Source organism: Carettochelys insculpta, chromosome 5, assembly GCF_033958435.1.
Source record: "Carettochelys insculpta isolate YL-2023 chromosome 5, ASM3395843v1, whole genome shotgun sequence".
NCBI lineage: Eukaryota > Metazoa > Chordata > Testudines > Carettochelyidae > Carettochelys > Carettochelys insculpta.
Window position 1 is genome coordinate 62,570,336 of NC_134141.1, and position 908,624 is coordinate 63,478,959.

General features: G+C 43.7%; 5 protein-coding genes, 3 long non-coding RNA genes, 2 other non-coding genes and 1 pseudogene across 20 annotated transcripts; 6 read left to right on the forward strand and 5 right to left on the reverse strand.

Annotated features, from left to right (window-relative positions):
• The first annotated feature begins 5,482 nt into the window (after positions 1–5,482).
• Positions 5,483–43,837, forward strand: REEP5 (receptor accessory protein 5). 2 transcript variants are annotated; one of them, XM_074995221.1, is made up of 5 exons: positions 5,483–5,781; positions 6,371–6,464; positions 36,774–36,912; positions 38,539–38,707; positions 40,569–43,837. In XM_074995221.1, exons 1-5 carry the CDS (start codon positions 5,664–5,666, stop codon positions 40,616–40,618), a joined length of 570 nt encoding a protein of 189 aa, XP_074851322.1. In that variant the 5' UTR covers positions 5,483–5,663; the 3' UTR covers positions 40,619–43,837. The 2 variants fall into 2 exon arrangements, with proteins under 2 accessions (XP_074851322.1, XP_074851323.1); XM_074995222.1 differs by lacking the exon at positions 5,483–5,781 and adding an exon at positions 6,044–6,212.
• A 12,608-nt stretch (positions 43,838–56,445) lies between these two features.
• Positions 56,446–65,365, reverse strand: SRP19 (signal recognition particle 19). The gene is made up of 5 exons (XM_074995223.1): positions 65,224–65,365; positions 62,782–62,857; positions 60,961–61,032; positions 59,601–59,712; positions 56,446–58,073 (listed from the first exon to the last, which is right to left on the reverse strand). The coding sequence occupies exons 1-5, from the start codon at positions 65,262–65,264 to the stop codon at positions 57,940–57,942; spliced, it is 435 nt and encodes a 144-aa protein (XP_074851324.1). The 5' UTR covers positions 65,265–65,365; the 3' UTR covers positions 56,446–57,939.
• A 13,454-nt stretch (positions 65,366–78,819) lies between these two features.
• On the reverse strand, positions 78,820–254,041 carry APC (APC regulator of Wnt signaling pathway). 4 transcript variants are annotated; one of them, XM_074995225.1, is made up of 16 exons: positions 253,781–254,041; positions 201,667–201,819; positions 170,609–170,723; positions 169,960–170,161; positions 150,550–150,658; positions 144,924–145,037; positions 135,630–135,713; positions 114,782–114,886; positions 110,063–110,161; positions 104,734–105,112; positions 103,441–103,536; positions 101,204–101,343; positions 97,008–97,085; positions 92,677–92,793; positions 89,280–89,494; positions 78,820–88,129 (listed from the first exon to the last, which is right to left on the reverse strand). In XM_074995225.1, exons 2-16 carry the CDS (start codon positions 201,799–201,801, stop codon positions 81,550–81,552), a joined length of 8,568 nt encoding a protein of 2,855 aa, XP_074851326.1. In that variant the 5' UTR covers positions 201,802–201,819; positions 253,781–254,041; the 3' UTR covers positions 78,820–81,549. The 4 variants fall into 4 exon arrangements, with proteins under 4 accessions (XP_074851326.1, XP_074851325.1, XP_074851328.1 ...); XM_074995224.1 differs by having other exon boundaries at positions 110,039–110,161; XM_074995227.1 differs by having other exon boundaries at positions 78,821–88,129; positions 170,639–170,723.
• On the forward strand, positions 109,535–109,582 carry LOC142013964 (U2 spliceosomal RNA; annotated as a pseudogene).
• A 137-nt stretch (positions 254,042–254,178) lies between the features above and the next one.
• Positions 254,179–344,894, forward strand: LOC142013111 (uncharacterized). Of its 2 annotated transcripts, none has more exons than XR_012645546.1 (6): positions 254,179–254,415; positions 278,228–278,352; positions 280,935–281,027; positions 310,175–310,364; positions 343,487–343,604; positions 344,747–344,894. It is a non-coding gene; the product is annotated as an uncharacterized LOC142013111 (long non-coding RNA). The 2 variants fall into 2 exon arrangements; XR_012645545.1 differs by having other exon boundaries at positions 310,175–310,331.
• Positions 344,895–358,558: 13,664 nt separating this feature from the next.
• EPB41L4A (erythrocyte membrane protein band 4.1 like 4A) lies at positions 358,559–582,933 on the forward strand. Of its 3 annotated transcripts, XM_074995228.1 has the most exons (24): positions 358,559–358,840; positions 359,347–359,697; positions 445,908–446,012; positions 467,429–467,480; positions 468,921–468,999; positions 477,172–477,269; positions 481,280–481,400; positions 485,110–485,197; positions 489,328–489,416; positions 489,803–489,866; positions 509,670–509,761; positions 511,091–511,168; positions 518,451–518,572; positions 533,442–533,532; positions 538,137–538,220; positions 541,791–541,904; positions 543,693–543,740; positions 545,374–545,451; positions 559,636–559,755; positions 569,464–569,511; positions 571,673–571,741; positions 572,564–572,674; positions 576,128–576,209; positions 580,667–582,933. In XM_074995228.1, exons 2-24 carry the CDS (start codon positions 359,599–359,601, stop codon positions 580,793–580,795), a joined length of 2,061 nt encoding a protein of 686 aa, XP_074851329.1. In that variant the 5' UTR covers positions 358,559–358,840; positions 359,347–359,598; the 3' UTR covers positions 580,796–582,933. The 3 variants fall into 3 exon arrangements, with proteins under 3 accessions (XP_074851329.1, XP_074851330.1, XP_074851332.1); XM_074995229.1 differs by lacking the exon at positions 569,464–569,511; XM_074995231.1 differs by lacking the exons at positions 576,128–576,209; positions 580,667–582,933 and adding an exon at positions 575,021–576,112.
• LOC142013972 (18S ribosomal RNA) lies at positions 524,177–524,478 on the reverse strand. The gene has a single exon (XR_012645845.1). It is a non-coding gene; the product is annotated as an 18S ribosomal RNA (ribosomal RNA).
• Positions 582,934–583,134: 201 nt separating the features above from the next.
• LOC142013615 (uncharacterized) lies at positions 583,135–593,246 on the reverse strand. 2 transcript variants are annotated; one of them, XR_012645735.1, is made up of 5 exons: positions 593,175–593,246; positions 591,472–591,555; positions 590,123–590,188; positions 588,393–588,466; positions 583,135–583,401 (listed from the first exon to the last, which is right to left on the reverse strand). It is a non-coding gene; the product is annotated as an uncharacterized LOC142013615 (long non-coding RNA). The 2 variants fall into 2 exon arrangements; XR_012645736.1 differs by lacking the exon at positions 593,175–593,246 and adding an exon at positions 592,618–593,164.
• LOC142013962 (small nucleolar RNA SNORA13) lies at positions 591,250–591,381 on the reverse strand. Its single transcript, XR_012645837.1, has one exon. It is a non-coding gene; the product is annotated as a small nucleolar RNA SNORA13 (small nucleolar RNA).
• A 173,097-nt stretch (positions 593,247–766,343) lies between the features above and the next one.
• On the forward strand, positions 766,344–801,780 carry LOC142013112 (uncharacterized). 3 transcript variants are annotated; one of them, XR_012645547.1, is made up of 5 exons: positions 766,344–766,465; positions 767,826–767,886; positions 792,841–792,948; positions 793,393–793,475; positions 801,655–801,780. It is a non-coding gene; the product is annotated as an uncharacterized LOC142013112 (long non-coding RNA). The 3 variants fall into 3 exon arrangements; XR_012645548.1 differs by having other exon boundaries at positions 793,393–793,470; positions 801,655–801,703; XR_012645549.1 differs by lacking the exon at positions 792,841–792,948.
• An 89,340-nt stretch (positions 801,781–891,120) lies between these two features.
• Positions 891,121–901,420, forward strand: STARD4 (StAR related lipid transfer domain containing 4). Its single transcript, XM_074994179.1, has 5 exons — positions 891,121–891,225; positions 894,516–894,565; positions 895,748–895,874; positions 899,784–899,898; positions 901,194–901,420. The coding sequence occupies exons 1-5, from the start codon at positions 891,121–891,123 to the stop codon at positions 901,418–901,420; spliced, it is 624 nt and encodes a 207-aa protein (XP_074850280.1).
• The last annotated feature ends 7,204 nt before the right edge of the window (positions 901,421–908,624 follow it).

Consider the following 908,624-nt stretch of genomic DNA (forward strand, 5'->3'; position numbering starts at 1 on the left):
CTGCACTTCAGTGAGACAGCGCCATGGGACTTCTCTTTCGAAAGAGTGGGCCATGGAGCATCTACACATGTGCTCTTTCGAAATAATATTTCTAAAGGGGATGCTCTTCCTCAGACAGGGTCAGGGTAGGGATTTTGAATTCTGCACCACGTTCCTTCGATTTCCTTTTGAAAGAAAGCATTTTATGTGTGGACGCTCCTCGCATTCTTTCGAAAGACAGTCAGACATTTGAATGTACATGCAGGTGTAGACCCAGCTTTTATATATAGTTAAATGCTTGATTCCATTTGTCTACAAATGTCCTCATATGAATGACAAATTACCTTCCAACATGAAGACTTCTGGTGTAGCTGGACTAGGTGAATTTTCCCATGCTTTCCAGGAACATCTTCTTTCTGTGCTCTCAGGCTACGTCTATGCTAGAGAGTTTTGTCAACAAAGCTGGGGTTTTGCAGACAAAACTTGAGGTGCATTTATACACAAAACTTGACACTTCTGCCAACAGTGTTCTGCCTCTCTGTGAAGAGGAATAACACCTTTGTTGACAGTCTAGGGGGGCCCTGTGTTGACAGACAGGGCTTCTGGTTCACTGGGCAGCCCTGTTTGCTGAGCTTCCCATTGGCTGTTCCATCAAGAGATCATCCAGACAATCTGGCCGCTCTCTGTCGACAAAGCGAATTGCTCTTTCGATCCGCTTTTGTGTGTGGACACGATCTGTCAACAGAAGTTTTGCTGGAAGATCACTTCCAACAGTAACTTCTGTTGACAGATTGCTGTAGCGTAGACATAGCCTCAGTGCTCTTCTTATTGGCACCGAGAAAGGGTGAAGGAAGAAAAAGCAGCCCAAGTCTAATAGAAAGGGTGAGGAACAGAGGGAGAGCAAGGGGAGGAGGAGGGAGGAACCATGGGGAGGCTGGAAATAGGAGGGAGAGGGATAATAACTAGGTATAGGAGATAGGAAGATAAGTGAAACAAGCCATGGAGTAGGCAGGAGGAAGATGGGAGTCAAGGAAGTAGGGACTGGTGGTTGATAGGTGGGAATTAAGGACAGCCTAGAGTGAACGGGGGAAAAGGAGAGTCTACAGTCACTAGAGCAATCTTCCCTCCAGCTCTTGGATCCAAACCTAGAAGTCCCACTATTCCTCTGCTGTCAGCATATAGTGCGCTAGTCAGTAGACAGACCACAAGCCAAATGTGGACAGCCAGAGGCTTTTAACCAGACCTAAAAATTCTGGGGGGGGCCGCAGACAGTGCAGGGAGCTTATGCGGGTAGAGGAGTGACTGGCCATGTGCTTGGGCAAGCTTGTGCTGCAGGGTAAGGTGCCTGACACCAACACTCACCTGCTGCTGCCACTGCCATCATCCTCCAGCCAGCAGGAATGAAGATGCCCAACTGGCTGTTCCACAGCAGGCACAGCGCGCTCATGCAGCTCACTCCCTCCTGCAATTTTACCCAACCGTGGCAGCTGTGCTTTGCGTGCCCCTGCTCAAAGGAGATCACCGCAGGGGCACCGTTTAGCATAGGCAATGTAGGGGAGCATCTGGTCTCCCAAAGTTATTGTCCATTCCAGGGGGCGAGAGCTCCCACTGTCAGCCCCTCGTGTGGTTCACGGTGGGAGCCCCAGGAGGTGAGTGTGTCTGTCACAGGGAGCCCTGAACACCCAGGTTTGACATGTAACTCAGATAGGGCAAGTGCTCCCTCCTGCCTTCCCTCAATGGAGCCCCCCCAAGGCTATAGTCTCTCTCACTGGAGTCTCGGCATTAGCTATTCGGTAACCAAGAAATTTTGACCTTGACAAAATATACTTGACTATCTCTGGCATAGAGCTGTGACCACTGCGGGCAGAATGTGGGTCAGCCTCCACTAGTGGTCAGTTCACTACTTAGCTACTGTCTGTTACTCCTTCAGCTTGGCTGTGGCTACACCGCAGCACTCTGATGATAGAAGTCACTGTTGGAAGACATTTCACAACAAAGCTTCTGTTGGAAGAGGACAGACACACACAAAAGCCAATCGGAAGAGTGCTCTGCTCTGTCAACAGAACGGCTGGATTGCCCACCTGCTCTGTCAACAAAACAGGCACCTGGAAGCACAGCAGACAGGGCTGCCTGTTGTTCTGGATGCCCCACCTATGGAGAGAAGGCCTCCCAGAGTGTCCACATGACATTTTGTCAACAGAACTTGTCCACCGCAGTGTTATGCCTCATGGCTGAGAGGCAGAACGCTGCCAGCGGAAGTGCTGAGTTTTGTTGACAAAATGCATTTTGTGTGTGCACGTTCCATCAGTTTTGTTGGCAAAACTCGCTAGTGTAACCGTACTCCTAAAGTGACAGAGGTTTCTGCTGTGGATCTAAAGATCCCAACTATGTTGATGATGCATGTCTATGTGGCTTCACATGAGGAGTTTGTTTTCACTTTTATGATCAACTGAGAGCGGGGGAAAAAAAACAGAAAAAAACTCACCCAAGGGGGGAGGGGAAAAACAAAAAAAACTTACATTGCAATGCCTGACACCAAGAAGTAATAACATGCAAGGATTAAAGTTGCCTGTAAGACTTTAGCTCCCCCCTTGCGTGTATGCACTATAATACAGTCTTCAGTAATGAAATCACATATTTTCCCACACCTTCTCTGACGGATTTAATGCACATGATGATTTCCTGAGACTTACCTGATCTGTGTAGTGTGAAGGCAGCTACTATGTGTTGGTTCCTCACCTTATCTGTTACAGATGTGTAGTGAATAAGGCACGGAACTGCAACAAAAACAAGGTTGTATGCTACAAAGTAAGAGCTAGTAGTTACAAAATAAAGACCACAAGGCACCCAGAAAAAAAAAAAAAGGTTCAACGTGCCAAAGGATATGAAGGAGATTGGTGTCAGTGTGCAAAATGCATTTGGTAAGAATGCTTGGTGACAAAGATCAATACCACCAACTGATGGGGCAAATTAAAGGCAAAAGAGGATTTTAGGAAGTGTGGCGATACCACACATCTTGTATACTCTAGATGCAGGCTTTGGTTTGCTGCAACACACTTCCTTCCTGTTTGGCACAGAAGTAAGTCCAAATAGAAGGACAAGCAAGCCACAAGCTGCAGCTACACAGAGTAATAAGAAGTCTTACATAATTCTGTATTCTCTTCATTCAGTCACAGCCCTTCATGTGTACTCTGCGTTCCATGCAACTGGTGGGGAAAGAGTGGAAAGCTCTGTAAAAATAATGAAAAATGCATGAGGATTATTGTGACTGCCCACCCCCACCAAAAAATCTTATTTATGTGATATGTATGTCCAGGACAAGAATATAGAATAAAGGGGAAAACAATAGAGGAGTCTGTCACATAATTAAAACTAAAATAAATAAATGAATGAATAAATAACACAGACCTCTGAATATGAACTATTTAAAGCTCAGAGACCATATTATTCTTGGGTTTTTTCAAGTTGTGTGTATCTTGGGTTAATACAACTGAGTGGGGAAGCTGACAAGCACAGCTATGCTGGTCAGTTCCCTGGCTTCTGTCAAGGGCAGCAGCTGACTCAGCTACAGCTACTGACAGGAGAGGTTTCCCCACTCCTGTCAGTGGCGGCATCCAACATGCCCCCACTGACAGAAGTGGCTGCCATCCCCAACAGGAGCGGAGAAACTGACCAGGAGCAGGGCTGCAGAGTCAAGCTGATGCCATAGAGGGAGCAGGGAAACTGACCAGTGCAGTGCTGGTCAGTTTCCCCTGTTCTGTCAGAGGCAGACAGCCCAGAGCCAGGCTCTGGGCTGCTCACCACTCACACTAGACAGGAAGTGACCAGTGCTAATGCACTGATCAGTTTCCTGGCTCCCAAGAGTTGTGTGAATTTTGACTTAAGCAGGGTTGTGCAAGAACGCAACCCCCATGTAAGTTGGGGGACTATTGTATATTTGTCTGAGTTCTTCACAAAACGCATGTCTCCATAGACTACCAGGGCAAGAAGCAAAGCCTTGGGAGACAGCCACCTTGTCATTTGACTATCAAGGCCAATTAATCCTTTTCAGCATGTTTGCCGCCTACAGAGACTTGAGGGAGGCCTGAAAACCTTGTAGTCACAGGCTATACGGCTGAGTCACAGGAGTAAATAATAAAGAAGCTTTGGTAGGAGACCAGGGCTAAAACAAAGGGGCATATTAGTCAGCAGGCCAAGCAAGGATCCAAGATTACATCATATTTTGTAAATTACATATTGTTGGGAGCCAAACTGTTCTAAGACAGCGGGAGATTTGACTTCCAGAGTAAAGTTACAAGCATCTGGTACTGCTCTGACACAGTCCTGCACCTTCCCTAGTAAAAGTGCAGTCATACTACCACAACCTTTCTTCTTCCACCTTTCCTTAGTTTGCTACCTAACACATTGCCTCAAATTGGTAATTAGCTGGTCAGGGCTTGGGAGTGCACAGCCAGTCTTCTGTTTAACCTGCTGATTTGGAACACAATTTTGGACACCCGCTCCAGAGAAACCAACTATAGCACAGGAATGGCTCTCACCCAGCACAGCAGACCCAGGCCTCCCTGCACAAAATATTACTAACAACAAGAAGTCTTGTGGCACCTTATAGACTAACAGATATTTTGGAGCATAAGCTTTCATGGGCAAAGACCTGCTTCATCAGATGCATGGGGGGATGGTTTCAGAGGGGTATTTAAAGAGTGGGGTCCCAGTGAGGGCCACAGCTGACAAGCTCTATTCAGCAAGGTGGAAATGGCCCAGTATCTATAGTATTTATCAAAAGAGGAAAAAACAAATTAGATGAGACAGGGGGATGTGAGCCTCTGTTAGAGTCTAATGGGGAGATATTAACACCCAAGGCAGAAAAGCTGTTTTTGTAAGCTGCCAGCCACTCCCAGTCTCTGTTTAATCCATGGTTAATGGAGTCAAATTCGCAAATAAATTGCAGCTCAGAGATTGGTCTCTCCATTTGATTTTTGAAATTTCTTTGTTTCAGAACTGTCACCCTCAGATCTGCCAGGGAGTGCCCAGGGAGCCTGAAGCGTCCCCCCACCGGCTTCTGTACATTACATCACTAAAACATCACTAAAGTGCCACAAAATTCACCCCCCCCACCACCGCGTGGCCGCGTCTCTTTGGCCTTTCAGCCGAGCAGCCGATCGGTAGGGGCTCAGTGATTTGCTGCCCTAGGCTTAGGAGCACCGGGGGGCCCGCGGGGGGCGGGGGAGGGGACAATGCACAAGGTCCCTGCGGCCCGACAGCGCATATCCACCCCCCGCCCCCGGCTGAAGGATTTGGCGTCCCGGAAAGCGTCTCCCCTCCCCGAGCCTCGGGCGCCTTTTAGCCCGCAGCCGGGTGCCTTCGCTCAGCCCCACCCTCGCCATAGCAACGGCGCCGGCGGGCAGCTCGCCAGCGGCCCCCACCCCCTGGCTGCGGCAGCTGCTGGCAGGGCCGGGCCGGGCTGGGCTGGGCGTGGTGTTTGCAGAGCTCGAGGAGGAGGAGGAGGAGGGCGGCGGCGGGGGGCCGGGCTGCCGCTCAGCTCGCGTATCCCGTGATGCTACCGCCTCCTCGTTGCCGGGGCCAGCACGTCGCAGGCAGCCGCGGCGCCGCAGCCCGTGCCGCGTAGCGCCATCGCTGGCCTGCAGGGTCCGGGCGCGGCGAGCTCTGCGGCCACAGCTCGCGCCATGACGGCCGCCATGAGGCAGCGGTTCGACGCCTTCCTCCACGAGAAGAACTGCGTCACCGGCCTGCTGGAGAAGATCGAGAGCAAGACGGGGGTGAGCCGCTCCTACGTCGCCCTCGGTGAGTGACTGGGGGCGCAGGGGCGGCTGCCGAGCGCCGGCTCCCGGCTTACGTAAGCGGGCTGGGAAGAGGGGCGGAGGGGGGCCCGCGGCCGGCCGCGGAGGAGGAGAAGGAGGAGGAATGTCTGGGATTGGGTGGCTGGGGAGCGAGGCCCGTTTCGTGCTCTCCGGTGACAGCAGCCCAGCTCCTCCTCTCCCGCCCGGCCTGGCTGCCCCGCGCGGGGGGCAGCGGCGATTTGTGCTGCGTGGGAGCTCCGGAGCCCGCGCACCGAGGGGAGCCTCTCCCCAGCGGGCGGTAGCGGACCCGGGAGGAGAGGGAGGGAGAGAGAGAGGCGGTAATTGACTAGCCAGCGCGGCTGACGTGTCGGGTTTGCTGCCCGGCCCGGCCCGCCCCGCCCCGCCCCGCCTTGATGTACCCCTTCAGTGTCACAGGTTAGGAGGGGCTGAGCTGGCTTTCGGGGGCTGGTCGCAGGCGCTTTGGCTGCTCTTTAGCTTGGTTTCTCCCCCCTCCCCCCCCGCCGGTTTTCTATAGCCGGCCCCTCGCCCTCCACCGCTTCCTTTAATGGGCTCTCTGCTTTCTTCCTGGGCAGCTATCATTGGCGTGCTGGCCGTGTACCTAGTGATTGGCTATGGAGCATCTCTCCTGTGCAACTTGATCGGATTCGCTTATCCTGCCTACATCTCGTAAGTGCCTCAAACGCACCCTGCTGGCACAGCGCTGTCCCCACACAAACCAACGGAAAGGGAGGCCATGGAGCACTGCTGTAGAGAAAGCACTGTTCTCTTCCTGGTTTTCCTCCTTTGGGGGGATAATTTGTGTGCAGTGTTTGGGATGATTTAGGGACCTTGATTGTCTCAAACTTGAACAGTTTTAATGAGATGAGAAAATACGGTGGGTGAATGTGGGAGTGAATGGTGCAGATGGTGAAGCTGTCCAAAGACCCTGTATTCACAGCTTGTGAAAACATTGCCTATGACTTTTAAAGAAAACAGTGTCTATGGATTTATTCCTATGAGAACAGAGTTCTTGTTACAAGGTGAAATATTAGTTATTGGGTATTTATTACTGTAGGACTGTTAAGGCTGGCCCTTGGTGTAAGATTCATTGTAGCTCTTATAGATTATGACCATCAAGTTTTATTTTTTCTTGAAGACTCCACACTGTGGAACGAGGGTGGGCAGATGTTGTTAGAAAGCAACTGAAAAATGTTTAAGATTGGTGACTAGTACAAAGTTGAGGCTCTGCCCTAAAGGCTAAAAAAGGGTCTGGTATTCTAGAAACCCACATGGGCTCAAATTCCAGTTGGATGAAGAGGCCTGTGATTTGAAAAACCTTGTTAGCTGACTTATTTTTTTGAAACTTTGTATTAATGCAAAGTTATAATAAACATGAACATACTACATCAGTGGTTCTCAAACTTTTCTGGGGGGGACCATTTGAAAATTACTGAGGATTTTGGTGGTGTTTGTACTATTTGCTAACTGTTGTAAATAGTTGCTGTGAATAAAAAAACCTTAATATTGTACATTTCTTTGTTCTACAAATAAAAGTATAGAACTTGTTTTAATCTCTGTAGGAGGCTCTCCCTGGCTACAGCAGCCATAGACCTGAGGCTGGGAAGAAAGCTGTTTGTCCCTGCCAGCCGCAGCCTGGGAGTTGGGAACAGTCACCTTTTTTTCTTTGGCCTCTGCAACTGTACAAATCCCAATTTCCCCCACCTACCTCCTATTCCGCACCTCACTTTACATATGAGGATCCAGCTTCTAAACACCTAATTACTGGAGCTGTTTCGGTGAGATACTTATTAGGAAGGCAGCTCTTCATTGTCTTGTGTGGCTGCTGAGGTGCATAGATAGGAGGAACTATCTATGGATCACCTGAATGGAACCCACAGATCATAGTTTGAGAACCTCTGTACTACATCATGCATTACTTGTTCAGGATCAGCATAATATTCAAAGAAGTTGGCTAAAAATTTAGCTTGCTACGTAGTGGGCTGTCCTCAGAGCACACTAGAAAGAGAGGCTTTTAGAAATCTGGCCAATCTTCATTTTGGTGCTCCTGTTGTGTAAGTATTTGTGTACATTTTTCCATTACAGGAACATCTGTTTTACCATATCTCAGTTCTGTTGAAGGAAGGGATTGCATTTTTCCAATGTTAATGCATATTTTTTAAAGAATTTACTCAAATTACCATCGCAAAATCAATTATCTCTTTAGCTTAAGCTCTTTATAGTGCCTGTGCCATACTCCTGCAATATATCACACGGTGGAACATTCTTAGTTTATGCTAGTGTAGTTGCTAATGGGGAAAACTCATTAAAGATTATATGAGTGAAATGGAAACATGAAAATCTGTCATGTTCCCCTCACTCCCAAAGGCTTTTTTTTCCTGCATGTTCTCAATGATAAAGTATTAATCTGACTGCTTAAAATAATGTTCTTATGCTCCAACTTTAACGTTTTGAAGTGTGATGTCTTTATGAAAGGTTGAATCATATGTACACTTGCCTCTAGTGATAACAGAGAAATAATACCTTTTGTTACATTATGGATAAGTCTGATACACACATTTTTAGTGCAGAGTACACTTTGAGATATTCACTGGTACAGTGATCTAGTGTAAGCCTACAACCTAAGCCGGGGTCTGCAACCTGTGGCTCTTTAAGGACTTCTTTGTGGCTCCCAACACTATAATTGCAAAGTAAAACAAACAAATAAAAAAAACCTGATTATTTTCAATAAACAGTGAATATCTAAAAGCCCCAAAATGAACACATATCTATATAGCAAACAATATGAGATCAGGTAACATTGGATAACTCCTCCAGAGAGAGGTTTGGGAGTGGAAATCAGGAAAACAGTGGTATAAATACACACATGTAAAGTGTGAAGAAATAGAATATATAAAAAGTTTGTGAATGTCCTGCAGTAAACAAGTATGGCATTACAAATCATTGTATGCCTGCACTGCTCTTAAAATAGGGGTTACAAAAAGCATAGCTTAATGTTATTTATTAAGGACCATCTCATATTCACATGCATTGCAGCTCTTGAATTATTGATTTATTTTTTTTTACCAAATCAAAAAAAAAAAAAAAGGCTCTTCTTGCGGTTGCCAACCCCTGATCTAAGCCATGATAAAGCATTGGCTCTGGACCCAGATCTTTTATACATATATAAAGAGGCCTCCTTGCTTCAAAATGACTTTGCTGTTTTAAGATGTAGAAAGAACAATTGACAAATAAGACAGAGAAGGTTAAAGATGTTTAAAAATCCACAAGACAATCTGGGGAAGCCGTGTGAACTTGTTCTCTAGTAAGGACAGTCAATCAGGTGCCTTTCACAAGCACTGCATTAACTTTAAAAATAGAAAAACAACAAAACCTATTTCCTGTAAGGACAGAATGCAATATGCAGTAGTTGGAAATAAATTCTAAAATTCAGTTTAAATCTGTTCATGAATGGAAGTTTTTCTAACTGTACTAACATGCTTTAAAAACCTGATGTTTTTCTTTTCCACAATAGTGCTTATGTTTTTTTTTTAAATATAGTCAGCAGCATTTGTAAGCCTGGTGTCTGTGGCCAGCACCAGTGTTCCCTGTAAACTGACTGCATGGGAGGCCACCCAAGGGAGATTCAGGTGGTGCCCATCTGATTAGCAGAGCTCCTACAACCTCGGCATGTGTTTCTACTGGGGGTGCATTGCCCCACACGCCTTGGTGCAAATAACAAAATTTACTGCATCCAGGGATGGAAGAAAATAGAAGGAACTGGTTTGCAAGAGAAAATACAAACTGTATTGCTGTGTTCTTCCTCTTTGGTTATTTGTACATCTTGAAGGCTGTCTCAGTTTCAGACTGTGAGTGGTTTAATGCTACACTCTTGAAACAACTGATCATTATGCTTATGCAGAAGGCTAACTGGATTAAAAATAATAGGTAAATTCATAGAAATTAGATCCCTCACTGGGTAGTAATCCAAGATGATCATGGATGCAACTCCATGCTCTGCACCTCCCTAAACCCCTGAGGGTTTGTCTGCATTGCAGTTAGACACCTAAAGCTGGCCCATGCCAGTTGTCTCAGGCTTGTTGGGATATGGGGCCATTTAATTTCAGTATAGCTGTTTGACTCTGAGCCCTGGGACCCTCACACCATGGAGGATCCTAAAGCCCCTAGCTGCAGTCCAAGCCCAAACATTTACAATACAATTAAACATCCCCAAACCCTGTAAGCCTAAACCAGATGGCATGGGCCAGCCATGGGTGTTAAATTGTGTTGTAGACATATCCTGAATGACAGAAGCTGGGATTGGATGACTGGGGATGGGTCACTTAATATTTGTGCTGTTCTGTTCATAGTCTCTGATGCATCTAGCACCATCTGTCAGAAGACAGGGTATTAGACTAGTTGGAACATTAGCCTGACCCAGTTTGACCATTCTTATGTAACCATAAGAAAGTTTACTAAATGTGCTTATTAAAAGGCATTACTGCTGAAAAGGGTAGGGAATGCCTATGGGGAAGCTTAGCTTTTCATTGCATATGTGGTCTTATTGATGGTGCTGAGTATCTTGGAGCACGTTGACAGATACAGCATTAACCTTGTAGCCTAAGTGCCAGCAGTGTCTACCTAATCTTTTATAAAAACTATTTTACAACTGAAGTATACCAAAACATAAAGAGAAGTGGAAAGTCTGAAAGGAATTTTAGATTGTAGCGCCTCTCTTTTTTAATTCTTTTGAGTCTCTTCATAAAAATATTAGCATGTGAACTGTGATTATGAAACATTTTCTATGGTTAGTTGAGTCACAATATGTACGTCAACATCAAGTAATTACATAATGTGGACACAGTTTGTTTTATGGGCATTTTTCAATAGCACTTGTCACTGTAGAATCTTCAGTTTTTGCATGTGTGTTTTGCTATGTAAATATTCAGATAGGAGTGTGTGGAGAAGGATGCCAACATACAGTTAAACCTGATACTGAGCGTCATTAAGAATAAAGGCCTTCTCATATTCTTTCAGAGGCAAAATGGTGACAAATCAGATATGGTCTGTGGCTTTGGTTTTTTTACTGTTTCCTTCCCTTCTCAATTTAATTGACATTTTGTCCTCCTTTATTTTCTTTGGTTTGGGAGATGGGGAGTACATATTCCCAAGTTCATGGCATGTAAGGTGGCCTCTTAAAAAAGGTAGGCACTTAAAAATATCTTATGGCTAACCTGTTTGCTGTTTTGTGTCGTTAAATAAATGGTGCTATGTCTTTATACACAAACATCCCTGATGAGAGGCTACATGCCAAAGTTTAATGTTTTAAAAATTAACTGTTTATGAATCTGTATATTGCAATGTGATGCTTTGTTCACGCTTCCACTTTAGGTTTTATTCCTTCAATGCTAAAAAGATATTCCCAAAAGAGTGTTGTGTTACAAACACATTTTAACATATGTGCTTGTAAGTTAGACTTATTTCATGTTGAATGGCTACTTAAAGTTCCATACCAAAGGTCTTTCCGCTCACCAAAACTTTCTGTAAATTGCTCCTTTTTTCTAATTTAACAATGCTCTCTGATTAATTTTATTGCTTAACTTATTGGACCTTCTTGAGTGTTATGCACATATTCGGGTATGCTGAACAGTACAAGTTGCACCTCTGAAATCCAATATTTTCTGGTCTGGCAATGTTGCTGGACCAGAGAACTCAGGTGGCCCTGACTGGGGCGAGGCTAGCTGGAAGTCAGGCGAGGCTACTGACAGGGACCAGCAGCCAGAAATTCATGGCCTGGATGGGAAAGCTGTGGTCTAGCCCCACAGGCAGGAAGGGAGCCTGAGAGATCAGAAGAGGATGTTGACGTTTCCTGGTCCGGCAAAATCCCTGGTCTGGGATTATTCAGGTGTAACCAGTATAACAAATCTAGCAACACTTCCCTTACAGGTGTTGGATAGAAAAATCTTGCTGTTCAGTAAGAACTTCTCTTCACACTTGCTACGTGATAGGTAAAACTGAAAGCTGTGACTCACATTCAAGGTAGAAGAATAAAGTGAGCTAAACTCAGCATATTGTCACAGGGTCTTAATATGATGCGGTTGGCTGCATCACTGTTAAAATGAGTTGCATCTCAGAAGCTGAAGATGAGGGAACAGTTTTTCCCCTTCCCCTAAACCAAAGTGGGTAAAGTATGTCTAATACAACAAGAAATCCTGTGGCACCTTATAGACTAACAGATAATTAGGAGCATTAGCTTTTGTGGGCAAAGATCTGTTAGTCTAAAGGTGCCACAGGACTTTTTTTTTAAACAAAGTACTACAGTACACTGCTTCAAAAACATGCTTTCTTCCATGGGCATGCCGGCCAGTTGTATGCTAGCAATGTGTGCTAGACACCATGTGAAGTTCCTGTCTCTACCAACTCGTTCCACACCAAATAAACCCTGAGAAGCTAACGATTTCTTCCATCTTACGATAGTAGGATTTTAATGTTAGGTTGCTTCCTGGAGCAACCACAGTCCTTCCTCTTAAAATAACCCACAAGCAGCAGACGCACAAAGTGACTAACCTAGAATTAGTCAGCTTAAATATGTGAGTCTGAGAGCAGCTATGCATCATTGCACAATCCCTCTATCAATTTGTATGGTTTTACAATTAACTCTGTGTTCTTATTAAGTTGTTGCTTCCTTGTTTGTGTTTGTTTTTTGTTTTTTTTTAAGCACCAGTGAAAATGAGTTATAGATAGGTGGATTGATTTAAATTGCTGCCTTCCTCCCCCCAAAACACTGATTTTTAAATCAAGTTAACAAAACTTTGGCGACAGTTTTAATTTTGAAGTACGCCCCATTGAACTCTCTGGCATGTATGTTTTTTGAGAAAAAAAGTATACAATGGAGTTGCCTTGAAAATGCTGAGTTACACTCGAGTCAATAGAGAATGGACTTACAGAATCGCCATTATGGTCTGTGGCTATGATGTTTCACAATAAGGGGCATGTATTACGTACTATTAAACAAGAAAATGACAGTGGCAACCCTAGATTTCTCTTATTGCAGCTTTCTGTACTGTATACCTGAGTGACAGATTCTAAACCTAGTTAAATAATTAAACAAGACATAAGGATTAGCTAAGAAACTTTTTCAAGTAACATCTAGCAATAGTTTTTTTGTTTTGTTTTTTTTTTCCTAGCAAACAGCTTGTGAATTTTGGCAAATCACACTTACACTAAAAGGCATAGTGAGAGTCTTGAAGAAATCAATGGATTGTAAAGTGAATTATTTGTGACTAACCAGTTGATCCATTTAGCCATTTCCACATCATTTTTTCCCAATAAGCATATTAATGGAAGAGTTACAGGCATGGGAATGGAGGTTGGGTGAAGAGTAGAGTTTGGGATTAAGGACCTGGAGTGCCGGAGGTGGTGTGGGGTTTGGGTGTAGGAGGGGGTTGAGATCTGCAGCAGGGCTTTGGGATGCAGGGTCTGGGAGGGGTATGGGTGCAGGAGGTTGGGATTATTCAGATAGGGGTATAGGAGAAGCAGGGGAGAGTTGGGGAGCAGGGGAGACTGGGGTTCCAGAGACACTCTAGCCAGGAGGTGCTTTCCTGGGTGGCTTTGGCCAGCAGACCAGAAGGTCCCTCAGCCAGGCTCCTTTCCTGCCCGCCCTTACCCCAGTACTCAGAACAGCCACATGCAAAGGCCATGTGCTGCTCTGAGTGCTGTGAGTCCCAGAGGAGAGGGGTACTTTGCGTGCTGCCAATGGAAACTGACCAGTGAGAACTGTGAGATTGTGCACTGTCCCTGCTTCCCAGCACAAAGTTTCTCACTTTTCTTCCTCTAAGCTCAGAGTGTCCAAAGAAGCACATGGCCCTGATGTCTGGCTGCTGTGAGCCACAAGCAGGGCAGGCAGGAAGCCTGAGGAAGGCTCTCACTGGGCTCTGGATCAGATCTGATGGCTTGAAGAGCCAGATTTGGCCTGTGGGCCATATTTTGCCTGTCCTTGGTCTAAAATGTACGTATGCTTAACAAAATGAAACAGGAAATGACTTTGGTGATGACTAAGAAAAGAATGATAAGGATCATCTGAAACTTTCTTTTAATATACTTTTTTTTAATTGCTAAGAAGGAGGTCACGTGAAGTAGTGAAACTGCCAGCTTACCTCCTAGTGCTAATGTCAGAATGCAGTAACAGCAGAGTATAATTAAATGCTGGTGCTTTGGCTTAATTTGTGGTATTAATATTTTCATTAAACAATATTTTTGCTTCATAAGAAGAACACTAACAGAAGACATACCCATGTGAGGAAGGGCAGCATAATCTAAGTGGATTGAGTTGGGACCCAGAAGCTTGAGTTCTAATTCTAGAATTGTCACTGGAGCTCTGAGCAAATCACTCTAGAACCTTTATCTGCATTTTCCCCATCTCTAAATGGGGATGTCTTTCCTGCATTCAGTGGTATTATGGCAACTGTTGAGCATCTTGAAAGTTTGAAGCATTTGTATAGGCTCTCAGAATTACAGCAGTGATTTTCTTCAAACTATCAGAGGGGTAGCCGTGTTAGTCTGGATCTGTAACAGCAACGAAGGGTCCTGTGGCACCTTATAGACTAACAGAAAAGTTTTGAGCATGAGCTTTCGTGAGCACAGACTCACTTCATCAGATGCTGGTCTTGGAAATCTGCAGGGCCCGGTATAAATAAGCCAGAGCAAGGGTAGGAGAGTACTTCAATCTCCCAGGCCACACAGTAGCAGACTTAAAAGTAGCTATCCTACAGCAAAGAAACTTCAGAACCAGACTCCGAAGAGAAATTTCTGAGCTACAATTCATCTGCAAATTCGATGCCCTCAGCTCTGGCTTAAACAAAGACTGCGAATGGCTGGCTAAATACAGAAGCAGCTTCCCCTCCCTTGGTGTTCACACCTCCATCTCAACTGCTGGCAGTAAGCCTCACCCTTGCTGACTGAGCTAACCTTGTTATCCCCACCCTTGCTCTGGCTTATTTATACCTGGCCCTGCAGATTTCCAAGACCAGCATCTGATGAAGTGTCTTTGCTCACGAAAGCTCATGCTCAAAACTTTTCTGTTAGTCTATAAGGTGCCACAGGACCCTTCGTTGCTCTTTCTTCAAACTCTGTTTTTATCCCTCTTTCCAAATCTGATATGGAACACAATTTGCTTTTTTCCATTTAACTTTTCTCAAAAATCTCCAAATGAAAAATGGTCCGTTGTGTCTCCTTTGCTGATTATGAGGAGGATGCAAGAAAATGTACGTGAGGAATTTGATCATACCACAATTCTGAATTTAAATGCAAGGGGAAATGTTTTAGAAATATTTTCATTTCTGCCATTTTCCCCAACCTATACTCAAGGTTTTTACTGAACATTGAACACTGAGCGATATATATCACCTTGATATATTCTTCTGAATCTGGTCCCCTCATACTGTTTGCTGTTTGAATTTCTGAGTTTTATGATCTTTTGTTGGAACAAATCACTCTATGTGGTAGCTATATAAGTCACATGTTTTTTTTTTCAAAGTTAAGTAAGATTCTGTGCTTCCAATAATGGTAGGAAAACTAGAATGGCTCTTTATCCTCATATTTTTCAATTGAGTTCTCATCTTTCTCAGGAAAACTGGGAGAGTCTTTCTTCAGTCAGTTCATAACTTACAGGTTTATGTATTTGCTCTGCTGTTGAGTTTGGGACTGACTTCAAATCTGGTTTTTATTTTTCTTCTCCTGTTTTCACTGTATGTATGTGTGTGTCTCAATATATAGCACTTTTTTGTATCAAGTGGGCCAGATACTCTGCGAGTGTAAACTGGTGTAGCTCCCCTGGCATCAGTGGAGCTACCCTGATCTGCCTCAGGGGAAGTTCTGGCTCTGTATATTTGTAGAGTGCCTTTGATCTTTAATGGTCCCAAAGTGGTTTACAAGCCACATAGGTAATACTGTATTGCCAACCCCAACTGTTCAAAAAATTAGGAGCTTGGCACCAAAAACTCAAGAGACATTTGTTTAAAAATAGGGTTATTTTTCATTCTGGGTATATTTAAGATTTTTTTAAGCGCAATTTAGTCATAGTCTTAGACCTTTTTTTCTCCACAACTGTGAGACCTAAAACCGTACTTATCTATTTTAGTCCAGCAGTTGTGGCTTCAAGTGTAATCGTGAATATTGTGAGACTCATAATAAAAATACAAGAGTTGTCAATGCTGTACCTGCCCAATGAAAATGCAGCCGCCTTCTGGGTTGGGAGCACAAGTGAGTGTGGTAGTATCAGGGGGAAATTTTGGCAAAGGATTACAGAACAGTCTCCTACTTTTAAGGCCAGGTCCATGCTAGACATGAAAGTTGATCCTAGTTACACAATTCCAGCTGCAACAACTGCATGGCTGGGATCAATGTATCTAAGATCAGCTAATCAGGACATCCTGACAGAAGGAGGTCAATGGGAGAGTTTCTCCCATTGACCTCCCTTTCTCCTCAAGAGAATGAGTACCACCAAGGTTGACTGCTCTCCAGGCATGCAAAATCGAACCTGAAAGAGCAGTCCTGACCAGGTCATTTTCTCTCTCTGTGTGTGTGTTACATATAACACACACACAAGACCAATACAACTAAAAGTATACATAGGTACTATAAGGAAAGTGGTATGGATTTTTCGTTGCCACTGTCCAAAAGCTGTAGCTAGAACCTTATGTTTAAAAACAAACAAAAAAAGTTTTCCATGAAGGACTGCCATATAGTTGAGTACTTTGTAGCTCATTGTCTTACTTAAGAGTGATGAAGGGATGAGTAGGTCATGCAGGGATTTGAGTCCAAAAGTTTATTGGGTATTCTGAATCTGAAGTTTTAGATGCTAATCCATCCCTTGGATTGAATCTCTGGTATTTCCGTGATTATTGGAATATAAAAATGGTCAAACTGGGTCACTGGTCCAACTAGTCCAATAGTCTGTCTTCCATCCGTGGCTTGTGCCAGATGTTTAAGAGGGAATGATCAAAACGGTGCAGTTTATCCCTGTTGTCCCATCTCTACTTTTTGGCAGTCCAAGGTTTGGACACCTAGGCTGTGTCTACATGGCAGAACTACTTTAGGATACTGCGGTATCCCAGAATAACCTTCCTGAGTCTGTGCAATGCACCTGTCATTTCAAAATAACAGGCATGCTGTTTTGGCATCCCTGTAGTCCTCGTTGGAGGAGGAGTAAGGGATATTTCAAAATTGTGCTTTATTTTGACATTTGGTGCTGTTTAGACAGCACCAAATGTCAAAATAGCCTATTTTAAACTGCACTTGAAATAAGCTATGCAATTTGTATAAGGCAAATTGCTTAGCTTATATCGAGTTTAGGCTGTTGTGTAGATCTAACCATAGTGAATGAGGTTGTTCCCCTGACCATCTTTGGTAGCAGCCATTGATGGATCTATCCTTCCTGAATGTATCTAGTTCTTGAACCCAGTTAGACTTCTATCCTTCACAAAATCCCCTAGCAGTAAGTTCCACAGGTTGACTGTGCATTGTGTGAAGAAGTATTTCCTTATGTTGGTTTTAAACATGCTGTCTTTCCTTGGTTCTCGTGTTATGTGAAGGGATAAATAAAACTTCTTTATTCACTTTCTTAACACCATTCATGGTTTTGTAAATCTCTGACAAATACAGACCCTCATTTCGAAGATGAACAGTCCCTCTTCAACTGAAAGCAGTTCTGTAACCCTAAACATTTTGAAGCAAAACAAATTGCATTAAATTTAAATAAAGTGAATAGGATCTTGCCAGCATAGGAATCTGCTCTAATTCTAGTCATTTGCATAAACAATTAATTGCTCTGCATTAATGGAACTTGTGTTGGGGGCTTCAAGAAAGGGTAGAGTCCACTGGCAAAAGTGGTGCCCTTGCCTCCCAATGGTAAAGGTTGCACCAAGACAACTAAATTACTAGCTGGAGTTGGGGCAGATCACCGTCGCAGACAAGGTCTTAAACTGGCTGCTGATGGAGCAGGGGCCCATAATTGAGTTGGGAGGGAGAGGAGCTGCCCTGTACACCTGCATAATTGGAACTCACAGCTGCACCAGGAGAGAAGCTGGAAGGCCCAGCACGATTGTCTCACTTCCCTGTGAGTTAATATCTGCCTCTCCAAATACACAGAGTCTTCTGCCCCAGTCTCCATGAATTAATATGGTGTGCCCTCACTGATAGGGATTGTATATTGCACATGGTGGGAGAGTTGCAGATCGATTACCGGTGGGTAAAGAGTGTGTGTGCACATACATTGGCAGAAGGTAGCTCTAGGTAGTATCGGAATACAGCTTGGCTGTTTCTACACTACAGAGATCTTTCCAAAGATGATCTTCCAGAAGATTTTCTTTTGAAAGAGCATGTCCACACACACACAAGCGGATCGAAAGAGCAGTCTGCTCTTTGAAAAGAGAGCATCCACACAGCCCCATTCCTTCGAAAGAATGGGCCAGGGATCAAAAAATCTGGCACCATGAGGACTGCTCTTTTGAGCAAAGGGCTCCCAGAGTAGCTACACATACTTTTTTTTTCCTGAAAGAATCTTTCAGAAAAAGGTGCCCTTCCTCATTTGGGAGAGGAGGAGGGCCCCCAGAAGAAGTGCTGTGTTCTTTCAAAAGAAATTTGAAAGAGCCCATTTTATGTGTGGATGCTCCACTTGCCTTTTTGGAAGAGGGCCTGATTTTTCCTCAAGGACTTGCAAGTGGAGATGCAGCCTTTGTGGTTCTGGTAGGGATGGTAGCCAGGAAGAAAGATGTAAGGTAAGAGCAAGTATTATCTGATGTCTGAAAGACTGAAGGAAAACAAGTCAATAGTGAAGCATATACATAAACATAAGCAGCTTCTGCATCAAAAGGGATACCCTAGTGAGAATTTAGACAATTTGCCAATGGCACAATGTGATAATGAGGAAACAAAGCAGGAACTGTAGCTGAGCGATCTATTAGCGGTAGAGTTCATTGTCAGTTTCAAAAAGTATGGCTCAAAATGCAAGTTCCTTAGATTCCTACAATGTGGTTGAGAAAATGGGGTGGAGTGATTTAAATCAAGGTGATTTAAATTACCAGAAGAAAAAATCCTTGATTTGTAAATCAAGTTACCAAAAAAAGCTGAGAGAGAGTGCTTAGTAGTAGTAGTAATAGTAGTAAGCCTGTTCCATTCCTACATCTTGGAGAATAGGCCGTGACCATTTGTCATTGTTCCCTGTCCTGGGCAATTCTTTCCAGTTCTGACCAGGTGTCTCTCATCTTTTTAGTGTCTGCCTAGGTCTCTACTCTGGGTATTCCTTGGGTATCTTCTTTTCCTTTTCCCTGGTGGGTTCCAACTTAAAGCTTGTTTTATGATGATGGTGGTTGGTTTTCTGAGGGTATGTCCAGTCCATCACCATCTTCTCTTCCTGATTTCTTCTTCAGCAGGAAACTGGTGAGTCAGTTGCCACAGGTCTTGGTTGTTGATGGTGTATTGCCAGTGGATCTGGAAGAATTTACAGAGGCAGTTATTGATAAACATTTGGGGTTTTTTAACAGTAATTTTTGTTATTCTCCAAGTTTCTGTTCCATGCAGTAGTACTGTTTTGACATTGGAGTTGAATAACCTGATCTTAGTCTGAGTTCTGATCTGCTTAGAATTCCAGATGGTTTTCATGAGAAGAAAAGTTGTTCTTGTTTTCACAGTTCTCGCTCATATCAGCCTTCCTCTTTATTTATGATGATTCCCAGGTATATGGAGATCTCAACTCTTTCCAATACCCGTCTGCCAAGTATGACTAGCTGTGCGCTATTGATGTTGATTTTCAAGATCTTACTTTTTCCCTTGTGCTGCATTCAGAGTGCACTTAATTTTGGTGTCAGGCCCATTGAACTCCCTGGCACTTCTGTTTTTTGAGAAAACAAGTTGCCTTGAAATAGCTGATTTATGCTCAAGTAAAACAAAATAGTCTACTTATGGAATCATTATTATGGTCCATTGCTGTGATGTTCCACAATAAGGGACGTGTTATGTAATATAAAATTTAAAAATGGCACTCAGTGGCAACTGGCAAACTCTAGACTGCTCTTACTGCTGCCTTCTGTATTGCATGCCTGTGTGATAGACTCCGAACCTAGTTAACTAATTAAACAAGCCATAAAGATTAGCTAAGCTGAACCTTTTTTTATTAGCAACACCCAACACAGCAAACAGCTTTGGAATTTACTTAAGTCATATGTATACTAAAAGACACAGAGTATATTGAAGAATTGTGCATTATTTAAGGTACTAACCAGTTGATGCACTCAGCCCTATCCACATCTTTATCCACATCATTTTCCCCCAATAAGCAGTTTTTCTTACGATGTTTCATTTTTGCAACTAGGCCCTGTGTCTTGCACCACTTACGCTTCACACATTTTTTTTTTTTTTAACCCAGTATTTCTTCACAATATTGAAGATGGGGTCTTTTATGCCTAGAAACCATGATTGTTTTTCTGTGCTCTGTGTGCGCTCAACAATGTCTTCCCTTTTTCTTTCCAACCCACTCCACTGTTCCATTCTGAGCTGCCTCCAGTCTTTCCTATATATTTTCTTTGTCTTTAAGATGGTGTCCTAACTAATTCTGTTGCCGTGCTTTGCCAAGGACAACCAGCACATAAGCAGAGAACAAAAACAATCCTATCCAGCCCGTGTCTTTCTTTGTTAGCTTTTTAGTCTGCTGAGAAACAGAATTCAGAGCCCAGAACTTTCAAGAAGCAAGAGCTAGTAGTTATGGCTACATTACAGCAATCTTTCGAAAGAAGTGCTTCTGGAAGATCTCTTCCAAAAGAACTTATTTGGAAAGAGTGCATCCACACACACAAACACATATAAAAAAAGTGATCCACTCTTTTTTTTGAAAGAGAGCGTCCACACAGCCCCCACTCTTTCGGAAGAACGGGCCAGGGACTGAAAAATCAGGCACCATGAGGCCTGCTCTTCCAGGAAAAAGGGCCTGCGGAACATCTACGCACATTTTCTTTTGAAAGAAGCTTTCTGAAGAAGACACGCTTCCTGAAACAGGAGTGGAAGAGCGCTTTTGAAAGGAGCGCAGCGTTCTTTCGATTTAATGTCGGAAGAATGTTTTTTGTGTGTGGATGCTCCATTGGATATTTTGAAAGAGCCCCTTCTTTCAGAAACTAATTTGAAAGAACTTGCTAGTATAGACATGGCCTATAAATGCAGGTGTAGCATGTTTGTGATGAAATTTACTTGCATCTTATTTTTTAAATGAGAAATTTAATATTCTATTGAAAAAGTAAAAAATTAGATTTAAATAAAAAATCTGTTCTGTTTGTTTAAAAATCATTGGGTTTTGCCTACCCTGTGAGACAGGGCGGGACAGCAGTACAAAATGCTGTGTTTAAGGAAAAGAAGAAACTAAGAAAGGAGGGCTTCTCATAAGTTGAGTAGTTTCAAGGTTGTGTATACGAAAAGCTGTGGGAAACTAAACACCGCTATAGTGGATAGTAAGAGGTAAATTCATCCTTTAGGTTTTCCTTTTCTTTTTTCAAAACAAAGTTATCAGTAACTACACACACTACTCCATTATGTGTGGTGGTTTGCAAGTTCATTATTGCATGAGAAGTTTGTACCTCATATTATACGGTCCCCCATTAAATAGCAAACATAAGTATGCAGAACTCTACAGGTTCCAGTTATTGTTTTTCTTTTCCTGTGCCTTTTAAAACTTTTCTACCTATGACTACATCTACACTTAACTAAATAAATCTATGCTTCTATAGCAGTTCAGTGTGTACAGGGATTCTACAACAAGGAGGGTTTTTCATATTGTTGTAGTCAATCCACCTCCCTAAAAAGCTGTATCTATAGTGACAGAAGAATTTTCCCATTGACGTTGGGATTAAGGAGTTAACTGTTTTACTCAGGGGTGTGAATTTTTCACACTGGTGAGAAGTAGTTGGGTCAGCTTAACTTTTTAGTTTAGATCTGGCCTTAGACACTGTGCACTGTGTATATTTTATCCAATATGTTTTGTGTGGGAGAGTGTCTTCTTTTCATAGTTAGAAAGCTAAGTTCCTCACCAGAAAGTTCGTCACCTTGAGAGAAAGTGGGAACAGATATGAACACTTCCATTTCTCTTCCAAATGAAAGTATTATTCCAAGTATCTTCTTTCCACTCCTGTTACTTAATTGTGCTTCTAGGAACTAGTTCTCTGCAGATAGAAAAGCTTGTGTTTGGCCAACTTGAAATGTTATAGCAAGAATGTCTGTATTATGTTTTTGTTGAGAGATTTTTTTTCTGTGACTTCATTTTCTTTTGATACTCTGTGCCACTTTATTGTGCTCTCTTCTGCACTAGTCAGACCTAAAATACTAAAAACAAAAACCTTGTTGCATTCTTGTTAGAGAAGTGAGTGATAAAGTGGTATAGCCCTTACTTTTTCTTAAGTCTGAAAAGCTGTAATGCCTTGTTGACGTGAGAATGATCTGGTGCTCATAGTTTATTGGAAGGTCTTGTGGGCAATCACTTCCAGTTATACTTACTATAATAGCTTTTTGGTGTGTCTCAAAGCATGGAGCCCAGCAATTAATAACCAAAATAATTTAAGGGTATGGTAATGCATAGCTCACATAAAAGGCGGCATATATGGATTACTAACCTTAATTTGTAGGAGTAGAGCTTCAGAAAGAATATTTTAGTCCTTTCTTGCTGAATATCTGAATCTTGTCAAAAGGAATCCAGTAACTTTTTTAAATTTTCTGACTCACTTCCCTTGCAATCAGAACATGCTTACAGTAATTCTTTAATTGGCTAGAGAACATCTGGGGCTCTGATGCCAAGGAACAGGATATATCCTATCAAAAGCACCACTGAGCCTTTCAGCAAGGCCCAGCTTTTAATAGTTGATTGCAGAAATGGTGAGCAGTGTTGGTTTAGAATTGTGTGATTATTTCCATGATACAGAAATGCAGTACAGCTGACATTATACTCAAAATTTGAAACTAATTTTCTTTTGTAACATTTCTTTAGTTATGAAAACAAAAAGGCAGTCCAGCAGCACTTTAAAGACTCATCTAATAAATTATTTTGTTAGTCTTTAAAGTGCCACTGGACTGCTTTTTTGTTTTGACAGTATATAGACTAGCATGGCTACCTCTCTGTTACTATTTCTTTTGTTAGACATCCATGGATTTTAAAATAAATGTAGATGTGGGATGTTCATGATCAAATCTATTGGAAACTGCCTCTTATATCAGAAAGTGCTATTGAGCAGCAACATGTTTCTGTCCAGCATCTGATGAAGTGAGTCTGTGCTCATGAAAGCTCATGCTCAAAACTTTTGTTAGTCTAGAAGGTGCCACAGGACCCTTTGTTGCTGTTACAGATCCAGACTAACACGGCTACCCCTCCGATACATGTTTCTGTAGGCATCATTGTCATTTCCTATGTGCCAAAATCACAGGGTTTTTTTTTTTTTTAAATAAATCCCTTATAGTTATGCCATATAGACGGGATATAATTTTTTTTTCTTTTGAGCAGTTCAATCTCCAGAAAACTATTTGCACTGTGATTTGGTCACACATCTGTCTTTTAAAGCTTTTGGGTACAGTTGAAATTGGGGCTGGCTGGCTGGTATTTCTTAGGTTTTAATTAAAAACATAAAGCTATACAATACGATTTTAAGTATTTTCTTCCTTTTTCAATTATGAGAATATTGTGGTTCAGTAGGCCTTAATGCTAGAGCCACCATAAATTACACTTAGTTATCTTTTCTCTCAGTATAAAGATAACATTGCAACAAAGGTGTGTTCGTAAAGTAACCTACCTTTTAACATTTGCACAGTAAAAGTGTTCTAGAGAGTGTCACACTGTGACCTTATCTCTAATTTGTTTTCCTATTCTTTCTTAAGGCAGATAGCATGCTGGACGTTACTGTTACATTTATAATTGAGATTTAAAATTAGATCTTGGTTCTCTTGTGTTGTGCAAGATAAGATCTCTCTCAAGCTAGTTGCGTGCTATATTGCAACAGCGTAGTGTTCTGCTATTGCAGTATAAATGCTGACATTGAGTAAAGGCGTTCAGAAATAAATATTAAAGAGTGGAGACTGATTATTTTTATAGAAATAAGTTGTTTCAGTATAAAATACTCAGCTACAATAAAGTTGGTTCTTGATTCATCACTCCTTACTCAATTTAGTCAGTGAATAGATTATGTGGGTATTATTGATAAGTGGCTATCTTGTTTGTTCCATGTGCATTTTAATACTTGAGAGATGGAGCCTGGAGAATGAAAAATGTGTCATTTTAGTAGTATTGTACTATGAATTGTTTGGGTTGAAATGACAAAGCAAATCTAAACTTCCTTGTTTGTACCACTGTTGATAAGCAAAAAAATATTATTATGGATGCAAAACAAATCTGTACAATAATCCCCAAGGTACGAAATTATCGGAAGTCAGGGGCTTGGGCGGTGGGTTAGGGTGGGGGGGTTAAGCCAGGGGTGTGTTAGGGCTGCATGAGGGGGGCAGGGACGTGGAGTTGAGCTGGGTCTGCAGGAGTTGGAGCCCGGGGTGCATGGCAGCGTCTGGAGCCTGGGGGCACGGTAGTACTCGGGGGAAGAGCTGACTGCTGCCAACTCAGTTTCCCTTTGACAGGTGGATGTCCTTCCCCCCGCCCATCAGCGGCTGCCTGGGGCTGGAGCTTCCAGGGTGCCCCTCCAAGCGCGCTAATGAGAGATATGCACACATGCATGTATCTTGAGGATTTACTGTGAATGTATGAATCGGGGGTCAGCCGCATAAGAGCTGGGTCACGTACTTGGATTTGCATACTCTGAGACCTTACTGTACTCTCACAAGCTGCAGGCTTTCCAAAATACTGTTCTATAGATAAACTACAGTTTGGTGGTTTTTAAACAAATGGAGAAATGACACATGACTGAGAGGCTAGAAATGTATTGAAGGCTCCATAAACAATGTAATTCTGATTTTCTACCTAGGTGCCTACTCTAGGGAAGAGCCACATTAAGGCAAACGCATCATTTCTGATGTGAAAATATTCACTTTTTTTCTAATAAAGGACTATTTGCACAACTTACTGAGCGGCATAAAAGGCTGGCTCAAAGTTTATCTAATACATATAAATATACCTTTTGGGTGAAATGTCGGGATGCAATGTTTTAGTCCCTTCCCCTTTCAGGCAAAATGGGGTGAGGGGAATGTTGACAATGGAGCTCGGCCTACCTTCCAGTCTGTGGGGCTGTACATGATAGATGATGTGTTGTGTAGATTTTCTTTCCCCTATGTAAGTTTGTGGCCAATAGTGGAAGTGTGGATGAAGTTTCTTTCTATGGCATTTTGGTTTAATGGGGCTATGGCTAAGTAGAAGAGGAAGTAACTACATTTTGCGGCAGCTTTTTCATGTAGCTTCAAAGGTGCTGCCACTGGTGGTATTTTAGATCGGTTTAACAGCTGCCAGGCTGATCAGTGGCTAAGATGTTTCTGGGGTTTTGAATTGTGCTTTCTGATTTTGAGTGTGAAGCATTTTCTGAGTTTTTTTTCCTCATAAAATAGAGGAGGGTATTTAAAAATGATAAAAAAAAAAAAAAAATGTCAAAAATGGTTCTGCATCTGGGATTTGTCTTGCCAGAGTGGGTGGTGAAGAGTTTGCCTATGGGTCAGGGTGCAGCTCCAAATATTTACCTGTTTTAGTCTTCCTAGCTTGCAGGAGTAAATTGACATCAGTAGAGATGATCCTTTGTTTTCCTTCACACCAATAAATTAATACAGACTAATATTATATGTGCATTGCAGACAAATGTAATTTGTACTTACTTGGAGCTGATGAGTTACGTGATACCATAGCTGGGGTGATGGGTACCTCTTAAAATGATGGCAGATGCCATTTTTTTCTTCTGCAGTTGACTTTAACCTATAGCATATAGATAAGACCACATCAGAACAGAGGCAAGTTCTAGTTCCTGCAGTGTACATAACTCCATCTATAAATTTAATGTTGCATGTCAGCTGATTAATAAACACACATTAAGGCTGTCTATCCTGCACAGTTAATGTTGGTAACTAGCATGTGGTTCTGGGCATCCAGATTATTCCAGGGCTGTTTGAGTGCATTCACGCAGCCAATCCCTGCCCACTATATGCTTACTGTATCTGGGGGCATACCCCTTGGTTTCTGGTGCTGAGAAACATCCCAAGTCTGCCCCCCGGTCAGTTTTTTCTGTTGAGGAAAAGAATTATAGGAAGGATATTTGGAGGACTGTTGCCACAAGAGTGATTTTTTTGCTTCCATCCTTTCTGCAAAGGTGTGGCTTAAAGTAGAGCCTGGACTCTAACCTGGGGGCAAGCAAACTTTTTTAGGTTGGACCCCACTTTTTTGTCCCTGCAAATAACAGGGCCCCCAGCCTGTCTAATGTAATCCATACTGACATTTCGCTTATGTTCATATGGGAGGGGGGAAAAGTCTTTTGGCATGTGTAAGAAAATAAGTCTGTAGAATGTAAAAAAATTCATTAATTGATATATAAATGTGAATACACTTACATACATACAAACAGGAACATTTCAACATTGTTAATGAGATGGATGAGCCTGAGAACCAGCAGCTCATCATGCTGCATGCCCTTACGAAATGTCATGCCCCTCTGAGGGCCCCTGCTACTTTGTGCACCCCTTCTCTAACCCATGCTGTCTGCAAAGTAAATCGCTTCCAAACCTAGGTCAGAGGTAATTTTCCTTCCCTCTGTGTCAGGTATGTCAAGCTCAAAGCCTACTGAGGGCCGCACAAAACAAAAACTGATCACTTTCAGGGCCCCCAAAGCAAATGTCCTTCTACTGGACAGTCGTAATTATTTATTATACATCAGCTATGTCTACACTATCCCAAAACTTCGAAATGGCTGTGCAAATGGCCATTTCAAAGTTTACTAATGAAGCTCTGAAATACATATTCAGCATCTCATTAGCATGCCAGCAGCTGCAGCACTTCCAAATTGCTGTGGCTCGCCGCCGCACGGCTTGCCCAGACAGGGGTCCTTTTAGAAAGGACCCCACCAACTTCAAGATCCCCTTATTCCTATCAGCAGATAGGAATAAGGGGATTTCGGAGTTGCTGGGGTCCTTTTGAAAAGTAGCCCCGTGTGGGTGAGCTACAGCAATTTCAAAATGCCATGGCTGCCGGCATGCTAATGAGGCACTGAATATGTATTTCAAGCCCTCATTAGTAAACATCGAAAAGGCCTTTGCAATGACTATTTCGAAGTTTTGGGATAGTGTAGACACAGCCATCATATTTTAAGTATATGTTAGGTGCTGAAGGAAGAGGTGGTGGGGAAACAGTATCAATAAGAGAATGAAACTGGCAGAATATGTTGGTGGACAGATAAAATGGAACAGAGTCAGTAGGCAGCTGGGGAAAATACACTACTGGCGTGGAGACACATTTGTTCAGATGGAGTGGTTGGAGAGGGTCGGGGAAGATAGAGTATCTTGTAGGATCGGGGCAACAGGCTAGAGTTGGGGTGAGGTGGTGGTGGAAGGCAGAGGATGACATGTGGATGCAGGTTTGAGCTAGAATGTGCAATGAGAGAAAAGATCATTCTACAGTAATTGGGTAGCAGAGCTGTGGGAGGATGGAGCTGGGGAAAGAGAAAGTGAGAAGGGCTGGTGGGAAATGGAGTGAGTTTATGGTGAGGTGGGTGGTAAGGAGCAGTGGTGGATTAGGCATTGAGACAACCTGTTATGGTCCCAGCCAATTTGGAGTCCCCATAAAAATAAGGTAGCCCTGTGCCCAACCTGCTCTGCCTGCTTGGCACTCCTGCTCGAGAGTGGGCCATGGCCTCATGCCCTGACCCCATCTCCCTGGCAGGAGTAAAAAGTGGGGGGGAGGGGGGCAGCATGTACATTGGCCCAGGGCCCTGCCACCTGTTAATCTGTCTCTGATGTGGGGGAAGGTGGAGAATGGGTGGAGGAGGGCAGTAGTGGGGGACGTTGTGGGGAAGGGGCTGAATGGCTCTCTGCTTTACTGAAGAGGCTGTTGCTGTAAGTGTCCCAGAGGCAGCTGCTTGTGCTCCAGGCCGTGCTGCAGCAGAGGCTGGTGTTGAGCAGGAAGATGTGGGTGAGCGTGCACAGGTGCCAGAAGTGGGCTTACAGCACCAGCAAGTTGTTGAACAAGCCCAGGATGCTGTTGGTGGTGATGAGCAGTGCCAGGAGCTTGTAGGTGCTGAGGCTCAAGAGGGGCTGCCCTGGACTAGGTGCCACTGCTATTCCCAAAGTACATGGCTCCAGGGGTGACTGCTTGCAGCTCCTCATGCCCAGCAGCAGCTCCCATTTGGCTCCTCAGCACACTGCAGCACACACCAATGGGAGCAAGGGGCAGAGGAGCTGCTGCCACTCCCAGCTGGTAACTTGTGGCTCTTGTAACTTAGGCAGGCAGGCAAAGGATGGGGCAGCCAGGCTCCCCTGCTGCACGACCAGGGCTGGTGTGTGGGCCACACTTACATACTGAATTAACGTGTAGTTGCAGGCTGCAAAAAAATTCGATCGGGCCCCATGTGGATGTTTGACATGCTTGCTCTATGTGGACAGCATGGAGGAGGTGGGGCATTAAGGATAAAACCTGGGTAAGAGTCCAGGTTAACTGCACAGTGTGTATATATACAACTGTTCAGTGTAACAAACTCTTTTATTGTACATTTCCTTAAAAAGCTGTCGTATTTCTTAAATCCAAATATCCCACTTATCATTCATAACTCTGGGTTTATCTGTATGTGTCTAAGCAGTTTAGAGAGACAGGCAAATATTCAAGCTAAGGCTAGCTTAAAATGCAATAAATAAATAAAAATAGATATATTTTTATCTTGCATATTGTTTTTGAGCATTTAAGTCTTGTGTTTTTTTTCATGTTCTTTTTTTAAACCAGCTGGGGCTAGAATTTTACTACCCTAGCCCCTTGCACATACCCCAAAAAATAAATGGTCACATTTCTTACATGATTCCAAGATCTTGAGCTTTAAGATAAATATCCTGATATAGCTGGTTCCCCTGGGCAGCAGGGTGTCCTAGTGGTATTGTCCTAGGGTTTATGAGAGCCTGGGGTGTAGGACTTCTGGCCACTTGTAAAAGTCTTTCCTTCAGTTTGGGGCGTGGCCCCGAAAATCCACTTCCCCCTCTTCAGAGGGGTTTTCCTTCAGGTTCTCCCCCTTAACAACTGGGAGAGGCTTGTGGCTGACCCAGCAGACCGCTTTGACTCAGGTGCTGTGGATGGCAGAACCAGCTCCTGCCTCTTTGCTGGTCAGCCCTGAACTGAGCTAGGCTCCTTCCTTTTATTCCCCCCCTCCACCCCCCCAGATCTGGCATTGGCTGCAGGTGAACTGGGGCAGGGCTAATTGGGGAAAAAAGGCCTTGTTTAGCCACTGCACTGCCAGGCTCTCCTCTCACTGGCTCACCCATACCTTCCCCAACTGCATTCCACTCCTCTGGAGAAAAAATCTGCATTCGCCTGGGCCTTCCCTGCACATGCTGAATCCAGAAGGAAAAGGATTGAATGGAGAGGTATTGCCTCATGATTTGTGCGTTTGTCTCTCTTTCATTGTGTGTTGGCAGTGAAGAGGAGCAAGGTCAGTGATGAGGGTTAAGTGTCTGCCCAGGAGGTAATATCAGAGCAAATCCACTGCCCATTTCACAGCTAGCATCTCCTCCTTGATTCTTGAGTAGGCCTTCTCTCTTGGAAATAGCTTCCTACTCATATAAGTCCAGGAGCTGGTGTTTGTCTTTTTGACGATGGAGGAGCATGCCGCTGGAGGGCTTGGAATTGTCCCACTAGGGAGCATACAGTGCCTTTCTCCAACACGTACCCCAGGTAGGTGGTCTCATCACTTCCAAGGTGCCATTTTGCAGGGTTCGCTGTCAGGCCGACTTCCTTAAGGGACTGCATCGTGGCTGCCACGTGTTCAATTGCGGCTATAGATCATTACTTTGTCTAAATACATGCCTCTATACAGTCTATGGGGACATAGAATATGATCCATTAGTTGCTGGAATGTGGCAGGGGCTCCATGCAACCCGAAGGGCATGGTTTAGAACTAGAAGAGTCCAAAGGGGGTGGAGGAAGGCATCTTCTCCTTCAACGTGCATATAAGGGGCATTTGCCAGTCGTCCTTTGTCAAGTCCAGCGTGGTAATGTACTCTGCCGCCTCAAGCTGATCCAGCAACTCATCCACTCAGGGCACTGGGTACATGTCAAATTTGGACATGGCATTCACCTTCCAGAAGTTGATGGAAAATCGAGTGCTCCCAATAGACCTTGGGGCTAAGACTAAGGCTCTTCCACTCACTGAAGGACTCATCAGTTACCCTCAATGCCAGCATCAACTGGAGTTCCAGTTTCATCATGTCTTTCAAGTTTTGGGGAAGGGCCAGGGGTTCTCCTGGACCTTAACCCCCTGTTCCTTCTGGATATGAGGGATGGCCAGGTGAGTTCACCCTGGTTTTGCTGAGAAGATAGAGGAGAATTTGGTGACAAACTGCTGGGCCTGAAGCCTCTGTTTTGAGGTTGGACCCAGTCTGGATCTCTCCTGGGTTTGATGCATCCTCTAACTGGGGTGCCAGTTGCACATCTGGTGGGTGGGTAGCAACTCTTCCTGGGCTTTCCAGGGTTTTAAGAGATTCACGTGGTAAATCTGTCACCATTTGCGCTTGTCAAGGTGATGCACCTTCTAGTTTACTGGGCCCACTAGCCAAACCACCTCATAAGGTCCCTGCAAGAGGGCAAGGAATCTGGTATCTGTACCGGGCAGCAATAGTACCTGATCCCCTGTATGGAACTCATGGAGTCTTTGTCATTTGTTAAAAGTTACCTCTTGGGCCTTCTGGGACTGGAGGAGGTTCTCCTGTGTAAATGTACCTAGTATTTCAATCCTCTCTCAGAGGCTAAGCATATAGTACAGTATGTTACTAGTTTGAGAGGGTTGTTCCTCCCTCATCTCCCAAACGAAGTCCAAAATACCATGCAGCTGCCTCCCATACAAGAGTTCAAAAGGTGAAAACCCTGTGGAGGTCTGTGGGACCTCCCAGACTATGGACGTGAGGGTTAGGAGGAGCTGGTCCCAGTGGCATACGTCTGTCAGGACAAATGTGCAGAGCATAGCCTTCTGCGTATGGTTGAATCATAGAACACTAGAACTGGAAGAGACCTTGAGAGCGCTCTACCAGCCCATATATGTGGGGGTGGCAGGCAGACGTCCATAGCGTCTTAATTTTTAATACCCAGCAGAGTTGCTGCATGGTTTGAGACACAAAATTTGTCCCCTGATCTGTTAGGTCGGAGTTCCTCAGGAAGTCCTGAGCAAAGATGTTCATGAGCTCAGTCTTCACTCTCTTAGCACTCATGGAGCATAGCACCATGGCTTCAGGGTACCAAGTTGTGTAGTCAACAATGATGAGGATGAAGTAGTACCCAACTGCACTCTTCTCCAGCAGGCCAGCTATGTCCACTCCAATCTGCTCAAAGGGTATTCCCATAAGCAGGAGAGGAATTAGCCAGGCTTTCTCCACTGGCCGAGGAACTGTGAGCTGGTACTCTAGGCAGGAGGCATAAAAGACTGCCACCTTCCTGTGGATCCAGGCCAAAAGAAGTGGGCCAGGATCCGAGCCAGTGTCTTCCCTGCCCTGGTGCCCCGCAGTGGGGATGGCACAGGCTAGTTGCATGACCTCCTTCCAATATGGTTGCGGTATTAGGAGCTGGTAGTGCACTTCTTCCATTTGTGGGTCCTTATCTACTCAGTATAAGTGGTCTCCTTGGATTTCAAAATGAGGGAACTGTCCCACTTGATGGGGACCCATGGTCTCCCCATTTACTACAGCCACCTGGTCACAGACTTGGCTCAGGGTCTCATCAGCATGTTGCTCTCCCACAAGTCCAAAGGTCTCGTCAGGACTGCCAATTTGGGTAATAGGTCTGGCTCCCTCTTGGGTTAGCTGGGGGCCAGGCCTGCCTGGGTTTGTGCTAGGCCCTGGGAAGTCCCCTCCTGTGGATCCGCCACTTTTTTTCCTGCACCAGCAAGAGTTGTGGTTTCGACTTGACCTGCTCTGAAAGGATGGGGTTGCCATTTCCTAGCCAAAGGTTTCCCAAGTCCCACTAGCAGTTTCTGCCCTGTATTACTGGGTAGGTGAGGGTTGCAGCTAGGCTGACCATCAACTGCTCTTCATGCCTTCCTACTTGTAAGGTCACCTGGGTGCAGAGCTAGGCCTTCATGTCTCCCTGGACACACTGCAACTGATGGTGCCCTGAGGAAAGCCAGGGTTAGGCACAAGTGTTCATTGAACCAGGGTCTGAGTGCAACCAGAGTCAATCAGCCCAAATGTCTCTGTTCTGTTGACTCACAGTGGGATGGTCAACTTGGCCGTGTCTGAGAGTTGTGTGCACATTTGTGGGATCCAGAGCTTGCAAAGTTACGCTCCATGTATAGGCAGTCCGTGGACCAATGCCCAAAGCTCCCACATGTAAATCAGGCATCCTGCCCCGGTGTGGAATCTGGGGGGGTGGGGAGTCTCCTTGGGGTGCCTGGGAGAATGGGCATGGACAAGCTTCTCTGAGGCTGGGATCATGTCTGGGGGCACCTGGTCTCCAGAAGTGGGAGCTGGTGAGCTGGTCTGAGAGTTGATATGGGGGGACCCCTGAACTCTCAAGCCCTTTGTATCCTGGGGAGGGGCAGTGGGCACTGGGGTCCCCCCCCCGGCCTTGTGACCCTGGCTACATTCAGCCATCTGTGTCAGGGTACCCCTGGCCATTTTGGGTGTTGTCCCTGGGGACTGGGCCACTAGATAGTTCTCCATCAGTTGGACAGTTGTAGTTAAGCTATCATGGTGGTTGTGCATTACCCATTCCCTTCCCCCAGAGAGTAGAGTCTGGGTGATTTGTATAAGCCAGGATCGGATCAGCCACCTGCACTTCCGTCTTTGTCTGTGGCTTCAGCCACCTCCAGCAGGTGTCCGTAGCTTGTGGGTGACGAGGCAGGGTTGGGCTCCTGGGGGGGTACTGCACCCCTTGGAAGCAGTGTCAAAACGTCTCTTCTGAAATGTCCAGGGCATCTAGGATTGGTGCTTTGACCTGGACACAGTCCTGAGCGGAAACAGGGCTGAGTGCACAGTATACAGTCTAGGCAACCCCTGTCAGGTATGGGGCCAGGATTACTGTTCTCAAGGCCTATTGGGCTACTGTGGCCCCCTGCTCAAATGTCTCCAGGAATGCCACAGGTCCCATCTTAGCAACATTGATAGGCACGTGTGCTGGTGGCTCAGCTGGGGAAGTCGCCTGCTGCATCAGCTGTTGTTGTTGGGTTGCTGTTTTCCCAATTAGCTGTTGCTAATACCCACATATCCTGCTGTTTGTTGCCACTGTAGCTGCTGCTGGTTGGCATTTTGCTCCACAATCCGCTTCAGTGCTGGGCTCATGCTCACTTGGTCTATGGCTGTCAGGGTACTAAGACCCTTCAGGAAGTCAGGGGCACTACCCACATTCTCCACCACGTGTAGCTGGGTCCTCAGAGGGATTTTTCCTTCTGATTCTCCCCCTTGATGCCTGGCTTGTGTCTTCCTGCGGCCGACCCAGCAGACGGCTCTGGCTCGGGTCCTGCAGACCGCAGGACCGGGTCCTGCCTCTTCACTGATCAACTCCTTTTATTCTCCCTCCCGGTCTGGCATTGGCTGCAGGTGAACCAGGGTGGAAATAAGTGGGCAAAAAGGCCTTGTTTAGATCCTGCACTGCCAGGCTGTCTTTTCACTTGCTCACACCTGGATATATTAAAACTTGTAATAAAATCAAAGGTGTTTGCAACATTGTGCTGACATCCAAGAAGAAAACTGACTGCTTTACTGAGAGAGAGAGAGAGAGAGAGAGCTGCTTGGAGCAAGGACTGCCTCATCTCATCTGTGAGGCACCTAGGACGTCATGAGCATTACCAGAAACATATGCTGAGGCTGCAAAATTGGGGGGCCACCCAGGCTATCATCTGAACACTTTCTGGCCCTTGAAGTTGTGCCAACTCAGGGAGGAAGCAGAGCATCATGTGAATGGACCCGCTCAACCACTGAGGTGGTGAAGGACAACCGGCCAGAGCAGTGAGTTGGGCAAGATCCGTGGGACAGAGGCCACTGTGTACAGACTCATTCTTCCATGTGCACCAGTGTGCCCTTTCCACTTTAAGTAGCAGTCTGCAGCCCCAGTGTTTAACTCCAAGCTATTTGAGGAAGAGTGAGGAGATAATGCAAATATATATCTGTCTCAGTCAGCTCTTCACCCACCCCCTTTTTTGCAGGCCCCTCACTACTTGGATTTCACATTTCTTTTCTCTTCTATCCCTTTTTTCTCCGTGCACAGTGGTTTCTTCATGAGCTTGAACCATGTCTCAGAATTGCTAACAATTTAACAGCTGATTGTTGTAGGACAAATATCCAGCTGATGTGTTTACCTCCCTCTCAAATATCCATTTTTAGTGTATATGCAAGTGTTGAAATATTTCCAGTTTGCAGCACCAAAATGATGCAAAAACCTTTACCATGAATTTAGACCCCTTTTAGCGTTAAACTTTGGGAGGGCTTTGCCATTAGACTGTGCATCAGTGCAGCTCTTTTCTTCTTCCTCTTCTGTTTGTCACTGCTCCAGATTGCCCTCCCCCTTGTCCCTCAACAGGTATATAATCATAGTGCTGTGTTAGGAGGAGCAGCAGTGGCATGGAAATGCCTGTTTTTTCAAGTGCCGTGCCAACTCAGTGGCTTGAGCACCACAGGTTAACTGGGCTGGATGGGACATGGCAGGCTATGTTAATAACCAACTGCAGGATCTCAGAAAAGTTGAGGATGTTTATTCTGTCCAAATAATGAATAAGCTAAATCAATACCTATGTGCCGTACTGTGCTTCAAAATAATATGGTCAAACAGAGTTAAGTCAACTGGGGAGTGTTTTTCCATTGTTTATTCTAAATATAAACCTTGTCCCACTATTGTTTTTGTTGTGTTTTTAACCATTAGAACCAGGATCTGAACCACTGTAAGGCAATTAGCATCTCTTAAAACAGAACTGGTATTCACAGACAGAACTGTCAGTAGCCATGAATCACGGGGCTTCATGAGCATTTTTATAGACTTTTAAAAGAAAAACCTCAGGCAGTTCATTGTCTACCCCGCCCAACTCAACAACAAACAACATAAAAGGAATAATATATAAGAAAACTGAAAACCAATTTGGGTAGGTACATAAGATTTATCCTACTACTATAGAATTAAAGAAAAGAACGTTCTTTCCAATACTGCCCATTCCCATATATGTTTTCTGTTAACCTGCGTCATCTAATAGGTACTCAGTCCTTGCAATTTCCTCCAAACTTACCCAAAATAACAGGAGTCTCAGATCGCTACTCTTCTTTCAGTAGCTCACCCTCTAATGTGAAGAGACAAACTCCCGTTTACTCTGGTTTGGGTCAAATGCCATCCACTATCAAGCACTGCATGCTAGTAGTTTGCCCCCAGTCTGGAGCTTCATCCCAAATTTAACCGAAACTCTGGCAACTCTAGATTGCCCTCCCCAGAAAGCCCAAAGGCTACAGATACAGTGGCTGCTCAGGTCCAATTTAAAATAAAGGTTACCACCTTTCTTCTGACCCACGAATTAACAAGTACATTTGTTTACTTTGTATTCTAGGTGTGGTAAGACTTCCTTGAATTCACAGTGGTTTTCTAATGATACCTTGTTTAAACTTTTTTACATTGCATTGCACTGATAAATGGTGGATTTTGCTATAACATCCAGATCAAACACGTAGTTTAATGTTTTTTCCTCTATGAAATTGGGGTTCTTGTTCAGGTAGAATCATTGTATATGAGTACTAAAATAATCTCCTTTCAAAGTTGGTACTCGGTAGAGTTTGGCTTTGGTCTAGGGAGATACAGTATAACAACATCAGTAGCTTGCACAGATCTGCATTTTAGTTCTACTGTTTAGATTGCAATAATATGAAGGGGCACCAGGTGCATTCCAGTTATTGAGAAGACTAATACCTGTGCTATTTTTATGGAACCTGTGCATAACTTACATTCCTGCTCATCACTTAAAAAAAGGAGGGGCAGGGCAGCAAATGAACTTTGTCCATGGGCCCAGTCTTGTCACCATTAAACTGGAGTATCTGAGGCTGTGCCAGAAAAGAACGTTTGGTTCATTAAGGTGGAACACCTTCAGTAGTGCAAAGGAGAAGATTCCACACCATTCCTACTAACAATATCTAACCTTTCCTTAACTATTTACTGGTATGGAAGGCCAAAACTAATTTGTCAGAATCTTCAGAAAGTCACATGTAGGAGATAGGATGAGAAACTCAGACATAAAAATATCTCATCACCTGTCATATATAGCAACTTCTAGCATTTAAAGATCTGGGGCAGGTCTTCTGTGTGAAAGAAATGTTTCATCCTGTCCTCCCATATATGTATGAACAGGCAAATCAAAGTGATTGGTCTCTCCACTGCATCGTAACAGATTTGATATACATCTATGTACAGTAGACCCCCGAGATGTGCGCTTGAGTTGTGCACATGATGTGTCCACATGACTCTGAGTAGCGGGGAGCTGGTGCCTGTCGCCAGCTCTCCACCACTTAGAGGAGCAGGGAAATGGACTAGGGTTGGTGCGCTGACCAGTTTCCCAGCTTCTGTCAGGGGTGGCAGCCGAGATGCCACCCCAGCCAGGAGTAGAGAAACTGCTCGTCGGGGGTAGCAGCCTGACTCTTGCTCTTGGCTGCTAGCCGCTCACATGTGACAGAAAACTGACCAGTACTGCGGCTGCGCTGGTCAGTTTCCTGGCTCCCCTGAGTTGCGCAAAATTTGACTTACATGGGGGTTGCACATGAACGCAACCCCTTCATAAGTTGGGGGGTCTACTGTAATTTGTAAATAAGGTGGTGTTACTGAACTGCTGACTCTTCTGCTTTCCTTTTCAGAATCAAGGCTATTGAAAGCCCGAACAAAGATGATGACACACAGTGGCTGACCTACTGGGTTGTGTATGGCATCTTCAGCATAGCAGAATTCTTCTCTGATATCTTTCTCTCCTGGTTCCCTTTCTACTACATGCTGAAGGTTTGTTGCTTTGCCCTTTTTTCCGTAAAATAGCAATGTCAGTGTATCTAATGTAAAGTCTATTAAAGAAGTAGATGGTAATAAGAGTCCCCAGGATGGGTTTGTAGTCTAAATGTTAACTGATTAGCATATAGGTTGTCATTTTAACACAATGAGAGTGAACTGCAACCGTGACAGTTTTTTGAGGTAGGGGGAGAGGAGGCCTGCAGCAGTGGCTGGAGCCCAGGCTCTTTAAATTGCCACCCAAGCACTTGTCCACCTGGCTCTGAAGGCTGTGAGGCCCAAGCGCAGTGATACAGGTGGCACTGAAGACTGGCTACCCCAGCCCTGCTACTTCTGTCTGAAGTGCTGCCCTCCCACACTCCTTGTCCCAGCGGCTCCCAAAAGCTTTTGGCTTCCTGAGGAGGGAGATTGAGAATGGGAAGAGTTGCAGTGAAGAGGTGAACAGCATGTGTAGTATAGGGAAGTTGATTCTCTAGGCAAAATTGAGCTAGGCTCAGAGGAGGGGAGTGTGTCCCCCTTGCCAAGAAGGGACTCAAGGCATTTGCCTGCGCTTTAAGGGGTTAGCAGAAGTAACTTTGAAGACCACAATAAATACTGTGAATCCAGGAAGGATTAGGATGAGAGGGTGAAGGCAAAGATTTGGATTAATGGCACAGCCATAAGGAGTACAGCTATAAAGTCTTGTGGCTGATACCAAGCTGGGAGGAGTTGCAGATCTTGTGGAGGATAGGGTTATAATCTGAAGTAAATAGGATGAAATTCAACAAGGAGAAATACAAAGTACTACACTTAGCAAAGAACAGTGTTTCACACCTTTTTTTAAAAAGGGGGAAATGACTTTCCAGGAAGGAATACTGCAGTAAGGGATATAGGTGTCATAGTGTAACACTGCTGCAACACACACACACGCACAAACAAAAGAACAGATATTGTTCTGGGATATGTTAACTGGAGTATTGTAAGCAAGACATGAAAAGTAATTCTTCCAGTGTACTCTGTGCTAATTAGGCCTCAGATTACTGTGTCCAGTTCTGAGTGCCATATTTCAGGAAAGATGTGGACAAATTGGAGAAGGTCCAGAGAAGAGCAACAAAAATGATTAAAGGTCTAGAAAGCATGGTCTGTGAGGGAATACTGAAAGAACTGGATTTAGTTTAGTCTGGAAAGGAGAAGACCAAGCGGGGACAATCTAGTTTTCAAGTACCTGAAAGGTTGTTACAAAGAGGCAGGGAAATATTCTCCTTATCCTCTAAGGATAGAACAAGAAGCAATGGACTTACATTGTAAGGGAGGTTTAGATTGGACAATATGGAAAACTTCCTAACTGGCAGGATGGTTAACCACTGAAATAAACTGTCTGAAGAGGTTGTGGAATCTCCACCATTAGACATTTTAAGTGTATGTCAGGCAAACACCTGTCATGGATGGTCTAGATGGTGCTTGGTCCATCCATGAGTTCAGGGGACTTGAACTCGATGGTTTCCCAAGGTTCCTTCCACTTCTATGATATGTGACCTTGGCAAGTCACTGAATCTGTGGCAGAGATAAAGACAGAGCCCAGATCTCCTGAATCTCATCCTTCCTCTCTTGATAGCCAATATTAATTTTGTTTTTTCTCTACAGTGTGGCTTTCTGCTGTGGTGCATGGCTCCAAGTCCTTCCAATGGAGCAGAATTTCTCTACCACCGAATTATCCGCCCTTTCTTCTTGAAGCATGAGGCTCAACTGGATAATGTGGTGAAGGATCTGAAAGACAAGGCTGCAGAGACTGCGGATGTCATCACTAAAGAAGGTGAGTCCAAGAATGCAAACTTACCTTAAAGACTGTGAATTTAATTTGACAATTTCAGGACTGATGCCTTTAAAACCATATTTTGTTGATAAAAGATGCTGGTTTTGCCAATATCTGTTGGGATGTGTATTGGCTTTGTTCCTGTGGGGAAGTTCCCTTCAGAACAAAGTAAAGGGGAGAGAGGATTGTAAAGGGGTTCAGTGTAGCGCATATCACTTCTTTAGTGTATCTGTGCTAAACAACAAACCCTTGAAGGACAGTGCTTGGATGAAATGGTCCACTTACTTTGCTTGTCCCTCCAACAGGGTAGCACATCCATAAAGTAGTGTTATTAGTGAGAGATCTATTGAGCATGTCACACAAGGCAATTCGTACAACTATGGGTAGTCCAGTGAATTCTGGGTCACCTGAGGTACTTAAGAGTTTGGGACTGTGGGAAAAAAAACTGTCAAATGTTTTGTCTAGCAAGTTTGCTAATATTGCTTGGAATTCATCCCATGAGGTGAAACATTACTACTCACTAAGTGCCTGCATTTTTCCTCTCCCAGAAACCAAAATGTCTCAGTCCAACTTCCTTTGATTTTTAAAATTAAAACAGTGATGTACATCTCAGAAGAAAAGTGAAATCTCCATGGTGACTCCTCGATGTACAGTTGCTAAAGCTAAATAGCCTGCTGAAATAGTATAGGGGAGAGAAGGCTGGAGACGGTTCAGTCCTTAGTTAGCTCCCAAGGAAACCAGGCAGAAAATTGGTACTGTGCATACCTCATGTAAAATATGGATAGAAGGCTATGTAGCTGAACTTGCAGGAGTGTCAGATTCTAATGTTTTAAGGAGTTGTCTGAAATCTTGAAACGCTTTCAAACTGAAATAGCTTTGGTTTTTTTCCTTATTGTTCTCTAATCCATCATTTGTTTCACCTGCACGTAAATGTCTCCTCCTCTCTGATTGTTACTGAGACAAACACCTCCCGCTTGGTGGACAAAGTTTAAAGCACAGTAACATTTTTCTTAACTATTCTTGTTCTGGGTTATGTTTACACATAGCCTTATTTCAAAATAAGCTATTCTACAAGAGCTTATTTCTAAATAACACTGCTACCCACAATGCATTTTGACATAGCCCTCAGATATTTTGAAATACAGCTTCTTCACATAATAGAACCTGTTCCGAAATACAGCCATTGGACACAGTGGCTTATTTTGAAATAGACTCTATTGCCTGTCTATGCAGCCCCTATTTTGAAAAAGGCACTAATCCTTGTGGAATAAGCCAATGGCTATTTTGGAATAATTTTGGAATAGTGGTTGTGTTCTGTGGATGCTATCAACGTTATTTTGTGTAGATGTATACCTAATTATTGCCCGTGTTTTCTACTTCTGTCTTTTTTGAGTTCCTCTCCCTTTTTTTCTTCTGTCCCACCTTAAACACTGGCAGACACCAGTATTTGCATATACCTGTGAACTTATACAGCCCACTTCCTCTGATAGGCTGCTTCATGCTCTGGGCATGTTAGTGAAACTTTCAAAATACACCCATACTTCCAGGAACTAGACATGGTTTAGCCTGTATTAAATAGTGCTCTTTTCTTATGTTGGACTGTGATCTTCACTGCGGTACCCAGCCATGTATGGTTAGTTTGCTGTATTATCACAGACTCTGTTTCTACAGAACTTGACAAGCCTGGATGGTTCCTATTGTCAATTTTATTTGCCTTTTTTACAATACTGGACTTTCCTCAACATTTGGAGGTAAACTGTAGATTTTTGTACCTCAACTGCAATCAGTAGTGATTATATAAAATGCTTATCTGTAGCAGGATAAAAATTTATCATTTTTTTTTCCCTCTCCCTTCTTCCAGCCAAGAAAGCCACCGTGAACTTACTGGGGGATGAAAAGAAGGGAATGTAAACTGTTTAAAGAGATGAAGAAAGATTCCCCTCCACCTCCTTTATACAGCTTCATGTTACTGGGGACTGTGGTATAATAATTTTAATAATGTTGCCTTGGAAACATTTTTGATATATTAAAGGAACGTGTTGTAAGTGTGCTTTCTTTGATGTTGTCTGTATAGAAAGTAAGCACTTCCATTTAAATGCAGTGCAATGGGCATCATCTAAAGCTCACTGAAAACTTATCTTATTCATCTCAATTCAGGGGAAAGACCTTTCAGTAGCGTCTCGTCCTGCCATGAACACAAATTTAAATAAAATTATATCTGTATCCCACAAACTCTGCACTTTACAGTTTTTCTTTGTGCATGCATTCTCTCTATTTAACATCTGACTGGTTCTTCCTGTAATGTATCATTTATGGTTGCAGCAGTAATACCTTCTACTTGAGTTGTCATGCATATATGTTTGCATCTACAGGAAACCATTAATTAGAGGGAAGTGGCTTAATAAATGTTTCCCGGCCCTCTGCCCCAGTGAAGCCGGCTGCACTATGCATCTGGTCATGAAGATTCTATATTGTTGCATGTACCACTTGTAAACTGCCGTATTCAGTACAAAGTTTGTGTGTGTTCAATATTAAATGGGTAGTTCTTAGAAAAGAGCACAGTCCTGCAAATGATCAGGCTTGTACTGGTGGGAAGTTATTTGCTAGAAATGAATACAATGAATTGTCAGTGTACTAATTGACTAAATCATAATCCCTGCTGTGTTTGTTAAATGTAATTGGCATGTGAAAAGATTCAGGAATGGAGTGCCTTACAAATAAAGTTACGCTTAAAAAAAGCTGAAAGCACCTGTAAATGAAAGTCAGATCAACTGCAGTGATTGCTAGAAATATCTGACAGCATTGGTTACAATTTATACTAATCAAGGGGTTTACCGCTTCTATTGTTTGTTCCCAACCCTTTCCTCCATGAGCACTTTCTACATATGCAAAACTTATTGTCTGCTCTGGCTCCATAAGGAGGATGTGGGTCTTCCCTCTATTACTCACTAAATAAGACCTCGTGAAGGCTGTGGGCACCCAAAAACCTCTTATTAGTGAAGTACAATATCAAGGTTACTTAACTGGCTAGAAGCAGAGCAATACAAATGTGATGAAGCCTTAAAAATAATTCTGCAAGTCCAAACACTCTGGTCCTCTACAATCTATGCTGGCACCTATTATTAGCATTGCTATTTGAATTTTAAGGTGTACTCTGACAGTACACAACAAAATGCTGTAGTTTTATGTCATATTATCTTCCTTGGCAATATGCCCAGTGATGTTTCCCTAGAGCTTGCTGGCTTTGCAGCATTTTTAAAATCTAAATTACAAATTTTCCATATTTATAACTGAATCAGTTCATGTAATTCAAGGAAGATGCACCCAAATTAATGTAGTAAAACTGTGGCTTCTAGTTTTCCACAAAAACACTTTGAACTCTCCAAATTGAGAATGACCCAACAAGGGGTAATCCATCAAGGATCTCTCAGCAGATGAAACAATTCAAAAATATAATACAGATGCTTCTGAAATCTGTTTGTTTTTTTAAATCAAAGTTAGACTAATGAAGTATCACTTACCCTGTCAGTCCATTTCCTACCCCTTCTCCACCCCCACCCCCCACTCCCCCACGTTGCTAGGGAGAAATGCTGAGAGATTTAGGTATATTTCCCCCCAACAGGCCAGGTTTGTGTGTGAAATGGGGAAACTGAAATAGCAGTTTACAGACAAGTCCCTATTGTGTGTGTATAGCAGGCAGAACTCCCCCTTGCTTTGTGGACCACTTTTTTCTGCAGGCTGGACTCCCTCAGAACAACAGATAAAGAAAACTGCAAATGCAGCAATCCCAGAGGCAGAGAGCCTCCTTAACTGTGACCAACACTTAAATAACTGTTGGGTTCTGTCTTAGCATTCCCTGCCCTCTTGAATTTGTAATGGGAAGGGCAGTTGGAACTTCTGGTTCAAACTGAGTTTCTTGGCCTACTTCTAGGGATGCCTCAGAGCAAAAGTTCCCAGTAGGAGAGCTCAGTGTGTTGGTGGTTGATACTTAACTATTCAAAGTGCTACAATCTTCTTTCAAATCTTCCAGTGCAGAAAGGCGCTTCTTACTTGAGCTGTAAGGGCCATGGGGGACAAAGGAGAGGTACAGTGTGACTGCAGGTCAGCTAAAGTTGGAGGGATAGGGGTTACTATTGTTTCCCACAAACTATTTTAGCTGATGAGGAAATGGAAAGAGTCAAATCAGCTAATCCCTGGCACTAAGCGTTGGATAGCTGTAACATTGCAAGCAGCATGGGTGCTGCTAGTTAGCCAAAGTGTCAACTTACCTTGAACAGGAATGGCAGTTTAATAGTAACATATAAAAAACTAAAGCAGTCTCTACGGCTTCACTTGAACTGCAAAGTAAAGGCAGCCCATAGAAAAGCTTTAGTATCCTGAGTGTTAAAGTTCACTGGAAATCTACTAAAATGGATTTAGTGGAATTTTGGGAGCCAAAAGTTATTTTAACTTGTATGCATTTTAAATCAGCTCTGCACAGGCCTGTCGGCTTGTGTTAGTAACATTACCACAAGCTTCCTTTTAAGAAGGCTGTTAACATTTGAGAATTTTTAGGTTGAACAGCAGCAATACCCATGCAGTCTTAGGAGAAGTTTACTATTTTTCTTACATAAGTACAGACCCAAATAGTTGAATGTTACATGTTTTGTGCTTACAATGAGACCCATTTGATCAGCCTGTAGTTAAGGCTATGTTTTAGAGCAACACGTTCATTAAGTGTGTTTTTAAATGATTTTGTCCAACTTCAAATCAGGTTGAACTAGGTGGCTTTGTTGTGGGTATTACTGCTAATAAAAGTTGCTATGTGGGGAAGATCACTGTACAATAACTTAACATTCTCTTAAAATTGCTTTTGGGTTTGATATATTGAATCTTAAGGTCACTGGGCAGATGCTTCAAAAGGTATGCAAATTGAGAGGACCTGTTCACTCTTGAAGCCTTAAAAGGGGAGGGAAGGATTCCTGCAGCAAAAATAACTCCTGTGGGCACTGGCCAGTCAGTTCGGCACCATGCTATAAGTTTTCTTACAATGGCTGTTTGAAAAATTAGTATACTGTAGTCAGTTTGTCTATGCTGAAGATGTAATGTACTGAGCAGAAAGCTATGAATAAAGAGCACTGTCTTACAGTACTGAAATAATGCTTTTCAATGTTTGTCCTCGAATATATACAGAAAACTAGGGGGTTAAAAAGACAAGGTGTCTTTATAGAATACATGCTGCTTTTCATCCTTACACGCATTTTAGCAGAAGTACCTAATAATTCATCAGTGAAACTCTTAATTTGTGTACCTATGTGCTAGAGGCTGTTACAGCTCTAAATGGCTAGTAGTGGACATCTATCTGATAGGTCAGGGTAGTCAGTAGGCAGACCGGAGGCAAATCTACATGACTAGCTGCTTATGAGCAGACCCTGAAATGTTGTGTTTATTCTTTTCTTCCTGTCTGAAATCTGTGACTAGACCTCAACACAAAATTACTACTCCACAATACATAGTAGCATTCACAAGGGCATGGTAATGGCAGCCTCAGTCGTCTGCCTCTGTGCCCCCTGCTCCCTAGGGATGATCATCAAGCCCTGGGGGGTAAAAGGGCTGGGCAGAGGAGAAACGGGGAATTCAGACAGCCTTTTTCCACTTGCCAGCTTTTGGGAAGCATACGTGCCCAAGTGACAGTGAGCAGCAATGCAGGGGCGCTTAGACTGTAGATGGGAACAAACATACCCTCCCTTCTCTGCTAGCAACTCCCCCCATGCAAATACAAAGACAATACAGTAATAGTTTAAAGAAGGAAATGCATCTATGCTGTAACCACAAAAGTAAATTTTCACACTAACGAAGTGTGGTAATTCACTCAGTGGAAGCAAAACAGCTATATCAAGAATCCTTTCTATCATTTCTATTTCTATCCTCATGAAATCGCAAATTTTAGAACAGAAGTTGTAACAAATGCTAAGTTGTCAGAAAAAACACTTAACTATTTAAATTTGATACTCATCAGTTTCTCTGCATTCCAATCTAAATGGCTACCTTTGTGCACTCTTTTCATTAACTATTCTCTAAAATCAAGGAAAAATGGTGTGGAGAGGTTTTACTTTGCAACACCTTGCTCTCTGACAATCAGTCCCCTGAACAGAGCAGAAATACACAGCGGAAATGCACTGAAAGACGCACTTGTTTATATAACACAGAAATGTCAATATCTTACGAGTTATAATTAATTACACCCATGCCAATAAGCATATAAGATTGCAAAGTCAAGCACTCAGAAGGAGCATGTGTTTTGTCCCCTTGTGGGTATGTATTGTACTGTAGAGGTTGCACTCCTTCATCCAGCACCCTTGGGACCAGACTGGTCCAAGAAAAGGGAATTTACCAGATGAAGGGTGTTCTGCTGTCCACGCCTCTTCCCCTTGCTCCTCACCTCCAGCCCCGGGGTTCCCTTACCTCCTGCTGGACTTTGACCCCTGCTGTGCTGACACTGACCCAACCACCTCCAGCTGGGGAGTCTGGTTCCAGTCCCATGCTGGCCCTGACTTCAGCCCCGGTCCTGGCCACATGGGCATCAGTTCTGCCCGCCGACTGGGCTCTAGGCATGGCCCCAGAGCTGCAGGTGTGGCTTGGGCCCTGCAGAGGCCAGCTCCAGCTGTGCCAGAGTGCCAGACGCTGCCCTGGGTCTGCAGGCACTGGCTCTGTCCCCAGCCTGGAGGCCAGCTTTGGACTAGCTAGGCAGCGGCTATAGCCCCCCACCATGTGGGTCTTTAGTGCAGCCTCAGCCAGGCTGTCAGCATGGTCTGGCCTTGCGTGTGCTTGGGCAGCCCAAGCTAGGCTGCCTGCACAGTACCAGCCCCACAGAGCCTGGCTCCAGCGGGCCATGCCTTTGGCCAGGGATACAAACCTCACTGGGCTCCCCTGCCCAGAGCGACCTCACTCCCCTTATTAATCTCCCACACTGGGTCACTCATCCAGTAGTATGTCGTCCTTCCAGACAACAGATGTTGCCGAATGAGAGAATTCCAGTTTTGAAACATTTAACCAGTTATATATCGTGTTATCTAAGGACCCCCTAAGTCATCCAGTGCACCATCTGTGGAGCTGAATCATAGTTTTGTAAGGGATAATATCTATAACTATTGGCAGTTTCACAGGCAGCCTTAATTCTGGGCTCTTTTGAACTTTTATGTGTTTGAATAAAGTTTTTTTTACGTATTTTTGTACATAAATTTACAGGATTGCTAAGTAGTTTCTATCATATGCCATCATAGTTACATTCTCATGGGTCACCAGAAGGGCTGGCACCATGGCCTGCTCCTTGAGCAAGGGGGTGACTGATGGTAATGGTAGATTGTCATTGCTTATGTAGCACAGCATTAAAGGAAGATGGTACTTTGCAGGCTTTGTGCATGCTCAGACTCAGGAAGCTAAGGTTTCATTACAGGCCTGGGAGGAGAGCAGGCAGCGGCAATAAGGGTGCTGCCGCCCCCCCGCCCAGGATTTGTACCCAGCATCTGCAGCACAAGTTCAGGATTCCTACTGTCAGCCCTGTGCCCCTAGCCACCCAGGGTCCCAGCTGCTACACCTGCTGTGCTGCTCTGTGTGTGTGTGTGGGGGGGTCGTCCAGTGCTACAGCCAGGTCGCGCTTGGCTGCTGCCCCTGTATGTGGGTTCCTGCCTAGCCTCTTGCCCCAGGGCTGGTTGCCAGCCCCCAACTCTATGGCCTGGTGAGGTGTGTGGACAGACACAAGCGGAGGGGGCAAGCTCAGCACGCCCATTCCAAAATCTGTTTTAGCACCACTGGAGAGCTGTGCGCCCCTAGAGAGCAGAGTCCTCTGCCCTTTTCCTCAAACTTGACACTGCCAGCCCCATTGCCTAGTTTGTGCCACAGTCTGCCCCAGCACCTCATCTGTCAGTGGTATGTATCATGTCTGCAAGGTCATGCTATGCCAAAGACACCACTGTTATTGCATGAGACCCATCCCTTTTTCTTTAGAAAGTAAGCACTGGCCAGCCCTCTCCCCCTGCCACCGGCTCCAGCCTAGTCCTTATCCCACTCACACCTCATCCATATCCCCACTTCAGGCTTCTCATTCCCATCCCCAGCCCAGTGTCCTTGTTGGCCATATCCAGGTCCCCTGAAAAACATAGTTTTGCCTTCAGTTTCTTTGCTAGGTCAGTCGTAATTCCCTCTTAGTGCTTCCCTTCCAGTCTGTCTCGTGTTGCCTCCTACCTATGTTCACTCACTCAATTCCCCTCCAGAGACTACTCAGGTACTCTGTTTCCTCCACCCCAGCTCCTTATCCCAGTCTCTTTCCTCAGCCAGTCCTTCCGACCCCAGCTCCTTCTCAGGTGTCTCCTGTCCCTCTCTTCCCCCCCCCGGTCACCCAAATAGGTCTCAGTCTGCTTGTTCAAGCAGTTACAGTCTCTCCCCTGCATTTCAACTCCCAGTTTCTCCCTTCCTGCAAAACTGTCAATCCAAAGTTCCACTTTTATGGTCCTTGTTCCAGTTGGTTCCCTCCATCCCCCAGAGCCCCAGCACTGGTCCCTTCTGCAGTCAGATCAGCTCAGCGTCCTCCTCTACTCTGCTTAGAGCTTGCAGAGGTCACTGATACTACAGCTCACTGCTCTCAATTTAGGTGGCTGCAGCTAATATGGCTCACAGCAGCCAGCCTTGGAGAGAAAGTTCTCCTTAGCCAGATGGAACTTGATGTGACACTGCATCCTATATTTTTCATAGTCATATTATTACGCTATGATTATGGAATAATTGTGAGGTATTTTGTACAAGATGGGCCAAGTGACAAAGCATTGGAAAAGTTGTCATTTGCTAAACATCATTATCCTATTTGTATGCCTGCATCATTTTTGTAGCTGAAGTCCTAAATACTGACAATCTACAGGCTTGTCTACACTACCACCCTCCTTCGAAGGAAGGATGGTAATTAGGGTGTTGGGAGTTTACTAATGAAGTGCTGCGCTGCATATGCAGCACATCATTAAGCAATTTCCTCCCCCACGGCAACTTCGAAGTTTTGAACTTCGAAGTACCGGGTCGCATATAGCCGCAGCGCACCCGGCGGTACTTCAAGGTGCCGGGGCAACTTCGAAGTCCCTTTATGCCTCAAAACTTCAAAGTACCAGCTAGACGCGAGCCAGCACTTCCAAATTTAAAACTTAGAAGTTGTCATGGGGGTGGTGGGGCGGGGATTTGCTTAATGAAGTGCTCCGTATACAGCGCAGCACTTCACTAGCAAACTCCCAACATCCGACTTACTATCCTTCCTTTGAAGGAGAGTGGTAGTGCAGACAAGCCCTATGTGTATTTCAAATGTAATTACACTTAGCTAACACCAACTATGCTTTCAATCTAGACCAGTGGTGTCCAAGATTGCAGTGCAGTGTGGCAAAGTGTGGCTCAGGAGCATCGCACACGTGGGGTGCCCCTCCGTGCACATGCCCCACCACATGGCGGGACAAACGTGTGGTGGCAGCGGTCCTCCGGACCCAGTGAGCTCCAGCTGTGTTCCTGAGTGGCTTCCATGAGTAATCAGTTGTGGGGTGGGGCTATGGTGATCCTTACACCCTTTTAGATGCCACTGATCTAGCCAGCAGATTAGGAAGGGCCTATTCAGGGCAATGAGCCATTAGTGAAAACAACAGGATTTAGGAAAAGCGTGTCTCCTTACCAAGTGAGCCTTCCTGAGAACACTTCAGACAACCTGTAGGTAATAGCTGCTGTGACTACAAGGACATGGGTTTGATGGGTTTGGTCCTGCTTAGAGCAGGGGGCTGGACTCGATGGCTTTTTTAGGTCTCTTCCAGCTCTATTGTTCTATGATTCTGTGACATGTGACCAGGTCATATGATTCTGGACTCCATCTTGGGATGTCAGTATTTTTCCACAAAATGGTCTAGGAACCAAATTTTGAAACAAAGGGTTCCCACCATATGCTAAAGGTATATAAGCCAGTAGTGACTTCATCTGGTGTTCTTTACTCCCTACCCAGGGAGACTCCTAGCAATACCTGGGACACAAAGACTGAAGTGGTGGGAGTACTGGACCCAGGCTAAAGGTATTTCCAGCCTAAATATGAAAGACCTGGGATTCCAAGCTATAAAGCAAGTGTAGGTGGCCCATTAAGACTCTGAAGCTCATTTGTATAATAAATTCAGGTAAGACATTTAATTCAAATCCATTCTTTCCAGTATCTTAAACTCAGAAGTTTATTTGCTAGTTTATCTGCTTTGATTGCGTTGCTATCACTTATATATCACCTAAAAATCTATCTTTTGTAGTTTAACTTGTTTTTGCTATCTAAACTAGCAAGTTGGACAGAAGTACTTGATAATCTTCGCTAAGAGTTTGTTGTATATTCCCCTCTAAATTCACTGGGAAACAAACTGGAGAATACAGTCTTACCGGCTGGGTTTGGACCAGGGCAAGATCATACCTAGGCTGGAAAGTTGGGAGTCATTTTGGCTGTAGCCTCTCGATCATTGATTCTCAGGTAGTGGCTGTCAGAGAGCCTGCATGTAACCCCAGCTAGGTGAGACCTTACTTGTTTGTATGCTGGTGGAAGTGTAAGACCAAGAGCAGGTCTACAGCTTGTCACAACAGCACGATGTGATTGGGAACGAAGGTTGGCGGGACAGAGTGCCCAGTGGTACTCCAGTTCCAGGTGGCATCCAAGAGGGAACTCATCACACTTGACTCGCGTTGACTGAATGTTTGGAGAATTTAACTGTTACACATCTTAGTAATTCTTATGGGGCATGTGCCAGCTCCAATTTTTTAGACTTATTGGTTGGCCAAATTTTGACATTTTCATGGTGATGGCAAAAGATATATCCTGACACAAAAGGTCAAACTTCATGTGCATGCTTCAAAGCATGGGACTGCTAGAAGAGATATAATCTCTTATACAAAAGATTGCAGGTGTTTCTGTTTTGTTTTTTTTAATGGTCAAAACATGCTATTTTTTTTCTAGAACTGATCTCCAAAAACACCTGAATCATTCTGGCTGAAGATTTTCCAAAAAGACAGACACCTAACAGATAATTTCAGCCCCAACAATTAAAGTTTGACAAAGTCATAAGCTAGTAAGGACAGGGTCTTGTTATGGAAAGTGTTAGACAACCTTACTAACAAGCAGTGCTACCAGCCCAGCCTGTAATAATGGTCTATTTTATGGAAATTCTTGGGCAGACTTATTTATAGGGGGGAAAAAAGTATCTTAAAGCAGAAAATTGTAATAAATAGCATATTTACCCCAAGTTTTAGGTATACAAGCTTTCAACATTTCATAATAATTAAGTGTGATAGTTTTAATAATAAAAAATACATAATTCTTGGATACTGCTTTTTACCAGATCTCAAAATAGTTTACAAAGGAAGTATAAATTATTATCATGCTTTACAGATGCCAAAACTAAGGCAGAAGTGAAGTGAAGTGACTTTTAAACACCTTTGCTTAACATGCTGTGAAAAGGTTGTTTGAAGTTTATCCTCTGTGATAAGGGTGGAAAGTTATATGTAATATTTTTTTAATTCCCCAAATCAAACATATATTTAAAAAAAAGTTGAAACTCACTCACTATCTTTATATTAAGAGCTCAGAGCAAATGTCTGAATTTCCACTGCAGCAGATCCTGCCTTCAAATGCCTGAAAAAAGTAAATAAAGTGCCTGTTTACAATCAATCACAATGCTGATTTCTTTTTAGTCTTTTATTTCATTATGTGCCTTCATTTTTCAAAGCAGTCTCTGCTCTGTACCTAATATGCATCTTATCAGTTGATCTACAGAATGTGTTACAGAGATGCTGTCAGCTTTAAAAAACAAATTACACTGCTAGTTTAAGGTATCATAAAATATTGTTAGAACAAATGTTAACCCTTCCCCCCATCTCCATGTCCCGTGATCTCCCAAATCGTTTTTTTAAAGTTTACATATATTTTTGCGCAGTCTGATGTTGACATGGCAGCTGACATGCTATTTAAAGAGCACACTAGAAATCTGCAATAAGCATATAAAAACGTAAGAATGGCCGTACGAGGGCAAACCAAAGGTCCACCTAGCCCAGTATCTTGTCTTCTATATTAGAAAAATATTTTAACCAATAATTAACTTGACAGTATTCCTACAACATGGTGGAAACAATTTATTAGCACAAAAGGTGTTCCCTCCCAGGTAGATTTCTTTCACTAGTAATAAAATTCCTATTATTTTACACATCATAAAATTATTATAGTATTTGTTTTGTATATTTTATACTTGAAATGTTACTATGTACTGGATAAAACTTACTGTAATTTTCAAATACAAAAGAAGCCATCTTAAGACTTCTGAAGCAGAATACAGATGACTCAAACGAAATAAAGCTGAAAGTCCTGTTATTACATCATTAATAAATTAAAATATGGAAGGCCAGAAAAACTAGCTAGGATAGAAATGATCGGTGCCAGTGAACTTCTGCCTATGTACCTAAAGATGTGGAAAGGACAATGAAACATCTAAATTGGGCCACGCTCTCAAAAAAAGTATTTCACAAAGGCTACGTCTACACTAGAGTTTTTGTCAACAAAACTTGTGGATCCTCTACACACAAAATGCGTTTTCTCAGCACTGCTGCCAATAGTGTTTTGCCGCTTTCTGATGAGGAACAATTCCTTTGTTGAGCTTCTGGTTCACTGGGCAGCCCTGTTTGCTGAGCTTCTCATTGGTCATTCTGTTGAGAGAGTGGCCAGCAGTTTGGCTGCTCTCTGTCAACAGAGCGGGTCACTTTTTCAATCCACTTTTGCATGTGGGCATGATCTCAACAGAAGTTTTGCTGGATGATCTCTTCCAACATTAATTTCTGTCAATAGATCGCTTTAGTGTAGATGTAGGCTAAGTGTTTCTGGGATGCATTAACGGGAATGCTGTTGACTTCTGAAGCAGAATTAAGATGACTCAAATAAAGGCATATTGTTATGCTATGGCAGCAAAAATTATGTACAAGTATCAGACTACACAAGGCACCCATGTTGAATGAACATACAACTGCTTATTTAAAATCTGCATAGTAAAATATTGACAGAGAGATAGCGTTAGTCCATATTCTAACAAAACAAAAAAGCAGTCATGAAGCACTTTAAAGTGCTTCATGACTGCTTGTCTATCACAGAAAAATATGTTACAGAAATTGATTGATCTGGTCTTAATTGTGCTTTTAAGAATTAATGCCAATGAAAGACAGACTTTGTGTTATAAAGTTTCCTAGCTGTAGGACAGCTCTAAAATGTTCTATCATTAAACAAACCAATTCAGTAGTTGAGTTCAGTGAAAGTTGAAGATGCTCGGTGCTTATGGAAAATATGGATTTAGGAATTTAAAGCATCCCTTTTGGCTATTCAAGAGAAACGTTACCTTTAAGGTATTCCACATTTACATGGGACAGAGCCTGAGAACAGTGATTCCCAACCTTTTCTCTAGTGCGGACCCCCAATCGCCCCTCCCAAAACCATTCACAGACCCACCCTCAAAGCCAATTCTAGATGCTATGTACGCTTCATCAAATAAAAAAAGAATATAGATTTTCAGACAGCAATTAGTAATATTATTGGAAGATATTTAAAAATAATTTATTGCAATTTTGCAATTTCTTTAAAATTGTGTATGATAATTTTTTATTTATCTTTTATTTTTTTCACAGACTCCCTGAAATACGGTCAGGGATGCCCAGGGGTCTGCTGACCCTAGGTTGGAAAACCAGTGCCTTAGAATTTCCAAAATAGATTTTCAAAACCAAAAGCAGTCAAGTAGCACTTTAAAGACTAGCAAAATAGTTTATTAGGTGAGCTTTCGTGGGACAGACTCACTTCTTCAGACCATAGCCAGACCAGAACAGACTCACTGTTTAAGACACAGAGAACCAAAAACAGTAAGCAAGGAGGACAAAGATAATCAAGGTGAGCAAATCGGAGAGTGGAGGGGTGGGGGGGAAGATCAAGAATTAGACTGAGTCAAGTATGCAGACGAGCCCCTATAGTGCTTTGATTATAGGGCGCCCAGATGCTTTGTATATTGGACAGACTTCTAATTCCCTTAGACAAAGGGTCAACAGGCACAAAACAGACATCAAAACACCTCCAGATACACAAACCAGTTAGTCAACATTTTAATGGAATGGGGCATTCTGTCAATGACCTCAAGGTATGTGTGTTACTGAAGAGAAATTATCGCTCCTTTGTAGAAAGAGAAGTGGACGAACTGACATTTATATTCAAATTTGGAACATTAACACATGGTTTAAATCGTGATGGGAACTTTCTGAGTCACTATAGGGGCTCGTCTGCATACTTGACTCAGTCTAATTCTTGATCTTCCCCCTCCACTCTCTGATTTGCTCACCTTGATTATCTTTTTCTGATTTGTCCTCCTTGCTTACTGCTTTTGGTTCTCTGTGCCTTAAACAGTGAGTCTGTTCTGGTCTGGCTATGGTCTGAAGAAGTGGGTCTGTCCCACGAAAGCTCACCTAATAAACTATTTTGCTAGTCTTTAAAGTGCTACTTGACTGCTTTTTGTTTTGATAGTGTATAGGCTAGCGTGGCTTCCTCTCTGTTACTATGCAAAATAGATTTGTGCCTTTGCCAGTACTGCCACCTAGAGGAAGCTGGGATTTCTCAGCTCCAAGCAGCAAATTGAGGACCTTAGTGAGTTTTGACTCACTGTCCTCATTCAAATAAATTTTTAGAACATCTGCTGCCTCTCCTTTTCAAATAAGTGCAGGACTCATGAATGGATTGTGTGTGCAAGTTCCAAGTGAACAAGGTTGGGAAGGACGAGAGGAAAATACCTGGAGAAGTATCCCCGCACTGCACCCAACAAGGTTAACTTCAGGATTAAATAAAAAAGGCAGAAGAAATATACTTCATCCGGCTAGATTCAACCCCAACAGACAAAGCTGTCCCTAGGAGAGGATGGACGTTTATAGAACATCTTTCAGAAATTGTGTTATTTTTGGCATCCTCCTCCATACAATGAAAAGCAAATAGGGAGGCCCTTAGAGTTGTTCAGAGTCCTAACCACCTGCTGAGCTGTCCAGTGACAGCTCTGCCCTGAAACAGGCTTCCTAAACAAAGAACTTCTTTGCTTACTCCAGACAATAGAAGAGGATAACCTAGATGCAAACAGCATAGCACAATAAGGGGTAAAGCAGCATTACCTAAAAGTATAGAAGATCAGAAAAAATGAGTTAGGAAAGAGATGAGTGGTACCATTTAACTCCTGCCTTATATACCTAAATATGCAGAAAGAATGATGAAACATCAGAACTGGGCCACCCTCTTAAAACAAGCAGTATTTCACTAAATGTTTCTGGGATGCATTAAAAGGAGTGTTGTAAGCAAGAAACAAGACATAACTCTTCTGCTGTACTCCACATTGATTAGGCCTCAACTGGAGTATTGCATCCAGGTCTGGGCACCACATTTCAGGAAGGATGTGGAGAAATTTAAGAAGGTCCAGAGAAGAGCAACAAAAATGATTGAAGGTCTAAAAAACATGACCTATTGGGGAAGGCTGAAAGAACTGGATTTGTTTAGGTTGGAAAAGACAAGACTGAGGGGCCATGCGAACAGCTTTCAAGTACCAAAAGGAGATCACAAGGAATAGAGAGAAAAATTATTTGCCTTATCCACTGATAGGTCAAGAAGCAATGGTCTTAAATTATAATAGGTTTAGATTTTTGTAATGTCCAATTTCCTGTCAGTGTGGTTAAGCACTGGAATAAATTGCCTAGAGAAGTTGTGGAATCTCCATCAGCGGTGATATTTAAGAGCAGTTAGATAAACAACTGTCAGGGATGATCTAGACTGGGGGCAGCATCCCCTTCTGGGAGGAGGTTGGCACAGGAGCTGATATTCATCAGCACGAGAGGCAGAAGCTCAGCCCTGTCCCTTGTCCCCCATGCAGCCAGGAGCTTGCTCAAAGCTATGCCTCCTGTGGATTCATGCTAATGCTACCAACCACCACCTAAACAGCAACACACTGAATCTTGAATTATTTGTTAATGAAGCTGTTGTAAGTAGGACCATTTGTGGCACCAGCACTTGGACTGGATGTAGCGGTCAAAAGGTCAAATTTCAGGACTCCAGCTCAGAAAGACAGCTGTACCAAGCACCATCTCAGGGGTCAGCAGAGAGTGCAGAGGCCTGGACCTGATCTTTTGCAGTCCCTTGAAGCTCTCATCTTCTATGGTTCTGTAAGTTGTCCTATTGTCCAAGTTACACTATATATTTTTTTTGTAGTGACTGACATTTTTATTCCAAATATTTGTTAAGAGCAGCTGTCGTTGAAGGCCAGCACTCGGATTCCATTCCACACTGAGCACAGCAGGATTCTTGAAAACTCCATTCTTCTAAAGGAGAATATGTCATGGGAAGGGTGACAGGTTTTAGGATCAGTAGCAATCACCCAACATTATGAAACCATTGTGGTCTACTACTGCTCTCTGTATTTGAAGTTTTTTTTAAAAAAATGGAAGCCTAGGAAGCCAGAAAATTGCAAGCCCATCTCAACTCACTCACAGGGCTGAAGTTCAAGCTGTTCCTGAATCACTTGAATTTGTCTTCACATACAGCAGCAGCTTTTAAGCTACTGTGTACCTGAAACACACACTTCTGAAGGTTATCTGGATTGAAGAATAGCCCCAACTCTGCCAGCTGTTTAAGGTAGAGCAGCATGTTGAGCCACACAAGTGCTGTGTTTCCTCGTTCTAGCATGCTTCTAGTGACATATAAACGTACAGAATGCAAGTTATCGGTGAGGGTGATGAAAGTAATAGTTTGCCACATTTGTCACTTCCCAAGAAAGGATGCCATTGCCGGTGTTCCATTTACATCATTCATCCCAACACCCACTTGAAATACCCCAACCCTCGTATTCACAGGGCAAAGCTTCCATCAGTTCAAGTAGTACAAGCATTCAGTATAGATATGGCTTCTTTTTTGAAACTTTTCTTTGTTTATTTAAACAGTCACTTTTACTAGGTTTATGAAAATTCTCCAAAATAATTCATAGCAGATTACACACACGACCCACACAAAGAGCTTATAACTAACTCCTCCCCTGTAAATGCTTTTCTTCTGTGGCCTTCAGGGTCTTTCATTACCAGTAGGCTTGGAGTTATTGTCCTGTTAGCTTGACTGAACTTCATAGGGATTGCCAAAGTTGCTATGAATTTTTTAATTTACTTAGCTGCAACAGGGGTGAAACTGTGTTACTGATGTATAATTATTTAACGTGCAAGTGAAAATACACTCTTTGCAGTTGTGCAGAATCTAGGGGTGGTTACAACATGTTACAACTGACTGTTACAGAAAAAGAATTCTATTTTCATTTAAAAGACTACACACAGAATAGCATAATTATCAGTCCTGACTGCCCAAAGTAACAGCCAGGCCCCTGGCATTGATTCCAGGAAGTATCAGAGGGGTAGCCCTGTTAGTCTGGGTCTGTAACAGCAAAGGGTCCTGTGGCACCTTACAGCCTAACAGAAAAGTTTTGAGCATGAGCTTTCGTGAGGAAAGACTCACTTCATCAGATGCTGGTCATGGAAATCTGCAGGGCCAGGTATAAATAAGCCAGAGCAAGGCTAGGGATAACAAAGCTGGCTCAGTCAGGAAGGATGAGGCTTAGGTGTATACCTGGCCCTGCCGATTTCCATGACCAGCATCTGATGAAGCGAGTCTTTGCTCACGAAAGCTTATGCTCAAAACTTTTCTGTTAGTCTGTAAGGTGCCACAGGACCTTTGTTGCTGTTACAGGAAGAATCAGTAATTCCCATTGCCACTTGCACGTAAGATAGCCAAATAGCTATGACAGTGAATTACAGAACAGATAAAACATAATATAAAAACTAAGACCCCTGACTGAGATGGGCTGCAATTTAGTGGGCATATTCTTGTTTGTGATTTGATCATCCACCAGTCTAATCTAGTATTCCACACATTTGTTTAAACAATCACCACATAAAAGAAGCATGTCAGGGAAGACACATCCAGCACGAAAGAAAGAAACATCCTTAGCTAGAAGGTCTGCACCACCACTTGTAATCAGTTTTATCTGTATAACTGTATACAAGCACTGGGAACCAAACCCACATTAGAAGCACTATATTCACTTTTGCAGAGTTGTAGCAAACAGGCACAGAATGAACCTTTAACAAACATGGAGATCTACATGGAGGCTCCTTATTGAACTGGGTCTGTTTCCTCTCCAGTCTCTCCCACTTCCGACTCCCAAACCAATTCTTCCTCTGAAACTCATGGAGTGCACTTTTTGCTCTGTAAGGCCTTCAAGTATCTTTCCAATCCTATCCTACTTCCCATAGCTAATGCATCCAGATCCGCTTAAGCTTCTGCGCCAAATAAACTTTCCCCCACCAAGGCAATAGGCACCATCAATAAAATAAATATTTGTATTTGCGATTAACAGAGTTGCGTTTCCAATATTTGATTGTAAGAATAAAGATACGGTAACTTTTTAAAAAGGAAAGAACATTTAAATCAATAAACAGTCTCATATACATGGCAGAATAAAGGAACCTGTCACTTCCTATTTCTCAGTAGAATGCGTGCAGCCACAAGCTTTTAATAGGAGTGAGATGTAGAAAATATACTCTTCAAATAGGCCTCTAGGGGAAAAAGAGCAAAAATCTAACTAAATATTTTGTACAATTAGGTTTTCATAATGTTTTTGCCTCCTTTATTATGCTTCATAACATTTGTGAATGATTAAAAAGTGTAATTTACAGAGCAATGACAACTTTGTTTTAAATTTCCCTAGTACAGCAATATATAGGATTCAAACATAAAAGATATATTTCTTCATCTGCACAAATACATTTTATACTTAGGCAACCAACTTCAGATATCCAGGCCACATAAAATAAACTGTTTTTTTAAACCAAACATCTGCATATTAAGGATCACATTTCCACTTCCAAATTGTCTGTTATTTGTAACTTACAAAACTGTCGGCTACCTTTGATTTGGAGGCTCTGTGAATACTGCTACACAATGTCAGGCACAGTACATGCATTCCAGTTCAGTTAAAAAAAAAAAACGACGACAATTCTGTATAACTTCACCAGTTTTCTCGCTTTCTGTATCTCAATTCAGATTCACAAACAGCAATGTCCATCCACATCTGGTCATAGAATGACTATATAAAGTAACATTAATGCCAATGATAGGTTCACTTTTTCTTCTTCCCTTTGCCTTTTTTGCCTCCCTCTCCTGGCTGGAGATTTTGGTCAGCACCTCCCATTTTTTGTGTCCTTGTTTTTAGTTTGGGAATTGTTTCTGCTGCATACAACATCACCGATTTACCTAGAAACAAAAAGCAAGGGTTAATTTATATGAACAACATTTGTAACATTCTGAATATTTGACTCCCCAGCTAATGTCAGGGCCTATCTGGAACCTGTCAAGTAAATATTCTGTTTCTTCTCTGTTTCAGTGGGATATTGGGTGCTCCCTGGAAGTAGGGTACTTACTGATTGTTGGGGAACTTGTGTAGAGAAATTTTAATCTGAATCATTCCAACTAGTAGAATACAGAGGAAACTTAGAGAAAAGTCAGAGTAACTTGGACTCTAATCAAGGAATCAATGTGACCATGATCTAGCTTGCACTGACAAGGAGGTGCCACTGCCCTCACCCTTACTTTCCAATAGTCATTACTTGCTTCACAGGTAACAATGCAGAGGGAGACCACACCTTCAAATATGTGCCACACTGCTTCCTCTTTATATGGACATGGAGTGCTAATACTGTAACTGGCTAGAGCTGGTCCAGACCTCAAAGTGGATGGACCACCAAAACATGCTACAAAGGGAGCAAGACACTAACCCAACTACTTGCTTCCTCAGAAAATTTCATGGCTCTATTTTCCCCTGCTGATCAATGGAACTCCTAGGGCCACAGTACCATCAATGGCACCTTCTGCTTGCCAGTAGTTTTGTTCTCCTACCCTGTAGATTAGTCTTTGCCCCTTTCCTTTCTGCACACTAGTTCCTCACTTTTCTGTCAACATTAACATGGCTTTTTTAGTTAGGCCAGCTAGTTCAGCTTTTCTGTAACATTTTAGGCAGAAAACTGAAATATCAAACATGATTACTATATCTGTTTATAAACTGCCCTGAAGTTTCTAAGGTATGACCAGTAACAGAGAGAGAGAGCTGTGTTAGTCTATATTTATCAAAACAAAAAGGCAGTCCACTAGCACTTGAAAGACTAACAAAATAATGTATTAGGTGGTGAGCTTTCGTGGGACGGACCCACTTCTTCAGACCAGTGGGACTGTCCCACGAAAGCTCACCACCCAATACATTATTTTGTTAGTCTTTCAAGTGCTAGTGGAGTGCCTTTTTGTTTTGATAGCACATGACCACATTTTACACAAAACTAAGTGCAATACAGTTTTAAAACAGGAAAAAAAAGAATGTGGTTTTGGAGAGAAACTTACTATTCCACAGTACACTAAAGCAGCACTGCTATTTTGTTGGAGATAGTGGTCACCCCATATGTGCCCCAAAAATGTTCAATTAATTATTTTTAAAATGAGAATGAAGCTATGTAAGAAAAAATAGGACTGACGACCAGTTGAAAACAGAAGAATCATGTTCTAACAGATTCACCACATCTAGCTGCCAATTTTACGATTTACAAGTATATGAGCTAAAAAAACATAATGAAGTTTAATGGTTTAATAGACTGATCACAACAACATTACCATGGGAAACATGAAAGCAGCCTAACGTTGTGAGAAAAAGCTAGAGTCTGCTAAAAGTAGTTAAAAAGGCAGTTACTCATGCTCTCTCACCACACATATCCCCTCAACAAATATTCCACTCACGTGTTGGAAACTGAGGCAAACATGGTTTACCATCTTCCTGCTTGAGCTGAACTCGAACTCTGCCCCTAAATTGCGCATCACGGTTCCACTCTCTAGGGTACAACTTGTTCTTCTAGCATGTGGAGGAAAAAAGAAAGTTAAATTAGACATTGAGAAACAAAGGAATTTTTGTAAAGTAAGCAGACATTTAAATTCATATTTTTAAACTTGTGCGCCAAAATATCCATAACTAGCGGATACTGCGCATAGACATATACCTCTTTGAGGGGTGTCACAGTCACATGTAGGAACATATAAGTACGTGCTTTGAAAGTGAATAGCCATACATGTCCACTGGGAAAAACAGGATCATACTCTGGACTTCACAACTAATCCACTTGCATGTCTATTACACTTGAGAACAAGACTGCATAAGTTAATGCAACCTTGGTATGGGCTGGACTAGTGAGAATGAAGTGAAAGCAACAGAAAAAGTTTTTTCAAAGCAAACAGGAAAGCCATCCTTGCCCAGATTTCTCCTGAAAAAAAATGACTTATATGGCACAAAACCAAAAGATGTTTGAAGACATGGATAAAAGTAATATTCAGATGACACAAAGATTGCACAATGACAGACAAGACAGTCAAATATCTATTACTTGGTAACCTGGGTCCACCTGAACATAAAGCATTTCAACACAGTCAAATGCAAAGTTATGCACACAAGACCACATCTACAAAATTGGGGACTGCATTGCAGAAAGCAGTAACTGGAAAAAAAAAACCAAAACAAAAATCAAAGTGGAGAGACAACTGAGCACGAGCTGCCAGTCTGCTGCTGCAGTAAAGAGAATCAGTGTGAACGATGGATACATCAAGAAGAGATCAGTGAATTCAAAGAAGTCATCCAGTCTTGATGTGAAGATGCCAAAAGAAAGAGAAGTGCTTATGTTGCTAGTTAGTCCTAAAGGTTAATTACTGTCAAGGGTAAAATTTAAATTAGAAATTAAGTACAGTTTGGCTTCATTCATTCGTTTTTTGTTACATCTTTCTAAAAAAGGCTAATGAGCCCTTCAGTATTTTCTCCCCATGAGAGTAGACACTAATCAAAACACTTGTTGATGTACTTTTTGATATGTAAAACAAACTGAGCTCATTAAACCTATTACTGTAAGGTGTTCTTTAGTCCTCATTTTTAATTTTTTTCTGCACTCTCCAATTGTTCCAACATTCACTTAATACCTAAGTTTACTTACATTCAAAGAAATCAGGGGACATGGTTGATCAACTTTTAAAAATTGAAGAAAATGCATTGTAGAAAACACATTGTCGGGCAAAACTTAAGTCTTTATCAAGATTTATTCATAAAGTTTCACATTACCTCTACCAGAACATTGAGTCCAGCTGCTGCACATACATCTTGGATTTCTGTAGATGTGGGATTTTCAACAGCCTATTAAAAATTAAAAAATACTACATTGTTTTTTTTAAAAATTACCTCCTGCTGAGAAACAAAACTACATAATTATGTATTGATTGACAGGGGTCCTCACATCTCTCAGGTGAGAGAGCAGTCAGGGAAAGAAAAGGCACAAAGACAGATCAAGTTAAAAACAGACCTGCCTGCTTCTCTACTTGTACATGTCCAGGTTTATAAATAATTTGCACCTTTTGGTAATATATCAAAAAAAAAGCAACAAAGTGCCCAAGGAGAGGACAGAAGCACAGGTTGAAACATTAGCTCTAGATGGGCCTGGGCAGGAACCCAGGAAGGCACAGGGAGAGAGTTTATACTTTAGAAGAACAATTTTAGTTTCTTAGTGTGTGGGATAGGAGAAAGATTTCTCTTTGTAGCTTGAACAATTAGGAGTTAAAAACAAAACAAAAAACCCTCAAACCCAACCTGCTACAGAAATTCTCACTTGGGCTGCCACCTGGGCTCTGAGACAAACCCACAGCATCAGCTCGGCTATTTTTAACTTGTAGCACGAGCCTTAATCTGCAAGACTCTGATGCAGAGACTTGCTGCTGCAGGGTTGTTTGTATCAGAGAGACACACAGAGACAGACATACGCTCAGTTACAGACTGAGGAGCTAAGAGAGGACTGACAACGACAGGCATTTTTTGCCAAGAATTGCTAGAGATTGATGAGAAAGAAACAGAAGCTCAGGGCATCAATTAGAGATTTAAACTGCTGATCACTGAAGTAACAGACTCAGCTATTGCCTCAAGTTAAAACAAATGACTTTTTTCTATTACAGAAAATAATCTAACAAAGCATACTGAGAATAGGGATTTTTGTAGTAATTGTTCAATCTGTAGCACTTCTCAATAAGCCATACACTGTACATTTATTCCACTATCTGCTTGTCTCCTATTGGACCATGAAACACAGGTTGTAGACACAGGCTGTGTCTGAACTGCCCACAGAAGTTTTGTCGACAAAGTGCATCCAGACTGCAGATCTCTTGGAACTGATCTGCTGCGTTGGGAGCATTCTGTCAACATCCCTAAACACCTCGTTCCATGAAGCAGAATGGATATCTCCACAAAGCGGGTTCTCCCCGACATTTGGGCCTGTGTGGATAGGCCAAATGTTGGAAAAGCCTCTCGACAAAAATGTCAGCAAAAGATACCCAGATTGCAGCATGCGATTTGCATCATTTTTGCAGACATTTTCCTGCACTCTAGACACAACTAGAAGTAATAAAACAAGATTACAGATAGTAACTCAAATGTGTTCTATTTCCAGTCATCCTTGATACTACAAAAGATTTCTACAGTCAAAACAATGGTACAAAAACCCACATCTAGGTTAGGATCACCAAATTATGAGGACATGGTTAAGGTAGCCTTATAAACTCCTTCTTGACTAGGTGATCAGTATTTGTTCCCCTCACCACTGAAAGGACTGGCAAGATTCTGTGCTGGGCTAGCAAACTTTCAAGGGTTTTTCAGGGTTGCATCTAGTCTTGATGTGTTGGAGTCTTGCACAAGTGCAAATAAGAGGTTGTAAACCTAGCCTTTCCCATGTTGAATTCATTTGGGCTCCAGTGCTCAGTCTTCAAGACATGTTATAGAATTCAATCAACTTTCCTCCCCTTCTCAAAAAAGCTTATGTACCCTTGATAGTTGCTTCCCACACTCCCTCCAAGCTATCATGATACAAAGCTTAGTCTTCCCACACCACCAACACATTACTTTGTCTATAGGTATTCTTCTTCCCTCTGCTATTGTCTTCTTGTTATTTAAGTAAGCTGGATAGATGCAGATGAACCTAAAAAAATAATTTTTATTAGAAAATACTGTTTTTTGGCAATATATTGTAAAGTATCCAATTCCACCCCCTTCCCACCCTGCAAAGAAATACCCACTTCTAAAACTTAGAAAACGTTACACCAAATCAGATGGTGGCTTTATCTAATACTACCAGATAGTGAAAGTACTGAACAAATCAGAAAATTTAAAAACAAAAACCCCACTACCCTCATACCATGGACAATGCCAGAATGATCACAATTAGGTTAGTGGCTATCTAAAGCCCTGCAGCATGCGTTTTTAACTTCCCTTTTGTCCCAACTTTTGTCCTATTTTAAGAAGCTGTGAAAGTTATTAAGCTCCAGGTTTTGATATCTAACAACAGATAACTCCATTACCTAATCATTTAAAAAACAACAAACAAACCACCCCACTTTTGCTAGCAGCTTTCATTTGCCATTTTCATATTTAATTTGGAAGCCTAAATTCAATCATTACTGAAGATTAAGTAGGACCTCCTTACTAGCCTTCTCTACACTGAGGTTTATATTGAAGTTGCAGGACACTTCCCATTATGTTACACTACCAGAGGCAGAGCAGAAGAGGCAGAACTGGGAATTACGGAGCAAAGAATCTATGCAGATATTCATCAAACCTACTGGCGAACTGCATTCCCCATCCATCTCTATGAAGTGCTATACCACTGCTAATGCTGAGGTGACAACCTACAACTTCTTATCAGTTACTTCAGTGGCAGAGGTACATGAAGTGAACATAAAGGTTCCAATCCATATATGATGAACCATATGGGTATCAAAGTGATGCTACATGCAAGTTTGTTTTTTCAATAGTCTTTTTTAAAACCTAGGCAACTGCATACAAGTGGCAATAAAAGAACATTATTAGGGTTGCAAAAATCAAGCACTCAAAGAAGTTAGGACATGCCTGAATCAAGGTTTCCTACCCCCTTCTGTACACGCATTATCCTTAATTACACAATAATGCCTGTGTTTTCCAGTACACAGGATGGACTCAGCTCTAGAAATAAAACAGACCTGTGTAGTAAAGAAGACTTTTCTGGAGAATTCTTGCTTTGTCATCACATTTGGTGTGCGTGCACTAAATGAGGCTGCAGACATCAGGAACATAAAGTATGGCTTATATGATTAAGGCACCCGAATACTGCTCTGGATAATTAGATGTAAAAGTATTTCTGCGTGATATATCTAGTCACTTAAACCCAGCTTTCCACGGGTTGTGACATATTGTCTGTTCCTCATTTTCTGGATTCCCAAATTGAGATTCTGGGATCTGCCTTGCAGAAATACTGAGCATTCACAACCGCAACAGATATCCGTGGAAGAAATCAAGTAGCACTTTAAAGACTAGCAAAATAATTTATCAGGTGAGCTTTCGTAGGACAGACCCATTTCTTCAGACCATAGCCACACCAGACTCTGGTATGGGTATGGGCTGAAGAAATGGGTCTGTCCCACGAAAGCTCACCTAATAAATTATTTTGCTAGTCTTTAAAGTGCTACTTGACTGCTTTTTGTTTTGATAGTAAATAGACTACCATGGCTCCCTCTTTGTTAATATCCGTAGAAGGCGTGCTTGAATATATAAAATGCTATACAACCCGAAGTACCCCGAGAATAAAAGGCACTAGACACCTAAAATTAGTGGATATGCCTCACCTACCATCACAGCTGGGCAAAATATTCAGAAAGTTACTTGATTAAAAGTGCAGCTGCTTTCACTTCTGTATACCTGAGTACAATCAGGTCGTGGAGTGTGTGTGGTTGGCTGTACTTTTACAAAAGTAATTTTCTGAAGGGGCACCCCCCGCAGCCAGCTGTACGTCTACTCAAGCACTTTCTCGGGTACTCTCCCTCCACTCTGCCTTCCACAGCCTGTGCCTCAGCTCACCACGAGTAAATAAGACCATCACCACCCGCACACCTACTGCGAAGAATACCTTGAATTCTATGAAATAGTCCAACACTGCATCAATAACCACCACGGAAAAACCCTTAACAACAGGGCAAAAACTAAGCAGTAAATAGCGCCCCCTTCCAAACGAGCCCGGGGGGGGCACTTACGTTCTGTGACCACCGAACTAAAGGCTACAGCGTGTGGCACGCGGCCAAGGGCGCAGCATTAAGGTCGCCTCTACTAGCTGTGGGCAGATGCACGACGCCCAGCCCCGCACGCGCCGGTCACCCGCCCACCCCCGGCCGCAGGCAGCGCCGAGCCGCCCAGGGGCCGGTGCGAAACGAGGGCACGACAACGCCGGCGCTTCCTCCAACCCCACCGGCGCAGAGTCCACGACAGCAGCCCAAGAGCCGCAGCCGCCGGCGAGGCCCGGGCGGGCGGACTCGTTACCTCTCCTTGTCCGCCGGGGAGGCGGCAGCGGCCCAGGCCATGGCGGTGGGTATGTGTGTGAGGACTCGGAGACAAGCAGCACCACCGCCCCCCGTAGCGCTACGCTACCGCCTCAAGAACAAGCACCAGGGAACGCAAAGGAAACCCGCCCCCCAACTCGCGCTAGCCCTCCTTGCCCCATTCCTATTGGGCCACAGAGCCGTCAGTCAACGAACACCCTGCGCGTACCATCGTATGAGTTGTGCTCTTTAACTCTCGCGATATTTGAATCTGGACCGGGGGTGGCAGGTCGGGGGAACAGCTTCCGGGGGGGGGGAGGTTGCGGTTGCGCTCTGTGAAGAGCGCACGGAGGGGGCGGACTGGTCGGGCCCGGAGTCCGACACTGGCTGCGTTGTCGCAGCGGTTTGCGCTTCTGTGGAGGCGGCTGCAGGCTCCAGCGGGCCCCACGCCCCCATAGGCTCCACAGCGCGAGGCGCCGAGCCGCCGGGCTGGGGGCTCCGCCCTGGTGCGAGCGTCCGGGCTGTGCCCGTGATAGCCGCTCTGCGGGGGCGGCGGGATGCAACCGCCTCCTCGGCTAAAGCCCCCATCATCGCTAACGTTTCGTGTGAGCTTGTGTGCGCCGCTGCCGCCGCCGCGAGGCCCCGCCTGTGAGGTAGCCTACGGGCTGCCGCGGGGCTGGCTCGTGAGTTAAAGGCCTGGGGGCGGGGGCGAGCGTGCGGCCAGCAGCGGGAACAGTGTCTGGCAGGAGCCGGGCTGAGGGAGGGGCCCATGGGGCGGGGAATGAGCCCCTTGTAGAGCAGTTGGGTTGAGACTCACTCTCCCCTCCCCCCCCGTGTGACTGAAGTCCTTTGATGCAAATGGGTTGTGTGGCGAAGGAAAGCGGTGAATATTACATCGTATAGCCCCTGATTTTCTTCAACATAGACGGTATTGACACTGACCCTACCCCCCCGCCCCCGCTGCAGTCAGCGCTGGAAGGAGTGACGCTAACCACAGCAGAAACGTTTGACAGTGCTAAGTTTGCACCTATAGCCCTAGCCTTTTTAAAGGGGGCCCGGGGAGGGGAGGGGGGGACAATTACTACGATCAGCCCATTCAATAATTTAACGTAAAGAGACCTTCATTTCAATTATTTATATGACATTGGCTATGTCTACATGTGCACGCTACATCGAAATAGGCTATTTTGATGAATAATGTCTACACGTCCTCCAGGGCTGGTGCCAGCGACATTCAACGTCGACGTTGGGCAGCACCACATCGAAATAGGCGCTGCGAGGGAACGTCTACACGCCAAAGTAGCACACATCGAAATAAGGGTGCCAGGAACAGCTGCAGACAGGGTGGACTAGCGCTTCCGGGGCAACAGCTAGCCACTCCCTTAAAGGGCCCCTCGCAGACACACGCAGCCTGCACAGCCGTAGTTACGCACACCTCGAGCGACGCAGTCATGGACCCCCAGCAGCAGCAGCAGCCGCCACCAGAGGTCCACCCAGCCGCCCCCGTAGAAGCAGTGCTCGCCCTGCTCCATGCCATGCAGGAGGCAGCTGAGCACATCCTTGCCACAGAGGAGGAGCTGCCCGCAGGAGAGGAGGACTCAACCCCCAACCCTGCAGCACCCCGCCCCCCCCGCCTCATACGCCGCCGGCTGTGGAGCTACCCCACGAGCACCGACTGGTGGGAGCGGCTGGTGCTCGGAGAGTGGGACGACGACCGCTGGCTCCAGAACTTTCGCATGAGCCGGCAGACGTTTCTGGAGCTATGCCAGTGGCTCACCCCTGCACTGAGGCACCAGGACACCTTCATGCGGCATGCCCTCACAGTGGAGAAACGGGTCGGCATCGCTGTCTGGAAGCTGGCCACTCCAGACAGCTACCAATCTGTGGGCCAGCAGTTTGGCGTCGGCAAGGCCACCGTCAGGGCTGTCCTCATGGAGGTAAGAGGACCCACGGGGGGAGGGGGAGGGGGAGGCAGCCCTGGCAGGGGAGGGAAGGGGGGCCCTGGCAGGGGAGGGCCACACACACCCTGCACACCCCTCATTGGTGCTCTCCCATGTGCTTCGCCTGCAGGTCGTCCGCGCCATCAACGCCCTGCTCCTCCACAGGCTCGTGAGGCTTGGGGACCCGGATGCCGCCATTGCGGGGTTTGCCACCCTGGGCTTCCCCAATTGCTTCGGGGCTCTGGATGGGACCCACATCCCCATCTGCGCCCCAGAGCACAGTGGAGGACGCTACTTAAACAGGAAGGGCTACCACTCAGTGGTCCTCCAGGCCTTGGTGGACAGCCGGGGCTGCTTCCTGGACATATATGTGGGCTGGCCTGGCAGCACCCACGACGCCCGGGTATTCCGGAACTCGGGCCTGTGCCGCCGGCTGGAGGAGGGGACCTACATCCCCCAGCGGGAGATTCCTGTGGGGGACACCACCATGCCCCTCTGCGTCATTGCAGATGCAGCATACCCCCTCCGGCCCTGGCTCATGCACCCTTACACGGGCCACCTGTTAGCCAGCCAGGAGCGCTTCAACCTGCGCCTGAACCACGCGCGCCAGGTGGTGGAGCGCACATTTGGGCGCCTCAAAGGGCGCTGGAGGTGTCTCCTCACCCGCCTGGATGCAGGCCTCACTAACATCCCCCAGGTTGTGGGCGCATGCAGCGCCCTCCACAACCTCGTCGAGAGCAAGGGGGAGGCCTTCTTTCAGGGCTGGGCTGTGGAGGCTGGCAGGGCCGATGAGCAGCCATCCGCTGCCCCCAGTCGCCAGGTGGACCCCGAAGGGACCCGGGTCCGGGAGGCCCTGCGGGCCCATTTCGATGAGGCCGCGGGGTGAATGCTGACAGGCCCCCCACTGCACCCCCCCATCCTCCACAACACTCCCTGCCCGTACACCCACACCACAGAGCACCTAAGAGCACACCCCCCACCTTTCTTGAAAATAAATAAAAGCAGACATTTGTTTGTAAAACCAGATCTCTGTTGAACTCTCCTTATTAATCTCTTAACTAACTATTTACAGGCCAAATAAATATTACATACATATATATATAACTCCAATAAGATGAAATTAAAAAAAGGGGAAGACAAGGAAGGGGAGAACTATGTACATGGGGGGGCAGGTATCAGCATCCATAACAACAACAATATAACAACAGGGGTCTAATAGAAACTATTTACAAACAAACATAAAACTGTGGGGAATATATACAAAGGGGGAGGCGGGAGGGGACCACGTCCTGGGCCCCACACCCCCTAAAGTCCAGTGCTGGGGGTGGGCGGCTGCGATCCACGCCTCGGCCTCAGCCCAGGCAGGGGCTGGGCGGTCCGGGAGATAAGGCCGGTGGGTGTCAGCTGGCCCCAGGTCCCCCTCGGCAGAAGGGCCCTCGGTGGCGGTGCGACGGCAGGTGGAGCGGGTAGGGTGGGCAGGGCAGCTGCTGGCACGGCATGGGGGGCCAGGTAGTCCACAGTGCGCTCGAATGTCCGCATAAAGGGCCCCCATTCCTCCTGGCGCCAGGCCAGCGCCCGCTCCTCCACCCGCAGATGCTGCTTGGCGACCTCCAGCTGCCGACAATGGATGGCCAGCAGCCGGGGGTCCGCCGTCATCCCTGCCGTGGGGCTGGTCGGTCCTCCGCCGAGGGGCTGGCCTGGAGTGATGGCCCCGGTGGGCTCTCTGGGACCACTGACACCTCACCGGCACTCTCCAGTCCTTCCAATGGTGCAGCTGCAGAACACGGGGGGAAGAAGAGTGGGGACAGGCATTAGTGTGGGCCTCGAGCTGTGGCCCTTGTCCCCCCACCCCTCTGCTGCAGGTTCCACATCCACGGCCCCAGGAGATGCTGCTGCTGCTGGGTGTCCCACCCCCTCCCCCTAGGGGACCCTAGAGGTTCCGCTCCCCCCAGCCCCGGGGATGGGGCATGGCACTGTCGTGCTCGGGGGCAGGGGCTGATGCACTCTTCTGAGGGACATGCCACTGCTGTCCTTGGGGCCATGGTCATCTGGGCATGTGGAGGGCCCAGGTCATATCTGTTCCCCCTGCCCCTCAACCCCAGGGGTGTGCACCGGGGGGGTGGGGGGGTTCATACCTGATGGTCCACTCCCACGGTCAGGGGACACCCAGTGGGCAGACACCCAGCTGGAGCTCCTCAACGGCACAACGACGTGCTGCGCCCCCGTCACTCGAGGAGGACTCCCGGTGCCCCAGAGGTGGGCTCGTGGGGGGCTCCCCGGGGTGCAGGACTTACCTCCGGGGCGGACTCCGCCTCCGGGGCCTGCTGGGGCTCATCAGCCAATGTATCAAGCATGGCCGGAGGGGAGGTGGTGTGCCGGGGGCCCAGGATGTCCCTGAGCTCCCTGTAAAAGGGGCAAGTGACGGGGGCGGCCCCAGATCAGCTGGCCGCATCCCGGGCCTGGGCGTAACCCTGCTGCAGCTCCTTCGCTTTACTGCGTACATGATCCGGAGTGCGGGCAGGGTGACCCCGGGCAGCCAGGCCCTCGGCCAGCCGAGCGAACGCATCCACGTTCCGCCTCTTGCTCCCCATTACCTGGAGCACCTCCTCCTCACTCCAGAGCCCCAGCAGGTCCCGAAGCTCAGCCTCCATCCAGGAGGGGCCCCGCTGCCACTTCCCGGCCTGGCTGCCAGCCTGGGAGCCCTGGCTCCCCTTGGGGGGGTGCCCTGGGGGTGCTTAGGGGGCTGGGGGGCGGCCATCGCAGCGCTGGGGGGTTCTTGTGGCTGCAGAGGAGCGTGCAGGCTGGCTGCATGGCTGTGCTGCCGCCTGCATGCTCTCTCAGCTTCCTGCACAGGAAGGCAGGGGGCGGGGAGCTTTAAGGGGCTGGTGCACGCGGCGACCATCAAGCTCGGGCTGGGCAGAGCGTCTCTCAACCCCTCAGCTGATGGCCGCCATGGCGGACCCCGCTATTTCGATGTTGCGGGACGCACAACGACTACACGTTCCCTACTTCGACGTTGAATGTCGAAGTAGGGCGTTATTCCCATCTCCTGATGGGGGTAGCGACTTCGACGTCTCGCTGCCTTACGTCGATGTCAACTTCGAAATAGCGCCCAACACATGTAGCTGTGACGGGCGCTATTTCGAAGTTGGCGCCGCTACTTCGAAGTAGCCGGCACGTGTAGACGTGGCCATTGTGATTCTACATACCTCTTAAAACACTCTACGGCTGCGATATGTATTTTTCCTCACCTAATTGACCAGACAAACCCACGCTACCCCATGTACAAGTGATAAATCTACAGTGGCAATTGTGTGGAAGTAGCTTTGGAAGGATTAGGTTTTCACCATACATAAAATGAAAAGTATTTTCAAGAACCAAAATATATAGGGGCAAAACAATAAATGCTGCTTGAGAAATTAGCTGAATTTAATAAATTGTATATTTTAATACATGAAAATACACAATTTAAGTTATAAAATATTTAATTTTTGAATCACATTTACTGTCAAGTAAATTATTTTCTGAGTTCCTCACCCTCCACCACCCATTTCCAGTTACTGTGAAAGTTTCAAATATGAAAATAGGCTTAAACATATTTCTACTCAACTGTGAATTTAAGTAAAAATAGGGAAAATGCTCACATAAATGGGTGCTTGTCAAAATTATTAAAAAACAAAAACAACAGGTTTGCACCTCAAATCCAGTACTATAATCTGGCATCACCCATGGTCCTGCCAGACCATGGATGTTCAAGGAGGGACTGGGGTCAGTGCAAGAGCCCTCACTGCTGCACCAAAATATGGCTGGGAGCCAGGACCTCCACCTGCCCCACAGGGCCAGAGCAATAGCCCCTGCATGCCCTGTGGGGCCTAGTGACAGAAACATGGGAGGAGCGTCTGGAGCCCCCAGCAAGGGAGGCTGGGACCACAAGGACTTCAGGAAGTGCAGGGCCTCCTGGCAGCAGAAGATGACCACAAGAGGCTTTTTTTTTTTTTTTTTTTTAATTAAAAGAAACCTCTAGTCATATGATTGCAATTTTCTATTAAAGCATCACATCAATTAAAAATCAGTTTGATAGTGTACCTTTAAATATATCTCTGGGTGTCTCCAGAGAACTAGGAAATGTAAATTTGTTCAAGCTGTGTGTGTAAAATTGAAGAAGAAATAAGCTGAGGAACTGTGAAATGCACTCAAATTTGTAGGGGCATTTCGGAAATGGAGTTTACATCAGAGGCTAGATATTCATAGAGGGGTTTGGAATGTAAACAATTGCTTAATGCCTGGGGTGAATCATTCATACGAGCATGTCAATTAAATTCTCACAATTCTTATAAAATGATTTCACTGAATATATAGCATCCACAGTCACTGCCTTGTTCTAGTGTCAAAAGTTATTTATATCTTGAATTCTGCCTCTTTCTGGCTTGCAGAATTAAGAGACAAAAATAGTCACAAAAGACACTTGGAACGGGCACACTTTATCAGCATGTATTCTCCAACTGTCCTGTATTCCTAACATCAGAAACAACAACTAAGTAGTGAAGCTGAAAACCTGACAGTTTGTATTTTTAAAAGCAACATGAAGCTAAGATGTAATTGCTCTTGTATACTGTACCTACATATGCCTGAATATTAAGAGGAGGCACACAGTTTCCAATTAATTCCTTGTCTTTACATCAAGGATATGCACATTACAAACAGACTCATGAATTATTGTGTCACGTCTACATAATGCTACATGTGTAAATAGCAGGACGTTGAAAAGAATGAAGTAGTAACTTTGCAACATATAAAGCATAGATTTCAGTTGAGGATTTTGTCAAAATTTGTTTGCAGTACCTAACATCAGCATGGGATTAGCCACCCTTTGAGCCAGGCATGCACTGTTTTGTCACTATTAAAGACATCAGGAAGGGGGGAAAAACAGTAGTCAAGATTCTAGTGAGTTGTATGACTTCTAAATTTTGTTCCATTTTAAATACTTATGAAATATAGAACAAGGAAATTTAAAAAGGGATAGTTTTTCAGCAAGGCTATTGCCTGAGTTTCTCCAAAACACAACACATTACAAATCAAACAGGAGTGATGAAGTGAAATCCTGGCTCTCTTGAAATTTTGCCATTTACTTCAATTGGGTCAGGATTTCATCTATGATCTTGAGAGTTACAATGCTTCACAGAATGGGGCAGAGGGCAGGGCAAAAAGAAAAGCCGTGGAAGCTGGATATATTAACTGAAGTAACTGTTCCAGGTGCCATATCAAATAGTGAACGAGTTGGAAGCAGACAAAGGAGTTAATAGAGTTTTGGGAGAAATCTTGAGTGTTAAATGCTCACGTAGATCGAGGCAGAATTGGGTGAGTGATTTGAAATGAACAGAAACCTGGACTTCATGTGGAAAGTGAATGGAAGACTGACACAAAATGGGAAAATCAGAAACAAAGTATTGCCATTTTAGAAGGGTAAAGTGACAGGACTGAAACCCTACTACAGAATATGCAGAGATAGATGGGTACATAACAATAAATGACATCTTACCTCTATGTTATGAACTGGCTTTTAAAATATTGATAGTGTATACTGCAATCTCGACAACAGTTTGTAAAGTCAAACATTTCACAGAATGAATTTAACTTGGCCCGCAGGGTAACAGTAACGTATTACTGAGTCCTATTTTGAGGGCTTAGATAGATATTGTGCAGACTGTCTGTTTGCGCCATCTACATAAGAAATGAGTTTTCATCCAGAACTTTAAGGATCTACAATTGACCTTTTTAGCTACTATCATACAGATCTAATTTGCTGCATTCAGCTTTGAGATATTTCCATGATGACCATTACATAAATGCCTGATATAGAAAATGTGTGTAAATGCAAGAGGTAAGATACCCTGTGTACACTCCCCAAATGCATGAAGCATGTGCACCTGCGTGCAGTAAAACTTTAACAAGGACACATCACATGCTTCTACGATGTCCCACTCAAAAACACGATATGCATCAGCTTCCCAAATAGAGTAAGCACCTACTTCATCTCCACAGACATTCATCCAAATCTCCACAGGTTGACAAATAAGCTACACAAAAATATTTTAAACATATAGGAGAACCCCGAGATACGCGCACTCAAGTTGGGTGTATCTCAGGTTAATGTAACTCTGAGTGGCGGGGAGCTGACGCCTGGCTCCGGGCTGCCCACCACTCAGGAGAGCTGGGTAACTGACCAGCACAGCAGCACTGGTCAGTTTTCCAGGTCCTGAGAGTGGTGGGTAGCCAGGAGCCAGCTTCCCACCACTCACAGGAGCAGGGAAACTGACCAGTTCTACTCTGCTGGTCAGTTTCCTGGCTTCTGTCAAGGGTGGCAGCCAGGACCCTGATTCTTGGCTGCTGCTACTGACAGGAGCGGGGAAACCACTCCTGTCAGGGACAGCAGCCTGACTCTCACCACGCCATAGGACCAGGCAAACCGCTCCTGTCAGGGTGGTGAATCAGGCTGTTGCCACTGCCAGGAACAGCTGCACTGGTCAGTTTCCTCTCTCCTGTGAGCAGCCCAAAGCCAGGCTTTTGGCTGCCTGCCACTCACAGGAGACAAGAAACTGACCAGCAGTACTACCAAAGTTAAGCAAAATTGGACTTAATGTGGGGTTGCGCAAGACCACAACCTCCACATAAGTCAGGGATCTACGGTACGCTCCAAAGTCTTGTCCTGTACCCATCTCACTTCTACAGGAGACAGTATTGACACATTTCATCTTTTTTTAAAAATCACAACAGAAAACCTTTTACTGTCCACCTGTACAAAGGAGCACTAACCATCAACCCCTGTATCAAATCCCTTCCTCCTCAACAGCCTAGGACTAGCCTTAGAATTTTCAAGAGATACATTATACTTAGGTTATTTTATTGTGCAAGTTTTGGCCCCTACAGTAAGAGAGAATCAAATATTTACCTGAATCACACTACAAATACAATCTGCAGAAAGTACCTGAAAGTAGGCTAGATTGGCTTGAACCTTAACTAATTTACATACAGAAGTGATTTATAAAGTGGGTATGTGCATATAATGACTCACTGGGGTATAATTTGGCCAGTTCATGCAAGATTCCAATGGATTTTCCTCCAAGTCTCAGTTTAACCAGATGAAGGACTGACCTAGTACAAGGCAAATCCTTTGATAACGGGACTTTGGATAACAAACTTCTGATAACAAAATTTTGAGGGATAAAGGGACTTTGAAGTAGCGTGGGCATTTCGAAGTGCCCGTGGCTACACATATGCCTGCACTTTGAAGTCTGAAGCATCGAAGTTGCCGTGGGGGGAGAATTAGCCTAATGGAGTGCTGTGTATTCACCACATCTCCCATCGCCCTGATTAACATGCCCCCTTCTAAGTTGAGGGCAAGTGTAGACCCAGCCATTGAGAGGTAAGTCATCAGCCCCTTTTTTCCATGTTTCTGTTCATCTTCATCTTCTTTGTGCATACTTTCTTTGTGGAATGCTTGTTTGTCCAATTTGGCAACATCCTCACTAGTGAGGGGCTTAGAATGCAATTCCAACAGCTCTTCCACAACATTCTCTTCAGCTTCATCAAAACCAGCCTCCCTTGCTTGCTGCACTATTTCAGAATAAATGGGAGTTTCTTCAACCCCCCCCGAGTCTTTCATGGCCTCAGGATAAGTTCTTTTTCCAGATGATGTTCATCATGCAAACTGAGATTTCTTCCCAGGAGACACCAATGTTCATCACACTATCCCTAATGTGGAATTTTTTCCAAAATTCCTGAACTGTGGGTTTTCCCTCATCATCACTTTCCTGGAGGAGTGCTCAAAATGTGCTCTGCAAGTAACATGCCTTGAAAGTGCCAATAAACCCCTGGTCCCCTGGCTGCACGATTGATGCTGTCTGAAGTAGCATTAAAAGAACCTTGACATTTGGGCAGAGGGTTTCATAATCCAGGTCATGGGTGCTAGCATTGTCCAGAATCAGAAGAACCCTAAATGTCAAATTTTGTTCCTGGGAATACTTTTTCATTTGAGGGACTAAGTGGTCTACAAGCCAGTCTGGTTATCAAGGCCTTTCTGTTTAACTTCCATATGTTAGGAAAGTGAGATTTCACATTGTTTTTCATAGCTCGTGGTCTTCACTTTGATAGACAAGCAATGGCTTGAGCTTCTTGTCACCTTTAGCATTGCCCCCTATCAGCAGAGTTAGGCTACCTTTAGAGGCCCTGTAGTCAGTGCTTTTTCTGTTAATAAAAATATAAGTTCTAGATGGCATCTGTTTCCAGTACAGACCAGTCTCAATTGCATTAAAAACTTGGTGAGAGTCATAGTTGCTTTCATCAATCATTTTCCTAAGCATTTCAAGAAAAGCTTTAGATGCCTCTGTTAGCACTAGCTGCCTCTCACAGCACTCGCACATGGTTAAATCCAGTGCTTTTTTTGTGCTAGTACTTGCCAGTACTCAGTAACAGTACCTTGGCAGCCCCAGCAAAACAATTTAAAGTAATGATTTAAATTATTGCTTTAAATTGTTTTACATTTGTACTGTAGTCATTTTCCTGAAGAAACCTCGATCAACATTTCTTGGTAATCACTGAAACATTTATTTGATACCAAATGCAACATTCTCAATTTGGTGTTTCTTTTTGCTAATTAGGAAAATACACTTCATCTACAGTTATGTAAGAAATTATATAACCTAACTTACATTTTATTCAGAATCAATTTTTTACATTTTAAAGAAATGAATAATTTACCATTTTCTAATGTACTAGATGGTGATTAACTTTTTACTTGATTTTTATCACACTGAAAATTCAGATTAAATTAAAATACACATTTAAAAAAAGTAAAATTGGAACTACCTAAAATGTGTTGAAAATGTCAGAACATGTTTTGCATTTAAAATTAATTGATTAAACAAAGGCACTATTATCTGTAATTGGAAAATTTAACTGATTATTTCTGATCACTTTATTCTTCAAGAATCTAAAACTGGTAAATCTCATCTTGTCTTATCTAGTTGATGTGCATAAATTGGAGAAGAAAAACAAGTCTTTTTTTTCCCCCCAACTCCCCCTTGATGTTCCAACTTTAAGAGAACTATTGCTGTCACAAGCTGATTTAGGGAGCATATTTCATCCTGATTTTTTAAGCACAATACAGTCTTGAGGAACAATGGATGTTTCTCACTGGAGAGAGATGTTACAGCTGTGAACTTGTCCCCCTTGCAGGCCAAGCAGAAAGGCTGTTCTGAACAGAGCTTGTTAAAGAGTAACAACATTTATAGATGGAAAAAATGTTCTCTGAAGCTGAAACTTGTTCCTGTGCAGAGAGCCAGCATAAGGTTTATGTGGCACTTAAATCCTATCAAAAATCTCAAAATAGGGTTTAAGGGATAGTTAATTGGTGTTTAAGCTTTCTGCTGCTCTTCTGCAAAGAAGCAAATTTCACAAGCTCACTGATCATCTTCTACAATATAGCAGCACATCCTGTAGACTTAACTTGGACAGGGCTGTCTTTATTTTAGGAAACAGGGACATCAGCAATACACATTTATATTCATCTAAATACGAACCACAACATTACATGCATGCACTCAGACTCTTCAAAACCTTAAATCCCTTGCAACTTCCAAAGTATAACAAACCACAATATACAAATTCCTCTACTCCCCACTCAAGTCTCAACCTTAGCCTATAGCTAAATTAACATTTTTTCCATAAATGTGTTTGAAATCTGTAATATGTTATTACTTGAGAAAATAGGAAGTCAGAATGAAATTGTATGTTTGAAATGATGCAGAGAAATTTAGCCTGGGTACTGTGATGGTACACAATGGAGCTGAAAAGAAACTGATGGTAATGAGGAGTAGCCTGAATGCATTTGGGTAGTTTATAATCAAAAACCACCCAAATGACCCGTCAGCCTGCTGGAAGACATTAAGCTTTACATTGGATTACAGATCTCCATTGCTCCCTAGCTTCACTCAGAATACATATGTCAGGAAACAGTCATGCAGCTGTCCGATAAGCGGATAGAATCTTGCAAGGCATGATACGTACAACAGTACACGAAACTAATTATGGAAGGGTTCTTGGGAACTTTACATGTGGTCTCCTGACAGGGAAAAAGAAAACCTCGGACTGTTCAATCAAAGCCCTGGCTGAGAACAAAGGCATCAAGTAACAAGAGAATTTAACAGATGACCTTTCATGAACAGCTTGTCCATTCCATGGATAATATTGTATTCACAAGGGAAAAAAATCTGAAAAAGTGGTTACAAACAAATCCACCTCAGTATACAAATTAAACTTACTTTCCTAACAGGGTAGAGGGAACTTTTACAATGTTTTTTTTTTTTTATGAAAAAGAGGCCTTGTTAAGATAGTGCCCTACATGTCAATTCTGACCATGACAAAGGCTTTTGCAAGCAGAACAACAAATAAAGAAGGAAGGGAAGTATCTACACAATTAGTTGGATTCTTAATATTAGCTTTGGCAACCTGGTTGTTGGACTACGTACCTCTAGAAGGCTTCCTCTCAGCAGTTGAAGATGATTGAGGCAGGAAAAAAATCAGTTTCTGCACAAAGTATGGCAAAGACATCTGAAACACATTAGGCAAAGATGTATGGAGATACTAATGAAGTATCATCAAAAGAGGCATATGTTCATTTATTCTCTTGATTGCCTCAATTTTCCTTTCCCCCATCTGGGAAAACAATAGCTAGGAAAATTCTAAAATGAGTAAGGAGTAACTCTACAGTCAATTTAGCAGACAAAATATTCTGCAGTTTCATAGCTCACATGTGACAAGTAAATACTCAGTAATTGATGGACTAAGTTTGTTCTCCCTTCTGTGCCGTTCATAAAATATGCAGGCAAAGGTGAAAAATTCTCAAATCCCATTTGCTGCACGTATTTGGCTATGAAGTTAATTTCCAGCACCATCTGTGAACTTCTTAAATACTTGCAAATTTGGGTTCCATTGTTCTAATCTCTGGTAAACTGGTGGAATGGCTTAGCAGAAATAAATAAATGGTAACAAGCAAGAGTAAATCTACAGCAACACATATCAAAATAGGTTACCATTTAGCAAAACATAGATACACAGTGCTTTTTTTGTGCTGGTACTTGCTGCTACTGAGTAGTGGCACCTTGGCAGCCCCAGCCATGGGATTGGCTGAGGTGGAGTGTGGAGCTGGCTGAGTACCAGTAACAGTAACACTTTTTGTATTAAAAAAAAAAAAAAAAAGGCCCTGTACATACATAAAAGAATTCCACAATCTGAGGTTTGGGTACCACCTGAATGTGCTTTCCAGAGCCTGGCTCCTGACTTTTTCTGTCTCCAGCAGCCTTTTTTTTAAAGCTGAGCAGGAAGAGGTAGTGAAGCGAGAGTTAACCCCCTCTGTACAAGAAACTAGAGTGTTTGCTTGAATCCTTCATGGCTCCATAATGGATGTGGAACATAATGTATATTTAGATATACACACATTTAATCTTAATTGCAGTAAACCCTCCATTTAATGGACTAATGTGGGGAAAGGGGTGTCTGTTAATGCTGAAAGTCCATTATATTTTAATGGTTATACTGTATGATGATGCACTGACCTTCCCAGCCCATCACTCACTCCTGTCCTCTGTCCGCCTCTTCCCTTCCCCAACTCCTGCCCCATTCTTCCCCTCACACCTCCATCTCCCTTTCCCAATTACCAGGAGAGGAGCTGAATGCTGGCTTGGCTCCTTCCACCTCCTGAAGCTCTCAGCAGTGTCTCCCCTCCAGCCCCCAGCTCCAAGCTGTCCGCGCAAAGATAGAGCATGGCCGCCCCCAGCTTGCCAGCGGGCAGCAGCCTCCGACACCATGGCTGCTACTCATTGCTATTGCAGGCAGTGGCGGCTAGTGGCCAATATGCTCCATGCAGACCAGAGCAGAGCTGCGGCTCCTCCAGCCCTGGCAGCAGCTGTGGTGAGTCTCCAGCATTTATTTAGGGGAAGGCACGGGGTTGGCAGACAGCATCCGTTATTTCCAAAGTCCATTATATCAGGGTCTGTTACATTGAGGGTTTACTGTAGTTTTATTACATGGATGAGGTTTAATTTAAAAAGAATCAGACATTGGGCTAGTGTAAACTGAATATTCTGTACTTTTGTGGTATACTGTGATAGAGCTTACTTGATGAAAAGGCTCAGATATAAAAATTGCATCTTTGATATGAAACATGGTTTTGCAGCTATAATACTAGTCTGAAAATTCTAAGGCTTCCTGTGTGCCTCTGAATAGATAACTTAGCTTTTCTGTGTACCTCCATTTCTTTATCTGTGAAACGAGAATAATAGTATCTATGTTGTACCAGTGTGGTGTGAATTAGTATTGTGAGATCCTCACAATAATAATATTACCAACATGTCTAAATAAACTGTACCTCTATGAATGTTACAGCAAATGAATGGGTTGGGAGCGAGTACAAAATACTGAATTAAAACTCTCTCTTCTTCATAGAGGGCTTTTGGAGTCTGCATTCAGTGACTGATAGAAATACTTTGTTTGCAGTGGCTCAGACATTTTGAAATAGCACAGGTCCTAAATATGCAAAATTGAAGCTAAAATAGATTAATTTCAACACTAGACCAAATGCAAAGGCTGTAGATATTATATACTCAATACAGCTCTTATATACTGTCAAAATGCAAGTTTGCATGAGTGCCTCACTCCAGGCATCTGATGTCAGGAAATCCTGAATACCAAGTACTTAGACTCATGACTTTGTAGTAACAAACAAATTACATTTCAGAAAAGCAGAGTTGTTTGATCAACTGCGCATAAATGTTGATATATTTGTGCACAGGCACTTAACTGTTAGTTTATCAGAGCGTTTCCTTCAGAAACAGTTTAATAAGTATTTCTTAAAAGGCTTCAGGAAGCAAGTATCATAGCTCAGGAACAAAGCTGATTTTTTTTTCTTTTTTTAAACCATGACATTGAAGATCTAGTATCTTTGGGTTTTTTATTTTTTTTATTTTTTCTTTTTTTACTTCACCCCTTTATTATTTTCAAATACATCAAAAATGTATCAAAGTTTGACAACTTTTTATTCTGGTTTCAGAGTCCCAATTTTACATTTTCCTAATTTTTTTTTTTTTAAAAACAAACAAGAGAGAAATAAACCACTTTAAAAACTCCCCTTTTATACACACAATATTCCAGGCTATGCAGCTGTGAAACAACTACACTTCTTGGCTTCTTGACATATTCTGCCTTTAGCCTTATGCCTGAGATGTGTGAAAACCTCACAACTGCAAAACAAAAACGAACAAAAAAAAGTACAGAAGACCTATGGCCTGATCCTGCAACCTTCACATGCATTTGTAACAAACCATTGGTAACTGGAGGATGAAAGTCAGAGCACATGAGTCATGTCTAAGACATGGTAGGTCAGGCCTTCAGTCTAAGTGCATTATACAACACATTTTAAGATAACATCTCAAAATGAAATATTGAATTTCTTCAGCAATGCAGAAGTAACACACAATTTACGTACAGTAATAATTTATTCTGAAATGTTCATTTTAGTTTCTTTTGAGACATCACCCACGTCTCCTTAATAAAAGAGCAGCCATCTCACCTCAACAGAATATACAACAAGTTACAGCATAGCAAAAATTCTACCTACTTTCAGATAAAATCTAGTCCAGGTAAAATAATTTGGTTCAAGGTTTTACAGGTACACAGATTTCCTTTTTTTGCAGAACACAAAGAAAAGTGTAAATTGTTATACCATAGCTATCTATGCACATTATGTGACCACAGAAATGTTAATCATTACTTCAGAACATGAACCATCATTTCCATTCATGCAAAAAAGCAGGCTAGGAAAGCTTGTTCAGCAGAAACCATATTACTGTGAATTTCACAGCCACATGATTAATTAGAGGGTTAGATGGATTCACAAATACCAAATATATTTTTTGCATAAATACCAATTTTTTCCCTGATGTAGTTTAGTCAGTTTGTAATCTAGAAATAATTGAAACAGCAATATAATTGTATCATCTCTATCAGTAAGTGTTCATTATTTCAGGATAAGCCATATTTAAGGATCATGGGACAGGATGCTAATTAAATACATGTAAAACATACTGTACAAATATATTTGCTTGTAGCGATTTTATTCCAAACTATCAATCAATCAGGTGTCCCTCCAAAATATTACCAGTGAAGACAAAGTATACTATCAAATATGGCTTCCAGAACAAGGACCCTCTACGAGAATCAAACCTATTTACAAAAACAAAAAACCCAATCCCCAGTCTTTTAAAGTTTCCTTTGAAACAAAATTTCTACATAGCACTTGTAAATAATACATCAGTTTTTTTTTTTTAATTTATTTAAACAGAAGTCACCAGGTAAGACCCAGAATGACGTTTAGGACTTTGAGTTCCACTAGAGTCTGTATTTTCAGTCTTTGAATCTCGTTTCTTTGTGCTGTTATTTACTGGTGTAGGTATCTGTGATGGCCGAGCAGAACTGTTATCTGCACTGCTCTTTCGTGGACTTGGATTGTAGTTAAAAGGAGTCACTCTTGCTGCAACAGCACCACTAGGTGAACTGTGTTTGCTTGAGCTGCTGGAACTGAATGGTGTACGTTCATTAATAATGCTTTCATTAATGTCGGGTGCAGGAACAGGGTTATTCAGCACAGGTTTTGTTTCTGTGCCCTTCTTATCTGGACCTTCTATCTGAATGAATGAATTCAGGCGATTTTCTAAACCCATCGTGCGAACAGGAACATTTCCATTCCCTGTATTTTGTTTTCCCTGAATATCCTTAGAATCTTTACCATTCGCATTCCCCTTCTCTAAAACACTGTCAATAACTGGAGGAGTATTTCCAGTAGGTGATCGTCCAGATCTAGGATTATTAATAGGGCAGTCCTCAATCCTCACCCACACATCCTCAGTCTTAGAGACAGCAGGTGCCATCTGGTAAATTAAAATTTTTGAATCACCACCATTTGTAGCACCTGAAGAGGAATTATGAGAAGGGTTATTCAGTATCTGAGGAATGTCATTTTCCTTTATCTTTCTCCAAGTCCCTTTTGCTGGTACTTGACTTTCTTTAGTTTGTATGTGTCCAGAAAAAGAACTTCCAGGTTGTTTTTCATCTTCACTTTTTGCCTTTTCACTGGATTCTGAAGAAGCAGACAGAATTGAGGAAGAACTTCCAGTTCTACGCCAAGTGCTAACACGAGGAAGCGATGAAGAATGCTTACTGTGCTCACGCTTCCATGTTCCTGATCTATTGATTGGCAATCTAGATGGGCTCTCAGAATGAGAACGAGCTATATCATGGCGTTTTGCTGGTCTCCCATCATTATATTCTACAGAAGGGTTAAGATTAGGAGGTAATTTTCGCCAACCACTAGCCTGTACAGTTGAATGAGACAAGGACATATCAGGAAGAGATGGACTTAAAACTGGGGTCTGTATTTGGGATCTGGTGGGAGAATCAGGTCTAGAAGGAGACAAAGATTCAAATGAAGCAGACTCTTCTAATTTCCTTCGTAGAGTTGGACTTGGAGCTTCTTTAATAAAAGTTGACTGGCGCACTAGAACAGGTCTCTCTGATCGGTCAGATTCACTTCCACTGGATTTCGTGGATGACATTCTTGATAGTTCAATCTTTTTGTTTGAATTACTGCTACTAAGAATTTGGTTCAAACCTTTGGAGGCAGACTCACTTCTGGGAATGCCACTGGCACTTTTGGGTAACCCCGCTTGTTTTGCATGGTTTTGCTGGCTCATCTGTCTGCCTGGTGACGTGTACGACATTCGTCCTGAACCTGAGGACTTAGTTGAAGCTGTACTGGGAGATGAAGTCCTGGGCAGTTGAGATAATTTGTTAGAAGGACTTATACCACTTCTGCCTGGGGAAATTGAGCTTCGACCTGGAGACTGCAGAGGTCTACTTAGTGGCTGCTGCTGAGGTCTAGAAGGAGTGGAATCTCTAGATCCTGACCTAGAAGGTCCTTTACTTGACCCACCCTGCTGAGCTGGTTGCCTGGTTACAGGACTTGACTCTGATTTCAGTGATGATTTGGCACCTCTTGGAGAACTACTGGAATTCTGGCCTTCACTGGGACTTTTGGAGGCTGTGTTCTTGAGTGGGGGCCCTTTCTTTGAAACTGGACTTGTACTGGAAGAGCTATTTCGCACTCCTGGAATATGAATCATTGTCCTACCTCGTGAGATTGAAGGCATATTTGTTTGCTGGGGCTGCTTCAACTGGCTTGAAACTTCTGAATTAGAGCGAACTTTTCCTGTAATCATACTTCTATAAACTTTCTTTCCTCCTTTGATTCCTTTATTTTCTGACTCTACCTTTTTAGTTTCCAATGTACTTTTCTCCCCTGGTTTAATAATTCTTGGACCTTTATTGCTAGCAAAAGGTTTTTCTTCTTGGTCTGGAGTAAGATGAAATGGTGATCCCAAAGAAATCCCAGATTTTAGTGAAAGGATGGAATCAGAGTCTGATGAAGCTTGTCTAGACAGTGAAGCAGCAGCAGCAGCTTGATGTAAGCTACTAACTATAGAATTTGCACCTTCTTGAATAGCTTTCCAATCAAAGTTCTCTGAATCAGGTGAGAGACCATGCTCTGAATCAGGCCTCTGTATCTCTCTCAGATCTAGTGTCAAGTCTTCTGCCAATATACCACCTATGTTTCTGGAACTATTTTTTTCACTTTCACTCTTGAGTCTTGAGGGCTTTTTCTTTTTAGGCATGGCAGAACTAATGCATTCCTGCAAAAGGTCATCTTCTGAATCAATACTAAGAGAACTAAGAGAACTGTTTCTAGAAAAACACACTGGTGTATCTTCCACATGAAATGATTTGGGTGCATAACCACAAGTCTGTGGTCTACTTGACTCTGTCTGTGAATCAGGAGGTTCAGTTTGTTTTGCAGGTTCACTTTCTTTGTTGTTGTTTTCTTGATCAATATCACTGAGAGAACTCAAAGATGAATTGCGAGAAAAACAAACAGGGGTGTTTTCAATAGCAAAATTCTGCATTTTCTCATCAGCAGCTGCACCTCTGTCTGGAATATCTTTGGATGGTTGAGGGAAAGGGGTTTGCTTTTGCATCAGAGTTTTAGGTTGACTTCTGCCTGTTGGATGTTTTTGACAACCTTGTGTCCTAGTAGTCAACTGCTGATTTGAAGTCTGTTCTGTATTAGTGCAAGCTTTTGTTTCTGCTTCCTTAGTTTCTTTTCCTTTTCTTAATTCAGCCTTCTCCCTAGAAAGGTCAACATCATCATCATCATCAAAGTCTAGTGAACTTAGTGAGTCATTCCGTGAAAAACAATAAGGTGTCCCCTCAATAGGTGTGTAATGATGAGGAGAATCAAATGCAAAGCTTCCTCTTACATGTTCTTCATTACTTGGAAGTTTATCATTTAAGTCTCTTGAGTTATTTTTGAAATTTTGTTTCTTTGTATCTTTATCTGAACAGGTTCTTTCACTACTAAAATTATTTTTTGACTCAGTGTTTTTTCTTAAGCGTGCTCTGTATTCATTACTTTGAGGCATAGGCTTTACTGGAGATGTTAGCTTCTTTTTCTCACCTTCTGGTTGGCTTTTACTGCTTACAGATGAAGATGTTGATGCTTGCTGAATCTGATCCATTATCTTTTTCACCCTGAAAGGCTTGTGGCTTTTTCCTTTTGGCATAGCAGAATTAATGCACTCTGCAAGAATGTCACCTTCTTCAGTTTTGTCATCATCCAACCCTGAAGCAGACATGACTGAGTCTTTCCCTCTTTGAGCATCATCTGTACTTCTACCTTCAGTGGGAATGGTATCTCTCTTTTCAAATTCACTTGATTCTGCCCCTGTACCTACATTCTCCACATTGGCCAGCTCATTTGGTGGTGATTCTATCGTGAGATCGCTCAGAGATGTAGCTGTAGAAAAATTTATTGGTGTACCTTCAACACAATACACACGTGGCATATCATCTCCAGGTGTAAAACTAACATGCTTTTGAGACTGCAATCTGTTTTGTGAAGGGAGGAGTTTGTACACTGGCAAATGGCTTGGCTTCCTGGCTACAGGAGGAGGTATTTTTGAAGTAGTTGTTTGAGAAAGCTTTTTGGCTTTGCGGGAAGATTTTGTTGGCATAGCAGAAATAATACATTCTTCTAATATTTCAATATCATCATCATCAGAATCATCTAGTATATCTTTTTCTGTTTCAGTAGGCTTCTCTGCTTTCTTTTCTTGGTTATCCTTTGTATCTATCTGTTCAGGTTCTGTTTCATTTCCATGGTCATTTTCATGAACAGGAGGCATTATTCTTAACTCTACATCTTTCTGTATAAATGGCTCATCAAGACTCAGAGCACTTAGGCTGGAGGAACAAGAAAATCCATCTGGTGTACTTTCCGTAGCAAAATGTAACAATGTATCAGCCTCCGGCAATACCTGAACTCTCTGAACAGCTGCATTTACGGCTGCTTGTCTAGAACCAGATTCTCTCTTTTCGACATTAGGTACTTTACCTTTAGTGGTCTCTCTTTTTACTGGAACTGCTTGAGCAGGAGGTGGTGTTTTACTTCTGCTTGGTGGCATTGTTTGTCCAGGGCTATCTGGAAGGTCACTGGGGCTTATAATACCACTTACCATCCCACTGCAAGGCTCACTTTGAACAGAGCTAGCAATGGAACGGCTTTCAAAACTATCCAAGGAACTTACAGAAGTACATCTGCTAAACATGAGTGGAGTCTCCTGTACATAATGTTCTGGTGGGCTTTTAGGAGTCTGAGCACCACTTTTTGAAGGAGATTTGGCACCTGAAGAAAATTCAACAGCTTTATGTCTAGATGAATCAGAAGGAGATAAACTAGAAGCCTGAAGTCTATTGGATTTTGTTCTAATATGTTGTGATGTTGTTGGGACTTCACTACCTGAACCTTCAGTTGATAGAGTCACACTATTGTCTTTTAGTTCTGCTATCTGCAAAGTGTTACTAGCATCTGTTACACGGGTGGCTTGATCACGCCCTATTTCATCTTCAGCTGACGACAAAGATGACAAAGAGCTACATCTTGAAAAACATATTGGTGTATCTTCCACACAGTAAGTCTGCATAGTTTCCTGGTTAATGGAAGGAGTCTTACAGGAGGCAGGCTTGTGAGCATGACCACCCCTATGGGCAGAACTTGGATGAAGCTGGTTCTGTCTCTTTGAGCTAGATGAAGCGGTTGATGTGTTCCCATTACTTGATGAAATATGATCAGTTTTTGTGCTTTGTACAGAGGAACTCTTTGAAAAAGAAAAACATGGCTTCTGAGAAGAGGGGGGAACTTCTGTTGAATATTTCAGACTATAATCAATAGGCTGATCTACGTGATGCTCCTCTTCATTGTACTTCATACTGTAATTAGTTGGTCTGTCTTCTTCATCTTCATGTTGTTCCTCCTCAGAATAACGCTCACTGTAGTTGGTTGGCTTATCATCATCGTAATCATCAACCTGGCACAAGGACTGGTTTACTTTCTGGTTCATTCCATGAGTAGTTCCTACTCTGTTTTGTTCTGAACTGTTGGATCCTCTTGATCTGAAAGGGTCTTGCTGTCCAAAAGATGATTGGTATTTTATGTGATTATCATCACCACTTTCCGCATATCCGGGATAGGTCGTACTTTGATTTCTTGACTGCCTTTGCTCATTTTGTTTTATTTCATCTTCTATTACGTGTTTTGGTCTTGCCCATCTTTCATTCTGTGAGGGGCTTTGCCTTCCAGAGTTCAATTGTTCATCTGAATATTTAAGACTGTAATTAATTGGAGTGTCTAGTTCTCCCTCATTGTCATCCATATGATTTGCACTATGTATCTTATGGGCTAAATCAGCTGGATACTGTCCGTAACTGCAAAATTTACTTTCATCATCTTCAGAGTAAGACTCAATGGAAGGTTTCATTTGACCTCTTTTACCGTAGCCATCACTACTACTGACACTATTTAAGCTATCATTTGAAGCTCTCTTGTATTCCATTTTTGCATAAGGCACAGGACATGCCCTATTAGAATTCTCAGATTTAGGAAAGTTGTAAGTGTTTGAATGGGCATGAGCAGTGGATGTTCTTCTTAATGCATTCCTGTCTTCTGTCAAGCAGTGCATTTCAGCTGTGGATCCAGAACTTTTGTCTTCTTGTGGAATATGCATATTTGTTACTTCTTCCATTACTTTGGCAATCTGAGCCGCACCCGTAGAAATCTGCATTCCCATTCGCTTACAGGCATTCCCAGCATTTTCTGTAGCAGGGTGATAGCTGCCTAGTCCAATCGATCTCTCTCTTTCCACACTTCTGTCCTTTTCAGACCGAGGGTTTTCTGTATTTCCTCTGTTGGAGGAAGAGGAGCCAGGCAACACTGTAGTATTTAAATATGGTGAAAGTACAGTCACATTACCTGTATTAAAAGTCTCTGTCCTGCAAATTCCATCATCATGTCGATTTGAATCCAAAACATATTCACTATACAGATTTTGCTTATGTCTCTGTTTATTACGGTGAGATGTTTTGGGACTTAAATTATCAATGTTGTCAAAAGTTTCAGACAAATGCTGAGCATCTAACTCTGCTTCCAGTGCCTTTTGCTTTCTAACATGAAGTGAGGGTAAGCTTGAACCTGGAGACATAATATTGGCATCCTTATACTTTGCAGGTCTATTTGCCATCAGGTTCCTTAAAGCTGCAGCACTGCCCATAGCTATCATTTTGTGCTTTGAATGAATGAGGTTTTTGAGCATGCTAACTGCACCCATATCCCACAGTGCTTCCTGGTCCTTTGCATTTCGTGCAGAGAGGTTCCACAGGGTCCCACATGCATTACTGACTATTGTCAAGCTATGTGACTTCAAGTGCTGTAACAAGGTTTGTAAGCAGCTGTTCTCTCTCAAGATTTGCCTGGAATTAAGAAATTGAAAGCAAAAAAGAAAAAAAAAATCAATAGGTAGTATTTCAACAAGAGAAGCAAAACTTAAAGGCTATAGCAAAATGCAGTCCTTCATCAAGATAACTAATATGATTTCTTGATTTCTGCAGCAAAACTTGTTACTTTTCCTAAATTACAAACTGAGTATCAAGCAATTTCTATTGTAGTTATCACTTCCTTATTGTTTCCTTTTCTCCCCTACAATCCTATTCTATGTCAGGCTTTTCAAGATGTTTCTTCTGACTGACCAGATGGATGAAAACTTATCCTTCCTAAAGAATCCACCAACCCCCTTGAAAATAAAATCCCATCTTGATTAATATACCAGTTGAACCTCTCTAGTCTGGCACCCTTGGGACCTGGCTGGTGCCAAACAAGAGAGTTTGCCAGACCATGGGAGGCCAATATTTTCTAGAAGCATTACCAACACTTCCACTGCTTACTGGGCTCTTAGACACTTAGTCTGCATCTAAATTCAGTACAGTTGCCAGCAGCATGACACAAATGAGGGCTCATGAAATTGCAAGTTGGCACTCATTTGCATATCCACACAGCTCATTTGCATATTTGTGGCAGAAAACAAGCAATGTAGATGTGGTTCTGCCAGCAAAAACGCTTTCTGGCCCCAGCCCCTTACCCCTCACCTTTTTCAGGGATAAGGGGCTGGTGCCAGAGGTGATTTTTGCCAGCAGAACCACGTCTACACTGCTTTTCTGTCATGACTATGCAAATGAGCATCTGTTTGCAATTTTGTGAGACCTCATTTGTATCAAGCTGCTGGCAGCTGGACTGAATCTAGACACAGCTTTAGGGGTAAACTACAGTTAAATAACAGCCCAGAACGGTGAGAGCAAGGACTGGTGGCTGCAAACAAACTTTATGGGACCATGGGAAACTTGGCCATACCCATGTTAAGGGGTTGTCTGGTTAACTAAAATCACGCCAGATTACAGATGATGCTGGATGAGAGTGTGCCAGACTAGAGGGTTCAACCTGTACTTTTTTTGGAATATATAATGATATCAGAAAGCTTCTTTATGAATTTTCTTGTAAACAAACTTCTACTAGGGAATTCAGAATTTCTAAAAAATAACGATGCTCGTTTCTTTTAAAACCAGGTACCTGTGGTCCTCATTTGTAGCAATCAAGCTTGAAACATTCCGTAGTATTCCTCCTCCACTTTCAATGATGGCTAAAGTATTTGTTTGGCTTCGGTAAGTCAATGTACCAACTAAAAAGGCAAGAGCACCATCCACAGCACATATATCAGCTTTATTCTCAGTGCAATGAGCTGACAAATTCCATAAGGCACTCAATACACTTTTTAGGGTGGATTCCTATGACAAGAGTAAAAATGACACCATTAGCTCAGGGGCTTTTAACTTGTTGGTCATGAACCTTAGAGATTCACTAACAGTTTTCAGGGAGGTCACCATTATTCTGCCATTTTCTAATTCTTAATAGTTGTAAAGATGACCTTGAAAATATGAACAAAGCATTAACTGATTCAGTGATGCCTATCTGAATCTGAGGAGAGTCTGAAATAATAGTGTTAAGTAGTGTGAACTGCCTTGATAATCTAAATTAAGGCCCCTGGATCATGTAATTCAGTAGCTATGGAATCGCACATTTCCAATTAGCTACAGAATTTGGAATTTTTGCCACAGTATTCATCAGTTTGCTACTAGGTGCCTAGTGTTTTGTTGTTTTCATTAGCTAACTATTTCTTCAGCTTTTCACTAAAATAAAAGGAATTAACTGGATTACATGAAGCCAGGGAACAAGGCAGCTGAACTACCTTCTCTGTTTCACCTTTTCCTGTTCTGTGTGTCTACTGCTCGCAGTATTTTTTGTCCAGCTGATTCAGATCAAAACATGCTAACAATGTTGTTCCTCTGTCAGAATGCTTCAAAAGAGTGGTGTGACTAGCTGGCAAAGGATTGCAGATATCTACACTATCTTTAAAAGGAGGGAACACTAGCCATCTAGAGACCAAACATCTATCTATAAATACAATGACTGCACTTGTATTTGTATGACCAGCTATTAGTAAAGCAATTCCCTTCTCCAAAGACCTAGCTGGCTGATATATTCATGATATAACTACAAATATTTGGCAACTGCCATTTTAGGAGACCCTGGTACTTCTTGCATTACTGATTCCTTCCAGTAGTATCATCATCTTGTGCATAACTTTTAATATTTGTCCAGAGGGAATACACAGGATTCCTACATGAGGACTTTCTGTTTTGCTGTTCAACTCAGTGCATGATATAAGGGAAGAACAATCTTTGAAGTTTTCCTACAATTAGTTCTCACAATTGGGTTGATTTGGCTTTGCTTTTCTGTTATTTGCACTTAATGTTTGAGATAAGAGAAAAACGTGCATACACTAATGAGTAAAATCTTATCTATTGTACCACCAGCCATTTAGAAACTTTGTGTAATTAATCATGAAGCACTGATGGCAAAGATTGCCAGAAGAAATGAAAAATGTATTTGATGAGACTATAAAAGTTGTGAACGCTATTAAATGTAAATGCCAAAAATGCACACATTTCATTATTTTACGTAATTTTTTTAGGTGATGAGTTTTCATGGGACAGACCCATTTCTTCAGATCATAGCCTTACCAGAACACTCAATATATAAAGCACAGAGGTCCAAAAATTGTTAAGGTTGGCAAATTAGAAGATCAGAGGGGCGGTGAGAAGGATGTGTGGGGCGGGGAAGTTGAGAGTTAGCTAAAACATCAACATATGTAAAGGAGTCCTTATAATGGGCCAGGTAATTGCAGTCCCAGTTCAAGCCACATGTTAATGTGCCGAATTTGAATATACATGATAGTTCTGAGCACGCCCTCTGTAGATGGTTGTTAAAGTTCCTTTTCTCTTAAAACACAGACTTTCAGGTCATTAAGAGAAAAGGAACTTTAACAACCTACAGAGGGCGTGCTCAGAACTATCACGTATATTCAAATTTGACACATTAACACGTGGCTTGAACCAGGACAGCAATTACCTGGCCCACTATATGGACTCTTTTACATACTTCAATGTTGTCTCTAACTCTTAACTTCCCCACCCAACGTACTCCTCCTGCCGCCCCTTTGCTCTTCTGATTTGCCAACCTTGATAACAATTTTTCTGATTTGCCAACCTTGATAACAATTTTTGGACCTCTGTCCTTTATATATTGAGTCTGTTCTGGTAAGGCTGTGATCTGAAGAAGTGTGTCCATCCCATAAAAGCTCATAATCTAATAAATTATTTTGTTAGTCTTTAGAGTGCTACATGACTGCTTTTTTGTTTTGATAGAATACAGACTACCATGGCTATCTCTCTGCTATTATTTTAGGTGAGGAAACGAGCACTTAACATGAACAGTTCCTCTTCCACAACAAGGCTTTCATGGTAGCAAAGTTTCAGATCATTTGTTTGAGCCTAGAGAAGAAACAAGTAAGTCTCTGATCAGCATCAGCTTGGCATGAATGATTGTTTTAAGGGTGAGACACGACATGAATGCTCAGCCCAAAGAGTCAAAACTGCCACCAGGGTCCTGAACAGATGTTAGGAGTTGCAATCACTATGCCCTTCCTACACTGTAAAATAGGAGAGGGTCCTGACAAGTAAAAGGCATAGAACCACTGGATGAAACTATTTTATTCCACTTTTGCTCCTTACATCCTTACTCAAAAGTGCACAGAGATGAACTTGTAGTTAAGCAAGAGAAATAATCTAAAATTCAACAAACTAGCCTTCCTTCTATCTTTTAAACAGTTACGGTATTCCTGACAGAAAACTGACAATTATTTGTATGTGATTGGTGATGTTTTTTAAAAGGGACTTCTCTTTCTGGTGATTTAAAGTCTAAATTACAATTAACACAAATATACAGTATTTATGCCATATTTTAATAATGTAAAACACACACAGTACATTTAAGGTGATAGCAAATGTTTATTTTAGTTAACTTAAAAGTAAGAAATATTATATTACTTAGATGAAGGTTGGCTGAAGCTTTATTAAAACCAATAGGCATGACAATATCATTCAGTGGAGGTGTATGCACCTATGAGTACAAGTTCCTAAAAGCATCCAGCGAGCAAGCAGACAGAATCAGGCAAATATGCCAAGGAGACAGCAATTGAAGAACTGAAATCATGGTCCTAAGAGAAAGTGAAGGGAAGGAGCTTTTGGAGCAATGGTGCTGGCTTGAGAGAGAATTGGGAAAACACACACACACACACACACACACACACACACACACCCCCTTGCTGTTTGATTCTAACTGTGTTTGGAGAAATAGCAATTTTTGTAAGTTTTTTGTAGATAATCAGGATTACATTAAAGTAGTCGCTAACTCCACCTAATGGAAACAACCATCAATACCACAAATACTGGATACGTGGTTGGGACAACAAGAGTAACAATACTTTTTTTCTTTTGCGTATAAAGGAACAGGAAACATTCATACTGTCTCAAAAATATACCACACAACTGTCCTTTAATATCTTTACCTTTTTAACTTCCAAAGCACACTCCATCAATGCTTTCACACTTCCAACTTCACGCAAAGTCTTTTTACTATTTACATCTGCTCTCCAGGACAAATTCCTCAAAACACTTGCAATAACCTGCAAAATATAAAAGGAAAACAATGCACAAATGCACTTTCTACAAACACTGAAACAGGCTATATCTTTTAGGGCGTGTGCATGTGTTTGTTTTAAATAAATGTTTTGTAGGGGAGGATGGTCTAGTGGTTGAGACACTGGAGCAGGTCTCAAGACCTTAGTTCTATTTTTGCCTCTTCTATGACCTTGTTGTGTAACCATCATTGTTAGACACACTCCCTTTTTTCAGTTTCTCCATTTGTAAAATTACGGTAATATTTCTTTACCTCATGTACCTGTAGGGTGGCTAAATTTATTAATATTTATACAGCTATTTGAGGTCTTCTAATGGAAAGTACTGAAAGTGACAGCTACTACACTCATCCCTCACTATATGAGCACAATTGGTTCACAGCTTTCTGCTTGTAGGTGAAAACGCATAAGAGTGACACTAAATTCCCATAAAAATACACGTAAAAGTCTGATTGGTTTCAAGTGCTCCTAACTCAGGGAAGGAGTGGCAACAGGTGGCACCGCTTTTGAAAGGTAAGTGAACCTTGGGTTGCCGGGGGGAAGGGTTGGGGAGAGTTAAAGGCTAGGGGAAGTTTGGGGACATGAGTGGGAGGGAAGGTTAAAACATGGTGGTGGGCTGGGTCCATGGGGCGGTCGTGGTTCAGGCTGCTGCACGTTGGGTTTGTGGGGCCGGTGGGGGGGTTAAGGCTGCGATGGTTTTGGTCTGCATGGCTGGCAGAGTTAGGTTGCAGCAGTTTAGGTGCATGAGGCAGGTGGAGGGGGCTTAGGTTGCAGTAGTTTGGGGTCTGCAGAGCTGGCGGGTGGGTTTAGGTTGCAGTGATTTAGGTGCGCGGGCCCAGTATGTGTGTGTGTGGGGGGGGTGGGGTTAGGTTGCGGCGGTTTGCGGGACCAGCAGAGGGGCTTAGATTGAGGTGGTTTGGGTGTGTGGGCCTGGCAGAGGGGTTTAGGTTGCATTGGTTTAGGTGCACGGGGCCGGCAGGGGGTTTAGGTTGTGGCGGTTTGGTGTCTGTGGGGGGGAGGTGGTTACGTTGCAGCAGGTTGGATGTGTGGGCCACTGTGGGGGGCAGGGAGTCAGGCTGGAGACGCAGTGAGGGGGGTAAGGCTCGTATTAGTGGGGGGGGAGGAGTTCACTCAGAGCGAACTAAGGTAGGTAAATGTATCCCTCATTTAAGCGACGACTCGTAAATAAAGTACTCATTTAACAAGGGATGAGTGTACGTTTTAATATAAGATCCCAAAACTACGAATGGGCATATAGTATTAGAGCAACAATCCATCTAATTCAGGATCCTAATCTCTGAAACCACGTTTCAGAGAAAAATTATGAAACAATCTAATTCAATCAATTATTACACACTTAAGCCCTAAAGCATGAGAATTTATATCCCCTATTATAATTATGATTGCCCAAAATGTTCCAGTTTAAGACCCTGGTTTCAGTTATTTTTAACTTTAAAATAAACCTGCTTGCTTTCAAATTTTCCATGCTGGGTGTTTACCTCAGGATGAGAGAGAGAGAGAGGCTGTGTCTACACATTGACTGAAATTTAACACACACACACACTCTCTCTCTCTCTCTCTCTCTGGCCGTGTCTACACTAGCCCCAAACTTCGAAATTGCCATGCAAATGGCCACTTCGAAGTTTACTAATGAAGTGCTGAAATACATATTCAGCGCTTCATTAGCATGCGGGCGGCCACGGCACTTTGAAATTGACGCACCTCGCTGTCGCGACGGGGCTCCTTTTTGAAAGCCATTTGCATGGCCATTTCGAAGTTTATTAATGAAGCGCTGAAATACATATTCAGCGCTTCATTAGCATGCGGGCGGCCGTGGCACTTCGAAATTGACGTGCCTCGCCGCCATGCGGCTCGTCCCGACGGGGCTCCTTTTTGAAAGGACCCCGCCTACTTTGAAATCCCCTTATTCCCATCTGCTCATGGGAACAAGGGGACTTAGAAGTAGGCAGGGTCCTTTCAAAAAGGAGCCCCGTCGCGACAGCGAGGTGCGTCAATTTCAAAGTGCCGTGGCCGCCCGCATGCTAATGAAGCGCTGAATATGTATTTCAGCACTTCATTAGTAAACTTCGAAGTGGCCATTTGCATGGCAATTTCGAAGTTTGGGGCTAGTGTAGACACGGCCAGAGAGAGAGAGAGAGAGAGAGAGAGAGAGTGTGTGTGTGTGTTAAATTTCAGTCAAAATGGTCCAGCTACTTAACAGAATAAGTGTAGGAAAATAAGTTTTCAGTGTTCAAAAAAAATCTGGTGAACTCCTGTTTGGGGGACAAAGTGTGGCAGGAATGTGGCTTTTTGCTGTTCCTGTGAAAAATCATTCAAATGCAGCCAAGTTATAGATCTTTGAAAATTTACAATTCACAAATGCCCAGCAGAGACTTGTTAGAGTTTATCAGCTAAAATCTTTAAAGATTCCATTGTCGCTGAGCATGCTTGAACATTTCAGAGCTCCTGGTGCAGACCTGGCTACACGTGGCATCATTCTCACATAATATTCTTCCTTCCCTCACAACTCTTGTGTGTGCCATCCCCACAGAGCAGCAGTGTCCAATACACTCCCCATTCACCATGTGGCAAACAGGGCAGCGCAGTGTGGCACAGTATAGCTCAGGAGAGCTGCACACGTGGGGCACCCCTCCGCGCACATGCCTCACCACATGGTGGGACAAGCACATGGTGGCAGCATTGGAGGCAGCTCCTTCACCCACATTCTGGAGCAGCTTCCATAAGTTCTCTCTCTCTCTCTCTGTGTGTGTGTGTGTGTCTGCACGTGCACGCGCACCCCCCAGCCCAGGAGGGGACCCTCTGGTGATCCCTTACATTTCCTTTGGACACCACTGCCACAGAGCAACAGAGCATGCTCCTTCCCAGGCATGTAAGAGCTAAGCAGTTCTTGTGATGTAACTGCTCCACTCAGCTGCCAGAGACAGCCCCTCCTGTGCTCACAGTGCCTCCCTATTTGTGCCTAGGCATTAAGAAGGAAAAGGAGAAAGCACAAGGGGGCATATATGGTATTAGGTATTTCCTGACTTTTGTGCTTGACTTGACAACCTTAAGGTCCTTCTAATGATGTTGTATGTAATAAAATACATTAAACTATGGATATTCCCATTATCCATGCATGTGTAATTCTTTTTGGAATCCTGAGAAGCTCCTTGCTATTTTATGGCTACAAGTCCTAGAGATAATTTGTTATTTTCCAGTGTCATTAACTATGTCTTGGTTTTTGATTTAGGGTAAATAAGAATAATTTCTTCTTTGTACCATTAACTATTTTCTTATACCTCTCTCAGTCTTCTCAGTAGTCTCCTTTCTAAACTGACCAGTCCCTATCTTTTTGAGTTTCTATTTCTACTGACTAAAGTTTTTCTTCTAGATCACTAACGAATTTTGTCACCCATCTCTGAATGCCTTGTATTTCTGCACTCGCATAAGCTGAACGAAGCTACATATAATATGTTAGCTGAGGGCATTTTAATAGGTTAAATACTATTCTGTATCCCGTTCTTTATAGCTCCTAAAATTTAGTTTGCTCTTTTTTAACCACTGTAATACAATGAGATGCCCCCAAAGTGGTGTCCAGCACATCTCCTTTGCCCTGAATGGCTTCAGTTAATTTAAAAAGCTAGAAATGTGTAGGAAGATTTGAAAATATTTCCTCTAATGCATATTGCATTGCCTTTACCAATACAGAATTTCATCAAGCTGTCCATTCTTCCCCCTTTTGTTTGCTACTTCTGAATGTCCTCACTGTCTTCGCTAGTCTTGATTAACTTATATAATTCTGCATTATCTGCAGATATTGGCATCTCACCTGTCAGAACACCAAATCAATGGAGGGCAAAGGGGGCCTAGCGATATATAAATGCAGCAGCGGCCACATCCCCGCTTCCTTGAAATTGCCACTGGAGCCCCATGCGGCACTGTCCAAGTGGCACTTAGGACTGGGTGGGGATAGCATGGAACGATCCAGGCAGCAGTGAGGGGTGAATGCCGCTAGCTCTGCCCCTTCTGCAGACTCTGGAACTTAGCCACCTCCCCACTCCATCCCCTTTGCCCGGGGCCTGGTAAAGTCAGTGACGAGCCCTGAGCAGAGAAGAAGAATTCAGTATGATGTGATGAAAGACACAGCAGGCTGCAGTGAAAGGACTGAAGGTGGGTCAACTTCTCCTCAATGAAAAAATCACCTGCTGCAAGTCTTCACTTTCAGACTTCAATTGGGCTACAAGCGCTCTCATGCAGCCCTTCATAGAACACAATGTAGCCTGTTTAAAGAGAGAGAGAGAGAGAAACTATTAAATGAAAGATTAGGCAGCTTGTTGGTGCTGTGCTTTAATATATTAAGCTATTCTCTTGTGGCAATCTGGGCTCCAAAACAGCTTGATTATTGCAGTCATCCAGCACTAGATATTTGGTTCCACATCATAAGCCACGAAAAAGTTTTGTAAAGCACTATACCAACATTCTCTGTTCTGGGGAGGGAGATCTGCTACTGGCACAGTTGTCCTACTCAGGGATCCAAATTCTCCCTCTCTCATAACAGGTCTCAAACTACATTCAGAAGAGTTTAAGTCTTAAAGGCATTCACAGAGTGTCTCTCTCTTTCCCCCCAAAAATGGATATTTTATTTGCTACCTAGACTAAGTAATGCAGCAATACTCATTGTCCACATAAATTCTGCCTAGAGGCATATCTTTTCCAGATGCTACTTTTCCCCCCATCTCCTGCAGCAAAGAAGATTTTGAAACATCATGTTGACCTGTTTGAGAAAAAAAATGACTTTTTAAAACTAGCAACTAAAATTATGCAACTTGCAGAAATTAATGTAACATGCCAAGTAGCAGGAGAACAATACACATTTCTTACAACAGAAATCCTATACTTATAAGATAGTCAAAAAGGGTATACACAAAGATTAATAAATTAATTACTTCCCATGTCCAACCTTCCTTTTCTTCCTATCTTCCAGAAATGTTTTCCCTGGAAAAAAACAAACAATCTCTCCCCACACTCCCACCCTATGGGATAAGGCAATAATTTATAACAATACGTGGTTTATATACTATATGTTGCTTAATACTATTAATTCTCTAATAGATACATATCTACATGTGCTAAGACAATGTAAATGTATTACAAAGATCCAAATATTGAAATGTTTATCTTTTCTTACTGGGTTATAACACTCAACATCTGAGTCTGTGCTATAAGATCAATTAATGGTGAAATTATTGCATTTACTGGTCAAATGATTTTAATAGCCAACAGTTCATAAAACATTTCAGTTGTGTTAGGAATTAATGCTTTATTCTATTTGAGAACTGGGACTGGAAGATTATATAAAGCATTTGTTTAGAGCAGTATCCCTTCTGGAAATAGCTCCCATCAGCAACATGTCTAATTAGAAGCTAGAGGAAAACAACAAGATGGTAATCAAAATGAAATTAAGAAATTTTACATACTTTTCAAACACAACAATGCTCACAATCTAAAGAGATTTTTCAATAACTTTTTCTTTTTTAAATGACTTAATTCACATAATGTAAATATTCATAAAACAGTATAGATATTACATAAAAAATGTTTTAAAAATACTATCGGTCTGAACATAGCAAGGCACATTTCCACAATTTAGTTTTGTTTATTTTACACATTTCAGTTATACACATTTTAAAATTTGACCAATAGGATAGCAAAGTCTTTAATAAAAAGAGACCCAATTGTTCTGAGATTTACTAAAGGCAAATCCACACATCCAATAAGTACAGGTTGAACCGCTCTAATCCGGAACACTCTCGTATGGCAACATCCGTAATCCGTCACGACTTCAGTTAGCCAGAGAACCTCTTATTATGGCTGTGGCCAAATTTCTCGTGGTCCCATAAAGTTTATTTACAGCCACCAGTCCTGGCTCTCATTGTGCTGTGCTGTTATTTAGCTGTAATTTACCTCCAAAAGCCGTCTAGGAGTCCAGTAAGCAGTGCAAATGTTGGCAATATACTAAACAGTACTGCCCTCCTATCGTCCAGCAAATTCTCTTGTCCAGCACTGTTCAGGTCCGCAGGGTGCTGGATGAGAGAGGTTCAACCTGTAGTAGTGAAGTAGTATTCTCTTTACTGAGGGTATATGTAATCCTGAGATCTCCTCAGTGCTAACTGGCCAAGGATTCACTATTCTCTAACAGCAGCTCCTATGAGGCATAACAAACTCAGCACAGTGCTTTCATGGTGTTTACCCATAAATGAAGTTATGTTCAATTTAAGCGAAACCCAGGATTACACTGATCATTAATGTCAATATGAAAGGTGTGTTCAAATACGCTATAAAAAATTATATGTGTGTAATGAAAATGTGTCCTTAAAGTCTGAATTAAGGCAGAATTGACAGACATTTTTCTCCTAAACACAGAATGTATATATTTTTTCTGGCTTGGTTTACATGTAAGCTAAGAATTCTAAGTCAATGGATACAAAGAGCTCACATCCTCATGTAGACAACATGAAGTCAGCATACTAGGGAATAAAACTTGAGGTTATTCCATACATGGGGAACCAAAAATGGATTTTTGGGGATACAAGGAAAAGACAAAAGAATACATTTTTATTCTGCACCTGATGAGACAATAGGGCAGTGTGATCATATTCATGAAAAACAGGATCCCAAACTGCCCCACTTAGGAGCACTGTGAAGGGGAGAATAAACTGTTAGGCTGTGTCTACACTAGGGCATGGTAATCAGCCAGATGAGGGAATAATAATGAGTTGTTGCAATGAATATGGAGCACCATCAGGCTAATTCTCACTGAGGCAACCTCAAATTAGAAGTGCCAGCATGCCATGTAGCCACGGGCACTTCAAAGTACCCGGGCAACTTTGAAGTGCCCTTACTCCCCAGATGCTGGGAGTAAGGGCACTTCAAAGTTGTGTGGGTACTTCGAAGAGCTGGCATGCTGTGTAGCTGTGGGCACTTCAAAGTGTGCAACTTCGAAGTTGCTGCAGTGAGAATTAGCCTAATGACATGCTATATATTCATTGCAGCACCTCATAATTATTCCCTGATCTGACTGACTACCATGCCCCCTTTGAAGAAAGGGGCTAGTGTAGACACAAGCTTAAAGGGTTAGTCTGTTAAAGTTAAATATAAGTTTAGCCTGTAGAAAGCATGTATTGATTGTTATTTATATGTAACCTATCTCTGAAATCTTAACTCTTGATAACATTGTCTCACTACAAACATATCTCAATACTGTGATGTTATAGAGGTGCTGATTCTCATTTGAATTAAACAGCTTGGTGTATACGCTGTCCTGTGAGGATATAGAAAACATGGTATTACTGAAAGTAACCAGTTACAAGAGCTGAATGTCACAACAGAAGACTTCAAAAGGGGCGGGGGTGCAGCCCCTGTTAACCTACAGAGGAGATTATTTGGGTGGCTAACGGGAGCTGTCAGGGATCTGATTCCCAGTTAAGCACCAGCAAATGGAGGCAGGGCTATCCAGGCAACTCGTAGTCCTAGATACACAGAAAAGTGTCACAGCTGTGTAATTTCAATCAGATTCAGTTGCCTCAGTCCCATTGCAAATAAGATAAAATGGTGGACATTTTGACTATGGGGAAATTATGGATATAGTGGGAAAGAGAAAACACTTGCTAATAACTTAATTACAGGCTAGTTTCCTTAAATGTACACAAAAAGATAGTAAAAATGAATTTTTACTATATGAAAAGTAACAGAAAGGTCACTGCATTAGTCTGTATTCTAACAAAACAAAACAGCAGCCATGTAGCACTTTAAAGACTAACAAAATGATTTATTAAATGATGAGTTTTCATGGGACAGAGAAGAAATGGGTCTGTCCCATGAAAGCTCATCACCTAAAGACCAACAAAATGATTTATTAAAGTGCTACATGACTGCTGTTTTGTTCTATAAGAAAAATGTGAAAGATAAGAAATCACCCATTTGTTAGTTGAAGGGTTGCAAAAATTATGAGCCTGAAATTTTTTTAAAATTATAATTTCTTAATTTTAATCCAAACAGTCACAGATTTAATTAAAATTAATCTTTATAAATAAAGTACATGTTGCAAATGTGCAGAAATGAACCGTATTCCTCATACAAAAATAAAGAAAATTAATCTCTGCTTGAGTGACAAACTGAACTTAATCTCATTTAATAAGAAAGGATTTCAGTCCTTGGTGTACCACATTAGGAGTAAAATAAAATGGCTGAGTTGTTTGGAAAATTCTGCTCTCTGCCTTCCTTCAGTATGCTACCCCCTTGAGATTCATCCTCTCACTCTAAGAATTAAAATTTAAACTGAACTATGAAATAAAATTGTAAAATTAAAACTTGATGCAAATCTATTTTAAAAACCTACCTTGTTCGCTACATCTCCAAAAGTCAAATTTGTCAGAGCCATTCCAGCATACCGTCTTAATGTAACACTGTAGTGGTCATTTGTAAGCCCATACATTTCACAATCCACTTGCAATAGTTCTGCAATGGCCTGCAAACCCCCTACATAAATATAATTGAACCCAATGTTAGAAGTACAGCATTTTTTTCTCTGCCCTCTCCTAAGATGAGACAATAGTAATAGCAGGATAATTTAAAGTAATTAATACAACATGTAGCCTTATGTAAATTTCTGAGATACAGTCTCAGTTAAGAATATATTGCAGGCAGCACAGGATGTACAGGTTGCACCTCAGAAAACAAGCACTCTCTGGTCCGGCAACATCCTTTGTCTGGTAGGCTGCTCCTGTGGCTGCCCCACGCGGAGCCCGGGTGCTGGAGTGCCCCCATCTAACCTGCATGGGCCCAGGGATGGGGAAGAAAGTCTGCTGCAGCCACAAGGTGCGGCAGGGATCGTCAGGGACCAGGGGCAGGAGGTTAGAAGGGGCATTAACCTCCCCGGTCCAGCAAAATCCCTCATTTGGGACCATGGAGGTAGAACCTCCACTACCTCCTATTGAGGTTGCTAATGCTTCCCATTACAAGAGACAGCTTTCAGTTTCATCATACCTTTGCTAAACGTTAACTATTCAGGTTGAAATTTACCATGCCATATGTCTGCCTCTGACTGAATATTTTTGGAAAGTTTTGTAAAATGGTTCAGCCATTTCTGAGAACAAAGATAGGGGAAAATATACCATTTCCCTCATATTAAAATTTCCTGACAACTATTTAATTAAAGCAGCACTCACACTTGCATACCATGGAGCAGAGTTTTCGAACAGGTCTACGTGGCCCGTCACTGGTATGAAGGATGTGCTTTTTGCTATCCTCATGAAAATCAATACACATATGGCCAAAATGTAAAGTCCTCAAAAACTACACGTTGCACATAGTAGAGGCTTGTTAGGGACAGGCAGCTAATTCTCTGAAGAGCCTATTCAAATCCACTTTATCCCCATAAATCACCTACGTGCCAACTAGATTGAGCACACACCAGCCTTACAACAGGACTGAGCAAGCTCCAGGGATACAAGAGTTGAGCAGGTATTTTAATACAGTTGCTCCGCCAGTTGCCAGGGCCTGCCTATTCTGCTCAGGAAGTGAGAAGGAAAAAGGGGATATACCCAGATTTGAATCCACAGTAGCAAGGGAACTGGAGGGAGGTTGGGGTACGAAGGTAAGAACAAAGGGGGACTGGAGGGAGAGGAGCAAAGGGGGCCAGAGAAAGGATCCAGTGAGCTGGAAAGGAACAAGGATAGTGGTGGTACAAAAAGTTCTATAACTACTGGAAAACACTCTCATCCTAAGCACAGAATTGAACCCAACATTTACCATTCCTCTGCTTTTAGCAAACAGCTGCAGAAGTCATCGGAAAAGAATGCACCTAATCCTCCTCTGCTGGCTGGTTCACAGAGTCAATATTCTACTAATGGGTTATTCCTTCAGTTCAGGTGGTAGATGTGCGCTGTAGATCTAGAAGTTTCTGTCCTGCTGGGGACCTATGTGGGAGGTTGTTGTCTTTGATACAATGAATCTTCTTGTGTGATTACATTTTTTAATAATATAGGAAACTACACACAAAATTATATTAAAAAGACGTTAAGCTTGCAAACTCAAGAATTCAGAAATTAGGAAATGCCAGAAATCCTAACTTCTGCAACCCTAATTCAGCCACCTGTCATACAACCTTTACATCACATTTTCCCACATGGTCCCTGCCTCATTCTGTGCAGAAGATAACCATGCTCTTAAAATGACTTAGGGCAGATTAGTGAAGGAGGCTTTGCCTCATGTGTTGCAGAAGCTGGAAGGTGAATAGTGAATGAGGCAGAGGACTGCAGGAGAAGAAAAGATGCTCTCATGGTTAAAGTAGTTGAACACCCCCCTGGAAAACAATTCTATCTATGCCTCTGTCAGAGTTCCCATGCTATGATGGTCATTGAAACCAAATTTGTGAAGGTGAGCACTAATTGTGCTATTCATTTTCTAGGTGCCTAAATTAAGACATCAGGGGTCAAATTTGCATCAGTGTTGAGCAATGACTTAGCATTCTGAACAGGTGACAGGGAACATACTGGATTAATGGTATGAGAAAAGAAAGTTAAAATTTGTATCAAACTTCTCAACAGCTGTACAGGGAAAAATATTTCATCTTACCAAGCTCGTTCATTGCATGCCTGTGTTCTTCATCAAATGAAAGTTTCATCAGAACACATACTGCAGGACAGATCTGATGTTCAACTGGAGCTGGCCCTGTCCCCAGAAAAAGGCAAAAATTAACATTGACTGGGTCTATTAAAAGGACATGGTCAAAATAACAAGTCTTACCAAGAGAGTCAAAGTTTTAGGTAAACATTTAAATGAGTTTTTCAGGACCTGAATTACTGAGAAAGTTCCTGAAAATACACCCCATTTTGGTTTGGTAGGTTGTTCGTGAGGAGGTTAAGAAACCTACTAAAAGAGTGACCTTGCTCCAGACAATTTGGTATAATGCAAACTACTATTAAAAATTATTTGCTATTCATTTGATGTTTCTGACATAGAATCATAACCTTGTTAATATAAAATGAAGTTTTTTCCAGCTAGGTTTGAAAATTCATGTAACCCTTTACCTTCCCTAAATGCATTTCTGATTTATGGGAAAATAAAAAAAACAGGCCCTGATACTCAAATATGTTTTGTATTGATGAATCTTCATGTCCACAGGGACTACCATTGAAATCAGTGAGATTTGGCATGGGTGCAGAATGCAATCTGATCCCTCAGAGATCAAACAGGAGAATCAAAGCTAATGATGACACCCTAACACAATCTGTGGGCTAGACAAAGTCTGGTACAAAGCCACTGAGAAGTACAAATGCATCCGAGTGTGAGATAATGATGATTTTTGTGTGTTCAGTGTTTAGAACAGACGTTAAAACAAGATAAAATAGAACTGGGCATGAATACAAATTTGTATAGAGGAGGAAGGGCCAAAAACTTACTGGCATTCCAACCCACATACCACAACCCTCAGAATTTTGAGAGCTGAGGCACACCTGCTGGGGGCCTCAAAACTCCCCTCCCCACAGGAGAGTTGCCCCTAGCACATCACTCCTCTTGCAAGGCAAAGATCTTAAGCTTTCCCTCCCTTCACCCAGTCTCATAGGTGAAGAATGGGAGGGAGGCATAGGGGGAACTCCATAAACAACACTTCAGTGGTAAACGAACCTCCTGTTTGCTTGCGACCCACACTATGGCCAGCCCAACATATAACATACGAATGAAAGAATTGGGATTATACCTCTTATGAGAGACCAAGTCTATGACTGAAAGAACAACCTTCCACAGACCATTTGCAGGAAGGACATATTACAGATGAGACATCCTGTTTTCAAGTATTACTTAAACTTTTGTTTAAAAAAATTCATATGAATGGTAGACATTTAAAATACATTAAGACAGACGTACTTGGATTTTTATCTTGGTCCATGCCTTGTTCGTGTGCTTCCTGCCACTCCCAACACGTTTCACAATAAGCTCGGATCTGTTCCAAAAGATGGAGTACACGGATTTCCCGTCGGCCTCGCTTATCATCAGGTTGTGAGTGAATGATGTTATGCAGTGCTGCACTGGCTCTGGCACGGGCTTCCTTACTACCCCGAGAGTTTCCTAATAACACAGAGTCTTTATCGTTGCCATGTAAAAGCTGGATGAGGAGAGGAAGACATCCAGACTGACGCATAGCTATGCAGCTGTCCTGGGAGCTAGACATAGCTAGCAAAGTTCGTGACATGTCATCCTTATCATGAGTACCAAGCATTGACAACAAAGAATACACCATTTCCACCTGTAGGTCAAATGATTTTGAAAACAGTTACATTTTCTAAAAAAAGATATATTAAACTGAAATGAAATGATGGATGGTATGTAAAACAAAGAAGAAAATTGCTTTCTCCACCAACTCTGCAAGTATCAGTATCATTTTAACAAAATGCCTAATTTTTAGTGCTCCTTTGCTGACTAACATTGCTAACACAAATCCCCTTGGTAGTAATGTGAATGAAATAACAGTGATATCTGAGACTTTTATTCATCTAGACCCCTCATGAGCAGTTCAGGATTTTCAATGTACTAAAGAATAAAATAATATTACTACAAACAAGAATATCCAATAATGTTTCAGCCTGAACAAGCCAGGATATATTTATATTATGAATTCTCACTCTCTCCCTCTCTCTCAAACAGATATTTATCTACAAGACTAACACTCATTTAAAAGTTTATTTCCAATGACAAAATTTGTTAGAGTGCAAATTTAATATGCTTACAGAGACAGTTTCCAAGGCCAGATGAGTCCAGTTTAATCATCTAGTCTGACCTCTACAAGACAGGCCATAGGACTTCAAAGTAACTCCTAGGATAGACCTTTTAGAAAAATATCTAGTCTTGATTTTAAAATGGTCAGTGATAAATAGGGCTCCATGTCGGTCACTGAGGTTGCAGGGATAATGACTTTCTGCAACCTCACACTTCTGCAGTGACCAGCGTAGCTGACCCTATGGCCATCCAAAATGCTGGTGCCAGAGCCAGCTGCTCAGGTGTCCCCCAGCACAGCCACACAAGCTGCTGCTGGAGCAGCTCTGGGACAGCCACACCAGCCACTGCTCTGTGTTATTAGATGAGTCCAATACCAGCTGCTCCAGAAAATTAAATAGGATCAATCTTAGGCTGACAGGCCTGTAATTACAGGGGTTGTCCCATTTACACTTTTTAAAACATTGATACAAATGTCAGCTTTTTTCCCAGTCTTCTGGAACTTTCTCAATGTGCCATTCCTATTAATGCTTCAGTGAACTCCTCAGTCAGCTCTTTTGAAACTCTGGGTTGCAAGTTGTATGAATCTACAGTTTAAAAAGTTTAACTTTAGTAGTTTCCATTTAACATCCTTCAGAGATACTAGTGCAATGGAAAGAATGTAATAATCACTATATGGCAAGACTGTTATCAACTGGTTTCTTAAATAAATATAGAACAAATATTTACTGATCATTTCTGCCTTTTCTGCATTACTAATAATTCTACCATTTCTTTCGAGTAGTGGACAGATATTGTCAAGATTCTTTTTATTCTTAATACACTTTAAAAGTCCTTCTTAGCCTATATTTACACTACTAAAGAAAGTTGAAGTGAGGTATGCAAATGCAGGTACATTAATAACATAGCTGGAGTCAGTGCACCTTAGGCTGAATTACGATGGGGTCTATACTATGGGCAGTTTATAGGAGAAACTTACTCATCAACTTACCACACTCCTCTCCTAGGGGGTAGAATACACAAGTCCACAGAAGAACAATCTGTGGTTGATTTGGTGGGTCTTCACTAGACCCGCTAAATCAAATGCTGGTGGATCAGAGTGACGATCCCCGCTATAATGCAGATGTAGCCTCAGTTTTGTAAACTTCATTGGTCACAGATTTCTCCTCATATCTCTTGGCCTTGCTTATCAATTTTCTACAGTTTCTAAGTTCTGATTTGTTTTCATTTGTGTCAACTTCCCCTTTCTCCTATTTGTTATACCATTAATTTATTTTTTAAAAGCTTCCTTCATTTCTCTTCTAAACCAGGTTGTTTTTTTAAAAACAGCACAACCTTCTTCATCTGCAGCTTTTGGGGCCTCTTGTAAAGGTGTTCTTAAATGATTACTACTTATTCACATTCTTCTGATTAAATTTTTTCTCCCATATGATCTGGCTCATAATTGTTTTCAGCTTTGTGAAACTGGCCCTATTAAAGACAGTATATTAGTGGGAAACCAAATTTAGACCACCCTCATGGATTTCAAATCGAAGTATTAGGAGGGTTTCTTTAGGCGGTCATGTAATATAGCAGAAGCTGTGGGAGTAGACTTCTCCCATTCCTTTTGGCAGGAGTAATTATTTTAAATTAGTACATCTATTTGATTTTGCTTATAACAGAAGAAAATGGCATGCAATATGGCATTACAATCCTAATGGAAAGCCCCAAAACACTCAAAGCCCAGAAAAACAATACAAGTCCATAGTTTGAGAAGTTACTCGTAAGTGCTACTCAGTTGGGAAAGGGATGAAGCAATTGGTGAGTCTCTGCAGAGCGATACATCCTATATGCATCAGCTAGACCGGAAATCAGACTTGTCAAATACGTTATTCTATTAGATTCCCTAATACAAGCTAAATTGCTGCAAATGGTCACAAGTTCAACAAAAGAAGACAACAAGAAGTCCTGTGGCACCTTATAGACTAACACATTTTCGAGCACAAGCTTTCGTGGGCAAAGACTTGCCTTGACGGATGAAAGAATCTGACCTGCATCTGATGAAGCAGGTCTTTGCCCACGAAAGCTGATGCTACAAAATATCTGTTAGTCTGTAAGGTGCCTCAGGACTTCTTGTTGTTCTTGAAGATACAGACTAACACGGCTACCTCAGTGATAAGTTCAACAAGGCATTCTACGACATATATGAAAAAATCTAACATCACTGAAGATAAAGGTCAAACCACTGCATTGTAGAAAATTTAAAATTCTGAGGGTCTCTAGGTAATTTATACTAGATTGAATAGTTAGGAAAATAAAGCATTTTTTTTCTAAAGCTGTGATAACTAAATAACTGAAACAGAAGTATTAAAGTTTATATGACTCCACTAACTATTTAATATTAAATGTAAAAAATATAGAATAAAATCCATGACAAAGCCCATGAGCCAGGTTTGTGACAGTATAATAATAGATGCCTGAGAAATTAGGTTTAGAAAATTCCGGGATTGGAAACAGTCAGATATGTTATGGAGTTGGCACACTTGTACTCTCAAAAGAGAACGAAATCATCTGCTTAATGCATGCCTCTAGGCAGACAGCTGAGGCATCATCTTTAGAGCTTATCTACACAGAGATGTTAGTACACAGCAAGTTAGGGTGTGAATTTACAGCACACTAGCTTGTCTGCATTAACTTACTTGGCTCTTACTGTGCAGTAAGTGTCCACGCAGAGAACTAGCATACAGTGGCAAATGTGCTGTAAATTCACATCTTAACTTGCTGTGTACTAACTTCCCTTGTAGATAAGTCCTTATTGTCTACCTCAGAGACCAGATGAACTAGTGACTGTGGTCTAGAAGAAAAGGATTATGTATGTGTGTACAGTTTAGTGATTCTGGACTAGTGGGTATCAACCTATTTATCACTCTGGGCCACATCTGTCCCTCACAATGTGGTTTGTGGACTCTATCTAATAGTACCTGTCTGGCTCTGAGGGCGTTACATGGTTTGCAGCTCTGCACCGACTGGGCCACAAGTGGCCCATTGGCAAAAGGCTGAGGACCACAGCTCTAGACTGTAGCCACTCATAGCCAGTGGTCTGTCACTGGCACAGTTTACTTAGTGGACAACATAGTCTACCATAATTGCATTAAACCAAATTAATAATGTGTTAACTTCCATGTGAATGTTATAAAGGTTTTCTGCAGAACTCCTCTGAAACTATGTCCTTGACTATGAATTCATTTTGGGAAAATCTCATCTTTCTTTAAAATAAATAAATGAAATAATCAAGTATCAACCACATACAATTCAAGTATTGAGACACTGGAGAAAAATAGTTTTGCTACCCAAAAATCCTACTGGTACCATTGTGACTGTTGAAGGTTCAGACACCAAAGTCTTCCTCAGCTAGTGTTAAACTAATATTTTAGTCCTGTTGATACATATACAATTTCTACCTATACTACAAAGAAAATTGAATTATTTAGGCCTTCTCCACTTCCTCTACTCCTCTCTTAAACAAAACAAAAGAAAACAAACAAAAAAACTGTATAGATTGCACTTAAGGTTTTAATACCAACCTCTGTAAATATGAAATGAAATGTTTGATGTAATCAATAAATCTTTGCTAACACTTTGGTACACAAATTGTGTGGTTAATAGTAGTGTTATAAACCTTTGAGCTTTTAAATAAAGAATATTTAATAGAGAACATGGCATCTGTACAACACAGTTCACAAAAAAGGAACTTCTTAAAGTTTCTGAACTGATGTGTCCCAACACACCTGCTACGACGAACAAATTACTTGATGCAAGTCTCCTTTTGGCACAAAATGAGGTTCACTTGAACCTATCTTTCTATTTTAAAAATAGCAGTGAAATTAGGAAATGTTATCAAAATGCTAAATTTACAGTTTCATTTAATTTAACAGCCCCTTAGTCAAATGAGACTGTTTCTTTCACATACTATAACTATCTGTTCTTATCAGTTTAATATCTGATATGTTCTCTATCTGAGAACCTTATTTTTATACATTTACATATTTTATAATAGAACTATGTTAGTGACAGTGTTTATTTAACAGCATCAATAGTGCAATTCATATTTTAAAAAGCTTCCTAAAATTACATCTATTTCAAGAATTTAGTCTTGTATGAGCATTGCAAATACCAAAAATGGTCTTTAGAACAGATTAATTTTCACCAGTCATCTGGATCATCTAACAATACAAGATTTTAATGTGTTCCAACAACTGTGTGCAATGAAATTTTATTATAAATAATTCTACCACTGGGACTTCATATTTTCTTCTAAAAAATCAAAGGATTTTAAAGGAATATTTCTCAAAACCTGAAAAACTTTCGAAAAAACTGAACTGCATGAAATTAGTACACGTTGAAAGATCATTCAATGAATATTATAGTACTGGTAGAAACAATGAAGTTATTGTATTAGTAAAAATGTAGCGTTAGCGACCTGTGGTTTGTAATCTTCGGTTACCTTGGTACCCAGGTGACTTGTCAGTCTTCGAGGAATGGAATAGGTACTACTGGAGCTCATAACACTGGCTGTTTCATGGTCCATTCGAGCAGTTGAACCCTATAATTTTAAGAACAATTAGCTAACATCCAAAAAAGTTCTTTTACTGAAGGGCCAACTGTTGACTATCTTAGTTTCACCATTTAATCACATCTGCAACTATAAATTGTCACCCTGTGGTTTAGTTAATATGTATCTGAAATACAGTTTGGAAGTTATTTAAATAAAAGTCAAACAGATGGTTTATTACTAATTTTTTCCTAGTCCTCTCTCAAAGCAGTTCTCTGTTTCTACAAAATTAACTGTAATTATTGAGTGAGGTTTTTTTTAATAAATACTGTTATCAGGAGAAAGGAGAGCTGAAATAAACAACACCGAATTGCTAATTTGCAACAGATAAAAGCAAGAAGAGACCACAAAACAGACTTTGCTTTTAGGCCATTTTATATAGAACAAGTAGGAATTCTGTATCAGTGACATTACAAATCTACTTTTGTTTCCAGAAATGTTCTGCAGAATTCCAGGACATCCTGCTTTTTACCACATCTCAAGTGAAAAACTTAAGCGCTTCAGAATACAACTGGGCATGCAAAAACTGAAAAAGAAAGGGTCTGTGGGTCAAAAAGGGAACAGTGCTAGATGGTGTCACAAAGATGACAAATTTATTAAAAAACAACAAGAAGTGCTGCAGCACCTTAGAGAGACTAACAACTTCATTAGGTCATGAACTTTCACAGGTAAAACCCACCTCCTCAGACGAATGGACTAGAAAAGTAGAATCTAGGGTTTATATAGACCCCCTCCCACCGTGCTCTACTAACTCTGGATTCTATTTTTTACTCCATTCATCTGCGGAGGTGAGTTTTACCCAGGAAAGCTCATTGCTTAATAAATTTGTTAGTTTCTAAGGTGCTACAGGACTGCTTGTTATTTGTGAAGCCACAGACTAGCATGGCCTTTGAGTCCAAGGCAAATCTATGGGAGAGTCAAATCTGGTTTGTTGAGTAAGATGATGTTACACAGTGCTTTTTAACCTTTTTGCTTATGAAGATCCTCTAGAAAAACATTGTGGATGGGTGCTCCCTTGGGCTATACCTTGACACAGCTGTCACCATTAGTTTTTTGTCTCCAGTCTCTTTCCTTTCTTTATTCTTCTCTTTTCTCCTTTTTGACCTATTTTTTCTTTTATGTCACCTTTTACCTTTTTGGCTTTCTACTTATACATTTTTCTTTTTTAAAAAGGTCATGCCAACGCTTGCTTCTGATCCCTGATAGCTCCCCTCATTTATTTAAGAGAAGGTTACATGTGTTTAGGTCATTTAAGAGTAGCTCTGTGTAACTGGACGGAGTGTTCTTATGAACGCAATGAGTGCCACAGCAGCAGAGAGTTTTAGCAGAATTGGTGCCGGGCCTTCAGTCCTCTGTTAGATGAGCTTCTCCCACAGTAGCTCCCTACAATAGAGGGAAGGCAGGAGATTTCTTATGAGTGTCCCATCCTTTGATGCAGCTTCCCCATTCAGTCTGACAAAATAAAAACTTTTAGTTCTTACAATAGTTATATGATTAAATTCTCCCATTCTTTTGTAGGCCTCTAGAAACCTCACCTACTAATTTTAAAGCTCCTAGGACATAAAATACTTTTCTTGCAGTTCATCAAAGGAACTCTCACACTGACCACAAGAGTCACTGGAGAGAAACATTAGACACTTGTCCCTTTGTGGCTGAACACTCTGCCTACACAGAAATCTCAGATCCCTGATAGCCTGGAAGTCACAAGGTTGGGAACTTGTACAGTAATTGCAGTGAATATTAATTTTATAAGGGAATTGTCACTGAATCTGCTACACAACAATAGTTCTTTAAAAAAGTGGTATTTAAAACTAGATTAGATTAAAACCTTAAACCTAAGCCCCATCACCAAGCTAAATGTTTTATGGCACATCAAAATTTAAAAAAAAAAAAAAATTATACTATCAGAGACCCTGTTTAGCTTTTTCTGTTCTCATGTGGCTCCATTCCTTCTCAGTGAACAAGTGAGCATATCCATAGAGACTCTGTTTAATAGACAGAAAGATATATCAAAGATATTGCACCTTGTTTTTTGAGTGTCGTGATAGAGACAATGGATGTGGACAATGCTATGTCTGGGAGATGCCCTCTCACCAACGTAGTTACGACTGGGTGGTTTAATTATGCTCGTAGGAGAACCCTCTCCCATCAAAATACAGTGGCTATATGGGAGACCTTACAGTGGCACAACTGCAATACTATATCTGTGCTGCTGTAAGATCTGTAGTGTAGAGATAGCCTTTTACCACAATGATAACATTATACTGCTCATCTAAGTAATTTAATCCTTTGGTCAACTAAAAATGAAATTAGAATGAATTGACAGTTATAATTTTTAAGATTTGTAGGTATTTGCAGAAGCCTTAATTTTGAAAAATATCCCAACCCTAATTGAGGTGGAATCCCAGATTCAAATCCCACAAGAAACATAATTTGAACAGATCAAGTCACATTTAATTGCCTGTACCACACTCATTTAAAATGTTTTAAATGTAGCAGGGGGTTAAACATACTGGTTTTAAAAGATGATTTGGATATAGATAATAAGAGGTTCTTGAATAAACTCTTAGACTAAAATTTCCAAACACAGGGGACTAAGATTAATTACGTAAATTCCTATTTATGCACCAAAGATATTCAGAGATGTTGAGCACCCAAAACTCTGCTGTAACAATTGATCTGACAAACTGGCAGGTAACCAAAGTTAATAAAACTTACATACTTCTGTGCAGACTCTCTTCTCTCCCCAATGCTCCTTCCACCCACCTTGCTTCAATCCTGTTCTTATGTAGTATCTTACCCTACAATTTTCCTTTTTTGTTTTCCTTCCTTCTTTTGACTCTTACATGCTTTCATGCCTTTATTCTTGTCTCATCTGTGCTTTATTTTTCCTTCCTTTGTATTGTTTTCCTGCATTTGATGTAATTTACTAATAAATCAGTGAATGACATTAAAATATTTCGGATAGCTTACAAAATCAAGTTTTTAGTAAAGTTCATTTTGCTGTCAGCTGTACAGTAGAGCATACTCTGATGTGAGGAGGAGGAGGTACAAAAGAGAATATAACTGAGTCCTGAAACATGCTGTCTCAGTGGGCAAAATTCCAATTCACATCGCTCATCTTACCACAAAATTAGGTAACCCCAAACAATTAGGTTGATTTAATTTGCACTCTATTTAATCCTCATTGCTCAAGGATACAAGGTGGATTGATTTGGGTTCCCAGAAATAAAATGCTAGTGCTCAATCCATTAAGTCTCCTTTCTCTATCTTTGTTCTAAAAGTAAATAATCCCCTTATGTCTCATAACGGCACAAATTCAGATCCCACAGCCATATTTTTCTCCTGTATCTTAACATTAACTCAAAACTGCTCAAATCCTATGCCCCAAACATCAAAGTAAGAAAGCTGCAATCACATGATTTTTCCTGGTTACAAGACATGCACTCTTTTCCTCCCACCTCCAAAAAATCTCTCTCATCTAAAATAACTGCCCACTCACACGATAAAAAACATGTGGCCACAATGCATGAATTATTTAAACACATTATGCGTTCAGCTGAAAAGCATCACTGAACTATTTTTTCTCCTTTAGAATAATGCTGTCATCAGGATTAGAGTAGGTGCCTCAGGCAAGCATTCAGATGAAGCAAAGAGAATTGGGTTCCATACTGCTTTCAAATATATCGTCACAGAAAAATTAGGAACTATGCTTAATGTCTAATATAATGAAATATTTGAGCCATACCACAGAAAATCCTTTTCACAAATTATTGTGTGTGAGGTGCTTGAAAGGGGACTGAAATAATTGTACAAACACAAAGTAAAAAAAACAGAAAAAGCTTACATATGAATTTCATTGTATAGTCTGAGGTTATCAGAATCTGATCGACTAAAATGAAATCCTAAGCAATACTTGGAGACAGTAAAACAAGTGCCATTACAGCACATTAAAATAAATAAAATTATACCTACTCTTGATGGATATTAAAGAATTTAGTGTAGACCTATGTTTCACCCAGTAATATATTTCAGTATTAATGGAACGGCAATGGGCAAATTTGAAGCAACCATGTATGTCATTCTTCAGCACACATGCAGAAGATTATTTCTGATGAGAGATTTAGTTCCAGGGATTTATGTGAGAATTATCTGTAATTATAATAGTATTTGTATTTATTTGTAATGAGAAACTTGTCAATTTTTTTTTAAATTGTGGTGTTTCAGTGACCATTTCTGAACTGGAATCTGAGTAAATTCCATCATTAAATCAAACACAAAAAGCTACAACTAGGAAAACAATTTCTACAAGCAATGTCCTCACCCCTGCTTAATGTATCTGTGTTAACCATTTTAATCAAAAGAAAATAAAGTCTTGTGTTATGGAATATTTAAATTTCATCTCATTAAGATATCCTTTGTAACAGCTTTGAGAGCTTTCTTCATTCCCTATGGAAATAAAAAAAAATGTCAGCCTTTTAAGAATTAATATAGCTAAAGAAATCCATTGAAGCACAATTAAATAGCTACATCAGAATTCCCACATCACACCTATGGAAAAGACATCTTTATATTTAAAAATGTTATCAACAAATAAAATATTTACATTACCTGACCACTACAAGTAGTTGCCATGCTGATTTCTGTTGCTCCTTGACCTTCATTCTGCCTCTCTGCTTCATGTGAGCCTGCATCATGTTTACTTTGAGGCACCCTCTGTTAATGCAAGAGTTTATACCATTACATATAGAAAAAGGAAAACACTTTATCAGTCAAAGATTTCTAAGCTGTGACTGCATCTATGTCGTAGCTTCACAAAGCCAATGAACTGTGCTTTATATTTTGTAACCTCTTGCCTCAATAATTAGCAGCTGAGACTGACTGTCTTAGTGAAATTGCAAGATGAAAGTGAAGCATGTCCTCTGAGGATTATAGCCCTGTAAGACAAAGGATTTGCTGTGAGACACAGAAACACCATCCTCCACCAGCTGTGCTCACATCACTATCAGAAATGTAACAGAACTGGAGCAAACTACTGTGTCCTCTGCAATGTCACACAGTTTATGCATTCACTGAGGCTAAGGTTAATACAGTTAAATCATTACTTAAATTTCAAAGCAAATTTAAGCTTTTTCTGGGTGGACAGAATACTACACATACAGTAGATGTATACCATACTAAAGGAAACTTTCCACATTATTGTTAATGTGAGCAATACAATTGTATCCATCTCAATATGAACAAAGCTTTAACAATACGCTCATACCAAACGTAATCATTGTATGATGCAGAAAACCTACTGAAAAGAGACTTTATGAAACTAAAATTTTAACCGAATGAAAACTAGATTTTTGCCGTTACCATTTAGAGTGATCATAAAATGATACCAAAACAGAACTGTAAATATAGCACTTTGAATACAGTAAGTGGACTAAAAGATCAGAAAGCTACATGAAACACCTGTTATTACCCACCAATAACTTAGAAATTATCAAGCCTTTAAAAACGCCAACAGAAATGTTCTCTCCTTTACACCGACAGGAGATTAGAAGCAGAAAAGAGCTACGTTCATCTCCCTACCAAAGCAGGCTTGTTTCCACAGCACTGTTCTCAATATGGAACTTCAGTTTTCTTGTTTTCATGCTACTAACCTTGACTATACACTCTGATATCACCCTAAACAACTCTTTTAATTCTTAATTTAAAATACACATAAGTTTTAGAGCTCCAGTCTACTGAAGTGCCTACTATTTTCCTGAAATTAGGAGATTACCACAGACCAGCAGATCTTCTGGAAACATCTCAATATTTTGCATTAACCTAATACTCTTCTCTACTCATTGTAATTCTTCTACAGCTTTCTGGTAAAACAGGTCAGAACTACACACACTAACTCAGTTATGATCTCAGGTCTTTTGTTTCTTTGATAGTCCCTCTAAGGATTTATGTGATGCTTTAGTCTCAACCTAAGCATTATACAAACAAATCCTTATAAAACACTGACGATCTCACACCTGGAATAATGTGCTCAGCTAGAAAACAGCAATTAAAATAATTATTTAAATGTGACAAAGTGATTACAAATAATTCTTTAAAGAATGAAATACACACACTGGTAGTTTAAAGACAGAAGGTGAATTGTATAAGGAGAACAAAGACATTTAATAAAAATCCTAAAGTTCTGTTCCTGGACTAGTTTTCTTAAGGTTACACCCAATATCCACACAAAGACACTCTAATTGGATTTTGGGATGCATCAAACTCTGCTATCAACTACAAGGAGTGCAGCCACTACACACACAGTCTAAAAGAGCAGAGGCCACTGCATCATTTGCCATTAATTGACATACGTAAGGTAGCAATACTTTCACCTGTTACTTATTATACCATCACCCAGGTACCTTAGGTAGACATGTCCCTGTTCACCGTGGAACTCTCAACTCTTATTCTGACAACTCCGAAGCTCCTCCCATCCTAAGGGTCCTTAAGGACACCGCTCCTAAGTTTCCTGGTGTGTGTTGGTTGAGCACAGGATGACTATGAACCATCAACGTGATGTGGCTGTGAAAAAGGCTAATGCCGTCCTAAGATGCATCAGGCAAATTATTTCCAGTAGAGAGATGTAAGAGATAGTGCCATCATATAAGGCACTGCTAAGACCGCATCTGGAATACTGTGTGCAATTCTGAACTCCCATGTTTAAGAAAAATGAATACAAACCGATATAGATGCAAAGAAGGGCTACTAGACTTATTGAAGGAATGGAAAACCTACCATATGATCTGAGACTCAAGAAACTTGGCTTTTTTAGCCTAACAAAAAGAAGGCTGACTGGAAATGTGATTGCTCTCTGTAAATGGAGAGTAATAAATACCTGGGACACCATCAATACATTTAGGCCAGAATAGATACAATCTCTCAAAAATGAATTAATGGCTCTGATCTGTCCAGCCTTCCTACTAGCTCTTGCTTCTTGAAGTTCTGGGCTTTCAATTTCTGTTTCTCAGCAGACAGAAAAGTAACATATGCAAAGAAAGAAACAAGCTGGATAGGATTGTTTTTGTTCTGTGGTTGTGGGGTGGAGGATTTTGGCCAAGATTGCAGAGGAGTTAGTTAAGACATTGTTTTAAAGACAGAGACAATATATCAGAAATGATGGAAGCAGCATAGAAAAAAAACCAAACAAACGTGGAATGGATTGGAAAGACAAACTAAAAGCCACAATTCAGCACACACAACACTTCTTGTAATTCCCATGCACTTTTGCCACAGAAAAACAGTCATGGCTTCCGGGAGTAAAAGAGACCCTATTTTGAAGAAACTTGTTCCCTGGGTGAAAAAGAACACACCAAGTATAAAAGTAGCGCAAGGAGAAAACGCAGGGCCTCGTGAGAAGGAACATCAAAAGGAAAACTGCTTATTGGGAGAAAATGATATGGATGAAGATGTGACTATGGCTGAGTGGGTCAACTGGTTAGTAACTTAAACAATTCACTTTACAATGCATCATTCTTCAAAACTCTCTCCGTGCCTTTTTAGAATAAGTCTGATTTGATAAGTAAATTCCCAACTGGTTTCTTGTGTCGGGTGTTGCTTGGCGAGGTCGGGGGGGGGGGGGGGGGGGGGCGGGGAGGGCAGCTAAACCTTATCGCTTGTTTAATTAGTGAACTAGGTTTACAATCTATCAATCACTCAAGTATACAGTACATTAAGCTGCAATAAGAGAAACCTAGGGTTGCCAGGTGTCACTGATGTCATTTTCTTATTTGATATTACATAACACCCCCCCCCTTATTTTGGAACATCCTGGCAACAGACCATAATGGTGATGCCATAAGTCTATTGCCTATTTTACTTCAGCATAACTCAGCTTTTCCAAGGGAACCCCGTTTTACACTACTTTTCTCAAAAGCCTGCAGTGCCAGGAGTTCAGTATGGCTTACTTCGAAATTGAACACACTCTAAGCACAGTGTTAGCTTTTCTGTTAACTTGATTTATATCAATGATTTTTTGTTTTTTGGGTGATTTAAATTGCCTTGATTTAAGCTCAAAATTAGTGAGTGTTTCCCATCATGAGAACGAAGTGCTGCATCAGCCTTCCAAGGGGAGGAATGGAAACAAAAATCCTACCTTGCTTCAAAAAATCCTACCTTGAGCTTGATAAGCTTTTAGAGAGAAGGGTCTGATAGGATTGACTATTTACCCCTCAGCAACTGCCAGTGACAAGAATTCTCAGTGGCCTGAGATGGTGCTGGAGATAGGGAGGACTCAATTATTAGAAAGAATTCTTTCCCAGGTATCTGTCTGTTGGGTCTTGATCACATGCTCAGGGTTTAACTGATCTCCATATCTGGAACTGGCAAGGAATTTTCCCTCAGATCAAATTGGCAGAGACCCCAAAGGCACTGGCCACTTGCAGGTTTATATTAGTGTAACTTGAAGTCTTTAAATCATTATCTGAGGACTTCAGTAACTCATCCAAAGGTTAAGGGATTAGTTACAGGAATAAGTGAATGAGGTTCCACAGCCTGAAACGTGCAAGGAGGTCTGACTAAATGAAAACCCCATTTACCTTAAAGTCTATGGCCATGTCTACATGGCCCGTTAGCATAGGGCTGATGCCAGCAGTGCTATACTAATGACAGTTCATGAAATTGCAAATGGCGGACTATTTGCAAACTCGCATGGCTAATTAGCATAGCCATGCAAGATTTTGCTTTCAGCCGAGGGGGGTAGTGCCAGCAGTACAGAAGCCATGTGGACGTGCCTCTTCAGGCTAAACCCACCTGTGTCACCAGTCACTTATGTCAAACAACCTCTGTACTGCTGATGCCCCCCAACTGCCCCCCCACCCCTCATCCCAAACTCTCCTAGTTCATCATTGGAAACAATATCCCCACAGACCAGGACACACCCACTCAAAGCAACACCAGACCCTGCAAAATCTATAGATACTATCTTCACTATCACAATGATCAGCACCTCCACAACACGTTTCACAATCCCTAGGTGCAACACACAACTTTCAAAACACGTAGTATACCTAATCCAGTGCACCAAAAAATAGGATTCAGAGATGTTCCTGCTGATTACAGCTAGTAAGCCTACCTTCAGTACCAGGAAAACTGGTTGAAACTATAGTGAAGAACACAATGGTCAGACACACAGATGACCAAAATAAAGTCAGCAGCTTTTGGAAAGAGAAATCATATATCACCAACCTAGCAGAATTTTGTGATCCAGTGCTTACTTTGTGACTTTTACAGGTCAGTGGTTCGAGTCTCCTGCTTAAATTTTTAAAAAACCAGATTACAATTAAAAAAGTTATTTTTATCCACTCTGGCTTTGGTTCTATTATATTATAAGCCTGGTTCTATTTCCATTACAGCCTAAAATAACCCTGTGCAAGATATCTTACCTATGAAATGGGTGAATGATGGCTGACCCTTAAGATAGCAGTTTACAATCCTGGTTCATAATAAGAGATGTGAAGTGCTCACATATATCAACAGCTGTAGGTAGAAGAGATTACGCTAGACAGCACGCCGAGTCTCTGTGCTTGTACATTAGTGCATGCTTGATTAGATTACAGGGCACTCCACAGGCAGAAACACACACACACACACACACACACACACACACACACTATCCCTCCTTCCAATGTTCCAATGGTGGAGCTTTTATCATCACTATGTAGACTGCATTCAGCAGGGATTAAAATTATAAGGATGAGGGGCACATTGATTTTACTATGTTCCATTTGTCAGGCTGACAGTTTTCTTAAGTTTGATAGTGACAAAAACAATAGTTTCTTATTGTTCTTGCCAAAAAAATTCAGTTTTTTTTTTTTTTTTTTTTAATTAACAGGAATGAAAAGAGTACTTGTCTAAACAAACAGTTAGTGAATGGCAATCTGCAGTTTATGTTGTGCATTACCTAACAGCAAAAAGCTCAACACAGGCCAGAAGTTCCCTAAAGTACTTGGATATACTCCCATTTCCAAGTGAGATAGATCAGAGCTCACTACAGGACTTATAACAGATGGTGGAAGGTGCAAAACAGACTTAATACCCCGCCTTGCCATGCACTAAGTGTTCATTTAGACAAGCCCAGAGATGTCACTGGCTATTTTGTGACGTTTACAAGCATCTAGAAACTGTGATCCGTTCTGTCAAGTTATAAAATGGGCAGGTACTTTTTAATTTGTTGTCACATTGTTTCACAGAATTGAATGAGCGCTAGCAATAGCTCCAATTTTGAATAGTTATTAACCGTTTGCAAAGGTAGTCCTCCGCACACTGCAACTGATGGTTATTCTGCGCATAAATTAACTGTTAGTTCACAATGCCCCTTATCCATTTTATTTTTTGAGTGTTAAGTACTACTGGTACACCACCATTCCAAAGATACCAAAATAATAAATGTTTTACAGTAAATTTCATCAGAGATATAAAAAAGGATAGAAATATAAAACAAAGGATACTGGATGAACAGAAAAATAGGGTCCAATCACTAGATTAAAACAAACGAAGCTGAATTTTGCTGCTGCTGAAGCACAAAGAAAAAAAATGCTAGCCTGTCAAATCCCTGACAGCTGTAATTACTCACACTGCATAAGAAAAAGTGTTTAAAGCTTAAGGAAAATATTCTCTGCATTAAATAAGTCCTTTTATCTTTAGCAATCAATATTATCCAATGAAAATACACTTTTCCAAGTGCAAATTATTAATATTATGTTGGCAGTGATTATACCCGTACAGTAAGTTAAAACAACCAAGTAAAATAGATAAGGAAGACATTTACAGCAAAATGGCTTTTTAAAAAAAAAAAATCTGTATGCAAATTTACTTTTGAAGCTGCCAGCCAAAAGTGCTTCTAATTTTGAGGTGCCTCTCTTAAAGGTGTACTGCGAACAGAGCAGGTAAAATCATCCTATGCTATGCCATACCCAGCATCAGCATTCTACTCCACAGAAAAGACAGTTACCTGTTTCCATAACCGGTGTTCTTTGAGATGTACTGCTCATGTCCATTCCAATTTACGTCTGCACGCACACACATGTCCAGTTGCTGGAAATCTTTTTCCCCTATCTGGTAGCCATCGAGTTGGGTGCAGCACCTCATGAAGTAGCACTGATAGGGCAACAAATATATACACTGCCTGCCCTGCCCCACACTCAGTTCCCTCTTGCCAGCTACTCCAACAGTGGGGAAAGGTGGGAGGGTTTTTGAATGGATACGAACACCACATCTCAAAGAACACCAGTTGATGAAACAGGTCTTTCAGTGATTGCTCATGTGCATTCCAATGTAGGTGAATTTAAGCTGACATTAGGAGGTGAGATGGGAGCCCCGGAATGACTGCGGTACAACCCTGCCCACTGCAGAGTCCTCTATAGGACGGTGCATTATTGTGTCATGGGCCACAAATGTATGTACGGGGGACCACGTAGCCACCCTGCAGATCTCTGGAATCGGGACTTGGGCCAGGAATGCAGCTGAAGATGCCTGTGCCCACGCAAAATGAGCCCTAATCAGAGGAGGGGGCACCCCCACCAGCTTGTAGCATTAATGCAAGCCCCTATCCAGGGTGAGCTCTTCTGGGAGGAAACCTGATGGCCCTTGAACTCATCTACCATCTCAACAAAAAGCTGCTGCAATTTTCTAAAAGGTTTGGTCTTATCTATATAAAAAAATTAATGCTCTACGGACATCTAAGGTATGCAAACTCTTCTCCCTAAGGGTGGCATGAGGTGTAGGATAAAAACACAGAGAAAGATCCTGATTGACATGGAAAGAGAAGATAGCCTTTGGCAGGAAAGCCGGATGAGGTCTCAATCCGACCTTGTCCCTGTGGAACACCATGTAGAGTGAGTTCACGGTCAGGGCTCTCAGTTCAGACACCCTTCTGGCCAACACAACATCCACCAAAAAGGCTGTTTTGTAACTTAACAAGAGGGAACAGGAACCAAGGGGCTCAAAGGGGGCCCCCATAAGCTTAGACAACACCAGATAACGGTCCCACGAGGGTAAGGGTTCCCACACTTGTGGTGTAACCCTCTGCAGGCCTTTCATGAATCTCTTGACCACCAGGTTCGAGAACACTAATGAAAAGCCTGAGCAAGGCTGAAAAGCAGAAATGGCTGCCAAATGCACCTTAATGGAGGAAAGGGCTGCCTTTCTTGACTCAGGTGCCACAGATAGTCTAAAATAGGTGTGATTGTGGCCTGGAAGGGGGATAATCCTTTCTGGGACATCCAGCTGGTGAACCTTTTCCACTCTGCCAGGTAAGTGGCCCTTGTGGAAGGTTTCCTATTGTTCAGGAACACCTCCCTCACTGGTTCTCAGAAGGAAAGTTCCATGGGCCTCAGCCATGAAGCTTCCATGCAGTGAGGTGAAGGGACAGGAGGTTGGGGTGCTGCAGCCATCCCTTGTCCTTAGTCAACAGGAGTTTTATTGGGCTGCTCACCAACAGCTCCATGAGAACCAAGTATCAAGGCTGCCTGGCCCACCCTGGAGCCACCAAGATTACAGAGGCCTGGCCTGGCTGAACTTTGAGGAGGACCTTGTGAACAAGGGGAACCAGAGGGAATGCACACAGGAGTGGACCTCCCCAGAAAAGCTGAATGCATTCACCCAAGATCCCGGACTCTGGTTCCAGTAAGATCAAAATGTCTGATACTTCACACTGAGGTGCATGGTGAACAGGTCCACCTGGCGATAGCCCCAAATTTGGAAAACTGATAGCAGTACATCTGGGGGGGGTGGACCACTTGTGGTTCATGAGGGACCTGCTGAGTTGGTCTGCTATGGTGCTGTGGACCCCTGGTAAGTAGTGAGCTTGTAGGAGAATTTGGTGTTGAATGCAAAACTCCCAAAGCCTGAGGGCCTCGTGGCATAGGGGAGAAGAGTATGCACCTCTGGCTGTTAACATAATACAGGGGTGGCCAACACATAGCCCACAGGCCAGAATCCAGCCCATATAGCTTTTTCATCCAGACTGCAAAGCTGTCAGCAGTGCCATTTTATCTAACCTGGCCAAAGTGAGTGTGGGGCATGGGGTCAGCAATCTGTGGCTCCGGAGTCACATGTGGCTCTTTAAGGAGCCATTTGCAGCTTTGGAAGCTGTCACCATTAAGTTCTTCTCTGGCTCGTTGCCTTGCCATGCTGAAATAATGAACCAAATTTAATTGGTTTAACAGCTGGCAGGGCAGCGGGAGGGATCTGTCCATTAAACCTATTAAATTTAGTTCCAGTATTTCAGCATGGCAGGGCAAAGGTGGGGGGGAAGGGAAAAGGAGAGCTGGGGGGAAGCTGCACAGCTAGGCAGAGGAGGTGGAAGCAGTGGCCACCATGAACAAGCAGCCAGGAGGAGCAGCTGCCATGCATGGAGCTCATTGTCCGAGGTGGGTTTATCGTGGGATTGGAGCTGAGAGGGATTAAACCTGGGGAGAGGTTTGGGGCTAAAAGAGTTTAGTACTGGGCCAAAGGGCAGACATTTATCTCCCCGCACCAGCAGCTGCCTTTACATTGCAAGGGAGCAGACTAGCAGCACAATGTGGGGGAGACCGAACAGAGGCAGGATGCTAGGGCTGAAACGACTGGGCCTGTGGCCTTATTTGGGGTCTCAGGACTCTTGGCATCAGTCTCAGATGCGAAGGGCTTAGCTGAGCTATAGCCAGGTCACTGCCCTAGGAGATGTAGTGCAGTGGCAGCTCCACACAGCCACACAATGAGGGGATTGCTGGTTAGCACATGGGGTTGTTAAAATGTGCGTTCTAAGCAGTGACCTTCTCAGGAGGGCTGGGTGGGACAAGAGAAACTAGAGTGCGACTGCATGGTGATAGTCACATTATAGCAGCTTACAATTCAGCCCCATCTGCTCAGGCTGTAGTCGTGTCAGCACTCAAAAATCGAACATGGTGAGAGTGGGATCAATACTTGCCTGGGATAAGTCACAAGGTGGCAATGTTGGACAGTTCTGATGATCACTTAGGTAGCCATATTTCCTCTGAGTTATTACAAAGCTTACTGCCCAGCTTGGTACTGGGGACATTATACTAAGTAAACCGCAGTTTTTCAGGTACACAATAAAACGAACACCTTGATCGCTCATTATTAAGAAATTTCATTATACTTGCCAGGGTAAGATTGTTAAAACCCACTTCAAATTCTGGGTCAAGTAGTTAATCAGCCTTCCTAAAACTTCTTAGAGTTTACAACACAGAAGGTCTTCTTCGCTTTCTTTCTTTGATACAACAGAACTGTTTTTTCCCCCAAGTACATTTCAGTGACGGATGACTGATCAGTTTATAATTTATTATTTACATAATAACAATTTATGCTGTATTTTTCTGTTTTGAATGACACTATTTTGTGTTCAACCCCAGAACACGGAAAAAATTGGCATGTTGTCCCTGATGCAAAAAAGTTGGCTGCCCCTGATATAATACTTTGCTGTTGTGTTGACCATACTGATCAACATGCAATGTCTCGCTAAATTGTCCCAAAATACCTTGCATGCCAGCCTGATGGTCCTGAGCTCCCTCATATTGATGTGGAGCTCAAGGTGTGACATGCCCCAGAGACCCTGAGTCCGGCGCTCTGTCGGATGTGCCCCCCAGCCTAAGTCTGACACATCGGTTCCCAGGGACAGAGAAGGTTGAGGAAGTCTGAAGGGTACCCTTGCACACGCTGTTCAAGCATCCAGCCACCAACACAGTGTCTGCAGTACCTCCTGTGGCAACATCACTACCATGTCTATGTCGCCCCTCACAGGTTGATTCACTGAAGCAAGCAACAACTGGTGAGGGTGAAGCCAAAGCCTGGTGTGCTGCAGCACGAATGTACACACCGCCATGTGTCTGAGGAGCCTCACATAGCAACTGGTCATTGTGGTGGGAAACCTGATTGGGTCATTTATCATGCTGGCCATGGCATGAAACCTACTCTCTGGGAGGGAGGCCCTTGCGAGCACTGAATCTAGAAGGGCCCCCACAAACTCTATTCTCTGTGTGGGGACCAATGTTGACTTTGCCTTGTTCATCAATGGACCAAGGCTGTCAAAAGTTTGACAGATGAACTCAATGTGCTGATGCATCTGGGTCTGTGAGCTCCCTTGGACCTGCGAGCTCCCTTGGACCTGCCAGTCGTCTAGATACAGGAACAACTGGACACATGCCTACAGGGGAAGGCTGCCACTATTGCCATGCACTTGGTAAAGACACTTGGAGCTGTCAACAAGCTCAATGGAAGGACAGTGAACTGATAATGTCCTCCATTCACTATGAACCTTAGAAACCTCCTGTGAGGAGGATAAATTGCAATGTGAAAGTACACATCATGTAAGTTGAGAGCAGCAAACCACTCCCCTTGATCCAGCAACGGAACAATGACCCCCAGGGAAACTGTGTGAAACCTGATCTTCTTTACAAACTTGTTCAGGCCATGATGGGTCTCAGACCCCTCTGGATTTTGGAATTAGGAAACAGCAGGAATAAAAAGAGAAGTTACTCACCTGTAGTAACGATGGTTCTTCGAGATGTGTCTCTGTGGGTGCTCCACAATAGATGTCGGGCTCGCCCAGCGCTGCAGATCGGAATTCTTCTAGCAGTTTCTATTGGATCGTGCATGTGCCGATGCGCACTGCTCCCTTGCGCGCCCTCGGGCATGTGCGCGATCTGGTCCCCGCCAGTTCCTTGACCAACCGCCTCGGATGCTCCTGAAAAACACCAAACAGAGATCCGAAACGGGGAAGATGGGCGGGTGGTGGAGCACCCACGGGGACACATCTCGAAGAACCATCGTTACTACAGGTAAGTAACTTGTCTTTCTTCTTCGAGTGGTCCCCATGGGTGCTCCACAATAGGTGACTACCCAGCAGTAAGCCAAGTAAGGAGGTGGGTAATCGATTTATGGGCAGCTTGCCCCTGAGAGGACTGCTGTCAACAGACGGGTATCCTCCTCAAATAACCGATGCAGGGCATAATGCTTGGTGAAGGTGTCGTAGGATGACCAGGTTGCTGCTCCACAGATGTCTTTTAACGCAATTCCCTTGAAGAAGGCTGTTGATGCCGCCACCACCCTGGTGGAGTGAGCCCCAGGCGGAGCCAGCAAAGGGGTCTTTCGAAGCTCGTAGCACATTTTTATACAGGATACAATGTGCTTCGAAATTCTCTGGGAAGAGAGGCCTTCCCCTTTTGACCTGGGAGCGAGAGACACCAGAAGCCTGTCCGTTTTGCGGAAGGACTTAGTTCTGTCTATGTAGAAGGCCAACGCCCTTCTCACATCTAGGAGATGTAGGCGCGCCTCCTTGCTGGAGCTGTGAGGCTTCGGGTAAAACGAGGGTAAAACTATTGGTTCATTAAGATGGAACTCCGAGGAAACTTTTGGAACGAAGGCTGGGTGTAACCGTAAGGTTACCGCCTCCTTTGAGAATACTGTGCAGGGTGGTGTTGCCATCACTGCTGCGAGCTCACTCACTCTGCGGGCTGACTTAATCGCAAGAAGGAAGGTTGTTTTCATAGTAAGGAGTCGGACGGGTACCGTGGCTAAGGGTTCGAAGGGTGGTCCCGATAGCGTGCTGAGCACCAAGTCCAAACTCCACAACGGCGGTAGCGGTTTTCGAGGGGGGTACAGGTTTACCAGCCCGTTCAAGAACCTTGTGACGATAGGGTGGGCGAATATGGTGGGCCCTTCCTCTATATGCTGAAAAGCTGATATAGCAGCAAGGTGGACCTTTATCGAGGATAGAGAAAGCCTGTCTCCTTTGAGGTCCAATAGGTATTCTAGTATTATGGTTATGGGAACGTCGAGGGGAGCTAACTGTTTGGCGGAACACCAAGCTGTAAAGCGTGTCCATTTCTGTTCGTAAGTGCTCCTGGTGGAGGCCCTTCGACTACATTCTAAGACTTGTCATACTCCCTCCATACACGTGCCCTCTAAGGCGCTGAGCCATGGATTAACCATGCTTGTAGGCGCAGTCCCTGAGGGTGCGGGTGCACTATGGACCCCTGAGCCTGTGTGAGTAAGTCTGGCACCACCGGTAGGGGGAGTGGTAGACGATCCGACATGCGCAGAAGCAAGGGAAACCACTGTTGTTGGTCCCAAGTTGGAACTATGAGTATCATGCGAGCTCTCTCCCTTCTGGCTTTCTGCAGAACCTTGTGGATAAGCATTGCGGGGGGAAACGCGTAGAGTAGTGGGCCCTTCGATGTAATCATGAATGCATCCCCCAGGGACCCCCGCCCTATTCCTTCTCTGGAGCAGTACTGGGGACACTTCTTGTTTTACTGGGTGGCAAACAAATCGACTGGGGGAAACCCCCATGCATGAAATATGCGCCGAAGCAGGTCGGAGCGGATCTGCCATTTGTGCGTGAGTGCGAAGTGCCTGCTCAGCCGATCTGCCTTCACGTTGTGGGCGCCCGGCAAGTACGAGGCTTTCAACATTATGTTGGTGGCGATGCACCAGTTCCACAATCGGACTGCTTCCGTGCATAACGCACAGGAACATGCCCCTCCTTGTCGACTGATGTAGAACATAGTGGAGGTATTGTCGGTATTGATCCCGACTACTTTGCCGTGTAGGTATTTCCGAAAATGTCTGCACGCATTGAACACCGCTCTGAGCTCCAGTATGTTTATGTGCAGTGTCTGTTCCGCAGGGGACCACAGCCCTTGCGTCACCTTGCTGCCAATATGTGCTCCCCATCCTATGTGGGAGGTGTCGGTAGTAAGAAAAATAGGAATTTGTGGTTGGTGGAAGGGCACCCCCACTAGCAGATTCTTGGGATTTCCCCACCACGCTAGGGATCTGCGCACTTCCGTCGTGGGCGACACTACCCTGTGGACAGTGTGGAATGCCAGTTTGTAAACACTCGCCAGCCAATGCTGAAGGCTTTGCATGTGTAACCTGGCATTCTGTACCACAAACGTTGCTGCCGCCATGTGCCCCAACAGTTGCAGGCATGTTAGGACCGGCACCGCGGGGCTGTACATCATGACTTGCACCAGGGAGCTGATGGTGCGGAAGCGGGCGTCAGGCAGGTATACTCTTGCTGCGATAGAGTTTATGCATGCCCCTATGAACTCTCTATCTTGCGTGGGTTCAGTCTTTGACTTTGCAAGGTTGATAACTAGGCCCAGCCAAGTAAACGTGTTCGCGGTGACGTGTATCATGCGTAGGACCTCTGCCTTTGAGGCCCCTTTCAGTAGGCAGTCGTCCAGATATGGAAAAATAAACGCCCCCTGTCTGTGCAGGTAGGCTGATACCACTGCCAGGGTTTTGGTAAAGACTCTGGGTGCCGAGGATAGGCTGAACGGAAGAACCCTGGACTGGAAATGTTCCCCGCTGACCGTGAAGCGGAGGAAGCGTCTGTGTGCCGGGTTGATTGTTATATGAAAGTAAGCATCTTGTAAGTCAAGGGCTGCAAACCAGTCTCCATCGTCCAGTGCCATAAGTATGGAAGTAACTGTGATCATCCGAAAGCGTTGCTTGCGCAAGTAATGGCTGAGGCCCCGTAGATCCAAAATCGGCCTCCAGCCTCCTGTTGTCTTCTCTGTTAGGAACTAGCATGAGTAAAAACCTTTCCCTTGGAATTGTTCCGGCACTCTTTCCACCGCCCCTATGAACATGAGGTGATCTACCTCCTGCTTCAGCCTCGCCTCATGGGCAGCGTCCCTGAGATGAGGCCGGGTGGGAGGTTTCGTCGGTGGAAGCGACTGGAAGTGGATCGTGTAACCCGTGGCTATAATTTCTAGCACCCATTTGTCTGTGGTGATCTTTTGCCATTGGGAGTGGAACGGTTTGAGGCGATGATGGAACATGAGATGAGAATGGCATTGAGCGATGGTGTTGATGGTGCAGCCCTCTACATAAGCGTCAAACTTGCTGTCTCTGGGCTTGTCCCGAGGGTGTACGGCTTTGTTGAGAACGTCGTCTGGGGGTCCTGTACTGCTGCTGATGGCGCCCTTGGACATAGTCTCGCTGATATTGAGCGTGCTGTGGTTGGTAAGCATAGCATCTTTGCTGAGGATAGAACTTCTTTTTCTTGTATGGGGGAGTATACATACCCAAGGTCTTAAGTGTGGCCCTCGAGTCTTTGCTGGTGTGGAGGACCGAGTCGGTTGAGTCGGCAAACAGCTTTTGCTTATCAAAGGGAAGATCCACGATCTTCGCCTGTAGGTCTCTGGGGATACCGGACATCTGGAGCCAGGATTCCCTATGCATTACCACTGCTGCTGCTGTTGAACGTGCCGCTGTGTCCACCACGTCCAAGGCAATCTGGACTCCCATCCACGACGCCACGTAGCCTTCTTGGACAATTGCCTTTAACACTGGCTTCTTGTCCTACGGGAGTGAATCCATGAGAGGAGTGAGTCTAGAGTAATTGTCAAAGTTATGGTTTGATAGATGTGCCGTGTAATTTGCCATTCTCAATAATAGGGTAGAGGAGGAGCAGACCTTCCTGCTGAACAGCTCTAGTTTCTTAGCATCTTTATCCGATCCCCCTGATTTGTACTGAGACGTTTTCGACCTCTGCTGGGACTATTCGACCACCAAAGAATTGGGTTGTGGGTGACTAAAGAGGAACTCCATGCCCTTGGCTGGGATGAAGTACTTCTTATCCGCTCTCTTGTTCGTAGGCGGAATAGAGGCCAGAGTCTGCCATATGTTAGTGGCTGACTCCATAATGGCTTCATCCAGCGGGATAGCGATTTTAGATGAAGCCGGGGGTCTCAAATTTTTCAGGAGTTTATGGTGCTTCTCCTGCACCTCTGCTATTTGAATGTCCTGCGTGAATGCTACTCTTTTGAACAGCTCCTGGAATTGTTTAAGGTTATCCGGAGAGGAGACATCCCCGGGGGCCATGGCCCCATCTGGGGAGGATGAGGAGGAACCGCTGGGGTACACCTCCCCCAAATCCTCTGACTCCCAAGTCTGGTGGTATACTTGCTCCCTGGTGGGCTGTGAAGGGAAGTCTCGGGATTCTGGACCTAATTCCCCCTGGGACAACTGCGTTCCCGTCCCAGAGCAAGTGTGTACACGGGAGTATTGATGAATAGTAGGAGAGGACCTGCCCCTGGATCTAGACCTGCGGTGTCTGCGTTCAACATGATGAGGACCACCATAGCAACATGGGCAAGGGCCGGTGATGGAGACCTGGACCACGATCGGAGAGTGTACCCATGATGTCTGGGACAGCGGGATCTCTGAGAGGACATTGACAGTGGGGAAGCTGGTTTGCGATAGTACTCAAGGGGATCCATGCCCAAAAATGGTGAAGGTGGCCTGAGCCATGGCGAAATTGGTTGGAGGAACGGAGAGGGAGGCCCGAAGTAAGCCGGTGGAGTTGCAGCCCGGCGATGCGGTGTGTGTATCTCGGGAGGGGGGCTGGGTGATAAGGGCAGGGCAGCCCTGCCTGGAGATGGACTAAGGTGCCGGGTTTTAGCTCTGGCCTTGCCCCTCCCCTGCGGGGTGGGCGCTGCCCCCTCCGGTGCCGGGGATCGCGGCCCCGTTGTCGGCACCGCGCTCGGCACCATCAACAGCGGTGCCACGCGGGTAGCTTCCTCCGGCGCCGGTAGGCTCCGTGCCAGGTGCCCCTGTGCTGTTGGCGCTGCGGGAGCCAGTGCCACGGCACCGCCGATTCCAGCGCTTGCCGTGCTGGCGCTCATGGCGCCTTTTGTGCCACCTCTTGTATAATTGGAGGCTTGGCCTCTGCCACGCGCGCTGCTGTGCTGCTGCTTTCATCAGCTCGCGGCTGGGAGCTCTGCGTTGCGCTCGTCCTGCTCGCTGGGACTGCCGGCAAGGATCGAGCCAGGGAGAGTTTCCTCCTCTTCTGCACAGAGGGGGTCAAAGAGGCTGCCTTCCTTTTATGCGACCCAGAAGGCCCTTCTGCGTGAGGCTTCTCTGGCGGTTCAGGCTGGAGAGCCTTATCAAACAAGATCATTTTGAGCCTCATTTCTCTGTCCTTCCTGGCCCTGGCTGTAAGCTTAGCGCAGTGGGAACACTTCTGGGTAACATGAGACTCTCCCAGACAGCGAATGCATTCACTATGCCCATCTGAGGCCGGCATAGCCTCGCGGCATGACTCTCACTTCTTAAACCCCGAGGAAGCCATCGCAGTGAGTCTTTACTGTTAATAGGGTACTTAGACACTAATCAGTGCTTTCTAACCCAAAATAACATTCACAGCCGTCAGGGTAGCAGACGGCTTAACAGCCTTCTTGTCCGCCCCTCCTTCATTCCTCTTCTCTCTGCTATCTAATATGCTCTTCTCTCCCCACCTCCACTTTTTTTTGTATAATAGTGACAAACAAACAAACTACATGTAAAAAACAACTACTATCTTATCTGTCTCTGGCTTTAGCTGGAGTGGATTCCGTCTGCAGCTGATGGCGGTTGAGAAGGAACTGGTGGGGACTGGATTGCGCACATGGCCGGGGGCGCGCAAGGGAGCGGCGCGCATTGGCGCATGCACGATCCAATAGAAACTGCTAGAAGAATTCTGATCTGCGGTGCTGGGCGAGCCCGACACCTATTGTGGAGCACCCACGGGGACCACTCGAAGAAGAAAAAACCTTCTGACAACTGTGAGTCCTCGCATACACCTAACTCGAATAGATATGAGCGAGCACTTGAAGAATAAAGGCTGTGAAGTGCTCATGATTAATACTAGAGACATGGTTGTGCTCCACTTGCAAACAGAAGTTGGGCTGAAAGGAAGTTCTAGACAAACTTGTAATATGTATCCAAAGCGTGTGGGCCAAGACCTGTGCTGGCTCGGCAGAAGTGGTGTTGGGGGATGGGCCAGGCTCCGCACTGGCTGAGGGATGGGTGGGGCTAGTACGGTGGGGGGGCAAGGCTCTGTTGGAGGGGGCTGGGCCAGGCGAAGGAGACAGGGCACAAGGGAGGGAGATGGCACAATGTGTTATGTGTGGGGGGGCACTGGGGGACATGGCTGGGCCTCACGCTGGCTGGAGGTGGGGCTGGGGATGGCATGGTAGAACCTTGCCCAGACAGACAGACAGACAGACAAAGCAAAAATAATATACACGATTAGTCACTGGAACAGCTGAGACTAGGACTCACGTTCACCTCCTCTTGGTTCCTGCTCAGGACACCTTTCTATCACCTTTCCTCCTATCAGCCTTTGTGCATACTACATAGGAGACTTAGTGCGACAGGCCATAGTTTGTCAATGGATCACCCAACCCCCCACTCCACCCCTGCCACCCCCCACAATGAGGAAGAGCATGCCCAGTGCAGGGGCATGTTTTAAGTTTTTAGCAACAAGCCCATAACAAGCTCTACGGAACATGTGCAAATAGTCAATTTCAGAACTTCTAGTAACTTATTCAAATCTGGGAAGAGTGTTATGGGGATGCCAAAAGGCACTTTGTCCAGCACTACCTCTGTCAAATTTCAAGTTCCTGTTCCAAAGTAAGGAGATGCTCGAAGCACTGAAAAAGATGTTGGGAATTAAAACAAACACCCCTCACAACCATGTACATGCACCAAAAATCCCTTGACATTAGAACAAATCCTCTTTCCTTCCCCATTTCATTCTCTGAAATGATTCAACTATTGCAATTGATACTCCAAGTCAGCCTGAGGTTTAAAGCAAGCATGGAAAATTGTGAAGTATGTCAAAGTTATAAACAACTGAGAACAGAAGCAAACTACGGAAAGTGTCAGACAAGCTTAATTATAGTAATTGCTACTAGCTCCTCCTACAATGCCCAATTTCAAGGTTCTGGTAATTCTCTGAAAAACAATGAACTATTTTTACATTGGCAAAAGCTAGTTTTTATCCTCTCAATTCCAAAATGGTTGAGAATTTTCTTCAATTTAAAAATACGTTGGATAGAACAAAAAAGCAGTAATGCAGCACTTTAAAGACTAACAAAATAATTTATTAGGTCATGAGCTTTCGTTCGGCAGATCTACTTCTTCAGATCTGGGAACAGAGCTGAAAGTGAACTGGCATGACAAACATAAGAGAGAAACAGAAAAAAATGAAATGAAAGCTCACAAATAAGCTAAATGGAACAGGAAGAGGAGGGAGCAGCAAAAAGTGTGAAGGAATGAGAAGAAAATTACTCCAAGTGTCTATTACGTTAAGCGACTTGCCTGAAATCACAATGAATATTAAAGACGGGGAAGCTGTCTTTGTAATGCATAAGGTAATTGCTATCTCTATTAAGACCAACCCACAAAGTATAGAATTTGAGAATAAATTCCAGTTCAGATGTCTCCCTTTGTAATTTGGCGTTCAAGTCTCTTTGTTTTAGGACTCAGCTTCTCAGGCCCACTCCGTATAAACAAACACACTCTGACAGGCTTATGTGTATTCAGATTCCTTATGTCTGTTTTGTGTCTATTCATTCTTTGGCGAGGCGATTGTCCAGTCTGTCCAATGTACATAACAGAGGGGCATTGCTGGCACATGATGGCATATAAAACATTAGTGGAGGTACAGGAAAAATTACCCTGAGTGTGTAACTGATGAGGTTAGGTCCAGTGATGGTGTCTCCAGAATAAATATGTGAACAGAGCTGGCAATGGGGTTTGTTGCAAGGAAAAGTTCCAGGATTAGTATTTCTGTGGTATGGCGCATGGTTGCTAGTGAGAATTTTCCTGAGGTTAGGTGGTTGTCTGTAGGACAGCACAGGCATCTCTCCCAGAACCTCTCCAAGTTTAGCAACATGTTCCAGTATAGACTGGAGGTTGCTGATAATATGCTAGAGGAGTCTGAGTTCGGAGCTATAGGAAAAGACAAGTGGTGTTCTGTTATTGACCATCTTGGGCCTGTCTAGAAGTAGCTGGTTTCTGGATATTCATCTGTCCCTCTCAATGTGTTATTTTCACTTCTCCCAGTGGATAATTAAGTTTTATAAATGCCAGGTCTTCAAGTTTTTGCTCTCTGTCAGTAGGATTGGAGCAGATGCAGTTGTATCCAAGGGCTTCACTATAAATGATGGATCATGTAATGTGTCGCAGATGATAGCTGGAGGCATGTAGGTAAGTGTAGCGGCCAGTGGGTTTCCAGTAGAGAGTGGTATTGATTTGGCCACCAGTGATTTTTACTGTGGTATCCAGGAAATGGATCTCTCATGTGGCTTGGTCAAGGCTTAGACTGATGGTCAGGTGCAGGTTGTTAAAATCTCTGTAGAATTCTTCAAGAATCTCTTTACTATGGGACCAAGCGATCTCAGGCAAGTCACTTAACTTAATGGACGCTTGCATCGAGTAATTTTCTTACCCCTCCTCTGCACCCATCACCCCCACACACCCAATTTCTGTCCTATTCAGCTGATAGGAAGAAAATGAAATGAAAACTAACCAATCTGTTATATATTCGTCATGCCAGTTCATTTTCAGCACTACTTCCAGATCTGAAAAAGTGGGTCTGCCCCATGCAAGCTCATCACCTAAGAAATTATTTTGTTTGTCTTTGAAGTGGTAAATGACGCTGTTTTGTTTTGTTTTGTGAAGATAGAGACTAACATGGCGACATCTCTGTGATTAATGTTGGACAGAGACCACCTATGGCAAATTACAGTGCCAGTGATGAAAGTCTGGGTAACATATAAGTATGTAAAATATGTTGGTGATGGAAATATTATACAATTCTAACTACAGTGGCTGCCACTGATGACCGTTAACATACATATATTGGCATGTAGAAGCTTTATTTTAATCATTTATGTACCTTTATTTGTATATTTTCTAGTAGAAATGTGATACATGACTTATAAAATTAGGTCTGACACAAACTGGATAAGCATTTACCCTCTTCCCATCTGTAGTTCTCAGAAGATTAACAAACTATGTACTGTCTCATCAGATTTCTAAATTTAGAAAGAGAATTACTATACTCCAATTTGTCAGCTATATTAGGAAAACATGACAAATCCTTTGACCAAATAATTTGGCTGTAATAATTATTTGCTAAATCTAAGTCCGAACCTTTCTAAGACATTGCAGTCTTTTCTCTTCATTGAATTCTTGCATCTCAAATACCAGTATCACCAGACCTGGAGAGCAGCAGTAACCCACGCTGCTCTCTATGTATCTCTACCTTTACCTCATTTGAGTACACTGAAGAAGTGTGACTAAAATGTATTGCCAAGGAAAACAGAAGGCTATAGGAGCACTACTAACTGATTAAAATGGTTGAGAAAGCAAGAGACACCTATTGTTTGGCTGAAGCAATGTAACAGTAGTACTAGCAGCAAAATTAATATTTCTTCCTCCCCTGAAAAGATAAAACAAAAAAAGAAAGACACTAGCAGCGAAATGAATATCAAGACCTAATGTAATTATAGCATGTCATTTATTGAAGCAAAATATTTTAGGCCACATACTTCAGCCTATTAAGCATTACAGAGTTTATTTTTTGCTTTGTTTCATGCACACGCATCCTCTAAGCAAAAAAAGGCCAAGACTCACTAACCTCTCCTTCAGCTGCTTGAGACTGCAAAAGCTGTCGTATACGAACTATGTCCTTCTCTATTTGCTGAATTCTTGCCACTCTTACCTGAAAATGTACAAATTTTCAAATTTAATCATTTAAAAATATTTTCTGTAGAAATCGAGAATATGGAAAAAGTTCATGACAAAAACTGCTGAGTGGAAAACACAATTACTTCTTCAGTAGTAACTCTGTAGCTACACATCATCATGGAAAGAGTCATATGTAAAAATACTTTACATGACATAATGGTCAGCTGAGTTTTTTACCACAACTTTACTATTTACTATTAAACACATTATATGAATGATCAAAGTGAAGTAAGAGACACATTAGCTAGAATATACTTACCCCACTCCCACTAAAAAGTTAACCTTCACTCTGTCATTGATGTACTACATAGCCTCGAGAAAGTTATTTTACCTCACTTTCTTAGGTGCACTGTTTGTAAAATATGAATAAAACTAAATACACAGCTATAGACATTTTGTGGGAATTTCCTTATCCAGAATGTAAAATATTGAATAACTTCCATGTATTATCAGCCAGTCTTTAGACAAATTATATGTACTCTTTTGTTAATCCTATCACATTAACTTCCACATTAGTGAAAACTGACCTCAGAAACACCAACCAAAGGAAACTAAGCACAAAAAAAGAGCACATAAACCTCAAAAGAACTCAAGTGTAACCACATATTAACAAACATTAAAACCAAATCATGCTCTCTCAGTTTTAGCAATAAGAGAACATTGTCATCCTTCCAAAATGATAGTTCCATTATTTCAAAAGGTATTCTGTTGCTACTACAAAAAGCCCAGTTTGTAACTAACTAGCCTGTGACTAGGTGTGGGTCATTGTATTGCTACTCCATTCTGTATGACTTGTGAATGATCAGAAAAATGAGATTTTCTGACAAGCTTTTTTATAAATGTCAATATTCAGCTTACTCATAAAAATGGAACTGGAACATTTTGAAGAACTGCCTGACAAGACTCTTGTGCTTATGACTCAGGAGGGTTTCCCAGTGGTTGTCATTAGATAGACAGCCTTTGCTGGTTTTAGATAGAATTAGAACAAAACAGAGGACATCTATGTGTTGCAACATGTGCCAAAGGTTAGCTATTTAATAGTTTCTACTGTAGGGTCTTTTTTAGTTCTAAATAGTGTTGTCAACGTCCTTTTAATGAATGTTTAGGTAAAATGTTACAATCTAAAATCTTTCATGTGATAGAACCTCTTTATTTTGCTAATTTTTCTTAGGTTGAAACAACGAAACAGTTCTGCATGTAGTTACACTTCAGCAAAATATTTTAAATGCTTGTTGCTGAGGAATTTTAATATTTGCAAGGATTAGCGCTATTTGTTTCCTAATACTTCATCTATTTTTAAAAACGTGATACTCTTTACCTGCAAGTAACGGCATAGAACTCCCATTTTCACCACTGTCACATGATTATGATATGCATGCCTTTTGTACAATGCATTCCTTGGGAGGTATCATTTAAAAAAAATCTTGACCTGTCGAACCTTAACATCCTGATAAATGATATATATATGGTCACTGAATGTGAAATTATGAAACATTGCTGTGTGTGTTACTGGAATAGGTTGTGAGGTAGGGGGGTGCTCACGGGTGGGGCCATTCAGTAGCAAAAAGATGCAACTGCTACTGGGCAAACAGGCACCCTGAAGAATCCATTACCGCAAAGTACACTAGAAGAGGACAAATGCACAGATGGGCCTTCCCCATCACTTCACACCATTTTTGTTAGCAGCTGGAAGGAAGTATAAAAAGAAGGAAAAGTGACATCACTTAACTTCTCCCTCTCCCCCTCCCCACCCCCAATACATAGGAGACTATCTGGAAGGCAAAGACTTGATATTGGGCAGACTGGTCAAGACTGGGAAGGAAATTCAGCCGGTGTACTGAGAATCATGACCTGCCTGTGAAACATCTATTTAGGTGACAGACTGTTTCATTCAAATTTTATTTAGTCTGTAAAATTTACACTGAGTTTTATGATGTGTCCCTTGTCACCTAGGGGTTTAGCACTTTTTGGCAGGTTTCGTCATGTGCCTCAGACTCACGGTGGCCCTTCCTCTTCTGCCTTTGGTCTTTCTAGGGGCAAGGATCTCCGCTTGCCAAGCCACTTTTATCATAAGCAAGTCACAAGAAGAGGGCAAGACCCTCTTCAAATGGTCCTGATGTCTCACCCTTCTGCTGAAGCAGCTGTCCAGAGGAAGGGCTTCCAGCCAAGGGACCCTAGATTGGTGGCAGCTTGTGGGGCTTTTCACCTGCCCCAAACACAGCAGCCTTTCCCTGGGCCACTTTGCCTACCACTTCCTTCTAGCACCTTCTCCCTTGACTTGGCTAAGCCGCCTCCTTTCTCCAAACCTCAGTTCTTCAGCATCACTTCCTGATCCATTTCTCTTCCTCTCCCTCCCCTTGCCCCCTCTCACTCCACCCTCTTCCTGGGTGAAACCTTTTATAGCAGGACAGAAGGCCTTAACTGACAGCAGGTAGTTGATTAGCCTTTTTGCTGTAGGCTTATTCTTAATGACCCTCAGCTGCCTGCTTTTGCTGCTGGGCCACACTCTTCATGAACCTAGGTGGGGAACAAAAAGGCACAGACCCAGCTTCCAGTATAGTTGCCTTCCACCAGGCTCTTGGAGCATGCTGCCTGTGGTCAGCCACAGTTTATTCTTGTGCAACCAACTTTCATCTCTATGTCTGTTACATAAAGTCACTTAAAATCTCTCTCTCTTTGGTTAATAAAAGTGTTTTACATTTTACCTAAAACTGTGCATTAATTAGTTTACCAAGTGGCAAACTAAAGATCATGAATTGTCCAACCGAGTCTTGAGCACTGTAAAATGGGATATTTCCAGATGGGGGATTTGCTGGTGCCTCAGCAGCTGTATTTTACACAGTTGACAATGGTCCTCCTCTGGTTCTCCAAAATCTCTGATTGCTCCTTCAGTGTGACTTAGAACAGGACTCTGCTGCTTCCAACTTTCTGAAAGGGTAACAGAAGGCTCTATCCTTGGTCCTTCTTTCTTCCCCTTCTTCATCTTGTACACAATCTCATCCACAGATAAAAATTAAGCTACTACATTTATAATAACTCACAAATACACCTCTTTACTGCAGACCTGTCCCACTCTGTCCATTCAAAGTGAACTCTAAACCTTACTCTGGCACTTGCTCGTGGATATGTAGCTTCTGCAAAACTCAACAGAGCTCCTCACCTGGCACTCAAACTCTGGTTGTTACCTCATGTTTTTAATACTTTGCTCAGGCCTATCAATCGGGCATTGACTTTAAACACAGTCCTCAATCTACATATTCATCAACATACCAGGTCTACATCTTGCCAATCCTTTCTGCTTTTAATACACAGCCTCTCTTACCCATCTAAACAACTACAATTCTTGTCCAAGCTCTCTTGATCTCGTGTTTTGATTACTGCAACATCCTTCTCTCTGGCCTTCAGTGACAAAGTGACAGGGGTCTAAGATCATCATCCAGCAAAAGATAATTTCCATTTCTGGTGCTACAGAGTTCCATTCGGGGTTCTGTTTTCAAAATGAGGCAAAGTCTGCTTGAAAAATTATGCACGCATTCATGAAGGCAAAAATCATCCTTTGTTGGAGCAAATGGATTTATGGGCATAGTGAGTATAAATATATTTTTATGGGTTCATCTGGACTTAACAGGCTTTTATATATGTATCATTGTGACAAAGTTTAACAAAAGTAGTGGGATTTTATTTTAAACTCAATAACGCAACCAGAAGAAGACAGCATAACAATAGAAAAAGTGGGATTACTCACCTTTGTAACTCTTGTTCTTCAAGATGCATTGCTCATATTTATTCAGATTAGTTGAAAATGCACACAGCAATCTGAAAGTTTTCCCTAGCAACTATCAGCTGGGTCACCTGGAGAGCACTCTGGAGAGGCACCCACGTGAAGCCTACCTACGACCAAACTAACCCAACACCCTCAGTTTCTTCTTGCTATCCACTGCTTCAGCGGGGCAGGAGAGAGTGTTTTAAATAGACATGAGCAACACATCTTGAACAGTTAACACGGTTAGTAACCTGTTTTTGTTTCTTTGAGTGCTTGCTCATATCTATTCAAGTTAGGCAATTCCCAGGCTAAACCCAGGAGGGGGTGGAGTTAACGCATGACTGACTAAAGGACAGCAACCCCAAAGGCTGCGTCTCATTTTGATGGCTCCACAATTGCAAAGTGAGACAAGAAGGTATGCAGAAGACCACACAGCAGCACAACAGGATTTCCTGGAGAGGCACGTACACCAAGACGGGCGTTGAAGAGGCCTGAATTCATGCAGTCTGAGCCATGACAGGTGACAGGGAAACCTTAGCAAGGTCATAGCACACAAATATACAGGATATGATCCAGGAAGAGCTGCACTAATAGTCAACCAGGAGACTCTTCATATGCTCAGCAATAGCCATGAAGAGCCGAAAGATCTTTCAGAAGGGCTTCGTCTGGTTTATATAGAAGGCAAGAACCCATCTCACGTCAAGACAGTGCGGCTGCTGCTCCCACTGGGAGCTATGAGGTTTAAGATGTAAGACTGGTAGAAGAAAGTCCTGGCTAGCATGGAACCAGAGACTACTTTCAGCAGGAAAGCTGGGTGAGAGCGGAGCTGGACCTTGTCATTACGTAACAGTGTATGGGGGCTCCAAAATGAGGGCCTTGAGCTCAGACACCCTTCTGGCAGAAGTGACAGCCACCAGGAAGGCCACTTCCCAGAAAAGGGAGAGGAAAGAACAAGTGGCCAGACATTCGAAGGTGCGGTGGTGGTTGGTGGAGGGGGGCGGGGTGGCAAAAGCACCAGAGCAATGTGTTAAGGTCCCAAGCCAGGACCAGCTGGTGAAATAGGAGATGGCGTGCATCCATACCCTCACCGTCAAGCATGCAAAAAACAGAGCATCTGCCCTCTCCGGGATAGAAGGCTGACATGGTTGCCAGGTGAACTTTTAGGGAGGAAGAAGCAAGGCCTTGCTGCTTCAGGGAAATGAGGTGGTCTAGCTCTTGTGGCACAGAGGTAGACTCAGGTATGAGCACCAGCAGGAGAAGCAGGTCCATTTGACCAAGTAGGACCATCGTATAGACAGCTTGCAGCTATGAAGGAGAGCCTGCTGCACTGGCCCTGCGCAAGCCTGCTTGGGAGGATTCAACCACAAAGTCACCTGATCCTGCACCTGACGTGAAGAGCAGGACCCAGTTCAGATATGCATAGACCTGGCCATCAATGTCATATGTTTAATAAATATCCTGGGGGCCGCGGACAGCCCAAAAGGGATGGCCATAAACTGAAGGTGCAGGTGGATAACTGTGAACCTGTGGTACCACCAGCATAAAGGATGAATAGAAATAACCAAGTAAGCATCCTTTAGGTCAAGGGCAGTGTACCAGTCCCCTAAGTTCAGAGAGAGAATGATGGTGGCCCAGAGACACTATACAGAACTTGTGGGACACAACAAACTAATTTCCAGAGGTCCATGATGGGTTGTAACCCATTGTTTGCCTTTGGGACCAGAAAGTATCAGGAACAAAATCCCTGACCCTGGTATAAAGGAGGTTACCTTCTCCACAGTATCCAAGTCCAGAAGCAATGGCACCTCCTGGAGGAGCTGCTCATGCGAAGAGTCCCTGAAAAGAGACAGGGGAAGGGTGGAGTGGACTAGAAAGGGATGCCGTATCCCACAGATATAGTCCTGAGGACCCATTTGTCTGACATAATGGCTGACCAGGCTGGAGGAAAGGGCAGGGTCTGTTGAAAAATGGCAAGGTAGCATTCAATGCTGCAGGTACTCTGGGTTCAAGCGCACCATTCAAAAGGAGTGTTTGGAGGAGAACTTGGACTGGACCCAGACTGCTGAAGGAGAGCCCCGTGGTGAGAGTAATGTGCCTTGTGCTGGTAGGTGTCTGAGAGCCATGTGGTTGAGAAGGCCTGGTGCTGCTGGGGTTGTGGCTTGAATGGTTTGTGCTGCATAGCTGGCATATGCATGCCCAAGGACGTTGAAGTGCTATAAGAGTCCTTCAGACTATGGAGGAGGGAGTTGGTCTGCTGAGCAAACAACCCCACACAATCTTGGATTGTGCGCTGGATCTCTGGAGGAAGGCCCAACGGTATGAGCCAGGCCACCCGACGCATGGCTATGCCCAAAGTGACTGACTAGGTTGCCATATCTCCCACATTTATGGCCGCTTGCAGGCAAGTTTTAACACCATCTTGCCTGCCTGTACAAGGCTGGAGAACTCCCCCCTCAGATAAAGACTTCTTGAACTTGAGGGCTGCAGCCCAAGAGTCATAGCTGTAGCAGCTGAGGACAAACAGATGGTTGGCTGCCCTGAGCATAAAGCCCCCAGTGGAACAGACCTTGCAGCTGAAAAGGTCCACGCATCTAGAATACCTGAACTTTGGGTCCAGAGCTTGACGACTCTGATGTTCCTTTTCATTAACTGAGTCCACCACCAAGGAACAGGGCATGTCGGTAGGTGTATAAGTACTCGTAATCCTTCACAAACATGAAGTACTTGGGCTCTACCCCATGAGCAGTTGGGGAGACAGAGGCCGGTGTTTGCCAAATGGTGTAGGCAGTGGTTCTAATGGTTTTATTGAATAGAGGGGTCATGCAGGAGGGTCCCTCCGAAGCAAGAATGTTACAGATCAGGTTGACACACACTGCAACTTCCTCCATAGGGAGGTTGAAGCTGGTGGCTGTGCAGTGGAGGTGGTCCTGGAGTGCTCAGAAGTCCATGGGCAGAGGTCCTGAGACCAAAGCACCTGCCACCATCTCATCAGGAAAGGAACTGGAAGATGCCAACAGACACACCACCAGTGCCAAGTCCTCCAGCTGGCAAGGCAGGGTACCACCTCAGGAAGAGTGGGAGGACAAGAGCCCGGAGGTGGGCAGCTAACAATAGCCTCAAAGGCTTTGGAGGTAGTTGTTTTATGTGACTGAGCAGAAGGCATGGTACCCTGTGATTTGTGGCACACCCATGGCATCCAGAAAGGCCACCGGGAAGCAGCAGAGTCTTGTTCCAGGTCATAAGGGTCTGATACTGTGCACCCATGCAAAGAAGTAGGGGAGACTAAATGAGAAGGCCAAGAAGGAGCCATTCCAGGAGGAGCCACCAAAGGAGTGCAGCCAACGTCTGGCTTGGAACGCATGGTCTTGCGGCACTGATGAGGCATGTGAGAGCAGTGAGGAGACCAGGATGAGTGCCGGGGCGAAGGGTGTCGAGAACTGGACCGGCATCAAAGAGAGCACTGTCACACAGCAGAGCAGTACCATGAGAAGACAGAAAAAGGAGAAGTTAAGCAGCACTGGGAATGAGAGAAGTATCCAGATGAGAGCTGAGAACCACCACAGCACTGAGGAGGGGATCAGCAGTGAGGACACAGACTAGTGTCAAGAGCAAGATCTGTGCAGGGAGTGGGAACACTGAGGAAATGAAGCCTTGCACACTGCAGAGGGCAGATGCTGAGAGCCGAACCTGCGAGGGTCTTGATGAAGGAAACCAGACCAAAGCAGGGAATGGGATTGAGTCTCAGATGGGAGTGGAGTCAGGGGCATCCCTGAGCTGCCCCAGGATACCACCAAGACAAATGAATTCTGAAGCCCAAAGATGAGCATTGAGGAGATGCCACTGGGACAGGTGAGGTGTGGCACCACACGTTGATGCAGGAGGCAGTGTACGCCGAAGAGCCAGAGTCGGATGCCCCCACAATGGAGGCCCTGATGATGGCATCGAGGGGGACAGGGAAGGATGATATAAGTGTGACCGGCACCCTGAGTCAGACCAGTGACATCTCAGACAGCCATGCCAAGACTCAGTGTGGGCCCAAGACTTCAAGTGGTTGGGTAATGGCACCTGGAAAAGTGCAGTCAGGAGCGCAGGCTTACCCCAAATACTCACTGAGAGGCAGAGCCTCAGTACACGCCAGGAAACTCATCATCTCTATGAGTCCCTGCACTGCCTGGTACATATCAGGCGCCGACGAAGGACCAACAGGCACTGCATCACCTTTGTGAGAGTCCAAGAAGATAGGGCTCAGTGCCCATGACACAGGCGCATCAGGACCTCAGGCCCCAGGAGCATCTGGTATCTTCCACACTGATGAAGCTAGTGTTCACGGTGGTGGTGCTAACAACTTGAGCATCTTGGAGGCGCACAACAGAGCGAGAGTGGTGTTGCGCCGAAGGTTTCAGACGAGGCGAGTCCTTCTCAGCACTAAGCTCCTTCTCGGTGTCAAGCCCAAAGCTGAGGACCACACACACTGCACAGCCTTGTTGTGGCAGTTGAAGTGCTGACTCTGTGTGGAGCTGATGGAACCAAAAGTCATGCTCCTTACAAGACCAGAGCTTGAAACTCCTGCAGATACAGCACTTATCTGTTTGATGAGCTTTACTCAAACAATAAAGGCAGGAGCAGTAAATTGCCGGCATGGTCTTTAAGCAATCACAACACTGCTTATAGCCTTGGGACATTCTGTTAACCCCTGGAGGGGAAAGAGCGAGAGAATGAGAAAGACCCTCTCTGCCTGAGGGCCACCTAACACTAACTGAGCCAAAAACAACAATTATTCACAGCTTATTTGCACAGAGAGCGAGGGAACAATGATGCAGCAAGAGGTACTCTGCCACACAAGAGAGAGCCTCACAGGTGGTAAGAAAGGAACTGAAGGGTGCTGGGTTGTCCGGGTCTTACATAGGCTTTGCATAGGCACCACTAACGAGGGGCTTCTTAGCTGACCTGGCTGGCAGTTGCTAGGGAACACTTTTCTGATCGTTGTGCACACGCATGCACATCTAACTTGAATATATATTGAGCAAACACTTGAAGAAAATGCCATCTCAGACACATGCTATTTAAAGCTACCATTATTATTAATTCTAATATTTATTAATCAAGTTTCTAAAATATTATCATATTGGACCATCACCTACTTCAGAATTTCTCAGAACTGCTCCTCGGTCTTCTACTACTTCAGTGGACCTATATTTGTTCATTTATTGTGGAGAACAGTGATTCTGTATGGTACGTGCTTTGATTCCCATTTTTATATTTTAAAAAGTTCTCTAAATGGAAAAACTAAAAAAATATTACTGTTACGTTCATAAATAACTCAAAGCTAAAATCACCAATTTAATAAAATTGAAAGGATAAACCATTACATTCAGTTTAACTTTAAAAAGTAAAACCTAGTCTTAAACAGAAGTACATTACCTGTGCCCGCTTCTCCATGTCCTGACAAGTACCTAATTGTTCTTCCATGGCAGCTCTGATTTGCCTTGCCTCATATTCTAACTGCCTTCTTGTCATGTCTGTTTGCAAGGAGAACTGGAATCCAAATGCGGAAAAGACATTTTAGCAAACAAATCTGGATAAAAGCTATTCTGAACAAATGCAAAACAATTAAGTTCTACTAGAAGTTCATAAATTTAGACAAAAAAACTGAACACTGGTCTTAAAATAATATTGCGTTGGTTATTAACGAGGATGCATAATACTAGTGAATGACTAGCATTTTTCCTGTAAACCATGTAAGTTATCTATACAAAATACTTCAAGATGAAAAGACCACACAACATCATGCAAGGAGAATTCAGACACCGAAACATGTAAATCTACATACCACGAGAAGACTTATCCTGCAAGTTCTCTAAGCACTGGGAAAATAATCCATGTACATATCAATCAAAAACTGCTAGTGCACATACTTTGACAGTATTGTTAAATGCAGTAGATCGTCAAGCTCATACCACTAGAATATATTATATTAAGCGGACTTGGGGTATGTCTACACTGGAACATAAAGTAGATTTTAAGGCACTTAACTCCATTTTACAATGCGACTGTCTTCACTGCAAATACCATTAGGTCAATTTTAAGGGGCACTAAGGTCAACGTTCTTGCCTCGACCTTCCAAAGCAGCCTAAAGCCAAGTTCAAATTTAAGAGGTCGAACTAATGCTAGTGTGGAAACACCATTACTTATAATAAATTTTATTGGTCTCCAGGGGTATCCCACAATGCCCAGAATGTGTATGTTCTGGCCACTTTCACCTCTGCTGCTCTCCAGGTGTGCAAGGAAGCATGAAGCAGGAAGCCCAGGATTTGAACTCATTTTCTTTCTGATCAGCATAGCGATGGCATCTAAGCCATGAAAAAGAGACCCAGCATGGAGCAATCAGAAGAGCCGGGACCTCATATTGGCTGGCGGGCTAGTCCCTGCCCCACTACATCATGTGGTGGCTTGGCTCTGGGGACCAAGCAGCAACACAGCAGACAGAGGCATGTCCTGCCCTGTGTGGGATGAAGGATGTAGCAGGAAAGGCCAAGAAATTTCTTTTGTGTGCTTCACATTTGTACAGCGCAGCCCCTCTACCCTCCCCGCCATGCACTCGGAGGTCTAATCCCCACCATACCATGTGGCTACCTCCACTCCCCCTCCAAAGGCACCATGCAGTGGGTGGGCTACTTCCCCCGCCCACTACACCACGTGGCAGCTGGGCTGTGGAGATCATGTAGGCTTCCTCCCTGCACAGGATTTAGCAAGAGAGGCCAAGAAACTTCTTTTCTGTGCTTCATATTTGTGCAAAGCAGCTTTGCCTCCTGCACAGGAGCCATGAAGCTAGGGGTCTAGCCCCTGCCCCATTGCCAGCTGTGCAGTGCGGACCATTCTTCCAGACAGCAGCATACCCTGGCCTGCACAGGACAAAGGCTTTTGTGCTTCACATTTTCAAGGGGTGTGCTGTGGGGGGGGCTGCCCCCCAGCAAATATTTGTGGGGCTGGCTTCCCCTCCGTCCCCCATGTAGGCACACAACTGATCAAAAAATGTCAACAGGTTACTTGGGGGCCAGCCCCTCAGAGGCAATATGTGCCGGGGGGAGGGGGTGGCAACTGATACTAACACCTGCAGTACTCTCCCTTCCCAAAGCATGTGGCTCAGAGGACCACAGTCCCAGCAGTGACCTGTTTGGTGTGTTTTCACCAGGGAAAAGAAGTGACCTGTTGACATAATACAGTTAGCTGGGTGCTCCCAGAGTTCATTTGCTAAGACTGGTTCACCTTCGGAAACCCATCTGATCGCTTTTCCCCCCCCCACACTTTTCCTTCTTTTCTTGAGAATAACATGAAGTCTTTTCCTAGTCACATGGAGACAATTGTTCCATTTGGGTATCATAGGCTTCAGTTTCTGAAGCCCACCTATTTGGTGTTTATTCACCGGGGGCAGGACAGATATTAGTTAAGTGACCTGTTGACATGGTACAGTCAGGTTATTTTTTAAAATCACTGTTCTTTAGAAAGGGACAGAATGAAACACAGTCCCAGCAATGGGCACTTAGAGACAGCTTGCGGGTGGGGGCACTGTAATACAGATGACAATTTCATCGGGCAAAGAAACTTCAGAAAAATGGATGTTTGTTTTCAACAGGAGGAGAATGAGGGCAATGCATCCTGGGAAAAAGATATCACTCACCCACAAACACTTGTGGGGCATTTTTTCCCCATAAGCTTTTTGAAACTGATACAGCTGTCAACATAAATGTATCTGCCTTCAGGATCAGACCAAGTCTTATATACATTGAAAAGTTATATTTTATGAATTAAGATGGGCTCTGCTTCTGCTCCTAGAAAGCAATGATGAGTAGTAATCAATGCTTAACTACATCATCTTGATTCTACTGGAATCCATTTCTGCTATACGAGTTCTTGCAATAAAGTTATTAGTACTTTTTGATTTGTGATGTACCAAGATTTTAATTCTTCAATGGAAATGCTTGGAAGAAACATGAGGAGGTCTGGTCACCCATGAAGCTACTGTATATTTTGGCAATTTAGTACACATCCGTCCCAGATACGTGTAAGCTATGTTCTTGCCAGGCCTGCTGACAGGAGATGTGCAGGAGGAGGGAGCAAAGGCAGCAATTGCTCCAGGGACCAGCAATTCAAAAGGGCCCAGGGCTTGTGGCTATTGTCACTGCTATTGCAACAGCACCCCAGGGCTCTTTAAATTGCTGCTGGAGCCCCGGACTATCTTCTTCCACTTGAAGTACCATCCCTTCTGGCAGCGCAGAGTCACCCCCTCACTTAGCCTAGGGGCCCGGCAATTCTGTCAGCACCTGTAGTTCTCGCTTATATATCTGTTTAGATGTTTAATTCATGTCCAGCATGTCCTCTATTGATTGAGAATTTTTTGTTTCTTCCATGTTTTACAAACAATGGATGCTGAAATGTATTATTTATAGGCTATTTCTATCTTCTCTATGTGTTTATTTTATATAAAACCAATAAAAATAAAGTTAAGAAGAGTAGTTATCAACATTATACTATCAAAGGGAGAGGACAGTTCTAGGGAGGTCCTAGAGGGGCCTGGCACTATTCAATACTTGGCTAACAAAATGAAAAAATCTGTATTTAAAATATCCACATGATGCCACCAAGAGACAGGTTGCAACAATTTTGGAGGACAGTATATGAATTCAAGACAACATTGAAAAACTGGTCTGAAATCAATAAGATGAAGATCGATAGCGTTCAAAGTTATATTTAAGAAAAAAATCAAAACACAAAAATAAAACAGGGAATAATTGGCTATGCCCCTTGACCCCAGACTTTTTCTGTTGAGGCCCCTCTTACCCACAATAGAAACTCTCTGTGCTCCCCTTGGAAGTATGGTTGGGAACTGGAGACAGAAAACACAGCCTAAGCCGCTGCTGGGACTATGGCCAGTGATGGGGCTGCAGCTAGGGCCAGGGACTTGCAGCCAGTGCCAGGAGCTAAGGCTGTAGCCAGGGCACAGTTGAGGGCAGAGTGAGTAGTTCTCCCTTCCTACCCCACATAGGGGCTGTCCCAGGCCCTGTTGCACTCAATTGAACATTACTTCATGCTCTTAGTCTGGGGACCACTAGGCTATGCAGTAGTACTGCTGAAAGGGATCTGAACGTAATACTGAATAAAAAATTAGAGAGAGTGTCAATATGTGATAAATGGGAAAACTGGGCTACACATTGTAGGGTGTATAAACAGTAGTGTCAAATGCAAGACACAGGAGGTAACTGTCCTGGTTTACTCCACTGTGGTAAACCCTCAGATGTAGTACTATTTCCAGTTCTGGGTTCCATACGTTAAGATGTGGAGAAATTGAGAAAGTTCAGAGGATAATTACAAAAAATGATAAAATATATAGAAAATATTGTCCATGATGAAGGATTAAAAAAACTTGGCATGAGAAAAGGAAAAAGAGAACTGAGGTGGGCCCTGATAATAATCTTCTCATATGTTGGGTGTTATTTTAATAAAGAGGGTGAGGGTAGGAGAAGTAGGAACAGGCTTATTCTGCAGTTAGGCAGATTTAGGTTAGACAAAGAAAAACCTTCCATCTGTAATGACAGCTAAACATTGGAACAGGCTTCTGAGGAAAGTTACGGAATTCCTGTCACTGGAGATTTCTGAGAACAGGTTAGACTGAGGTGGGCAATAAAACAGTGACAGTCTGCAAGGGTTAGCCACTGCCACTATATTTACCTGTCTGTCTGCAGGTATGGGCGACTGGAGCACCCATTGGCTGTGGATTGTGATTCCCAGCCAAAGGGAGCTGCAGAAAATAGCGTCCTAATCTGCACTACATCCCACAGCTCCCACTGGGTGGGAATGGCAATCTGTAGCCACCAGGAGCTGCAGTTGTCCATACCTGCAAAGACAAAAGTAAATACAGCAACAGCGGCCCACAAAGGGCTAACCCTGGAAAACCGGAACCAGCCTGTAAGCACGTATTTGTCCACCCTCGGGTTGCACAAACACCTGCCAGGGATAGCCTAGATATACTAGGTCCTGCCTGAGTGCAGGGGTCTGTACTAGCTGACTTTTAAAAGTCCTTTTCAGAACTATATTGTTACAATTCTTTAACTGTTTTGTTCAAATTTGATACAACCGGCATGATATGAAATGTATCTTTAATATTACGTATTTACTATTAAAATGGTTTCAGAAAAGTTTATGTATCCAGTACATGTTTCCTGCTAAAATCCTCAATCTTCATTATTCATCATAAAAAGTTTATGGAGTTGCAGGTGGCAAAGCACATGCCCCGAAGGTCAGTTGCATCTTCAAAATCTATATCTCAATTTCACTGAGTTTGCCAGTGTGTAATATTGTCCTGAATTAAGAGTTCCTATTGAAGTGACCCATACACTGCTTCTCAAAGTTAAAGGAAATTATGAAGCTGCTAGAAATTAAAGAGTTTGATGTAAAGTGTCAGGAGTAAAAACAGCAACTCCCTGCATGAGATTTTACCATGTTCCTCCCTAAGAGGGGGGGCTTACAGTGTATTTTTCCTTGTAAAATGACATCTGAAAGCAGGCAAATGCTGCTACTGGAGCAATCATGTTATTTAAACAGAGTACTTTTATTTATGTGGAGCCTAGGATACACTCTTCTCACAAACAACAAGAATTGTAACTACAAGGTAAAATTCTCTCTAGTCCGACATGATTTTAGTTAGATGGATGATGACTTACATGGGTGTGACCAAGTTTCCTGTGGTCCTATGAAGTTTATGTATAACCACCAGTTATAACCTGGCTCTCAGTGTTCTGTGCTGTTACTTAGCTCTAATTTACCCCTAAATGTCTTCTAAGAGCTCAGTAAGTCATGAAAGTGTTGGTAATACTGCTTGACAATATTGACCTCCTGCGGTTTGGCAAATTCTCTGTTCCGGCACCAGTCAGGTGCTGAGGGTGCCAGACTAGAGAGGTTCAACCTGTAGCTTATAAAATGTACAGAAAACCCAAATGGACATCACAGCACCAATTACATAAGAGAATATGCTGCTATCGTAGTTACTTACATTTTCAGTAAGAGGGAGACTATCTATCCTCTTTGTCAGATTCTGAAGCTGAGCATAATACCAGTCCTTCTCTTTCTCTTCCTTTTCGAGCTCAGCCAGCAATAGAGATCTATTTAAAAAAAACAAAAAGAGGAAGTGTCCCATCAGTGTCCATTATAAACATGGCCACAAATACACAGTAAACATTCATATTATGTTTATTTTATATATATAAAAAATAAATAAGTGTCACAAGGAAAAGATTCGACTTGGTGATGAAGGAAATGAACGAGATGTTCTGCACCTTCTGTTCACAGTTCTGTCAAACTGCTGTGTGACCTTCTTCAAATCATGGAAATCCCTTAGTTCTACTGTAAAATGGAAGTATACTATCTCCCTTTCTTTGTAAAAGCTCTGTGAAAGCCACAGATGAAAAGCACTATATGAAGGCTAAATGTTATAAATAAATGCTGATTTACACCCTCTGCAAACCACTTGAGACCATTTTATTTTTTTCTGCTAATATACTTCCCACAATATAGAAAACTAATTACTTTAAAAAAAGATTTTACTACTGAAAAATCTATGTACCTCACTCCTCCATTATAACAAAGTCTCAACAATATTTGCTGGATTTGTACTATCCTGCTCTCTTTGATAGATTCAGATAGAAAAAAATTGATAAAATGATGGTTACAGACCATTTCTGTTACATTTTCAAGTTATTTATGAAGAGTCAATATACTGAAATTTACAAGCATATTATAGACATGAGTAGTATGTGTTTAGACGGTTATAAATACAAAGTATAAAAATCAATTTGACAACCAATTTGTTCATTCTTCTTTTTTATGAAACGATTTTGTTGTAAGTATTAAGTGCCTATATTTTCTTCACAACAGTTCCCTACAGTTACTATACAGGTATAGACATAAACAATTAATTTCAAAGTCCTGATCCTGCAAGGAGATCTTACAGACAAACCCCATTTCTATAGAAACCTCCACTGAGCTCAGTCTCCTCTAAAAAACTACTAGTTTCTTCTAAAAGTCTGTCATGTTAAGTACTTTCCCTTTCTGAACTGTTCATATTGCTCTTTGACTCAAACTAGAGAAAAGGAAAAAGATAATTGTAAGTTCAAGTTTGTCTAGCAGACATTTCAGATTGCTCCAACAGATTGGGAAAACGCTATCTAACCTCCTATACTGTACTGTAAACTTTATCACCATAATAATAGACACAATTTTCCCTAAAATAGCAGCTGTTCGGGATTCACTGCCAAATGTTTCACTATACCGATAAAATTTTACAACTATACAAAAACCTCTCCAGATGCTTTCTTGTAAAGCAGTAAGTGAAGACAGTATTCATAACAGGTACTGGAGATGAATAGGCTGAGAACTGAAGGCAGATACTTAGCAGTAGGATAGGACGTTAATACACAAAGCTATTTTTTCACCTTTCCCTAGCCTCTCCCTCTCTTTCCTTAATTTGTGAGCTCCCTGGGATCTAGATAACATTATGAATTCCCTAAACTAGCTCCTGAAGTAGGGTGATCATATCTTCCCCAGCCCAATATGGGACACAGGGGGAATGATGCCGTCCTGGCCAAAACAGGATGGATGGTCACCCTACCTGGGAGTCAGGTGGTGTCTGCCCTGTGGGGGCTGCCACCTTACGGTGGGGCAGGGGAAGAACTGCAGCTTGCGGCTGCCCCATGACTTGGGGCACCGGAAACTAGGCTGCCACCCTGCCAGCAAAGCTCCTTGCTCCCCACAGCTGGGAGAAGTCGGGCGGCTTCTGCGCCATCATGCACGTCCAGCTCTCGGCTCCTCCACAGCCGGGGAAGTTGGGCAGCAGATGCACCACCACATGGATCCAGCTCCCAGTTCCCCACAAGCTAGGGGAAGTCGGGCAGCAGATGTGCCACATTGTGGACCCCGCTCCCACTTCCCCTGCAGTAGGGGGAACTCATGCAGCAGTCACCTGCGCTACTAACAAAGTGGAATACAGGATAATTAGCCCCTTTGGCAAAAAAAAATCTGGATGCCAGGATGGCACCCAAAATACGGGGTTGTCCTGCCCAAAACAGGATGGATGGTCACCCTATCCTAAAGTTGTTTTCTAATTAATACTTTGGTAGAACTGAGAACATTACTACTACGGAAACGTCAAGCTTTAAAATAGCTGAGAGAACAACAGGAACCTAGTTAGTTTGTATCTTGTTTGATGGCCTTTATAAAACAAATGATCTGGAGTTCCCAGTTCCAGAGTAAAACCATCCATCAAAAATAAACTGTCAGCTACATTAACCTTAAAACAGATTCAGACAGGTTTTGACATTAGCATTAGTAAAGAAAAGGCAAAAAGGACTTATTCAAATGTTCCATGAAGGGACAGAGTTCACAGCTGTAAACTGAGATCTACAAAGGTATAATTGCTTCTGTCTTTAAAACACATTTCATCTGTAAAATATTTTTCTGCAACTGGGAGACAATTCTCAACTAATGCTGACTATTCATACATTAGAAATGCAAACAAAAAGATTACCCGATTCTGTCTACAGACATCAAAGTATCTGAAGCAATAATGTGTGCATAGAAGAGATGCTGGGTTTTAGTATCTGCCTGAAAATTTACCCACTAATTATTCATCTTGACACATAAAGAGTAACAAAACAAATATGATAGAAGGCACCCCCACACACCAAACAAAGGAATGCTTAAGCACAGACAAAAGAAAGGAGAGAATAAAGAAGAAGCTCTACAAGGGGGAAAATAAACAGCCCTTACACAAGTAGTAGTTGTGACCCTGTTAAATCAACAAAGATCATTCAAACAAGACTTGGAATTCTATATGCTAAAATGCATATAGGAAACATTGTACACAGCTTATTAAAACGGCAAGGTAGCTTATACAAATTCTAGTATTAGCCCCACATTTTAATGTCTCGTCCGGTAATTATTTGAAATCCCCAAATCATATTATGGAAAAGCACCATAATTACGAGAAATCTCTAAAAATATGTCTCAAACTAAAAGCTGTTTTGTTCCCCCTTTACTGTGCTCTCTGTAAAATGGCATTGTCCCGAGTCTGAAGCAACAGTCAGTATAACTTTTAGTAACACCACGCCTGATGGTCTGTGAAGCAACCAGCATGTAATTCTACAAAAGATACTGAACAATTCAAAGTGCACATTATTTCTTCACATGTCTGATTGCTGCATAAATAGGACAGGTGCATCCAAAGCCAAGGGCACATTTAATAGGCCAGTGGGCTGCCATGAAGTTACCTTCACATTTTAAATGTTTTGCTAGTACTTGGATGTGATCTTCTGAGCAAAGTATCACTGTCAAAACTAAGCCTCCTACTTCATGCCAACCCAATCCCAGCTCAGTTCCTTCTTGCCAGATGATCTGGGAGAGAGGAGGTGGGGTGGAATGGACAGTCCTTCTGGAATCTGGGGGCTGGTAAGGCCATCCATGCCTGTGCTGGGAGGCCAGGGTGTGGATATCAAATGACTTTAGGGTGACTCTAGAGTTGTTGAGACTGTGTAGGCAGGAGTCCATTTTCTTTGCAAATGGCCCTGGCTTGAAGGGTAGTTCCTGGATGGTGGGCTGGGGCTGCCAGCTGAAGTCCAACACCTGCAGCCAAGCCACCCCACTACATTTCAATGGGGCCGCAGCACAGGCCGCTAAGTGTAGTGCAGGCTGGAGGGCCACAAGAGACACTGTACACACCTCTTGCAAGATGGCACCAATATCTGGCTTGTTGTTCTTGGTCAGTTTATCCTGGCAATGGGCCATGGCTGCCCAGAAGTTACAGGCATACCTGCTAGCAGTGCCTGCTGGCTGGATACCTGAAGCTGTAAACAGCCTGTGGAATAAACTTCTCGCTTAAACACGCAAGGGTCTTGGCCTCAGGCCCTGGCTGTCCCTGCCACTCCCAGTGGTTGACCCATAAGCGACCCCAGCAGTGGGTGGGTATATAGATGTTCACACCTTCACTGAGCACATAGTATCACCTCTCAACCCTTTTAGCTGTCAGAGGGATGGAAGCCAGGATTTTACACAGGAGCTTCAATGAGGTCATGAGTCTCTTAATGAGTGGCAAGGCTATCCAGCCTAGGACCTCCGAGGACAACACATCCACTATAAGGTCCGCTTCCTCCACCACCTCCTATACAGGAAAGTGAAGGCCCTGCGCCACCTTTGCTGTCCACAGAAGGGGGCGCATAGGACATGCTACCACTGCATCATCCTCGGAGGATGAGGATGATGCCAGAAGGGAAGGGGTGCTGGCCTGCTCCTCCAGCTCTCCTTCCTCCATATGGCCCTCCAGGTGTGGTACAGGGGGCTGAGCCAGAGACTGGGTTATCCCTTGTGAGGTAACAGCTGGAGATGACGTGGGCTGTGGGACAGGCTCTAGGGCCAGAGCCCCCACAACAGCTGAAGTGGTCTCATTCCCTGCCACTGACAGGGTCCAAGAGGGAGTACCCTGGCCCTGCACTTGATGGTAGGCCCAAGGAGTCCAAAGGGCAATTGCTTCAGTGCCTGCCACTGAAGGGACCAAGTCCGCGCTGGGGCCAGGGGCGGCTCCTGACAATTGGAGAGGTGCCTGGATTTGGATCAGTACCAGGAGCTGCGTGAGACCATGGACTTGGCCTTGGAGTCTGAAGTTGACCAAGGTGGAATGGTGCTGGACAATGCCAGTGAGAGGAACCTCAGAGATCTGCTCCAGAATGACATGGCCTGCAGCCACACACAACCCCTGTGCTACAGGAAGGACCTTAAGGGAAACTGACTCCCTACCTTGTTTGGCGTCGCAAGTTTAGCATGTGGTGGGGGGCGGGGGGGGAGGAGGATTGACCAGGTGCCAACCACACTGGTACCAAGGCCTGAAAGGATACCTATGCCATCATCCATTCAAGTGCAGTGGTTGGTGCTGGTACCACAGCCACTGCCAGAGTGAGCACTGGAGGCAGGACCAGTGCTGGAGTTGGTGCCATTGGGGTATACACCTGAGCCAGAGAAGAAACTGGTGCCTGGATTGGCCAAAGACTAGGTTCCAGGACCCCAGGCTGGCAGTGGAAGGTCACCATCAGAGAAAGTGGTTCTGGTGAAGATGCCTTGGGAGGCTCAAGGCCCACACTGGGAGAACCACATGGTGCCAACCAATTCGGTTAATTCCCAGGTTGCCTCAAAGGTACCCAGCTGTGTCCATCGTGGCTGCCACTCATTGTGGTGGTGAACAGGACACTGCGATGTGGCAACCTGACCTGGAGTCACATGCAACTCTTGAAGCCTTTAAATGTGGCTCCTCCTAAAGCCACAAGCGTGCCACCTGCTTGTGCATGCGCCCCACTCCCTGGTCGGAGAAGCGTGTGGCAGCTCCAGCAGTGGTACCCCCAGTGGCTTCTCTAGCCTTAGAGACCCCAGCTGCTCCAGTGGTTCCTCATGCCCTAGTGAGTCACCAGCATTTATTTGGGGTGGGGGGAAGCCTGGCTCTGGGGAGGGCATTTATTTGGTGTGGGGGTCACTGTGGAAGCCTGCCTGGGGAGAATATAGAAATATGCCGTCCACAAGTGTGGCGACCTTTCAATTCCCAGTGGACATAACTGGCCTAAGTCCTCCACAACCACCAGCGCCAGACTCAGACTCACTCATAGGCCCAGAGTCAGCAGGGCCGAGGGTTGGTGCTGGGGCACAGCCACTGTGCTCTTGATGGCATGTAGCACCTCCAAGGGTGGCCTCCTGGAGGGGGAGCAGCCTCTTTCCACTCTTTTGTTCTACTTGGACACCAGGGAATGAGAGTTGTGTTGAGCCCCTGCCTTCTGTGCCAGGGAGCGCAAATGGTGCTGGGGGGCAGTATTCAGTGCTGGGGAATGGAGCCGATGATCTAAGTCAGGCCTAGGCACTGAGGTGTTGCTGCACAGCAGAAGACACAGTCAGCTCTGGGGGTTGAACAGCTGATTCCCTAAGGATCAGCTGCAGCCTCTGATCTTTCTTTCCTTGAGATTTGAACGACCTGCAAACAGAACACCTGTCCTGCAGGTGACTTTCCCCCAGGCACTTAAGTGGAGCGAAAGTCACTCTTTGGCTTGGGCTTCCCACTGCCTGAAACTGTGCAGGTCCCAGGGCATCACTAAGTGAAGGGAAAAATCTGTTAAATACAAACAACACCGATCAAAACAAAAAAGCAGTCCAGTAGCACTTTATTTTTTTTTTGGATAGTATATGGACTAGTATGGCTCGCTCTCTGTTACTATTCAACACCTATTAAAACAAAAAAGCAGTCCAGTAGCACTTTATAGACTAACAAAATACTTTATCAGGTGAGCTTTCGTGGGACAGACCCACTTCTTCAGACCATAGCTATACCAGGACAGACTCAATATTTAAGGCACAAAGGACCAAAAACAGTAATTAAGGAGGACAAATCAGAAAAAAATGATCAGGTGAGCAACAGGACGTTTCCTCCTGTGAAATGAAACAATACATAGAGCCCTGTGTCAATAGAAAATTTGTATCCAGCTCTGATATGCAAACTTGGTCCACAGTTTTCAACAGATTCATGGGTCTAACAATCTCTCATTTTAGAATATAGCGATAATTATCTTTAATATTGGTAGATGCAAGGAAATCTCCTGGCTCAACTGTTGCAATTAGATCTCAAAGGGCACCTCTCCTTAATTCCTTCTGTCATCTAGCCAAATTAGATCTAAGTCTAGAGGAGCTGTCTCCAGGTAACCAGGAAAAATAAACAGAAAAGAACATAGACTGAATTTCTAATGATTTGGAATCAAGGAATTTCTCCAGATTAGTTGTAGATTGCTGATGTTTGTAACTGCCACCCCTCCACTTCCTGGGTGTGATGGGATACACTAACACCACACTAGCCAGGAGGGTGGGGGCCAGGCTTGCTGGATGGAAAAAGCCCCTTCCACAAAGCCCTGCTGTGCACGCTCCAACTGCTACCCCAGTATTAAGACCAGGGAGGCTGGTCAGTTGGGGCTGACCACGGGGGAGAAGGAGCTCCTGCTAGAAGCTGGGAGCAGCAGCCACCTGAGAAGCAGCAGCCACAGCAGTAACAGCTATGACTGTGGCAGCAGCTGCCTGGGGAGCAGCAGCAAGAGGTGCAGCAACAGTCGCAGCACCAGCGGCCAGAGCGGGGATGGCACACCTTATCAGAAATGGGGTCGGAAGTAGCCCAGGGCAGGGAGCTGGGAGGTGTCCTGCTACTTCAGCTTGTTGCGAAGCGGAACCCCGTTGAGCTGGTGGTTGTGGGGCCACTACCAACAGGGCTGTGGGCTGGAGCTCAGTGGAGAGGGAGGGCCTGAGCTCCCCTATGCCGACCTCTGTGACCCCGAGAAAGGGGGAGCACTAACTAGGCTGCTGGGCCTGAGACAACTGACTAGTCCACCGATACCTGACTAGGCTGCAGGGGCCTGCGAACTCTGAGTAGGTCACTGGAGAGCCTGACAGAACAGATAAGGACTAGGCCACTGGGGTCTGAGGACAGCGGGAAAGTCCTCAGAAGAGGAGTGGGGCTAGTGGCCCTGCCACACTGGGATTCAAGGGAAATCAACAAAGCTAGCTCTTGGCTGAATTTAATTCTATGTGGTGTTCTGGTGCAGTGTAAAAGTTTGTGTGTTTCCATTCTTAAAAAAGCAGCAAAATCTGTTCACCAAGGAAACCTAATATATGGTTCTCAGCTCCAGTGTCTGAAAGATTCTTGTCAGCCAAGGCCATGACCAAGCCTGGCCTCCTGATTCAGCCCACTGAATCTGGCTAGGGAAGTCTCTGAATCTGAACCTGAGCATGGACTTCAACAATGCACATAGCCCGGTCCTTTCCTCCAAGAGGAGTAAGGTTATTTGTTACATGGCAGAGATGCTTCTTGTTTTGCATTCCAGCAAGAAAGATGGTAACCCAGCAACTAATGTCCCATCAAAGAACCCTGTGCTCAGAGCTGCCTCGCCCACAGGATGAAATGGGATGGCCACCCCAGGCTCCGTGCTTTTTGGAACCCCACTCCAGCCATCCTATGGATGGGAAAAGGTAGGATCATTTGCACAGGGTGCAAGCAGATGGCAGCTGCTGCTGGATCACACTCCTCCACCCTGCACTCACTACGTGGTGCGAGTGGCAGCCTGCTCCTCTTCACCATACAATCCTGACCTGCTGAGTCTCGCTTCACCATGGCAGTGGGAAGCCCACTCTGAGCCATTGCAGACACATTGGGCTCAGCAGGCCAGGAGGCCACAGCAGAGCAGGCTGCTGCTTGCCCTGCATGGTGACTGTGGGCTGGGGGAGAGGCTGAGAAGAGGTGATGACCTGCTGCTGCTGGGATCTGCTGCCCCTCCCTACCACCAGCAATCCCCAGCCAGGCTGGTCAGAGATGGGTTCAGCAGGTGGGGAAGGGGCAGGGTCTGCTCAGTCCTCAACAAGACTGCACTCAGTGACAATCCTGAGTTGCCATGCAGAGTGTTCTGGTAAGTGCTAATTCTGGTTTTTGAGGTGACAGAGAAGTTAGCTCAGAAGAGTGGCTCCCCCAGACACCCACCCATCCTCCATGGACAAAATGTCTGTCTATACTCTTATAAAGTATTATCTTGGAAGACCCACAGCCACACACCAGACAGCAGGCGGCTAGTAGCAGGAGAAGCAAAAGCACCTCATTGCACTTTATGAAAGACTGGGCACTTTTAGTTATTATGACTGCTTCCATTGTATTATTCACATACAACCAAATCTTTAGTATTTAAATCAGACAAGCTGAATTGTATTCTCTCAAATTACAATTCTTCTGACTGTCCCTGTGACATTTAAATTCATTTTTCTTAAGTAAAACAGCGCTTTGAGGCTCCAAGCAAGACTGGAGCCCCCTACATTAGGTCCACTACCAACTGTGGAAACCAAAGGAAACGTGGCGTTTGCCACGAGGAACTACCAATTAATTATTTTGCATGTTACTAATGTAAGTAGGCATTGATCAAGAAACTGCTCTATAACAATGAAGAAATTTCATTTTTCATTTTGTTATTACTTATGCCTTTTGACAATTCCTCTCAGATAATGTCAGGAACATTTCTATAACATGCTATGTTTTAATCCAGATTGTTTAATTGTCTTCAATGACTGATGTGACTTCAGCAGCTGACATCTCAAGAAATGAATTAGATGAGACCTCCATCAAAAAGCAGTTTCCACTTTCTACCCTAATTATATAGCAGTACATTTTTTCCATTAGAGAGCAGTGGAATACTTACAGTCACTATGATTGTATAAAGAAACTGTTACTTTTCGGTAAGCACCAGCTATAAAATCCAAATGCCCAATTTAACAAGTTGATCTTATGGTAAGCTTCCAATTTCCAATAAAAATCTGTTCGCACAATGCAGATGTCAGAATTGTACATTTACAAAAGTCTTTCATATCTAAGGCTGCGTCTACATTGTGAGATAAAATCAAATTTAAAGGAGCTCGATATTAAAACATCACTGTCTTTCCTGTACACAAAAATTGTACTGTTTTAAGAATACTGGTATAGTTGAAGTAGTACAGGTTCTTAGTATGGACAGACCTATAGTAGTATAAAGGTGCTTATACTGTACAAGTTATTCCCACAAAGGGAGGGGAAATCAAACCCCCGTAATCCTATGAAGAAGCCATGTCTCAGCACAGCATTAAGGAGGTAGGAATTGGGGTGGAAATGGAGGCTGTTAAGTCTGCAGAAGAAAGATTTTTCCACATTGATTTTAAACAATTCCAAACAACCAAAATCCATTCACATAAAAATATGAACATAAATTATTTCTATTCTTCTATTAAGAGACAGAGAACTTAGGTTGAGGAGTGAGACATTTAGGTGGCACTGCAATCTGCTTTACTGAAAAAAAGGATGGTGGAAACAAAAGGAGAAAAAAAAAAGAAGCAACATCAGGATTCCATAAACAATGTAATAAATGCCCTGGGGGAACTTCTGTAATTTAGTGATGACAAAGTGAGAGAGTATGAGAGAAGTAGCCATGTTAGTTTGCATCTTTGAGAACAAGAAGTCCTGTGGCACCTTATAGACTAACAGATATTTTGGAGCATAAGCTTTTGTGGGCAAAGATGCATCTGACAAAGACAGTCTTTGCCCACAAAACTTATGCTCCAAAATATCTGTAAGTCTATAAGTGACACAGGACTTCGTGTTGTTCTCAAAGTGGGAGAGGCTGACCTGAAGAAAAGCTATGTGTAGCTCAAAAGGCAGTCTCTCTCACCAACAGAAGTTGGTCCAATAAAAGATATTACCCCACCCATCTTCCCCCTCTCATATCCTGGGACCATCAAGGCTACAACAACATTGCAGACTGCAACAACAAAATATCAAATTTAGTCATGTCATTTTTGTTACTGATCAGAGCTTTGTATTTGGCTTAGTAGTGAGACATCGAGTCCAGTACAGAAATGCTAGATTTAAGAGTGGTTTTGTGTATCTCACTCTCCAGGCAAAAGAAGCTAGGCAGAATGGTAAAGTTGCTGTACTTTGTTTTAATTAAGAATGTGGTATCACTTCTCTGCCCAGATGCATCTGGTTAGCTGATCCATGGACTGAAATATGTACTGGGACACTCAAGAGGATACTTCACCTACCATCCAGAAGCAAAGTCCTTTTACCTTCAGAGTTTAAAGGTGGAAGAATTGATACCATGGGAAAATCCTCAAAAAACACAAATGATCATCCCACTTTTATAACGGAAGATTTGTCGTATCTGTACACAAAGCACAGGCTTACTAGGATGTTCTCCGTAACATATGGGAAAATTCAGTGGTGTTGCAGCAGTGCAGATGAAAGCATTAGCTTGCTACATTACATCCACAAAGTTTTCTCAATATAAAATGTTGCTAATTTATTTCATTACACACTAACTAATGGAACAACACTGAGAATCATCACAAGCTGCTTTTCTAACAACATTTCCCAAGGCATGTCCATATTGACTCTTTCTTGGACAACCTGGATTCAAAGTTGGTCCAGAGCTTGTCTGGAGAATAAAATCACTGCCTTATTTTTCAGGACTGATAATATTTTTCCGTTAAAAATAACAGGCCACTTCTACACTACACCATAATTTTGAAGGAGCTTATTTCGAAGTGCAACTTCAAAGTAACGAATTTTAAAAATGCACATCCACACACACACAAAAGCAGATCGAATTCACCATCTGCTACTTCGAAGTAGTGGCCCAGCACTTTGAAAGGAAACCTTTACGCACCCATGGCCCCTATTTCAAAGTAAGAGGCCAGGAAATGCTGAGGACAGAGGTCACATTACTGACAAGCCCTTCGGGGCCTGCAACCAGCCACTCTTTTAAATAGTCTCTCCTGACACACACACACCCTGCACATGCTGAGGGTTGCCAAGCTGCACACAGTACAGCACACAGCACAGAGACGAGCCACAGTGCAGCCATTACCCTCTAGAAGCTTGCCACCCTGGAAAGCCGCTGCTCCGTCAGACATCAATTCAAGATGGGCAACATCACCATCAGGGCAGTCCTGATAAAGGTAATCCTGGCAGGCCAGGGTCACGCACCCACCATGGGGGAGGGGGACACCTGGCAAGGGGTGACCCTGCACTGGGCTGGGGAGGGGGGCCCTTCCTGGGGCCAGAAACCACCCCAGCCCCACACACTCAGGGAGGCATCTGTCTCACGTCCCATGCAGGTTGTCCGGGAAACCAACACACTTCTCCTCCGTTGGGTGGTTACAGTTGGGAACCTGAACATCACCCTCGCTGACTTCACGGACCTGGGCTTCCTGAACCGTTTCAGTGCTGGTGGCATGCACATAGCCATCTGGGCCCCGGAACGCAGAACAGGTGCTTTTGTGAACAAAAAACGATACCGCTCCATGGTCCTCCAGGCCCTTGTCAACGCCCGGGGACAGATCATGGACGTGTGCGTGGGATGATCGGGCAGGGCCCATGACACCCGGATGGTTCAGAACTCATGGCACCTACATCGTTCACTGCCCCGCGGGAGCTCCCAGTAGGAGACATCACCATACCTCACTCCATGGTGGCTCACGAGACCCTACACAGGACACACCAACCCATCCCAGGACATACACGACACATGCCTGAACCAGGCCAGGTACATCATCGAGCGGGCATTTGGATACCTGAAGGGGCAATGCTTCCTCATGAGGCTGAAGGTTAGCCCCCTGAATGGGCCTGCAGTGGTCGAGGCCTGCAGTGCTCTCCATGATATTGTGGAGAGCAAAGGGGAGCTGTTTGCCCAGGGCTGGCCCACTGCCAGGTATGAGCAGTCACCTGCAGCCCTGGGCCATCAGGCACACAAAGATGGGGTGCGTGTCAGAGAGGCCCTGCAGGAAGTCTCTGTCTGGGGCCCACAGTGACCCTCCCCCGCAGCTAACTCCCAACCACATCCCCACCTGACAACCCAACCTCTCACCAACCCCCCCCCCCCCCCCACACACACACAATAAGCATGCAGGAGTAGAGGTGGTACTTAAACTTTACTTGTAAATAAAACTTGCATATTTATAAACCTCTAAATAATAGGATTGCCTACAACTATGCATAAGGGGGCAATTGTATACAAGAGGGATGGGGCGGGGGCACCAGGGGAGGGAACCAACTTGGAGGATGGGGCCAGGGTCCGGGAGGACTCATTCATCCACTGGGGTGAAGGGCTGGGAGCCCCTGAGGCCGTGGGACCCCCCCATCACCCTGAGTACAGGGATCCCCTTGGGGCTGGGCTGGGGCCAAGACAATGGGAAAGTGGGGAATTGTGGGGGAAAGGAGTACAGCAGCCTCAGGGTCAGCAGGAGCCATGAGGGGGTGGGGGGAGCCAGTGGGGAGTGAGAGGCCTGCTCGCCCCGGGTAGCACTAGCCACCAGCCAAGTGCCAGGCAGGCAGCAGGGCAGGCAAGAGCAGGGCCCCAAGGTCGGCAGCTGCAGAGGGGGGCTGACAAACGAGAGGTTGGGTGAGACAGGTGGCCATAGCCTGGGTCAGAGGTTGCAGGATGTCTTCCACTCACACCCACACCTCCTGCTCCATTGCCAACCACTCCCGGAGCACGGCAGTAATCTCCCACAGGATGGCCCTGTTTAGTGGTCTCCTTCTCATCCCTCCATTGGCAGCAGTGCGCAGCCTGTCAGCAACCAGGCAAGGACACAGACTCAGATGGGGTGGCTGACTCCCAGCCCTCCACAGCTACAGGCTGGTTCCGGATGAGACTGTGGCAGCTGCTGGATGGCGAACCTGTGCAGACAGAAAGAGATGGCCTATGAGTCCTGTGTCCTGACTCTGGGTCCCAGGGCCTCTGCTCTTCTGGCTCCCACCCTGGCCCTGTGCTATCCAATGTCCTGGGGGGCCTCCTGGGATCCTCGGTGCAGAAGGGTTCCCATGCAGTGAAGGTCAGGCCAGGTTCAGTGCCCCACCCTTCCCTAGGCATATGGACTGTGGGTGGCTGTGCTGGGGGTGGGGGAGGGAGTTCTGAGTGTCACATGGGCGTGTGGCCCCCTGCTGCTTGTGGAAGGGGGTGGAGTCCCCCTCCCCAGGCGCCGAGACATCTCAAACACCTCATACCTACTGGCTGGTACCTCCCTGAACTTGGGTGATGCCCAGCTGGAGATGTTCCTACTCGACGTCCTGGAGGGGATTGCGATGACAACGGTCCCGCTGCTTGAACCTTCCTCGCTCCTGGCTTCTGTTCCCTGGTCCCCCCGGGGCAGGTGATGGTGGTGCCTGAAGTTCCCAGCTCATCCTCTGTGGCCACCTCTGGCTCCAACTCGTCTCCATGTCAGGGAGTGGGGGCAGTGTCCAGGAGGTGCTGCAGGGGTTGCACCTCCTTCAGCCTCCTCATAATGGGGGCACTGGGTAGACTGTGTCCCCCAACTGGCTGGCAGCATCCTGGGCTCAGCTGTAGGCCTGCTGGAACTCCTTCACCTTCGTTCGAATGCACTTGCTGCTCCTGGTGGGGTGTCCCCGGGCGGTGAGGCCCCTGGCCAGACAGTCGTAAGTGTCAGTGTTCCATCGCAGCACGACACTTTGGAAGAGCACCTCCTCCTCCCGCCACAGTGCAAGGAGGTCCTTGATTTCCTCTCCATCCAGGGAGGGCCCCTCTTCTGCTGGTGCTGGCTGTCAGTTGCTGCTGGCATGCACCGGGACTCTAACCCCACTACAAGCTCAAACCACCCTGGTTCACCCCCATTCAATCCCCCCTCTGCCCAGCTCAACCCCCACCCGTCCCCAGCTCACCGCCCCCCCCCCCCCCAGCACACACTGGGCTCCCAGCCGCCAGCACGCACAGGGGCTCCAGCTGTTAGCTGCTGCAGGCGCATGAGGCTCTACTCCCCCAGCTAACCCTGCCCAACCCCCATGGCCCCAGCTCACATCCCCTGGCACGCAGAGTTCTGGCTTCAACCTGTCTGCGGGGCTCCAAACCCCCAGCATGCAAATGTGCAGGGCTTGGGCTCCCAACCCTCCTACCCATCACTACCGCAGTCCTGGCCCCCAACCCCCTGGCCTGGCTCAATCCCTGCCCCAACTCCCTGCTGCCCAAGTCCCACTAGCTGCATGCCCTGGCTCACCTGCACCCTCCCAGCCCCCCCTGCAGCCCTAATGCACCCCAGGGTTAAACCCCCCATCCCCCAAGCCCTCCCCGCTGTATGCAGTTTTCAACTTACATGACAACCTTCGGAACAAATTAACAGTGTAAGTTGGGAACTTACTGTACATAATTGTATGCATACTAAGTGTTCTCTTAAGCCATAAAATGAGAAAAACATTAAAACAAATCCAAAATCCTAAAAAATAATTTCTTATAAAAATGACTGATTTTTCACTAAGGGCAGTAACCTCTATTCAATGCCAAAAGCAAACGTGTAGTTGTCCATTCTAAGCAGCTGATGCATAAAACATGTATCAACATGAAAAATCATTGAAGCAAAGGGATTTAGAAAAACAATTTATTCGGCAGTGACTCATGGACTAGCAAAAAAATAGGAAATGTTTCAGAAAGCTTTAGCCATGTATGCAAGAAAACTGGCATTAAGTTTGCGCAACCTCAGAAACAGAATACAGTAGGGTTGCAACATTAATGAACATAATGTTTGTGAATTCAAGTATTTGCGAGCACCCTCTTCCCCTGGAGCTCTGGGCAGGGACCCCAGCCAGCAGCCGCAGCTTCCCCCAGGGCTCTGGGCAGAAGCGCTGGCAACCATACGTTATTGTGCCGTATTCGCAAAATTCAACATTCGCGAGGGTTCTCAAAATGGAACCCTCATGAATGTTGAGACCCTAGTGTAGTATGGGCAATAATACTTGGACTGAATGCAAACTCCAATTTTGGAACACCTGAAGGTTCATTAAAATCCTCTAGAACTAACAAGCCTTACCGGTACTTACCAGAAATGCCTAGAAAAGAGGGACAGACAACAGAAGTGAGTTTCTGTGTCTGAAAGGCAAGCAGCAGTCACAGAAAAAGGGTGAGAAAAGGTCAGAACCAACAGAAGACACACATACGTAGAACAAAGACAAAACAGAAGAAATAAGAATATTTGTAAACAATATAGCAGCATGTTGTCAGTCCCAGACAAGTTGTCCAATCCAGTTCTCTGCTGCTGTGTTATGGGAGTGAAAAGAGCCAGGGCAGTAATGACACTAAGCTAAGAAAACACAAAACAAACAAAATAGAGCTTGACTCTTAACCATTGGATAGCTGACACGGGTGGAATACTGTTTCACTCTAATAAACTTCTGAAATGAGCTTTGAACAAAACAAACAACATGTAATACAAAACGAATTCTAGGCATGCGGAAGCATACAATAAGGCATTACACAGCTGGAGTAGAGTAACTTGAGAGTTGATTTTTCATACATTTTACTTCTACTTAGTAAAAATGTGTGACTCTTGGAGGTAGCAGAGTGCTATTGTGGGCATACCGGGTTTCATGGCTGTAACAGGTCACTGAAGTGGAAACTTTTTTTATTTTTTTTATTTTTGTTTAGAGAAAACCAGTCTACCTTTTTAAATTGTTTTAAGCTTCAAATGTATGTCCCAAATTCATTGCTCTTTCTGAAAGGTATAGGATTTTAAAAAAATACATGTCTGATCAATATTTCTATATTTTAAGAATACAAAGTTAGTATGCAAATATGTCAAACAAATTTAACAAATCATGGGGAAATAAATTTAAAATTCTGTAAGGTTAGTTACCTTATAGTAACGGTGGTTCTTCAAGATGTGTTATCTATATATGAAACACTGTTGTGCTTATGCTCTAGGCTCTCACACTTGGATTCTTCAGGCCAGCAGCATCCACTTGGGGATGCACCGGGACTCTGAGAGTCATTGTGTCTCTGACCCCAAGAAGTAATGGCAATCATCCTCGGTCCCTTCACCAATGGAGAATATATGTGTTGTCAGACTCCATAGCAGCAAAAGAGGAGGGTGGGACATAGGGACATCTGGACAATGGATCTTGAAGAACTACAGTTACTGTAAGATGAAGAGCATTATTTTCTTCCTTGAGTGGTTATTTATATATATTCAACGTTTGGCCAATGACAATCAGCAACTTGGGCACAGGTACTGTGAATCTTATTTGTACAATTATAAGATGGCTGTGCCAAAATGAGCATCAATTCTTGAGGTTTCTATTATGAAGTAATGTTGTGTAAGCATGTGTATTTTTCCAAATTGCTGTCCTATATATTTCTACTATTGGAACACATTTTCAAAGGAGCTTCAGAAGCTGCTTAACCTCAGTGGGGTGACTGGACTGTAGTCCTCAACGCCCCTTTCCCGGGGCTTGGGGGCGGAGGGCACTGGCAGCTGCTGCTTCCCTTGCTTTAACCTAATTTTATGCAGGCAGACATCCAATTAGATTTGCATTAACACACGCCAATATTGCATACTCACACATACCTGACTAACCAACAAATAATTTAGGGGATGTCCCAAATGTCTTAGAATGTTATCCTTCTGTGTAGATAAAGCTAAGTGTAAGTTTAATTTTTGCCTTTGTTGTGAAGTGGCTTAGGAAAAGTAAAGACAGATATATTACTTAACTGAGACGGAACTCAAAGACTCTTTGGCAGAAACTTTGAGAAGGGCAATAAAGTCCTCCCGTCCCCAGGGAATACCATGTAGGTCCCACCCCTCTGCTGCCTTTCTGGTTAATATTATAGCCACTGTGAAGGCTATTTTGATGGACAAGAGGAAAAGGAAACATGCTAGGGCAGGAGTCAGCAACCTTTCAGAAACTGAGTGCCAAGATTTGACCTTGTGCCCTCTATGTACAGCCTGCGGGCTAGTGATACTTGTTAAAGTAATTACAGTAAACTCATATCCAGCAGCCCCAGAACCAGAAGATTGCTAGATAACACTAAAGAAAAACATGATCAAATATTAAGAAACAAAATCCAAATAGATTCTTTATTACTGATTGTATCTCTGTAAGGATGTCAGTTGGAGGAACATCTGATGAAGCAGGTATTTGCCCACGAAAATGTATGCTCCAAAATACCTGCTAGTCTATAAGGTGCCACAGGACTTCTTGTTGTTAGTGAAGACACAGACTAACATGGCTACCTCTCCGATAGTTGAAGGAACAGGATTTTTTTAGGCCCACTATGATGGCCATATATCTGGCTGGTATATCTGATATATTGAGAGCTGCATGAAATCTTCTCCAAGATAATGTACTTCAATATCTCTTCGATGTCATGATGAATCTTGTTAGAAAATTTGGTGATAAGAGACCCAATTTTACTAGTCACATTTCACCAAAAAATTGGCAATCCTAAAGTGCAAATTGATGAACAATTTTTGCATCTAAATAAATCTAGTTTTTTGGGATCCCTATTATGGGGTTTGATTTTTATGACCCCCCACAACCAATGATCCACATGCCAGGAGAGTATGAAATTGCTTATAGTCTTCAGCGTATCTGAAAATAATGATATGCCCATTCTAATGTCAACACTAAGAAAACAGACAACCACCAACATAGCTTGTTTGACTCCAAAAGGCCCTCATTTAAGGGCACTGTAAGGCAACCCAGCAGAGATGTGTACTTGTCTTGAATGAATGCCTGTAAACGCTTAACACGGCTCTCTGCAGTAGGTGGTCAGGTAAGCCAATGGGAGGAAGAGAAATTCTTTTGAACTGAGAACAAATGCACTCTAAGGGTTCTTTGTCTGTGTGGCTGATGCAGAAGAGACAGAGAAATGATTGCTTCTCAGCAGCTGGAATTACTCCAGTAAGAGCCTGGACATCTCAATCAGCCATAGGTATGTAAGTAAAAGGGAAATGTGTAGCTAGACATGACCAGGTTATGGTTATTTTGAAATTGGTGTGGACTTTCTTCAGTTGCTCTGGTTAAGGGTTGATTCTTTCCCGATGTACTCTATAACTTCTCAGCTGAATTCCAGGGAAGTAAATCTCTGCGCTGCAACCAGTATGTTTGAGCTGTTTTCTCTTGTTTTGTGAATAATTTTTTTAAGGCAATGATTTGATCCCTGTGTCCTGAGAAGGGTCTGTCTATATGCTTTAGACTGAAAAGGTCAGCTGTTGGGCAGTTTCTTTCCTATGTAGATTTCTGGGCTTTTGCAGGGTCACAAAGCTTGCATTCTAGTCCAAGCCTGGGTGTCTACACTGCAACACAGCACAGTCTGAGTCATAGTCTGAGGCCAGCGAGTCTAACTTGGCTGGCATGAGCCAGTCCTGGATTTTTCTTTGCTGGGCAGGCAAACCTCCAGAGACAGGAGAAGACTCTCTGAAGAGGCGTTCTCAGGGATTTTAGTTTCAGACACCCCAGGAGATGAAGGGCAATGCATAGTCCCGTTCATTAAAAACAAGTTAAGTAAACATTTTGTGGTGTTACAGGAAAGACTTGAAAATGTCACATCTTTCTGGAATGTGCCTTTAATTACTTAAGCGTAATAAACATCTCAAATGTCCATGATTAAGGGGCACTACTGCCTCACAAGGACACATTTTAAACCCAGTACCAGATGAAGTCTTTCAGAGAAAAAAGTCTCTGCTATTATTTTTAAATCATAAGGAAACAAAGTAACAAACACGCTAACAGTAACTCAGACTTTCTGACCCAAAGAATCCACAACCATGTACCTGGGTGCAGCAGTGGGACATATAAGGACTAACACTTGAAACAGGAGTAATGTACGTTTTAATTGCACTTTCTTCTTCTATACTTAATGGTATTAGGAATCTACAACAGATTGAAGAATTCAGTTAATTCTAAATTATTTGTTGCTCAATATAAATACAAATGATGGCTGAATGATACAATGTTGGTATTTTTTCATTTTATTCTTAAAAGGTCATCAAGTATATTTTCAAAATTCAAACAAATCAATGCATAACAAACATTTAAAAAAGTTACCTTTCTTTTTCTAGTTCTTCTAAGTAACCGGTGCTCTCTCTGCTTCCATTCATAAACCCTCTTCTTGGAAATGAACCTGGGGGAACAGGGCTGCACTCTCCTGAGCGGCTTGACACAGACCCTTCCCTGCTTCCATATGAACGCAAGGACATCTTTGGCCTTAATTTCACTCCAGGAAAGTTTCCACCATCCAAGTTCAGCTCTGAATGAAAAATAAAGAATAAAAGTTTAACTAGCAGAAGCTTAATAGCAAAACTAAAATATTATTCACACCTTAATTTTATATTGTGTGCGTGGTGGAAACTAACAGGTTCTTCTACAAATCCCAAAGCAAATATTGTGTAAGCCAACCAAACTTGATTGCACAGTTGGAGGATCATGTTAATCTAAACAAAAAGTTAATAAATCATTATTTGTGCAAGTAGCTTTATGGAATTTCAAGAAAATGAATCTTGTGTATAAATACTATTCTGCATGGAGTCTTAGGTGATACTGAAAATTTTATCTTGAGATATACAGGATTTTTAGTTCCATTTTCAAAATTGACGTAGGCACTTAAGATCCTTAAGTGTCATTGTAAGTCAATGGGACTTGGTATACTTTGAAAATATTATACCTTGGTAACTGTTTGGCAAGCAAGTAAACTTACTTTTAAAATAAAAAATCTTTCCAAATTTACCCTTAAGCCTCTCCAACAAATCAATCTGTCCAGAAGAAGCCATTGCCTCGTCTTCAATGCTTCCTTGTAGTTGTTTCAGCACCTCCTGAAAAAAATACAAGTGGCGCACAACTAAAAAACTATCCACATAAAAAATGCAACAGAACAAACAGGTCTCTTTGTCCCCAAATATGAGCTTGCAGCAACATTGCAGTAATCAACTATCATTACAACATTCTTCCAAATATGACTGCATTCAGGAGCTCCTTCCCTTAAAGTAACATATTACCTTTTACACAATTCATGGCAGAATTTCAAGGCATTAGGTGTTATCTTTGTAATACATAGCAAAATCAGGGTGCAATGAAATTAAGGCCAAAGTTTTCCAACATGTGCTCCTAAAATTAATCTTGTAAATCTATTATCTGTGCACCAAAATAAAAGCAGTTTAATTTTCAGAGGTACTAAGAATCTTTAACTTGTAGTGACTTCAAATAAAAGCACAGGTGAGTTGCCAAAATTTTCCCAGGGAGACTCATCCCTGTAGCAACTAAATATTAAGTGTCATAACATATAACTACTGATGCTACCTGGCCTATGAGAAAAAGACTAAACACTCATACCTGTACAACCTGGATATTAAGCAAACCTCTCTCTCCACTATAAAAGTAATGTGATCATATTATGCAACTGAGCAAGAAAAAAAAAACATGATGCAGAAAAGATTCACAAATAAAACACTGATTACTGAATTAAAATGGGCTTCTAAGCCTCCAGGCTCCTAATGCTCAATGGCCTACATTCACGTGGAAAAATCAGATGTGAATTAGGCCTGAAAGCTTTCACTATTACAATGGATGTTCCATCAATAGCAAAAATTAATTGAAAAGCATAGCCACAAGGCAAACCCCCTCCCTCCAAACAAAAAATAATTTATCTTTTAGAAGAAGCAGTAGTTGCAGAGACTATGACCAGACAATCGAAGAGGTACCACTTAGCTATTATACACATACATCAAGAATTGCACATCTCTTTGGTTATGGTTACAAACCAAAAATATTCTAGAAAATTACAAATATCTTCTCCCTGTTCTTTTTTATTTTAAGGAAATGTCTGCTGAGACACTCTTCCTCAGTGCTAACAATTCCTGGAATACATACCAGATAAACTGAACACCACTAAGGGGGGAGAGGAGGAGGGAAAGGAGGAATGAAGTCCTTTAGTAGCTAAAACGTTCTTTATTGTGCTAGGGGTACAATCTTAAAATCCTTCTCAGGCTCCATTTATTGTCTCCAATGCTAACTTCAAGTATGCAGGTTTTCTGGAGACAATTCCACAGGACAGAGTGACAATTTTCCTTGCACCAGCTAAACGTCAGAGGACAGAACAACTACACAGCCACTCTGCAATCTCTGAGCTGCCTCAGTAGTTGTGGTACACTGTTCAATTATAGGCCAGTATTTAAGCCAGTGGAATTGTGTAACTCACACCCAATAACCTGACCCCCCGGATTCCCATGCTATTGAGAGTTATGTATGGGGGATGGGAATCTTTGAAATGAGTTCTATATTTTTGAAACTCCTGGAGAACAAGATCAAATATTCACTAAAAAAAACCAGTATGTTTCTCTAGCCTCATTACATTTAGTTTAACAAATAATTTGAACATTTTTTTCATTAGTCAGCTAGCAATTTTCTATTCCACTACATTTAACAGTTGTCACAGATGGTATAAAATATTTTACACTGCAGTGATGCAAATTAATCCTTTTCACACAAACTGAGGAATAATAAAAGCTTTTCTTCTGCTTTCCGACCAGTAAATTCTGTAGGACTACTGAAGGACTTTGAAAGTGTATCTTTACTCAGAACTGATGTACAGCTTTAGTGATGTCATTTTTGTTGGCTACGTATGGCCTATTTTCCACACAAATTTGCTCCACTTTAACCAGGAAAGCTTGTTTTTAAATGGTGCAAGGTTGAGTACACACATTCCTCCTTCAAGATGAATCACTTTAGAGCCGTTTAACTGAAGTCACTTCTTTATTAACTTATGGAAACCAAAGTCACCAAAATAAGAATAGCTACAAACGGTTTTGCACCATTTTAATTAAACTGCTTTTTAAGCCATAAATATTTAATCATTGCAAATTTGCATACAGATGGGCTAACAACACTATTTTCCTTATCTGGGGTCTCTAGCAAAGTGGGATCTTAAACACAGAAGTTCCAGAACAGGGGTCTGCAAACAAAATAGCGAGAAGAGCCATTTTTTCAAATTTGATTACAAAAATTAATCTTTCAAGAGCTGCAATGCATGTGAGTACAAGACAGTCCTTAATAAATAATGTCAAACTGTGCTTTTTATCACCCCTTTTTTAAGAACAGAGCACACACAATTTGTACCAGTTAGAAAGTTATTACCCCCATCTCCAGGCTTTACCCGCCTCACCTGTTAAATGTGCGCCCATTCCCAGGCTTTACCCCCTCATCCCACAAACATGTCCCCCCATCCTCAGGATTAACCACCTTGACCCCCAGTCTCCCTCCCCACCCCCACAGGCTTAACCGCTCTGAGCCCCAACCTCCCCTGACACAGTACCCCAGCCTTAACCCCTCTGCGTTCCAACCTTCCCCACATCTCTCCTGCCAGTTGAGATTTCTGCTCACATAGAGTGGCTCTCTGTCCAGCCAGCTTTCTCTTCTAGGCTCCCTGTTGCAGCTAACTGCTGAGCAGCTCTGGACACTGCTGCCGATTAAACAAAAAAACAAATTCAGTTGGCTCAATGGCAGGCAACTGAATTTAAATTTTTGTTTAAGCAGCAGCAGCAGCTCTCAGAGCTGCAAGTGGCTCCTTAAAGAGCTGCATGTGGGTCCAGAGCCACACAGCTCCGACCTCTGTTCTAGGAGATCTGAGTCCTTCTGTACAAAATGTAGTTGTTCTGATGCCATGTCTACACTATGCACCATCACATAGATGCTTCCTACAGTGATGGAACGGGTTTTCTCCCATCATAGGAGGTAATCTACATCCCACAAAGACGTAGGTAGGTCAACAAAAATACTCCTTCATTCTAACTGCATCTACACTGTAACTTAGGAAAACACAAGCATGGGCTCAGGAGAAGTGACAGAGCTATGCAAAGTGCAGACCAGATCTCACTATCAAAAATGGCCAAACATGGAGAAGTTTGCACAGATACAGACAAAGGGATCACTTAAAGATATCACTGGAACGTAGAGTGTTTTGAAACATCAGTTCATAGTAAACCTATTGGTTGAACTTCTGATGGTCTTACCCAAACAACATGGTCACATTTATCTGTCTGCATGCAATGCAGTTTGACCATCACAATTGATCATTTTCAAAATTTCAAGGAATGCTTGAAGTACCAATATCTGGAATCCTATTGATTTGTTGGGAAGGAGGAATCAAAATCAAAAGGGAGGGGACATGTGGGACAAATTACACCTGGAGAATTCTGGGCCAAAAAATAAATAAATTCTGTGCACATTTTAAAATTTTGCATATTTTATTTCTTCAAATAACTTAGTATATTCACACCAGTTTCAATTATTTTGGTAATTTTATACAAATTACAGTACAATGGAATTGGGGTGCACTGGAAGAAATTTCCAAACCCCCTCTAGCAGCAATGAAGGTACTTTTGACTCTTTACTTCTCGTTATTAGTCAACAAACATGCTCAGCCTTACACTGTACAGAACCGAAGAACAGGGGAGCAATAGCACTGTGGTTTGAGTATTAGCCTTCTAACACCAGCGTTGAGAGTTCAATCCTTAAGGGGACCATTTAGGGATCTTAAGCAAATAGATTTAAAAACAAAGTTAGGAATGGTGACAGGTCCTGCTGTGAGGGCAGGGCAATGGACTTGATGACCTCTGAAGGTCTCTTCCAGCTCTATGACATGGGATAGGTAACAATGAAGAGACATTTGGTTTCATGGCCAACTCAGGACAAAACTTCTGTGCCAGGAAAGATAACGGAGCAAGTAATTAAGGAAATCATCTGCAAACACTGGTAAGGTGATAGGGAACAGCCACCATGGATTTGTAAAGAAGAAATCATGTCAAACCAACCTGATAGCTTTCTTCGATAGGATAACAAGCCTTGTGGATGAGAGAGAAGCAGTGGATGTGGTATACCTCAACTTTAGTAAGGCATTTTATAAGATTCACATGATATTCTTGTCAATAAACTAGGCAAGTACAACTTAGATGGGGCTACTGTAACGTAGGTGCAAAACTGGCTGGATAACCATACTAAGAGTAGTTATTGATGTTTCTTAAGCCTGCTGGAAAGGTACAACAAGTGGGGTTCCGCAGGGGTCTGTTTTGGGACCGGTTCTGTTGAATACCTTCATCAACGATTTAGATACTGGCATACAAAGTATGTTTATTACATTTGCAGATGATACCAAGGTGGGAGGGGTTGCAACTGTTTTGGAGGATAAGGTCAAAATCCAACATGATCTGGACAAATGGTCTGAGGTAAACAGCATGAAGTTTAATAAAGACAAACGCAAAGTGCTCCACTTAAGAAGGAACACTTGGTTTCACACATCCACAATAGGAAGTGACTGTCTAGGAAGGAGTATGGCAGAGAGGGATATAGCAGTTATAGTGGACCACAAGTTAAATATGAGTCAACAGTGTGATGCTGTTGCAAAAAAAGCAAACATGATTCTGGGATGCATTAACAGGTGTACTGTGAGCAAGACAGGAGAAGTCATTCTTCTGCTCTACTCAGCGCTGGTTAGGCCTCAGTTGGAGTACTGTATCCAGTTCTGGGCACTGCATTTCAAGAAAGTTGTAGAGAAATTGGAGAGGGTCCAGAAAAGAGCAACAAGAATGATCAACAGCCTAGAGAACATGACCTAGGAAGAAAGGCTGAAAGAATTGGGCTTCTTTAGTTTGGAACAAAGATGACTGAGGAGAGGGGGGAACATGATAGCAGTTTTCAGGTATCCAAAAGGGTGTCATAAGGATGAGGGAGAAAACTTGTTCTTCTTGGCCTCTGAGGATAGAACAAGAAGTGATGGGCTTAAACTGCAGCAAGGGAGGTTTAGGTTGGACATTAGGAAAAAGTTCCTAACTGTCAGGATGGTCAAACACTGGAATAAATTGCCTAGGGAGGTTGCGGAATCTCCTTCTCTGGAGATATTTAAAACGGGTTAGATAAATGTCTATCAGGGATGGTCTAGACAGTATTTGGTCCTGCCACGAGGGCAGGGGCAGGACTCGATGACCTCTCAAGATCCCTTCCAGTCCTCGTATTCTATGATTCTATGATTAAATAAAGACTGAGGACTAAAACTCACAACTGGTATTGACTATTGAGCATCTCTCCAGAAAGGTCAGCATCACACAGTTCATAGACCACATTTCGATAGAGTGCAGTCCCAACATTTGGATCAGCTCTGATTACCACAGTATCATAAGCATTTATAAGGCCATATTGTTCTATACAATATGGCTCCTTTACTCCACTCTGGCCACGTAAAGGAGCCTTACGTTTTTTAAGCCTGTTTTGTACTCCTGAGGAACTCCTTAAGGACAATGGAAACAATTCACTAAGCAGGAAGGCCACTACTTTCTCCTCTGCATGAGGGGACAGACCTGCCTCACACCTTTCCCCTAGAAACAACCCAAAGCTCTGCCCCTCCATGCCAAGTTTACTGCAATCACAGTGTCTCTGTCTCACATTCACAACAGCCCAGCACCCATAGCCCGGCAGTGGTTTCATGTCTCTACTAGCTCCTCCGGGCACCCACATCCACCTACCTGCACTGCTGGGGAAGGACTTCTTCTTGTGGCTTCCCTTCACTTCCCCATTAGAAATCATATTTCTTCAAGACAGCAAAGAAATCCACGGGGCCATGAATTCTGTGCGCACACAGTGACAATTCTCCCAGGGTAACAGATAAAGCCCCTGCTATTTGATTAGCACAGTCACAACTTCAGGCACCCACAGAATTGTCTATAGATCAAACAACTGGTTGATTGCACCACTTCATGTCTTCCTCTATAACTATACCACTGCTCAACCTCCCAAGGTTTTAATATACTAACACCTAGAATAATTTATTTCCCAAAAAGCAAACTAATGTTGGTGGAGGGAAGTCAAAGGGGAAAGGAGACATGTACACAGCCCTTGCCAACTGCACTAAAAACATGTAAGTATATGTACTCTGGGCCAAATCAATGGTCTGTCTAGTACATTAACCTGCCTTTAGATAAGGAATCAACAGAACAAAGCAACTTACCAAGTGTTACATCCCTTATCATCCAGTCTCAGCTTCTGATAGACTTAGGTCTGAGTTTACTATGACATACAAAACATTAAAAAGAATCTTATTTTTCTTTAACTGTGATGAGCTTGTTGTTACATACTTTCATTTATCTGAAACTAGGTTTATTCAGAGAGAGGAGCAAAATAAACTGATACTTCTGCTAAAATAAAATTCCTGAGGTGGATATAAACAGCTGCCATAGATGTCCTTTATCAGTATCAGGATAGGTAAATCTGAACAAAACAGATGCACTGAACTTGCTTGGCCATTTAAATGTAAGCTCTTGATTTTAAGTGGGTCAGTCACTAAATGCAAATGAGACTTCCTATGAGATGCAAGGAAGGTGCAGATGCTTGTCAATGCTAGCGGAAAATCTAGTTATGGAATGACTAAGAGATTCAAAAAGATTTTAACATCTCATTTTTCATATTGAGTGACATGGTCTTCACATTTGATGTTCCCTATATTATCTACAAATATACCTGGCCTTGACTGGAGTGACTTTCATTTTCACACTTCACTATAGATTTTTTACCATGTTTATAATCAGAAACAAAGATTAATTATCTACTAATTTGAGGTTTATGGAAACTGGTGGGGTTTTTTTTGCTGAATTTATCACACAAACCTTTTCTTAAACAAGTTGAACCTGTCCAATATGGAACTCTCTCATCCAGCAAACTATGTAATACAGCACGATTTTCGTTAGCTGGATAACCACTTGTCATGGGTATGACAAAGCTTCCTGTCATCCCATAAAGTTTATTTACAGCCACCAGTCCTGGCTCTCAGTATTCTGTGCTGTTATTTAGCTCTATATACCCCACGTGTCTTCTTAGAGCCCAGTAAGCAGTGGAAGCGTTAGCAATATGTCAGATACTGACCTCCCACCATCTAGCGAATATTCTCACCCAGCACCAGTCAGGTCCCGAGGGTGCCAGCTGAGAGAAGTTTAACCAGTACTATTCTAGGGTACAAAACAGGTCTAAATATTTGTGTGTAAAAGCAATAGTTTCTGGTGTCAAATTAAGAGATTGCACACAGGCATTTCTCTCAAACTGTACAAAACAGAAGACTGAAAATAGAACATATTCTACATAATTTGGGATGACAAGATTTAGAACTGCAACCTAATTAAACCACAAACACAGAAGTTTTGCCTCTTGTACTCACACCAATAAAAAGGACTAATATTTGTGTTTAAATTTTATTTTATATGGGCCTTAAACATTTGGTAGCTGCACACACAGTTGGATGGATCTTTGATATTCATCCCCAGTTTTGTGCATTTCTCCCATTAACATAGGTTTAAAAAAATAGAATCAGACCTGTAAAAGGTAAACATAAAAACCAACTCAAGTAAGCCTACACTGTAAGAGTACATTAAAAGATATTGAAATAATGGGGGGCTGGGAGGGGGGAAGAAAAAGAAACCGTGAACAATTTGTTATGCACTTGTGAAGGTATGACCCAGGGACCTACTGGTATCAAGTGGCAGAGGGTACAGGCATACATCAGGTTCCAGAGTCTGGTTTCTACATACTAATTTGCCAGAGAATGCAATGTAAGGTCTCAACTGAAAGCCTTCATCACACTCATCCTCAATCATTGTTAAAGGCAGGGGGTTTTTTCTGGAAGAACGCACCGGAATGGAGTTCTGGCACCTTTTTTCCATTAGAGCACCAGAGAAATTTTCACTGCTGGTCTCACTGCAGCTCAGGGACTGGGGCAGGAACCCCTGCTGGTCCCACAGCAGCATGGTGACTGGGGCATTAACACCAAACACCCTAACCCCTAGGAGGAATCATCAGACTTGAGTTCTGGCACCTTTTTCTAGAAAAATGCATTGGTTAAAAGGTATGGATGGATGAATATGTAAAGCGTATATATGAACACACACATGAAAATTATGTTTGTAAGGTCAGTGACCTACATCTTGTCACCATAAAGCAGAGAGTTTCTTTGAGGTAGCAGACATTATAGAAATCCTGTGTGTAGAGTGTGGTGGTGATCCTGACAACTGGTATATAGTATTCCTCTGGGAACAGCAGATGTACGAATTCTGAATGTGTCCAGCTGAACCAGGGGATATGCTGAGTGCTTGGGAGTTGGAGTGTCCCTATCATTCATCTCTAAAGAGAAAGTGGGCCCTGCAAAACCCTAAAAGCAAAAATCAAACCTAACCAAAATGACGCAAAAACAAAGCTGCACTGATGCAGCCCCAACTAAAAAACAAAATAAAGGGAGCCAATCCCCTTATTCCCCTTGCACACCAGCCCCAGAGCTTAGAGGGGCCAGGGCTAGTACATTATGTGGGCCCCTCTAGGCTCGGGCGGGTGGGGAGGGCCAAAAATGAGGAATTTATTGTGGGATGGCGCTGCCAGGAAGTAGGACAGAAGGAGGAGAGGCAGAAAGGGGGGAGAAAAATAGTGAAATAGTTTTCTTCCCCCTTTCCACCCTCAACTTCCGTTCTATCTAGCTAATTTGTCAGCTTTTATTTCATTCTTTTCTGTCTCTCTCTCTCTCTCAGATTCTCATTGTCTCATTTATCATTTATCAGAATTTTCCAGATCTGAAGAAATGGGTCTGCCCCACGAAAGCTCATCACCTAATAAATTATATTTTTGTCTTTAAAGTGGTACACAACTGCCTTTTTGCTTTGTTTTGCGACAATACAGACTAACACAGCTACTTCACTAAGTCTGAAAATGCAGTATCAAGAAATCACGAAGGACCCTGGCAAAGAAAAAGCTCAAGGCACTCCTTCCCATTTCAGCTATGTCTACACTAGAAGCATCTGTTGACAGAGTTTGTTGACAGACCGCATATACACACAAAAGCAGATCAACAGAGCAATCCACTTTGTTGACAGAGAGCAGCCAGACTGTCCCGCTGTCTGTCAACAGAACAGCTTACCAGAAGCTCTGCAAACAGGGCTGCCCAGTGAACTGGAAGCCCTCTCTGTTAACAGAAGTGTCTACACTGCACTTTTATCGACGGAACTCTTGTCGGCAGAAGTGTTATTCCTAAAGTTTGAGGGATAACACTGAGACAAATGCAGATTTCTGTCAAGACTGTGGACAGAACGTTTTGTGTGGGTAGAGGCTCCCAGAGCTATGTCGACAGAAGGACCCTTTTGTCGACAAAACTCTGTAGTGTAGACACAGCCTTCATGTTTAAAATGCAGATATTCACTGATATTCATGAAAACGGAAAAACAGTTTTCAAAATGCAGCACTGAAGGAATGTTTTCAAGGTGTGAGTTTGAACATTAGTCAGTATATACCATTTTGGAAAAACCCATCCAAATTTGTAAATTTGTCAATTGCTGTGTGAAGGTTGACTTTACATTTTCAGACGTAACATTTAGTAACTATATGTGAACTCTAATTTTTACTTTTTAAGTTAAGAGTTTTCAAAACAAACCCAATTTTTCTCTTAAGGGAAAGATACTGACTCCACAGAACACTAGCCTTTTAGCACTTTCAAACCACTTGAGACACTGGAAAATTTTTGTGCACGAACATTCAGCATTGTTTTTAAGCACTTGAAATTATTGATTTCTCATAAATTTGAAATGAAACGTAAGCAAACATCTTTAAAAGCAAAAAAACTGGTGTTTTTAAAACAGGAGGAACTCAACAATTTAGAGTTTAAGCAAGCACATAATAGAAAGCAACACTACTCATTATTCAGAGACTACTCTTCAATAAAGTTAGTCTCCAATTTAAAGCGTTGAAAGTTTCAATATTATTTATGTGAGTCAATACTACAAATATTTAGACCTTAAAATAAAAATCGTTTGCAAGACTGCAGAGAAATACCATTAATGAAAACAGAAACAGAAGAAAACACTTGTGCACCATTTTCAATAACAGAAATTTCTCATGTTTATCTTCTAACTAGGCAAAGCATCTATGTCTGAAGAAATATAAAGGCTAAGTCACATTGTTTGTGTGTTGATATTTTAAAACAAAGCAGTTCATTCCATAGCAAAAAAGAAAAACAAATATTTAAGTCCAGTATTGCTTCCAATCGTCCCATGTTTTAGTAACAGAAAAAATATAACATGATATAGTTACCTTTGGCTAACAACTCAGACCTTCTGAAAAGTAGGAAAAAGATATTTTTAAAAGAGTTATTTAGTTAACACAACTGTAGTCATCACTTAATATTTAATGCAGCCATTAAAATCATGTTACATTCTGCCTATACTAGAGGCTAAAAGATTGATAAAGAAATGCAAGCAAAAGAAAGATGGGTGGGTTTAATCTACAGCCCAAAATTTTATGTAATGTACATAGGGAAAGAGCATTCCAATGCCCCATCACCAGCTCTTGTCAGGCATCTAATTGCTTCCAGTACAGGTTACAGGGCTTTAACCATGAAAAATAACTCAAGGTACATGTACCCCAACTTAACCTGCATCATCAGTCCTATTGTAAAAGCACCCACAACCTCATGAATAATGAGGAGATGAAATGGCAGAGGCCACAGGGATGACAGGGAAGTGTTAAATATGCCCATATTTTAGGTCCCACCACACCGTGTGTAAGTTCCAGCAGAAAAATCCCCTTCTCCCCACTTCTAATTTAACTGTGAGCTGGCCCTTTTGTCCGTTACCCATATCAGATACTATCTGCAAGTTGTGATGAGGCAATAGTCTTATCAGCATTACATAAACTTTTCATTTATATTGCTTTCAACCTAACTGCGCCTCCAAGAGCCTCATGCCGATTTGGCCACAATGGGAAAAATTCCTTTATGGTATCTAAAAACATGCAGTCTGTCAGACCTGCAGCATCACAACCAACACAGCTCCTAATCTACAAGAGAAGGGAGGGTGGACAGGGCACCCAGCTGGAGAGTGATCCCCAGCAGGGATCACTCTATGCTCAGATACTGCGGGGATAGGTACGGATATAATATGTGGTTTGGTAACAAATACTTTTAATAGTCTAAAGTTGTGTATTTAGACTCTAGTTCATACTATGCACTGTATAAGATGGGATGGTCTTGTGGAAAACATAGTATGTGATCATATAATTAAATCTTTTATCTATTCTAATGTGTAAGCACAAGGCTTCTAACATAATACCGTTAAAATAACACTGAGGTCAAACTTAAGTACTTAAAAGCCAGGAAATGCCAGAATGAAAGTTGTCTGCATGCATAGCCTATTCTTTCTATACCTTTTACACATATAAACACATATACACACACACAATTTGTGTGAGCAACACAGACCAACAACATTACAGTGTTTGATATTTCAAAGCAATTTCAGGATAATGAACACACTTTTTGGGGTTGTTTGTTTAAAGCTTAAGTGCTCATTTTCACAGAGAAAAATTCATCCTCTCCAAAAAAAAAACAAAAAAAAACAACCTACTTCCTTGGGGACAAGATCAGACATTGCAGTTATATCCACCAAGGAAGGTTACGTGGACAGTGAAAAGAAACTTAGCTATATGCTTTACGCATATTAAAGACAAGCTGTAAGTTCCAGGGTTTCTATCAACTTATACAGCTATCAGGTTTTACTGTTCTTTTGTTACCTATCTGAAAGTACTAGACCCCTACATAAGGCTGAAGCAAAAAGAGAAGGACTATGGGCTTATACTGCTGCCAGCAACCTTTCCTGAGCTATAGCTTCCCATATGGGGGGAGTGAAGAACCACTAGTGCAATTGCTATACCGAATGTTTTCTGTCAAAGTCAAATTCTGTTCCAAAAGTAAAAATATCACTTCACTTGTCCTATTTGATGAAAATTTTACCCTATATTTATTTCCCCACCAAATGTTAACGTAATGTGTATATCTACAAAACTGAGTATCTCCCACAAGTAGTAAATACACTATGCAATTAGAAAATTTCATTATTTAATTTACATCCATAATTTTCATTCGTGTCTGATGTCCCCTACTCCAGATCTCTTTTCGGTACACACTAGCGACCATTCAAGCATCTGAAACAGGCCATTTTTATATCATGAGCTCACATGCATTCTTCTGACGACTAAGTGTTTTATTAAGAGACTTATAAATTCCCTACTTTTAACTGATGTATGAAATATTAAGTTGTGAACAGCTCACAATCAGAGGTTTGTCAAATATTTTTATTTCCAAGCATTTTATATATTATCTTTTGAGTTCATAGATTCCTAGTTTTCCTTTTTAAAAAAATTAAAAAGCTCAAGTAATTCAGAGTATGTTTTACAAATGGCTAACTGCTTACTGTTTCCGCCTTTAGATTTAAAAGGCTAGTAAAATACAATATTACAACATAAGCGGTCACTTTCTCCACAATGTAGATTAAACATTACATATTTATTACAATAGGTCACCATATTCTTTTTTCACAGACCTTATTCCTATCCCATTTTTCTTTCACTTTTGTTTACTTTTTTTCGTCTTTCTACCTTTTTACTCCTTGTTTCATTTTACTTTTACCCCATTAATCTCCACAAGGGTCAGTGACTGTTTTGCTTTGACTTTGTTTTATTCATTTAAATACTGAGTTACAAAAGCAATGGAAAAAAATCAATGTTCCATTACATCAAGCAGAGGCCAACATTCAGTATTAAAGTCAGACTCAGGAAAAAATTCTGCCATGCTAAGCATATTTTTTAAAAAAGATTTGCAGACAAAAAGCATATCTTGTTTACATTGAACAAAAAGCTTAAAATTAATATTAAACACTGCTACTTAAAACAAATGTGAAATGTGAATTCCCATTTGAAGCATAAATTTTGCACCATTCACTCTATACACTGTTTGAGATTCTTCATATAATGTAATACTGCAAAGACCAAAGCTGAAAAAAAAATTGGAATTTCCATCACCTTAGGAGGTTCCAAAATTTCAACATCTGCTTTTGTTCTAAATTGGGACAGCAAGTCAAAATATCAACATTTTTTGCAGAATGAAAGGTTCTAAAAAAGTATATTCAGAAAAGTCAGCATGTTTTATTGTAACACTTTCTACTAAAACAAAATATGTTTCAGCACTCCTGTATAAAAATACTTCATCGTGAGTCAATTAGACTTTGAATGCCTACTTAAAATGCTGCTATGCATCATGGGAGTTGTAGTTTGGTAACCACATGCCCTTATTCTTTTTATATATATATATATATATATATATATATATAGGGCTCCTGGCTGGACTACATCTCAGTCATGATGCACTTCAGTCACATGACTCCATCAAGGGAAATTATAGTTCAGAAAGGGAAATGTCGACTGGCCAAGGAACCCAGCCTAACGAGAAAGGAGGCTTGAAATGTCTGAATTACTACTATTACAAGCAGCATGGCATGACAGGCAGATGAAGCTGCAAATAAAACCCTAAATTAATGCACCAAGGAGTAGGAAGATTTTATTTAATTGTTTATATGCCTGTGATGGGAATATAAAGGAATAAACAAAAGCAAATCCAATTGCTCATTAATTCAAGTTAGTTTGTATTATGGAAATCTGGTCAGAAAATTATTGACTGGAAAATTAAAATTCCTGGTTATAATCTATTTAGGAAGGAAGTAAAGGTGCAAGTGGAGGAGTGTGTCACTCTGTCAAAAATAGCATTAACTATTTCCAAGTCACTGGCAATTTGGAAATAAATAATCCTGAATGTTTATGATCCATGTTCAACAAAAAGCACAAGATGTGGTACTAATTCAGACGACCAGATTGCACTAGAGTACAGGATGACCAGCTCTTTAACCACATATCTGTGTGTGTGCACGTGTAGGTACACACACACACACACACACACACACACACTTTAAATAAGATGTGGACAAAACAGGAGAAAGTCAAAACTGAATAAAGATCTAGACAACATGAACTATGAAGGATACTGAAAAAAATGGAAAAGAAAAGGAAGGGGACACATGGATGGTTTTCAAGTGCACAAGAGGCTGTTACAAGGGGGAGGGAGGGGAAATACATTATCATGGGGGGTTCAATGTGAATGACGTGCTGGAAGTGTCATGCTGCCAGTAAGAAAACATCCTTGAAATTTCTAAAAATTATAAATGACAATTTTTACCTCAAAAATGTTGTATCCAATATGTGAGAATGCTATATTCTATAGAGCTATGTATCTATTCCATAGCTCACCTTGATAAACTAATAAGGAACTGATCAAAGAATTCCAAGTTCATAGTTGCTTAGGTGTAGCAAGTGTTCACAACTTTAGTCTGTTTGCACAGTCCAAAAAGAAAGGTTACTCACCATAGTAACGGTGGTTCTTCGAGATGTGTCCCCGTGGGTGCTCCACAATAGGTGTCGGGCTCGCCCGGCGCCGCAGATCAGATCTTCCAAGCAGTTTCTGCCAGACCGCACATGCGCCGGTGCGCGCCGCTCCCTTGCGCGCTCCTGGCCACGTGCGCGATCCGGTCCCCGCCAGTTCCTTGACCAACCGCCTCGGATGCTCGTGCAAAACACTAAACAGAGATCCGAAGCGGGGGAGGATGGGCGGGTAGTGGAGCACCGACGGGGACACATCTCGAAGAACCACTGTTACTACGGTGAGTAACCTTTCTTTCTTCTTTGAGTGGTCCCCGTGGGTGCTCCACAATAGGTGACTACCCAGCAGTAACCCAAGATAGGAGGTGGGTAATCGGATTATGCGCAGCTTGTCCCCGAGAGGACTGCTGTCAAGAGACGGGTATCTTCTTGGAATACCCTGTGAAGGGCGTAATGTTTGGCGAAGGTGTCATAGGACGACCAGGTAGCCACTCTGCAAATGTCTTTTAGCGCAACGCCCTTGAAAAAGGCTGTTGATGCCACCACCGCCCTAGTGGAATGAGCCCTGGGAGTGGCCAGTAAAGGAGTCTTTTTGAGTTCGTAGCACATTTTTATGCAGGATACGAAGTGCTTCGAGACTCTCTGTGAAGAGAGACCTTCTCCTTTCGATTTGGGAGCGAGAGAGACCAGGAGTCTATCTGTTTTCTGGATGGGCTTGGTCCTGTCTATATAGAAGGCTAGCGCCCTCCTCACGTCCAGGGGGTGTAGGCGCGCCTCTTCGTTAGAGTTATGAGGCTTTGGATAAAACGAGGGTAAAACAATAGGTTTGTTAATGTGAAACTCAGAATAAACTTTGGGAACAAAGGCTGGATGCAGCCGTATGGTTACCGCCTCCTTGGAAAAAACAGTGCAGGGTGGCGTTGCCACAACTGCCGCAAGTTCGCTCACCCTGCGAGCTGACGTGATTGCGAGCAGAAAGGTCGTCTTTATCGTAAGGAGGCGGAGGGAAACCGTGTCCAAGGGCTCGAACGGTGGTCCCGTTAGCACATTAAGCACCAGGTCCAAGTTCCACGAAGGTGGAAGCGGTTTCCGAGGGGGGTATAGGTTTACCAACCCTTTGAGGAACCTGGTAACCATGGGATGGGCGAACACCGTGTGCCCTTCCTCTTCGTGTCTGAACGCCGAAATGGCGGCAAGGTGGACCTTTAACGAGGATAGTCAGAGTCCTCCTCTCTTGAGGTCCAGTAAATACTCTAATATCACAGGTATAGGCACCGAAAGGGGGGCTAGCTGTTTGGTAGAACACCATGCTGTGAAGCGAGTCCATTTCTGCTTGTAGGTCTTCCTGGTGGAAGTCGTCCTGCTACTTTCTAGGACTTGCTGCATTTCCTCCGTACATGTGCTCTCTAGGGAGCTGAGCCATGGATTAACCACGCTTGTAGTCGCAGGCCTTGGGGGTGTGGATGCACTATGGACCCCTGGGCTTGCGTGAGCAGATCCAGCGCCACCGGAAGGGGCATCGGTGGACGGTCCGACATGCGCAGGAGTAGGGGGAACCATTGCTGTTGATCCCACGTTGGGACTATCAGGATCATTTGGGCTCCTTCCCTCCTGGCTTTCCACAAGACTTTGTGGATCAGCACTGTCGGAGGAAAAGCGTAAAGCAGGGGGCCCCTCCACGAAATCGCGAACGCGTCCCCCAGGGACCCCCATCCCAGTCCTGCCCTGGAGCAGAATCGTGGGCACTTGTTGTTGTGTTGAGTGGCAAACAGGTCTATCTGGGGAAAACCCCATGCGTGAAAAATCGGTGATAGCAGATCGGGACGGATCTGCCACTCGTGCGTGAGTGCAAAACGCCTGCTCAGCTGGTCTGCCTTCACATTGTGAGCGCCTGGTAAGTACGAGGCTCTCAAGATTATATTGTTGGCGATGCACCAGTTCTATAACCGGACTGCTTCCGCACATAAGGCACGGGACCGAGCTCCTCCTTGTCGATTTATATAAAACATGGTGGAGGTATTGTCTGTACTGATCCCGACAACTTTGCCTTGTATATGGTCTCGAAAGTGTCTGCAGGCGTTGGACACTGCTCTGAGCTCCAGTATATTTATGTGCAGTGACTGCTCCGTGGAGGACCACAGCCCTTGAGTCACCTCTTCGCCCATGTGTGCTCCCCACCCTATGAGGGAGGCATCTGTAGTAAGAAAAACCAATATTTGTGGTTGGTGGAAGGGTACCCCTGTTAGCAAGTTCTTGGGGTTTACCCACCATTGCAGGGATTTGCGCACCTCTGCTGTGGGCGACACCACCCTGTGAACGGTGTGTGTTGCCGGTTTGTATACGCTCGCCAGCCAGTGCTGCATGCTGTGCATGTGTAACCTGGCGTTCTGTACTATGAACGTCGCCGCTGCCATGTGGCCCAGCAGCTGTAAGCACGTCAGGACCGGCACCATAGGGCTGAAGGTGATGACCTGCACAAGGGAGCCAATGGCCCGAAAGTGAGTCTCTGGTAGATACACTCTCGCTGTAATAGAATTTATGCGTACCCCTATGAACTCTATGTGCTGTGTGGGGTCTATCTTTGATTTTGCCAAACTGATAACCAGGCCGAGCGAAGAGAACGTGCCTGCTGTGACGCGTATCATGCGTAGTACCTCCTCCTTCGAGGCCCCTTTGAGTAGGCAGTCGTCCAGATACAGGAATATAAATACCCTGTCTGTGCAGGTAGGCTGACACCACTGCCAAGGTCTTGGTGAAGACTCTGGGGGCCGAGGAGAGGCCAAACGGTAGGACCTTGTATTGAAAATGTTCTTTGCCTACCATGAACCGGAGGAATCGCCGGTGAGCCGGATGGATAGTTATGTCAAAATACGCGTCTTGTAAGTCGAGGGCTGCAAACCAATCTCCATCGTCCAGTGGTTTAAGGATGGAGGCGATTGTGATCATCCGAAAGCGTTGCTTGCGCAGGTACCGGTTGAGGCCTCGAAGATCTAAGATGGGCCTCCAGCCTCCTGTCTTTTTCTCCGTGAGGAAGTACCTCGAGTAGAACCCTTTTCCTTGCAGTTGCTCCAGCACTCTTTCCAGTGCCCCTATGAGCATGAGATGGCCTACCTCCTGCTTGAGCCTCGCTACGTGGGAGGCCTCCTGGAGGTGGGGCCTGGATGGAGGTCGTGGCGGTGGGAGCGACTGGAAGGGGATGGCGTACCCCGTGGCTATGATCTCCAGCACCCATTTGTCTGTGGTGATCCTTTGCCACTGGTTGTAGAATGGTCAGAGGCAATGGTGGAATAGCCACTTCGGATGACCTTGTGCGATGGTAGTGATGGCACAGCCCTGGATCTGTGTGTCAAACTTGTGGCCTTTGACCCTGCCCCGAGGACGCACGGCTCTGTTGGGAATGTCGCCTGGGAGTTCTGTACTGCTGGTGCTGTTGATGTCGCCGTTGCTCGTAACCCCTGTGGTACTGGGGACGCTGTTGCTGGTACTGGTACCGTCTTTGTTGAGGGTTAGTACTTTTTCTTTTCTGTATGGAGGGGTGTAAATCCCCAGGGTCCTAAGTGTGGCTCTTGAATCTTTACTGGAATGAAGAACCGAGTCAGTTGATTCAGCAAACAGCTTCTGCGAGTCGAAGGGAAGATCGACTATCTTCGCCTGCAGATCCCTCGGTATACCCGAAGTCTGGAGCCAGGACTCCCTTCACATCACCACTGCCGTAGCTGTGGAGCGTGCTGCTGTGTCCGCAACATCCAGGGCGATCGGAACTCCCGTCCTCGAGGCCGCGTAGCCTTCTTGCATGATGGCCTTGAGCACCAGTTTCTTGCCCTCTGGAAGCGAGTCCATGAGGGAGGTTAACCTAGTGTAGTTGTCGAAATTATGGTTCGCTAAATGCGCTGCATAATTTGCCATTCGCAACAGTAGAGTGGAGGAGGAGTAGACCTTTCTGCCAAACAGCTCTAGCTTCTTGGCATCTTTGTCTGTTCCCCCTGTCTTGAATTGAGATGTCTTTGATCTTGTTGCGATGACTCCACCACCAAGGAATTTGGTTGTGGGTGGCTGAACAGGAACTCCATGCCCTTCGCTGGCACGAAGTATTTCTTATCCGCTCTCTTGTGGACAGGCGGAATAGTCGCCGGGGTCTGCCATATCATAGTGGCAGACTCCAAGATTGCTTCATCAAGCGGTATTGCTATTTTGGAGGAGGCCGGAGGTCTCAGATTTTTGAGGAGCTTATGGTGTTTCTCTTGCACCTCTGCTGTCTGGATGCCTTGCGTGAAGGCCACCCTTTTAAACAGCTCTTGAAACTGTTTGAGATTGTCCGGAGGATGGACGTCCCCCGGGGCCGTAGCCTCGTCCAGAGAGGCGTACCCTAGTGGTTCCTCGCTCTCCTCCCCGGACCCTTCCGGTTCCTGTTGGTGATGGTACATCCGCTCGCTGGAAGCTTGCAAGGGAAAAATCTCGGGGTTCCATAACCAGTTCCCCCTGAGATACTTGAGTCTCCGTCCCCGTTCGCGATTGCCCTCGGGGATACGGGACCGTCTGTGGGGATCTTTCCCTGGTAGATTGCCGGTGGTGTCTATGCCCTGCGTGATAGGGGCGACCATGGCAGCATGGGCACTGTTCTTGGGAAGGTGACCTAGACCACTCCCTTGGTGCATACCCTCTGCGTCTGGGGGAGCGAGATCGTCGAGAGACCTGGGACACTGGAGAGAGAGATTTGTGATAGTATTCCAGCGGCTCAAACCCCAGGAAGGGTGAAGGTGGTCCCAGCCAGGGTGAGGCTGGTTGTAAAAATGGAGATGGGGGCTCCAGGTAGGCTGGGGGGACCCCTGCCTTCTGGTTGGAGTCTGCAGCATAAGCGGAGGGCTGAGAGAAAGCAACTCTGCAGCCCTGTCTGGAGAGGGGCTGCGGTGCCTTGTTTTGTGTGCAGCCTTCCCCCTCCCTTGAGGAGGTAGCTCCGCCCCCTGACATGTAGGGGATCTCGGCCCCGTCCGCACCGTGCTTGGCACGCTCATGGGCGCCCGTGTCCTCCGGTGCCTGCAGGCTGTGTGCCTGCGCGCTCTGCACCGCCGGTTCCCCGGGGGAATAGTGGGAAAAAGGGATGAATAGTGAGGTTGCAATATACGCAGTTTCTACAAAACTACTCAGGATAGTTAAGTCACAAGCAGACTACAAAAAACTACAAAAGGGTCTGGGTGAGTTACTAGTCAACAGAATAGCAAATAAAATTTAATGCTGATAAATGCGAGAAAGTAATGCACATTGGAAAACATAATCCCAACTTTACACAACAAATGATGGGGTCTAAATTATTTGTTACACTCAAGAAAAAGGTCTTCAGGTCACCGTAGATAGTTTTCTGAAAATATCTACTCTATGTCCAGTGAAAGTCAAAATAGCTAACAAAATGTTGGGAAAATCATTATGAAAGGGATAGATAGGACAGAAAACATCAGCTTCTATATAAAATTATGGCACGCACACATCTTGAATACTGCATGCAGATGTCGTTGCACCATCCCAAAAAAGATATACTGGAATTGGAAGAGGTTCAGAAAGAGGCAGTAAAAATTATTAGAGACACAGAACAGCTTCTGTAGGTGGAGTGATTTATAAGACGAAATTTTCAGCTTGGAAAATAAACGACTAAGGGAAGATATTATTAAGGATTACAAGATCGTGAGTGGTATAGGGAAATTAAGTGCTATTTACTGCTTCTCATAACACAAAAACTAGGGGTCACAACAGGAAATAAACAGGCAGGCAATTTCAAAACAAAAGAAGTATTTCTTCAGACAATGCACTGTCAACCTGTGGAACCCTTTGCCAGAGGATGTTGTGAAGGTCAAGACCATAACAGGATGCAAGAAGACCTCTCAAGGTAACTTCATGAGCTGTCTTTAAATTTAAACATGCTGGAATGCATCTCAGTTGCATTCAGAAAAAGAGCAATAAAACTGGATAACTTGGCATCCTTTTAGATAATATATATATTGAATCTATATTAAGGAATGCACCATACACCATGTCACTTTTTCAATTACAGAATTTTATTTAAAAACTAGCTATTGTGAAAAATACATCTACTTAAATCTTGTCTTTATATACTATCAGAGGGGAAGCCACGATAGTCCGTATCTCCAAAAACAAGTTGTGTTTTTACACTATGTTAACATCAGTATTTTTTCCTTATAAGTGTATTACCATTCATAGTTTTTTAATCTGTTGAGATTTTTTGGCAAGAATACATAGAAAAAATGAATAATAAAATATCCACTTTCCCATAGCCAAATATCAGGGCATATGGTGTGCTAAAGATCTCCTTGATTATTAACAGTTAGGTTGAGATGAACATTAATATTCTGTATTTGATTTTTAAGCTCAACAGATGTTTAACAAAGCAGAGCTACTGATTGAGCTGCCCAATACTTCTTTGCACTGTACTGCTGTCACTAGCTCCCTTTTATTCAACTATTATCAGCTACAGTCTCCTTTCAAATTCATCAATCTGACTTTTACATTTTATCACCTTCTAGACTCTTCAAGTGTTCTTCCATTTTTATGGACCTATATAGTTCTTGTGTTGATCATTAAATGACAACGTTTGTTGATTTACAGAGCAAATCCTACCTTTTTGCACTGCTGCACTTGAAGTGACACACACTCAATGCCAGCACTTGCTTCTCTTCTGTAAACTACAAACCCTTACTAAGATTAGTTGTATTTTTTAGAATAGTTCATCCCTGAAATGCCATCCTAGTACAGAAATCAAGTGGAATATTGCTTCCTTGATCACCTCTTATGAATACTGCACATCCAGTCTCATATACATTGTAGCTCTCTCTATTGATATACACAATTTCCTCTTTCCTTCTTTGTATCTAGTTTTCAACAAGGACAGTCACATATACATCTCTATATTGTACTATAAATCTTATGACATTACACCTCCACATTCTTTATGGAAATATATTTTTGAATAGGAACATGCAGAACTCAAACATGCTTTGTGCAAAATGTGGCAGGTAATTTGTCATTGAAAATCTTATAATCCACTGAAACTGTATGCACTCATTCCTCGCTATACGAGCACAATTGGTTGCTAAATTTCTGCTCTTAGGTGAAAACTCGTAAGGGACACTAAATTCTCATTAAAATACATGGAAAAATCTCCGATTCATTCCAAGTGCTTGTAGCTCGGCAAAGGAATGGCAGCATATGACTCTGGTTTTGAAAAGTAAGTGAACCTTGGGTTGGGGGGCTGTTGAGGAGGGTTAAAAGCTGGGGGCAGTTTGGGGCCATGAGCAGGAGGGAGGGTTAAAACTTGGTGGTGGGTAGGGTCCATGGGGCAGGCGGGGGTGTTAAGGCTGCAGCAAATTGGGTCCGTGGCATAGGGTGGTAGGGGGTTACAGCTGCAGCAGGTTGGGGCCACCGGGTGCTCAGGCTACAGGGGGTTGGGTCCATGGGGTGGGCTGGGTTTTTCAGGCTGCGATGGGTTGGGTCCATGGGGTGGGCTGGGGTGTTCAGGCTGCGTTGGGTTGGGTCCATGGGGTGTTCAGGCTATGGCGGGCTGGGGCCACGATGGGTTGGGGCCACGGGGCATTCAGGCTGCAGTGGGTTGGGGCTGTGGGACTGGCAGGGGATTCAGGCTGTGGCAGGTTGGGGCTGCAGGGAGGTGGGGAAGACTTGTATTAAGCAGGGGGAGTTCACTCGTCAAGTGAACAAAGGTAAGTATGTGTCCCTCGTTTGAGTGAGTACTCGTAAGTAAAAGTACTCATTTAACAAGGGATGAGTGTATTCTCTTTATGCACATGAATTATTCCTGTATTTGAAGTGAGAAATATCATGAAGTATAAACCTGTTGATTTCTCTAGATGTGCTAGGGAAGGCAATTAGCAGTACTTGAGGAACTTCATGTTCTTGAGGAACTCAAGTTAATGATCTATGAAAATTCTTGTTTTTTCTTGTAAGCCTGGACTATGGTTCATTCTGCCAACACATGTGGCCAGGTCACCTGATGCCAGAACCCATTTTGAATGTGGTACTTTTCCATTTGACACTGAACATGAAAGCTTTCCATCTCAGGCAAAATATATTTATAACCAGAAAACCAAACAAATCAAAACCAGGGACCATTGCCAGACACCAGGACACCCCCTGCTTACCACCCAGATGACTGCTGGAAACATTAAGACCGAGCAGCGGGAAGGATTGTGCAAAAGCTAGGAGCCTGCTTAGCTTTTGAGAGATCATTAAAACTACCGTTCAGGTAATAAATTGCATATATTAAGTTTCTTCAAGTATTAAGCCTAGCTGGCATGTTTTATTTTGCTTAGTAATTTTGATGTCTGCTATCGCAACCACTTAAATCCTACTTTTCCTGCCTGCAGTGAAAGAAGCTGGAGATGGCACACCGGAAGTTCTTGTGATTATACCATCTTTGATATTTTAAAGTTTTCTTTTAAATATAGTATGCCTGATGCATATTAACTGAAAAACATGAAACTAAATAGCATCAAGCAGCTGGTGTAAAAGACCCATCCCATTCCAAAATGAAGTAACAAAGGTATTTTCATAGAATACTGAAAAGGGGCAATGCAAGGATTAAATACGTGCAGTAAGCCCTCGATCTGGTGGACTAATAAGTGGGAATGGGCATCCATTAAACCTGAAAGTCTATTAAACAACAAGGGTTTCCTGTTTCCCCACCCTTGAGTTCCCCCAGCCCCCCTGCAAAAAAAACTACCATGACGACTCACTGGAACTGCCACTGCTGGAGCCACCTCACCACATGCGGCTGGAGGCATCACTGCTGGAGCCACCATGCACTTCTCTCACCAAGGGTGGGGCAATGTGTGAATATGCCAGTTTGCTCATATACGGTCCCACCCCTAGTAGGAGGTTCGTGTGGTGGCTCCAGAAGAGGACATGATAGCTCCTCCAGGCAGTGGCAGTGTAAGTCTCAACCATTAGGGTGGTGGGGGAGGAACAGGGGGTGATTTTACAGACCCCAGTGGACTTTAGGAACAATGGGGGAATGTCCATTGTTCCCAAAGTTGGCTAAATTCGGATCTCTAAAATGGAGGGTTTACTGACCTGTATTAACAAAAAACTGCAATTCCTTAAAGAACTATCATGTTTGACAGCAGTTACTTAGAACAAAAGAGGAAAAAATATCTTTGCTCTAATAAGGGTGCAGTTTTCAAGCTACACGTTGGAAAGCAAGCATTCAGTGGAAAGTATCTCATTAACAATATTACCACATTCAACAGCAAGTTACTAAAGTCTGCATAGCTATATAATAAAAATGAAAGATTACCTAGCAAAGCTGTCAGACTTGTGGCCAACTGAGACAGCAGACAAGTTACTGTTGCTTGGCATTTTAGTGCCTGAGACAGGATGGACACTCCCAGTGTCCCATCCTTCCCATTGTTGATTCACCTAACTCCTCCTAATCCCTCACAACCATCCATCCCCATTTATACTTGTCCTCCTCAACCCCCTCACTACATTCTGATCCCACCCCATTGCCACTTTTATACCCTAATGACTTACACTTCCCAGTAAGCCTTCACACACACAATTTTCTTTCTAAAAATAGTTTTGGTGCCTTCTGAATTCTCTGTTGTACTCACATTACATTTTCCCAAAATAAAAATGTTCCTCTGACAGAGGCAGATTTGAGCAACAAGGCTTTTTTATTATTATTTCCAATTTCTGCTCTGGGTTGAATTTGACAAACGATTATGGGGAGGGCAGATTCATTGACTAGAGCGTTTTTTTGGAGAGACACAGATCCTGTAAATCTTAGGTTCCTTACAACACTGGACTTTCCAGCTCTCTGCACATATGTAATATAATATATTAGGTGCTCAAGCTTTAGAAATGCTTGCCAGAACCCTTAGCTGGAAAAAGAGAAGTTACTCACCTGTAGTAACAATGGTTCTTCAAGATGTGTCCCCGTGGGTGCTCCACAATAGGTGTCGGGCTCGCCCGGCGCTGCAGATCGGAAATCTTCTACCAGTTTCTATTGGATCGCGCATATGCCAACGCGTGCCGCCCCCCCGCCCCCCCCCCGCACGCCCCCGGCCGCGTGCACTACCTGGTCCCCGCCAGTTCCTTGACCAACCGCCTCGGATGCTCCTGAAAAAGCACTAGACAGAGATCCGAAGTGGGGATGATGGGCGGGTGGTGGAGCACCCACGGGGACACATCTCGAAGAACCATTGTTACTACAGGTGAGTAACTTCTCTTTCTTCTTCGAGTGGTCCCCGTAGGTGCTCCACAATAGGTGACTACCCAGCAGTAACCCAAGTAAGGAGGTGGGTAATCGGTTTATATGCAGCTTGTCCCCAAGAGGACTGCTGTCGACAGATGGGTATCCTCTTGGAATACCCGATGCAGGGCATAGTGCTTGGCGAAGGTGTCATATGATGACCAGGTCGCTGTTCTACAGATGTCTGTTAATGCGATGCCCTTGAAGAAGGCTGTTGACGCCGCCACCGCCCTGGTGGAGTGAGCCCTGGGCGGGGCGAGCAAAGGAGCCTTTCGAAGTTCGAAGCACATTTTTATACAAAACGCAATGTGCTTTGAGATTCTTCGTGAAGAGAGACCTTCTCCCTTTGACCCGGGAGCGAGAGAGACTAGAAGCCTGTCCATTTTCCGGAAGGACTTAGTTCTGTCTGTGCAGAAGGCCAATGCCCTCCTCACATCTAGGAGATGCAGGTGTGCCTCCTTGCTGGAGGTGTGAGGCTTCGGGTAAAACGAGAGTAAAACTATTGGGTCATTAAGATTGGACTCTGAAGAGACTTTTGGAACAAAGGCTGGGTGCAGCCTTAAGGTTACCGCCTCCTTTGAGAATACTGTACAGTGCGGCATTGCCATCACTGCCACGAGCTCACGCACCTTGCGGGCTGACATAGTTGCAAGGAGGAAGGTTGTTTTTATTGTAAGGAGACGTATGGGAACTGTGGCTAATGGTGCAAAAGATGGACCCGATAGCATGCTGAGCGCCAAGTCCAAATTCCACGATGGGGGAAGTGGTTTCCGAGGCGGGGGTGCAGGTTTACCAGCCCCTTCAAGGACCTGGTAACGATAGGATGGGCAAATACCTTGGGCCCTTCTTCTGTATGCCGAAAGGTTGATATAGCGGCGAGGTGGACCTTTAGCGAGGATAGAGAAAAACCCGCCTCTCTTGAGGTCCAATAAGTATTCTATTATTACAGGTATAGTGACATCAAGGGGAGCTAACTGCTTGGTGGAACACCAGGCTGTGAATCGAGTCTATTTCTGGTTGCAAGTCCTCCTAGTGGAGGTCCTTCGGCTACATTCCAGGACTTGTTGTGCTCCCTCCGTACATGTGCTCTTTAAGGAGCTGAGCCATGGATTAGCCATGCTTGTAGGTACAGACCCTGAGGGTGCGGGTGCACTATGGACCCTTGAGCCCGCGTGAGTAAGTCCGGTGCCACCGGTAGAGGGAGCGGTGGGCGGTCCAACATGTACAGAAGCAAGGGAAAACATTGCTGCCTATACCAAGCGGGACTATGAGTATCATGTGAGCTCTCTCCCTTCTGGCTATGTGCAAGACCTTGCGGATAAGTGCTGCGGGGGAAACGCGGGAGCTCTTCCATGAAAACATGAATGCGTCTCCCAGGGACCCTCGCCCCACTCCTGGCCTGGAGCAGTACTGGGGACACTTTTTTTTTTTTTTTTTTAAACTGGGTGGCAAACAAATTGATCTGGGGAAACCCCCATCTATGAACAGCGTGCTGTAGCAGATCAGAGCGGGTCTGTCATTCGTGCGTGATTGCGCAGCGCCTGCTCGGCTGATCTGCATTCACGTTGTGAGCGCCCGGCAACTGCGAGGCTTTCAATGTTATGTTGTTGGTGATGCACCAATTCCACAATCGGAGTGCTTCCGCACATAGGGCACGGGATCGTGCTCCTCCTTGTCGATTGATGTAGAACATAATGGAGGTATTGTCGGTATTGAATCCCGACTACTTTGCCAGGTAGGTAATCTCGAAAATGTTTGCAGGTGTTGAACACTGCTCTGACGTCCAGTATGGATATGTGCAGTGCCTGTTCCACAGGGGACCATAGCCCTTGCGTTACCTTGTCACTGATGTGTGCTCCCCATCCCATGTGGGAGGCGTCGGTGGTAAGAAAAATAGAAATTTGTGGTTGGTGAAAAGGCACCCCCACTAGCAGATTCTCAGGGTTTTCGCACCACGCCAGGGATCTGCGCACCTCTGTTGTGGACAACACCACCCTGTGGACAGTGTGGGATGTCGGTTTGTAAACGCTCACCAGCCAATGCTACAGGCTTGACATGTGCAACCTGGCATTCTGTACCACAAACATCGCTGCCGCCATGTGGCCCAGCAGCTGTAGGCACGTTAGGAACGGCACTGTGAGGCTGTATGTAATGACTTTCACCAGCCAAGTGACTGCGCGGAAGCGGGCGTCGGGTAGGTACACCCTTGCTGTGATAGAGTTTCTGCATGCCCCTATAAACTCTGTGTGTTGTGTGGGTTTGGACTTTGACTTTGCGAGGTTGATGACTAGACCCAGCGAAGAAACGTGTCCGCTGTGACGCGTATCATGCGTGAGACCTCTGCCTTCGAGATCCCCTTTCAGCAGGCAGTCGCCCAGATCTGGGAAAATAAACTCCCCGTCTGTGCAGGTAGGCTGACACCACTGCCAAGGTTTTGGTGAAGACTCTGGGGGCCGAGGAGAGGCCAAACGGAAGAACCCTGTGCTGGAAGCGCTCCTGGCCGACCGTGAAGCGGAAGAAGCGTCTGTGTGCCGGGTGGATTGTTATATGAAAGTAAGCATCTCATAAGTCGAGTGCTGCAACCCAGTCTCCATCGTCCAGTGCCGTGAGTATCAAAGCAACTGTGATCATCCGAAACCGTTGCTTGTGCAAGTAACGGTTGAGGCCCCGAAGATCTAAGATGGGCCTCCAGTGTCCTGTTTTCTTCTCTGGTAGGAAGCAGCGTGAATAAAAACCTTCTCCTGGAATTATTCCGGCACTCTTTGTACCGCCCTTATGAACATAAGGTGAGTCACCTTCTGCTTGAGCCTCGCCTCGTGGCAGCGTCCCTGAGGTGAGGCCTGGTGGGAGGCTTCGTCGGTGGAAGTGACTGGGAGGGGATCGTGTAACCCGTGGCTATGATCTCCAGCACCCATATGTCTGTGGTGATCTTTTGCCATTGGGAGTGGAACGGTCTGAGGCAATGATGGAACATGAGATGAGAGTGGCACTGAGCGAGGGTATTGATAGTGCAGCCCCCGACATACTCATCAAACTTGTTGCCTTTGAGGCCTGACCTGAGGGCGTACGGCTTTGTTGAGAATGTCGCCTAGGAGTTCTGTACTGTTGCCGCTATTGATAGAGCCCTTGGCCGTAGCCCCGTTGATATTGAGCACGCTGTGGTTGTATGCGTAGTGTCTTTGCTGAGGATAAAATTCCCCGCCCCCCCACCCCCCCCGTATGGGGGAGTATAAACGTCCGAGGTTCTAAGTGTAGCTCTCAAGTCCTCACTGGAGTGAGGGACCGAGTCGGTTGAGTCTGCAAACAGCTTTTGTGTATCAAAGGGAAGGTCCACGATCTTTGCCTGTAGGTCCCTCGAGATAGCCGACGTCCGGGGCCAGGATTCTCTACGCATGACCACTGCTGTAGCCGTTGAACGTGCCACCGTGTCCGTCACATCCAGGGCAATCTGGGCTCCCGTCTGCGATGCTGCGTAGCCCTCTTAAACAATCGCCTTTAACACTGGCTTTTTGTCTTCCGGGAGTGAATCCATAAGGGGAGTAAGCCTGGAGTAATTACCAAAATTATGGTTTGCTAGGTGTGCCCATAATTTGCCACTCTCAATCGCAGGATAGGAGAGGAATATACCTTCCTGCCAAACAGCTCTAGCTTCTTAGCATCTTTGTCCGATCCCCCGATTTGTACTGAGAAGCCTTTGCCCTCTGCTGGGACGACCCGACCACCAAAGAATTTGGTTGTGGGTGACTGAAGAGGAACTCCATGCCCTCTGCCGGGATGAAGTATTTTTTTTTTATCCGCTCTCTCATTCGTAGGCGGAACAGAGGCCAGACTCTGCCATATAGTAATGGCTGACTCCAGAATGGCTTCGTCCAGCGGAATAGCAATTTTGGATGAAGCCGGGGGTCTCAAATTTTTCAGGAGTTTGTGATGTTTCTCCCGCACCTCTGCTGTTTGAATGTCATGCATGAAAGCCACCCTTTAAAACAGCTCCTGAAACTGTTTAAGGTCATCCCAGGGAGAGACATCCCCGTGGGCCATGGCCTCGTCTGGGGAAGATGAGGAGGAACCCCTAAGGTAAACCTCCCTCGAACCCTCGGGTTCCCGCAGGCGATGACACACTTGCTCGCTGGAGGATTGTGAAGGAAAGTCTCGGGGTTCTAAAATTAACTCCTCTTGAGACAACTGTGTTTCTGTCCCCGATCGGGAGCGCCCACGGGGGTATTGAGCAGCTGGCAGGGCGGGGGGCCTGGGTGCAGGCCTGTGGTTTGTCTTTGTCCAGCGTAATAAGGACGACCATGGCAGCATGGGCAAGGGTCCGGAGATGGAGACCTGGACCACTCATGGGGTGTGTACCCCCGATGTCTGGGAGAGCGAGACCTCCGCGACGACACCGATAGAGGTGAAACTGGGTTGTGATAGTACTCCAGGGGATCCAATCCCAGAAAATGGTGAAGGTGGCCCAAGCCATGGTGACATTGGTTGGAAGAATGGAGAAGGAGTGTTTTTTTTCCTTTTTCCCTTGATGGGCCGGTGGAGACACAGGCCTTCGGTGCAGCATATGTATCACAGGGGGAGGGCTTGGTGCTAACAGCAGCGCAGCCCTGTCCAGAGATGGACTGCGGTGCCGGGTTTTTGATGTTGCCCTGCTCCTCGCCTGCGGGGCTGGCACTGCCCCCTTCCTTGCCAGGGATCTTGGCCCCACTGTCAGCGCCGCACTCGGCACCGTCACCTGCGGTGCCGCGCGGGTACTCTCCTCCGGTGCCTGCAGACTCCGTGCCTGGCACCCCTGCACCACTGGTGCCGCAGGGGTCTGTGCCGCCTGTGACGGTGCCGCCGCCTGAGTATGCGGCCCGTACCTGTGTGCTCCGCTCGTCCTGCTCGCTGCAGATGCAAGGCAAGGATCGAGCCAGGGAAAGTTCCCTCCGTTTCTGCACTGAAAGGGGGGGGCGGGGGTCAGAGCACAGTGAGAACGCGGCCAGGAAGCCTGTAATTCCCCCAGGCATCCGATGCCTTCGTTATGCCCCACAGAGGCCGGCATAGCTTCACGGCATGACTCACGCTGTGTAAAACCTGAAGAGGCCATTGTGGTGAGTCCTTTATTGTTAAGAGGGTACTTAGCACTTAATCTGTGCCTTTCCACCCCAAAGAGTGATAACCGGCCTGCGGCAGCGGGCGGCCTAATGGCCTTCACGTCTGCTCTTATCTTCTCTGCTCCTCTCTTTTTCCTTTTTTTTTTGTTTAATAACCGAAAAACAAATCACACGTGGAAAAGAAAAACCACTAAGTAATCTGACTCTGGCCTTAGCCTGAGTGGATTCCGTCCGCAGCCGATGGCAGTTGAGAAGGAACTGGCAGGCACCAGATCATGCATGCAGCAGGGGGTGTGGGGGCCCGCGCGCCAGCGCATGCGCAATCCAGGAAAAACTGCTAGAAGATTTCCGATCTGCAGCGCCGGGCGAGCCCGACACCTATTGTGGAGCACTCAAGGGGACCACTCGAAGAAGCAGCAAGTTATTTTGCTCATCATTTCATTTCCCCAAGCAGGTTATTATATGTCAAGCACTTGTGGTTACCCTCAACTAACAGCTTGGTACAATCTCAGTCCTGGTTTACAGCTATATGTGTAAAAAAAAAATTGTTACCAAAGTAAGTCAAGCTGTTTTTCTCTAGGAGCTCAATCTCAGGAATATTCTGTTCAAATGGTCCTCAATTTAGTTCACTGACCCACCCTCACCATGTGCTCCTCTGAGGCACATAATTTTGAGACAATCTGATTTGTCATAAAGATTTTAGAGCATTTTAAAACAGAACACAATACAACAGCACTATAAACGGAAAGTGGGTCTTAACCTTAACTATAATTGTCAAACTATGTCAGCAGACTAGGCTTCCTGCTAGGAAGTGCAGCTGGGAAAAACGGCAGTAATCATTAATACAGATCACAACGTAAGATATCAAAAACAGGAAGGTGGTTCTAAAGACAGTTTTGAAATTGTTTTTATTTTCTTAAGGAAAACAGTCTGGAAAATAATTAGACTTGATCAATACACATCTTACAAACATTGCAAAAGGATTTTCGTTGGGAGTCTAAAACCACATTAGACTCCTAAACATCTAATAGCCCTTGAAGTGCTCATACAGAAACATTTCAAAACAAAACATTACATTAAAAGTCTCCATGGGCATAGAAACACAGTTCACTTCTTTGATACCTTCATATTAGATGCCTCAGTTTCCAGTTTTGTAAGATGATTTGAGTTGTCCTCTAGTTCTTGTCGAAGGTTTGAGTTCTCCATCTTTAGTGCCTCAACTTGCTTTAACAACTGATCATATGAAGCTGCAGCCATCCTGGGCTACCCCTGAACCTAAAAACCACAACAGGATATTTTTAGTCCAAGTATTTCAGAAAAAAAGCATTGTGAAGAAGTTTCAAGCAATGCTAACTCTCTTCTCCTAGTACCTCCGCATCTACAGCAGAGGTTGGCAAACCCCTGCATGTGTGCCACCTGTGGCCCATGAGCTGATTTAAAATGGCACGCTGGTGGGGAGCTCAGCCCTGCCCCTTCTCCCCAGCAGAGGAGAGGGATGGAGCAGAGGGCTGAAGCTGCCACTGTGGCACAACCCTCCCACCCGCAGACAGCAACACGGGACCAGATGCCCCATTGTGGAAGGATGAAAACATATGCTGCCCAGCAAGGGGGAGAAGAACCCCTTTACCCACTATCTGCCCTCCTCTCCTCTGGGGAAGAGCACTGATCCCTCTGCCCCGCCTCCTCATGCCTGCCATCTGCCCACCACTTGGGACAGGGACTGAGCCGCTGCGTCTGCCCTGTTGTCCATCTGCCCCTTCTCCCTTTATCCCCCCTTGCTATCTGTTCCGAGGCAGGGATTTTTTTTAGTCCACCTGCCCCACTGCTGCCTACTGTCTGGGATGGGGACTGAGCTGTCTTGCTTTCCATTTCTGCCCTGTCTTAACTACCTCGCCAATTGCTTCCACCATCCTTCAGGAAGATGGTGAATTCCCAGAAGGTGTTTGGAAGTCCTGCTTCCCCAGGACTGCCCAGATCCTCCCCTTCAGCTTGCCTGCACCCAGCAAATGCCAGCCACGCTTCTGCATACCAGGGCTCTCCCTCCTGCCATCAGCTAAACAGTAAAGCTCTGGATCTTAATTTATTAATGAAGCTGTTGTAAGTAGGACTATGAGTGACTTTAAAAAAATATCACTGTTCTCGAACCGTACATAGAGGTCAAAAGATCAAATTTCAGCACTCTGCCTCGGAAAGGTTGCTGACCTGCGTTCTGAAGTTTAATACAGGGTTGCCAAGTGGTTAAAAAAATTAGTAGTGATGAAACATGGGCCAGCCAGGGTTCCCCTAGCCACAGGCACGGTCCCACAGCTGCAGGGCTGCATGCCCCAGCCAGCTCCCTGCTGCACTGCCCCAGAGAGGTCTGAGGCTGTGAGGCTGCTGCCGGCAGCGCTCCATGCCCCAGCTGGCTCCGCTGCCCACCCCATCCAGCAGCTTCAGAGCTGCTGGTGGGGTTATATGCCCTAAAAAGCTCCCAACCCCAGCGCTGCCACGATTCCCTTGCCAGGGGCAGCCCCACTGCTGGGAGCCAGCTGGGGCTTGGAGCTCTGCCAGAAGCCCTACTTCTGCAGGGGCCAAGAAAAACAGGCAGCCACAGAACTGGGATCCAGTCAGAGCATGGAGCTCCGTCAGCAGCTCCAGCCCCAGGGACCCAGATGAGGCCAGAGATCCCCTCCCCGCCCCAGGGCTGGGAGCCACACCAATACCTCAAGCCCTGGGGAACAGCCAGGGTACCCCTGTTAGCCTCAGGGTTGGGAGCCAGCTGGATGCGAAGACCCTGCGCCAGCATGCACACTTTAAAGTAGGGCTGTCCATTAACACTGTGATAAACACACTTTTTTTTAATGTATTAAATCTGTTGGAATACATTTATTTAGATATACAATGCAATATCCATTGCCGTAGCTGCTATACAATAAGTTAAACATAAATGAGAGAAGAAAGTACAGAAAAATTTTGTTGCAGGTAAAGCTTTGTCTATACAATACAGCTTATTGCTAAAAACAATTGCTAAAAACTTCTGCTAACAAAACATCAACACCTCCCATGAGCAGTGTTTGCTTTGCCAGAAGGAGAGCACTCCTGTCCACAAATGGCTGTTTACACTACCCCTTGCAAGGGGCAAAGCTTCTGTTGTTCAGGAGAGTGTTTTTTTAAAACACCTGCGAACAACAAAAGCTTTGTCGCTCAATTCCCAATACAGACAAAGTCTTAGTTCTGCAGTAATTTAACTGGGAGGAAGAACAGTACAATGACAATAGGAAAGATTTCACATTACACATAAGGCGCTGTCACGTAATTCGGAATTTGACAGTTAACTCGATACTTATACCATGCTCATCACCGTGCAATGCAAACAACAAGAGGAAAGATGTGGCCAAGATGGCATGAAAGCCATTTTGTATAATATTATTTGCTCATTGTGTATGACCCAAATAAAGGCTTAGCTGGTTTTTAGAAGACTCAATAAGCATCTACAAAACTGTTCCTGAAAGACATCCACCACTTATAAGTCTATAAAGCCACTCAGAATTGTGGGTGACCAGCACCTCCCGAGATCAGGCTTACACAGTTAGAGACAGTGGGTCAAAGGTTAACATATATAAACATTAAAGAAACTTAAAACAAAAATAGCAACAAATGCAGGAGCAATCACAACAGAGAGGTTTTGCAACTGCAGCTGATTATACTACAGAGACTTGCAATGTATTTCCAACAGTTTGACCTAATTGCATAGAATCAGAAACAACTGATTATTCTTAAAATTAAGCTACTGCATACAGAAGGAAAGTGGGGGGGAGAATAGAAAGGTAATAAATGACAAAAGTTGATTACATTATTAGTAATATTTTTATCAGCAAAAACTGTGACTGAAGTATTATGAATGAACAATATCACTGGCAAATCTACACAGACTGGTCAGTAATCTAAGTGAAAAAGTAATATTTGTGAAGTCAGACCAAAAGAGCCATTCTGTAATAATTATATTGCAAAACCTCAAGAAAATTGTGTCATATAATGACTTTAACAGTTAACACAAAGAAGAATTGTGCAACTAGTTGTATGTATGTTGTTGTATGACAATGTAAATAGGGTTGGTCAAGTTTGTGATATTTCTCAAAGAGAGTTGATCTCAATCATCTGCCATTCAGCAAAGAAACTTCAGGTTTTACATTTCATATATTTACACATCACCTAATCACCTTGCCAACCTTACAAAAAGAATTGGCTACCTGAGTATGGCAGAAGACATTAAGATGCTATATTCTCTTATAGTCATGAGTGTGCTTCTTCGGAAACAGTCAAATCTAAAGTTTCATTTTTAAAATCTTGTCACAAAAACTGCAAACATGTACAGTCCACAAACCATCCACTACCTTTGGAAGTGTACCCAGTAATACCAAAAAAAACCCTAATTTGTTTTACCTTTAAATGTATATTTTGAAGAGACTAACACTTGATGAGAACTGACTTCACACCAAAAGCCAGAGGAACAGAAAAACTAGACTGATGCTATATGATAAACTGTCTTTCCCTGTGATTATTAGGAATTAAACTTTCACATCCCAATTATCTCATCTTGTTGAAGAAGCCGGTCTAAGGAGATGAATTATTTGAGGAACTGACTGTGATAAGGGGTGCCAGGGTGTCCATTCCCTAAACACAGTAATGAATACTGGTTTCTTTTTTTCCTTTCACAAAGTTCCTTATCTATAAGAGTAGGTAATGAATACTTAAATAACCAGCTGAAGAGGGGCATGCAGCATATGGTTAAGCTGAAGCTTGGTTTTTGCATTTTGCCCTCAGGTTCACTCAAGTGGGCCAACCAGTCTCAACACAATTAAAAAACTGCCTTCAAGCTTTCCTGTTTTGTTTAATTGCTTTGAATTTTTGCTGTTAACCAGAAAGCCAATAATATTGAAGTCAATTCTCAAAAAACTAAATAGTCACTGTAAACAGAATTTTGGGGAAGTATATAATTTTCATTTGTGGGGAAAAGCATTTTTGTAAGGTCCAAAGATTCTCTTTTCACCTTTTAGAACAGAACATGGCAGTTTGTCCGAGTAAATGACTTCATATAGAAATTTATTTCAAAAATTTTAGAGTAAAAAACAGAACAAAACATTGTGATAGACATGAAATACTTTTTTTCTCTTTTCTGGAATGCGGGATTTCTTTTGGGGAGAAGGGGTCTGGCACTTGTAGAATTTCCCATGGAACAGAAAATCTCGTTCTCCCCCAACTCTATGCCTTTTTTTTTTTTTCGGTTTCCAAATTTTTGCATTTAAGAGACACAATGATATTCATTAGCTTGTTCCTATCTTTCTGTAAAATCTTGGGGAAAACTGTGGGTGAAGACACTCCCTTATCAGTCCACACACGGAGAGTTATTGCACATATATGAAGTGCAGATATGGATCCAGTGAAGTCCTAGACATTCAAGCTATACCCTTAAGGAATTAAGACTTGCTGAGGAGAAAACACGTTTAAGTAGCTGAGGGAACCCCATCAACCCTAATTCAGGGGAGAAAAAAAAGTGGCTAACATTATAGGGACCATAGCGACTTCAAGTATTAACCTAAGATCAATTTTCTAAAAAATGCATCAAGGCCAGTCCTGCAAACCAAAATCACCTGGACAGGGCAGGTGGGGGGATGACAGGGGAGAGAGAGTTTAGAAATATGCTAAAGCCACATTTCCTCCCTACACAATCACTTCCTGACGTTCACAGAAATCCTATGGACTGATCTATTATGTGATAGAGATCCCCCTTGCTTTCCTCTTTTCTTGAGGAGTAGGCTGAACCAAATGATGCCTGGCCCAACACAGTTTTCAACTATGACTCAAATTTTTGCTTTCAAATCTGAAAAAGTTAGCTGAGCTAATCAGACAAGTACTAAATTTAGCTCTTTGGAAAATGAAAATGGCAGAGTCTGGTAGAGTTCCCAACGCTGGTAGATTTCTTATTCCAAGTCTGGCAATAATTAGTGTTTTGTTTAAAGCCCTAGGTAATGGAGATAAATGCTGACATAAAGATCCTCAGCTTTTATGTTTAAAAAAATACATAGTAAGTGATCTAAACTCTTAAAAGCCAGAACACACACAAAAAGAACCCTACACATTTTTAAACTCATGATTTTTAAGCCCATCTCACGAATGTTCAGCACTGGCAATATCGTTAGCCACCTCTTTTGGTGAATTCCATGATCAGGAAAAACCGAAGGTCTCGTTGTAATCCCCAAAATCTATAGCACCTAAACAATTAACTTTCTCCTCTGTTGCAGGGGGCTCAAAACCTTTGAAAAAATCAGACTATGAAGAGGAAGTTCAGTGAGGTAGATAAGACTACAGATTTAATTGCATAATCATAGACTCAGATTTTAAGGCCAGAAAGGAGCATCACAATCACCTCTAGTCTGACCCCCTCTACACTGCTGGAGGCAGAAATTCTCCCACCAACTCTTGTGATAGACCTGTAGGCTCAGTTACTGAACTATTCAAATCATGATGTAAAGACTTTAAGTTACAGTAATTCCACCATTTACAATAAACTAAACCTGCAAGTAAGCCCTATGTTGGAGAATAAGGCAAAAAAGCCCTGAAAACTGGCATCTCTCTGAACATGCCAGTTACACCCCTGCCCATTTAAGGAGAAGTGGGTCTTGGCCCATGAAAGTTTATGCTCTGAAATATCTGTTAGTCTATAAGGTGCCACAGGACTTCTTGTTGTCCCCTTAACACATATTCTACAGTAGCAACAGATGGCTATAGTATCTGCCATTTTCTGGCACAAGGCTTCAAAGATGTGCTTATCGCCTGCTGAAGCACTAAATCACCTCACCACAATGAGAAATAGCCCCACTGTCATGTCTTCCAAAAAGCCTACCCACATGACTCACCTCCCGCCCCCTGCCCCACACACATACACACTTAAGTAGGCTTAGCATATTTCTCTCAGGAAAATGTCTATACGATAATTTAAATACTTACGATACATTAATTATTTTTCATTTCACTTCACTCCATTTTTAGTGCCTTAATCTACTATACATTTGAGAGGGTTTGTGAAGCTCTGTACATCCATGAGTGTTTGTTCAAGAACTCCCCCTAAAACACTAAGTAAAACACCCACCAAATCTGGGTTGGGTGCACAGCTTCCTTTCATCATAGCTTAAAGAAAGTAAGGGTTTGGTTTTGTCAGAACAACAAGACAGGAGTAAAATTCAATTATTTATCAAATGGAAAAGGAGGATCCCAACAGCACAGAGAGTTATACCCCAGAATGCCTCCAATGAGGCAGCAAACACAGGGGAAAGCTATACTACAAAAGGACCAGGATGTGTGTGGGGGTGGGGGGGCAGCAAGCAGGCACAGTCCCTGCATCCCCAAATAGCCCTGAAGATCTGCAAAGCAGCTATTGCCCAGGCAGCAGGCACCCACCATCCTGGGGTGAGATCCTCCCTAATCCAGACGGCTCAGGGAGAGAGGTCCCGCCTAGCTCGACAGCCACAAGCCAGCCCTTGAGAGCAGCCGGTGGCCAGGCAGCATGGCTCCCACCACCCTGGGGAGTGTCCCTGCTGCCTCAGCCACCCCAGGGGGAAGATCCCCACTACCCAAACAGCACAGCCCTGGGGAGCAGCTGGTGGACAGGCAACACAGCCCTGGAGATTTCACAGACCTTGCAGCACCCTGCCCCTGACTTCTGCACCCCCGCACCTTATCCCGAGACCCTTGTCAACCCACAGCCCAGATGCCTGCACTCATGCCCCCCAGCCCCAGGCAACACCAAGTAAATCTTCTAGTATTAAATAGTGTTTTTCATCTGCAAATTTCAAAGCACTTTTCAAAGAGACTGGAGAGACTTAAGTGACTTAGCCTGCATCTACACAACAAGATAAATTCTAATTTAAGGCAATCAGATCAATATTACCACGACTGTCTTTACTATTAATACCATTAGCTCAATTTACAGAGCACGAATATCGTCATAATATCAACATAAGATCGTCAGGTGGATGTAACGACAAGTTCCAATTTAAAATTGCGAATAAAGGCCAGTGTGGAAGTGCCATGTCTTTAAATCAAATTTATTAGCCTCCAGAAGTGTCCCATATGTATTCCACAAAGCTATGTGGTTACCTTCCAAATATGGCCACTCTCTTCTCTGCTGCTCTTCATCCAGGTGCACAGGAAGATGGTCACAGGAAGCCCGCAAATTTTTGATTAAATTTGAGTTCATTAGCACCCAGGCATGCAAATATAAGGGACATTCACAATGAAAAAAAATTTTACCGATTGCATAGCATCAGCAGCCATCACACTGCATCAGTAGCCATCGCAGCTTTAGTCATCTCCTGCAATCATGAGCACATAAGGTAGTGATCTGCCTTGTAGTTCTCAGGCTTGCAAGAGAGCCCCAACGTGTACACAACAAGAGATTTTGGATCTTCTTGAAGTCTGGAGAGATCAATTAGTGGTGAGGAGACTTTGGGTGACCCAAAAGAAATAAGGACCTGATGATCAACTGTCATGCAAGATGACTGCCAGCAGTTGGTCATGGGACTCTGTGCAATGCCATGTGAAGGTGAAGGAACTCTGTCAAGCCTACCACAAAGTACAGGGAGCCAACCAGCAGTCAGGGTCACCTCCAAAGACCTGCTGCTATTATGAACAACTGCATGGGCTTATTGGGGCCGATGCAACCACGGAGGCCAGTATTAATAATGACACTTGTGGAGGTCCTGGTCTGGAGTCAGGGGTGATCCAAAAGGAGCTGGGACCCCAGAAGGAAAAGCCCAATGGACAGGAGGAAGGGGGCAATGAGCAAGGGCCTGAGAAAGTTATTCGCGACAGCCCAGAGCTCCTCACCCTAGATCTGGAACCAGTCTCCCTTACACCAGTTCCCAAGCCCCCAGGACCAAGCTGTTCCAGCGAGTATTTTTTTCTGAACACAAGAAGCGGGGTGTGGGTGGGTATATGAATAGGTATGGGTACAGGTTTTCTATGTATCTGTGCCCCTCAGAACAGCATATCAATATATCTGGGGGTGGAGCGCTTCTCCTTTTTGGAGATCTCCTTGCAGGCCTCATCCAGGCACTTAGGTATTTTTCACACAAGGTTTTTGGGCAGGCCTGACTTATTGAGGCTTCCAGAGTAGCACACCCTGCCACATCAGACAACCAAATACCTATCTGGTGTCATGGTGCCACAGAGCAATTTGACAAATTTTCCAGGCTTGTGGTCACACAGAACAAGCAGCTCTTTTTTGTCAATATCTGTTAGCTTTAGGAGAATGATGTCTTCTTTGGCAACTTAAAGAAACATGGGAATTTGAATTAAAAAAGTTTTCCCATCTTTCCTACCCTTCCACGTTTCGCTGGAGAGCATTGCCACACTACATGGCTACAGGGTGCTCCTTCTCCCTTTTCTGCCCCTAGTACAAGTTGCAGGCTCTCCAAGCCTTGTCCCCTCACATATTCCTTTCCTCACCGACATTTCTTTTCACTTTACAGAGATCCCCCTCACCCAGAAGTTGACATGGCTGGAATCGAAACCTTTCCCCTCCCCATGAAGCTGATGGGCTCCATGGACCCTCCTACCACAAACCAGGATGTGCAGTACATGCAGGTTTGCACTCCTTTAAATGGCCTTTTATTCCCTGATGAGGGCTGCTCCAGAGACCACCAAGAAACGTTTTTCCCCGCAACCCAGAAGATGGCACAAAAACTCACCTCCCACCACCGGAATTTCTTTTTACTTTATAGGAATTGCACCCCTCCCCCGCCCCAGCTATCCACGTGGCTGGAATTGAACTCTTCCACACCATCTCTTCTAGCCACATGACTGCCGGGCTCTGCAAGGGGGTGTCTCATTGTGGATGATCGCTCCAGGAATGGCCAAAAAAGTTTTCCTCCTGCCCAAGAACACTGGACAACTTCCCCTGCTTTGCAGCCCTCCCACCTTCCACCAGAAAGCGGACAATAGTTTATCACGTCCACAACTAAATGTTCTGGATAAATGATGGTAGAAGATGAGATGTGCAATGCACTCTTTGAATCCTATCTTTGATAAGCCTTAAGTGGCCTTGCAAAAAAACTTCCCTGAGAAGAGAAAGAGAGACCCATTCATTCCAGGGTGAAGCACTTTGTCTGAATTGTACCTTAATTTTGACCTTCACTTACTTTACAGCTGCCACCTGCAGTATGGAAGACAGGGTGAAGAAGCAAAAAACATGCAAGCAGGATCTGATCCTTCAGCACATGGAGCAGGCTGATCCAGAAACCAGTAAGATGACAAGGGACACAGCTCAGTGGCATCATAGTACAGTTGAGAGGCAGCAGATAATACAAGAACAAGCAGCCAATCTCTTAACAGCAGTGAGCAACCAAACGAACGTCCTGCACTCCCTGCTGTAGCTGCAGAGGGACTCCCCATGCAGAATTGTAGGCTCCACTGACTGCTGACCAGAGTTGCCGGAAGACAAGTCTCCCCGCACCCATCTGGCATCGCAGTCCCCAAACGCAGGGAGGGAGGGCAAGGACAGCCTGCTGCTCTAGCCTCACAGTCTACTGCAAAGGGTTATTCCACTGCTCTTGACAAGGCTTCTTTTCCCCGCTGCTTAAACCTCTCCTCCCCACAAAATTAACTTCTTTTGAGCTCAATGACAGTGATTTTTTTGATATGCATGAGAGCTAGGGTACACAAATCATTGCCCAGAACCGGGCAGAGGGGTGGTGAGTGGTGGTATGGTACACAAATCATCTCAGGGAACAGGGTGGGGGTGTGTGAATGCGGAGAGCTGAAAGCACAGTGCCTGCCAATAAGCCAAGGCCTGCAGAGAACAAGCAGCAGACAGAACCGGGCACAGGGAGGGTTAAATGGCTGAAAGCACAGGTGCCCTTTGTTAGGAAAACAAATAGCCCTTGACATCTATTCCACTTCCTGCAACCTAGCCTCCTCCCACCAAGTAAAAGCATTTTTTTCAACAACACAAGGTCTGATTTATTGGTTCATATTTGGTGGGGAGCACAAATGAGTTTGGGGAATGGGGATTGGTTGGTATTAAAACAGAGAAATACATCACTATCATGTGTGTGACAGATCATTCATGAAGCTATGCTTTAAAGCATCCCTGATTGCTGCTGTCTCTGCATGGTGAATGGCTATGTAGGAGGCTGAGGGTAAGCCCTGCTGATGGCCTCAGCCTTGGAATTCCAGATAAATGGGAAATTCTCCTGCCTGGATTCACAAATGTTGTGCAAAATAATACACTGTAATCACAATGGAGACATTCATTTCAGAAGTGTCCAAACTGGTCAAGAGGCATCTGAACCTTGCTTTTCAACAGCCAAAGGCACATTCCACCACCATTCTGCACCTCTGAGTCTCTGATTGACCTTATCCTTGTGTGGTCCAGGGCTCCTGTGTAGGACTTCTTAAGGTAAGGGAGCAGAGGGTAAGCAGGGTCACCCAATATTACAATAGGCATCTCCATGACGCCAATCTGGATTTTCCAGTCTGGGGGGAAAAAGTCCCATCCAGGAGCTTTCCGTACAGCCCAGAATTTCTGAAGATACATGCGTTGTGAACCTTCTCCGACCATCCCATGTTGATGTCAGTGAAACAACATTTGTGATCTACCAATGCCTGTAAAACCATGGAGAAGTATCCCTTTTGGTTTACATACTCAAGGGCAAGATGGTCCGGGGCCATGATGGGGACGTGAATGCCCTCTATTGCCCCACTGCAGTAAGGAAACCCAACGGCAACAAAGCCATCCATTAAGGCCTCTACACCTCTCAGGGAAACGGTCTTCCTGAGCAGAGGCCAACAGATTGCACGGACCCCCACCATACATCCGCCCATCCCAAATTGATTTGCCACTGACTGGTAAGTGTTGGACATCGCAAACTTCCACAGAGCGATTGCCACTCACTTCTGAACTGTTAAAACCAGCCTCATTTTTGTATTGTTGCACCTCAGTGTGGGAGCCAGGACATCACAAAGTTCCACAGAAGTGGATTTGCCATGTGAAAGTTCTGCATCCACTGTTGGTCATGCCAGGACTCCAAAATAATGTGGTCCCACCAGTGTGTGCTGATCTCATGAGTCCACAACTGCCACTCTGCTGTCAGTAATGCATACAGAGCAGCTAGCATCTGAGAGTTCTTGGACCGCAGTTGAAAGATTTGCTCTTCAAAACCAGCATCATCATCATATTGAACCATCACTGCACTTTGTAATAGAAAGCAAAATTGCATGACAGTCCAGGAAGTTGCCGCAATGGCGTGTGCAAACAATTGGGGATCCATGCTTGCGCTAATACAGTGCCATAAAAAATGGCACTATCTCCCATTCGTTTTCATGTCGTTACTGGGCGCTCTGAATTCTGGGACTCTGACATGAAACACCCACAAGCAACCAGGGCTAAGGCACTGTGGGATAGGTACCCACAGAGTATTGCTCATGCGGTCGAACTTGGATAAAGCAATGAGGATGTAGAAACTTGACACAGAAAGTGGCTCTATTCTCCAGAAGGTTTGTATACACAAATTCTAATTCATAAGAAGAAGGTTTAAAAATCTGAATTCAGTAAATGTAGAATTTACCTCCTAGTGCAGATGCAGCAGTAATAAGAGACCAAAGTAGTCAGGAGCACAGCAGGGAATTGAACCTGGGCTTCCCAGATTCCAAGATAGCACACTAATCCTGATTGTCCTCTCTCTCAAAAATCTAATAATTCTTCTACATTGTAACTTCTCCCTTTTACTGATAAGCAGTGTCTCATGTCCTCCACAGGACAATATCACTAGTATCACTGCAAGGTTGTATTTAGTAAACGCAGAAACCAAATCGAGGACAAACATTAATTTATTCCATTGTCAATACAACACTAATACAGTTGTATTCCCTGGACTTGCTTAGATTGTCCCTCTCTTACATGTGCACCAGAGAAAAGGGTGTTTGAACCCAACTTCAATGGCTCTTTGCTCCAAGCTTCAGAACTGCATTGTCCTCCACCCTATGCTTCTCAGTCTCTATTCCCTGACTTCAAAATGGCCTGTGGCTCAAAAGCCCAGGTCCCCAACCCCCAGCTCCAGTAGAAGGAGGAGGCACTGAATCCAATTAATTCATTGTTGTGATGAAAATGAGAGAGCAACAGGCTGCTACAGCCTAGACCTAGAAGGGCAAGCCCACAAGAAAACTTGAGGGTCCTTTAACATTTCCCTGAAAGAAATGCTGAATTCTACAGTATCTTGCAAAACTGCCAAATTCCACAGTCACAGAATTAAGCTGTGTCTTGAGGCTGGCTACAAATTCTGGCAGGTAACAATACGCCGATTCATATTTAGAAGGTTGCCTCCACATCTGCTGCAAGTTACCAAGACCGGCCTTTAGATATGTTATAAAGCTCCACTACCGAATACAGGAGCTAGCTCTTCTCACTATGAAGTAGTAGTCTTTCAGATGGACTCTCCAAATAAACAAAAACAGAATGAGGTTTTCAAAATTTGGTCCGCAGACCAAATTTTTTAAGAAACCAGAAGTTAAATGAAGATTTGTGCTGCCTGGAACTTGTGCCCGCTGGAGTATTTCAAACAAGCAAGATCAATTTAATTGCATATTGCCTATCATTATACTATGTCAATATTTATCCATTTCCCTGAATTAGGCATACTGAAAAACAAATATTTTCATTACAAACTAACATTTTTCTTTCAATTACAGAAACCATTTCATTAAAAAGGAACATAATTGCTTTAATAATATATCTTCACATAGGAATGCAGACAGACAATGTAAAGCTACAGCATTTCAATCAAATATCTCTGGCGAGGCTTTAATTCTTACAATTTGAAAAACTTTTCACTGAGCATGACTACTAAACAGGGCCTTACCAAATTCATGGCCATGAAAAATAGGTCACAGACCATGAAATCTGGTTTCTCCCTCCCATAAAATCTAGACTTTTGTGTGATTTTACCTTGTAATATATATCCAAGCTGTCTAAACAGTCCTAAGCAAAAACTAGGCACATTATTCTGAAAACATATTCATTGTTCAAGCCAGCTAGCCACACTGAACTGGCTAAACAGCCACCTGTAGCCAGTGAATAGAGTGTTGGACACCACAGTTATATACATTTCATGAAGGAGACCAGCATTTCGCAAACTGGGGATCCTGACCCTAAAGGGTAGTCACAAGTTCCCCCAACAACCTTGTGACATCCCTCCCCAACTCCTTTATGGGTGACAACTCCTACAATTACACCACTGTGAAATTTCAAGCTTAAAAAGATGAAATCACAAAATTTAGTTTTTTAAATCCCAAGACTCTGAAATTGACCAAAATGGACCGAGAATTACAGTACACTCATTCCTCACTATACGAGCACAGTTGGTTCCCAACTTTCTGCTTGTAGGTGAAAACTCATAAGAGGGACATTAACTTACCATTAAAATATATGTAAAAGTCTCCGATTGGTTCCTAGTGCTCCAAACTCAGGGAACGAGTGGCAGCAGGTGGCACTGCTTTGGAAAGGTAAGTGAACCTTGAGTGGAGAGAGTTGGGGTTGCAGAGGGTAAAAGGCTGGGGGCAGTTTGGGGCCATGAAAGGGAGGGAGGGTTAAAACCTGGCAGAGGCTCCAGTGGCAGCTTGTTCCTCTGGCCTGCAGAAGTGGAACCTGGGTGCGGGGGGAAGTGCGGGGAGCTGTGGGATGGGGGAGGGTTGGGATCAGGCACGGTGAGGGGGTGAGCAGGGAGTGATCACACGGGGAGCGTTGGGAGTGGGCCAGGCGGGGCTGGAGGTCTCCCGACGCCCCAGCCAGGGACCCTCATGGCTGGAGCTGAGCCAGCTGTGGGGCCGCGGGTCTTCCCGCCCACTGGCCAGGGACCCATGGCTGACTCTCATAAGCGGGGGGGAAGTTCACTCGCACAGTGAACAATGTTAAGTAGATGTGTCCCTCATTTTAGCAAGTACCCATAAGTAAAGTACTTGTTAAGCAAGGGATGAGTGTATAAAATAAGTTAGATTACATGTAATTTTACTGTATTCTTCACAAAAGAGATTTTAAAAGCCCAACTGCTAAATACACCATAAAAGGCTGTGTTCTCATTGCTTAGTGTTTTTGAACGCCTGCCAGCCCTAACAGATGGGAAGGAGAACAGCAGGAAGGATAGAGAAAGTGTGGCACAATGGGAAGGGGTATCTCCTCTGCCTATTCTCATGCTATAATTTCTAAACATTTTAAAGTGACTACGGAAGAAATTTTTTGGATATGGCCTTTATGAGGTGACATTTAAGTAAAGGATGTGAGATTTGTTGCTGGCGGGTTATAATTACTTCTTGAATAATTAACTTGAGTAGTTTACAATGACCAAAAATGACTCAGTGCAGGACCCATCGTTTTAGTTTGAATAACATTATATGACAGGTGGTGGAGTGGTACTATATATGAAAAAATAATATAGACTCAAATGAAGTAAAAATCCTAAATGAATCAAATTGTTCCATAGAATCATTATGGATAGCAATTCCTCCTCTAATAGGACGATGGCACTAAGAATATATTATCAACCACCTAACCAGGACAGTGATAGTGATGATGAGATGTTAAGGCAGATTAGAGAGGTATCAAAATAAAAAGTTCAGTAATAATAGGGGATTTCAATTATCCCCATATTGACTGGGTCCATGTGACCTCAGGACGGGATTCAGAGATAAAATTTCTTGATGCCTTAAATGACTGCTTCTTGGAGCAGCTGGTACAGGAACCCACAAGGGGAGAGTCAATTCTCTATCTAGTACTGACTGGAATGCAGGATCTGGTCCAAGTAGTAACTATTACAGGACCGCCTGGAAACAGGTGACCACAATATAATAACGTTTAATATTCCTGTGTTGGGAAGAACACCGCAGCAGTCCAACACTCTGGCATTTAATTTCAAAAAGGGGAATTACACAAAAACGAGGAGGTTAGTTAAGCAGAAATTAAAAGGTAGAGTAACTAAAGTAAAATCCCTGCAGGCTGCACGGAAACTTTTCAAGGGCACCATATTAGAGGCCCAACTTAAATGTATACCCCAAATTAAAAAACACAGTAAGAGACCTCAAAAAGAGCCACCGTGGCTTAACAACCATGTAAAAGAGGCAGTGAGAGATAAAAAGGCATCCCTTAAAAAGTGGAAGTCAAATCCGAGTGAGGAAAATAGAAAGGAACAAACACTGCCAAATTAAGTGTAAAAACGTAATAAGAAAAGCCAAAAAAGATGTTGAGGAACAGTTAGCCATACATTCAAAAAACAATAATAAAATGTTTTTTTAAGTACATTGGAAGCAGGAAGCCCGCTAAAAAAGCAGTGGGACCCCTGGACGATAGAGATACAAAAGGAGCAATCAAGGAAGCTAATGCCATTGCAGAGAAACTAAATGATTTCTTTGCTTCAGTCTTCATGGCTAAGGATATTACAGAGGTTCCCAAATCTGAGACATCCTTTGTAGGTGACAAATCTGAGGAACTGTCCCAGATTGAAGGGTCAGCAGAAGAGGTTTTGGAACTAACTGATACGCTAAACAGTAACAAGTCTCCAGGATCAGACAGCATTCACCCAAGGGTTCTGAAAGAGCTCAGATGTGAAATTGCAGAGGTATTAATGGTGGTTTGTAACCCATCCTTTAAATCAGCTTTGGTACCCAATGACTGGAAGACAGATAATATAACGCCAATATTTAAAAAGGGCTCTAGAGGAGACCCTGGCAATTACAGACCGGTAAGTCTAACGTCAGTACTGGGCAAATCAGTAGAAACAATAGTAAAGAATAAAATTGTCAGACACGTAGAAGAACATGATTTGTTGGGCACAAGTCAGCATGGTTTCTGTAGAGGGAAGCCATGTCTTACTAATATATTAGAGTTCTTTGAAGGAGTTAACAAACATGCAGACAGGGGGGATCCAGTGGACATAATATACTTAGATTTCCAGGAAGCCTTTGACAAGGTCCCTCATCAAAGGCTCTTATGTAAATTAGGTGGTCACGGGATAGGAGGAAAGATCCTTTCATGGATTGGAAACTGGTTAAAAGACAGGAAACAAAGGGTTGGAATAAATGGTAAATTTTCACAATGGAGGGGGGTAACTAATGGTGTTCCCCAAGGGTCAGTCCTGGGACCAATCCTGTTCAACTTGTTCATCAATGATCTAGAGAGAGGGGTAAGCAGTGAGGTGGCAAGTTTGCTGATGATACCAAACTGTTCAGGATAGTCAAAACCAAAGTACATTCTGAAGAACTTCAAAAAGATCTCGGCAAACTGAGTGACTGGGCAGCAAAATGGCAAATGAAATTTAATGTGGGTAAGTGTAAGGTAATGCACATTGGGAAAAATAACCCCAATTATACATACAGTGTGATGGGGGCAAATTTAGATACAACAGATCAGGAAAGGTATCTTGGAATTATCGTGGATAGTTCCCTGAAAACATCCACGCAGTGTGCAGAGGCAGTCACTAAAGCAAATAGGATGTTAGGAATTATTAAAAAAGGGACAGAAAATAAGACCAAGAATATCATACTTCCCCCATATAAAACTATGGTACGCCCCCATCTTGAGTACTGTGTGTAGATGTGGTTTCCTCACCTCAAAAAAGATATACTGGCATTAGAAAAAGTTCAGAAAAGGGCAACTAAAATGATTAAGTCTTTGGAAAGGGTCCCATATGAGGAGAGGCTAGAGAGAGACTTGGACTTTTCAGTCTAGAAAAGAGGAGATTGAGGGGCAATATGATAGAGGTATATAAAATCATGAATGGTGTGCAGAAAGTGAATATTGAAAAGTTATTTACTTGTTCCCATAATAGAAGAACTAGAGGACACCACATGAAATTAATGGGTAGTAGGTTCAAAACTAATAAAAGAAAAGGTTTCTTCACACAGCGCACAGTCAACCTGTGGAACTCCTTGCCGGAGGAGGCTGGGAAGACCAGCACTCTAATAGAGTTTCAAATAGAGCTTGATAAATTTTTGGAGGTTAGGTCCATAAATGGCTATTAGCCAAGGGTAAAGTATGGTGCCCCTAGCCTTTAGTCAAAGGCTGGAGTCAGATGGCAGGAGACAAATGGCTTGATCACTGTCTTCGGTTCACCTCCTCTGGGGCACCTGGCACTGGCCAATGTCGGCAGACAGGACACTGGGCTGGATGGACCTTTGGTCTGACCCAGTATGGCCGTCCTTATGTTTTTATGACAAAAATGTATTTACTTAACAAGGATTTCCCAGCCAATCCAGATTTTTATGTAAAGTGAGATTTTCGTTCAGCCTCCATTTTAGTCTTTCAATCACTCCTTAAACCTTACTCCCGTTAGCATTTTATACAAAAAGAAAGTCCACATTTCCAATTTTAATAGAGTAAAGTCTTCCACCACCAGAAATACGTACTTTAACGTGAAGCCTATGGAAAAAATCACTGTAACACGTTACTTCAGTTTTATAAAGTCTGTAACCTGTCAGATCGCAATCTTGCATGTGTTTACACTGAACAGGAAGTCCTGTTGCAGCTTAGAGACTAACAAATTTATTAGGTCATGAGCTTTTATGGGTAAAACCCACTTCCGCAGATGAAAGAAGAAACTCACTTTCATCTGAGGAAATGTGTTTTATCCATTAAAGCTCATGGCCTAATAAATCTGTTAGTCTCTAAGGTGTGACAGGACTGCTTTTTTACTTGTGAAGCTATACACTAAACATGGCTACCCCCTCTGAGAATGTTTATGAAGTATTGTTGCCACTGTTTGTTAACCAGAAAAACACAACACACAGTACATGCTTTTATAGAACCTTTTAAAAACAAAATTTGCAACCGTCTAAGAACTAAGCTTTTACATATACCCCAGAACCTAGTTATTCCCAAATTTAGGCATTTAAACACGTTAAGCACTCTAGTAACGTTAAATTTCTATGTGCAAAGCAGAACTACCAGAAGTTACTGGAGTGTTTCAGATTTTCATGAGCTTTAATTTAGGAAATGATGCAACATCAGTCGAACAGCTGTGAGATACTGAACAGATTACTCAATTGAATATAAAGTAGAAGAAATGCTTATTGATCCAGAGTTCAGTTAAAAAAATGAAAATTAATCAATTTTAGCTAAGGGTATTAATTAAGAAAGACTTGGTCAAACAAAAGAACATTTTTGCACACCATTTACATCCATTAGAATCTACATTTGTAATCCACAGTCTTTCAAGGCCCTCATCTCAGCCCTCAAATACAGAAGGGCTGAAATGGAAAACTATCATCACTTCCTCCTCTCTGATCCATTTGCAGTTTAGTAGTACTCCTAGATTGCTTGCTGACACTAAGCTCTCATATTGCAGCACCCATGAGTAAGGCTTTCTATCACCTCTGGTTGGCAGGGAAACTATCCTAATTTGGCAGATGATGACCTGGCCTCAGTAATAACAAAGCTTTGTCACCTTCCATCTCACCACAAGCACGCAGCTCCCATCTGATTTCTAGGCATACAGTCATCAGTCCTTAAGAAATTGCGACTAGTACAGAGAAACTTTTCAACAACATGGGCTATGGTGAGGCTAAGCAATGTTGTCCTACACATTCTCTAGGCTGCCTTCCCAAAGAACACAGACAATCTCAAGATCGTGACCATCATCATGACGTTGCTCAAAGGCCTGCACCCAAAATACCTAAAATGATCAACTAAAACTCAGATGAAACCGTGGTTCTCAAAACTGCTCTTTGGGTACAACAAAACTCAATGCCACATGGGCAAAACACTCATGTCCCCAGACAGCACAGTCTTCTTGGGGACTAGTCCAGTTGGACTCAACTCACAGGAACTAACGACTACCACAGATCTCCCCACTTGCCATTCCAAGTGCAAGCCAAGCTCTTTTAATGGTAGCATTAGTGATACAAAAATATCCACTAATGTGTCCCTAATATAGAAATTATACTATATCTATCCACCAGTGCCCCATGGGGAAAACTATGAAAGAATGAACCTCATGTAACAGACGTAAGTCAAGTCATTTAATGTATTCTGGAAGACTACTAGATACCAGAGTAATGAAAACAGTACATGACCCAAAATGAAATACAACACTTTGGCTACATCTACACTACAGAGATCTTCCGAAAGAAGCCCTTCCGGAAGATCCCTTCTGAAAGAGCTTCTTTCGAAAGTATGTGTCCACATAGAAAAAAAGCAGATTAAAAAAAAACAAAACACAAAGCAATCAGCTATTTCGAAAGAGAGTCCACACAGCCCTCCCCCTCTTTCAAAAGAATGGGCCAGGGAATGAAAAATCAGGCCTTGCGAGGACTGCTCTTTCGAAAAAGAAGGACCTGCAGCGCATCTACACACATTTTCTTTCGGAAGAAGGTTTTGAAAGGGGGCGATCTTCCTGAAATGGGAAAGCAAGAGCTATTTCAAAAGGACCACTGTATTCTTTTGCTTTACTTTCAAAAGAACACTGTGTGTAGACACTCCATGGGATCTTATGAAAGAGCCCCCTTCTTTCAAAATAACTTGCTAGTGTAGATTTGTGCTTATCCCCATCTGTTTTTCAGCAATGAACTATTCCAGCTCTTTGAGTGTCTAAATCTTTCCATCATGTTTTCAGTAACCTTTTCTCTAGTACTATTTCAACCATCTGTAGCTTACCACATGGCCACATGGTCCAGAAACAGCCACTCTCCTTAACCACAAAATTTCCTTCCATCCTAGCAATGATTTCTGCAAGAACTACTTTAGCCTCCATAATATTGGCCATATTATCAATTTGAGATGTAAGGCAGAGGCCACTGGATTGGGATTCAGGAGACCTACCTTTTATTTCTGGCTATGACGTGAGCTCAGTCAAATAATTTCACATCTCTCCCCTGATTTCTTAGTCGGCTAAACAACTTAGCAGCAGCAAGACATCTTGGGCACCTTAGGCTATGTTTACCCTGCAGGTGCTATTTCAGTGCCATTTCATGTTGGGGTGCTTTCCATTTCAGGTGCGCTATTCCACTTCTGCTACACCTTATTGTACTGGAACATTTGAAAGAGCCCCTTATTCCAAACTTCAGTGCTGTTTGGATGGCATCAAATTCAGAATAAGGGATTTCAAAAAAAATTATTTAATTTGCATAGCGCAAAGTGTGTAAATTATTTTGAAAAAACCCTGCAATGTAAATGTAGCCTTAGAGCATGGTTTCCCAAACAGGAGAGTGTGTACTTCCCGGGGGGGGGGTGGGGGGCGTGAAGAAATTCTCGAGGGTGTGGCACAAGGTGACCTAGCGCCCCCCCCCCTCCCCCCAGCACCTGAAGAAAGATTCGGCCTTTACTTCTGGCTCTCAGACCCCGCCATTTAACATGGGTGACCCCACACAGCTGCTACAAAACGCAGGCAACCAGCAAAGACCCACGTGGAGCTGGCTGCTTTCTGCAAATGAGAGTGAGTGTGGATTGGGAGTGGGGAGGAGGAGGATGGGGGTAGATGAGACGCTGGGGGTGCTTGGCTTTGTGAGAAGGCTCAGGTGGACTGCTCGCAGGGCTCAGGCAGCTGGCCCCAGCAGAACAGGGCTTGGGCAGCTTGAGCTGGTGGGCAGGTGGCTGGCCCTGGCAGTGCAGGGCTCAAGTAGCTTAGGATGATGGGTGGGCAGCTGGTCCTGGCAGCCTGGGGCTTGGGCAGGTGGCTCAGGCGGCTGGCCTGCAGCAGGGGTGGGTGGGAAGCTGGTCCCGGCAGCATAGGGCTCAGGCAGCTGGTGGGCAAGTGGGTGGATGGCCCCGGCGGTGTGGGGCTCAGGCGGGAGGCTCTGGCAGCACAGATCTCAGGCAGGTGGGCAGCTGGCGCGGTCAGCTCTGATGGCTCGCATAGAGCTCAAGCAGTTGGCCAGCTGGGGCTGCACCAGGCAACCACAAGGGGCCAAGAAAAATTATTTGTGTTTATTTTTAATTTTAAACAATAGTTTTATATCAAGCTCGTGTGTTTATTTCAAATTACAAATTCAATTTTTTGTTAAGGGGTGTTGGCTGATGGTCAAGAGGTGGGGGGGGGCATCAGGGTTTCTCAAAATCAAAAAGTGGGGCATGATGCTGAAATGTTTGGGAACCACTGCCTTAAAGACTAACAAATTTATTAAGTAATGAGCATATATGGGCAAAACCAATTTCCTCAGAAGAATGGAGTTCCACCTAATAAATTTTTAAGTCTTTGATTCCACAAAACTGCTTGTTATTTGTGAAGCTACAGACTAGCATGGCTATGCCTCTGAGAATATAAAAATGGTACTTACTCTTTGTTAAGCATTTTGGGATCTAAGGATGAAGCAATAAGAACATGTTATTACTATTCTCCATCTGCTAACTATTATTCATGCCTTCATTCGCTCTAGTTTAGATCACAGATTGTCCTCCCAACTCTTCTCTTGCCAGTTATTTTTAGGTTCTACTTCCATCTTGCCATTCAAGTAATTTTGTTTCCTTAGACAAGAACGTTTACAATAAATGGTTTACAAAAAACACACAGAATAGGGATATTTTTCTTCCACTCACTCACTCCTTCATGTAGCTTATGTTACATCCACCCCATCATTTCCATCCAAATTTCTCTCCTCCATCTTCCTTTACCTTTCTTTGTACACCATATACTAGGTTTCACTCTGCAGTTCGTGTTGGACCCCTGATAGGAGCACATGCTGGAGAGGTCAGTGAGGTGGCACAAAAGGAACAAAAAATATAAGGATACAAACAGGATTTACAACTACATCTCAGGGTGGTAAAATAATTTTTAAACATTTCCTATGCAAGAAAAATTCCAGCACAAAGAACAAATAGAGCATAAGAGACAAAAAACAGGGAGAGATTGCTACAATATAAATATTTTTGTTGTGGTAATGACCAAAGATTTGTACCACAGTAGAAGGGTCTTGAGGAAGAATCTGAAGGACAAGAACATGGCTAATTATTGTTTTTGGAGGTGTTTTGTAAGTAAGCTGTGGTATGGAGAAAGGTATCAATATGCATATCAGAAGTAAAGCAGCAAGTAAGTGAGAGCACAAGTTCAAAGAATTACAAAAGTGGACAGCAACTTGGTTAAATACAACAGTTAGAATGAGCTGAAAATAGGAAGAACCAGGGTAGCAAGAAAACACATTTTGACTTTGAGGTGATGTGAAAAGGGGAGCCACTGGAAGGATTCAAATTATCAGGCCAGTGCATTAAAAAGGACAACCTTGGCAACTGTGTTTTCAAGGGAGTGGGGAAGGGCTGTGATACAGGCACCCAGGAAACTAAAGAGGCAGTGTTTGTAATAGTAAAGACAGGTTACAACAGGCTGATGAAAGAGTTTCAGATGTGTGTACTAAGGGACTAAGTTGGAATGTAGTTATGTTGAGAAAGCAGCAGCAAGACAGGAACACTGCTTCAATTTATGGTACATTGTACAAACAGATAAACTAGACTGTGAACTTAAGTGACAGTGATAATGATGTAGTAAATAGCAACAGAAAAATGAGACAGCGGGGAGGGCTTGGGAAAAAAGGGTTCAATTTTGTACGTTACACTTAAGACAGGACAAAAAGAAATGTCAAAAACACTGCCAGAGATGCAGGATTTGAAGAAGCTAGCCAAGCGGAAGTGGAGTGTCTGATTTGAGAGTTATCTGCCTAAAGATACTAGATGAAACCATGCAAGTGAATGAGACAATGGATTTAAGAAAAAAAAAAGATCTAGGACAGTACACTGTGGTAAGCGAACTAAAAGGTCAGTCACCAGAGCTAAAGGACAAAACAGCAAGAAGGATCAGCAGTTTCAAAAGCAAAAGAAAGGTAAAGAAAGAAGACAATGAAGTATGGGTTCTTATACCAGAGACCTATATTGAAGCAAATTTCACTAGAACAGAAAGGGGAGAAGCTAGATTTGATTAAACGAAATCCGTGATGAAGTTGGGGAAACTTAAGACAGCCTTTACAAAAGTACATCTGATGAGCCTAAAGATGAAGGAAGGAGAAAAGTATTTGAAAAAGGAGGAAGACTGCAGAAGGATGAGGATAAACTGACTATATATGTGTATAGTGTGATTGGTACTGACTAAAAGAGAATGAAGTACTCAAATGACAAGGAAATAAAGGTAAGGGAAGTCAGCAGCCAGCATAGGATGGAATTACCAGGGCAAACGGCTGGTATATAGGAGAGTAAGAATAAGTGACAAAAAAGAGGAAAAGTGAAAGAAAAGAAGATACAGGAAGAAAAAGGAGGGGAAAAAAATGTCATACTTCTCACAATTCTTTATCAGCAGTTTTACTGGCTTAAATTGTATGGCATGTTTCCCCAACACTGAATTTCTGTTAAACATCCCTCCCCGCCCTGCATGCCATTAGTTTGAAGATGAGATTAAAGAAGACAGGAGAGGATACTAGAATATTCAAAAGATTAAACCCAAATAGCTGTTTGCTGATGAATATGGACATAGACTTATTAAAAATATTTCTATTCTCAGTGTAAAGGAGCAACCGCCCCACTCCTGCAAGAAAGGTGTTAATGGAAGCTGGAAGGAGCCTGCGCAGCGCCCGAAACCATTAGCAAAGTGGTTGGAAATAGGTAATCAGAGCAGCTTGCTGGAGCAGCCCTGTATATAAAGAACTGCTCAGCAGAGCTGAGACAGTTGGGTCCTGATCAAGGAGGGTGCGAGTCTGGCTCCAAGCAGGGGAGCAGCACCTTACACCAAACTGTGCTGGGGAGGCTAAGGGGGTCTAGGGAGAAGATCCAGCCTGACACCCGCTAGACTGCTGACCCTGATACAAATGCCAGTTCGGTGTTGGGGGTCACAGGGAGGTGGCCTAGGGAAAGAGAGGCTGTAAAGGGAGAGGAGGCAGACAGAACAAGGCTGCCACCAGAGGGTCCTAGGCTGGGACTCAGTAGTGGGCAGGCATGAGCCTCTCCCCTTCTACCACACCTAGCCACACTAGAGTGCACCCATTATGAACTGTGACTTACCCCTCAGGTGTGGGGCTAGACAGAGGCTGCAGCTCGCTATGGTGGTACATGTACAGAGGCAAGACTGCTAACAGCCCTGGAAGGGGGCAAGAGACCACAGTGAGTACTGGACAGTGTCCTGAAGAGGGTGCCATGATTCAGGGAGCAACAGAGGTCCAGAGACCAAAGTGTGGAGAAAGTGGGCAGCGATACAGACGACACAGTAGATGCGGAAGGGTTCCGGGCTGAAGGTGGAGCTAAGACCCAGGGTAACCAGCAGGAGGCACCATGGTGGTGAGTCCTGACTCATTATACCTGGTTTTCCCCTTGCATTTCAGGTTAGGGCTGCATTTTGGACCACTGCAATTCAAAAGGTCAAATGTATATGAAAGAATCCATCAAGTAATATCACATTGTCAAATATAAATTCCCTATTAAAACCAGTAAGAAAGGAAGACAACTGGATGTAAAATTATTCAACTGTTGGGATTTTCCTTTAAGACAATTTCTTCTAGAATGTTTAAGATTCAGATCATAATAAACTTAATTGTTTATTATATATTATAAGCTATATGTTTGTCCTAAGAAGTAAGAAAACATTTATCAACTAAAACACAAAAAGGGGCAGGGAAATTGTCATGTTCATAGTCAGTGTTAAGACACCAAGAAGTTTGTTTCAACCTAAAAATCTTATTTTAGTATTTAAAGTTCACAACAAAGACTTTTTACTGTGTCACTTTGTTCCATTTTTCTCTCAAAGCAGGTTCATATAGCATGTTTCACCTTTGCTAAGTACTTAGCCCCCAACAACACAGCATCTATCACAAATGAGTCCAAAATATTTAAAAATAAAGAAAACACAGGGTTATACTCACAAAAGCTCATGACCTAATAAATTTGTTCGTCTCTAAGATGCCACAGGATTGCTTATTATTTGTGAAGCTACAGACTAACACGGCTACCCCTCTGAAACAGGAAGGTATTGATTAGTTTTTGTTTGACTGACTGTGTGCATGGAACTTGCCAAAGGAAAATTTCAAAAAGTTTTACATTTATTGTTTGATCCTGTGAGTTGTTCAGTTCCTCTGAAAAACTCCAGTGGGTATTAAGGTCCGTCAGCCATCAGGCACTTTTTAAAACTTAACGTGGGTACAAAATACTCCCTGCAGGGACAAATCCGAGATTCTAGATCCAATTCCTGTAAAAATTCAGTTTCTTAACTCACAAGTCTTATACTGTTCATCCATTTCATTGTTCTGGTGACAAACAGCTTCCATAGCTATGGAGAAAAAAAAAAAACCAGCTTCTTAGAATTAGCTAAGGCTAATTCCATGGAGGGCTTTAAATATCAGGACATAAACCTAGGACTGGACCTTACTGAATTTGACACTTAACTTTAGTGGGCTTTGGATCAGTGCCTGGGCAGCCAGTTTAGAAAGCAATACACTAAGTGATCTATTAATAGGAACCCAAGCTAATAAAAGGATGTGTTGACAATAATTGAAGCTTTAGTGGCACTGGTATCTTGCCTAGGTAAACACACACTGCAATAATTAAGCTTGAAGATTATGAATACATATATTAGTATGAACTCAGAAAACCAGCCACCATTATCATACAGCAAGCCTTAACTTTAAACCCAAAAGGAAAGGGGGAAAGAGAGGGTGTCAAGAAACAGCTGGCATAGAGACCTGAAGACAGACTCTGAAAAGATGGGATGCACCAGGTCAGAACTAGAAAAGATCACCCAGGACACGGCACACTGGCAAATGGTTGTCAATGGCCTATACTCTAAGATGTAGACACGGAAGAGACTTAATACTACTCCTCTTCAGGAGACAGGCAACTTCTCCAAAGTACTTCCCTCTTCCTGTCTACCTCACTTCTGTCTTGTCTGGATTCAGATTTAGCCAGCTGCTCTTTGGCCAGATACTGATTTCAACTGGAAACTTGAAGACAGTGTTCTTTTTCTATCTGATGAAAAGGATGTGTGTGGTTAGCATTTCACATAGTTTCTCTCACCATTTGTTGCATTATGGAGAGGGATCTGAACCCAATAGGAATCTGCAGCTAAGGACTTTACCCGAGTTGATCCTCAGGGTTTGGTGAGATAGGGCACCTGTGAGCCATTTCAGTGTATACCCATTTGTCCCAGAAGACTACTGGAAGTGGAACAGGAATATGTGACTATCAATGGTATCAAATGACAAAAGTGCTGCAAGGTGAATAGAGATACTTGCACTGTGAACAGGAGGTGATCACTCACCAAAGCTTAAAGTACTGTGTTTATCCTGTGCCTGAGAGAAGAATCCTGCATAATGACAGGCAAGAGGTGGTACTGGAGACATTGACAATTACTACTACTACTACTTAACCCTTGTACTCCGTGTGGAGCATAGGTCATCTACAAGTCTCCTCCACTGCACTTTGTCTTGAGACACAACTTCTAGCTGGCTCCAGGAGTACCCCAGTTATTGTCCTTCAATCTCAGTAGACCATCTCCATCTTCTCCGAGGTCTTCCTCTTTTGTGTTTTCCTTGTGGGTTCCATGTGAGAGCTTGATCTACTACACTGAATGATGGTTTTCTGAGATTGTGGCTTAGCCATCCCCACTTTCCTCTCTCGATTTCTATGTTAATTGGTTCTTGTCCTGCTGTGTTCCACAGCTCCTCATTTGTGATGAAGTCTTGCCATTTGATGTGAAGGATGTTCCTCTGGCATCTATTTATAGATGTCTGTAGCTTGTGATTTGGAGACTTTTTAGTATGCCAGGTCTTGCATCCATACAAGAGCACACTTCACTTTCATGTTGAAGAACCAGAGTTTCGTCTTAGCAGATATTATCTGTGAACTCCATATGAGATGGAGAGTCCTGAATGTAGCTGTTGCTTTCCCTATCCTGGCATTGATATCCTTATCTTTGTAAATTAGCTATTTATTTTATTTATTTATTAATTAAAGACACTGGCAGGAACTCACACAAAGATCTCTTGCATCAAGGAATGCTTTTTAAAGCACTGTTTGGATTCCTGGAATGGGTCAGAGGAGATTCATTACTCATTTTTTAGAAGGAACACATAGCAAGGCATGGGTCAGAGTGACTGCCATCAGCTTCTCTCACTACTAATTGTGAATGGAACAGTTTCATGGAAAGGAAGCACTGTGCTTCTGATCTCAATGTCAGTCCCGCAACTTCATTTTTGGTAAACTACAAAATGAGATGACAAATCCTAAAAGCAAGGGCTGATACTTGTGAAGTGTGAATGGAAATAGTACATTATCAGCGTACAGTACACAACATTTCTGATAATGAAGTAGTAGTATCTTGCTTACACTTCAGTTCTTTGATCTCTTACATATATACTTGCTATGTTTTTCTATGATTAAGTTTTGGAATTTAGCAAAGAGAGTTTTGGGGAGCACACCATGACAATGATTTCTTCTAGTCTTGTACAGGAAAGTTATTTCTGCTTACAGAAGGAAGTGGTCTGATCCTTAGAGAGGAGCCTCTCATATTTATATATCAGATCCAGGAAAAGGATTCAGTGTGGGGTAGGATATGGACTCCTCTATACCATACAAAAAACAACAAGAAGCCCTGTTGCACCTTTTAAAATTAACAGATTTATTAGAGCATAAGCTTTTGTGGGTAAAGGTCCACTTCATCAGACAAACGGGGTCTTGGCCCACGAACACTTATGTTCTAATAAATCTGTTAGTGTGCCACAAGAGTTGTTTTCACGGATACTAATTAACATGGCTATCCCTCTGATACTATGCCATACAGTGACCCTAACCATGATTCTGGGATCATCAACGTATTAGTACATATTAGTACTTACTATATACAGTAAAGAGTGCCATTATTTAAAGTAGGCCTTTAAGCCAATCCCAAAAATTTGCATGCAAGATCTTGGAAGGTATCCTACTGCAACCTAGAACCACACACACTATCCCCTAATGGCAACTGTCTTTGAAGCAGCTGCTCCTGGCCAGACCTCACCTGCCACATAACAACAAAATCAATTGTCAGGGCAGTGCCTCTGAACTGAAACTAGTTTCCTCAGCAAGGTGTCAGAAAATAGGATGAGCTATGTGGACAGAGATCTTCAAATACTGGAGCAGAGGACCACACCAAGAACAATATGGATGGAGATTTGGTCTTAACCCTGAATTCTCTTGATTTTTGAGAGAAGGAAGAACCAATTTAAAATCTGTTCTGGTCTTAAAATAAGCACAGTGCTGACTCTTACAAAATAATGGCTGTAGAAATAAATATTTCTAGCAAAAAAAGTAGAAAAATTAACAAAGTAATAAATTTGAAGTTGTATACATGCATGTTAACTTCAGCTTTCACTATAAGCCAAGAAAAATATATATACCTTGCTATAGAATTTTGGTTTGGGAAGTTGCCTATCTTTGGCCGTGTCTACACTAGCCCAAAACTTCGAAATGGCCATGCAAATGGCCATTTTGAAGTTTACTAATGAAGTGCTGAAATACATATTCAGCACCTCATTAGCAAGCTGGCAGCCGCGGCACTTCGCAATTGCCACAGCTCACCGCCGCACGGCTCATCCAGACGGGGCTCCTTTTTGAAAGGAGCCCAGCAACTTTGAAATCCCCTTATTCCTAACAGCTGATAGGAATAGGGGGATTTCAAAATTGTGGGGGTCCTTTCAAAAAGGAGCCCCGCTTCCGTGTCAATTTCGAAGTGCCGCGGCTGCCAGCATATTAATAAGGCGCTGAATAAGTATTTCAGCCCTTCATTAGTAAACTTCGAAATGGCCACTTGCACAGCCATTTCAAAGTTTTGGGCTAGTGTAGACGTAGTCTTTTAGTCATACTACATTGAGAATAAATCCTTCAATATAACAAACAAAAACATACCATCTGATCTTATGAGTCTACATTTAACACACAATACTTCAGAAATCATAAATTATACTATACAAAGTATGGCTCACAAATAAGCACACTCATTCTTAAATCATTTTGGCTAACTTACTCTTGGCTCATTAACCTTCTATTTCTTATCTTTTTTTAAATGGGTTATTTAAAAGTCATAGTACCTTATCCATAAAAGACTCATCTGCAACATCAATTTCAGTCACAAATAAAAAAACTGGACAATGCTTTGAAATAAAAATGGTTTTGTATCGTTCAGGGTTAGTATATCATCACCATTAATGTTTTTTCATACTGTGATGATCCATCAGTATCTTCAGCCAACACCGAAAGAGAATGGGAAACTATTAGTCTTCAAGAAAGTATGTTAACATCAATTTGCACTCCACACCACAAATTTTAAAAATATTAACCAGCTGAAAGGGAGTGTCTTTTAGAGAGACAAGGTAAGAAAGGTAGTATATTTTATTGGACTGACTTCCTTTGGTGACAGAGATAAGCTTCTGAGATTAGGCTTCTTCAGTCTTTTTGACACTATTAATCTCCCAGTTCCCTACCAATGTGACCTACTTACAGCTACATCCCCAGGGATGAACAAATTTAGTTTCCACTAAATTAATGAAAAAGTATTTAAATCAACTTGATTAAAATATCGTTGAGTTGACACAATATTTAAATATGAACTCCACAATAAGTAGTCAAAAGGAAGTTAATTAGACCTATTTATTTCCCAGACTATATTGAATTTACACCATGAATTATGAGTCGCGCTATTTGACTATAAACACAAAGACCTTCCTTGAATTTATATTTGTTCTACAAGGTTGCTCACATAATATGTGCATCTTTTTAGAAATATGATTCACAAACACAGTCCATAACTCTACACAAAGAGTCATTTGTGGAATTGAGGCTTAAATTTATTAACGGTCTTTACTCATGATACTACTACAAACAGTCCTGCAGTTAGAAACAAACTACTTGTCTAGGTGCACAAAACTACATAACCAGATGTAAAGTTCAGAAAAAAATACAAGCAAAACAACATCGCCATAATGTTCTATCTTGTGGTGAAAAAGTGAAAGTGTCTTCAAATCATTAGGATTACCAGTATCTTTTGACAGATTAACTAAAATTGACATTTCATTTTGTGTAACAAACTCCTTCAGAATGGCATTTAGCTTTTGATCCCAATTATACTACTGATTCATAAATCCTCAGCTCATGTTTTAACATATTAACCCACCTAAAAATATATTCCTTGACCACACTAGGAACTTGAGGTGTATAGAAAATTAAGGTTTATGCTTTTATCCCCCTCCTCCAGATAAACTGCACTTATTTAAATCATTCTACCAGACTCTATTATTATTATTATGCTTTTATTCTATGTTCTGTTCAGAATTAGTAATAGAAAAATAACATTGTTAAATGAAATCAGGCACTTCAGAAGGTTCTTAGGAGTCTCATTAAAAATATTTAAAAAGCCTGTTCCAGCTAGCCACTTTTTACCTGTGTATATTATAAGCAGGTAGAGAAAAGTAAGATTAAGTGCTTTGTGACACACCCATTACTCTGATGAAACAATCAGAAGTCTACCAACTATTGGATTTGACAGAAAACTTTAGTAGTTATTATTAAGAACATTAGGAGACATTCTGAGCCATGAAAACTGATTTAGAAGCAACAGAACTGCTCATGGAGGTGGGGAAAGAAAACGTTACTCAAAATTTACAGTTAGGGCACTAACCCACACAATCCACATATGCATAACACAATTTACTGAAGACATTTCTATTTGAACTAGAAGAGTACAAAAATATACATTTTTAAATTATCTTTGAATGTATAAATAACCAAATAAAATACCATGAATTTTGTCTTGCTGACCTCTTAAGAAAAACAAGGCTCTCTTAAAGAACACTGCTTATGGCTTATATTCAAAGTTAAAAGATGACAGATAAATCATTTTAAAACTCAACTAGTTTTAAAATGGTAAATTTTAAACAATTCAAGTCAATCAGCATCTTGTTCACCTTCTAAACATTAAAACTAATTTTTGCAAACTAAAAGTGATTTGCTTGCAAATGACCTAATTACTAGAATAGAAGCTGTGCCTGACAAAGACAGAGAAAGGACTACCACTTCATACATAATTTATTAAGATTTCCAAGAGTATTCATGTTAAATCACATATCTGACCATCTCTTTGTCATGTTAAATTTTAACTAGTCAGTGTGTTTTGGGGTTCTAACGTACATTTTTAAACCTTTCATTATTTTAAAAACCTTGAACATTTCTGCAGCTCCATGGGTTGCAATTGGCCACTGAACCTTACCCTTTAAACACATTTTGGCCACAGCAGTGCAGCACAGCCTCTCATCCCTCTGCAGCTTTCTGCTTTTTCACTAGAGGCGCAAAAGCTGCTGCAGTCAACTGCAGCATGAGCCGCCACCACGTCCTGTCACTAACAAAGACATGGGTACCCAAACAGGCGGCTTTTGCAGTTTCACAATGGTATGCATACCACCCAAAAACAAAATTTTAACATTTAAAAAGTGCAAGAGAATGTCATATTCTGCAATACCTGCCTCATCCTCCCTCCAAAATGCCTTCATTGTGGAGCTGTTAGATTCACATCAAGGCACCTCCTTCCCTGCTTTGTGTCCCTTTCTCTGGCAGCCACGGCTGCTGCTGCGGCAGGAGGGAGGAGGAGGACGACGACTTCAATAGGCTCAAGCTCTCATTCCTCCTCGCAATGAATCTGCTACATTCTTTGTTGCCTTTTCCCGTTTCCTTAGACACTGTTTTTTCCTCTTCTCTATGTCAACAAACCTCTAAAAACACCCTATTTTCCAGCTACAAAAGAAGCTTTCTTCTCCCTTCCCCAGCTCGCCACCGCCTCCTTCTCTTCTGTCAAACACACTGATCAGAACCACAGGAAATCCATCCCGAGCTACCCGCATCGGGGGGAGGGCGGGGGCTCCTCTCCCTACAGCAGCAGCAGCCCGGAGAGGAGCACAGTCAACGGCAAATGAGAGGGGCAGCGAATGTGACAAGCCAGCACGGCTAAGCGTGCCGGCCCCCCCCCCGCCCCCCGCGCGCCGTGTCACCTACCCCATCTCCGAAGCCGGCTGTGCCTCCATTCCGTCTCCAGGGCCCAGTCTCCGCCCGCACCCACCGGCTGCACTAGAGTCGGAGCCAATACAGCCACATTCTAGTCACGCGTGCGCCCAGCCCAGCCCAGCCCAGCCAATGGCCCGGCGCGTATTAGAGGATGCGAAGCGCCCTGGTCTGCATCCAGAGGATTAAACATCTGTCTCCGCCACCCCCACCCCACCTCACCCCACACCCGGTCAGTTCACTGTCTGGGTAATCCGAGCGGCCGTAAAGGGAGTGAACCTGTCAACGATCACCACAAGATACAGCACAGAGAATGTGAGGCAATCGGAGCTGGAATTGAAAGGTGGGGTCGGAAGTGTAGGTGGAAAGACGGGAGAAGCATCCCCCTAATAAATATGCAAATCTTGCTCCATTTACGATTTGCCAACACGATCCTAAACAACTACCATCAGCACTTAGAGCTACATGACATAGAACAGCAGATGTTGCCAAAATTAATATGTTAAGTATCTGGGGACGGGAATCACCTTTCACAGCTATGAGGCAGAACTTTAACACTCTATCCATTCCCTATTACTGTCTAAGGCACAGGGGGTTATTTGGAACAGCTACTGTGCTTTAAATATACACTTCATCTTAATTAAAGTTACTTTACAGGGATAAACACCCAAACAATTTCAACAGTTGAACTTGACAATACTACTTTTTGAAGAGAGGAAAGTATGGACTTGTTTACATAGGAAGTTAGTGCAGAATAAGGTAGACTGAATTTAAACTGCAAGAGCTATTCCCAAAGTGGACTATGCTGAACTGGGAAAAAATATTGCTAGTGCCAGAAGAGAGTGCCCACACGAGGATTCCATGTACAACAGCTATTGTGCTTTAAGTGCACATGCTAATTTCCCTGCATGTTGAACGTAGTAAGATGGGTGTGCAAAGTTGCAGGTGGGCCCCATGGTGGGGGAAATGAAATTTTGTAAGGGAGGGGGGTGCAGCATAATCAGCTGTTGGGTCTTAAGATCTTCCATCTCATTAAAATGTTGAAATACATAACTGTTTTTATGTATGTGTATTCACATTTATATACCTATTAATAAAGTTTTTACTTATTTTATCACATGCAAGTAGACCCCCACACCCATATGAAGATAACAAAAATTTCTATTGCTTTGAATTACATTAGACAGGTTGCGTGGGGACTCTAGTTTCAGAGACAAAAAGTGGGGCCTGAGGTAAAAAGTCTGCTCACCCCTGTCTTCACTTGAATGTGGATTAAGATAAGGTGTGAATCTGAAATAAACAAGCTGTTTCTGAATAACGCCACATGTGGATAATTTCAAGAATAAATTAAACCGAATAGGAGCAAAACGCTCTTAATCTGGAATAAGAGCATCATTCCATAATGAGCACATGGACAATCAGGAACAACCTCAAATATAGTCAAGACCTTACAAACTAGACTTTCATACAGTATCAGCAGTACTTTAAAAATTACATTTAAAAACGAATTACATTTACATTGACCTTAACAGAACACAAAAACGTACACCTCCTGACTCAAAGTTTACAGTTCTTTGATATAAATTAAAAGTATAGAAAATTATCAATTTCATGTATATTTGTTTACCAGATCAGTCTCACCCTAACAGTCATGCACAAGTAGCAGCTGATGCCACATCCACAGGTTTGTATTGCATAGCGGGTAGACAACTGTAGGTGCATCTCCATTTGAAATCTATTTACACAGACATAGCACAAGGGTGAGCAAGAAAGGGCTAGCAGGTCACATCTGACCCACCAAGCTGCCTGATCTGACCCTTGGACCTCTCAGGCACAGAGCAGCCAGCTCTGCTTTAAGTGACTTCCTGTTCCACGTAGTTCTCTGCTCCTGATGCCTGAGGGGTGGCAGTGGGGGCGGGGAACGGGACAGCCAGCAGACTTCACATGCTGCTCTCCCCTTCTTGCAAAATCTCTCAGCTTCCATTGGCCAGTTTCCGACAACAGGAGCTAAGAAATTTTGCTGACCAGTAGGAGCAGCATGTGAAGCCTTCCCACGTCCCCTGTGTCTGGAGCAGAAGGTTACATAGAGCAGGCAGCAGTTTGCATTTGCCTGGGGCTGCAGCAGGCAAAGAGCCTTCCTCAGGATCCTGCCTGCAAGGCTGCTGGCCTGGACTTTTCTGCTAAGTTTGCCCACAGAGCCTGCCTCTTCCCAATCTCCTGCCCTCCACTCTCCACGACCGTAACTCTCTGACTCCCACCTGCATCCATACTCTCACTTAACCCAAACCCTCTGACCCTCCTCCTGCAGTCATGCTCCCTCCCAGACCATGCTCCTGCCCTAGGTCATAGCCCAAACCCCTGCACCCCAGATTCCTAACCCAGGTCACAACTGCCTTCTTCACCTAAGCTCCCTTCTAGATCCCACACCCCTTCCTGTACCCCAATCCATTACTCAAGACCCCTTCTGCACACAACATCCATCCCAGAACCCACACCACCTCTGTTAATATTATCAAAGAATACAGCCCTTGATCACTTTCCAAATTCTTGGAGTGCCCACCCCATCAAAAATTATCATCCATTTCTGATTTACCATCTAAGCCATCTAGAAGGTTTTAATTTGTAAGTACGTAGGTATGCAGTACTAGCCTTTGAAACATTCGAGAGACTAGCATTTTATTTCAGTGACATGTATGCAGACCAATACTAGTGATGACAATACACAGCTTCAATCAAAATGGTAACGACAACAAATCTAATTTATACCTTATTTTTCATAAGTCTGTAAGATTGTACAAATTCAATAATGAAGCAATGATGATAACACTAACAATATACTCCAGGAGTTTTACATCTACATGAAAGTTACAGTACATGAAGACTAAGACAATACAAACTCCTTAAAACTTAGAGAAAAAGGCTCCAAAATTTTTTGAAAATACGATTTGTTCAAAAAAATCAAAACCACACAAAAAGAAACAAAAAACCACAACACAAAAAACACAACCCTGCCAAGTCAACAGTGTTTGACAGAATCCTGTGATGTGGGCAGCAGAAGCCAAGAAAGGTTAACTGTAGTGGCTGCTAATGGATGAATATTCTAGTTTAGAGTGTCACTAATATTCTATCATGGGGTTGCTTTAAGTAACACACGTACAAGTCAAACCTGGTACGTGTCAAAGTTGTACCGAATGGAGGTGAACTGGAGAAGAGTGACGCTGATCAGAGCACGCATTTCCTCCAGCAACTGATCCTGTTGCATTGTGTACGTGAGAAACACACAAGAAACATCATAAAAGAAATATTTGAGAGACGAAAATGAAATCAATCAAAAGGGAAGCAGCACAAAGAAAAGGACAATGTGCAGACCTGTGGAAGATTTAACCGCTAAGGAGGTGCCTGAATGTCTTTCTTCCAACATGAGTAAATTTAATCAAAGCAAACTCATCAACACATTCTGATATCCAGACACCATTTCAAGATGACCAAGCACACAGGGATGTGACCAGAAACTTCACGTACACACGTGTCATACTTCCATACTACTTTGCCACAGAACAGACTATTCCATGCAGATACTAATTATGTTTTTTAGATGCTCATCTCCCTGAACTACATAAAGTCTTTAAATCTGGGAAATTTGCTGTACGTAAGACTCCTGGCTCTTTCCATGGTAATTTGGAGTTTCATGGGAAGAACGGAAAATGATAGATTCAACCTAAGAATGGCCATAGCAGGTCAGACCAAAGGTCTATGTAGCCCAGCATTTTGTCTTTTCACAGAGGTCAATGCCAGGTGCCCAAGCAGAACAGATAATCAATTGATTCAACCCACCACCCATTCCCAGTTTCTGACAGAGGCTAGGAACACCATCCCTTGCCCACCATGGCTAATAGCCATCGATGGCCCTCTCCTCAATGAGCTCATCATCTTTTTTAACCCAGTTATAATCTTGGCCTACACAACACACACTGTCTAGGAGTTCCACAGGTTGACATAGTATGAAGTACCTCCTTTTGTTTGTTTTAAACATGCCACCTATTAATTTTGTCTGGTGACTCTTAATTCTTGTGTTATGCGAAGAAATAACTCTTCATTCAGTTTTTCCACATCATCCATGACTTTAAAGATGTCTAATCAATTCCCCATTGTCATCTCTTTTCAAAGCTGAAAAGTCCCAGTCTTATTAATTACTCAGATGGCAGCTGTACCACATCCCTAACCATTTTTGTTGCCCTTTCTGAATCTTTGTTCCCCCTTTTCCAACAATTCTTAAATGAGATGCAGTATTCGTTATGTGGCTTTGTGGATTTACATAGCAGCAACATTACAGGGTTATAGAACAAGACAGAGACTTTCTTCATGATTGCTAACATTGTTTGCTTTTTTTGACTGCTGGTGCACATTGAGTGGATGTTTTCAGAGAATCATCCACAAGTAACATCTCTCTCAAGTAGTACAGCTAATTTAAGTCTCATCATTATATACATTCATTTCCAACATGCATTACTTTGCTTTTATCTACATTGAATTTCAGCTTCCATTTTGCTGCCCGGACACTTAATTTTATGAGGTACTTTTGAAGCTCTTCACAGTCTGCTTTGGCTTTAACTACAAAACTGCCATCATCTGCCAATTTCACCTCCTCGCTGTTTGCCCTTTTCTCCAAGTCAGTTATGAATCTAATGAATAGGAATGGTCACAATACAGACCCCTGGAGTACGCCACTAGTTACTGTTCTCCATTCTGAAAATTTTCCATTTATTCCTATCTTTTAACTTCTTATCAGTCCCTGAAAGGACCTTCCCTCTTTGCCCATGATAGTTTACTTTGCTTCAGAGCCTTTGGTGTGGTACCCTGCCAAAGGCTTTCTGGAAATCTAGCTACATTATATCTACTAAGTCCCCTTGTCTGTCCACACGCTTCTCATCCCCTCCTCATAGAATTGTAGTAGATTGTTGAGGCCCGATTTCCCTTTACAAAAAAGCATGTTGACTTTTCCCCCCCAAACTGTGTTCATCAATGTACCTAACAATTCTGCTCTTTGCTATAGCATCAACCAGTTTTCCCAATACTGCAGTCAGGCTAACTTGTGTGTAATTGACAGGACCACCTCTAGAACCCTTTTTAAAAATTGGCAACACATTAATTATCCTCCAATCATTCGGCACAGAAGCAGATTTAAAAGACAGGTTGCAAACCACAGTTGTTAGTTCTGGACTTTCATATCTGAGTTCTTTCAGAACTCTTGGGTGAATAACCTCTGGTCCTGGTAACTTACTACTGTTTAGTTTATCAATTTGTACCAAAACCTCCTCTCACGCACACCTCAGTCTGAGAGAGTTCCTCAGATTTGTCACCCAAAAGAAATTACTCAGATTTGCAAATCTCCATCATATCCTCAGACCAATGAAAAAAAATTCAGTTTTTCCACAATTACCTTATCATCCTTGAGTGTTCCTCTAGCATCTTGATCATCAAGTGTCCCTCAGCAGGCTGCTTCTGAGGCACATTTTGTTTTTCCTATTACTTTGAGTCTTTAGCTAGATGTTCTTTTTTTACACTTCACCTACTAGAGTTTATGCTCTTTATTATTTCCTCACTAGGATTTAACTTTCACTTTTTAAACAATATATTTTTTCCACTGCTTTTTGCTTGTTTTAGACACTGTGGCCTTTTTTTGGTACTCTTACTAAATTATTTTCTATTATGATGTCATTGAAAGGTTTTCATGCATCTTGCAGAGATTTCACTTTTGGCACCGTATGTTTTAATTTGTTCAGCCTCATTTTTGCGGAATTCCCCATTCTGAACCTAAATGCTGCAGAGCTGTGCAGTCTTTTTCCCCACCACAGAGATGTTAAAATTTTACTATATTATGGCCACTATTTCCAAAAGAGCCAGCTGTAGTCAACTCTTGAACCAGATCCCTACATTCTACTCAGGGCAGCAGTATGATTGAACTGAGAAGAAAGAAGCTAGCCCCAGTAAGATGGACTCTCATAAGACATGCACTGAGTGAATATGCAAAAATTTGCAAGAAAGAAGTGTTCTAAGCAAGTATAGCTGAAGACAAAGTCCACAAACAAATTCTTGCCTCTTCACCAAAGAGTAAAAGCACATTAGAGCTCTATCAACAACATAATCAAATAATGACCTAACTTCTTGACCATAAATTGCTTTCAAAGATGTTTAAGTACATCTACTAGACTGCATGAAATATCAGATGGAAAAAAGAGAATCTGCTAAAAGCAGCAGATGTTGAAGAACAAAGATTTGTGAGGTGTATATTCCACTGATGGAACACACAGCTTCTTCAGTCTAGTCAGGAAATCAAGTCAAGATTTACAGATAGGGCCAAAACCATCAAATCTAAGTCTAGCAAGAGAAAAAATCACAGCAGCTATCAGTCTAGAAATATGTAGAGCCATGTCACTAGCAAGACAGACGTCTGCATGGCTGATTATTTTTAGTCACCCAATGGACATAAGACCTGAGCCTCTTTTGCACGCTATGCTATCACTTTGAACAGGAAAGATCAATGAGGGCATCAGCTGCAACCTCAATCTCAAAGGATTCCATGAGCCAAGAGCCTATACCAAAGAAGTTACAGATTCCATGGCTATCATACAAATGATGGTTGGAGAAATTCCATTACATTCATTACACTGGCAGCTGAGTACTTGAGGCAGACCCTTGAAGCATTTGACAAAACTAATTCCTTAACTGCAGTCTTTTACAGAAACAATAATAGTAACTCTACAAACTGAAGACCAATCAAGATGAGATTTATGACTAGATGCAAGAAATGTTCGGTGAATTGTGGACATGCTGTACACCCATGGAAAAATTTCCAAACATACCATCCAAAAACCACAAGAATTGTAAAATTCTTCTGTAAACATGTAATTCAAAATATATCTGATAGTGCAGGAACACACCAAGTACAAATACTCCTCCTTGCTGGAGACTTTTCCAATGGTGAAGTAGCAAAGTCCACCACCAGCAGAGGTGCTCAAGAAGCCCACAGCTCACACAGTACTCAAGTGGAAGTAAACACAAGAATGTTTCTGCTTGTTATACAATGCCAATAAGGCTTTTGGGACTCACAGAGTCAAAAGAACGATAGTAATTAGTGGTCAACTGATACTGAAGTTTTGTTCTTACTGTTCCTTGCTTTCCAGAAATGGACACAGTTAGCATGGGAATTTATTCATATCAGTGTCTTATTAGCATTTTCAATCCCAAGCATTTACATGCCCCTTCCAAAAGGTACAGAGGCTTTTTCAATTCACATGAACTTCAGTTATAAGTAACAGAGAGGGAGCCATGCTAGTCTATGTACTATCAAAACAAAAAGCAGTCAAGTAGCACTTTGAAGACTAGCAAAATAATTTATTAGGTGAGCTTTTGTGGGACAGACCCACTTCTTCAGACCATAGCCATAGGGAAATACCTATGGAAATCTCTGGAAATACCATCACTGGACCTAACCAGTAACAGAGAGTAAGCTGTGCTAGTCTATACACTATCAAAACAAAAAGCAGTCAAGTAGCACGTTAAAGACTAGCAAAATAGTTTATTAGGTGAGCTTTCGTGGGACAGACCCACTTCTTCAGACCAGAGCCAGACCAGAACAGACTCAATATTTAAGACACAGAGAACCAAAAACAGTAAGCAAGGAGGACAAATCAGAAAAAGATAATGAAGGTGAGCAAATCAGAGAGTGGAGAGGTGGCGGGGGGGGGGGGGAAAATCAAGAATTAGATCTTGACTCAGAAAGTTCACATCACGAGTTAAACCATGTGTTAATGTTCCGAATTTGAATATAAATGTCAATTCATCCACTTCCCTTTGTTCCAGGACTGGTGTTCCTGGGGTATAGACTGTGGCTGTTAGTAAGGATCCTCACTCCAGAAAGCCCTGGGTGACATGCCTGTTCTCTCCTACAGACAACCTCCCAACCTCATGAGGATCCTGGAACCTTTCCCTGCAACAAAGCCCGCTGCCAGCTTTGTCCACGTATCTTCTCCGGAAATACCATCACTGGACCTAACCAGGTTACTCACAGAATCACAGGCACTCTCTCATGCTCTTCTACTAACATCATATATGCCATCATGCGCCAACAATGCCCAGATGCTTTGTATATTGGACATTCTTCTAACTCCCTCAGACAAAGGGTCAACGGGCACAAAACAGACATCAAAACACTCCAGATCCACAAACCAGTTAGTCAACATTTTAATGGAATGGGCCATTCTGTCAAAGACCTCAAGGTATGTGTGTTACTGAAAAGAAATTATCGCTCCTTTGTAGAAAGGGAAGTGGACGACTTGACATTTATATTCAAATTCGGAACATTAACACATGGTTTAAATCGCGATGTGAACTTTCTGAGTCACTATAGGGGCTCGTCTACATACTTAACTCAATCTAATTCTTGATCTTCCCCCCCACCCCTCCACTCTCTGATTTGCTCACCTTGATTTTCTTTTTCTGATTTGTCCTCCTTGCTTACTGTTTTTGGTTCTCTGTGTCTTAAATATTGAGTCTGTTCTGGTCTGGCTCTGTCCCATGGGTCTGTCCCATGAAAGCTCACCTAATAAACTATTTTGCTAGTCTTTAAAGTGCTACTTGACTGCTTTTTGTTTTGGACCTAACCAGGTTATTCACAGAATCACAGGCATTTTCTCAAGCTCCTCTACTAACATCATATATGCCATCATGTGCCAACAATGCCCAGATGCTTTGTATATTGGACAGACTTCTAACACCCTTAGACAAAGGGTTAGTGGGCACAAAACAGACATCAAAACACTCCAGATCCACAAACCAGTTAGTCAACATTTTAATGGAATAAGCCATTTTGTTAATGACTTAAGAGTATGCGTGTGACTGAAAAAAAATTTTCGCATCGCTATTCAAAGGGAAGCAGCCAAGCTGTCTTTTATATTCAAATTCTGCACATCCACACGTGATTTGAACCAGGATGGGAATTTTCTGAGTCACAGTAGGGACTCGTCTGCACACTTGGCTTAATTTAATTCTTGACCTTCCCCCCACACCCCTCCACTCTCTGATTTGCTCACCTTGATCATTTTTTTCTGATTTGTCCTCCTTGATTACTGTTTTTGGTTCTCTGTGCCTTAAATATTGAGTCTGTTCTGGTATGGCTATGGTCTGAAGAAGTGGGTCTGTCCCACGAAACCTCACCTAATGAATTAGTTTGCTAGCCTTTGAAGTGCTACTTGACTGCTTTTTGTTTTGAATTTGAGTTAGTACAACAAAATGCCCTGTGTAGAAAAGCCCTATGTCTGTAGGGAGCTCCAAAACAATTGACTGGAGGACTGAATGCCCCATATCTCTTGGTGGAGATTTAACTCCAAAATCCACTATTCTAGGAATTCTCCACAAACCACACCTCTGTTGAATATCATGTAGGAATTCCTCACAAACCACACAGCTCCCAGAATGGAGGGAAGCCTGACTGTTACCACTACTGACTCCAAATGAAGGCAATGAAGGCTGGCCAGCACCATGACATGGGGACAGAACCCACAAAGATTCAATGTCATGATATCATGGTGTCCTGGAGATCTGGATTGCATTCCCTGCTTGGAATGCAGACTAATTTTATGTTGTTTAGAAGGGAAGGGAAGGGGGAAACAGAAATATTTATTTTGTACTAGATCTGCTGCTGTCTTACCCTTTCACTGATTACCCCCTTATTACTGTACTAGACTTTTCATCTAAACCAGCACTTTCTCCATTGAAACTTTTGTCACACACACTCACACAGACCCCAAAGAGCTAATTTACTGTAGACACTCTTACATAGTAGTAGTAGCAGTAGTTGTGTAAGTTAAGAAGGATATATACAGCTGAGTGCTGCTGTTATAGTACTGGCAACTAAACCCAGGAGGTCTCACTCTCATCCTACCAGCCTCACATAGATATTCAAGAGAAGACTAAGAAGGTATGGATTCTTGTGGGCCTCTGCAGGAGACGGAAGGTCTTTAAAAAGGAAAAGCAGTTATCTATCATCGTTCTCTGAATTCTGCCAGACAGAAATTATTGCACTCACTTTCATTCTGGATCATCAACTCCTGCTACATCATACAGGTATATAAGCAACACTGTGTCAAACACTGCAGAAAGGTCCAGCAGCATAAACATGTTCATGGTGATAAGGAAGTCTTTCAGAATCACTAGAGCAGGGGCTGGCAAACAAAATCGCAAGAAGAGCCTTTCCCAATTTGGTAAAAAAAATTACATATATAATTCAAGACCCACAATGGATGGGAATACAAGACAGTCCTTAGCAAATATAAATGTCGACCCATATTTTTTGTAACCCCTATTTTAAGAGCTGTGCACACGTGATTTGTAATGTTATACATGTTTATTGCATCACTGTCTTCCTCACTTTCAGTCCCGAACCTTCTCTCGCTGAAGGATGTGAGCAGGAGTTATCCAACATTTTGACATCACATACCGTTTGCTATTTAGATAATAGTAGTTCATTTGTGGGCTTTTACAGGTTAATCATCTATTGAAAATAATCAGAAGGGTTAAAAAAAAAACAACTTTGCAATTATAGTATTGGGAGCCACAAAGAAGTCCTTAAATAGACACACATGGCCCCCAAGCCACAGGTTACAGACTGCTGCACTCGTCTCATTGGTTTCATCTGAGCTTCCAGAATGTTAGAAAAATAGCACACTACACTGATTTGAATGTGTGTTATATCTGAACTTTTACTATTAACCTAAAATGCCCACTGCTCAGAGTATACTCTTATCTAGTGCGTGAGAAGTTCTTCTATAGGCTGTTATAGGAACTGCTGTCCTTGCCCCATAAAGTATGCTAGTTTGGAATCTGAATATACATATTACCTTCTTTTCTACTATATTTCAGAAACCACTGAGGAGTGATTTAGCTATTTATCTCCCCACTTCCTCCAGGATCCCAGTGCAGTTTTTAGTTTCTTTCCAATAAAGGACCAAGAACTCATTGACCACTGGTTTCCAAAAATTCTTCTGGAACCAGGCAATAAGCTTATGTTTCAGCAAGATCCAAATGCAGATTACTGGCTAAAATTTCAGAATGGAATTGTTAAATAGGTCTGACTACAAATGGTTCACTAAATTTAGGAATACGAACAAAATAAATTGATGATGTAGCTTCAATTAGAAACAAACACTTGCCATGCCACTGAAAAATATTCAAACAATACAAATTGCACAAGATCATACAGCAATGAGAATACAATCGTTTGCCCGAGAATCTACCTAAAGCTGCATTATAAATATTTACATATGCCTTTTAAAGTCTCCCTTAGAGTTACCTTTGCTCTTTCTTAGTGCACATAAGTAAATGTCATGCTTATCTGGATGACTAATCAGCCAGACAAAAACAATGAAATGTCCCTAAAATATTTTTAAAATGGTCAGATGCAATTAAAAGCAACAGATTTATGAAGATGATACCGTAATTTAAGCTAGATGATCCTGCTGTATTTCTGACTGGATTCTGAACTTCACCACTGCATACAGAGCAGGTTATTTAACATGGGTCTTTAATACCTTTATATCAATCTGGGCACCAGTTCAAAGTTAGAGAAAAGAACTTGACATTTTGTTCACTTGTAAAATTGAGAGATGGATTTGGAACTGTATAAAGACAATCGTACAGAAATCTACTTTTTCCATGCAAATAAAGCAGTTCACAAATCTACTGGTGGAAGCAAACAAGGTTTCTTTCTCCCCATTCAATTCACTCTTTTCAACTTCTTGTACTTGAAACATTTTTTTTGGAAAAAGCTTGATGAATCAAGTTCAGTTCTCAAGGTTCCAACAATGACATTCAGACATTTAATTAGTAGGCCATCACTGGAGCTGGCATCTAAACCTTTTGTCAAATGCCTAATTCCATACCAATTCCAACACTCTTTCAGTTCGATATTAACTACAGGAAACCAAAAGACATCTTAATTCACACACTGCATTGCATGCACGAATGTAACATTGCAGTGATAGTCTAAATGAATGCAAGCAAAGAGACTTAAGATGTACAAATCTTCTAAGGCCAGTAAGAGTACTCCATGTCTCTGAAAAACAAAGTAAAACTTACCTGTGCACTCAAAAGGTACGGGTCAAGAGAGGCCCATATTTCTGAGGCTCTGGAAGTCCAGGTGCAGGCCTTTATCTGGATGTAGTTCTGACATAAGACCTGATCTACGAAGAGTCTGTATTTGGTTGATTCAAGCTCTATCAGTCAACCACCAGTGACTGCAAGAAGGATACTATTTACCTCCTGGAGTGGACAGGAGTGCTATTGAGAAGCATTTCCCTAGTCCCTTTCTAACTATTATGTAGAAGTTCGGCAGAATGCTCTGAACTACAAACCTCAGGCCCTGGAGTCAGCATCTTCCAAGCTAACACCACAAGTGAAAAAGAAGAATACAAAAGAAAAGTTGTTGCACTGCCAGTATTAAGGGGAAGCCTGACAAACCTAGATATTTACAACACAGCATTTTAATCTTATTCAATATCATCCGGGTGCCAGAGGTTGACAACTCTGGTATTTTCTTTTACCTTCATACTCAAAGACTAATTTCAGCTGAGGACCAGTAGCAACTTGAAAACCAGAACAAACCCCATACATTTGTTTCTGATTCAGAAGTATCTTCAGTGTACAAATGCCTCTAAGGTAATGAACTGAGGCAAGTAACAAATGTCAGTTATTTATTCTGATCAGGACAAATTAAGCCTGTACAATAGACCAGACGAACAGCAGCAGCATGACACAAATGTCTGCAAATGGCAGGTCGCACAAAGTGAAAATTCTGTGCAAGACTTTGTGCCTGATATAGATCCCATTGCAACACCTTTACAATGACCACTGTCTCAAAATAAAAAGCCCCCCTCAGCCTTTTTTATAAAATATTAGACTATGAAACAAAACATCTTTAAACTTAATACTAGGTGGATCAAAGACTCCTCAAAATTGATGGAGTATATCTGAATTAAGACACCACTAATTTCACAATTGTATGGGTCTAGTCTTATTTCAGAGAATTTTATGCACAGACTTTATCTAACAGAGGTACTCATTAATATTGCTGCAGTTAAAGATTTGCTAGGTTTTTTATCACTTCTCAGAAGTTTCAGTATTCCATTTAGCAATGAAAGGGCTGCCACAAAATTCAAAGAAAGAAGTTTGGTTTCCTAGAACTGAAATTTCCAAAAAAAAAATTAGCATCCATTTCCCTATTTTAGGCATCCTAAAAGCAAAGTATCTTTCATCTTAAAAAGATGTCAGAGGATACAAAAATGGTTAAGGTATTAATTTTCAATTTATATCTGACCTTCCCTCTCTACTGCAACATCAAGTCACAAACCCACCTGTTATTCTGTTCACGTTCTTTTATCACAATCAGCTCCTATTTATGATTGGGTAACATAAAAGGTAGTTGTATTCTTGGAAGTGGTCACTTCCTACAATCATGGCCACTGCAGTAACCACGTTTTTGGATTTTCATGTGAAGCAACTTGACACATCAAGACAAAAAATAAGCTATAACTCTGCTCCACAATCTATCCCAGTTTGAGAATGACCAAAGATTAAGAACTAGAACATCTTGATGTATGAAGATAAGCAAATAATTGACAATTATTCAATTATTTAATATTTAGTACTATCATGCTCAAAAGCTTGAGTCCTTCTAATCTAAATGACATTTCATAAGATTTTGCATGTAAATGGTATACCAAAGATTATCTATGAACAGCTGAAGATTTAGTAATTCTTTAATACTGACTCCATAGACATGTAAGCAAACACAATTTTGATGAACTAGGCCATTTACACACCTTTTATTGCTCTTGCTCAGATTGGTCTTCAGCTCTGTACCAGAAGTGATCAATAGCTTCAAAAAGTTTGCTAGTGTCAAAAGTTGTTAACTCACAACATATTCCGTCACAGTTGCAGACCGTAATGCTATAGTCATCTACTTACCCAAATATCTGAGGCAGTATGAATTTAAGTGTGTGGCACTTGTTTCCAAGTAACTGGTTAGAATTGCATTTCTGGTTTAATTCCATTTTTTCTGGCCATCAGCGATTAGCATGGAGATTGAGAATGCACATTAACTGGCAGCAAGCAGAACAAGTGGATAAACATTGACAGAAGCTTGATAAAATGTCATTTTCACAATGCAGATAATATGGGGAGGGAGGGGAGAGAACTAATGCTCTCCACAACGTTCCTGCACCCAAGGGATTTTGTGTTATGATTAACTTTGTAACTTAGTTCAGTGTAGTTTGTTTTGTATGAAACCAGGGGACATTACACTTGCTAACACACTGAAGTACTTTCTCTCCCCTCCTTCCCCCTCCACCCCCGTCAACTACATTCCATGTGTTCCTATAACAGAGCTCTTCTAGGTGCAGCAAAAACTACCAGTGTGAGAAAATGTATTTTATTCACCCTTCAAAAGCAAAGTTTGATTTTTTAAGACAAATTGGGTGACTTAACAAGGAACAGTGTAAACATGTTGTACACAAAGCAGCATCAACTTCTTGAAAAGGAAATTATACCATAAAGTATCCTTTTGTATGTCTACTAATTAAAGAAAGGCATCATTAGCTACCCTAGTTAGACAAAGAGAAAAATCTGAAACAAAGTTGTCTGAAAGAAATCAGAAAAAAGGATAAATTATAGGATTTCTTTTTAAATAATTCTACAAAGCATCACTTGTGGTTGTATACCATATTGAGGCAATCAATTGTTAAAACAGTCTACAAATAAGTTTCTTGGTAGAAATGCACAGTAAATATAGCTTTATTGTCCATATATACACACAGTTGAAAGATCATGCTGCTGCACTGGTCTGGCAATCCAACCTCTCTCAAATAACCAAGGAAGTGTTGCATGCAAATTAGCAGTTGACTAATTTGATGATTGGCTGAGCTACCTCTGCTATCAGAATGGTCTACATTTCCTGCAGCTGTCCATTGTAAAGGTCCTATTCATACTGTCAAAATAGCTGAAGCCTTTAAAATTGGATGCTAAAAACTGCAAATGCCAGTGATGATTCAACTTGGTGATATACTTTGGAGCTATTTCCATTGCTTCACAAAGACTTAGATGTTTTCACCTTTAGAGTGATACACACAGAACACCTCCGCGCTACAAGTTAAGCCTAGGATTTGCAGAACTCAAGGTTATAAACAGGCTTGTGCATCTATACACTTCTAAATACAAAAGTTAGGACCTGTTGAACTCTGGTCTCACTCTAGAGCTTCAGCATCAACAAGGCATTATCCACACCCAAGTCAAAACAACCATATCATAGATTTCCAAGCACTGTCCCAAAAATGGGGCTGCTGTACCCATTTGTTCTTGATGTGATTTGGGAAAACTTAACTATCCAGAGGACAGAAGTAGTAGTCCTATAGGGTTCTGGAAAACTGATGGCAGACTCCCAGAATCTGAATCCCTTGGCGTTAATGTCTACTGGGTAAAGCAATAGGGCTTGAGCCCTTGGTTCTGGCTTGACTCAGGCGTGGACCCTCCCGCACCACAAGGTCTTCCTGAGACCCTGGATCTGAGCCATGAGTTAGTGTAATTTATACCTTGATAGAAAGGTAATTAGGTTTGAGCCCGAGAGTGAACCTTGAACTTCCACTGCAGTATAACCATACCCAGAATTATCTTAGTGTAGATAAAGGTGGTACAAACTTATGGATATAAGAGGCTAACCTCACCCCTTACATGGCTTGTTCTTTTATTTCTGGTGAGTATAGCTGGACCAAAAAAAAAAAAAAAGAGGGAAAAAAACAAAGACTCTGTTGGGAAAGCCAAGGAAAAGAGAGTGAATGACGAATCACTTTTACAAAAATACCAGTGACATGTTAATGTTTAACTATCTTTTTCGCCATTTTTATCCTGCATCTCAGTTTTTTCTGATCCAAGCAAGAGGAATCTCATACCACATTAGCAATTGTTCCCACGAAATTTGTTATACTTTTCCAATATTCCCCTATTAACTTAAGGCAACACAATTGTCTAGTGACATCACACAGTCCATTAGATACAAAACAGTATATGACGGCTAAGGTCAATTTCAGCGTATTAAATGATACTCAATCCTCTCTCTTTAAGAGAAAATGGCAACATTCAAAATTCCAGTAGGACAGTAAAGAATGGTACCTGCATGGTGAAGGATTTGTTCTGCCATTCAGGAGTCCAACATATATAGACCACCCTGCATTTAATAATTCTGTGATGCATTCAATTCCTGCATGTGACTGATATCTCCACAAAGAAAGGAGAACTAGATAGAAAGAAATAACATACAAGCTACTGTACGCTCCATATCATCCGACAGGACATCAATATTGTGCGTAAAATCCTAATAATCAGCCCACAGGTGACACTTTTGATGCGCCATCACTGAAATCTCCTGTTTCCCATAGCCCAACACATTTTTTGGCCATTTCTGAGATGAAATCTTGTACATTCATCTAGACCAAAGTCAGTTTCTTTTTCAAGCCTCCCTTGAAAATATCTTAGTACAAAACTAAAATTGCAGAATATTCCTAAAATATGATTATTTTTAAGAACAAAATATCAGTGTCAGTACTATGACATGAGAATTTACTAACTTATCAAGATATTCATTTTAGTACTCAATTGACTAACTAGCCTGGCGCCATTCATTCACTGCTTATTCCATCAAAAAATAGGCTACTGAAAGCCAGATTCCTAATATATATATAGACTCAAAAGTAAGAAAGAAAACCAACAACTTCCATTGTGCAGCAGACTTGGTTTGGAGTAAAAAAATATTTGAGATTTATCACTTTTCCCCACAAAGGTTTCAGATCTGTGCACAGTTTATTATTTGTATTACATAACAGTACTGGAAACTTTGAAAATTAAAGAGCATGTAAGATGCACTCTATCCTAAACAAAGTTTGTTAGAATGTCATTCATCACACTTTTATAACAACCTAGCATTCAACATGCAGCAAAAACACTCTGAAAACAAGAATTTAATAATCCTGTGAAAAGTTACTAATTTTTACAAGGTGTGTACAGGGGGAAAGTTAACTAGCATAAGCCTGTTTGGGGGGGTGTCACTTTCACTCACACTACGAACATTTTTTCAGTACATTAGCCAATACCAAATGAGCCACATTTATCTAATTTTGATCAATAAAAAGTTTTATACGAAGCCAGTTGAAAAAAATCAATTAAAGATATTTGCTACCATTTGTTTTTGGTTATTGACGAAATATCTTATATTAGTTATATGAGCAAACCCATTTTGCAAACAACCCACCGAGGATATTACCAAACACAGAAAATGGAATAACTAACATTAATTCAATGGGTTCTAACTGAGTAAAAGAATACACAAACATGACTACATGCGACATGCAGATGTCCACTGTAATAAGCAGCTATCAGCATAGTATTGCTCCTCTGACCTAAATGAATCTTTCTGAAATGTCATGTGTAATTCTTTAGAAGAATAGAGATGATCAGGAAATGATGAGGTAAATCAGACAAGCATTTGAAGGAGAGCTAAAAATGAAGGGTTATTTCTTGAAAAAACATTTTTTTTGCACTTTTCAATTTTGAAATCATTTAGACAAGATACAAATGTGTTTTGATCTGTTGGTTTGTGGCAAGAACAAGTGCCTCTGACCAGCGCTGTGGGTCCAGGGCCCCACATTGTCCACCTCCTCCTCCTCCTCCGACTAATGGGCCATTCACAACACCAAAAAGGGGAGGTACGCTGAAGGTGAGGCCTTCGACTGTGGGGCCTGTTTCCTTCTTGTATCTGTTCTGGCACCTGGGTGGAGTTCCTCTGGGCTGGCTCACTGATGCTTTTGAGGAGCAGTAGGTACTGTCCAGTGTTCTCTGCTCAGTGTCTCCTTCCAGTTCCCTTATTTTGACCCTTTAACTATCACACCTGCCTCGGTTTTCTTGTTATTTATATAAAGTATTCATTTGAGTTCTTCGACTCAGTAGATCCTCCCTACAGGCTGAGGAGAGTCCTTTAGCCCACTTCCCAGAACTTTATAGGACCATCTTTGATAGGCTTCTTTATAGAAGTTAATTAAAAGATGATGCACACAAAAGCCAAACCCAAGACTGGAAAATTATGTTAAGTATTTAATTTTCCACCAGTCACATTTATTCTCAAACACCTGAGCTCTCTTTTAGCAAGACTTATTTCCTCATGAAGCTTGATTATTGTATCTTTCAATAAGGTAAAACACAAGCCCTACCCCCGTTTACGGCCTTTGATGTCTGATGTTTTAAATCAAATGAAACTACAACTGTAATTTTTACACAGTTACAACATTTCAAAATGCAAAAGTTTAGGTATCTAAAGCTAAATTAAAGCTCAGATTTGAGCATGAAGTATTGTCTGTTTCTGTTTTAATATACTTTTACTTGAGGTACTAGTATGCTTAATACATTTCACTGCACACAGAAGAAAGACAAAGGAGGAAAAAATTACACATTCATGCCATCACAACACAAGGGGATACAGAATTAAATAAAATCTGAAGAAAAAAAGTTGCCAGATGTTTTTAGGTACTGTACACCAATAATAAATAGCTGTCCTTTTGCCAGGTAAATCATTCACATTCTTTGTTAAACTCAGAATACCCCTATATTCCTTGAGGGCTCAGATGATAGCTATTATCCCGCAGGAGGATATGCTTTCAGTTGCAAAGTCCTCATGCTGCATGTGTCACAAAGCCTTTTACAGAGTAGAAGGGAAAGAGCTGTATCAACGAAACACTAAGTCCAAATAAGAAAAGTACGGTGTAGAATTTTATGATCTACACTTTAATTTGACTCACATTGCCTGGGTCCTTAGGACTGGCAAGAGCCACCTGGCATGAGCCACCAGACATAAACAACTTAATCAAATTCAGTTTAAAAAAAAAAAAAGGGAAAGCTTTCATATCACAATTTTTGAAGCCCCAGCTAAAAATAAATTAATATTCCTTGTAATTTAAAACAGAGCAAAGAAAATCAAACCAGGACCACTGCAAGAACAGTTAAACTATTATTTCAAATGTAAGCATGGCATGATAAAAATCAACTCCCTGGCCCAATAAGGAGCACACACACACAAACAAAAACACACCTTTCCTGTAAGGATCACAAGTTGTGAGACTAAACTATCAGTTTCTGCAGAATTTCCTTTTTTTTTTTTTTAAACTCCAAGTTTTAAGGCTTCTAGCTCTATGACTTCCAAAATCAGCTTTTCAAACCTCAACAGATGCTGGATCACCTACTAGAGGGTGCTGCTGTCATCATTCATAATTTCACTAATGCCCTGAGAGCTAATCGGATGCTGATAAATTTTAGAGCTGTTAGTCAAAACATCCTGTCACCCAGTGAAGCTGCAAAGTGAAACAGAGGTGTCATGTGTCCTCTTTAATCTATGAGGAGAGAGAAAGGCTCAGAAAACCACAATACATAGGCTGTGGTCAAAAGGAGAAGTTACATTACATTACATTAATTATAAGAAGCAGAATAATCCCCAGTAGCCTTCACAAGGCTTCGTATAAAGAATCAGTGAGGGAGGTACTCTTTAGCAACAAGCTGGTGGCTGAAACTTTACTTTTAAATGTAACCTCCCCCTTCACAGATGCAGAAAGAACTGGCTTCTCAAAGGTTTTGCTGCAAGCATCCACTAGCTATCAGATATCTGGGAGTTTTTTTCAAACCCAGTGATGAAGCATTAAGTAAGCTGTATATTACAGGATTTATGTTACAGCAGAGCTGGGTACTGAACTCCCATCTAGATAAAGTATCAGAGAGGTAGCCGTGTTAGTCTGTAGCTTGGAGAACAAGAAGAAGTCTCGTGGCACCTTATAGACTAGATAGAGTAGTCCCAAGTTAATCAGTGCTTTAGACAAAACATCACCTCTCCTTTCCTGGGGAGAGCTCACCAGCCAGACACTGCGGGGACCTCCATCAGCCTACCGGCCATCAGCGGAGGGAAAGAGTCATTTAACCACCCCCTGAAAGTGGGCAGCCTGGCTCAGGAGCTCACAGACTCTGGGGACTAGGGGCTCCTGGGGGGCAGCATACGGGGCCGGTGTGCTAGGGGGGTGTGTGTGCTGGGGACTGGCAGTGCCACGCGGGACGGGCAGCAGCCCACGGCGGGCCCGGCTCTTGCTCACTCACCTGCCTGCTCGCTCCCCACCCAGCCGCGGCGACTCCTCCGACTCCAGGTCGGCCCCAGGCAAGAGGCGAAAGCGCAGCCGGGCCAGGCCGGGCCGGGCCGGACCGGACCGGACACGGTCGCACATACGGGGCGCTGGGCCCGGCAGACACTCCCCCTTCTCACAGGCAGGGGCCAACCCCCGGCCCGCAGCCCCGGCTCCTCATGCCCGCGGCGCAGGCCGGGCAGCCCCGGCGCCTCCGACCGTCCCTCCGGCCCGCAGCTCCAGCTACCCCCGCCACAGCCCCGCCACCCGGCCGTCCCCCTCACGCCCCCTCCCGGACTGGTCTCCCCGCCGCCATCTTGCCGGGCAGAATACACCGCGCAGGCGCGGCCGGGGGTTGGGAGCGGGGATGACGACTCTCGGCTCCTACCGCCGGCCCTGGCAGACTGGAATCGGCGCGTAGAGCTAAAGCGCCTGCGTGAAGGAAGGCGCCTCCCCCTCCCTTCTACACACACCTGCTGCGAGCTGTTGCTGTGTCCGCTCTGTTTCGGGGCGGGCGCGTGTTCTGTGTCGGCGCGCGAAAAAGGAGAGGCTGCTGCAGAGCCGCATGAAGAGCTCAGTCTGCTCAGCGAGTTAGAGCAAGCTGGGAGCTGGGTAAGTATCTCCACAGAAAGGCGAAAGAGGATATTACAGGGCCGAGTAACCTGCACAGGCAAGTACCAGAGAGGTACCCTGCTAGTCTGTATCTGCAAAAACAGCAAGAAGTCCTGTGACACGTTGGAGAGTAACAGATATTTTGGAGGAAGCATAAGCTTTGGTGGCCAGCAAAGCTTATGCTCCAAAGTATTGGTTAGTCTATAAGGTGCTACAGGACTTCTTGTTTTTGCAAGACCCTGAAGATGGTCTTTTCCCACCAGAGCTTATCCTCCAAAATATCTGTTTGTCTATAAGGTGCCACAAGACTTGTTCTAGCACAGGTAGACATAGAAAGCATCAGGGGTTGAAAGTTAAAGCCCAGACAAACTGAAAATTAAGTCTCGTGTTCATGGTGATTAACAGTTAGCACAAACTACCAAGGGAAGAGGTGGATTCTCTGTGCCTTGCAGTCTTCCAATCAAAACTACTGACTTCTACAAGTTATCCGATGAAAGACAAGTCATTGGGCTCTATGGAAGGGTAAGAAGTTGAAATTCTATCACCTGCATTCAGATGTAGGCGGGGATAGCAGGTTTGGAGAAATGTAGGTGATGCCCAGAGCCTGCAAACCCCCACCTCCACCTGTCAAAGTCCCTGGGAGGGACTTTGGGTTGGCGAGAAATGTGGGCTATGGGAGGGGGTTTTCAGGCTGGGTGCAGGTTTTGGGCTAGGGCAAGAGTTGAGGTGCAGGAGGAGGTGTGAGCTCTGAGAGTTTGGGTGCTTGGTACAGCCTCTGGGCTAGGGCAGGGGATTGGGTTGCAGGAGGGTGCAGCTACTGGGATAAGATTTGGTTTCAGGAGGTGATCTGGGATCCAGGCTCTGGGATGGACTCTGGGTGCAGGCTCTGGTCTGGGGATTGGAATGGAGGGTGCAGACTCAGAAACAGAGATTGGGTGTGGGCTCTGAGTTGGAGCTTTAGATTGAGTGCAGAAGGGGTGAAAGGTCAGGGTCTGGGACAGAGTCTGGATGCTGCGTGTAGGTTCTGGCCTGGGGGTGTAAGAGGAGGTGAGGGTACAGGCTTCTAGAGGGAGTGGGGGTGTGAATGGTGGGAGAAGATGTAGGCCTGGGACTGCAGAGAGGATGCGTGGGGACAGGAGTGGAGGATTTTGTGCTTACTAGGTGCATCCCCTTTATCAGAAGTTCTGGCTGGGTGCTGGACCTCCTAGTACTGCAGCTTGCTTGCTGTTTCCCCACTCCTGTGTGCTCTTCCTCCCCTCCCCCTGTGCATCCTCTGGACTGCCTGCTGCCACTGGGTAGCTGGTGCCCAAGTGGGTGAAGACCTCAAACACAGACCCAGTTTCCAGAGAGAGACATTTGCTCTGTTTCAGGAAGAACAACAAGTCCAGTGGCACCTTGCAAACTAACAATTGCATTATGGCATATGCTTTCATGATTTGCAGCTACTTCATCAGAGTCATGAAGTGAAAGAAAAATAACCTAATGCAATTTTCTGATGTTCTTTAAACATTTTGCCATTACTTGGAGGTTTAGTCTAGCTGTTCCAAATTGTTTGAAAAGTTTCCATGCAGCTTGCAGGGATTTCAGTTTTGACACTATATCTTTTAATTGCTATTGAACCTCATTTTGCGTAGTAATGGAGAGGTAGCCGTGTTAGTCTTCACACATCTTGTGTAATTCACCTTTCTGAAATTAAATGCCACAATGTTAGGATGCTGTGGTGGATTTTTTTCCTACCACTGGGATGTTAAATTTAATTAATTCTCTGCAGTGTAACCCCCATTATCCAATTCCTGGTGGGCCAACATTCCGTTTATCTGACGCCAACCAGGGTAGCATGCGATAAAACGGAATGTTGGATAATGGGGAATCAGATAATCTACCCCCAAACCTGTGGCAGCCAGTACTGTACCCATCCCATCCCATGGAAGGGACCTGGGCAGCCTACACCCCATGACCCACCCCCCGATTATCTGACATTTCAGGCTATCTGACCATCTGTCCGTCTGTTTATGTCAAATGACCAGGGTTGTACTGTATTTCCAAGCAGTCCAGCTATATTCACTTCCTGGACCAGATCCTATTTCCACTTAGAGCTAAATCAAAAATTGCCTCTCCTTCTGCGTGTTCTAGAACCAGCTGCTCCAAGAAACAGATATATTATGTGTCAAGAAACTTTATTTCTGCATCCCATCCTGAGGTTACTTGTATCCAGTCAATATGAGGATAGTTGAAATCCCACATTATTTTTGTAGTATCCCTCTCTATAATAAAATACCCAAAGCTCCCTTAGCATTTCACAGTGATTGTTACCATCTTGGTCAGGTGTTCGCTAATATATCCCTACTGCTAAATTCTTGTTGTTAAAGCAAAGAGATTCTTTATGACTTTAAAGATGGCTCAAAAATAAACCTGGTCTTGTTACGGCAAATCTAAATTCAGGAAGGCTCCACCAGTTACTTTATTAGATTAGAAACCCTGGATCAGAGAAGCACTAAGAGTAACCACTGATCTGACTTATTTTACCATAAGATTTATGGGATTAAAGGAAGCAGAGGAAAAATATATTGGACTCTAATGCAAAAAAAAAAAAAAATCTGTCCTCTTTGTTATAGGACTGAAAATTGACACACATCCTTAGAGCCCCATGTTTCTTTGCACTTGCATAAAACGAAAGTCAGTGCAGCATGTTCTTGAGTCTGCAGGGCAAAGATAATTGCATGGGGAAAGGTCCATACATTATTTCTGGGGTGAGTGAGAAAGAAAATGGGGAGGTGAGAAACTTGAATATTTGTGGGCAAATGCTTCGAGTTCAGTCCAGGGAATGACTGATTGAGTTCTGCAGTCCCAGACATCTGAAGACATTTGAACTCAACTAGTGCTGCCAGCGAAGTGCTTAGTGCCTTCCAAAGAAAGTGCTGACTGGCATAAGTGATAAAGAGGCAGGGAGATTGTTCCAACATTTGAATAAATTCAGTGGAGGTATAAGCCTTTGAGACTCTCATGGAAGTCTATGGCTTTAAAAAGCTCTCCTTGGTGTTTGCTTTAGAGTAAAAGAAGAATGAAGTAGAGAAAGAAGCAACAGTGTGAGCCTCAAAAGTAATTCTTTCCATTACTCAAAACCTTGTCTGTTGCACTGAGTGAAAGGGGATAATGCCTAGATTTAGATAGCTCTTCTATAAAGGTCTACCACAACTGCTATAAAAAAGGCAGAACTCATTACTGAAGTTTGTAATGGAATCAGAGTCCAATTGTTACACCACAAATGCCTGTGATTTACAGAAAAATTATTGATGGTGGTGACCCTAGCCATAAAACATATGGTTAAAAACTACATTCTGAGTAAAAGCAGGCAGCTGGGCAACTTTAGAAACATTACTGACATGTCACAGTAATGTCTGATTTGTGACCAGACTAGTTCAGGATCGAGTCTCCATTGCCCTAGTAACAAAAGCAGTGTGACTAGCATTTCTTGTGGCTCAAAAATATATAAGCCCATCTGACAACAGCACTGTCCTGTAAGTGGCATCCAAGCAAGTATTCCTGGAACTCACAGGAAGAAATGCCTTGGAGGGAAGGGTAATATAATGGCTGCCATTTTGAGGAACTGCAAAAAAATACGCCCAAATAACAGAAACTGGATATTACTAGGAAGTGATCCAGAGGCTGACCAAATGCTTATCAAGCTGTCTCTATTAAGGGAAATGGCTGAAGTGAGTCAGAGACCCCCTGCGTCCATTCAACCCCAGAAAGGCCAGCTGCAAGTTTTTAGTGGTTTTGAGGTCTTCTCCTGGGCCCTTTCACCTTCTACATCTCAGCTCCCCCCTTTATAAAAGTTTGCCTTGGCATCAAAAATATGTTCCTCAGAATGAAGGCTTTCTGCTCAAATCCCATCTTTTCCAATCAATTTATTCCTATGAAGTCTTACAGTTCCATATACATTATCAAAATCATTTCCACAGTGAGAGTCTAATGCACAAACAAAGGATAACAGTTTCTCTACAGACTTAAGCAGACAGAATCTATTCTGTGAAAAACACAGCTAGTTTTAAAACACTATCTTAAATCCAGTAATTGGCAAAGCTGGTTCATGTCTGAGCATACTCCATAATGCAAAGCACATTTTCAGTGCTCCAGTAATTATAGTGTGAGGCCTATAACTATATACTGTCAGCGTAGTTTGTTTATATCTTCATTTTTTCTTTGTTTAAATGTTGGCACCAATTTGAAAAAGCCTTTTTTTGAAGGTTCCTTAAATTTGGTGTGAGTCCGTCAGCCAAAATATAACGTATTTAAACTGTCTTCTTAAATCACACGCTTTACTTACTCCAGTTTAGAGCATAATGTGGATACTAGGTACGTGACTATGTATTTCCACATTCTGTAAAATGATCAAACTAGAACGATGGACCAAAATAATGTAGTAATAGTGCTGTAAGCTGTTTTTGACCACTGTTGTAGAACTCTGTCATATTCTTAATAAGGGATGAATTGCTGTTGCTCTTACTACATGATCTTCTACGAGGGTGGTTGTCAGTGGCTAATAATGTCTCATTTTATATACTTACAGTAGTGGTTGGCAGCCCTGGCGCACAAACTGATGTACTCTGGTGCACAGCAGGAGCACAGTCCTTCCCCCTTCTTCCCCATTCAGACAGCAAGGGAGGGGGCTGGAGCCCTCACTGCAGCATGGGACCAGGGCCAGAGCCCCTGCCTTGAGGCCCCAGCCAGAGCACAGGGCTGGAGCCCCTGCCACAGGGACATTGCTAAAGCATGGGGCCAGGGCCAGACACTCAGAGCTGAGCTCAGTGCCCTGCCCTGGAGCAACCAGCCTGCACCCCAGTGCGGGAGAGGGGAGGTTTGAAGGTGCTCTGTGCAGAGCTGGCTGGCTGCATATCCAGGCAGGTGCCATCTCTCTGTTACACTCCAAGTGCACATATGCAGAGCTAGGCACATAAGGGACAAGGAAGGGGCTGGGGGTGGAAGTCAGGGGTGACCAGAATCCCCACTCCCCACACACTAGCTCTGGGCAGCAGTAATCCCTGGTGTGGGGGTCCTCTCAAGCCCCTCTCCTCAAGGGTTGTGGGGCAGTTTTGCTAAGCTCAGTGCAGATGTTTCTGGTGAGGTGCCGATTGCTCAGCTGGGACTTAGGCTGGCTCAGGCTGACTGCATGCAGAGCTGAGGAAGCAGTTCCAGGTGCTGAACAGATCAGTGCTCACCCCTCCCTCCCTTCCTGCCCACCTGCTCCACTTCCCTTCCTTCCTCCAAGCCCTACTGCTCGCTTCCCTTGTCTGTCTCCTGCTCATTGCCTACCCTGCTCCCTCAGTTCCCTGTGTTCTTCTGCAGCTCCTCCCTTCACATTGTTCTCCTATATTCATGGTACCACTCACTACTGCCCCCGACTCTACTCATTGTACAGGGCAAGGAGAGCAGCTGCAGCACCGCAAGTCCCATTCCTCGGACACCACGCTTAGAATCATAGAATCCTAGGGGTGGGAGGGACCTCAGGAGGTCGTCTAGTCCAGCCCCTTGCCTAAAGCAGGATCGACCCCAACTAAATCATCCCAGCCAGGACTTTGCCAAGCCAGGACTTAAAAACTTCTAAGGATGGAGAATCCACCACCTCTCTAGGCAACACATTCCAGTGCTTCACCACCCTCCTGGTGAAATAGTTTTTCCTAATATCCAACCTACACCTCTCCCTCTAACTTCGGACCATTGTTCCTTGTTCTGCCATCTGTCACCCCTGAGAACAGCTTCTCTCCATCTTCTTTAGATCCCCCCTTCAGGAGGTTGAAGGCAACTGTCAAATCACCCCTCACTCTTCTCTTATAAAAACTAAATAAGCCCAGATCCCTCAACTCCACCTCATAGGTTGTGTGCCCCAGCCCCATTATCATTTGTTGCCCTCTGCTGGACCCTCTCCAATGCATTCACATCCTTTCTATACTGAGAGGCCCGGAACTGCATGTAATACCCCAGATGTGGCCTCACCAGTGCCAAATAAAGGGAAATAACTTCTCTAGATCTGCTGAAACTGCTCCTCATAATGCACCCCAGTATGCTATAAGCCTACATAGCTACAAAGGCACACTGTTGACTCATAGCCAGCTATTCAGCTACTGCAAACCCCAGGTCATTTTTTGCTGCATTGCTACTTAGCCATTCGGTCCCCAGCCTGTAACATGATTGGGATTCTTCCATCCTACATGCAGGACTCTGCACTTCTCCTTTTTTAACCTCACCTTTTGGGCCAGGCCTCCAATTTATCTAGGTCACTCTAGACCCTATCCCTACCCTCTAACATATCTGCCTGTCCCCCGAGCTTAGTGTCAACTGCAGATTTGCTGAGGATGCAATCCATTCCCTCATCCAAGTCATTAATAAAAATGTTGAGCAATACCTGCCCAAGAACCGATTCTTGAGGCACTCCACTTGAAACTAACTGCCAACCAGACATCAAGCTATGTTACCCAGTGGACCTGACCATCTAGCCAGCTTTCTATCCCCATTACAGCCCATGGGTCCAATACATACTTTCTTAACTTTCAGGCAAGAATATTGTGAGACACTGTATCAAAAAATTTGCTAAAGTCAAGGTATATCAATTGCATTGACTTCCCCATGTCCATAGAGCCAGTTACCTCATCATAGAAGCTAATCTGGTAGGTCAAGCATGACTTGCCCTTGGTGAATCCACATTGACTGCTCTTAATCAGTTTCCCTTCTTGCAAGTGCTTCAGAATGGATTCTTTGAGGATTCCTTCCATGATTTTTCCAGAGACTGAGGTAAAGCTGCCCAGTTTATAGTTCCCTGGATTGTCCTCCTTTCCTTTTTTAAAAATGGGTAGTATATTTGCCTTTTTCCAGTCATCCGGGACCTCTCTTGATCACCACAAGTTTTCAAAGATAACCAGAGTTTGGCTGCCCTGACTTGACCGGACCCACTACCTCATTCCCATATTGTTCCCAGTCAGTTTGAGGTTGCAACACTTCACCATGGTGCAGCCAGCAGTGCTGGGTGGTGTGACCTGACCTGGGGGTTTTCTGCTGCTTATGCCACTCTGCACCCAAAGAGGTGAATTTTGTGTTTCCAAACTTTTCCACCTATCTCCTTTACTGCAGCTAGACCAGTAGGCCAGGGAGTGAGCCAAACGTGAAAGCAGTTTACAGTAAAACCCTGACTTACGTACAGGTTGTGTTCCTGGGTAACCACACACAAGTCGTATTTTGTGTAAGTCGGGATGGGGAGGGGTGGAGAGGCAACAGGGTAAGTGCCATGAGCAGCACGACCAGGGTGGCGAGATCAGCAGGGTGAGCACTGCGAGGACCAACATCATGCCAGCTGGGGGGCGTTTGGAGCTGCCACCATCTTCACCGTGGGTGCCAAGCCCCTAAAGTGTTCAGATGGGCAGCAAAGAGTGAAGAGGGGCCGGGGGTGCAGCAGGGCCTGGTGGGAGGGGCAGCGTGGGTGCGGCAATTGGGCAGTAATTGTTGATTTCGACTCTCATTATTCCAAGAAGCCCACAAGTCAAAATCGTGTAAGTCGGGGGGTCTGCTGTACAGTGCTGCCGTTGGTCAGCTTTTAACATGAATATGCTGTTAGCAATAGATCATTATTATCTGATCAGAGCTACTCAGTGTGGCAAATTTTCTAACATTATAAGCTCATGTTTGTGTTGCTAAGAGCAAGTCGTGCATAGGGGCATTAGTTTAATAGTCCTGCACAAGTTTAAACTAAAGTGTTTTGAAGGTGAGCAGAGCCTGACTCTCCTTTTTGAAAGCTATGAGTTTGCAAAACTCCATGCTACAATGTGACCGAGCCCTGTGCTAAGCAGGAAAGCTCTGCATCTTTATTTATTTATTTATGAAACTGTTGTAAGTAGGACTATTAGTGACTGTAAAAAGTATCTTCAGCACTCCAACTGTTCATAGAGGTCAAAAGGTCACATTTTGGCACTCAGAAAGGTTGCTGACCCCCAATTTAAAGGGTGATGGCGAGAGATACTGAAAGTGCTTCATTCCTGCTGAAGTCAATGGGAACATAATATTCAGCCTTTTGCCAAATCCAGAAATTTAGTTTCTGTTGCTAGCTGGAATTATCTACTTTATTTATGTTTGTCATTATTATCTGGACATTAACTAAATGGAAAACGAGCTACCGACTTATGGTGTGAGAGAGCCAGGTATCGATGATCATGCACTCTGTGGGTGTCTTGTTTTGATTCATTCCTACCACATTATAAAAAAAGGATTTTTTTAAAAAAGATACTGCCTTTATTCAGCCCTGAAATGGATTAATTTAATTAAAAGCAAAAGCTTAAAAACGTATTTCTCCTGTGAATTGAAATTTTCAAGCTTTCAGTGTTAATTTTAGAAGAATTAGTACATCAGTAACTACTACGTATAATTTTTCACTTCAGCTCAATTTCTCCTACTGTCATTTGGGAAGTTGACTTTGCAGCTTGTTTAACATTCCAGTGAGCATTTCTGAGGTCCAGCCAAACTGCTTGCTTCAATGCAGAGGGAGAAAAATAGCATTGGTAGGCAGTTTATACCGTAGCCAATACAAAGCTCTGGACTCATAAAGTAGAGATGCAGGAGTTTGCTGACTTAATTGCTTCTAACACAAAAAGTGACACTGACAGGTTAGAATGGCTTTTATCCTCCAGTGAGCTGAGTACAGCAAAAGTGAATGATTAGTCAGTTGGTGTAACGTGGAATTCAAACCAAAGTAAAAGCCGTGAAAACATCATATTTACAGCAAGCTCCTAAGAATTGTTCCAAATGAAGTTGTGCCCTCCTAACCCTCTCAATTGTTTGTATATAATCACTTGCATGACCTTTATTGGGGAAATAAACCCCAAAACTTGCAGTGGTGTGGACTCAATGTACTAACAGATAATTTCCATCTCTCACTATTGCAGTGCAGCCCAACTGAACCAACTCTTTCAGAGGTGGATGAATCTGGTGAAGTGGTCTTTTTACCCACAAAAGCGCATCATCTAATAAATAAAATGGCGAGTCCTTAGGGTACTACAAGACTGCTTGCTTTGTTTTGGTTTTGGTTTTTGTGAACCAACTGCTTGTGTTTTGAGTACCCTATTAGAAAAAAAATGGATGGAGAAATCATCATCAGTCCCTTGACCGAGGTTGTTGGGGCACCTTCATGACAACATTCCTTATAGTGTCTCTCTGTCTTTGGCGGTTGTGTGCCAATTCTTGAGTTGCAGCAAAACTCATCCCTGTCCATTCTTTAATGTTGTCTATCCATTGTTTTTTCTGTCTGCCACATCTCCTTTTGCTGTTGACTGTACCTTGCTGTATGGTCTTGGACAGGCCTGAATGATCTCGTTACGTGTCCATACCATCTTCATTTACTCTCTTTCTTTCTAGATGGTAGGTCGTAATGAGGTCCTATTGCTGAGTTGATGATGGTTCTGACCTCTTTGTTACTAATATGTGCCGTGGAGGGGATGTTAAAAAGCTTGCCATATACTTTCATTTCAAGGGCCTTGATCTTGCACTCTAGTTCTGCTGTCAGAGTCCAGGTCTCACAGGCAAGTAAAAAGATGGAGTGTACAAGAGCTTGTATGAGCCTTCCTTTTGACTTTAGAGATATGTTTTTGTCTTTCTAGATTGGTTTTAATTTTGCCATTGCTGCAGTTGTTATTGCTGTTCTGGCGTGTAGTTCTGGTTTTGTACCTGCATCAGAGATGATCGACCCGAAGTATTTAAATTGTTTTACTTCTTCCAGTTTGTTGTTTTATGGATATTTGTGCAGATGTGCCCTTAGGATTGGTGGTCATGAGTTTTGTCTTTTCTGTGTTAATTTCCATGCCATATTTTGTTGAAGTTTTATTTAGGCATTTAACAAGGTTATCTAATTCTTTTTCACTCCCTGCCAGTCCAACAGTGTCATCTGAAAAGTGTAAGATGGTTATGGGTTGACCACCAATGCTTATGGATGGAGAAAGGGACATTAAATATTCAGCTTTACTTTGAAAATTAGAACAATCTTCACGTTTCATCCTATCTTAGTCTGATGTGTGACAGGAGTTTTTGTCCTGTAATAACCCTTCAGTTCTGTGAAATTCAGATGAACATCACTATTCAGCACACTATGTTGATTACTAGAATGTGTTTTGTCACTCATTGAATAGCCAGGAGATAATGCCTCAGTTCAGTGAATAGTAACAGAGAGGTAGAGGTAGCTGGGTTAGTCTGTACTCCAACAAAACAAAACAGCAGAATGTAGCACTTTAAAGACTAACAAAATGATTTATTCGGTGATGAGCTTTTGTGGGAGAGACCCACTTCTTCAGATCAGTTGAAGTGGGTCTGTCCCATGAATGCTCATCACTGAATAAATCATTTTGTTAGTCTTTAAAGTGCTAGGTTTCTGCTGCTTTGTTTTATCAGTACAGTAAAACCAAAGTCTGCTGGAGAGATTCTTCCAGCAAGCTCCACGCCAGTTTATAATTTCATGTAAAGGTATTATAAAGCTCATTCTTGGCCATTACCTATGCCTGACATTTTTTCTTAAAATTTCCCACTATTGTTACCACACTGTAGCTGCAGTCATGGGAGATTTAGTTTAGATAGGCTTTCAGTCATTTTTCCATGATGTTGTAGAGCTCTGCAGTGCGCAATTAGATGAGGCCGTGGTTAAAATGCCAGGTGATAGTTTATATCAGAACTCCAAGTCTTACCACTTGCAAGAGTTAAATCACAGCTATGTCTACCCTGGCCAAAGAAACACTGTTAGCACAAACCACCGCAACAGGGCTCCTCCAAGTCCCTGTGTAATTCCTGTAAAATCCCCAGTTTCACCATAGCTTGGAGTTCCTGCAATACAACTTCATGCATCTTCTTGGGTAGTGGTTGAAGTGTTTTTCTCTCACTGCCTCTGCTGTGTGTGTGTACAGTGGTAAACTAAACAAGATTGCCTGGGCAGGGCTGTTGAGAAGGAGACCGCCAGCTGCTGTACCTTAGTTTTTTGCCCTGGTTAGAGATTCTCCCAAACCTGTACAGTGCCCAGAGCCACAGGGCACCTGGTTTCTCCATTCTGGCTGATAAGGATATGAAACTATAAAAATCCTTACGTTGTGTGAATCTTGGGTTAACTCAGCTCTGAGCAGCGAGGAGCTGGTGCCTGGCTCTGGGCTTCCTGCCACTCAGAGGAGCGGGGAAACTGACCAGCACGGCTGTGCTGCTCAGTTTCTTGGCTCCTGTGAGTGGTGGGCAGCTGGGAGCCCGGTGCCAGCTCCCCACTACTCACAGGAGCAGGGAAACTGGCTGCCATTGCTGTGCTGGTCAGTTTCCTGACTCCTGTCAGGGGTGGCAAGAGTCAGGCTGCCACCCCTGACAGGAATGGTTTCCCAGCTCCTGTCAGGGATGGTAGCCAGATTCTTCATTGCCACCACTCACACTGCTAACAGTGTTTCTTTGGCCAGGGTAGACATAGCTGTGATGCAACTCTTGCAAGTGGCAAGACTTAGAGTTCTGATATAAACTATCACCTGGCATTTTAACCACTGTGTCATCTAATTGCGCACTGCAGAGCTACACAACATCATGTAAAAGTGACTGAAAGCCTATCTAAACTAACAACTGCACTAGTCAGTTTCCCATCTCCTGTGTGGGCGGGGGGAGCTCTTGGCTGTGGCCACTCACAGGAGACAAGAAACTGACCAGTGCTGCTGCGCTGGTCAGTTTCCTGGCTCTCTCAGTTACATGAAATTTGGAACAATGCAACCTCCACCTAAGTCGGCGGCGGTGGGGGGGGCGGTGTTTGTGTTTCCCAGAGTTATAAAACATGTACATGATAACTTTATTCCATCTTCCTTGTATCAGTGAGCCTCATTTCATAATTAACTAGTACTACCTGTCTTATTACCTCATAGGGGCCCTGTCAACAGGGTCAAAAGTTTAGAATCTGTATTAGAGAGTAGTAAGAGGACATGGTCTCCATGCTTAAACATTCAGAGACAAGCTTCCCTGTTTAAAAGCACATTCTTGACACCACTGGACATTATGCAGATTCTCTTTCATTGTGCCCAAAGTGTTGAGTGTTTGTGTGAAGTTAACAAGCAGGAGATCAAACTAGATGACTGGGGAATTGCCTGCATCACAAGTAGGGGGCTGAGAGCTGTTGGTCTCAATGGTGAAGTTCTGTAATGATAAGATTTTTGTGGCGTTTGTTTCAAAAACTGGTTGAAATACTCTATCAGACAGTCTTTTCTGGGGTGATATACAGAGATGTAAATGGCCTTGATTTTTATAAGATTGCACAGTTCTTTCATTACCTATAGTGTGATGGTTCCCTGATCAGTAAAGGTCTTTCATGCATCCCAAAACTTGGCAAAGAGCTTGATCAATTCTGTAGCAATGGCTTTAGAGTTCATTGGGCATGCAGGAACTGCCTTGGAGTATTTTCATGACAACCTGCTATTGCCATTTTCTATTTATACTCTGCTGTGCTCTTTTTGAGAGGAACAATGGGTCCATTGGTGTATTCTCAAAGAGGGTGTCCGCCAACAGGAGGGGGACTAAAGAAGCCATCAGTATTTCCAACTAGATGTTATTCTGGTTACACATACAGAAATTAGTGGCAACTTTATACATTCCTAGCCAGGACAAGCAGGCGAAGGGGCTGTTGCCAGCTTCTTGTCAAGGCAGGAGACGTTGTTGTCTGGGACAAGGGATGTTAATGTTTAAGCCCTTAACCAATAAGCCTTGCCTTAAATGGATGAGATTTATTGGATACAGTTAACCAGTCCGGGCTGAAGCAGCCCTCTGCCTGCCTTAAGCAGAGGGTTGCTCCAGCTGCACAGGGCTGCCCCGAACAGGGTGCCACAGCCAGGCCGGAGTCATTCCTGTCTGTGGCAGCCCTGAGGAAGGCAGATGGGAAGGGGCTGAGGCAGTCCCGTTCCCACAGTCAAGGAATTCTCTGGCTGGGCTGGAGCACCGTGTATCTGGGGCAGCCTGCAGGCAGAGATGCTCCTTCTGGGCCAGACCAGCCCTGGTCTCAGCATGCCACGAGCAGGGGCTCACCAGCCCGTCTGGAGCACTCCTGTCCATGGTAGCAGGGCTGCTACAGCCAAGCCAGGCTGGAATGGCCTCCCTAGCAACCTGCCCCCACCCCATTTAAATGGTTAACTGGTTAAACGTAGCATTTAACCAGTTAACTGATTAAATGGGATTTTACATCCCTATCTGGGATCCAGTTCTCCAGAATCCATCAGTTCACCTGCACCAATGAGACTCACTGGGTTCAAATTCCCCTCATGTGGGATATTTGGGTCTAAATATAACGGGTTTCTAGGGGGTCCTGCCTACCTCTTCTATATGTCCCTGAAATGATCTCAGGCCTTACCCATGGCGGGATGTGTGAGGCTGGAGGCAAGTTTCACTACCAGCTATGCAGTGTGCTCTCCACAGCTGAGTTGGACCCCCATGCTGGGATACAGCTTAATACCCCAACGAATGCACTGAAAATAAATGTGGGGACTGTGCGGGACCCCACTGACGTATATTAAGTGGTCTCTGTCCAGGGTATGGCTGCCCTGAGTTGACCAGTCCTACTACTTCATTCCCATATTGTTCCGTCAGCTTGAGTTCCGCTTAGGAAGGGTTTTTTTTTCCATTCTGCTCCTAGGGCAGTCCTGGACTTATCACTAGTTTACCTGCTTCTGGGAGACCCCTGCACCAATGCACAGAGTACTGTGTGGACTCCTGTGCTGCCACTCTTTCACAACTTCATTGGGCTTCCTGTTGCAGGCCTGGCTTTCTTTGGGGAGGCTGTATCTGATAGCAGTCCAACTCAGCCAGACTTTTCTTGCTAAGAATCAGAGATCTACTTTCCTTCCTAGTGGTCAGGGCCTACCTGAGCAAGGTTCAGTCTTGTTAATTCCTGTTTCCACAGGTTTATGCCTGCCTACTTCCTGGATTCCAGTAGGACTACTCCTCTTTAGTCCTCTGGCCTGACCTTGTCACGGATCTCCCTGCTGCATGACTCTCTTGTCTTGCAGGGGTGTGTGAATTTGCTCTTGTAGCATCAAGGACCTTAAAAAAGAGAGGGGGAGAGAGGGTGTCTCCAGGTTTGACACTGGTGTAGTATAGTGAGGGTGACTGCACCCATAGCTGCTCACTTATCCCTTTTGGCTCAGTATGGGGTTGGTGTACCTCATCACAAATGCATATGATGAAATACCTTAAATGGCTGCCAAACGTGTATTTGGAAAAGTTGGAATCACTGTGTGGCATAGCTAGTATGGAAGAGAAGGATATGGAAGCCCCAGATGTCTACTTCTTTTTTGGCATATAAAGTACATTTTTTACTTCCACCAGCACCTACAAAATGGAAATACTCAGCAGAAAGGAAAAACAAACCCCACCTAAGATTTTCAAGACCAAGCAAATGGCTAGAAGCCTCAGGCTTGCAAAAACCACTGATAGACTTAAAGACAAGAGGCGGCACAGGGTACGTAGCCTGTAAAGGAAAATTAGAATTGTGCACTCAGGGATCTGTTACCTGAAATTAATGGAAAATTTTGCAAGAGCGTGTTCTGCAGTAGCAGCTATTTATGGGAAGCTGCATGAGCAAATTGCAGATCTTGGGAAAATGCTTTGAAGGCCAAGTTGTGAGATCAGAATCTACAAATAAGTACTGCAAGGAGAAAACAGAGCCATTGCTAATATCACCACACTGTCCCGGAACAATGATAAGGTGAGGAACAAGACCAACCAGACAAAGAATACCAGACTCAGATATTGCTGGTGCAACAGAATCAGTGATGTGACATCATTTGTGGATAAATGTGTTCTCAATTTTTGCACCTTGTGACGGGGGTCTATGAACCTACGAAGACATTACTAATAGTTCTGTGTGCAGGTGCCCCTGCCCTACTGCACGAACTGGAGCAGGGTCTGCAGGCGAAGGAAGTTAAGAGAGCCAGCTAGGATAGGAGGAAGGACCTACCTTGGGAACTCCTGGGTCCGGGTACAACTAGAGCCCTGGCTGCCAGGAAGACGTTTACAACCAACAGCCACCATCTTCTGGTGAGTCATTTATGAGGCTTTGAACCATGCAATAGACTGAAGGGCTGGGGAGAGGCAGAAGGGAGTGGCCCAGAGAGGGAGCTCCAAACCATTCCTGAGCATCTGATATCATTGATTCTCATAGGGCCCTGGGCTGGAGCCCTGTGGAAAGGTAGGGCCTGGGTTCTCCTGCCAACCTCATATGAGAGGGGCACAAATTCCTTTTCCCCACCAGATAACACAGAGATTGAGACACTTAAAGCATTGAGACAAGGATGCAGAGCCCTCTGAGGCCTAGATGAGGGGGGAAGACTTTCTTTTGTGGGTTATATTGGACTCTGCTAACTGCCCAGAAATTGGTGGAGTCAATTGGTGACTTGGCAGCAGGTCTAAGTCGCCGTCTACCAGAAAGGCCACTCCTGCAGATGGATTACCAGCTGGGGACACTAGAGACAGTGGAGTTGTGATCCAAGTACGTAATCACTGAATGCTGCCCGTCATGCATCATCAAGGAACTGAACATCTACTATACGTAATAATGCACACACATTCTTCATTAAAAGGTAAGGTTAGAAAATCAAGCTTTAAGATGGTAAAGGACAAAATGAAGACTAATTGTGCGATCTTGATTTGGCTCCTTTGTACCAATGTATTTTGATACAGTCTTTAATTACATGATCACATTATTTTTTTCCATGTGACCCATGCCTCATTCAGTGCCCAGGATGGATGCTGGTTACTGAAGGAGCAGATATTCTATATTTTGTCCTCAGTGTTCAATCTGTCTTACTAGTTTATTCATTATTCAGTTTCTTGTGGTTTTAAAAAAGCAACTTGAAAAACAGATTCTGTCATGTGGAATCATTCTAAAATTCACATAGATCAACAGTAGCATCGGAGTTTTAAAGTCTCTGCCCAGATGTCTGCTACTTGAACTCAGGAGTAACTAGCAGTTGTGGTAGGTTGTCATCCTCTTTGTGAACCAGTCACTTTGCCAGTGGGTTTCACAAATATTTGTTGGCATTGCCGGACAGTTGAAACTCAAGAATCTTGGGTTCAATCCCAAGCTTTGTAGGAGAGCCATGTTTCATGAGCGCACATCATTCTGTTCCTGTTCTCTTAAGCCTGAGCCCTTCTGCCCAGGTGTTCTTCAACCCACCCCTAGCTTCTTGCCAGTCATTCATTCATTCCCCATATCCACATCCCAGTCTCAGCTCATTTTGTCCTACTTGCCCAGCCAGTCGGTCTCCCCCACCTTAGGGCTTCCTTTCCAAGTTTCCGGTCCCTGGCTCAAAGTCCCATGTTTCGTCCCTAGGTTTCTCAGCCCAGTTTCTCCCCACACAGGTTCCTTGTGCCCAACTGTATCTAATATTGCTGTGACTACAAATCTCACAGCTCATAGCAACTTCTATCAAATCATCTTTAACACTCGTACATAAACCAGATAGAAAAAACAAGCAGAGGACTGGCAAATTTATCTGAATGGACTACAGGACACTATCTAGCTTTATCGTTTCGGTTACAAAGGAAAGGAGAGTATCCAGAGCAGAGCTCAAGTGCTTGGGAGTCCACCTAGGACAGACTCAAATGCCACTCAACTTATTAGGAGAGCTCCCACAGTGCCTGCCGTATGTCTCTGCTGGTGGGGCATATATTTAGATGCCTCAGTGTGCATAACAAAATTTATTCCACACGTGGCTGGGAAAAAAATAGAGGGAACACTGATACAGAACACAATGAAAGGAAAGGAACTCCTGCAAGGACACCAGAAGATACATTTCTTCCTGCACCTGAGCCCAGGTACCCAACTAAAGGAGAGAGGTCTGGATCAAGATTGAAGAGAGATATAAAGTACAAGAAAGTTAATCAATAGCCTGTGAACCCAACGTGACCTGGAAGAAGCTAGAGAGAGCTTTTGGCCTGGTAGCTGAAGAGGCTTGGCGCTGTTAGGAAAGAAAGTGCTCCTTTTGCTTTTTGTTCCTCTTGCATTAAGAGGACGATTTTGTACAGTCCTTGTAAATAAACAAGATTACATCAGAGAAGATGCCAGATTCCATCAATTTCTGCTTCCAACTAAAACAGCCCTAAGGCCAGGCGCTTGCACTGGTTGCTTAGGTCATAAAGAGGCCACGCTATTATTTTGCAGGAAAGCTCAAAATTAGACACGAAGGAGACAAAGTCTGCACAGCATCTCCAGGTTAAAATAACCTCAGAAAACCAGACCCAGGTGTCTGAGCACCCCAATGACTGAGGAATTTTCTTTTTTTTTTTTTTTCCCATGGGTCTATTTGTCTTGCATGTTGATGGGAATTATTATGATAAAGGTCACGTGTGAGACGTATTGCCGGAATTCTGTGGGGAGGTACATTATACAATGCGAAGGCATGCTACTCTCTATTACTTTAATGTAGAGAGATTGGGTATAATGAGCTTCACAATTAATTGGCTGTCACTTTACATGCAGGGGACCAGTCCTTTCCTTTAGACAGAACCAATTGGTTTTCCTCTTGTACTTTTCAAAGGAGAGTGATTGTTAAGGATTTCAGGGAGCCGTGTGAACTTGCGCCCTACCCATCATCTCCCATGAGCTGCAGATTAAACAAGATGCGTAGCAATATGCTTTGAAATGCTATGAAGACAAAATTATGAGCTGATTTGAACTTCCATTTACTACCGTAATTGAAATGAAGATGGATGATTTTCTGTCTTCTTTTTGAATAACTAGCCCTCAGTAAAGAGACTGCTTATTGGTAACATTTGTGCCTTTTCATTATGATTCAGCTCTTTTAGTGTTCACTCAGACAAAACTCCCAGGGAAGTTGATGGACATTTTTGTATGTAAATACTGCAGAATTTGGCACTAAAACCCCAATCTGTAAAGAGATAACTAATAAATAAAAGATGAAAACATAATGGCAGAACTGGGTTCTTTCCCTTGTGTGCATCATCAACAGATTACTACAGTCTGATCAGTGACAGTGGTGCAGCTAAATATGTACAAGTCTCTAGGATCTGGGCCAAATTTGGCCACTAAAATTTCCTAGTGAGTAAGGATAAAATTATGTCAGGGATTGTGAGTTTGAGACCTCTATAACGTTTCCTGCCGTGGTTGAGCATCAGGGCCAGAACTGTTAGCCAGTGGGGGGAGCCTGCGTGCTGAGCTTTCGTGGGCGGAAGGTGGATTCTGGTCTGTGACAGGGACCCTGGATTATCAGCAGCCACACAGCAGCTGACACAGGACCTCCTCCCCAGTAGTGGGCTCAAGTTCTCTTCTCCCTCTACTTGGGCTTCAGTCAGCTCCTCCTCTTCTATCATTTTTAGTAACAGTCACAGACAGGTCACCAACTTCTATGAATGTTTATTGTCTGCAACCTGTCTGTGACTTTGCTAAAAATAACCATGACAGAATCTTTCCCATGCTAATGAAGGTGCACAAGCCCAGTCTGAAGTTGTAGGCTTAACAAGTTGGGAGGAAAACCAAACGTGGAACAAACCACAGTGCCTTTTGTATAATTAGAAACATCCTTTAATTATGCCAGGCAGAGTCACAACTGTTACAATAAACACACACAGTAGTGCAGAGTGAGGGTTCACAAACCTTTTCATAGGGTGAGCTACATCTTATTAAACAGATTGTCGCCTGTGCTTTCCGATTCCCCTTTCCAGCTCCATAAAATCCCAGTGGCAACTTCACTTGCTTTAACTGAAGATAATATTCTGAAAGTATTTAAATGTTGTGCATCTGACCAATGGCCTGTTTTGGGGTCAGGAAAGAATTTTACTTCTTACCAGGGCCAAACTGACAGAGGTCTGGGGAGTTTCTTACCTTCCTTGAGGCATCCTGGTGGTACAGTTAAATTACAGAGGAATAGGATTAATTACCACTGTTACTACTACACCTGTAATGAATTTCCAGAGTGGTTAAAAGGAATGGTTCCTCGAAGTAAAAGAGCTGGGATTTTACTGATGGGCCTTGTGCTCATGGCATAAGAGAAGAATTTGTCAGCTGAGGTTCCCTCTTTTTCATACCTTCTGCCTCCGTCAGGTGCAGGTAGCAGATGAAGATCGGCAGGGCTGTCTTAGTGGTTACATGGCCTGGGGCAACCTCCCTCCAGTGTACAGAATATGGGGCCAAGGGCAGCCCCCTACTGCAGGCCTCTGCCCTGCCCCCTCTCCAGTTCTTCCCCAAACTTCACCCCACTCTGCTCCCTCATTGCCCAAAGCCCCCTCCCCCAAGCAACATGAGTCAGGGATTACCTGAGAGCCTGGCACAGGCAACAGCAGGGTTTGGCCCTCCAACACACAAAACAATGGTGGCAGATGGAGTGATCTGGCAGCTTGCTCTGCTCTGCCCCATTGCCCATCTTCCACCCTGCTGCACTCTGCCTCACTGCTTCACTCATGTGTTACCACCGCGATAAAGCAAAGCACAGTTGGGTGGGAGATGTGCAGTGGGGTGTAGCAAGCTGAGAGCTTGTGCAGCCTCCGACTGCTGTGGTGAGTGTGGAAGAGTAGCTAACCCCTCTTTCTGGCCTGTGCCAGTCCCGCCAGGTGGTCCCCTGGGCCACCCTAGGCCCCTCAAATCCTGGCCATAGGACAGTTGAGGCAGCTACTCTGTGGCCCCCACACAAAGGATGGGGCCTGGAGCAGCCATCCTGACCATCCTATCGACAGAAGCATTCTGGTGGAAGGAATAAGAAAACAGATGAATTGTAGGTAGTCTGAGAAGAGTTAAGCCTGACTTACGTGTTATATCATGGGAGCACTATAACGCCTACATTGTTGTCATTTAACCTGACTGATATGTAAGCATATCTGGTGACATACGAAATATGGGTGACAGAACAGGTAGTATCTTTCCGCTGCGTTAGGCTGAATAATGCTATAGCCTGCTGCTTAAAATCCATCCAATATTTTCCCCACCATTATGGTTTCGAAGTCAAGTTTCTAACATCTTGTCTTGCTCCTACTTTCTCCTGAGATGTTCCTTAATAGCTCTCTATTACTCATTTTATTAACTGACATGTGACTGAGAAGAGAGAGATTAAGTGGCTTACTTTAAATGTATGGCACCATAAAAAATTAACAAAATCAAAATGCCAGTACCATAGAAGGCCCTGGTCATGCAAATACTGATGCACCTTTTTAACTTTTACAGTGAGTAGTTCTAGTGCAACAAATTAGGCTGATAGTGTTAAAGTTAAATATGTGTGTAAGCACTCAAGGGATCAGGCCTAGGATTACAATTCTTACATTTGGATGAAAGAACCAAGACTATTTTTTCCTACCTGGATCTTTTCTGACACCTGTACTTCAAAGTATTGGGCCTGGTTAACTAAGAGGGTGAAGGAAGGTATGTACTAAATCCCACTTTGCAAGTGACACCACCAGGTTCAAGAGGAATTAAACCCAGACAAGAACAAGTAGTGGAATCACTTCCTCTGCTCATTCTGGCTTCCTAACTGGAAGGTGCTGTTTTAAAACGGATGGAACTCCAATTAGTTTTATATACATGGCATTTATATCTGTAACTGAGGATAATCAAACAACATGTGAGACAAGATGCATCAGTGTGTTAGAGTACAAGAGAACATACCGTGGCACCTTATAGAATAACCTTTTGGAGCATAAGCTTTTGTGGGCAAAGCCAAAAAAAAAAAAAAAAGCCCACGAAAGCTTATGCTCCAAAATATCTGTTAGTCTATAAAGTGCCACAGGACTTCTCGTTGTTCTCGAAGATACGGACTAACATGGCTACCACTCTGACACTTGACAAGAGGACATAGTCACCTTCATTTGAGATTGTTGTATATAGTATAGTTGTAGCCATGTTAGTCCCCTGATATTCGAGAGACAAGGTGGGCAAGGTAATGTCTTTTATTGGGCCAACTTCTGTTGGTGAGAAAAACAAGCTTTCCAATCCACACAGCTAAATGCTAGGTGGAACAGATTGTTTAGCATAGTTAGTATGTATTTGAAGGCTCATTCAAGTAGAGAGAGCCTGTTAACACCTCTGAAGTTATAGGACAAAAAGGGAAGTTATTGGTGACAGTTTGTTTTAATAAGCCATACGTCCTGTGTCCCTGTTCATTCCATAATTTTTAATGTCGAGAATAACATGCTGAATATTTATGCTAAACAGTCTGTTCCATCTTGCATTTGGTTGTGATGGTAAAGTACCTTTTCCAGAGCTGAAGAAGAGCTCACTGTGACTCAAAAGCTTGTCTCTTCACCAACAGGAGTTGGTCTAATAAAAGATATTACCTCACCCATTTTGTTTCCAAGAAGAAGAGAGAAGTATTTACAGCTAGGTGTTCCCAACCATCTTAACTGGCAAGTAGTTGCTTACTTTCTATACCATAAAGTAACACACAGCATGCAATCAGCACTGAAATAGGCCCTCGTTCCCTCTATAACATTATGAGCATGCATACTACTGGATCGGGGAAGGGGCAGTGAACAACTGACTTGACCTAAATCCTTGTACTCTGAGTGGAGCATAGGTCACCTGCAAGTCTCCTCCACGTCACTTTGTCTTGGCACGAAACTTCTAGCTGGCTCCAGGAGTACCCCAGTTGTTGTCCTTCAATCTCAGTAGAGCTTCTCCACATTGTCCAAGGTCTTCCTCTTTTGCATTTTCCTGTTGGGTTTCATTTGAGGGCTTGAGGAACTATGCTGGGTGATGGTTTTCTGAGAATGTGGCACAGTCATCCCCACTTTCTTCTCTTGCTTTGAACGTCAAGTGGTTCTTGTCCTACTCTGTTCCAAAGCTCCTCATTTGTGACAAAGTTGTGCCGTTTGATATGAAGGATGTACCTCGGGCATCTGTTCATGAATGTCTGTGGCTTGTGATTTGAAGACTTTTTAGTGCACCAGGTCTCACATCCATACAAGGGTACATTCTTCACGTTTGTGTTGAAGATCTGTAGTTTGATCTTTGCAGATATTATTGGTGAACTCCAAATGCAACTGTTGCTCTCTACATCCTAAAGCCTGCTGTATGGATCAGGGGGGATTCCAGACTGCAGCACACTGACCCACAGACCTTTAATGGTCCTCTCTGTCCCCTGGGCCAGCTCCATTCTCCCCCTCCAGGCATACCTGGGCATCCGGTTGGGCTTTCAAGTGTTCAAGGTGTTCCCCAACTGGCAGGGGTACTGGTGGTCAAATCCAGGCCTCTGCATCTTGCAAATCCCGTTGCCTCAGCTTTAATTGGGGTGCAGGCCAGGGACGAGGTTGGTGCTGTTCCTCGCGGTCAGGTGGGTCCTCTGGTGAGTCTGAAGATTCCCAGATTGGACAGGGTCCCAGGGGTCCACTCCAGCCTGCTGCTCTCTGCAGGTCCTCAGCCCCCCAAGCTGAGAGCACTGTGCTGACCTCTGGCTCCTCTGGAGGCTGAGCCCCGAATGAGGCTGTGGTTTTATAGTCCTGGTCCCTCCTCCTGCCTTCCAGTCAGGTGACTGGGAGGGGTCAGGCTCACTCCAGAATGGCTCCTGGAAGGGCTCCTCCTCTTCCAAGTCAGTGGGTGGCCATCCTGCCCCACTACACAACACCATTATGAACAACTTGGCATGTCAACGGTTTGTACATTGAATGGATCAGGTTAATAATTTTGGATGGGATGCTATGGTGTTGCAGCAGTTTCCACAGTGTCTCTGTCAATGCTGTCAAAGGCTTTTTCAAAGTCTATGAAGGTTTCGTATAGGGTGGAGTTCCACTCAAGTGACTGTTCTATGATCGCTCTGTGAGTGTGTGCTAGCAAACCCAAGTGAGCAGCTCAGTAGATGGAAGGAACACTTTGAAGAGCTACTGAACTGCCCTGCCCTCATGGAACCTCAAGAGTTACAACCTGCAAACATACCGCTGAAAATTAACAACAGACCTACAGAAGAGGAAATCCGAAATCAGAGATCCGGCAAGACTGGAAACATGGCTATCATATCAAGCTTCCGAAGAAAGTCCACCTGAAGTAATGCAAGAACTGGAGGGGTGTCACGTTAAGGTGTTCAATAGGCTTCGCCTGGAGAGAATGAAGACAAATTGATAGATGGCTCAGGGAAGAACAGGCCGGTTTCCAAAGTGAGAGACCTTGGTGAACAGTTAGTCTAGGTAAATTAACAACAGTGCACTCAAATTAAGCTTTATAAGAAGAGAAAAAGGAATTATGCTATAACAAGCAGTTCAAAAATATTTGTGACTCACAGGTGACTCATTTATTCAACAAATTTGTAACTGCTAGAGGGCACACACTGGATATTTGTGCATATATGTGTTGTTTTACAAAGGGGTCCTATGTCTCCACACAATAAGCTACTGTTCAGAAGTTTGCCAGCTGAAATAGATCTTCACACTTTTCCCATCTGCAGGGAGATGCAGATTTCCCTTCATTCACACCAGGTCCGAGTGGCCTTGGGTAAGAGACATGCAGCACTCCTTTTAAGTATCAATACAGTTCTGTTTCTAAAGTTGTTTCGTGGGCTCTTATACACTGTACAATAATTTAATATGTTGCATTTCTTTGCAAATTCTGGCAAACAGATTTTGTTTTCATAGTTTCCACTTCTGGTGGAGGTCATCCAGGAACAGGCTGCCTCAGCTAATTCTGACTCGGATCCTATTTCTGGAGATGTCTAGCTTTCCCAGAGCATAGGCTAAGTGAAATTTTGTATGTCAGGTTAGATTTCTTCTGACCTTTTCCTTTGCTTCATGTTCATTTGTCATTCACGACCTCACTGTTCTCCATGTGCTATAATCTGACTCCCGTTTCTCACAGATCACCTGCATACATCCTGTACGAGTGGTACATTCACATTGGAGGCTAGGATGAGAAGCAACCTTCTGTCCCAAGTCGTCCTCTCTCTTGGCAGTCACTTCTGTCCCAAGTGCACTGTCTTACTGGTGAGTCAACATAATATCTTGGCTGCTTTTGGCAACCATTAACACATATGATCTAAAAGTACTGTGTACATCTGCATTTCAACACACCTGGAGAGACAAGCTTTAGGGACCACTCTCTCCTTATGTCATTTACATGCTAGCATTCCACACAGTTCTCGTGTACCTTGAATTACATGTAAGTCGGGGAGGGCTTGGGGGATAGGCTGGGGTCCGGTGAGGGGGCAGGGGGGTTAAGCCTGGGGTGGGTTAGGGCTGTCGGGGGGGGAGGTGGGAGGGTGCAGCTGACCCAGGGTGTGCAGGGGATTGGACCTGGAAAGCAGGGGTAACAGCATTACTGTGTGTTTTGCAATGAGTTGGGCTGAGCTGGGAGAAGAGCCATGCCAGCCAGAGAGAGCCAGAGATGCAGCAGAGCCATGAAAGCTGTGGTCACACACCCTGAGTCACAGCACAGGGAGCAGAGCCGTACTGGGGAGAAGCTGCTGCCAGAGATCCTGAGATAGAACACAGAGGGCAGATCTTGAGACAGAGCGCAGAGAGCAGACCTATGCTGGGAACAGGGCTGCAGCCACAGAACCGCAGGGGCCAGAGAAACAGCTCACGAACTGGAGGCATTGCAGCACAGAGTGGAGCTGGCACTGGAGCATGCTGGAGCTGGGTGTAGGGAGCAGCAGGGGAGTGGACGTTGAGGCCATGGAGCCCTCTGGGTAAAGCAAGTGGGAGAGAGGACTCAGATCCTTTTGCTAGCCCATTTCGCAGGGGTATTGTAAAAAGCCAGGAAAGTTCCCCTCAATAGTGGGACCATTCCCCCACTTACTTACAATTAGCAGTAGATGTGTGTTCTGGCGGCTCCAGGAATTAACACTCTCTGTAGAGGAGAATGACTAATGGACTCCAGTAGCCGTAATCCATTGGCCTGTAATTTGCCCCCAAAGGTTTCCCAAACCTTAGCAGAACGCACCTCATAAGAAGTCATCTCTGACATTCAAGGAGTCCCAAATCCTTATCCTTTTTTTTACACCAACACTGGTTTGGATTAGACACTTTCTTTGCTTTGATGGAGAAGCCAGGATTTGACTCATAGTTAAACATTTCATAAGGGGATTTCAAAGTTGGTGGGGTCCTTTCAAACAGGAAAATGTGTAGCTATAAGATTTGCACTATAAATGAAGTTAATCAGAAGGGCTGTGTCTAGACTGTTGTTGCTATTTTGGGATACAAATATATCCCGACATAGCAACTCTGCAGCTACTTGCCTTGCTCAAAATAGTGTGGCTATTTTGAGCGCAGTATTCCATTTCCACTACCCCGTGTCATAAGAGGGGTAGCAGAAACTTTGACATAGCCATTTATTTTGAAATTCAGTGCTGTTTGGATGGCACAAAGTTAGAAATAATTTCACTTGCAATAATTTATGCAATTTGCATTGCACAAATTCCTAAATTATTTTGAGTTAGGGAGTCAGAGTAGCCATAGCCAAAGGGAGTGAAGGGGAATAGCAACAGATGGTTCATGTCCTTTCATTCATGCCCTGTGAGCTATATCTCTTTGGTGATGGTCTCCTGAATAGGGACTACCTGAAGGTGGTGACAAGGGGAAAAAGAGTCTCTTTGGTAAGTGTGACTGCCTGAAGTGTTTTACAGATCAGAGATCAGTTTTCGCTAAGGAGACACTGTGATCTATTTTTTAAAATCATGATAGACACAGTTTCTTTTATGTCTATTCCACAAATACTGCAGATAAAGTTACATGTAGACTTCTATTATAACCTTCTCTATTCAGTTCCTCAATTCTTCTTCTTCTGGGTTACCGTCACATTCGTAGTCTCTATCCAAAGTTGAATTTTTAAGAAAAGTTTGACCATAATTTTTTTAAGGTGTTTCAAGTTTCTGGTGCAGAGAGATTTGTGATTATTTTAAAGCTGAAAAAGTTTTAACAGTTTTTGTTGTAATATTAATAACTAAAACCAGTGCTATACAAAAACCATATTAGCCCCAGTTCTAAACTGGTCCTGTTTATTGGTAAGATGACTGACAACAGGAGGGAAAGTAAGGTTGCCGAGATGAAACTGGCTTAGTGCACTAAGATGTTCAAATGAGTTTGATAAAAATGTTACATGGAAATGACATTTATTCAACCTATGTTTAACAATGGGTCTATTATTGATGGCTGGCAATAAACTAGTCCCGCCCATCTTGACTGATCAGTACAAGCATACTGCATGATCTCCAGGACACACAAAGGTGGTTTGTTTGTAGTACTGACAGAATTCATAGCTCTGAGTATTTGAATTTGGAAGTACACATGTTCTCAAACTTGTTCATTACTGTGCTCCAAAATTAGCATCTTTCCCTTTGGTTCCTTTCACATCAGTTTTATCTGTTTTTGGTTTTTGTGGCTGAGTTCGTTATTTACGGTTACCAGCCCTTCAAAATTGTCCTGGAGTCTCCAGAAATTCAAGATGTAATATTCAGTTGAAGATATGTCAGGTGATGGAGTCTCCGGGAATATGCCCAGTTGAAACTGGCAACCCAGTGCTGTTCCACTCTTGGTTTAACATTTTGCTGTATTTTCTTCTCTTTCAGGTCTTACAGCATTGTTAACAGTTTGCATCCTCTTCCCTCTCCTTTCTCCTACTCCGTGGTAACCCTTGATTCATGCATTTTTGAGAGTGACAGGTAACAAATTCAAACTAATACAAGCACATGGAGCACAAATTGAGCCTATGACGGTGACCCTCTTGAGGATGATGTCACTTCCATACAGGCCACCACCCCTGGGATGCCAAATTGTCCTCAGAAAACTAACCTAGATGACTAAAGTGGGCTGATGTAAAGCTTTATGATGAATTTATCATTACCCAATACCTTGGCTTCTTTGAGATGCTCATCCCAGAAGGCCCTTTCAAGCACCAAGAAGCATGCAAACATTGTGTGGTGGGTGCAGTGTAGTTTCCTGTTGTATGGTTAGATAAGAGTTAGATAAGAAAATATTTTAATATTAAATTCCTCTTTTTTTTAAAAAATGAAGTTGATTTGAAGGCTCTGTGTTTTTGGGGGCTTATAAATTAATCTCTCATTCTAACCCGTGTTGTGTTTCAACTCTTGGTCTTTTTTCCCCCTCAGAGGCTCATTTTGATTAGTGACTCTCTAATCTTTAGATATTCCAAAGCCTGTAGTCACATTTACAATATAGTTATACTGTACTCCATACAGGATATATTTATAGCACTAATATATCCTAACTCTATTTTGCCAAATATTTTTCTGCCAAGTGACTTCATACAAGTTCATCATGTTAAATCATCATAAATTCATATGTGTTTCTTGGTAACATTTTTCTGACTTTTCTGCACCTGTCAATAAAAGCTCCTTGTTCATATCACTGGTCCAAGTGAATAGTTGCTCTAGTTGTCACAGGGATGCTGTAACATGAGAGGCATGTCCTACAGGTTTTAGTTAAAAGGGGGCTGTTTGTGAAACCGCTTCTATTAAAACATTGTCCACGCTAGCAAGTTTATACGGGTGAGACTGTGTTGCATATTTTCAGCACATTGAACTGTCAGGGTCCACACTTGCTATCCAATCTCCATTCCTCCCAGGTATTGTACAGTTACATCCTGTTAATGTGAAACACTGCATCTCTGTCATGTTGTTTAATGCTACCCTGAGAAACGATGGCCGACTAGGACAGGCTGTATCCTTTTCCCGCTGTTCTAATGTTTATTGTACAAAGTATGCCTTGTGACATGTCATTTGAAAGCTCATAATTTGCTGATCATTACTATTCTGGTAAAACAGATGTGGCAAGCTTGTATGCAAAATTGTAATATTCCACTGTACGGTGTTACTAAAGCTTTGTAGACACTTGTAAGTTTAAAGCACAGCCACGGCAGCATTTTAACATAGCAGAGTAGCTGTCTTTTGACCACCTTTAAGGTGCCTGATGGGATCGCTACCTTGCCTTGGTGGGGAGCTTGCGTGTCTCAGGGACCCTCGGAGCTGTGCTGGTGGGAGCCAAGTGCTCATGGTTAGGTCACCCAAGCCAGACAGGCCAACAAGTAGAGACCAGATAAAAAGTGATTCCCTGGGCCTCCAGTCTGGGGGTTGGCTGATGGGCTAACAACTCATCCCTGTAACAAAAAACAAAATTGTTCAAAATCAAAATCGCCTTAGACCGGGGAAGACCAAGGGCTCCTCAGTGGAGACTTATGATGTACAACAGTCAAACCTGAAAGAACACCGTCCTACTGATGACACTTAGTCAACCAGAGATGCCCGTAGAGAGTAAGCTGCTTTTTTTTTTTTGTAAGAAATGCACAATGATTGAGACATGGAATGTCAGAATGCTGAGAGAACAAGAGAGATATACACAAGCAGCAAAAGAAATTCAAGCATACAAACTCTCCATCCTAGGCATTTGTGAGGCCAAATGGAACACCTCTGGGGAGGCCAGGCTGCTGTCCGGAGAGACCTTATTATATTCAGGACAAGAGAAGGCAGATGACATACACAAAGCAGGGATAGCTCTTCTGTTGTCTAAAGAAGCTGCCAGAAGTTTGATAAACTGGGAACCAGTATCAGAGCACCTGATTAGAGCCAGATTTGAATCCTGATTCCAGAAGGTCACCATCATAATGTACTGTGCCTGAACTAATGTAGCTGAGGAAGAAGAGAGAGAACAGTTTTATACACAACTGCAATCAGTGCCTGACAAGACACCCAGACGCAATATGCTGATCCTAATGGGAGACAAGAATGCCAAGGTAGGCAGTGAAACACTGGCAGGAAAAAGGAAATAGGAACACATTGTCTAGGCCAGACGAATGAAAATGGCAAACTCTTTGCCGACGTTTGCCTTTCATGAACTTGTAATTGGAAACACACTTTTTCCACACAAAAGTTGCCATAAAGTAACTTGTGTATTGCCTGACCATAGTATATAAAACTAAATCAGCCACTTCACAGTTGGAAGGAGATGACGAAAATCCCTGGAAGAGGTGCATGCTAGGCGCAGAGCAGACGTGGGATCAGACCATCATTTAGTAGTTGCTAGATTCAAAATGAAACTTGCAGCAAGAAAACGAAAGCCCAGCACCAGAACCAGATTTCATGTGGGGAAGCCAAGGATACAAGAAACAAAAGAAGTCTTCCAGATTACCTTGAGCAACTGCTTTGAGGTACTCCAAAATGAGGAAGGAGCAGAACAAACTGTGGAGGGAGTCTGCAACTCAATGAAGGAGGCCGTAGTAGAAACATGCAGTGTGCTGTTGCGGTGACCTACCGGAAGGAATGGATCACAAATCAGACAGGGAGAATGACTGAAGAGTGGAAGGCACTCAAACAACAAGTCAGCCTAGGAAAAACAAGAGGCCAGAAATAAGCTTCATCATCTAGATACCATGAAATTGCTGGAAAAGTGAAGAAAAGTATTCACAGGGATAAGAGAAATTTCATGAATGAGACTGCAGAAAAAACAGAGGTAGCATCTAAACAAAGAGACTTGAAAACCCTGTACAATACAACTCAAGTCTTGAGCGGAAGGAAAAGAAACCCAAACAGACCAGTCAAAAACAAAGAGAGCCAGCTGCTTACTTCAGTGAGTGAGCAGCTAGCCAGATGGAAGGAGCATTTTGAAGAAGTGTGAAACAGATCATCACCAACAAGACCCCCCACACAGCTAGATGCAGGAGAACACTTTTAGACATCGACACTGAGGCAATTACAAAAGAGGAAGTCCACAAAGCAATAAGGAACCTAAAGAATGGCAGGGCTGCAGGACCTGACAATATTCCAACTGAAGTGCTAAAAGAAGGAGGAAATGCTATAGTGGACCAGCTGCGCGGTTTGCTATATCTGGTATGGACAACAGACGAGATTCCAAAGGATTGGAGAAAAGGACTGCTAATGAAAGTCCCTAAATCCAGAGATCTGTCACTGTGTCTAACCTCCATAAATCTTCTTCGAATGGCCGTGCAAATGGCCATTTTGAAGATTACTAGTGAGGTATTGAAATGCATATTCAGCACCTCATTAGCATGCCGCCAGCCATGGCTCTTCGAAATTCCCGTGTCTTGCTCCCACATGGCTCGTCCATACGGGGGTCCTTTTTGAAAGGACCCCGGGAACTTTGGAATCCCCTTATTCGTATCTGCTGATTTTGAAGGGGATTTCAAAGTTTCCGGGGTCCTTTTTGAAAAGGACCCCCATCTGGACAAGCCGCGTGGGAGCGAAACGTGGCAATTTCGAAGAGCCACGGCTGGCGGCATGCTAATGAGGCGCTGAATATGCATTTCAATGCCTCATTAGTAATCTTCAAAATGGCCATTTTCATGGCCATTTCAAAGATTTTGTGCTAGTGTAGACATGGCCCGTGTGAGAAGTGGAGGGGGATCACCCTCCTGTCCATTCCAAACACAGTACTAACTAGAGTCATCCTGGAACAAATGAAAGATGCCATAGACCATGAAGTATCATAGGGGTAGCCGAGTTAGTGCATTTTCAAAAATAACAAGCAGTCCTGTGGCACCTTACAGACTAACAGATATTTTGGAGTATAAGCGTTCGTGGGCAAAGACCCACTTTGTCAGATGCACAAACTATGAGAAGAACAAGCAGGTTTCAGGAGAGGACGATCTTACACAGACCAGAGAGTAACACTTCACATCATCGTAGAACAATGTATCGAATGGCAAGTACCACTCTTCGTCAGCTTAATAGGCTTCATGAAAGCCTTCAGCAGTGTGGACCGGCAGTCCGTCTGGACCATCATGAGACGTTACAGAGTCCCAGGCAAACTGATTACTATCGTCAAGAAAATGTATGAAGAATACACCTGCCAAATCATCCATGATGGAAAATTGTCAGAAAAATTCCAGGTCACAACAAGTATACACCAAGGATGCCTTCTTTCGCCATTACTCTTCCTGATTATCCTAGACTGGGTCACAAAAAGTGCACATGCTGACTCAGGAATGGGACTCCAATGGACCCAAACTAGGAAACTTGAAGATCTAGAGTTTGCAGACAACTTAGCTCTACTGGCAGACAAACGAGAGCATATGCAGGAGAAGATGGATGCCCTACAGGAAACAGCCGAGCGAGTGAGCCTCAAGATTGGTCAAGAGAAGACCAAGTTGATACGCATTAATAATAGACAGAAAAGCGAAATTACAATTGAAGGAATAGCAGCAGTACAAGATGTCATCCAGTTTGTGTATTTGGGGAGTGTATTATCCAGGAGAAGGCTGGGCAATACAAGACACGCGTTTCTGGGGAGAAATCTTGGACTTGGAGTGTACTGATATCACCCAGCAGTGTAATTCAGGCTGCTAAAAGCCAGGTATGACTGGAAGGTTGCAAGTGCACACAGCTAAGAGTGACTTACATGCTGGAGACTCACAAATAATGAGTAATCCTGTGGCACCTTAGAGACGAACAAATGTATTATGTGATGAGCTTTTGTGGGTAAAACCCATTTCCTCTGAGGAAATTGGAGCAGAAAACAGAATCTAGGGTTTATATAGCAGGGGGCTGGGGGTCGAGAGTGAAGTTACCTAACACTAGTAGGACCAGTTAATGAGGCAAATTAAGTTGGATGTGTCTTTCTCTTGCAAATATCAAAGGTGGGGAAATCGCCCTTGTAATGCGGAAGCCAGTTAAGATCTCTACGCAGGTCAAGGTTAAATGTGCTAAACTTGCGAAGGTATTCCAATTTAGAAGTCTCCCTCTGTAATCTTGCTTTTGTCGAAGAATGCCTGCTTTTAAATGTATTATTGAATGTCCAGGGAGGGAGGCTGCCTCATTAACTGGTCCTACTAGTGACAGGTAACATTTTCCCACCCACCTCAACTCTCTGCTCTATGAGCCCTGGGTTCTGATAGCAAATGAATTGCAGAGCTATATTTGAAAGAGGAATTGTTGAAATATAAATTAAAAACAAGATATTACATTCAACATCGAACTGAATTTCTCTCTACCCTGTTAATAACAATCTGCCAAGGAGACAAATGCTACTGACTGAATTTGTCATAATAGCTTGGAAATTTCAACTGAATCAATATTAATGTAAGACAGAGCTATGGGGTAAATACCAGTACCCTGAAATTACTGATCGCAATGAGACATATAACCAGTTTGAGGAGGAAGCAGTAATTACTGCAGTATAACCTAGCAATATTTTTGCAATCTATAAATAGCTGAGAATAAAAACAAATATGGCCACAATTTTGTAAAGGGATCAGCCAACACAGACCCTTACACCCACAAAGAGTGCTATGGATCCATATCATATTCTGGACTCTTAATGGGCCTGCATGTCAAATATCTTCGTGGATGACAGGTCTGTAATTGCTCCAAATGGGTAAAGGACTTTTGGGCTGAATAGAAGCTCAGCACTTAATGCACTATATGATGCTGTAGGACTTTTAGACTCAAGAGTACTTGTTTTTTTGCTGTAACTCAGTGCATTAATATTAAGAAGATGACCCTGTTTTCTCGGTCTTTTTGTAACCCTGTAATTTGTCTTTAACTTCCAAAGCAGTTAGGAAATTTCAGTATGACATACTGAGCTCTGCAAGGGGCTAAAAATGTTAAGGAACATCAAATTAGATATTTAAACATTTTAACTCATTGATCCACTGGTGCCTAAGAGCATCCAGACTTATTGGGGCAAATACATGATATCTGTCAGAGAGGTAGCTGTGTTCATCTGTGTTCAACAGTAGGAGTCCTGTGGTACCTTAAAGACTAGCAAAATCATTGGGGCATAAGTTTCTATGACTCTTCTTTCCAAAACACAAGCTATGTACAACATATAGGGATGAATATGACCACAGCTCTTTGGGATTTCAGTGTTCAGCACTGATCCAAAGCCTAGTGGTACAGGTTGCACCTCTAAAATGTCTCTGGACCAAGAATGTTGCTGGACAAGAGAGTAGTGGGACGATGCAGGAGCCCCAGTGGGACTGGAGCCGTAGCCCCTGGGAGCCTTGACTGGGGGCCAAGTCCCAGGGGAGGAAGGCTGGGGCCGCAGCAGCCCCAGAGCACTGGGCTGTCTGGTTGCAGAAACCCTGGACCTCCCCTCATCCAGCAAATTCTCTTGTTCTTGGTCAGGTCTGATCTTGGCAGATAAGGGAGGTGCAATCTGTAGTTCCCTGGTTACATAAGGCTGACTATTGTTCTTCAGGAAATTGGTGAGGGAAAAAATGCACGCTAAGTGGCTGAATGGGAGATACTTTTTTGTTGTTGACTCCCCTTGATCGGATACTGAGGTTAGAACCTTGAACTTTCATCATTAATTTCTACCTCCTAAGTCAAAGATTAAAGTTGTCTACTTGAGAACAAAAGAAGACTTCTAAACCTTTGTCATTCAGCTATTAGGAAGGAACTACTGTGTGTTACTTTTGTATATAGAGGATATGTTGTTGTTTACCTTAGAGCGTCTCAGGAATGTGCTTCTCGGAGCTCCAAAGCTCCCTGCAAAAGAAGTTGCATTTTAAATACGGAGGATGAAAGGCTCAGGGAAGGAGAGCAGTCAAGGGGAGCAGAGGGAAACCATCCCATAGTTGGGACCCTCCTTCCAGAGGGTGATGTTGTATCCTCTCGTGCCGAGGATACTTCTCCGGGGGAGGGAGCGCCAGCTGTTAGGAAGAAGCAGGTTTTAGTAGTGGGGGATTCGATCATTAGAAATATAGATAGTTGGGTTTGTGATGACCGGGAGAACCGTATGGTGACTTGCCTGCCTGGTGCGAAGGTTGCGGATCTCTCGAGGCATCTAGACAGACTTATGGGCAGTGCTGGGGAGGAGCCGGTCGTCGTGGTACATGTTGGTACCAATGACATAGGGAAGGGTAGAAGAGATGTTCTGGAGGCCAAATTTAGGTTACTAGGAAAGAGACTGAAATCCAGAACATCTTTGGTGGCATTCTCTGAAATGCTTCCAGTTCCACGCGCAGGGCCAGATAGACAGGCAGAACTTCAGAGTCTCAATGCGTGGATGAGACGATGGTGTAGGGAAGAGGGGTTTAGATTTATTAGGAACTGGGGACACTTTTGGGGTAGGGGGAGCCTATACAGGAATGATGGGCTCCACCTAAATCAAGGTGGATCCAGACTGCTGGCATTAAACATTAAAAAGGTCATAGAGCAGTTTTTAAACTAAGAGGTGGGGGAAAGCCGATTGGTGCGGGGGAGCACCTGGATCGGAAGGAGACTTCTCTTACACGAGGCTCCATAGACAGGGATTCCCTAGAAGTTAGTCAGATAGGGAACGTGGGAAATAATATATGGGCAAGATCAGATGTGAAACAATCGTGCATAAAAAAATCCAACGCGTCTGTGAAAGGCGGACATATAAATAGTGGTAGTTTTCTAACATGCTTTTACACTAATGCTAGGAGTCTGTCTAATAAGATGGGTGAACTGAAGTACCTCATATCAAAGGAGGAAGTTGACATAATAGGCATCTCAGAAACATGGTGGAATGAGGACAATCAGTGGGACACTATCATACCGGGATATAAATTATATCGGAAAGACAGAACAGGTCGTGCGGGTGGCGGAGTGGTACTATATGTGAAGGATAATATAGAATCAAATGAAGTAAAAATCCTAAAGGAATCAAAATGTTCCATAGAATCATTATGGATAACAATTCATTCCTCTAATATGAATATGGCATTAGGAATATATTACCGACCACCTAACCAGGACAGTGATAGTGATGCTGAAATGATGAGGGAGATTAGAGAGGCTATCAAAATAAAAAACACAGTAATAATAGGAGATTTCAATTATCCCCATATTGATTGGGTGCATGTCACCTCAGGACGGGATTCAGAGATTAAATTTCTTGATGCCTTAAATGACTGCTTCTTGGAGCAGCTAGTACGGGAACCCACAAGGGGAGAGTCGATTCTCGATCTAGTCTTGACTGGAACGCAGGATCTGGTCCAAGAGGTAACTGTTACTGGACCGCTTGGAAATAGTGACCACAATATAATAACTTTTAATATTCCTGTGTTGGGAAGAACACCGCAGCGGTCAAACACTCTGGCATTTAATTTCAAAAAGGGGAATTACACTAAAATGAGGAAGCTAGTTAAACAGAAACTAAAAGGTAGAGTAATTAAACTAAAATCCCTGGAAGCTGCATGGAAACTGTTTAAAGACACCATACTAGAGGCCCAACTTACATGTATACCCCAAATAAAAAAACACAGTAAGAGACCTAACAAAGAACCACCATGGCTAAACAGCCATGTTAAAAAGGCAGTGAGAGAGAAAAGGGCAGCTTTTAAAAAGTGGAAGTCAAATCCTAGTGAGGAAAATAGAAAGGAACATAAACACTCCCAAATTAACTGTCATAATGTAGTAAGAAAAGCCAAAAAAGAGTTTGAGGAACAGCTAGCCAAAAATTCAAAAAACAATAGTAAAATGTTTTTTAAATACATTAGAAGCAGGAAGCCTGCTAAAAAAGCAGTGGGGCCCTTGGATGATAAAGATATAAAAGGAGCGATCAAGGAAGACAGTGCCATTGCGGAGCGATTAAATGATTTCTTTGCTTCAGTCTTCACAGCTGAAGATGTTACAGAGGTTCCTAAATCTGAGCCAGCCTTTTTAGGCAACAAATCTGAGGAACTCACTCAGATTGAAGTGACATTAGAGGAGGTTTTGGAATTAATTGATAAGCTGAATAGTAACAAGTCTCCAGGACCAGACGGCATTCACCCAAGGGTTCTGAAAGAACTCAAATGTGAAATTGCGGAGTTATTAACAGTGGTTTGTAACCTATCCTTTAAATCCACTTTGGTACCAAATGACTGGAAGACGGCCAATATAACACCAATATTTAAAAAAGGCTCTAGAGGAGATCCTGGCAATTATAGACCGATAAGTTTAACATCAGTACCAGGCAAATTAGTAGAAACACTAGTAAAGAGTAAAATTGCAAGGCACATAGAAGAGCACGAATTGTTGGGCAAAAGTCAGCATGGTTTCTGCAGAGGGAAGTCGTGTCTGTCTAATCTATTAGAATTCTTTGAAGGGGTTAATAAACATGCGGACAAGGGGCACCCAGTGGACATAATATACCTAGATTTACAGAAAGCCTTTGACACGGTCCCACACCAAAGGCTTTTATGTAAATTAGGTGGTCATGGGATAGGAGGAAAGGTCCTTTCATGGATCGGGAATTGGTTAAAAGACAGAAAACAAAGGGTTGGAATAAATGGTAAATTTTCACAATGGAGGGGGGTAACTAGTGGTGTTCCCCAGGGGTCAGTCCTGGGACCGATCCTGTTCAACTTGTTCATCAATGATCTAGAAAATGAGGTAAGCAGTGAGGTGGCAAAGTTTGCAGATGACACCAAGTTGTTCAGGACAGTCAAAAGCAAAAGGGATTGTGAAGAACTACAAAAAGATCTCAGCAAACTGAGTGATTGGGCAGCAAAATGGCAAATGAAATTTAATGTGGGTAAGTGTAAGGTAATGCATGTTGGAAAAAATAACCCAAATTACACGTACTACATGATGGGGTCAAATTTAGCTACGACAGATCAGGAAACGGATCTTGGAGTTATAGTGGATAGTTCTCTGAAGACATCCACGCAGTGTGCAGCGGCAGTTAGTAAGGCAAATAGGATGTTAGGAATTATTAAAAAAGGGATTGATAATAAGACAAAAGATATCATACTTCCCCTATATAAAACTATGGTACGCCCACATCTCGAGTACTGCGTGCAGATGTGGTCTCCTCACCTCAAAAAAGATATATTGGCATTAGAAAAGGTTCAGAAAAGGGCGACTAAGATGATTAGGGGCTTGGAAAGGGTCCCATATGGGGAGAGGCTAGAGAGACTGGGACTTTTCAGTTTGGAAAAAAGGCGATTGAGGGGCGATATGATAGAGGTATATAAAATCATGAATGGTGTGGAGAAAGTGAATATAGAAAAATTATTTACCTTTTCCCATAATACAAGAACTAGGGGACACCAAATGAAATTGATGGGTAGTAGGTTCAAAACTAATAAAAGGAAATTTTTCTTCACACAGCGCACAGTCAACCTGTGGAACTCCTTGCCTGAGGAGGCTGTGAAGGCCAGGACTCTATTAGGGTTTAAAAAAGAGCTTGATAAATTTTTGCAGGTTAGGTCCATAAATGGCTATTAGCCAGGGATAAAGTATGGTGCCCTAGCCTTCATAACAAGGGCAGGAGATGGATGGCTGGAGATAAATCACTTGATCATTGTCTTCTGTTCTCCTTCTCTGGGGCACCTGGCATTGGCCACCGTCGGCAGATGGGATGCTGGGCTTGATGGACCTTTGGTCTGACCCAGTATGGCCGTTCTTATGTTCTTATGTTCTTAAATCAACCTTACAAATTTTCTTCAAAGCAATTGTAAATTAATTCTTAACACTTTTCCAAAGTCTGCCTAATCCAAATATATTTCATATGTACAATAAATTAGGCTTGAAAGAAAACTTGTTAACTATATAAAGACATGGTAGCTCTTGAGATCTTTATGCTCTTATGATCAGAAATGTTAATGTTAAAAAACACACACCTCCTCCCAGGATGTAGTCATATCTGTGATAAAAGTTTTGAAAAACTGCTGAGCCAGCCCTATCAACTATAGGAAGTTGACTAGCTTTCTCACAGCCTGCTGGCTCGGTTGTTTATCTCCTGCAGAGTTTAGGAAATATGCAGACCTGCACCAGAGCTTTAGCCCTGGAGAACTTCAGGCACTTATTCTGCAGCATTTAACTGCTCCGCTGGACTCTAATGCAACTTCCTGCTGCAGAACAACAGGAAGTCTTGTGGCACCTTATAGACTAACAGATATTTTGGAGCATACGCTTTCGTGGGCAAAGGCCCACTTCATCAGATGCCTTTGCCCACGAAAGCGTATGCTCCAAAATATCTGTTAGTTTATAAGGTGCCACAAGACTTCTTGTTGTTCTCGAAGCTACAGACTAACACGGCTACCTCTCTGATACTTGTTCCCTGCTACAGCCATTCCTAAGCTTTGTAAAGCTGGTGTTCTCTGGTTCTATAGAACTTAGAATGCTTGTGTGACTGGATACTTGATCAAACCTTGGGAGAGATATCTTACTTTCGGATAAAGAATTTCAGGACAATGAAACTTAGGCAATCTTGTTTTGCCTTGATTGTAAGACCTGTCTGGGGACATGACCTGTCTTTTGTTGTTGTTTTTTGTATATTGCACACTTTTGAGCACAATGTTGGCTCCTCAAAATAAATAACAAATAATTAATAGCTAATGATTGTCTTCTGAACTAAGGTTTTTCAGGAGCTTCTCAGTTAATATTTATGAAGTGCTTTGAGGTCTGTTGATGAAAGTTGATCTGTAAGTGCAACGTGTAATGGTTATTACTGTATATAATGCTTTCATTACATGTTTTGGCATCAGAAAGTTTAGAGTAAAGTCAGTAAGTTCTGGAATATTATTCTGGAAGGTCCTTAATATAATTCCTTATTCTTTCCTCATTTTTACCATATGTAGAACTAATTACACCCCTCTAATTAGTACACTAACAGATGTTAAAAATACCTCTTTTCTCCTAATGAAGACTGGGCCTGTGGCCATCTCAGTAGAGAGAAATAAGGGTGATTAGAACTGAGTGCTTAGTGCTTATTTTACGGTAATCTAGAAGGATAGCCTTTGTCAGTAGAATTTTTAAGTCAGGTCTACAACTGTCATTTTAGGGTGTAATTCCTTGTTGATAGAGTTATATTAGTACAACCTCTAGTATGGATCTATTGCAGGAATAATCTGTACCAGAGTACCCTAGAGGGGGGTTGGGAATTTACTGATCAAAAGTTTTTTGCTGCAAAATGTCAATTAGTCAAAACAATTTGGAGTTTTTTACTGCTTTAATTATGCTAGTATAGTGGAAGTAGTGCAACTTTTGTATGTATATAAGGCTCATTTGAGTCCAAACATGATGCTGACAAGACAGTTACCTAAAACCCCTGTCTTCGCAGTTGTGAGGGAGTTGTTTAGGTGGGCATATTGTAAAAAGATTAAGAAGACGAATACAAATGACAGGAATACACTTATTTTAGAGGTATAGAAGCTGAATTAACTTCTAACCCTAGGCTGTGTCCATATTAACACTTTTAGAATTTCCCACCATTGCTACCACTAATGTAGCTTCAGCAGTTAGCAATGGTGAGAGTACTAATGTAGACTAGGTGTTGCTTTAGAACCATTATGTTGTCCAATAGTTCTCGGATTTTAAGCACTAATGATACTGATTTCTGCTATCTGGGAATGGAATTGCATGAGAAGATCATACCTTGCATTATTTCATCACATAACTGGCTTTCTCAGATATTCAAGGAGCCTTTAAAACCAAACACAAGGGCAAATTCTGGAAACTCAAAGGACAATGAGGACTTCTGTCCAAGCTTGCCTGCTCAGCATTTTCTGTGCTTACTACATTTTCTTAAAATATAATCCATAAATAAGAAATTAGATTTATCAGGGACTGTGGGATAGTTTCAGCCAAAAATCCAAAGGTAAGCAGTACAGTTTATAATCAATATGTTACAAGATATATACATGGAGCCAGTTAAATTCACAGGAAACTCTGAGGAAATTAGTTTTTTAAACTACCTAGGAGGCAAGCAGCTGTGTTTTGTCTCTAGCTGAAGGGAATAGAGAAAAGAATGTGCAGCACAGCAAGAGAAAAATGAAAGGAGCCAAAATGTGACATTATATACAATGAAATCAGAAGGCTTAATGTTTTGATACATGACTGCTAAATATGTAGGATATTCTACAAAGGGAGAATTGCCTCGCAGAATAAAATCTTGAGTCTCTTGGGCACAAATGTTTCAAATCTGCTTTTGGACGTTCAAAGGAGCACAATTAATTATTGTGTCATAGATAATCTGAAAAGAAAATTTCCTTCTTGATGTCCAATTCTCTTTTCTTTCCCATGTAGCTCCTGCCTCATGTGTGGTATACTGTGTGATGTTAGAAGATTTTAAAGCACACATTTTGGCTATGTTTCATTGGCGCATTTGATTTTCTAAAACTTAGTGGGGGTTTTTCTTCTGTTTTTCATTATGTTTTTAAATTAGAAATGTGCCATCTCATAAACCATACATCAGAAAGAAAGAGAAAACAGAATTATCCTGCTGCCCATTCGCTAATTAAAAGGGATAAAACATGGTCCACCTTCAGAATCCAACAAATCTTGGAAAAGAAAATTTGTGATTTGATCTGCATCATCTTCTGCTCCTCTGACTTCAGGGGCCCTTTCCCTCCCTCTTCCTAGGGACTGCTCTGTGTAAGCAGAACGTCGTGTGCTTTAACATCTTGTGGAGAGTCATGTGGGAAAATCACTGGTTAGCTCCTGGCAAAGGCCCATGTGTAGCCTGGGGGAGCTGAAACTGAGTCATAGCAGACAATTTTCAACTACCTTGGTGGAGAAAGTTTGTTGTATTCTAGTGTTCTGTATTCAGTAGGTCTTCCCAGAAGGCTTTCCACTATATCAGCTATCTGATTAAAGTATTCTTCTCTTGTGAACCCAGGAGATCCTTCCATATTCCTCAGGGAGGGTTCTGTGGAACTTCTATTTTTGTTACACTTGATATTGACATTTTTTTTCCCGACATTTTTTTATTTTATTTTTTCAGTCAGGTATTACGAGTCCATTGGTGGGGCTTCTGAGAGGAGTCCCTGTGTTAAATACAAGTAATCAATGGATGGTGCCCACACTAGAGAGCAGTAGCACCACAACTCACCAAGTGGAGCAACCCCCCAAAGTACCAGCCAACATCCAAGATGTACTTGCCAGAAAATGTGAATCTTGCATCACACTCTGCTGCCAACAATCTCAGGCTGTGGCATAGCACCCAAGAAAGCAATTTACACAGGGGGTGACTCTCCTCTGAGCATGCCCTGCCTCAGCTGTTCAAATCTACAGACTTTTTTTTTAAGAGAAGAGCCTCAGCTTTTCTCTGTCACGGTTGTGGTGCCCATATAAAGAGGTAGGGTAGTGACTGGTTAATTAGGTTTTGTATATTAAATCTTAAATTTCTCCCAGAGGAAGATGAGAGATGAGCGCAATTAAAAAATGCAACTGATTATTACATGTACTTCACTGGACAGATCAACCACATCACTATTTACTAGTTGCAATATCTCCCATGACCAGAGATGGGGCACTGGCTGGGGAGGGCTCTGAGTTACTTCAGTGAATTGTTCCCCAGGTGTTTGACAGGTGGGTTTTGCCAATATGCTGAGTCTTAAGTTTTTTCTGTATATGGGGTTGGGAACTAATTTCCCACAGCTCAGATGGGCAGTGACCATAAGGGTTTTCGCTTTTCTCTCCAGTCTGGATCAGTTGCTGCTATGAACAAGAGTTAATGGTGTCTTCTGTGTGACTTAAAGTCTTCAAACTGGAGACTTCTGGTCTTGGACTGCAGCCTCAGGTCTGGGACTTCCCACCTCACAGGGTCCTAGAGCCTGGGCTCCATCTCAAACCCAGAAATCAACACTGCAAATAAACAACCTCAAGAGCCTGAGTCAGCTGACTTAGGCCATCCACATTGTCATGTGGACTTACCCAAAGTCTGTGAATCTGAAAAGCAGTCATGTAGCACTTTAAAGACTAAAAAAGTAATTTATTAGGTGGAGATATTTTGTGTGGCAGATCCACTTCTTCAGATCTGGAAATTGTGCTGAAAATGAACTGGCGCAATGAATATATAACAGATAGTTTTCATTTCATTTTTTTTTGTTTTGTTTTCTGACAGATCAGCTGGGAGAGGGGTGAAGGGTAGGGAGGAAATTACTTACTGCAAGTGTCTATTAAGTTAAGTGGCTTGCCTGAGATCACTATGAATATCGAAGATGGGGAAGCATTACAGAAGTTGCACAATTTGGATCTGATGAAAATGAAAGTTGACATCAATATACTAATGTGACTGCAAAATAGTGTTTCTTGGTGGCTTCACATTTATGGTGAACAAGAATATCAATAATGTGGACCATCATGAGACTACACAGTGGAGGGTCATCGTGACAGCATTAGAAGACAAACACTTAAAATACCATCATATAACATTTTTCAGAATAAAGGAATGGAGTCATTAACGACTTTCCCTGACACAGCTTGCAGGAAGGTCAGCAACACGTGGTACTCGGCAGCTTCTTTTAATTACTTGGATAGATGGAACCAGGTGTCTACATGACTACACCAAAGATAAGATAGTTCTTTGGCTTCCTAAAGTAGCCACCCTTTTAGTAATTATTTGTATACAAATTAAGGATTTGGTATATTTTAGTTGATCAGTTTAGTCAAATTCATGTTATCACTGATGTTGATATAATGTGTGTTTAAAATGTAACAAATTAAAATTCATATCAGGGGTTGACCATTCTAAAATGATTTTTTGAGGGTTGTGGGGTAGATAAAGAGATTAATTTAGTACACTGTATAATCTAAGGCATTATCTCCAGCTTCTTGCTGCTCTGGGTTTACCATCTGTAGTATTTAAGTAAAGTCTTAAATATTTCACTTGAAATTCACAGTTTAAGCTATACAGTCATTAGATGCTACAGATTTTTCTCTAATTTTAATGTTACATTTTGGCTCAATATATTGTTCTAAGGAGACTGTTCAATTTCATCTTGGAAGAAGGAATTATCCACGTAATTTAATTTTTATCATGAAAATGAAGAGGGGGAGGGGAGTTGGGAGCTTCTAATTGATCGCCCAGGGAGAAAGAGATCTGCAAGTAGATTTTGATTATATTTCATTTCCTGTTTCCTAATTAAATAATGTAATGATAAGGGAAACAGACCAAACAGTGCAATGTCATCCCTAAATGATTGTTTTCTTTTATTTTAATTGTAAAGCCATGGTATACACAGGAAGCATTTATCAGGAAACATTTAACTGGACCAAATTTTGGCATTGTCTACATTCATAAGTGTACTTAACAGTTGCATTTGGATTTCATGCTTTCAAATAAAAACAAGATAGTGACCATGGAGGATAATAGTTCAACTAAAAACAGAAGGGTCTCAACATTTGTGAGGGTTCTGTGTTCAGAACCGTCACGAATGTTGATTTTTTGCAAGGGTGTGTATGTGGGGAGGGCTCAGAGCCCCTGGAAGCAGTAGCCATCACCGTTCCCTGGCTCTAGAGCCCTGGGGAAGCCACATCAGCTGCCAGCACTCCTGGCCCCGGAAAAGCAAGGCCACTCGCAAATAATTGAATTTGCGAACGTAGCACTCGCAAATGTCGAGACCTACTGTACATCAGATTAAAGGTGAAACAGATTCACAAGTAAAGGTATGTCTTCCCAGCAGCATTATTCCAAAATAAGCTATTCCTTAACAGGTATTCCAGAAGAGTTTATTTTGAAATAACGCTGCTACACAGAAAATGCACTTAGCTATTTTGAAATACAGTGTCTACGCACAGTAGCACCTATTTCTAGACAGAGCCATTGGATGCACTATGGCTTATTTTGAAACAGGCTCTATTCCCTATCTAAGTAGCTGTTTCATAATAGGCACTATTCCTTGTGCAGTGAGGTTTACCTATTTTGAAATGAGCCAACAGCTATTTCAAAATTATTTTGAAATAATGGTTGCATTGTGTCGATGCTAGTAAAGTTATTTTGAAATAACTTTGATATTTAGACCCACGTTAAGTGTGCCTTGGAAAATGTGGCAGAGATTCAATTGTTTGGATATTTTATTAGTGTCTATGTTTTAAAATACAATGACAAAGAAAATGAAAAGTTGCAAGGCTGTCTGCTGAATTCCAATAAACCTCTGTTCTATGTCATTGGTAATCTATCACAACTCAGTTATTTTTCAGGACCTGGTGTGAAGGAGTGGTAGAGATGTTCAACTGTCCAGAAAGGAAAAAACAATTTTGAGATCTGAAGAGAGCACATTTCATTTTAAAGGCACAGGCAATAAGCGAGACAGCAGAACACGACAACAAAAAACCCAGTCTCTCCAACCTCTTGATGACACAAATTGAGAGTCAGCTGATTGGGCAGCCCAAACCCAGGCATTTTAATATCAAATTTTGAAGCTTTCAATCTTGTCTTGCAGGTTTCTCTTTTCCCTGTTAGTGCCCTTGATCCAGCCTGTAGGTGAATCTCACTGACAGCACTGGAGAGAGGATCAAGCTTAAACTGTCAGTATATTCTTGTGGCTGTATTACCCTCTTCAGTGTAAATTGAAAAGAATCTTCCTATCAGACAGCTTATTATGTGATCGACTCCCATGCCAAATATAGCTGCCTCCGTGTAAAGTACAATTGTGTTCCAAAAAGCACTCTGAAAATGGTTTACTGACTTCCATGCTCATCCTCTCTCTACGTTTCCATATCAGATCGACCAGATTGTGCAAATACAAAGAGGTGATGTTGTGGTTGGTGTCTGCTATAGATAGTCAGATCGGGTAGATGAGGTAGACAAGGATTTCGACAGTATAGAGAGAAGCTTCCAAATCACAGGCTCTGATTCTCATGGGAGACTTACTCACCCAGACATTTGTTGAGAGACCAATGCAGAAGCGCACGGACAATCAAGGAAGTTTTTGGAGAAAGTTGGTGATAACTTCCTGGTACAAGTGCTGAAGGAACTGACCAGGGGCCGTGCGCAGCTTGACCTACTGCTCACAAACAGGGAAGAACTAATAGGAGAAATAGAAGTGGGTGGCAACCTGGGCTGCAGTGATCATGAGATGGTAGATTTCAGGATTCTGACAAAAGGAAGAAAGGTGAGCAGTAAAATTCAGACCCTTGATTTCAGAAGAGTAGACTTCGACTCCCTGAGAGAACTGATGGACAGGATCCCCTGGGAAGCTAAGAAGAAGGGGAAAGGAGTTCGGGAGAACTGGCAATATTTTAAAGAAGTGTTACAGAAGGCACAGGAACAAACCATTCCAATGTGCAATAAGAAAAGCAAACATGGTAGGCAACCAGTTTGGCTTAACAGGGGAATCCTTGGTGAGCTCAAAGTAAAAAAGGATGCATATAAGAAGTGTAAACTTGGACAGATGACTGAGGAGGAATAGAAATATATGGCTGGAGAAAGCTAGAGAACAATCTGGAAAGCAAAAGCACAATTGGAACTGCAGCTGGCAAGGAATGTGAAGGGCAACAAGAAGGGTTTTTACAAACATGTTAACTATAAGAGGGTGATCAGGGAGGGTATGGGGCCATTACTGGATGAGGGACGTAACCTGGTGACAGATGATGTGGGAAAAGGCTGAAGCACTCAATGCTGTTTTTTTGCCTCAGTCTTCACAGACAAGGTCAGCTCCCAGATGATGGCACTAAACAGTGAAGTATGGGAAGGAGGTGGGCAGCTCTCAGTGGGGAAAGAACAGGTTAAGATGTATGTAGAAAAACTAGATGTGCACAAATCCATGTGTCTGGGTTTAACGCATGCAAGGGTGCTGAGGGAATTGGCAGAGGTCATTGCAGAGAATTTGGCTATTATCTTTGAAAACTCATGGAGATCAGGAGATGTCCCAGATGATTAGAAAAGGGCAAATGTAGTGCCTGTCTTTAAAAAAGGAAAGGAGAACAATCCAGGAAACTATAGACTGGTCAGCCTTACCCCAGTTGGTGGAAAAATCATGGAAGGGATCCTCAAGGAATGCATTTTGAAGCACAAGGAGGAGGGGAAAGTGATCAGGAGTAGTCAACATGGATTCACCCAGGGCAAGTCATGCCTGACCAATCTGATCAGTTTCTGTGATGACGTAACTCGCTCTGTGGACCTGGAGAAGTCAATGGATGTGATATACCTTGACTTTAGCAAAGCTTTTGATACAGTCTCCCACAACATTCTTGCCCATAAGTTAAGGAAGAATGGATTGGATACATGGGCTGGATAAATGGATAGAAAGCTGGCTAGATGGTTGGGCCCACATGAGTAATGATCAATGTCTCCATGCCTGCTTGGCAGTTGGTTTCACGTGGAGTGCCCCAAGGATTAATTCTGGGGCAGGTATTGTTTGTGGTAAGGCTAACCTTATTCCTAGACTCTGTGCCTCTGTTCAGTCCACTCATCCTACAGCCAGGGCACTGTTGCCCTTCTTGGGATGGGGGGTTGGCGGAAGATGGTGGTCTTGGGGGGAGCTAGGCCCTGCCCACTCATTGCAGGTTCTGGCCCAGGGACTCTATGTTGCTGCTACTGCTGGGGAAGGGCTCCCCTTGCCCTGGACACCATAGCTCTTCTTCCTGGGCCAGTTCCCCAGATGATCCCCCCCCCATACCTCCTCCAGGTAGTGGCAGCAGCAGCAGCCTGTTCCCCCTCCTGGATCAGCTCCCCTCATGCAATCATTTCTTTCCAGCCTCACATCAAATCTCAGGGCTGCCTGGACAGGGACTCCTCACTGCTGAGAACTCCTCTCCTCCTCTGTTGTTCCTAGATAAACAGCTCTTGCTTTTTTCCACTCACCTGCTGTGCTCTCCTCAATCACCCTCCCCTCCCACTGGTTAGTTAAGTTAGTTAAACCTGTGAACCTCAAGTGGGGCATAGGTCATCCACAAGGCTCCTCCACCTGGTTCTAACTTGGGCAATGGCTTCAGTCTGGCCCCGTGAATATCACAGTTCTTGTGCTTCCGTGACTGTAGATCTCCTCCATGTTATTCGGGGTCTTCCTCGGCTGCGTTTCCCCTGAAGATTCCATTTTAGGGCATGTCGAAGAATGCTGCATGGGGATTTCCTCAAAGTATGTCCCAGCCATCCCCATTTTCTCCTTTTTATTTGGATCCCCACTGGCTCTTGGCCTGTTCGTGTCCACAGATGTTCATTCATGACTTTGTCTTGCCATCTTATTTGTAATATGCACCTCCAGGCATCTATTCAAAAACGTCTGCAGTTTGTGTCTTGAGGACTTTGTGGTGTGCCGTGATTCACAGGCATGCAGCAGGATGGACTTTACATTTGAATTGAAGATTCTCAGCTTTGTTTCAACAGAGATGCTGTGTGATCTCCATACTGGCCATAGGGTTTGAAATGCTGCTGTGGCTTTGCCAATCCTGAATTTGATGTCTAGGTCAGTACCACCATCTTAATTCACAACACTACCAAGAAAAGTAAATTGTTTGTCTTCGAGGGTCTCTCCCCCTAAAGTGATGTTGTCTTGTTCTGTGTGGTTGACCCTCATAGTTCTAGTTTTACATCTACTGATTTTCAGGCCTGCCTTTGAGGCAGCGCTAGCTAGTGCTGCAACTTGGCTGTCCATATGCTCATGCCGATGTGCCAGGAGAGCAACGTCATCAGCAAAATCGATATCCTCTAATTGACGAGAGAAGGTCCACTGAATACCTCTCTGGTGTCTGCTTGTTGTTTGTAGCATAATCCAATCCATAACTATAAGGAAAAGGAATGGTGAGAGTAGACATGCCTGTCTCACACCTGTTCGGACAGTGAAAGATTCTGTCGGAGTGCCATTATGTACAACCTGGCAAGTGGAGGGTTCCTAATTGTCTCGAACGAGATTAGTGATCTTCTGGGGAATGCCATGATACTGCAACAGTCTCCACAGTGTATTTCTGTCTACGCTACCAAAGGCCTGTTCACGGTCTATGAAAGTTAGATACAGTGGGGAGTTCCATTCCAGTGACTGTTCTGTGATGATCCTCAAGGTCGTTATCTGGTCTACACATGATCTCTCGCTCCGAAAACCAGCTTGTTCGTCCCTCAACAGCCTGTCAGTCTCTGCTTTCATTCTCTCCAACAGGATCCTGTTAAAGACTTTCCCAGGAATAGACAGCAGAGTGATACCTCTCCAGTTTCTGCATTCATTCAAACTTCCTTTCTTGGGTATTTTAATTGTGTCTCCGTGTTTCCAGGCTCGTGATATTTCCTCGGTGTCCCATATTCTGCCAAAGAGTTCATACAGCATGTCTGTAGAGGTTTCAAGGTCCACCTTCACGGCTTCTGAGGGAATGCAGTCTGGCCCTGGAGCTTTTCCACTTCTCAGCAGAGATATGGCCTTCCTTGTCTCCTCCTTAGTTAGTCTGTCTGTATTTATTGGTAGTAGTATTGGAGCTGAGGGTAAGTCTGGTGGATTTGTTGGTGCTGGGCGGTTTAAGAGATCCTTGAAATGTTCTTTCCATCAAGTAAGTTGTTCGGCTAGATTTGACAAGACTCTCCCATCCTTGCCTTTCATGGAATGATCTACTGTCCATCTTGCACTTGCTAACTTCTTTGTGATATTATACAGTTCTTTTAGATTCTTCTGGCCTCCTGCTTGCTTGGCTGGTTGTGCTAGTGCTTCCACGAAGTTCTTTTTTTCCCCTCTTTATACTTGTTAGCTTCTGCATACAAGCGCAGTGATTCTGCCTTGATAGCTCTGGTCTTGCTGCTGTTGACAACTGCCTTCTTGTCTTTTCTATCCTTTATTTTCCTTAGAGTCTCTGGAGATATCCATTCTTTGTGTTGTTTTGTTCTTTTGCCCAGGATTTTCTCACAAGCTTCTTTCCATGCTGATTTAGAGCTTTCCCACACTTGCTCTACTGCTCTGATCTTAGATCTCTAAGGACTGTATATCTGTTTAACAGTTCTAACTGGAATTGTGATTTTTATCAGGAGTTCTGTGTTATATCTCGGCCCTGGCCTGTTTACTTGCATGTGGTGCTTTTTCAGTTTCAGCCTGAACTTTGCTAAGATAAGGTGGTGGTTGGATCCCACATCCGCCCCTCTTCTTGCGCGTACATCTTGCATAGAACGTCTGAAGGTGCTGCTGATACAGATATGGTCAATTTGATTTTCCGTCTGGTGAAACCCATGTTGCTTTATGGATTCTTTTGTGTGGAAAGATACTCTCACCAATCCATTAAATACACAGAAGTCACTGAAGAGGTTGCCATTCTCATTGGCTTTTCCCAACCCTTCTGTACCCATGTACTGCTCCTTTCCCATGTTGTCACTTCCGATTTTGACATTGAAGTCATCCATCAAAATCAATATATTTTCCTTACCTTTCTTGTTAATAATACTTTGGAGAGTCTCGTAGAACCTTGTTTTCATATTTCCATCAGCATCATTTGTGGGGCATAGCACTGTATAATCAGAATCTTGTTTATCTTGGTGTGAAACCTGGCTGTAATTATCTGTGCTGACACGGCTGTCCACTCAGTTAGGGATCCAATTGCATCCTTGGACAACAGCATACCTACTCCGTCCATGTGTGGTGCATCATCCTCCTCGTGTCCTGAATAAATAAATAAACCTGTTGCTAGATGCAGTTGTCCTGATTGTATCCATCTTGTTTCACACAGCCCCAAAACTGCCAGCTTGTATTGTTGCATTTCTGCTGCTATTTGTGCTGTCTTGCCAGCCTCATACATTGTTCTAACATTCCATGTTCCAATCTGAGTTGTAGTTCTGGGTGAGAGAAGGGTCATATGCGATGCAGCCTCCTCTCGGCTTTCGCTGCCCCGCTTCATAATCATTCCGGCTGGATTTCCTGCTCTTACCCAGGCATGACAAGTTAAGATTTTCCTTGTGGATGTTTCTGTAGCAGTTTTCTTTTTATGGGCAGGGTTGTTCGCCCTACACCAACCCCTTATCCTTGAGGAGAGGTTGGATCACTCTTTGTCTGGTCTCTACCCATTGACCTGCCTGACAAGGGAGACCCTACCAGGAGCGTAAATCTCCAGCCAGCAAAGCTCTCTGGGTCATTGATAGAGACAAGCCCCTCAACCATGACAAGATGATGGGCCATCTAAAGGGACCTCCCACGGGTCAAAGGGTTTTTTAAATGCAGTCTTAAGTGGAACCAGCTGGCCTCAATTGACCAAGGGCCACCTTCTCCCCAGCTGCTCCCACTCTGTCTGTTTGCCAGTTCAACACAGGCATGCTTTTCCATCTTGTGCTCACTCCCCTAGCCTTAACTTGTCACAAATAGCATCTTTATTAATGACCTTGAGAAGGGGATGGATTGCACCCTCAGCAAATTTGCGGATGATACTAAGCTGGGGAGGAGATAGATTGGAGGTTAGGGATAGGGTCCAGAGTGACCTAGATAAATTGGAGGATTTTGCCAAAAGAAGTCTGATGAGGTTCAACAAGGACAAGTGCAGAGGCCTGCACTCGGGACAGAAGAATCCCAAGCATTGTTGCAGGCTGGGGACTGACTGCCTAGGTAGCAGTGCTGCAGAAAAGGACCTGGGGATTACAGTGAAGGAGAGGCTGGATATAAGTCAATAGTGTGCCCTTGTAGCCAAGAAGAGTTATGGCCTATCAGGGTGCGTTAGGAGAAGTATTTGCACCAGATCTAGAGAAGTTATTATTCCCCTCTCTTCGGCAGTGATGAGGCTACATCTGGGTATTGCATCCAGTTCAACCCCCCCACCCCCCCGCACAGAAAGGATGTGGATGCATTAGAGCGGGTCCAGCAGAGGGCAACAAAAATGATTAGGGAGCTGGAGCACATGACCTCTGAGGAGAAGCTGAGGGATTTGGGCTTAGGGCTTATTTAATTTGCAGAAGAGAAGAGTGATGGGTGATTGATAGCAGCCTTCAACCTCCTGAAGGGGCGCTCTAAAGAGCATGGAGGGAGGCTATTCTCAGTCATGATGGATGGCAGGACAAGGAGCATTGGCCTGAAGTTGCAGAGGGAGAGGTGTAGGTTGAGTATTAGGAGAAACTATTTTACCAGTAGGGTGGGGAAGCACTGGAATGCCTTATCTTGAGAGGTGGTGGAATTTCCATTTCTAGAGGTCTTTAAGTCTCTGCTTGACCAAGTCCTGGCTGGGATGATTTAGTTAGGGTTGATGTTGCTTTAGGCAGGGGGCTGGACTAGATGACATCCTCAGATCCCTTGCAACTTTAGGATTCTATGATTCTGTGATCTGAGAATTGCTTAAACATTGGTTTGGCACAGGAATCCATGACTGTGTGTCCCTAATCCCAGCTATGGGGTTTTACAGGAGTCGGGTGGGGGGGTTGATTTAGATTATAAAATCCTTTCGGTGAAGGCCTCTGCCTCCTCTTTATTTTATGAAGGGGCAAGCACACCACTGGCACTCAACAAATAAGAAATTTGCCTAGGTAATGCAGCAAGGTTGTCACAGGGCGTTCTATATGTTTTATGAAAACCATGCTTGTGAATATGAACAGCAGCAATATAGTTTGTGTGAGATACTTCATGTGACATCATTGGAATGGTTATAATCTGCTGAATGTGTATATCCTATTTGTATGCATGTATCGTTCCTGTATTTTGAGTAAGAAATATGAAGTGTCGATCTCATTGACCTGCTAAAGCCCAGGTTGCGAGTTCAGTCCTTGAGGGGGCCATCAGGGACCTGGGACAAATAGAAAAGAGGAAAAGAATAAAAAGGGATGGTGTTTGGTCCTGCCAAGAGAGCAGGGGACTGGACTCTACGACCTCCCGAGGTCCCTTTCAGTTCTGTGAGATGTGTGAGTATCTGTATTACTAATATACTGACATGCTAAGTCAGGGCCCTTGTTAATACTCAAGCAACTTAATGGACCAGTACTCAGAAAAATCATCAGTGAATAGACTTGTTCCTACAAACCTTGTAGTAGGGGCTACGGTTGGTCTTACCAAGATGTGACCATGTCACCTGAGGCTGGGACCCATCTTGGTTGCTGTTTTTCCACTCTAAGGCTGCAGCACATCCTTGGCCAAAACTTCGAAATGGCCATGCTAATGGCCAAATCGAAGAATACTAATGAGGCGCTGAAATGAACATTCGGCGCCTCGTTAGCTTGCCGCCAGCCGCAGCACTTCGAAAGTGCCACTTTTGAATGCCCATGGCTTGGCTACACGGGGGTCCTTTTCAACAACTCTGAGGGTGATCTCTTATTATTTACATATGATGAAGTGGGTCTTTGCCCACAAAAGCTTATGCTCCAAAATATGTTAGTCTATAAGGTGCCACAGGACTGCTTGTTGTTCTCGAAGATCAGACTAACACGGCTACCTCTGTGATTCTTATTATTTGTGGTGTTCTATTTTGTTTAGTAACAAATATTTTTCGGCCTCCTATAACTTATGGCCATTTAAATCCTACCTTTTGTACTTAATAAAATCATTTTGGTCATTAATAAACAGTGAAAGTAAGTGTTTCCAGGGGTGGGGAAAGGAGTCTGTGCCTATCGCTCTTTACCAGAAGAAAGAGGGAGAACATGAGCTTACCTTGCATAAAACTCTGTACAGAGCAAGATAGACTTATCTGGGGTTCACGTCCCACTGAGACTGTGCTGTGACAGGGTGAAACCAGGGGTGCAACTCACAAGAGAAAAAGCAGCTCAGCACAGCCCTGGCAATCAGGCTGAGTGGGAGCAGCTGGGGAAGAGGCTGCCCTAAATCAATTAGGTCCAGCTGGTCCCACTTAAGGCTGCCTTTAAAAACCCTCTCCAGTAGCCCTTGGAAGAAAGTGTAGGAGGAGGTGGGAAAGGAGGTTGGAGATTCAAACAAGCAAGGTGGGCGTCAATAAGCAGTCCAGAAAGTGGCTATTCACAGCAGAGACAGGGAATGGCTCCTGCGGGTACCTGAGGGCACAGCTAGAGGCTGAGGGGACTGAGGACTGAGCCTGTTTGAACCAGGCACAGCTTTTATGTGCTGCACTTTGCGACTTGGAACCAAAGCCCAGACCCCTGGCAGGGGTAAGCAGGCTCCACACAGTGAAGCCATGGCCTGATCAGAGGACTGGGGTCTAGGAGTTACATGGGACATGTGACAGTGCATTGGTTGCTGAGGCAAGTCCCTTTGGCTGAGCCTTCCCACACATGTGCTGATCTTAGTATCTGTACTGTACTGCAGAGGGCTGTGACCCCATCTGTGTCACTACTGGAGGAGGCCCGAGGGGCTTGCTCAGTGGCATAGAGTTTAGGGGCGTCCAAAAGGATATTTGTCCTAAGGAGATCTCTATGACTCAACCCAGTGGGACTAACACTGGGGACAAGCTGGGAAAGGCCCCTAGGCATAAGGCTGGGGGTTAATGCAGTCAGCTCTGGCCCCTCCCTGTGCTCCCTCAGAGCTGCACATAGATGTAGCACAGTGTTCAGTGGCTTTTCAAAGGGGCCCAGAGCTCTTTGAAAGGCCAGGCCCCAGGACAGCTGCCCGCACCAGCCCTGCAGTCCTCACCCACTGCAGCCTGACCTCCCCCATCCCTCTGCCAGCTGCACACCCAACCTGCAGCATCCTTAACCCACCCACCCCACTGACCCTACCTACCACCAGGTTTTAACCCTCCCTCCCACTCATGGCCCCAAACTGCCCCCAACCTTAAACTCCTTCCCCCTCCCCAAACCCCCTACTCAATCCCTGGGAAAACAATGGAGGGGAATCCATTTTGAAGCACTTGGAAGAGGGGAAAGTGACCAAAAGTAGCCAACATGGATTCACCAGGGGCAAGTCCTGTCTGACCAATCTGATTGGCATCTGTGATGAGGTAACAGGCTCTGTGGACATGGGGAAGTCAGTGGATGTGATATACCTTGACTTCAGCAAAGTCTCCCACAACATTCTTGCCCATAAGTTACAGAAATATGGACTGGATCCTTGGACTATAAGATGGATAGAAAGCTGGCTTGATGGTCGGGCCCAACAGGTAGTGGTCAATGGCTCAATATCTGGATGGTGGTCAGTTTCAAGCAGAGTGCCACAAGGCTCGGTTCTGGGGCCAGTGTTGTTCAACATCTTTATTAATGACCTGGATGGGGGACTGGATTGCACCCTTAGCAAGTTTGCAGATGACACAAAACTAGGGGGACAGGTAGATACACTGGAGGCTAGAGAGAGAATCCAGAGTGACCTGAATCAATTAGAAGATTGGGCCAAAAGAATTCTGTTGTGGTTAAACAAGGAGAAGTGCAGAGTCCTGCACCTGTGATGGAAGAATCTCAAGCACTGGTATAGATTGGGGACTGACTGGCTAAGCAGCAGTACGATGGAAAGGGACCTAGGGGTTATCGTGGATGAAAGGCTGGGTATGAGTAAACAGTGTGCTCTTGTAGCCAAGAAGGCTAACGGCATATTGAGATGCATTAGGAGGAGCATTACAAGCAGATCTAGAGAAGTGGTTGTTCTTCTCTATGCGGCACTGGTGAGGCCATATCTGGAATATTGTGTCCAGTTTGGGCCCCCAGTATAAAAAGGATGTGGATTTGCTAGGGCAGGTTCAGCGAAGGGCAACAAAAATGATTAAGGGTCTGGAGCACAAGACCTATGAGGATAGGCTGAGGGATTTGGGCTTGTTTAGTTTACAGAAGAGAAGACTTAGAGGAGATTTAATAGCAGCCTTCAACTTCCTGAAGGGGAGCTCTAAAAAGGAGGGTGAGAAACTGTTGTCAGTGGTGTCAGATGGCAGAACAAGGAGTAATGGTCTGAAGTTGAAGAGGGAGAGGTGTAGGGTAGATATTAGGAAAAACTACTTCACCAGGTGGGTGGTGCAGCCTTGGAATGCGTTGCCTAGAGAGATGGTGGATTCTCCATCCCTTGAAGTTTTTAAGTCCCAGCTAGACAAGATCCTGGCTGGGATAATTTAGTGGGGGTTGATCCTGCTTGAAGCAGGGGGCTGGACTAGATGACCTCCTGAGGTCTCTTCCAGCCCTAGGATTCTATGATTCTATAAACCCAAGGTTCCCTAGCCTTTCAAAAGCAGCACCACATGCTGCCACTCCTTCACCAATCAGAGACTATTTCGTGTATGTTAATGGGAATTTAGCGTCCCTCTTACGAGTTTTCACCTACAAGCAGAAAGTCGGGAACCAATTGTGCTCATAGAGCGAGGGATGAGTGTGTGTGTGTGTGTGTGTATTTTTTTTTTTAATGGCTAAGCCAACTCTTCTTAACTCTACTGGGTGTCTGTCTACAGCCTTTGAGTCTTGAAGGCTTGGATAAGACTTTGATACAGCAGATCTATGTAAGAGTACAATTATTGGCTCTTAATTTAATTTAGATTCCAATCATACCCTCGCTAGTAAGAGTAACTTCTATTGCCACCTGACCCACACATTTTCCATATACTCCACGCTGATTTTTGTACCACAAGGAAAGGAGATTGCAGGTACTGGAGCTACATAAAAATGTATGCATGCACACAAAGTATGTCAAGTGTAGGTGTACACTCATACTGGGGAATGAAAATCAGCCTGGAATTTCCTAAAAATAAAAGTGAACGTTACATTGCAACCGTACAGATTAGCATGCGTTTTTAAGCTAGTGAAATTGTTATGTTGTTAAGTCTTTCCTATGAAGAAACAGAGAGCTGCACTGATCAAAGACAAAGAGATGGAAATGCCTAGGGAATACATGTTTGGAATTAATTTGTTTTTGTTGCAGAATACAAGTATTGACATATGTTAACTCCAATGAAAAAGATCAGATGACTGAAGAAAATATGATAGACGATATCTTTCTGTCAGTAACTGATATTGATGGTATATTAGTTCATTATTCCCTTTGTGAAGTGACATTATGTGTTGCTCTACTAATTAACAGAATGGCTACTTTGCTTTTGTGAACAGAGCTTTTTTCTTCTTCCATTTTTCTGAAGAAATGTTAATTAACTGATTGATATAAAGTAGCTTGGATGAAAGCTGTGATCCTTGTGCTTTAAGAAACCACTGAAATGTCTTTCCATGAATACACAAATTTAGAATTATACAGCCTCAACAGAGATCACTATGCCACTTACACGATATTTAAAGAGCAGATTATAAAACAGCAGCAATTAATTTAAAAATACTCTGCTTATAAAGTTTAACGATAAATAACTTTTTAAAATTGCAAAATACCCAGTTCATCTGTTTTCTTCTTTCCTAGATACCAGTTGTGGTCACTCCAATGGCGGTAGATGTTTTTGCAAATTTTAATTAAGGACCTCTCAAGACTAGGAAAATGGTTGTTTTGTTTTCTTATAAGTCATGCCTGCCACCACTTGGAACTCATCACAGGCACAGTCAGACACGTTTAAACTCAAGTAAGCCTATAGAAGTCAACCCTTGGGATGAGTGTAAGTTACAACATGATTTTAAGGGTGTTTAAACTATGCTTACTTTGGGTGATAAGTGGTATTTCAAATCAGGCTTCTTTTTCATTTGTTTGTGTTCCCCTGGTTTCCAAGAGCCCTAGCCAGGGACCAGGAGCTCAGGCTAGTTAGGTGGTGGTTACAAAGAGACGGGGCCTGCTGTAAAGAGCTTGTGGTAAGCTAATTTGATTTCATAGTAAAACCTTCTCTCCGAGGCTAGAGAGGAGGGCCTTAGTGTAGATGATGTAGGCTTCCACTTGCCAACACTGTTTTAAAAGCTACATCATCTAAATTTACTCGAAGCAGGTCTTCTAGATAAGCTATGTAAAACGGTGGTAGCCCAAGTAACAGCCAGTGGGATATCTATACTGGAGCTTGTATTGTTCCTAACACAGGTGGAACTGTTCTAGGGCTAACAACAATGGGAAATATTTAGGATCTTTTTTGCTTTCCTTCTTACCTCCATGTCTTTTCCCTTCTGTGTTGACAGTACCAGCTATATTCCTTGACCCTGTATATCTGCAAAAAGAAAAAAAAAATGTTTTTAATTTGAATCTAACATACACACACATTTTTAGGCCTATACCCACATAGGCCTGATTTTCAGTCCTCGACATCTGTCTGATTTTTGAGAGTGCACACAAACATCACACACTTTCAGCACACACAGGTGTTTTTACGCCTCTACAGTAAATGCAGTCGACAGTCGCTGTAGTGTACAAATCAGAGATGATCTCCATTGCCAATGCATTTTGATTTCTTCCATCATAGTTGGGAAAATTGGCTTTTGCTGTTGATTTAGCTCTTTTGAAACAGCAGTGATGAAGTGTACACTTGAAAACGGAATGGATTTTTAAATGGTATACATGTTTATCAAACTTATTTCTCCTCTAAATATGAAAGGGTCTGCTTTTCAGTTTCCTCAGCAACTCTGCAGATTGGTTGCATTTTATATGTACTGTCACATAGTGTTGGGGGTATGTGTTTGTCACGTGGGCACTGACTCCGTGGTGTTCCGGTGTTGAAGCAGCCATGGAAAAAAATAAATAGCTGGTGCTTAGAACCCTCCCCCAGCACCTCCCACCCAGTGGTGACTCACCCATTTAAGTCCTCCCCAGCCCTCTCACTACCTACTCCCCACCACAGTCAGCTGTTTTGCGGCATGAAAGAGATTTTGGAAGGACGGGGAGAAGCAGGAATGGGGCATGCCCAGGTGGGGCGAAAGGAGTGGGCTGAGGGCGTGAGGGACAGGGTGGGGACACGGCAAGGGTGCAGAGGGGTTGAGCACTCCTTGGGCTGGAGGAAGCTGGCACCCATGTTTGGTGATGCCGAATGAACATCCGGTATTTCTACACAGTAAAAGTAGGGCATTACAGACTATTTCCACACATTCTACAGTATGCTGTTACCTCTGTGTTTTGGTAAAAGCTTTCTATGGCATTCATCACCACAGTAGCTGAACACCTCACATAAATTAACTTATCCTGACATCATTGCTGTGAGTTAGGGAAGTTTTAATATCCAAAATTATAGATGCAGAAACAAGACATGAAAAGACTGGGTATGTTTATACAGCAAGGGAAAATCTTTCATGCTGAGTCTTGGAGCTTGGGTCAATTGACTCAGTCTTGTGGTTCTAAAAATCACACTTCAGACAGTCCTGTTCAGGCTGTAAGCTGGGCTCAGAAATCTGAGCATCAAGTGTGTGGGGGAAGATCTTTGAGCCTGGACCCAAGTCCAGTTTGAGTCCATTGACCTGTTGCCTCAGACGTACCTAATTCCCTAATCTGCAAAGGTGTTGAGGTCCCTGATTCCCTGTGACAATCCGGCCACTCTCTGTTGACAGAGTGGATCGACAGAGCAATCCACTTCCATGCATGGCTGCAATCTGTGAGCAGAAGTTTTGTCTGAAGATATCTTCTGACAGTAACTTCTGTCAACAAATCACTGTAGTGTAGACATAGCCAAGAAACATTTGTCGACAGATGTTTCTGTTGGAAGAGATTTTTCCAACAAAACGTCTGTTGACAGAGTGTGGCCATACACTAAAGTGGATTCGAAGAGCGCTCCTCTCTGTCAACAGAGCGGCTGGACTGCCTGGCTGCTCTCAACAAAACAGCCAACTGGAAGCACAGCTGGCAGGGCTTCCAGGACACTGGGCAGCTCTGTCTGTCGACAAAATGCCCCCAGAGCATCCGCACAGTGTTTCTGTTGTCAGAATTTCTTGACAAAGGTGCTCTTCCTTGTCTGGGAGAGGCAGAAGGTTGTTGGCAGAAGTGCTGAGTTTTGTCGACAGGCTGTTGCCAAAAGGCATTTTGTGTGTGGACATATGACGAGTTTTATTGACAAAACTCTGGTTTTGTCAAAAAAACTTGCTAGTGTGGCCATAGCCAGAGGGTGCTAGAGTCCAGGCTCCGCAAGTCTTTAACGCAATGAAACAGACTCCACAGCCTGAGCCCTACAAGCCCAAGTCAGCTGGCATTGACCATACGTGTTTTTTCATTTCTATGTAGGCATACCCTCAGTCTCTCCTCAAAACTCATTCTTCAAGCAAACTCAAACTAGAGTGACATACCTTCTTCTTTTTTTCTTTTTTTAAAAAACTTTGTAACCCTCAAGACTTAAGTACTATTGTTCTCCATCCATACAAAGACAGGAACCTTATTCAACGGAGTAGTCCTCATAACGGCTGCTTATTATGGTCTTAAAGGAGTGATTGGGGCCCATTTTGTTCTTTGAGACACGGAGTGGGGTAAGGACATTGGCATGGCTCATTGACCTCAGTGAAACTATTCCACTTTACAGCAGTTGAGCATCTGTCCCATAGTCTTTATTTGTGATATTTGTATTTTTAAGGTATTATATTAATATAGTAGCACTATGTCTTTCTGGGCACATTGGCTACGTCTACACGTGCACCCAACTTCGAAATAGCTTATTTCGATGTTGCGACATCGAAATAGGCTATTTCGATGAATAACGTCTACACGTCCTCCAGGGCTGGCAACGTCGATGTTCAACTTCGACGTTGCTCAGCCCAACATCGAAATAGGCACAACGAGGGAACGTCTACACGGCAAAGTAGCACACATCGAAATAAGGGAGCCAGGCACAGCTGCAGACAGGGTCACGGGGCGGACTCAACAGCAAGCCGCTCCCTTAAAGGGCCCCTCCCAGACACACTTTCATTAAACAGTGCAAGATACACAGAGCCAACAACTAGTTGCAGACCCTGTATATGCAGCACGGACCCCCAGCTGCAGCAGCAGCAGCCAAAAGCCCTGGGCTAAGGGCTGCTGCCCACGGTGACCACAGAGCCCCGCAAGGGCTGGAGAGAGAGTATCTCGAAACCCCCCAGCTGATGGCCGCCATGGAGGACCCCGCTATTTCGATGTTGCGGGACGCGGATCGTCTACACGTCCCTACTTCGATGTTGAACGTCGAAGTAGGGCGCTATTCCCATCCGCTCATGGGGTTAGCGACTTCGACGTCTCGCCGCCTAACGTCGATTTCAACTTCGAAATAGCGCCCAACACGTGTAGACGTGACGGGCGCTATTTCGAAGTTACTGCCGCTACTTCGAAGTAGCGTGCACGTGTAGACGCAGCCATTGTATGGGTAGAGATTAGGAATAAATTAGGATGCCTCTTTACCATTAGCTTGTGTAGATGAATTAAATCTCATACCAAAGCAGTTGGTATTTTTCAAACCGATATTTGGAATTTGACAGATTTCTAATACTATTAATGGTATTATTATTGCCATGAAGGCATTATTAATGTTTGATGCAAAATTTGTTTGCGTATGCTTCTTCCTGGAGAAATCCATTTTCAGAAAACGTGTGCATAAAGGAAAATGGGTATGTCTGTAATACACTTGGTTTTCTTTTACGTCAGGAGGCTACTGCGAAAAGATCCAGAAAGGAATTAAGAACCACTTTGCATATCTGTTCTTTCTGCATGGCTATGTCTAGGTTAGAGCTACTTGTTGACAGAAGGTTTTGTTGAAAGGTACTTTGCAGGTCACATCCAGGTCACAGGTCACATCCAGACGACAAAGCAGATGAAGAAAGCGATCAGCTCTGTTGACAGAGAGTGGCCGGACTGCCTGTCAGCTCTACCAGCAAAATGGCCACCCCGAGCCATAGCAGAGAGGGTCACAGGTCACCATTGCCTTCCGGCAGCTCCAGCAAAATGCTCCCTTAAAGGGACACCCCTGGCCCCAGCCACCCATTCCCTGCCCAGGCTGCAGGTGTGCCTACCTTCACAAGGGACAGCACAGCCAAAGCAGGGCTTTTGGTCTTTCTGGGGGAGACAGCTCATTCCTCGGAGCTGTGGTGTCAGAGCAGTTCCTGGGCTTGTGCTAGCCCCACACTTCAGCACCTGCTGTACCTCCAGACAGCTGTCCTCCTCTTCCTTACGGATGGCAAGCATGAGACCACCTTCCAGGACCTCACCATGGCTGCAAGCTGGTCGCACCTGCGTCTGCCCCCCAGCTGCACAGGCAAATGTGAAGGCCCTGCACCAGTTCTGACTGGTGGGATTGTCTGGTCATGGGGCAGTGGGATGACCAGCAGCGGCTCTAGAACTTCTGAATGTGGAAGGCCAACTTCCTGGAGCTCTGTGCTTGGCTTGCCCCTGCCTCCCAGAGACAGAACACCTGGCTGCAGCCCACCATCCTGCTGGAGAAGTGGATCACTGTTGCCCTCTGGAAGCTTGCCAACCCCAACAGTTTGCCTACCCCAACATGCAGTTCAGCATGGGAAAGTCCGCTCTCGGGGGCCTCCTCATGGCTGCAGTCCCTGCGCAGGGAGGGGGTGGGTTTGTGTTCTGACAAACACCGGTGGCAGCATCAAAGCGGGACACATTGGCCCATAGGAGCTGCCACTCCATAATCTGGGCCATCCTCCAGAAGGTGGCATGGTGGACATGCCGGTGGCCCCTCCAGATGTGGGCTCAGCCTGGTGCTGGTGGGGCTGGCCCAGCCTGCAGATGGTGTAGGTGCAGCTGTAAGGAAGGCAAAGAGGAGAGACAGTGAGCCATTCATGCAGTGCAGCTCCTCGGTCCCTGCCCCTCACCATGAGCAACATCCAACATCCCCAGGCCAAGGGACAGGAATGTCCCGGGAGCAAAGCCCCATGTGACCTGCATAATGGGCCCTGCCGCGTGGGGGCTCCTCAGTGCCCCTGGAACTGTGCTGGCCGCTGTGCCCCCATGCCCCACTCAATGGGCTAGCAGCCACTGGGGGTGTCTGACCACAGAGGGGCCCCACATGGGTGGCAAGTGAGCTGGGAGCAGCCTGGCTCTCCTCAGTACCCTCTCCCCCGTAGCTCACAGCGCTGTCAGCAGGAGCAGGTGCTGCCTAGTCCCTGTAGGCGTGCCCATGTGCTACACCTCTTGGTGTGTTGAGGGCAGGCTGACGCCCTTGTGGCCAGCCCTCTTCCAGCCGTTGTAAGTACTGGCAAGGCACCCCCTCCCAGGTCTCACTCGGTGTCCCACGAGGCTGGCAGCAGGATGCTGCCCGTGCCCAAGTGCTGTCTGCTGGGTCCAGGTGGCACACGCTGTCTTGCACATAGTTTCGAGTGCCAGGAGCACAGCATGAGGTCCTGCCTGAGCCGGCCAGGTGATGCTCATAGGACGCCCTATCTGTGCCCGCCTCCCACGCCATGGGGCATATGAAGCGTGCAGGGTACTCCACGGAGGGACCTTGGCCCAACAGCAACACCACCCTGGACGTGGCCTGGCTGGTGGGGGTCAGGTCCAGGATGAGTAACAATCTGCTGCTGGCCTCTGACTCTGTCTGGCTCCACCTCTGGTGGGACTTGGGGCTCGGAGGTCTCCTGGTGGTGCTCCCGCTGCGGTGGGGGGCCTCAAGTGGTATGTGCATACTGTGGCACAGCGGGAATGTGTGTCCTCCCCCGCCCGTCCCCCCTGGATAGCGTGGAACTCATAGTAATAGGGGCAGTGTCCTGGGCCCAGATATTGCCCTGGCGAAGCTCCTTAGCATGGCCCATACCTGCTCCATGCTTCGGGGTAGGCAGGTGGCCCCTTTCAGCCAGGGCAGTGGCCATCCAAGCATATATCGGGGCATTGTGGTGCCTCACTTTGGGGGTCTTGGAGTCTGTCTTCCTCCCTCTTCTCACTGGCAAATCCAACAGGGCCTGGACCTCGGCCCCGGGTTGGCTCCTGGGACCACTCAGGCCAGTCCTTTGATGGCCCAGGAGCCTCTCAGGCTGCCTGGTGCTCAGCTCTCTGCGAGGCTCTCACCAATGGTGTGGCTGTGAGGGCATGGGGAACTGCAGCCGGTAGTTCTGCTGCTCCCACGCTCTCTGCTTCGTGGCACAGGGTTTCCTGGGCTCCCTGCACAGGGTTTCCTGGGCTCCCTGCAGCTTTAAGAGGGGCCAGAGGCCCGGACCATAGAGTGCTGCTTGCTGTGGACAGGGTGCCCCCTGGGGTACTTGTGCAGTGCTCTGGAGGCCTTTTCTGTTGACCGATTGGGCCCCCCCCGCAGATAATCCAGAACCATGTTTTGTTGACAGAGGTGCTCTTCCTCATGGCAAGCAGGGCGTGGCTGTTTACAGAAGTGCTGCATTCTGTCGATTTACTGTCAACGGAACGCGCTTGGTAATCTGGACGCTCCCTGGGTTTTCTCAATAAACAGCTTTTGTTTTGTCTCTAGTCTAGACATAGCCTAGATGCACACAACTGGCGTAACAACCCCCTCAAAGGTTTTATTTTAAGTGAGAGGAAAGAAAGATCAAGGCTAAGCACTAGAAGACAGCAACACAAACTCTTCAAGTGGGCTTATAACAGGAAATGCCACATGCCACAATGTCCTCACAACCATGTAACCAGGCAGGAATTGAAGAAATGAAACAAGAAAAAACATCTGCTGGATTTATTGATGCATCAGTCAAACACACCACATGCTGCCTGTGAGACAGTGGAAATATAAATCCTGGAACTCTTTTAGATGTATGTTCAGCTTAGCAGCTAAATAACAAAGACAAAACCTAGAAAATCATCAGAAGGGATGAAAGAATGACTCCAGGAGGTGGCCCTCTCTTTCTGGCAGTGCTTCACCTGGGGGGGATGAATTGTGAGCCTGCCGATATAGGAGATGCGTCTCCAAAGCACATGGCTCTTGGAGGTGCCCTGAGAAATGTTTCTCCCTTCCACACTGAACCAAAAACTATCCTGCAGGTATATCTGCTGTTCTGCTGGCCTATTTCCTTATGGTAGCATAAGTCCAGAAGCCGTTTTGCTCTGAAGTACCAAGAGGGAGCTAATATGTCCATGAGGAATTCCAGATATAGAGTAGAGAAAGCTGCTGTGGAGAATAGAGCCTCTCTTCCTTCTGTTCTGGCAATCCACAAAGGTCCTGCACAGAGTGCCTATGCAATACCATGTACATGGCTAGGATGGGAGAGATGGTGTTACAGAAGACACACTCCCTCCATTCCACACTAATATGAACATCAATCTCTAGAAGATGACCTAAGCCATCAGGATTCAATAACACACTTTATGATGGGAGAGGTGTTAACAGGCCATTTCACCTTGAACGGTCCCTTGAAATATGTTATGCTTTACAATTTCTTCCACAGCTGAAGAAGAGCTATGCATAAGCTTAAAATCTTGTCTCTCTCAGCAACATGAGTTAGTCCAATAAAAGATACTACCTCACCCACCCTGTCTCTCTAGTATGCTGAAATGAACACAGTTAAAATATCACTTTATTTGAACCTGTTACATTAAAAACTAGCTGCTCAGACAGCTGCATCTAGAGAAGTGGAATAATCAAGGTGGGGTCCTCTCTGACAGCTAGAAAACATACATTTCTCCTTTAAGAGATGAAATGCACAGATTTCCTTTGGAGGCTGTCTTTTTTTTTTTTTCCTCCTGTTCAAAGCATTTTAACTCTCTTCCGCTTATCATTCAATTTAATGCACCATCTGCTCATTCAGGGCACAGTATTTTCAGCTGAGATATCAAAAGGAAGGGCACATTAATCACACATTAGCACTTTCGAGGAAAGTATGATCTAGAAGCAGCAAATATGTAAATCATGACACTTACTTACTTCTCACATCTTTCTAGAGTGCTGTCTGCAGGAATATGTGCACCTCACAGCTTGCAGCTTTTGCGTGATCTATAAGCACCCAGTCTAAAAGACCGGGCAAATTAGATTTTCTTCATGACATTAGGAAGACTCTAGAATACAGTCCTACGTAAAACCTCATCCACTAGAAATAAAATCGGTGCCCGTTCAATAGATATGTGCTGCAAATCAAAATATGGTTAATAAAACTATACAAAAATAAGGTCAGAAAAACCAGCATTAGAAAAGTCAAGCTCTGGGATAAAACGTAAGCGATTTGGGAGAGGTTAGAACAAGGAGACAATTATTGGCTTGGAGAGACATTGTGACAGAAATAAGTAGTTAAAAATAGATATAGTATAAGAAATCCTAAACTGCAGTTAGAAGAGAGAGATATTGTTAGAGAAGGACTGTTATTAGTGATTGCTTTGAGACCAACTGTTTTCCATTCCACTTCACACAATCATAATGTCTGTGACCTTCATCTTTTGTCCTTCAAGAGATTCAAGACTTTGCTCACGGAATACCAAATCTTGCAGTTACTTAGTTTTCCTTCAGCTCATTTGGCTTATTTCATTTCTCTAATGCCTCAGTATTATTCAAAATTTCATTTTAATTTAATCTCCATTTTTTGTCCTTAGTTTTTTTTCTTCATGTTACATTCGCTTTTTATCTCTGGACAGGTCCTTGGTGAATAACATTTCTTCCCCCCCGCCCTTCTTATTTGTGATACAGGTATTGATGTTGCAGAGACAGAATAGTTAAGTTTTATAACGTGAGCCCGTGAAAGAATTAGCAAATTGTCCTTGCTAATGGCCTGAGTTAGGTCTATAATTTCTGCACTTTCCTTCTATGTCTTAGTATTACTAACACCACAATCCATCAAGACTGTGATAATATGAGCACGGGTAATATAATGGTAAGAGACTTGTGGAGGGTACAATATGGCTATGGTTACGCTAGCAAGTTTTGCCAACAAAACCCTGGTTTTGTCAACAAAACTGGTGGAATGTCCACACACAAAATGCATTTTATTGATAGTTTGTAGACAAAACTCAGCACTTTCACCATCAGCGCTCTGCCTCTCAGCCATGAGGCAAAACGCTGCTTTCAATGGAATCTGTTGGCAAAAAAGCTGTGTGGACACTCTGGGGGAGCCTTCTCTTGACAGACAGGGCATCCAGAACAATGAGCAGCCCTGTCCGCTGTGCTTCCAGGTGTCTGTTTTGTCGAGAGAACAGCTGGGCAGTCCGTGTGCTTTGTCAACAGAGCAAAGCGCTCTTCTGATTGGCTTTTGTGTCCGACTGCAATCTGTTGACAGAAGTTTTGTCAGGAAATCTCTTCTGACAGTGACTTCTGTCAACAGATCGCTGTAGGGTAATTATAGCCTATGTGCGCGCAAAGAGATGTGTCTCTTTCATGTGCCTCACCATTCCATGTGGAATACATGGCCTCTACCACAGCCTTCCTTCTTTGCTTGTCTCCTGGTGCAGTCTTAGCTTCTTAAGTCATTTTGTTGGCTTTAAATTCTGCTTCTGTTGTGCATTTCTGTGTCATTTATTGTTGGCCCACCTTATGGCCAATTTGTCTTGGGTATTCCAGTCTAACCTCTGACTTCTTGTTTTATATTTGGGTATTTCCTCCACATATGTTCTAGTTAGCTTTACTTTTTGCTCTAATTTCCTGTCCTCCTACACAGTTCTTCACTGGTGATATTTTCTGACATCTTATACTGAGGATTTGTTTAAGTCAGTTCTTCATGAAAAGTTGGAGTTAGATAGTCTCGGGGTAGCCATGTTAGGCTGTAGCTTCACAAAAACAAGCAATCTGGTAGCTCCTTGAAGAGAGGAAGATCTTAATGCAGTATTTCTTAAACTTTTTGGGGCTGTGGAGCACCAAACAATATACTTAATGCAGAACACCTGTGTAAATTTTCTTCAAAAAAAAGTTGTTGTCAAACAAACAAACCCAACAACCAGGATCATACATAACAAATACAAAATAACTAGGTATCACAGCAATGAAGAAATAACATAGTATCTGGTTTTAATAACAAAAAATATATACTATCAAAACAAAAAGCAGTCAAGTAGCACTTTAAAGACTAGCAAAAATAGTTTATTAGGTGAGCTTTCGTGGGACAGACCCACTTCTTTTGAAGTGGATCTGTCCCACAAAAGCTCACCTAATAAACTGTTTTTGCTAGTCTTTAAAGTGCTACTTGACTGCTTTTTGTTTTGATAGTATATAAACTAGCACGGCTTCCTCTCTGTTACTATATACCATCAGTGTACGTTATCAAAAAAGTCTCAGATGCTTGTGGCACACCTCAGAGTGTTCTACAGAATAGAGTTTAAGAAACGCTGTCTTAAATGCATCTCCAAATTTCAGCACCATGTAGTAAGATCAACTTCACAGTTGTGTTAAATATCTGAAGGTTAGTTTGGAGGGCGAGATTTCTGTGTCAGATGTAGACATACAGATATATCTTGCAGTTGATTACAACTTGTTGTGCCCTATATTTTCCCTTAACACAATCTGAAATTTGATTGTGTTACAGATCTTTTTACATGCAGATACTTATATACCCGTACAACTTTACATGTACGAGAGGTCATATTTTCATTTATTCACTAGCTATAGGTCTGGTCCTGTGAGTTGCTGAGCACCTTCTACTGCCACTGAAATTAACAAGTGTGATTCTGTTCTTGATTTCTGTGACAGTTTTGCTATTGGGTGTAATGATAATGGACAATTTGCAACAATGTGTTGGAGGTGCACACGTTTCACAGGTTTGAGCTACATAAAGAAAAATAAAGCTGTTGAATTCTGGAGCATGATCCTTTTATTTTCACGTACTACAGACTCATACACACAGTTAGGACCCCACCAAATTCATGGTCCGCTTTGATCCATTTTACCGTCACAGCATTTTAAAAATAGTAAATTTGATTGTTTGTGAAATTTCATGGTGTTGTAACTGAAAGGGCCCTGATGCAAAAGGAGGTTGTGGGTAGGGGGAGACTGCACGGTTATTGTAATGGGTCCCATTCTTGCTACTCTTATTTATGTGCTGCTTCCTTCAGAACTGGGCCCTCAGCTAGTAACTGCCATTTTCTGGTGAGCGAACTCTGAATGCAGCAGAGAAGAGAGGGCAGCAGTAAAGCAACATCCCTCAAGCCTGTGAGCCCTCTCACAGCCACCTTTTGAGTTGGGACTCCCAATTTGAGAGAGACCCATTTCCCCTATTAAATTAATGTAGTACAGGGTAAAAGCACACACAAGACCAGCTTTCATGGAGGAAGACCAGATTTCACAGTCAATGAGACATTTTTCATGGCTGTGAATTTAGTAGAGCCCTACACATAGTGCTTGGGAATGGTAGACTTTTCTGTAGTCCGCTAAAAGCGTTGTGACCTTTGGGGCTTTATTTTGATTTTACACTGACCATGCCTACGTTGGTATAAGTCAGCTGATGTCACTGGAGTTAGTCCAGATTTATCCTGATATGAGAAGTATGTGGGTTCTTAGGTCTGTCATCAGGACAGATACTGGCTTTTCTACACATTTTAAGTACCATTCTAAGAAATATATTCAAAAATCATGTTTGTTTACAGTATGGTGATCATTAATACCTCCTGACACTGAACTCATGGATTGAACTAACAGCTTACTGCAAATATAGGGAATGTGTTATCTTTTGAATGACAAAGAGTAAAAAATGCCTTTTAATTCCTAGGCGTTGTCTACATCGCTTAGTTTAGAGCACAGCTGGGGCAATGCTTTAATGCAGTCTTGTAAATAAAACACCTTCATGAGGGGAGCAGCTACCAGCTCTGAGAGCCTGCTTAAACTGGCACTTTACAGCACTGTAACTTGCTGAATTCAGGGGTGTGTTTTTTCATACCCTGAAGGAGAAAGTTACAGTGCAATTAAGTGGCAGCAGAGAGTGGTATTGGCTGACTGTACACACAGAATGCTCAAATATTTGTGAGATACCATTGACTTTGTACTCTGCACTTTATATTCTAATGCAAATTGAGAGCTGCCAAACCGCAACTTCAAACTGCAGAAACTTTTACATGATAATAAAACTCCGAAGACACAAAAGTACCCAGTGTTGTTGTAGCTATGTTTGTCCCAGGATTTGAGAGGGGAAAAGTGGGTGAGGTAGTATCTATTGGGCCAAATTCTGTTATTGGAAGAGGCAAGCTTCTAAACTTCATAGAGCTTTGGAGAAGGTACGCAAAAGGAGGCACAGCTTATGAAGCTTACGGACATGAGACCACTTAAAACATGGGTGTCCAACCTTTTGGCTTGCCTAGGCCACATTGAGTGAAGATAGTCTTGGGCCGCGTACAAAATATATAATATAGTTAGTGTATATAAATCACATAATAATGTTAAAAGTTTACGATCTTGTGGGGCCTCATTACTAGCTGTCCAGGGCTGCATGCGGCCCGTGGGCTGCAGATTGGACACGCCTGACTTAAAATGAAGTGGGCAAATAACATGTCCATATTCAAAGGGCTCAGGATGGGAAGGAGGTTACAAATTTTTGTAATCTACTATATATTTTACAACAATAAAGCACTTCAGTAGCACTTTAAAGACTAACAGAATAATTTATGAGGTGAGCTTTTGTGGGGCAGACCCACTTCTTCAGATCATAGCCATACCAGGTGTGGCTATGATCTGAAGAAGTGGGTCTGCCCCACAAAATCTCATCACCTAATAAATTATTCTGTTAGCCTTTCAAGTGCTACTGAAGTGCTTTTTTGTTTTTGTAGTATATAGACTAGCACGGTTTTCTCTCTGTTACTATATATTTTAGAGAAATTGTGCTTCTGTCTGTGTCCCTCTGTCCATCTGTGAGTCCGTCTGTTCAAGAGATCCTCCCAAACAGTAAGAACTAGGACCACCACATTTGGCAGGCAGCTTCCTTTTATAATTTAAAGCAAAGTCAGGGTTTGGTTGTACCAGGACAATGGAATGTGATGGTTTCTCAGCCAACAGAAAAGCAATGGTCTGGCAGCAGGGGTAGTTATACTCCAGAATGACCACAGGAGGGCAGCAAGCAAGCATGCAGCTAACAGTCCTGGAGAGCTGTTGAGGAAGCACAGCCCCTGCTGCCTTGGCCTGTTCTGGGCAGCAGCTGCCAGCCAACCAGCAGAGCCCTCACCACCCCTAGGGGGCAGTTGCTGGCTGGACTGTACAACCCCCGCTGCCCTTGATCAGCTCCACAGAGCCGCCACCACCACCACCCTGGGCCAGGTCTGAGGAGCACTGGCAGGTGGCCTGCCCAGCCGCACTGGCCCAGGTTAGCCCTGGGGAGAAGTTAGTGGGTGGCCTGCACAGCCAGCCCCTTCCAATCCTGGCCGATCCCAGGGAGAAGGTGCCAGCTGCCTCCACCCGCTGCCCTGAACTCTCCCACCCATTGCACTGAACCCCCCATATCTTGTCACCCCCTCCACTGAGGCCCACACCTCCCAAACCCCTGATCTGTCTGCTGCAGCCCTAACCCCTGCCCTGAGCCCTTCCACACCATTCCAACCCTGACTCCTGCATGCCTCACGTTCCTAACTCCCTGCCCTGCGCTCCTCTGCACCCCCAACCCTGACTCCTGCTCTCACCTTCACAGCCTTCTACTCTGAGACTGCACACTCCCAGCCCCCTGCCCTGAAGGACCCGTGCAATGCCAGGTAAGTCTTCTAGTAAGCCATAAAACCAGCGTCTCTGTTGAGTCCAGGATTTTTAATGTCTAGCAAAATTATGTATTCAGGTTCCCAGACTGAGCCTTTTACAGTGTTATGCAGGTTTCTTTTGTGACAAGGGGTGCGTCTACACTAACCAGCTACTTTGAAGTAGCCGGCACAAGGTCGAAATAGCACGCGTTGCGTCTACACACACCATGTGCTATTTCGACGTTGAAATCGGCATTAGGCGGTTAGATGTCGAAATTGCTATTCCCATCCGAAGATGGGAATAGCGGCCTACTTGGACGTTGAACATCAAAGTAGGGAGTGTGTAGATGATCCGCGTTTTGCTACTTTGAAATAGTGGGGTCCTCCATGGCGACCATCAGCTGAGGGGTTGAGAGACACTCTGTCCAGCCCCTGCGAGGCTCTATGGTCACTGCGTGCAGCAGCCCTTAGCCCAGGGCTTCTGGCTGCTGCTGCTGCAGCTGGGGGTCCGTGCTGCGTGCACAGGGTCTGCAACCAGTTGCCGGCTCTGTGGATCTTGTGCTGTGCAGGGCAAGTGTGTCTGGGAGGGGCGCTTTAAGGGAGCGGCTTGGGGCTTTGCTGGCCCCTTATTTTGACAGGGAGTGCTTGTGTGTGTGTGGACTCTCCACATTTCCTTCCAGGGCAGCTCCTTTCGATGTTCCCCGTTGCTACTTCGACGTTGAACGTCGATGGCACCAGCCCTGGAGGACGTGTAGATGATACGCGTTGAAGTAACCTATTTTGATGTCCTTGCTTCGAAATAGGCTACTTCAGCGTAGTGTGCTAGTGTAGACATAGCCAAGAAGTGATAAATGAATTTCCACAGAACAACGATGAAAGAATACAAGCGCTTAGTGATTGTTTTGTTTTACCCACATGCTTGTTATGGGGCATTTAGTGCAGTGAACTGGATGACGTGTACGACATGTAAGATCTATGGATCATGAAAGGTCTGTTGTGGCGTCTGTTGATCATCTATGCAGTGGATGTGTGTCTGCAGGAATTGCGTTGCTGTTTTGCCAGAGTCTGGTGCTGCTTTGAGTTGGTGTCTTCTGGCTTGTTTAGGTTAGAAAATAAAAGGCTTAGCGGGAACATGATAACAAAAAAAACAGTCTAGTAGCACTTCAAAGACTAACAAAATAATTTATTAGGTGATGAGCTTTCATGGGACAGACCCACTTCTTCAGACCAGAGCCAGACCAGAACAGACTTACTAGGGGACATGATAGCGGTTTTCAAGTACGTCAAAGAGGATTAAAAGGAAAGGGAGAAAAATTGTTCTCCTTGGCTTCTAAGGATAGGACAAGGAGCAATGGGCTTAAACTACAGCAAAGGAGGTTTAGATGAGACATTAGGAAAAGCTTCCTGTTAGGGTGATTGAACACTGGAATAAGTTACCTAGGGAGGTTTTGGAATCTCTATCATTGGAGATATTTAAGAGCAGTTAGACAGACACCTATTGGGGGTGGTCTAGATGGTGATTGGTCCTGCCGAGAGGGCAGGGAACTGGACTCAGTGACCTCTTGAGGTCCCCTCCAGTTCTAATGCTCTATGATTCTATGAGGTTGCTTTTGATGAATAACTTGAAGAGGTGTTGGAGATTGTTTGAATGGCAGAGGATCGGTTTGGGAAAGATTTCTTTCAGGATGTTGTCCTCACGGAGTATGGACTTGTCTGATGGCACCCCAAACAGGTTCCAGTGTGGCATGGCAGGTGACAAGTAGGGGTGTGTGGTCAGGGTATTTATTTATTTATTTATTTATGAATGCAGCGGGTTCTGTCAAGGTGGCCTGCTGCATGATGCGCTCTGCTTTTTGGTGGAAGGTCTTTATTTGGTGAAGGCAGTGTTAGGTGTGTTATGGTATCTTTCTTCTCAAGAAGGGGAGTGGCTTGTATAAAGTCAGGGAGAGGAGACCAAAAAGGAGGCGCTTGGGAGAAAGAGTGAGCAGCAGAGTTCACTGTAAGTTGAGTACTTGGGCAGCTGCCCAGGACAGATTCAGGTGCTGTCCAGCTGATTAGCAAAGTGCCCAGAGCCGCCTACAGAGGAGCAGCATGTGTTTCTATTGGCAGTTCACATTCACGCGTGCCTTTGGGCACATAACAAAATTTGTTCTGCTCCAGGATGGAAACGTTAGAGGGAACATGGCTCAGAAGTCACTCTCCAGGTTGAGAAAAAGGAGCAGGAAGAAGACCAGAAAAAACAGCTGCAAGAGTGAGACCACATGGACCGTAATAGCTGATTGTTGGCCCGCTACACTGGAAAGTTGGTGAAGAGAGTGGGCCTGGGTTCCTCCACCAGCCGCTGGGGGAGTAGCATGGACAAGGCAATAGTCTCTGAAAATTGTCTAAGGTGGTGTTGTTTAGAAGGACTGATAACTCAAAAGTGGGGACACTATAGTGACCTGGCTGGAAGGGCAAGCCACAGAGAAGCAGCTTTGTAGCTCCAGGAGCACGAGAGAGGCTGTGGCATGAGCTAAAATGGAGTCATAAACCACAAAGGAAGTGTTGACCCAGCTATGAGCTAATCCCCAGATGAGCTACTCAGGCCACATCTACCCTAGCAAGTCCTTCAGAAATATTTTTTGAAAGTGTCTCTTCTGAAACATCCTGTGGAGCATCTACACACACAATGTGTTCTTTCTGAAGTAATTTTGAAGGAACGCAGCATGCCTTTTGAAAGTGCTCTTCCCCTCCTTTTTTCAGGAAGAGCATCCTCTGTCGAAAGGAAACGTGTAGATGATCCACGGGCCGCTCTTCCAAAAGCGCAGCCTGCCGTGGCGCCGGCCAGTTGAAGCGCGGAGACACCCCTGCCAGCACAAGCAGGGCCTTATGGTCTCTGCATCCGGACATGTTTAAAGACGCAGCAACCCAGAAACCCCGTGGCAGAAGGCTGAGAGCGTGCTAGCAGCATGGACAACATGAGTCTCCTGCTATGTGCCGTCCGGCAGCTGCTCCAGCGCAGCCAGCCACCCCATCACACCCGTGGCCACCATCCAGGAGCCCTTTGCTCCCCAGGGTACCCCACTGTGCCATCCCAGGGCTCCCAAGAGCCAAGCCAGGGCTCAGAAAAGAGAGCCCCATCCTGGAATGAGGCAGAGCTGAAGGACCTCCTCGGACTGTGGGGGGCTGAGGAGGTCCTTTTCCAGGCCACTGGCTGGTGCAGGAACACTGCAGATTTTGGCTGGATGTCCCTTGGCTTGAGCGCACAGAGGAACCCCACCTGCATGCTGGATCAAGTGTGATCCAAAATTAAAGAACTCCAACAGGCCTGCTGCTGGTCCTGAGATGTGGCCAGCTGCTCAGGGACAGTGACTGCCACCTGCCCCCACTTTGAGTAGCTGAACCACTTTTTCGGAGCAAAGGAGGCAGCCTCCCAGGAGTGGCGCTCAACACTGCGAGGCTGGAGCTGGAGACCAAGAGAGAGCTGGAGGACCAGCCAGGACCCTCGGGCATGACCAGCCCCTGGCAGCTGGAGCTGGAGCCCCACAGCAATGATGAGGGCTCCAGTGATGACACTCTCATCACCACAGTCCCGTCTGGGTTGTCCAGCCAGGCTGCCTCCACCCAAGCCTCCCCTGAGTTCCTCAAGGGACCTTCAGGTAGGTACCAGGCATTTTGGATGTTCTGGTGCATAGGGAGGGCTGTGCCACAGGTGCAGCAGGCTGCTAGCCCCAGTCCGGACACACCCCAGGTGGCCATGCTCCCTGGGCTACTTGCGGCATGGTCATGTCCTGGCTGGACAAGGTCCTGGCTGGGATGACTTAGTGGGGGTTGATCCTGCTTGAAGCAGGGGGCTGGACTAGATGACCTCCTGAAGTCCCTTCCAGCCCTGTGATTCTGTGACCAGGAGCTCCTGCGGGGGGATGTAGGTCTCTCCTGCATCCAGCTCATGGCTGGTCAGTTTCCTGGTTCCCCCCAGTGCATGGCAGCCAGGAACAAGGCTGCTGCTTGGTTCCCCACTCCCTCCAGCCTGCAGGACCTGGGAAACTGAACAGCCAATCAGGGATGGTCACTTAACTAGCTGCTTCTCCCTGCTGTCACCCAGCCGTGTGACTGTCAGGCTGATAGCGGCGTGGCTGCGGGAAAGCAGGGAGAAGGGGCTCTTAGCCTGCCTCGCTGCCTGCAGCTGCAGGTAGCTAGGCAGGCTGACAGCCACAGAGCAGCTTCAAGTTGTACTTAACTCGTGTTAAAGCAAATGACGCACAACCTGAAGCTGCGTATTTTGAGAGTTTACTGTATAGTGTGTAACAGTACACATGCAACTCCAAGGGAGTGAGTGAATGCTGGCTGTGCACCCCCCTACCACCCAGCTTATTTTGTATTTCTCAGGGGTGTGGAGCTCAAGTGTGGGCCATTTCTAATTTTTAAACTGTGAAAAAAATCAGCTCCTCTTCTTCCAGTGCAACCAGAAACAGAGCTGTTTAAGCAGAGAGATAATTGCAAATCCCTCAGAGCTGTATTGCATGTGGTACCATTAATGGGTTAATTTGTAAAAGCAGCAGCTCTCACTAGTTGCTAGGTAACAGTCTCCTTATTTCAGACTGAGAGAAACCCATGAGTTTATTTCCATGATATGCTTGTAACTTGATATTTTGCTGTGAAAACCTGGGTGGGGTGGACTTACTGTGAAATTCCTCAGAAACACAATTAAATTTCTTGAGTTTTCCTGTATAATATTTTTAATTACACTGAATTGAATTTATTGTCTTAATTAAGTCAGTTGTTGTAATTCAGCTTCTGTGTACGTGTAGCATTTTGCATTACTAATACAGGACAACTAGAATCATTGAAGATATGCACACGCAGTCTCTAATAATTGCTGTGAGACCCAAAGCCTTGAATTTCTTCACTTTTGTGAATGTGGTGTATAGATAAAGCACTGGACTGGCAGTTCAGTTTCCAGTTCTACCACTGGGAAGAAGGACAAGTTATTTTGTCTCTTTGTGCTTCTGTTTCTCCATCTGCAAAACAGAAATAATGATACTGAGCTCCTCTGTAGCATGCTTTGTGAACTACTGATGAAAACTGTTACAGTACAAGCTTGACTCTCTGAAACCCCTGGGGAGCGGGGATTTCCGGATAATCAAATGTGGTGATTTTTTGAGCTGGGGACACCTGCTCTGCTGTCACTGGCCTTGGATGGGCATCCAGCTACGCTGCCGTTGGCCTTGCTGCTGCTGGCCCTGGCTGGGCAACTGACCCCCTGCCGCTGCCAGCCCCATTGCCACCAGACATCTGGCTCCATACTGTCGGCCCCGGGTGGGCAGATTGCTTGGCAGATGCTGGTTCACTGAACTTGGGGGTTATCCAAGTACCAGCTAACATATCTTTTACTATATCTTTAAGCTGGTATTATTATGTACTTAAAATCTCAATAGATTGAATGTATTTTTCTCTTAAATTTTCAAGGCAGTAGAAAAGAAGGTATGAAGGACAAGGAAGGTATAAAGGACAGGGAAAGAAGAGAAATTGGCAAAAGGAGAAGACGCCGCTGTAACCTACAGGTTTTAGTCCCTTTGCCATAAGTAGTTATGTTGTAGTAAATACTAACCATCCAACATTGGACACGGGTTTCAGGTTAAAGTCTGTGTAGGAGTGAGAGGGAGGCCAGGCAAGGCAGGGGTTAAACAAGGTCTGTTGGCCCAGTCAGCCCCACCCAGCTTCACCTGTGGCCAGTGTCAGGCTTGGAGGGGTATAAAAGGAAGGAAGCCAGCCCAGTTTGGGGCTGACCCGCCAAGAGGCAGGAGCTGGGTCTGGGGTAATAGGCCCCAAGCCAGAGCTGCTACCTGGTCAGCCACCGGAGGGTACAGCCAGGACTTTCCTCCAGGCACTGAGGGGAGGGGGGGAACCACTCCCCCGGAACCCCTCTCCTGCCAAAGGGGGATCTAGATTCTTGGGGCCACACCCCAAACTTAACCCATAGACTCTTGGGTGGGGCTGAAGACCCACCCAACAAGCCCTGGCTGGGGGCCTCACCACTAGGCCACCCAGCCCCGATGCGAACTGCTCACAGTCTGTTTTACATGGAATTCTTTGTGAGTGGATCCCCATGTTGTGCAATGGTCTGTACTCTAAGTTGTCTATGGTAAGAAAATACAGCTCTGACTTTTACGTAGCATCTGTGTGTCAGCAAAAGTTAAAGGCAGGAAGACCTGAGTTAGTGCTTGTGATGACTTGGGGGTCTGTCTGGGCAATGAGGATTCTGTACGAGATTGTGAACTCTCTGTAAGAAATGTGAGGGCTAGTTGCTTGCTTTGTGGTCTCTTTGCCTTTATGTTGCAGACTCAAATTCCAAGTTGTAGGGTTAGGGGGCTGATAACGGAAGGTCATTAGTTCTGAAAAAAGTCTTCTATTCAAGTATAACCGTTCTAAGCTGTAGGTGTGACCCTCCCCCGGAGGCTGTTAAAGTCTAACAGTAGATTACAAAGGGAGATGTGTGAACTGGGGTTCGTACTCAAATCTGATACATTAACACTTGGTCTCAACAGAGATACCAATTACCTCATGCATTACAAGGACTGTTTCCCTTCTTTTGGTATTTGTAATGATCTCAGACAAGACACTTATATCTTGTAAACATGCCCCCCTGCCCACTTTCAGTTCTATGAATCTGATTTGTCAGTTTTTATTTAAAAATGTTTTTTGGAGCTCTGTACTATAGAACTGCCAGTCTGTACTGGAAATGCTGTAGATCTGAAGAAGTGGGTCTGTCCCATGAAAGCTCATCACCTAATAAATCGTTTTCTGAGCCTTTAAGTGCTACATGGCTGCTAGTTTGTTTTGTTAGAATACAGACTAACAAGGTGACCTCTCTGTTACTATTCTTGAGAGAAAACAAACCTACGCCAGGCTCCCTAGCTGTTCTGTCCTGACCAGAGCAGCCCCTGGGCTCACCCTGGACCAACGAACAGCTTCTGCAGGCACTGCCACTCATCGTGATAGCTGTCTTCCACCACATCTGGGGGGATGAGCCTGCCATCTGGCCCATGGAGCACACCCCCAGTGTGCCACTGCCCATTGCTTCCTCAGGTGCTCAGGCAGGTCTGGACATACCTCACCTGCTGTTACTGGTGGGACCAGCGGATCATGGAGCAATGGAATGACCAGCAGTGGCTCCAGAGTTTTCTGATGCCCCAGGAGACCTTCATGGCGCTCTGAACTTGGCTTGCCCCCATCTTCGGACAACAGCACACCCCCATGTGGCCCGCCTCCCCCTCGAAAATCAGGTCGCCATCGCCCTCTGGAAGCTGGCCACCCCAGACAGCTATTCCTCTGTGGGCAACCAATTCGGTGTTGGGAGGTCCACTGTCATGGCCATACTCATGCAGGTAAGGCACTCCCAGGCCACAGGCCCTGCACAGTGGGGAGAGGGTGAGAAGAGGGAGGAGGTCCTGCCCAAAGGGGAGCTTCAGGAAGTGGGAGGGTGCGAGGTGGGGAAGGGTCGGTGGGAAGCCCTATCCCTGGGGGACTGTGCTGCCCCACCCTCACGCAGCCCTGATGCTGGGGTGGTGGCCTCCCAGTGCGGGCTCCTAGAGAGCTTGATGGGGAGAGGATGGGAGGGGGCAGGGGAGCCTGCCAGGGCCGCTTTCTCCCGCAGTCTCTCATGTCCGTGTCTGGTCTCCTCCCTTCACAGGGAGTGCAGGCCATTACTACACTCCTGCTCTGGAGGCTTATATGCATCACTGACCTGGGTGTGATCATGGCCAACTTCAACACCCTCAGCTTCCCCAGTTGTTTTGGAACAGTAGTCAGGACTCACATCCTCATCTGGGCCCTGAGCCACGGGCCACAGCACAGCACGGTACGTCAGTTGGAAGAGCTATTACTCTGTTGTGCTGAAGGCCTTGGTGGACCACTGTGGACAGTTCCTGGACATTTATGTTGGGTGGTTGGGTCGGATCCATGATGCTAGGGTGTTCCGCAACTCCGGCCTGTGCAAAGGTATGAAGGTGGGCCCCTGCATCCCCCATGGGGGATATGGCCTACCCACTCATGCCCTGGCTCATGAGGCTGTAAACTGGGCACCTGGACCCCACCCAGGAACAGTTCATCATCCGCTTCAACTGAGCTTGCAACCAAATTGATGTGCCTTCAGGCAACTGAAGCCAAGGTTCCATTGCCTTCTGACATGGAAGGATGTTGGGGAACAGAATGTCTCTGTGAAAGTCGAAGGAATTATATTGTAAGAAAGAGATTAATTATCCTGTAATAATAGTATAAGTTTAAGAACAGGAAAGAGAAGATGATGTTAATGTTGTTTGTAGGTATGCAGGATGGATCAGAGTGGAGCCAGGTGTGTGTGGGATAACAGAAAAAAGAACATTAGGTGTTAGACAGTGATTGAGATAACCAGGGAGATATGAACAGGACATTGCTGAGGCTTAATATGGAAATGAAGATACTGACTAATCTCATGGGAATCATGTGAGTCCTGCCCCTTATGTAATCTTCTTAATTTTGCTTTCTTTCATCCGTATAAATCAAGGGGTTTGAGCTCTGTATGGCACTCACATTTTCTGGGTGCATTAGCAGAGCAGCTTTGCTAATAAACAGAGTGGTCTGACAAATTTGTGAGTCTTGAGTCTGACTTTGACATCCCACATGTTGTGGCTACCTGCTGTGCCCTCCATAATCTTGTGGAAGAAAAGAGGAAGGAGGAGGCCTTCCTCCCAAGGTGGCGGGTGTCTGGGGAGCAGGGGCGCCAGCACCGCATGGGGTTGGGAGGGGCAGGGGTGGAATCAAGAGCAAGGGCTGGAGAAGGGAAGTGGGAGGGCAGAGGCTGCAGGTGTGGAGGCTGTCCTGGCCATCAGCTGGTTCAAAGCGTGCACCTGTTCCTGTCGCCACTCCTGGTCCTCCCAGAGCTGCTGCTCCAGGAGGTCATTTTACCACTGGAGTGCAGCCGTGTACACCCACAGAACGTCATAATCTGTGTGGTGATGGCCCCTCTGGCCGGGGGCCTGCCCTGGTGGTGGTGGGGTGCCATCCATCTGGGGCACCTCTCCCAGGCTGCCTGGCTCAAATATCAGGATGGGGCTGGCTGGCCCTGGCAGCACAGTGAGGCTGGCCTGGCCTTTGGACAACGCAGCTGTAAGGTGAGAGCGGGAGATGATGTCTTTCTTGCAGCACAGCCCCCAAGGCCCCACTCCCCACCCACCATAAGCAGCAGCCACCACCCCCTGGGCTGTGGGATGGGGCTGTCCTGGGAGTGCATGCCTGTTCCCCCTACATGGCAGACCCTGCTGCATGGGCATCCTGTGGAGTTTTGGGGACTGGGCTGACTGCTGTGCCCCCGCACCCGACAGGCTAGTGGTCCAGGGGGCTGTCTGGCCACAGGGGGTCCCCGTGTAGGTGATAGGCAAGCTGGGAATAGCCTGGCCCTCCTCAGGCCTCCCCCATATATGTGGCCTGTGGCACTATCCACAGGGGAAGTGTTGCCTGTCATCTGCTGTTAGCTGGTGACCGGGTAATGTGCGGTGAGGTACCAACTATGCCCTTGTTACCATCCGAGTCTTTAACTGCTAGAGCGCAGGGCTCCTTTGCAGCGGGCAGCCTGGGCTGGGCTGACGGATGCCCCAGGGTCCTAAACACCTGAGTCTTTTACTGCTAGAACAGGGAGCTCGGTCGCAGTGGGCAACCAGGATTGGCTGACGGGTGCCCCAATGGTAGCACTAAGAGCCTTTCCACACCTGAGACTTCAACTGCTAGGAAGCACTGTCCTGTCGCAGCGGGCAACCAGGATTGGCTGACAGGCGCCCCAGGCGTCTGCCCTGTGGAGGTGGCACAACTCTACGCTAGGCTCTTAGCACTCTCACCTACGGCCAGGCTGTGGTAACCAAACGGTTAAAGTTCTTTTTATTGTGCCGGCTGCGTTGCAGTGACAGAGAGTAACAGCAGTCAGGCTTAGATCTTAACTAGCTGCAAGTTTTTTAAGCTACAGTTACAAGCGTGCGGTTACAAAAGGCTATTGTCTACTTCTTATATGCTAGCAGAGTACAGGTGTTTACAGGTTACCTTACAATTCAATACCACGATGTCTTAATGCAACAGCATCTATCTATAGAGCTCTAATTCTTTAACTGTGCACACCAAAAGGAGACTTTAATGTGGGTACATCTTACCTTCCTTAATATGGTATATCTTACCCTCCTTGCGTCTCTCGATACCAGCGTAGCCAAGCTAGGATCGGTCACTCAATTCTGCGGAAAGACGAATACGAGGTTGGGCATCCCCAGTTGCGGACCTTGGGAGGCAATCACCTGACCCGACCAGCAGATAGATGGTGGGAATGCACTCAGAGTTAGAGTGCTGCTGGGCCCATCTTTATACCCCTTGGGTCACGTATTCTCTTTCTTATCTATGGTGCCAGATTGTACCGGTCTGTCTTTTGTGATGCCAGTTTTTACAAGGGCAATTCTTACTTAATTTGCGCTTGTAAGACAGGAGATAAAGAATTTGGGAGTACAGGACATTCTTTTGCAAGGGCGGAGATTTCTCTTCTGGGATGGCTGTGTGGGTGCATCACTCCATTAATGCCAAACAAGGGCAGTTCTCTGAGGCCCTTCGTTAACGGTTAGCCTGCTAGCCCTCTATCTGTGTTTTCTGTTTCTCGGGGTCACGATGAGGCAGCACATCTGAGCCCCTTTAGGAAGGCATCAAAGACTCTGCTGTTTAACTGCTGTTCAGTGCCCTGTGTGCTCTGAGGCACCTTAGAGTGGGAGGCAAAAGTTGGTCTGTTGTGGGGAGATTTTGTCTGGCTACATCTGCAGACATGCCCGTGAGCCAAGAGCTGCACTCCACGGTAGTGTGTCTGGGGTTGGGGTCGTTCCCTGTCTGGATGGCCTGCTCCCATGCATGGCAGAGGCAGACATCCTACCACAGAACCAAGTTTGACAAATCGGAAAAATATTATCATCTTTATTTGCTCACCTTGATAATATTTTTCTGATTTGTCAACCTTGATTACTATTTTTGGTTCTCTGTGCCTTAAATATTGAGTTTCTTCTGGTATGGCTCTGGTCTGAAGAAGTGGGTCTCTCCCACGAAAGCTCATGACCTAATAAACTATTCTGTTAGTATTTAAAGTGCTACAGGACTGTTTTGTTGTTTTGATAGTATATAGACTAGCACAGCTATCTCTCTGTTACTTCTGTCAACAAAGGCATTTTTCCTTGTCCCAGAGAGGCAGAACACTGTGGGCAGAAGTGCCAAGTTTGGTCAATAGACTGCCAATGAAACACATTTTGTGTGTAGTGGCTCCCTGGGTTTTGTCGACAAAAGGCCAGTTTTGTCAGCAAAACCCTCTCATGTAGATGTAGCCTTTGTGTGTTCTTGTCTTGCTTTTGTCTTCAAGGAGGTAGAGCTTACTGTAATTACAACAGTAGCCGCCACACTTTTAGCCCATCTCTCTTCTCATCTAACATCTTCTCTTTTTCATCAATATAAGTTGTTACTATTTTTTAATAGCTTCTAAAAATTGTCAAGCAGGGAGAGTTCCTTTTAAAACCTCTCTACAGCTAAAGGGAACGGGATATTGTTAAAATTGAAGTCTTGTTTAATACTTTACTTTTCAAATGCTTTACCTGTTTCTTCTTGTTTCTTTGGGTGTTTCATAAAAGGTTAAAAGATTTTTAATGGCATATTTGCTATGGGACTAAACAGGACAAAGCTCTGTATTTTGACCCACCCCCTCAACCTTGTTCAGCTGTTTTATATAATACAGTGTCAGCAGCATGTTAATACCTTTGTCTCTGTGAGGTCATTTATCCCATTGAAATTAACATAACACCCATTAAAGTCAATGGGCCCCTGACAGGGGCCCATTGAAGGACCAGGAATGGAGAAATTAAATCCACAATAGAGAAACCTGTGAAAGCAGCAGACAGAAACTTGCATGGGGCAGGCACAGACACTGAGCGAGATATATCATTGCTGTACTATATTTATGAACCACTGGAAAGATGCAATATTCCTTCTCAGCCCCATTTGCAAAAGTCTCAGATATTCTCCAATTTGGTAAAGCTTTTTATTACTCAGCATTTGAATAGATGGAAATAATATCCAATTTTCCAGTGCAACCACAGACTTGCACCTCTTCAGGGCGGTGTCTACGTGGTGTTAAAAAAAACAAACCATGGCACTGAATCTCAGAGCCGAGATCAGCTAAAACAGGCCCATGGAGCTCAGGAAGAGGGGCTAAAAACAGCCGTGTAAACGTTTGGGTTTGGGCTGCAGTTCAGATTCTGAAACCTTCCCACTTCATGGGGCCACAGAACCTGGGCTCCAGACTGAGCCTGAATGTGTTCTATGATGATTTATAGCCCTGCAGTCTGAACCCCACGTGAGTCAGCTGACCCAGTCCAGCCACAGCTATTCAGATTTTTTATTGAAGTGTAGATATAACCTTGAAGACACGTATTGCTATCTTAACTGCAGCCCTGTTGCAAGCCTGAGGTTTCCTGCAACACGGTGAAATAAGCAATCTATATAAAGTTGGATAAAAGTTTCACAAGAATTGAATTTGAACTGGTATTAAATATTAAAAAGAATTTCACACCATGTCAACGTTGAACAGTTTCCTGAATGTTTTATGCATTATTAAAGCAAGCCAGTGCATCTCAGGAAAAACTGTTGTTAGCTCATGTGAATTATTGCCTGTCTCGCATGTAGAATCTCATCCGTGCAAATCCACATAATCCATTCTGAAATAGGGAGCTGATGTCTAGTAGAACAAAAAACCCGGTTTTAATACAAAGAGACACTATTTGTGGCATAACAGGTCACTGTGCTAATGTAACAACATCTTTTCCAGAGGCAGTTCTGGGTTTCCTGTCCTCTCTTGGTTCTCTTTGCTTTGTAAAAGGTTACCTCTATTAAATGTAGTATGTAGTACCTCTTAGTTGTGTTTCTATTGACACACATTTAGGTTTCATTTACAAGATGAGTCCAAGGTGACATTCATTTGGGTTGGGGCTGAAAATCAGATCATGCAGTAGATAAGAGATTCAATAAGTGGGTCATCTGAAATGGAATCTTCCTGCAATGCAATATTGGGGTTCTGTTGTGAAGGAACAGGCTGAGGCTTTTATCTATAATATGGCCAGGTAAAATGTGGCCAGATCTGGCCTACCAACGCAGTGGGGTGCCTCAGGCTGTCTCTATTCCTCCACCTCCACACCCCCGTGTGCCACTCAGAAAAGCAGCTTCAGGACCCTGTTTATTTTTCAATAGCTGTGAGCCCAGGGGGAGAGGGGAGAGGCTTCACAATCCCATTGGCTCATTTCTGGCCAATGGGCACTTCTGGTTTGAAGCATCCCACTCCTCAAGTTCATAGCTGTTCACAGAAAACATGGCTGCCTATGAAATTAGCTGGGCTGCTGGCTGGGAGTTTCCCAGGTAAGTCTCCTGGTATCCCAGACCCTCCCTCCCTGCCAGCTCCCACATAACCCTAATCCTCTGCTCCCCTTCTCCACCCATACCCCACATAACTCAAACCTTCTGTCCCTCCTCTTGCATCGATGCCCTCTCCCAGACCCTGCACCCCAGTCACCTAGGTCACAACCCAAACCTCTGCACCCCCTCTTGCACCCCAATCCCTTATTCCAAGCTCACTTCTGCACCCACTTCCATCTCAGCCCTCTCATCTCCTCCATTAATGTCATGGAAAAGTGTGACCCTTGACCACTTCCTTGGCACGACCCTTCCTTTAAAAATTATTGCCCATTCCTGAATTCTAAACATTTCTGTTCAGCAAGGGTTAAAAAAATGGGACTATCTAGAAAGTCCGAGTTTAAGGTAACATTATTCTTTCATGTTCAGCTATCATGTCTGTCACAGGCCTTTTATTTTTGGATTTTGGCTACAGGAAACCTTTATATGAGAGTTCACAGACATGTAGAATTTCTATCTTATGGGAAATTTCAGCATTTTGAAATTTATTTTTGTTTTGAATTAGAACACCCCTAATTTGAATTACCCCCCCCCCAATTTGAATTACCCACAATTTTTTTAAATTACATTTGCATCAATCAAAATGATCCATTTAAATAAAATTTGTTCTGATTTTTTACTTTCTATATTATATTTTCTAATATATCATAAATTTAACTTTCATTTTCACATGGAACATTCTCGTTTTTCATACTGATAAGGTCAACAAGGAATATTTTCACCTTACCAACATGCTCTTATTTTTTTTTTGTCAAAGCAAAATTTTGTCAGGATTAATACATTCCCATAGAAAGTTTTGATTTGGAGAAAGTGACACTTTTGTCAGAAAAATATTCCATTAGAAATGTCAGTCAAATTCTTATCCTTTAAGCTTTATCCTTTTGGGTCACTGGTTATGGAACCACGTCTGTCTAAGCCATGTCTGTGCAGCACCTGGAAGAAAATCCATTTGGACAAGTTCTTTGTCCTCCTAATTATGCCTGTCTGTTACTGCTCTGGCAGATTTATCACAGGTACAGCGATGCAAAGAGGATGATTACAATGCACTTTGAATTCTGCTCTTACAGCAGAGGGTCGCTAATAAAGACAGATACATTTGTATTTCTTGAATGTTTTTATTTTGGGTAATGAGTGTAAATTGATGTTCACTGCAGTTTGTCACTGCATAGGTGAATTTCATATGTTTAATAAAGTGCTAGGCTGACAGGTGTAGAGAACCAAATTTTCTCTCTATCTACAGAAAGGGTGAGGCACAGGCAGGAGCAGTTCTGCTCAATGCACCTAATTTTCTGTTGACCTGTCTCTTGAGTAGTCATTATGCCCTGATGGCTTGTCTACATTAAAAATATTATGGCAACATGTGTGCCGCAATAGTACTGTAAACACTATTTAGGGGGTAGCTAAGTTGACAGAAGAATTCTTCTATCAATTTGGAGCTGCCTATGTATGGTGTTAAGTCAGCTTTACCACATTGGTCAGGGTATGTTTTTTTCACAACTCTGAACTATGTGGCTGGTTTAATTTTCTAGTATAGAACATACCCGAGAAAGATCTGAAGTTAACTGAGCCTGGAGTCAGCACTATCACAGTATCAATCATCCGTGACTGACTCATCTGCATTTCTCCTGGGGCAAACCGGGAGCAATAAAGCATCTGGTTCTAAGGCTTTGTCTACACTATTTTGTCACCAGAACAGGGTATTTTTCCCCAAAAGAGTTACATCATCCCATGTACTGACTCACTCTTGTTGCCAAAAGGCCTTTTTTGTCAACAAAACTTGTGAGTGTAGACCAGCATTTTCCAAACTAATTTGGCCATGGAACACTGTTGGGCTTGAACTATATTGATGGAACACATATGCTAGTTGGGTTTCACATAGAAAAATTGCTGCATGCAATGCTTAAAAGTTGATTTAAAGAGAGAGGTTTTTTTAGATGTCTTATTTTACAGAGAACATAAAAACAACAAGAGAAAATCATACAATCATAGAACACTAGGATTGGAAGGGACCTCGACAGGCCATCGAGTCCAGCCCCCTGCCCAAATGGCAGGACCAAGTACTGTCTAAACCACCCCAGATAGACATCTATCTAACATGTTCTTAAATATCTCCAGCGATGGAGATGCCACAACCTCCCTTGGCAATTTATTCCACTGTTTGACCACCCTGACAGTTAGGAACTTTTTCCTAATGTCCAACCTAATGTCCCTTGCTGCAGTTTAAGTCCATTGCCTCTTGTTCTATCCTCAGAGGCCAAAAAGAACAAGTTTTCTCCCTCCTCCTTATGACTCTGTTTCAGATACCTGAAAACTGCTATCACGTCTCCCCTCAGTCTTCTCTTTTCCAAACTAAACAAGCCCAATTCTTTCAGCCTTTCTTCATAGGTCACATTCTCTAGACCTTTAATCATTCTTGTCACTCTTTTCTGGACCCTCTCTAATTTCTCCACATCTTTCTTGAACTGCAGTGCCCAGAACTGGACACAATACTCCAACTGAGGTCTAACCAGCGCAGAGTAGAACAGAAGAATGACTTCTCGTGTCTTGTTCACAACACACCTGTTAATGCATCCCAGAATCATGTTTGCTTTTTTTGCAACAGCATCACACTGATGACTCATATTTAGCTTGTGGTCCACTATAACCCCTAGATCCTTTTCTGCTGTAGTCATTCCTAGACAGTCTCTCCCCATTCTGTATGTGTGACACTGATTGTTCCTTCCTAAGTGGAGCACTTTGCATTTGTCCTTATTAAACTTCATCCTGTTTACCTCAGACCATTTCTCCCATTTGTCCAGATCATTATGAATTGTGACCCTATCCTCCAAAGCAGTTGCAGCTCCTCCCAGCTTGGTATCATCTGCAAACTTAATAAACGTACTTTCTATGCCAATATCTAAATCATTGATGAAGATGTTGAACAGAACTGGTCCTAACACAGACCCCTGCGGAACCCCACTTGTTATACTTTTCCAGCAGGATTGAGAACCATTAAGAACTACTCTCTGGGTACGGTTATCCAGCCAGTTATGCACCCACCTTATAGTAGCCTCATCTAAATTGTATTTGCTTAGTTTTTTTATAAGAATGTCATGCAAAATCGAATCAAATGCTTTACTAAAGTCTAGGTATACCACATCTACCACTTCTCCCCATCCACAAGGCTCGTTATCCTGTCAATTCTATCATCTGAATGAACAACTAATGCCCTTCTCATAGGAGGACAGTTAGTAACCCTATAGTTAGTTGAAAAATGAAGTACACACCCAAAAGAAAACATCGATATAATAGCTGAAAGAAGGAAGGTTAGTGTCGTTCTTTTGTACTAAAAGAGAGAGGACAATATTGTTCAAAAAAAGGACTGTCCTTCCTTCAAGTTTAAAAAACATTTTTATGAAAAAGAAATAAAAACAAACCAGGTATGGAAAATATTTTTAAATTTTGTGGAAAAAGTAAGGAATATTTGACAGTTTTTTTAAATGGGAAGAGTGTTTTTGCATCGTTTGATCATAAATGCGCTTAGTATTAGGTATGTTGCTGGAGAGCTGGATCCTCATATCCGGTGCAGCACCATGATTTCTCTGAACACGACTTGTGTTGATAACATCGAAATTTTTTCACAGAACACCTGTTCACATCGCGTGGAACACCAGTGTTCATGGAATGCAGTTTGGGAAATGCTGGTGTCGACAAAGCCAAAATTTCTATGGCACGTCTCCACTGTAATAAAAGACTTGTGGCATGGCTGTGGCTAGCCAAGATCAGCTGACTCAGCCTTGTGGGTTTCAGGCTGTGGAGCAACACGTTGCTAGGTAGATGATTGGCTGAGGCAGGAACACAGTAGCTTCCTGTGACGTCAACGGGGACTTATGGGAGCCCTTTGCCTCATTATCCTGTTACATCCAATCAGTGTAACACTCCCACTGAAATTGTCTCTGTACAAGCCTCTTTGGCAGTGTTTGACAGCAGGTGCCAAAGCACAGCTTCCTCAAGAAGGATATTAAGGTCAATTGGCCTGTTGCTGTGGACAGGATTAATAGAGTGCAACACTTTTAAAGAAGTGTTGCGAGTCCTTTAAATGAGGTAAGCCGCTCTATTATAACAGGTGTTAAACTCAATTGATACTTTACATCAGAGTAACAGTCACGTTCTACTCCATGGCAAGAGGCCTTTTTGACTCCCATTGTCAAAGTCAAATCACTGTTTGTTTTACTGTACCCAATGCCACAGTCAGTCATGGAAACACAAGGCGCAAGTGACAATGTTGAGGAGTCACACTTTGAGGTCAGGCTAGTGAAGCCTCTTGAGCTTGAGATCTTTTGATAATATTGTCTTTCACCCATTGGAGTGGGAAATATGGATACACGAATTAGTGGAGCACCCACAGAGATTTTATGCTCCAGGCTAGGGTCCCCGCTGCCAGTCCACATTTGGGGACACTGCAGTTTCCTGGGGTCCCAGCCGCACAGCACCTGGGAGTCCTGCCTCCTGGCCCCGCTGTTGGTCCCAGGGTTCCAGCCACCAGGAACTCTGCTGCTGCTCAGGGTCACAGATACAAGGCCCAGGGGCAGTGCTGCAGGCCCTGGGGCCCTGACTGTTCGCCCTGTACTTGGAGCTCCACAGCCGCTCCCAGCTGTGACCCCAAGCCGGGGCAATGAGGGGCATAGATGGGAAAAGGTTGGTGGGGAAAAACCTCTGCACCCCTGTCCTAAAAATTGTTCCAGTGCTACTGTTTTCACCTGACAATTCTAGGTTGCCATGGTAACTAGTATATGTTAACAATTTTTTAGAAAAAATGCTCACAAGGAATAAAGCTGTTCTTTGTGCAGTCTAGAAAACACTGAACGTGGAATGCAAGTGGACAATAGCAGCAGCAATGTAAGCTATTTATCTCTTTTCTGCTTAGGATCATCATCCACAGAAACTAGCCCTGTGTTTCACCTGTAGTCCTCATTTTGTGGTTACTGCTGAGTTTGGGCAAAGATGTGAGGAACAGGAGTGAGAATGTTATAGAACAAATTGGATTGCTCAATTTGGCCATACTAATGATGAGATCCTACCAGATGTTGAGGGCCTTCAAACCACATAGGGATGCTGAGCATCTCCCATGATTAGGTCTTAATGGCCCGAGCAGTTCCACTGAGATTAATGGGTCTTCTTATTGGTTTAAAATTAAATACATGCACAGCCACAAGTTTTTGCAGTTTGAGCTCATGGCTTGTATATCTTGTCTTCAGAATGGATATTAGAAAGTGTTTTAGAGCTGTGTTACATTAAGGGACGTGGGCTGCTGCTTTGTGTTATGCAATCTGTTTGATTTAAAATGTTAAGATGCTAGATGGGGGAAATATTTCAAAATAAATAACATATCCCTACCATATGACTTTGTGGCCATCTGATATTCTCCAGTTATGCCATAACCTTTCCTTAGATTTAGGCCTGTTCATAGGGGGAAAAGAAAAAAAAAGTATTTCCATTTTCTCACGTTTAATTAAAGAGTTTGAAAACATGTTTAGATGATTAACCTAAATGAGTCAAAACGGTTGTGAAAGATATGTATTGTTCAGTGTTTATCCAATGAATTTCTGTAGGATCTATTGTCTTAGGAGGTGTCTGCTTTAATTACAAAATGTAACAATACAGCTATTACCGCCACAGTAATGGCAACTGTGACATAACTAAAACTTCCTCTGCCAAAAACGTCTCTCTAAAGCTAAGCTGGACCATCTGTTGGATGAAATATAAAACATAGCTCAAACCAATTAACCGCCTGATAAAATAAAGCCTTACATTTTGCCTGCAGCACTGCCAGCTGTGACCTCTGGTATTCCCCTGCAGGTGAATATTACAAAATTGGAGTGCTTCAGCTGAGAATGACTTGCCACCCATCCTTAGGAGTTCAGACCTATGAAATGACAGTACCGGCATCTTAGCTGATCTCAGACACCATGAGTGGGTAAGTGCTGGTTTTTGAGAGGCAGGCCTGCCAGTGGTGGAGTGGGGGAAGGGGGAACAACAAAGGAGGCAGTTGGCGCAGGGCCCAGCCTTTTAAGAAGGCCTGGAGCTCTGGCCACCACTGCTACTTTGGTAGTGGTGGGAGCTGGAGCTTGTGGCCCCTTTAAAGTACCATGACAGCGCTGCTCTATGTGGCGGGTAAGGATGGATTGGGCTCTAGCACCTCAGCTGAGCAGTGCTAAGGTCTGACTGCCCTAGGCCCCACCCCTTCTAGGGATGCAGAACCAGGCACCCTCCCGCCTTGCCCTCGGATTGGCATTGGATGGTGGCCTTGCTGCTCAAATGAGTAGTTCCTCTCCAGACTGTGAAGAGCTTTGTATCAGGGCTGTCAAATGTGATTAATCACAGGATAAAAAATAATCATGATGACTTGCAGTTTTAATTGCTCTGTGAAATGTACCATTTATTTAAATATTTTGTTTCCTACATTTTCAGATATACTGATTTCAAATGCTACACAGAATACAAAGTGTACAGTGGTCACTATAATTTTTATTACAAATATTTTCTATGTAAAAAAGAGTAATTTTCAGTTCATCTTGTACAAGAGCAGTATTGCAAAAGTACATTACCAGGTGGGAATTACAGGTGAATTTGAAAGTAGTATTTTTTGTTTATTTTTATTACATTGCAAATGATTGTCATAGAAATAATATAAAGTGAGCACTGTATACTTCATATGCTGTGTTGTAATTGAAATCAATGTATTTAAAATGTAGAAAAATTGATTATTCATTATTAACAGTGAAATTAAAACTGTGATTAATTGTGATTAATTTTTAATTGAGTTAAGTCACTGACTGAAATAAATGAACAGCAATTAATTGACAGCTCTATTCACAAGGCACACCTTGTACAAAATTTATCATAGACTTGTAAAAGGGGTGAACGCAAAGTATGGACCCTTACAGTTATATATCTGGGTTACAGGAAAGTTGTTGTCTAATGATCTATATGTATGAAACATGCCTTCTCATTGATAGGAGATATAGACCTTCGGCTGCATCTATCTTGTAACGGATTTAAATTAAATCATCAGTTTAAATGCATGTTGTTAAAGGATAATTTTATTTTGCTCCACAGCACTATTGAATCAACCAGAGATGAGCCAAGAGTGACATCTGGTGTTTGGAACTTCATTTTTCTTCCGCTTCTCTTTCTTTGAATAGTGACAGGGAGGGAGTGGTGCTAGTCTGTATACTATCAAAACAAAAAGCAGTCAAGTAGCACTTTCAAGACTAGCAAAATAATTTATTAGGTGAGTTTTCGTGGGACAGACCCACTTCTTTTTGGTCTGAAGAAGTGGGTCTGTCCCACGAAAGCTCACCTAATAAATTATTTTGCTAGTCTTTAAAGTGCTACTTGACTGCTTTCTCTCTTTGATGATCTCAAAGAAAATATGTTATAAATACCATGCACACATTAGTTACTCTTAAATATGACCAGAATATAAATGAAGCTACTGTAATATTCTTCATGTCTAAGAGGGCATATCCTCTAAAAGGTTTGTATGGAATATTTCCTCAAGATCATCCTCTCATCCACAGCTTGTCTACACTGGCAAGTTTCGTTGAGGAAAAGTACATTTTGTCAATAAAAATGTGCAAGTCTGTACACGGCAATGTGAATTTTGTTGCAAAAACAGCAATGATTGGTGACAAAAAAACTTCCAGCTCCACTGTCTTTTCCTCATCCTGTGTTGTTGAGAAACATGGAATATGGATGCCTTGAGGAATTTTGTCACCGATTCTGACTTCCAGGAAGTGGAGCATAATTCCAAAGCAACCATTCTGGTCTACAGTTTGAACTCTGCTGCCCAGCAACTCCCACAAAATTAAGTCCCATTTCCTGTAGCATTAGTATTCGGAAACCCCCAACCTCACCCCCTATTGGATTGGTTCCTCTTGCGGTGGCCTCATAATGCCTTCTCAGGTGTTCGTGGCTGGCCATCACACCAAACACTCCCACTTGGACTGTCCTGCAGCTGTTGGATCTCTTCAGTGCATGGGGAGAGGAGTCTTTCCAGTCCCCGCTGTGAGTGATCCCTAGGAACTGGGACATCTATGGGCACATTTCTTGATCATTGTGAAGAAAGGAATATGAGAGGGACATGCTGCAGTGCAGAGCAAAGATTAAAGGACTCAGACAAGTCTGCCTTAAGGTCTGCAAAGCAAACTGATGCTTCAGCACTTCACCAAACACTGGATGTTTCATAAGGAGCTAGACGCTACCCCCAGTGGTGCCCCCCACCTCTACTGCCAAGAGCCCCATGGGTGCTTCAGTGTGCTCTGCTTCCCACTGTTGTGGTGAAGTGCAACGCAGCAGACTAGGAGATGGGCGCATCAACATTATCAGTTAAGTTTTCAGTGCATCATGGTTTTGTGGACAGATATTGTCCTACTCAAATGTACATGAATTTTAATAATATCCTGCCCGTATCTTTGTGGTGTGTATCTGTGCATAGTGTTTTGAATGCCATCTAGAAGTGTAGCTAGTTATACGACCCTAGTAATACTCAGGTAGTTATTTGACAATTATCCCTACATACTGAGAGAGGTGGGAATGTCTGCCTGGAAATAGAAGAACCAAGAATGGCAGTCTGAAAGTCTGAGGTTAGGGGGTTTGGATTTGCTCCTGGATTCTTAACTGGTTCCTTCCTTTGTATTTATCTTGTGTGTGATGTATTGGCTTTCAAACTGAGGTACCCCTAATCAGACTGAAGATAACTTCATATCAGTTAATAGGGCTTCTGGAGCAGAACTCTAGAATCCTAGTTTGCTTTCCTAGCTTTCAGTGTTCATAGCAGAACAACAGATGTCATTTTAATGTTTTCTCTAGCATAATTTTTTGTTCATCAGTAACTTCCTATTATGAAAGATCATTTCAGTCAGTGTGGATGCAGTTTTTGGCAACAGATTTAAAATTGTTCTGAATATTACCTTTGTATGTTACCTTTCCTAAAAGAAAATATATCCTTCATACATACCGTCCATCTTGGAAAAATTAATTAGATCCTAAACTTAAGTTCTGTATAAGGGAAAATGAAGGATTTTACAGGTCCTAATTGGTCGGAATCTGATAAACTCACATTGTATAGTGCTTTATTTTTCTGAGCAATGCTATGTAAGTTAATGGGACTACTTGAGCAATTAACTTTCCTCATTCTTTACTCTACCAGAATTTTGGCCCACATTTTAAGTACAGTGTAATCATTCCCTTCCTGCATCGGAAACTGCATCTAGCCGAGGTGTTTTGTGCTAGTGCAAAAGACCCAGTCAGTGAAACTGCCAATAAACAGACCAGTTTGTTTTAATTGATCAAGATGTGTCAAGTGCAAAAGCTGAAATAGAATACATGATTAAAAATTGAATTTGGAGTAGAATTATTTTGATGTGGTTACCTGACAAGTAAGGAAAACTCAAGCAACTGAAAATCTAGTAGTGATTAACTGCAATGCTAAACAATAATACAATATCATTTAAATATTTTGATTGTGTTCTACATTTTCAAATGTATTAAAATTACAACGTATACAAATACTTGCACTGTACAAAAACAAAAATTATTCAGTTTACGTAACACAAGTCCTGAACTGACACCATTATCATGGAAGTTAAACTTTCAAATGCAGAATTAGGTACAAAAAACTGCATCAAAGTTAAGGCAACATATAACTTCAGGGATGACAAGTCCACTCAGCCCTGCTTCTAGTTCAGCCAGTCCCTAAGGTCAACAAGTTGGGTTACAATCTGCAGGAGACAATGTGGGCTACTTCTTATTTACAATGTTATCTGAAAGTGAAAACATACATTTGTATGGCACTATTGGAGCTGACATCGCAAGGTATTTACGTGATAGATGCACTAAAGATTCATATGTCCCTTCATGCCTTGACCACCATTGCACAGGACGTATCCATGCTGGGGATGTGTTCTGACCAATAATGATCCAAAGCAGAGCAGACCACACCACTCTATCTTCATTTTTATCATCTGAGTCAGAAGATACCAGTGGAAGATTCAATTTCTTTTTTTGGTGGTTTGGATTCAATAGTTTCCATTTCAGTGTGTTGCTCATTTAAGACTTCTGAAAACATGCTTCACACCTCAACCCTCTCAGATGTTAAAAGGCACTTCAGAGTTTTAAATCTTGGGTTGAATACCATCTTTGCAAATATCACGTTGTTACCTTGTTTGAATTTTGTCAAATCTGCTGTGAAAGTCTTCTCAAAGCAAACATGCTGTGTCATCATCTGAGGCTGCTATCACGAAGCGTACCAATAGCAATCCTGGTCCCTGTGGCAGAACAGTCATTGGGGGCCTCCCCCCATGTGCATGCCCAAGCTGCACCTGTGTGGACCTGTTCCACCTGACATTTGGATGGTGCTGCACCTACGCTGGTTGGTGACCAGCATATTGCTAGTTGCATTTCTGTCTGTGTGCTGCTTCATGCAGGGTTTACACATGCCCAACTGGGAGGGTTGCCAACTGTCTAATAGTAGAAAAACAAACTCTCTTCCTGCCCCTTCTCCAAACCCACACCCTGCTCACTCCATCTCCCCTCTCTCCATTGCTTACCTACCTCCACCCTCACTCTTTCACCAGGTTGGGGGCAGAGATGCACACTAGCTATGGGTGGAGGTGCAGGCTCTGGGCTGGGGTAGGGGATAGGAGTGCAGGAAGGAGTTGGAAGTGGCATTTACTGCTGGTGGCTCCCAAAAGCCTCTGGTACATTTCTCTGTTGGCATCTCCTAGGCAGTGGGTTGGGTCAAGGGGTCTCTGAACAATGCTGCCTACAGGCCTGATCCCACTTCAGTTCAGAACACAAAGGGATGCCAAGTGATACCTATTGATCAATTTAAATGATTGACTTGAACTTTTCTAAACTTTAATGACCACAGCTGTATGTGCCTGAACTGTGCTTTTCCCTAACAGTTTTTCATGTAGGAGAAATGTTTTTGATTATTTTCTTATAACGTGAAAATACAATAAAAGGCCATTTATTAAAATGGCATCCCTGCTTAGACGTTCACAAGCAAATGAAATACTGTAATGCACCTGACTTGTGCATTCATGGCACACTAACAGAATGTAAGAGAAAACCTTTGATGAAATCTTTATCTTGGGTATATTTTAAACAATTGCAGGTTTTGTCCCAAGATGCAATGAATTGATTGTGAACTGTTTCTCAAGTAGGAATAATTGCTAATAAAATCAGAAGAACATGTAATCACATACCTCTGGCAACTTTACGTTCAGTCTCTATGCATTATAATCAGTGTGTTTGAAGCAACTCTTGTTCTCTTACCCATTTCAGGTCTCCTTAGGGATGGGTGGGGAGCAGGAAGCATACTTCTCAAGGGCTTTATTAAATGTCATCTGTAGATTCTCTCTTCAAGGACTGTAAAATGTCTGGGGGCAGATATATGGGCAGGTGAGGGCATGCTGAAGCAGAGCAGCATAATTCTGAAGAAACAAACTTACTTCATTTTCCCTGTGAAGGCCAAACCTCTAATGGTCTGTAACTGTTGAGTGGTTCTCTGGGAAGTCTTTTAGTGGAAGAAGCAAAGTACTCCAGACTGTCTGCATGGCTGCACAGCTTCTAAATACAGATCTCCCCTTCCAGTAGAACTAGGACTCCATATGTGGAGGATGGTGAAGTGATAGGAGGGTGAATTTAATTATATGGCAACCCCTCTGCAGGCTTACCAGGGAGTTGGGTCTCTGCTTATTGGGAGAAGATGAGTACTTAAAACTGAAATTTACTGTATGTACTTAAAGTGTAAATATTAAAGTGTTATGAAAAGTAGTGCTGTAAAATAGGAAGTTGACAGTGCAGTGCATTGCCTGTTGCACACTGCCTTTCCCTGAATTGGTAATACCAGTCTTGGACTCATACTAGAATTCTAGGGTTTACCTTACCCTATATTGCACCCACAAAGAGGCTAGCTGCCTGGGGTGGGGGAGGGTGTCCAGTCACAGAGGAGTCCTTGCTTGGGTGGTGGGCAAGCTGGGTGCAGCCTGGCCCTCCTCAGGGCTCCCCCACTCATGTGCAGGCCCACAGCACTGTCCACAAGAGTGGTTGCTGCCTGTCACCAGTGGCCTTGCATGTGTGCCGAGGGTGCACTCCTCAGTGGTGTCTGTGGGGTTGGGCTGTAACCTGTATGGCTGGCCCACTCCCAGGTGTGGTAGGGGCGGGCGGGCCACCACCCCTCCATGGCCCTGTGCCCAATGCAGTCTCCCATGGGGCTGCCAGTGGCCTGGTGCCCATACTGGGGGCTGCCCACTGGGTCTCAGTGGAACACACGGCCGGGCACATGGTTGCATGTGCTGTGCCTGCAGCTTGGCGTCCCACCAGGGGCAACCTGGCGAGTCATGTGCCAGGCCCCATGTGTGCCTGTCCCCTATGCCCCAGGGTGTGTGACCCACGGGATACTCACCAGATGGTCCCATGAAGAGGTTCAGAGACGTCCAGGGTGTTGCCTTGCTGGAGGGGCCCGAGTCCAGGGCAGTGCTGATGGTCCCCTGGCTGGATTCAGGGGCTGTGCCTGGCTTGGGCTGTGGCCCCAGCAGTGTCCCTGGCTGCTGTGGCTCTGGTGGAGGTTGGATGGCCTCCTCTGCTATGTGGATGGCCACTGTGCATTGGGCACCATCATCCCCCCTGCCCCCGGGGCTGATGGAAATGGGCGTAGTACAGGCAGGTGGCTGTCCCTACCCCCAACCTTTGGTACGTGTCCCGCCCCTGCACATACCCCTGTGCAGCTCCTTGACCTTTGCCCACACTTGCTCTAGCGGGCAGGCAGGGTGTCCTGGGTTGGCAAGGGCTGTGGAGAGGCAGGCGTAACCAGGGGTGTTGCGCCTCCTTGCTCAGAGTTTAAGGGAATGCCCTCCTCGGCCTACAGGCTGAGCAGGTCCTCCAGCTCTGGCCTGGTCTAGGAGGAGGCCCAATTTTTGCTGTCCCAAGGTGGGTCCAGGGCCCCTCTGACTGCTCCCCTGAGAGTCCTGGGGGAGTCTTGGGGTGCCTGCCTTTCAGCCATGGGTCCTCATTACTGGCTGTGCAGCATGTGAACAGACAGTGAGCATGCTGCTGCTTGCACGCGCTTAGCTTCCTGACATGGGGTTTCTGAGGCCCCCTGCAGCTTTAAGAGCGGCTGGGCAGAGACCGTAGAGCTGTGATTCCTGTGAACAGGGTGTTTCCACTGCTCAGCTGACCAGCACCATGGATGACCCTTCTGTCGACAAAAGGGACCCCCACCCCCCGGAGCGGCCACACAGCTTTTGTGTTGACAAAATGTGTCAACAGAAGCGTTATGCCTCATTGCAGAGAAGGCAGAACAGTTGGCAAAAGGGCTGCGTTTTGTTGACACACTGTCGACAAAACGCACTTTGTGAGTAGATGCTCCCCGAGTTTTGTTGTCAAAACCCTGGTTTGGTCGACAAAACTTGCGTGTAGCCATAGCCAAAGAGGTTAAGGTCAGAAAGGACCAATTGATCATCTAGGCCTAGAGATGGGGAACCTCTCGCCCATGGCTTGCCATGGATTCAGCTTGGGGCTCCCCTGTCCCACAGTGGGTGAGCTGGTGCTGGTGCTCCAGCCAGGGGGCAAGTCTCTCGCCTTGGCATCCCCCTGTGCGGCTGGAGCAACAGCGCCAGATCCCCACTGTGGAGTAGGGGAGCTCCAAGCCCCGGAGGCCAGATCAAGGTAACCTGCAGGCCTCATCTGGCCTGCAGGCTTTGCTTGGCAGGGGGGAGGAAGCAGCTCTGCAGACTCTCATTCCCCTCCCTGCATCTTCCCCCCAGCTTGTGGGATGGCAGCACAGGAAAGTTCTGTTCCTTGCTTACTTGTCGGCTCCACCCCATTGCCCCCATTGTCTGTAAGTCACAGCTCGAGGGAGTGGTGTGAAGGCAGTACCAGCAACTATTGGGCAGCATCTGTGCCCTGCATCCTGGGAGCTGCACTACGTATGCACCCCACTCAATTGCCCCCTCCTGCCTAGATCACGCCCGACACCCACCAGAACTGTGCTCCTGCAGCCTATCTCCTGCCCAGACTCTGCACCCGCAGGCCACGCTGTGGCAGCCCTCTCTCATGTAAAGAACCCCTTATTTTTGGGCCACAGAGTCTAGGGGAACCCCCACAAAATCTACTAGCCTCATGCCTTCAGAAAAGTTAATCCAGCCATGGGGTGAGCCCTGAACCTTGGCACCCCCACTGCCTCTCATGGCTTGACCATGAGGAGAGAGACTATGCCTCTTGCATGTGTGTGTGGCCTCTGACTGATTTTTCTGTGGGTCAGTGGACCGCGAACCCAAAAAGGGTCCCCACACCTGATCTAGTTTGACCCCTTCCCCATTACTTTTCATCCACTTCTTCGGCACTGAGCCCCATAACTTATTTGTTTGAAGCACATCTTTTAGAAAAGCCTCTGACTGTGACTTGAAGAATCCAAGAGATGGGGAATCCTCCACTTCCTTTGGTAGTTTGGTCCAGTGGTTAGTGCAGAATACATTATACTGTAATTGTCTCATCTCTACAATAATTGTTATTACAGTGTGGGATGAAGTGTTACCCGTGAACTCCTGTAAAGACCAGCTATTTGAGGAAAAGCTTTGCCTTAGTGAGAAAAGTGTATTATATTTGTGTAAAATACTTTCTCACCCTGGACAGAATATCAGATGGGATGGAGTGGCTGATTATGTCACCGTAGGCAGCTGCTCTTACAGGTTGTACCTCTCTAGTTCGGCACCCTTGGGACCTGACTGGTGCTGAATGAGAGAATTTGCCAGACCGTGGGAGATCAATATTGTCTAGCAGAGGTGTCTGCTACCTACATCTCTGGAGCCACATATGGCTCTTTAAGGACTTCTTTGGAGATCCCAAGGCTATAACTGCAAAGTAAAAAACAAACCAACCAACCAACCCTCTCCTGATTATTTTCAATAGTTTGGTGAACATCTAAAAGCACAAAAATGAACAACTCAAATCGAAATAGCTAACAATATGTGATCTCAAAACGTTGGATAACTCCCCCTTTAATATGTGCAGTGTGGTGTTCTCAAAATAGGAGCTATAAAAGGTATGGTTTGATGTTATTTATTAAGGACCGCCTTGTATTCACATGCATTGCAGCTCTTGAATTACTGAGTTTTTTTTTTCCAAATTCAAAAAAATAAAATGGCTCTTCTTGCTCTTTGGTTGCTGAACCCTGGTCTAGCAGCATTGCTAATACTTCCACTGCTTACTGGGCTCTTAACGACATTTAGGGGTAAATTAGAGCTAAGTAACAGCACAGAATATTGAGAGCCCGGATTGGTGGCTGTAAACAAACTTTATGGTATCATGGGAAACTTGGGCCATACCCCTAAGCTAACAAAAATCATGCCAGACTACAGATGGTGCCAGACAAGAGAGTGTCGTATGAGAGAGGTTCAACCTGTACTTCCATCATGCTGTCTGGCATAAAATCAAGGCACTGCAAGGCCTAGACTTCATATCTAGTGCTCCATGCTGAGCCATTCTATGGTACCAGTGATGGCCTGTCCCTATCTGCGTCTTCTGTGGCCTGGCCCTCCAACCAGATCATGTACAAGTTCAGTTCCCTTCCCGGATAACAAACACCCCAATTTAAGTCCAAATAAATAGGAAAACTAACAATTCTTCTTCCCTTTTGGGTTAAATGGAAGCCATCTCCCATTTTGCCCCTGCAGAGTTTCTCCTATGTTGTTTATAACCAACATGCTTTCCATACTGCCTCCCCTTTCCAGGGGACTCCATCAGCTTCCCTCAGAAATTTCTCTCTACAGATCCAATCTCAAGGTCTCTATCACAGGAGCCTATCCAGCTCCCTAGAGGTTTTTCCACCTTGGTATCACTAGCATCCTCCCTGAAAAGACACTCCTCTTGCTTCTCTCCAGACTACACTCTTCTCTCTGATCTCTTGCAACTGGGGTCAGTCATTACAATTAGATCTCCAGTGCAGTCAGTTGGCAGGCAACACTCTGGCCACAGTCAATGCTGAATCCAACTTCCCTTAAGGAACTCGTGTGATAGTCTGTGACCGTCACTCTCTGGTTGCTGGCCTGGCCTGCCAGGAAGGTAACCCATAAAACTAATACTTCATCATACTAAGCAGATGATTGACCCAGTCAGGGTCCATGTTCTGGAGTTGCATTTTTGTGTTTGGTGAAGATGTGGCAAAATCGATCTCTCTGAGCTCAACACTCAACCTTGTACTCCACCCTATTGCACACAAAAGTATAGAGTCTAGGTCTTTCCTAGGGAAATAAATTGATTCCGACATGTCGATTCTAGCTATGCAAATGCCATAGCCAGAATTCTTCATCTGAAATCGACTTATTTCCCTAGTATACACTTACCCTAAGGAAGTTAATGGAGATTTTTTTAAAGCTGGGGTAGTAGGAGGAGCCTGTGGTTTTCTTAGTAGATTCTATGAGTGGGTGTCTGACTTTGAAAATATTTTTTTCAAGTAAGGTTCTCAAAAAAAAAACATTTCAGATTTCTTCTCTAACCTTTCATAAGAGAGATTTAATTTCCAGGACAAAAAGCATTGAAATTTGTAAAATAAAGTGTTTCAAACAGTCAGGTAGCTGGGACAATAGATATGAAATACAAATACACTGATTTTTTCTTTCTTCTCCTTGTACCATTCATAACAAAAGAAATACTAATAGCCACAAAAAGGCGACCAAAACAGTAACAACTACGCATGTCATATACTAACTCTGAATGTTCATGTGTGTGGAACGGGGCTCAGTTTTCTATTGCTTTTTGAAAATGTGAAGATGGGTAGCTTAATTCTTTTAAAATGTCAGCTAATGTAGAACCTATTTTTAGTGAGTAGGACTTCTCAGTGGGTGGTTTGTGACCTTCAAATGAGTCATCAGAGTTGTGCTTTGAGGGTTTCAAACCTGATACTTAATTCACTGCACCACCTTACTTGCTCATCAATCATTGATGGCTGGTATGGGACTATTTATAAAGTAATTAAAACTTGCCCTTAGGAGATCAGCTAGCATGAAGACAAGCTGGGTTTAAATATCTAACAATAGACTGAGCAAAATGGACAGAAACCAGATATTCCTGTCCTGGGAAATCATCCTTTATCAGAATATACCAAGAACTGTAGCTAGAGTGGACTGTGATTTATATGAACCTGATAATAAATTTCTGCTGTCCCACCTATGTAAGAAAACAACACATCTAAGTAGCATTTTGGAATGTCTAGTCCAAGCACAGTAAAGTTTGGGAATGTTCTGAGTTTGTTTTAACTTTTTCATGTCTTCAGTGTTTTGTAAAGTATTCAAAAGGCTGCTGATAACTCAAAATAATACAGCTGAGTTAACAACAATATATGTAGCTCTCTGTTTAGCTTATATGGCTTGTGGTACCATAAAGTATCTGGATCTCTCACAATTTTTATCATCACAATACTCCTGCGAAGTACTCGACTTTCAGGTGGAGAACTGATGCACAATAACTTGGGTGAGCAAAGGCTGCTCAAGACAATCTGCTACCAGATGTACAAAGTCAGTGTGTCACCCTGCATCTCCACCTAACTTCTTTAGAAGTTTGGGGCAGGGGAAAGGCAGGCTCCTCATCTGTCCCCTGCACAGCTCCCCCAGCCTTCTCTGTTACTAGAATCAACTGCTCAGATCAACCAGAACCAGACATAGGCATCCCCCTGAACTTCATATTCCTGTTCTGTCTCTTCTGCCTGGTCCCTTGTGTTCCACAGCCTCATTCAGACTGCCCCCTCTAATTTGTATCTCTTGCCTGGTTCCAGAAATTCCTGCAGCCAAGTGCTCCCCATACCACTTTTTTGCACGATCCCATGGTTGGGAACATAGTATGGAGCAGCCACAAGGTTAATCTAAACCACTAGTGAGTGTCTGGGGCAGCATCAAAGCCTCTGGGGGCTGGCATAGAGCAGCAGGTAAAGAAGGTGTCTGGAGGTGGAGCTACCTGGGTATCTTCTTGAGGCCAAAACTCTCGCACCACTCAGGTCACCAGAAGTACAGTCCTGACATGCCTTGACCATTTCACGTGAGAGATCCATTTCCTGAACACCACAGTATAAATCACTGATGGCCAAATCAATACTGCTTTCTACCAGAAACCCACTGACTGCTACACTTATCTACGTGCCTCCAGCTTTCATCCAGGACACATCACACAATCCATTGCGTATAGTCAAGCCCTTAGATACAACCACATCTGCTCCAGTCCTACTGACAGAAACCGAACACTGCAAGATCTGTACTAGGCATTCGTAAAACTTAATTATCTACCAGAGGAAGTAAAACAAAACAACCAACCAACCAACCAACAACAACAACAACAAAAAGAACCCAGATTGATAGGGCCAGACGAATACCCAGAAACCAGCTACTTATAGACAGGCCTGAGAAAGTTAACAACAGAACACCACGTGCCATCACCTGTAGCTCCCAACTCAAACCCCTCCAGCGCATTATTGACAATCTACAACTTATACTGGAACATGATGCTGCACTTTCCTACAGACAATCACCTAACCTCAGGAAAATTCTCACTCGCAACCACACGCCATACCACAGAAATACTAATTCTGGAACTTTTCCCTGTAACAAACCCCATTGCCAAAGCTGTCCACATGTTTATTCTGGAGACATCATCATTGGACCTAACCTCATCAGTTACCCAATCAGGGGGGGTCATACTCCTGTACCTCCACCAATGTTGTATGTGCCATCATGTGCCAGCAGTGCCCTTCTGCTATGTACATTGGACAAACTGGACAATCACTTTGCCAAAGAATGAATGGCCACAAATCAGACATTAGGTATCTGAATACATATAAATCCATCAGTGAGCATTTCAGCAGCGCAGGCCATAGCACCCAAGTCCTGAAAACCTGCATCCTAAAACAAACAGACTTTAACACCAGATTACAAAGGGAGACATCTGAATTGGAATTTATTCTCAAGTTCAACACTTTATGTGTTGGCCTCAATAAAGATAGCAATTATCTTATGCATTATAAGGACTGTTTCCCCATCTTTGATATTCGTAATGACCTCAGGCAACTCACTTAATACACACTTGCAGTAAGTGATTTTCTTCCCCCGTCCCCTACACCTTTGGTCCTATGTAGCTGATTTGTCAGTTTTCATTTAATTTTTTTCTATCTTTCTGTCAAATGCTTGTCATGCCAGTTTACTTTTACAGAATTTCCAGATCTGAGGGAATAGCTCTGTCCCATGAAAGCTCATCACCTAATAAATGATTTTGTTAGTCTTTAAAATGCTACATGACTGCTTTTTTTTTGTGGAGATACAGACTAACATGGCTACCTCTCTGTGACTTAATTAGTATAGTTTGTCAACTGAAAATCTTCCTTCATAAGGGCACCGTCATCTCAGAGGAACAAATATCTCCTAATGTGGATTACAGACATGTTTCTGTGGGTGCCTAACAAGCTCCCTTTCACTTCAATTGACCTACAGCCTGGAAAAGGGAATACAAATGTGTGGCAATTAATACACTAGTCTTTCCTCCTAATTTTAGCTACTTAATATTGCAATAAAAATTCCTAATATCTATCAACTCAGTCTTCTCCACTCTGAGCATCTTTGGAACTAATGGACAGTACATATTGATCACTTCCAGCTGATAAAATTACCAGTACCATGTGGCAGAAGCTGAATTTTTATCTTGTTTCATAGTTATCTATCTGTAGAAATCAGGGAGCTCCATAACAGCCGCAGCCAAGGAATGCATCTGAGGAAGAGGGTCTTTGCCTGCAAAGACTTATGCTCCAATATCTGTTAGTCTATAACAGTGTTTGGCAACCAAAATAGCAAGAAGAGCCATTTTTTCCAATTTGGTAAATAACAACCTCAATAGTTCAAAAGCTGCAATGCATGTGAATATGAGATGGTCCTTAACAAATAATGTCAACCCATCCTTTTTGTAACCCCTATTTTAACAACAGCACACACACAATGATTTGTAATGTCATACACGTTTACTGAAGGATGTTCACAAACTTTTTATGTACTCTTGTTTCCTTATATTTTTCCCCTGTGTTTGCACCTGTCTTCCTGACTTTCACTCCTGAACCGTCTCTCTCTCTCTGGAGGACACTGGGGGAGTTATCCAATGTTAGGAGGTCTCATAGCATTTGCTATTTAGATATGAGTTGTTCACTGTTGGGCTTTTAGATGTTCATTGTTTATGGAAAATAGGATTTTTTTAAAAAAAAAACTTTGCAGTTCTAGGGTCATGGATAGATGATGTAGTAGACTGATGCGGTGTTGGTCTACAGAAAGTAAACCACTGCGCCGGACAAGGAAAGATGGAAGGAAATAGTGAGAGATGCATCAGACAACAATGGGTGCTGAGCCCAGGGTTATTGACGATGGTGGTGATGAGTCAGTAGTGTCAGGAGCCCCAAAGAAGCCCTCAAAGAGCCACATGTGGCTTCAGAGCCGCAGGTTGCAGAGCCCAGGTTTATAAGGTGCCCCAGGACTCCTCCTTTGTCCGAGGACGGTGGGTTCACAGGGGTCGCTTTTATACTCCTGCCCCCGCCGCGGGTGCCAACCCAGCGGGAGCCTGGGGAGGTTGAACCCCCCCCCCCGCCGTTCACCCCCGCCCCCGGGTTGGCCAAGGCGGAGGCAGCCCGGTGCCGCTCCCAGGCCCACCCCACAGGTCGGCGTCCCAACGCGGCGCGCCCTGCCCTGCACCTGCCGGCCGTGAGGCGCCGGCCCAGCAGGGGTCACTGCTGCCGCAGCGCGGGGCGCCGGAGCGGCCGGGCGCAGGGAGACTGCGCCGGTGGCAGGGGCCGGTGCGCCGCCTGCTGCCCTTCCGGCCCCCTCGCCCCGGGAGACGGACGCGGCCGAGCGGCGGCGGCCCGCCAGGAGCCTCCCGGGAGCGCGGCGGGGAGCAGCGACTCTAGCCGGCCACAACGTGGCAGCGCGGCGCGGCGTTCGTCGCTCCCCCGCGATGCTGCTGGCGGGCTGAGACGTCGTCGGCGGCTGCGCCAGCCCCGGGCCACGCTGCAGCCGGACGAGCGCCGAGGAGAACGGGCCAAGTCACCGCCTGGCAGGGTCCGCCTGCGGGCAGGTGGAGCCACACCCCGTGGGGCCCAGCCCAGCCCAGCCCAGCGCCGGCCGGTCGGTGCGTGAGGGGGAAAGGCGGGCGCGGGCTCCGGGGAGCGGGGGGGTCGCAGCTCGACGGGTGTGAGGCACTGTGGACGCAGCCGCCGCTGCTCCCCCGCGGGGAGCCCCCCTGCTCGTCCGAGCGGCGCGCGGGGAGCAGCCGCAGCGCGGTGGCTGTGCGCTCGCTCCCTCGGCTAGAGGGGCCGGCGGGGCGGGACTGCACATGGCCCCGAGCCGCCAGCCTCCCTCCTTTCCGCCTAGGTAACTCGCCCCCGGGCGGGCGGGGAGGGGCCGCGCTTCGGGCTCTCCCTGCCCCGCTCTGCTCCTGCCCCTGCCCCTCAGGCAGGGCAGGGCGGGGCGCGGGGCGGGGCCGTGATAACCCGGCGGCACGGAGCGCCGTGGGCGCGCAGGCTCGGAGCGCCAGTAGGAGACCGGCGCCCCGCTCTGCCTACGGCGCGTGGGACCCAGGTGGGGACCGGCCAGCGCGGTCCGGGCCCCTCGCAACGTGAGTTTTCCCTCCTGCAGGGCAGCGGAAGGCGCGTCCCCCCCGCTTCGGGGAACACTTCAGCGGGCTGCACGGCGAGGGGTTGCGCCTTATCGCTTGGCTAAGTCACTCCCTGGCTGCTCAGCTAGCCCAGCGCACCGGCTCGCCGCGGGACTGCATCTGCCTTTCCCGTTCCTCAGCTGCGGCGTTAATTGAACAGCTGCTTCTCCCGTTGCTGGAGCTTGGGGTCGCCTTTCTCTCTCCTTGCCGCTTCCCCCGACCTCAGCACAGTGATGGGTTGTTTCTGCGCTGTCCCGGAGGAATTTTATTGTGAGGTTTTGCTTCTGGATGAATCCAAGTTGACGCTAACTACGCAGCAGCCGGGGATAAAGGTAAGCAGAGGCTGTGTTGTTGTCCTTAGGGTTACCCAGGCACTTGTCAGTCACGTTTGAAATGCTTTGCCTAAAGCCCAGCAATAGGGGGTAAATCCTGCATGGGCACATGCTGTGCAGAGAGAGTGGTTATCAAAACATGCTCGCTGCTAATTGCTGTGACATGGAGGGGTTATGCATGCTAATTAACATTTGCCTAATTGAAAAGAAGTTTAAATAGTGAATACTTTTTCAAAAGCCCCCAAACGTGAAAATCGTTCCATAACCCTAAATCTGAGTTACTCCATTGACTGAAATGCATTACAACATTTGTTAATAGTGTGGGGCCTTTCGAAAGATTTGTTAGAATTAGTTTTCTATAAGCAGCTTCTTTGGCTAAGTAGGATACTGTGTGGCATACCCTTGTTTGAACAGACTCCAGCTGTTCTGAAGGACTAAAGATACCTAAAACACTATGTACTACATATTATTACATGAGAAAACGTAGAGCACAAAGTCCATTGCTCAAGAGATAGAAAATACTAGAATTAAGGCTGCCTTTGTAACCTTAATATGCCACCTTGTACATGTGCACTATGATACAGTGGTTTAACTATGAGCACACTATTTCTTTTACGGTGCCTTACTTGGTGTGGAGAATAGTTGGTGCTCTTAGAATTAATGGGAGTTGTGTGGTGGAGGAGTCTGTAAGACCTCAGTTGTTGCAGAAGCTGAAAAGTGTATGCTATTTGTGGGGACTAGAGTTGGGGGAAGGAGGTCTAGGCCTGCCAGATGGCCTTCCACTGAGTGAGAGGAGCCATTGGACCCAGGCTGCCACCTGAGTGCTGGGTACATGCACCCAGGCTGCTGCGTGAGTGCTGGGTACAATGAATGGGGGGTGGAGGGGTGGGAAAAGATACAGGAATGAAGGTTAAAAGATAAAAATTGGGATTCCAGAATGGGAGCTCAATGGTGTGTCTGGTGTGGTTGCTGAGAGATGGTGAGCGTAAACCTTTCCCTTGCCATTATATCCAGGCCACAAGTAAATTCTAGAGTCAAGAAATAAAAATACTGGGCATGAGATGAAGGGAGGAGGTTAAAAATCAGAGAACTGGAGAGGGACACCAAGCAGAACCCCCCCCCCCCCCCCAACAGAGTCCACTACTTTTCTAAGCCTGTCTAAGAAGTTTGTGAACGTCATCCAAAGGAGCTTTGCTTGGAGTATGACTTGACAAGGGACTGGAAATAGGCTCCACAGTCTCAGAGCACCCACCAGCCCTTAGTGGAGTTCCGCCCTCCTGGTGGCCATGTTGAAGGTGCCAGGAGGAGGGAAGGCAGTCCTGTGACTTTTTTTTTTGTGAGGAATGGGATGTGTGTAAATGAGGAAGTGCAAGGAAAAGTACCACAGAATCTCAGTGAGAAGTTCTGGAGGAGTCAGAAGGGGGTGATAAGACCTAAATAGATGTAAACATGGGTCTCCCTCTCACCCCTGAAAGGATAGGTGTCATGGAAGTTCATGAGCAGTACGTGCCTGTGTTCATGCATCCCTGGGTGATACTCCTGGTGAGCCATCAGAGCAGAATGGAGTACCTCTTAGCCTAGTGCGGTTCCTTGCTCTCCTCAGAGGGTAGCAGGTCCCATCACTTTGAGCCAATGAGGGGCACAAGAGCAAAGAAGTGTATAGTATGAACACCCGTACAAACTCATACTCTTCTGGGTGCAATTCAGAGACCTGAAAAGTGTGTGGTGAATGAGGCAGGGGTCTGTAGGAAGAAAAAGGATGGAGTTTGCTGTTAAGGCAGTCAAATGCTTTCTTGAGCAACCTGAGTCTATCCCTGATTCTGCCACAGAAAGTTCCCAAGTGATGTCTGGCAAATCAGATACACCAAACTGTTCATTAATAGTTGCTCATTATGTCTCATTTTCTGGATGCCCATCACTCATCACCTGGAGACAGATTTGCAGATGTACTGAGCACTCAGAACTACAACTGAAGTTCATTTGTACTGCGCTTAGAACATAACAAGTGCTATAAAACTGTGTTCTTAAAAATCAGGCCCTAGTTGTCACCCAAAATTAGTTGGTGTTTGTGATAAGTTTGGCCTTAATCCTGTATGCCTTCAGTTCTTCAGCTGCAGAAGGGGATTGTACTATTTAATTTTCTAGGGGTGTTGCCATTCATTAATATTTGCGAAGCTCTTTGGTATTATGATGAGAGCACCCTAGGATGGCCATAAGAAAAGGAATGGTCTTCTATATGGTGCAGTTTGAATAACATGAGCTTGGGGTACACACTGAATATGGACAATAAATAGAAATTTTGAGTAACTACCTGAATGAGGCAGATATCATGCAGAAGATAATAGTTAGTAATCATGTAGTTTGACTGCATTAAAATGCATTCAGATAAGGTAGCCAGATGAAATTTGTACAGTAAACCCTCAAAATGTGTGACTTTGAGTTCTGCTTAACTCACATTAACGCAAGTTGAGCACAGCTCAAAGCTGCTCTGTGGCTGTCTGCCTGCCAGGCTTCCCCCCAGCTGGGGGAAACCAGATGGACAGACAGCCACTGCCCTTAAGAGAAGCCCGGGAGAAGCAGCATCTGGTGACCAGAGTGACAGGGAGCCAGGAAACTGACCAGTCTTGGTGGGGTAGTCAGTTTCATGGCTCCTGCAAGCCCAGGGGACCGGGAACCAGGACTTACAGAAGCCAGGAAACTGACCACCTCACTAAGGCTGGTCAGTTTCCTGGCTCCTGCCAGAGGTGGAGAGATGGGAAGGAGGCTGCCCCCTTCCCTGCCTTGTGGGACCTGGGAAACTGACCAACACATGGCTTGCCAGTTTCCTGGGTCCCGCAAGTGGCTGGGAGATGGGAACCAAGCCGCAGCCTGGTTCCCAGCTCTCCTGTGCTGGTGGGACTCAGAAAATCAACCAGCAGGCTCTGAGTCAGGAAACTGATCAGCCCTGGTGGGCTGGTCAGTTTCCCAGTTCCTGCCAGTCCAGGGGAGCCGGGAACCAACTGGCTGGCTGGTTCCTGTCTCCCCCAGCTTGCACAAAATTTGAGTTATGAGGGGTGGGGGTTGTGAGGAACTTAACCCCTGTGTAACTTTGGTGGGGGGGTCTACTGTAGAAGCAATCTTAATTCTGGCACTTTTTACCTTGTGGAGTGCTGGACTTTGCAGCCTTAATCTGTGTTTAGTGTAATTTCCTGTTTTTTTTTTTTTTTTTTTTTTTAAAAGAAAAGAGACTGAAAAAAAGACGTTCCATCATGTGGCATAATATTGACACCCCCCACCCCACCTCCCAGTTTGTCAATAGTAGGACAGTAACAGAGAGATAGCCGTGCTAGTCTATATCCTATCAGAACAAAAAAGAAGTCCAGTAGCACTTTAAAAACTAACAAAATAATTTATTAGGTGATGAGCTTTTGTGGGACAGACTCGCATCTTCAGACCATAGCCATACCAGAACAGACTCAATATTTAAGGCACAGAGAACCAGAAGTAGTAATCAAGGTTGACAAATTTTTTATGATAATTTTCCTGATTTGTCAACCTTGCTTAGTATTTTTGGTTCTCTGTGCCTTAAATATTGAGTCTGTTCTGGTCTGGCTCTGGTCTGAAGAAGGGGGTCTGTCCCATGAAAGCTCATCACCTAATGAATTACTCTGTTAGTCTTTAAAGTGTTACTGGACTGTTTTTTTGTTTTGACAGTAGTAGGATGTTATCATTTATGTGGCTCAATTACTAGAGACTTATTATTAGTAGACAATTATGACGCACACACTTTGCCAGTGTGTTTCATTTTTGGGTCCCTAGAAATTTGAAATGGAGGTCTGAAATGCTTTGGAAATGGGCACAGCCTGTGGACCCCCAGGGATCCATGGAGCACAGGTTATAAATTGCTGTTCTCTGGCAAGGACAAACTTCTGCAGAACCTCAGGTATTTGTGGACCACAGGCTGAAAACCATTGATCTTGATAATTGGTGACAGTTGTTTGTCCAATCTTTTCTTAAGAACCATCAATGATAAGAGATTCTGCAACCCTTATTAAGCAGAAACTTTTCCTAGTATCTAAACTAAACTTCTCTTGCTGCAATTTAAGACCATTGCTACTTGTCCTGTTCTCAGTGGTTAGGGAGAACAATTTATCATCTTCTTCTTCATAACAGCATTTTATGTATTCGAAGACTCTTATCATGTCTCCCTTCAGTCATCCTTTCTCCAGACTAAACAACCCAATTTTTAAAATCTTTCGTTGTATTTTCTAGCCCTTTAATGATTTTTATTGCCATCCTCTGGACTTTCTCCAGTTTGTCCACATCTTTTCCTAAGGTGGCGCCTAGAACTGGACACTGCTCAGCACTGATAAGGCCTCATTTGGAATAAAAGTGGAAGAATTATGTCTCAGGTCCTAGAACATTTCTAGTAATACTTGACTTCTCTGATGGTTAGAAGCCTTTTAATTTCCAGAATAAATTTATTCATGACCACTTACTAGTCGTTTGTTCTTTTGCCAACATTGTTCTTTAACTTAAATAGCTGTGTTTTCCCCCCCCCCCCCCCCTTCCTGGTGTATTATGTTCTCCCTGCAATCCATTTGTGCAGAACAAGCATACCTCCCCATATCCTTTGTTTTGCTATGCTTAACAAGTCACACTTTCTTAGTCTGATTCCACTGATTATCCTACCACTCTTCTCTGTATGTGGCCCAGTATGAATTCATCTTTCTGGCATGGGTGTGGTATTTTTTTTTTTTTTTTTTTTTTTTGGATACTGCATCACATTGGTGGCTCATAGTTCTCTTATGATAGACTAATACAACCAGGACCTTCTCCTCCTCCTGTCATTTCGGGGTGATGAGCCCTGAGTTTACAGCATACATTCTTGTTTGTTATTTTTTAAGTAGCACTTCGTATTAGTGCATTTAATCTCATTTCTGTTGCTTTAGTCCTCTAGGTTAACTAAGTTTTCCTTTGCGTTATTCTCCTCCTCCTCCTGTGTGATGATGATGTCTCCCAACTTTGTGTTCTCAGCCAACTTCTGTTTCAGCAGTTAGCACACTCATACTTTGTTTCATGGTTATTAATATAAATATTAAGTATTGGTCCCCAGTCTGAGCCAAGAGAAACTCCATCTCTTCCTGTGAGTAATTTCATAGATATCTCCCCTGCATCCCTTGAAGGAATTAGATTATATGGATTCTTACGCCTACACAGTTGCTGTTGAAGTCAGGACTCCAGAGGCAAATAAGGGCTCCCATGCAAATATTTTTCCGGGGTTGGGCTGGTCACAATTCACCTTTCCTGACCAATGGGAGCTGCAGGAATTAGTAGCTGAGCCTGCAACATTTTCTGCAGTTCCCACTGGATGGGAATGGCAAACTGTGGCGGCTGGAAGCTGTGGACAGCCATGTCTGTGGATGCTCAGGTAAACAAAGCATCTCACAGCTTGCCAGCAGCTAACCTGGATGAACCACGTGTGGTTGGCGCACTAAAGGTTCCTCACTTCTGCTCTAGTTCTTGCTAGACAATTGTGTATATATCGAGTATGTGTGCATCAGTCAACGGCTTTTTAAACCGATAGAACCATCTGCCATGTGCACCAGTGAAACCTTGTTTTGAGGTGTCTAAACTTGCCAGGTTCCGCTATGGAGGTGTGAATTTCAACCTATGCTTGCAAGTTACATTACACAACAGAGCTCCCAATGAAGACTCCTGACTATTTTGTAAATTAAAACTTGAGTAAATCTGTTGCATATTTTCCAGTGCCATAATATTCTGCCACTGAGACGAAAATAAAATGAGGTCCAAATTATTAAAATATTTCTCAGCACCTCTAAAAATGAGAGGACTTATTTAGGTGCTTAGCTTTAACCAACCAAACTAAAAGATTGTAATGAAGATCTTTCCCAGGTCTTAGAAAATTATGCCTTTGCTGAAATCCAGTGAAATTTTGATTATATAAAGTAATTATCATCCATCAGTTAGCTGTGACACCAACTCCTTTAATAGTAACAGAGAGGGAGCCATGCTTGTCTATACGCTATCAAAACAAAAAGCAGTCGAGCAGCACTTTAAAGACTAGCAAAATAGTTTATTAGGTCAGCTTTCATGGGTCTGTCCCATGAAAAGACTATTTTGCTAGTCTTTAAAGTGTTGCTTGACTGCTTTTTGTTTCAACTCCTTTAATTATTTCTGGGGCTATCTTCAGTTTTATTGTAGAGATTAACGTTATTTTCCTGACTAAACTCTAATTTTAGGCAATATAAACATTACAGATTTGATACTTCCAAACTACAGAATATTGAAATTTTTGATTAGTTTTTTTGTTGGCATTTATTAGCATACTTCCATTGACTTCACTGGACTGTTTACAAAAGATCTCTTTTCTTTGAAGCAAATATATAATGAATGCGTATGGAATTTAAGAATAAAACTGCATAAAGAGTCCTTATTTTGTGTAATAAGCCTGGTAAAGAAACTTGTTAATGTGAGGTATGGAAATAGAAAGCACTGTGATAGTGATTTTCCCTGCGTGTTATGTTTCGCAACTCTTGAAAATCCAAAGTATAACTTTTGTGATAAGACTTTGACTTAATTATGAAAGTATGCTTTTAAAAAAAACCCTGCAAATTCTGTTAACCCTCAGCTGCAAAGATTTTCCACCTGTGATAATTCTGGAAAGTATAATTTCTCTTTGTGAGCTACAGAATTGTAATTTTATGTCGGTACTCAGCATGGAAAGTAGTCTCCTTTTTATTTCCTTCACCCAGTCTAGTGTAGAGTTTAAAGGCCTCTTCTGGATTGAGAAATCCTTTAGAAATGCAAAATAATAACATTTTGTAAAGACTGGTTAAGAAAAAACAAAAGCAAACAAACAAAAAACAAAACAAGTTAAAGGGACCACAACTTGAAATTTACTTTTGGTTCAGTTAAAAATATAAAAAAGCTTAAAAATAGTGCACCTTTTTCTTAAGTCATTCCTGGAATCTTGGGATTTTCCTTCTTATCCTTCTCATTCCTCCTGACCTCAAACCAAAACCAACCAAACAAAAACAACACAAACAAAAAGGGAAAATAACCACATAAAAATGTTGTCAAAGATGCAATGTAAATAAACTGGAAAAATAGAGATTTTTTTCCTTTAATTTCACTTATGTCCTATTTTTTTCTATTTTTAAGGGTTATTTGTAACAACAGTAGAGGAAAATATTTAGAGAGAAGCTGAAATTGATTATCTACTTTAATATAACATAACAGGAAACTTGTCTGTTCTGTTGGGAAGATATATAATATTGATTTAAAATAATAGTGAGAAATCAGAATTCATAGAACACAAAGAGTTGGATATATAATCAGTCCTTTACCTTTGGTCATTCAGTTTGGAAGGAGTAAAAGGAACAAAGGATTTCACAAACCTTGCCATAAATTAAGCCTTCTTCAAAATTACTGTCACATTTGAAATAGATTACTTGTTTCATCAGCAGCTTTACAGATGAGACCTGCAATTTTGAATCCTCCAAGGAATAAGTATATAATAAGTGAATACTGAAACACTTTTCTTTTCCCTAGGTACACTTAACTAAATTAATGAAACCAGTCTGACATCAACAAAAACCCATTAACTTTTAAATGAAGTTACTGCTTAATCAGTCTGAGGTTCCAGTAACTGTTGTCAGATGGATCTGTTTTGGTGGTTTTAATGAACAGTGATTTCCTAGTAGTCAGAAACTACATAAACAGTATTTTTCAAAAGTTTTTCCTTTTGGATGTCTGTCCTTTGGAGATTTTTTAGAAAGTGACATATTTGAGGAAAACCAAAATGTAAGTAGACTTAAAATACCAAGATGTGGCATCTAATCAGTCAACTAATTTTGTTTAGCTTATTAAAATTGCTAACTCTAATAAAATTACTGATTGGTGAATTACAGCAGTCGTGATTGCATTTCATAGAGTTAGAGGAAAATCTTCAACTCTTAAAAGGATAATATCATTCAGGAAATACTTGAGAGATTTTTTTAATGAAAATGAAAACTACAACTGATATCCCTTTGTGAAATGTCTATTGCCAAGACAATATTGCATTTGAATCAGAAATAAAAACTAGGTGGTATGCTTCAATAATACATGCTGTGTCACGAACAGTGGTTAGAAAGATGAGAAGCTACCAGTAACTTTACTTTCCTGCACACATTCTCAAATATTTGCTTAGAATCCTTTTTTCCCCTGGACATTTTTTTTTGTTTTTTGTTTTGCACCCCGCCCTCTAATTTTTTTAATGCTAGGATTTATGTATTAGGTATATTTCATTCAACACCATGATCTTCCAAAGTGAGTAACATCTGGGCAGGGTTTGGCAGACTATGTTTACCTGTGCATGTTTCAAATATTTGTAAATGATTTTCCCTTTTGGACCAGATCCAAAGGCTTAATACTGGCTGCATATTTTGTGCTTCCTATAGTATAGGGTTCATTTACTAGTTTAAGGAAAGGTGGCAGCCTAAATGTAGTCTGCTTGTACTTGTGTTCCTGCTGCTGCTGCCTTCACTTCCTTTCTTGCTGGGGATTCTAAACCCTCTGGGAACTGGGGTCCAGGAGGCACTCTTCAGACCAGAGTTTTTCAACTTTTTTGATCTCGAATACTGGTGCTTATAATTTAGAAACACTGCTCTCCCATTCCACATCCTCACGTAGAGGAGCATAACCTATAGTAGTATCCAAAAGAGAGAGTTACTAATGCAGGTTACAGAATGCTGCTGTTTTTATTACAGTGTTGGAGGAGAGTCTGTGTAATTTGCTGAAGTGTGGAACGTACTCTTATACCTGGTCCAGAGGGTCGTGATACTCCACTTTTCAAAATAACTTCTGAGTTTTGTGAGAATGTTAGGTAATATTTGATCACTTATCTTTAAAAAAAATCTGGTGACTGTAAACCAGGCATTGTTTTAGCTACTGCTTCAGCTGGACTTAAGGTTTCTGTGCTCAGTTGGTGCTTTTGGAGGAAGAATACATCCTTTTTGTTTGTAAGAGAGGAAGGGCCAGTACAGCAGAACTTGGCATGGACAGAGACAAATGGGCACAATAGTTAGCATTCAGCTAACTATTATTCCAGGATCATAATATATTGAATTTGACACAGCTTTTAATGTGATGCAGGAAAAAAACAAGGCAGGCAGACTCTATTTTTATTTTATTTTTTTTTTAAAGTTGCCGGGTACCTTTTCTTCTCAAGATAGTGATAAATGACTCTTTGTTATTAACCAGAAACAAGAAAGTAGTCTGTCTTCCTGTTTATGAAGTTTCAGATGAGTGGGTAAAATTAGCAGGAGGCTTGAAGTTGGCTTATAAAGTTTGAAAATGAATGCCCCAGTACTTTATTATTCTAAGTATATACCTGGAAAATAAGAACTAAAACATCTCAAAGAGAAATTGTTTTGTTGCATCACTCTCTTAGAAATTGCAAAAGAGCATGTTTTATATTTTGCGTGCAATACGGAAATTTGGAGGTCAGAAATCTGCAGTGTCTGTGGGTAACGTCTAATAAACTTCAGTGTGACTACTAATGTGCTTAAACATGTTTTATGTGCATCTGGGGTCTGACTGCTTGGCATATGGCAGGTTTAAGCCAGAAGGGAGATTGTGAAATTAAAAATCCATTGGTCTAGGTTCTGATCTTGCTTATTCCAATTTACATCACTTGGGCTGTTGATGTCATTGTAGCTACTGGTGGTTTATGTTGATTTAAATAGATATGTCTACTCTACATTGTAAACCTGAGTGTGTGAGCTTTCTTGAACATCCACATGGCATGATAAACCTGGGGTTACAATTGCTGGACCTACTTGTCTTAACTATGGTAGTGTGTCCCTATTAGGCTAAGCAGATCTTGGGAGCTGGGTCTGCAGCTTGAGCTGTATCCACACTGCAAAACGACAGGGCTTGGACCTGAGTCTCAATAGCAGTTGATCCCAGAACCACCTGTTCAGGTGGGTTCTAGGACTTGGGTCCTGAGTGCTTGCTGACCCACGTCAGACAGATTTGTGTGTGGCAGATAGGAGGTGTTGGCTCAAACTTGTGACCGAGACCAGGTTTACAGTGCAGTGTAGACATACCAGTCTGATCAGAATGGGATAGTTTTGGGCTATGTGTACACTAGGAGCATCTGTCGACAGAAGTTACTGTCAACATGGAAATCTGTGTCAACAGATTGCAGCGGGGGTCTACACTAGAGAGTTTTGTCAGCAGAAGGGGGCCTTTGTCAACTTAACTCATGGAGCATCTACACACTTAAAGCATTCTGTCGACAAAAGTTTCGACAGAACTCTGCGTTTTCCTCAGCAGCATTATCCCTCACAAACTTGAGGCATAATGATCTCTGGACAGAGCACTGTCGACAAAAAGTGCCATGTGGCCACTTCCCTCGACAGAGAGGGCTTCCAGTTGATGGGCAGCCCTCTTTGCAGAGCTGCCATTCTGCTTTGTGGCACCAGAAGGCAGTGCAGTCTGGCAGTTCTCTGTCAAGAGAGCAAGCTGTGTGTAGATGCAATCTGTTGACAGAGGTTCTGTTGAGATTACCCTGTTGACAGTAACTTTCTGTCGATAGATGCTTCTAGTGTAGGCATGGCCTGCATCTACAGACAACTTGCTTTTTGTCGACAGAGAACTGCTAGAGTGCACTTCCCTCTGGTGCCAGAAAGCAGAATGGCAACTCTGGAAAGAGGGCTGCCCGGCCACTGGAAGCCCTCTCTGTCAACAGAAGTGTACACGCTGCACTTCTGTCGACAATACTCTATCCAGAGATTGTTTCAGATTTTTGAGGGATAATACTGTCGAGGGAAATGCGGAGTTCTGTTGATGCTCTGTCATCAGAATGCTTTCAGTGTGTAGATGCTCCCTGGGTTATGTCGACAGAAGGTCCCTTCTGTCGACAAAACTCTCTAGTATAGACCCAGCCATATTGTTTGCCTGTCTGTGCTAATATCACCTTGTTCAGATTATTAGAACTGAAAGAATATTAGAGATCCAATTTGCCTTTTGCTGTTGATGCTGCTTACTTTTTTGCATTGCTCTCATTTTAGCCAAGGAAATGTCAGTTTAATTCAGAACCTTGATGCTGCAGTGTGACAGAAGTTGGTTTTAATGACGTTTGTATTTCCTGTTTTGTTTTTTTTCCCACACAAAATAAAATTTCCACAAAATCAAATTTATTGACTTGATTTTCTTCCCTTGGGAAAAGTGAAACAAAATATGTTTCTGGGTTGGATTAACCTGAAGGTAAACATTTTGGTTGGTAGAAATGAATCACAATATTGCATTTTGACAAAGACTGATGGATGAGCACTGATGTTGGTAGGAGATGCTTGGTGCTCAGCACTTAGGTAAATTAGGTCACTTACTTAGAACCTTAAATGTACATTTAGGATCCTCACATTTGGTGCCCATTTTTGAAAATCGTATTTCTAATATAGATCTCAGATTGTGTAATTTGTAAACTCTTCAGTGTACTTCACTAGTTGTACAACATCTATCACTTGCTGCATGGTGTTCTAAATACCTACAGTGATGATCAGAAGTTATCAGAGAGGTAGCTGTGTTAGTCTGTATCTTCAAAAACAAGTAGTAGTCCTGTGGCACTTGATAGACTAACAGACATTTTGGAGCATAAGCTTTCGTGGGTAAAGACACACTTCAACAGAGGTCTAATTTATCTGGTGAAGTGGGTCTTGGCCTATGAAAGGTTATGCTTCAAAATATCTGTTGGTCTATAAGGTGCCACAGGACTGCTTAGCGATGATAATGTTTAAGTGTTGGCATGGTGCTCAAACCAGTGTTCCCTCTAATATTTTGATCCATGGGAATAAATTTTGTTAGGCCCGAGGCATGTGCAGAGGTGCATACTCACTAGAAACACATGCTGCTGGCTGTGGGTGCTGTGGGCACGCTGCCACTCAGTTGGGTGGCACCTGAATCTATCTTGTGTGGCTGCCCAAATGCACAGCTTACAGGGAACACTGGCTTAAACCCAAACATGTCATTGTGTGTGCTCCTGTCCCCTCCAGCTCTGCAGCCAGAGGGACTAAAGTGTCAGTCAGTCGAGGCAGGAGGAAGCATGGGAAGAGGGGTATGCTGTTTCCATCTTATTTTTAACACCTCCAGTCTACCCAATGAAACCCCTCCACAGGCTCTGTGAGTTTTCCAAAATTTTGCTGCTACAGCACTGCCAGTTTGGTCTAACAGCCAAGCAGGCATATGGATGAGCTCTGAAATTTTTAGAAGCTGCTCTTTTTGTTTCTTTTTGTTTTAGTAGATTTGTTCCTTCAGTAAAAAATTTTTTTAAATATTTAAAAAAAAACTGCAAAGGAAAGCTGTTCTTATTGATGATGCACCATCTCATCCTAATGAAGATGAACTGAACAGTGGAGAAATGTGTGATTTTTTTTTTTAAAACCACCAAATGTCAGCTCAATGTGTCAACCAATGGACCAGGATATCATTGCAGCATTAAAGAAAAAATATCAGTGTAGGCTTCTGAAATCACTTATATAAGTTATTGATGATGAAGATAGTATGGTAGAAAAATTGGAAAAAAAATGGCATGAAAGATGTTTATCGATTGCTCAAGCTTGAGAAGAAATTGGGGGGAAAAACTGGTGAAATCATGGAGAAAGTTACTTACAGAAGATGAAAACAGAATAAATGAAGACCAGCCTACTGAAGAATCAGGTGCAAGAAAATTGTGGAAATCTTTTGTCTTTGTTGAAATTGATATTAGGCTATGAAAATGTGAATAATGGCATCAAACAGGAATGGATGGATAAAGATGAACAAGAACTGTCTGGTAATAACATAATAGAGTTTGTGAATCATGATGATGGTGATGATGATGTGGAAGACCATAACATTGAACTAGAAAAAGTGGACAGAAAGAGTCACAGTGAGGGACTGAAGGCTTTGCAGGCTGCACTTGTTTATGTTGAGCAACAAAGAGAAGCAACCTCTACAGTTGTATTGCTCTTCAAATGCTGGCATGAGCTTGCTGCAAAGAAAATTAAAGGAAGCTCAAAACTATCGAGGATGTGAGTGACGTAAGAATAAATTTGAATATTGATTAGGCTAAGTCAGTCACACCAGAGCAATGGACTGGACTAAAACTGAGTCCTTACCAATGCTCCCAGGATTTTACCCCGCGACCCTGCTCGCCGTCTACGGTGGGTCTAATCACAACGGGGTTTCAGGGTGTGTGAACTGCGCTGCTGCGGTGTGTTTACCCAAGGAAGAAATACCAACAAGATATCAGGTTCAAACAGGGAGAAAGGGTTTATTTTTTAACACCAAAGTATGGATTGTGGTAAGCTAAGCAACACAAAATATATGGACCCTTGTTTTTCTGAAATAAGCACAGGATTTGAATACTAATTGGCTTATAGCCTTAAACAATAGGTAACTGCTATAACAGCACTGCTATCTAACCCTTCAGCTACTTACTGCGCTTCCGGGACGGGCCGTGCAGCCTTCGAAGCGTGCTGTAAAATGGAAAGATTAACTTCAGAGCTGAATGTTGTATTTATTTATTCCTGGATCTTCCTGAGGTTCACCAGGTCGCGCAACCCTTGGCTGACTACCGCGGGGAGCAGATCTTACTTAGAATAAGAATTTGCCTGCGCTAAGCTAGGTCAATTCTCTAGTTAAGTGGGTTGCCCTGCTGGCCAAGCAGGGGAGAGCCCAGTATATGTGGGGTTTCCTTCTAAGAGGTTATCCCCTTAGTTAAATGGTGGGGTTTTCCTAGTTAAAGGTTATCCCCTCAAAAATGGTACTGCCTATTTTGACCACCTTGTTATGGTAGCTCTTTATTGCAGACCTTCATTACCCTTAAAGGGTTACTAAGAACACCAGGGTTTTCCCCTTATAGGGTTATCCCTGACCGCTCTACCCTCCTAAATAGGGGGGAGCTTATAGCTCTGGATTATAATAATAAAGCAGTTTGCCTAACTACCCTTCTGTGTGCATGCAATGGTTTTAGGCTAGACCAATAGCATTGGCCTCCTGTGCCTTTACAAAGAGACAAGGAATACAAAATATAAGGCGCAGATCATGGACTTGGGGAAGTCCCAATCCACCTCCTGTTACAAAACTATATAAAAACATTAACTGTTTACCTAATTATTTATATTAACCTTAAACCCAGACCATAAATACCTCCTTATTCCTGCTCTGTGATCCAGGCGCTGGGCCTGTAGTTCTCTTCAAGCTAGGAAGTTATGACCCTCACGGCGCGCTTGTACGGCAGCCGCGTCAGGTCAGATAGTAAAGGAGGGAGAAAAAGAGAGCCAGGAGGAAAAACCGGCTTGGTTAACAAAAACCTCCTGTGTTTTTAGGAACGACCGTGATATTTCAGACACCAGCCTGAGCTAGGGTCAGTGACTGGAAGGGCAGGGTCGCTGCTGCGGTTTCCCTGTGCAGGGCACCGTTGTTTAGGCGGTGCAGTCTGCCGGGCAAACCCTCCGGATAAAAGAACCGGAGCCTTACTAGTGATTTTTGCTCTGCATAGGCTGGAGCTCTTCTGGTCTTCTGGCTGGAACTCTTCTGTTCTTCGTCGGCCCACGGCGGCTAGCGAGCAATGACTGACACGCAGGTCAGCTTCAGCTCTTCCGCCAGCGATGTTCAGCTACAGGCTCAGTCCAGCTCTTAGCTCAGTCCTTCTCTGTAGTCTTCTTTCTTCTTCTGCTCTCCTCCGAGGTCTGGTCCGGAATGCCCCAAGCAGGGCTGCTCTCCTGAATATATGCAGCCTGGGTGGACCTGTTTGACAACTTCTGCCTGCTAGGTCCTCCTCAGTGCCACAATGTATCAAAGGGGCATTTGACTATTGCATATGGATAAGGATTCTAAAGTAACCAATCAGTTTGAAACCTGTTAAACCATAACTTCATACATATTCATAGCCCGCCGAATATTAATTGCAACTGTCATTTTCTAACTGTCATTTTCCAGCGGCCATTTTGTGTATCTGAACACCATTTTAACAGTAAATATACTTTACACTTTATCTAATTTTTGATGTGGTTTGTGAGGGAAATATGTCACCACTGCTGGTAAAGCAGATTATAAGTTTGAATGCTTAGCTTAAGGGCTGTTTGGTTAGGATGCAGGGCAACCACACAGACACCACAGCTCATGGACAGGGACATATAAATCACCTCAGAAGAGGATATTTCTACAAAAACCACATCCCCATCACTTACTACTTTAAATAATTGAACTCTTTTATTTAAAAATTATTATAAATGCTATGTTTGTTTGTGATGTTGTTTAGTATTTGATGGCCACGTTGCATTTTCATTGGAAGTAATAATATACAGTTTGTAGATATTTGTGCCTATTCTTTCACTGGTACTCCATATTATCCAGGATTCATGTTATCTGACCAATTTTTGGTCCTGGATAATCGGAGTTTTGCTTAGTTATGTTCTTGAGCAGTTTTTGGAAGGAGCTGAACACCCTATCTCTTGGGCATATATGCAAGAGAAAGGAACCTTTTCCTCTTCCCATCTCAAAAGAAGGGTGAAGAGGTGCTCAGTTTCTAGTTCTTTAGCTACTGGTTTATATCACTTTTTTTAATGTTTTGCCCAGTGAGGAATGGTGAAGCAAGAACAAAATAGCTGGAGAGCTGTTGGAGAACTTTTTCTAATGCAGTCAGCGTGAACTGTCTAATAAGATGACTCAAAATGTGAATCTGTTTGTAAAGAGATTTCAATGTGTTATTGATGTCTCTCTAAACATATTAGTATCCCTTTATCTAAAATGTTTATCCAACAAACTGTTGAAGAACTTGCCTTTAAATGCGATGAAATTACATTTGAAGACATGCATGGAGCCATTTTGCACTGTGAAATCTGGAAAAAGCAGTTGCATGTGCCTGTGTCCTGGCAACAGAGATATTGACGTATGCTGGAAACTTGATCAAAGAGCAAATATGTGAAATCATGCCCCCCAGTAGACTTGAAGATCAGTCCTATTGAGTAACAAATCTGCTTATGCCTGTTGTAAAGTCAAATGGTTCATGTGTACTTTGAGGTTAAAACACCCTGAGTTCCATCTGCAAATATTTACAGTCTTGAGTCTCCACTGCTCACCCATCTCTTCTGGTTTCTAAGAAATTTTGTGTTTTGAGAGAGATTTAGTTGCATTATAATGTACTTTTAAAATTCTGCATGCTTTTAAACAGCAGCCATGTTTGTCCTGTAAGGGGAGTACTCCCTCATACTTTTTTCCTACTTGTGCTATTGTGATTTATATTGTAGTATAATCTAGAGTAGTGGTTCCCAAATTTTTCAGCATCACACTCCCCCCTTCTGATTCTTGAGACCTTCATGCCCCTCCATCTCTTCTTTACCATCAACCAACCCACCCCTTTAACCAAAAAATCAATTCGTAATTTAAAATAAGTACAAAAACTTAACATAAAAATGTTATTTAAAATTAAAAACAAGCACGAACAGTTTTCCTTGGCCCAAAAATTTTATAAAAAAAGTGTAATTTAACATCAGAAACAAAATGAATTTAATGTGAAGGGTGACACTGCATTTTCTTCACAAGTTGGGAACTCCTAGGTTTGAAAGATGAAAGTACACAACATAAATCGGTTTTTACATCCAGTACATTTTTTTTGTTTCATTTTTACTGTGAGTAAACTTGAAAAGCTTTTTTCACAGAGGTACATTGACAAAAATGGAAGAAGAAGAATATGTAGCACTTCTTCCCCAACTGTCAAGTATATTGGGAAATATTCTATGCAAAATTCCTCCAAGTTTGAGTTTTCGAAATTCTTTTGCACTTGAAACATATTTTATTTTGAGTGCTTGTTCTTGTAATACTTCTGGCAACATATTGACATCATCACTGAATGGGTTGCTTACTAATTTATGAATGGAGTTGGCAGAAAAGTTGTCTGGAAAATAGTGGATAGCAGACTCGGTGGAGCTGTCTCTCACCACGCCGCCCTGAGCTGCAAGCCAAATGCCAAAACCTTAGTGCACCCCTCACCCACCAGCCCCGGAGCCCCCTTACCTGCTGCTGGACCTTGAACCTTGCTGGGATGACACCAGCCCAGCCACAGGCTGTGACGGCTGGTTCCAGCCCCATGCGGGATGTGGCCTGGGCGCTTTGGGCACCAGCTCCACCCTGAATGGGCTGCTGGCATGGTCCAGAGCTGCAGGCACGGCCCGGTCCCTGAAGAGACCAGCTGTAACTCTGGCTGGGGTGCCAGACATCGTGCCCGCCGCATCCCAGCCTGGAGGCCGACTATGGACTGACCAGGCTGACTGCCCAGTCTCCACCTTGCAGATGCCTGGTGCAGCCCTGTGCCAGCTGCTAGAAATGCCCACACCAGCCGCCCACTCACCTGATCCTTGTGCTGCCAGAGCCTCCCACCAGCCACTGGGGCCAGTTGCCTACTCGCCTGCCAGCCAGTCCGCCCAAGCTGGGGCTGGCCACCCAAGGCCTGCGTTGCTGGGGCCAGCCACCTGAGGCCCACAACCTGCCCACCCAAGCCTCTCCCCTTTCCCAAAGCCAGGCACCGACAGCCCCCTGCTCTTACTCCATTTCCCTCCCCTCCCCCGAGCCAGGCTCCCCTAGCCCCACATCTAACCCCATCCTCCTCCCTCCCCCCACAACCCACACTCCTTTGCATCAGACAGCTAGCTCCTTGTGGGTCTTTGCCGGCAGCCTGCTTTTTATAGCAGCTGTGCTGGGTCGCCCACATAAAATAGCAGGGGCTGAGAGCTGGAAGCAAAGGCCAGCTCTTTCTTGGAGTAGGGGGAATGAAGGGGAGTTGGGTCACCTCATGCCCCCTCAGAATTTCTTCACCCCCCCCCACCGGGGGGGCATGCCCCCCAGTTTGGGAAACTATGATGTAGAGGCTGTCGCCGAGATCATGGCCTATTATGTTAGAAGCTGTACATACGGAGTGGAAATCAGTCCATACCTTGAATAATCTACACTCTAAATAAACAAGAAAAAGCATGAGCGAGAGGAGATACAGTTACTACCATTTTGCAGTTAAGGAACTGGGGGACAGAGGGGTTAAGTGACTTGCTAAAGGTCACAGCAGAAATGTTTCGGAGCCAGGAACTGCACCCGGATTTTCTGAGTGCCATTTGAATACCTTAACAAGAAGATTGTTTTTACCATCTTTCAGCCTTCCCACCCACCACCTATGCATTTCCTGACTTTCTGTTGGGCCCCAGTCTTGCTGAACACAGATGCCCGATCTGGCAGCCCTGGGACTGGGAGGTTGCCAACTATGCAAGTATACTGGTTAATAGAGAGCAGCTGTGGGGAGGCACAGGCACCCTCATAACAGACTTCAGCCCTCTTTCCTCCTGCCCCTCCACTCCAGCACCAGCTCCTGTTCATCTGCTGCTCCTACCTTGGTGGTGGTGACAACATGGAGCTGCTTGAAGATGGTGATGGGGGTGGGGGGGCACTCACCTCATGGGCAACCACTTTGGGCCCTGGGTGGGAGAACAGAGCAGCCCCCTGTCTGCACAAACAGACAGCACGAAAGGATGCAGGGTGGGCGCTGAGTGGGCTGGCCCTGAGGCTCGCATGGCTGGCTCGTGCGCTTCATAACTCATGAACCCCAGCCATGATTCCGCTTCTCTGCGCTCCTCCCCGGTGTCCGCTGCCCAGAGCTTCAGCTGTGAGTTATGCTGGTTATTTGGGTGTTCCAATTACCTGAATACTGGATGATAAAAAGCTTACTTTGTGTTCTGGAATATGTAAGGTTGGCGAGAGCAGTCCCAGGCAGAAGTAATCTGAAGGGCTGAACCTAATGATAGGAATCAGGAGTGGGTGTTGTGGATTGCGAGGGGGGAAGTCATGGCTTGCTGGAGCATCACAAGGTTAGAATGTGTGTGTGTACGTGTGCACTTGTGCCTGATGGGAGGCTCTGAAAGTACAGATAATCCCCTGGCCTTTCGATTATATATCCAAAGGTATCTCCCATCCTCTGGAGGTTAATTTACTTTTTTAGCATATGGCTTTTAGATACAAGTCTTTTGTGGATCAGAACTCAATGACCTTTGGGAAGTATTTTAATTTATCATCTTCGACAGACTGAGTCAGCTGGTGAAAAGTTGTTCAAGTCTCTTCTTGCTTCTAAGCATCTTGCCTTTCATCCTACGCTATTTGGGAAGTGGGGGTGGGGAGTGGTGTACATACCCACAGGGTCAGTCTGCATTGAAGCATGCTCTCTACGGGCTAATGCCTGATCCATTGTCTGATGCTGACCTTGTATTAAGAGCATTTCTCTTTAGCATTCTCTCTCTGTGGTAATGTGAAAGAGGAGGTACAGTAGAGAGGTGTGCTGGAAAGGAAATGATTTCTTGCGCTGAATTCTCATGGGTTTCGTAAGCCAATGGTTCTCAGATTTGATTGCACCATGACCCCCGTCTGATTAGCAAAAATTACGGCAGGAGTGGAGACAGAGTACCAGCCCCGCCACCTGGGAATGGGGGACAAGTGTAAGGGCTTCATTCCCAGATAGGGGGCCTTTAACCTGAGCTCTACTCACCAGGTTCCAGTCCTATATGGTAGGGATTGGGCCTCAGGTGATAGGGTCAGGCTTTGTTCCTGGGCCCCAGCAAGTCTAATGCCAGTGTGGCAACACCATTAAAATGGGGTGGCGACCCACAGCTGGAGAACTGCTGGCATAAGCACATAATGCAGGGAGACGCTGGCAGCGCTTTATATGGGGGAGCGCAAGGGAAAAACAGGGACTGCCAGGTGTTTTCATCCCTTTAGATCAGTATTGATCACAGTTCCAGAATGCAAGTAGGGGGCATTGGATGCGTGCGTGGTAGGCGAACCCCTGCCTTGGGAAGGCCAGCCCCCAACCCTTCTCCTTCATCACCCACTGGAGTCCAGCCCTGACTCTGACTGCTGCTGGCCTCTATTCAGTGTCTCCTCTCCTGCTTTGCGGCTGTTAACCCTGCCCCCAGCCCTGGAGTTTTGGGCAGTATGGTCCCAGCCGTGCCCCTCCCAGCCTGTGAGTGCCAGCTGCCCCAGGAACATTGGGAAGCACGGGCCACACTGGTATACCTGACTCCCAGCTGCCCTCTCTTTCTCCAGCTGTCAGGCTGGGCCAAGAGCAGCCTGCTGCATGCACTTAGGAGTTGGCTTGACCTGGGGCAGAGGTCAGTTTTGGCATGTAATGCCTTACTTTGCCTTCAATGTCTTCACTACCTGCTGCCCACGATTGAGCCCCCAGCCAGTTCGTGGTGCTTCCACAAGACCAGGAACTTTAACTCCAGTGTCTTAAACTGACCAAAAGTAACTGAGGTAACGTATGTACTGTGTGAGTCAGGTATAGTCTTTATTTTTGTTCTGCACTGTTATTGCTACTCTCTTGGACTGTTTAATAGCTGCCATGTTCCAAGCAGAGGTGTAAAGATTCTTACCTGTCATTAATGTTTTTGGAAAATTTACTTTTGGATGCAACCAATGGGTTTTGCAGGATTTCTTTATATGTACAACTATCACTTTGTAGTAATCTCTCTGAAGGGAGTGGAATTCCTTGATTACTGTCCTGTACTTGTTTCTAAAATATAATGTGTCCAGACTCAACACTGGAATAGGCTATTTATCTTCTTTATTTAAAAAACAGCACTCGGAGTCAAAAGAAAAAAATTACAAAGGAACAGACAATGTATTTGATTCATTTTGGTATTTCCCAAGCATAAGCCAACTATACCATCTTTACTGTAATGCTAAACAATTACATAGCAAATTCTTTTCCAGAATTCATTCCTTTCACATGTGTTTGGAATTGAGAATTTTCCAGGAATATTTAGTCCTCAGTTTTTCTGCAAGATAGTTTTACCGCATCAGGATTCAGTTGGAAGTATTGGATGCAAAAGGTCACAAATTCCCTTCTTTAGATTTTGCTCTGAGACTCAAAGGCTATAGTAAACGTAGCTTGTGTACAATCAATTTTAAACTGTCTCCTACTCTCCTATCAGTTTAAACTGTAGCCAGTGCACTCACTGACCTCCTCATTTTAGAGATTTCTCTCCTAAAAGAATCTGCGTGGCTCACATGTGTACTTTTTTACTGAGAGTCACAATTTTTTTTAAAGCCTCGGCTTCAGGAATCCTGCTTTCATTTGAAAAAAAAATAAACATGTAGTTCCTCAGGATTGTAGAGAAGGGCTTGTAAATTTGAATTGCAAGGACTCAGACACTAGAAGGCTAATACAAGTTGAAAAATTTCTCTAGTCCAGCACCCTGGGGAACTGACTGGTGCTAAACAAGAGAATTTGCTGGATCACCAGCTGTCAGTATTGTCTAGCAGCATTACCCGCGTTACCATTGCTTACTGGGCTCTTAGAAGACATTTAGGGATAAATTATGGCTAAATAACATCACAGAGCAGTGAGAGCCAGGACTGGTAGCTGTAAAAATGCTTTATGGGCCCATGGGAAACTTGGCCACACCCATGAGAAGTAGTCACCTGGATAACTAAAATCATGTCAGATTATGGATGTTGCCAGGCCAGAGTGTGCTGGACTAGAGAGGCTCAATTTGTTGGTTGTGTGTTTGTATTTTTAAAAAAAAAGTGATTTGGTGTCTTGTCTCTTGATTTTTGACTACTTGGAACTGGAAGTACTGCACCTTGGAGATGTAGATGCAGATGTTGGTTCTTGATATCACCTCTGCAATATTTTAGGGGTATTTCGGAGCTGTACTACAATGTATGCTGTGTTTTGAGCATACAGTGATGAGTAATAACATCACGTCTGTATGTACAGACTAGAGAGGGAGAGCTGAAGGGCCAGGGAGAAGGGAATGATAATTCTCTAAGCTATCAACATTTCAAATGTGTAACCTGCGGATTTGCTTGGGAATTGGTAGCAACACCTAGTTAAGCTTGTCTGACATTTCCCATTATGGGACCTAGTTTTTAGTTGTTTATAACTTTTGTGACACACTGGTGTCATAACACTTGCATTAGAACTGTGAGGATTGACAGTACTGCAGTTGGGAAGCTTAGTTGTTATAGGTAGAACAAGAGCCGTAGGTAGAGCCTTGCTCTAGTTATGAGAGACTTAAGTCTCGATGTTTAACCTACACAGAAGCTAGCTGTAGCGCAGGATGGTTTACTTCACTAGGAGAAGGTTGGTTTTAGAAAGAGATCTATAGCTGAAATGATGTTATTTGCTCTGGACCAAGGCTTATTCTGTTTCTCTTTAGCTAGGAATAGTGTTAATCATGTTGTGTGGAAATTTTTGTGAACTTTGATTTCATTTTCTATAATACCTCGAAATCTATTTCCCTCTCTTCTAGCTTAGTATCCCAAGGATTTGTCTACACGAGAGCATAAAGTCAATTTTAATGCATTTATTTTGATTTTATGTGACTGTCTTCACTGCAAATACCATCGGGTATTAAATCAATGTTCTTTCCGCACCCTTCTTAGATGGTGTAACATCAAGTTCGAATTTAAAAGGGCCAATTAATGCTCGTGTGGAAATAGTGTTACTTTAAATTGATTTTATTGGCCTCTAGAGGTAGCCCACAATGCCCCAAATGTGTCTGTTCTGGTCACTTTCAACCCTCCTGTTCTCCAGGTGTGCAGGAAGTATATAACAGGAAGCCCAGGAATTTGAATTAATTTTCTTTCTGGCCAGCATAGCTGGCAGACCTCAGGAGCAATCTCATCTAGCCATGAATTCTCAGGGTTGCAAAAGAGCCACAGCATGGAGCCATCAGGGGATCCAAGATCTCATTTGTGTGTGGGGGATGAATCTGTGCAGAGTTAAACACCAGGGATGCTCAGTAGTGCCAGGTGAAAATCAAGCCCCCCACCACAAAGCGGCTAGCCCATTTCCCCCGACCGTGGAGCTGCCGGGCTTTGCAGACCATGCTTCCAGAGAATGGCATGCCCTGTCCTGTGTAGGGTTTCAGTGCTTGAGAAGGCTTCTTCCCTGCACAGGATTTAGCGGAAAGGCTGGGAAACTTGTTTTCTGTGCTTTGCATTTTAGGTGGCTATGGGGCTGACAGTTTGCCGTGGGGCTGGTGGTCTAACCCTCTTCTCCCCCGCCACGTGGCTGCTGGGCTGGATATTTTCTAAAGTACTTTGTCTTCTGTCCCTTTTTAAAAAGTAACCCCAACAAAAAGAAAGTTAGACAGTTTCCTACGCTCTCCCTTCAGAACCATGCTTCCTTCCCAAAGCACGTGGCTTGGGGGATGATTTCCTGTGAAGGAATGAAGCTTGTAGGCTCTCTTTCTTCCTTCCCTCTCCCACATGGGCAGTTGAGCTAGGTAGGGCTTCTTTACCAAAAGAAGCAAGGAAATCTCTGGTGTTCTCAGGCAAAATAATCCTTCAGTGGGGCCAACAGGTGCCAAGTGACCCGAACACTCCATGATGTTTCCTCAGCTGTAACTGTCCTCAACTACTTCCTCAACTTTGCCAGGTGTCTACCTCTGACAAGCTTCTTGCCTCATGTTGGACACGTCCATGCAATGAACTGTGAAGACAACAGTACCAATGGTTCATCTTTCCTCAACTTTTCCTTTAATACTTCCTTAACTTTGTTGTAATACACACTTTAGAAAGTATCACCCGCTCAAGTGATTGAGGAGGCTAGTCTTGCATAAGGTTTTTTGAAAGAATTTACAAACAAAGCCAAATAAAAGGGTACCTCTTGGAGACCTTCTGTCCCACAGAACATTTGAGAGAAGGGAACACATGTATCTTCTGTCTTTCCCTAGTAACATAAACTCACTTCCAAAGAGTGTTCTTCACTTCTCTGTGGTGACAACTCGCAAATTTCTCTCTATCTCTGTACTTCAAACCTGGCTCCTTCAGCCCAAATTAAAATCTCAGCCTCTCTTTCTCCCTCTCTCTCTCTCTCTCTCTCTCTGCTTGTATTTAATGTCAATTTAACGTCTTTTGTAAAAACTCTTTTTTGTAAAAACTACTTCTTTTCATAATGTGGACGACTCACAAATTTCTGTATCTTTATTTCAAACTTGGTGTGTACACCAGCTGCAGGTGGCAGACTCAACTCATTTTCTTGCACAAGTGATGAATCCCTGTGAATACACTATATTCCACGTGCGTATCATGGGCTTCAGCTACTGAGCCATTCCAGTTTGGTGTATTTACATTGGGGGAAGAGAATTCTGAAAAATGGCCATGTGTTTTCAACGGCAGCTGGGATTGAGGGCAATGCACTCTGGGAAGATGACATCACACACCCACAACCACTTGCAGGGCATCTTTTCTCATAATACACTGTCAAAAAACCCTAAAATGCAAGGAGGCTACAGGAGTTGGGGGATAGGTGCCCACAATGCATTGCTGCAACAGTTGAAGTTAGGAAATTGAGTGGGGACACACCATGTCGACATTGTCAGCTGGTGTGGACACTCAACTTTGATTTTTATAAAATCTAGTGGTAAAAAGTTGATTTCAATAAATTGAACTTTATTTTGTAATGTAGAAATAGTCTTTTCTGTGCTTTCCCTGCGAAGGTGCCTCAAGTCTGCAACCCACAGTTCACAAGCATTAGAATGCTATGACAATTATTAACCGAGTACCATTTTACAAATGCAACAAGTGGCTTTGTAGTTGTCAAATCCGCTTTTTGAAAATAGATTTTAATTAGTTCCCATGTAAAGTATTACAGTGTAGCTTCAAGGCACTTATTTCCTTGTATCTACAACTGCATCTGTTCCTTTAAACTTAATTCACCTTCACTTACATTTAGTTATTTGATTTGATTTCTTTTTTAACCACAGACATTATTCAGTATCTAATCTTTGATCTTCTGTTTCCATTGTTGATAAAAAACAAACAAACAAACAAACAGTGTCTGCTTGTTTCAAGCTATGGTGTATGGGCCTGATTCTCATTTAGATTATGATAGCTTTCATTATAATAACTATTGTTAAATTATTTATTATTAAATTATAATAACTTTTTCTGTAACCATTCCCCTGCTGTAATGGAATCTGTCTTGGCTCCACAGGGGGAGGCCACGGACAGAGTGACGGGTGAGACTGGGAACAAGGTCATGGTTGGAGCTGAGGGACGAGGCTGGTGCTGAGACTGTGGCTTCTGCCTCGTTCAAGAGCAGTGTCGGCAGCTGTGGCCTGCGGGGTGGGAGGGGGAGGCGAAGTGGGGATGGGTGGGATTCCTTCCTCACTCTCCATGGGGACTGGCCTGGGACCGCATTGAATGTTCTTCTGCTTCCTCCAGTTTGGTGACAACTGCATTAAAGCAGTGTTCTGGCACCTTAAAAGGATCTTAAGTTGTATGTCAATTATGTTTGTACAGTCACTTTGCGTAACTGAGAATTCCAGCCCTTGTGCTGGAATTTTTAGCTGTGTCATTTACATTTTTTCGAGACATCCACTAGGCTACTGACTGCACATTTAGGCTACGTCTACATGTGAAGCCTACATCGAAGTAGCCTATTTCGATGAGTAACGTCTACACGTCCTCCAGGGCTGGCAACGTCGATGTTCAACATCGACGTTGCGCAGCACCACATCGAAATAGGCGCAGCGAGGGAACGTCTGCACGCCACAGTAGCACACATCGAAATAAGGGTGCCAGGCACAGCTGCAGACAGGGTCACACGGCGGACTCAACAGCCAGCCGCTCCCTTAAAGGGCCCCTCCCAGACACACTTGCAGTAAACAGCACAAGATACAGAGCCGACAACGAGTTGCAGACCCTGTACATGCAGCATGAATCCCCCGCTGCAGCAGCAGCAGCCAGAAGCCCTGGGCTAAGGGCTGCTGCACACGGTGACCATAGAGCCCCGCAGGGGCTGGAGAGACAGCGTCTCTCAACCCCCCAGCTGATGGCTGCCATGGAGGACCCCACAATTTCGACGTTGCGGGGCGCGGATCGTCTACACGGTCCCTACTTCGATGTTGAACGTCGAAGTAGGGCGCTATTCCGATCCCCTCATGAGGTTAGCGGCTTCGACGTCTCGCCGCCTAACGTCAAAGTTAACTTTGAAATAGCGCCCGACGCGTGTAGCCGCGACAGGCGCTATTTCGAAGTTAGTGCCGCTACTTCGAAGTAGCGTGCACGTGTAGACACAGCTTTAGGCACATAAATTCCTTTGGCAGTTTGGCCCGTGTCTTGGACTTGATTGTGACCTTGCTTACAGAGGTGTTTAAACCAGCATTACTACCATTGTCTTCAGTGGGTAAGAGGAGAATCAGGTCTGTTGCATCCTTTCCTTTCCATGTTTCTGTTTTCAACTTTACTTTGTAGTTGGTTGTGAACCAGATAATTCAAGCTCCTTTATATTGTTATAAAGATGTGCACAGTAGGGAAAATTGTGTTGTGTTTTTTAAAAGCAACATAGAAAATAGCTACACTAGCACAAAAACTGCAAATGGATCAAGTGTTCTTTGTATAGTCTCAAAGGAAAATATATTCGATATTCTTGATCATTTATAAGGAACAGTCTATTACATAAATTTTGGATCTATGATCAAAAAGTGGATGTAATCTGTTACCCATCCTTCCTTGCTTTTCTGTTCATCGGTTTGACTTTTGTACTGCATAAATCCTACCTTTTAAATTCTTTTTGGTAGGGTCTGTCTTTGTGTAGCTTATTAGTACAATGACCTAACTCCTGATGTGTTCTTATGCACAGTAGAATCAGCAATTGTAAGTGCAATGTACATTCTGGATTTGTATGAAAATATTTGCTCTACTCTTTCATTTTGTGTAGGAGGAAACCAAATGCCTTCTTGTTGTGGGTAAGCAAGTACAAACCAATGAAATCAAATGTACTGTTTAATGACTGGTAAGAGCCCTCTTGCTGTTAAATATGGCTCCTAGTGCTCATGACAGGTAGAACACAAATATTTCTTTGCTTGCCCTTGAAAGAAAATTGCAACAGCAGGGGTTGATTAAATAGTGCTTTATGATTTTTCTGTCTGAGGGTTGTACAGAAGAGTTGAGGAGACAGCATGTTTTCCCTGCATTATGAATCCTTTGCAAGCCTGTACCAAATACAAAAAGCCTGTCAGACAGATCAGGTTTCCTACTCCAGGTAACCAGTCATAATGATCTAAGCTTACTCCAAACTGCAAGCATATATGTGCGCGTATGTTGAACTTCACGTTATATACCTGCTGTTTAGGTACTTTTTTGATTTACTCAGTTGTTTAATCCTGTAATTTTACTGGGTCAGTACATTTTTGCTTTATCTTCTGGACATAGAGTACCCCATTTCCAAGCAAATTCAGTTGCACCACTTTGCTTCCATTTGACTGATTTTATTTTTTCTATGCTCCTTCTGTGAACAAGAAAAGGGATATGAATCGGAGCAGACTGAGAAACTGAATAATGGGCTGCAGTCTGTTAGATGTCTTTCTTTTTATAGGGAGCAATACTGAGTCTATACACTGAAAATTGTGCTGGAAGAAATACATATTAAGACAAGGGGCAGATCTACTACTGGGCATAGCTGTGAGCAATTCAAGTCATTGGATTTGCATCCACTTGTGTAAGTGGTGAATTTGATCCAAAATGCACAGTTACTCTAATTTGGGTATTGAGAGGGATTGAGAAGGGTGGGCATAATCTGTAGACCCTGTTGTAAGTCAGAGAGAGTGGAAGAATGACATCTTTTTCAAGGGGTTCAAACCTTTTTTATACATCTGTGAAGTAAAGCTTTAACATGGCTGTTTTGTAATGTTTGTGGCAGAATGCATAAGATAGGATGTAAATAAAACACAACAATGTTTAAATATATTTAATTAGTAATTTGTTAAGGTGCTGTTATTGCTTATGAAGCATCTTCTATTGATAGCCTTTGAAACATGAAGCCTCTTTGTTCGTACATCACGGGTACTTGCAAAGGAGAAGCCTTATCTTGCCCTTTCACTGTGATTCAACTCTGACCTACATACCATCCACAAACAGAAAAAAAATGAAAGGGGAATAGGAATGCTATTGACCCAGCCAGTGACAAAGAAATCTATATTAAACTCATCTATAATGAAAAAGCACACTATAGTCTGGCTTACCTTCAGTAAGCAAGTCATCTTGTTTAAATCCCTCGATCAGCCTTTCTCTCGACAAAGGAAAAGAGGGGAAAGGTAGGAGGGAAGAGGGTGAAGAGAAGCCAGATCATTCCTTTTCTCCCTGCATGATTCCTGTGTGTTTTGGGGACTTTTGTGTATACTGGCTTAGTCATCATAAATTAGAGAGCTGGTGGAATTTTCTTTTCCATACAGTTTTTTGACAAAAAATGGCCTCGCTCAGAGAAAATGTGTATTCTGATTGAAATATGCCTTTTTTTCTGTTGGGGAAAAAAAACCATGTTTTTTCATCAACAACTCAGAAAATGTTTGTGAACATTGTTTAAAAAGCCAAACAAGTCTGCATTTCTGAAGGGAGAAAAAAAAACACTTAGCATTTTCCATCTCCCTGAAAAAGAGAAACTGTTAAAGATTATTTTGAGGTAGTTGCCACACTGTCCTTCATGCTGGAGTCTGGAATCTTCTTTATCCATTCAGATAATTACTGTAGAAGAGGTCTCCCCGCTCTAGATGGGAGAAGAGTGAATTCTTGAACCCTTGTATCCTTTTCAGTTTATGGCAATTAGAAGCAAACCTCCGATTATGGTTTGTATGACTTCATATCCTTAAATTATTGTGGCAAATACTATAGCATAAAGAAGGAAATAAGAACCAGCTATTTTTTTAAGTAATGGTAATACAAATATATTGCTGGGAAGGGAGACCAACTTTGAGGCTGACTTTATAACATCTATAACAAAGCAGCAAAGGATACAAATATAATTCCGCCTGACAGTTCAATGGGCGGACAGGCTTTAAGACGTAGGGCCAGCACTCTAAAACCCACTGTAGTCTGTGCTTTAAAATTGCAGCTCAAGCTGTAAAGCTCATCCCTTCCTTTGGGTTCAATGCCCAAGCTCCAGTGTGAGGTGTAAGTTTTAAAAGAATGTTTCTATGCACCTGTTTTTAGAGTGCTTGAACCAACACCACAGGGTTTGGTCTGCCCACATGGAATGGGAAGCTAACTCCCACTAGCTCCAGAATGCTGTGTAGACATACCCTAATGCTCTGGTGAGGACCAACTTCTCTGAAACTTAAGGCCTAAATTTACCGATTTCTTTCATGTGTACAGGAGCTAACATTTTCCATCAAGAAAAAGTGGTGTTGATTGTAAAAATAACTTGACAGTATTTGTTCCCATTGAAGTCAATGATAAAACTGATATTGACCTCAGTTGAAATGGAGTTGGGCCCAGTGTCTGTTGTTCCTAAATAAAGTTTGATGGTGGTAATTTATCTGCCACTCCAGAAGAACGTTTTAGAGAACAATGGGAGGAATTACCTTCTAAGATTGCTAGTCTGACAGAGAAGGTTTAATTTGTCGGATAAATAGTATCTAGAAATTGTTTTAGTATGGCTGAGGGAGAGATTAGCATCAGAAGGGAATAGGTAGACAAGGCAAGAGCAGATGAATATCTTCTTAACAGTATTGTAATGTCAGATTTATAGGCACTGTTCAAAACCGATGAATTAATGTTAAAAATGCTATAATCTGTGTTGTCTTTTATGTAAGAGAAGGGAAAGAGTATTCAGTTAGTCAGAATAAGGGTGATACTTTAAGAAATACTGAATGCTTTTGTTTCCAAACTTGAGCGTTCAGACACGGATGAAAAGCCATGCTGTGCTGCTTGTGAGGAAGGCTTTTGTTGAAAAGAACATTGGCGCAAGTGTTCTGCATTTAGCTGAACAAAAGATTATGCATGAAAAGAAAATTTACATATTTTACAACATTTGATCTGTTGCCGGACCTTTGGCATACAAGAAGGAAAATATAATTTCTTAAGTTTCTGACACCACTTCAGAACAGAGGCAGAACACAGAATATTCTGAACTTTTTGTGTTTTATCCTCTTTTGGAAATAATTATTATTGTTATTTAATTGATTTTAAATTAAGCTCACAAAGCTGAAAATACCCATTACAGCCCAAGATGCTAGGGCAAGTCAGGTTATTCTAACTCCTTCTCTAGAAGGAACCATTTTTGGTGCCAGTCCCGTGGCTTCCCTTCCCTCCTCTGCATGGTAAACAGCAACAGCAGCTCGAAAGAGCTTCCCAGGGGGATGGTGGAAATACCCAGGCTCTTGAGGTTACTTTTCCAAAGAAATCAGCACTGGGAGAAGCTGCGAGTGCAAGTGGTAAATCAGGGCCTTCCAGTCTCACCTTTTGAATCTAGTCCTGAAATGTGCAGGCTTCTCTCCTCCGTTCCCTGGGATTAGGAGATCATACGTCCCATTTGTGAGCAACAGATCATTTTATAGTGTAGACAAGTTTGTACAGTGAACCCTCGATCTGATGGACTTTGGAAGTAATAGATGCTGTCCACCATCCCCCTCCCCTCCTAAATAAATGCCTGTGACTCACCAGAGCTGCTGGGGCCACCAGGGCCAGAGGAGCTGCCAGAGTGGCTTGGGCCACCGGGGCCGGAGGACTGCTGGGGGAGGAGATGGAAGGAGCCTGGCCGGTGTGCATCTAGAGATGGACGTGTGAGGAGAAGAATGGGGAGGGAGGGCGGAAGGGCGGGGCGGAGGACAGGTGTGAGTGATGGTCTGGGAAGGTCAGTGCTTCGTCATGCAGTATAACCATCCGGATACCACGGACTTTCGGCGATAACGGACACCCCTTCGCCCCATTAGTCTGTTCAATTGAGGGTTTACAGTAATGTCTCAGGAGTTTCCAGATTGGAGCTGACCTGGGTCCGTCTGGCCCAGGATCCTACCTGACAATGGCTACGTCTACACGTGAAGCCAACATCGAAATAGCTTATTTCGATGAATAACGTCTACACGTCCTCCAGGGGCTGGCAATGTCGATGTTCAACTTCGACGTTGCGCGGCACCACATCGAAATAGGCGCTGCGAGGGAACGTCTACACGCCAAAGTAGCACACATCAAAATAAGGGTGCCAGGCACAGCTGCAGACAGGGTCACAGGGCGGACTCAACAGCCAGCCGCTCCCTTAAAGGGCCCCTCCCAGACACACTTGCACTAAACAACACAAGATACACAGAGCCGACAACTGGTTGCAGACCCTGTGCCTGCAGCATGGATCCCCAGCTGCCGCAGCAGCAGCCAGAAGCCCTGGGCTAAGGGCTGCTGCCCACGGTGACCATAGAACCCTGCAGGGGCTCGAGAGAGAGCATCTCTCAACCCCTCAGCCGATGGCCGCCATGGCGGACCCTGCTATTTCGAAGTTGCGGGACGCGCAACGACTACACGGTCCCTACTTCGACGCTGAATGTCGAAGTAGGGTGCTATTCCTATCCCCTCATGGGGTTAGCGACTTCGACGTCTCGCTGCCTAACGTCGAAGTTAACTTCGAAATAGCGCCCGGCGCGTGTAGCTGTGACGGGCTCTATTTCGAAGTTAGTGCCGCTACTTCGAAGTAGTGTGCATGTGTAGACACGGCTAATAGCTAGCAATAGATGCTGCAGAGGAAGGTATTGCAGGGTTCTAAATATTGTCTTTCAGGGGTGACTGCAGTAAGAAGGAAATTTGCACTTCATTAAGAATAGAAAATTTGTTCTCTGAGCTGCATATTAAGATTTGAATTGAAATTGGAGTGTTTGCCCTCGCTGTTGGGAGTGGAAGAAGCAAAGTTCATTGCCTCCCCAGTTGCTTTCTTGCAGACAGACTTAGGGGACCTGCAAAGCTTCGTACAGCCATTCTCAAGAAAAATAAGCATATTTTTATTTTTAAATTTGCCTTCTGGTCTTTGAAACTTCAGAGTTCTTGTTTCAAGTTTTCATCTGCAAATGTGAGCCCTGGAAACTTTTTTTTTTTAAATTAATTTAACTGAAAACAGAGTCTTACATATGACTTCACAAGCTTTTTTTTAAAATAAGCCTATCACATGCAATCATGTTAGAGCAGTAATGCCTGTTTTACCAACTTTCTCTATATATGCAGGAGTGAAAGTAACTTACAGGTACTGTCCTATTGCAACCTGGGTGCTTGCCAGGTCTTCACATGGCTCCCAGACAGCTTTTGCTGTAGCTCAGCCAGCTCATGCGGGAGCTGTGTAATGGACTGCACCTGCTTACTTTCACCTCCGCTTTTATCACTGCTCAGCAGCCCCCTGGATAGCAGCAAGTGAGAAGGAAAGTAGCAATAGTAAACCCTAGAAATTCACAACTTCGAGTTGCAATTAACTTGCATAATGCAAGTTAAGCGCAACTCAAAGCTGCTCTGCAGCTGTCTGGTCATCAGGCTCCCCCAGCTGGGGGGGGAAGCAAGGTGGGCAGACAGCCATTCCACTGGAGGGAAACCAGGGAGAAGGAGTGCCTGGCTTCCAGAGTGGTGGGGAGCAGGGAACGAGGCTGCTGCTTGATTCCCAGCTCCTCCCGCTGCTTGTGAGACCTGGGAACTGGCCAGCCCACATTTTCTGGGTCCTGCAAGTGGCAGGGAGATGGGAACCAAGTGGCAGCCTGGTTCCCGGCTCTCCTGTGCTGGTGGGACCTGGGAAACTGACCAGCACATGTGCTGGTCAGTTTCCTGGGTCCCGAAAGTGGCAGAGGGACAGGAACCAGGCAGCTGCCTGGTTCCTGCTCCCCACCACTCTGGGAGGCAGGAAACTAACTAGTCCTGGGCTGGTCAGTTTCCCAGCTCCTGCAAGCCCAAGGGGGCCAGGAACTAGGTGGCCGCCTGGTTCCCATCTCCCACAACTTGGGTGAAATTTGAGTTTCACAGGGGTTGCGAGGCATGCACCCCCCCATGTAACTCAGGGATCTACTGTATGGTTAATACAGTACCTACTTCCTTTTCAGACTGTGGATTCCCAGAAGAATCAGAGTAGAAAGTTGCCTTGCTGTGTCTGAGCCTAGGGGCTTGTCAGCAAATATTAGCTCTGTTTTTCTACATAGCCACTTATGGCAGCTCAGGGGAAGGAAAAATGAAAAGCTGAGAAATGATAACTTGTTATGGCTCTGCTCCTGATTTGGCCCCAGTGGACTTCCCTAATTTGCTTTAATTGCTATGATCCCCAGGCAACTGTTTTGCCATTTGGCTATAACCAGAGCTCAGCATTCATGGCATCATTGTTGAGGGGCGGGGGGGTTTGTGGATTGTTTCCATACTTTTTCAACATTTGAGCAACAAAAAGGGAGCAGAACCAAAAATATTGATTGTAAGCCCTTGATATTTTTGAAATATGTTAAAATTCTCTGCTTTTTCAGCACAGATATGCTAAGTCTGACTTCAGTACCAGGAAAACTGGTTGAAACTGTAGTAAAGAACAAAATTGTCAAACACAAAGATGAACACAGTTTACTGGGGAAGAGCCAACATGGCTTCTGTAAAGGGAAATCAGGCCTCACCAGTCAACTAGAAATCTTTTGGGAAGGGGAAGAGTCAACAAGCACGTCAACAAGGTGGATTCTAGGAATATAGTATACTTAGATATTCAGAAAGCCTTTGGTAATATCCTACAACAAAGGCCTGTAAGCAAAGTAAACTCTTAGGGGATAAGACTGAGGGTTTGCCCATGGTTAAAAGATATAGGGGGGAAAAAAAGGAGTTGGTATAAATGGCCGGCTTTCAGAAAGAGAGGTAACTGGTGGTGTCCCACAGGAGTCTGAACTGGGACCAATCCTGTTCAGCATATTCATAAATGATCTAGAAAAGGGGGTGAACAGATGGATGTGCGTTGTAAGAATTCGAAGGTGATACAAAACCACTGAAGGTAAATCCCAGGCAGACTGTGAAGAGTACAAAAAGATTTCTTAAACATGTGTGACTGGGGAACAAAATGACAGATGAAATTAAAGGTTGATAAATGCAAAGTAATGTCCAGTAAACTCTTTGATATCTGGCAACCCCAAGACTGGGAGGTTGCTGGATATTCAGGTATGCGGAACGTTCCAGTATGAGCAGGGCACATGGCTGTGCCACCCGCCACTCTGGGTGCCTTGGCACATGGCCATGCTGAGCGGGAAGTGGCTGTGGGCAGGGTGCCTTGGTGGGAGAGCAGAGGAGCTGTTGGTCACGACAGAATTCAGGTTAATAGAGAGGTCTGCTTATTTGAATGCCAGTTAAAGGGGAGTTTACTGTATATTGGAAAACATCCTAACTCTTTATATAAAATGATGGGGGTTTAAGTAATCTGTTAAAACCCAGGAAAAGAATCTTGGAGTCATTGTGGATAGTTTTCTGAAAACATCTACCTGATGTGAAGCAGCAGTCAAAAAAGTGAGCAGAATGTTAGGAATCATTAAGAAAGGGGTAGAGAATAAGACAGAAAATATCATATTGCCTTCGTATAAATCCACATTGTGTCCACATCTAGAATGCTGTGTTCAGACTTGGCCACCTCATCTTGAAAAAGGTATGTAGGAATTGGAAAAGATGCAGAAAAGGGCAATAAAAAAGACTGGGGTATGGAATGGCTTCTATATGAGCTGAGCTGAGTTAGATGGGGACTTTTTCAGCTTGGAAAAGAGACAGATAAGTGGGGATGTGACTGAGGTCTACACAGTCATGACAGGAAAAGAGGATGTTGTGAAGGCCAACACTATAACAGGGTTTAAAAAAAGACAGAGTAGGCCAGTCAGTGACTGTTAGCCAGGATGGGAAGGTATGGAGTCTCCAGTATCTGTTTGCCAGAAGCTAGGAATGAGCGACAGGGAATGGATTCACTTGATGATAGCCTGCTCTGTTCATTCCTGGGGCACCTGGCACAAGCCACTGTCAGAAGACAGGCTATTGAGCTAAATGGACCTTTTATGTGATCCTGTGTGGCCATTCTTATGGCATCACTGTTAGACACTTGCTGACTGAATAGACCTTGTCAGCTCTGGCCCTCCCTTTTATTAAGGCCCCTCCTTAAATCCTCCTCAGAACCCCCTCCCCCATCCCCCGGACGCATCTGACGAAGCGGATCTTTGCCCACGAAAGCTTGTGCTCCAAAATATCTGTTAGTCTATATGGTGCCGTGGGACTTCTTATTGTTATTCAACACTCCATTTTCTTTCATGCACGAATCATAGATGCACTATTGTAATGTCCATACCGTAAAGGACAGATTCATTCCCGGCGTGACTCATTGACTCAACTGAGTTACACCAGGGGTACACGTTAGACAGTGCCCTGTTTCATGAGGTGATGCATTATTGCTTTCAACTCCTTTCTCTCTGCTCTGATTAGCATGGTGGAGAATCAAATGCAGGGCACAGCAGGCAACAGAGGTAGTATTATCATGCTGTTTAGCGGAAAAGTGGATTATTTTAATCTTTTGGTACTTTGCTGTCAGATTGCCAGGGTGGCAGCTCTCTTTTTAATTTTTTTCTATCTAATATTTAAAAACTATTTTTGAGTGATTTACTTCTCTTTAATAAAATTTAGTGAACAAGCAAATTTTCTATTGCACTAGTTTTCTTTTCACTGGCCCAATATTAGCAGTAGATTTAAATTCATATAACTTTGTGCAGTATGTTCTAAATTCTTCCTCTGTTCCTTCTAGAGCTTGTTACAGTGAAGCTTGTTCTCTACTAACAGCTATTTCATTCCTTCATTCTGAACAAAACAGCTTTCAGAAAATTCCATAAAGTGTCCACTCTGACCCATGCTTTTGGAGGGTATTAAATACTTGTGAGAGACTTTTAGGAACCAAAGTCTGTTTTACACTTTTCTAGAGCAGTTTATTCCTTAACACATACAGCTCATTTGCTGGTAGAACCTCTGAAAGTTATATTGTAGACAAGGCTCAGGGAGTCTCAGCTTTTTTAGCACTTTGTCCTCTTATCTGTTCAGTAAAATGTCTGAGCTCTGTATATACTTCAGACTTTGCCAATGATACCATTTGTGGAGCTTCACTCTTTGGGAATTATGTTCTGAAAAATCCTGGAGTAGACACAGCCTTAAGGTGCTATAATGGTATTGCTGCAGAGATCAATGGAATCAGTATCTTCTGAACATGAATGCGGCTTTATAGCGACACAGACTATCCAATAAGTTCTTGGGCTGCACTGGGGAGAACTTTTATTTCAGAAGGTTGAAAAACCTACTGGGGGAAGCTGTCCTAGATTTGGTTTTAACAAATTGGGAGGAACTGATTGAGAATCTGAAAGTGGAAGGCAGCTTGGGTGAAAGTCGTCATGAAATCCTTGAGTTCAAAATTTTAAGGAAGGGTAGAAGGGAGAACAGCAAAATAGAGACAATGGATTTCAGGAAAGTGGATTTTGATAAACTCAGAGAGCTGGTAGGTAGGGTCCCATGGGAAGCAAGACTGAGGGGAAAAACAATGGAGGAGAGTTGGCAGTTTTTCAAACGGACATTATTAAGACCCCAAAAGCAAGCTATTCCGCTGCATAGGAAAGATAGAAAATATGGTAAAAGACCGTGTTGGCTTACCCAGGAGATCTTGCATGATCTCAAAATAAAAAATGAATCATATAAAAAATGGAAACTAGGATAAATTACACACGAATGTGGGGACAAGATTAGAAAGGCAAAGGCACAAAATGAGCTCAAATTAGCTACCGGCGTAAAAGGAAACAAGAAGACTTTTTATAAATACATTAGAAGCAAGAGGAAGACCAAGGATAGGGTAGGCCCATTGCTCAGTGAGGAAGGAGAAACAGTAACGGGAAACTTGGAAATGGCAGAGATGCTTAATGACTTCTTTGTTTCAGTCTTCCCTGAGAAGTCTGAAGAAGGAATTCCTAACATAGTGAATGCTAGTGGTAAAGAGGTAGGTCTAGAAGATAAAATAAAAAAGAACAAGTTAAAAATCACTTTGGAAAGTTAGATGTCTGCAAGTCACCAGGGCCTGATGAAATGCATCCTAGAATACTCAAGGAGCTCATAGAGGAGGTATTTGAGCCATTATCTATCATTTTTGGAAAATCATGGGAGACAGGAGAGATTCCAGAAGACTAGGAAAAGGCAAGTATAGTGTCCATCTATAAAAAGGGGAATAAGAACAACACAGGAAACTACAGACCGGTCAGTTTAACTTCTGTGCCAGGAAAGATAATGAAACAAGTAATTAAGGACGTCATCTGTAAACACCTGGAAGGTGGTAAGCTGATAGAGAACAACCAGCATGGATTTGTAAAGAACAAATCATGTCAAACCAATCTGATAGCTTTCTTTGATAGGATAACGAGCATTGTGGATAAGGGAGAAGTGGTAGATGTGGTATATTTAGACTTTAGTAAGTTATTTGATACGGTCTTATATATAAACTAGGCAAATACAACTTAGATGGGGATACTATAAGGTGGGTGCAAAGCTGGCTGGATAACCGTACTCAGAGTAGTTATCAATGGTTCTCAAACCTGCTGGAAAGGTATAACAAGTGGGGTTCGGCAGGGGTGTCTTTTGGGACCGGTTCTTCATTGACGATTTAGATATTGGCATAGAAAGTACATTTATTGGGTTTGCAGATGATACCAAGCTGGGAGGGGTTGCAACTGCTTTGGAGGATAGGGTCAAAATTCAAAATGATCTGGACAAATTGGAGAAATGGTCTTGAGGTAAACAGGATGAAGTTTAATTAAGACAAATGCAAACTGCTCCACTTTGGAAGAAACAATCAGTTTCACACATACAGAATGGGAAGTGACTGCCTAGGAAGGAGTATGGCAAAAAGGGATCTAGCGGTTATAGTGGACCACAAGCTAAATATGGGTCAACAGAGTAATGCTGTTGCAAAAAAAAAAAAAAAAAAAGCAAACATGATTGTGGGATGCATTAACAGGTGTGTTGTGAACAAGATAGGAGAAGTCATTCTTCTGCTCTACTCTGCGCTGGTTAGGCCTCAGTTGGAGTACTGTGTCCAGTTCTGGCACCTCATTTCAAGAAAGATGTGGAGAAATTGGAAAGGGTCCAGAAAAGAGCAACGAGAATGACCAAAGTTCTAGAGAACATGACCTGTGAAGAAAGGCTGAAATAATTGGGTGTGTTTAGTTTGGAAAAAAGAAGATTGAGGGGGGACATGATAGTGATTTTCAGGTACCTAGAATGGTGTCATAAGGAGGAGGGAGAAAACTTGTTTCTCTTGGCCTCTGAGGATAAACAGGAAGCAATGGGCTTAAACTGCAGCAAGGGAGGTTTAGGTTGGACATTAGGAAAAAGTTCCTTACTGTCAGGGTGGTCAAACAGTGGAATAAATTGCCAAGGGAGGTTGTGGAATCTCAATCTCTGGAGATATTTAAGAACAGGTTAGATAAATGTCTATCGCGGATGGTCTAGACAGTACTTGGTCCTGCCATGAGGGAATGGGCTGGACTCAATGACCTCTCAAGGTCCCTTCCAGTCCCAGCATTCTATGATTCTGATGGAGATTGTTGCATGGAATTTCAGAGGGAGTTTGCACTGCTGTCTTAGGTCTAAATAGTTGATTTGTACCCAATAAGAAGAGTGTCTTCTCTGCCTTCTCAATCTATTTTTCATGCTAGAAGACTTTCCTCTTGAAAATATTGGGTAATTTCATATTGCCTTAGGTCCAGTTTGCACACAGAATAAGGTGTGGTTCCCTGTGTTTCCTCATCTGAACTTATCTTTTTCATATTGCCTCATATACTGGAAGCCTGTTGTCAGCAAGAAGATATTTTATGACCCAGTTAATCAAATGAGTTAATTGGTGGATTATATAGATCTTCATCCAGATGGTTCTCAGAAGATGTTGCCAGAAACTGGGCTGGTTCAAAATTGTACTGACACCGCCTATGTCATCTCCCAACCATTTTTAAGAGGTCTGGTGTTTTAAACAGTATAAGAGCAGGTATAGCACTCTGTTTAAACATAGCCTGTCGCAGTGAATTTTCTGAATTTTTGCTTGATTTCAGCATCATTCTCATCAAGGCAGTCCTGATGGTTTCTTGTTTGGTAGCCTGTGGTTTCCTCACAGGCACTGATGATTGTTTTCATCTGGCTCCAATGTTCCTCCATTTCTCCTGGAAACTCTGATGGGAGCTTTTAATCTAAGATTGCTTAGACAAGGTCATTCTTAATGGGGTGCTTCAGCTCCTTAGCCTTCAGCTTGTGCATGACCTGCTTCTTTTGCAGCCTCTATTTGGGGGCAATCTTAATTTTTATTATGGATCAAATGAGGTGGTGATCAGTCCAGCAATCATTGGCACATCTCATTGCTCTTGTAAGAAGTATATCACTGCGATCTTGCGCACAAACTATTACACAGTCACAAAGATGCTAGTGCTTTGATTGTGGGTGTCTCCAAGATGTTCTGAATTTGTCTTTGTGAGAAAAGGGTGTTGGTGAAGATAAGCTTATGTTCAACACACTTGGTGAAGACCAGAATTCCATTTGAGTTACATTTTGCCAAATTCTTCTTTCCCAATTGTTCTTTTTCAGAGGTCTGAGTCTAGTTCAACACATGCATTGAAATCCCCTAGGAGAATGATCTAAGTTTCCAGCTGAGAGTAGAAATCTTCCTTTGAATTCTCATCCTACGTCTAGTGTTGTTGCATAGGTGCTTAAAATAGTTGCCTGTTGGTTTTTAGTGAGCCTCAGTTGGAGTGTCATGAGCTGCTCATTGATGCCAACTGGTAGCTTGGAGAGACACCCTATGAGCTGCTTCTTCATAGCAAAGCCCATTCCATAAAATGGAGGTTCATCCAAAGATTTTCTCTTCCAGAAGTAGGTATAATCTTCTCTCTCATCTGTCAGTCAGTGTTTCTAGTTTCAGATAAGGCAGCGATATTGATGTTAAAGTGAATCGGCTCACGAGGAATGATGGGTGTATGCCACTCTGGTCAGTCATTGTTTGAGTTGTCCATCAGGGTATGTATGTTCTAAGTTCCAAAATGAAAATTGTTTTTCACTTTTAACTGCTGGGATGGTGATCCTGCTGGATGCAGCTTTCCAGCCAAGAAGAACAGAGACAAGACAATTTTTAAGGCACCTTTTCTAATCCCTTCCCCATGTGGGATGAGCAGAGTGGGTCCTCGGAAGGACTGCTTAGTCACGGGTGCAGCTGCCAAAATGCTCCACCTCCCTCAGTCCTCGAGCAAGGTGACTGAATTCCACATCCATGCCTGCGTGTCAGTGTGTGACCAGGAACTTCAGGATCTCACTGCTATGTTCCCATCACCACCGGATTTTGTCTTTTGCAAGTGGTGTTTTCCCAAACCTGGAAGGTGCCTGTGTAGGACTTCTTTTAAGGTGGGAGGACTGGTGCACAGCTACACCATCCTTGACAGAGGGCTTGAAACCAAAGGCACGGACACCACGACAATTGGAAATCCTCTGTCATCTGCAGCCTTCCTCTGCCGTCCGACATTATAAGATTACATGGCAGTTTCACCTCCATTGTGCACTTACGCGCTGTCTGCTTTGTCGTAGAGGTCTACTTGGATCACGCTTTGGTCAAGGGCAAGATTCCAGACATTCTGCCATGGGAGTAGATAACTCCAGGCAGCTTCGCTCTCAGGGTCATTGAAACACGTAAGCATCTCCACCACTACAAGGTGGTGGTGATTCACTGATGGGTAGTTCAATTACGGGGATGGTCTGTTTGAAAAATTGCATTGTAGTCTGAAAGTAGTCTGCATATCAGTCATATGTTAAAACCTGACATGGCAATAACTGACACAATTGGCAAAAATATTTATCTGTTTGTTTTCTTTGTATATGGCAGTGTTTTTATGCACAGCCAGTTTTACTGTTTTCTCTCTAGGACTAATCTAAAAACCTGTTGAGGTCAATGAAAATCCCTTGCCTTTAGTAGGTTTTGGATCAGACATGTTGTCAATTACTTCCTTTTCAAAACATGCTTAAATCACCAACAAGAAAGCAAGTAAATCCTTTTTTTTTTTCCTTCAAATTTTAAAGGAAATTTGAGAAAAATCTCAGGCTGTACTTTGTAAAAGTTGCTCTACCAGAAATTTGAATAAAAAAAAAAGTTCTCAAATTTTCAAATGGTCAGAGTCCCCTTAGTTTTAAGAAGAAGAATGTGTGCGTTAAAAGCAGAATATATAGTGCAACCAAAATTGTTCTTTGTTAATTAGGGTTAAGATGTAATTAAGATGTAACAGATTGCATTCATAGAAAAAAGCAAAATTTAGTATTGTGTTACATTATTATGTTTTCAAGTCAAGAAAAGTTCCATTGTTAGATGTTTATATCTGAAAAAATAGAATTAGGGCATTAAGAGAGAAAAAATACTCACATGTCTTAGTATCTTTATCAGACAACATAAATGAACATTTCCAGGCAGTATACATTCTATTTTTAATGGAATTTTTTAAATTAAGTTCTGCTTTTCACTCTTTTTCACTGAAACTTTTAACTTAAACCATAGAAATTTTAAGTGGCCCAGAATTAGTAGTCTTCATAAGGTTTGCTACGTAAGATGCTTTTCCTTAGCAATGCTTTGTCAAACATTTCACTTTCCTGTTTAGTGTTTCATTGGGTATAAAAATGACATTTATTTTTAAATACTGGCTATTGGCATAAGGAAGAACCGGTTATCCTAGGTATGTTTGAGTAAACTAACACACATTCATGCATCTGACAAAGTGGATCTTTGTCCATGAAAGCTTATGCTCCAAAATATGTTAGTCTATAAGGTGCCTCAGGACTTGTCATTGTTTTTGCAGATGCAGACTAACATGGCTACCCCTGTGATACATATTCTATATATTCCTCCTTTTGTGAAGATGAATGAGGTTGTGATTTTTTTAAAGGTACTTAGCACTCTGGCACTCAGTTTTGTAATGCCTGATTTAGTTCGTTGTTACAGTAAACTCTTTCATGTCCTGCAGCCCCAGGACTAAGGGGTTGCCAGATGTTCAAATATGCCGGTTAATAGAGATCAGCTGTAGGGAGGCACAGGCAGCCAGGTGACAGTGCGGGCAGAATCGCGGGCGATAAACCCCCCGCTGACCCCGCACCAGCAGTCCGTCCGGATCCCCACGGGGCCTCAGACGAGGGCAAAGAGGAGACGGCAGAAAGCCTGCCGACTGGCAAAGGGCCGCTCCGCTCCTCAGCAAACCGACCCCACCCACCTCCGGCAGGGGGCCTAGAGCGCAGTGCAGTGTAAGTGGGGAGAGACTGGGGAGAAGCTAATCTCTGGTAGGTTAGGAGCTGGCTTGTTTGTTGAGGGCAAGGGTGAGATACGGAGAGGAAGGTTGGATTAAATAATGATTATATTTATTAACAAAAACAGTAACTTATAAACGAACAGCACAATAATTGAACTTGTAACGATATATATATATTAACTTATCTACTTCTAATTATACTTTAAACACTTACAATAAACAGCAACAAGGGTTCCATGAGGGAAGTCTGTATGAGACTCTCCTTGTAAAACACAAGGACACAAAAATCTAATAAGTTTTTCCTCCGGGTTATAGGGGATAAATTAGTTTGTCACCCCTGTGTACCCTGAGTGACTAATAGTGCCACTCTATTGGACACCTTGAGGTCCACCCTACAAGGGTCCTTCCCAACTGATTTTTTCAGTGGGGATTGGAGAGAAGGGAGGAAAGGGAAAAAAGGGAGAAAAGGGGTTATAGAAAAAGAACACAACGATAAACAGTTAATTAGTAAAACTTCTAGTTATGGGCTTGTTAACCAGGTGTGCAGCTTTAAGCCAATGGTGATAGCCCTAAGTAATAATAGTTCCCAGTTAGAGTTACTGGCTTGGTAAGTATCCCCACACAGCCCAAATTAAGCTAGAAAGTTAGTGTTTAGGGCGTAGGGGGTTTTACGTGTCTGATCCGGTGGTCTAATCCGATAAGATGGTCACGTCCGGTGGAGAAAGGCTGAGGCGTTGGCAGCGAGAGCGGTGGTGCTGCGATGGTGGCAGACCTTAAGCCTCAATTGGAGTGGACGCAGTACCCCACCCTAGGGATGGGGCCAGTTCGACCCACTCCAAATCCGCTCTCAATCTGTTTGTTGGCGGCGAGATCGGAGGTGCCGCAGTGATTTTTGGCAGGCTCTGGGTGCTAAGGGGTGAGGGCGCAGTACCCCACCCTAAGGGTGAGGCCAGTTCGTCCCTCACCCAATTTACCTCAGAGCGGAGACTGCCTTAGCTCTTTAGTATGTGTGATTTCAGCTATGCCTCAGCAGAGCGGACTCTGCTGGGCGGATGTAGAATTGCAGCTGAGGACCTTCAGGGAACAGGAGCTCTTCACAAAGTCAGGAGCACTTCGCAAAGTCTTCTTTCAGCGCCGGCTGCCGGTGGATAGTGGAACCCCTGAGCGCTGCGGGGGGCTGCCTTATATTCCCTGTTTTTATGAATTATTCATGAGGTCATTTGCATATAAGCGTTCTGAGGGGCCTGTTTTCAACCAGGTCCCTTTCCAGGAGCTACCTCATCTCCGTCCAATGAGGAGCCTGGATTTTGAAATTCATGATTTGAAATGTTTGTGAGTTCAGGTTACCGGTAAAACCAACCGACACAGAGTGACCGTTACGGGGGCTGCTAACTGGCAGCCTATGTACCTTTTAGGGTCTACCTGCCCCTGTAATAATATTAATGGCCCAAGGCTTGTTTCCCCTGGCCCACGGGGACGATTATGCCCAAGGGATGAAAAATCCCTGACACCAGGGAGAGACAAAGCTGAAGAATCCCCAGTGGGAAGGTGGAGAACTTACACAGCTCCATCCGTGGGAAAGCCAGCCAGGGCATGGAGTGCAGCCAGCAGCCCCAGGGCTGGGGACCTGACTGGGGCCGGGGCAGCTCCATCAGCAGCCCAGGGGGGTGGTGGAGAGCCCCGCCAGCAGCCCCAGGGGCCGGACCTGGCAGGGGCATGGAGCCCTGCTGGCAGCACCAGCCCCAGGACCTGGCAAGGAACCCTGGCAGTCCCAGGGCTGGGAGCTGGTAGGGGCTGTGCCCCTGAGAGTGTCAGACACCAAGGGCCACACACAACTGTGACTACTGCCCTCACCACCACCACCATCATCATCATCATCAACAACCAGTGGCTCAGCGCCCGTAGGTGTCTGATGCCTCTCACTATTTCCTTCCCTCTTTCCCTGTCCAGTGCTATAAGGGGCAGAGCATTACTCACGCATTCAGTTTTCTGGATGTCAAATCCCGATCCAGTTCATCCTCCCATTTTCCTATTTGCTACTTGTATGTAGGAAGATAGGATTTGAGGGAAGTCTTACCTGATACAGGAAATTTGAGTGCATATGATAAGGATATAAAATCAAGCCGGTGTACCTTTTTTGGATTTGATGTTAATGAGAATATAGTCTTAATCAGAGTGAGGATCCCACTGAGAGGAAAATATATCCACTGTGTTTAAGCCATTACTCCAGAGCTTGCTGACCTTTCGTTGCTGGAGCTCCTTGTGTGATACATTGGTTCGTGGGGAGTTTCTTCCCCATTTCTCCTACTGTCATGCCTCCAAGCTCCTGGAGGGGCTTCCAAAGCTCGGGGGCACAGTGTGCTTGGGGCTGGTGGCTGGCAGCCAGCAGCCAGTGGCCAGGACTGGGTGGCAGCACAGAAGCTGGCCTGTCCAGGCCCTGCTTGCTGTGCCACTTTGTGTCCAGCAGCTCAGACCACACAGGCAGCAGCAGTGCCAGCATGCTGACCATGGCCAAGTCCTGCAGGACTGGCCATGCTCCCACTCGTGGGTCCAGCCCGCCAGCTCGTGGGCAGTTGGGCCTGCCTCTGTCTATGGGAATTGGAATGGGCGGAGCCCCAGTGCTGCTGCTGCTGCTGTCCCGCTGTGGTGCCACCATGTACTGTCACTTGGAAGCCCGTGGGAGGAGCACAAGATGCAGTACCCTTTTCCCCCAGCACTGCCCTCCATGTTGTTCCTCCTCCTCAAGACGCCACCTCCACGCTGTCCCTTACCCCGAAATCTCTGCCCTTGCTCTGCCTCTTCCAAGGAAGACCTTGTCCCTGTCTCTCTCTCTCTCCCCCCCCCACATCGCTAGCCCTTGTGAGACAGCTTGCAGTTGTGGGTGTGGACACAGGTAAAAGACATCTAACACATCATTATGGGGTGGATCTTTGGTTGATACTGACGGATGAGGATTGGCGGCAGAGCCACATTTTTATATCCATGCAGGGCTCTACCTATTTTTCCTCCCCTTTTAGCAGTTGACATCACACAAAGAAGAACTCATAGAGTTGGGGACTTGACGTCTTTTGCATACCCTATAGACAGTCTGAATTTTAGGCTATTTATGATACTCACAGTGCCAGTTTATTCAGAACATGAATTATTGTTATAAAATAATTGGTTGAAAACAGCAAAAGTGTTTTGTGTGCCAGTCTTGCATACCACAGTGTTTGGCTGCGGCAGAGCTAATGAACGAGCATGTGTCTGAATTGCTGCTTTTTACCCTCTACTTCTGGGTGTTTAAAAAAAAAAAATAATTCGCTGTATTAGGGATCTGAATGGTTAAGAGCTTAAGAACTGTCAGCCATCTGCTTTCAGAGGGAGCTACGCTGGAATACTCTTCTATACCAGAAATGAAATTACTGTTTTCTTTGCTGCTGTCAGCTTGGTTTGGTTATTTTGTCTTTATTTACTTCATTTTTATATAATGAAGTCAAGGACCTCCAGATATCTATAGCCCTGCAAAGTTTTTCTTTACTCATTAGGCGGCTTTTTATCCACTGCAATTTGAAATACAGCATTTCTTTCTTGTTACAACCATAGCAATTTTTGTGAGTAATTAACTGTGGAAAGAGGTACAATCTTTTTTTTTTTTCAACCCAGGGACTTCCCTAAACTTAAATGGAGGTTCTCAGGTTTGTTGAAGTCCCTGCACATTATTTTGTTTTATGTCTTCGATATTACTTATATCATGGATGTTACTGTGGAGAGATTATTTAAACCGATCAGCGCAAAAAAAAAAAGCAAAAACCCCAACAAGTTAAAATATTGACCGATTACTTGGTACTGTTGTAGTTGCTCGGCAGCACACAATGTCAGCATTCATTTGAACTGTGTTTGCTTTTAGTGCTGATGAGGGCTGAGAATCCATTTTCACAAAGGTAAGTGGTAGCAGATGGAAGATTGTCTAGCAGAGCAGAGTTAGCCAGTTTAGGGAAATCACCAGCTATGCACAACCAGAACTAATCAACAGGCATGGTTTCACGGGCACATTTCATAAGTGTTCGTTTCTCAGCTCAGTACAGTTCTCCTCCCCTTTAGGAATCAACTCAAGCAATTCCACGTCAGTAGACAAAAAGGGATTTGTGAGCCACATAATTTTCATATTGCTTACCACATTGCTAAAGTTTGTTCTAAACTTGTAAGGATTGGAATGCATGTGTTCTGTTAGAATAGTGCCTAAAGTCAGGTGGTCTGCCTAGACTTTGTCCAAGTTCAAAAATTCCTGACAGAGCAGAAACATGCTCACATTCCCTTTGTGTACTCATTTCTGCCATGCATCCAATTTCTCAATTAATGCAGTCACTTTGCTTGACAGCACGGCAAGAGTAGACTGGAGTCTTGGTATGCTAATAAAATTGATTCAGGCGATCAAACGTATCAGCAATATAAGCAGCCAGTGCTTCTCTGAGAATCTACTTGCTGATTTGTGCACTTTCTGTTGCAAAAATACTGTCAGAGACTCAAACAAATTTTATTCAAAACTCTTCTCTTACAAAACCCATTGGCCCCAATTTGCAGCAGAAGGTTATCATGCAGTTCATCCATTTCTGCACAGGTTGCCAAAAAATACATACGTTCTAAGGATGTGTCACAATAAAGATAGGACATGGTATTGTCAATTTTTTCTGACACCTTTCTCATGATTAAATTCTCTCTGTAAAGCATGCAACTGCATTACTTTCGTGAATGGTGTAACGTGTAATATTTTTTTGGTAACTGCATTATACCTTCCCTTCACTGCAGCAATGCTGTCTGTTCACACACACCGTAACAAATGCCCACAGTCTAGGTTGTTGCTCGTCATGACATTTTCCAAACACTTTAAAATCTCATCACTTGTCCTTTTTGTCGGGATTGATCTGCAAAACAGTACTTCTTCTAATGCACTCAAAGATTCATCCACTTGTAAGCTGTTTTTACCACTTTCTTGCATCCTGTGTCACAACTGGTTTTTCGAGCTGTTGAAAGCTGTTTTTAAGTTTGGGATGCTTGCACTGTGAGAAGACTATATGCAGGTTCCACATGGCTCTTGACAGTCTGTGGGCTGTCCAGCATTCTGCACCACACGTTTTTGGTAATTCTATCATCATGGATGCTTTGGTGGTGGGTGAAAACATAGTCAACCAGGTACCATTGTGCATCCATATCATTTTATATTCAGCATTTTGCCTCAGGATAGTGTTAGTGATAGACTGCGTTCTTCACATTTACCCAAGAGGAGGAGTCCATTGCTGTTCATCTTTCCCACTCCATGTTATCTTGTCACGTTTCTCCAGTCAAACTCTAGTGTGAAACTCTTCCAGCAGGATGACCTTATCATATGCAAGGGTTGATCTGACTATGGAGTCCAGGTCAGAGTAGAACTAACTACTCCTTGTGCTTTTCTTTGTGCTAGGGAGGGTAGGTGCATATTGTACCAATGATAGTGATGTGCTGCAAAGGATTCAGGGGAAATCAAACTTTCATGAGCTGTTCATTCAACCCAACAGAGAGGTCATTGGATTCCTACTCACTCTGTAATGCTGTGACAAGCTGTAGAAAGGCTCTTGGCCTCTCTCTTTGACCACCACATCTGCAGGGATGCACCCAGCTCCAGTAACATACAGATAGGCTTGCTGAGAGATGTGTCAGGAGAAAGATTTTTATTACAAAGCCACCTCTATGTATCTTGTCTTCATTCTCTGATTTTCCTTTCCAAAAGAAAGTGCAATCACCTCGTAGGTCACTGATGGAAACTTTTCCAGCCGGGCTCATCTCACTCAGTGCTGTAATATCAATATAGTAGGAGACAAGCTCTCTGGAAACAAGAGCTGTTCTTCTCTCAGGCCTTTGTACATCACCTCTGTCCATAAGAGTGTAGAATGAGTCTTTTTTCTTCTTTATTGCTTTTTGACCATTCCAGGATGCTCTGCAAGATGTGATTGTGTAGGCAGATATTGTGGGGCAGGAAATGTTTAGGGCACTTTTTCTAGCCTGTTCCGTTTATTTAAAAAAAAAAAAAAGTGAGTAGTGCTATCTTAAAAAGGGCTGCACAGTCACCTATGATGCTGCCGAACTTCTCTAATGCCTGGGGACAGTGCTGAGCAGCCACTAGTCCCAAGGCCACCTATGTGCAGGATTGTGGCTACAACTACCAATGGTCATCCCCACCTGTCATTTCTCCAACCTCCCATCACCTCGGGCCTTGGAATTACGATACTATGATGATAATCGTGAGATTTGGTACAGCAATGTTAATGGGGTCAGAGTTCTGAAAAGCCTGTGTAGGACATTTTTGAGTGAGGAAGCCTTTGCATGGGGGCAGTCCCACTCTCCCGACTGTGGAAGCTAGACTGAAGCAGCATGAAGAATCATTGCAGCTGGGGACTTCTTTAGCAGCAGTGGATGACTAGAACACCTGCAGTTCCTTGCCAGACTCTCCACACCCTACAGTGTGTTGCTGAACTGCCTTCATGGCCATTGAATGACAAATTTCCTCTGTCTAGACCACCAGAACAGACTTGGAATATTTGAGAAAAGCAGTTTCCCTAAGTCACCAAAGACCCATCAGCTACTTCTATTTTGCATTAAATATTAGGTTAGAGAAAAAATAGGAAGACTCTCTAGTCCAGTAGGTAGAGCACCCATGTGAGAGATGGACAACTGTCTAGGGAGCCCAAGTGCCTAGCTCAGATGTCATATATTTCATTATTTTTCAAGGCACCTAAAAAGTTACGTGTTGCATTACAACACCTAAGTCCCTTTGTGGATCCAAGCCTTAATATATTTGTATTAATCCGAGATTAAGTATGATTTACCACATTTTATACAGTATCAGTGTTAGAATGTAAATTATATAATCATAAGGTAAAATTTTCATAAGGGCCTAAATGTTTAGGCATCCAAATGCCAACGCACATTGAGGTACTTTTACCAGTAATATAAAATGTACATTTACAGCGTACACTTATAAGCTCATATATACAGAAGAAGTTACATTTTGAGGGAATACATATCCAAGACAAAATAGTACTTTACTTGAATATAACCAGTACAGATAGCATGTTGTTGAAAATACTATGCTAAAAATACATTACCACAGATGAGTCCAGAAAATTACTTGAAGCTTTTCAATGAATAATATTTAACTGTAATGAGATATTCTAGTATTAACTAGCAAGCCTGTTTAACCTTACAAAGTAAATACACAGTGTTTTAAAGTCAATCCTACATAGCACTGTTTATCTTTAGTGAGGTTTCCATAAATGTTAACATCAATGATATGTTTAAAGGGAATGTTTAGAAAGGTATAGGCCAAAAACACACATCTAAAATTCCTTTTGCTAATTATTAACAAAGTCTCTTAACTCAAATGCTCTACCATTCAATAACTTACTCGGCTGTTAACAGCTCCATTTTGAAACAATAATGCAGACTGCGCAGTAATTCATATATCAAAGCCATTCTTTTAAAAAGTTATGTGATTTAATACCTTGGCCTTATGTACAATATGTACAATTGATTTTGCAGTGCTGATATTCGTGTTTGTATTTCATATATTTTATTTTAACTGTAGGCACTACTACTGGTTATTGTTAAAAAGAGAAATGAACAGACAGTTGCTCTGGCTATAGACACACCTCTCTGTATCAGAGTGATGCTGCACATTTCCTCTGTCAGAACCAGTCCAACACTGAACTTGTTGACACTTGCTGTGTGTAAGAAGAATGAAGGATGAAAGATAGTCCAAATACATTCTCTCTCATTTTTCAGTAAACATTACATTAATCAGAAAACTTGCAAAGATAAATGTGCCGGGTTCCCTGCAGGGCACCGCCCAGAACTAGGGTACCATTGTGCACCCAACCCACCAGCCTGAGCCTGAGTCTTGGTGCCCTACAAAGCCCCAGAGAGGGTGATCCTTCCACGGAAGGTGTGGGGGAGGGAAGGAGATGGTGGGTTGGGGGCTGTGCATAGGGGTGTGGCAGGCAGGATCAGGGTAGCCAGGCAGGAAAGCAGCAGGGGTTGGGACCACCCTTGCACTTGCCACCAGTTGGGTAGAGTGACTGGGCCCCAGCCAGGATGCTTGGGGGAAAGGGGTGGAACCACCCCCACACTCATGAGTGACAGGAAATGCAGAGAGGGCAGGAGATGGGTCACTCTGCTTCCCATGGCCAGCAGTGAGTACAGGGGTAGGCCCAACCGAGGCTGCTGGCACTAGGTATCTCCCCCTTTTCCCTTCTCCTCCCCCCATTAATACCCCAGGGAAGATAACTCAGGGGAACGTGGAAGAAGGGGTAGAATGGCGTTTGGCTGGGGCAGAGTAGGGGTAGTAAGAGGCAAGGAGGGGTGGAGAGATGGAGCATGGGGGTGATTATACTGGGTCTTGCACCCTCCTAAGGAAGGTCCAGTTGGGTACAACCTGCAGAGGGCCGGCTGGGTTGGCTACCGGCGCTGGAAACACTGCATATGGAGAATGCAGCTGTCTAGAGCACCAAGAAATGTGGGGCAATTTGGTGCCCCAGATTTTGTGGTACTGTGTTTGGCTGCATATTTTGTGTATTGGTAAGGACAGCCTTGAGTCTTGGCTTCCACTCACCATGTAGTTCTGTGACAAGCTGCAGACCTGCTCCAAGTCTCTCATTTTCACCAGCACACAGGTAGGGACACTCCCAGCAACAGTAACATGCACACAGGTTTGTTGACCAGTCCCCTTGCCAGGGTCCGTAGTATGGGTGTTCCTGGATGATGGGTACCTGGAGTATGGTGTTCAAATACTAAGGCAGCAAAGTGGATTGTGGAAACTATAGAGGCATTGATCTCCTCTCTACAGCAGGCAAAACATGAGCTAACGTTCTGTTGAACAGCTTCAGTGGAAACATATCTGAGGAGAATCTGCCAGGAGCACAGTGTGGTTTCAGACCAGGGCATAGTACTATGGATATGATCTTTGTTTTAAGGCAGGTCCAGGAAAAATGTTCAGAACAGAATATGGACCTGTATGCAGTTTTAGCGATTTGAGCAAAGTTGTTGATGTGGTCAACAGAAAGGGTATGTGGACTATTTTGCATAAACTGCTGCTCAAGACGGTTCATACAAATTATTTGTTTCATGACCACGTGACTGTACCAGTGCTTGTTAGCACTTTTTTGATCCATTTGAAATGTCAAATGGAGTGAAGCAAGGCTGTGTACCTGCTCCATTGCTGTTGAACTTGTTTTTTTGCCTGAGTCCTCAGCCATGCCAGAAGGGACTTGGATCAGTGAATATACATCTGCTACTGACTTGATGGCTCTGTCTTTGATTTTTGAAGACTGTGCCAAGGCCAAAATGCTGCAGAGACTTCTCATCAAGGCACTTTTTGCAGATGACTGTGCCTTGATAGACTTAAAAATCTTCAGGTCAATATTGATAGTTGTTTTCCGCCCCCCCCCACAAAGCATCCCAGCTCTTTGGCCTTTCCATTAGTCTCGGGAAGACAGTGGCCCTTTCCCCACCATTACCTTGCTCCATTGTGCTAATGCCATTCTTCATGGGCAAAGTTCAGTCTTCACGGACATAGTCAACTTCCACATGACAGTCCTGGACAATGCAGTATGGGAAAGTGGAGGGCAGCCATCTGTGGGGAAGGAGCAAGTTCTGAGCTATCTAGAAAAACTAGATGTACACAAATCCATGGGTCTGGATTTAATGCACCCCAGGGTACTGAGGGAATTGGCAGAGGTTCTTGCTGAACCTTTGGCCATTATCCTTGAAGACTTTTGGAGATCAGGGGAGATACTGGATGACTGGAAAAAGGCAAACATAGTGCTCATCTTTAAAAAAGGAAAGAAGGACAATCCAGGGAACTACAGACCGGTCAGCCTAACCTCAATCCCTGGGAACATAATGGAGGGAATCCTCAAGGAATCCATTTTGAAGCACTTGGAAGAGGGGAAAGTGATCAAAAGTAGCCAACATGGATTCACGAGGGGCAAGTCCTGCCTGACCAAGATGATTAGCTTCTATGACGAGGTAACAAGCTCTGTGGACATGGGGAGGTCAGTGGATGTGACATACCTTGACTTCAGCAAAGCTTTTGATATGGTCTCCCACAACATTCTTATCCATAAATTAAGGAAATATGTTTTGGATCCTTGGACTATAAAATGGATAGAAAGCTGGCTTGATGGTCAGGCCCAAAGGGTAGTGGTCAGTGGCTCAATATCTGGATGACGGTCGGTTTCAAGTGGAGTGTTGCAAGGCTTGGTTCTGGGGCCGGTGTTATTCAACATCTTTATTAATGACCTGGATGAGGGACTGGATTGCACCCTCAGCAAGTTTGCAGATGACACAAAACTAAGGGGAGAGGTAGATTCGTTGGAGGGTAGAGAGAGAATCCAGAGTGACCTGGATAAATTGGAGGACTGGGCCAAAAGAAATCTGATGCAGTTCAACAGGGAGAAGTGTGAAGTGCTGCACCTGGGACGGAAGACTCCCAAGCATTCTTATAGGCTGGGGACCGACTGGCTCAGCAGCAGTACGATGGAAAGGGACCTAGGGGTTATGGTGGATGAAAGGCTGGCTATGAGTAAACAGTGTGCCCTTGTAGCCAAGAAGGCTAATGGCATACTAGGGTGCATTAGGAGGAGCATTTTGATCAGATCTAGAGAAGTAGTTGTTCTCCTCTATTCTGCACTGGTGAGGCCACATCTTGAATATTGTGTGCAGTTTAGGGCCCCCCCAGTATAAAAAGGATGTGGATGTGCTGGAGCAGGCTCAGTGGAGGGCAACAAAATGATTAAGGGGCTGGAGCACAAGACCGAATGAGGATAGGCTGAGAGATTTGGGCTTGTTTAGTTTACAGAAGAGAGGACTCAGGGGTGATTTAATAGCAGCCTTCAACTTCCTGAATGGGCGCTCTAAGAAGGAAGGTGAGAAACTGTTGTCAGTGGTGTCAGATGGCAAAACAAGGAGTAATGGTCTGAAGTTGAAGAGGGAGAGGTGTAGGGTAGATATTAGGAAAAACTACTTCACCAGGCAGGTGGCGAATCATCGGAATGCGTTGCCTAGAGAGGTGGTGGATTCTCCATCCCTCGAGGTTTTTAAGACCCAGCTTGACAAGGTCCTGTCTGGGATGACTTAGTGGGGGTTGATCCTGCTTGAAGCAGGGGGCTGGACTAGATGACTTCCTGAGGTCCCTTCCAGCCCTATGATTCTGTGTGATTCTGTGTTGCCTTCATCTAAGGCACACAGCTGGAAAAATGTGGATCAGTTTAAGTATTTGGGTACACTATTTCAAGCAGTGGTTTCCTTGAAAAGGCAATTTCCTCCAGAACTGGTAGTCAGCCAAGGCCTAGCTGGCTTTACTAATAAAAGCTCTTAACCAACACAACGTTTGTCTCTCCTCCAAATTCAGGATCTGAAATGCAATGGTTGTAACATTTCTCCTGTATGGATCTGAGACATGGAATCTTTATAGATGTCACATTAAACAACTCAAGCAATTTCGTGTGCGCTCCCTCAGATAAGTAGTGAGCATTTGCTGTCAGGACAAGTGACCAGTCTTAAGGTCTGAGAGTACAACTTTGGTGAACCAGATACCCCATCAGAATGGAAGACCATCATCTCCCAAATCACATCTTATTAAGGGAGCTGAGTCAGGGCAAAAGAGAAAAAGGGCCGTCCATGTAAGTGCTTCAAAGATAATGTGAAGAGCGTCAATCCCCAAAAGACTTGAACAAATGGCTAAGAACCGGGTTCACGTGGCTCAGGTCGGTCTCCCACAAGAGCAGTGTGTAACAGGTTTGAGCAGGATCAACAAATTATCTTCAGGCTGCATGTGAAAGGAACCATAGAGCTGTATCATCAAACATCATAAATAAAGACTTCCTGTGTCCTCTGTGGCCAACCCTGTGCATCAGGTTTTGCACTTTGGAGTCAAATGCATAGCATACGTAAGACTGTGCTAATATTGTTGTCACTGTCAGTGATAGACTATCACCACAAAGCGGAATGACTTCAACGAGAGAGAGAGAGAGACCCAGATGAGACTGTTCCATAGTTCAGCAGTTAGGTCACTCACCTGAGAGATAGGAGGCACCTGTTCAAGTCCCTTGTCCATAGGCATAGGGGGGAACTGAACTGGGGTTTTTCCTCTCTGAGTACCCTAACCACTGGACTAAATGTTATAAGGGAGGCCACCACCTCCTCCCCCTGGCTATTTTGGGTGGAGTTATGTGGGCTCTGAGCATGCCTGCTGGATTGGGCACAGCTGACATAATAGATGGGGAATGTCCCCATCTATCCAGTTTGAGTATTGCACTGGGGCTTAGGTATGAGACAGGCTTCTAGGGAAATTTTACAGTGGCAGTTTAGGCACCAAATTAGGTTGGGTGGGAGCAGAACAAGAGTTTTGTGGACTGCAGTAGCATCTGGATCTGGGATTTAGGCACCTGTGTGTCTTTGTGGATTTGTTTTTTTAGAGCCTTAAAATTGAATGTGAAATACCATGGCAAAAATTACGAGGTTGGATAATAAGTAGAATAATTAATAATTTGCAGTTCCATAGCACTTTGTAAATGAAGATCTGACGATGCTGAATAAAAATTAAGCCACATAAGACTCAAAATGATAATTTTCTACATTTCCACAGAACAGTTTCAGAGCATATGTTTATAGAGCGGTGCTTAGGCTGGAAAAACTTTTTCTCCAAGGTGATATGTAACAGCATGGATTTGTAAACAACAAATCATGTCAAACCAACCTGACAGCTTTCTTTGATAGGAAAACAAGTCTTGGGCATAAGAGGGAAGCAATAGATGTGACATATGTAGACTGTAATGAGGCATTTGATATGGTCTCTCCTGACCTTCTCAGAAATTAACTAGGAATATACAGCCTACATGGCGCTACTATAAGTGGGTGCAGAACTGGTTGGATAGTCATTCCCAGAGATAGTTATGGTTCACACTCATGCTGGAAGGGCATAATGAGTGGGTTTCCAGAGGTCTTATTTTTGGGATCGGTGTTACTGAATATCTTCATCAGTGAACAATGGCATACAATATAAAGTTTGCAGATGATACCAGCTGGGAGGGGATTATAATTCAAAATGATCTAGAAAAATTGGAGAAATGGTCTGAGATAAATGGGATGGAATTCAGTAAGGACAAAAGCAGAGTACTCCACTTAAGAAGGAACAGTCAGCTGCATACATACAAAATGACTGCCTAGGAAGGAGTACTGTTGAAAGGGATCTAGGGTCATAGCGGACCACAAACTATATATGAGTTAGCAATGTGATACTGTAGCAAAAAAAGCAAACTTCATCTTGGGCTGTGTTGAAGGTGTGTTGTAAGCAAGAAGTGAGTAGTTTTTCTACTCTACTCTGCACTGATGAGGCCACAACTGGAGTATTGTGTCCAGTTCTGGACACCACATTTCAGGAAAGCTGTGGTGGAGAAAGTCCAGAGAAGAGCAACAAAAGTTACTCCATTTTCACTATTCCATTTTTTTTCTGGACTAAATTGCCTGGGGAGGTTGAGGAGTCTGTTTCATTGGAAATTTTTAAGAGCAGGTTAGACAAACACCTGTTGGAGATGATCTAATGATGCTTGGTTCTGCCATGAGTGCAGGGGACTGGACTTGATCATCTCTTGAAGTTCTGTCCAGTTATATTATTCTACTTGTAGTTTTAAATCTACCCTATTCATTACTTTCCTGATAGATCCCTTTGAAAATGGAATGGCTTTTGGAGTTGGGGAGCAAAGCTGCCTTTCCCTACTAGACTGAAACAAAAATCATAGGCTTACCAGTGTAAGGGCATGACTATACTACAGAATTAAAGCCAACATAACTTACATGGGCGTACAGCCACAGTAACTGCGTTACGTGTGTGTCTGTGCTTCGCTCTTTAAGTTGGCAGTGTGTGTCCTCACCAGGAGTGCTTGTATTGATTATATTGTTGGTGTTGGGGCATAGCACTGCAGCAGTTACATTGGCAGGAGCAAAATTTTAGTGGAGACACATGATTATGTTGATTATAAGGCATCTGGAGTCATCCTAATTCTTTAGTGTAGATATTCCATTCACAACTAGAAAGGGAGATCAAGAAGCTGAAATCATATTTCACGATAAGGAGATAAAACTGTAGTTGTGAACAGATGGATGATGAAATCTAAAGGGGACAATTTTAGGTAAAAAATAATATGAACACTTCTATGTGAACACAAATAGCAGGAGGTCCTCGGACACCTCAGAGACTAATAAATTTATTCGGTCATGAGCTTTCATGAGTAAAACCCACTTCATCAGATGAACTTTTACCCACAAGGCATGTGACCTAATATATTTTTTTAGTTTCAAAGGTGTCCAAGGGCTCCTTGCTATTTGTGAAGCTACAGACTAACACGACTACTCCTCTGAGATGTCTATGTGAAGTAGGTTAATTAACCAAACATGTCACATTTTGACAAAATGTAATTAAAGTGTTTAGGAACGATGGGCCAAATTCTCTTCTGGCATAATTCCATTGGTTTCATTGAACATGCTCCAGAAGAGAATTTAGCTGAACCCCTACAGCTAAAATTACAATGCCAGTGAATATGCTAAAGAAGATTTTTTTTGTTTAGTGTTTTGCTGTATTGATTGTTACGTCTTCTCACTAGACATCAGACCAGTGATCTTGCTTGTAAATCCTTAAAAGAAGAATGGAAAACCTTTGATTCATGTTAAAGTATCAAGGGACAAAATCCAAATAAAGCTTTCTTGTCATATAATGAATAATATTATGACTACTACTTTTTTTTGCTAAAGCTGCACAAGATCAAAAGGGAGACAGTACAAATACAGAGACGGCTCAGAGCTCTTGGAATATTGGCATACTACTTGCTTCTCATCTTTGTGGTTAGGTGTACAACAGACTGCTGTAGGAACATGCAGGCATTTTATGCTTGATACATGTTTTATTGTAAAAGGTTAAGCTCTCCACCTAAAGCAGTAGCCATTTTTCTAAAGTAGGCATGAAAGTATTAGTGGAAACCTAAACCGTAAGGCTGTAAATAAGTGTTTATATTAGAGGAGACCTTGTTAATTAAAAAAAAAAAAATAAAAATTTCGTCTTTTTGCCCAACTTCTAAAACTGTCTTGATTGAAATGGTTTTCCCCCTGCACAAGTTGAAAACACCATTGCTGCTTTGATTTAATGGCACAGTGAAAAAACAATAGAACCATCAATTTTATTCGGTGCAGCAGTACCATAACATAGGCGTGATACACTGCACTTGCAATAAGCGGCAAGAGTAGGCGCGCGCGCACACACACACACACCTCTTTCCCCCCACCCACAAAAGCACACGGTGAGTCTGAACAGATTATTAAAAAACAAAGCACCTCTTTATTATTGATTAAAATGCTCTGGATCATTGAATTTGAGGGTTAGTGCCATGCAGATAGCTTTTTACACTACAATGCTGAATAATCTTTGGTTGTTGGGACCATTTGTTCTCAGAAAGATTCCCAAAGGTCCTCTGCCATTGCTTCAGAATTTAAACCGTAGCCTTTTCTTTACCCTTAACCCTTTGCAGCTCCCTTTGTGCTGTGAAATGTAGGGATTGTGCCATCCCCATTTTCCTGGGTATTCACAGTAACCTAAAATAGGCCAAACAAAACTAAACAAAAAAAAAAAAAAAAAACTCATGTAGCACTTGAAAGACTAACAAAATAATTTATTAGGTGATGAGCTTTTGTGGGGCAGACCCGCTTCTTCAGATCCTGTAACTGATGTGGTTAGGTCCATTGATGGTATCTCCAGTGTAAATATGTGGACAGAGTTAGGAACAGGGTTCGTAGGGAAAAGTTCCAGGATTAGTATTACTGTGGTATGGTCTGTTGTGGCTAGTGAGAATTTTCCTGAGGTTACGTGGTTGTCTGTAGGAAAGAACAGGCCTCTCGCCCAGAGTCCGTCCAAGTGTAGCATCGTGTTCCAGTACAGGTTGTTGATAAGGCATGGTGGGGATTGAGCTGGGGTCCATAGGTGATGACAAATGGTGTTCCGTTATTGACCTTCTTGGGCCTGTCTCGAAGTAGCTGGTTTCTGGGTATTTGTCTTGCCCTGTCAGTCTTTTTTAACTTCTCCAGGTGGGTAATTAAGTTTTATGAATGCTTGGTAGAGATCTTGAAGTTTTTGGTCTCTGTCAGTAGGATTGGAGCCAGTGGGGTTGTATCTAAGGGCTTGACTATGAATGATGGATCGCGTGGTGTGTGCTGGATGGAAGCTGGAGGCATGTAGATAAGTGTAACAGTCAGTGGGTTTCCGGTAGAGAGTGGTATTGAGTTGGCTGTGATTTGTACTATGGTGTCCAGGAAATGTATCTCTCGTGTGGAATAGTCAAGGCTGAGATTGATGGTTGGGTGCAGGTTGTTAAAACCTCTGTGGAATTCTTCCAGAGTCTGTTTACCGTGGGTCCAAATGATAAAGATGTCATCGATGTAGCATAAGTAGAGGAAGTATAATAGGGGACGGGAGGTGAGGAAAGGCTGTTCTAAGTCAGCCATAAAAATGTTAGCATATGGTGGGGCCATGCGGGTGCCCATAGCAGTGCTGCTGATCTGAAATAATTGTGGGTGAGAACAGACTTACGTAAGTCAGCCACCAGATTTGCCATGGAAACATCAGGGATAGTGTTCCTAATCAATTATAGTCCATCTTCATGTGGAATATTGGTGTAGACAGCTTCTGCATCCATGGTGGCAAGAATACACGAAGGTCGCAATGTTCGCAAATTTAACAATTGCAAATTCAATTATTTGTAAGTGGCTGGGGGATTCAGTGTCACTTTCCTGTGCTGGGCTTGGTGAGCTTGTGGGTGGGCAGAGCGAGCTTCTGAATAGCTCTTCTCCTAGCCTGCTGGCCATGGTTACCACTGCAGGGACCCACATGGAGTCACTGATGGGGCAGGGCAGTGGAAGCTGAGGACCCCCGGCCCCTCGCATGCACGCACTGGGGATCCTGCACTTCCCGGGTTGTAGCATGGGGTCGTGGTACCTGTGATTGAAGTCAGCCTGACCTACGTAGAGTCGGATGCCCAGCCCTGCCTCCAGTTGGGGGTATGGCTGGGCCACTGACCAGCTCCCAACAGCCCCACCACCAGGCTCTGCCTTCCCCTCCTGCTGCCCACGGTGCCAAAGCCCAGGAGCTCTCCAAGGTCCTCTCTCCGGCCACCTGAGCCAGCAGGAAGAGAGCGACGCTAGGTGGTGATGCAAGCTGGGCCCCTAAGGGGTGAGTACCTGCAGTGGATCCAGGGAGTTTTCTTATGACCACCAAGCAGGAATTTGGGATTTAAGAAAATTAAACATTAGCAAAGGTTCTCAAGACCAAAGCCTTGTGAATGTCAAGACCCTAGTGTAGTATGACTTGGGGGACTTGTTTGCTTGGGCCTTGACTAATGACCATTGCAAACATTGAAAATACTCCCATCACCTTCAGTGAGCATGAGATCACGCCTCTGGTGCATAGGCTCTGCTTAAGTTTGTTCCAAATGTCTGACAGAAATGTTCTGTAGCTTCTCTTAAATGGCCCCATAAGGGAGTACTTCTTAGCTATTTCGAGAGAGAATCTTCTGATCGTAGGATGAAGATTTCTGGTATTAGTCTTGCTCTACATCTTTAGTTTTTATTTCTTCATAGTTGTCATCTAAGTGTGGGTGGTGTTCGACCTAGTTTTGTAGGCTTTCAGTTCAAATGTGACAGTTTTACAGTGTTTGACTTGAAAGGCACTATATCTACTACCGGTTGAACCTCTCTACTTCAGCACCCTCAGGACCTGACTGGTGCCAAACAAGAGAATTCACTGACCATGGGAGGTCAATATTGTTGAGCAGCATTACCAGTACTTCCACTGCTTACTGAGCTCTTAAGAGACACTTAAGAGGTAAATTAGAGCTAAATAACAGAACAGAACACAGAGCCAGAACTGCGAGATTGTGTCACCGAAGAGAGGTGGCAGAGGTCTATGGTAATGTGCTAAATGTCCTTCCTGGAGAGATGCATCTCTACGACTAGATCCGTCCCTGGTGGGCATCCACAAGTATAATTTCTCTGGGTCTTTTTGAATATTTGCATGCAACCACAAGGTGAACTGGCCAGGGAACATGGACTCAATTGCCAGCTCCACTCAGATGATAAGCACCTCTACCTGTCATTCAGCGCACGTGTCCACCTCATTACCACCAAGTCAGTGCAGTGCTTGGATGAAGAACAGGTGGGCAAAGCTGAACCTGTGCAAAACAGAGGTGATGCTTGTGCACAGAGGAAAGTGTTTGGAAGAATTTACAACCATATGCAGTCTCCATTGGTTGAAGATATACACCCACAATTGATCAATTCAGTCTGTAGTGGAGGAGTATTCCTGGATTTCTTGCTGATAGTGAGCTCTCACATAGCAGCATGCAGGAATATTGCTTCCTATCCTCTTTGGTTAGATGGGAAACTCTGTCCCATCCTGATAAAGGATGACCTGGCCTCAGTTATTCATACCTTCATCATTTTTTCTGAATTGCAGGAGTACAGTGTATCTGGGCATGAAACTTGTAATACTTTGGAAACTCCTAATTGTTTAGCATGCTGAAGCTCATCTCCTCAGTAACAGAGGCATGTCAAACCTGTCCTCCGTGCTTTGTGCTACTTACTATAGAATTTCAAATTAAGATCGTGTAGGCTTTTCGAGTAGTTTTTTGCAGATCGTTCATTGGATTTGAAAACAAAGGCTATATGATTTTATGATATTCCTTATACCAGCAGTAGAGTAGCTTGAGATGAAGCCTGAAAAGTAGAAACATGACTGAGGTGCACACATTCACATTATGTGTTTATAAGGTTTGTAATTTATTTTGACTGTACTATAACCTCTGTTTTCAGCAATTATCTTTCTATTTCTATATCAGAAATTATTGTAAACTGTTAGGCTTTGTGCATGAAGCAATTTGAGAGTGTTTTTGGTTCAAGCAAAAGATTTAAGCACACAACTATATCAAAGACAGTATGTCTCATGGTGGAGACTTCAGTTACAAGAAACTAGTTACTGCTTTTTAAAAACCATTGTAACATAGAGATCTTAAATTTCCAGTTAAGTTGATGGTAAACCTGCTACTGTCTTTAATGGAGTCAGGATTTCACTGGAAGTGTCTATAATAAGGTCATTAGCCTTTATTTCAAATGCAAAACATTGTTATGATTTGATTTGACAGTGCTGGGAGTAGTTAATTTTTTACCTGAGGAAAGAATATAAAATTGTGCCCCCTCATGTTGCAGGGTGTGTGTGTGTGTCACATTATTGTCACCCTTACCTCTGCCCTGACTGTAGAGCTGGGCTTCCAGAGCGTGGTGGCTTTTAGGTAAAGTTCCTGATACGTTTTTTTTTTTCTAATTAAAAAATCATTGACAGTTTTATTACTTTGCCAGGATTGTTGCTTGCCATTAAATTATATATAAAAAAAATCATGCCTAAAATCAGAGTAATCGTTATAGGAGATCATATGATAAAATGTCCATTTTGTAAGCTAAACCTCTCTCTCCAATTTGCAAGTTGAAATTATTTGCATATCTGGGCTTTTTTTTAATTCAATATCAGGATTTTCAAAATACAACCTTTAATTCCCTTCTCTAGCTTAAGTTTTCATATTTCTTTTTTGTAATACACACAGTGGTCAGACTGCTAGTAAATGTTGACCAGTGAGTTGAGCAACAACCAAAAGTTATCTGTGTACAGGATTATCAAAAATCTTACCTTTTATGTAGCAGAAGAATCTAAATCATTTTGGAGTATTTTGAGGAATTGGTGTACTTACTATTAATGTGCTGTTGCAAAGTGAAGCTTAATAGAGTCCACAAAAACTACACCATAATTTTGGACAGAAAATGAAAACTATCGTCTGAAAAGGTGGGTGGGTGTGAATTTTAGGTAGCGAGAATGTAGTTTATTCATCCAAATTTGCATTTGTTAACCCAAGTGCCTCAGCAAATACAATTTCTAGAAGTGGATACAAGAAGTGTTGACTGAAAAATACCACAGTGTTCCTTAATACCAGGAAGGCTATTTAGCTCCATTCTGATCCAGAGAGACAGGGGTGGTAGTTACTGAATTGCCAGCACTGGCTCCTGTAAAAGCTGAGTCATAATTGGAGGTTTCCACCCAACTACTAATTTAGTCTAACCTATAAAATCTGAGTTCAAATCTGTAAATTAATTTTGCAAAACATTTTGGGAATTCTATGAATGAGAAAGTATTGTAAGCAGGGCTGGGAAAAGTGCTTGTTAAGGTTGCTCAGTGTTTCTTTATGGGACCCTGTGCACAGTTGCTTATAATTTTGCCAAACACTGACCCTATGTGGTGGTTTTTTTTTTTGTGCTAGGTGTTCTGTCTCAGGCTAGATATTTTTGAAAGGCTTTAACCAAAATGGTTCAGGTGTTTCAGAGCATAAGGCTAGAGAGGAATGTGGTGTTTTGACATTTTTAAAAGTTCTGGGTGGCCTTTCCTTGCAGGAGATGAAGTACGTTTGATTAGGATTTGAAATTTGCCAGAAGGCTGTCTTTGTGTCAGAGAGAGACCCTTCACTACACTTTTTGAAAACCTGCCCAAATTTGACCAAGTTATAAGCCTTTGAGAAAGGTCTGGTCACACATACTCAGTAGTAGCTTCTTAGACTTTCACACTTAAATTATCTGAAGAGTCCACCTTCACTGAGCTTTCTCAAGCCTCTCATAGCTGCTAGTGCTGACCACACTGTGCGTGTGCTATGCCTACAGAGCAATTCTTTTTCAAGGGATTGCTCATGTACATTCCAATTTGGGTGTGCGCCGAGCACATGCTCAGTTGCTGGACAGCCCTTGCATGTGACTAGACTGCTCATTAACTGCTTCGTTGAATCAAGCTCTGGAACAGAGTGCAGAGAGACTGTGTTCTCATTGACCCCTCCAACTGATGGCCAGGCAGTGTGAAGAAGGTAACCACCTCATTTGACGGCAAAAGGGATAAGAGCTGCACTGAGGATGGGGAGAGAAGGGAGATTGGGACAAGGAGCTGATGGTATGAAGACTGGAGGTGGGGAATGGGTGGAGATAGGGTGACCATATTTTCCAAATGGGAAAAAGGGACTGCTTGGGGCTGGACTGGCCTTAGCTGCTCTCGCAACCCCTCCCATGAAGGATTGGCATTTTCCCTTGTTTTCCCCATCCCCCCACATTTTCCTTGCTCCGTGTTAATGGTTGCACCCTTTTTTTGTGCAAAACTGCATTTGGCCAGTTTGCTCTTGCCTACTGATATTCAGTTGGCACAAGCAAAGGGGACAAATGGTCAAGTTTTGCCCCCAAAAAAGCAGGGTGGCCAGGATAAGGCTTAAAAAGAGCCTGTCCTCACCAAAACAGGGTGTATAGTCGCCCGAGGTGGAGAGAGAAGCTGTGACTGGGAGGTGTGGCAAGACAGGACTGGATTAGCTGGGTAATGAGAGTGGCTCTGTGATAAGGGTATAGGAGGAGAGGCTGGGATTTGGCGCTGAAAGGGAAGATGGTCCATGGCTATTGGCTGAAAAACTGTTGGGAGAGGAGACTAGGAGTAGCTGAGACTGGGAATCTGGGGCAGGGGAATAGAAGTGGGGGTTTGGGGTAATGGACATGAGCGGGGAGGGAAGACAAATCTGGAAGAATTGTGTGCAGAAGGAGAACAGGGAGTGGCTGGAAAAGAGACATGGACCAAGATCCTGACGTGAGAGAATGGAACACGGCCTTGGATACTGAGATTGGATGATGAAACCAGGGAGGGTGACTTGGACTAAAAGCCAGTGGAGTGTGGGTGAAGCCTGAATGAGACGGGTTATTTGGAAAAGATACAGAGTGGTATGTATGTTAGTCTATATCTGTAAAATCAATGAGGATTCCTATAGTGCTTTAGAGACTGACAGATTTATTAGAGCATAAGCTTTCATGAGTGAAACCTCATTTTTTGGAAAAAGATAGTATGTGATCATGCAATTAGACTCTGGCCGCATCTACACTATGGGATAAATTCAAAGTGAAGTCAGCTAGCTCGATTTTACCTCGTGACTTGTCTTTACTGTAAAGACCATTAGCTCAATTTTGGGTGCACTAATCTCAAGATTACAAAATCGCGGTTACCTGATGTGTATAGTGTCAAGCTCAAATTCAGAAGTTTGATTAAATGTGAGCGTGGAAGTGCCACATCTTAAAAGTGAACGTATTAGCCTCCACAGGTGTCCCGTATGTAACCCACAATGCTCTTCAGTGCTCCGCTCTGGTCACTGCTCTTCAGTATCAGGAAGAGCCTGAATTTCCAAGCAGGAGCAGCAAGCCTTTGGCCGTGAGCTCGTGTTAGTTTATGACAACCTGAGAAATGGCTTCTTTCTTTCTATGCTGTTAGTGATCTGAATGCATCTACCCATTCAAATAGCCCCTGCAGGGAGTTCACAGCTCTGTCCGTACACTTGATATTTTTTTTTTTTTTTTGTTGCCTGGCGCCAGCCCCGACCCTCTGTACCACATATTAACAAGGCTGTGCTGGGTATTGCACTTGTGTAGCACGCCGAGAAACTTCAGTGGTTTGCATTTGTGTGCGAACCCCCTTCCCTCCCCCAAGGCGCCACACAATCTCGGTCTTTCCCATGCTCAGCAACATCATGTGGGTACCCCCCAGCCCAACACAATAAATGGATGCGCCTGCCATTCAGTGCTGGCAGTGCTTCCAATCACATGGGAAAGAGAGGACTTTGTTGCCGCCGTGGGGAAGTCTCCCCTGGCGGTGAAGATACTGGGGTCTTTGCTGTTGCCATGGGGAAGGAACAGCTCAGCTGGTCATCCACTGATACTCTCCCCTTTGACCCATACCTGTGCTTGCTTTTGCTGCCAGGGAAAAGTCTCCCCGGTGGCTAAGGGGCTTGCTGCTGACAGGGGAGGACCATTTCAACTGGTCATCCAGTGACCACTCCCTTGGCCCATACCTGGACTTGCTGCTGCCAGGGGAAAACCAACAATTCTTTTTTTCTGCGATGAGGTGGGATGGATGGCCAGTTGAGAATACTGTCGCTGCACCTGTGTTGGCAATATAATGTAGGGAGAAACCAAAAATTTTTTCCTCTCATTTTGAGTGTCGTCTGTATTATTTCTGGGGATAGACATATTTTTAGGGATTGGGAGGGGAATGATGAAAATGCAATGTGGGAAGGTGACGTCAAGATGAGTGAGCATACCCAGAATGCTATGGGGGTGAGGGAACTGTGGGATAGCATCCCACAATGCACTACTGCAACAGTCATTGTTAGCCAATGCGTGTGTGGCAGCGATGGTTCAACTTTGTGGGGAGCAAGGCGTGAAGTGGCGATGGTCAAAAAGAACTTATAAATTCCAGAATTAGAAAATCAGTACAAATAAATGGGAATTTATCTTGTAGTGTTGTTGACGCAGCCTATATTTTGAAGCATATACACAGGAGGGCTGAATTAAGGTTGCACATGCAACCTTCATTCTGGGGTTTCCGAACTTCTTTCACATTGCAGTGTCAGTTCTTTGAGCATAGGTAGGTGTGTGTGTGTGTGTGTGTGTGTGTGTGTGTGTGTGTGTGTGTAAATGTACCACAAGTATCATTCCCCAGTAAGAGTCTGGAACACTTTTTGTCACTTTGTAGTGATTTTTAATGCAGATTGTTAAATGTGAATACAGTCATAAAGCAGTTAGGTGACAGAATATTTGGCACTTAAATTGCAATTCTCCAATACAACTTGTAACTCTAGAGGGGATAGGTTAGAATGTCACTACCTGTGGGCAAAACAGAGTTGCTGTGTTAGCTATGTTATTATAAAGTGCTAATCTGTAGGATATTTTCCCCTTGATAGGAATATGCGTATTGCTTTATTGTAAATTGAATAGACATGAGCATACCAAGACATACCAAAAAATTGTATTTTGGAAGAATACTCCCACTATTCTAAGTTTTTCATGTTTTTGTATCATTTCTATAAGAAAAGGCCATTGTAATTAAACATCTTTTGGTATGATCTGTTTTTCATTTTCAGACAAACTCCTAGACTAATCTTATGACAAAATTTAAAGTGAATCCAAATTTTCCTTCAATTCAGATAAGATTGAATAAGAAAAATGGTCAGGTAGCTGCCAAAGTGAGCCTGTGTCACGGAGTTTTTAGGACAAGTGGTTATGTCCCATGTGGCATTTCATAAATAATTTTTGACTTCTAAATATATTAGAGGAGGTATTTAATTTTATGTGCAGGAATGATAGTTGTTCTTTAGAGGATACACCAAGTCAGAAATTAGAGAAATACAGATGGGAAATAAAAACATGACTTTTAACTACGTGGTTAATTAACCTTTGGAGCAGTTTACACAGGGTTGTGGTAAACTCCTCATCACTTGGACCCTTTAAACTGGGAACGGATGTCGTCTTAAACAGTGTCCTCAACCACAAGTCAAACTGTTTTCAGCTGAGGTCAAATTGCAATGTTAAAACAATCGACACTTCTCCAGCATGAAATATTAATCTCGGAAACCTCAAACTACAGTTCCATCAGTGTGACCATTCTCAGTATTTATCATAGAACTGCCTATTATTAAAGTTGCCTGACATTTCCCTTTGTAAGATCTAGTTTGCAGTTGATTATAACTTTGCCACACATTGGCTACGTCTACACTAGCCAAAAACTTCAAAATGGCTATGCAAATGGCCATTTCGAAGTTTACTAATGAAGCGCTGAAATACATATTAAGCGCCTCATTAGCATGCGGGCGGCCGCGGCACTTTGTAATTGACGCGGCTTGCCGCCGCTCGGCTCATCCAGACGGGGCTCCTTTTTGAAAGGACCCCGGCTACTTCGAAGTCCCCTTATTCCCATCTGCTCATAGGAATAAGGGGCTTCGAAGTAGCCGGGGTCCTTTCGAAAAGGAGCCCCTTCTGGATGAGCCGCGTCAATTTCTAAGTGCTAAGGCCACCCGCATGCTAATGAGCTGCTGACCATGTATTTCAGCGCTTCATAAGTAAACTTCGAAATGGCCATTTCAAAGTTTTTGGCTAGTGTAGACACAGCTATTAAGTGCTTGGGCTGAAATTTTCCAGCTAGTATCTGCTTCCAGTTGATATCTTTGGAAATTTAAGCCACAAATAATTCAGTTGTTTGAGAGTGAGGATAAGGAAAAAGCACGGTTGTGCCACTTTAAAAAATTCTGTTCTTTTCTTTGAGAAGCTCAAACACCCTCATGCTTTAGAGCAGAGGCCTGAAATTGATCAGGATTGTCCCTGTGTCAGGGATGTGCCTTTTGTGAGCCACGTGAAAATGCACTTAGATTTGGCAGCATTATGAAGCTTCATTCTTACAATTCTCAGATGCTTAGTAGAGAACTGCTGGCGCTTGGCAGCTAAATTCCGTGAAGATTCTGCCTGCATTAGGATAGTCCGAGCTAGGAGCTGAACAGGGCATTGTCTGCAACTGCAATTCTGTACTACCGTGGGCTGGGGGAGAGATTAGAAAAGGGGCTGGGACAAGAAACTGGGTTCAGGGATGACACTGAGATTGGACATAGAGCCTGGAGTGGGAGACTGAAATTGGGAATCAGTGGGAAACTTGAACAGGAGAGAGGGGAACTGGAACCGAGGGCCTGGGAGAGACAGGGGATAAGGTTTGGGGAACTGGGATGGGCTGGGGAGGGGAGACAGAGAGGGTGAATTCAGAGGTTTGAGAGTATGACGTGCTGTACAAGGAAGCTGAGACTGGGTTGCGAAGTCTGTGTAGTGGTGACAGGGACTGGACAGGCAAGGAAAATGTGACAGAATGAAGAGGCAGGAATAAGGAAGAGATATGATGGGCACGTTGCAAGGGACAGGGTAGAAAAGGCCATGTCTTGGGGGGAGGGGGCAGAGGAATTTGTGCCCACTATAGCACAGTGTGCTTCATTGTGCAAGGGAATGCAAAATACCTCAGCTTCCACCTTGTTCTGCTGTAAGTAGATATCTGTGAAAATCACTGGCAAGGTATCACCTTCCCCTCGCCCCCACCAGTCCACAGAGATGGTGGCTTACTAATGCTATCAGTAGCCCCATTAGGTTTGACGGATCTTGGTTCCATACCTGCTGGTGGTGTCACTGTGGTGTAACCTAGTGGAATTTGCTTTTTCCAGTTTTTTCAATCTAGAAAACCAGTTACAGAAAAATCACATTAAACGCATATTAATATTGCCACGCCTACCATTCAAAAGTTAGGCAATGCCAGGTTGAAGGTTGCCTTTGCAGTACTAATTTGGTCCTCTTATGTATGTATGTATGTATTGTCCAAGTCTTTTGTATATTGACAACAATGGTGTCTGCAACTTATTTTGTCGCATGCTGGGAATGGTGACACGGGATGGATCACTTGCACGTCCATGGAAGACACAGATGGAGAACATGACTTGTTCTCTTCATTTCCGGTGGGGCACCTGGCATTGGCCACTGTCAGCAGACAGAATACTGGACTAAGTGGATCTTTGGTCTGACCTGATACATCCATTCTTATGACTTAAATTCCACAGAACCCCTGCCGTCATTAAGCACACAATATAGAGCTGCTGTGGGGTTGCTGAGGGACCTCCGAGTCGGGGCAGGTGATGGGAGCGCAGGGTCTGCGGTGGGACTGGGAGCATTAGGGTGTGGAGTAGAGAAGGATGACTCAGGAGTGGAGCATGTGGTTTGGGGTCCCAGGTGACACTTACCTCAGACAGCTCCCAGAAGTGGCCAGCACGTGTGTCTCCTAGTTGGAGAGTCCAGGAGGCACTGTGCACTGCCCAGGTCATTAGATTCTGTCCCCAAAGCTCCCATTGACCACAGATCCTGGAAAATGGGATTTGTGGAGCTGGCACTGGGGGCAGGGTAGCATGGGCGTCTCTCTGGCTAGGAGCCAGATATGAGGATTATTTCTGAGAGCCCCATGGAGCCAGGGCAGGCAGGGAAACTGCCTTAGCTCTGCTGTGCAGCTGATTGGAGCTGTCAGGGTTTGTTTTTGACTGGGTGATTTGGTTGAAAACTGTATGCCTGGCAACCCTGAAAAACTGGGGTTGTGTGGTGTTGGTACCCTCTTTCATTTGTTGCATAAACTGGAAGGTTCACACTTAACGAGGCATGAGGCCACATGTTGGACAACAAGGAGAAAACAAGTACATTGTAAGTACATTGCTCTGTAAGTGAACACTTCATCTGTAGTGCTTGGAATATGGCAGGGTTCTTGTAGAAAAAAGTCTTTCATTACATGATTGCACATACACAAAGCTGCTGAATTAGCATTGCACAAGCAACCTGAATTTGGACATTTTTTGATTGTTTGACTCCATATCTTAATAATGTTCTTTTAATGCAATTTTTGTGTGTGTAATCATGTGAAGTGGTCGTAGTGGGTTAACTCTTTTTATCACTGTAGGCTGATGTTTTAGTAGTGCACCTATCCCTTGATTTATGATCGTAATCCATTCCATTTGGCCCTGGTTCTCACGGGAGACTTTAATCATCCGGACATTTGTTGGGAGACCAATACATCAGCACACAGACAGTCCAGGAAGTTTTTGGAGAATGTTGGGGATAACTTTTTGGTACAAGTGCTGAAGGAACCGACCAGGGGTCATGCGCAACTTGACCTGCTGCTCACAAACAGGGAAGAACTAGTCAAAGAAATAGAAGTGGGAGGGAACCTGGGCTGCAGCAACCATGAGATGGTAGATTTCAGGATCCGGATGAAAGGAAGAAGGGTGAGCAGTAACGTACAGACCCTTGATTTCAGAAGAGCAGACTTTGACTCCCTAAGAGACCGGATGAACAGGATCCCTTGGGAAACGAAGATGAAGGGGAAAAGAGTTGAAGAGCAGTAAGTTGCATAAGTAGCAAGTTGCATAGTAAGAAATGCAAACATGGTAGGCAACCAGTTTGGCTTAACAGGGAAATCCTTAGTTAGCTTAAATTCAAAAAGGATGCATACAAGAAATGGAAATGTGGACAGTTGACTAAGGAGTATAAACATACGGCTGGAGAATGCTGGGCAGTAATCAGGAAAGCGAAAGCACAATTGAAACTGCAGCTGGCAAGGCATGTGAAGAGTAACAAGAAGGGTTTCTACAGGCATGTGAACAATAAACGGGTTATCAGAGAAGGTGTGGGGCCATGACTGGATGAGGGAGGTAACCTAGTGACAGATGTTGCAGGAAAAGCTGAAGTACTCAATGCCTTTTTTGCCTCAGTCTTCACAGACAGTCAACTTCCCCATGACAGTGCTAGATGATGCAGTATGGGAAGGTGGAGGGCAGCCATCTGTGGGGAAGGAACAAGTTCTGAGCTATCTAGAAAAACTAGATGTACACAAATCCATGGGTCTGGATTTAATGCACCCCAGGGTACTGAGGGAATTGGCAGAGGTCATTGCTGAATCTTTGGTCATTATCTTTGAAGACTTTTGGAGATCAGGGCAGATACTGGATGACTGGAAAAAGGCAAACGTAGTGCTCATCTTTAAAAAAGGAAGGAAGGACAATCCAGGGAACTAGAGACCGGTCAGCCTAACCTCAATCCCTGGGAACATAATGGAGGGAATCCTCAAGGAATCCATTTTGAAGCACTTGGAAGAGGGGAAAGTGATCAAAAGTAGCCAACATGGATTCACGAGGGGCAAGTCCTGCCTGACCAAGATGATTAGCTTCTATGACGAGGTAACAAGCTCTGTGGTGTGGAAGTATAACATTGTATAAGTATAACGTTGTATAAGGGGACATGCTGGATACATTGTATATGAGAGGGCATGCCAAAACATGTTACAAAGTATCTGAGGGAGCACACGTAGGGACAGTTAGCTTTTGAATGGAGAAGCAATTAAGATGGAGCCAGCAGGTCTAAGAAGCAGGCATCAGAATGGAAGGTGTGAAGGGCAATTAGTTAAGTTAACTGGAAGCTGTTAAAGGAGATTGTTAAGGGTGGCAGGTAATTGAAGATATGTAACTGGTCTCAGGGATCTCGAAGGGTGGTGACTAAAATCTTTTTCTTCTTTTGTCTGTAACTTCTCTGTAACTTGTTCTCCAAAAAACTGTATAAATTAAGAGACACAAGCCCCACTCGGGGGGCTCACTTCTAAATGTATTAGCAGAGCGGCTTTGCTAATAAAACAGAGTGGTCTGATAAATTGTGAGTCTGAGTCAAACTTTGACAGTGGACATGGGGAAGTCAGTGGATGTGATATACCTTGACTTCAGCAAAGTTTTTGATATGGTCTCCCACAACATTCTTGTCCATAAGTTAAGGAAATATGGATTGGATCATTGGACTATAAGATGGATAGAACGCTGGCTTGATGGTCAGGCCCAACGGGTAGTGGTCAATGGCTCAATATCTGGATGGCGGTCTGTTTCAAGTGGAGTGCCGCAAGGTTCGGTTCTGGGGCCGGTGTTATTCAACATCTTTATTAATGACCTGGATGAGGGACTGGGTTGCACCCTCAGCAAGTTTGCGGATGACACAAAACTAGGGGGAAAGCTAGATTCGTTGGAGGGTAGGGAGGGAATCCAGAGGGACCTGGATAAATTGGAGGACTGGGCCAAAAGAAATCTGATGCGGTTCAGTAAGGAGAAGTGTAGAGTCCTGCACCTGGGGTGGAAGAATCCCAAACAATGTTAGAGGCTGGGGACCGACTGGCTCAGCAGCAGTACGATGGAAAGGGACCTAGGGGTTATGGTGGATGAAAGGCTGGCTATGAGTAAACAGTGTGCCCTTGTAGCCAAGAAGGCTAATGGCATACTGGGGTGCATCAGTAGGAGCATTTTGAGCAGATCTAGAGAAGTAGTTATTCCTCTTTATTTGGCACTGGTGAGGCCACATCTGGAATATAGTGTCCAGTTTTGGGCCTCCCAGTATAAAAAGGATGTGGATTTGCTGGAGCAGGTTCAGCGAAGGGCAACAAAAATGATTAAGGGTCTGGAGCACAAGACCTATAAGGACAGGCTGAGGGATTTGGGCTTGTTTAGTTTACAGAAGAGAAGACTTAAGGGAGATTTAATAGCAGCCTTCAACTTACTGAAGGGGAAGTCTAAAAAGGAGGGTGAGCAACTGTTCTCAATGGTGTCAGATGGCAGAACAAGGAGTAATGGTCTGAAGTTGAAGAGGGAGAGGTGTAGGGTAGATATTAGGAAAAACTACTTCACCAGGCGGGTGGCGAAGCATTGGAATGCGTTGCCTAGAGAGGTGGTGGATTCTCCATCCCTTGAGGTTTTTAAGTCCCGGCTGGACAAGGTCCTGTCTGGGATGACTTAGTGGGGGTTGATCCTGCTTGAAGCAGGGGGCTGGACTAGATGACCTCCTGAGGTCCCTTCCAGCCCTATGATTCTGTGATTCTGTTTGCAAGGTAAAAATTCATAAATCAAAAATGTAATTCCTGTTAATTTCAATGTAAAACTTCTGACTTGTTCACAACTTTAAAAAAGAATTGCCCGATATTGTCCCCACGTTACAATATAATACAATCATAAAAATAAGAACAGTGCTACTTTATTGCTTTTTTATGACAGTTATTACTGCCACTGATTTTCTTAGCTAGTGGTGAAGAAGGTGGTGTTCATGCAAGTTCCATGGGGTAATCTGCGTCATCATCGGAAACAGCTCTGTAGTAACTTCAACCTCCTTAACTGGAGTTTTATCTTCGTCTTTTGAGGCTGAGTGTTGAGGATCAGCTGACAGTGATGATAAGGGTTTACGAGGTGGTGATAGGGTTGAAAAAACTGAAAGAACTGAAAGAATTTAAGTTTGTACTGCAGCCCTCTTTTTCCTGTCTTACAACTCCTGATAACCTTGAACGGCTCTATAAATTTGTTGCTTGCATGCTGAACTCTGTTCTAAGTTGGGATCGTTGTCATCGAGAATTTGTGTAGCTGTCTCCAGTGCACTGAAAACTTGAGTGTTTTAGTGTCCAGTTTTTTTTGTAGTTCATCCAGTTCTTCCTACTCCTTTTCTGATAACCTTTCTTCATCCAGGTTAATGAACCCTTCATTAGACAATTCTTCATCGTGTGATATTAACTGGGCTTGAACGTCGTCTGTGTCTACCTCATTGAATCCTGCTTGACTTGCCAGTTGCATGATAGAATTTGAATGTCTTTCACTTCACCCTCAAAACCACTGTTATCATAGACGTATTTCAGCAATAGCGTTTTCCAAACACCGTTTAGAATACTTGGAGTAATTTTATTCCATGCAGTTGTGATATTTTGTATAGCAATCTTGATGATGTAGTTCTTCCACAACTGCTTAGTTGTTGGCGTGTCTTCTCCATCTGATGCAGGTATGAGATCTCATCAACAGTTGCAGACAGTAAGCTTTAAATTTGAATGTCTTTCAGCACAATATTTAGAGAGAAATTATGAAAGGTAGTAACTGGTTATGTAATTAGCAAAAGCCTGGTTTGTCACCCATGCTTTTCGATTATGCTAGACCTCAGAAAATGACTATGATAATGTGAATGCACTTGAAAGCACTCAAACCAACCGCGATTTTCTTTGAATGTTACTTCGATGGCCTCAGCTTGCCTGTCTTCCTTGGCTTTCTTCTTCAGGTCCTCTCCCTGATAATGAGGAAGCTCACAGGTATGTTGCGTTCACTATGGCTGTTGATCCAACGTATTAAGTCTTTCAAGTGTACACATTATTGCATCCCTGGCCTTTGTTATTTGGTGCAACTTTTGGTTCCACCAACATATGTTTCTGCCATTTTTTTAATCTTTCTGCACAAAGATTGTACGTACTGTTGATGCTTCCAGGTTCATCATTCAACATGTCTTTCGATTGTTGGCCCTCTTCAGTTATTTTAATAATTTCAAGTTTGGTAGCCACGGATATTGCTTTCCTTGGTTTCTTGGCCTTAGTGACAGCTCCTGAACAACTTTTTCACACCTAGGACCCATGATGATTGCAAATAACAAAGATATTTGAAGATTTATATTACTCATACTTGAGATGACACAAACACAACGAAGCCCATGAACCAACTGGGAAGAGCTGGATGAGGTAGATAAGTCAACCTTGCGCTGCGTTCTGCCATATTCTTCTGCATTTGTTGCTTACAAAGTGGATGCTTAGATGAAGATTGGTCCTTCTTTGCAGTGAAAATATACTTGTAAGTTGAAACATAGTTAGAGTGAAAACATTATAAATCTGTTTGTAAATCGAGGGATAGATGTATCTCATCTTCCTCGTACAGTATCCATGATGTTAATGTCTTCCAATTCTAGGTAGGCAGAAGTTGGCTAAAATTATTGATTAAAAAAGTGTTGTTTGGGTAGGGTATGAGGGGAGTAGAAATGGAGAGCATTTGGACCTTGCCAATCCTCTGTTTATGCAGTTCCGTAGTAGGACAAATGGCTGTAATGTCACAGCTGAAGATAGAACTTGCTTGCATGGGAGGTATAAGATTCCAAGTACAAACCCTCTCTCCCTGGCGCTAATTGTTTTAAGTTTCATTTTACCCTCCACATCACCTAACATCTCATCCTGGATGTCCTTGTCAACTTCTTGTATTTTTTTCTCCTCTCCTACACCCTCATATTTAGACTCTTAAGATTTTTTTTTTCTTTTTTCTATTGCTTAAATCGCTCTTTTCTGTGAAATACTGACCCCTACTTTGGTAATCATATACTTCTACTCCTCTGTAGTCTTCCCAAATCTCGCCTCTTCTTCATGCCCCCAACCCACCAAAACACTTATGATGAAATAGTGTCCTCTTACTCTGTCATTGTGCCAAATGCCATACACTGCTCCTTGAATTCATGCTGTCTTCCTGCCCAGTTCAAGTTCCACATCTTATCTTTATGCCTATTCAACTCTTCCTGCTAACATTGCTACTTGCACTTTCTCCCATGATCATCCTTTCTCTTCTAATAGGTCTCTTGTCTCCTTCTTTCGTTCTCTTTGTGCTTTCTTTCATGTTTTAAAATGCATCTTTATTCTTTCATCATGATCCCTTATGCATGGAATGCCTTCCATTTCTTGTTCCTTGAAGTGCAATTTCTTTTTCCTGCTTTTTCAGTTTTTTTTTTTTTTTTTTTTGGACTCATATCTTTCTCCAAGTTGTCAAATGCTGATCTCCTCAGTGGCATTCTCTTTCCACAATCTGATATCTAACCTTATTTATCCAAAGGGTATATTTAGATGTACAGCTCCTGAAGGCAGGATCTTTTCTTTAACTTGTGTTTTAAAATCACAGTAGGCAATATGCGTAGAGTGCTCCATACATTACCCGACAGAAAGCTATGTTACAAGAACATTCAGGCTGATATGTCCAGCATATGAAAGGTAGGGACACGTGCATCCTAATTAAGGCATTTCCTCATTCAGTTTCCTTTTGCATATGCCCAGTGTAACAGAGGAAGCCTTTTACAGAGCCCAAAATAGAAACAAAAATGTAATGGACAAGTTATGAGATCAAAATGAAGGGTGTGTAACCTGTACATGCTTTGATAAAGTCAAGAATAAGAACATAGCCAAATTGAGCAAATCTAGAAATTTATGCTTTACTCTAGTTGAGAAACAGCAGGAGCAGGTGAATTGTTACGAAATTACTATTAAATTATATAATGAGACAATGAATCTAGAGTAATTTTGTTGACATAGGTAGAATTAATTTCGATTTATACTGGTATAATAGTAACATATAGCAAAATGGTTTTGGGACTGCAGTTGGAGAGGCAAAAAAAAAAAAATATATATATATATATAAAAAAATATGGCTTTAGAATGGCAAATTGAAAAGATTCTGAACCAGATCTGTGCAAATATAAAAGTACAAGACTTCTGAGGAATACTCCCACACAAGGAACAATTTGTGATCTTCAGTAAAGACAGTCACAGATTTGTTTTGAGAAGGATTTTAAAAGAAGATTTCCTTAAACAAGAGATGTAACAAGAATTACTTAAGGAAAAGTACTCAGAAGAACAGTGGTACAGTAGAGCCCTTCTTATAGGAAAAAATGATTGTGACAAAGAGAGAATTCATTTTTTCTGAAAGACAGAGTCCTTTTCTGTCGGTGAAACCAGAAATGCAGACAAGAAAAAGGGGTTTCTCCTAATGAAACAAGCCTTTCAAACCACAAACATCCTCAAGCTTTTCTGTATCGCATAGAAGTTCAAGTTATGTACTGTCATAATGTAAAATTACCTTCTGAGAGGCAGGGACTCTGAAGGTACTTACCAAATGAAATCAAATCAGGTGATGTGGTGTTGAGTTGAACTTTACTTTAGTACAGGGGTCAGCAACATTTTGGAGGCGGAGTGCCAAAATTTGACCTTTTGACCTGTATGTAGGGTCTGAATGCTGGTGATACTTTTTAAAGTCACTAATAGTCCTACTTATAATAGCTTCATTAATAAATAAAGATGCAGAGCTTCGCCACTTAGGTAGTGGTTGCTAGCATTATCTGGTCTTTTTTTAAATCCACAGGAGGCATGGCTTTGAGCAAGTTCCTGGCTACATGGGGGAAGAGGGGCAGGACTGAGCTCCTGCCTCGTGCGCTGATGAAAATTGGCTTGTGTGTCAGTCTTGGCACCCATGCTGGGGCTTGCTGACCCCTGCTTAATAGCTACAGAATAGAATTGTGTTGTGCAGACTGCACTGTTTCACACATCTGGGTGATCTAAAATTCTTCTGCTTCAAACTTGAATTATTTAATTTATTTTTCTAATTTGGCACACTAAGGCTATGGCTATGCTATAGTTGCTATTTTGGGATACAAATGTATCCCAAAATAGCAGCTCCACGGCTAAGCACCATGCTCGAAATAGCAGCACTATTTCGAGTGCGGTATTCTGGTTCCAATAACCCTCATCATTCGATGGGTAGTGGAAACTTCGAAATAGCCACTTATTTTGAGCTTAGGTGCCATGTGCATGGCACCAAGTTTGAAACATGTTAACTTGAAATAAATTATGCAGTTTGTATTGCGCAAATTGGATAAATTAGTTCGAGTTATGGCCACAGTGTAGCTGCAGCCTAACTCTTTGTAAGGCAAATGAATTTGCCAGATAATGTAGAAAAGTATACTGACCTTTACAGACTAAATGTACTGTAATCCTCCTTTCTTAAACGATGCTCTGTTTTACTTCTATTTCTGTGGGATGCTCTACCTAGAGAATAGCAGTCTGTGCAAACTCCAGACTTCACTGGCATGTTCTCATGATGATTTGGTTCTTAGACCCCTTTTGAACTTTTAAATTAGGCAGAAGAATTATCTATCTTTACTTCATTGAGTTTTGTCATGATTATTCAACAGGACTGCTTAGATCCTTCAACTAATTCAGTCGTTTGAAGTTCTTAGCTTGTTTCTTTGATGCGAGGCATTGTATAAGTGAAAAATGAAATTGAACGTGTTTCTATTTTTTATCAAAATGCCATTTTTCTGGCAATCTGTGAGTCTTCTCTTCCCAATAGTTTGTAGCTTCTGTTTCTGAATTACAGGCTGCAAATGTATAGCTCTTTAGGGGTAGAATCTCTATCACTAGTGCAGGAATGAATCTTGCCTAGCTAGGGTAGTAATTTAATGGAGATTCAATTTCTGGCAGAAGAGGAAGGAAAGATTGTAGATGTTCAAGAGACTAGAAGTGGGAAATGAACTCTCTTTTTTTTTATACATGACTGTGCAGAGCGTCCTAAAAATCCTGACTACAAACATTTTTTAAAATTTCTGAAGTTCTGTGAGACTAAAAGCCTGTATGTCAGAGGGATTTCATATTGTCAAGACTGGAAGGAAGGATCTGTTTTTCATATTCATTTGAATAAATTAAAGTAAATGAAATTTTGAAGAATACATTAAAGTGTATGATTTGTGAGTTCACATTCAGCTGGCCTTGAGCCATAAAATGTACTTGTGCTATATCTGTATATTATAGTATCTTCAGCTCATATGTGCCCCAGGGTTTCAGGGACAAAATTGAATCAGATTCCTTCATATACATAGGTACTCTATTGCGTACTGTACTGCCGCTGTTTGCCTCTTGCTGCTGTAGGATAGCCAGCTTTTATCGTTTCACCAAAAGTATGTGGAATTGTACACAGTAGCTGTGTGGAAAATCGGCAAATGTGAGTTCTTACAAACTTGAGCACTGCTCATCTTTCTCGAAAGTTTCTTATTTATCTCTAATATGTTGATGCTTAATATGTTCAAGAGAGATGATTCCGCTTCCAAGTAAAATGTGCCAATATCTTCATTTCTGCCTTAGAACAAGCATGATTACTTAGTTTACCGAGTTTTCTTTTAGCGCTCCCTCAGAAAAGAATTCTAAAACCCAAACTTACATCTGACATACGTGTATATGACAACATAATTTTTGTCTTTTTTTTTTTTTTTTTAAGCTGACGCTTTATCAGGAATTAACCAGTAATGGACACCACTGTTCTCTCTCAGACTGGGAGGCTGTCATGTTCCATCCATTAAATCTGTAATTTCCTGTAGAATATTTCAGGATGCAGTAGAGTAACCTCCAAAATGTATAGCAGATGCCCCCATAATTGATAGCTGGCGTTTTTCCACTATACACAGCAGCTGTTGTTATTTGTAGCAAGGTAAATAGAATGATAAAACAACTTAATTGGTCTCTCATATACTGAGATGTGGAATTTCATTGATTCTGAAATGCCAAGCTACATCATTGTATTTTTAGTTAATATCCCAGCAAAAAAAAAAATCTTGAATTAAATTCAGATTACATGAAATCCTGTCCATAAAATTAATTCCTATTATGCAAATTAACAAAATGTTCATAGAGTCTGTGTCATCACAAAACAATAAAGTAGTCCTGTAGCACTTTAAAGACTAACAAAATAATTTATTAGGTGATGAGCTTTCATGGGACAGACCCACTTCTTCAGATCTGTAATTCTGATAAAAGTTAACTGACACGATGAGGATTTAACAGAAAGAGAGTTTTCATTTCATTTTTTTTTCTGATGCATCAACTACATAAGACAGAAGTGGGACAAAGGGAGGGGAGAAGGGGAAGAAAATTGCTTGCTGCATGTGCCTGTTAAGTGAGTTGCTTGAGGTCACTATGAATATCAAAGATGGGGAAACTGTACTTGTAATGCGCAAGGTAATTGATCTTTGTTGAGACCACGGCATAAAGTATCGAATTTGAGAATGAACTCCGATTTTAGATGTTTCCTTTTGTAATCTGGTGTCAAAATCTCTTAGAATGCAAATTTTCAGGTCTTGAATGATGTGGCCTCATCACTGAATTGCTCACTGGCAGGTTTGTGTGTGTTGAGATGCCTCAGGCCTGATTTGTGTACCTTCATTCTTTGGCAAAGTGACTGTCCAGTTTGTCTAATATACATAACAGAGGGGCATTGCTGGCACGTGATAGCATATATATCATATTAGTGGAGGTACAGGAATGTAACCCCCTTGTCGTTTAACTGATGTAGTTAGGTCCAGTGTTTGGTGGCATCAGAGTAAATATGTGGAAGGAGTTGGCAAAGGGGTTTGTTGCATGGAAAAGTTTTAGGATTAATATATCTGTGGTAAGGCATGTGGTTGCTAGTGAGAATTTTCCTGAGGTTAGGTGGTTGTAGGAAAGGACAGGACTCTCACCCACCTTTCTCATCTGTACTTTACTATAAACAACCACCCAACCTCAGAAAGATTCTCACTATCAACCACACAAATGTGCTAATCTCCTCATTTACTAAATAGTCACAGAGAGGTAGCTGTGTTAGTCTGTATCTTCACAAAACAGAAGAAGCTGTCTTGTAGCCCTTTAAAGGCTAACAAAATGATTTATTAGGTGACAGCCTTTCTTGGGTCTGAAGAAGTGGGTCTGCCTCAGGAAAGCTCATCACCTAATAAATTATTTTGTTAAAGTGCTACGTGACTGCTTTTCTCCTTCACTTACTAAAGCAACCCACGTAATTAGTTGCTCATGTTGATAGGAGACTCTCTATTTCAATGGTTTTATTCAGTTTATGTATCACATGTTACAAACCTAGATTATGAAAGGAAAACTGTTCTGAAGATCGAGTTGAATCAGACTCTGGTAACTGTGAAGTCTAAAAAGGCGAGGATGAAACATATGGGTCACAAATTTGGGAAATATACTGCAAATATGTACAGGTAGGAAACTGTTGGATTCTATAACCATTTAGCTTAATGCTTTGTAAAGCTTGTACAAGACCATTTAAACTAAGATGAACCAGAATCATAGGGTTTCTGAATATTCAGGAAGGAGGCAAATTTCTTTAGTTCACATTTGAAAGTTAGGGTTGTCAAGCAATTAAAATTAATTGCACTTTTAAACCATAGTGATGTTTTATACACTTCTGACGTTTTCTAAATGTTCGGATAGGTTGATTTTAGTTACAACATAATACAAAGTGTACATGCTCACTTTACTCTGCATGTAATTAAAAATAACTATAAAAACTAAAGCAATCGTATCTTTCAAGTCTTCCAATACAAGTACTCTAATGCAGTCTTCTTTATCATGAAAGTTGCATTTCCAAATACAGAATTGTATAAAAAAAAAAAATCCCATCCCCACGGATCAAAAATAAAACAATGTGAAATTTTAGAACCTGCAAATCCACTCAGTCCTATTTCTTGTTCAGCCAATTGCCCAGACAAACAAGTACAATTACAGTTTGCAGGAGATAATGCTGCCTGTTTCTTGCTTGCAGTGCCACCTGGAGGTGAGAACTGGCATTCACTTGGCACTGTTGTAGCTGGGGGTCTCAAGATATATATGTGCCACATGTGCTTTTGTGCTTTACCGCATCCTTTCATGCTTCAACCACCATTGTACAGGGCATATCTCCTTGCTGGGATCCAAAGCAAGACAGACAAGTGTTAATTTTCATCATCTGAATTGGATGCTGTCTGCAGCGGGTTAACTTTTTTTTTTTTTTTGGTGGTTTGGGGTTCTGTAGTTTTCACATTGGAGTGTCACTTTTTTTTAAGACTTCTGAAACCATGCTTTGCATCTCACCTCTCTCAGATTGTGGAAGGCTTTTCGGAGGCTTAAAGTTTGGGTTGAATGCTGCAGCTGTATCTTTGCTGAGCATTGGTATCTTCCTTGCATTTGGTCAAATATGCTGTACAAGTGTTCTTACAATAAATAACGTGCTGTGTTATCATTTGAGACTGAATTAAATATATGGCACACTGTGGATAAACAGAAAAGCAGATGTATAATTCTTCTCCATTCTTCTCCAATGAGTTGATTCATAGATTGAATTAATATATTATTTTTCACTGAGCATCATCAGCAAGGAAACATGTCTTTGGAAGGTGGGCTGAGGCTAAACATAGGTATGCCCCTTATTTTAGCTGGCATGTAAATATCTCGCAGCACTGGCTATAAAAGTGCCATGTTGGTGCCTGTTCTCACTTATGGGTGACATAGTAAATACGAAAGAGGCAGCAGTATCTCCTGTAAACATACACAAGTGTGTTTGTCTTAAAGCACTGGTTCGCAACATTTGTGCTAGTGTGGCTCCCCAATTACCCTGCCAAACAATTCATGGATCCCCATTAAAGTTGAATTTATGGTTAACATTTGTATGCTTTTAACTGTCATGATTGTTTTCTCATACAAAGGTGCCATAACATAGATTTTCTGACAGCAATTAATAACATTATTGGAAAAAATAGCAATTATTTAAAAAAAAATTTTTGTAACTTTGCCATTTATTTTCTATGATCATTTTAATTTATCTTTTATTGTTTATGGTCATTTGTATTTATCTTTTATTTTTTTCACAGAACCCCTGCAGTACTGTTGTGGGCCCTCAAGGGTCCACGGACCCCAGGTTGGGCACCATTGTCTTACAGATTTGCTGCTTAAGAAATAGGACTGAGTGGACTTGTAGGTTCTAAAGTTTTACATACTTTTTGGTTTAAGTTCAGTTATGTAGCCAAAAAAAAAAAATCCTACATTTGTAAGTTATTTTCACAATAAAGGGAATGCATTACAATACTTGTATGAGGTGAATTGACAAATACTGATTTTTTTAAATCATTTTTACAGTGGAAATATTTGTGTAAAAAAAAAAAAAAAAAAGTAAAATAAGCACTCTGCATCTTGCATTATGTATTGTAATTGAAATTAATATATTTGAAAATTTAGAAAAATACCTAAAATATTTAATTTTTAGTTGGCATTCTATTATTAATGCAGTTAATTGTGATGAATTTTTAAAATCAGGGTTAATTTTGTTAGTTAATTGCACAAGTTAATGGCGAATGACAGCCACAGCGAAAGTCCTAAAGGGAGACCATTTGTGTCTGTTGTAAGCCCATTGTTACAAAGTCAAATATGTGTCTCATCACAAGAGATGCTCAGAGTAAAGAGAGGCCAATTCACACCTACTTGTGAAAGAGCATCTCCAGACCAGTGGTTTTAAACCAGCATGCTGTGAGAACTATCTAAGTGTGCCATGAAATTTTGTTTATTTCCCCCATGGTGGCTCTTTGCAGAGCCACCATGAGGCAAAAAGCTGACCCTATAGGACCACGTGCATGCCAGGAGGCAGATGAAGTCCTGTTTCCCAGCCTGAATGAGCTGGCAGGGATCCCGCCCCACTCCTTGCTGTGGCAAAAGGCAGGGAGGGTGGGGGCCCTATTGGAGCAGGGATGTGGTTTAAATGCTGCATCCTGGCTCCAATGGGCAGTCAGAGAGAGAGCCTGCTTTCAGTGGCTACTTGTTCACTCAACACCCCCAGCATGGCGTTGAACAGATTTTGAAGATGTGTCTGTGACTGCTGTCGAAGATGGTGTGTTCTGTGGTGGATTTGAAACATCAATGCATTTGATCCTTGTTTAACTTGTGTGCACCCTTGTGTTGCAGACCTCTAGTAAGACCATAATCATAGTAGATGTAAGTAAATGTGATGTTTATGAACAATCAGTTCGGCAGAAAGCGTGGGTATATTGTGAAATTTGTTTGTTTCATTGAAGTGTGCCGTGTTACTGAAAAGGTTGGGACCCATGGCTCTAGGCAGTGGTTATTAAAGGGCTGGGGAATGGACAACTGCTAACATCACAGACGCTTCCCTGCTATTAGTTTGTTAGATTAAGAAAATGCTTTTAAAATAGCTTTTTAAAATATTTTTTGCTGATAGAAGTAAATGGAAAACAGGAGTATTCAAAAATAGTTCAGTTTAGTAACATTTTCCAACACTCTTGAAATCATTGTATGTTAATCCACAATGACCAGGCAGAATGTGCTTAACCTGTATTTTCAGTAACCATTACAAATTAATTTTGTAGAATCAGTGCCTGAACTTGGATAAAACTCCGTAGGACAGAGCTATGTGAGAATGAAGTCCTGTCTTGCAACATTGCTTGAGATGGAGAGGTACATGCATTCTCCCATGTCTTTCATGCAGAGACCTCAGTGATAGAGAAATTGAAAGTCGGTTGTCATATTGCTTATCAGGGAACTAAAAGTGAGAGAGACCATGTTCCCTCTATTCTTTTCCATTCACATGTAGATTTTTTCTATCCATGTTTGGAATAAATTTTTGTGTGCACTGAGGCATGGGCAAATGTGCACTGCAGTAGAAAGAAAAAAGCTATCTGTGGGTGCACTGCTCATCAGCTGGCGGTCATTTGAAACTCTTCTTCTGTTTAGCTTCACAACTACACAATTTAGAGGGAACACTAGAGAGAGGAATGAATTTGGGAGATCCTAATGCTAATCCTAAGGCTTATGTTAAATTCTCTGGTCTAGTTTGTGCTATGTGATTGTCCTGGGAGATGTCTGTAAATATTTAACATCATCAAAGTTTCTTCTCTGTTTGACCATGTATCTGGCAAATTAAGGTATACCCATTTGTTTAGGTGAATGTGTAAATATTAAATAGTGTTAATTTAAAGATCTTCTCTGCTTGAGCATGCACTGTGCAAATTGAGACTTGGCTGGTTAGTGTGCAAACTGAGACTTTTTAAATTCATCTAAATCTCCTAATTCCTAAAACCAGGATTATGAGCCATTGGGGTCCGAATTACTGTTTTGAATACTGGGGGCTAGCAATACTGTGTATGGAGTGAGAGAGGCAGCCCTTGGGCTGAAGTAGCTTCTGTGAAGAGAAAAAAGAAGTCAATCATGTAACACTTTTTAAAGACTACCAAAATAATTTATTTTATAAGTATTTTATTAATTTACTCTTTAAAGTGCTACATGACTGCTTTTTTGTTTTGTGAAAATACAGAGTAACATGGCTACCTCTCTGTGACTGTAGTTATGGCTTCACGTGAGAGAGAAGAGTCTTTTCTGTTTTCACCTCTTCCCTGCTCCCTCCTCTCTGTCCCCAGAGATTGATGCACTTTATTTCCCTGTGGAGTGGGCTAAATCCCTTGTTTTGTTGGATTGGATGCTTCATCTGACTGTGCTAGTACCACTGAGTAAATAAAACCAAACCAAACAGAACAACCACCTCTCTGGATATAGTGAATATTGTATGATGTGAAAATGTAGTGAGTTCCAAAAACTGCAGTAATGTGAACATTTTAAAGTATAACATTGTATTGTCTTTTTAAAGTAGCAGTTTTATTTTGGTTAAAAAATAAAATCAGTTATTTTCTCAATGTTCCAGTTGTCATTTTGTTCAGCCAGTAGAAACCTGCCTTTCTGGTTTAGGAAGTCATGTTGGTGAAATATAAAGCAAAGTATTATGACTCATTTGAACAATTCTTTGTTCTGTCTTGAAAACATTGCAGATGGTATTTTCAAATGAACTTGTTCTACTGTGAGTTTCTCTCTAAGAATGCAGGCTTCTAGCAAGTCTGATCTTAATGCAAGGTAGATTGTATATAATTCTTGCAGATTCACGTGTCATGGATGTAATGAATGCCGTGGATGTAATCCTGGTAGCCCTCTGATAGAACTTGAACTCCAGAACTGTTGTGCTGGCAATTTTATCAGCAACAGCTATTGCCTCATGTCTTGTAAAGTGGGTAGCATACATGGTAGCATTCCCTACAAGTGTATGTACATGGTGGTCTCGTGCTACTGAGTCTGCTCAGTTTAGGCCAGAGCCATCCAATCCTAAGTACTCTTCAGGGAAAATATTTAGGTAGAAAAGCTGACTAAAATCCTGTTTTCACAAACTTGTCTTATTTCCCTACAAGTATTTTATTACAATATTAAACCGTTAATATTGAAAAAATAAATATGTACACTCAGTGCTTTTTATATTTTTAGCATCATGTCACCTTATTTCAGAAATGTCTCATCTCTCTCATCCAAATTTCCTAGTTTGAAATTCACAAGTTTTCAAAAGAGAGACAATCTTATTTACCAAGCCCAGATCTTTCCAGACAGAATGGTCAATGATGTAACATCAGCAACAATCAGTAACTCAGACCTTTAGCACTGGTTGTGAGACAGCATGCAAATAAAAGGCCTTTAAATAGCAATGCGTGTCTAACATGCCAACAATGAAGGAGTAATTTGAGCCACTTCCCCAAGGTTATATTTAAGTGTGGACCTTAAATGCTGCAACAGTACTCCAAAACACAGTGGCGTTATGTGGATTCCGAACACTGGATTAGGTCTGTCTCCACTTTTAAAAACATCTTAAAATTAAAGGGAATAAAAAGCAGCATTCTTCATAGAGAATAATAATGGAGCAGCATAAAGGGCAACATTTTCCTCAGATGTGCAATGGTAGATCTTGACTGAGAGTGCCATGCTTGAAGGGAGCACAAGATTTTAAAACTGAAATCTGTCATGTGGGTCAGACCACAGATTTGTGCCATGAATACAAGTGTCTAAGAAAACTCTCAGGTTTATTAACATACATAAATGTATTTAGGAAGTAAGTTTATAACCGTTACCAAATTTTGCTGTTTACAAAATGTTTGATTGCATGCAGGTAAAGAGAAATTGTTTTTTTTTTCTTTAAGTGAGGCTTGGGTTAAAGACAACCTGAATTGTTTCTAGCCAATAAAACTGCTTCCTTTTTTAGACATGGCTAACTGAATGCATGAATACCACTGTGCATGGCTGATAAAGGCAGAACACCTTTATGAAAAGACTCTGTAAATTCTTTCCCACAGAAGTCAACGAGAGGGTCGGTTGTCCTGGGCTACGTATTGCGTCACTTAAACCTTGTGGAGATGGATTACTTTGGGCTGCGTTACTGTGACAGAAGTCATCAGACAGTGAGTAAAATATACAACATGTTGAATTTCTAGTTGTAAACTTCATCGTTGGTGACCTTTCTCAGTGGTGTGCTTGGTTGTCATACAATCAATATCTTATGAAAGAGTAAGATTTCCTCTAGTAGTTTCTTTAATTTGCCTGTTGAAAGGAACTATTTTTGCCAAAAGGCCATTTTTCTACTCTTGCTGAAGTTACTAGAATTTTTGCTGTTGTCTTAAATAGGAGCAGAAATGGGGTGATTAAAAAATACAATGAAAAACATGTTGGAAATGACCAGTAATAAAACAGCATATGTAAAAAAGTACAATTACAATTTTTTCTGTTAAACTAAACCATCCAAGTGTTTAGCCCATAGTTTCCCTGAATAGGACATATGTTTGGAAGTGAACCTTTTGTGACTAATTCCTGATTTGGTTGGGGTTAGAGAGGGGTCAGCACAGAAGCAGTGTTTGAGGGCATGGCACAGATTATTTAATTCAGGGCCATTTCCTGGATCCATGTTTTAGAGTGATGTTACTGATTTGGAGATAGCTTTTGGCTGCCAGGATATATTGAATTTTAGCTGCTTATGCCCTGAGTAGCTTTTGACGCTGCCTGAACTGTTTCGAAGTGAAAGGGGGGTTGGTGCTTGGTAGGTGTTCTGCATACACACAGTTGAGAGAGATCCACTACCAAAAAGTGTACAATCTGAATAGACCAGTCAAGAGAGAGGCTTTGTATTAGTTTAATTTTACACGAGAGTAAAGTGAGGTTTACATTTAGAAGTTTTGCCAGCATGTCTGTGTTGATGAGGAATTTGAATATACCCCTTGCCCAGTAGTCCTCTCCCTAGGGTGGGTCCGTGGTGGGGGCCAGACTGACCTCAGTCATCACCATTCCAACGGTAGCCTTGCCGACGCCGAACTGGTGGCCGATGGACTGGAGGCTGTTGGGGGTGGTCAGCCTCCACAGGCAATGGCCACCCTCTTCTGCACCAGGAGCGCTGGCTGCATCCGTGTGTCCTGGTGCTGGAGGACTGGGGCGAGCCAGTGGCAGAGGTCTTCGAATGTCTGGTGGGTCATCCTGAAGTTGTTCAGCCATTGCTCATTGTCCCAGTTCTCTGGCACCAGCTGGTCTTACCACTCACTGGTGGTGGTGAAGGCCTACCAGTACCCGATTGGGGGGTCCCAGGGGAGGGGCAGCAGTGTTGTGGCCAGGGCCTGCAGGCCGGGTCCCGTGCAGGCCACCCGGCTGCACCACTGAAAGAGCAGGGTGACTAGCATGGCCAGCAGACTGGCCAGGGTGGAGATGACTTCGTTCTCGGGGAGGGTGGGAGCAGGCATGTTGCTTGGCTGTTCTTCCCAACACGTGCTCTGCTGCTGTCCACAGCCTGGCAGCCTCGAGCATGTGCAGGGTGGGGGTGTTGGGAGGGGCCCTTTAAGGGCCAGCTGGCTGTGAGCCCAGAAGGACTTGTTGGCCATGCAACACCATGCATGCATTATTTCCTGGCCCCTTACTTTGAAGTAGAGGATAGTTGTGTGTGGACGCTTAACTTTGAAGTAGGGGGAAGCCTACTTGGAAGTAAGGGAGGGTGCATTTTGTGTGTAGACTCTCTACTTCGAAGTTATTTTGTAGTGTAGACACAGCCTGGTAGAAATAAGTGTGCCTCATGTTAATGCATTGCTATTAGTAAGGAATATTCTAACTTCTAACCTGATGGGATTTTAGCGTATTCTCTAATTAACATTTAAATGAAGAAAACAGTTCAGATGAAGAAAGATCCTCCATGCACACTTTAAAAAACGTAATAAAATTATTTTTCTTAAAACTTGAAACACACTTTTTGAACCTCAATAAAAAGGTGTTTAACTACTTCCTTGTATTATTTTTCATTTTACACATAAAAATAAACTCCCATTCCTTACACAAAAATCACACCACCAATAGCTCTGTTAAAATAACATGATTTAATTTGCAAGGTGAAGCACGTGAAAGTTAATAAATGCCACATTTATGATTACTCCTGCAATCTTTAATTTTAAACTGCCAACTTTTCCATCCATCCATCCATCCAATGAATTGAGTAAGGCAGGTATCCTGTGGAAGAAGTAGCATGGTCTCATGTAATTGAAGACTGTATCATAGTGCAAATACACAAGGGGGCTGAATTCAGGATGCACAGACAGCTATAAATTTGGCATGCCCTAATTTGGTGTGCTTGCCTTTGCATTCTAAATAATGTTCCTTTAATGCAGTTGTAGTACATAATTTCTTGGGTGTTTCCTGCTTCCTTTAGTAAATCGATTTCATTTATTTGAAACTGTAACAATCCTGTCTTCATACATTTTATGCAGGATTTAAATCCTGAACTGTCTCTGCTGCAGCACTTACCACTGAAGCTAGAGGAGCTAACTTTATTAGGTAGCAGCCTGAGAAGTGTATTGTCCCAGGGCTGAGTTCAGGTGGTAAGTCTGGAACAAATGTGGGTGGGAGATGAGCCTAGACCAGCCTATATAATATCTCTGTTTTCTAAGCCAGCCCACAGGAATTGGGGAGCTTCTGCTCACTAAGATGTCCCCAGAGGGAGAGTGGTCTGCTGGAGCCATGTATTGGGCTTAGATGATGGCTGAGGAGAGCCTGGCCTGAATCTCTGTCACTCCCCTACCCATCCCCTCAGGGAAATTGGGGAGCTCTGCCCATCTGTGATGCCCTCCAGCAGGGTGTTTGGGAATGGGCTGCTGGGTTAAATTCTGGGAGTTGGAGCAAACTCAATCAGATAATCTCTCTCCTTCCATACCCTCACGCTTCTTCAGTAGATCATAGTTGTTCCTAGCGTAGTGCCTGTTGTTGCTTCTGATGCTGTTTGGTAGCATTGTCAGCTGGTCCTGTGATGATCATGTTAGTTATTATTTTGTCAGACCACCAAAATTTTTCTGAGGCACTAAAAGAAGGTAATAGAAATGGCAATTTTTAAAAAGTTACATCTCAGCAAAACCTGAATGGCATGTCCCAAGACAAAAAATAGGCAAGGGGTTTATCTTCTACTGAGTACCAAAGATCCACTGCAAACATGAGCGATGCAAAAGCCTCTCAAAGACAAGGTAGAATGAAAAGTCTTAGACAACCAAACACAGGAGGCGTTTATTCCTGTATAATAAAAAGTCCTTTCTGCCAAGAGAAACCTGGCAGTGCTTTCCAACATGGTTACGATTTCACATTTGGTGAAATCGTATCCCACGTGCCCCAGGTACTATACCTACCATTGCTCATGGTGACTCAGCATTAATTTAACCACTTTTCTTTTCTGCTGTGGAGGTGCTCTAACAGGATAGGCCTTTGTAGCATTTGTTGTCTTGTGGTGTATGGCCCCAAAGAGAGACAGGTCTGCAATTGTGGGGTTTAAACTCTTTATAGTAAATGGTCTGGCCGCAGTCATGCAGCAAGCCAGCAACAGCGGTAGGAATAAAAGCCAGAAGCCTTCTGTCTCAGTCCCCAGCTGCATCTGCTTGCATTTCTTGATGTATTCTCCATAGATAATAAGCAGCTATAATACTTCTAAATTACAAGGATATTAATAGACTCTACTGAGAAATAAGGCTATTCAAAGAACTAAGAATATTAAAATATTTTTTCTCTAACAAAAATTTTGCTTAGAATGGAAAATCTGTGGGTTTAGGGTACTACTGCCACACTGCACGATGTGTAGTTTAATCTCAAAAGCTTGGGAAAACAGCTGAGCTGGACTGGTTTCCTAATGCATTTTTAATGTGGCCATGGCATGATAAATATTTTCATAGGAACTGGATTGTTCAGCCGGCATGTGATTTTTTAAATTTGCCACCTTACAATCCTTGATTATTCAAGCCCTTTATGTTGCAAATGCTTTTGCACATGATTAATATGTGTAAGTGTAAGATTGGGAAAAGGGGGCAGATTTTAAAATGCCAGTCAGCACAATTATACATGTGTTTTGATGTGCATGCAGGAACCTGAGCAGCAGTCATATTTCAGTACAAGTCAGAGCAGTGAATCTGTGGCATTCTCTGCCCCCCAAGGTAGGGTAATAGATCAATAGGAGGGGATGACTGGAGCATCATGACTGTGAAAGCCTTTTTGGAGTGTTTATGGGCAACCCCCAGATTTTAGAAGCTTTATGGCTAGAGCTCAACCCCCCCCCCAAAGTCATGGTACACTGTGTTACTTACAAATGAGGGTAAGTGTACCCTAGCTTGCTACATGAGCACAGCTGCAGTGATGTAGCTGTGCCACTGTAGTACATCTGATGAGAATGCACTAGGCCCATGGGAAAGCACTCTTCTGTCAGCATAATTACGCCACCTCCAAGAGAGCTGGGAGCCGTGTAAGCGTTGCTCTTTCATACTTGACAAAAAAAACTAGATGTCTTATTTGTATCCCAGTTTGATGATGAAATACTCTCCATTGCAACAATAACTAAGGAGAATGGTAAACGCTAACTGCTAAAGTTAGACATTTTAGAACCAGCAGATCCAGATAACTTGCATTCTTCTTCGAGTGGTCCCCGTGGGTGCTCCACTGTAGGTGTCGGGCTCGCCGCAGCGCCGCAGATCGGAAACGTCTAGCAGTGTCTGTCGGGTTGCGCATGCGCCGATGTGCGCCGTTCCCGCGCGTGTTCTCGGCCACGTGTGAGATGTAGTCCCTGCCAGTTCCTTCTCAACCGCCAGCGGCTGCAGACGGAATTTGCTCCGGCTCCAACGCCTGAGACAAAAAAAAAAAAAAAAAAAAAAGAGAGAGAGAGAGAGAGAGAAACTGTGGTTATTGTTGTTGATAGTTACTAGTTGTTAGTAGTTAGTTATGTTCTCATTGTTCAAACTGTTGTGCTATATAAAACAAAAAAAAGAAAAGAAGGGAGGAACAAAGGGGAGAAGAGCGGATGCAGGTGGCTGCCTTTGGCAGTCCGCTACCCCTGGAGGCCGTGAACGTTATTTGGTTAAAGACTTCATTAGCCGATAAGTACACTATTAACATTTAAAGACTTACAAGCCGCGGCAGGGATGTCTTCGCAGGGCTTTAAGAGGTGTGAGTCATGCCGCGAGACCATGCCTGCCTCAGACGGGCATAGCGAGTGCATTCGTTGTATTGGAGAGGCTCACTTTACTCAGAAGTGCTCTCATTGCACTAGGCTTACAGCCAGGGCCAGGAAGGACAGGGAAATGAAACTAAAAATGATCCTGTTTGATAAGGCCCTCCAGCCTGAACCACGGGAGAGGCCCCAGAAAGAGGGGCCCTCGGGAGTGCACAAGAGGAAGGCGGCCTCCCTAACCTCCTCGGTGCAAAAGAAAAGGAAGCTCTCTCCAGCTCGATCCTTGCTGGTAACACCAGTGAGCAGGATGAGCGAAACACAGGGCCCTGACCCCCTGGCTGCTCATAGAGGGGATACAGCAGCGCATAGGAGCGCGCTTGGGCCTCTGACTGATCAGCAGTTGGCACCGAGGGCACCGCAAGCGCTGGAGCCAGCGGCGCAGACTCACGCGGCACCGCCCCTTGCGGCACCGACAGCACTGGAGGAGAGGCACTCGGAATGGGGCCAAAGGGTGCCGGAGGAAGCTGTCCGCGCGGCACTACGTGCAGCGGCACCGAGCGTGGCACCGACAGCGACGCCGAGGTCCCTGGCACCGGAGGCAGTGGCGCCTGCTCCGCAGGGGTGGGGGAAGGCAAAGACAAAAACCCGGCACCGCACTCCGGCTCCGGACGTCATTGCGCTGCCGTTATCGCCTAGTGCCGCCCCCCCCCCCCCGCCCCCCGAGATACACACGCCGCGCAGGGCAGCCACTCCAACGGCCTGTTTCAGACCTCCCTTCCCCGTTCCTTCAGGCCACCATCACCATGGCTCAGACAACCTTCACCTTTTTCCAGCGTGGGCCCCTACGAATACTATCACAGATCATCTCCGCCGTTTTCAATGTCATCACGGAGATCACGCTCTTCTAGACACCATATGTACACATCCCGATCATGGTCCAGATCTCCATCTCCGGGCCCTTGCCCGTGTTGCCATGGCCGCCCTTATCATACTGAACACCGGCATCGGGGGGTCCAGATCCAGGGGCAGATCCCCACCCACACCCCACCGATGCCCCCTCATATAGTCCCGCTCCGTGGGAGGAACACAGCTTCCCCAGACAGACACTGGTCCAGAGTCCAGGGACCTTCCTTCACAACCTGCAAAAGAGTTGGTATACTAACAAACTCAAGGGTCAGAAGAATTAGAGGAAGTATACTGCAGTGGCGTCTCCTCGTCCTCTCCAGATGAGGCAGGTGTCCCCAGGGACATCTCTCCTTCGGATGACCTTAAGCAATTCCAGGAACTGCTCAAGAGAGTAGCATTCACACAGGATATTTGAATAGCGGAGATGCAGGAGAAACATCATAAACTCCTGAAAAATCTGAGACCCCCTGGCTTCATCCAAAATAGCCATTCCGCTAGACGAAGCCATTATGGAATCAGCCACCAACATATGGCAGATCCCAGCCTCCATCCTGCCTACAAGTGAAAGGGCGGATAAGAAATACTTTGTTCCAGCCAAAGGAATGGAATTCCTGTTTAGTCACCCACAACCAAATTCTTTGGTGGTCGAATCATCACAGCATAAGTCTGACACCCCAATATAAATCAGGAGGATTGGACAAGGACGCGAGGAAATTAGACCTGTTTGACAAACAGGTCTTACTCCTCCTCTACCTTATTACTAAGAATGGTGAACTATGCGGCGCACCTGTCCAACCGCAGTTTTGACAATTATTCCAGACTGACCCCTCTTATGGACTTCCTCCCAGAGGATAAGAAACCAGTGCTGAAGGCGATTGTTCAGGAGGGCTATGCAGCCTCGCAAGCAGGAGTTCAAATCGCCCTGGACGTGGCGGACACAGCGGCACGCTCAATGGCCACAGCAGTGGTCATGCGCAGGGAATCCAGGCTCCAGACGTCCAGCATTCCCAGAGACCTACAAACAAAAATTGTGGACCTTTCATTTGATAAGCAAAAACTATTTGCAGAATCAACCGATTCGGTCCTACACTTCAGCAAGGACTCGAGGGCCACACTTAGGACCTTGGGTATATATACCTCCCCATACAGGAGGAAAAAGTTCTATCCCCAGCAAAGGCGCTACGCCTATCAACCACAGCGTGCACAATATCAACGAAGCTACAAACATGGGCGCCACCATCAGTAGCAGCAGTATAAGGCCCCCAGGTGACATCCTCAACAAAGTCATGCAACCTTGGGGCAAGCCCCAAGACAGCAAGTTTGATGGCTATGTCGAGGACTGCAATATCAAGACCATCTCCCAGTGCCACTCTCAACACACGTTCCATCATCGCCTCAAACCATTTTATTCCCAAAGGCAAAACATCACGACAGACAAATGGGTACTGGAAATCATAGCTAAGGGTTATGCGATCCCCTTCCAATCACTCCCGCCACTGAAACCTCCCACCCAGTCCTCTCTCACGAACCTTTCCCACGAGACCAGGCTGAAACAGGAGGTAAATCATCTCAAGTTCACAGGGGCGGTAGACAGAGTACCGGAACAATTCCAAGGGAAGGGGTTCTACTCACGATACTTCCTAACAGAGAAGAAAACAGGAGGCTGGAGGCCAATTTTGGACTTACGGGCCCTCAACCGGTATTTGCGCTAACAGTGCTTCAGGATGACTACAATTGCCTCCATAGTTACGGCACTGGACGATGGAGATTGGTTTGCAGCCCTCGACTTACAGGACGCCTATTTTCATATAACGATCCACCTGGCACACAGACGTTTCCTTCGTTTCAAGGTTGGGGAAGAGCATTTTCAATACAGAGTCCTTCTGTTCAGTCTTTCTTCAGCACCCAGAGTTTTTACCAAAACCCTGGCAGTGGTATCAGCGTACCTGCACAGGCAGGGTGTGTTCATTTTTCCATATCTGGACGACTGCCTACTAAAAAGGGTCTCAAAAGCAGAGGTCCTACGCATGATACACGTCACTGCGAGCACATTCACCTCTTTGGGCCTGGTTATCAACCTCGCCAAATCAAAGACCGAGCCCAACCAAGATATAGAATTCATAGGGGCACGCATAGACTCTATTACAGCAAGAGTATACCTACCCGATGCCCGTTTCCGCACGATCCAGTCGTTGGTACAAGTTATGATGTACAGCTCCACGGTGCCAATCCTAACATGTCTGCAACTGTTGGGGCACATGGCAGCAGCCACGTTTGTGGTACAGAATGCCAGGCTACACATGCGAAGCCTGCAGCACTGGTTGGCGAGCGTTTACAGTCCATTAGTCCATACCACACACAGGGTAGTATCGCCCCCGACGGAGGTGCGAAAATCTCTGGCGTGGTGGGCGGATCCCAAGAACATGCTAGTAGGGGTGCCCTTCCACCAGCCACAAATTGCGATTTTTCTTACAACAGACACCTCCCACATAGGATGGGGAGCTCACATTGGCAGCAAAGTAACCCAAGAGCTGTGGTCTCCTGTGGAACAGACACTGCACATCAATGTACTAGAACTCAGAGCAGTGTTCAACGCGTGCAGACGCTTTCGGAAGTACCTGCACGGCAAAGTAGTCAGGATCAATATCAACAACAACACCACCATGTTTTACATCAATCGACAAGGAGGGGCCCGATCCCGAGCTCTATGCGCAGAAGCAGTCCGGTTGTGGAACTGGTGCATTGCCAACAAGGTAAAGCTAAAAGCTTCATACTTACCTGGTGTCCACAATGTGAAGGTGGACCAACTAAGCAGGTGCTTTGCGTTCACACCCGAGTGGCATATCCGCTCCAACCTGCTCCGACACGTATTCCACAAATGGGGGTTTCCCCAAGTCGATTTGTTTGCCACCCAACACAACAAGAAGTGCCCTCAGTACTGCTCCAGAGCAGGCATAGGACGGGGGTCCCTGGGGCATGCCTTCATGATCTCATGGAAGGGCCCTCTACTCTATGCATTCCCTCCCATGACTCTCATCCACAAGGTTCTAGAGAAAGCCAGAATGGGGAGAGCACGCATGATACTCATAGTCCCAACCTGGGACCGACAACCATGGTTTCCCTGGCTTCTGCGCATGTCACGCCGCCCACCACTCCCCCTGCCGATAGTGCCGGACCTACTCATGCAGGCTCAAGGGGCCGTAGTGCACCCATATCCTCAGGGGCTCCTCCTACAGGCATGGCTAATCCATGGCTAAGCGCCTTAGAGAGCACATGTTCGGAGGGAGTGAAACAAGTCTTGGAGTGCAGTAGAAGGACCTCCACCAGAAAGACTTAGGAGCAGAAGTGGACGCGATTGATCTCCTGGTGCTCTTCCGAGCAGCTAGCTCTTCTGGACATCCCTATAACTGTAATTCTAGACCACCTGCTGGAGCTGAAATGAGACGGACTCTCCTTATCCTCGCTAAAGGTCCATCTCGCGGCTATATCAGCGTTTCGACACACAGAGGAAGGGCCTACCGTATTTGCCCATCCTGTCATCACGAGGTTCCTAAAGGGGCTGGTAAATTTGTACCCCCCACGGAAACTGCTACCATCGTCATGGAGTTTGGACTTGGTACTCCACACACTGTCGGGACCGCCCTTCGAACCATTGGCTATGGTACCCCTCCGACTGCTTACCATGAAAACGACCTTCCTCCTCATGATTACGTCAGCCCGCAGGGTGAGCAAACTCACAGCAGTAATGGCAATGCCGCCCTGCACAGTATTCTCAAAGGAAGCAGTGACCTTACGATTACACCCAGCCTTCATTCCAAAAGTTTCCTTGGAGTTCCACATTAACAAACCAATAGTATTACCCTCGTTTTATCTGAAGCCTCACAGCTCCAGCAAGGAGGCACGGCTGCACCTGCTAAACGTGAGGAGGGCATGGGCCTTTTACATAGACAGAACTAAGTCCTTCCGGAAAATGGACAGACTCCTGGTGTCTATCGCACCCAGGTCGAAAGGGGAAGGCCTATCTTCCCAGAGGATTTCGAATCACATTATGTCCTGTGTAAAACTGTGCTACGAGCTTCGAAAGACCCCTTTGCTGGCCCCGCCTAGGGCTCACTCTACCAGGGCGGTGGTGGCATCAACAGCCTTCTTCAAGGGAATCGCTTTAGAAGACATCTGTAGAGCGGCAACCTGGTCATCCTACTACACCTTCGTCGAACATTACGCCCTGCATCGGGTGTTTGATGAGGATACCCGTCTGTCAACAGCAGTCCTCTCGGGGGCAAGCTGCACATGAATCGAGTACCCACCTCCTTATTTGGGGTCACTGCTGGGTAGTCACCTACGGTGGAGCACCCACGGGGACCACTTGAAGACGAAAGAGAAGTTACTCACTTTTGTAGTAACGATGGTTCTTTGAGATGTGTCCTTGTGGGTGCTCCACTACCCGCCCGTCCTCCCCCCTTCGGATCTCTGTCCATTGTTTTTCAGGAGCATCTGGGGCGATTGGTCAAGGAACTGGCAGGGACCGGATCGCGCACGTGGCTGAGAACACGCGGGGGAGCGGTGTGCATCGGCACGTGCACGACCCAACGGACACTGCTAGACGTTTCTGATCTGTGGCGCCGGGGCGAGCCCGACACCTACGGTGGAGCACCCACGGGGGCACATCTCGAAGAACCATTGTTACTACACAAGTGAGTAACTTCTCTTTTAAGAGCTTTAAAAGAATAAGGAGCTTTGTGGACCATTAATGTTAATGTTTAATAAGTCTTTGAATGCTGGAGAAGTTCCCAGGGTTACCAACTCCCCTGTGTTGTCTGTGATTCTCTAGGAACTAAATGGGTGGAGTTGGGCAAATGCTGAGGCTAGAGCAGAGTCAGGGATAGGGCATGGACCTGGTTGTTAAGTGGGTGGGCTCCTAGTATATCATAACAGATAATCTGATGAACATTAGCTTCTGGAGTCACAGTGTGGGCAATCCTCAGGGCTGCGTCTATTTTTGCATTCCTCTTTTGAAAGAGGCATGCAAATGAGGGAAATCATAAATGCAAATGAGGCACAGATTTACATATCTGGTTCCTCATTTGCATATTCTTTTGAAAGACGAAAAGCAGTGTAGACACTGCTGTTTTGAAAGTAAATCCCATCTTTGAAAGAATCCTTCTTCCCATGAAAGGGAAGAAGTGTTTTTTCAAAGATGGGGTTTACTTTCAAAAGAGCAGTGTCTACACTGCTTTTCTTCTTTCGAAAGAAGAATATGCAAATGAGGTGCCAGCTGTGTAAATCTCCACAGCATTTGTATTTTTGATTTCCCTCATTTGCATGCCTCTTTCAAAACAGGAATGCAAATATAGACGCAGTCCAGATGTTTATAAAGAGGAATATTGAGTATGAGTAGGAAGGTTTTATTACTTCTGTATTTGGCACTGGTGACACTCCATTGGGAATACTGTAGTGAACTGTTGTCCACACTTCAAGTGAGAAATTCCAATAGCTCAGTCTCTGTAGTTTATCAAGGAGACAGTTAAAATGATTTGATCATATTCTATAAATAAATATCTACAAGGGGGATCAAAATTCAATAATAAAGGGTTTTTCAATACAGCTAATTAAGGTATAGCTTGAGCTAATTGCTAAAAGTTGAAGTTAGGCAAATTTAGATTAGAAGTAAGGTGCAGTTTTTTTTTTTTTACAATGAGTATAACTAATCATATACCGGTGATTATGCTGGAGTCTCCGTCGCTGGTTGTTTAAAAATAAGATTGGATATGTTTCTAAAAAAATTATGCTCTAGTTCAGGGGTCTGCAACCTGCAACTCTTTAAGGACTTCTTCATGGCTCCTGACACTATAGTTTCAAATTTAAAAAAACCCAAATCCCTGGTTTTTTGGATAAATGCTGAACGTCTAAAAGCCCAGCAATGAACAACTCGTATATAACAAACGACATGTGATCTCAAAACATTGGATAACTCCCTCTAGCATCCTCCAGACCAGAGAGAGAGAAGATTAAGGGTGCAAGTCAGGAAGACAGTTGTATAAACACACATGTAAAGTGTGAGGAAATGGAAAATGTAAAATATATGTCATACTACCAATCATTGTGCATGTGCTGTTCTTAAAATAGGGGCTGCAAAAAGTATAGTTTGATGTTATTTATTAAGGACTGTCTCATATTCACGTGCATTGCAGCTCTCGAATTATTGAGGGTTTGTTTTTTTTTAACTGAATTGGAAGAAATGTCTCTTCTTGCTGTTTTGGTTGCCGACCCTGCTGTAGTTCAATCACAGCTATTAGGCATGAAGCAGGATTTAATTTAGGGAAACACTGGGGCTTGTTCTGCATCAAGTCAGACTAGGTAAGCACAGTGGTCCCCCTTGACTTCAAAAGCTTGGAATCTATGATTTAAAAGAAAATTGTGTGCCACAGCACTGCAGTGGCTGCATGTGGGGCAAAGATTTTACTACTACTTGGTAATCTCAGCTGCACAACTAGAGCATGGGATGCTTTGTGAACTGAGAGGGGACAAGTCTACTGATACCCGTCACTTCAGTGATTGACACAACAGCAAATGAAAAAAATTCAACATAGTTAATGTTTTGTCTGGAACGGGTTCTGGGAGTTTGACCAAAATTTGACCCTACACAGACACCTGGCATGGAGCTTTCAAAAAAGTCGTCTTTACATTCATTTAAATAAATGTAGTTAGGAAATAACATGCACTGCACAGATGGAATTTACTGCACAGGCCCCACATAGTGTTGCATGTATTAGAACATAAGAATGGCCATACTGGGTCAGACCAAAGGTCCATCCAGCCCAGCATCCCATCTGCCGACGGTGGCCAATGCCAGGTGCCCCAGAGAAGGAGAACAGAAGACAATGATCAAGTGATTTATCTCCTGCCATCCATCTCCTGCCCTTGTTCTGAAGGCTAGGGCACCATACTTTATCCCTGGCTAATAGCCATTTATGGACCTAACCTGCAAAAATTTATCAAGCTCTTTTTTAAACCCTAATAGAGTCCTGGCCTTCACAGCCTCCTCGGGCAAGGAGTTCCACAGGTTGACTGCGCTGTGTGAAGCAAAATTTCCTTTTATTAGTTTTGAACCTACTACCCATCAATTTCATTTGGTGTCCCCTAGTTCTTGTACTATGGGAAAAGGTAAATAATTTTTCTATATTCACTTTCTCCACACCATTCATGATTTTATATACCTCTATCATATCGCCCCTCAATCGCCTCTTTTCCAAACTGAAAAGTCCCAGTCTCTCTAGCCTCTCCCCATATGGGACCCGTTCCAAGCCCCTAATCATCTTAGTCGCCCTTTTCTGAACCTTTTCTAATGCCAATATATCTTTTTTGAGGTGAGGAGACCACATCTGCACGCAGTACTCAAGATGTGGGCGTACCATAGTTTTATATAGGGGAAGTATGATATCTTTTGTCTTTATTTTCGATCCCTTTTTTAATAATTCCTAACATCCTATTTGCCTTACTAACTGCCGCTGCACACTGCGTGGATGTCTTCAGAGAACTATCCACTATAACTCCAAGATCCCTTTCCTGATCTGTCGTAGCTAAATTTGACCCCATCATGTAGTACGTGTAATTTGGGTTATTTTTTCCCAACATGCATTACCTTACACTTACCCACATTAAATTTCATTTGCCATTTTGCTGCCCAATCACTCAGTTTGCTGAGATCTTTTTGTAATTCTTCACAATCTGTTTTGGTTTTGACTGTCCTGAACAACTTGGTGTCATCTGCAAACTTTGCCACCTCACTGCTTACCTCATTTTCTAGATCATTGATGAACAAGTTGAACAGGATCGGTCCCAGGACTGACCCCTGGGGAACACCACTAGTTACCCTCCTCCATTGTGAAAATTTACCATTTATTCCCACCCTTTGTTTTCTGTCTTTTAACCAGTTCCCGATCCATGAAAGGATCTTTCCTCCTATCCCATGACCACCTAATTTACATAAAAGCCTTTGGTGTGGGACCGTGTCAAAGGCTTTCTGGAAATCTAGGTATATTATGTCCACTGGGTGCCCCTTGTCCGCATGTTTATTAACCCCTTCAAAGAATTCTAATAGATTAGTTAGACACGACTTCCCTCTGCAGAAACCATGCTGACTTTTGCCCAACAATTCGTGCTCTTCTACGTGCCTTGCAATTTTATTCTTTACTAGTGTTTCTACTAATTTGCCTGGTACTGATGTTAAACTTATCGGTCTATAATTGCCAGGGTCTCCTCTAGAGCCTTTTTTAAATATTGGCGTTATATTGGCCATCTTCCAGTCATTTGGTACCAAAGTGGATTTAAAGGATAGGTTACAAACCACTGTTAATAACTCCGCAATTTCACATTTGAGTTCTTTCAGAACCCTTGGGTGAATGCTGTCTGGTCCTGGAGACTTGTTACTATTCAGCTTATCAATTAACTCCAAAACCTCCTCTAATGTCACTTCAATCTGAGTGAGTTCCTCAGATTTGTCACCTAAAAAGGCTGGCTCAGATTTAGGAACCTCTGTAACATCCTCAGCTGTGAAGACTGAAGCAAAGAAATCATTTAATCGCTCCACAATGGCACTGTCTTCCTTGATCGCTCCTTTTATATCTTTATCGTCCAAGGGCCCCACTGCTTTTTTAGCGGGCTTCCTGCTTCTAATGTATTTAAAAAACATTTTACTATCGTTTTTTGAATTTTTGGCTAGCTGTTCCTCAAAATCTTTTTTGGCTTTTCTTATTACATTATGACACTTAATTTGGGAGTGTTTATGTTCCTTTCTATTTTCCTCACTAGGATTTGACTTCCACTTTTTAAAAGCTGCCCTTTTCTCTCTCACTGCCTTTTTAACATGGCTGTTTAGCCATGGTGGTTCTTTGTTAGGTCTCTTACTGTGTTTTTTTTATTTGGGGTATACGTTTAAGTTGGGGCTCTAGTATGGTGTCTTTAAACAGTTTCCATGCAGCTTCCAGGGATTTTAGTTTAATTACTCTACCTTTTAGTTTCTGTTTAACTAGCTTCCTCATTTTAGTGTAATTCCCCTTTTTGAAATTAAATGCCAGAGTGTTTGACCGCTGCGGTGTTCTTCCCAACACAGGAATATTAAAAGTTATTATATTGTGGTCACTATTTCCAAGCGGTCCAGTAACAGTTACCTCTTGGACCAGATCCTGCGTTCCAGTCAAGACTAGATCGAGAATTGACTCTCCCCTTGTGGGTTCCTGTACTAGCTGCTCCAAGAAGCAGTCATTTAAGTCATTTAAGAAGCAGTCATTTAACCTGGAATAGCTTTAAATATACATAATGGAGCCAAATTTTTAAATCCAAGTTAAGAATCACTAGAAGATGCGCCAGCCCTCCAGTGGTTCAAAGGAACGTGTCAGGGCAGAGTTTGGTTTTTTCAGCTCAGAATATTAGCAGTCCTGTATTTAGACTTGATGTACACTTAAAAGTTGGTTGATGTAGCTACATGGATTAGGGGCATGAAAAATCCACACTCCAGAGTGATGCAGGTATGTCCATAGAGTAAAGGCTTTGTTATTTGGGGGATCAAGGATGCCAGATAATAAAATGTGCCAGTTAGTAGAGGTGGGGCAGCAGCTGGCCCCACTCTACCTCCCACCCTTAGCCAGGCAGCTGGCCCTGCGGCAGTTGGCCCTAGCTGGTACTGGCCCCAAGGCAGCTGGATCCAACCAAGTATTCTGGTTCACCAAATGTGCCTGTTATCTGGATGCTGGATAACTGGGCTTTTACTGTGTCACCTTTGGTGTAGATGCAGCTGTGTCAAGGGAAGAACGCTTCTGTTGACCTGCCTACTTTTATGATGGGAGGAGGTGTTTCCACAGGCGTTTGCCAGTATTGGTACAGCATTATAGCTATGACAGTATGGTCCTGGTAGTGTAGACATGGCCTTAGACATGGTGGCCAGCAGAACCTTTGTAACCAAGCGTGTATGGGTTTTGGTGACTGAAGCCTAAATTATTTGAGGATATGAAGTTTCATGTTTAGCTAGATATGGATTTAGAGGAAATCTGGGTCTGAGTACACATAAACGTTATGCATATTCCTAATTGAAAACCCAGATCAGGATTGAAATTTCGTGATGATTGTCGCTGTATCCAGCGATCAGTGGGTGTCTGGCCAGTTTATGTAGTTGCTTTATCTTTTTTTTGAAAATCTGGACCATTGTAGTCTGGGTTTCTCCATCGTATACATCCAGGTGACCCCTGCATATTTTTTGAGTTTTTCTGTTCCTCACTCCAGTCCCAAAAACTCTGACTCATCATAGTATTCCCACCGATTTCAGCAAGAGGACTTGGATGAGTAAATGCAATTTATGTCAGGATTAGGCCCTCTCTGTGCTTCTGATTTAACACTGTTCCTAATGTTAAACCCTTATATTGATGACCTAACTATGTGAAAGCAAAACATCTTGTGGGATGTACTGTTGTTGTGGATGCTGGTGGGGGTGTGTGGGGGCGTCAATGGGTTTGGGGCTACTGGCTGCCTACCTCCCAACAGACCTGATTGACCCTGGCCTGGAGAGGTCCAGAAAGGGGGATGTCACAGCTTACTACAGGTAGATGGCTCCATCTGAGGGGCCCAAACTCTTCTACTGTAAGGAGCCGCCATGCTTCTGGTACTGAACCTGCTTGTGCAGGAGAGTCAGGTGCAAAGTGACAGAGAGGGGAAGCTGGGATATGTGGCGTGGGAAGGGAGTGTCTGGTGAGCAGGGCCGAGGGGGGGACATGACAGAGGTTTGTGTGCCCGGGAAGCGGGGTCAAGCAGGGGCAATGGGATGAAGTCAGAGTATCAAGAATAGGAAGGGCGTCCGGGTGAGTGTTCTGCATGGGGTGGGGGAGGAGCAGTTGGTTCCAGGCTGAGCAGGAAGCTATGAGGAGTTTGTGTCCCTTTCAACAGGGATAGCTGCACCTGGCCATGGCTTGATCACTCTGGTTTCTGTCTTCTCCCAGCCCTATCTCAGGTGCCAGGGTGGCTGTTCCAGTCTGTCCAGGTCCTGCTCTTGCCTTTGCCAGTATGGTCATCACAGCCCTTGCCCCCGAGGCAGAGGAAGCTGTGACTGACGTGGTTGGTGGTATGGAACATGGATGCAATGGCACGTATGCTCACCTTTCACAGAAGTTGCTGGTGAGACGTAAAGGGCCAAAACATGTTTTTTTCCTCTCAGAGCTTGTGAGTAAGACAGAAGTGAGGCAGCTATTAAAGTATTAAGCGATACCATCACCCCAAGCCTCCCTGTGACTCCAACGCTACCAGTGACTCATTGCCCTCTGGGGTCTCTGCCCAGTGCATGATCTCCTCCAGCTCTTGGAGTGGGAGAATAGAGCAAAGGAACCAGACCTGAGATGTGTCAAGAGAGGTGCAAGAGCCTGTCAGTCCATCACGCCCTCAAGGATAACAGCCTTTGCATGCTACAAATGAACGTGGTTTTGTAGCATAAGTCGTAGTGATCTATTCTGCAGTGAGGAAGATTTACGGCTCAAGCCCTGCAGTTGGCTCATAGTAGGGGAATTGTTACACCTGTATGTAACCACATTTGTTTGTTCTTTTCCTTAAAAACAAAAGTAAATAAAGAAAAACCAGTGTCACGCATTTAGAAAACTGTATACAAACCTCCCTACGTTAAATGAAAATAATTTAGCTTTCAAAATTTAGAAAATGTTGTCTAGCAATCTTAATTTAAACCCCCTTCTGCAAATCTGTGAATGGGATTCTATGAGGGGTTTGCCTATGATAGCAAGCGTCTGGATTTGATGGCCCAGGAAGTCATTTCTAAACCCAAACTCTTCTTATAGAGGAATATGATATGGGGTTTGCTAAAATGAGAGAACTCAGTTGTTCTGTAACTGGATTTTGAGTTCTGCTGAAACGGTAGATTCGCTTGTCTCTTAGAGCAGTTCTCCATGATGAACTAACCAGTTGAGCAACATGTGTCTTGTGTTATGGTGCAGAGCGCTGATCTTAGTGTGAGAAGAGTTCTGAAGTCAGAGATTGCTTTTTATTCTGTTTTGTACCGTCTTTATTGTCCATGTTTTGTCTGATCGGTTTGCAGTCTAGCTGTTTTATCAGTGGTCATGCTGACTTGGGTTGGTGCTTGCTCATAATGCAAGTTGATTCTCATAGTGCTGTCTGGATCCTGCAAAGACCCTTGCAGAACATAAGGAATTGATAAACAGTATGTATTTCACTTGAACCTCATAAACAGTTATTTGAAGATGGAGACAGCGGACATGGTATGTGTGGAGTAATGGGCCTTCATTTTTGAGGCATGCCAGATTCATAGTTTCCTGAGTTGTATCAATATTACTGTTAATAGTCGCATCAAAATTATATGCATTGATTAAGTGTAATTTTTTTCTCACTTGAGGATGTTTCTGTGGTTGACCTTGGCTTTAGAATGACATATTAGGATGTTTGAACAAACCTGTCAAGTGATTTATTTTTTTTTTCCTTCTCTATCATTTTAAATTAAGAAGGTTTCTATTTTTGGAGGGTTATTGACATACAGCCATTGTAAGATTTCTTATTTTGTTTCGAATGTTTTGTCAGTGTCAGATGAGTTACCCCTGTGCCCCTGAAGCTGTTAGTTTTGACTCAGTATGGTTTATATTGGCTTATTTACATGGCTCTATACCCTGCACCAGTTAGGGTGTAAATTTGAATGCACACCAGTGTTTTGCACAATAACTGGTCCATATAGACCCTGGTGGCCTGCACTAAAATATTCCCTAGTATGTGCTTTTGTAGTCCTATTTCAAACAGTGCCAGGGGTTGCACCTCTCAAATGCAGGACTCTCTTGTCCGACAACATTGTGGGCCACGGATATACCAGGACCAGAGAGTCCTGGGGCTGGACTGGCATCTGTGGGTTGGTGTCCGGCAGCCCAGCTGGAGCCATCATCCATGTGGCCCAGGCTGGTGCCATAGCTGAGCTTGTGTCTCCTGCCTGCCCTGTGGCAGCGTGAGGTCTGGAGCCGGAGTCCCATGAATGCTCCGTGGCAGGGCAAGAGCCAGAGCTGGAACTCTCTGACTGCCCCATGGCAGTATGGGGCCAGAGTAGAGTCCCATGGCGACCTCTGGGAGCATGGGACTGTGGCTGGATGACTGTTGCAACCCCAGGGAGCCTGGGTTGGGTCCACAGAAGCCCTCGGGAGTGCAGGTCTTCCTGGTGGCAGACCTCCCCTGCTCCAGCAAATTCTGTTGCTTGGGACCCATCACATCTTGACCGTGCCAGACCAGAGAAGTGCAACCTGTGCACTAACATGCACTTGCTGGCCCACATGCTACAAGCTGGTGTGGTTCAAAGTACCATGCGGTCAAGCCCTGTGAGCAATAAGAATCAAGCTCTGGACAACCAGCTTTAGCAGACATTCCTAGTTAGCATCTGTGATAAAATATAGCAGATGGAATGAACCTAGTGGCGCTTATAAATAATCATGGACTCATAAAATCCCAGGGCTGGGAGGGACCTCAGCAGGTCATCTAGTCCAGACCCCTGACTAAAGCAGGATCAACCTCAACTAAATCGTCCCAGCCAGGACTTTGTCAAACTGGGACTTAAAAACCACTAGGAACAGAGATTCTACCATCTCTGTAGGTAACATATTCCAGTGCTTCCCCACACTCCTGGTGAAATAGGTTCTCCTAATATCCAACTTACACCTTCCCCTCTGTAACTTCAGACCATTGCTCCTCGTTCGGTCATCTGTCACTATTGAGAACTTCCTCTCTCCATCCTCCTTAGAGGCCCCCCCTGCTTTCAGGATGTTGAAGGCTGCTATCAGATCGCCCCTCACTATTCTCTTCTGCAAACTAAATAAACCCAAATTCCTCAGCCTCTCCTCATAGGTCATGTGCTCCAGCCCCCAAATCATTCTCACTGCCTTCTACTGAACGTGCTTCAATGCATCCACATCTATATTGTGGGGCCCAGAACCTGATGCAGTACTCCAGATGTGGCCTCACCCCAATATACCATTAGCCTTCTTGGCTGCACAAGCACACTGTTGACGCATATCCAGACTCCCCTCCACTGTAATCCCCAGATCCTTTTCTGCTGCACTGCTACTTAGCCTGTTGGTCCCTAACCTGTAACAGTGCTTGGGATTCTTTCGTCTCAAGTGCAGGACTTTGCGCTTGTCCCTGTTGAACCTCATCAGGTTTCCTTTGGCCCAATCGTCCAATTTATCTAGGTCATTCTGGACTCTTTTGCTACACTCCAGTGTATTCACTTGTCGTCCCCCCCGAAGCTTAGTGTCGTCTGCAAATTTGCTGAGGGTGCAATCCATCCCCTCATCTAGGTCATTAGTAAAGATGTTGAACAGTACTGGCCCCAGAACCCATCCTTAGGGCATTCCACTTGAAACTGACCATCAACCAGACATTGAGCCATTGATCACTACCTGTTTGGCCCGATTGTCTGGCCAGCTTTCTATCCACCTTAGTGTCCATGTATCCAGTCCATACTTCCTTAACTTATGGACAAGAATGTTGTGGGAGAGTGTATCAAAAGTTTTGCTATGAGTCAAGATATATCACATCAATTGACTTGCTCATGTCCACAGAGCTAGTTGCCTCATTATAGAAGCTAATCAGATTGGTCAGGCATGACTTGCCCTTGGCGATTCCGTGTTGACCACTCTTGATCACTTTCCTCTCTTCCAAGTGCTTCAAAATGGATTCCTTGAGGATCCTCTCCATGATTTTTGCCAGGGACTGTGGTAAGGCTGACCAGTCTATAGTTCCCTGGATTGGCCTCTTTGAGTTCTTTAAAGATTGGCACTACATTTGCTTTTTCCCAGTCTTATGGGCCAGTTCCCAATCTCCATGAGTTTTCAAAGGTAATAGCTTAATACTTTGCAGTGACCTCTGCCAACTCCTTGTGTACCCTTGCATGTATTAAATCTGGCGCCATGGATTTGTGTGTGTCTAGCTTTTCTAAACATCTCTTAACCTATTCTTTCCCCACCAAGGGCTGTCCACCTCCTTCCCAGACTGCATTGCCTATTGGTGTGGTCTGGGAGCTGTGTGTGCTGAATGTGAAAGTGACTGTGTCATTCTGCTACTGGGATGTAGTAGTTAACACACTTGTTGGGACTATGTTTCTTCTCTCGGTTATAGTTCTTCATTTACAGATTGGTGACTGCAACACTTCAGAGTTTTATGGTAATGCACATACCCACCACCAACAAATTATTCAGGCTTCTGTGGTTTTTTACCAATAAGGAAGACAAAAAGTCAATTTCCTCTGATTTCAGTTGACTTTGGATTAAGCCCTAAATTCATTGTGCTTCATAATTAACACAATTATTTGTATTTTGCTTGTTGAGCACATTTGGGAGAATCATTAATATATAAATAAATGTAAAATTTGAAGTACATCTTCAATAGCTTGCCATAGTGAATGACAGATTTCTCTGTCTTTTCTCACAGTACTGGCTGGATCCTGCAAAGACCCTTGCAGAACATAAGGAATTGATAAACAGTATGTATTTCACTTGAACCTCATAAACAGTTACTTGGAGACGAAGAGACAGAGGACACCATATGTGCAGAGTAATGAGCCTTCATTTTTGAGGCATGCCAGATTCATAGTTTCCTGAGTTGTATCAATGTTGCTGTTAATAGCCACATTAAAATTATATGCATTGATTAAGTGTAATTTTTTTCTCTCACTTAAGGATGTTTCTGTGATTAACCTTTGCTTTAGGGTAATATAAGCACTGGTACATGATACAGATCTTTTATAATTTAGAATGGTCCTGGATTTGATTTCTCTCTTTCTAAGTGAAGTGAATGACTTTTTCTTTCTGTAAGCATAAAAATATTGCCTCTTAGGTCCATATTCAAAAATTTCCCTAGTCTTATGACTTATGTATTGGTGTCACTCTTTAGATGTCAGATACACTGATCCTATAATTTAAAATATTATTTAGGAAGGTTAATAATAATAGGAAATAATAAATATTTTTTATAAAATAGTTCCATTTGATATAGTAGAATCTCAGACAATTCAGCCAGACTTTTAAAATTGCTCTTCATCAAGCACCTCTCTTCAAGGTATAGATGCTGTCTACTTCTGGAAATCTGGCATTGTATTTGATGAGCAGCAATTTTGTTTATCTACCAACTTCTGTATTCATGATTTGCTTGTAACAGTTAATGCTATCGTAACTACCTAGCACAGCCTTCCTGCAGAGCTTTAAATTATTATTTCAGAGACAGAAAAGTCTTGTAGCTGCTTTAGGGAAAATACGGGCATTTGAATTCTGGGCTTGGCAGGGAAAAGCTGCTTTTCAATTTTGTTTTTACAAAACAAAGGTAAATACGCTTATACATTACAGGCCACTTTTATGGGGTCAGTGGGACATTGTATTAAACACAACTGCTGATAGCAAGTATTTGCAGGATTGAGCAAAACTTTGCAGTTTGTTGCTACCAAGTAGATCATTAATATCACACATAGTGCTGCTGAAGTCACTTGGATGCTGGTTGAATTCAGTGGAAGTATGCATAGGGAAAAGACATGATCAGAACAGGATTTGTAGGATTGAGGTACTGGATCTTATTGGAGAGCTAAAACTTTTAAAAAGGTTAATTACTAAATTCCATATCTTTTTACCAGGTAGATAAAGCCCAATTACACATTTAGTTATTTCACATTGGACACACTGTTCTGTTCACAGACAAATAGAAGAAACAATAACTAAAGGGAGAAAATATTCCTTTTCCAACAAAGTTCTACGTTCTGTAAAGGGAAAAGAGATTCCATGAGGAGCCCATTAGGAGCTTCCCTCTGAGACTGAAGATGAAGGTGGTGGGCTGTATAAACCTCTAGGATGGAGAAGCTGCTTAGTTGCTCTTTTTAATGACTTATTTTTTAAAATATGCAATGCAAAAATTAATTGTTCTTTCTTTCCCATAGCTGGGCCACCATATACTTTGTATTTTGGTGTTAAATTCTATGCAGAAGATCCATGCAAACTTAAGGAAGAAATAACCAGGTATTACTATTTCATATTGTTAAATTATTGGTGATATGCATATGATGTGCTGATCTGAAATCATAATTAGTAAAATCAAGATTATAATCACATATGTACAGGTGCATGCTGCTGCTGTTTTTTGATTTTGGTTTTCAGTCACGTAATCTGTGTCTGTAAGAAAACTGAGATGAAGTTTGCATTGTTCAATACCAACCTCTGTTTGGAAGATCAGATTGAACCTGTGCTATATGATACATGGGTATAAGTGTCAAGGTTTTGTGTGGATTGTTAAGCATTTTTCTTTTTAAAACAATATGGTGGCACATTTGGTTTATTCATTTCCTACGATGGATATGCTTCCAGAGAGAGGTTTTAGATTGCCTCACCCCCAGTTTGTATATCCAAATACGGATGTGGAAAATAAGTGCTTTCCTTTAATCAGCCATAGCTTAAATTTGAGAATTATTTTAAAGAGGTGTTTCGCCTTTTGAAAAATATGTAAAAGATGGGGAAAAGTGAAAAAAGGTTTATGAGTCATTTAAATAACCACCTCAGTGTAGGAGTATACTTACATAAACAATACATGTGCATGTGCGCTCATCTATTGTATTTTATGTATAAAAGCTCTCAGTTGTTTTTCTGAGTCTGGGTTGATATTCAAGTGGCATACAGTATATTAGGGGTTGTAGTGCACTGAGTTGCAATAAGTACACAGAAATATTTCTTTCCTGTTGTCCACATTTGTGCTCAAGTGGACATGACATGCCAAAGTGTACACACAGTTTTTCATTTCCTAAGTCAAGGTGATACATGGCAAAAATATTTTTCTTGTATTACTACGATAAGAATGTTGTTACCATATTGGCATTAGTTTTTCCTCATAGCTTACAGTTTGACAAGGCTTACATTGAACTAGGAATAACTAATACTATGAGGAGGCTATACAGTGAAAAAGCACACATCAGTTGCAGTGTAATGCCCCATCTGCCCCGAAAGTTTGATATAGTTTTCCTGTACTTTTCCAGAACCACTTTCAACCCTTCTCACAGGGGGAAAAGATGGCCCTGGGAAGAGACCTCCAGCAACAGAGCCTGCTGTGATTACTACTCTGGAGGCAGGTTGGATTCATATCTGTAAAATGGCAATTAAGGACTAAATTTTTTAAAAGATGCATTAGTTTTACTAATAACAAAGTCAGTTAATGACTTGCACTACTTATGAGGTGCAAAAATCTATGCAAAAAACTTTTTGGCATGCATGGTGCATTTTTAGCGATGGTGTTTTTGTGTGCAGTAAGTTTGCTCACACAAATTTATGCTTTTTTAAAAGTAGAAGGGGAGGGGCATAGGAAAGTATTAAGCTTATAATTTCAATTTTCAATAATACACATCTTGGAATTCGTGTGATCAAATGGCATCAAACTATAGTACCTTTATTTCTCTGGGCTCTTACGGTAAGCTGTGTATGAGAGAGACATTTTCAGAAGGAATGTTTACGCTAGAATAACAGCCTTCCAACTAGAAGAAAAGAGAGTGATTTGCCTTATTACGATAGTTGTCAAACTTAGGTAGGTGATTCAATGTTTTGGTACTGTTATCTATATTTGTGAAGTATGGGTCACTGACTTTTCACTTTGTAGGCAGTTTTATGGTCCCAGTTGTTATCTGATGTTAATACTTCTGTTACATTATAGGATTTCTGTATTTGAATAGTAAAAACTATCAAATTTAAAATCTCTTTACACTAGGAACTGATGTGGCCTGTAAGCAAAAATAGATACCGAATGGTTGTTACTCAGACAGTTTTTAGACACTGTTGTCTATGTGTGATCAATTTGGCAGAACATATGGGGACCAGCCAAGGTACAAGTCTGGACTAGAGCAAGGTGCACAGTGTGGGGGGTGGGCCCCATTAGGGGGACTTTGAAATTCTGGAAGTGGGGTGCAGCATGATTGGTGGCTGGGTTGGAGGCTCATCCATCTCCTTTAGAATATTGAAATATGTTAGTGTTTTTATGTACATCTAGTCACATTTATATACTGATAAAGAAAGTTTTTGCATTCTTCATACTTATTTTCCTGCACATGCTGAAAGTGTTTTTTTTTTTTTTTTTGTTTTTAAAATATGAACATAAATGAAATTTCCATTGGTTTGGATTAAATTAGACAGGTGTGTGAGTGCGGAGCCGGGGGGCGGGCGTGTTTTCCAAGTGCAGGAACGAAAAGTGGGGCCTGACGTAAAAAGCTTTTCTTACTTCTGTACTAGAGGACTGATCCTGAAAGGAGCGAAGTACTACCAATGTTCATTGACTTCAGTACAGGTTAGGAACATCCATTCATGAGAGGCAAAATTGGTGCTGCTGACCAAAAATTATGGTGTTCATGGTTTTTTTTTAAACTGTTTCTTCCTCAAGTCCACAGTGAACATACACATATTAAGTATCCTTAAGATAAGGCCCCCAGTTTTGCATTTTGTGCTCAAATCTGCATTTTTATGCCTGAAATGGTGGGGGCTTTTTTATTCACGTGCACTGATTTGAAAGTTGGGTTTGAATGTTTGTCCATTTTGTATTAGTCTATTATCTAAATAATTATTCAAAATATATTATTTTTCCATCCCCATGAGTCTTTTCATCTGAGCAGAAAAAATTGCCCACCTGCTTTAGATTATTTAGACCTCAGTTCCCTTTCGTACAGAATGATTTCTAGTTTTAAATAACTTTTCTCAGATGATCTGTACAATACTTGGTCAGCTCTATCTTCAGAAACTATCACCATTATAAATACTGTTCCTGGATTAAATGGTGGTATATGTGCTGTCAATAATGAGCAGTGTTAGAATGCATGTATTCTACGCTGTATACCAGAAGTATATCTGGTGTTGCTCAGATCCGTCAGGGCAGGGCACTGAGCATGTAAGGGGTGCAGGAGTCTGGGCAGAGGCTTGGAGATGTTGGGGGCTCCAGGCAGGGGGCTGAGGATATCAGGAGTGCAGGACTCAGGGCCGTGGGTTTGGAGATGTTTGTGGGGAGCCCTCAGGGCAGGGTGGTGGCTAGCAGCTGCTGCCTGGGACCAGCCTGGAGTGATGAGGGCCTTGCTGCCCAGCTGCCAGTGTTGTCCCCATGGCTGGCCAGGGGTGGTAGGAGCTGCACTGCTCAACTGGCAGCTGCTCCACGTCTCTCCAGGGCTGTCGGGGGATGCTTGCTTGCTGCCTCTCTTTGGTCATTCTGGAGTATAACTGCCCCTGCTACCAGACTCCTCCCTTTCCATTTGATGAGAAACAGTGACATTCCACACACGTCCCATTGTCTTGGCACAACCAAACCCTGACCTTGCTTCAGGTTATGATAATAAGGAACTGACCAACGGCCAGGCACAGCTTGACCTGCTGCTCACAAACCGAGAAAAACTAGTAGAAGAAATAGCAGTGGGTGGCAATATGGGCTGCTCTGACCATGAGATGGTGGATTTCAGGATCTTGATGAAAGGAAGGAAGGTGAGCAGTGAAATACAGACCCTTGATTTCAGAAGAGCAGACTTGGACCACTTCAGAGAATTGAGGGGCAGGAACCCCCCCTGGGAAGCGAATATGAAGGGGAAAGGAGTTCAGGAGAGCTGGCAGTATTTTGAAGACGCCCTGTTTAATGCTGCTGGTACACTACCATGGTTCCGTTGGAGGGGCCATGGTAATGAAGCAACTCGAAGCAAGCTAGTGAGGCAATGACATGCATATTCAGTGCTTCATTAGCATAATGGCGGCTGTGCGGACAAACATTGATTTTCAGATTAAGAGGGTAGATGGGGACAGCTTCAAAATAAGTGCCCTGCTTTGACATTCCCTTACTCCTGCAGAATTAAAATGGAGCTGCCTCAGTCTCAAGGACAAACCATCCGGATGAGTAGTAAGAAAAGCAAATATGGTAGGCAACCAGCCTCGCTTACCAGGGAAATGCTTGGTGAGCTTAAACTCAAAAAGATTGTGTATAAGAAGTGGCAACTTGGACAGATAACTAAGGAGGAGTATAAATTGATGGCTGGAGAATGCAGAGGAATAATCAGGAAGGCAAAAGCACGACTGGAACGTCAGCTAGCAAGGAATGTGAAGGGCAACAAGAAGGGTTTCTACAGGCATGTAAACAGTAAGAGGGTGATCAGGGAGGATGTGGGACCATTAATGGATGAGGGAGCTATCCTGGTCCAAGATAGTGTGGAAGAGGCTGAAGTACTCAATGCTTTTTTTGCCTCTGTCTGCACAGACGAGGTCAGCTCCCCAACTACAGAACTAGGCAATGCGGTATGGGAAGGAGGTGAGCTGCCGTCGGTGGGGAAAGAACAGGTTAAGGGCTATTTAGAAAAGCTAGATGCACACAAATCCATGGGTCCAGATTTAATGCATGCAAGAGTATGCAGGGAACTGGCAAATGTCATTTCAGAGCCTTTGGCCATGTTCTTTGAAAACTCATAGAAATTGGGAGAGGTCCTGGATGATTGGAAAAAGGCAAATCTGGTGCCATCTTTAAAAAAAGGAAAGAACAACAATCCAGGGAACTATAGACTGGTCAGCCTTACCTCAGTCCCTGGAAAAAATCATGGAGGGGATCCTCAAGGAATCCACTTTGAAGCACTTGGAAGAGGGGAAAGTGATCAAGAGTAGTCAACGTGGAATTGCCAAGGGCAATCTGACCCATCTGATTAACTTCTATGATGATGTAACTTGCTCTGTGTACATGGGGAAGACAATGGATGCGATTAACCTTGACTTTAGCGAAGCTTTTGATACCGTCCCCACAACATTCTAGCCCATAAGTTAAGGAAGTATAGATTGGATAAATGGAGTTTAAGGTGGTCTGTTTCAAATGGAGCGCCCCAAGGATCTGTTCTATGGTTGGTATTGTTCAATATCTTTATCGAGTGATCTGGATGAGGGGGTGGATTGCACCCTCAAAAGATTTGTGGATAACACTAAGCTGGGGTGACAAGTAGATATGCTGGAGGGTAGGGGAAGTATCCAGAGTTACTTAGACAGATTGGAGAATTGGGCCAAAAGAAATCTGATGAGGTTGAACAAGGACAAGTGCTGAGTCCTATACTTGGGATGGAAGAATCCCAAGCAATGTTACAGGCTAGGGACCAAATGGTTAAGTTGCAGTGCAGAAGAAAAGGACCTGGGGATTACAGTGGAGGAGAGTCTGAATATGAGTCAACAGTGTGCCCTTGTAGCCAAGAAAGCTAACGGCATATTGGGGTGCACGAGGAGGAGCATTTCCAGCAGATCAGGAGAATCTGATCTATTTGGCACCGGTGAGGCCACATCTGGAGTATTGCATCCAGTTGCGGTCCCTCCCACCCAGTATAGAAAGGATGTGGGTGCCTTGGAGAGGGTCCAGCAGAGGGCAGTGAAAATTATTAGGGGACTAGAGCACATGACCTATGAGGAGAGGCTGAGGGGATTTGGACTTATTTAATTTGCAAAAGAGAAGAGTGAGGGGTGATTTGATAGCAGCCCTCAACTTCCTGAAGGGGTCTTTAGAGAAGATGGAGAGAGGCTGTTCTCAGTAGTGACAGGTGGCAGAACAAGGACCAATGGCCTGAAGTTATAGAGGGAGAGGTGTAGGTTAGATATTAGAAAAAAAAAAAAAAACTGTTTCACCAGTAGGGATGTGAAGCACTGGAATGCTTTACCTAGGGAGGTGATGGAATCTCCATCCCTTGAGATTTTTAAGTCGTGGCTTGACAAAGTCCTGCTTGGGGTGATTTTGTCAGGCTTGATCCCGATGAGGTCTCTTCCAGCCCTAGCATTCTATGATTCTGTGGTTAAAATGACACTCTTCAGAATTCAGGGGAAACCTTGCTCTGTTGCAAGTACTAGGGAAGTACCAAATAACTGGCTGAAAATATCCATGTCCTGTCAATCTGTAGACATTGGCCATACAGCTAGCTACACGTAGGAAGGCTGTATTGAGTTTAGTACAACTGCTGGGAATGCTGAGGGAAGGAGATATGTATTGGAAGTGAACTTTTTTTTCCAGTCAGCCAGCCAAGAGAGACATTGTGAGCTCCATGACACCTTTAAATTTCTTCTCTGTCATCATAAATCATCTAAATAAGTGTCTGCCTGCCAGTTAGAATGCTAAGGAGTAGTAAGGAGTGTGCATATGTCTCTTTCCTGATACCGTTGCAGTGAGCCTTGTTACTATATTAGGCATTTGCCCCTGGGAAGGAGAGTGGTTCAGACAGCTGCATTTTTTTGTGGAAGGACTAGGCTGTTTAAATTAAGGTTCAGGTGGCACAGCTGTATGTCATGGAATGCTAAGTTAAATAGTACTGAAAGGTCCGTGAATACTGGTAATTTTATTTGATCTTAACAAAGTTTTGCATAGAGCATGTATTCTGCAGTTTCTAAATTGCCCAAAGACAAACATATTTCAATAATTTACTATGAATGTATAGAAAGTACCAAACATTTGCAAAATTAATACGTTTATTTTGAATTTTTTATTGCATTAATAATGTATAATGCAGTTATTTGGCTCTGTAAAATAAATGAGTTCTCGAAAGGGAAGTTCAGTAGGTAAGTATGTCCAGTTTGTGCATGTGTAACAGGAGGATCTTTTAAAATCTCTTGTGAGAATTTGCTGATATTCTTTGTGTGATGCAATATGGTGTGATGTATGTTCATTTTGTAAAAACAGCATTTAAAAATATTTCCTCTAAAGAACTAGAGCATCTAAAAAGTCAAACTTTGATCGCTTGTTTTTCTCGCCTACTATTACTCTTATCCTCTTTTTGGTTCAGATTGTTTCCCTTTGAATTCAGTGTTCATGTGCTAAACAGGGGTATCAAATACTCCTATTTAGTTTATACAGATCTTTGTGAGCAGTTTGCCATACGTGAACTTGATATGTGCAATTGTGATTTAAGGAAGTTGTATGCAATATATTTTGTGAGTATTGGACAATATCTTCAACTTCAGTATCTCAGCTTAAAATGTCAATTTAAAATTATTATGAAAAGTCATTCTATTTACTGCCCTGACTCCTCTTACTAATTTTGGGCTCAGTTGTGGCTTTACAGGGGAGCCTGAGCTAAGTTGAAGTGCATTGTTCTGCACCTGGGAAATATGGGGAGCAGACTGAGAGTCCCAATCTACCTTCCTCACAGGGCTTTACCTAGTGGGGTGGAGGGACTGGGTCCCCTACCCAGTGCCCCAGGCATGGGTTCTGGGACAACAGTCCTGCTACTTACCTGGCCCCTGCCCTGCTTCTCCTCCATCCCACCCTGCCACACTCCAGCCCTGCCCTGCCTTTTCCCACCAGTTTTATTTATTTTACAGGTTTCTATCTCAGCTTAAAGTGAGGTGGTCATTTCAACTGCCTCTTCTCACCATCAGGCTTTTGGGGTGGTCTGTTGAGGGGCCTCAGCTTCTCCTAACTGATCCTCCTTTGTTTGCGCTCATTAAGCCTTCAGGGAAGCCTGTTAGCCCTTCACATTTTGGGCTTGCTGTCTCTTTCTCCTGGCTGTGTTTTGGAGGTGGCCTAGTGCACAGCTATCACCCACCTCTTTGCTGTCTCAGGCCTTTGCTTCCTACTCTGCACTCTGCCTGACTCCATGACTGGCAGCTGCCTGGGACTGGAATCCAGGTGCTTGCTTGTAAACAAGAGAGACTTTCCTCCTTGCTCTGTCTGGAATCAGGATGGGGTTTGTAGATCCCATTACAAGTCCACACCTGAGGGTAAGTGGGTGCCTTGTGCCCTGTCTCTCTCTTGCTCAGCTCCACTAGCCAAGTCAAAATTTGTCCATTGCATGGATATACAATAATATTTTCCTGTTCAATTTTAAAACGTTTTCTCTTACCTGTCTGAAAATACCACACACCTCTTTCTAGAGAAATTGGCTACCACAGCATGCTATCAAATTCATGAAGTAAACACCTGGGAGTAGTAGGGAGTTTTTGGTTTTTTTTTCCTTCTACAGCCTTTCAGTGATGATAATTGTAGATGTTACTTGAACATTAATAATAAAAAAAAAAAAAAAGTTGCTGAAGATGCAAATGAGATTTTTGAGTTGACCACATCACTTTAAGCTGAGCTAGAAACCTGTAAAATAAATAAAACTAAAGGCAGTAAAACGTTACCTAGCACAGCAGAATCCTTAATATTGAAATAATTTCATTTTTTTCTCTCTGTTTTAGGTATCAGTTTTTTTTGCAGGTGAAGCAAGATGTTTTGCAAGGTCGCATTCCCTGTCCCATCAACATCGCAGCTCAGCTGGGAGCGTATGCAATTCAGTGTGAGTTCTTCTGTCAAACTAATAACTTATTTATTTTGCTAATGATATGATTTATTTTGGATACTGCCAGTGAATGGAGAGTTGTAATATAATCCTTTGTATGTTAGTTTAAAAAATTAAATGATGGTGACTAAAAGGAGAATTCTAAATAGGTGGAAATTCTGTACAGATTGCATGCATTTTAAAGGATGATACTGTGTGCTTTCTTCTGAAATTTCTGGCATTTTTTGATGGAGTTACTGAGATTCTCCACAGAGAGAACTATTCTAAGTGCTTAGTGACATTACAAGTCAGGTTATGCATACATCCTGATATTATTTATAGCCAATTCTCTATTTCATCAGATAATATGTGGAGCTGAAGGGGGGCCTGTTGCTGTTGCCACACAAACCGTTGATCAATCAAAATGTCCTACAAAAACCACATTAGGTCAACTGAAGATAATGAAGGCTAGGGATATGTTTTGACATGAAGATTGAAGTTTTAATTCTCCATTTCATAATTGGCATGCATTTGGAAAGCAGATTTCACGAGTGCTAATATATCCCATCGATATGATATAGCAAACACGAACTGCTATGTGTTAAGAGAAACTGAGAGGTGTAAAAGTTTACTCATCAGACCGCCAAATGCAAAATTTGGCGGTTGTGGTGTCATGTGGATTTATGATAATTTCTTGGGAACTATGCGTAGAAAACTTAGAGTTTACAGTTAGCATGATCAGGTGGCCTATTTCTAAAGTGACAGTCCTCAAGCCCTCCTGCAGGTGTACCAATTGTTTTTTCTTAAAAAGGGCAGATTGTCCTGTATTTTTGTCTGGCCCCTCTCCCCAGTCAATAGTGGTGGATCCTGCTGTGTCCTGGATCCCTGCTCATCAGTTGCCTGCCCCTTAGCCATGAGGTCCAGTGACGGACAACGGGGTATGTGCAGGGCTGGTGGCAGAGAGAAGATGCAGTGCATGTCAGTTTCCCCTGCTTGTCCATCAGAGCAGCCCTTCCAGTGTGCTGGCTCCCAGCCAGCAGGGCACCATCCCCAGACCCATTTCTGGCTGGGAGCTGTGGTGGCCAGTGAGTCTGCGCAGGCCCCCAAGTGGCTGCTGATTATATGTCACATCTGTTGCCCACCTACTGGCCTTTCCCTCTCCCTGTCCTCACTCTAATTTGCCCTTGCACTACTCGGAGGCTTGCTGCTCCTCAGTGTCTCCCTGGCTGGAAGGTCCCACTCCCAGTGCTGTGCAGGGAACTAGCCCCTTGTCAGAATGCTCTGCTGACTGACAGCCTGGCTGACAGGCTCCTTCTTTCTCCCACCGTCTCTGGCTGGGCCAGTGGCCTGTGGTGGCTCAAAACCTCCTCCAGGAAGAGCTAAACTCTGGAGCAGTGGGAGGGTAGGGGAAGGGATTTGCAGCAGCCTGTTCATGCCCCATGCCTGCAGGGTCCACAGCAGAGGCTTATGCTCTCTTCACCCTGCTTTTCCGTCTCCCTGGGTGCTGCCCCCTGGGAAAATGGGGCTGCTCCATTGCCTACGTTTCCTCCTCTGTTGAGCCACCGCTTTGGCTGTTTCTTGTGTTAACCCTAGCAGGAATCTGGGGAGTGAGGTGCATGTGACCCTGTGTGTCTCCCACATGTTGCCTCTGGAGGATGCAGAGTCTGGTCTCCAGAAAGAGGTTTTGTTCTGGGGGCCCAGCTAGACATGGAGAGTGCTGAGCAGAGAAGGACAGGTCAGTGCGTCACCCCCTGGCCCCATGTTGTAGAGGTGTATAAAGGGGTGTGTGTGAGAGAGAGAGAGAGAGAGAGAGAGAGAGAGAGAGAGACACATACCCCTCCCTGTGTGAACCTTGAAGCCTTGAAGATAAGAAGGTAAATAAAAAGACTCTAACTATGCAGTGTTTTGTTTTTGGTTTTGTTTTTTTTCTCTTTTTAATGAGAGCTCGGTCAGCTTGATAATTTGAATGTTTGTATGATTGATTGCTGTTGAGCTCACTTGAATACAAGCAATTTTACCAGATGCCCTATATTCAGCATAGGGAAATATGGCCACGCTATGGGGAGGGGAATTCTTGTATCTCTGCTGATCAGATGAATCTTTTGTTTGGGAGACAAGACTAATATGTTTATTTAAAAAAAAAAAAGAGTGATTGTTTTATGTGATTTTTCTCATTATGATTTATGGAACAGACATCGTGGCATGTGGGATTTCTGGGGCTTCTGAGTCGTCCTTGCCTCATTGAGGTCCTCATGGTACTGCCTTTACTCATGTTAAGTAGCACTTAGTCAAGTAGCCCCATTAACTTCAGTGCAGTTACTCACGTAAACGTTACCCAATTTAAATTAGAATTGTAGAATTAAGCACTGACTAAGATATGCATTTAATATACAGCCATTTGCAAGGATATAAAATATTATTGTGGCTCATCAGACAAATAGTTTCACTTCATAGCGTGTCACTTCTGCTTACCTATGCAGATTCCAGGGCAGACCAGAAACAGTTATATTAAAATGCATAATCGTTATTACACTTTGAAATAAAGACCCCATATTTCTTTTAAATATATTGAATTTTAAAGTGAACTTAGTGTTGAAGAAATGTGCTGAGATTAGTGGAAGACTCAAGTCTTTTGTTTACCCATAGTATTTCAGCTTCCTTCTGGAAGGACTGCCTTTAACCTCAAAAGTATAATTACATCTCTATCTCCATCTCCATTCTCTTTGAGCCCTTGACTTCTCTGCTAGGCCTCCCAATAAGGGTACCAACTAATATTTTTTTTTAATGTTCATTTTTATTATATCAGCACAGATCTTCTAAGCATTGGATTCAGCATGTCAGTTCCTTTGTCATGCATCACAAAACAGTGTATTGTTGCAGCTATTTCTGACTTAAGCTAAATTAGCTCCAGTTTTGCAGAGGTGACAAACTTTATATCATAGTTCCTAGCCCTTGAACCTTCTTTCTCTAAAAACCATGTTACAGTAACATCTTTGATATTTGGCATCTGTGGGGCTGGGCGGTTGCTGGATAATCAACTCTTCTGGATAATAGGGAGCGCTCACACTGGGTGGGAGAGCAGAGGAGCCTGCCGGCTGCGCTCACACATAACATGAAGGGATGCAGAGACACAGAGGGAGTTTGTCTCTGTCAGCCGCGGGGGGTGGCCAGGGTGGAAGGGTGGGGCCCAGGTGGGCGGTTTCTGGGACAGCAAATATGAGTGGTATCCCTGTAGGAACCGCACACCCCTGAGCTGTGGGGCCTGCAGTCGGGGCTGCTGAGATACACAGGGCTGCGATGGAGGGCGTGGGGATGGCCAGGGCAGCCTGTCCCTTCCTGCAGCCGCTGCTTGTCCACACTCCTGGGGCCCCACAGCACTGAGAAGACTGCCTTGCCATGTGGGCCCCCTCAGCCAACAGCAGGCAAATGGATCCCTGTGTTCACTGCCCTGCTGTTGCCCTCCTAGCAGCTGCATTCCTCCCTATGCACATTCCTGGGTCCCCGCTCACTGACTACACCAAACGCTAGTGTCAGGGAGCACGCTGTGAGGATCCCCAACACTCATGCTTGGGGCCCTGTTGTGACCCAACCCCCAAGCACACATGACCAGTGCGCTGTTTCCAGAGCCCATCCCACCCAACACATGCCTGGGCTGTGCTGTGTCTCTCTCTGTGCTGTATGCAAGTGCAGCTGACTGGTTCCTCTGCTCTCTCTGCCATCTTGCCCGCTATGCCAGTTACTCTAATACTGGTAAAACAAGAGTTTACTGTACTAATGATGGTGCTCCTCCAGTCTTGTGTGGATTTGTCTACACTGCTTTGGTGAAAAACGAAAATCAAAGCAAAACATTGTCATGAATTTTTCTTCTCTGATAGAAAAAGTAGTTCTCTTTTTCCTGTGGAGTGGTGAGCTCATGGAGTTACTTGGGAAAAGGTGCATTGACATATGCAGATTAATGAGACAGTACATCTTTTGGGTGTGGGAAAATGTTTGAAACTTGTGACAGTTCTTTTTCTTTTGTATCGTAGCTGAGCTGGGAGACTATGACCCATATAAGCACACTGCAGGCTATGTGTCAGAATACCGATTTGTTCCAGACCAGAAGGAAGAACTGGAAGATGCAATAGAACGGATACACAAAACTCTGATGTAGGAGTTCAGTTTTGTTATTATGCATGTATAATCAAGTGCTACAGATGCTAGATAGAAGGGAAGAAAGAACTGAGATATTGTCACATCTCATTCTCATATCAGAATGAAGGTCTGAAGAATCTGCTGGTGACATGAGACATCCTTTTATGCTCATCAGAAATTTAAAATAGAAATAATATGGGGGAGTAGTTCTAATAAGAATTGATTAGAAATAGATTTAGAATAAACATGGTACTTTTCTTTGTATTTTTAGGATTTTTTTTATTAAATGTTCATATTATCTGTTTCAGATTTTTCAGTGGAGAGAGATTGCAGTAATATCCTATGGTTAAGGCAGTGGGCTGGAATCCAAGACACTTGGATTCAGTTCTCAGCTTTACCATAGACTTCTTGGGTGTAATTTTTCGCTAGTCACTTAATCTATCTGTGCCTCAGTTACCGATCTTCCTTTGCCAAGTGTACATACAACACTTGATACAATGGTCCCCCTTTTGCTTGCTAAATTGTTGTCTGTTGAATGGAGCCATGCATTTAGCATCCTCCATCGAACAGTAGAGAACAGTCTGTAGAAGGCCCAGGAAGCTAGGCTGTATGCGCATTAGTTGAATGCTAAATAGTTTCCTTAATGAAGTGCCTTTTTATATTTATAAGCATGCAGTTCTCTCATGTTGTTACTCAGTACACAGTACGTGAAACAACATATATCTGCCCAGTGTAAACTGATAGCAAGGTGCTTTTTTGATTGTTGCACTATGTCCCCTTCTTTTTAATTTTGTTTGAGGTGTTAAAGGGTCATCTGAAAAGACTAATATTCTTTATGCAAGTGTTAATACCATGATGCTTTTGTTAGTGGTTTCTGCTGATTAGAATTATTAATATCTTGCTGAGGAGGTTCTAACTTTTTTCAGATATACAGAGGCATATCCTTCCCTGAAGATTCATTCCATAACATTGGGGTACATGCATATTTAGCATCTTGGCTTGAACCTTCTCTTTAGGGGAAGGTAGTTCTTATTATTTATTTCTGCGTGTGAAGTCCTCATCTTCTTATTGTCTGAATTCTTCATAGTTGTTTTTATATCATTAGCGTAATCTTGTAATAACAGCTCTGTGCAGCAGGGAAGTACCATTATTCACATTTTAAAGATGGAAAAATGAAGGCACAGAGAAAGTGACTTGCCCAATGTCACACAGGAAATCTGTGTCAGAATGAGCAATTGATTCCAAGTTTCCTGAGTTCCTAGTCAGTGCCCTAACCAAAGGACACTTTCCCATCCTGTTTATATTGCAGTCATGCCTAAAATTACCAATCATTGTCCTAGGCCAGTGGTTCTCAAATTTTTGTGCTGGTGACCACTATCAAGCCTCTGAGAACAACCTCACCAAAGCAAGGTTTGGGGTGGAGGCTGTCAGCTTGTGACCACCCATGATGATCCCCTCAGAGGTCCTTACCAGGTTTCCCTCTATTTTTTCCATTTGAAAGGGGGATGCTAATGAGACACTTTGGGATATGCTAATGAGGTGTTAGAATGAATATGCAGCACCTCATTAGCATATCCCAAAGTGTCTGATTAGCATCCCCTTTTTGAAGTGGGGGGCTAGTGTAGACATAGCCCATAGGTGGAATAAGTTTGATGTGCACCACGGCATATGGGCGCATACGCCACAAGTAGAAACATACGCTACTGACTATGGGTGCTAGGGGGTAATAGGCTGGGTGGCACCTGAATCACTCCTAAGCAACTGCCCAGTTGCTCAGCTTAAATGGAACACTGGTCCTTACCTCCCAGGTTGAGAACCTCTGTGCAAGGTAGTGTGCTAAGTTTAAAAAAAAACAAACCCAAAACAACTTTTGCCGTTAGACATCGTACAGTCCTAAATACAAAACACAGGTGCGTGTAAAACAAACGGTGATGATGGTGGATAGTTAGATTAATAATAGAAGGTTTTTACATATAATTTGCACCATGTGTAGGTTTAATAAATCAATCCAAAATTGAGATATTAGCTCGCACCTGCCTTGCCATTGTTATCTGGCAATGGTCTGTAGCATCGAGGCAGACTTGGATGCTAGAGGAGGATCTGCAGATGGATAAGTGGAGGGATCATGCTCAATCATATAGTTTTGTTTTGTTTTTTTAAAGAAATTACAAGATTGTGTGTAAGAGAGGGGGTGGGACTAAGGAGGGACCCAAAGGGGACAAAATATTGGCTGTTTTTGTTTATATGGAATTCAGTGAGGAAGAAATAGAGCTGTGTGGTTAAGAAAATTGTAGGAAAGGAGAAAAGAGAGTGCATTTGTAATAACAAAATCATGATGGCTGTCATGATGGGACTTCCACTAAAGACATTTAGCAGCACAGGAACAAAAGTAGAGGAAACAGATGTTGGGTTAAGCCAGGAGTAAGAGTGGGACAGACAGACATTGCGATGAGAGAGAAGGCCCAGTTAGCCAAGGTTGGAGGAGACTGTGGAATGGAAGGAGTCAATGAATGAACTGAAGGAGGTGGGGATAAGAGGACACCTGGATGAGTCAAAGCGCTACTGTGTCCTCATTGTACAGATCTTGTAGAACCTGGAATTTATTGGTCAACATAAGTCAACACTGTTCCTGCATCTTTGTGTCTTTCAAGAGGATGATGATGTATCTCTGTTTTCTGGTTGCTGTTTCTGGCATGTTCTTCTTCAGCTTCTGCTTCATTTTCAGTTTGGAAACCAATAGATGATGGTCAGATGCTACGTTGGTTCCTCTCTTTGCTTGTACATCATGTAGCAATTGTATAAACTTCTTCTGATATGCAAAGGTGGTCAATCTGGTTCTCTAAAGTGACCTGGAGGAACCCATGTTGGTTTGTGAGGGAACGCACTGCCTCTGATGAGAAGGTTTTTAAGGGGACAGATGTCTGCAAACCTTACTTAGTTTTCCCCTTTTCATAGCTGGTGTTGTCTTCTCCAATTTTGGCATTGAAGTCTCCCATCACAATGTTCACTTCTCCATTATGTAGCTTGTCAAGTACAGCCTGCTGTCTATCATAGAAGTCGTCTTTTGCTTCTTCACTGTGATCATTCGGTGGTGCGTAGGACTGGGTGGTGTTCATCTTGATCATCTTGTTTTTAGTTCTGAATTAGGCTGTTGTTGTTGGTCTGTGGGTTCCTCATCCAATGAATGCCTTCTGCACTTTTTTTGGTAGCATTTGTCCACTCTTTCTCCGTGTGCAGCATTGTCATCCTCATGTGCTGAGTACAGAAGCATCTCTCCTGTTGGCAATCTTAGTTGTCCTGACATTTCCTAGGAGGGAAGAGGTCCCCGATGGTCTCTTTCTTTAGCAAATTTATTAGCAATGATGCAGCAATTTAAAATAAGACCATTTTTGCTTTTTAGACCTCAAGAAGAATGCTGTGAAGTCTTTTTGGGACAGAGCAGGAGTATTTTGGGAGTTGACAGCAAGTAGGCAAAGAGAGGTTTTGCCATTGTCGTTAACATCAATTTAATATATAAGGTAACTGTAGTACTTGCAAGTGAAAGCTCGGCACATTTTAAGTGGAGCAAGTAGGAGCACAGTCTCATGGAGAGAATGATGTTCTAAGTCAATACCAAGGAAGCACCGCAGACTTACTCAACAAACTTTGTTAATATGATTTATTTTATCAACAACGGTAGCATTGACTTGAGAGACAGTATTCTTACCTATTATATTGTTTACAGGGGTCAGGTTCCTGCTGAGGCAGAGCTGAATTACTTAGGAGTGGCCAAATCACTGGAAATGTATGGAGTAGATCTCCATCCTGTGTATGTAAGTACTGTTTTAATTGAAGATAAGTAAGTTTGATGGCATTGCAATACTTCTACATTTAAATGAAAAGCTGTAATTATGCTATTAGTATTCAACTGGTATCTTATTTTTAAAAATCAAATTTAAGAAATCCAAAGGAAAAATACTTATGAAGAACGTTGACTAACTTGCTAAGGAAGCTGAATGAGATTTGAATGAAAGAATGTGATTCTGCTTCTCTCTGAAGGACAGTTAACAGCACTGAACAAGCAATAAGGATAACAGATATCAGAGCAAGATAAAAGCAGGTTATAATCACAGTATTTGGATAGGAATATGAAAATAATACAATAAACTGAGTGTTGAAAAGGTTTCAAAGTCAAAGGAAAGATTAGGTAATGAGCCTGATTGGGTAGGAATGCATGGGACTTCAGAGCTTTGTTTTAATATTCATTGTGAAGGTTACTAAGGAGCCAGGGCATATTTAAAAAAATCTCACTGCAAAATCAAGCAGCATTTCACTTTTTTATGCCCTCAGAAGATGCTACCATCTGTATTACAAAACGAACTCTATGCCAGGATTCAGGCTTCTAGCTGAAGGCCACATTGGTCAGTCTACTTAGCAATTAATTTTTTTTTTGTTTCAATAGTTGGACATATAGCATTTTTAAAAAAAAAAAAAGAGTAGTTCAAACTACAAAAATAAGTTGAATTATAGAGCTGTAATGGAAACATTTGCTAATTTAAAGTTAGCTAATTTAAATTCTTTGAAAAGCTGTTCAAAAGAAAAAAATCAAATAAACTCCCAAAGATTAATTATGGAAATTGTATCACTCACCGAATGAACTATTTCTCTGTTACTATTTCGTAGATTGTACTTCAGTTTTTGGACTTAATACAAATGCAGTATCATGTGCCCCTTCTGCTTTTTGGATGCTATAAGACTTCATGGAACAGTTTTCTATGCAATTCCAAGTTTAAAAATACAAAAATTTCTTAGCCTTGAAAGCTTGTTTTGGTTCAGTCTTTTTGGGTTGTATGTAGAGATCCACGACAGGGTAGGGAAAATGCATCTCTGCAATCTGTAGAATGATCCTTCTGAGTCTAGTCACTGATTAGTACTACTATTATTTCATATTTGTATTACAGAAGTGCCAAAAGCTCTCATTCAGAATTGAACGTCCATTGTATAAAGTGCTTTTCAGACTTATCCAGGCACATGGTCATGTCCCAATCCATCTACACCTTAATAAGCTTCCTATGAATAGTTTTGGAAGTTAGTTAACTCACAGAAGTTTCAATGGTAAGAAATTCAGGGAGGTCAGTCATTTGGGTGTTTTTGAAATTAAGAATTTTCACTTTATTAAATAGATTTTCTGCAGTCATTTGATCTTGTGATTGACCTCATAATGGTTGAGACTTTGTTCAGTGCTGGCATTAGTAGGGGTTAAGAAAATTTTGATCATTCTGCAGTAAAATTTGGAAGCAGGTAAAAATCCCACCATGTTTTTCTTAGTGAATGCTTCCAAAAAGTGGAGGCCAGCATAAAGGAGCTCCCTGCAGAAACAAAGGAGTATTTCTAAAGCTAGAAACTAAGTGTGTTGCTGAAAACCGAGAGAACGTACAACTGGTTTCTATCCATGGTCACGCCTGGGTGCCGCATAGAACTTTACTGAGTCACACTCATCAGTCATTTTAACTCTTGTCCGGTACTGACTGATCCAGTAAAATTATGAGGAGAATTGATGGTTCCCGAAATGTCGAAGTATTGACTCAGTGTAAACCCATCAAAAATTTTGGAGAGTGCTCTTTCTCTTTGGTGCCTTACTTAGAAAAACAGGAGGGTTTAAACCTTTAAAGGCTTAAAATCTTTGTGGCCTATAGATACTTTGAAACTGAACCGCTGGGTAACAGCCTTGGTAGAGACAGGAGAATATATAGTGTTAATAAAGGATGCTTTCCTATTTGTTCCGCTCACTGAGTCTCACCACAAATACCTTGACTTGGCTCAAAGAAACATTTTTTGTCAATTCTCATATCTTGCCTCCAGGATTTCTTCTTGTGTGATTTTGAATATTTGCCATGAATTATCAGAGCAGCTGCAGTTTGGAATCAGAATTTTCATGTTATCCTATACCCAGGTGATTGGTTATGTAGACCCCAGCAGCTCAGGAAGTACACTCATCTCTCATTTAACGAGTACTCTACTTATGAATACTTGCTAAAATGAGGAACACATATATTTAAAATTGTTTGCTCTGCGGGTGAACTTCCCCACTTATATGAGCCAGTCCCTGTCTGGGGCGTGGGGAGACTTGCAGCCCCACAGCTGGAGCTGAGCTGGCCGTGGGGTCCCTGGCCGGGCATGGGGAGACCCATAAGGCCCACTCCCAACACTCCCACTATGGTAACTCCCTGCGCACCCCCCCTCACCTGCCCGCCCACCCAGTCCCAACATTTTCCCAGCTCACAGCTCCCCACACAACCCCGCCAGCCTGCTCCCAACACCCATCCCATGCCGACACCTCCCCCCCACCCATACCTCTGCTGCAGCTGGGAGAAACAAGCCCCTACCTCCTCCACCTGAGCTGGCTGCAGGTTTTAACCCTCCCTCCCGCTCATGGCCCCAAACTGCCCCCAGCCTTTAACCCCACCCCCAACCCCAGGTTCACTTACCTTTCAAAAGCAGCACTGCCTGCTGCTACTCCGAGCACTTGGAACCAATCAGAGACTTTTACGTGTATTTTAATGGTAATTTAGTGTCCCTCTTATGAGCTTTCGCCTACGAGCAAAAAATTAGGAACAAATTGTGCTTGTTCAGTGAGGGATGAGTCTGTTTCAAGTGGGGAAAGAATCAGGTTCTTCTTTGTCATGGGCTTTGTTCTCCATTGTGAGAAAAGTGCTCTGGATCCCTTATTGCAGTTGGTTTGTGTAGGAGCTCTCTGCAGCCCCATGAAAGCAACAGTGTTTCAAGAGGGAGCAGGTCAGACTGGCATTATACATCTGCATTCGAGAATTACAGAATTTAATTGATGTCGTTTCTTGACAGGGGATTAGTTTTCTGTGTTTTGTGCCTCTCACCAGCCTGCATGCCCCTAATCTTCCAGAAAGTGCATGTTCATTTGTCTCTGACACGAAGGGAAGTCCAGGTTCATTTGTGAAAAACTTTGGCCTTTGTGACTGGGCTACTCATAGGGGTGGGACAGGTGGCAGAAATCTGAGTCAGCAGCTTGGTCTTTGGGAAACAGAGAAGCAAATTAAATTGAGATTGGTGGAGCCTCTTGCAGAAATATACTTTTAAGGTAGGGGATCATTTTTAAGGGGCATTTTGGCCTGGTGCTCGTTGAAAAATGAGATGGACGTTTGAATGACAGTATTGAGGACACGTGAGTCCTAAGAGTGCTCCTCTGCTGGAAGTCCTTCCCTTGTGCTGGGCCACATTGACAGCTCTGACCTCTGTACACATGGTTGGGTTAACAAGTAATATTTAAAAACAGCTCTTATTTAATGTGGCACATTAGAGTGGAACCATCCGTCCCATGTTGGGCAGGACGGTCCCAAATTTGGGATGTCAAAAGCGTCCCGATTTATTTTTTTTAAAAGGAACTCATTGTCCTATATTTGGGCCATCCCACTCCCTGCCTTGGAGTGGCGGGAGTCATTTCCCAGAGCCTCCGGGAAGTAGGGGAAATGTGGGCAGCTGCCGCTTCCCTAGGGCTCCAGGGGATTGCCACCTCCTTCCTGGCTCCCCAGGGCTTTGAGGAGTCACCCCTCCCTTCACCATATCTCCCTGTCCAGTATTTGGGACAGGGAGATATGGTAACCCTGTGGTACATGGATGCTGGTTTGATCAGGGGGTTGTGTCATTTTCTGTCTCCCCCTTTGATTACATTTTTAACTCTTCCATAATTTCCTGAGATGATGGTTACATTTTTCTGTTCTGCAGGATCAGAAATTTGTTAATCAGAGGTCAGAGAGGTTAAAGTAACATGCCCAAAGTCTATTACTAGCAGCACAGCCAGTAAGCGAGCCCATTTCTCTTGAAGTCCACACCAGTGCTCTATCCACTAGGCCACACTGCTTCTAGATTACATCTGTAAAAATGAAGCTGTGGTTGTAACTAATAAAATGACATATGTTCTGTTTTCCAGGGTGAAAACAAGTCTGAATATTTTTTGGGATTAACACCTGTAGGAGTTGTTGTTTACAAGAATAAGAAACAAGTAGGGAAGTATTTTTGGTATGTATGGCATAATATTGCACACTGCATTTTAATAATTTTAAATACATGGGTATAAAGAAAAACAGTAGTGAACATACCTATCGCATATCTGGCTAGTTTTAGAAAAACTAAGCCAAGGTCCTTGTTGGAATCACTGATCTTTCTGTCTAGATTAAAGTGTGTTCCATTCCTGATATTGCAAGAGATGGTTTTAACTTTCCCTAAACCTTGAAGTGTTTAAATGTCACTTTTTTCTTGTGGGTAATATAGGCAGACATACTGAAGCACTAGTAAAAGTTATGTGCTAATTGCTTACTGAAATTTACCATTTTTTGGTTTCTCCTTTGTGTATATCTGAGATGTTGCATATAAATACCTCTCTTTCTCCTTTTCTCAACATTTAGGCCTAGAATTACAAAGGTACACTTCAAGGAAATGCAGTTTGAACTTAGGGTGCTGGGAAAAGATGTAAGTCTTTATTTAAAGTCTGAAAGAAGAAATAGTGAAACTAATCAAGTTAACTGATTTAATGCATACAATGAAATAAAACTATTATTACCAGTTTTGCTTTTAATCATGATCACAAAAAACTTTCCTTATACTTGAATTTATTCCCAAGTGTAGTCTTTCTTGATGTAGTTAAGGTTAAGTTTTCTCTTTTCTCTGCTGCCTCTTCTTCACTTTGCAGGGGAAGCAACAAAGCCTTGTTGAAGCAGATGACAATTGGACTTTGTAGTATATTATTATCCAGAGTTGTTCTTCTGGGCCTTCAGTTAAGGCTTGGGATTTAGCATATGGCAGAATGCCTGTTCGTGTACATACAAGTCTTTAGTTCTGCTTTAAAGTAAATTATATGTAGGTAATGCTGTAGTTGCTCTCTGATGGCATATGTGTCTACTATTTGTGTGAAATGCCTGGCATTATTTCAGATGTTTAACAAGCTGAATGGGAAATTTGGAAGCTTGAGAAAAGAGACAGGTTTATGGTGTGGTTGACTCATAAACTTTTTGAAAGTTCTGTGCTGTGCTCATACTAGGCAATCACCCAGGTAGCATTTGGCAAATTCAAGCCCTGACAGGTACTCTTAGAAAACTGTTTAAAAGAGCAGCAGGAACAAAGTTGTGCGAAAGATCATGAAAATCTGCACCACGACTAATGCTTCTTTGAAGTGCTGTTGCAATGCCTTGTATTCTGACAGTATTGGGAGATGCCAGAATGTTTCAGAATATCCACCTTTCTGGTTTTGATAACTGTGTGTTATTACTACAAGGGAGGTTAGTTGGTGAAAGAATTGATTGTTTCTGTTGTCTTATTTTTCTGAATCTGTAGCGTCATAATGCTCACTTATGCAGCTACATGACACAAATAAGCATAGATGGTCAGTGTGGCTGGCCTGCATCTGAATTCCAACATCATCATGCTACAGGATATCCCCAAATTTCTTGTATTCACTTTATATCCTCAAATAAATGCCAGTACCTTGTCATTTCACAGGGAAACTGAGACAAGTACAGTAAAACCCTGAGTTACGTGGGGGTTGCGAGGAAGACAACCCCCGTGTAACTCAAATTTCATGTAAGCCCGGGGAGGAGGACCCCTCCCTCCTCCTCCGAACCCCTGGGAGCCTGGAGCCACGTGCATCAGCAACTGGTCACTTTCCAGCCTCCTGCTCAGCTGCGAGGAGCCCAGAGGCAGGTGCAGCAGTGGCTCCCAACTCCCAGGGGGCTGAGGGGCTTCCTCCCTCCTTTCCTCTCCCTCCTCCTCTGAACCCCCAGAGCCAGCCTGAGCAGCGCCTGGTCAGTTTCCTGGCTCCCTGCTCAGGAGCTGGCAAACTGACCAGGTACGACTGCACCTGGCTCCCTGGGGCTGAGGGGCTTCCCCACCCCACTCCCAGCAGCCGCATCCTCCTGGCTTCAACCAGGTGAGGGAAGCCAGAGGGAAGCTGTGGGCTGCTCCTTTCAGCACTCTGCAACTGGCTCCAGCTCTTGGAGCCAGTGGCAGAACAGTGAAAGGGGAAGCTGCCCTCCCCCAGGCTCCAGCCACCTGCTTCCCCCAGCTAGGTGAAGTGGGCAGCTGGAGCCTGGGATTTTGACATTCTTGTTAATACGATTGATGTGTATGTCGAACTCATGTAAGGTGGGGGTTTACTGTATTTGCAACACGAAATCAGTGCAAAAATGCCATTTCTGCATTGTGCTACATTCTGGGAGACCATCCTATCGTAGAGGAGGAAGGGACTACTACGTCTCCTTACAGATATAATCTGACAACACCTGGAATATGGTGTTCATTTCCAGGCACCTCGGTTCTCAGAAAGACACTGACAAGTAGCATGAGCATTACAGGAACACTGATTTCAATATGCCTTTTCAAAACATTCAAGCAAACAGACCGTATGAATTCTGACTCTCTTGACAGCTGCTGTTCTTTTTGCATAGGGCATGTGCATGGTTGTATCTGCAGGTGTTCATACTGGATCCTTGAAACATAAGTTGAAGTGATGTGCCTAAAATCCAAAAGTGAACAAGGAATGGTGACAATTGGGTATTTTTATGCTCTGACACCATCTAAGAAGTGATGGAAATTTTATAGCCAAGTGCTGAAGTGTGAGAAATAATGGCAAGTTCTGTGTTAGCACTGTTAGTCTGTATATTTGAGAACAACAAGAAGTCTTGTGGCACCTTATAGACTAACAGATATTTCGGAGCACAAGCTTTCGTGGGCAAAGACCCACTTCGTCAGATGCATGAGTCTTTGCCCACGGAAGCTTGTGCTCCAAAATATCTGTTAGTCTCTAAGGTGCCACAAGACTTCTTGTTGTGTTAGCAATGACTCCTGAAAACCCTTACCCATATAAGTAGCTCTTAGTTCAGTTCATTGTGGCTACTTAGATAAAAAAAGCATTTATCACATGAATAAGGGTTTGCAGGATAAAGCTCTAACTTGTCAGTCATAAATTATTGTCGGAGTGAACAATCAGGCTGAGAATGTTGACAGTACAAAATGATAAAGGAAGATGCCAGCACAAATGGTGCTATTGGAGGACCTGAGGCTATCTGAGTCGATGGAAAGACTTCCACTGACTTCACAGGGCTTTGGACCAGGCCTATAGTGACTTGACATTTCAATTCAGCAACAAACACTTGCCTGATGTTAAATGTCTACATGACCATGGACAATATTCCTGACTTATTTAGATGCAGTATTTCTCAGGTAACTCCACCATGAAGCCACTGCAAGCTCTGCGCCAGTCCCAAGCCTGAATGAAGGAGGAGGGTTGGTCAGACGTGTGTTGATGCGCTGACTGTCAAACAACAATACAAATTAAATCTGATGCCAGTACAACTAAATCTTAAAAGATGCCGGCTCGGACCAGATAAACAAGGTCTGCAATACCAATCAAGTGATCATGGTTGGGTCAATAAGTTGGCTACCGAAAGAAAATTACAGCTAACACACATTCTATTCTTCGGAACGCGGAACATCCGAACACTGTGGGCAACTGGAAAATTAGAGCTGCTTTGGAAGGAGATGGAGAGATACTGATGTGATACACTTGGACTGGCAGAGATGCATTGGATGGGATCAGGAGAGATATGCAGTTGCGAAGTAGTTTGGTCAGGAAACGAAACGAAGCATGAAGCAGGAGTTGGATTCCTTCTTAGCAAAACAGCTAGAAGAGCATTATTAGGATACAAACCGGTGAGTGCAAGAATGATGGTAGCGAGATTCAAAGCAAAACCATTCAACATCTCAGTCATTCAGGTGTATGCACCCACATTGGACAGTACGGAGGAAGAGATGGAGCTATTCTATAAAGAGACTGGAGGAGATACCGAAGAAAGATGTTGACCATCGTAGGAGATTGGAATGTGAAGGCTGGAACAGATAATGAAGGTTGGGAGAGAGTCATGGGAAGGTTTGGATATGGAGAAAGAAATGAAAGAGGTGAGAAACCGCTAGAGTTTGCTACAGAGCATGAGATAGTGATCTGCAACACGAGATTCCCACAAAAGGACTGTAAGAAGTGGACATGGCAATCAAATAATGGGAAGTCCAAGAACATGATAGGTATGATTTTGAGAAGAAGATGGATAACATCAGCACAGCAGTGCTGAACTTTCCAAGGAGCTGATACAGACTCAGACCACAGTCTAGTGATCGCAAACATCAAGATAAAGCTCAGAAGAAAATGTAAGACGCAGTTTAAGGAAAGAAGAGACGTGGCAAGGCTGTGTGAGGAAGAAACAGGGAATGCATACAGAACAGCGCTCAAAGAGAAGATTAAGAATATCGCCACAGAGAAAGACCTAGATAAGAGAGTCGCCAGGATAGCCATCTCTACAGAAGAGGAAATTGAGCAGACTTTTCCAGAAGAAGAAAAGTGGATTATCCAGGAGACACTGAAGTTGGTTCAAGAGAAGAAAGAGTTGAAGATCAGAAAAGATGTTTCAGAGATGGCAGAACAACAATATAGGATGAAATGCAAAGAGGTAAGGAAAGCAATCAGAAAGGATAAAGTGAAATGGTTAGAGGAGCAATGTGAAGATATCAAGAGGTATTACGGTGAGTGTAAGACCAGGGAGGTGTATAAGACAATTAGGAATATTAATAGGAAATGACAATCAAAGATGAGAACGAAGAAGTGAACATGAACAGGGAGACAATTGTGCAGTGATGGATGAGATATTGCACCAATCTGTGTAAAGTACAGTTGGACCCAAGTGTGTCAGAGAGACTGATTGGAGAATTGAAAGAGATATCTCCCCTGAGCATCAAGAGCGAGACTGATATTTTGAAGAAGGAAGTAGAAAAAGCAGTGAAACGACTAAACAACAAGAGCCCTGAAAATAAGATCACGGGAGAGATGATCAAATATGGCAGAGAAAGCGCATGATTCAGGAAATACACTGACTACGTAATATAGCGTGGAAAGAAGAGAAGGCGCCTAAGGAATGGACAAGATCTGTGCTAGTGACAATACCCAAGAAGGGAAGTACATTGGAGTGCAAGAATTACAGAATAATTGCCCTAACAAATCATCTAGGCAAGGTGCTGATGATGATACTGACTGAGAGATTAAGATTGCAGATAGAAGAACATATAGCAGACGAGCAACAGGGTTCAGAAAAGATAGAAGTACCAAACAGCAGATACTGGCACTAAGACTGATAGTGGAGAAAGCTCGATGAAAGAACAAAAACATATACTTGATTCATTGATTTTCAAAAGGCGTTTGACCGTATATATCAGAAAGCGACAATGGTGTTGGAGTCATATGGAGTGGATAGCAAACTGATGCGGTTGTTGACGGATATCAGTGGTAATGCGGAGGCAGCGGTGAGAACATGCGGGGCGTTGGGAAGTTGGTTTAAAACAAGTAGACGTATGAGACAAGGAGATCCAATATCGCCAAGTATCTTCATCACACATCTGGAGAGAGTGATGGACAAGAAGATCAAGAAGAGGTAGAAGGGATATCTGTGCACAGGAAAAGAATTAACAATTTGAGGTTCGTAGATAATATAGTTATCATTGAGGAAGATGAGGAGAAGCTAGCGAAGACAGTGCAGGTATTAAACGAAGAAGGGAAGCGGTATGGCCTGATTATGAACATCGATGAAAACAAAAAGCAATGGTATTTGGAGATAAGTAAATAGGAAGGAAGATCAGTGTCAATGGTATTGAACTAGAAAATGCAGTGAAGTTTACATATCTGGGGAGCAACATAATGTATGATCTAAACTGTAAGAAGGAAATAGCAACTAGAATAGAGAAAGCAAGCGTGAGTTTGAAGGCAATGGATAAGATCTGAAAAAGCAAAGCAATTAGCTGAAGAACGAAGCTGGGCATCTTGCAAACGTGTGTATTCAGCCGCAGGTTGTATGGATGTGAGATGTGGGTAGTAACGAAAGATTCGAAAAGAAGAATATTGGGATTCAAAGGGAGTTGTTATAGAAAGATCCTGAGAATAGGATGGATGCAGAAGTTCACCAATGAGGAATTATATAGGAAGATACAGGGAAAAGAGAGCCTGCTGCAGAAGGTTATAAAAATGGAAGCTCCAACTATTTGGACATATTTTTAGAATGAACAACGAATGAAAAATCAAGACCCTGGTTTTTGGCATAATGGATGGTTCGAATAGGAGAGGCAGACCCCCCACAGAATGGATACATGATATAATAGATTGGTGCAGAGCTAGACTACAGAAACTAAGCCGCTCCGCGCTGGACAGGGAAAGATGGAGGGAAACTGAGGGACATCAGACACCAACTGCCGCTGAGCCCCTGGTTATTGATGATGATGATTTCTCAGGTGATACAGTGAGGCACAACCCTGAGATTCAGTGCATAATTTCTAGAATCATAGAAAACTAGAACTGGAAGGGACCTCTAGAAGTCATCAAGTCCAGTCCCCTGCCCTCACGGCAGGACCAGCCAATGTTTAGACCATCCCTGATAGATGTGTATCTAACCTGCTCTTAGTTATCTCCACTGATGGAGATTCCAGTGTTTAACCACCTAGATAGTTAGGAAGTTTTCTCTAATCTAAACCTCCCTTGCTGCAGTTTAAGCCCATTGCTGCTTCTCCTATCCTCAGAGGCTAAGGAGAAAAATTTTCTCTCTCCTCCTTGTAACCCTCTTTGATGTACTTGAAAACCCCTATCGTGTCCCCTCTAAGTCGTCTTTTTTTCTAAACTAAACAAGCCCAGTTCTTTCAGCCTTTCTTCATAGGTCATGTTGTCTAGACCTTTGATCATTCTTGTTGGTCTTTTCTGGACTCTTTCCAGTTTCTCCACATCTTTCTTGAAATGCAGTGCCCAGAAGTGAACACAATACTCCAATCGAGGCCTAATGATTCAGAATTACATCATAATTCAGAATTACATCATAAAAGTAAGTTATAAGAGATTAAAATGCACAACTATGTTCGTTAATCAAGGCGGCTTTTATGTTTTTTCTCCTTATTCAGACACAAATCAGAGCAGAAACATCTTGTCCATGAGTAGAGTGGAAGAATGACCTCTCATGTCTTGCTCCCAACACTGTTAATGCATCCCAAAATCATGTTTGCTTTTTTAGCAATAGCATCACAGTGTTGACTCATATTTAGCTGGTGGTCCACTATGACCCCTAAATCCTTCTCTGCAGTACTCCTTCTTAGACAGTCACTTCTCATTCTGTATGTATGAGGCTGATTGTTCCTTTCCAAATGGTGTACTTTGCATTTGTCCTTATTAAACTTCATCCTGTTTGTCTCAGACCACTTCTCCAGTTTGTCCAGATCATTTTGAATTACGACTCTATCCTCTCAAGCTGTTGCAAGGCCTACCAACTTGGTATCATCTCCAGACTTAATAAGCACGCTCTCTATGCCAATATCTAAATTGTTGATGGAGATCTTGAATAGAAATGGTTCCTAAACAGACCTCTGCAGAACCCCACTTATTATGGCCTTCCAGCATGACACGAAACCATTAATAACTACACTCTGAGAATGCTTATCTAGCCAGATAGGCACCCACCTTATAGTAGCCCCATTTAAGTTGTATTTGCCTAGGTTATTGATAAGACTATAATGCAAAACCTTATCAAATGCCTTACTAAAGTATATGTCTAGGTATATCAAGTGCCTTGCTAAAGTCTAGGTACATCGACTGCTTCTCCCTTATCCGCAAGCCTTGTTGTCCTATCAAAGAAAGCTATCAGAGTGGTCTGGTATGATTTGTTCTTTACAAATTCATGCTGGCGGTTACCTATCACCTTATTTTCTTCCAGATGTTTGCAGATGAATTTCTTATTGCTTGCTCCATTATCTTTCCTGGCATAGAAGTTAAACTGACTGGTGTGTAGTTTCCTGGGTTGTTCTTATTTCCCTTATTTCTTATTTCCCTTTTCATGGGTGGACACTATATTTGCCCTTTTCCAGTCCTCTGGAATCTCTCCCAGCTCCCAGGACTTTTAAAAGATGATAGCTAAAGGCTCAGATACCTCCTCTATCAGCTCCTGGAGTTTTGTAGGTGACTTGCAGACATCTAAGTAATTTTTAACTCGTTCTACTTTTATTTTATCTTCTAAATCTACCCCCTTCCCACTGGCATTCACTATGGTAGGTATTTCTTCATCAGACTTCCTGGTGAAGTCTGAAACAAAGTCATTAAGCACCTCTGTCATGTCCAAGTTTTCTGATATTGTTTCTCCCGCCTCACTGAGCAGTGGGACTATCCTGCCTTGGTCAATCTCTTGCTTCTAATTTATTAATAGAATGTCTTCTTCTTACTCTTTATGTCTCCAGCTAGTTTGAGCTTGTTTTTGTGCCTTTGCCTTTCTAGTTTTGCCCCTGCATACCTGTATTGTTTTCTTATATTCATCCTATGTAATTTTTCCTAATTTCCACTTTTTACAAGATTCCTTTTTGATTATGAGATCATGCAAGATCTCTTGGCTAAACCAAGGCAGTCTTTTACCATACTTTCTGTCTTTCCTGCACAGTGATACAGGGGCATCATGGGGCATCTTATATGCTTAATTGGACATGTGCTTAAATTGAATGCTTATTGCTCACTGAATGGCTTCCTTGGATTTTTTATTTTGTTAGAGGCTATACACTCTCCATTCTTCTTCGAATAGTTTTACCCCGGGGGCTCAACTCTCTGTGTCGGTGCGTCCTTGCACCGGCACTCAGAGATTCTTCTGCAGATGTGGTGTCTCACACCATGCTGTGCCTGCACAGTAGCATCTCCTCATGCTATCTGGCTTGCGCGAGGTGCAGGCCTCTCAGTTCCTTCTCTACCATCCTCAGCTACATATGGAGCTTTGCCCTCCGGAGATTCCAGGTCCTGTGTGACCTCATCCTGGTGGCATGACTGTCCCCCACTATCATGGTGTACGTCTGCCTCAAGCTGCTGGGGCCTCTGGCCACTACCACATATGTGATCAAGCTGGCCAGACATCACATGTGGTTCCTTCAGTTGTGGCTGGCCACATGCAGTGCCCTGGTGAGGGACCTGCTGTCCAAGACTGTTAGCCATTCCACTGCGCATTCTTGCTTCCCTCTAGTGGTGGACATATTCAGGCAGTGTTCTCACCAGGCTGACATTCCACCAGCTGCTCCCATCTATTATCCTTCCTACAGATGCCTCCCTTATGGGCTGGGGAGCCCATATGGGTTCTTGCATGGTTCAGGGCAAATGGTCATTCACTAAACAAGTGCTCCACGTAAACGTCCTGGAACTCAGAGTGGTTAGCTATGCTTGCAGGCATTTCCTCTGGCATCTTGCACAAAGTTTGGTCAACATCCTCATGGACAACACCATCTGCATGTGTTATCTCAACCATGAGGATCGGGTTCGTTCCCCATCCCTGAGTGCAGAGGCCATAAAACTGTGGCCTTGGTGTTTTCGGCATTGCATCACTCCAGTCACCATATATCTCCCTGGGGTGCTGAATGTGACCGTAGACACCCTCAGTCACTCATTCAGCAATCACCGTGAGTGGGAGATTGATATGGTGGCTGTCAACCATGTGTTTCAGCTTTGGGGCCAGCTTTGCATAACTTGTTTGCAAACAGAAATTGTCACCAGTATGACTCCAGAATGGGTCTAGGGGGACACTCCCTCAGGGATGCCTTCTCTATCAAATGGGATGCTTTCTTTCTTTACACCCTTCCTCTACTTCCCTTGATTCACAAGCTCCTGGTCAAGGTCAGACTGGATTGTGCCTGCCTCATCCTGATTGCCCCATTGTGGCCAAATCAAACTTGGTATCCTTACCTGTTTAGGTTGTCAGTAGTGTCACCTTACCCTTTTCCCCCTTGACTCAACCTTCTTTCTCAGGACTTCAGCTGTACTCTTCACCCCGATCCATTCAGGTTACGTCTCCTCGTGTGGTTCCTTCATGATTCCAGAATCTCAAAATCTCATGCGATGAGGGGGTGAAAAGGGTTCTTGTTAACAGCAGATGGGAGTCGACACACAAGTCCTACTTTTACAAGTGGAAGTGGTTCTCTGGTTAGTTGGGTGCTTACCATCCTATGCCTCCTCATGTCATGCCCCTTCCTGTCCTCCTTGACTACCTGCTGCACTGGTGTGAGTTAGTCCTACCACTCACTACTGTCCAGGTACATGCCACAGCGTTGGCAGCATTCCACCAGGCAGATGATGGGATTGCCTTTCTCCCCCATCCCATCACCAAACGTTTTCTGATGGGACTGCAAAACACCTTTCCATCGGTATGTTCTCTAGTCCCTATTTGGGACCTTAACCATGTGCTCGCTCAACTGCCTCATGAAACTGCCCTTTGAACCTTTGGCGACATGTTCCTGGCTCCATCTGCTGATGAAGGTTTCGTTTTTAGTTGCTGTCATGTCATGCAGGAGGGTTGGGGAGCTTGCCACTCTCATTGCTGAACCTTTTTATACCATGTTTACCAAGGATAGAGTCACCCTTCGCCCTCATCCTGAGTTATTTCCTAAGGTTCCCTCTCCATTTCAACAAGCCTATCCACTTATCTGCGTTGTTCCCGAAGCTGCACTCTGATCCTACACGTGCAGCGTGGCACATCCTGGATGTCCGTCAGGCATTGGCTTTCTACGTTGTCCGCACACAGCCTTGGCATAAGTCTCCTTGGCTCATCCTGTCCTTTGTGGAGCGATTCAAGGGCCTGCCTGTTTCATTTCAATGGCTGTCCAAGTGGCTATCCACCTGTATTTACGCTTCTTATGCACGTCACCAAAGGGAGCTTCCAGGTGCTGACAACACCCCTTCTACCTGAGCTGTGTCCTCCACTGTCTCCTTTCTCAGGAATATACCTCTTACTCACATATGCAAGCCAGCGACGTGGACTTCCAGCAATATGTTTGTACGACATTACGCTCTCTTGTTTTCTATTGCTTCCGCCATTCAAGTGGGACAAGCAATTCTATTGACTGTAATATTTACTGAGCTCCAAACCCACTTCGAAAGCGCGACTAGTGCTTTATGGTCACCCAGAGTGGAGCACCCACAGGGATACTACTTAAAGAAGAGGAGGAAGTTACTCCCCTTGTGCAGTAACGATGGTTCTTTAAGATGTGTCCCCCCCTGTGGGTGCTCCACTTCTCTCCCTCCTTCCCTTGCTGTGGACTGAGCTGCTCGATTTGCTGGGCAGAGAGGGAACGGAGGGGTCCATGCCACCCGTGCAGCAGATAGCAGAAAGAGACACTACTGTGCATGTGCAACAGGGAACTACAGCTATAGAAGAATCTCTTCGTGCCAGCGTGCGGACACACTGACGCCCAGAGTGGAGCCACCTATGGCAACACACATTTCGAAGAACCATTGTTACTGCACAAGGTGAGTAACTTTCTCCTTTGTGACTGTCTGTTTCGGGACTGTCCTTTTTGCACCTTTCGCAAATAGTATGTTGTGTTTTTTATTGAAAATAAAGAAAAAATGTAAATTGTACCAAGAATCGTAAAATAACTTTAAAATAAGCAGGTACTGATTTTGCTATTGTGTGGGTTTTTTCAAAGATGGATGCTAATTAAATAGAGCTCTTCTAACTCCCACTGACAGAATGATGATGATGATGGTGAAATTCTACAAATTAGAATTAGCATTCAGAATTTCCTCTCTCTTAGGTAGGATTTTACAGCATAGGGAATTCTCAGAGACTTTAGGGCCAGAAAGGACCGTTGTAATCATCTAGTTGATCTCCTGCACATTGTAGGCCACAGAACCTTATCCACCCATGTGTGGCATAAGAGACTAAACTGAGACAGGTGATACAGCTGCAAATTTAATTTAAAATCTCATCCAGAAAAATATAGAAGTTTGTTCCTGTCACGTAAGAATTACAAACAGTAATTTTTTGCACTCGACCTTCATTGCAACTGGTGGGGTGGTATGAATATAAGTAAATGCAGAGCATTTGCTCTATTAGCTGGGGAGATTTGTACGTATCTTTTTCTCCTCACTTACCCACTCAGCCATCTGCTACTTGTAGCAGTAAGAGTTCTGTAGTGGTTAATAGGTGAGTAATCACTAATCAACCGTCTGTTTAAAGTTCAGTGGAATAAAATTCCTTGGCAGTGGCAGCTTAATTTTCAGGATTATTTTTTAGCCTTTTGTTTGTGATTGCTTAGTAAAGTTTTTGTATTGTTATTTTGTGAGGCTCCAGTACTTCAAATCTTGAAGAGTTTATTCAGTAGTAGTGCAGATTTATTATTTTGATACTTGACTTGCATGATGTACTTTAGGATAATTATCTTCTTGACTATAGAGTTGAGGTGACCTCGTGTAACCCATAAATACATTCTTGGTTGCATAAACTAGGATTGGTATGCATTAGGTAAGTATATTAAAAAAAAAAAAAAAAAAAAAAAAAAACCTTAAGAACATTCTCTGTTGGAGGAAACAAATGATAATCTCCAGGTCAGTATCTAACTTGGCAAAGAATAATGTTTGGAAGCAGTAGCTCAGAGGAAGATATGTATATTCTGCAGTTGTTTATTGCACTGAAGCAGAGTGGAAATGTATGTGGGGCCAGCCCTCCACCTGCACTGAATTTACACTCAATTCACCTGACAAAAGTGGGGAGAGGGCGTAATGGTTGTAAGTTACTTTTCTGCTTCAGTAAATGTGGTCTGACTGGAGGCCGAAATAGGCTCTGTCATAAATTAGTGTAGCTTAAGAGTTACTTTGTGTAACTTTGACTGCCATTGTCCCATAGAATTCTGTCCAGCGTGCCTCCTCTTGCAGTTGAACCCCTAAAATTCCTTTCGCTCTTCTGACATGCCTCTACGTAGGTGGGGGGTAGGGTGTGTGGATGGCATTGTGGTGTGCTAATGACCAATCAACTGTTGGAAGAAACCTCAACTGCTTCTCTAGGTCAGCTTGTGACTGCTTTGTACTACTGAAGCAATGCAAAACAGTCAAAAAAAGAGATGAGGATCTGGCCTATTGCTTTTAATAGGTGCACAGTGCTCTCTGCCTTGCATTCCTCATTCAGCTTTTGTTTTGTGTTTTGATGTTTTCTTACTCTACTCTTAGCATGTGGAACTCTAAGAGCTATTGGGTAAGCAATGTAAAGCTGCTTGAAAGGCTCCAACTAATATTGAATGAGCCTCTAATTATCATTCTGCTAGAAATCATTATGAAAAATAACAGTTCTTTGTTTTCTTTGGGAAAATATGCTAAAATAATGGCAAAAATGTTAATTCGCAGTAGCTTTAAAATGTTATTACTCAAGACAATAAAATACTATTGATTTATGTTGATGGATGCTACTCACATGTATCTGTCGTTCCCCCCCGCCCCGGGTCAGGCACTCAGACCTGCTTCTTTAACCCACGTGAGTGGCTTGCTTGCACAATAAAATCAGTAGTAGTGATGCCAGAAGGGCAAAATTACTAACCTTAGAAGACACTGTCACATTGTCTTACTTTTTTGTGTGCATGCCCAGGTTTACAGATTATGCAACTAGTCCCGGTGCTCTTGTGGTTTCCCTGTACCACCTTAAAAATAAGTAGAAAAATATTGAAACCCTAAATCTGTTCGGATTTGTTGTGGTGAGAATGTTAATGAAGATGCTGAATCCTCCTTGAAGAAAGTGAAACATAGTAGAAGAAGTTACCAACTGTATCACCTAAATTGGCTGAAGACCTCAAGAATGTACATCTCAGTGAGATAAAGATTTTCTTTCTTTGGTCTTCTGTGAAATTCACCATGTGAGGAGACCTTCCTAAGATTTTAAAGCATGCATTTTTTTTTAAAAGTTTTCATTCATTTGAACTTGACCAGGAAAGGTCATAAAAGGCTTGTCTTTTTTTTAAAAAGGTGCTGTATTGTTCCCATAGTCACTTACTCCACTCAAATGCTCAGACTCCACCCCCTAATCATACCAGTACTCTTTACTGTCAGTGGAAGTGTGCTCTTACATAGCTTAAAAAAATCCTTCAAAGGCTTGAATTACTAGCACTTTTGTATTTACTCTTGAGATTTTTCATCCGTAAGGAATTTTCTTAATATATTACCTTTTTTAAAAAAAGTTAGATCTTTCAATAAATGATACCATGAGATTAATAGGCTCATATAGGCTGATTCATTGGGAATCTTCCCACTGATTTTGTGGGCTTTGGATCGGAATAATAATCAGGAAGGGCAAATACCTTTTCTTGCCAAGTTATTTTTATGTCCTCAAAAAATACAATTAAGCATTTACCAACATAAAAGTAAGACACAGAATTGGAGGAAGTAATAGCATTCCATTAAATTTTAGCAATTAGATTCAATCCTAAGATCAGTTACTATTGAGACATCATATTCAATCATGTTTCCAAAAAAAAAGAAACTTGGTCTGACCAAGGTTAAATTATACAGTGCTTAAAATGCCACCCACCACTTGAGCTGCTGTTTTGACTGCAGGGGAACTGTGTCAATTTACACAATCTGAGATTCTGGTCTGTAAATTTTAATATAGACACAGACATAACGCCCTAAAATCCACTTCTCTTCTTTCTCATATTTTAAGAAACTTGACGCTTCTTCATGAAAAGTCCTATTTCTTGATTTGCCATAAACAGTAGAGCAAATTGGATTTTGCAGCAGGTAGAATCTGGCACCTGACTGCCAGAGGTTCACGTGATGCATGATTTTCCTATTGTATGTCCAGCGTGACAGATTTGGAGATCAATTATTCCTACCTGTCCAAGCCATATTCCAGTAATATCTCAGACTGTGTTTTTCATTAATTGCAAGCACATGTTGTTGCAAATGTAAGTATCAGCTATATGCTGCAGCACATCAGTCTCTTTCTATGGAAGCATTTCACCTCCCAACTAACAGTGCTTGCACTGGTGGTGATTTCTGTTGCAGGTCCCTTTTTGCTGTAATGTCAAAAGGAAAAAACGGTTTCTCTGGGCAAAGGCTCCAGCTTATCTGGTGGCATATTCAGTCCTCGGTAACTTCACTACATACCTGCTTCACCAGTTCAGTCTTCTGCAGTAGAAGATCTCTAAAAGAGGCTCCAGTATATCCCTTATGTTTTTGTCATTGTCAGAGAATGAAACGTTAGTTTTAGTCCAGTCATAGGTGTAACCCTGTGTTGTTTGGTCTATGCTTTTGTTTCATGTTTGAAGGAAGACTTTCAAGCAAGTAGTTGCACACTTCCACTAAGTGCTGAACAGCCTTTAATTGGAGATGTGATTTATTTATTTTTTAGGAGTGAGATTTTGAATTTGGAGGAATACACTAGATTACATCACGATTTGCAGGTATATTTGCAAATCATAGTTTCAGTTTAAATTAAAAATGTGAGAAACCTTAATGGATGCTACATATACACACACCATGCAGCATATTGAGACATCCATTTTATAAAGCCAACTGCTAAAAATGGGGAAATTATATTTATAAACACTTGCATGCCTTATTAGATTATTGAGGAAGCTCTTTTAGAACCTGGGTCTGTCACTCATGCTGAACAGTAATTTATTATAAGAATAATCCTATGGAAATCAGTGGGTCTATATGGTAGTAATGTACTATGCACTCATTATAACAGTGATAAAACTTGTCCCTTAGTTAGATGACTAATAGGCTTTACAGTGATTCATGTTGAATCCTGAAGTTTATAATTTGTTGAGAAAGATTAGTGTAATCCTGGAAGATTTAATTTGATGCCAGTAGAGAAGATCTTCACATATGAGCGTCTAAAAAGGTAGGCTTCTGAGTTTTTAGAGAGACAAAATATAAGTAGCTTTTATAGGTGAGATAAGTTTTTGAGTTTATCAGCAGTTCCCAGCCTTTTCCAGGTGGGGACCCATTTTGACAATTCAGGAAGACTTGGTGACCCAAGGCAATTCAAAAACAGGGGGCAGGGGGTGGGAGGGCAGTGACCTAACTAGCTGATTTTGAGCCTGAGGCAAGACTATGAAATTGTGCTCCCTCATGTTTATAGATTCATAATAGTTATTTCATAGAAAAGGGGAAATATATTAGTAACACTGCATTTACTATAGTTAATCAGTTGTGGTGGTGGAAAGACACTCATCCCCAAGCTGCCTCCCCAATCCCCTGGCTTAAACTGGGGCTGCGGGGGGTCGCACTTGGGGGCTGGAGAACCACACTCGGGGGCTAGGGGAGTCACATTCAGGGACTAGGAGTAAATTGGGCTGGAGGGGCTAGGGGAGTCGCACTCAGGGGTGGAGGGGGTTAGAGGAGTCACACTCAGGGGCTAAGTATCGGAGGGGTAGCTGTGCTAGTCTGGATCTGTAACAGCAACGAAGGGTCCTGTGGCACCTTATAGACTAACAGAAAAGTTTTGAGCATGAGCTTTCGTGAGCACAGACTCACATCACTAGGGGCTGGGGAGTCCCATTCAGGGGCTAGGAGTGTCTCACTCAGGGACTAAGGGTGTCTCACTTGGGCTGGAGGGGGCTATGGGAGTCACGCTCAGGAGCTGGGGGGGCTAGAGGACTCACTCACGGGCTAGGAGTCACTCGAGCTGGAGGGAGCTAGGGGAGGCAGAGGGACTCCCGACCCCTGCAGCTGAAAGCTGGCTGGGGCAGAGCCCAGGGCTGGCAGCGCCAGCTGTGGGAACCCTGGCTAGGTGGAGCGGGGGAGGACTCCCGACCCATGGAGCCCTGGACCTGGCAGTGCCAGCCGGGGAATCCCAGCTGGGTGCAGGGGGGACCCTGGGCTGGAAGCTGGTGGGAGTGCAGATCCCTGACTGGCTCTCAGCCCCCAGTCCCAGGCTTAAGCCTACTAACCCCTAACCCTGCCCTGCCACCTGCCTCCCCTGAGCTGGGTGCTGCTCCTCTGGCTCCCTAGCTGTCTGCCGGATACCTTTTTCACATGCAGGAGGGCTGTTCCCTGCCCTGTATTGCTGAAATGGTGCTTAATTTAATTGATTGGTTTAACAGGCTGACTGCTGTTAACCCAGTAGTAGTAGTAGTAGGCATCCTTCAGTCTGCATAGACTATGGATCGCGCCCTTTATAGTTTCAATTGAGGACTTCATTTACAGCGTCTACTGTGACTATGAAGACCCACACGAGAGTGACAGTCCTTGCTGCATCTCTTGCAGATGTGGTGGGTGTCTGGCAAGTCCTTAGTGTGCTTTCTGTGCGCTCGCTTCTCCTCTGCTAGCTGTCTGATCCTCATCTCGCCCTTCTGAAGGCCCTTGTGTAACCCCTGCCTCCATCTGCTGCAGTCGTCTGCTAGTTCTTCCCAGTTGTCCAGCTCAATGTCTACCTCTCTGAGGGTCTCTCTTGCAGACATCTTTGTAGCGCAACTGGGGACATCCGGGAGGTCTTTTGCCAGAGGCTAGCTCACCATACAGGATGTCTTTTGGAATCCTTCGATCATTCATCCTGTGGACGTGGCCAAGCCAGCGGAGCTGACGCTGCCTGAGGAGGGTGTGCATGGTTGGGATTCCAGCTTGCTTAAGGACGGCAGTGTTGGTTACTCTGTCCTTCCATGATATTCCAAGGATGCGCCTGAGGCAGCACAAGTGGAAGACATTCAGCCTCTTTTCCTGGCGGGCACACAGGGTCCAGGTCTCGCTGCCATAAAGGAGGGTGCTGAGGATGCAGGCTCTGTAGGCTTGCATTTTGGTGTGCGTGTACAGCTTGTTGTTATTCCACACTCTCTTGCTGTGTCTGGACAGAGTTGTGGCCGCTTTTCCGATCCTCCTATTTAGCTCAGTGTCCAAGGACAGGGTGTCAGTGATGGTGGACCCGAGGTAAACGAACTTGTGGACAACCTCTAACGTATAGTTGTCATTGCTGATTGATGGGGATTCAGCGACATCCTGACCGAGTACGTGTGTCTTCTTTAGGCTGATGGTAAGCCCAAAGTCCTTGCACGCTTTGGAGAACTGATCCAGCAGTTTTTGAAGCTGGTCTTCTGTGAGAGACACTACAGAAGCATCGTCTGCGAACAGCATGTCTCTGATGAGGACTTACCGCACCTTAGACTTAGCTTTCAGCCTTGCAAGATTAAACAGTTTCCCATCAGATCTTGCTGTTAACCCATTTAAGAAGTTAAGTAGCATTTCAATGTGAATGGCTTCTTTAGAGCCACCTGGGGAACCCTCCCACCCAGTCGGTGACCCTTTTCAAATGTAATCAGGACCCATGTTTGGGTCATGGCCCATAGGTTGGGAGACCCTGGTTTACATAGAGCTGCTCTTCAGGATCTGAAGAAGCACTCTCTCTCACTCACAGAAATTGGTTCAATAAAAGATATTACCTCACTTGCCTTATTGCTTTGAAATGTTGGGGCCAACACAGCTGTCACAAAACTGCATACAGCAAATGAATAGCAATAGAGACGTAGCTGTCTTAGTCTGTATTTTAACAAAACACAACAGCAGTCATGTAGCAGTTTAAAGACTAACAAAATGATTTAAGAGGTGATGAGCGTTGTGGGACAGACCCACTTCTTTTGACAGCAAATGAGTTTAGGCACTTTGGCTGACTTGCAAAGGTGCATAAATATGAACTTAGGATCAATGCTTAATTTATAAAGAAAGAGGTGCTGGGGCTCAAACAGTGTTTTTTATTTTTAATAATTTAATCAGTAATCCCAGAAATTCTAGGGCTGTGAACTGCCAAGCCTAGTGATGCCGGGGCACAAATAGATCTCTGTTTAGGATCTTGAGTTTAGTGACTATTTTGAAAATCTGGGTGTAGGGTAATTACAGCATGGGGGAATTCTTTCCTCCCAAATTTTTGCTTCTACCTAGCTAGCCAACCACTTCATATTGAAATCCCTTTTGTGCTAATTCCGCACCACTGATTGATTTTTTTTTTTTCTGAATATGCTGGTGTAAATACCAATTTATTTCATAAGATGGGTTTTGAATGCAATCTATCAGAAAGGAAATTAATAACTCAGTTTTAGTGTCACTTTATTAGACAATGGAATTTCCATTGTCTGGGTAGCGAAGAGTGTTGTTATTGATAGTACACACAAGGCATGATCTGCACAGACCAGACAGATTCATAATTTCTCGCAAAACAATATATATATATATATACGTGTGTGTGCGCGCGTGCGCGTGCGGTTATACTTCTACCTATTGTAACATGTATCCCAGGAATGATGTTTCAGTAAGCAAAGAAAATAAACAATACAGACCTGATCATCCTTTCCCTGTAGACATCTCTTCAAGAGATTTGTAAACCTCTCTGTTCTCATTCAGTATTTTCTTTAGTTTTCCTTGTATCATGTATAGTGGTGAAAGTAGAAAATGATACCAGTCTACCATCTGACTGATTTCCATCTGCCTCTAGCTAGTTTTTAAGTTTTGAGCATTCAGTTTTCATCTTTCTGCTTGCAGAAGCTTTCCAACATTGCTATATTTCAATTGTTTGTCTCCTGTTCTCTTTTCCACATATTTCAAATCATTGCATTTTAGTTAATTTTCTTCCTATTGTTTTTCTTTGTGTCCCTTCCAATTGTCTTCTTGATTTCCAGTTTTATTGCCTTTTCCCTCTTTTTTTTTTGCTCTCTTACTTCACCCCACTTGCCCTATTCTTATGTTCATTTTTCTTTTTTTTTCTCGGCTTCCTGTTGTCCTTTTCTCTGCGCAAAGCCTTTGCAAGATCCTAGTCACAAATTGCACCTAGTTTTGCTCATGTGATTTGTCCAGGACCAGTTATTTATAAGCATTGAGTTACTTATTTCTACTCTCTGAACAGATACATGATTTCTCGCAAAACAAAATATTAAAATATATATATTAGGTGCATGGTTACACTTCTGCCATTGCAACGCGTATCCCAGGAATGATGTTTCAGTAAGCAAAACAAATAAAAAATACAGACTAGATCATCCTTTCCTTGTAGACATCTCTGAAGTTTCAGATAAAATGATTTTGATCATAGAATTCATTCTTGCACAAACTTGACTGAGCTTTTAAGATGTGGCGTGAGAAAACATCACTAATAGAATATATTAAAAATGGATTTTTTGGTCAGGGAAATAAATACTTGTCAGTAATATAATACATAAAACAAGAAGTGACAAAATATTATAATGACCTATTGTTCTTGTCATCTTCTTTCAATTTATCTTTGCCCTGTTTTAAATTAGAGTTTTATACAGTTCTAGACCTGTTTCTCATCTCATGTACACTAGCATGTTTTTGTTGACCTCGGTGAAGTTCGGCCTGATTTGTAATGGCACAAGGGAGAGAAATTTGGCCTCATATGTAGTTTAGCAAGAGAAAATCGACTCCATAAGAACAATCTTTCATAATAATATTGTCTCTGTTTATTTCAGTGTAATGAAACATCCTTCTTTTTTGAAGCACGTAACAAAACCACATGCAAACATCTTTGGAAATGCTGTGTAGAGCACCATACATTTTTCAGGTGAGTGGAGGTAAAGTTATGAAGGTTTTACAATGTTATAAGAATAACAGATTAATAGGCTGGCTGAAATTCTTGATGCACCTCTCAGAAATATAGCACGGACTCAAGGCACAGGGAGAGTGGGATTAGGGTGGCCTTATGGGACAGAAGTTTGTCCGCATGATTCTGGGCTCCTCTGTGAGACATGCTGTGCCAGCCATAGTTTTATTCTTCCACTATAGAATGTAGGCAAAAACATCAAACACAGAAAGTGTTTTCTCTGCTTGGACTAGTGCTCCCTGAATTGTTTTTGTTCGACTCTTGCAGTGCTGAAAAGGGGATGCTCCCTTCCTTTCAATCCCCGGCTTCAGGGCCTGACCTCTCTCTGCCTTGTTTTATAAGGCTCACCTGAGCTCTGGCTCTTTTCCTCTCTGCATCTGATAAATTGATCAGGGCAGATTGGCCCCAGGTGTCCTGGCCCTCAAAGAAACAAACTGCTCTGTTGCTCTGCATGCAAGCATACAGAAAATCTGGAGACGTGTATATGCAGCTTCAAATGATTTGGGAATGAGCCTGTTGAAAGCAAACTCGTTCATCTGTGTTCCAAACCCCCTGTAAAAGTCCTGCACTGATATTATTGGAACACTGATGTGCAGTCAGTGGTGGGCACGGTATATGCTTAGTTGTGTCCTTCCAATGTAAGGATGAGGAAGCTCCATGACTTTACTCTCAGAATTTATTCAGTATTCTTTCGTGGGATAGATGTTTGCAGGGTTTCTCCCACCACGAAAGGGCAAGGTCTTTGGACCTCCAAAGTTGAGGCTTTTGAGGCAGTAACAGGAGGCCAGGGACATTCAAGACCCTGTAGCTTTGCACTGCCTCCTGTTCCTCAATGCCTCCAGAATGCATGCAGCACAGCTAATGCAAGAGCTGTGCTGCCAGGCTCCTTCCCCCATCAGTTGCTGATGCCAGCACATCGCCCAAGGCTAATCCCCATTACAAAGGAGAAATTTGTAGAAGTTAACAATGGCTTGGTCCACACTGCAGAAAGCAACCATCCCTCTAGCTCTAGCCTCTCCTGCATGGGTTCATGGAACTCCGAGCCCCATGGAACACCCACAGAGAGCCTACTATGATATGAGGATAAGGAGGACCTTACAGAGGAGCTACACTTCCCCTTTTTCCACCTGTGTGTTTGTGTCCACATTTTTTTACAAGTGGAGATTACTTTTTCTTATAATAGCATTGCATTGTCCTAAAATCCTTCAATGTGTACAGTATTTACTTCATTTACTATGTATTTGAGCAGGTTTAATTTTACTGTGTCATTTTATTTTTAAAATAATGTAGAATGCCAGAAAATGAGGCAAATTCTCTGTCAAGAAAATTCAGCAAGTTTGGATCTATAGGCTATAAACATCGGTACAGGTAAATCTTATTTCACCTTAAAATCTTTATGGTCAGATCTTTTCTCCTTAGAAGGACTGTTAATCGTAAGTTTCTAGTTCACAGATAGTGTAATATGAGATGCAGGGACAGATTTCCTGGTCTGATGTAGCTGTGCTCACAGCACGAACTGGGAGGGAGGCAGTAATAAGGCAAGGCCCAAGTCTGTTTTGTTGTTTGCTGGGGAACGGTACAGCCCATAACCAACATAAAAGAGCTTCAGGAATTTTCTAAATTACACCCAGATCATGGCCTGAAGGGACTGTTCTAACAAGCATGGGTCACAAGAGTACAGAAGGACCTTGGCAGTGATGAAGCAGTGGGCATGTCTCAGAGGCATTGGGAACTCTGTCAACTGTGGGCATTGCTCAAGAGGCCAGTTAAATTATCCTTACGGCCTCTAGTGGTGCCAGAGCAGTGCAGATGAGGCATAGCGGGATTAAGGATCTGGTCCTTTCTGGTTGGTTTGACCTACCCCATCTCAATCTTATGAATTTCAGGTTTCCTTGTCTAAGGGTTGGGGTACAAGATTTGGAGACAGAAGACCTGTGCTTTAGACCCTGCTTTGCCACATGTATGCTGTATTATCTTGTGTTAACTTCCGTGTGAGCTGCAGGTGTTCACCACCTCTGGAAATCAGACAACTTACTTTTCTCAGGCCTGGTGACCTCAGTCAGAAGTGTAAAAATAAGTCCATATTGCTGACCAAATTAGCTACACTGTTGAAACCCCTGGCGTAGATGCAGCGAGGTCAATGGGATATTGCTTCCATCAGCCTAGCTACCATTGTTTGAGGAGGTGGTGTTCCTGTGCTAAAATACCCTCTTCTCTCAGGAACGAAGGGTCCTGTGGCACCTTATAGACTAACAGAAAAGTTTTGAGCATGAGCTTTCGTGAGCACAGACTCACTTCATCAGATGATGGTCTTGGAAACCTGCAGGGCCAGATATAAATAAGCCAGAGCAAGGGTGGGGATAACAAGGTTAGCTCAGTCAGCAAGGGTGAGGCTTACTACCAGCAGTTGATCTGGAGGTGTGAACACCAAGGGAAGGGAAGCTGCTTTTGTATTTAGCCAGCCATTTCAATGTCACAGTATGGGGCACGTTCTTCTTATCATTGCTGGCCAGGAACGCAGACCTAAAATCATAAGTCATATGACCCTCACTGTTGTAAGCAACCCCAGAACCTTAGTTAACAAAAGAAAGCCAAGATCTCAGAAGAGAAGGGTCTGCCTCCACAGGGACTTCCAATCTACTTCTTATTGGAGTGATCTTTTCTATGAATTTGGAGTGAAATAGAATGACAAATACTTAATTCTATGCTGCAGTTGAGAGAACTAGGTTGTTCTCCTCCAGGAAACCATCTCTTCTGGCTCCAAATCTTGTGTCCCAACTGTTAGACAAGGAAACCTTAAATTCACCAGACTGGTTTGATCTACCCTTACCTCAGCCAAAAAAGGGATGTAGCACATGCTTTGATGTAGGAGAAGAAACTTTGGCTCCATCACACCCATGGCATGAGATTTAACATTTTTTGTCAGGGTTGGCCACTCTTAAGTATTTCTGCCTCTATTCCTCCTTCATTTGTCACAAGCTGTCTGTATACAGCACCAAAGTAGGTGGTGGTGATCACCTCTTGAGATGGGACATTGTTGATTGAAAAAATGTTCTGTAAACATTCCAGATATAATCTTCTCTTATCAATAGAAGGGAAGAAGGAGCCCTCATGTGCTGTATTGATTTACGAGGGTTTTTCCCAGACCTGGGTTAATGTTGTAATAATATGGAATTTTAAAAAAAGATTGGCCGTATTCTATTAAAGTTCAGCTACTGGGCACTTGAAACACATGGAATACCAGTATGGGAGTGAGCATTCTGCATATTGGTGATGGTAATTAAATGCATCAGTTCTTTGCTTTCACTGTAGACCTGATTCTTTCTGCTTCTTTTCTCCCTGTTCTATTTATTTATTTTGGCGGGGAGGGGGTTCATTTGAGGAGCAATATGAAAACTTATGTAAACTTATGCAAACTCCTGCGTATGGTAGTGTAAGATCCAGACAGGAGATATAATTCCATGAGGAGAGGAGGTCATAACCTTTTCTTGTTAGCCTCTGAGGTATTTTTTTGTTTGGTGACTGGTACTTTGCAAAAAAGTTGAAGCCCCTGTTATCAGATTAGTTGTTTAGATTAGGCACTACCCAAAAGGTGTTATTTAAGGCTGCTATTGGGTGTTACAAAGGTTAACATAGTTGCTGAGATGTAATTTTTGTTAGTATATTCTCGCTAACCTGCAGAATAAAATAATATGAAACTTAACACAAATAAAATTTTGACCCAGTGTCATAATTATTTCTCCATTGAAAATATTTTCTAATGGTTAAAGAATTTTTTAAAATTAAAAAAAAAGATTCATCCAAATAGATGCTTATATCACTCAAATTCTAATTCTAATATTTAACTGTGTAACTGGTCTTCACTCATCCACCCAAGTGTTTTTGAATCATTGTGCTAGAGATGTGGCAACTGGAAATTATTGCTAGAAACAATTGTTCTCAATGTCTTAATTTAAAATAAATGTGTGTAGAGATCTATTTAAAAAAATGCTATGGCTTCTTTTCTTCTTGAGAGATGGTTAGCAGTGGTGGTGAGGATCCATGGGCAGTGTTCTCTTGTGGCTTATCCATCCAATATTGGATTTGCATGGTCAATTGCAATAGCTGCATGTCAGTCTATTTCTGAATTCTGGAGTCTGAGAGTTTTTCCCTTCTAAGATGAAGTTCTTTTGCGTGGCTTGCACATATACTATCGAAGGATGAAGTGCCCTGTCGTACCAGTCATTGCCAGGCATTTCAATCTGATGATGTAGATTCCCAGGATTTTGGATCAATGCTGAATTTTTTGGATGGAGTTTTTGCATGTGTCCTTGAATCTTAGCTTTTGTCTTCCTCTTGTTCTCAACCCAGATCTTGACAGGACATCTGCATTTGAAACTTTATCTTGCCACTTGATATTCATAATTCTGCGAAGGCAGCGAAGATGGGAGTTGTTGAGTTTTTTTCTCCTGGTTTGAGTAGGCGGTCCATACCTCAGAACCATATAGCAGGAAACTCAATACACGTGTCTGGTAGATTAGTATTTTTGTTTTCACTGTCAGTTTAGGATTGTTCCATGCTTGTTTGGTAAGTCTGCCAAAAATCGTAGTTGTCTTCCTGATTCTGATGTTCCATTCTTCGTCCAGGGGTAGGTTTGTGGTAACAGTAGATCCAAGGTAACAGAATTGTTGAACCACATCTAATGGGCTGTTATCCAGAATGACATTGGGTCACTGGGGTATACCTTGAGTGAATACAACAGTTTTCTTCATGCTTACGTCAAGGGAAAAGAATTTGCGGGCTTTGGATAGAGAATCCATCAGTGACTGTAGCGTGTCTTCCTTATGAACGAAGAGAGCTGCATCATCTGCGAAGAGCAGTTCCCTAATGAGAACTTTCTTGACCTTAGTTTTGGCCTTGAGTCTTGCCAGGTTGTAGAGAGATCCATCTAATCTTGTGTGGAGAAATACATTGCTGCATGAGTTTTGAAATGCGCAATTTAGTAGAACTGAGAAGAATATGCTGAAGAGGGTGGGAGCAAGAACACACCCTTGTTTGACTCCGCTGTTTATTGCGAATGGTTCCAATATAGATCCATCATGTTGCACTGTTGCTTTCATGTTTTCATGAAAGGATGTTATGAGCTTGAGTAGGGTCAGTGGGCAGCCAATCTTGGTTAATACTCTGTATAATCCTGATCTACTGACTGTGTCAGATGCCTTTAAGTCCACAAATGCTATGAATAATGGCTTTCCTTGTTCTCTGCATTTTTCCTGTAGTTGTCGAAATGAGAAGATCCTGTCCATTGTTGACCTGCCAGCCCTGAAGCCACATTGTGTTTCTTGGTAGACTCAATTTGCGAGTTTTTGCAGGCATTTGAGAGTGACACAGGCAAATGCTTTGCCTGTGATGCTCAATAACGAGATGCCTCTGTAGTTGTTGCAATCACCCATGTCACCTTTCTTTTAATAGAGAGTGATGATGTTTGCATCCTTCACGTCATGTGGGACATCGCCGGCTCTCCAAAATCTTAGAAGGAAATCTAGAGGAAGGGGAAGAGCACAGCCTCATTTGTCTTTAGGACTTCAGCTAGAATTCTGTCATTACCTGATGCTTTTCCATTGTAGAGAGCATCAAGAGGTTGAGAAAGTTCCTCCACCATAGGCTCTGCATCTAGCTCAGATGTTTCTGGAAGAGTTGGGATGAGATTATCAAGTTCAGGTTGTATTGTACGCTCGTGGGAATAAAGAGTAGTGTTCCACCAATCTCGACATCTGCAGTTTGTCTGTGATCACCTTCCCACTTAAATGCTTCAGTGCGGGGTAAAGTTTGGTCCAAGTGCTTTCTTGAATCCATCATACATGGTTTTCAGGTCACTCAAATCAGATGCCTTTTGAATATTAAAACACAGATTGGCTTAATACTTGTTTGCACATGGCCTGGATTCTCTGAGGAACAGATCTTGTGGGTCAAAGCTGATCTCTTGCGCTTTGAGATGGGTACTTTGTTATTCTTTTTCTTCCAGAAGAGGCCTGAGAATGTCAGTATTTTTATCTATCCAGTCTTTGTTAGAGAATTTACGTGTTCCAAAGGCTGATTTGGCACATTCATAGATTGCATGTCTCAGCATGGACCATGCATTATCAACAGTTTGTTGGTCTGGTTTGTGTTCCATCCAGTAAGATCATCTGCGAAGACAGAGCATTTCAGTGCATCTCTGATAGTAAAGGTATTGATTTTTGGCTTATTGCGTTCCTTTGTCATGTAGAGTTTCTTTGGGGTGATTTTCACTCTGCTGATGATCAAGGAGTGATCAGTGTCACGATCTGCACTGTGATATGTGCGTGTAATTTTAACGGCATTGGGATGTTTCCTGCGTACCAGTACAAGGTCAAGTTGATGCCAGTGACCGGATCTGGGGTGGCACCATGAAACCTTGTGACACTCTTTCAAATTAAAGAGAGTATCAGTGATGCAGAGCTGATTCTGAGAGCAGATTGTTCTGAACAGGAAACCCAGCTCCATAGAGGCAGCGTTCCTCTGAACTCAAGCCCTTCCAGAAGAAAGTGTAGTTGGTTTCTTTCACTGACCCAGCATCTGCCAGACTGGTTTCCTGGAGAGCAACGATGTTGACGTTCCATCTGTGTAGCTGTTGATCTGTGACTGTTGTTTTGCATATTGTCAGAGTTCGTAAGGCCATGGGCAGATTCAAGTCCTGGACACATGGTCCGCACATTCCAGCTACTGAGCCATAGGCAAGTTGATTTATTATTTCTTTTTTTTTGGCAGATGCGTCATTTACGTTTACTTTTCGATTTTTTTAACCTATTCTCATGCACCCAATGAGGAAGGCAGATGTGGGGGGTCAGCACCCCTTATTGTCCAGGGGCTGCCTGGCTTGAGGCTTGCAGTAGCTAACTAGTGGAGCGCGATGACTCCTTCCACCAGTGAAGGTGACCTGTGGCGTCTTCATCTTTGCCAGCTGAGGAGGGCTTATAACCTGTAATTGCCTTTTCCCGTGTTGTTTCCATGCTATCAGCAAGGATGGAGTTTCCTCTCCATTTTGCACCCTCTTACACGCTGCATTGCCTGGGCTAGTGTTTGGGGTAAGTGTGTTGCCCAAGTGGTACTATCCCCCTCTTGGTCACTGCAGTTGAAGTCTAAGGAAAGGCAGAAGTAGGTATGTTTGGAACTGAGGTGACTGCAAGGAGATGCTAGAAAGCAGGTTTGATGAATCCTCCCTGCTAACCGCCTTAGGGTCTCCACTCCGAATTTTCTGTCTGGGTTTACTCCCATAGCCTTTGGATTTCCTGAATCTACCCACAAGGCAGTGGAGAATTTTCTGACAGGGTTGTCTTCCCTGGGGTATGGTAAGGAGTCATACTCCCTTGAATGTAGGTGACAAAGTCATGGTTAATGCTAAAAAAAAAAAAAACCTTAAGTCTCTGCATTTTGAGGTAGTATTAATGTTATCTTGTTAATATAGTATTTTAATTCACAAGTATTTTGTTTAAACCTGTATTTGTCATTTATAATTAATATCACTAAAGTTAAATCCAGAAATTATAGAATAAATCTCTAGTCTTACCATCTGGTTGTGGGTTTTTATTTTTTTTTCTTTACCGGGAGAGGGAAAGTGTAACTTAATTTTATGGAAAACAGCTCAGTAACATGTCCAAATTGGAGCCACGGTTTTTTTGAGATACAGAAATGTTATGGATTTTGCGTCTTGTGCAGATTGTAAATTTGTCAATTAAATCTGAAAATGTTTAATATCTTTCCTGAGTATAGTAAACCCTTGAGTTACGTGCATGACTCAATTTTTTGCGCAAATCTAAATTGAGAGCTTTGCCAGGTGTGCAGCATAATATGCTTTGCAGAAACAAGTGCTTATATATAACCTATGGCCTAATTTATATGTTCATTAAGGCAACTTTATGCTGCTGTAGTCATGTGCATTGGAGCTTTAAAATAGGTGTTAATACAATTTCTCACACGGCTAAGCCCATTTTACATTGCTTTTGCCAAGGGAAAGGGGCCTTAGCATAAATGAAAATCTGGCCCTGTGACGTTTTGGTGTTGACAGTGGCTTGTCTTGCATTGCACTGAGTTTGATGTCCCTGTAGCATTTCCAATTTAATGCTGTGAAATTTTTGGGCAGCCCTTTGTTGCCTCAAACAGAGGAATATTAAAGGGATACTTTACTAAGACAAAGGACTGTAAAAATTAATTCAGGAAATAAAATGACAGCAATCAAATTGCTGAAGAAAAGTGAATGCTAGACGTTTATTGTGAGGCCACAAAAAGGGTCATGCTGTATTGGCTACTGTCTTAATTATCAATAAAGCAGCATTGTTTGTGGAAGTTGGAACTGCTTCCTTGTACTCAGTTGGAAAAACACCAAATGCAGAAGAGTTTGGCATGATCCATTGGAAGTTGTGCCAAGGCTCGATTTGAAAAGAAATCACAGTGAATAGCATTGTCATTAATGCCACACAGCCTGTTGTGTGAGCAGGAATATTAGACCTTGAATCAAGGTTTTGTGGACAGCAAATGGATGACTAATTCATTGTGCTGTCTCAACCCAGCATCATTTCTCTAACTAAAAATGTTAAATTGCTGTAAGGTTCTGTTTGCAGTTTTCCACTTATCCATCATTTTGATTTCCAAGTGGCAGGACGGCTTTGCAGATGAGCAGAGAACTTTCTGTCCAGCTTCCTCGGCCTGACCAAAACGTTGAAAGAAGTCGTAGTAAGACTTATCCAAAAAGGATGGCACAAATGCAACAGACTGGTAAGCCCTATTGGAAATTTTGTGTTCATTTTTTTTAGGGAGAGGCTATTCTTTGGCCAAAGATGATTCACTTTTTTCAGGAAGGCAAGCTGAAATTACTACAAGAGCTTGAAGTTTCTCTTAATATGTGTTTTCCAATCTATTTTTTTAGGCTGACACAAACATACCACTATTAGCTGGAGCTAAAAATTCCAAAAGTATGGGCAAGTGATAAAGGAGGATAGATTTGTGATAGCAAAGCCTTTTTGTAGGCTCAGCTGTACAGTAGCTTAGCTTGAAAATGTAATCAGAAGGAATTTCTTTTCACAAAGTTTGTAGCATGCTGCAGTTTGGACTGTGGGTGTGAATTGTTGCTCATGCTAGCATGCTATACTGTAAATTTCTGGGATGGGTTATTAGTCATTAGTCTGAACGCCTTTTCCTTTCATTTAATGTTCACTTGGGGGAGTTGCCGTGCAGGGGTAGGCAAACTTTTTGCCTTGGGCCCCACTTTTTGTTCAAACAATTAGCGGGGACCCCCTAATGGCCCCGGAAGGGAGAGGAGGTCTCCTGGAAGTGACGTACTGTGCTCCCGCAGTTGGGCAGAGGCAGCAAAGGCTGGAGAAGCCAGCAGAGGCTGCAGGAGAGGCAGGCTGACTGAGCTGCTCCCCCTTATGTCATTTCTCCGACCTTCCGTTGCGCATCCCTGCACTAGGATGTTATGGGCATAACATTAAGCAGGGCTCAGGCCGCAGGCAAGCCTCCTCAGAGAGGCAGCACCCTGCCTATGTGAAGCGTAGGGTGAACTCCTGCTCCTGCCTTTCCTAGGAAAGGGATTGGCTGGGGTCCCTCACACGCTCCCCCCGGGCACAACTCTGGCTCACTTCCTGCATCTGCTGTCTGAGCTTCTGCAAACCACTTTCATGCCCCACCCGTGCATCCAACGCTTGCACCTGCACCCCCTGGCATCTGCAGGGCATCCAGAGAAGCCCAGGCAAAGGTGGCTGCAAAGTTCAAGGCTCTCCCACCTCCCCAGGCTGAGGGGACCAGGACAGGGTGGGGTAAGGCAAGAGTGGGGTAGTGCAGCTGGGTTACCCATAACTTGCTCTGCTCCCTCATGGCCTCTGGAGCGAGTCACAGGCTGCTCAGCAGCAGCCTTCTGGTTCCCTCTGCCTGGTTTCCTTGGGAGGCACGGTGTGGCTGCAGGCGGGGAGCTCAGGTTTCATGTGGCACAGCAGCTGCAGCTGGTGGGAAGGAAGGGGCAGAGTGGGCAGGCAGGAGGGGCGGAAGCCAGCAGAGGCCATAGGAGGTGGGGAGGCAGATCGCTCTGTGCCCCCCTTTTGAAATTTCACATCCCCTGCTTTGCACACTCCTGTGCTAGTGCACATCCCTGTCTTCCAACATGTGGGGCCATGTAGGCGAGCCCAATGACTCCCTGTGAACAAAATCGTGAGTCCTAAGCAGACCATTAGGTCTGCAGAATTCCTTTGGGATCCCTGAATTATACAGCACTGCTTCACCCAAGCATATTTCCCCTCACTGCTTCTCTCCAGTATAGGACAAACAGTCGGTTATTACTAGTTTTTATTTTGTTGTTAGATTTAAGTTGCCGCCTTTCCTCGGATTTTTACACTGCTTTAGATTGGTATGTTGAAAACTCAACTGTATCGTCAAACTGATGGGGGAGGCTGGAAGTTCTGGCAGCTGGGTGGGAACATTTAGCACTACAGGAGTTGGAACCAACATAATAAACAGTTCCTGAATTTTAGTAATAGAAACAATAGGTTTTAAGATTGTAGGCCTCAATCCATGTGAGTATTTACACATGTTCTTCACTTTACACAAATGAGTAGTTCCAGTGGTTTTTTCCTAGAAAAGATCCTGGAAGTCAACCCCCCAGCACCCTCAGGCAGTTTAACCCCTTGCAGCCCCAGACCGCCTCCCCCTCCAGCCCCAGACAGCTTAACCCCTCATAGCCCCAAAACACCATCCTGTCCCCAGGCTTAATCCCCCCGCAGCACCAACCCCCCCATGTTTCCAGGCTTAACCCCCCACAGCCTCAAACTGATCTCCACCACAGGCTTAATGCCCCTCACCATGCTCAAACTGCCCCCTACCTGCCTCACACAGGAGTGGCTGGTGTCTCCTCTGCTTTCCTGCCCAGAGCGGTTCCTGGCATCGTGCAACCATATGTGAGCTGCCCAGAGGAGCTCCTGGGCGGTGCCGCAGCCCCCCCATGGTAAAAAGGTGCCAGAACACCATTCTGTGGCGTTCCAGCAGAAAAAAAGCTCTGAGTAGTTCCATTGACTTGAACAGGATTATCCATGTGCTTAAAATTAAACACATGCTCAGGTGTTTTGCAGGATTGATGGTTTAGTCCCTAATATTAGAAAATTCAGCCAAGTTTTCTTCTTACCATGAGTTACTTGAAATATTAGAGGCACTCAAGAGCCCCATTTTTTTATACCTAGATTATACTGATGGTTACATGGAGCAAGTATAGATTTTTTGCATAAAAATGGACATCTGTTTGATACCTCGTTTTTCATTTTGCACAGGAACATTTACAGTGATAAACAAGATTATCCCCCTCTCTCTGCTTAAAGAGATCTGCCAGGGGCTGAGGGTGGGTTAATATTTCTCTTTAATGCTGGGTTATAATTGGATACCACATGACTGTTTCTACTGCATCTCATTGTTGCAGAACCCACTGTTTTCACATGAATTCTTTCTTGAATGCAATCGTGTTGCATCCAATTAACCCAGTGAATTACTCTGCCTCACTTGATTAGTATTTTACATAATTTGATAAAAATATGAGGCTTGAAATACTACAAACTTGAAATCCTGCAGAATAATTCTGATGTACGCGATGAAGCTGGTAGGATAAGGTGGTGTTATGAGTTATTTAAAGCTTTCCCTGCTTAATGTATCTGGGGGAGTGATATGACATAGCTGGTTAAAATACCTACAGTCCTTTAGGATACATAGAATTGTACCAGTTGTTGTCAAGACAACTAGCCATTAATGGTGTTATGATATTTTCTGATGTGGTGTAATAGAATTAAACGTGCATTGCTTGCCATTTTACACTGAGTTATTTGGCTTGATTTTTTTGTCCTGTCTTTTCATATGAATTATACATTCCTTAAAGTACTTTGTACTTAAAACTATATATGATAGCAGCCTACATGTGAAGGGTTTGAATTTTGCTTTGATTTTTTATTAAAGATAACGGAATGTTTACAAAAAAGATCTCCAAATAATTTATTTCACATAGTTATCAACCGGTACAAGAAGATACCTCCTGTGATTTCCTACCCCCCCCCCACCCCTAACTCAGTAGTTCACCTGCTTTTTGACATTACAAAAATCTATTTAAACTAATAAAAACCTCACTCTCCCTTCTGTGGACAGCTCCTTTTGCTCAATTTAGGGCTAGATTTTTGCCTGGTGCCTGTGTACCACTTTACAAGGATGGGCACAGTCAGCGCTCCTGTGGTGAGGGAATAGTGGAGGGTGGGAGCTGACGATGGGGAGCCATGGCTTGGGATAACACACTGTGCACACTCCTCCAGACATCTGGGCATTCTAGATGGGATTCTGTTTCCTGAGCCATCACTCTGAAATGGGTGTTCACCTCGGGATGACTATACTCCCCAGTCCTTCCACCTTGAGACAGTGTAAACCACACAATCAAACCCTTAAAACCGCTGCTCCCTCCTTTATATCCGAAAAAGGAAGTTTTCTCCTTCCACTCTCAATTTCTTTAATGGTCCTGTGCTGGTTGTCATGGCTGATTTATATAAAAATGTTGTATTTACCACTCACTGTCCCTCTCCCATTGTTGCCACCACTGTAATGATGGTATTTAGGTATTCTGCATAGCGCTGAGTGGCTCGTAGCACTTCTTCGAGTTCTTGCTCATGTCCATTCCATGCAGGTGTCCACACGCAGTGTCCACACATCATCGGAAGTTTTTCCCTAGCAGTACCCATCGAGTTGGCAGGGTGGCTCCTGGAGTGGCACCATGTATACCCCCTCCTGGCTCCATGCTCCCCAGTTCTTTCTTACCACCTGTGACAGTCGTTGGAATGTACTCTTGCTCTCAACAAGTGCCATTTAGCAGTCTTGTATATAGTTTTTATCTGCAAGTAATTGAGTTAAGTACTCCTTAAGTGTTAGTTCTTAATTGAGGACCAAACTTTTGCCACATGCTTAGCGCTTCAAACCCTGCAGGAGTTGCCAGAGGCTGTTGCCCTGTAGTCATCCTCACCTGGCTTGTCTCAAGTGCCTGGGTGAGGCTCACTTGTCCAAGGTCTGAGATCTACAGGTCCTTCAAGCCATGCAAGGACCAAGTGTGAGCAAGAGTCACACCTTAAGGTGCTCCTTGTGGAATCTGTCCTGCACCTGGCACTGGAACTGGATCTGGTACCATCAACACAGAGTGTGCCAGCCTTGATGCGGAGGGCATCAGGACTTACCCACACTTCCTCGGCACCGTGCAGGCCCCAGCAACAGTCTCGGTCCCTGGTGACCCAAAAGAAGAGGAGGCCTACTAGGGGCAGGTTGCTTCAGCAGCAAGGGCCCTCCATGTGCCCCCAAGCCAGGTATGTGGCATCATTAGGCATTGAACCTGGGCCTAACTGGTGAGAGACAGAGCCCAGGCAGAGCGTCCAGCACAGCAGGGTGTTTCCCAGAGTCATCAGCTCCTGAAGCCTTTGAGGTGTCCAGAGATCTTATCGCTCTGTCCCCACTTGCCCCTCCAGCGCAGGCCTCAGGGAAGGGCTGCGACTGAAGGAGGCACCAGTCGAACAGTAAGATGGTGGATGCCTCAGCACCAGCACTGTGGAAGCACCATGCCTTTGCCTCTGACCAGAGTATGACATCGGCAGCATCCTCTCTCCCGGCCTACATTCTGGCACCAGCCCTGAACCTAGCATTGGGAGGGGCACACCTGGCACCGAGGGTGGACTCAGCTGATGGGCTTCCTGGCACCTCCCTTGGCCCTCTAGGCCTGAACTTGGTGTAATGCCTCCACCAGCCCCCTGTTGGCACCGGGAGAAGCCAGAGTCAGTGGCTCGACATGCACTGGTTGTGGCACTGACAGAGCCTGTCTCCTCTCCTCTGTGGGCAGCATCAGAGTGGTCCTTGGACTATGATGTGGCGTTTATCTGGTCCCGTTGGTCCAGGTCTAGATCCCAGCACCAGTCTCACACCTGGCACCACTCCCAACACTGGAGCCCTTTGGCAGGCCAGCATCATGGTGGCCTCAGCCTGCCCCTGTATTGGGACTCCAACAGTCTTGGCCCCTGCAGGCCCTGGGCCCATCCTGGTGGCCTTTTCTGGATCCCCTGGCCCTATCATCAGAGCCAGGGCATGGGATGCTCCAGATCAGGCTCCATTGCTTCTGGGTCCAGAGCACTGCTGTTGGCAACCCCTTTGAGCCGCTCACCCATGTTGGGTTACTCGCTTCCTGTGGGCCAGCTTTTTTCCCTCCATTTGGAGGCTGAGGGCCGGGTGAGGTTTCCCGTGCTGAGTCAAATTAAGCCACAGGCTCCACTCCTGGTGGTGCCCTTCCGTCAATTCCTTTAAGTTTCAGCTTTGCAACCATACTCCCCCTGGAACCCAAAGACTTTGGTTTCCCGGAAGCTGCCCGGCGGGTCATGGGAATAACGCTGCCGGATCACAAATCGGCATCATTTATGGTCAGAACTACAATGGTATCTGATCATCTTCGAACTTCCGACTTTCATTCTTGATTAATGAAAACATTCTTGGCAAATGCTTTCGCTTTGGTCTGTCTTGTGCCGGTCCAAGAATTTCACCTCTAGCGGCACAATATGAATGCCCCTGGCCGTCCCTCTTAATCAGACTCAGGCTCGGACTCTGGTGGGCCTTTCACTGTAGGCCTCTTGAGTCCGTAGCAGGCCAAGGCCCTGGGAAACCTGGGTCAGAAGAAGTCTTTGTCTTCTTCCACCAACGAGGCCCTGGGTGCAACCCTCCCCTCAATGCCCTCAATGGATTCCAGGGTGCACCAAGACCTCCTCCAGCAGCTGGCACAGAGTCTGAGAGTGCAAGGTGAGAGGGTGTCGGAGGATTCTGACCCAACAGTGGACATCCTGCAACCGGATGTCCCATCTAGGGTGGCCCTCCCCATCAATAAGACAGTTGCCAAGTGCTCAAAGACCTTTGGGCAGACTCCAGTCTCTGTCCCTCCAATGGACATGGGGTCGAGCGCTGACACATTGTCCTCCCTGAGGGGAATGAGTATCTCTTCTCCAACCATCCTCCTGGTTCTCTGTTCTTTCAGGTGATTAATCACAGGAAGAGGCGAGGCAACCAGGTGTGACCGCTAAGAATGGGGATGACAAGAAAATGGACCTGCTGGGCAGGAAAGCTTATGCCTCAAGGGGCCTGCAGTTCCACATTGCCAGCCAGCAGGTGCTGCTGTTGCACTATGCGTTTAATATGTGTGTTGCAATGCACAGATTCACAGACTGGCTTCCCCAGGCAGGCAAAGCTCAAGTTCAGGGCTCTCATGGCGGAGGACAGGGCCATCTGGAGGGTGGCGCTACAGGCGTCCCTTCCCTTGGCTGATGCAGCTGCTAGGACCATGGCCACAGGGCTGGTCATGCGCCACAGCTCCTTGCTGCAGGGTTTGGGGGTGCTCCTGGAACTGCAGACTACAATTCAGGACCTCCCCTTGGAAGGACCCTACCTGTTCTCAGAGCAGACAGACCAGTTCTTGCATGGGCTCAAAAATACCTGGGTCACCCTAAATTCCCTGGGTATTCATAGTCCTGTAACCCAGCGGCGTGCTTTCTCTGGCAGACATGCCCCCCAAGCCCTCTCATCACGGTCCATGCTTAGATTTTCAGCACTGCAGCGAGACCTTATGGGCAAATCCTCAGGGCCTCACCAGGGATTGTGGGGTGTGCTCAAGGACAGTATAACAGCCTCACCTCTCCCATTCTGGGACTGCTTGTCCCCTTTCCACCCAGGCCTGGGAGGCTATTATTTTGGGTCGCTGGGTCCTAGACACAATGGCAAGGGGATATGTTATTCTCTTCCATTTTCCCCACTTCCTCCGTTTCCCTTCCATGTCCCTCTTCAGGGACCCCTCTCACGAGCACCTCCTGCTGGAGGATGAGTCAGCTCCTACTTTGGGCATGGTGGAGTGGGTCCCTATGGGGGTGTTTGGCATTAGCTTTTATTTCCATTAATGCCTGGTCCCCAAGGCAAAGTGGGGGTCCGTCCCATCCTCAACCTCCAGAACCTAAACACCTTTATAGTCGAGAGGAACTTCAAGATGGTGACCTTGGTGTCCATCATTCCCTCTCTGGTGCCAGGAGACTGGTATGCTGCCTTTGATCTAAGGGATGCTTATTTCCATATCTCCATTGCACCCGGACTCCAGTGGTTGCTGTGCTTTACTGTGGGCAGGGAACATTACCAATTTATAGCCCTTTCCTTTGGTCTGTCAGCAGCCCCGTGTGTGTACAAAATGCATGGCAGTCGTTGCCACTGTCATTCAGAAACAGGGAGTCCAGGTGTTTCCACACCTGGACAATTGACTGCTGCAAGGATGATCCACCACTGAAGTGCAGGCTCATATTGATCTCTCCAGAGTGCCTCTTCCAGGATCTGGGCGTCCTCTTCCCAAATCTACCCTAGTCCCTGCTCAGGTGATAGTTTGTGGTTGCTACCCTGGACTCAGCAGCAGCCAGGGCCTCCCTCCCCAGGTCCTGCTTCCTGGTGATCAGGTCCTAAGCATGCAAGCATTCCCTATGACTATGACAAGGGCCTGCACGCACCTCCTGGCTCTGGCTCCATAAGCACCCATTATGGGCATGGCTGATGCGGCCACACCAACCGACCTTCCACACTCGGGACAGAGTCATAAAGTTCCCCCAGATGTGCACTGTTCCCTGTACAGGTGGACCATGCAGGAGGAGGTGTGTGCCGGAGTCCCATTCTCTGGACCGCTGCCAACCCTCCGCTTCGTGACCAACACATCAGACACCAGGTGGGGTGCACATCTTGCGGATATGTGGACTCAGGATATATGGTCAAAGGATGATCTCTCCCTGCACATCAATGTCAGGGATCTGAGGGCGGTCTACCCTTTTGGTATGGCTCCAACTTAGGATCAGGACTGACTTGACTCCATCTGACAATATGTTGGCAGTCTCCTACGTTAACAGGCAAGATGGAGCCTGTTCCTACCACCTGTGCCTGTGTTGGGAAGCCATTTGCCTGTGGGACCTATGCATCTGGGTGGAAATCCACCCAATCGCTTCCTGCTTACTGATTTCCCAGAATGTGTTGGCTGACTGTCTGAGCAGGTCTTTCTCAGGTCATCTATGGTCCCTACTGGGGGGGATGTGGCCATGCAGATCTTCCACAGGTGAAGGTTTCCCCATCTGGACCTGTTCACCATGTGCCAGAACAGGAAATGCTCAAGCTTTTGCTCCCTTGTGGGCCTAGGCAGGAACTCATTCGGGGATGCACTGCTTATTCCCTGGCCAGGGTGCCTGCTGTACAAGTTTCCTCCCTTCCTGCTGGTGCACTGGGTACTCCAGAGGGTGCAGGAGTTAAGGGCATTGCTGATTCTCATCACACTTGTTTGGCCTAGGCAGCACTGGTTCTCCACTCTCCTGAGCCTCTCATGAGACAGACCAGTCGTGCTCCCAGTCCCTGGCCTGATTACTCAGGACTTAGGCAGGCTCCATCATCCAGACATGAAGTCCCTGCACCTGACAGTGTTGAAGCTCTGTGTTTGACAGCTGCGGAACTTATGTTTTCAGCCCAGATTCAGGAGGTGCTGCTGGGGAGCGGGAAGCCTTCTACCAGGGCCACCTATTTGGCCAAATGGAAACGTTTCCATGCCTGGTCTCCCGAAAGGGGGAGTGTCCCTATGGCTGCACCTGTCCCTCTGGTTCAAGGGCTGTTCCCTTCCTAGATCAAGATCCACCTGGTGGCCGATCCATCTTCCACCTGGGGGCAGGGGGCAAGACCCTCTTTGTGGATCTGTTGGTTAACAGGTTCTTGAAGGATGTGGACAGACTTTACCTGCATGTATGTCAGTCTGTCCCACAGCGGGATCTTAATCTGGTTCTGTCCAAGCTCGTGGGATGCCTTTTCGAACACCTGGCGACATGTTTACTGCTTCACCTGTCATGGCCATTACACCAGCCAAGTGGGTTCCTGAGCTTCGGGCCCTCACTGCAGAACCCCCTTATGCTGTTTTCTTTAAAGACAAAGTCAGTCAGACTGCACCCCACCCTTCTTTTTTGCCCAAGGTGTGTGTTGAACATCCATATGTCCCAGGACATTTTCTTGCTGGTCTTTTACCCAAAGCCTCGTGTCAGGCAAGGAACAGGCTCTCCATACCTTAGTTGCTAAGAGGGTCTTGGCCTTTTATTGAGAGAGGATTAAGCCCTTTCTTAAGTTCCCCCAGCTCTTCGTAGCCATTGCAGAGCAGATGAGGGGCCAGCTGGTCTCAGCCCGGAGGCTCTTTTCCTGGATTTATGGCCTGTATCAAATAGTGTTATGGGCTGGAAGGGGTTCCAGCCTCTCTGCTCGCGGCCCACTCTGCAAGAACCCATGCCTCTTTGGTGGCTTTTGTGGCTCAGGTACCAATTCTGGACATCTGTAGGGCTGCCACTTGGTCCTCTGTCCACGCTTTTGCCAACCACTATGCGTTGACTCATCAGGCGAGGGAGTAGGTGACTCATCACCGCTCTGTGTACGGCGTCCCTCTGCTCAGTGGAAGGGTAGAACTTCAATCCTGCCTCTTGGGATGTCTATTTTGGAGTCACCTACATGAAACAGACATAAGCAAGCACTCGAAGAAGAAAGAATGGTTACATACCATTGTAACTTGTTCTTCAGGATGTGTTGCTCATGTCCATTCCCAATCCCGCTCACCTCCCCATCATCGGAGTAGTCCGTTAAGAAGGAACTGGAAAGGCATGGATCCGATGGGTGTATATATGGGCTGATATGCTGGGGCAACACCAGGGAGCACCTGGCTGGCTCCACGGGTACTGCTAGCAGAAAAACTTCTGATGATGCTTGCGTGCTACACGGGCACACCTACATGGAATGAACATGAGCAACGCATCTCGAAGAACCACATTTACACTGGTAAGTAACCCTTCTTTCCTTGTCATGTTTACCCATTATCCCATGCACCTAAATATGTTAGGACGGCAGCCAGCAATTGAGCCCCATATTAAGAGTGGGAGCAGGCCTGGGAGGATAAGGATGGATGCATTCATTGTTGTGTGTGCTTGCTAAATATATTTTGGGTTTAAAATGAAGATGGGGGATATACATAGTAAGCACAGGGAAATTGTAGGTTTATTGCTTAAAAAAGGTCATTAAAAATTATCAGGTTCTCTTGATAAAATAGACGGTTTGGTTTTGGCCTGGCAGATAATCTTCCCAGAAGCCAGATTAAAGTTGTACAAAAGCATCTCTCTTATTATCCTTTACTTAAAACGTTGCATATGTCACCCATTCAGGTATTAGAGAAAAAGCAGACAAGGAAGCCTTAAGCTCTGTGTGTTTGTCATGTAGCTGTTCCATTGACAGGACAAGAGGCTTTTTAATGATCTGATTAATTGCAATGCATAAAAAGCTACTAGCTAGGGCACATTAGGAGATTTGACTGCTCTAAACATATGTCAGATACTTATAATCTATGAGCTAAATATAAAAACCTGTTTAGATCTCCTGTTACACTGGTCTCATCCTGATGTACCTTCATTTTCTCTACTGGACGTTACTCTGTTTTTCACTCATATGAATGAGGTTAGAAGGCTTCGTTGTTGATTTTCTTCATAGTATTTTTTTGTCAAAACTTGAAGTCATGACGATTTAGAAAAGTAAATGGGCCATGTTTAATCACACAAGTTAATGTTTACCACTAACTAGTGTTTGTTCATTTACTAACTAGTTTCTCTATTAGACTTTTTTTCTACTTTTGGAATTTTGAGCCATTACCCTGCAGAAAAATTCCGAAGGGTGTTACATAAACATTAAACACCGTACTTTAATTTTTAAAAAAGAGAGAGGGAAAGCACATTTGTTCTTTATCCTGATTCTGCAAATCTGGTTTTCTCCATGGCAAACACTTATACAAAATGAGTGGATAATTATCCTTAGGCACTTTGTGTTGTTAGGACCTAGCAGGCTAGGTTAGGTGTTAATAGGCTGTGTCTACACTGTGGGATAAATTCAAATTTATATCAATTTTCTAATTCTGGAATTTATAAGTTCGATTTTGACCATCCTCAATTCACACCTTGCTCCCCACAAAGTCGAGTCATCACTGCCACACACACATTGACTGTTGCCATAGTGAATTGTGGGAAGCTATCCCACTGTTCCCTCATCCTCATAGCATTCTGGATATGCTCGCTGGTCTTGATGTCATCTTCCCCAATTGCATTTACATCATTCCCCTCCCAATCCTGAAAATGTCAATCCCTGGAAATAATGCAGACACGCTCAAAATTAGAAGAAAGAATTTTTGGTTTCCCCACACATTACATTGTCAACACAGTTGCAGTGACTGTGTTCTCCACTGGCCATCATCCCACTTCCCATCATCGCAGAAAAGAGAATTGTTGGTTTTCCCACATCAGCAGCAAGCCCAGGTATGGGCCAGTTGTGGGGGTGGGGAGTGTGTGTCACGGGATGACCATCTGAAGTATTCTTCCTCATCAACATCAACCCCCTTAGCCGATGGGGGAGACTTTTTCCTGGCACCAGCAGTGAGCCCCTTAGCCGCCGAGGGAGACTTCCATGTGGCAGTAGCAAAGCACCCCATACCTTAATCACCGGGGGAGATTTCCCACAGCAGCAGCAAAGCCCCCAGTACCTAAACCACCAGTGGAGACTTCCCCCATGGTGGCAGCAAAGCCCTCTCTTTCCCACATGACTGGCAGCATTTCCAACACTGAATGGCAGGCACATCTTTTTGTTGGGTTGGGTTGGGGCCTCCCCATGTGATGTGCCTGAGCATGAGAGAGACCCAGATGGTGCAGCGCCTGTGGGGGATGGAAGGGAGTTTGCACAGAAATGTAAACCACTGAGAAGAAGTTTCTCAGCATGTTACTCAAGTGCAACCCCTAGCACAGCCTCGTTGACGTGGTACGGTGGGGCAGGGGCTGGCGCCACGCAGCGCAAAAAAAAAATCAAGTGTACATACACAGCTGCAAACTCCCTGCAGGGGCTATTTGAATGGGTAAATGCACTCACACTGCTCACAGCACAGAAAGAAAGAAGTTGTTTCTGAGGCTGTCATAAACTGACATGAGCCCACAGCTAAAGGGACTCTGGGAGGCAGAATTCCTCCAACTGTTCCCTCTGTGGTGCGTTTCTGTGAATTGACCCTTACCATGAGTTGTGCTTGCAAGGCACAAATGAGCACTTACTAAATTTTAAACATTACTTTTAGTTGTTATAACCCCACCAGGTTGTTATTTCATACTGTGACACTATAAAACCTGTTGCTTTCAACTAAAAAGTCTCTTATTTCCTTATGACCTGTCAGGACTGCCTCCCCACTCTGACACTTGAAAGTGGGGGCCTGCCAAACCTTAAAAATACCTTGCCTGTGTAGGTGGTTCTTTTTTGGGGAAAAAACAAACTCTCCAAGGCCAGAGATTACCTGATTGAGTTGCAGTGGGGGTTGGAGGAAGGAGCTACCGTGACTCAAATGCGGGGAAAAAACACTTTCACCCAGTAAGACACACTTGGGGTGTCTCCTTGTGGGTAAATCCCAAGCTCTTAAGAACTTAGAAACAAAGAGTTGTAATCTGATAGCTGGCCCTGCAGTCTAAGGCATAAATCATAGACTCCGAGGGCTGAAAGGGACCTCAGGAGGTCATTGAGTCCAACCACCTGCCTAAAACAGGATCAACCCTAAGTAAATCATTCCAAGATGGACTTTGTCAAGCTGAGACTTAAAAACCTCTAGGGATGGAGATTCCATCACTTCTCTAGGTAAAACATTCCAGTGCTTCATTATCCTCCTGGTGAAATAGTTTTTCTTAACATCCAACCTACATCTCCCTCTCTGTATCTTTAGACCATTATATACATGGACGGTTCTCTAGGACACAGGGATCAAATCATTGCTTTAAAAAAAGTAAGTTATTCACAGAACAAGAGAAAATAACTTAGACATACTGGTTACAGCACAGAGAATTACTTCCTTGGAATTCAGCTTAAAAGTTATAGACTACAGGGCAAAGAATCAAGTCATTAACCAGAGCCACTGGGGGTGGGGTCAAAAGGTCCACACCAATTTCAAAAGGACTGTAACCTGATCGTATATAACTACACATTTCCCTTCTACTTACATATCTATGGCTGATTTTGTGAGAGCCTGCAGATTTACTGGATTCATTCCAACTGCTTAAGAACAATCATTTCTCTCTGTCCCTGCTGCATCAGACTCACAGACAAAGACCCCTCAGGGCCCTCTGTTAGCCCTTTAAAGGTATTCATTCATGACATGAGGGGTTTTATAAATGTCAATCTATAGCAGTGAGAAGACCTTGAAATTGAAAGCTTACATTATCTTCTGTGTACAGTACAGGAGCCATCCCCTGAACTGATTTACACAGTCAGTCATGGGAACTGAGAACAGTTTTGAAGGTAAGCTTTGTAGGAGGTGACTAACACTGTCATTGAGACGGAAGAAGAGGATGTGAGTAAAGGAAATGTTATTTTAAAAAGGCTGTGCAGAGGACAGAAACAGAAATCTCATCCCGATTAGTTTGAGTACATTGCTAATGCAATGGCTTAAGTTAAAAGTGATGAATCTTACAGGGTGTACCCTCGGTCTAGCAACTTCTTAACTAGTTCACATCTCTTGTATTTTCATGGTACAATATCTCAATGCTATCCTTTTTTAAAAAATTCGTGAAATAATTGTATTGAACTATGGCACCTGTATACTTCACTCTGTTAGATAATTACTCAGTAGTTGCGATATTTTTGCCTTGGTTGTTGTAAAGAAGCAGCAAGGCACCAGAAGCATTAATATATATTGCACGTGGAAGCCAAACAAATCTGGGTGGTAACAATTCTCAGGATGTACAAGTTAAATAGTTTTTCCTTTAATGATTTTGAAATGTGGAAGTTTATATACTGTGTGACATTTTCATATTACTTGAGCTTGTTTCTTAACATAGTGTCATGTGAATAAATATGAATTTAAGGTTTCTGTGCTCCTAAAGGCATAAATGTGTGAGCCTATTTCCTTGGGTCCTGGAAAAGGACATAGAAGGTGGACTGCTGCGTTTTCCTTCCATTCTGTGGAAGCCCCTTCACATCTTCTACAGAAGATTCCAGCTCAATGGGTGTGGGATGGGTAGAACCAATTTAGGGAGGGAACCTGTCAGATAATTGGGAATAAAGTGTTGCCAAGTGTCCTTCATACGTATGCACAAGTCCTTGGCAGAACCCTTGTGATCCCCAAATATTGGGTGGGTGGCTGTGGAACCAACAGCTTGTTCTTCATGTAACAGAAAAATAGCAAACAAATTCTGAGTTCAACTCAGAGTGCCCAGTTCCCCTTGTCTTGTCAGAAGTGTAAATTAGTAAAGTTCTATTGAAATAATGAATAATATACAGTTAAATCATCCAACCACTACACACAATATTAAGTTATCAATTTGAGATACTTTTCTTTAAAAAGATTCATCCCTTGTGCTGCGTAGTTATTTCACATAGTTGGCTACTTCATCAGGGATTACCAACCTTGTAATAATGCAAACTACATCTTAAATAAGATGGCCAGACATGTTCCCTCCTAGTTATAGGAAAGCCACTAAAAGTTGGTTTGGGGTTCTTTTTTTTTCCCCAGGATCCAAAGGCATAAATGAAGTTACAGCAAATACAGAAAATGGAGGAAAAGAAGGAACCACTAAAATTATTGCACCTTCCCCAGTAAAAAGGTAAGTATAGTGAAACCAAAAAATTGGTTTCATTGTGTCTTACTGATAGAGTTCTCACAAAGAAAAACAACTGTATTAAACATGAGTAGCTTTTTAAGGCAAGGAAGAACCTTCCTGGTCTTCTGCTTAACATCCCACAGAATTTTCACCTAGTTATTCCTGTATCAGTCTTGGCTGAACTACAGTGTATTGTTTAGAAAGACACTCAGTTTAAACAAAAAATCACTAGATTATGGCATGAAACACTGTCCGAGTTGGTGTGAAAATCCATAGGCCCCATGGGAGTTTCAGAAGCAGGATCAGTGTATCAAAGAATGCAGAGGAAGGGTGGACTCTGAGAAATTCTCTGAAATGGTGCAGCTTGGACTTCATCTCTCCACCTCCGGTGTGAAGCTGGAGGAAAGGCAGGCATGGGCCCCCTCTCACTATAGGGAAATTTGGCACTTCTGACAGTCCTTGCAGCCACCACCCTTTCCACTGTGCTGCAGACACTGGGAAGACCAAGCATATAATATTGACCAAAATTTAAGAATATTTTGGGCCAGATCATGAGCTGATGGAAATCAGCTGCACTTTCCATCGAATGTAAGTTTCATTCTTTTTAATTTTCAAAGCTGAAATGTACTTCTCTAGTATATGGATTAGGTAAGAGGGAAAGAAAACCTACTTATTTCTGAAAGTAACAACATTGAAAGTCGACAGAATTCTTCTGCAAATTTTCCATTGATGTATGTTTTTAAACTGTGTTAATTTTAAATTAAAAGAACTGGTTGAAACAACTTCAGAGTATATTTGCTATTCCTTGCACACTGCATATCCTGTGTATTGTAGACACTTGTCAGTATTGATACTTGTTCCATTTTCAGAGAAGGCATTGAGAGTCGTCTCTCTAGCATGAGAGTTAAATAACAAAATTCATGAACAGCAACGAAGGGTCCTGTGGCACCTTATAGACTAACAGAAAAGTTTTGAGCATGAGCTTTTGTGAGCACAGACTCATTTCATCAGATGCTGGTCTTGGAAATCTGCAGGGCCAGGTATAAATAAGCCCAAGCAAGGGTGGGGATAACAAGGTTAGCTCAGTCAGCAAGGGTGAGGCTTACTACCAGCAGTTGATCTGGAGGTGTGAACACCAAGGGAAGGGAAGCTGCTTTTGTATTTAGCCAGCCATTCGCAGTCTTTGTTTAAGCCTGAGCTGAGGGTGTCGAATTTGCAGATGAATTGTAGCTCAGAAATTTCTCTTTGGAGTCTGGTCCTGAAATTTCTTTGCTGTAGGATAGCTACCAAGCATTCTTGAAACTGCAATACCCACCTGAGGAAGTGAAAAAGATCAACAGAGCCAGATGTGTGCCACGAAGCCTCTTACTACAGGACAAGCCCAAGAGAGAAACCAACAGAACACCACTAGCCATCACCTACAGTCCTCAGCTAAAACCTCTACAGCGCATCATCAGGGATTTACAACTCATCCTGGACAATGATCCCCCACGTTCACAGGCCTTCGGAGGCAGACCAGTCCTTGCCCACAGACAACCTGCCAACCTGAAGCAAATCCTAACCAGCAACTATACACTGCACCACAGTCACTCTAACTCAGGGACCCATCCATGCTACAAATCTCGTTGCCAGCTCTGCCCACATATCTACACCAGCAACACCATTACAGGACCTAACCAGATCAGCCACACCATCGTGGGTTCATTCAGCTGCACATCTACCAACATAATTTATGCTATCATGTGCCAGCAATGCCCCTCTGCTATATACATCAGACAAACTGGACAGTCTCTATGTAAAAGAATAAACGCACACAAATCAGATATCAGAAATGGCAATATACAAAAACCCATAGGAGAGCACTTCAATCTCCCAGGCCACACAGTAGCAGACTTAAAAGTAGCTATCCTACAGCAAAGAAATTTCAGGACCAGACTCCAAAGAGAAATTTCTGAGCTACAATTCATCTGCAAATTCGACGCCCTCAGCTCTGGCTTAAACAAAGACTGCGAATGGCTGGCTAAATACAAAAGCAGCTTCCCTTCCCTTGGTGTTCACACCTCCAGATCAACTGCTGGTAGTAAGCCTCACCCTTGCTGACTGAGCTAACCTTGTTATCCCCACCCTTGCTTGGGCTTATTTATACCTGGCCCTGCAGATTTCCAAGACCAGCATCTGATGAAATGAGTCTGTGCTCACGAAAGCTCATGCTCAAAACTTTTCTGTTAGTCTATAAGGTGCCACAGGACCCTTCGTTGCTGTTACAGATCCAGACTAACACGGCTACCCCTCTGATAAAATTCATAAAGTTCATTGTTTTTTTTCTTCCTATCTGTATCAGCATTGAGAAGAATTTTCTATCTGTACTAAACATAGAGACAGATAACATACTTCCTCTGAGAGACTTTTACTCTTTTGTACTCCATCCCACTTCATTTTAGTAGTATCCCCTAAGAATGCTAGAAGGTACCTTTTAAAAATCTTCCAAACTGAGTCTTTGTGGCTCAGCATTTCATTCACTGCTGAAATAGATAGCTTGTCACCCATTCATGAATGATATAAACTCAAGGTAAGACAGAAAAAAAACCCTGTGTTCTTTCCTGAAATTGCAATGCTAATCTTTTCAACGATACTGAACAAGCTCCATCCCTTTCGCAACTGCATTCCTGAAGATAATGCCAGTATCTAAAGCGCTGCCATGTGCTAGTGCTGTAGCTGTAAAATTTGTGCCTGCTCTGAATGAGAAATGGCTTAGAAATCTAATACTCTTAATTAGTGCCTGTGATCATCTCTCTTGCTCTTTAAAGCTGTGCTGGACATGCATTTAAAATCGTGTCACCATTCTAATAATCCCTTTTGTTGTGTAATTGTAATGGTATACAAAAAAAAAACGGTGGGGGAGGTTCCCCCAGTACTTGACTGAGCTTATTCAGTAGGTTCATTTGCGCTAACTGTTGTGGATTGGGGTTGGGAATGAGTCTCTGCACACATTGAACTGGCAGCCAAATGGGAGCAATATTAAGAAAAATATGATTAATCTTTTGAAGTGACCTTGATTAATTTCTGTCTTTTTCTGCTGCTTTGCTGGTAGCTCTGCAATTTGTACAGGATATGAGAGTTAAATGACTTGGAGTAACAAAAGGCTCAGGTTAAAAGTGGATTAACAAGTTAAGTACTGTATCCAGGTTTTCTTAATAGAGCTGACTTTGTCAGGGAGGTGACACACCTTATCCTTCCAGTGAAACAAGCTGCCTTGTGTCCTCTAATCTTCTCTAGAAGTCTCAGTTGATGGAAGTATTTTGGAAGTGTATGCAATATGATGTGTTGTCAGTTAGGAGGAGCTTAGTGATAGTGAGTGTGTCCAGTAACATGCTGAACTGGAAGTCTGAGTTAATGTTCCCAGTTCGCTGGCAAAAATTGCAGGTGCTGTTGGAAGGCATGATCAGCCAGTGCAGAGGAGGAGAGCATTTTTCAACCAGAAACCAGCTCTCTGGGAATGACATTGATAGCCTGTCCAGTGAGCCTTAGTTATTTTTCCTTGGCTGAAGTGGGAGATATACAAGCCAGCAAATGGGCGGGGCGGGGGGGAGGAGAACTGAAAGAAAGAAATAGGTATCACTGATGATCTTACACAGATTCAGATTTAGAACAATGGTTCTCAGCCAGGAGATGCTCATACCCATACTCTTGGAGGATATATGGAAATCTTCCTGGGGGTTCATCGAGCCTTCCAAATATTTGCGTACCTTTACAAGAGGCTAAATAAAATGCACTAGTGAAGTCTGTGCAAACTACAGTTTTATACAGACAATGACTTGTTTATATTGCTCTATATACTAGACACTGAAATGTAAGTAGAATATTTATATTCCAGTATGTTTTTTATGATCCTGTGATAAAACTAGAAAATGAGCAATTTTTTTAGTAATAGTGCACTTTGATACTTCTGTATTTTATGTCTGATTTTTGTAAGCAAGTAGTTTTTAAGTGAGGAGAAATTTGGGGATATGCAACAAAAAGCAGACTTCTGAAAGGTATGATAGTCTGGAAAGTTTGAGAATGATTGTTGTAGAACATTTTCTTGGCTTCTTCTGCATAGGTAGGTCAGGAGTTCATTCACTGCTTGCTACTAACTACTTGCATTCAGTGTCCTATCTTGGCTGTCCTGGAACATTTTTTCCTGAGATAGCCAGTATTGCAGAACTAATTTGGTAGTGCTCTTCTAACTTCCATAGGTGACATTCCTGTGAAGGCCTGAGAAGTGGGTTTTCTAAGGCCTTGTCGTGACTAACCCCCGCCATTTATCTAATCTAGGTGACTTCAGTTATGCAAATACCACAGTGTCTTGAATGCAGTAAGGTTGGCAAGGCTTTTTTTTTTTTTCCATTGGTGCTGGTTACTCTTCTTGTCCAGATGAAGTATTGGCATCGCACCTAAGAAGACATGATAAATGAATGCTCATTAGATCGATCACTGAAATATCTATCCCCAGAGTAGTGGAGACAAGCCCATAGGCTTGCATGTCTCTAGAATGAGCATTAATGAGGTCATAGGCAAAAAAGTGTTTTTAAATCATTATCTTTTATTTTATATGTATTTTTCCTTAGCTTTAAAAAGGCAAAAAGTGAAAATAGTCCAGAAACCCAAAGAAGTAAAACAAGTGCACCATGGGAAGAAACTGGCCCCCAGAGGTAAGGTAAACATCATGCAATGGCAAAGATTTTGTTTGGTTGATGACGCGAAAGAGTTGATATAATACATTTGTGAGTAGCAAGGTCAGAGTGAACATATATCATGCATTGCATAAGCCAAACCAATTGAAAGTTACCTGGCATTTCTGCATAAGCCCGTGGGTTCCATTTGTCCATTCTGGATGCCGTGATGCCTTGTTCAGATCAGTGCCAGTTCAGGTAAGAACAAGGCAATTGGTAAGTATTCTGTTGCTACAAGGGCAAAGTGCATGTATTTATTTTTCAGTAATGCTGAATCTGAGGATAACAAAAATATCCTGGTAACAAACTACAGTTTTGCAGAAGAAATAACTAGTATGCTTAGTTCAGCTGAAACATTTAGTATATTATACTAGCAGATTTACCTGGTGCTGCTCAGATTCTTAACTCAAGGTCTTTTTAAATAAAAAAGAAAATGTACATGATTTATTTAAATGATTGCCCTTTTTACACTGTTATTTTATAAAGGTAGTTTTTATTTTGGATTTCTTAAAAAGGATTGTTACAAATTTTTTGTTTAATTTTTAAATGGATGTTCCATCAAGTGTATTTTTAGTTCATCCTTGTAAGCTCTTTTCATTTGTAATGTTTTAACAAAAAAGGGCTGTAATCAATTTGGCTTCCAGTAACATTTTCTTCTAGTTTTTAAACCCTAAACATTTATTTAGCTGTGCCAAAACAGAGCATGACTCCAGATTTATCTATTTTCTCTCTTCTTTAATGTTTATTGAGAAGCAATCCAGTTCCAGGTTCATCCCTTTTTTCTAGCTCATCTTGGTTCAGTCTTTTTCAACGTTGTCAGTTTTGTGGGCTGTACTTGATTTCGTAATTCTCTCTCTTTTCTGTTTTGTTTTATGTAAAGCAGTCCCATTCCAGGCACATCTGTTATCCTGACACAACCAGACCCTAATGTTGCTTTTAAGTTATAATAAGAGAGAGCTGTATACTGAATTTGGTGGCCCTAGCTCTTACCATTTGGGATGAGTTACTTCTGTGATGAATCAGCAGTTCTCAAACTGTGGGGTCAGGACTCCCAGACGGGTCTTGACCAGAATTGGCATTAGGCTTCCTGGTGCCCAGTCCTGAAGTCAGAGCCCCAACGCCCAGGGCTGAAACCAAGCTTGTGTGGTGGAGCTGGGGCTTCCTTTGTGGAAGGCTACCTGTGTGAAACTGTGAGGAGCTTGTGCTGCCCCCTTCTGGGTAAGGACATGCAGACGTAAAAAGGCAGTATCAGTGCAGAAGCAAGTCACTAGTGCTCATTGTAGTGTGATGGATTGTTGGTGCGATGCCGCACTTGCTGTTGGCAACTCTTGCTTTGCAGTGTGCCACTCTCCAGGTTTTTGAGGCTTTTCCCACACTCAGTTCCCATCTCATGATTTCCCACCTCTGCTAATGTTTGGGCGAGATTTCCACAGATATACTGGCTGACTCTGTCCACATATTTATACAAGCAACATCATCACTGGACCTAACCGCATCAGCCACACCATCAGGAGCTCATGTACCTGCACATCCACTAATATGGCATATACCATCAAGTTCTAGCAATGCTCCTCTGCCACGTTCATTGGACAAACCTGGCAGTCCCTGCGCCAAAGGATGAATGGACATAAATCTGATATCAGGAATTGGAATCTACATAAACCTGTAGAGGAACACTTTAACCTCCCTGGACATTCAATAATGGATTTAAAAGAAGCCATTCTTCTACAAAAGGATTTTACCACAAGGTTACAGAGGGAGACATCTGAATTGGAATTAATTTGCAAATTTAACACATTTAAACTAGATCTGAACACAGACATTAACTCTCTTATGTATCACAAGAGCAGTTTCTAGCCTTTCATAGTCACAAGAATGACACACATCCTACTTAATTCGCTTCATTAACTGCTGCTGCTAGTGACAGGTAATCCCCTTTTTTTCTCCCTTTCCTCCCTTCCAGGCTATATAAACCCTGGATTCTATTTTTCTGCTCCATTCATCTGAAGAAGTGGATCTTCCTCACAAAAGCTCATGATCTAATAACAAAACACATGGAGTATCCACATTCCCAAGGTGTTGCCAATTAATTGACAGAACACAGCACTTCTGTCGACAGCGTTCTACTGCTACCCCATAAGGCAGAACATCTCTGTCGACAGAAAGCCAGTCTGGACTTTCCGGGAGGCCCTCTGTTGACAGACAGGGCTTGTGGGACATCGAGCAGCCCAGTCTGTAGTGCTTCTGGTTGACCATTTTGTCGAGAGAGTGGGCAGTCCAGCCACACACTTGCAACAGAGCGGATCGCTCTTTCAGTACAGTTGGCAGTCTGGCTGCGATCTGTCGAGAGAAGTTTTGTCGAAAGATATCTTCCGACAGAAACTTATGTCGACAGATCGCTCTAGTGTAGACATAGCCTAAGGTTCTACAGAACTGCTTGTTACTTGATTTTTGGACACACACTGGATCTTACTGACCTTACAGCTGAGGTCCAATAGAACCTTAGTGTAAGCCTCTGGTGAGCCAGCACCACACTGGGATGAGGATTTCATGGATGGCACCTGTGTTCTAGTGCTGTCAGACAGGTGTGCAGAAATGGAGCAAGTTTAATGGCATGTGGGGAATAAACACCAGTCTGGTGTACGCAAACGGTGAGGTGATTTCTGGTGGACATAGAGGAACTGAGTAGGTAGATGGGCAGGAAAATATGAGCCTGAGGGAATTGTTGGCACCTGAGCTCTATAACATGAGTACAATCTGCAGCCACACTACAAAGTGGGCATGTTGTAGCCCAAGTTAAAATAGAGCTTGGCTCTGACTTGTATCTCTAGCCTGGTAAGCAGGATGTATTCACAACATCCCTAGACTCTGTTAAAAGATTTTCTGTGTGGGTGGTGGTGGGAATGGCTAAGGCCTAGTTGAGACCTCCGATTAACTGCTGAGAAGAAAATACCTTTTGTGGTTCATGTTTCGTTCCATAAAATACTTGTTTTTGATATTTATAGATGCAGTTGCCTCTGCAACCTTTTTCATTTCAAAACAAAGGCTACTTTATTTAAAGTTGTGTGTATGTTGGGATGGGGACTGAGGTCCCTAAATATGTAAATTATAGTGTGTGTATTAGTCTCCTGTTTTCACCAGCATTATACATGAAATGTGTATTTGAAAGTTTACCTCTCGGCTACAACAGTTGTTCTTTATTACAAAAATCTTCCTATGCCAGAAATAATGTATACATCTGTTCTTCTTTGTGGCTGTTCACAACTACTGAATTCAGGGTCCTGTGTAATTGTCCCCTTGTGTTCAAGATTGCGTAATATATGTCTTTCTGAAAATCAGTAACATTCTCAATCTCTGCTTGACCAAATCTTACTTCCTACACTCTATTCAGTATAGAGAAATGTATTCCTTCTTTACATGGCAATTATAGCTATTTTAAAAAATGTAAATATGTGCCTACATGGTATTTCTGTACAATGAGGCAAAGATATTTACATCTTCTGATGTTTTTGAGAGCAGTTGTGTACTCCTTTCTCTGTTTAACTCTAGTGGACTGTATAATTCACCCAATGACCACACTAAATCACCAAAGTTTCCTTACTCTCGACGACGGAACCCATCAGGTGGCAGTGAAAATGAATCTGGGCAACAAGCTAGAAGAAGGTAAGAATGTGGAGAGTAACGTTAATTTCTGCTTACAAGTGAAGTCTTTTTTTATGGTTTCCCTTGCTTCGGACTTGGTAAAGACTCCTTAACCTTAGCTGTGTCAGAAGAGAGTTGCACCAATAATCACTGGGTGAACAAAAATTCCATTAATGACTGCTCCCTGTGTGGAAGGAAGAAGGTGTGGCTTCCGTGCACTGTGATACAGGCTAATCCTTCTGAGTCTGGTGGAAGAGATAGGAGGCTGGAAGGCTGTGAGTTAGCTCATTTCCCTGCTGTGATTGTGGATGCCAACTGGTTTCGGTATTTGAAAGGTCTGTTGCTGTGTGCTCCTTCCAGTTGCTGCTGCTCATTATGTGGCACAGAAGGGGCCTTACTGCGTGTAAGGCAGTGTGATTTTTTTATAAAGAATATGAGCATTACAACAAAAAGGCAAAAATGGTGAAGCTATTAAGGAACTGTTCTTCAGTATGGCCTTTGGTGACTCGGAAACACTGGATAGTATGTCTGCAAAAGAGGAGCTGTTAACTATTTGACATGCTCTTTTATTATACAGATGTGAGTAACTTAGACAAATACAGTAAAACACTAAGGGGTCAGATTCTGTGCTGCGCCAATTAGTGAAAAACCCCCACACATGCAGAATTATTGCTAATGTAATTGGACCCCCCCATTGCAGCTGCAATCCTGGACGGTACTGGGAGTTAGGAAAGTTCCTGGTATACTTTCCAGGGTTAACTAATTATGTCAGCCACAGCACTTCCTACAGTCTTCATTCAGAGTACTGTGTGCTGCAGCCCTGTCCCTGACACCCAGAGGACTGTTGGCAGCCTGCCTCCTATGTCAGGGCTTGCAAGGGAGTCCTCAGAAACCAGCCCTGCGGGTGAGGGATCTGCTCCCAGCATGAATGCATGAGCAGTGGTAAGGCTCGCACCCGTTATATCTGCCCAATAGCCTCATGCTAGATCCTGTGGATCAAATCCTCAGTTGGCATAAAGCAACATGAGCTTTAGTGAAGTCATTGGATTATGTTGATGTTCACCCTCTGGGCATGTTTTATGTTCCTGAGACCATTATTATGATTCAGTTCAGGTTTTATCCATCTGAGACCGTTGTTCTGGTTAAAATCAATTTGAGCCATCTGAGCGCTCTGTTTTTGTTTTTTAAGGGGAATTTAGATATGCAATGTGTAAGTGAGTCTTCTCTCATACGTGACATTGTGGACACTGACAGATACTGATCTACTTATCTGCTGAGTCTCAGATTTCATTAGTGCTCTTTGGCTTTTCATCTGTTTTATAACAGAGTGATTGTGATGTTTGTATACTATTTACTATCCTTAGCAGAAAAAAGTCAGACTTTAATACACTAAATGCATTCTGCTGGATAACTTGCAGAGCTCTACCCTGCTCTGACTAACATTGATGGAAGAGCCTTGCCATTGATTTTAAAGGTATTTTAAGACAATCCATCAGAGCATAGTTACAGATGAATTGCAAGGTTGAAGAAGGAAGAATGTGCCAATGTTTTGGTTTATACTAATGCTTAAAGAAGACCTAAATGTTTTTATTTTCTAAATACCTAAACATTCTGAACTAGTCTGCTTTGAAAAACTCCGATGACTGGAGGACTAGCAAAACTGATATTAAAATAATTGGAGAGGAAAGGATCTTTTGTCAATTGCTTGTAACCTTCCAACTTGATCCTCAGCAGGTATAGATCCGCTTATTAAAATTAGACTTCAAGTGGCCCATACATGTGTCATTCAAAACTTCTTTTATGTCACAGGAAAGCTCAGAATAGTGGTGAAGATTCAGATCTAAAGCAAAGGAGAAGGTAAATATTATTTGACAAGGAGAGGATTTGAAGAGTGAGTATTGGATACTTGTATTTATGTCTCAGTAGGGAAGATGTACTTTCTAACACAAACAACACAAAATTGGGAACACCTGGCTACATGGTAGTATTGCTGAAAAGGACTTAGGGATTATAGTGGATCATGAATTCAATAAAAATCAAAAACATAATGCAATTGTGAAATCATTCTGGGATGTGTCATATCAGAGCTAGGGAGGCAGTTGTTCTACTCTGCCTATCAGTGATGTGGCCTCAGCTGGAGTACTGTGTCCAGGTTTGGGCACTGCACTTCAGGAAAGATGTGGATAAATAGGCGAGAGTCCAGGGAGAGTAACAAAAATGATAAAAGATTTAGAAAACATGACCAGTGAGGAACAATTTTAAAAGCTGGGCATGGTTTAATCTTTAGAAAAGAAAACGGGCCCCCTGATAACAATCTTCAAATATGTTAAGGGCTGCTATAAAGAATGACGTAATTAATTTTTCTCCGTCCACTGATAATAAGAGAAGTAGTAATTTGGTTTAATCTCGGTAAGGAAATGTAGGTTAGATATCCTTCAAACTGTAATGTTAATTAAGTGCTGCAATAGGTTGTGGAAGGAATTAGCTAAATTCTTATCAGGCATAGTCTGTTTATTTCAGGGATTCCCAATTTATGGGTCAGGACCCAAACATGGGTCATCATTAGATTTTCTAAGGGTTGCTGGCTGGGTGGCTCCAAGCCATATGTGGCTCTTTAAGGAGCCTTTTGCGGCTGCCGCCAGCCACTCCTCCAGCTCCCAGTCCCTGCCCTGCCATGCTGAAATGGAACTCAATTTATTTGTTTTAAGGCTGGCAGGAGAGATCTGACCATTAAACCAAATCCCATTTCAGTACAGCAGGGCAGGGAACTGCCTGCACTGCAGGTGGAGGAAGGGAGTAGAAGGGCTGGGGAGAGCCACGGAGAGGAGGCGGCAGGCCCAGTGAAGGAGCAGCAGCAGCAGCGTGCAGAGCTTGTGTGAAGTAAGTAGGGGTCAGTGTGAGTCGAGAGGGGTTTACGCTGGGGGGTGGGGAGAGTGCATTTTTTCCAGGGGAGAACCTCCCCCTTCCCCCTGTTTTGAAATGCCTGGGTCAGAAAGTCTTACTTAATTGCCAAAATGGGTCCCTGTCTCAAAAAGGTTAGGAGCCAACTTTATTTGGTCCTGTCTGAGTACAGGAGGGGCTGTACTAGATGACATCTTGAGGTCCCTTCCAGCCTTACATTCTGTGATTCTCTGACTACACAGTGGGATCCTGAATGCTGTGCTAAAGCCCAGCCATCTGAACATCTGCTTCCAAACAAGTTGTTTCTGATCACTAATACAGAATAGCATGCTCTGAAATCACTTTGAAGTGTAGACAACATTTTACAGTCTCTCTGCATCTCTTTTTTCCTACTTCCTTCTTTTTGGACATTGTTAATTGAATTGTACAGACTTCACCATAGTATGGAAATTCCAACAATAGGAAACAAATAAACACAGGCTCTTTATTTTATAAAGTATTAATTGCAAAATCTTACGTAGCTAACATTGAGAGTTAGCTAATTGAAAATCCTTGTTCTTCGTTCCCAATTTACTTTTCCACTCCCCAGGTCACGATCTCGTTGTAATACCAGCAGTGGTAGTGAGTCAGAAAATTCTAACCGGGAGCATCGGAAGAAGAGAAACAGGTAAACTTTAATTACTGAAGAGATTGAAACCCAAGTATATAGTTAATATCTCTGTAACTTCTCTGTTTATCTTTCTATGGGCTGTATTAATGTGTCCTAGATTTATACAATTAGTGAGATGCAATATTGCAACTTTAACCTCAAATTTGCATATAAGTAATTTAGTTAGAGAAGCACATATATGCATATGCAATCAGTTCTAGTATTCCTCCTAGTCATTTGGGAAGAATTCATTACTAATACACTGTGCAATCAATAACATGAGGACATTTATTACAGATTTCCATTTTTAATATATCAAGTAATCAGTAAACATGAACTCTCCTAATGTCATGCAGTCCTATGCATGACAGTCACATATACTTGTGAATAGTCAGCCTCTCAAAATGTGATTAAATAGAAGGAAAAGAACCCATTCCACCATTCAAAATGCAAAGTCTACTTGTAAAAGAACAGTGAGTGTCAGGAGGATGTCATTACTCCAGCACATTGTCAACGGTCTTTCTGCAGAAGGGAATGGTATCATGTTGTTAGATCATCTTCTTGTAGCAATGTCTTCCAAAAGGAAACTGAATTCAGCCTTCCCATCACTATCTTGAACCTGAATATCCGTTGGGTCCAGTCAAGTCAAATTTCTTATTTAATGTACACTGAATTATTTGGTTGTGACTGGTGTGTTCAGAGTAGAAAGGCATGTTTTAAGGTGTTTGGCTCACAATACTTATATCCAAATATTTTTCAAGTACATTCTAGAGAAACAAGAAATGGCAGTGTGAATTTTAACACCTGTTTCTCTTAAGCTGGGTCTACTCTACAGAGTTCTGTCGACAAAAGAGGCCTTCTGTCGAAAAAACTGGGGAGCGTCCAACTACAAATGTGTTCTGTTAAGAATCTGTTGACAGAACACAGCAGTTTTCCCAGCAGAGGTCTGTCTTGACTGTATGAGGCATAGCACCTCTGTCAACAGATTCTGTTGACAGAAAAATAGTGTAGATGCTCGGGTGGGGGTGGAGGGGGCGGGCTCTGTCGACAGAGAGGTCTTCTGGTTCACCGGGCTGCCCTGTTTGCAGAACTTCCAGTTGACTGTCCTGTTGACAGAAACCATTGACAGGGAAGTCTGTATTAGGTGTGGACATGTTCTGTAGACAGAGGTTCTGTCAGGAAATGTCCGTCGGCAGTGACTTCTGACAACAGAACTCTGTAGTGTAGACACACCTTTACTGCCTATTCAAAGATCTGACCTCCACAGATTCTCAGCAGTCATTCAAGAGTTGTTCAGTTGTTATAACTATTTTTATAAACTCACTGATTCATTTGCAGGCGTGCTTTTGAACAGCAAATCTATGAGTGTACAGAATCTTAAATTCAAAGTAAAACTCACTGGTTCTCTCTCTGTCTAGCTCATGTTTTCTCTCTAGGAATACATAGTGTGAATGATCCAGTGTTCAGTCAGTGGGGGCCAACAACCACCACACACCTTGAGGCAAAGTGGAAGGGAGGCCCAGCTCTGCCCCCTCAGAAGGGGTGGGGCCAAGGGTGGGAGGGGCAGGACCTAGGGCACTCAGTCCTTAGATCTGCCCAGACCATGGTACTTGGGCCTCCTCCCCATCCCATCCGGCTGTGTGAACAGTGCTACCACAGCACTTCAAAGGTGCCTGGACTTCTGGCCACAGCTGGTGCCAGAGGTCTGGGCACCTTTGAAAAGCCAGGCCCTGGGGCAACTGTCCCCTTCCCCCCTACCCCCTCTGAGCAGGCCTGATGTCGATGCCTTAAATTATCATAGCTTTTCAGTATCCCGCTACTGTTTTTACAAGAACAGTTTATATGTAATTCCTTGGCAATGATTTTGCAAACATCATCTCACCAAAGATGCTAATGTCTTGGTGATGTCATCTTGCTGAAGGGGTGGGAGGTTGCTTCTTTTGGATGTTGTGACTACTTTGTCGTCTTGTAGCTGTTTGCTTGGATGACCAGGCACAGATAAGGGTGCTGAACTGGCATCTCAGTTCAGATAGATACACATTCTTCTCTTTTCATAGTCTCAGAGAAGGTGGAAGATGTGTTCCTTCCTGTGGCTTGACTGCATCCGGATAGCTGCTGTCATCTTTTGAGTGCCTCAGCACCTTTGTGGGATGGTCTTGGCAGCGTTTTCAGCCCATGAATTTACAGTGTGTTTCTGTGTGTGTGGAGGGCTATAAATCCTCTTTCACTCATGGTGACGTGGCTTTTGGCTGTGGTGGAAAATTCTTAGAACATCTTTAAATCAGGGTTTTAATTCTCTTTTATTCAGTTCCTTTTCCAAGATATCTTTTTAAACCCAGGAGTTGAATTCTATTTCAAATAAGTCCAGATACTTCTATTTTCTATATAAAAGGCTTTTTAAAAACTTTTATGCTTCTTAAGGAGTCTTTAAACTCAGATAATACCTTTTTTGGTGACCCTTTATCTTCTCACCAGTCCTTGGAGCGTTGGTTCTTGTCTTTCTGGTTTTGGAAAAGAACTAGTTTAAGTGCAGCCAGATAAGGGGTGGTTTTTTTTTTTTTTTTTTTTTTTTTTTCAAATAAATAATCTATAGTCAAATGATTTTTTATATTTGTAACCAATTATAGTAAGAACACTTGGTTTAATTGTTGGTACATAAAGTATATTAATGCTCACTTAGCCATGATATCAATAAATTATACCTTAGATGGTTCCATTTAGATATAATTAATTTGCAAATGAACATCGCAAAAGAAGCTTATACCATTTTAAGAATGTAAAGAATAAACAAAGATTTTGATCTTTAAGTAGCAATATTGTGTTAGAAGTAACAAAAACAAATCCACACTGAACATTTTTCCTTAAACGAAGGAAGGCTTTGGTGGGCTTATAAAAGTAAGCAGTTTCAATAAGAGTAGTTCTCGACTTCATTGGTTTTAAAAGCTTTAAGAGCTCAGAGCAGAATCAAGAGGCTTGTATATAAGCATTTGTGGCCTTAAAATACAAGTTGCTGCACATGCTTCTTTTTGAGATCCTAGAAGAAAAGTATAACAGTTTAATAAGGTTGAAGTGTTCTTCCTTTGAGAAGACAATCTTGTTGGATGCTTTTTAACCAAAGAGTTCCCAAGTTACAATCTGCAGTAGCATCATCCACAACTCCTACCAAAAAAAAAAATCACAGTAGCTAACAGAGCAATCTTTGTGATATATGATATGGCAAAATAGGCATTTTAAACCTGAATTCCACAGTTTCTGCCATCAAACCTGGCAGTGATAAGTAGCTATATGGCCAAGGAGGAGCTTTGGAGCTTTTTGTTCCTGCCACTTACTGGGAAAAAGCAGAGTTTTCCTAAGAGCATTTCCTTCAATAAAATTAAGCAACCAAATTTGTAAATATCTGAGACATAATATTTTCCAAATGTCATTCATATCTATATCTATATAAAGTAGTTGTAAGCCTGTCCTACAGCTCAGTACTAACCAAGGCAAACGTGTAGTAACCTAACATTATAAAAACTGTGTCTTTTTTTAATAAATATGTTTGCATCAATATTAAGGTTCAAGCCCCCCATTATACTTATATATGGTACATGTTTGGCCCCCTGGTTTTGATGGCATTTTTAATTCCTTGAATCATTGTCCTCGCTTATTTTTTTTTTTTTTTCTGGGAGCAGAAAGGAGTCGTTTAATCCCTGGCTGCTAAGAAACTCATATTCCACAGTGTCCAGCTGCGCCACTGCATGTAGCCAGAATCAACCATAATGAGCTGCGCTGACCTTATCATCTGACTAATCCTTCTGTTAGGGACTAGCAGCCTTACTCTGCAAATACACAAATGAATAGTACAGGTTGAACCTTTCTAATCCAGAATTCTCTCATCCGGCAAACTCCGTAACCCGGCATGATTTTAGTTAGCTGGATGACCACTTAACATGGATGTGGCCAAGTTTCCTGCAGTCCCATAAAGTTTGTTTCCCGCCACGAGTCCTGACTGTCCGTGTTCTGCGCTGTTATTTAGCTGTGATTTACTCCTAAATATTTTCTAAGAGCCTAGTTAACAGTGGAAGTGTTGCTAATGCTGCTGGACAATATGGCTTCCTGTGGTCTGGCAAATTCTCTTGTCCAGCACCGGTCAGGTTGCAGGGGTGCTGGAGTAGAGAGTTTCGGCCTGTATTTTTCATTCAAGTAAGGGTTTGCAGCATTGGCCCCTAAACTGGTCCACAGCTGACTGTGTTTGATTCGCAGTGTGTTAGCAGAAAACACACAGATTTTCTTGGGAAGTGGTCAAGCTATTTTGGAACGGTGGGTTAAAAAGGTTTGGCTCCACCAGAATTTCAGGTTTCTTGACGGACACTTCCAGCTTACTGACTCCCGTTGTCCAGATGAAGCCTTCTTCCCAGCCTGTATGCATCAATTGTGTGTGTCTTTCCATTTTTCACTGGGAACGAATAGAGAATAAGGGAGTTTTGAAGTGTGGCGCTTATTTCAAAGTGCCCACATCTATACAGCCAGTCTGCATTTTGAAAGCAGCACTTTTGAAGTGGGACTGGCCACCGTTTTATGCTAATGAGGCACTGAATATGCATGTCTACACCTCATTAATCTGTTCCGAAGTGCCTCATTAACATGCCCCTTCTGAAACGGCCATAGAGTGTTATAGGCAATAAGTTATTTAGTAGATATTTCAGTGCTCTGGGCAATAATTATTTATGTATACAGTAGACCCTCACTTTATGCGGACTCGACTTACACATTTTCATATTGATGCGAGTTGAGTCCGGGGGGAGCATTTGTAGTTCGCCTCCTCCCATGCTTGGTAGAATCCAGTCTGTAATTTTGGGGGCTATTTTTGGCAACCATTTTTGCACAGAAGAAGGTCTGCTTGGAAGAAGCCTCTGAAAAGCAGTTGCAAATGGGGATGGCACCCTGGGGCAGGAGTGCTGGCATGCTGCTTCTGCTCTCCTTGGTATGAGGCAGGTCACAGGGTACAGCCCAGGAGCTGAGGAGGGCTGGTGCCTGCATGTCTCTTGGGCACTGGAGAGATTGTGGGGGCTGCTGCTGAGCAACAACACACTGCTTCAAACTGAGCCTCAGCTTCATGCAGCAGGAATGGTAACGTACTTCTCACTTGATTAACCCAGGATGCTGCTGCTCAGCTGGGGAAAGCTGCTTCTCTCCGAATAACAAACACAGGGCACAGAGATTCGCAGGCACTCATGGACTCAGTGTCCTTGGCAAAGGTGGATAATAACACACAAGTAAAAACCCTGGCCCCTCCCCCGTTACCTGCTACACCTGTGCTGCTGGGTGCAGAGCAGAACTATGGATGGGGAAAATCCAGGTGAGAGATTCCATTGTGGTCCCATGCATCAGATGGGCAAAACAAACCCTGGCACTCCTGCTGTCCTGGAAGCACCAAGGAGGCTGTGGTTGTTAAGACAGAAGTGGCTTTCCTCAACTGAGCAGCAGCATCCCAGGTTAATCAAATGAGAAGTACATTAAGAGGCATGTGTGGAGAAAGCTTATCTCTAGGGTAGATCACGGAATAAATCATTTTGTAAGTCTTCAAAGTGCTACATTTCTGCTGTCTTATCTCTAGGGTAGTTAAGCTAAACTGGGAGCAATTGTAAAGTTAATGGTATTTCACAGGCATGTCACCTGCTGCAGGAAGCCTGGAAATTGACCTGTGGGCTGGTCAGTTTGCCAGCTCCTGCAGCCCAGGGGAGCTAGGAACCAGGCAGCAGCCTGGGTCCCATCTTCCCCAACTTGTGCAGAAATTCAAGTTAAGTGGGGATTGCAGGAATGTAGCCCCCGCATAACTTGATGGTTTACCATATAATCAAAGCAGTATGTCTTATTCTGTTTGCAAAGCTTGGTGCAAATTTATGGCACTATGTAAAGTATTTACAGTAATAATAATCCAGGTATGATTTGCAGTACTTAGAGATATTAGAAGACAGCTGTTGGTTTTCCAATATACTGATTATAAGAGTAGTTGATCTTTAGATGTTTGTAGGGTATGCTTAGATGAGAGCGTGGTTTTGTGATGGGCTTAATATGTTATTGTTCAAGGAGGTTCGCTAGCAAACAAAGGTAGTTAGCTACAGGCCAACTAACACTGAGAAACACTTAAGGCTTATCTACCACCAGAGATTGACCTGCTCAGGGTTGATCTTCTAAGGTTCGATTTCATGCATCTAGTCTGGACATGTGAAATAAAGCTCTCGGGTTGCAGTCAACCGACCCCTGGACTCCTCACAAGATGAAGGAGTAAGGGGGAAACTCTCCCATCAACCTTCCCCAGTAGGCAGATAAGTTAGCCGAGTGCAGATGTATTGATATTAGCTATGCAATTGGTGTAGCTAAAATTGCATATCTATGATCAACTTCCTTGATTTAGTATAGATCTAGTCTCAGTAAGAGATTCTTGCCATATAGAGAAGGAACTACAGGTTGAACCTCTCTAATCTGGTACCCTTTTGGGTCCCCAGTGGTGCCAGATGAGAGAATTTGCTGGACAATAGGAGATCAGTATTGTCTAGCAGCATTACCAACATTTCCACTGCGCTCTTAGAAGAAATTTAGGGGTAAATTAGAGCTAAATAACAGCACAGAACACTGAGGGGCAGGACTGGTGGCTGGAAACAAAATTTATGGGACTGTGAGAAACTTGGCTACACCCATGATACGTGGTCATCCAGCGAACTAAAATCACGACAGATGACAGATGTTGCCAGACATGAGAGTTCTGGATTAGAGAGGTTCAACCTGTACAAGAAAATGTAGGTGGTGGTGATGTTTATCATTCAGAACTGGAGAGCATATAGGAATGTTAATGATGTATAGAGTCTCTTACCTCTAAGTCACCAACTTGATGACTTGGAGGTAAAAGACCACCAGCCAAATCAAAAGTCATTGCCAATGACAGCTGCTTGGTAACCATATGTAAAATGAGCTGATGGTCTTAGTTTAGTTTTGTTCCCTGGGGCCAACTAGAGAGAAAACATCAGCCACAGTCAGTTGCCACTTCTATAAGCTATTTCAGCAGTATTGAAAAATATGGAATGCGCAACCACTGTTTTGTTGTTGCTTTTATTAAAAAAAAAACAAAACAAAACTGTATCTTCTTACTAGAACAGCAGAGGTAATCCAGCTAGATCAGAGCCAAACTAGCAGGATGACACAGGGAGAAAGTGCTGCCTTTGCTAATGCTGTATTGGTTTTGTTGATAAATGAGTTCAGTATCCAGGTATCACAGACACATACCAGAAATGAGCAGTAAATTGTACTCTTCTTTTTTTTTTTTTTTTTTTTTTCTTGACAAAATGAATCTGCTTTCAGGAGAGACTAATTCTGGTCATAGAACAACAGATGAACACAATATCAACAGGTGGCAGGTGCAAGCAAATCTATCATAAGTATGCAAAGAAAAAATCAGTAAATGTGACATCTTGTAAAAACAGTGGGAAATGGTAAAGATTAGGATTGAGAGCAGAACAATTATTTAAGCATTCTTAACAAGCACATTAGTAGGTTATATTAATAAAACTCATCATGTTTTTAGAGTATAGCACAAAAAGTATCAAGCAGATGTAGTCTCAAATATGTTTGAAATGGAACTTCAGGTGTCAGGTAAGCCTTCAATATTAAGTTACCTACCTAAGAACATGTTATCGAAGATATAGTTTGCTATTAGATCCTTTCTGTAGACTCCAAGTTACTTGTCATGGAAAAGAAATCTGAAAGCCAACATGTGAATGATTGTAGTTCTGCTGTTTCTCTTGTAATCATCATGTGCAGTTTCTTTATAGATTGACTAGGTTTCTCTCTCTGCTTTTCCCTGTTTGTTTCCTCTGAGCACTCCTCTGGAGTAGCTGGGATCCCTTTCCTTCACATTGCTTCTTTTCCTAATCCTGGATTTTGTCCATCTGTGTTTGATCCATGCATTTAATGCTCTTCCATTCTCGCTGTCTGAAATGACTGACAAGAGACCCTCTCTTTTTTAATCTTCAGCCCCATTTGTCATGTGACTCCCTGATTGGCCTCCAGCAATCTCTTGCCAGGAGATTTTTCCGTTGCCTAGTTACTTCCACAGGGAGTTCAGACTTGATTTACTCCGGTCAATAGCCATCCCTTTATCCAAGAGTGTCTCCTTTGATTGTATGTCATTACAGTTTAATGACCATTGCTAGCCCTGTGTCAGATAGAAGAATTTCTCCTCTGGGTTTTAGATCAATATGGAGTCAACAGACAGTGGGGAGGGCAAACAAGCTCCACATTCATACTGTTGCTGACAGGCTGACACAGGTATCAACCTTAATTCAAAATTTGTAAGTTTTACATATACATTTGCCAAAAGGTCACAGCTTCTTAACCACATCTAATCTGAATCCTGCAGAGAGATAACACTGCATTTTTAGTTTAATGATATTTCTTGTCTTGTTAGCTGCTTTGGTTCATTATATATTGAGGTTTTCAATACTCTATTTGCTGTGATTGAAACAGATAATTTCACCTACTAACATTTATGTATGTTACAGTGATACTAGGAAAGGAAACAGCAGAAATACTTTATATTCAGAGATAAATTAATGCATGCCCAAGGATTTGCCTGCCACCCAGAAATACATATATTAGAATTTCAGAAAGGCCAATATATATTAATTAGGAGATTCAAAAAATATTAAAGGTTAACCAAGACACATAGAAGGAAGAAACCCTCAAGAATAGAAGGAGGCTGGCAGAATGCAACTGAGGCTAAGAACATGTAAAATTATACAAAACAAAGATCGAGAATGAGGAAGTTGCAAAAGAGGTGAGGATGGATAAGACATCTTTCATGTGGAGCAAGAAATAATTGCATGAGACAATGCAGCCTTTAGGAGCTAGTAAGGGCAATTTAAGGACAGAGCAGTTGGAACAAAATGGAGAATTACTAAAAAATTCAATGAGTGTTTTGCATAAGTGTTCTCAAATCAGTGCCTAAAGTATATATTTTCCGGTGCTGATGAGGTAGGGTGACCATCCGTCCCATATTTTGGATGCCAAAAAGGCATCCCTGCTTATTTTTTTAAAAGGACCTTCCTTTGCTGACCTTTTCCACTATCAGCTGCACACGCAGAGCTGCTGGCTGGAGAGCATGAGGGGCACCTCCCTGAACCTCTGGGAAGTGAGGGGAGCATGGATGGCTGCCACTTCCCCGGGGCTCCCAGAGAGCACTGAGGGCTGCTGTTTCCCTGGGGCTTGGTGGGAAGCCACCTCTCCACCCTCTCTCCCCCCCCTGCACAATATATCCCTTGGGACGGGGAGATATGATTGCCCTAAGGTGAGGACATGCTGATTACATCAGAACAAGCAAAGGAAAAAAAAAAAAAGAAAAAGACTGACCAATTCAGAGCCAGGTGAAACACTGCAAGTTTGATTTCAGCAGTAGGAAGTTGATAAGAATTCTAATCCAAATCTTTGTTTTCCAAAATCTAAGCAGGTCCACAGCAGCAGCAACCATAACCCGGGCCTTTAAATTGCCATCAGAGCACTAGGGGCAGCTCTGAGGGCTGGCTGGGGTCTGGCGTGGCACGCTCTGTGTAGTGCTGAAGTCTGGCATGCTGTGCTGCAGGTGATAAGGAGGCCTAGCTGCACCCAGCCCCGCCGCTTCTGGGAGTGCAAAGCCTCCCCTCCTGCCCCGGCTTGCCAGGGGCCTGGCAAGTCTGTCGGCCCTCCTGAATCTAACAGTTATGTCATAATGCTTTTATTTAATATCCAATATATGGAGAGTTTACAGAGTTTTTATGAGCAGTAGAAATTGAAATATCTGGATTGTCAGGCTCATTTTTAGCTTCCAGTTTTCAAACAAAGCTGTTCCAGAATTTTACACAAAACCGACTTGGAAGGCAAATGTTGCTATATGACTAAAAGGCAGAAAGCTTCGAGGCAATAAAACCACATTTTATTAGTAGTCCCAGTTGGAAAGGAGTCACTATCTACTTGTCTGTGTTTCACTCAAAGGGCAACATCTCAAGAAGATTTGAAAGTGGAATACCAGTGCAAGAGAGAACAAGGGAAGAGTACTTTCTCCCATAGGTGGGAGGGGGGAGATGTCCAAAGGTGGTCACGTTTTATATGTGTATTTTGGATTTAATGTTGGAAATCAGTGGATGAAGATTGCCTAGGAACTTTGTCATAATTATTAATGTTTTTTTAGGATGTTACAAATGGCAATATTCTAGCTGTGGGTGTGTTTGCTTACACAGTTCTGATCCCAGTGTGGATAACACTATACAATGAAAATTGCTTTGGAAAAATATTCTTCTTCATCACATTGCATTTGTTTAAGTAAGCTGATGAAGTGGGTGTTACCCACAAAAGCTCATTACTTAATAAATAAAATTGTTAGCCTTTAAGGGGCTACAGGACTACCTGTTTTTTGTGAAGCTACAGACACAGCTTCCCCTCAGTAGTATTTCAAGCTAATAACCTCAGAATTTTATTGTCTGAATCTTTGCTAGCTCAGAAAATGTAAATGGTGTCAATGTATTCCAAGTCTGCGAGATCTTCTTTTCTTTTTTAAATTTTGTCATTTTTTAACCTTTAGAACTGTCAGACTTTCAGCTGCTGAAAACCACTTTGGTGCCGGAGTTGTTATTTCGTTTCCTATTAGTCCTAAGGGCTTCTAGTAATAGAGCAGGCTGGAGAAGAAAGGACTTGTTTACTTTATTAAAGAAAGACCATTAATGAGAAGCCTAATGACAAAGTGGACGGGTTGGTGCGGGATTATAATTTCAAGCATTGTCACCAAGGTGTACAATCTCATTCACATGGTAGCCAAGGTGTGCATATGTCATGCTCTAGTCTGTAGTATATTGCAGCCGGGTTTTAATTTTTCATGCCGGACAACGAAATATTTATGAACTTATCCCTCCAGCAGGGTCACATGCCTCTTCAGCAGACTGGATGCTGTCTGTTAATAGATACTGGGCCTGGTTCCCAAATGAGAACAATCCCCGTCAAACACTGCCGTTCTGATTTGGCGGCATTTTGCACACGTTTGAATGACTGCACTACGTGACGGCATTTACCATTAGAACTGGGGTGCCTAACACACTCCCTGTTTGCCACATGTGGCAAATGGAGCAGTGCTGTGTGGCAACATGTGTCTCTAAGGAGCTGCACATGTGGGGCGCCCCTTTGGTCACTCTGTGCACATGCCCCACCACATGGTGGGGCAAGCATGTGGTGAAGGGGGCTCCTCCAGCCCCGTCGGGCTCCAGCTGTGGCATGGGCTTCAACCTGGGGTGGCTCCAGTGAGTAATTTGGGGGCAGGCACTTGCCTCCAGGGGAGGGAGTGGGTGGTGGCACCTGACTGGGGAGGGTGGGGCCTGTGGTGATCCATTAAACCATGTGTGACAGCTGCCCTTCCACAAAGTGGCTGGTTTTGGTTGAAAAGCAGAATGAGCTCTCTGTTGATATATTAGTGTTACATTTCTATCCATGCGTTTATGCCAGTTCTTGCCACTGCAGCTTACAGGTTTAAAGTGACCTGTTTAGTGATATAGGCTCAGTACTCCCATGTGTTCTGACTGCTTTCTGCCATGTATCAGAGATTTGCCGATTTATACTAGCTAAGGATCCAGCCCAAGAGTCATTAAGCAGAGAAAAAAATCAGATGAAAAAAGCCAGGAATAATTTGCATAATGTCATTAGCCTGAAATAATTTAAAAAAAAAACAACAAACCCTCATCTAGATAAAGCTTGTTATTGGCAGTAACAATAAGAATAAAATGCCTTATTTTCAAGGGAGTGATTTCTCCTCTCTGAGCCTCTTGATCAGCCAGGCTATCAGAGAATTACCTTTCTGGCATCTTGTCCAGGCCCTCTTTTCAGGTTCTTTAATATACTGGGTTTATTGTCGTCATATCAGATACCCTCCTCCCACAGAGTGGTATTTCTCACATTCTAAATTCCTGAAGGATTTTACTCAGTGTTGTGGGCTAAATAGTTTCATATTCCATTTGCCAGTTCTACCTTTGTGTCTGATCTCCACCTCCAAAACTGGCTAACTCTCAGCAGGGCCTGGATGACCTTGCCTTAACATGTTGATTGTCATAGCTGGAGGCATCACCCTGAAATAAGATCAGTTTGTTGTTAGAGGTGCAGAGCTTGTAATTTATTGCTGGCATTCATTCATTCTAATCTGCACTAGCGTGAAACACGGACTTAATAACAGATCTGTCATCATTTAAAAAATATATCACGTTTGAAAATAAGTAGGGTGAACTGACACTGAACCACTTTGTAGAGAGTTTGGACATTTTTAGGGATATAGAAAGATAAAGGGATTTAGTTTTAAACTCTATCAAGATATCTATGCTAGCTATGCTAGTGCGCTGTGGATGGATTTTTGCTTTTAAATACATTCTTACTGATATATTTCTCATTTAATGCATTATATTGTACCTCATTTTATACTGATATACGTTTAGGGCATCATTAGAATAAAGGCTAGACATTAGAGACCAATGAAATCACTTGGAAAGAACTATTGCAGTTGACTTTAAACAACAGATTCTATTCTCAGAGCATGTTCTAGATTGGACACTTCTGTGTGCCCCCTTCACAGCAATCCAGCACAGCTGTCTCTAAAGCACTGCTTGCTGTAGTATCAAGGAACTCTGAACTTCTTAAGCATTGTTCTTATAGGTAACAGGCATGTGACATCACAGTGGCTGGGTCTACACTTGCCCCCAAGTTTGAAGGGGGGCATGGTAATCAGGGCAATGGGAGATAAATATGCAGCACTTCATTAGGCTAATTCTCCCCGGCGCTACTTCCAAGTGGCTTTACTCCTCAAAATTTTGGGGAAGTGCTCGCGGCTACATGGCATGCTGGCACTTTGAAGTTCGACACTTTGAAGTTGCTGTGTGGGAGAATTTGCCTAATGAAGTGCTGCATATGCATTGCAGCACTTCATTAGTAATCTCCCATCACCCTGATTGCCATGCCCTCTTCGAAGTTGGGAGCAAGCGTACGCAAGCCCTCAGGACATTTACTGGACTTTATTTTCTTATCACTTGGAGCCATACGTAGAGGTGATCCCCTGCATGCAAGGGGGGAGACTCAGCAGCATCTGTGACAGTATCCCTCACGCTTTGGATTTCATATAATGTGTCCCATGTGCATCCAAGGGCATTGCAGAGGGGGATATAGCAAGGACATGGCAGGTTTGGGGTTAAATGGATGAGTTGGAGAGGTCTCAGTACAGCTGTAGGCAAGGGAGGTCCTGGTCACCTGGCTTCATTAGAGCTGTACTGCCAGGCCTTGCAGCCATAGTGGTAATGAGCCTCATTCAGAGAATGAAGATAATCTCAGCTGACTCCTCCCTGGCATCTACCCAGAATCTGAGGGAGCTACAGGCCTCACAGTTTGATCCTGCTGGCTGTCTTTGAGCAGGTACTCTGCAAGGAGATCCTTGAGGACTCTTTGCACTCCGTAAGCCCCGGTTAGTGGTTTTGCTGCAGATGGGAGTAAGCTGGTCCAGAGTAATTAAAAAGTTGCAGAAAAATGAACTGCAATACCAGACTTGCATTAACAGTGAGGATTTGAAGAGCAGAATAATATCAGCATTCAGCTCTATGAAGTGCCTTGAACTTAGGGTAGGAAGGTGGTCTAATTTGAGAGGGAGACCATGCATTGCTTGTTTGTGTTGATTTTCCTCTTGTAACAAGGATACTTTTTTTAAAAAAATTCTAAATAAACTGTGTTTCATTTGATCCCAGTTTTTTTTTTGTAATGGTTTTAGGAAAAAAAGTGAAGTAGAAGGAAATATTATAAATCTTATGTAAATGCAGTTATAACCGAGCCTGCTGATCAGCTCTTTTTGAGAGAGCAGCTGGGGCCAGCACAGGAATACAAATTTGTCAGCTTTTAGAGGGGCACAACGCTCTCCCTCAGAGACTGGAGAAGTTTGCTGTCCTGCCCCGCACAGCCTCAGTGTTGGACAAGCTCAGTCTCCCCAGTGGGAGATGGGGCCAAAGGAGTTCTGTGTTCCTGCTGATTATTAGGGTATCTGTGTCCCCGCCTGCCCTGCCTGGTTAGCAGCTTGAAGAACATTAGAATTCCCTCCCCCGAAAAAACTTTTAAAACACAGCCAGTGCCAAAGCATTGGTCCTCCAGGTGTTTACACGAGGTGTGTTGTTCTTTATGCAGGTTACGGCAGGAGAATGACATGGTGGATTCAGCTCCTCAGTGGGAAGCGGTACTGAGGCAACAAAAAGAGAAAAACCAGGCTGATCCCAACTGCAGGAGATCCAGGCACAGATCTCGATCGTACGTGAGCATTTCTGCACGTTGTCACTGTAATGTATTTTTCACCAGGACAAATTATTCTGATCTAATTTATTGTTTTTGAAGGCTGTTATGGAATGGCAATTTTATATGAAGTTTTATTTGTTTTATTTAAGCATTAACATGAACTTCTAGGCCAGGCTTTTTCCTGTGCTGGTACAGGATACTGGCACCTCAGCAGTCCCAGCCCAGCTGGGCGGCTGGGAGCCACCTGGCTCAGCCAACAGCCTCAGCTATGGGTACCCCGGCAGCCCTGAGACTGGGAGCCAGCCAGGACCTGGCTGGGATGCAGCCGCGGCCAGCGAACCCCAGCAGCCCTGGGGCTGAGAGCCCTGCTGGCAGCTCCTACTCCAGGGACCTGGCATGGGGGTGGAGGTGCCCAGCAGTGGGGAACCAACTGGGCTGTAGAGCCCTGCCAGCCGCCCAGTTGGGGGAGTGGGGAGCTGGCTAAGTACCGTCTCCTTTTTCTTTACAAAAAAAACACTGCTTCTAGGAACAGTCCCATTTGTAATCCTTCTCTAGTGATGTAGTGGTTTGAGCCTGAGGCTGGGAATAAGGGGATGTAGTTTCTGCTAGAAACTTTGCCATTGGCTCAGTATGTGAGGTTAGGGAAATCACCAGACCTTTTTGTGGCCCTAATTCTCAAATGGGCATAACGTCCCCCACCGTTGTACAGCAAGTTAAGATGGCAAGTGACCTATTACTTTACTGTAGTATATGAGGGTTGTTCTTTGTGAAATTTCAACACAATTTAATTTAGCCAGAAGAAAGAAATACTGTTCTAGATTAGACCAGCCACTATTTACTTCACTTCAAATTACCATCAAATTACCATTTCTAAGCAGCAGTCAGTGATTTATTACAACCTGCTGTCAAGATTTCCATGATAGAGTTGTGTTGCTAGGCAATCCCATGCATATGCTCAGCCATCCGCTGTATGGTTCCTAAAATTAATTTTCTTGTCAACTAATGAAAACATTACACTGATTGTTTTATAATCTGTGCGTGGTCAGGGTTCAGAGAGATTTCCAGATTATTGTTACTGGTAGCATTAATGCCTAGCATAACTTGTGACCAGAGAAGTTGTCAGAGGCAGGGTGGGGGTCCTAGATCTCTAGAGGAAAGTGCCAGAGGGTTCATGGCAGAGGAGAAGGGTTGGGAAGCATGTTGAAGAATGCCAGAAGACCATCTGGGAGGCCCGGGAGAGTAGTCAAGAGAGTAGCTTTGATACTACTATCCTAGCCTTAGCGACCGAGCTCAGATGGATGAATTGTCTATCCCAGGATGTCCACAGCTTAATATGGGAGCAAAGTAATGTGGTCTAAACACACAGAGTCTCTGAATATAAGTTTTACTTACTTTCTATATTAAGCCAGACCTGTAGAAACTGTGTAAAGCATAAATATGATGAATTTTACCCCTTGTAATGATTTATAAGGTTTATACCATAAAAACAACAACATGTTTCTAATACAGAAGAGGGGCACAGATACAGGTCTTTGCTCAGATGCTGCTCTTCCATGTGACCAGTAGAAGCGGTCCAAGCTTTGGCACCCAAGAGGCTGGGAAGGAAAGACAATGTGTGTTTACCAAGTTAGCACAAAATTAATTGTTGATTTTCAAAAGTTGTAGACTAATAAAAATAGCAAGTCAGATTCTTCTACTAAGAACTTCAGTTCTTTAAAAAGCTTGGCTGGGTGTGTGTTATAAATACAATTGAACCCACATATAGCATGCAGTAAATCCAGATGTAGAGGCTCTTCTGCATGTTTTATGCGTGGTTGTACACATATGGAGAAATACATATCTCATTGAACCGGAAGAGACCTCAAAAGGTCATCCAGTCCAGTCCCCTGTCCTCTTGGCAGAACGGGGGTGCTCTGGATTTTTTTTATACCACTGGGTTTTTAGGTTGTTTCAAAATATGCTGGTACAGAAGGTCCAAGAAATAATTCCTATCCGCATCCAGTGATACCAGAACTCTGAGCATGGACTAGAAAACGGCAATAATATCCACTTTGCCTACAGAATGGAACAGGTACTTCTTGTTTTTGTTTAGCTCCCCACACAAGGAGCCTTACTCAGGCTTTGTGTGCAGATGGGTGATCTTGACCTACAACCATGAATGAAAAGATATAATAAAACTTTGCTTATGGGTAACTTGAGGGTAAGTCCTGAATTGTTTCAGTGCATTGGCTTGTGTAACTTGCAGCTCTAATTCTAGAGAACTTCCCCTTAAAGTGAAGCTCTGTGGAGAAAAACAGACTTTCCCTGAAGGGGGGTTGTACCACACTTCTAAAAGATTTTTTAAAATCTGCAAAATTACTTTAACTTGTGAATAGAAGGATTTATTTATTAGGGTGCAGTGAAATGTGATAAATATGTACAACATACAGATGTGCAACTATATTTTACTATTATCTGATGAATACAAAGAACAAATCTGACTATTATTTACTGCATTGACATTACATAGTTCTGATATTGCAAGCCATCCGAGGCTGGTTCTCATGGCTATCAATGTCATCAGAACCATCTCTGGCTGCATATGGCACACTTTTTCTTCCATTGTGAGAAATGAGAAGCACTGTTAATGTTGCAAATGTTGAGTCTTTCACAGGCTGTGTACAGATCTGTTCACTTTCAACATTGCTGAAAAATCAAATGTTACACAAAATATGTAGTTAAAAAGTGTCAGTATAACTCATTTGTGCTAAAGCTGTAAAACATAAGGTATGGTTTCCATTATTTTCAGTTGCTTCTAGTGTAGAAAGCGTATTTTAAACCAGGAAATGCATTCTGAATTTCTAGCCCTTACATAAAATTGGGAACAGCTATAGTTCTTTGTCAGTTAAGCTTCTATTGCATTAATGAGATACCAAAGGCTCCCTCTTGTGGCTAGTTCAACTTCATGAAGTGAAGAAACACTAAATTAGATCTGTAACGGAGAGGGAGCCGTGCTAGTTTGTATACACTCTGATTTAAACGGTTATATTTTCATTAACTACAGTATGTACAGTGCTTTACAGAAAAGGATAACATCCTAGATGGTGAGGGGACAACTCTTATGATACTTTGTGGGTTTTTTTCCTCATTGTGATAGGGATAAATATATATAACGTTTGATATGGACAAAAACTGTCTAGAAAAAGAAAACATTATTTCTTTAAAAATGTTTCGTCCCAAAATGACACAATAAAAGCTTTTTAACCATTTAAATGGCAAAATTAAACAAGCGAGACAAAGTAGGCTATTGTTCAATAAAAGATATTATCTTGCTCACCTTGGCTTTCTAATATCCTGGGACCCAGAGGTTTACAGCTACCCTACACAGAAAGTTAAACAAGACCAACAGACCTAAGATACAGCAGGATGTAATCAAACTTCTTAAACTTGGTTGTGGTTCTGCTGTGTGATAACATGATGTGACCTATGTAAGAAGAAAAGATTAGGTTCCTAGTGCAGGGCATGGGGTTGTTGTGTGTTTGTTTTACAGTCTAGTTATAACAAAATTCATTTCGCTTCATGCATTAAACAATCAGCTTTGAACTATGTAATCTGAATAATATAGGTATGGCCTTTGTGTTAACAACTGTCTGCCCTGAATTTGATTTAACTACAGATTTGGTTCATTGTAGGAGGTTGAGGTAGAGGCACAAATGAGCTTTAATTGTGGTTAGTTTAACTTGGCTCATCACCATTAATTTCTTTGATAATGAATAAAATTAGTCAGTGTTAGGTATTTTTGATACATTTTTTTCTCTTTGAAAAATATTTGACAAGTATTTGACCTTTGTTTCTTTCTATGGCAACAGCAAAATGTAAAAAGCTTCAAATTCTAGTTCTGTCAGGCTTATTTTCAAGAGTTCACATAAAACATCTGTGTAGCTCAAGGGGATGTTTTAATTGAGAAGAATGGCCATTTACATGTCATGGCCATTTCAGTCCACTAAATGATGCCTAGTTGCAAATCATGAATTCAGAATGAATTGTTAATTAGAGTACTGATACATGCATAAAATTAATGCAGACTGTAATAGCATCTAAGGCTGTTTGCGCTGGTAAAAAATAAACATCATTTAAAAATATATAAAAACACTTGAATAGAGCGTTTAATGAAAATTCCCATTAGATTCTTTGAGCATTGATCTGGTTAGCCTAGGAATGATCCAGAAGGTACTTTCTGTTTAGAACTCGGTTCAGATTTATAACAGGACAGTCTGAATATACATTATGCGTAACACAGTAGCTGTACTCTTCTCTGAACTGTGGACTGTAAAATGGGTGGAGGGGCAGGGAGCGGAGAGAGAGAGAGAGACTATTGTTCGGTATTAATGATTAAGGATGTCTTTGATGTAATGGGAAAGCCCGTTTGTCCCTTGATGTTGAGTGATGATGCGCACATTAAGGATGAAGGGTCAGAAATAGGCAGTGGAATACAGGTTCAGGGTGTGTGGCTTCCAGAATATGGTGAAAAGTCAAAGTAGCTTATCATCTTTCCTAGTCTCAAGACTATATCAAGTCTCAATGCCAATAAGACTTCTGGCAATGATGGGTGATACTAGGACACCGAGTGAAATAGCGAATAGTTTTATTTGCAAACAAAAGCAAAAATGTTTTTAATTCAGTGGTTTAGTGGTTTAATTCACGTTGTCTTGTAGGAGTACTGGGTACAGGAGTGATGTGGGTATTCTTCTACTTCAGGCTAGTTAGCACTTACATTATAAAAGCAATACGCTAGCCTCATTTGAGTATCGGGGGTACGTCTTGCACCTTGAGGATTGGGGTACATCTTGCATTCAGCTTTCACATTCCCTAGTTGCTGATTATTCACACTCAGAAGAGCCCCAGGGTAAGTTCAGAGTGCACAGCTGCTGCTTTATTAGTCTGGAACTGAATGAGAGAAAATCAGTTCAGAACTAAGGAGTGAAATATGCCATTAAAATCTCCACTCCTATACCTAGCTGCTACCTCAAGGAGGTGAAAGCACCTTGGCATAAAAGAGGTTGAGAAAGAAAAAGAGGTGACACCAGAGAAGGGTAAAGAAGAAAAAATACAGTGGCATACACAGAAAAAGGAAAACAAAACAAAGGAAGAAAAAGAGAAAAACTTCAGATTTCATGGCAAGACCTAAAATATTATCAATTGTTCCCCTAGGCTGAAACCTAGAAATAATTCAATGATATGAATGGTGAAACGAAAATATTTTTAATTTTTCCATGAAAGAAAAGGAAATTGGCAGTACAGGGGAGCTTTAAAATATATTGATCAGGTTCTACCACTAAGGGGTCTAATACAGCTTCAGCTGAGGCTTTTTCTCCTTTAACACAAATGCAAAACTCTGCCATACCTCCCCTTTCCCCAGCTCTTCTTTTGGATCTCTGGATCCTTTGATTTCAGGAGGTGGAAGCTGGACCTGGAGTGACCACCAGCTGTGAAGCCTACTTCCATTTCCTGATTTAAAGCCCTCCTCACTAGGTTTTCAAGCCTGCCTCCAAAGATGCTCTTTCCTCTCTTGGTTAGGTGGATCCCGTCTCTTCCCAGCAATCCTTGTTCATGAAAGAGAATCCCATGGTCAAAGAAACCAAATCCTATTCCGCAACACCACCTACACAAACAAGCATTTTCCTCTCCGATTCGACGATCCCTACTTGCTTCTACCGGGAGAATGGACAAGAACACCACTTGTGCTCCGTATTCCTTGATCTTTCTTCCTAGGGTTACCTAATTTGCCGTGAGCTCATCAAGGTGTCCCTCTTGGCTGTAGCATTAGCTCCTACATGGAGAAGTAGGAGGGGTAATAGTCTATAGGTTTGACAATTTTTGGCATTTTCAGTGAAGCCCAATGACTTCAGAGGGAACAGAGGTGGGCCAGTGAAAAGTGCTTTTAAAAATTGCACCATTAATGTCTAGAAGTGTGTGAAAACAGATTAGGGGACCTTTGGGAAAGAAAAGCATTGTGTAAATGTAACATAATTATTCTCAATCGCGTACAGAGGGATGTAAGGCCAAAAAGGTCCCCCTGCATAGTGCAAGCCATATCAATTCACGCAGTAACTCAGTAATTTCAGCATGCAGCCTATAACTTGTGGTTCAACCCAGTGTTTCCCCAACTTAAAACATTCATGTACCTCTTTTTGGATTTGGGCCTTATAGGCATACCCCCTCTCCCAGAGCCATCCCAGTGCTTACCTTCTGATTGTTAGTAATTAATTTTTTCCTGCATACTCCGTGAAATCCTTTCGTGTTCCACCAGTGGTACACGTACCACACTTTGGGAAACACTGAACTAGAGTAATAGTTATCATTTACTCCTTTACTATTATTGTGGACTGTCACAGTAGAGAAAGCATAACCAGGTTACATGATCAAGCTAAACAAAGTGCAACTGGAGTTAATGCTGGCCTTTTCTTCCTGATTAAGTGTCACCCACTTTCATCCTCATTGCTCTTTTTCCCTTTAATGAATGAGTGTAGAGTTTATGGAAGGTGCCAGCCTATTTCAATTGCAGGAAGAAGTGGGCCTAGCTCAGTGTGAACTAACGACTAGGTCTTTAAATGAGGATAGAGCCAGAGAGCCCAGAAGCCAAGTAAATGGGACCAAAAAAATTGTGAGGGATGGAAAAAAAGGAACATGGGTGAAAGTCTAATGTTTAAAGTGAAGGAACCAGATTGGAGTGCTGAGCAGAGAGCCCCAGATAATACCCACCCTCCACAAAGGAGTACTGGGAGTCAGTAGATGCTGCATACAAGAACTCTGCCCACCTGTGAAACAGTTAGGAAATGGAAGTAGACTTCACAGCTGGTGGTCACCCCCAGGTCCAGCTTCCACCTCCTGACGATAGATGGCCATTTTGTGCAGTACCAGAAGGATGTTGACAAAGAATGAAAGGTGCCAGAATATCAGCCCCAGAGACTGAAACCTGTCTGTAGAGCAGATCCAACACAAAGAGGAACAGTGGAGGCTCGTCCACCCTCACCTGTTGGGATGCCTGGTCTCTGGCTTGGAGTGGGCACACCTCAAAAGGTGAGAAGGTGGCTCACTCTGCAAACCCAGTAAATCCTGGGCACCTCACTTAGAACCTGCTCCCACTGAAGTCATTTGCTGAGCTGAGATTGCCAATGAGGGTGCCAGTTGTGATGGTAGTTTACTGTTAGCTAGTTATTAGATCGGAACTATCAGTTCATTTGAACATGGGTCATTGTTCAGGTCTACCTTGATGGCACTGCTTCATGTAGGAGTACCCACCTCCCCCACAGTATTTGGAGAGGCTTTGTGTCTTCCAGACCTATTCTGAGTGTAGGACTGTAATAACCTTGTAGAAGATGCAGTATATGATTGGCCAATGCACAGTGTGGGATTAGGCGAGAGCCCTCTGGAGAGGCTAGTGCCACTGTGCTATCTTTGTGCTCAGGGAGAGCAAAATCTACAGTTGACAGACCCTCCTCTCCCTTGTGCATCATTGCAGATCTGAGCACATCTTGGTCCTTTTGAGTGAATTTGAACCTACATCATAGTGAAAGTGCTTTGTATCCCATTTACCTAGTCTTTTGAACTTTCCTGTGTTCCAGATCCTTCTTGTTTAAACTTGCCATTTAAATAGGTGATCTTTGTGAACATGTCTTTTTCAATATATTTATACTATCACAACTTTCCATGGTTGAGCTCAAAGAGACATAGAATTTATAGTTATGGCAATTTACATATAATGTTGACCACATTTTATCCACCAGGCTGCATAGCCTTGGGTGACTATGAATGGGAATTCTCAAATGTTACATAAGCTATGAGAGTTTCCCTATTATCCCTTGAATGAAATACAAACTTACTGGACATTATTAAAACAAAAAAGAAAAGAAAAATACAATATCAGGCTATTAAGTAACTGGATGGTATTTTCTTTAACTCACAGATGTCTGTGAGTGTGACTCAGACATTCTTTGCCATGTGCTTCGCTTTGGTTGTAGAGTGAAATTTCCCTGTATTTTGGGGATATATTTCACCCTGAGCAATGTACAGATTAATTTTTTTTCCCTGTATGTGGCTTTAGTAATGTACAGAATCACATGTCCCACACAAAGCCAGAGGGAAATAAGCTTTGTTATAGTGAACTCAGTTGTAATTCTGCTCTCAAACTGCAAAGGGCCCTGGGGCTCCAGTGCATCTCTTCCCTTGCTGTTTGTTCCAGTTTTACAGAGGGGAATAGTGATCAGAATTGCACAAGGCATCTAGATCCACATAAACTACTAGGACTGAACAGAATCATAGAATACTAGAACTGGAAGGGACCTAGAGGTCATCAAGTACAGTTCTTTGTCCTCACGGCAGTACCAAGCACTATATCTAAGCTGTTCTTAAATATCTCTAATGACTGAGATTCTAAAACCACTCTAGGCAAATGATTCCAGTAATCAATCACCCTGACAGTTAGGTATCTTCCCTAATGTCCAATCTAAACCTTCCTTGCTGCAGCTTAGCTCAAAGTCTTTCATTCCAGAATATGTTCTATCCCCCTGCGTGGTCACTCACTCTGTTCCTTCCTTTACACAGGCCTTAAGTGGTTAAAGGCCTCGTGTGGATTCTGCAAATGGGTGAATTAAACTCCAGAACTAAGGGAATGTCTACACTGCAATGCCTTCCAGTCTAATTCACAGACTCATAATAGTGGGGCTTGTGCTGATGGTCTAAAAATAACTGTGTGGACATTGTAGCACCATATGAGGCTAGTCCCTTGAGCTCCAGACAATCTTTGCACCGAACTGGGGCTGGTGCTATCAGGGGCACACAAGCCATATAGGCTGTCCACAATTTATATAACACATTTGTGGTGAGTTTCAAGACCCATCTACTTTGTTGTAATACTCTGTTACACACCTCAAACATGCAAAGTGAAGAAACCACCCATCACATAATGGACAGCCCTTTACAACTATTTGTAGAGCACTGATTTGAGCCTCAGTAGCACTAGTCTGTATATATAGCTGATAGGCTTGTTTCCAGCTGCAGTGTTGACATACACTGAGAAGACTTATTCATTGCAGCACCTCATTACCATATCCCAGTGTGCCTCATTAGCATCCCCATTTGAAAAGGGGGGTGCTAGTGTAGACATAGCCCATTTCTTTTCCTCTTACCTTCAGCAAAAATGTGTACAAAACGCTCCAAAACAAAAGCCTTCTTCATTACAAGATGAAGTAAGGTGGAGCCACCTTTGACTGATCCTACCCCACACAAACCTGGCACCAAATAGGAATAAGGGGATTCTGATGCTTGCAGGGTCCTTTCAAAAAGGACCCCGTGTAGACGAGCTGTGCATGATCAAAAGCGGCACTTTCAAAGTGCTGTGGTTGTCATTATGCTAATGAGGCACTGCATATTCATTGCAGTTCCTCATTAGCATATCCCAATGTGTCTCATTAGCATCCCCCTTTCAAAAGGGCGGGTGTGTGCTAGTGTAGACACGATCTTGGTGATTTAACTGAGCCTTTATTCCAGAAATGACTTTTCAGTTTGAGTGAAGTTTAATTCTTCATCCCAGATAGCAAATTTTTCCATTTAGGTCAGCATCAGATTATAGTTGGCATAAGTCCTGTGCTTGATATGTATTATTAAAGGTCTGTTGCAGCCCCTGTGGTAATACTACATTTTCATAAATCTGACTTGTGTGTGTGCGTGTATTGGTGTTTATAGGAGAAGCCCAGATGTACAAGCAAAGGAAGAGTTATGGAAACATATTCAGTAAGTATTGCTTCTTGGAAACATTTAGTTCTTCATGTAAATTATAAAACCAATATTTGGATAAAACATTTTGCTAGAATGAAATTAGTCTTTAGGTATATTCATCATTTGGATTTAATGCACAGTGATAAGACAGAACATAGCTGGAGCTAGTGGCATTTGGAAGTACGATATACAGTGCCTGTACTTAGGAAGGACAGCTATTGGGCTAGATTCATTTCTGCTCTGCACTTTGTTTAGTCAGTTGAGTCATGCAACATGGACGTAAAACACTACCATTCTGAGTTGGTAATGGGTTAGATCCACTATGCTCAGGCCAAAGGAGAATGAAGCCTCCTCAAATCTATTATATCTGTCTATTGCCAAGTGCATTTGATTGAAGGTTAAGATATGTTCCTCTCTAGACTCCAAAGTGTTCCACTAGTTGCAGACATGTGAAGATATGGTGCCTTCTCTGCAGATCATAGAAACTGAAAAGACTTGAACAGATAGGCTATGTGTAGATTGAAGAGATCTGTCAGCAAAAGATACAGAAACTGCACACCACATTTGCATATCTTTTGGCAACAGTTGTTAGGAGAGGCTTTTCTGACATTTGGCCCCTCCACATGGGGCTAAATGTCAGAAAAACCTCCTCTGTCGAGACGTGCCTCCTTCTGCATTGAACGAGGTGTACTGGGATGTTGACAGAACACTCCCAAATGACAGATTTGCAGTCTGGACGTGTGCTTTCTTGACAAAACTTCTGTCAACAGAAGCCCGCAGTCTAGACATAGCTATGAAGAGTGGGGAAATAGGGGACAATGCAAAAGGGAAGTGATCGAGATTTTAAGCACACCTCTTAATAATTTTCATGTGTCAGTATGTAGATAACTTGAATGCCGAATATAGCTTGTTTCAGAAAATCTTTGTGGTCTAATGACAGAGAGATAGCTGTGTTAGTCTGTACTCTGTCAAACAAAAAAGCAGTCATGTAGCACTTTAAAGACCTAACAAAATACTTTATTAGATGATGTGTTTTCATGGGACAGACACAGTTCGTCAGATCATAGCCTTACCAGAACGGACTCAATATATAAAGCACAGAGGTCCAAAAATTGTTATCAAGGTTGACAAATCAGAAAAATTGTTTTAAAGGTTGGCAAATCAGAAGAGCAGAGGGACGGTGGGGGGAGGCAAGAGGGGTTTGGAAGTTAAGAGTGAGGTCAAATATCAAAATATGTAAAAGCCTTTTTAATGGGCCAGTTAATTGCTATCCCTGATCCAACCATGTGTTAATGTGTTGAATTTGAATATGAATGTTAGTTCTGAGCATTCCCTCTATAGGCTGCTGTTAAAGTCCTGTTGCAGTAGAACACAAACTTTCAGGTCTTTAACAAAATGGCCCACTCCATTAAAGTGCTGGATGGCAGGTTTGTGTATCTGGAGATTTTTGATGTCTGCTCTGTATGCATTCATTCTTTGTCGAAGAGTGTTTGCAACCTGTCCTATATACATGGTGTGTGCACATTGTTGGCAGGTGATGACACATAGGATGTTAGTTGAGGAACAGGAGAATAGGCCTGTGATTCTTTAAGTAACCATGGTTAGGTCCAGTGATGGTGTCTCCAAAACAGATATGTGGACGAAGTTGGCAATGGGGCTTGTTGCAAGGAAAAGTTCCAGGATTAGTAGTATTGTGGTATAGCCTGTCATTGCTGGTGAGAATCCTCAAAAGGTTGGGAAGTTGTCTATAGGAAAAAACAGGCCTGTCACATAGGGCCTTCTGGAGTGTGGCATCATGGTCTAGGATAGGTTGTAGGTCTTTAATTATGGGTTGCAGTGGTTTGAGTTGGGGGCTGTAGGTAATGACAAGTGGTGTTATATTATTCACTTTTTGGGGCCTATCATGGAGTAGTTGGTTTCTGGGTATTCCTCTGGCTCCGTCAGTTTGTTTTTTTACTTCTCCCAGTAGGTAATTCAGGTTAATGAGTGTTTGGTAGAGATCTTATAGTTTTCAGTCTCTGTCACTAGGATCAGAGCAGATGTGATTGTATCTCAGGGCTTGACTGTAAATGGTGGATTGCATCATGTGTGCGTGTGGGCTAATAAAATGGAAGAATAAATTGGTATGGATTTAGCAGCTTCTGGAATTTCATCTTCCTTTTGTAATCCTGTCCAGGAAGGAACTTGTGGATCCATCTGGCCTGTCTGAAGAGCAGCTGAAAGAGATTCCATACACCAAAATAGAGTGAGCTTTCTTATTATGAAATATGGATTTTCTGTATGTATGCTTAACAGCCTTTCATCAGAGCCTCTCGCTACCTTGTCTGAGGCTAGAACACCTGATAATCTGTTATTTTTTGAACTCTTCAGAAAATGGGGATCCAGAATGGAGTAGGTCAAATAGGGTAGAGACACTCTAATCAATTTTAAAGTAGGTTACTTTCCATTAACATAAATGTAACAAAATCGCCATCCTCTCCTACTCTGCCATGTCAATATTTATTCCTCACATTACACTCACAAAGGCCTTGGAAAAATTTATTTTCTAACCTTTTCCATTTTTTAAATTTACCTTTTTATTCTCATTCTTTTTTAAAGTGTCTGCTTGGCAAGTGTGATGCCTCTTATCGCAGGTAGCTGCCACCGCATAGCAGGTCCCTTCAGAGCAGACATTCATTTCATTCCATTGGGTAGTGGTGTGGGCTGCTGCTTCTGACAGAGGTGGAATCCGAGTTTGCTTTACAGTGTGCTTCAGCTGCACCCTTGAGCAAAAAATATGAGGGTGGTAAAATTCCCCAGACTTGATTTGTTCCCATTTTTAATTAAACAGTTTGTTCTCCAACATGCACACGAGTATCAGTTAAAATGAACTGTGCAACTTTAACTGTAAAGTTTGAAGTACAAACACACAAAGAAAGGGCCAGTCTTTTGAATTCCATAAACACAAATGGCCATCTGTTGTTTTTAACAGGAAAAAGGAGGATTTTACAATTCAGAGTTAATTTCCTTTTCTGGTGTAAAGTTTTAGTGTTTTAACCTGCTATTATGAATTTTGTTTCTCCTTTAGGACTCAAGGTGACCCAATCCGTATTAGACATTCACATTCCCCTCGAAGCTACCGGCAGTACCGGCGGTCCCAGTGTTCTGATGGCGAGAGATCTGTTCTGTCTGAAGTGAAGTATGTGGAGCCATGATGGTTTTAATATAACACAGATGCTCCTCTGAGCTCACAGATAAATTAGTAGAAGCACATATGTGATTATATTGTTGGCATAATGCTCAGGTAACCCTGTCAGAGCGAAGAACTCAGTGAAGCACAAGCCACCCATAGCCTTCTGGAGTTTGGATGTTTGTTTTACTCAGTGGGGACCTGTTCTAAAGTCAGGGCAGTAGGCTTCCGAAACCAAAATGAACACACCCAGCTCTTCAGCAGTAGATTGTCAAGGTGACTGCGGGAGGAGAGTTCATGTGAATTAACTTTCTCCACTACATACACCTTCGGAGTCAGTTTCTCCATTTTCTGCAGTGCAGATCTCAAGAGGTCCAGTAGACACCTGCTCATTTGTGCGTGGCTGGAAAGACACTGACAAATATTTGATTATAAAATCCCTTTATGAAGGGAGGGGAAAAAAAAAGGCTGATGCATGAAGCCCTTAAAGGGCAGGAATAGCTCCCTGAGAATACCCTGGCACAGTATATCGTTGGTACAAGGGCTCTAGCTGTGCTCCTAGGCTTAAGTGTCTAGAAATGAACAAAGAAGAGCAGCTACCTCCTACCTGCTAGCTGTTGGGGTGTGGGGGGAAAGGAATCCTGTCTCTAATTATATTTTGAGGGGGATGTTATTTGACTGGATGAACTTCAGTGGAGTGACTAGCCAGAAGCCAGTAATTTGGGCCACCTCTCAGTGATAATCCTACCCTACAAACTCCTGTGTAAATGTCTAGAAAAGAACACCACACCCATGTGTGGTGCCCAGTTGGATTCATTGCTGACTGGACTGGGAAGAGTAGAAGACTCCTTCCTTTTATGGGAGTCTACCACTGAGATCTAATTAGATACTGTGTGCTTTAGAATGGAGAACCTTTCCCTTCCTGAACTGGGAGTAGTCTTTATTGGAGAAGAGATTCCATGTGCCTGTAGTCTGAGGCTAATTTTGCCAGATTGGACTCCTGAAAATGTGCATAATTAAAAGTATTTTCTCATTCTTGATGGTAGTTAAGGGACAACAGGTTCAAATGATTAGCTATTCTTTGAACAGAGAGGCATCCTGTAAATGCACAGGAGACATTTTTGGACTTTCTCATCTGCATTCCTAAATCACAGTCTTCTGGCTGGAAATAAACTGCCAGACACCCAGCACTACAACATGACAGCAAGCAGCTTAGGAGCTTCTGCCTCAGGACTCTCTAGGGGACCCCATGATTCTGTGTTTGGGATCTCCAGAACAGGTAAATTAATGGAAATGAAATGGAAGCTTGAAACTCGTATACATCACCTATAAAGGGCCCGCATATCATATTTCAGTGTTGGGTAACCGAAATAGACTGCGCTTTCCAGGTAACTTAGAAATGAAATAAAAAGGAGGGGGGCATTGAGAAATGCTCAGCAGTTGGAGCAGAAAGGCTAACAACAATTTGGGGTGATCACTTAGTCTGTGTTAAGGGCTATTCCTTATTTTGCAACTCAGGTGTGCCTTAAAGGCACTGGCTAGTACTACAAGTGTTGCAGAGCTATCCTCACCGTGCTAACCTCCACCTCCTGGGATAAATTTTGCCTCTGAGAACTGTTCCACAATTCCCTCCCTCTTTTCCTGCACCCAGCCTCCCCAGAAAATCTTCAAGATATACTTGGAGACTTAAGATTTTCTCAATTGCATTTCAAGTCAGCAAAATCTACTTAGATGAGCTGGGTGAGGCAATACCTTTCATTGGACCAACCACTGGAGGAAGAAACAAGCTTTTAAGCCAGGGTTGTCCAACCTTTTTTCATGGGGGAGGAGGGCACATGGTGATTTTTTACATCTCTGGAGGCTGAACATAAAATAGCCCCAAACCGCCCCCAGCCTTAAACCCCACACAGCTCCAAACATTTTGGCTGGGCAACTCCCAGCTGTGCTGAAAGAACAGGACTCAGTTTAATTGCTCTAACAGCCAGATCCCTCCTGCTGGCCCTTAAACCAATTAAATTGAGTTCTACTCCAGTGTTGCTCAACCTGGTGATTTTCACAAATGTGGGAGGGAGAGCTCAGAGCCCCAGGAAGCAGCAGTGTGAGAAACGGTGGTTGCCGGCGCTCCTGCCCTGGAGCCCTAAGGAAGTGATGGCTGCTGATGTGCCTGCTCTGGAGCTCCGGGGAAGCAAGGCCACTCACAAAGAATTGAATTTGCGAATGTGGCACTCACGAATGGCGAGACCCTATCGTACGTACAATTTTCAGACATGCAAAATCCCCAGTTCTCCTCCCCTCCTCCAGAGCCAGGCAGCCCCAACCCTCCGCTTTAACCCCATCCTCCTTTCCCTCCCACAGAGCCAAGCATCTGCAGTTCCTGGCTTTAAACCAATCCCCCCTTCCATCTCCCAGAGCCACTGCCAACTCAGAAGCAGCAGGAGTTGCGCCGGCCAGAGCCGGGGCCTGCACGAGCCGCACCAGAAAAATGGCAGCACTGCTGGAGGCACAGGCTGGATGAAAAGGCTCCATGGGGTGGACGCCCATTTTAAACTATACAGAGCTGATCTTCAGGTCATCTTTGAGTGCCAAAGCTTGAGTTGGAATTGATCCAATAGAAGATGTTATCTCACCTCCCTGGTCTCTCATTCTGGAATGAACACTTCAAACAGCATTTGATTATACTTGTTTCTTTATGTTACTTAGTAGACAGATTTCATTCTTATTTTACAGTAGTGGAGACTTTACTAACTAAACTCCATCACACTGTTCCCAGGCTGAAGTTTTGTGGTCACTCAAATGGGCTTTATTTCTGTCTTTATCTCATTGTGAATGAAAAGGCTGACAAACAGAATTCATTTGTCAAGTAAAATAAATAAATCGCGGGAAAATATATTCACCCTTTTGATGCTGGTACGTCTGGTGTTCCCATGACATGTTGAACTAATATGGGAAGCTATCACCAACGCAAAGTACTTTGAGGCAAATCCTAACCCCCGGGTGCAAGGCTTTGATAATGTCCTGCTTCAGCAGGGGTCTTGTCAAGCATATCTGTGTAGCCACAGATCCGCTAGCTGTGTGTGCGGCAGGCATACAGACAGCTACTACAAGAGCACAGCTCAGAAATGTCATCCGCTTGTGCGGCCTTTCTCTGTTGAGGACTTGCACAAAGTTAGGGCACCATGCCAGTTCCCCTGGTGGTGAGAATTTCTGACTCTTCAGCAGACCACAGAATTTGCCCTTAATATTTAAAAAAAAGAAAGGGGGGCAGGGGAAAAAGCAGCACGTTTCTTTCTTTGGATTCATAATAGTTGATTGTAACACTTTCAAAGAAAGTTTTATTGTAAGGACCGGCTTTGTTATTACACAATGGGAAAAATACAAGTGAATTGCAGGCTTTTTCAGTGTACGTTGTTTTTTTTCTTTTACAAGTCATTGAACTCTTGCAATCTCTTTTTTTTTTCCCAGTGCAAAAACAGATCTTGTCCCTCCACTGCCTGTGACACGGTCCTCAGATTCTCAGGGTCCTAGCATTCCGGCTTCACAACAGGTTGGTAATTGCGTGGCTTCTTTACCAAATGTCTTGCTGGGGAGTTTTGCCCACACGTTCAGGACCTAACTGACTGCTGTATTTGGGGTTGGGAAGGAATTTTCCTTCAGCTGAGATTGGCAGAGACCCCTTTTTTGCCTTCTTCTGCAGCATGGGGCATTGGTCAGCTGCAGGTTTAAATTAGTGTAAATGGTGAATTCTCTGTAATTTGACATCTTTAAATCACAATTTCAGGACTTTGAAAACTATGCCAAAGGCTGGGTGAGGTTCTGTGGCTGGCAATGTGCAAGACGTCAGAGTAGATGATCATGTTGAACCCTTCTGGCTTTAAGGTCTATGACCTTAGAGTATTTTCCTAGTGGAATTATCTACAAATAATATTTCATGGGGAAAATATATCTAAGATTTGATCTTTTGCTTTCCATTAGTAGTAGAACTTACTGAGATCTCCAAGAGACATGAAGCTTTAAATGATGTAAAAATACCTGCTCAAATATAAAATTAGTGTAGATACATTGAATATCATAATGTACACTTGCCATTACCTGCTTTTTGTTATTTGGAAGACGTTTCCAGTTTCTGGGGCCTGTTCCTACCTCAATACAACAGGGATCAACTGGGGCAATTCTCATAAAGAATCAAATTTGCACAGACCACCACCTAAGTAAAATCAACTTTTGAACTAAGGTAAAAATTGCAGTGCCGTTTCTCCACTTGGATTTGAGAGAGAGAGCACATCACAAAAGAAGTTTTCCCAGAATGCTCTTCTGATAGATAGTTCTTCGAATTTGGAAAAGATTAGCAGGTGCTGCCCGAAGGTAGCCATTTTGACTTCGCTACACATCCCTCCCTTCTAGCTTAGTATTTTTGAGCTCTTGTTTTTCAGCACATCTGGCACATCCTCACCTTACTAGTGGACCTCTTCTCAGAATGAAAAATTGCAGCATATTTTATAGGGCTGTCAATTAACACTAATTAACACCTATGATTAAAGTGGGGCAGAATTAACAAGTTAAAAAAATCAACGCATATTAACGTGTTAATTGACAGCCGACTTCAAAGCTGGAGGTCAATAACAATGCTCATTCATATTCAGGCTGATCCTTGTCTTGCGGCCTTTAATTCTCTCCACTCTTTGATTTCATGTTGTTTTCATTTTTTTAATCTCTGCCCTCTTTGTGTGCCTTGCTTTTCCCTGTCTCTTGCACATTTTTTCTTCCATCTTTCTTGCAATGTGGTGCGGGGGGTGCCAGAGCTCCAGTGCAGTAGATGGGAGCTGAAGCCCCTGCCAGCTCCGCAGCAGTGCAGGGGATGGGGGCAGGTGCCCCTACCAGCCCTGCAGCAGCAGGGGCCGGGAGGCTGCTGCTGGGCTGGGAGCTGGAGCCCCCACCTATCCCATGGCAGTCATCAGGGCAGGAGCTGGCTGGAGCCCCATGACTGCCTGGGCTCAGGAGGTGGTCTGTAGGCTGGGTTGTAGCAGCCCTGGATCCCAGGTCTGTCTGCCTTGCAGAAGCCCTACACCTCCCCTTATCCAGCCAATTGTCTTGTTCAGGACCTGTCAGGTCTCAAGTATGCCGGATAAGAGAGGTGCAACCTGTGTCATTAGGCATTGTGGGGGATTGCTGTGCTGTACCTTCACCCTTCAGGTAGGATTTGAGACTAGCCAGTTTTTGGAGTAACAGGGTTGATGCCTTGGCTGATTTTTCAAAAGCGCCTTGCCTTACTTGCTTCTTGGGAGGGGCTTGTGTTTTAAAGACGTGCTAATGTAAAACTTTGAAAAATATCTTTGGGAAGCACGCCACTCTTTATGGTTTTAGTTGCCAGTGTCTCCAGTCTCAGTCCCTGTTTGCAGTTCACCCACACTCTGAAACTTCCCCCTGCGGGGCTGGTTTCTGCTTGGGGTTGTATTGTGTTCTAAAAAGTTTGAACAAATGGAGTGGGGAAAGACAGGAGTAGCAAGTATTCATCTTATTGTTCAACAGTGTGATTAATCATGATTTTTTTAATCGCTTGAGAGCTCTGATATTTTATTAGGACAGCTGTTCACGTGAACCAAACTCCCTATATGGAGACATGTTGCCTTCTGAGGAAGGACTGTGTATGGGTGTTTGTGATGTAAACATCTTAAATACACTATAAAAGCTTAAAATCTTTGAAATTCCTGAATGTCCAAAACAAACTCATACCATAGGAAGAACCTGTGAGCTTTTGTTTCTGTTTTCCCTCATGAGAAAGTGACATGGCAGACTTGCAGCAGTGATGATGGTGGACCTCTCCCAATACAAAGATATTAAAACTTCCCAGCCAGTGTGCTCCAGGGCCCCAAAGATGACATCTATACAGTAACAACTGAGAGGCAGGCAGTCTGTCCGATCAGAGTTATTTTTTCTTGGTTTCAATTTCAAAATATTGGTACTTCTAAAAGTAATTTTTCTAGGAAGCTCACAGCAAAGCAGTTTGCTTTGATGGCATTGGTTGTGACAGTATTACCCTGAAAGGTATAATCATTGAGAGAATAATGGTTAAAATGCCAGAGAAAAAGCAGTTGTGGTTTCCTTTCTTTGCCAAACACGTTATGCAACAGGGAGCATGACTTAGTTTCCCCCTCTACTATGGGGCCAATTATCCTCCTTACTAGATGTTTCGAGATCTAGTTCATGATCCTTTTTGTAAAGCATATTTAGATCTTGCTGAAGAAGTGGTAGGTTATGTGTCATGTTATCCCAGCATTTCCTTTCACAAAGGGCAACTGATGTCCTAAAAACCATCAACAGTTTTATTTAGAAAAATCTAATGTTAATTATGTACTTTGGTATTCCTTTAAGTGAACCAGGGAAAAATATCAGGTTGGCTTCTATCTACATTGGTGGTCCTGAGAAAGGTAGCAGTCACTTCCTTTGGGATTGCCAGTCACTGTCTGTGCCTGGGTCAGTGTGTTGAGATTTTTTTCAGCAACGCTCAATTATTTCTAGTAACTTATGGAAAGCTCTGCTACTCTGATAGTGTAAGTGTAGTTGACTTGATTTTTTGAGTGGATTAGTAAGCCTTTTGCTTCTCTGGCAAACCATTTCTTACCTGACTTTAGGTTGTTTTGTGTGATTCATGGTGTTTTGTTGCTGTTGTCAGGAGGAAGTTCTGACACAGCATATTCAGTGAATGGTAAAAGTGTTAGACTTTTTAAACTTAAACATTTACAGTAAGAAAATAATTCATCTTCACTATCAAATGGATGGTTCAGTTAGGCAAATGAAATTATTAGAAAGCTAAGTCAGAGCACTTCGACATGTAATAGACTTTCCCTAAGATTCTGAAAGTTAAAACAAATGAGAATAGTAGCTCTTCACATTAATCTCCCTCTGTTGTACGGCAATTAATACAATCACGGAAGACCCCACTACATTCACTCTAACAATGCAATATGGAGTACAGATACTACAAGTGACATTAAAGCATGTGGCAATACACAAGCATTCACATATCTAAGCACTAAATGCCAAACAGATTCCAGGCATGTATCTATTACCAGTTGAGAGACAGAGACACCTTGACATGAATTGGCTCTGTCTGGCTAAACAATGTTCAAAATGAATGAATTCAGAATAGTTCAGTGCAAAGTATGAATTCTTCACAGGGTATTAGCTTTGTTGGATTACATCCTCAAGGAGTAATGAACTTTAGATTTATTTTTTGCATACTCAGGAATTGTGCATGTTTTGTTTATATTCTCATTTTAGAGTGTTTGGTTTGAATATGGAAAGGATTATTACCACTGTGGTGTCCCACATCAACTAAACATGCACAGTTGGGTGATTTATAGCTAACAAATGTGTGTTTTTAGTAACTGGCCAAATACCAAATTATTTGATATTGATATGTGCTGAACATAAATTATCAACCCAAACAACGGCAAGGAAAACAGATCAAGGAGAGGGAAGGGACCAGACCAGCAGGCACAAGCACATAATGGGTCTGCAACAGGGGGGCTGGCAGAAGTAGGGAGAAATGGAAAGGGAAACGAAATGCAAATATTCTCTCTGTGCTAGTAAACGGAAGGAAATCAGAGTTGCAACAGCTTTAGTGTACAAGTCACCTATCTTTGAAGTAAGCAAATACCTACCACATTTTATTAAATATGGATGGGTTATTTATATCTGGTTATTGCCTCTACTGTAATAATTCACTTTGTTGTCTTGGAGTCATTGTACAAAGAAACATCACAGCATTTATATAATTCAACCAGGTGTCTCTTTAATACAAGTCCCAGTCCTGCCTACGGAGCCCATGCTTGATCCCTGTGCTTGTGAACACTCCAACAGGACTCCATACAGCTATGGAGTAGCAGCTCCTAGTGCAGGACTGAGGCTAAGCCTGTAGCAAAAGAAGAAATAATGGACGTAATATTTAATTCTTTTATATTTCCAACAGTGCATTTTTTATTTTTGTTTTGTTTTCCTCAGAGACGAAATGGGTCCAAAGATAGCCTGATAGAAGAAAAACCTCAGGTATCTACTAACAGCCTGGATGGAAGACACAGTGCAAAGACAATAAAAACTGTACATGCATCACGCCTCAAGTTAGAGACTTGATTGCTGAAACCAAGAATAAATGGATTCTGTTCCTTTTGAAATTGGGAATTACATAACAAGTACTATGCTCTAGCTGGAAAATGTTTTGTTTGGAATAAGAAAAAAAGAAAAATGTAAACTGGAGTGGTGGCAATTTCCTTAAATGTAAAATTCTAACATGCTTTCTCTGAAGAGCAATCACTTTTCATCACTGGTAAGTTACAATTGCTTAGGTGATTACAAAGAAGTTGACTGGTTAGAGGCTGCAGTTGAAAGGAAGTCTTAATAAAATTCAACAATCTGAAGATTCTATATTTCCAAAAGAAGAACAGATGAACTGTCACAGTAGATCAAACTTGGTCTCCAAGCGGCCAAGACCAGATGTTTCAGAGGAAGGGGTAAAACCCTAATTATATACTTAGCCAATTGTGCAATACTATATAGTGAGGAATTGTCTTCCCGACATCATCTTATGATTGTCATGTACTCTGAAGCATGATAGCTCTTACGTTTATTTCAGCCTAAGGTAACTGCAGGCACTGTTCTTGTTTATATGTTGAATCCCTGTTTAGATCTCAGATTAATTGCCACAATTGTATCTTGTGGCATTGTCATGTGCAAATGGATGTCCTTTCACCCATTTTAAATGTTGCCTTTTAAATATCTTCTTGTTATGACGACAGGACTTGATTAGCTTTCTCTGTAGTATTATTTTATATACCCCTACCATATCTCCTCTAAATCTTGTCCCTTAAAAACTGCATCAAAAATGTCTTCAGTGACTCAGAGCTATTTTAATAAGATTGTCCAGTGCATAAAAACTTTGAATACTGGCTGAAGGAAACTGTACTATAAACCTTGGAAACACTTCAAAGTGGCTACATAAGATGGGGCTGGCTAACAGAATTGGTGTTTTTTTGGTGCAGGATTCACTGACCTAGTCATTTTAAGCAGCTCTGTACAAAATCCTCCAATAATTTGTAGTACCATTCTCTGGACCATTTTGTCTGCTCACTCATTTCTGAGATGACTAAAACTGAATAGAATATGCAAAGTGAAGACACCATCATTGAATTATATAGTGGCACCTTTTACTCTACATTACTTTTGTAAAATAGTGTAATGTCTTGTTCTCCCACTGTTTGCTCAGAATGTCTTCTCTTCCATATTGATAAATGGCTATTCAGCACTACTCTTCCATGCTATTGTTTAAATCGGTTTGAATTGATAACACTTACCAAATTATCTCCTGAGCGTGGACTCATCAGAAACCTCGGGAAAGACTAATTAATTTATCAAAAGACAAGGTGATGGAAGTAATATTTACTGGACCAATTCTGTTGGTAAAAGAAAAGCTTTCAAGGTACAGAGCTCCCTTGTGTTCAGCAATTCTCTTTTCTTTTGTAAAAATTCCTGCTCGTTAAAGAGGCAGATTACTCTTAGAAGTCATGCTAGGCTATGGCTACACTAGACTCAGAAGTCAACTGCTGCTATACGATTTTAGTTATGCCAACTGCATAGCTAAAATCAGTTTATCCACAGTTGTCTTCCATGTATGTCCACACAGCTGAAGGTTGACAGTAGTGTTTCTCCCTTCAACCTTCCTTATTTCTTGCCTCTTGCAAGGAGTACAGTAGTTGACGTTGACCCCTGGGAGCATAATTTCAAACATGCGTGAAATGAAACCCTGGAAGATCAACCCTAAGCAGGTCGATCTTCAATGGTAGTGCAGGTGTAGCCTTAGTCTTTATCAAATTAAGGTCAATTAATTATTTTACCTCTAAAGCCCTAGTGTTGGAAGTAGTTCTTTAAATATAAACCTTGATGGGATTCCCAAATGTGCAGAATCACTTGTGGGATTAGGTCTCCTGTTTTTTTCATGCTAATGCAATGATAGTGATCTATACTTGCTAAGATCACCCATTAGCCTCTTTAAAAAGGAAATGCTAAATTTGTTTTAAAGTCATGACAGGCTGGTCAAAATTTTCCATCTGAACTGTTTTTCAATGAAATATTCTGGTTTCAAGTAAGGTATGTTTGACAAATGCCTACTTTCCTTAAATAGTGGGTGGCAGACAAAGCAAAAAAAAAAAAAAAAAGCCACACCACAGTACCCCCATGATAATATTGTTCAGGAGCCTTATATTTTTATTCTTCCCTCTTCTCAACTCCTCTCTATTCACTAAAAGGAGAGTGCTGCATCATGGGAAATATGGCTCAGCTAGAAAGCCCATCATACCACAATTCCCCATGCAATGCATTGTGGCACCAGTTTGAATAGAAAAGTAATCACTTTTGGCTGAAAATATTTGCTGACAGGTGGAAACTTCAGGGGCCACAGAGAAAATCCTCTTTTCTGATCAGACTTAGTATTTGTTGTTTATTCTTTTACAATGCTCTGATGAATGCCATCCAGTCCTGTACTGTCAGTCCCAATGAGGATCACATCCACTGTCACACAGTTCCTCCTCCACAGAATTTCAGTCAAATCTGCTACAAGGTTTTTTTTTTCCAGAATACTTCTGTTTTTGACATTGCTTTGCCTTCACTACGTGTGAACAGTAATCCTGGGATCGATGTTACCAATGTCCTGTATTTTTTCCAAGGGTGAAAAACAAAAAAACAGCCTGTAAAAAGAAAATAGAAAGTCTTGCAGCAGTGGTAACTATCCTGTGCGACCAGACTCAGTTCCCACCTCTCCTTGCCAGGCACTGTGAGCTGGGGCACAATGCCACTTACTGCAGTTAGAATCAGTGGCTTTCCCCTCCTCACTGCTATTAGAGGGCCAGCCAGGCCCAACCTAAGCAGTAATGGGACCCTGGGTGCCAGACCACAATGCTGAGAGTAGAGAGCTGGGCCCACCATGAGCTGCCCTCTGCAACCCTCCTCCCTTCCATCTCCCAAGCAAAATAAAACAATTTTTCCTCAAACCCTGCGAAGCTGTAAAACTAACGTTACAGGGCACTAAATATTCTCTCTTCCTCTGTGGTGAAAAATAATATAAAGGCCCTTTGTTTTTTCTGCAGTTTCCTTACACACTTTGCACTTTAGACTGGCACAGAACTGGGCTTTAAAACATTTTTAAACATGGCTCAGTTTTGTTTCCCTGTTTAGTCAAATTGTGTTAGACTGTTGCACAAGATCTTTAAATTGTTGGCATCTGCTTCGGTGGCGATAGAGATGGAGATAATCATTTTCCTGTTGCATACTGATGGCCCATCAGACCTAACACTACTGCCAGTATACTATTTTTTGATGAAACTGCATTACAATCATTTTTGCAGATACAAATGACAAAATTTATGTCTAGACTCCTACAAATCTACAGATATACACTTTGCATTTGTGGATATCTACAGCTCATTTTTGCAATATGGATACAAATTTTATATCTGTACAGGGCTCAATTGATCTTTCTATACAGGTTAAACCTCTCTAGTCAAGCACCTTCAGCATCTGACTGGTGCCAAATGAGAGAATTTGCCAGAGCACAGGAGGTCAATATTGTCTAGCAGCATTACACCAACACTTGTGCTGCTTACTGGATTCTTAGAACACATGTAGGAGTAAATTAGAGATCATGGATGGTGCTGGATGAGAGAGTTCCATATTAGAAAGGTTCAAACTGTACTATCTTAACCCTCACAGCAAGAAACTGTGGTATTTAATTTTTTTCTACTACATGGCAAATGCTATGCTTTTTTAACGTATGCTTCTTGGTAGATGTATTCTCAGTTGTAAGGTGTGCATATTACTGTGTACCTCATCTCTGACTGAAGGTTATTTCATCTGTTTCTAATATACTTAGTGGATTTTAACATGTGCCCAGTTTACTTCTCACTAGCTGCTATCATAGCTTGTTTTAAATATTCCTTTATAATCTTAACTTTATGCTGACTGCCTTTTTCCCCTTTTGGGGTGGGGGGGGGGACCATTCATCAGGACTAATATACTTAACCTATTTTCAACCTCTTCTCATTTATGCATTGAAACAGCTTAGTGGACAGAACAGGTATTATACAGAAAGAATGTAAACAGGGTAGATTTAAAACTACTGATCATCTTTCTAATGGGACAGTTCAGTTCTTCGACAAGTAACTTTTTCATGGGGTTAGGATGATTATATATGTGATTAATGCAGTTTTGTCTACATATTGGGGGAGGAACAAGAATTATATACAAATGATAATTAAAACATTTTGTCAAATATAACCTGGAAAAAAAAAATCACATACTTTGTGCCAGCAGCAAGTCATAGGAATAACAGTGTCCACTTATCTAACAAGGGGAAATTTCTTCATACTAATGACTAACCTGTGGTCACTTGCATTTAAGTTGCTTTATACAGGAGACTATTTGAAGACTGCCTATTAAGTATATTCCATTAGTAAATAGTATCTTTCAAAGCTGCTAATTACCAAAACAGCTTACTGTGTTGCTGCTGCACATTTGGCAACATTTGATTTTTTTTTCCCCAACCTTACCAGATATTACTACTACTTCAATTGTATTTTAAAGGTGGATACAAATTCTGTATCTGCACAGAGCTCTACTGCTCTCTTCTTTGTCTAGTATAGTTTATTTGCAGGTTTTCTATACAGGTTGAACCTCTCTAGTCCTGCACCCTCAGGACCTGGCCAGTGCCAAACCAGAGAATTTGCAGAACCAGAGGAGGTCAATATTATCTAGCAGCATTTCCAATGCTAAATAATAGCACAAAACATTGAGAGCCACAACTGTTGGCTAAAAACATTTTATGGTATTGTGAGAAGCTATACCCATGACAAGTGAACATCCACTTAACTAAAATCATGCCAAAACCAGAATGCTAGACTAGAAAGGTTAAACCTGTACTCTAAAATCAATTGCTAGTATGTTCTCAGAAGCATTTATTGCTTTTGCCTAAATGTACATTTAGATGATTGATGTAAACATTTGTCAGTGTGTGTGTGTGTGTGTGTGTAATGAAACTAACACTTACTGGCATTTCCATATACAAAATATCTAATCCTTCCAAACCTATTTATACTAGATATAGGCCTAGTGACTGAAGTATGAGGCTGGGGCTCAATACCTGGGTTCTACTCCCAGCTTAGTGACCTGCTGGATGATCTTGGGGAAATCATTTCTGCTCTTGTGCTTTCATTTCCCCAGCTGCAACATGGGTGTATTGTTTCTTCCATGTAAAGTGCTTTGACTTGTACAGATGAAAAGCATGATATAAGGGCTAAGTATTATTAACATACCTCCTGTGTATCATATCACTAGTACCAACCTTGCTTCTTCAGAGTACACCACATGACAAGTCATATGCATTAATAAACAATACTCTCCACCATAAGTACCCTGTACAGCATTTCCTATGCTGGTCTAAATCAACAGCTAGTGTCATCAATGAGAACTGTTAGTGTGTGAACAACTATATAGCCCTGTAGTTCTTATTCAGATTCTTAATCTGCAACTCTTATTTAGGCCAACTTCTTTGTATTGTGGGGCTCTTGGCCCCAAAAAAATTACTTTTTCTGTTCAGTGTCTAATCTGTGCAATTGAACTCAGATGCAAATCAAGATGGAGTGAATTTTAACTCCCTTGTTTCTTGAAAGTGTATATTACAAAGCTAATTCCAAAAATGACTCAAAACACACAAGATTGAGATCAGACTGAAGATATGGTCTATGTAAATAGCCATGAAACAGCTGTGCTTAATTGAACTGATAAGCAGCAGTACCAAAAATTATCTCCCATGTTTAAAAGCAAGTACACATTAAATTTTAGAACACTCTGCTTGTATGTTGGCTATGTGCACTGAAGAAAAATCACTAAATTGATGGTAACATCTGTGTAATAGCTAAAAATAAAGATGGGGATATATCACCATAGAAAATGTATTTCATGGCAGCTGAAAGTTGTGCAGTAAGTGCTTTACATGCAGTATCTATATGAAAAAAGTTTCCAGTGCTTCAGCCACCACAAATTATATTCCCAATTTAAAAAACTGTTCAAATGTTTTTCATGGATGGCTTTCTTTTGTAAATCAAGAACACATAGCTCCTTACAACTCTGACCTCTAATTCCTTCCTGCAAGTGTTTCCTTGATAGCTCATGCAGTAAAAGGAACTACCTCTCTTCCATACAAACATTTCCACATGCTGCAGTTCTTGGGAAAATCTGAAGAAATATAATGCAATCAGATTACTCTATGGTATCCTGCCTCTCCCAGGAATGTACAATAGTGATTTTGCCAAATACTGTAATCCACTCAAATATTCTAGGACTGTTTGGGCTGGTCAGAACTGGTGGTCAAGCTATTTCAGAAATTCAGTCTGCAATGTAGATTACTTGCGTGTTAATTGTTTGGGCTCAAGGAAAAACTTAAGTTCAGAGTTACCAGAGAAGCTTGATTCATTACTAGACAATCACACAAGAGGCTGGGACAGCAGGGAGCAGGATGAAAATTTAGACTAGTGTAAAAAGACCTCAAATAGCTCTCCATGAGAGAGTTAAAAAAATCATGATGTTCTCTATGCCTAGTTCTAATTGAACACATCAGGTAGGTTCTCTTTTCCTTCCTGCTTAACAACCCTACCCACTATGGTGGGGAGGTAAACACTAAGAGCAGGTTAAGCAACCTGTTTCTAGAGTGGGTCAGCAACCTTTGAGGGGGAGTGCTGAAATTTGACCTCTATGTATAGTCTGAGTGCCAGTGATACTTTTTAAACCACTAATAGTCCTACGTACAACAGCTTTATTAATAAAGATGCAGAGCTTTACTGTTTAATATGATCCTTAGCCTTGCTTTGCCTTGGTGAGTTCTCCAATCTCAGGCATGTAGCTTGATACTTCAAGCAGCACACCAGCCTCCGAGTGCTCAGTTAACTGACTTCATGAGAGACAAAGAACTGTCTTCATATCTGAAAGTATCTGTCAGCAGTTCTTAAACTTTTCAGCATTACATTCCCCCTTTCTGAGAAACCCTCACACTGCCTATCATAATCCAACCCCCCTTTAACAAAAAATTCAATTTATCCTTTAAAATAAACAAACAATATAAAGATATTTAAAATGAAAAATAGTTTTTCTTGGCCCCTTGTAGGGGCCTGGTGCAGCCCAAGCTGCCTGAGCCTTGTGCCAGCCTCCAGAGCTGCCCACCTATCCAAGCCCTGCACTGCCATGGGCCAGCCACCTGAGTTGCCCACTTAGCCACCCACTCAAGCCCCACACTGCCAGGGCCAGCCACCTGTCCGAGCCCTGCACAGCTGGTCCAGCTGCCTGCCTACAACCCTCCCACTCCCCTGCAGTCCTAATCCACCCCAGGCTTAACCACCCAGGTCCCTCCGAGGACCCCAACTCTTCCCCCTCAGCCCTCCCTGACTTATGCAAAATTCAAGGTACGCAAGTGTTACATGGAACACACTCCTCACGTACCTTGGGGGATTACTGTACTTAAAAATTCAACAAATGCAACAACTAAAAATAAAGTTTATTTTTTTAGTACGAGATGTTCCCTTTGCCACTCCCACCTACAGTTAAAAGGTGCTTGAAACTTCTTGTGAACATATCAGTAAATGTGAAACCATGGCAACATATTACAAACTTCACCTTTCAAAAACTCATCTACCTGTATATTTCTTAGCGCTTTCTTCTGGTGGAAGAAACGCTGTCAAACTTGAGCTGGTTCTGCTTAATATTTTGCTGAAAAACAAACACCACCATCGTATATCAGATTAAATATGTACAACAGATAAGCATTTTGTATGTTTGTAAATTACTTCACTCACTGGTTTGACTTGATTAACTTTGACACATATCAAAGCTATGTCTACACTAGACCAAGAAGTCTGCCACCAATAGACAATTTTAGCTATGCCATTTGCATAGCTAAAAATCCACTTAGTTGACTTGGATGTCTGTCTACATGGAGGAAGGTTGACTAAAGCGTTTCTCCCCTGGACCCTCCTTACTTCTTGCCACTTGTGAGGAGTTCCAGGGTCAACTTTGACCCTGGCAAACACCATTTTGCGTATGCATGAAATGAAACCTCAGGAAACCTTGTGGCTCTAAGCTAATTTCAGCTCTGGGATAGAAAGGTAAAACCCATTTAGTTAGTTAGCTGGTTAAACCTAACTTTTAATTGGTTAACTGGGGTCGGGGGGAAGCCATGGACAGTGGCTATTCTGGCCCAGCTGAAGTGCTGCTGCCCGCAGTGCTTCTGGGCCAGGCCACTGAAGATGGGGGCTATCCTCACCTCACTGGAGTGCCTGCAACCCATGGCAGCCCTGTGGGGATGGAGCAACCTTCTGTCCATGGCAAGTGGGAGGCTGCTCCAGTCCCTACTGGTTAAATGCAACCAGCAAGCCTTACCTGTTTAGGGTGGGGTCACTAGTTAACAGTTAACATCCCTACTCTGGAAAATACTTACTAACATTTAATTAATATATTAGAACATCCTTGCTCACCTTGGACACTGAGTAGTCACTAAAGTAACCAATTAAGCATAAAAGAGATACACTCATCCCTCCTTAAATGAGTACTTTATTTACAAGCACACGCTTAAATGAGGGACAGACTTACCTCTAGTTCACTCAACAAGTGAGCTTCCCCTGCTAATATGAGACTTACTCCCTCCCCGCATCCGCAACCCGCTGCAGCCTGACCCCCCATGGGCCCAGCAGACACCAAACCACCAAAACCTAACCCACCGCCCCCGAACCATGAAAAGTTCACCCACCAGCCCCGCATATCTCAAACTACCAAAATTTAAACCCCCTGCCAGTCCCCGCACATCTGAACCACAAACAAACCCCCCTGCCAGCCCTGCGCACCCCAAACTGCTGAAATTTAACCCCCCCACACCACTACCCAAACTGCTGAAACTTAACCCCCTGCGCCAGCCCCATGCACCCAAATCGCTGCAGCCTTAACCCCCGCCACCAGCCCCACAGACCCAACCCGAAACCATGTTTTAACCCTCACTCCCACTCACATCTCCAAACTGCCCCACCCACCCCAGGCTCACTTACCTTTCAAAAGCAGCGCCAGCTGCTGCCACTCCGAGCACTTGGAACCAATCAGACTTTTACAAGTATTTTAGTAGTAATTTAGTGTCCCTCTTACAAGTTTTCACCTACAAGCAAAAACTTAGGAACCAACTGTGCTCATGAGGTGAGGGATGAGTATCTCTGAGTAAGCACTCAAACTTTAAAAACGGACATAAACTACAAAGAAATCAGTATAAATAAAACAGATCTAAAAAGGTACTGTCTGCACGCAACTGGAACCTTTCACTGTAACCAGCGGACAACTAATCATAAGAAAAAAAAAACAAAAAAAAACACATTTCTATCTTACCATAGTACACAAGACAATATGTCCAGAAAAATGTGGTCTTCTATTCATTGAGACTCATTTTCTTCACTGAACAGAAACAAATGCAGGTTAGCACAATGAACATATACTGTTCCAACCCTACCCATCCTCACTTTCTTGAAACTTGTTTTCTGAGAAACCCTGAAGACTGCTGAAACACTAGGTACAGCTGCAAATCAAGGACAGCATCTAACAATTAAAATCAGTGTTGTGGCTATGTAATTATATATGAGCAGGAACTTCTCCTGAAATCTAGTTAATAAGTATCAAACTAAATATCACCAAAATACAGTGAAAGCCATGTTGTCCAGCATTCAGATAACTGGCACTCAACTAACCAGCATCTGCCCCACAGGGTTGCCAGATAATCAGGCTTCTACAGTATATCAAAATGCTGGCTAACACCAATAGACGAACTCAACATCCATTAAAATAGTCAAGAAAAACAATGATGAAGGCAAAAATATTAGATGAATGAGGTTCTGTGACCTTCAATATACAGAATGTCATGCTACTTACTAAGCCTGCAGTGTCCAATACACTTCCCGTTTGCTACATGTGGTGAACAGGAAAGCATACTGTGGCAAATGAGGCTTGGAGCTGGTGTGGTGTCTTAAACAGCAGAGCTGTGGCACTGTGGCTCAGGTGCTGTGCTGCATGGCTCTCAGGGCTGTGCAACATGGGGCTGGGTACTGGCTCCAGCGAATCACCAGGGGTAGAGGGGCAGGGTGTCCAGCTGCAGGAGGTGGTAGTGTAAGGTGCCTGTTGGGGGGCGGGGGTGTTGATTATGGTCCTTTTTGACCTCAATGTCTATGGCTAAGGTTACAGTAGCTGGGCTTTGTAAACAAAACTCTGGGAGCATATACACATAAAATGCAGTGTATCAACAGAGACTGTTGACAAAATGTTGTGTGGACACTCCAAGGGGTCTTTATGTTGACAGAGCAGAACAAAAGATCGATCCGCTTTTACATGTAGATGTGATCTGTCAACAGAAGTTTTGTCAAAACATTTCTGTAGAAATTCAGTAGACAATTGCTGTAGTGTAACTGTAGCCTATGAATGTGAAGACTGCTCATATCTACCACCAAAAACATTTTTTCTAGAGATTCTGTCCTTGCAGAATTGTGGAGGAAGAAGGTACATAACCAGTTCCCAAGATCTTTTCAGCAAGAGTTCCTGTGTGCCTTTTTTGACACCACATTCACTGTGGGAGATAATGAATGGGTAACACAAAGGCAAATACTGGAATATTTAATATAAATATAAAGTATTTAATTCTGTAAAGTGATGATAAAAGCATTAGGAATTCCAATAAAAACAAACCATACCATTCATGAACTGCCATACCAAGCTCTTGTAAATAGTATTTTTCAACTACAAAATAAGTATCAATAGGTGTTGTCTGCCTATATCTGAAAAACAGGAGGAAAAAAGGATAAAGTTGATGAATGTCTAAACAGATAATTTTAAGAAATCTGAAAGTATTTTTGTATATTAATGTCCTCAGAACAACCTGGGGCCCACATTCCCAAATCCAATCAAGGAGCACACAGTGCAACATAAGAGATGTGCAGATGTGATTCTGTGGGTAAAGATTGCCCTAGATTACATCTACTACTAGTGTCAGAGGGCTCTTCTGGTAGAGAATGATTATGAAGAAAATGCAGCCATACTTCAATTTCCTCATTAAGGTGGGTTTCCTCTATAAACACGAGGAATTCCTTCCTCCCTCCCTCCCAATTGTTTGATCTGCCCAAACTGATTTTAAGACTGTACTGTGCAGTCCAAAACCAAAGCATGTTAGTGCCAGTATAGCATGCATAAAACAGGATGCAACCACTTTTCCACCGGGTGTAAGCTTGACCCCTACACAATTAGACAGATCCCCCAGGGCAGCAAGTAAGAGATGATAAAATAATTCATAACTCAGAATAATGAAGATGAGCAAAATCCTTGTGCCCTCACTTAAATGCGTGTGTCACACTGGTAAGAAAGTGTCTGGCTAGGTATGGGTCTCTGACCAGTCCCCTTATTCTTGTCCTTCCCCCCCCACCCCCCGCAACTGAAGCCAGTGCCCAGCATCTCGGCATACAGGGCTAGCAACTGAAATTCAAAGCGACGGGCCAGGAGCCCAAGGGTGCTAGAGCATCATCCTCTGCACTCCTAGTTCTCCTCTCATCATGCCTGAGGGTGCCACTGCCACCACAGCACCCCTTTGACCACGAAAACCAGCAGCACAGGGAAGGAGTAAAAAGGTACATAACCAATGCTGCTACATCCCTGACCCCCTAGATCCCCCAAAGAGTCATCACCCTCCAGCCCCTTTCTCCGACTTCTACACCTGACGCCACACTCCACCCCACACAAAACCTCCTACAGGTACTGTTGTAGGCCAGTCTCTCCCGCGGCTGCCGTGAGGTTCCCCCCACCCCGCTTTCACCCCGGCACGTCACCACAGGCATTTTAACACGTACCCAGGCAGGCGCTCGGTGGCGCCCTTACAGTTTGTCAGTCTCCTCTGCACTGTCCCCCGCCTCCGGCCGCCAGGAAGCGTCTCCGGCTGGCCCTTCCCTGGCACTACCATCCTTAGTCACACGGGCACGTGCGACGCCGGCTCATCAGCCACTGGGCCCATCCCGCCCCCTGGCGCGCCATGCGGACCCCTGCGAGCTGCTGCCGACGCAGCCGCGCGGTCAACGGCGCTCCAGGGACACGCAGCCGACGGCACCTCTTCCGAGCGGCTCCCTTCGGCAACGCCGCGGCGCTCCGGGCCCAAGCCCGCAGGGGCGGCAGCTCAGCCCGCCACGCGCACCCCAGCGACCCAACAGCGCCTGCCTTTGCTAACGGCCGTCTCGCGCCAGCCGCGGGGTCGCCACCACCGCAGGGGAGCGCGCGGGCGGGGGGGGGAGGGAAGGGTCAACGTTCCTCAGACGCTGCTCTGTGTCTCGTGGCACCGCAGTGTGACCCGCCACCCCGGGCCACGTGGGGCACCGCTTCGCCCAGCCCCGCGGCTTTGCTCCGGCCTACCCACCGCGTGGCAGCTGCTACCGTACCCTAGCCTGCCTCGGCGAGAGAGAGAGAAAACGCCACGCCCCCGCCCAGCGGGACGAACCACTCCAGGGCTGACAGGGATGGCGGACTGTACCAACTGCGGACGTGGCTGGGTGGGGCGCAGCGTTCTTCTTCTCCTCGAGTGGAGGGGGGAGGGGTGGATTATACCAACTCTTCACGAAGAGAGCGGGGAGTGGAATGTACCACCTTCTTACACGGGCACGGACCAAGGGGGTGGCGTGATGGCTCTAGTCCTTACTCATGTAGCAGTGATGACTGTCATCCAGCGGCCAGGGCGAGTCCCAGCACAGAGCCCCCGGCCAGGTCGCACCGCCCGGTACGGTTAAGGGCCCCAGTAGCACAGCAGTGATTGGAGATGTGCTATTCCATGTTTTACTTGTATGCAGGGGTCAGCAACCTTTCCGAGGCCTACTTCCAAGATTTTCAGCCTCACCCCTGCACCCCAAAACCTTCATCCCCAGAGTCAGCACCCCTAGTCAGGAGTCCTCACCTCTCCCAACATCCCAACCCCCTGCCTTAACCCACAGCCCCCTCCCACAGTCCAAAACCCTTGGCCCCAACTGCCAGCCTGGAGCACTTCCTGCACCCTGAACCTCTCGCTTCCAGCCACACCGCAGAGCCTGCACCCCCAGTGAAAGTCCCCCTCTCTTCTACTCCCCAGCCACCTGTCCCCACCAAGTGAAAGTGAGGGTGGGGGACAGGGAGCCACTAAGGGCAGGGATCTAGTGGGCAGCTTGCTGGGGGTCTCAGGGATGGAGTGCAGAAGGGGGTGGGGCCTTAGAGAAGGGGCATGACTAGGGTGTTCGGTTTTTTTGCTGTTAGAAAGTTGGAAAGCCTAAGGGTCAGCCAATGCAGAACAGGTGGCAGGTCTGAGGCCTAGGTTAGATAGGATATAAAATGGGGACTGAGAAGCTCAGGGGAACAGGAAGGAGGGTTTCATAAACATACACAAAACTGGAGTAATGAGATTGTTTTCACAAGTAAGAAACATAAATAATTTTGAGAGTGGGCAGAACAAGAGGTAAGCTATAGAATTTCCAGATTTTCTAAAGTAATCCAAACCCAAGTGCCCAGATTTTCTTAAGAATTCACCACAGTTGGTGTTGAGTTTTCTTCAAGGTCTGTCCATAAGCAGCACAATGGAAGCTGAAGGGTACTGAACACTTTTGCAAATCTGACACTTGTTTAGTTACCTAAATGGGAGTAGATCTGTTTTGAAAATCTAGCTTGAAATGTGGCAGGTGAGCATTTGTATGACCCTGAGCTCCTTGGTTATCTGAGCTCCTTGGGGAAAAGAAGATATTGCAAATGACCATACTGCTGCTGTTTGTTCACAGCACCTTCTGAAATAACATCATATGTTCAGCTGAATGGAGAAAAGATATGCTCTATTATTTGCCTTTCAATAAAGTACTCATTGCCTAAAGGGGAAATCATTTTTTAATTAGACTAACACCTCTGAAGGGTTGGAAAAATTTTGTTTAATGAAAAATGACTTGTTTGAGCCTCTAAGATTTAGTGCTGGTAGTGCGGTTCTATAACTCTGCTCTATAAAAAAGTGTTCTTCTGAACTGGTGTTTGCTTTTATGTTGGTTCTCAGCTTGGGAGGATTCACAAGACACAGGAGTTTTGAACCAAGCTATCTAGGTTCTCCTGAGAAGTGGGAAAGTTTCTTACTAGATGAAGAGAAACAATTTGGCTTTTTTCTGCAAGTTGGTGTTTTTCTCTCCTGCCACTGGCCTTTTATTTTGGTAATTATTGGGGTCTTTTCAGACATGTTGGAAACGTCCTTTCTCTAGCAGTGAAGTCTTTAAAAGCTGCAGAGAATTTCTCACAAGCTAGCACACAAAAAGCCTTTCACGTTACTTAATCCTGTTTAGGCCTTTATAGAGATCCACGAATGCAGAATTCAGTTTTAGAAAGAACTGCACAGTGATCCCTGGTGCTTCCTTGCCCTCTTATTTTGCTTATATTATCAAATATGAATTCCCCAGCCAGCAGGCTTGCTTTCTCCAGAGTGCTAAAATAGTCTCAAATTATATTATCTTCTCATAGATTAATCTGTGTGGCCAAGGGGAACGATGTGGCCCCATCTCTGCCTTTACCCTTCCTCTCAAATATCAGTGCTATAAAGGCAGCTTATATTCTCCTCTTTCAGCAGTGATTTAGTAGGAAGAGCAACCCCCATCATTCTTTTGTAAGACTATAACCAGTTAAACTCTTCTAACTTATAATAAATGCCCTGTTTTGTTCCATTACTTCTGAGCATTTCCTTACTTCTTCTGAGTTGTAGGATCCATGAATTCTAACACAGACATAAATTTCAAGCCACTTTTCTCATCATAGGTAACTCTTAGCTCCAGAATGTGTATGCAAGCAAAACATGAGAGAGAGGCAAACTAATAATGGTGAGCCAGGAATGCTAAAGTGCTAATCCAGATATTGGCTTTTTTCCTTCGAGGAAAGTCCTCCATGTCAGATCCTGGGTGTTTCCTGCACAGACAGCTTGCATGATCAGTCGTTTAAATTTTTGCTTACCGTTCTTCATGCAAAATTGGCAGAATATGTATTTAGGTATTATGGTGATAGAGCTGTAGGAAACTTCAACGCAGCCTCAGGGTACAACTGCACTTACGGGAAGATGGACAGGCTGGTGTTCAATCTTCTGTGGTTTGATTTAGTGAGCCTAGTGGGAATGAACTAAATCAAACTGTTATGGCGCCACTGACAACCCAGGTACTCCTGGCAGGAATGAGGAGAAAGGGACGTGGATGGGAGAGTTTTTCCTGTCAACTTTCCGCTGTGTGGACAGCAGCAAAAATTGATTTTATACATGTTGATCTCAGATACGTAATTTTCATAGCTGGATTTGTGTATCTAAAATTGATTTTACCTTAGACCTGGCCTGTTAGATAATATCTCACAGGAGTAGTGTGAGTAGTAATTCAAACATTTATAATGTGGTTTGAAAATGAAGCTCAGAGAGCCAGCAGTTACAGTATTTCTATTAACTTTGCTGTCTTGTGTTGTTTGGAACTCTTTTAAGGTGAGGACTTGCTGTAGTGACCTCCCTGAAAAGAGATCAGGCACCAAATGAATGCGCTACTATTGATAATCCACTGTATTTCAAAGTTGGTTTCAAATTTTGTTTAAAACCCACCAGATGTCAGTATAAGGCTAACAATTCCAAGGAATTCACACTGCCAATTATTGGTTCTTAAGAACACAGGAATCCTCATACAGTACTAGATCAGATCTAGGTCAATCTAGTCCAGAACCCTGTCTGATAGAAGATGACACCAGGTGCTTTGTAGGACAATGTACAAACCCAGCGCTAGGCAAAAGTGAGAAAATTTGTCTTCCTCTGCCTCCATTAGCTTTCATCCTGGTCTCTGACAAATAGAAGTTGATATAAACTCTGAAGTTTGAGGTTTAATATGCTTTCCAGAACTTATTGGCATCAGGTACAATACATCCAAATAGTGTTAATATCCTTATAAATCTTCAATGTCTTTTTTATATTGTTAAATTCTAGATCTCCACAACTTCCCATGTTAGTGTTCCACAGCTTAATCATATGTTGTATGAACAAGTACTTCCTTGTATGGGGTTTGAATTTCCCAATTTTTAATTTACATGGAGGTTCCTTGTTCTTTGTTCTGAAGCAGGGAGAACAGAACATCTTGATCTATTGTCTAGTCTAGATCATTAATAGTATACACTTTAATTATGTTCTCTCTCTTTTCGAAGATTGAAAATCTTGGCGTTGTTTATCTTTCTCTTATAAATTTTTCCTTGCTCTAGATCATTTTTATTGTCTTTGTCTGAATCCCTTTTAGTTCTGATATATCTTTTTTGAGTCGGGATATTCCATACTGCACATAATACAGAAGAGGCTGCATCATAGATTGATTGTAACATTCTCTGTATTATTCATCATCCCATTGACTTGTATCTTAACAGCATGACTAGAGTCCCAGGAGAGTCAACTGATGTTACTCAATTTGGGCCAAACTGTAAAGCATGGGGGAACCACTCCCCAAAGCTGGTGGTTATTCCACTACACAGATTTATCAGACCAGCACAAAACTGCTTCTATAATTCCTTACTAGTTTCCCAGCAATGAACAGCTCAGGTCTTTTATTGCAACCCAGCCTTAGGCCTCCATCCAGACAACCCAAGTCAAATATGATGAGGATCCCAGAAGATTTTATTCATCATTTAAGGAAGATCTACCAGTCCCAAAGGATAAAGCACATTACCTTCCAGGTTAATGAATATTTCAGATCTCATCCAAATACACACTTAGAGACAATTCTTATTACCTAAACTAAAATTTATTAAAAAGTAAAGAGACACAATTGGTTAAAAGATCAATGTATACAGACATGAGTGCAGTTCTGAGATCAGATTCATCATGAGTTGGTGAACTTTGTAGTTGCAGATAGTTCTTTTACAATTGAGTCCACAGATTATAGTCCAAATGTCCAACATCATAGTCAGGGAGTCTCAGTTTAGTACTTGAAGCTCAGTCCTTATGGTTTAGGCTTCCCCTGCGTGAACCATTAAGCAGATCTGAAATAAAAAGGACCAGGTCCCAATGGTCTTTTATACAGTCTTCCAGCAGCTTCTTGGCCAGTCAATCCTGGGTGAACAATGAGCAATCATGGAAACTTCCAAACAAACCTGTCTCCCAAGCATCACTGATAATTAGTCATATAGATTAACATAAAGCAATTGCCTTCTACCATTCATACATGCTTTGCTATACACTTCACAGAGAGATGAATATATTATAGACTGGAATCCTTTGGTTACATTGTTAGCCTCTAATAATAAATATAGAAACACACAGAAACACAAGAATTTTCTACCAGTGTGTCCCTAAAAGTTGATTTGGGGTCATTAATCCTGCAGGATGCTTAATCCTTTCTTGCCATGTGTCATGAATACATACTTGCTTTTTTGACAAGTGTAGATTGAGGATTGAGCAGAGTTCTTCGTTGAGCTGCCTACAGTGATGGGTCGGTTCCTCTTCAGAAGTGATACAGTTAACAAATAACTCTGTAAGGTATATGAATAATTTAAATGTTTCCATGAAACGTATTATAGTGCATTGATTGATATTGAATTTCACTGCCCATTCACCTAGCTTGTTTGGGTCTCTTTGAGTGCCTTACATTTGACTGTTCCTGACTAACCTAAATTTCATGTTATAAGAGCTAATTAGTAGTGGAATTATACATAGAAAATACTGTTAAAAGTGCCAGTGTTTGATCAAGAGCTTACCTGCTCTCAATGCAATATGATTTTCCTTTCATACTTTTCCTCAGCTACTTCATAGCTCAAGCCTACAATTGGCGGACTGTATTTTCAGCCTTCTTGCTCAGGGTTAAGACTTTTTTTCCCTGTTCTATCACTTTTCCACATTTTCTTTCATTGTGGACAAGACAGTGGAGTTGTGGTGGACTGCTTGTACTGACTAGGTCATTGGTTGAATTTACAAATATGTGAACATATATATCTTTTCCCTGCAGATTTGGAACCTCTAATGTGTTCTTTCATTTGTAATATCTGTGGGTCAGGGATTTTGTTGTCTTGTCAGCGAAGCACATTGGCAATAAGTGCCTGAAGCTTGGCAACTAAGTCTATTGTTAGTAATGCTAATACACGTGGCGAGATTTTGAGAGAGGATGAGCAATACGCAGCTCACCTTTATTTTGGTATAGAACAATGGATTTCAGTGCCAAATCCAAATTCAAATACTTTGGCCCTTGCACACTGGTATTTATGAATATAAATAACACATCGAGTCACACTGCATATCATATTGAAAAGAATTACAGCAGAAAACTCAGTGTGGGAATTACTTAGTGCACAAATCTCCGTATTGACATATATTTCCTGCCGCTCTCAAGTAACTAAAAAAATGAAGTTGGTGCATGCGAAGAGCATGTTAGTCACTGGCTTGGAATGTCAGCAATTCTGCTTAAGATTGGATTTCTGCCAGTCAACTGCTCTGTGGGAGAAACAGCTGAGGTTGCCTCAGCTTTGGTTAACTAAAATGTGGCCAATTTTTGGTTAAAAAGGCATGAGGAGGAGGGCTTGTTTTGTCCCTGCTATGGGTCTTTCTTACATATATATTACTTCTGTCTGGAAAATGTTGCTCTAGCTCCCATCTACCTTAGTACAGCAGAAGTGCCATCTTTCATAACAGCACTTTACACACATACACACACACCCATACAAGCAGTGTTATCATCATAAACTGCCTACTTGTTGCACAAAAACTCAGACAAAGGCTGACATAGATTAAATTAAACTTTTTTGGATTTTGCAATTATCTGAGTTATTGAGTTTTAATGTTCATGAAAAGAAGATATTCTTGCCTGATCTCACCAGATCAGCTTATTCTAGGCCAGCTAGTAGGCCCAGCTAAGGAACTACAGCCCTTTGTCTTACTCTGCTACTGGTTTGCTTTGCTAGTCTCAATCTGCTTTTAGTCAACAGTATATGTGATGAACAATACTAGCTGATTTTTAGTTACTCTTATAACTCTGACGAGAAACCTGAGGACTGAAATAATGGTTTCGCCTGTAAAGTGGGTAGCAGTGAGAGGGAGAAAGAATATAAATTTCTTAACTTCACTCTGTCCAAGTGTCTTGCCCTGATATAGGAACTGCTTCTAGAGATGACCATATTTTACATCTGCTTGTTCAGTTGCTTGCGCTTTCTGTTATGATTGCCAGTTGTTGTGATGACTTTGCAAAAGAAAATGGATACTGGTTCACTAAGAACTTACTAATCAGAAAGGCCAAACTCATTTTAACCTAGCAAGAGAAAGGTACCTATTTTCAATCCCTACCTGTTACAAATGGTACTTCTTCTGGTCCGTCATAGGGTTGCCATATTTCAAATTCCCAAAAGAGAGGACGCTGCTAGCGATGGGAGAAAGCTAGGGGAGGGAGAAAGCTGAGATCAGGGGAGGGGGGACCACTCACTGGAGGCTGGGGGCAGTGTTGCTCTTTGTCAGGGTGGCAGGGTAAGTGGCACCAGCCCAGGATGCAAAACTAGCTGTCAATCAGTGGGATCTCTCCCAAGGCCTGAGAGCCAGTGTCTGGGTAGGTGGAGTCTGGTGTCTGTGGCTTGCAGGCAGCTGGGCTAACAGCCACCAGGGGCCCTAGAGCAAATTGGGAGTGGGGGTCCTGCTGCGTGCCCCAGAAAGGGCGGGGGGGCAAGTGTGGAAGGGCCAGGGCCTAGGGCAGCTAGCCCTTAGCACCACTCAGACTGCAGCACTGGCCTCTCCCGCCTTCAGAGTTGCACACAGTTGTGGAACAGCACTGCAGTGGCATTTCAAAGGGGCCTAGACCTCTGGCCGCTGCCACTGCTGAAGTAGCAATGTCAGTGGCCGGAACTCTGGGCCCCTTTCAAACACGGTGTCCTGGGGCAGCTTCCCCCTGTGTCCCCACCATTGGTGGGCCTGCTTGCATGGAAAATGGATCAATCAGCTGCAGATGCAGGAGAAGGCCCAAATCCGGGCATGGACCAATCAGGACTCTGCCTGAGTTGTAGACGTTTCCTGTTATTTTAAAAATCTCACTCTGGACAGAGCCTCAAAAAATCTGGCACCTGTGCATATTTGGAGTTTGGCATTCAAGCGTAATCTGTTTTCCTACACAGTTCTTCTTCCTTCACTTGGATTAGGAATTGTTCTCCCTCTTGCCTTGTGGAGGTTGGCTGGATGAGAGGGAGGGAGTCAACAGCTGTGCACCTTTCTTCAGGGAGAGGTTCTATGCTCTTAGTTTCCTGGAAAGGCTGGAAGCTGACACTAATGTACTTTTCCTTTCAACTGAAAGCTAGAAAGGTGGTGGTGAGGGAACAGAGCTGGGAGGGAAGGGGTTTAGCATTTTTCTTCTCGTTCATGTGATCAGGACAGGGCAGGTGGACGCTTAGCTACCCCTGGCTTGGGTGACCATTCGTCCCGTTTTTGGCAGGACAGTCCCGTATTTGGAACACCAAAAAGGCATCCCTACTTATTTTAGAAAAGGGACCAATTGTCCTCTATTTTCCTTTGGCAGCTGCAGCTTCCCTGTTCCTATTGCTGAGGCTCAGGGAACGGCAGGGAAGCGCCACGGCTGCCCTGTCCCTGAAGCTTCCTCAGGGCTCGGAGAAGGGGGCGGGGAGAGTGCCACGGCTGCCCCATCCTTGCTGCTGCTTTGAGGCTCCAGGAGTGCTGGGGGGCCTGGGGATGGTTGGCAGCTGCCACCTGCTTCCCAGCTCTCTGGGGCCTGGAGGAGCCACCCCTCCCCCCATATCTCCCTGTCCCATCTTTGGGACAGGGAGAGATGGTCGCCCTAGCACTGGGTCTTGCAGACAATTGCGGCATGCTCAGTCATTATTGCTCTTCTAGCTTACAAGTAGTCCCTACTCAGCTTACAGAGCAATTGATGCACTCATGAGCGTTCCATCTGTTGGTTTAGTGCAGCTTTGAAAGGTTGTCATGTTTTCCTGTACAGTCACTGCACTATCAAGGTTTTACAGTTTATTGTAAAGGGTGTCAGAGCTATCGTAATTATGAACGCTGTCTTATACACGCAAATAAAAATATTGTAATTTGATTTTTCTCTGGGTAGTGAGGGCAAGAGACAGGAAATACGGCATTGGTTAATTATTTTAAAATAACTAGTGATGGGCAGACATTTAAAGCTTCTGTTTGGAGAAGAAGTCAATAATGTCTGCTGCCTAAATTGGCACAATTAGAGTGGAAGAGTTGCAGCTCTCCTTTGTTGTGGTATTTTGCCATTTTCACTTCGTGTCCCAGTAAGGCAGGTGAAGATGGACAAATCTAGTCTATATTTGGAGAGTATGTGTGTATGTCTATGTGCCCGTCCCTCTGCCTGTGACTCTCTTTGTTCAAGAACTCCTCCTAAATGGTAAGTGCTATGACCACCAAATTTGGCATACAGCTTTCTCTCATCATAGCCTAAAGCAAGGTCAGGGTCGGGCTTTGGTTGTGCCAGGATAATGGGATATGCATGGAATGCAACTATTTCATATCATCCGGAAAGGGAGGGGTGTGATTGGAGGAACGGTTTTCCTCACGAATGACCACCGGGGGCAGAAAGCACAGGAGACAGTTATATTCAGGAATGATCACAGAGAGCCACCACGTGTCCCAGCCCCGGAAAGCAGCTGCTGGCTGGCAGCACAGCCCCCACCACTCTGGCTTGTCCCAGGGAGCAGCTGCTAGACTGCTGCACAGCTGCCACCATTCCGTGTGGCTCTCGCTGCCCCTGGCAAAAAGTCACTGACTGGGCCGTGCAACCCCCACCACGCCAGGCTGGCCTGAGGAGCACCAGCAGTCTGCCTGCACGGCACTAACTATTCCCAGGGAGGACCCCGTGGACAGCCCCATCGCACCCTGGGCTCGTCCTGAGGAGAAGACAGTGAGCAGCCTATTCAGCCTCCACTGCCCCAAGGAAAAGCCAGTGGCCCCCCTCCGCCCTGGGAAAAGCCAACAGGAGGCCTGCGCTTTCCCTCTGGGGCCAGCCCTGGTCCCAGGCAACGTTGGGTAAGTCTTCTAATAAGGAAAAAGTTTAGCTTATTTGAGTTCAGTCAAGTTTAAATTATTTCTATTTTTGCTTTATAGCAACTACTGTTCCGTATCCTTCTCTCCGCCATGATAACCTTCATTGATCATTGATCCTTTGGGTAATTATATGCCACGAACCATTTTACACCACCACTCAGTCCTGCTGACGGAGGTGGGGAGGCAAAGGGGGAAGTTGTCCCCAGGCCTGGCATTTCAAAAAGGCCTGGAGCTGTCAGTGAGTGGAGAGCAGTGCTGCGGTCCGGGTTGTGCTGAGACCCGAATACCCTAGACGCCACCCCTACTGCCCTTGGCCCCGCCTCTTCTGGTTCATAGAGCCAGGGCTCCCTCCCACCTTGCTCCAGGGCCTGCAGCAGCTGTCAGCACTATTTCCATCACTCCAAAGCAAGGTGCACTGCACTATAGGTAAGACTCTTAAGATTTCTTAGTACAATAAAGGTGGGTAATTCAACTAGCTATATAGCCATCACTGGATCTTGCAAGAGCCAAAATAATGATATGAAACTGTGGCAAAATGCAATATTGAATTATTTCATAGTCATTCTGCTCCTTAAGCACCACCACCATTAGACTGCCACTGGAAAATGTCTTGGCCTGTCAAAGTCTCAGAGATAATCAGAGTTTCTCTTTCACTCTATGATTGCACATCCAGCTTAATTAAGAAATTATAGATGAGAAGTTCCTGCCAGCCTGCAATAAGAAAAATGTCTGTATTAATCTACAATGTTTGTCCCATTCACAGACAGCAATTAAGAACTATAAATTATGAATGATAAATTATACACCACAGAATTAATCTTTGTATTCCAATATAAATATGCACAATATTCTTGATCTATATACACATGCAAACTCCAAAGCTTTCCCCATGAGAGGGGTTTGGAAGGAGGGAGGTTTACATGTACTGGAAAAATTATGAGATTCTGTTGGTACCAATGTGACATTATTGGATTAAAATATGACTATAGAGATCACTGTGGCAACCACGATTAAATTTGCAACAAATTTGGTACAAAGTGGGCCAGTTCAGATGGCTATGAAAAGCTTATAATTTATTGGTTATGATTATGCTATTGATAGGTATGTATCTTTTTTGTATTTGAACTGGTGAGAGTATTAGATATGTACTTGTATTTCAATAGGTTTGCTTCTGGGAGACACCAGCGGGAGATTTGGACAATCTATTGTGAAGGGACTAGTCAAGTTTCATAGCAATACTTGACTGTCAACGGGCCTTTGGAGATGCCAATCCAATGTGATGAGCCTTCCTGTGAATATTCAGCCTAGCATGTGAGCAATGACTTCCACCTGCATAGAACTGTGTCTACATATGTCAAATTTAAGGCAGTTACTTCAATTTTAGGATGTCACTGTCCTCATTGTAAATACCATTAGCTCCATTTTAGGGAGCGCTGAGGTCAATATCATAACATCGTCGAAAGCGTCTGGGTGTAGCATCAAGTGCGAATTTAAAAGTTTGAATTAAGTCTACTGTGGAAACACCATGTCTATTAATAGACTTTATTAGCCTCCAGAGGTGTCCCATATGTATCCCACAATGCCCCACAGTCCTCCATTCTGGCCTCTTCCAACTCCACTGCTTTCCAGGTGTGTAGGAATTAAATAACAGGAAGCCCACGAATTTGAATTCAGCACCAGGAAGCCCGTGGCTGTGGGGTCATGCTTGTGTGAGAGGCTGAGAAACTTCTTTCCTTGCCATCAGTGCTGTGAGCGCATCTACCCATTAAAAATAGCTCCAACACAGAGTTCATGGTTCTGTCACTACCTCTGCAAGCTGAGTATTTGGATTTTTTGTTCAGTGTTGGCTCTAGCCCCTGCCCCACTGCAGCATGTGGTGGCTATGCTGTTGGGGGCAGTCGTGCTTGTATGAGAGGCCGAGAAACTTCTTTTCTGCATTTTACATTTGTGCAGGTACCACCCCCACCCTCCCTTCCCTACAGGAGCCATGCAGTAGGGTCTTTCCCGCACCCAACCACATCATGTGACTAGCCCCTGACCCAATAGAAGGATGTGCTTGCTGGTCAGTGCAGACCATGCTGCCAAGCAGCACCATGTCCTGGTTTGTGTGTGGTGAGGTCTCCAATTGTGGGAAAGATTTTCAGGGGCTGGCTGCTACTAGGGGGACCATGTCAACTGGCTCTGCAGCCACGGACCCCCAGCACCTTCACTGATTTTCAGGGGCTTGCTGCTGGGGGTGGGATTATGTCAACACAGTCTGCAGCCACAGACCCCACACTACCCTATGGTGATGAGGGAGGCTGGCCAGCCCCCACACAGTCAACCAGGGCTGCCTGCCTCTGCCCCCGTCTAAACAACACTGCTTGTTGAAATTTGGCTAGCCCCGCCCCCGACATTGGACAACTCTGGGTAGTGAAGTGGGAAGCCAAAAATCTTTTTCTTAACGCATGGAGATACACACATCTCCTAGAGCTGGAAGGGACCTTGGGAGGTCATTGAGTCCAGTCCCCTGCACTCCTGGTAGTACCAAGCACCCTTTCTTTTTTTTAAATCCTATTTGCTCCAGATCTCTAAATGGGCCCTTCAAGGACTGAATTCACAATGCTGGGTTTAGCAGGCCAACGCTCAAACCACTGAGCTCTCCCTTCCCCACTTCTCTGTGCTCCTCTTTCTTCAACCTTTGGCCCCCTTAACACAGGGAAAAGTGGCAGGAGGGCCAGTTGAGAAGATACAGACATGGACACCTTGCTGCAGTTTAAGCCCATTGCAGACACCTGCCTCCTTTTGTAAAATCTGTGATAGTTCAGTTATAGTAAACACCTTCACATCTGGCAACCTCTGGACTGGGAGGTTGCTGGATATTAAAAAATGCCACTTGAGAGAGAGGGGAACCCGCCAGCCCTGCAGCTGGTAGCTGGTTATGGGAGGAGCCTGCTGGCAGCTCCAGCCCTGGGTAGCTGGCTGGAGCACCAGGTTTGGGGGAACTCCAGCAGCCCCATGGCTGGGAGAACTCCATGGGGCTGCAGGGCTGTGCTGGCACACAGACTTCTGCTGTGGTGTGGGGCAGGGCGAGCAGCCCCATGCTCTGCTGGTGCATGGGGCAATGCCAGTGGCCCTGAGCTCTGCAGGAGAACTCCTCCAGGGCCACGGGAACCTGGGCAGCCCCAGGGCTGACAGCCAGCAGCACCAGCCCCAGGACTGGATGGGTTAACACCAGCAGTCCTGGGGCTGGGAACCCCAGAGCCGGCAGGGGATAGAGCCCCACTGGCAGCTCCAGCCCTGACTTGGCTGGGCAGGGAACCTCGTCAGCCCAGGGGTGGAGAGCCGGCAGCCCCAGCCAGGGGAACCCTGGGGATGGAGCTGGCAGGGGCTGATGCCGGATATTTGAGAGTTCCAGTTTAACAAATGTCATATAAAACAGAGTTTACTGTATTTCTTACCCTATCTTTCTCTTTCTTCAAGCTCTGGCCCCCTTGACAAAGGGAAATGTGTCTGGAGGGCCAGTTGGGAAGGCACAGACAGCTGCTGCTTTTTGTAAAATCTTTGCTGTTTCAATTGTAGAAGCTGGAGATCTCAGTCAAGTTGGCAATCTTTGTTAATGCCCGACTTTTCCTTCTTTCCTTCTGGAAAAACGTCCGTTTGTTTTCCATGGGAGGGCAATGCAATGTGGGAAGATGAAATTACTTACCTGCAACCAATTGTGGACTTTTTCTTTCTATGCTGCACCAACAAAAATACCCAGACTGCTACGGGGCTGAGGGAACTGTGGGTTAGGTTCTCACAATGCACTGCTGTAACCGTCGATGTTTGGCAATTTAGAGTGGCAGCAAGAAGGTGACTTTGTGGGGAATCTGTGGGGAGGTGAGGATGCGCAAATTCGAATTTATAAAACTCAGCATCATACAATTGATTTTTATAAATTTGAATTTATCTCATAGTGTAGACATAGCCTGATGAGTCTTGTATAGGCAGGTGACTTGCTCACGTGACTCCACACACCATCTTGGGATGTACTTTTCCACAGCAAGAACAATGCAATTTCTTCCACACGGCAGAATATGTTAATGGCGCTGGAAATGCCCCCATTTTGGCTCTAATCCTGCTTGTTATCTCTGGAGGATTTCTGCTACCAACTGAAGCTCTAAACAAATGTCTGTATGACCCATCCAAGCTGCAGATGTGCTCCAGAGACTTGACTTAAATCAGCAGTTTATTCCATTTCTGCTACAAGCCTGAACCAAGAACTTGGCAATGGTTGTATCTATTTGATTCCTTTAACAATTTTAACTCTCACCCTGTCTTTTATGAAAAACAAAACAAAACAAAAAAACAAAACAAAACAAAACAAAAACCTTTAGATTTTAGTTACTAAAGGATTGACAAAGGTGTAATTTTTGGGCAAGATTCTAAGTTGTATGTTGCCCTGGGCATGTGATTGATCCTTTGGGATCTGGCAAACTTTCCGTTTGTTTAGACTGGTTTTCATAATTTCTCATCTGCCGAAGGAGTGCTTCCGGTGATGATATAGGGCAACTGGAGTGCCTGAGAGAATTGCATCTCTGACTTCTTATTTGTCAGAGTGGTGAAACAAAAGTTCTCTTTGTGACTGGTTTGGCATGCTTGTGAGGGCAGAAGCCCCAGCTGTGGGCTGTGACAGCTCTGTCTTTAAGCAGTTCACCCTGAATTGATGCTCTCACTAGCCTCCCTCCATAGCAATCCCTCATTGCAACCAGTATAGCATGTTACTGTGAAGCACTGAATATTTCAATTAGTCCTAATCATCCAGGAGATCAAATCGGTGGGAGATCACAGGGAACAAGCATACTAAGGCTCTGATTCTGCATGGGGACCTTGCTATCACAGATTCTTGCACCATCCCACAGGTCTCTAACTGGACAAAAAGTCTGCACTGGCAGGGACAGAGACTCATTAGATGAATTTTCAAAACAGTTCACAAACAGACATCACTATTCTGCTATGCCTGTAAGGCATTCACAATCAGGTGCTGCTACTTCACTAATACTTCCCAGCAAAGGGGCCAAGCTGGGATATATTCAGATTCAAATCCATCATGAGAATGTCTGGGGCAGACAGAGGCTTTCCAATTTGTAGTAGAATTTCTACCTACTACTAAATAAGTAATTTTTAAAACAATTATAAAGTAGATTGTGTCTTGCAATAACATTGCAAGTCTGTGCCTTTGGACAGTCACCAGACATGACAGGTGTGTCAAGATGCCATTCTTTGCCCCTCTCATCCCCCTGATTATATTTAAATCAAACTTTACAATGTGTTTCTACTGTGGGAGGGGTGTGCAAACCCCACATAGGGAAACAGGGGCTTAAGCAGCTTGATTATCCCCACCCCAGAACATGTGTGTTAGCTATTAAGCATGGAGCAAGGCACAAAAAGGGCTCAATGCAACTAATTTGGGGGAGTGAGGGGGAAGGAGAGTAGGTCTCTAGCACTCAGTCAGGGAGGGAAGCCTGGCAGGCTCCAGGGAGCTGGGTGGGAGGGCTGGCAACCAGCACCTTCCTGAAGGAAGATAGGCCTTCAGCAGGGAGAAGCGCAGCGCAGCGCAGCGCAGTTGTGAAGGAAGTGGGCAGAAGGAGGAGAGAAAGGAGATGGTCCAGAATTCTCTGTGCTAGTGGAGGGACCAGCGGAACCAGCTGTGGCTGATAGTAGTAAGAAGCGCTGTAGTTAGCCTTTGGAAAAGGCCTAAAAAGAGGAGCTGATATGCAGCAAGGCTGTGGGAAAGGCCCCCATAGAGGGGGAAGATTGGAAATAATTCAGGGAACCAGTAAAAAATCTGCATAGGCAAGTCTTGATTACTTACTAAAGGGCCCCTAGACTGATACTCAGAGGAGAGGGAGGGTCTGGGGTCTCTTACTGAGGAAGATGGGGTAGAAATGCTCCTGACTCCAGAGGTAAGGACTGATAAGGTACAGGCAGCCAGCAGACCCAAAGTGAGGTCTGTGGATTACTGTTTGTTGGGTGCCTGGTGCACTGTGTCATGGGTGGGACTATAAGTAATCTAGCCAGAGGGGCCAAGTCACAAGAATGGGTGAACCAGCAGTGGGTTTTCTGATTGTTTGGCCTGTGTGACTGTGGGGGAAAACCCTGCAACACCCCCATTGAGCCACCAGGTGCTGCCTGAAGTTACTCTGTAATAATGCCACTTAATCTCAATAGATCTGCTCCATGTGTGTATTTATAATTCCAATTGCTAAATTAGGAGTGAAATGTAAAGTCTTACTGCTCAGCTAAAAGGAATATTTTTGAACTCTTTCTTCTTGTACATCAGCCAGATTGCTCACTAACTTTCAATCACTTACACCTGTGACAGTCCACTGAAAACCAGGTTACACAGGTGTTGCTAAAGGCAGCTTGCAGAACCTTTACCTTCATGTGCAAGCAAGAGAGAGCTTTGCTTGACTTTCAGATCTGAAATTGAGGTTTTGGGCCTTCCATTTTTCAGAAGAAAACATGCACTACGTATCTGAATCTGAATTATTTATATGAAAATAGAACATCACAACACTTTAAAGTACTTCTGGTAATAATGTGCTTTGTACTTTAATGGTTGTCCTTACTTTTACATTGCAACTTTCCTCTAATGCACTGCACTGTGTGTGGGCCTGAAATCAATACCTCACTACCTTTATGCACTGTGCAGGCCAGTTGTACTTCTTTAACACAACACGGGGCATCCAAACCCCTTATAACATACTTCCAGTTTCCCACTGCTATGCGAGCTGTCACCTTGGCAGCTGAGAACCCACTGCTGCCTTTTCTCATACTCTAGAAGTCTGGCATGAGTATGGCTTGATGTTGTATGCATAAGAGCTATATGGCATTGCTGTGAGAGAGGAGGGATTCCTTACGGAAGAGAGTGCTTGAAGTGTTGTGTAAGCTTGAGAATTTTTTTCCATTGGTATTTATGCCTATTGAAACTGACATGTCAACTTGCAAGTAGGCACTTTGCCATTGCAGCAGATAGGCAGGAATGTAAGTAGCCAAGAGACTAGCTCAGGAAACATGGTGAGGATCTATTTCCCAGGAAGCTCTCTCACAATAGCACACCATCTGGAGCTTCCTTGGCATATGGTTACAGGGGATGCAGTATGTCCTCATTCCTTGATCTTGGATTACCTTAAAAACAAGTCACCAAAATGTTTCTGAACTAATGTAAAGTGTGGGAGTTTGGGGAGGGTCTGATGAATCATGAGGAGGGGAAGTAACAGATAGTAATATCATAAAATTTCCACATCCATGTCCAAGGAAAGGCTTGATGCAGGGGGAAATAAAGGTATAAAAGGAGGTAGTGCAAAATGAGTGAATTTCAGTTGAGTAGATGAAAAAGGTGAAGAACCAATTAATTCAATATTGGTTGTTTCCTTTTTTAACATTTATAGTTGGCAATACATAAAGGCAATATCATCAGTCAAGGACCCATTGTGCTAGGTGCTGGACAAATACAGAATCTCTTCCCAAAGAACTTAAGTCTAAAAACACAAGATGTGATAGATAGATAGATGAAACAAACAAGCAGGCCATGGGGGAAGGAAGGAAAGATGGGATCACAAAAAATAGTAGCATAGGCCTAAGTCTTAGCCAGTCAGGAACAGTGATCACATCTACCCATTAGCTGATGGCATTTTTTTGTGTTGATGAATTATGAGGCGGACTCTACATTATTTGCAAAGATGAAAAACCTGATGAACATGTAGCTGCTAGGAAGTTCTAATTTCAGTGGGATTTGTTTCTGACAACACTGTTTTCCTTAAACCTGGTAAATGTTCCAGACGTTTGAAATTTCAAACTATTTATGCTGGATGTGTCTCTTTACCAGAAATGGTTTAGACCACACAGAGCAATTTCACCAAATATAAGCACTGTAAAAAGAAAGTACAGTAACCTTCTATGCTCAAATGAGGAGCTGAATCGTTCATCTCTCTCCCACCTCTCCAAAATCTCTCACAGGGATGTTAGATGTAGAAATGGTTTTCAAGAGAATCTGTGGGGTCATATTATGCAAGGTTTTGTTTATATTATCAACCTTAGACAAAAATAACAAATATTTTCAAAAGAGAAATTGACCCACAGTAAAGCTTTTTTTAAAAAAAAAAATACTTAGGGCCAATTAAATACCTATGTGAGGAGCATGGAAAGTGGGTGTACATGCAAGGAATATGGTGATTATACATTTGTGTTCTCCAGCACTTGTGCAGGAGAATAGCCAGATATTTCCCCTGGCACTGTGTAATTATGCATTCTGTACTTTTCCCAAAGTGTTGAATAAATGCTTTTAAATTCTTTGGAGATAACATCTCTCCTTTTTTATCATTGGTTGCAGAATGCAAGCCAAGAAACACCCAAATTGTGAAAACTAAAACATATTAAATATGACGTTTGTTTTAAAGAATGACGGTGAGAAACAGCCAGTTTCAAAGCCTTGTTGCTGCTTTATCTTGATTTTTTTTACAGCAAAGCTAGAGTTTCCAGTTAGGATTGTGTTCCACGTAGAGCTAGATGTTGAACACATTTTAGGAAAGACAAAAGTCTAAAGGACTGACCCTGCTGTAGGTTCTATATTGTAGACCCCTCCACCTTCACGAAGCCCCGGCCAAAGTAAATGACTTCAATGGCTCTCACTACCTGACTGCATTTAAACATGTGCAAGAGCAGGACGGGGGCCCGAGTGCCATATAGAGGGTAAATTACAAGCAACATGATCACTAAGTATATTTAAAACTACCCCCTACACATGCATCCACTTGAGCTTTCCACATTGTTTTAAAAAAAAGAGCTGTTCAAAAACTCAACAAAAAAAAAGTAGTGAGGTCGTTTAGGCCGGAGACCTTCTGTTGGTGGAAAAGTAAAAACACCTCACTGATGCTGAGTTGATGCACAGCTTTTTAAAAAACTAAAAAGTATATTGAAATAAGATACATAGGTAATTGAGAGTCAAAGGCTGTACATCCAGGTTTCAGTCAAAGAAGTTTTTTAACAAGGTGTCAAATGCCTTTCCTAGGCAGGATCTGGAATTCAGCATAAGTGGCTGCTCCTAGGCAAACCCAAACTAGCAGAACACCAGGGACAATACTTCAACATGGATATGAAGCAGTTTAATAATTTGATACAGTCGTATCCTACTCCAGTGGTTCTCAACCAGGGGTACATTTACCCTTGGGAGCATGCAGAGGTCTGCTGGGGCGGGAGAGCAGAGTACATCAACTCATTTAGATATTTGCCTAGTTTTATGACAGGCTACATGAGAAGCACCAGCAAGTCAGTAGGAAGTGCAGACCATGGCTATTTAATACTGTTTTATGTACTGCACACTGAAATGTCAGTACATTTATATTCCAATCAATTTTTTAAAATTATATGGTAAAAAAGAGAACGTGAGCAATTTTTCAGGAGTAGTGTGCTTTGACACTTGGGTACTTTTATGGCTGGTTTTATAAGCAAATTGTATTTAAGTGAGGTGAAACTTGGATAAGAAAGCCAAATCAAACTTTCAGAAGGTGTGCAGTAATCTGGAAAGGTGAAGAACCACTGTCCCACTCCATCACACAGGCCTCTGATTATTTGAACTCCCTTGTGTCCAAGAGCATGAGGAGTGAGTTTGGGCAAAGGACATACAGTGGTGTAAGTAAGTGCAAAAAACCCCAAAATGAACCATGCTGGTGTTAATGAAACAGAAACAAGAAGAACTAAGGCTATATCTACACTAGGCAACATAAGTTGACCACAGATGCACAATTCTAGTTACAGCAACTGCATAGCTAGATTCAACCTACCTGCGATCAGCTTCTTTGGCTGTCACTACTAAGGAAGGTTGACAGGCGAGTTTCTCCCATTGACCTCAGGTACTCCTTGTGTCTTGCAACCCCTGAGAGGTTGATTTCGCACACCCCTACTAGTTGCACAAAATTGAAACCTGGAAGCAGGTCGATCTTCCAAGCTTGTGTAGATGTAGCTGAGTGAACTACAGAGTCAATCTGTAAAAGCCAGACCACCCTTCTCCCTTGTTATACCTTCTGTGACAGTATACTTCCATACTCTTTATGGAAATATGCTTATGATATGAATATGAGACAACTGAGATATACTTGATGTAAGATAATTCATGTACGGAATCACTGGAAATTTAATGATTCATTTTTGTATCTGATGTTATGAACTTCCTGTCTATTGTTATTGTCTGTATTACTTCGGGTGACTATCACTGATAACACTTCAAAAACTACAATGGAAAAACCAGGCAGGGCTGATGGCCGATCAGCAAGGCCTGTGGGCTGTGAGAAGGCATGGCCTTTTTATGCAGCTAATGACTCATGGACACTGGGATGCTACCACACCAGGTAACCTGGTCACCTGAAACCAACCATCAGCTTTTGCTAAGTCTACATTATCACATTTTCTGAGCAAAACTTGTCAGCACCCAAAAGACGACAAAACAAAAATTGCCCTCTGCATTCTCCCACAGCCTCCTCAGCTGTTGGCAGTGGCATCATGAGCAGCTGTGTGCGCTCTCCGTGCTGAAGAAAGTCAAAGCAGGTTAGCAGTCTTTCCCCCTCTCCTTGCAGCAGTGCCTGTCTGCTGCTGTGTTGCTAGTGCAGGGCAGACCAGGAGCAGTTGAATGATTTGTCCCCCAAACAAAGTAATGCACTCAGCCTCCTAAAGCTTTGAAAGGGGAGGGATGCATGCCTGCAGGACAGCAAAGACCAAAACGTTGAGCAGAGCCACCAGGGCAGTCATTGTGGGATACTGACGGAAGTTGGTTCTCTCAACAAAATAAACAGTAGTCTCTATACTGGTGAGAAGAGGCTAGTAAGCCTAACCCACCAAGATCAGATAAAGGAGACCCCGGCTGGCAGAAAAGGAGGGCTCAGGAGAAACTTCAGCACATCAGGTGCCATTCCAGGGGGGCCAAGTCATCATGCCCTGATGCTCCACAATGAAAACATAAGCCTACCCAGGCTACTTTCTAGACTATGTGTTGACCAAATCAGAGAAAAAGCAAATGGGACATAAACGTATTGGGCTGAAACATGACCAGTTTCTGAACTTGGTTTTTTCCTTGTGGAGGACATAATAGTATTTGTGCACCATATGGAAAGTGACTGTTATATTGCTAAGGGAATCAGCATGTTCTCTCAGCACTGGGCTGTGGCATAGTAGATGGCTGGATTCATTCAGTTCAAAGAGCAGATGACTGGTCAGTTACATTTATGAAAGCTTTTGTGACTCATACATCTCTTTAGCATAACAGGATGCCTGTGTTACAAATGAAGGTCAGATTAACTCCAGTCCTGTGATATTAAAGCATAACACAGGCCTACCATAGTAAAGGGAAAGGAAATTAGGAACTGGGGGGAGAAGGGTCAGATAAAATGAGCAATTGGCCATTTTTTATCATGCCCTTAAAATGGACTAGGAAAAGAAGTCAACAAATGATAAAATAACAGTGAGAAGGCAGCTGGATTACTATTTGCTCCTAATTTTGCATGAGTATCTCAGGTTTACTTAGGTAGACAATTGACCTAGAAATAATTTCAGGCCCAGAAAAGGTTGCAGTGTTTCATTGTCACATGATGTTGTGGGTTTTTTTTGGTTTTTTTTGTGTGTGTGACACAATCACATTGTTTCTTTGCATGGTATTTTTATGCAATGCTACTGAATTCTGACACAGCTTTACAGAAGCAACCTTGTTCTCAGAAGCAAACTGAAAAAGTTGACAACTCTCTAAGGGTATGTCTGCACTAAGAAATAAAGTTGAATTTATGAAAGTCGACTTTATACTACTAGATTTTATAAAGTTGAAGTTGAGTGTCTGCACCTGCTCACATAGTCGATGTAGTGTGTCCCCACAACATTGCCTAAGTTTGACTGTTGCAGCAGTGCATTGTGGGCACCTATCCTCCCAGTTCCTCTGACCCCGTTACATTTTGGGTTTTTTTTGCCAGTGCGTTATGGGAAAAAAATGCCTTGTAAGAGGTTGTGGGTGTGTGGTGCCATCCTCTCAGAGTGCATTGCCCTCACTCCCCCCGCTCTTGAAAACAAACATCTATTTTTCTGAAGTCTGTCCCTGAATCAGGACGCTTTGCTAATTGCTACCATCAGAGCTGGCTATTTATGTGCCAATCTGACCAGAGCACAGGAGACTAGCAAAATTGAGGAAGTAGTAGAGGATAGTAAAGTTGAGGAAAGTGAAACCATTGAGAGGGTTGTCAATCCCGCAAATTAAGGCATGTGTGCTCCAGCTGACTGTGCCGTGTTAACAGATATCTCAGTTTTCCCCTGGTGAAAGAACACCTTTCACAGGGCTGGGCAGCATGTCAGGGAGCTGTCAATCCCACATATTAAGGCATCTGTGCTCCAGGTGACTATGCCATGTTAACAGGACCCTCAGTTTTCCCCTGGTGAAAGAACACCTTGCGAGTGTGAGGTTCATGAAAAAACTGTACAGGAGCCAAAAGTATGCTCAGACTACAACAATCTATGAGCATTTCCAGAAACCTGTAAATTTACTTGCTTTCAGTGGAGCCCATCAGAAGTAGATGTCTGACGAAGTTAAGGAAGCAGCAGATAGTAGAAAAGTTGGGGAAAGTTGAACCCTTGAGAGTGTTGTCAGTCCCACCCACATATTAGGGCATCTGCGCTCCAGCTGAGTGTACCTATTAACAGGTATCTCAGTTTTCCTGGGTGAAAGAACACCTTTCACAGGGCTGGGCAGCACATCTGGGAGCTGTTTTCCCTCTTTAAATCGACCGGTTGAGTGCTGTGGTGTAGACAGAGAGTTTATGAAATCAAACTTAGACCCTTAAACTGGACTTGATCTGCTTGTACAGACCAGGCCTAAGAAGCATGAAAGTGTCTTGTGTTGCTTAACAAGATCAGTTCTGAGTGTGCAATGTACGGAGAGGATAAGAGATTAAAATGGGGAATCGCTGCATAGCATTTGGAAATTCAGTTACTTGTATAGGTAACTTGCATATTAAAAGGCAACAAGATTACACCATGCCCTTAATTCGTTAATCACAGTTGTGCTTTATGTTGCAGACATTTTTAAATGCAAACATTTAATTCCATGTAGAATTTAATTAATACCAACCATGCATTCACACAACTGGAAAGTAATAAGAGTACAGTAACAATCTGTTGATGCAAATGTTGTACAGTGTTGATGCAGATAGTGTATAATGTTGATTGTATAATCAAGTCATTATTATGTAATGGGCTGATGATATTTACTGATTCATTGCTATGGTCTGAGACATGTCACACCTATTATCAGTAAATGGAGTTGACAGAATACTTAACATTCTTCTGCAGACTGATAATTGGTTATGCAGATAACCTAATAAACCAAAATGTGGCCTTCATTTGAAAAAAAATTACCATAAACCTGTCTCAAATATTGGATTAAAAGAGTCAATTACAAGAGTTTAGGTCTGAAATATGACCCTCCTAATTTTAAATATTTATTTGCATGTTTTTGAAATCAGTCACTGGATTGAGAAACAAACAGAGACATTGTGATTGCCACAATTTGCATAGGACCTTTTATGTTTTGCATGGTGCTGCAGTAGAAATTACATTCCACATAAAACCTCAATGGATGGATTCATCCAGGCTGTAAGTCTGTCTGTGAATACATAAGCACCTCTAGAGTACACACTCATTTTGGTGGCAAGTCAGGAACATACATTACAAGCCCCCAGCATGGTTATAAGTAGCATGGCAGACAGCTGGGGGCTGCATTGGCAATTAAAGACATGCCTGAATGCTGTGGATAGGATCACTATTTGCCAAACGGTGCCTCTCCCTAGCTATAGCGCTTTTTGTGGCAGTGTAGTATTCTACTGCCTCCTTGCTGCTCGAGCCTCTCCCTTAAGGGGGACAGGATCCGGCAGCTCTCTACTGACATGTCTTACTCTCAGAGCCATCCCTAGAGGAGTGAGCGGCCTGGGACAGCCCTGCTTCCACCCCAGGCCATGCCCTACCTCTGCCCATCCCTGCTTTGCCCCACACTGCCTCTACTTCATCCCTTTCTCCAAGCACTGCTCCACCTCTTCTCTCCCCTGCTCCATCCCATCTATCTCCATTGCACATCTTTCCCCAAAGCCCCTCACCTGAGTGACACAACCCAGGGAATTACTGGGGGTGAGGGGACTCTTGCCCTCCCTTCATTCATTGTGGTGATGTAAGTGGAGCAATCCAGCCCCCACACACCGTACTCCCCTGAGTCCTGCTGCCAGCCACATTGCTCAGGGGAATGGACCCAGCTGGAAGGTGGCAGAGTAGGCAGGTTGGGGCAGCATCACTCCACTTACTGTTGTTCCCGCTGCCGCTAGTGACTGTGGGAACTGGCCTGGTCCCTGGTGTTGGTGCAGGTTCCCTGGTAATTCCCCAGCTGCCCTGGGTCGTTTAGGGTGCCCCAATCTGTTCAGTGGATGGGACACCTCTGCTTACTCAGCTGCCTCTGCCAGAGCCTTTTACTGACATGAGTAGCTACACACTGCAGTGTGGACACCGCTTGCATTTCACTGAGGCATGTAACTATGGGCCTATAACCTAAAGTTATGGATATCTATAACCTATCGGCCATCACAAGCGGTGTGCTGCATAGATTTAACATAAGAATATGTGCAAGTGATATTTGTGTGATAACACTAATGAATACATTTTTGTTTACACCACACACACAGGGATGCTAGATACAAACACAAAATGTTATTGGAAGATTGCAGCATACCACTACTTTATTTCTTAGAATTCAGAATGATAAACCTACAAACCACCAAAACAGAGAAACACAGAGCAGGCTGCATCTAAAAACAGAGAGGGAACTCTAACTCCAACCTGCTCTAGGCTGCATTTCTGGAGACAGCTACTAACCCCTTATTGTGAGCTTTCCTACAGAAAGTGGCCCCAGGATTTTTAAGTGATAACCTACAATTCCAATAGTTTTCAATACACATCACGTATATGGTCCTGATATTTATCTTGCCACTTGCCCTGGGCCCTACAGCCCCGCCAAAATGTGGGGCCCAAGGTGGCTGCCCCAATCTGTCCAATGGATGGGACACCTCTGCTTACCCTGCTGCCTCTGCCAGAGCCTTTCACTGACCTGGGTAGCTACACACTGTAGTGTGGATACAGCTTGATGTTACCTGCCCACTGACCACTAATGTATCACTCTTTGAATGTACTGTAATATTCCAAACCTCCAAACAGGCAATGTTTAAAAATAAAATAAAATACACATGCTAAATGTTTCCCCATTTGGTTCCAAATGTGGGAGTTTTACCCCCAAAATTAGATTCAAACGAGCATTTGCGTCTAGCTTTGGAAGGAACTGAGAAAACAGACTTTAAAACTGTGAATTTTTATGTCTTGGAAAGCTAGTTTATTTCATTCATTGAGGTTTCTGTGTTTCCATCACAACTCATTTGGATTCATGGTATTTAAGGCACACGATATCATGAACAGAAGGGAAAATGCATAGTATTAATAAAATGTTTAAATGCTCAAAACATTAATAAAATGACTTTTATATAACATTTGAGACATATCCATCATGACAATGGGTACAGGAATTAGTTACCATCCTCTTAAATTAGTTTGTAGCCTTCCAGTCCAACTAGCTGAAGGCTAGCTGTATATACATACGTGCAGCGTTGCCTGTTTGTGTATATTTATTTAAAATGGTCTTATGGAGCCCAGCTATAATTAGTAGAAAGGTTGTATCAGTTCTGATGTCCTGCATCTCTCTCGTGTGGCTTTTACACTTGTGAGTAAATCAGTAATCCAAAATGCATCCCGATAAAGATTTTGTAGCATATGATACCTTCACGTCATTTCAGATCTATCTGTTGACAGAGGGAATGCATAGATGTGTGATATAAATGTAAAATTGTGTGTTTCATTCCACTGCCTTAATGTTACCCTCAGTTAGAGAGGGGAAAAAAAAATCAAAGCCTGGTTAAAAGTGCGGTTAAAGGTGTGTCTGTGGCTAGTAAATGAAATGGCACTGATCAAAACAAATGGTCCAGCTAAACCCTCGCAGCCACTTAAGTGAGCATTTCTATTGATTACACTGAAGTGGTGGCTGGTGACAATCTACTGAAAGCCAGCATGGATTAGCATGGGGTCAGGGAGAAGATGTGCTGCTTGGACAGGAAGGACCTAGGAAACACTCTACACAGTTGTTTTTAGTTAGGAAGACAAATGTTACTTCCACATAAAAGTAGAACATATCATGCGGTTTGTATCATCTCAACAGAATGAGAAATCCCACTGTTGTTGTTAACATCGAAAACAGTGCTTTGAAACCTGTGGTTTGCAGACCCCAGGGGTCCACAGACTATGGTTAAGATTTTTAAAGGGCTTTGCACCTCCATTCAAAATTTTAGGAGTCCACAAATGGAAAAAAAAAGTTAAAACCACTGAATTAGAGGATAAAGATTGATCCTCACATGAAACTCCATTTACCTGCATTTACCTGCTTAGAATCTAATACACCTGCAGGAATGCTCATTCTTTGACTTGTGTAGTGCTTACTTCATCATTCTTTTGAATTCTTTCATACATAGTTTGTATTTTGTTTATGTATAAATGCTTGCCAGGGTTGGGGATATAAAACTCCTATGACTGCAACACTCTTCCTGTATTATTCATGACATCTTAAATTAATGAGGTCGCTGGAATTTAAAGAGTCTAACATACTTCCCCATGAATGTTGTTTACTTTGCATCTTTCATTCAGCCCAGAGAAGGGGAATAGACTATTCAGTTGTGCTCTCTGGTTCTTGCTAATCCATCAAAGTACATGAGAATTCTGGGAGTTTTGTGCCTCTGGAGAATAGACTCCCTAGACTGGAATATTTAAATCCAGACAAAAAACAGTTAAAGTTGGATTTTTTTAAAATGTTTATTTTATTTTATTTTAAAAATAGGGACATTTCTAGTGATGTTAGGTTTTATAAATATAAGGACTGCTTTGAAATGATGACCCCACTGTAATCTAGCGATGTTACTCTTAAAAATCTGGCAACAAAGCTCACTGTGAAAAGTGTCAGGGGAAAACTATCTTGGTGCTTTCATTATCTCCTTTAGCATGCACTTGATTATATAGAAGACTTATGCTTTATTATATATCTTTTTGCAGTCCTTTTTTCTTTTTTAAAAAAAGCAAGAAAGATGAGCCAGTGCTGAGCCAGCTCCCTGTCCCCCACTCTCAGCCAATTCCATGGCTGGGGCTCCCAAAGTGTTAGTAGTTTCTTTTTATGCCAGTACTTCATGGTACTGAGTACTGTCTTTTAGTATTCCTCTACTGGAGTTTCTGCTCTATAAGTTCAGAAACAATTTATAACACATTTTGAATTTTGATTATTTGGTACAATATGACTATGAGCAAAGAAAGTTGCCATGGAAGCAAACTAATTAGTGGAGTGGAGTGAATTTGTCTCAAATAGTTTGATATATATAGCTTCTTGTTATTAATTAATTGTGAATAATATAGGATTTTTCACATATGTTGGTAATTTGGAACACATTGTCAAACAATTTCTTTGATTGTGTCATGGTCTGCTGCATGTTTGTGAGTATTTCTTTGCAAGTATTCAGCATGTGAAATTTGAAACGTTGCATAGTTCTGATTGGACACAATGATTACATGGCACGTGTCTGGTTCCCCATTGGATGAGTCTCTCAGTCTCAGAATTAATTTTTTATGGGAATATTTGAATTGGGGTTCATCATTCGCTTTCCAGAAATAATCTGTTATTTACATAAACTGTCATATTTCTATGAGGATTCCTGCCAACAAACTTGATTGCTGGAATGTTTATGGAACACAAACTCAAAAGAAATGGAAACACAGCCAGAGTGAATTCAACTGATTTGAGCAAATCTTAATTGAATTTTTTGATGTTGATATCAAAAGATAAGAACATTTAGGTAAGTTGGTTTAAAGAGCGAAGCAAACTTCTGTCAAGAGTATACTAGTGAGAACTGTCCTAATAATTGATAAAATTGTTTTTAAATAATTGCCTATTTAGGATGTAAAAGCAACAAAGATATTAATCGAGTGGAAGATTTGCAGGGGGAGGGGTCAGTTGTCAAAGGGGGTTACAGAAAGTTTTTGTAATGAATGAACAATCACGTCACAACCACAGCACAGCCAGGTATATTTGAAGATTAATCAACTGGTGGAAAATTCAATCAGCTTAGTTTTGTAGTGTAATATAAATGAGAATTCCCCTCCTACATGATATCCTTAGCCTCTTGCGTAACATACTGTTTTAAATTATGATTGTTTGGTAATTATTAGTGATCATTAAATGTACTGCATTACAAACCCCATAAGTGTAACTTTTCCGCATATTTACACTTCTAACCTGGGCTGCATGAACTAGTTTTGGATTATTTTGTATAATAAGGGTTGGATTATTTGTAACCTGAGAATTCTCCTGTGTGCTTTGTTTTTTTGGAGGGAAATGCTTGAGTGCATTCCTGGAGCTGTGCAACAGATTAGTTCCCCGTGTTCCATTTTTATATTATCTTGTGGTGTATTTTTCCCCTAGTTGTGCTTCCTGTTTTTATTGCTCTGCTGCTCTAGGTATGTCATGTATCAACAGTGTCTACACTTGAGTTTTATGCAAATTTCCCACCATGTATTTTAAAATCTTTTTATAAATGTTTATATATTTTAAAAAATTTGTAAGCCACCTTGAATATTTGAAATAGAGAAGCGGGGTAAAAATATTTTAAATAAATAAATAAATAAATGTTGCTCCCTGGGCATTAGCAATTGTGGAAGCATTGTTGTAGACCAAACTGGCTCAAAGGAGGATTAGATGTAATATTAGTTAAATTCACTGTGACCAACAGCAATTTGACCACCCTGTAAATGCTGTCAGGAATTTAAAACCAGTAAGTTGGGTGAATCCTATTTATTTGATCAGTTCCATTACCAAAAGTGCAAACAGAGTGAAACACCTCCAAAACAGGGCTAGTTCACATTGGAAAAGGTTTATCACGGTAGGTACATCAGTCTAGTTATAGTGACAATTCCTCGTATTGATCATGTGGCTTACACCAGCAAAAGAGTTTGTTCCCTTAGTAAAATAAGCTTTACTGGCAAATTACTTTTTGCCTGTACAAATGTGTCTATATTAGGATGTTTCAATGTTTTAAAGATTATATGAAAATCATACCCACAGATGAGATTATTATACCAGCTGAAGTTTCTAGCAGACCTCGAGTCATGCTCTATTACACAAGGTCTTGAAATTACTAGCAGATAAAGGTGGTAAATGACTGATAGGGCAAGCATGCTTTGGGCCTGGTAAAATGTTCCTTCTCTGCTTTCCCTTTTCACTGATGTGCCTTTATGTTAGTATGCAGTGGTTTACTTGGTTTTCTCTTCCAGTTGTGAAGTTAACTACAATATTTAATGTGAATTTATCTTTTAGTATTCTTTTAGTAAGAATTTATCTTACTAAAGTGAAAAAAAACAAACCTTCCTGAAATCCTCCATTTTATGGTTGTGCCTTTCTCACTCTTGCACTTTCATCTCCCCTCTTTGTGGATTTTGGATTCTAAATCAAATAGGTAATTGGTTATTGATTCTCACTATTCCCATGAGATGTGTGGCCTGTCAGGTTACTAGTTCAGATTACTACTAACTCACATTACTGTAAATTTTTTAAAAATGCAGCTTGTGCCCAAATAGACTTTGAAAAAAACGTTTCATTAAGATAATCTCACCAGAATGTTGGACAGCATTTTAGATGATTCATAAATATGTCTTAGCAGAGTAAGCAAATCTTACTCCTCTGTTCTTATTTCTGACCAATCTCTTTTGTTTAATAGGAAGACGATGAAGATCTGAAGAAGTGGGTCTGCCCCACGAAAGCTCATAACCTAATAAATTGTTCTGTTAGTCTTTAAAGTGCCACAGGACTGCTTTTTTGCTTTGTTTTGTGAAGATACAGACTAACACAGCTACCTCTCTGTGACTATTGGGTGTGACCTACAGTTGCACATTGTGACTTTCTGTTCCACTCTCATGGCTGGCTTGCATAGAAGTCTCTACATGAAAGAATAAATGGACGCAAATCAGATGTCATGAATGGTAACATACAAAAACCTGTAGGAGAACACTTCAGTCTCCCTGGACACTCAATAACAGATTTAAAAGTAGCCATCCTGCAACGAAAAAACTTCAAACACAGACTTCAAAGAGAAACTGGAGAGCTGCAATTCATTTGCAAATTTGACTCCACCAATCAAGGATTGAACAGAGGCTGGGAGCGGCTGGCCAATTACAAAAGCAGTTTCTCCTCTCTTGATGTTCACACCTCCAGGTTAGTTGCTGATAATGGACCACATCCTCCCTGATTGAATTGACCTTGTCAAGTCTGGCCTTCCTCTTGACTGGGAATCCCTCCTTTGCAAGAGCCTGTATATTTGGACCCTCCTCTCGAGTCCCCACTCATGCATCTGACAAAGCGAGTCTTTGCCCGCCAAAGCTTATGCTCCAAAATATCTGTTTGTCTTTTAGGTGCCACAGGACATCTTGTTTTTGCAGATACAGACTAACATGGCTACCCCTCTGATACTTGCATAGAAGGTTGAGTCTGAATCAGACACTGAGCTAGTAGTCCTGGCTCTTTCAACTGAGACAATACAGGCTTCTGTTTTTAGATCCAGATGTTCCAGATTCACTCTGCATTCCTGACTACCCATGCAGGATCACTGTGTTACATAAGAATCGGTAGCAATTTTTTTGTTTTTTGTTTTGGTTCTGGTACTTGTTGGTACTAAGTATTGACACCTCGGCAGCCCCAGCCATGGGATTGGGTGGGAGGTGTGGGGTGGGGAGCTGGTTGAGTACCAGCTCCTCCTTTTTTTTGTTTGTTTTTACAAAAAAGGCACTGGGAAATGGTCTGTTCTTGAAAGAGAATTGCAGGATTGAGCCATATGTGCCTAAAGAAATGTGAACAAGATGAGACATAAGTGGACAAGATGAGGAGACATGACAAATTTTATAATTTGCATATAGAATTTTCTAAACACTTAAGTGAGTTCAGAGTGCAGGTCTGATTAGCATAGGAACCATTCACTTTCAGTGGGACTCAAGCTTTGACCTCACTTAAGTGCTTTGGAAAAATCTCTCCTTCCCTTGTGAATGGTTCTTTCAAAGGTCTGAAGTCCTCTTCCTTCTGTAATAGATGTAATATTTTATTGTGATAGCACCTAGGAGTCCCAGTCAGGATCAGGGACCCATTGGGCTAGGTTCTTTACAAACCCTGTGTGTAATAAGCAACATTGTGTTCAGTTGATCACCAACAGATGATTACAACAAGACACAATAGGTTAATGTAGAGGAGAGACTGACAATTGCAAGGGCCATGCAAATTTGCAGAGCTCAATAATGTGCATAATCTGCAAGCTTCAAATAATTTTTAGATAAACAAGAGATTTTAAAGTGAAGTTTAAACTACATTTCATAAATCTAAATAGTAATGTTTCTTGTCCTGTTGTTTAGAATGTTTGTCTCTTGTACTTCAGACCGTGAACTGCAGTTGCATTTGAATCTTGGAACATTAGCTATAAACAATTAAGCTTCTTGTTAGCTGAAGCTGGCTCTGAAAATGGAACTTCTTTACATCCTTATTGGTCTTCACAAAAACAACAGAATAAATCCCAATTGTATTTTTCTGGTCTGCTCAGGGGTGAAAGTAGAGGCCAAGACTTACGGGTGCACCCTGCACAGGGCCCAGCATCCCTAGCAAAGGGGGATAGCTCTGTGCCCTAGGAAGTGGCAGGGGCTCATGTGGAAACGGCAAGGCTGAGGCAGACACCCCACGCCCCGTTCAGCCAAACTTTCATTGTCAGTGGGCCAGGAGCCCTGGGTTTACAGTGGTGGAAAATGGGAGCAAGAGCCAGGGACAGCTCCCATGGGCCCTTTTAAATCACTGGGCCCTGAGGCAGCTGGCTCTTCCCCTCCCTCACATTGGGCTTGGTAGTGCTGCCATGGCAGTGGGCTAAAATCTCTGTGCCTTTTACCCCTAGGCACAAGAGACAGTGAAGCACTGCCACGGCAGCACTGCTGGACTCTACCGTCAGAGCCAACGGGAGGGTGTGTGCAAAGAGTTAGCCTTGTGTGGACCAGTTCAGCAGCAAGTTCTCACTCATGCATCACACCAGCCTGCATCAGCTAACTTTTATATCCGACTGTGCTTCTCCCTTGGAATGGGCAGACTGTAAAATAGTCTGGAAGAATAAAATACCAAGCAACCAGTCATGAAATACATAATGAGTTTTAAAGTGGAAGGTTTAACACTGCTGTAGCGTGTTTGCCATATACAATGGTTATTTAGTTTGAAACTGTATCTATGACACTTTTCTTTTGGATGGTTATTTAATATGGGGGGTTTTACTCTATGTATTTTATGGAAGTGCTCTGTTTCTCTTCTCTGGAGATGGGGGAGACATTAAAATATGCTGTAAACATATAGCTAAGTAGTTGTGGGAGGAAAAAGTCATGAAAGTGTCATAGAATCATAGATGTGGAAGGATCCTCAAGAGGTCATCAAGACAAGTCTCAGGACCCAGCACCATCTAGACATTTCCCGACAGTTGTGTGCTCACAAAACCTGCTCACAAAAATCTCCAATGATAGAGATTCCGCAACGTCCCCATGCAATTTATTCCAGTGCTTAACCACCTGACAGTTAGGAAGTTTTTCCTAATGTCCAACCAAAACCATCCTTGCTTCAGTTTAAGAACAACGCTGCTTGTTCTACCATCACAGATTAAAGAGAATATTATTTTCTTCCTTCCTCCTTGTAACAACCTTTTAGGTACTTGAAAACTGTTACCATGTCCTCTCTGTTTTCTCTTTACCAGACTAAACTAACCCTGTTCTTTTAATCTTCCTGCGTAGGTCATGTCTTCTAGACCTTCAATCATTTTTGTTGTTCTTCTCTGGATTTTTCCAATTTGTCCACCTCTTTCCTGAAATATGGCATCCAGAACTGGACACAGTACTCCAGGTGACACCTAATCAGTGCAGAGTAGAGCAGAATTAGATGTGCACTATTTTTTTACTTTTTCAGTGCTACCTACTGTGACTTTTTAAAGGTAATCGTTAATAGCTCCACTGTCACCTCATTCAGCTCCTTGAGTATTCTAGAATGCATTTAAGCAGGCCCTGGTAACTTGAACACATCAGTTTTTTCTAAGTAATATTTAAATTGTTCTTTTCCTTAGTTTGGTTTCTCTACCTACCCCATAGTCACTGTCATTCACTAATGGTAGTCCATCGATCTGATGATGTCATTCACTATCATAGGTGGGTGTACAATCACCAGCAGCCTTCTTGGTGAAAACTGAAACAAAAAAGTTAAGTACATCTGCCATTTCTACATTTTTTGTTATTGTTTATCCCTCTAGATTGAGTAATGGGCCTACGTCTTCATGGCTTTGCACTTAGAATCGTAGAATCCTAGGCTGGAAGGGACCTCAGGAGGTCATCGAGTCCAGCCCTCTGCCTAAAGCAGGATCAACCCCAACTAAATCATCCCAGCCAGGACTTTGTCAAGCCTGGGCTTAAAAATCTCCAGGGATGGAGGTTCTACCACCTCTCTAGGTAACACATTCCAGTACTTCACCACTCTCCTGGTGAAATAGTTTTTCCGAATATCCAACCTACACCTCCCCCTCTGTAACTTTAGACCATTGCTCCTTGTTCTCCCATCAGTCAATACTGAGAACAGCCTCTCCCCATCCTCTTTAGAGCACTCTTCAGGAGTCTGAAGGCTGCTATCAAATCACCCCTCTTGCTTCTAATGCATTTGTAGAATGATTTATGGTTGCCCTTTATGTCTCTAACTAGTTTGATCTTGTTTTATGCCTTGGCCTTTCTAATTTTCCCCTCACATACCTGTATTATTTGTTTATAGGTATCATTTTAACATGATTTAGTTTCCACTTTTTGTAGGACTCTTTTTTTTTTTACTTTTAGATCATTCAAGATCTCTGGTTAAATCAGAGTGATCTCTCGCCATACTTCCTACCTTTCCTATGCAATGGAATAGTTTGCTCTTGTGCCCTTAATAAAGTTTCTCTGAAAAACTGCCAGTTGTCTTCAGTTGTTTTTCATCTTAGACTTTCTTCCCATCTGATCTTACCTACTAACTCCCTGTATTTGCTAAAGTCTGTGATCTTGAAAGCCATTGTCTTTATTTTGCTGTTCTTCCTCCTACGATTTCTTAGAATCATAGACTCTATCATTTTATGATCACTTTCACTCAAGCGGCCTTCCCTTTTAAATTCTCAGCCAGTTCCTCCCTATTTGTCAAAACCAAATCTAGAACAACTGAGTTTCCCTCATAGCTTTCTCCACCTTCTGGGATAAAACAATTGTCTCTAGTACATTACGGGAATGTGTTGGATAATCTTTGTCCTGCTGTGCTATTTTCCCAACAGATGTTTGGGTAGTTGAAGATTTCCACCAAGTTCTGTGCTTTGGATGATTTTGTTTGTTGTTTTAAAAAAACATCCATCAATGCTTCCTGGTTAGGTGGTCTGGAGTAGGTTCGTACTCTAACATCACCCTTGTTTTTTTAACTCTTTTATCCTTTACCAGAGTCTTTCAACAAGTCTGTCTCCTGTTTCCTTCTCAACCTCAGTTTGTGTGTATACATTTTTAATATGTAAGGCAACACCTCCTCCCCTTTTTTCCCTGCCTGTCCTTCCTGAACAAGCTATACCCTTTTATACCATTAAGTTCAGGGGACCAAAGGCTTTCCTGACATCAAAGAATATAATTGTTTTAATTTATACTTATTAATTATTTTTAAACAAGGTCATTTATTTGCTATAGGTCTTCTATAAATTAGCTATAAAACAATGGAAAGGTTAGATTAATTAAGAGAACTACATATTTATATGGGTTCTAAAAAGCTCTTTTGCTTCTTTTAGCTTTCTTGTTAGGTTATAAAAGATCATCTTTCCCCCCTCTCCATTAAAGTTTCTAGCTGTCCACAAGAAATTACTTGATGCTTGCTGCGTGTGAAGTAGTAGGTTGAGGGAATAAAAAGGCAAATAACTAGAATAAAGGAGTTTCAGCTCCAGAGGCAACACCGAGAGACAAAATTCACTGGTGATTGGTTGGTGATGAGTGATAAAGGAAACTTCTCCACTGACATTACCTCACATGAAGATCTGCCACCAGTGTTTGTATATTTATTTCCATTTGAATACAAAGAAGACACCTATCTCAAGATCCAGATACTGTATCAAATAGCTAAAGTTGTGATTCATACAAAGAATACTGACCCAGAACTATAACAGCCTCTTCACACGGAAGTAACCAATTTGAACCAGTGATGTAAACAGCAAAGAATATACCATCCCACATAAAACCTTTACTTCCTCCCAGGGCCTTAGCACATAGATACTCTTTCCAGCATTCTCTAAAGATCAACAGATTGAAGCTAGTTTGGTCCAAGCGAGGGGAAATTCCAAAGCCAAGACCTCAAAGAAAATACCCTGCCATCAGCTTTCTCTTTTATATAAAGGGCTTTAGCATGAACAGTGCCTCTGACAACAGCTGTGGCAGTATTTCATGAGAAAAAAGATAGTCTTTACACAGATTGGCCTTCATCCATTCAGACTTGTATCAGGCCGTAAGCAACATCTTTAAATTCCATCTAGAATCTAGCAGGATAACACAATATATACAGTTCTGGGGTTATGGGCTCCTGGCAAGATGTACTGCTTAACAAGCAAATTACTGGCCCCCTTCACCACCATGAAGAGCACATTGGAGCAGTGTAATCCTGAGGTAATAAAAGCATAATATTTGTGAGATCTGCACCTAAAAGAAAAGGTCTCAGGATCCAAGGCAGACACAGATAGAAAAAAAGCTGTTCTAGTTATGGATGCCATAGGGTTGTCTAAAACCAGCTGGGACTCTCGCAAAGCCCTAAGGTCCCAGTGAGCAAGACACTGAAGTACAATCTAATTTTAAGCATGTGACTAGTCCAATTGACCTAAAAGGGATGACTTCCATGCACTTTGCTGAATCTGGCCTAAGGTGTGTGAACTCAGGACGCCAACAGCAAATGAACACTCTAAGTCGAAGGGAACAATTTTTGCCATCCCCATTGTTACTTTCCACACTGTCACCTCAGGTTTGTCTGGGTTGAACTTCAGACAGGTTGCTTTCTCTCTCTCTAATTGCTGCCCCACATTGGCCAAAGCTCTTGACCTCACAGGCTGAATTTGAGAGAATGGAGATACAGAGAAGGGCACCACCAACAGACTCAAAATACCGTAATGTTTGCTTCCTTACTAACTAATGCTGACCTACCTTGCAGGCGCGTGAATGCACCTTAAAATCCTTGGTTGGGCATAATATAATTTAGTTACCATTATTAACTAGCAGGAGAGACCGAATCAGGAGACTCGATCACTTCACATGTTCACATCTGCAAAAATATTCCTTGAGGAGCTAGTTAGAACTCCAAAGCACATCAAAAAGACCACTCCCAGCTTTCAGCCCCAATGCTGAGTTTCAGATGGGGCAGGTGAGCTTATGCTTCAAATTCTTATCCAGCCCTACTGGAGGGTTGGTAGGTGCAGGTGGCCCAGAAGTGTTGTGGATTGAGATGTGAGAAAGCCATACTAGTTCTAGCAGGTAATTACCTGAAAAGCCAAGGTAGGTGCCTGCCAAGACAAAATCTACAGAGAAGTATACAGGCTCAAAAGCCACAATATATTTGTTCTTAAAACCTTCTGACTCATAAATCGGGTTTCTGCACATTATCTGGAGTTAGAAAGCTCTCTCTTTCTCTCATTTAATTCACTCATATGAAAACTTTCTGTATCACAGGGAGTGTTCTTTGAAACGGCTGCACTGTTGTGGCCTAGGTTAAATGGAAGGGGAAGAGAAATGAACTAAATACAGGCAAGGAAGAAGGTGGTTGGCATGTAAGATGTGATCCGGTTCAAACTTATTTTAGCTAAGACTTGAGCTGTACTATTGGTACATGTCAGGATCTAACAATGATGTATCACCCTAAGAATATGGTTATAGTCCAAATCCTTAGCATGCAGGTGCAAAAAAGTGAGTGCATATGTAATTAACATGTATGCTCAAATCCAGTAACAGTGGTGGAAATCAGGCAAAAGCACCATTTTAAAAACATGAATTGTAATGATTTCATAGTTCGTGATTTGGGAGTTTGAGCAGTAACAAACTCATTATCAATCATCCAAAACAGTCTGCTATTATAGGTATTTTGCACACTGTACTAAATACCAAGTATTTGATGGTAATCATACCGAAAGCATATATTTAGATATTTTGTGTTTCTTCTACAAATCACTCTAAATTGACCATACATATTGGTTATGTCTACACTAGAGAGCTTTGTCAAAAAAAAAAGGGGGTGGGGAGGTTTGTTCACAAAACTCTTGGAGCATCTACACACAAAATGTGTTTTGTCGACAGTCTGTTGACAAAACTTGGCAATTCTGCCAACGGCATTTTGTCTCCCCATGAGGAGGACTAATGCTTATGTTGACAGTTTCTGTCAGCAAAAAAGCCTTTTAGATGTTCCAGAGGTCCTCTATCAACAGACAGGGCTTCTGATTCACCAGGCAGCCCCATCTGCTGAGCTTCCACTTGGCCGTTCTGTCAAGAGATTGACTGGGCAGTCTGGCTGCTCTATGTCGACAAAGCAGATTGCTCTTTCAATCTGATTTTATGTGAGGACGTGATCTGTTGACAGAAGTTTTGCTGGAAGATCTCTTCTGAGAGTAACTTCTGTCAACAGATCACTGTCGTGTAGACATAGCCATTGATTGCATGTTTATTCTTCTGTATCTGAAGTTGTTTGTTTCTCTTGCCTGAATAAGTCATTATATCAGAGAGGTAGCTGAGTTAGTCTGTATCTTCTGGAACAACAAGAAATCCTCTGGCACCTTACAGACTAACAGATATTTTGGAGCACAAGCTTTCATGGACTTTGTCAGATGCATGAGTAGGGGGTGGGTTTCAGAGGAGGATTTAAAGAGGGTGTCTCAGTCAAGGGGAGGGCCAGAGCTGACAAGGTCTATTCAATCAGGGTGGATGTGGCCCATTATCAGCAGTTAATGTGGAGTTGTGAACATCAAGAGAGGAGAAATCAAGTCAGTTCAGTCATGGGGGACAGAAACTATAGACCACAACACAGTAACTCTAAACCTGGGACCAATCCCTGCGACAAACCTCACTGCCAACTCTGCTCACATATCTACACCAGCGATATCATCACAGGACCTAACATCAACCATACCATCAGGGGCTCTTTCACCTGCACATCTACTAATATAATATGTGTCAGCAATGCCTGACTACAATTTACATTGGCCAAACTGGATAGGTTCCATATAAAAGAATAAATGAACATAAATCAGATGTCAGGAACAGTAACATACAAAAACCTGTAGGAGAACACTTCAATCTGTCTGGACAATCAGTAACACATTTAAAAGTAGCAGTCCTACAAAAAAAAATAAACTGCAAAGAGTAATCTCTGAGCTTGTAAATTTGATTCCATCAACCAAGGATTGAACAGAGACTGGGAGTGGTTGGCGCATTACGAAAGCAGTTTCTCTGCTCTTGATGTTACATCTCCACATTAGCTACAGATAAGGGGCCATATCCCCCTGACTGAACTGACTTGGTTTCTCCTTTTTTGTGATGTGGTATTTTATCTTGGGGTTTACAACAATAAAGGAATTAAAAATTCATAGAAAAATAACTTTTGGTCCCTTTCTTAGTGCAAGAGTGATACCACAAACTTATGTAGGTTGAGGGAGACTAGTGACATTGATTTAGATTCTGAAGGGTCAACAGCAATGCAAAATATGAATGCATGAATGCATGTGTCAGAAGAAATTACCTACGTGAAAATAAAAAGTCTGTGCTGAAGTCAGCTATAAGCAATTTTTTTCCAATTTTTTTCAATACACAAGACATTTCTAATTAGTTCACCGACTTCCCCATTTATAAGGAACAATGAGGTCACTTGGCTTGGCTGGATGTCCTTCCATAGTTCAAATGCTGGACACTGTATCTAGTGAAGATAATCCTGTGTGTAATATATTCCATCTGTTACAAGACTGAAGTGAACATTTGGTTCTCAGCCTTGCCAAGTGAACTGCTATTAGCTGCCAAAGTGTAACATGTTAAAAATGAAAAAAAAGATTGTTGAATTTTATGACTCTCACATGAGAATGTGGCTTTGGAAAATAATTGCTAGAGTGGCATAAAGTGCAAGAGAAGTGAATTATTCATACCCACTTTCTTCTTTTTCCTCTTTCAGGTATTTCAAGCCTCCCTCTCCTTGAACCATAGCCCGCAGGAGCACCTACCAAAAGTGAGTAGTTTGTGACAATGCTACTGCATGACCTTTGCTTGAGCTGCACTTAAAGTTCTTAGCAGCACACAGACATACTCAGGTATTCCGGTTTTCCCCTTGAATCTCCTTTCCACCTAGATAAACCTTGGCAAGGATGTAATTGTTTTACTAGTCCTCAGGGCTGCCAACTTGACTACGCAGAGGGGTATTTTTAGAACGTGGTCACTGGGGTCAATTGCAGGTCGAGAGGACATATCTGAGCTAACGTTAATCTTGCTAGCTCAGCTCCAAGAACAGTAAATGTGTGACAGCATGTGCTTTGGTGCAAGCTAGCCCCATGAGTCATTACCCAGGATTCTGAGTAAGTTTGTACAGCCTATGCTGAAGCTTGCATTGTTGTGTTTCACTGCTCTGGTATCTGTGTTAGAGATAATGCTTGCTCATGCATGATGACTCAAACTGCAGTCCCTCCCCTTGGCTGCAGGGGAGACATACAGAGGGAACCAGACTTAGGGCAAGATTTTTACACAAGGTGAGGCTCATCTGCACTTCAGTGGTGCAAGGGGGACTTAAAATGGCCTTTGAAGGAGGAGCTGGAGATTCCCGTTCGATGTAAAGGAATGGCCTGGTGACACAGAATCATAGAATACTAGAAATAGAAGTGACCACAAGAGGTCATCAGGTTCCCTGCCCTCGTGGCAGGACTAGACACCGTGTAGATCACCCATGAGGGATGTTTATCTAAGCTTCTGTTAAATATCCCCATTGATGGAGATTCCACAACCTCTGTAGGCAATTTATTCCAGTCTTTAACCACCCTGATAATTAGGAAGTTTTGCCTAGTCTCCAACCTAAACCTCCCTTGATGCAATTTAAGCCCATTGCTTCTTTTCCTATCCTCAGAGGTCAAGGAAAACAATTTTTCTCCCTCTTCTTTATAACACCATTTTAGATACTTGAAAGCTGCTATTACGTCCCCTTTCAGTCTTCTCTTTGCCAAACTAAACAAACACAGTTCTTTCAGTCTTCCCTCATAGGTCATGTTTTCTACATCTTTAGCCATTTTTGTTGCTCTTCTCTGGACCCTCTTCAATTTCTTTGCATATTTGTTGAAATGTGGGGCCCAGAACTGGATACGATACTCCAACTGAGGCCTAATCAGTGCAGAATAGAGTACAGTAGAAGAATGACTTCTTGTGCCTTGCTCGCAGCACTCCTGTTAGTGCCTCCCAGAATCATGTTTGCTTTTTGGACCCCTGTCACATTGTTGATTCATATTTAGCTTGTGGTTTACTATGACCCCTAGATCTCTTTCTGCAGTACTCCTACCTAGACAGTCACTTCCCATTTTGCATACATGAAACTGATTGCTCCTTCCTAAGTGGAGTACTTTTTAAACTTCATCCTATTTGCCTCAGACCATTTATCCAGCTTGTCCAGATCTTTTTGAATTATGACCCTATTATCCAAAGCATTTGCAGTCCCTCCCAGCTTGGTATCATCTGCAAATGTTATACGCGTACTCTTTATCTCATTTGTCATGCCCTTTTAGCATGACTGTGAACCATTAATAACCACTTCCTGAGAATGGTCATCCAACCCGTTATGCACCCATCTCATAAAGGTTGAACCTCTCTAATCGGGCACCCTGTGGACCTGACTGGTGCCAGACAAGAGAATTTGCTTGACTGCAAAGGGAGAGGGAGTCAGTATTGTCTAGCAGCATTACCAACACTTTCACTGTTTATTGGGCTCCTAAAAGACATTTAGGGGGTAAATTATAGCTAAGTAACAGCACAGAACACTGAGAGTCAGGACTGGTGACTGTAAACAAACTCTGTGGGACCATGGCAAACTTGGCCACAACCATGATAAGTGATCATTCAGCTAACTAATTATGTAATCGTGCTGGGTTATGGATGTTGCTGGATGAGAGAGTTCCAGATTAGAAAGGTTCAATTTACAGTAGCACCATCTAGGTTGCATTTCCCTTGTTTATTGATAAGAAGGTCATGCAAAGCTGTATCAAATACATTACTGAAGTTTAGGTATACCACATCTACTGCTTCCCCTTTATCCACAACACTAGTTATCCTATCAAAGTTTCTGACAATGCTATTGCATGACTTTTGCTTGAGCTGTGCTTAAAGTTCTTAGCATCACACAGACATAACTTAGGTATTCTGGTTTTCCCCTTGAATGTCCTTTCCTCCTTGATAAACCTTGGCAAGGATGAAAAAGCCCCCTAGCTGGTATAGAAGGGGTTCTGAGGCAAGGCTCAAATGCCTGGGATTCTGACTGTTTTGGGCTAGTGAAAATTCTTGGCAGTCTGATTCTCTGAGAAGCTAGCATGGACAAAGGGCATGCAGTACAGGATGCAAATGTAAAAAAACAGTGAACCATACTAGTGAAATGGACCAGGAAGACCCAAGTGATAGTATGGTACAATCCGTAAAAAACAGTCCGGTGCGCTCTCATCTTCTATCCTCATACTCCATGATATACAAAATAGTTTGTCTAGGTAATTTTCTAGACCCACTCTTGAGAATAAATCCTTTCAATAACAAATGGGACCTCAGGACAGATTGGTCTGTAACATGAATAGTGTGTGAATTCCATTTTGGGAGATATTGATTGCCTAAATACCTTTTGAGAATCTGATTCTGAGTGATCACTGAACACAACATCATCAAGAACTCCTGTTGAGACAGCATCTCTTTCTAGACCATTGACAAAAATGCAGTGAAGCAAAGCCCAGAGCTCGACTTTGTGCATGTCAGTCTAGCTGACAAACCACAAATAACCACATAGTCTGGTAAGCATAGAGAGGGTTGTGGATCAATAAATATGGGTAACTAGAATCTTTGTAGGTTTATGTTCTACAGGCTAGATCCCATTTCAATGTGCACCCCTGTTGCCTGCACGACTGCCAGTTTAGCTGGTGGTAAGAGAGCTCCCCCTGGATTCCCTACTCCTGCCATGGAGCTGGGGAAGGGCAATGGCTGAAGTACTGCTGCATTCTGGCAATTCCCAGTTGCCAGTACAGTTCCCCTTAGAGAACACTGCAACTAGGCTCCTAAAGTTAAAGGCAACTCTGATGTTGCTCTAACTTGCATGAGGACTGAACTGGCGCCAGGGTCCGAGTCACCTCTGTCTTCCTTCCAAGTCCCATCATGAGCACAGCTTGGTCCAACTTGAGGATCCACATTGAATAGTCATCACTTGAGTCAGTAGATTCTGAGCCTTTGCGCATGACAATAAGCATAAACTTTTGTAATCTTGCCCCAAGTGCTATGAGTGGGATCAGGATATTAAGATTGTTTTCTTAGCAATGTTCCTGTCCCTCCCACCTCCGGGATGTGGTGTGAGGAAAGAGAATGGCAAAAAGATACACACTGTACACCATCCCATTAGCAGTGAGGGATCAAATAAAAGTTGAACTATTGCAATAGTAACATTGGCTATTACTAAGTGAATTCAGACACCAACCAACACTCTGGTCACTGTAACAAAACAACAAATTAAGGATTTGCATAGCTTTGAGCAAATCTTTTGGAACTATCAAACATGGGAATAGTAGAAGAGGTTCTGCCTAGAATTCAGAAAGAAATGTGTGTTCTCAGCTTTAGGTAAAAGCTTCACTCAATTTAATACACTTTCAACTCCTCCTTTTGATATATGTTTAAGTGACTTCTTTTAACAATTACCTCAGCATATGAGGTACACCAGAAGATCAGGTGCCAGGTCTTTCAGGATGTTCTGACTTGGAACAAAAATGATTAACAGCACAAAGAGGGACTGCCTAACATTCTGCAGCCAGCGAGGAAAAGAACCTTATGGGGAATAGGAAGAAAATGCTTGCACTGGCGGTGGCTACACTGCATTCCGCTTTCAGAAGCAGAATGCAAATGAGTGAGATTGAAAATGCAAATAAGGTACATATTTATGTATCTCACCTCTCATTTGCATATTCTCAGGCAATCTCACTTCCGGAAGAGCCTTTTCCAGAAGCAAAAACAGCTGTGTAGACAGTGTTCCTTTGAAAACAAATCCGGTTTTTGAAAGAAACTTTCTTCCTATTTTGTTTCAGAAAGAAAGGTTCTTTCAAAAACAGGGTTTGTTTTGAAAGAACCCCATCTACATGGCTGTTTTTGCTTCTGGAAAAGGCTCTTCAGGAAGTGAGATCTCACAAGAATATGCAAATGAGATGTGAGATATGTAAATTTGTACCTCATTTGCATTTTCAAATCTCACTCATTTACATTCTGCTTCTGAAAGCAGAATGCAGTGTAGCCACAGCCATTAAAGTGAATGAGAGTAGGTATGTAGGACACATATTTTGTGGCAAATGAGTTGAAACGGATGCAAGAGAAGTAGAGACAAGTGTACAAATGAGAAGACCTCTCTTTCCCTTGCCGAAAGAAACCATACAAAGATTAATTTATGTATTTACATATCTAGATAAAAGACTCTTTTCCTAATTTCTCACAAGTACATCCTCCACTCTTGAAATGCTGTTTGTGGACAGTACAGATAGGCACCAGGATGGCTGGCAAATGAAAACCTTTTGGGTTACAATTAATATAAAAAAAAAGGGTGTGCATGTCTGAGTATCACAAAAATGTCTTTACTAAAATATTGTAAGATTAACAAGGCATTTAAGGTCTCAAGCAATGCAGGATCCCAGCATGCTCCTTGGGCAAGATGGTCCCACCTGCAGACCTAGACTCAGACTGGAAAAGAAAGGCAGAAACTGGGTTATGAACAATGTCACAACTGTTTGTGTATAGAAATCACCAGAGGTGGAAGCACGGCGTAACCCCCTGGAAGTCAGGTTGTCTTAGATTAATTAAAAAGAGCATGTGCTCAGTCAAAATGTAATGTTCAGTAGGGTTTGCTTCCTCCAGCCCACTCACTTTCCCCCAGGACAGTGAGCTCAGGCAGGCTGCTCTTCGCCTTGGCTGCATGTCACATTTTGAAGTGGACTCAGAATGGAGCTATATTAGCCACAAAGTCTTGCCTTTAGAAGAGGTTTTTTTTTTTTTTTTTTTACTTCATGTGTTTTCTCTCTAAAATACTTCTGGGATAATTGTAATTTAAAAGCGATACATTAATTCACGATTACCTGTGGCTGTATTGCCGTAGGTGTGACTATATTTAGTGTGGGCGGCCTTTTTTGTCCCGAATCACGCAGCTGTCTCAACAACAGGTAAGGGAAGGATTATGCCTTCCTATGGTGATAATGTTAGCTTTACACAAGGTCTACATGAGGTCACGTTAGACATTCTGCCTTGCTCTTTCTGTAATACTATCTGCCAGCCGAGGTGAAATGCCTACCTATCCCTGACACCTGACCAGCTATTTAGCTGCACCGTGTTTCAGTAAATCAGTTTTTTCCTTCACTGCTAATCTGTATTAATTCTCTTCACCACCTGTTGTACAGGGCAACATCAATAAAACCCAAAATAAAGAGCACTTAAAATCTGAGAAAACTATTCAACCACAGCATTGTTATGCAATAGTCCTTATGAAAGAAATAGGTGAGGCCTGTGCTCCTCCTAAGACACAGCTACAGGGCAATCTGCTGCTCCAGAGGCCCAGAAGCACAATCATAGTCCATGCATACACCTGCATTTCCCCAGGCACAATAACTTCGGAGGCTGATGTGCTCTGTAGGGCGTCCAAACAGATTATTTACTCTAGGACATGGCTACTCCCACAAAGATACTTTTAAACACTTCACAAAAGTGCCTTTTCTCTGAGGTTGAGTGTATGACCTCGGAGATAATTACTCCACTCGCTTGATGTATGTGACTAAGGAGACACACATTGTTCCCGTTTGGTGCTGTGAAGAGATGTGCAGATGCTGACAAATGTGCATTCAGTTCCAGGAACCCTGCTGATCAGAGCAGGCATTCTCAGAGTTGGCTGAGAAATGCATTATTAGGCACCCTTTGTTGCTCCTTTACAGTGGAACGGCATGTATCCTTAGGTACAACTGAAAGCTCAAGCTAGCATATATACAACCTGGCAGATGTACTAATTTGCCTTCTTGCCATTGGTTCACACTATCATGGGGTTATTGTTCAGGGAGTAAAATGCTAGTTGGGTTCATTTCCTTCCATCCTCTGCTCAGTTTGCATGTCTAGCCTAGTGCATCTCAACAGCACAGGAGAGGATTAATTCTGGCTGTGTGGACAGGCCCATTGATGGTGGAAGGGAGAAAAGGGAGCAGCTGTCCTGGGGCCCAGCAATTTAAAAGGGCCCGAGGCTACCTATAAATTACTGTTGAAGTCTCATGTGGCACGTGCTAGGCATTGTGGGAAGACTGGCTGTGGGAGGCCAACTTCATTCCACCCAAGGCCCCACCCTTTTTGGGTGCCTGGAGCTGGCCTCCTGCCACCCTGCCCAGGGTGCAGCAAGGTCTGTCAGCTGCCCTATGTGTGAATATTCCCAAATGAGGGTGTCTCACGCAGCAGGGGGGTACAATTTGTAACATCATAGTAGAATACAAAGTGAACTTCTTACCCCAGTCCAGGGGTGGGCAATAATTTCTGATGAGGGGCCACTCCAAGAGTTTGATAAGTGGTCAAGAGGCGAAACTTTTCCATGATACTAATGAAGGAGTTGTGGGGTCTGGGATGGAGGTTGGGTGCAGAAGGGAGTTTGGGGTGGGGGTTGGAGTCCAGGAGGGGGTGTGGACTCTGGGAGGGACATTGGGCGAACGAGGGGTTGTGACCTGGGGTAGGGGATTGGCATGCAGAAAGGAGTGCAGGACCAGAGAGGGAATATGGGTGTGGGTACAGGAGAGGATTCTAACCTGGAAGAGGCATGTTGGAGGGGGCATAAGGTCTGGGAGGGGTGTGTGACCTAAGACAGTAGTGCAGAGGTTTGAGTTGTGACCTGGGACAGGCAATTGGGGTGCAGGGTCTGGGAAGAGGTATGGATTCATAGGGTTTGTGTTGTTACCTGGGACAGAGGTGCAGAAGTGAGATGGTAGATTTCAGGATCCTGACAAAAGGAAGGAAGGTGAGCAGTGAAATACAGATCCTTGATTTCATAAAAGCAGACTTTGACTCCCTGAGAGAACTGATGGGCAGGATCCTTTAGGAAACTGATATGAAGGGGAATCCGCAGCACACTTGATTACCTCTGGTGGTATACCATCCTGACCAGGGGCCTTTCCTGCTGCAATGCTGTCGATGGCTCTCTTCAGTTCATCCACAGTCGGTTCTTGATCCAGTTTGTCCATTACTGGTAGGAGCTCGACGGCATTGAGGGCTGCGTCAACCACAACGTTCTCGCGTGAGTACAGCTCGGAGCAGTGCTCAACCCAGTGCTCCATCTGTTTGGCTTTGTCAGCGATGACTTCACCAGATTTGGATTTCAGAGGTGCCATCTTGTTCTGGGTGGGTCCTAATGCCTTCCTCATACCCTCGTACATTCCTCTGAGATTACCAAAGTCGGCACAGGTCTGGATGCTGCTGCATAGCTGGAGCCAGTGGTTATTGGCACAGCGCCTGGCTGTCTGCTGTACTGTTCTTCTGGCCTCTCTAAGTGCTTGCTGGGTACTCTGGCTCGGTGAGCGTTTGTACTCCAGGAGTGCAGCGCGCTTCTTTTCAATGACTGGAATCATCTCATCAGAGTTAGCTTGTAATCAAATGTGCCGCAGACACACTCCTGGAACCCCTGCATGAGCTACTGTGCCTGTGCTGGAAAGAGGGTGAGGTTCCACAGGATATGCGTAACGCTAACATTGTAACGTTGTATAAGAACAAAGGAGACAGAAGAGACTGCAACAGCTACCGTGGAATCTCCCTCCTAAGTGTCACTGGTAAACTGTTCACTCGCGTCATCCTTGGCAGACTCCAGAAGATTGCTGAGAGGATGTACCCCGAATCACAGTGCGGATTCCACGCAGAGAGGTCTACCGTTGACATGGTCTTCTCTCTAAGGCAGCTGCAGGAGAAGTGCAGGGAGCAGAGAAAGCCACTCTACATAGCCTTCATCGACTTGACCAAGGCTTGTGACGTGGTCAGCAGGGATGGTCTGTTCAAACTGCTCCACAAGATAGGCTGTCCTCCACGGTTACTCAAGATGATCCAGTCGTTCCACGAAAACATGAGAGGAACCATCCAATATGACGGCGCATTATCGGATGCTTTCAGAATCAGGAGTGGCGTCAAACAAGGATGCGTGCTTGCTCCGACATTGTTCGGGATCTTCTTCGCACTCCTCCTGAAGCATGCCTTTGGATCTTCAGCAGAGGGCATCTTGCTGCACACAAGATCTGATGGGAAACTGTTTAACCTTGCAAGGCTGAAAGCTAAGTCTAAGGTGCGAGAAGTCCTCATCAGAGACATGCTGTTCGCAGACGATGCTGCTGTAGTGTCTCACACAGAAGACCAGCTTCAAAAACTGCTGGATTGGTTCTCCAAAGCGTGCAAGGACTTTGGGCTTACCATCAGCCTAAAGAAGACGAACGTACTCGGTCAGGATGTTGCTGAATCCCCATCAATCAGCATTGACAACTATACGTTAGAGGTCGTCCACAAGTTCGTTTACCTCGAGTCCACCATCACTGACACCCTGTCCTTGGACACTGAGCTAAATAGGAGGATCGGAAAAGCGGCCACAACTCTGTCCAGACTCAACAAGAGAGTGTGGAATAACAACAAGCTGTACACTCACACCAAAATGCAAGTCTACAGAGCCTGCATCCTCAGCACCCTCCTTTATGGCAGCGAGACTTGGACCCTGTATGCCCACCAGGAAAAGAGGCTGAACGTCTTCCACTTGCGCTGCCTCAGGCGCATCCTTGGAATATCATGGAAGGACAGAGTTACCAACACCGCCGTCCTCGAGCAAGCTGGAATCCCAACCATGCACACCCTCCTCAGGCAGCGTCGACTCCGCTGGCTTGGCCACGTCCACAGGATGAACGATGGAAGGATTCCAAAAGACATCCTGTATGGTGAGCTAGCCTCTGGCAAAAGACCTCCCGGACGCCCCCAGTTGCGCTACAAAGATGTCTGCAAGAGAGACCCTCAGAGAGGTAGACATCGAGCTGGACAACTGGGAAGAACTAGCAGACGACCACAGCAGATGGAGGCAGGGGTTACAGAAGGGCCTTCAGAAGGGCGAGTTGAAGATCAGACAGCTAGCAGAGGAGAAGTGAGCGCACAGAAAGCACAATAAGGATTTGCCAGACACCCACTATATCTGCAAGAGATGCAGCAAGGACTGTCACTCTCGTGTGGGTCTTTATAGTCACAATAGATGCTGTAAATGAAGTCCTCAGTTGAAACTTTAAAGGGCGAGATCCATAGTCTATGCAGACGGAAGGATGCCTACTACTATGAAGGGGAAAGAAGTTCAGTATTTTAAAGAACACTTACAGAAGGCACAGGAACAAACTATCCCAATGCGCAGTAAGAAAAGCAAACATGAATCAACTTTGCTTCACAGGGAAATCCTGGTGAGCTCAAACTCAAAAGGGATGTGTATGAGAAGTGGAACTTGGGCAGATGACTAAGGAGGAGTATAAATATGTGGCTGGAGAGTGCCAAGGAGTAATCAGTAATCAGCAAAAGCACAATTGGCACTGCAGCTAGCAAGGAATGTGAAGGGTAAAAAGAAGGGTTTCTACAGGCATGTTAACAATAAGAGGGTGTTCAGAGAGGGCGTGGGGCCGTTACTGGATGAGGAAGGTAACCTAGAGACAGATGATGAAGGAAAAGCTGAAGTATTCAAAGTTTTTTTGCCTCAGTCTTCACGGACAAGATCAGTTCCCAACCTACGGCACTAGGTGATGCAGTATGGGAAGGAGATTGGCGGCCCTCCGTGGGGAAAGAAGAGGTTCAGAGCTACTTAGAAAAGCCAGTGGTACACAAATCCATGGGCCTGGATTTAATGCATCCGAGGGAACTGAGGGAGTTGGCAGATGTCATTACAGAGACTTTGGCCCTTATTTTTGAAAACTCGTGGAGATCAGGAGAGATCCCAGATGATTGGAAAAAGGCAAATATAGCGCTCACCTTTAAAAAAAGGAAAGAACAACAATCCAGGGAACTATAAACTGGTCAGCCTTACCTCAGTCCCTGGAAAAATCATGCAGGGCTCCTCAAGGAATCCATTTTGGAACACTCGGAAGAGGGGAAAATGATCAAGAGTAGTCAACATGGATTCACCAAGGACAAGTTGTGCCTGACCAATTTGATTAGATTATTTGATGAGGTAACTGGCTCTGTGGACGTGGAGAAGTCAATGGATGTTATATACCTTGACTTTAGCAAAGCTTTTGATACAGTCTCCCACAACATTCTTGCCCATAAGTTAAGGAAGTATGGATTGCATACATGGACTGTAAGATGGATACAAAGCTGGCTTGATGGACGGGCCTACGGGGTAGTGATCAACGTCTCAATGTCTGTTTGAGGGTCGATTTCAAGTGGAGCGCCGCAAAGATTGGTTCTAGGACCATTACTGTTCAACATCTTTATTAATGACCTAGAAGAGGGGATGGATTGCATCCTCAGCAAATCTGCAGATTACACTAAGCTAGGGGGTCACATAGATACATTGGAGGGTAGGGATAGGGTCCAGAGTGACCTAGACAAATTGGAGGATTGGACCAAAAGAAATTTGATGAGGTTCAACAAGGAAAAGTGCAGAGTCCTGAACTTGGGACAGAAGAATCCCAAACATTGTTACAGGCTGGAGATCGACTGTCTAGGTAGCAGTACAGCAGGAGAGGACTTGGGGATTAGAGAGGATGAGAGTGTGGATATGAGTCAACAGTGTGGTCTTGTAGCCAAAAAAGCTAATGGCATATTGGGGTGCATTATGAGAAGCATATCCAGCAGATCTAGAGAAGTTATTATTCCCCTCTACTTGGCACTGGTCAGGCCACATCTGTAGTATTACATCCAGTTCTGGGCCTCACATTATAGAAAGGATGTGGACGCACTGAAGCAGGTTCAGCAGAAGGCAACGAAAATGATTAAGGGGCTGGAGAACTTGACTGTAAGGGATGCTGAGAGATTTGGGCTTGTTTAGCTTGCAGAAGAGAAGATTGAGGGGCAATTTGATAGCAGCCTTCAACTTCCTGAAAGGCAGCTCTAACGAGGATGGAGGGAGACTGTTCTCAGTGGTGACAGATGGCAGAACAAGGAGCAATGGTCTGAAGTTACATAGGGAGGGGTGTAGGTTGGATATTAGGAAAAACTATTTCACCAGGAGAGTGGTGAAGCAATGGAATATGTTCCCAAAAGAGGTGGTGGAATCTCCATCCCTAGAGATTTTTAAGTCCTGGCTTGGTGTAGTCATGGCTGGTATGATTTAGTTGGGGTTGATCCTGCTTTAGTCAAGGGGATGGACTTGATGACCTCCTGAGGTCCCTTCTATCCCTAGGATTCTACGCTTCTGTGACCTGGGACACGGGTGTAGGAGGGAGAACATACGGTTCAGGTGAGGGAGGGGCTGGAATGTCCAGTACAGGCTCTGGTTGGGAGGTGCTTACCTCTCTGGGTCCTGGCCAGCATCCCAGCATACCCCACCCCACCACTCAAAGTTGCTGGCTGTGGGGTCATGTGGTCTGCATATGATAAGTCCTTTGTGGGGGGCAGGTGTTGCCTGTTGTGTGCACCACAAGCATGGCCCAGGCAGCTCCATTGGCTAATTTCTGGCCAATGGGAAATGTGAGATCATGCTGGGGTTGAGGGCAGCCTGCAAAGCTCTTCCCCATACCCCAGTCAAGGGCCCCCGGCACACAGAGCATATGGCTCCACAACTAGCCACTGTGAGTGGTGTGCAAGGGTACAAAAAGTGGGAACCTGCTCAAAGCTCCCACTGGGCCATGGGATGGTGGTGGCAGACCAGATCTAGTGGATTGGTGGGCCCAGTGTGGACCACAGGCTGCATTTTGCCCACCCCTGCTCTAGTTTATTTATGTGGCAAGAATTGTGAATCAGGCTGAGGTAGGTGTTGTTGGAATGTTGTTCACCATGATGCAGAAGTAGATGTGAGATTTCCTCAAAGTCTAGAGTTAGGTTATTTTTTGTAAAGAAAAGTTCTAGTTTTCTTAAATAGTTTGGGTCATTTTTCAAATACATTACTTACCCCGAAGCCCAAGGAAAATTTATTCAGAAAACAACAAAGGGCTTTTTTGCTAAGTAGATCAATTTATTCCTTGTTGTAAGTATCTTGTTGAAATAAATGTTGCACAGGTGGTTGCTTTAACTGGAAGTACTCCTCAGTGTTAGCTTTCCCCAGTTGTTTTCCCTCTCTCCTCAGGGTCTGGTGAGAAATGCAGAAAGCATATTCCAGTTGGGGGGGACCTCAGCAAAGCTCCTACTGGCTTAACTAAAGACAGGATTTCACTTTTGATCGTCTCTAGGACAAGTTTTCAACTGTGCGTGATAATTTTGGAAGCCTCAGTTATGCAGTGTGCCCAGCCTGAAACACTGAGACAGGGGCTGTGAGTTCTGGTTAAGTTTCACCTACAGAGACTAGCCTTCCAGCAGGGGTAGGAGGAGGGAGGAAATGACGGCTGATTACATTCATGCTTGAATCTGGCTATCAATTCAAAATGCCACAGACATAAGCAGAGACATTCAGCAAGTGCTGAAAAGCGATGTCCTCAACGATGTAAGTCTGTGACAGCCACTCTGCTTCCAAAATGCTTTGCTCCCCTCTAAGGATGGTTCTGGTCAGTGCTTACCTTTTTTGTGACCACTCAGCCACAGTCCTGCTACAGGTGGCAAGAATCAGTACCAGGTGGGCCAGAATCCTGGCTCAGCTGTACCCAGCACAGGAACTGGGGGAAAGGAGGTGGCTCTGAGGTAGCCCTACTCCGCTGATACTGGGATTAGCTGGGGGCTGTTTTGGTCCTTGGCATGCTGCTCCAAATTATGCTGGTAGTAATGGCTCCCTAGTGGCTGCTCTGTTGTAACAATATCACCGTACTCTTTAGGCATACCCCCTGCCTCCTGGCTTCCTCCGCCCCTAGATGATTCCCTTTTGTTTGGTGTGGGGAGCCACCTTTGCATTACCTGGAGTTTCTTCTACCCAAAGGAATCTCTATCTTCCTGTCTCAGTTTTCTTGCTGCTTAGCATTGATTGATCTGGTCCTTGAAGTCAATCACTTTCCAATGGTAGTCTGACCCATACTTTGTACTGAACTCTTGATTCAAGAGAACATTCAGTTGTTACTTTCAACAATAGTTGTATTAAATTCAATTTGTCCTTACATGCAAGAACTAATCTTGCTAATTTGTAATGGGGAAACATCAAAGTAGTATTTAATTTGCTTTCCTCAAGATGTTTATGGAAACTTGTTTAGAAAGAGTGGCTACAAAATGCAAATATTAGTTTGGAAATCTCATAACATCAGGTTAATATACTTCTGAATTATTCACTGGGATACTGCAGTTTTAGTAGATGGTATTTAAATTATTAATAACATAGCTTTCCATTACACATGGAGGCAAGTTTTTACAGGAACCTTTCAAGTGAATGTGATCAGACTGAATCCATTTATTATTCAGGGTTTTAACCTGCACTCTACAACAGAATCATGCACAACGGAAATGGAATATACAAAGGCATCATTTTCACAATATACACAGCGTGGCCTATTTCCCAGGCAATTTTTCGTTTTTTTTCCATGAAAAAAAAAAAAAAAATGGACAAATAATACTACATTACTTTTGGTTGTTCCTTAAAGCTGCCACTTATGCATTACTGTAAATGTACCCAATACTTTACAGCTAGGTATAACAGAGTCCCTGCTATCCGTATATAGCTGATGGAAGGAATGTATTCCCATTTCGAAGTCCAAATTCCTGTCTATCTGTCTCTATTTATCTAACCTACCATACTCATTTCCAACACCCCTTTTGTTGTAATAAGTCTGCATTCTACAAATGTATCAGGAAACTTCATTTTCTGTGTCAAAAGGATCAAACTGCTCTTTTCTGTTGACTTACGCCCAGCTTAGATCGGTTTTTGTGACTCTGTTAAGGATCAGTGATGGACTGCTTTCAAGCTTGATTACTGGGGAAAGACCTATTTATCAGTATACCTTATATCATACTTTTGAGGTATTATGATTTGGGCTCATTCTGATCTACAGTGGTAGCAAATTTCAATTCATAGATACACCAAGAATGCTCTATCCCAGCTCCTTGAAAACAAGACCATGACTTGGAATTCCCTTTAATGTACAGGTTTGGTGACCCTGTTGATCATTACAGTGGGCTACAAAAAGCCCAGGGATCTGGGACAGCTGGATCCTCATTTGTCATGAACCTGGAAACCAAAAGAAGACAGGCTGCCAGAATAGAACACAGAATCCCGGTGTGATATGCTGCTGTTATTTTTCCCACCTAGAAAATAGGCCACTAGGGCTTGACTTAATTGGAGCACACAACTACATGCATACTGGGGCGAGAAGGAACATAGGTTTGCAGTTTTCATTACTGAACCCCAAGCTAAATGCAGCCTGCCTTGTTTCAGGGTCTGGCAGAAAGTCAAATTAATTCAGTCACTAAACTAGGCTGATGTATGAATTTACATCAAAACTGAGAGAAACAGCATCTGAAGGTATTTCTAAGCTGTGCATTCAGCTGCTAGCTTTCTTTCAATTCTATTTCAAACAAACCAAACCTCACTGAGACATATCAAAATCAAAGAAAGGGTTTGCACAAAGGCTGCCCTGGAAAAATCAGTACATTCTGTACTGCTCTGGTAAAGAAATGATCAAGCAAAGAGGTCAAGAATCTAAGCCTGTTCCTAGAGCCTGGATCCTTTAAATTGCTGCCGGAGCGCCACTCCATGCAGCTCTGAGGGCTGGGCAGGGGCCCCAGTGCCGTGGTCCTTACAGCACTTAGGATTAGCTGTCCTGTCCTCACCCATTTTCCCCCATTCCCCGTCCTTTTGGGGGGCCTGGAACCGATCCCCCCACACCTTGCCTGGGTACCTCAAAAGCTGTTGACCCCCCCGATACAAGCAGTCTCATTCAGCCTGTCACTGCATTAGGGTTTGCAGGACCCAGGACAACCAGACCAAAATACTAAGTCTAAGATATGTTTCCTCAGACAAGGTGAAAAAGCTTGGGTAAGGAAAGGATTTCTGTCTCTGGGCAATCAATTAGCACTACTCAGTTCACTGGGAAAAAAACCCCTATTGGTCTGATCACATGAATTAATTGTGCTTTTAACAGAAATATGCCCACTATGCCAAGTTGTTTGGTGTAAAAAGAACGCCAGGACAGCTGCGAAAGGAATGCTTGCCAGAATGGTCTGTCGCAGAGATCCCTGGGAAGTGCGTAGGGGAAACACTGGGTAAAAATAACATCTTCTAAGTGAAGTTATTTTTTAAACCAATTAATAATTTAATATGTATTTGCATCTGTGCAATTTTTTTAACTGCAATAACTTGATAAAAAAAAACATGTTTGTAATGCAGTGCCACAGTTAGGATGGCACAAGTGGGCCCTGATTTCAGGAGGGCAGGGCTACCTCTCCCCCATCTAGCTAATCCTGGAGTATGGAGGGATAGATACACAGGCTGGGGGCCCTGCAAAAATGTGGAGTCTATAAATATGCGTGCCATGCACTTCCCACCCAGTAGTCAGGGTCTGTGCTGCTCTGCACACAGAGCACTCCCATTGGGAAGGGGTTTTGGAGGCTTACCCCTGCCCCAGATATTAGCATAGAAATAGCATAGATACTCAATCTGAGTATCACCATGGAGATAGGAAAGAGGCTATATAATATAGTGGAATTCTGCACTCCGCATCCAGTTTAAATAAATGCTATTATTTATGCTATTAACTATGTGTGGATTGCTAGTAAAATGGAAAAAGTGGGCATTAAAGATAGAGGATGAAGTATTCAGAAGTGATCAGAGGTTCTGGGCTCCTTAAGTACTGGGTTTCCAACTTCAGGCACTTTTAAAAAGACCTGACATTCAAATGACAGATTCCCAGCATTTTTAGGGCATCTCAAGTTGGGTACTTAAACCACTAGTCACATTTGAAAATCTTGGCCCATTGAATGCAAAGGAATAATGCTCCAGATGTTTTGTGAAGAAAAATATTAAAATATTCTGAAAATACTGAATATAAAAATCATTCTCAGTTAAGCTACTCACCTACATTTGATCAGCCTGTAATCCATCTGGTATACCTTGGATGATGTGGAAATGCTATAAAGGGCACTGCAGAGACTAGACAAACATCTTACTTCAGGCATTCAGTGTTACAGTGAGGCAGATCTTACAGCATTGGAAATCAATGACCCGGTTGGACAGATCATGCTGGCGCATGAAGATAAATCACTTCCAAGAAAGAATAATGTAACAGTGCAATAATAATTTAAATGATTTCCAGATATATGATCAATTTTCCTCACATTTGCAATGAATTCGTTCCAAATAATATACTTTAATTCATTGTGCTCCTTATTACATCTGTGCAGTTCCACTCTTGTTAATGGGACTAGATGGTGTAACTGAGGGAAGAATTTGACCCAGGATTTGGAATGTAATAATTCTGATTTTCTACTGTGTGTAAACACCTGATGCCTGAATTTACTGCTACGTATAGGTAAGGTGTGTGTAGGCCTTAGACTAACTCTTTACAAAGGGGTGAATTTCACCCAAAGCGAGCACAAAAACCTGAGCACCCACACGGCTTCTTTTATAATGGAGGCACAGTATGACACCCCATCCCTGAACTAAACAGAAGATAAGTATTACTCTTTCAAATGAGACAGAAAATATATAACACTAAGAGTACAAGAATCACAAGGAAGGTTAAGGGAATTAGTTGGACATTTGAAATTAAGGACTGGGAATAGTCAGAGATTTGGGCTCAACATGGCATTCTAGCACTCACCCCTCCTTTAAAACATCACATTTGCTGTCAGGTCTAAATCCTGGACTCCGCACTCAGTAACAGGCTCTGCACAAGGTTGTTTCAGCATGGTCAGGAAAATATGAATTCATTCCCTCTCATACCCCAGCTCCCATGATAGGGAGCTGCACTAGGAGACTGTCTGTACTCTTTACCATAGCAGGAATGGTTCAGCAGCCTTACTGGCTTCCATATGCCCTTGTGTAGATCTGTTAAATTACAGGTCCATTAGCCACACCCCTACCCTTCTGCAGCCCACTTCCCAGAAAGCCTGACGTTCCTGAAGTGCTCCAGGAGGTCAGCCCCTCTTTAGGCTTCATGCCTCCTCTGCAGCCATGCATAGATTTGATGCCTCTAGGGTCCTGTGTTCCATAGATGGAGGGAAAGATTTGCACTGTAGTACGGAACGGTGGAAGTGTCTGACATCTCCTGCTCTGTATGCAGCCATAATTTACAAGGTTAATTATGTAATAAAATGATGCGAGCAAGGGTGGATCAGCTTTTCATTTGACATCAAAATATCTCATAGCTGCAAAATCTTAAACCTTGCAAAGGTTGTTTTCAGTCTTTTGTGTGACACAAAGAAATCAGAACCTAATAAGAAAAGCAGATGCAACCAAATATTTTTTCAAGATGATTCACAATTATTCTTCAGTATGTGAACGCATTCTTTACAATTTCTTTTTGATTTTTCTCCCACTTTGTTATAGTGTTCTTAGCTGTGTGTTGGCTCAGACGCATTGTTTCCAGTATATCCAGAATTGCATGTTTGCAGGATATAAGCACAAAAATGTACAACGTGTTCTTTATAAATTGGCTCCCCTTGTGATTTCAACTCATAATCCCCACACAAATAAAATAACACGTATCTGGCTGAAATGCAGACATACAGAACCCTCTCAGTGCTGTCAGATTACTTCATTATTACAATCTCCTCTTCCAATCCCTTCCAGTGATTGCAAAGCCATTTTTATTGTATGTCATATCTAGCAGATTGTTAAAGGTGACCATCAAATAAACTTTGTCACCACTTTGGCAATCAGTGATGGAATTGCTACCTGACATTCCCTATCGTGCCAAGCACAAGTTTTTCCAAAATAAATCTTGCTCCAGTTCAGCACTTGTTCTGTGGAGTGACTGAAGGGAATTCAGTCTGTTACAGGCAAACTCCTGATAGGTAAGAAGAAAAATGCTTTGATGGATTTTGATTAATGTATACAAAGTGGGCTGATCAGGGAGCTGAGACGTGACCCATGTTAGTTCATATCACAAGCTTGTGTAGGTAGCCTAGCATAATTATCAGGGTAGGGAACTAGAATAAAGCACTCATGGCTATAGGCACCTTGAAGAACACTAAGGCCATGTCTACACTAGCCAAAAACTTCGAAATGGCCATGCAAATGGCCATTTTGAAGTTTACTAATGAAGTGCTGAAATACATATTCAGCGCCTCATTAGCATGCAGGCGGACGCAGCACTTTGAAATTGTCGCGGCTCGCCTGGACAGGGCGCCTTTTCGAAAGGACCCTGGCTACTTTGAAGTTCCCTTATTCCTATGAGCAGATAGGAATAAGGGGATTTCGAAGTAGCTGGGGTCCTTTCAAAAAGGACCCCTGTCTGGACGAGCTGCATGGCAGCGAGCCGCATCAATTTTGAAGTGCCACAGCTGCCCGCATGCTAATGAGGCGCTGAATATGTATTTCAGCACTTCATTAGTAAACTTTGCAAGGCCATTTCTAAGTTTTTGGCTAGTGTAGACGTAGCCTAATATGTACCAGCATTGGGGCTATTTTTGTTCTCAGATATATGGTCACTCTCAAGCTTTTCTAAGAAAAGTGACTCAATACTGTTTGTCAAAATGACATATGGTCAATTTGCTTCTTATAATTTATATATATATATATATATATATATATGTCTAAGCTTCAGAGAGCAACATCTGTTCCTTATACAACTTGTCTTTTTCCCTTTGGCAAATGATAACTTCTTGCAATCTGGTTTGAAAGAAAGTGAAATGGACGTGACTGTTCTGTAACCTCATTCTCTTTAGGGATAGGCATAATGCCTCGTCTGGGCCCAAACTGTGTCTGCGTAGCAGCTGTATAGCTGTGCACACAGATCTGGAAATAACAATTGTTAGCTAATTGCAGTGTTGTATCTGTATTGGTCCCCAGGATACGAGAGAAACAATGCGAGGCAACGTCTGTCACAGAGCTCTTCCACAGAATGCAACCAGAGACCCCAAACTAAATATAAGGTGGGTTGGATTATTAAATGTAAGGGATTCATACAGGCTGTAGGAAACTACTTAAAATTAAGGGTTAAAATCAGGGCCGTCCTTAGACATATGCAGCATCTGCCTAGGGATGGGATGTTAAGCAGCCATGGGCAGCGCTGGCTTAGGCAGCTCCATCCTTTGGCTGCACCCCCATCAGCACAGCACCGGTTCCAGCAGCCCCATTACGTGGCTGCTCTCCCCCTACATCCCCCACGGGCTCAGCACTCTGTGCCCAGCCCCTGCTCATTAGGCAGCAGTGAGCAGCATGGGTGCAGACCAAAGTACTCAGAAGGAGCAGGGGGCAGACACACAGCTTCGGCGAGAGAGAAGTGGTGGTTTCCTCTTCAAAGTGCCTCTTCTCTCTGGCCTGCAGCACAGGTGTCCTCTGCTCCTCAGTTCTCTGGCCTGTGTTTGTGCTACTCACCTCTGCCTGAGACTTCTACCTGCTGCCATGAGACCACCCTCCCTGCCCTTTTCCAGGGTTGCAAACTCTCCTGGACCAGATGGGCCAGATGCCAGTGCAACGTATGGCATCTGGTTAGACAGAGGTAGTAACCCCTGCTTTTTAAGTGTGAGCTCATTTGAGAAGGCAGTGATGTTTGGTTTCACCCACACACTTTTCAAGATCCCCATCCAACCTATTCATTCCTAGCCAACTCATGGTGCACCTCATCTCATAGATCGAATGCCCCATGAATAACTGTACATCTGAAACCAGACTTCCACTGGGATTTCACCAATTTCCACTCTACCATAATCTGACCAGTCCCCATAAGGGGTACACTTTCTAGACACTACAGTTCTGGTAAGTGATGGTCACATAAACATCACCCTATACTGGAAACTTCCACACCACTATACTTACCTACACGCCTCTAGCTTTCATCCAGAACACATCAAATATCCACTGCCTACAGCCAAGCCCTAAGATACAGCCTCATTTGTTTCAGTCCTTCAGACACAGGCAAATACCTACAGAATCTCTATCAACCTTCTTAAAACTACAGTACCCTCCTGGATTAGTGAAGAAACAAACTGACAGAGCCAGGCAGGTACCGAGAAGTCACCTATTACAGGACAGCCCAACAAGGAAACTGGCAGAACCCTCCTGGCCATCAGTTACAGCTCCCAGCTAAACCCTCTCCAGCAAGGATCTACAATCTATCTTGAAAGACAATCCCCCATTCTCATAGACCCTGGGAGGCAGGCCAGTCCTTGCTTACAGACAGCCTCCAACCCTGAAGCAAATACTCACCAGCAAATACACACCACAGAAACCTAACCCAGGAACCAATTCCTGCAACAAACCCCATTGCCAGTTCTGTCCGCATGTCTGTTCAAGCAACACACCATCACAGGACCTAACCATGTAAGCCAGACCATCAGTGGTTCATTCACCTGCATATCTACTAATGCGACATATGCCATCATGTGCCAGCAACACTTCTCTGACAAGTACATTGGCCGAGCTGGGCTGTCCCTACACAAAAGAATAAATGGACAAATCGCACATCAAGAATGGCGACATTCAAAAACCACACCTAATGAAGTGAGTTTTGGCCCACAAAAGTTTACGCCCAAATAAATTTGTCAGTCTTAAAGGTGCCACAGGACTTCTTCCCATTGTTTATGCACTCAAATTAACTCATGCAGAAATCTTATAAGAGGGAAAAGCTCTGTATCACCTATTGGCAAATGCTTTTCACAAAGCAATCTGATGTCTCATTCTTCATCCTCAGACAAAACCTGCATAATGCCAAAAGACAAGGTTAGGCACTTAAATGTATAATGCTGCTGGACACTAAGGACATGTCTACACTAGCCCCAAACTTCAAAAGGGCCATGCAAATGGCCATTTCGAAGTTTACTAATGAAGCACTGAAATACATATTCAGCACTTCATTAGCATGTGGGCGGCCGCAGCACTTCGAAATTGACGCGCCTCACTGCCGCGCGGCTCGTCCCAACGGGGCTCCTTTTCAAAAGGACCCCGCGTACTTCGAAGTCCCCTTATTCCCATGAGCAGATGGGAATAAGGGGACTTCGAAGTAGGCGGGGTCCTTTCGAAAAGGAGCCCTGTCTGGATGAGCCGCATGGCGGCGAGGTGCGTCAATTTCGAAGTGCTGCGGTCGCCTGCATGCTAATGAAGCACTGAATATGTATTTCAGCGCTTCATTAGTAAACTTTGAAATGGCCATTTGCATGGCCATTTCGAAGTTTGGGGCTAGCGTAGACACGGCCTAAAAGTCATATACTTAACAAAGACTGCTCTGATTGCTCAATTTGAACCTCATCCTACTGCGTGCTCACACTTAACTGCCCACTTCTGTTTAAGTGTTTTCCTACAGCAGGTGTGAACTTCTTATACTGTCTGTCCCACTGTCCCACTTTATATTTAGCTCAGCGGTTGTGATTACCTTCTCCAGTCCTTTTTAAAGGTCTAGTAGCTGGACAGGGCACATCATATGAAGAGAGGAGTCAAGAATCCCTACGCAACTCCTCTATGGTGAACTCTCCCAGGGCAAAAGGAATCAAGGTAGACCTGGCAAAAGGTATAAAGATTGTGTGAAGGCCAACATTACTCATGTTGGATTAAAGCCAAAGCAGCTAGAGCAGCACAGAGAAGACCCAGCAGGCTGGCGTACTCTTGTACAGCACACCTTTGACAACTTCGAAGAGCAGCAACGCATACACGTGATTGATATTTGTGTGAGGAGGAAAGCAAAAGCAGCAGCCGCACTGACAGAGCCAGGGCAATTCCCTTGTCCCTACTGTGAACACCAATGCCGTTCAAGGCTTGGACGACTCAGCCACATGCGAGTCCACAACCAATGAGCCTGTGCAAGCTGAAGATGTCATCATTGGACACGACAGACTACCAAGAGAAGTTGGAGGGTTTTTGAGAATGTGAATCCTTACAGTGCTAAAGGTTTACTAGAAGTAATGATGGCAGGCGTATACTTGTTCCTAGCTCCTCAAAAGTAAAGGACTTGTCCTAAAGCTCATTGACAGTTTTACTGAGTACATTGGGCTTGGGCTCAGACTCAGTTACCTTTAACTGACTTTATCTGTCTCATCCCATGTGACTCATCCCATCTCTCAACGACATTATCCAATTTGTCCCAAACTTTACAGAAAAACCCTATTCCCAGAGTAAGATCTCCTTGTGAAACACATGGGATAGCCTGTAACATTTTATTAATATTTTATTAATAGATGCCTGTAATATTTTATTTTATGAATGTTGTATGTCCCCTCTAGCCTTTTGTTTATTACTGTTGTGTTTCTTGCTCTATGATTACAAAGAGATTAATGTCAGCAGGAGCTGATTGCATACAGGCAGGAAAATGGACAATCACTGGTGACAACTCTATCCAGTCATAGTTAACTTTGATATGTCAATTGTAGTGGGGCATAAATTGAGTTAATGGAATTTACAGAGAGGACAGGCACTTGGAAAAATAGTCTTCTTTTGCAGGTCGAAACCTGGCTGTTGTCTGGGGTCTTTTAGCCCGCCTGATATGTGACTGTTTCAATCAATCATTTGAGTTTCAGTGTAGCAACTGTGCCTATTTAAACATAAGGGTCTTCTTTCGTAGGAGGCCTAAATCCAGATTCAAGCTCTTGAAAAGGTCTCTGTGGGCGGTCACGATTTTCGTGGCTGTGAAAAGTCTCCTGTCTTTTAGTTGTTCCAGGCCATTACTGATGATTCATTCAAGTTTCAGTGTAGCACCCGTGTCTACTTAGAGTCCTCTTTCAGAGGAGGCCTAAATCAATATCCAAGCCCAAAACAAAGCCTAGGCATGCTGTTCATAGGGGCAGGTGTTGGGGCTGCCTGGGCAGTCATGGTTTTTGGGGCTATCAAATGTCACAATTTTTGTGTGCTGGCTGTAGCCGGGGTCTTTTAGTCGCCCTGAGCTGTAACTGTTTCAATAAAGGCAACGTACTGGCTATACAATTATGACGGTTCTTGAAGTAAGGCTTACAGCGGGGAATATTCTTGTCCTAAGGGACTTTTTTGCAGGTCCAAACCTGGCTGTAGTCTGGGGTCTTTTAGCTGCCCCAAGCCGTAACAGTGAATGATTCATTTGAATTTCAGTGTAGCACCTGTGTCTACTTAACGACACAGCAGGGGAAAGAGAGGAATGAAATGTGAGAAGATCTACTTGTGGGGCCTGAATGCAATGGGGCTCAGGGAGCTGTGGGATGGGTTCCCATAATGCACTGCTGCAGCACTTGATGTAAGCTCCTTGTGTGTGGCAGCAGTAAGTCGATTTTGTGGGAAGATGAAGCTGCTCAAAATCGAATTGATAAAACCCAGCATTAAGAAATCGATTTTAATAAAATCGAATTTATCTCTTAGTGTAGATACGGCCAGAGAAAATCAGGATTAAAATGAGAAGCTAGTTTGAAACATAGCTATTTAGAGAGATATTGCTACTTGATATAGTGTTAGCTTATTTTAATGAGAGTAATAACTATATAGTTTATTATGGTTTAATCTAATTGTTCCCATGATGCAGTTCATATCTATCTTTTTAAAAATAAGAACAGTTTCTTTTTCTATTAAATTAACTACATAGCTACAGGCCAACAAAGTTGTTACCATCTCCAGACTAGTATATAGTTTTGTACCTTTAGTTTAAATAATGAATATTTAAAACACGTAGTATCTCATAATATTCCCTATGGATATCTAATGAATATTTCTCTCGTTCAAATACAGGTTATTAGTTGCACAGCAAAGTGACCCATTTTAAAGTGACAGACTAAATTATTATTTTATGATAACATTGGAAGGTCTCTCGTGTAGCATCCATTTGCTCTGGGCTTTTATGCTCTCTCCATGTTGTATGGTAACAGAAAGATAGCCATGTTAGTCTATATTCTATCAAAACAAAAAAGCAGTCCAGTAGCACTTTAAAGACTAACAAAATAATTTATTAGGTGGTGAGCTTTCGTGGGACAGACCCACTTCTTCAGACCATGGTCTGAAGAAGTGGGTCTGTCCCACGAAAGCTCACCACCTAATAAATTATTTTGTTAGTCTTTAAAGTGCTACTGGACTGCTTTTTTGTTTCCATGTTGTGTGGGTATTATGGGGTCCCAGGAACATGTCAAGGCAGAAATGGAGGCAGGTCCAGGGACCATCTACTTTGTGCAGCATGATTCCCACAGAACTTCATGGAAGATGGTTCTCCTCACCCAAAGAAAGAGTGGAACTATGGAGTTGGAAAAATCTGTCTCCTACATTGTGTTGCCTGGTATCCTTACAGGAAATAGACTTCTGGGAAGGAGAAGACTGGCAGAGCTACAGCACACCTGGCGTTATATTAAATAGGAGTCTCCTTTATGTTCAGATCTCCAGGATGTGTGAGAAAAGCAGAATAGTTCAGAGGGTCTGATTAACTTCTCCTCCATCCACCAAGAGCGAGGCTTTGAACTGTTGTGAGATCGAGTATATGGGTTCTAGCCCTGCAGAGAAAAGTGGCCGATCTCCAGAGGGGCGGAGGTCAAGCCCTGTGCTAGCCAACATCTCCACAGAGGCAGGAGAAGATGTGCTCCATCCAGGGGCAAAGACATTGCAAGAAGGACCTATTTTGTTTGTTCATTCATCTAATCCACCACCTGTTGGCAGTACCGCAGCATTCATCTCCAGCCTCAGCATACCATGTGCCTGGGAAGGTGCCAGGGAGGCAGCTGGGGTTAGGAAGAGTTGCAAGGTGGAGAATTGGTTAATTTAGTATTTATTTATTAGTTAACCATAACCCGATACTTCCCCAAACCCTAGTATTCTGCTCCCAACAAAGTCCTCTTTTGTTTTACTGTTATTTTTGGGCCAGTTATTTTTAGCACAGCTGGGGCTTGTGCTAATGTAAATTCTTATGTACCAAATTTATATTCCTTGCCAGCAATGGTAGCACTATTTATTTTCCAAGGACAGCACCCCTTGGCCGTGTCTACACGTGCACGCTACTTCGAAGTAGCGGCACTAAGTTCAAAATAGCACCCGTCACAGCTACACGCGCCGGGCGCTATTTCGAAGTTAACTTCGATGTTAGGCGGCGAGATATCGAAGTCGCTAACCCCATGAGGGGATAGGAATAGCGCCCTACTTCGACGTTCAACGTCAAAGTAGGGACCGTGTAGTCGTTGCGCGTCCTGCAACTTTGAAATAGCGGGGTCCGCCATGGCGGCCATCAGCTGAGGGGTTGAGAGATGCTCTCTCTCCAGCCCCTGCGGGGCTCTATGGTCACCGTGGGCAGCAGCCCTTAGCCCAGGGCTTCTGACTGCTGCTGCGGCAGCTGGGGATCCATGCTGCAGGCACAGGGTCTGCAACCAGTTGTCGGCTCTGTGTATCTTGTGTTGTTTAGTGCAAGTGTGTCTGGGAGGGGCCCTTTAAGGGAGCGGCTTGCTGTTGAGTCCGCCCTGTGACCCTGTCTGCAGCTGTGCCTGGCACCCTTATTTTGATGTGTGCTACTTTGGCGTGTAGACATTCCCTCGCAGTGCCTATTTCGATGTGGTGCCGCGCAACGTCGAAGTTGAACATCGACGTTGCCAGCCCTGGAGGACGTGTAGACGTTACTCATCGAAATAGCCTATTTCGATGTTGCTACATCGAAATAAGCTATTTCGATGTTGGCTTCACGTGTAGACGTAGCCCTTGTGTCCCGGGCACAGTGAGAAGTCGCCCTGGCAACAGGCTTCCAAAAAAAAAAAAAAGCCAGGACCCATTCCAAGTAGCAAACACCACGGAAGAGGTTTGCATCATACCTTCGGGGCAGGGCCATGCTTAATCACTGATCTATTCTTACTCGTTCCTTCCAGGAAACTGAAATTTTCTAAGAACATGAATGACATTTGCAGACAGCAAATAATGTGATTTCAAAACTCATGACTCGAGATGAAGTACGTGTTTGGATTAATAGAATATTGTAATTTGCCAGTGGGTCTGTGCTGTTGGCAAGAAGTCCCGTCTATTTCTAACTTACAACTACAAATGGTCTGGAATTGGAGAAGAGAGAAAATCTGAGATGGTTTTTATCCTTAGTTGTAAGTATCCCTCCTGTAATAGACTAAGCAGAACCTAGTAGGCCATGGTAACAGAGAATTGTTACTTACCTGCAGCCTCTTTATCAGAGAATTAATTAATAGAGTTAAGTGTTCTAGTGTTTGAGTGAAGTATTAATTGGAAGATTCACCAATAGTTCTAAAAAGACAGAGAACTCCCTCTTTCTCCTTTTATTTTGATATATAATGCACGTATTTGTACCACAGTTACCCTAGAGTAAGAGGCCACTTTCTAGACTTAGGTTAGATGTTGGTAGCTGTTCATTTGTTTGGAAGAATGTTCTTTTTTTTTCATAGTCTAAGTCAGCTGCATGGGGAGTAGGTGGAGGTGAGTGGTAGTGAAGCCTGGAAGAGCCATACATTAAAATGAGGAGGGCTTCTAACGGCACCAAATGGAATTCCAGGCAGGGTATGAAACTGGCTTCCTTTCCCCTTAAGTGAGAAACATTAATAGTAAGTTATTTAGAAAGATAACCTACACTCAGTGGCACACAATGCATTCTTTTTACAAATGGACTGCCCTCCTCCTCATTTATCCTAGTTAAATCTACTCCCACTTCTTCAAACCTAACGTATCTTGTATGGCTCAGATAAAGATGTGCTCATCTTTCCAACAAAGTTCCTATTCCTTTCAGGCCAAATAAGTCAATGGGGGAGAGAAGAATTCTGATACCAGTGCCTAGTACTAGCACACACTGGTGATTAAAAGGGTAACTGATTACATACCTTTTAAAAAACAAAGTGTGTTGCCTGCAGCTGAAGGCAGTAATAATAAACAGTGGGATCTTGGCTTTTTAGTGTATTCTGGAAGTTTTGAGAGCAGTACTCTTGTTTTTCTAAAAGGAAACGAAACAACCTTCCAAAAACACACATGGATTCTGCTTTTGTCCTTTTGCAAAAATGTATTTGGGACAGTAAAGTTCAGTTTTTTATTTTAAAACACTGCTGAAAGTCTGCATGCTGAACGATCACTCGTCCTAAAAATGAGTGTTGCTTAAAGGAACTTAATACTTTTCTCTGAAAGCAAAGAGAAGTGTTATATTTATGCAACTTTACATTACTTATATGCATTGTGGTGTTAGCAATAGAAAGTGCTTTAAGTGGATTAAGCTGTTTTTAATGAGTTCCCTAGCTAACTCTAGAATACTGATGCCCCTGTTAGCCAGTATTTGGGAGTCTGCTGGGCTGTTTCTCTTAAAAGGATGAGGTGCGATAGGTATATTCCTTGGGCAAACCTATTTATTTACAGAAACTGTGCACAACCAGGTAGAGGTATGCTGCAGGTGGGAGTGTAACTTCCAGTAAGGATAGATGTACCCCAAATAGCTTTGCTGGAGCAAAAGTGTTAAAAAATAACAAAGTAGATGTGGTTATGGAGCAGTGTCTCTGATCAATACTGCTAGATGCCCTAGGTACATTCTCGGACACCTAGGCCAAGCCCCTGCTCTTCCTGCCGTAACCTCACTGCTAGTTTTTAGTATGCTCACTCAAGCAGAACTAATGGGCGTACATTTATTTTGCAGCTGGGAAGTGACATTTGCTAGATGCATCCATGAATACAGCAGAAAGAACAGGAGGCAGTTCCCTTGTTCAGCAAATCTGCCTTTTTTAGTGAATGCTCTGCACGCCCCTGAGCTGACTTATTCCTGACTTTCTGGCTCCTTTCACATATGCAGAGACATGCACAAGCTGTAACCAAAGCCCCAGCTGATGTATTTGCAATCAGTCTCCAGGGAAACCCTGCCAGCCACATGTCTTTGCCTGGGCTCAGGCCTTGTCTTGCTGGCATATGTTCTGAGCAGTGTCTTCTGCTGTTTCAGCTGTAGCTAAACAAAAGGGGCATTTAATTACTTCCTCACTTAGCCTGAATGAAGGGTGCTTAGAAAGCTCAGCAACTTGCACTAGGCCTGGGATTCATGGCTTTCAGTAATGCCTACTGACATAACAATACAAAGATGTAGGATCTGTAATACTGATCAGAGCATTGGTCCACCTAGTACAGTATACTAACTGGTCCCAGTTCAGGGAAAGCATTCCTATTAGGTTTGTGCATCAGTGCACTTGCTGGAGTGCTTTTCTGCATTTGAGCCTATTGCTTTACAGAAAGATGCATGAAATTCTGCAATGTGCATTTCTGGGATAACTTGCCAAAGGGAGAAAATTCTTCTTAAGACGCCTCATTTATTTTTTAATCCTTACAATTCTTAGTCTGGACAGTCTAATGATATAAACATTTTAGCATGATTAAAAATGACATTCATTGTTCTCTTCTAGTAATGAGTTCTATAGCCTAATTCTGCAATGTATAAAAGTATTTACTTTTATCAGGTATGAAATCAAATGCTTTAGTCTCATCTAGGAAAGACTGGACACTTATTTATCATATCAGCCTCAGAATACAAAATCCACTAGTCTATACAATGGAAAGGCAGCAAAATTTACATTTGACACTACACAAAATATGTATTATAAATATTACCAGAGAAAAGCTATGTTAAATTGGGGTCAGGGCTTAATGTAGATATTAGTATCTTGAGAATAAAAAACAATATGGGGCTTGGAGATAATTAATTCTTCCAAAACCAAATACTACAAACCCAGAATATTAAAAGTTAATGTTCAACTTTAAATAAATACAAATATGTTAAATATGGAAAAACACAGTTAAGACACCCAACTCTGGCCTATACTGACACCAGGCAGCTACTTGGGGCAAGATTTTTCAAGAGAATTCATCTGCCACATAAGTACACAAATAAGGAACAGATTTTCAGAAGACCCTTCTTTATTTTTAAGAAAACATAATTACAGCCTTTTGCACTGCAATCCCTTACAAATTAACTCCTGCTTTTGGCAGCTATAATCTGTGCATTAGACTGATAGGGGGCTGCCCATAAGCCAGGCTCAGAAAAACACTACTATTGCAACATAAATATGTGCCTGATTCTGGGGGTGGGGGAGGGGGTGCTGGGGCAGGGCAGAAGGCCCAGCTCCTGAGCGGATGTAAATCCATATAGTTCAATGGATTTTAATGCATACCACCTGAAGAACCAGCCTCCAGTGCTATAGTTCTGAAGTAAATCATGAGATAAGGGCACTTGTCAGATATAAGTAAGGTGCCTATTAGAATTTCCTTAATTCCTTCCCATTAATTATAGTGGGAATCTGTCTTTTTGGTTCATTGACATCGGAACAATTTTAAGAACTAGTAAATGCCCTGGAATCGTATCTACAACCAACGCTTCTGATAAAATGCAATCTTGTCCACTAACTGACACAAATGGAAAAGCTTCTCTTACAGTTTCCTGAGTCTACTTTGGTGTTCACTGATGTCAAATGTGAAAACCCTGTTTGACTGCAGTGAGCACAGTAAACCCTTGAGATACGTGCAATCAAGTTGCGCATGTCTTGGGTTAATGCGACTGCCATCCCAGCAGGAGCAGTTTCCTGATCCTGTGAGGGGCGGCAGCTGCTTCTGTCAAGGGTGGCAGCCCCAAGTCAGGCTGCCGTCCCTGATAAGAGTGCTTTCCCTGTCCCCGGAGTGGTGGGGAGCTGGGAACCAGGCAGCAGCCTGGATTCTGACTCCCCTCCACTTGCAGAGAGGGGAAAGTGAGCAGGGCAGCAGCGCTGGTCAGTTTTCTGGCTCCAATGAGCAGAGGAGAGCTGGGAGCCAAGCTGCCCTTGGTTTCTGGCTCCCCTCCACTGGCTGGAGCCAGGAAACTGACCAAGGCTGCTACCCTGCTTAGTTTTCCCTCTCAGGAAGTGGAGGGGAGCTGGGAGCCAGTTTCCCAGGTCCAGAAAGTGGTGGGGAGGCGGGAACCAGGCTGCCCCGTGCTTCCCAGCTCCCTGCCACTTTGGGAGCCAGAAAACTGACCAGCTCCTGCCAAGCCCAGGGGAGCCAGGAACCAGACTCCAGCCTGGTCCTAGGTCCCATTGACTGGCAAGAAAATTTGAGTTAACGCGGGGGTTGCAGAAATGCAACCCCTGTGTAACTCAAGGGTTTACCATACAGGATTTGCACTTTTATTCCAGACTGAAAAAGTCATGCCGTTAATATTTCCTTCTTTTGGACAGTATGTTTCCCCATCATAACACAAATACTGAAAAATCTTTTGTAGTTACTTGCACTTGCGCAGAGCATGGGTGGGCAGTGAAGGAGCAGTACTTAAGAATGTGACTTATATGGTCACTTAAGGTGTAAATTAAATCTAATTCTTGTGCTATCATTCAATAGCAATCCACAGCTTTCTTCCCTTTAGAAGTGGAAAGGTGATGTACAATTGCAGGACACTGATCAACATCATGCTATGGCTTCTGGACCAGTAGAACTGCTTTGGGTCTAAGGAGAACCAGGGTTACAGAATGAGGGTTCTGATCCAGCTGTGTGAATATTCCAAGTTCTCAGGGTTGGGATCAGGATTCACAGTGAATTTGTGTGCTCTAGGTGCTGTCAAGGCCAATCTTCTTGCCCTTTTTATCCCTCCACTAACCTTTTGCCAGGCCTCTCCTCCCACCAAGGGAATTTTCTTCCTCATCTTCCTTAATATTTTTTCCTGCAGAATAGATAGGTTGGCTCTGTAGGGGTTTACCAGGTAGTACTACTCAGCATGACAAAAGTAGCAGAACCAGGACCTATTATTAGGCTTATGGACTGTCAACCATAGGATTTCACATCCTGTAGCATAATTATATTTGGAAATAGAGGACTTGAATGATATGCTCCTGATATTTGTTGTCCCTGAACTGAAATGATTTTAGATTCATAGCACTTTCAGATGGAAGAGGCTAGATCATCTAGTGAAGTCCATTCATCTGCTGATACAGGGTTATTCAGTGTGGTACAGCCTGTTAAGTTTCTTGGTTGAATACTTTGAAATTTTTAGTACAGGATAAAAAGTGTTGACAGCTTTCAAGGATAACACAATACCGAACTTTCTTATGCTGATTTGATGATATAGTTCTGATCACAAAGCTTTATACAAGGCAATTGGTTACGTGGCGATGAATAGACCAATATTGAATTTATATTCTGCGATCACAATTTGAGTATTGAGATCACTCTGAGGTCCATTGCTCCTATCTTTTAAAGAAACCCTTTCTTGTTTAATTGGAGATGCTACTTTACAACAGTGCAAGTAGGATGTAGAGCAATGTGCCTGATATTTTTAAATTAGTTAGTGCACTGTCATCTGTCATCCAGGGTGTGTGATCTTTGTACAGTTGGCTTTATTGAAGGAGTGGATGACTGTAGCCTAAAAACTGAACCACCCTGTATCCTTTGGTTGACAGGAAAATCATCTTTTCAATGAGCATTTGTTGCAAGGTAGGTGTTAGAGGTGACTGTGTGCCCTAACCCAATTATATTAGTTCCTGAGGAAAGGTTTATGACAGTGCTTTCAATAATCCTAGATTTGTAATCTTTTAAATGAATCTTTACAAGATACATTATGTTTAATAAACTATGCTCCAGAGTTTAGTGCATCAGGAATTATTATAAGCTGTCATTCACACAGTTAGGATTGCATCATAGCAAAGATAAACAATGCATTAAAAATCACTGTATGCTCTTTCTTGGCTGGATTGTGATTCAAGGCTAAAGCATACCTTGAATCCTTTAATAGCGATTCTGAGGACTGGAGCTTGTAAGAAATTGGTACGTTTTTAATGCAAGAAAATGGTCAGTGACATACACCAGCAAACATTCAAAAATATACTTAAGTAAAACCTTATTAAAACAGCCATAAACTCTTTTGCATTTCATTTCCTTTATTATTTATCTGATGGATAACTACAAGTGTATCCCATGCAGTCAGTGGCTGATTGCATCTGGCAGGTGCGGATGAATATGTAAGTGACAGGTTTATATACTCAGAGCCAAGGTATGAACAGCAGTAGAGGTCTGAGCAAGAGCTCTCTTCCTCCTCTGTGCAGCAGAGCAGACCCCTGTCTTCTGGAGAGTGCTTGCACTGCTCTTGCTTCAGTGACCGGGATACAGCGACGTGGGCATTGGTCTGGGAACAGTGCATCTCAAGGAGTAATATGCTGAAACCACATGAATGAAGTAGATTATTCAGCCCTGTGTGCGTGCACAAACCCCAGGAGATATTGTAGCTTCTGAAGCAAACTCCCTGATGCTCCGTCTGGGCTCTGACCCTACAGAGGGCCCTGGGATGAAAGCCACATTCTAGCCCTAACAATGCACGTTACTAGTCTCTGCAACTGTCTGCTTCTATCCTCAGCGTTCACACTCCCTCTACTGACTGTTCCTCTCTTGCGTCTTGTCTATACTAAAGTGTGTCTCCTTCAGATAGGGACTGTTTCCCCTAATAGACTTGGGGTGTGTCTACACTAGCCAGCTACTTCAAAGTAGCCAGCACAATGTCGAAATAGCACGCGTCACGTCTTCATGCACCGTGAGCTATTTCGACATTGAAATCGACGTTTGGTGGCTAGACATCGAAATTGCTATTCCTATCCGAAGATGGGAATAGCACCCTACTTCGACATTGAACGTCAAAGTAGGGCACGTGTAGCTGATCCGCGTCCCGCTACTTCGAAATAGCGGGGTCCTCCATGGTGGCCATCAGCTGAGGGGTTGAATGGTCACCACGGGGCTCTATGGTCACTGCGCACAGCAGCCCTTAGCCCAGGGCTTCTGGCTGCTGCTGCTGCTGCTGCTGCTGCAGCAGCTGGGGGTCCATGCTGCATGCACAGGGTCTGCAACTGGTTTTTGGCTCTGTGAATCTCATGCTGTGCAGGCTGAGTGTGTCTGGGAGGGGCCCTTTAAGGGAGCGACTTGGGGCTTTGCTGGCCCCTTATTTCGACAGGGAGCACTTGCGTGTGTGGACACTCTGCATTTCCTTCTGGGGCGGCTCCTTTCGATGATCTCCATCGCTACTTCAACGTTGAACGTCGATGGCACCAGCCCTGGAGGACATGTAGACGATACGTGTCGAAGTAGCCTATTTTGATGTTCTTACGTCGAAATAGGCTACTTCAATGTAGCGTGCTAGTGTAGATGCAGCCTTGGTGTTGTACAGATGCATAATACAGCCCTGCTCCTGACTGGAGGCTTAGGAAGGTATTAACTAAGAATAATAAGCAAAATGCTCCAATGAAATTTGGCAGAAGAATATACATTTGTCCTGAACTAAACCTTACCTCTTTTTGTTTGGGATCAGCATATAGCTTTCCATTGGCTGCAGGACTTGTGGTCCAGGGAAGAGGCAAATGGAGAAAGCTCATTCCTAAATTACATAAAAGGGAAATAGGTCTTTGGTAACAAAAGCATGATGGACAAACTGCAAGCCTCATTCTGTTTTGTGAATGCCATTTTGATTGTAAAACTAAGCTGTGCTTGCACTTTGGCATTGTAGCTTCCATCTTGAGCTGAAACAGAAAGAAAGGGAACTCCTCGCACATAGCAGAGGGCAAATAATGGAGAGTAATCAAGTTCCATCAGTCTGATGAGTCTTCCATTCAGTGGAACAATGAGCTAACTACAGCCTAGGAGAACCAGTTTCAAGCTGGCATGATCACATGTCTTTTTGGGACCAGCCACAGTTTGGGCTTATAGGACAAACATGACCATTCACAGGCCATAGGGTTGAGTCCAAAGTCATTGTCTCCAGAGGTTCAGTAACGGCCCTGATTAGCACATTTAGAATTACAAACAGATTCACAATTCATATTTCTAAACTTTACACACCAGATTGATACATGCACAATAATAGGATATACAGATTCAGTAGACTGTAACTGTAAAATTAATGTTATGTGACCCATTTTGCATATCTTCAAGTTATGCATGTTCATACTTATAAGCCAATGTTCAGAAAACACAGGAGGAGACCCATGACAGTACTTAAGGTAACAGTTCATCATTAATTAGATGTTGAAGTGAGCGCTTCTTGGGTAAAGAGGCTTTATTAATATAAGAAGAAGTAGACAAAATGGTTCTGTATTTTCTCTCACATGATTAGCAGTGGAAGTTAAGGCAATGAAAAGCACTTAAATCAGGGGTATGCAAACTGTGGGGGGGTGTGCTCCCCTGGGGGAAGTGAAATTTCAAAAAGGGAGGTGCAGCATTCGGCTTCTTACCCCCTGCAGGAACGCTTCACTGCCTCCTGCAGCCTGCCTCCTGACTCTCTGCTTTCTGCTGGTAGACAGCCAGCTTAATTTCCAGTCCCTCCTCCCCATGCGGAAGCCCTCCTTCACCTCCCAGCAGCTTTGACTCAACTACCCTGTGAGTGCTGCCCCCCAGTCGCTGGGCCAATCAGAATGCACAGAGGCTCTGAGACAAGTGGTGAGGCAGCTGCCAAGTTCCCGGCTTGATAAGGTACTCTCCTGGGGTCATTCTTGGTACTGTCTAAGGGTATTCCCCCCAGCCTACCCTCCCCCATCAGGGCACCCCCTGGAACCTCCCACCACCACTTTCCTGAGTGTTCTTCCCCCTTCCTGAGTACCCATCTTCTCCACATCCCTTCCTGTGGTCCTCCCACAGGTTGGGGAGGCCCAGGCTAATTGGAGAGCTGAAAAGGGGGGCATGAGGTAAAAAGTTTGCTCACCCATCACTGACTTAAATCATTCCTCTGCATAGTTCTGGAAGGGAACTTTGCAGCGATAGCTTGGGGAGTTGTTTAAAATTTTAAATTTTAGCTGGTTTGGATGAAGTATTGTGCACAGCACTTTTTTGTGTTGGTACTGGGTACCGGCACCTTGGGATCTTCAGCCGGGTGGCAGGGGACCCCTCCAGCCCCATGGCTGGGGCACAGAGCCCCAGGTGTGGGAATCCCAGCGGGGTGCAGGATGCTGGCTGAGCATTGGCTCCTCTTTTTTTTCAAAACAAAAACAAAAACAAAAACACACTGGTTGTACATAGGCCTGTATGTCATCTATCCCACTTAACTGGTACGTAGATCAGTCCAGCATTTAGACTTATAGGAACTTTCTAAACCTATCTGTTAAGAATCAGTAATTTGTGAAAAATACAAAAATATATAATTACAAATATGCTTGTCCTGCTTCAACTCAAAAATAGGATCTACAGTACAATAGATTTTCTACTGGGGCTTTTTATGTGTAAATACTTTTGTATAGTCTGAATGAAAATTACGTTGACTCAAAGTCACAAAACATTCAACAGTCTGAGTGCTCATTTTATTAATTTCCAAGGACTAATGCTACGTTGGCCCTTGAATCTTCAGCATTTTATAAGAAATTAGGATTATATAAAATGCTTCCTTTTTATAGACAACTCTACTCAGCCAAGGATGGATTCAAACACAAGGGTTTTTTATAAGTTTATGTCATTGGCTTGGAGGAGACAAATAGGTCATACATCTCCTCTGCCCTGGATGCAAAAAGCTCATCCCATTGAACTTTACCTGCACTGTAAATTGCTTAATAAACCCAAACTGCCTCAATTCAATCCCAGAACAGAACCACTTCCTCTGAGATAAGCTTCTTTTATGTCAATGAGAATATTGTTTGGGCTGGCCAAGCCAACAGCAAGTTCTAAAATACAATAGACTTTTGCCAAGAATTTGGTCCACTCAAACAGAAGTACACAGGGACATCATCTGAAACTTTGACTTTTTCCCTTCTGGATGGTAAAACAGTGCAAAGACCCTCTGAGACACCCACTGACATAAGGTGCCAACACATCTTTTGATGAGGGAATCAACTACTTACACTGTCATAAGCAATAGGGCAACAAATATCTTAGATGCCACTATTGCTTGATGATCATGATGTCGCAAAGTGCTGTTCAGAGACTAGTTTCCCTTGCCTAAGCAAACTAATCCAAAAGGGTAATCAAACAGCCTCCATCACCCTCCTTCAATGACCCTCATCCAGGACGTGAACGCTCATGGGTCAGGCAATACCAAGACAGAGACAGCCCCCTGTTGTTCTGCTGGATGATTTCCTCTCCTCCAGTTTAAAGGAATTGTAGCCATACTCATCCTGCTGGACTTGTCTGCACCCTGTGAGACTCCTGAGGCCCACATGCCTCTTTCCCACTAAACAGCTGCAGGGGTGAATGGAAATGTCTTGAACATGGCTTAGGTCCTTTCCCTCAAACTGGGTCAAAAGCTGAAGGTCATTATGGTAAATTGTGTCTCTGGCTCCAAAGCCCTTAACTCTATAATCTTATCCTATTTAGTCTTCCCTCATACTTCTACAGTGCTCTAAAACAGCTTCTTTATGTAGAAGACCACTAGGGCTATCTCTCACTGGCCGTGTCTACACTAGCCAAAAACTTCGAAATGGCCATGCAAATGGCCATTTTGAAGTTTACTAATGAAGCGCTGAAATACATATTCAGTGCCTCATTAACATGCGGGCAGCTGCAGCACTTCGAAATTGACGTGGCTCGCCGCCGCGCGGCTCGTCCTGACAGGGCTCCTTTTCAAAAGGACCCTGCCTACTTCGAAGTCCCCTTAGTCCTGTGAGCAGATGAGAATAAGGGGACTTCGAAGTAGGTGGGGTCCTTTCGAAAAGGAGCCCTGTCGGGACAAGCCGCATGGCGGCGAGCCACGTCAATTTTGAAGTGCCGCAGCAGCCAGCATGCTAATGAGGCGCTGAATACGTATTTCAGCGCTTCATTAGTAAACGTACATGGCCATTTAGAAGTTTGGGGCTAGTGTAGACATGGCCACTGAAATTAATGTCTGAATGAAGCATAGCTGGCTAATGCTAACGTCAGGCAAGACTGAGTGATGTCAGCAGGAAGAGAAGTGCTTTGAAGAACCTATTTCCTCTGTAACATCCCTTACCATTACGAGTATATGCCTTCAGCTTGTGAAGTTGAGCCACAGCCTTGGAGTTCTTTGAAATCTTCAACATTATTCAGTGTGTAAGCATCCACAATAGTAGAAAATAAAAACAAAGAAGCCTGTTTCCATCTTCAACTGGCCAGATTTGTCCTCTCCCATACAGCTTTGGCCACTGAGATCCACGCATTATGGCACCTCATTGGTCCTGATTTTCCTCTCACACCATATAAATAAGAAAAATCTATGGAGTTACACAGGAGAAGAGAATCGGGCCCATTATGTCTCAGAATGCAGTTACACTCTCCAATAAACTATTCGGCTCTTGCATTTTGTACCAACTATCTCCCTAACAGCACAGATCATGGAACACCCTGGTAAATTGCTATGCATTGGCTCTCTTCTGAAAACAATCTCTGTTCGGTATACTGATTCTAGCTGCTCCACAGGGTTGACCATGTCCCCCTCAGGAACAGCCTTTGACAAGGAGTTTCTGCACTAGCTATATGTCGCCAACTCAGTAAAACCACTAACTAGTAAGGGAAGGCTGGGGGTGGGGGGTGTGGTGAAAGGAGGGCTTCCATAAGTGCTGACCCTGGATTATAGAACTCATTTCTGAGACAAATGTAACCCACTAAACGATTTATCTTTCCATCAAAAAGTTCTTCAGACACATGCCACACTCACCTGCTAACTGACAAACTCCAAACAAAATAAGATTAAAATATTAAGAATTATGAACAAATCAAGCTATTTCTCATACAGACTATACGGAAAAGTGGTGGTTGTTGTAATTTATATTTTAAAATATTTTGAAGATGCTCATATATTACAATGAATGAGGACATCTGAGCAGGGAGATTAGGTAATTTGCACAAATTTTGAACTCTGATAAAATGAATACTTATATTCCAACACATTACTGTTATTTGTTGCAAGACAGAAATCTCATGTAAAAAATATAGATTTAAAGTGCTGTTTGCTCTGAAAAATGGCTATGGGAAAAGGACACATTCTACTGCCCATCGGTTTTTAGGTAATATAAAAATAAATGTGGCACGTGGCATTAATCTAAATTCTCCAGAATAGATAGAACAGGATGTGTGGTCACATTGTGTTGCCATCACAGAAATTTCTTGTTCAGTCTGTAAAACTTTTCAGACTTTTTTCTTTTTGTTCAGTCAACCCATGTCAATACAAAAAGGGTTGCAATGGGTGTAAAAGACATAGCTGGCTTCAAGACTCAGCTTGATGAGTTTAGGGACCAGGGACCAGATTGATGAAGACCCTGGGTTTTTTTTATATATTTTTTTTTATATTCCACTTCAGCCTGAAGGAGTGATGACATGCAGGTTTAAAATAGTGTTAATGGTGATTTCTCTGCAATTTGGTCTTTTAATGAGGCATCAGCAACCAAAATAGCAAGAAGAGCCATTTTTTTTTAAATTTGGTAGAAACTCAATAATTCAAGAGCTGCAATGCGTGTGAATATGAGAAGGTCCTTAATAAATCACATCACGCCATACTTTTTGTAACCCCATTTTAAGAACAGCCCACACACTATGATTTATAATGAGATATATGCTTATTGCAGGGCATTCACGAACTTTTTACATATTCTGTTTCCTCACACTTTACATGTGTGTGTTTGTACCACTGTCTTCCTGACTTTGATTCCCAAACCTTTTCTCTCTCCGGTGTCATCTGCTTCCACCTGCCAAATACAGTAAGCATACAGCAACAACAATTGTAGTTTCAAACAAATATACTGTTAATGTGAATTCATATCAATGAAATGGGACATTTAGCTTTTTTTATCATCTTAAGTATACTCAAAATATTTTCAGATTCTTGATAATTTCAAAAATACACATTACTAATGTGAATTTGTATAAAAGAAACAGGACATGTAATTATTTTCAATATCCCAATTATCCTAAATATCCTAAGCTGATAAAGTTTTCAGCTTACCAATATTTTAGAGTGATTTCTGCTGCTGATTGTCGTTGGAGAGTTGTTCAACGTTTGTAGAGTAGGCTGTCATCCTACACATTTTTAGCTTTGAAGCATCATATTCTAGACTTTCACTGTCTCAGGCTGCATTTGGCTTCTTGTACTGTTTTTATGGCTACTTTGGTGAGACATTCATTCGCAACCTGACAGTTCATGAGACTTTCAGTCAATAGAGTTCTAGAGTGAAAAAGCTTTTGGATTATTTGCTCTAGTTTGCACTTTTCAAATGGGATCCCACGGGTAACAATCCTCTCTACACATAGGAAAATGACACTTGTCCCTTTAAAACAAAACATTCGCTGGTCTGATTATAGTGTACTCTAGAGGATCCTAAGGAAGCTTGCATATTCAATTCCTCCATGGCCCTCCTTACACTGGAGCTAAAACCACTTTATCTGTCCTGAATTTTTAACTATGATTTAAAACTGGTTTTGGATCTATCTATTTAAAAACAATGTAACCAGCCATTACAGAGGGAGCTTTGACATGTTTAAAATCAATTTACAAATCATGCACTATGCTGAAAATGTGTAGGAAAACAGAAAATGGATTCTAAACTTGTGTCCTGTAGAGCTATATTTAAACAGTTAGCATGAGCTGGTTTTAAACTAATAATAATAACTGTATTTGTAAAGCTCTGTTTCCGCCTACTGAAAACATTGTGGCATTGATCAGAACAAAGCTGATATGTTTATTATATTTTATAAAGATCAACCTCAAAAATAAAAATCAAGGAGGAGGAGGTGAAAAAGGAGGTGGGGAGAAAGGGTAAATTAATAAAAATGATAATATACCAACAGTGGTCAAATTAAAAATATTTTTTTCAGTGTTGCCAACATGCATGTCTTTTAATACAAGTATTGCTATATTTGGTATATATTTAAAGCTCAGTTGCTAGGGTTAATGATCATGTGAGAAAGTTGGCTTTAATTTTTTTTAAAGTACTAATTTTCAGGCTCTCATAATAGCACAGAAAAGCTTGAAAATGTAAACCTGACTGTACCTTGCTGAAAGAAGGTAGTGTAGTGATTAGTTAGTTGCGGGAGGGTAACTTGAGCCAGCCTCTACCAATGAGGTTTGTGTGTACAGGGTTCTTTTTAGAACTCTCAAGTTGTGTCTCCACTATGAAATAAGGTCAAATTTATTACAGTTGACTTCTTACCACTGAATTTTATAAAGTCAATGGTGAGAGTCCACACATGTCTAGAAGGTTAACATAGTGTGTCTCCATTGTCTTTACTAGGTTTGACTGTGTCAGCAGTACATTGTGGGTACCCACCTATCTCACAGCGCCTGCAGCCCCATTGCATTCTGGGTTTTTGTGCCAGTGTCTTATGAGAAAAAAATTCACCACAAGTGGTTGTGCATATATGATATCATCATCCCAAAGTGCATTGCCCTCACTCCCCCCGCTGTTGAAAACAAATGGCCAAAGGAATTTTCACACCCTTGTCCCCAAAGCCTGCCCTGACTCATGCTGCAGTGCAGTGCTCGCAGGGATCTGGTACAGCTCAGAGCCATTAGATAGTGTGTAATGGTCACTTCCAAAAGTGTCCTGCAGTATTTTATTAGACAAAGGGAGTGGGAGGATGAGGAGGATGCGGACCTTGATTCAGAGCATGTTGAAGGACTGGAGATCAGGAATGCACAGCGGCTGGTTGCCCTGGATGCGTTGCATGCAGTGGAGCGCTGGTTCTAGAGTCATGAAACCAGCACATGCTGCTGGGACTGCATCCTTCTGGAGGTCTGGGAGGACCAGAAGTGGCTGCAGAGCTTCTGCATGCACAAGGCCACCTTTATGGAACTTTGTGATTTTCTGTCCTCTGCCCTGCAGCACTGTAATACTAAAATGTGATCCGCTTTGACAATTCAAAAGTGAGTGGCAATTGCTCTGTGGAAGTTTGCAATATCTGACAGCTACCAATCAGTGGGAAATCATTTTGGGGTGGACAGATCTACAGTAGGGGCTGCGGTGATCCAGCTACCCAAGGCAATGAATGCCCTTCTGCTGCCAGAGACTGTGACTCTGGGAAATGTGCAGGACATAGTGGATGGCTGCTAAATTTCTCAACTGTGGTGGGGTCATAGATGGAATGCACATCCCCATGCTGGCCCTGGACCACCTGGCCTCAGAGTACATAAACCACAAGAGGTACTTCTCCATGGCGTTGCAGGTATGGGTAGATCACAAAGGTTGTTTCGCCAACATCTATGTGGGATGGTCGGGAAAGGTGCACGATGCATGCATCTTTAGAAATTCAGGACTCTGCGCCAAACTCCAGGATGGGACTTTCTTCCCAGACCAGAAAATCAAGACTTGCGTAATGGAGATGCTTGTAGAGATACTGGGCAACCCTGCTTACCCTTTGGTCCCTTGGCTCATGAAGCCATACACAGGCATCCTGGACTGCAGCAAGGAGGACTTCAACTCTAGGCTGAGCAAGTGCAGAATGGTGGTAGAATGTGCTGTTTGAAAACCAGATTCAGGTGCCTTCTGACCTGTTTGGATCTCGGCAAAGTCAAGATCCCTGCTGTGTTGCAGCTTGCTGTAATCTCCATAATATTTGTGAAGGCAGGGGGCAGAATTTCATGCAGGCCTGGAGGGCAGAGGCAGATGTCATGGGCAGTGTTTCTGAACAGCCAGTCACAAGGGCAATCAGAAAAGCACAGATAGATGCAAAGTAAATCAGGGATACTTTGAAAAATAGCTTTATGAATGAGCGGCCAGCCACATGAATCTTCTGCGTTTCAATATTGTGCCTCTTCCTGCCAATGATGTTTGCTTGTCCTTTATGAAAGCACCTCCAACTGCACTCCTCCCCATGTTAACCAATAAATGACAATGTGTTTCTCACAGCAGCAGTTTTTAATTTAAGGGATGAAGATTAAGGGGTGGGAAAATGAAATTTAAACCTACCATCATGTGTGGGAGAACGTGAGCCTTTTGCAGTGTGGAGAGGTTCTGACGGTGGACTATGAGGCTGTCCTTACCCTCCCCCTCCCACTGGGCTTTCTGGGCCCCCAGTGAGGGGAGGCTGGGTTACATGATGAGGAGGCCATACAATTGTGCTTTCTGTGGAGGAGGAACATCTGCATTCCAGCAGGGACAAGAGGATGTTGGTTTATTCTTTGACAGCTCTGCCAAGTCCTGGTTCCCGTACTGGAGCATGCTTTGTCACCATTGCTGTGTCCACGTTCTAACAGTGGTGGCTTGCACTTGCTCCTTCTCGGCCTTTTGAAGCTGCTGCAGGATGAGGTCCTGCTTTGTTCTTTTCTTGAAATGCATGACAGTGGCCTGTCACTCCCGCTTGTGCTGCCTGTTGAAGGCAGTCGAGATCAAAATTTAGATACAATTTTTAAATGTAACAAAATGCACAGGGCCATACAATGAATGGGTGTCTGTGTGACAATCACTGTAACTTTTGTTTTGCAAGGCCACTTTTTGCTTCTTAAGGCTGACACTGAATCAATCCCAGCAGAACAGTAGCTACAACTTGTCCAGACCATTTTATTGTGGACATGGTAAGATCCTGGTGGCTAAGGGTGGAAGGAGGCAAGACACAGACCAGTAGCTGCATGGTGGCGGAGGATGGGGAAGTGAGCTTGCCATCCATGTGGCAGCCTGGGGGTGGGCAGCCCTGTAAAATATAAAGTGCAGAAAACAACTTTCTCGGTATCTCCTTCTAATCCTGTGCAGAGAAAACCCTTTTAAAGCAGAGAAATCCCCTGTGGGACATGCTGGTGTCCACAGGGTCTACACAGTCCACACAACCCAAACAGCCACATCCTGAGGGGCAGGGGGCACTCCTGTGGATTGCAAAGCCTGAAAAAAATTCTCGGTGTCTCCTCCTAAATCCTGTGCAGGGAAAAAGCCTTTTAAAATACAGAAAGCAAATGCTGGACATGCTGGTGTCCAGAAGCAGGGTCTGCACGGGCCAGCAGCTGTGTATGTGTGGGGTCTGAGCCCACTGGCTGCACGGTGGGTGGAGGGGGGCAGCTCTCTCAAAGGTATCGCACAGAAAACAACTTTCTTCATGTCTCTTCATAAGTTCTTTGCAGCCATGTTGTTGCGGGGGTGGGGGGACGACCCTGAGAGTCCTCCAGCAGCATGGTGGGAGGGGAGGGGGCCGGGAGAGCCTGCCAGCCATGTGATGCGGTAGGGCAGTCTTGGGAAATTGAAATGGACAGGGAACGGTACGATAGTGATAAAGGGATAAATTTTCATGAAGCTTCCCGTGCTTCTTCTAGATTGCAGAAAGAGAGACCAGCCTCCTAAGAATAACAGAGAGTGCAAAAGAACATATGCTCATATGTGTAAGCACAGGGCTGGAAAATTTGCCTGAATGCTGTGTGGTGACATGATGTCAGATTACTTAATGGTGGCTTGGCATGGCAAGGTGTGCTATGATGGAAAATGGAATAAATCAGGCACCCCCAAAAATCTCATGAGAAAAATAAAAGAGTACCAGGTTGAGACCTTTATGGAAATCTCCAAAAAAGGATAAGTGTGCTATCCCCAGAAATATGAACAAGCTGTTATAGGGTGCCTGGGCTTTGGATGCAGTTTAAAAAATATGCCCATCTGTAGCAACCCTTTACCTCAACCCAGCCACAACCTGCTTGTAGCAGTTTAAAAAAATTTACTCACCAGGAGAGCCCTCTCCAGCATCACTTGACTCCAGAGCATCCTGCAATGAAGGGACTGACTCCAGGGTGATGAAAATGGCAGGATAAGCTTCCTCAGCCATCTGCTGACTGGCTTGCTCAGTGTCAGCCTCCATCTCCTCATCCTTGCAGCTCTCACAGGACAGCTGAGCCATTCTTGATGACTGTGGTTGGGTCCTTCCCCAGAATCGCATCAAGCTGCTCATAAAAATGGCATGTTTTGGGAGATGACCCAGACCCCCCATTGGCTTCTCTCACTTTCTGATATGGCTACCTGAGCTCCTTAATTTTGACTCAGCACTGCTGAGCTTCTCAGGTGTAATCTTTCTCTAGCAGGCCCTGGGAAATCTTCCCATAAATGTCCACAGTTTACTCAGCACAGATTCATTATCCCCCACCCACGGAACTGAGATCCTGCATCTTGTGATGGCTCCATGCTGGGGCTCCTTTGTGAACCTGAGAACTGGAACCCTGAGACCTCTGAGAACTCATGGCCAAATGTGATCGCTCATGAGGTGCACTCCTGGGGTCTGTTAGCCACACTGCCCAGAAAGAAAATGGATTCAGATTCCTGGGCTTCCTGTTACCTACTTCCTGCACACCTGGGCTATGTCTACACGTGAAGCCAACATCGAAATAGGCTATTTCGATGAGTAACGTCTACACGTCCTCCAGGGCTGGCAACGTCGATGTTCAACTTCGACGTTGCGCGGCACCACATCGAAATAGGCGCTGTGAGGGAACGTCTACACGCCAAAGTAGCACACATCGAAATAAGGGTGCCAGGCACAGCTGCAGACAGGGTCACAGGGCGGACTCAACAGCAAGCCACTCCCTTAAAGGGCCCCTCCCAGACACAGTTGCACTAAACAACACAAGATACACAGAGCCTACAACTGGTTGCAGACCCTGTGCCTGCAGCATGGATCCCCAGCCTCCGCAGCAGCAGCCAGAAGCCCTGGGCTAAGGGCTGCTGCCCACGGTGACCATAGAGCCCCGCAGGGGCTGGAGAGAGAGCATCTCTCAACCCCTCAGCTGATGGCCGCCATGGCGGACCCTGCTATTTCGAAGTTGCGGGACGCGCAACGACTACACGGTCCCTACTTCGACATTGAACGTTGAAGTAGGGCGCTATTCCTATCCCCTCATGGGGTTAGCGACTTCGACTTCTCGCCGCCTAATGTCGAAGTTAACTTCGAAATAGCGCCCGGTGCGTGTAGCCGTGACGGGCGCTATTTCAAAGTTAGTGCCGCTACTTCGAAGTAGCGTGCACATGTAGACATGGCTCTGGAGAACAGCGGAGGTGAAAGCGGCCAGAACAGACACATTGGGGGCATTGTGGGATACCTCTGAAGGCCAATAAAATTGATCTAAAGTAACGCTGTTTCCACACTAGCATTAATTTAACCTTTTAAATTCAAATTTGGTGTTACTCCTCCTGAGAAGAGTGGGGTAAAAAAGTCAGCTGTAGCACTCCTTAAAATCAAGCTAATGATATTTGCGGTGAAGACAGTCACATTATAAAATCGACTTAAGTCCCTTAAAATTGACTTTTATGCTCTAGTGTAGACGTAACCTAAAGCAAACATCTTGGAAAAAAATAATCCTTGCTGCATCCATTCCATCTACGGCCTGCCCCTTTGCCAAGCTTTGTGTAGACAGTACATTTGTCATAAAAATGCATTTTTCAGTGCACCAAATATATATCCACAAATCCTGGCATAATTCAGAGAATAGTTTCTACTGAAAAAAGGGAGAACTTTTTGAAATGTTTATTGTTAATTTTGGTGGATAAAAAGCTCAACTGCAATTCTAAACCAACTGAATTTTTTTCATAGTTTTATTTGGCTCAGGCACCAAAACAAAACAAAAGATCATTTACTCACCTCCAGTAGTGATCTATATTGAAATAAACTATGATTGAATTTTATTTGTTATGTTTTCAAACCCAATCTAAATGGGGTTGCTGTCAAACTGAACCCGCACCCTGTGAGTTAAGACTGTTTAGCTGCCTCGTGGTTGGGATTAGTACGGATAGAACCTCTAAAATCTGGGACCAGAGAGCCCTGGCAGCCAGGAGTGGCAGCCAGCTCCAAGTCCAGTGGCCAAGTCTTAGCCTCGGCTGGGGAACCACAGCCAGTGACAGGGGATGTGGTGTGGTTGGGAAGCTGGGGACAAGAAGCTGGGGGTAGGGCAATGGCCAGGGAGTCAGCAGCTCACAGCCCTGGTGTGGCAGCCAGGAAGCCACTGGAGCTTCCCTGGTGGGAATCTGGCAGGAAGCCGACTGGGGTGTGGTGGGCCATGGCGAGTGGGAGCTGGCGGGATGTGGAGGGGGCCACAACAGCTGTGGCCAAGAAGCCAAAGTTGTGGCCAGGAATCCAGCACCTGGAGCTGCAGAGCTGGGGCTGGGAATGGGAAGCTGGTGTCTGGGGTTGGAAAGTTGTTGGTCCTGCACCCAGAGCTAAGGAGTGGGGGCCAGCCACTGGAAGTCAGCAGTCGGGGAGCCCACAGGCAGTGTTGGGGAAGTGGCCATGGCTGGCAGCTGGGAGGGGAGCCTGAAGGGCATTGACCTCCCCTGGTCTGGCAAAATCCTTGGTCTGGGACTGCTCAGTTCCCAAGGGTGCTGGATCAGGAAGGTACAACCTGTACCATAAGCAAGTTGCCTGGCTAGACCATTTTAGTGTTTGTTTAGTTCTTACATAAAGAGCAGGCAGAAGGCAAAAACATTTGAAAAGCCATTTTAGGTCTCTTCCTTTCGTTATGTTTCATGTCATCTTCAGCAGGATTACTTAAATAAAAGCTTTTGGGGGCAAATTCACCCATAGTGTGATTCCACCATAGCCAATGAAATTCTATCAGACATTAATCTAGTCCTTTATGGTTTTCTGGTGAGTGGTGTTCCTTTGCGTTAGCTAGGAAGCCACTTATTAAACCAATTTGGCATGAACTGAGATGCAATAAGGCCTTGTCAAGAAATGGCTTTTTTGTGAACTTGAGCACATCATTTAGTGTTTTTCCAGTATGCCTTTGAGTGCTTATTGTAACAGAAGTAAAGAAACTGGAGATGGAAAAGATGAGGCCACTACCTGAGGGCATTCTAACCACTGTAAATGAATAGTCACAGAGAGGTAGCTGTGTTAGTCTGCATCTTAACAAAACAAAAAAGCAGCCTTGTAGCACTTAAGCAAAATAATTTATTGGGTGATGAGCTTTCGTGGGGCAGACCCACTTCTTCAGATCTGGAGACAATGCTGTACTGAAACTGAAAGACAACAACTGGGGTACTCCTGGAGTCAGCTAGAAGTTTTACCTTGAGACAGAATGAAGTGGAGGAGACTTGTAGATGACTTATGCTCCACTTGGAGTACGAGGGTTTAAGTCAACATGTTAAAAATATAAATGAATCTAGTTGCTGTCATATACAGTGGTCTATTGATGCATGAGTAAGCAAAGAGTTTAGTATAATTTTCAGCAATGAAAACTGAAATTCATCCATGGTTGATTCATTTCAAAATGATGAGTCCTTTATTCATATTAGCAGGGTACGTAATAAATGAAAAGAATATTTTATTGTCTCATCAAACCAGATGTTCCTATAACTCTTTATGACTTCATGAATAAGCATTCAGGATTTCACTAAAAGGTTCTAATTATTCCATCTGCACTTACACTTATATAACCTTCATTTGTAATTAAAATCTATTTTTATCTTAATTGTGGGCTTGATTTTCTTAACTGGTAATATCAGTGCAAATGCCATTTTACAAAGTCAGAACCACATGTTGTTATAATAACACATGCATACATGACTAAGCACTCATAACCACAAATAAGTGTTAGCTTTGCCAGGAATTCCCCAAAGGAAAAAAAGTCACACAAAACTTTTGGTAAAACTAACAGGAACTTGTGTGTCATCTCTTTACACGTTCTGGGAGAATATTTGATACTGCAAACTTCAAAAGTTCATCCAACATCACATTAGTAAGCTTGCTTTAACACTTGCTTGTCAAAAATAATTCATTGTGCAAATTGCGTATTCATAAACATATGCTGAACCAGACATATGGATATTTTAATGTGGCACTTTAAACAAAAAAGCATAATTGGAGCTTGGAATAATTTTCTAGACTTTTACATGGATTATGTTAACCATTTTTGGTAAGGGTTGAAGCATTTTATTATGTTCACCATTTTACAGTTTCAATCTAAAAAGGATTGACAAGTTATGGTATAAAAATCTGCTTCACTACCAATCTATTATCCCCACTGAAGAGTTTCTGAGCCAAACATTTTTACAGCATAAACCTGCTTGTGCATGCAAATATGTGTGCGGTGGTGGTATGGGGTGGGGTGGGGTGAGGTGGGGGCAGGTGCACAGTTAACATGATTACCAGGATAAATTGTGCCTTTGCACATAGATATCTGACACACTTTTACACACACACACTTAGCTGTACTCACCTGAGTAGCCCTGTGGGGGCTACTCATACATTCAAAGTTAAATAGGTGCGCAGGTATTTGCAGAATGGCAGTCTCAGTGGGAGATCTTAAAAGTGTCTAATGCTATTAGAAGCACTGTTCTCGTCTTTCACTGGAACTTCTGTTCCTATAGCCTTTAGCAGCTTCTGAAACTCTCTGTGTAAATGGTCATAGGGAAATACACATTTTGAAACCCTCTGCCAACTTGGCTGTTTGTTTTCATGGTCCTAAAATGACAAAAACGGGGGTAGACAATTATTTAGGTTAACATGCAGAACTGTTTCAAATATAATAATATTCCATGGACAAACCTTGGATAAATTAAGTCCTCACTCAATTCTGCCTCAGACAAAGCTCTTATTAGTGTTACTTAGGGTTGCCAGCTTTCTAATTGTACAAAACCAAACCTCCATGCCCCATGCCCTCTCTGAGTCTCCACTGCCATCTTACTCTGGTCTCCTCCTTTTGACATTCAGTGGTTTGAGCATTGGCCTGTTAAACCCAGGGTTGTGAGTTCAATCCTTGAAGAGGCCATTTAGGGCTTGGGGGCAAATAGATTTAAAAAAAGTGTGGTGGGGAATGTTGCTTGGTCCTGCCAAGACAGCAGGGGACTGGACTTAATGACCTCCCAAGGTCCCTTCCAGGCCTATGAGATCAAAACAAAAAGGCAGTCCAATAGCACTTTAAAGACTAACAAAATAATGTATTAGGTGGTGAACTTTCGTGGGACAGACCCACTTCTTCGGACCAGAGTAGACTCAATATTTAAGGCATGGAGAACCAAAAATTACAAGGTTGACAAATCAGAAAAAATTTTAATCAAGGTGGGCAAATCAGAAGAGCAGAGGGGCAGTAGGAGCTGGGGGGGGGACACGGGGGAGAGTCAAAAGTCAGATAAAGCAAAGTATGTAAAATGGGTCAGGTAATTGCTGTCCCGGTTCAAACCACGTGTTAATGTGCCAAATTTGAATATAAAAGAGAGCTCCATACTCTCTCTTTTTAGGCAATTGTTAAAGTTCCTTTTAAGTAAAACACAGACTTTCAAGTCATTAACAGAATGGCCCTCTCCATTTAAGTGCTGGCTGACAGGTTTGTGAGTTAGGAGTTTTTTGATATCTGGTTTGTGTCCATTTATTCTTTGCCAAAGGGTGTTTACTGTTTGTCCTTTATACATAGTACGTGGGCATCGTTGGCACATGATGGCATATATGATGTTAGTTGAGGAACGTGAGAATGTGCCTGTGATTCTGTGAGTAACCTGCTTATGTCCAGTGATGGTATCTCCAGAATAGGTATGTGGACAAAGTTGGCAATGGGGCTTATTGCAAGGAAAAGTTCCAGGATTGTCATTATTGTGGTATAGCCTGTGGTTGCTGGTGAGAATCCTCATAAGGTTGGGAGGTTGTCTGTAGGAGTGAACAGGACTGTCACCTAAGGCCTTCTGGAGTGTGGCATCCTGATTAAGGGTAGGTTGTAGATCTTTAATGATGCATTGCAGTGGTTTGAGTTGGGGGCTGTAAGTAATGAGCAGTGGTGTCCTGTTGTTGGTTTCTTTGGGCCTATCTTGAAGTAGCTGGTCCTGGGTATTCGTCTGGCCCTGTTGATTTGTTTTTTTTTACTTCTCCTGGTGAGTAATTCAGGTTTATGAATATTTGGTAGAGATCTTGTAGTTTTTGGTCTCTGTCAGTAGGATCAGAGCAAATGCAATTGTACCTAAGGGCTTGACTGTAAACAAAGAATCTTGTTGTGTGTGCAGCATGGAAGCTAGAAGCTAGTAGGTAAATATAGTGGTCAGTAGGTTTCCGGGAGAGTGTGGTACTGATCAAGCCATTATTAACTTGTACTGTAGTGTCCAGGAAGTGTATGTCTCACGTGGAGTGGTTGAGGCATGAGTTGATGGTGGGGTGCAGATTGTTAAAGTCCCTGTGGAATTCTTCTAGAGTCTCTATACCATGGATCCAAATCATAAAGATGTCATTGATGTATCGTAAGTAAAAGACGGGTAAAAGGGGACGAGAGCTGAGGAATCACTGTTCCAGGTCAGCCATAAATATCTTAGCATATTGTGGGGCCAGGTGGGTGCCCATAGCAGTTCCACTAATCTGGAGGTATAAGTTGTCCCCAAATTGGAAATAATTGTGAGTGAAAACAAAGTTACAGAGGTCAGACACCAGATTGGTTGTGGTGACATCAGGGATGATATTCCTAATCGGTAGTAATCCATCTTCATGTGGAATATTAGCATACAGAGCATCTACATCCATGGTGGCAAGGATGGCATTGTCAGGAAGTTTTCCAATGTTTTGTAATTTCCTCAGGAAGTCAGTGGTATCTTAGAGATAGCTGGGTGTGTTGGTGGCATAAGGTTTGAGAAGGGTGGCTACATAACTGGATAGTCCGATGGTAAGGGTGCCAGTACCTGAAATGATAGGGTGTCTGGGGTTTCCAGGTTTGTGGATTTTGAGAACTAAATAGAATAATCCAGGTCAGGACTCAGATGGTGTGTCTGATTGAATAAGGTCCCGAGTAGCAGCAAGGAGTTCCTTAAGTCGTTGTAATTTCTTTTGGAATTCCAAAGTGGGATCAGAGGAGAGAGGTCTGTAAAATGCCGTGTTGGAGAGTTGTCTGCCTGCCTCCTGTTCATAGTCTGACCTATTCATGATAACAACAGCACCCCCTTTATCAACTGGTTTGATTATCATGTCTGGGTTATTTTTGAGGCTCTGGGTAGCATGGCATTCAGCATAGTTGAGATTGTGTCTCATTTGGTATTGTTTGCATATAATGTCAGTGTGAGCATGGCTGCGAAAGCATTGTACGATGAAATGCAGACTTTCAATACGACCGTCAGGGGGAGTCCACATAGAATTCTTCTTCTTTTGGTGTTGGTGGGAGCGGGGAGCTCAAGGGAGTCAGACTGATGTTCATAGGTATGTTGGAAGAATTCCCGTAGACAGAGACCGTGAAAGAAGGCTTCAGGGTCACCACATAATTGTATTAAGTTCGTGGAGGAAGTGGGGCAGAAAGAAAGACCCTGGGGTAAGAGAGACCCTTCTGGTGGGCTGAGTTTGTAGCTGGAAAGGTTAATAATATTGTTTGTTGAGCTGTGGTTGTTGTAGTATCCTGAGGTATGAAGTAATTTAGATAATTTATTGTCCTTTCTTTTTTGTAGGAAGTGGAAGTGTGTTTTATAGATTTCTTGTCTCGTATACCTAAAGTCTTGTGCTGTGGGATCATGTGTGGATGCCTGATTATTTATGAGAGTTTCAAGTTCAGAGAGTTCGTTTTTAATCATCTTTTGTTTATTGTAAAGGATTTTGATCAAGTGGTTCCTCAGTTTCTTAGTTTGTGGCATAGATTCTCACTGTAGTCGGTGTAATACATTGATTGTAATGGGTTTTTCACAGTCAGTCCCTTGGGTACAATATCCATTTTCTTGCATTTGGAGAGAAATATGATGCCTGTCTGGATCTGGGCTAGTTTTCTCCATTCCAAACAGCTGAATGTAGTGCCTTGCATGTGTATCTCCACTCACTCCAACTTTCATTCACTTTCACTGGCCTGGGACAGAGGGCTCCGATGTGGGAGGGTATGTGTGCCACTTTTCCCTCTAATTTTTTCCATCCAGGTGTGACATTACTTTTGTTATTTGCACCAAGGTATGCATGCATATGCACAACTAGTAGAAAAACACGCTGTTGGCTATGGGCACCATGACCTGCTGATTAGCTGGGCATAGGATGAGCATTTGTTCCGTTTTGGTGGGGACAGTCCTGTATTTCAGGCATCAGGAAGGTATCCTGATTTATTTTAACAAAAGGGCTAATTGTCCTGTATTCACACCTCTGGCCGAGCTCCCTTCCCACAAGTCAGTGCAGCTGCAGATACCGGTTGCTGGCCACAGAGCATGTGCAGCATGTACTGACTGTCCAGGTGTGCAGGCAGCAGCAGGAGAAGGGAGTTTGGGGCCCTGCCATACGGTAAGGCATGGTATATTGGAAGTGGGGGTTAGCGTGCGTCCCCTACTTGCTTCCTGTGGCTTGGGGAAGCTGGGAGCTGCACCAGCGGGGCTGCAGCCCAGTTCCCAGTGCCACATGGCTTGAGACAGCCAGGAGCAGCACCCACAGGGCTACAACCCCATTTCCGGAGACATGTGGTTTGGGGAAGCCAGGAGACACACTCACAGGGTTAAAAACCAGGTTCCCTGATCCCCGTGGTGCGAGGCTGCTGGAAGCTGCACCCATGGGACTGCAGCCCCGTTCCCAGCTCCACATGGCTGCGGAAGCCAGGAGGCCCATCCATGGGACTGCAGCTTCGGTCCCAGCTCCCCATGGTGTATACAAAGTTAGAGTTGGTAAATGTTGACTTTGTAATGTCATATACTCCTCACTGCAAGACAAGAAGAAAGCTTTTGCATTCAAATCCATGAGCACTCAGCATTCTCCATTGTAAACTTCTGGCTAACTTCCATACAGTTAAAATATATATTTTGAATTTTTTTACCTATTAGTCATGAAAACGTGCTGTGTCTTTTGAATGGGTGCTCAGTAAACAATGTTAGTTTCAATGTTTATACTGTATAGGTCTGACTGATTTCCATTGAACTTGCTGAAGTCCAGGCAATATTACCAGGTGTCCTGTGTTTGGCATAAGGAAATATGGTCACGTTAGTTGGCCGCATTTGAATCTCTCTTGGATGGTTGCCCAAGCACTAAGCTTACAAGGAACACTGGTGTAGGCTCTGGGATGGGGCTGAGGATGATGGCTTGGGGGTCGCAGGAGGGCCTCTGGTCTGGGATCAAGGGGGTTACTGTGTGGGTGTGGGCTCAGAGCTCGCATGGGGGTTGGAGTGTGGGAGTGGGTGTAGGCCCTGGAAGGGAGTTTGAGTGTGGGAAGGTGTTCTGATTGGTGGCAGGAGTTCAGAGTGTGGGCTCAGGTCAGGTGGCCTTCACCTCAGGTGCCTCCCAGTCAGTGATGCAGCAGGGCTAAGGCAGGATCCCTGTCTGCCCTGGCTCTGTGCTGTTCCCATAAGCAGTCAGCATGTTTGGCCCCTAGGCAGAGATCTAACCAGGGCGCTCCCGCAATGCCAGCTGCAGCGGTGGCACTTGGGGCAGATGCCGTGCATGGAGCTTACCTTGCTGCCCCTCTGCTTAGGAGCTGGAGGGAAATGCTGGCTGCTTCTTGGAGCTGTGTGGAGCCAGAGCAGGCAGGAAACCTGCCTTAGTCCACGTGTTCTGCTGGCTGGTCTTCTAATGTCCCAGTCAACAGTGCTGATTAGAGCCTCCAGGGTCCTTTTTTGACCAGGCATTCCGGTTGAAAACCAGATGCCGGTTAACCTTAGTATTATCAGGGGTTTTCTCTGACTAAGAGCTGAGTGAAAAAGCAAGTAAGGACTGCACAGTCTGGCTTTTTGTTAATAACACAACTGGTGGCCTTCTAGCAAGGGTGGTCTAAGGAAGAGGAATTGTTAAAGATTTAAGCAATAAGAGAGACATTTTTCACACTCGTTCAATATCGCTGCTTCAGTCACCATGCGACACGATGTAAAAATATTTTAAAATGGTGACTGTAATGAAGTACTGAGGTTGGTGGTGAAGATGATTAATGGTCTTTGCATGGGTGGAATTTACCACGACCTTCTTAAAAAACATTTATGCAGCAAACTGAAGTACAACACTTTAAAGCTGGAAGGTGACTAAGTAAGTTACCGAGTTCCACGATGCTTAATTCAAAACATTCGTTGAAAGTCCATGGCCAAATCTGCTCATAGCTAGTTAATGATAAGTGGCTACACGGGTTGCATTTTGTATATGAGGTTGAACATTATTAAGCTGCCTTTTCTAGCCAAATAGTCAGCTTCTGTAATCAGTGACTAATATGATTGATTCAGGATTGTACTCTCCTTCTGCTTGGAGAGCAACTTGAGGATGGAGGCATCAGCTGTTTTTCTATTTTCATAGCTTCTGTGCAGAACAATCCCTACCACAAAGTTTACTTGACTGATGCTGTCACAGGGTACACCACTCACTGCTGGACTGGATAGGTATAATGCGCAGCTCTCAATGGGAAAAAATAAGAATATGTGATGAAATTTTTATTTACAGAGCACTGCACATCTTTCATTCACCTCTCTGGAATGTCAGCCAAGCTAGGGCCACGAAAGATGAACAGACTAGAGGCCTCACCCCATGCCTTCTCCTGCCATGAGCCATGCACATGTGCACTCACACACATACACACTAGCTTTCTACCTGAAGGAACACTTCACTCCCATGCACACATCTCAGTCAAAGCTGGTCCCTCCATCAGACCCCTTTTTCTCCAGACTCCTCCAACTCTACTGCTCAATTTAGCATGGCATAATCTAACTTGGGTGGGGACAACAGCGCAGGCAAGTCCCTATTTCTATCTCTGGTAGCATTGAGAGGTGCGGTTACTCCCCTGCTCTTGCTCCCTAGCTGAAGACAGAGCAAAGGGTCTCCTCAGTCTTCTTACCTGGCAGTGGCCTGTCCCAGCATGGGCTTAGAGCCTCCTGCTGCCATAACAGACACTACTCAAGTCTACCTAAATAGAACACATCCTGCAGGTGATGAGCTGAGGGCACCTTATTCCTGACAAAATAGGTGTACCAAAATAGCTGTGGCCCTAACCAGAACCATTGCAGTTACTCTATACCATCCTCCCCCAGCTTCCTCATGCAAAAATAATTGCCCTGGTCTGGATACAGAGGGATAGTAGCATAAGGCCCTTTCTGTATACTCCTTAGTTCCCTCCCCTTTGTCCATTTCCAGAAGTCGTTTTCCTTCATGCCTCAGTACAGTCTCCTGTCAAGTGGCTTGTCTCTTGGATTTTTCTTTATCACTACAAAAAGTCATCTGTTAGCTTTAATTACAGTGTTCTCCTTGTCATGCTCCAGGCCTCTTCCTCACTCAGGAGTGCATCAGTTTGTTGCTTTTCTGTCCACTGCTCACTAGGCTCTCAGAGCCCTGGCAATTGTACCATGATCAGCTCTCCCACCTCCTATTCTTTTTAACATAATCATAGAATTAGGGAGTGCATATAAAAGAATGTTACTAAATAGCCCAGTATTGGCAGCCATACAGGCTTGGTACCTGTATTTGTAAATTTTGCCTGCTGCACAGAGCCAGAAATACTCAAAACCAGGATGGAGCAGCTACCTGACACTGCTGCAGACAAACCCGTTGGTCATCTTAGACACATCTCCAAGGGAGGCTCTCTCATCAAAATAGCACAAAACCCTAGGAGGCTTCCATAACACCAAGAAAGATGAATCAGAAAATAATCTCCCAGTTGGTCTGTGGATAGAGATAGTGATGGGGTCTCTCTCCATTCCACCCACACCCAGCCTGCGGATTTGGGGCCTACAGGAAATGGCTGGTTGAGGAGATGAAATCCCCCCCACAGTTCCTCAGCTAGGGAATCGGGTTGCTGCGCAGCTCCTCTGCATCAGGTATTTGTGTCTACAGGTTGGATTAGAGGCCCTAGCCCCTTTGCATGGGGTACTGAGACTGCTGGAATTGTGTAAATATCACTCAACGGTCCTTCCCTCAGCCAGTTTTTGTTGTGTCCCTATGTGGGTCTGGTACCAAGGGCCTTGTGCTGTCCTTCGAAACAAACCCACCTTTGCATTTTCCCTCTAACAGAAACCAGGGGTGTTCGGCTCTGCAGCAGTTCAGAGTGGACACTTCAGTTTCTCCTATAGTGTATGCGGTAATCTCTCCCTTTTTGCTCACTTCCTCCTTTTCATTTACTCACACCCCACCCCAGCTGCTCTCCCAGTCCCCCCACCTGTGCTTCCCAAACCAGCCCGGCTGTTCACCAGATTAACAGCTCTGAAATCACTCATCTCACTAACCAGCTCTTGGTTTTCAGGAACTCATCGTTCAAAGTGCAGGACCTACAGTGACTTCTGTAAAGCTTTTGGGAGAATTCACATAGGACCTCTCCTTTTCATTGGCTCTGAAGGACTGTGGATAATAGACAGGTAGCAATGAAGTTAATAACTAGAGCTCTGTGCCTCGAAGTTATCTCTGAACTCCAGAACATGGAGGGTCACTTTATATTCAGAATAGATATTTTGAATCTATATTGATATAAGGTCTAAATTCTGCTCACAGAGTTGGGTGGTTGTGTTGGATTGGGTATGCTGGGCTTCATCCTCCCCTATGCGCCAGGGAAAAGCAGCAGAGCCGCTCTGCTGCCTCTACTGCTGTCCTGGGATGCTTGTAGCTCCTACAGCTCCTAAACGATCAACATCATGTGAGTGGAGTGTGGGGAGGGAGCAAGGAACAGTGGATATATATAGCAGTGAGTCTCTAGCAGCCAAAGCTGCTGGGCAACAGCATGTAGGAAGTGCAGAAGGAAGAGGTACGAAAGACTCCTGACACTGTCTTTGTGCAGCAGTATTGCACTGATACCAACGCATGCAGAGCCTCCTCCACCATGGACAGTCCTTATAGATCCCTGTGGTACCTACAGATGAATCCACCTCTCTGATTTTGTGAGTACTGTAACACTAAATTAGCAGTAATGTCCTAGCTCCACAATGGTTTGACCTTTGCTAGCTATAAGCATGTTTGAAAACTGAACAGTGCTTGGTGACCCTTTTATGAATACAGCTATGCAGTACGGCGGCAGCAGGACTAAACAAACACAACCAAATGTCCAGCAGAAACCACACACCTACAGTCATAGTACAGCCGATTTCTTTGAGCTACACTGAGCAAGGAACAGCAGGTTGGCAGCATCACACCAGGAACCACTGTCTCTGTCACTCTGCAGCTCCATTCCCTTCCTACTTTTGGAGGCCCTGTTCCCTTCTTCTTTCCCCATGTTCCAGTGGGGTAGTAATTTGCTGAAGTGTGGGGCTAAAATTTTCTCCATTCCCCACACACTTGCTTCTGGGGAGAAGAACAAGTAGTGAGTGTACAGTGTCCATTTGTCTCTGGATACCAGCCCAGGCTCAGCATCCAATTGAACTATGCAGGGTTCTTATTCCCCTCTCTAAACATTCCTTAGCCCCTTGACTATGTACAGTACAAGCAAGGCAGCTTTTAAGGGTGTAAGGGCTGTAGAGTGCTGGAAAGAGCATTGGAGTTGGTTGCATTCTAAGGAAAGTACTACCTAGGTGAGAGTAAATTAAAATATGGCCTTTGTATTGTTGCCTTCCATCTGCAGGAGATTTTTCTCCAAAGGAAGAAATGTGATAAATGGATTAATGAATCAATGACAAACCAGTTCCCAGGGATTTTTTTAAAAAAATCACCAACCCACTCTGTACTGTGGGTGGCTGGATTCCTTTATTCATTTCTTCTGCGTAAAGAAAGCAGAATGTTATGAATTAATGCTGAGAAATATGAACTGATAAATTGACAAATTTACTGGTGGAAATTAATGATTCTTTCTCATTCTGCTCCATAAAACAGATGTAAAGTTGGTGAACGTAATGCTCAGACAGCTCAATCTCAGATGTGAAACAGGCAAGTTAAGCCTGTGCCAGAATATCAAAATGAGGGCTGTGACTCTAGCAGTAGATGGGGTTTAATTTTTGTATATTAATTAAAGTTTTCTGTCACCTCAGGTTCAATATTCAACATTTCTATTGTCAATAATGTATCAATCAGTCCAGATTTGGACTAGATATAAATCTGTGATTAAAATAGGTGTTGTTTCTCATCTCCTTTTAAGACAAAGTATGCTTCCCACAAGGTGACACCTCAAGCAGTAAGGGAATCTCCAATGCTACACTCTGGTGCAATTTCCCCAGTACAATGCCCATGCCTCATCTTGTAATGAGACAAGGCTTTCACTATGAGCTACATCTGTGTTTCAAATGCACCCGCGTCTGGTTAGCTCTGCCTTGAAAACAAAGATTCTCTTCCAGGTATCATGTCTATGAAAGATAGTCTGAGAGTATATTCATGGTATAGCATGTTGTAAAATTTTATTCACCCCAATTTCATGGCAGTAACCAGTTGCTAAGGGAGCCTTTCACTCTTTGTTTATAGCTTGAGGACATGATGCTCTCAAAAGGATTTAGAAGCACTTCTCCCCCTCCCTTTATGTGAAAATTTCTCTCTGGGGGAGTTAATGAAAATAGCTGCCCTTTCCATTATTATCCTCAAAGGAAGTAATTACAGAAAAAATAAAGAAAAATAATATTATATCATATATGTATGGGCATTGGCCACTCTGTACGCTGTCTATCACAGCTCATGATAAGAAGAATGTTTCGGGCTTGTTTTATATCATTGTGCAGAATGGGAGCATTTATGGTATCGCACGGAAGTGATTGAAAATGGCATCCTTCTGCCAGAAACACTGCTTGCTGCAGAAATAGGTTGCTATGGGAAACTGTTAATAGCGCACAAAAGCAATTTCTGTTTCAAAATAATTTACCATCACTTCAGCTGTCTTGTTAGGGCTCTCTTTCTTTTGTCATTTTCTGTGTTGCCTAAATCTACTCTTCATCCAGGTGCTACATGACAACCAACCTTCCACACTTTACCTCAAGTCTTAGCTGAAAAAGCTCAAGTCCTTGGCACTCGAGTTAGCTGCTTTTCCCTCCCCAGTGAATGAGAAAGGTTAGGAATAGTTCATGGAGTTGATTAAATTCAGATTTTCCCATACTGGAAAGATTCAGCTCCACTAAGTGAGTCAGAGCACAGTCCAGGAGGCTACTTCTTAAAGTGAATTTATTGCTCATGAAAGATGCTGGGTTTACAGTTCTAGAGACTGCATGAGCAATGGTAATGCAACCCTCCATATGAGATGGATTTATTTACATTAGATTTGCCTGAAAAGAACTCTGCTCTCCCCCGCTCTGTGGATGACTCAGTTACTATTTTTTCAGAGATTTCCCCCTACACACACACCCTCTCCATTCTTCCATCATAACTGGATGATTGCCAACAGACTCTTTTTTTTAATTGTGCTCTGAACATGTCATACTATGCTCATTCTCATCTCATTTTGCTCATTCTCATCTCTTTCATTAAGGCCTTCCACAGTCAGTGGACCGCTATTGAGCTATCCTTTGTTCATACAATATTCACCTTAGATTTAGTCACCAGCAACATTTCCATTCAGAGCATACCCTGCTTATTAAGGGTCTGAAAGATTATGACCGGAATTTAGATGATGAGTTGTGGAGTAGTGGCTTGATCTTCCCTTGTATGCTTAAGAGACAGTGTGATGCATGTTGTACAATTTGGAGTTTCATTGTGGTGTTCACCTTTAGCCCTAGGTCAGTAAGTTGCTGTTATCTAAGCAGAAGAGCAGAGATCACAGTGGCAAGTTCCTCCTGATTCAAGAGGAAATGATATAGGAACTTCTTTTCAGAATTTCACAGGATGTGCAGATTCTTCTCAAGGATGTTTGGGATCTTCAGCACACGCTCCAGGAAAATAACAAAGCCATTCTGGGAGCCAGCTAGAGGGGCCATGCATATCTCAACTGCCTGTGCCCCTATGACACTTGATGGTAGATTTTTGTGCTCCTCACCCTGCTGTATATTGTTATTTTACAGTGATAGTAATATATCCCTAAGAGGCCACAAGAATAGCTATAATGGATCAGCCCAAAGGTCCATTTTGCTCAACATGTGGTCTTCTGACGGTGGCTAATGCCGAGTGCTTCAGAGAGAATATGCAGAACAGGTAGACATCATGTGATCCATCCCAGCTCTGAATTCTTTATTAGTCCAAGCTGTTGCTAGGCAACAACACCCCTCATCCACGCTGACTGATAAGAAGGGTAAGTGTTTTAACTTTTTGGGAGGGGAGGTCTTTTATTGTCCTCGTCTCCGGTTTGGGAGAGCCAATTACCAAGCACTAACAGGTAAGTACAACTTCCTGAACGATCTGAATTTCACAGGCTTTTAGCGACAGTCTCCCATAGCAAGACAGAGCCTATTTCCCAGCTCTCATAGAAGAAAGCATAATGGTCACCAGGACTTCTCTCCAATCAGTGGTAAATGTGGCTGATACATCTTCCAGGGTAATAACTACTACTAGAGAGCTGCAAGCCACTGAGTTCAACAGCTCCTGCCTTTCACTCACTCTTTGGGGGTCATCTAGCACTCCATTTCGACACTTGGAAGGCAACGAGGGACATGAGAGTGTTCAGAATAATCCATTCCAGCTATGCTTTAGAGTTTCCATTTCTACCTCTGCAAAATCACCTTCCCCCTTCTCACTCTCACAAGAACAGGCCCAAACAAGAAGCGCTATCTCTCTTAGAGTGAAGAGCAAAAAAAGTAGGTTCCTCTTCACTACCAAGGAATGGGGTTTCACTTGACCTATTTCCTAGTCCTCAAAAAGAAACTGGTTGGAGAGACACTCTCAGCCTCCCCCATCTCGCCATCTTTATTCTCAAACTCAAGTTTCACATGGCTATATTTGGTTCTACAATTCTGTCCTTGGAAAATGACTCATGGTTCACAATTCTTGACATGACAGGTGCCTACTTTCACTAGGACATTCACCCCACTCACTGATGTCTCCTCAGATGCATAGTCTGCTCCAAGACTTTTTAGTACAGAGTACTGTGTTTTGATGTTCCTGGTGTTCCCAGGGTCTTTACCAAACTTTTCTCTCTCACAGCAGCCTACATTTGATACAATGGTTTCATCATCTTCCCCTACCCTCTCCCACAGGGTCCTTGTCTCTAGCTCACACGCAGAGACTCTGGTATCAACTTCAACAATACTACAATGCCTCCTCTTTCTAGGGAGCAGAATAAATGCTGAAAGAGTCTCACTTGTACATAGAATTTGGACTTTATTGAAATATCCTTAAATTCTATCATGGCAAAGGCATACTTATTCATAGACAGGTTACAACTATGAATCTTATCATAAACCAGATCATTAATGACACCAGAGTGCCGATCTAGACCTGTTTCTCTCTCCTAAGCCTTATAGCCTCATCCACTTACGTCACACCTTTTGCAAGACTCCAGCTTCATTGCATGCATGCCTGGCTTCAAATTTTACTTGCCAAACTGACAGTCCATGAGCACCAAAATGATATCATCCATCTTATGGTGAACAAATCCCATTATGAATGCATCAGCATTTCCTTCCTCACCCCTGCACTAGAAAGGGGATTACTGATGCATCCCGCCTGGGATAGGGAACCTCATATGTACAAGTCAGTCAGAACTAGTGCATCACTAGTGATTGATCATGAGGGGAGCTTCATGGTAAAAAATATTTCTCTTTTTGGGGGACCACCTACCTGTTTGCCTCCAAACAAACAGAGTGCAACAAGTGCCGTTGCAGAGGACCCACTCAAAAAGCAACGTACTACTCCTTCCACGGTGGGATCATCTTAACAATTCCTTCCCTCCACCACCACCCATCATGCCTGGAGTTTTATCCAAGATTGGGAAGGACAGTGCATGAGTCATTCTTATTGTCCCCAATTGGCCCAAACTCTTTTGTCTCTCAAACCATCTACACATGTCATCTCAGGCACCAGTGATTATTCCTCTGATTCCTGATCTCCTCATTCAGGAGAAATAGAAAAATCAGAGATCTCAACCCATGGCCATTTCATCTCAGAGCCTGGTTTTTGGGTGGGCATCATCCACAGAGCAATCATGTTCTGAAGCCATACAGAACACCTTTTACAAAGAGTTGGAAAGATTTCACGAGGAAATGTTACCTAATCAAGGGGAAGCATTTCTGTAACTGGGAGCATCAAAGATGTATTTCTACAGGTATTTCTCATATTCTGGACTATATTCTTCCCTTGAAGACAGCAGGTTTCTCCCTCAGTCCCATGTGGATCCACTCAGAGTTTATAAATGTGACGGTCCCCCAATTTCTGCCAGGATTTATATGCTCAGACCTGAACCCTACTGCATATCACCAAAACCTTTAAATCGTGTACTTCCTCCATCAGCAGTTCATACCATCTGCCTTCACAGAGCTACTCCATCTTTGCATACCCTGTGACTGGCAATTTCTGGAAAGGCATCCTCAGAACCTTCCTCCTGTATTTAAAAAAAACAGCCCACTGCTCAATGGGACTTGAATCTTGTTCTCTCAGTACTCACTAAGCCTAATTTTGAACTATTATTAGCTTCTTGCTCTCTGTCTCTGTTAATCATGAAGGTCACAATCCCCATAACCATCACCTCAGGCAGGAGGGTTGGTGGGCTTGAGGTACAGATAAGGATCTGTCTTACATTGTATTCTGTAAGGACAAGGTGTCATTACATTTGCACCCTACTTCATTCTGAAAATTGAACTGGTCTATCCCCTTACCTGGTTCCCAAAATCTCACAAATCCTCAGAAGAAATGAGGCTCTATTTCCTCAATATCTAGTGGGTTTTAGCCTCTTACTTGCAGAGAACAACATAAATTAGAAAATCCCACAGAGTATTTGTCACCACAGGAGAAAGGGTCCACGGGCAGGATATAGCCCCACGAAAAAGTCTCAAAATGCTGTATTTTGCTCTGCTATTTCCAATCTAATCGTCTCCATCCTTAGGGAGTGACTGATCATGCTGCAAGAATGCAAGCGACATCTACACTGTCACTTCAAAGGTGCATCTACTTAATATTTGTAAGGCAGCTACCTGGAGCTCAGTCCACATGTTTGTGAGAAACTATGCCTTGGTGCAGGACTTTTCTGCCGATGCACCTTTGGGAACAGCAGGCTTTTGTTTATCTCTGCCATCTTTGATCTCATAGCCTCCAATTTTTTGAATGTACTTGAGGACCAAAACCTGAAGAAGAGGAGAATGTTAATTACCTTATAGTAACTGGAAGTTCTCTGAGCTATGCCCTTTTTCCTCTCTGCTTCAGATCTTTTCTGAGTTGTTGTGAAGAAGGAACTGGAGAGATTGTCAGACCACTGTACCCTTTATCTCCTTGGTTGGAGGCACGATGTAAGTCAAGGCACTTGTGAAGACCAGTGGTCTCTGTTTCAAAATTCTCTGACTCCAGGTGAATGGAAGGCATGCGTTCCTATAGATAGGGACCACTCATCTTGAAGAACCACCAGTTACTGTAAGGCATAATTTTATTTACTCTAGTCTGAGTAAGCATATATCAGTTGTATCATTTATTTATTTTTTAGTGCAAAGGGAATTTGATCCTTTTCTCCTCTTCAAATGTGAAATTGTTAAATTATAATCAGCTCCCCTGCAGTGACCATCAATAACAGTGCTTTCTGGGAGCCAATCAGAGCTACGGGAAGGAAAACAATGCTCTGTAATTTTACACAGGATGGCAGTTATGGGAGCACTTGTGATTTTATGGAATTAAAGAATTAGATTCCCTGCAAGCAGGATCACAATCTGTAATAATATACCATTGCATGAATGGCTTTTATCCTGTAATTGTTACTTGCTGTAAATATTTCTGCGCAAACAAGCTGAGCAATAAAGCACAATTGAATCCAAGCAGAAACCAGAACCCTCCATCTTCCCAGACAGGAAGAAACTGTCTGCATGATCTGCCCAAAAATTGCAAAAAATATTTGTAGCAAACCACATACAACTGAAATACCAGAGAATGAAAAAACTAATGAAGAAAAGAAGATGGTGAACCCTAAAACACTGCCCTTACCCCACCATCTACACAGCAGGGTTCTTGGCTGGCCCATCATAGACAAAAGGGAAGGACGAAGACTTGAGCATCACTATTTCTATTTATATATTACAGTCTTATTCAGACAGATTCCAAATAAAGGATTTGTACATGTCTAAGCCATAGCTGTGCAGGAAGCTAGAACAGCCTACCTCTCCTCTGTCAATAGTGGCAGCAGAGTTATATCTGGCAGAACATTTATGGGCTGTCTCACATCTGTCTCAAGTCTGGACATTTCTCGACCCTAGGACATAGCATTTCTTGCTGCAGGGAATTGTCTTTTTTATTTCATAGAGTGGGCCTCTCACAACTCTGCACAAGAAGAATAGGACATGAAAGGCCAATGTTGTAACCCCATCCTTGCAAAAAATAAGCATGATTGTGTTCACAGAAGCAGTAGCAGCAAATAAAACCACCATCTGTGACTGACCATGGCATTTGCTGGCTAGGAAAGCTGAGTAGAGAACACCTCAGATCCTTCTTGACGGAGACTGTCATCAACTCCTTTCATGAGGGAAGTCTGCCCCCAATCTAAACCACACCGTCAGCTGACAAGCACTAAAGAAACTATCATTATACTCCGGTGAACATATCAGCTACTGTTTGGCATCAAATCTCTAAACAAGCTAATCAGAAAGCTAAAGAAAAACCAAAAACAATCTCCATCTGTGAACTACCTGTATCTTGGATCCCTCTCCCCGAGATTTCAGCCAGACACAGCATAGAAATAGCACTTAATGTACTCTTTGTGTCCCTGGGAAAGGGGGCAGAAGGCAGCTAGCCTCAACCCGTTGGAATGCTCTATGGCATTTGACACTGTTGATCATCAAATACTGCCTTCAAGAAGGCCCAGGAGTGAAGAGAAGAACCCTAAATGATTCTGGGTCTTCCTTTCAAAGGTGCTGATGAGCAGCTGTTCCCCCACTTTTACAGCCTTTACTGAGGATGTCCCACAAACTCTGTCCTTTCCCTATCTGTAATAAATATCTATATAAAGTTACTGGGGAGAAGCTGGTTAGACCTCAAGAAAAGGAAATTAAAATCACCCTTGACTTCATAGCATCCAGAACAAAATGCAAAGCCTATTGATTCTTCTTGGCTTTCCAACAATAGCCCTTCACAGAAAGACACACCTAGCTAACTCTTCCATGTTTAAACATACCAGGGGTAAAAAAATCTACCACCCATCCTAGTTTTACAAGAAGAGAGGAGAAGTTGAGTTTTTACCTTTCATTGTTACCTTTTACAGGGGAGGTCTTAAAAGCCACATATGAAGATGAGCAATAGATGATATAGAGACTACATTTAGTTAGCACCGAGGTCAAACAGTAATCCAATAGTATAAATCTACCCTTAGTATAACTCATCATTTTATTCAGCTGTGACTGTTCTGAAGCTCTCAAAGACATTCAGCCAGGGATGAATATTGCTCAGATTCTTATCATCTACGTCTAAGGCTTGGTCTACCATACCAACACAGGGCAGTGTAACTACATTGCCCAGGGAAGATAACTACGTTGCTCAGAGTGACATAGTGATGCTGACTTATAGCCCAATATAGACATTGCTACGCCAATGGGAGGAGTACCTCCATTGACATAGAAACTGCCTGACTGGGGAGTGGAATACTTATGCCAACAGGAGAACTCTTCCATGGACTTAGAAAGAGTCTTTGCTTAGTGCCACAGCGGTGCTGCAGTGCTGTTAGTGTAGACAAGTCCTCAGTTTATAAACACAGCTGGGATTAAATGCAGGATGAACCAAAGACCATGATGTACTTTTGGAAAGGCCACTTCACCTATGAAAAAGCAAAGGAGACTCAACAGCCATTGTTGGCCTCTGTTTTACATCTTTTTGAGAGCTGTCTCAATTCTGAGGCCTGTGTGAATGAAGTGCCAGTGTTACTGTTGACTGCAAGGCAACAATTCCATTTCACTGTGATTTTTGAGGTTTTGAAATTTGGTTTTGTTTTACATTGGAATGAAAATAAAACTTTTCAAATGTGTGTGCCAAGAAGGAATCATACTGAAATGTCTGGTTTTTTATGAAAACTTGAGAATTTGGCAGTTGGAAGCAACAAGGTGTGTACATAGCTCGGCAGTTATATCTGTTGGCTGGAAAACAAGTGACCCAGATTTAAGTCACTACTCTGTTGGTTGTCTCCAAGGTCAGGGACTTACACCTGTCTCCTACATCCCAGGCCAGTGCTGTGACCATCTGGCTAGTCTGGTCTGGCTTTTCTCTCTCACAAAAAACTAGTAAGTCTGTCAAACATTTCAGTAATGAGGAAACACCACACTTGCTGAAATTTTTCAAAAATATTCTGACCACTTGTAGTCAGTGTCACTTAGGCTGTGTTTACATGAGCCTCATCCTTTTGGAAGGGGCATGTTAATGAGGGAGTTCAAAAGATGCTAATGAGGTGCTGCCATGAATATATAGTGCCTCATTGGCATAATGGCAGCCGTGGCAATTTGAAAGTGCTGCTTTCGAATCATGCGCTGCCTGTGTAGCTGGGGGCCTTTTGAAACAGCCCACCCAGTCTTCAAAGTCCCCTTCTTCTCTAAACAAATGTGAAGAAGGGGCTTTCGAAGACTCGGGTTGTTTCGAAAGGCCCCCAGTTACACAGGCAGCGCATGATTCGAAGGCAGCACTTTTGAATCACTGTGGCTGCCATTCTGCTAAAGAGGTGCATTCATCTTCCAAACTCCCTCATTAACATGCCCCTTCCAAAAGGAGGGGGACCGTGTAGACACAGCCTTAGTGTGACTTATTCCAGTTGTTCACATGGCCTGTTCCTTTTTATTGGTTCCAAAGATCCTCAGAGCACAGGTTTAAAATGAGGTGCAAATGTAGCTGTATTTCCTAGAGTCTAGAGATGGATAACATGTTCTGCTTCCTTTCTGCCATTCCTCCATGCACCTGAACTTTAATAGTGTTCCTACAGATTTGTAAAATATGCCACTTAAATGCCACCTCTTGGCTCTGCTACTTGGAACCTCCTGCAGCCAATTTCCAGAGCATTCTGTGTTATGTCACCAGTGGGAAATGGCTGCTGTAGATCAGATAAAGAGTCCACCAGTCTCCCAGTGAAGTCAAAGGCACAATTCTATCAATTTCAATGGAATCAGGTCAGGCACATAGTATTAATGAAACTGTTTTCCTGAGTGAGCAACAGCATCCTGTCAGGAAGGGATCAGCTGACTCAGCAATAGTATTATTTTGTAGGTAGGTATCTTTTGGGGGTTAGCAGTAATTTGTTAGGAGAAAGGAAAGGAGGTGTAGAAAAGGCAGCAGGCAAGAAGCCTGGCAGATGAGGAGTATGGACTCAGTGGGAGAAAGAGTAGGTTTTCAAAAACATAAATTGACTGGGGACTTGGGAAAATTGGTATGAGGAACAATTAACTTTTTAAGGCAATAAAAGCAGTATGAGTGGAAAATACCAAACCAAAAGAAGGACTGAGGTTGGAAAGAATGATGCTATTTTCTTAGAAGTTTTAATTATTTAGAATACAGTTACAAATTAAGGCTTTCAAATATACAGATTACCAAATTTAAGGCTTTCTTGCCAAATATTTTTCATAGAAAATACTCTGGCCCTTGGGGCACACAGCTCTGAAGAGCAGGCAGCCATAGGGACTCTGACCATTGTGCAATACAGTACTGGGGAGATGGCAGCCATATAAATTAAGAGCCTTTCTAGCATCATTATGCAACATAAGAAACAAATTTTCTTTGTTTCTTTTTATACAGGCTGGACAATGACATTGAAACTTCCCCACAATGCCTCATTTTATTTTTGGAAGGACCACTGCTAGGGAAAGAAGAATTACTTACCAGTCACTGTTGTAACACATTACATCTGTATATTCTCTCTGGTGGGATGTTATTCTAAACTTGGAAACACCCAGAGGAGCAGTGCCTTCCACTGGGTCTGTGCAGCCAGCCCTTTCTGTATCTGAATATTCAGACCCAAAGGTTCTCAGCACTGACAGTCCTTGGATATTTATGCTGTACACTTGAGGTTAAACACATTTTTCAACACTGGGTCTGAATGTGAGGATACCTGGGTGTTGGTTTCATAACTCAAAGGCTCTGATCTTTTATAAAGCTCATCCCAGGCATCCACATCTCAAAAGGTAGGAATATGCAGAGGCAGTTCATTTCCCAGGCCAAATGAGTTCCTGTTCTGTTTGTTGAGACTGACAGGCAACGCTGAGTGTGATCTGGACATACGTCCACTGGGAACTTGACTCAGATCACCAACTTCTTTCATATTGGCTGCCAGCCATTGAGCAGATGATAACAACTTTCCACCATTATTAACCTGGGCCAGATTTAAACCTTGGGGAAAGTGGCTCATTAGCAATCCCTGAGACATGCCGTCCATCTGTAAGGGCAACATTTTTCAGCCAACCCTAAGAGGAATTACTACTCCTTTATGATAAAATGAAAGGAGATGTGTTTTACTGGTAGATTCCAAGGTCAGAAGAGACCATTGTGATCCACCACTTTGACTTCCTGTATAACACTGTATAACTTCCTCAAAATAATTCCTACAACAGATTTTTTTTAAAAAAAAATCTCAATTTTAAAATGTGTTCCCAGTACATCAAACTGAAAACTGTACTTCTACGTAGTTTCAAAGTTATATAACAGGTGTCAATGAACTCTTTTCGACTGCCAGTACTTCCAACATTCGTATGAGATGCCTGCAAGTGGAAGAGTTTATGAGACCAAACTAGTAGCACAATGACAAACTCATTCTTGGAGAAAAACCATCAAGTTCAAAACTCTTGTTGGTCTTGTCTGTGAGCTTTTTGGTTTACTTTTGCCCACCTTTCTACTATTTCCACATTTACTCTGTTCAAAAGGGAGAATGTATTGACTACACAGACTATCTTGGCTATTAAACTGAACTTTTATTTGCTCAGAGTTGTATTGTTGCCAAACACTGATCCTTAAAAATTCTATAGATCTTTACATCTTGAAATTGCAGTGCACACTTTAATTTAGTTAAAACATTCATGTAAAATTGATAACACCTTTCTAACTCATATATATATATATATACACACACAGAGAAGCTACGTCTACACGTGAAGCCTACATCGAAGTAGCCTATTTCGATGTGGAGACATCGAAATAGGCTATTTCGATGAATAGCGTTTACACGTCCTCCAGGGCTGGCAACGTCAATGTTCAACATCGACGTTGCGCAGCACCACATCAAAATAGGCGCAGTGAGGGAACGTCTACACGCCAAAGTAGCACACATTGAAATAAGGGTGCCAGGCACAGCTGCAGACAGGGTCACAGGGCGGACTAGCGCTTCTGGGGCAACAGCTAGCTGCTCCCTTAAAGGGCCCCTCCCAGACACACTCAGTCTGCACAGCACACGGTTTGCAAAGCCATAGGCACACACACCTCGAGCGACGCAGTCATGGACCCCCAGCAGCAGCAGCCAGAGGTCCACTCAGCCGCCCCTGCAGGAGCAGTGCTCACCCTGCTCTGTGCCATGCAGGAGGCAGCTGAGCACCTCCTTGCCACAGAGGAGGAGATGCCCACAGGGGAGGAGGATGCAACCCCCAACCCTGCAGCACCCCGACCCCCCCCGCCGCCTCATACGCTGGCGGCTGTGGAGCTACCCCACCAGCACCAACTGGTGGGAGCGGCTGGTGCTTGGGGAGTGGGACGACGACCGCTGGCTCAGGAACTTTCGGATGAGCCGGAAGACATTTCTGGAGCTATGCCAGTGGCTCACCCCCGCACTCAGGCACCAGGACACCGCCATGCAGCGTGCCCTCCCTGTGGAGAAATGGGTCGGCATCGCTGTCTGGAAGCTGGCCACTCCAGACAGCTACCGATCCGTGGGACAGCAGTTTGGCGTTGGCAAGGCCACTGTCGGGGCTGTCCTCATGGAGGTAAGAGGACCCACGTGGGGAGGTGGGGGAGGCAGCCCTGGCAGGGCAGGGGGGGCCCTGGCCGGGGAGGGCAGGGGAGGGGAGGGCAGAGGGGCCCTGGCAGGGCAGGGCAGGGGAGGGGAGGGGAGGGGGGCCCAGGCAGGGCTGGGGAGGGAAGGGGAGGGGTGCCCTGGCAGGGGAGGGCCACACACACCCTGCACACCCCTTGTTGGTGCTCTCCCATGTGCTTCCCCTGCAGGTCGTCCGCGCCATCAACTCCCTGCTCCTCCACAGGCTCGTGAGGCTGGGGGGACCCAGATGCCACCATCACAGGCTTTGCCACCCTGGGCTTCCCCAATTGCTTCGGGGCTCTGGATGGGACTCACATCCCCATCCGCGCCCCGGAGCACAGTGGAGGACGGTACATCAACTGGAAGGGCTACCACTCAGTGGTCCTCCAGGCCTTGGTGGACAGCTGGGGCCATTTCCGGGACATTTATGTGGGCTGGCCTGGCAGCACCCACGACGCCCGGGTTTTCCGGAACTCGGGCCTGTGCCACCGGCTGGAGGCGGGGACCTACATCCCCCAGCAGGAGATCCCTGTGGGGGACACTACCATGCCCCTCTGCATCATCGCAGATGCGGCATACCCCCTCTGGCCCTGGCTCATGCACCCGTACACGGGCCATATGTCTGCCAGCCAGGAGCGCTTCAACCAGCGCCTGAACCACGTGCGCCAGGTGGTGGAGCGCTCATTTGGCCGTCTCAAAGGGCGCTGGAGATGTCTCCTCACCCGCCTGGATGCGGGCCCCACCAACATCCCCCAGATTGTGGGTGCGTGCAGCGCCCTACACAATCTGGTGGAGAGCAAGGGGGAGGCCTTCTTTCAGGGCTGGGCTGTGGAGGCTGGCAGGGCCGATGTGCAGCCACCCGCTGCCCCCAGTCGCCAGGTGGACCCCTAAGGGACCCAGGTCTGGGAGGCCCTGTGGGCCCACTTCGATGAGGCTGCGGGGTGAACGCTGCCAGGCCCCCCACTGCCCCCCCCATCCTCCACAACACTCCCTGCCCCTACTCCCACACCATGAAGCACCCAACAGCACACCCCCCCGCACTTTTCCTGGTCAAATAAAAGCAGACACTTGTTTGTGAAATCAAACTTGTTTACTTTGAACTCTGTTCTAACTAATACTAACTATATATAGGAACTTCTAACTAACTTAAATATGAAATGTGTATGTATATATTAACAAAAAAAAACAGGGATAACAAGGACGGGGAGAACTATTTACATGGGGGGGGGAAGGATCAGACTGTGCAAACGGGGGTCACAAATAAATAAATACAAACTATATACAAGGCCGAACAACAAAACAGAGGGGGGAATATATACAAGGGGGGGGCCACGTCCTGGGCCCCACGCCCCTATAGTCCAGCACTGGGGGTGGGCGGCCGGGAGCCCCACTTCGGCCGCAGCCGTGTACGGGGCTGGCTGGGGGCCGGGCAGACCAGTAGATATGGCCGGCGAGTGTCAGCTGGCCCCAGGTCTCCCTCGGCGGAACGGCCCTTGGTGGCGGGTGGCGGGGTGACGGCGGATGGTGCAGCGATGACAGGAGCAGCGGGTGGCGCGGCGGGTGGAGCATGCAGGGTGGGTGCAGTGGCGGCCGGCGCGGCATGGGGGGCCAGGTAATCTGCTATGCGGTTAAAGGTCTCCATGTAGGCCCCCCATGCCTCTTGGCGCCAGGCCAGCGCCCGCTCCTGGAGGTGGAGGCGGTGTTGCTCCACCCGCAGCCTCTGCTCCGCGACCTTCACCTGCCGGCGGTGGAGGGCCAGCAGCTGGGGGTCCGTCGCCGGCGGCTGCTGCTGGGTCCACCGTCTTGCCCGCCGTGGGGCCGGTCAGTCCTCCGCCGAGGGGCTGGCCTGGAGCGATGGCCCCGGAGGGGATTCTGGGACCACTGAAGCCTTGCCGGCGCTCTCCGGTCCTTCCAATGGTGCAGCTGTGGAACACAGGAGGAGGGGGGGAAGAAGAATGGAGACAGGCGTTAGTGTGGGCCCCGAGCCGTGGCCCTTGTCCCCCCACCCCTGTGCTGCAGGTTCCCCATCCCCGTCCCCGGGAGATGCTGCTGTGATGGGGTTCAAGGGTCCCCCTGCACTGCACCCCGTCCCCTGGCGGGAGTGACTCTACTTCACTCAGCAGGGTCTGACAGGAGAGGTTTCTTAGGCAACAGATGCCCAGTTTCTCCCAGGGGTGACAGCACAGCAGTCAGAGACAGTCCTTCCAACCCATCCTGGGGAGAAGACCCCGAGGGGTGCCCCTCTGGGGTGTAGCTTTCCCCCTCCTCAGGCTGGCTGCCTTCCAGCTCTCCCTTCCCCTAGCCTCTAACTGCGGCCCCCGATTCAAACCCAGCTTGGCTCCTCCCTCCTCTTTGTTCAGGGCAGAGGTGTAACCTGCCAGTTGTAGCCCCAGGATCATCCTTTGCCCCTGGGAGCTATTCAGCTTGTTGCTCATATCTAGCCTGAGTCTCGCATTTGCACTCCCCCCACTCCATCACATGCTGCTGCTGCTGGCCGTCCCACGCCCTCCTCCCGGGGGACCCTAGAGGTTCCGCTCCCCCTGCCCCGGGGATGGGGCATGGCACTGTCGTGCTGCGGGGGGAGGGCAGGGGCTGATGCACTCCTGTGAGGGACATACCACTGCTGTCCTTGGGGCCATGGCCATCTGGGCATGTGGAGGGCCCTGGCCACATATCTATTACCCCTGCCCCTCAACCCCGGGGGTGTACACCGGGGGGGTACATACCTATAGGTTCACTCCCACGGTCGGGGGACACCCGGGGGGTGGACACCCGGCTGCTGCTCCTCGATGGCAGGAGGAGGATCTGGAGCCCTGTCTCTGTGGAGGAGGAGTCCCCCTCCACCTCCTCCTTCTGCTCCGGTGCCCCGGGGGTGGGGTCCAGGGGGGGCCCCCAAGGTGCAGGGCTTGCTTCTGGGGCAGACTCTGGCTCCGGGGCCTGCTGGGGCTCCTCAGCCGAGGTGTCAAGCATGGCTGGAGGAGAGGAGGTGTGCCGGGGGCCCAGGATGTCCCTGAGCTCCCTGTAAAAGGGGCAAGTGACGGGGGCGGCCCCAGATCGGCTGGCCTCATCCTGGGCCCGGGCGTAACCCTGCCGCAGCTCCTTGACTTTACTCCGGACATGGTCTGGAGTGCGGGCAGGGTGACCCCGGGCGGCCAGGCCCTCGGCCAGCTGAGCGAACACATCTGCGTTCCGCCTCTTGCTCCCCATTACCTGGAGCACCTCCTCCTAGCTCCAGAGCCCCAGCAGGTCACGAAGCTCGGCCTCCATCCAGGAGGGGCCCCGCTGCTGCTTCCCAGCCTGGCTCCTGCCTTGGCTGCCCTGGCTCCCCTGGCTCCCCTTCGGGGGGGGGTTCCCTCAGGGCCCTGGGGGGGCTGCCGGGCGGCCATAAGGTCCTTTGGGGGTCTCGGTGGCTGAAGATGAGCGGGCAAGCTAGCCCCGTGTTATTGCTGCTGCCTGGACGCGCTCTCAGCTTCCTGGACAGAAAGAGAGGGGGTGGGAACCTTTAAGGGGCCACTCCACATGGCCACCATTGAGCTGAGGGGCTGGAGAGAGTGTCTCTCAACCCCTCATCTGATGGCCGCCATGGAGGACCCCGCAATTTCGAAGTTGCGGGACGCGCAACGACTACACGGTCCCTACTTCGACGTTGAATGTCGAAGTAGGGCGCTATTCCCATCCCCTCATGGGGTTAGCGGCTTTGACGTCTCACCGCCTAACATCGATGTTAACATCGAAATAGCGCCTAACGTGTAGCCGTGACGGGCGCTATTTCGAAGTTAGTGCTGCTACTTCGAAGTAGCATGCACGTGTAGACACAGCTAGAGAGAGAGAGAGAGAGAGGAAGAGAGACAACTGTCTCTTGGCCAGGACTGGATGATAAGTTTTAACCCAGAGCAAATTTTGGTTTAGCTGATAATCACTTGGAAACAGGAGTTAAAAGAGGAATGCTGATAGATCATGAACTATAATGGTATGACTGAAATGTCCATAATTTTATGTATTTTTCCTGTGCATTGGGGTTCTTGTTCTTCTCTTTTCTCACTACCACAAAATGACAGACCTGCTACAACTACCTGTAGTGAGTGCCTAAGTGGATTTGGACAGCTGGTCACTGGTTTTTAAGATGCTGTCATTAGGTTTTTCTTGGAAGCAGGTGCTATTTCTGGGTTGAGCTCTGCTTTTCCCTCTCCCCCTTCTAACCTTCTGATCTCTGCTAATGATTAACAAGAGCGGGTTTTGCATGACTGTGGCAGCTGTCTTCACTCTAAGTGCTGGACAGATTTCTTTTCTAATTATTTTTAAATCATACTTGTCGGTCCATCGTGGCTTTATAAAGAGCTTAGATCTGTATTTTAGACAATGTTATTTCAGGAATTGAATAAATGTTTTCTCTTTTTCAATTTTCCACCAGTCATGTTTACAGGTTCTCCCCAACCTAATGCAACTGACATCTATTTCTCCTTGCAGTTCAGTATAACTCATCTGCATCATGCTGGTATGAAAGGGCCAGTCATGAAGTCTCTGGCCTAAGCTGGAAGGTGTCTAGACTCTAGGATCTAGGGAGGAACTGTATTGCTTTTGGAGCTCTGCTTAGGACATGTCCAGAAAGCCCAGCAAGAATTGTTGTAGAACGACATAAGCTTAGGGTGAGAGCTGAGTGTGCTGCAGATGCCCAATGCACATGGTTTTGAAATGAAAGACTCAATGCAGGAACCAAGCACAGAGCCACTGGGTAGTTCTTAGGACTAAGTTCTGCCATGTAGTGCACGGATGTACCCAGGAGAAGAGCACAGAACTGCCTGCTTAGCACACCTGTGCAAGACTTACGGAGAATGCCCACACTAACCCTGTGCGGGCATTGCGGAGGGACACAGCTATGGGGCTCAGCAGCACTCTATAATTTCCAGGGAAATGTCTCCACCTGGGCTGAAGGAGTGGCCCTCATTCTGGGCAGCAATAGGTGTCAGAGGAGTACATATTATACATTTTACCAACAGACAAAAGGAGTGTTAACCCGTTCCATCCCCTAGTAACCTGGCATATACAGCCAGATGGCCATTTAGTACTTGACCACTTCATGTCATTTGCAGCTTCCCTCACTTTCCAGGGGTCAAGAAAGGAGAAAGGGCACCATTTGGTCCTAGGCATTAGGATAACAGTTGTGTGCTCCTGAAGGATTTAAATTTTTGTGACTGATTATAGTGATTATTTTAGAGTCTATTCTGAGCTGTTCCCAGCAGAAGTAGCTAAATCAGGAATTAACTGTGCCTAGGTTCTACCTGACTCAGTGTTGTTCAGCTCTTCAGATTGACTAACATTAATGTTTTCTGTTGGAAGAACACTTTGTTACCATCACCACTCGTTAAAGGCAGCAACAAATTAATTCCCACACATTAACTGTTGCTGATATTTACAATGGCCATTAAATTAAATGAAGACAGTTTAGCATTAGGTTGTCTGAAATGAAAGTAGAAACAAAGGGTCTGAGCCCTATTTACAAAGAACCTACAGAAAATATGTCCCTTTTATTGTATCTTGGATATGTGATAAATTATAAAGGCAGTGAATACAGAATTAAAGGCACCAGCTGAGTAATCGGGATGGATTGGCATAATCAGGTTATATATGGCATTAGTGGGGGTAATAGAATTGAAAATAATGACACATCACTCAATGTATCTGCTCCATCTGCATCTTCAGGTCATATTTACCTAATTAGTAACACCTTGCTCCTCTGTAGCACCTTTCCTCTGAGAACAATAAGGCAAGTTACAAACATCAGGTAATTGTGCTTCAGCTTCCCCAAACCAGTGGTCAAGTAGATAAGCATTATAACCAGATTGCAGAATTTGGAGGTATCTGCTGTCAAGCTGCTCCATCTTATGCTCTACTACAGGCTGGACTTCTGTAGTCTGGCAACATCTATGGTCCAGCATGATTTTAGTTAGTAGGATGACTACTTGTCATGTGTGTGCCCAACTTTCCCATGGTCCCATAAAGTTATTTACAGCCACCAGTCCTGGCTATCACTGTTCTGTACTGTTATTTAGCTGTAATTTACCCCTAAATGTCTTCTCAGAGCCCAACAAGCCTAGGAGGCCAAGTCAAGGACCAATTCCCCATTGTACTAGGCCAGAGATTTTCAACCTATGATCTACAAACCTGGGACGTCCATAGACTATATCTAAAATATCCATAAGGGTCCATACCACCATCAGAAAATATTTAGGGGTCCACAAATGAAAAAGTTTGAAAGCTACTATGGTAGGCATCATATAAAGACAAAGCAAAAAGACAGCCCCTGCCCCAAAGATCTTGTGTACTATCAGCCTGGGGACAACAGAAGGCTACAGACTGATGGGCAGAAGAGTACAATGAAATATGGTCAACACGTTAGACAATGGTCTCACACACCAGTAACCTAGTTGTTGCCAAGGTTTTTGTAGGCAAGAAGAGTGTTGAAAAGCAGATTTTAAAGCAGGATAATACATTTGTTTTGCAGATGGCTATGGGGAGCCCCTCCCAAGTGTGAAGGGCAGCCTGGGACAGCAAGAAAGAGGTTGTTCTGAAATTTTAACAAGTGGGTACTGGAAGCTGGCACAAAGGGCCAGTGAGAGGAGTCAGCACCTCAGTAGTTCAGGAGAGATGACAGATAGGGTCAGCAAAAGCCATGCAAGGCCTTGAAAGTAAAGGCAAGGCATCTATATTTGATATGACAGAGACAAGGAAGGCAAGGCTGAATTTGTCAAGGCCATAGATAGGGGGATATTGCAGTAAATCAAGACATGAGGTTGTGCCAGCCTGGATGACAATTTTAACTGAGTGGATGGAGAAGACAGGCTGTATCTCTAGAGATATTATACAGAAAGAATCAGCAAGACATAGCCTGGATCTCAGAGTATAGAAGAGAAAGACGTTTGAGTCAAAGATGATCCCCAGGTTATGTGCCTGGGTGTCAGGCAGAAAGGTGTTCAGTAGTCAAGAAAGGAGGAAGAGGATTTGGCAAGGGGAGATTAAGACTTCTATTTAAGAGAAGTTGAGCTTAAGATGAAGGCAGAATATGCACAAAGAGATGTCAGAAAGAAAAGCCAGGAGTTTAATTTAGACAGAAGTAGACAGGACTGCAGGCAAAAGGTATATCTGTGATTCATCAGTGTATAGAGATAGTAGTTGAATTTGTGTTTATGGAAGAGATTACCAAGATGTAAGACGTAAAGGGAGAAGAAAAAGGAACTGTGGATAGAGCTCATTATACCTAATACACCATTTTTATGGTATTTATCCATAAAGTTTAGTATGTTTGGTCTCTACTGAAAGCTCATGCCAGAATGATTCTCAGTCATTGCAAGATGTATATATGGGTAGTATTTAAGGAATAAGGTGACTATATTGAAAAGGCCCCTATGGTCTTGGTTGGAAAATAAATCTCCAGGGAATAACAGGTCTCAGCTGTGTTAGGGAACTAACACCCAATTAGCACAGGCAAGACTCCCTCATGATAGGAGCAGATGGCAACAGTGACTCGCAACTCTGGGTGCCTTGGGAAGCATCACACCCCACAGAAAGCTGGAGGTAGGATGAAGAGGATCCTGTGAAGGACACAGTGAGGGAACCATTAGAGAGGAAGATGGAGAATCAGGAGAGGACAGAGTCAAAGGAAGACAAAATTTCAAGAAGAGGAGTATAGCTGATGGTGGTGAGGTCAGCTGACAGGTCAGGGAGCTGAGGAAGGAGTACTGGTTCTAAGTTTTGGCTAGGAAGTCTGTAGTGAGTGTTTTCAGTGGAGTACAAGGGGTGGAAGCCCCACTGGAAAGGATCTTAGAAGGAACTGGAAGAGAGGAACTTCAGAAAGTGAGTTTAGACATACTTTAGCGCCAGAAATTCCCATTCCAGAAAACTTTGCAAGCTCATTGATTTCATGACTCTTCTCGGCTCTGTGTCAGTGTAGGTAGAGAAACATGACGTGTACTATGTGTAAAACCCCTGGTGAGAAGAAAAGACTATGTGAACTGGGAGCACGCACAAATATAGAACTAATCTTCTGCAATAGCGTAGAGACAATATAGCTTACAAAACAGCCGTTATTCCTGAGGATGAAAAATGCTTTCCAAAAATACGAAAAAAGTAATTACAAAGATTTCATAATTATTGACCTATGGCAGAAAGTCTTTTCATGCATGTGTTGGATAACTTAATATTCTTTTTAAAGTAAAGTCCCCATCTATTGACCAATTAACATTTTTACCCAAACACTTATTATGTGGGTAATACTCAAATAACCTCTGGGATGGACTAAGCAGTAGCCTCAGCTTCTCTGGAGTAGCTGTCCATTAAAATAATTAATATTGCCAAATATATGGCCTTTTGGAGATAATATTAAAGCACTGACTTATATGGTGGATTGTGGTGGGAGACATCTGTTGACGTCAAGTCATATGCTAATAAACTATTACAATTTTAGCAACAGAAAAAGCTCATGGGAGCAATCAGATGCTGACACAGTTCCTTATTTGAAAGAAAATCAAACAAATTTGTCAGGTCTTTATCTTATTTTAAATATTTTCTCCAAACATAAGATTAATGAATTAGCAAATGAGCTATCACCAAACTTAAAGGGAAGTCACAGAACTGGACTCTCAGAACACAGGACTTTGGCTCCCTCCATCCTGTCCCTGGAACATACCCCTACCTGGCTCTTTTCTTTCCTGGTCTTACCTTTATGTTGAGGGAGAGGGAGGGGAGAAAGAATGGGGGCATAAACATACACGTGTATTTAGATAAGTATAAAATAAGAGACCTAAGTTCCAAAAATTGCAGTCACTCCATCATTCTTGTAAATTTCAGTAGGGACTCTGGGGTGCTCAATTCATTCGAAAATCATGCCACTTATTTAGGTGGCTAAATATGGATATATACTCCAGCTTTAGACATCTCTTTTTGAAACTCTGTCACTCTCATCCACCAGTGAAAGGAAGTCAGCTGTATACCTGTGAAGGAGAATGCCGAGGCATTTTTTTTTAAAGAAAGAAAGAAAGAAAGAACGAGCACACAGTAGCACTGCCACTACAAACAGCAACACTAGATCAGTGCAACAATTATCCAGGTTTCTTCTAGTGCATGAAAATTTTAAATAGATCAAGTGGGCTTAATTCTACTCTCCCTGGGTTCAACTGCCAGTGAGGTGCTTCTGGTCAGTTTTTTACACTCTGTCCATGACCATGATATCTGAGCATCTCCCTGGTATCTGAGTCACAGTGTCTGAAGGTAGAACAGGATTCCATGCTATTAACAGAATTGGAAGTTGACCAAGACACCTCTTATTGGAATAGTGACTGAGCTCTTCCAAAGCCATTTCAAATGAAGTCCAACCAATGTAATTATTTTTTCTATAATCACTTTCTCCTCTTGGCTCTCACATATGTTGTTCGAGTGCGTTAGGTTAACCTCAGCCAACTTTTATAATTTTGTCTGGCTCTGCCCTGAGCAAATGATGGCATTAGTCATAACAATAACATACAGCGGTGTGTCTCCAACAGAAGGAAAACACAGTCTGTGGAACTTTTTTGTAAGTGATAATAAAAGGAATTTAGAGCACCAGCAAAATCCATGTCAGGACATTCTCAAGGCTTTCTAGTGCTTCAGTACAATGTAATTCAACTTGTTTTTGAGCAATGTCCTTAATATGCAGCATTCATAAAGGATGGTAATAAATTTGGGCCTAATTCTGGCACCATTCAGCATGACTCATGGTATCTTATTCCAGGAATAGACCCACTGAGCATGGTTAAAGTATACTCACTGTTAGGAAACATATCATGAGCTGTCCTTTGGTTTTCTTTTTCTTTTTTAAAAATGTAGCTTATGCATGATATTAAAGCAAGCAAGTTTTAACAGACTTACTTAAAATTATTTAAAATTATAGATATAATGATATACATGCTACACATAAACTATAAAACCATGGCATACAAATCATAGGTATACAGGTACAGTTGTCAGTTTGACCAGTTATGCCCACAGCATATTTTACGAGCTTTATTAATCCCAGTTCTTAAATGATAGGGGCTTAATAGTGTTTGACAGAACCAAAACTACACTGTTGCTGTTGGGGTCACTCATAAAAATCTCTTTACAGGACTCCTGTTAAAATACAGCATGATAAATTTACTGCAGGCTTAAAACAATATGTACTCCCTTTCAGTCTTCCAATTCAGGTTTTATGGCATTTACAGGCTCCTCTAGAGAACTAATCAGTTTTTAAAAATTCAGCACAATCTATTCTTTTCAAGGCTCATAGAAGATCAGCAAGCAAATTTATAATCTCTGTGACTTGCAGTGAACAGCAACCCATGGGGGCCAGTCCCCTGGGCTGCCAGATTTGTGCTCATGAGGTTCATTCTGCACTATTGCAAATAACTTGGTAGACACTGCAACTCGGTCTGGAGTTTGGGCTTTTGGATAGGTGAGGATTATAGATCCCAAGCTGTAGTCCAAGCTGCTGTGCCTACACAGCTATTTTTAGTGCCATAGTATCAACCCAAATCTATTGACCTGGACTGTGAGAGTTGCAGTTATGTAGATGTATCCATGAGTTTCTTTTATCAGATTCACAGATCTTGTGAGGTCCAACAAAAAGCTACTAGCATTATGATGGCAGCCAGTCCTTCACTGCATGGGTTAACCACAGAAGACCTTATCCAGTCCTTATTTGGGTAAGCGTCTGTTCCCTCAGTAGGAGTTTGTCTGGGTAAAGACGTCAGGATTTGACATACAGCACTTACAAGTTCTACAGGCAAACTAGTGGAAATAGCACACATCAGACATTCCTTTCAGGACTAATAGATTTTACTCGCAGCTGACTGATTTTATAATCCTTTCAAGTCCTTACTTTCAGGTTTAAAGGCTTTGCAAGTTCTGCCAATAAACTCATGGAAGATTCCTGCAAGTTGCATTCTCTTCTTGGCGACTTAGTGAGATTATAACCTCTCCTACAGATCTCACACAAGTTACAACAGGCACCAGAGGAGGCAGCTCCTGCTTCAGGCATAGAGCATCTGCTTACTTTTGGTCTCTGCTGAAGAGCCACTCTCAAAGCTTCCTCCAAGAAACAGGCAAACGAATTAAAACTCCATCATGTTAAACAAAACCTTGGCTCTCTTCTCATAGCTCTTTCAGTGAGTAGGTTTTCACTGCAAACCTAGCACAGGTAAATAGCAGCCAGATCTGAGCAACCAAGTTAGTCTAACCTGGTCCCCACAGCAAAGCCCTCTCCCCATTATTGTCTCAACACCGTTTTTTTACTTGCCTATGTGTATCTGGGGGCATACCTGAGTGTTCTTTGGATCGAGATGTTCCAAGGTTCTTTCTCAGGCAATTGAATGACAAAACTTTTGTCATTCAGGGTGCTAAACCTCCCCCTCTCTACAAAGACAAAAGTGTGGATGGGAAACATGCCAATATGAACAGTGCTTTCTCAACAGGAGCACTCTCCTGACAATAAAGTGCGCTCTCCTCATTGTGGATGGAAGTATTTAGTTGACAAAGGGGCTGACAAACAGCGGCTATGCTGCCTGACTTTTAGCGACAAGGTTGTGTCAGTGCGGTTGTGTTACTAAAAGCTGCACAGTGTAGACAAAGCCTCAGTCAACTGTGTCACTTGCAGGGAAAATATGGGAAGAGCACGCAATGACTTGGAGTACTCAGGTGATTGTACCAGTATCTTTGCTGTCCCGTTGGAGCCTGCTGACCTGCACAAAAAAATTATCAGCAGTAGTGCATGGTCACAGTTAGTGCATGGTTAGTGCAAGGTAGATTGATCTTGCCAAGCATTAATCATTTGTGGAGACGGCCTAAGATTCAAAGGTCCAATCCTGCAAAGTGCTGAGTGCCATCGACTCCTCTGTAGCCAATGAAAAAAGTGGATTCCTAAGAAATACCTTTCAGAACAAGCATGGATAGTTTGCAGAGGTCACCCATAAACATTTTCTTATCTTCATTTTGTATAATAAGGTAATATACAGTAGGGAATTGAGCCAAGAACTGAGATACGCTCCACAATTAAGATACTCCACCATTTGGAATGAGGAAAAGGTGCCAACGATCTAGAAGTGTTTACTGCATTTCATTGCTATGCTGTTTTATTTCTGAGCTTTAAATCTTATGTTTCTGTGGGATAACATATCCATTTTTACTTGGAACAACGTACAGTGGAAGCAGCAGCAAGCACCTGGAGTAAAAGATGCATTGCAATGCCTGCACCTGGGGTTGCACGGACCCTTAATTTTGGCAGTGCCTGCCTTTGAGGTGATGACTAGTGCAAGCTTTATACTCTTTGACCAGATCTTTTTAATGTGGTTTGTTTAATGTGTTGCAGCAATGAAAAGGCCATGAGTAATCCAAGCGTCAATTCAACTGGATGCTTTTTTACAGCTAATTTTGAAAACTGCCCATGGTGAAACCTACAGGAAGAGGAGTGGCTCAGGATACTCTATGGTTATGTGTACGCTGTAGCTGGGAGCGTGCTTCCTCACTCAGGTGGATAGACATCTGATAGTTCTGCTTGCTCTAGAGTACTAAAAAATAGCATGGGGGAAGTCACATGGGCAGAAGGTCAGGCTGTACATACCCACGGGTTCTGGTGCCTTTGCAAGCCGCCACCCATGATACTCTGAGCTATACCCCTATTTTTAGCACACTAGCTCAAACTGAGCTAATATGTGTCTGTCTTCCTGTGCTGGAAAGCACCCTCCCCACTGAGGTCCACCTTGTGCTACTCTAAAGGGAAGGCCTTGCCAAAGGGAGGAGGAGCTCATGGTCTCCAAACACTGTGGAGCCCAGGGGAAAACTCATAACATGGAAACTCCAAACTGGCAGAGGAGCTGTTGTTTTTCTATAGTGTTCTTCTAAACCATCACCTATCTAGCAGCATGGCTCCCTGTGACGTAGATTGCCATGAGCCAAGATAACCCTCCTCTAATGTATTCCCCATCAACACAGAGGGGGAAAAACATAGTACAGTTAATGCTATTTTTTTAGTGACAATAACTCCAGCTGGTTTTGCTTACAGTACTTCTGGCAGCCTCTGAAAGGAGCCTGGCATTTAAATCAGCTGTTCCCCAGTGCTGCCCCTTCCACATCTGCTGACCCAGGACCTGGAGATATAAGTTGCTTTGGCTTCCAGAAGGGTGAGGAATTCTGTAGATTCCTGGGATGGGGAACCCTTCCACACCTGTTCCCCTCCCCCACTTCTGCTGCTTTTTACATTGCTCCCACTCCCTTTTATTTTTTCTGTGCACCTCACAAAAGGAGGAACTATGGGGCCTCCAGCTCTGCCATAATCACTGTTGTGTCCTGCTAACTGAGCTCTTTGCCACGGCATGAGTTTATGGTTCATTATGCATATTTAAAATGGCTCCTTTATAAGTGTCTAGCTCTCGTTTGACCTTGTATGAACCATGAGCTGTTACTAAATGCTGGCTTTGTCTAACAACTTCCTATCTCTTTATTCATCTCAGAGGAATCTCCATGGTATGTTCAACAATAATACGTGAAGATCATGCCGTGCATTAATGTGATAATGCACAGGGTATGCTTAGAGATGAAAGCCTCAAAATGTTGTGTCTGTACTTAACACTCTGCATATCTTGTTTTCCTGCTAAACAGCTGCTCTGACTCAGATGCTAATGCTGTCTCACATAATTGCCTTTGACTTGCTGGACTTACAGTAGACACAGAAAGTGCTTTTTCTCTGCGTGCTTCCCACTTACAGTTTCTTTGCATGTTTTCCAACTTTGTGCCTGAACTTTTACATAAAATGTGACTAAAGCAAAAAGTCATAAATTGGTGTCGATGTAGAAATAAATGGTGATTAATTCTCTACAGCTGCCGTGCTCTTGGGCATCTGTATTTGGGCAGGACTCAACTCATAACTTTCTAACAGCAAAGCAAATTCCCTCAACGGTATCATCCACATCATAAAATAGAATGAAAAGTGCTCTTTCATAGCCTGATTTGGAAATTTAATCTACATTCATCCAGCTGAAATCCCAGATTCCCTGTGGACAAGTGTCCACATCGCAACTGCCAATAACTGACTGTCTTGTTTACACTGTCCCTGAAAAGGCATGAAGACTGTCCTGTTCTCCCATCCCTGAGAATAATCATTCCATTCCCTGAGAGTTGAGGCAAGCTGAGGGGGACGTTGCTGACAATATTTCTGCCTTTGGGAATGAGCATCATTTAAAATCCTTCGGAGGTCTTAAACAAAGGGCTTTGGTTTGCAAGTTTGTTAGCCCAGCAACATGTACTATTCCAACAGTTACATTTCTCACAAATAGCACAGTTCGGTCCCAGCTCTGCAATCTGCTCCAGTGAGACAAGATTGAGACCATCAAAGTCTGTTTACTTGGCAGTTCTCAGATGGTCACTGCAGATCTGGGCTGAATTTGAATTACTCATCCAAAGTGAGATGGTCTCTGCCCCATTAGGACGTGTCGTCCCCCTTCCCAGTGCATTCTTCATGATATAGTCTCATAAGCTCCTGACGCAGGACTAATGAAGGCAGTGAAGCAAAAGTACTTGTATTCCACCAGGCATTGCTTCTGACCAGTCTGGCTCCCTGAACTGGCTGGAATAAAATGGGACCATTCTTTATTTTATGAAATCCAATGGCGACTTTTCCCATCTTCACAACAACTGGTGAGACTCCTAGGCTATCCTTGTACCTAATTTTTTTCAGGGAGAAGGGTTCTGTCAAAGAAGAGGGGTTTTGCTGACACAACCCCATCCACACGGCTGTTTTTTTCCCCCCTCAAAATCTCTCCTGACAATGCGATTGGGTGAGTGTAGTGGGTCAGTATGGCCTCCTGCAGACCCGGAGGCCGGGGAAGCTATGCAGAGGCCCTGGTGGGCGGGGCCGGAGTCAGGAGGCCAGAGGCCCGCCCCTCAGAGGGCGGGGCCAAGGGCTAGAAGAGCCAAAGGCGGGACTCGGGAACCATTCAGGGCTGGGCCTCCGGGCAGGGAGGACGTGCCTGCACGAGCTCCCCGGGGCCAAAGGGAGAGGGCCTGCGGCCGCCCGGCCAGGCCAGAGGAGCAGGCCCCCAGAGGCTCCACGCAACCCTGGGTCCGTATGCCCCAAGGAGACTACCCGGACTTCCCGGACCTACCAGGACCTTCCCGCCGGTGGAGACCCCCTGCTGTGGAAGAGGCCCCGGGAGCAGGCTGCCCCAGAGCCCCGGCGGATCCCTACAACACTCAGACCCAGGACCGCCCTGCCTCTCCTGTATTGCCACCGCCTGACTACCCTAACGACGTGGTCATGGACGATTGGCCGGAGCCCCCACAGGTGGATGACCCAGGGGAGACCGACCTAGGGGGACCCCCCGACCAGATGGACTGGGACCTGCCGCCAACAGAGGGTGAGGTAGGAAGTGGCCCGGGGAACGTCGCTCACGAACCAATGGCAGTGTGTTGCGGTCTGGATCCCCACTGCCGGGGTTGCATGTGAGCGACCCCCAGGGCCCTGGGCCGGGTCGCAGTGGAGTGGGAGGGCCTGCGACCCCCTACCCCCCTCCCTGACAGGGCCAGCCCCCGCTGAGCCTGTCTGTTTTCCCTTGTGTTGCTGCCCCGCCCCAAACTGAGGGCTGGGCCGGTGGTTTCCCTTGTGTTACTGCCCCGCCCCAAACTGAGGGCTGGGCCGGTGTTTATCCTTGTGAACTGCTGCCTCACCCTGGACTGAGGGCTGGGCCCAGAGCTATATAACTCTTGTGAACTGCTGCCCCGCCCTGGACTGAGGGCTGGGCCCAGAACTATGTAACTCTTGTGAACTGCTGCCCCGCCCTGGACTGAGGGCTGGGCCCAGAACTATATAACCCTTGTGAACTGCTGCCGCGCCCTGGACGGAGGGCTGGGGCCTGTACGGGGGTAGCGGTGACTGCCCGAACTGAGTGTGGGCTGGTGCCCTAACCCCCTCTTTTGTTGCCGCCCGCCCTAGACCAAGGGGCTGGGAGTCACGGGACTTGCTACACGTGGTGGAGAATGTGGGTACCCGATCCCCACCCCTGACGTAAGGGGTGAGGAAGTGGGCGCAGACCCACGGAGAGGAAGGTCCCTGGACAGTGAGGGCAACTGTCCGCTATCTTTTTTTTTTTTTCTCTCTCTCTCTCCTCTTTCCCTCTGGGGCTTGTGTTGTGGGTTCTTGTATTGCTGCTAACTCTGCTTCCCCAATGCAGGTGGACAGGTTACTGCAGTATTTGGCGGAGAGCCAGCAAAAACAGCAAGCTGCCCAACTACAGCAGCAGCAGCAATTACTCCAGCAGCTGGGAGCCCAGCAGCAGCGGCTCCTGACAGAACTGATGGCACAGAGCCAGGAGCACCAGCAACGGTGCCTACAGCAGCTGGCAGCCCTGGTGCCGTTACCCACCGAGCCACGGCAAGAAGCTCCAGGGGAGGGCCCAGCGTTGGCCCCACCGGTACGCCTGACGAAGATGGGCCCCGCGGATGACCCGGAGGCCTTCCTGGTCACCTTCGAGCGGGTGGCAGTGGTGGCCAGGTGGCCCCGGAGCCAGTGGGCCACATTACTGGCCCCTTATTTGACTGGGGGGGCCCAGAGAGCCTATCGGGCTTTGTCGGTGGAAGACGCCCGAGATTATGACCGGGTAAAGGCAGCCATCCTAGACGCATTGGACGTCAGCCCGGAGACCTTTCGCCAGCGCTTCCGGTCCCTGACCTACCCCCCGGGAGCCCGGCCACGGTGTGTGGCACAGGAGTTGAGGGACGCGTGCCGGCGGTGGCTGCAGCCGGAGATGAGAACCTCCGCAGAGGTCGTGGAGCAGGTTGTGCTTGAACAACTCCTCTGCATCCTCCCACCTCGAGGACGGGCTTGGGTGCGGCGCCACCGCCCTGCCACCGTGCAAGTTGCTGTGGGCCTTATGGAAGACTTCCTAGCGGCGGAGGAGCCAGAGGCACTCACGGGCCTGGTCCCATCATCCTGGCCCCTGCGTCGGGGAGCTGGGAAGCCAGAGGAGCCCCGCTCCAAATCGTCCGGCCAGCTGCGGGACCCACCCAATCCATGTCGGACGACGCCCCTGAAGCAGGACCCCGGTAAACCCCAGGGGCGGATGGAGGGGGCTACTAGCACGCGACCACCAGATCCTAAGGGGCGCCAAACCCGGGGGCGGGCCCAACCCGCGGTAGGACCCTGCTTCAGTTGCGGTCAATGGGGGCACCTCCAACGGGACTGCCCGGAAGGCATCTGTAGCTTTGGCCGAGTGTGGGCGGCTGAAAAGAGGGCGCGACCCCCTCAGGCACCCACAATTACAGTCCCAGTCCTCGTGGGAAACAAAGCCGTGATTGCTTTAGTGGACTCGGGGTGCAGCCAGACTCTAATACGACAACGTGCCGGCCTGGAGGCTGACCCCGCTCTAGGGACTATCCGGCTCCAATGTATCCATGGCGATGTGCGCCCTTACCCCAGCGCACGAGTGCCCCTGACGGTGGCAGGGGTGACCCATTATCTGGTCGTCGGCCTAGCCCCCCAACTAGCGTACCCTGTAGTGTTGGGTCGGGACTGGCCAGGCTTCACAGACATCTTCCGGCCGGCCACGGGACCCAACGAAGAGGCGGCCCCTGTTCTAGAAGGGGACACGCCCAAGGACCCACCCGAGGAGAGTGTGGAGCCGAGCCAGGAGTCTCCAGAGGAAAGACCTGCTGAAGGCCCAAGAGGGACCAGTCCCGACGACGGGGCAACCTCGGACTTTTGTCGCGATCAAAAAGACGACCCCACACTAAGTCGGGCCTATTCTCAGGTGGCGGCCATCGACGGGATGGCGACAAACCCCCAGCTCATGACGCAATGGCCCCACTTTGAGCTACGCCAGGATCAGCTCTACCGGGTGAATCGGGACCCCCAGACCCAGGGCCAATGGGCACAGCTTTTGGTGCCGAAGTGCCACCGACGGGCCGTGATGAAGCTGGCCCATGACATCCCTGCTGCAGGCCATCTGGGCCAAGAGAAAACCGTGGCCCGAATACTGTCCCGATTCTTCTGGCCCGGGGTCTACCAAGATGTGAAGGACTATTGTAGTTCTTGCCCCGCGTGCCAGCTTGCTGCGCCCCCGCAGGTCCCTAGGGCCCCTCTGGTTCCAATGCCAGTGGTGGGAACCCCGTTCGAGCGGGTGGCTATGGACCTAGTGGGCCCGCTCCCTAAGAGCGTAGCCGGCTATAAGTTTGTGTTAGTCCTCGTGGACTATGCCACTCGCTTGCCGGAGGCAATCCCACTGCGCAATATCACGGCCCGCACCATCGCGGGGGAACTAATGAAGATCTTTGCCCGGGTAGGATTACCACGGGAACTGCTTACGGACCGGGGAACTAACTTCACATCACGCCTGATGAAACAGGTCTGTGCCCTCCTGGGGATCAAACAGTTACACACCTCTGTGTACCACCCTCAGACAGATGGCCTGGTCGAGCGATTCAACCGCACACTAAAAGAAATGATGCGCAAATTCCCCCCAGAAGACCTGCGACGGTGGGATCAGTTGTTGCCCCCCTTGCTTTTGGCCATCCGCGAGGTTCCCCAGTCCTCTACGCGGTTTTCGCCATTTGAACTGTTATACGGACGGCGTCCCCGGGGAGTCCTTGACCTGGTGCGAGAGGTCTGGGAACAAACCGCGTCCCCCTCAAAAGGACTGCTGCAATACGTTCTCCAGCTCCAGAAGCACCTGGAACGGGTAGGGACTCTCGCAGAGGAAAATTTGAGAACTGCGCAGGTGTCCCAGGCTCGATCGTACAATCAGGAGGCACGGAGCCGCAGCTTCGAGCCAGGTGACCGGGTCCTGGTCCTACTGCCGTCCAGCGAATCGAAGCTGTTGGCTAGGTGGCAGGGACCCTACGAGGTTGTTCGAGCCGTAGGGCCGGTCACCTACGAAGTCCGCCAACCCGACCGCCGCAAGAAGACACAGCGGTACCACATTAACCTTTTAAAACCATGGCGGGACCGGGAGGGCTTCATGATAAACCCCTGCCCCCCGGAACCCGAACTAGGACCCCAGGTGCCTCATGGGGAGGAACCTGTACAACCGGCCCTTGGGGCAACGCTAACGGGGGAGCAGCGGAAACAGGCCCAGTGCCTCCTCCAGGCGTTCCGAGAGAACTTCACGGCCCTCCCAGGACACACCTCCCTGGTCTGCCACGTCATCTGCACGGAGCCAGGGAAGGTGGTTCGCGACGCCACACGTCCACTACCCTTTCGAATGCGTGAGGTAGTAGAGGAGGAGGTACGGGCGATGCTGGCTCTGGGAGTCATAGAGCCATCCCAAAGCGAGTGGCGCAGCCCCGTGGTGCTCGTCCCGAAGCCCGACGGCACCCAGCGGTTCTGCATCGATTTCAGGCGGGTGAATGCAGTCTCCAAATTCAATGCGTACCCGATGCCCCGCGTCGATGAGCTGCTGGGACGTCTGGGGGCCGCCCGCTACTTTAGTACCCTGGATCTCAGCAAGGGGTACTGGCAGATCCCCCTGACACCTTCCTCACGAGAGAAGACCGCCTTCGCGACCCCATCAGGCCTGTATCAGTTCACCCGGATGCCTTTTGGTCTCCATGGTGCCCCGGCGACTTTTCAGCGGCTTATGGACCGTCTCCTTCAGCCCCACCGGGACTATGCCGCGGTCTACCTTGATGACATCGTTATATATAGTCGTCACTGGGAGGAACATCTAGACCGGGTGGCCGCGGTCCTTAGGTCTCTGAGGGCCGCGGGCCTAACAATGAACCCAAAGAAGTGCCGGATTGGTTGGCAGGAGACGACCTACCTTGGGTATACCATAGGAGGGGGCCGGGTAAAGCCCCTCGTGGGCAAGGTACAGGCCTTAGCGGCCTGCCCTCCCCCCAGTACCAAGCGACAGGTACGACAGTTCCTGGGACTGGCAGGATATTACCGACGCTTCATCCCTGAATTCGCCTCAGTTGCAGCCCCCCTGACGCAGCTGCTAACGAAAACCCAGCCGCAAAGGGTGGTGTGGACTGCGGCTGCCGACAAGGCATTCCGGGCACTAAAACAATGCCTAATACGGGAACCAGTCCTCTACAGCCCCGACTTCACTCGTCCGTTCATCCTGCAGACGGATGCCTCCAGTGTAGGCCTGGGAGCTGTCCTGTCCCAGGAGGTGGACGGAGAGGACCACCCCGTAGTTTACATCAGCCGGAAGCTCTTCCCCAGGGAACAGCGCTACGCCGTGATAGAAAAAGAGGCTCTGGCGGTGAAGTGGGCCTGCGACGCCCTTAGGTACTACCTGCTGGGTGCCCCCTTCACCCTAGTTACAGACCATGCACCCTTACAGTGGCTGGCGCGAATGAGGGATACGAATGCCCGTATTATGCGGTGGTACTTGGCATTACAACCGTATGCCTTTGACGTACGTCCTCGGGCAGGTAAGGACCACATAAATGCAGACTTCCTGTCCCGCCTGGGGGAAATGGAAGAGCCCGCCCCCATGGCATGGGAGACGGACTTGAGGGGGGGGGAATGTAGTGGGTCAGTATGGCCTCCTGCAGACCCGGAGGCCGGGGAAGCTATGCAGAGGCCCTGGTGGGCGGGGCCGGAGTCAGGAGGCCAGAGGCCCGCCCCTCAGAGGGCGGGGCCAAGGGCTAGAAGAGCCAAAGGCGGGACTCGGGAACCATTCAGGGCTGGGCCTCCGGGCAGGGAGGACGTGCCTGCACGAGCTCCCCGGGGCCAAAGGGAGAGGGCCTGCGGCCGCCCGGCCAGGCCGGAGGAGCAGGCCCCCAGAGGCTCCACGCAACCCTGGGTCCGTATGCCCCAAGGAGACTACCCGGACTTCCCGGACCTACCAGGACCTTCCCGCCGGTGGAGACCCCCTGCTGTGGAAGAGGCCCCGGGAGCAGGCTGCCCCAGAGCCCCGGCGGATCCCTACAACACTCAGACCCAGGACCGCCCTGCATCTCCTGTATTGCCAACGCCTGACTACCCTAACGACGTGGTCATGGACGATTGGCCGGAGCCCCCACAGGTGGATGACCCAGGGGAGACCGACCTAGGGGGACCCCCCGACCAGATGGACTGGGACCTGCCGCCAACAGAGGGTGAGGTAGGAAGTGGCCCGGGGAACGTCGCTCACGAACCAATGGCAGTGTGTTGCGGTCTGGATCCCCACTGCCGGGGTTGCATGTGAGCGACCCCCAGGGCCCCGGGCCGGGTCGCAGTGGAGTGGGAGGGCCTGCGACCCCCTACCCCCCTCCCTGACAGGGCCAGCCCCCGCTGAGCCTGTCTGTTTTCCCTTGTGTTGCTGCCCCGCCCCAAACTGAGGGCTGGGCCGGTGGTTTCCCTTGTGTTGCTGCCCCGCCCCAAACTGAGGGCTGGGCCGGTGGTTACCCTTGTGTTACTGCCCCGCCCCAAACTGAGGGCTGGGCTGGTGTTTATCCTTGTGAACTGCTGCCCCGCCCTGGACTGAGGGCTGGGCCCAGAACTATATAACTCTTGTGAACTGCTGCCCCGCCCTGGACTGAGGGCTGGGCCCAGAACTATATAACCCTTGTGAACTGCTGCCCCGCCCTGGACGGAGGGCTGGGGCCTGTACGGGGGTAGCGGTGACTGCCCGAACTGAGTGCGGGCTGGTGCCCTAACCCCCTCTTTTGTTGCCGCCCGCCCTAGACCAAGGGGCTGGGCGTCACGGGACTTGCTACAGTGAGATTATGCAAATGAAGCGCGAGATTTGTAAATAAGCACTTCGTTTGCAATGTCACTGTCCCTCACTTGCATTCCTCTGTTGCGAGAGGAGTGCAGTGTAGATGTAGTCCTAAAGATAAAGAATCTCTTAAGACTGGAATGAAAACACAGTTCTCGTGGTAAAGGAAGCACTAGCTGCCGTCATGAACAGCTACCCCTGTGAAAGGTAAATACACTCCATTTATAATCTGCTCTGGATTTTTTTGGTGCTACAATTTAAGGGGACAGAATGAAAATGGTGTCACTACTTTAAATAAGAAAGCGGGTGCATCCACTACTGTGTGTGCCAGCATATGAAGGAAGGCTGGCAAAAAATTCACTCCTGCTGGAACCTCCTGGCTTCAACTACATTTCCATTAATAATAAAAGGACCCCAAACTCCTCTACAGGAAATCTCCTTGTCAGCTTCCTTTCTGCCAGCCTATAAGATTAGCTCCCAGGAAGAGAAAGATCAGTGACTTTCCTATGGAAGATAAATTGTGTGAAGTTGTTCATATTTTAATTGAAATCTATTGTCTTAGAAGTGTGATATACAAATATATAAAGAAATGAAGGATTGACTTTCTCTTCAGGTCAGAGTTGGCAGCTCCGTAGTGCTTCGTAAATTCAATACTGAACAGGGCGCCTTCCAATAACAATTTGTGATAGCAGTGCTGGAGTCAAGGACCTGTTGCCTTAGTTGAGAGCCTGTTCTGGTATTAGAGCCATAGCAGCACAAAGCCTTTTCCAGACAAATTGTTTTCCACTAAATACTGGATCAGGCAGTGCCATTTTAACATTGCAGATAAGAGCACAAATTGGGAGGATGCTTTACAGACCATTTCTCCCTGGTATTTAGTTACTGTTCATGCTCTGTAAAAATCATCACTTCCTGGAGTATTTCAACAAAACAATTAGCTTTGCATTCCCTGGGCCAGAGCCACATGGTACTAAATGGGTACTTGGAAAGAGAGTCACAGTCTGTCTCCACAAGCTACATGCCCTATTGTAGGCCATTGCCATTTCAAGGGAGTTACGCACAGGCTCGCTGAAAGGGTGGGGCAAAAGGTGCAGTTGCCATGGGACCCAGCACTTCACAGTGGCGGCAGCCAGAGCTCCCGGTCCCTTTGCAGTGTGGCAGCAGCACTGTGAGGAAGAGGATGGGCCCAGTGCCGCAGTCCTGGTGGTGCTAAGGGCCGACTATCTTAGGACCCAACCTCTTCTACCCTTGGCCCCACACCTTCCAGAGCATGGAGCTGCGCCCCCCTTGCTCCTTGCCCTGGGGCTCATGGTGGCTGTGAACCCCACTGGCAAGGTACAATAATGAGAGTAAAGTGTGGAAGAAAATCGAGAATCTTGCACCTCAGTGCAGGGGTGGCCAATCCACGGTTCTCAATGAAATATGGCGCCTGCTCGGAGTCATGTGCCTGGACTGCTCACTGCTGCTCAGCGCACACACCGCAGCACCTGCTTGGAAAAGCTCATGGCTGCGGTGGCAGCTCCAGTGAGACCCAGGCATTGGGTTAAAGCAGTGAGGGGCAGGGGGGGGTGGCTGGTTCTGGGGAGGGGATAAGGTTGGGGGAGGCTGAGGGTGCCTGGCTCTGGGGGGGGGAGGAGCTAGGGATTGGGTTAGAGCAGGGTGGCTGGGAGTGCCTGGCTCTGGGGGAGGGAGAAGGCATTGAGCCAAATATTGTATATTTATTTTTCTCTATCTCGCAATTGATTGATAGATAGATGTATCAATAGAAAGATAATACATGGCCCTTTGCGCCCTAGCCACAGCTATTTTGGGTCTTAGTCTCCAACTGGTTGGCCAGCCCTGCCTTAGAGAATGCCTCAAGCCTCTTGTTTGCTTCAGCTGGTGGTCAAACACCAGAAGACAAATATTCTGCACAGTTTCTTGGTAACAAAATAGGAAGGGTTAAACTGCTAGAAGGCAATTTTAATTGTTGAAATTTGCTTGTCTCATGTCAAAAGGGGTCTTTGGCCTAGCAATGAATATTCTAAATGGCAGTAGTAATTGAGGTCTTAATTCTGCTGTTCGATTGCTTAAAGTTCAGTGCATGCATAAATGTCTAGAGTCTGAAGCTAGCCAGTTATGGCAGTGTCAGAAGCTCTCCAATAAAAGGCTCCACGCCGAGTTAGAGCGTGTAATAGTTATCCATTCTGGTGTTGTATACGGTTGTGTCAGAGTACTTTCCACATACCGTCCAACAGCAAATCTATGTGGGTCTTCAGAGGTTCTGGAGTGTCTCCTTTTTGAGGGTATCACCAGAGCCTTTGTGAGTCCAGTTGACAACGGGAAGTGGAGGCATACGTTTATAGTCTATCTTGTCTTTTGTCTTGACTGATGGTTTAGTTATATATTTAAATTATTTTCTTAGATTACGAAACATTTCAGTGAGAGATGAGGTCTGCTGCACAGATCACATCCCAGTCCAGTTTTAACTTGGACCCATCTCTAGCTGTCACATCCCAGGAAGTGAAGTATTGCCTCTAGCTGTAGGACCTCGCTTTCTGGCCTTGTATGTAATTAGCCTGAAGCCTGATTTTTGTTCAGAAGTTAATCTAAATACTCAGGATGTGGAAAACAAAACTGCACATACTCTTCCTAGCACAAAGACTGTGCAAGGGAAAGCCTTCTATCAGAGAAGGAACAGAACAGAATCATTGATTAATGATCTGGAATACAGCAGACAAGTAAAGTGTTTTAAATACAAACAGAGAGTTTTAGTAACTCAGTGTGATACTGAATAAGAAGCAGCTGATGGAGAAGACATTCTGCTAAGAAGAACAGGAGACCTCTCAGTTATCTCATATCGGCCACTCTGCTTCTCTTTTCCTTTCTGCCGCAGCTCTCTCACCCGCAACAAAAATGAGAGGTTGGACAGGTATGTGGATGTGTTCAATATAATATAAGATGTTTGCTACTGGCCCTGACGAAGCAAAGCATTTGAGTTGTTAAACTCATGAGTACTCCCACTCACATGCTTATAGTTAAATGCTTTGCTGAGCTGGAGCTTTGATCCTTTGGATGAAAGTGGATTTGGATTGTTATCGTACACCTAGGGTGTAAAGGGAGCAGGTTGGTGGATCTCTAGCTACTCCTAAGAAATCAGTAATGACATTGATTGCGATATTTGTTCTGTCAGCTGTGGCTCCAGAAATTTACATATGCACATTCAAGTCCATTGACAGGAATTCTGGGCCCCAGAACTGCACAATCAATGGATCCTTGTCCCTGACCTCAGAGAGACCCACAAGCCCCTCCCGTGCCCAGAGAAACCCTGAGTGATACCCCTCAAAAGAGGACCCCCTGGTCATTTGCAGCCCCAGCTCCCACCTGCCTGGAAGTGCTTCTCCCACCCTCTGCCACTCCTGTCAACCTTTCCCAGCACTACCCCCAGAAGTCCTGTGCCCATCTTGGCTCCTTCCCCTCTCTGTCCCCAGAGGAACCCCCAGCCCAGCTCTTCTGTTCCCAGCTCTGCCCCTTCCTCCTCTCCTCTCCCCAGCAAACCCTGCCCAGCTTTGCCCCCCAGTGGTCCTATTCCCAGCTTGGTCCCTTCCCTTCTCTGTTCCCCCAGACCAGCTTATTTCCCCCACCAGCTCTTCTGTGCCCAACTTGGCCCCTTTTTTTTCTCTGCCCCCTGGCATACCTTACCCCCCACCCCCGAGGTCCTGTGCCCCCAGCTCAGCTCCTTTCCCCTGGCCATCCCTGCCTACCTCTGCCCTCTCTGCCCTGCTCTTTTCCCTTCCCAGCCTGGTTCCTCCACCGCCCCCTTCCAGCCCCCCATACCCGGATCTACCACAGAGTTTGGCTCTCTCCTCTTCCCACCCTGTCCCACTCTGTTCCCAGCCTGGCTCTCCCCTCCCGACTCACTCACACAGTTACAGTTTCTGGGCCCCCCTCCCTGCTCTGCAGCTCAGAGAATCCAAGCTTTGGGGCTCCCTGCAGCAGCACTATTTAAAGGAGCCTGGGGCCTGGGCTGGGCTATAGCAGTGGCAGCAGCAGCAGCAGCCCCAGGCCCACTTAATTCCCTATGAAATTGTCCCCTGTGCCCCATATGTCGGCAGGCCTTTTTATTCCATTGCTAAATAGAACTGTATAAATAATGCCAGTCTTACACTGTAAGCAACTAAACTGGGAAGCACAGCACAGCAGACCTGCATTACTGTGGCACCTCCAATTTCAACTGAAGCCAAAAGACTGCCACGCTCTTTTCCAAATGAAAGGAATCCTGTGGTGGGCTGAACCGAAAATGCAACTAGCATCAACTGCTTGCAGGTTAGGTGGTGTTAGTCACATGGCTGACTCTGCTCTATTTTCTGCAGCAGAAGTGAAGTATGAGTAGCAAAACTAGCCCTAGAAACAGCAAAACATAAAACCGTGTGTTAAACACCCAATAGGGAAGAGAAGTGATATAGACAAAGGGTGACTGGTACAAGCGGGGGCGGGTGGGAGAATATGGTGGACCCACCTGGAAAACTCGAAGAAATCATAGCAGAAGTTGAGAACACTTACCGAGAAACACTGGCTGCTTGCAAAACCACCACTTTAGTTCTAACACTGCTGGTCTCTAACAAATTAAAAGGGCCAACTCCATAAAAGCCAGGGTGGGAAAAGATGGCCAATCTACAGTGGGGAAAGTGATAGGGATCTGGCAGTCTCCAGGCATTCCTAGAGAAGGGATGTGTCAGCTCTTTGCAAGCCACCACTATACTGCAAGGAGTTTTGCTTTTTGCAATAACCCTTTCACACAGCAGATGGGCAGTGGAAACTCACCATTACTTCCCAGGGCAGATGGGAATACCTCTGTCATGGGAGAATCCACAGTGGCTATGTCTACACTAGCCCCAAACTTCAAAATGGCCACGCAAATGGCCATTTCGAAGTTTACTAATGAAGCGCTGAAATGCATATTCAGCGCTTCATTAGCATGCGGGCGGCTGCGGCACTTCGAAATTGACGCGCCTCACTGCTGCGCGGCTCGTCCAGATGGGGCTCCTTTTCAAAAGGATCCCACCTACTTCGAAGTCCCCTTATACCCATGTGCTGCGGCCGCCCGCATGCTAATGAAGCGCTGAATATGCATTTCAGCGCTTCATTAGTAAACTTTGAAATGGCCATTTGCGTGGCCATTTCGAAGTTTGGGGCTAGTGTAGACACGGCCAGTAAGTGATGAACTAATAGAGCTAGTTCCTGTGCTTCCATCCTGGTAATGCCTAATGCAGGAGGCAAGGACAGGGAGTGTCCATAGAGAGACCGGTGTGAATTTGCTGAAGGAAACGCCAGCTGGCATATTGTCCTTAGTGCTTAACCAGGTCCTCGGTCCAAGGCTGGAAAGAGACTTGGGAAATCATTATCTCAGGCTTGGTCTACTCTAGGCAGGTAAGTTGATTGTAGATATGCAAGTCTAGCTATGGCAATTGCGTAGCTAGAATCGTCTTATCTGCAATCACCTTAGCTGGCTGTCTTCAGAGAGTGAAGTCGATGCGAGAAAATCTCCCGTCGACCTCCCGTGCTTCTTGCGATATTGAGGAATGCAGGGGTCAACTGCTGACCTCAGATAGAGATGTGCGAAATCAAACTCCTAGGTGCGCAAAATTGAAGTCCGGGAGATTGACGATCTTCCACATAGTCTGCAACCTGCGGCTCTGGAGCGACAGGCGGCTCTTTAAGGACTTTTTTGTGGCTCCTGATCCTATAATTAAAAGTAAAAAAACAAAAACAAACCCTCTCTTGATTATTTTTGGTATTTCGGTAAACGTCTAAAGAACGAACAATGAACAACTCATACCTAAGTAGCAAATGATATGTGATCTCAAAACATCAGATAACTCCCCTTTAATACGCACAGTCTATTGTGGGATATGTATGTGCACTGTTCTTAAAATAGGGGTTACAAAAAAGTATGGTTTAACGTTATTTATAAAGGAGCATCTCGTATTCGTGTGCATTGCGCTCTTGAATTATTGAAACAAAAAGCAGTCAAGTAGCACTTTAAAGACTAGCAAAATAGTTTATTAGGTGAGCTTTCTTGGGACAGACCCACTTCTTCAGACCATAGTCTGGCTATGGTCTGAAGAAGTGGGTCTGGCCCACGAAAGCTCACCTAATAAACTATTTTGCTAGTCTTTAAAGTGCTACTTGACTGCCTTTTGTTTTGATAGTGTATAGACTAGCACGGCTTCCTCTCTGTTACTATTCAACATTGAATTATTGAGGGTTTTTTTTTTTAACCAAATTTGAAAGAAATGGCTCTTCTCGCTCTTTTGGTTGCCGACCCCTGGCTTAGACATACCCTCACAGTCATCCCTCTCTTCTAAGCCCTGTAAAATCTGGATGCTTCAGAGCCTCTGACCCTGTATTCACTAGACCTCCAAGGCTAGATTTCTGATGAATTACTTAATGCACAATAAGGACTCCAAATGAGCAACACTGCCCCTACAAACCGCATAATTTTTCACTTGAATGGAAAACTGCAGTTCCCCTTCTTAAGGTGCACAGAAATAGGCCTTTTGAACAGTGGCAGAAATGTAGCTGGGTTATTCTGTTTTCTAGAAAACAAACAAGCAGTCATACAGCACCTTAAATAATTGCAGGATTGGAGGCTCAATTCTCTTGTACCTCAACCTGTACCATCATGTGCTAGCAATGCCCCTCTGCTATGTATATGGAACAAACTGGACAATCATTTTGCCAAAGAATGAATGGACACAAAGCAGACATTAGGAATCTGAATACACATAAATCTGTCAGTGAGCATTTCAATGGGAACAGAGAGGTCACCGTGTTAGTCTGTATTCTAACAAAATAAACCAGCAGCCACGCAGCGCTTTAAAGACTAACAAAATGATTTATTAGGTGGTGGGCCTGGTTAAGATCCAAATTTAGCACATGCACAGTCATTAGTTAAGTTTAAGGAACTGCTTGTCACCCAGGGGAGGTTTAGATTAGACATTAGGAAAAAATTCCTAGCTGTCAGGGTGGTTAAACACTGGACTAAGCTACCTAGGGAGGTTGTGGAATCTGCATCGCTGGATACATTTAAGAGCAGGTTAGACAGACACCTATCAGGGATGATCAAGATGCTGTTTGGTCTTGCCAAGAGGGCACGGAACTGGACTCAATGACCTCTTGAGGTCCCTTCCTGTTCTAGGCTGTGTCTACACTGGCCTAAAACTTCGAAATGGCCATGCAAATGGCCATTTCGAAGTTTACTAATAAAGCGCTGAAATACATATTCAGCGCCTCGTAAGAATGCTGGCAGCCGCGGCACTTTGAAATTGACACGGCTCGCTGCCGCGCGGCTCGTCCAGAGGGGGCTCCTTTTCGAAAGGACCCCACCAACTTTGAAATCCCCTTATTCCTAACAGCAGATAGGAATAAGGGGATTTCGAAGTTGCTAGAGTTTGTTTTGAAAAGGAGCCCCATCTGGATGAGCCATGTCAATTTCGAAGTGTCCCGGCTGCCGGCATTCTAATGAGGCGCTGAATATGTATTTCAGCGCTTCATTAGTAAACTTCGAAATGGCCATTTACGTGGCCATTTTGAAGTTGTGGGCTAGTGTAGACACGGCCCTAGTGTTCTATAATTCTATGATTCTATTTTAACAATAGGGTCTTTTGCTTAAAATGATGGCCTCGCTCTCAGATCCTACCACTTGTCTTTGCTTGTACTTTGACAATAACTTTTAAATGTTGGTATATTATTGTTTAAAAATATAATTGTGAAAGTCATCATGATTGTGCACCCAATTATCTATTTTGATTAAGTAATTAAGGTACTAAAGTACTTGTGTGCAAAACAGTGCTGTGTTCTTTCATCCACTGTGCATGCCATGGGTCAGTAAGATTTGGTATATGCCCTTTCTGAAGGTTTATTGTATTTCTGAAAATAAATCTTCCCTATGGGCGCAAGAAGTGAGGCACACTGCCAACAGCAGATTAAAGAAGGCAGGTCCAGGTGCGGCATTCCAAAGGAGACCCACATTTTACAACAGACACCTTGTGGGCTTTTCCTCTTCCTTTGCAGCAGGGGGCCTGGGTCATGTGTAGGGTCAAACTGTTGTAAATGGTGAAGTCTCTGTAATTTGAAGACTTTAAATCATGATTTGAGGACTTCAGTAACTCAGCCAGAGATTATGGGTCTGTTCCACGAGTGGTGGGGGAGGCGGCTGGGGTGGGGGTGGGAAGGAAGTTTCTGTGTCCTGCAATGTGAAGAAGATCAGACTAGGTGATCATAATGGTCTCTTCTGACCTTAAAGTCTATGAACTCCTCCTCCTGATCCTGAGCAAATACATACATGTTCGTATTTGTTTGATCTCAGACACATTTAGCCTTAATTCATACAAACAACTCATTTACAAATATACAGCCAGTGCCATGGCAAATGTTATGGCTTCACTGTCTGTGTGCCTCTTCTCCTGGGCAAATACAATTTTGCAAGCATGCCTGACTTCCTCAAGCCTGTTAGGTAAATTGCGTATAGAGGGGTCTGTTTTAAAATTTGTCCTCTGTATGTGAAGCAAATGGAGGTGCACTCAGAGCCAAAATGACCAGGCTGCATCTGACAGTCCCCATGGAGGCAGGAAAAGAAACACACTCCCAAACCTTGGGCTAGGTTGAGAAGCGACAGTGCCCTGCAGCTGCCATTATTCCAGACGAGTGGGTGAGTAGTGGCCATTACTCCTTCATACCTCTTACATAGGGGTCCCTGGATCTAAATCAGGTACTTCCTCTGCCTTCCCACTCGGGAATGCCATGGGGATTCCAAGAAGCAGGGTCTTTGGGTGGGCCCTCGTCCCACAGATAAATTTCACCCTACATGAATGAATCACAACTAAAAATGGATGCAGAGTTTATTTTCATTGCTAGCATTTTCTCTATGGCAAGCTGGAGTATGGGGGTTCTTTTCTCACAATTTCTAACATAAAGCTGAACCTGGTTCCTGAAACGTGTGTTAAATCCCATCTGGAACACTGAAATTCTGTAGATAGGGTCTGTGGACTATTCTTCTGGTGGAGCAAAGAAACCGCTCTCTTTTATTAAAATAAATATTTCCATTAGTGTGATCTTAAATGTTACTGAGTTGATCACCCTGTCTGAATGCTGATATGCAGTTTTCTCTGCTGTGTTGAGGGGGATGGATCAGAATGACTTGAACCACGATAGCAAAATATTTCTCCTTACCAGTCACAAAAAGTGAAGATCAAAAAATGCTTCTTAATTAAAGATAAAACCAAATGCATGTTAATTAGTTACCGCTCCGTATAACTCTATGGACTATTGCAGGCATGTCAAACTCAAAGCCTACTGAGGGCCACACAAATAAAACCTGATCGCTTTCATGCTACCAAAGAAAAGGTACGTCTATTGGAAAGTTGTAATTATTCATTATACATTATGTTTTATGTATACTTTATCATATTTTTCAGGTCTTGTTTGACTATAATGCAATAATTTTAATTGAGAATTTAATACTTATGAACTTTAGTATTTTATAATTTCAATAATAGTTCATAAAATTTGAGAAAAGACACACCTAGCAATGAGGGAAGAAAGAGATAGAAAATGCTGATGATAAAGGCAGACCTGGGAGAAACGCCAAAGCAGAAAAGCCAAAACATCTCGAAGAAAGAGGGGACAGATGATTTTTGCAGTGAACATGAAAAGCCAGGTGTCAGGACGCATGTACTGTATGGCTAGCTCTGCTCTCTGTGTTGTCAGTTTCATCTTCTCTTAAAAATGAGGATAGCCCACCACGCAGGAAAGTCCTGAGTTACCAACATGGATTGAATGAATGCATGGGCTTTGAGATTTGTGTCTGGAAAGAACAGCGGCAAGAGTTAATTTGAAGAAGTGGTATCTGAGGGGAATGGAGCTGTACAGACTCAGAGAATGAAGATAAGGGGTGAGAGAAATTGCTCACCACCAGCTTGCTAAGGGTGTTCTGAAGTTGGAACATTTCCATTACACAGGTTTGAATGATGCTTTGGCTGATTTTATGAATTTCCCTCTCACTTTTAGACAGGGTGGGTACCACACAGTGAAACCCTTCCTCAGCCCCAAGAGCAGCCTCTCTCCCCATATTGAGGTTAGAAATTTCTATTTCCCCCTTTCAGTGGCCATAGACGACATCATAATCCAACGTTTTTCTTCCTGCATAGCGGAAACAGGGAGAGAGGAAAGGCGCACTGCGTGGGACAGGGTAGCGCCTCAGGCAGGGAAGAGGTGATGGGGAGAGAGACCAGGTCAGGCTCCCACAGCTTCTGTGGCTGTTGTCCAAAGTCCAGAAAGGAGATTTCCTTTTAGTTCCACCAAAGGAGAAACACTGCACTTCTCTCCCCACTTAGACCTTCTCCCCTCCAGCTCAAACTACACCCCCCCGCCCAATTTCTCTGCACCCCAGACATTCTGGGGTTTACACTGCAATCCCCCATTGCACTGTGTTCGCCCCTTCTTCATACTCTTTGGGGCTTGTATTCCCCTCACTGCAGTGCAGCCCCTGTTGCACCACTCCCTGGGCCCTTGAGGTTTGCACTGCCTCCCTCCCCATCCATGCGCTACCCACCAGGCCCATTGAAGCTTGTACTGCGCCCCCGCCCATTCCCCCTCCCCATATTACTGGGTAAGACAGCAAGTTAGCCCTCCACACTTTGTAGGCTCTCCTGGTAATGGGTACCCCATCACATATGAGAATGCAGGTGGCTCAAGAGGCAGTGAGCCAGAAGGGGCAGTTTACTGCTGCTTGGGAGTTTTTGCAACATGGTGCATTTTATTGTGTGTAATTAGCTTGGGAAAAGTATTGACAAAAGATATAAACTAAACATGAATATTTTTCATTCAGTTCAAGAGAATCAAACCCACAGTAGCCATGGCAATCCAGACCACACACTGGGACACTACGCACTGGGTGGGCATAAAGAGGTGACAACAGAAAGGTGGCTGATTTTCCATTCCAGTGAAAGGTGTGCATGTTCTCACATAATTTGCCATAGATCAGGCTCATAGTACAAAGGGGTACAACTAGCTAGCAGTGACAGCAGTTTACTGAGTAACAAGCTAAAGCTTTTTCTGCCTTCATTTACACTTGCAGAATACCCACTGTCTTCACTGAAAGTTACCTGTGCGTAACTGGAATCACATCTTGACCCTAATTTAGGACCCTCTGGGGGAGTTGCAGCTTTACTCATTATATGGAAGTTACCCTCGGGTTAACATGCTGAGTTAGTAATTATTTATATTCTGGTAGCACCTACAGGCCCCAGTTAGTGTTTTACTCCATCAGCAGGCACCTGGGTAACATTTGCTGATTCACAGTTTGCACACTGACACTTCTAATGGAGAACTGCCTTTTCAGGTTTAGTCACGGTGGAGGTGTGAAAGTAGGAAGAAAGTAAGGATTAATGCAATGCTTCTTGGTTGCTGAAGATTGGGCAAGGCCATGTGCATGTACCCCAAAGGGGTTACACTATCTGCCACTATATGCTAGTCAGCAGTCTCACCGTTTTGAGCAAACACCTACATAACTTCCTTATGCAGAGAAAGAAAGAATGGACCAAACCCTGAAGTCCTTACTCCATCTGCTACTTACAAGTTTAATAGAGGGAAAACTGGCGCTGGTTTCAATGAGATTTTCAATGCGTCAAGATTTAGTCCTGGGTTGAATTTTCTCTTTTATTTATTCGCGGAGCAATTATTGCACAGGTAGCAGCAGCAGAAATGAAAGGTTTAGTACACTGTACTGATACTGTGCCTCAACCGTGCACTCACTCCTGCTTTGGTGAGACTACCAAGTGTGACATTGAATTTGGATGTGAGCACTATTCAATATGAATTGAACAGGTGCAGCAAATTCATTTTACTAAAGCCACTAAGCAGTCTTCAGCTGTTAATAGGTTTTGGTCACTATTAACCTAAGCCCATTTTAACCTGTGATCTAGAGGTAAAAGTTTCTTCATCAAAAGCCCCCTGAGCCAACTACTTCTCAGAAATAGTTGAATTCAAACAGTATTCTGAAACTGCATATTGACCTGTCCAAGGGTGGCTGACCCTTGTAGGTGTAGTAGGTCTAGATGTGTCAGAAAAGGTGCTCCCAGCTGGACTAATTAAGGGGACAAGGGATGCTATTTGGAAGTCTGAGAGTGATGGAGCTGAAGTATGAAGCAGCCTGCTTGGCAGAAGGAATGTCCGCCGTCCCAAGCTGATACATGGCAGAATGGCAGCCACCGCAGGAGTTCTTACTCTAGTTTCTACAGGAGGCCCAACAGGATCTACCGTATGTTACCATACTCAAGGAGCAGACAGAGTACTTTGTAGAGATGCTATAGAGGGAAAGGATCAGTGGGCACAGGTATGAAGCAGGAAAGAATGTTTGAGGACCAGGTGGCATGCGGCTCAATGGAGGGAATGTTTTGCTACTGGCAGAGTGAGGGCACATGGGAGGGATTTTTGTCCCATGCAAGGTGTGCTTTTAAAACTGGTTTGTCTGTGCTGAGGACAGAAGAAACGGGAGAGCCTGCGTGGGGCTCTATCTACCACTATATCTCAAGAAGGATCAAGGGCAGAAAAGTTCTCAAAGATTCTGTGCTTTTTGTGGGGAGAGGGGCAGATTAAAGGTATAACCCCTGCAGAAGCACAGGGTGTGGGAAACCTGGCAGCCTGTGATTTGGATGCCCCAGCTGGTGATGTGATTACTAGGAGGTTCAGACCAGGAGGGGTAGGATATGGCCTGATTCTTTCAGATGTGGGGAATTGGAACAGATGGGGAAGTACTGCCATTAGAAGAGGGACAATGATAGTTATTGAAGAATATGAGCCCTGCAGCACAAAGGAAGTAATTGCCCAGATGGAGGCACTAAGGCAGAGAAGGGTGAAATAGCACATAGTAGGGGCCAAGGTGGGGTTTGATTTCAGGCTGATCAGTGTGAACCAGGGACCAAGACAGGACCTCAGAGGAACACTGAGAACAGCACAAGTATGGGGGTGGTTGTAAATCTGGATGCTGCAGTTATGGCAACATCATTATAGCTGCTAATGCCAGGAATAGAGCAGCAAGAGAAGAGGATGAGAGAGGTCTGATTTCCTTGGCAGAAACACATGAGGTAGTGCATGTTGCACTTGAAGGGGGCAGGCAGCAAGCCCTGAAAGAAAAGGTGTTGTTAGAAGAAAAGCAAGTGCTGAAGAGCCAGACTGAGCTTCTGGAGGAAGCGGGGGAGGGATGTGAAACACAGATCCAGGGCATGCAAAAGGAGCTCCAAGGGGAAGATGAGTTGCTTTTTAAATCTCTCCCACTGAAAAGGAGAACCAGATCAGCCACAGTCTGAAAACTAGGCTGGTAAAGGTTGAAGATGGAGAGGAGATTATGCAAACAGTGCTCTGATAAAGGCCTGGGTTGTTGAGCTGGCTTTGAGGACAGTGAGAAAGCAGTGGGGAACAGAGAGGTGTATGAATTTATATGGAGCTTTTTGTATTTTGTGTAGGGGTAAGAGCGGTCCAGAGGGGGACTCACAGCTCAGGAAGAAGCCTACCTGTGAAATGTCACAGGGTGATTTGTCCTATAGGTCCAGGTCCCTTGAGCCAGAATAGATGCTGCCAGTTGGGCTAACTAAGGAGCTATGCAATATCAGAGAGAATGTAGGAGAAAAAAATGGCTAAGGCCATGTCTGCGCTAGCCCCAAACTTCGAAATGGCCACGCAAATGGCCATTTCGAAGTTTACTAATGAAGCGCTGAAATGCATATTCAATGCTTCATTAGCATGCGGGCGGCCGTGGCCCTTCGAAATTGACGCGCCTCGCCGCCACACGGCTCGTCCCGACGGGGCTCCTTTTTGAAAGGACCCCGCCTACTTCGAAGTCCCCTTATTCCTATGAGCTGATGGGAATAAGGGGACTTCGAAGCAGGCGGGGTCCTTTCGAAAAGGAGCTCCGTCTGGACGAGATGCGCGGCGGCGAGGCGCGTCAATTTCGAAGTGCCGCGGCCGCCTGCATGCTAATGAAGTGCTGAATATGCATTTCAGTGCTTCATTAGTAAACTTCGAAATGGCTATTTGCGTGGCCATTTCGAAGTTTGCGGCTAATGTAGACGTAGCCTAAGAGTGAGTGAGTGAGCTAGAAAGCAGCAGCCAGAGACAGCAAGGAGAGCCTGAGATGTGAAGGGTGAACTGAGGACAAAGTTTGGACAAAGAAATTCCTTAAAGAACATTGACCGTGGCAAGGAATTCTTACAAGCTGGGGAGAAGTCCTCCCTTGTGACACAGCTTTTTGGCTAAATGAACATAAGAATGGCCATGTCAGGTTAGACCAAAGGTCCAACTAGCCCAGTTTCCTGTCTTCTGACAAAGGCCAATGCCAGATGCCCCAGAGGAAGTGAGCAGAATAGGTAATTAGGAAAGCAATCCATCTCCTGACATCCATTTCTAGCCTCTGACAAACAGAGGGTAAGGGCATAATTCCTACCGAGCCTGGCTAATATCCATCAATGGACCTAATCTCCATGAATTTATCTTGCTCTTTTTTAAAACCTGTTGAAGTCTTGGTCTTCGCAACCACTTCTGGCAAGGAGTCCCAGAGACCAACTATGCTCTATGTGAAGAAAAACTTCTTTTGTTAGTTTTAAACCTGCTACCCATTAATTTCACTTAGTGACCCCTAGTTCTTTTGTTATGGGAACAAGTAAATAACTTTTCCTTATTCACTTTTTCCACGCCAGTCATGATTTTATAAACCTCTATCATATCCCCCTAAGTCTTTTTTCCTAAGCTGAAAAGTCCCAGTCTTTTTAATCTTTCTCCATATGGCACCCATTCCAAACCCCTAATCGTTGCTGGCCTTTTGTGAACCTTTTCCAGTGCCAATACATCTTTTTTAGATGAGGCGACCACATCTGCATGCAGTATTCAAGATGTGAGCGTACCAGGGAGTTATATAGAGGCAATAAGATATTCTCTGTCTTATTCTCTATCCCTTTTTGATGATTCCTAGCATTCTGTTTTCCTTTTTGGCTGCTGCAGCACATTGAGTGGATGTTTTCAGAGAATTATCCACAATGACTCCAAGATCTCTCTTGAGTGGTGATAGCTAAATTAGTCCCCATCATTTTGTATGTATAGTTGGGATTATTTTTCCAATGTGCATTACTTTACATTTATCCACATTAAAATTCATTTGCTATTTTGTCACCCAATCACTTAGTTTTATGAGATCTTTTTGAAGCTCTTCACCGTCTGCTTTGTTCTGAGCTATTTTGAACAGGTTAGTATCATCAGCAAATTTTGCCACCTCACTGTTTACCCCTTTGTCCAGATCATTTATAAATAAGTTGAGTAGGATTGATCCTAGTACAGACCCTTGAGGGACACCATTAGTTACCTTTCTCCATTCTGAGAACTTGTCATTTATTCCTATTCTTTGTTTCTTGCCTTTTAACCAGTTTTCAGTCCATGAGAGGACCTTCCCTCTTATCCCATGACAACTTATTTTACTTAAGAGTCTTTGGTGAGGGACCTTATCAAAGGCTTTCCGAAAATCTAAGTACACTATATCCTATATGCTATACTTCCATTTCCTGTTTCTCAGTATGAGTAACAGTGAGCTTAAATAAAAACACCACAGAGACAGTTATATATCCTGCTCCTTTAGAAGTCAGCTCCCATTACCTTCAGTGGAATCAGGGCTTATCACAGCTAAATATTTACCACATAACTCTTGTGGGACGGTACCCCTGGGTCTTGCCAGGGCCCCACACCTCTCCCTTCTGGTGGAGGGGCTAGGCTGCGCTAGCCTCTGCCAGTCTGGGCCATCTGTTCAGTCTATTCCTCCTTAGCCATGGTCTCTTACAGACGTTATTTGTTCTCCTTATCTGTCTTCTCTCCTCTTATCTCCACCTCCTCTCTTTCCCTTTCTTTTTCCTCTCTCTCACCTCTCCCCCTTCCCAGGCTGGAACTGCTTTTTAAGCTCTGCTGGCACTCCTGCAGTGAGGGCAGCTGGCCCCCATTGATTATCTCCTGACACTTCCTATTGCCTCCACCCGGGAGCTTAACTAGCTCTTTTTGTCCTTCCCCTAATCCAGGCTGTATTCTGAGCTGCCTTTCACCCTTCCAGCTGGGGTCTGTTGGCTTGACCCTGTTACATCCTATGGCTACGTCTACATGTGAAGCCTACATCGAAGTAGCTTATTTCGATGTAGCGACATTGAAATAGGCTATTTCGATGAATAACGTCTACACGTCCTCCAGGGCTGGCAACGTCGACGTTCAACATCGACGTTGCGCAGCACCACATCGAAATAGGTGCTGCGAGGGAACGTCTACACGCCAAAGTAGCACACATCGAAATAAGGGTGCCAGGCACAGCTGCAGACAGGGTCACAGGGCGGACTCAACAGCAAGCCGCTCCCTTAAAGGGCCCCTCCCAGACACAGTTGCACTAAACAACACAAGATCCACAGAGCCGACAACTGGTTGCAGACCCTGTGCATGCAGCATGGATCCCCAGCTGCAGGAGCAGCAGCCAGAAGCCCTGGGCTAAGGGCTGCTGCACACAGTGACCACAGAGCCCTGCAGGGGCTGGAGAGAAAGCGTCTCTCAACCCCTCAGCTGATGGCCACCATGGCGGACCCCGCTATTTCGATGTTGCGGGATGCGGATCGGCTACACATGCCCTACTTCGATGTTCAACTTCGAAGTAGGGCGCTATTCCCATCCCCTCATGGGGTTAGCGGCTTCGACGTCTCGCCGCCTAACGTCGATGTTAACATCGAAATAGCGCCCGGCGCGTGTAGCCGTGACGGGCGCTATTTTGAAGTTAGTGCCGCTACTTCAAAGTAGCGTGCATGTGTAGACACGGCTTATATGTATCAAAATTCAAAATGATTTGCGCAAAATGGAAAAATGGTCTGAGGTAAATAGGATGAATTCAACAAGGGCAAATGCAAAGTGCTCCATGTTGGAAGGCTCAATCGGTTTCATGTATAGAAAATGAGAAGTGACTTCTCTAGGAAAAAGTACTGCAGAAAGGGATCTAAGGGTCATAGAATCAACAGTGTGACACTATTACAAAAAAAGAAGAAAACAAAAACCCGAGCATCATTCTAGGATGCATTAACAGGAATGTTGTAAGTGAGACATGAGAAGTCATTCTTTCGCTCTTGTCCATGCTAATTAAGAATACAAGAGCATAAGTTTGGCTACACTGGGTCAGACTGAACCAAAGGGCCATTTAGCTCAATAGCCTGTCTTCTGACAGTGGCCAATAACAGGTGAATCCATAGGGGATGAACAGAACAGGAAATCATCAATCTTAATAATTTGATGCTTACATCTGCAAAGCCTTCCTTGCAGCCTAGTCCCACTGAAGACAGCAACCTACTCTCTTGTGTAAGGACTGTTGATAGGAGTATAAGTTTGAAGAGCTCTACACTGCACATCGCCTTTTATAGGAAAACTGTAGACTTTAAGGTAATTTTAAAGTTGTCATGTAAATTCTACTGTTTGAAAAAGTTGGTTAAGTTGAGTTGTAATGGCTATCGGAGAAGCAAACAAGGTGTAAAAAACTACAGTTCTGAGACATCCCCATTTTCAAGGTTTCTAATAAAAAGGATAATGTTTTCAGTCCTAAAGTATGTCTACATTGCACTCACGGGGCATGACTGTAGTTTGTGTAGACAAGCCCAGGCGAGCGTTAACTGGCCAGCTTCTGTACCGAGGCAGTGAAGCTGCAGCAGTCCATGTTTCAGTGTGTGTCTGTACAACTTCCCTGGAGCCCTGGCTAATTACGCACTGTGCTAGCCCACTAGGAATCCACTGGTGCTGCAGATTTCCACCAGTACCCAACTTAGCTAGATTAAACTTAGCTCATGTATGTCTAAAATAAGCAGCAATGATCGTGCTGTAGACACACCCTATTTAATGTAACGGAGAGGTAGCTGAATAAATCATTTTGTTAGTCTTTAAAGTGCTACATTTCTGATGTTTTGTCCTATTTAATATAATTAAACTATGTATAAGGTGTTCTCGGTGTTGGTACCTTTTCAGTATATTTAAAAACACTTGGTATTTAAATAATGTAGTAGTATAACAACCTTTTCATTACACCGGAGCAAACATTGTGGCTCACAGTGATAGATAATCACAGCTATTTACAAACATCATTCTTTTCAGTTTACAGGAAATGAGAAGGGCATTAATTCATTAAAACTAAAAAAGATGCACTCATCTTTTTCATGGCTCCAACTCAGTATTACATGTTATTAATGTTCTTTAGATAATGTTTAACCTGAGTAGCAGTATTCATTTTTAGTTTCTTAATACATGAAAAATATACTGATCATTGTATCTCAAGAATTGCTGGAGATGTTGGGTATAAAGCATAGGCCCTCATTGATGCACTGTACTACATTGATCATTAAGCAAAAAGCAGTCCAGGAGCACTTTAAAGACTAACAAAATTTACTAGGCAGGGAGCTTTCGTGGCATAGACCCACTTCTTCAGACCCAAGAAGTGGGTCTATCCCACGAAAGCTCCCCACCCAATAAATTATTTTGTTAGGTTTTAAAGTGCTACGGGACTGCTTTTTTGTTTTGATAGTATATAGACTAACATGGCTATCTCTCTATTACTATTGATCACTAAGGGTATGTCTATACTTGGGGGGGGGGGGTTTGACGCACTGCAATCGATCTTCCGGAGATTTGCCACGTTAGTGAAGACATGACAAAATCAATCTCTCTGGGCATGGCCATCGACCCTGGTACTCCACGCAGCCACGTGAAGTCCAGATCTACATCAAGGAATACAGTTAATTCTGATATGTTGATGCTAGCTATACTAATAGCGTAGCTGGAATTGCATATCTAGGATCAACTTTGAGCCCTACTGTAGACCAGGCCTGAGTTACCTCTGATAAACAAAGTTACAATATGTGAAAGGACACTTAGATGAAAGTGTTTTAAATCAGAGTCCAGAAACTTCAAGGAGAGAAGAGGAGTCTGAACACTCAAGAATATCCAGTTGAATCATGTGTCTGCACACAATGATAGTGTGTATAAAAATATGCTAAGGAAAGTCTTTTATGAAAGCTTGCAATGTTCTTAACTATATAGTCACTATGAGATAAACTGTGGTTATAAAGAGATGTATTTATGTATATAGAATAATCTTGCAGTACTGTATTACAATTTCAAGTACACCTCACTAGCACACAAACCTAATTTTTAGTACTCAGCCATCATCCAACTAGGAAAAGACTATGGTGGAGTAGTAGAGGTAATGGAAAAAACACGGAAAACAACTTGAAACTGAAAAATAAAACACAGTCTTTGAAAACTCAGTGAAATGGGAATTTCCCCATCATCATCATCATCATCGTGCCTCACCACAGTCAGGCAGAGAAATTAAAAAACCTTCAACTTCTTACAAGAAAAGAGGTTCAAAGTAAAGGACATCCAGAAACTAAGGGCTTGCAGGTAGGCGGGGTGCAACTGAACAAACACAAGATCTCTCCTGTAAGAGAGGGCCCACTGGGAAACTGTTCAGAGGCTACAGGTAAGTTATATTAGAAAAGGGAATCCAGCTATTATTGAAGCGTGAAGTTTGTCTTTATGTTTATTTTCTGCATAACTTTTGTGTGTGTGCTTTTCCTCACTATTTCATCTTCGAATCTGTGATTATTTTTCCCCATTAAATAAGCCTTTTGTTTATTCTACTCCGAGCAGGTTTCTGTTGTGTAAACTGTGTGGAGTCTGTGTGCCAAAGTAAACTGATAAATGGGGGCAGGTTTCACGTCTTTGGGAGGAGGGGTGGCAATGAACCAGAGGGGAAAACTCCAAGTGTTTGGTAGTTAAACTCAAGGTAGATGGATTTTGGGAAGCTTGGATTGGAAGAGCTGTTGGGGGATGACTCTGCATTAAGAAGCAAGTAGGCTGGTGGAAACCAGGGTAAGTTTTTCATGTTTGTGGGCTGGCTATTTGTGCCAGGGCTCTGAGCCACAATAGGACAGCATTATGGCAAGGTCACAGAATATGCAGTGACAGAAATCCTTACTAGTCTGAGTGATCCTCTAAATGTTACACTCACCCATATGAAATTTCTTGTACACGACATCAACTGCTGGAAAGGCGAGCAGTCTGGTTGCTTGAAACTGAAGGATAAGCTGTTACTCCTAGCGCTATGGCTCTAGGCACATCTCCTCACAAAGCCATTTTGTTCTCCCAAGAGTCTTTAAACAAAGGCAACTCCAAAAATTTACCCCCAAAGTCTTGTGCCAGTTTTCTGTGGGAACCGTGTTGATAGGACACCCTGTACACGTGTGCTTAGCAATGTGTATGTTAGATGCTGCTGCTCCCATTAATCTGCCACTGATTTAAATACACCTTCCAAGTGCAGTAATATCAGCTTCTCGAAGATTAGGATTCAGAGAAATTCAGTCATTTCCAGACACCTTTAAGTGCTTCTAATGGCTGAATGAATAATCTGAATCCAGTAATTCAGTAACCTTTTTATTATTTTGAGACTGTTACATCTATTAGGTGACATTCTACTAAATTGTCATCCAAACCTACTAGATGTATTGATACTATATGACAAAGCAGTCATGGTTAACACATAAACTAGTCTGATGCCTAGAGTGACAAATTCAGTGCATATGTGCTGCTACCAGGGAGGGATAGCGGTGCAGGAGATATCCTGCCCACAAGAGTATATGGACAGGAAAAACTGATACAGCACGAGAATAATTATGAGTATTGGTGTTAATCATGACAAGATTTATAACTCTATAAAATATAACCACAAAATATAACCATTAAATGTTTACAGTAAATACATTCGCACAATTTTTTTTCCAAAATAGTGGCTCTAGCAAAATATAATGTAGAATAATACTTTGGAATATGACAATATTATAAATCAATCTTCCTCCAATGCAGTTCTACCATATCTAGGACACAGCGGAGCATGTTTCAAAAAATCCATTGGGAAGAAATGATTGGACAGTTACATGTGAGCTATGCTGATAGTACCAGCAAGCCGTAGTCTAATTCAATACTTTCTGGTGCTGTGCCGCAAGAACCCCTTAATGCCAACTAGAAGGGGGATTACAAGCATGTTCTGATTCTGCTATACACAGTCTCATTCACCAAAAAATGTCATGTGAGGTCTTAAATGAAAGATGGAGTCAGTGGTCATTAATAGTATTGTGAAATGTGTGTACATCTACTATGTAAGGATAGATAGATACATAGATAGATAGATAGATAGATACTGAAAATATATATTAAAAATCTATACCAAGGCATTTATCAGTAGCAGAGGTGAAGAACAGGTTTTTCTCTAGACTGGAGGTAAGTAGTGTACGTATCTCTGTTGGGATGAGAATAATCATTGTAAAATAATACAGTGATTACCTATTTCCATACAATGTCAGATGTTAACAAAGAGATTTGAAACATTTGGAGAAGCAGCACATATCTGTGGCTATCCTGCCTCTGAGGACATTCAGTGAACTTTGTCGGCATATGTAGGAGGTAAAGAAAAAAACCTTTTCATGTTACACCTAGAAAGTAAATGGCCAGTGTGTTTCTAGTCTGAAAATGGGATCTCAGTTAAGGTTTGTTGAAAATCTGCAAAAGACTTGGTGAGATAATTTTAGACAGGAGGTTAATCAGTTAGCTAAATTTAGTCTCTAGAAAACATGTTATGATTTTGTTTTGTATGTAATTTTCTGTTTCCAATATCCTTTTGTATAATCTTTAGACTCTTGGAAAATACATTTCCCCTTCTTCCATCTATAAATCTCTCTATAGAGTGCTCTGCTTTCTCAATACCTTGCTGGTCCTGAACTGAGTCTTGGAAACTAGCGTGTGTCCCTTTTCTTTGGGGACAGGAATCCTGATATTTCTGTGAGGAGCCACTGACAGGGGTTGGAGATCACAGAGTAATGCTTTAAAGGGACTCATAGATTGAGGTGCACCTTTTCTTAACTGGCATGACAAAGTTAGGGCTGACACAGCCCAGAGGACAGTGCTTGAGTGGCTTATAGGCTAGTGCGTATTAGGGACCTGACATCCAGCTAAGTACTGCCTCATGCTGGAGGCGGGGAGTAATTCACAGTTCTGGATACTCCAAAATCATGTTTCAAGCAGACATTCAGGATCTTCCTTTCAAGAAACTCCACCAGACTACATCTGGCGGGGTGCCAGTGCTGCTGCAGATTCAGTTCCTCTTTTTCCAGACACTTATTCCAGGCCTCACATGCCTTGCAGGGCTGCTTGAAAACACAGCAGCTCCTTTAACTACTTCATGCCCAACGAGAGGTTTTCTACAGCTCATCACAGCAAGATAGTTTGCTGCAGTTCCTATCCCCATATTTTCCGCTGCTGGATGGAACTGTATGTAGCCTCCCTCAACTGTATGTAGCCCCAGTTTATAAACAGAAGCTGTATGGTCTCCATTACAAAAATCAACCTTTGCCAGTGCATGCCATGCAGTTACCACAGAAATCCTCTCTGCTGAGTAACGGGCAAAGCAGAGCTGGCAGAGGTAGCATTGTGTAGGGCTTTGGCTGCACATACTGACTCATGAATGAAGGCTAATATTTAAGGCCTGTGCAATAGACCAATATATACATTGTCTTCTCCTCTGACCTTTTGTAAGGACACTATTAGGTACAGCCATTTTAAAGCATATAAAGGGGAACTGATAAAAAAACTGAGGGCTCCTGATCTTACGAACACACAATCCTGGAGATAGTGCTTAGCTTGCTGGGACTACTCCCACTTGTGGAAATTAGTATTCTATCTAGTTATGATTGTACTATTGAGCCGGAATCCATGTACCATAAAAGCTCGGTTGTCTGGCACTCAGATAACCAGCACATTCAGTTAACTGGAATGCTCAGCCAGGCCACCGGCTGCTCAGCTGGGGCTGCAGACTGGCTGGGGCTCACTGTCATGCTTTCCACAGAGCCGGTTGCCCAGCCAGGGCCAGCTGCAGCGGGACTGACTGACCGTCCGGGACCAGCTGCTGCTGCTGCGCGGCCATGGGGAGTGCAGCTTGGGGCTGGCTGCTCACTGCCTGGTGGAAGGGGGGACCCTGGCTGCTGCTGCTGACCTCAGCAGCAATGACCTGCACATTTTATTATCTGGCATCCCTGCTACCCACTGATGCTGGATAATAAACTTGTGCTATACTTCTCAAGCTTAGTGTCCGCATTATGAAAGGGCAGGCGCAGTACTAATTTACTGTGTATCAAGGACAAGAGTAACATGTCCAAGCAAGGAGAACTTTGTTTCAGAGAGTCATACTTTGTTCCCTGCTCTGCCCACGGACAGTATCACTAACTTGTGCCTCTTACTCAAGCCAGGTCATAAAGTTACAAATTAGTAAGAAATTCTTTTCTATACCTTAGATACTGCAGCTCCTAGATGGCAAACAAGTTTGTGAAATTGCAAAGTACTGTAACAATAAAGCTTTTGATTTTTATACCCTTCGGGTCAAACCATGAAGAGCTCATAAATACTCTTTCATATATGCTACCTTCCTGTCCTGGGAGCAGTCCATCCCCTCCACTCTAGCTTATGCACACCAGCCTGGTAAAACCAGTCATTCATAAAAGTAAGTGAAGATACATTTGTTTCTGTCTACACAAGTACTCTGTTAAGCAGGGATGGGGCACCAAATGCCACAGTAATAAACGTAAAAGGTCTTGCAGCTGAAAACCAAATGTTGGGATAGTCATACTTTTTTTTGTAATGCAGTGTTGCAATGATAGAGATGTTAGAGGTGCCAGAGATTATTTACAATAAGAGAAACAGGAAACTTTCCCCAGCCTAGTGTAGATCATTGTCAGCAGAACCATTAATGCAAAACAATAGACTGTGAAAGAATAGACTTTAATGTTTCATAATGACACAGTCTGCATTTTCTGTATTGTAAGGCCACAGCTCCCAAAATCCAATGTAAATTTGAGAGGGCAGGACCGATGTGTTCCTAGAACCTAGGCATTTGTACAGCAAGTGTTTTACACGGTGAGCCAGTGCAAATATGAGAAGCAGCAACATGATAAACTCTGAAGACATGCAACAGAGGCTGAGTTGTGAGCTCTGGAAACATGCTTATTAAGAGTGAAAATAATTCATTCATCCCACACAAGCCTGAATAATCAGGCTTTAGGTGTGACAGTAAGCAGAGTTTGATATTTATTTATTTATTTATGTATTGAGAGAATGAGTTTGATAAAATGACCACTGCTGTTCCACAGGTGGTTAGAATCACAGGATCTTCATAGTCAGAGGTCCTGCGCTCAGCTGACTAATGTCTGCTTTAGGTTGGATTGTGTGATTCCATAAAATCTTGTTCATGGACAGGTTGGTCAAAGGACTGAGTACTTTATACATTCCTGCAATAGCAGTCTCATATCATGAGCGGGCAGCCTAGAATTTGCAACTGGACTTTCTCCTGTTTTGATCCTTTACTGCTGATGCTCCATTCTTGTGCAGTGTTAGCAGCCATATTTTAAAATCTGTGCCTATGTGACCGTGTGTCGGGTAGCCCTTGGCCCTGCACCCCCATCCACAGCCAGATCTGACTCTCAGCTGGGCAGTAGAGTAGAAGGTTTTATTGCATCTCAGAGACACAGCTTAGCATAGGAGCAGTGTTAGCACAGGAGCTAGAGAAGGCAGCCTCATTCAGTGCTTTTTTTCTAGAAAAACAGTGGCGAAACTCGAGCCCCAAATCGACTCATCTGCCCTGAGGCCCAACCCCACTGGAGGCTTAACCCCCCGCAACCCCGGGCTGGGCCCAAGCTGCATCCCCTACATAACTTAACCACCCCCTGGAGGCTTAACTGCCCCCCCGACAGGGCCTGAGCCAACCCTCTGGCCACTTAACTAACCCCAGTGGGGCCCAAGCCGTCCCCTGGTGGTTTAACCACCCACTGGTGGCTTAATTGCCCCCTGGCGGGGCCTCAACTGCCTCCCTGGCAGCTTCACACCCCCTCCCCAGCCCCAGTCCCCCCCACTCATGAATGTGTTCTCCCTCCCCCAGAGCCAGGCACCCCCAGGCCCTCTCCCAGCTCTAAGTGAATGCCCTCCCCCAGAACCAGGCACCCCAGCCCCCGCAACTGAATGCCTTCCCCATTCCCCAGAGCCAGGTACGACCAGCCTTCCCTGCAAACGAATGCTGTTGAGTTACTGAACTGGTGCCATAGGGGCTGCTCCAACTTGAGGCACGCTGGGCTGCCAGAGCCACGCAAGCACTGTGCCGTGTCTCTAGAACTTCGCCGGACCTCTGGTTCCACCTGGGCCACAGGAGCCAGGGCACCAGGAGCTATGTGGCTCCTAGCCATGGCAGGACCAGAGGAGCTGTGCAGCTCCCAGATGGAGCGGCACATGCGTGGAGCAGGGGGAGGGGTGCTCCACATGTGCGGCTCTAATGAACTGCATTTTGCCACCCCCCCACTGCCCTATTCGCCATCACATGTGGCGAACCAGGAGTGCAGCCCAGCCGCCTCCAAAATGGAAAAAAATGCCGGAACACCATTCCAGCAGAAAAAAAGCCGTGGCCTTATTCCTCTTGTGGGGTAGAGCTCACGGGCCCCTGAACCCCTCTTTCCTGCTCCCAGTCTACTGTCTTCTTCCTACCCATCCAAGACTAACCCACACTCCCTGCGACTGGTCCCTTGACCCCCAGCCACACCCCCTGCTTTGTTCAGATAGTCCCCACCTAGCCAAGGTGTGAGGCAGCTGGCATATTTCCTACTAGGTGCTGCACACACACACACACCCCGAGTCTCTGCAGACCAGTATAGGGCAGTAGGGATCTCACACAGCACAACACAGCAGCCAGTGAATGCAAAACAAGAACGGATCCTGGCCCACAAGAGTGGACAGCATCCCCACTATGTCACAGCCTAAACTTCAGCAAACTTTAGAGAAAAGCAATCAATGCAGATATCTTATCTCAGCTTGCACCTTCTCGAGTATGAAGCCCATCTGTGAGCTAGACTAAGGCTTCTGCATAGAAGTCTGCAAGCAACAAAAAGGTGAAGTGAGGGATGGGGTGTGTGTGTGTGTGTGTATGTATGTGTCCATGTGTGCACATATTCAAAGCTTCCTTTTCCAGCTAAGTCTAGTAGGCTGGTTCAGGAAGTATTGGCTGGTTTCCACAGAAAGGGAAAGGAACAGAAAATTACCATAGGACATCACAAAGTTAGATGGGTGGGCAAAAATGCATTGCAGCTTTATGTTGTCTCATAATTTGGATGGTAACTACTTTGCCTGCTGCCTAATGACTACAGATAACTCATTTGCCATGAAGTCCCTTACACAATTTAATTTTTGTTTGCAGTCCTGTTGTGGCCAAGTTGGTCCCAGGATACACAAGAGACAAAGTGAATGCGATAATATCTTTAACTATTAGCTGAAAAAAAGGGCTCTGCAGAGCTGGAAAGCTTTTCTCTCTCACCAACAGAAGTTGGTCCAACAAAAAATATTACATCATCCACCTTGTCTCCCTACTGTTACACTGACTTTGTGGAAAAGAAGTGCTTGTGATCACGTGCAATAGATCACATCTCACTCCACTGTAGAGAGAATTTGTGAGTGTTTCCCTCCGTTAGTTCTCCACTACCTGCCTTTTGGTTTCACAAGTCCATTCTGCACAGCCATTTAATCATATAGTAGCGTATTGCTGAATTGCATGACCCAAAGACAGAGGCAGAGAAAAAAGGAGAGATCCATTGCAAAGCAACCATTTTATTTTGGAACCAAGCCAGCATATGTAATAATGGATGCCTCAGAAATCAAGTCTATCTTTTTCTTTCCCTCTCCATTTTTACAGGATCTACATTTCCTCCATACTCATCTGTCCTTTATACTAACCCTTTAATTATCTCTATGCAATAATGGACAGCCAGGAGAGGAAGTAGAGAAATAATCATTCCTTTAAATTTCTTGACAAACATCATAGCATTCATAACAAGGGATAAACTGGGTGAAGAGGAAACAAGATCATTTCTTATTATTCTTGGCATGTTTCCAGCTTTCTTCCTCAGCTGGCATTTTTGCTGTCTAGAAATTATTGATCACACAGGCAACAAAGCTCTTGGGCATCTGTTCACACTGGTGTCAAAATGCTGGTGTTTTTCACTATACCTCATGAGGTTGTAAGCAGAGTCTCTCTTTACTGACCCTTCCTCTCAGTTCCATGTCCATACTGCAGGTGAAGCATCCCATTAGCAATTACTGATTTCAGTCACAGAAAAAGCTTTTCTCAGTGGCCCACTGACCCACAGACCCCTCTCCCCAGTTCTGGATATTTTCTGCCACCTCCTCCTCCTCCTTGTCCATTTGGGGATGCCTACTGCTAGCTGCTCTTGTCAATAGGAGTCTTTGCAGTCTCATGAGTTCATGGAATGTGACTATGATGGGGAAGACTTCAAAAAGTACTTGCTTCTTCTTATAAAGAGTATAACTTCTATCTAGCCCATAAAGTGTTCACTCTGAATTTTTTGTTAAACTAAGAGCTGTTACACCAGTATAGATACTTAAGTTGAACTGATAAAATAATAAACCTTTAAATACTTCTGAAGCATAAAATTCTCACTTTCTTCAGTTGTCACAATACCATGAAGCTCTGAATTGTAAAATGAATGAAATGCTGTAACACTGTTTGTCAAAATATGCTTTTTATTTACCAGGTGACAGCAGTGAGAGAATCCCGCCCACCACTGCAATGACATTATGGGTCTCATATTATTTATAAGATGTATCCACACAATTTTTTTCAGTGTCCCAGTGCCTCAGGGCTTACTAAAATCAAGTCAATAAATAAACTTCCCAGGTGGATAGCTAAACTGAGACAATTTCGGGACTCTGAATTAAGTTTGGAGTATAGCTACCAGCCAAGTCAACAAAAAGCTTAATTAAGTAGATGTGCTTCACACCATATTCTGAAGGACATCAAGCCAAGCTTCAGGCCAGCTGATAGGGGATGTGAGGTCCAGTGGAATATGGACCTTCTACTGTGAATATACTGCCACTGTGTTCTGTCCTGGGAACTGACCACAAACACACCTCACCTGGTATCAGCTGTCTTCATAGCACAAGAGTGAGAAGCACTTTCTTAGCTAGTCAAATCCCAGATCTCTGAGGTGTTTGAGAATAATAATCAACACTTTGAACTGGACTAATTAGGTAGTTCAGAGCATTGAATACCAGAGTTATAGGACCTCAGGGGTCCAGGCTGTGCAGGAGATGACCAGCTGAATGATGTACTAAGCTGAAACCTCCAAGTATTTTGACATGACAACTCATGGTACAGCATGTTGCTGTTCTTCAGGCCAAACACGACAAAACTGTCGATATCTGCAGCTGTCTCCATGCTGGAGGAAATGCCTCAGCCATTTGACCAATCATAAATGCAGTAAGGCATTGTGAGACACCACGACTACCTAAGAATTCAAGGAGTAAGGACAATTTCTGTAAAAATGTAGGATTATGAACCAACTGAAAGCAAACAAAACTCCTGCCACTGCTCCAGAGGCTTTCCTACACCAGTTAGAAAGACTGCCATCAACTTCAGTGAGCTATACATCAGGCCAAATGAAACTCAAGCAGAAAGAAAAGTGCTTAAATACTGCTCATTACTTCTTCTTTCCTGACTGAAATGTCCTTCAAAGCGGCAAAATATTAGAACATTTCTTTAGGAAGAAATACCAATTAAACTTCTTCCTGGAACCAAATTAACAATATTGGTTATTTCAAGGTACTCAGTGAAGGTCATTAAAATGAGACAACAACCAAAAAAGAAAAAGATTAATACTGAATGGGCTGAAAGTGACAATGAAGAAATATTATTATAATTTTACATAATAACTACCAAGGGACAAGGTTACCTTTATGACATTTAATATCTGTAATGACTCTGTCAGTGGTATTGTATTTTTTCACTACATAACTTGTCAAAATGGATGAATTTTTCAAATAAAATGCCAGTTTCACCAACTGACCTTTTTAACCTTTTACCATAATCTCTGTGCAATGGGGAAGACAATCTGAATCTCAAAAGCTTGATTAGGCAGCTACAGCTTTCTAATTAATCTCATAAAATCTATACTGTAGATTATAACTCATTGTAAATTCTTAAAATGAGTTGTTCAAAAACCATTTCAAGGACAAAAGACTGTGATTCTGCAAATTCAAGATTAAGACTTCAAGATCAAGCAAAGAAAGGGGTGCTGGTGGACAACACTCTCATTCAAATACAAATGACTGCAGTAATATCAAATGAAAAACAATGGCATATGCATTTTCTGTTTGTTAACCCCGACTCTGGGTGACATGCCTTTGTTATGAAGATACAGTATTCATGAAAAATAATGACTTGTAAAAAAAAAAAGGCGGAGAATGACTTGCTCTATGTACCCAACACAAAGGACAGGTACAATTTGAGGTGAATAGCTGCAAGTTTCTTCATGCAGTTCTACCAGCGTGCCTGATCCCTGCTCTGAAGAAGCCGAGAGACGAAAAGTCTCCAGCTCCACTTAGTCTGTTGCCTTTCTGCCAGACTGCTAATGGGAATACTAGTTATCGCCAATTGTACTTGTAGTGCTTTTGTAATGTGGACACCTATCCACTATGTACTGCCATGGGAGCAGTGTTTCATGTAAGCTGTGTGCTTGTGTGGCTGCTCAGGAGAGATTCAAGTGCTGCACCGCCGAGTAAAAACTAATGCACAGAACAACTGTTACATAAAATTAATCATGGAGGGGTTTGCAGTGGGCCTTTTCTTTGCATTATGTTTGAACTTTTGGGATCATCAGAAAATTTTAGCAGATAACAGAAATGTCTTGGCTGATGTTATCGGTTTACCAGGGTCCACAAAATGGTTATTGTCTCTCATATGTGTGAATGATAAAAAAGAAAAAGGGAGTTAGATAGTTTGGGGAAACATTACATCTGAATTTCCTGACTTTAAAACATTTTCCTCAACATTCTAATGAGGCTCCTTTATATTTCCAGTCACAGCTCTCGTAAGATGTTTTGTTTTGCGGTGGAAATATCACTCTGCATTATAAGATTCCTGAAGGGACAAACACAAGAGCTCTGAAGTGTTCATCAAAGGTTAAAACTGTGTCTAGAAAACCCCGAAAAATTCTGAAATTCACTTGCTGAATTGAGAGAGAACACCAAGAAGCATGATTATGAACAAGGGCTCTTTCAAAAAATGCCAAGTACAGACCAGCAAAACCTACCCTGTAGACTCTTAGAATTTAATTTCAAGCATATTTGAAATTGCCAGTACTTATCAAAAAAGAGCAAGAAACTGTACAATCTGCAGAGGCAGCACTTTATGTAGTAATATATGTATACACCGACCAACATCCTACATATATTTTAAATCCTTAAATTACAGTGTTCAACTTTAAAAGGCCTGAAAACTTCATGATTCAATTCAACAGGAACTAAACAGCAATATCCATGAGAAATGAGATTACAAGCAACTCAGCCAAGGTCATAAGATCACAAGATTAGTGAATATTGTTATTATTTACTAGTGGTAGTAATATTAATTTTAAAACATATATGACAGTAATACCCAGATTGCCCAATGAGGAATAGGGGCCTTATTTTATTGAGCTACCTAAAGGCACATACAAAATCACAGTACCAAGAACTTACAATCTACAGACTATATGCAAGGCATCTGCAATCAGTTGCATTAAATTTAAGTGATAGTTAAATGAAAATAATAGTCCAGAAAAATATTTGGCATGTGCCAAATAGGACCTTTGTAGATCAAGGGCTAGCTTCATTATACCCATGTAAATAAGATGTATCTGAAGGGCTAGATTCTGAACCATATCTGAGGAATTTATGAAGTTTTTTAGTGATGAATTTATTTTGCTTAAAATATATTTTCACTTTTTTTATAAAGAGTTGTGACTGCCATACTCCAGGCCAAAGTGATGAAAAACTTGAGTATAGTTGTAACTGTGTTGGTCCCAGGATAGCAGAAAGACAAGGTGAGTCAGATAATAACTTGTACGGAACTAACTTCTGTTGGTGAGAGACAAACTTTCAGACGAAGAATGCTTGTCTCACCAATAAGCTGGTGCAAAGAACGATGTTAGCACGCCTGCCTTGTCTCTCTAATAAAAAATGAGAGATTGCAGGCATGCAAAGAAGGACTCTTCAAAGAAAGAAAGAACACTGTCTGCCATTTAAAAACAAACATTCATACACTTGCTGATCCTATAGTCTTTCTTAATACATTAGACTTCATTAGACTTAATACATTAGACTTCTCCTTGTGAACTGAATATGAGTTTTGGCACTGGCTTCAACAGGAAAAGAATCTGGGCTCTTCCTTGACCATAGAGTCATGGCAATGTAGGGTGGAAAGGAATCTGAAGTGTTCACCAAGTCCAGATCTCTGCACTGACCCACAGCCAAAGCAGCCTAAATCATCCCTGACAGATATTTATCTAGCTTGTTCTTAATAATCTCCAGTTAAGGAGATTTCTGATCTTCCCTTGGAAGTTGATTTCAGAGTTTAACTACCCTGAGAATTAAACAGTTTTCCCTAATATCTAACTTAAACTTGCATTGCTAAATAAGCCCATTACTTCTTGTCCTATCATTAGTGGACATGGAGAATAATTGATGTCCATTCTCCCTTTAAAATATGTGAAGACTGTTATCATGTCTCTCACAGTCTTCTTTACTTAAGACTAGGCATGTTCCCCACACCCTTTTAACTCTTCCTTAGGCCAGGTTTTCTAAACGTTTACATTTTTACATTTGTGATGCTTTTCCAAATCTTCCCTAACATGCAGTGGCAAGAGCCAGCCACAGTATTCCAGTTTAAGGCCTCTCCAGTGCCAAGTAGAGTGGAACAATTATCTCCTCTGACTTAATATGACACTCCTGTTACCCCAGAATAGTATTAACCTATTTTGCAAATACTTCCCATTGTTGATTCATATGCACTCTGTGAACGACTGTTACCACCAGATCCTTTTCAGCAGCACTGTCACATTTTGTAGCTGTGCATAGAACTATAGTTTGGTTTGTGCATAAAGCTGCTCTCATGACACTTGAAAGACTAAAAATTGTATAACCATAAAACTCTTGATGGGAAAGCAGATTGGTGCGATGTAAAAGGCAGAGGAGGCACAGAACCATGGTGCAGAGAATGTGTGGTTATTTTTCAGTGAGGTAATCACAACTTTCACTATGGCTAAAGGGCAAATTAAACTTGTAGTTTTAGGCCAAATGATTTAGCCACACTTCATATCTGTCTGTTGCTTTCATAACTCAGGCTAAAACCACGTGGGATGTGCTCATGTGTTGGAGGTGGGAGGGGTCACTGCCTAGAATAGTTGAAGTACTGGCTCCAGGCTGTGGACACCTCACTTTATTGTTTTAGTAGGTGCCTGTGTTTTGGCTGCTCTTTTCCATTTGTATGTTCCCAAACATCATCAATGCACGTCTTACATAAACTGCGCATTCATGTACCGCTACATGTTCTCAGAGTCTGCATTCTGCAACTGGTGGCAGAAACGTAGGAGACATTTTAATTGTTTTCTAATGTAGTAGCAATGCCGTTGTCCCGATATAATATGTGCAGATCAGAGAAACTGTCAACACGATGGGCAATGATGAACTTGAATGCTTTTGTACTTAATCCAGAATGAAATTTCCGAAACTGAATGTATTTGCTTCCACTGTACCAAGAAAAATTCAAAATTCAGACAGTTGAAAACAAACTGACAGAACTGATTCAGATCAAACTAGTGTCTCCTAATCTTGCTTGTCCAGAAGTGATGAACTGGCAATGATTCGTGCTCTGCTGTTGCATAGCCAAAGTCCACTCACGCTAAAGTCAGCTTTAGTTCGGCTTTATAGCTAAACCTAGCTTGGGTTTGCCTTGGTTAACTGCTAATAAAACTAATCCAGCAAATTTTAATCAACAGAGTTGTTAGAACACACAGCTGCAGAGGAAAACTGTAGTTTGCAATTGTAACAAAGTGAAATCTCATGTATTTAAAAGATGCACATAAAATAGATTGAATTGACTTGAATAGAAAGGTCTAGTTTTGGAACCATGACTCTGTGCATATATTTGAGGAGTGGCAGTGTGAGTAAATGCTACTCAGCATCAATAAATGTTGTAGAATTAGGCCCTAACTCATTTGCCTTCATAAAGGCTCTAACCACAATAACATTTAAATTTACCAATGTGCATGCTAATACCTTTGAGTTAAGGACACTGTAAATAGGTAAAGAACCCACCTTGATCTAAATAGACACATAGCATATATTGCTCTGGAGTTTTGCTTCACTAGTAACTTAATAACAAAACCCACATAAACCCCATCTTACATTTTCTACCTGAAGTCTGGCTATTTTTAGGGTTTTCCTTCTGATCTCTCCTTTCTCCCAACCCCTAGTTCCCTCAGTCCTAAAAAGAAACCCTACAATCTCTTTACCCTGGTTGGTGCAATCAAGTTCCACCTGCCAGTCTGAGTCAGCAAAAGAAGTTCTGCATTCCTATGCAAGTTCCTCGAATCTACCAACCTATTATAGTTATTTATCAAAATTTCCTTGAAAGAAATATTTGGAACCATAATACTGGATGAAATGTAACTACTGAATTAAATGAAACACCTTGAAATTTTGTTAGTGCACACACTATATAGCCTCAGTTACAAGCCTTCATAACATATGGGCCGTGTCTACACTAGCCAAAAACTTTGAAATGGCCATGCAAATGGCCATTTTGAAGTTTACTAATGAAGCACTGAAATACATATTCAGTGCTTCATAAGCATGCGGGCGGCTGCAGCACTTCGAAATTGACGCGGCTCGTCCAGACGGGTCTCCTTTTCGAAAGGACCCTGCCTATTTTGAAGTCCCCTTATTCCTATGAGCAGATGGGAATAAGGGGACTTTGAAGTAGCCGGGGGTCCTTTCGAAAAGGAGACCCGTCTGGACAAGCCGCGTGGCGGCGAGCCACGTCAATTTCGAAGTGCCGCGGCCGCCCGCATGCTAATGAGGCGCTGAATATGTAGTTCAGTGCTTCATTAGTAAAGTAGACATAGCCATGATGTGCTAAAAAGCATTGCTTGATTAAGTGGCTGCATCTACAATACAGTGGTCCTTCGAAAGAAGTTCTTCCAGAAGAGATCTTCCAAAAACACTTCTTTCAAAAGATCATGTCCACACACAAAAAAGCTGATCAAAAGATTGATCCGCTCTTTCCATAGAGAGCATCCACACAGCCCTGGTCTTTTGAAAGAATGGGCCAGAGATAAAAAAAATCCAATGCCATGAGGACTTCTCTTTCGAAAGAAGGGCCTGCAGAGCTATGCCCCCATCCTTGTTGGTGACCTTCTGCATTCATCCTATTCTGAGGATCTTTCTGTAACAACTCCTCTTGAATGCCAATATTCTTCTTCTCTTTAATAATTTGTCATCATCTATGTCTCACATCTGTACAACATGCTGCTGAATACACACATTTTCAAGATGCTCAGCTTCATTCCTAAGCTAATTGCTTTGCTTTTTGCAGATTTTATCCACTACCCTCAGACTCACTCTTGCTTTCATGATTCTGGTTGCTATTTCCTTCTTACAATCTAGATCATACGTTGTGTTGTTCCACAGATACGTGAACATCTCTACGTTCTCTAGTTCAATCCTATGTACACTGATCTTCCTTCCAATTTCCTTATCTCCAAATACCATTGTTTTTGTTTTATCAATGTTCATAATCAGTCCCCACAGCTTCCTTTCCTCATTTAGCATCTGCACCGTTTTCGCTAGCTTCTCCTCATCTTCCTCAATGATAACTATATCATCCGTGAACCTCAAGTTGGTAATTCTTATCCCGTACACAGATATCCCTTCTACTTCTTCCTCAATCTTGTCTATCACTCTCTCTAGGTGCCTGATGAAGATACTTGGTGATATCAGATCTCCTTGTCTTGTGCCTCTACTCGTTCTAAACCAACTTCCCAACTCTCTGCACATTCTCACCACTGCTTCCACATGGTCACTGATATCCTTCAACAAATGTGTCAGTCTGTTATCCACACTGTACAAGTCCAGCACCACCCAAGTCACTTGCTGATCTATACTGGCAAATGCCTTCTGAAAATGGATGAAGCAGGTGTTTTTGTTCTTTTGTCAAGCTTTCTCTACTATCAATCTTAGCATCAATATCTGCTGTCTGATACTTCTATCTTTCCGGAACCCTGCTTGCTCATCCGCTAGATATTCTTCTACGTGCGATCTCAGTCTCTCTGTCAGTATCATCATCAGCACCTTGCGTAGATGACTTGTTAGGGAAATCGTTCTGTAGTTCTTGCACTCCAGTGCACTTCCTTTCTTATGTATTGTCACTAGCATGGTTTTTTTCATGCCTTAGGTGCCTTCCCTTCTTTCCATGCTATATTACCAAGTCAGTGTATTTCCTGAATCATACTTTATCTGCTATATTTAATCATCTCTCCTGTGATCTTATCATTTCCAGAGCTCTTGTTGTTCTTTAGTTATTTCACTGCTTTTTCTACTTCCCCCTTCAAAATATCAGTTTTGCTCTCCATGCCCAGTGGAGATATCTCTTTCAGTTCTTTGATCAGTCTCTCAGAGACACTTGTGTCCAACTGTGCTTTGTATAGATCGGTGCCATATCTCATCCATTGCTGCACAGTCTTTTCCTTGTTCATGAGCACCTCTTTATTCTCGTCTTTGATCACCATCTGCTTCATCTGCCACTTCCTATTAATATTCCTGATCATCTTATGCACCTTCCTGGTCTTACAGTCACCTTAATACCTCCCTATATCTTCACACTGCTCCTCTAACCATTTTGTCTTATCCTTTCTGGCCACTTTCCTTATCGCATTGCATTTCACTCTATATTGCTGTTCTGCCTTCTCGGAAACGTCCCTTCACAGAATCACAGGGCTGGAAGGGACCTCAGGAGGTCATCTAGTCCATCCCCCTGCTTCAAGCAGGATCAACCCCCACTAAGTCATCCCAGCCAGGACCTTGCCCAGCCGGAACTTAAAAACCTCAAGGGATGGAGAATCCACCACCTCTCTAGGCAACGCATTCCAACGCTGCACCACCTGCCTGGTGAAGTAGTTTTTCCTAATATCTACCCTACACCTCTCCCTCTTCAACTTCAGACCATTAGTCCTTGTTCTGCCATCTGACACCACTGAGAATAGTTTCTCACCCTCCTTTTTAGAGCTCCCCTTCAGGAAGTTGAAGGCTGCTATTAAGTCTCCTCCAAGTCTTCTCTTCTGTACACTAAACAAGCCCAAATCCCTCAGCCTATCCTCATAGGTCTTGTGCTCCAGACCCTTAATCATTTTTGTTGCCCTTCGCTGAACCTGCTCCAGCAAATCCACATCCTTTTTATACTGGGGGCCCCAAAACTGGACACAATATTCCAGATGTGGCCTCACCAGTGCCGAATAAAGAGGGATAACTACTTCTCTAGATCTGCTCAAAATGCTCCTCCTAATGCATCCTAGTGTGCCGTTAGCCTTCTTGGCTACAAGGGCACACTGTTTACTCATATCCAGCCTTTCATCCACCATAACCCCTAGGTCCCTTTCCATCATACTGCTGCTGAGCCAGTCGGTCCCCAGCCTGTAACAATGCTTGGGATTCTTCCACCCCAGGTGCAGGACTCTACACTTCTCCTTATTGAACTGCATCAGATTTCTTTTGGCCCAGTCCTCCAATTTATCCAGGTCCCTCTGGATTCTCTCTCTACCCTCCAAGGAATCTACCTCTCCCCCTAGTTTTGTGTCATCTGCAAACTTGCTGAGGGTGCAATCCAGTCCCTCATCCAGGTCATTAATAAAGATGTTGAATAATACCAGCCCCAGAACCAAGCCTTGCAGCACTCTGCTTGAAACAGACTGCCATCCAGATATTGAGCCATTGACCGCTACCCGTTGGGCCCGACCATCAAGCCAGCTTTCTATCCATCTTATAGTCCAAGGATCCAATCCATATTTCCTTAACTTATGGACAAGAATGTTGTGGGAGACCATATCAAAAGCCTTGCTGAAGTCAAGGTATATCACATCCACTGACTTCCCCATGTCCACAGAGCCTGTTACCTCGTCATAGAAGCTAATCATCTTGGTCAGGCAGGACTTGCCCCTGGTGAATCCATGTTGGCTACTTTTGATCACTTTCCCCTCTTCCAAGTGCTCCAAAACAGATTCCTTGAGGATTCCCTCCATTATTTTCCCAGGGATTGAGGTAAGGATCTTCAACTCTCTCTCTCTTCTCTTGGACCAACTTCAGTGTCTCCTGCATAATCCACTTCTTATTGATCTTCTCTTTTTCCAGAACAGTCTGCTCAATTGCTTCTTCTATCACCGTGGCTATCCCTTCGATTCTCTTATCTAGGTCATTCTTTGTGGCTGCATTCCTAATCTTCTCGAGCACTGCTCTGAATGCATTCTCTATTTCTTTCTTGCCTAGCCTTTCCACATCTCTTTTTTTCTTAAACTGTGTATTATACTTTCTCTTGAGTTTCATCTTGATGTTTATGATCACTGGACTATGGTCTGAGTCTATATCCACTCCTTGGAAAGTTTGGCACTGTTGTACTGATGTTGTCCATCTTCTTCTTGTCAAAATGATATCTATCATGTTCTTGGACCTCCTGTCATTCAATTACCATGCCCACTTCCTACAGTCCTTTTGTTGGAATCTCGTGTTGCAGATCACGATTTTGTGCTCCGTAGCAAACTCTAGTAGTTTCTTGCCTTGTTTGTTTCTTTCTCCATATCCAAACCTTCCCATGACTCTCTCCCAACCTTCATTATCTATTCCAACCTCCTCCGATGATCAACACATCTCTCTTCGGCATCTCCTCCAGTGTCTTTTTTCAGTCTTTATAGAATAGCTCCATCTCTTCCTCCGTACGGTCCAACGTGGGTGCCTACACCTGAATGACCGAGACGTTGAATAGTTTTGCTTTGCATCTCACCACTATCATTCTTGCAGTTACCAGTTTGTACCCTAACAGTGCTCTCCTAGCTCTTTTGCTAGGAAGGAATCTGAATCCTGACTCATGCTTTGTTTCGTTCCTTGATCTTTGTTCAGTGACTTTGCCACTGTACATCTTTCCTGATGCCATCCAATGCATCACCACCAGTCCAAGTATATTACTTCAGTGTATCTCCATCTGCTTCCCAAGCAGCTCTAATTTTCCACTCGCCCACAGTGTTCAAACATTCCATGTTCCAATTGATAATGCATGTTAGTTGTAATTTTCTTTCAGTAGCCAACTTATTGACCCAACCCCAATTGCTTCACTGGTGTTGCAGACTTTGTTCATCTGGGTGACATCCGAGCTGGCATGTTTTATCATTTAGTCATACTGGCTTCAGACTTCCTGGAAAGTGCATCATCACTCATCTGACCAACTCTCCTCCTTTATCCAGGCTTGGGAATGGCATGGAACCCCTAGAGGCTTCATGGCAGAGTGAGAGGCTCTGTGTGTCACCCATTTCCACCTCCACTCTTACCATTTTTCTCCATTCCCTCACCACTGGCCAGAGGTTCAGTGTGTCCTCCATTTTGCCATTCTCAGCATACAATGATCCCCTGTTATTCTATCTCAGTGGTTCAGTGCCTCTCCAACTAGGGAGAAGAAGCAGAGGGAGAAAACCCCGCTGGAAGGGGTTAATGGCTGTTATTAGCTGGTTCTTTGATCTATAGACAATTACAAAGGTGACTGAACCTGCTGGCTCTACTAACCAGCTGTAATGGGCTCCCATTTTTTCCTTTTCAGTTTTCCAATTTTTCACCAAAATCAGTAGGGTTTGACCCATTGGTGCCTAGACCTTTTCCTGAATTGCTGGAATTGATCAGAAACAGACAACCAAAGAAATGCCAAGCAATAGAGTGTGAAACAGGACGGCTTCTCCTGTTAAATTAATGCAAATCCTTCTGTGTACACAACTGTTTTACACATTAGTGCATATTGATTTAGGGTAAGTTGGATTTGAAAAGTGATTTTAAACTGATGCATCTTTTTTGGACAGGCATAAGAACATCAGAACATCCATACTGGAGCAAATCACAGGTCCACCTAGCTCAGAATCTGTCTTCTGACACTAGCCAGTGACAGGTGCCCCAGAGGGAATAAGGAGCTAACTGACAAGTGAGCCACTCACTGTCCCTCATTCCCAGCTTCTGGCAAACAAAGGCTAGGAACACTCCCCATTCCATGAATTTAGTTCTTTGTTTGAATCTTGTTATAGTCTTCGCCTTCGCAACATCCTCTGGCAAAGAGTTCCACAGATTGACTTCATGGTGTCACATCCTTATATTTGTTTTTAAACCTGAAGCCTATTAATCTAATTTGTTGACTCCTAGTTCTTGTGTTATGAAGAGTATACAGGCTTCCTTATTTACTTTCTCTACACTAATCATGATTTTATAGACCTCAATTATCACCCCCAACCATCGTCTTTTCCAACCTGAAAAGTCACAGTCATATTTTCTCTCTTCCTATGGAAGCCATTCCATACCCCTGATCATTTTTGTTTCCCTTTTCTGAATCTTTTCCAACAAGACTGCTGAATGGGGGTAGGGGGAGCACTTACCCCAGGACCCAGCCTTTCAAAGAGGCCTGGAGCTCCAGCCACCACAGCAGCCAAAGTAGCTGTGGCAACTGTAGCTCTGGGCCCCTTTGACAGGCCATGGCAGCGCTGTGTCACTGTTGCATGTGTGGCACTGAGGGAGCATGAGAGAGGGGGCCTATGGCTGACTGCCCTAGGTCCTGCCCCTTTTGCCCTTGGCCCCACCCTTCCTGGGTGCAGGGAGCTGGCCCCTCTTACACCTTGCTGCCAATGGCTGTTGGCGCCACTGAATTCTAATATATCTTTTTTGAGATGGGGAGACCACATCTGCGTGCAGTATTCAAGCTATGGGTGTAACAAGGAAGTGTATGAAGACATATGTTATTTTAGCTTATCTTTTCTATCCCTTTCTTAAGGATTACCAACATTCTGTTTTTACTGATAGTGCACATTGATCTCTTTCTTGATTTGTAACAGCTAATTTACACCCCCTCATTTGATATGTATAGTTGGCATTATGAATAGTCTCGGAGAGGTAGCCATTTTAATCTGTAGCTTCACAAAAAACAAGCAGTCTTGCAGACCTTAAAGACTAGCACATTTATTTAGTTGGCATTATGTTTTCCAATATGCATTATTTTCCATTTACGAACACTGAATTTCATCTGCCATTTCTTGGCCCAGTCACCAAATTTTGAATGGTTTGTTGCTCTTCAGTTTGCCTGGGACTGAACTATACAGAGTAAAACAAAAAAAGCAGTCCTATAGCACCTTAAAGACTATCAATATTATTTATTAGGTTCTTTTTCTCTGTTGTCAGTTATTCTCCAGATCTGAAGAAGCGGGTCTGTCCCATGAAAGTTCATCACCTAATAAATAATATTGATAGTCTGTAACGTGCTATAGGACTGCTTTTTTGTTTTGTGAAGATACAGACTGTCTTGAGTAATTTTATATCACCTGCAACTTTTGCCACCTGTTTACCTTTTTTCAGATCATTTATGAACCTGTTGACTAGGATGGGTCCCAGAAGACAATCTGAGGGGACACTACTAGTTAATCTCTCTCTATTCTGAAAAGGGACTGTTTGTTTCCTTTCTCTAAATCAGTCCATGAAAGGCCCTTCCCTCTTACTCCATGGCAGCTCATGTTGCTTAAGAGCCTTTAGTGAGGAGCCTTGTCAAACGCTTTCTAAGAATCTAAGGCTTAAGGCCTTAGTTCTAGCTAGAGACTGTCCAATATCTGCTGTCCCTTACCATGAGTAGTCATTTACACCAATGCCAGTAGTAAAAGACACTTTCTCATTTACTAGTATTTACATCTACTTTGTGCACTAGTGTAAATGGCCACACCTGCTGCACTGCAACAGAGAATTAGACCTATACTGGGTTTTTTCTACAATTGTAGCATTTCTTTCAATCTGCTGTGTATTTCTCTGCGTCAGCATGTGGTGCTGATCTAACCGATGTCTCTGCATATCAATGTGGTGTGTCTGTGCTTTTGTGTTCCGCTTGTGCCCTTCTGGTGTGTGCCTTTCCCTTTTGTGCCCCATTGTTGTCTGGCATGCTGCTGGTTTCGTGTCACTATATAAGCTACCGTACTGTGTATTTCTGTCACTTTGTAAAAATATCGTTTATATATACAGCGGTGGCTTGTAGCCCTCAACATGGACCAGGGCCCCATTGTTGGGTGCAACATAAACACAGAACCACGTGGTGGTTTGCTGTGCTAGGTCTCTCTCTGTATCTGTGCCCTTGCTCTGTATTTGCATGTCACTGTGTTTCTGTGTCTCTACTTCCCTGTCTCTGCGTTGCAGCACGTTGTCACTGCGCGGCTTTCCGGTATTGTGCTACCTGACAGGTCTCTGACGTGCGCCTCTCCGTGTCCCGGGGAGCTGGCCTGTGGTTACAGCAGGCTGAAATAGAAGGGGGCGCGCCCAGACCCTGGCCCCGCAGAGCAGCCGCCCCACCGCTCCCGGTCAGGAGCTGGCGCTGGGCCCCCTGCGGCTGCCCGGGGGGGTCGCAGAAGGTGCTCTGCTCTGGCTGCCTGGGGGCAGCGCCGGCAGGAGCTCCGCAGTCCGGGGGTGCGGCACGTGCCTGTCCCGGGGCTCAGTCTCCTCCGCTCCGGTCCATTCCCCCCACCCCACCCCGCCAGGCGCAGGCGCAGGCGCAGGCGAGGCAAAGCGGCGGCAGCGCCTCCCTCCCCTTCGCCTCAGATGCCCTTTGCTACCGCGGCAGGTTTATTATTACAGCGCGGGCTGCGGGCTCCCTCCTCCCGCTGGAGCTGGCAGGGCGCCGCGGTTGTGCAGCTCCTTGGCCAGCCTCCCCGCCTGGCACCCCACCAGCCCGGCTCCGGACTATACGTCTGGCAAGCGGCAGCCCCTCTCGGCGGAGGAGAGGGGTTGATCGACGGCCGCGCGGGCCAATGGCAGCTCGCTCCGCCCCCCCGCCAGGCGCTCAGGCCCAGGCACGGGGCTGGCAGCGCCTCCGGAGGAAGAAGGGGAGGGGCGAGGGGAGCTGTGCCGCGCCAAGGCCGGCCCCGCCCGCGAGGCTGCCGCCGCCGGGTTGCCAGCGCTCCCCGCAGTCCGCGCGCCGCGATTGGTCGGCCGGCCGGCTGGCTGGCTGCTAGACGGCGGGGGGACTTTGAGTTGAGGATTATTGCAGACTAAGCAGTCTGGCTCTGCAGCAGCGAAGCCGAGGGGAGGGGATGGAGGGAAGGAAGTGGGAGGGGGGGAGTTCGCGGGTGTGTGTGTGTGTGTGTAACTGGGGGGAGCTGGCGGCCAGCCAGCCACCATCAGAATTAGCTCATTGTTCATAGACCCAGCACAGGCAACCAAACCCGAGAGAGGGAGAGAGACTTTCTCCCAGCCGCCCCCACCCCCTTTTCTTTTTTTTTTTTCCTCCGAGGCTGCTGCACTTTGGAAGAGGTGCAGTCATTCTTTCCCCACACCCCCAACCCTTCCCACTCCCCCCACCCCAGCTATAAATTCCCTTCTGGAGCACGCTGCCCCCTTCTTAATCCACATTTGTGTTTCAGATCATGTAGAAAGGACAGAAAGGGAGCAGGGGCTTTTGTCTGTAAGTATATGCAATTCCAATCCACAGCTCGGAGAGATCTGCATCCCCTCCCTCTCTTTCTTTGTTTCTTTTCCTTTCTTTTTGCCCTCGGCTGGACTCGGCTGCAGCAAATTCACTCTCCTCGCCCCTCTCCACATTTCCAAATAGGCTTGCTTAAAGAAGAGGAGAAATGTGCAGTTACATATTTGCTTAACTCTTTCTGCTTTACGGCTGGATTTTGGAGCGGGATTTTTATACACCAGTGTGGAAAATAGGCAGGGCTTTTCCGAAGCTGTTAGCCCTCCAGTTTTTGCAATCATAATTCTGAAAATGCAGTTTTAAAATCGGCAGCACTTTGCTGTGCTAGCCTACACGCCCGGCTCTCGGGTGGGATTTTCTCCCCCTTTTCGCCTCCCTGAGAGTGGATTCCTCTCAAACTGCCGGGGGATATTTTTAGAAAGCGGTCATTCTTGTAGCAACGTCCTGCATTTTTGCATGTGCAGCAATTAAAAAAAGCAGCCAAACTTAAGTGGTTTTTGTGCAGATTTAGTGATCTTTTAGCAAACGTTTATATACATGTATCTACATAGGAACTTGGAGGCTTGTATCTAGTTTTGTGTGTACGTATGCGTGTGAAAGTTGTAACTAATTATATTGTAGATATGCATACACTGTGTAACTTAATATGATTAGTATAAGAAATTTTATTCCATATATACTAATGTTGCCACCAGTGATGAGATGGAGCAACTGTGCTGTGCATGTAGTAAATAAAGTGGGGATTGCATTGTAGTACTGTAATGTAGCATTTAGACGAAATGGCATAACGTTAGACATTATTTTCTTATTTAAGAATTGGGGGAGTGGGTCGGTGTGTGTGTGTGTGTGTGTGTGTGTGTGTAAGAGAGGCAAAGGGGTTACGTAATGCAGTGCTGTTTCCAAAAATCTGCACACTGGACCATAATATTTTATGAAAGTGTGACTTATTTTTACTGTCTTGATTGCAGACAGTTATAGCTGGTAGTAAGTGTGGGAACAATGAACAATCTTTACATTCAGCACAGAATGATCTATTTTTGTCCTCTTGTCTGGTGGGTTAAGCATTCGGTATGGTGCACTTCAAAGATGTGCAGGGTGCTAAGAATAGCGCGGGGCTTTGCAAATCCAGGTACCAGGGATTCCTTTGTCCTATATTTAAGCCTTTAGACCACTGAAGCACATAGCAGTATGCTATACAAATGCACATATCATTAGAATAATTTGCATGCCTTTTCATTTTAGCCTCTGAAGCATACATTTAACCAGCATTATAGCAAATGATCCAAAACGTTATGAATTTTGTGACAATTGTGGTGATACATTTTTTTTAAATCATTTGTAGATTGGTCTCTTTGTGCTACTGGAGTGAAACTGCAGTCCCAAGACCTAAGAGTCTAAAAATGGTAAGAATTAGCTGTTTTAGCAAAGAATCAGTAGTTTCCCATGCTATCAAATACCAGAAGTAACCTCCTTCCCTCACACTTACCACATGCAGAAATGTGACCTTTAAGGACATCCTTTGGGATTCTGGGGATTTGCCACACCATGATTAATGTACACTGAAAGCCTTTGTGAGTTGGAGCTTACATTTTTAGACATTTTGAACAGAAACCCAAAATCAGTCTTCATGCAATAAGGTTTATTTAATCAGAACAAGAGAAAATGTTTACTGTGTTGCAAAGAAACACATCATAAGTTCCATAGATGAGAATCAGCAACATGCTATGAGGACTGTCACAAAAACAAACAAACAAAGAATTGGGTCATTGCATATAGCAGATACTTAAAATGCCAAATAAATTTGCTTTTTTAGGAGATAAATTTTGAAAAGGAAGACCTCTTTGGAAAACTAACTGGTCCCCAAAAGAGAAGGGTTGGTCTCTGCTCAGCTAAATTGAGGTTATCAAGGTGACTGAATGTAGACTGTAATTACTGATCAACATAACAACAATTACATGATTTAAATTTCCCACTCAGTATTTTTCATTATAATTTTATTTTTATGTATTTTATACTATATTTTTGTATCTAAAATAAATATTTTAATCTTAAAAGTCAAACATGGTAACCTCTAATCATAAATGTAGGATTTTTTAGCACAGGAGATTCTAAGTTTGAAGGTGATAGCCCTCAGACAGTAGGACAAAGACTGAAGAAAGATGTCTTTAGGTGGGTTTTTTATTACTATTATTGGATCTCATAAGGCTAATTGAGTAAAATTTGGTATTTCTTGTCCCAGTATTACTTTTGATTGAGAATGTGCCTATTATTAGGAAAGGTTGGGACACAAAATTGATACACCTAGGCTGGTACACAAACAGGGTTATCAGAATTCAGTTTATTTTTTAAAATTGATGGATAATATTAAGTATTTTTTAATCCTCAATTGAAATGTTCACTGTTGGGCAAAATTATGGGGGGATGGTCTGACAGCAGCTATTGGGATTCAAAGCGCTGATGCTTTATAATAGTTAAAACACAAATTGTCTTCCCATGTCAGAACATACAAAATAAACAGCGTGAACTCAAACTGTGAGAAGTTCTCAAGCAGCATTTTTTCTTTCTTTGCCTGTCTGTGAATTGCAGTTATATTTTTTCAGTTTATATGTACAGTAAAATCAGTGGTTACCAAAACTGATAAAACTTTTAATTTTTTCCAGTTTATACAATAAATGCTGTCATCAAGCTTCTTAGAAGAACTCATTAGTAGTCACAGGGCAAAATTGTGTGCTAATTTACAGAGGTGCCATCACAGTGTCTGAAGTGGAATCATATATGGTGTGTATTAGCTCAGAGTATGGTGTGAAATGTGAGGCATCCAAGTACAATATTACATGCAGATAGAATTAAATTGGTTAGGATAAATTATATTTGTCTTATTATTTTGTTGAAAATTGTCATGATGCAAAATTTATTATGAAGGCTACTTTTCTTATTTGTCTACTGAAATTTTGTCATTTGTATCTTAAAACAAGTCACACAAAACCTCTTCTTCCTGGAGTCCACTTTTATGGCAATATTTAACTCTTCTTCATATAAATAAATAGTATGGTATAGGGAATTGGAAAAGGAAATAAATAGAAATCATGTTAACAGTCTTTCAATTTGCACCAATTTTGGAGTTTCCTATAGACTGGGGAAAATGATGGTTAGTATCCTGCTAGCACTAAGGGAAACAAACTGCCCACATTTTGTAAAGATTGATACTAATCTTGAGATAACAGGCAGATATGAATTTGAACAGGTGACATGAATTTGACACTTGTAACAAATGTTTCCCCAATTTAGGGAAAAAGTGCCAACTGATTTTTGCCAGCAAATAGTTCTATAAATCAGAGCAGTATGGATGCCAGTACCTAACATATGAGTTATATCTGTCCAAATGCAGATAAATCAACGCTAATTACCCTTATTTGTTAAGTTTTTTCCATTGTTACCACTGTATTGCAACCTAATAGACATTTCAGTTGGTTGGTCTTGGAAATTTGTGGAATGCCAAGTTCCATAACTTTTTTGTGATACTTCAATATTTCTGTGATACTTCAATATTTTGTGATACATCAATATTTCGGCATGAGAGAGACCAGATTCCCCCTGGCTTGCACCTTGTGCAAAATTGCTTAAGGTGTAAGTCTTGGCACAATTTGCCTTGCAAAGTTTCCACCGCTCCTCTTTTTGGGCACGCTAACACTGACTGTAATGGAATCTGACCACTGACATATTTATTTCATTACTAAAGTGGACATAGTTGCCATTGACATAGTAATAGCGTAGTCGTTTATTCTAAGCATGTTTTTGGAGTTCCAACAGGCAGGATTTTTCTTTCTTTTTAAATGTTAAAAATAATAATTTACCTGCATTGGACTGAATGGTGCTTCCATGCAGTTGTTAAGAACTTTTACCTGCCTTAGGTATTGCTGCAGAATTAAAGGTTTAGTCCTGTTTTTACTGAAGTCAGTGGAAGTTTTAGTGTTAGACTTCAATGGGAACACTTTTAGCCCATTTCTTTTAAGCTTTTCCTTTTTGACCAAAGGAAGCTGTATTATTTATTTGGTTAAACCTACAGTAAATTTTAAAAGTGGTTATTATTGGCTTGTTTAGTGGCACAAATCCATCCTTTCCATGACTACCCTGAAGTCTGTTCACTTCTGTAGGAGTTCTTGTATATACTTGTTCCTATTAAAATGTATTTCACAGAATGTATAATTTCAAACATCTTAGAGGCTCAATATTCAGTATTTGCTTATTTAGGTGGCTTTTTCTGGATTTACGTTTATGATATGCTAGTAACAGATTAAAGAATTTTTCCTAGCACTGTGTGATATTAACACCGATAATAAATTTAAAAGGGTTTAGAAGACAGGAGAATGTATATAGTTTTCTTCTGTGGATTTTTGGAGACATTTCACGCATCTGGTGTAGTTTAAAAGAAACTTTAAGGGACCAGTCCTTAGCTCGTATTACTTCAATTCCCTTATTCATTTATTTCATTGTGAAGTTAAAAAAAGACCCCTTTTTACTTCTTTATAATGTGTAAAGGGCTGACATGTTGGGTTTTCTTCTTCCCTGTGCCCCACCTTTCAAGGTTAGAATATCAGGTTATGGCTAACCTTTTTACTGGGACAATATAAATGAGTTTTCACTGCAAATTGGAAAGAGAAGGGATTTTTACCAGTTTTTTTATTTAAAAAACTCCTTATCATTTGCTTTTATTAAAATCTATTTAACTCATACTTAACAGATGGAAGAAAAGATATGTCAAAGATTCAACACACTGAGCATTCAGTTAAGGGCTAGAAAGGCTTTCAGTCCGCATGTTGAGGTCCTTCAGGAAGATCTGCAGCAAAATCTGAAAAGATAAGACTTTTATGTGGAGGGTAAAAGTGAGCTGGTGGTGGGGAAATTACTCAGGACATTCACGTATATCACAAAGAAGCAAGAAACAGCACAAGCCTGCACTTTTTTCCTCTTCTCCACACTCCCTTTGCAGATCATCTTTTCAGTATAAAGAGAACTTGCAAAAAATGGTGCTAAGAGATGTGTTTATGGCTATGTCTACACAAGAAGCTTCTGTTGACAGAAATCACTGTTGGAAGTGATTTCCCAGGAAAACTTCTGTTGACAGATTGCATCTACACATAAAAGAAAATCAAAAGAGCAATCCTCTTTGGTAGCAGAGGGCAGCTAGACTGCCTGGCCCTCTCTTGGCAGAACAGCTACCAGAAGCTCTGCAAACAGGGCTGCTCATTGAGCCAGGAACCCTGTCTGTCAACAGAAGGGCCCCAGAGCATCTTCGCGGCTGTTTTTTCAACAGAACACTGTCAAGAGAGGTGTTATACCTGAACAGGGAGAAGTGTAGCGCTGCTGGTGGAAGTGCCAGGTTTTGTTGACAAAGCGCATTTTGCATGAAGATGTGCCACAGTTTTTCCTGAAAAAAGCCTCTCGTGCATTCATAGCCTGTGAGAATAAGTCCAGGTGACCTCAGTGGGTGTTATGATTTATGTGTCAGTGACCAAATAAATCCTTTAGAATTCAAATCTGATATATGTGAGGAAAAAATTAATGTAAAACAAGTTAAATTTCAGTACAGGCCATTATTTTCACCAAGGAACATCACTGTATGCTAACATTCTTTTAAATCAATACTGCGTGCTGCCATACCATGCAGTATTGGTATATTGACCAAGAACGTTGGGTCAGTTGAAGCGTTAGCATTTCTAGGAATGTGTTATTGGTAGTATTAGATCAGTTGACACCTGTAACAGCAACATTTGTATTTTTGGTATGGAGGGACATTCGTAGGCCGCTTCTACGCAGGCCACTCTCCTCAAAAGTGGCATGGTAATACATGGCCCAAAATATGCTAATGAGGCATAGATACAAATTCCCCGTACCTCATTAGCATAACATCACGTGATTTGGCATCCAGAAGACTGTTCTTCCAGACTCCAAAACGCCGTTTAGAAGCGCAGCCCCGGGGGTCTTCCAGAAGGAAGTCCTTCTTCCAGAGGCCCCTTCTTCCCAAAAATTTTTGGGAAGAAGGGGCCTCTGGAAGAAGGACTTTCTTCCGGAAGCTCCCCCAGGGCTGTGCTTCTACACGGCATCTTGGAGTCCGGAAGAACGGTCTTCCGGACTCCAAATCATGTGACATTATGCTAATGAGGTGCAGGGAATTTGCATCCATGCTTCATTAGCATATTTTGGGCTGTGTATTACCATGCCACTTTTGAAGAAAGTGGCCTGTGTAGAAATGGCCATATAGATCTTACTGCTAACTCTTTCTTGACTTCAGACTTTGAGAGAATTTGAAAGCTCCACTGTGAGTTGTCCTGGTATTAAAAACAATGTAGGTGTGCTGTGGCAGAGATTCACCCAAGTGAAAAGGTGTTAGATTCACTGCTGGTGAAGCATCTGCTCCTAGCTGATCCAGGGTCTCACTGGCTAAACACCTTTTGCTCCTCATTTGGAAGAAGGACAATGTGATGGAAACATATTGGAAAGAAAACACTGGAGGAAGCTAATTTAGGATAAGGTGTTGGCATATGCAAGTTTAAATGGGATATTGGGAAACAAATTATTAGAATATACTAACAAAAGTTACAGAAGAATATTTAGTAACTTGGTAATAGTTTTAATGGTGTGTTTGATTTTAATCAAATGAAAACATGTGAAGAAACGTTTTTGCAAAATACAGTACAGGTTGAAACTATCTAATCCAGCCCCCACGGGACCTTACCCATGCCAGAAGAAAGAATTTGTTGGACCATGGGAGGTCTATATTATCTAGCAGCATTAGCAACACTTCCACTGCTTACTGGGCTTAGAAGACATTTAGGGGTAAATTACAACTAAGTAACAGCACAGAACACTGACAGCTAGGACTGGTGGCTGTAAACAAACTTTATGGGACCATGGCAAACTTGGCCACGCCCATAATAAGTGGCCATCCAGCTAACTAAAATCATGTTGAATTACGGATGTTGCTGGATGAGAGAGTTCTGGATTAGAGAGATTCAACCTGTATAATGAACCCAGTGACACCAGAACGACTGACTTTGCCTAAACATACAAAAGTATCCAGAATCAGACTGGAAGGATGAAAGTACCGTTAATACTGTCTTGCTAGGGGCATGAAAAGAAATGCAGATCAAGGTTGTGTAAAGAAGTGTCACATTTATCCAACACAAATACATATGTTTGTAACAAAATTCCAGAATTGAAACAAAAAATGGACTTGAAAATTGCAGAATTTTTTTATAGCTGTAAAATTCCCTTTTTTGGTCACTAAGCATCCAACTTTTCAAGCAATGATCAGCTGCCTAAGGCTGGGCTACAAAGCACCAATCAAAAGCAGGTAACAGTTGAAATGTTACATCCAGGTACAGATGGCTTGTGGGTGGAAGCACACAACAGATTACATGGAAAAGCAATTACATTAATACAAAATGGCTAATGTTATGTGCACAGTGACCAAGAAATAGCTAACTGCCTGTATCAGTATGTTAGACTGTAACCAGTAAAGTGACTGGAGAGTAGTATGCTACACGGACAAGAAAGAGGGGCTAAAACATTAGCAAATGAACTGTAGAGTTGTGTTGTTAAAACCTACCTGGGGAGAAAAAGATGCAGAATATGAGAACTGGTGTGGAAGATGACGACGACCCTTTGGTTACGTTTGGATGTGCCTCAGTTTGGCCAACTTGAACAAGATGTTATTCCAAAGGATGCTGCTGAAACATGCAGATTTATAAAAGTATTTTTGTAATCCCCATCAGCCTGGTTAAAAATAACAAAATTTGTAAAACCCCAAATCTCTGGTGACATATAATGGAATAGTCATATAACTTGCCTGGAAACATATGTTAGAAACTGGTCTCATTATCTCAGGGTTGCAAATGATCATAAGGCAGAACTTGAAGATAGAATGATCAGTCTAATTAATCATCATGGGATTTAGTGGAAGTAAAGAACATGATCAGTAAGTGGGAACCAGTTGCTGTAGCATTTGACACACTCCAAAGGGACACACAAACAATTGCTGTTGCATGAAAAATATGTTTGGATCTAGTGATGCTGAAAATCTTGCGCCATACAAAGCAAAAGCACAAAAAAGATTTCAGGAGGCAATTACACCTTCATGCATATTGGCAAAGCTTCCTTTCTCCAAAATATTTTGCAAAGAAATTGTCATGTGCACAAGAAGAAACTACAAGGCAGAGGTTGCTCAGCAAAAATCCTAACTTGCTTTTAAAATAAAAGGAAATCTGTATTAAAAAATCAGTGTTTTTATCCACTATCAAAGAAGAGAATTTCTCCTGTAATATGGTGGAAGAACTTGAAGAATGCTGATATTACATCTGACTTCATAGAATTTGTAGTGTAAGTGCATCAGTGTGCAGCAAGGGTAGAATACACTTTTTTTTTTCAATTTTTGTATATATAGCCATTCAATACTGAAGGATATTCTCAGCTTTTCTACTAAAAAGGTTGGTGTTCTCCTGCAGAATGCTGCATGGCCAAATGGACATGGGCTGGTAGTCTGTAACCTGCATACGTCTGAGTACCTAATGCTTCAGGTCTACAACTCTGCATTATCATTGTTTCCACATATTGAATGTTTGAATTTTGTTTATATAATGCCAAAAACTGAACTGACGCATTAAATGTATAGCTTCCTTGAAAAAATACCTAACCAATAACTATACAGACATGACAGTGTTCAGTACTGTAATTACATATATTACTATTATGCTACTGCAGCTTTAATTTTTATTTGTGAAATTATAAATCAGTCTGCCTTATGGACCTCCAATTTGAATTAATAACTAAAACTAGGTCTAATGTGGTGTATATTAATGAAACTATTTTTAACATAGAAAATGCCTGAAACTAGGACTAACTAGTTTTTCCAGACCTGTAGAAACCTGTGCTACATACCATGCCATCCATGAGAGGAAGGCAGGTCTCACCACTAAGAAGGGGAGACAGCACACCTGCATTTGAATGCTGGTGGAGCGGGTGGGGAAGGGGAAGGGGAAGGGGCTAGAGTGGATGGTGGCAAGGAAAATGAGCATCTAGTTTCTGTCTAGAAGCTCAAAAGGAAATTAATTATACGACTGTTCAAGTTGGTTGAATAAATGTATGCAATGCCTTAATTTTTGTATTAAAAATCTCATTGTGGTTTAATCTTTCTGAAAACAGGTTACTCATGAGTCGCTGTATATAGCAGGAGCAGTTTATGATTCCTACTGTTGCACAGAACTTAGCTAAGTTTTGTTGGGACAAATGCTGACAGCCTTACTGTATAATCTGTGAAGATCATTGACACTGATAATTGTGACAGAGAGGCATCTGTACATATTTCAGCCATGTCCTGATGAATATAAAGAGAATGTGGGACTATGAATGGGCACTGAATCCAGATTACTAGTAGACCCACACAGGCCAAACTTAACCTGGGTTTCATGCATGATAAAGCAGGCCCCCAATGCATCAAAAAAGCCCCCAGTAAGCACGTATAACTTGTGGAATACTGAGCATGGGGGCTAGAGATGAGATCTCCTGCATGGTGGGTCACAACACTAGTCTCTAGGCAGTATCACATGTTGAAGTTAGTGATGCTGCAGAAGTTTAGCCAAGTGTATAATTTGGCCCACAGAGGTAGAAAGATCAGTTCCAAAATTTTATCATTCTGAACATGACTGTGGGGTGGATTTAAAAAAAAACAAAAACGTGCTTATATATTGTACACAGGACACTTCTATGGTTTAATTTAGTACCTTTATTACTGAAGAATTGAGATTAAAGGCATTTTTCCAATCTCAAACAAATGTAATGAAATAAAATTTAACTGCTTAGAATTTTTCAAGTTGAGCTGCTTACAGTTGCAGACAAACTAAATAAACTAAGACATGGGTTCTCAACCTTATTCTATCTGAGCCTCCCCCACCCCCAACATACTATAAAAACTCCACAGCTCACCAGTACCACAGCAACTGGTTTTCTGTATGTAAAAGCCAGTCAGCATGAGGGGGAGCAAGGAGGGCAGTTGTCTTGGTCCCTATGCCGCAAGGGCCCCTCGCAAAGGTACATTGCTCAGGCTTTGGCTTCAGTGCTGTGTGGAGGGGCTCAGGCTCTGGACTTCACCCCCATGTGATGGGGTTTCAGCTTTTTGTCCTGAGCCCCAGCAAGTGTAATGCTGGCCCTGCTTCATGGACCCTCTGAAACCTGATGGTGACCTTCTAGGGGGGCCTCAGTCCCCTGGTTGAGAACCATTGACCTAAGGGCTGGAACAGTTCAGGTGACAGGAGTCCAAACCATACAGCAAGGACTCTCTGAAGTTGAAGTTTAAATTGTTATTTTTATCCCGTTTGTCTCAGACTGTTTTTTCGTAGACTTTGTTCAAAAAAGCAAAAATATGAAAAGTTAGAAAAAATAAATTTGTTCACACAGCCATGATAGTTCGCTATCAGAAAGCAGGGTTCAGAAAACACCAGCCAATAGAAAATTGTTTCCAGTGCAGTTTCACTGTCCTATACTGACAAAAATTGGATTATTTGCTGAGTGTGGCTAGAGGGAGGGAGTGAGAAATGTAATTAGCATGTCCCTGAAGGATGGCATAAAAATAATTCACAGAGGTAGACAACATAGATGGGGGCAAAATATTGAAATAAAAATTAAAATGTAGGCTATGTTGAACAAAGATTTATTCATCAGTGGATGCTTCATTAAAACTTACTGGGAGTGGGGAAATGTTGGAAAGGTGCAAAAATGTTCTCAAATGTTTTAAGTGGAATGATATAAAAAAATTGTGTGTGGCACAAAATGCAGATTCAGCTGCTAGATTGGCAAATGCACTTTAGTATTACTGAAAGAGTCCCTGTGTAGAAGTTCCTTTGATGGCTACTGTTGTTTCCATATCTAAACATTACACTTTTTAAAATCTGACAACACATTTATTTTTTATCTTACAGAAAAAAAGATGCATTTGGAGTAATTTTGTTAAAACTAAACTCTTTTCTGTATAATCATATAGCACACGTTATGGATATTTTTGAAAACAAATAATGATGTTTGGGTATTTGTATTAAAATTATTAAAAATCTTTACTTAATATGTGCATTATTCCTATAAAAGAATTATGGAATTTTTATATTGTAATTTCCAAAAGCATATGTTGCCCATTTTTTGCCATCAGATACCTGCTCAAAGATTGTTAAGCTTTCCTTTATGTTGACATAAATGATCCTGGTGATAAATTCTCCAGTATAGAAGTAGTGGGTGGGTGTAATGCTTGATTACCAGAAGGTGATCCTACAACAATTTGGAAGTGCAATAATATTGGCAAGTTCTTTTACACTTAAAGCTGTCAGCTAAGGAATTAAATAAAACCACAACACCGTCATCACAAAAAACAGTGCTTGCCTGGCAAACTATTTTCATTGATATATTTTGCTTTCCAATTGTCTGGGTCTCACATGATGTATTATGTTATTTACAGCATATGTGACAGAACACAGCCAAATGTTAGAATACTTAGCACAATGCTGCACAAAGCCTATATTGCAACCTGTTTCACTGAGACAGAGAATGCTTGTCAGGAAAGTTGAAATTATTTCTTACCCTTTTATGTAAAGCACCTTTACATCTGTGATGTCTGTCTGAGATAGAGGTGACAGAAGGAGAGTGCCCTATATGTAATCCAGCTTTCAGTCCTGTGGTCTAAAGGTAGGCATACACAGCAAAGAAAAATTCATGGCTGGTCCATGCCAGCTGAGTCAGTCTCACAGAAGCTGTGGGGCTCTTTTGTTGCTTACCTTGCTGTGTTTACTTCTGGGCTCGGGATGCAAAGTGGGAGGGTCCCAGAGCCCAGATCTAGCCTGAGAGTCAGTGTTGGCTAGTATGGACCAGCTGTGAGTTTTTCTTTGTTGTGTAGACATATGTAGAATATAATCTCAGAAAAACCTTCCTATATATTTATATATGAAAACAAGAAGAGCTTTTTTTTCCCCCTTCTGGCATGTTTGGAGAATCAGGCGTGCTCATGAGTCAAACATTCAGGTTAATGGAGAAGGAGGGAGTTTAGGTGCTGGGGGGAAAGGAGGGATCAGGGCTGGGGGTTGAGGTATGGGAGAGGGTTTGGGGTGAGGGTTCTGGGAGGGAATTTTGGTGTGGGAGGGGGTTTCTTTCAGAGAGATGAGCTACTGTAGGGGTCTTGGGTGCCAGATCTGGGCAGTGTTCAAATCAGGCAGCTCCCTGCAAGTGACATGTCCCTGCTGCTCCTAGACAGAGTAGGCATGCCCCCAACAGCTCCCATTGGCTGCAATCCCTGGCCAATGGGAACAGCAGAGCCAGTGCACAGAGTGTGGGCAGCACATGGAACCCCCGTGGTCATGCCTCTGCCTAGGAGTACCAGGGGCATGCCAGGGCCTGCAGGGAGCCGTGTGGAACCAGGGAGGGAATCTGTCAGCCCCACACCGACCAGACTATACACTGGATTTTAAATGAAAACCAGAAATTCTAGTTGATAGGGTTTTCTGGTTGGCAAAGTGTGGGATGACATAGCTATTATTGTATATGTGAGTTATTTGTCAAGGTAGTTTTTTTTTGTTTGTATGCTTTAAGATGATATTCTACAGTAAGGGTCCCAGATACTGCAGTAACCTGCTGTAAATTGTAGTGGGACTATTACTATGGAATCTTTTTTATTTCCGAGGTAAGGGATGTAAGTGTCAGGGTATGTCTTGGAGGGTTCCTCTTTCCGAATAGCCAGCCCACCTTATCATTGCAGTGAGTTGTCCATAATGAGTGTATAGTCCATAATGAACATTTATCAGGCTAATTCAACTGTCTCTGAAACAAGAATACTGCCAGCTAAGCTACAGAGAAGCTAGGTAAGCTGAGGATATTTTGGGCTAATTTTGTAAGATGCCTTAGCTGTATGTCATAGAATCATCAAATACTAGGACTGGAAAGGACCTTGAGAGATCATTGGGTCCAGCCTCCTGCCCTCATGGCAGGACCAAGTACTGTCTAGACCATCGCTGATAGACATCTATCTAACCTGTTCTTAAATATCTCCAGCGATGGAGATTCCACAACCTCCCTAGGCAATTTATTCCACTGTTTGACCACCCTGACAGTTAAGAACTTTTTTCTAATGTCCAACCTAAACCTCCCTTGCTGCAATTTAAGCCCATTGCTTCTTCTATCGTCAGAGGCCAAGAAGAACAAGTTTTCTTCCTACTCCATATGATACCCTTTTAGATACCTGAAAACCGCTATCATGTCCCCCTCTCAATCTTCTCTTTTCCAAATTAAACAAGCCCAATTCTTTCAGTCTTCCTTCCTAGGTCATGTTCTCTAGACCTTTGATCATTCTCATTGCTCTTTTCTGGACCTTTTCCAATTTCTCCACATCTTTCTTGAAATGCAATGCCCAGAACTGGACACAATACTCCAACTGAGGCCTATCCAGTGCAGAGTGGAGCAGAAAAATGACTTCTTGTGTCTTGCTCACAACACACCTGTTAATGCATCCCAGAATCATGTTTGCTTTTTTTGCAACAGCATCACCCTGTTGACTCATATTTAGCTTGTGGTCCACTATAACCCCTTGGTCCCTTTCTGCCATACTCCTTCCTAGACAGTCACTTCGCATTCTGTATGTGTGAAACTGATTGTTCCTTCCTAAGTGGAGTACTTGGCATTTGTCTTTATTAAACTTCATCCTGTTTGCCTCAGACCGCTTCTCCAATTTGTCCATATCATTTTGAACTTTGACCCTATCTTCCAAAGCAGTTGCACCCCTCCCAGCTTGGTATCATCTGCGAACTTAATAAGCATACTTTCTATGCCAATATCTAAATCGTTGATGAAGATATTGAACAGAAACAGTCCCAAAACAGACCCCGGCAGAACCCCACTTGTTATACCTTTCCAGCGGGATGGAGAACCATTAATATCTACTCTTTTGGTATGGTTATGCAGCCAGTTTTGCACTTACCTTTTAGTAGCCCCATCTAAGTTGTATTTACCTAGTTTATTGATAAGAATATCAGGTGAGACCATATCAAATGCCTTAGTAAAGTGTAGGTATACCATGTCCACTGCTTCTCCCTTTTCCACAAGGCTCGTTATCAAAGAAAGCTGTCAGATTGGTTTGACATTATTTGTTCTTTGCAAATCCATGCTGGCTGATCCCTATCACCTTACCACCTTCCAAGTGTTTTTGTAGATGATTTCCTTAACTACTTGCTCCATTATCTTTCCTGGCACAAAAGTTAAACTGACTGGTCTGTAGTTTCCTGCATTGTTCTTATTCCTCTTTTTATAGATGGGCACTATATTTGCCTTTTTCCGGTCTTCTGGCATCTCTCCTGTCTCCCATGATTTTTCGAAGATGATAGCTAAAGGTTCAGATACCTCCTCTATCAGCTCCTTGAGTATTCTAGGATGCATTTCATCATATCCACTTCCACTGTACTCCAACGGCATATGGGGGATTATGCCTGTAGGAGAGCATGTGCTTGCACAATCACCCTGGCTATATCTAGATTGCAGGCTTCTGTCAGGAGCCCAGAGATCTCCTGATGGAAGTCTGCCATTCCGGGAGTCATCTGCTGATATCCCGATCATCCTTGTTCCATAAGAAAGAAGAGGTGTCGGCAGAGGGGTTTTTCCCAAATTTGGCTCTGTGTAACCTCTCCTGACAGAACTGTTGGCAAGAGATACGCAAATGCCTTGAGCAATTAGAAGATCTTTGGCCAACGGATCTCTTCAGTCGAGACATAGCCCCTCTTTCAAGTGTTACGCCAGCAGAAGACAACTGAACATTCTGCTTTTACGGCAAATTCAATTAAGCATTTCAAACATAGCAAAACAATTGTTTTAACAGGTGTGAAAGTAACCAAAATAATAATAAAAATAGAATCTGCCTTGATATATCTCATTTTCTAAATGTATAGTGAGTCTGATCTCCTTTGCACTACTCTTCATCATCAGTACAAGCCTCACACTGGGGCGTATCAACACAACATCTTAAAATGCCACACCCTTTCAGTGTTGCAGTATTCATCATGTGACAGGTCTTTCTAATGACTGCTGTGTCGCTGTTCAGTTAACGACATGAATGTTTGTTGCACAAAGGAGTTTCTTATTTTTAAGTTTCATGTTGTCCTGCTAAGGAAAAGGGTGCAGTGGGAGACACCAGCCTCGCCTCTATTTCTCCCAGTTAATCTGTTCCAAGATATTAGTGAAATAATCCTTTACAGCTCAATTATTTTCAAATAACAAGTATATGTATGTGTGACTGGTAGGTGTGAAGGAAATGGTACTATACTGTTGTAGTTTTCCTCAATGAAATCATGTGCATTTTGGCTGATTTTTATCTAACACGGGTGCACAAAATGAGGGTGCTCCCCATTGTTGGGGGGGCATGAAATTTCATAAAGGGCTGCAGCATGATCAGCTGCTGGGCATCAGGCTTATCCATCTCATTAAAAATGTTGAAATATGGTACTGCTTTTATGTATGTGTGTTCACATTTATATACCAGTTAATAAAGTTGTACATTCTACATACTTACTTTATTACATGTGCCAAAAAGTTTTTTCTTCTGTATGAACATAACCAAAATTTCCATTGGTTTGGATTACATTAGACAGGTTGAGGGGACCATGCGAATTGAAGGGATAAAAATTGGATCCTGACATAAAAAGTTTGCTCAGTCCCGTCTAACATATATTAGTAATCAAAGCACAGATTATGTCTGATGATTTCTAAAGTAAAAGGAGGGCCAGAGAGGGAGCGCATTGGTACAGCCGCTTTGCATTTTGTGTATTTCTCTTTGGTTTCCATTACGCAACATTATACTTCTCTGGCTCTGCATTTCATCTGGCATCATGCTGCAGCTGTTCTTTATTCCTCCCCATCTGAAGACTCAAACTCCCAACTGTAACAAGATGAAAAAGCCCTAAATGAACCAAACAGGATTTTCCTTTCGTTTACCATCTTCCTGACATTCCCTTTTGCGCTTGAAAAAAAGAATAGCAAGTTAATTCATTATTTTTTTGTTTTGTTTGCTCAACACTTTTTCAAGGGACAGGATGTTGTCTGATCTTCCACTTCCCTCAACACCTGGTGACCACTGGAATTGATTTCATTAGGTTTCAAATATAAACCTATCCTTATAAATCCATCTTGTTTGACAGTGTTTCCCTCCATCACAAGGCTTCTATATTCAGCAGAGATTAAAGTCAATGGAAATAAGCACCTAAATACTTTTGAGAAGGGAGGCCAGAATGGCCCCACCAACTCTTCTGTCCAGGGTCCTGCATTTTTCAAGGAAGGCACGTGGGCAGGCTGAACTGAGTGTGGTCAGTGGATAGATTCTGCTAGTAGGAGCTTTTCAACTGGAGAGAATGTCAACAAAACAGAACATTTCCTGTTTCTTGTAGTTTTATCTGAGGGCTGTTTCCCTAAGTCCATTAAAATGGAAGATTCCCACTTGGCATTTCAGCTAGTCTTTCCAACTGTGTTGAAGACACCTTAATCATAACCTTTAGTGATACACTGTTCTGCAAAATAAGGTGCAATGATTAGAACGTCTTCAGTTACAATAAAGTTTCCCTTTCCAGGAGATTTAGAAGAAATGACAGCATATATGCATTTAGCTAAATACTTATGAAGCTACATCTTCTTAAGAAACATTTGTTCTGTAGGATAAATCTTTCTTACACTGGATTTGTAATTTACTAGGTATTAATTACAAGGGAGCCCTTCATGACAGAAAGTGCAGAGTCCCACACGTGGGATTTTTTTAAAGTGCTGAGTATTGTTACAGCTTTTCTTCCATTGAAATCAGCGGTAAATGCATATTGCTTTCCAGCTTCAAGGGAGCACAGATATCCCTTCTGATTTTTTCTTGAATGAGTTGAAAAAGACTGATTGATGTTCAGATAGCAGTGCCACAAAAAAGTGAAGAGTCAGTTTTAAAAGCTGGGTGGTGATAATAGGTCATTGATTTTTAAGCAAAATTTCCCATTGAAGTCAGTGAAGATTTTAGCTTAATATGTCTCAATGTAGTTAGACCTGGGAAAGGTTGTTATTACTGAATGAGAGCTGGGACACCTTAGACATTGCATAGTAGAACGAATCTCCTTAGGAAGTCCTTGTTGCTCATTGCTCCTGCCAAGCAGGCAACTCTGCTTGTTTTTTCCTGAAAGAAAATGGATCAGAAAACAAGCAAAATGTGGAAGCTGCCAACCAACTTCAGTGGTGTTGAGACAGAATCCAGAAAAAATAATGCCATGAAGGTAGACTGTGGAGTAGGGTTATCCTCTGGTTTGTCCTCCAACTTTTCTTTTCATCTTCTTGTAATGGGTGGAAAACCTGTTCTGCCCTTCTTTCCCCTGTTCCTCATGGGGAAGGAAGCATATGGCTCTTTATATCTGACTTATCTATCTAATAAAAAAAAAGTATCCTGCGTTACATGCCTTTCAAAGTGTGTGTGTGGAGGCAGAGTAGGACTTCAGTACTTCAAGGAAAAGTTGATTGTTAGGAGGGTTGTGGAGCTTCTCTGTGGAATCAGGATTTCTAGAGCAGTGGTAGATTCTTTCTGCAGTCCTTCATCCCACATCTTGGGTGGAATACTCTGAAGTGGTCTGCAACTCATCAAAAGTTGGAGTCTTTTGCATTCCAACTAGTTGGTGATCTTTATCACAGAAAGAAATAAAAATCTGGCACACCATCTTCGATCCAGAAATTCCAGACTGTACAGCAGTATGTGAACTTTTGTGAGTCTGCTTGAGATCAAGATTTTCTTTTTTCAGACATGGTTCAGGAAAAGATAGAAAAGAAGTAATAGCCTTTTCTACTTTCTTTTTTTTTTTAAAAGAGGCCTGAGGAATCCAGATAAGCCCTTTAACGAGAATATGCATTCTGAAGTTGTTCTTACGCTATGTGTGAGAGAGACATCTAGATCGCTGCTTCTCCGAAAGCTAGATTGGGACAGCATTTGAAAGATGCTGCTCGCAGGCCACACAAATTAGGAGTGGGGAGCAACTGCTCCCCTTTGCCACTTCTTTGCTGCTGATTTTTGTAGCTCTTTGACTGCTGTTATTAATGTCTTGCCAATTAACAGGTGTGTTGTGAACAAGACATGAGAAGTCATTCATCTGCTCCACTCTGCGCTGGTTAGGCCTCAGCTGGAGTATTGTATCCAGTTCTGGACACCACAGTTCAAGAAAGATGTGGAGAAATTAGAGAGGGTCCAGAAAAGAGCAACAAGAATGATTAAAGGTCTAGAGAATGTTACCTATGAAAAAAGGCTGAAAGAATTGGGCTTGTTTAGTTTGGAAAAGAGAAGATTGAGCGGTGACATGACAGCCGTGTTCAGGTATCTAAAAGGGTGTCATAGGGAAGAGGGAGAAAAACTTGTTCTTTTTGGCCTCTGAGGATAGGACAAAAGGCAATGGACTTAAATTGCAGCAAGGGAGGTTTAGGTTGGACATTAGGAAAAAGTTCCTAACTGTCAGGGTGGTCAAACAGTAGAATAAATTGCCAAGGGATGTTGTGGAATCTCCATCTCTGGAGATATTTAAGAACAGGTTAGATAGATGTCTATCAGGGATGGTTTAGACAGTACTTGGTCCTGCCATTGGTGCAGGGGGCTGGACTCAATGGCCTCTCGAGCTCCCTTCCAGTCCTAGTATTCTATGATTCTGTGAAATGTTGTTAGAAGAAGGTAATACATAGTGTCTTCAGTAGTTGTTGTTTATAAAGGTGAAGGAATTCTATAAGGGGAAGGATGATGGCTCTCAGTCAGTATGATCATCTTCCGTGGGAGTTGTGGATCCTCAGATGGCTGATAAGAACTATTATTGAGCCACAAGCTCTGTTACAGAGAGGACAGACGTTTTCAGCTCTGGCAGATGGCTGCTGACTATGACTGGAAGCCAGTCTCTCTTCCCTCCTGTGCCTCTTGTCCTCCTCAGCTCGTTGGCAGGCAAGTTCAAAACGCAGGGGACCATTGCATGGGACGTCTCTCCATTGTGAGTTATCCTGGGTGAGTGTCTCCCAAGTGTCAACCTCAGTATTGCACTTCTTTAAGTTATCCTTCAAGTAGTCCTTAATGCTTCCATTGTCCTACATTATGGTACCCTTATTTCAGCTGAGAGAACAGGATCTGTTTTGGGAGGAGATGATCTGGCGTCCATACCGTAATAAAGGGGAAAGAGACATTAGCGTGAAGGGATAGGTGAGAGTGTTAGGGCTCTGATGCACTGGGTAACTCTTCCTTTCTGTAAGGGTGCATCTACACTTGCATTCCTGTTTTGAAAGGGGTATGCAAATGAGGTAAATCAAATGCAAAGGAGGTACAAATTTGCATATTTGGCACCTCATTTGCACATTCTAATTTCAAAAGAGCTTCTTTCAAAAGAAGAAAGCGCAGATGCTGCTCTTTTGAAAGTAAACCCATCTTTGAAAGAATCCTTCTTCCCTTTGTTTAATGGGAAGAAGGATTCTTTCGAAGATGGGGTTTACTTTCAAAGGAGCAGCATCTACACTGGCTTTCTTCCTTCAATAGAAGCTCTTTCGAAATTAGAATATGCACGTGATGTAAAATATGCAAATGTTGCCTTGTTTGTGTTTTCAGTTTACCTCATTTGCATACCTCTTTAGAAAGAGGAATGCAAGTGTAGATGCACCCTGATGCTTTGAGGATTTTCAGTTTACATATTTCTTGAGGTGAATGCAAAAAAAAAAGTTCTGTGAACTATTGTCTATATTTTTTTGCTGTTAAAAGGGGTAGAAGAAAGCAATATTGTACCCCGTTGCTGCAATGATGCTCAGCTGTGGTCAGCCCTTGCTCTGTTCTGATATTATTGTCTTTATTTTAATTTTTATTGCGGAACAAATTTTTAAGTTTTTTCTTAAATTTGGAGTTTTAGGTTTTAACTTAGTTTCTGTGTTAAATTAATAAACACCCAATTACAAACTGAGGCCAAGCCCCAGGCAATATTTGATAGCAACTTGAAAGACTGATTTTTTGCAAAAGTTCCTAGACTGATGGCTTCCTTTTTCTTCTGATTTACTAAGACGTTAGGTATGATGCTTTGCATCTCACCCAATTGTGCTCAAAACAAAAAAATATAGTATTATGAAGACATTGAATAAGACGCTTAAGAAAATGTTTATGAATGTTTATGAATGTTTATGTTTATGAAATGTTTATAAATGTTTATGAAGCCACTCATGTGGCTTGGGGTTCAACTCTTATTTTCTTGTTGCTTAAGTCAAGCTTTCACATGTGCAGTAACTTCCAAAAAACGTGCCAAGAACTGATAATATTTTAATGTGAACCAATGTTGTAGTGGGGTGCGTTTATCTATAGTATGTGCCTCATGTTAGCAACTAGACTGTTGTAAGACTTTTCTCTGACTACATTCTGGAATATAACTTTTCTCACTTTTATGTCTTTGTGTATCTGTCCCTGAAATTCCTTATTTCAGGCTGTATGCCAATCAAAAGTTTTCTGTGCTTTTATAGTGCCCTATTAATGTGCATCTCTGAATGTCTGTGCAATTTCATATGGCTGGTGAAACACCGGTGTTTAGGTTTCAGATGGCACTGTAAATATAAAGAATGCAGTTTTTCATTGGTTTTGACTGATCTTGAGTCATGGATGTGAATCTTTTCCATACCAGGATCTCCTTTCCCATTTAATTGGACTGTAGGTATGTCTTTTTTCACACTTAGCAGTATAGGAGAGGCAAGGTGATTATGACCCCAACATTGAGAATAACATAAGAATTGTCATAACAATTGGCATATCAGGTGTAGGGAAAGAATTTTGCCCTGATCAGAGTGAGTGTGACCTTGATTTTCTTCAGCTCCATGGAGTGTGAGTCACTGGCCAGGATTATGTCAAATCTCTGCCACTCTAGGGGTTTCGGTCCCCCCTATTCTCTGCCTGGGGAGCATAATAATTTAGCTGCCTCTGTCATAGTTTGGTTACTGGATTTAACTCTCTACGGCTACGTCTACACGTGAAGCCAACATCAAAATAGCTTATTTCGATGAATAACGTCTACACGTCCTCCAGGGCTGGCAACGTCGATGTTCAACTTTGACGTTGCGCAGCACCACATCGAAATAGGCTCTGCGAGGGTACATCTACACGCCAAAGTAGCACACATCGAAATAAGGGTGCTAGGCACAGCTGCAGACAGGGTCACAGGGCGGACTCAACAGCAAGCCGCTCCCTTAAAGGGCCCCTCCCAGACACAGTTGCACTAAACAACACAAGATACACAGAGCCGACAACTGGTTGCAGACCCTGTGCCTGCAGCATGGATCCCCAGCTGCCGCAGCAGCAGCCAGAAGCCCTGGGCTAAGGGCTGCTGCCCACGGTGACCATAGAGCCCCGCAGGGGCTGGAGAGAGAGCGTCTCTCAATCCCCCAGCTGATGGCTGCCATGGAGGACCCGGCAATTTCGACGTTGCAGGACGCGGATCGTCTACACGGTCCCTACTTCGACGTTGAACGTCGAAGTAGGGCGCTATTCCAATCCCCTCATGAGGTTAGCGACTTCGATGTCTCACCGCCTAACGTCGAAGTTAACTTCGAAATAGCGCCTGACGCGTGTAGCCGCGACGGGCGCTATTTTGAAGTTAGTGCCGCTACTTCGAAGTAGCGTGCACGTGTAGACACAGCTTACCTGTGATAAATAAATGATCCCAAAAGAGTTAAATAATGATCCCAAAAGACTCATTGTTTTAATCTTTCAGTTTCTTAAAAGGGTGTATCTCCTCTGCCTGTGTACCATATCAGTCTTACACATTACAGTAGTCACTTCAACAAATAATGGACTCTTCATTCTAGCAAAGGAAAACTCCCTTTGCTGCCTCCCCGTGCAGTTGTCCTGATAGGTTATAAAAACTGTCTTCAACTTACCTTCTCCCTGCATGCATGGGAGAAGAGATGACTTGGCAATATGACTGGGACAGGGCGTGTTTAAAAATCCAGGATACATCAAACCAACTGAGAAAGGAGTTTGCAAAGTCAGGGGAGTCAGGGGAAACTCCTTACCAGCAGCTCTTTCCTGATTACAGCAGAGAAACTGTAGTTTGAGTCCCTCAGATAACCTCACCTGTGCTTCTGTCTTGCAAGAAACCCTGTCCTGAACACACAGGTAAAATCAATTCCTTGAATTCTGCCAATAGCCAGTGTGTTTCCTGTAGTTCCACATTGCCTTCAGTTTGAGTGCTCTCAAAATATAGCCCTATATTGGAGCGTGATAATAACAAAAAGTCTAGTAAGGATTCCAAATGAAATGGTTGCACTTTCCTCACCAACTGCAAATGAAAAAAAAAGCCTTTTGTTCTGTTTGCTACCTTCCCACACAGTAGTAGGTGTGGTACTAACTATGCTTTTGTGCTACAAACCATAGTGACATTCTGGCAGATGCTTTAGTTCATTTGGGGACAGATTACTTGCCAATTTACCAATATAATCCCAATCTCATCAGGACTGAGCCTTTGTTAGTTTACACGGATTGATGCCCCAGCTGCAGACAGTGGATAATCCATTCTAGTGCCACATGCATGACAGCAGAATGACATTTGCATTTTTTGTGTTACCAGTAACACATGGACTGCAGTACCATCCAATAGCCCTTTTGGGAAAGAGCATGACAAGGGTATATTCAAAAATCATGGGTGGAACAGCAGAACTATATAGTATTCCAGCAGCACTGAAAGCAGAGGTAAAAGAATCTCTTTGCACCTACTCAAGACGACTCAGTGTATGCATCCCGGGACCACGTTAGCTTTGTGGGCCACAGTGTTGTACTATGAAATCATAGTCTGATGCTTATCCACCATCCACCTAGCTGACATTCTTACATACCAGATGTTTACAGTTAGACATGTTAAAAATACTTGCTTGTGCCAGCTCACCAAATGCTCCAGATTGCTCTGTTATCAGCTACCTGTCCTCTTCATTACAGATCACTCTTTCAGTTTATCTGCAAACTATCAGGGATGATTTTATTTCCTTATAGATCATTGATAAAAGTGGTAGCATAAGGACCAAAAACCAATCTCTGAGAAGCATACTAGTAATATACCCATTGATGATGTTACCCTGGTTTACAGTTATTTTTTGAGACTTAGATTTATGGTCCACGTACTTTTTATATCGTGCTAGGCTTTTATTTTAAGTGAAATTGTATGTGGTACTAAGTCAAATGCCTTAGCATTTTACATCAGTGCTATTATCTTATCAAGCAAACTTGCAATCTCATCAAAAAGATATGAAGTGTGATCCTATCAAATTATTTTCCATAAATCCATTTTTATTTGCATTAATTATATTATCACCTTTAATCTTTTATTGCTTGAGTCCAATATCAACTTGTCTATTATCTTGCCCTGAAACAATGTTAGAATGACAGGCCTATAACTATCCTAGTTGTATCATTTACAATGTTTAAATATTGGCATAATGTTAGCTTTCTTCAAGTATTCTGGAAATTTTCCAAGAGTCCAAGATTTACTGAAAGTCATCATTAATGGTAAAGTGGTCATCTGAGCCAGCTCTTTAAAAACTCCTGAATTCAAGTTCTCTGGACCAGTCGATTAGAAATGTCTAACTCCAATAGCTGTTGTTTATCATCCTTCCTAGATACCAGTGAAATGAAAAGAATTTTATCATGTGATAACATTAGCTTTTTTCCCCAAATATAGAACAGATATTTCTCGAACACTTCTACCTCTTCCGGATTATTATTGATTTCCATTTCCATCTAATAATGGATCATTATTGTTATTAGGATACTTTTTGTTCTTAATATAGTTAAACTCTTTTTATTGTCCTCTGCTGACCATAGAGTTACCCTTTTGTCCCTTTGTTTCCCTAATCAAGGTACTGCAGTTCCTAGCTTCTTATTCGTATTAATTACTTGCCACTTCCCCTTTCCCTCTAAGTATGCTCACTTTTTAACCAATAGGATGTTTTTCCTGCATTACAGCTTTTTGGGGACATCTAGGAGAATGTTCTTAAATAATTCTCTATCCATGTTTTTCTGATTAAAATTTTCTCCAGGGTGTTGTGGCTCATAATTGTATTAACCTCTGTGAAAAATTATACCCATTTTATAGATGCATAGAGACAGTAAGATGACCCTGACATCTTGGTTTGACACTCTAATCAGTAAACAAAATGGCATTGCTCTGAAATCAGAGGCTACAGTTATACTATCAAGTTTTGCTGACAAAACCCCAGTTTTGTCCACAAAACTGGTGGAACGTCCACACACAAAATGCATTTTGTCAACAGTTTGTGGACAAAACTTAGCACTTTCACCAGCAGCATTCCACCTCAAAGCCATGAGGCATAATGCTGCTGTCAAAAACTTCTGTTGAAAAAAACGCTGTGTGGATGCTCTGGTGGGGCCTTCTCTCGACAGACATGGCATCCAGAACAACGGGCAGCTCTGTCTACTGTGCTTCCGGGTGCCTGTTTTGTCGAGAGAGTAGCTGGGCAGTCCATCTGCTCTGTCAACAGAGTAGAGTGCTCTCCCGATTGGCTTTTGTGTGTGGCTGCCCTCTGTCAACAGAAGTTTTGTTGGGAAATCTCTTCCAACAGTGACTTCTGTTGACAGATTGCTGTAGCGTAACTGTAGCCAGAGTATTGTCAGAGCAGAAACTGCTTTAGGATTGTTCCTAAATGCATTTCCTTCTCCCCCACCTCTCACTTTGCAGAATGTTCCATAATAATGTTTCATTTAAAATTCTTTGGTAATTTAAAAAATGAGAAGTCCTGTGGCACCTTATAGACTAACACATATATTGGAGCAAAGACCCATTTGGTCAGATGTGCAGACAGAGTGCAAAGAGGCACATATTATCTATCTATCTAGATATCTATCTAGATATAAGATAGATAGATGGATGCATTTGATGAAGCGGGTCTTTGCTTATTCTCCAATATATCTGTTAGTCTAAAAGGTGCCACAGGACTCCTCAACGGATACAGACTAACACAGCTACCTGTCCGATACCTAATAATTTAATCAAGGTGTAATTAATTCCATTGTTACTGCAATAATCTTAAATACATGACCTCACAAAATAATATAAATGCTATTCTGGTTTTAATATGCAGATGATGTTGAATGAATTAATAGAGCCAAATTCCCACATGACTTGAAGGGTGATTTAAATTACAGTGAGAGTGATTTTTTTAATTTAAATCAGCCAGGTTTCAATGAGTGTAGGTGATGGATTGTTTATAGCCAAGCCCTTAGATGCAACCACATCTGCTCCAGTCTTACTGACAGAGACTAAAAACTTGAAGATCACTGCCAGGCATTTGCAAAACTTAATTACCCCCCGGGAGGAGGAAAAATACAGATTGACAGGGCCAGATGAATACCTAGAAACCAGCTACTTCTAGATAGGCCCAAAAGGTCACTAACAGAACACCTATAGCCTCCAACTCAAACCCCTCCGGCTCATTATCAACAATCTATAACGTGTACGGGAACATGATGTTACGCTCCGAGAGGCTCTGGATGAGAGGCTCGTTCTCTTGTACAATCACCTAACCTCAGGAAAATTCTCCCTAGCAACCACACGCCATATCACAGAAATACTAACCCCGGAACTTTTCCTTGCAACAAACCTCATTGCCAACATTATCCACATATTTATTCTGGAGATACCATCACTGGACCTAACCATACCAGTTACACAATCAGCGGCTCATATTCCTCTACCTCCACTAATGTTATGTATACTATCACATGCCAGCAATGCCCCTCACTGTGTATTTTGGACAGACTGGACAGTCACTTCATCCAAGAATGAATGGACACAAATCAGACATCAAGTCTGAATAAACACACATCTATCAGTGAGCACTTCAACAGAGTAGGCCATAGTATTAAAGACCTGAGAATCTGTGTCCTACAACAAAGAGACTTTAACACCAGATTACAAAGGGAGACATCTGAACTGGAATTTATTCTCAAATTCGACACTTTGCACTTGGCCTTAATAGAGATAGCCGTTACCTTACACATTACAAAGACAGCTTCCCCATCTTTGATATTCACAGTGATCTCAGACAAGTCACTTAACTTAATAGACACTTGCAGTAAGTAATTTACCCCCTGCCCTTTGCTCCCCACAGCTGATTTGTCAGTTTTCACGTCAGTTTCTTTGTTTTCATTTTCTAGCTGTTATATATTCGTCATGCCAGTTCATTTTCAGCACTAGTTCCAGATCTGGAGAATTGGGTCTTCCCCACAAAAGCTCATCACCTAATAAAATATTTTGTTAATCTTTAAGGTGCTACATGACTGCTTTTTCGTTTTCTGGGTCCCAGGGCTGCCTGCTCCCCAGAATTTCTTCCCCAAGCCAACATGGCCAGGGGAAAAAAGGTGCACTGCATAGCATGTAAGTAGTGGTGCCACAGATTGTCATTTGCAGGAAATTCATGTACACAGTTGCTTTAGCCAAATGCCAATAAAGCCATATTACTGTTATGACTATCATGTCTTTTGGTGTCTCCATTCTCTCCCTGCTTTCCTCCCCCTCCACAAAACAATACCGTTGGCATGACTAATAGAATATCACCTTCTACACAAAGTGATACAATTCAGTTGGTGTACTCTAAAGGGCAGATGCTGCTTTCACACCTACTCCAAATTGCACTAACTCCCATGGGGTTCCTTTGGTGTTAACTGGGAAGAGAATCTGGCTCTGTGTCTATGAAGCAAGACTTCCAGAAGTTCAATCTCAGTATTGTACTAACGAAATCTGTCACATGACTACCATGAGATCACATGCTGAACATCTCTGCTTAATACAACATAAACCTACACATTTATGTTCCGACAGGTGTATCAGCCAAGGTTAGCAATTTGGGTCAGCCAGGAACTCTTCCCAACTAGCCAAGGGGATGGAGGATTTCCTAAGGTAAGGTAATTTCCATATTTATCCTTAACTAATTTTCTCTCATCCAAAGAGGCACAATTTATTAAGCTTGCAAGCACTATATAAATAATGGGATTGTGAAAGTTAAGCTTATTTAAGATTATTTAAACTAGAGATTCTCAGCCCAGGTGTGATGTGGGATAGTGATTACATGCAAAAAGCTCGAATAATTCAGTGGTTAGAAATGAAAATACAGGGGAGGAGGGTCCAAATACCAGGATGCAATGCCAGTCACTCAGCCGTGGCCCAACTGCCTCTCTATCATGACAGAAGGGTGGTCAGGCCACATTTGAATGAGTACTCTTTCAACCTGGCATACAGTTCGGAACAACACTCACATTTGGCTTTCTCTTTGTTGGAGGTGGGGCTCCATGGAAAAAAATAACATTAAGGTGTGGTATCAGTTTAAAAAGTTTGAGAAATCCTGGCTTAAGCTGTCTCCAACTCCTATGGTTTTATCATTCACATTTTTCTTAAAGCCCCAACTCCTAGAGTCAGATAATTACATTAGAATCTGAGCTTTCATTTAAAAATAAAAATGTTTTAACCCTCATGTTTTCAGAGAGTAACTTGAAAACCAGAAGGGAAGTAAAAGATTCCAACATTTATGAAAGTCTTGTGTGTTTTTAAGCCAGTCTCATGACCTTTTTTTTTAAATGTTCAGTATTGGTAATATTAGAATAGCAACCAATTAAAAGAAAGATTCAACTCTCAAGTGGTTACAAACTCTAATACAAGAGGAGAAAATTCTTTTTTGCATTTGCCAGGATTTTGCATTTTTGTCTTGCCTTCTTTAAATAGAAGTTGCATAGTTTGACTAAATATAAATTTTAGTTGTGTTTGAGAAGTAGAAAATATGTTAAAGTGTATCATATCTGCCAGTATTTAAGTGATTTTACTCTGTCACTTTGAGATAAACTCAAAATTGGATAAGAAATTTGAGTAGCAAAATGAAACAGTTATTCAAAAGCCTGAGAGCATATTTATTTCATTCCCATGTCCTTGTTTTCTAATGACTTGAAATCTGGCAGCAAAGTTGGCAAGTAAGCAAAGTAGAGAAAAATGGAAAACTGTTTAGAGTATGATTTTTACTATCTAGACTGAGAAATCCAGATGGGACAGCAGAGTTTTGTGCACAGGAAAATGCACAATTTCCGTGCTTCTTTTAAGGAAAGAATAAAATTAATTACAGTTCCCCTCCACTTAACGAGATTTGCAAACTCTCCTTCTGTGTGAGCTTGCATCTTTTAAAATTAATATATGTGGCAATGAGCTAGCACAGAGACAGTTGTTACCATTTTCTCAAAATACTGTTAAAAACAGAAAAAAGGACTCAAAATACTGTCAGAAGTTCTCCAAGTAGGCCAGTAGCAATGCTAGGTGAAGATGGACTTGTACATAGAAGGCTAGTTTTCCATAGCTTAGCCACATCTACGCGAAATGAATTTATGCAGTGTTATTGTAGCCAGATCAATTGCAAGACATTAGAGAGACATGGTGGGAGAAATAATATCTGCGTGACCTGAAAGACACGTCTCAATCACTAACAGAAGTTTGTCCAATATAAAAAGATATTACCTTACCTACCTCATCTCTCTAGGGCCGTTTCTACACAGGCCACTTCCTTCAGAAGTGGCATGCTAATACACGGAGTGAAAGATGCTACTGAGGCACAGATACAAATTCTCCGTGCCTCATTAGCATAACATCACGTGATTTGGAGTCTGGAAGACCGTTCTTCCAGACTCCAAAGCGCCGTCTGGAAGCACGGCCGCCAGGGGAGGTCCTTCTTCCGGAGGCCCCTTCCCAATAATTTTCAGGAAGAAGGGGCCTCCGGAAGAAGGACTTCCTTCCAGAGGACCCCCCCGGGGGCCACGCTTCTACACGGCGTTTTGCAGTCCGGAAGAATGGTCTTCCAGACTCCCAAATCACGTGACGTTATGCTAATGAGGCACGGGGAATTTGTATCCGTGCCTCATTAGCATCTTTTGCTCCATGTGTTAGCATGCCACTTCCGAAGGAAGTGGCCTGTGTAGAAACAGCCTATGAAATTAATTTAATAGAGTCACGTATCTCTAAAAGAAAATTGTTGCAGATCACACAGTTGTTGTACTCATACTGCCCTAGTTGGCAATTTTTCTTTATGAAAATTGTTGTGTTAAACCTCTGTTCACATTTAAACAGGTTTGTCCTAGATCACAAGGTGAAAGTTATGATTACGTCAATGAAAGAACAACCTTCATTGCTCCTGGACTTGTGAATAACTGGAGTTCTTATATGGCACCTGCCATATAGTAACCTTTCAACATTTGGCCTAGCACTGAAAAAGTTAACAAAATTGCTTAAGGTTTTTGACATAGCTGGAAGTATGACATTTTATTTATCACCTTAACTCTTTGTTTCCTTATTTTTCCTCTTGGGTCCATTAGCACTAGATTTATCTAGAACTTCAAAAGATGTTTTGGTATGTTTGGAAGGATCAGTATTTAGAACTATCCCCAAGTTTGCTCTGATAACAAGGTCTCAAATGCAAGTGAATATTGATGTGTATAGTCTGTTTTTCTGCAGAAATGAGATTCAGCAGAAACAGAATGGCTATGGTTACACTAGTGAGTTTTGCCGACAAAACCCCAGTTTTGTTGAGAAAGCTGGTGGAACATCCACGCACAAAATGTGCTTTGTCGACAGTACGTGGACAAAACTCAGCACTTTGGCTATCAGTGTTCTGCCTCTCAGCCATGAGGCATGACGCTGCTGTCAACAGATTCTGTTGACAAAAAAGCTGTGTGGTTGCTCTGGGAGGAGCCTTTTCTCCACAGACAGAGCAGACGGAACAATGGGCAGCCCTGTCTGCTGTGCTTCCTGGTGCCTGTTTTGTCAAGAGGGCGGCCACGCTTCTCTGTCGATAGAGTGGAGCGCTCTCCCGATTGGCTTTTGTGTGTGGCTGCACTCTGGCAACAGAAATTTTGCTGGGAAATCTTTTCTGTTAGTGACTTCTCTTGACAGAGCACTGTAGTGTAACCTTAGCCAGAGTGTTTGGAATCCAATTCTTTGCCTCAGGTGTAGAAAGTTAGCCAGAGTAAAGTGGTGAAGGACTGAGCACTTTTCCCCTGTCATCTTCAATTTAACAGCTTCATGAACTCTTTACTAATCCCAAGCAGCGTGACTTAATTAATGGGAGAATAATAATAAAGTGAATAGAGTTTTGAACTCATAATTGCAGATAAAAACACCTTTTCTTTCTCGTGGAATGAGCAAGTACACAGCGCCATATTAAATAGAGAGGATGTATTTCCAGACTCAGAAGGGTCACATGGGATTTTCTGTTTTATGATTATATGGCAGAATTTCAGGACTGAGATTGTTTTCACAGCTGAAGAGGAACTGCCCAACACAAAGCTTTTGGAAACATGCCCAGATCTTTGGTCTCTGTGTGTGTTTACGTGTGTACGTTTCTATTTTTCTTCCCATACCTTGTGTTGATACATAAGCAACATATTAGTGAAGAATAAAGTAAAGCAGAAACATTAGTTCAGCTGGGGTTTTTGTGAAGTGGAAGTTGTTTGTGTCTGTGTAGTCACTAGAGCTCGACAAGTCATGCTTAATTCTGAAGCTTTCTCCCCGGCACAATTCCCATTTCTACTCCAGGAAGGACAGAGGGTAAAATTTTTCTTTCCCCACCAAGCCCAGCTAGCTATTTTTGGGTCAGAGATTGTTCCATCAGGTCTCTGGGAAAGGGAGTATCTGCAGATTGGGTGCATTGCTGCTCCCACCACATAGCCTAAGAGAAGCCTCTGATCAATGGATTTTCCCCCCTCCTCGTGCCACCCCAACATCTAGTTATATCTACTTCATCACCCTGGTAGTGTTGCCAACGTTCTAACTGCACAAAACCAACTCCTTGCCCTGACCATTTCCACAGAAACCATCCCCCATTCACTTTATCCCCCACCTCTCACTCATTCTCCCCACCCCTCACTTACTTTCACTGGATTGGGGCAGGCACTTGGCGTGTGTGCGTGAATGGGGTGTGGGCTCTGGGGTGCAGCCAGGCAGGAGGTGTTTAGGGCACAGAAGGGCGTGAGGGTAACACACTGCAGATGGCAATTTGGAGGCAGGAGGGGGCTCAGAGCTGGGGTGGAGCATGGGGTGCAGGCTCTGTTAGGGAGTTATGGAGCAGGGGGCCTCAGGGCTGGGGAGGGATGCATGATCTGGGAGAGATTTTGGGTGCAGGAAGGGGTCAGAGCTGTGGTAGGGAGGTAGGGTGTAGGAGACGGTAAAGGGGGGGCAGGCTTTGGGAGGGAGTTTGGATGCAGAGGGGGCTCAGGGCTAGGATAGGGGTTGGGGTCTGGGCTCTGGCTGGCAAACACTCCTGAAACTGGCTTGCATGACCAGTTGCTAGGCAGAGGCACCAGGGGGCGCCACACACCACCCTGTCCGCAGGTGTTGCCCCCTGTAGCTCCCAGTGGCTGTGGTTTTCAGCCAATGAGAGCTGCAGAGGTTGTGCTTGGGGTGGGGACATCATACACAGCCTCGCTGGCCACCCCTGTTCCTAGGAGCTGGACATGCCAGTTGTTTCTGGGAGCTACATGGAACCAGGCCAGGCCAGGCCAGGCAGGGAGCCTGCCTTAATCCTGCTGTGCCACCGACAGGACTGTAGTGGTCTGCCAGGGTCCCTTTTTAATGGGGCAGTCTCAGTTTTTCAGGGCCCTTCTCCCTGTCCTCTGGAGGAGATAAGCCCCATGTCACACTGATGGTGGTGCTGCTTAGAAAAGATTTCTCAAATAATGGTATTTCCTACAGCCTTGGCCCCTTGTTCTCCCCATAGAGCAGAGGACAGCATTTGCCTAAGTAAGGAAGTCAATGGCTGTGACAGTAGGGCCCACTAATGCTCCTAGATGTTTGAGCATAGAGGCCAATGGGCACTACATGTATCTGAAAGCAGACCATAGCGTGTTACTATGCTTGTCATTGTCTGTACTTCCAAGAAGATCGACCTGGTCAGGGTCAGGGTCAGGGTCAGGGTCAGGGTCAGGTTTGATCTTCCAGAGTTCAATTTTGCATGTCTAGTAAAGACATGCAAAATCGATCTCTCTGAGGTTGGCAGTCAACCCCTGTACTCCACGCTAAATCAATGGGGACTAGAGGCTAGGGCTATACTAGAGAAATAAGTCAATTTCTGATATGTCGATTCCAGCTACGCAAATGCCATAACTAGAATTGCATATCTGAAATCAACTTATTTCCCTAATATAGACATAGCCTTAGACTGGATAGAGACAGTAGGAAGGTTGCGGAATAGATGAGTTTAACACAGCTAGATACGTTTAATATGAAAAACCTGATATGAATTATGGTTTTATTGGCTTTGAAGCCAGAAATAATCCTCTTGTCATTTTTTGATAATCAGATTCAGTTCACGGAGATATGTCTTAATTTAGGAGTTTACACTTTTATTGTTGGAAGGAAATAGAGAGAGCGGCATCAGACACCAATGGGCGCAGAGCCCACGGTGATGGATGATGATGATGAATTTCATTGTCAAAAAGACTGAACTCAAGTCCGTATATTGAAAGGGGACTCGGATTTCTGAAGTAAGCTTTCAAGAAAATATGATCTTTTTCTTTTAACCTGTTCAGTGTCCTTCTCCTAAGTGTTATGGCTCCTTCATCCTGTCATTTTAGTTCTCTTAAAAAAACACCACAGCAAAGCCAAACACAGATTTTTTAAAGTTGTTTCTAACAACAATCAACATTCTAGCCACAAATAAAAAAACTGGTGTTACTAATTGTACAGGCTTTCCATTGTAATGCTCCATTTGGCAGTCCATCACGGTCCAGCAAAATACTGAATTACATATGTTTAACTTCAAAGCATGCATAAATGTGTGACTGGGGAGCCAGGGGAGCCAACTGAGTTTACTCAGTTTGGGCCAAACTTCAGAGAATGGAGCAGGCAACCCCCAAAGCTGTTGACTATTCCAATATTTAAATTTAGCAGACCAGCCCCCAACAGTTTTTATAATGCTGTACTAGTTACCCAGAAATCAACAACACAGTTCCTTAAAGCAATCCAGCCTTAAGCCTCCACCCAGACACACAAGTCAAATATAATGAGGACTTCGGAAGAGCTTCCTCCTCATATGAGAAAGTTCTACCAACCCCAAAGGATCAGACCCATTACCAAGTTAATGAATGTTTCAGATCGTGTGCAAATACACACAGCCAGTTCTTATTAAACTAAACACTATAAAAAGGAAAGAGAGACTATTAGTTAAAAGATTAATATACATACAGGCATAAATATAGTACAATTCTGAGATCTGATTCGTAATAGAGATGGTGAGCTTTGTAGTTGCATGGAGTTCTTTTAGAATTTAGTCCATTGGTTATAGTCCGAGATATTCCAGCTGAGGGCTGGGATCTCAATCCTTATTGCTTAGGCTTCCACTGCCCAAAACTTTAAATGGACCTGAGATTAAAAAAAATGATCAGGTCCCAAGGGTCTTATAGTCTTCTAGCAGCCTCTTGAATGTGAGGTGAACAGTAGGCTTTGATGTAACCTTCTATTTTCCAAATCCATTAAGAAGATTAATCTAAATGTTATTATTTCCTTTTGATCTCTGAATCAACAGACAGGAATCGCCCTTTTACACTTATAAGTAAACACCTACAAACAGTGTTACTTCTAACAACATGGGTTTAGATTTCAGAGGTCTAGCCTATCTAGCATACTTGTAACACGTTTCTACAGGTTGAGCTGGGGTCATTTAGCTTGCAGGATGGTTAACACTTTCTGGCTTTCTGTCATATTTGGGATAAGATTTGTTGCAAATAAGTAACAGTGGTAGCAACAATGATTTTTATGGTCATAATTTAATCAGTGTCACAGAATGCTTTGCTGCTTTGGGCCCTAATTATCGTGGTGTTTAAATATTTGAGATGTGTAAATGATTTTTTTCAGTAAAATATTATTGGATAAGCATTCATTAGCGAATACTAGGTGTCTGAATAAATAACCAAGTTAAAAGGATAAGAGTGTTATGTTAAGCTGTAAGATACATTACACCAACAATGTGATCTTTTACAATTCAGACAGTTTTTTGCGTCCCAAAGTATGTGCGGCATTAGGACAGAGTCTGGTGTTAAAAAAATTGGTAGACAAGTTAAAGTGAATTTTATGTGCTCCTAGATTATTGGTCTTAACAAGTGGTGACAGGAAGCAATCTACTTCAGGGGTTTTTGGTGAAAAGAGGTTATGGGTTAGATTTTCACAGTCCCCTCAACTTAGTCTGTAAATTTATGCCCACAAGTTTCAAATACACAGATAGAACCTGCATCTGAGTGAGTGAAAGAGAGAAAGAATTCAGGTATTTTGCCATCTGGCTAAATTATGTAAATGCCTGTTTGATTGCCAGTCGGCAACACGTGCGAGATGTGCACATGCAGAGATAGGCCTAGATTGCCCTCAGCTTTTGCGTAGGTGCATGTGTGGACTCATCTTTCTGCCTCCCTGTTTCCCTCCTGCACCAGTCTGGTTTGCAGTCTTCGAGTTGGGAAAGCAAAGGAGCTTCTCCTTACTGTTCTTCCAGGGGCAAACACTGCGTAAGAAATGACAGGGAGGAGGAGACCCTCTGTGTAAGCAGCCCACAGAATTATCTGGGTGTGTTGAGAGCAGGGAGCAGACTGCACCCCTTTGAGGGATACCATAGTGTAGCATCTGCACCACCTGGGTACCGTGAGGCGCTGAAGGATGGATTTTAGCTTCTAAAACATACCCGCCCCCTCCAAACTCCTCCTGGGATGGGTTGATTCTGCACTGGCTCCAATGCATGTGGGCCAGAGGCTGAATTCTATCACCTGGCCTCTAGCGGTGTGTGCTGATAAGTGAATCTTTGGAGTCTGCCGGACACAGTGGCCCAGCTAAAAATAAAACAAAGACATAAAAATTCCAAACAGAAGCTTCAAGGCTTCTGGAGCTGTTTCAAACAATCCTTTTCCCTCCATGGAACTGATATTTATATTTCAGTTGACCGTGCCTAATATGTAAACCACATTTACAAGGCTTTAGAAGTCCAAGGATATGTGGGGGTGGGCGAGGGAGAGTAATGCATTTAACAGCTTCTGTGCAAGCGCAGCTAACTTTTTTTCTGTCCTCCTCATGCAGGGAGATCTTACTATCCCAAAGGAAGTTAATCGCAAGAAGAACAATGCGACTGAAGCTGCATTTCTGACTCCAGCAAGTGGCTATGGATATCATTTCACTGAAATCAATTACCTCTACTCTTTTTAATCATAATTCCTCCATTTGTATTCCATATGGTATATGGGTGTTGATGAGGTCATGGTGTCATATATCGGGAATTGTTTCTGTGTAAATCATCAAGTATAAGAAGAAACTATGGGACTCTGAGCCTTGCTTTAGAGAATTACAGTGGATAAATGTGTATCGTACAAACCGTTTTTAACATTCTGACTCAAGCTTTCAGAATTTCACACTGTGAATCCATGTTTACCAACATTACAGGTGGGCCTTCAGGCCTGGTTCTGCCACAACGTCTTCCACTACTCAAACTCCACCGCTGACATGCAACCGGTAAATTGCTGCCTCTCCATTTCCATCATTCTGAATTGCTTCTTGCAGAGGCTGAGAGTCCCTCTTTTTCCCCCATTTAGATGTAACAAGCCTAGTAGTTTATTTTCATCAATTGTCTGTATATCTCTATATTTTATCCATGTACTCTTTTGATGTATAGAAGTAGTATGAAACTCATGGTTTCCTTGTGGTAAGTGATTGAGATGCTGCCACGGGATTTGAGACACTGATGAATGGTGCTATTTTGGACTTTAAACATGCTCCTTGGCAAGGTAGCTCTGATGGAGTTATTTTTTATTTCCATGTTCTGAGAAGGTGTTGGTACTTTGTTTTCCTGAATGTTGTTCTTAAGATGGGACTGACTTGTTTCCTTGTGTCTTCAGTGTGGCTTTCTTATTCAGTGTTGTAGGGTGAGTAACTACTAATAGAGTAAAAGTGAGGGACTGGATCAGGGTATACTCACAAACATTCAACTCTAGTGGGAGCAATCACAAAACTGTAAGTTAAGTAAGTCTCCTTTCTGTCTCCTTTCCATGTATCTTAGAAAATGACGAGCAATAATTTTCCAATAGCCTTTGGAAATTTTTATACTTTTGGGGGTGGAGGAGAAAAAGCTTTGTTTGAAAAAAGGGGCACATTTTTAAAATCCTGTTAAAATAGGTGATGTGGTAGGCATGAAATGGGGATTTTTTTTCTGTTAACTTCTAAAGGAGACACTCTTATAAAAGGCAAAGGGTATATTTCAGTATCAAACTGTAGATTTTACATTTTTGTTCTTGCTCCCAGGGAATTAGGAAAAAACAAAAGAAAAAAAACCCCAGTACCATCTACTCATGGAATGTTGTTGTGTTAGACACAGTCTGAAAGCCCACCTTAATTTTTTTATATAACTCTGTCTTTTAGCTCTTCCTTTTACAGGGCAGGCCTTGTTCTGAACTGTTTTACCTTTTGACTGTTAAATACCAATGCATGCACTGCACTGCTTAGGTCCACCCCATCCCCTTTCTTGTAAGGTTTCTTTTCTAATAGATTAGATGCATCAATTGTGCTGTATATAGAGCAAGAAGCAGTACTCAGCAATTGTGGCATTTATGTATAGTTGCAGTTGTGTACTGTTGAAAATGCAGGCTTTTGTAACAGTGTAATCTCTAATATTGCGCTGCAAGTACCCGATGTATTTTAGCTATTTTAGTAGGATTTGCTGAATAAATATGCAAGCTCTGAGGGTAACCATGTCATCTCTGTGGTTTCCTTACCGTAAGGGGAGAACTGCGTTATGGGTTTTTGTACCAGTCTTCTAAGTGACTTTTATGGATTTCAAAAATGTCTAGAGGTGTGACAATGCCATTGGAACTGTTATCTGCTAAACAGTGACTTTTGTTACACAGTGTAGTAGATGGGGGACATGCCCAATATAAGCTTCTGAGCTATGCCACTTATTTAGCTTCGTACATTGCATGGACAAATGTACAGACCGAGCAACACAAAATTTATGTTGATTTAAAAACCTTTAATGTTAGTTTTCATTCATAGTCCTTTAGGTTGACCTGAAGTAGAAAATATTATTCTCTTGTATGTCAAATATTCACTATTACGGAAAGTGAAACATTCAATTTCATTTATATTCTGCCGTAGCATCGTACAGAAAGGATGTATCTGCTGTGCTTTGTGCCTGTAAGAGAACAATTCATGGTGGATTGGGTGAGATTGGATTCTGGTTGTCATTTTTAACACATACTTGAAACTGAAAACATGGGTTCATGTGCACAGCAAGCACAAAATATTTATAACATGTCAACAGATGTCTTTGCACTTTCTGAGCAGAGATAGTGCTGAATGAAACTAGAAAACTTTCTAAAGCTTTGACTGAACTTTTTCTGCCCTGGGCTGATTGGTTATTTGCTCCAACCCTCCCCATCTCTCATTACCTCAGTGTCACTCTTCTTATCCTCTTCTCCAACCTTTCCTGTTCTGTTAGGCCTTTCCCTTCAGCTTATGCCCACCCAGTGCCTTTTCTATATGGAAAACTAAAAAAAAAAAGAAGACCCGGTAGTCAGCTGTCTCTGTGCCCCTCCCACTTCCCCCAGCCAGTCGCATGGCTGGGGCTGCCCAGGTGCTGGTACTCAGTACAGGCAAGTACCAGCACAAAAAAAACACTGTGCCCCATAACTAAACATACCTCTGCTGCCCCAAAAGCATGAAACTAACATGCAATTTTCTGCCATCACACTGCTCACCTTGCTTCTGCGTTAGACCCCTTTCCACACACCGCAAGTTTGTTTTGTCTAGTTAGATTACAAAAGCTTCTGGGGGACAGGGAGTGTCTTTGTCTGTACAGACTAGCACAGTGGGGTCCTGGCCTGTGACTGGGGTTCTTAATACAGATGAGCTCGTTCTACACTACAGAGTTCTGTCAACAAAAGAGGCCCTCTATCGACAGAACTAGGGAGTGTCCGCACTACAAATATGTGTCTGTCGAGAATCTGTGGACAGAACACAGCATATTTCCCGGCGGAGGTCTGTCTCGACCATACGAGGCATAGCGCCTCTGTTGACAGATTCTGTGGGCAAAAAAATAGTGTAGATGCTCCAGAGGGTGGGGGGGACCCTCTGTCGACAGAGGGAGCTTCTGGTTCACTGGGCTGCCCTGTTTGCAGAGCTTCCGGTTGGCTGTTCTGCCAACAGAGGGCTAGGCAGTCTGGCAGCTCTCTGTCGACAGAGGGCATTGACGGGGAGCCTGTATTTGGTGTGGATGTCTTCTATAGACGGAAGTTCTATGGGGGAAATATCTGTCGACAGTGATGTCTGTCAGCACAACTCTAGTGTAGACACAGCTTTTCTGTTTTCCTTGGGTTGATAAAAAACAGCCTTTAGAAAGTCAGTGGATCTAATACTTGATAAATAGTTTCTTTCTGAGTAGGCGCTGGGGCAGGGGAATAATTTTAAGTTATACACACCAAACAAAGTGTGTTAGTTTCAGGTGCATTTAGCATTGAACTCAGGAATCAATGAATTAAAAAAGGGAGCTACATTTATACAAGCTGAGGAGCTGTCCCTTTATATTTTCTAGTCCCTGTGCCAAGTTCATCTCTGGTATCATTCCAGTCAATATAATTCATTATTCTCTCGTGGTAGAATGATGCCAGAGATTAATTTGGGCCAGCGTCTTTGCCTGTTTGATAAAACCAACAGTTGCCCCCTCTCCCCACTCCACAATCCCACCTCCACATTCACCCAAGAGCTAGCTCTGTTGGAGTCAGTGGACTGTGGTGAGTTTGGAATTAAGTTGGCCTATTCTGTTTCAGAAAGTAACATACTGATCGATCACTAAAGGATGATTGATTTAGTGTGTGTGGACAGCATGTGCAAGAATCATAGGACAGTAAAAGCAGCAGCAAAGACTATCAGGTCAAGAATCTTTATAATAAAGAATGAAGAATCCTTAGATAGTATTTTTTCAACCTGGCTGAAACACAGTAGAACAGACTACCCCCGAAAAGCAATTATTATGTATGTCAATACATGCATGTAAAAGGTCCTGTCTTTCTTGCCCTCTCTCTCTCTCTGTCTCTGACACACACATGGCTGTAACAGATTTTTCTATCTTACAGAAATAGAGATGTGGCAATTTTCATGCACTTGTCTTTTGATAGAGGTGTTTTTTTTTTTGTTTTTGTTTTACATGCACAAAAGATGAACTACGATGTTTAAAACATCTCATCATCAGTTTTATAAGATTTCAGAATTTAACTGCCCTATTGGCAATTGCTGAAAATGTGTAATTAGCACTGAGATTTTAAGGAAACTGATTTCAAGACTTTAGACGAGCAAATGATTGAAAAAGCGTAGTGTGCAATCTATCATTTATTGACACAATATACAATAAAACAAACGTAAGCTCATCTCTAGGGTCTCAAAACTACTTGAGTAATACAGGTCTGTTCATTAGACAGGTTAATAAGAATTTCAGGAGCTCGTTATGGTCAAGTGGATAGATCAGGAAATTTGGGTTGTATTCTGTTAATGATGTACCCTCCAGTAATGGAAAGTCAGTTAGCTTTTCTGCCTCAGCATTGTCATTTGTAAAATGGAAACTATGTTTATTAGAGCTGTTGGGAAAACAAAGTTTCCATTTTGTGAAGAGTTTTGAGATGTCAACATTTTTTTTGTTTGTTTGTTCTGTATTGGAATGAAATCTAAACCTTTCACATTAGAATAGCTAATAACCCAGTGATGAGGGCAATCACACAGGAGACCAAGACTGTCACCCTACTCTGCTCTCTTTGGGTCTCCCTATCACGCAGTTATAGGGAGACTAAGTTATAGGGTGAGTCTCACTCAGTCACATGTTGGAGCTGTTTCACTTAGCACAAATAATTACCTATTAACTGGGTTAGGGAGAAACTAAGATGGGAGATTAAGGTTTGGGTGAGTGCCCTTATACCTGGCTTTTTGATTACTGTTAGGGGTTTCTTTCATTTTGAGTTGAACCTTTCCTAAATGTTACATTAAATCAGATAAATTTCTGGGAAAAAAAAAGTTCTGACATAAAAGTGTTCTCAGACATTCCCTTGGAGCACCCATACTTACTATTTTTGAGACAAGTACTACGTAAAGCTGGAGATATTTAAGAACAGGTTAGATAGATGTCTATCGGGGATGGTTTAGATAGTACTTGGTCCTGCCATTGGGGCAGGGGGCTGGACTCGATGGCCTCTCGAGGTCCCTTCCAGTCCTAGTGTTCTATGATTCTATGAAATGCTACATGTTATTATTTTTGAATTAAAAATAGAAACAAATCTATCAAAATTGCATTTGTTACGAAATTCCAGTTGTTATTCACCACCAAAAAAGCAAAATTATCATAATTTGACCCAATTAATAAAAGATAAATAAATACAACTATTACTCATCAGATCATGAAGTTTTACTACAGAAGAAATCAATAGGAACTAGGTTAAAATAGCTTTTTATTTTCATTAGATTAGAAAAATCAAATAACTTAATTTCCCATTGTTAAAAACTAACGTACATGTAATGTGATATAATCTTAATACCTATCATTACAAAATTTAAACCAAAACTGCTTTTTATGTCATACTTGAGTTTTATGTCATAATTGAGTTAGCTGAGTTTATTTAGCAAAAAAGCGTGGAATATTAAATATCTTATAACTATAACAAGTAAATGCAACTAGGCTATTTTCTAGATCAGTTTCAAACGAAAGAGCAAATTTAAATAAAACATTATGTTCAAATTCTAGTGAAATGAAATTAAGTAACCAGTCCTCTTCTGCACTACTTCCCTAATTGGGCTATTGAAAAAATCCACTATTTCATCATATTCATGGTACTCATGGCCCTCCCAAAAGAACCTCTTAAGAAGCAGAGCTTCTTGGAAAAACCCATTGTTGCCTGTTTAAAAACAAAACAAATTGAAAGAAAAATTTTGAAACTAAAAAACTTAGCAATTGTACAGGACAATTTCTTCAAAAAAGAAATGAAACATTTTTAGTTTACTTTCAAAACATTTAGAAACATTTAACTTTTGTTTTTATTTGTTGGTTTTATTTTTTAAATTGAAAGTTTTTTGGCTTTTCATTTTATTACAAGATTTTTCAGGGTTATTTCATCTTTTCCTCCAATTAGAGGAAAGTGATAAAAGTGTGTGAACTTGGGAAATAACTTTAAAAAAACCTTTTCCAACTGGAAAAAGAAGTGAGGAAGGGAGGAAAAGAACAAAACTGAAACAGAAAACCAAAATGTTGTGGTTTCCAAAAGTCATATAAGATGACAGCTTGAAAGAACACTTTTCAGTTTTCTAGTTGGGGAAGTTTAAAATTTACATGTGAAAAATTGATTTTTTTTAATATTGTGATTTTAACGAAATTACATTTTCCTCCTATAAAAATTTTAGCTGAAAGTTTATTCGACTTTAAAGCTCAGACTCATAGTTCATGATTATTAGCGCTATTTAAAAGACAACACTGATTACGTGGCAAAGTAACAGCTGTATGGATTGGCATCCAAAACGAGTGCATTCTAGTTTTAGATGTACAGTAGTAACGATTTCAGAAATAGCTGCTAGAGTTAAAATGAGTGACATTGCCGCAATCGGCAGTTATGTCTGGAGGTAAAATAATCTTTGAAAGGGAGAGCACTGCACTCTTTCAGCTTTAGCAGATGAAGGCGGAATAAGGGGACTGTGGGAAGAGGAAGGAAAGAATGGAAATTTTGAATGAGAAGAGAGACTCAGGAAACTTGGGGGAGGGGGAAGGAGTCCTAGAAAAAAAGTAAGGCTGCGTCTACAGTACAAGATAATATCCATTTTAAAGCATTTAGCCTCATTTTACCAAGTGCTTGTCTTCACTGTAAATTCCATTAGCTCTATTTATGGAGCACTAAAGTTGACATAATAGCAACATCATAAAATCCTAACCTGAGAGCGGTACTGTCAGGTCGAATCTAAAATTCCAAGTGAAGGGTCGTGAGGAAGCGCCATGTCTTTAAATCGAATTCTTTAGCCTCCACAGATGTCCTATCTGTGCTCCGCAGTGCCTCACAGTCCTCCGCTCTGGCCGCTTCCCATCTCCACTGCTCTCAGGTGCACAGGAATTAGGCAACAGGAAGACCATTTCAGTTCAGTGCCTGGAAACCCGTGTCTTTAGGATAATGCTTGTGTCTACCTCTGCTAGCTGTCTTTTTTTTTTTTCTGTGCTGTCTGGTACCAGCCACTGCTCCTGCACCATGTGGCAGATAGGCTGTGGGTGCGGGTTGTGCTTGTATGATACGACAAGAAACTTCTTTTCAGCTGTTTACAATTTGTCCTACCCCCCACATCCCCTCCCTTGTCTACCCCAGAGGTGCCTCTTGGTCTGGAACTTTCCTGCGCCCAGTCATGTCATGTGGCTTGAGCCCAAACCAATAAAAGGATGTGCTGAACATGCTGCCACGCAGCTTGTGTGCAGTGAGCGTCCTGGAGCCACCTGGAGGCAGTCTTGCTCGGTGGCTAAAGAGTCTCAAAGGTTGGCAGCTATTCAGAGGTCTTGCAGCTGCCTGGAGGAAGTCTCACTTGGTGGCTAAGATTTGGGGGCTGGCAGCCACCCGGGGGGAAGACTCTGGTGGCTCTGATAGCCGGGGTTCTTGCAGTAAGCTGGGGGATGTCTGCCTCAGTGGCTAATGTTCAGGGGCTGGCTTAAGAGCATCAAGTGTCCATAGGCAGGGGCTGGGACCAGATTTGCCCTCCAATGGATCATCCTCAAGGGATTTAAACTGTATTCAGTCCAATGTGGCAGTTGTTTCTCGGGCTCCTTCTCCATAATTAATCTCTGGTTCCCTGATACCTGTAGGCAAAGGAAGTGCCAGCAAAAGTTGCTTGCGCGGACATTCAGTGTAACACTCATGTGTACTTAGATGTACATTTCTAGATTATGGATTGGGTGCAAGGGTGCAAATTATTGATTTGAGGATCTTGTTTACCAGGAGGTCTAAATACAGAGACAAGACTTTCCTCTGAGCACGCTGGGTATAGGGGCAGGTGGTGGGTCCTGCAACAAGGTTTCATGGGCTCCCACCAGCTTTAACAAGGGCCAGAGGCAGGCACCATCGAGCTTTGATTACTGTGGACAGTGTGTCCCCTGGGGCACCTGGAGGCCTTTTCAGTCGACAGAAGAAAAAGCTTTGCCTCTAGAGTGTCCAAGATCTGTCCTTTGAGACCAAAGTTTTGTATGGGCTTGATCCAAAGGCCATTGAAGGCAGTGTAGTAGCTCTATGGTTACCACAGATTTCCAAGTAAGGCTTGCAGTGACCAACTGAGCCATAACAGATTTGATGATCCATTACATTTTTCAGTGTTTTGCCCATGTATATTATTAACACATACATTTCTAGATTTTTGGAATGGGTGCAAGGATGAAAATTCTTGTTGTGAGGATCTCCTTTGCCAGGAGGTCTAAGTACAGATCCAAGCCTGGATCCACTGCTAATAGGGGCAGGTGATGAGTCATGTCCTGGAGTGTCAGCGAGCAACCAAAGCAGCCATAACTGATTCAACGATCCATTGCATTTTCAGTGTAACACCCATGTCTACTTACGCACCTGGAGGCCTCTTTGGTCAACTGAAGAAAAAACTTTATCACTAGCATGGCCGTCCTTTGAAATCAAAGGAGCCGTAACTGATTTAGGCTGTGTCTACACTATGAGACAAATTTGACTTTATTAATACTGATTTTGTAATTTGTAATCTATGTTTGAATTTGAACATCCTCACCTCCCCACGTGCTCCTCAAAAGTTGACTTATTGCTGTCACACACAATTGGCAAACATCGACTGTTACAGTAGTGCATTGTGAGAACCTATCCCACAGTTCCCTCATCCCCATAGCATTCTGGGTATGCTAGCTGGTCTTTGAGATCATCATCCCACATCTGTTTAAAGACACCATACTAGAGGCCCAACTTAAATGTATACCCCAAATAAAAAAACACAGTAAGAGACCTAACAAAGAACCACCATGGCTAAACAGCCATGTTAAAAAGGCAGTGAGAGAGAAAAGGGCAGCTTTTAAAAAGTGGAAGTCAAATCCTAGTGAGGAAAATAGAAAGGAACATAAACACTCCCAAATTAACTGTCATAATGTAGTAAGAAAAGCCAAAAAAGAGTTTGAGGAACAGCTAGCCAAAAATTCAAAAAACAATAGTAAAATGTTTTTTAAATACATTAGAAGCAGGAAGCCTGCTAAAAAAGCAGTGGGGCCCTTTGATGATAAAGATATAAAAGGAGCGATCAAGGAAGACAGTGCCATTGCGGAGCGATTAAATGATTTCTTTGCTTCAGTCTTCACGGCTGAAGATGTTACAGAGGTTCCTAAATCTGAGCCAGCCTTTTTAGGCGACAAATCTGAGGAACTCACTCAGATTGAAGTGACATTAGAGGAGGTTTTGGAATTAATTGATAAGCTGAATAGTAACAAGTCTCCAGGACCAGATGGCATTCACCCAAGGGTTCTGAAAGAACTCAAATGTGAAATTGCGGAGTTATTAACAGTGGTTTGTAACCTATCCTTTAAATCCACTTTGGTACCAAATGACTGGAAGACGGCCAATATAACACCAATATTTAAAAAAGGCTCTAGAGGAGATCCTGGCAATTATAGGCCGATAAGTTTAACATCAGTACCAGGTAAATTAGTAGAAACACTAGTAAAGAGTAAAATTGCAAGGCACATAGAAGAGCACGAATTGTTGGGCAAAAGTCAGCATGGTTTCTGCAGAGGGAAGTCGTGTCTGTCTAATCTATTAGAATTCTTTGAAGGGGTTAATAAACATGCGGACAAAGGGCACCCAGTGGACATAATATACCTAGATTTCCAGAAAGCCTTTGACACGGTCCCACACCAAAGGCTTTTATGTAAATTAGGTGGTCATGGGATAGGAGGAAAGGTCCTTTCATGGATCGGGAATTGGTTAAAAGACAGAAAACAAAGGGTTGGAATAAATGGTAAATTTTCACAATGGAGGGGGGTAACTAGTGGTGTTCCCCAGGGCTCAGTCCTGGGACCGATCCTGTTCAACTTGTTCATCAATGATCTAGAAAATGAGGTAAGCAGTGAGGTGGCAAAGTTTGCAGATGACACCAAGTTGTTCAGGACAGTCAAAAGCAAAAGGGATTGTGAAGAACTACAAAAAGATCTCAGCAAACTGAGTGATTGGGCAGCAAAATGGCAAATGAAATTTAATGTGGGTAAGTGTAAGGTAATGCATGTTGGAAAAAATAACCCAAATTACACGTACTACATGATGGGGTCAAATTTAGCTACGACAGATCAGGAAACGGATCTTGGAGTTATAGTGGATAGTTCTCTGAAGACATCCACGCAGTGTGCAGCGGCAGTTAGTAAGGCAAATAGGATGTTAGGAATTATTAAAAAAGGGATCGATAATAAGACAAAAGATATCATACTTCCCCTATATAAAACTATGGTACGCCCACATCTCGAGTACTGCGTGCAGATGTGGTCTCCTCACCTCAAAAAAGATATATTGGCATTAGAAAAGGTTCAGAAAAGGGCGACTAAGATGATTAGGGGCTTGGAAAGGGTCCCATATGGGGAGAGGCTAGAGAGACTGGGACTTTTCAGTTTGGAAAAGAGGCGATTGAGGGGCGATATGATAGAGGTATATAAAATCATGAATGGTGTGGAGAAGGTGAATATAGAAAAATTATTTACCTTTTCCCATAATACAAGAACTAGGGGACACCAAATGAAATTGATGGGTAGTAGGTTCAAAACTAATAAAAGGAAATTTTTCTTCACACAGCGCACAGTCAACCTGTGGAACTCCTTGCCCGAGGAGGCTGTGAAGGCCAGGACTCTATTAGGGTTTAAAAAAGAGCTTGATAAATTTTTGCAGGTCAGGTCCATAAATGGCTATTAGCCAGGGATAAAGTATGGTGCCCTAGCCTTCATAACAAGGGCAGGAGATGGATGGCAGGAGATAAATCACTTGTCTTCTGTTCTCCTTCTCTGGGGCACCTGGCATTGGCCACCGTCGGCAGATGGGATGCTGGGCTTGATGGACCTTTGGTCTGACCCAGTATGGCCATTCTTATGTTCTTATGTTCTTATGAATTTTCCTGATTCCCCTCCTATGCTAAGCAAATGTCCATTTTTCCCTTAGGAAGGAAGGAAAAGTAGGATGTCCACAGAGATGGCAAGAAAGCTTACAGAAATGTCTTTCTTCTGTAGCTGAGTTCTCAAATGGCCATCCACTGAGTTTTGCCCCTCCCATGATTGCATTCAATCCCTGAAAATAACACAGGGACCCAGACTGTATGCTCAAAGGTAGAAGAAAGAAAATAGAAAAGTCTAGGAAAAAAAATTGACTTCCCTCTGCATTGCACAGACATTGCCAACACTGGGGATGGCAGTGATATACCCCCGAAAAGCTTGACGATAGCAAAGTTTTTGAAAAAAAGAGAGTTACTGGCCGTGTCTACATGAGCCCCAAACTTCGAAATGGCCACGCAAATGGCCATTTCGAAGTTTACTAATGACGCGCTGAAATGCATATTCAGCACTTCATTAGCATACGGGCAGCTGCGGCACTTCAAAATTGACACGCCTCGCCGCCACGCATCTCCTCCCGACGGGGCTCCTTTTTGAAAGGACCCCGCCTACTTCGAAGTCCCCTTACTCCCATGAGCTGATGGGAATAAAGGGACTTCGAAGTAGGCGGGGTCCTTTTGAAGAGGAGCCCCGTCAGGATGAGACACATGGCGGCAAGGCGCGTCAATTTCGAAGTGCCGCAGCTGCCCACATGCTAATGAAGTGCTGAATATGCATTTCCGCGCTTCATTAGTAAACTTCGAAATGGCCATTTGCATGGCCATTTCGAAGTTTGGGGCTCGTGTAGACGTAGCCACCGAGTCAGTAGGGTCTTTGGGTTTCTGTTACACTCTAAGGCTTTTGTGCACAAGCTGTGTTGTCAACTGGCCATCCACTGAGTGTCCCCCTCCCATGATTGCATCCGATCCCTGAAAATAATGCAGGGGCCCAGACTGTGTTCTCAAAGTTAGAAGAGAGAGGATAGAAAAGTCGAGGAAAAAAAAATGACTTCCCTCTTCACCCACAGACATTGTCCACACGGCTAATGGCAGCGAAATATCCACTGAAACTTGTAACGCAAACAGGTATCTCAACTGGCCCTCATCCCTGTGTTTTTGGGGAGGGAGTCAAAGCATGAAGACAAATAGGAAATCTTGGGAAAAGGATTTTATAATAGAAATATCAAACCAGCAGGTGTCCACAGTGGACAGCAAACTCCTGAAAATCTTTTTTGGCGGGGATGTGTAGCGGGGAGTGGCAAGGGGCGGTGCTGTGGTCTGCAGCTGCAGAGCGGGTTGGAATGTTGAAGTGGCTGAAGTAGGCCCTCCAACTATCTCATCCGCTGGGGGGGGGGGTGAGACTTCCCCCTGGTAGCTGCAAGCCCCTGAATACGTTAGTTGCCGGGGGAGAGTTCGCCCCAGTGGCTGCAAGCCTCTGAATAGATTAATCACTAGGGGAGACATTCCCTGGTGGCTCCAAGTCCCTGAAATTCTTTCCCACCCATGGGGACCTAAACGCGCAAGCTAGGGCATGGTGCTGCCTGGAAGCATGGTCAGCACTGAACAGCAGACACATTCTTTTATTGGGTCAAGGGCTATGTGATGTGGCTGAGTGTGGGAAAGACCCACCCCATTTTGAAAACCGGTGTGTTGGGAAACCTAAAATCTTTTTTCTAACCTTTCTTAAGCACTTTGCTACCCCATCCCCTCCCTTCAGTTGTAAAAAAAGCACATCTCTTAGAGAGGCGAGCCAGATTCTGCCTGGAGAAAGGTACATTTGTTTAACATGGCAGGGGAATGATGGAAATGAAAAGTGGGAAATGAAATACATGGGAAAAATGTCATCAGATACTCACAGCCACTTGCAACACATTTTTTCCCATGCTGCACCACTGAAAATACCTAGCATACTACAGGGTTCAGGGAACTGTGGGATATGTTCCCACAATATGCTGCTGCAACAGTCAATTTTGGCGACTTGTGTGTGGCAGCAGTAAGTTGATTTTGTGGGGAGCATGTGGGAAGGTGAGGATGCTTCAAATTCAGTTTATAAAACCCAGCATTAATAAATGGATGTTAATCAAGTTGAATTTAGCTCATAGCCTAGACGCAGCCTAAAAAAGGTAGTTCAGAAAATGGTATGTGTTTGAAGAGAGGCAAGATGGAGAAGGAAGACAAGAGTGAAACAGTTATTGTGTGCTCTCTGGGAGTGAGGGACCAAATGGACAGAAAAGAGAGACTGGAAAAAGGAAGGGAATTTAGGAGATGTGAGAAAAGGAAGGGAGATTGGGAGAAGTGAAGGGACTTTGATTGGAAAGGGCTCACAGAAGAAGGTTTTGTGGGGGAAAAAAGAGTGGTTCTTAGGATGGAGAGAAAAGAGTGAGGGGAGTAAGCAGGTTTAAGGCACAGGTAGCAGTACAGAGGGAATGACAAATTAGATAGGCTGGGGACAGGGAATAAAGGAGATATGGAGAACAGTGAGAGAGTTTGGGGGGAAGGGGAAAGTGAGGTGACAGAAGTGAAAAGACAACTCTGTGGGAAAAAGTACAGCAATTAGTAGGGGTTTTAGAAGAGAGCTACTCGTCAATTGCAAGAGTAATAATCCCGTGGAATTCAGCAGAATGATTTGTTCCCTTAAAAGTAGCTATGTGCTTATGAGGCTTCCTAGCTCAGGGCTACCAAAGGCAAAGACTGGGGTCACTGTGTGGAAAAGTTGCCTTTTGGAGCACTGTGCCTCTGAACTTTCTGCTACTCCTCACTAAAATGCAATGTTGAATCTCGGAGCCAAGACAACAATAGTTAGGTAGTGGCCTGTGACAGGGCTATGTGTGGCACTGGTCAGCAGGTGAAAAGGGACTGTATCACTCCGCCATTGTTAGAAGGGTGCAGCTATGCAGGGGCTAGTCTATACTAAGGAAATAAGTCAATTTCAGATATGCAATTCTAGCTATGGCAAGCCACATATCAGAAATTGACTCACCTGATTGTCCTAACTAAGGTCGATGGGAGAATCGTTTAATATTTCTCTCATCGACCTCCCTTACTCCACGCTACAGGGGTCAACTGCCAACCCCAGACAGATTGATTTTTGAGCATCTTTACCAACTGCACAAAATCAAACTTTGGAAGATCAACCCTGACCGAGTCGATCTTCCCAGAAGTATAGATGTGCCCTAGAAGTCTGCCTTCGCCAGCTCACACGGGAGAAGAACAAGACCTTGTCTTGTCTCTGCCTTGGTTGTTTGTGCCTCCCGGAGCTGCTAGCAGGGAACAGTTTCTATGGCTAGGAATATGCTATGTTGTTTTATGCTGAGAGTTTAGCCAATGGACATATAAAGTAGAGCATATGTACTGCAGTGTGCACAGTCCTCAAAGTCTGGCACCTGCTTTAAGAGTTCAGGGTGCCCAACTCAGTGTTTAGATGCTCCAGTCTCACTAACTGTCCAGGAAACTTTTAATGCATCTAAGAGCATACGGAGTGGCTGTGCTGGTTATTTGGACAATGTTGGATTTGTGTTCATAGTTTCAACCTAGAGTTCGTAGATAAAATACAGTGCTGTTGTGTAGGTTGGAGTCAGTAAATGACAATAAATGATGTAACACTGACATTTACAATTATATGCTAATGATCTGAGTGAGGTTTAGCACGAAAAACAGGTGGCGAATAGAGATACTCATTATATTAATTTAAAATGTACCTCTTCTTTTGGCCCTTCAGCATATAAGTGCTAATTTTAACACCCTTATCAATTGTAGCTCAAACCACCTAGACCCTATTTCTTTTCTATAGATCAGTGTTTCTCACTCTGGCTACGTCTACACTAGCACACTACGTCGAAGTAGCCTATTTCGCCATAAGAACGTCGAAATAGTCTACTTCGATGCGTATCGTCTACACGTCCTCCAGGGCTGGTGCCATCGACGTTCAACGTCGAAGTGGCAACGGAGATCGTCGAAGGGAGCCGCCCCAGAAGGAAATGCGGAGTGTCCACACACACAAGCACTCCCCGTCGAAATAAGGGCAGCAAAGCCCCAAGTCGCTCCCTTAAAGGGCCCCTCCCAGACACACTCGGCCTGCACAGCACGAGATTCACAGAGCTGACAACCGGTTGCAGACCCTGTGCATGGAGCATGGACCCCCAGCTGCAGCAGCAGCAGCAGCAGCAGCAGCCAGAAGCCCTGGGCTAAGGGCTGCTGCACGCGGCAACAATAGAGCCCCGCAGGGGCTGGACAGAGCGTCTCTTAACCCCTCAGCTGATGGCCGCCATGGAGAACCCCGCTATTTTGAAGTAGCGGGATGTGGATCGTCTACACACGCCCTACATGGATGTTGAACGCCAAAGTAGGGCGCTATTCCCATCTTCGGATGCGAATAGCGATTTCGATGTCTCGCTGCCTAACGTCGATTTCAATGTCGAAATAGCACACGGCGCATGTAGTCGCGATGCGTGCTATTTCAACGTTGTGCCGGCTACTTCGAACTAGACGGCTAGTGTAGACGCACCCTCTTTGTTATAAAGCACCCCTTTTTAAAAATAAAGTACCCCTCATGCCTACAATTTTCAGACACATTTTTCTGCCATTGCAACACATTTGTTTAAACAATTTAATAGTAAATGATTAGTTGGAAGGAATTGCCTCGAGGCATCAAACATGCCATTGTACTTATGACTGTGCAAAAATAATCAGTAAAAAACTTAGATGAACATAAAATCAGTCCAAATCTTTTTATTCATAATAGGTTGAGAAACACTGAGTTAGTGTACCCTCTGGAAGATCTCTGAGTACCCCCCAAGGGTACATGTACCCCTAGTTGAGAACCACTGCTATAGACTGTAATTTGGTCTTCTCTGTGCAAGGTCCCAGCAGCCTCAGGTCAACTGTGTCTCAGTACAAGTTGCTATACAAATTTCCCTCAACTTGAGACTTCTCTTCTCTTCTACTTTCATTTATTGATTTGAAAGGAACAGATGTCAGCAAATGTTTTATCTAGAGAGCACCTCTTTCAGAGAGCAGCCCAAATACAAGATACACAGGTTGTCCTCCCCGTACAGTGGTGAAATTCCCACTAGTTAAAAACATCCCATTAAGAATTTTGAATTCTCTAGAAATTCAGCAGTTCAAACTCCAGATCTTGCTGTTGCTGTAACTCATTCACATTTCCACATGACTACAACCACACTTGTTGGTCATTAAGCTTTAAGACTAAATCTCTAGCACTGCCACTGAGGTTATATTAGCCATAGTCTGGATTTACTTTCTACCACTTATGTGACTGGCTACATCTGTGATCGTGCTGACAGCTGTGCAGGTGTTGCTCAAGCTAAGTTTGTTAGCAGGCTGGCAAAACGGACTGTACCAGGAAGGTTCATTTTCTTTTGAGCCACTTTGGCTTGTTCACTGTTCCTCCACTACTGATTGCTTTGAAAGTAGGTTTCTACCTATGACTCACGAGTTCTATTGCCTATGACTCTAGTCTATTAAGAAGCTCAGTAGTCATCTACTTTTTCTGCAAAAAACTAAGCAACCTGCATGATTTCATCATTTTATACTCCATTTGCATACAGAGGGTAGAGGCACTGGCCTGCTAAACACATGGTTGTGAGCTCAGTCCTTGGCGGGGGGTGCCACTTAGGGGCCTGGGGTAAATAGATTTAGAAAAAACAAACCTGTCAGGGATGGTGATAGGTCCTGCGGTGACTGCAGGAGACTGGACTAGATGGTTCCTTCCACTTCTGTGAGATATGTATATCTCCATATTCATATTTTTCAGATCTGACAAACTCTTGAGCCCCCCACCCCCACCACCGTTGCATGCGCCTGTCTGCAACATTGCACAATAAGGTTTCAGTGAGCACAGGGCTTTTTTTTTCTTAAGGTGGTCAAGAAGTACGACCACTACAGTGTAAGTAAACACCAGTAAATAAGTTACTATGGGAGCAGGAAATGTTTGTCAATTTCTGGCATGCTTGCCTAGCCATAGCAGGAAGGGCTTGTGTGCAATTGTTACTATTTAAAAGTACACTTTGATCAGCAAAGGGGGAAAGAAAAAGTTGTAGGTGCAAATATGCAGCTTTGTTTAGTAATTTTTCAACAAAACTTTTCACTAGCAAATGCTGATTTGTTGAAAAGCTGTTTTCAGAAAAAGATTGTTTTCAAAACAATTCCCATTTGAAAACACTGCAGGAAACAACGTTTTGAAATTGTCAGAACAAGATTAGACATTTTCTAAATGAACAGTTTCATTTAATCAAAACAAAAAAGCAGTCTTGTAGCACTTTGAAGACCAACACAATAATTTATTATGAGATGAGCTTTCTGTGGGGCAGACCCACTTCTTCACATCATAGCCATACCAGAGTTTGACGTCATGATAGTTTAAACTGTAAGCCATATCTATCAAAAAGATTGAAGTCAAAATAAGGTTTTTAAATTATGGAATAAAATTTCATGCAATATTTAAAATACTTTCAGGGTGGGGAAACGGTGTTTTCCTATCTGTAGACACATAGGCTATGTCTAGATTACAGTGTCTTGTCAATAGAAAATAAAAAGCAGTCCAGTAGCACTTTAAAGACTAACAAAATAATTTATTAGGTGATGAGCTTTCCTGGGACAGACCCACTTCTTCAGACCATAGCCAGACCAGAACAGACTCAATATTTAAGGCTCAGAGAACCAAAAATAGTAATCAAGGTTGACAAATCAGAAAAATTATCATCAAGGTGAGCAAATCAGAGAGCAGAGGGGCAGAAGGGGGCGGGGAGTCAAGAATTAGATAAAGCAAAGTAAGTAAAAGAGTCCCTACGATGAGCTAGAAAATTGTCATCCTGGTTCAAACCATGTGTTAATGTGTCGAATTTGAATACCAAAGAGAGTTCAGCAGCCAGCCATTTGGAAAGAGAGGCTGCTGAACTCTCTTTGATATTCAAATTCAACACATTACCACGTGGTTTGAACCAGGATGACAATCTTCTAGCTGATTATAGGGGCTCTTATACATACTTCACGTCATCTCATTTTTGACTCCCCCCCACCCCTCCGTCAACAGACGCATTACGCCTCATGGGGAGTGGGATAAGACTGTCGACAAAAGTGCCACATTCTGTCAATTTACTGTTGACAGAACTCTTTGGGAAGCTGGATGCTCCCTGGGTTTTGGCAACAAAATGCCAGTTTTGGTGACAAAACCCTCTTGTGTAGACATAGCCATAGTGACCTACCTACTGAAATGCACCAATCATAGCAAGCCAGTAGAATTCTTTTTACTGTAATCCAGAATTGACAAGGCCTACAACTCCCTTTGCCACCTAACAAAGAGGCAGCTTATGTAACAATAACATGCTTTACTAGCCCCTGGAACTACATTCAAACTCATCACACTAGTACATTGCGCTCCATTAGCTGTCTACCCTTCTCCTTGGTTGAATGTAATATCCTGTGTTATCTGGGACATGGGCCATCATTTAAAACATCTTTGTACAGAGCCCAGCATAACAGAATATCCTTGGGTTGCTGCAACAACAGAAATGGTAAATCATGCTGACAGTCCTCATTGACAAGACACTATGCAGGGTAGAACCAAACTATTTCAAATGCTCCCAGCCACCCATTACCTTGCAAACAGTGCGCAATGAGGCGTACAGATCTCATGGTAGGACTCTCAAATGAAGGTACAGAGTACATTCAGGCTTTAGAGCATCAGGATGGCCCTAACAAGCCAATTACGAAACAGGTATGCAAAAATCAAGGTGGTTTATTTGTTCACATACACATATAAACCATAGCCTATTTACAAAGGCTCTAGGAAATGTTTCCAAATGGTAGTGATAGGGAGACTCTCAAGTCACTCAGTTAAAACTAGGCTAGACAGAGCACTAGGAAATACCAGGAGAGATGGACGCGAAGACTTGGTGGGTCTAATTCAGGGGTCAGCAAACAAAATAGCAAGCAGGGCTATTTTGCCAGTTTGGTAAAAAAACTCAATAATACATGTGAATACAAGATGATCCTTAGTAAATAACATCAACCCATACTTTTTGTTACCCCTATTTTAAGAACAGTGCATGCACAATGATTTGTAATGTGATACATGATTACTGCCAAACATTCACAAACTTTATAGGTATTCTATGTCCTCATGCTTTACGTGCGTTCGTACCACCTTCTACCTGAGTTTTGCTCCTGAACCTTCTCGCTCTCTGGAGGATGCTAGGGGAAGTTATCCAATGTTTCCAGATCGCATATTGTTTGATATTGAGTTATGAGTTGTTCAATTTGGGGCTTTTCGACAGTCACCATTTAACAAAAATAATCATGAGGGTTTTGTTTTTTGTTTTACTTTGCCTTGGGAGCCATAAAGAAAAAGCCGTATGTGGCTCTGGAGCCAAAGGTTGCAGCCCTCTGGTCTAATCTATCTCTATTGCCTGTGATTCTGTATTGTATCGGGTTTCTCTAGATCCTGTAATCAGAAATTACTAAATTGAAGTCATTGGCAAAACTAGTGTAAAATCAAAACTGGGTTCATAGCCTTAATCTAGACCAAACCAAAAGAAATGCCCTGGCTGAATCTTTGAAACACTAATTTAGCTTTTATAATCAGATTGTGCATTAACAAAGTAAAAAAAAAGTGCAAGGCTGGGCTCCCAGGAGCTGTATTATGTTCATTCCAACAGCAGGGCCATCGATAGGGCAGGGCAAAGGGGGCAGTTGTCCTGGAACCCAAGCCCTTTAAATTGCTGCTGGAATTCCAGGTGGTCTGGTCTGGGTGGTGCTGAGGGCTGGCTGACTGGAGCTATACCCCCTTCTGCCTGAAGCTCTGCCTTTGGTGGAGGGGAGGGGGTGCTGGGTCTGAGCCCCCAGCACGTTGTGTGGGGCCTGGCCAAATCTGTTGCCAGCCCTGTCCAATAGGTGCAAAACACTTCAATCTGTCCCCTGAGATGCCTGTTCCCTAATGAGTAAGAAAACACTCAGACTGCCTTGTACATTTAAAATGAAACTATAACCAGCTTAAAGGATGTATTTAATTGCCAGGCCTCATTGTATAAAGCTTGACTAATGATGGCCAAATGACATCACTTCAGAGGCGTACCCACACTGCCGAAGTCCCAGGGGTGTAGGAGGATAGTAAGGGCCTCCTCCTGCGAGCCTGTGGGCCCTGAGGTGTAAAACATCTAAACCTGGCTTAAAATCAGTAACTGGAGGAGCCTCCCTATGCAGGAGACGACTTAGGGACCACAGAGCTCCAATGGTGGCTCTAGTGCCACAGCTATTATGGTCAAGACAAGGAGGTGTGGCTGAGGCAACCTGAAAACTTGGATCTCAAGGTGCTGCAATGGGCTCTCAGGAGATGTCAGAGTCAAGAGCAAACAATGGACATCCCGTCCCCTGGCTGGCTCTATAGCTGGACCACAAATGAGGGGCCTGAATTGCCCTAATGTAGCTGCAGTTAAACCCCCTTCCTGCCCAGTCCCACTGCAAAGTTTGTAGATGCCTTTCCACCCTTCAATCCACATGCATTGCACCCCTTAACCTGCATGTGAGGATACACAACTACAATCCCCAAGGAAAGTACACAATTTTGCATGTTGCTGGGGCACGAGGTTGTGCAGAGTGAGATGGCTGTTTGCACTTCTGAGAATCTGGTGACTTATTCTTTAGGCGCTAACTATGGCCCCATTTTTCAAAGTCTCCGCCTACACGTTTCAGACTATGCATTGGCAAATTCATTTAAAACCCCTCAGGCTTTAGGACTGGAATGTGAAGAAATCAATTTTTAAAGTCAGCTTTTGAAAATGTTTAAAGAGGACTGAACTCAGGATTAACTGTGAAGTTGCTTTCAGGAATATATCACTTTTTGCTTGGTATTCTTTTCACTTAATAGAATAACATGCTTTCTTCCTGCCTGTGCCAGCAAAGCGTACACCCCAGCATAGAGTAAGAAATGAAGCAAAGCAGAGATATACCAAACACTATTTGAGCTGGGCATAGAGCTCTCTTCTGAACATTCTTTACCGTGGTGTAAACGAAATAACAAAGGTGAGCTCTCTGTCCTTCTGCAGTGCTACGCATTTAGTTATACTTCTGATGGCTGTGGGTATATTTGACACAATGTTGGGGTTGCATAATTTAGCTTTTGTCAATTCCTCTGAAGCAATCATTTCATAAGTGCACAATCCTTAGTCATTGGCCCAGATCATTTTTAAATAGTGTGGATGAATAAGGCCCTCAGACTTAGGGAGAACTTTCCAGGGGGGTCTGTCTGACAAGTAGGCTAGTCAAGAATTTCACTGCTATGTTTTACAGGAACTCATGAGATTTTATGGCCAGATTCTGCCTGCCCTTGTGTGGGTCATGGAATTGCAGCATTGCATGGGAATAGCATATAGGGCTGCCTCCCCTCATCTTGTGGGACCTTCCCACATGGCCCAGTGTTGAGTCGTTTGCTCTGTACAAGAGACAAATAACACTAAGGCATTCCCATGGCACATTTGGGTCTGAATAACTATGAATAACCGAATAGCCCCTTAATAGTATACGACATGAAAGGCCTACCTACATACACACACCTGCTTTGGCGGGGTCCTGATGGTGTCTAAAAGGCAGAAGAATGAGGGCCATGAAAAGAAACAAATCATTAAAGGGTTAATGACTGATTCCTTTTCATAACAGCCATGCAGAACTGCAACACTCAAGCACTAGAGTTCAAGTTTGGTTTGATCATGTGGCTTCTTATGTATGTGCTCATGCCTCTCAAGCACTACCATCTCGTGATACCCATTCCTAGCGGTGAAGCTGCAGCATTGAAAGCCTGTTCAATGCACCTATCCCAAGAGGGTTTGCTGTTCTCACTGACAGTACAGCTGTTATAACTCTGACTCTCAGGCAATGCCAGTTAGCCATCCAGCAGTATGATAGCATGTGAATTCAAGTCACTCTCAATAGTATGACTTTGCCCAAATTTTCTCCCTTTGCTTGGTTCTGCAAGAGATGGCTTTAAGTAGCGAGTGATCCCTTGCCAAGAAAGCTATCATGTGGATGTTTGCAGCTAATTGCTGTCCCACTATTCATTTTGGATCTGACAGGCCTAGATGAGTACACTGATTTTTCAAGTACATCAGAGCATATCAGTTTTGGGCACGAGGCGCAAACAGTTTCTTCACGATGGAAATTATGATATGTGAACCTGGAAAGAAGGCAAACCTGAGAAGCAATAGGCCAGAGAGCAGCTCATCTTTCAACACACTCAGGATTTTATTTTGGTGGTTGCAAAAATAAGCCCCTGAATGCGAGACAAGGATGATACATCCACATGAGACCCTTTGCACCAGTGAAGCACCATGGAAGGGCTGTTGAGGGAGTCTGTATTCACATGGGGGTGGGTGCTAAAATCACGTTTTGCACCACTGCAGAGGAAGGCTCAGCCCTCAACAGACTTGCATCCAGGGAAAGGAGACTAGAGGGCGAATCCGTGTGATCTAGAAGTATATGGATCCAGGGGTCCTAAATCCTAATGAGGGAATTTCAGGATGGCAGCAGCTGGTATTCGAGCCTGAATGGGGCAGGGAACGTTATGCATTTTGGGGGGGCGGAAGGGTGAATTCCCTATCACAAGCTTTTGCTGTATGTCTGTTTTCTACCCACCACTGCAGCACCCACAAATAAAAGTTGAAGGGATGGGAACAAGGAAGAATCAAGCAAAGACCTTGCCTGTACACAAGAGAGTATCTTCCCTTACCTTAGTAGGAGCTGGTATACACACACACACACACCCTTTTCTCATTGGTCACCAAACTTAATTACAGTGGTTTGTCACCAGTACATATTTCACTAGTGTAAAAGCCATCCCAGGATGCATTGTAATGTCCATTTAGTTAAACTGGTGCGAGCCCCAAAGCGTCTACCCAGCCACTTGCTTTATTCTAACCGTGGGTTTTGTGCCAGTTAAACTAAAAGTCCTTTAATTTGTACGTAGACAGGACAAGTAGCTGACGGCTAAGAGTAGCGGGAGAAACACGCCTTGAAAGATGGAGAAGCATTCTGGTTGGAGGGGATATCTCCCTCCCCTGGTTAGTCTAAATAAATCTATATGCCTAATGCTGTGCCCATAGGCACCAGCTCCAGGAATGCTCGGGGGCTGGAGCATCCATGGGAAAAAATAGTAGGTGCTCATTCAGCATCCACCAGCAGTCCCCTTGATCAGCTCCCCCCCACCAGTCAGCTGTTTATCAGCCTGCCAGGAGGTGCTCAGGTGGAGTAGGAGGAGAGGATGGGGCAGGAGCAGGAAGAGGCAGGCAGGACCAGGCTTTGGAGGAAAGGGTGGGGCGTGGGCAGGACCTGGAGCAGAATGGGATTGCGCATACCCAGGAACGCAGCAGCTTCATGCCAGTGGCTGCACCTTCTAATGCCTGTATTCTCTGACCCAGCTGAGGCAGGCTTCGCATTTCATGGCAGAGGATGTGGCATCCGTGTAACACGCTGATATTCCAACAGCAGCACACCTCTCCGCAGTGAGGCCAATTACTAATCAAGTCATAATGAAAAGGTGACATCCGTGAAGGAGGGAGGGGATGGCTGCGCCTTGAGATCCTTTTCCTGGAGCTTCCTGCTTCTACAGCAGAGGCAGAGAGACACACGGCTGCTGCTGTTCGTCGGTGCCACCCAACCAGTGCAGCGCCAGTGGTCAGAGCAGCAACGGGAGCACTCGTGTAGCCTGATGCCAGACACAGGCTTAGAAGACGCACTCATGAACACGCTGGGGAAGGCCTGTGCTGCTGTACTGGAGGTAACATAGGAATATTCTATTTTTAGGAGCAAAAAACCCACAGCTGGACCTACTGACTAATGTAAACCACTAACTACAAGGCTGAAGCTCTCTAGTCCGGCACCCTCAGGACCAGACTGGGGCTGAACAAGAGAATTTGCTGGACCATGGGAGGTCAATGTTGTCTAGCAGCATTACTGACACTTCCACTGCTTACTCAGCTCTTAGAAGACAAATGGGGTAAATTAGGCCTAACTAACAGCACAGAGCACTGACAGCCAGGACTGGAGGCTGTAAACAAATGTTATCAGACCACAAGAAATTTGGCCACATCCATGATGAGCGGTCATCTGGCTAAGTAAAATCATGCTGGATTACACAGCTTGCTGGACAAGAGAGTTTCAGCTTGTACCGGTACTTCTAATAACTGCTATCAGCTAGGAATCAGGTGAAAGTGCTGTTGTATTTGCCTTTCCTACCTCTTAATGACAGTCTCTTGCATATAGTCATATTTAGGGAGCTTTTATAATGTGGATAAACTACTTCAAACCCATAATTATCAGGTCAGTTACCCCCATCCATCCTTCTCCCAAGGCCACAAGAGAGCTAAGTCTGGATCAGCAGACAGAATTTCATTGCCATGGCTGAAAAGGAGCTGTATCCCTAAGCGTGCTGGAAAGGTTATGTACACTGGAGCCATGTGCTGCCACCCCCAACCTCTGTTTCCACAGGGAGCTCAGCCAACCTGCCTCCGAGCCTGGTCTGTAGTATACGCCGGGTAAGAATGGTAGCTGCTGGAGCTGTGATTTTGATGACAAAGGCTTGTATATAATCACAGCTAGACCCAGAGACAAAATGTAAATTATGCGGAACAGTAATTGCTGTTATTCATGCAGAGTGGATACTGATTTAATATGACCGATACAGAAATGCTTAGCATCTTCAGAGCTACTTAACTGAGCTACTTAATAATTAACATATCATAATGCATACCAGTACTAAACTATAGACATCAGGCTTCTCATTCTGCCTGTCATCTAGAATCATTGCACTAATTCATATACGTTTAAAAAAGGCTTTGGACCCAACAGGTTTGTGACTATTCCTTCTACCTTGTGCAGTTTGTGGATTCTGGTACATTGACGGGGCAATTCAAAAATCACCATTGAATACCCCATTGCACGTTCATTCCTTGTGCGATCTGAATAAAAGAGTCCCAGGGTTATTCTGACAAAGAGATGGGATGTAATTTGTTATGCATGCAGTGACAGATAATCTTTCAGAATTGACACATTACTTTAGCACTTTTCTTGTCTATCTTCTAATGGTCAAAATGGTTTCTATTAGTTGTAAAAGTTATAATAAAAGAAATGAGGGGCTTCCCTAAAAATTGAAGCCAAAACTTAGCGAGATTCAAAAAAGGGGGATTAGACATTTGTATGAATGTGGATATCCAGAATTATTATAACTATTATAATTCTGGAAGGAGATATTAACCCTCAGGCCAAGGTTTAAGTCAACTTCTAGCCAGTCACATCTATGGCAAGTCGCAATGTGGGACTATCCCACATCTAGCTACTGTTGGGTTCTTATTCCATCCACAGACGCATTTGGTGGTGGTCACTGTCCGAGACCTGATACGGGACTATTCAGGTAAGACACAGCATGGCAATTCCTTTGTATTTGTCTGAAATAGAGCTGGCAATTTTTTAAAATAATGATGCAGAAAGAAATTCCAGAGTATGAAACATTACACTGACATTTTTAAAACAAAATTTTACTGTTTTGGCTTTCATTACAAAATGGTTTGTGTAGAAATATTGCTACATTTTGGCTTGCTTCAGTAGACTTTGTTGGCTTAGAACAGTTCTCAAGAGAGTTTTTACACGGGTCCTTTTTACCATTTAGGAAAGAGGACTGTAACAGTGATTTCCATACTGGAAGCCGGCTGTTTAAAAATTACGAAGATAATCACATGCACAGTGGCCATTTATGCTATGGGAAGAAAAAACAAGAAACAAAAAAAACCCCTTAAGCTCAAAGTCTATTAGCTCAAAATTTATAAGCTCAGCCATGGCTTAACATTACCCAGCTTGCCCCAAGTCAATGTATAATTGAGAAGCTTGAGCTCACTTATTTAAATGCTTTTAATATGAATGATTTAACCAATTAGCAAGGCTAAGCCAGGTTGGACTTTAAACCTTTTCTTAGTGGTAAGCATGAGCTCCATGTCTTCTTGGTATTTACAATAGCACCAGAAGGACACAAAAAAAAAAAGTCCCATTTCCACCTTGCACACAGCTTACCATGAACTCCCTTCGTCTGGTGCTCATGGTTGGGCTAGGGTAGAACCTAAAGATAGCGAAAACTTCCGACTACAGGTTGAACCTCTCTCATCCGGGACCTGACTGGTGCCGAATGAGAGAATTTGCCAGACCACAGGAAGTCATTATTGTCTAGCAGCATTACCACCACTGCCACCGCTTACTGGGCTCTGGGACGACATTTAGGGGTAAATTAGAGCTAAATAACAGCACAGAACACTGGGAGCCAGAAAGGAAACAAACTTTATGGGACCCCAGGAAACATGGCCACAACCAGTGCTTTTTTTCCTGGGAAAAAGGGTGCCGGAACTCAAACTCCCCTTCCTCTTCCTCTCCCCCTCCCCCCACTTCCCCGGGGCCCCAAACTGCCACCAGGCTACAGAGACAGAAAGAGAGAGAGAGAGAGAGAGAGAGAGAGAGAGAGAGCACAACCCAACCTAGATATAAACAGAACACCACACACACACACACACGCAAGGCAACCCCCCAACTCATAAAATAGCCATAATACCTGAAACAACACACACACACAATTCCAGTGCACAAAACATCCACAAGCCTTACACAAAACTCACACTCCTCCGACCAAACCACACACAGCACAGCCCCAGATACATCCTGGAACACAAACACACATGTCTCCACCCCACAAACAGCAGGCCACCAACCCACACCTCTTGCGACACTGCGCCAGGTCTCTGCCTCCTGTAGCCCTGTGGGCTGCCTGGGCTGCGCCCCCCTTCCCCCGCGCAGCAAATGGGCATGCTGGGGAAGGGTGGCTGCCCATCCAGGGACCTGCTTCTGGGAAGTGGGAGACAAGCCCCAGGAATGGTGGCTGAAGGACTGTGGCACTGGGAATGGGTGAGATGGGTGGGGAGCTGGTATGGAGTGAGCAGGGCAGGGCAGGCTATGGTGATGGAGCAGAAGGGAAGCAGGTAGGACGGGGGCAGGGTGGTCTGTGAGCTCCAAACGGGGGGACAGAGAAGTGGGTGGAGGGGCTGGGGGTGTGGCAGGTGGGGGACAAGTTGGGCTGGGACCAGGGAGAACTGGATGTAGGGCACTGGGTACTGGGCAGGGCAGGCTGTGGGCTGGGAAAACAGGCCAGAGGGTGCCAGGCACTGGGCTGGAGACGGGCCGTGCTGGGGCCAGGTAGGGAGCTATTGCCAGGGGCTGTGGGGCGGTCAGGGCACAGCAGGGTGTGAAGGAGGCACAGCCACCCTCAGCTGGGCACAGGTGCTCCCCAGGTGCAGGGTGTGGACGGTGACCCCCAGGCAGCCACCTTCCTGTGAGGCCTCTGTTCCTTTCTCCCCACCCCTGGGCAAGTTGCTCCCTGGCTTCTGCTGCAGACAGCAGCCCCCCGGGCACCCTGTATCTCTCACCTGCCCTCTCCCCCACAACAGTCCTGACCCGCTGCAGCCTTAAGCCCCCCACCCCCGACCCCACATGGCTCCAACCTGCCACCAAGCTTAACTCCCCAAACAGCCTCAAACCACGCCCTCTTCCCCAGACTTGATTCACACCCCCCCACCCCCGCAGCCTCAAACCAGCTCTCAGCCCCCAGGCTTAAACCCTCTCTTGCAGCCCCAAACTGCCCCCCCCAACCTCACAAAGAAGCCTCCAGGGCCTCCTCCACTCTCCCACCCAGAGCAGCTCCCAGCACGGCACAGCCCGGCCATGCGTGAGCCGCCCAGTGTGGCTCCTTGTGCGGCACCTTGGCCCTCCCAGGGAGAAAAGGTGCCAGAATATGCTGGTCATAACCATGATAAGTGGTCGCCTAGCTAAGTAAACTCGCCCTGGATTACAGAGTTTGTCGGATGAGAGAGTTCCAGATTTGAGAGGTTCAACCTGTACTCAATGTGAAGGCAAAATAATGAAAAAGGCGAGAGAACAATAGTCAGATTTGCCATATGTTTTGAAGAGCTAGTAAGTAGTACTCTGGCTATAGGCCTGCCTGCTGTGTTCATTTAAAGGTAACTAGGTTAGTGTTATAGGTATCTTGAACTACCTGCATGTTTAATCTATCCAAATAAGTCACAGTTCTGTTACAAAGAAGCACTGTGTGACTGCATTGTTCGTGGGGTCAGATAATGCAGGTAGATATCCTTTCACAGGAGACAGGGCCAGCCGTATAAGGCAGCTCTGTTGAGAAGGAAATAAGAAAAGCAGCAAAAGGCACTGCAGGTAGCAAAGACAGGGGCTTCTGATGTCTCTCCATGATTCATGCTTGTACTGGGGACCTGTGAGGAGTGGGGGTTAGGGTCAATCCAATTCCTGTCCCTAGAAAGGACAATGGCAAGGCAGTGACTGAATGAAAACTGCTTAGGGAGCAGCACTGTGATGGTCTCTCCTCCTGCCGTGACTTCTTAGTTCCCCAACTGAATTTGCTCTTCTGATGCCCAGTGTATCTATTGGCACCAAATATTGTGCAGGAGGTGGGAGGAGGGGCATGTGAGATGTCTAATGAAAGCTGAGGATGCCCTGAATCTCTCTATGGCTGTGGCTACACATGCAAGTGGCCATTTCGAAGTTTACTAATGAAGCGCTGAAATACATATTCAGCGCCTCATTAGCTTGCGGGCGGCAGCGGCACTTCGAAATTGACGCGGCTCGCCGCCGCGCGGCTCGTTCCAATGGGGCTCCTTTTCGAAAGAACCCCGGTTACTTGGAAGTCCCCTTATTCCCATGAGCAGATAGGAATAAGGGGACTTCGAAGTAGGCGGGGTCCTTTCGAAAAGGAGCCTCGTCTGGACGAGCCGTGTCAATTTCGAAGTGCCACAGCCGCTCGCATGCTAATGAGCATTTGCATGGCCATTTCGAAGTTTTTGGCTAGTGTAGACGTAACCTGTGCTACTTGTATGTCTGTATGATGTTTGTAGGTAGAGTTACAGGTTTTAGCTCTGTAGCTGTATTTGCAATGTTTTAGTGCTAAGGTACACAGTGGGAGGTGTAGCTGATGGCCTCTCCAGCCAAGCTATTTGACTGAGACAAAAGAACAGATTCCCAGATGTCAATACACATCTAAGGAATTTGGGACTGTCTCCTGGGATTCATCCATTGGCAGTTTGCCACAACAGCCTCCCTGAATCAGGGGATCTGGACTCTCCAGTGCCTGATGGGAAAAAGAAAAGATATTTTCCCTCCACGGGAGAAAACAATAAAAAGGGCCTAGCAGGGTTTTTCTTGGGAAAAGTCTTTGTCTTTTGCTCCTGTCTTGGTTCCTGGTCCTGTTCCAAGGTTCCACGTGCCAGCATGCTGACTCCAGCTCACCAGATCTCCATTTCTCCAGTAACAAAGACTATGTAACCTGGGACCATACCCCTTATGGGGTGTGCTTTCAGAGACTTTCAAGAATCAGCACTGGTCTGCATCAATAGCTGTAACTGATATATGTAAAGTTGTTACTTTAACAATTTTTCTCCCTAACCCTGTTCTTTCTTTCTTTCTTTCTTTCTTGAAATAAACTTTTAGATATTAGATCTGAAGGATTGCCATGTGTGGTGATATGGGCCAGATCCAAGTATATATTGACTGGGGACTGTGGCCAGACCCTTTGGGGCCTGGAAGAATCTGTGTGGTGTTGGTGAAAACCTCTTACCTAAGTTGCGGGTTGTTGGTGTGTGCTGGTACAGCAGCTGGGAAGTCTGTGGGGTTGCTTGTGTGGCTTCTGGCTGGCCAGTGGGTCTGGCAGAGGTACTTTTGTGGTTGGTTAGATTTGCCTTAGTGAGAAGAAAATTCCAGCCTGGGGGCTCTAAGTGGTCCCATTTTAAGCAAAGATACCCTGATTGATTTTCTTAGCTGTGCCCAGAAACCCCGTCGTATTACAACATCCAAGCAGGATTTTCACCTCTGGGCCTCATAGAATATTCTCTGAATTAGACCCCCACTCCCGTGTCTTTAATGTATATCGACTATATTACTGTAGCATGTAGAGACACCCCCCTGTCCTCCCAGCTGAGATTGACATCCTGTGCTGGTAGTAGGTGTTGTAGTGGTACATTTCTGCCCCTAAGAGCAAATCTAATGAGACAAGACAAAGGAGACGAGGTGAACAGAGGCAGAGAAAAGGGATGCAATTTGCCTAATATCATATAGCAGGGAAGTGGTGGAGTCAAGACTCATGACTAAAGTGCTCGATGCACTAGAGTAGCCCAAGCTACCACCTAATTCCATTTATGCCCATAGGATGCCATGCATGCATAAAGTTGCTGTTTATGCCTTGAAAAAGACTGAGGCTTATGTCTAGAGTAGCAACAGAATCCAGTTCCTGCTTCATTCCCACCCATCTGCTAAGGCCACTTATCTGGAACTCACGGCTAACAGACGTGAGCATAGAGTTGAAGCTAGAACAATTGTACCATTCACATCTTTGCATAGATTTTCGAGCAGTTAAATACAATTAAGAAAGAAAATTTTTCCCATATATGTCAACAAGAAAGTGCAGCGTGGATAGAGATCTGGACATATTATCATGCATAATCTGTGGGAAGATTTCTTGCCTTTGCCTAACAATGCATCTAATACATTAGCAGACTTTGGCAGGATCTTGATGGTTAATAGGACATGACCTGAACTTATTCCTTGTGCAACAAATAAATACTGTAAAACCCAGAATAAACTGGCTGACTTTCAAACTATTTCTTGGAAAGCGTTTAAATATTTTCCAAAAGGCTAAAGTAATTTAGGAAAGTTGTCCAGCTTGGCATGTTAACCAGACAGACGTGCCAGAAGTCCAGTCCTATTTGCCAGTCTCAGACTTGAGAGCATAAGTGGCCATGTGCAAGATGTGATTCTTTAAACCAGAGATTAGATTAGTCATTTTCTCTTATGAGAAAACAATGCAGCAGGCAAGCTGAATGCTACCCAGCTAAGTACATTGTAAGCTCCCTGGCAAGCCCGTGTTTGGTTGCTTCTTAAGCCATAAGTGAACATCTTATTTATGGTTGACGTTTTTTCAATTACAGTTCAGTTTTGTAACTTTGTTCAGGGGACTGGCCTGGATGACTGCTTGACATCCCAAGTCCTACACTTCTGTGATTGAAAGACAGTAAGAATTCAAGTGGCAGAAAACTGCAGGTGAATGGAAACCACAGCTTTCAGCTAATGGGGCTGGTATGATTGCTTCATAAGATTTTAACATTCCTATGTGAATTTTCATCTTTGCTTAAGGATCTAATGCATGTCCAGCACGACTCCATCCTCTGGTGCACAAGGTAATTGTTTCCCAAATTGTTTCTCCAAAACAGCTTGACAAAGCTAGACAGCCTCAAAAGGCTTGGCACATCTGACACCAATCCTGTGGAAATCTCAAAATGGAGGACAACATGAAAATGTCTTACAGGATCACTCTGAACATGCAAACAAAATTTTTAAAAAATGGTAAAAGCACTGTTGGTGAGATGGGAAACATTCAAATCAGTTCTTATTTTGTGTAACATTTCCCATGTGGTTCGCACTTGAAAGTTGTAATGTACATGAAGTTTAATATCCAGAGGGTGTGTATTGTATAGTGTATTTTGGGACAGATCTTCTCATTCCCCTTGCCATGTCATTTAGATGTAGCGATTATCAGGCACTTACTAATGTAAATTATTTGCATACTAATTCAACTACATATTTTTCTTTGTTAATAGAATAGCCTTAGAAGGGAGCCCAAGAAAATAACGTGCAGCAATAAACACTCTTCAGCAAATTTTTGCTTTAAACTTTAGGTGATCAATATGAGATCGTATGTCATTGTTCATTAGCTATAGTAATAAGCAGATGTACACGCATTTCAAGGGCCACTTGATTTCTGTAAATGAAAATAACACCATTAAATGTTAGCCAGTGGTATGTTGTGCCAACATGCAGTACTATTTATCATGTTCCTTCCCAATAGGTTGGATGGCTAGATATCATTGTGTCCAGAAAAAGGCATTTTATAGAAAATGTCGTCTTTGTGACTCACTGAGATTTGAACATATTGAGCTATTTTTACCTGTTACAGGAGCTTTTTAGAAACCTATAACACTATATTTTAACTGACAAGCTATGCTGTATAGTGAACTGGCAAGTCTGCTCTGGATAAAGAAGGTTGGGTAACACAGACAAGTGGCCTTCTCCAAAGTTGCTCCAAGTTTACACCCGCCTTACACTTAAATGATTATTTCGTGATGATCATTTAAGTGTAAGGCACAGACCCACTGTTGTGGCACAGACCCACTTCTTCAGATCAATCTCATTTCTATACAGACTGACATATATAAGTACAGAGGTCCAAAAAAAATTGCAATAAAAACTGGCAAATCAAGTACATAGTACTGAAGAAGGGGCAGGGGTGGGTGGATGTTAAGTGTCCTGCCTGAGATAACTACCAGCATCAAAGGAAGGGAAGCAGTCCTTGCAAAGCATGAGGTAACTGGTGTCTCTGTTCATACCAAGTGTTAATGTGTCAAATTTGAATATGAATTCCAATTCAGAACTTTCTCTATGTAATCTGGTCTTTAACAGAATGGCCCACTCCATTGAAGCGTTCACTGACCAGCTTATGTGTAGTGAAATTCCTGATGTCTGCTCTGTATCCATTCATTCTTTGGTGAAGATTTGCCCAGTCTGCCCAATGTACATAATACAGGGGCATTGTTGGCACATAATGGCATCATAACATTGGTTGAAGTACACGAGAATGTACCCTTGATCTTGTAATGAACATGTTAGGTCCAGTGATAGTATCCCCAGAATAAATATGTGGACAAAGTTGGCAGCAGGGTTTGTTGCAAGGATTTGTATTACTGTGGTTTAGCCTGTGATTGCTGGTGAGAATCTCTCTCAGGTTAGGAGGTTGTCTGTAGGAGAGGACAGGCCTGTTATCTAGGGCCTTCCAGAGTGTAGCATCATGATCCAGAATAGGTCGTAAGTTTTTAATGATGCATTGCAGGGGGTTGAGTTGGGGGCTATAGGTGATGACAAGTGGTGTTCTGTTATTGATCTTTGTGGGCCTATCTTGGCGTAGCTGGTTTCTGGGTATTCGTCTGGCCCTGTCAATCTGTTTTTTGACTTCTCCCAGTGGGTAATTAAGTTTTATGAATGCTTGGTAGAGGTCTTGTAGTTTTCAGTCTCTGTCAGTAGGATCAGAGTAGATGTGATTGTATCTAAGGGCTTGACTGTAAATGATGGATCGTATGGTGTGTACTGGATGGAAGCTGGAGGCATGTAGGTAAGTGTAGCAGTCTGTGGGTTTCCGGTAGAGATTAGTGTTGATGTGGCCGTCAGTGATTTGTACTGTGGCATCCAGAAAATGTATTTCTCAAGTGGAATAATCAAGGCTGAGATTGATGGTCGGGTGCAGGTTGTCAAAATCCCCATGGAATTCTTCCAGAGTCTCTTTTCTTTGGGTCCAAGTGATAAAGATGTCATTGATGTAGCATAAGTAAAGGAGGGGTATCAGGGGACAAGAGCTAAGGAATCATTGTTCTAAGTTGGCCATAAAAATGTTAGCATACTGTGGGGACATGTGAGTGCCCATAGCAGTGCCACTAATCTGGAGTAGAAATTGTCCCCAAATTGGAAATAATTGTGGGTGAGAACAAAGTTACATAGGTCAGCCACCAGATTTGCTGTGGTAACATCAGGGATGGTATTCCTGATAGATAGTAGTCCATCTTCATGTGGAATATTGGTATAGAGGGCCTCTACATCCATGGTAGCAAGGATGGAATTGTCAGGAAGGTTTCCAATGTTTTATAATTCCTTCAGGAAGTCAGTGGTATCTCGAATATAGCTAGGAGTGCTGGTGGTGTAGGGTTTGAGGAGGGAGTCTACATAGCTGCATTTTTTTTTAATCTCTGTACTTATAAATGTCAGTCTGTGTTGGAAATGAGATTGATCTGATGAAGTGGGTCTGTCCCATGAAAGCTCATCACCAAATGAATCATTGTGTTAGTCTTTAAAGTGCTATGTTTCTGCTCTTTTGTTTTTTTCAAATGCAGGAGTAATACCTGCCCACAAACAGAATATAAATATTTAGCAGATTATAACTTTTCTAATGACAGATTATAAGAAGTATTTTCATAGAAAACATGCAGCCCTGTAGCACCTTAAACACTAAGAAATATATTTATTAGGTAATGAGCTTTTGTGGGCAAAACCCACTTCCAAAGAAGTTCAATCTGGTTCTCCCATAATTCTCACTTACTAAGTTCAAAGGCTAGCCAGTAAAAACGTATACAATGAAACACAAGACAATAGCTGTATTAATTACATCACTGGAAAACAAACAAACAAACAAACAAACAAAACCTCCCCAAAATCTCATTGGTGAAGTTGTGATTTTGAAGGCAGTACCATTACCTACCAACTTCTGGGAGGTGGTAGACCATTTTATCATAAATCACATGCACTTCAATGGTTAGTACTCTGCTTAACACTTTCTATTGCTAGTTTTGTAACAGACTCAATTTTGTTTGAGTGATGAAATTCATAGGAACAACTGAATAGGATAGTTAAAGTTCTCATTCAGTATGTGCTAGACGTTACTGATGAGCAGCATCTTGAAATACGGAACACTTCAGGATAAGGTCAGAATCATTCTCTAGGAATTCAAGAGTCTGCAACTATAGCCCGTCATCAGAAAGAATCTGGATGAAAAAGTTGCAGAGTTACACTGCTCCTGTTCTCATCCCCTTCATACTCTCTTGGGGATTGATAACAATTGCTCAATAAACATTTAACAATAATTCAATAAGGTGACAGTTTAACACAGCAAGAAGTCACTCAATTTTTATAGTGTGCCGTTTTGCTCCAACAAAAAACAGCCTCCAGATAAAGACAATCCAGTTCAGTCATGTTACCAAGAATGCTACTAACACTCCCAAAGAAATCCTTGCTCCACAGCTCCCTCTAGCACACTTTACCATCTGATGCTACTTTTCTTGCTCCTTCTTTCCAGGTCAGAAATTCCTTCACACCCCCGGCCCATCCTCCCCACACTCACATCCCAGCTTTATAGATGTACCATACTGTACATTGCTCTGAGGCAAGTAATAGATCACTGTAAAATGGACTCCTTCCACAATGAATACTAGAAAGTTGTTCCTTCGAGAAAAGCTCCTATATAAGGACAAAACATCAGTAATGTTTGTATCTAACAGGTGTTCAGAATTATCTTAGCCAAGTTATCTGTGTGGGAGACCAGCACTATGTTTTAGATGATAGATTATCATGAACCCTGTAGCTTGCTAGCAAGGGGCAAACAAACAGGAAAAACTTGGCAGTGCCAGCTTACAACAACATAGTTTTCAAAATACGTGATCTGGAGCGTCTCAGGCTTTTGGATCCCCAACTGGATACACTTTGAAAGGACTTCATTTTCAGAGTCTCTCACATTGATCATCCCAAAAACGGAGGCACTCAACATTACTAATAGCTTCTTACAAGTTTGGTCATAGAAGCCAAACACAGACACAAAACGAAGAGCCTGCCAGTCTATCTATAAGAAATAGAGTTATAAGCAGATGACTTTCTGTACCATGTGTTTAGTTAGTTAAGTTAGAGAGTTATTAAGTAAGAGATCCTTGGCCATAATGGCCGTGTCTACACGAGCCCCTCCCTTTCAGAAGGGGCATGTAAATGACATGGATCAGAACTGTTTAATGAGGCAGTGCTATGAATATTCAGCACCTCACTAGCATAATGGCAGCCAGTTGTGCTTCGAAAGTGCTGTTTTCGAAATGCAAACTGGCCTTGTAGATGCAGGTGCTTTGAAATAAACCCTGGACTTCGAAATTCCCTTATTCCCAAAACAAACTGGAACTAAGCCCGAGCACCCAGCTGGAGCCAGAGTCACCCTCAGACCCAGACTCAACCGATGGGACCCTTGTGATTGCCATGGCCTCTTCACCCTCCAGCCAGGCCACATCAAGCAGGGCATCCCCAGACCTGTTCAAGGATCCCCTGGTTAAGTACCCCATGCATCGCACACCCCATGCCGTTGTGGGGGTACCCACCCCTGCCATGGCTGGAAGCAAGCCAGCCACGTGGCTGCCAACTCAGGCCCAGACGGCTGCAGCTCCCAGGTCATGGACATGGCTACAGGTGATAGTCAGCACCCACTTCTGTGGATAGCTCTGCAAGCTCTACGGGTGGGGAGGAGGTTGTGGGGGGAGGCCCAGACAGCACCCAGAATGTGCCCCACCCATGCAGAGACCCCTCAGTGCCCAGGATCCCCCCCAGGGCTGCTGGGTCATCAGATGGTGTGGTGGGGGGAAATCTGCTGTCCAAGGTGGGGTTGGGGGCCTGGCCTTCAGGGCTGTGGTGTGGGACTGACGTACTGTTTCTCTCATTCCTTCCATCCTTATAGCTGCACTGTCCAAGGGCCAGGCAAGCCCCAGCACACCACCCAGGAGTGGCAGAGAAGAGGGCTGGGGCAACACGACCACTGGTGCCTGGGTGCGCCCACACCTGGAGGGCATGTCGATGTGCCCCAGATGATGCTGCAGCATATACAGCTGCCCTCCAGTGCCAGAAAGACCTGGAGAAGCAGAGGCTGCAGGTGGCAGAAGTAGACCTGGCATGGCAGCAGGCGGCTTGGGCCAAGCTCATCTCCCATCTCAAGACAATCACCACAATCCTGAGGGAGCAGTTGGCCCAGACTCCCACCCCTCCACCCTCCCTGATTCCCCTGCCCCCCCCACTGCCCCTGCTGTCCTGCTCCCACCTGAACTCCTCCCGGCTGTCATGGTGGGCTTCATCTGGTGGCTGATGGCCATGGTGGGCACTGCCATGCCAGCACCCCCACTCCCATCCCCCCTCATCCCCCCACTCCTCCAGTCCCTTCCATCTCTCTCCCGCCAGCCCCGAGCCTACTGCACCCCTCCCATGTCCATACCTCCCTGTGAGCCTGGCCCCAGCCCAGCCCACAACCAGGGGGACATTGTGCACCCTGACATCCAAGTGGGCGAGGAGACACCCGAACCATGCCTTCAGGTGGCCGAAGGCACACTCCATGGAATTGCGTGCCCAGCCGAGGTAGCTCTTGAACAGGTCCTGGGTGGGGTCTGGGTGGCCTGTGTATGGCTGCATGATCCAGGGCTTCAGGGGGTAGACTGTGTACCCCACCATGCACAATAGCATGGTGGCATCCCCAAGCAGCAGCTCCTGCTGAGGGATGTAGATTCCACACCTAAATCCTCTGGCAGAGGCTGGCATTACAGAAGACCCTTCCCCTATGGTCCATTAGGGTCTGCAGCATGATCAAGTGATAGTCTTTCTAGTAGATATAGCGAGCTGTGCTGTGGTCCATGGCACGGATGGCAACGTGGATGCCATCAATGGCACTGAAGCAGGGGGGAAGCTAAGGGTGACAAATTCAGTGACGGCCACATCCAGGTCCCCAGTGTGGATGACTCTCTGGAACAGAATGGCATTGGTTGCCCTCATGACCTGCATGGGATGGAGAGCAAACACACTTGTGAGTACATTAAGGGGTGCCCCAGGCCCCAACAGGCTCCTCTGCCTCCTCCCAGCCCTCTTCTCCCCACCCCAAGCCCTCTGGGCACACGCTCCTGCAAGGCCACCACTCCAGCACTGTGGGGGGGTGGGGCAGCATGGTCTCCTGGGGATAGGCCTCCCCACCCTCCCAATCCTGAACCCTTGAACCCCCCATCACCAGTCCCTGAGGGCCCCTCTTGCCTGGCATGCCCCTCACACCTCCCCATGCTGGGTCTGTGAGCCGAGTATGCCTTACCTCCATGAGGACAGCCTCAACAGTTGACTTGCCCACCCTGAACTGCTGTTCCCATGGATCAGTAGCTGTCCAGGGTGGCCAGCTTCCACAATGCAACAGTGATCCACTTCCCAAGGGGGGAAGCGGGCCACATATGGGTGTCCTGGCACAGGAGGATGGGGACAAGCCAGCTGTAGGGCTCCAGAAAGGTCTCCTTCCTTATGCAGAAGTTCTGGAACCACTGCATGTCATCCCACTCACCCATCCCCAGATGGTCCCACCAGTCGGAGTTGGTCGGGTAGCTCCAGATATACCTGATCGACCAGGGTCAAGGGGCATGGCTGGGGCCAGGATGTGTTGGGCTCCTCAGCTCTCATGCCAGGTCTCTGCCACTGGAGGAGATGGAGGATGGCCGCAGTCATAGTGGCCAGCAGCCCAACCATGGCATAGATGCAGAGCTGGCCTGGGAGCTGCTGTGGGTCTATAGCCATCAGCTTCTGGTCCCTGCACCAGCTCTGCTATGCTTTGTGCCACATGGCAGGCCTCAGCATGTGCACGGAGAGGGTGTTTTGGGGGAGCATTTTAAGGGCTCGCATGGCTGCAATACTGAGATTGAAAGGACAGCTATTTAATACATCTGTTATCAAAGAGCAGACATACAAATACTGAAATCCAATGTATTTTAAGATCTGTAGGGATTAGATCAATGACACAATCATGGCTCATGCTCAGCGCAGTTAAATGTGGAAAAGCAGAAGAGCTGCTGTGCAGGATGAGATGTGCAGAAATTAATGTAGACACACAACATACCCACCACACTACCTCTAAAGAGAGCACAGAATTCCATTTGTGATTTCATCTGTTCTCCTTATTATGCTTTCATTATTTGTTTGTTTATTTATTTTTGCTTGTCTTACGGGAAAGAAAATCTTGAATATTTAAAAACATTGAAAGATGCACACAACAATTACTAGGTTTTTGTCTGGCGGTTTTCCTTTTTAATAAAAATTAAAGACAAAAACAATAGTGGTGATTATGCCAACTCTCTAATGGAATTCAGCATTTCAAAGGCCCATAGCTGTGAAACTTATCACTACCAGAGATCATACTGGTCCTAAGCCTCACTGGCTACCTCTATACTACATCGCAATTTTGAAAGGCTCCCTTTTGAAATCCACTTTTCAAAAGAATGTCTTTCAAAATTCTGCATCCACACACAAAATGTGGATGAAGGTCACGATCCACTGTTTTGAAAGCTCGGCCCAATATTTTGAAAGGGAGCATCTACACAGCCACGGCCGCACTTTCAAAATAATGGGCCAGGAAACTCCGCAGATGGAGTCACATGGCTGCCAAGCCCTTCTGTCCACAGAACCTGTGCAGCAGCCTGATGTTCTGTAGGGACACCTTGCCTCCCCAGCAGCTCCCTGAGGGGCAGTTCCTTTGGGTCATGGGCAGCCTGCTGGCTGCAATGCTCATGGCTGTGCTCCAGCAGAACCAGAGGGCCAACTGTACAGACCCCCTCCTGCAGGCCATCTGCCAGAGGCAACATCTGCAACACCTGTCTATCTGGCAATGCTGGGGCTTTCGCACCAGCACTGAGTGGTGGGACTCCCTCGTGCTGAGGGAATGGGATGATGACCGGTGGCAACAAAACTTCCAGATGACTAAGTAAACCTTCCAGGATGTCTGCCACTGGCTTACCCCAGCCCTCCAGCACCAGGACACCAGGATTAGGTCCACAATCCCTCTGCAGAAGAAGCTGGAAGCTGGCCACCCCAGACAGCTGCCGGTTCATCAGCCACCATTTTGAAGTGGGCAAGGCTGCTGTCAGGGCTCTCCTGATGGAGGTAAGTCAGACTTGGGCCACACATCCACCACTGAGAAGAGAAAGGAGGATATCAGGCCGATGGGGGCCCTGCAGGGGTCTGGGGCGGGGGTCCTGGGAAAGGGCTCTGCAAGGGGACAGGGAGGGAATACAGGGAGGGGGCCCTGCAGGAATCTGTCCACCTTACCCCATGCAGGTCATCTGGGCAATAAACAACCTCCTCCTTTGCCCGGTTGTCACCATCGGGGACCTGGATGTCACCCTTGCTGGATTTGCAGAACTGGGCTTCCCAAACTTTTTTGGCACACTGGATAGAATGCATATTGCCATCCATGTCCCAGACCACAGCGTGGGTGCTTTTATCAACATAAAGGGGTACCACGCCTTGGTCCTCCAGGCCCTTGTTGATGCAAAGGGCCAGTTCATGGATGTGTGGTAGGGCAGGGCCCATGATGCCCAGGTATTCAGGAACTCATGTCTGCAGCGCAGGATGCAGGAGGGGACCTGACTCCCCCCGTGGGAGCACCCAGTGGGAGGCCTCACGATGCCCCCTGCATCATGGCTGATGCTGTGTACCCCGCTGCACCCGTGGCTCATGCGACCCTACACAGGATGCATGGACCCACCGCAGGACCTTTTTAACACATACCTGAACCATGCGCAGAACACTGTGGCGTGGGTGTTCAGATGCCTCAAAGGGCGCTTTCGCTGCCTCCTGACAAGGTCGGAGGTCAGCCTCCTGAACATGCCCCTTGTGATTGCAGCCTGCTGCGCTCTCTACATTATTGTGAAGAGTAAACAGGAGCCCTTCAACTACGGGTGGGATGCTGAGACTGGCGCCACGTATGAGCAGCTGCCTGCTGCCCGATGCAAAGGTACAGGGTGCGGGTCAGAGAGGCTCTGTGTGAGGCCTTCACTTCGGCCCACAGTGACCCTCTTCCAACCATTCTCCCACCACAAACTCCCTACCCCCAACCTCGCTGCTCATCCATCATAAACCCGTTCTGGCACCCCCACCTTCACCATTCCCCCATCACACAAGAGGGACATGGGGATAGGGGTGAAGGTTAAACTGTTTACTAAGCACTAATAAACATCATATACAACGTTATAAACAAGAGCTTTACACTATTTACATGGGGGAAGGGGGCAAACTATATACAACAGGGATCCTGGGGTGGCATTGGGGGAGGAACTGAACATGGGGGAGGGTGCTGGGATGGGGGATCAAATCTGGGGGAGAGTGCTGGGGTGGGGGAACATGGGGAAGGTGCCGGGGTGAGGAGGATTTACTCACCCATCAGGGTGGGGGGGGCCAAGGGCCACCGTGACTGTGGGACCGCCTACCGCCCCGGGTCCAGGGTTGCCACTGGGGTTGACATGGGATTGGGACAACAGGGAGTTAGGGGATTGAGAGGGGTATGGTGGGCTCAGGGTCAGCAGGGAGCATGGGGTGGGGAGGGGAGGAAGCCAGCAGAGAGGGAGGGGCTGGCTCACCCAGGGTGCCACTGACCACGAGTCATTGCACCAGTGCTACCCAGGCAACAGGTGGGAGGACAAGCAGGAGTAGGGCCCCAAGGTAGGGAACTGAAGGGGAGCTATGGAGGGAGGCTGTGGGGCGGGCTGGCAAGGCAGGAAGAGGAGGCTGAGTGAAATTTAATGTGGGTAAGTGTAAGGTAATGCATGTTGGAAAAAATAACCCAAATTACACGTACTACATGATGGGGTCAAATTTAGCTACGACAGATCAGGAAAGGGATCTTGGAGTTATAGTGGATAGTTCTCTGAAGACATCCACGCAGTGTGCAGCGGCAGTTAGTAAGGCAAATAGGATGTTAGGAATTATTAAAAAAGGGATCGATAATAAGACAAAAGATATCATACTTCCCCTATATAAAACTATGGTACGCCCACATCTCGAGTACTGCGTGCAGATGTGGTCTCCTCACCTCAAAAAAGATATATTGGCATTAGAAAAGGTTCAGAAAAGGGCGACTAAGATGATTAGGGGCTTGGAAAGGGTCCCATATGGGGAGAGGCTAGAGAGACTGGGACTTTTCAGTTTGGAAAAGAGGCGATTGAGGGGCGATATGATAGAGGTATATAAAATCATGAATGGTGTGGAGAAGGTGAATATAGAAAAATTATTTACCTTTTCCCATAATACAAGAACTAGGGGACACCAAATGAAATTGATGGGTAGTAGGTTCAAAACTAATAAAAGGAAATTTTTCTTCACACAGCGCACAGTCAACCTGTGGAACTCCTTGCCCGAGGAGGCTGTGAAGGCCAGGACTCTATTAGGGTTTAAAAAAGAGCTTGATACATTTTTGCAGGTCAGGTCCATAAATGGCTATTAGCCAGGGATAAAGTATGGTGCCCTAGCCTTCATAACAAGGGCAGGAGATGGATGGCAGGAGATAAATCACTTGTCTTCTGTTCTCCTTCTCTGGGGCACCTGGCATTGGCCACCATCGGCAGATGGGATGCTGGGCTTGATGGACCTTTGGTCTGACCCAGTATGGCCATTCTTATGTTCTTATGTTCTTATGAGTGGGGCAAGTGGCCACAGCCTGGGTGAGGGTGTCCCTTGTGACCACTGCTAGCCTCAGTGACCCATTCCGTTGGGCAGGGGATGGTGTCTCCTGCTGGTCCTGGCTCCTCCTCCAAAGCCTCTGTCTCCAGCTTGGGGGTCTGGGCATGTGTCTGCCATATCTATCAGGTGCTCCGGAGGTGCCACCTGCTTCAGCCTGAGGAGTTGGTCAAGTTGTTTGTAGTGGGGGCACAGAGCGGCTGGTGCCCCCGACTGGGTGGCCACATCAGGAGTGTGGCAGTATTCCTGTTGGAGTTCTTTGACCTTCAGTCGCACTTGGCCAGGTGTGCAGCTGGGGTGCCTCTGGGCCATGAGGCCCTTAGACAGTTCTGGTGCTGGACTCTGGTTTGCAGCAGGACCTCCTCTTTCCTCCAAAGGCTGAGGAGGTCCTTGAGCTCGGCCTCAGTCTGGGAGGGGCCCCTCTTTTCAGGGAACTGGCTTGGCTCCTGGGACCCCTGCCTAGACTCACCAGGTGACTCCTTGTGGGGTACAGGGCTCTCGGCTGCTTGCCATTGCCACCTGCGGGTGGCTTTCATGGCTCTGTCATTGGGGGCAGGGCATGCTGCAGGGAGCTCACGATCCCACTGCTGCTAGCATGCTTTCATCTTCCTTCCACGGGTTTCTGGGTGGCTACATCTTTAAACGCAGCCGGCAGTAACCATAGAGCCCTGCCTGGGCTGGCCAGAGGGTCTCTGCACTTTCACAGGCCAGTGCCATGGCAGACCTGCTCTTTCAAAAGAGCAGACCGCCGAGCATCTACATGCATCCTATTTCAAAATTATACTTCAAAAGAGGGTGCTTTTCCTCATATGGGAAAGGAACAATGACTTCAAAATGGAGGCCCCGTTGCCTCGATTACCGTTTTGAAATAGGGTATAATGTATGGAGACACTCTGAGGTGTTTTTTTTAAAGGGGTCCTGATTTCAAAATTAATTTCGAAATACGTTGCTAGTGTAGATGCGGCCCAAGTGTTGCTTAGGTACAACAGTAAGAGTTTGTGGGCATGGGGAAAGCTTTCCCAATTATGGTGGTTGTAAACATGAGAACTGACAGAGATACCAACACTGAATCAGAAAGAGAAATGGCTTTGAAATATTCAAAGAAAATGGTAAAATAAATGCAGCACACAGAAAATCTGTTTCCAGTTTTAATTTTGACTAATAGAAGCACCAAGTAATCTTCAAACTGCAGGAAAATTAGTCCCATTCCACCCTGCCCCCAAAAGCCCCAAATAAATAAGCAAAGCCATGAGTGCTCTCAAGCGGACTAAACACAAACTCGCCATCTAGGTAAAAATCCCATATCAAATCTTTCAACCCATAATTTACAGACTATCTTGAAGAATTAAAACTAGAAATCTTCATTTTGTAATTACATCTTCCTAGGCAATGTTTTAATAACTATAAATCTAATTTGTTCCAATAGACTGAACTTCACCAGCATTATTATACACCATTGAAACAACAGAGCCAAATTTGATTTCCTTTTGAAACAACTAGGCAAACTCAGTCAACAAGGACTCAAAGCTCTAAATGAGGTCAAAAAGTTACCAAGTTAGCAAGCATTGACTGCAGAATAATCAATCAACAGTTCAGGCTGGGGGTACATGCGACAGGTGAAATACTTTCACAGATTGCTAGTGGGGTCAGCCAGTTTTGTCACCCCTCAGCATATTTTCATGGTTATTCTAGTCCTTGACTCCTCCCTCCAGTGGCTAAGAACTGTTTTTGGTTATTATTGACAGCAAAAAGGGCTGCAAAGTAGCAAATTTCTCAAATCACAACAGCTGCTCTTCCTACCATGTGTTGAACCTCTCTAGTCCAGTACTCCCTGGTCCAGCAACATCTGTGGTCTGGTGTGGTTTTAGTTAGCCAGACGATCACTCGTTGTGGGTGTTACCAAGTTTCTCATGGTCCCATAAAATTTATTGACAGCCACCAGTCCTGAAGGGTGCTTTCGAAGGCAGGGTTTCCTTTTGAATGACCCCCGTCTACATGGCTGTTTTGGCTTTCAAAGTCAGCTCTTCCAGAATTAAGATCCTACACAAGTATGCAAATGAGGCATGAGGTATTATGAAAAAGACTTAATACAAAGTTAGGGGAAAAAGCTTAATACATATATGAAAAGGCTTAATACGGGGATTTGCCTGTACAAGAAGCCTCTTAAATGTTCAGGACAACCCCAACTTTTATATGACTATCTCAACTAGCAAAGTTGTGGAATTCAAAATCAGGCATGGACATGTGACTTGCCCCTGTGACTTCACGTACTACCTTGTTGCTGTAGTTTGCCACAGTGAGAATAATGGGTTTCCCCTGATCCCTGCACATGGCAGAAGCTATAAAAAGTCAAGGAAACATCCCCATTTTGCCTCTTTTCTCTCAAACCTCAGGACTAAGGGATTTATACTAACGGGGAGCGTTCTAACCAAGGGATTGAGACCCTTCCACTGATTCAGAATCATAGAATTCTAGGGCTGGAAAGGACCTCAGGAAGTCATCTACTTCAGCCCTCTGCCTAAAGCAGCATCAACCCCAACTAAATCATCTCATCCAGGACTTTGTCAAGCCAGGACTTGAAAACCTCTAGGGATGGAGATTCTACCACTCTTTAGGTAAAGCATACCAGTGCATCACTACTCTCCTGGTGAATTAGTTTTTCCTAATATCCAACCTGCACCTCTCCCTCTGTAACTTCAGACCATTGCTTCTTATTCTGCCATCTCTCACTACTGAGAGCAGCGTCTCTCCATCCTCTTTAGAATCCTGCTTCAGGAGGTTGAAGGCTGCCATCAAATCACCCCTTACTCTCCTCTACTTCAAACTAAATAATCCCAGATCCCTCAGTGTCTCCTCATAGGTCAAGTTCTCCAGCCCCCTAATCATTTTTGTTGCCCTCTGCTGGACCTGCTTCAATGCGTCCACATCCCTTCTATACTGGGGGGCCCAGAACTGGACACAATACTCCAGATGTGGCCTCACCAGTGCTGAATAAAGGGGAATAATTACTTCTCTAGCTCTGCTGGAAATGCTCCTCCTAATGCACCCCAATATGCCATAAGCCTTCCTGGTTACAAGGACACACAGTTGACTCATATCCAGCCTCTCATCCACTGTAATCCCCAGGTCCTTTTCTGATGCACTGCTTCTTAACCAGTTGGTCCCCAACCTGTAACAAATGGGATTTTTCTGTACAAAGCACAGGACTATGCATTTGTTCTTGTTGAAACTTATCAGACTACTTTTGGCCCAATCCTCTAATTTAACTAGTTCACTCTGGACCTTATCCTTACCCTCCAATGTATCTACCTGCCCACCTACCTTAGTGTCATCCACACATTTGCTGGGGGTGCAATCCATCCCCTCATCCAGATTATAAATAAAGATGTTGAACAATCCCAATCCCAGAACTGATCCCTGGCACACCTCACTTGAAACTGACCACCAACCAGACATTGATCACTATCCATTGGGCCCGATCATCTAGCCAGCTTTCTATCCACCTTATGCTCCGTTTATCCAATCCATACTTTCTTAACTTATGGGCAAGAATATCATGGGAAACTGTATCAAAAGCTTTGCTAAAGTCAAGATATATCACACCCATTGATTCCCCATGTCCGCAGAGCTAGGTACCTCATAAAAGCTAATCAGATTGGTCAGGCATAACTTGCCCTCGGTGAACCCATGCTGACTACTCTTGATCACTTTCCCCTTTTCCGAGTGCTTCAAAATGGATTGCTTGAGGATCTCCTCCATGATTTTTTCTGTGGACTGAGGTAAGGGTGACCGGTCTATAGCTCCTTGGATTACCTTTCTTTCCTTTTTTAAAGATAGGCACCATATTTGCCTTTTTCCAGTCATTCAGGACATCTCCCCATCTCCATGAGTTTTCAGAGATGATGACCAAAGGCTCTGCAATGACATTTGCCAATTCCCTCAGTGTCCGTGGATGCATTAAATCCAGACCCATGGATTTGTGTATGTCTACCTTTTCTAAATAGCCCTTAACCTGTTCTCTCCCCACTGAGGGCTGCCCACATCCTTCCCATACTGCATTGCCTAGTGCCGTAGTTGGGGAGCTGACCTCATCCATGAAGACAGGTAAAAAAAGCATTGGGTACTTCAGCATTTCCCACATCATCTGTCACCAGGTTGCCTCCCACATCCAGTAATGGCCCCACAACTTCATTGATCACCCTCTTATTGTTAACATGCCTGTAGAAACCCTTCTTGTTACCCTTCACATCCATTGCTAGCTGCAGTTCCAATTTTTCTTTTGCCTTCCTGATTACTCCCCTGCATGCTGCAACAACATATTTATGTTCCTCCTTAGTCATTTGTCCACGTTTCCACTTCTTCTACGCATCCTTTTTGAGTTTAAGCTCACCAAAGATTTCCCCGGTAAGCCAAGCTGGTTGCGTACCATATTTGCATTTTTTACTGCACATCGGGATGGTTTGTTCCTGTGACTTCAATAAGACTTCTTTAAAATACTGCCAGTTCTCCTGAACTCCTTTCCCCTTCATATTAGCTTCCCAGGGGATCCTGCCCATTAATTCTCTCAGGGAGTCGAAGTCCTCTCTTCTGAAACCAAGGGTCTGTATTTTACTGCTCACCTTTCTTCCTTTTGTCAGGATCCTGAAATCCACCATCTTATAATTGCTGCAGCCCAGGTTGCCACCCACCTCTATTTCTCCTACTAGTTCTTCCCTGCTTGTGAGCAGCAGGTCAAGCTGCACATGGCCCCTGGTTGCTTCCTTCAGCACTTGTACTCAGAAGTTATCACCAACATTCTCCAAAAAACTGGAAAAAAACCACAGGCATGACTTAACCCAGCAGTTTATTCCATCACTGCTAGAAACCTGAAGCAAGAACTTTGCAATTATAATATGTATTTGACTCCTTTAACCAATTTGAAGTCTCTACTTTCCTTCTTTTTGAAAATAAACCTTTTGGATACAAAAGGATTGGCATCAATGTGACTATTAAGTTTATTGATGAAACTGATCGTAAATAACCACTCATCATTAAGTTCAGTGATTTTGGTGATGATAGAAGGACTGGAATGCTGAAGGAAACTGCTTCTCTTTCTTCTTGTTGGTCAATGTGGCAAAACAGAAGTTTACTTTTGTTGCTGGTTTGATATATTTGATAGGAGAGTAATCATCATATGTCAGGTATGTGTGCCTTATTTCTCGGCAGTTTGTCCGAAATTTGTAATTCTCAGTTGTGACACATAAAGGCATGATTACACCATCTTTACAATTTAGCCTTTCTTTAGCATACATCACACTTTCTGCTCTCCAACCTAGGACAAGAGGAGAGAGAGAATCCTTGGCAACAAAATTATTTTCCTTATAAGACATTCTGGTACCATGATGTTGGACACAGTACAAAAACCCAGGATTGACAGAGAGAAGACTCTTTAGCAATTTAGTATCCATCATTCTGACATCTGAAGGACATATTTACATAGAACTTAGGTGGTAGTCCCTGCTTCTGATTCACCTGTACTGCAACATGTCACTTAAGACAGGTACATCTGGGACACAATGAAACAGAACTGTCATCTGCTGAAAAATTTATTAATAGTTCTGTCTTCTTATTTCATGGAACAGGGAAGAACAACTCACTGTCATTTGTCTTCTTGTTCCTTTATAGGTGGCTAGAATAGAATGAAGATCTTCCAGCTAGTCTGGTTGGTGTTAAACTTTCCAAGTTTTTACAATAAAATTAATTCTATACCACTACAACTTCCAAAGGGATAAAATACAGTTTGAATGATTTAATGCACACTAAAGTCACTTCTAACAGCATATGTCTTTCTTAAAGTATGAATAGGGTGACCATCCATCCCATATTGGACTGGATGGTCTCATATTTGGGATGCCAAAAAGGTGTCCCTACTTATTTTTTAAAAGGGACTAATTGTCCCGTATTTGGGCCCTCCCCCAGGCTGACCTTTTCCGCCAACAGCTACAAAGGTACAGCTGCTGGTGGGAGTTCTCTGAGAGTTCTCAGCTGTGGTTTTCCTGGGGCTGGGGGAGTGCTGGCAGCTGCAGCTTCACAGGGGCTCCTAGTTCCCTTGGGCTGGGGTGGGGGCGGCTGCTGCTGCTGCTTTCCCAGAGCTGGGACTCAGGAAGCGCCAGCAGCTGTGGCTTCTCAGGGGCTCTGGGCGGCCATCGCTTTCCTGTGGCTCCTGGTTCCCTGGGGCTGGAGTGGGGTTGAGTGTTAGCTGCTGTTTGTTTCCCAGAGCTCAGGGAGTGCTAGAGGCTGTGGTGTCCCTGGGGCTGGCGGGGGTGGGGGGGCAGCAGCTGCCAATTCCTTCACGGCACCCTGGGGCTTGGTGGAGCTTTCCCTTCAACCCATATCTTCCTGTCCCATATTTGGGACAGGGAGATATGGTCGCTCTAAGTATGAATTACTCATTCTTTTTGCTGTCTTTTTTTCAAACAGTAGGATTTTGAGCAGCAGGTGGAATAACTCCCACTGAGACCTTCTTTCTCTGGGGTAATTTAAAAAAGGTGCAAATTCCTAGCTGCTCACCCATTGCATTGCGCATTTCTGTGCCTTGGAATTCAACCTTATGCAAGAATATCACTAAGAAAAAGTCTCTCCCTGTGCTTTGAGATAACTGTAGGCATCTGTGGAACATTCAGAAGCTCGCCTCCTTCCCGCAGTACTGCCCCTCCTAGTATTTGACAGCTTCAGTTAACGAACCCTGACTGAATCTTGAGAATATCCTATCTTATGGACTACAACAATAATGGCTACCATAGCCCTCTGACACCATTTCCTAACATGCTTAAAATCAGGTGTGGGGATGGAATTAACTAGGAACTTCTGCTGAGGACAGTCAAGCAGCTTCCAGATAGGGTGTTATGTATAAGCAATTTGCTAGGCCACTGACGAGGCGGTACTGCTCAACTCCCTCAGTGGAAGTTTAGAGCCTGACTCAGAGACAAAAGACCAGGTGATCATCATGGCCAAATCATGGGTGGCCAATCTTAGTAGTCAAAGCTAGAGTCCACAATCACCAGTCGGGACTCAGCTGGGTCAGAATACCAAGACAGAAACAAGAGACAGGCTGGAGGTCAGAACCATGAACTAGTTGCCTGGAATCACATAAAGTCAGGATGCCAATAATTAAACTCCAGGACCCGGACGCACACAGCCCAGAATAGGCTGGAGCCCATTTATTCATACAGCTTTGAGCTCCTGCTGTTGGCTTCAGTAGGGTCATCGGGCAGTCAGCTGCTCCTTTTTTTTCCACAAAAAGAACTCTTGCGATGGAGTCCCTTATTATGGCTGAAGCTTCAGGATTCTTGAGTCCCAGGAGAGCAAGCATTAGAAGCCTGCCAGATCGAGGCATGGAGCATGGAAGGTCCTATAAACCCAGCATACCCCAATTCAAAACTTGTTGGTCAAGGCAATGATGATAGGTTAAGTGGATACATCATGAAAAGGCAGAGAATTTGGAGGGAAAAGTTTCAACTAGTCATTGTATTTAATGCTTCTATTTTATCCAGAGTTCTTCCCCACCTCCCACTGGTCCTGGTTCATGGACTATGAGTGCCTGCAGGATAGGCTCAGACTCAGATTGGAAGGGTGTTATAAGGAGTCCCTTTTTGTCCTTCTTGGCCTTCAGCAGGTTTTTGTGATATATTGTTTTTTGTTTTTTGCTTAAGTGGCAGATCTAATAATTGACCACCCCAACATGAGTCACTGTCTTGAAGGACCCTTGCCACCTGGTCAGCAATTTTAATTCCAGGTTTGGTAGAACCAACAAAACCTAGGCTGAAAGTCTGGCAATCTGGCCCCTTCATTGTGGGTTTCTTCCTGTCTCTGATGTGACTGCTGTTGGTGCTCCTTTACAAAATCCAGAGACTTAAATCTTTCCTCAGAGGAGGACTTATTGAATGACCTTTGTGTTTTTGGCCTTGCTCCTCCTGTGTCCCATGGAAGAGATCTGTGATTGAATGGGCTGCCTTCTGTATAGTAGCCCTGATGGAGAGGCCTCATACATGCCTGCAGCCTTTCACAGAGGGTAAAGAGGAGGGATGGGAACAAGTTGTCCCCGTGAAGGGGCTCCAACACCACAAATGTTTTTAGAAATTTTCTTAGTATCCTATCAAAATGTTCCACTAGCCTATCTGTTTGGGAGTGTTAAACAGACTTTTTCAATTACTGTCATGTCAATTTTGGTTGGTCAGTATCTCCTTTGGAACTCCTGCTTGACAGAGATTTTCATAAGTTTGGATGCATTTGTCACCACAACTGTAAAGTGGAGAGGGATGGCTTTGGGATCCTAGATTATGCTGTATGGTATAACCATGATGTGTTGGATTACTGCTCTGTCTTTTTCCTCAGCAGCCTTACCAGGTCCATACAGATCCTTTCAAAGGTTACTTCCTCTTCCAGGAGAAGCACTAGTGGGACTTTGGGGTCTGCTTGGGCCCCAACCTACTGTTACCAAGGTCATTTCCTTATTTATACCTGCGAGTAACACTGGAGTGTCACCCTTTCAAGGGTCTTCTCTTGTCCAAGGTCCCCTGAAAATATTACTGCTGGTCCCCACACTCTTGAGTGGACCAGCAGTAATACTTCCTTTCAGAGTTTGCTTGGGACCACAGGCTGCACCCTCAAATCTGGGACTTGGGTCCTTCACAACACACTACAGTTTGTCTTCTCTTACTGGGGCCACTACTTTATCAATAATGAGTTTCTCACTTCATCATTGCCAGTTTGTTCATATACCTGGATAGGGTCAGAGTCCACATCTGCTGCCAGGAGATCCAAGGCCAAGGGTGGAAAGGTCTCATTTTTTGTGGTTGTGTGGGTAGTTCCGCATCTGTTGGGAGGTCCGTTCTTTGGGATCTTCTCTCTTCCCACTCTTTGCCAGCTTATCTATGACTTAGAGACCCCTAAGTGTGGGTCAACACCTTCAGAGGGGAAGTCACGCCACGGTTTAATGATCTTGCAATTTTTCCAATTCCATCATGGAATTACCATGTAATCTAAAGTGGGATTCAAGCATACCTGGAGATTCCTGATGAGGTTTCCTACTTTCATTTGGAGTCCCTTCATGGGATATGGGGTTGCTGAAAGATGTTAAGGCACAGTTTTCAGATCAAGTCATAACAGATAGCAAAAGCATTACATTCTATAAAAGGGGTATCATGAATGTGATGAGGCCCCCAAAATGTATCTTCCTTAAATGAAGGAAAATCTTGGGTTGTTTCTCTAGGTCGTGAACATCCAAACTTTGGGCAATCCAGATTTTCGTTAGCAACATACCAGAAGGCTTTTGACATGCTATATTTTATAATGAAATGGAACAAAAGCAGTAACACCCAATAGAGTCTTTTGGTCTCACCAGACAAAGCGGGCTTCCCTTGTGGATCAAGAGAGAGTCTTTAGGAACTATAACTCCACAAAGAAGAACATGGCAGTAGACTGTGGTAAAACTCTGGCCTGCAGGCTGCAGTTCGTTCATCTCTGCCTTGGAGGGCGTTTTTGCCAAAACCAGGGCAGGAAATGTAATTAAGACAGTGTGACTGTGCACAGACAAAACAGTGCAACCATACACTTTCTCTATACACCCAGTTCCTAGCACAGATGGGAGATAAGTCTCAGACCGCACCAGATGCGCAAGCTATAAAGGAAATAGTACACCTATTGATGTGATTATGACACAGAGTGAAATTAAAAACAGGTATTAGAGTTTGACTTTTTAATGGGATTCAGGACCCCTGAAAATTCAAAATCATATCTGCAGGAAACAGCAAGCGTTCAGTCAGATTTTGACAGCAATATTTGGCACTTCTTTTGTTGATATTCTGCAAAACTGACCAATGTAGTTCAATTGTTGTTGAATGTTATGTTTATATTGTCATGGCTTCCCCAGGCTTTGTGGGATATTTTACACTACTTTTACACTCAAACATAACAAACATATTTGCAGCTGGTTCCTTGCTACAGGAGGCTGTTAAGGAAACTGCACAAAGAATTTATTTTCAGACCTATGAAGTATGATGCTTTGAGCATGGAGTAGGAATACATTCATTCTGGCTACCATTTCTTTCTATCTAAGTGGACTTTTCCCACTGTAAAGCTCTTCACTATTTTACTCCACCCCAAGACTAAGCTAGGAATACACAAGATGCCTAAAGTCCCTGTTATAGATGACACAACAAATGGCCAGGTAAAGACAGGGGAGACCATTTATAGGAACAATAAAATTACACAAGGACTCAGAAATCATGTTCGCAGGATGGCTGAGTTTTAAGTTTTTACCATGTTTGTCTGTAATATACTGTAAGGGTGTGAGAGGGAGGCCAGGCAGGGCAGGGGTTAAACAGGGCCTCTTTGCCCAATCAGCCCCACCCTGATTCACCTGTAGCCAGTGCCTGGCCTGGAGGAGCATACAAGGAGGGAAGCCAGCCTAGTTTGTGGCTGACCAGGCAAGAGGCAGGAGCTGGTTCTGAGGTAAGTTGGGCCAGAGCTGCCACTGGAGGGTGGATCCTCAGAAATCTACCCCAAGACAACAGGGGAGCCCTTTTCCCAATGGAGGGGAAATCAGATTCTTGGGGCCATGCCCCAAACCTATCCTTCAGCCTCTAGGGTAGGGGTTGAAGACCCACATCCCAGGCCCTGGCAAGGGGGCCTAGGCACTAGGGCACCCTGCCATCAGTGGGAACTGCTCACACATACATAAATGTCATGAAGCATTTCAGTTAGTGAGCCTCTGGCATTACAATGGTTAAAGAAGAGCTAAAAAGTAAAAAAGACAGACACCCTTTATAAAGTAGTGCTTATACCACAGCCTATCTGCAGCTTCCTGCTACAATCAGATCAGCTAGCTTAATTAGATGAATAAATAATGCAGGGTCCTTCTCCTTAGATTATCCTACCTATTTACAAGCTGTTCCACCACAGAGGTAAGAAGAATTTTCTGCAGCTGACCTCTGCTAATACAAGTGGGAAATATGGATGTGATTATTTCCCCTAGCTCAGACAGAATAGAGCCCTCTGGCTTTCTAGCACAATAAACCTCAAAGTATTTGTTGCTATGAGAACATGTTGAGCATTCCTTTAATATATTTGCCATCTCCCATTTAAGGAGTATTGCAGAAAAGCGCTATGATGTGTTATACTTCAGAGTCAACAAAAAGAGCCTGTCACGTGCTGGCTGTCCCTTTAAAGACAAGCTTTGCCTGTGACCTAGCAACTAGTCCCCAGCTGAGGGTGATAAAGCCATTGCAGGACCAAGGGAGTGGCTACTGGGAGATGCCAAAGGAGAGGATTGTTTGTGAAACAGTGCTCTGTCACTAGGCAGGCACATAAGTGAGCGGGTGGGTGCATTACTTTACAAATCCTTCATCCATAACTAGGATATTTCATAGGGGACTTAGGCAACAATGTTTTGTTTCATCCCTGGTACTACTTATGCTGTTATTCAAAGTCTTTTCCAGCGGAGCAGCTGGGAACCTTCAGCCATGCAGGAACCCATGTCTAGGGTACCTTCTCTATGCCTAGCTGCAAGGGCTGCCTAAAAGCTTTACCATTTGGCATAATTCTGAGGTTTCAGAATTCTTTTGTTTTCAACGAAGAATAAAAGAGGCCTTTTGGAATAAACCCTTCTTCCCAAGAATAGCCATCAGCCCAGTGATGTGGGAGTCCCAGGTTGAAATCTCTACCTCAAATGAGGTATAGCAGGGAATTTTGCCTGGGACTCCCACGTGGTGAGTACATTGTTCCCAGGGCTGTTGGCTGCTCTGGGCATGCAGGAGGGAGTACCTGTTCACAACTATAACAGGTTAGTCAGAATTAGTATGTTTTTGTGAAAAGTTTTGGTTTCATCACATCTGAATTTTCTGAGACACACACAAAAAAGTATAGTCAAATTCCTGATCTCTACTTTTCGTATCAGTCCCCAGCATCACTAGAGTCACTACAAGGTGCAGGAAATATACTTATTTAAAACTAATGGCTATCTTAAATCATTATTGCACTCACCTTGTTCTTCCTACCCAAGCTATTCTTTGCCCCTTTTTTCCTATTAGACTATGTGACTTTATATCAATATTAGACTGTATTCTTTATAATCAACTGTGAGAAAAAAATTGATGTCTTCCTGTACAGAGAACTGTACAATACCCTATTTCAGATACTTCCCCTGACTGCACCAAGGTAAAGTAGCTTGCTTCAGTTAATGCAGCATTAGGGATGAATTTGAAGTCACTGGAGTTACACCAGCAACTAATTTAGACTTGTGATTTTTTTTTAAGGCTGATGGAGGGTCAAAAGAAAAAGGCAGTAATATATATTAGTCACGTCACTGCAAGAAATAAAGACATAAATATATGTTCAAACCATGACATAACCTTTAATTCATTATCCACAGATGTGTTACACCCTGGATTACAAATATGGTACCATTTTCTTACAAGAAATAGCAAAGCAACAAAATTTAACGGATTGCACTAACTGAAAAAAGTCAAACATATGTTTAAGGATCTTAAAACAATTGAGCACTTGGCCTGAAAGCAAATAGTTTCCATTGCATGAATTAGGTAAAAATTCATGGGGAATATATCCAGCTAAACAAAAATGTTTGTGTAAATGTGCATGTGTGAATTTTGGTCTCATAAATGAGCTGCCAGACGGACATATGTGCAAGCTGAAGTCTATTTATGCACAAAACCAGCACTGCACAGATAAATAGTTGCTTTAAAAGAGAGCTTGAGAGGAGGGGTCCAGCCTTCTACCCGTGCATTTCCATTTACCATACACCTCAGGTAGAATTTAACCAAGCAGGAATATCTTCCCTAAGCTTGTCATGTCTTGGTCTATAGCCAAAGAACTCTTTTCTTGCTGTTTAATTTGATATCTGTAGAATGTCTGGGGAAAAAAATAAAAAGTGCAATTAGAATAAACAGAAGCACTGATGTTGTATCAGTTGAATACAGATGAATAGGAAGATGTAGGTTGTTCATTTTAAAAAAAAAAAAAATGATTTCAGCTGTAATTAGAACCTAATGAAACATCCTTGATGACTGAAAATGCATGCTTTATCTTTGTACTGAGATTGTCTTCCAAATACAAAGAAGACCCAATACCAGGAATCTTAAATCTCACCAGAAGCTATAAATAATATACTTAACCAGAAGGTTTGTTAAGGCCTTTGGAAATTGCTAGTGTAACTAGGGTAAAGTCAATAGCATTATACCCTCCTATACCTCATAGAGCTGATATTACGAGGGAGGGCATTAGTCAAAAAACATTGTTTGCAAAGTCATTATTTATTACCTCATTAATTGTTCAGAGCCATGTCTTAAGAATCTGACAATATGCAGGGTTGGATTCTAACCATAACTACGTCTCAATCTGCAATGTCTGACAAAGAACCAAAGTAAAGGACACAGTGTTATTCATGGAACAAACTGTGGACTTCATTCCTTTAATATAGAAAACTATTTATACCCTCAGTTTCATATTTCTTTATTTCTATTATAAATATCTTTCTACCATATAAATCATGGAAAATAAACTTAATGAAGCATATGGGTAGCTGTGGAGACTTCAGTGACTGACATCCCACAAATAAGGGACGTCTGAGAGGTATGGTTATACTAGTATAAATCCAGTGTAATTCTAGTCAGTCGTGACTAGAATAAATCTTTGGGACCAGAACATTCTACAGTCACATAAGCAGCCTATACTATATCAGAAAAATGTTACTAAAAAGCAGCTTTTCTCAGATTTTTTTGAAGTCATAAGAGTATCAAACTTAAAATTAACATTAAGGGAAGGAATAAAAGGTCCCTAAAAGACTTTGATGGCCCTTGTAGTATTTGCATCTAATTTAAAAATATTCATATTAAAATCATAGGCAATGTGATATAATCATTTTACAGGGCATGTAGTGATATAGTCTGAAGGTATAGACTGAGAACCCTAGGTGCAGATTCTCCAGATAACCCAGAAGCATACGGCTGAAGGGGAATTCCTACTGCATGATGGAGCCATCCACCAGAACCCTGGTAAAGGTTCTAGCTGCGCTTCCACCCTGGATGTGAAGAGAATGAGTGTGCATGGTGGGTGGGATTGGACGGCAGCGTGGCAGAGTAGATTTCTGCTACAATCTTCCCTTCGCAAAGGGGTTCCTGAGGGGTTTTATGGCAGTGATACATATTATGGCTGCACAGTTGACCCTCAGTTGTGGGGAAAGCTGCATATGACCCCAATAGCATCCCACCCCACCACCTCTACTCTCTATGGAGTGGTGAATCAAGGCTGGGATGATTATATGGTTAGATTCTGCCTTTGTACCACTAAGGCATTACCTTGATCCAAAACCTAGAAATTGCATGAGAATTGTTCTTAAAGTTATTTGGCAATTGAGTATAACTGAGAGGTCGTCATGTTTTGAGAACAAGCATTTGAAAAAAAATTTAGTGAGCCACCCCTCTACAAAATTAGTCTCTGTCACAGTCTAAGACTAATAGTATCCAATGCTTAATCCTCCTGGAACCTGGGGCGGGGGGTAGGGTTCACTCCTCCCAGGAACACTTGATGGCTGGCCAGGGAGCAGCAACTCTGTCCCCATATGGCACCTTTGCCAACAGTGGCCTTTGCTGTTGTGGTGGTGCCTTTCTGCAACTTGATCCTCTGCCAGATCATGCTTAACCCCATCCCTCTCTGGGTAATAGAGTCCATCCAACTAGTGACCTTACAGCAGGTATGTTGTCCCTGGGCCGCATGGTCCTTACATAAGTTACCTCTGGAGGGTCCACCCTACTTTTCTATGTAATTGTTAGGGGAACCCAGTCCCTTCCTCTACTCTAGGTTCTAGACCAGGGACTCTGCCAGTGGAGTCTGGCTGAGTGCTGTCTGGGAGTACAGGGTCTGTGTGATGGGGGCTGCACTTACCTTTGCAGCATCTATTGATGCACATGGCTCTGTGTCCCCTCTCCCCTGCTCCCAGCCACTACCCCCACCCCCCTCTGATTGCCCAGATTCTGGCTAGTCAGAGCAGTGGTAGGAAGCCTCTGAGCAGGCAGCCAAGGCTGCTGCTGCTCCTTCTCCCGGCTCGGGGAACAGCAATGACTGGCAGTGGAGCCTGGAGATGCTTCCTGCTCCTCCAGTCCCCGGCAGATCCTGCAGTCTGAATCGGGACTGTGGCTTGCCTGATGTGGCCTATGAGGCTTGGGGCATCAGACCCTGCACCACACCATGGGGCTGGATTATGTGGAAGGGAACCCCAAGCCTTGGGGTCCCAATCCAGACAAGCTGCAGTCCGGATCCAAACCATGGGCCAGGGTACCCTACCCCAGCATAGATATTACCTATGCAGATGAGAGGTTCTCCCACCATCAGAGGAAATACACCTCCCCACAGGTAACATCTAGGTCAACAGGAGAGCTCTTCAGTCAACAGAGCTTAATTTGTGCTAGGGCTGGTAATGGCTGAACCCTTGCACCACTAGGGGTTGGCAGTTCATAGCACCAGCACCTCTGGCTTGCTTGCATCAGGCATGAAAGTAAAAGCATTGCTTGAACCCCTCCAATCTTTCATTACGAATTAAGCACTGTCTTGGCCTAGAACTCTCAACATGGAGACTTTGATCAACTTAACTATATCACTCAGCAGTTTGGATTTTTCACACCCCTAAGCACCATAAGCTGGGTTGATCTACCCTTTTCAGGGTAGACTACCTCTAATACGTTATCTTCTCCTGTGCTTTTGTTTGTCTCATCACTAGTCAATTTGAATGGCATTCCATATATTATCCCCTTCATTTCAATTAAATATCTTGGTAGCTGGCCACTAATTCTAACTTTACATGGTGTTTTAGTTTTGAGCTGCATATCAGTTTGCTTGTTTTTTTCATTCATCTAAAATATTCCTCTCTCTCAGCCTCATAGCTATTACTATAAACCCAAAGGGGGGTGGTTGTTTTTTTTAAATCCAGTCAGCTACTTTTGCAGGATTAACATCACCTAATTGAATTTCTTTGGCTAGATATCTTACAATTACAAATTTTTTGTTTATTTCCTTTCCTCACCTTTTTTTTCTGATACCATCATCTGATTCTACTCTTTTCTTTTCCTTCTCATTTCATATCCATCCTCCTGCTCTAATATCCAGAGTGACTTCATTTGGGATCAGAAAATACTCCGAGCTCCTTTCCGCTACAAACTTTCAGGCTTTATAATCACCACCTAGTCCTCCCCAGAGGGGCTCCGTCAATTAAGCCTGGATTTCTCTGTCTCATAGAGGAGTTGCCAGGTTTGTTAATTGGCCCCGGGAGCCCACATTAAACCCCTCCCACTTCTCCTGCCATCAATACATCATTGGCATAACATTTGAATCCACTTGTGCTTTCACAATGCTACTTGTGATTGCCTAATATCGTTGTAAAGTTCTGCTTTTTTTAAATCTGCATTTATCCCCAGATAAATCCAAAAAAGTTAAGATCAGCACAAAAGGCAACTAACTTGTTAATCTGTGTGAGGGATGGTATTTGATAGTGCCATCACCTATGGGTTCGGCTGTTAAGCTTTTGTCCACCACGGATTCTAATCTTTCTTCTAGGCCTCTACCATACCCTCTGGTGGTCTGGTTTTGGATAGAAGTTGACCCAATCCTCCAGTCAGGTCAGTCATACTTATCACTGCTGGCTCTAAGGGGATTTTAAGGAAGATATGGGGTGCATCTAGTGGTCTCTGGGAGTGTCCCATCCCAACCAACAGTTTCCAAAGTTCTTTACCCCCTTGGGAGAGTATAGAAGCAAGGGGTTGCACGCCCTTCTGAACAAGATGCATTGGAGAAGTGACCAGGCCCTCCGACAAACCTGTAAGAAGTACCAGTGTCCCTCATTCAGCAGTGCATTGTCTGCCTCCTTTCCTACAACCCACTCTCTTCCCAAAGTCATTGGCTATGTCTACACTACAGCAATTTGTCTACAGAAGTTACTGTTGGAAGATTTCTTCCGACACATTTCTGTCAACTGATCACGGTCACGCTCTGCCCGGCCACTCTCTTGACAGAATGGCCAGCTGGATGCACAGCAGACAGGGCTGCCCGGTGACCCAGAATCCCTGGCTGTCATCAGAGAGCCCCCCAGAAGCTGTCTGCACTACAGAGTTCTGTTGTCAGAAGTCACTATCGACTGCTATTTCCTGACAGAACCTCTGTCTACAGAACATGTCCACACCTAATACAGGCTCCTCCTGTCGATGACCTCTGTCAACAGAGAGCAGCCAGACTGCCCAGCCCTCTGTCAACAGAACAGCCAACCAGAAGCTCTGCAAACAGAGCTGCCTGGTGAAGCAGAAGCCCTCTCTATCGACAGAGGCCCACCCCCTGAGCATCTAAACTATATTTTTGTTGACAGAATCTGTTGACAGAAGCACTGTCTCATACAGTCAAGACAGACCTCTGCCAGGAAAACAGCTGCGTTCTGTCAACAGATTCTCGAGGGAACACATTTGTAGTGTGGACACTCCCTAGTTTTGTTGACAGAAGGCCTCTGTAGTGTAGACTCAGCTAGAGCATCCGCAAAGCCTTTTTGTCCACAGATTCTGTTGCGAAGTGGGGGACAGGCAGAAGGCTGTTGACAAAAGTGCCAAGAGTATGTTGACAGGATGCATTTTTAGTGTGGACACTCCATGAGTTTTGTTGACAAAACCCTATAGTGTAGACGTAGCTTTAGTGTTTCCTTTGCAGTATTAAAGAGAGAGATGATAATTGAATCTACAGCCCCTTTGGGCTCAGCCAACAGTTGTTTTCCCTCCAGTAAGAGGTCTCTGAAGTGCATTTCCTCAGGAGCTGTCAGAGTAGGGATCTCTCCCTACCATATCAGGCTGTTTCTGAGCCACCTGGCTCCCTTTTAAACTCTGTTCCAGCTGGAGTGTACTCTGCAGCTGGGACTGGGCAGGGGTCACTCCTGTACAGAGTCACTCTTTAACCCCTTCAGTTCCAGCGCAGGGTGTATACACCCCCTCATAGTCTGTTACTTTTTTATTAGCTTCTGCTTTGATTTAGAAGATTGGGGCTTACAGAGGGAGCAACTCCTTCCTAAACAAGAAGCATTTACAGTGCAGTGTTATAAACATAGTATATTCAAGGGCTATGTGGCAGCGTACACACACCTTGTTCAGTAAGGCAGAGAATAGTGGGAATGGAGTGGACGCCATGGTAAGTTTGCAGGGCAGTCTCAAGACTTACAACCCTCCCAGTGCTCAACGTCTAGGGCTAAGACAATAGCTCAAGTGTCGAGGGCAGCAGGACCTGTCAGCCTGAGTCAGTTACGGTGCTCCCTTGGCACAGAACAATGTGGCCTTACAGCCATAGTCAATTCAACAAAGAACCCTTCAATGCAGGGCAGCACAGCCTTACAGTCAAAGCCAACATGGCATCCCTTTGATACAGGGCAGTGGGACCTAATGACCGCTATGAAAGGAGCTGCTAACAGGGTGGCTGGCGACCCAGCCCAACTCCACCAGGGCCTGATCCAGCATGGAATCCCACCAAAACACCCAGGTGGGGGAGACCACTCCCTCACTCTCCCTACATAAGAACACTTCCTACCATATTTTCTGGTGTAGTTGGCCGTGAAGACTCGGGATGTCCAGGCTCCTCAGTGGAGGTTGCTCCTTGAAGCTCTGTCAGCCATGGAAGCTTATTTTGGTCCTCAGAGTCTCCAAGCATCCATTGTTAGGGTCAGTGGCCAGTTCTCAGCTGGAGCTTCCACTGTAAATCCTTTCTGTTTGGCATCCCACCTCGAGTGAACTGCGCTGCTTTCTTTTATACCGGCCCAGAATGTCAAGCATTCCCAGTACAGCCAGGAGGAAGGGCAGAACTTCCTCCACCCATGCTGTGACATTATCCCCTTCTGTCCCAGTGCAGGGTATGCACACTGTTACAGGCCAAGTGTTGGGTCTATTCTATCACCTTGAACATCAAGCTGGGCCTTGAATAAGGACTGTCTATAGATAATGAAGATACTAATGGCTTTGTTTAAATGGTACTTTTCCTTCTGGGGTATTCTTCAGTACTTTAAAAACTACATAGGAATTGCTTTGCTCACAGTTAACATGAACCAATTTTTCATTATCAGAAGATCTATGTTGAGTAGTTCTGGCACAAGTAGCTTTGATATCAGCGGAAACCTGATGTAGCAATATAGGAAAAGTTTTGTTTTGTTTTTTTTCCAATTCCATGTTTCTTCCAAGTGTCATACCTGCAGCCAATAAGCAATACATCCAGATTGGCTGAGCAAGTGAGTCAACAAGTTACTTGCCAATGCCATGGAATAAAACTTCTGTCTATTAACGGACCACAAACTATTAGCACTTTTGATCGATAGCCATGATACAGATAATGCACCATTCTGAGGTCAGCAGTTCTTAATGTGATTGATTAGATTAATTGTGAGAGCAGGAAAAAGTTTTATTGTCATACACATTCCTTGAGAAAACATACACCACGAATCAGAACACCTCAACAGAAGATAAAAAGTTGTTGAAAGGGTGGCTGGTAAACTTATAGAAACTAGGGGTAATAAGAAAAGCAACCCAAGGATGAATTTACAAATCATCCTTAAATATACATTGAAGTGTGAGTGGCTCTAGTTACTAGCAGGTGCCCATGACAGCAATTTTGCGTAGTTCAGATCTAGAGAAGTAGTTATTCAGATCTAGAGAAGTAATTACTCCTCTTCATTCGGCACTGGTGAGGCCACATCTGGAATATTGTGTCCAGTTTTGGGCCCCCCCAGTATAAAAAGGATGTGGACTTGCTGGAGCAGGTTCAGTGAAGGGCAACAAAAATGATTAAGGGTCTGGAGCACAAGACCGATGAGGACAGGCTGAGGGATTTGGGCTCATTTAGTTTACAGAAGAGAAGACTTAAAGGTGATTTAATAGCAGCCTTCAACTTCCTGAAGGGGAGCTCTAAAAAGGAGGGTGAGAAACTGTTCTCAGTGGCGTCAGATGGCAGAACAAGGAGTAATGGTCTGAAGTTGAAGAGGGAGAGGTGTAGGTTAGATATTAGGAAAAACTACCTCACCAGGCAGGTGGTGAAGCCTTGGAATGCGTTGTCTAGAGAGGTGGTGGATTCTCCATCCCTTGAGGTTTTTAAGTCCCGGCTGGACAAGGTCCTGTCTGGGATGACTTAGTGGGGGTTGATCCTGCTTGAAGCAGGGGGCTGGACTAGATGACCTCCTGAGGTCCCCTCCAGCCCTGTGATTCTGTGACCAAATGTGAATGGTGCTATGAGCCTAGTAGTCAAGTTTTCATGCCACTCACTCAGATCTAGCTTGGACACCCTTCCCCACAGCTAATCTCATCATGATAGATGGATGACTGGACTAAATCTGAGTGAGTAGTGCTGCAACCTGATGCTTGGTGAGCCCCATTTCTATCATAACCACCATATACTCTGTTGCACTTATAAGACTAACCAATTATTTATTAAGTAATGAGCTGTCTGAGGAATCTGAGGGAGTGGATCTTCCCGATGAAAGATCACTACTCAATAAATAAATGTGTTAATCTTTAAGGTGCACCATATAATCAGAAGACTCTCTGTGACATCCCACAAAGTCACGTGTGCCCATCCCAGGGACACTACACTGCACCCAGTAGAGAACTTCTGTGGCGGTGAGGGATGGGGGTGTTAAGAAAGGGATGGAATACTGAACTTTTGCCAAGGGCAGAAGATCATCTTTGGTAGCCTCTGCAGTAAGGGCTGGCCCAGATGTTCAACAGGTTACTGGAAATGAAAGGAAATGCTATGTTTAAAGAACTATCAGTGGTGGACTTCCTGTTTCACCAAGACAAGAGTGTTACAAAAAGTTTGAGGAGTGAAATATTCAGTCAAATCCATGAATATCACCAGCAGCTGAGGATGTGTGCAAGTGTGACTATATGGAGCCCAGGTCACAAGATACAGTATGTTTATGTGAGCTTTGCCAAAGTCATAAGTTTACCAGGGAAAAGGACTATTACAAGCTGGCTTATTGACAGAGACAGCTTTGTCGTCGTCATCATCAACAACCACCATGGGTGGCCATTGGTGTTGGACGCCTCCCTCACTATTTCCTTCCATCTTTCCCTGTCCATTGCGCAGTGGCTTAGTTTCTGTATACTATTGTATCATCTACTCATTCTCTGTGGGGTCTGCCTCTCCTATTTGAACCGTCCATAATGCTGAAGACCAGGGTCTTGATTTTTTAATTCGTCATTCATTGTGCAGGTATGCCCAAATAGCTGTAACTTGTGATGTATAACCTTCTGCAGTAGGTTCTCTTTCGGCTGTATCTTCCTATATAATTCCTCGTTGGTGACCTTCTGCATCCATTCCATTCTCAGGACCTTTCTATAACAACTCCTTCCAAATGCCAATATCATTTTCTTTGCATCTTTCATTGTCACCCATGTCTCTCCTTCATACAACATGCTGCTGAATACACACACTTTTAAAGTGCTCAGCTTTATTCCTAAGCTAATCACTTTGTTTTTTCAGATCTTATCTATCACCTTCAAACTCGCTCTTGTTTTTCTAGTCTCTATTGCCTTCTTACAGCCTAGATCATACATTATGTTGCTCCTCAGATATGTGAACTTTTCTATGTTCTCTAGTTTGATCCCAGCTACACTGATCTTCCTTCCTATTTCCTTAACATGAAATACCATTGTTCTTATCATTGTTCATAATCAGTCCATACCGCTTTCCTTCCCCGTTTAGCACCTGCGCCATTCTCGCTATCTTCTCTTCATTGTCTTCAATGATAAAGATATCATCCATGAACCTCAAGTTCTTGATTCTCATCCAGTGCACAGATATCCCTTCTACCTCTTCCTTGATCTTGTCCATCACTCTCTCTAGGTGTCTGAAGATACTCAGCGATATCAGACCTCCTTGTCTCATACCTCTACTCATGCTAAACCAACTTCCCAACTCTCCACACATTCTCACCACTGCCTCCACATTGTCACTGATATCCTTCAACACCAGTGTCAGTCTGCTATCTACTCCATATGACTCCAAAACTGCCCAAGTCACTTTCTGATCTGTACTGTCAAATGCCTTTGGAAAATTGATGAAGCAATTGTAGATGTTCTTGTTCATTTGTCAAGCTTGCCCTGGTATCAATCTTAGTGCCAATATTTGCTGTATGGTATTTCTATCTTTCCTGAATCCCGCTTGCTCATCCACTAGATGTTCTTCTATCTGTGATCTCAATCTCTCCATCAGTATCCTCATCAGCACCTTGCCTAGATGACTTGTTAGGGCAATCATTCTGTATTTCTTCCACTCCAATGCACTTCCTTTCTTGTGTATTGTTACTGGCACTGATCTTATTCATTCCTTAGACGCTTTCCCTTCTTTCCATGCTAGATTACATAGTCAGTGTATTTCCTAAGCCATGCTTTCTCTGCTCTATTTGATTCTCTCCCATTAGCTTATCGTTTCCAGGGCTCTTGTAGTTCTTTAGTTGTTCCACTGCTTTTTCTACATCCTCCTTCAAAATATCACTCTTGCTCTCAATGCTAGGCAGAGATCTTTCAGTTCTTCAGTCTGTCTCTCTGAGACACTGAGCTCCAACTGTGCTTTGTACAGATCGGTGCAATATCTCATCCATCACTGCACAATCTTCTCTGTTTCTGAGCACCTTGTCATTCTCATCTTTGATCGCCATCTGCTTCAGCTGCCACTTCCTATTAATATTCCTAATCATTTCATACACCTTGCTGGTCTTACACTCACAGTAATACCTCTCTATCTTCACACTGCTTCTCTAACCATTTCGCCTTATCCTTTCTGGCCGTTTTCCTTACCCCGTTGCATTTCACTGTCTATTGTTGTTCCACCCTCTTGGACCAACTTCAGTTTCTCCTGTGTAATCCACTTCTATCACCTTGGCTATTTTTTCTACTCTCTTATCTAGCAAAACAAAACAGCAGTCATGTAGCACTTTAAAGACTAACAACGTAATTTATTAGGAGATGAGCTTTCATGGGACAGACCCAATTCTTCAGCTCTCATCACCTAATAAATTATTTTGTTAGTCTTCCAAGTGCTACATGACTATTGTTTTGTTCTGTTAGAATACAGACTAATATGGCTACCTCTTTCTTATCTTGGTCTTTCTCTGTGCCCAAATTCCTAATCTTCTCTTCAAGTGCTGCTCTGTACGCATTCTGTACTTCTTCCTTGCCTAGCCTCGCCGTGTCTCTTCTTAAACTGTGTCTTATACTTGAGTTTCATCTTGATGCTTGTGATCACTAGACTGTGTGGTCTGTGTCTATATATGCTCCTTGGAAAGTTCGGCACTACTGTACTAATGTTACCCATCTTTTTTATCAAGATCATATCTATCATGTTCTTGGACTTCACATCATTTGATCACCAATCCACCTCCTTTAGCCAAGCCTGGGACTGGCATGGAGTGGCTTCATGGTGGAGTTAGAGGGGCTTTGTACTTAGTGCTATCGACTCGTGAGAATAACAAAGCAATTGACATATTTTAGTCATTGTGCACCGTTCCAAATTTATTGAGGTAGGTTACTGTGTGATAGCAGATATTAATAAGTGATAGTGTGACTCGCTCATAACATGAATTTTAAAATAGACTGGTGGATATTTTGACTATATTTAACTTTTCAGGGGAAGAATTTATTCCCTTGTTTTGGAGAGTTGGTATGGGAGTTCAATAACAATTAAGTGAAAAATGATTTTATAGAAGAAATATCAAACCAGCAGGTATCTGCAATGGACAGCAAGCTCCTGAAAATATTTTTCGGATGGGGGTGCTTGGAATGTTGAAGTAGGTGAAGTAGTCTCCCATACTATCTTAGCTGCTGGGAAAGACTTCCACCTGGTGGCAGCAAACCCCTGAGTACCTCAGCTGCTGGGATACACTTCCCGCAGTGGCTGCAAACACCACTGGTCCCTTGCTAGGGGCATGGAGAGGTTCAGTGGGGGACAGTTGAAGTGGTCCCCCCGAGTATCTTAGCTGCTGGGGGAGACTTCCTCCTGGCGGCTGCAAACCTCTGAACACCTTAGTTGCCAGCGGAGACATCCCTACCGCCGGCAGCTGCAAGTCCTCAAAATTCTTTCCCATCCTTGGAGCCCTAAATACATGTAAGCTTGGATATGGTGCTGCCTGGCAGCATGGTCAGCACTGAACAGCAGGCACATCCTTTCATTGGGTCAGAGGCTACCCATATGATGTGGCTGAGTGCACGAAAGACCCTGACTGCATGGTTCTGTGGGAGAGCGAAGCGGGGTTCAAACACAAATGTAAACCATTGAGAAGAAGTTTCTTGGTGTCTTATGCAAGAACGATCCCCACAACAGCCTTGTTGCCGTGTGGTGTGGTGTGGTGGGGCAGCGGCTGGCGCCAGGAAGCACAGAGAAAAATAAGTGTAGACATAGAACCATGGACTCTCTGCAGGGGCTATTTGTAATGAGTAGATGCGCTCACAGGGCTAATAGCAAAGAAAGAAAGAGAGACATGTCTCAGGCTCTCATACAAACATGAGCCCACAGCCACAGGCTTGCTGATCCTGCTTTGAAATTCATGGAGTTCCTGTTACCTAATTACAGGGCAACCTAAGAGCCGTGGCCAGAGCACAGCACTGAAGGGCATTGTGGATTACATACAGGACACCTCTGGAGGCTAATAAATTTGATTTTAAGACATGGTGCTTCCACACTGGCCTTTAATTGAACTTTTAAATTCGAACTCAACGCTATACCTATCAGGTAATGACAATATTGTAATCTCGACATTAGATCTCCTAAATTGAGCTAATGGTATTTAAAGTGAAGACAGTCACGGGGTAATATTGAGCTAACTTCCTTAAATCAGAATTTATCTCATAGTGCGGATGTAGTCTGTGTTAAACCATACTAAATACCATATGGAGAAAGGTTTTCAGAATTAAAATGGCTATAATTCTGCTGATCTTAATTCACTTTGAAAGTAAATGAGGGTAATTCACAGAGGAGATAAATGTGGTTTAACTAATCAGTTTCAAAGAAACACCTTTATTTAATTCAAATTAACTTTTCTGGGTGTCCCTGTGTACAAAAATCCTGAGTTACACCTGGCTGCCCATGGCCCCATTTTTAAAGGCACTCTGACCATGCTATTTCTCCTTTACCCTTTCATCCATTTTATATACTGAAAAACTAGTCTATGGCTGCGTCTACTGTATGAGATAAATTTGACATTTACTAAACTTGAATTTTAACCTCAGTCTTATGAATTCAAATAAAAGTGTCTACAAACCTTCTGGAAATTTGAGCCACCATTTTTCCGTGTAGAGTTTCCATGTCCCCATTGTCTTATCCAAGTTTGACTGCATGAGCAGGGCATGGTGGGTACCTATCCCACAGCGCTTTAGCCCTAGTAGCTTGTGGGTGTTTCATATCAGAATCCCAGAATGCAAAACACTGTCCCAGAATCAGAGCAGCCAGTAACTGTTCAAAAGCAGACAGGAGATCAGGCCATTTTCTCCAGCACAATGCTAGTGCAAGCATGGATCCCCAGTTGTTGCAACTCCTTGCACACACCACTGTTGCAACCTCCTGGACTCTTGCACAAGTTTGCTTTCTATTACAAAGAGCAGTGATGGTTCAAGATGATGATTCTGAAAAACAACTCTTTCCACTGCAGTCCAAGAACTCTCAAATACTGGCTGCCCTGAATGCACTGCTGACAGTGGAGCAGCAGTTTTGGACTTGAGACCAGCACATTCTGGTGGGATCACATTTTGGAGTCCTGGGACGACCAGCAGTGGGTGCAGAACTCTTGCATGTGCAAGTCCACTTTTATGGAACTTTGTGATGTGCTGGCCCCTGCACTGAGAGGCAGCAACACAAGGATGAGGCTGCCTTTAATGGTTCAAAAGCAAGGGGCAGTTGCACTGTGGAAGTTTGCAACACCCAGCAGTTATCGGACAGTGACGAATAAATTTGAGGTAGGCAGATCTACAGTGGGGTCTGTGGTGATGCGGGTGGTCCATGCAATCTGTTGGCGTCTCCTCAGGAAGACCGTGACCCTGGGAGATGTCGATACCATAGTGGATGGCTTTGCTGCCATGGGGTTTCCTAAATGTTGTGGGGCAACAGATGGCACATCCCTGTCATGGCCCTGGAACACCTGGCCTCTGAGTATATAAACTGAAAGCGATACTTCACCCTGGTTTTGCAGGCACTGGTAGATCACAAATGTCAGTTCTCTGACATCAGCATGGGATGGTCGGGGAAAGTTCATAATGTGCATCTTCAGAAATTCTGGAATGTACAGAGAGCTCATGGATGGGACTTTTTTCCCAGACCGGAAAATTCAGATTGGTGATGTGGAGATGCCTATTGTAATATTATGTGTCCCAGCTTACCCTCTGCTCCCCTGCTTTATGAAGCCCTACACAGGAGCCCTGGACTGCAGAAAGGAAAACTTGACTCAGTAGGTGCAGCATGGTGGTGAAATGCTCATTTTGACCATTTAAAAGAGGGGTTCAGATGCTTATTGACTCATCTGGACCTTTCCGAAATGTGATTACAGTGTGTGTTATTTTGCACAACATTTGTAAATCCACATGGGAGAATTTCCCATCCATCTGGAATTCTGAAGCTGAGGCCATCAACAGGGCTTACTTGCAGTTGCCAAACAGGCTATTCGCTAACTACGCGGAGGCAGCACCAATAAGGGACACTTTAAAACATAGCTTCATGAACACTCTATCACACACATGATAGTGATACACTTCTTTGTTGTAATACCAAACAAGCCCCAAATGTGAACCAATAAATCAGACCTTGTCTTACTGAATGGATGCTTTTACTTGGTGGGAGGTGGGTAAGTTGCAGGAAGTAGAATGGATGGATGTCAAGGGTGGGTTATTTTCCTAAAAAAGGGCAACTGGGCTTTCAGCCCTCTTACCCCCCCCCCCACCCACTTCTGTCTGCTGCTAGTCCTCTGTGGGCCTTGGCTTAGCGGCAGCCACCTGTGCTTTTGGCCTTCCACCTGCCGCCACCACCACCCGGTTCCGTGCAATGGTTTGTGTATGCCACTACCACTCCTACCTGTTTCTGTGCAATGATTTATGTAGCCTACCAATTGTGCACCAAGAATGGGTCTCTGTCTCTCTTCTTGCAAGGCCACTTAAGGCTTATTAAGGATGGCATTTGAAGCGTGCATTGCACAATCCATCATTTACCATCAGTTATCCAGAACGTTTCTTTGTGGACATGGTAAGCTATTGTCTGCTTTTGAGGGGAAAAGCAGGGGAAGCCACCTGGTGTTCTGGGACAGGGGAAAAACTTTTTTTGGACGTTTCTGGAGCAATTCTCCACAAGGAGCAAGGCCCGCAGAGCACGGCAGCCGCGTGGTGAGAGTGGATGGTGGGGAGGGGTTCGATTCTGGTAGCGTGGATGGCTGGATTGCAGGTGGGGGGACCCTGTAAAGTAAAAAGAAATGCCAAGAGGGGAGGAGGGTTTTCGTTCCATCTCCTGGGTTGTGGGAAAAATGTTTTTCAACTGTCATTGGAGCCACCCTCATCAGGGAAAAAAGGTCATTTAAAAGAGAGCAAAACCCTCCTGAGCAGCATGTGTCGCTTTATGGTAGCAGGGTCCGCAGAACCTGGCAGCTGTGTGGTGAGGGGGAAGGGTTTGATTCCAGCCACATGGATGCCAAGGAGGGAGGGATCCCTGTAAAGTGAAAAGACATGCTGGTGGGGAAAGGCATGTGAGGGGAGAAGGCCTGGAGAGCCTGCAACCTGTGTTGGAGGGGTGGTAGTGGGGACAGAGTGCGGCAATGCACTCCAGGGAAACGTAAAGGGGCAGGAAGCATGAGAAAAAAAAATGCTATCCAAATTCATGTTCTTCTTTAGGTTGCCGAAGAAGACATCACCCTCCTAAAACTAACAGATATTGACAAAGAAGAGCTGCTTATCCTGTGTGACCATGAGCCTGGAAAATTTGCCAAATTGCAGTGTGGCACCGTGACACCAGATCGCTATCTGGTCGCGTGGCATGGCAAGGTATATGACTGTGGAAGCCACAATAAGTCAGACCTGCCGAAAAACCTTGCACAAAAAATACAAGAATGCCTGGATGAGGCCTTTGAGGAGATCTCCAAAACAGAGAAGCTCTCCATCCCCAGAAATATTAATACTCTGTTCTGAGTGCAAAACCTGTACCCGTACCCATACTTATACCTATTCTTGTACCCACCCGCAACCCACTTGTAGCATTCAGAAAAAAATACTTACCAGAACAGCTTGATCCCAGGGGCTCAGGGTCCAGTGTAGGGGGGACAGGTTTCAGATCTGGGCTGTTGGGAGTAATTTCCTCAGGACCCAGCCCTTTGCCTCTTTCCTCCTGGGCCCCCAGCTCTTCTAGGGACACCCCTGCCTCCAGACCAGGGCCTCCACAAGTGGTGTAATTACGACTGGGCTCTGTGGTTGGTCAGCCCCAATAAGCATGTTCAGCTGTTCATAATAACAGCAGGTCTGTGAAGATGATTCTGACCTCTGGCTGGCTTCCCAGACTGTGTGATAGGCCTGCCGTACTTCTTTCACCTTCACCAGCATTGTGTGGAGTCCTGGGAGTAACATCTGGTGGTCATCTCATGCAACATGTGGTTATAGAGATCCACACTTCTCTTGGCCACCCAAAGTCTCCTCACCACTGATTCATCTCCCTAAACTGGAAGAAGATTCAGAATCTCCTGACAGGTCCACACTTGAGCTTTTTTGAGAGCCTCAGAACTATTAGTCAGATCACTACCCTGGGTGTTCATGAGTGCAGGAGATGGCTTGTGATGCAGTTGGTACCAAAGTAGTGCAACGGCTGCCGATGTGGTGTGACATGATGGCGATGGATAAAAGAATTTTTTCCTTGTGAGTGCCCTTTATATTTGTATGCCTGGTTGCTAACAAATTCAAATTTAATCAAAAATTTGTGGGTTTCCTGTGACCTTCTTCCTGCACACCTGGATGAAGAGCAGTGGAGAAAGCTGCAGCTATACTTGGTGCGTAATTGCATAATTTTGTGGGATACATACATGACACTTCTGGAGGCTAATAAATTCGATTTAAAGACATGGCGCTTCCACACTGGCCTTTATTCAAGAGCTTAAATTCAAACTTGATTCTGTACCCACCCGGTTTGACGATCTTATGATATCGATGTTATATCGATATTAGTCGTTCCTAAATTAAGCTAATGGTATTTACAGTGAAGATAGTCACTTGGTACAATCGAGCTAATTGCCTTAAATATGAATTTGGCCGTGTCTACACTAGCCCCAAACTTCAAAATGGCCACGCAAATGGCCATTTTGAACTTTACTAATGAAGCGCTGAAATGCATATTCAGCGCTTCATTAGCATGCGGGTGGCCACGGCACTTCGAAATTGATGTGGCTCGCCCTGACAGGGCTCCTTTTCGAAAGGACCCCGCCTACTTCAAGGTCCCCTTATTCCCATGAGCCTGCATGCTAATGAAGCGCTGAATATGCATTTCAGCACTTCATTAGTAAACTTCGAAATGGTCATTTGCATGGCCATTTCGAAGTTTGGGGCTAGTGTAGATGTAGCCTTTATGTCATAGTGTAGATGCAGCCTAAGTGTCTCTGCATCATGCTGACATTCACTTTATGCAAGAATAATCCTGAAAGTGCCGTTTGTAACCACTTTGTGCCACTGGAAAGTATCAAAGAAGAAAGCGTATAGGGGAAGATCACCTAATTCCTGTTTAAAAGTAATATTTGAACTGTACGTACACAACAGTATTTGCAGAATATTATGTGTTTTTGTAGTTTGTTTGCAGGATTCCAACCTTTTGTTGAGCTGCAATGAAATAAGTGTTCTAGCCATTCACTGGAAATTTAATCTGAAATTTCAGGATACAGTTTTGAATTGGAGCTATGACTATCTCAATGAACCTCCAGCATGATGACAACAGACGACTGGTGAAATCTATTGTGTATTTTGATATTATTTTCCTTTTTCTCGTAATTGAAAAAATGATTCTCTGTTTGATAACAGTGTTGTTATGAATAGGCACTGGGAATTTGGCATTTTACTTGTGAAAGAGAGGGAATTATCAGCACATTTTAGACTACAAAGAGGTGCAGGACCATTGTTCAAATGAGAATACTAAATTCTCACTCTACTTTTAATAGGAGATTTTTCTATATCTATCCTCCTTTCTTTATTTATGCCCTTTAAGTGGAACGATTCTGGGACAAATGAGAAAAGTGTGGAGGGAGTAATGAATTGCCTTGATTGGATAAAATTTTGGATTATTTGGGATCTAATATTTTTGCCTCTCTACAGCTTTTTGTGGTTCTGAATGCCCCAATGCTGCAAAGACTTTGCACATACTAAACTTTACATACTATGAGTAGTCTTGAAGAAGTTAGTGGAACCATTTACAGTGGTTTAAATTATGTGTGTAAATCAGTACAGGATTGGGATATAAATCTGATGGAAACCAGTATATAAGGTGTTTCTATTTTGGAAGCCAGAAATATTTAGAATTCTTTGGAAGGAATTAATTTATCAAGTGTTATTGTGAAATACACTGTATGTTTTTTTTCAGTGTCAGTTTAATTTCTAACAAGATTCTTGTTAAAGTCTTAATGAAAACCAGTTGATATACAGTAGACCCTCGAGTTACGGAAGGGTTCTGTTCCCACGCATCCTCACACAACTGGAATTTCGTGTAAGTAGGGGGCAGCCAGGGAGCAGCAGGAGCACCTGGAGCTCCTTTTGCAAGGTAAGTCCTGGGTTTCAGGGGGGCAGTTGGGCAGGCTAGCAGTGGGCTGGGGCCGTGGGGTTAAGCCTGGAGTGGGTTAGGGCTGCAGGGGGGTGAGGAGTGGAGCTGAGCTGCAGCCATGCGGGGGTGGAGGGGGGGGCTGAATGGAGGAGCGGGGGTTTGAGCCAGAACCACAAACAGGCGTGGTGCACCAGAGCCCTGCTGGGGTGGTGAGCTGGGCCGCAGAAGGTTTGAACCAGGGCTGTGGGATGGAACCGGAGCTGTGTGGGGGAGGGCTGAACAGGGGCAAAGGGTTGAACTGGAGCTGCATGCGGGGAGGTTGAACCTGGGCGGGAGGATAGAACCAGAGCCGCGCACGGGGGAGTTGAACCAGGGCGGGGTGTTGAGCTGGAGCCCCGCATTAAGCATGGTGAACAAGACCCAGGAGCAGGGGTGGGGAGTGAGCCGGAGCCATGCACAGATGCTGGGGGGAGCAGAATTTTGAGTTGCTTTAATTGGCATTAATGTGAGTTAAGCGCAACTTGAAATCCTGCATTTTGAGGGTTTACTGTATTTATGTATTTGAAGCGAATGGGAATTAAATTGTCATTTTTGTTGAAACCTCTAAACTACAGGGTCAGAAGTTCACAGATTTTTATGTGGGTTTCATTGTAATTGATTCTTATATTTTTGGAGTAAAATAGTAATTATTTTTAAATAAATTGAGTTCCCGAGTCTGCAAACCATATCTACAAGAAATTGCTGTTCCCAGAGCATATGTAATTAAATTAAATTGGAGAATCAGAACTAACCATAGCTATGGTTCAGAACTCAAAAAGCCTGGGCCAGAGATGTATGTGGCCAGGGTTGAATTAATCTCTGATGTCCTGTTGATGTTTCTGGTAGGGATCAGAAATTCCCTTAGTCATTAATAATAATAATAAGCTAAATCTTTGCTATGCACAGAGAGTACACAGTTTAGTACTAACGTTTTTACTATGCATTCTGCTAAGCATTTTGGGATACCTTTTAAATGAATGACAGTGTAAAATAAAACATACTGTCTTCACAATCTCAGTATGCGGAATGATGATAGCTCTGAATTAAGGTTAGAATACAAAAAAAAATGCTCATTATTACTACATTCTGAACTTATGCATAACAATGCACTGTGGAAATGCAGGAAGATTAATTTATATGTTTTTACTGTATATCAGTCTTCTGATTCTGAAAGATGATTAAAAACAAGAGCTAAGTTTTGTCTAGCATATTTCGCACATGCATTTCAAAGTCCATGTTTTTCGTTTCCCATGGGATAATTGGGGTTCCACCCCACTGTTAAGCATACCACTCCTTTTTAAATTACTTTCCTCCATATCTCCTTTATATTTAGGCATTTCTTTTAAACAGCATCTGTTTTGATATATTTATTTTACTTTTCTGCCACCTTGTGGTTTCTACAAACAGTGTTACATTTTTAAAAAAGATAATCAGTTGCCAAGGGAGTTATTTCATTATTCTTTTGTGGAGTTACACAGGCCTAAGAGATCACATTTTGCTCTCATTTACAATGGCACAACCTGCAGCAGAGTAGTTTGGCCTCAGGAAGACTCTCTTATTACAGGATTCAGTCCAACAAAAAGAAATGCTATTTCCTTGTTCTACTTAGGTCACTGGTCTAAGAGTAAACAAGCCATTGTTTCCTCAAGGTGGATACTCAGTTGCCTCTGACCCAGATCTAATTAATACAGTAATAATCCAAACAACAGGAAATAACACGTTAAGTACGGGTCTACTCTGAAAACGAAATATGTAAAAAGTGAGCTGGATCCTAGTCTGATTCACTAATAAGTACGACTGATTGTTAGTCAAATACAAGGTCAAATCCTGCCCTTAGTCACCCCTGTGAAGCCCAGTTGCTTTACTGATGCATGGGGAAATAGGATGGCAGAATTTGGACTTTTAGGATCTTTATTATTACTGAGCATGCACGAGCCCTGAAAAACCAGGCTTGATTTTCTTATTTCAGGTTGCATTTGCAGGGCTGGAAGTTACAGGACAAAACAAAAAAAACAAAACCCATTTTAACCTATACATTGAGCACATTCAATCTGGAAAGCAGTGAGAAGACAAATATGGAAACTAAAGTGCTATTTCCATAGGCACTGGTTTATACCTTTCTACTACCATTTGATGGGGAAGAGGGTATGTTTGCTCAGGACATCATAAAACTACGTGTGCACATGACTGGGTATTTAAAAATGTATGAACTGGTTGAGCATTAAATCTCAACTGAACCATTGGTTAATGTAATATTTAGTCAACTCCCAGATCAAAGTGGGTGGCTTTAAAAAAAAAAAAAGCTAAGATGTTCCCTGAAATGCTAGCATCCTTATGTAATTTGCACGTTCCTGCTCCCTTTCCAAGGAGCAACTGAAGACCAAAACAGCAGAGGCAAGTTGGAACCTGGAGAAGGTTGTCCTGATATGCTCCATTCTACAATGACTCCCCAGATCATCAGCTGCTCATAGATCAGGTTCAAGAATAAATATCACAACAATTTTAACTTTTTAAGTTTTCCGTTTCACAGGGTTTGAAATGAACCCATTTAATTTAAAAATATATATTTTCAATAAAAATATCTCAACTTGTTTTTTCTAAAATCCCACATTTTGGTAATAAAAATGTCTTATAACCATTTCTATAAGGTTTTTGATAAAAAATCAATTTAAAATGTTGCAAAAAATGTGAAACTAGAAAAATAAACTATTTGACAGGGAACATATAACATAAGTGGGTTGCACTAACAAAGCACGTCTGTCACAGACCAGTATTAATCCTGATGGCTAGAATCCACTACGTTAGAGGTTAGAGTCTGCTGAAGTAAAATCACTGCTGCTTTTTTTCTCACCTGCCCCACTCCAACCCCTAGTAATACTGCTGAGGACCAGGAGATTGGAATTGAGGCCATCGTATGTTCTGTTCTCCTGAGAACTGGTTGGACAACATGTGTCAGAAACATCAGTATGTGGTCTTTGTCAATGATGCTTTAACAACTTCAGTAAGTAGTGCTGGATTTTATCACCCATGAGGGCCAGGGGACAAATGTAAGAGATGTCAAAATTCTGCCAGAGTTAGAGGCATGGCAGTTTTGCTGTGGTTCATACTCTTGTATCTGTCAGCAAGGAATGATGACACGAGCTCATACAGGACAAGGGTGTGGATCAGACAATGCATAGAGGAGTCTTTGATTATTAGCTAGTTGACTGAAATAGCAACACTAGCTGTGTTTAAGACAGAGAAAAATAGGTTTCCTAGCTTCCTTCATGACTGTGGCATATTTTGATAAGAAAAATATCTATTGCTCTCATATGAGATCAAAAAGGGCCTTGTATCACTCATGTTCTAGTCATCTAGCTCCATGTTTCTTTTGACAGCTAATTGTCAAGCAATGGTAAGGTGTGTGGGTGGGACACACATAAAATGTATAGGAGCCACTTATAAAAACTGAGCAATCAGAAAAGATAAAGAAATACATTGGCAAATTTAATGTTGCTTTTAGGATAAAAATCACAATTGTCCGAAAGCTAACACCTCAGAAAAATGTTGCTTCCATAGATCATTTATTTTTCTTGTGTCCTAATATAAAATATCATTTAAATATCACAAGGGCAGCATAATAAATACTACTAATCACTGAAAGAAAAGATTAAAGATGGTATTAAAAGGACTATATTTCTGAATTGGAGTGCTTGGGATATCACCTAGAGCTACCATACTCTGCTAATCTGTTCTCTGGGAAATAAACATTTTTATCGTTCAAGAAGAAAGTGCTATTTATTTTGGGTGATGAGCCTTTGAAGTGTATAAGGTAGTGTATTTAGTTTTCCTTCTCAAAAATCAGTATAAGGACATGGTAAATGAGAGCACACAAATGCCCAGCAGACTAAGGCTTGCCAACAGCCACTAAATTTTAAACTTTTTCTTAACGTATCTAATGCCTGATTTTTTGTAAAAGTTTTACTTATTGTTTCTATGAGGTTGAAAGCTCTGTTAACAAAACTGAACATTTTTGTAGTGGGGGAGGAGGGATGAAGCAGCCTTTCATACGATCAGTGGCTATTGATTAGTTGGTAAAGCAGTTTATTAAAGGCCTCAGAGCTATGACCTTCAATAGACCTTTCTGTTTTCAAGCCTGGGATTCAATTCTAAAGAGATACACTAAGGCCGCCTTGACACTACACCCAAAGGTGGTCAAAACAAAAGGTCGGCAGGTAAAGAATGCACGCCTGCCGCTTGGTGGTTTAGTCCAGTAATTTATCTAACTTACCATTTAAAATTTCTGCCTTATTTCCAGTTAGAAATTGTCTCGTTTCAGCTCCACTGTTCGTTCTCGCTGTATTAAAGACACCAGTTTTTTCTGCCCCTGAAGGTACTTAGACATCAATCAACTCATTTCTCAGTCTTTTTAGATATATTAAATGGACTGAGCTCAATACGTTGCTTGCTGTAAGGCATTTTCTTCAGTCCTTGAATAAATTTTTGTGCTCTTAAGCATCCTCTCCATTTTTAATTTACAGAAAGCACTTTAATGAATTGTTTTAATGCATTTACACAGGGCATATTTCTACAGAAGCACTACATTTATTACTGAACTAGTCACAAGGGGTTAGATTAAACTGTTCCTTTTTAATGAATCTGAGTCTTTTCTTCATATCAAAGTCATTAACCAATTTAGGGATTTTTGAAAATTTAAACATTCAACAATTTTTAGGATTTTTTTTTTAAATTAAACATTCACCTAATGGTTTGTGAAAAGTAAGAAGTTGTTGCTGAATCAGTCAGGAGCTGGCAGATATAATAAGGAATATAAATTAAGAATCAGCAGTTTGTGGCATTCCAGCTGTGGGAGGGAGGGGAAAGAGCAGGGATGAAGTATGAATCAGGTGATTTGCATGCTGCAAAAGTGCTGGGAGGAAGGGCAGGGAAGGCATAAGAATTTTGGGGCTCTGGTGCTTCAGTGCGCCAGAGGCACAAAGGGAAGGGGGACAGAGAGGGAAATGTGAGGTCACAGGTTGAACCTCCATGGGCCACAGCCTGCTGCAGCCCACTGAGGTGATGGAAGGCCACTTGTGCAGCTCACACTATTCCTGGTTGCCCATGCCTGCTATAGAACATCTGGGCATTTTGCATATATGCTGAAGAAGACTGAAAATATGTGTAGCCAAACCAAGCAACTACCAGTGTCTGCTCGGTTCAGTTTTAGCAGTTTTTGTTGGTATGGACATATTAGGATAGAAAAACAATAAATTACAAAGCACATTTACCAAGAAAATACTGCTACACAGCTGGCAGCAATGTGGCTGCCAGAAAGCTTCAGTGCAGTGAGTGCCAATGATGGAGACAGACTGAACACCCAGATCATCTTAAGGACCTAGCAAGAGATTGATTCGAATGGTTCTTGATCTTCTAGAAAGCTACATCCCTTTGGGATTTGCTATGATGATATCCTCAAAACCCCTTCTAACCCTGGACACGTAACTTCACATCATTAAAGTATCCTATGTCTCTGCTTCAAGGACATAAACTGCTACCTCAGTCTAGGGCTATGTCTACACTGCAAGCTACATTTGAGTTTCTTAAAATTGATTTTATAATGCCATTTTTTAAAAATTCAATTTTGGGTACCCTCACTTTCCACAAGCTCCCAACAAATTCAACATACTGCTTCCATGCTGAAATCACCAAACATCGAGTGTTGAAGCAGTGCATTGTGGGAACCAATCTCTCAGTTCCCTCACTTCCCATTCTGAGCTGGGACCCAGGTGCAGCAGTGCTGTCCATTTCCTGGGTCCCCGCAGCTTGGGGGGACCCAGGAAACTGACAGCACAGTAGCCCTGGTCAGTTTCCCGGCTCCCACTAGTAGTGAGGGGCTGGTAGCCAGGTGCAGCAGGGCTGTCAGTTTCCTGGGTTCCTGCAGCTTGGGGGACCCAGGAAAGGGACAGCACAGCAGCCCTCATCAATTTCCTGGCTCCCACAAGCTTCAGGACCTGGGAAACTGGAAGCCCCGCAGCCCTGGTCAATTTCCTGACTCCAACAAAGCTGCAGCCCTGGTCAGTTTCTTGGCTTCCCCAAGCTGTGGGACCTGGGACATTGACAGTGCGGCAGCTCTGGTCAATTTCTGGGCTCTAACAAAGCTGCAGGAATTGGAATACTGACAGCCCAGCAGCCTGGTCAGTTTCCTGGCTCCCGCTAGGAGCAGAGAGCTGGGAGCTAGGTGCAGCGCATAGCTTTGTGGGATGCAAGTAGAACACTTGTGGAAGCTAATAAATTCTATTTTAAGACATGGGGCTTCCACACTGGTCTTTAATCAAACTTCTGAATTTGAGCTTGATACTATACCCTTCAGGTAACTGCAATATTGTAATCTCAATATTAGTGCTCCCAAAATCGAGTGAATGGTATTTACAGTGAAGACAGTCGTGGTAATATCGAGCTATGCCTTAAATACAAATTTATTTCTTAGCATAGATACAGCCTAGGTGGGGGGGCCTCTTAGACGCCTAAGTTGCAGTAGGAATCTTACCTAAAAAGCAGCTGAAATTGGACATTGCTTTACCTATCTCAACTGCAGGGGCTAATTTGGCAGTGTGCTCTGAGCATACCTAACTCCACAAAAATGACCATTGCACATGGATATGTGAGAATAGCTTAAACAGGAGAGACTGAGACTCCATTTTCAAACATGCCATGGGCCAGCAACAAGGTCATTCCCCTGAGAGGTAGGAAACCCCTGTTCAAATTCCCTTTTTTTTTTTTTCTAAATCAGGCAGAGAGGGGAACAGAACCTGGGTGTCTGGCAGCGTGAGTGAGTATCCTAATCAGTGTACTAAAAGTTATAAGGGATCCCACTTCCTGGTGTGCACACCTTTGACTTTTTTCATGTGCATTTAGCTGTGCACCACCACCATTCTTTCACGAGTTGCAGTGCCTGACTCTAAGACAGGGTACAAAGCTGTAGACCTCAAGCAAAACTAGGTGAGGTGCCTTCCTTTAGCCTGCACTTAAATTGCTAGCTTCCTGAGAGGGGCTGGGTTTGGCACACACCCTCTCCTCCTCATCTGCTGTAGCTTAGTTTAAGCAATTCCCCAACTCAGATGCGCTTTTGTGGATTCCAGCTGTAGGTGTTTCATCATTTCTGATGCTTGATATAGGGAGCGTAGGTACCTAATTCAGGATTCATGGATACTACTGGGGGCAAGGCACCTAAATGTTATATACTGCAACATGCAGCATTTCAACACCTAAGACCCTGATGGATTTGGGCCCTTGTTGCTAGCAGAAGGCTAGCAGTTGCTACTGCAGAAGGACATAGAGGGTAGCAGTCAGGAGGATGGTGTGTAGGAGTTATACGACCATCCTCTTTCAGGAATTAGGTTGGAAACTGTTTTCCTCAGCTAAAGTAACTACTAAAAGCAATTGTATCCAGGGTTTTTGCATTTTTTATTTTATCTGTCTCCTGTAAAACAATCCTCTGTTGCTCAGTGTGTGAGTTTTTTATCAGAATCCACTGAAGGCTACAGCCTATAGTAGAACCTAGTGTTTGGAGTACCTGCAGTGCTTGCTTCCAACCTCATGGTACATGGAGTATATGTATCAGACTCCTGAGGGGAAACGTTGTGCAGATCAGGTATCGTAAATGAGACCAAGGCTAAAAATGTAAACCCATAGGAAAATGTCCATCCAAAGCACTCCTTGCTCTAGAAATATACTACAAAATATCACACAACACAAAAACTTTTCACGTCAGGTGTCACAGCAGTTCTCCACCCACCATCATTCTCACCATCCCTTAAAAAGGGCTTTGCTTTGCAGGTTATCAGAACCAAATTTTCTAGGACTGAAGAACTGGGAAGAAAGAAGAGCAGTGACAAATTCCTGATTTGAGGATTCCCTTTCAGAAAATCACCTGCTGCCAGTTCCCTCTTTTTAGCTTGATTCACTTTGCCAAACATAACTGCGGCAGTACTACTTGCTGTCTTTGTGAGGCTCCATTTAATATGAAAACAACTGCATTCTGCACTAAAGTTTTTGAGTGCACTAAGGCCATGTAGAAAGAATTCCATTAGTGTAAATGTGAGCTGATCAAGGCAGTGATACTGGCCAGTTCTGCATCAGAAAGAAAACCCATCATATGTTCTTTACCAAGTGCCTCTAAAACACGTTGCTGAGCATCCAAGAGCAGAAGGGAATCCAATGTGATTCCTTAACTCCAAAACTGAATAATAAGCAGAAGACATACTCTTTCATCAAAAGAATTGATAATCCTTCATTATGTCACAGCATATCAGCTTTCATTTCAACATGGATCATTAACACTTCAAGTCTGGTGTGGGGAAAATTACCTCAGAAGTTTTAACGGCGCAAGCTCAATTAGAATATAAAGTGTATCAGATTTTTTGAAGAATGTGCAACACATTTTTTTTGTCAAAAATACACTGACATTGCTCAATACACAAGCCACGCGTTGATCAATTTGCTTACTAGTTGAGGTTGCCTGTCATCAGGAAACTGGCAAAAGTTGGTATATTATCTGGCTGATATAGACTTAGCTGATTATGGAATATTTTTGTTAGTTTCTTAAAACAGCAAGGTCCTCAGAGTAATCCTGAATGGGTGAGTACCCAATGGCCATGTTGCTATCAAAGTCTGATCTGCAAGTTTGCAAAAGGGGCACGGGATCTGTGTTTAGGCTGTATTTGGTGCATTTGATAGCGTGAGGTAAAAAAAGTCCTTTTGTGCATGTGGCATGTTGTTAAATACCAGGTTCCTGAGCAGCAGGTTGGGAGGGGGGCACAGGTTCATGAGAAACCCATAGAAAAGAAAACATTCACTGTTGTCTGCTAGTGTCTCTTGCCACAAGGTGTCTGTAATGGAATGAAGGTACAGGCTTTGCCAGGGGTGCCTACCAGACTGACAACCAAGTCCCACCTATTCTGCACCTGGGCGAGGCCTTAATAAAGCCTCCCATATATGCTGGCCACATACAAACAAGCCCACGAGACTGACATAGGCACCTGCCCCGGAAAAGGCAGTAGGAGTCTCTGAGGAGCCTTAGCCTCCTGCCTCACACCTTGTCCTGTCCACTCCCAGTCAGCCACAGACCCTCCAGACTGTGGGCACCACTCCGCCCCAGAACCGCTGTATCTGGGTGCAACCCACGCAGCCATGGAAACCACTGTACTCGCCCAGCCTGTCAGCTGAGCTCATTCACTCATTCACACTCTTCATCAGCCCCTTCCACACCATCATTCCACCCCCTCTGACCAATCACTGCACTGAGCTCAACACCTCGCCCAGCAGCAGCCAATGAGAAGTCCCCACCTGCCGCCATCTGAGCCAATGAGATCTCTCTCATGTCAGTGGACTGAAAATCCAAGGCTCCGCCCATCCGCCCCCTCCAAAGGGGAGGAAGTGGTGGTGGGCGGGAATCAGTCTCACTGCTTCCTCCACCCACGAGTCCTAGGTCCCGGCTGCATCCGCTCTGGCCGGCGACATGAGACGGGCCGGCCGGCCCTGTGATTGGCTGCGCAGGGGAAGCCGGCTGCGCGCTCATTGGCTGCCGCTGTCGGATGCTTTGCCGGCTGAGGCGGCTCGGGGCTCTCCAGCGCATCGCGGCGGCAGGTGCGGTGCCAGGCGGGCGCGCGGCGGCCCCTTGCCCACGGGGCCCAGGTGAGTGAGGGCGGCTTGGCCTGGCCCGGCCCGGCCCGCAGCTGCCCGGGAACAGGGAGGGCGCTGCACTGGGGTCCGGGCTCAGCGGCGCCCAGCCTCAGGCAGCTCGGGAGCGGCGTGATCCCTGCCCAGTCCAAAGGTGCCCTGGCGCTGCCGGGAGTGCCCGAGTGTCCCGCCCAGCCGCCGCTGGTGCTAAGGAGACGGAGATGTCCGCCCCACCAGTGCCGCGGGGGCCTCCCTGAGCCCGAGCATCGGCACCAGCCAGTGTAACACTTACAGCTCCTACAACGAGTCTGGTGGCGTCCTGACGACTAACACACTCGTTAGGGCGGAAGCTTTCCAGAGATGCACTCAACTTGCTCAGAGGTCGGGGTACAGAGAGGGGAGTGTAACTTCAGTGCTAGTTAACTCAGGGCGCCCGAGGGTCACCTTCCACGGTGATGAGAAAGTGACAGTACTTACTGTAGTGGGAGAGCCGTTCCATGTGGCTATTCAAACCCATTTTGACAGTGTCAAATTTGCATATTAATTCTGCAGCTAAGCAGTTTCATGTTGCAGTCTATTTTTGAAGTTATTTTGCCTCAAGGGAAGCTTGCAAGTCAGTAAATATGTCCAGGGAGGTTAAAGTGCTGCCCCCACTGGGTTTTGAATCTAACCACTCTTGATGTTTGATTTGTGTTTGTTAATTCTTTTGTGCAGCATACTCTGGTTTTTGTTCAATGTACATGGCAGAGGGGCATTGCTAGCGTACAATGGTATACAGTAAAACCCTATTTACGCAATTTCAACTTGTGGGTTACTTGGATTAACAGGAGTTAAAATTGTAAGTGGTGGGGAGCTGGAAACGAGGTGACTCCTAGCTCCCTGGAACTCCTGGGAGCTAGGAAACTGACCAGTGCAGCAAGGACAGGAGCCAGGCTGCCACCTGTTTCGCAGCTCTCCACCAGTCCCAGTTCCCCCAGCTTGCGTGGAATTCGACTTACACGTGGTTGCCTGGGAACACAACCTACACCTAAGTTGGGGGTAAACTGATTATCACATTAGTTGATGTGCAGGTGAATGAGCCTTTGATGGTATGACTCTTGGTAAGATCATGTGATTGTGTCACTGGCTGTGTGGATGGGTTTGGCAAGAGGGTTTGTTGCAGGGATTAGTTCCTGGGTTAGTGTTTCTGTTGTGGAGTATGAAGTCAGTGGTATTTCTTTCACGTTGGGGAATTTTCTGTAAGCGAGGACCAACCTGCCTCTCAAAGTCTGTGAGAGCACGGGATCTTCATCTAGGGTTGTAGATCCTTGACAACATGTAGGCCAGGTTTTCACTGGGGCCTGTAAGTTATGAATAGTAGTGTTCAGTTTCTTTCTGCTCTTGCCCTAGTACTTTTGTTGGTCTTCTTGTTGTTTTTTTTTTTTCTGAAACAAACCAACACGGCTGCCTCTCTGAAGCTAGCTACATTTCCCACAATAGCAGGTTGTGCCCAACCCTCTGTTACTGACACTGGGCAAAATGGTACAGGAGTATAAGCTTACTTCAGGCTGAAACTTCAGTGCTGTGTGTTTAGTTCCATGAGTCTAGTGCTGTTTAAATTTGCTAACTGGAAATGTTTCTGGTTTCCTCTTAGAGATGCGGTGGTACCTCCAGTGGGCAGTGTTTTTACTGTCCTCAAGAACAGGTTAAGCATTCATCTTTTATGTGTTCTCTGGATGTTATTCACCCCATATTAGATAAGCAAGGTGGGTGAGATGCTGTCTGTTATCAAATTAACTTCAGTTCATTAGAGAGAGAGATGTTTATTGACACAGTATTTGTCAATAGTAATTGCCTATAATTAATAAGGATGTTTTAATATTCCATCTTTGGAAATAAAACTCTCTCAGTTTTAGAGGTAAGTGATCTGCATCTATTGGTCTTTAAGGTGTGTTGTAAGGCTTGTGTATTTTTAGTACTCTTCCATTCATAAAAGACCTTATGAGATTTTTTCTGAAGGTTGTTGGTGGAGGATAGCCCACTGCTCTCACTTGTTAATTTTAACAGAGAGGAAGCTGTGCTAGTCTATACACTATCAAAACAAAAAGCAGTCAAGTAGTACTTTAAAGACTAGCAAAATGGTTTATTAGGTGAGCTTTCGTGGGACAGACCCACTTCTTCAGACCATAGCCAGACCAGAACAGACTCAATATTTAAGGCACAGAGAACCAAAAACAGTAAGCAAGGAGGACAAATCAGAAAAAGATAATCAAGGTGAGCAAATCGGAGAGTGGAGGGGTGGGGGGGAAGGTCAAGAATTAGATTGAGCCAAATATGCAGACAAGCCCCTATAGTGACTCAGAAAGTTCCCGTCACGATTTAAACCATGTGTTAATGTGCCGAATTTGAATATAAAAGCCAGCTCGGCTGTTTCCCTTTCCAGAACGGTGCGATAATTCCTTTTCAGTAACACACATACCTTTTAGGTCATTAACAGAATGCCCCATTCCATTAAAATGTTGACTAACTGGTTTGTGGATCTGGAGTGTTTCGATGTCTGTTTTGTGCCCATTGACCCTTTGTGCCCATTGACCCTTTGTGCCCATTGACCCTGCCAGCTTTGTCCACATATCTTCTCTGGAAATACCATCACTGGACCTAACCAGGTTACTCACAGAATCACGGGCACTTTCTCATGCTCCTCTACTAACATCATATATGCCATCATGTGCCAACAATGCCCAGATGCTTTGTATATTGGACAGACTTCTAACTCCCTCAGACAAAGGGTCAATGGGCACAAAACAGACATCGAAACACTCCAGATCCACAAACCAGTTAGTCAACATTTTAATGGAATGGGGCATTCTGTCAATGACCTAAAGGTATGTGTGTTACTGAAAAGGAATTATCGCACCGTTCTGGAAAGGGAAACAGCCGAGCTGGCTTTTATATTCAAATTCGGCACATTAACACATGGTTTAAATCGTGACGGGAACTTTCTGAGTCACTATAGGGGCTTGTCTGCATACTTGGCTCAATCTAATTCTTGACCTTCCCCCCCACCCCTCCACTCTCTGATTTGCTCACCTTGACTATCTTTTTCTGATTTGTCCTCCTTGCTTACTGTTTTTGGTTCTCTGTGCCTTAAATATTGAGTCTGTTCTGGTCTGGCTATGGTCTGAAGAAGTGGGTCTGTCCCACGAAAGCTCACCTAATAAACCATTTTGCTAGTCTTTAAAGTGCTACTTGACTGCTTTTTGTTTTGTTAATTTTAGTTACTCTTAGTGAAAAAAAAAAAACTTACAAAATTGCAGTGATAAAAGTTTGGGAGTACGGGCAGCCGCTCTGGCTGCATTGAGAGCTATATAAATTAGACAGTTCAAAACAAAGAGTTTAATAAGATTCTGAAGTGTGAAGCAGTAGCAGCCCTATGAGATTTCCTTACACTGAGTATAGGACACCTGGTAAAATTACTCATTCAAGTGAGGTCAACAGCAGTCAGTTGTAGACATGTTCAAGTTAACATCAAGTTGAAGGTGTCTCTGTTAGAAAGAGATACTGTATAGTTGGATTATTTGTATTTCCATTGTTATCATTACGGCTTTGGTGTTCACACAGGGAAGTGTCACACACATACACAAACTCTCCTGTACACTTCTCATACTGAGAATGTGTGTGAGACCAACCTAGCTCCCGTCACAATGCTCTTTGCCCTGTCTGACTGACTGGCCCCAGGGATAGACCTGCCTCTCCTAGTACCTGGCACAGTGTCTTTCCAAGGCAACATATATATATATTTTTTTTTGGGAGGGGAACATGCAGGGTCTCATACTCTTTCCCCCACCACCAAAGGTTTCTGCCAGGAGTCACACCAGAAGATGTCTAGCAGCAACCTTTTGGTACTGCATGGGAGTGCAGGAGAGGGAGCTGCCACCAGCTGCAGAGAAGTTGGTGGCGGGGGTGGGTGTTGGGATGACCTTATTCTGTATCTTTGTGGAACTCGTCTCTTTCTCGGCCCCAGTTTCCATGTGGTGCTGGAAGCAGCTTTTCCCTTCCTGTCCATACAGCATCAAAGGCAGCTAACACAAGTGTTTCTTAAAAGCTACGCACTTAAGTGGACACCCAGGAGAGATTCACTTGCCACCCAGCCTAGCAGAGCACCCACAGCCAACATGTGTTTGTATTGGTGATGCATATTTGTGCATGCCTTAGAGTACATGACAAAATTTATTCCTCAGATGGAGGAAATATTGGCTAACGCCTCCAGGCTGCTGCTGGCTACTCACGTAACTAGCTGCTTCCTGTTTTCCTGCTGCAGCGTGGGCAGGAAAGGATTAAGCCCAATGGAAGCATTATGGACCAGGGCCCAGGAAGTCTGATTCTGGGGGCTACAATGGACCCAGCCAGAGAGGTGATGCAGAAGGGGATGGTGCCTAGGGTAGAGTGCACTCCTCTACTCAGGAGCCAGGATTGAGGTGTGAGTGAAAAAGGTGCTTTGCCCCTGTCAGGGGACTGCTGTGGAACTTGCAGAGTTGGGGTATGAACAGGCTGGAAATTGCTTCTGCACCACCACTCCAGAGCTTAGCTGAGGGATGGAGAGGCCTCCAGTGACATGTGGGCTTTGGCACATGCACACCTTGGCTCTTCCTGGACACCACTCCAGGCTGGAGGGCCTTGGGCTTTCCTAGTGTCCAGCCAGCCAGAGGTTTTAGGGGAAGGACAGGGCCTGCCAGACCCTTGTTAACTGTTACATATCCCAATAATGTGCCCCGCTGGGTGGGATGTGGAGGAGCAGCGGGAGAGGAGGGGCAAGGCAGAAAGAGGACTGTGACAGAGGTAACACATAAGGGCCAGTAGGTGGATAGCAGAGTGACATGTAACTAGCTGCTGAGTGCAAGCAGGCACCAGACATCAACCACAACAGCTCACAGCCAGTGCTAGCTGGAAACAAGATGGTGTGTGGTGGGGCTAATTGTCAAATGTTTAATTTCAAATGCAAGAGTTAACTAATTTTATTAGCTCTGGGCTATATCCACAGAAGACCTTAGGTTCTTAGACCCAAAGTGTTGATCCTGAAAACCCGTGCTTAGCTACCATCAATCCCTGAAGGCTCTTACATGCTTATGTTTCTGCTATTAAAATCCTAAATTTTTGCTGGTGGGTATATGCAAAGCTGCCTGAGTCCTGACATTGGTGTTCAACTCAGCATCTAGCTTACCTGTAAACTTCACTGGGGTCCTTAAACTACATGTTCCTTTGTTTGTTTTGCTTGTGGAACCCAATCTGGTAGGCATTTTTGGAGACCAGCTACTCACAAACACTGGCAATAGCAGTAAGCCTCTTCCACTCCTACATCTTGGAGCACAGGTGATTGATGACCATTTAGTGCTCCCCTTGTACCCAATAGTTAAAACACTTCCTCAGGATGTAAGTGATTTCGCTTCAGATCCTCACTCTTCCTGAATCAGAGGAAGGACTTGAACTCAGGTCTGTCTCCTAGGTGAGTGCAGTTACAAGTGGTGCCCGGGTGGGGCGGGGCCTGACTGATTCCTGCTGCCACTGAGTTAGACTTTTAAGTCCTTTCCTCCGCACTTCCTACTGGCTAATTTAGGCAGCTCCCTGCTTATTGTGCTGGTTTCTGTGACTCCCATTCTTAGTGCTTAGTTTCTCCCCCATATGTTGTGTAAGGAGCCTCAGCACCTAGCTTGAGGATGGGGATTCCTCTGGGTGGCAAGTTGCAAAAAGTTAGGTGCTGCTGTGCTGAGCTCAAGTCCCTTTCTGGATCTGTATGTTTGCTTTTAAATATAGCCTTCGCTATCTTATAAAAGACTTGTAGTTAGTAGGTCTAACCTCCCATATCTGTTTAGTATCTACAAAGTAGTTGTTGCCAATTGTCAGTCTAGATTTTCCACAGGGTCCTCTTTTCCATGAGGTATATTTTTTTAGTCTTTTTTGTGCTATAGGTAGGTGATCACCATTAACTTCCATTTACAGAAACTCCTGAGCCATGTTTAAGCTAGTGTGGAGTGCATAATATATAAATGTGTTTGCGAGTGGCTAAAATAATGACATACTTTGGCCTTCAGTGATTTGATATGTTCAAGATACCATGAATTTGCAAATGTCCTTCCAAGTTAGAGCCTTTTTGCACTGAAATCAATGGCAAAACTCCCAGGCTAGGGCTACACTGTAGCTGTGTCTTGAAATAACTTACACAATTTGTGTTTGTGCAAATTGAGTAAGTTATTTTGAGGTAACTTATTTTAAACTTCCTACTACCCTCTCACAATAAAGGGTAGCAGGAAAGAAATACCACACTCAAAATAGCCCTGCTATTTCAAGGGCGGTGTTTACCCATGGGGTTTCTATTTTGGGATGCAAATATGTCCCAAAATGGAAACCACAGTGTAACCATAGCCCCATTGACTTCAGCAGGAAAAAGATTCAGCAGTTCTTTTCCTCTTTGGAAAACTGCCCTAGGGCACGTATTAGGGATTCTGAGGTAATTGAGGACAATTTAGCTAAAGTATGAGTTCAAAATGCAGTGTACACCTATGTGGATGCTCTCATGCAGAGGTGGCTTTAGTTCACCTTAGTTTAATCCTCTAATTCAGTTTAGTTTTCTTGAGTGTTCTTGCTCTTAAATGTTGGCTCCAGGTGTCAGACAGTGAATACCTCACAGAGAAATAAAGGCTGATCTCAAACTTAACTCCTGTATTTACAGAGGAAAAAAGAATGGAGATCCTTCCAGATGCATCTTCACTAGCAACAAAGCTGAGCAATACTCTAATCCAGTACCACAGCTTTGAAGATAATGAATGGCGAATTGCTAAGAAAACGGTAAACAGTCTAGTTACTACAACTTAGTATGCGATTGTATTGTTGTTTTTCTTATCAGATGAGTAGTAAGGCACTAATGTTTCCTTTCTTCTTGCACTCCTGAACAATGGCAGTTTGAGAAGTTAGTTGCACAGCACTTTCAAATAGAATTCTCTGTACAGCAGAGGACTTCTGTCAGCTTCATTGTTGCTTGTCCACTTTGAATCCTAATACTGATCTCCTTTTGCAGTAGCAGATTTTCAGACCTTTGTAGTCAGTTTGTTTTGAAGCAGATATCTGTGATGCTGGATGAAGTATTTTCCTCCTGTAATCTGCTTAAATATACATTATTGTTCTTAAAACAGAAGTAGTAACAAACATCACACAGACAACTTCCTTCTTGCAGAAACTCCAGGGAAGGGAATTATGTGCTGTCCAAAGAAGCAGACGTCTGGCTCCTCTGTCTCTTTCTTTGGCCTCACAAGTTTCATAGCTTCTCTGGTCACTCTAATCTCTAAATATTACAGATGGAGACAAGTATAGCTCAAAGCTGTTCACCTCGGCCTGGAAAGGTGGGCCTGGGCATCTACTTTCACTTTTGTGAAGTTTATTCCCCTACCCAAAAGAACCTTGGAGTTCAGCTGCACAACAAACCCACATGATGTGGTTACTGGGTGGCATTTTTACTCTCTGGGCAATTTTTTTTCTTTAATCAATCTTTAATCAGGGTGAATTGATTTTAAATCATTGATTGAAATCACCAGAAGAAAAATCATTGATTTAAATCAAGTTATCAAAAAAGCTTGGACTGACTGTGCGTAGAGTGCCTTTGGTTTTGGAGTAAGCCCCTTGAACGCACTGGCACTTTTGTTTTTTGGGGAAACAAGCATACAGTGGTATTCCCTTTGAAAAGGAGTTGTGCTGAAGTAAGATAAAAATAAAACAGGGAATAGATTTATAATGATGATTTCATGATCTGTGGCCATGGTGCTCCAAAAAAAGGGGTGTGTATTATGTACTATAAAATGAGAAGATGACACTCAGTGGCAATTCTACGTTTCTCTTACTGCAGCTTTCTGCATTATATCCTTGTGTGATAGGTTCTAAACCTAGATAACTAAGTAAACAAGCCACAAGGATTGGCTAAGATAAACATTTTTTCTAGCAACATCCAACACAGCAAACAGCCAGGGAATTTTCTTGTCAAATCACACTTAGCTAAAATGCACAGAGAGAGCCTTAAAATAATGATGCATTGCGAAGTGAAGTATTTAAGTTAATAGCCAACTGATTCATGCAGCTGTATCCAAATCTTCATCCACATCATTTTCTCACAGAAAACAGTTTTCCTTATGCTGTTGCATTTTTGCAGCTAGGCCCTGCATCTCCTTTCATGGCTTACACTTAACACACTTCACCTTTTTTACCTAGGGAACAATTTTTTTTCAAAACATTCCCAGATAAGATCTCTCTTACCCCCCAGATGCTATGACAGTTTTTCTGTGGCAAAAGTGTGGGGGAGCTGTGTGTGGTGCTGAATCATGCTTTCCTTTATTTTTCCAGTCCGTTTCACTGTTCTTTTCTATGCTGCCTCTGTGCTTTCCTATATATTGTCTCTCTGCCTTAAGACAACATCTTTACTAACTCTCCACGTAAGCACAGAACAAAAACAATCCTATCCGGCTCGTGTCTTTCTTTGCACATGGTACTTCTTAGTTGGCTGAGAAACAGAATTGAAAGCCCAGAAGGTTCTAGACTCAACAGCTAGTGGTTAGGCTGGACAGAGTATCCCCATTAATCCCTTTTTTGAGACTGCAAGGCTACGTTTACATGGGCAGCTTCAGTCAGCAGGGAAGTCTTGGCAGAACCTCCCCCCCACAAGATTGCAGCTTCACACAACTTGCTTTTTCAACAGAGAACTGGCGGACTGCGCTGCCCTCTGATGACAGAACAGTGGAATGACAGCTCTGCAAACAGGGCTGCCCGGCAACTGGAAGTCCTCTCTAACCACAGAACTGTCTGCACGGGCACTCTGTTGACAAAACACTGTTGACAGAGGCGTTATAGGTGATTGGAAGGAGGGCTATAACTTCTGGCAGAGCAGCTGACTTTTGCCGACAAACTCTTGACAGTGCAATCTAGCTGTATAGATGCTCTGGTGGTGGTGTTGACAGAACGTGCCTGTGTAGACATAGCCTAACTGTACGGCCGCGTCTAGATCGCCAGGAACTGTCCGCAAAAGATACGCAAATGTGCTGTCTCTTGCCGACAGCTCTCTTGTGAGAGGCTTTCCTGACATTTGACCCGTCCACATGGGGCCAAGTGTCTGGAAAACACCCCCTTCCAAGGCATCCCTTCTTTCTCTTGGACCAAGGAAGACAGGGATCTTGGCAGAACGCTCCTGATACAGCAGACTTCTGCCGAGAGACCTCTAGTCTCCTGACAGAACCCTGCAGTCTAGACATAGTGCAGGTGCAGTATGTTTGTGATGAGATTTAATTATAGCTTTTGTTTTAAATGAGAAATTTAGTATTTTGTTGATTTTGGACAAAAATCCAATTTAAAGAAAAAATCAGATTTTGATTTTTTTTTTTAATCATCAAGTTTGACACACCCTGGCTTTAATAAAGAAAAAGGGGCAATGTTTACTTTGACAGCTAGAGCTCTGTAAGAACCTGCCAACTAGATGCTGAGCCTTAGGCTGAAAAAGCTTGATTATGGCAATAAGTAAGGTCCTAGTGATTATGATTAATTTTGAGGAAAACTATTTTAAAATAACTATACGTAGTGGTATAAATAGAATGTAGCATATGGTTAAAGCAGTCTGCTTTCCAATTTTTCTGCTACATGGTAGTACATTTGGTGACTTTTTTTCCTGGCATCATTGCAGAGCTTAAAAAGTTCCACACAGTAAAGTATTCCATGCAGTAAATGTATGGCTAAACCTGGTGGTTTTCAATCATTATGTAGGGGTCTACAGATTGGTGCTGAGCCCATTTTAATCCCAGATCAAGCAATGCACTTAAGCACGTTAATGACACTTACTCACAGGCTTAAAAGTTAAGCATCTCCTTAAGTTGTTTGCTGGATCAACTTTAGGGTAGCTCTTTTTCTGAGAGACTTCCAACACTCGATACTGAGAAGCACAGCTCATTTCAAAGAGTGCATTTGCATGTTATTGGTAAAAAGATTCTGTGATAGCTCGTATGTTTCTTTTTAATGTCTAAATATGTGTAGAAACACGCAGACATAAAATTGAAGCACACTGGAAAAGTGTATGTAAATAATATTCTTTCACTTTTGTTTTCCAGAAAGATGTAACAGTGTGGCGGAAGCCATCAGAAGAGTTCAGTGGATACCTGTAAGTTTATCTTCATCCTAGATACTGTCTGAAAGTCCCACAGATTTTTCTTAATAGAAGTTGGAGGCGGGGAATGGGGACAAATCCATTAATGCATCCAGTTTATACTGACAAAGTGACAGACTGAGTCTCTTTAATACTTATCTTAGAGTTTAACGTTTTAATACCTGCATGTTGTGTATTGTCTGTAACAAGACATGTAACTGTCAATGGAGACCAAGTAAAATGCTTGCTGCTTTGACATCAATAGTAAAGACTCCTGTTGACATCAACTAGGGCCAGATTTCACCCTTAGACTACTTAGAAAAGTCATCTGCAGGTCAAAGCACCAAGTTCAGACTTGCTGGCCCCTGCATTTGACAGCTCACCTTGTATAATGCTGGTAATCTCATTTACCATGGAACCATTAATGGGCTAAGCACCATGTTTGGGAACAAGTGTGTGTATGTGGGATTTTTGGCAAATACAGGATTAGGTAATGTGGTGAAAGCTTCCAAAGGTCTTCTAAAACAGCTAACAGTTGTAGAATACTTTTGAATGTTGTGGGTTAAACTAAGGTATCTATTATTTGGTATTCTCAAGGGCTACCAAGGCATATTTCTTGGTTGCTCATTCTCAGGGATAAAAACCCTGGCTCACTGATGTTGGAACGATCATTTATTTCTGGTTTATAAAAGTCTTTTCTCCTTCTTACCCTCTTTTTCCTTCCTGTGTTTCTTCTTTGCTTTTCCCTTTACCACTATGCTGCTTTTTCTTGTCCTTCTTCATTTCTTTAGCGTAGGAGAACAGCAGAGTGACAAACTGTTTCACAGATAGAGTTGCTCTCTCTCCATTTACCCATGCGGTGAGAAATAAAATTGTGATTTACTGCAGAAAATGGCCTGTCACTGTCGATGTCAAAAAGGGGCAGAGTGAATGGGAATACATCTTACTGACCTTAAAATACATTTTAGAAAGCTAAGGAATCATATCGCATGGATGGAGAAAAGAGTTTGAAATTTTAGAAATACAGGATGTAGCTTAAGAACCTCTCAAAGTACCAGTTACTGCAAGATAAAGGATTGGATGATTGAATATATCTTTCCCCCACACCTAAAATTTTCTGATAAATTGTTTAGTTTAATCTTCAGGTAATGTGTGTACAGTAAGTGGAAAGCTTAAAAGATTTTGTATTTTAAACAGCTACAAAAGTCAAGGAGTTGTGGAGGACGTTACCAACAGAATAGTAGATCACATTCGCCCTGGACCTTACAGACTAGATTGGGACAGCTTAATGACTACAATGGACATTGTTGAAAAGTTTGAAGAGGTGAAGATTTGTCTTATAGACCTATAAATATAGCATGTATTTATATGGATGCAAGTATGTATTCTACAGTGCAGCATTGCAATTGCATCATTTTATGGGGATATTTGGTGATACAGTTTAAGAAGTTAATCCATGCACGTGTCTATACCTCCCGGACTAATCTCACATATATGCTCCTGCATGTAGTATTCATTTCAGAAGCTTGTTGAATTAGGACAGAATTCCGTCATTGCCAAAATTAATTACCACAGTCAGTTATATTCTGTCATCTTCCCATAAAAAACAATGCTCTGAGAAATTAAACTGTCTTTATTTTTTTCTTTGGATGCAGCCTTTAGAGCTTTTATTCTGTGGGGTGTAACTTTTTTAACATTGCAAAATGATGCATCGGTTTGGAGAACCTACCAACTCACCTGTTCCCTATAGGCCTGCTGCACCGTGCCATCAGGGTTTTGTGCTGGGAACCTGTATAGTGAATGCAGTGGGCCAGGATTTATAGAAGGGATGGGCCTGGAGTTCATTGTGTGCTTATTGTTAGTCTTGTCCTGGTTATTGAGAAGCTTGAGTACAAATTTCAAAGCATTTGATTTATACATTGCATGAAAAATATGATGAATTTTCCTGACTTTAAGTGTGATCCCTGTGTGGATCTAACTTACTGTGTTTTATTATATACAAAATTAGTTTCTCTTTAGAAAGTTTTTGTTGTTGAAGATTACTGTATGCTCTTTTATTACTGGCTTGGTGGATCAAAAGCACTTTGCTGTACAGCTTCATAGTTAGTGAAAAGGACTCCTTGGCTTTAGTCACAAAACTTTTTGGGTGTACAATTTTAGACATCTAGGCCGTGTCTGCACAGGCAAGTTCTTCTGGAAGAAGGTGGCGCTCTTCTGTAAGATCCAGGCAGCATCAACACACAAAAGTTGTTCTTCTGGAAGGAATCTGGAAGAACATGGAGCCTCTTCCAGAGTCTTTACTCCGCTCCTGTTTCAGGAAGAGCTCCCTCCTCCAGAAGAATCTTCCGGAAGAAAGCAACTGTAGACGCTCTGCAAGCCCCTCTTCCGAAAGAACATTCTGCCATGGCACTGGCTGCAGGGAGTGCAGAAATGCTATACGCAGCACCAACCGAGATCTATGGGCTCATGCTCCAGCCACCCTTGAAGTGGCAGGGAGTCCCTGAGACTACGTCTCACAAAGGTGACTGTTGTACAAGCGGGGACGTGAGCTGGGCGCCAACACGTTCCCACCCCCACCCCCAGGGCAGACACCTGCACCGCTGGCCGACTCTGTGGACAGCACATGGCAGCCTCGTGATGGGGAGGGGTCACACAGGGATATGGACATGGGCTCACAGGTCCCATCCCATGACCACCACATGCATGGCATCTTCAGCATAGCGGGGCCCTTGGCATTGTCAACCCATCGCAGCACCAGCAGGGCTGCCCACTACTGCTACAAGGAACTCCCCAGTAAGCACCTGGTGCGTCACACTCTCTGTGGCAGGCTGTGCTGGGCCAGGGTGAGGTCGTACAAACACTTGCCCCCGGCCATGCCCTGGCCCAGGGGTCCCACGCAGGAGCGCTGCCCCAGCATGCAAGCATGCCTGAGGATGACACCCAGCACCTGTAGACAGCGCTGTGAGCTGCACGTCCGTGAGGAGGGGCTCGGGAAAGGACAAGAAACGCATGGCTCACATGCCCTCCACGCAGGGACCCCAGTGTCTGGGTGACCTCCTTGCTTGTCAGCCTGTTTCCCAGGGGGGCAGGGGGCATAGTCCTCGGCACCCAGCTGCGGGCCCGACACGTTGTTCTCCCCCTGCCCGTCCATCACTACAGCCACACCACCTGAGGTCCAGGTGGGACCCACCTCATTGCTGGACATGCACAGCCCTGGCCATGGTGACAGGACAACAGAACCAGGATACCAGCACAGCAAACCCACACCACCGGGGTCCAGCCATGTCTGCAACGGGACACACTGTCGTCCCAGGTGCTGCTGAGACGCGGAGTGTGATATCTACATGCCCAAACCCCAGCAGCAGAAAGAGCTCTTGTGGGACCCTCTGCACTGGCACCGTGGTGACCTGCGCTGCTGGCAGGGGGTCTGCGGAGACACTGTGGACAACTGCCCCCCGCTCTCCCAGATGCTTCACCCACCTCCGAGGCCCCCACTGCCCTGCCTCCACCAGACCTCCCCTTGCATGCCTTCCGGGGACCCGCAGCAGGCCCCCACAACATGGGGTAGTTCTCCACTCTGACATTGAGACACATGAGGAGGCCCCTGAACCTGGCCTTGAAGCGGCAGAAGGTGCACTCCATGGGGTAGCGTGCTTATGTGAGCTGCCCATTGAAGACCTCCTGGGATGGGGCGAGGTGGTGCATATACGGCTGCATCAGCCAGAGCTGCAGGGTTATGCCAGATTGCCCACCATGCAGAGGAGCATGGCGACGACCCCGATTGCATGCTCCCATTGGGGGATGTAGGTCCTGGCCTCCATCTTCTGGGACAGGGCAGAGTTCCTGAAGACATGCATGTCATGCGCCCAGCCTGGCCAGCCCACATGAACATCTGTGAAGCAGCCATGATTGTCCACCAATGCCTGGCACATGATGGAGTGGTACCTGTTCCTGTTAATGTAGCGGCCGCCGCTGTGGGATGGGGCTCTGATGACAATATGTGTCCCATCAATCAGCTCAAAGCAGTGCGGAAAGCTGAAGGTGGCAAACCCTGCAATGGCCTCATCCAGGTCCCTGACACACATGAGCCTCCGGAGTAGCACCCGGTTGATGGCTCTGACAAACTGTGGGGAACGGAGAGCCCCCCAGTCTTGTGGGTTTGAACAGGGGTGCCCCGTCCCCTCTCACCTTGCCCCACACCCGGGCACCCCCTTCTCACAGGGCAGCCTCTCTGATAGGGGAAACTGTGTAAGTGTGGGATGTCCTGGCTCCTCTGGGGCTGGGTTTCCCAGCCCTCCAAGCCCAGCCCCTCACACTCCTGGCTCCCCAGGGTCCTCCTTGCCCAGCAGTCCCCTCCCCATTCCTTGTGCCAGGCCAGGGTGTGGCGTGTGCCTTACCTGAAGGATGACAGCTCTGATGGTGGACTTGCCCACCCCAGCTGCTACCTGATGGAGCGGTAGCTGTCCAGTGTGGGTGAATTTCCACAGGATGATGGCCACGCGCATCTCCACAGAGAGGACTGGGTGCATCCAGGTGTCCTGGCATCAGAGGACAAGAACAAGCCAGATGCAGAGCTCCATGAAGGTGTCCCTCTTCATCCTGAAATTCTGCAGCCAGTGTGCATCGTCCCACTTGGTCAGGACCACCCGCTCCTGGCGGGGGTGGGTCCAGACATGCTGGATAGCCCTGGAGGTGGGGGCATAGCTGGGGCTATGGTGGGTTGGGGCCCATGGAGCCAGGTCTGCAGCACCACAGGAGGAGGAGGAGGACTGCCAGCAGGGTAAGTAGCAGGCATACCATGGGGATCCTAGGTGTCTGCAGCTGCTGTGGGTCCATGGCTCTCAAAGGCGAGAGTTAGAACAGGGCACAGGCTCTGCTTCACTGTAAACAGCTCAGCAGGCCTCAGCAGCATGTGCAGGGAGGGTCTTCCAGAAGGACTTGCCTGTGTAGACACGGCCTAGAGCTTAACTTGTCTTAAGAAAACTCCGAGTGTGTTGTCTTTACTTGCAGTTGCTCAGCACCTTAAGTTTTAGGCACCTAAGGCCTGATGTTGGATACTTCAGATGATGGCCTTTCACCTGCATCTTACAATAACCACCTGCAAAATGGGTATCTTAGTAAGCAAGTTGGAAAATTGAAAGGGTTGACTTCATATAAACATTAAGGCTTCTTATGCTGGCTTCATATGACTGTTTAAAGCTTCATTCATTGTTTTGCTATCCTTGTCCTAAAGAATTGCTGTGTAATGCGCTACACCACTGCTGGCCAGCTCTGGAACATCATTTCCCCAAGAGAGTTTGTTGACTTCTCCTACACTACTCAGTATGAAGAGGGGCTTCTAACATGTGGTAAGATGTTATTGACCATTACTTTTTTTTTTCTTATTTTTACAACAGATTACTCCATAGGTGTGTGTATATGCTGTTCTGAAGCTCTTTAAAACTGGAACTGTATAAAGTTGTGTACTGAAAGCATTGCAAACCTACTACAGGGTGAACCTTTCTAATCTGGCAACATCCATAATCTGGCATGCTTTTAGTTACTCAGCTGACCATTTATCATGGATGTGGCCAAGTTTCCCAGGTTCCCATAAAGTTTGTTTCCAGGACAAGTCCTGGCTCTCAGTGTTCTATGCCATTATTTACTTCTAATATATACCTACATATACTTATCTTATAAAGCTGGAAGAGACCTTAAGAGGTTGTCAAGTCCAGTCCCCTCCACTCTTGGCAGGACCAAGCACCATTCCTGACAGATTTTTTTTTTTTTTTTTTAAATCTATTTGCTCCAGACCCCTAAATGGCCTCCAGAGAGATTGAGCTCACAACCCTGGGTTTACAAGGCCAATGCTCAAATCACTGAGCTATCCTTAAATGTCTTCTAAGAGCTGAGTAAGCAATGGAAGTGGTTGGCAGTGCTGCTAGAAAATATTGAACACCTGTCGTCTGGCGACTTGTCCCATCTGGCACCGGTCAGGTCCAGAGGGTGCCAAAAGAGAGTGGGTCAGTTCAACCTGCAGTGGGCTTCTGTATAACGCTCTACATATTCAAAGCCATGTACAATCATTAGCAAAGCTCCACAACATTCTTGCATGTCAAGCAAGTACCACCATGTTATGCAAGGGAAGTTGAGAGAACATTGTGAGATATGTGGCGCTACAGAGTGTATCAAGTGGAACTGGAACTAGAACTTGCTTATAAATAGGGGTCAGCCCTGGTGTAAAGTTGTTGCTTATTCAGGGAGAGATGTTTTGAATTAACAATAGGCAACCTTCATGCATTAAAACTAGAATCCAACTCTTGGCTCAGAATTCTCCAAAAAGACATAAATGGCATATTGTCAATTGTAATATCCAGAAGTAGAAATTCTTACCATGCATTTGCTCTCTTAAACCCTTTATTTCACATTTCTTCTCCCCTTCCCCAATCCTCTGTAAACAAAGTCTTTATCTTAGGTCAGTTGGCTAACTGCATAGTGGACCACATTTTTAAATGCCTGTGTTTTCTGCTGTAGGATTTCAGTGAGAGGTGTGCCCATGTATACAAGAACAGAACTAAGCCTAGAAGTGTGTACCTATGCAAAAACATGGCTTCGTGTTCCAATCTTTTATTGACTTTTGTAATTGCTTTATTTTTTTGATTAGGTATAAGTGTAGACTATGAAGAAATGAGACCTAATTTTGTCCGTGGATATAATCACCCCTGCGGCTGGTTCTGTGTCCCGCTTAAGGATCGTCGTGACCATAGCCTTTTGACCGGCTTCATCCAGACCGAACTGCGAGGGATGCTTCCCCAATCTGCAGTAGATACTGCCATGGCTAGTACCCTGGCAAACTTTTATTATGACCTCAGAAAGGCTCTGAAAACGTAATCAACTATTGACCTAGATTTCCATACATGTTGTGCAATCATCTGTTCCTCCTTCCTGTTTTGTATCAAAGCTTTGATTTAGATCAGCAGGTACTGCCTAGAGGGCTTGTATACATCTCTAGCTCAACATGTGTGCAACCATACAATGTACAGACTGAACATTCAGCATCATCTGCTTCCAAAGAAAATAACTCAAAATGGGACTCAATCCTGGTAACTTTGAAGGGGCCTCAACTCTCGCTGAAAGTGGAAAGGGAAGTGAGTGGATGCTCATTATTTTGCAAGTTTACAGCACCTTTGCTGCCAGCACCTCACTGAAAATAGCATTTTATAATGTACACTTTTTTATTTAAGTCTCTCCTTTAAAAGATTGAGACATATATAGTCTGTATGTGCATGTTTCTATCTCTATGCGTTTTAGCTGAATCCAACATGACATTTTAACAGTCTGCATTAAGGCTCAGAGTGGAATTCCCCAAAAGGATATAAAATGAGTATAACCACTTAAAAATTGAGCTGTTGTTTGAGAGCTAAAAATTTACTTTCGCAGATAACTAAGTTTTTGGCATTTCCTCAATATTAGTTTTACCTATGATTGAAAGACTTCTTAACACAGCAGTTATGTCAGAATACTATGTATTTAGTAGGAAAATGTTAGTCTTCTCAGAGCCCATTGAATTCAACAGGAGTCTTCATTTGTGATGGCTCAGGCCCATATTCACAAAAGCACAAACCCCTAACACATCCCTTTCTGCCGTCTTGCTTTTAAAAGCAGAAATGTATATATGCATCTAAACTTGAATCTGCTTTAGACTGGTTTGTATTGGTTACTACTGGAAACCCTAATCCATTTTTTCCACAGATTAGTTTGAAAAGAAAACCCTCCTTTTAATTTCCTTTTCTGCACCCTGTATTTTTCTTTTGAAGTATAGCCTCAGATTTGTTTGAAGTTAAATACTACCTCTGGATATGGAAGGAGCTGATGAAGGCAATATGGCAGCTTACAGCTGTTCTCATGACCAAACAGTCTCTGAATTGAAAATTGGAGTAATTAACTGCACTAAAATGCTCTGCACACATGAATATTTTATTTGTATTTTTTTAAATACAGTATAAATCTTAAGAACTTGGATAACCAATAAGCAGAAACCCAAGCTCCAGACTAATTCAAAGCCATGTGAGGACTAGGGGCCATATTTTTAATGGTATTTAAACACGGGCTACACTAGCAAGATTTTTCAAAAGAAGGAGGCTCTTTTGAAAGAGCCCACGGAGCGTCTTCATACAAAAAGCGTTCTTTCGAAAGTAAACCGAAAGCATGCGGTACTCCTTTCAAAATCACTCTTCCTTTCCCGTTTCAGGAAGAGCACCCCCCTTTCGAAAGAAAACCGGTGTAGACGCCCCACAGGGCCCTTCTTTTGAAAAAACAGTCTTCATTTTCGATCTCTGGCCCATTCTTTCAAAAGAGCAGGGGTGGTGTGGGAGATCTCTTTCGCAAGAGCAGATCACTCTTGATCCGCTTTTTTGCATATGGATGCACTCTTTCAAAAGACGCTCTTCCGGAAGAGTGTCTTTCGAAAGATGGCTGTAGTGTAGACATAGCCAGGCTGTAGACATCTTAAGGCAATTGACAATTCCATTGGTTACCTATCTAAATCTTTGGGTGCCAAAGTATCTTTAAATATTTGTCCTTAAGAATTTAATAGTAGCTTCTATGCATCTTTTGCTCTAGGGAAATCTACAAAGTTACCCATGCAACCCTATAAATGCTTAATGGGCACTTTGTGGCTACGGTTACAATAGAGAGGTTTGTTGACAAAAACGGGTTTTAGCAACAAAATATGCTGTGCATTTATACACAAAATAGCTTTTGCCAACAGTGTGTTGACAAAACTTGGCACTTTCACCGGCGGTGTTCCTCCTCAAACTTTGAGGCACAATGCCTTTATCGACAGATTTCTGTCAATAAAACATCTGTGTAAACACCCCCAGGGGGTCTCTCGTGACAGACAGGGTATCCACAACAATGGATTGGCTTTTGTCAACGGAATTTTTGTTGGGAAATCTCTTCTGACAGTGACGTCTGTTGACAGAGGGCTGTAGTGTAACCGTAGCCTGTTTTGATTAGGGTTTATTTCAATGGTGCGCTAGATGCAGTGAAGACACTTTCATTTTTTATAATTTTAAATGACAGAATATAGCAAATAGCATACTGTGTGATAGAAAACTACAGGCGGCTTAATTATCCCACATGTTGCATACTTAAAGGGATATGAAGATGAAAGTGGGCCTAATATTTGGATTTTATTGAAACCAACATTCAGTAACACATGATCAACAAAGTTAATCAAAAACAACTTTTAATGGAAACTCAACTTTCCTTTGCAGTAATTGCAGCTGTAGCAGAGTGAGCGTTAGTTTCACTGTTCAAACTGACTTTAGCCTCTCTTCACTGTTCAAATAAAGAAATAAGTCATTTGGAAAAAAGGCAGAACTAGTGAGAACAAGCTTTTTTTAAGTTCTCACTTTTAAGATGTTGAGTGTAGATAACTTAGTGCCAATTACATGCATTTTTTAACATTTTATCTTGTGTGTCTCTCCAGTCGGAGGAAGCAGACCATGTCAGATCCTTATTGGACTGGTGTGCATGTGAAATATAATTTGCAAAAAGGCTAGCCACGATCAAAAGAAAGTAGAAATGCAGAGGGCTTCCCCTTCCCAAACCTTTAGGGATTCTGAGCCTTCAGTAATACTATGACTCAGGCATTCTTCCCTTCTGGGCCCTGATCTCTCTGGTTCCTAGAGAGAAATGATCCAAGGGCCGAAACCAGCATGGAACAGTCTAGCAGTACAGCTCTATTGGAGTACCATGTTTGAGAATTTAGAGGAATTCCTGTAAGAGCTCATGGATTCTTCTCAAATATCGGAAAGTCTGGGTGATGATGTTAACCTCCATGTCCTTTCCAGAGCTGATGCAGCTAAATCAGTGGTTCCCAACCTTTTCACTAGTGTGGAACCTCCCCACGCCCCCACCTGTTCATGGATGCCCATCAAAGACAATTCTAGCCACTATGTAAGCTTCATTAACTGAAAAAGGAAACCACAGTATAGATTTTTCTGACAGCAATTAATAACATTATTGGAAGATACTTAATTTAAAAAATAATTGATTATAACTTTGCAATTTCTTAACAATAATCATAGAAAATAGATTTTAATCTATCTTTTATTTTTTTCATGGATCCCTTGAAATACCCTGGCAGACCCCTAGGAGTCTGCAGACGCCAGGCTGGGAACCACCCAAGATGATTCCAATTTTTTTTTTTTTTAAACCAAAAAAGAATTGTCAGTTCTTTCTTTATCGTGCCTTACCTTTCCATGAAGGATGTCAAAAGTCTCATTTATAACGGCACTTCAGTGGTGTGGAAAATTTCGAAAGGAGCACCAGGAACCCTTTTGTAGGAAGGTTTGTTTATATGGCACCAGGCACTTTACAGACAAGACTGTAGTGGGGCTACCTGCGACAAAGCTTCTTGGTCTAATTTTTCTTGTTGCCAGGGATGTCTTAAATTGCAGTGGAATTGTTCTTGGCACTCGGAGACGTTAGGCGAGTGAAGCAAAATAAGCACATTTTATTGATGCAATTTTTTTTCTTCTATTTGAAAAATATCCCATTGCATTTTAGCTATAGTGTTCTAAGGATTGTATTCTCTTCCATTTCTATTCTGCCTCCATTTCGCCATAGACGTTGCCTCATAATAGCTGCGTCTACACGTGCTGGCTACTTCGAAGTAGCCGTGCCAACTTCGAAATAGCGCCTGCCACGTCTACACGTGGTGAGCTCTAGTTCGAAGTTGAAATCGACATAAGGCGGCGAGACGTCGAAGTCGCTATCTCCAACAGGAGATGGGAATAGCGCCCTACTTCGACGTTGAACGTCGAAGTAGGGCATGTGTAGACGATCCACGTCCCGCAACATCAAAATAGTGGGGTCCGCCATGGCGGCCATCAACTGAGCGGTTGAGAGACGCTCTCTCTCCAGCCCCTGCGGGGCTCTGTGGTCACCATGGGCAGCAGCCCTTAGCCCAGGGCTTCTGGCTGCTGCTGCGGCAGCTGGGGATCCATGCTGCATGCACAGAGTCTGCAACCACTTGTCGGCTCTGTGGATCTTGTGCTGTTTAGTGCAAGTGGGTCTGGGAGGGGCCCTTTAAGGGAGTGGCTTGCTGTTGAGTCCGTCCTGTGACCCTGTCTGCAACTGTGCCTGGCACCCTTATTTCGATGTGGGCCGCTTTGGTGTGTAGACACTCCCCTGCAGCGCCTACTTCGATGCAGTGCTGTCCAATGTCGATGTTGAACGTCGGCGGCACCAGCCCTGGAGGATGTGTAGTTGCTATTCATCGAAATAGCTTATTTCGATTTCGCTACATCGAAATAAGCTATTTCGACGTAGCATCCCCGTGTAGACGTAGCTAATGCGTGAAATAACCTCTCCCAATGCCACTTCTGGGAATTTATGAAGCTTTGTTCATACCTCTTGTTGAGGTCTGTAGGAATTATGTGTTTTCCACAGAAACTAGATTCCAAAGCCTGTGCACTTTATCGTAGTCATTTCTGGAATTCTAGAACATCTGTTAGCCTTGTTGTGCAGTGCCTGGACCATGATTTCATGGAATGATTATAGATTAAGATTCTGAACTGCGGTTCTCGCCAAGCTGCTCTCTTCTCTCTCTTTCTTTCTAAATAAAGTATCTGCCCACGCTCCAGTTTGTGACAGGCTCCTGAATGCATAGACTGTCCTGATGACAGTCTTGGCACAAAAACCAGCAATTAACAGCACACGCTGCTGTAGTGATTTGGTTGTAGGTGTAGCAGGCTTCCTCTAAAATTTGATTACATTGCTCAGTAATGTGGTAAGCTAAGCTAAATCATTCAGAGGCTGAGTGGGCGTACCAGGCTGCATTTTATTTAGCCCTCTTAAAGGGACCTAATTAAATAGTTTTGCACTTTTCAGCACAGACTTGCTATTGCTTGTATTTAACAAGCCAGGCCATCTTTAAGGTAACAGCAAAGTGGAGAGATTTATTTTGACATAGGGAAATCTTTTGACAAGAACTAAGGAAGTTATACTATGACTAGATGGTGAGTTTTTCCTTTTATACATTCTTGGTGGTTTGCTCTGTTTAAAATGTAGGACTAAGCTCGAGGATTGCCGCTCCTGTTGATTAGCTGTGTGGCTGGGGCAGAGCTCCTAAATTGTACAGCGCAAGCCTATTACAAAGTGGCATAGAAGTGTTTAAAAAGAGCTGTGTATACACGCTAAGTTTTGTTTTCAGGGTTCTCCTGAAGAGGGACAAGGCGTGTTAGAGGAACAGCGACATGCATTCCAAAGGCTCACCATGAAGGGGCCAGGAGCTCAGTACTGATGCCAAAAGCCACAGAAGTAAACACTGACCAGAACCACTGCCCAGAGGGGCACTCCTGTCTCCCCATGCTTTAGTGTGCAGCTCTGGGGAGGCAACCATGGGCAGTATGCCACAGGAGCCAGCAGAGCTATTGGGAGAAAAAGGGTGGGAGAGGATCACTTTTCTCACAGCGCTGGCTGACTGGTCTCACATACTGAAAAAGGACAAGGCAGCAGAGTCATTGAGTACTGTGGCAGTACAGTGCTGCAAATAGCTTTATCCCCTTGTTTTTCATTATGTGAGAGAGGAATTACCTGGTCTTAGAACTTATTTCCTGAAACTGTTCCTGAAGACAGACAGCAGTGCCTATTCATGCTGAAATTCAACTGCTGGATGTGGAAAGGACCAAGTTTGCTGGTTTTTTTGTGAGAGTCTCTCAGACTCTTTTTTGCCTGACAAACACATGGTGAAGTGTGGTTAAAACTTTTTAGGGCTAGTTATTATAATGTCAGTTACCCTGGTTTTAGGTGTTCACTCAGCATACTGAATGAGCAATTACTGAAGTTAATAGGCTAAATTTGAACCTTGTCTGTCTCCGGCCTTTCACAGTACAGCTGTATACTAACAAATCTGTGTATGTAATTGTCAGTGTCACAATTTTGTGATTATAGTTGAGATTAATTTGAGTAAACAGGTGTTCAGGTTGGGCCACAACATGCATTATTGGGCTCTTTGCTGATTGTCCAGCACAGTTTGACAAAGGAAACTTAGTTTCTTCTCTAGAACTGCACTTTCTCAGGACTTGTGTTGCTTTCCTGTCCAAGTCAGAATTTATTTAGCAGTGTGAACATCTAAGCATTACCTCTACAAAAAGTGTTATACAAATCTTGCACTGTTGCAAACTGGTAGTTCCAAATACATTATTAGCACAAAGGGGCCAGATTCTGGTGCAACTAATGACGTTTCATTAGGGTTGAATTTAGTCCATGAGTGTGTGGGAATTGTCTTTAAATAACTATAACTTTTTGTGTATCAGAAGTTTGTATTTATATTTTGAATAGAGTTGGTCTGTAAATTAAAATGAAGCGCAACCACTGCTTGCCTTGTTTTCAGTATCTTTTTGAAGAGCCCTGTGTATATTCCTTTAAGAGGCAATACTTCCATTCATTTCACTGAATTGGCTAATTAAAGGTTGTTAAATGGGTGAAGGTAATTAGATGATGCTTTTCTAGTTTTTACAAGAGAAAAACCATCAAGTATTATGTATTTTTGACCCTACCACGGCAAGCTATGCACAGGTTTTTCATAGCTTTGTGTGTTAGAAAGTCCACAGAAAAAATGTATCTGAATGCTCTTACCAACCACTTGGAAATCATTTCTAAAACGGTTCATGCTATAACTTTTTCTTACACCATGAGAAGACAACTATGGAAATTAGCCAATCTTCAAAAACAAGTTCTGACATTTAAGTTTGTTATTGCAAAGCGTGAAGAACTTGCAAACAAAATAGGTTACTCAGCCTTGGTACAGGACTACCTCTCAAGCTCTGATCCGGCAATTTGCACTCAACAGCTGTTAGCGGTCCTTTTGTCTTTAGAGCAGTTCGATGGGCTGGGAGAGAGCCAGAAGTCGCTGGAGACATTTGCAGGCATGGGGCAGAAAACGGCTCCTAGTCACACTCAGCCCACTAGTTGAGCCTCTGCCCTGCTGAAGCAGAAAAATATAATGCAAAAAGAAAGGGGAACAAAGAAACCTGTCCTTGAAAAGTAACAAAATGGTTTGAGTGCAGAGAAGTGATAGTAA

What these genes read in the sequence shown, in the direction of transcription:
- REEP5 (XM_074995221.1), top strand. Translation starts at nt 5,664, where the DNA reads ATGACGGCCGCCATGAGGCAGCGGTTCGACGCCTTCCTCCACGAGAAG. An exon ending in GCTTATCCTGCCTACATCTC is followed by an intron (nt 6,465 to 36,773) that starts GTAAGTGCCTCA and finishes TTTCCTTTTCAG; the next exon opens with AATCAAGGCTATTGAAAGCC. An exon ending in GGATGTCATCACTAAAGAAG is followed by an intron (nt 38,708 to 40,568) that starts GTGAGTCCAAGA and finishes CCCTTCTTCCAG; the next exon opens with CCAAGAAAGCCACCGTGAAC.
- SRP19 (XM_074995223.1), bottom strand. Translation starts at nt 65,264, where the DNA reads ATGGCCTGGGCCGCTGCCGCCTCCCCGGCGGACAAGGAGAG. An exon ending in TCCCCGGCGGACAAGGAGAG is followed by an intron (nt 62,858 to 65,223) that starts GTAACGAGTCCG and finishes TTATTTTTTTAG; the next exon opens with GTTCATCTGCATCTATCCAG. An exon ending in GAAGAATACCTATAGACAAA is followed by an intron (nt 61,033 to 62,781) that starts GTAATGTGTTGG and finishes AATTTTTAATAG; the next exon opens with GCTGTTGAAAATCCCACATC.
- APC (XM_074995224.1), bottom strand. Translation starts at nt 201,801, where the DNA reads ATGGCTGCAGCTTCATATGATCAGTTGTTAAAGCAAGTTGAGGCACTA. An exon ending in GTCTCCCTCTTACTGAAAAT is followed by an intron (nt 145,038 to 150,549) that starts GTAAGTAACTAC and finishes TTTGGATTCCAG; the next exon opens with TTCTCCTTGCAAACAGACAT. An exon ending in CAACTACTTGTAGTGGTCAG is followed by an intron (nt 110,162 to 114,781) that starts GTAATGTAAATA and finishes TTAAAATTATAG; the next exon opens with GGTTCAACTGCTCGAATGGA.
- EPB41L4A (XM_074995228.1), top strand. Translation starts at nt 359,599, where the DNA reads ATGGGTTGTTTCTGCGCTGTCCCGGAGGAATTTTATTGTGAGGTTTTG. An exon ending in GGCTATAAACATCGGTACAG is followed by an intron (nt 511,169 to 518,450) that starts GTAAATCTTATT and finishes TTGATTTCCAAG; the next exon opens with TGGCAGGACGGCTTTGCAGA. An exon ending in GCACCTTCCCCAGTAAAAAG is followed by an intron (nt 533,533 to 538,136) that starts GTAAGTATAGTG and finishes ATTTTTCCTTAG; the next exon opens with CTTTAAAAAGGCAAAAAGTG.
- STARD4 (XM_074994179.1), top strand. Translation starts at nt 891,121, where the DNA reads ATGGAGATCCTTCCAGATGCATCTTCACTAGCAACAAAGCTGAGCAAT. An exon ending in GGCGAATTGCTAAGAAAACG is followed by an intron (nt 891,226 to 894,515) that starts GTAAACAGTCTA and finishes TTTGTTTTCCAG; the next exon opens with AAAGATGTAACAGTGTGGCG. An exon ending in GAAGAGTTCAGTGGATACCT is followed by an intron (nt 894,566 to 895,747) that starts GTAAGTTTATCT and finishes TATTTTAAACAG; the next exon opens with CTACAAAAGTCAAGGAGTTG.